The sequence below is a fragment of the Paroedura picta genome, chromosome 3 (assembly GCF_049243985.1).
Source record: "Paroedura picta isolate Pp20150507F chromosome 3, Ppicta_v3.0, whole genome shotgun sequence".
In the NCBI taxonomy this organism is placed as follows: domain Eukaryota; kingdom Metazoa; phylum Chordata; class Lepidosauria; order Squamata; family Gekkonidae; genus Paroedura; species Paroedura picta.
In genome coordinates, this window is record NC_135371.1 from 116,313,927 (window position 1) to 117,464,512 (window position 1,150,586).

The 1,150,586-nt window shown below is 45.2% G+C and overlaps 28 protein-coding genes, 6 long non-coding RNA genes and 2 other non-coding genes across 102 annotated transcripts in view; 17 read left to right on the forward strand and 19 right to left on the reverse strand.

The window, feature by feature from the left end:
- Window positions 1-1,927: 1,927 nt before the first annotated feature.
- Window positions 1,928-11,324, reverse strand: RNASEH2A (ribonuclease H2 subunit A). 2 transcript variants are annotated; one of them, XM_077327236.1, is made up of 8 exons: window positions 10,549-11,315; window positions 8,923-8,994; window positions 8,614-8,740; window positions 6,103-6,190; window positions 5,661-5,798; window positions 5,099-5,186; window positions 4,443-4,566; window positions 1,928-2,604 (listed from the first exon to the last, which is right to left on the reverse strand). In XM_077327236.1, exons 1-8 carry the CDS (start codon window positions 10,811-10,813, stop codon window positions 2,466-2,468), a joined length of 1,041 nt encoding a protein of 346 aa, XP_077183351.1. In that variant the 5' UTR covers window positions 10,814-11,315; the 3' UTR covers window positions 1,928-2,465. The 2 variants fall into 2 exon arrangements, with proteins under 2 accessions (XP_077183351.1, XP_077183352.1); XM_077327237.1 differs by lacking the exon at window positions 5,099-5,186 and having other exon boundaries at window positions 10,549-11,324.
- Window positions 10,744-26,947, forward strand: PRDX2 (peroxiredoxin 2). Of its 2 annotated transcripts, none has more exons than XM_077327241.1 (6): window positions 10,744-10,768; window positions 19,122-19,227; window positions 20,046-20,199; window positions 21,172-21,294; window positions 21,908-22,038; window positions 26,637-26,947. In XM_077327241.1, the coding sequence occupies exons 2-6, from the start codon at window positions 19,125-19,127 to the stop codon at window positions 26,720-26,722; spliced, it is 597 nt and encodes a 198-aa protein (XP_077183356.1). In that variant the 5' UTR covers window positions 10,744-10,768; window positions 19,122-19,124; the 3' UTR covers window positions 26,723-26,947. The 2 variants fall into 2 exon arrangements, with proteins under 2 accessions (XP_077183356.1, XP_077183355.1); XM_077327240.1 differs by lacking the exon at window positions 10,744-10,768 and adding an exon at window positions 11,408-11,564.
- A 16,880-nt stretch (window positions 26,948-43,827) lies between these two features.
- Window positions 43,828-46,239, reverse strand: JUNB (JunB proto-oncogene, AP-1 transcription factor subunit). 2 transcript variants are annotated; one of them, XM_077327246.1, is made up of 2 exons: window positions 45,853-46,239; window positions 43,828-45,420 (listed from the first exon to the last, which is right to left on the reverse strand). In XM_077327246.1, the coding sequence occupies exons 1-2, from the start codon at window positions 46,222-46,224 to the stop codon at window positions 44,512-44,514; spliced, it is 1,281 nt and encodes a 426-aa protein (XP_077183361.1). In that variant the 5' UTR covers window positions 46,225-46,239; the 3' UTR covers window positions 43,828-44,511. The 2 variants fall into 2 exon arrangements, with proteins under 2 accessions (XP_077183361.1, XP_077183360.1); XM_077327245.1 differs by having other exon boundaries at window positions 43,828-46,239.
- Window positions 46,240-93,434: 47,195 nt separating this feature from the next.
- Window positions 93,435-119,979, forward strand: HOOK2 (hook microtubule tethering protein 2). 3 transcript variants are annotated; one of them, XM_077327242.1, is made up of 22 exons: window positions 93,488-93,648; window positions 99,464-99,549; window positions 100,019-100,091; window positions 100,477-100,527; window positions 101,018-101,150; window positions 101,728-101,795; window positions 102,088-102,150; window positions 102,356-102,436; window positions 106,315-106,472; window positions 106,574-106,714; window positions 109,456-109,657; window positions 110,044-110,154; window positions 110,264-110,351; window positions 110,752-110,821; window positions 111,235-111,372; window positions 112,536-112,623; window positions 115,055-115,089; window positions 116,305-116,387; window positions 116,641-116,744; window positions 116,949-117,053; window positions 118,063-118,134; window positions 118,710-119,979. In XM_077327242.1, the coding sequence occupies exons 1-22, from the start codon at window positions 93,601-93,603 to the stop codon at window positions 118,884-118,886; spliced, it is 2,175 nt and encodes a 724-aa protein (XP_077183357.1). In that variant the 5' UTR covers window positions 93,488-93,600; the 3' UTR covers window positions 118,887-119,979. The 3 variants fall into 3 exon arrangements, with proteins under 3 accessions (XP_077183358.1, XP_077183357.1, XP_077183359.1); XM_077327244.1 differs by having other exon boundaries at window positions 119,695-119,979; XM_077327243.1 differs by lacking the exon at window positions 100,019-100,091 and having other exon boundaries at window positions 93,435-93,648.
- Window positions 119,980-121,174: 1,195 nt separating this feature from the next.
- BEST2 (bestrophin 2) lies at window positions 121,175-143,227 on the reverse strand. Of its 2 annotated transcripts, XM_077327249.1 has the most exons (11): window positions 142,960-143,227; window positions 135,745-135,803; window positions 132,479-132,658; window positions 131,039-131,133; window positions 130,450-130,683; window positions 127,179-127,333; window positions 125,152-125,229; window positions 123,808-123,960; window positions 123,533-123,613; window positions 123,190-123,344; window positions 121,175-122,739 (listed from the first exon to the last, which is right to left on the reverse strand). In XM_077327249.1, the coding sequence occupies exons 3-11, from the start codon at window positions 132,628-132,630 to the stop codon at window positions 122,136-122,138; spliced, it is 1,707 nt and encodes a 568-aa protein (XP_077183364.1). In that variant the 5' UTR covers window positions 132,631-132,658; window positions 135,745-135,803; window positions 142,960-143,227; the 3' UTR covers window positions 121,175-122,135. The 2 variants fall into 2 exon arrangements, with proteins under 2 accessions (XP_077183364.1, XP_077183363.1); XM_077327248.1 differs by lacking the exon at window positions 135,745-135,803 and having other exon boundaries at window positions 142,960-143,221.
- An 8,043-nt stretch (window positions 143,228-151,270) lies between these two features.
- GET3 (guided entry of tail-anchored proteins factor 3, ATPase) lies at window positions 151,271-174,072 on the reverse strand. Its single transcript, XM_077327250.1, has 7 exons — window positions 173,653-174,072; window positions 172,058-172,205; window positions 169,918-170,066; window positions 169,067-169,217; window positions 168,590-168,697; window positions 157,599-157,796; window positions 151,271-152,851 (listed from the first exon to the last, which is right to left on the reverse strand). Exons 1-7 carry the CDS (start codon window positions 173,811-173,813, stop codon window positions 152,720-152,722), a joined length of 1,047 nt encoding a protein of 348 aa, XP_077183365.1. The 5' UTR covers window positions 173,814-174,072; the 3' UTR covers window positions 151,271-152,719.
- A 153-nt stretch (window positions 174,073-174,225) lies between these two features.
- Window positions 174,226-181,394, forward strand: TRIR (telomerase RNA component interacting RNase). Its single transcript, XM_077327253.1, has 3 exons — window positions 174,226-174,621; window positions 177,393-177,470; window positions 178,374-181,394. The coding sequence occupies exons 1-3, from the start codon at window positions 174,370-174,372 to the stop codon at window positions 178,479-178,481; spliced, it is 438 nt and encodes a 145-aa protein (XP_077183368.1). The 5' UTR covers window positions 174,226-174,369; the 3' UTR covers window positions 178,482-181,394.
- Window positions 181,395-181,728: 334 nt separating this feature from the next.
- Window positions 181,729-191,117, reverse strand: LOC143832607 (RING finger protein 11-like). The gene is made up of 3 exons (XM_077327252.1): window positions 190,883-191,117; window positions 185,731-185,900; window positions 181,729-183,360 (listed from the first exon to the last, which is right to left on the reverse strand). Exons 1-3 carry the CDS (start codon window positions 191,012-191,014, stop codon window positions 183,189-183,191), a joined length of 474 nt encoding a protein of 157 aa, XP_077183367.1. The 5' UTR covers window positions 191,015-191,117; the 3' UTR covers window positions 181,729-183,188.
- A 3,429-nt stretch (window positions 191,118-194,546) lies between these two features.
- TNPO2 (transportin 2) lies at window positions 194,547-228,061 on the forward strand. Of its 4 annotated transcripts, none has more exons than XM_077327257.1 (25): window positions 194,547-194,709; window positions 197,727-197,838; window positions 198,563-198,638; window positions 200,451-200,600; window positions 202,029-202,135; window positions 204,213-204,346; window positions 205,075-205,156; window positions 208,023-208,145; window positions 208,859-208,977; window positions 210,101-210,161; window positions 211,357-211,525; window positions 212,765-212,917; window positions 213,025-213,250; window positions 213,628-213,799; window positions 214,847-214,933; window positions 215,293-215,400; window positions 215,661-215,819; window positions 217,381-217,468; window positions 218,430-218,528; window positions 219,377-219,472; window positions 220,898-220,973; window positions 222,041-222,140; window positions 222,919-222,993; window positions 224,029-224,159; window positions 225,522-228,061. In XM_077327257.1, the coding sequence occupies exons 2-24, from the start codon at window positions 197,740-197,742 to the stop codon at window positions 224,134-224,136; spliced, it is 2,667 nt and encodes an 888-aa protein (XP_077183372.1). In that variant the 5' UTR covers window positions 194,547-194,709; window positions 197,727-197,739; the 3' UTR covers window positions 224,137-224,159; window positions 225,522-228,061. The 4 variants fall into 4 exon arrangements, with proteins under 4 accessions (XP_077183372.1, XP_077183370.1, XP_077183373.1 ...); XM_077327255.1 differs by having other exon boundaries at window positions 194,555-194,709; window positions 197,723-197,838; XM_077327258.1 differs by having other exon boundaries at window positions 194,694-194,855.
- Window positions 210,833-210,901, forward strand: LOC143834623 (small nucleolar RNA SNORD41). The gene has a single exon (XR_013229870.1). It is a non-coding gene; the product is annotated as a small nucleolar RNA SNORD41 (small nucleolar RNA).
- On the forward strand, window positions 213,337-213,407 carry LOC143834622 (small nucleolar RNA SNORD41). Its single transcript, XR_013229869.1, has one exon. It is a non-coding gene; the product is annotated as a small nucleolar RNA SNORD41 (small nucleolar RNA).
- A 156-nt stretch (window positions 228,062-228,217) lies between the features above and the next one.
- FBXW9 (F-box and WD repeat domain containing 9) lies at window positions 228,218-240,386 on the forward strand. Of its 2 annotated transcripts, none has more exons than XM_077327259.1 (11): window positions 228,218-229,225; window positions 230,669-231,103; window positions 232,498-232,637; window positions 234,083-234,211; window positions 235,004-235,116; window positions 235,390-235,481; window positions 236,550-236,698; window positions 237,227-237,340; window positions 237,747-237,836; window positions 239,513-239,578; window positions 239,757-240,386. In XM_077327259.1, exons 1-11 carry the CDS (start codon window positions 228,733-228,735, stop codon window positions 239,829-239,831), a joined length of 1,896 nt encoding a protein of 631 aa, XP_077183374.1. In that variant the 5' UTR covers window positions 228,218-228,732; the 3' UTR covers window positions 239,832-240,386. The 2 variants fall into 2 exon arrangements, with proteins under 2 accessions (XP_077183374.1, XP_077183375.1); XM_077327260.1 differs by having other exon boundaries at window positions 229,165-229,677.
- A 5,057-nt stretch (window positions 240,387-245,443) lies between these two features.
- On the forward strand, window positions 245,444-252,441 carry LOC143832611 (uncharacterized). 2 transcript variants are annotated; one of them, XR_013229328.1, is made up of 2 exons: window positions 245,444-248,501; window positions 251,592-252,441. It is a non-coding gene; the product is annotated as an uncharacterized LOC143832611 (long non-coding RNA). The 2 variants fall into 2 exon arrangements; XR_013229329.1 differs by lacking the exon at window positions 245,444-248,501 and adding an exon at window positions 250,771-251,488.
- Window positions 252,442-255,066: 2,625 nt separating this feature from the next.
- Window positions 255,067-262,157, reverse strand: WDR83 (WD repeat domain 83). 3 transcript variants are annotated; one of them, XM_077327261.1, is made up of 10 exons: window positions 261,936-262,157; window positions 261,115-261,385; window positions 260,491-260,611; window positions 259,139-259,244; window positions 258,466-258,514; window positions 258,251-258,377; window positions 257,197-257,264; window positions 256,733-256,841; window positions 256,290-256,404; window positions 255,067-255,403 (listed from the first exon to the last, which is right to left on the reverse strand). In XM_077327261.1, the coding sequence occupies exons 2-10, from the start codon at window positions 261,215-261,217 to the stop codon at window positions 255,248-255,250; spliced, it is 954 nt and encodes a 317-aa protein (XP_077183376.1). In that variant the 5' UTR covers window positions 261,218-261,385; window positions 261,936-262,157; the 3' UTR covers window positions 255,067-255,247. The 3 variants fall into 3 exon arrangements, with proteins under 3 accessions (XP_077183376.1, XP_077183377.1, XP_077183378.1); XM_077327262.1 differs by having other exon boundaries at window positions 261,857-262,031; XM_077327263.1 differs by having other exon boundaries at window positions 261,797-261,956.
- Window positions 262,113-272,777, forward strand: WDR83OS (WD repeat domain 83 opposite strand). 2 transcript variants are annotated; one of them, XM_077327265.1, is made up of 4 exons: window positions 262,113-262,248; window positions 265,548-265,653; window positions 271,809-271,906; window positions 272,529-272,777. In XM_077327265.1, exons 1-4 carry the CDS (start codon window positions 262,199-262,201, stop codon window positions 272,593-272,595), a joined length of 321 nt encoding a protein of 106 aa, XP_077183380.1. In that variant the 5' UTR covers window positions 262,113-262,198; the 3' UTR covers window positions 272,596-272,777. The 2 variants fall into 2 exon arrangements, with proteins under 2 accessions (XP_077183380.1, XP_077183379.1); XM_077327264.1 differs by having other exon boundaries at window positions 262,199-262,347.
- Window positions 272,778-289,425: 16,648 nt separating this feature from the next.
- IER2 (immediate early response 2) lies at window positions 289,426-292,296 on the reverse strand. The gene has a single exon (XM_077327272.1). The coding sequence runs from the start codon at window positions 291,826-291,828 to the stop codon at window positions 291,079-291,081; it is 750 nt and encodes a 249-aa protein (XP_077183387.1). The 5' UTR covers window positions 291,829-292,296; the 3' UTR covers window positions 289,426-291,078.
- Window positions 292,297-295,507: 3,211 nt separating this feature from the next.
- On the forward strand, window positions 295,508-311,702 carry STX10 (syntaxin 10). 3 transcript variants are annotated; one of them, XM_077327270.1, is made up of 8 exons: window positions 295,508-296,600; window positions 299,776-299,945; window positions 300,171-300,265; window positions 302,258-302,320; window positions 302,918-303,016; window positions 304,694-304,800; window positions 305,596-305,690; window positions 307,972-309,247. In XM_077327270.1, the coding sequence occupies exons 1-8, from the start codon at window positions 296,566-296,568 to the stop codon at window positions 308,046-308,048; spliced, it is 741 nt and encodes a 246-aa protein (XP_077183385.1). In that variant the 5' UTR covers window positions 295,508-296,565; the 3' UTR covers window positions 308,049-309,247. The 3 variants fall into 3 exon arrangements, with proteins under 3 accessions (XP_077183385.1, XP_077183386.1, XP_077183384.1); XM_077327271.1 differs by lacking the exons at window positions 295,508-296,600; window positions 307,972-309,247 and adding exons at window positions 296,616-296,793; window positions 311,566-311,702; XM_077327269.1 differs by lacking the exon at window positions 295,508-296,600 and adding an exon at window positions 296,617-296,793.
- Window positions 310,045-353,345, reverse strand: NACC1 (nucleus accumbens associated 1). 2 transcript variants are annotated; one of them, XM_077327267.1, is made up of 6 exons: window positions 353,099-353,345; window positions 324,263-325,206; window positions 320,275-320,445; window positions 318,959-319,064; window positions 318,580-318,677; window positions 310,045-318,194 (listed from the first exon to the last, which is right to left on the reverse strand). In XM_077327267.1, the coding sequence occupies exons 2-6, from the start codon at window positions 325,176-325,178 to the stop codon at window positions 317,935-317,937; spliced, it is 1,551 nt and encodes a 516-aa protein (XP_077183382.1). In that variant the 5' UTR covers window positions 325,179-325,206; window positions 353,099-353,345; the 3' UTR covers window positions 310,045-317,934. The 2 variants fall into 2 exon arrangements, with proteins under 2 accessions (XP_077183382.1, XP_077183381.1); XM_077327266.1 differs by having other exon boundaries at window positions 320,275-320,448; window positions 353,099-353,341.
- A 3,936-nt stretch (window positions 353,346-357,281) lies between these two features.
- TRMT1 (tRNA methyltransferase 1) lies at window positions 357,282-377,568 on the forward strand. Of its 4 annotated transcripts, none has more exons than XM_077327274.1 (17): window positions 357,282-357,383; window positions 360,283-360,666; window positions 363,438-363,493; window positions 364,678-364,814; window positions 365,829-366,016; window positions 366,642-366,757; window positions 368,073-368,185; window positions 368,566-368,714; window positions 368,948-369,031; window positions 369,739-369,808; window positions 369,897-370,031; window positions 373,689-373,774; window positions 373,931-374,039; window positions 374,734-374,810; window positions 375,352-375,471; window positions 376,435-376,555; window positions 377,365-377,568. In XM_077327274.1, the coding sequence occupies exons 2-17, from the start codon at window positions 360,311-360,313 to the stop codon at window positions 377,434-377,436; spliced, it is 1,989 nt and encodes a 662-aa protein (XP_077183389.1). In that variant the 5' UTR covers window positions 357,282-357,383; window positions 360,283-360,310; the 3' UTR covers window positions 377,437-377,568. The 4 variants fall into 4 exon arrangements, with proteins under 4 accessions (XP_077183389.1, XP_077183391.1, XP_077183390.1 ...); XM_077327276.1 differs by having other exon boundaries at window positions 357,283-357,383; window positions 360,456-360,666; XM_077327275.1 differs by having other exon boundaries at window positions 357,320-357,422.
- A 1,513-nt stretch (window positions 377,569-379,081) lies between these two features.
- MAN2B1 (mannosidase alpha class 2B member 1) lies at window positions 379,082-411,706 on the reverse strand. The gene is made up of 24 exons (XM_077327273.1): window positions 411,541-411,706; window positions 408,047-408,149; window positions 403,992-404,165; window positions 402,854-403,047; window positions 401,868-402,000; window positions 398,356-398,498; window positions 398,041-398,157; window positions 397,028-397,110; window positions 395,941-396,061; window positions 395,425-395,503; window positions 393,679-393,788; window positions 392,920-393,027; window positions 392,631-392,747; window positions 391,408-391,626; window positions 389,295-389,392; window positions 388,655-388,772; window positions 387,525-387,643; window positions 387,353-387,454; window positions 386,396-386,483; window positions 386,084-386,164; window positions 385,360-385,596; window positions 384,515-384,664; window positions 381,122-381,224; window positions 379,082-379,548 (listed from the first exon to the last, which is right to left on the reverse strand). Exons 1-24 carry the CDS (start codon window positions 411,616-411,618, stop codon window positions 379,439-379,441), a joined length of 2,985 nt encoding a protein of 994 aa, XP_077183388.1. The 5' UTR covers window positions 411,619-411,706; the 3' UTR covers window positions 379,082-379,438.
- Window positions 411,707-417,118: 5,412 nt separating this feature from the next.
- On the reverse strand, window positions 417,119-824,065 carry CACNA1A (calcium voltage-gated channel subunit alpha1 A). 14 transcript variants are annotated; one of them, XM_077327283.1, is made up of 50 exons: window positions 823,386-824,065; window positions 800,476-800,779; window positions 692,473-692,766; window positions 643,137-643,242; window positions 641,072-641,211; window positions 606,035-606,126; window positions 604,950-605,102; window positions 602,423-602,610; window positions 562,123-562,226; window positions 561,728-561,843; window positions 560,074-560,127; window positions 559,806-559,895; window positions 558,546-558,755; window positions 556,186-556,298; window positions 555,336-555,448; window positions 554,475-554,606; window positions 553,843-553,915; window positions 552,238-552,355; window positions 550,915-550,982; window positions 550,034-550,140; window positions 548,722-549,531; window positions 546,125-546,591; window positions 544,424-544,562; window positions 543,536-543,665; window positions 538,068-538,127; window positions 536,386-536,492; window positions 531,096-531,107; window positions 525,270-525,366; window positions 515,455-515,615; window positions 512,252-512,392; window positions 510,240-510,441; window positions 507,935-508,099; window positions 505,619-505,729; window positions 503,432-503,515; window positions 491,942-492,058; window positions 486,713-486,778; window positions 485,837-485,931; window positions 482,738-482,888; window positions 481,573-481,700; window positions 477,334-477,430; window positions 464,919-465,024; window positions 462,801-462,908; window positions 461,965-462,065; window positions 454,054-454,163; window positions 453,511-453,649; window positions 451,286-451,399; window positions 442,283-442,318; window positions 433,371-433,563; window positions 431,105-431,352; window positions 417,119-418,959 (listed from the first exon to the last, which is right to left on the reverse strand). In XM_077327283.1, the coding sequence occupies exons 2-50, from the start codon at window positions 800,718-800,720 to the stop codon at window positions 418,267-418,269; spliced, it is 7,704 nt and encodes a 2,567-aa protein (XP_077183398.1). In that variant the 5' UTR covers window positions 800,721-800,779; window positions 823,386-824,065; the 3' UTR covers window positions 417,119-418,266. The 14 variants fall into 14 exon arrangements, with proteins under 14 accessions (XP_077183398.1, XP_077183395.1, XP_077183397.1 ...); XM_077327280.1 differs by having other exon boundaries at window positions 559,806-559,901; XM_077327282.1 differs by having other exon boundaries at window positions 560,074-560,130.
- LOC143832624 (uncharacterized) lies at window positions 419,235-460,581 on the forward strand. Its single transcript, XR_013229331.1, has 3 exons — window positions 419,235-419,485; window positions 460,045-460,099; window positions 460,200-460,581. It is a non-coding gene; the product is annotated as an uncharacterized LOC143832624 (long non-coding RNA).
- LOC143832621 (uncharacterized) lies at window positions 740,856-742,056 on the reverse strand. Its single transcript, XR_013229330.1, has 2 exons — window positions 741,378-742,056; window positions 740,856-741,001 (listed from the first exon to the last, which is right to left on the reverse strand). It is a non-coding gene; the product is annotated as an uncharacterized LOC143832621 (long non-coding RNA).
- Window positions 824,066-848,393: 24,328 nt separating the features above from the next.
- On the reverse strand, window positions 848,394-892,381 carry LOC143832630 (C-type lectin domain family 17, member A-like). 2 transcript variants are annotated; one of them, XM_077327321.1, is made up of 9 exons: window positions 892,259-892,381; window positions 871,748-871,798; window positions 868,701-868,823; window positions 866,641-866,766; window positions 865,569-865,631; window positions 864,789-864,878; window positions 860,819-860,991; window positions 859,722-859,834; window positions 848,394-851,044 (listed from the first exon to the last, which is right to left on the reverse strand). In XM_077327321.1, exons 1-9 carry the CDS (start codon window positions 892,344-892,346, stop codon window positions 850,912-850,914), a joined length of 960 nt encoding a protein of 319 aa, XP_077183436.1. In that variant the 5' UTR covers window positions 892,347-892,381; the 3' UTR covers window positions 848,394-850,911. The 2 variants fall into 2 exon arrangements, with proteins under 2 accessions (XP_077183436.1, XP_077183437.1); XM_077327322.1 differs by lacking the exon at window positions 892,259-892,381 and adding an exon at window positions 886,367-886,482.
- Window positions 877,998-879,368, forward strand: LOC143832631 (uncharacterized). Its single transcript, XM_077327323.1, has 4 exons — window positions 877,998-878,515; window positions 878,764-878,850; window positions 878,970-879,089; window positions 879,221-879,368. The coding sequence occupies exons 1-4, from the start codon at window positions 878,173-878,175 to the stop codon at window positions 879,334-879,336; spliced, it is 666 nt and encodes a 221-aa protein (XP_077183438.1). The 5' UTR covers window positions 877,998-878,172; the 3' UTR covers window positions 879,337-879,368.
- On the reverse strand, window positions 879,256-886,232 carry LOC143833789 (uncharacterized). The gene is made up of 4 exons (XM_077330016.1): window positions 886,194-886,232; window positions 880,852-881,095; window positions 880,589-880,672; window positions 879,256-880,309 (listed from the first exon to the last, which is right to left on the reverse strand). The coding sequence occupies exons 1-4, from the start codon at window positions 886,230-886,232 to the stop codon at window positions 879,810-879,812; spliced, it is 867 nt and encodes a 288-aa protein (XP_077186131.1). The 3' UTR covers window positions 879,256-879,809.
- LOC143832634 (uncharacterized) lies at window positions 886,473-910,848 on the forward strand. 2 transcript variants are annotated; one of them, XR_013229337.1, is made up of 3 exons: window positions 886,473-886,599; window positions 888,116-888,227; window positions 910,488-910,848. It is a non-coding gene; the product is annotated as an uncharacterized LOC143832634 (long non-coding RNA). The 2 variants fall into 2 exon arrangements; XR_013229338.1 differs by lacking the exon at window positions 910,488-910,848 and adding an exon at window positions 890,956-891,010.
- Window positions 894,528-914,735, reverse strand: LOC143832629 (uncharacterized). Of its 6 annotated transcripts, none has more exons than XM_077327315.1 (10): window positions 914,561-914,732; window positions 913,384-913,488; window positions 911,273-911,341; window positions 910,036-910,107; window positions 903,814-903,939; window positions 903,166-903,291; window positions 902,531-902,644; window positions 899,156-899,307; window positions 896,154-896,263; window positions 894,528-894,923 (listed from the first exon to the last, which is right to left on the reverse strand). In XM_077327315.1, the coding sequence occupies exons 1-10, from the start codon at window positions 914,643-914,645 to the stop codon at window positions 894,794-894,796; spliced, it is 1,089 nt and encodes a 362-aa protein (XP_077183430.1). In that variant the 5' UTR covers window positions 914,646-914,732; the 3' UTR covers window positions 894,528-894,793. The 6 variants fall into 6 exon arrangements, with proteins under 6 accessions (XP_077183430.1, XP_077183429.1, XP_077183433.1 ...); XM_077327314.1 differs by having other exon boundaries at window positions 899,156-899,331; XM_077327316.1 differs by lacking the exon at window positions 894,528-894,923 and adding an exon at window positions 894,935-895,062 and having other exon boundaries at window positions 899,156-899,331; window positions 914,561-914,735.
- Window positions 914,736-933,600: 18,865 nt separating this feature from the next.
- Window positions 933,601-945,902, reverse strand: LOC143832632 (uncharacterized). The gene is made up of 3 exons (XR_013229333.1): window positions 944,084-945,902; window positions 935,351-935,414; window positions 933,601-934,940 (listed from the first exon to the last, which is right to left on the reverse strand). It is a non-coding gene; the product is annotated as an uncharacterized LOC143832632 (long non-coding RNA).
- An 84-nt stretch (window positions 945,903-945,986) lies between these two features.
- EVI5L (ecotropic viral integration site 5 like) lies at window positions 945,987-1,003,930 on the forward strand. 7 transcript variants are annotated; one of them, XR_013229332.1, is made up of 21 exons: window positions 946,162-946,414; window positions 963,536-963,760; window positions 965,246-965,435; window positions 965,975-966,199; window positions 968,418-968,492; window positions 969,435-969,560; window positions 970,070-970,213; window positions 972,032-972,121; window positions 973,996-974,093; window positions 976,553-976,613; window positions 977,826-977,879; window positions 978,924-978,956; window positions 986,080-986,220; window positions 989,010-989,138; window positions 989,881-990,021; window positions 991,359-991,517; window positions 992,123-992,269; window positions 992,527-992,622; window positions 995,506-995,601; window positions 996,793-998,195; window positions 998,719-1,003,930. XR_013229332.1 is itself a non-coding variant. In XM_077327297.1 (20 exons), the coding sequence occupies exons 2-20, from the start codon at window positions 963,579-963,581 to the stop codon at window positions 997,102-997,104; spliced, it is 2,499 nt and encodes an 832-aa protein (XP_077183412.1). In that variant the 5' UTR covers window positions 945,987-946,124; window positions 963,536-963,578; the 3' UTR covers window positions 997,105-1,003,930. The 7 variants fall into 7 exon arrangements, 6 of the variants coding, with proteins under 6 accessions (XP_077183412.1, XP_077183411.1, XP_077183414.1 ...); XM_077327297.1 differs by lacking the exon at window positions 946,162-946,414 and adding an exon at window positions 945,987-946,124 and having other exon boundaries at window positions 996,793-1,003,930; XM_077327296.1 differs by having other exon boundaries at window positions 946,161-946,519; window positions 996,793-1,003,930.
- On the reverse strand, window positions 1,003,132-1,027,443 carry LOC143832626 (transforming growth factor beta receptor type 3-like). 11 transcript variants are annotated; one of them, XM_077327303.1, is made up of 17 exons: window positions 1,027,314-1,027,443; window positions 1,026,935-1,027,101; window positions 1,026,121-1,026,232; window positions 1,018,917-1,019,089; window positions 1,016,432-1,016,548; window positions 1,015,690-1,015,858; window positions 1,014,378-1,014,522; window positions 1,013,553-1,013,691; window positions 1,011,702-1,011,891; window positions 1,010,645-1,010,886; window positions 1,009,612-1,009,791; window positions 1,008,075-1,008,392; window positions 1,007,541-1,007,673; window positions 1,007,077-1,007,151; window positions 1,006,609-1,006,749; window positions 1,006,221-1,006,326; window positions 1,003,132-1,005,309 (listed from the first exon to the last, which is right to left on the reverse strand). In XM_077327303.1, exons 3-16 carry the CDS (start codon window positions 1,026,224-1,026,226, stop codon window positions 1,006,241-1,006,243), a joined length of 2,214 nt encoding a protein of 737 aa, XP_077183418.1. In that variant the 5' UTR covers window positions 1,026,227-1,026,232; window positions 1,026,935-1,027,101; window positions 1,027,314-1,027,443; the 3' UTR covers window positions 1,003,132-1,005,309; window positions 1,006,221-1,006,240. The 11 variants fall into 11 exon arrangements, with proteins under 11 accessions (XP_077183418.1, XP_077183417.1, XP_077183415.1 ...); XM_077327302.1 differs by having other exon boundaries at window positions 1,026,121-1,026,237; XM_077327300.1 differs by having other exon boundaries at window positions 1,026,121-1,026,218; window positions 1,026,935-1,027,009; window positions 1,027,314-1,027,435.
- On the forward strand, window positions 1,022,789-1,033,012 carry LOC143832633 (uncharacterized). Of its 3 annotated transcripts, none has more exons than XR_013229334.1 (5): window positions 1,022,789-1,024,117; window positions 1,026,826-1,027,095; window positions 1,027,439-1,027,533; window positions 1,028,309-1,029,357; window positions 1,030,526-1,032,660. It is a non-coding gene; the product is annotated as an uncharacterized LOC143832633 (long non-coding RNA). The 3 variants fall into 3 exon arrangements; XR_013229336.1 differs by having other exon boundaries at window positions 1,029,245-1,029,357; XR_013229335.1 differs by lacking the exons at window positions 1,028,309-1,029,357; window positions 1,030,526-1,032,660 and adding an exon at window positions 1,032,733-1,033,012.
- On the reverse strand, window positions 1,032,949-1,075,010 carry MAP2K7 (mitogen-activated protein kinase kinase 7). Of its 2 annotated transcripts, XM_077327312.1 has the most exons (12): window positions 1,074,822-1,074,994; window positions 1,062,403-1,062,450; window positions 1,048,101-1,048,245; window positions 1,047,241-1,047,307; window positions 1,046,748-1,046,861; window positions 1,046,133-1,046,252; window positions 1,045,925-1,046,032; window positions 1,043,887-1,044,066; window positions 1,043,049-1,043,129; window positions 1,042,086-1,042,228; window positions 1,041,692-1,041,737; window positions 1,032,949-1,041,334 (listed from the first exon to the last, which is right to left on the reverse strand). In XM_077327312.1, the coding sequence occupies exons 1-12, from the start codon at window positions 1,074,943-1,074,945 to the stop codon at window positions 1,041,197-1,041,199; spliced, it is 1,314 nt and encodes a 437-aa protein (XP_077183427.1). In that variant the 5' UTR covers window positions 1,074,946-1,074,994; the 3' UTR covers window positions 1,032,949-1,041,196. The 2 variants fall into 2 exon arrangements, with proteins under 2 accessions (XP_077183427.1, XP_077183428.1); XM_077327313.1 differs by lacking the exon at window positions 1,062,403-1,062,450 and having other exon boundaries at window positions 1,074,822-1,075,010.
- Window positions 1,075,011-1,077,986: 2,976 nt separating this feature from the next.
- On the reverse strand, window positions 1,077,987-1,083,158 carry LOC143832635 (volume-regulated anion channel subunit LRRC8D-like). The gene is made up of 2 exons (XM_077327324.1): window positions 1,083,028-1,083,158; window positions 1,077,987-1,080,755 (listed from the first exon to the last, which is right to left on the reverse strand). The coding sequence occupies exons 1-2, from the start codon at window positions 1,083,035-1,083,037 to the stop codon at window positions 1,079,608-1,079,610; spliced, it is 1,158 nt and encodes a 385-aa protein (XP_077183439.1). The 5' UTR covers window positions 1,083,038-1,083,158; the 3' UTR covers window positions 1,077,987-1,079,607.
- A 5,014-nt stretch (window positions 1,083,159-1,088,172) lies between these two features.
- LOC143832636 (volume-regulated anion channel subunit LRRC8E-like) lies at window positions 1,088,173-1,102,549 on the reverse strand. 8 transcript variants are annotated; one of them, XM_077327329.1, is made up of 3 exons: window positions 1,102,326-1,102,549; window positions 1,094,463-1,094,601; window positions 1,088,173-1,091,529 (listed from the first exon to the last, which is right to left on the reverse strand). In XM_077327329.1, exons 2-3 carry the CDS (start codon window positions 1,094,598-1,094,600, stop codon window positions 1,089,277-1,089,279), a joined length of 2,391 nt encoding a protein of 796 aa, XP_077183444.1. In that variant the 5' UTR covers window position 1,094,601; window positions 1,102,326-1,102,549; the 3' UTR covers window positions 1,088,173-1,089,276. The 8 variants fall into 8 exon arrangements, with proteins under 8 accessions (XP_077183444.1, XP_077183443.1, XP_077183446.1 ...); XM_077327328.1 differs by having other exon boundaries at window positions 1,094,463-1,094,605; XM_077327331.1 differs by lacking the exon at window positions 1,102,326-1,102,549 and adding an exon at window positions 1,102,130-1,102,209 and having other exon boundaries at window positions 1,094,463-1,094,605.
- A 43,500-nt stretch (window positions 1,102,550-1,146,049) lies between these two features.
- Window positions 1,146,050-1,150,586, forward strand: part of LOC143832637 (CCN family member 1-like) — a 13,669-nt gene continuing 9,132 nt past the window's right edge. The window contains exons 1-2 of the mRNA XM_077327334.1: window positions 1,146,050-1,146,298; window positions 1,147,687-1,147,900. Coding sequence (XP_077183449.1) covers window positions 1,146,248-1,146,298; window positions 1,147,687-1,147,900 — 265 coding nt within the window. The 5' untranslated portion in view covers window positions 1,146,050-1,146,247. The remainder of the gene's footprint in view (window positions 1,146,299-1,147,686; window positions 1,147,901-1,150,586) is intronic.

Sequence of the window (1,150,586 nt, forward strand, 5' to 3'; positions counted from 1 at the left end):
ATGGGCTATGGCCAGCCCTTACCAGCAACTGTTTGTATTCTGGGGTGCAGACAGGCAGACCAGCACCAGTCCTGTGAGTCTGGAAAGTGCAGGAAGATCTAAATAAATATTTACAGCCTGAAACTGTAAATAGTGAACAAGTAAATGGCTGGAGAGACATGGGAACTGACTTGACTTTTTTCAACCATGATCTGGCAAATAAAAAACCAGTATTAAAAACCTTACTAAGGTCAAGACTGCTGTGCACAGAGAGACTTCCTCTTAGGGTTGTCAGCTTCCATGTGAGGCTCTCTACCCCACTTCCCTCATGTGGAGTCTGCTATGGGGAGAGGAAGAGAAGACAATTGGAAAATGCTTTGAGACACCTGAGGCCTGCTGGGTCACTGAGGCCCATTCCCAGTTCTCTCAGACCTCTCACAGCCTCACATCCCTCACAAGTTGACTATTGTGGGGAGACGAAAGGAAAAGGTGTTTGTAAACCGCTTTGAGACTCCTTTGGGTAGTAAACAACAGGGTACAAAAATCCAGTTCTTCTAAGGAACAACCATGAAAGAAATATGTGGGCACATAACATTTTATCAACAGTGAAAAAATGGAAACAGAAGGAGCAGGATGGATACCTGTGTACTGTGACTACCCCGTGCGTATTAGGGCAGGGGGACATTTCAGCATCTGTGTCCTAATTCACACAAGAAGGGAAATGACGCAGAACTGGGAGGAATTGGTTGCCATGTAATCTCCCCCTATGAAGAGTCTCCAGCCTGATTTTCCCTTCACATATCTGAAGACATGGCTCTGGAAAGCTCATCTGTAACCACTATGCCACAATTCCCAAAGGTCAGTCCTCTCCCACACTGAACAAACATTCCAAACCACAACTTCTTGATACCCATCTCTCCACTCCCATGCCCTCATTTGTCACCATGCCACCACAACCTCCCACACAACACACACATTCAACCCCATGCCCTTACAGACTGGACATCTCCTCCCCTTCCTCTTCCCACCACCAAGCTCTGGATACAATGGGCTTTGCCCCTAGTATTCAATAAATGGCATGCCACCACTGAAGAGACTATGTCATCTCAGGAGGGAATCCAGATAGGGCTTCAGATAATGATCTAAGTAGATAGGTAGGTTCACAGGGGAGATGGTCCTTCAGCCAATATCCAGGCTTTATTATATTTTCATTTATTTAAAATATTTATATACCTGCCTTTTGCAGCCATTACACAGTTATTGACATGAGTTAAAGGAAAGACTAAGAGCCTCTTGTAGCACACGATGGCAAGGCAGCGGAATGCTGTCTGAAGCTCTGACCACGAGGCTGGGAATTTGATCCCAGCAACCGGCTCAAGGTTGACTCAGCCTTCCATCCTTCCGAGGTCAGTAAAATGAGTTACCCAGCTTGCTGGGGGGTAAAACGGTAATGACTGGGGAAGGCACTGGCAAACCACCCCGTATTGAGTCTGCCATGAAAACGCTAGAGGGCGTCACCCCAAGAGTCAGACATGACTCGGTGCAACTTTTAAAGGAAAGACTATTATTTCCATACTGCAGATGGGGATCTGAATTTAAAGTACTTAGTGACTTCCAGGGTTGACAAAAGACCTGAAGAGAAACACCTTGTCCCTGTAATAGACACTCAATAGGATGCTATTTACCAGGTGATATTTAGCTCCAGCAGGCCATTTCAACATATTTAACCTCTATTAAAAGGCTAACATCTAGGCTTGCTGGCAGATCTAGTGGCAGACTGAGATCAGGGACTTTCCTTTCTTAGCTGCTATGCTAAATTACTATATTAACTTCTGACCCTGATGTAGAGCTAGGGAAATTTTCCCACCCCCCATTTTTTCCCTTTAAACCATCAGAAATGGCTTACAAATGAAGGTGGGACAGAGTCTAACAGTACTGAAACTGCAGATAATTCTCAGTGAAGGCTTTATTAACAGGGGTTTCACTGATATATTCATTACAGATACAAATACCGCTGCCACAAACACCCACCCACACAGACCAGAAAGCCATTCTGTCCCTGCAGCAGCACAGAGACTCCCCTTCCGATGCTTCAGTTAACTGAGGCTGCCCTGAGAAAGGAAAGAGCCTTCTTCCCTCAAGCAGGAGTCTTGGGTGGGCTTTTGCCTTACTAGGTTTGATGCAATCACTGTGAATTGCCAAGGGTGATCTCACTCAGACTTTGGAGCAGGACTGAAAATGTGCATTTAAAAATTGTATCCCCTGAAACTAAATTTTAAAACAAAGTAACCCAAATGCCCTTAGCGGGAGAGAGATTCTGCACTTGTTGCTGACACCTGTACTTCCACATTGCTACCCTCAAAGGAGTTATAATCCCTGTTAACAAGAGGAGTTTCTTGTGAAGCCAAAGGCATCACGCTTCACAACTAACAGTACTTTTCATGGACGCAGCAGGTCCCAGCAAGAAGAGAAGAGTCTGCTTTTCCCTAGAGGCCAGTCACCGTCTCTAGCTTACGTTCATGAAAGAAGCGATGGAGAGGGCGCTCGGTAGGAGCATCTTTCCGGGCAAAGAAGCTCAGCAGGGACTGCGTGCTTTTCTGGGATGCATCGTCTTCACTATCATCCCTGGAGAGGAAGGCAAGAAGACTGTGAGAAACAAGGGACCTGTGTTCAGGAATCTCACCCCCCTGTTGTTATCTTGCCACATTCCATTCTATCCCCAGCAGATTCCAGCCTCTCCTACCTGCCTAAGCCACTGACCTCCAAGGAGGGCCAAGATGAAAAACAGGGGCTTTAGCAGTCAGACCTTCTTGCCTCAAGGAGAGAGCACTGGATTCTTCTTCCCACCTAAGGCAGGGAAAGGTCACATGGCTGCCCTTTAAGCTCCTTTTAGAACTGCCTGCTTGCCTGCCAAGAGCAATCTGATAAAAAGGCATTGACACAACTGGCAGCTCTTTAGCTCAAGTGGGGAGCTCCCAGGAAGAAGGAGTGGGCCTTCCTAGTAGCAGTGGGAGCCAGGGAGGAGCGTAAGGACTGTCCTGTGGCACTAAATCTTGCCTGAACTGCACAGGATTTGACCCCATGGCAGATCATCAAAGAGTGAGGACACAGGAGCAGAAAAGGCAAACCACCCTTAGACAGGTGATATAGTGAAGGCCAGAGCTCACAGCCAAAAAATATTTATTAGTGATTTACTTCACCCCAAACTGCCTTACAAAAAAACCCTGTGAGGGAGGGGAGATTGGACTGGGTGTGGGTAATTAGACCAGTGCCACCCCAGCAAGGTTCCTAGGCAGAAACTTTAATTTCATGTAGTATTTTTAAACCCCTCCACTTCCCAAAAGGCTCAGGGCAGGTTACAACAGGTTCAGAAACATGCAATTTGATTTATAAAGTACAATAAAATCCCACACCTAATTCTCTATTCAAATAATTACAGCAGATTATACCACACAATATTAGTGCCACAATTAAACCAGAGAGAGGTGGGGACAATGCTTATGTCAGTTTCTAAATAAGTTAAGGCTCGACAGAGATCTAAGTATAGGCCGGGATATGGACAGGGAGGTCAGTTGGACTTAGGTCTGGCCCTTTGTCTTCTAGTCCCTGTGGAACTGCAAAAGGTCCTGCAGGGCCCTGATCTCCCCAGGCAGAGTATTCCACCAGGCCCGGGCCTTAGTTGAGGCCAGTTTAGAAGAAGAAGAAGAAGAGTTGGTTCTTATATGCCGCTTTTCCCTACCCGAAGGAGGCTCAAAGCGGCTTACAGTCGCCTTCCCTTTCCTCTCCCCACAACAGACACCCTGTGGGGTGGGTGAGGCTGAGAGAGCGCTGATATCACTGCTCGGTCAGAACAGTTTTATCAGTGTCGTGGCGAGCCCAAAGTCACCCAGCTGGCTGCATGTGGGGGAGTGCAGAATCAAACCTGGCATGCCAGATTAGAAGTCCAGACTCCTAACCACTACACCAAACTGGCTCTCTTTAGTTTCCTTGGGCCGGGGATCCTAAGCAAATTTGCTTGCTTGACCTAAGCATTCTTCGGAGGATCTAATGGAAAAGGTGGTGCCGCAGATAACCATTAAAACCATACTGGCTTGATTGACGGAAAGGATTCTCCCAGGTGAGCAGGTCTGCTGTAAATCTTAAACCATTCTTCCCTTCTACCCCTCCCAGCCTCTCCATTTATACAGAACCTAAAACTTTCAACCAGTCAATTTCTGGCCACCAGGGCTGGGTCCCCGCCCCCCTCCGCCTTCTGCACGTTTCCTGCCTTGTCGCTCCCAGGTCAAATGGCTGCCTTACAGAACGTTTTGCAAAACTATCTTGGAAAGGCAGAAAGAAGCCCTGACTCATCACGGTCTGCAGCAGCAGCTGTTTCCTCCTCAACCCCATGGTCTTTACACCCTCCAACCCAAAGCTACATTGATGACTACAACATCCCATCCTTCTTGCCTCCCCATACCTACCAGTGGACAGACACAGCTTTGTTCTCCAAGATGGTCTGAGCAGTACTCCAGCTGAATCGTACAAACTGCGGGTAACCAAAGACAGGGTCCAGACTTTGTGCAAGCCACTCTTTAGTCTTGGGATCTGAAGGGTGGGGAAAAAAATGATGGATAGCCCAGACTCCAGGGAGATTAGCACTCATGGGCATCCTGGCTCCCAAGAGCAGGTCTTAGTCAGGATTCTTAGGTTCCTTTTGTCATCCCTGGGAGGGAAATAGTGTTGTGCAGGTAGCAAATCTCTCAGAGTTCTTGCATCTGCTCTGTCTGCATTTCTCATGTAGCACTTAATGGCCTCCTTGAAACTCATCTAAGCAAGGCACAGGAACTTCTGTGCTGAGATAAACGAGTCAACCTACGGCATTTCTGTGGGCGATGAAGGAGTCCACCCAAGGCATTTTTGTGGGAGCAGGGCAATGGGCAGAAGAGCTACCTGCATCAACAAGACTGATGGGCAGAGAACATCCAGCAGCTGATATCATGTAGTGGAAAAAGGTCCACATTATCCTAAGAAAATCAAACCCTAAACCCAAGAATTAAAGTATAACAAAACAAAGTTAGCTGCTGCTAAGATAATAGTTTACCCTCCCTTCAAGCTAAGCAGGAAGACAGAAGGTTACCATTAGGATAGCCAGAGCCATAATCCAAGGCAGCATCTTCCAGATCCTCCACAAATTTCCAGTTTTTGACAGCCCTGTCCCTTGCCACCTACAGAACGTGAGAAATAAGAATGTAAGAATTACCTTCCTGATTCAGCTAGATTCAAGTCCACTAGCACCTTAGAAGACAAACAAGATTTTTTGGATAAGCTTTCACGAGTCAAAGCACCCTTCATTCAGAGCTCTTGAAAGCTTACACCCAAAACCTCTTTGTTGGTCTCCAAGGTTTTGCTGGACTTGAACCGAGCTACTGCAGAACAACACAGCTACTCTCTGAAACTAGCTTCCTGAATCAGACCATCAGTCTAGCTTTCTGTCTCCATCAGGGGCTAGCATCTAGATACTTGTGGAAAACTGACTATAATGACCAAAGTTATCCTCTAGTATCTGCAGGTATTCTGGGTCCACTTAGCTGTTACGGCTAATTGAGCAACATCAGTTTCACCGTTAAACAGAGTGCCCTAACGAATCCCCAAGCACCTAGGGAGCCAGGAACAAAGGGGTTTCAAAGCCTGGCACTCACCTTAGCACAGATGCTGGCCGCACTGACTATGGGGAAGAGGGAGTCTGCCTTGGCTCTCACAGTGACTTCCAGTCCTGGGAACTGGCGTTTTAGCTTCTCTTGATACTTCTCTGCTGGCCCCACTGTATCTACAAAGACCTGAAGGAGGAAGGCAACATGTTGCATTTGGAGGATGAAATATTCTTGCTACTTTCCACAGGCATGTAGGTTAAGGTGACCAGTTTGTCCCACTTTTGGAGGGACATCTGGGGGTACCTGGCAAATTGTACTTACGTTGAAATTAAAAAATATATTACAATACTATTTTTGCATTTTATGCATTCTATGAAACTTTTTGTTGCTCCATATAGACCAAAATTTTAATCAAGAATGCAATGGTGTCCTGCTTTACCAATGTTAAAATCTGGTCACCTTAATGTAGGTGTTGGGAGGGGGGGCTCACCTCTGCAACCTGTACCCCCACGTCCAAAGCATGCTGGATCAGGCCAATGGCTGTGTCATGTGAAAGAGCATTCAAGTTGTACTTCGCTCTGGAAGGAGAAGGAAGCGGCGCTAACTAAACAGACTTCAATCATCAAACAGGAATGCTGGAAAAGGAGATGGAATTTTTATCACACCCTGGTTACCCCAGGCAGGAGAAAGTGGAAACCACCTGGCCCAGCAATAGTTTTAGTGTACAAAGCAGAGAACCAGGAATTCAAATTCTACACCCTGGCCATGACGTTTGGAGGTCTGAAGAATGAAGGGGCATGAAGGAGCTGAAGGGAAACATACAGCATAGCTGCCTGTCACAATGTTCAGCCTTGAGGGCCATCTAGCGGGCGCGGCCCTGATTCCCTCTCCCCCCCCCCTCCCGCAGTAAGAAGCTTCCCGGGCAGCAAGCTTGCGGCCTGGGAAGTTTTTTACTGCAGGGGGGGGGCGGGGGGGGGAACCGCGGCCTGGCGCCATGGCCTTCACGGCCCGCCACCGGGCTGCGGCCCGCAGGTTAAGGACCACTGCCGTATACAATGGGACTAGGACATCTTGTGATTTTGATGTGATGCCCCTGTTGATACAGGCCAAAACTGCATTCGCCTTTTTTACCGCTGCATCACACTGCCTGCTCATGTTTAGTTTACAATCCACAAGTACTCCAAGGTCTCGTTCACACACAGTGTTACCTAGAAGCGTATCCCCCATCCAGTAGGCATGCTTTTCATTTTTCTGACCCAGATGCTGATGAGAGAAGGCTTCCTCCTCTGTTCTGTTCTCAGATATAGACTGTCCACAAAGACTACACAAGACACACCACAGGGGCAATATTTCACAATGGCCCTAAAGAACAGGTAACTACCCTGTAATATTAAGCTGCACTATCTCTGTCTAAGCTGCACTATCTCTGAAAACAAAGATCATGGCATCCGGCCCTCTCAATTCCTGGCAAATAGATGGGGAAGAAATGGAGATAGTGACAGATTTTATTTTCCTGGGCTCCAAGATCACTGCAGATGGGGACTGCAGCAAAGAAATTAAAAGACGCTTGCTCCTGGGGAGGAAAGCTATGGCAAATCTAGACAGCATCCTAAAAAGCAGAGACATCACCTTGCCAACAAAAGTGCATTTAGTCAAGGCTATGGTATTCCCAGTTGCAATGTATGGCTGCGAAAGTTGGACCATAAGGAAGGCCGAGCGTCAAAGAATTGAGGCTTTTGAACTCTGGTGCTGGAGAAGACTCTTGCGAGTCCCTTGGACTGCAAGGCGAACAAACCGGTCAGTCCTAGAGGAGATCAGCCCTGACTGCTCTTTAGAAGGCCAGATCCTGAAGATGAAACTCAAATACTTTGGCCACCTCATGAGAAGGAAGGACTCCCTGGAGAAGAGCCTAATGCTGGGAGCGATTGAGGGCAAAAGAAGAAGGGGACGACAGAGAATGAGGTGGCTGGATGGAGTCACTGAAGCAGTAGGTGCAAGCTTAAATGGACTCTGGGGAATGGTAGAGGACAGGAAGGCCTGGAGGATCATTGTCCATGGGGTCGCGATGGGTCGGACACGACTTCGCACATAACAACAACAACAAATCTCTGTCTAAAGAGCCTCTTGTGGCGCAGAGTGGTAAGGCAACAGATATGCAGTCTGAAAGCTCTGCCCATGAGGCTGGGAGTTCAATCCCAGCAGCCAGCTCAAGGTTGACTCAGCTTTCCACCCTTCTGAGGTCGGTGAAATGAGTACCCAGCTTGCTGGGGGTATATGGTAATGACTGGGGAAGGCACTGGCAAACCACCCCTTATTGAGTCTGCCATGAAAACGCTGGAGGGCATCACCCAAAGGGTCAGACATGACTCGGTGCTTGCACAGGGGATACCTTTACCTTATCTCTGTCTAAAACCAGTAATGTCAATGGATTTTCAAAGAGAGTAGCTCTGCTCAGGACTGCATGTTAAGCTCGCAAAATGGTCACATGTACAGTGACACATTTTCTCATTCCAGGAATGAGAATGCAGGATCCTCAAGCTTGCATGTGTTCTCTTGCAGACTACTTAAAAGCAAAAGACTTTCATGGGATTCCGCATCCTTTGTGGTTTCTTTTCTTCTCTACCAAGTCAGATTTCAAGCTGTGGTTAGTAAGGGAGAGGACAAATCATAGTTTGTGATGTAGATGTCACCATAAAATACGGTTATCCGTGAAAGCAGAAGAGTTTCATTATCGAATTGCCCATGAAAGGAGAAGGCAGGGGAAGCACACAATAATCTTCTCCCCGAACAACATATGACTATTGGTACTTAGATATGGCCTATGCCAACTGACCACTGCAAGTTGTCTGTTCTGGAATATGATCTACCCAGGATCCATTTCCAGGAACATACAGAACAGAGCCAACACTCTGTTTCTTGGGGGGAAACGTTCCTGTGATTACACACAGGGGCTTCACACTCCCTCTAATGGCTGGACTGCTTTCTTTCCAACCCTGCTTACCGCTGTTGCATGCTCGTCGAGATGAAGTTGGGGGAGAGGATATGCAGGGCCCAACCGACATAATCCTTGGCTGCATTCAATTGCTCAAAGAGTTCCTCCCGTTGAGTCTCTGTCAGGGTCTTGGAGTCTGAAAAGGAGAAAGTAGCAGGGAGAAACGAACTCAGAGACCTGGGGCTCAAAAGACGCAAAATGGAGCTGTGTTCAGTGGAAACTCTTCCTCAGTGGAAGCAGGAGCAATTCCTGTCCAGGTCTCAACTCATGCTTTGCTACAACCCCATCACCATCCCAGCCAAGCACTTCCTTGTTTACCTGCTACTTTAAGGGTTTCTAGGTGCCCCTGCTGCGCCACAGGACAGTAACATATTCCATAGACCATAGGACCTGGGAAGAAAAGAAAACCCACTCAGTCTCAGTTTCCCAGCTACGACACGCAGATAATTCTGGCCCACCCTTACAGGTTTTCTGTAGAATAACTAAATAATGTATGTGGGATGCCTGAAACACTCTCAATACACAACATGATTGACAGGTATTATTATAGCCATAGCACAAAGGTGACCTTTCCAGAGGGGTTCTGTCACCAAAGAGTCTCCTTCTTCAGCCGTGATCGTAGCACCACCTGCTACTGAGCCCACTTTGATAGATCCAGATGTTGGGACTAGTCAGCAAGATAAGTGAGATGACATAACAGAATAACATCTCAGATCCAAATCAATTGTTATTAGAGATTCTTCAAAAAATAAACACAAACTTGTTGCATAACAAAATCTTATATTCTTCCTTATTTTTACTACAAGATCAGAAATTTGCTAGAAGAAAAACACCACAAGCCTCTGTGTTGACTCCTAGAAGTAAATACTGTGGTATGTAGCAGTAACAGAAGTTTTCATTTAAAGGAGAAGTTGACTATTGTCCTGATATATTTGCTAAAATAGTCAACGTCCTAGTCACAGGATAATAGAAGTCCTAGTCTTGTTAGGCTTACTTCAGAGTGATTTTATCCCTCACAGATGCTGTTCTCAGGATATCATGTGTTTCAATGGATTTCCCACCTTGTTTTAAAGTAAAATTATGATTACATACATAATGCCATATTTTAATACAATTGACTTATTAATAGAGTAAGAATTTTGTTTATTGGCTTAAAGGTAAGAAACTGTCAATTCATTTTGTGTTTAGATTTTTTAATCTTTGCTTTACTTGAAAAACTCTTAATTACATAAAAATGTAAGAGAAAGGTTTGGGAACACAGTTGCCTACTAGGGCTGGAGAAAAATGCCGTATCTTTAATAGGCAATTAATGGGATGATATATATCAGATTATTTAATTCCATACTACAAAAAACTTCAGCTGCCTATTTACATTTCTAATAAAGGAGCAAATCATTTTTCTCTAAATCTGTTGGCTGGTCTACAAAGAGATAGGCAGAACATAATAGAAGCAGTGTTGGTCTTTATACCCCACTTTGAGACTGAAAGCATCTCAAAGCAGCTTACAATGGCCTTCCTTTCCTCTCCCCACAACAAACAAGGTAAGTGAGACAGAGAGCTCTGACAGAACTGCTCTTTGAGAACAGCACTATCAGGGCTGTGCCTAAGCTGGGTGGGATAAATCACACATATTGGCATAAAATGGGAATGGCAAAAATAAGGCACAAAACCAGGCAGGTAGTTTCTAATCCCTTTGCAATTGCTTTTTAACTCATACTCACAAACTTTATCAGAGACTATTCGCTACCACGGCCATTTAAGGGGCCCGCCCAAGAGCACCCGGGGAAATCTATACGTCGCGTCTTGTGTAAGAGGAAAGCGCAAGTGGGAAGGATTCGCAGGCGGGCCGCTCGTCCCGCTGCTCCAAGGGGTCCAGCCTCGATGCCGATACCTGAGAAATGCCCCGGTGCTCCTCCCCCTTCCTCCGCCCGACCAAGGACCTACCCAGAACCGGGCCCCTGCCTGCCTCATCAATGCCGAGGCTGCACGGCTCGCTCCGACAAAGGGGCGGCACGGCGGACTCCAGCAAACAGTTCACCGAATTGTCCCGCTCGAAGGCTCCCAAGTCCATATTCGCGCGCGCCCTGGAAGCAGCGGAGGGAGACGGAACAGGAATCACGCGGGGAGGCGTCAGTGCGCAGCTTTCTGGGGATTGTAGTTCGAGGTAAGAGGAGGATCCCCGCCTCCACGAGCCGCTACCAAGTTGCATTCCAAACTTGATTTTGAAAAGAAAAAAAACTTGCTGGAGATTCCATCCGTTAATTTATACTAATGCGACGGCAAGAACAAACTTTCCCTGGTTTCTCTCCCGCGCTAGAAGAAGCGGAGATGCCACAGATGAGTTCGGAGCAGTTACAGCAGAAGCATGTCGGAGGACACCGAACCTGCCGCGAGTTCTAGCATGAGCGTTACTCGCGCCACTAATCAATGCTGCCGTCTTGTGTTTTCAGGTGGAATTGTCTAGGAAGGCTCCTCCCCTGCCTTTTAAGAGGCAGAAATCCATGCAGCTGCAACATGGAATGGTATCAGCCCCTGTCGTATATGAAACTGCTGAAAGCAAAGTGCCGAAGCGGGTGGTAGCTCAGTTTCATTCGGGAACCGGGGCTCCATGTGCACCCCGGTCCTTCAAGTTTGGGAGACAGTTGCCATCTTTGTTTCGGGAGCACGAGGCTCCAGCAAGGAACCTTTCCCCTTGGGGAGGAATCGGCGAGGCCCGCGAAAGTCTCACCGCGGGGTGGGTGGGGGTGGGGGTGGGGGGGGGGGGTGGCTTGCAGTCCTTGGTGGGAAGATGCGCGCACGAGGCAGCTCCTTCGGGCCCCGCCCTCCGAGGCTGCCTTAGCGCCTCCCAGCCCCGCCCGCTCCAGCCGGCTGCCTATAAAGCGCGCCACGCCTCCTGCTCTGCGTTCGGCCCGCTTGGCTCTGCCTGGAGTGCTGCTGGACCGCGGTGCGCAGACGAGGCGGTAGGTGGGCGTCCTTGCATCGCTCCTTTGGGCGGCTCTGCAGCTGCGGAGGCGCGGGATGGAGGCCGCGGAAAGCGAACGGGCGGGCGGGCGGCCTCCAAGCGCTCGGTGCTCGCTTCGTAAGAAGCGCGGCTCTAGAAGATGCGACTGCTGCTGCTGCTGCTGCACGCGCTGCAGGAAGGATTTAAGGCCGGGGTCTGCGAATTGGCTGCTTTTTTTGAGAACTAGTTGTCTGGGAGCCGGTGGAGGCCATTTAACCGCGGCGTCGGCAGAACAAACGCTGTCGCCGGCTATCTTGGACTCCGTTTTAGCAGGGTGTCTCCTTCCCTTGCGGGCGCTCTGAATGCTGCCCATTGTGCTCTCCCGAGTAGCAGGAGTGTCCTTTGTGTTGCGGATAGCCGGGAGAGGGGGGTGGGGAAGCGAAGAAGACTGGGTTCTCGTGCCTCGACTCCAGGGGCGTCCGCGGCCTTCTTTCTGTCTCTACTTACCCCCCCCCCCCGTGCACGCCCAGCGTACCTATCGGGCGGTCCCAGGACAGTAACATGCGGGGGGGGGGATGAAGTGTTAACACTTAACAGTGTTAATAACCAACAAACCCCAAAGAATTGTTAGTATTGGCCGGAAATGGCCAAGGGGGACTTCTAAAGAAAGTGGGTTGATTCACAGCGGGGGGGGGGGGGGGGGAGGGGGGAGCAGCCAGTAGAATTTTGACTAGGAAAAAGAAGAATACTAAAAAAAAAAAAAAAAGGATAAGAATTGAGGATAGAGTGCCATCAGAACTGGTTGATTTGAGCAACTTCTCAGCTTAATTTGCCTAGCTGAAAGTGGGGCACAGGATTCTGAGTTCCATGCTGGTGAGATGCACAAAAACCATGAATTGTTCCCAGTACCCCTCTATTAAGAGCCTCTTGTGGCGCAGAGTGGTAAGGCAGCCGCCTGAAAGCTTTGCCCATGAGGTTGGGAGTTCAATCCCAGCAGCCGGCTCAAGGTTGACTCAGCCTTCCATCCTTCCGAGGTCGGTAAAATGAGTACCCAGCTTGCTGGGGGGTAAATGGTAATGACTGGGGAAGGCACTGGCAAACCACCCCGTATTGAGTCTGCCATGAAAACGCTAGAGGGCGTCACCCCAAGGGTCAGACATGACTCGGTGCTTGCACAGGGGATACCTTTACCTTTACCTTTTTACCCCTCTATTGGAAGCCCCTCTGCAAATAGGAAAAACATGTGTTAAACCCTCTTTTGCTTAATACCCTTTTTTCCCTCGATGTGCTCGTCTGTTTGCTTATGAGCTTTAATACGGAGGGATGTTCCAAGTTGGAATCAACCTGCCTGCATCCTCAAGTGGCACAGTACATTCTTAACACCTCTGGGCTTGGTTTTGCAACCTCAGGCTAAAGGCTGATTTGCACATGCATTGGAATATCTGTTGGTGATGCAGAACAAACTTTGAATCCAGTGTCACCTTTTAGACCAACAAAGTTTTATTCAAGGTACCAGGGGCCAAGCATTCAGGAATACAACGGGTGCTAAATTGGAGGGTGGAGTGGAAGAACTCTGAGATGGCCTCCCCGTCCCCCCAGGACCTGGAAAGGCTGCAGACAACTGTTAGGGAACTCACCGGCAGGGGCAGCTCTCACAGGGCAGGGATCTGCAGCCTCCAGGCCTCAGATGGAAGTGGAAGAAGGAGGGGGTAGCCGGTGGTGGGGGAACAGAAGGCAATGATTGGCTGGCCGCTGGGTAGACAGGCAAGCCGGTTGGAGGAGAAGGCACTCAGGGGCAGTACAGCTGCCCTGAGTGGGTGTTAAGCACTGAATGGCACTTAAGCCATGAGACACATTCCTCCTCCAAGGGCCTTACCAGAAATATTAAGTGGAACAGATAAGTTTTCGTGTGCACACACATTTCATCAGATACTGAAGTGTGCACACAAAAGCTTATACCTTGAATAAAACTTGTCTTAAAGGCGCCCCTGGCCTCAAAACTTGGTTCTGTTATTTCAGACCAACATGGCTACACACTTATCTTGTTGGTGATGCAATTACTTTATTACTAGAACAATGGCAGAAAATCTATGAAATGTATCCAATGACATTCATCACAGTTATGGGAAATGTTGTGGTTGGCTCATTCATTTGGTATTGAGTAAAATAATTTCCTATTGTGCCAGCCTACTCTTGCCTGCCACAGAACACTACAAAAGATGGCATGTCAATCTCCTTGGGAAATGTTAGCTTCCACTTCATTTGGTTGCAGGTTGTGCCTCCCACATAAGAATGCGTTGAATTGACCCATAGTACTAGGCAAGAGACATTAAGTGTTTTCTTGCTCTTTGAGCTTGCCCTTCTCTCTGATATGTCACTGGTTATAGAAAACCATCAGTGTATCCATCCTACAGCCTATTGGATGATGCAACTTCCTAAGCGATTAGTACCCATCAGCACTGATCACTGATGTTCTGGATCTAGGTGTGGTGAGAACTTGCAGCATCCTGGCTACGTTCTAGCTGGTGCTTGCTGCAGTTTGCTTCAGTTCTGCCTCGGTCACAACGCTAACCTTCCTGTTTTCACTTGGGTTCAAAATTCAATGAAAGCTTGTGGGGTGGTCTTGGAGCAGTCATATACCTTCAGCCTCATCTGCTTCTTAGAGCTGTTATAAGGAGAATATAAGGATATTCTTATACTAGAGGCAAAGCATATAGCACCCAGGAACCCAGGGTGCTAGCACATTCTCCTAGACTGTTACCTTCCTGGGTCCTGGCCTTCCTGCTCGATCTTGAGATCCAGTGTGGTGAAGTGGTTAAAGAGTAGCAGACTCCAATCTCAGAAGCTGGCTTTGATTCCTGACTTCACCTCCATATGCTGCCAGCTGGGTTGCCAACCTCCAGGTGAGAGCCTGGAAATGTTCAAGAAGATGAATAAGAAAGCCAGGATGAAAGAGAAAGAAAGAGGGAGAAGGAAGGAAGGCATCAGTTCTCCTGGAGAAAACAGCTGCTTTAGAGGGGCATTGACCCTCCTATCCCCATCTCCATACAACAGTGTCTATACAGGTCACCACTGTTCCAACCATCTGATCAAAAACCCTACATCTTCCAGAGGCCTGGCAAAGCAGGGTGGGGGAAGGCTGCCTCTTTCAAATGCACCCCCCACACCTCCCAAAGACCAAGCTGCTCGGGGGGGAGTACCATAGGATATGGGGGTGGGATGGGCTGCTTCCTTCCTGCCCCCACAACTCCCAAAGGCCAGGCAGGGAAGGTTGTGGGAGGGGCTGCCTCCTTTCAATCCCTCCACATCTCCCAAGGGCCAGGCTGGGATGGGAAGGCTGCTGGATTCCCCCAACTCCTCTGAGGAGAGGGAGGGAGGGGGAAAGCGAAGAGCACTCCAATGGCCAGCTGCAGGGTGTTGTGGCCTAGGTCCTGTTTGGAAGGACTCCTCAGAGGAAAAGCTTTGCTAGGAGCTCCAACTTCATCCAAGCCTCAGCTGAATGAGAGCTTAGCCTGGCCAGATGTTCAACAGGCATAGAGCTCTGACCAGCAGGAGGGAATAGAGCCGCAGATAAACCAGGGCTTAAATTCCAAAGTTGTTGCATTAGCTCCTCATTCCTCTGCCCAGCCTCCAGCTACAGCTCCCTGCCTTCTCGGCCCACGTGGCTCACCTGAGCTGATTAAGCTATGCCAGATGTGCTGGAAGACAGTTCCAGTCTAAAAGACACCGCACAATGTTAGCAAGACAGTTGCTGACTGCAGAAGACTCAGTCAGCACAGAATGAGGACAGAGGCTGCTGACAGCCTATATTCGCTTGAGACTGGGAGGCCTGGGTTGTGGAACTGCTTCTTTTGTTGATGCCCTTCGACTGCCTGAAAAAAACCCTTGACTCTCTGGACTGAGTTAAGACACTCATTGCATTTTGTCTTTCCCTTGGCATTCTGTTTTCTAAATACTGATTGTCTCTGCCTTTCTGGCAGCTTGTTTGTGCTTCCAGCAGAAAGCTGAAATCTGAGACTATACAGGAGGCAACCTGAGACTATACAGGTTGGCTTCCCTCCGTTTCCTGAGGGAGGTGGAGTGTGGGAAGAGACAGAGAATGGGGCAACGTATCAGCAGCAGGGCCTTTCAGAGAGGTCAGTACCTCTTCCACCTGGCAAGCAATAGGAAGAAAGAAAAGAGGACAGATAAGCCTCACAATTGGCCCTCATTGGGAGAGTGCACTTTCTCTATTGGCCGCACACCCCCAGAGAAGGCCAATTCAGTAGGGATTGAGTTGTCTGCATGCGTTTTGAACTGATTGGCCCTCATTGGCAGAGTGTTCTCTCCCTATTGGCAGCACAGGTAGGGAGTGAGTTGTTTATTATGTTTAATGATTAGTGATAAGAAATATAATGAATAAGAAAGGAATGATTTAAGCCACTGTGGATCCCTGTGGGGAGAAAAGTGAGGTCTAAATGAAGTAAATAAACTTTCTTCCGTTAATTTTGTGTTTATATTTCACTCAATAGTTCATTTGCAAAGTTGTGCTATCCCATACCACCCCATTTAAATGTTTTATACCAGAAGGCAGGGACAGCCTCAAATGAAGAAGAAAAAGTTGTTTTTTATACCCAAATTTTCACTGCTGGAAGTATCTCAAAGGGTCTTACAATTGCTTTCCCTTCCTCTCCCCAAAACAGAAACAGTGAGGTAGGTGAGGCAGGACTGTTATGTGAGAACAGCCCTATTAGGGCTGTGATGAGTCCAAAGTCACCCACCTGGCTGCATGTGGAGGAGCGTGAATCAAGCCCAGCGGGCCAGATTAGAAGCCGCCACTCATAACCACTATACCATACTGGCCGAACATGTCTTACATTAAGCAAAACCTAAACCAGGTGCCAAGACAAAACTGAAGTTGCTTTACAAAAATGATAATGGGGAAGAAAGCACATCAGAACTTTCTTTGCGACAGTTATGGGAAGGCTTGTCTAAGGGAAGACAAGCTGTTGGCCAAAGAAATGGGAAAGTAGACTTTTAAGTGGTGGCTGGTCACTTGCTAAACCATTTTTTCTAATGACCTTTGCAGGGATGGAAGGGTGAGAAACAAATTAGGGCTATAATTCTTAGGATAATAAATTCTTAGGATAATTTTTTTAAGCAAGCTACCATCTATCAACCTGCTAGCTTGCCTGTATTTCTGCTTCTCAGTGATCTGCACTTACTTTCCTTTTTAAACAAAAAAGGATTGCTTGCATCCAGAAGCTATATGATTCAGCTCAGGAATTCCAGTGTAGAGCTACTTGATGTAGCACTTCGCATGGATTGCTTTTGCTTAACAGATTATACTCCAAAGCTTGTTTGACTGACTCTCATGTGACTGGGGATTTATGCAGGGTTAGAGGAGGCCGTTTTTTCTTCTTCCTCTAAAGAAGTCTACCAGCTTTTTCAGCATCTAGTTAAGGCACTGGTGAAAAGCTGTAGACTTGGGAAGATGTGAATCTATCACCTGACAAATGGAAGAGAAAAATTGGATGGATGGCTCCAGCCGATTAAGCAGTAGCTCCACTTCTGATATAATACAGTGGTCCCCAACCCCCGGTCCAAGGACCGGTACCAGGCTGCAGCTCCTCCCCGTCTGCTGCCTCGGTGGCTGCCCTGCTCATCTTTGGTGTTCTCCAGCGGCCGCCACGGCTGGGGCTCCCCCTCAGCATGGCACTGCGCAGCAGCTGCTGGCAACGCCCCCCAGTGGGAGGCAGGAAGATAGGGGCGCCGGCAGGAAAGCAAGTAGAGCAGGGGCTCAGGTGGCGGCAGCGACATCCCTCGGCAAAAGACTGCCCCCCCCCCCAGGCCTCAGTAAAATTGTCAAGCGTTGACCGGTCCCCGGTGATAAAAAGGTTGGGGACTGCTACTATAATATATTCTCTAGGACCAAAATCTTTGGGTTTTAGTTACAGATCCACAAACATTTGGGCAAAAAACTGAACCTTGGAATTTGTCCAGAAAACATAAATCTGATAATAAGGAGCCACATTACCAGTAAAAGGGTGTTCTGTGTATAGAAGCTGGTTGGAAGATGCTGTTGGGGGGGGGGGTTAATAGGAACTATGGAACTGCACAACCTCAAATCCCCAGGCCATTCTTGTTTCAATAGGTACTTGTAGATCTTTCCCACTATCTTGCATATTTTAATAGTGCGTCATCTAAATCTGGTAACATTAGTGCATATTCAGCAGTGGTTCCAAATAAATGTTTGGGTTTCCTTTAATAAACTTATTATAGCTCAACAGAGGCCTTACTCCCTCTGTTCTGTGAGCAGTTTCAACCCAAGTGAGGACCTGCTCCTGTTCTAAGAATGCCAGGACAGTATCTAATTAACTGACTTTGCAAACACTGTAGGCAGCAAGAAAAAGTATTGTAGAAAACAAATGTCAAGAGAGAAAGACGGGGACTGGGGAACTGTTAGATTGCTACCGGTGAAACAGAATTCATTAATCAGCATATTAAATCCCAGTTCTTGAAACCTAACTTTGTCTTTCCCTTTTTTGCCTTTACTTAATGAGGCTTCCAAAAACATTTTATTGCATATAAGACTCTTTTATATCAGTGAATCTAGCTGCTTTCTTGTACCATTTTAAGAAATGCCGTTAATTATATTCCAGGGGTCCCAAGTGAGGTGGGCCCATGGGTGATGTCTTGCCTACAGACACTCTTTTTTGGGGCCTTCCGCATTCTTTTGGAAAGCAGGTGAGGCCAGGTGGTGCTTTTGTCTAGGAAGGCTTCTGATTGGCCATTGTAGATAGATTGGCTGTGCAGACTTTTTAAACAAATCAGAGTCCAGTAGCACCTTTAACACCAACAAAGATTTATTCAGGGTGTGAGCTTTCGAGCGCAAGCACTCTTCATCAAGACTGTGATCTTCTTACATGACAGGGAATATATAGCAAAAACCAATTATGTTACATTGCTGTGGACGCAGCTACCACCACAGCACAAGTACCTTCACTGTATGACTGCAGGTAAGCTATGGCTGGTTCTGCCTCCTGCAGTAGCTGTTTTGTGGCTCAGCTCACCATATGCTATTAGAATTCCAGTGGTGCCTGCAGGCTTAGAAAGGTTAGGGACCCTTGTCATATCCCATTGAGCTAGTTCAATGGCTACTATACTTAGTTCATATTTGGCACATTATTCTCCCTCCATTATTTCTTCAGAAGAAAATCTGTCAGGTGAGCCGTGAGAGGTTGATTGGGCTCTGGGAGCTAAATGAACCTCACAGCAGATTGGGGATTTGAACTTGAGTCTTGAGCCACTATACCATGCTAGCTCTAGTAGCTCTGTGATCACTGAGGGAGACAATGGTTGAAATGCCTTTAGTCTCTGTTTTGTAAATAAAGGACTGTATACATGGCATTGTACACTATTATTTTTGTCTTTGAAATGAATATAAGTCTTTTTGAGCAAGCAGTCAAACTCATTTCAGGGTCTTTTTACGTTATATTTCAAGAATTGTGTATTTATATATAGTATTGTTTCTCTGCAACTATTTGCTTCTTGGCTATAGTAGCCCTCCTAAGCATTGTGTTATTTGTTGTTTCAGAAAATGTCTTCTGGTAATGCTCATATTGGGAAGCCAGCTCCAAACTTCAGTGCCACAGCAGTGGTGGATGGAGCCTTCAAGGAAATAAAGTTATCAGACTACAAAGGTAAAAGGTTGCTGTGGTTTTCTGTAGTCTAATAGCACCTTCTGTGTCATTTCAATATCATATGCAGCCTTGAGCTTGTTGAAAGATAGGATGTAAGTGTAAGGGGACTGCCCTGCTCTATGCCAGGGAAGGAACACAGGCTGGGGGAGGGATATGAAGGCCCTGCTGGAAGTCCTCCCCATGACTTTCCCCACATTTTGTGATGACATGGTATTCATTATCACAAGAAGTGGTGGTGGCTACAAGAATGGGCAACTTCAAGAGGGGAATTCAATAAACATGGAGCAAAGGTTCATCAATATCTTGTATTTTTGGTGCTTGGGGAGCAGCTGTGGGAGGGCTTCTGGAGTTCTGGCCTAGTGTGAACCTCATGATGGCACTTGGGTTTGGGTCACTGTGTGATACAGTGTGTTGGACTGGATGAGCCACTGGCCTGATCCAACATGTCTGCTCTTATGTTCTTAAGAACTTTCCTCTTCTCCTGCATTCTGGCTTTGGGGCAAATGAGCATCAATCGAATAAGAGTTTATTTTCATGCCTTGTTTTCATACTCCACTTTTCACTACTTGTAGGAGTCTCAAAGCGACTTATGTAGTATTCCACCTAGAAATGTCTAGTCTCCAATTGCATGGTTTACAGTGTCTAATGTATATGTTCTATTCTCATGGTGTACAGATGATGGTAGTGGATTTGGCATAGTTCAAGTATTCTGCATGTACTATATCCTTCTACATAAAAGCACCTACCTGAGAGGAACTGGGCAGGGTTGGCTTGTGGATCAAAGAACTTAGAACTGTGATTAATGTTCTTTCACCCAGGCAAATATTTGGTTTTCTTCTTCTACCCCCTGGATTTCACCTTTGTCTGTCCCACGGAGATCACAACATTCAGCGATCGAGTTGAAGAGTTTCGCAAGATCAATTGTGAGGTCATTGCTGCTTCTGTGGACTCCCAGTTCACCCACCTGGCTTGGTGAGACTTCTAGCACTTGGATATTGGTATATGTATCCATCATGTTGGGAGGCTGATGCCATAGACAAGAAAATGAGGGTCAGGAACAAACTGCAAGAATTTGCATTTCCCGAGGAGGATGCTTATCTGGTATAATAGACTTCAGAAGATTTCAAGCTGCATTTAGAGTACTGGCTTTTATATAGCCTCTGGTCATCTATATCTGTAGTCTAGAAAGTATCTTATGTTCTAGCAGAAACTCCCATTAGAGGAAATGTGTATCTTATCTGACACAGATGGAGGAAGGAGCATTTTTATGAAAAATTAGACTTTACCTGTTAGCTACACACACACTAACTACTGTTGAAAAGCAGGGATTCTCTTAATTTGCATAACAAAAGCCTGACTTGTCACAGATACATTACCAATGGCTGAAAACTGCATGGTCACCTGAGAAAGTTTAGGCTCTGCTTAGGCAGAGGACTGGGGCTGGTGCCTCAGTCACAAGTGGTGTCCCTGGGCTGGGTGGCAGTGAGACAAGCGTCAACGGGTGGAAGGGTGTGGAGGTCCTCCACCAATCTTATCTAGGCAAGCCTGCCTGTTGGAGCTTGATCAACTGTCTTGTTTGTCACATGCAGAGCAGTTGGGACCTAGCTAACGCTTTGCACTAAATGAGCGTGGAGAATAACCCTTTCCTCCATGAGGTAATAAAACAAGTTGTAACTGATCAAGAAAGCAGCCATTTGTCTGCCTTGAGCTAAAGTTCTAATGAGGGAAGCCTGGCACCTGTGCCATCTCGGCTTCAATCTGGGAGTCTTGCATTGTCTATTTAATGAAAACTAAGAGGAAGATGCTTTGTAAAATTCTTGGTTTTAACTGTGGCTGACTCAGAGCTGTGGTTTGCATATTCAGTTGGAATTAAATGGGATGGATGCTACAGTTTAAAATAGAAACACACCTTTGGAGATGTTAACAGTGACTTCTTAAAAATAGGATCAATACCCCACGAAAGGAAGGGGGCTTGGGTCCTACAAGTATCCCACTTGTGGCCGACATCAATCATAGTATTGCCCAGGACTATGGAGTGCTCAAGAAGGACGACGGCATTGCATACAGGTAGGAAAGCCTTAAGGCTTAATTCTAATGCATGGAATAGGCTGTAGCCAATATCACTTTGATGAATGTGAAAGTTTTTACTTCCCAGGAAAAACCTGGGTGATACAAAGCTGGCTGATACAAAATCCTAGTTTAGAAGTTGTCTGCAATGCTGTAAATCTATCTACTTATAGCTGGTGAGGGATTTATTTGTCCAAAGTTACTTCATGCCTAACTTTTTTTATCTCCACTGGAATTAGCCAAGCAAACAGTGGTAACAGGACCAAAAGAAGGTATTCAACAATGAGTTAGTGCTGAATTTTGTCCCTAGTGGGTTGAAGTATTCTAGAAGCCAGTCATTTCTAGGAGAACCTATTGGAGTGTGCTTCTCCCTTCCATCTTTGCCCTGTCCTTCCCAGTACTTTAATTTGCTAGGTCCATGATGTCAAATATTCAAAATTTCCACAATCTAAATTTGCCCATGTTGGTGGCTAAGGTATTCACTCAATTCAATGGAGAGTCCAGACATAGACTCTTAAGATTCAGTGCTATGTAAGGTTCCCCCTTGTTTGCCATAGACTTCTGCCGTTGGAAGAGGACTGAATTAGGTATGTCATTTCCCCTCTTATTCCAGGGGCCTATTTATCATTGATGACAAAGGCATTGTGCGGCAGATCACAGTAAATGACCTTCCTGTGGGACGTTCAGTAGATGAGACGCTGCGCCTGGTGCAGGCCTTCCAGTTCACAGACCAACATGGTGAAGGTAAGGGCTGGACCTTCCAACAGGACTTGCGATAGCTTGAGATAGGAAGATGGGTTCAGTGTAGGGAAAAGTCAGGTATGTATAAAGTAACCCTGCTTTATCATTGCTCTTGGAGTCTTCAGAAATACTGCTTTTTTCTGTTTAGAGCTTATCATGGGTCAAGATGGTGACCTGATCTTTTGCTTATACTATTATTTACACCTAGAGAAGATTCTTAAAAGCCACAAAATCCAGTATGTAGCATTTTGAGAAAGTGTGGCTTTCTTCCTTCTTGGCTCCTTCTCATCTTGTTTTTATATCATCTCCAGTCTGGGTAGCCAGTGTCATGTGTTTAAGAGGGTGAGTGGAGGGAGACTGTCTTTTTATCATTATATTTTTATTATTGTATTAAATTTTCTTACGAGCCTCTTGTGGCAGAGTGGTAAGGCAGCAGACATGCAGTCTGAAAGCTTTGCCCATGAGGCTGGGTGTTCAATCCCAGCAGCCGGCTCAAGGTTGACTCAGCCTTCCATCCTTCCGAGGTCAGTAAAATGAGTACCCAGCTTGCTGGGGGGGTAAACGGTAATGACTGGGGAAGGCACTGGCAAACCACCCCGTACTGAGTCTGCCATAAAAACGCTGGAGGGCATCACCCCAAGGGTCAGACATGAGTTGGTGCTTGCACAGAGGATACCTTTACCTTATTTTCTTATTATGTTGCTGTGGTTTTATTGTAAACTGCCCAGAGTCTACTGCAGGGAGGGGTGGTATAGAAAATATATATAAATAACAATACAAATTAATGTGGTATGGCCATTAAAAGTCACACCTCTCTTCCAGAGTTCTGAACTAATCCTTGTGATTTAGGCCTCATGCAGATCCAAGTGAGTAGCTTGTCATCAGAGCCTGTGGAGCTCCACTGGTGGATGGGAGGGGCGAGCCAGCCTCAGTTTAAGAAGTGTGAAGAAACCTTTACAACAAATTTGAGTAGGGGTTTTGTGGCTCTAGAAAGGAGCTTCAGCCAGGATTTTTTTTTAATTAGGGCTTTGGGATCACCTAAGGGGGGGGAAAGCTTATTTTAGGGGTACAAATACGCAATCCTGTTAAGAGAGCCTCATTCCTGACTGGTATGTACAGGTTCTTTGGCAAGTTGCACTTTAAGAGTGAAAAGATTCAGGTGTGTAGCTGTGTTGGTCTGAAGCAGCAGAATAAAGCTTGAGTCCAGTAATAAAACTTTAAGGCCAACAAACTTTTATTCAGGGTACCTTGAAGAAAGCTTTACTGGCTTAAAGGTGACAGTGGACTAAACTTTGTTCTGTGAAAGAAAAGAGCATCCTGCCTAGGTTCCTTGTCCAGAGAAAGGGTGGGGAGCAAATCTTCCCTCAGGGGTTCTTTACTTTGAGAGTCGGCTTGTTATCCACATATCATATGTACCTTATTAAATACTTTATTTTCTGTCCAATAATGCTTTGTGAGTCATTTTCACCTGTGTCTTATCTGAAGTCAAAAATCTAAGAAGCTGTATTCTCTATTTACCTCATATATAAGTATGGCCTTAGTCTATTTGGTGTAGTGGTTAGGAGTGTGGACTTCTAATCTGGCAAGCTGGGTTTGATTCTGCGCTCCCCCACATGCAGCCAGTTAGGTGACCTTGGGCTCGCCACGGCACTGATAAAACTGTTCTGACCGAGCAGTGATAACAGGGTTCTCTCGGCTTCAGCTACCTCACAGGATGTCTGTTGTGGGGAGAGGAAAGGGAAGGTGAATGTGAGCTGCTTTGAGACTCCTGGTAGAGGAAAGCGGCATACAAGAACCAACTCTTCTTCTAGTAGGTTTGCAAATAAAAACTCATCCTGGAAGTTAAAATGTCTAAATGGAGACCAATGTACTTTGGTTGTATTATGACAAGATGAGTCACTGAAGAAGACAATAATGCTAGGAAAAGTTGAAGACAGCAGGAAGAGAGGAAGGTCCAACATGAGACAGATTGACTTCCACCAAGGAAGTTACAGCCTTCAGTTTACAAGACCTGAGCAAGGCTGTTAACAATAGGATGTTTTGGAGCTCATTCATTCATAGCGTTGCCATGTTCGAAGCAGCTTGAAGACATTTAACACACTCAACATGGTTATATTTAAAAGGGAGCAAAATTCAACAACTGTGGTCCCTAAACTGGACAAAGTGCAAACTACATGCTGTCGCTGTGTAAGAGTCCTATGAAATCGACAACTACAATAGTACGAATAGAATGCTGTGGATGTACGAGTCATAGTATCTTAAGTTTACGTTATACTTAGCCTAATCTTTTTTTTCTGCCCATGGACACATAAATGGCTGCAGTGCTATCAGTCCGTGCATCCCGAAGCCGGCTTGTGGCATGTTACAAACAGTCCATCTGTAAAACCCCATTAAAAATACTAAAAAGCAGGACATAAAATTACAACATATGAATAAGGAACATGGTGGTATAAAACAACTACCCATCCCCCCCATAATATCCAATAGAGGAAGAGGCGAGAGGGAGCCATTACCCAACGCCAATAGATGACCCTGGCATACTGCTGCATTAGCACAGGGGGGGGGAGGGAATCAGATCTTCCCCTCAGACCTGGCCTTAACCGTAAACCTGGTGGAAGAGCTCCATCTTGCAGGCCCTGTGGAATGCAGAAAGCTCCCGCAGGGCCCGCAGCATTAAGGTGTGTAGCAGCACATCCTCTTGCCCTGGCCATATGGCCAACATTGTCTTGACCATCCAGGGTAAAAGAGGTTTTATCATCATTTGACTTAACCCAATATAATACACTGCAAACCTAAAACTGGTGGCAAGGAACCTTTTTTGTAGGTTACAGTGCTGGAAGAGTGAGCTGAAATCCAGATTACTGTCTTGGCTGCCAAGCAGCTGTGTTTCTCCCCCACTGCAGTGGGGTGCTCTGGCCTTTAAGGGAGAAAGAAGGCAAAGTGAAGCCTGCACATTCTTAGCTCTTCGTAGATAAAAAAGATTTCGGGGCGAGGCTTCCTAGAACCTCCCAGCCTTGGGTTTGTCTGTCCTGTACTCACTGGCAAATTCAGATATATATTTTCCCCTTAGGATGTTGAAGCCTGCACTCTGAAGGGACCTTTGCTTTTAAAGAGCTGCATAGAAGGGAAAACTCTGCCAATGTCTTAGCTTAAAGAATTTCTCTTCTATCCACTCTTTTAAGATACAGAAGCTTCTAGCCAACCTGTATGCTTTCTGGGCTCTACATTTGCAGTAGTTTGGAAATTCTTCTGCTGTTATTGCCACCCACGTTTCCGGGTATTGCCTCTTAGTCTCTTAGCCAGTCTTCCCGCCCACTATATCTTCTCATCTCTGCCTCTCCAGCAGTTACATATATCCTCTACCATCCTTATTATTCAATTTATTAACCACCCTTCTCTGTATCTAGCATTGGGGTGGTGTACAATATATATTTCTACAATGGTGTTCAAATCAGAAAAACTAATAATCATAGTAAAAACTCCCATCCCAGGGCACCATCTCAGTATATCTGGGTGGCATGGGGTGGGGAAGAGGCACGTACAGTCCATCTGTGCTGCAGGCAATGTCAGGCTTGCATCTCTGCTGACAGCGTATTTCACCCGGTTGAAGTCAGCCACATACTTGTGGGTGACACCGGGCCAGTCACTCACAGAATGATGGTAACCCACTTTTGGTCTGCATTGAGGAGAAAAGCAGGATATAAATGTTTACATAAAATACTTCTTCCGTAGAGCTTAGTTTGTCTGGGGGTATATCGGGAGACATGGTCTTTGAGATACACATGAACACTATGAGGCTTTATCTCCTCTTCAGTGACTCCTGTCTTCCTTGCCATTTCTCTGCTAGATTCCATGGTCTATTTCATCCCCCCCCCCGCCTCTTTTTTTCTTTCCTACCGCCATAAAGATTCACCTTGCTTTGCCCATTCAGCCCCCCTCCCCCTTATCAATTTATTTTTAGTGTCTTTCACCCAAACTGATAAGGACCACTGAATGACATTGGTCAACTTGGCCAGAGTGCTGTGGTGATTGAGTCTCAAATCTCCCTCCTTATCCATAAATGTCACTAGGTGACTGTGGGCCACTCCCTCAGTATGCCTGACCTGCCAGGATGGTTGTGAGAGCAAAACAGGAAATGGAGAGCCATGCATTCAGCCAGAATTCCTTGAAGGAAGAGCAAGGACATAAGTGTTTCAGAGAGGCTGCTTCCAGAAAATCCCTCAACACATTACAGTATAGCTTGCCAAAATCTGGTAGAACAGTGAAAAAGAATGGTTCCTATCAAATGTCTAGTAGTTAACCCATAACATGCAAAGATAGGGAACAAGACCATTCCCATGGGAGGTAAGAATTTCTGTCTTGGAAGACATACTGGCCAGGGGCTCCAATCCACATAGAAAAAGAGATTGATCTGGTGTGCCGGAATACTAGAGATGTTCTGTTTCAGCACCTCTGTCGCTCACTGTTGAATTCAAGTAGAATTGGTCGTCTTGTTCTAGGAGGTCTTGTCCCACGTTTGTTTTCACCTGCTGAAGCCTCTGAATTTCTAGCCCTCTCTTTCTCCACTTGCTTTAACATGTTAACTTTGCTTTTTCCTGCAGTATGCCCAGCTGGCTGGCAACCTGGTGGTGACACCATCAAGCCCACAGTGAAAGACAGCAAGGAATATTTCGCCAAACAGCAGTAGACTTTTTGTCATGTGTGTCAGCTGTGCTACTGAGGGAATCTGTTCAAATGTGAAAAGGGTATTTGATACCGAATCTTCTCCTCCAGCTTCTTCTAGAGGAGTTCGTTTTGTCGAGCTAAGCTACAAAAGGTCTCCCATGAGTAGTTCATAGAGCTAGCTTGAATGTAAGTCTGGATAGGAAATTTGATGTTCATGTCTCAAATAAATGCATTGATCAAAAAAAAATTTTATTTACGTTATTTATATAGTACACCTAACACACTGGGACTCAGAGTAGATTATGGCGAGGGAGTCAATACAATAAACAGGACAAGGCATTCGATAAACAATGAAATAGGATAAGAGCTGTAGAACCAACCAGAAACCTAAAAAACAGAACTGAAGCAAGGCTTAAGTGTTAACATGACATGTGAAATGATGTAAAACTGCATAGTCCAGTTTACAGCAAATTATACATGGTAGTATAGGTCATTCCTTAATAATTTGTACAGTGAATCATTTGTATAGTGCTTTCATAGAATCATAAGAGTTAGAAGGGAACCTCCAGGGTCATCTTGTCCAACCCCCTGCAGAATGCTGGAAATTCACAACTACCTGCCCACCACAGTGATGCCAATTCCATGTCCAGTTGATACACACACACACACACACACCAAAAAAAAAAACAATCCATGGTCAGTCTGGCCTGGAGGAATTTCCTCCTGACCCCAAAGTGATGATTGGCATTTTCTTGGGCATGTGAGAAAGGGTCACAAGAGCAAACATGAACACAATCCCTTCTGCCCACCCACTTGCAATCTGCCTAAATCTCATTGCTGATGTAGAAAAGCTTTCTTGAATAACTCAGTTTTGCCTTGTTTGTAGAAAGCCATGAAAGTGGGAGCCTTCCTGATGTTAGGTAGATAATTCCACAAGAGAGAAGGTATATACACAGACAGTTATTGATCTTGCCCATTTGCAAGTTGGTACCCATAGAAGGCCTGTTCAGATGAGCCAAGCGGTCACAGCAAAGTGTGGGAGAGACATGAGCCAAAGCCCATGAAGGGTTTTGAATGCGATAGCCAAGACCTTTAATTGTGCCTGGTAACTGATGGGCTGCCAGTGAAGTGACTGCAGAATGGAGTAATATGAAGAAGAGAGACCCCACTCACCATAACAGATACCCTGTGAGGTAAGTGGGGCTGAGAGCTCTGAGAGAACTGACTTACCCAAGGTGACCCAGACGGCTTAACCCCTACACCACGCTGGCTCTCATATGTGTGCTAAATCTAGCTCCTGATAATAGCAGAGCTGTGGCATTCTGCACCAGCTGAAGTTTCCAAGCTAATTTTAAGGCAAGACCAATGTACAGTGCATTACAACAGTCTTTGTCCCAAAATAAGCCTTGTGTCACTGCTGATCTCTCTTTGTTGTTGTTGTTATGTGCGAAGTCGTGTCCGACCCATCGCGACCCCATGGACAATGATCCTCCAGGCCTTCCTGTCTTCTACCATTCCCATGAGCTTACCCATGAGATCCCATGATCTCTCTTACTGCTAGTTAAATGTTTGAGGTACAGGGATAACCCTGAATTTAACTTCTGTGCCTATGTGATCTAGTGGTCAGCACTGTCTGTGTGAGGAATTCTTGTAGAACTTTTAAAGACTCTAAAAAAAAAAGGTAAAGGTATCCCCTGTGCAAGCACCGAGTCATGTCTGACCCTTGGGGTGACGCCCTCCAGCGTTTTCATGGCAGACTCAATACAGGGTGGTTTGCCAGTGCCTTCCCCAGTCATTACCGTTTACCCCCCAGCAAGCTGGGTACTCATTTTACCGACCTCGGAAGGATGGAAGGCTGAGTCAATCTTGAGCCAGCTGCTGGGATTGAAGTCCCAACCTCATGGGCAGACAGCTTTAGACAGCATTTCTGCCGCTTACCACTCTGTACCAAAAGAGGCTCTTAAAGACTCTACCAGAGTTTAAAAGGTCTTGTATACCTCAAATGGAAACCTGGTATAAAACAGACATTAAGTGATTCATGCAGTTTTGTTGAAATTTGCAGGCAGCGCTGAGGGCATGGAGACCCTGGCAGAAGCAATCCAAGGTGTCACAGTGAGGGGCAGTATATAAATTGAATTAATTAATAAATTTAGTTTCTGGCATTTACTTCTGAGGTTAACTTGTCAAGGCCACAAACACTGAATTGAATTAGTTGCTAGGGCAAATATTAATTATGCCTGCTGAAAAGGGAAATGGTGGCTCAAGCAAGATTACTGTCCTGCAGTAAAGCTGTCCAAGTTCATTGCATAGCACAGCTGCAGTGCTGGTTTTCCCAACTTCTAGAGGGCTGTGGAACAAGCTCATGTTCTCTTTTACAATGGTCAATATTACTTCAGCTTGTATTGGCTTACAGCACAAAGGACAAGGCCTTCACTTAAATATGATCTTAGAACTGACTGGGATGGGTCAGAGGCAAGGGCCTTCTCCCAAAGAGCTGTCTTTAGGAATAAAATCCTATTGGAGCATGGCATTCCTTTGGGTTAAACCCCTGGCAAATTTTACACACAGTCATGTTATGCCACTCTCCCAAATACATGAAACGGAGACTTCAGATAAAATGAACAAGGGGTAATGACAGTAAGAGGTTCTGATTAATGTGAAAAAATTCCTCTTCCGTCTTCAGTGCAGCCCCACTTTAGAGTCTGTACCTGTGCAGACCTGCCCTGAGTAGGCACCCTCTCACCCTCAGTTGCTTTCTGCCACCACATGCATAGGATCATTCTAGCTTTGCTCCAGCTTTAGTTTTCTCAAACTGAGTTCTGGCATTCATGTTGGAAGCTGCCTTCTCAGCTGAAAACTGATCATCTTGTGGTGGTTTGAATTGTTGCAGGATTTACTCCATGGTGGAGAGGTGGCTCTCACTGACGCACCCCCTTTATCTTCTCGGGAATAATTCAGCTGAGTCCTTGATGGCTTTTGAAGCACTCTTTAAGCAATGCATATAATATGTGATGCAAATTACACCCTGTGATGAGCACAGTTCCACTTCACGTGTTCAGGAGAGTCATATAATGTGGCTGCATACAAAATTTGCCAGGGGTTTACTCTCTTTGGGAGAAGGCCCTTACCTCCAAACCGTCTACGTCGGTTCTAGGATTGGATCAAGTGAAGGCCTTATCCTCCAGTCAGCCCCTTTGATTCCCATTCTGGAACCCATTCCACACACACACACACACGTCAGTACACTCTGTTTTGGCAGCCTGGATGTCTCAGATGCAGCTGAAGAGACCTGCATTGTTGGTAATATACCACCCCTTCCCTCAGGGTGGTTCACAACACATGGCACATGTACATCATCTAAATTCGCAGTTATCTAGGTCCACTCTGTATTCAGACACCCACCTCACAGCCTATCACTACACCTGTCTTTTGTGTAAAGTAGCGACATGGGCAGCTGAAGACACATTTATCAGACATTACACTTTGGACCTCCAATTAAGGAAAGATGCAGAAGTTGGTGAGGTGGTTCTACAAGCGCTGTTTTCAATTAGTGTCACTCCTCCTACATGGTGAATAGCTTACTAAAATCCCCATGTGGGGCTGCAATAAAGACAGAAGATGAAAACAGAATTGCACTGACTTGTAACTGATGTTCATTGATGTCTTCTGTGCAGACACACATTCCCTCCCTCTGGCGCTGTTGTGAACTCTCATAGTTTGTACTTTTTCTTGTGGGGTCTTGCAGCTGCATGGCGGGAACTGAAGGTGAGGGCAGGGACACTGTTGTCATAAGCACATGATGGTTAGGTGGGAAAATGCTGTGATGTCTACAAAAAGGGGAGGGTCTCATGAAGCTAGAAAAATTCTGTCTGCGGCAGGCCTGTGCAGGTGCAGTCCCCAATGCATGTTGATGAAAATCAGTTACAGGTAAATGTAACTTTCTAATTTCATTATGAAGGCCAACTGAAAGAAGTGTAAATATCAAGTTCTCCAGATCTCTTAAATATGAGGAAGTAGGAATGTTTTAGGCCCTATGAGTCTCAATGCCCCTTGAAATTTCAGGGCATTTCTCTCTAGCATCCCAAACAATAGGACTGGAGGAACAGTTTTTGTCCTTAGCTCCTTGGCTGTACTAAGTTTGCCACATACTTGGTGAGGCCAAACATAACCACACTACTGTCTGCTTGTCAGGAATCAGGTTGCATCTGCCAAAACACTCTTACCTCTTTGGATTTCCTATGCAGAAAACATAATGTATTTGACTGTTCAGACATCTGAGGAAAGTTTCTTTTAGGGACTCTTGGGATATAATAATACAGCTGGTTTTGTTGCAAAATGGATAGATCAGATGCTGCTGAGTCTTGGTATGCTTTTCACTAGTAATCATCCTTTTAGGAAGAAATACTCCTCTGGGCACTGCAAGGCTTAGAACTGTCCAGTTAACTCATGCTGAACTAGAAGTACCACAGCATGGTGCCTTCCCTCCCTACCACCTTTCTTGCACTTATTAGAGTATTTAGCCACTAGGGGACACTGTAGCTTTATGAAATAAGCTGCTGGTGGAAATATTTGCTTTTGACACCAGCCTGGTTGCCACCTGTCCAAGGGTTAGTTAGTGGCATGGTTAGCACTATTTTGAGCCACATCGGGTCAAACACATAGCCAGACTTTTTTTTTATTAGCAAGAGGGCAGGAATAACTGCAGATCATAATTATGGGAGTCCTAATCTTTGAAAGTTAGAATCATGGAGTCAGAAGGAACCGTGCAGGCCATCTATCCCAGCCTTCAGCTTGATGCAGGATCAGACTAAAGCATCCAGAATAAGTATCTCACCAGTCACTGCATAAAGACCACCAGCACTTAATTTGTTATAGTAAATATCAACACAACTGAATATTTTTAGAATTTAAAAATAAGGGCCTATTTACTTAAAATGTTTGTATACTGTGCAGACACACATCCCTCCCCTCTCCTCCCCCCACTGTGAAGTCTCATAGACTGTACTTTTTCTTTTTTTTTGTTAATAATATTTTTATTTTTGTTGTATATATAGCACTTACAGAAAGAAAAAGAAAAATAAACAACCAGCTGAGCTAGTAATTATTGATACATGTAAAGGTATAGTCTTATTATCTTAAAGAAAAGAGAGAAAAAAAGAAAGAAAATAGCCAAGTAATTAATACTTATAAGGGTACAATCTATTATTTTCCCAAAGAATATATAGTCAGTTCCCATTGTATATTGGCTTTAACCTAAAGGTTACTGCTGCCTTTCCTAAGAGAGACCAAGTAAGAGAGACCAAGTAATTGCTCCACTATTCATCACATTCTTCAGGTGGTCGCAAAAGGTGAAATTGTGTTCTTTTCCATGATGTTTCTGCTGGCAGGTCTTGAAATGTTAGTATTTCTATCTTATCAGGTCGCACAGGGATATCTCCTGATTGCTTCCTGCGTGCTGTCGCCTTTGAATAGACTCTGTTTATTTTGTTGATCCAAATCACTTTCTGCTCTAAATAGACTTCGAGATTTTCGGTGCTTTCCTTCCTTAAATCTGTTTTCCCAAGTTCTTCCAAGGTGCTTTTGATTTTTACGTCCCTAGCTCTCTCCCACTCCTGTTGATTAACTTCCAGACATTGAATTCTCGTTTTATGTATTGTTGGCTGAGTTGTGTTTTCATCAGCTGTTTTTTTCAAACCGTCGGTTCTGTCTAAGAGCTCTTTCTTAGTCTTTTGGATTTCCTTTTCCACCTTGTTGACTGCTTTCAGTATCTCTGAGTTCCCTTCGCATAACAAATGAAAAAGCTGTGCCTTAGTTAATTTTTCCATAGTTCTAGGCAGTCACAGATTATAAACAGAAAGTCTTGTGAGGTCTCGCGGGAGTTCGGGCGATCCAAAATTATCAGTTTGTCGATCTCCGTATCAAGTCAGCGTCCCCCACTGAACTCTCTCCAACAAATCTTTAAAGTCTCTCTTTTCTTTAAGCTCTCTCTTTGTTTGATTAACGAGTGTATTTATCTGGCTTGCCTCCCGTTCAAAGAAAGGATTCCCTTGTAAATTGGTTGAGGAGGGGGAGGAGAGCTTGTGGGGGAAAACCCCCCCCAGAAAACTCACAGTCTTTACTTTTGCAGACTCCGGCTCCTGTCAGTCTGGTAAGAGATGATCTGGGAAGAATGCAGGGTCAGCTGGTCGTTTCAAGCTTAGAAGGTTATTTACGACAAGGGCACCATCATGACCTTGAGCACATGCAATGGCGATCCGGAGAACTCAGTCTCCGCAGATCTGTAGGACCCTCAGGATGCCGTTCCCGGTTCCTGGGGTGACCGGCGAATAAGATTTGCGTATCTGCTCAGGTCTGCCAGGTGCATTTGCTCCTGGCCCTCTACATGGCTAAAGAGCCCGGCACAAACCAGGCTAGCACAGCGCCATCTTCAGTTGTTCTCGACTGTACTTTTTCTTGTTGGCGTTTTGTAGTGGCATAGCCGGAACTGAGGGTGAGAGGGGTTCCCCTCTGAGCACATGATGGTTATATGGGAAAACTGTACTTCAAGTCACACTGAAGAAAGTACAACAGAAGAAACTCAGTAACCATCAAGTTCAACTTGAACCTGTACATAAGCAAATGTAAAAGCAGCAAACAGAGTCAGTTCCCTTCACTCTCTTCGTTACCTGGGGGGTGGCTTGAAATAAAAAGTTTAACTTGCTGCCTAAAACTCACAGTAGCAGGTGCCAGGCAAACAGACACTGAGCTGCGAGTCAGAATATCACAGTATAACTTGATTGAACTTCTGGGGAAGCACTTCACTTCTAGAGATACACACATGGCCTACTGCTGTCAGGGCTTCTATTGTCTCTGAGGAGAAGGGGCCAGTTTGCTGTTGCCTGAGTGCTCCTCCTCCCTATTGCATTGGGTATTACATTCTGTTCCCCCACCTTCTCATTGTAGCTGTTTCATGCCTTCTGTTCTACCAAAACACCTAGCTGTTCTTTCTGGTTGTGAGCTTCTACTCCTTCCAGTGGTGGGGAAAGATCATTACCCATTATATGCATAGCTTATGTACTCCTGATGACTTGAGTTTGAGGCCTAAAGTGTTCTGGGCGCTGCAGATGTGAGGCATGAACTGCCACAGAAAAGCCTAAACTGGAAAAGAGTGTGAAATAAGTAATGAGCTATCTTCTGTCCCCTCTACAGCCAGCAGCAGACTCTAATCTGGAGACCAGGGTGTGTGACTCCCCACTCCTCCTCCACATACAGTGAGCTTGGGGACCTAGGGCTAGTTAAAGTTCTCTTAGTAATTCTGCAAGAGCTCCCTCAGAGCAGAGAACTCTCTCTCAGCTTTACTTACCTTACAGGGTATCTGTTGTTGGGAAAGGTGTTTGCGACTGCTTCAGGTAGTGAAAAGCATCTTCATGTATCTTACCCATTTATGCTCATGAGTACACATTCCCAGGGCAGAGGCTTTTTCCGGCTGTCCCGGGTCCCGGAGGGCTTGGCAGGGGGGGCATTTCTGAGTCTTTCACAGCTCCCCCCCTCCAGATGACACACAGAGGCTACACCAGGAGGTGGCTCAATCCCCCCATTATGTCCTCCAAGTTGAAAGAGGCCAGGGCAACTTATTGGCAGCTCCTCTTCCCTCCAACAAACATCTGACACTGGCAGGAAGTTGGAGGCACAGAGCAGATCACTTATTAGCTTTTCCTGACTGAGAGCTCCCTCCTGATTGTGGCTAAACTATCATGGCTGAGGGCCCTCCTGATTGGGGCTAAATTATCCTGGCTGAGGCCCATGACTTACTCATGAGTAAACATTCTCAGGGCAGGGGCCATGACTTACTCATGAGTAAACATTCCTGGGTAGAGGTTTCTCAACAAACAATAAAAACCAAGCCTTTAATGGCATAACAGAAGGAAAGAATAAACAAAAATAAAATAGAGTAGAAACATGGTGTGAACCAGGTTTGCCAAACAGCTACAGACAATCAAATTACAGCGTTTATAGCATTAATCTGTTCCAACTCGGCAACTAAAATCTGGACTAAGATCAGTGCAATCACACACATCTTAGCAGGGTCCTTCTCATTCAGTGCTATCCCAATGCAGTGTTTCCCATCTAGATGGATAATATTAGCCCTGCATAAGGATACTCTCCAAGCTGGACAACAACTCTCAAAGTGAGGGCAGTCTAAGATTAAATGATCCAGTGTATCTGGAGTGGGGCACTCATGCAGGGACAGCCTTTGGCAAACAGGGATCTTATTAAATCTGCCTTTTGTTAAATTAGAAGGAAAGATGTTCATTCTGGCTAGCAAAAAAGCTCTTCTTGAAAGTGAATTATCTAAGGCGCAAAGAGGGATGTATTTCTCTATTTGTTGCTGTTAGTAGTGAAGTCATGTCTGACCCATCATGGACAATGATCCTCCAGGCCTTCCTGTCCTCTACCATTCCCCAGAGTCCATTTAAGCTCGTATCGCCTGTTTCAGCGACTCCATCCAGCCACCTCATTCTCTGTCGTCCCCTTCTTGTTTTGCCCTCAATCGCTCCCAGAATCAGGCTCTTCTCCAGGGAGTCCTTCCTTCTCATGAGGTGGCCAAATTCCCCACCGATTTGGCAAACATGAACTAACTGCTTTTCCTGGCTGTCTGCATGCAATTTTGCCGATTGGCCCTCATTGGCAGAGTGCTGTCTCCCTATTGGCAGCATACCCCAAGGGAGGGCCAATCAGGAAGGGAGTGAATTGACTTGCATGCAAGTTCCACCTTATAATGTTTAGTGATTCATGATAGTGATTAGTGATTTACAACCATTCAGAAAGAAGCAATTGTCTAATATTGATTCTAATCAAGATATTAATAGATTCCTTGCCATACTATGCATTTATTCTAATGGATGACCTCATTTAACTAATGTAGAGTTCTGACAAGATTAGCGTTTAATATGAATCATGCATGTTGTTTTAGTGAAGGCAAATGTTGGTGAATCGCTTTGCCAGTAGAGAGTGCCATTGGGCAGTTCTGAATCTGAGAGAATTTCTAACCCAAAGGAGGAATGTCTAACAACAAACATTTACATCATGAGGCATGGGCGAATGGGGTTGTACTAGAAACCAACATCCTGAATTCTCTGACAGTTTTGAACTCTGTCTTAGCATGCATTAAGCTTTCCCTGAGTTTTTTTGGGGGGAGGAGGGGGAACTTACAAAGCCAGCTGGAGGTAGAAAACGGAGGACTCTGTTTTGCATGCGTGGCAGAAGTGCTAATGAAACTCAGGCATCCTCACAAAGTCATTATTAACTGTAGATCTTCAATTACTTTTTTGGGGCCAAAGAAATCAGCTCCAGTACATAAAGTTTAATCCACCTGCACACTATGTATCTACCTTCTCTCCCTGTCTTCCACTTTATGCACTGCCATGCTTAATTTTGGCAGGATATCAAAATTGCTTCACAAGCAAGATACCCCAGGCATCTTGGCTGTCAGTCTAACACCCCCAACTACACTAAATTAAAGAATCAAGAACTTTGAAATGAGTAGCAGTTAGGTTGATAATGTAGTGAAACCACAAGAGCCTGTTGGGATGAGTGGTTGCACACTTATTTTGCATTACTTTCTTCAACTCTTCATTGTGAAAGCTTTTGTTAGAGGACTAGATCAAAGGCCTTGAAGAAGTCCTAATGTATCGGACAAATTCCTTCCTCCTCACATACACACTGAACTATGCACTGTATCAAATAAGGAAACGAGGTTGGTGAGAGAACTGCTTTTAACACAATGGCACAAGGATGTTTTAAACACACAGGAAACGGCCCTAATTTGACTCAAACCTTTGGTCCATCAACATCAGGATTGCCTACTCTGACCAGCAGTGGCTCTCCAGGGCCTTGGGTGGTTTTTCACATTATTTAGTTGCCTGGTCAACTGGATAGGCCAGGGATTGAACCAGGAGCCTTGTTGCAGGCAAAGCTGAGCTCTTTCACTAATCCAAGTCCCTCTTTCTTAATTAACTTTGAATTCCCAAGCACAGGTCAACTAGGAAGTTGACAGAAGTCAACTTTAAAAGTTCTGTTAACTGATAGATTAAATAAGGATAGATACAGATAGATGTATGTAGGCAGGCAGGGAGATTCTTTCCTTTTCTAAACATATGCAATATTATTGTGGAACTCCATTGTTCCATATTATCTCTGAGCATGGTTCCAGTTTGGCCTATAAAGCTTGGATGCTGGATTTCCCCAGAACTGTCTTAATTTCATTGTTTCATTACAACTATTATGATCAGCTCAGGGCACCTTCTTGATGGAACCATCTTGAGCACGTTTTTGGAGTAACAAAGGGGACAAGAGGGATTGTTGGTAATTATTCCTCAGCTGCAGATTTCCCTTCCATCACAGCTCCATTGTGACTCTTGTCTGGCAGTCATGAACACATGAAGCTGGTTTATACTGAGCTAGTTTATTTGCCTTGCAATATCCACATTGTCTACTGTGACAGGCAGCCACAGCCCAGCATCTCAGGAAGAAGTCTTTCACCTCATCCTTTTAACTAGTTATGCCAGAGACTGAAGCTAAAACCCCTTTGCATGTTAAGCAAATGCTCTGTCGCTGAGCCATTTAAGCCAATGTGAATACTTAACTGGGCATTTCGGGTTTATTACATTTGCTTTAATTTGGTTTAAACTGTTTTTACCTACCTTCAAACTGTTGAACAGAGCCAGAATACATTCCTTGAACAACTCCAGCTCTTTCATGTGTCCTCAAAGAGCACAAACTGGTTTTCTGAGAGTTGCCCAACAAACTGCTTCAACATACTTCTCTGTATCTCACCAGCTTCCTCTGGCATAACTTCACAAAGATTGCCCAAACATTTTAAACAGGTGCCTATGTTTTCTTAACCTTTGCCCATCCTTGTTTTTCCAGGTGTGATGTGTCTCATCACAGTTCCCTTGTTTGTAAAGACTGAAACAGACATAGACAACTAGAGGCAAAGCCCATTGTACCTAGGAATACAATGGGTGCTAGGATGGACACCTGCACTATGGCCTTCCTGGGAGCTGGCTACATGGCAAAAGCTTACCTCGTGTACCAGAGGGCTGGCAGGGGGGCTGTTTCTGGGTCTTCTACAGCCCCCCTCCAGAAGGCATGCAGAGGCTGAGCAAGGAGGCAGCTTGCTCCCACATACACTCCAATGTCCTCCAAATTGAAAAAGAGCAGGAGGCCAGGGCAACTTCCTGGCATTAGGGCATGCTCTGAAGGCAGCTACTCTTCCACCCAGCAGATTTCTGAAACTGGCAGGAAGTTGGTGTCTGAGAGCTGAGCACTTATTAATATTTCCTGGCTGAGAGCTCCCTCCTGATTGAGGCTAAACTATTCTGGCTGAGGGCCATGACCTACTCATGAGTAAACATTCCCAGGATAGAGGCTTTTCCTGGCTGTTCTCATGCAATCTGACCTGATTGGGAGAGTGCAATTTGAACTGATTGGCCCTCTTCCTATTGGTGGCATATCCCAAGGGAGGGCCAATCAGGTAGAGAGTGAGTTGACTGCACGTAAGTTCAACTTTATAATTTTTAGTGAAAATTCTGTCTTTTTATTATTCAAAATTCTGCAGTTAATCCTTATTCTGCCATGGAAGATCTCTGGGTGACTTTGGCAAAGCACTCTCAATGCCTAACCTGTATCACAGAGTTGTGAGGATGGAGGGGAAGAAAATTGTAATGTTCCCCTTTATAGAGACAAGCAAGAGTATAAAAACCTAAATATTGAATCCTATCTGACTTTGGCTACTGATACTGTTCTATCTTTTCCCCTGTTTCTGATATTCTTAACTAGTGTTGTGCTTTGTGTCTTTCTTGTCCTGGCTTTGTCCCGCTATACTTGTCCATAATAACTTGGTGATTTTTTTCCCTTCTATTTCTTTTAAGCTTCCATTCTTATGTCAGAATGCTAAACAGATCCCTGGTGCCTTACCGTACCTGCCCATCCCTCTAGCATACCATCCAGTTCCACAAAGCCTAGACATGAACTGGAAGGTAATGACACAATACTCCTTCATCTCTCTTGGCCCCGAGGTACAACATGAGACCAGCATGCTCCTGTGTGTCACACAGGTCCTAATGAGGCCTACAGCCACAGCACGCACCCAAGGCCACATTCCATTCCACTTCAGCCACGGCTTCCGGGGACAGCGGGCTGTTGATGATAACCCCAGGCTGGTTCTGCAAAAAGCATGGCCACGCCCATCGATACTCCCAACAAGTAGCGTCACTCTTGGGAGACAGGAGAGGCAGAAGAAGGAACTACGGAAGAAGTATTTTATGTAAACATTTATATCCTGCTTTTCTCCCCAATGCAGACCAAAACTGGGTTACCATCATTCTGTGAGTGACTGGGCCGATGTCACCCAGCAAGTTTCCATGGCACAGTGAGGATCTGAACTCTGGATCCTAATCCAACCCTACATAGCTTTTCTTATGCTGGGCACATCTTAAACAGACAACATTTTACCAATACAAGAAATAAGAACCCAGAAAGCCCGAAGGCCATTGCCTAACCCCTGCTGTACTAGATCCTCCTCTTATTTTCTCGGGCCTATTATTTAAATGAGTCAGCCTAGTGTCGTGATTAGGAGTAGTGGCTTCTAATCTGGCAAGCGGAGTTGATTCCCTGCTCCTCCTCCACATGCAGCCAGCTGGGCGACCTTCACAGCACTGATAGTGCCGTTCTGACTGAGCAGTAATATCAGGGCTCTCTCAGCCTCACCTACTTCACAGGTGTCTGCTGTGGGGAGAGGAAAGGGAAGGTGATTGTAAGGTGCTTTAAGCCTCCTGGTGGGCCGTCAAAAGCAGGGTATAAAAACCAATTCTTCGTCTTATAGATTACATGAGCTCTTACTCACAGAGCCCTATATTGCCTTACTCTCTTAATTTTTCTCGTGGTTGGGGACAGAATGTGAGAGCCAGCTTGGTGTAGTGGTTAAGAAAGGGAGTTGCTACTCAGGAGAAACGGATTTGATTCCCTACTCCTCTATATGCAGCCAGCTGGGTGACCTTGGACCAACCACAATTCTCTCAGAGTTCTCTCAGTCTCACCTTCCTCATAGGCTGTCTGTTGTGGGAAGAGGAAAGGCAGGTGATAGTAAGCTGCTTTGAGACTCCTTCAGGTTGTAAAAATTGGGGGGGGGGTCCAGCTTTTTCCTCTCTTCTCCTTCTAAATTCTTTGACAGCCAACAACCTTTCTTCATCCATCTGTCTCCCCTATATCAAAAGCTGAAAAATAAAATGCAAATACAAAAGGCTACCATCCTTCCCCACACAGGACACTTCCCATGTTCTGTGACACCCTTTCTTTTTCTGAAACAGAGGCTCAGATATGAGCATCCTCTGTCAGCTTTCAAAAAGAGAGCCACAGCAACTTCCTTTTTTTCTTTTGCAAAAACTAAGTCTGCACAACCGAAACACTAGAAATGATGACCGGGATGACTTCAACATTTAATTTTCAGCTTGGACTTTGAACCCAAACACTTGGGTGGTTGTTAAGAAGAAGTGAGATGCTTCTTTGGGATATGTCTTTCACTCAGACATGTGCTTCATATGTTTAAAAAATGCAGAAACACTGGCTGCCAGATCTTTTCCTAGGGCCATCACCAGTGATGTGTGAAAGAGCCCCACCTTGGTCAAAAACCTGCTACTTGAACCACCCCATAATATTATGGTCGAACTTCCCGGGCCCAAACAGTACTTTGGTCAGTGAAGTCATGAAAGCTTGAGTTGAAACAAATTTTCAAAATAATCCTAGTCCAGAAGCAGGGTGAGCCAAAGAAGGCACTTGTCCCAGTCTGCCTCTCACCTTACCCGCAAAGGTTGACTGTAAGTACTTCATTACGACTTTCCCCCTCCATCCCACTTAATTTCCTCCGAGTTTTTTGATCTATGGCTGAATAGCTGAAGCCTATCATTCCTTTGTTTGGGTGGGAGGCTAGTTTTGACCTGCCCACATCTTCACATACAGGTTGAGTTCATTAGGCATTTGATGGAGGCCTAATAATGTCACGCTCCAAATGGAAGATGCTTGGAGCTCAGATAGCCACAGGCGTACTGCAAGCAGGGGATACTAAATACAAAATCCAGTAGCCTGAAGAACTCAATGACACATCATGCTGCCTCTTGCTTTATGAGCTCATCCCCCCACCTCTACTCTCATGGGCCATACAGGACATTCCCTTTTATGTGAGCGACAGAGAGCCAAGCACATGGTCCCGATAAAATCCATCTCCTTTCCCAGACCTGTGAGAACAGTGACCATTATAGACATATTTGCTTACTTGTTGGCTTATTTATTTTTTTAACTTTCTTCACTCCCAGTGGGGGGACCCAAAGAGGTTTATGTCATTCACCTCTCCTCCATTTTTAGCCTCACAGCAACCTTATGCTGTAGGTTAGTCAGAGGATGAACGGGTGAGGTCATCCAGCAAGCATCCCTAGTATGAGTGGGGATTTGAATATGGATTTCTCAAATCCAAGTCCAACACTATAACTATTACTCCAATCTCACCAGGCTAGTTCAAGCAAATCTGATCTCGGAAGCTGAATAGGGCTGGCCCCGGCTAGCACGTGTAAGGGAGACCTCCAAGGAATACTAGGATTGTGATGTGGGGTGGGCAATGGCAAACCACCTCTGAACAGCTCTTATCAGGCAGTCAGACGGCACAGTGGTTAAGAGCAGCAGCCTCTAGTCTGGAAAACAAAGTCTGATTCCCCCCTCCTCTTCCGCATGCAGCCAACTGGGTAACCTTGGACCAGTCACAGTTCTGTCAGAGCTCTCTCAGCCTCACTGACCTCACAGGGTAACTGTTGTGGGGAGAGGAAGGGTAAGTGATTGTAAGATGCTTTGAGACCCCTTCAAATAATAAAAAGTGGGGTACAAAAAAACAGTTCTTTTCCACACAGGCTCTAGAGGGAATCTTGCAAATTTATTAAAAGTTTTGGGTCTGCAGATTGTGCAGGAAGGCCATGACCAGAAATTGCTGAATTTCAGGCCAAGCAACAGCACAAGGAAGTAATGAGACAGCAGGATCAGGACCCAACAAGTTATATATGTGTGATTTTCACTGCAGCCCAGCCAGCTCTGCTGCTCCAGGATGCAAGAAAAAAACCCTCTGAAAGTCCCTTGAAGAGTGTTAATCAGTGCTGTCATGCACCCACTCTGGCCTGCTTGCATCTGTCAGCACAGCCTCACTGACCTGCAGCTACTTCCCGTAAGGATTTTTCATTCTTGAGCAGCCTAGCATTCTTCTTTGGCTCCTACGAGCAACTGCTTCTGGGGCCTCATGATAGTTGTTCGGTTTCTGTATCACTTTTTAAACAATGTTATCAGAGGTAGAGAAGCTGCACAGCAGAGTGAAAGAGGCGATTTCTTCAATCATTTATACGCCTGCCTCAGATCACAAATATGATCTGATCCCTCCTCAGTTCGGCCAGGACATCAGGCTCTCCCTCCCATTATCTCTTTTCCCCTGAGGCATCAGGCAGGGGTGATGTCAAACAGGATGGGGGGAGAGGGTTAGTTGGGGATGGTTATATTTTACTGGAGGGGATTTAATGCTGTAACCCACCATGAGCCAGCTTGCTGGGAGCAGCAGGTAATAAACCCAATAATAATTTTATTTCTCATTCCATGCTCCATGGACAAGTGGCCAGGGGCTGATGAAGGACTGAGGCAAACCCAGAACTGGGGAAAGAAGGACCAAAACTTTGCCAGATCATCATAAACACAGGCCTTTTTGTTAGCAAGGTCTTTAAAGGAAACAGCTTTTTGCAAGCCCAGGTGGATTATATAGGGTGGCGGGGGGGGGGGGGTTGGAGGGGTGTCAAGAAGCCTAAAGTCCCACCAGCCAGCTATGAAACACATTTGCCTTTGGCAAGTTATTTGAGCCCAAGGAACTAAAGGCAGCAGTATATAAGTTAACACTAAACATTTATATTTATGGAAAACATATTTTAAAGAAATATAACCCCCCCCAAGCATTGGGAGGGGGGGGAGATGGACATTCACTAAGAACTGTGAGGATTTAACTTTTTCTGTCTCCAGTCATAGTTTAACTGTGATAATTCACACTATCGCATTTACAGGCAGTAACTATTGCTATAGGTTCTGTTAACTTTCACATACATTTGGGTTTGGCGTTTCCGGACTTACAACGGGCAAACAAGGCGCTTCAGTTGTCCGGCTTGCTAGGCCAAAACTGGGTTTGTGTTTTTGCAGCGCCCTGGGACATTCCCAGCCCCGAGGCATCAAGCCTCTTCCTTCTTTGGCTGGAAATTGACATAGTCCAAGGCCCTTATGCCTGGCAACGTGGGCGGGGATTCCCGGAACGAAACCCGACCACAAAACGTCACTAAGCAGAAACTGACCATATATGGTCTCCTTCCTCTGCGTCAGCACGAAAAGCCCCCTCCTTATCGGCCCACTGGCTCCACCCACTTGAGCTGAAGTCAGAACTTGTAAGATCGAGGAAGTGAAGCTAGGCGTGTGTGGGAGGCCCCCCCCTCGGGGAATTTGGCGCGCCCCTCCCCTCGCTAGAGAACGGAGAAAGGGTTCAGCGGGTTTTCTAAGCATTAGGGGCCGTTAGCATCATAAAGCTCAGAAATAAACACGATCTTGACATCAAAGGAAGGAGGGGAGAGGGAGAAACTCCAAGAACATCGAGAGAATGACGCGAGGCATAGGGAGGGCCACGGCATCCAGGCAATAGATTAATTGGGAGGGGGAGATCAGGGAGGAAAGAAGGGGGAATGGAGGTACGTGTAGTTAAAGCGGCAAGCAGGAAAGATGACGTACCTTAATTGTTCTGGGCTTGTAATTTAATGAGCCGCTTAGTAAGATCAAAACACAGGAAGGGAGAGGGCCCAGGAAGTCTTAAGCTACCACCAGGAAAGCCATTAAGTTGTTGCTAAGGTAAAAACAAACTGCTTCCCTCCACTGAAGACTAAGGAAGTCAACTGTTCCTACAGGGACTGGCAAGTATCCCACTTTCCAGAGGCCAACAAAGGGAAGCCCCCTGTTCTCCAATACCAAAGAGGCAGAGGAAAGAAAGGTTGGTAATTTTTTTTCTGGCAATGAAAAAAGGAGGCACATAGATAAAGTAGAACATTTTTACTTAAATAGCTTCAATAAAAAGTCAAAAACACAAATACAATCTTTTGAAAAAACTGAATTTGAGGACTCAAAAAAGAAATAAGAGCACAAGTAGTAAACACCCCCCTTCCCGCTCCACAGTGACCCTTTTGTCCACATACTGGCCCTCCTTGGAGGAAGAAAGCTGCCGAGATTTCATCTCTTCCCTAGCAACCTGGGTCTTGGTCCCTTTTGTTTCAATCATAAGTTAAGAGTGAAGCAGGTGGCTATCCTCTTTTTCCACTGGCACAAGGAAGAGATCAGAGGACCAGTTTCTAGCTCTGTCCAGAGTACCTCCAATCCCACTGCACCAGCCAGCGACGCAGCAGAGAAAAGGCTTCTTTAAAAAACAAACACACACCACATTCACACATAGGCGCACAAGCCACCCGTAGGCACACGTACTGGAAAAACAAACTTACACTCAACACAGAAGGAGAATCTGGATCCACCAGATTTCAAGTCACAGACATAAGTTCGGGAGGGGGGAACCAAACAAGGACTTCAGAACTGAAGAGCTGGAACCTCGGCCTTTGGAGCCCGGTTGCCTGTAAACTTTGTTTGAGGAGTCCCCTTCTTCTTCTTCTTCTCCCCCTCCCCTCCCTCCCGCAGGTCCTTGGGGACGGAGGGGCGCGGGCCGGGTCCCTCTCAGAAGGACTGCTGCATCTTGGCCGTCAGGAGGAGCTGGCAGCCGTTGTTCACGTGGTTCATGACTTTCTGCTTGAGCTGCGCCACCTGGTCCCGGAGCGCGCTGGCCGTGTTGGACAGTCCCGCGTTCTCGCTCTTCAGGGTCTTCACCTTCTCCTCGAGGCGGGCGATGCGCTCCAGCTTCCTCTTCCGGCACTTAGTGGCGGCCAGGCGGTTCCGCAGCCGCTTCCTCTCCACCTTGATGCGCTCCTGGTCTTCCATGTTGATGGGCGACACGGGCGGGCTCTGCACGTCCGGCACCGTCTGGGGCTCCTCTTTGAAGCTGCGCGTCGGGTGCGGCAAGGTGAGCGCGTGCGGCTGCGGCAGGTAGCTGAGGTTGGCGCTGGGGAAGCCGCCCGCCGCTGCCGCCGCCGAGCCGCTTAGCGCGCCGGCGGGGTTGTAGCTGGTCAGGTTGGTGTAGACGGGCGGCGGCTCCTGCGGCAGGGAGGCCGCGCCGTAGCCGCTGCCGGCCGAGGCCGCCGCCCCGAGCGAGACGTTGGGGGGCGGCATGTGGTTCATCTTGTGCAGGTCGTCCAGCGCCTTGACGAAGCCGTCGGCGAAGCCCTCCTGCTCCTCCGTGGCGCCCCGCGGGTAGTAGTACTGGCCCGGCGGCGTGGGAGTGGTGGTGATCACGCCGTTGCTGTTCTGCACGATGAGGCGCTCCAGCTCCGGGGCGGCCAACTTGAGCGACGAGCTCCCGCTCTCGGCCGCCTGCTGCTGCTGCTGCTGCTGCTGCTGCAGAGAGGCCGCGAAGTAGCCGGCGGGGCCGTCCTCTTGGCCGCGGAGGTGCGGCGGGAGCTGGGATTTCAGGCCGCGGAAAGGCTCGGCAGACAGGTTGAGAGCCATGCCCGACTTCAGCGTCTTGTAGTCCTGCCCGTAGCCGGAGAGAAAGATGTCAGGATAGAAAGGCTGCTCCATCTTCGTGCACATCAGCCACGCGCCGGGAGGGGCCGGGGGGCGGAAAGCCGGGCGAGGAGCGTCCGGGGCTCGCGGAGAAGCGGGCCTTCTCCCTAGCTGCCTGCCCAGGGGCGTGGGTCGAGCTTCTTCTCCCGAGCGAGGCAAGCGCGCTTCCGCCTCCCTCCCCGAAGCTTCACTTCCAGAGTTCAGCGGCACGAAAGGAAGGGGGGAAGCTCGGCGCTCGCTCTTCCTCCGGTGACTGCTTCTTTCACCGCCCGCCCTGCCTGCCTGCCTGAGCTCCGCTAGGGAAGATGAGTCACGTTCGCCCCCCACGGAAGGCGGGCCCGAGCTACGAGTACGCCGACGTTCAGCCCACCCGAGAAGCAAAAGCAGCAGGTACCGTACCAGGCCAGCGGGAGCCTCCGGCGCGCTCCTGCCCGATTGAGTTATCTCAGCTGCATCGTGCGCCTCCCAGGGCTTTTTATGGCAGCCGCACGCGCGGCGGTGGCGGAAGCGCGGCGCCATTGGCTGGAGAGCCCGAGCGGCTCCGCCTATCGCGGCGCACGCGAACGGGGAATTGAGCTCATTGCCCGGCAGCTCGTGGCCCAGTAAACAGCCCGCGGGAGGGGGCGAGTTGTGGGGCGCCCGCGTCAGAGCAGCCGGGCTGGGCGGGAGAAAGCGGAGACCTGCGAGGAAACACGCACGCAGCAGCGGCGGCGGCAGAACAGAAACTCTAGCGTGCTTCGGCCCGCTGGGAAACTCCAGCGCAGACGCCATGGGGCCTCACAGCTTCACGGGCTTTCGTTTTTTAAACTCTTTTGGGTTTTGACAGCTGGCTGGTAGGGATTGGGTGTGGGAAACTCAGGTTGAAAATGGACCCCAAATTTGCTTTGGGCCAGTCAGTCCACAGGGTTGCTACATGGAATCGTGCCTCTAAGGCAGCTCACTAAAAGGGTTGGATTGGGGACATGTCCATTTCAGATCACACAAGCAGGGCACAGTCCTCAGAATGCTGGATAGGTTCTGTGGAATCCTGGTTCAAAATTACTCCCTGGGTTATAGAGATGCCATTCTCCAAGTGGGCCTGAGGATCCCTGCAGGTATAGCTCATATCCAGGCAGCAGAGATCACTTCATGCTTTAGGCCAGCCTTTCTCAACTTTTTTACCACTGAGAAACCCCTGAAACATTCTTCACACTTTAAGAAGCCCCAGAAGTGGCACAATTGTGTAGAATATTTGAGAAGCATAGCTGTGTACATGTCCATGAAGGTCTCCCCCCCCCCCCCCCCCCCCGCTCATCACTAGCCATTTGGGAAGGAAGAGGTTGACACACCATATATGGTTCTATCATCCAATAAATGTTTAACACATTTTAAAAATATGTAAAAAAAATTAACTCCTACCCATTCAGGACACCTTTCCAGGGCCATCAAGAAACCCCAGGGTTTCATGAAAATCATTTTAGAGAGCCTGCTTTAGGCTGATCCTGTACTTAGCAAAGGGGTGGATTAGGAGGCCTCTATGGCCCTGTTGTTCTAGTTCCCATGAAGAAAATTACTGCTTGGGAAAGTGGACTCCATAACATTCTACTCCACTGAGATTTTTCCCTGCCCCCAAATGCCACCCACTCTTGGCTCTGCCCCCAAAGTCACCAGGTATTTTCCAACCTAGAGCTGGTAACCCTACTGAGTGGCCTTCTAGTCATTCTCCTACTGCCTAACCTACCTTTCAGGGTTGTTGTAGGGATAAAATGGAAGAAAAGAATCTGCAACCCTGAGCTACTTGGGGGAAGGGTTAGATACATATGAATTAAATAATCACCAGAAGACCCCAAATGAATCTGAAGAATTAGAAGAGCTTCTTATGTTACTGGAACCCAGAGAATGCATTTCTTTGTGAAAAGAAATTAACGTGCTATGCATATAATCACACAAATGTCCACTAGTGCTTAAAGTTTATTAATGTGAAGCAGCTTTTATAAGGACTCAACCCAAATATCCAGTTATCTCTGGGCAACAAACCTCTTTTTTTACAGAACATGGACAATTTACTCAGTGTTGAGATATAAATGTATGCCCCCAACACGAATCCATGAGCAGATACATTTCACAAAAAGATGTACAGAATAATCACCTTGTAAAATAATCACCCCAAACCACAAATTCTTAAACACCCTGATTAAGACCTACCCCAAGCACAGAGATACACCCTGCTCTGTTAAAAAATAAATACAGATACACAGCTTTAGCGAGCCATGCATACTACAATCATTGCATACAATAATCAGTTCCCAAATCATATTGCACCAAAATGTTAATAGAACCACAAATCAGAATTAAAGTATACACTGTCTGTAAAGTGCCATCAAGTTGCAGCTGACTTATGGTGACCCCATAGAGTTTTCAAGCCATAAGAGCACAAGAAGAGCCTTCTGTTGGATCAGGCCACTGGCTCATCTAATGCAGCATCCATGAGTCACACAGTAGCCAATCCTCTGGAATGCCAACAAGAGGGCCTAGACTGACCCTTCCCCTGATGCTGCCCCCTGGCATTGGGTTTCAGAAGTGTGCTGCCTCTGAATGTGGAAGGTCTCTTTAGTCACCACGGCTAGTCGTCACTGACAGACCTATCCTACATAAGGCAAGAGACATTCAGGGGTGATTTGCCATAGCCTGCTTCTGCAGAGCAACCCTGGACTTTCTCAGTGGTCTCTCATCCAAGTATTAACCAGGCCACACCCTCTTTAGCTTTCAAGGTCTGATGAAATCAGGCTAGCCTGAGCCATTCAGGACAGGGCAGATGGCACTCTACAGACTTTCATATATAGAAATGGCAGTTCCCTACCCCCAAGGACTTCCAGTATACATTTTGACAGTGGGAAGGAAAGGGAGGGAAGAGAATATAGATACTGGTAAAAACAGATGACTGTGTGCAAATTATGCAGAAAAAAAATTGGGATTAAATGACAGGCTTCATGGAGAGGTGAGTTTCAAGACACTGATACGCATAACACAGATATACCTTCCCTGACTACACCCACAACTAGAAGTACACGGAGCAAAGTGATAGTCAAGTCCAGTGGATAAGATTTGGGTGGGTCTTTTTTTTTTTGCAAACATAAGTATATAATATTACATACTGTACAGTTCTTAATTTTCTGCTCTTCTGTATGCACATGGGCATGGACACATGCTCTCTCAGGTTCTGAGAAAAACTGCTCCCTCCTTTAGTTTAACATGCCTTCTCTGTCCTGGCCCCCACCTGATCGAATGAACTCCCAGAAGAGATCAGGGCCCTGTCGGATCTAAAACAGTTCCACGGCCCGCAAAATGGAGCTCTTCCACCACCAGGGCTTTGGTCAAGGCCAATGAAACAATGTCATCAATCAGAACCTAGAGACTCCTCTTATCACCAACTACACCCTACAGGCAAATAACACCAATGACAAACGATGAAATTGTGAGATATAAAATTATTATAATTAAATGTTCAACAGTTTATAGTTATGAGTTTCCACTATTAGAAATACATATATTTTCAATTATAATATGTTTCCTGAATTTCACCATAAATTGCCCTGAGCCACAAGGGAAGACAGTATATAAATGTAACTAACTAAATATGTAGCAAACTGAGTTTTAATTCGCTACCATCACCAGTTCACAGATGCATTTCCAGAGGGACTGAATTGTAAAGAGAAATGGCTGTGTGTTTGTGTGTGTGGCATAATAATAAATAAATAATAAATAAATAAATAAAATAAATAAAAAAACAGGAGTCCAGTGACACCTCTAAGGCTAACAAATTCATTCCAGAATATGCCTCAGGGCTCACTTTATCAGATGCACTGAAGTGTACATCCATTAGGTGGAAGCTTTGGTATTCACAACGCAAAACACACATGAACCCATGAAGCTGCCTTATAATGGAAACAGATACACGGTCCATCAAAGTCAGCATTGTCTACTCAAACCGGCAGAGGCTCTCCAGAGTCTTAAGGATGTCTTTCATATCATCTCCTACCTGATCCTTTTAACTGGAGATACTGGGATTGCATCTGGAGCCTTCTGCATGCCAAGCAGATGCTCTGCCAGTGAGCTGCAGCCCCCCTCCTGATCATGCCCTGAGTGAACTGATTATTCTTTTTATTGGATCTTGTTTTAATCTTTTTTCTCCTTGTAACATTTCCCTCCCCACCCCCTTGGGAATATAAACGCATAGACCTAATGGATATATACTCCAATCCATCTGGCGATGTGAGCTGTGACTCACGACAGCTTATCCTGGAATACATTTTGGTAGTCTTTAAAATGTCCCTGTACTCTATTTATTTGGATTGCGGGACAGAGGGAGTAGTCAGATTATTATACAGACGGATTGGCTCCTACCGATTCATTCTGTTACTATCAAAGTTTTCTTCCTCACACCGACAAAAGGTTCTTTTCTGCCATTACCAGAATGGATCCTTTCCTCCTGTCGCCAAATACTATAGCCCACTAGACAAGAGATTCTTGTATGCAGTGTAATAATGAGACTTTCTTGCTCAATGAAAAATAGTGCTGAGCCTCCTCAAATGTTACCAAACCAACCCAAAAGAAAGCTCCATGTAGGATCCAACCCTATCTATACCAAGCCGCATATAATGAACCTTTTTAATACTAGACACAGTAGCGCAAGTGGAAGGATCTTGATATCCCACGTCTAAACACATTATATGGATAGCATGGTATAGTGGTTAAAGAGCAGCAGACTTCAATCTGGAGAACTGGGTCCGATTCCCCATTCCTCCACATGCAGTCAGCTAGGTTACCTTGGGCCAGTCACAGTTCTCTTAAAGCTCTCAGCCCCACCTATCTCACAGGATGTCTGTTGTGTGGAGAGGAAGGCAAAGGTGTTTGAAAGCTGCTTTGGAAGGCCAGGTAGTGAAAAGTGGGGTATAAAAATCAGCTCTGGTGCTGCTTCTGTGGAACTTGCTTTCAAGGACACGTGATAAATGTGTCGAAGATTGCATTCTCAGCCATTAATACAGATGGTAGATGGTTAATAGTTTTGTCTAGAAAATAAGCAGCTGTTTCTAATAAACAAGATCATGTTCTTTTGTTCTCTCTTTTCAATGATGCCTTTCTTCTGTCTCCAAAAACTATGGCCCATTAGAAAAGAAATTCTCATACACAGTGTGACAATGAGATATTTCTTGCTAAAAAAAACACAAAACAAACCACACACACCCCTTCCCGAACCCTGTCTTGAGCATTCTTAAATGTAACCAGAGCAAACAAAAGAAAGCCCTGCTTTTATATCTGGGCCATAATCCAGTGGTAGGAAAGGAAGTCAGGATGAGAGACTTAGATGCCTCAGTGGCCCAGGGCTAGAGAGTGGGTGGGAATCTATTTGCCTACGTCCTTTACCGAGGGGCAGGGAAATGTGACCTGAGCAGTCAGTCTTTCAGGCTAACTTGCTACAAAGGGCTTTTATGGGGATAAAAGGGGAACAAGACCATTTTTTTTTAAAGCCTACATTATGCACATAATCAGAGATTAGCCTATTTATGTCCTCAAAAAGTCATGAAATTTGTTTCCATACAATGTCCAATACAATGTCTGGGCTGGGTGGCTGGAGAAAGGGCAGAGGTTGTGTGTTGTGTATGCCATAGTCTTTGGGGGCTCATGGTGATACTTGGCTGCCCCTTGGCATATTTTAACCAGGGTTAATTTTTAAGATGGTGCTGTGGCTGAATTCTTCCTTGTAGCCCATAATGTGTGGAAGACAATTATAATTATGCAGCAATGAAGAAAAGGCACTCTGTGTGCCTGCTCCTTTCTTCATAAGTTTACATGTCCTAAGACTAGACTTTGGAACTGAAGAAAGGCCCGTGGACCTGGATGAGTCCTTTCTCCCCCTCAAAAAAATCAACAATCCAGAGAAGCAGTATGTCATAAAATAGGTGATGCCATTTTCTATTTTCCATCCACACTATTTACACATATGCCAAAGCAACAGTTTGGATGGATGTGCACAAGCAGACCTCTTCTTGGCTCTTCAAAAACATGCACCTTCCCCACCAGTTGTCCTTCCTGTGCATCCTCCAGGAAATGTGCCTCAGCTCTTGGTAGCACTACTGCTACCAAGTTCAGGCCCCAGAACTCTCCCTCCAGTCTCTGCATTACAACCTAACATCTTGGAGTAAATTCAAATGCTGTCATGTGCCCGGAGACTTTTGAAATGGGGGTGGGGGTGGTTCTTTTTTTTTTATATAATTTTATTATTTATTATTATATGAAGCATTTACAGAAAAATAAAGAAAAAAGCGACCAGCTGATATGGTTTGCCATCCTCTTTTAACATACATATTCAGTTCCCATCACATATTATTCCTAATCTAGAAGTTTTTACCATTTTTCTTAGCAAAGTGATTGTTAATACATATGAGAACATGATCTGTTATAAGAATATATTCTGTTATTATCTTAAATGATATAAGGTCAGTCCCCTTCATGAATTGGCCCTGACCTAAGAGTTACTGCTGCCGTCTTGTTAATACCTATGAAGTATAGTTTGTCATCCTCTTTTAGCATCCATATTGGCATACATATTCAGTTCCCATCACATATTGATCCTGATCTAGAAGTTATTACCATCTTTCTTAGCAGAATAGTTGTTGATACATATGAGAGTATAATCTATTATAAGAATATATTCTATTATTGTCTTAGATGATATAAAGTCAGTTCCCTTCATATATTGGTCCTGTCCTAAAAGTTACTGCTGCTGTCTTCCCCACAGGAAACCAGGAGAATACTCCACTGTTCAACTCATCCTTCAGGTGGTCGCAGAAAATGAAATTGTGTTTTTTTCCATAGTAGAGTATTTCTGATTGTTCTTCTGTCAGGGCCAAAGAAGTCTCTTACTTGATTCTTGCTTGCAGTCGCCTTTAAGTAGGCTCTGTATACTTTATCAATCTGGATCTCTTCCTCTGGTCGCACAGAGATATCTCCTGATAGCGTCCTGGGTGCTGTCGCTTTTGAATAGACTCTTTTTATTTTGCTGATCCAAATCACTTCCTGCTCTAAATAGACTTCCAGATTTTCCGTGCTTTCCTTCCTTAAATCTGTTTTCCCAAGTTCTTCCAAGGTGCTTTGGATTTTTACATCCCTAGCTCTCTCCCCCTCCTGTTGATTAACTTCCAAACATTGAATTTTCGTTTGATGTATTGTTGACTGAGCTGTGTCATCAGCTGCTCTCTCCAGACCGTCGGCTCCGTCCAAAAGCTCCCCCTTAGTCCCACGGATTTCCTTTTCCACCTTATTGACTGCTTTCAGTATCTTTGAGTTCCCTTCGCATAACAAATGGAAAAGCTGTGCCTTAGTTAATTTTTCCATAGTTCTAGGCAGTCACAAACTATAAACAGAAAGTCTCGTGAGGTCTCGTGGGAGCACGAGCGATCCCAAATTATCAGTTTGTCGATCTCCATTTCAAGTCAGCTTCCCCCACTGAACTCTCTCCAACAAAACTTTAAAGCTCTCTCTTTGTTTGGTTAGTGGGTATAATTAGCTGGGAGTCTCTCACTCCACGAAAGAGGGAATTCACTTGTAAATTGGTTGAGGAGGGGGGGGGGAAGAGCTTGTGGGAAAAGAAAAGGAAAAGCCAGAAAGCTTTCAATCCTTACTGTTATAAACTTCGGCTCCTGTCAGTCTGGTAAAAGATGATCTGGGAAGAATGTAGGGTCAGCCGGTCGTTTCAAGCTTAGAAAGTTATTTACGACAAGGGCGCCATCGTGACCTTGAGCACACGCCGCTGTTGATCCGGAGAGCTCGGTCTCCCTACCTCCCCACGGATCTGTAGGACCCTCAGGATGCCGTTCCCGGTTCCTGGGGCAACCGGCGAGCAGATTTGCATATCTGCTCAGGTCAGCCAGGTGCGAATGCTCCTGACCCTCAGCATGGCTTAAGAGCCGGACAGAAGTCCAGCTGTTACGGCGCCATCTTCAGTCGACTCCGGGGTGGGGGTGGTTCTGCTGTGTGGAACTACAGCATGGGGAAATTGCGCAGGGGGTAACAGCCTTCAGATGAAAGGAAACCACAGTGCCACAGGTGATGTTGTGTTATTGAGGATAATGATGCCGATACCGTGAAGAAATCCAGAGCGATGAAAGGAGCCAGAACGGGCAAACACAGCAGGCTCCATCAGGCTGGGAAGATAGTCAGTCCTGGATTTTGCCCTCCTCCTAGGCACAGCAGCAGGAAGTGCCAGCCTCAAGTGTTGCCCTTAGATCGCTGCCTTTGTTTGTTTGGCTGCTTAAACGTAGGCATCATGTGGGCTGGTGAAGGTTAGGGTGCGGCAGGCAACACACCCTTGCTTGGCAAGCATGGAAAAGGTACCCAGCCTCTGCAGAGTTTGCATAATGGAGGCGGGGGAAAGACCAGCAGCATAAGCAGCATGCCAAGGGGGGACTAGGGCAGCTTAGCAAGAGAGTACAGAAATATTGGACCAGTTACATAGCACCAGGCAGCATTATTTGCTGTCCCTTTGCAGTAGGGTGCTAAAATGCTTAATTCAGCTTGGCAATGGGTTTCCTAGAATTCTCCAGCATTTTAAAGAGATGATTGCGCCCTTCAGCAATGCTCCTATACTGTTGCTTGTGATATGCAGAAATACGATCTGCACCCCCAGCATTTTGTACCCAGTTCTGATGCTATCAGTAGACTTGGTGTGTGTGTGTAGGGCACAAATAAAATTTAAGCAGGAGCATGATTATTTCGGAAAGTCTAAAATGGCATAATGAGAGATTTGTTTTTTAAATATATTTTTGTATTGTAAAACACAAGCCAAAAGCATAATTATTTCAAAGGATGACACCATTTTAAAAAAGGAAACAGAACTTATCAAATAATTTTGGGGGGTTTGTAAGGAGGAATGGAAGGCTTGGGTGAAATTCTATAAAAGGAAGACAGGATTATTAATTTATGTGACACATAAATGACAATCAGGCTGCATAGGTAGTTGATAGCTAAAATGTAAGCCTTAATCCTGGACAATCTAGGCTCCATGAAGAAGAAGAATGAGGCAGGAAAGGCCAAGGAAGCCAGAAAATGAACAGAAGCTTTGACAACAAGGGTCCAAGTAGAGCTCAAATGCCTATGAAAAAATTGTAGCACCGATGTGAGAGGCTCAGATGTTTAGGAAAGAGAAAGGATCCAGTTTGGCTGCACCACTTCAGTGGCATCTTAGGGACTGGCGGTAAGACTATGTCCTTTGTGCTGAGCCCAAAGAGAATTCTGTATCCTAAGTATGTCTAGGCTGGAACAGCTCCTCATGTTAGAGCAGGCTTTCTCAACCACGGTTTCGTGAAACCCTGGGTTTTTTTATGGCCATGGACGCACTTCCCAAATGGGTGGGATTTTTAAAATATTTTTTTTAATTTGTCAAACATTTATTGGGTGATATGACAATATATAGTCATGTCGACCTCCCTTTCCCAAAATGGCCAGTGATGGGGCTGGAGGGGGAGGGCACCAGGTATGCGTGTACACAGTGATGCTTCCCAACTATATTCTACATGATCATGCCACTTTTGGGTTTCTCAAAGCCTGAAGAATGTTTCAGGGATTTCTCAATGGTAAAGAGATTGAGAACGGCTGTGTTAGATCCTAGCCTCAGCCTGAGGCCTTCACCCAAGGGTTGTGCAGTACAGTTACTGATTCTCGGTAGTAGTGAGGGATGTTTTGGGGAAGGGTGGATGAAATATTATAATTTAACTTGTTTGTGCTTTTTGGAGAAGATATCAAAATATAATAAATAATAAATAATAAATAAAATTGCAACAGAAACTTTTAAAAAATGTTTTTGAACTTGCAACATGGACATATTACATTTTGGGTTGTTTTTTTTTTTTGTATATTTTTATACCACCCATCCTCCAAGGTGTTTATGGCAGTATGCATGGCTTCCCCCTTCTCCATTTTACCTTCCAGCATGCCTTTGGGATAGTTTAGGCTGAGGGTGACTGACTGACTGACTGACTGTCCCAAGGTCATGCATCAAGCTTCATGGTTACACTTGCCAACAACAACAAAAAGAAGAGCTGTTTTTTGGACACTGGTTCTTGAAGGAATTTCCAAACAGCTTACAATTGCCCACCCTTCCTCTTCTCACAACAGATACCCTGTGAAGTAGATGAGGCTGAGAAAGAACTGTGACTGGCCCAAGGTCACCCAGCTGGCTGCATGTGGAATAGGGAATCAAACACGGTTCTCCAGATTAGCGGTCACCACATTAACCACTACACCAAGCTAGCTTTTGGGGGGTGGGAGGCCTATTCCTTACTATTGTGTAGAACTGCCCAGTTCAACCTTTTCATAGCTAGAGGAAAATAACATCCCATTTAGCTCTGTTAATGGGACAGGATATTTTCCTCCAAGCTCTTTGGCAACTCTGTTCATGGTACAATGGGGATTTGAACCTGGATCACCCCAGACCCAGACCACTATTTTAACTACTACACTTAGCTGGCTCTTGTCAGTCTGAATGCACTGTTAATAGCAGCAGGAAGGAGTGCTCTTGCTAAGTTGAATTGTAGGAAGTTGGGAAGCAGTATAGATCTGAGGATACGGGTTTTGTGTAGCTTAACAGAAAACAGGGGTTTATGTTTGGGCTTCCCCTCAGGTTTTCAACAGTGCAATTAAACTAAATAACGTTATCTACTCTCTGTGTTTCTTGTCTGTCTTTAAGGCTGCAATGACTGTTTGACCTAAATCAAATATCAGTCCAGCATTTCATGCAAATTTATCTTTCTAAGTGTCACAACTTAAAAGTGCAATTCTTCTGCTGAAACAAGTGGCAGAATATTGGAGCTGAGCAGTGCTCCTTATATGCAAGGCAAATTAATTATTTTAACTTTCCCAACACTAGGACCTGAATACAGGATTTCTATTCAACTTCATTTGTGTGCTAATCTGGCATTCAGTATTCATTGCATTGCTCAACTGCTCATTAGGTTTTCAGGCCTATATACATTACAATCAATACAACTTCATCAATCTGCTTCAAATAACAGTCACTTTTAAATTATCTACATACACTGTCAGTCAGATAGCTGTTTCACCAGGTTGAAGAGGCTATTATTCTTTGGGCTTTTCAGAAGACCAGGTTTCAGTTACTAATTCTTTTGGCAATTTTCAGTACTTCCTCAACATTCCACATTATGTGTGTGTGTGTGGGGGGGGGGTTACAACCAGGCTTTCTTAACCAGGGTTTTATGGAACTCGGGGGGGGGGGGGTTGACAGCCCTGGAAGGGTTTCCTGAATAGGTGGGAGTCCATTAATCTTTTAATATATTAAATGTGTTAAACATTTACTGGGTGATATGACCATATATGGTCATGCCAATCCAAATCCCCCCCTCCCAAAATGGCCAATGATGGGCCTGGAGGGGGTGGGAAGGGGAGGGGCCCCGGGAGGCCATGTACACAGCTCTGCTTCCCAACCACATTCTGCATGAACGTGCCACTTCTGGAGATTCTCGAAGCCAGAAAAATGTTTCAGGGGTTTCTCAGTCGAGAAAGGCTGGTTCTATACAACTGTCTTAGTTACCAAACTTCTTGCTGATTCCATTTACAAATTAAAGGGAAGGTGACAATGTTTACAGCTCTAGTGCTCCAATACTAAAATCATTTTCCTGGAAGTTAGCCCTACTGAATAAAGTGGAACTTACTTCTGAGTAGACCTATTTAGATTGTTCCCTACATGGCTAAGGTCGCTCAAGGTGCACTTGTACCTTGAATAAACTTTGTTGGTCTGAAAGGTGCCACTGAACTCAAACTTTGTTCTGCTGCAGACCAACAAGGCAACACACCTGTATCTATCGATAGATAAATATGTTTAGGATAATCCTAAATGCAGTTATTATAATCTAAATAAAACTCAAGTGAGCCTAAATCCCACTGAAATATGAATGGTTAGTAAGCAGTATGTAAACACTCCTTTCAGTGGAGTTTTGTATATTTGCATAGGATTACAGCTATACAATCTTGTGTATCTTTACTCAGAAGTAAGTCTTCCTGTATTCAGTTTGGGTTTGCTCCCAGATAGGTCAGCACAAGACTGTAGTTTTATTTTAGATTTACTTATGCCAAATAAACTAATGAACACACAAATAACACTACAGAGGTCTGGGCTGCATGTGAATTAAAATGCCCTTCTCTGTTAAGGGAAGATGGCCCTGGTGTCAGGGCTCTTGGATTCTATTCCTGGGCCTGCTGCTGATTCAACATGTGAAGCTGAGTCACTTCCCCACCATAGCCTCAGCTTCCCTATCTGTGGAAAGCCCTTTGGGATAATTGGTTAGGAAGAACTAAATATAACACCCCCCTTCACCCCCCTCCCCACTGAATTCTTTAAAGAAGGCATGGAAAATCCTTAGGATAGGGATAGCTGTGTTGTCTCCAGAAACTTAGCAGGTGTCAACAGAGCACCATCTTTGAAATTCCTTTAACACAAAGAAATCCCACAAGAGCTTTATCCATTAGTCTCCTTGGTTCTAGGAAAGCATTACTATTTGCTTTCTACAGGAGAACAGTTCATGCAAATATTCATTTATATATGTTTATCTGTAACCTCCTGCCAGGTAACAAATTAGCAACTATACAAATATGTGCTGTTTGCATTAGACACTTGACAAATGATAGTCTTTCATATTTCTGATATTTGACTTTCTGGTTTTTCACTTCACACATATACTGCTATACGTTTTACTGTTCAGTAGTTTATTAATCCATTCCCGCAATTTACGCCTCACTTTTTAACCTAGGTGTAAACTGCATGGAGCTTTTATTCCAATCCCAAATTGATTCAGTCCCTGCCATCTACACAGAATGCGATTTCCGTTTTGATTTTGGGCTATTTAAATTTTCCTTCTGCAGCAAGAAGGATTGATCCGGAGTGACCCTACCTTTATTGTGCGATATCTTAGAGTGCTTTTAATGCTCAATATTTTTAAAATCCGAATTGAGAGCCAGTTTGGTGTAGTGGTTAGGAGTGCGGACTTCTAATCTGGCATGCCAGGTTCGATTCTGCGCTCCCCCACATGCAACCAGCTGGGTGACCTTGGGCTCGCCAGGGCACTGATAAAACTGTTCTGACCGAGCAGTGATATCAGCGCTCTCTCAGCCTCACCCACCTTACAGGGTGTCTGTTGTAGGGAGAGGAATGGGAAGACGACTCTAAGCTGCTTTGAGCCTCCTTTGGGTAGGGGAAAGTGGCATATAAGAACCAACTCTTCTTCTGAGAAAGCAGGCTGTTTTGAATCTGGGCTCTGAATCAGGTAGAGAACCCCTTATTGGCCAAAGCTGGTCATGTGACAAGCTTGCCTTAAAGGAGAATCCCCTAATTTTCTCAATTTCTGTCGGTCTTGTATTTTTTTCCTCCTCTGCCTTCTTCAATCCTCTCTCTCTCCCCCCCCCTCCAAGAAAAGAAAGAGGCTCCCTGCTTGGCAACTCTCCCCACCCTTCAAGAAAAGAAAGAGGCTTGAGTCCCCCCCCCCTTCTGAACTACCCTAACTACGTGCAGGACACTTTCCTGTTTCGATGGGGGGGGGGGAGAGGAAGACCTGAGTTCAAATCGATCTGAATTCAATAGGATTGACAATGGAATAAACAAAGTAATTGCAGACTCTGCCCTACAGTTCTGAAACCAGGAAATCCTGGCCTCTGATATTAAATGTAAGAGGACTGACACTGCCTATTTAGTGTAACGGAAATGCACTCTGAACATGTTGTTTATAATACATATGTGTTATGTGTATAACACATATTCTTTTTACTTTGTATCTTATTTTACTCTTACCATAAGAAAATAGATCACGGGAATATTAATAAAGCTAAAAAAATCAATTATTGCCTTTTTATTTAAGGCACTACCATTTTTGCTTTGCCTTGACTGTACACATTCCCAGCCACATACACCATCCCCATCTCCATCAAATACTTTCAAAACAAGTTCTAGAGTTGGGCTGTGGTACTTAATGTTAGTTTATATTTGATATTTGGGATCTAAATTGAGCCCTTTGGGGGAATGATGGGATAAAAGTCAAATAACAAATAAATAAAATAAATAAATGTTCATTTATTATCTCAGTCACAAAACATTCCCTTAAACAGGTTACAATAACCAAACTATGTAGAACTTAATCACCAAGTCTAAAATACTCTTACTGAATCATATTTACTTTGAGGCCAAAATTAAGGTGAAAATTATTTTAATCTTAATAAAGGTGGATTTGATCCACAAGAACGGATTAAAAAGGAACATTTTTCACAGAAGACCATTTTGTAGGGGTCAAATATTTACAGACCTACCCTGCACAAGTATACCTACTGAGTGTACATTCTAAAATCTATCTGCTTTCCATGATCTTCTACAAGGGTCCACCATTATGTGATCATTTACGATCTCTGTTACCAAGGATGCATTTATATCTCTTCAAAGGGTTCCATTCTTTGTCATCTCCATCAGGAGGCGGAAATCTGTAGGGTGATATCTAACATTGTTTAATGTGGATTTGTTTTCCCTTGACACTCTGTTGTTGTTTTGTTGTCAAGCCACAATTGACATATGGTGACCCCATGAGTTTTCAAGGCAAGAGGTGTTCAGAAGTGGTTTGCCATTGTCTGCCTCCATGCTATGACCCCGGTATTCTTTGGGGGTCTCCCTCAGGACTGATCATGGTTGACCCTTCTTAGCTTCCAAGATCTAACAGGATCAGGCTTGCCTGGGCCAGCCAGGTCAGGCTCTTGGCACTCTAAAAACAACTTTTAAAATCATGCCTGATCAGAGTGGTGAGATGAATATGGAGTTAAATGTAGTATTGAGTTAAATGGGGATTTTACTCTTCTTAATTAGGATCAAGCTCAATATTCAGACACAGACCCGGGTCACTGGGAATTATACAGTGTCATGGGAAGGGTGCAGATTTGCAGCAGGGAAAGGGCAGGATTTCTCTCACTGTGTGGCAAAGACATGTCTGGAACCTCAGCTTGGAAAACTGTAAGTACAGAATGAGGGTGTGGTAGTTATCCCACAAGGATCAGATTAACATAGAATAGAAGGGTGTGATCTTGTGTATGGGGTGCTGGAGTTTTACCTAACAAAGTTTGGTCTGCACATAGATTGTCAGAGGGCGTGAGGAATGAAGCAACTACATCTGTACAGTTTCTCCGATTGTGGGAGGCGCGGCTGGCACCTGTGTATGGACGCAGGAACCACAAGGGGATCAACTGTGCCTAGTACACAGGCCTCTGCTCCGGCAGTCCTGAACTGTCCTCTCTGCATTGGACGTGCACATGAAGGCTGACACTGGAACAGCCTCTTAACAGAAATAAACAAACCTGCTCTGGCTTAACTCCAGACAGTCATAAAAACCAAGGTCTTATCAGGAGAAAAGCAGCAGCAGCAGAGCCAGCCACAGCCATAGGGAACAGAGTCTCAGAAAGATCCTCTCGTGATGCCTCAGGGCCAGAAGGAAGTCTGAATGATACTGGACTGGATTGTTCAAACCAGGCCTTAGTGATTCCCTATAGAGTACCCTCAGTTTTTGCTCACATAAACCAGAGAACTGAAACCAGAATCTGCGAGTTTTCACCAGAGACCTGCTTCCCAGCTCCCTCTGCTCTAATCACTAGGCACAGCTGCCATTTCAGAACTGCATACACAGTCTGCCTCACCCTAGCAGCCGGACTAGATGCCACTCCTCTCCTAAAATAAACCCTCATTAGTGTTTGGGCTCTGATATTTAACTCTGCCACCTAACAATTGCTTTATAGATTCCTGCCCCCTTCCTAATCTTTAAACCGCCGTGGCGCCACGGACTATATAATTCGGTAAGGGGTCTGGAGGTGGGATTAGTCCGTGATGAGGAAGGGTCCGGATTGGACCCTTCCTCACGACAGACAAACGGAGGGACCAATTGGTCCCTCCGATTCCCAGCCGCAGCAACTGCGAGCCGCGCACAGCGCAGCTCACAGTTCCTCCTGGCCTGACACGGTGAGAGGCGCGAAGCGCCTCTTGCAGCATCAGCCGGCTACCCGAGAGAGCCCCCGGCAGCCGCGCATAGCGCGGCTGCCGGGGGCTCCCTGCCCGCCGCAGGATCCCTCGGGTAGCCGCCTGACTCTCGCCGCATTGGAAAAGACTCTCGCCCGCAGGAAAAGACCCCGGCAGTCACGCGGAGCGCGGCTGCCGGCCCCTCCCCGCCTCCCCCGCCGCTACTGACTACACGGAGCTGACTACAGAGCCGTCGCCGCGGGACAACACATAATGTATGTATCTAGAGCCCGCTGTATCCCTTTTACAGCGGGCTATATTTCTAGTTTTATATATATTTGTATATATTACTCTCTCTCTCTCTCTCTCTCTCTCCTTTCTCTGTAATACAAATCTGAGGGAGGGGCCAAGCGGAGGCTTCAGAGTGCATAGGGATTAATGCTAAGGGCAGGGAGTTTCCAATCCTGGCACTTCGTGTTTCTGCCCATCCCAGGGCTGTGCCCTGCTGCCTCCTACTCACCCCAAGCACTAGTTCCAGATTTACCCTTCCCCCTAAAAGGAAAAAAAGGAAGATATCTGAAGCAAGAAAAAGGGGAACCTCTTTACATATGAAGTGCTCCTTCCCAAACTCCATTCGAGAATGTGCTTGTGACTCCCTCTACTACGCTTTTCCCCCCTTCCTCTTATTAGCCTTAAGGCAGATGCTACACAAGGAAGAGCCGCAGCCGTAAGGGCTAAAATTGTAATCACATCAAATAAACCTCTCCCTCCATTCAAACACACACAAACTCACACATTTTTATACAAATATCGTTAAATGTAATATTGAGTTAAATGGGGTTAAATCTCCTCTTGAGTTAAATGGAGTTACATCTCCTCTTGTTAAAATGCCTCTTTAAAAATCCCTAGCTGTTATTATTGCCAAGAAAATACCCCATCAAAATTTAAATGCACACGTCACTCTTAAGAGGGGACAATTGCAACTGTGGCTTTGTAGCTTCTCATCCCTTTCCCTTACTTAATGTAGAGTTTGGTGGGGGTAATCCGAACATGGCTGCCTCTATCCTTGAGTGTGAGGTGAGGGGCAATACCATGATCCCAGAGAGCCTTGTGGGCAATTCACATATTACAAGATCCTTGTGTCTGCCAGGAGAACTTTTGATCAAACAAACGTGGTCTGAAAGGTCCCCACTGGGAGCTTAATTCTCAAGCATGTGAGGGCTTGATTCAGATCAGGATTGTAGAAAGCAGCAAAGGGGGAAACTTTAGCATTCCTCCTAACAGTCCTTTTCCCAATGTGAAATTGTTCCAAGGTCCTACTATTTGTCCAACTGGGAAATCTTCCTGTAACTGTCAGTATATGCAAGTTTTCCCAACAGTGTAAACAGCAACTCCCCAAGGTTGTGTCCAGTTGGGAATACGGGGGGGGGGGGGGGTGAAACCTTCTCATGGTCTCAGTTTGAATCAGACACCCATTCCCATGTGTATTAGATTCTCAGCAAGGGAACTCTTAGTGCACATCTGACCAAAGAAGCACATGGCAGCCACAAAACTTTGTGATGTGTGAATCGGCCTTGAGGCGGCAGGATCGTGTTCTTGCTCCTCCCAGAGGCAAAACGAGATTGGCTTGTTCTTTCTGTGCCTGTCTGGAAATCTTCAGGTCATCTACAGACAACATCAGCTGCACCCTGACAATACAGGTCAGCCCTGACAGGGCTAGCTATGTCTGAAATAACTGAACGTACATTCAGGTACACTCTGACAGTATATCAAAGGTGCTCTTGCTAGTGGAGTGATGGTCTGGAAGCTAACAGAGAACTTTATGGCCTGTAGACCTCCAAGATGGAGCAACATGGTGTTAATGAGTGTGACACAAAAGGGCATCTATGCACACCCACATGTATGTTCATTATTTACTGAATGGAGAAGGGGACAGCAATCTGTAGGGCAGCAAGTTGTTTCATTCCTACCCCCAATACCACATTCTGAGCAGTGGGTATAAATAAAAACCCCAAGCTTCCTCCTTTAATCTGCCAACAGCCCCAGAACCTCAATGGAAATAAAATTCAAATGATCCTGATAGATTGGAAACCTAGGCCTGAAACGGATAAAATGAAATTCAACAGAGATACGTGCCAAGTTCTGTATTGAGGCAAAATAATCAAATTCAAGGGAATACCTCACTCAGCAGTAGTATATGTGATAAGGATCTTGGGACTGCAGCTGATTAGAAGCTGAACACGAATTAGCAGCATGAGGCAGTGGCAAGAAAACCAAGTGTGACACAATTTTAGGCTGCGTTAATAGCAGCATAAAATGCAAGTGAAAAAAATAATTTATATTCTGAAATAAAAAGTAACTCTACTTTGTGTGTAGCATCAGTTCTGGGTGCCCTACTTTAAGAAAGATGTACACAAACTGGAACAGGGATAGAAGAGGGCAGCAGTTGGGGGTATGGAAAGCAAATTCTATCAGGAAAGGTTTGAATTGGGTATATTTAGCTTAAAGACAACTGGTACAAAGTACTACGAAGAAAGCAGAACCTCTCAACTCCTGCTTGAAGCCTCTTCTCTCCCCTCCCCCCTGTCGAGACAGTGCCAGTAAAAAAATTAGAAGACCGAGTGGGAGACCTGATCAGGCTTTTTTAAATAGTGAAAGACTGTCTGCTGGGCTTCCATTTTAGGAGAGTGGGTTTAGGTTTAATATTAGGAGGCATGTCATAATGGCAAAAGCTGTTTGATGGTGGAAGCAGTTATGTGGGCAGGACTCTCCCTTTCCATAGATCTTCAAGCAGCTTTTTGCTAGGAGTGATCTAGTTCTCTATGCCTTGAACTGAGCAGGGATCCCTATAAGATCCCCTCCAAACTGAGGGCTCTATGACATTTCAGGGTAAAGATGGGTTGAAGAGGCCCTGGGAACTGATGCTGAGCATGTCTTCCGAGTAATTCCCAAGAACTCCATCATTCAGGTCAAGAATGTCAAGCTGTCATGCAGTTGTTAAATGCACACAAGTCCTTCCCCACCCCCCAAAAACAGTGTCAACCCCATGTTGGTATGAGGAAGTCATATAGTACAACAGTCATTTAAAAATGTATAGATACAAGTTTATCACCATTTTTTATACAGACTTTGTGCATGACAGGTAAAAATCCAAGAGGTGCATTTAGCATGCATTCAATAAGCAAGTCATGGGCTCTTAAACATAGCAGTTCTCCCAAATTATCTTATTTATTTATTTAGATTTTTAAATAAATTAAATAAACAAGTGGTCACTCTAAACCAGGGGTAATCAAACTGCGGCCCTCCAGATGTCCATGGACTACAATTCCCCTGAGCCCTTGCCAGCGAATGCGGCAGGGGCTCATGGGAATTGTAGTCCATGGACATCTGGAGGGCCGCAGTTTGACTACCCCTGCTCTAAACAGATGAAGTGGTGGGAAAGAAGGCAGGATTGAGGGTTGCTGGTAAAACTAGTAATAGGGCTACAGGTCAAGATATAAAGTAATCTAATATGGCTTGCTTTCCTCTCTTCCTTTTGCCCAAGTGCTAAGAGAAGCCAGTGGGCATGTCAAATATTCCCCTGGAGGAGAATCCATCTCACTGGGTCTCTAACACAGCCTCCCTCACTCCACCAGGCACGTTCCACCCTAGAGAAACCTGCCCCTGCAGGAGCATCTGGGCCAGAGACACCTCCCTGCCAGCCAGGGCTGGGCAGAGCATGGCGCCAGGTTGGCGTCGCCTCCCAGCTTTGCTACAATAGGAGGCCTGGCACCCATACTGGCCAGACCAGTGCATCTCAAGGACACAAAGGGGGAGGGGCAGCAAAGCCTGAGTCAGCATTTAAAGCCCTTTACTAGCCACACCTGGAGCTTCCCTAATGCACAGAAACGGTCTGGTAATTACAGTGAGAAAAGGACAGAGACTAACCCCTCAAGCCTGAACTGTATCCCAAGCCCATGGCACCCCCCCTCATTCCCCTTCAGGCCTAGCCCACAGCTTACTGTGGTCTTCTTAGGGCTTCCCCCAGCACCATTTTTCTTTGGATCAGAAGTTTTAACAGGTTTAATTAGCTGTTTTTATTGTTGCTAATTATATCCACTAGTATGTGAGGCACCTTAGAAGTTCTGAGCGGAGAAAATACAGAGGGTGTTTTGAATAAATAAGTAATATTGGAGACTTATGGTGTCTTTATAATACAGGCTTTATTCATAAACATATAAGCAAATCAGAGCAGAAGCAAACAGGCTACTAATGACAAGCACCAAAACCAGAAATGCTCCATCAGATTCTCCAGAGCAGGGGTGGCCAAACTGCGGTTCTCCAGATGTCCATGGACTACAATTACCATGAGCCCCTACCAGCATGGTAATTGTAGTCTGTAGGCATCTGGGGCGCCACAGTTTAGTCAATCCTGCTCCAGAGCAACAATGTGGACCCCAGCAGCCCCTCCCACCCCTGCAGCTTATGGTCCTGGGCAGTTTGCTATTCACATTGTCATTTAATTCAGTATTCGGAGTCCTACTGTATTGTTACTCATTTTTTGAAACTTCTAATCCTATTGCACTGGTCATTAGATGTTCTAGACATTTTTTTTCTTTTTCTGTACTCTGTAATATGCCTTGTTTCTAAATAGGAAAGGTGGGCTTCAGATAACATAAATTAATAAACAACTAACTACTGTTAAAAATTCTGAGGTTGGGTCACGTTCAGATTCAAAATGGAATTGTATCTTGCTGTCACTTTCACAAATATTCCTAATTACAGAACACTAAATTGATACCACTGATCCATCAAGTCTATCAGATGAAAACATACCAACTGGCACATTCATGTTAAGTGAAAGAATTTCTGACAACATGTATTTCCCCTCTCCCTCCCTCTCACACACACATACAGATTGTGGGTACCTTCCCCTTTGGGGACATTTGTCACGGCTGTTAAAAGATAAAAGGTGAGAAACTTTGCCAGTTACCTCTCCCATTACAATTATTTTACAAAGATCAGAACTTCAGCTCTCACTCTCTCTCTGGAAACCTTCCTAGCCTTTGGCAGAACTTCAGTGCTGCTTCAAAGCTATGGAACCTAGAGAACGGAGTCCCATTAGTCATTGGTTCAGCTGATGTTATAGAATATTCATGAACAATCCAAAAGCCCGGGGACTAAACTATCAGCCCAAAGGGGCTATGGATAAAAAGTAGGAAGGGAAGCAAATAATAGGCAGCACTCTCAAAACACTGATTAGCTGTGAAGATGAGTGGGTATGATATATCCCAGATACTGAAAACAAACAAACAAAAATACATGCTTGAACTGTTTGCAGGTCTCTACTTGCTCTTGAGTGTAGTGCCACAACCCAGCTTTTTTTCCACTCCAAGCAACCCTCCCTCACACCTGTTATCTTAAATCTTGATGCCACACTTGAAAGCTAGTCATGGGTTTTTCTCCATGCCCATCTGTTTTGCTTAAGGTTTAATATCTCTGCAGCTGCCTCAAGGGAAAAAAACATGTTAAAAGCGTGGGGTAGGAATATTAATTAAATATATATATTAGACACACACACACACAAGGCAGGAAGTTACAGTTGCTTCAAGAAATTGATGTTTCCCTTCCCTTCTGCAAGCCTATCTTCTCTTTTGCACCCTAAATGATCCTACTTCCAAGTTCATTTAGCTTTAAACAGCAGGAGTGAAATAAAATGATGTGGATGGAGCAGCAGTTAAATCTGATACAGGATTCATTAAGGTTTAGCCTGGGAACCTGTTTTCAGTGCTACGGTCCAGCTTTAAAGCATATAATAACAGAGTACCATCACTGTGTAACCGCACACAGATACTGCACACCTGGGATTAAAAGGGGCATGATTTCCAGACATCAGAATCCCAACACTTTTTAAAAGAATAAAGACACTAAGTTCTAGCTATATGACGCCTCTGATACTGTAGTCCCAAATCATAATAAGGATCACAGAGAAGACCCAGGACTCTTGGTAGAATGATTCTCATGACTGGAATGTAATGGTGGATGGATATGAACTGTTCAGAAAAAACAGAATAGATCGAAGAGGTGGAGGAGTGGCACTGTATGTGAGGAAAGGGCTTACCTGTCAGGAAATTCTAGTGGAGGAGAGCATATCTACAGTGGAAAGCATCTGGGTGAAAATAAGCGAGGGGAAAACAAACAGTGTGGTGGTTGGTGTCTGCTACCGACCGCCTGACCAACGAGAGGATGTGGATGCTGCACTTTGTGAGCAGCTTGAGAAAATATCCAAGCGGCAGGACCTTGTCATCATTGGTGACTTCAATTTCCCAGATGTGTGCTGGGAAACAAACTCTGCGAAGCGTCCTCAGTCATGCAACATTCTGACCTGCCTGGCTGACAATTTCATTTATCAAATGGTAGATGAACCCACAAGAGGTTCAGCCATACTGGACTTAATACTGACCAACAGGCAAGAGTTGGTGGATGAGGTGAAGGAGGTGGGGACCCTAGGGGGAAGTGACCATGTCCTCATAGAATTCTTTTTGAGATGGGGAGCCAAGGAAGCTTGTAGCCAGACGCGGATGTTGGATTTTCGTAGGGCAAACTTTAATAAACTCAGAGACATGATGAGTGTCATACCATGGACGAGAATGCTGAAAGGGAAGGGAGCATGTGAAGGGTGGGCGCTACTCAAACAGGAGCTATTGCATGCTCAATCAATGACTATCCCAGAAAGACGAAAACACTGCAGGAGCTCTAAGAAGCCTATTTGGATGAACAGAGAACTTCAAGAGGAACTAAGAAAGAAAAGGAAAATGTTCAGGAAATGGAGGGAAGGACAGAGCTCTAAAGAAGAGTACCTACAGGTTACTAGGCACTGTAGATCAATCATCAGAAAGGCCAAAGCTGAGAGTGAGCTAAGATTGGCCAGGGAAGCCCATTGTAACAAGAAAAGATTTTTCAGTTATGTGAGGAGCAAACGTAAAGTAAAGGAGGCAATAGGCCCACTATTGGGTGCGGATGGACAAACTCTAACGGAAGATGCAGAGAAAGCAGAAAGGCTTAGTGCCTTACATCTGTTTTTTCCCACAGGTCAAAGTGTTTAGGCACATCTAGAGATGGCCATAGCCAAAGGACAGTGTCTGGGTGGCAGGTTAACATGGATAGAGAGGTTGTCGAGAGGCATTTAGCTGCACTGGATGAGTTCAAATCCCCTGGTCCGGATGAAATGCACCCGAGAGTACTCAAAGAACTTTCCAGAGAACTTGCACAGCCCTTGTCCATCATCTTCGGAACCTCTTTAAGGACTGGAGATGTCCCGGAGGACTGGAAGAGAGCAAATGTTATTCCGATCTTCAAAAAAGGGAGGAAAGATGACCCGGGAAACTACAGACCAGTGAGTCTGACCTCTGTTGTGGGGAAGATAATGGAGCAGATATTAAAGGGAGCGATCTGCAAACATCTGGAGGACAATTTGGTGATCCAAGGAAGTCAGCATGGATTTGTCTCCAACAGGTCCTGCCAGACCAAACTGGTTTCCTTTTTTGACCAAGTAACAGGTTTGCTGGATCGGGGAAATTCGGTTGATGTCATTTACTTGGATTTTAGTAAAGCTTTTGACAAGGTTCCCCATGATGTTCTGATGGATAAATTGAAGGACTGCAATCTGGATTTTCAGATAGTCAGGTGGATAGGGAATTGGTTAGAGAACCGCACTCAAAGAGTTGTTGTCAATGGTGTTTCATCAGACTGGAGAGAGGTGAGTAGCGGGGTACCTCAGGGCTCGATGCTTGGCCCGGTACTTTTTAACATATTTATTAATGATCTAGATGAGGGGGTGGAGGGACTACTCATCAAGTTTGCAGATGACACCAAATTGGGAGGACTGGCAAATACTCCAGAAGATAGAGACAGAGTTCAACGAGATCTGAACACAATGGAAAAATGGGCAAATGAGAACAAGATGCAATTTAATGAAGATAAGTGTAAAGTTCTGCATCTGGGTCAGAAAAATGAAAAGCATGCCTACTGGATGGGGGATACGCTTCTAGGTAACACTGTGTGTGAACGAGACCTTGGGGTACTTGTGGATTGTAAACTAAACATGAGCAGGCAGTGTGATGCAGCGGTAAAAAAGGCAAATGCCATTTTGGGCTGTATCAACAGAGGCATCACATCAAAATCACAAGATGTCATAGTCCCATTGTATACGGCACTGGTCAGACGACACTTGGAGTACTGTGTGCAGTTCTGGAGGCCTCACTTCAAGAAGGACGTAGATAAAATTGAAAGGGTACAGAGGAGAGCGACGAAGATGATCTGGGGCCAAGGGACCAAGCCCTATGAAGATAGGTTGAGGGACTTGGGAATGTTCAGCTTGGAGAAAAGGAGGTTGAGAGGGGACATGATAGCCCTCTTTAAGTATTTGAAAGGTTGTCACTTGGAGGAGGGCAGGATGCTGTTTCTGTTGGCTGCAGAGGAGAGGACACGCAGTAATGGGTTTAAACTTCAAGTACAACGATATAGGCTAGATATCAGGAAAAAGTTTTTTCACAGTCACAGTAGTTCAGCAGTGGAATAGGCTGCCTAAGGAGGTGGTGACCTCCCCCTCACTGGCAGTCTTCAAGCAAAGGTTGGATACACACTTTTCTTGGATGCTTTAGGATGCTTAGGGCTAATCCTGCGTTGAGCAGGGGGTTGGACTAGATGGCCTGTATGGCCCCTTCCAACTCTATGATTCTATGATTCTTATGCTTAAGGTCCCTTTTACTACACATTACTTCACAATCAATGCACTGCAACCACCATTATGCAGTAAATTCAAAGTGGCTATAAAGTTTGATTATTTTGCACCGATTTCCAAGAAACAGTTGGCCGTGAGATGGAGACAGATGCAAGTCCCCTGGTGCCCTGGAGACTTCTAACTCAGAATTCTCTTCTCTTCTGCTTGTTCTTCCCACCCCCACTCACTCACCACACTTGGTCATGAATTCTAGATGCTTTGGGACCTGCCCTATTTCTCTTTCCCATAAATAATTCTTGAGAGAGCTGGGAAGAGGAGCATGTCATGGCACCTCACTTCCTGGATCCTTACTCCCAAACTGAATTCTTGGATTATACCTGCACCTTCAAGCAGAAATTGGAACCTGATTGGTTATGTCTGGGGGAACGCAAGTTAAGAACATTAGTTTTTAGTCCAGACAACATACTATGGTTTGTCCCTAGAAAAGCAGAAATTAGGATTTGCAATGATATTCTGATAAATTTACCCATCACATATGAATTAGGGACCAGAATTAGAGGGACTACGCTGAAATGGCTGGTCTCCTTTTTCCGGAACCGGACTCAGAGGATTGCAGTGGGGGAGGAATTATCTGACCCCTTTGTGCTCCCATGTGGAGTACCTCAGGGGGCGATACTTTCCCTCACACTTTTCAACAACTATATGCGCCCTCTAGCCCAGCTGGTCAAGGGCTTTGGGCTGGATTGTCACCAATATGCGGATGACGTCCAGCTCTACCTTCAGATGGCCGAGCGGGCGGCCGGACTCCCCCCCCCCCGGATACATTTGCCAGTAGTTTGGAAGCAGTAGCTGGATGGCTCAGGCAGAGTAGTCTGAAACAACCCTTCCAGCCCCTGGATCAATAGGGTCATCTACTTAGGCTCTGGGCTAGAACAGTCACTGGTTTTTAAGAGGTTAAAGAGTTATGATGCTGCCAACTATTTCTATCCCTATTATTTAAGGGGTTTTTATGAGTTCTTATATTGTAATTTTTTACTGTTTTATAGTAAACCGCCATGAGATGGCCTGTATGGAGTGGCAGTATAAAAATGAATGAATGAATGAATGAATGAATGAATGAATGGGCAATACAAATTAAAATATCAGAATAATGTGAAACTTAGACCTAAATGTTCCCAACAACACTGCAGGTTTGCTGAGTCAAAGACCCAGTGCTATATTCAGTGCACCACTCCAACTCACTGTTTTGAACTTCAAGTACAAAAACCTCTCATGGCCCACTGACTTGAAGCTCTTGCTTGCCTTAATATGTCCCACTCATCTCTCTCATCACTCATACAAGTGGTCCTAGATAATACCACACAGGGAGCAGTTAGATTTGAGTCCCGTAGCTCTTCAGGGACCAACAAGATTTTGAGGGTTTTGTCAGAATGCTATGCTTCTGCCATTTGTTTCTGATTCTTTGTGATGTGTAGATCTAGTTAATGTGCAGATGCAGAGTTTATTGCACCCAGCTTCTTTCCCTTCCTTCCCCCTTTCACACCTCCCATCCATCTTCCCTGTCTCTGGAATGCAGCACCCCATGTTATCTTCCTGGTCAGTTCCCTTTGAACAACTCCTGCATTTCTTGGGTTCTCATGGGAGAGGGTAAAAGGGAAATGATTATATGCTGAGCTTGTTCTATTGAACCCCAGTTCTGACAAGGTACTTGTCAAGTTCACTTGCTTGCTTCAAAATAAATGCAACCTTTTGCACCAAGGGCTGTGTTTTCTAAGCAACTGAAGAAAACTTACAGATTGTTTGAAATCATACAACTTGGGGTTGTATTCCTCACTCAGCTAACAAGCCTGTGGAAGGTGACTCGAGTTCCAGCTGCAACCCTGATACCTGTCCTGACACCAGCCCCAAGGAAAGTATGGCAGAGGCCTCCCTCCGGGGCACAAAAGTGAGCACAAAGACTCACTACAAGTCCTCCTGCATTGTCAGCACCCCTAGCTGGAAGCATGGGGGTGCCACAGCCAAGGTGGGTACGTGACAGATCATCAGGGACTCCGGATGCCCATGGTTTATGATCGAGACCTTGCTGACTGGATTAAACTAATGGGTCCCAACTAGCTGGGAAAGGACTGGGAGCTAGAGGTGGCTATGCAACAGGAGATGGCGGAGTTGTGAGCAGTTAAAAGAGATCACAGGCATGCTGGTGGCGCTATTCCGAGACAAGAATTTGGCCCAGGCATTTGCTGGATACCACCCAGCTACTTCCACAGGACCAGAGACAACCACTTCCACAGCTGCAGGGGACATTGTGGAGACCGAAAACCACCACAACTGTGATGGTAGCTATGACAGTGACCACCTCGCTGCAGCAGGCTCTGGCCAGCAGCGTGGTGGCACCCTCTACTCCAGTCCCTGGTGTTCTAGCAGAGGCAGGGAAACTGCAAACCTATTTTGACAGGATGCCCAGAAGCTGTTGTTTTTCCTGGTACAAGTGCAGGCCTACATGGATGAGCGTAGGGCTGCTTTCCCAGATTGCGCCTCCCAGGTACGCTATGTGGGGTCCTTCCTAGAGAAAGATGCAGTCAACTGGTACATGTGCCTCTGTGACCTCAACACCCCAGAGATACAGGACTTTGATCTGTTCATGCAAGCTCTGCTGGGGCACTTTGTGGACCCACTCCAGTCCGATCTGGTCCAAGAACAGGTATGCAGCCTTTGTCAGGGAACGACTGTCTCCCAGTACATGCTGGAGAACCATTGCCTAGCTGTCAAGATCTACGATTGGAACAAGGTGACTAAGATCCAGTTCTTTATGGACAGTTTGCATCCTGATCTCCTATGCCAGTACATGGGATAGGTGGATTCCACCACCCTCATGGAAAGGATATGCCTAGCCAGAGAGATGGAGACCGGCTTCTAAGTGGTCAAGATGGTGGAAACCCACCATACCAGTGAAATGGCCAAGAAGCACACTGGGACAGGCCAGCACAGTGAACTCTGCCATGCCCTGACCGCGGACATGACCAAATGTTCCCAACACTGGAAGCAGGACTTGTGCCTCGGGTGCGAGGAACTGGCCACTCTCCTTCCGAGTGCCCATCCAAGAAGGGGGTGAAACTTACCACTGGAGGAAGCCCAGCTCCGCTAAGGATCCGAGTCCCACCTGGAGGTACAAAGACCCACGCAAGGTGAGCGCACAGTCAGCTAGGGTGCTCCTAATCCCATTGGTCTAGCATCTAACACCCCAGCCCTCAGATGACTCCAGGGATGAAACCTCCTCAACGCCCAAGCCAGCGGAAAACTGGGCCAACCTGAGATGGTCCCTTCCAGGGTCCCTTCCAGGGTCCCTTCCTTTGTCCTAGTGCTATTGGCTTTAACAAACCGAGATACAAGAGTGGGGTTGCGAATTAAAGGGATGCTGGATTGTGGTTGCATCCAGACTCTAGTAAATCCTGAAGTAGTCTGGAAGCTAGGGACATGGCTGGAGGAGTTCTGGAACCCCATCTATTTTGCCCAGATGGACAGCAGGTTTTCAAAAGGGGGAAGGCTACACATAACATGATCCTCCTCCATTTGGCTATCAAGGACCATTAGGACAGGACTGTGATAAATGACATCACTGTTAAACTTACAATCCCTAATACTTATAAAAATGTTAATCCTGTTTTCCATTGCAGTATGCTTTGCTGCACTCAAGATCCTGATGAATGGCATGCAACCCCCGATGTTCCCATTCCTATCTATGTAGATGAACACACTCACTACAAAGCCTACAAGATCTTGGACTCTAGAATGCATTGGGGAAAGCTCCAGTACCTAGTTGACTGGAATTTCTTGTGGGCGATGGGGAGTGGATGTATGGTTCCCATTGGCGGGCCCCTCAAGTTGGTTTGAGATTTTCACTCTGCATACCCTCTGAAACACAATGCCTTGGCAAGGGCGGGATGTCAGAATGCTATGCGTCTGCCATTTGTTTTTATTATTTTTGACTAGATATTAAGCCCACTGTGGCCAAAATAAAGCGGGCTCTAGCATGGTGGATGGGTGGAGGGATGGGGCGAAGGAAGTAGAAAAGGGAGAAAGAGAGACGGAGAGAAAGAAAGAAAGGGAGGAAGATAGAGACAGAAGAAGAGGGAGAGAAACAGGTAGTGAGAAAAGGGCAGATAGGAGAGAGAGAGGGAGGAAGGAAGCAAGGGAAGGACAATGAGAATGCAGGGAGGAAGGCAGGAACAGAGTCAGGTAGGTAGCCTGAAAGGGGATTTGGGGGCCTTCTGCCGGGCCCAGGGGCAGGCTCGGCTGCCCAAGAGCCCAGCAGAAGGCTCTGGACCGGGGCGGCGGGCTTTGTGGCCTTTTGCTGGGCCCAGGGGCAGACGAGCCTGCCCCAGGGCCCAGCAGAAGGCTCCCTGGGCGAGGGGAAGCCGGCCAGAGGACTTACTGCTGGGGAAAGCTTCTTTTTCTGAGCGGTGACTCCCCGGCTGGCCCAGGCAAGGCCGGGCCAAGCAGCCAATGGGGAGCCGTTCTTCACGTGGCTCCCCATTGGCTGCTTGGCCCTGAGTGACACTCGGAGGGCCCAATCAGGAGCCGCTTTGCGGGTCCTGATTGGGCCCTCCGAGTTTTAACCAGACAGAACCCGCCCTATCTCCTCCCCTTTAGCCCTTACTCCGTTATTTTATCCTCTCCGCAGGAGCGGTTAAAGATGTGTAGATCTAGTTGATTTGCAGATGCAGACTTTACTGCACCCAGCTTCCTTCCCTTCCTTCTCCCTTTCACATCCCCCCCCCCCATCCATCTTCCCTGTCTCTGGAATGCACACTGCAGCTTTGAGCACCTTGCTATCTGCCTGGTCGGTTCCTTTTGAAGAACCTCCACGTTTTTCGGGTTCTCAAGGGAGAGGGTGCAGGCGAAGTGGTTATATGCTGTGCTTGTTCTTTGTACCCCAGTTCTGACAAGGTCGTTGTCGGGTTCACTTGCCTGCTTCAAAATAAATGCACCGTCAAGGGCTGCCTTTTGCACCAAGTCAAGGGCTGTGTTTTCTGAGCAACTGAAGAAACTTGACAGGTATAAGCTTTCAAGAGTCAAAGGTCCCTTTGTCAGATTCACACAGAGGGAGTATGACCATTATCCAAACCATCTGGGAATTCTATCCTGTATAAAGACAATTCTACTGATACCCTACTGGCTACCATTTGCAGACTTGGAGTAATCTACAGAACCTCGTATTTCATAAACATGAGGACAGAATCTCTGTTAGAAGCCTCTGGAGCTTTGGAATTTTTCCATGTGGGGGAGCTGATCTAGCTATTCAGGGGCAAGCTTACCTAAACAAAAGCAGTTGCCACTATGAGCCTTTGTGCAAGATGGGCATTGTCTTTGGAAAAACAGGGAAGGCTTGACCATTTAAGAGCATGCATATTGCACACAGTTTCAGGAAGTGGAATTCACCTATGGAACAGTGAGTGATATTTCCCAACCACCACACATTCCCCAGACAGGATTACCTACACTATCTGAAGGAGTCTCGCCAGTAGCTCACAAATGGCCGCTACTGCAGTATCCGGCAGCCTAGTAGACATGGCTGTAGAACAGGAAGACAGCATGCAAAGTTAGGAACATTGCAAATGGAACATGTTTCAATCAGGGTAGGACACTTCAGAGGTATGGAAGAGCCATGTTCGAACTTGACAAACCACAGGACCAGACAGGTTACATGAGGACAAACTAAGATTCAGCAAATCCACTGTAGAGGACAGTGTGTTTTAGTATTTGCACTGTTAGCTCTACAGAAAAACTTCCAGTCCAGGGTTGACTCAAGGCCACCGCTGGCCACCAAGAAAGGCTTTACCTTAGTTACCCCCCACCCACACGCACACATTCCCACACTTCTTGAGAACCCAGACCCTACCCAAGGGCATGAATGCTATCTGCATCAGCACGACAGTTCTTCCCAAGCATGTCACTATCTCGAGGCATTTTATTCAGACCTACAATCTTGCCACATCCAATAATGATCCCAATAGTAAAATCATTAACAGCGCCCAACCCTAAACATGTCTGAGGGAGAGAGGATAGTTGCAAGCACTTTTATTGCACTAATGGGGCAAGAGTCAGGGAGTGGCAGGGACTTTCCCAAGGAGTTCACAGGAATCAGTAGCAGAGCATGGACTCCCTGATTGGGGATGGGGAAGGAGGGAGAGATGTCTAATAGTTAGAGCAGGCAACTAGAAGTTAAAAATCCTGGATTCTATTTTTCATTATGCAGGATTTAAGAGAACATAAAGCAATACCAACCACACTAGTCGCCTGCAGTGTGTCTCCAAAAGCATACTCTCCCCGCCCCTCACCCAACCACAGCAGAAAACAATGTGCTGGTGTTCAGGAAGTGGCTGAGAGTGAGAGGAAGTGACTGATGTCAGTGATAGAGGCTGTTTCCCCAGAAGATCTAACAGATGCCCAATCCTTCTTAAGTCTATCATGTACGGCAGTGATCCCCAACCTTTTTATCACCGGGAACCGGTCAATGCTTGACAATTTTACTGAGGCCCGGGGGGGGGTAGTCTTTTGCCAAGGGACGTCACTGCTGCCACCTGAGCCCCTGTTCCGCTTGCTTTCCCGCCAGCGCCCCTGACTTCCCACCGCCGGCTGGGGGACGCTGCCAGCAGCAGCTGTGCAGTGCCAAGCCGAGGGGGAGCCCCAGCCATGGCGGCCGCTGGAGAGCACCAAAGGTGAGCTGGCGGCAGAGTGGCAGGACAGCCCCCGAGGCAGCAGCTGGGGAGGAGCCGCAGCCCAGTACCGACTGATCCACGGACCGGCACCGGTCCCCAGACCGTGGTTGGGGACCACTGATGTACGGCACCAGAAACTGGACCCCGAGAACAGAATGCTGATTTCTTGTACCATCTCACAGGCCAAGGCTCTAGCATCCTGTCCTCCATTGTTGGAGTCCAGTTTCTTGTATTATACATGATGAATCTAAGAGGGAAACCAGTATATCGGGATGTCATATATCTTCTCTCCTCCTCCATTTTATTTATTTATTTTAAACGTTCATATCATCCCTTTCTGACTAATTAGGCCTCTTAAAGTGGTGAACAGTTACAAAGATATTAAAAATCACCTTAAATATATATGTAAAACAGCAATTTAAAATATATATGTAAAACAGCAATTTAAGCAATTTAAGCAAACAGTGTGGAACAAGCAAACATTGGGAACACCAATGAAACAAAAAAAGTCTTCACTCACTGGCCAATCTATGGGTTCTGAGGGAAGACAATAATACAGGGGGACAGACAAGTCCCTGGGGAGGGGAGTTCCACCATTTTGGTACCATGACTGAGAAGGCCACCTGTCAAGCCTCAGATAATGGGGCACTCAAGCAGAGCCCCCAGTCATGGCAATATAGTTGGGTAGGTTCATATGGGAGTAGGCAGTCCTTAAGGTATGCTGTTACCTCCAAAATCATATCCTTACAGCAACCCTGTAAGATAGGTAAGGCTAAGAGACTGGCCAAATTCACCCAGCAAGGTTCATGGCAGAACGGAGATTTGAACTGAGATCTCTTAACTTACTATTCTAACACCATCCCCCCTACAACATGCACAGAGACTAATGGCTATTCAGTTAAGGTAGCGATCCCCAACCTGAGGGCCGCGGATCACATGAGGTCCTTCGACTAATTGGAGGTGGGCCCCGAAGGATGCCTTCTCCCCCCCCGCCCTTTACTTCATCCCCCCCGGCCCTTTACAACACACTTCATTGTTGTGGCGTGTCTGTATCTTATTTTGAAGGGATGTTTAAACATTACCATAGCGATCAGAGAGCGCTAGGGCAGTGGTTGAGAGCAGAGGAGTAAACTACCCCCCCACACACCGGGCGTCAGTAAAAGGCGTTGAGTGGTCCCTGGTGAGTGGTCCCCAGCGTTGAGTGGACCCCAGTGATAGAAATGTTGGGGACCACTGAGTATACCTGAGTATACCATACCAATGAAATATAGTACATTAACACATCAATCCAAAGTTTTCAAATACATGTACTGTAGTTCATCAAAAGGAAGACAATCCAGAATATAAAACAACCACCATCACGTTTTTACACATTTAAAAAAATACTGGCCATAGCTGTAACATGTTCATAAATTTAAGGCAACTGTGCCTCCTTCCATTTTTTATAGCATACCTGGGGAGAAAAACCTAAACTGCTTCCGCATATACTGGATAAAGCACTTTAGAAGTAGATTTTCCTGTTTTGCGCAGGAAAATCCAGCTGCAACAGCACATTGAAAGTACATTATCCAACATGTGCGGAATACGTGCAAGTCTTTCATTTTAATAAATACTGTATTTATAAATACATTTGCTGGGGAACTGGAATTAGCTGTGGCCTCATTAGCGTAGATCCAGCCCCATTTTTCTCAAACAGTATATGTGACTGGACTGTATATCAAGACAAGAAGTAGGGAGATGCATTACTACTCTTCCAAATCCACCAAACAGAAATGAAAGTGAAGGGGGCAGATGCTAGTCAAATATCTTAGTTTTCCTGTCATGCCCCAGTAATTCATTAAGGAATGTTTCTTTGTGTTTCATAATATGAACCCTGTAACTATAGTTCAAAATGGTACAGGCAGGTTCCTGAAATAGTCCACAGCAGCAAAAACTGACTTGCTACGGCATATTATATGACATAGCCCACAGCAATCATAATTTCTCAGCCTCTGTTCCATGTAAAAATGGGAAGACTTCTCAAAGTTCCCCTCCCCACTGTAGTGTGAACAAAGTGAGAACACAAAGCACATGACCCAGGGGACAAAAAAGGAACACTAAGAACTCCATGGCTCCACTCTTGACAAGCCAGGTACCAGTAAACAGATTACCTATTAGCCTATTCACATGTATTGAGAATTACTCAAATGATGTATGAAGACAAATCAAGTGTGTTCACTGAGACTTGCGAACAGGGCTTATGTCATATGGTGGGTGTATTGTACTCTAATCCTGTTCACTCCTTACAATGAATGCTTGTGGGTCTGTAGGAGTCAATGTGTGTTCACTCTGCAACTGAAACCTGGACAAATGTGTGGTCTGGCAGCTCTATATGTATAGCGTATCTTAAAAACAATCGAGTATACACCGCACATGGACTGAAGGAGGGCCCAGTAGGCCTGTAGACAGAAGGAACGAAAGAGCGCATGCGACCCTTTCCCCGCTTGCTCCCACCTCACGAGCCCCAGCCACCCCACTTGGCCCCAGGCCCGCCAACCGGGAAGAGGCGGCGGCGGCGGCTGCGGCTGGGTCCGGCCTGCTCAGCGCTGGGGAATGAGGTTCCGGGGCTGGCGGGCAGGGACCGGCGCAGCGGGTTGAGCCTCATTCCTGCCGCCCTGCTCACATCCGGAGGGGGAGGAGGAGCGGCGAAGGCGCACACGCGCCCCGAGTGAACCCGTTGTCCTTTGCGGGGGCAGCAGCAGTCCCGAGCGAGCACCGGCCCGGGTTCGCCGGCGGCACGCATCCCTCAAGTCCCGAGTCAGCATGCAAAAAGGGCTGAGTCAGCAGGAGGGCGACGAGACCCAGCGTGGCTCCCTGACCCGCCGCCGCCTCCGCCGCCGCCTCCTAGCCGCTCCCTGCCCAGGAGTTCCCTGCCCTGTCCCGGTGCTCCTTTTCGACGCCGGGGCCGCCGGGCGGATTTTCAAGGCCCATTCTTCTCGCGGTGACTCCAGGGTTAATGCGCTCCGAAAGAGGAGACTCTCCCGCTTCTTCTCCCAGCAGTCCTGACTAGCCTTCTGCTGAGTCACTGGACGAAGGCGGAGCCGAGCCCACAACCCCCTGGTCGCCCTCTCTGTGCGGGAAGGACCGCAGTAATTTGGGCCTGCTGCTTAGAAACGTTTCCCTCATGGCAGAACCGGCCCAAGTGGGTGGGGCAGGACAGCTTCACTGACTCCTGCAACTTGGTTTCAGTGCCTACAGGCACGTGCAGAGTGCCTTTCACACCCTAAAGTGCTCCCCACCGCACCTGGCAACGGGGTAGGCCTTCCAGAGCACAAATATAGAATTACAAATAAGCAAACAACAAAAACAAGCTTTCATGTTCGTGCATCTGAAGAAGTATCCATGCACACAAAAGCTTAAACCTAGAATAAAACTTTGTTGGTCTTAAAGGTGCCACTGGATTCAAACCCGACAGAAACGTTTGAGTTCCACAGAACTTTTTAGCAACAAAACAAGAGTCCTTTTAAAAATGCAAATGTCACCAGGAATTAAAACAATTTTCTGACCCATTTACAAAGATGCTTGCTTTCTTCCTTTGACCTTCCCCAGAACTGACTGAGCCTGTGAACCAGATTAGGGCAGACTTTTCCAACCTTCTGACCATGGAGGAACCCCTGACATATTTTTCAGGCCTCAAGGTTCTCTGGAAGGTGATATGCCTGTTCAGAGAAATGGGCGTGGAAACAAGATGCAGGAGGCAGCCAATCGATCATTTACTGTTTCAGCTGTGGAGAAAGAGACTAGGCTCCAGAGCAACTGGGGAAGTGGGCTCCAGTGATGTCAGCAGCTATTTGAATTTCTGGGAAAGGCCAGGTAAACCCGGGGGTATCTTGCATAACCCTAGGGTTCCCTGGAACCCTGGCTGGGAATCCCTGGATTAGGGCAATGACTTAAGTTGCCAATAGACGTTTTGACATTTGGACTCTATGAAGATATCCTGCGTACTGCCGGATCTGGAGGTTTTGAATGTACGCTGGTAGCCTTTTGGTTTGTTTTCTAATACATATGTGTGCAACATTACTGTGTCTATACATTCTTTCAGCCCACAAATATATGTTGGAGTGTGTGTTAGTTTATATATTTCATCTGTATCTGCCTTCCCTCCATCTGTAGGGTTTTCCTAGTTGGCCCCTCATCTAGTTGAACTGCTCCATGTATGTGCCTTCAGATCACGTCCTGGCCTTTGAAACGTGCACTGTATGTTCATACTCTTCAACTCTGCAGAGACATATTTAGTTGTCCCATACTATTTATTGCTTCCTATCTCAGTGGCAAGCCCCACTTGTACAGATGAGTGCATCAATGTATCTCATATTCCCTGCATGCCTTTCTATTAAAGAGGCTTTATTGACTCTGACACTGTCTTGTTCCTCACATCAGTACAGTCTCTAGTGCAAGAAAAATGTTTGGGCTGTCTGCACATGGAGAAGGTGAAATTCTACTTAACTAGATGTGGGTAGAGAGGAAGCTAGCTGGAGTTTGCATAGGGCAGTTCTGAATTAATTGTCCAGTCAAATGTTCATGATACAAGCACTGACTGCTATGATCCCTGTAACATAACTAACATTTTTCTGTCTATCTGGACTACCAAATTTCACCGCTATCTGGGAATGCCTTCTGTCCCTTTGGAGTACACTGTGTTCTGAACAAAGCATTGTGGTTCAGATATCCTTTCCTGGAGGATACTGATTCTATTCTAACTCTCAAGCACACAGAGAACAGAAAGGATCTGTCGATTGTAATTCATGCTAAAGTTTCAACCCATTTTTCCAGAGTAGCCCTATTAAAATTGACTAGATTGATCTGGAATAATTGGAGCATGGCCCTTAGTCATTAAGAGTTCTGAAGAAAGCCCAAAGCTATTTGCTTCCTTAAACCGGACACAACTGGAGAGTTTGAAATGAAACAGAAGTTCTCTCCCAGATGATTCAAGATTCTGAACCTTACCCTGAGCTTTGTACATTATAAGGATATATTTGAGCCCTTGCCCTATTATTTGTGTGCATGTGTGAATGCTATTAAAGCAGGATATCAAATGTAAAAGGAAAAATGTGAAACTGCTCTAGCCAATGTAGAAATTACAGACACAAGAAATGTAAAACCTGATTTGTTTAAAAAATGTCCATTATTGGTCTGAAATAGTATACAGATGTTACTGAAGTATTCGGCAAAGACAAATTGTGAAGAAACATGACAGAATCATCAGGAATAAGGCTAAGAATAACCTTTTATAGGAAATCCATCAGCTGAATTACTTGAATCTTTCCCCTTTTCTGGTTTAACCCCATGGAACTAATATATGGAAGTCTAGTTGTCATCACTTCCTTCACTGATCTGCACAAAACTTAGGGTAAAATCAACTCTCCAGACCTGATGAAATCTTTGAAGATACTGCAAAAGGAATGCAAAGATGCCAAGACTGGCAAGGATCACAAAGGATTTGGAAATGGGATTGAAATGCAGTACCAAGGAGAAAGAAAAAAATAATTCAGGCCAACACTGGCTTGTCCCAGACTACAAGCAGAAACCACACTGAAAATCTGCAAGTATCATCTATATATGACAATATCTACTTAAATAAAACACTGATGTCCATAGTCACTGTACAATTCCCTGGATGTGGAGAGCTTTTCATACCAGAATACCCATACAGAGATGCAGCGTCTTCTTTAGTAGAAAACATACTGCTGTTAAACATACTGCCACACAACAGCCCTGGTAGATGAATTCAGGAAAGGAACTATTCAAACGGAATGATGGCTAATATTGCCTCCTACTAGAGCACTGTGCGTGTGTGTACATATGATTATCATGTTAGCTGCTTGGGAGTGCATTGCTTACAGATTGAAGAAGTTATGTTTGTGGAGCCTGATATTACAAAAGACAGAAAGAACTTCATGGCCCCAGTAATTGGAGTAGCTTCTGGCACTGGAGTGATGCAGCGGAGAATGTTTTGAGGCCAAGGGGAGTGCCTCTCCAGCACCCTAGATTTCCCTGAGGGCTGTCGCTTCCACATTTTCCCCTGGCCTGACCTTGCTTAGTTTGCAGAATTCATAAGGCTCCAAGCCTGAGGCGACACAGCTGCACAGGATGGGGGAGGGGGGGTCTGCAGGGAGGTGCACACTTAACCAGATGGATTCGGATAAGGCACATGAGGCTCGGTGGAAAGCTTTTCCTTGTCCGGCACCATCTCAAAGTCTCTTTCCCTGTACTGATTCTAGGACAGAACAAAATTTAGTAACCCGGAGGGGAGGGGGTGCATAGCTCAGCATATTTTTCATTAATTCCATAATCTAGTAGTGCCCCAAATAAGGACTGCAGATTTACCAACACCAGTAGCACAACAGTCTGCGCTTTATAAGTGGTAGACATGTTCTTTATTTCAAAGAAAATGTGACCCCTGTTGCTGCAGGAGGAGTGCTTTCCATAAGCTAAAATTTTAAGCATAAACATAAACACATAAAGCTCCAAGAACTAAGGACTCTGTCGAAGCTCTCACAGTTCCGCGGGGCCTGTAAAACGGAGCTCTTCCACCAGGCTTTTGGTTGAGGCCAGGTGGTGGAACATCGATGGGTCCTTCCTCCAAACACCCCATGTGGCGGGAAGTGCTGGGGGCTGTCCAATGAGCTACAGAAAGGGAGCACTAGAAAGGTTCCAGTCTTGCTTGTAGTAGCTGCCAGGAAATCTGAAGCATGAGGAAGGGATGTAATTTTATACTACTGCAACTTACATCCCGATCCCCTGCCAGTCATAAACAATATCAGTGAATTCACCAGTCCTTGGGACTTTTTCCATTATGGGGAAAGAACCCTAAAATGATTAAGAGGCTGAAAGGTCTCTGTTGACCACAGGACACTACAGCTCAAGTGGTTTGCTTGCTGCTGATGGATCAAGTTGGCTTAGAGATATCGGGGGAAGGGAATGTGATTTAAGACATTTTTGTTGCAGATGATATTCTGGTATGGAATGTTGGAAAAACAGGATTACCATTTTCCCAGTGGATATTGGTTCTGTTCTGGATCAAAGCTAGGGGAAGGGTCTGAATCAGGGTGTTTGGAAACCGGATACAATATCTTTGTAGTTGGTGGGTAGTACAGGGAGAGGGCAGATATATTGGTGCTTTCCATAGAGGGGACACCAGCAACAAATCTGCTTCTGCTCCATAGTTTCTGTCAGCTTGTCTTTGCCCCTTCTTCTCTTCCCCTCCCCGTAGCTCTTCCACGCTGCACATGGTGACAGCATACAGCTGGGGATCGTGGTGGGTGGATGGTTGGCTGGGCCCTTCATGAATCACTGCGATTTGCCCAGAGCACTGGAAGGATATGCTTCCTCCTGATCAGAATGGCACATCTTGCATCGATGCCCAGGGAAGGGTTAATTCAAATTGGGCTGCACTCCAAGGCCTGGGAGCTGCTCCCCACACCCCATCCCTGCGTCAGCTCGGCTCCGCTCCCTTTCCCAGCAGCTGTGCTACACTAAGCCCAGGAAAGGGAGGGAAGCTGGGGGTGTTCTCGGATGTCAAGCCCCAGATTGGCACCAGGCCTGCCCCCTGCATTGAAAAAATCTAGAAGGGGCTAGACTACATGTCTAAAAGCTGGGCCATCAAAAGTACCATAGACTACTACAGTAAAGGTGCTAGACTAGCTAGGCCAGATCTTATGCAGGGGAAAGGTTACTGACAGAAATAAAGTTACTGGGGAGAGGGTATCCCGGTAACCTTATTACATCAGTGCTTTGCATCCTGGGTGTGGGTATAGAGCCATGAGATCTTGTCTGGGGCCATATTTATGAGGCTGACAGAACTCATTGCCCCATAAAGTCCCTTTCCCTGCCCCCTCCCTCTATTCCAGCTAAGGATGCTCTTTCCATCCTATGAAAGGAAGTTCATTGTTGAGGCCCAGGGATCTGCCAGACACTACAGGAAGCAGCTGCTACCATGGCAATGACTTGTGACATCAGCAATTCTTGCGCCACAATGGGTGTGGGGATGTGTCCCAATTCACAGTCTTCTCTTTTTGCTGCCATGGGAACAGGAATTTGTGTGAGCTGAGCTGTTCTCTCCAGTCTCCTCCCATTGCAAGTCCTGACTGCTTCCCCTCACACTCCACAGCAAGGGGTGAAGTCAACAAGGTCACTGGGTTTGCTCCCTTCACCTAGGAGGAAGCCCTAGGTGCACCGAGCAAGTCAGCTACAAACAACCATATAAAACAACCCTCCCCAGAGGACACACATAATCATAAAACAGAGGTGATACCTAGAGCTGCTAGCCTCCAGGTGGGAAGTCCCAAATGAAATTCTACTGATCCCAAATGATGCAGAAATGAAGAAGAGAACTGACAAAGTCTGCCTCTTGAAAGTGCACTTTACTGCCTGGATCTCCACTGTTGTGATGAGCCCTTGGCCAAAAGTATACTAAAAGACGTGACAGTGAAAAATATATTCAATTTGAAATATTGAAGGGCATTTTGAAGATACACCACTGAGGAAGACAACTGAAAACAAGTGTCAAATTGTCTAGAACCTCATTTTGGCATTTGGAGGTGTTAAACGTTCTTGCAATAAAACAGAATACGAGGACTTTCAAGAGAGACAGACTTCTTATTCAGCCATGGTTGGTTCTATTCTTCATTTCAGCCTCCAGGTGGGGCCTGAAGATCTTCTGGAATTAAACATTATCACCAGATGACAGACCTAAGCTCCCCTGGAAAAAATGGTGGCTCTGCAGGGTGGACCCTACAGCATTCAGTTCCTCCCCTACTCAAACCCCACCCTCCCCCGGCTCCACCTCCAGCTGGCAACCCTAGTGACACCAGAAGTCCCATAAAGCTAGTTGTGCAATCATGGCTATGTATATCCCTGATATTGTACATGACAATATGCACATAACTACCTGGTACAACAGCAACAAACTCCCTAAGTCCAGCAGCCAGCTCCATACAAGTGTAAGTATCAACACACAGCGAAAGGTAATGACCAACAACATAAGAGTGTTCAAGCCTGTAGGGATGACAATGCACTGTCAAGTCTGCAGTACTATACTGCACCCACTCCAAATGCAGGTACTGCTTGGCATGCCACAGAAAAGGGATTAATTCAAAGATTATAAGAGATGTTGTACACCAGTCTCACTGTCTGGGTCACAAATATACTTCATGTATACATATGCAGCATTGCCTGTGTTCACAGCCAACTCTGAATACAAACTGAAAGGTACATGTAAGTTTCAGCGTCCAGCACTTATATTAAACACACTGCCTGAATTTCAGAATACTGTTAGCCTAAGTCCCCCATGTATTCCATGAGATTCATCCCTGGTGCACACACAGGGAGAGAAGTGTTAGGCTGAGCTATTGCATGTGAGTGTGTGAGTGTGTGTGTGTGTGTGTGCGCGCGCACGCAACACACCTCCCTCCCCACTGCTATCTGGAATAGTGCCTGGTGGTGGCTGCGGTCAAAGAGGGAGGCGGGGGTTGCCTCACCCAGTGTGTGACTCACAGAGAGCAGACTTCCCTTCCCAGCAGGGCCATGGGCCCAGCCACTTGCCTGCCGGGAAAGACTCAGCATGCTAGTTGGGGTCAGACCGTGGCTCCTCTGAAGTGGCCACTGGCAAGGGTGGGAGAGGGGGCTCTTGTGAGAACAGCTGTTCAGCTACAAAGGGAGGGGTGCTGCTGTGGATGGGGGGGGATTTGATTACAGTCCATGCACTCTGGCTTTTTGACTGTCAGTGTGCTTATGGTCCCTTTTCTCCGCCATAACTGCTTCAGCTAACAATGCTTCCCCTCCCTGCCTGCTTCATGGCAGTCAAGCGCATCTGAAACAGCAAAGAGGAAAGACTGCCTCCACCAAGCAGGACAGCTTCCGGTGTGCCCTCCTAAAATGAATACAACTGATTGGGCTGTCTCTGTTCAAGGGGAAGGGAAGTGGCCAGTGCTTCAGTACCTCTCTGTTCAATTCCTCTGCCACCTTCACCTGCTGATGTCAGAGTACAAGATTATTTATTCTTATTATGTATTTAGTACATTAGTATCTCACCCTTCTTCAAGGAGTCCTGGGTAATTTATGTTGCTGCAGATAAGAACAAGAATGGCTCAAAGGAGCCTTGTGGCAGAGTGAGGATTTGAGTCTGGGTCTCCCAGATCCTAATCCAACACTCTAGCCACTAATACCCTGGATATTGCCCTAAAGGGATGATGCCTTGACCAGTCTGTCATTCTCAACCTACACAGGGGCATCATTCGTTTGGAAATGGGAGAAGTATTGCTGGTGTTTTTATGCAGGTGAGCATCCACACAGCTCTCTGTTCTATACAGAACTGTACCCTGTACTTTTTCTACATTGAAACCTGTGTACTTCCCCTGCCCTTTATATCTCACAGCATTTTAGTCGGATGTTTGGTACAGCCCCAGATAGACTGTCTCTTGTTGCCAGTTGGGAAACCCCAGGCCAAAAGCAGGAAGAATTCATTTTGTTGTCTCCCAGTGCGGCTGCTTCTTAAGCCTACCCCTTTTTCCACAGCCCCTCAGAATCTATTTCTTCACATCTTTTGCTTTCCTCCCTCTCAAAGCGCTGCAACATTCCCTGCCACTAAACTCGCTCTGCATCTCTCTGATCTTCTGGACGCTAGCACCTACCTGTGTCCCTCCCTGGACAAGACTATAATTAGTAGCTATTAAAGGTCATTAACTAACTGGGAGTTAATGACCAGGTAGGAACAACTTGGCCCTAGCAATGGGGTGTTGGCTTTTCTACCAGCCTGTTTACAGCTTTGCCAGCTGGTGGGATACTACCACTAAGCACAGACCTGGTAGAACAGATGTTGCTTGGGAGGGAGGGACACGTGAACGGGTCCTGCAAGGTAGAGGAAGTCAGCGCTATTCTAGTCTTTGGAGGCACCATTCATGGGCGGTGAGTTGATGGTGAGGACTCTTGTGGAGACATCTCTAGTTAAAGTAAGCACTTGTTCCAACTTCTTAGTGTAGCACTGGAGAGCACAGAACTCTGCTCTTCTAATGTCAAATGACCCCAAGGCCCTAAATATGTATATCAGTTAAACATGTTTGGCAAGAGCTGGGGAATGAACCCGAGTTCTGGCTTGTCGCCAGCTCAACTATTTCCGCTCTTCCTGATCCTTAAAATTCCCCGGTTGCTCTTCATGGGATTAATCACTTCCTGCTCCAGACTTGGGTGTTGTTCCATGCTGTAGGACTGGGTAACACACCTCACTCCAGAGGCAACTGCATGCCGGTGCTAGATGATTATGTTGCATAACATGATGTAGCCAGCCCCCAATTTCTCCTACACACAAGTGATTACATTTGCCCCAAGACAAGGAAAGTCTGGAGTAACTGAGTGGTGACAATCCAAGACCGTTTTCATGACCTCTGACTCTTATTCCCATGGATTCTTCCTTCCCTCTTGTTCCTCCCCTGTTTGCTTTTCTGTGAAATCATCTGTTTTTAACTGTGGGCGGCTTCTCCAACTAGGACATGTTTAGAGCAGAACAGCTGCCAAGGGGACTGCATGCCAGAGACAGGGTGTGTTTTATGTGCACAGAAAGGGCGGATATGTGTGCGTGGTTTGTGATAGTACGAATTGTCGATGTGCAGAGAAAATCTGAGAATCTGTAGGTATCTTCTAGAGCCAGTAGGAGTGGGTGATGCACATGGTAGTGTATGAAGCATGGTGTGACTTGCATCTGGTTTAAAGAGTGTGTTCGATTGAAAAGGATATTGGCGTGTTTTGCTTGTGTTGTGCAAGTGGGTACAAAGCAAATCACTAGGAACTGATGCAGAATGCGAATGCTGTTTGAAAAAAATGTACAGAGTGCTATTTAAAATGTTATGAGCTAGTAATTTTCTATATTTATTGTGAATCTTAAGGTGTTCTCATTCTCTAACCACCAGGAAAACCCTATCAGAAATTACGATTCTGGACACTCTATCTGTGCATCTGTGCTGATTGCCCCATGGACATAAAAACCTAGGTATCAACACTGGCCTGACCAATAAAGTGTATTACAGAGTGGTCTGGGTGGGGAGAAGGAAGATCCTCCACCTTTAAAAAATCACCATTAGAAATAGGCCAGGCAGGAAAATATACCAAGAAGTGTGTGTGCACATGAAAGCTCATACCTTGAATAAAACTTGGTTGGTCTTAAAGGTGCCACTGGACACTAAATTTGTTGAGGAAAATATACACTGTGCATTAAAAATGGCCAGATGGCAGTTCTATGGCATATCTCCAGTGGAAATGCTGTTCTATCAGAGCAAGACAGGGCAGCAATACCTGCTAGTTCTCCCCCTCCCACTACTTTGCCCTCTTAGTTTCAGAGTGGGCTACATCAGGAAGGGGAAGCCCCACTCCCTGAAGTCCACGGGTGGTTGGGGGCCTCTATGATGACATGACTGAGATGTCGAAAGGCTGAGAAACAAGACTGAAGTCTGTTAGCAGCACAGCTGGAAGCACAAGTAATGTGATTAAGGGGCTGTCCTGGGAAGATGATAATCTTAGAATTTACGAGCACTTTTCCTGAATGTTCAAAGCATTTCATGCATGTTATCTCAGTAATCACATCCACCACCAGTGTCCTCTCTTCTGTCATCCCTACGATACAGACAGGATGCCAAGGGGATCCGAGCTTGCCTACAGTAACCTGATGAACTCAAGGCTGAGATGGGTTTGGAAACAGAGTATTTGCACTCTTAGCCAGAACTAAGAGAAAGGAAAAAGGGTAGAAAGGGGTTCGGATTGAACCCCATTGCAAAGCAGCAGAAACAGAGATGGACAAACCCAGCCAATACTCCTCTGCTACAGCTCTGGAACCACACATGGTGAAGAACTGATGTCCTACTGGCATTCTAAGGGTTAATACTAGACCATCCCAAGAAGGGAAGCTGGGAGCAGACGGTGTCTGAGTTGCTCCTGAGTCACAGAGACGATAACACGTTTCCACCCAAGGCAGCCAAAATAACCCGGCTGGGAACTTTCCCACATGGAGTTTGTTTTCCATCTCAGTGGTTATATGGGGCAGGGGATGTGAGAGAAAAAAACACAAGGCTCTTCTGTTGAGGCATACGTTTGTACCTAAATAGCCGGTGTGGCATAGTGGAGTTGTCTGGCTTGGATATGAGAAGGCACGGGCTCTAATCCCCAGTTAATTGTGAAATGTACTCGGTGGCCTCGGACAAGCCACTGCCTCTCAGCCTTCACTACCTGACAGGGGTGTTTTGAGGCAAAATACTACATTGAGCACATTAGATAGAAGGAGACATATAAATAAAGATATCACATCTCCTGTATTCTACATTTTCTTAATTTAAAAGCGAAATGGGGGAGGGGTTTTTCCTAGCAACCAGCACAAAGTTAAAATGTCAAAATTAAAGCCAAGTTGCCTGTAACTCTATCTAGTTGTTCCATAATATTTTACAGTGCTCAAAGTTCTGCGTACCTAAATCCTATGCATTTCATGAATGTTATTAATGGATCTAGTGCACACAAGTAAATATGCACAAAGTTTCAGTTCTGTAATCCCAACATGGCATGTCTGTGGATTGAGACTAAGAAGAATTCAGGGGAGCTTTTATTTTTTTTACAAATTCAAGAGGAGTAATTGGTTAAGTCTTCTGAAGCAAAAAAATAAAAGGAATTGTGTCTTAAAACACTAACAGATGTAATATGTTCCCAATAGCTTTATACCACAATACTAGCCTTTGAGATGCCACATTATGCAGAAAAAACAGTGTTGTATTTGTTACTCCAAGTGAAGAAAAAAATCTGGCTTCTTTGTTATATTTCCCAAAAAACAAGGTAGAGTGTGACAAAAGTTGGATGAGTGACTATTGAGGGTTTTTATTTAACTTCCATGATGAAAATTATCTCCATCTGCCTCAGCAACTGGAATATGGAGGCAATGTCTTCTGCTTTCTTATTGTCCATAGAGAATTATCATGTTGACAACAGGAGTAGAATTCAATTTTGTAATCTGCCCTGAGTTTCCAAAGAATAGAAATCCCAAAATAAATAAATGTTTAGAACTAAATGCATATGTACAAATTTGAACACACAGCTGACAGAGTCCCAGAGCTAACTTGGCTCCTTGTGGAAAAATCTAAACCAGAAGATGCAAGCAGGCCAAGGACTCTAGTGACATTTTAAAGACTAAGAGAACAACAAAACAAAATCAGAGTCCAGTGGCAACTTTAAGACCAACAAAGATTGTTGGTCTTAAAGGTGCCACTGGACTCTGATTTTGTTTTGTTGTGCTGCTTCAGACCAACACACCTATCCACTTGAACCTAGATTAAGAGAACTACACCATGAACACGTGAACCGCCTTAGACTGAATCAGACCCTTGGTCCATCAAAGTCAGCAATTTCTATTCAGATCAGCAGTGGCTCTCCAGGGTCTGGCTCAAGTGCATAGGCCAGTTGAAAACACTGGGCTTAGACTGAAGTTACTTTGTTCAGTTCTGACCTGGATGGCTCAAACTAGCCCAAATGTATCAAACCTCAGAAATTAAGTAGGGTCAGCCCTGATTAGTACTTAGATGGGAGACCACAAAGAAAGTCCACTCTACCCATCTCTTGCCTTGAAAGCTATGGGGCAGCCATACATTTGCTGCAGCTTAACAGCACTTTCCATGACAGCACCAACCATGTTTTGGGTTGACTATTGTTGAAGCATAAATGCCTGTGGGCTGGAACACGGCTGGCCCCTGGTGGGAGTTCACAGTCCTGCAACACATGGAGCTTAGTCATTTGTTCCCATATTGCATTCCTTTTGTTAATATTTCATTTTCAATTTATTTTTAATGCTTCTTTGAGAAACAGACATGGATTGTTAAAATTGCACAGACTCTTAACCATATCGGTTACATGTGAAGGCAAAGCCATCCAGTCATGGCCCAGTCAAAAGCTGGGGCATTTCCGCACTGGTTAAATGCAGCATCATCGTGCCTGTTGATTGCAAGCTGAATATTCCAGCCCTTGCACATGACGTCGCCCACATCCAGCTGACAGCTCGCTACATCCTCCATTTTAAAGCGCTTCTTTGAGAATCGCATAAAGTAGATTCACCAATCTAAAAAGCACTAGCTACCAGAGAGCAACCAGCAAGCAGCCAGCAGAAGGAAGGTATGGAGGCTCAAATGCACTAAAGTCACCAGCTTCATCCTGCCCTTGCACCCGCCTCCCTCTTCCTTGTTCCCGGGGATGGGAACGTCTTTTTTAAAATGGCTAACTTCTTGGAGCAACAAATAGATGGACACATGTGTAGGCAATACCAGAAATAAAAGAATATTTTTCCAGTATTGTAACACAAAACGTGCCTCTCAAAAGTCCCCCCCCAAAAAAAAAATCAGGAAAAATTTTAATTTTTTAATTTATCAAAGGACTTGTGATTCCATAAGGGGTGGTGTTCAAAAAGTACTATGCATCTATGATTCCATGTATAGGCATTTCAACAGAGAAGTATACATTATAAAAAAAAAAAGTCGGCATCGTGGGACCGTTAAACTGCATCAAAATATGGAGGAAGGGGATTGGTTGCCTGAATTAATTGGCAGGCAGAAGCGTGATGCATATAAGGTGCATTGGTCTCTTCCGCCATTTCCAGCAGCAAATGTGGAGGGTGAGATGCGTGAAAAGGCGGCAGACAAAGGCGAGACAGCAAAAAAGTGAGGAGGGCCAGGGAAGCACAATAAAATTTAGTCCTTTGCCATTTCGTTGGTGTAATGCTATTTTTACTAATGTGCAGAAATGGCCCTGGTTTAATTATCAGTGCTGGGGGGGGGATGCCATCAGGTCACAGCTGACTTATGGTGACCCCATAGAGTTTTCAAGGCAAGAAACTTTCAGAGGTGGATTACCGCTGCCTGGCTTTTCATAAGGGATTCTGGACTTCCTTGGCAGTCTACCACCTAGATACTAACCAGAAATGACGATGCTTAGCTGTCGAGAGAAAGACAGCCTGTAGGGTTGACAGCCTCCAGTTAATGACTGGAGATCTCCCACTATCTACAACTGGTTTCCAATGACAGAAATCAGTTCACATGAAGAAAATGGCCACTTTAGAAGGTGGTCTCTATGATACTATACCCCACCGAAGTCCCTCCTTGGGCTCCCAAAATCTCCAGGTATTTCCAAAACCGAAGCTGGCAACCCTACCAGCCTGGGATATCCTAGTCCTAGTTTAAATAGTAGTGTGGTTCAAGCCTGAATCTGTTCCCAATGTCAGGAGCCCGAAAGATGTACTTAAAAATCAAAGTGCCTCTGAGCATGTGTAAAGTGAAATAGCACTTAGGACCCACTAGTCGCCCCGTCCTCTCATGTAGGAAGAGAAAGGATACGCTTCTGAAGTAGTCTTGCTTCTAAAGAAGGTCAAGTACTGGAACTGCCCACCTACCCGCGAGCGGATCCCTTCACCATATACAGCGATAAGCGTTCCCCGTCCTCCATTTCCTCCTAGAGCGTCTCCCCGGCTAAGGGCGTGGCCCCTCTCCCCCTCCCCGCCGCCCAGGTCACAAATGGCGTCGAACGAGCAGTGACGTCATATAGCGTGCGTGCGGGCCGTTCGAGACCGCTAGGGGGCGTGGCATCGGCAGCGCTGGTGTTGCTCCGGTGGCGGCGGCGGCGGTGGAGCCATGGGCGAGACCAGTCCGGAGGAGCGATGTGGGGCGCTCATGACTTGGGTAAGGCGCAGGCAGGACGCGGGAGCCGGGCTCTCGGTCGGCCGGAGAGGCTTTCCCACGGTCGCCCGCCCACTAGACATGGAAGAGTCTCATAGGTGACTCCCATGTTGTCGCCAGCTCCTGCCCTCCCAAATGGAGGCACCCTTAATCTGGATGCCGAGCCCAGCTACTCCTTATTCCCCTTGCAATGGGGCGACAAGACTGCGCATTTTAATATATATATATATTATAATAATACTGAAATGGCTGCCTTCTGTCTTGAAATAAATTCTGCCTGAACATGTTGCTTTAACCTCCTTGGCTGCTGAGCACTAAAAATCTGTTAAAAGTACACGAAGGGATAATTTATCTGGGTCCGTTGAGCTGTTTTCCCACAGTAGACTTCAGACCCACCCCCCACCCCCCACCCCCCACCCCGAGCTCCTTAAAAATCTCTCAGTGCCTCAAGGCTGTTTTCAAGTCTCAGGCTATTTTGGTAGGCGCCTCTTGTCGCGTCATGATTATGCAGTAACCGTCACTTGTAATTTCATAGGTGTATGGGATGATCCTATTTTAGGTTCTCCCTCTAGCCTGCCCTTCAAGTTTCAGATAAGCGTCAGAAGCCTTCTGTTACCTGTTGGGATGGAGTTTTATATTTTGAAGGATTCTATTTTCCCCGTCCTTTGAAAGAATCTTCTCCCACCTGCTTTGCTATTCCCAGCACAGATAATAGTTCTCTGAAGGACATTTAGGAAAGCCCAGTCTTCTTCATTCAGAAAATGGAATTAAAATGCATCTGTGTAACCTTTGCATTTGGGCTTTATAGGGGGAAAACTTAATGCAGCCTGCTTTAAAAATATGCAGAAGTAAAGCATTAGTTTCAGCTGTTAAGAGTCACCCAGAGAGCATGATTCCTTCTCTTTGGAATTTCTGTAACTGTTGCTAGCATATAGGCTGCATTCAGACATTAGAGACAAACTAAGTTGTGGGCATGAATACGATTAATTGGTGAGTTTCTGAACCCGTTCCCTGCTTCCCTTGCATGACTTGCCAAGACTGTTCCTCTTCAGTTCGCTCTGACATCTGAATGCAGTTGCCTCCACACTCTGATGTTTAACCCTGGTTGCTGTGAAAGGAATACGTATTTGCCTATCAGCTGGAAACTTCAGCCTTGACACACTATGCATAGGAGGATTATATGAAGCTGTCAGTTAGTCCAGAATTTGTTTATAAGATGAACGAACTCTGTGTTGTTTGTGGCATCTGAATTTGATACTAGCTTAATTTGTGGTAAAACATTCTAGGAGGCAAGATTGCAGTGTGAGAGGGCTTCTTAGGTATTAGGCTGGCATCTGGGATCTTCCCTGAAGGGTTTCCCATAAATGTAGAAACAAACAATAACTAAACTTTTATATTCACAATTACTTTTTGTTTAATGCTTTAGGAAAATATGAGACATTCCAGCAATAAACATAAAAAGCAGGATATTTTGTGTGTTAATAGTGAGGGACCTATCTGAAAACTGTAATGTTCAGCTCCAAGATAAAATATGTCATGAATCACAGCTTCTGTTTGGTGTGTCTTCATCCAGAAAGTCAGCTTTCCCTTTACCTGATGCAAGTCCTGAAAGACAAACATGCCTTAGATTAAAAACAACCCTATTGAATAAGTTTATATTCAGCTTTCAAAACAAAGTGATGTCAAGATTATTCTACCAGATGGCATGGCTTTGGTTTCTAATTTGCGAATATTGCTTTGCCTTAGTAGTCAATTTATGTTTGGCTGTTGGTTTTGAATCCGATTAGCAAAATGTGACAGATTTTGATAGTAGCTTAGTTGTTCTGTTCACTGAGTTAATCAGATCTCTTGACCATTCCTTATATCCTGTGCCTCAGATGCCATAGAGCAGCTGTCCCCAACCCCCAGTCCGGGGACTGGGACCAGTCCATGGATCAGTCAGTACCAGACTGCGGCTCCTCCTCCTCCTCCCCGGCTGCTGCCTCAGGGGCTGCCCTGCCACTCTGCTGCCGGCTCACCTTTGGCGCTCTCCGGCGGCCGCCATGGCTGGGGCTCCGTCCGGGGACTGGGACCGGTCCATGGATCAGTCAGTACCAGACTGCGGCTCCTCCTCCTCCTCCTCCTCCCCGGCTGCTGCCTCAGGGGCTGCCCTGCCACTCTGCTGCCGGCTCACCTTTGGCGCTCTCGGGCGGCCGCCATGGCTGGGGCTCCCCCTTGGCATGGCACTACGCAGCTGCTGCTGGCAGCGCCCCCCAGTGGGCGGCGGGAATCAGGAGTGCTGGCAGGAAAGCAAGTGGAGCAGGGGCTCAGGCGGTGGCGACATCCCTTGGCAAAAGACTACCCCCCCCAGGCCTCAGTAAAATTGTCAAGAGTTGACCGGTCCCCATGATAAAAAGGTTGGGGACCACTGCCATAGAGAATCTTGTGTACCATCTTTCAGTTTTTTCAGCATATGGGGCAAGGAAATGGATCATTACTGCAACAATGTTAATTGTTTACAGAATACCTTTTTTCTTAGAACAAACTTGTTTAAAGTATTTTTCCATGGTTATCTATTGTCACATTTCTATTTTTTATTGTTTTACATACCTGCTTAATAGCTTTATATTCTTAGTTTTCCGTTTTAGTGCAATATTTTACTTTAATTGCCATTGAACTAATGAGGTCAGCATCCACACCTGTTTGGGTTCTTAAGAACTGTTTCCATTGGAATGATTCTTTTTCTCCCCAGTTTGCTCTTATTCTGAGTTTCCCCTCGGTTCTTTTCTACTAGTAAATAGCAGGGGTGAAAAATGTTGCTTATTTTTCTCTCCCTCCCCCTCCCATCATGTAGCAGTTGCCAAAGATACCAACTGTTTCCATATTCACCCAAGCGCAGAAAAACAGTGTTGCTAGATTCCGTATGAGACAGCTGTGTCGTAAAATGAATGTCAGCAGGAGCATCTTTCACAGCAGAGCAATGAGAAGGAAAGGGGTGCTTGCTGAACTTCATTTCTTTGTACCAGTATTAAAGATACAGGATCTTCTCCCATGCTGAATCTAGTAATTCTGCCTGGAGTTGATAGCTCAGTTGTTTCTTCTGCCTGTGTGACTGGGCTCACATGAAGCTTCTTCTGCTGAATCTGACCCTTGGCCCATCAAAGTCACATTGATGGCTAGTGGCTCTCCAGGGTCTCAGGCACAGGTCTTTTAACAGCAGCTACTAGCTGGTCCTTTTAACTGGAAATGCTGGGGATTGAACCTGGGACCACTGAGCCACTGCCCCCTTCCTCTTAGCTATCAGAGACTTGGATAACACAGAGAGCAATTCTAAATTGTAGCCTGATTGATAATGCAGCCCTTCTCAGAGCAAGACTGTTGATTCTTAAGAGCTAGGCCTCTTGTGTGAGGCTCGCATGGGAATGGCTGGAGATGGTGCCTGGAGTCTTCTTGAGCTCCTTCTGCAAAGCTCATGTGCTTTGCTGTTATTAGCTAGAATAGGGTGTCAGGTCCATTTTAGGATACAAGAACTGCTGGGGCGGGGGAGTCACGTGTTGAGACCTGAGGCCACGGTAGACCTGTTGGTGCTTGTGAGAGGCAGCAAACTGTTTCCAACATAAAGACCGACAGTAGGAATCCATTACGATCATATAGCATTGGAGAAAATAAATAGGGAGCAGACATTTTCCATTTCTACAACTTTATGTTTTCTACAGCTATTGGCTTGCTGATTCCAGGGAATAAGACAAGTGATACAAGCACAATTCTGAGAACCAATGTGGCATTTATTTATTTCTCACATGGCACATGTGTAATATAGCCAGGGAATCCTAAGATTGTCTGGCTGCCAGGCAAAAGTTGTTCAGAGGTGGTTTGCCATTGTCTGCCCCCCCGCCTCATGACCCTGGTATTCCTTGGAGGCCACCCTTCCAGGGCTGACCCTGTTTAGTTGTTACAGCCTTTTTCAACTTTTTCACCATTGAGAAACTCCTGGAACATTCCTCAGGCTTCAGGAAACCCCAGAAGGGGCACAATTGCAGAATATGGTACATGCCCACCTGGGGAACCGCCCCTTCCCATCCCCTACAGGCCCAGCATTGGCCATTTTAGGAGGGTGGGCACATGTTGACATGACTATATATGGTCATATCACCTGATAAATTTTTAACAATTAAAAAAAAATTTAAGTCCCACCCATTCGGGAACCCCTTCCAGGGCCATCGAGAAACCCCAGAGTTTCATAAAACCCTGGTTGAGAAAGCCTGGATTAGAATCTGGGCAGCACAGGTTCAAAGCCGCACCCTGCCATAGGAGCTCACTGGGTGACCATGGACCTACCTCCCATGGTGGTTGTGAGGATAAAATGGAAAAGAAGGGATTGATATATGTCACTTTAGGTTCCCATTGAGGAGATGTCAGGAATATAATAATTGCCTGTTGGGTTTTGTGCCTTAATTTTGCCATTCCCATTTTGTTCCAGTATGTATGATTAATCCCACCTAGCTAGCCTGGTGTAGTGGTTAAGGGCAGTGGCTTAAAATCCTCCACATGCAGCCAGTTGGGTGACCTTGGGCTAGTCACAGTCCTGATAGTGCTGTTCTCACAGAGGAGTCCTGTCAGAGCTCTCTCAGCCTCACCTACCTTGACTGTTGTGGGGAAAGGAAGGGAAGTCGATTGTAAGACACTTTGAGTCTCCGTCTGGTAGTGAAGAAACCTCTATATAAAGGTATAAAAACCTCTTCTTCATTATCTTCATTGTCGTACTGTGTAAAGGGTAATAGTTGTTGAAGAGAGGGCCAACTTGTTTACTGCAGTGGTAGAGACAACTAGGAGCAATGGATTCAAATTGTGAGAAAGGAGGTTCCACTTAAATATTAGAAAGCATTTTCTGATTGTGAGGAATGTTCTTAGGTGGAATATGCTGCCTCGGACGGTGGCAGAGTCTTCATTTTCAGGAGGAGACTGGATGAGCAGCTGTCAGGAATGTGTGGGGGTTTTTTAAGCCCCCTGGACTGGATAGCACTTTGTGGTTTCTTCCAGCTCTGTGTGATTCTGATTCTGTAAACTTCTTACTAGTGACTGAAGGCCCAAGATTGAATTGGAGGCACGGACAAGCACCGGGGGTGAGGTGGGGGGAGGGGGAGGGGTGCATGCACTGCAGGAGAGAGCCGAGGCTGCTCAGTTGGCATGATGCACACAGTCCAGAATCTCTCCTACTCCAACAATAAATCCTGCAGTTCCTCTCTTGCCATCCCTCCCCTTCCTCTCTGACAGAACGTGGCTTATCTCTGTGTCTTTATAACCAAATATGCCCTTGTGTATGTGTGACAGTTGGGCTGCTTCTGCCAAGTGATTCACTCCTCGTGCGTGTCAGCCTAGCAGGCGAGTGGGAGTACTCGTGTTTGAGCTCATTGTATGTGTGAGGTGCGTGGCACTGTTTTGCTGCAAATCTGTCTGTTGGAATTGATTTTCACGTTCTCTATGATTGTTTTTTTTCCCCAAAGCATGAATAGATTTTGGTAGCTAAACAATGGTCTTGAGTTCACAAAATTCTGTGAAGGGTTTCAACAGGCAGAGAATGTTCCTTCTAATGCCAAATGTGGTGCAGTTGTCTGCCCCCATCATATGTGGGTTGTCTGGGGGGGTATGTGTTGTGCATCTCTCTCTCTCTCTGGGTTCAGCACTGACATTGATCATGGAAACAACCTTCCCCACAGAGACTAGAGTTGTGCCACTCTGTAGAAAGCGCCGCATATCAGCTGCCCATATTGTTTCCATTTTGAAATGGAAGTGCAATGAGTGCAAAGAATGTAGCTCATCAGACCTGTCTCTCTTCCAGCTGCAGATATTCAATGTTCCTTCTCCTTGTGCCACGGAACAGGATTTGGCCAGTGGCGTCACCATTGCCCAGGTGCTGCACAAGATGTGAGTGTTATAGGATCTGGAACTTTAGCCAAGGTGTCTTAAAGGGATTTCTTGAGGGACCATCTGATAGAAAATACCATCTGTGAGCTCCCTGGGTTTTTCCACTTGCTTTCCTGCCTTTACCCTAACCAGCAAGTTGACTAGCTGAATGTGCTCTGCCAGTGACTGAGAACAGAAGTAGATTGGAATCTTCCTTTCTTTTGTTGTTACAAGTGGTTTGTAACTGCAGGCTGCAGCTTAGCAGAGGAAGGCCAGCTGACAGTTGTCCCTCTTTGCCATAATGCAGGGTCAGGTGAAGTAATTCTTGGCTTGTAAGATGGAAGTCCAGTAGAGCATGACACAGTGGGATAACTCTATATTCAGTCTGTCACCTTGAAGCTTTAAGTGGGAGATATAGAAGGGCTGAGAACTTTTAGCCAGATGCTGGAGTCTCTGACTTCAACCATGGCATTATGATATTCCTTCCCAGAGATCCCTCGTGGTTCAATGAAACATGGCTTCTGCGGATTAAAGATGATGCTGGTGACAACTGGAGGCTAAAGGTATGCAGGAGGGGAGGGGCAAGGTGACAACTCAAAGGCCAAGGTGCACAGCAAGCCAAACACAGCTGCAAGATAAGCATTTGAAGTGATTTGAAGTGATGGTGAAATTTAGTAGGGAGGTTTGTGGTATTCTTGTTATTAAGAATAGAAGACCTAGGTTCCATTTCTTGATGGAGGAACTGGATTCCATCAGTACCATCAGATAACTTTGGGTGTGACCAGTTCCGGAATAGGACAAGACAGAGTCAGTCCCTTGCCTTATTAGTATCTACATGGCTTGTTCTGTGGTTACATTAGGAGGAACCAGGGCAAAGTGTGGGCTATTGGAAAGCAAGTCTCCAACATTTGAACATGCATGGGTCCTTTTCTTTCTTCTTGTCCTTAGACAAGCAACCTGAAGAAGGTCCTTCAGAGTGTAGTGGAATACTCCCAGGATGTGAGTACCTTTTCTTGTTGGGGTTTTCGGCATGGGGCAGGATGGCTGAGAATCTAGCCATTGCTGAGCATGACATGCGGCTTATGGTCTAGAAGTGGGCAGCAGAAAAGCAAGGCCTCTCTCTAAAAGTCTAGGTGTCCCCAAGCAATATAAATGTGCCAAAGTCACTCAACTAGAGTTCTGATTGGATTTGTGCCACACATCCCTACATCACTTGTTTGTGATTCCTTGGCAAAAACAGAAGCATCTGTTTCCCTTGTTTTCAAAGGTTTTTTTCTGCCAGGCTACATGGATGTGACTGATATAGTCTGCTGGGCTGTTTTGAACCCTGGGATACTTTAAAGCAATTTTCCATCTATCATGAAAATCTTTGTGCTATGTTCTGCTTTGCATGGGCCTAGTTACCCACTTAATGGCAGTGGCAAGAACATGAGAGGACTGTGAGGCTGTCTGAAATTGCATCTTCTTGTCTCCAATGCATCTCTCTCAGGTCTTGGGCCACCAAGTCCCTGAACATTTATTGCCAGATGTGGCCCTGGTTGCAGAGCTGTCTGACACTGCTGAATTGGGCAAGCTGCTTCAGCTCGTGTTAGGTTGTGCCATCAGCTGTGAGAAGAAGCAAGGTATGTATACACAAGCATCTGTGGGTGCATCTCCACTATGGATACACTTAAGCTCTCCATTTAAAGATCACCTCTTCTGTTATCCACTGAGATGCCAGCTGCTTCAAGCTATCCTAGGCAGAAATATTTGGCATTCTAGCAACCAATCAGCATTCTGCTACATCTATGAGGCTTGGTGTAGTGGTTAGGAGTGCGGACTTCTAATCTGGCATGCCAGGTTCGATTCTGCGCTCCCCCACATGCAACCAACTGGGTGACCTTGGGCTCGCCACGGCAGTGATAAAACTGTTCAGACCGGGCAGTGATATCAGGGCTCTCTCAGCTTCACCCACCGCAGAGGGTGTCTGTTGTGGAGAGAGGAATGGGAAGGCGACTGTAAGCCGCTTTGAGCCTCCTTCAGGTAGGGAAAAGTGGCATATAAGAACCAACTCTTCTTCTTCTTTGGATGAATTCTAGCTTGTTTCTGGAGGCTGTTCTGTACCCCTGATAGCTGCATGACTCACATGGAAAGAACTATGGGATGCTGGGCAAAGACAGAGTTCTATTTTAACAAGTATCCCACCTCGTCTGTTTGCAGATCATATCCAGCTAATCATGACCCTAGAAGAGTCTGTACAGCATGTTGTTATGACAGCAATACAGGAGGTGAGCATGACTGGTCCAATCTACAGCCTTGCATAAAACTTTGGCATTACAACCATCTCCTTGGTTAGAGAGTACCCTTCAGTTCTCTGCTTTTGCCCCCGAATTGTATTAGGGGAAGCTGTGGGAACACCAGTCGTATCCTCGGAAATGACCCTTGAGTGCCAGCTCTGGCCTTCCTAGATGAAATTCTACAGTATTTGCTGGCTGACATATGCCTGCTTCCCAGAATGCAATGCCTGGAAAGCGGAGTCATTTGGATGTAGCCAACTTCTAAACTTCTCCTCTTCTGCAGCTGTTGACCAAAGATTCATCGGACACACTGAGCTCAGAGACATACGGGAATTTTGACAGCCAGGTACCTGTGATGCTGTGTACTGGGTGGAGGGGATAAGGTGGTAATGCAGTGGACTTAAGCTGAGGAGGGCTGGAGGGACTTTGTGGAAACCCTTTCCTTGTGGTGTAAGAGGGCAGACTAGACTGCTGCTGCTCTGAACTGCTTGTATTGGCCAATATCGTAGGCAAGGACTCTTTCTCACTGGCTGCATTTTTTTGTCTTGCAGTCCCGAAAGTATTACTTCCTCAGCGATGACCTCGAGGAGACAGATGATGTGCGACAGCGCTGTCATGAGCTAGAGCAGCAGGTCAGTGCCTCTCAAGAGCAAGGGGGTCATGTAGATGGTCATCTTTGCTTGGAAAGTTATTTCTAAATGTGCATCACGTGATGGCAGCAATGGCTGTGCAAAGCCACTCTGCGGTTTCCAAGGTAAAGCCACTACCTTGGAGTGCCGGCTGATCTGACCCTCCCTGGCAAGGACTGGCATCTTCCAAGGATGCTGCAGTTGAGTGGGGCTTGAACTGTCACAGATGTCCAGTCCTGCGCAACTGGTCATTTCCAAACTGGTCTTTTTAGAGACCATTTCCGTCTCATAAGCCTACCTGGGAAGCCTAAGCAAGTCAGATAGAAACTGATCAGGGGCGGCCCTGGCTAGCATTTGAAAGATCGATCCCCCAAGGAATTCCAGGGTTGTGACCCAGGGACAGGCAATGGCAAACCACCTCCGAAAGTCTCTTGCCTGGCAGCCAGAAAATCTTAGGCTCTCCTGGCTACATTATGCATGTGACAAAAGGAAACACTGTGAAAAAAGTTCACACTACTCCTAAAATGCACATTAGTAGTTAAATACTTATTATGGAATATCTTCCTATTAGAGTGATAATAAACCTCCAAAAATGAATTTAATTTAATTCAACAGAGTTTTTTTGCTCTCTTTTTAAAAAAAACTTGACTGTTCCTTGGAATGGTGATATCAAGATTATAATATTGGTGTATAATTCACTTGGTCAGATTCAATTAAATATATTTGGAGGTTTATTAACACTCTTTATAAGAAACAGATAGGAAGATATGCCCTATAATGGTTTGTATTAAAAATGCTAATATGTGTTTTAACTTAAGAATTATCGGAGTGGTGTATGTTTTTTCTTCTCCATGGGGTTTCCTTTCAGTCAGTTTAATGTATGTTTTAATTGTTGTTCACTGCCAAGAGATGGCAGATCTGGGAGTGGTGGCATGCAAATACAATAAAAAAATTAATAAAATGTAATCTCTCACACCCTTCAATATTGATGGCTTATATATTACACACATAAGCCATATAAAAATAATACTAAATAAATCCCTCTCCTGTTGTGCAACTCTTTCGTGTGCAGGCTTGAGAGGAAGAGATGCTTGGACTAGCCCAATTTGGATTGCTTTGTGTCAACCTTAGGAGGCCATGACAATCTCTCTAAGAAACTTTGTCTCGCTTCCCCTCCCAGTGTGGGCATACTCCTGGGTGGGGGGTAGTTCTCCCTGAGTGGTGTGGTGTGGGGGCTTGCTGGGCTGCATGGAGCCAGCTGGGATTGCCTGCAGTGTTGGTGGTGTGTGAGTACTTGCCCCTCTGCCAGTGCCTTGCTGCTGTTCCCAATTGTTTTTTGATGCTTAGATGGAAGAGCTAAACCAGCTTGATGATTCTGGGCCCTGGGCTGAATTCTTGGAGTGTCTGAAGCCTCCAACCCATCCAGCCATGTGTAATAGTGGTCTTGTCCACTCCCTTCCCCAACAATGGGAATAGTACTGTTTGGGGGGGGGAGCTGAATGAAAAGACATAACTATGAGCAATGTGGGTGGTAAGGGGTCTTGCAAAGGAATAGACCTATCTATCCCCCTTAAACCCCACCTTTACTCCTCCAAGGTGCTAAAGTGCCCCTGGAGAGGCATCCCCCCTTCAAGAAGGTGAGTGTCCTCCCCACTCCCCAAGCTCTTGCTTATGGTAACTGAGCCACTCACCCAGCAGTGGACTGCCTCCCCCCCCCGCCCCTCATGCTTGATGGGGCAGCCTAACCTCTTTGCATGAGCATGTGTCCATGCTGACAAGTTAACAGCTGCCTGTGAGTGCCAGAAGGGATGCTTGCACAGTGCATGAAGAGGAGACCCTTTGTAAAGGAGAGCCTTTGTGGTGTAGACCAGAACTGGGGGGGGGGGGCTTAGGTTCAGATCCCCCAGGACCATAGGTGAAAGTAGGCCAACCTAAAGGAGCATTGGGCTGTTAAAAGAGCCCTGAAGCAAACTGAGATGAGCAGCCCCTTTCCTGAGCTGCCAACCTCATAGGTGGTTTCAGAATCATACACAGCTGGAAGAGACCACAAAGGGCCGTCCAGTCCAGCCCTGCACCTTCACAGCAACACACTGCTGACAAGTACTCCTCCAACAAAGGAGACTCCACCACCCTTTGAGGTGGCCATCTATGAACAGCCCTCACCATCAGAAAATGCTTTCTAATATTTAGGTGGAACCTCCTTTCCCATAATTCGAACCCATCGCTCCTCGTCCTTGTCTCTAAAGCTGCAGTAAACCAGTTGGCCCCTTCTTCTTCAACATGTCTCCCTTTTACATAGTTGAACACAGCTATCCTCTCACCCCTTGCCCTCCTCTTCTCCAAGCGACACATACTCAGCTCTCTCAACCTCTTCTCATAAGACATGGGTTGCAACCCCTCCACCATCCTCCTCCTTGGGCTTCTTACTCCTGGTTAACAATTGCCCTCCAGGGCAGCAGGCTTGCCAGGAACTTTCCTCTGGAGTTAATCCATTCCTGGGCCAGGCTTTCTCAACACAGAGGTACCTCACAGGGCAAAGTGGGTGGCCATGGATGCGGCTCTGAACAGCTTGGAAGACTGGTGGAGTGAAAGGGGAGCCTTTGCATGCTGTATGGATACAGCTGTTTGTCCAAGACCATTGGGCCATGAGGTTATGTGAGATAAAGAAGAAAGGTGGTGGGATCCAGCCTGTTGTGTTCCCAGCCAGTCAGCAATGAAACAAATAGAGTGGAGGGCACAAATATTCCTGTCTAAGCTCTGCTCATCCTAGGAAGAGTCTTGAATTGGTCTCTCCTAATGCAGGATAAAAGGGAGGGGAGAACAATGTAAGCCGCTTTGGGTTTCTCTTGGGTTAGAATAGTAGGGAATAAATGAAGTAAAAAAATCTTTTTAGAAGCTTGGGGCATTTCAGTTGGCATCATTACTCTTGGTTCCAGCTCAGGATGGCTACTTCCAAGGCAAGGCCAACCCTTCGCCTTCAGAGAGGCTGTGCCTTGGGCAAGAGCCCACTAGGTCAGTGGGGAGAAAGACGAGCCATGCCAGGGATGCCAACCACCTGGAGAAATCATGTTCTGGCTCTTAACAAGGTGCTACTGACCTCCCTGCCATGAAAAGTTTCAACTGCCCGTTTCCATTTGTTGAGCCTCTATTCAAGGGACGTGTGACATCTTTCTCTCCAGGTTGCTGCAGTCTTGCAACAATGGACCAGTGCCTTCAAAGTCCCTGCTTAGATTATAACGTTTCCAGCCCTACAGCAGTCAACTTAATGCAGGAGGAGACGAGTCTCCATAGTGGTGTGTGAACGTGGGTTGGAGTCAGAGGCTGTTTGTGGAAATTGTCTTGCATAAACACTTGTCAATCCTTCTCTGTTGCCGGTTGCATGGCTTCCCTGATTCACTAAACCTAGGCCTGCAGCAGGGGTAGAAGGGGGGGTGGTCTGGCTTAGGGCAGGCGCAGTCAGCTGCTTGAGAGACAGCCGGATGGAAGGCAGGGGGCAAGGCTCCTCTGGAGAAGGCAACAGGGAGGGGGCCAGCAGACCAGATGTGAGAAGCTCTTCTCTTTGCTTTTAGAGAGCCAGCTTGATGCAGTGGTTAGGAGTGTAAGCCTCTAACCTGGAGAACTGGGTTTGAGTCCCCACTCCTCTTCCACATGAAGCAAGCTTGGGCCAATCACAGTTCTCTCAGAGCTCTCTCAGCCTGTGGATAGTGAAAAGTGGGGTACAAAAACAGCTGCTCTTCTTCTTCCTCTGAATGTGTAGGTTGAGGCTGTTGCCCTGCTAGCATGGCATGGATTCTGAGCTAGGATCCCGCTAGTCTCATCTGGCACCAGGCTAGAGCTCAGCAGCCTCTGCTTGGAGTGCCTGATTCTCTCCGTTTGTTCAGATCTCCCTCCTGGTGGAAGAGAAGAATACACTGTCCCTGGAGAACAAGACCCTGCGGGATCAGAAAAGCTCTTTGGAGTCGGATGCTTCTGGCCTCACTGGCAAGAAGCTGTTACTGCTTCAAACCCAGATCGAGCAGCTGCAAGAGGAGAACTTCAGGTGGGGGCAGGTGCTGTTGGGAACTAACTCCACCCCCGACCAGCCCCCAGAGGCTTAGTGGGCTGTGACAGATCTCTCTAAATAGCGATGTTTTTGGTCAGGCTGGAAAGTGGCAGAGACGACTTCCGAGCCCGCTTTGAAGATCTCCAGAGGGAGGCGCAAGAGTTGCAGCACCGGAACGAGGAGCTGACTAGCCTGGCCGAGGAAGCGCAAGCTCTGAAAGATGAAATGGATGTGCTGCGGTAGGTGCACCACCCTCAGTGCCTGGACGCTCTTGGACGGTGTGGCGGCCTCTAGGCTGATTCCCTGCTCCTCCTCCACATGCAGCCGGGTGGGTGACCTTGGCCAGTTACAATTCTACCTCCCATGGTACATGTCGTGAGGAGAGGAAGGGAAGGCAATTGTAAGCAGCTTTGTGATTCCTTTGGCTAGTGAAAAGCAGAGTATAAAACCCAACTTTCTTACATTGCTCCTGGTCCTTCAAAGTCGCACCAACCTCTTTAACATTCAGCCATTCCTATTTGGAATGTTTGGAGGGGGAAGGACTTTTGGGGGTTTTATTGTATTGTGTACAGTTCTAATTTGGGGTTGTAAGACACCTTTGGAGGATCATTGTCCATGGGGTCACGATGGGTCAGACACGACTTTGCACCTAACAACAAAAAGCCACCTTATTTAATTCAGACATGTTTAACCCAATTTTTCTTTTCAGAATGCAGACTCAATGTGGCTTACAGCATGAAAACACAACAGAAAGTCAAATTTCAGAAATATTCACCCATGTTATTTTATGTCAACAGTTTAATTCATAAGATTAAAGGGGGGAGGTCACACCAGTGGCATCATCTCTGCCATCGCTTTCCCCAAGCAAAAAGGGAAGATATAAATCTTAGAATAAATAAATAAGCAATTTGTGTATATATATTGCCAACATATGGCAAGGCTGTAAAACCCCGAACAGCCAAAGGTGGCTCAACTTAGGTACCAAAGATATGAACTTGTCTCTTTTGGTAAAGGTTTGGGCACAGGACACACCAGATGCAGCAGCTTTCAAGGAGTCTTAGACATGGGCCAACTACCTGTAGCTGAGGTTTTCACTCTCAGAAACTTTGTTATCGCACCCAAATTGCTGGTTTCAAAAGATAGTTTCGGAATTCTGTGGGAGTTGCTCCTGCAAGGGGAACAATAGAAACATACCAGTGGATTCAAGGATGGTGCATGTACGTTTATTGAATCCTTGTTAAGAAATGTTGCTTCTTTCAAGGCCTGGCATTCTGGGAAAGTAGCATATTCTTGTGCCTGTAGTTCTGAGAGCTCAGGAATTTGTGAGCTCGTGGAACATGGCTGCTGGTGTAGGATTTTGCTGGGTTTTGCTGAGGAATATTCCCATCCCTTATCTTCAATAGAAAACATGTTCCTGCTTATTCAACAGAATTGGGGCTTTTTCCATAACCTAAATCTGTTACCTGCAGTTTCAGAAACTAGTACTGTAGATAAACCCCTTCAACTTTGAGCTGCTAGTATGAGTATAAAGGAGGTTGGGTACGGATGTTAGCTAGCCAATGACCCTGAGTTGGAACCAGCACTCCTGCAGACACAGGGCTCATGGCTCTTTCCCGGGCTTCCCTTCTCCCCTCCCCCAGCAGTACTTCCTGACCCTGGGATTATTCCTGGGATTGTGGTGGCTGTATGGACTCATGAGGCTGCATGGGAAAGGGAGAGAAAGAACTGCTTTCTTTAATCCCTCATTTCTTACTACCCAGAGGAGTCCCAAAGCAGCCTACAAACACCTTTCTCTTCCTCTCCTCACAACAGACACCCTGTGGGGTAGGTGGGATTGAGGCCTCTAAGAACTGCTTTATGAGATTAGTTCTTAGAGGACTGTGTCTAGTCCAAAATCATCCAGCTGGCTACATGTGGAGGAGTGGGGAATTAAACTGCATTGTGCAAGGGGGTTGGACTAGATGACCCTGGAGGTGCCTTCCAGCTCCATGATTCTATGATTCTCTATGATTCTATAGAACCTGGTTCTCCAGTGTCCACTGCTCTTTATTCATCCAGCGGTCCCCAACCTCCGGGCCGGGCACCGGTACTGGTCCGTGGATCAGTCGGTACTGGGCCGCGGCTCCTCCTCGTCCTCATCCCCAGCTGCTGCCTTGGGAGCTGCCCTGCCACTCTGCTGCCAGCTCACCTTTGGCACTCTCTGGCGGCCACCATGGCTGGTGCTCCCCCTCGGCATGGCACTGCGTAGCTGCTGCTGGCAGTGCCCCCCAGCAGACGGTGGGAAGACAGGGGCGCCGGCAGGAAAGCAAGTGGAGCAGGGGCTCAGGGGGCGCTGGCAATGTCCCTCGGCAAAATACTACCCTCACCCCCTGGGCCTCAGTAAAATTGTCAAGAGTTGATTGGTCCCCAGTGATAAAAAGGTTGGGGACCACGGCATTACACCATGCTGGCTCTCCCTTCTGCCTCCTGTCAGTGGAGCTGCAATATTAGAAGAGGCAGAAAGGGCAATTTCATTTCCTCTCACCGTTGTTGCCTCCCAACTTAGGTGGGCTGGGTAATTCGGGAAAAATATGTGACCACCCATGCCTTTTGCTGACAGGTTGCCAGATCCAACACCCTGGGTTTTGGTTGTTCTTCTCAGTTCCACTTTGCAGATGGTTCTGTGACTGATTCCTCAGCCCAGAACATGCAAACAGTGTAAAATTAGAAATAATCTTCCTGCTAGATCTGGAATACTTACAGACCTCGAATACAGATGAAGGGGACACTGGTTGCCCATCCGTAATTATTTCAATTTTCAGTATATTCTGGGCTTGCTGCAGCAACTTCTGGCGCTCTGTGTTTGAGGTTTTCCACATCCAGAAGAGTGACTGTGTGTGTGAGACAGTGAAGGGAATACAATGCGAGTTCAGGGTTAGTGCCGACACGGGTAACATTTTAATTTGTGTTGTCCGCCCCCCACCCCCCGCTTTCACTGCAGCCATTCATCGGACAGGGTGGCACGGCTGGAGGCCATGGTGGACTCCTACAAGAAGAAGCTGGAAGACCTGGGTGACCTGCGACGGCAGGTTCGGCTGCTTGAGGAGCGGAACACAGTCTACATGCAGCGCACCTGCGAACTGGAAGAAGAGTTGCGGCGTGCCAATGCTGTGCGCTCACAGCTGGAGACACATAAGAGGCAGGTGAGGTGAAAACGGGCTATGCACAAGCCATTGTGAACACCTTCAAAATGTTGGCCGAGGACAGTGCCGTACTCTCTGATCCACAGGCACTCAAAAGGCGCATCAGAGCAGTATCCAGCCACAGCTGATTGTTCCAAAGGTTTAAAAACCCGTTTGGCCAGAGCTAATCTGGTCGCTGGATCTGTGCTGGGTGACTGCTCCAGTAGAACCCTCATCCTCAGCTGTCTCTTAATGCTAAAGCAAGAAGTGTCTGCTTTAGAGGTACTGTGAGTAGATCTGTGATACCTGAGAAAGCGAGATGGTGACAACTGCAGAAGAGTAGAAAAGAGGAGCCAGAATTGGCATAAACCACCTCAGCAAACTCCTGTTCCTCCCCCCCCCCCCAGGTGCAGGAGCTCCACAGCAAGCATGCTGAGGAGGCCTTGAAGGCCGAGAAGTGGCAGTTTGAGTTCAAGAACCTCAAGGAAAAGTTTGATGCGGTGGTAAAAGAGAAGGAGGTAATGGCGGGAGCAGGCTCTCCTGAGGGGGCGGTGCCCATGGCTTAGAGTGAAATTTCGGGAGCAGAGTACTACTGTAGTTTATGGACTGATGCCTGACTCTCCTCAGAGGCTGATTGAAGAACGAGATGCCCTCCGGGAGGCCAACGAAGAGCTGCGATGTGCTCAGGTGCAGCAGAAATTCCTCAGCCAAGCTGGTAAGTCGTTTAGGGAACAGCTTCCGGTATTTCTGTTGGGAGAGACGGCAGTTGCACTTGAAGGGTTTTACATACCTGAACAGACATAGCAGAGACGTACCACCGTGTACCTCAACTTGCTGCTTGATTTCTGCAGTTGTGAGGTGAAAGCTCAAGAACTGTTATCAATTGGGTGAGGAATCACAGCATTGTGCACAGAGATGTAATCCTGTCTCTAAAAAGGCTTTGTTGCCCACCCCCCCCTTACTAGAGTGTCACTCGTGCAGCAGTTCTGAAGAAGCATATAGGCTTGACTCTACGGTTGACCATTTCTTTATCTGAGCTGAACAGCATCTTCAGAGTCTTGGTTTCATTTGCAACTCAGCTTGCTGCCTTGTCTAATACCTTTCTCCTTTTGCAGATACCATGCTAGAAGAAATGGCTTCTCCTGTGGACAACTTGGCCGCTGAGATCTTGCCAGCAGAACTCAAGTAAAGATATGATCTTTGGGTACCATGTTTTGGTGGGGTGGGCAGGGCAGGGCAGGGCAAAAGGCTGTGGGGTCTACTCACCCCAGGGATTACCATTTTGCATGTTTCTGCTTGACCATTTCCATCAGATGGGGTTAGTGAGGCCAGAATATCCAACTTGTAGGGATGGTGAGGTGAAGCAGTCCCACAAGCTCTGGTGTTCCTGGTATGTTTTGTGTCTCTGGGTATCTTTTTCTCAATCCTTGTAGGAAGAACGAGCATCGGTCTCAAAGATGCCTTCTACTGTTACATGGGATTGTCCATCCCAGGTCTTTTCCTGCTTATTACTAATTACGGTCTGGCTTTTCCAGCATCCACTGATGCTGATCCTCTTTGCCACTTACATCCTAATGTGTTATACTCCTTGTTCTCAGGGAGACCATTGTGAGGCTGCAGCATGAGAACAAGATGCTGTGTGCACAGGAGCTATCGTACCGAACACAGCAAGCTGCGCTACAGGTGTTGCTGGAAGAATCAAACCGGACGAAGAACCAGCTGGAAGCCCAGCAAAGGTACCTAAAAGTCTGGAAGGCCCTTGAGGTTTACTACCATGCTGTTGGGAGAACTAGGCTGCAGAGGCCCCATATTTCCTCATATGTCTTGCTCAGCCCTGGCAAAAATGGTGGAGTGGAGAGAACTGGGACATGGTTTCTGATGTTTTATCTTACAAAACAGCAAGCAAACCTGCCAAACAGCCACCCTGACAAAAATGACTCCTGGTGGCAAAAATCCAGCACAGAATTCTAAATGCTTTTTTATATTTGTGACTAAGTAATAATATTTACTTCCTTCTTAAACCAGTGGGGCAACATCTACTGCTTGCCTACAGAAAATTTGGACTTTCAAGGATACTTGAGTTTTAAGTACTCTCTGCCTGGTTTATCAAGAACATTATTATTCAGGTGCTTCTCTCTAGTTTGTGTGATTTAACTGATACCTTTCTTGTTTAAGGATTTTGTGTAATAGCATGATTCAAATATTGGCTTCCTACAGACATTACCTTACTCTTTAGCTCATATTCACAACTTTATGTTCCTTGCAATTTCCCATCTAGATGACTATGTTCCACCTCTAGAGAGTAGGGCAAAGCAATGGATTCTTTGAGGCAAAGATAGCCTGTAGAGATGGGAGCTCAGTAAACCCATGATTTGCTAAAATGGGAATAAACTGCAAAGTGACTACTGGGAGAAGTGACTGCTGTCACCTCCTCTTCAGTGCCCAAGCACTAAGAATGATTTATAATAGGGATTCCATGGGAACTTTGGAGGGGGTCCGTGGCTTTTCCCCGCCTGCCTTAATGGGCTTGGCCACAAGGAAAGGAACCAACCACATCCATTGCTCCTCCCCCCAATGAGCATGAATTAATTCTCTTGTGGTTTCTGCCCCTGGGAGGTTGTAGAGCCTGCGCGTGTCTTAGACTCCCTCTTCCTCCCTCCCCCTTAAGCCTGCCTGTTAACATGGGTGGTGATATCACTTCTGGTGACATGACACTTTCAGGGCATTCCCAGGCAAAGAGACATAGCCAGCTGACCACTTCTGGGGTTGCTCAAAGCTCGAACAATTATTTCAGGAGCTTCTCCATGGTCAAAAAGTTGGAAAAGGCTGATGTATGTCAAGCTTTTTCATTGCCACTTGCAGCTGACCTTTCTCAATTGTGCTTTCTTACCTCATTTAGATTGAGCCAGCAGCAGGTTTTTGAGCTCAAAGCACAAGTGGAAGAACTCCAGAAGGCCCTTCAAGAGCAAGGAAGCAAGGCGGAAGATGTGAGTCTGCTGGAGAATGGGTTCTCTGAGGCCTTCACAGAAATGGGTTGGGATGTATCAGAGGAGGCTTTTGCAGAGGCCATTATTTCTCCTTTCCTCCTGAACATCGAAGGAAGTGAAAGCCACGCCCTGGCCAGCAGGGTAGGGCTCTTCGGCCACCGAAGCAGCCATTCACACCTGAAGCAGGCAGCGTCCCAGGCGGGCCATGCGGGCGCACCAGTCGGTGCACACATGCAGGTGCAGAGCTCTGCACCTGCATGCGGGTGATGACTGGCGCACCCGTGCCGTCCCTCCCCCCCCACACACACACACACACTGTGGCGCTGGCTGCTTCGAGCTCAAATGGCTGCTTTGGCGGCCAAAGCACCTAACCCTACTTGCCAGACCCAAAGTGGAACTGTTAAATTATCTTCAAGAGGATAGCCGTGTTCGCCTAAAGTAGCACAACAAAATCTGAGTCCAGTAGCACCTTTAAGACCAACAAAGATTTATGCAAGGTGTGAGCTTTCGTGTGCATGCACACATCCTCAGGCTATGGAACAGGGATTATAAGACCACAGATATAAGGAGAAAGTAAATTAGTAACAAATTTTTAAACAGCATCATAAATCCAAAAATGCAGTTTCCAAATATGCAGATAGGTTTTTTCCCCTCTTTCTGTATTATTTAAATTCATCCAGGCTTTGTTCACCCAGGGAAAGTGTCTTGCCATTAATCACTAACTTTACATTTTTATTGCCCCAATGTTTTTGTGAATGACAATTGAACCCAAAGGACAGATTTGCTTTTCTAGCAAAGAATATCATACTGCATATTTGGACTTATGATGCTCTTTACAAATTTGCTACTAATTTACTTTCTCCTTACATCTTACGATCTCTGTTCCATAGTCTGAGGACGTGTGCATGCACATGAAAGCTCACGCCTTGCATACATCTTTGTTGGCCTTAAAGGTGCCATTGGAATCAAATGTTGTTGTGTTAAATTACCTGTGTGTAATGGTATGTGATATCTGTGCTCCACTGTAATATGCAGGATTATTTGTGTGTGAAGTAGAAAACTGTGTCCCTATATCCCTATTTATTCCCCCCTCAACTATCTCAGTGTTCCAAAGCACAGCTTCATGCTATGGGTGTCACTTGGCAGGACTGTTCATATAGAATGTCCATGGTAACCAGGCCCACACTCTTGGGGGGAGTATTAGATTGGACTACCAGTGCTGGACAAGAAAGTGCTGCGTATTCAGAGAGAGATGGTTTGTTGCCTGCTAGAGGGAGCTCTGTGGCCTCCCAGGGTAGAGTGTGGTTTGTCTAGCCACAATTAAGAGTCATACATCCTCCTCCTGTGGCCTATTGAAAACTCCCCATGATTTCTTGACTGGACCCTTCCCTTTTCACTGCACTAACATCCCTCTCTTTCTTCCCTTCTGACTTGCTGGCTGATCTGTCCTGTCCAGGCCATTGTGAGTACTTTCACAGTCAAACCCTACTCTGCTCTAAACTCACTGTTGTGTCTTTTCTGACCATGTCAAGTCTTGGTGCATCTAGGAGGGATGGTTTGTCTGGCTTCGTAAGCTAAGAGCGGTTAAGTCCTGTTCTGGAGGCCGAGGGGTGGCATGAGCACAGGTCTCTCAATGATGGACCTGAGGCAAATCACGGCTGTAACTTTGAGGGGGTTATTGCTGCTCAGTGTCTGGTGTTCTAAAACAGTGGCCTGTTTAAAATGGTGACAGTTAACTATTGTATCAGTCTTAAATCTCTTAGATAAAAAGCTTGGTCTCTCTCTCATATAATCTGTTCACTAAATTTCACTGTTTCTGAACCTGATGTGGGAGCACAGCCCATGGGACACTAGAGGAGGAGGAGGAGGAGGAGGGGCACAAGCCATCAATGTATCTTGTTGAGAGCTGCTCCCCTCCCCTGACCTGGATAGCCAGGTTAGCCTGATCTCGGTAGATCTCAGAAGCTAAGCAGGGTTGGCCCTGGTTAGTATTGGGAAACCAAGAGGGGTCTTCAGGAGCTGGTTGCAGATTGCTGGTAAAAACTATTTTAAAAGCTCTTTTAGTTCTTCTGAAAATTCTCCCTGTTGCTTTTGCCTACCTAATCACATGAGATTGAGTTGGTTCCCTTTTACTTAAATGCCTGTTTGAGTCCAGCAGCATCCCAGTTACCTTGGAGCTTTAAAACTTTTGATAACTTTTGAGACCCAGTTAAAATAATGCCATTGTTGACTGACACAATCTGAGTGTGGATTTACAGGCCTCTGGGCCCAATGAAACAAGATATTATTTCTGATGGTGCCTGCACTAGTGGCCAAAACTGCTCATAGCTTCTGCCAATGTGACTTTTAACAAAGGTGTTAGTGAGCAGTGCAGCTGGCTAAACAAATAGATTGGATTCTAAGCAATCACCTTTCTCTCTTTTGCTTTTAGTCTTCTCTGCTCCAGAAGAAGCTGGAAGAGCACCTGTAAGTGACTCCATTTGGGGTGGGGTCAGAAAAGGAATTTCGGGAACCCAATGCTTATGTTTATTTATTTTATTTATGTTTAAATTTGTATACCGTTGCTCCCAGCAAGCTGGATTGCGGCAGTTTGCAAGAAAAAGAAATAACATCGTATCCAATAAAAACATATAATTAAAAACACCCCCAGAACCACAGAAGACTTGGTTTAGATGAATTGAAAAATGTGGCTGGCAGATAGCATAGTCTCCATTATAGTACCGGGCTAGGGGTGAGGGGGGTACCCGATCACATTCCCTGGGACCCCTACCTGGCCTCAACCAAATGCCTGGCAGAAAAACTCCATTTTGAACTGAACTGAGAGTCCGGACAGGGTCCGCAGCTCATCCGGGAGCTCATTCTACCAGGTAGGGGCCAGAACTTGAAAAGGCCTTAGCCCTGGTTGAGGCCAGGCACACCTCCCGAGGCCCCAGGACCCTCAGCAGATTCATACCCGTAGAGCAGAGTGCCCTGCGGCGGAGGGGGCATAAGGAGGTAGACGGTCTCGTAGGTAACTAGGGCCCAAGCCGCATAAAACCTGAAAGGTCAAAAAACCAATACCTTGAACTTGATCCAGAAGCAAATTGGTAGCCAACAAAGTTGTTTCAACAGTGGCTGAACATGATCCCTCCAGGATGACCTGTTAAGCACCTGTGCAGCCGCATTCTGCACCAATTGCAATTTCTGGGTCAGGGACAAGGGTAGGCCCGCATAGAGCGAGTTACAGAAGTCTAGCCTGGAAGTGACCGTTGCATGGATCACAGTGGCCAGGTGTTCTGGGGACAAGTAGGATGCTAGTAGCCCATGGGACTCTAGAGGAGGAGGCTTGGCAAAGGTGGAAAATGCCATCTGAGCTACCTTAATGAGCTGAGCCTCCATAGAAAGGGAGGTGTCAAAAATCACTCCCAGATTCCTAGCTTGGGGCACAGATGTTAGTTGTACCCCATCCAGGCAGGGAAGACGCGCTTCCTGGTCTTGCCCCCTTCTACCCAGCCCCAGGACCTCCATTTGCATCGTTGCATCTGACCTATCCAAGAGCCTATTTCAAAACCTGACATGTGATTTATGCTGGGTTTGTTTTGCTGGATGTGCAACGCAGGATTTTTAATCCCCCATAATTCAATTATTTAGGTCCCTGGTTCTTCAGCTCTCACTCTTCTCTCTTTTCTTTTTCCTGGCCAGAGAAAAATTGCATGAAGCCCACGCAGAGCTGCAAAAGAAAAAAGAATGTCTGGATGAACTGGAGCCCAAAGTGGATAGCATTAGTAAGTGCCTGGGCGTCAGAGCCCTGAATACAGAGCTTAACACCCAGCTCTGAAGCCATGCTCACCCCACCCCCCACCCCCCACCCCCCAGATTGCTTCAAGTGTAATAAGCGGGAATCCCAGCCTTGACTACATAGGAACAGTAATTCTCCCAGGGTGTAGAATAGAATGTGAACTCTTCCTTTCTCTTCCTTCTACCTTCCCCCCGCCCCCGGGGATTCTGGGTGCCTCTGATGCCCCTGCCTCTGAACAGCTGCTAAGAAGATTGATGAACTCCAGCAGTCTTTGAAAAAGAAGGATGAGGACTTGAGAGCCTTGGAGGAGCGGTACAAGCGCCACATGGACAAGGCCTGCACAGTAAGCGAAGTCTTCCTTTCTGTGTGCATGCATGTATTTACAGGCCAAGGCTTGCAGAACATCTCGGTAGCTTGCATGCCTGGCTCTACAGCCGTCTAAACTCTGTTAATACAGTTTGGGTTTGGTCCTAGTTTGAGGACTAAACTGTTTCCGAGCTTGCAGAGAGCCTGGTTAACCTGGAGGCTGTCTGGGTTTCTTCCTCAGGTCATCAATAAACTGGATCCCAAGCAGCCTCATGTCGTTCCGCTAGAGATCCAGGCTCTCAAGAACCAGCTGCAGGAAAAAGAGAAGAAAATAACCCACTTGGAGGCAAGTGTGCCTCTTCCTTCTGCCGTCAGGGGGCGGCGGCTGCCTTTCTTCTTTGCTACCAGGATGGGAGAGGATTTCTTCGGATTAACCCTGACCCTGTCTCTTCAGGGGCTGGTTTCACACACCAGGGCGGGTTTTGGTCATTAGATTGGATTGCTTGTTTGTGATTTGTGGCTGGCACAGTGTTCAAATCTCTGGCATTGTGATTCCAATGCAGGCCACTGGGGGAGCCAGGGGAAGCAATGGTAGGTGGCAAGAGCTGCATCCCAACTCTCTCGATGTCCTGATGGACTTTTACAAAAAGATAATGTTAGAGCAAAATGAGCTTCAAATTCTTGGAAGGGGCAGGGAGTGACCTGCTTCGTACAGGGGTGGGCAGGGGTCCTCTCCCTCCACCTTTGATAGCGCTGAATCTGGTTTCCCTGCAGCATTCCCAAAACAGAGTAAACACCCCTGACTTGGATGGCGGATTACTGAAACCAACAAGGCTGTGTGTGCTGGGGGCCCTCTGTAGTGGGGTTTCCCTCTTTCTGCATTATTTAAATTCATCCCTGCCTGCTCTTGTCAGCTTGGTGTAGTGGTTAAGAGTCAGGAGAACCAGGGGTGACTCCCCACTCCTGCCCACGCAGCCAGCTGGGTAACCTTGGACCAGTCACACTTCTCTCAGCCTGACATACCTCACAGGGTGTCTGTTGTGGGGAGAGGGAGGAAAAGGTGTTTGCAAGCTGCTTTGGGGCTCCTTTGGGTGATGATAAGCTGGGTATAAAAAAACCTTGGCTCTTCTTTTTCCACTTTGCTTTTACTTGAGATTGCACAGTGAGCCATGTGGCGCACAAGGGAAGAGGCAAACCCGTTCTCCTTTTTGTCTCCCGCTAACCCCATCTCTTTGGGCAGCCTTGAGATGGTGGATGCATTTAGAAAGAGGCCTTGGGGCTTCCCACAGGCCTGACCTGTCTTTACCCTGCTGGCAGTTTGGCCTGCACTAACCCTTTCTCTTTTTTTGCACTAGACTGATTTTGAGAAGACAAAATCTCGACAGGAACAGGAAGAAAAGCTCATAATTTCTGCCTGGTATAACATGGTGAGTTTGCCATACGCCTGAGGGGTTTGGTGAGAGGAGAACCCCGTGTGCCACTTTACCAAAGAGCTGGCAGTGACAGGTGGCCTGAACTGTACCCTCCTGTAGTTGAGCACTGCATCTTTGGGATTAAGCAGGAGGTGCAGAATCCCACCTAGGGACAATCCTTGTCTTCTAGGACAAGGGTAGTCAACCTGTGGTCCTCCAGATGTCCATGGACTGCATTCCCATGAGCCCCTGCCAGCATTTGTTCTAGGACACATTCCTATCGGTCATGGTTGCCATGCACTGCTTGGAACCACCCGTGTTTTGCCAAGTGAAACTCCAAATGAGGCTCTGCGGGACTTCCTGTAGTTGGGAAAGAGCGAGTGTGTGTAGCTTGTAGGCAGCAGGAGCTGTGCAGAGCTGTTAGGCAGATGGTAACATCATTGCAGACTCACATTGTTGTGCACAGATTTAGATGCTGATCAGGCCCAGAGAATATGGTGCAGACCAGTTAAAGCATTTTGTTGTTGTTGGCCACTTGAAGGGCTCTGAAATATGGGTCTCCCCCCCCTCCCCCCTTGCTCCCACTGCAGGGCCTGGCACTGCACCAGCGAGCCACAGAGGAGCGCTCACCCACCCCCCCTACAAGCGTCCAGTCCTTCTTGGCACAGCAAAGATTGGCCACCAATGCTCGACGCAGCCACCTGGGCAGGGCTCAACCCTTGCTGCTCCGGTACCCCTGTCCTGACACGGCTTCTAAGTTGTCCTGACCGGACTGAGCTGTCCTGTTTGGGTGAATATTTGCTTTGGGCTCAGGGTTCAAAGCGGGTCTAGCCTGTGTCTCATGCAATCGCATCTCCTTGGGTGGGGTCGGGAGTTAAGTGTCCATTTCACTGCTGGAATTCATTCTCTGCTGCATAAAATGCCTCCTATGCCAAGACATGGTGTTTTGAGTGTGCATTGAAGAGGGCAGCAGAGGCTGAACCTTCCCTAGTAGCTGCAGACCTGCCTACTGCCTCTGTCTGGGTCTCTGGAGGGGAGAACAACCACCACAACCTGATTGACAGGAAGTGCCCTTCATGGCCGTTCCTTGCCCGTCTGCCCTCCAGTGCTGGTTCATAGATGGGTTGTGCATCTTAATATTTTAAAGCCCTCCTTCCCTGACCATCTCACCTTTGTGTAAGCCAGCCAGGGATGACCTTGACTGCTGCAGTGCCCCCCCTCAACCCCCCCACACTCTGGTTTAATCTGTGAAGGGACCTCTAGGTGCTGGCGATTAGATGCGGCTACTCTGAGTTCAGCCCCATATGCAGCTTCAAAGGCAGCACTTGCTTCATTTCCCACCCATTTTTTCCTCCAGCCACCTGCGGTATCTGAGCCACATCTGCCAGATCTTTTTGTGTTAGTGGCTCATCACCCCCTTCCAAGAAGGGGACTGGGCCTTGAAAAAAACAAATCACCACTGAACTGACTTGAGGAATGCTGGGAGCCTATCGTGCTGTCTATAAATAGGTTGTGTGCATATATTGTCTTCCCTACAATATTTTGAGTCTGGTGGTTTTTCCCCCCTTTTTCCAGGTGTGTCTGTTTTTCCAGTTAGTATGCATTCCCTTCTGGATTATATTCCCATTCTGATGGGACCTGTGAGATGCAGTATCCTTTTTAGTCCATTCTTTGAAAATTTTGATTGTTTTTAGTAAAACAAATCATAGTTTTAATGCTGTAAATTATGTTTTATAAATCTATCTTACCAGTCCAAGCAGGCATCTCTTTATTTTTCTACTGGATAGACACCTGGCTTGTAATGATGTGGGGGAAATGTCTAGAATCTTTACACTACGAATAAAAACACTTAACATCTTTCCTGTAGTTTCTCATTTCTGTAGCAGGGTCAAGTACTGTTTTGTGCAGTGCTCTTCCTCTAGGAAGGTGAGGCTTAGAAATTCCTTGGCCTGGTTTGCAGCACTGATGATGAAAAGTTGTACCTACTGGTAGTTTCCTAAAGTAACTGGCTTGGGCCTTAAAAGGTGCTGGACAAAGAAATGAGTACTGAGTGTGAAGAATTAATAGGGAGAGAATATTGCTGCTGGTTAGTGAGAATAAAGGAAGAGAATATATGTTTGGTTTTGGATGAGCTTTCTCTGGAGGAACAGAATTTCTAGCACTCTTATCAATGTGTGCCAAATTAGGCTGAGAAGAATTGCAACATTCAAGTAAGAGAACATACCACTCCTCTGATTCACGCTGGACGGAATGGCTGGATTGCCAAAACAACTAAGATTGTCCTGCTATTCCTCTCCCACAACAGGATGCGATGAATTGCTTTTACTGTGCAAACCTCAGCAGGAGTGCCCGATTTCACTGACATTGTATGTCCAGTTTGACAAACCAGGTTCAGAATAGTGCTGCTGATAAGACATATAAACTTTGTGCGGAAACACTATTGCACAGGAAAACTGCTAACACGGAGAGGTTGCCGGAGACTTGTGTTAAAATAGCTTATATTCACCATAGGTCTGTGGCATTGTGACTTCCCTTCAGCCAGATTCAGGTGAGTAGCGGTGTTGGTCTGAAGCAGTAGGATAAAGTTGGAATCCAGAGTCACCTTTAAGATGGACAAAGTTTTATGCGAGGCATATGCTTTCATAGGCACACACATATCTTGAATGAAATTTGGTTGGTCTTAAAGGTGCCACTGGGCTCAGATTTTGTTCCTTTCAGCCAGTGTTTTCATACAGCTGTAAAGGACACATCCTCACAGCAGATGGCGGCATTGATCTCAATTAGACAAGGAAAGGTCATCCGAGGGTTGTATGCCGAGTGCCTTCCCTTTTGCCTGCAAGCTTGGGATAAGTAGGATCTGATCAGAAATATATTACTTGTTTCAACATTGACATAAGGCTGATTTTTACTTGCACTGTAATAAAATAAAATACACAAATAACTCCTGGGGAATCCATGTCTGGAAGAAATGGTAGCTTAAGAGTAAGGTAACTACTTGTTACTAATTGGACACTAAAAAAAAATACACATTCCTGTCTTCATGAACAACTGTGACTAAAAGGGAAAAAAGCATGGCAGAACCATTTTATTAGATTTTTTGGTTGTGTAGTATAATGGAGAAAGTGCAGGAGAGACCATAGAAAGAAAGCACCGATTTCCCCTCCCTCCTTCCCTTTCCCACAACCTGTTTTAAGTCAGTGGGATGGAACTCTCTCTGCCAAGAAGGTTGAAGGTGCTGCATTGGAAGGCTCTCAAAAAGCTTATACCCCCCAAATTTTGTTGGTTTCTACTGTGCTACCGCAAACTATGTCTCCATAGACTGCTGCTGAATCTTGCCTGGAGTGTTTTGACTATTTAGAGCAGCACTACATTGGCACAGAGTCCTCCAGAGCATTGGGGGAAGAGGGGACAATTTTAAATTTATTCCTTCAAAATCTCTGTATACGCATTCACAGAAAAAGATCTTTTTGGGGGGGGGGGGAGCCCTGGAGTCTTAGCCATTCTTTCTCTTACCTTTCCATCCTATCTCATTACTGTGCAAAAGGAAAAAAATTAAAAAGCAATGACAAGCCCTGCGTAGGCTGGGGACAGAATTGAAACACTGCTAGAGCAGCCTCTGTGTCCTCCTCTGCCCACTTTTTTGCAGGTGTAAAGTGAGAGCAGACAAAAGTGGTATGGGTGTATTCATAGAAGGGATCATCAGGTTCATCTAGTCCAACCCCCTGCAGAATGCAGGAAAGTTACAGGAAAGAAGAAAAATCAGATTGCTGCATCTCATGCTGTCGGCCTATGCCACAATATGTCAGTAGGGACACAGTGCCCAAGTGCTGGTGGCCTTTCCCCCCAAGCATCTTTGGCCTTCGGCTGAGAGACCTAGCACCTCAGCTGCTATGAGGGTTCAGGCTCATTGCAGTGGCCCCCTGGAGTTTGATGGAGTTTGATAACAATGGTACTGTAATTCTGGGACAGCCCTTGATCTTGCTTCAGTCTCAACAAATCTGACTGATGCTATTAACTCATGCCATGTTTTCCTCCTCAATGGGGCTCTGTAGCCAGGGAGGGTAGCTGGCTGTGGGAAGGCTCTTGCTGGGGGTCTCCTTTGGGGTGTGAAAGAAGGGAGTATCTGAAGGGCCATGGTCTGGTAGAGGCTGAGAAGAGGTACCAACTGCAGCTGGAACAGACGTATCCAGAAGGGACAGTGCCTCCTGGCTGTGAGCCCTCCTCTGACTCAGCAAGCTGTGAGTGGGGTCACTCGGCCTGTCCTCATGGGCCTCAGGGAGGTCATCCTGCATGTCTGTGGCTAAGTCAGCCGCATCAAGGCCAGGCTCCCCGTCTTCCTCAAAGTGGACAGTGTTGACAGGCAGAGCCTGCCCAGGAGGCCCGCAGCTGCAGCCTGTGGTCTGTGTGTCCTGACAGAGACAGCTGTAAGTTGTGGATGCTTCAGAGACGCAGCTGTTCTTGCGCCTGAGCAAAGACAGTCGGCGCCCAAAGCCACCAGGTGCAGGGCCTGTGGCAAGGAAGCGGTTCAGGAGATGAGCAGGTACGTGGCTGTGATGGCTGTGCTCAAGACCCTCTGGAATCTCCTTCAGAGGCTGGAACTGCATATCTTCCTTGGCCAGGCTGTAAACCGAGAAGGGATATTAAGAAGCTGCCCCCAGTTTGCAGTAAGAAAGCAGGCACCTTTCATGCTACACTGTAGGAGAACAGTGTTACCCTAGCTGGTGAGAACCAGGTTGGTATGTCCTCAAGCCACTATTGTGCAAAAATACATGACCCTCCCTCAGACACGTGGGCTGCGCTTACTCTGAATGGGAACTACCCCAGTAGTACAACCTTTCGCCTTCCACCATATGCAGCCACAAAAAAGTATTCCTTTTCCCTTCCCCATTACTGTTCTGCTAACCCAGACCCTTTCGTATTCAGAGGTAGTAAACTTTTGAATACTGGTTCTAGGAGACAACAGCAGGGAAGGCCTCAACCTCTGAAGAGAGACAGGATGCTGGAGTAGCTGGGCTGATCGAGCAGGGGCAGCTCTTAGGGTAGGTCCTTAGTGTGCCCTCTAGCACTTACGTTATGTCAAAGGTGGATCCCTGGAAGGATGGTTGATGCAGCATGGAGACAGTGGCTGCTGTGTATGGGGCCCGAGGATCTGAGGCATCCCAGTACCGATCCTTTTCCAAGAGAGGCAGATCCCCATACATCTCATCCACAGCCATCATGGACACCTGGGAACAGAGAGCACCCCATGAGAGACCCTTATAAAGCAGGAGATGACAGGGCTAGTCACTAAGAGCTACGAACAAATTCTCCTTCGGTCCTATGCTAAGTCAGGGTTTGTGATTATTGGACAGTGGAGATTGGTCTTTTGCTTACGTCAGAGCTACTTTGGTTCCAAGCAGAAGGGTGGACTGACCTGCAGATTTCTGTCAATCAGTTTGTTGGTTTCAAAATCATCATCATCCTCCCCAAAAGGGTTGATGAGCTGCTCAGCCACCTGCAAGAGATGCATGTGTACAGTAAGGAGGAGATGTGCCTTCTCAGTTATGTGTTAAGTCATTCTGCTTGCCTTGTCTGTTGCCATAACAGGGTGACAACAAATGTGGCAACCATTCCACACTGTTTTTGAATCACCTGATTGTTCCTCCACCCCCCACCCCCACAAGCCTAATGTGTCTAAACCTGTCATACCTTGAGCCATCCGACATAGAAGAAAAACTGCAGCAGGGTAAAAACAGGGATGTGCAGATCCAGATCATGTCCTGAATAACCCTTGGCTGGGTCAAGGAATTGCCGGCCAATGAGACAAGCTAAAAAGAAGCTGTATACAGCAATGGTGACCACCTGTGGAAGCAGGACAAGGAGCGGGCAAGATCACCAGGGTGTCACAGGATCCCTGGAGCACCGGTTTCAAGACTTCCCTGCTCTGTGTGGATTTGGATGAATGCAAGAATGACTCAAGATCACACCTAGCATTTAACACGTGTGTGTTTGTTTTTTACGTGGGGGTTCAGTGTTGCTAAGCAGTAGTAACAGAATCAATTCTAGTACCATTTGTTTATATAGAAAAATTCTACGTTTTGGATTCATGCACAAGATCACATCTTCATGTTCCTGATTCATCTCAAATGGATAGTTCCCAACATTCCTTATAGAATTACTCATGAAATTTAGAAACACCATTTCCCAACTAAATGTGGAAACAATAGAAACAATTCAGGGTTTTAACCCAAAAATGATTTGTGTCTGTTAAAGGTAACTGCAGAAGAATGTGATAGTGATTGTGGGCATCCGAGAACAGTAATAATTCTGAAGAAGTATGCACCGTAGTGCATTTAAATCTCATATGTCCCACATAACCCTAGGCCTGTGCGTGGCTATTCCACTCTGGCATAACAAAAGAGCTGGGGCAGACCTAGATCAATGGCTGGGTTGCCCAGAGCAGAAAACATTCGCTATAGCTCAGCATGTGGTACTTGCTTCATCATCAGTGAGGTGACTTTCTCTAATGAAGGAAAGATTCCTGGAGTCTGCTATTTGGCTCTGAAGCCAATTCCAGCTGTGGTAAAACTGAGGTCTCTCCACCCCCCCCCCCCCCCCCCGTGAAGCTGTGTGAGAGGAACTGTAACAGGTGGAGGGAACAATTGATGTGCGAGAGGCAATTGTTTTAATGCTTTCCTCCAAATACAAATCTGTACAAGTGTATCCCAGATGATTTTAATTTTCTCTCCATATGGGCTCCAAACCCCTAAGCGCCCCTCCCACACGCTGATCTTTTCTTACAAGGGGCTTTTCCACCCTGCCCCATACATTTGCATGACCTTTTGAAACATTGGTTGGATAAGCTAACATGCAGTTTCAGCCTCTGGAAGGACACGTGAACTACAATGTTGCTTCCATTGTATCCTTTAAATGGGGCCCTAGCCCAGTCTGGTAGGAAAGGACAAGCAAAAGACAAAGCTGCTCCGCATCACAAGAGGCAGATAGTAGCCCCAGTCACCAGTGTGAGACCGGGGAGGGAGGTCCATTACTTGCCTGTGTATAGACGAGCGGTATGCTGATCCAGTCATAGTGGAAGAGCATGCTGCAGTTGCCGCGGAAAACGTTCAATTCCTGAAGAAAGAAAACAGCCATTACTGAACGTGAAATGAATGGGCCACACAGAACAGGTGAAAAATATGAAAAGCATTTTAAGAGTGAAATAATATTTCTATTTTCTATCTCCTGGGCAGAATTTATAAACTTTTACTTATTTATAAAATTGAGACAGAACAAGTTAAAAAGTGTATGGTGAAATGGATGCAAATTTTTCAGAAGTCCATTACAATGGAAGGAGAACTTTTATGGACTAAAAATGTAAAATTGACCAAGTGTTAGGCTTTGCATGAAAATTCGTATAAATGTTTTACAGATGGAATTTGACACCTAAAGTTATCAGGAAAATGTCTAAATACTCTGATGGGAAATGCAGGAAATTCCATAACACTACTGGATCCTTTTTTCATAGGTGGTGGCATTGTAAATTGGTTTAAATTTTTTGGATTAGAAGTACATGATAAATTGCAAACCATATTCAAGTGTAAACTTGCCCTTAAGCCAAAAGACAGATTGTGGAGTGTTTTCCCTGCCTAAGGTATGCCTAAGGAGGGGGGCAGAATTTTTCTGTCATGTGACCACAGCAGCGAGAGTCATCATTGCTTCTGGATGGAAACAACCACAAGAGCCACAGAGGGACTCATGGTGTGAGAGCCTGAGGGAACTTGCTCTGATGGCTTGGCTAAGCAAACCAACATGGTAAATCAAAGACTAGCTGAAGAATTCTGAAGACACTACAATGCATATCTAAAATGTCTGTTGCTTCTGTTTTTCTATGGAACTTTCTATCACTAATAATGTTCTAATTCAGTGGTCCCCAACCTTTTTATCACCGTGGACCACTCAACGCCGTGGACCATTCACCGGGGACCACTCAACACCTTTTACTGAGGCCCGGTGGGGGGGGGTAGTTTACTCCTCTACTCTCAACCACTGCCCTAGTGCTCTCTGATTGCTATAGTAATGTTTAAACATCCCTTCAAAATAAGATACAGACACGCCACAACAATGAAGTGTATTATAAAGGGCTGGGGGGGTGAAGTAAAGGGTTGGGGGGGGAGAAGGCGTGCTTCGGGGCCCACCTCCAATTAGTCGAATGACCACATGTGGTCCATGGCCCACAGGTTGGGGATCGCTATTCTAATTTACATACTGGAACAGGAATGATACTCTTATTTAGTCTGGGCTAGTTCTATGTTTGATTTTTATTTTTTACTCAGTTGTTCATTTTTCTGGAAAGGGGAGCCTTCCTAAACATGAGGTATGGAAACATCTGTTGAGCTAAAGTACTTCCATGTCTTCAGAATAAGAAAAGACAGGAAAAACTTTCCCTTCCTTTAATCCTCAGTTCACCCCGTAAGGCAGCCTGAGTCAGAGAAAAAGGTAGGCCAAAGGAGACAAGGAAGATACAACCTCCTCCAGAGAGCCAGCATGGTGTAGTGGTTAAGAGCAGCAACCTCTAATCTGGAGAGCTGGATTTGGCTCCCCACCATGCCCAGCTCTCCACATGCATTTATCTGGGTGATCTTAGACCAGTCACAGTTCCCCCAGAGTTCTCTCACCCCGACCTACCACACAGGATGTCTGTTGTGGGGAGAAGAAGGTAAGGCGATTGGAAGCTGCTTTGAGACTCCTTTGGATAGTAAAAAGTGGGATACAAAAAGCTGGGTCTTCAGGACATCAAAAATGACAGAGTAACTGCTGAGGGCAGTGTACATAATTCACTCTTGTTATCCTCACAACAGCTCTCAAGGAAGGTCAGGATAAAAGTATGACAATAAATAAAAGTATGAAAATAAACAATACTATGAAGTAGGTTTGGCTGAGTGGGAATGACTAATACAAGGTCAGCCAAGCAGGCTTCCTTGCAGGGGTATGGAACCTGTGTCTCCCAGCTCCTAGTTCCACATTGTAACTGCTAAAGCATACAGACTCAGAGACTCTCATGATGGAGATCCCAGCCTCACCTCCATGACCAGCTTGAGGGCACTATTGTCACGGATGCGGCCCTCTTTGCGTGCCTGTGCAGCTAAGTTTGTAAACCAGACACAAGGGATCCAGTACTTGTTGTAGGAAGAGTTCAGGTTCTCAAATTTCTTGCGCTCCTCCCGTGTCATAAACCCTGGAAAGCAGAGACAAAGATCAAATGGGAAGTGCATGACTTTCAGCCATACCCATTTACTAGGTTCAGTCCTGTGTCCTCACAATGTTCATTCATTATAGTTTATTGAGGATGGTTGGGGATACTCAGTACAGGAGAGCAACATCTCTTTCTTTGCCTGCACCAATATCAGCCTTCTTTCTTCCATATGAGATATTAGAATTTTGCTAGTACAGAAAGTTGTGAAATATTGAAAGTTATATTTGCATTCAAATTAAATTTGTATTATACACTGGGGGGAAAAACAGAAACTCACGATTCAGGATCCAGCAAAAGCTAAGTGTCTTTCATTCCCATTGATTTCATAACTCTTCTGTTTAAATCAAAAGTGCTTAATCTGGGTTGCATTGCGATCATGGTAGCTAACTCTTATAGATCTGTCTTAATAGGCAAGGCATATGTCTTACCAATGGTGAGAAGGTTTCATTGTAGCCTTCTCCGTATTTCTGAGAATATCCTTAAGCAACTAATCTAGTGACCTATCTTTGCATTCTCCTTCTGCCTTCTTCCCTGGTGGTAGTCCTGTTTGAGATTTTGATTTTTTTCAGTTAGGGATTCAGTTTCTGCAATTTTTCTTTGTTTCTCTGCATTGTTTCCAAATACTTTTGCTGTATCTTTGCACGTGGAAGGTTCAGGTGAAGCTTCTGCTAGATAGGAAAGCTTTCTTGGTATTACTTGCTTTGTTCAGTCTTGTTGAAAGTCTGACATTTGGCTCTACATCCCTTTTGTCATGTATGTAGCCAGGCTAACGATCTTCGGAAGACCGAGCCAAGGTTCTACCCATCGTGCTCCATGGTTCCCCTGCTACAGCATCCAATCAGTGGGATCTGGCCAATGGCATGCGGCCGCAGCCAAACCCTTTGTTTTGTATGTGTATATAAGCTGGGTTTTTTTGGGGGGGTGGTTTCAGTGTGGTCTTGGAACAACTTGGTACAACTTGTATCATGTTCTGGCACCAATAAAGAGGTGCAATGATTCTAGTGTCTGTGGTTCTTCAGCTACAAGATCCATTATGGATCTAACACCCTTGATTTTGTCTAGGTTCTGCTGGTGTGTCATGTTTGTTGTCCGTCATGCTCAGAATCACAGTTTCTATTTTTTCTCTTTTGCTGTAGATTTGTTGACATCTATTTTCTCCATATTGTTTGATTTCTTCCTTTCATTGATGTAGATCCTGATCATTTCTCTCTCTAGGATGTGGAATCTGTATCCTTTGTATCCCTGTGTATAACCAACAAATATGCCTCCTTCTAGTTTAAGATCCATCTTGATTTGGTCTGTTTTTCTTTAGGAATGTGAGTGAAAGAGCTTTGGATCTTAGATTATTCAAGTTCAGTTTGTGCCTATACCATAGTTCAAATGGTGTAATACTTGCAGCTTTAGTAAGTAGCCTGTTTGTAGGTAGGTAGCAGTGTTGATTGTTTCTCCCCAATACCTGTCAGGTACTTCTGCCTCAAGTAATATAATCTGGATATTTGAGGGAGAGAGTGGTTCTTTCTTTCTGCTACACTATTGTTTTCCAGGGTGTATTGGGACTGTAAACTGGTGCTCTGTTTCTTGTTTTGACAAGTAATTTGTGATCTCGTGCCCCATGTATTTCCCTCCACTATTAGTCTGGATTACTAATGGCTTTCTTTAGAATCCAGTATTAATGGGGGGAAGGGGGAAGGGGGCGGGAACAGGCAGCGCGTCTACCCACCCTAGCAGGGGTGCAACTTACCATCATGCCCCAAACTAGGAATTTTGGTGTGACCACTGATGCCTCCCTAACTATGGAGGCACAGGTCAAGAGAGTAGCGGGCCAGGCATTGTTCACCAGGCCCGGTTAGTAGCGCCCTACCTGTTCCCTGACCACTTGGCCACAGTGATCCATGCGACAGTCACCTCCAGAATAGATTTCTGTAACTTGCTCTACACAGGCCTACCCTTGTCCCTGACCCAGAAACTACAGCTGGTGCAAAATGCAGCTGCAAGGGTCCTCACTGGAACATCTTGGAGGGCCCACATCCAGCTGGTGCTGAGGCAGCTGCATTGGCTGCCAATTTCTGCCCGGATCCGGTTCAAGGTTTTGGTTTTAACCTTCAAGGCCATACACGGGTTGGGACCCACATACCTGAGGGACCGCCTACCGCTCTATGCCCCCCGCAGGAATTGACTTGAGGACAGTTACATGTCTTCAGTTATTTTTATTCATCTGGCTACTCTTAAGCCCATTTCCACAAGTGATAGTTTACTTCTAAGTTTGCACTTTCTGCCTCTGTGATGTGACTAGCACCAGCTAAAATATACTTCTAGTGATGCCAGCCTCGAGGGGGGGGGGCTGGGGATCCCACAGAATTACAGCTCATCTCCAGACAACAGAGAGCCATTCCTCTGGAGAAAATGGATGCTTTGGAGCAGACTTTCTCAACCAGGGTTTCATTAAACCCTTGGGCCTCTTGATGGCCTTGGAAAGATTTCCTGAATGGGTGGGAGTTAATTAATGTTTTTACATATTTTTTAAATATGTTAAACATGTTGACTACTCCCCCAAATGGCCAGTGATGGCCCTGGAGAGGGTGGGCATGTACACAGCTATGCTTCCCAACCATATTCTACACAATCACGTCACTTCTGGGATTTCTTGAGGCCTGAAGAATGTTTCAGGGGGTTCTTGACAGTAAAAAAATTGAGAAGGGCTGCTTTGGAAGATGGACTCTGAGGCACTGAACCCTACAGAGGTCCCTGCCCTCCCCTGGCTACATCCCCAAATCTCCAGGACTTTATGGCAACTCTAACCTGCCATCCACCCCCAGTGACCAGGGGGGTCTTGGCAACCCTATACCTCCCTCTTACAAGTTATTCTCTTTCCCTTGACTCACCTGTATTAGCAGTGTTTATAAGCAACACATGCTGTATTAAAACGTCTTCTGAGCATCACTATTAGAAAAGAGGGTTGTTGTGTTTTTTTAAAACCTTGCTATCTGACCAGCCCTAGCATTGGGGGAGGGGCCATCTAAAGCCGTCAACTTGCAATCTTCCCCACAATACTCCCATCCCTGCCATGACGTTTCTCTGTTTGCCTGGCAAGCACTCACCTGCCTCCACCACATGGTCCATGGTAGGAAAGCGCTTGAACACAGCAGTGCTGACCGAGCGCAGGATCAGCACAGCTGACAGACTGCTGTACCGCATAAGCGTCCGCCGATACAGCCTCCCACGTTCATCCGTGCCATGCACCGCCCCAGAGATGACACACATCAGCCGGTCTGGCATCGGCATGCAGGTGTATTGACTCCACCACCTGTTCACCACCAGTGTCACATAGAAACCTGAATGAACCCAGGAGACAGAGAGGGGGAGAGTCAAACACAGACCTAGGAGAGACCATCAAGGGCCATCCAGAGCAGCCCCCCACTTCTCTACCCAGTTGCCAGACAGAGCCCATCTTATCTGCTGGGGCCCATCTTGACAGCCTGCAAGAACTCATCTCCAAACCAGAAGCTCTTCTTTGCTTCCACGCTTAGAAGTTTATGCAGTATTGCGCAACAGGCAAAGAGGAAACAAGAAAATGGGCTTGGCCAGTTTCCAATGCCTGCTCGGACTGGTGGGAGTTGGATGGGGATACCTGCATCAGGGCGGAGCCTCTGCTCCTAGGAGAAGGGGACTGTTATTTAAGCATCTCACCCAAAACAAAGGAGACAGGAATGAGATTGGCATAATTGTCGCAGTAAATGACCAGCTTTTCAAAATTCCGTTTCTGATCTTCGTTTAAGACAAAGCTGTAGGTGGGAAATAAGAAAGAGACAAGGATTAAGAGGGTGTGTGCTTGCAGCAGGCTTCTCACACCCACACGTACACCCAGAGGCAACCTTGCCTAGATCCATCTAGTCACACTCATGCAAGAGAAGAGTCTCACCCGAAGAGCAAGTACAAGCTTTTAAATGGAAGCCATGGCTGTCTGTAAACATTAGGAAGTACCTGGACATAAATATCGGGGAGTCTTCAGATAAGTTTTTTTTTTTGGTGGGGGGGTATTTTTGTCAGGGGTTAAGGACTTGTGTGCAAAAATGGGCACACGGACCACATATACTTCTGTTGACAGTCAGAGTTGTGCATGATAATCTGCTGTCCTAGACCTAGAAGCTGATTTGATGCCAAGGCTTGTTGGTGGTACATTTACTTGGCATGCAGAAGGTCCCAGATTTAATCCCTGGCATCTCCAGTTTTTAAAAATCATTTGGCGATATGAAAGACCTCTGCCTCTGGAGAGCCACTGCCAGTCTGAGTAGCTGATATGAACTTTTACAGACCAGTGGTGTGATTCTGTATAATCCACTAATGTATTCACATGGTGATGGTTCTTTCTCCGGCTCTAGTTGCTGCTACATTTGCTCCTCTCTTGCTATTCTATCTGATCTCCAGACAAACAAGATCAGTTCTCCTGGAGAAAGTGGCTGTTTTGGATGGTGGAGTCTATGACATTTATCCTGCTGAGATCCCCCCACCCCACCCCAAATCCCACCCACTCCCAGCTTCACCACCAAAGTCTCCAGGTTTTCCCCAACCCAGAGCTGGCAACCTCAGTCAAGTTGCAGAGTAGCAAACTATGTCATATAGCCTGGTGCTGGAAAACAGGTGGGGGATGGGGGCAGGATTGGCACTCCATCCGGTGGAACTTTATAGCCCGCCTGAGACAGAAAGCCTGAAGATCCTTTCACATGCTACCCCTCATTACCAACACGTCTGAATTTCAACAGCACACTGAAATGGGACCAGGAACAGCCATATAAACAAGTCTTTCCAGGGGTGGGGGAATAGCCCGTTCTCTTAGGCTCTGCCTGACTGCTGGTTCTTTCCAGATCAGTCTGAAACAACATAATTATAGTTGTTGTAAAACGGGATGGAGATGGCCCTTTGAGGAGTGCATATTTATACATTTAACACCCTCCCCACCCACCCCGCTAAGAAGAAACTATCTTAGGAGTTCTGCATTGCTTTGTGGAGTTGTTTGAAGGGTAACTGGACCAAACAAAGGACGTATCCACCAGTCCTTGGGCAGCGATAAGATATCTTAGTCAACATTTGCCACAGATACAAGTGTGCCTCTCCAGTACGTCCACTTACCGATAGGTGATGCTGAATCCTGCATATAAGACAAAGAAGACCAGGAACTCCTTGTAGAGCAACTTGTAGATGCTTCCACGCCAGAGCAACAGTAGTTTATAGAAGCCACCAAATCGGGCATTGGCCACACGGGCTGTGTATGTCACAGTCATTGCCGAACCCAGAGATTAAGTGGGTCTCCTGCACAGGGAGAAGCAGGGTTAGGTCTTTGTGCATCCCATCAGTATTACCATCAGCATCTGGCTTTCTGCAACACCCCTGGCAGCAGAGAAAGCCTGGGAACCTTTTGACAGCCTGGCCTGGCTCATGCAGCAGCTTCTGCCTTGAGAGACTAGCATTAACTTCATTGCAAGCAAACACCCCTACTTTGTTGCCTACAGAGAGGGGAAACACAGAAAGCATCTCCCTTCTCCCCCCTTCCAGTGGATACCCTGTTGGGATCTGACAGTCATGGTGGAACCGCAGCCCCACTGGTGGCATTGCTGCCTTTGTTGTTGCTGAAACCTTTCTTCTGTTTCACCAGCAGATACGAAGGGGACCAAACAGGCAGCAAAAGCAAAGAGAAGGAGGGGAATCCGAAAGACCCAGGGGGAACGCCATTATTTATTTATCAATTGATCGTATGGTGGTGTGTAGCCAGGAGGTCCAAGGGTTGTCTGGCAGCCAGGCAAGGGACATTGGGAGGTGATTGGCCATTTTCAGCCTCTGTGTCTTGACCCCTAGGGTTCCTTGGAGGAACTAACACCCAAATCCTTGGAGACCAGCTGACTATTGATCATTAATTCACAAGAGAGCTCATCTACAAAAATGGGAATTTCTGTAACCTGTCTCTTTATGGCTAAGAAGACAAAGTTAATGTACATTCAGTGTGTTGTGTACACAAATGGTCTGATTTAGAATAAGGCAGCGTAGGTGTTCAATCATAATCAAATGTTTTCATATTATGTTCATCACATGGACGCTACTGTTAATTGTTCCACTCCTACCATGGTTGTGCAAAATGGTTTACTATGTGGATTGGGCAATTTCCTCCATAGCACTAAGAATAAGTAGAAAGGGTTCTACCCAGATAGCTCAGCTGATTGTACTAGTTGCCAGAAGGATGATTTGAAGTGGCTTCTATGATGTGACCTCTATGCCCTGACCTGCATAGCCCAGGCTAGCTTGATCTCATCATATCTTGGAAGCTAAGCAGGGCTGGCCCAAGCCAGTATTTGGATGGCCAAGGGAGGCAATGCCAAAACCACCCCTGAATGTCTCTTGCCATAAGCCAGCTGTAACTTGATGGTACCACCATCCCTATGCTATGGATGTACCATATTAATGGCCTCTCAGTTCTAACAGATGTTATTGTTTTTGGGGAGCGGGTCATTGCATGAATGGTGGATTTTTGCTTAGGAAAGGTTAGATGCTTTAGGTCACTGAAGCATCTCCTCCTCACGACAGTGTGTGTTGTCTAGCTATTTACTCAATGCTGGTCCTGCCGTTCTAGGAATTAACTGTCCTAGAGTCAGAAGGGACGATCTGGTGGAGAGGGTGAAATGGGGAAGATCCATCACACTTGTGCAAGCCAATCATTTTATCCAGCCCAGTTTAACTGTTAAGACTGATCATTTCGAAAGAGCTCTCCTTGGCCCAAACCATTGACCTGAAATGGGTGGAAGGTCATTTCAGAGACCCAGTCTTACCACTGCAAAGAAGTAATGAATAATCTCATGGCCTCCTTTTGTCTCCTGCTTTTTCCTCTTGTGTTCTATATGCAAATGGCATTCATTTTACCCTCTAGAAAACTTGAAGGCACAGAAATGGGATTACTCCAGTTTCCTCACAACTGGCAGACACTCCCCACCCCAAGAGTCTTATTGGGTCAAATGTATTTATCCCAGCACAAATTGTCATTGGAAAAGAGTCAAAAATAAGGGGGAGAGACCTCAGCAGGAAACCTGAGTACTAGAGGCCACACAAAGGGGCCTTAACTGCATGGAAACCAAATATTAGGGCACTTCCGCACACTGAAAAAAAATAGCATTATGCCAGCATAATGGTGTAGCACTAAATATTATTGTGTCTCTGGCCATTCCTCACCACTTTGCAATTCCTCTGTAGTCTGCTGTCTTTTCGCGCTTCTTACACTGCACAATCATTGCTGTAAATGGCGGAAAAGCGCAATGCAGTTTATACACAACTCTCTTCCGCCTGTCAATCAAGCCCGGCAGCCAATCCCCTTTCACCTTTTTTTTAAAGGTCCCACGATGTCCGCCAATTTTTTTAAAATCAATAGTTCTCTGTTGAAACACCTATGCATCTAATCATAGATACATAGTGCTTTTTATAACGCCTCCTCTTATGGAATCACAAGTCTTGAATCATTTAAAAATTAATCTCCTTCCTGATTTTGGAGCGGGGGGGACTTTAGAGAGGCATGCTTTCTGTGACAATTTTGGCTAAAAATAATTTTTGGCTTTGCCTGCACACTTGTAAACCTATTCGTTGCTCCAAGCAGTTCACAGTTCACTTAAAAAATATCTCCCCTTCTGGGAGAAGGGAGGTGGGTGCGAGGGCGGGACATTGGAGGCAGAGGTAGTGCTTCTTTGCCTCCACACATTTCTTTAGCATGTACTGTGCTGGTTGTTCGCTGGGGGAAAGCGCTTTTACTTTGGGGAATCCACTTTATACAAATCCCCCAGCTAGAGCTTTAAAATGGAGGATGTAGTCAGCTGTTTGCTGCCTGGACGCTGGATGTTGGTGACAACATGCGAAGTGACTGGAATATAACGACTATCTAAGTTAAGCATTTCACTATATTTAACGCATGCAGAAAAGCCCTTAGTACTCACTATTGATTCTACATATGTTGGATGATGCACTTTCAATGCACTTGAGAAGTAGATTTTCCTGTTTCACACAAGAAAATCCAGTTGCAAAGGTACACTGAAAGTGCATTATCCAGTACGTGTGAAATAAGCCAAAATTATGCACTATATGTAGGGACTGTTTTCACTAACCACACTATTCTCTTTGCTCTGTATTTATTAATATTTGGCTTCCACACAGTTAAGTTGTTCCCCTTTGTGTGGCCACAAGTTTTCAACGGCCACTTCAACATATGCATGAAATAGTCACCTGGGTAAGTATAGATATCCATATACTACACACTACATGCCCTACAGCAAGCCAAGACCAAAAAGAAATTATAGGTCAAGGCCAAAAGGTCAAGCAATGTACACAACAACAGAAAGTGGGTCCCAGTACTACACAGAACTCACATGAACGCGGAATGTCATCAAAGGAGTCTGGGTGTGGCTCACACCTACTAACTCCCAATCTGTAGTGTTAACAAACAAATAAAGAGCAACTCAGTCTTGATCCTGTAAGGAGGGTACATTTTATCACTGTAAATTCCCTAGGGCAAATGTTAGTCTGATCCCTTTCACTGGTTACCATATTAAACATGATCATGAAGGAATAGAACAGATATTGAAGTAATTTAGAATCCCTGACAATATTATTATTATTATTATTATTATTATTATTATTATTATTATTATTATTATTATTTAATTTTTAGACCGCCCTTCTCCCAATAGGTCTCAGGGCGGTTTACAACATAAATAGTTAAAACACAATAAAATCCCCATAAAAACCCCAATTAAAAGTTACATATAACATATCACATAACATATAGCGGCGGTGGTCACAATTCTGATCTTAGTTCAGCCTGGTGGAGAGAATAATGTTCAGAAGAGGGTGGCACCAATACAATACATCTAACCATGATCTCTGTGTTAGAGATCTCAATATTGGAGGGGATCCTCTGATGGATTAGTGGGAGAGCTGCCCTGGCCTCAACCATATGCCTGGCGGAAGAGCTCCGTCTTACAGGCCCTGCGGAAAGCTGGTAGATCCTGCAGGGCCCTTAGCTCTTCTGGGAGCTCGTTCCACCAGGTTGGGGCCAGGACTGAAAAGGCCCTGGCCCGGGTCGAGGCCAGGCGAACATCCCGTGGGCCCGGGACAACCAGTAAATTCATACCCGCAGAGCGGAGTGCCCTGCGGGGGGCATAAGCAACCAAGCGGTCCCGCAGGTAGACGGGACCCAGGCCGCGTATAGCCTTAAAGGTCAATACCAATACCTTGAATCTGATTCGGAAACAGACTGGTAACCAGTGCAGATGACGAAGCACCGGCTGAATGTGGGCCCTCAAAGCTGTTCTAGTGAGGACCCTGGCAGCCGCATTTTGGACCAGCTGTAACTTCCGAGTCAAAGACAAGGAAAGGCCCGCGTAGAGCGAGTTACAGAAGTCTAATCTGGAAGTGACCGTTGCATGGATCACTGTGGCCAGGTGTTCCGAGGACAGGTAGGGCGCTAGTAGCCGGGCTTGGCGAAGATGGAAAAATGCTGTCCGAGCTACATTGGTGACCTGAGCCTCCATAGAGAGGGAGGCATCAAATATTCCAAAGGTAAACTAGTTTGGGTCAGTTATGAAAAACAATCAAAGTTATGAAATCTACATTGACTAAAAGTACCACTGCACTAATAGCTCTGGGGACTCAGGTAGTTCCAGGAGTCAAAGTAACTTCTGTCTTCCATTTGGTTAGTGGTTTATTTATTTAATTTATTTATAATTTGACTTATAGCCCATCACTTTCATAACTGGCTCATGGAGGGTAACAAAGTATTTAAAAAACACAATAAAATCCCCCCGTACATAAAAACCACAACACAAACTGGCAGTGGAATAAAATAACCTCCCCACCCCACTCAACAGAAGTTCTATAACTGTCTTGCGGGATTAATAGGGAGCAACATGATGACCCTCCTTGACTAAGGCAGGGACCTTAATTGCCCTCGCTTCAACCAAAGACCTGGCCAAAGAGCTCCATCACAGGCCCTGTGCGATCTCTGTTAGGGCCCTCAGCTCTCCTGGGAGCTCATTCCACCAGGTTGGGGCCAGGACCTAAAAGACACTGGCCTTGGATCTACAGCAAATCTCTTGGGCCAGGGATCTTCAGCAAATTCACAGCTGCAGAGAAAATGGCCCTGCAGGGGTCATAAGGAGGCAGGTGGTCCCTCAAATAAGTGGGGCCCTGACCGCGAATGGCCTTGACGGTTAATACCAAAACCTTGAACTTGATCCGGGCCACAACTGGCACCAATACAGCTGCCTCAGTACAGGCTAGATGTGGGTCCTCCAAGATGTCCCTGTGAGGATTCTAGCAGCTGCATTTTGTACCAGCTGCAGTTTTCGGATCAAGGACAAGGGTTGGCCTGCATAAAGTGAGTTACAGAAATCCAATCTAGAGGTGACTGTTGCATGGATGACTGTAGCCAAATGGTCCAAAGACAGGTAGGGCACTAGTAGCCACGCCTGGCAAAGATGGTAAAATGCCACGTGGCTACTCCTGTGACCTGGGTGTCATCTGCGTATTGGTGACATCCCAGCCCGTAACTCCAGACCAACTGGGCCAGAGGGTGCATATAGATGTTGAACAAAATGGGGGAGAGGATCGCTCCCTGTGGAAACCCGTAGGGGAGACGGAAGGATCGTGACAACTCCTCCCCCCACACCCCCCAGATGCCGGAGGTTGGTGACCTCATGCGAAGCGACTGGAATATAGCGTCTTCAGAGGGTAAGTATGAAGCTAAATTTATAGCATTCAGAAAAGCCCCAAGTTTCAGCAGAAAATTAACTGATTTTTCCAGAGAGGTGTGAACTGATTTGGAGGGGGAGCTGCTGCATGGCCTTGTATCTTTCTAAGAGAGACACATTCTCACAGTGCTATTTGCATTATAGTATTTATCTGGGTGGAATAGGCATTACAAAGGATGGATTTATTAATTGTGGCCCTGCATAGAATACATGAATTAAAAACCTACAGGCTGGTGTGATATAATGTTGGATGCACTGGCTTTATTGAAGGCAATTCTTCCAAAAACACGAGTGCTAGGATTTCTCGCTCAAGGGTGTGAATTCTCAGTTTGTATTTTATTATGTATTTGCATGCCCTGCCCTTGTGGCATAGGTGAGGTTCCTTACCTTTTCCATTGTAGGACAAAAGACTGAGGAGCTGAGGACTTGTTCTGTTAATTGCGTGCATTCCATTTAAATTCCCAGATCAATTTCAACAACCAAGGAACATGCACCAACACAGCCACTGCTTTGTGGAGTGTCTAGTCTGAGGAATGCATACATCATTAAGAGTCTCAATTTAAAATGACAAGCAGTCGAACTTTGGGGAGCAACTTTGGGGAGCTACGAAGTCTGTTGCCCCCTGGGTAAATTTCAGTGCCAGGCATGAGATTCAAAACATTGACAGAATTCCTAAGCCATTTAGAGTGAGAATTTATACAAAATGAATTCCAGAAATCAGAATGTCATTAAAAGACAGACATTAAACACCACTGTAGCATCTCATGGACTTGTGGAATGTTTGGAGTGCAAATCCCCACACTGCTGGTTGCACGATTCAGTCTGAAACTGGAAGAGCAAGAAACGTCAACAAGAGATAGAGGGGCTAAATTATAGGGGCTTTGAACAACAGTCACTGGTTTGGATTGTGCCTTGCCAGGCCCTTGGCAGGGATGTCAGCCTTCACCTGGGACCTGGGGATCTCGAGGGATTATAGCTCACCTGCAGACTACAGAGATCAGAGACCCATTCCCGGGGGGAAATGGATGCTTTGGAGGGTGGACTGTGCAGCCCTGTGCCTTACTGATGTGCCTGTCCTCCCCAGGCTCCATCAAAGTCAAACGATTTCCCTACCTGGAGCTGGCAACTCTATACTCCTCACCAAAGGCCAGGGGGCACCTGGCCATCTGATGACCCTTGGCCTTTGGATATCAGTACAAGGAACAGTACAAAGAGTGTGTGGCCTGCAGGTGCTGTATCAGAGCATCTGAGATCTGAGAAATCCTCGGTCTCTAAACCCTTTTGACTGCAAGCTTATTTTGGCATGAGTATTTCCAGATATCAGCTCTGCATGTCATGAAGCAAACTGCCCTCTGTGAAAAATCCACCTCGTGCTAATAACTCTGGGTCCCTGAATCTGTTAAACATCTTCCTTATGCTGTTGGTTAATTTACTGCTCATCCTCTACCTATATGTATGGACTGATAATTCCCATTTCATTGTACCTGATGAAACGTGTCTGTACACAAAAGTTTACACCTTGAGTAAATCTTTGCTGGTTTCAAGGGTGCCCCTGGACTTTGTTTTCTTTCGCAGTTTTTTTGCAAAGTGTTTTTTGCTACTGAGCACATAGAGGCATCTGACGACTGGAGTCTAGATGGTAAAGGAGACCTCAGAAAACAATGTGTGTTTTTGTGTGACCCTTTCGCTTTCTGTTGGAAAGCCTGTCCTGTCTTCCCGCAAACAGCACTTTCTTTGCATTGCAATCCACTCTTCTGTTAAGGGTCTGCCATTTGACAGAGATGAGACACATCATCCTGCCTAGAGGTAGCCATTGGCATGAGATCCTCACCAGCTGCAGCTTGGTAGCAGCCCCCCCCCCCAATTCTATTCATATATATATATATATATATTTTTTTTTTTTCCTTGCTTGTTTTCCCCAGTTGAACTGAGAAATCAAGTCTCCCCCACTGCACAGACTGTAACCAAGCCTTCCTGGCTTAACAATACCAGGCAAGAACTTTGAAGGGGGCCTCTTCCCAGACTGCCTAAATGAGCTCTTTCATTAAAGCCCCTTTCTCCTCCCGTCAAAGATCTAAGGCTATTGTGTGAGCTGACCTCTCTCAACAAATAGCCAAAGATCATGTTTGTCTTTCCCTTGGGAGCAATTAAAAAGAAAAAGAATGTCACTTGTAGGGTTGCCAACAATCTGGAGGAAAAATATTCATTCATTCATTCATTCATTCATTCATTCATTCATTCATTCATTCATTCATTCATTCATTCATTCATTCATTCATTCATTCATATATAGTGGCTCTAATTATTACTGGTTCTAATATTTTGTTAGAGCCATTATGGGAAGAGTGGTGTGCGGGACACCTCCAGGTGTCTGGACACTGCTTCTGGCTGCACAGGCCAGTCTGGGCACTCCCAGCAAAGCTAGGCGCACCCGGATTCGGTCAGCCCATGGAGGGCCCACCCAAGGGAGCCAGCTGTGAGACGTGCTCGCAGCCAGTCGCTCCTTGGTCGTGGAGGAGAGCGCTCCCATACTGCTCTGGCCAGAGCACCAATCCAGCCACCCAGCTGCCAGCTGCCAATGTCGGGCACACTGATGCGGCTAGCCACCCGCACACCATCCAGCCAGCACACACTATTAAAAAGCATTAATTAAAGTACCAAACCCCTTGGCCCTCCACAGGACAAAATCCACCCAGTTGATTCCACAGCTCTGGGGAAGACTCTCTGTGCGTCTGTTCTGATAGGACAGGATGAAACCACCGAAGGCCTCTTTATACCAACTCCGTATTCAAGTGTCTAAGAATAGAGTGGTCAACTGTACCAAAGGCTGCGGAAAGGTTTAACCGTACCAACAGGGAAGGCTAACCCCTGGCCAACCTGAAACCAAGATCATTCACTAATGCAAATAAAGGTGATTTGGTACCAAACCCAGGCCTTGAAAACAGATTGAAATGGGTTATGGTTTATAACAGGAGGCAAATAACATCACCTGGTAAATAGCATCCAATGAAGCCTTTGTTAAAGAGGCAGGCTGTTTTCTCTCCAGGCTGTTGGTAACCCTACAAGTACAATTTGCCGGCATGACATAGGGAGATGTCTTCAGGTCTAAATGGCCATAATGTATTAACTGCTCTGAATTGGGGTTACTGAAGTATTCTGGCTAACAGGCTTGGTCTGCCTGAGGCAAGTGTTTACCAGGAGAAAATCATACTGGAGTCCTTGCAACAGACTTTTCCAAGGATACGGGATTTTTCGCAACCCTCTAGGAGTGAGATACAGCTATCTACATCACAGCAAGCAAGCAAGGGCTCCATGAGCAGCGGAGAAGACAGATCCTCTGTGGATAGTGGTTTGCATTCTCCACAACACGGTGATCATACGCACATAGGTGAAAAGAAAACTGTAAGTATGGGTGGCCGCTGTCTGTTCCCTCCATACATTCTCACCAGTGCCAAGGGGCAGAAAATTTGACTCTTCATTCTGCCTTAGAAACAATCTTTTAAACAAAAGAGTTCTGTTCTGGGTTTCAAGTATACCCAAGTTTTAAATAATAAAAATAGTTTACAAATAAGAGCAAAAAATAATGTACTACTTTACTATTACTTTTACCTTTATGCATGACCTTCCTCAGCCAGTTCATTTAGAACAAAATCACTAATGTCTCTCTGTGACAGAAAGCTTGGAAACCTAAACATGCTGAATGTGGAACGAACTTCTGATTAAACATTAAAGACTAAGCTGTAAGATCTTCTTTTATACTAAATCCAGCCCAGGATAGTTTGACCATTCTTTCTTGCTTCCAGTACTGTCCCATTAAAAACTGTTCTATTTTATCACTTTGCAACCCTTATCATCCAATTGTAAAAACAGATTGCAACAAGAGGTCACTCTCAATATCCCCATTTTCCATCTGGGAAAACTGAGGCTAGCAGCATACGATTTGTCCAAGGCCCAAATCACCTCTTCTTTCACGCTGGTTCAGAAGTGCAGACTCCTCCTTTTAATTCCTGACCCCCCCCCCCCCCCATGCATGTGAAATAAATCACCTCTTGGAAGAGCTATACAATTTTTTTGAAATTTTGAAGCCACAGTAGAAAGACAATGTTAAAATGTTTTGTTTTGTTTTTAATGGAGAGGGGATATTTAAATATATGTTAGATTTACTTGCCTAGCAAGCCTAAATGTATTTTGTAGCTTTCAGTGCATTAAACCATATTTTACATTTTCATATATAAGCGTATTGATATATTTATAGAATTTTAAAGTATAGATTCTTAGCTTTCTACAACCAAAACTGCAAACATATATTAAAGCAAGAGAAAGAGCCAAGATGCTGCACCCGACACTCTCTTAGCACATTTTATTAACTGCAACAACAACAAATCTATTCCAGAGGATTTTTTTAATGCATTCCTACATTCCCCAATATTTCTGGTGAAAACACTGAAAAAAGTCCTCAGACTTCACATACTATACATTCTGAGTGAAGAAAATATTGCCTTAAAAGACATTTCACTCATTTTGAAGGAAATAATATTTCATGGGATTTTTTTTTTTTAGTGCTCGCCAAAATGTCCCCAATTTTTCCTTTGAAAAAGGAGAGAAAAACTATTCAAATATTTTCTGGATGCCGCCTCTCAAACTTTCACATCTCTCAGTAGATAACATTTTCTAATAATAGTTTTAATGGCGTATAATAGCTATGAAAGAAACTCAGGTTTTGCAAAGATGTCTATGGAACCCAATGCCAGAGATGCTAACAGTAAGAAAAGCTGCTCCATCAGTCCTTATCCTTGGATATGAAGGGAAGAAGTTTAGCAGCATGACACTCACCAGTACAGGAGCTCAGCTTCACCCTTCACTGACAAAATCCCAGGAGCAGGAACATGCAGAGTGCCAACACCCTTTCCCCCTAGAAACAAATGCCCTTGGAAAGTTCCTCTTAGGTAAGGCGCGGTGTTTAAAAAATAACTCAGGCAACCCCTGCTGGTGTTTAAATACTCTGGAGTCTAGCCTGCTGCTTCCTGTGCTGCTGACCCTTTGCACCTCTTCCCACTGCTTGGCACCAGAACCTGGTGGGAGGGCTGAGGTGGGAGGCAGACACGAGGAGCCTGGGAGGGCTTCACAGACAGGGTAGTGAGGACGCAGAGCTCTCTCTCCCAGTTATTGTGGGAAGGGGAAAGAGATGTAGACTGAAAGCTCCTAGGGAGCTAGCTTTTCAGATAGAGTGCACCTAGGGAGTGGTGGGAATAAGGATGCTAGCCTCCAGGTGGAATTATTTCCCAACTACAGAGATCCACCCCCCCCTGGACGAAATGGCTGCTTTGGAGGGTGGACTCTGTGACAGAGGACCCCACTGAGATCCCTCTTCTCTCTCTGGAATCTCTGGAAGCTTCCCAACCTGGCCCCCTCTTGTGGCTGGCTGGGACCTGACAACCCTAGGTGGGAATAATGTAGGAGCAAAAAGGTTAAACAAAATAAGTACAAAGAGGAGGAAGGGATATTCCAGATAGGTCTGCAGCATTACTGAGTGAATTAGGAACCAGAATTGGTGCCATATCCTGTCCCCAACTATACAAGCAGAATGGGGCTTATTTTAAGGAGTCGGGAGGGAAGATGGAAAGAATGCCTTGATATGAAACTAATATTTAATCCCTGACTCCTGAACAGAGTCAGGGCATGGGCTACCCAATTTGTCTTTAAGTCAGAGAGTGCAGGCACGGTAGAAGAGGAGGCTGGAGCAGCAGGAGGTTGGAGCTCCACTGGGGAAAAAAAGGGTCTGCTTATTTATTACTTGGAGTGTAGCCCTCCCCCTTCCCTAGCACACAGGATGGGTTATCTTTTACAGATGAGCACAAATACCTAAAAACATTTTCTAGGTTCTAAGCTTAGCAGGGGAAGTGTAAACTAACACCGAGATGGGTGCATACATATGGGATATGCAGGTCTTATCCATCTGTCCAAGTTTTGACTACATCCTGCACTTGTTCCAGAAATCCTACACTGACTAGCAGTTCTGGGAGGAGTTTTTTTTTGTCTTTGGCTACAAGTCTTACGAAGTTCTAGAGCCAGTCCATTATCTGTTTGTATAAACACTCTTAATCCCTTTGCCTGTATACACCGGCTGGAACCACTCTACCTGCTGGGCTTTTTCCTTTTCCACTTTTTGACAAGTCAACAGCCTCAGGCTTCAGCTTCTCAACCAGCCACAAACCAAAGAGATGATTGGGCCAACAAGTCCTGCCACAGAGGGAGCTCGTACAGAAGGCAGAAACGAGGTACGAAAGGAAAAGGTCTATTCTACTGTGTTATATTCCAGCCATCGTGGGCTGGCTGTGCCCTTCCCACCTAGTGTTCATGAGTGGCCTACACAGTGAATAAGCCACCTACTGCAGTAGCAAACCGGCATCATGCTCTCCACAAGCAGCCCCTTTGAGTAGCTGAGTGTCACAGGTGAGGCCTTGAGAGCCAGTGTGGTGTAGTGATTAAGAGCAATGCCCTCTAATCTGGAGAAGCAGGCTTGATTCCCCATTCATTCACATGCAACTACCTGGGTGACCTTGGGCCAGTCACCGTTCTCTTAGATCTGTTTTCACATATCAGTTCTGTCAGAACTGTCTCAGAACGTCTGTTGCGGAGAGAGGAAAGGAATTGTAAGCCTCTTCAAGTCTCCTTAGGGTAATGAAAAGCAGGGTATAAGAACCAACTCTTCTTAAAAGCAGTGACCTCTACTCCGGGGAACCACACTTTGTTCCCCACTCCTCCATAGAGAGCCAGCTAGGTGTCCCTGGGATAGTCACTAAGCTCTCTTAGCCCCCTATATCAGAATTCAGTAAGTCCATATTGATTAATTTACTGTTCATTAATATTGACAAAGTCCTCAGAGTAGCTAGGCACCATCTGAAGGCTTAAAATCCACCAATAAAACAGTGTGACTGCCCTTGAGTGTCAAATGGCGTGTTCACTCCCATTTTGAAGGAGGGAACTGAGGCTAAAAGGTGTCATTTCAGCAACACAATTCTTGCGCCAAATCCCCATTTTGCCGGCTCTCATCGACTACAGAGCATTCCTTTCTTAGCAGGTGCAGTATCGTAGCCCTTGAGCACTGCCAGCTGCTTGATCCAGAGCTCAGAGGACTGACAGAAAGATCAGCACCAGCTAGCAGCAACCCGGACCCTGACCGCTGCCTAGCATATAGCCCCACATGCTCAATGCCCATTCCAAACCTTTTCAAAACTTCTTGAGATGCATATGAGCACAGCAGCTCCAGACTTCTGCGGATTGTGGTGACCTGTGCAGCTCCAAGTGGGTGTAGAGTGAATTGGGCAGGGAGTACCAGCCGGGAGCCCAACCCTGGAAGTTGAGTGGATGTATCTATGAGAACACCTGCTAGTGCTAAGTATTCTTCAAGGGATCGAGTCAGCATGTCAGCCTCTGATTCTGAGGTGAGGCATCAGGACCAACCTCTTTCTTTTTAAGTGCAACAGCCACAGAAGCCAGCGGGGTGTAGGGGTTAAGAGCGGTGATCTCTTATCTGGAGAGCTGGGTTGGATTCTCCAGAGTTTTCTCATGAGCTGTTCTTGCAGAGCAATTCTTCCAGGGCTCCCTCGGCCCTACCGTCCTCCCAGGGTGTCTGTTGTGGGGAGAGGAGGGGGCAGACTGTAAGCTGCGTTGAGAATCCTTTGGGTAGAGAAAAGCAGCTGATTTTTAAAAAATTGCTCTTCTTAAATTAAAAAGTTTGCAGTGTGTTCAGCTCACCACAAACATTTCTCATTTGTGGCAAGCTGTGAGTCTGGAGAGGTTGGTAGCTGGCAAGAAATGATGAAGCTCAATTATGAGGCCATGGCCATTGTGGTCACACCAGATGTTCTTGTACTTAGACAGTGCTGCCACCAGGGGAGTCTCCATCAACTGCTGTGGGCCCAAGGGAGGATACCCTAGGGCAGGGGTAGTCAACCTGTGGTCCTCCAGATGTTCATGGACTACAATTCCTATGAGCCCCTGCCAGCGTTTGCTGGCAGGGGCTCATAGGAATTGTAGTCCATGAACATCTGGAGGACTACAGGTTGACTACCCCTGCCCTAGAGGGAATGTCACCCTTACACTCAAATAGGGCTGCCAACCCCCCCCCCCCCCGGTGGCACTAGAGATCTCTCACTATTCGTCTCCAGGATCATTATCCCAGGAGAAAATGGCTGTTCTGGGGGATATGGTCAGGGGTAAGATACTCTGCTGCAGTCCCTCCCCAGGCCTCACCTCTAAAATCTCCAGATATTCCCCAACCCAGAGCTGGCAACCCCAAAGCGCAGTGGTCCTGCTTGCATGGCAAGAATCTATTGCTAAAAAAATCAAGAGGTTGAAGGAGATTTGTCTAAAATAGCACCTGTTCACCATGGGTCTGTGGCGACTTCCCTTCAACCAGCTGAAGCAGCAGAACAAAGTTTGAGTCCAGGGGCACCTTTATTCAAGGTGTAAGTGTTCATTTGCACGCACACTTCTTCAGGTGGGGGGGGAGGAGGGACTTAACTATCTTTATGCTTCGATTGAGGTTGTTGGCTTTATCAGAGGGGTTCTAATGAGGTATGCTTTTATGTAACCCACCTCTAGCTTTGGAATAAAGCAGGCTATAAATTGAATAATAATCTGGACTCAAGCTTGACCTGTGAAAGCCTGGGACATGGAGGAGCCTTTCCAACCACAACCACACCCAGAAATCTTTGCTCCTGGCTGTTTGCTCTAGCTTTTGAACTCCCTTTTGAAACAAAAGATTATCCAGACTCAGTCACTCATTAAGTCCCAATAATGTGCTTTTAACAGCACCGTGTTACCATCCTGTCATCAGATGCTTGTGTCCTCTGGTGACCTGTCCTTCGGCCTTGTAGCAGTTGACATCACAGCATAGTAGATGACCAACTGTGTGAGGGAAGCCATGTGGGACTGTAAGGGTGTGGAGTAGCCTTGCACACATTACAATAAATGTATATACCTGCTTGTAAGGAGGAGCCAACACACATTTACTCCCAAAATAAAACTATGACCAGTACCTGGGTAAATGTGTGGGCTAAATCATTCTTCAGCAGCATGCACATTTATGTAAGAGTTAATCAATAGATACAAAGAAAGATCTTGGGTATGCGCTTCAAGGATTTTGTGTGTTCAGGGTAACACTGGTCTTCTGTATTATCACACCAGCTTGGTGTAGTGGTTAGGAGTGCAGACTTCTAATCTGGCATGCCAGGTTCGATTCTGCGCTCCCCCACATGCAACCAGCTGGGTCACCTTGGGCTTGCCACGGCACTGATAAAACTGTTCAGACCGGGCAGTGATATCAGGGCTCTCTCAGCCTCACCCACCTCACAGGGTGTCTGTTGTGGGGAGAGGAAAGGGAAGGTGACCATAAGCCACTTTGAGCCTCCTTCAGGTAGAGAAAAGCATCATATAAGAACCAACTCTTCTTCTTCTTAAAGCAGGCTCTCTCAACCAGGGCTTTGTGAAACCTTAGGGCTTCTTGATGGCCCAAAAGGGTGGGAGTTAATTTCTTATATATTTTAAAATATATTAAACATGTCTTGGGTGGTATGACCATATATAACTCATACTTACCCCCATGGTCAATGATGGGCCTGGAGGGGGTGGGAGGGGCCCAGGTGGGCATGTACACAGCTATGCTTCCCAACAATATTCTGCATGATCGCACCATTTCTGAAGTTTCTTGAAGCCCAAAAAATGTTTCAGGGGCTCCTCAATGATAAAAAAAAGTTGAGAAATTCTGCCTTACTTTATTTATATTCATTTAATTTCTATACTGCCCCCATTATGACATCTTGAGGCGGTGCCTTAGCTTGCAGAGACCATCACTGATGTAGAAGGATCAGTGCTTAGATCTAATTATTTTGCTTTGACTTTTTGTGCTGTTGAAGGCAAAAGAAAATTCTTGTGCTCTTTTTCACGGGTTTTCAGCATGGGAAGACGTCACTCAGCTTAAAATGTTTACATGATATATGCAGTTCCATTTCAGAATACATCAGAAGCTGATTTCTACAAAATCTTAACTGGCTTTAATTGTCAAAAAATCCAGCAACTTTGCATTTCAAGTTGTCAGATTATTGGGGGGCGGGGAACACACAAGCTAAATACATAAACAGCCAGCAGTTACTGACAAACATCTGTGAGCTGTTTAACTTAATGGGAAAACAGCATTTCCCTTTGAAAAGTATAGTTGTCTCCTGTGGCCATACTGGGCTTTTGGATGCTTGACTGAGCAGCTAATGCTAATGACCGCCTCAGCCCCTTGCTGAGGCAGACTTGAGTTCCAGACAGTGCCAGAAAGCAACTTACATAATTCTGCAGCCACCCCTGGGCGCCTGTCTGAGCCCTTCCACGCACACACACACAGGAACACATACACACACCCTGCAAGACCCTGCGTTTCATAATCAAGTAGCGCATATGCTACTGGCAGTCAGTTCCGGGAGAGGGAAAGAGACAGGACCTGGCTGGCACACAATGCCGTCGTGGGGAAGAGAGGTGAATCTTGCCAAATAGTTGTTACCCCAAATGGAGTTTTAACTTCCCTCACCTGGAAGTTGAAAACACACTTATTCTCTCCTGTTTGTACTCCTCTTCCTCTTGAAAGACAAAAACAACGGCAACTGCTTTTACTTTTCCAGGGAATTGTCAATGGCAAGGATGCCTCCAAAGGATCTCCAGTTCTCATCAAGTTGTTAAGACCAAAGCTTCACCAAACCCCTGTTCCAAAAATGCATGTGTTTACCTGGAGGTGCCACAAATAGGCATTTTCCAAAGCTTCATAATGTTTTAGGTTTTCAAAACTTGGAATACATCCTAACACATTTGTTAGACCAGCCAGGTAAGACCTTATGGAGAACATACTGCAGTATTAGACAGTATTACTCTGGAAACTGCACAACGGGACTGAAGAGATACCGTGGAGGGGCACTACTGCCATGTTCCTTTATAGGATTAACTATGCAGATTTTTAAAGATGACCATCTAGTATTGAGAAACACATTAAAAACTACAAACAAGTCAGATAGAAACTCTGACTAGAGGTTGTATTTCGGTAACACTCCCCAAAACATGTTGCAAACTTAGAGGACAAGACCGAAAAATCACATTTTCAGTCCTCTGCTGTGCAGTAAATTCCAAAAGAAAAAATTCCAGTGTAAAACCCTCAGTTTCTAAGTCTAACCTTTTGGCAGAATTTTTCCTTTTACTTCTCAGATGTCTGTAAGTACTATTTACAAAGCATTGTGGCTTGAGAAGCTTGAGCCCCTGTGTCCCATTTCTTGAATTTAAAGGATCATATTCTTAGACCGATATAACTCAATATAAATGGTTCTGGTGAGGCCCAGAACAGTACTGCCAGTGACACAATAGTTTTGCCATACCATCATCTCTGTACCAGTCCATATATTTCCCTCCATCTTTAAACAAAATGCAATTTAAGTTTTTATTATTGTCCCTCTCTAAGCTTATCCTAGCACACAGGATTTCTGGAAGAATAGATACATGCGTGTTGTGGGGGGATATGATGGATGGGCCAAGTTCCTGCTCTTTTCTCTTGGGCTCTTATTCCTGAATACCTGTTTGGGCTGTAGGCAGAACAGAAAGCAGCAAATGAGAGCCACGCATGGCTGAAGACGCCAAATGGGAAGGGACCGTGAGAGAAAAACCTGTTACTGTCAGCTCAGCAGGAGCTTGTGCTTGCAGAAGAGGCCGATTCAAAATTCTCTTTCGGAATACTTTGGATATCTGAGCCTTTTTAAAAAGAGAAAGCAGAACTGTATAATAAATACATTAGGAAGAGAATGCTGTCTCACACCCTATTTTCTGAGGGTGACTGGCTACAGACATGCAGTTTCTATGAGGAGCTCACATTGACATTATGAGAATTCTGAGACTGAGGGAAGGCCAATATTCACTGGCAGTAAAAAGCTTGGCTGATAACTAACATTTTATAGTTTAGTGAGCCCAGCAAAAGCTGTGTGTTACCTGTAAATAATGTAAGTCTCTTTACTCAACATTCTTATTTACCCTATCCCTGACAGTGAATAGAAGTGAGGGTTGTTTTAAACCCTATTTAACTGATGTCTCATATGAAATAACTGCATTTAGAGATCCACTTAGGTTCAGCCAGGAGATATTTCAACAGGAAAGTTAGGAAACTGCAAACTAACAGAAAACACAAGGTTTGTTTCTAGATCTAAAACAGGCCCCTAAATTAATACCTCACAAGGGTCATCAAGGCCCCACAGATGCCAGAAAAAAGAGATGGAGAGGCAGCACATCTCTAGCGATACATGGTCAGAGCAGACAGTAGACTAGAAATCGAGATTCTGACCCTTGCCTCTCAAATTACAGTGGCACAGAGCCAAGAGTATGCAGAGGATGCTTTCGATATGCACTTTTGCTTAATGATAGGAATTCTGGAGACAAGAAAATTTGGGCCTTAACCTACTGCAACTTTTCACCTTGGCTGTGGGCCTTAGATCCTGTTGGCAGTAGTAATTGCTGCCTAGATTATATACTTCTTAAATGTGCTGAGGATGTCTTTTGGCATAAGCCATTCCTCCTCTGTCCCTTTCTTTGCCAATTGGAACAGGGATGTACCTAGCTCTGTACAATTTCCGCAAATATTGATTCACTTAAGTACAAGCAACCCTTGTGATCCTTCACTTAGGGACCTGAAAACAAACCAGCTGAATTGCCTTTATACTGTATTCCAGAGTCACATACAGAAGTACTGCAGTATTGAAAACACCTGAGTAAAGTTTCTGAGGTCAAACCCAAATGGCTGGCCTGTAAAAAATTCACCCGATGCTTGAGCATCCTGCACAGACAGCCTATCAACCAGACATGCTTAGTGAATCAGGTTTTGAGCTGTGGCTTCCTTTTCACTGCCATTTGGAACAATGGTTGAGGACTCCCAGCTCTCTGTTGGTGAATGGCACCTTGCCCACTGCCTTCTCACTCCAGAAATGTATGAACGTAAGGCAGTAATGTACTGTGAGACATAGGACACTTTTCTCCCCTCCCTGCTTGCACCATATCGGAACTGGGCTGAAAGGAAAATGCATCAGGCAACCAAACACAGTGATGCACCAGGGGAGGGGGCAAGATCTGAATTCCATGTGTTTTATGCAAAAAACAAAGATAAAAATCAACCCAGCCACAAACACAAACAGCGCAAAACAGAACAGCTGTCCCATCTTGTCTAGTCTGGACCTGTAGGATCATAGTGGTAATTTTCTTTTCCTAGACATTAAACGAGCTAAAATGCTGAAAAAAATTGTAAACATCACCTGAGACTCATTTGTTTGATACTCACTCTAACCTAACTATATGCCCTGTGTAAATCCAATGTGTATTTCCTGAAGAGAAAATTTCTTCCTATCATCAGAAAGAGGTCTGTATATATAACACTTTATTGTATTAATGTGCTTCTAAGCTCCCTCTCACACATTCATTAATCTTCACACCAGACACCATAACAGGAGATATCGCCATCAGCTACCATGCAGAGTTGCTAGCTCCTTAAGGATCACTTTACAACTTGAATGACAACAAAATCAATAGTTTGTGGGAAGGATTTCTTAGGAGACCCATCATAGTTACAGAATTAGACTACATTCTTGTTGAGGTGCTCATCTTTTCTCTCCCACAAATCTAATAAGCTCTGGGGAGAGAAAGTTTTTTTTCTCCTTGTGCTGTTTTCCACAAAGAAACTCCTGTTCCACTCCATGCCATACCACAGCTGTTTTAAATTAAAGATAATAGAAGATCTGACTATGGGTCTCTCATGTTATATTTACTTAAGAAGATATATGGAACCTGAAAACCATGTACAGAACCTCAAGAGTTGGGGGGTTCATGACAATTATAAATTCACATTTCTGATCAGCTCTAGGGGAAAGCTGAACAGCAGTGCAAGACATCTTCATTCTTCATGCTTTCCTCACCTTAAGAAAACAATGCTTTCAAGCAGGAGATGTACAAAAGATGCTTCAAAGCTTCCCTTGCAACCGAGGACACCCCACAACACTCCCAGATGTCCTCCACACTCTGCTGAGATCTCCCACCCAAAGTGAAAACTATGGCCTGTCTGAAGGATAGCAGCAAACTAGTTCTCCCTTACCATTTATTTACATACCACCCATTAGGGTTGATGGCCTTGGTGTAAACAGCGTGACAGTCTTTCACCAAAGCACCTGACTGGAATCTCAGCCAAAAAGGCTTCTGTCCCAGGAGATATGATCAAAAGGAGAAGCTGGAGTGACAGAGAGAAAATATGGCCCATGTTGAAATTAATTAGCTAGCTGGTCAGCGAGGGGGAGGGAATTCAATGCTGTGGCTGGTTTTAGGATGTCCCCTGGAGTATCAGCATGAAGGGAGAAGCAAGTAGGACCTCTGAATTCTGTTTCTTCCAACCCCACCACAAGCCCATCAATCACACAACTGCAAGAGGTAAATGAGACTACTGGAAGGGGAAGAGTTCCAGCAAGAAAGGGGTGAGGAAGGGCAGGCATGGAATGGTTGACAGGGGAATCAATGGAAGCCAGTCCGTAGGGCTTCATTTTGCACTAGGCGGCTTGTAGGGCTCCAGTAACAGACTTGAGAAAGTGTTGACTTTGTCAGCGCCTCGAACTTCATGGGGCAGGAGTGGCAGCTTTACAATGTGGAAATCTTCATAGAGGTCTTCCATCTGGGGGAGGGAAAAAACAGGACAATTAGTCACAGGGGCACTTAACCACTGTACCCTGAAAGATGTTTATATCCTATTTCTGCTTAGGCCAAGGCAGCTCACAAATAAGACTCAGGAGGCACACTACAGTTAAATGGAATACAAATCCACACAGTAAAATTACAAAGGCAGAACGTGCTCAAGAGGAGAAACACTTCAGAGGAGAACAGTTGGCACAAGGTTGAGAGAGGCAGAGACGGTCCTTCAGATATTGTCCGCTCTGTTTAAAAAAAAAAAAAACAGAAGCAAAGAGGAAGCTAGCAGCAAGTGCTTCAGGATTGGTATTACAGGTGCACAGAAGCTAAATCTTATAAGCAAGCAGGCACCAGCCACCTTCTGCACTCACTAATGCTTCAGGGCTGCCTACAAGGGCAAGCCCATGTACAGTGTGCTGCAGTAACCAGTTTATAATACCACAGTCCAAAGTAGCAAAATCAAAGGGAGAAATTGCTGCAACAAGCGTAGGCAAAAACACACTTCTGGCAGCTCCAGCCTGTATTTGTTTAAATAGGCTGGATCAAGAGCACTCCCAAAATCTTTGGGCAATCTCATTTCTCATCTCATTTAGTGAAAGCTGGAACAGAAAGCTCCCAATAAGGAAGCGATTCTGAAAGCAACCACCAATCTCCCATCCCACAATGTTGACCGCAGCATGGCTCACCACAGCATGAGGGAAGTAAGTAGTCTGTTTCTCTTCGGCTCTATTGTTACAGCTCGGGGGACAATCCTCCATGCCCTCTCTTTTGTAGACATTGTTCATAATCTTCCAGCAGAAGCTGCTTTGATCAGTTCTCCAGCAGTCTGACCTTCTTAACAGAATGGGCAACTAGCTTGAGCATTTCCCTTTTGCTTTTGATTGTGGTAACTGTAGGCTTTTCTTTTGGCTTCTTTGTAAGGGCTAGAGTGGTGTAGTGGTTAAGAACAGGAGCATCTAACCTGGAGAACTGGGCTTGATTCCCCAGTCCACTTCATGAAGCCAGCTGGGTGCCCTTAAGCCAGTCACATTTCTCTCAGAGCTCTCTCAACGTCACCTACCTCATAGGAGAGGAAGGGAAGGTGATTATAAGCCACTTTGACACTCCTTTAGGTAATAAAAAGTGGGATACAGAAAAACAGCTCTTCTTCTAGCCAGGCCAGCTGTGGGAAAGGATTTCTGTCAGATTCTAGAGACTTCTAAGCTCCTCCACCACACCCATCCAGAATTGGCCTTTCCTGTCCAAACTGCCACATGTTGGGAAAGAAAGAAGCACTCTTCCCTCAGTCTTCTCTTTGTTCAAAAAAGAAATAATAAATAAAATAAAGCTATATTTATATATGCCATCCTTGCTTATTAGCTTAGGGTGAGTAAGCAGTTTTAAATATCACATTTGTAACAAGACAAATTTACAATAAAACCTATCATGCACTAGTCCACCACCTCATTTGGGCGGGGAGAGGGTCAAAATCCTTGGAGGGCCAATCTTTTCTGCATTCCAGCAGTGAGGACAGCACTTCCTGATGGTCTGTTTGGGCCTCAACAATAAGCCTGATGTAACAGCTCTGTCTTGCCGGCCCTGTGGACCTGATTAAGGTTCTGCAGGGCCCTGATCTCTTTTGGCAAAGCATTCCCCCAGGCTCGGGGCCAAGACTGAGAAAACACTGGCCCTATTGGAGGCCAATCTCACTTCCTTTGTGCTGGGGATCTTGAGCAGGTTTAGGTCAGATGGTCTTAATGCTGTTTGGGGGTGGGGATGGAAGAGGTGGTCCTGCAGATACAAACTCTATGATTTTATGGTAATAGTAACTTCATTACCATCCAAAGTTAGTAAATGAATCCCCTCAAAAACATCTACTTTCCCAACCAGTATTACCACCTTATCTGGATTCAATTTTGACTTGTGCCCCTTCATCCACTTGTCATTAATTTAGGACTGAGAACTGCTTCTAGGGGTTTTATTTATTATTATTATTATTATTATTATTATTATTATTATTATTATTATTATTATTATTATTATCTTTCGATTTATTGCCCGCCACTCCCTTACGGCTCGTGGCGGGTTACAACATTTTAAAACCCCCAATAAAATCCATTAAAAACCCTCAGCAACAATTACAATATAACATTATCGGTTAGCAAGCTAACCTGGCAAGATAGGCTAATCAACCTCCCCCTCCTACTACAAGCAGGTAGAGAGGGGATAACAAATGGCATACGTAACTCGAAATGGCATACATAACCTACCTTCAGTTATGCAGTAGGTCTCATTTAGCAGTCTGACATAACAGCTGAAAACCATTGGTGAGAGTACTGAGACATGACAATGGTAAGCGTCCATATCCTCATGGACAGAAATGATCAAAAATGTCCCTGAAAATCCCACCTTTTCCAAGCCCTTCAACAAAATTGAATTATCTACAATGTCCAAAGTCACTGATAGATCAGGAAGAACAAATGCTAAGGCACTGCCTGAATCCCCTTGCAAATTGACATTAGCCACCACAGCAACCAAAGCTGCCCTCATTCTAGAACCAACCTTGAAACTCAAATGAAATGGGTCAAGACCAAAGGTGTCATTCCAGTAAACCCAACGCTGCTTTGTAACGACCTGCTACATGATATTACCAAGAAAGAAAGAACTGGTGTAGGTCTATAGTTGAGCAAATTTTTCTTGTAAAAAAAAATTCTGTCAATAGAGACTTCACCAGTCTCCTTCAACACACTTGGAAATTTACCTTCCAGCAGCAACAAACTAATTTTGGCAAGAGCTCTTAACTTATCCTGCAAAGTTTTGTGAACTGGAATCTTGTACTGGTCATCTGAATATTTCTTAGTTTAATAACTGCTGTGTGTATGCCCCTAACAGCCAAAGACAGTGCAGCCTAGTCCTGTGACGTTTCTGCTAGTTTATTCTTTTAAAAACTGTCTCTGATCCAGACCAACTTGGAAGCCAGCTTAAATGCTGTTCTAATGTAATCTCAAAATTATCCACCAGTGAAAGAAATGTTGGGGAGCCTTGGAATTTCACTGGGAGGGAGAGGGAGAGGGAGCTGTGAAACCTGAGAAGAAGCAGAATATTGCCCTAAGAGTCAGTCCAGAGAATGACACTTCTCAGGAAATAAGGTGTCAACCCCATTATCCTATCTGACTTGCCTTTCCTTTTGCTGCCCCCTGCAGGGTTTTTCTTCTCTTCTTTGGTACACCAGGCATTTTGTACACCAGGCATTGCTTACTCCAACACTGAAATAATCACCATCCTTGTGGATTATGGGATGCTTCATCTTCATTTCTGCCCTCACACTGCTGCCTAATGCAGACCACATTCGTGTTTATTGCCAGGAGGTTTTGCACACAAGCACTATCATGTGCTGCCTCCCTTAACCCACAGCAAATCTACCCCCCTTTAAACTAGCATAAAGGAGAGGCTGTGTACCCCAAACCAACAAGCCCAGCATGAACTTCACTATGTGACAAATTTACTGTTATGAGACCATTAGCTCTTTCGCTGACCAGCACTTGCTAGGTTGACTCATGACATTTACACTTTTGTTTGGTGTAAAAATCATATAATCATTGCCACTGCAGAGTCAGTAATCCATTTAACAGTAAATTAAGACGTATCTCCCGGCTTTAAGCTCTCTATCATGAGGCAATTTTACTCCTACGTGATTAGGGGCACATCTTAATTTACTGTTAAATGGATTACAGACTCTGCAGTGGCAATCATTGAAGAGGTATTTGAAAATGGTGAAAAATATACATAGGAGCCCATTCTGATTGCCAAACACCAAACAAGAGGGGCTGTGAGACTCATCATTTTGGCCTGCTGATTTAGTTTTTTCTCTTATCTATAACATTCAGAACTCAACGGTGTAGTTCCTTTTCATTACACTGGCTTCGTTCTGTACTGCAGACATGTTTAAAAGAGCACAGAACCATCCTTGCCAGCTCTCCCACAGAATTTCCAACATTGTTGAAAAAGGCAGGGATGCAATTTAACGGAGGGAGAGACGAGACCTAACCATACCCATGAAAGGGAGAAAATAAAATCATGTTCTTGCGAGTGTAGTCTCTCCTTCCATATTTTCCGGTTTCTGGGCAGTACTTGGCTAAGGGTGTGTGTGTGTCTGAGGACAGGGAATGGGTACCACCACAAGATGGCTGACATGTGGGGCTAAAACCAATAAAAAATACAGCTCCCATGGAGCACTAGTGGGGCCAATCACAACACACTGGGAAGCAGCAAGCCCATCTTCTTCCTCCTCCTATGAAGTCAGCTGTTTCAGGGTACTTCTTGTACAGTGAGTCAAAGAAAAGCCAGGATTAGCTGTTGGTGAAAAAACAGATAGGTATCAAAAAATCCACTGGCAGGTGCTGAAGTTCCCATGGCCACAACCTTGGGAATTATTGGCTTTGAGGTTCGAGCATATCTGCAAGTAAGAATCCTCCAATCACTCACAGACATTCTTTATACTACCCCTACTATTATGGACCTTCCAGAGTGGAGCTCAGCACATAAAGAGGTTCGGGAGCAGGAAGCTGCACTTCCCATGAGTGAATGTATGAATGTAACAAACTCTATATTTTGAGTGGAAAAATTGGGCGGTCGTCTTATACGTCCAGTCATCTTATACGCCGGCAAATACGGGTATATTTGTATCCTACTCCTTCCCTTAATGGACGTGAAAGAGGCAGTAGAATTAGAGCACTATTTGCTTCTTACCATACCTGGTCAAGGTATTTGGACTGGATCTTGTGCCGGGCCTCACACATCTTGCAAGGCTTCTCTGGATCAGGGAAGACCAACTGATTGACTATGATGTTGTGGGTGTCGATCTTGCACTTGGCCAGTTCCTGGATGAGCCGCTCTGTTTCGTACAGGGAGAGGAACTCAGCAATGCAAACACAGATGAATGTAGTTTGCTCCTGGAGGAGGAGAAAAGAGGAGTGAAATGTACCACAAGATCAGCAACACAAGAATATGGAGGTCAGTCACTCATTCCCTGTTCCATTCACCTTGCCCACACAATTCCCCCAGGGTGCACTCTTGAGTAGCTTATAACCAAAAGGTGGACTTTGGAAGAGGGTTCAGAGCTGTTTTCCCCTCTTCCCAGGAAGAAAGGAATTTCCCTGATGTGCAGCCTTCTAAGCTTAAGGAACCCCTAGAAAAAGAGTTGGTTCTTATGTGCTGCCTTTCTCTACGCAAAAGAGTCTCAAAGCGGTTTACAATTGCCTTCCCTTTCCTCTCCCCAAAACAGACACCATGTGAGGTAGATGAGGCTGAGAAAGCTCTGATACTACTGCTCAGTCAGAACAGCTCTGTCAGAGTCATGCAGCTGACTGCATGTGGAGAGGTGGGGAATCAAACCCAGCTCACCAGATTAGAAGCCACTGCTCTTAACCACTACACCCTAGAAGCTCCTTCAGGCAACAAGGAGCAGTTCACTTGAGAACTCCCTGAGGACAATCATTTCTTGCTCCAAGAAGCCAGGCCATATAACTAGTTTAACCATTTACATGCTTAGTGTCGCTTTTAACTGCTTTTGGATAACATACTCCCTGTCTAAGAAAGTAACACACTTGTGAAATTAGCAGCAAAGAAAAAAGGGAGGAAACCCATCCCTTACCTGCTCTAACATGAAAGATACAAATTATAGCAAGACAGACACACCCGCCCAGTTGCTCTGCATAAAATTCCCCAGGCCTTGGAATGTATCTAAATGTAAGTTCTCCATGGTAGGGGGGGTGGGGTGGCGATCCTAGTCCGGGACAGCTATGCCTTCAGGGCTCTCCCAGCACCATCGATCCCAGGAGTTGAATGTGTCGGCCTGACGTGGGAATCGGTCGAGAACGTGGCCATCTGGGCGGTGTACCGTTCACCCACTGCCCCGCCCGATGCCCTGCTGGGCCTGCTGGAGGCGGCGGCCGCCTGGACATTGCAGTTCCCCAAATTATTAATTTTGGGGGACTTTAATGTCCATGCGGATTCGTCGGCTCCAGGACTTGGCCAGGACCTGGTGTCGGCCATGGCGACACTGGGGTTCTCGCAGTTTGTTGCTGGTCCCACTCATCAGGCTGGCCACACCCTGGATTTGATCTTTGGTGCTGGTGTTGAGATCGATCTGGTGGCTAACAACATCGTTCCGTGGTCTGACCACCATACCCTGAAGGCTCGCCTACGGATGCCACCCCTCCCCTGTTTGGGTGACGGACGCATTTTAGTCCGCCCACGGAGACTTATGGAATCCGAAGGATTCCTGAATGCTCTGCGGGACCCGATGCCCTCCGGTGTCTCGTTGGAGGCCTTGGTAGAGGACTGGCAGTCCCGCCTGTTGGCCGCCATTGACGAGATAGCCCCTGAGCGCCCTCTCCGCCCTCGCCTCAAGCAGGCTCCGTGGTTTACCGCGGAGCTTCGGGAGAGGAAGAGGGAGGTGAGACGGCTAGAGCGAGTGTGGCGGAAGACCCGCGACGAAGCTACAAGAACATCTCATCGCACGCTTATGAGGGCGTATGAGATGGCGGTGAAAGCGGCAAAGTGTGACTACTTTGCTGCGGAAATCGCGTCCGCTAGCTCTCGCCCAGCCCAATTATTTAGGGTAGTTCGGACCCTTACTGCCCTCGAAGGAGGGCACCAAAATAGTAGACAATTGGAACTTGGCTGCAAGGCCTTTGCGAGCTATTTTGCGGATAAGATCTTGTCGCTCCGTCGTGACCTTACTGCCACAGTTGATACAGTTTGTGAACTAGAAGCTCCGTGGCCGTTACGGGGGATCAGGTTTGATGGCTTCAGGCGGCTCTCTTTATCCGAAGTGGACAAATTGCTAGGGTCAGTGAGGGCGACCACTTGCCCCCTTGATCCCTGTCCGTCGTGGTTGCTTAAGACCAGCGACCCACGGATAGGTGTTCCCCTGAGGGAGATTATAAACCTCTCCCTTACATCGGGAGAATTCCCTCAGCGGCTCAAGGAGGCAGTGGTTCGCCCTCTTCTGAAAAAACCATCGCTGAATCCGCGGGACCCCGCCAGCTACCGCCCGGTATCGCATCTTGCATTCCTGGGCAAGGTGGTTGAGAGGGCCGCCGCGGACCAGCTCCTAGCATTTTTGGAGGAAACTTCGGCCCTCGATCCATACCAGTCTGGCTTCCGTCCTGGCCATGGGGTGGAGACCGTGCTGGTCGCCCTGACAGATGATCTCCGGCGCCAGCTAGACCGGGGCGGGTCGGCCATTCTCGTGCTATTAGACCTGTCAGCCGCATTTGATGTGGTTGACCACGAGCTCTTGGTTCACCGCCTCGCTGATACTGGGATTGGAAGGGTGGCTCTTAAATGGCTATCCTCCTTTCTAGAGAACAGGTCACAGAGGGTCGCTGTGGGGGAGGAGTTATCCGACTCCTTTGCACTCCCATGTGGGGTGCCACAGGGAGCGGTGCTCTCCCCCACGTTATTTAACATCTATATGCGTCCCCTGGTTCAGCTGGTACGGAGTTATGGGCTTGGGTGTCATCAGTACGCTGATGATACCCAGCTCTATCTCTTGATGGATGGCCGGCCAGATCTCCCCCCAGAAAAATTCGCCAGTTGTTTGGAAGCAGTGGCTGGATGGATCAGGAGGAGCCGCCTGAGACTCAACCCCTCCAAGACGGAGGTCCTTTGGCTAGGCCGAAGGGAGCAGGAACAGGAAGCGCGTCTTCCCTGCCTGGACGGGGTACAATTGTCATCTGTGCCCCAAGCCAGGAATTTGGGAGTGATTCTGGATACCTCACTTTCCATGGAGGCCCAGGTCACTAAGGTAGCTCGGACGGCGTTTCTCCATCTACGCCAAGCTCGGCTACTAGCGCCCTACCTGCCCCCGGAACACCTGGCCACTGTGATCCATGCAATGGTTACTTCTAGATTAGACTTCTGTAACTCGCTCTACGCGGGCCTACCCTTGTCTCTAACCCGGAAGTTACAGCTGGTACAGAATGCAGCTGCACGGGTCCTCACTAAATCATCTTGGAGGTCCCATGTTCAGCCTCTGCTGAAGCAGCTGCACTGGTTGCCAGTTTGTTTCCGGATTAGGTTCAAGGTTTTGGTATTAACCTTTAAGGCTATACGCGGCTTGGGTCCTGCATACTTGAGGGACCGCCTATCTCCTTATGCCCCCCGCAGGGTACTTCGCTCTGCGGGTAAGAATTTGCTGATGATCCCAGGACCCCGGGAGGCACGCCTGGCCTCGACAAGGGCCAGGGCCTTTTCGGTCCTGGCCCCTACCTGGTGGAACGAGCTCCCTGAAGAGCTGCGGGCCCTGTCGGAGCTCTCTGAGTTCCGCAGAGCCTGCAAAACGGAGCTCTTCCGCCAGGCGTTTGTCTAAGGCCGGGTGATGGCCCGGGGCTAAGATCGGACCCCTCTCCCCGGAGGGGGGAGGCCAGTACTAGACTGGCCTGGTTCCCCAGATTGTTCCACCCTATGCCCAATTATCCATCCGTTCCCTTCTGCTCATCCAGTGGGCCTGTACGGGAATAGTTTTTTAATCGTCAACATTGTGACTCAGTCATTATTTTAATGGGGTTTTAATGGGGAATTTTAATGGTTAATATATTGTATTTGTATTAAAACATTGTGAACCGCCGCGAGCCAGTTTCCGAGAGCGGCGGTCATACAAATCAAATAAATAAATAAATAATAAATAAAGTTCCCAGGACCATGTGCTGTCATAGCTCCTTCACTCTGCAGTAATTTCCCTATTTTACAAGGGATGAGACTGGGCCAGGTGAAGATGCACCAGTTCTGCCAACATCCACAAATTCATTTATTGCATGGCATGCGTAGTGTAGCCAGGAGATCTGAGGATTGTCCGGCAGCCAGGAAAGGGGCTTTGGCAGGTGGTTTGCTACTGCTTGCCTCTGTGTTATGACCCCTGGTGTTCTTTGGAGGAACTACCACCCAAATCATTGGAGGTCTCCAAGCCAGGGTTGGCCATGCTTAGCTTCTGAGATCTGAATTAGGCTTGCCTGGGCTATCCGGATCACAGTGCCACACCCACAATTACAAAATGATGCCTAAGAAAAGGCTGTTACTCCTCAAGACACTGAAAGCTGGCACAAAATTTCTTTAGGCCAATTTACTCTAGCATCATAAAGATGACCGCAATATATTCTACGCTTCTTCAACAAAGCTTGGTTCTTTGCACGTGGATTGGAAGGAGTGGCTAAGAGCCTGGACAGCAAGAATGCTGTAGATGTTGCCCTCTAGTCAAGATTCAACTTGCCCCAAAAATACAGCCTATACTTAGCAACCAAAACTGGAATGTATCAGTAAAAAAAAAATAAAAGAGTGAGGAGGACTGATGCACTTATTGCTTGGCTCCTAGGACCTTGCCAGTCTCTGTAAAGGAGTCTACAAATAAAAGGAATCCTGGACTAGGATGCCAAAGACTCAAGTGCAACTGTCAGCTCTACTAGGTAGCTTCATAGGTATCCTCAAGCAGTCATTACATTCCCCTACCATGAATGGAGAATTCATCAGGTAGCATGGAACCCTACCGCTGCTCTGGAGGGAGGAATGTGAAACTAAGAGGATCCTTGTTTCAAAACATTTCGTTCCCAGCATGTAAACTGTTGCTCTCTTGATTGATTCAGCCTAAACTGATCATCCCAATTAATTCAACCTCTCTCTCTCCCTCCAATCTAATCCAAATTTACTGTGCTCTGTATTAATTGATACAACCCAAACTAATCACCCCCAATTAATTCAACCTGTCTACCCTCCTTCCAATGCTAATCCAAGCTGATTGCTCTCTCTTATTGATTTATCCAACCCAAACAGATCACACGCAATTAATTCAATCTACCTCCCTCTCCAATCTAATTCAAATTTGATTGCCCCCTTTAACCCAAAGTGACTACCCTTAATCAGCTCACACCCACATAGATTCCCCCCAAATAATTAAACTCGTTAATCAAAAATCACTCGGTGACCAAGACAACCTACAGAAACATCAATGAAATCAACTACACATAATCAATCCAACTGAGATTCCACTCCCAATGCACAATATGATCTAACACTTAACCAAACAGGATCAATACACAATACACACCTGGGCTGGGCAACCCTGAAATGCCAGAGCTGGCGATCTGGGCCACGCTCCGGAAACAAACACCACACAACAGATTACACCCTACATGTAACTAACAACTGATAGGGGGAGCCCTGAGATGCCAGAAGTAGCAATCGAGGCTATCCCTCCATAAACACATAATCCCACCAAATGCAAATCAGACACCAGACACCAGACATAGAATCAAGGATTGAAGGAAGCCCTAGCAAAATAGAGGAAACCAAAATAACTTGAATAGGGCCAACAGGGACCCACAGGGAAACAGAACCACCAAAACAAAACCAACTACCAAACAGGATGTCTCAGTCACACCAAAAGGAACTGAAGGAGAAACAACAGGGGACCTAAGGGGGTCAGGGATCCCAATGATAAGGAGAAGATGCAGAGACAGTGGTGGGAGGAGGAGGGACAAGATAAGGGAGCTGAAATATAATCATACCCGGCCCCCTTCCAACCTCTATCCCTTTCCTCAAGACACTAGGGTGGAAGCAAAGATGAATAACCCACCTCTGATACTGATGCTGTGCGCAATACCAGGTCAATAAACAACAATTCCTCTACCCTGCAAATCTACTTTGCAGAATATAGAGTGGATCTGACATGCGTGACAGAAACCTGAGTCAGGGAAGGTCAAACAGTTGATCTTAAAGAGCTAGCCCCTGCCAGGTTCTCTATCCTCCATCAGTCTCAGACTGCGGGGTGGGGAGGAGGGGTGGCAATCCTAATCCGAGAGGATTTCTCCTTCACACCATCAATCCAAGGTTTCCAATGTGTTGGCCTCAGGTGGGGATTAATTGAACGCATGGTCATCTGGCTGGTGTACCACGCACCCAATGCACTTCCAGATGCCGTCCAAGCCCTGCTGGAGGTGGTAGTGGCCTGAATGCTACAGTCCCCCTAGATTATTAGTTCTGGAAGACTTTAATATCCATGCTGAGCTACCGTCCTCTAGAAATGGGTTGGACCTGGTGTCAGGCATGGCTACACTAGGATTCTCACAATTTGTTCTTGGCCCTAACCATCAGGCAGGCCACACCCTGGACCGCATTTTCAGCACAAGCTTTTACGTGGATCTGGTCACAACAAAATGCTGTGCCATGGTCATACCACTATGACCTGAAGGCTTGGGTAAGGCTACCACTCCCTCCTCAGTTGGGCATTGAGTGGATTTTAGCTTGCCCATGGAGACTTATGGATCCAACTGGATTCCTGAATGTCCTGCAGGACCTGGTGCCTCCTGGAACTTCTCTAAATAGTCTGGTCAGCTACCGGCACAACAGAATGCTGACTGCCATTGATAAGATAACTCCCTGACAATCTCACCACTCCTGTGTCATGTGAGTCCCTTGGTACACCAAGGAACTTTGCACGAAGAAACGGGAACTGAGATGACTAGAGCGTGTTTGGTGGAAAACCCGCAACAAAACTTCAAGAACATCTTACAGAATGCAGACGAAGGCCTATGAGATGGCAGTGAAGTCAGTGAAACGCAACTTTTACTCTACTACCATTGTATCTACTAACTCATGCCCAGTGTAATTGTTTAGGATAGTTTGATCTCACTGCCCTAGAGGAAGGGCATCAAAACAATAGCCAATTAGATATCAGCTAAGGCATTTGCCTCTTGTGGCATTTGCCTCTTGAGCCTCTTGTGGCGCAGAGTGGTAAGGCAGCCGTCTGAAAGCTTTGCCCATCAAGCTGGGAGTTCAATCCCAGCAGCTGGCTCAAGGTTGACTCAGCCTTCCATCCTTCCGAGGTCAGTAAAATGAGTACCCAGCTTGCTGGGGGGTAAATGGTAATGACTGGGGAAGGCACTGGCAAACCACCTCATATTGAGTCTGCCATGAAAACGCTGGAGGGCGTCACCCCAAGGGTCAGACATGACTCGGTGCTTGCACAGGGGATACCTTTACCTTTACCTTTAAGGCATTTGCAACTCATTTTGCAGACAAAATCTCGCCACTCCGCCGTGACCTCACTCCAACCTTAGACACTAGCGGCCCCTTGGCAGTCTTTGGAGAGAACACTGAGTAACTTCGGACGACTCAGGCTGTCTGAAGTGGACAGGATGCTTACAGCAGCAAGACCAACCCCACATACGTACTAGACCCCTTCCCACCATAGCTAATAAAAACACCAGATATAAGAATAAGGGGGCCGTCCAAGAGATAATCAACCGCTCCCTTGAAACGGGAGAACTCCTGGAAGGGCTAAAAGAGACAGTGGTTTGCTCACTGCTGAAAAAAATCTCTGGACCCGCGAGAACCCAACAACTACCAACCAATTTCGCACCTAGCAATCCTGGGAAAGAAGGTAGAAATTGCTGTTGCGGACCAAATATCAGCATTCCTGGAAGACACTTCTGTCCTAGACCCATCCCAGTCAGATATCCTGCCTAGCTATGGGGTAGAAACAGCGCTAATCACCCTGACAGATGACCTCTATCGCCAGTTGGACCAAAGCAGGTCGGCTCTGCTTGTATTATTAGACCTTTCAGCAGAGTTTGGCATAGTTGACCTTGAGCTTGTAAGCTCACTGCCTTGCCGACGCCGGAATTCAGGGAACAGCCCTTAAATGGCTGATCTCCTTTCTCCGGGGTCATAGGCAGAGGGCAACACTAGGAGAAAGATCTTCAAGCCACCACCAACTCACATGCGGAGTCCCACAAAGAGTGGTCCTCCTATTTAACATCTTCATGCGCTCTCTTGCCCAACTGGTATGGAAGTTCTGGCTGAGTTGTCATCAATATGCAGATGATACCCAGCTCTTCATCCTGATGGATGACTGCCCTGATTCTCCCCCAGAAGCATTAGCCAGCTGCCTGGAAGCAGTGACGAGTTGGCTCAAGCAGAGTCATCTGAAGCTCAATCCTTCAAAGGCGGAGGTCCTGTGGCTGGACAGGAAGGGTCCAAGGAAGCGCATCTGCCTAACCTGGATGGTGTGCAGCTATCAGTGGCTCATTCCGCCAGGAACCTGAGTGTGATCCTGGATATTTCCCTCTCAATGGAGGTCCAGGTTGCAAGATTTCAGTAAAGCGTTTGATAAGGTTCCACATGATATTCTTGCTGGCAAGTTGGTAAAATGCGGAAAGTATCCTAATTCTGTCAGGTGGATCGATAACTGGTTGACAGATCGTACCCAACAGGTGCTTGTAAATGGTTCAGCATCCTCTTGGAGAAGAGTGACAAGTGGAGTTCCCTAGGGATCTGTCCTGGGGCCTGTGTTGTTCAACATATTTATAAATGATTTGGATGAGGGTATGGGGGGGCAGTTTAGAGGGGATACTTATTAAATTTGCAGAAGATACTAAACTGGAAGGGGTAGCAAACACAACTGAAGACAGAATCAGAATACAGGATGATCTTGATAGGCTCGAGAAGTGGGCTAGGTAGGAAAAACCAAACACACCAATATAGGATGGGAGAAACTTGTCTTGGCAGTAGCATGTGCAAAAAGGATCTAGGGGTCTCAGTAGACCATACACTGACCATGAGTCAACAGTGTGACTCAGTGGCTAAAAAGGCAAATGGGATTTTGGGCTGTATAAAACGGAGTATTGTGTCCAGATCATGGGAGGTGATGGTACCAGTTTGCTCTGATTCGGCCTCACCTGGAGTACTGTGTTCAGTTTTGGACACCTCAGTTGAAGAGGGATGTAGACAAACTGGAGCATGTCCAGAGGAGGGCAATAAAGATGGTGAGGGGTTTGGAGACCAAGTTGGGGGAACTGTTTAGCCTGGAGAGGAGACGACTGAGAGGGGATTTGATAGCCATCTTCATTTAAAAGGCTGCCATATAGAGCAGTGGTTCCCAACCACCGGGCCACGGCTCCCTCTCCCCGCCCCCACCCCGCAGTGAGAAACTTCCCAGGCTGCAAGCAAATCAGCCGTCAAAGCGGCCGATTAGCTTGCAGCCCGGCAAGCTTCTTTTTGCGGGGGGGGGGGGGGGAGCGCGGCCGCCGGCACAAACGCCCATGTGCAGCAGGTTAGCGCATGCACGTTTGCAGCAACGCATGGAGGAAGCATGAAATTGCTGTGCGTGCACATTTGCAATAGTGCAAGGCACACACACACATGCGGGACCTGTCGTGCGTGCGCGGCCACCAGATCGCCATCCCACCACCACCAGTCTGCAGCCTAAAAAAGGTTGCGGACCACTGATATAGAGGATGGATCAGAGTTGTTTTCTCTTGCCCCGGAAGGACAGACCAGAACCAATGGGATGAAATTCAAAAGAAATTCTGTCTAAACACCAGGAAGAAGTTCCTGACAGTTAGAGGGGTTTCTCAGTGGAATAGGCTTCCTCGGGAGGTGGTGGGTCTCCATCTTTGGAAATTTTTAAGCAGAAGCTGGATAGCCATCTGATGGAGAGGCTGATTCTGTGAAAGCTTAAGGGGGTAGCCGGTTACAGTGGATGAGTGGTAGAGTTGTGAGTGTCCTGCATCGTGCAGGAGGTTGGACTAGATGACCCATGAGGTCTCTTCCAACTCTATGATTCTAAGAGTAGCACAGCTGGCCTTCTACCATCTTCGCCAAGCCAAACTACTAGCATCCTACTTGGCCCCAGAACACCTAGCTAGTGATCCACGCGATGGTCACTTCCAGACTACTGCAACTCGCTCTATGCAGGCCTACCCTTAACTCTGATCTGGAAACTGCAACTGGTCCAGAATGCGGTGTCCAGGGTCCTCATAGCAACTCCATGGAGGTCCTATATCTGACCCATCCTCCAACAACTGTGCTAGCTACCAGTCATATTCCAGATCAGACTTAAGATCTTGGTAATTACCTTCAAGACCATATGCAGTCTGGGCCCAGTGTACTTGAAGGACTGCCTACACCCCTCAAAGAGCTCTGCACTCCGCTACCTGCAAGTCCACTTGACCTCAACCAGGACCAGAGCCTTCTCTGTCCTGGCCCCTACCTGATGGAATGAGCTCCCAGAGGAGATCAGAGCCCTAATGGAACTAAAACAGTTCCACAGGGCCTGCAAAAGGAAGTTCCTCCACCAGGGATTTGGTTGAGGTCGACCTAAACTAAACATCTACTGAACTCCTGAATCTCCCTCCCTTGAACCCGTGCAATAGATCTGACCAACCATGGTCTGTTTATTGTAATTATTACTGTTACCCTTCAGTCATTATAATCACTGAGTTTGATGTATTTTTCTGTTTATGTTCTATGTGAATCACCCTGAACCTTTGGGAAGGGCAGCATACAAATGCAATTCATTCATTAATTATATAAATAAAGTGCATTCTAAACTCAGGATTCTTTGTTATCCAGATCAATTGATGCTACAGCTGGAAGGGCCAGATAGAGTACAAAGATTTTTTCTACCCACTGTCTGTCTCATATACATTTATCAAAAGATTCAGTGCCAGAATGCAGACTGCAAGTTTCTATAGGGTAGAAACCATTTAGGGCCTGGAGGAGCAATCCTGTATTTAGTTTAGTCTTTGTCAAGCAGCTTCCAGCTTTTACCACAAACCAGGAGCACTGTATATCAAGAACTTACACCAAAGTTCACCCAATGTCTGCCTTCCACTTGGCACCTTCTCCACATTCCTCCTAGCTGTGGCACCACATTCCCCTCCCCACATCTTTGCAGAGTACTTGCCGGATCCTTGAATTGCTCGCTCACTGAGCGGATGACAGGGAGAGTCTCCTCCAGCTTGGAGGCTAGCTGGTCAGCATTCATGTCTCCCAAGCCAAGCATGTTGCACATCTAGTGAAGAACAGACAGACAGGCTTCAGGAAGATACAATGAAGAACTTCTACCAACAGAGGGCATAAGAGCATTGCATGGCCAGAAAAGCAAAGAGAAAGGGATAAGGCATTAAAGCAGCAGAGCAGTTTAATCCACACCAAGGTCCATGGCCCATATATTGTGAACGATGCATGGTAAGTGGTAGCAGTCCTCAATACCACACAAGCAAGTTAACCAGCCTCAAAACTGGGCATTTTCATATTGCTCCCAAGTGTTGTTAAAGCTCTGGGGAATAGGCAGGAGTGCCATTTCAAGGAATTTGTGATAAATATATGTCATGGTCTTTTCAACAGGAAAGCATGGTGATTCTTATTCCCCTGTTTTTACCTGTGATATGAAGGGGCTGATCTGGTTCTTTATCTGCATCAGACGACCTAGTCCCCGCTCCACGATGGTGGGGAAGTTGAGCAGCCGTAACGTGTGTCCCGTAGGTGCTGTGTCAAACACCACCACAGAGAAATTCATGCCTTTCACCAACCTGTGAAGACCAGAGAGGGAGCATGAGCAGCCCTTGGAGGCAGGAACAATATAAATCACTTTGTTTCTTAACACTGTATATTTCTATAATAAGAAGAGCCTTCCCATAGCTTTTATTTCTATTGAATTGCACTTGTAATTCTACTGCAATGGCAGATCACTCTCTCGTTGGAGACAAATAAGCATCTTATAAAAACAGATTTTGTTTTTTGCTACAGAAATATGGTCTAAGAAACCCAGCGCCCAAGTGTGCTCTGGCAACTGCAGCCCAATTCTATCAGCCTGAACTTACACAAATTTTGAATTTAAAATACAGCAGAGAAGGTAGTTAGTATCAAGTGAAGATACAATCCTACCATGAGCCCCTATTCTCCCAGTATTCAGTAAATGCTACTGCTCCCTCAATGTGTGCGCAAAATCCGATCTATGTTCAACAAAACAAATGTATGCACAAATAAGTCCAAGCTGCACAATTTACTACAGTCACAAAATAATGCAGCTCTGAACCCCTTGACTAGAGCTATAAATTATACACTTCCCCAAGTCATTGAGAGATCAATGCAGATGAGATTTTTTTCACCTCTACTATGTCCAATCCCACAATAGCATAATATAGTATAGAGCCTTGTGCTTCTGCTCCTGAAATAAACCTTAGATAGGCAGAAGGGTGACAATAAACAAAACATCCAAAAACATAATACCTCATTACTTCAGCATAGCTCATGGCTTCATCAATACCAGGAAAGGCGCTCATTGCCTCCTGCATCATCTTCTTGCCCATACTTAGCATGTTATCCTCCTCAAAGAATTCATCTGGAAGCTCAGCCACACCCAAGCTAGGATCAATCTCCTGGATCACGCAAAGACAGAAGAAAGATTGGTCACATTCACAAAACAGTGGCAAGGACATTGGACTGCTCAACAAGATGCAGCAACGCTTAGAAGAGAAAGCTAGAATTTCTGATTTGTACAATAGCACTTAGACCAGCCTTCTTTAACTTTACCATTGAGAAATCACTTAAACATTCTTTAGGCTTCGAGAAACACCAGAAGCGGTGCAATCATAAAATATATGGTTGGGAAACGTAGCTCCTCCCCTTCCTACCCCCTCTAGTCCCATCACTGACTATTCAGGGATGTGGGTCAACATTACCATATATGATTGTATCCCTCGAAAAATGTTTAAGGAATTTAAAATATATATTTAAAATTAATTAAAACCCACCCATTTGAGAAATGCGAGGTTGGTGTAGTGGTTAGGAGTGCAGACTTCTAACCTGGCAAGCCAGGTTCAATTCCACATTCTCCCCACACGCAACCAGTGTGGTGACCTTGGTCTCACCACAGTATTGATAAAGCTGTTCTGACCGAGCAGAAATATCAGGGCTCTCTCAGCCTCACCCACCTCACAGGGTGTCTGTTGTGGGGAGAGGAAAGGCAAGGCAACTGTAAGCTGCTTTGAGACTCCTTCGTGTAGAGAAAAGCGGCATATAAGAACCAGCTCTTCTTCTTCCAGGACTGTCAAGAAATGCCAGGGTTTCACGAAACCCTGGCTGAGAAAGCCTGACAAACTCTCACAATATCTTTGCACTCAAAACTATAAGAAGCTGCACAAGACTGGCTGTGATTTAAAAGTAAAAACATATCAAATATGTTGCAATGCATTTGTGCATGTTTAAGTATCCTGGAAACATACAATTGGGTTGGCTCTATAGACAAGGATATAGCTATTTATGTAACCTACTACATGCAACTTTACACAAAACTAAAAGCACAATCTAGCCGAAGATTACATATGGTGTGAAGGACAGTTAACCACATACTTAATTTTCTAAGTGACATTAACGATTTTTAAAATGCTTAAGATTGGTGCCATCATGACCTTAATGTTCATTAATATTTTCTTATAAGAATTAACAAACTGAATTATCCAAATTTTAACATTAAAAAACCAAGCTTGTATTGTTCAAAAATAATTTCTTAGCTACCACAGCAAATCTTTTTGTACTAATCCTTAGCTGCTTCCCTCTGAAGAGAGGCTGAAAATAGGATTTTTTCCCCATTTAGAACAGTTAGGGAGAAGATAAAGGTTTACAACATTTATTCATAGTTAGAAAACAGGTATAACCTTTTCTCCCTCTTCTATATTGTCAGTAGAACAGGGCCAAACAAAAAAGAATCATCAATCATACGCTAGTAAAAGGTAAAGGTATCCCCTGTGCAACCACCGAGTCATGTCTGACCTTTGGGGTGACGCCCTCCAGCGTTTTCATGGCAGACTCAATACGGGATGGTTTGCCAGAGCCTTCCCCAGTCATTACCGTTTACCCCCCAGCAGCAAGCTGGGTACTCATTTTACCGACCTCGGAAGGATGGAAGGCCGAGTCAACCTTGAGCCAGCTGCTGGGATTTAACTCCCAGCCTCATGGGCAGAGCTTTCAGACTGCATGTCTGCTGCCTTACCACTCTGCGCCACAAGAGGCTCTTCAGACCCTAGCACAGTGGTCCGCAACCTTTTTTAGGCTGCGGACCGCCGGCGGCGGGGAGGGAGAGCGCCCGGCCGTGCATGCCATGCATGCGCGGCACTCGCGCGCATGCGCATTTGCGCCATGCACCGCCACAACGTGCGCGAGCAGCACTTCCATGCATGCAAGTTTGCAGCCGCGCATGGTGCAAACACGCATGTGCAGGCAGGGAGCTGCAGCCCACTGTCAGGGCCTTCGCGGCCCGGCACCTGGTGGTTGGGGACCACCGCCCTAGTACACAACACAAAAAAAGAAGCAACCACAAATTTTACATAAGAACAGCCCTTTCACTACACAATTAGAATTAGTTACTCACCATAGCAAAAAGGTTTTCATAGCCCTTTACTTTGGTTGGAACTTTGGAAAATTTCTGATCAAAGGCATCTGAAATGTTGTGAGCAGGATCAGTGGAAATGATGAGAACGCTCTCGCGTACTTTGGAAAGCTGCACAGCTAGGCTGCAGCTAGGTTCAGAAAATGAAGCAAGGAGCAGTTATTAAAGACATATAAAAATAGCCTAAGATATCCAGTGGTCACAGTCCCAGACAATCTGCCTACACTACTGACAAGGTTTGTTTCCTACAATCAGCACAGAGGGAAAACTTACATACTGGAGGATACAGCCATGATCTCAGTTTCAGTTTGCAGGTGAGTTCACAAAAGTTACCAAACCACAAATGTTTCCATAGTTCCTACTCATACACATAAGTGGCAAATATCCACTTGTTTTCTGGTTTATAAATGCTTCCGTACTTGGACACCAGAAAGTGATTCTTCACAACAAAAAAGTAGATATTCACAAGTGTGTTGTAGTTACATTCATATGTAGAATGAACCTATGCATATTTACTCAGAAGTCCTATAACATTTCAGTTAGATTTACTCCAAAGAACACAAAGGACTCAAATTTTGTTGTCTAAAGAACATTTAAGCCTCCAGTCCTCCCCCTTTCTTATGCTCAAAACTGACTTTAAACTTTTAAACAAAATCCAACATAGTAAAAGCTTATAATAAAATGGCATATCATTACATGCCAAATAAAATAAGTTAAAACGTATACTAGGAGCCCAGGCCTTCAAAAGCATGAGAACGAAAAGGCACCTTAATAACAAAGTCAAATATTTCTACAATATAGATAACCATGTTGGTCTGAAGTAGCAGAACAAGGTTTGAGTCCTGAAGCACCTTTAAGACCAACAAAGTTGTATTCATGGTATAAGCTTTTCCACCAGACTTTGGGTCAAGGCTAATGAAAAAAACATCAACACCAGTTAGAGCCCCCAGATGCCCCTCCTGCCACCACCAAACTGTACCTGATCAGAGAACACCATAGGGCGACTCCAGACTCAGCACCTTACTCTCAAAAATCATACCATTTATGCTGTTATAATGGTTATACAATTAAAGTTATATGGTTGAAATGTTTAGAAATGTTACTAGTTCAAATACAATATACTCTCTGTATTGTTCTATTAATTCACCGTAATCCACCCTGAGCCATAAAGGACAGTGGTATTAAAATGTAATAATACTAATAAATAATATAGCTAGTATTAAAACATGTTAAAGGAAGGTTCTAGCCTTTTCAGTAGCCTCCTTTGAAACGGAAGTATTCAAATCCCAAAAGACGACTACACACCAGAACACGTGTGTACTGCCCTTCCTCGTTTAATAAGAGTCCCTTCTCCACTGTTCATCGCCTTCCTAGCTTGCCTCCCTGCCCCGCGGCTCCCCGGCCTTTGGACAGCCACCCAGTGCAGATATTCAACAGGTGGAGCTTCCCCGCATAGAAGAGACAGCGACGGCAAGCTTGCACCTACGAAGTGCTGCCTGACATACAAGGACAAGCAGCACAGGAGTCCTGCCCGGGCGGCCGCCACCCGCGTCCACCTCCCTCCTCCGCCAGCTGACCTGCAGGTGGTCTTGCCCACACCGCCCTTCCCGCCGACGAAAATCCATTTCAGGCTTCGCTGCTCGATGATGTTGCTCAGCGTCGGCTCCAACGGCTCCACGTCAGGCGCGTCCTCGAACTCGTCCGCCTCTGCCTGCAGCCCGGACCCCGACGCCGCCATCTTAGAACGAAGTCACGTGACGAGACTCCCCCTTAAACCATTTTAACGGGTGGCCGCGGAGAAGCTCTTCCGTTCGCCCCCTGGCTAGAAAGGATCGCGCGCAGCAGCCGCGGCCTTCCCTCCGTCCCTTTCCTCAGTTGCCTTTAAAACGACGAATCGAGTCGGTACGTCACAAAAAGGGCACAGATAAGCAGCCTAATATGCCCCTCACCGACCCGGCTATTATGGTACCGTCTAAATTTTCCTTAGCGGATTGGAGACTGCTTCCTGCCTTCATTGGTTGCATCATCAAAAGCCCGCCTTTCGCTCCTCCGGATTCCTAAGAAACGTTTACTGCATAATTTCCATGGCGCTTTCTGGTTGGCTAAGGGATCCCTCAGTCATCGCGGGCGAAGCGTGACGTCCATTCCGAGCGACACTTCCTTTTGACGTCCGTGGCCGCCTAGCTACCCGGGCTTCTCGGTATCCCGCCGTGCCTTGCGGCGGAGACCGGCGTTGACGTTCTCCCCCATCGTGCTCTGCGGCGCGTAGCCTCAAGTAGGGAGGACGGGGGAAGATGGCGGCGCAAGGCGGAGGACCGGGCTCCGGGGCAGCTGCACCGGGCGGCGTGAACGTCTTCGCCAACGACGGTTCCTTTCTCGAGCTCTTCAAGCGGCGCATGGAAGAGGCCGCTGCAGCTGGCGGGAAGAGCAGTGCGGGAACAACGGGGGCTGGGACCGAGAAACAAAAAGAGACCGAGCCACGGACGGAGCCACCCGGAGAGCAGGAGCCTCTGGGCAAGAAGCGGAGCGGGAGCGCCCTTAGCTTCGTAAGGGACCCGGGCACTGACCTTCTTTTTCCTTGTAACCCTTCGCGCATATCCTCTCTAGTTACTTTATTTGGGGAGCCGCCACTTTCTAATAAATGACCCAGCACCGGTAGCTTTTCTCAGTTTTCTTTCTCTTTAAAGGCAGTCCGGTTGTCCCCTGAAGTTTCCTGTGTCTGTAACTGTAGGTAGAATAATAACAGGTAAAATGCAACAGATGTAATTACTTCAATCACTCCCCCCTTCAGTTGGGCCCTGCCCTTAAGCACGTGCACTCTTCTACTTTTTTCATCTATTACCCTCTTCTGTTAAGGAGTTCTCTTTTTTGAAGGGCACTATTGTTTGTAGCAGAATTCCAGTTGATGGGAGAGGGTATTTAGTACCTGTCCTCTGGTTTTCTTTAAAGCATAAATGTTTTGACTTTTAAAAAATGTTGATAATGCTGCATTCAGTATGAGAAACTGCTGTGGGTTTCTTACTATTGGCTTTGAAGTGCGTATAAGTCTGGGAATCAGTAACACTGGTTTGCTGCTGTTAGTGCTGTTAAGGTATATAGAAGTTACTGTGTATCAGTAGAAAACATAATGTGCTCTAATGTTGCATTTGTTTAATTAGGTCTACAATCAAAGAAGCCTAAACATGTAATTCATTTATAGGTTGTAACCATATTTAGACAAGTGCCTAGTTATTACAGTGTTATTTGTTTGTAAACTGATTGTAAATTTAGTTAGTTTTCTCTGGCTCCTATTAATTCTGCCCCACAGCCTTTGACACTGATTATGCACAGTGGGAAAAGGCTGGGCCGGCACTTGCACGGCAGTGGGGCTGATCTCTGCTTTACATGTGATGTTGCTGCCAGTCCTGGCCCACGTTAGGGCCTCCAATGCCCTGCAGCAAGGGAATGCTGATTTTTTTCCGCTTCCCATTCCCTCTTAGGGTGCCATCAGTGCCTGTGTTAGGCCAGTCCCATACACTGGGAAGAGCCAGGCCTTCCAGACCTAACTGCTCCTTTACCTACAATGTCCCGGCAGGGACAAAAAATACCCCAGTAGACTCCACAGTGCTTTGCGGTGCCGAATGGGGCATTTTTTTCTTGGCAGGAACATGGCACACAATCACATCTTTCTGTGAAGAACTTCCCCCTCATGGAGTGGAACCTTTCTACCCCAGCTGTGTCCATGGGGCAGTAATACATGGCGGACAAGAAACTAGTGGCGGCCCAGCACAGCCGCCATTGTGCATAATCGGTCTAATTGAGGCAGAATGTTGCAGTATCCAAAACTATGACTTAATATAATTCCTACTTTCATTCTCCTATATCCTGTGACTTAACCTTAGATTAGTGGTTATGACAACTTAAAGCTTCCAGTTTTAAAAAAGCAAAGGCCAGACTACAAAACAAACTGTTATCAAATGTATTTCTTGCTTCTGTGGAGTAAAAATGGTCAGTTATGACATGCCTAGAAGATTGTTTTAAAGTAAAGCAATAGATGTGCAAGAACTCTTTACTGTTTACATGCAGGTGTCACAGCATAATGCCTTGTCTTACCTGATGGTTGGAGAAAATATCTGTTGGACTGATACAGGCTTTTAAAAGCTGCTAGAATAAAATAATAACTTGCTTGTATTCATGGTAAAGCAGACATATTTTTCCTTTCTCATCTCAGCTGTTGCTGGATAATATAAGGAAACACTTTTATGCCTATGTCAGGAAGAAGAGCTGTTGTTAAAAGTTTTATTCCAGTATAGTTCCTGGAATGGAAATGAACTTTTTTCATTGTACTAATTGGAGTCCTGTTTCTAGATTCTGCTGGTAAGCTGCCAGTCTTCATGCTGGCCAGCGCCAATGAGATTATACAGTCTTTGATCAGGTTTTAATAACTTGGGGAGGCATCGTGTTCTAATGGAATAAACAGAAAATAAGCAAACTTTCCTGATATGACTTGATTCCACTCTAACAGGAGTGTGTGTTATTTGTTTGTGATATGGAAGTGAAAACATATTTGAAATAATATTAGCAGGGAACAGATAGGCAGGATATATATGTTACATAAAACACTTCATGGGTGTATGAGACAAGCAGGATGCTGTGGCACCTTTTGGTGATTACCGAATCCTACCCTCATTTCTTCTTTTATATTTCTTATTTTGGAGCAGCTTGTGTATTTTTCCCCCTATGGAGTAGAAATAAGCTTTTTAAAATGAAATTTTAAACTTTGACTCTTAAGTCTTCAGGTGCTATTAGGAATCCAGGTTGGTTGATGCATGGGGATCATATAAGGTGACAATAGCATGCACAGCACTAGGGATGTAATTAAACAGCGCATTAGCTGTTTTTGGATAGTTGGAATTTGATTAGTCTGTGGCACAGTTCTGCTGACTACATTTTTAGATAGTCAAGCCATTTTGTATGTGTGCTGTAGTATGACGGCATTGTTGAAAAGGAGTCAGTGAAAGTTCAGTGATATTATTTCATAAGTAGAACCATGCATGGAAACAGTTCAGATGCTTCCCTTTTCTTGCTATTTGTCATGTGTTTTTATGTTTGGGCTTAACTGTACAGATGTATTGCTGAACACTGCTAAGGTGCCATTTTACCCTCCTAGCGCAACGGTGTAAATAACGCTCGGCAGCTCTGTACAGACTGACAGGTGTGATGGCGAGTTAAGATGATCTAATTGAAGGACTCCCTATACCGTTATATAGTGGGCAACATTCCCCTTGCAGCTCCCAGGGCTCCTATAACGGTTGCAGTCTTCTATCCCTTCACCCAGGTGGGCAAGCGGAGAGGGGGCAGCAAGCTAGCCCTGAAGACAGGAGTGGTAGCCAAGAAACAAAAGACAGAGGATGAGGTAAGTTCCAAAGGTAACCAATTGACAGGCCATAGCAGAACCTCAGCCTTGTAAAAAGCTTGAGTAAGAGCCCCCTGCTTCTTTTCAGCCGGCTTTAATGAGGGTGGAAAGTTAAGCTATGGCATTCCTGCCCTCATGTCTTCTAAGATTGGCAGTTGTATTGCACCAGGGATCTGCTTCTTCTTGAAGAGAGCAATCTTTTTGTATTTGAACAGCTGCATAGAATTTCGTGTGAAAGAGAGTAATTGAACAACCATGTTGCATGGAATACTGTTTTCTGGAAGTTAACAAATGACAAATGCTCTGGGTAAAAGCAGAACCTTTGTTACCAGAGGATTGCTAAATGCATCTTCAGGAGCACTTCCTTCCAGCTCCTTCAGGAGCACTTCCTTCAGTCTAGCCTAGGGGTAGCCAGAGTGGTTCTCCACATCTCCATGGACTGCAGTGATGCTACACTTTTGGCCACCCTTGGGCTAGTCAGTTGCTGAACGAGATGCCTCTCCAGTTAGTCCCAACTGCAACTTGCTCTCCCAGACAGATGCCCAAGGCCAGCCTTTCTCAGCCCTTTAACCATTGAGAACTCCCTGAAACATTCTTCAGACTTCAAGAAACCCCTGAAGTGGCATGATTGTGCAGAATATGGTTGGAAAGCATAGCTATGTACACTCCCACTCAGGGCTCCAACCCTTCCCACCGCCTTGAGACCCATCATTGGCCATATTGGGGGGGGGGGGGCAGGTTGACATGATCATATATGGTCATATCAGCCAATAAATATTTAACAAATCACAAAACCACTGTTGAGAAAGCCTGCCCTAGGCTATTTATGAGCCAGTGGTTATAGTTAAGAAATGCAAGGATTCTGTGTAATTTCTGCTTTTTCCTTCCCATTTTATCTTGTAGGTTTTGACAAGTAAAGGAGATGCATGGGCCAAATATATGGCTGAAGTGAAAAAGTACAAAGCGCACCAGTGCAGTGATGATGATAAAACCCGCCCTTTGGTGAAATAACTTTCAGCTCCAGCCTGGACTGTCTCTGTACATAATTATTTAAAACAGCGAAGGAAACTAGCTCTGCCCTACAGACTGAGTGCTGCCATGGCAGCAGGTGACTTGCCATACTTTTATACCTGGGAACTTAGAGCTTCCTTCATTGGTTCATTTATTGTTTTCTTTTTCCCCCTGAGAACTAAGAACTTTGACTTAGTTGCAGATTTTTTTTTTACTTGTAATCCCCCAATAGTGGAATTGGTCTGTCATGTTTTTCCTTGGATCATCAGGCAAGATACCTCTCCCATTACACCCAAGGCACACAGCCTTTGCTTAACATTACTCCTGAAGTCTCCACCATGGGGTCAGCCAACTGACTCCATCTCTGCCAAATGTTATCTTCCTATTAAAGGTGAATTTAAATGCAGTCACAGCTAGCTGATTTGTGCTGCTGGCTGTGGTAACCCCAGAGCACTTTCAGTTTTCCTTATCTGTAGCTGATGAAAAATGACTGCTGTGGGGTTTCTTGATACGCAGCAAGTTTGTGACTGCATTTTTGCCTTTCTTTAACCCGTTTCACTGTAGTGTTGCAGTGGGTTGCGTGGTTTCATTTTGAATTCCAGTTGCTGCTGCTAAAGCCTGTTCCAATCTGCTATGCATGCTCCAATCCAGCACCAGGGATTATTCTGTGCCTCTTTCCTAGCTGAGAAGGTAGAAATGTGTACTGCACTTAACACTCTACTACTAACATATTGGGGGGAAACTGGTTAAAATTACACAAGGCTTGCCTAGGGCAAATGGAACTCCAAATGATTTTAGCCTTTAACCAGACCTTATGTCCTTGCCTTGAGCTGCATGCCTAGAGTTCTTAGACTGTGACCACAGGCCTAGAACTATGGGTCTGTGGCTGTTGGTTTGGTAAAAGCCTGCTCTGGACATGGCCTGTTCTTTTATCTGTCCTTAGTGCTCCCAGTTGAATTCTGTATGCTATATTCTTGTTAGTGTTCAGAGTGCTGAGATGTAATCCCTGGCACAGACAACCATGAGTTCTGTTGTTGCTGTGAGTGGCTGGACATGACAACTGTTTATAAAGACTTCTGGTATATTCTAGCAATTGTATTGAAACTGAGAAATGAGAATATCAGTTAGATCTATCAGAGATCTAATTACATCACTTCCGACTTTCTCCTAAGGTGCAGTTGGAATAACTTCTGAATTGCATCTTTGTGCTAGGGCCTTTTAATGGAACAACCACCTTTGTTGGGAAGGACTTAGAAAAATACCTAACCTGTAAGTGTTAAATGCATAATTCATATTCTGAAGGAATATGGAAGCCCCAAATTGAGCTAATCTACTGTCATCTGTGATAAGGCTATTTAGATGGTTAATAAATCAAAGTGTTTATGAAAGATCATACACACCAGATGTTCTATATGTACTCTTTTACAAATTCAAGTGGAAATGTCACTGCTTTCTATCTCAGAACAACTTTGGAACATGTAGGAAATGTTAAGACCCTTTAACTTTAAGAACACTCAGTGAAGTTTCAACCAACTGGCAGCACTGTCTGGTGCTTAAAGTCTGAAGCAGCTGCAGAGGCTTGAATATTTCAGTAGTATTAGTCACTCAACATTCTAACATTTAAAAACAAAAACTTACTGTGGATACTCATCAGTTTTTTTACCCCATGGTTGGGAGCACAGCATGGGGTATCTCCAATTAGGGGATCAGCTATCTGCCTTAGAAGAATTGGTAGTAGTTGCTTCTCAGCTGGGTAAGCCTTAATATTTTTAGATGGAAACAGCCAGGCCAAGGCAACTGCTGAGCAGGATCATTGCTGAATAACAAACATCCACTGTAAGGGTAGGGAAAGGAGACCCGTCTAATTGTCCTGCTTGTGTAGTTGATCTCAAATTATGCAGGTTGAACTCTCATGTCTTATGCTTCAAGCAAAAAGGCACAGCTGTTAATTTCTATCTGTAACTCACTGAGATCATCCCAGAACAACTGTCTTGAAAAGATCTATTTTTGACAATCACCAGCTAGCATCAGTTGCCTACAGTGTAGGGACATTTTAACTCATTGATGAAAGAATGGCTGTCAGCCATGCAAGTATTCATTACAATTCTGTCTCACACAAGCAGCTAGCGCTTATTTTCTCTGTTCTGGTACATGACCATATGGAGAAGCTATTAGGTAAACTTACTGTTTATAGGGATGCAATTTGTAGGCTAGGTAACTAGATAAAACAACTGTCATCTAAGTAGATATGGTTAGTCCACTGTAAGGAACCTGTTAATGTTAAAACATGCAGTAGAATGGGAAAAGTAAATGCGGCTTGTGTGAACAAACAAGATTTCTTTATCTTTAATTATTGATAGAAATGTTTAAAGAAATTGTATTTTTAATTGTAACTTCGGCTGAATATTCTAGAAAACTGGTGTGAAGGTCAGTACTATATGTGCTTCAGTTGGCAGTGGGTCTTCGGAATCTCAGGCAAAGGTCTTTCACATTGCCCACTACCTGATCTGTATACCCGGAGATGCTGGGGACTGGAACTTCTACAGGCCGAGCAGATGCACTACCACTGAGCTGTTGTCCTTCCCTTGAATTAATTTCCTTCCAAGTTTATCTTCTTGTGAACTTTTAACATTTGATAATTTGCTCTCTACTTTAATTCTGCTAATCTGTATTAGGGCTGTTTCCTCTTAAATGGACAGTCCATGGAGACTCAGAAATTCTGGAGTCTACAAAAGTAAATGCAAATCTTGGAAATAGCTTTTTATCCCAAGTATAGTCTATTTTATTTACTCTTTTACTGTGTTCAGCTTCTCATGTATTTCTTCCCCTACTTCATTCCTTCCTTTACCCTGTTTGAGGCCTTTTATTGTCTAGCATCTCTTCCCCCATCATAGTAAAGCAAAATGGCTAGAAGTGCTCTGGTATTTTTGGTTCCACTGCATGCAGACACAGCCTCTCCTGAATGGTAATTATCACTTACAATTTGGATGTCTGAATTTCCTGGGAAGTGAATCATGTTAGGTGTGGGGGAGGGAGGGGCTTCAGGAAGAGTTCAGGGTCTGATCAGACTTTGTCCTCTTATTACCCCTGAAGGCAGCAAACTATATTCAGGACTGCAGCTGATACTTATTGTGCCACTTGCAGGGAAAGAGAAGATTCCGTAAGGCCTCACCACATGTCACTGCAGTTGAAAAAATGATGGAAGGGATGGGAGTATGCATTTTAATTTATAAAAAAATCCAAGCTATTATAGGCAATCTGTTTTATTTAATTTGAATGCAATGTACATTGTTTTTACTTTCAAGTGCTAAATCCTTGTTAAGGATAATACATAATCAGAAAAGCACTTTCACGCCTCTCCACTTGCAAGGCAATAAACAACAGAGCATACCAAAGGGCAGCCTTTTCAAATGGCGGGGCTTGCTGCTTGGCACTAACCAATTGGCTGTGCTGGCAGTTTCCTATGAAAGGAGTTTGTACTTGAACTTGTGTAAGGCAAACAGCAAACATTGGGCAAACAGCCAAGCAAAAATGTCTTCACTTTTTAGAGTAGTGCATTTAAATGCCTTAGCCCATAGTCAAGTCTCTCAAAAGGATTTTACTATACTTAAGCACCAACCTTCCTTAAAAATTCTTATTTACAGATAACTTTGCCAACTTGCACTGTACAAGCTTGCCATCACATTGTCAAAAAGGTGTCAATACTGCTTTTGTTTCATGGCAAAATTCTGAACCGTGGACTGTCTTCACTTATCAAACAGAAATCCAGTTAAAGTACACCTGAATAAGTATTTGAGTGTATGAGAGAAAATACTCTAAATCTGTGCTAGTCATGTCACAAGATAAAACCATTCCCTACTGGGCCTGTGTATTTCTTTTCCTATGAACTTGAGAATATTAGCACAGGAATTTAACCTGCAAATGCTTCAGAAAGGATTTTTAAAAATCCCATCTTGATTGAGAAAAACACTTTATAAAAACAAAAGAGCACAAAGCAGGAGGCATTTGTCTGGGCAGCCTCCTTAGCTGAAACATCAGCTTTGAAAGAGAAGCACCCTTCCTCCAGCTAACCCATGAAACAAGCCACAGCCACACCCATGATGTTTCTGCTCCACAAAGTGTCTCACACACAACTGTTCTGTAGCTTTATTTTCGGCAGTGCAGCATGTATATTTCAGTGGTGGTCAACATAAAACACCGCTGCTGTTGCCACCCAGTTACGCTAAGCACCATTCCTTTCACACAATGAAAGAGTGCTTAAGGCGCTTTGAGAGAGCCCCAGATTCCACCACAAATCAACTCAGAACCCTAGAATTCCTCTAACTAATTTGCCTCTCAGATCAGTGAACAAAACCCTACCTGCAAACTCAATGAAAAATTAGGACATGAGAGCAAATAATTATTTTTAAACTACCTTGACCTTCTAAATTATTTGTGGGAAGAATGAAAGGACCATTCCAGCATTGCCATTTTACCTTAATTGTCATCAAGTTTGGGTACAAATGCTCAGTTATGGCACAAGTCAACTTTAGTACAGCCAGCCAAGTCAAAATGGCTGTGTTGTCTTTGAGGTCTGGGACCAGGGTTCATCACCACAGAATTCTTTGGTGTATCCCAGAAATGTGCAAATAAAAGTGTGTGCCAGCTCTTAGCCTCCCACATAGCCCCAGCCTGGAAGCATTAACAAGAGTAGGGCACGGAGCCGCCTCAGTTAGTCTCATAGGAGGACAGCAGAGCAGCATCAACTGGCTCCATGCATGAAGGACATGTGAATGATCGCATCAGCCAGTCATCAATGCAGTGTACGTGGTAGATGTGCAAGCATGGCAGGAACCGGATGGGATCTCCATATACAAAATCCAGCATGCAGATCACGCACCTGGAACCAGACAGAAAATGGGGAAAAGATGGCATTAGCAGAAGGAAGATACAAGTAGGTTTCAAGTCTTTTACATCCCCTGCCCAAATTGTATCATAACAATTCAGATACGCTAAAAAAGAAGCACCAGTTACTTGCTATAAGATAATTATTTTTATAACCTGCCCTTCCCTAGACTTCTCGGAGCAGATAACAGGATTTTAAAACAGTGCAGATTTATATGGAAACAATCACAGTAAAATTTGGGTTTTAAAATCTTTAAAAAGCTGCTTCCCCTTCAGTTTCTTGCCCCATGTTTAGTGCTGATAAACTTTACAAAACTAGTTCCCAAAGCCATTAACAGTGAACTCCGTTTGTAACATAAGTACTCTTGTATTATTTTCTAGGGAAGTGAGCTGAAGGTATAGCACTATTTCTTTCCTGGCAACACTGAGCATGTAGTATTCCCCAATGTACTGCTTGCTGATGTGTTCTCCAGCACCTGCTTGATGCTTACCTAAAGCAAAAAATGAATCCTGCCTTTCTCCACTTCCCTAGAGCAGAAGGCATTTTAGAAGAGCCCAAGAGGCATCACCTTGGTGACAAGCCAGCACTCATTTGGGTACAGCTGTCTCCATCATAGCTGCATGCTTGCTTTGGCACGGCTAACGTTTCTTAGAACCTGCCAACATTGTAGTGAAGTCCAGCCCTCATTGCATCTATTTTGTGATCAGTCCTAATCCCCATACCAGCCATGTAGTGTCTATCACCTGTAACCAAAACTGCCCGCAGATCAAATAAGACTAGGATCTGTGATCTAGCACATTCAGCATTCTCCATACAAATAATTCCCAGAAACTAAGAAGATTTTTCTGTACTCTGCACCTTTAACATCAGAATTCCTTTGTTATTTATAAACTGAGATAATGCAACACACTGTCAGCTTGGAGGTGACAGAATTATGTCCTAGCTGTTCTCCCCATCTTCCCAGATATTTCCATGGCCTAATAGCTGAAAGCACTTGCTATACAGAAAACGAATCACTGCTAGCCAAAATTCGTTTTGTCCAAAATCCCATTTCTTACAGGGGCCAGCAGTTGTTGCTCTACTGTAAATTAGAAAATCTCTTTATCACAAGTTGTTTCCTCCTGTCTTTCAAAGTAGAAATATAAGAACCTTCACCTTCTCTATCCCACCTAAGTGCAGCTGATATACAAAAACTGTTAATGTGTCTTTGGTGCATCAGTACTAATCTGTCTAGATAGCAAGCTCTTCCGGAGGTTAAATATATGTAAATGGAGAAGAAAGTAAAATAATTTTGCAATTCATATTAAGTATGATGACTTTTGCAGGGGAAATATGTCCCCTAGCCAGGAGAGCAGAGATACACAGGTAGGGAGTGGTAGTTTAGACACATCCAAACACTCTATCCAGAAAAACCGCCATTTCAAAAAGCAAAAGAGTAAATGTTTATAAATATAATTTTATTTATTTATTCCTTAGATTTTTATACTGCCCATCTATATGGCTTAGGGTGGTTTACATGAAACGTTGTTGGGTATTACATAAAATGCCGTAGACATATGTAATCGTACAAAGAGCAGTCTACCTTGGGGGGAGGGGGTACCCAACAGTATAATCTCATCTACGTAATGACAAAAAGATCAAAATGACAATGCTTAGTCCCCTATGTGAATTTGCAGATCATCTGCAGTAACTCCCGGGCAATGGTTGGAAGATGGCAATGGCAAGGGAGAAACTGCTTTTCTGCTTCTTGAGTAGGTAGAGAAGGAGAGCAAGAAGGCATGTTTGCCCCATTCTTCTCCATGACGGCCTCCTGCCCCTTGGTGTCTATTAGTTCTTTTGGGCCCAATAATTCCAGGAATAAACTGTCCTCGTGTTGGAAAGAGCTGCTGGTAAGAGGGGAATGCAGGAAAGATCTGCAATCATTGCACCTGCAGATTACAGGTTTTAAGCCATAGTTCCTGAAGTAAAGAAATATCAGGTCAAATGCGGAGGGCATCTATATCTATGCATGCACAGGTCTTTCTCTTAGTTGGAATGGCCTTCCACATTTTTTCCAACATGAGTATTTTGATAAACAGCAGCCACCCCCCCTATTTTGCATCCTGCTTTCTTCAAATTTCTTGTATAATTGGAATACCTTACTATCTTTCCAGTAAATTATTCTCAAGAAGGCACTTGCACCATGCAGGAAGTGAATGCAAAATAGCTTTAAGGTTTCTAAAAAAGTAGACCGAACCCATACAGGTATGCAGAACAATATGTTGCACACCAAGTCAATGAAGTATACAGCCCCTTTCAACATTCCCAAATAACTGCTATGAAGTTAGCAGGGTAAGCACAAGGTGTTGCACATGAAGGACATACTCTTTAATTTTCTTTTCCGATGGCTCTGAGCCCGGATCAAAGATTCCTTTGGGAAGGTGTTGGATTAGCCCAATCCTCTGAGCGATACGGATCTGCTCCTCTTCTGTCAGTTGCGTGGCGAGACGTGCCTGGCTAGGTGTTGGATGATACACTGGAATTGGTGCATGTTCCTAGAAAGCCAAAAGAGTAAGCAGCTCTTGTAACCAGCCAATAATCACATGCAGATGTACACAAACATATATATAGTGATCCTGTCAGCAACATCCCTTTTCTATGAACCACCCTGTCCTTCAAAAGATTTGCGATTTAGGTGATATTTTTACAAATGTGGAACTACAACTAATTACATAAATTTGCACTCATGTTGTACAACAACATTCTGGCATATGCAGGACTGAAAATGTCAGATAACAGCTGCTCTGTTGCCCACAGATAATGGTAAACTGGAGTAGTGCTACCTGTTTCAGACTGGTAGCTCAAGTTTTTCTAGAATGCTCAGGAAGAATATACATACCACTCAACAACTCTGTAATTTACAAGTGCAGAGGGTCTTAGAAGAAGATGACCCTGGATGAGTGCTGAAAAATGATTCATACTAATTTGAGAAATGATTCATACTAGAGCCAGTTTGGTGTAGTGGTTAGGAATGCGGACTTCTAATCTGGCATGCCGGGTTCGATTCTGCGCTCCCCCACATGCAGCCACCTGGGTGACATTGGGCTCGCCACGGCACTGATAAAACTGTTCTGACTGGGCAGTGATATCAGGGCTCTCTCAGCCTCACCCACCCCACAGGGTGTCTGTTGTGGGGAGAGGAATGGGAAGGCGACTGTAAGCCGCTTTGAGCCTCCTTCGGGTAGGGAAAAGCGGCATATAAGAACCAACTCTTCTTCTTCTTCTACTATTTTATTTAACTTGTTAATGACAGCTATTGGTTTAGGGGCAGTGCTCTGTATTGCCACATACCTCTATAGCAGCGGTCCCCAACCTTTTGAAGGTTGAGGACCGGCTCCGGGAGTGAGGAAGAGCTGGCGGCCCGTGGCTCCATGTATGCGTGTTAGCGTACCCTGGTGGTGAAAACGCGCTGCCGCGCATGCACTTTTTCACCACCAGGGGGGCTAACGCGCATGCGCGTTTGTGTCGGCCAGCGTGCTGGCGGCCGTGTCTGCCTCTTCTCTCCCCCCCCCCCCCTAGCAGCAAGAAGCTAGCCGGGCCACTTCTCTCACAGCCTGGTGAGCTTCTCGCTGTGGGGGGGGGGGGACAGGCAGGCATGGCTGTCGGCGGCCCGCTACCGAGGCCTTTGTGTCCTGGTACCGGGCTGCGGACTGGGGGTTGATGACCCCCCGCTCTATAGCATATATGTATCACAATGTGTATATGTTAAGTCCCACCAAGTCACTTCTGACTACCGACAGCCCTATTAATCAGTAACCTCCAAAATGTCCTATCATTAGCAACCTTGCTCAGGTCTTGCAGACTGTGAGGGTTGTTGCTTCCTTGACTGAGTCAATCCATGTCATGTTGGGTCTTCTTTTCCTGCTGCTTTCCAATTCTCCTAGCATTGTTGTCTTTTTCAGTGATTCTTATCTTCTCATAATGTGACCAAAGTGAAATAGACTCTTGTTATTTTAGTTTCTAGGGGGGAAGCTTGACTTGATCTAAAACCCACTTATTTGTCATCAAGGTATCCATAAAACCCTACTCCATCACCACAGAGTAAGGTTGGGACTGTTTCCACACGAGCAATAGTGTTCAAATTTGCATTTTTAAAGAGCTGGCTTTTCCGTCCATTTCCACATTAGAATTTGCCTGTCCAGGCGCAGTCCCGCATTGCTGTCTGACTTGCCATATGTTTTGTGAATTCCCAGTTGCAGCTATTTCATCAGTCAAGGCAGAGTCTGATTCAGGGCTGCCCAATGAGGAAATGCATGCATTTAGGCTTTTCCTTGGACCCGCCATTTTGAGTACTTTGGGCAGGCCTCTTTCCTCATCGCTGTTCTTCTCCTTCCCTATCTCCATTCTTACACTTACAACATCCTTACCCAGTTTTGTAAAAATTATGTACATTTAGGAGACTTTGGGGGAAGGGGAGAGGCGATCAAAGGCCCAGAATGGTGGCATTAAGGGACACAATGAAAACAAAGGTGCAAGCAGGCACCATTTTGCAAAAAAAAAAAAAAACCCAAACATTTTTTTAAAGGGGGAGCAAAGTATGATGGGAGGCTGCCTCCATAGGACTCAGTGCGGAAAGCATATTGTGGTTTTAGCCTGGGAAATGAAAGCTCAAATGCAGAAAGTCTAGAGTTGACTCGCAGCATCCAAGAGCAATCCAAAGCAAGGCTAAAATAAGGTATGTCTCCTAAAGCAGAAATGGCACCTTCATTGGTTATCATTCTGTGTAATGTCATACTTGAGCGTGTAGAATAGAAATATTTATTATTTTATTTATATCCTGCCTTTCTCCGCAATGGGAACTTGAAGGGGCTTAAATAATTCTCCTATCTGATCTTCTATCTCATCTTCACAATCTTGTGAGGCAGATAGTCTGGTTCAAGGTTACTCCTCAATGCTCCATGACAAAGTAGGGATTTGGCCCTAGGTCAACGAAAGCCTAATCTGACCTTCTATCCAATATAGCGATAAAATCTTTGAAGGACCAATGAATTCTTCCTACCCAGGGATGCATCTAGACAAACCTTTTTTCAGGGGCAGTGGTCAAAAGTAGTATACTGTTAGAATGCAACAATCTCATCCCAGATTCTTTCATACACCACTGGTGTGCCTCACCACAGCACTGCTAAGTGTAAATTACTCAGTGGCGATGCAAAACATGCATACTTTATGGCATGTGGCAGTGTAGAGCATTGCCTCCAATCATGAACTGTGAGGGTTCAGTAACCTCCAAAATGTCCTATCATTAGCAACAAGTTTTTTATTAGTTTGTATACTGGTTTTTGTCTCTTTCTCTCCACACACCAAAGTAGGCTGCCCGTCTTTGTCCCTTCTAAGACCTCTACAGTATTTTCTGGGCATGGAAGCCTATTTTATTCCATTCCCCTGCTTTACATAGAACTCAAAAACACTGTGCTGCCTATCTCATAGTTTGAAACAGGTCTGTGCAAGGACAAAACAATAAAAAAATCCTTCTTTCCTCATAGAAGAGCAGCCAGCCCACTTTGAACCATGCTGTCCTACGGAGATTGATAAGGAATGGAAATGTGCAAAAATATGCCCAATACCAGAATCAAATGGTTCAAAATGAGTATCAGACATCAGAAAGGAAAGACCAAAGGCACTATTCCTAGGGTGGAACCATACTATTATGTTTACTAGTTAATTCATCTGGGGATGGGATGAGAGTATATGAGACTTCAGCTTCCCTCAATGCTACAGCAGTGTGGTTTTCAAACCTTTGGGAGTGGGTCCCACTTATAAACTTAGTATTCTTACTGTAGCTTTTAAAATCTACTTGCAAAGCAACTCCACACTGTTTATTATCACAAGCCAGTTTACACAATATGCATCTCTATTTTTTCATATTTAGTCATTCATAAATATATAGGTTTACTGAGCAACTAGTATCTCAAGGCCATTTTGCACATTATACAGAAGCAAACCCAAATTTGCTATCCATCCTCCTCTCCTAGCTCATCCAATTCCTCCTGGCCTCATAATCCATCTGTGAGAAAGTTTCAACCCAATTCTGGATCTCAACCTATGGTATAAGAACCACCACCATAGCTCAGTATTTTCCAGAGATTCATTAAGAAAGGCAAGATCACAACTAACACACAGCCTCGAATGTGAGCTTACGGTCAAAACCCTCCCAGGACAGTTCAGCCTCTCTGGCTGTCTCTTTACTCCTGTCACTTTCCATAAGGTGATATCCATTCTGTGAATTTCCTGCTGTCCAACTTCAAAAAGGTTTGCCAGCTTCTTTTTTTCTCTTGTAGCTCCCTATCATTTAAATGCCCTTTCATCTGACACTACGTCCTCAGTTTTTACCTACCTTGAACTTGGCAACCTTGTCCTGACCTGGATAGCCAAGGCTAGCCTCATCTTGTCCGATCTCAACAGCTAACAAAGTCAACCCAGGCTAGTATTTGGATGGGAGAAAAATCCTAGCAATTTAAAGTGCAAGTGACTTGGGAAGCTTGTCCCTCTACAAACAAATCAGATTCAATATTTTTCACACTGCACAGGGGGGGGAGAATAATGCATTTCTTTGTCCCAGTATGGTATGGCACTTTCTCACAAATACTTCTTTTATTATTTTTATTTCTTTCATTGGACTCTTGTCCTTCCTTACAGAAATCCAGATGGAGTTATCTATTTTATCTACACAACCAACCAATCTGTGATGGCTGACTAGTAAGGGCCCTTTCATACATTGACCCAGATATGCCCTCTAAATTTATTTTCAAAAGGGGGCTGCAGCGAAGCCTCCTTCCCTGAAAACAACAGTGAATGCATATGTTCGCCATATTCACAACTTGCGTTCTCAATGTGCATAAGCTTCTTGGGTGCACATTTTTTAAACAGGTGAGACAGCCCTTAGCATCTACATCAGAACCAGAATTTCAGTTTAGAGTTTTGCAATCCAAGTATACCATTGTCCTAACATAATTTAGTTTCCCAGCCCTTGGAATGAGGTGGCATCCTCCTTATGTCTTCTACTCCAAGGTCTCACCTCAGACCCTCAGTTCAGGTGCTTATATGGCCCTCCCTCTGCCAACAGAGTAGTTGGTGGGCAAGTGACCCGACCTCTCAGTCCCAGCAGCCCCAAATTCATGGAGCAGAGGCAGGAGAGTGGGGAATCCAATCCCCCCCCACGGCTTCCCCCAGTATCCGTTCACCTTCACCAGCCCACCCTTCAGTCCACTGGAGCAAATCCAACCCGAAGCCAGAGGGATCTCCCACCTTGAGCTCGAGTGTCCCGTTCGCAAAGCTTTCTGTGGCTCCATCCCTCGCCATTTGCCCCAGAGAGCCAAACCCGACCTACGCCCGACGGTGCTGCCGGCCGGGAAGCTTGAAGGACCCGCCATCCTCGTAAACACGGAGCCCCCCATGGGCTCCCTCCTAGGTCGACGGCTGCTGCCCACCGCAGACCCTCCGCCCCGAGCCCGTCGCTGGACCGCGTCTGCCCCGGTACCTGGTAGGGGGGAGGCGGAGCGGAGGGGGGCGGCGGGGGCTGATCCCCAGGCCCGAGGCTCGCTCCGTCACCCGTGGAGTCGTTGAGCAGCGACAGGTCATCGGCCGCCTGCGAGGAAAGGCAGCCCCCCATGGCCGCCCGCCCGCCGGGGCCGCTGCCGCCACCGCCGCCGCCGAGTCCGACCCGGGCTACCTCCTTCCCCAGCTCCGGAATGGGGGGTAATCGAAGTGCTCGCACAGCTTGTCGGGAATTGTAGTTCGGGTAACAGGCACTTCGCCGCACTTGCGCAGCGCCTAGTCCTTGACCGGCAGGCGTCAGGGCAGTGAGAGGGCGAGGAAGCATTCCTCTGCTCACTTTCCAATGTTTGTATGGGAAGCGACACGAGATAGACACAGTTTTAAAGGCAAATTATTTGCTTGTGTTTGGTAGTTTTAATTAAGTTATTAATATACCGTAGAGTTAAGGGTAGAAGAAGACGGTTTTTACACCCTGCTTTTCACTACCAGAAAGGATCTGAAAGCATCTTACAATCGCCTTTCCTTCCTCTCCCCACCTGAGGGGGGGATTGAAAGCTGGCTGCATGTAGAGAAACATGGAATCAAACGTGGTTCTCCAGATTAGATGCTGCCACTTTTAATCACTACAGCATACTGTTCTGTTACAGTAATCTAACTTCATGTTCCAGTGCAGTCTTCATCAATGTAAACAGCAAACAAAAAGTGATTCTGATGGTGAATATATTATGAGTATGATGACAAAACAGCATTGAAAAACAGTGTTTTCAGTGTTACAAAATTTAACTGCTAGTACTTTTGTGACTGAAGGTTTTTAAAGTGATTACCAGTGGGTTTGTGGACATACTGTCACTCCCACACTTCTGCTGAGTGGAAGTGACTTGAGGCTGAAAGTACAGAGGATAGACTTGCAGACTGAAACCACTGCTGGACAGCTGATTGAGGGGCTGCCCCAGAGCTGAAAGCAGCAGAAGGAGAGCTGGGTTTTATACTCTGCTTGTCTCTACCTTTTAAGGAGTCTCAAAGCAGTTTACAATCTCTTTCCCTTCCTCTCCCAGCAATAGTCACCTTGTGAGGTAGGTCAGGCTGAAAGAGTTCTGAGAGAACTGTGACTGGCCTAAGGTCACCCAACAGGTTTCATGCAGAGGAGGGGGTGAATCAAACTTGTTTTTCCAGATTAGATGCCACTACACTTAACCAGTGCACCGAGCTGGCACATGATGGCTGTTAGTCAACAAAGCTGTGTCTTCAGCAGATACCACAGTATCCTATTTGCATGTATTCAAGCAACAGTCGTTCATGTATTTGCATGTATGTAAGCAACATGCATTTCAACTGTTTTTCAACCCCATGCAGTGTCTTAAAGCAGGAGGAGGCAGGTTGAATACAGCAGTTTGAAGGCGTCGAAGCAGGTCTACTTAGGTCCGTTCGGTGGAGCTTACTCCTGGAAAAGCGTTCTTAGGATTGTACTGTCAGTGTCCTCCTCTCTATTCTGGAAGTAAACCAGGGTGTCATTTACTGAGGAGAAAGGAAAACACTCACACAAACAAAAAACATTAAAATGGTTATAGTAACAAACTCTTCCAATAAAAGACAGGAACTAGTGTATATTATGCTTGTGTTTTTAGCTTCCACATAGGCACCTGTCTCTTCCTTATGTTCAGTTAAAGGAAATGCAAGAACAAATCACTCAAATATTAGTTTACAAAAAGTATATCTCCCACCAATCAGACTAGCATCATTTACTGCATCTTTCTCCCATGCAAATGCAGGCCACCCCATGACCTAGGAAAGAAATTGTAGTATATCCAAACAAAACAGCACAACTCCAATAACTGTAAGGGCACTCTCATTACCGTCACAAGGTTCAGTTGCAGGGGCAAAATACTGTTTGACATGATCAACTTCTTTCTCCTGGAGATTGTTGGCTGTGTGACAGCTAGGGGGCCTTTGTCACCATGTCATACTAAATCAGCCTTTTCCACCTTTTTGACTCTGGAAGAACCCCTGAAGTATTTTTCAGGCTTCAAGGAACCCTGGAAGTGATGATATGCCCCTTTAGAGATGTGGGTGCAGAAGTAAGATGTGGGAGCTAGCCAATCGATCAATGGATCATTTACCGTTACCATTGTGGAAAAAGAGACTAGGCCTGTATAGCAACAGGGGAAGTTGGCTCCAGTAACATCTAGTGATGTCAGCAGTCCTCCAAACTTCTGGGAAAGGCTACATAACCCATGCAGAGCTCTTGTGTAACCCTGTACTAAATGCACTAGGTGTTCCTTCTGTAGATTTGCTTAAATGCCACCCCCAATATTTTATCCCTTTGGCAACAATTTTCTGCATACTTATTTGGGAGCAAGATCTACTTAAATCAGTGAGTGTTACTTCCAGGAAGACATGAAGTACTAATTAAGTCTGTTCCTCTTCCCTAATACCAGCATAAAAACTCAATGGAACATAATTTGTGCTTCTTTTCTCCAGACACATACACCTCTAGAACACTTTTGTAAAGCAGAAAGTACAATTCTGAAATGTTCTTTGACACACGGATAAGCACAGCACTCTGTTCTTCTTCCCATGCAATATATGTCAGCATCTCTATCCACCTATACTCCTCAAAGAACAACACACTCCATTCATTTCAACAGACTCCCTGGCCCCAGTTTGCCTGGCCTTGAGAACCAGGGCCTTTTGACCATGGCCACAGCCTGGTGGAATAAGTTTCCCAACAAAATCAAAACCCTAGCAGAACTTGAAGAGTTTCTTACAGCCTGCTAAACAGAGCTCTTCTGCCATGTTTTTGGTTGAGGACAGCCACAGGGGGATCTCTCAGCAACCAGGACCCATCCCTTCCAGGCAACTTTGATGTTTCACATGTCCCCAAGCTTATGATCCCTGCTGACTGATCATCCTCTCCTCTTTTAATTGCTACAGTTAATGTGCAATGCTCCTAAGTTACAATTGATGTTGACTGTTTATGACTGTTACAATTCTCATTGTTTAAAATGTTTTTCAATGTACTTTCATTTTTACTGTTTCTATATACACTGCCCCAAGATGTCAGTGAGGTGTGGCATATAAATTAAATGAATAAAGTGCCACCAAGTCATGCTAACTGAAAGGGTGATTGTAAGCTGCTTTGAGGCTCCTTTGGGTAGTAAAAAGCAGGGTACAAAAACATAGCTCTTCTTCTCTCACTGTGACCATGAGAATTTTCAAGGTAAGAAATGAACAGAGGTGGTTTGCCATTGCCTTCCTGTGAAGAGTCCCTGAACTTCCTGTGTGGCGGAGTTTCCTGCCCAAGAAGTAACTGGGTCTGACGCTGTTTAGCTTCCGAGGTCGGATGAAATTGGGCTCACCTATGCCAGGGGTGTCAATATTTAGCTAACAGTACAGGACTGCTGGGAATTTCACACCCTAACCTTATGCACATCTACTCAAAAATAAACCCTACTATGTTGAATGGAAGTCACTTCCAAGTAAGCGTGTATCTGCGCGGGCAGGAAAAGAAATTCGGCGGACGCCGCTCTGGGCTGAGCTGCATAAAAGCTCATGGGCCGACAGGCGGAGGGAGAATGATGCGCGGCTGCCGCTCTTTCCCAGGAGCACCACGTGACTCCCTGCCCTGCTCACCGCCCGGTCGCGCGCACGCTCTTTCTTGTCTCCCGGTCACGTGAGCCGCGGAAACGGCGGCCGGCGTAGTCCATCGTCCGCGTGTCGCGCTCGTCTCCTGCTGGCGCCCCCTTCCCTCCCTCCTTCCCTCCCTCGGAGCTGACGCCGCGGCCTGAGTGTGGGCACGCGGGAACCGGGCAGGTACCGCGCCGGGATTGGCTGCGTCCTCGGGAGGGGAGCGCGGCCTCGGTGGGGACGGGACGAAGGGGAGCCTGGAAGGAGCCCGGCCGGGGCTTGCCTGGCTGGCGGTGATCGGGCGGACAACAGAGAGGAGGCGGAGAAGGCCGGTAGCGCGGGGGAGGCGGAGGGGGGCGGAAAGTCCGGCCCGGCCGGGGGGAGAGAGAAGCAGGCCCGGTCTGGCCGGGAGGGGAGGGGAGGGGAGGGGAGGGGGGTACCCGGCGGCGGCCGAGCTCCTCGGCGGGCCTGGCGGTGCGTGGCTTGGGGGAGGGGCGCGAGCGCTTCCGCTCTGCTAAGCGGGGCCGCCCGGCAGCAGCAGCAGCAGCAGCAGCTGTCTCTTCCCTGCCCCTCTGTGTGGGAGGCGATGCTGCAGAAGTCGGGGGCAGGGGCGTGGAGCACAGCTGGCTGCGCGGCACATGTTTGGGAGGCTGAAGAGCCGCTCTGCTGGGCTATCTAGGCCGGCATCGTGCTTTCAGAAGGGAGTCGCCAGGTGCCCTTCGGGATGCTCGGAAGCCGGAAAGGCAAGACAGTGGCCCCTCCCCGGTTTTTGTGATCGCCATATTTGATATTTCCAGATACACTGCCTTGCGGTCTGGAGGTTCATGCATGGCTAGTAGCTCTAGGTGGACTTATAGGCTGTCAATCGGTGCAGTGTTTATGTTTCCTAAATAAATGGGATGATGATTAAATTTATAAACTGCTCCTCCCTAATAAGCTCGGGGCTGTGTACAACGTTTTAAAATTCTCCATATAACAATAAAAGCCATAAAACCCGAGTGCCCCATTATCTCATCTCTTAGGCCTTTTTCTTATTCCTATGTCCGTAGGCCATCTATGCTGATATACTCAGGAGAGGTGTATTCTGCAGTGGGGAGGCCTATGGTTTTATTTGATTGCCCTGGCCTCGACTATGTTTGCTGGAATAGCCCCATTTTACAGCCCCCCTAGAACTTTATTAGTTCCATCAGGGCCTGGGTATCTGCAGGAAACATATTCTACCAGGCCGGGGCCAAGACTGAAAAAGTCCTGGCTGAGGACAGACGCAACTCTTTGGGCCAGGGACCATCAGCATACTATCACTTGATGAACTTAGTGTTCTTCTGGAGGCATATTGGGATGATAGTGAGATGGTAAGACCTGCCCATTAGATGCCTCTCCACTTCCAGGAGTCTATTTTCTGGGGGGGGGGGGCGCAAATGACTAGGCAAGTAGTGTGCCTGCCTCCTACTGTGCCTTGATTCTTAAAAATTACCATTGTAAAGTAAAATTGCTAGGGTAAGTTCAGTGAATGTTACCCTTGGTGTTGGCTTCAGCGCAGTTCATGTACCCCCAAAAAACACTTGGTGTAGGAATGGGCTTTAGCATGGCCAAGGGAGCAATAACTGAATAAGAGCCAAAATATTTAAAAAATGAATGGTCAGACATTATTATGACTGACCATTCATTTTTTAAATATTTTAAAATGTTTTGGCACTTATTCACATACAATAATGTTAGTCACTTCCTAAACAGTAGATGCTTTTGCTTGGATAGTAAAGAAACTTTGAAAAAAGTTTTTTTTTAAATGGTACAGTCATGGTCTGAGTTGCTTTGAATAGTTTGTCAACATACAGTGCTAAATAGATTTCTGTAGTCACAAGGCAGTAGAGGAAAGAATATAAAGCACCTAGAATTGGAAAGATAGAGGACCAGACAACAAGCCTGTGATGGAAGGTATTTGAATTGCACTTTACTAACAAAGACCAGCTTAAGACATGGTGTTCATGATGCTTCTGAGAAGTCTTTTTAGTAGCTGGTTGCATTATCTGGAGCAACTAAATTTCAAGGCCACAAGTTGTAAGTGACTGAATTACATGAATGGAGAGACTAGCAAGGGGGCTGGGTGGGAAGCATATTCCAGAATCCTGGAAAAACCTTTTCCTCATGGTACAGTATTTACCTTTTTTTAGCCCTGTCAACTTGAAAGTTGTATCTTCTTTTCAATTGTCCAAAGTAAGTAAGCTGGTTAATGTTCTCGGTCTGCCAAATGAAATACCTCTTCATCCTCTTTTGCTATCTGAACAAACCATTTCTATCTATTTCAGACTAAACTCTCTACCCATATTGCATCTCGTTGTAGATAGGCAAATTCCCCCAATCACTGAATGTCTCTGTGATGAGTCATACATGTATCTTGACTGTGGTGCCACAAATGGTGGTTCTTACATTCTAGCTGTTTCTAAATGCCTTTTGATGAAGAAGCGTGCTTTTGCAAATGTAATCTGTTAAGTGAGACATTCTGCTAGACCAGCCTTTCTCAACCAGGGTTTCATGAAACCCTGGGGTTTCTGGCCATTGATTGGCCTGTAGTGGGTGGGAAGGGGAGGAGTTCCAGGTGGGCGCATACATGGCTCTGTTTCCCAACCATATTCTTCATGATCACGCCACTTCTGGGGTTTCTCAAAGCCTGAAGAATGTTTCTGGGGTTCCTCAGTGGTAAAAAGTTTGAGATAGGCTATGCTAGACCATATAGGTTTTAATTATATTACCTTAGCCGTTGTTCTTTATACTTAAAGGAATATATAGCAGCGTCTGCATGTGAAGCTTATGTTGAAGCTGCTACAAATGCAAAGTGTGTTTGGATGTTTTATTTGAGCATAGGAAATCCAATTTACTTGCCTTTGGGCAAGCTTCTTTCTCGGCCTAGCCTACCTAGCAGAATTGTGATGGTGAACTCCACTTATAGTTCCTTGCAGTAATCTAATATTTTTTGTGGTGTGAAATATTTTTCCATTTGCTTGAATTTAACCTAGCCAGGCCAGGATAAAGCTGTGTGCAGTCTGGATTACATTTATTTGTTTGCAAGAATAATGGTCAGGCATGTGCAAAAACGTACATAGCTCTGCTTGACTTTATCCTAAAGTGTCTTGAGTTGCAATCTAAGGCAGTGAGTTGGTTATTTTTGTCATGCAAGTAATTCTTAAAATTTATTCTACAGGTAGTCTGCTTCCCATCATGGACTGGCAGCCGGATGAACAAGGCCTCCAGCAAGTCCTTCAGTTACTCAAAGACTCTCAGTCTCCGAACACAGCAACCCAACGTATTGTACAAGATGTATCCTTGGAATAGTCAAGGTTACTACAGAAAGTGCTAGGAACAATATAGGGGAGAATCTCTGAAATTAAACTGTACTTCAGAGACCCATAAACAGAGTCCAAGATGTGTCATCTTCCATATGACACTGCAATCAAGGCTAAACTATCAATAAGATAAGTAACTACAGCAAAATGTTGCTAGCAAGCAATATTATAGTTCTGGAGTTATAATATGAAGTGCCTGGGCTTTGGATACTGTGATACTGTATTTAGTGACCCTTGTGTGTCTCTAATAATTGGTTATCAAAAGAGTAAAGCTCCACTATTTTTGGTGGAAGAAAATACCAATGAATCTAAGGATTGTTTACATACATGTTTGTCTACAAAGGATTTGGAACATCATGTTGATTAATAAGGTTACTCTGTGTAAAGCATTTTTTATATATGATGAATTACATGCAAATGTAGAGCTTTAGTATCCCTTTGTCTTTTGGTGGAATAGGATTTAAAGCAAGAGAGATTGCTTCTTGTTTGAATGTTACATGTAATCAAATTTAGACTTGTTCAGCTGTTATGTAACTATTTTCCAATTTTCCAGTGGGATGTTTCTTCAGATCACATTTTAATTTTCTAAAAATGTGAACAAAAGCTCTGGAAAGTAATTCAGTATGGTTACATATAGATATGGTTTTGGAAGCTTATGTTCACAGGATACTGTTAGAACTTCTTAACAAATGTTGCAGAAACTGAAACAGCTCAACCAGTTTCCCGATTTCAATAACTACTTGATATTTGTTTTGACACGGCTGAAATCCGAGGGTATGTTACAAAGGGAGCTTAAGATTTTTGTATGTTTGGGTACTGCTTCTTGCTTGTCTGATATCATGGATCAAGTGTGGTCTTATAGACTTAATCAAATCTATGTTCAAACAAAATTTGGTGGCCAGTGACCCTGTCATTAGAGCATTCTTCCACCAAAAGAATAGGCCAGCAAAATTCATGATCCTTGAGTTGCAGCAATAAGTCATACTCACATTATTGGACTGGAAGAGGTTCCCTATTCTTCTAGTGCTGAATTAATAGCTGGCCACTGTGTTTCTTTGTGGAAGACCTGTGTGTTGTATTTAGAACCAAAGGCAGATGGCCAAAGAAATGTGTCAGTGAACACCAGTCCAGCAGGTTTCTTTTGGTGGCTGTTGCTTGTTATCTTAATACAATGGAAGTCATATTGTTTTATTCAAGAAGGCAGCACAAGGGTTAAGATTCAATCACTGAGTTTGGGAGGAGGACTGTCTCAGAGTCTGTGAAAGGCTAAGGAATGCAATCCCAATGTAATTGAACAAGGGAGGGGCCCTGAAGATAAGGGCTGTTTTACCATGATAACCAATATTCTCTAGCAGTTTTCTGTATTTCATTTATGACCTTAAAATTGCAACTGTTTGTGTGCTACAACTTTGAGTAAGCCTTCCTGTTTGAAGTGACTTGGGGGGAAAAACAGCTTTTCTATTTTTTGTAAAACTGCACTAGTTTAGCTGAGGATCAGGCATTTCCATTCTCTGTAAAATAAGAGAACTTGCCATAGTTAGTTAACTCAGAAGTCCAATTAGTTGTTTTATGGTCTTTGGGATGTTTGCAACAAATGTTGTGTTTGCCCTGTTGCATTGCATTTTGCAGTCTATTTCAACAGAACTTGTCTAGTAAAAATCTAACACAGCTCCGCGGCTCATTCATTGGACCCTTGGCTCTGCTTACTATCTCTGGAGTTTGTTACAAAAATGCATTTCACAAAAAAAGGAAGCTGCAGAGTTTAATTAGTCTGATTTTGTTTTGTTTTTTGTCACTAATATCACAGTGGGTTTGTGCCCACTTCTCTGTTGCTGACTAATGAAATCTAAGGTGAGGGCTGTGGTTCTCAGTATTGCTGTGGATTCAGATGAGAGCAAAACATACAAAAAAAAAAGAAATCTGCTATCCTAGTTCTTCCTGTGCTGTGGTATCCCACCATAATGCTAAAATAGTGTTAACGGAAAGTATGTCCAGTCTAAAGTCTTTCATGGAGGTAAATTGATCAAATGAAAACTATTCTCCCAAAATTCTGATTGCACTTTGTGCCCTGTCTAAAAAGTATATAACATAAAAATAAGGTGTGTCCAAATAAATCTGGTAAATGGACATAATGCATATTAATATGTAAGAGATTTTATTCTTAAAATCTATACGTAGTTGACTAATGTTATACAAAATCTGATCTTATATGAATGTTGGCTGTTCTTTGTCATGCATGGCTTGACACCTTGTTCAACCCCTTGGCTAAATAAAATGCCATTCTGAGCCTCACATGCCATTTAGGTTTCTGTGAACAAAGGCTATCTAAAATTCTTATCTAAGAGGGTTGTGGGAAAGGATCATGAGTAAAGCATGTTAGAAAACTGCTTATGGATGTAAACAAATGCTTCAGTTCATGACAGCTGAGTAACCTGTCGTGGTGGTTCTGTTTTTATTTAGCTTACCTTGTCAGGTCTCTATTACCCCTTCTCTTCTGCGCTCCTCTGTCTGTGTATCTTCCCTGGGGTGAGTTATAACAGGTCTTACAGAATACATTTCTTCTCCAAAAATGATCTTTTTAAACAGATGAGCCAACACGTTCTCTGAGTGGCCTGATCCTGAAGAACAATGTGAAGGCTCATTACCAGAGTTTCCCTCAGCCTGTTGCAGAGTTCATTAAGCAAGAATGTCTTAACAACATAGGAGATGCTTCTTCTCTAATCAGAGCTACCATTGGTGAGTGTCAGAGGAAGGGTAAAGGGGTAAGTGGGTGTGCATCTAATTTTTTAAAATCTGGATTTGTATTTTGAAGCAATGTTAGACAGGTGACTCTTCCATTCAGTAAAGCCTATAGAGCGTGGGCCTGACAAGTGGCATTATAGTTGTACCTTAAATACAATGGTTTGCCTATTGACGTTCCTGGTGATGCCTTTTCTAATAGCTGTTGATGTTCTTGTTTGTTTAGCAATAAAAAGATTTTTCAGCAGATTTGTTCAGATTGCCACGTAACTTGTAAGCCTGTGTGTAAGGACCTGTTTATTTTATCTGCTGCTACATTGGCAAGTATTCCATGATGGTTTTCATGAGATGTGACTGAAGGAATCTGTGTTGTGGCAGATATATTTAAATGGCAAAGTGGGATTCTTCTCTCAGAGGTCTCCAAAGCTTAACATGCAACATCTCTGTGCTAGATGGAACATATTTCAAAATATTCTCCATATATTTGTAGGTTTTCAACTTGGGATGTAATAGAGGACTGATGGGTGTATGGGAGTATCATAATCTTTAAATAGTTAGACCCTGACTTGGATAGCCCAGGCATGCCTGATCTCATCAGATTTCGGAAGCTAAATAGGGTCGACTCTGGCTAATATTTGGATGGGATACATCTAAGGAACACTAGGGGTTATGACAAGGAAGCAGGCAATTTATTTATTAGATTTATACACTGCCTCTCTCAGTCCAGCCAGTTTGGGGCAAACCACCTCTGAACGTCACTTGCCTGGCTGCCAGACAATCCTAGGATCTGTCTACACTACACACACTGTACTATAAACAATAATTTAAGTAGTTATGGCTCGCTTTAGATAGTTATACCATTGGGAAAACAAAGCAGCTTACAACATTTTACTCTTTCCTGTTCTTCCATTTAGCAACAGACCTATGTTAGTCTAAGGGAGACTGGCCCAAGCTCTTCCTGTGAGCTTCCATGGTAGAGTAGGGGTTTGAAGTTCTCTCCCAGATTCAAGTCACTAACACTACACAGCGCTACTAGGGCACACCAGTTTGAATATTAAAATGTCTTGCATTTGACTTTTAAAGCTAAGGGAGTGTTAAACTGTTTAAACCAAGCTTTCATAACCAGGGTTTTGGGAAACCCTGGAGTTTCTTAATAGCCCTCTAAAGGTTTCCTGATATATATTGTTAAACATATATCAGATGATATGGCCATATAGTCATATGGACTCTCCCCCCCCCCCAATGGCCAATGATGGACCTGGAGGGGGTGAGAAAGGGAGGGACCCCAGATGAGCGGGTACACAGCTATGCTTCCCAACCAAATTCTGCATGATCACACCACTTCTTGGGTTTCCCAAAGCCTGAAAATGGACTGATGGACTAATATTAAACTACAGCTGATTGGTTTCCCCCCCCTGCTGCCAGGAATCCTCATCACCACCATTGCATCTAAGGGAGAGCTGCAGATGTGGCCAGAGCTTCTGCCCCAGCTCTGCAACCTGCTCAACTCTGAGGACTACAACACTTGTGAGGTGAGTGGGAAAAGTGCTGAGCAAGCCTGAACTGAAAGCCTATTTGCAGCCAGCAATAAGCTTTGTGATTTCAGAGCTGGCAGTAGTTCTTATGGAAAGCTCTCTTGAGACACTAGTGTGATATGTGTGGACTTGGCGGTGTGTTCTAGATTCCTCAGACATTTTGGATAGCTCTGGATAGCTCAGGCAAGCCCGATCCTGTCAGAGCTCCAAAGCTGAACGGAACTGACCCTGTCTAGTATTTGGATGGGAGGCTGCCAAGGATTTAGTGGTAGTTCCCCCAAGGAACACTAGGGGGCATGATGCAGAGGCAGGCTATGGCAAACCAACTAAGAACATCCCTTGCCTGGTTGCCTATCAAGTCTCAGATCTCCTGGCTACCCTAAATATGCCTTATGATAAATGCGCCCTTGAGTTTATTCAGCATAGGCCTACAGAGTTAGTCATGTTATCTGGGCATAAGGCATACTGGGCCAAATGAGATTTTCTTCTAAGTGAATGTGCTTTGCCTTGCACTGAGCAAGGATAAATGGGAATTTAAAACTAGATGGCTGTTCCTCTAGCCCAGTGGTCTCCAACCATTTTATCATTAGGGACTGGTCAATGCTTGACAATTTTACTGAGGCCCGGGGGGGGGGGTAGTCTTTTGCTGATGAACATTGCCGACTGAGCCCTTGCTTCACTTGCTTTCCCACTGGTGCCCCTGACTTCCTGCTGCGCACTGGGGGGTGCTGTCAGCAACAGCTGCGCAGTGCCATACTGAGGGGGAGCCCCAACCATGGTGGCAGCTGAAGAGCACCAAATGTGAGCCGGCAGCAGTGTGGCAGGGCAGCGCCTGAGGCAGCAGCCAGGGAGGAGGACCAGGAGGAGCCGCGGCCCAGTTCTGACTGATCTACGGACCAGTACCGGTCCCCGGACCGGGGGTTGGGGACCACTGCTCTAGCCTGCTGAAAATGTAGTTGATGATGTGTGCTGTGCTACTCAAATACTGCTTCTGTTTCACTGGGAGTGACATCGCTTCCATCTATATTATATGAAGCCTGGGTAAAATTAGATTGATAGGAGGAGTTTGTTTGGTCTGTGTGCTAGGTGGGAGATCAAAGTACTGAGCTAATGTGATCATTTGAAATTCCTCGCTTGAGAGCTAGCATGATGTTGTGCCTAAGAGCGGTAGACTCTAATCTGGAGAATCTTTCCTGATTCTCCACTCCTTCTCCAAGTGCAGCTAGTTGGCTGATCTTGGGCCAGTCACAGTTTTCTCAGAGCTCTTTCAGCCCCACCTACTTTATAAGGTAGCTGTTGTGGGGAAAAGAAGGGTAGGCAGCTGTAAGCTACTTTGTGACTCTAAGGTAGAGAAAAGCAGGGCATAAAAGCCCAACTCTTCTTCCCAGTGTCTTAGAGCGGAGGTCCTGAACCACCGGGCCGCGGCTCGCTCTCCCTACCCACCCACCCCCCGCAGTAAGAAACTTCCCAGGCCGCAAGCAAATCGGTCGCAAAAGTGGCCGATTAGCTTGCGGCCCAGCAAACTTCATTTTGTATGGGGGGGGAGAGGGAAGCAGGGCCGCGCATGCGCGTTTGCACCATGTGCGGCCACAAACGCACATGCGTGGAAGTGCTGCGCATGCTCGTTTGTGGCCGCGCATGGCACAAACGTGCATGTGTGGCCACGCGATCGCCCTCCCCACCACCGCCGGTCCGCAGCCCAAGAAAGGTTGCGGACCCCTGTCTTAGAGCATCCTTAGCTACAGAGTGCTCCCCACTTTCTGTTGAACAAAGTTGGATTTTCTCTTTAAACCTGTTGCTGCTTCTCTTCCAGCATCTCTAATTATTTAGGCAGTTAATTGGCACATCTCAGACTTTTGCGTGGGATGTCTGGCAGAGGATAGGAGGACGACATGTTCTTTCAAACTAGCAGCCCGTCACCTAGAAATCTTCCCTTCAGCGCAGCTCTTATCAGAATGAATGCAACTCATGCCAGGACAACTGAAACACCCTAGCTTTTGAATGAATCTTGAATGCCCTTTGCCTGTTTCCCAAATCTGGAGTGTTTGGTGCTAACTGTTGTCATGTTTTTTAGGGGGCTTTTGGTGCCTTACAGAAGATCTGTGAAGATTCCTCTGAGCTCCTGGACAGTGATGCTCTCAATCGACCACTTAATGTCATGATTCCAAAGTTCCTACAGTTTTTCAAACACTGCAGCCCCAAAATTAGGTTTGTGCCTTTTTCTCTACTGATTGCTGTTATGTATTCCATGGGCTAAGTCAAGGTCAACTTTTGTATGAGAACTCTGAAGGGGCAAGACCTCCTTCCCCTTCCATTTGTCTGGAGAGTGGATCATGCTATACCCTGGATAAGGAGTTGTATAGCCTTCTATCAGTCCAGTTCAGAAATTGGGATTCTGAAGAAATGTTACTGTGTGCTTTCCTTCCCCCATCAGAGTTATTGATCTTGACTAATTTCCCGTGTGTAAAACTTGAAGATGTCAAGATAATTTTGATAATTCTTAGAACTCAGCTTGCTGCTTGATTTGCATGGTTTGGGAAATGTCATTTAACTTTTAGAAAAAGTGTAATTTCTAAAATCAGGAGTTCCAGCAGTCTTTAATTACATGAAGATTTTTAAACCCCCATAAATTATATTGAATGATTAAGACCAGATTTTGTGGGATGCAAAGTACAAAACTTGGGAACTAATTACTGTTGCAGGGGGTGATTCTCCCTCAGAAATGCAGTAGCATACGAAGATACTTCGGTCTCTTATTCAGCTCAGCTCCCCCCCCCCCCCCCCCGTGTGAACTTGGAATTAACCAGAACTGCATTTGAATCCAGATAATGTATTGTTTGATTATTGGGTTGTATACGGATGGAAGCAGCTGTAGTGAGTGCAGTACTAACTGTAATCAACAGTTGTTTCAACTGTTTGTGCTCTTTCCTTGTCAGGTCCCATGCTATTGCCTGTGTTAACCAGTTCATCATGGACAGGGCTCAAGCACTGATGGATAACATAGATACTTTCATTGAGGTAAGGTGGATGTTTCTGTGTCCTTAGTTCCTGTTGGGAGTGAAGGCCTCACTAAGCCCAGGGTTTTCCACATCAGCGCATCCGTTGAAGAAAAGCTGCGATGGAAATCCTGGCGGATCTGGATAGTGTTCCAGGAGATATTCCCAGTTTACCCTTGTCACTAATCTGGCCTGTTGAGCTTCATTACTGACATGGGTGAGCTGTAGCTGTCTTAAATGCACCCTTCATTTTTCTGCAGCTACAGTTTGGGAAATTAGTAGTGGGTGAATAGCAGTGTTACTGGGAATTTCCTGTCACTACTGAGGAGTGCCCAGTGCAAGTTTCCCATGGTTCTGTAGAATGCTGCTAGAAAAACTGTTGCATGTAGCCTAACAGAATCCTCTCAGCTGTGACATGAGACCAGCTGTTTCCTTCCCAAGGTAGTGAGTGTCAACTCATGGGGCTTTTCTCTGCTGCATGATCATTTTGCTAGACAGTCTTTGGCTGTCTTTGTCTTTGTCTCAGTGACTTTTGACCACAGTATGCCTACCCATGGCCAGAGTTAACCTTTCCTTTATTATTAAGCTCCTATGATCAGAGATCTTGAGTATAAAGCCAATAAATCACAACAGGCTCGTACCGTCGTAAGTCCTCCCCGCTCGAAAACCAGCAGGGACCTAACCTCCACGCTGTCCCACACCTGCTTCTTTCCCTTCCCCAACCTCCCCGACAAAGGTCTGCGCCTCCCCGTCCCGACTAAGCCCCACGCCTCCCCACCCCCAAAAAGCCCAGACTAAGGCCCGCACCTCCCTGCCCCGCCAAAGCAACGCGCCTCCCCACCCCCAAAAAGCCCAGACTAAGCCCCGCGCCTCCCCGCCCCGACTAAGCCCCGCGCCCCGGGACTTACCCCGCTGCCCGCCTTCGCTCCTGAACTCAGCACCATCCGGCTTCTTCCCCTCCGGCAGCCTGTGCATTTCCCTTCTTTGGCATCACTATGCAGAGAAATATTATGTCTACATATTTGCATCTTCTTGATGTCCCACCCCTGAGAAGAGCGTTTCTCCTGGCACGAATGTATGCTTTCCCCTCAAAGGTCTTAGAGGGAAGATTCCACCGTATCCCATACCATGCGAGAGACTGTCCGTGTGGTTCTGGCTACCCTGACTCTGTCTCGCACATTTTGTTAGATTGCCCCTTATATGAGCAGTGTTGCGATGACAGCTTTGTTGCTTTGCTGGGAAACAAGCCTTCTGTAAGTAAATCTATGACCTTGCAATTTCTGCTCTCTGACAAAGACCCAGAGGTAACCGTTTCAGTTGCCAGAGTTTTAACTAAGATGCTTTTATAATATGCTGCCTACCTTGTATTTTATCTTTTATAGTTTATTTAATCATTTTAAGATCTATTTGGTTATGTAACCCCATGGCCTATTTTATTATTTTGTTGAAATTTTAAACCCTATTTTTATATGTCTTATACATATTTTATGCCAATAAAAGGTTACTGACTGACTGACTGTGCATTTCCCAAACATGGCCTCGCCAGCGCTGGTCCCCTCTCTCCAATTCCAAGGGGGGGCTTCACCCAGAAGCCCTGCCACCTGCCCTGCTATTGGTTCCTGCCCGCTGGGGCTGGCCCCTAGCGCCCATTTTATTCAAAAATAAAATGGGCTTTCTTTCTAGTATCTCATAAAACTCTAAAACATGTTGGATAAAATGAGCGGGTGGACTTATACAGTTCTCATATGATCAGTAGGATAAAACTTATTTTAGCAGCAGGCCAGAGTTAGCATTAGAAAATACACACATATCCTAAGCCTTTCAGTTCATTAGGCAATCTCTGTTTTGTTGATGTTTTATAGATGATCCAATACAGGAACTAAGATATTTGGCTCTTAATGGTAGCATGCTCCTCTGCCCCAGGCCTAGACAAAAGTAGCGTTTTGTATCCAGCCATATAATTCCATAGATGTGAGCACAATTCCAAGTTTGGAAGAAAGGGTGATGATTTTTGATGAATCTCCCTGTCTACTGCAGGCCTTAGCTTGGTCCCTGGAATATACTTGGGGGTCCACTGACCCCAGGGGCTCAGTTGGCAGCAGGAGAAAGCAGAAAAGTCCAGCACTATGAGGTCTGCTCCACAAGTCAAGCTTGTTAAATATCAGCCAGCATGGCCTATTTATGTTTTTTGAAACTGATGCATCTGTCCTTGTTTTGTGCTGCCTCTGCACTTGAAATCTTAAAGGTATTATCTCTGTGAAAATCTCAGGTGTCCATTAGATAGAGCTTGTAGGCCCTGCATAGCTGGCTTTCTGCTTCCCTATTCCCCTAGAGACCACACATGACACTGTCACTGTCCCTCTGCTTGCCAAAAAATCCTTTATGGAGAAGCTGTTGACAAAAAAAAAGAAAGAAAAGAAAACTACGTATTAAAAACAAATCTCACTGGCTTCATTGCAACAAGTTCTAGAATAGTTTATGATTACGATCCAAAATCAGCAGTCAAGAATATAATCAATGAATAATGCATAATACACATCGAAAGCAAAAAACATATTCTGTACCAAAAAATATTTATATATAATTAATTAATATAGTAATAATAAAAGTTTATTAAAACTCTATTCCATGTTCTTCTGTCTTGTTGAACGTGCCAAAGTGCAGAAACTTGCTACCTTAAGGGGAGCTTCATTGAAACATTTGGCAAGAAGAAGAGAAGTGTAAACATAATTTGATCTACCTGGAAGTTCTAGAAGAATTAGCAGTGGCATGAAATTCTTTGGTTTGGGCCAGTTGACTAGAGGGTGAGAATTTTGTGTTCAGGATCTTTTTTAGAATTCTTTTATTATACATAAACTTTGCATTTTAATTTTTCCTGGTCTCGGCAGCATCTTTTTGCCCTGGCAGTAGATGAAGATCCTGAGGTTCGAAAAAATGTTTGCCGAGCACTGGTGATGCTGCTCGAGGTGCGGATTGACCGATTGATCCCTCATATGCATAGTATCATCCAGGTAAGCATCCTTCCCTTGCCAAGCATGTTCCCATAAAATCCTGCCTTGACGTGTTTGATGGAGGCTGGCATAAGCTCACTGATACAGAATGAGGATCAGCATGTTTTTTCCCCCCTCTGGCTGCTACTTCCTGTTTCTGTCCTGGCAGCCGTGCAATAGAAAACCTGTGTCAGTGCTGGCTGCCTTGGTTTGGCTTTTAGCCTCTAGGAAGTGTCATGGGAAGAATAAAAGTGGAACTGAGTTGACCTGGGTTCACCTCCTGGACAGCTCAGGCAAGCCTGATCCTGTCAGATCTTGGAAGCTAAGTAGGGTCAGCCCTGGGAGACTCCAAGGAACACGAGGGTCCTGACACAGAGACCGGCAATGGCAAACCACTTCCAAACGTTCCTTGCCTGGCTGCCAGCAATCTTAGGATCTCCTGGCTACACTACATACACGGCATATGATAAAGAAATAAATAAATCTCCTGATAGGTAAAGCTACCCACTGTATCAGCTGTGACCAGTGACAATGGGATGCTGTATTGCTTGTTAGGGAGGCTTTGTGCTGTGAAGTTCTGTCCTTTTAATGGTATGCTGCCACATCTTGACTTTCTACACTACAGGCCGTAGCTGGGACTGAGCCAGAATTTTAATTTTATTAATTGGATGTATTAACCGCCACTTTCAGGCTGGCCAGAAACAAAAATGTTTCCCTTTTTGTCTCTTCCCTAGTACATGCTGCAGAGGACCCAGGACAGTGATGAGAACGTGGCACTGGAGGCATGTGAATTCTGGCTGACCCTGGCTGAGCAGCCCATCTGCAAGGAGGTGCTCTCTTCACATCTGGTGCAGTGAGTACCTGACCTTTTGTAAGATCAGCTGGTATCCCAGCGTGGCATAGTAGCTAAGACCAGCAACCTCGAAACTGGAAAAATGGATTTGATTCCCACTCTATGTGCAGCCAGTTGGTGACCTTGGGTCAGTTATAGTTTTCTCAGAGATCTCTCAGCCCCTTACCTACCTCACAGGGTGTCTGTTGTGGGGAGAGGAAGGGGTAGGCAATTGTAAGCTGCTTTGAGACTCTTTCTGGTAGTAAAAAGTGGGGTACCAAAAAACAGCTCTTTTAGGATGCCAGTTCTAAAGCTTCTGCTTCTTTGCTTCCAGCTAAAGGGCAGCATGGTTGTATACATGATGAAGGCATGATGGGTCACGGAGGCCCTTATTTTATTCCTTACTTTTGCATTTGATCATCTATGGGTTAAACGGTCTACAGGCACCTTCTCTGTTTGTGGATGTCATTACTATTGCATCCTTAAGCAGTTGCTCTATGCCAAAGAAATAAAATAGAAGAAAGAAAGGGGGGGGGGGCTGACTTGCTGCCAAGGTTAGCTCGAGTATGGTCCATGGGTGCCTCTGTAGTTGAAGTCTTCTCTAGGAAAGTTAAAGAAGGTTATGGCATGCTCAAAATAGGGGCCTAACAGGATAATCTTGATGGGATAATTGAAGAAGTAGAGCTCTTGAGTATTCCTTGCTTCAGTTCTGCTTTTTTGGCAAGCTACTGGTACTTGAGTTTAGAAGGAGTTACCAGAATCATGTAATATGCTCCAAGGCATTTAACAGGGTGGAGTGAGGACACTGAGGAGCAGGTTCTGTTCCCAAGTCTGCTACACACTCTTATTGTGTGCCTACATTTGCCTGCTTTTCAGCCCAAAGTAGTAGCAGTATGTTTGGCTTTCAGTGCTGGCAATAGCTGGTAGTGTCCAAACATGGTTTGAAGCTTACTGTTGGATCTGCTTGGCAGTGAAGGCCACAACTGTGTAGATATTTGTTTGCTGAGGGGAGCCTTTATATTTGAGTGTCAGTCATTAAAATGCCACCCTGGTAATTGTGGGCTTTGACACCTGTGATGATCGGTGTAATTCTATCTTTGGGCTCCATTTACCGAATCTTTTTTCCTCTGCCTTCTCTTGATAGGTTGATTCCAATTTTGGTGAATGGAATGAAATATTCTGAAATTGACATCATATTGCTAAAGGTACCTCTCTGATTACCCAAACATCTTTGGAAAACTCGTGTAACTAGTTGCCCCTTAAATTATACCTACATTCTGCTTTTCTGTATTGGGTTATAAACTTCATTGGCAAAGTATGTTGTAGTATGATTAATTCTGAGGAGGCTAAGTAGCTGTCTTCCATTGGAGCATCTAGGGCATTGTACTTTCCGTTCCTACACCCATCACTTTGAGAATCGGCCTGGAAGGCTACCTAGCTTCTGATTAAAGCAGCACAATTATATCATGCCCTGTGTGCATAAAAAGTGATCATTTCACTCATGTTTAGGTATGTGGATCAGATCACTTGAGTTCTAATGCCAGCTTTTTCAGTAGTGCTGGGCATGGAAAACTGGTGACCCTCTCTGTGGTGTTGCTGCATAGAGCCAGTATTTAAAGAACTGCTAGAATCCAGTATGGTTCCTTAAACAGACATACATAATGCACACAAGTGTAGGACCAAGACCACAGAAATTGTTCCAAATCCCAGCTGCTACAAAACTTCATAGCTGACCTTGGGCCTACTTTTTGTCTCAGCCTAGCCTGCATTAAAGGATACAATAAAGAGGGAAGAATTTTGTTCACTGCCCTGAGTTCACTGGAAGACATGCGATAGACATGGATGAACAAACCAAGTTATTAGAGATCATGTCTTTGTGGAAGTGATGCATAACCTTCAGCCTGACAACAATGATGTTTTGTTGTATTCATACTGTCTGATCCATAGAGGCATGGTCTGAGGAGTCCAAGTGGTTTTTATAGTGCTTCTGGAGCAGAAGATGGGACTGCAAGCTTTCCTCTCAGGCTCTCTAATTTATTACTTCAGAAACTTCTTTTCTACTGGAAATCATATGAAGCCTATGGCAATTCTGATTCAAAATGTTATTCAGAGTGGCTTTTTGGAAATTCTTCATCGTATCAAATGAGTTTTTTGCTTGGAAAGTAGGAAGGTCATCAAAGGACTGGAAGTGAAGTCATGGGAGGGGAGGCACTTGTCCTTCTTGGTTCATGTATTTACCTACCTTCTGTAGAGCTAACTGTTCATCTTTAGAGGTACAGATCAGTAGCTGTACCAGAAGGATAAGCAAACTAGTATGCCGGTTTGCAAGGTATAATTTTCTTGGCAGGTAAGGATCCCCCAGCTAATGGGTTTGCATATTAATACTCCCTTTAATTGCAGGGCGATGTAGAAGAAGATGAGGCCATCCCTGACAGTGAACAGGATATCAAGCCTCGTTTTCACAAGTCACGCACGGTTACCCTACAGCATGAAGAGGAGCGGCTACAGGATGATGAAGACGGAGAGGATGAGGATGATGATGATGATACACTGTCTGATTGGAATCTGAGTGCGTATTGAGTTCTTGAGATTGGTGGGTTTCAAATGTGCTGGTACAAAGAGCCAATCAGAGAGGGTTAGAAGGTATGTAGCATGTGACAGAAGACTGAAGCAGGAAGCTTGTCCGTTATACTCTGACCAGTGAAAGTGCAGGCTGCGTGTATGTGAAACTGTTCCAAGTAGGGGCAGGCATTCAGCTAATCCAAGGTGAAGAAATACACCCCAAAAATACCTTATTGGCATTTTTAAGGTACTAATTCAGCTGGATACTGATTTTGACACACACACCCCACATCAAAATGTCCAAAAAATATTTCTTTGGTCAGCCAGAGTTAAAAGGCATTTAAAGAGATTGCAGTCCCTTTAATTGCTTTCAGACTTGAATTCACTCCAAGCAGAAGTCACTGTTTGGAGTGGAGAAGAAATTTAAAGGGACTGCATTTCCTTTACCCCTACATTGGGGGGGGGGAATGGTGGAAAGGGGCACCCTATATGGGAGCCTATAAAATTGGTCCCCTTGCTCCAAACATTTTTAAACTTGAGGGGTTTTTTTTTTAGGAGAGGCATCAGCAGCTATGCTGCAAATTTGGTGTCTCTACCTCAAAAAACACCCCCCCCCCATGAATTCTCCATTATTCCTTATTGGGACCATTGGCCATAATGGTCCCCATAAGCTATAATGGAGCTGGAAAAAAATGTGTTTCTCAGATACTTATCAAATACCATACCATACTGGTATTGGAATTTGGGAATATTAAAAAATACTGTGTGTTTTCTTGTTTTTGTTTTTGCACACCCCTGGTTCTGAGTTTGCTCTAGCCAGCTCATTTTCATATCATGGAAAAATGTTATTTTCTCATCTAGCTCTTTTGACCTAAGAACGATCTGGATCTCTTGTGTATTCTTTTTTACCCAATCCTGGTTGGTTAGAGTTAGAAGGGGGGTTGGAACCCCTAGCCTTTTCACAGGTATATTGTTTCGCATTGAAACGTTTCTGCAGCACGAGTGAGAATGCTAATGTTGTCAGCTTCAAAGGCGCTGTCATCCTCAGGGAGCACTGTCTGCTGCTCTGTATCCCCAAAAGAGATGGCTCCCTACCAAGTCCCTTCCAGCTTCCGGCCATGGCCGTGGGGTGGAGGCCGCTCTGGCCACCCTCATAGACAAATCTCCATAGAAAGTTGGATCTAGGTGGGTCAGTGCTGCTGCTCTAATAGATTTTCCCGCAACGTAATCCACTTCTTCCCTTCAGGAAAGTGTTCTGCTGCAGCCCTTGATGTCTTAGCCAATGTCTTCAGAGATGAGCTCCTCCCTCACCTGCTCCCACTGCTCAAAGGGCTGCTCTTCCACCCCGAGTGGGTCATCAAGGAGTCGGGGATCCTTGTTCTAGGAGCCATTGCTGAAGGTAGGGCTACAGCTTTTGACTCAACCAGGGTTTGCATCTAGCAGTTGCCAAGCATAAGCAGAGAATTGGTAACATTGGATTTCTGAAGGTATTTTCTGCTTTCCTAGGCTGCATGCAAGGGATGGTTCCCTACCTCCCAGAGCTGATTCCCCACCTAATCCAGTGCCTCTCGGACAAGAAGGCCCTAGTGCGTTCCATTGCCTGCTGGACCTTGAGCCGTTATGCCCACTGGGTTGTGAGCCAGCCCCCAGATATGTATCTCAAGCCTCTCATGACCGAACTGCTAAAGCGGATTCTTGATAGCAACAAGAGAGTGCAAGAGGCTGCTTGCAGGTATATTGTCCGCAAGTGTTGCTTTAATTGATGTGTGCGTGAAGTCGTCATTGATGGCACAGAGCCATAGAAGCTCAAGGCTCTCTCTGGATGTGATGTGGAACTTGAAGTTTGATCTCTCCAATGATAGGTCATGTATTCATACTGTCTGATCCAGAGAAATGCCCTGATATTTGTGACCAAATAATAGTACCTTGGAAGGCTATAGATGAATTGCTTATATGGTGAGACTGCTCGCCAAAGCTCTTTGGGATATACAAATGGACTAGGTTGCTCTGAATGCCTCCCTCCCCCCCTCCCTCCCTCCCCTGCAGTTTCCAGTGCTTTGCTCATCTTCTCAGTGGCCAACGCTTGTTCTCTTTCGACTTCCATTTCAGTGCATTTGCCACCCTTGAGGAGGAGGCGTGCACTGAGCTGGTCCCGTATCTCAGCTTCATCCTGGATACTTTGGTTTTTGCCTTTGGGAAGTACCAGCACAAGAACCTGCTGATCCTGTATGATGCAATTGGAACTCTGGCCGATTCCGTTGGCCACCACCTCAACCAGCCGGTATGTGCGCTCTTCCTTTCAGCACAAGGCTGCGCTGTTTTGTCAGGTCCTGGGCCATCTAAAGGGAGTCAGTAAGCAGGCCAGAAGTCGCCAGCAAGTCAGTGTTCTTGAAGATAAGGCTCAGCAGGTGAAATTTATAGAGACAGGAGGGTCCCCAAATGTGTTAAAACTCCCTGTTTCTGAGCTTGCAAAAGAAGCAGGAAAAATTCTTGCCCTGATTTCCGAGAGTCAGGAGAAAGAGGTGGCAGCAATGCAGTTCTGATGGTAAGTACCTTATTTGCACATAGAAGATCTTGGTTTCAATCTCTGCTGTCTCCAGTTTGAATGATTTAGGTAGCCGATATGAGAAAGGTTTATGGCTGACAACAGCTTAGTAGGTCCAGTGATCTGACTTGGTATAAATCAGTTTCATATGCTTACCTGATATGGCATGTTTCCTATGTAGACTTGCCAGAACCATTACCACACAGCCACTTCCTGCATCAAAATTACAAAAATAGGGAAGGGACTATGGCATGAGCTGTAACAACCTAAAACTGGGACTTCAGTCATTGCTGTGGGTGAGGGGTGCCTGTGAGAGAAATGGCCTTGGTGTCCTGCAAGTGGAGGCAGCTGTTGGCTTGTTTATCTCGTCCAGTTCCTCATCTTCCCAGATTTTATTAATGGTGTTGTTTAAAAGAACTCCTTTTAGTCAGACTCAGTGAGACCAGGTCACAGGTATCCCAGCTTCTTCTAATCTAAATGTTAGTTATCTATCATGCACAGGTTTCTGTGAGTCAGGGTGGCTGGAAGCATTCACAGGTTTCCTGTAAATATCAGCCATGTCAGTGGCATTTTAGAATTGCCCTTTGCTCTCAATTAAGGGTAAATGGAGTATTGTTGTGGTCTCCTGTTAGCCCAGAAACTGTGATGACTGATAATTCAAGACATTCGAATCCTGAAGCAGTGTGTTGAATGATTGTGGTTCTGAAGATTTCTGGGTTGAGATTGCTGTTCTGGAGATGGTTCACATTGATGCAGTTGTAACCATGGCCTTCCCTCCCTCAGGAATACATCCAGAAACTGATGCCCCCACTCATCCAGAAGTGGAATGAGCTGAAGGATGAGGACAAGGACCTTTTCCCTCTCTTGGAAGTGAGTGGTCAGCTAATATTGACTTGAGTGGGCTCTTTTATTTGGAAAGCACTGAACTGTGTAGTGATAAGGCTGTGCTTGTCTGAAGCTAAGGTAGTCTCTGAAATAGCAAATGGATCATGATATAATTGAGAATGAAGTCAGAATTATTTTGGGAAAATACAGGTTGTCTTATTCTCACCTGTCCAGCTTCCTGTCTGGCCCCTGGTAAACCATTAGCCACTTGAAGGGAAATGCTAATTTTCCTTCCAGGACTGGACTGAGTGCTTCTAAATTGAATCGGTGATCATATGTAAGGAAATGTAAAGTAGATGGTCCTCTGTGCATGTCTAATGAGTCAATCTGTTTTCTTTCTGCAGTGTTTGTCATCTGTAGCAACTGCTCTCCAGAGTGGCTTCCTACCATACTGTGAACCTGTCTACCAGCGCTGTGTGACTCTGGTGCAGAAGACCCTTGCCCAAGCCATGGTATTGACAGGGTGGTCATGGTGGGGAATATGATGTGTATAGCACTGGGGGTTAGGTGTGGGAGCACAGTTGCAGCCTGGAAGGCATTAATTCAATCACAGGGTGACACAGCTGTCACATGGGACTTTGTTCCTTGGCCCGGAGGTTCATCATTCCTTTAGCACAGCCATTCTGCTCCCATTGTTCAGTGGATTTTTATGTAGTGTTGGGGAGTGCATGTTCTTTTTGAGGCAAACTGCTTTCCATCCTCCAATTTGCAGATGTATAGTCAACACCCAGACCAATATGAGGCTCCTGATAAAGACTTCATGATTGTAGCTCTGGACTTGCTGAGTGGCTTGGCGGAAGGCCTGGGATGTCACGTGGAGCAGCTTGTAGCACGGAGCAATATCATGACTCTGCTGTTCCAGTGCATGCAGGTGGGATAAAGTTGCAATGCAGAGGTTACATTCAAGCACAGATGAGCTTCCAGAATGCTTTTTAAACAGTCCGTGAGAAGCTGAATTTCGGTGTAAGGGTTCTTTAAAAACAATAACGATCCCGTGGCTGTGCTGCATTCATGTTAGCATAACATCTTTGGGAAAACTGAAGCCTAAAAATGTGCTGGGCAGCAAAGATTTTTTGTAGGGAAAATACAGAAACCCAGGAGAAACTGACAGTTGGTGTAGGATTACAGAAATGTCATAGATGCTTTCAGGAAGTGGTGAACAGCATGTCTGCGAACACAGGCTCAGAGAAGACAGGTTCATTTATTTGGTGTTTACTATGTTCAGATTAAGAGCCTCTTGTGGCGAAGAGCCTCTTGTGGCGCAGAGTGGTAAGGCAGCCATCTGAAAGCTTTGCCCATAAGGCTGGGAGTTCAATCCCAGCAGCCGGCTCAAGGTTGACTCAGCCTTCCATCCTTCCAAGGTCGGTAAAATGAGTACCCAGCTTGCTGGGGGGTAAACGGTAATGACTGGGGAAGGCACTGGCAAACCACCCCGTATTGAGTCTGCCATGAAAACGCTAGAGGGCGTCACCCCAAGGGTCAGACATGACTCGGTGCTTGCACAGGGGATACCTTTACCTTTACCTTTTTATGTTCAGATTGGCAGGAGAAAACTTAATACGGGGCTAGTCACTGAGGAAGCACAAAAGGATAAAGGAGACTTGGGAATTCATGTTGCAGAAGCAATGAGAGACTTCAAAGAATTTAGAAAGAATTGTGAAGCCAAAGGCTGATACTCGTAGATCCTGGTGGTTTGGAACCCACAAGGGAACCTCCATGTTCCCAGGGGGTCAGCCTCTGGATCCCAGTGCCATGAGGCAGCATCACAGGAGGTCTTGGCCTCTATGCCCTTTTGTTAACCTTTCAGAAGAACTGGTTAGCCACTTTGTGAGAAGGATGCTGGCCTAGATGGACCAGCAGAGCTCTTCTTATATTGTTCATTTCTTATTTGGAGTATATTATTCATGTATTTCATTGTACACTGCCTGAATCCCAGTGGGGACCCAAAGTAGTGTACATTATCCTCCCATTCATTTTATCCTCACTTACAGCTCTGAGGTAGGTTGGGCTGTGTGAGTGAGACTGGCCCATGGTCCCCCAGCAAGTATCTGTGGCAGAGTTGGGACTGAAACTTATGGGATTTTAGCACAACACTCCAGCCATATAGCTAAGACACTCTGATAAGATGGTTCCTTTTTCATTGCCTGAGATAAGGTCTGTGCCCATGAATACCCAGATTGCACACTCTCTGTACAAAGCACCCTCATAATGATATTAACCAAAATGCTAATCTTTAGTATGAAACCTCTGAACTGCAGTCCCTTAAGAATAAGAATGAACTATATGTGGCTTTTCCATCTGGATCGTCCGCATTTGCTTTTCCTCTTCTACCTGTTAACAAAATTGTATTTGGGTCGTATTATCAAATCAAATAGGGTTCAACAGAATGCAGACAGAACTGGTCCCTCTCACCTTTCTTGCTCTCCTTGTAGGATACCATGCCTGAGGTTCGGCAGAGCTCTTTTGCACTCCTGGGGGATCTTACCAAAGCCTGTTTCATGCACGTCAAGCCATGCATCGGTAGGTACTTGTTAATATTGCCCCTTGATTCTGGATGGGATAGTGTGGTGTCCTTTTAACAAAGTATGAGTCCTGGGGCACCTTCAAGACCACCAAGTTTTATTGAAGGTGTAAACTTTCCTGAGCATGTACACTTCCTCAGATACAATGAAATGGGAATTTCTAGTCTATGTCAATATTGGAGATTAATGGGCAGATGTACCCTTCTTGTGGCATGCTGAAAATAATGAGACCCTGTCATTATACTGCATCTTTCTTCTCTCAACCATAGAGTTATGTTCTGTGTTCATACTGTCTTACATCCTGTGATAAATCTCAGCACCGGGTGGCAAGTCATGTCTGCAGCAGTAAGGTCGGTTTGATAAATAAAAAACCCTCCCTTCTTCTGCTAACAAACTTGCCATGGGATCGGAAACGTTGCCTAAGCCTTTGTATGGACTGATGGGAAAGGCACAGAGAGCTACAAGTAATCACAAGAGCTGTTTTAATTGTGTGGGATTTTGTGAGGCCATCCTGCCTTTGTGGTTGTGCATAGCTGGTGTTGGCCATAAACAAGGGAGCTGCAGCAATCCGAGTAAAAATTAGGCAAATATTAAAACATGTTGCAGAACATTTGGTAGTGTTTTTGAAAAGGCTCTACTGGATCTTGAGCATTGCAACGGATTTTTTCTTCAGTGTACTTTGCTACGGCTTTTGTGAAGCAGTGTTGTCTGTTCAGTCCCTTTCAGCAGAGTGAGTGCCACACTTTAAAACAAGAGCTGTCGTAACAGTCTTAAGATTGCAGGGAAGGTCCTGTGCTATAGCTGAGAGCACCTCCTATCCTTGTGCTTTTACACAGAACTCTATTCTGTAGACTTAAGTCACCTTTGCGGACTGATCTAATAATGAGTTATTGCTCCATTTTCCCTTGCCTTGGCCATTTATCTGGAACTGACGAGTGCTCTCTCTCTCCCTTCTTTAGCTGAATTCATGCCCATCCTAGGGACCAACTTGAATCCAGAATTCATTTCTGTGTGCAATAATGCCACTTGGGCTATTGGAGAAATCTGCATGCAGATGGGTAAGTGTATTGGGCACCTGAAGCAACAGGAGTGCTACCTTTGTGAGACCATGTCAGTTGGCAGTGGGGTACCCCCTTCTGTTTCCTGGTATGTCTTCACCATGTTAGAATAGGCAACGGTTGGTCTGCTTAAATGATTAATCCCTAATTATGACACTCAAGAACTTTACTCGTGGTGAGTTCCTATAAGGCACTGCTAAGGTTTTTGTGGTGCTGTTGATACTAGATCCTATTATATCTATGAAGTATCCTTAGCAAGATCCTGCAGTGATGTCTGCCAGGATTTTACTATAATCCACTCCTTCCCGCCCCACTGGACTTCGGATAGTGCAGTGGTTCTCAACTGCCACCGCCCTGCGACCCCTACAGCAGGAGTGGGGCGGCGGCATGCGCACTTACATGTGTATGCATGCTCACGCAGCACGCACATGCATGTGCACACGTGGCAGTGTGTATGTGCAGGCGCTGCTGTTACGAGGGCATGGAGCAGCAGAGGAGGAGGCCAGCACCATCGCAGCAGCACCACCGCCACAACCCTCCGGGAAAGGCCGATCGACCCCTTGGGGGGTCGCAACCCCAGGCTGAGAACCATTGGGATAGTGCCTCTTGTTTCTGCCTGTGTGTAACATGTTGCTTCAGATTTTACTCCCAAAGTTGGCATAGGTTTCTCTTGATTTTCCATTAGTCTAAGAACCAGCAAGTCAAAATTCTATATGGTTCTTCTTTCGGATGATGGATACAAAGCAAAGAGCAGGGTATTAATGGGAATTAATGGGTACAGAGTCAAAGTTTGGGATTCAGACTACCGGAGAAGTGCTTGGTTCAGCTGACTAATTTCTTCACGCCAGGAGCTGAAATGCAGCCATATGTCCAGATGGTTTTGAATAACCTTGTAGAGATCATCAACCGCCCAAATACCCCCAAAACACTTCTGGAGAACACAGGTGAGAGATATCATGTTTTTCCCCTTCTCATTATGTTTAGGTATTCTCATGTTCCTTAGCAGTAGTCATTATAAGGAAGTGCGCCTCCCATACCTGGATGGGGTACAGTTAACACCTGCACCGTCTGCCAGGAATTTGAGAGTGATCTTCGATGCCTCTATAGAGGCTCAGACGGTGTTTTCTCACATATGCCAAGCACGGCTACTAGCAACCTACCTGTCTTCTGACTACCTGGCCACAGTGATCCATGCAACGGTCACTTCCAGGTTAGATTTCTGTAACTCACTCTACACAGGCCTACCCTTGGCTTTGATCCGAAAATTGCAGCTGGTACAAAATGTGGCTGTGGGGGTTCTCACTGGAACATCCTGGAGGACCCACATCCAGCCACTTTTGTGTCATCTTCATTGGTTACCAGTCTGCTTCTGGATTAAGTTCAAGGTACTGGTTTTGACCTTTAAGGCAATACGCAGCTTGGGCCCTACCTATCTGCGGGACCACTCATCTGTTTGTGCCCCCTGCAGGGCATTCTGCTCTGTTGGCATGAACCTGCTGGCTGTCCCAAGCCCCCGAGACATTTGCCTGGCCTCGACCAGGGCCAGGGCTTTTTCAGCTTTGGCCCCAACCTGGTGGAATGAGCTCCCAGAAGAACTACAGGCCCTGCTGGAGTTGTCTGCTTTCTGCAGGGCCTGTAAGACCAGGCGTCTTCTGCCAGGCGTATGGTTGAAGCCAAGTTGGGGTCTTGGTGTTTCCAATGGAGGATGATTAGTGCTGGTTAGTTTGCTCTCGCTCCTGATGAGAGAGCTCATTTGACTGCATGCTGAACAGTGGGTGGGAGTTAGAACTCGGATTATATAGCCATCATTTAATGTTTTAATGTCTTATATATTAAGGGGTTTTAAGGGTTATTGTATTTTATTGTTTTATTGTAAACCGGCGCAAGACTAATGGTGAGCGGCAGTATATAAATTCAAAGATACAATGAGATAAAGGTTATGACATCTTGAATGCCTCTCACTTGGAAAGGGGACCTGGACTTTTTTCTGCTGGAGCACATGAGCCATTATGCAGAAACTCCTATCACAGGATTCTGGGGCTGTTTCTTTGCTGACCCTGAAATTAACTGTGAATAAGTTCCATAAATCAACCTGAAAGTTTCTGTTGTCCTGGATGAAAGATCTGGCTTCTTTCTAGGAGCCTTTTCTGGTCTTTGGTGCACACTGTAGCTTAACATGGTTATGGAGCTATGTGCTGCACTGGGTTGTGTACTGCCTGTTCTAACCCTTGTTACCACCACACTATGAATTTGGTATAATGTGGCTTAGTTGCCATAAGGCCACATCCATCCTATCTCTTGATGCTAAGGAGTTGACAAGGCTGCTCGCCATGCAGTTGTGACAGGCATGTTTCTTTCCCCTTTTCTAGCCATCACGATTGGACGCTTGGGTTACGTCTGCCCTCAGGAGGTGGCACCGATGCTGCAGCAGTTTATCAGACCCTGGTTAGTGTTGTACTGAGACAGAAGCCACAAACTTGGCCCTCACTTTGGGATGGCACACTGGTGCCATCCTTTTAGCTATTGGCACATATTGCTTTTAGGCTCATGGGAAATCTTGAAGCATTCTTGCACAGTTGTTTTGTCTGATACCCTGTCCCTTAAATTATTTCATTAGAAGGATTTCACAGTTTCCCAAGCAGAGAGACTGCAGTATATTGTGTATGGCAGAATGCAATCCGGATGGCTGTGGGCAGTGTGGTTTGTGTAAGGGTGGATGACTAGCCAGTAGTTGCAAACAGCAGAACTCTTCCGTCCTTCACTCACGACACTTGAGGTGGCTACGTATTCTCCTACTGTCTCAATGGTGTTTTTAGAACAGAAGGTTGGCTCCTAAAACTCTGTTCCATTGGTATAGTCAGTCAGTTTGAATGGGCCCTTCTGTTAGCAGGAGAGGGGAATTTTCCCCTTCCCATTGCAGACCTTTGCATTGGGCCCACATCTTCCTGGAGATCCCTTGACTCTAAGGAGCTGGATATGAAAGTGTTCAGTCAGCTGCAGCAGCAGGCGGGAAGGTTAAGCCTTGGTCCTCAGGCTTCAGATGGCTGGCAATACTTAAAATCCAGCCCAAAGTATAAAAGGCTTTGAGGCAAATGTAAGTTGATTAAAGCCCTTAAAAGTGTAGTAATTATCTTGTTATATCTTCCTGGCTCAATACTTTGGATAGAGGTTTGTCAGTGACTACAGGGAGAGAGAGACTTCTGTTCTAATTATCTAAACTTACATTTAATTCTAAAAACTCCCAAAATAATGGTCTAATTGAATACTAGCAGGTAAAAATTCAGTGGAAGAGTACATACTACAAACATAGTAATTCTAGCTTCATCCTTTTGTTCATTATCAAATGTGTTGTAACATGTCTGTATTAAAACACTAAGCGAGTTCTTCTGTTCCATGTCTATATTGCTGCATGGGTTTAAAGGACCAAGGCAAGAGTCAGCATTCTCTTCTCCTTTTGTCTCCACCTCACCTCATCACAGAATTGTTACAAAACTGTTTGCTCTGACTCACAGGTGTACATCTCTGAGGAACATACGTGATAATGAAGAGAAGGATTCAGCCTTCCGTGGCATCTGTATGATGATCGGAGTAAACCCTGGGGGGGTTGTTCAGGTAATTCCTGGGAGTGTTGTGTATGTGGTAGCCAAGTCTTAAGAAGTAATTATTTTAAACACATGCATTTATTCTCTCTCACACACACACACTCACTCACTCACTCTCTCACATACACACTTCAAAAGGAATATGCAACATGAAAGTGCTGAATTAGAACTCTTCAAGAATTTAAATACTGCATGTACTCCTGGCTTAAACAAACTTGGGTTTCTACAGTCTCCAGTAATTCTACAGGACCCACGTTAAAAAAAATATATATGTTTGATCAGACAGTAACATTGTAATATTATCACTTAACTTTTCACTATCACTTTAGTGTATTTCTCCCTGGGTAATTACAAACCCTATTTACTGTACCTTACTTTTATCTGTTTGATCTCTCTTGTCATCTGTCAGTTGTAACTGCTAACTTTGTTGATTTATGGAGGAATTCACACCTAACCATTCTACCTCAGTGCCTCCTTTTCCCCCTTTATACTCATGATTTGTGACAAGGTTCACACCAAACTGCTCTGCCTCAGCTCCTCCTCACTTCACTTGTCGTCTTCCCCATAAGAATTCCCAATATGACTTCCCTTCAAGTATCTGATGATGTGAGCTGCACCTCATGAAAGCTCCTTGAAATGAATTTTAGTTTTTAAGTTGCCACTGACATAGGTTAGATTCCTGAGGAGCAATTCACAGATTTTGCGCAGGTTTAGAATGGATGGCAAATCTTTTAATTTTGGTGAGTTTAGACTTTGGCTTTTTCTAAAGAACTCTCATCCTTCTGTAGGATTTTATTTTCTTCTGTGATGCTGTTGCTTCCTGGGTGAACCCAAAGGATGACCTGAGAGACATGTTTTATAAGGTATGGTACTGCAGTGGAATGAGGTTTACTCAGGAATGGATTTCACTCATCCATATTTGTGTAAACAAACATTTGTCTTGGACACATCTCATTTTTCCCTCACTCAAATTGCTAGTTAGGGTTACTTCTTGTTGAATTCACTGGTTCTAATGGAGTTTGTATACAGGCTGGTCCTGCATTGAGCAGGGGGTTGCACTAGATGGCCTGTACTGCCCCTTCTTACTCTATGATTCTGTGATTCTTCTATATCCCTTAGTCAGGGCATGGTCACTGTGGACCATGATTCCAAATTTTAATTAATAATTTTGATCTTTGACTTTCATTTTAAGAGGCTGAGCTCCAATGACTGCACAAGGATACTTGAAAATATGGTGTTGGTATTATTATTTTTCATTGGGAAAACAGAAAAAAAAACTGTGAGGGCAGGGAAGGAGAATTAAGTCCAGCAACTAAATAAAGTTGAAAGAAAAGATATACATAGACAGAAATGTGGCTGGCAGATCTACACATATGTTTCTATAAACAGTTTCCAAATATTTAAAAATAAGCCTTTATGTAACTGCTATAAGTGCCATGCATTCAGGTATCAAGAGGAGTTCTAAGACTCTGACACTGTAGGTTGGGTTTTGAATGTTGACGTTCAAGCCTTAGTAAGGGAACAGAGAAAAAATTATGCTGATATGATACATCTTGTCAGAAAAACTTGTTTATCAAACTCCCAGAATCACTCAGTGAGAGTCTTGCATCCATTCATCTACTGTTTAAGTCAGGATGTTTCACAGTGATAGGTTACAAATTAAATTTTTTTACCAGGTATTTGTTAATCCATGTTGATGATTAACATGTACATTCAAATATAACTGTTGCATTTGCATCCTGTTGATACTTGAAAACATACCTGGAGCCACCTATACATGTTAGTGGAATGAAAAAATGTGCCTTTTCCTTGTGCAGGGATCCTAGGTTCATTCTATGTGAACAGCCTGCTTTGTGAGGAATACAGGCACAATGCAGTCTCCTTTTCTTCCTTCTCAGATTCTTCATGGCTTCAAAGATCAAGTTGGGGAGGACAACTGGCAGCAGTTCTCAGAGCAGTTTCCTCCACTTCTGAAGGAGAGACTAGCTGCGTTCTACGGGGTCTAGATGAAGCAGCAAAACTGTACTCGGTGAGCCCCCAAGCACGTGGGTAAAACTACCACAGCAATCAAGCAGTGACTGGGATGGGGAAAGCAACAAATTGAGAGGAAGGAAGTATAAATCAAGGAGAGCCCTTGGAAGTGAAGAAATTGAAGTAATGGGTGGTAACTGTAGAAGAGGTTTGATAAGTACATCTCCAGATTTGAGCAGAGGATATAAAAATGAGTACATAAATCAAGTAGATGTTTCTGTAGAAGAACCACCCCAACGTCCATGAAATAATTGATATAAGTAATAACTTCCTCCCAGGAAAATCAAATAACTGGACTCGCCCAAAGCGTATATTTAAGAGATGCACCCGTTGAGTTATAGCACCAATAATTAGGCATTTTACTCAATCCTTCACTAAAGAGTCACTGAGTTGTCCAGTATATTCAGAATATTTTTTCTGCATAACGTAAGATCTATGAGGAGAGCAGGTATGAACTTTAAGGCCATATCACATTGTTCTGGTAACACAGGGTTATGTAGCTCGTTATGCCATTTATTCCTGTCACTCCATTTTCTATTTGTTATTTAACATCAACTAATTATAAACAGATACTGTAGGTTTTGTTTTCTACATCAGTTTGAGTTTCCAGGAGCAAAGGGGATTTAATGCAGGAGGGCCATATTTAGATACCAACAGGTGATGCAATAGTAAATTTTGTCATTCAGCAGAAGTTGTCAAGTCCTTTTTCGATCTCAGCTGAGAAAATGACAAACTCATCATAGTGCATCAGTTTGTCCAATGTAAAAATCCCTCTATCAACCTAAGTCTTCTATAAAAAATTCTTCACAATTTTTTAAGTCTGTAATCAGCCTGTAATTTTAATGTAGCATGTGAAAATTGTTCAGATGGATAATGTTGTGACACTTTGCAGCTTTGTTCTCTAGCTGCAGAAACTGCAAGAAGAACAAGGTTTACTTTAGCATAAGCCTGCCCTACTGTATCCCCCTTGGCTGAGAAGATGTTGAGAGGAATCCTTTGGCTATAGGGCCTGTTCGTTACTGTTACCACCTAGTCCAATTTCCCCAAGCACACTTGCTCTCATCCTGGTGATCAGGGTTCAGCCTTTGCCATACTAATGTGGGATTTACAGTGATCAGGGATTACATCACCATCCTCTGGCTTGACCTTTGGCTGTGCTGATGAATTTTGGCTGTGCCCCTAGTGTTGCTATACATGGTAGAAGTGAAATGCCTTGGTTGCCCTGGGCTGTTAGTGGTCCGAATGGGAATTCAGAGCAATGCGGACAGGCCTTGCTGTGTCATATGGGTCAGGTCAGCGACTCAAATATTTTTACCATCTTGCCTGCATTAATATTGACCTTTTTTGTTTCTTCCTTCAGGTTCCTGTGTGCGCTGGGAGGGATACTGGGAACGTCCACAACCCAGTGTTGCAGATCCCTGTTCGTGGGGGGTTAGGGAGGACGGGAAGAGCATTGTGGGACATAAAATGACTTAGCTCCTCATCTCCTGAAATTTACAAAGTTGGGGGGAGGGTGGGCCTCCATGACCAATTTAAACAAAAAACAGAGTATCTCACTGGCAGAAGGAAAGGTCTTTTTGTTTGGAGACCGTTGTTTGTGGACTGGGGTGGGGTGGGGCTCAGCCCAGGGCTGAGAAAGGGGAGCAATCTTAAACTGCAACACTTGAGAAAGGGGATCTAACCAGGGGCCATCATAAAGGACTAGCTAATAATAATAAAGGATAGGGTTTAAGATGCTAAAACGGGATTAAAAGATCTAATGGTTTAAAACCTAGTTGACGAAGTGGGAAGGGTTAAAACTCAATCCAAGGGGATTATACTATTGTGTATTTCCAGTCACCGGTGTTCAAGAGATCAGCTATTCACCTTTTTAAGACTGCATGGTGACCAAGAAGTAGACTAGCAAACCTGTGAGTAGCCCATAATGACTAAGTGTAAAGCATTTTCATCTAGGAATCTTAAGGAAACCCACAAGCCCTTTTTGCCATAGCTGCCGTGGCACTGTGTGCTGGTTGTAATACTCGGAGCAAAGGCAGCCTCTGACATAGTAGGGAGCAGTACTTGTTGTAAGAAATACTGTCGGAGAAGCATGTCTTTATTTTTTAAGAAGATGCCACAGTACAATGAATCTGTTACCCTGTTCAGCTGTTACTTTGTGACACTGCTATTGCATTATTTCAGCTGTAGGAGGCAAGAGAGAGCAAGGAGGGAAACTGAATTCCAACCCAGCGGTGTGACTGGTTGACTGTGGCCCAAAGGCCTGCAGTGCAGAAACCAATGTGCATTTGATGAGTTTCATATGGCACATGATCTCATATGTCCTGCGCTCTTGTGGCCAGAGTGACATAAAGGTTAGATGCACTTTGTGTCTCAAGAGAGTTCTGTGTCACATTTGCCACTTTGGTTTACAAAAGGGGCAGTAAATGCAAGCCAGCGTAGAGGAAGTAATAAAGCAGAGCCCTCCATGCATGGCCAGTGGAAGCTCATAGCTTTTGCTGCATGCCTAACAGGGTTGTTGTCTTAAGAAATTCTCATTCGATCCAAATCAGTTTAGCACCTGGAAATAGAATCCAGGATTTTGCTGAATACATTCGTCTTAGTGAAGCCATAGCTTTTTAATGGTAAGTGGAGAGCATGTGATGTGGAAGCAAGCCTGTTTTTTTTCCCAAGGGCAGCTAGATGGAGGGGCAGGAGGGTTGGGGGAGAAGAGGAACTGCTTCACTAGTAAGAGCAACTTCTGGGGAAGGTAGACGTGTTGGAAGAGAAACAGTCATCTGGAATGTGACATGCAGTCAACATGGATGGTGCGTGTGCAAGGAAGGGTCTGCAAGCGGCGTGCTGACAAGGGTGAGCAGCGAGCTGAGTGACAACTCCCAGCATTCTTCAGAGCAGAACCCAGTGGAACTTTGGAAGTTTCAGGATACACAGATGGGCAGCTGGGTTGAACTGTGCCTAATATCCTGCATTGCTGTGAGGTGTGAGCGATGCTGAAGAAATGCACTGAAGTTGGGCACACCCCTCTTAGGATGAGGGAGTGGTGACGCTTTGAGAATAGTGAGGTGAAGTTTTGAACGTATTTGTGAGATGATTGCTCAGTAACTTAAACTTCACTGACATCCTTTCCCATTTTTCTTTCCATCCCTTGCCTCAGTTTCACACACTCCAGTGCTTGAAGTCTCACCTTTGTCAAACAGTATGCTGGGGTGTTGCAGCAGGCTTTGGGGTGTGAAAAGGATTATTGGGGGTGGCCTCAACTGAGAGCTTTCTCTTTATCTTAAAAGCTTACTTGGTGAGGAGGGGTCACCACTATACTCCTCTGGAGTAACTGGTTCGGAAAAATAATAGTAAACTTGCAAATGCATTCCTCGATTTGTCTTTTTAATAGTGTGGATCTTGAGCAGGTCTCTGAAAGCAATCAGCTCTTTGCATTTTAATGGTTTTATAAGTGGTCCCTCTTGGGCCTCATTCTGAATTTCCCCTGCCTGGGGGTGGGGGGTGGGACATGCACCTCCAGAAGGTTCTATTTACTTCAGCAATTAGTTTTTAAATGCATGGGCAAGAAATGTGCATAGATGGACACCACCTAATAACTTTGTGTTTCTAAACTACATGCCCAGGAATATAGAAAGAAGGCTGTGAACTCTTCATCTAGTGAAGTTTAAGCTACTTTACATGACTGCCTCTTGAAATGGAATTTGTCTTTTTTTTTTGTACAAGTGCTTCTAGTATTGCCTCCTGTTTGTTAATCCTGGATTTGTATATTTGTAAATGTGCCGTAATGTTTCCAATGGTGAAACTGCAGTGTACCTAGTGTTGAAGCAGCTGCTTGCACCTTGCTCAGATGAGATTTTTCTCATTTTATGTATAATTTTTTTGTCAACTAAAAACAATTTCTTGTGAGTCTAGTTTCCATTTTTATTGGCAGTGTGCACTATGTTAACATTTTCTTCTGAGTTCTATACAATCCTAAATATTCAGTTTCTACTAATCTTCCAATGGAGCTTTGCTGCCACGAGGTTGTAGGGGAAGCTGTTTAAGCTATACGGAGTAGAAATATACCTGCTTTTATACAAAAGGCTGACCCAAGAACCCCTTGATCTCCAGTTAGGTTGTGTAACAAACTATGTTGGATTCAGGTGTGTAGCTGTGTTGGTCTGATGCAGTAGTGGCACCTTTAAAACCAATGGAGTTTTATACCTTGACCACGTTGGTCTTAAACATGCCACTGGACTCAAACTTTGTTAAGCTATGCTGCAGGTCTTTGTATAAGACTAAAGAATTACAGCCAGTAAGTACAGACCAGCAACCTAAATGTCTCAAGAGTCTGACTCGATGTATAGCTTCTTTAAGCCCTCTGACATAGCTTTGTCTCAACCCCATAATAGTTGTTATCCTACAACTTTCTACAACCAGTCTCCATGTTTGTTTCTCTTTAGTGTTGCATATAAGCACCTCCTTCAATTTAGCTAATGCGGCAACCTTCTGTTTAAAGAATCACTACGATTGTTTGATGAACTTTATTTTTGAGGCACTGACAAACTTGCACGGTTCATGAGATAGCCACGTGTTAAATGTACTGTTCCTTCCCAGTCTGTTTAATGGTTGCGTCAAGATATTTGCTGTGGGCGGCGGCAGAACGGTGCTGTCCAGCGCTCCCTATTAATCGAATAAAGAGACCGTCCAATTCCAAAGCACCCCTGGGCGTACCTATTGACCTCCCCGCCGAAAGTGCGCTCCTTGCCAGGCCTCCACAGCGGCCGCCTCCGTCCTCTCCTGGCGGAACCCCAGCGACGGCGGCCGAGCACTGCGGCAGGGCCGCGCGAAGGCCGAGACTTTCCCCAGAGGATGTGACGTTTTTCTTTACGCTCCCGGAGGCGGGCGGGCTTGCCGGTGTCGTCATGGCTACGCGCCGGAAGCGCTTTCTCCTTGGCGATGAGACGCGCCCCAGAGAGCGGGCTGCCGGGGCTCCTGAGCCCAGCGTGAGGGGGCGGGCGGGGCGGGGCGGAGGCGCCTTGTCCGGAGGGAGGGACGGAGAGAGGGGCGCTGGCTCTCCGCGGCTGCCGGGTAAGGAAGGGCGGCCAGTCGGGGGGCTGCGCGTGCTGCCTGGTGGGCTTCCCCCTTCCGCGCGTGCTGGCAGGAGGTCGCCGCTGCCCTGCTCCTTTCCTGCCCATCAGCGGAGAACGGCGGTGCCTCGATTTCCCCTGCCGGGCTGGTCTGTCCCAGAGCCCCGTCCCTCAAAGGAAGCGAGGTCTGACCGGGGGGGGGGGAGGTGGGTGCCCTGCTGGGCTGGTTGGTTCGGTCGTGCCCGCCCCGCACAGCGCAGCGCGGCCAGCGAGGGGGAGAACGGGAGAGCTGCTTTCTTGCCACCGTTCTTTGCACACCTCAGTTTCACACAGGACGGTTGTTATCATCAAAGGATCGTACAGTGTACAGTTGACGTGGGAAGAAAACAGCCACAACAATGGAGTACGCAGTAGGGAGCCACATGGGGGCAGGGATGAGCAAGGCAACTTCAGGTCAGTTCCCTGCCGGAAGTTCTGCGACTTTGGTCAAACAAATCAAAGCAGGTGCCGGTGGCTACCTTGCAGCATTCTCCACTCAGACCCTGGTCAGCTCTCTCTCTGGTTTTAATGTTGAAGACTGCAGATTTTGCATAGGGGTATAGGAACTGGTAAACCCCTGTGCAAGCACTGAGCCATGTCTGACCCTTGGGGTGACGTTTTCTTGGTAGACTCAATACAGGGGGTTTGCCATTCCCTTCCCCAGTCATCACTGTTTTAACCCCCAGCAAGCTAGGTACTCATTTTTCCAACCTCAGAAGGAGGTCGGTAAAATGAGAACCCAGCTTGCTGGGGGGTAAACAGTAATGACTGGGGAAGGGAATGGCAAACCCCCTGTATTGAGTCTGCCAAGAAAACGCTAGAGGGCGCCACCCCAAGGGTCAAACATGACCTGGTGCTTGCACAGGAGATACCGTTACCTTATAGGAACTGGATTGTTTGTAAGATCTTTGTTACAGCAATGAAGAGGGGGATTCTGACAGTGAAATGAACACACCTATGATGTTGCTCAGTACTGTGCATTATTAAGTGGTGTTGTTGTTTAACATGAGTTTTCTGACCTGTCCACGTGTTTCCTCCAGGTTTCTTTAGGATTTTGTCTAAGGAAACTTTGATAAGTTAAGAACTTCCAACGTCCTGCTGCCTGTATGAGACTAAGATAACCTTATTGTGAGTTCCTGATTTGTGCAGGCAGTTGGACTAGATGACCCTAGAGAGACCCTACTAACATTATGATTCTTGGGGGAAATCCTTTTATCTAGATTAACATAGGACACCCCCCCCCCTCCCAACAAAGCACTTTGGTATAATTTCCAGTGCATAGCTTGTTGTTTACCTTGTAGAAGACCATTTACTCCTGCTGAAAAACATACTGGTGGTAAAACTGCATGTGATCTCAGTTCTAGAGGTTGTTGCTTTTAACATTCTGTTTCTGTTCCCCACATAGCCATGGATGCAGATCCAGATCATTCTGTTGCACTTCAAGCTTCTGACAATGATTCTGACACAGAGACCAAAATTGATCCAGATGCCCAGGCTCAAGAGTACATTGCACGTGTTCTTGGTCCTTCAAGCCAGTCTGCTCAGGCATTCCAGTGTCTGCCCCCAGAGACTCTCTCAGTCGGTGGGCTGACCCAAGTGTCTGAGCACAGGTCACCCGTCCTAGAGCTAAAGAAATCTCCAGTTAGTGATGACATGGTCTCTGGGCTATTGTCTCTTCCTCTTGAGCTGATCTTGGAGATCTGTTCCTACTTGCAGGCCGGGTTTGTCCTGAGTGTCCTCCCTTTAGTCTGTCGGACACTGAGGGACATTGTGCAGGACAGAATTATTTGGAGAAGTCGCCTACAGAAGCGAATTGGCAGTTGCTACCCAGTTGTGGAAGGTGAGCTTTTGTGCTAATTTTGCATATGGATTAATGAGATATTTGGCTACTGGTTATTTTTATTTCTTCCCCAAGTGAATAGAACTGGCAAATTACTAAAACAGCGATTTTCTGACTTCTTGGGAAGCAGAACCCATGCTTCTAAATTTTGATTTTTGCTGTTTTGTCCTCCCAGCATAAAATGCAAGAAGTGGCTTACAGTAAAGCAGTATAGAAGAAGAAGAGTTGGTTCTTTTCTCTACCTGAAGGAGTCTCAAAGTGGCTTACAATCATCTTCCCTTTCCTCTCCCCACAACAGCCACCCAGTAGGTTAGGCTGATAGAGCTCTGATATTACTGCTCAGTCAGAACAACTTTCTCAGTGCTGTGGTGAGCCCAAGGTCACCCAGCAGGCTGCATGTGGGGAGCACGGAATCAAACCCAACTCAACAAATTTGAAGTCTGTACTCCTATCCAATACCCCAAGCTGTTTTTCTCATTTAACATCTATAAGCACATAGCATTACTGAGTAACAGCCTGTGTTTCATGGCTATTTGAGAAATACTATTCTTGAGGGTTGAAATATAGGAAAAGTTGTAGATGGGGTTTTCCTATTCTTCTGCTTGAAGGGGAGGAAGAGGTGTGTAGATGATTTAAACAAGTAAAAATTATTGTTTGCTGTTTCTTTTGCTCACCCACTAATGACTGTACTATTTTTATTTGTTTATACCCTGCTTTTTTCCCCAATGGGCACCCAAACCAGCTATCAACGTTGTTCTCCCCTCCTCTTCTTCATCCTCACAACAACAGCCCTGGGAAGTAAGTTAGGCTGAGAGGGAGTGAGTTGTCTGAGATCACCCAGTGATCTTCCATAGTAAAGCGGGAGTTAGGATGGGTTTCTCCTGTAAACCAGATTATGGTTTTATGACAGTTGTTTTGAACTCACTTTGGAAGTTTTTGAACTGTGATTCTTTTTTTAAATGAACAAATTCTTGGGTGGTTGTGAAGATGTACCCATTTAATCCTTCTGCCATTTTTCTTCCATTTTCCTGTTGTAAATAGAAAACCATTCCTTTTATTTTTGGGAGAATCATAGCAATGCTCAGATTGGGATTTCTTCTTGACACCACACTGATAATTTGAGCCACTGATTCTGAAATTAGATATTGCCCTTTCTGTTCCAAAAATGATATAACTGAATAGACCACAAACCAGTTCTGTAATGAAGCTGCTGCTTCTACTTATTTTGATATTTTATATGTGTCATTTGTATGTATTTTTCTTTGTAAATGACTATGAGAATACTTGTTTGGAAAAATGGTGCATAACTACTGTAAACAAAATTTGCTTGTCATTGTCTGTATAGCCTAAAGAAAAATCTGGATTTCTTTTAAGCTCCATCCATGTCTCAATAGATGATGAATTTAACTGGCCAGCTGCCTGCATTGAATTAGAGAAACATCTCCAGCAATGGGCAGAGGATGGCAAGAACACAGAGTACTTTTCACTAGCAGATGGGCACTTTGCTTCAGTTGACTCTGTACTGCTCCTCCAGGTAAAAGATGCTAGATTTCAGTGTAGTAGTATATTACTTTTTGACATAACATGTCGTTCTATGAGTACATGACCAGTCATAGAGTTGTGTTAGCAAGAGCCCTCCGCGGTCTGGGACCCACATACTTGAGGGACCGCCTGACGCCCTGTGCCCCCCACAGGGCCTTACGCTCCGCGGGGACTAATGTTGGTGGTTCCTGGCCCCCGGGAGGCACATCTGGCCTCAACCAGGGCCAGAGCCTTTTCGGTCCTGGCCCCTACTTGGTGGAATGAGCTCCCAGAAGAGCTGCGGGCCTTGCAGGATTTACCAGCTTTCCGCAGGGCCTGCAAAATGGCGCTCTTTCACCAGGCTTATGGCTGAGGCCGGCGCCACCTGGTGAGATCGGGTCCCCCTCTTCTGCAGTCCTTTCAGGCTATCTCTGGTCTCCTCCTTGGGTAATGTCGCCGTGTTTGTTGGTTGATGTGTTTATGTATTAGCATGGTTTTTATGTATTAGGGGGTTTTATTGTGGGGGGGAGGTTATATGCTGTTACCCGCCACGAGCCTTAGGGGAGTGGCAGGCTATAAATCCAAATACTACGTAGTAGTAGTAGTAGTAGTAGTAGTAGTAGTAGTAGTGCTGTATTTGCATTTGACAAAATGTCTCTATGATCATTCACATGGAAGGGGACATTTTCCAGATTTAATCCAGGAGACTGACAATAGAGATTCTTGTTCTGACCCACTGTGTTCCATTTCTTTTGGAGGCCTTGGAACAGAGAGCTGATGATCTCATCTTTAAGACATGTTCTTCTACAGATTGAGCAGGGTGTAGTGACTGCCTTTTAAAAATGGGTGGAGTGTGAGCTTTCTGCTGCCAGTCTGAAAAGTTATCCAGTTATTATCTGTTTACATCTCTGCTGTGTCCTGCAAAACTCTTTCTGCTCTTGCCTGTGCTGTGCCCATGATGCCTTTCCTTGCTGTTTAACACTCTGGTATCTTTGCCCAGTTATTCCAGATATTTCACTCAAAATGAGCTGTGGCCAGTTGAATAGTCACCTCACATCAATAACTTGGGCCTCCCCCTGTCCTCCATTCCTCCTAGTGACACCCATGGTGGCAAAATTACCATCTCTGAAACTACTGTAATCAACTATTGGTGCTGATAGTTGTTTAATGTATTGTTGTAAGGTTTACAGATATTGTTTTTATTGATTTATTGGCAATCCAAAATGTATTGTTTTATTGCTGATTGCATATCCAGACTATTGTTCATAGCCGAGACAGCTAGTCCGAGAGGAATGCTCTACACATCAATCAATGTATAATAAATAAATAACATATGTATCACTGCATTATTTTTCTTCAGGCAGATGTCAAGTTTTAGCTGCCTGCCCTTACCTAGTCTACTATTCAGAAGGGACCCTGGCATATTTCTTTTAGATGTTCATTTGTTCTCCTATCCAGGATGGGGAGCTGTGCATCTCAGGTTCTCGAGACCGAAATGTCAACTTGTGGGACCTGAGACAGTTAGGCAAAGCACCAGAAAAAGTGCTTGTGAAGGCATTGGGAACGGAGCGCAATGGGACACACAAGGTAATCGGAATCCGCAGCCTGTGATCTATATTTCCAGTAGTGGGTAGTTTTCATTTCCAAATATGATCCTAACCTGTTTATACCACATGAAAACTCTTAAATAAAAAAGTATTTAAATACCCAGAAATAAGCTTAAATGTTCCAAACAGGAACTGCAACTCATCAATCTGATTTCCGCCCACTCTCCAATCAAAACATCAAAGCAGACTGTCACTGCACTGAGGAAATGGAGCTGATGCCTGAACTCTTTTGTCCCAGTTTCTCTTGTCTGCACTGATGCTGTACTGGAAGTAACATTCCTTGGAGGACAAACCCTCAGGATCTCCCCCAGCTGCATTACGAGTCGCTTTCTCCATTTTCTCCAGGGGGAGCAGACAACAAAAAAGACTAGTTCTCTTGGGTTCTGTCTATCAGTATGACATTCTAATTCCAGTTTCCTCCACAGAGCTTGGGGTGGTGTACATGGTTCTCCCCTCCTCTGTTTTGTCCTTACGGCAACTCTCTGCGGGGGGTGAGGCTGTGCATATGTGGTTGGCCCAAGGGCACCCTGTGAGCTTCATAACCTCCAACCCTGGTCTCTGCAGTTGTAGGCCAAGTACTGTCACCACTGCAGCTTCGTGGCTGTCAATACTGGGTCTGTCTATATTACGTGAAACTAGTCCCTGCTTTCAAGCAGTCCCTGTTAATAAGGAATTGCCACATGTTTTTGTGTGTGCTACCAGAATGAGATTGTGTAGCTTCTCAAGAGCTGGAGAGAACGCTAAAACAGACTTTTAAATCTTTTGCCATTAGGGGTGGGTCTGGTCGCTGGCTGCAAGAGACAACCGGGTATGCTCCGGTTCCTGGGACAGTACAGTGAAGCTTTGGGACATAGCTGCTGATGGGCAGCAGTTTGGAGAAATCAGGTAACATTCCCTTAGCAGTTCATACTCAGGGAGTCTAAAATAAGAACTGCAGAAGCTGGGATTTTACTGCTGAATAAAGGGACAGGTCTCAGTATTCTGGGCCCTCAGGCAATATTGAGAGAGTGAGACATTAGAGCGTTTGCTCAGGCTGGCATTTGTAGGGCATAGCCTTGCAAACCATGACCAGCAGGAGAGAGCTGTGGCTGGGCAGAGGCTTATCAGCTCCAAAGTGAGCATTCTGGCCCTTCACCTGGTTTTTCCTTCTCGTCCTAGAGGGAAAGCAGCTGTGTTGTGCCTTTCTTACCTGCCTGACATCCTTGTCACAGGAACCTATGACAAGAAGGTGACAGTGTATGACCCACGAGGTTAGTGCCATCTGTTTTCAGTGGTACTGGTGCCTTGATCTGTCACAAACTTGTTTTCAGTGCCTTTCATTCACTATTTTGGAAAGGAACTCCACGGTGTGTTTTTCCTTGCTTTATCCTTTTACTCCCTGTCCTTCTCATTCCGCCTCCCCATCCGCCCCTTCCCTTTAGTCAGCTAAGTATGAACACAAAATCTGTTCAGCTTGAATTAGGAGCCTGGCAAACCCGGCTCAGTTACAAGTAGCCAATGGAGCTGAGGGTATAGAGCAGGGATTCCAATCCAGGACTCCCGGGGAACCCTGAGGTTACATGAGAGCTCCCAGGGGTTATGTGGCCATTCCCAGAAGTTTGGATGGCTGCTACATCACTGGACATTGCTGGTATCCACTTCTCCTGTTGCTATACAGGCCTAGTCTCTCCACAGTGGAAAAATAGTGATAGATTGATTGGTTGTCTGGCTCCCATATCCTACTTCCCTGAACGGGCATGTCACCATTTACAGGGTTCCTTCAAGCCAGAAAAATATTTCAGGGGTTTCTCCCTGGTCAAAAGGTTGGTATAGCGTAAAGCTGTTTATTCCCTTCTTGAGAAGGAGAAAGACAAATGCAGGCAGTTACAAAAGACAGAGGTGCACCCCTCCCAGCCAGGCCTCTTTGCTTTAAGACAACGTGCATAGTTAGCCCTCAGCCCTTTCACATTGTAATTACCCGCCACGAGCCGCAAGGGAGTGGCGGGCTATATATCTAATAATAATAATAATGCGGGAGGATAGTGGCTCTTCAGTGCACTTGCTTGGACTAGGAACAGGTCACTCTGTCTATTGTGTAACAGTGAGCTAGCCCAAGACTAGTTGGGAGGAGCTTGCCAAGGTTCCCCCAGAGGAAGCTCCATGCTCTCTTCTGATCACAGTTGCTTCCCAGGGAACAGAAAGTGATGGTCGCTGGAGGACTGTGACTTGCTAGGGAGAGACCATGTGTGAAGCGTCAGCTGATGGAGCTGTTAGTTTTGGGAAATCTGGTTGTCGGGGACTGTGCCCTTGTGATGCATCTCTTGGGCCCTCTCTTGCAGCTCCTCAGCCTCTTGTAAAGAGCCGCAAGCTCCATTCCAATGCAGTCCTGTCCCTCGTGGCTGACGAGCGCTTCATCATCTCTGGCAGTGAGGATCGGACACTGGTGTTTTTTGACCGACGGACCAACAGTGTCCTCCAGAGGCTACAGGTGAGAGAGAGAAAGATCAATGATTCTCCTTTTCCTAACTATGATAGCCAAACATTCCATAGGAAAGAACCCAGTTTGTGCCTGTTTTTTCTTGAATTTGTAATGAGAATCTTTGGCCCTTCTTTCTCTGTGTGGATGTGGGATTACTGTGAAATGTACCATAAAACAAAGCTCTGTCTATATTGTGTCCAGCTTGGCAGCTGTTTTTATTCAGTATCACTGCAGGTGTGGTTTGGCCAAAACTAATATGTGCAGTGGGTACTTACTCGTGGTCTCACCCACCTGTTCCCTAGTCTGAATATTGTCCTCTGTCGAGAGAAGTCTTTCCATTTTCTTCCGAGTCATGCCAACAGTCATCTTTAGCACCAGGATTTTCTTCCATGTTAGTATTGGCAGGCATTTCTGAGCCTCTTTTGCTTTCCACTGCACCATGTTGATCTAGCTGTTTCACTGAATTACCTGCCAATATTTGGTGCATCTTCTTTATTCCTGTTTTTGGAAGTGACATCCATTTATTTGCTTCCCTAGCTGGACTCCTATCTCCTCACCATGTCGTACCAGGGTTGCCAGCTGTGGGCTGGAGACAACCATGGGCTGCTGTATGTTTTTCAGAACCGAGGAGACAGCTTTCAGCATGTCAAGGTATTCAAGAAGAATGTAGCTCTCAGGGAGGCAGGGAAAGATGATACACCGCCACCCACCAAACAAGCTGTTCCTCCATAAGCTTAAATACGATACCACTTGAAGTTGATTGTGGCTGTGTTTTAAAACACTGTTAAGATTCACAGTGGAAATATCATGAGCTCTGATCAAAAAAATCCCACTTTATTTATAGTCATTTAGACCAGAACACACAAGCTTTGAACAATTGGGGGCAGTTTTTGTTTTGCCAGCTGCAACAGAAGCTAGACCTAAAACAGAAAGAAAGCAGGTTCCTCAAAATGAAAGTGCCATACTACGGACATTCCAGGTTCTGTAAAATGAGGCCAGCCTGCTTGTATTGGCTGTCTTGGTGCATTCAGAGCCTCACTGTTTTTTCTCTCTGCAGTACTATGATGTAGGCCACCGTTCTCAGATCACTGGAGTCCAACACTCGCTGGGCACTCTGTACACAGCTTCGACTGACAAGACACTGCGTGTAAGAATTGGTACCAAAATTACAGATCTGTGATCCATGGTCAGGCTTAGATCCATGGTATCCTCCCCTCCTGTATCTGCAGGGGCAAAGCTCAATTTCTCTATGCTCTTTCTCAACTTTGTACAACAAGAAAGATGTCCCTGGCCACAAGGGAACCGGAAATCTGTTTGCCAGTTGTGGATCATGAAAGGAGTGTGAGGACTCATGGCTTAGAGTAGAAATCATGAAGAAGAGCAAGGGCCACCATCTTTGATTTGGTTTACAGACTAATGCCTTCAGGGTATCCTAGCTGTCTCCTGTCCTTTTGCAAAACTGAGCTCTGTCATAGTTGCACTGGTTCAGGCCTCTCATGATGCAGGACTCATCTGCTCCTTTTCCCCTGGTGCTCTCTTTGTGTTTCCTACAGTCAAGCAACTCTCTCAGATTGCACTCAAAGGGTTCTTGTTTGTCATCCTCTTAGAGAGGAATATCTCAGGGCTCTGTCCTGGGCCCTGTATTGTTCAACATATTTATAAATGATCTGGATGAAGGAGTATAGGGGTGCTTATTAAATTCGCAGATGATACTAAACTGGGAGAGGTAGCAAACACAGAAGAAGACAGAATCAGGATACAGGATGATCTGGACAGACTGGAAAACTGAAATAAAATGAATTTCAATAATGATAAATGTAAACTCAGCATTAGGTAGGAAAAATCAAATGCATCATTAAAAGGTGGGGGAGGCTTGTCTTGGCAGTAGTATGTGTGAAAAGTCTCTAGTAGTCTTAGTAGACCAAACACTGAAGATGAGTTATTGCTGTGATTTGGTGGCTAAAAAGGGAAATGGGATTTGGGGCTGTATCAAAAGAAGTATAGTGTCCAGATCGCACAAGGTCATGGTTCTGCTTTACTCTGCTCTGGTTAGACTTCACTTAGAGTACCATATTCAGTGTTGGGCACCACAATTAAAGAAGGATGTAGACAAACTGGAGTATGTCCAGAGTAGGGCAATGAAGATGGCGAGGGGTTTGGAGACCAAGTCATTTGAGGGAAGGTTGAGGGAGCTTGGTCCGTTTGGCCTGGAGAGACGATGACTAAGAGTTGATACGATAACCAACTTCAGGTATTTGAAATGATATATATAGGATGGAGCAGAGCTGCTTTCTGTTGCTCCAGAGGGTCAGATCAGAACCAATTTTGTTGAAATTAATTCAAAATAATTTTCAGCTAAACATCTGGAAGAAGTTCCTAACAGAGCAGTTCCTTAGAGGGACAGGCTTCCTCAAGAGGTTTTTAAGCAGAGGCTAGATAACCATCTGACAGAAATGCTGATTCTTTAAACGAATGCAGATTGTGAGTGGGTGGGCAGGAAGAGTTGCGTCAGTGCTTGGCTCTTTGGCCCTTTCTTGCATGCCTGGGGGAATGCCGATCACCACTTTGGGTCAGAAGGCAAATTTCCTCCAGGACAGACTGGCCAGGGATTCTGGTTGTTGTTTTTTGGGGGGTGTGGGGGAGAGGCATCACCTGGACATGGAATTGGAGTCACTGTGGATGGGCAGGTAGTTGTGAGTTTCCTGCATTGTGCAGGAAGTTGGACTAGATGATCCTGTAGATCCCTTCTAGTTCTTGTGATTCTATTCTATGATTCCTATGTTTCAGCCTCTAGCCCTAAATCCTTTATATTTCTCTTCCCAGGTCCACATTCCCACAGATCCACCAAAGACTATCTGTTCACGGACACACAGCAGCATGCTAAGTGGGGTAAGGACAATTGGATGGGGAATGGCAGTGCTCCCACCTGGGAGCTGAGAGATGGGGAAGGTTGTGGGTGGAAGCATCTGCAGCTGATTAGGCACCCAAGTATAGGTGGCTTCTGTGAGATTAGCGCCACCTGCTGGGCTAATTCACCCACCCACCTTTCCTCTCCTTTATTTTGCAGATCAGTGTTGCAGGGAACATAGCTGTAGCTGCTTCAGGTGGTCTCTCTCTGGAGGTCTGGAGGCTCCCTGTGTGATGAAGAGCCAGTGACTGATCGGTGCCTCCCACTGCAGGGGTGCCAAGTTCTGCGTCTCGGGCAGCCTCCTCTTGGGGACTGGAGTCCCAGTGCCTGTTGAGATTTTGGTTCTGTTTGTATGCTCTGTGTGTCCATGAGTTCAGGGGTGGGGCTGAGGTTGAAGCTTCAGCCTGAGCTAGTCCTGGGGGCTTGTCCCATCTGTGCACATCCAAAGCCCCCCCCCCCCCCCAGCTATCGTGTCTCTCTAGAATGGTGCTCACTTAGACTCTGCCTCTCCTGGGTGGACACTCACTGCTAAGCTGGCTGCACATTCCAGAGGAGAGCTGCCAGTTGAGTCACACAGTGGGGTGAGGTGAACTAGCTGGTTCTGCAGTGAACAGCTGCAGTATTCTGGGCACCGCTCTAGCCCTGGAAACATCAGCTTGAGCAAAAGGAGGCGGAAGGTCGGCAGCATAGAGGCTGGAGCTTGCAATCAGGCAGACATGACCCTGGAGCCACCAAATATGGATCCGTGTTTACAGTTTAATTAAAAATGTTCTCTTGTGGTGGTTCATCCATGGTGGTAGCACATTGTTTATTTCTGACGGTTCGTGATCTACTTTTCTGAATGCCACTGTCTTGTGGTTCTCGATTTAGAAGTAAGGTGAGATGTATGGAAGGACTGGGCTGTGTGGTTTTTCTTATCAACTGTTGTTTCCAGCCAGCTGTGCTGGGTCACAGATTAAGGGGGCACTTCTAAGCTACTTGTTTTGGATGCACATTCCTTTCAAGCCTGTGGAACGTACCAGCATTGCCATTGTGATACAAGCGCATAAAACAAAGTGTGCTACTGGATTTATCCATCTCCACTTCACATGTGTAGAAATAATTCAAAGCACATGTGTGTATTTTAAGCACATCATGTGGAAAAATCCTTTTTATACATATTTTATGTTTTTTGTTGGGAGTGTTAGCTCTGTCCCTTGCCAGGGCTTTTATTGCAGTCTTGAAAAAACCCTTCTGAAATCTGACAAAGGACAAATGTACATCAATCCCTGAAATCTTCTAGGATGCTGAGCTCATTTACTTTTCCATAGCTGCGCCAGCTGAGTTCCCGCAGAAAGTAACCCAGATGAATGTTCTCATGAGGAAAATGATTCCAGAACAGCATGCAATTGCAATAAATGTCTGTCTACACACTTGTTTTGCAAAAAGTTAGTTTGGTCAAGGAGGTATACTTAGTTGCTCAGCAAGCCATCATGGGTGCTCTGACAAAGATTCTTTGCCATGCCCATATTGCATTGGGACCTTGCTTCATGAGATCAGATGGTTACAATTTCTTCTTCTCTGGCCCCAGGCAGGCACACCTTATTTATTTATTTACTTACTTATTTATTACATTTGTAAACCGCCCTCCCCTAAGGCTCAGGGTGGTTCACATGGAACAAAAACAAAGAACAGTACATTGAACTCTGTGACTATATCAGATAAAGGTAATAATAATAGCAATAACCATAGAAAATAACTATATATGTGTGTGTGTGTGTGTGTGTGTGTGTGTGTGTGTGTGTGTGTGTGTGTATTTGCATTTTCTAATGAAAACAAGAATAGCTACAATCAGTCTCACTTACAAACCCTACCTACTTAGGAAAACAATAAAATTAAAAACCACAAAGCATACCTTTTCAAGACTGCTTTTAATCTCAACTAAAATCCTGGCAGGCAGTTCTGGCATTGGTCTATGTTTCTGTTTTCTTGTCTTCTACATAGTAGCATGAATTTAAATAATAGTACCACTGGAGCTTTGTTGGACAGGGTTTTTTTAAAGCTTAAAAACCAAAATAATAAATCTTGCCCAGTTCTCTGGCTTTTATAAGTATCTTGTACCATTAGATCAGGCTTTTTAAACTAGGGTTTTTATGAAACCCTATGGTTTCTTGATGGTCCTGGAAGAGTTTCCCAAATGGGTGGGAGTTAATTTTTATATATTTTTAAAAAATGTTAAACATTTAATTTATCAGGTGATATGACCAGATATGCAGAGCTTCTTGTGGTGCAGAGTGGTAAGCGGCTGAAAGGCTGTCTGAAGCTGTCTGCCCATGAGGCTGGGAGTTCAATCCCAGCAACCGGCTCAAGGTTGACTCAGCCTTCCATCCTTCCGAGGTTGGGAAAATGAGTACCCAGCTTGCTGGGGGGTAAAGCGTTAATTACTGAGGAAGACACTGGCAAGGCCACCTGTATTGAGTCTGCCATGAAAACGCTAGAGGGTGTCACCCCAAGGGTCAGACATGACTCGGTGCTTGCACAGGCGATACCTTTACCTTTATGACCAGATATAGTCATATCAAACCCCCCCCCCGGCTAATGATGGGCCTGGGGTGGGTGGGAAGGGGAGGGGTCCCAGGTGGGCGTGTACACAGCTTTGCTTCCCAACCATATTCTGCACAGTCGTACTGCTTCTGGGCTTCTCAAAGCCTGAAGAATGTTTCAGAGGCTTCTCAAAGTAAAAAAGTTGAAAAAGACTGCATTAGAGTAACCCTGTTAGGTTGATCTGAAAAAGAAGAAAGGATGTAGGATACTGTTGACTTGTAGACTTTTATAGCTGTATGCTTGATGTGGTGGGCTCCTAGTAGTGCAATACTGTTATGAAATTGGCTTGTGCACTTGCCATTGTTCAGACCGAAAAATACACTACAAGTATAGTGCCATGCAATGTTTTAGACTTGAGGCAATGTGATTGCTATGTCTCAAATGACGAGAGAACTAGTACTTTCACTCAGCCAATGATGAATGTATTTGTAGCCATTTCCCTAGTCTGGCAATCGATCAAAGGGGCATATTTTGGGGATAATGTAGAACCCTGCTCACTGAGTCATTAACTGTTAACTAACAGGAGAATACCATAATTTCACATCGTGGCTCTGCCCTACATGTTCGGAATTACTGGAATGAAGTCAGTAAAATCTCACTGAGTGCTCCCTTATAGCCTTGAGTGAGGCACCCAGGTATGCTGCGGTTTAAGACAGACGATTGAATTAAGTGGATAATTAGTTGATGCAACCCAGGAGTTCAGTAAATTACACTCCCATGGTACAGATGAGGTACAGTAGGATTATATTCCTTTTCTTCTTTGCTGTCCTTCTGAAGCAGTCCTGCCTGCCTGATACCAGCAACCCATTGGAACTGCTTCCTAGAGCTGTGGAACAGGTTTTAGTGAGCCATCCCAAGTCAAAACTGAAACCTTGCAGGCCTTTGCAGAAAGCTTGAGCATGATTTTAGTCATGGTAGGTCAGTGAAAGCACATTAAAAGAAAATGGGGAATTTTTAATATAATGTTTTTTAAGGTGAAGCACTCAGACTGCTAACCTAATTGAGTAGCTGAAGGTTGGAAGTTGGCCATTTTGTCTTTCCATAGCCACTGCTGGAGTAAAGTAATTGGGAAGGACTCTTTTGGATGGCCAGTGATGGGATATGAGTGGAAGAGCTGAACTGCAGCTGGGATCTCTCTGCATGTGCTGTTGATGCTTGGTGCCCTCCCGAGGCAGAAATTGTGGGGAGGATTTGCAAAGTGTCATAAAAAGTCATGCATTCAAAATGGAAGTGCTTATTATATGTTTTAAATAACAGTAGAGGTTTTAGTAAAAGTGGATTTTGCCTTTCAGTCATTTCCATTTTGTCTTGTCCCAGGCCAGTGACAGGAAATAACAGTTAAAAATCCAGAACACAATATCAAACAAATATGATATGATGTATCTAGATATACACATATTATGAACAGGAAAAAATGTGAAGTAGTAAACTGTAGCCCTACTTTGTGTGAAGCCATTTGGGGAAATCATGTAGGTCAACTCTCTACAAGGTCTGGAGAAGCATGTTAAGATGTATGCTTTAATTCGCTCATGCTATAGTGCCTGTCTTTTTCTCCTTGAAGGGACCAGAAGAGGTTGGGATGCCAGTTAGCAGTGGATCACTCTTTGCCTGTCCCAAGCTATATTTCCCGAAATAGAATCATTGTTCTCCTTCAATAGGGCCAAAGTCATATAGAGGGGTTCGGTCACACTTCTGCTCCCTAAGGTAGGGCAACTGAAATGCACATTTCTTGCAGTAGCCCATCTGGTGACGAGCAGCCTGACCCTCCCATCTGGATTGCCCTATTGTTTGGGTAGGAGATCTTGAGTCCAGCTCTTGATCCAAATTATACTTTTTAAAAACAAATACAGGAAGCTAAGGTGGCAGAACTTACAAAGCTACCTTGGCTCTCCGTGCCTACCACCTGGAATTTTCCAAAGGACTGCATGGCTTCAGCAATCAAATCTGACAGAGCCACAGCTGGTCACCCAGCTCCAGAGCACCAGGCTACACTCAAGGAGTACACCGTGACACTGGAGAAGTGGCTTGGAGCTCCAGATCCCCCATCCTCCAACAGAAACAGGGCAGCCTGGCAGCATCATAGCAGACCCCCCCCCTCCCGCTCACCGCCTGGAAGCCGGACGACAAAGAGAAGAACACCCAGAAGAAGGAGCCCACCGAGACAGGCAGCTCAAGTAACGCAGTGCCCACGCAGCCAGCCAAGAAGAGGAGGTGGCAGCAGCTGCTTGCCTGCAGCCCCAACTGAAGCATGAGGCATTCCGGACCTCAAGAACGCACACTTCAGAAAGGCACAGACACCCACCATGCCTCGGGGATTGGGAGGGCATCTGCTCCTAGGCAATGCTCTCACCCAATTTCTAGACAGCATGCCTACAGCACCCAGCAAGGCACATTCTTATCTGAGGTGCTGTCAGACAAAGAGGAAGGGGAACTCTCAGGATAGGAAACTACTGATACAACAGACACCTCTACTAGGTTATTCCAAGCAGAACATCTACAGCGTAACCTACCTAAGGTGATATCCACCCTCAAATATGTGATGGAGTTCCAGCAGAAACCCCGTTCCAAAGTCTCTGCCAATCTGGATACTAGAGGCTTTGAAATGCCCGCACCAGTTCAAACAATTAATTCCTTTCCAGATAACTTTGAGGACATCCTGAAGGCGGAGTGGTCCATAGCAGGCCTTAGAAATTCCCTCACTTCCATCTCCAAGCGCCTCTACGTTCTTACCAATCAAGCAATGGAGGTCCTCAAAAGTCCCTCTTGTCAATTCTCCTGTGGTGGCTCTCCATTCCGATACCACACTTCCAAAGGATGGAGACAATCCCATCAAAGATTCAGTGGACAAGAAGAATCACCAGCACAAGCCAGAGCTCTGGCCAGAAGCTGCACCAACCACCATGTGTAGGCAGTCATTCCAGCCACTGGCCTTGCCGCCGGTGAAAAGGGCCGGGGATGGCTTCCCCTGGGCCCGCCAAGCAGGCAGCGGCGGGGCTGCTTGGAGGGCCCAGGGGAAGCTGCACCATCGGCGGGGCAGGATGGCTTCCCCTAGGCCCGTCTAGCAGGCCCACTGCCTCATAGAGGCAGCAGCTCTGCTCAGAGGGCCCAGGGGAAGCCGCACCTTCAGCAGGGCGGGGGGGGGGGGCAGGATGGCTTTCCCTGGGCTCGCAGAAGCGGCAGCCCTGCTCAGAGGACCTAGGGGAAGCCGCGGCATCGGCAGGGTGGGTGGGGGTTCTGGGAACAACGTCCCCGGGGCCTGCTGAGGTGGTGGTGGCGGCAGGGAGGGGGGCCTTCAAAGCCCGTTCTTAGGAATGGGCTTTGAATCTAGTTGGTACATTGTTGAATATACTGCACCTGTTCTGATATAGATTCATCTCCAAGTCTTTTAAAGGAGTATACTTCACTTAACACTAATTATAAACAAAAGTCAATTATAACAAACATGTTAAGTCCAACAAATGATTTAGTCCCTCAGGTTGTAACATTTTTAATTTAACGATCCATTCAGCTTCCTACTGCAAAAGACGTCTAGTAATATTGGAACATCCTAAACCCTGATCCTGTATGTGTTCAGTTGCCATGCATTTCAAATAATCCCATGAATGGTTCATTTTCTCATCATGTTGTGTGAGGGGAGCTATTATGACACAGTTTTAATCTTGACACGTGTTCAAGGATACGTGTCTTCAAAATATGTGAAGACATACCTACATAAAATTTAAAACATGGGCATCTGATCAAGTAGATGACTTGGGATGTATTGCAGTTTATTAATCTATTAAACTTAATTTCAAAGTCATTTACACAAATAGTGTTACTTTTCACTTCCTCCATAAACTTACAAGCTTGACATAAGCCACATTTATAACTACCTACTGGCAAACCTTGATCATCTTTAACCCTCCCCCCCCGCTCCAGAGGAGCGGGAGGAATAAAGGAGTAAGGGCAAGTGGGGAGGAGTTAGGGCGGGCCCTGTCCGGGATAAAAACTCAGAGGGCCCAATCAGGAGCCGCGAAGCGGCTCCTGATTGGGCCCTCCAAGTGTCACTCGCCTGGGCCAGCCGGGGAGTTGCCGCTCAGAGTAAGAAGCCTTCCCCAGCGGTAAGTCCTCCGGCCGGCTTCCCCTCGCCCAGGGAGCCTTCTGCCGAGCCCTGGGGCAGGCTCGCCTGCCCTTGGGCCCGCCAGAAGGCCACAAAGCCCACTCCCGAAGTCCCGAGCCTTCTGCCGGGCCCTGGAGCAGCCGAGCCTGCTCCTAGGCCTGGCAGTAGGCCGCGGAGCCCACACCCCCGTCCCGAGCCCTCTGCCGGGCCCTGGGGCAGCTGAGACTGCTCCTCGGCCCGGCAGTAGGCCTCAAAGCCTGCCGCCGCCTTCCCGAGCCTTCTGCCGGGCCCTGGAGCAGCCGAGCCTGCCCCTGGGCCCAGCAGAAGGTCCCAAGGCCACCTACCTTCCTCTGTTCCTCCCTTCCTCCCAGCATTCCCTTTGCCCTTTCCTTCCTCCCAGCATTCCCTTTGCCCTTTCCTTCCCTTCCTCCCAGCATTCACTTTGTTTTTCCCTTTCTCCCTTCCTCCTTCTCTTCCATCTGCCTCTTTCTGGCTACCTGTTTCTCTGCCTCTTCTTCTGTCTCTATCTTCCTCCCTTTCTTTCTGTCTTTCTGTCTCTCTTTCTCCTTTTCCTCTTTCCTTCGCCCCATCCCTCCACCCACCCATCATGCTAGGGCCCGCTGTATTTTGGCCACAGCGGGCTTAATATCTAGTTAAATATAAACTGTTTACCAGAAGTAATTTCCTTAATGTTTCTCCTTGTCTTCCATGCAAAGATTGTTTTTGTTCCCATCCTTTAATGTGTGAGATTAAACTTATTGATTTTTCATTATATTTTAATTGGTTATTTTAAAATGTGCAGTTTTTTCTTCTTTCAAATTCAGGAATAATATTCTGTACTTCTCTATCTTAAACTTTTGAGTCCTGTATAGACTTTTCTGAAATAAAGTATCTCCAGTTGAGAACAGACAGTCACATTGAATAGACAGCACTGTTTTTCCTGTAAAACTAGTTCTTCAAAGAATATGATGAAACATGCCAGAAAACTCCTTCCAGGGCATACCACAATCTGCTGAGCTGTCCAGTTGTGCCACCTGTGATTAATTTCTAGCCTAGTGTTGTGCAAGCATATAGACTACGATAGGATACATGAGAACCAGTGTAGTACAGTAATCACTGTGGCACTGTGACTGAGTTGTGCAACCCAGGTTCAAGCTGCTTTTTAGGTCAGAAGCTTGCTGGGTGATCTTGAGCAAGTCACTTTTTCATAGTGCTGATTCCTGTACTTGGGTCTGTGTTCTATTCAGTGCATTGATCTTCCAGGTACCCATGAGCTGGGCTCCAGATTGAGCATGCCTGTGTTTTGAAATGGAACCCTCAGATCACGCACATCAGGGCTGCTAGGTCCTCCCTAGCCCCTGGCAGTGGATGAGGGGTAAAGCTGCCAGCTCCAAGTTTGGAAACTCCTGGAGATTTGGGGAAGGAGCCTGGGGAGGACAGGGAGCTCAGTGGGGTACATACAGCCCATTCCCCAAAGCAGCCGTTTTCTCCAGAGGAACTGATCTCTATGTCCAGAGGAGCCCCAGGTCCCACCTAGGGACTGTCATCCCTACTGCACATACATATCTATGGCACATGTGTACTCTGTGTTGAAATATGGGTACCCCAAGTATAGGAATTCAAACTGAAAAATTAATAGAATCATAGAGTTGGAAGGGGCCAAACAGGCCTTCTAGTCCAACCCCCTGCTCAATACAGAATCAGCTTAAAGCATCCAGGACAAGTACCTGTCCAACTGCTGCCTGAAGACTGCCAGTGGGGGGGAGCTCACCACCTCCTTAGGCAGCCGATTCCACAACACATCCATTGGTATCATGTCATATTCCACTCTGAGCCTAGACACAATTATCGGTAATTATTAAGGGGGAAAAACAAAATATCTGTTGCTCTATCAAAGTTAGGGAGGAAACCAAAAATACAGTACAGCAGAGGAAACTATAAACTAACTAGGTTCAGAAGAAGAAAAGTACCAGTAGGAATCCGATTCTATAACAACTCTGCAGTCTTTGAACACTTTCTTTTGAAATTGAAATTCCTATTCTGCTTAAAGTTCAGGTCCCCCAAAATATATTTCCTTCATTAAAGTTTTCCAACCCATCCCACTTTCTTTTCCCTTCCATACAGCTGTACAAACAGGTCCACTAGGAAGTGTCTTTGGAAACCATTGCTGGTTACTGGGTATAAATAAGCTGTTCATCTGAGTCAGCACCGTCTGCTATGAGGTTGGTATTACCTGAGTTACAGCCAGTACTGGGCCTTGGCTGAGGCTCAAGAGATCTCAGAAGAGAATTAGGGTGGTGCAGTGACTAAAGGGTTGGACTAAGACCATGGAGAGCTGGGTTCAAATCCCTTCTGTGGCATGAAGCTCACTGGGCCCAGCTCTCTCTAGGCTTAACCTACCTCACAAGGCAAAATGGAATAGGAAGAACCTCCCCCCCCCCCCCATGTTTGCTGCTCCAATGCAAAACAGAAACCAGAAAGTGGCTTTGAGGTGTCACCATTTCCCCCCATCAAAGGCCATGCGTGTGCTGCTTCAGGTCTTCAGGGTACTCGACACAAAATGAGAAATCCTACCCACTCATTCTTTTTAAAGGAAAATTCTGAAAAAGATTGTTCACATTTTGTTTTGATTTCGATGCCACTAATTCTTCATGATAATCAAAGAACATCTTCAGATTTCTGGCTAGTAGTCAAAGAGTTTCATTTGGGGCCTGAAGTTACTGTTTGCAGTGGTCACCTCCAGGCTGGATTTCTGCAACTCGCTCTATGCAGGCCTCCCCTTATCCCTGACCTGGAAACTACAGCTGGTCCAGAATGCAGTGGACAGAGTTCTCACAAAAACACCGTGGCGATCCAACATCCAGCCTGTACTCAAACAGCTGCACTGGTTACCAACTGAATCCTGGATCATGCTTAAGGTCCTGGTACTCACCTTTAAGGCCATACATGGTCTGGGCCCAGTGTACCTGAGGGACCGCCTCTCTGTATATACCCCACAAAGAGTTCTACACTCTGCCACCTCCAACCAGTTGGTGATCCCAGGCCCCAAGGAAGCATGTTTGACTTCAACCAGGGCCAGAGCCTTCTCCACCCTGGTCCCCACCTGGTGGAACAAGCTCCCAGTAAAAGTCCAGGACCTGTCGGAGCTCCCACAGTTCTGCAGGGCTTGCCAAATGGACTATTTCTGCCAGGCATTTTGTTGGGATCCAAGAGAAACAACAACACACACTGGGCCCCCAGAACCCCTCCCCTCACACAAATATACCCTTGGAGCAAACAAAAGGGCAACCCTGGACTGACCAACTTATGGGATTCAGTTAATTGTTAATGTTTTAATTAAGAAAATCATTATCACCAAATGTTACTGTTACTACTTGATGTTATCCTGCAGTTATTATTGAATCATGTTTTTACCTGTATGAGCCGTGAAGGGGGGGGGCTGTATATAAATATAATGAATAAATAAAATTGTCAGCTTTTTGCACAATCTATATTATTTTGGCATTTTGCACCTGGAGACTGTTGAGAAGGCACTGAGATTGATTTTTTTTTAATTGGGTGTACCCAGGAAGTAGGAGTGGATAACCTGGAATTTAAGGAATGAGAACTATCCTGCGGTGTAGATCAAATTTTTTCTAATGCTTTTACTTTTGTGAATACTTTTAGTTTGCTAGCTTTGTATGCTACCTTGAATTACTATTTATTTATTGTTTGATTTATATCCTTCCTCTCCTGGAAAGAAAGGTGGGATAATGCTTTGATGAAACAGAGCACACGGAAGTTGGCATGCCTCTCATCATGTCCCCACTACCTATAAGATAACAGCACAGGACCCATCACTGTATGTAGGATCCCTCTAATTCCCATGCACCTGGGAACACTATAGGTAGCAGTGGAATGCTTTCCTGCAATGCCATACACTTTGGACAGGCAAATGCATAGAGGGAAGGAAGCAGGACTACGGAAACCATTTGGCACTCTGACCTACATAGGCCAGGCAATCCTGATCCCCTCATATCTCAGAAGCTAAGGAGGCTGACCCTTGCTTAGATGGGAGACTTCCAAGGATCTAGGTGGTAGTTCCTCCAGAGGACACTAGGGGTCATGACACAGAGGCAGGAAATGGCAAACTGCCTCTGAATATCACTTGCCTGGCTGCCAGACAATCTCTTTCTTATACTACACACACCCTTGCTGTTTCTGCAGTTGTCCGTATTCTCTGAATCTCCCTCGTATTGGTATCTGGAAAGTCACATTGATTTTGTGCCTGGCTGCACGATTCACCTCTGAAGAGCAAATACTGTGGAAAGGCTTTGGTTCCTACCATGCGCATTAACCTCAGTGCTGCGGTCCCCCGTGTTTTTTCTGGAGCCATGGGAACACCATCCCCACCCCACCCCTTTTTCCCTCTCGCTTTGTGCATGCACAATAATGAATGATCAATCTAACACAAAGGCAAGAGGTTCAAAGTGATTGGCTCGGCCAAGTGACGCAGCCCTTTGGGCGGTCTCATCATTCCTTTGTTGCTCAATCAGCACATGGACTGTGGAGATTCTCTGGCCTGTGGCCATGTTTCTGCTTCCCTATTGTTGGCCATGGCTTTGGAGTTACAGCTCACCTTACAACAGCTGGCTCCATTGCTTTCAATGCTGCAGCTCCTGCTTTTTAGCATGAAGAATTCCTTAGACCTTTGTGTGGCTTAAATGCAGCATTTTAGGAAAGAGAAGTGGCAGCAACAGGAGCATTTTGCTTCATCGGCAGCCAAAAGGTTCCACGTGACCACCAGCCACCTTGGGAGTGGCAATGCCTTGTGAGTCGGTTGGCACGCTGTGACCAGAATGCACTTTTCTCGCAAGTTCTGGGTCGACAACAGAAGCCAGGACTGGTGGGACCATTTCGTCTTTCTAGCATGGAGTGATGAGATGTGGCTGAGCAACTTCAGGATGACACGGGGAACCTTCATGGGAATTGTCAAGGTTCTTAGGCGAAGGTTGGAATGCCAACAGACGAGTATGAGCTTGATGGTGCCCTCATAGAAAAGGTTGGGGCAGCCATTTGGTACCTTGTGGGCTGTGGCAGTTACCTAAATGTGGGACAGCAGTTTGGACTCAGAATCTCCATGATGGCAGAAATGGTCCTGGAGTTCTGCTTTGTGATGGAGGCCGAATTGTTTTGAAAGATCGCATGCTTGGGTGATGAGATTGGGAAGGTAACAATTCCTTTTAATTTTATTCCTTTTAAATTCCCAAAATAACACCATTACAATGAATTGGGACACTAATTTGTTCCTCTTGTGTCTTCTTTTATTCTAGATCATGGATGGTTTTGCAACACTTCGCTTTCCATATTGCATAGGAGCTCTGGATGGGTGCCATCCATACACCTGGAGGCATGATCAATGAGTTTGGGAATTGGAAATTTTTCTGCTCAGTGCTTCTTCAGGGGACAGGGGACCATACAGGGTGCTTCATAGATGAGGGTGGCGTGGGAGGACAAATTATGCTTTTGTTTTCAACAGCTCCCATCTCTGTGATGCCATGAACTCAGGTGTATATGTGCCTGGAAATCCAACAGTAACTTTGAATGGTGTGATCATTCCTGCTCTAATGATTGTGGATACAGAGGTGGCTCATTATGCATTATTGCACAGAGGGGTGTAGTGCAAGGAACTATAATTACAAGTTGAGCAAAGCATGCAGTGTGGTGGAGCGGGCTTTTGGCTAGCTAAAGGCTCGCTGGCACTGCATTTCTGGGAGTCCAAACAGAAAACGTTCCAGTAGTTATTTCTACATGTGCCATTTTGCATAGTATTTGTGAGGCCAAAGGGCTTGAAGTTCTGGTGGATTTGCTGGAGCAGGACACCATGTTGATTCCTGAAGCTGAATACGACCCCCAGAATGTGATCAGACAGAACTGCAGGGAGGGTGAAATGGTTAGGGACATCGTGGCAAGATTCATGAGTGTTCACAGGCAAAGGTCATGAACTGACTGAACTTTACTCCCAGGCGTTCCTTGACCTTAGCTTTGTTTCCAGTTATATCCTTTGTTGTGGTTTGATTTGCCTATTCATATTTACTTGTGAAAGAATTTTGCATGTCTGCTGATGTTTCTCTTGCTTTTTCAAATTCTGTATTTTCAAATTAAAGTTGCTTTGGAAAGCCATGTCAACGCTTATGTAGACATTTTTTGTAATTTGTTGATGTGCTAGGCGGGGAGGGGAGTTGGCTTAGAGGAGGGGAGCATGATTCTATAGACCAAACTCTGTCTCCTGCATCAACCTTCAGATCTTAATATTATTTTTCATTTTGGGAGCTAACTTGAGCCAGTGTATCTGAGGAAGTATGCCATTACTAGATGGCTAGAAAGTGTCCAGGAGCTTTAAGTCAGGGGGCCACCAGGCGCTGAAACTGCCCTTTAAACCTCCAGGAAGGGCAAACTGCAATTTAACACCTCCACCCCCACCCCACTGGAACAACAGTGGTTTTTAGGAGAAAAATGGCTCGTGGAGCTGGTTGTTTGGAGTAGGTTCCATTTGTTTAAGGGGGAGAGGCATAAAGGGGCTGGCGGTCACACAACGCCATCCAACCTCGCCAGGGGAAGGGCAGGAAAATTCTCAGACGGAATCAGGAGTGAATGCTGTTACTGTTTTGAACATATCCCAAACCCCCTGAGGTTTTCGTTATCATGTCTTAACGATTCTCTTAAAATGGTGGGGACAGGCAAGGGCCGCTTCTGGCAGATGGAGGAAGAGTGCACCCTCCTCAACCTTGTTCTGCACTCAGGCCACGTGCAGGAGCGTATGGCCAGCACTCACATGGAGGCCAGGTCCATATATTGGGCAGTCTCCAGCAGGCTTGCAGGCAGGGGTTACGAGCAGACACCCAACCAGTGCTGCTTGAAGTTAAAGAGGATTAAAGGGGCGTTCATGGACAGCTTGGAGGCTGGCAGGGAATGCCCAGAGAGAATGGCTGGACTGTCCATCACTCCAAAATGATGGTGGTCTGGAAAGCAGCCAGCGTCCCCATTGTGGGATGCGCAGACACAGGGGTGAGTCTCTGACAAGGCAACCATCACCAAATCACCTCATAGGACTGTGTCCTCCAGATGTTTCATTGCAGACCTATCCCCATTTCCCTTCTGTCTACCCAGTGCTGTAGCATTAAATGCAGGGAGAGATAGGCCATGAACAAGTGCACACATTGTAGAGATCCATTCCTGTCAGCATTTTGGAGTGGTGGGAAAGGGGACTGAAGGAAATTCACAGAAGGGGAGAAGAATGAATGGGGGACCAAGTCAAAGCACATCTCACCACCATGTCCAAATATGTGCTTCTACAGGCATAAAGCATCATAGTGATAAATTCATGCAACTCTAACTGCTATGGTTATCATTCCACACACCCACATACCCCTTTTTCCTTGCATGTTTCTCTTTCCCATTTCAGCTACAGCCACTCAAGCAAGACAACAGCAGGCTCAAGAAGAGCAGGAGGTGGAAGAAGAGCAGGGTGGTTATGAGCCAGGCATGGGATAGGAAGAGGAGCCATGGCGGACCAGCTTCTGGCATTCTTGGAGGAAGCTTCGGCCCTAGACCCATACCAGTCTGACTTCCATCCTGGCCATGGGGTGGAGACTGCGGTGGTCGCCCTAATGCAGTGGTTCTCAACCTGGGGGTCAGGCCCTTTCGGGGTTGAACGACCCTTTCACAGGCGTTGCGGCAGAGTGAACAGCTTGGCGGGGGGGGTGCTGCCACTGTTGCCGCTCCTCCTGCAGGCGCCCGTGCTCGGCCGCCAGCCACTGCAGCAGTAGCTCCAGCGCAGTGCAGTCTCCTGCCAGGTGCTCCAGGTGGCGGCACAGCTCGGCGGGACAAAAGCAGAGCTGAACTGAGAAACCCCGGGGGAAAAAACCAATTTATATCCAATCATGAACAATGGATCTTCACAACTTTGGTCCGTTTCGGTTTAATTTCTGTGAAAGAACACTTGCATAATGTTATGGTTAGGGGTCACCACAGCATGAGGAACTGTATTAAAGGGTCGCGGCATTAGGAAAGTTGAGAACCACTGCCCTAACGGGTGATATCCGGCACCAGCTGGATTGTGGTGGGTCGGGTATTCTTGTTCTTTTAGATCTGTCAGCTGCATTTGATGTGGTCGACCATTTGCTGGGTCCAGTGCCTCGCCATGACTGGGATAAGAGGGAGAGTGCTTAAATGGCAGGATGCTCCTTAGGGGAGATTGGAGGGGTCCCAAATAGATGTCACTGTTTGGGCAGGTCCGCAAAAGAGACTGCTTTTTAAATTAATTTTCAAAAGCAATCGTTGGTTCTAGTAAAAAAAAAAAGAGGCAGAAAGGAAGGAAGATAAGAGAGTTGGAGAAGGTGGAGAAAGAGGTGGAAAGCCACTCTGAATGCTGGCCAGACACATTGGATTGCTGCAAATTGCCACCCCAGTAGGGGAGAGAATTCACGGTTTGCCCAACTCCAAAAAACTGTGCGATGGTCGCTGATGACGGCATTCTTGCCGGATCTGTGCCTGAGGAGCCTGATTTTAGTGTGGAGTCAGGATATTTCCGGGCAGCTGAAAAGGTGCTGCTGCAAAATTTTTGGTGTCTGTGGAATCGGCCCCTGCAATGAATAACAGCTCATTTGGGAGAAGAGCCTGGATGAGGGAAGAACACCTCCATGTATTTTTGTAATGGTACAAAGGAAAATACACAATTACATATTAACAGGAGACATCCCTGTTGTCTCCACAGTACCTCATGTGGAAAACTGGAAAACTCCTTGCTGACTCTTAAACAGTTTGATTTTTTATTAGTATTGGCCTCGTTTCTTAAAACTCTAAAAAGCATTGAAGGGCTATCCCTGTTGAAGATATGATGTCTAGCGTGGCAGTGGCACTAGTCTGATGCCACAGCCCTTTCCCCCTGCATCTGGAGTTCTGTGTTCCAGCTATCCAGCAATGAAGATCAAGCAGGTGGCCCTTCCTCCTCTGCCACGTACGAGTCCTCCCTCCAAAGCTGAACGAGGCCCTCAGCTGCAGTAAGCAAGCAAGCCTCAGCTGGGTGGAAGGACAGAGACTGGACTGCACTGTTGCTCACGGGTAAGGTCGTAGTCAGGGATCCCTATGAAGAGAAAACAGTTGCAGACATTAGGAAGGCAAGAATTCCAAAGGCAATACATGCCCCAGGACCCGCACCACCAGACCTGGAGAAGTCACCTCAGTTATAGTCCGCCTTTCTCACAGACTCAAATTGAGAGTCCCATCGACACTGCAGTTGCTGCTTGCACACAAGAAGATAACATCACTGGTTAATGTTGCAAGAGGCTCAAAGTGGGGCCCACCCTGAGAGGGCTTTGCCTTTCAAGGGCCTTGACTCTCAATCATTCAGACCAAGGCGTCTCATTAACTCATAGGAAGTTAGTAAAAATTGAGGGATTTTGTAGAGTGGTCATCTTAATCTACAGTGGCTTTAAAGCCACCACCTCAACATGGCAAAAAACGGAGCCAGGACACACAACTCTAACACCTCTTTCTTCCCCCTATAGTTTTACAGGAGGAAGAGAGCCAAGCAGATGTTGTTTGCCCTGCATGGATCAAAACTGTGCACTTGGCATGGCTTTACCCACCATAAAGTGCTTTATACCCTCAACAGATAGAAGACTGGCAACTCCTAGGATTAAAAACATTCTGCACCAACTCTGCTCCTAACCTGCTTATGTTGTTAGCAGTCCTGTCAAGACCAACCACTTACTATTCCTTCCCCCAGTCTGGCTAAGGAGTAGAAATGTGTCAGCTCCCACAAACCATGAATAATGAGTAGGATAGGGGCAGACATTGTCAGTTTCTTTTTCTAGGGTTAACTATTACCCGGTCTACCTGAGGGGAATTCATTCTCTACAGGTTCCAGAGCACACCACAATATCTATAGGTCTGCTTGGTATGAGGCGGAGAGAAATCAGGGGTGTGTGTGATGAATGCCCATGATGTCCCTGGGCAGTTACGCTCACCTCAACAAGGTCCCAGAAGTACACTTTGCCATCCTCAGAGCAGCTCCCAATATGCGTATCTCTTTCGTTCAGGCAGCAGTCCATCTTGTAGGCTATGTTCTTGTGGCCTGTGTATCTAGAGGTATCGGGGGGGGGGGGGGGAGATTTCAGATGAGAATTAAAAGAACATTTCTGAGATACAGGACAGCCAGGGTCTCCTTGCTAGCCACCTGGTACAATTGTGGTTCTCTTGAGTCGAGATACACGGGGAACAACATTAGACTAGAGTCATAACATTTATTACTGGTTTATTTTTTAAAAGAAATTATACCACCTCTTGAGAAACCTGCCTGAGGCAGCTTGGAAGAAAGAAATGGATAAGCTGTGCACATCTTTCAGCACTGGGTTGATATGATAATATATCCTGCTCTAATAAGAGCAGGGCTGCTGCATTTATTACTTACTCTCCCAGCATCTCGCCTGTATCCTTGTCCAGCAAGCGTAGCGTGGAGTCCAGACTAGCAGCTAATGTACATTGTCCATCTTTGCTGAAACACACGCAAGTGATGGGACCTATAATGATAAGATAGCAGTGCTGGGTTCCATCCTTTCAAGAGTGGGCAGGGAGAGACAAGAGGACAAGTAAAATCTTCATAATGTGCTCCTAGGACTGTGATAGTTTTTTCCCCAATGCTGATAATTTCAAAGGAAGACAGACTGGGATAGCGGCTTGCAGGGATCAAGTAAACTGCATTCTGTCCTGCCACCGCCTGCAATAAAAAGAGGACATGGCTTCACAACAACCCTTCATGCCAAAGTGGCACCAAGTCTATTGAAAAGAAATGGCCAGGGTCCCCTCAAAAACAGGGAGAGTCACAGTCACGTAACAAGAGGCCCCAAATTTACAGATGGAATTTGACACACTCACTTCCAATATAGTCCGAGCAGAGCTCCCCAGCACGCAAGTCATAACGCCGGACACGTCCATCTACAGAACTGAGACAGGAAAGAGAGGCATTGCTAATCAACCATAGTAGTAAATGGTGTACTGTAAGCCCTCTAATTCTAAAATTACAAACCCTAAATAGGAAAAGGGCCATATGCTTTGAGTTTAATCTGGAGAACCGGGTTTGATTCCCCACTCCTCCTCCACATGCAGCTGGGTGACTTTAGGCCAGTCAGTTTCCTTAGAGCTGTTCTCACAAGGTGTCTGTTATGGGGAAAGGTAGAGAAAGGTGTTTGTACACCACTTTGGGACTCCTTTGGGTAGTGAAAAACAGGGTATAAAAAGCTCTTCTTTGTACAAGTGCATATAAATTGTAAATTTTGCAAAAAGTCTACAGGGAGCTAGTATATTTGGAGAAAAAGAATAGTTATTTGTGAACATTTTGGGCTGTTTAAGGGGAAAGGCCTTGATAGGGGCTAAGAGAAGGGACCAGTAGCACATGCTGAATGAAAATATGCCCTGATCATCTAAAACTGCAATTCAAATGATTCTTCTCAGGAGCAATATGCATCTTCTGCTAGTTTCTGAAGCTGGGCTGACAGACGACTGGAAGACGGCTTTGCTGATAGACAGTGGGCAGAGGGGGAATTAGTCTAGTCATGCAGCTGCTGGGCAGATGGTGGATTGGATCAAACCTTGTGTTTAAAAGAGGTTGTGGTTTTAAAAAGTTTTTTAAAGGTTTATTACATGAACAAAAAATTAAAAGCAAGTTTCTCTTGGAATGGAATGTAACAAAAAATAGAGCAGCAAATACTTGGAAAACGGTCACTGATGTGCATTCACATCCTCTAATTTCTGAGCATTTAGTAGAAACTGAGCATTTAGTAGTAAAAATTAAGCCAAAATTCTCAAATCTGTACATGCTACGTTTAATATTAAAAGACAATGTTTTGAATGTTGTATTCCAACTGTGGTCATATGGGTCATTCTCCCCTTCCCCAAGTGCTCCTAGCTCTTCCACCTTACTTCTCCTTACCCTGTCAGGATTTCATGATCTGACACTTTCAGACTGGAGATGCCATCTTTGGCCTCGTCGAGTATCTGGACAGAATCTGGTCTGCGTGAACGACAGTCCCAGCAGCGGACACTGGAGTCAATAGATCCTGCAAGACACAAACAAAAAACCCAACTGGGTAAAACCAGAAAACCAATGAACTAGAAACAAGTGGCAAGAAAAGAAGCATTCCTTACCTGACAAGATCACAGTAGCCTCTTCGTTGAACTGGATACAGTTTACCTTCTGCCCAAGAACACAGGAAGAGATTAGGGACAAGCGCTTTCCCAAAGGCTGCATACAAATGTTCTTATTCTGTGAATCATACTCCATTTTTGAGTATGTTCTTTCATTTCTTTCCTCCTCACTGATCAACCATTCATACTTGTGTTATTCCCACAGAGCTCTAGCCTCCAGCACTACTACCATTCCACAATACAAACTACTCTTGTTGACAACACAAAATAACTTTTATTTCACCCTCAAGGGCAGACAGCAAGTGGTAGCGCCAGAAAAGCAACCAATATCTTTTTTGTGGGGGAGATAGTCACAGATAGCACCTACATGCTCAGTTTCACTGTCCAAGTCTCTCAGAGTTCAAATAGCCTGGCAATCCCACAAAAAGTTTAAATTGTCCTCAAGACTCTCCATCTCCTCCAGATGCATGTCTCCTATTGTAATGGACAAGCACTGTCATGTGCTTCGCATGGCTATGACTTTTAAAAGAAACAAAACCATTGACACAGCCCAATCTAATAAGACAGAGCATAGAGCTATTAACCCTCATGGCAAATCCGGAGGAAGTCACTTCTTTAAGCAGAAGAGTGGAGACCTTTCCCTGAAAACCCAAAAGGACAGAACATGTCTTACCCCTGCATGGCCACGGAACTTCCGAATCACTTGCCCTGTAGCCACATCCCAAAGTACAACGGTCTTGTCTGATCCGCATGAACAAAGCTGGCTGTTGTCAAATGACCTATGGGAGTAGAGAAATAGAGAAGGGATAACAGCAGCAACAGAAATGGCATTTCTTGGGCTATCACATCTCCTACTCCAATTCAAGGGATGTTAAGTCCTAGGGCTCTCAAGTGAACTGAGAGAGCACAGAATTCAGCAGTAGGTGCAGAATTCTGACAGAGTCTCTTAGATTCCATTATGTTTAAGGTCATAAAAATAGGAAAAATAGATTTGCATGTGTATATGGCCTCCAGGGAATGGTTATATCAGAAGCCAGGCATTTTAGCACAACGTTCACATTTTTTATTTTCTTTTGGTGAATCTTGCATAGCAAAAGTTCACTCTACTTTATCTGATGAGACAGACTCAACCCAACAAAGCTTGTTACAATTAGTTTATTAGTCTTCACAGCAAAACAGGATTTTCTTATTCGGTGATCAGTGGATATCATTGGGTCAGTGGTCCCAAAGTCTTTGTACCCACAGGCATGTTTGGGATTTTGAGAAGGGGTGCAGTGCACCATCCCAAAATGGCTGCCACAGGAAGGTGGTGAAAAAAAGCTCATCACTTCTGCGGAAGACAGAGCCCTTGCTCCTAAGAAATATTGGGAAGGTGAGATTAGGTACACGGGGACTAAGAAAAGCCCAGCTGCTTCTTAATCCTCCTATTCCCCCAGTAGAAACCCCCCTGGTATGAATCAGGGCAACTAATGACAAGCCTTGCCTTACAATAGTCTCACCCACTTTCACAGCTGTCTGCCTCACCTGATAAATAGAAGGAAAATAACATGTTTTTCAAAATAAGAATACAGATTGGATCCTGCCTATAATTTCTGCAAGTACAAAGAGAGGTGCAATTTTTTGCAGATTACTTCCTCCTGAATCAGAACAAAAGAACCCTAAAAATGCTGCTCTTGGGAGACAAGTGAATGTAGGCATCCAACCTACTAGGGTTGTGTGCGGCGGTGTCCGACCACCACACACAACCCCACTACCTACTTTGTGGGCATGAAATTCTAAGCGGGATCCAAGTCTGTTAATGTACATTGCTTAATTTGCCCCATACACACAGATCAGAGATTTCAGCTTTATAACTGTGCAACATTTATACACAGGTCTGTCTTCTCAAAAATATGGATAAAGCACAAAAGTCCTAGCCTAAATATGGGGATTGTTTGACTACATCTCAATTTTTCTGAAGGGGGTTCCATAGCAAACATCCTCTCCTTTAATAACAGAAGTTGATCCCTCTCCCACAATTCTTACCCTGCTGCATCCAGCACTTCATAGCCATGGCCACTGTATGTCTTGAGCAGAGTCCCTTTCTGGGGGTTCCAGAGCTTGAGTGACTTGTCACTGCCACAAGTGAGACAGTAATTCCCATCCACTTTGGGAAGGAGAAAAGAAGAGAGGTTAAAAATCATTACACTATCATTGTCTCAAGTAACTGAGCACAAATTAAATTCAAAACCAGTTTTCTTGCTTAACTTAGACAAGCAAAGCAAAACAAATGTTACATCACTTAGTAAAATAAACTAGGCCCAAGCCAAATCTCCCTTCTACTGGCTGATTTCTGTGCTACTAGACTAAATCCCCCCAAGCTGTGCTCCCACTACTGTTATTACTAAGAACAACACAAATCATGCTCCAGCCTGTAATATTATCCATTTGAGTTACACAGACAGCACCTATGCAGTGAAAAACATTTCCTCAACACCTCCCACACCCGTTGCAATGGCTTTCTTGATCTAACAAAACACTAAAAATAACTGGGATCACATCACACAATAGATCCCAATTTCCTTGTAGAACATAAAACAAGGACTCCCTTTCCTAGCCTCTTCAGCCTTAATAATTATGTTCACTGTGCAGGATTGAGGATGCACTCACCATTGAACCTTACAGCTCTGACAGCTCCCTGTTTACAATGCAATGTGCCCAGCAGTTTCTTAGGCAGCTCAGGTTTCTTTGGCTTTGGCTCTGGAAAAGCCATTATGAAGAAAAGTAACTTGCTTCATACATATGCTGTGAATGATGCTCTCATACACTTGACAACACAGCAATATCCACTGTAAAGTTTCATGTCCCAGGAATATCCAAGATTGGCTCAAAGGCTTAGGAACGTCTTGCATCCGGAAGATTTTTCATCTTGGAACGCCACCTTATCACAAAATAACACATAACACAGGGATAGAAATAAATCCTCATAGCTCTAAACCCCAACCAAGCTACAGTTTTCCTTATAATGGTGAATCGAACTAAAGACAACACATCTCTGAAAAGTAAAACTAGAACTACTTCATGTTGTGTTATATTTTGGTCAGTTGTCTAGATCCTTTTTCCACCATTCTACTCCAAATTAGTTAACAACGTTTTATAGCAGAAACCACTTGTACATATCCAGTCTTTCTTAGATTTTTCGAGAATTCCTTGAGAACTTTTTCTGTGCCCCAACTTTCTTTAAATCTCCCAATCTATAGCCAGGTGAAGCCAATTTTACGGCCTTTTTACAGAGATTTCTCAACAGACTCAAGTCCCATTGAATAGAGAACTACTCTAAATGCAAGCTTACTTCAATCCTCTTACTATCCCTTCTTAAATCTTTCATATTTGCTGCAAACGGGATCTTTACCACAAGCGAGGAAAACACAAGAGCATCCTAATTGGCGCCTGAGGGCGTGCAGCTGCCAGGCGCGCTGCCTTGAGTTCACCTTGTTCTCCGCTCCCCGCTGCTATTTCGCCCAAAAGACCGTTCCGAAGTTATCTGGACCAGTATGGACGAGGAAGTAAGACAGAACAGGCCCCCGGGGCGCTTGGAAGGTGAACGTTTATTCCAGCGTAAAACGTCATCGTTCGGAACGAAGCCTCCTGAGCGCCGGGGTGTCACTGCATTTGTTGCCCCCCCTCGCGCTGAAAGGAAGCGGAAGTTGAAGCGGCTGGAGAGGCTTTCTGGAGTCGCCTGGGACGGGCTGCGATGTCCAGCAACAACATGGCGGACCCGCGGCGGCCGAACCGCGTGCTCAGGTCAGCAACGATCGGCCTCGGGGGGTTCCTGAGGCAACGCCCGGGCGCGGGGGCACGAGCCCTGCAGCGCGGAAGGAGACGGTGCTGCGTCGCACGAGTGTAATGATACGAAAGGGGGCGCTGAGGGGCACGGAGTCCCTGGAAAGGGGGCGGGGAGGGCATGAGGTCGCTATGGCAACGGAGTCGAAGGGCGAAGAAATGGGCCGAAGCAGCTTCCCTTGGCAACAGCAACTGTGGTGGGGAGGTTAGAGCACAAGCAGCGGGGGAAAGGGCTGAGGGGCTTATCCTCACGAGCAATGCGGACTCCAGAACTCTAGTCTCAGGTCAAGGGCAATCGCGATATCCAGTCTCCGCTATGGGGGGGGGGAGTGTGTGTGCAGGTGATGCTGCAGGAGGATGTTGCCAGTCAGGGGATCTGTGCCCTTCAGGATTGGAAAGGAGATCTGCACATTTGTCTGTGTCTTATTAAAAACTAGTAATCAAGCCCGCTGCAGGGGAATGCAGCGGGCGCTAGGACCTTACATTGTTCTTCGGCGTGCTGGTCTGCGGCTCCTTCAGTGGCGGCGGCGAGCTTCTGGCAGGCTGGTCCGAGGGTCAAACACCTCCTGCTGCTCCTGCCGGCCGCCTGCGCGTCCCCTTCGGCCGCCGCTTGTCCGCCGCTGCTCCTGCCCCTGCTGGCCAGCGGGCCCGGCCCCTCGGCGGCAGCGGCGGGGCGGGGAGAGCCGGGCGGCGGCGGCGGCGGCGGGGGAACGGCAGGCGGCGGCGCGGCGGCAGGCAGCGGCGGCGGCGGAGGTCCGGGCTCCTTTCAGGCTGGTTCGCCGCAACAGCCCGCCAGGCAGGGAACCCCCGGCAGCCGCGCTTCGCACGAGGAACTGCGAGCCGCGCTGCGCGTGGCTCGCAGTTGCTGGAGCTGGGAATCGGAGGCTGCCGATTGGTCCCTCCGATTGTCTGTCATGAGGAAGGGTCCAATTTGGACCCTTCCTCATCACGGACTAATCCCACCTCCAGACCCCTTACCGAATTATATAGTCCGTGGCGCCCGTGGCGCCACGGGCGGTTTAAAGAAGATGGCGCCCGTGGCGCCACGGGCGGTTTAAAGAAGATTATACTAATGGCTTAACAAAGTGCTAGGTTTTTCCTGGATTGGAAGGAGGAAGGTGTAATTAATTGAACCAGTTAAAAAGTACAAATCGATTTGAGTGTTCCAGGGATGCAGGGTAGCTAAACAACTGTCAGGAACATTACAAAATTCCAGAAGCAGGTTGTATTGCTCGTTACATCACAGGTGCAAATAGGTGTGGCAGTGTTTACATCATTGTGTTGCACACAAGGAAGTATGTACTTTTACAGTCCATTCGGGGAGCTGACTTCTTGTGACAAAATTATGCAATTTGAGCATTTAGAACAATTTTAGACACACTGCCGTCTGCAAAGATATCAGGATTTCTTCTCAGCAAATGCACACCCAGTTGTACAAGCATCCCCCATGTCTGTGCAATTTGAGATAGAAGATGGATTGATGTTTGAGCAAGAGTGCTGCTTTCTTGGCTGGATATTGTGATTTATAGGTCTAAGGTTAAATCCTGTGAAAGCCATTTGGATGACAACATTAAGTCAAGGCCTTATTGATTTCTGCAGCTGTGCATCACTTCCGGCTAGCTGCGGCCCTGATCTGTTTCTTGAATGTACATGAGGGAGAAGCAGAGTGGATGAGATGGATATTCCCCTTATATAGTATATTACTGTACTGGCAGCCCAGCTGCTTTCCCTGGTGTGAAGCCCTCTCCCAGGGCCCTCTCCTGCCCCAGGATCCCGGTTACATGGCAGCCCGGCTCCTTTCCCCACTCCAAAGCCTCACCTGGTCGGCCCGCTGATGTCAGGGACGGGCCAAGGGGCCAATCGAAAGCTGCACGCTGTGTGGCTCCCGATTGGCCCCTTGGCCCCGGACTGACACTCGGAGAGGCCAGTCGAGAGCCACAAAGCGGCTCCAGATGGGCCCTTCGAGTTTTTATCCCGGACTTGCCCCACACCTTCCTCCTCCCACAATGCCCGTACTCCTTTATTCTTACCACTCCCGCGGAGCGGTTTACTGATATTCTATCTAGCCAAGCATAATTGAATGGATGGGTAATTAACTGTGTTTTTCTATTGTTTGTTTGTATATTGTCCTGTCATTTGTTAGGAAAGACTGAAGAGAGATACTGAACAGGGTGGTAGAAACATACATGGACTTTACCATTAGTATGCTCTGTGGTAAAGAAGCAAGTTGCACTAACTAGCCAGCTATATTGACTTAATCCCTTGCCTGATTTATTTTTATATTTCATTTATACCCCCTTTCCCCCCAGTGGGGTCTCAAAGTGCCTTTCATCATTCTCCAATTTACCCTTACAATGACTCTGTGAAATAGTTCAAGTTGAGAGTGTATGACTTGCCCAAGGTCACCCAGCAACTTTCTATGGAAGAGTGGGGATGTTAACTTCGGTCTCCCAGATATTCGTATAACCCACTAACCACTGATATCACCACACTGACTATCGAAAGAAGGATGAAAAATCTTTCTTCCTCAAAAGGCTATGCAGAAAACTTCTAACTGGTCAATGTGGTGCATTGGGGAAAAAAGATATGCATACATAGATTTTTACTCCTTTGTATGCTAGTTCTTCTCCATCTGCATCAATTTCATTTGGTTGTGTACAATTTCTGTAAGGATGCTTGGGGGAAAGAGAGAGGCCCGTAGTATTGTTTCATATTACTTTACTAAGATAGCTGGCTTCTGATAGGTTTGCCTGCATGTGCCTCATTCAAAACACAATTATATGTACTTTTTAAATCAAAATTACCTATACATCTGTAGAAAAACGTGCAGATTTCACGGTACTGGGGCATTGGCTTGCTGTACAACTGCTTAAAATGACTTGTAAGAACTGAACCTACAAATGCCTTATTTTGCCCTTTTAAAAATAAGGCCGCCTTCTTCTGGTTTAAGCAGATGACTTCCCTTTTGAGTATGAAGTTGCAATGGTACAGGGTTTTTTTATTAGGAAGATGTTTAAAGTGTTTCAAGAGCAGTGAAGAGTACATTGTGTGAGAGAGTGACCTTGGAGATGTTGTCACTGCTGTGTCTCCCATAGACACTGGGAATATTGACCTGGAATGGCATGAAATATGCAGCAGGGGCATGTAAAATCTGTAATCTTGCTCCAGTCCTGATATTGCTGTGGATATAGCTAATATTTTATTTCCAAGCATAACATGCTGCTTTCTTTCTCTCTGAATGGTACTTCTTCAATTTATAGGTACAAACCTCCATCTACAGAGAACAACCCTACCTTGGAAGATCCTACACCAGACTACATGAATCTGCTGGGAATGATTTTCAGTATGTGTGGCTTGATGCTGAAAGTAAGTAGTGGGCAGTTAGTCCTTTGACCTCATGGCATCAAGAATATTGATCACACAAATCATGCACAATGTTCTTTCAGCTGCTTGTTATTGTGCAAGTAATACATTTGATATAGCATTGTATATTTCTACAGAGCTTCAGATGTTTAGTCATAAACACTCCCAGATTAGCGAAATTTGTAAGTAGTTTGTGGATTAGCTACTCTTTTTCCATTCACAATATCCACAGCTTTCCCTCCTTACCTTTTTTGAGCTGCATTAATTCATTAATTAATTGGACCTAATCCATCTCAATTTGTATGGCATTTTTATTTATTTATTTTATATATTTTTTTATTTTTCCAAAAAGATAGAAATAACATAGATACATATAATAAACATTAGTGAGCAATTGTTTAGAATCTAAGCGTATTAGAACCCGCTCCTTTCCCATCTGATTTACTTTTTTAGATAGTTCAGATAAGGACCCCATTGTTCCTGAAAGGCTTCTTCTGATTTTCCATTAACCACTAATGTCAATTTAGCCATCTTGGCGAGATCTGCCAATTTGCTCAGCCAGTCTTCTATTGACGGTAGCTCATGCGTTTTCCATTTCTAGCCAGCACTAATCTTGCCGCCGTCATTGCGTAGAACAATAAACTTCTTGTGTGTGTTGAGAGGCACTGCGGTGGTAAACTTAATAGCATATATTCAGGCTTCATAGGAAAATTCAACTCCCACATTTTCTGCATTATTGTATGAACCTTAGCCCAGTACTTATATATTTTTTCACATTTCCACCACATGTGATAGAAAGAACCTACTTTATCTGCACATTTCCAACACTTATTGTCACAACTTTTTGCAATTGTAGCAATCACTTTTGGTGTTACATACCATCTATAAAATATTTTATACCAGTTTTCTCTGAGAATTTGACTGTTAGTAAGCTTTGGAATTCTAGTCCATATGTGTTCCCATTGTTCTAAGGTCACTTGGGTCTCTAAGTTTTGCATCCATTTGATCATGCATGGTTTTATCTGTTCCATCTCAGTTTCATATTTCAATAAGAGTTTATATATTAGTCCTTGTAAGTGTGGTTTTTCTTGTATTAATAGGTTTTCAAATTCTGGTATTGGAGCCTCTAAATTTAATGGATGCTGGAATTCTGCTTTGAACCTAGATAGGAGTTGGTTATATTCCAGCCATTGGATTTCCACTCCTTCTTTCTCTAAAACTTGCCTTTCTTTGAATTTGCCAAATTTTGTTAAGAGTTCTTTGTATCGTAGGCAAGTCAATCTTTTTTGTTGTGTTTTGCTGAAATGAGCTTCAGTTGGTGATTTTAATATAGATGGCGTCGGAGATAGTCTGCTACCATACTTTGTCCAAATTTTTAACAGTCCGTCAATCCAAGAGTTCCAAGGTGTCTTTTGTTTTTGCGTTCCTGTCGGCCAAAGTCTTTCATGGAAACTGTTGCCTAAGGCCTCTTTTTCAAATATCAGTTCTCTTAATTGTGACTCTCGTATCCAATCCGCTATGTATGTAAGTGCCGTTTGCGTGATAGTACAGCTTTAAGGTTGGTATTCCTTGTCCTCCTCTCCTTTTTCATCTTGTAATATTTTAAAGGCAATTCTTGGTCTTTTTCCGCTTCATTCATTCATTCATTCATTCATTCATTCATTCATTCATTCATTCATTCATTCATAATATTTATATACCGCCCTCCCCGAGGGCTCAGGGCTGTTTACAGAAAACAGGAAAAGATACAATTAACATATGGTAACAGGTAACAGTAACAGTAATAACATTATAACAATAATAACTTATCAAGATCATAACAATAACATTATAAAATAGAAATTGCAAGAGCCTCAGCTCAACTCTTACTGGACCCAGTGGGTTAAACCGATTAGTGTTGGTCGTGAGGGGGGGGAAGCTTGGGGGCCAACTGGAAGCGGTGGTTTGGTCGACCTCAACCAAGTGCTTGGCAGAGGAGCTCCCTTTTGCAGGCCCTGTGGAACTGTTTAGGTCTGTCAGGGCCCTGATCTCCTCTGGTAGCTCATACCACCAGGTGGGGGCCAGAATGGAGAAAACTCTGGCCCTAGTTGAGGTCAAGCGGGCTTCCTTGGGGCCAGGGACCACCAGGAGGTTGGATGTAGCTCAAGGCTCTTTGAGGAGTGTAGGTGGAGAGGCGGTCCCTCAGGTATACTGGGCCCAGACCGCATATGGCCTTAAAGGTGATAACCAACATCTTAAGCCTGATCCGGAATTCAACCGGGAGCCAGCGCAGCTGCTGGAGGATGGGCCGGATGTGGGGCCTTCAAGGTGTTGCCGTGAGGACCCTGGCAGCCGCGTTCTGGACCAGTTACTGTTTGGCTTGGCGAAGGTGGTAAAATGCCAGCCATGCTACCGTAGTGATCTGAGCCTCCATTGAGAGGGAGGCATCTAGTATCACTACCAGGTTCCTGGCGGCGTGGGCCACTTTTAGCTGCACTCCATCCAGATTTTGTAGGCGTGCTTCCTCACTTGGACCTTTTCTGCCCAGCCACAGGACCTCCGTCTTTGAAGGGTTGAGCTTCAGATGACTCTGCTTGAGCCACCGTGTCACCGCTTCCAGGCAAGAAGGCGCATAAAGATGTTAAATAGGGTTGGAGTGTTTTCCAGAGTGTTTGTATTATTCCTGTTTGATGTAAACTGCCCTGAGCCTTTGGGGCAAACACCCACAGAAAGATCTTTACCTTCCCAAGGAAAGGTCTAACGTCTCTGTGGGGTTGGGATACAGATTTTTTTCAGAGTAAGCATATATTGTGCTTTCAGCATTCTATGATATACAGTTGTCTCTGCGTAATTCAGTTAAAAGCCTAGAAGATGTTAGTTCATGCATTAGCACTGAACAAACTTGAGGTCTCCTTGATATCAAAACATGCTTTTTAAATTATCTTAATTTTGCATACAAATTGTGTTTCTGTTTCGACTGTCAGTCTTGCCATGCCATGCTAATCCATTGCTCAATAACCTTTGTGTCTGGATTACTGCACTGTATTATACATGAGACGGTTAAAAAAATGATGTACAGCAGTAGTTCATCTGTTTTGTCTTTGAGAACTCTTCACTGGCTGTTTCTTGACTTCTGCGTTCAGTTCAGCATGCTGGTTATTACCTGTTTGACCCCAAGGCCATAAAAGCCTTTAACTTCAGGACTGCCTCCCCTAATGAGCTCCCTTGCAGCAGCTCCATTTTGTGAATCAAAGCTTGCTGAGAATGCCATTGTGTGACAAATTAAAAATGCTGTTGCCTGCTTTATAGGATATTTTTCTGTAGTGATCCCTGGCTTGTGGAATGGGCCCAAATTTCTCAAGTTACCAGAAGATTTGCAAGGTTGAATTGTTTAGACAAGCTAAGTGACTAGGCACTTTACTTGGGTTCTGGCCTGAAATTTAAGGTTTTATTTGTTCTCTGTACTGAAATGTTATAGTCCATAGCCAAATGGGCACACAGAAAAAGAGCACACCATGGGGTATTTGAAATCTTCCATTGGCTCTGATGTAAAAAATCCATCCATCCATACTGGAACAGAAAAGAGGGGGGAAAACAGTGTTGTGGACTGATACAGACTCAGCATGCGTGACATCCCAGGAATAAGTCCTGCAGCTAGAACCCCAGGTTCAAGTCCTCCTTAGAACTAGTTACAAGGAAGGAATCCCAAATGTATTTGAGATGTTGTACCATCGGACTCAATTACTGAGGAAAGTCTTCTCATGCAGATTGGCTGTCTCAGACTTCAGGTCCTTTGTTTAGCCTCTTCTCATGAACATTTCTTTGATGCATTTAGCAGGTTCATTACCATTGCTTGCTCCTCTTCCTCCCAGCACCCCTTTGTGGGGCTTGTGCTGACATGAGTTGCTATCCTAAGCATTTTGCATCCTGGCTATAGGACTGTACTCCTAGGTAGCACTCCTAAGCAGAAGTCAATCCAGTTTTATTCTGTGGGACTTACTTCCAGGAAAGGGCTTTTAGAATTGCAGCCTCTATTGCTTGTTGAAAAACACCTAAGGTAATAAATGGCCTGCTCCTAGTAGCACCATGTTCAAACATTATTATGGTGTCTGGAAAAAACCTTTCGTAAGGCTTGCCTGCAATAATTACCATTGTACCCATTTCCATAGAGGTGAGAATTAAATTCTGCTAAGGGCACTACAAAACTGCTGTATCCAGTTTAATATAAAAGTGTCCAAAAAAGGTGATATTCTGTATCTACACCTGGGTCACAGAAATTAGAAGCATGCATACTGAAGGGGATATATACTTTTGTGTAACAGTGTGTGGATGAAATCTTGGGATACTTTTGGACTGTAAGCGAAATATGAGCAGACAGTGTGATGCAACAGTAAAGAAGACAAATGCAGTCTTGGGCTATATCAAGAGGCAGCACATCAAAATCACAAGATAATCCTGCAGTATATCACATTGTTCAGATCCCACCTGGAATATTAGTTCTGGAGGTTCAAAAAGGATGTGGACAAAATTGAGAGGGTACAGAGGAGCGTGATAAGGATGAGCAGGAGCCTAGGGACCAAAGCCTATGAGGAAACGCTGAGAGACTTGGGAATATTCAGCCTGGAAAAGTTGAGAGGGGACATGATTGCTCTCTTGAAGTATTTGAAAGGTTGTTATTTGGAGGAGGGCAGGGAAAGGTTCCTGTTGGCAGCAGAGGATAGAACCACAGTAATGGGTTTAGACTACATGTAGAATGATACCAGCTAGATATCACAAAAAAATTTTTTTCACAGAGTACTTGAGTGGTAGAATAGGCTGATGGGCCCAAAAAACCATTTACACCATTCCCTTCCATTGTATCTTCACAACAGTCCTGTGATGTAGCTGTGGCTGAGTGTGTGTGACAGGCCAAGGTGACACAGCAGGCTTCTATTGCAGAGTGGGGATTCAAACCAGCTTCTCCCCCCCCCATCCTAGTCTGAGACACTAACCATTATTCGGGTTTAAATGGGGTGAACAGTAACAAGCAGCTGGGTCTGGATGACTCATGCAAATTGCATGGTAGCAATTTGTCAAATGGTTGCTGCCAGGCCTGCCCCTGATAAATCTTTCCTCAAAGGCCAAACAGCCTCCTCCCCTTTCCTTGTACTGACAGAAACCAAGGCTTGAACTAGCAATGCTGTCCTGGTTACCCAGCAGTGGCCACAGTGGGTGGTTGTTTCTTCAAGCAATTATTATTTGAAGTTTCTGTTATTAGGTGCTTTAAAAAAAACTCGGTTTCTTTAGTTTTTAGATTGTTCTACAAACTTAGGGCTTGATTGTTCATGGTCTCTGTCTTTGGATTTAAGTAGCCACAGATGTGGTTATGTTGAATATTAGATATATTGAGATCTATTTGCCTATGTGGGTTAACTAAATGTACATCCAATGAATTCCTGATATCTCTGTTTGGGTTCTCTAGTCTTTGGTTTTTCTGACAAGTGAGATTACAAAAACATACAGTTGCATGCTTTTTTTTTTCTTTGAGTTTTCAAGTTTTCAAGTCACTGTAAGTTTCACCTTTGCTGTTTGTGAACACATTGAACACCTCTGAGGTTTGAAGTGCCCATGGATCATGTGTTCATCTTATCATTTAAGAGAGATGAGTGTGTACTCTAAATACGTTTCACGTTTGTTGCTGTAAGTCGGAAATGACTTAATGGCGCACACACCATTTTCTAGAAGCCAAGTATGTTTTTTCATTTACCTGGCCACTGAGTTTAAGTAAAATTATACCTCTTTAAAACTGAAGCCAGCTCCTGTCTTCACTAGAAAAACAAGATTGAGTGTTTTTGATGGTTTTATGCCTGTATTGGAGATTGGAGATGGGTTGGTGTTTGGTACAATGGAGCATTAAGAGCCAGTTTGGTGTAGTAGGTAATCTCTAATCTGGAGAACCAACTTTTATTCCCCATGCCTCCTTCACATGTAGCCAGCTGGGCGACCTTGGGCAAATCAGTTCTCTCAGAGCCTTCTTAGCACAACCTATTTCACAGGCTGTCTGTTGTGGGGGAAGGAAGGGGAGGTGATTGTAAGCTGCTTTGAAACTCCTTCAGGTAGTGAAAAGCTGAATACAAAAAACCGTTCTTCTTGTGATGTCATTGAGGGTTTCTCAGTGTTTTTCCCCATGGTTTTTGCAGCTCAAGTGGTGTGCCTGGATTGCTGTCTATTGCTCATTTATCAGCTTTGCCAATTCAAGGAGCTCAGAAGACACGAAACAGATGATGAGCAGTTTCATGTGAGTTAACTAATTTCTGTCACCATTGTATTGATTCCGAATAAAATTTCTCATCAGTACTGCCAAGTAGAGGTGTTACCTTTCATAAATATCCAACTGAGTTGAAACCAATGTGAAAATGCAGTGTCAATTTGGCAGTTAGCCCTAAATTTTATTTTTGAATCATCTGTAAAATATGAGGTACACTGCTACCTTTCATCTGCGGGTGTGCCTGGAAGCCCAATTCTGTGCAACAACATGCTCACTGCAATGAATATTTATTTCTACTGTTTATTTCTATTTCCTGCTGTACCAATTTGAGCCATGCCCCCTTTAACAATTGGGTCTATCTCCTTCTGTGGCACCTTTTATCTCCTACTCACAGTGGCCTCCTAAGGGCAGCAGTACAAGCCACTTTCATAAGGGAAGGATGACCAAAGTGGAAGCCAAGGAATTGGCTGTTCAATATATATCATGTAGTATAGGAAAGTTTTGGGGCTAACCTATTATATAGCTTTTTAAAGCTGAAATGCATTTTGAGATGATTTCAACATTCATTCTGTTGATATCAGCACTTGTTTGCTAGTGACAGAGTAATGGTAAGACTGTGCTCTAATTGTCTCTTTCCCTTTCTCATCCCCAGGCTGTCTATCTCTGCTGTGGTGATGTCCTATCTGCAAAACCCTCAGCCCATGTCTCCTCCTTGGTGAAAGGATAACTTTTCTCTGCAGATGTCTGCTCTTATAGAGCAGAATGTAGTCCTTATTGAAAGGAGAGGACATTTTTCTCAGGCAATCCAAAATCCGTTTGCACAAGCAGTGTTGCATAATTTGGGAGTGCGCGTTTAGATGTCTATAGCACGATAGTTATTAAAGATGCTTTGGGTACAGTGCCAGGTTGCCTCGGTTGTATCAACAGCACATTTTGCTCAAACTCTAGGCTAGCTCTCAGCATAGCTAATACCTAGGGAGCGTTCTCTGCTTCCTCTAGACTTCTAGAGTTGGCTGTTCAGTTTAGAGGGGGGGGGGAGACTGCACCCAGAGAACTCTCTCCAGCTGTTAGCCATCCTTCCTGTTCATGTTTTAAATGCCTTTTAATGTTTGAAGTGTTTTGATGTTTGCTGCCTTGGGGACTTTGAATTCTGTGGAAAGATAGCATAAAAGTAAACAAACAAACAAAACTCACAAGTGAGCTGGGAAACTCACATTGTAGGGAATCTCCACTCTGACTGACAACTTCCCATTATAGCCGGATGCTTGAGCGGACAGCTGAAGAAGCATGTGACCAGGCAGCTTCTAACATGCAGCATGGAACTCTACAAAAGACTTGCCTGTGAAAACTATCTTGGCATTTACCTGATACAGGAGACCCTCTACTGATCTAGCGGGTCAATAGGAGCTGAGAATCATGACCCCTCACAAGATGGCACAGATCAATTGCCTTTTATGTATCTCTTTTACTATCAGGGTACTTATAAAAGAACAACAAGATTGCTTCCAGGTGATGCAAGTTTTATGTACAAGAAGACAGACACTTGTGCCTGTTTTCGAGTATACTCTTCATTAATTCAAATGGTTTCCCTTACACAAAGCAGAAGGATCAAATATCAGCGGAAGGCTTTGGGGCACTAGGCCTGTCGCTTGCTTCAAGTCACGGCTCTTTGGCCAAGTTCCAGAGTCTGGAATGCAGCTGTTGGTTCAGGCCTGCTCCCCTCCCCCACGGCGCTTTTCTGGCTGCCAGACAAATCCCCCCCACCCACCCCTCAACTGCTTCCAGCTGCGTAGCTGGTGCCCCTCCTGCGGGGGAGAGCAGAGCTGGAGTGTGAAGCGGGGCTGGGGGAGGCGCTGCCTGCGGTAGAGAGGAAGGAAGGAAGCCTGCAGAGGGATTAGAAGAGAACGGGGGGGGGGGGGGTCGATGGCGTGCGGGACAGAAGGGGGACTTTGTTTCTGTGTTACAGGGCGGGTTTCCGCCGCGGGGCAGGAGGCAGCGCACACTGAACGCGCCTCGACGCCCTGGGGCCAGCGGGCCGCTTCGTCTGGCGGGGCTTCCGCGGGCTTGGGGGGGGGGGGGGGTAGGGAGGCTCGCTAACCCAACGCCTTCCAAAGGGCGCCTTGGGAGCCGGCGGTGGCTGCCGCAGTTAACTGGGGCTCTCCGGGGCGCGTGGCTTGCCCTTCTTGCCCGGCGCGGGGGTGCGTCTCCGGGGGTTGAGCAGTTCGCCTTCCCACGTAGGCAGGGGGAGCTGGCAGCGCCTCTGCTCGGCGGTGGAGGAGCACGCGAGCCTTGGTCGGCCCGCCCGCGCGGACGGCTGTGCCTTTAAGAGAGAAACGCCTCCCCTCCCTCCCCCTCCCCCTCCCCCCGCCGGTCTATTTTGGCTCGGCGCTGTTTTCATTTCCGCCTTCCTGTTCCGCATGCGGTGCCAGGAAATTCCCCGCTTCCGCGCTGGCCGGGCCGGGCAGGGGACGGGGGCGGAGCGGGGGCCGCGTAGCCGGAGAGGAATGCGGCCCGAGGGGCCGGGAGCAGGCACCGGCATGTCGCTCGCTCCACCGCCCAGGAGGCCTCGGGAGGCAGGGCTGGGCTTGTCTCGCTCCGTCCGCCCTGACCTACATTCCTCGGTTTCGGAGATCCCTGGGCGCTCTGGGAGGAGGAAGCGCGGCGCCTGGACTAAGCCCCGTCCCCGTCCCAGGAGGACGCCGGGCGCGCAAGAAGGACGTGCCCGTGAGGCCTGGAAGGCGCCCGGCGTCTGGCTGGAAGCTGGTCGCTTAAATGAAGTTGGGATGGCAGCCTCCAGGTGGGACCCGGGGATCCCCTGGCAATACAGTTCACCCTGCTTTAGAGATCAGTTCCCCGGGAGAAGATGGATGTTTTGGACGGTGGACTCTGTGTCATGGGACCCCACTGTGGTCATTGCCCTCCCCAGGCTTCATCCTCACATCTTCCCGGGATTTCCCAAGCTGGATCTGGCAACTCTGCTTAGCTGGTGCTCACCCGGTTAGAATTCCAGAGACCTGGGCAGCAGCCCAGCTCGAAGGGAACCACGTTTAGTTACATTCTTGCCCCCCTAGACCCCTGGACATATACTTGCCTCTGGTAGCGAAGGGGTCTAACCCAAAAGCCCTGCACTGTAATTTCATATCCCTGGGCCCTGATTACTGAGTGGCAAAGGAAGTGCACTCTGTGCTTCCTCAGACAATTTTCTTGATTGGTGTCCACACCTTCCCAAGTTGGTACCCAGAATTATGGGAGTTGCTGTTTTGAGGCCTATAGGGTTATAGTGCTCTGCTCTGGTAAAGTGGGGATCTCTCAGTCTTAGTCTCCAAAAGGAAAGTGGGAATAAAGGGGGAGATGTGTCGATTTAGAATGACTGCTTTTCAGGGAGCAGAGTGGGGCTCAGGAAATTACGGGAACAAGGAGTCTCCTAGGCCACAACCTGCTGAGATGAGTCACTCAATATTAATGCGTTTCTTTCTCCCAAGGGGAGATAGCTGAGCAGCACAGCCGGTTTGATGGCGCTGTGGTGCAAGTGGGCAGAGCTTTGCCCTGCAGGCCTTCTTGAATAAGCCAGTGTTCTCTTCGCCTACACTGCTGTGGCAATTGTGGAAATGGCTTCTTCTGCACAGGAACTGGGAAAGCGTTGAGCAGCATGGTGGAATAGACAAGAGATAGGTTAGCCAGCTTCCAGGTGGGCCAAGAGAGCACTCAGAATTACAGTGCTCTCTGGGTTATATAGATCTGTTCCCCTGAAGGAAATGTTTGCTCTGGAGGGCAAACTCTGAGGTCCCTACCCTCACCAGTTTCCACCCCCAGATCTTAGAAACTTCCCAACCGAGAATCAGCAATCCTACTGGGGTATAGAGCGAACTTTCAGTCCAATAGCACCTTTAATACTGACAAAGTTTTATGCAAAGTATAAGCTTTAGTGTGCATGCACGCTTCTTCAGATACCAAGAAGTGTGCTTATATGCAAAAGCTCATACTTGAATAAAACTTTGTCGGTCTTAAAGGTGCCATTGGACTGTAACTTTGTGCTGCTGCTTCAAACCGACACAGCTACCCATCTGAACCTAGCTGCTTGGATGCAGTAAGGGATAGCAGGTTGGGAAGATGTATCCCTTAGAAACAAATAGCTTCTTTCCTCCTCACAATATCAAACATTCCCTATTATTTCTATTCTGGGGGGGGTGCAGTTAGTATGAGACAGCTGAGGTTGTCACCATCCCACTTGTTCATCCTCCCAATACTTTCTGTCACATAACAGTGGCAGACTACCAGGATGGGTGATTCTGGCTGCAGAGAAAGAAAAAGGGAAGTAGCTGCTTCAGACCAGGGGAAAACACCTACTGTGTTTTTTTGTTTTTTTTGCAGGAAGGAAGGCAGCCCCACCCTGTCAGTGCTGCTGATAGAATGGACAAGTACCCACCTTAGCTAATGTATGCAAACACACATACTTCTTGTATGGTTCACACATGCATATCTATACCCCATACTTTGGTCCCCTGGCATCCAGATGTTTCATTCCCTTGTGCAAACAAATGAAATCTTCAAGTATGCTTGTAAGCATTATTATTCCTGCTTAGGTACACTGCTTCAGTGTGTGTGAGTATTCTTATACTGCTGATCAGTAGCTAGTTTGGCTGTAGGTCACTGCAGGAAAAGGGAGGCTTGACTGGTCAATGTCCTCAGCAGTCTCCTAATGTGTTGGTGTAGTTTTACTTCCCACTTAACCTGCTTGGTTTTGTTTATTTAATTTACAGTTGTGTAACTTGGGGAAGGGGAGGGAGAAATGCCAAATGGGGAAGTAAGACTATGACCAAATGGTCATTAGCTGGTAAATCCCTACATTACACACTCAACAAACAGTAGTTCAAAACCCCTGAGAGCACATACAAGGACCTCTTCACAAATGCACATCAAGGGCCAGGCTGATCTTCCAGAGAAGCAAACTTGGACAAGATGGCTGCAGGCATAAATGCAAGCCATATGACTTGTGCCCGACATGCTTTTGAAGGGGAAGTGCTGTGGGACTGGATTCCATTCTTTGTCTTCAGTCTAATAGTTCACTGCTTTTGTTGTATTTGGGACAGAGGGGAAACCACTTTCAGTGAGATTTACAGATAGAACAAGCAGGTGGTGACCAGGTGTGGGGTCCCCCCCCATGCAGTTGTTAAGAAGTGAAACTGATTTGGGGTCATTGACAGAGAAAGGAGGAAATACTGTAAGATTTCAACTGCGTGGTTCCTGTGTCCAATTCCATGACAGCATTTGAGATGGAAAACATTGCAAAAGGTTGGATTTGGAATATACTCTGAAAGAAGCTAGGAAGTAAGCAAACTAAGCACAGGCTCCAGTAGTCAGTCTTCAAGTGTATTTGTTTTGAGCAAGACCACATTATTCTGGCAACCTCTTCTCCCGTGGCTGTTACCCAGGATCAAGGCTTTTGTCTGCCAGGCTGTTGTCCCAGCCCGACTGGTAGTGTGCCCAGGCTAAACTGTGAGAGTGTTGCCTTGCTGATGTTAGGAGCAAGAATCGTCTGCACAATCTTATGGCACCTCCCTTAAGCCAGCACCTGTGAGCACCTGACAGGAGGAAACTGAACTGCGGGATGAGAGGTGGTCTCTGTAGTCTGAAGGCCACAAAGGCTAGCAAGGCTCAGCCCAATCAGTCTACTTCTAGTATGTTTGCACTCTAAGGATACAAGCAGTGGGAACCAGAAAAAAAATTAGTAAGGAATTGTGTTTGGACAGGGAGAAATAAAAAAACGCATTCAGTTCTACAAAATTCCAGTTATTTTTAATTTTTTTATTGGAGTTATTACCTGCTGCTCTCGATAAATGTCCTACGGTGGCTTACAACAACAATAAAACCCAATACATAACAATTAAAATCCAATAGTTCATATTAAAAAAAATACTCTGGCAGCAAGCAAATATAAGATATCACCCCCCAACTATCCCCCCCACTCTGACCCCTTCCCCCAGGACCTTCCAGAGGTGTCAGTCCTAGCTCTAAATCTCCCATTCAGTATGGAGTTGTAGAGGGACCCCTCAGTCTTCTGTGTCCTGGCGTCAACCAAAGACCTGGCAGAAGAGCTCCATTTTACTGCGAAAACTCCCGCAGGGCCCTCAGCGCTTCCAGGGGCTCATGCCACCATGCTGGGGCCAGGACAGAGAAAGTCTTGGCCCTGGTCAAGTCCTGGTGAACCTCCCGTGAGCCGGGAATCACCAGTAGATTAGCACCTGCATAGTGTACCAGCCTATGGAGGGCATAAGGCAATATCAGATATGTGAGTCCCAGGCTGTGGAGGGCCTTAAAGGTTAATACCAGAACCTTGACCTGGATCTGGGCCACAACTGGCAACCAATGCAGCTGCCTCAGCACTAACTGGATATGGGCGCTCCAAGGTGATGTTCCTGTGCGGTCCCTAACTGCTGCATTTTGCATCAGCTGCAATTTCCGGGTCAAGGACAAGGGAAAGCCCATATACAGTGAGTTATAGAAATCAATCCTGGAGGTGACTATTGCATGGATCATCATGGCCAGGTGTTCCAGGGACAGGTAGGATGCTAGAAGCTTTGCCTGGCGATGGTGGGAAAATGCCAGGTGCGCTGCTCTTGTGACCTGCACCTCCATACTAAGGGAAGCATCTAAGATCATTTCCAAGTTTCTGGTACAGGATGTGGTATTAAATTGTGCATCAGCCAGGTTGGGCAAACACGTTTCCTGATCAGCTCCCTTCCTTCCCAGACACAAGACCTCCGTCTTTGGGGGGCAGGGGGGATTAAGTTTCAGACTACTCTGCTCTAGCCATCTAGCTATCACTTCCAATCAACTGGCAAATGTATCTGGGGAAGAGTCTGACTGGCCATCCATGAGATAGACCTGGGTGTCATCTGCGTATTGATGAAACCCTAGGCCAAAGCTCCAGACCAGCTGGGCCAGAGGGCACATAAATATGTTTAAAAGTGTGGGGGAGAGAACCGTCCCCTGAGGAACCCCACAAGGGAGTTGAAAGGGGCGAGACAACTCTTCACTGCAGTCCTCTATGTCTGGTTCCATAGGAAGGAGAGCAGCCACTGAAGGGCTGTCCCACAAATCCCAGTTCCGGTGATGTGGTGGCCCAAGAGCTCATGGTCGACCACATAAAACTCAGCCATCCTTATGGTTCCCAGCAGGTAGCACAGGTTTCTTGAGCAATGTGTGATTAAAAGTTTGTATTATTATTATTATTATTATTATTATTATTATTATTATTATTATTATTATTATTATTATTGATAATGATAATGATAATGATAATGATAATGATAATGATAATGATAATAATAAAGGGTAGAGGGGGGGAAATTGCCTTCCACATTTTCCCCTTCTTCCCTCCTCAATAGTGACTTCAGGAGAAAAAAGGAAAAACTGGTAAGGACAGAATCCCAGTTTCATTTAAATAGGAGACTGGCTCAGAAAGACTAATAGTTGTCTCAACACCCGAATAGCAGAACTGAAATGGAGAAGTTACCCTGCTTGTGCCCAAATTTTCCATTTCTTTCAGTGAAGTCATCTAGAGCTGACAGTGTCATTCCAGTTCATGGACATAAATTGACAATTCCAAGGAGAATTGGTTTTCAGCCAGCTCCTTACAGTGTTCCTTACATGAGGCCAGATGAGGCTGCTAGCTTTGGTAATATTAGTGCAGGATATGGAGTATCAGCCTTTTCATTTTGTGACAACAATGAAAATCACAGTAATCCTTTTGTTTCCTCCAGGAATGAAAGGGTTAAAATGGCTAGGAACATTTAAATGGAGGCTGTGGTGGTCCACAATCTAACATGGGGAAGGCATGATGACTGTTTATGTTCTCTACTCATTGAGGCTATTTTTGTTTATTCAGAGATTATTTTGTTGTATATCTAGGCTCTTATTATCCATGCTGTACAGCAGGGGTAGTCAACCTGTGGTCCTCCAGATGTTCATGGTCTAAATTCCCATGAGCCCCTGCCAGCGTTTGCTGGCAGGGCCTCATGGGAATTGTAGTCCATGAACATCTGGAGGACCACAGGTTGACTACCCCTGCTGTACAGCATGTAGCACAACCTTTCTGAACTTTTTTACCATTGAGAAACCCCTGAAACATTCTTCAGGCTTTGAGAAACCCCAGAAGTGGCGTGATTGTGCAGAATATGGTTGTGAAGCATATGCACATCCAGGGTCCTTCCACGCCCATCATTGGCTATATCACCAATAAAAGTTTAACAATTTTAAATATATATATGTGTGTGTGTGTGTGTGTATGTGTATATATATATACATACATACATACATACTAGAAAGAGTCCATTTTATCTGGAAATAAAATGGGCGCTAGAGAAGGAAGTGTGGGCGGGAAGGCTTCTGAGGCTGAAGGCCTGCGGTGGGCTGATAGCGGGGCCTTCTGCCCCCCTCCCACCAGCGACTTCACTGGGGCCAGGCAGCAGGCGGAGGGCGGCGAGTGCTGGAGAGAAGGCCAGTAGGGCGTTGTGGGTCCATAGAGGCGTGGGGCTTTGTGTGTGCGGGGAGTGGCGGGCGCATGTTGGAGCGTTTGCGGGGCGGCAATGGCATGTCGGGTCGCGGCATACCTGTTGTAGGGCAGCGGCAGGGCCGGCGGCAGCCATCGGCTGTCGCGGCTCCGGGCAGGCGTGGCGGCTGGTGGCAATGGTATGGCGGGCGGCGGGAGCGACCAGCGTGGCCTCAGCAGTGGCAGGGGGGAGATGGGGGGAAGCGGCGTGGCAAGCAGGCGGAATGCCTGTTGTCTGTGGAGGCAGCAGGGCGGCGGGGGCATGTCTGGGCGAGGCGATGGTTCGCTGCCAGCAAAGGAGCAGGACGGCCGCATCTTTGACGCAGCCGCCCTGCTTCTTTGCCGGCAGTGAACCATATGGGGACGGAGCGCGGTCAGGGAGTCCAGGGCGGGCCAATTGGCCACTTGGCCCCTGAGTGGCCCTCGGAGAGGGCCAATCAGGAGGCGCTTCGCGGCTCCTGATTGGCCCTCTCTGAGTTTTTATCCCGGACGGGTCCCACCCTAACTCCTCCCCACAAGGTCTTAAAAAAAAAAAAAAAATATATATATATATATATATATATACACACACACACACACACACACATATATATATATATACACACACACACACACACACACACATATATATATATATATATATATATATATATATATACACACACACACACACACACACATATATATATATATATATATATATATACACACACACACATATATATATATACATATACATATACATATATATACACATACATACATACATACATACATACATACATACATACATACATATGTAGATTAATTAACTCCCACCAATTCAGGAAACCTTTCCAGGGCTACCAAGAAAAACCAGGGTTTCACAAAGCCCTGGTTGAGAAAGCCTGATATAGCGGAATCAGAGGGATCCTTCACTTGCTTCAAGGGATCTTTGGCTTTGAAATCCCTGTGAGGTCCTGTTTTCCCCTCTGTGTTGAATGGTTAGAGGCAGAGAACTCAATGTTCAAAGAGGTCATGTGACATAAAGTCAGTGTTCCTAAAAATGTCATGTCTCTCTCTCCCTGGGTTTTTGTTTCCTTATTTACTAATGAGTGAAAAAGCAGGTGTGGGGGGGGGGGGGGAGCGTTAGGAGTTCTGGCTTCTAGAATAACCTGCTCTGGCTGTTAGTGTATGCAGCCAGTCTGCAAAGCAGTTTCCCATGGGTGCTAATTATTCTGAGGTGTGTCCCATAATTGCCCAGGTTGGAGCACTTTAATGAGGTTGTCTGGCTGTTCCCGGCCCAGGATAATAGTCAATAGCAATTCCTCACACAAAGAGCTGTAGGAATCGTGGGATTCCAGCCTGCAACAGCAATGTGGCAGGGCATGAGGTGACTGCAAAGGGACTGCTATTGAGAGAACCCAGGCTAGGGGAAGTTGGGCACAGCAAAATCAATCTCAGAGGGAAACAGGCACACAAACTTGCACAACTCCAGTTGATCCCATACTCACCTAAGCTTCCAACCGGGCTTCTTTGCCATCTTTGTGACCAGGAAATGTGCTCTCCAAAACTGAGATTATGGTCTGGGAGTCTAGGGTTGGTATTAGGCTATACCTCTAAAAGCATGTATATATTTACATGGGAATGGCAGGGCTTGTGGCTGTTGTTTAGGCCTGCATGCCTTTCCTGTATATTTTATTCAGAGATAAATCAAGGTAACGCTGGTGTCACAACGTATTTCAGCATAATACAAAGCATGTTCACTCAGAAGTTAAGTCCTATTTAGATCAATAGGGTTTGCTTTCTAGTTAGCATGCTTAAGATTGTTCTTTTGTCATGGAATAAATTGCACTAAGTAACCAGGAACCAGGAAGACTTGGGAGCTGCTTTTCATTCAGCTTCATGCTGAACAGAAGAGAAATTCAGTGAAACCAAAGGGGGGAAAATGAAAGTTCCATGCCTTTTACAAGTATTTTGTTACCCAGTAGGACTAAATTCATAGGCCTGGGGCAGAGGGAGGAGCTGTGGCCACTGAGCCAAGAATGACTGAGGGTGCAAACATGGTCCCATGGTGCTCCCTCCTCTCCCTGCTCTTTTGCCCCAACCGGTGAGAACACAGGAACTAGAGCAGGTGCCGGATACAGCCTCGTTCATGGTAAGGCAGAAAAGGCCATCCGCTTTGGTATCCTGTCTCCAGGGGTAGGCAATACACAGGAAACCAACCTCTCTGCATTTGGTGTGTGAGGCCTTCCTAGCTCTGCAACCCCCATATCCTGGCTTTGATTTTTTTTCTCTGTCCTTCTGACTGTGCCTTGTGTGAGTGTGTATGTGTGAGTGTGTGGAGGGAGTTCAGATTCCTGGCAGAGAATCACACTGTGAGTGGGAGCCATTAGCTATGCTGCCTTTGTTCTGCTGGAGATGTGCTTGGGGCATTATCAAAGACCCTTCTGTCTATTCACAAAGGGGAATGTCTTGCACAGGTGATGAATGGTGTAACAGAGGTCCTAGGTGCAATGCAGAATAATGTGGGTTTTCTGAGAGGTTTCCTACAAAGCAATAGGGCAGGAAAGCTAAAGAGAGAGGAGATTCTCGAATTCAAACACAACAAATATATTATAGTGCAATATAGTATTTAAAAAAAATGTGTGCTTGTTGTTAACCAAAACATCTTGCATTTCACAGAAGATTAAAAAGCTAGAGGGCTATGCGGTGGCCATGCTACAGGCTGGGATGTCACCCATATGTGGATGATACCCAGCACTATCTCCTCATGGACAGACACCAGGACTCCCCCCCCCCCCAAATACATTTGCCTGAAGTTTGGAAGCAGTTGCTGGATGGTTAGAGCAGAGTTGCCTGAAACTCAACCCCTCCAAGATGGAGGTCCTGTGGCTAGGCAGAAAGGAGGCTTGACAGGAAGCACATTTACCCACTCTGCCTGGGGTGCAGGTTAACATCACGCCCTCGGCCAGAAATTTGGGTGTGATTCTGGATATCTCCCTTTCAATGGAGGCCCAGGTTACAGGTGTGGCCCACATGGCATTTTACCATCTTCATCAGGCTAAGCTACTAGCACCCTACCTGCCCTCAGACTGTCTGGCTACAGTGATCCATACAACGGTCACCTCCAGATTAGATTTCTGTAACTCGCTCTACACCAGTGGTCCCCAACCCCCGGGCTACGGCCCGGTGCCGGGCCGCAAAGGCCTTGGTGCTGGGCCAAAGCTCCCTCTTCCCACCCCCCACCCACAGCGAGAAGCTCGCCAGGCTGCGAGCAAATCGGTCGCCGAGGCGTCCGATCAGCTTGCTGCCCGGTAAGCTTCTTGCTTTGGGACGGGGCGGGAAGAGAAGCTTGCCGGGCTGCAAGCTAATCGGCCGCTTTGGAGGCCGATTTCCTTGCGGCCTGGAGGGGCCGGGGAGAGGGAGCCGCAGCCGCCGGCATGCCAGTGGCGCAAACGCGCACGTGCAGACTTGCCGCGCGTGCGCGTTTGCGTCCGGCGGGGGCGCAAACACGCACGCACGGCAAGTCCACGCATGCGCGTTTGCACTGGAGCTGCCGCGCACGCGCGGGGCCCCGGGTCGCCCTCTCCCCGCACCCCGGCACAGCGGTCCGTAGCCTGACAAAGGTTGTGGACCACTGCTCTACACGATCCTTTCCTTGTCTTTGACCTGGAAATTACAGCTGGTGCAAAATGCAGCTGCCAGGGTCCTCAATGGTACATTTTGGAGAGCCCACATCCAGCCTGTACTGAAACAGTTGCATTGGTTGCCAGTTGTGGCCTAGATCAGATTAGAAGAAGAAGAAGAAGTGTTGGTTCTTATATGCCGCTTTTCCCTACCCGAAGGAGGCTCAAAGCGGCTTACAGTTGCCTTCCCATTCCTCTCCCCACAACAGACACCCTGTGGGGTGGGTGAGGTTGAGAGAGCGCTGATATCACTGCCCGTTCAGAACAGTTTTATCAGTGCCGTGGCGAGCCCAAGGTCACCCAGCTGGTTGCATGTGGGGGAGTGCAGAATCGAACCTGGCATGCCAGATTAGAAGGCCACACTCCTAACCACTACACCAAACTGGCTCTCTAAAGGTTTTGGTATTAACCTTGAAGGCCCTCTGTGGCTTGGGCCCTGCCTTTCTGCTTGTCTGCTTATGCCCCCCACAGGACTCTTCACTCTGTGGGTGTGAATCTACTTGTGGTCCCTGGCTTCATAGAAGCATGCCTGGCCTCAACCTGGACCAGGGCTTTTTTGGTCCTGGCCCCAACCTGGTGGAATGAGCTCCCGGAAGAGCTGAGGGCCCTGACGTAGCTGTCTGAGTTCTGCAGAGCCTATAAATGGAGCTCTTCCACCACATTTTTGGTTGAGGCTGGGTTTCAGGGACAAATGGGGCCCCTCCTCCAGCCAGCACTACTCTACTCTGCAATCCTGTACCTGTGATGGTTTGATTGTAAATTGGGGAAGGATCGGGGAATATGCTGCCGTTTTGTGAGTTTTATTGGTTTAATTATACTGGGGACTGTGATTTATTGTAATGGCGTTTTAATTTGTCTTCATGTAACTCACCACGGGTCTTCATAGCATGGCGGGATAAAAATCTAAATCTTAATAATAAAGAAAGAAATAAACCAGCCTTCCTCAACTTTTTTATCGTTGGGAAACCCCTGAAACATTCTTCAGGCTTTGAGAAACCCCAGATATCATACAGGACAGGGTTGGAAGGCATAGGCCCCCTCCAGGTCCTTCATTGGTCATTTTGGGAGGGAAGGGAGTTTGGCATGACCATATATAGGCATGTCACCTGATAAATGTTTTTAAAATATATAAAAATTTAACTCTCATCCATTCAGGAAACCCTTCTTGGGCCATCAGAAAAGTCCAGGGTTTTGTGAAATTCTGGTTGAGAAAGCCTGTACTATATTGTGGCTGCTTCCTGAAACTCTAGTAGCGAAGTATGGATATAGATCTATAAGTATTTCCTTCATTACTCAGCTTGAATAGACAAGGATCTGGCTCAGGCTGGAGCAGATCACTGGTCTCAAACGCGAGGCATTTGGTGCAGATGTGTTTCCTCTGACTGGCATGCTTTCTCCAAGCTCTCAGGCAGGAGTCTTTCCTAGCTTGGCTACCCCAAGAGTCTTATGTTCAAACCACATATTTTGCCGTAGAGCTGTGGACTTATTATTTGTGATGCTGCATATGCACTCCTCTCTTGGATTTACTGGGCATGAGGGTAGGGATCTGCAAAGATATATAAAATTACCGTATTTGCCGGCGTATAAGACGATTAGGCGTATAAGACGACCCCCCAACATTTCCACTCAAAATATAGAGTTTGTTACATTACATTACAGTACTATGGGCAGCTATGTCAGTGCACCCAGCGTATAGGACGACCCCCCCACTTGGAGGCATGTTTTTCAGGGGGAAAAGTAGTCTTATACGCCAACAAATACTGTATTCATTTTTAAAATCTCAGGTCTTCCGAAAACCTAGTTTAGGATGGTCTAATGTATATTTTGCAGGCTCAAAACACCCTCTGACTAGCAGAGATGATGATTTCCAAATCAACACAGTGGGCAATGTGGAGAGCTTGCATCAGCCTTGGCTAGAATAAAATGCCTTGCAGCTTGTTTAATCATCTGGCAGAACAAGGTTTTTGCATGCTCAAAAAGCAAGCCAGACCCTTGACCTTGAACAAAGGAGTTTATACACATTCTTCCCTGGTCAGTGGCTTCAAGAATAACTCTTGGCCCTAGTTATTCTATCACAGCACATGTAGAGATAAAACCATGGGATGCACAGAAATAAGCTGATGTTAGTGGGGGAAAAATTCAGGCTTTCAAGTCTCACCAAACTTTGTGGCATATGAATACAGAGTCAGTGATCTCTGGACTACAAAAGGCCAGACTCTGGACATGATGGGAAGACCTATATGTATCTCTTTACACATATATTCACTCACTGATATCTCAGCAGATAACAGATTTGTTCTTTCTTCTCTTAGACTGCAATAAAATACATGCTGGTGAGAGAAATCCTGTCCAGACTTACTTCAGTTTGCTTAGATGTTGTCAGCATTTTCTGCCAGCTCAGCATTCATACAGTGAATTGAACCAGGCCAGAAGAAAAATGCTGAAAGCAATAGCGTGCAGCAAGGTGGGTGGGGAAGTACTGGATCCTTCACCTGCACATTTTTTAAAGGCTGTGTGTGTTCAGCGTACCTTCGTCATTTGATCTCAAATTTGGCAGTGTTTCAGACTGTTTTGTTGCTTTTTAAAAAGAATGTTTCTGTTCTTTCCTGCTTAATAAAAAGCTTCCAAAAAACTCCCAGCACCCCCCCCCCACTTTAGATATAAAAAGCTTACAGATGGATTCTATCTTTTCTTAGTTCATGGATTTGTAACTTTCTTAATACAGACAATAATCTCATCTCGAGGTATATAGAATGTTACAAAAGCTCTGCTGAAGAGGCTACAGAACTTCCAAGTATCTTAATAAGGAAAAAGATTCAATTCAGAACCTTGCCAGATGTAAATTTTTACACCATATCTGACACAGAGATTGTTTGTGGGAGGCAGAACTGGGATTTTATTTTTGTTTAGTGGTTGTGGGGAAAATGTATACGAGACCACCTACAAAGCCCTGCCAACTCTAAACACTATCTTGTCCTGACTTGTCCCTAAATGAGATTTTCCCTGCCCATTGTAAATTCAAAGCAGCCCTATGCACAAGAGAATGTCTTCCAAGAACTCCTAAGGCTGAAAGGAACAGTAATGACCTATAGGCATATGGGCGTGGTGCCTTTGATCCTATCTGGTAGTTCTCAATTCTGTTCAGCGTTCCTGCTGTATGTTACAAGACAGGATTTTTTATCATTCAGCAGGAGCCGAAGACCCCAAAGCAGAATATACCATCTCGTTCTTCCATTTGTACAGATTGTTTGGCTCTTGTAGAAAAGTAGGTCATGGTGCTTGGTAGAATAATTGCTCCAATGTTTTGTGAATAAGATCAGAGCAACCAAGCTGTGACCAACACTGACTTTCCAGCTGACTCACTGATAGGGGTGGAGTAGGTTTTGTGTGGGAAGAAATAGGGTTGGGCTGAACCTGATGCCTAGCTGTCCCTTGGTGGGAAATTTAGGTTTTGGCTATGACTTCAGCTTGAACAAACCTCCATACATTAAAAAAATTCTTCTCAAGGAAGCTAATGACAGAGAAAGCTAGGTTAGGAGACTCCTCTGTAATAACTACATTTAAGTTTTAAAGAAATTCCTGACCCTCTACCTGCAATTTGAAGTAAGTGCCTGGACACAAGTTTACCACTTTGTGGGGAAACTAAGCCAGAAATTCCAATCTCTTCTAAAAGTGACAGTAATTCCAAACTTCGCAGTAAAACAAAAAAGCTCAGGCTGTCCACTGTGCCTCCAATAGAAGCCTCAAGTACTTCACATCTGCTGAAGAGCTAATTTCATAAAATCAGCCAGGGAGAAGGTAACTAGATTGTGGAGAAGGGAAAACTACCAGCTTATGATCTTTAAAGTGGCTGCAGCTCATGTTACAAGTGAATTCCTGAGCCCTGAATCATGGAGGAGCTCCTTTAGCCTTTGGGGCCCCATTCACCATTGATTTCAGTTCTCCCCAGCTGTCTCACAGAACACCTACTGGAAGCCAGAATGCGTGTCCAGTGTACTATAAGACAACATTTATTGTAGAATACATTTTGTTCCCACTTTGCAAGATGCATGGATGCTTGGTGTACTGACTTTATTCAACTAGGAAGAAGTTAAATATTAGACTTTCCCCAAATTAATAAATCCTAAAGCCAATGAATTAGTGGAGGGGCATCTTTGCATTTGTGAGACTATTGGTTTGAGAAACACTTTATTCCCATTCTTCAATAGTATGCATGGTTCCTTAAACAGAAACCAATTCTTGTTTCATTACATGTCCAAGTACATTTTGAAATGACAAAAAAAAATCGTGCTGGGATTATAACTAAAGGTTTGTTCTGCTGGCTAGCAACTAAATCAAGACAGACCTCACCCAAAGAGTTTATCTTCTCTTGTAAAAAGCTTCTATTGAGGGGACTTTCATAATCTGTGAAAATCTATGGTGGTGCACAGCCCACGCGGGATCCAATCTTTTGACAAAACTGGGTTGTTCCAACAAACCCCTTATAAGGTTTCTACTGTGTGATGTGAGAACTGCAGACAAGCTCAAGATGCTCACTCAGATCACCTTTGAGACACTGCAGCTGCTAATGTTTTGCAAAGCACTCACATGGAAGCTCCTGCCTGCCAGTTCTGTCCAACTGGCTACTGGCCCATGTTTATGGAAATGCTATTTTAGTTCATCATAAACAAGTTTACAAACCCTGTTACTGCAGTTCTAAATATAAGCTGCCTGTGCTCTCACGCCCATCCTGAAGCCACACATTGTTATGCAACTCAATAGTTTGACCCAAGCTACCTAGCAGAGAGAGCTTTGAAAACCGGTGGCCTAAAAGCCAAACAGGAATAACAACCTAGCTTAAGCAAGGTGACACTTGCTCATCCTTCTCCATCCACTCTTAGAAACAGTCACATAACAAGATGATTTCATTCTAGCTGTACTAGGAGTCTAGAGCACCACTGGAGTCATAGGCCAGGTGTACTTAAAATGCATTCGCTGGCAGGGGCTCATGGGAATTGTAGTGCATGGACATCTGGAGGGCCGCAGTTTGACTACCCGTCATAGGCCATCTGGGCTAGTCTTTAAGAGCACAGCAGAGTTATGGGAGATGGGTGTTAAATTCAGCTATGAACTGTGGCCCTCAGAAGATGTTTCTCCTCCCACCACGTTGGTGTTCCTCCAAGCCCCTTGGTTTTTTACTTCCTTATCCTTTACATGTAACCAGTTCTTAATGTAATTGGCATAAATCGTAGGACCTAGGTGTTTGAGCATTTCCCCTTTCACACCCACCGAGGGTGATAACCCTCTGTATGCATTTTAAGATTTAATCAAGAATGAAGCATCGTAGGAAATTTTCTTAAAAAATCAATGGTCTTTATTTCAATGACCAAAATTATTTACAACATGAGGCTGAAAAACAACCAAAAAAGCCTGTATCCCCCCCGCCTCATTTCAAGCAACAAAAGATAAACACAAGTTACAAACATTGAAGACATACAGGCAGCATTACAGAGTACCTTGACAGTCAATCTTGCCAGTTTTGAAACAAAAATAATGTTTCATGAACATTTCAAATTCTCAAGCCAGGAGTCTACATGAGACACGCACTTGAAAAATGTTTATATTAAATTCACCCAGAACAACAAACAGCATTTCACAATAGACCAAATGGAAGAAATACTGCAACGAACAAAGGGAGATTTGTCTTGGAATTTTGCAGAATGACCACACGCTAACATATAAAAAAATAATTAAACACTGCCAAAACACCATCCATCTCATTCTCCAAGTGAGATGTTGAGGGGGAAAATTCTGCTTATGTAAAAACAGTATTGTCCACCACCGTTCTATGTATATCTCATAAACTTCAGCCATTTGAGAAGGCTGCCAGTAAGTACTTGCCATCTGTACTTTAACTCCCCCCTCAATACACAGTCACTCAGGGTTCTACCCACACCTTTAACACACACACACACACACACACACACACACAGAAAGCTAAGGCAGCATAAGCAGGAAATCCCCTGCACTCTTGGACCCAGTGTAATGCAAATACTAGTCATATGAGAGATGTGTCATAACTAGTATGACCGGTTGGGGTGCCCCCCCTCTCCTGTTTCTGCACTCATCATACACACAGGCAAGACCAATCTGGTTTTGAGATCTTCTCTGGCACAAAGAAACAGGCCACTTCATCATCCTTAATTACTGGTTAGGAAAAAAAAGGGATGGCCCTGAGGAAAAGAATGCTGGGTCGATCTCTCCCCCACCCCCCACGGGCCTGACAAAAGCTGCTTTTCTTCAACAACTCTCAGCAAGACTTTTTAACCCTTCAGGGGGGCTCCCCTCCATTTAATCCCCAGCCAAAGAGCAGGGGGAGGGGAGAGGCAGCCACTCAGAAGAGGCACCAACTTTTCGAAAAGGCAGGACAGGCGCGTCATTGTTATTGACTAGCACAACACAAACAACCCAACAAAGCGCCGTACAGATAAGATAGTGGTTGCTTCCCACATGAGTCAACCGTCTGGGCTCAGCCCGAAGGATCCGACGGGTTTCAAGTCTCTCCCTTCTTTCCTGGAGGTCTCCCCCCCTCTCCCCAAGTTCAGTGCTTCCAGCTCCTCCATTCCCCAGCGCTGACGCTCTCAGTGGCGTGGCCAGTCCTTCCAGCAACAGCTGCGGCCCGGGCTCGCTGGCCGAGTCGGGGCGTCCTTCGGCAAGCGTCGCTCCCTCTCCCGCAGGCCTTTTGGCGCCGCCTGCTCCCCCACCGAGCCCCCGAGCGTCTCTCGCCCATCCCCACCGGGAGGGACCAGGAGGAGGGCCCCGCTCGGGCTCCCCGCCCCCGCCCCCCAGCGCGCCTTCCGGGCCGCCAAGGCCCCGCCGCCGAGGAACTGGGGGCCGCGTGTGGGAGGCGGCGTTCGGCTCCTCCGTCGCCCAGGAGAGGCTCCGGCGGGCTCCGCTTCTCGGGAGCGAGAAGTTTCCGGCTCCGAGTCCCTGGCGGGGGCGCTTTAGAAGGCCACCACGGCTCTCACCACGATGCTCAGCACGCCGTCGCCTTGCCTGCAGCTCGCCTTGGGCTCGTCGGGCCCGCCTTTGGCCGCCTGCGGCGCGAGGATCAAGCCCGAGAAGCGGTCCTGCAAGACGCGCGCCAAGCTCGGGAAAGGCCCTTCCTGGCGCTGCGGCTGCCGCTCGCCTTCCTCCTCCTCCGCCAACTTGGCCTTCTTGCTGGGCACCAGGCCGGCTTCGGCGGCGCCTATCTTGCCTAGGCTGCTGCTGCGGCGCTTGCGGCTCGGCTTGGGGGCGCCCCGGCTCCAGCTAGTCCGAGACGGGGGAGGCGCGGGCAAGCTGCCGGGCTCGTCCTGGGTCTCCATGGGCTCCGGCTCGAGGCTGGCGGAAAGCGAAGGGAGCGGCTGCGGCGCCGGCGGGCTGGGAAGAGACGCCTCCAGCTGCGCCTGAGGAAGTCTCTCCAGGGCCTGCGGGCTGGCGGCCGACGGAGGCCCCTCCAGATGGTGCGGGCTTGGCGCCTGGAAGTCCAGCTGCGGCTGCCGCCCGGCGAAGTCTTCTCCTGTACCGACCGCAGCGGCCACCTCGTCGTCTTCCTCCAGTTTGGCGGACAGGTAGAGGTCTCGGGCATTACGCATGACGAGGGAAAGCTGCAAGCTGCGGTGGAGCCGGAGGCCGCCTCGCTGCATGCGCGAGTGGTACATTTTCCACACCGACATGGTCATGATGCGCTGCGCTTCCTTCTGCACTTCCATGGCTGGCCTTCGGGGTTCCTCAGAGGCGGCCGGGAAACCTTTGTCCTTCCCCCGCGAAGGCGAAAGTGGCGCTCCCCCCGCCGCCTTTCTAGCACGCGATGCTGCAAACGGCGTGCCCTTCCCAAACGAGCCCTTCCTCGCGCCGTCCGCCCCGAGTGAACGGGGCCGCGCCCAGCGCGCTCCCTTTTATACGGCTGGTGATCTCAGCGCCTGGGCCTCCCCCGCCCACTGTGCGAGCCGCATCCGGCCCTTTGCCGCGCGCCTTTGGCCGCCCGCTCCGGGATAGGGAGGGGTAGACGGAAATGGCAGGCAATGGGGGAGGGGAGGAGAAAGAGGCGACACGCTCGGCGGCTGAGAGGGACGATGTCCAACGAGCCCCCCTCCCCCCAAAGAAACAAAACCCTGTACCTTCCACTGGCTTCTGCTCTCTATGACTGCAATGCACTTCCTAGGAAAGCTATGTTACAAAGAGTGCAGAACCTATGGCTGCGGATTTCTATCGCTTGTTTCAACGCACAGCTAATTAGTTTGGGCGGGATTTCTCCAGTGGAAGGCCCCCCAGTGGAAGCATATTTATCACATTCCAGTCGTGCTGTACTGAATGTGACTGACTTAACAGACGCTTGAAGGGCTAGGAATGAGGCAGGAAGTATCTGGAACCGATTCACACATGTAGACACATCCCTCAGTGAATACATTCCAGAATACACTTGCTGATTTGGCAATTGATGTATGAACTACCTTCTTTTTGAGAGGGGAGGATAACACTGCACAGTAAAATGCAAGTTATATCTATGTGTGGCCCAATGATACTTACCTGAAACTCATGACTAAATGTTGCAATAACTGACCTTAATGAGCTGGGGGGGGGGGAGACTGCACATGCCATGCAACAACCACAGGTGCACATCCAGAGTGACATACCTAGATGGATTCAGGTGGGTAGCCATGTTGATCTGAAGCAGTAGGATAAGGTTGAGTCCCGTGGACCTGAAGAAGCACACTTCTTCAGATATGTGTGAAATATGGTAATTTCAACCAGTGCTCTAGTAACGGAGCATTGCTAAAAACTGTAGAATTGTATTATTTCTTTGTACCTGCCACAAAACATGTAAATCTAGGGGTATTAAACTAGAAGTTTAAGGGAGATGCCACCTCCATGCTGGCCAATCCTAGCTTCACTGAGGGTGTAGACCACCTCATTTCCCAACCATTACTGCCTACATACATGTGTATGCACCACATGATTGTTCTATGCTTGATTACTGTACTTGAGTTTGTGAAAGTTCTGTCTGTGATATTACATCTGTATTGTGACACGGTGTGTGAACCAGCAAGACAAAATGGGTGAGGGTGTCTTCTCAAACAGTTCCCACTGTATAGCCCAATCCTGTCCCTGTTCATTTGAATATAAGTCTGATTTTCGCATGGTTTAACTAGAGCATAAAAACAAAAACCTGTTTTGTACTTCCCATATTACTAACTTAACTAAAGCCTGTTTTAGTTAGAATGTGCATTTGATTTCAGTGTTTTTTTCCTGTCTTAACATAAGATATATGCTCCAAGCCTCATCAGGTCTGAAGTTCTGAACATTTTACGTGGAATTAAATCCCACTGATTTCAAGGGAATTGGCTGGCATGACCCCTTTCCTACTTTTATTATTTGTGTCAGTCAATCAAGCGAGGGAACTAATTTGGCTTGGTTGGAATCCCTCTCTTTGTACTAACTGCTAGGGAGAGGGGAAGTATCAGGGACAAGAATAAACTTTTGTTTTGACAGTTATGAGTATCAGGTGATTTTACCCTTACATTTGGGCTTAGACTGGTATAACTGCATAGGATACTGCAGTAAGATTCATGGTCAAGAACCAGTAAGATTCATGGTCAAGAACTAATTGTGTATTTATGCAGATAAATTATAAATATCCTACATATTTATTTATTATATTTGTATACCGCCCTCCCCGAGGGCTCAAGGCGGTTTACAGGGAACAGGAAAAGATACAGGTAACATATGGTAACAGGTGATATGACACAATGTCATTTGAAAGTTCATTTTAATACTGTTTTTTTTAAAAAGATTAACCACTAATTGGCCTGAACCCCAAAATAGATTTATGCTCTGTGGTTGAAAGCTGGTTCCTGCAATCCCCATATTTCTTCTAAAAATGATGAATCTTACTAGCTATCAAAATGTAAGACATCTGAATTAGAAATGATGCTGAGTGTTGCATTCTATGTACAATGATATCAAATATCATCTGCAGAAAATGAACAATACACAAGCTTATTTGTGGGCACCAGTGGTAAAAATACAGCATGAGCAACCTATACTTTCCCTGAAACTACAATATCTCCGTGCATGTAAACTAAACTGAAGATGTGGGTACAGTGTAAGGGCAAGCAATGTGTGAAACCTTCTTTCTCTTCAAAGAGCTGCAACAGTATGTTCATCTCCAGTTGCTCACTTCTAAGTCAGGTATACCAATTATTCATGTCATCCCCTCCCCCTTTAGTATCTCCTACACAGGCAGAATGTAGAGGACAGCATTTCTTTCCTTTCTTCCTTTCTACAACATGGGCAGGTGGACTGCTTCTCTTCCATAGCAATGCTGCCACTGAGGTAAAGGAATGTCCATTAGATGGGACTGGCAGTTGATATGCCTGGTACTGCTGCTACCACCTGAAAGCTGAGAGATTAGATGTAGAAGCTATCATAAGAATTTCTCTTCCCTTGTTATTTTGAGTAAAACAGAAAATAAGTTTTTAGCCTCTGGGATAGGGATGTGAAACAAACTGACAACCTCATCTCTAGTTTACTGTACTGAAGTCACTTCCCTCTGTTATGTTTGATGCAACAGTTTGTAATTCCTGTTAAATTGCAATTAGCATATCTAACTCTGGCCTTCTTTTGTATGCAGAAATCAGGGGAGAAAGTGTTTGTTATTGTAAGAGCAATCATTTTCAGCACTAAAAAAGGTACAATTAGTACAGCTGCTAAGCTGAAACTAAATTGCAATGCAACTTCCACCTAAAGGAAACCGATCTGGTTGTCACTGTAACCCTGAGCACACTTACCCACGAATACCAGCAATTTTCATGCAACCTACTCAACCTTGACTCAACTCAGACCTAGGCGAAGTTTGGAAACTGACGTGGGCTGACCCCCTGCACACCGACTGAGAATTAAGTCCTACTGTGCTTATTGGGGCTTACCCTGAAGTGCTGCCTAGGCTTACGTCGCGTCTTCAGCCGCACTCACTTGGCTATGTTGTTTATCGTGCACACTATTTGCACACAGTCGTGCACATCTACAGAATGCACGTTCGCACCCTCAGCACCGCTGCAAAAAGTCGCATTTAAAAACCGGCTGCCTTGCCAAGCCTCGTAGCGGTTTACTACCCGCAGGTTCTGCCTTTGCACCAAGGCGCCCAGAGTCCGAAGGCAAACAGAGCCGCCCATCGAATCCCAAGAAGAAAGGAGCCCCCTCAGCCATTCCCGCTTCTCCCCCCCCTTCGCCTTTGAATGGGTCCCACCCTTTATGAGGTCACCCCCAGTCTCCTTGGCGACTGTTTCCCTCCATTTATTATTGGGCGATGACGACAGAGGGCGGAGTCAAAGCTGAGTTTACCACCGTTCTCAAAAATGCTGACGTGGGTAGCAGCGTTACTTCCTGTTTCCATACATGGGCAAAGGCGACGAGGGCTTAATTGAATTTCCGGGAGCGACGCCAAGGACTGGCGGCTGCACTGCAGATTTCTGTTGACCCGCGCGGCGGGGGAATGCGCACGGGTGGCCTACGTGCAACAGGCCCATTTCTCGCCACTCGCTTCTAGCCGCTGCTTGTGTGGGGCTCTCGGTGGAGAGAGCGAGGCTCTGAGGCCAAGCCCGTGCTAGAGACGTGAAGTGAAGACATTCCCTTAATTGTTCCGCGCAGGGGTTCGCCCCCCCCCCCCGCTCAAGATCCTGACTCTTCGATGCGTTCAGTCGGCACAAGCGGGTGCGGCGGGCGAAGACTCAAGAGCAGCAGATTCAAGCGAAGGATACAGGAAGCATAAAGTGCATCGCTTATTCCCAGGACGTAACTTTTCCCGTCTATGTGCAATCAGATGCACGCGGACGAGCTGGTTAGCGTGCCAAACGTAAATCATTGCATTGAAAGAATATGAAAAATCCGTTTTTTTTTCAAACCCAACCCCATTTTAAACCGTTCTAATACTGCACGAACGAAAGCTGCGTGATGGTCCCGAAGATGCACCCTCGGAGGGGAAGCCGAGACCTCAGATCTCACCAGACATCGTTTGCTAAAGCGAGAAAGAGACAAAAATAGTATTAATGAATGAATGAGGGACCCCCTTCCCCCAGCCCGGAGGTTGTGCTGCTATTCTGGGCCGGGTTTCTTGTAGGAGTGACGCATTTTCCATTTCCAGGAAGCCGAATCGGGGCGGAGTGAGAAAAATGAGCCCCCCCCCCCCCCCAGCAGCACAGTCAAGCCAGCCGGCATGCCAGGGATTCTCTCCAACCAGCCCCTGCCCACTTCTGGCTCCGCCCGTGCGGAAAGGCCGGCTCCAGTTCCCAAAGGCCGAGCCGACTTGGGGAGAGGCGTCCTCGGCAAACGTGGCCGCCTCGCTGGCTTCCGTGTGGGGCGGTTCCTAGCTCCATGCGGCTAGTCCCCCCGTGCCCGCCCGGCCTGGCGCTCCCTCCCCGACGGCGACTGACTGGGCCGGCCAGGCGGCCATGTCTCTGGAGGACCCGTTCTTCGTGGTGAAAGGGTGAGTGGCAGCCCCGCCCCCGCCCCAGCTCAGCCTTGGGGGTCGCGGCCGTAGCGAGAAGACGAGCCCGCCTTGGAAGCTTTGAGTAATGCGGACATATGAGGAGGCGGGCTGGTCGAGAAGCCGCGTGGTTTCCCCCCACGGAAGTCGTGTTCATCGTTAAACTTCTTCAGAAACTCCTTGGAACGAATTCGTAAGGCAGGCCGTGGCACATTTTATTTCGCACTTGAAACTAGCCCCGAAATCTAGGAGCCGTGCTTCAGAGTTTTGTATTTGAATGAGTATATTTTCTAATTATTGTTAATACAAATCCACAGTTTCTTGTAATTGTAAGTTATGACAAAAAGCGTTGCAGTTTGTGTGGGTGTAATGGTTGAGGGTTGTCACCAGAAGAAGAAGAAGAAGAGTTGGTTCTTATATGACGTTTTTCTCTACCTGAAGGAAGCCCAAAGTGGCTTACAGTCGCCTTCCCTTTCCTCTCCCCACAACAGACACCCTGTGAGGTGGGTGAAACTGAGAGAGCCCTGATATCACTGCTCGGTCAGAACAGCTTTATCAGTGCTGTGGCGCTGCATGTGGGGGAGTGCAGAATCGAACCCAGCTCGCCAGATTAGAAGTCCGCACACCTAACCACTACACCAAGCTGGCGAAAGGGGGGGAGAAGCGGGAATGGCTGAGGGGGCTCCTTTCTTCTTGGGATTCGATGGGCGGCTCTGTTAGCCTTCGGACTCTGGGCGCCTTGGTGCAAAGGCAGAACCTGCTGGTAGTAAACGGCTACAAGGCTTGGCAAGGCAGCCGATTTTTAAATTCGGCTTTTTGCAGCGGTGCTGAGGGTGCAAACAAAGAACTAGCCTCTAATCTAGCTTTCCCCCAATTTCTCATAATTCCAGTGCTGCTTTAAAAATCTTATTTAAATGAATAGTGGAAGCAGTATAGAAAGCAACTGGTTAAGAAATCCACGACTACAGCTGAATGGGACACTTATATTTGCATATAAGCCAGTAATGGCAAGTATTTCTTGTATGATCATATTGGGGGTCATACAACAAAACATGCGGATGCAAAATGATACATACACTTGTAATTTGAGAATAAAGTTGAAAATATTAGCTGTTCCTGTGAAGCTGGTAGATGCTGTGGTGACCCAGCATGTAGGAGTTGTTGAGCCCTGTCATATGGTGCAGAGGGCCTCCCTCAAAGAAAACAGCTATTTGTCCTGCTCTAGAGTGCACTTTGTTTAGGGTTTTTAAACATTGTAAAGCATTGTTAATATTTACTTTTTTGTTATATTTATATATATACTGCCCTCCTCTGTGGCTCAGGGCGGTTTACATGAAGTGTAAAAAAATCAATACATGGAACTTAGTTTCAAGAATATTGTCTGTAAGTTTGAAAAAGAATATTAAGCTGGTGTTTAGTGTACTGCGTGTTGCTACCACAGGAGTCTCACAGCAGCTTATAATTGCTGATCCTTCCTCTCAGAACTTTTAAAAGTTTAATTAACTAATTAGAAGTTACCTGGTTGTTATGCCATTGCTTCTGAGCATTCATCTAATTCCTACTGGAATTAACATGAAGGAATGTTGCTCAGCATCAAAATTTTCTTACTGCTGGGGTGTATGCAATATATTTATCAGGTAGCAAATTATTTTATTTATTTTTATCCTGCCTCAGTGCTCAGGGTGACATATCATTTCTTCCCCCCATATTTAATCCCCAGAAAACCCCTGTAATGTAGATTGGGCTGAGAGAGAATGAGTGTCCCATAATCATCCAGGGAGCTGCACGAGTCAAGTTTCTTCAGTTGCCCAGAATTCTGACTTGGTGCAAAAGATGCATTTATTCTAAAGCAAGAAAGTGAACCTGACAAGTACCTTGTCAGAACTGGGGTAGAATAGAACCAGCACAGCATATAACCACTTCACCTGTACCCCCTTCCATGAGAACCCAAGAAACAGACCAGGCATATAGTGAGGTGCTCAAGGCTGCAACACTGCATTCTGTAGATAGGGAAGATGGGATGGGGGGGAGGTGTGAAAGGGAGAAGAAAGGAAGCAGGCTGCAACAAACACTGGATCTACACATCAGATTAGATGTACACATCAAACAGAATCAAAACAAATGGCAGAAGTGCAGCATTCTGACAGAATCTGGCTTCAAGCTGGGTCACTACATTAGATAGCCCAGCCAAGCTTGATCCCATCATATCTGATCCTGGCTAGTATTTGGATGGGAGACCTCCAATGATTTAGCTGGAGTTCCTCGAAGCAACATTAGGGGACATGATGGAAACCACCTCTGAATGTCCTTACCTGGCTACCAGACAATCCTTGGATCTCCTAGCTGCACTATACATGCCATATATGATATATAAATAACCACATTGTAGTCCAGCACTTTGCTATATCACAATGACATTGAAGTTTGTCTATATTGGCAGCTCACAACATGCCCACATATGTTTGTGAAAAAGGGGGTGGTGAGAAGTAACCATGAGTCAGAAATTATTTGACAGAACCTAACAACAACAAAACTATTATTTCTGGTTATTGGGAGATGATTCTTACCTACCACAGATGGCCAGGTGAGTAGGTCTTGGCAGACTTGATAGAAGTGATTCATAAGGGAGAGTCCTTGGAGCAGCAGTTTTTGCAGATTCTATCTTTCAAACAGACCTCTGAGATACAGAGCCTCCAGATACAACAATGAACTCTGCCTCATGGAAAGCTTCAGATCAGATACCGCTAGTGTTGCTAGCTCCAGGTTGGGAAATACCTGGCACGTTTGGGGGTGAAGCCTAAGGAGGGTGAGGCTTAGGGAGAGGGGACTTCAACTGGGCATCATGCTGTAGAATCCATCTTCCACAGCAGCCATTTTCTTCAGGTGAATTGATCTGTCTACTGGAGATAGTTGTAATAGTGAGAAATCTCTGGTCACCACTTTGAGGTTGGCAACCCTAGATACAACAGAGCTGTACCTCTTTTGACCAACCAAGCCCAACAAACCAAGCAGTGGTTCAGGAGAACTTTTATCTCTATTGTTTGTCTGAGACCACACCAGAAAAATGGACACAGGTTGGCAGCGTTCTGCTAGGTTTCACGTGTTGTGCAGACTTGAAGTAGAAAGGCATCACCTCGTTCCCCTCATTCTACAAGGGTCTTTTGGTGTTCCACAGTGAGGTTCAGAAAGCAGTAAATTCAGTGTGGGGCCTGTACCAGCGCTGGTGTCAACTACTTCAGGAGGCTCATGGCATCAGCAAAGAAGAATTTGACTGGACAACCAATGAACTCCGCAACAGCTTGCGCAGCATTGACTGGGACTTGGAGGATTTGGAGGAAACCATTTATATCCTTTTGAGGCCTGTACCCAATTGAAATGGACAGGAGTTGTGGGCATTGGGTCTGCTGCTTAATGTTGGAATAGCAGGGGATTACTATTGTCTATGAAGCCTATTTGGAACTGGAAGGGAAATATATACAAGCATGTTCCTGTTGTTGGTCGGGCCCTTGGAGAATTATGGAATAGCTATGATCTTTGCTGTCAAGCTCTTTGGCCTTAATTCATGTACACGCATTGTGGAGTCCAACCCATGCAAGTTCAAAATCGAGCCCTCTGAGGTAGCTGCCCGGCGTGCTTTCGTCACAGACATGCAGGGATCAGTTAAGGTGAGTCTTCCCCAGCTGCCACCATCATGACGTTGAAAAAATCACAAGGTAAACAGCTCCCAATACTGAAGGAGTTCTGTAGTAAAAAGGAACACTTGGGACCATTTACCCATATCTGAGGTGAAACACTTCCTAAGAGAAAGCAAAAGAGATTGTCTTATATTTAAGACATTCTTTTGGAAAACTGGAATGTGAAACTGGGATTCTTTGGCCACTCTTGGAGGCAATGTGGTTGGGAGTAAGGAAGGTGGAAAGCTGTCTCCAAATGTGGTAGAGAAATGGGAGTTAGATGATTGAAGCTGGGATGAGGCTAAATGCTGTCTCAGATCTGCTGAATGCCTTATACCTGTAGGGAAATCTGCCAGGAAAGGAAGCCAATGTGGCTGTTTTGGCTGAGAGTAATTGCAATACAAATTCATGTACAGCAGTGTACTTTTTGTTTTAGGATACAGTATATGAGTTTACAAAAGTGACAGGTAGGGTCTTTGGAGAATTATGGAATAGAATTATGGCACCGCCTCACCGGGACCGGGATTATGGGGACTGTGCTGCAATGGCTGGTCTCCTTTCCCTGGAACTGGACACAGAGGGTTGCTGTGGGGAATGAGTTGTTGGACCTCTTCGGGCTCCTGTGTGGGGTGCTGCAAGGGGTGATACTCTCCCCCACACCTTTCAACATCTATATGTGCCCTCTAGCCCAGCTGGTCCGGGGCTATGGGCTGGATTGTCACCAATATGCGGATGACACCCAGCTTTGCCTCCTAATGGATGACTGGCCGGGCTCCCCCCCACCCTCCAGATACATTTGCCAGTTGTTTGGAAGCGGTGGCTGGGTGGCTCAGGCAGAGTTGTCTGAATCTCAACCCCTCCAAGACAGAGGTCCTGTGGCTGGGTAAAAGAGGGCAGGATCAGGAAACATGTCTCCCTTGCCTGGACGGGGTGCAATTAACACCACCAGTTGCAAGGAATTTGGGAGTGACCTTTGATGCCTCCTTTCCATGGAGGCTCAGGTCATGAAAGTAGCCTGGACGGCATTCTTCCATCTTAGCCAAGCACGGCCAATAGCACCCTACCTGTCCTCTGACCACTTGGCTACAGTGATCTGTGCAATGGTCACTTCCAGATTAGATTTCTGTAACTCGCTCTAGACAGCCTGCCCTTGGCTTTGACCCGGAAACTGCAGCTGGTACAAAATGCGGCTGCAAGCGTCCTCACAAGAACATCATGCAGGGCCCATATTCAGCCAGTGTTGCGACATCTTCACTGGTTACCAGTCTGTTTCCGAGTCAAGTTCAAGGTTTTGGTACTGACCTTTAAGACTATACGCAGCCTGTGTCCTGCTTATCTGTGGGACCACTTAGTTGCCTATGCCCCCCGCAGGGCTCTTCACTCCGCGGGTATGAATCTACTGGTTGTCCTGGGCCCCTGGGACATTCATCTGGCCTCCACCAGGGCCTTTTCGGTCCTGGCCTCAAGCTGGTGGAATGAACTCCTGGAAGAGCTGAGGGCCCTGCCCAAGTTGTCAGCTTTTCTCAGGGCCCGTAAGACAGAGCTCTTCTGCCAGGCATATGGTTGAGGCCAGGGCGGAGTCTCAGTGTTACCATCACAGGATCCTCCCCCGCCAATGTATGATTACATCTAGTCCCTTGCTCCCAGTGGAAGAGAACTTGACCCATGGGCTGAACAGTGGGGGGGGGATGGGAAATTAGAACTCTTTATAGGAACTAGTTCGCCATCTGATTAAACTGTAATGTAAGGGGTGTTTTAGGTTTTTTTTAATGGTATTGTATTTTATCATTGCTGTGAACTGCCATGAGACTTTTTGGAGAGCAGCAGTATAAAAATAAAAAAAATAAATATACGTAAGGTTTGTCATAGGTGGTTATGTGCCTTAAGAGCCTTGGAAAAAATATACCCTTAGCATTGTTACAGATGACTCTTTGAGGTCACTGGTGGTTATGTTTTCTTACTGCTCCCCTTTCCTTATTTTAGGAAATATGGGACCACATATCCAGTCCAACAGCACAAGCCATTTTGGAGAGGAAAAATAGAGAGGTAAATGCATTCCATCTCTTCCCCTGGGTGCTGAGCTGGGAAACTTCATCTCTGCCCTAAAACTCACTGGGAAACCAGCCAAAGCTGCCTCAACGGATGTGGCGAGAATAAAATGAGGGAGATCCTCATAGTCGCACCACCGCCACCTCTACAAGATCTTTGTCAGATGTGCATGAATTGTCTTGCCGAGGAGAATTGTCCCTCCACTTGACTCGACTGGCTGGTCTCTTTCCTAGTGAACCTTCCTCTTTCACTGTTAGATATCCATCCTTGGGGCAGAGGTGTGTGTCTGTGAACTCCTAAAAGAAAAAGCATGACCATATTCACCACTTCCTTCTAGTAGGGAGTATGTGTATTATGGCCTCCAATCTTATGCCCAGGTCTACAAGAGATTCTAGACTGAACAGGAACAAAAATCCCCATTTCAGGAGAACAGAGTGAAGTTCCTGCTTCTTGCAAGTGGCAACAGGGATTGAGGGGAGGCAGCCTGTTGCTTATTTTATCTGGCTTGCTTCTAGTGTTTGTATTGCTCCCTGCAGGTTTCCTGCATGCTGCTTGAATCCCGAATGCTCAGATTTTTCTCCTCCTTCCCTGTAGATGCCGTCGGGGAGCAGTGAACGATGTCAGCTCTTGGATGCAGAGGGACTCTCTACAGTCGATTCCCATGCTCTGGAAGAGCAGCAGTTGCATCAGAAGGTGGGAATGGGATGCTATCTCCATTTCAGTGGCAGTGGGCTAGATTCAAATGAGTAGCCGTGTTGGTCTGAAGTAGCACAATAAAATCAGAGTCCAGTAGCACCTTTAAGACCAACAAAGATTTATTCAAGGCATGAGTTTTCGAGTGCAAGCACTCTTCTTCAGACAGTTATCTTCTTACATGACAGGACATCTTACCATCACAATAAACTTTGGTTTATTAGCCTTCATCCACCCTATTTCCCTAGCACCATCTTCTGAAATGTACTTCCTAGGTATGACCAAAAGTTGGTCTAGAAAGATACCATGATCGATGGAATCAAAAGCCACAGAAAAATCTAGAATCAATAGGGTCACATTCTCTTGTCCATATCCTGGCACAGGTTATTTGCCAGTACAACCAAAGCCATTTCAGTCCCATAATCAGGTTGAAACCAGATGAGAAAGGATCCAAACAGCCTGTCTCATCCAGGAATCCTTGAAGTTGTCCAGCTAGCCCTTGTTCAGTTATCTTGCTCAGGAAGCAAGGGTCATGCAAGACAGTAGAGAGTCTCAGACATCAAAGTATCTTGTCCACATCCTTAGACTGAATAGATGGAAAATTATCCCACAAAACTCTAGCACCATCTGACTCTGTCAACTCAGAATCCAGATTGGTCCAGAGGAGAGAGATTTTATCAGCAAAGGGCTGGGAGAAACTGATCAACAGGAGAACATGTATTGCAATGAGCGAAGTCAGTGCATGCATTTTAATGAAAGAAGATGTCTAGTTTTCAGTCATTGCAATACATGCACTAATAAGGAAACACACCACTGAAAATGTTGGGCAGCATTTGGAAGAGAGCTAATGACTGAAAACTAGACATCTTCTTTCATTAAATGACGGATACCTTACAGCTCTTACTTTGGAGCTTTTATTGGCTGCTATATATATTTTATGTGTGTTAATAACTGTTGGGTGTTAAAACCAGACCTTTGAAGAAGGCCCTACAAGGGCCAAAATGCATCGGTCAGTTGGTTCACATAGTGAAACCAGCATACTGGTTTGCAATAGTCTATGGCCTGGACATATGTTTTTAATTCCTATAGTTGCTTTTTAAAAATTGTGCATAATAAAAGTAATATAATTGTAACAACAATACAGGCATTCAACCTTCATCGGTCCTAACTGTTACAGGTTGGAGTTTTTTTGTTCCAGTTCTAGTCCCACCCATGCCCCTTTTGGTTTTTACACAGGGAAAGTGCCTAGGCTGCTATATGCAAGATATGCCATTGTCTCTATAGCTCAGTAAGCAATTAATTGTCCCTTTTAAAATACATATATATTTTACATTAATCCTTTCAATTTGCCAGTTCATCAGCACTTGGGAGTGGTCCACACTCTCCTCTAAGTGAATCATTTAGTCTTCTGCAAATATATTTTCATTTGTGTCTTGTATAGTGAACTAAAATATAACATTTCCTGGATTGCTGGATCTTCTGGCTTCATTTTCTAATAGCATCTCCTGACCTTCATCCTGATTTTTCTCTGCTCTTTTCATATATATATTCCTGCTGATTGTTATACTTCATTCATTCAGAGTGATCTGTGGCTCTCAAAAGGCACACAACATCAAAATCAGTAGCTGCAAGACTCTTTGTTGCACATACTTCCCTGATGGTCTCTCTCCCTGACAGCTTATCATTGATGCCCAAGATGAGCAGCTGGAGCTGGTCTCTGGTAGCATTGGAGTGCTGAAATACATGTCAGGGCAGGTTGGAGAGGAGCTGGACGAGCAGGCTGTGTAAGTGCAGACCAACAAGGAGTTGTTCTGGCAGTGCAAGGGGCAGTGGGAACCATTCCTTTGCAGGATGTGCAGAGAAAGGCCTGGCCTTTCCCCCACGGTACAGATCTGGCAATCATGCTTCTGCCTCTTGCTGTTCTTGGAACAGCAGCTTATTCAGAGCCCAGGATTCAGGACCTTCCTCAACTGTGCCTGCGGAGGACTTATTTTTCCATTCAGCCAGAGCCATAGATTCAACTCCATGTCAGATTAGACTCAGGCAAAAGATACCCCAAACCCCTCAGCAGGAACAGCAGGAGAGGCTGTGCCACAACCTTTCCAATTTGGCTCTTGCCTCCTTTTGCCTCAGCTGGAGCCCAGAAGGGTGTCCCTCAGGTTCACAAGGAGGAAACTCTGCCAGAGTCTATCTCTGGGCAGAAGGGAGCTCAAGGGTCCTTTGCCTCTTGATTGGCTTTGAGGCTAGGGTGCTGCCTGCCTTATGTGGGATTCTCAGGATCAGGGACTAGGCTGGGGTAGAGATGGGAAGCCTCTTCTGAGGCGGCTGGGCTGAATCCCCAGCCCTTCATTTTCTATCACTATTGAGACTGGAATTAGTAAAGTTCACTTAGCAGAGAAGGGATCCCTCCACAATCACCTAAAAAGTGAAAACACACAGAGGATGTGGTGTATTCGTCCTTCACGCAGCCTTGTATTTGAGACTGATCCCTTGATGGCAATTGGGAAAGGCAAGGCATGAATTCTTTAGACAAGACACAGCTGATGCCTGAATTGCTGATATCTTTGCTGACTTTTCAGGATGCTGGAAGACTTTACTCATGAGACGGACAGCACTCATAGTCAGATGGATGGTGTGCTCTTAAAGATGGCCAGACTCTCACATATCACCTCAGGTAAAGGACAAAGCTCTTCATGACTCATTCCTGTTCGAACCTATATCAGGAATCACAAAGTCCTGGTTTCTGTCTCTTTTCTAATTTGCAGAGGCATCACATACATTTAGGACTGTTTTGGTACAAGTAGGTTTGACTCCTCCCCCCCAAAGCCCCCCGTCCTTCTCAGATTTTCTTTATAACCAGCCTCAGTTCTTAGATTTCAGAAGGGTTTGGTTCAAGAGATTAAAGGGGACGAGTCTAGATGCCAGGATGCCTACCTGTTTTCCTAAAAACATTAAATACTGATTTCCTAAGTACACTGATAAACTGCTACCAACTAGGTCCTTTTGGCCATCTCTAAGAGGCCCGGTCTAGATGCTGTCTCTCACAGCCTTGTAGGCCCATTATGCATGGCTGCCAAAACGGCGATTTCGGGTCACATGGAAAACGCGGAGGGGGAAGACGCGACGCACACCTGTTATGCACGGGGCGGAGCGCGACGGCGGCAAAACCCAGAGTAACCGATTATGCACGCAGCGATCCCGGCGCCACTTCTGGTTGCGCCCCGGTCACCCGGAAGCTGCGCTTTCTTCCGCGTTTCGCGAACGCGGATTTTTCGGCGGCATGCACCGAAGCTGCAGCCGGTTGCAGCCGGCACCATGCGTTATCGGTGATTTTAGTCGTCGCCATTCCATCCCGAATGTGCGCTAAAACCCCCGTGCATAATGGGTCATAGTGAGTCCTGCCCTCTCCACTCCTTCCAGCCACATGCCTTGCTTCTCTCCCCTGGTCTTGCAGACTGATGAGCTCATTTGCTTGAGGACTGGCCAACGAATCTTGGTTCACAATCATTACAGAGGGAATAGAGCAGTGTGGTTTACTAATCGTGTTTGATACTCATGTTTCCCTCCCCCCTTCTTTTCTGGTCCTCTGGATTATTTTTATTTATGTTTTTGGTGTCTCTTATTGTTTTCCTTACATTTTGTTAGCCCAATTTGGGTGCTCTCATAGCAGAAAAGTTGGGCAGAAATGTTTTTAATAATAATTTCCAGAGAGGTTGAGAATATGTTCAGATACACATATCTGAAGCATGCTTGCATGTGAAAGGTTGTACCTTGAATAAAACTTGTTTGGCCTTAAAGGTGCCATCGACTCAAGTTTTGTTCTGCTGCTTCAGACAGACACAGCTACCCATCAGAATCAGAATTATGCTTCGAGGACAGTGACGCATTTATGTAGTAGGTTCTAGCCAATGAACACTGGTGCCTCACTAAAGGAGCAACAGGACTGTCTTGTTTCAGTAGTAACACTGTAACAACAGAAACATTGATGGAAAGGAATGTGCTTCAGTTTTGGCGGGTTCTCCCATCCTGAAAGCAGCAAGTTGCGCCAATCAGACAGGCAGAGATAGATTCAGTCGGTTTCTCACAGGGGAAGTATAAGGAGAGAAGAAAAATAGAATGAGACCCAGGAACAAGACTTTGAGAATCCTAGCTGGATCTAAGTTTCCACCGTTCATTCTCTGTCACTTTCAGGAGTCCTAGGTCAGCAGCTGCTGCTTTTTCTGGCTAGTCTGCTGCAAATTGAACACAAAATATTTAACAGTGCCATCTAGTGCATGCTGCATAATGTGCAACCCAAGCCTTAGTTTGGTTGTGTCTCTAAGGCAGAGAGAAGGGAGCTGCATGGCTTGGAAAGAGACAGGCTTGAGATGACAACCAGGCCCAAAGGTCTCTTTCAGTTCCTGCCCAAGAAGGCCTCAGACACTTGCTCTGTCTGTTCTATGCTGCAGAGTGGCATTTAGGCAAAATGTTGATTAACCAGCCGAACGGTTCTCTTGGCCCTTCTGTTTCACTTGGGACTGGCTTGATCTGATCTGGTCCTGAACATAAACTTCCTTAGCATAAAAATAAACTAAAAATAACTGTACAGTTCTGTGGGGCTCCTGGAACCATGGGGTCCACAGCCAAAATCCCAAAGCAGAGAACATACTCAGTCTCGTTCCAGTTTTTAAAAGTGGAAGTTACAGTCCAGAACAAGACTTGGATTTCTGGGTAAATCTGGCAGGCCAGAGCGATGTGGCTCATGGCTCAGTGTTGGGTCCCCAACTGGTAAGATTCAGAATCAGACACCCCCCCCCCCATGTGTTAAATCCAACTTGTTTACCCCCTGGAATATCATGCACTTAAGAGAGTAGACTGTCACACCTGTCTGTGACAGAAGAGGTGGATATTTCCCAGGAGGTGGGGCCCGTCTCCCTTTGTTCCTCCTTTCTCCCACTGTGTTTTCTCCTTGTCAGACCGGCGTCACTGGTGCCTCATCCTTGCCTTGCTCATCGTTGTCATCGTGGTGCTGATTCTCATCTTCACTTTGTGATCAGGTGGCAGGGGCCACTCCCACTTCTGGAGTGGGACACCTGCGAGTGCCACAGCCTTGTGCCTTGAGCAGAAGCCAGAAGGCCTACCAACTAGCAAAGGAGCAAGCCATTTTGTTGAAGGGATTGCTACAGAATTATTGTTCAAAGCTGCAGACTGGGTGGAAAGGGAGGATTTGGATAGCTAGAGGTTAGTATCTTTGCATGGCAAGTCCGTAGAACCTCCTTCTGATGTATGCACTTCAGAGATTGGAATTCCACACAGACGTTGGTGCTCATTCTCATTGAGAGCATAACAAAACAAAATCAGAGTTCAGTGGCACCTTTTAAGACCAACAAAGATTTATTCAAGGTGTGAGCTTTTGAGTGCAAGCATCAAGAGCATGTTCCACATGCATTTTTATTACCAGTATTGCAAGCAGAGCTGCGGTTCAAGTTTCTGAGTGGCCTTTTCCTCATATTTTGAGCCACTTAAGTAGAAAACTGATTACTCTGACATTGAAGAATATGGATCTTTGTCATCTTTTTGACTGAAAGCAAGTTGGCTGTACATTAGTTGTGCTTGCTGACTGTGAATGACTTAAACCAACAGTTGTATTTCATCTTGATTAATGTTGGAAGTCAGCCTTGGCTGGACTGGACAGCATGATACTTTGTTTTGTTTTTAAGAGGAAATTACTCAGGGTTGAAGATGATCTAGAGCTGTCCTGCCATTTAAGTTCGAAGAGGCTAACCTTGCTTATTAAATGGGGGAGGGGGGATAAGCCAAGTGGCCAAGATCTTCTAATCAGGTGACAACCCCCATCAGAACACTGGAAGCAGGAAACAACAGTCCCGACTTCCAAATCTAAGTGTCTGTGCTATGCTTCAAGATATCAGTGCGATTTCTGTGCTCCTGCTACAGATGCCAAGGAAAATAATCTGCAAATGTGCCTTTTCAGTCCTGTTCCTGTGTTGGCAATGGGCACCATATAGTCAGCATCCTTCCCCTAAGGCTAAATGTATGCCAAGCCAACTACTGTTGCCTATGTGCAAAGGCTACTTTTGAGTAAGGCCGTGTGACCTCTAATCTTGATGGTAGTTCTATGCGACTGCTTAGTTCTTTCAGGCAGTCAGAAGCCATTCTATGTTTTTACTGGTACAATATTTTTAAATGCTAAAGCAACTTTTTAAAATAAAATTTTTATACCTCTGTTTCATACATTCTTTAGTTCGGTGTTTTTGTAGTTGCTGGAAATGGGGGGGGGGCTAGAATTAAATGGACCCTTGTGGGCTCTTACAGCATTGTCTGCAAAAATGGCCATCTATGGATGCAGCTAGAAGCAGACAAGCAGTGCTTGAATCTAATGTGGAGGGAGGTTCAGTTCTAGCTATCATGGTTAATAGCTACTGATAAATCTATCCTCTATGAATAATCCGAGTAGTCCTTTGAGTATTTCATCATTAATATATGAAATGAATTCATGTACAAAGTGGTCCTTCTGCATTTTCTTCCCTGAAGCTGCTTTCAGTCACCTTAACCAATAATGGTAGGCTTTGTTTTGAGCAACCAAATGATTGTGTCTTCCTACTTCTCATATAACCAAGCCTAAATCGTGTGATCCTAGGAATGCTCACTTGGAACCAAGTTTTACTCAGTGCAATGGGATTTACTCCGAAAGACATGTGTGTAGGATTGCAGCCTTACCCAACTGACTCAGCAATGTAGTAATCAATTAAATGAGCATAGCTGAATTCTGTAGAGAGACTGCCAGACAGAAGTCTGATGACAGTTCTCGTTTAAGGAACACTCTGTATATGCAGCTCGGATAAGGGCTATATGGAACACATTACTTGGAAATGTTGCTCCTTAATATGATGAATGCCCTGAATCAGCCCAAGGCCCAAATTGTAGCTCTAAAACTAAGGCAGTCCCTTTATAACTTCAGCAAGGCTCTTCTGCCATGGCATGCTGGAAAAGAATAATCAGCTCTGCAATGAAATGGGCCAATCACATGATTGTTACAAACTTTTTTTATTAACATTTCTGAATTCCTTTTTTTTTCAATCTTTACAGTAGTTAATGTGCAATTCTTGATACTCTCAGGTCACAGGGATGAGGGAGTCACAAAATTTTTCTTGGCACTTTATAACACAGAACAAATACTGGCATTATCCAGGAGTGAGGGAGTGGGTTTCGAGGTAAAAGCAGGGAGTGCTGGGGGGACCGGGGGGGGGGGGGGACCAGGGGAGGTTGCCTTTGTTAATTTAAAGGATTTGTTTTCCTCTGGAAGGATCTTACAGGGGGCAGGGGAGGGCATGGGGGCCAATATTGGAGCAGCTGCTTGCATCAACCCAAAGCGCCTGGAAGGGGGTAAGAGGAAGTCCATGCTGTATCTGCACAGGAGGTTACATAATCAGGCTTTGTTAGTGCTTTTCAGTGTACATTTTTGTCCTTTTTTCTTAAAAAAATTGTTTGCCCTAGTTTAGAAAAACAACAAAAATCAAAATGAAAGATGACAAAGCAGATAGAACAAAAATAAAGATACCAGAAGGCCACATTCCCCTTCCCCCCAATCTGGAGTTACACTCATCCCCAGCAGAAAGCAAGTCCCAAGATACAAATGTTACATGTTGGAGGATTTCTCAGCAGGTTGGAAAGGACTAGCTGTTTTGCAGGTAGGTGGCCAGGAGAGTCGGAGGGATTTCGTGCTTTGCCTCCTGCTGCAACAGACCAGGCCCAGCCGGCAGTCCCAGAGACCCACAAGGCAATGCTAGTCACTGTCCAAGCTGCTGAGGGCCACAAAGAAACAAGCCCCTGCCCTCACATGCTTTCCCAGCACTTGCAGGCAGGGGGCAGCAGGAAAGACGACTGGAGAATTGGCCCTGCAGGTGGCTCTCGGAGATAACGTAAGGATTTGCTGTGAGTTATCAGGTTTGCACACAAAAAATGGGGCGGGAACAGCAAATGTAATCCATCCCAGTGTTTCCGTGTAAGCTTTCACTATTCTTAAAGTGAAGAATGGATCTTCTTGGGTTCTTAAATGGTCTTTTAAAAGTGATTTTTAAAAGGACACCTTGTTCTAGCATAGCAGCATCCTACCAGACCTAATAGATGCCTTTATTTCAGGCATTCCTCCTCCAGTGCCTCCTTATGTTTGAAATTTTGATCTAGTAGCCTCGCATAGGAAGAGATCCCAGTTCACTGGCAGAATAAGCCTTTAGAGGAAAGGAATCTCCCCTCCAACTTCAAGATCAAAGTTAGTGGGGGCTCTGTTTATCACCCTGCCTATCTGGTAAGTAAAACAACGTTAACACAGTAGGGCCTCCTTGTACAACTCTAGAGGCTATTCTGATTTATATTCCAGTGTAAACAGACATGCTCAAAGTTTAGCAGACCTGCAAAAACTCCACCTTGTTCTGACTGAGGGGATGGGGTTGCCACAGAGAAACTGCCCTCTCGAACAGGTAAATACAATGGTTTATATGCTCCTCCCTTTTATGCTTAAAAACCAGGAATTTTTTTTTTTGCATTGTTAGAGACCACAAGAACCTGAATCTTCAACAACCAATCCCCGCTTAGCAGATGCCTCTATTATTACATAATCCCCACTCTGCCAAGAAGAGTTCCAGGCTCATCTAAAGCTACAAAATTTCAAGGTTTAACCTCACTAGCCTATTGTAGAGTTCTAAACTGCCTCCCCTCCATTCAAGCAAGTTTTCAGAGGCACTCTGGAAGCACAAACCTTGCATGAGGGAAGAAGAATGGCACGAGGGGAGGACAGCTAGTGCAAAGAGCATGGGAAAAGAGAGGCTGCAATGCATTCTGCTCCACAAGCGCTTGACCACTGGCTTGAAATGTGCTAAACCAGGTAATCTGGTAAGGCTGCAACCAGCTTCTCCTTCCTTTTCACAGACTATTCACAGCTACAAAATAAACATCAAGTGAATGTGGAATGTACATTTTTGTTTTGGTGCCTTGTTAAGGCATCTCTAGCTCCACTGCCACTTAATTCCCCTCAACTTCTAAATATCAGCTGTGGAAGCAGGAAAAAGAGGAAGGGAAGCCATTTAAAAGGACAGATCCTAATATGGGCAGCAGAAACTGTCGATAGCCAAGGTAACTTCATGTTCCCCGCAAGAAACGTAAATGCAGCATCCAGGCATGGCCAATCACACAGGCAGGCACTCTTTGTCATATGCATTGTGGCATTTACAGCAAGCATGACCTGTGTTTTAAAGTTGCATACCTAAAACCCTAATGCAGCTCCTAACACTTTGCACAGTTGAAACCAAAAACAAAGAATGTTCTGCTAGGACTTTACTTGGGCAGAACCATTCTTTGGGGTAGGTGTGTCAGGAAGAGTAGTAATTCTGGATCTGCTGGTCATTCTAGAACAATAATTTCACGGAGAGAAAACAGCCCTGGGTAGAGAGGGATACATTTCACTTGTCATGGTTTTATATGATCCAGTTTATACCTTTCAGGGCAGAATTTTTTTTTTGGGGGGGGAGGCAATGGGGAAACAGGACCAGCTCGTTGTGCTGAAGGATGAATCAAGTAATGCACCAAAACCCCAGTAGACTTTGAGGAGCAATTATCCTGACGGTGTCGTCCTATAACGGAACGGGGTGGCAAGGGTGTGTCCCTGTGGGCATTCAGTCCCTAATGGTTCCACATTTATCACCGTAACCTCCAAATCAAATATAAGCTGTCCCATCTTTACTCCTCACAGTTCTTCTCCCTACTACAAATTTCAGTTCTGATATCACTGTAAAAGCAGGGATTTTGGCCTTACAAATGCAGCAGACACAATATCCTTGAACTTGTTCAATCTAGAATTCATTCATGTGAACACACATGAAGATGCCTTGGTCCATCAAGGCCAGTATTGGCTACTCAGACTGGCAACGGCTTTCCAGAATCTCAGGCTGAGGTCTTTCACAGCACCTCTACCTGTAGTAGAGGTTGAACCTGAAGCCTTCTGCAAACAGAGACCCTGCCACTGAGCCACAGCCTCTCCACAAATCAACATAAGTCTGGGGTGGTAGAAAGAGAATGAAACCTGTGTACGTATGCAGCCGTTGGCCATCACTGAGGGAGGAGTGACTGGCATGGCCACAGCATCCAGAAAAAGGCGTGGACCTCACCTTTTTCCAGGCTACAGCTGTGGACAATCACCTGTGACCAAAGGCAGCCTCTCATCTGTCTGCATATTCTGAAATGTATCAAAGTATTTGGACAGCCACTTCTTCAGGACTCCAGTAAGTAGTGCAACACAGATGTGCTTCTAGACATCAATGCTAACTCTAAACTTGTACGCATACACTTCTCTTGTTGGATTGGGATTAGAAATGTCTTGCAATTGTTAAAGGTATTTAGTTTAGAGATTTGTTGTTTGAGGTTAGTGTTCTTCATAACTTGACTAAGGCTAATCATTGCCAGATCATTAGAGTTCCCTCATAAACCATTTAAAAATGTAGAATAGGAAAACTAGCATGAAACACACTGTGTGCATATATATTATATTTTCAAAGCCATGCTTGACCCTCCCCTCCCCTTTAACTCGAGCATGACTAAAGATTATTTAATGTAAGTAATCAACAATTCACACACCCCTATTTGGTTTCTAGTAAATGTCTATTTTCCTCCAATAATGTCTGTGTTCTATAATTCTTTTGAGGAAAAATAATGCCAAGAGTGAATGAGTTTAATTACATAAATGACCACACATGCAGTATTAGTGGCTGTTGATAACAGAACCCTTTCCTGAATTCTACAGAGAAAGGGGGTGAGTGGGTGGGTGGGTAGGGGAGAGGAACTTGAAAATGAAAAGTCAGCATTTTACCGAAATTGTGTCAATGACAAAAACTGATGTTTCAGTTGTTGCAAAACGCAGTCCATTTCTCAAAGCATTGCACAAGGCATGGCTATGCTGCTATTACTTCATTTATAACGGGCTTTATTTTCTTTCTCTTCTACAAACTTACAATTGCAGGGGTCCCTCTGACAAGGTGTGACACTTAAAGCAGTATAAAATCAGGCTAGGTTTGGAAAATAAATGTATGACTGGACAGCCATTGACCCTATTGAAAACACTGGTAATCAAATATTAGTCCCCTGGGTTAGGACACAAGTGTGTGTGTGTGTGTGGGGGGGGGTCTCCATATCCAGCCTAGTATGCTTTTAGCCCACAATTCCCAGTTAACTGAGCTCCCTCAGCCAATTGTGTAGCGTGTACTTCCTAGAACATATTAGTGTTTGAATGTACAATAGCACAAATGGGTTAGAGGAATATCCTACATTTGTTTTTAAGAAAATTCCTTAATAATAAATCTCCCCCCCCCAAAAAAAAACCCTAGAAGCAGAAGTGTCAATTGTCCTAACACAAGAAACCAGTAGTGTTCTCTGAAAAAGCCTCCTGCCCTTTTAGGATGAAGTGACAACTGTGAGGTGCATGGTTTAAAGTGTCAGAATAGGGCCAGGGAGATTCAGGTTCAAGCCAGTGGAAGCTTGCTGGGTGAACTGGGGCCTGTTACATACAGACAAGCCAAACCTACCTGATAGGGTTGTTGTAAGGATAAAATGGAGGAGGGAACAATTTAAGCCCCTTTGGGAACCTTCCTGGAAAGAAAGGTGGGGTATAAATGAAGCAAATCAATGAATATGCTGGTACACTTGTCTAGATAGTGGGTGGCAGTTCAGTCCAATTAAAAAGGCAAAGTTCTGACCAAGATGTTGACTCCCAAAATCTATTCTCAGTAGCATAGGTATTTTCCTCCAGAGTTTGGGAATACAACCAAAATTAGTCAATAAACCTAGTTTGTACTGATATGTCTCCTCCTGCCTTGCAAACATGAATGCATTCCGATGTTATCTGAATTCCTTTGTGACAAGTGAAAGTTGTCTCCTCCATAAACTTGGAGTAGCCACTGGAGGGATTTCAATTTCATTTGTTACTAAGTCTCTCCCATCCACATTCTTTATCAAATGTGAAGCAATATAAAGATTGCGGCTCTTACTTAAACACACCCACTTCCAGCGGAAGTCTATAAGTGATTATTAAAAGGTTATTTCACAAGATGTAACTGGGCCTATTTCTTTCTAAGAATCACTTCCCCTTTACAATGACAGAGAAGCAACTGGCAACCACAGAGGAACTCTTTCCAAAACAAAGTAGTTTCAATTTACAGAGAAGTTAAAAAATCTACCTGAATTACCCTGACTAGTGCTGACCTGAAACCAGTTATAGCACAAATCTTAAGCCAAGTTACACCCTTTTAAATCCATGGACGTCAATGAGCTTACAAGGGTGTAACTCTGCTTAACACTGTTAGTCTTTTAAGGTGCCATAAAACTGGTCACATTCTGCTGCTAGAGATCTGACATGGCGAATGCTCTGGAATTAATTTCCATGGAAATGCCAGGACAAGGGTTGCTACCTTTTAAAATGGTTTGATTTTGTTTAATAAAAGCTCTCCGCCCACTGCCTCCTTTCACAATTTGAAAGAACAACTTGGTTTTGTTCACAGAAAGGTATCTGGCAAGGCTTTCTGAAAATTAGTATCTGTAGGATTTAATTCCGAGTAAGAATAGCAAGCTCATTTTTCAAAGGCTTCCAATGAAGAGAGATCATTCCCAATGTGATTAAGAGGCATCATCCTAACCATACAAATAGAAATGCAAAAGGTAGCCAAACAGGTACACAAGAGGCATGCCATCCACTCCAGCTAGAATGTGAGCTTTCATTCAGAATTGGCAACACTTGGAAGCATCATGAATGCAAAGCTGACTGGGCAGCCAGGAGGGTGGGGGAAGTCTCAGACAGTGATTAAAACAAAGAAAGGACCTTCTGGCACCTTCTGGAAATTTTTCATGCCCCCCAACAGAGTCCCAAAGCAGCTTACAAAGACCTTGCCCTTCCTTTCTCCACAACAAGCACCCTGTGAAGTAGGTGGGGCTGAGAAAGCTGTAGGAAGACTCCTCTGCAGAAACATCTTTCAGAGAACTCTGACTAGCCCAAGGTCACCCAGCATGTGGAGGAAGGGGGAATCAAATCTGGTTCTTCAGATCAGAGTCCATGCTAGCTCTCTTTAGTCATCATGGGCACGTCTGATGAAAGCAGAATCTTATCCTCACACACAATAAATGGTTGCTTGCTTTTAAGGTGCCACAAGACTTTTTTGCTGCCTTTCCTTTTGTAGACTCTCCCAGCTACCCCTCTACCCTGTAAGGCTTGCATCCCACAAGATCTTGTCCGGTAACTGGGATCTTCCTGCTTCCCCCTACCACTTCAGCCCACTGAACCTTTGTTCACCCTGGTCAGCAGAACCTCAGCACAGAGGAATGGGGAGGGACTACAGTATGTGGAGAGGTTACAGAAGCTCTTCCCAAGATGTAAATGCAACAAGATTTGATACGAACCTGTGATTAGCTGTTGGGAGGGCAGAGCTCAGTCAATGCTTCAACCACTGAAGAAACACACTAGCCTAAGAGTCCAGCAGGCAACACCCCTCCTTGTTCCATGAGCCACACTGTAACAGCGACACCACTGCTGGACAGCTTACGGGAATGTTAGGAAGAAGGATGCAATGCTCTCCCCCTCAGCTCTGCCCCTTCCTTCAGAATCTGGCTTCCAAGCCTCATGACAATGGTTGGGGGCCACCTAGTTCAAGAGGCAGAAATAGTTGGCAAATGCTCTTTGTCCCACCGCTCAGCTGAGGTCTTTTAGACAGCAGGAGCACTTGCAGGCTGGGATAACAGGGGGAGGCAGACAAGCCTGCCTTCCAGTGCTTGCCCTGAAAAAGTAGCACCGCTGGACTAACCAGGTCTGACCCTGCTTACCTTCCAGGATATGACAATATCAGTCATTAGATTAATGAGGTTTATCAAGACAACCGGGGCCATCCAGATCAGGGTGCAGAAATTCAGGCTGACCAAAAACTGAAAGTTAACACCCCCTGTTAAAATTTAAGGCCTCGAAGAAGAAGAAAAGGGAGGAATTGCCACTAAGTCAAAGGACACTGGTGAAGCAAACCAGCCCTCAGTGTAAGCACTGCAGTGCTTAGAAAATGAGAAAGTCCCATTTCCTCCCTCACCTAATTGTAAGGAGGCATTCTCCTTGCTCCCTTTACTAACTGGGGCCTGTTCTGACGTACTGAACTTTCTTGCCCCAAATAAGGAGCTGCCACAGACTGGGGAAGGAGCACAGGGGTGGTGGTGGGGGGAATGGAAAAGCAAAGCTAGGGGAAGGGGAATGGCAGGAGAATAATTTCCCTCCCCATCAGGGTCTCTGCATACCTAAGTTGGGGGAAGGGAGGGCAAGGGCATGGGGAGATACCACAGCAACCTTGGGCTTCCATTTCTTTTTCCCTGCATGTTCTTGTGGTGGCACTAGAGTCCCCCCCCCCCTTCTCTGGTATGACCCTGAGGAAAGACTCCATGATGACCAATCTCTGTGGTGCAGCCCTGCCTGGGAGAACCAGATAGGATGAAGAAGGGGCAGTGGTCCGGGCAAATACTTCCCTGGATCATGGCCTCCATTTGCAAATGGATTTGGTTTTTCACAATTTCTATTAAAATAGATATCTAAAAAAAAAAATTAACAGCACGACGAGGACAGAGGGGAGGGAGGACAAGACACCAGCCAGAGCTGCCCATGCGGCAGCATGTCCTCCCCTCTGAGCTCACTCTGCTTGTGGCGCCTGAAGAATAAACGCCCTTCTTGAATATTCATTGTTTTAAAAGGAGATGGTACAATGCTTGCTTCTCTGCCGGAAAAAAGAGAAAATAAAAACACACCAACAATAGGGGGGAAAGAGGAAATTAAAAAGGTGGAAAACGATCCTACAAAAATTCAAATTAGGCAATAAAAATCATTGATTGGAAAAAAAGGAGGTGGGCGCATTTTACTGGAGACCCTCAGTAGAGGTGCCTGCATCACCGTCATGGCTGCCGGTCTCAAAGCTGTGCTCCACGCCCATGATGTCTGGCTCCATCTTGCCAGTGTCGTTGATGAAGGTCGTGTAGGTGTCTCCCTCGGCCATCAGCAGTTTCAGTTTGGGGATCCAGCTCTTGCGCACAACACGCCGTGCGTTGGTGCACATGTCGGCAGCAATGGCATTCATCTCACTCTCCTTGAAGTTGGGGGCAAAGTTCTGGCAATAAACTGACAAAAGGAAAGACGCAAATCTCTTATCAATCCTAGCACTGTGTGCGGCCAAACGTTGTGAAGACCTCCTTCCCTCTCTAGACTCCAGGACCACCAGCTCCCCTTGTCTGTCAAGGCCTTCAGATAGGACAGTGGCACTCTTAATGTACATGATCCACAACCCAGCAGGAGGCAGCGATCTACCTCAAAGGTTTTACATACAACTCCAAATTTGTCTCCTTTGCTGCAATTATAGATTTGTGTACTCAAAAAGGATACATGGCCAGTTATCCTGATCATATCTCTGCCCTGCTCCCTACTCTTCAAGGAAGGACCATTAATACCCTTTTACATTCCCCCCCCTCCACACACATGCAGAAAATCCTCTGGAATGGACACTCACACTTCACAGCATGCAGCACCCTGCTGTCGAGGGGTTTTCGGCTAGGGTCATTGGTGGAGGAGCGGATTCCAGTGCCACAACTGTTGGCAAGGGTATTCCTAGAAAGTGATTGAAGAGAAAGCAATTAAAACCTACTGAGCCGTTTTTCTGAATACCATCTTCTCAAACTATCAATGCTGCTTATCTTTACCTCCTTCCTAGGTGAAGTTCTGGCTCCCATTCTGCTCCATCAAATCTAAACCTCATATAATTCCCACAGGTAGGAAAAGAACCTGGTGGTACTCCCCCCCTCCCACAACTGAAGTGCATCCTGGGACAGGAAGAGGAGAACCAGAACTCTCATTTCCCCATTACCACAAACAATTGGAAAACCACCCACCTGTCAAAAAAGGATGCTAGTAGCCGCCTGAGAAGCACTTTGTGCCTTGTTCCAGCACTGACATGACAATTCATGAGCTGTGCCCGAGTGATGTACACATTGGTACCTGGACAGGGAAGAAAGATGAGTGTGTTTTGAGAAAAGCATATTTTAAACCTGGAAAGAAACCAAGGAACCGGGGATTGATAGTACCAGATGCTTGAAAGAAATGACAAGAAACAACGCCATTGTGAAGTGATCCATTTCCTCTCAACTTCCAACAACACATCTAGAGATATGCGGAGCATGAGGTTGCCTAACAGTCATTAAAAGGACTACCCAATGTGGTCTGATCTAACCTTTCTTATTAATTCAGCTGCCCAAGAGGCCATCACCACACTGCACCAATAGATCCCATGGATATTACACAAAACCTTTGGAGACATGCTTGTGGCTAACAATCACAAGATGACCACTCAGAAGGTGGATTCAGACCAATGCCCAGGAAAGAGGAAGTTTACTTCTGCTTGACAGGCATCAGGGAGAACCTTGGTCTGCTGGACCTGCAGAGATTTGAAACCTGAGCAACCCATTCCACAGCAGACTAAAATCTTCCAAGATATCTAGCAGAAACTGAACTATTAAGACTAATGTGGCTGCTGAAGCGACTTTCTCCCCCTTCTGCCTCAATAAGAAGTGGGTTAACGTATAAGTAAGGCATCAAGATAAGGACATTTCCTCTTGAGCTCAATGTCCTGCCTTTGTTTTCTTCACACCATTTAAAGAGGAAATGAAGTCTTCTCAGCTAAATCAAAGCATTTCACGTATTATATTCTTACAGTGTTTGCACCACAAGATGTGACTAGGTTTTGTTTAAAAAAATCCCTTGTTACCCAGAGTGGTGAAGGTCAAGCAGGATGACTGGAAGCTGGTCTGCACTGAGCTAGCCAGCCTATGGGGCATTTAAAGACCACCCACAATGCCAAATCCCTTTTCTATGCACACACGGCTTTCTCACGTCATCTGGCCATTGAATTAGCCTTGCCTTCATGGAAAGGGTGGGACTGCATGACCTAGTTTTGCAGATGAGAGGGAAAGCCTAGGTCTGCGGAAATACAGCACGTAACTAGTAGATGCCTTCCAATTACCAACACCTTGTAGGCTAATAATCAGCTCTACCCTGCTTCTGGAGAAAGAAAAGAAGAAAGGGTTGATACAGGATAAACGGCAACTACTTTGTACCATCAAAACCTACTCAGACTAATTTTGTTGCCTCTAGCTGGCTAGAAATGCATGCCTGCAGTTTCACCTTAATGAGGGAGGGCATAGGCTCCTACCTGTCACGAGTTCCAACTTCTCAGCAGGGTCTCCTTCATCGTACAACTTGGGATGGCACCGGTTCCCAATCTGGTTGATGAGTTCAGCAGGCAGCGAGGCCAAGTCCTGCCGCACTCGTATCCGGTTCCGAGACTCTGATGCCACCTGGTCTGGCAGAGCTTCCACTTTTTCTGCTGGGCAAGCAAAATGGGAGGACGGAGAGAAGAAAGAAACGAATAGCAGGGAAGTGAGTGAAAGAACAAGCACAGAATGGGATCAAGCCAGGAAGACACTTATAACGCTTGTAAATTTGTCACCAAAATCTCACAATCTTAAACGCAAGTCATGGAGATTCCCGGCACAAACATTTTCCCTCCCAGCGTAGAGCACTCAGGATGCATCAACTCACACCCCATTTAAAAAACATTAAAAATGGGTGAGGGTGGGAAGAGGTCTGCCCTGCTGTTATGATGAGCAACACCGGTCATGGACAAGGCCTTGACTCAACATGCTGCACTTCATCCTGCCCAACAAGTGGCAAAAACCCTGACAGCTCCTACGGACCAAATCCATTCTGCTTAGCTGAAGCAGGAGCCTGGTGTTCATCATAAAAACAAGAATTTGTTTTCCAATCAATGATTCAAAAACAAGAATTTTGTGTCACCTTAAAGACCAACACATTCACTGCTGCATAGGCTTCCCTGAGTCGGAGCAGCCTCTGGTGTTCAAAAGTTTGTGCCACATTAATCTGTCAGCTGTTAAAGGCCCAGTTAGACTCTCTTGTTTTCACCACCGCAGGCTGCCATTCTAGAATTTGAGGTCATCACATCATTCATGTGACATTTTCCCCATGAGGGCCAAAGTGTTTTGCACACATTATCCCAAGCATTTTTACCATGACTTTGTAGGGTCTTTTTACATCTCTTCTACACCAGCTGTGCACTGCGCAAACACAACAGATTGTTCAGGCAAATTCCATTGCCCTACAACATAAGAGCTATGCTGGATCAGACCAAGGTCTTATCCAGTCAAGTTCACATAGTGGCCACGTTTAGCAAACCCACAAAAAGGAAGGCTGCAACAGTCTCCTCCTGCCTGGGCTCCCCAGTATGCTACCTCTGGTACTGGAGGAAGGAAAGATTAATCCCGCCACTGATAGGCCAGTCCTCCATGAATTTGTCTGCTCCCCTTTCAAGGCCTTCCAAGGCCATGAACTCACGCTGAGGCACTGAGTTCCACGAATTAACATTACACTGGTTGAAGAAATACTTCCTTTTATCTGTCCTGGATCTCTCAATCTTCAGCTTCAGTGGATGGCCCCAAATTCTAATATTATGGGGTTCTTTCTGTCTACTCTCTCCATGCCATAAACCTCTTGTATCTCCCCTTACTCACTTTTTTTTGGACTTAACAATCCTAAACATTTTAACCAATCTTCTTAGGGCAGTTACTCTAGTACCCTGATCATTTTGTTTGCTCTTTTCTGCACATTTTCAAGTGCTACAATATCCTTTTGTAGGTGTGGAGGCCGAAACTGTACACAATATTCTAAATGTGGTCTTACCATTGATTTAATCAAGGGCAGTATGACAGCAGTAGCTTTATTCTCTGCTCCTGTTCTAATTATGGCCAGTATGGAGTTTGCCCTTTTCACAGCAGCTGCATATAGGAGGTGAACATTTTCATTATGCTGCCTACTACAACCCCAAGGTTCCTTTCTTGGTCTGCTGCTGCCCGCTCAGATCCCGTCAGTATTTATATGAAGTTAGGATTACTTGGGATATATATGTTTGCCAGTTTTATCTCATAACGCTTTCCATCAATTTTATCTAGAATAGATGTTAACCTAACTGGTATGTAATTTCCAGGATCTCTCTGGATCCTTGTTTTAAAAATGGGAGTTATATGGGCCACTCGCCAGTCCTCTGGTACAGAGGCTCATCTAAGGGTCCAGTTGCATATTCTAATAAATTTCGTCTTTTGAGTTATTTTAGAATTCCAGGATGGATACCAACTGGTCTGGGTGATCTGTTGGTTTGCAATTTCTTCATAAATTTTAGATTTTCCTCTACTGCCAGTGCTATGTTCCCACGCTCCATACTCTCCACACCTCAAAATGTCAATGAGGAGCAGGTTATTTATCTTGTTTTTACTGCTGAAAATACAAGAATTCATTTAGTTTCTCAGCAATAGCCTTGTCCTCCTTCAGTACTCCATTCATCCATTTCCATCCAAAGGTCCAACTGTTTCCCCGCACCTAATGCATTTATGGTTGGTCTTTATGCTTTTCGTGATTCTTAAACTCCTCTTTTGCTTCTCTGATAGTCTGCTTCCATTTCCTTTGTGCAAATTTGTGTCCATTTCAGTTTGCCTTGTTTGGGTAAGTCTTCCAGTTGCTAAAGGAAGCCCTTTCACCTCTAATGCTTCCTCACCCTGCATGTTGGCCATTCTGGTGATCTCTTAGAATTTGCACTGCTTTTCCTGACCTGTGGTATACCTTCTCTCTGAGCCTCTAGCATTGAGGATTTAACTACTCCTTCACAAACTTTTTAAAGAGATGTGACCATCTTAAATGCCCCTTTCAACTTTTCCCATCAGATTTCTCATCTTAGAGAAATTTCCTCTTTTGAAATCAAATATGATGGTGCTGGAGTTCCCTGCGCTTTCCTGCATACATGCCACAGTGACCAATTTCTCATTGGTTCAGCCACCTCCACATCTTGTACTAGATCCTGAGTAGTACCCCTTGTACCATGTCACTTTGCTTTTTGGTCACTTGCATGACCAGTTGTTCTAAGGCAGTCATTTAGGATATCTAGAAATTTTACTCTTTGGCAAGACGGGAACACGCATTTATTCAGTTAGTATGAAGGTAGTTAAATTTGCCCATTATTACAACTCCCACTCCTTTGGATGCCTCCTTGATTTCATTTTCCATCTCAAGATCGGCCTGAACATTTTGGTCAGAGGGCCAATAGCATGTCCCCAGTACTAAATTACCTTTGGAACCAGGTATTGTCACCCACAGTGGTTCTGTGGTAGAGCTGACCCTTTAAAGGTTTTGAGATGCTATGCCTTTTTGCAACGTTTTTTACTGTTGAGAAACTCCTGAAACATTTAGCTTTTGATAAACGCCAGAAGTGGCATGATCATGCAGAATACGGTTGGGAAGCATAGCTGTGTACACGCTCACCTTGGGCCCCTTCCCACCCCCTCCAGGCCTATCAGTGGCCATTTTGGGAGGGGGTGGATGGGTCCACATGACCATATATGGTCATATCACCTGATGTTTACCAAATTTTAAAAAACACATTAAAAATCATTAACTCCCACCCATTTTGGAAACCCTTCCAGGGCCGTCAAGAAACCCCAGGGTTTCATGAAATCCTGGTTGAGAAAGCCTGCACTATGCCCTCCGTGCCTGCAACCCCTCCTCCAGCATACCCTCCCCTGTCATTCCTATAGTGTGTATCCAGGGATGACCCTTTTCTATTGGTTCACTCCCTTCCACCAGACATCTTTTATGCTCACTACATCTAAGTTTCCCCTGTTCTCCCAAGCCCTCCAAATTCCCATTTTGGGCCAGAGGCTTCTAGCATTTGTTTAGAAACACCACCTCACTATGTTTCACATATACACATGAAAAAGAGACACAGCTTTTGTTCAAGGTAGATATGGACACACAACAGATACTTTGACTTGAATATCTGAAGAAGCCCAAGACTAACCCGATCAAGCTCTAAGATAAACACTGTGTGAGACTGCTACGGCCAAAACAACACTCTTGAGGCACCACATAGACTAAGAAATGTATTGTGACAGAAGCTTTTGCAAGCCAGAATCTATTTATCACAACTATCACAGTTGTTTCCAAGCTCGCATAACCTCCCAGTCTGGAACCGGCTCAGAATTTTTCCTGAAAATTTAGGCAGACAACTTGAATAATAGCACTCTTAAGGAAGAGGGATCAGGAGTGTCACCCATCCCCATTTTCTGCCCAGTACTCACCAGTCTGTCCTACATTCATCATGCTGTACATAGTGTACATGTTGCAAATCTGCCGGTACTGCTCATCGGAACCTTCCTCAGGAGCATCTTCCTCTTCATCTTCCTCATTGTGATAGGAGCTGGGACTGTCGCTAGTGTAGGCACTGGAGGTGCCAGGGCTCGTCTGGTCTGATGTACTGGGGCCACTGACCACATTTGCCCCTCCACCTCCTCCAGACAGCGCCCCCTGCTGCTGGGCTTGTTGCTGCTGCTGGGCCTGTCGGTTACCTCCACTCAGCTCCTGCTGGGAGGAAATCTTGGCCATTTTGCGGCTGCCATTACTGCCACCGCCACCTCCCCCTTCTTTCTGGCTGTTTTCCCAGAGCCGCTTAACCACAAATGTGCACTGGACAGAGTCCGACTCCTGCTGCTCTGTCTTTACGCGGGAAACCAGGGGTAGGGGCGTGTTGCCAGAAGGCCAAGTGGATGTCTGTGCCACAGGGCTTTGTGGCTCGGATGAAGGGGCCTCCTCAGTGTGCAAGCCTTGGGAGTCACAACTGGGTGAGCTGACCTTCAGGAAAAACTCAGTCCCCTTCTCCATAATCTCCTGGATCTGCAGGAATCCTGCTGTATACATGAGGAGGAATTGGTCGCCCACATTCATGCTGAGGCGGCCAGTGTAGCAGAAGCTGAGGATCTGCTGGAAGGATTGTGGTTGCACAGCAGCAGGAAGCTCCACCACTGTACTCTTGCTGTTGTTGAAAAGGTCCCGGAAATAGCAGCTACTGGCAGCCAACACAGCTCGGTGCGCCTTAAAAGCATGGCCTTTCACCACCACCGAGACATCACAGTACAGACCTTGCAATCGCTGCTCATTCAGGCACTCCAGGATGCTGTTACCGAAGTTGGGGATCTCCATTTGGAGAATTTGAGCCATCCTCTTTCTCCTCACTTGGATAGGTCTTCTGCAAAGTAAATAAGGAGCCAGAGCGGATGTATATGGGACCAATAGGGAAGGAGACATACAGAACCAAAAGTGAGAAGGAACAACTATGGAAGAGAAGAGAGTGGGAGATGGTAAACCATTTTACTACCTGGTAGGGAGGGACGTGAAGACTGGGGGGCGGGGGGGGGGGAGAGATGGGAAATAGCCTGGTTTTCCCAGTTCTTCCTTCAACATCAGCTTTCCAATGCAGAAAAAAAGAAATGCTGGGCAGATTTGAAAAAGTCAGTGAAATACTTTCTCTCTTGAAAGTGAAATGTTTTCTCTGATAAAGTTTTAGTCACTCAGAACATGTAGATTTTTATTTAAAAGAATCTAAAACAATAATTCCTGTAGACATATATGCCATGATGGGGCAGAAAGGTGGGATATACGTTTTGTAAATACATGCCCATATTTTCAAGGATATGTTTAAATGTGACCAATTTATCAACAATTAATCAGCTCTGATGTATACAATAATGCACTATTGAAAAGCTCAGTTTTCTCAGTGATTTCGATCCCAAGGCTTGCTCCTGCGCGTGAAGTTCCCTTAATAGAAAAGGGACTGATTTCTTCTGCTTCCCCTTGTCACTACCCACATGGCTTTTACTTTACTGGGTCCTGTGATCCTGGAAATAAATTTCCCTAAGCCTGGAAAGGATTGCTGGAGATAGAGGAAAGCAGTGAAGATCCATAGCCATCAACACCTTCCACTTCCAACCCAACTAGTCCAGCCAATCGTCTTTTACACATTAGATTCTACCACTTGGCTCAGCTAAGTACTCAACCTTCCACCATAGGACAGCATTCAGATGAAGGCTCTACAAGTGGTTCTCACCTTCCTAATGCTGCGACCCTTTAATACAGTTCCTCATGTTGTGGTGACCCCAAACCATAAAATCATGCAAGTGTTCTTTCACACAAATCAAACCAAAACTGGTCAATGGTGTGAAGATCATGATTGTATATTATTGTTTTTTTTCCAGGGTTTCCCAGTTCAGCTCTGCCTCTTGTCCCACCATGCCAATCTCGCTCTTTTCCGCTACTCCAGATAGACGAACGCTCTATCTTGATCTACCCCACAAGGCTGTTGTGTGCTCCCCCCAGCCAAGCTGCTTGCCCTGCCGTGACCCCTGTGAAAGGGTCATTCGACCCCCCAAAGGGATCCTGACCCCCAGGTTGAGAACCACACTGTAGGAACCAGTTGGGGGAAGGTGTTGGACAATGAGTATGAAGTTGTGTTATGATTAGCTTAACCAGTAAGACTAACGGCCCTGCCATGGTGGACCTCAGCTATACACTAATCACTATATACTTTGCGAATGGGACTGTCCTTGACCTTCAGGCATAATATGAATGATATATACACTCATGTACCCACAAGAACTCTAATGTGTTCATTTTCGGCTATAGAGAATGTTACAACTATAAATAGGCCACTCACAAAACACTGAGAGGAGTCAGTGGGGCCAAAGAAGGGTACTTGTGAAACTGCTTTGGCAAATACAGTTTGAGGACTTGAAATTCAACACAGCTGAAAAGAAAATCTATTTGTTGCAAAGTCTCTATATACCATTCTGTATACTTTTTATTAGGAAAAAGGATAGTTTTTTTTCAAGTTCAGGCAAGAATAGCAGGGAGGAAGAAGAAAAGTACCACAGGTTAGAGTTTGGATGGAAGATTGTTTCTTGAGGTTGTAAATATGGATGACCACAGGAAAGGTGGCTGCTTGCTTAGTACTTAAGAATTAGAATTGTAACAATAAATACTGTTACATAAATCTTTAAATGTATATAAACAGCACACAGTGTCCTGAAATTTGAAAAAGTGGGAATAAAAAGTAGGGAACACAAACTATTACTCAAAGAAAACACTAGCCAAGATACAGGTGAGTGGAATATTTTCCCCACTTAATGTGAAATAGATTATTGCTCCGGATGACTGGCTATATGAGGCAGTCTCACCACTTGGTAAAGACCTCAAATTTTACCACATAAGTATACATGGCAGAAAAATATGACCACATTTTTAATAAAACAGATAAACCAAGAAACCATGTGATAAGTAGATAGTCTGTATTGGTTCAAAAGCTAGATTCAAATTCAGAAGTAGTACAGAGACCAAAGAGATTTCTTGAGTATAAATGTGAGAGTCAAAGTTCTCTTCCAGCGTCTACTCCAAAATTTTTGTTAGTTTCTAAAGTGCTACTGGGATCTAGCTATTCTACAACAGAACAGCACAGCTATCCTCTGAAAATTGTATTGGTTCAAGTTTCTTCCCTGGCCGGGAAACATAGAGCAGTTTCAGAGAGATGGAGATCTCAGGAGAACGTATATCAGCTCACCCATTCCCCATTTAGGCAAATACTTGATCCTAATTGAAGTGGACATATGATGCAAAAAATATTTTCCATCATAGATGCATGAGGATGAATGAAATGAAAGACAAGCCAGAGGTCCACTTCAATTCAACTTCTTGAACTGAGGACCCAGGACTATCTATGTTCAATAATAGATCAGTATATATCGCAGAGAACCATATGCTCATAACAGAACACAGAAACAACTTATGAAAAGCTCACAACTGTGGTTAGGAGCAGTACACACAGAAGCTTCCAAACAAGACAATGTAAACAATTCTGGGATTAAGGATACTATGGAGGGAATTTTGTTGCCAGTTTGTAGAGGGTTGTAACTTTATAATTGTATTTTATGTGGTGGGGTCTGGGAGTGGGGGCCAATAAATGCAACAATAAATAATACACATTTTAGTTTTAGCCATCAAGGCTGGTATCTCTCCAGTCTCTTGAGAATTCATGACAGAAGATGCATTGGTCTTGAAACTACAACCCAGAGGTCATTAGCTCTGCTTCTGACATCAAGCCATGGCCTTCCACACCCAAACTCCTTCATGAAATCAGCCTGTATAATTGTTTTATGCAGACAGCAGAATTGCCAGATTCGCCTGCAAAGAGATAAATTCAATAAAAGTGAAAGTAATGGCTATAACGAATGACACATGTAGGCATGTCCCTTAAAGATTCTGTAAAATATAATCTTCCACATGTAAAGCCAAATTCTTTTGACTTGGCCTTATCAAGGGTTTGTTCCCTTCAGAGTAATCTCAATGAACAGGCCAACACAAGGACCTGCAAGAAGCAGGATGTTTATTTACATAGGTTTACAAGCTTGTTTTAGCCAGGTATTGTGCTGTGTGTTCTTTATATATACAGAGAGAGAGAGAGAGAGAGAGAGAGAGAGAGAGAGAGAGAGATGTTGTATGTGTTGGAGAAGATGGTTTCTTCGCTCGAGAGCAGCAATTTTATTAACTCAGACTCATGAGCTCTTTTGTACATAGCGCATTTATTTGTTTCACTCACTATTAGCAGCCAGGAAGGACAATATTGGCATGACATTCTCTTTGCATGATTACCCTTTTCTACAATGATCTGATGTAGATAAATTTCAGCTATCAAACAGACAGCATCGGATTATGAAAAAATGGCAAATTAATTTTATTTCTTGAGGGCAATCTTTTTGTTAAATCCTGCAAGCATATACAAAATGTAATCAGAAACATCACCTTTAGCTATTTTTCTTAAAGACAGACGTGGCAAATAGGCCACAGGCCAGCAAAATAGACAGCAAATCAACCAAGGCTTTTATGTTCTCAGATCCAAGAAGGGAGAGAACTCTATGAGTTTATGGATCTTTCCTTCCCATTGCATATGTGGCCCTAAATCATGGATATTGTCTGTTTGAGACAAAACAGCATGTGTGTTACAGATAAGCATGCTTATGAATTTAAATGAAACCTTTTGCTAAAAATGGACAGAACAGTCAGGTGCTTTTTATTCCTTCACACTTGTCAGCTAGTTAGTTCTGAGCTGAATGTTAAACACTAAAAATTAAACATACAGTTTTTGTGAAGGGGCGGGTGGGGGTATTGTGCCTGATCATGAACTACAGTCTAACAGCTAGCTTTAAAATACATCTGTCACAAAACACACTGAGAAGGTATTATTGTGTGAGGCTATTTTGACAAAGAGCTAGAGGGAGCACGTGATAGGCTCTGAATATGCAGCACTGCAACATTTGCTTTTTTAGAATTCTCGGGTATGCCAAGGGGCTGGTTGTGATTAAAGTGATAACTGGAGAAGAATAATGCTGTCTCCTGTGTTCACAAAGTTATGCCAAGTCATTATACAGACTGCTTGTGAAAGATCTGGTCTGCATTTAAGTCACTACCAAGTAAGTATGCTCGCAATTTCTGAATAACCTGCAGTTTCTGGAAAATTGCAAGTCATCATGAAAATGTGAATAGAAAGGCACTGAAAAAAAAAAATCCCCAGGATAAATATTGGTAAACTGAAAATCTTTTTAAAACAATCCAATCTCCAAATGAGATCCCACTGGGGGAAGGAGAGAAAACCCCAAAATTTTCATTAAAAATAAACCAAAACAACGTTTGCATTGTGTGTTGATGACTATCCGTAAAGTACCAACTTGAGTTGCTTGAGGTCACAGAACCATTTCTAAAAATCATCATTGGAAGTCAGATCTGCTCCTTCCCCCAAGTGAAAATGTACCACAAGTTGCAGAGAGGATTTTATTCTTACTTGAATATTAATTATGTAGCAGATTTACAGCCTTGCCCCCCCACAATGGCCTTACTTCAACTCAACTCAATTAGGACTAAGTCCCATTGAAGCCAGTGAACTAACGTAAATTGCATTGCTTGCAATGAGACTAACAGGGTCAACTCAAGCAAAATTACATCCTAACTCTCAAAAAGTCAACAGGGCTTAAAAGGATAGCTGTGTTTAGGATTGCCCTGTCTGTCACTGAGAACAGAACTGGAGTCACCTCCTGGCTGGAACTTTCCAGAGGTCTGAGGAAACAATGCCTCAAATTAATACTGTCAGATACAAATAAGGAGCTAACAAAAACAATTGCTAAGTATGCTTGGGTAGTTACAAAAATAAGAGCTGGTCCAATCCTATATATTAACTGCTGACTTATATTGGATCCCTATAGTATACTTATAACTTTTTATCTATCTCATACCTGACTGATTTTAACTTGTATTTTTTATTGGATTTCTATGACTGTAAATGAAATTGTACTGTATTGTATATTTCTTGAGTCACCTCCCAGTTGAGGCCTGAACTTTTATTTCTTGAAAATACACAATTTTCCACCAAATTTCTTATTCACTGCAGTTGCAACTAGACCAATGCAAGATTTAATGAACAGTCAAAAGAATAATAATTAAAACTAAAGGTTTGTGCTTGTAGTACAAACATGGTGCTTGTAGAGGATCCTGATGCTATTTTCCTCCTCCCATTGCCTGCAGGCAGGAGCAGATACATGAACAGACAATATGGCAGGTCATGGAACGACCACTGGTTTACATACCGAGAGGGGTCCTTCTCCTCAGGGGTCAGGAGGACAGCTGGAACAGGAGGACAGCTGGAACGGGTGTTTCCCATCTCTCATTGAGGGAGGCAGGTCATTTGCATATTTTTCCTTCCGGTGGGAAACGCCCCTTCATCTCCAGTCGAAACTTCCGGAGCGCCATTCCGTCCATCTGCGGACCTCTGATCAATACCTTCTTACTCTGAAAGGCAATCTGTATTACCCTGCACACAACACTTAACATGGAAGGCAACAAGCCACATATGCACCAAATCTCAGCTAGTCTGCGTAAGCAAAGATTCTCTTTATTTATTTATTTATTTATTTATTTATTTTTGAACAATAACTGTGAAGCGAAGTGATGGACCACCCTATGGGTGGGACTAGCTGTCCTCCTGACCCCTGAGGAGAAGGACCCCTCTCGGTATGTAAACCAGTGGTCGTTCTCCCTCCGGGTCAGGAGGACAGCTGGAACGGGACTTACAAGAGCAGTCCCTAACCCAGGGAGGGTCCAACATGGTCCATCATGTGCGACAGAACTCTGCGCCCGAAGGCTGCCTGTTCCGCCTCTCGTTCCTGAATTTTGTAACGCTTGACAAATGTGGAAGGAGTAGCCCAAGTAGCTGCCCTGCACACCTCTTCCACCGAGGCATTTCTGGCGAAAGCCGCTGAAGCAGCAGCACTGCGCAACGAATGCGCCGTAATGCCCTGTGGAATTTCCTCCCCCGCAGCCCTATAAGCCTCTACGATGCAGGCCCTGACCTGTCTGCTGATGGCTGCCTTAGTCAAGGGTTCTCCCACCTTGGACCCTGATAGGAATACGAACAGCGAATCCGACTTCCGGAGACTGGCTGTCCTCCTAACATAAATCTTAAGGACACGTCTGACATCCAACTTGTGCCATTCCCTCTCTTGGTCAGAAGCCGGACTAGGAAAAAAGGTGGGTAAACTGATTTCTTGCGAAATGTGAAACCGGGAATCTACCTTGGGCCGGAATAAAGGGTTCACCCTCAGGACCACCCTGGACTTGCGAAACCTACACAACTCCTTGTCAATAGACAGGGCCCCCAGTTCCGAAACCCTCCTGGCTGATGTAACAGCCAGTAAAAATATGGTTTTCATGCCTAGCCACTGCAAGGGAATACCCCTAATGGGTTCAAACGGCTCTTTCGTCAAAGATGACAGAACCAGTCCCAACCGCCAGGTTGGGAACATGTGTCTAGGCAGTGGCTCAAGGATGGCGGCTCCTTTCAGAAACCTCACAATATGGGGATGCTTAGATAACAGAGCACCCTCCTGTAGCCCTAGAACCGTAGACAAGGCCGCCACCTGCCTGCGCAGAGTCCCGGAACAAAGCCCTGCCACTCTGCCATCCTGTAAAAACTGCAAAATGTTACTAATTTTAGGTCTGGATGGCGGCACCGCCTTTTTCCTACACCATCTAACGAAGGCCTTCCAGGAACAATTGTAAATTCTTGTGGTAGAATCGCGCCTGGAAGCCAAAATGGTGTCCATCACAGCAGCGCTGTAACCTTTGGAGTTCAACGCTGCCCGCTCAGTCGCCACGCGGTCAAGTTCCACCATCCCGGACGGGGATGAAAGCAAGGACCCTGAGCCAACAGCTCCAGTGTGACTGGGATCGACAGGTGCGGACGTACAGCCAGCTGTACTACTGTTGAGAACCACCATCTTCTGTGCCACCACGGTGCCACGAGGATCACCTCTGCGCGCAGCTCTTGGACTCTTTGAAGGAATCTTGGCAGCACCGGAAGAGGCGGGAACGCATACAAGAGGCCCCTTGGCCACGCTGCTGTCATCGCGTCTGTCAGCTCCGCTTCTGGATGCCAAAACCTGCTGCAAAACCTCTCTACCTGTCGATTCTGCGCCGTCGCAAACAGATCCATGATCGGCGATCCGAACTGTACCGTGATGAGATGGAAAGCCTCTCTGCTGAGAGACCACTCCACCTCCTGGATCCACTGACGGCTCAGCCAATCCGCCTGAGTATTCGCCAGGCCCTGGATATGTTCTGCTCGGATCGACGCCAAGTGAGCCTCCGCCCACTCCATCAGCAACTCGGCTTCCTTTTGAAGTCTCCCTGATCTGGAGCCTCCTTGATGGTTTATGTACGCTTTCGCTGCTACATTATCTGTCCTCACTAACACATGAGTGTCCGTGAGACTGTCGCTGAAGCACATCAGTGCCAACCGGATCACTCGAAGCTCCAGCATGTTGATCTGCTGCTTGCTCTCCGACTGGGACCATGTTCCCTGCGCCGGTGTGCCATTGCACATCGCCCCCCATCCGGAGAGACTTGCGTCTGTGAACACCTGCTGCCACTGCTCGTGGAGGTAAACTTTTCCCATGCTTAGATGGGATCTCATAGTCCACCATCTCAGGCTGATCTTGACCTGTTGGTCTAGCGTCACTGACACGTCCTTTTTCTTCGATATCCGCTCCTGGAACGGTCTGAGTGCCTTTTGAAGAGGTCTGGCCTGAGCTCTGCCCCATTGAATGGCCTCTGTGTTGGATACCAAGACTCCTAGAACCTTTGCCAGCTGTAGAAGCGATGACCGTCTGGCCTGAATCACCTGGGACGCTAACTGAATTGTTTTCAGTATCTTGCTCTGAGGAAGGAACAGGGCACACTTCACTGTGTCTATCTCCACCCCCAGATGTTCTAACCTCTGCGCTGGGACCAGGGAGCTCTTTTCCCTGTTGACTACAAAGCCAAACTGCTCGAACACCGCAATCGCCCGGAATGTGAACTGGCTCGCTAACTCGAGCGACGGAGCCCTGATCAACAGATTGTCTAAATACGGGTGAATGTGCACTCCCTCCTGTCTCAAGATGGCTACCATATTCACCACTAGCTTTGTGAACACCCGGGGAGCGGTGGAGAGTCCAAACGGGAGCGCCCTGTACTGATAATGCCGCCCCCCTGAGCAAAAACGTAAGAACCTTCTGTGTTCTGCCGCTATAGGGACGTGCAGATAAGCCTCCTTGAGATCTAAGGATGTCAGGAATTCCCCTCTTTGTAAGGCCTCTGCAATGGATTTTAATGTTTCCATCCGGAACTTCTTTAAGGGGATGAACGAGTTTACAAATTTTAGATTGAGGATGGCCCTCCAATCCCCTGTCTTTTTGGGTACCGTGAACAGCAGAGAGTAAACTCCCTGTCCCTGTTCCTCTGTCGGAACAGGCTCTATCGCCCTTATGGCCACTAAATGCTCTATGGCTTGAATCATGCGGTCCCGCTTTACTGGGTCCTTCATTATGGGGGAAGGAAAGAACCTGTCTGGAGGTACGCATCTGAATTCTATTCTGTACCCCCGTTGTACCAATTCCTGAGACCAGCCGTCTATTCTGGAGTCCCACCATTCCTGCGAGAACTCCGCCAGCCTTCCCCCCACTGGCAGATTCTGGGCGTCATGCCTGAGATCCCTTGTTGTCACCGTCTGTGCGGTCTGATCTCTGCTGTCTAAATCTATTGTTTCTATTATTGAATGTCCCCCTGCGGAAGGACTGTCGTGACTGACCCCAGGACCCCCTTCTGCCTTCCGGTCGAAACCTGGGACCTGACCCCTGACCCCTGACCCCGGAAGGCTGATGGAAAGGGCTTCCCATCCCTGCGAATGCGTCTCGGGAAAGCCTTTTTCTTATCCCTGGTCTCAATCAATACGCGATCTAAGGAGTCCCCGATCAATTTATCTCCCTGGAATGGGTATGCCACTACTTGGGTCTTAGAATGGGGATCCGCCTGCCAGGCCTTGAGCCATAAGAACCTCCTGGCCACTGCCGTCGATGCCATAGCTCGTACTGCGAAAACCACGATGTCTAAAGAGGCATCTGCATTGAAAGCTGAAGCTTTGAGAATTCTGCTGGTTCCCTCCTGCAGCCGCCCCTCTGACTCTGGAATAAGGGAAAGCAGCTTCTTGCACCAGGCCATAGACGCTCTGGCCACCACCGAAGCTGTTGTAGCTGCTCTAATGGCCATGGCCATTGCTTCGTGCGCCTTACATAATGCAGTCTCTGACTTGCGATCCATCACGTCTTTAAGGAAACCTTCCCCGTCTTCAGAAACCAGTCCTGATGACTGGAGCGCTGCAATGGGTCCATCTATGATTGGCACCTGTAGGAAGGACTCAGCATAATCAGGTAAAGTATACATCTTTCTGATGAAAGCTGGAAATTGCTTAGTTACTAGCGGTTTCTCCCATTCAGCCCTGATCTTTCTTTCAAGACTCTGGCATAGGAAAGTTTTTTAAATTCGTCTCAGGCTTAGGAAAAAATTCACCACTGCCCCACGGGCCATAGTACTTCTTAGCCTGTTTGGCAGGTGGCTCCTCTGAACCTGACTGCTTCAATTCCAAAATAGAAATGGATTTATTTAACAAGAACTGAAAGTCCTCAGCATTGAAAAAATGTTCAGTCTGTTGAGGTACCTGAATTGGCTCCACCTCCTCCTCATCTGTGATAAATTCACCTTCTTCCCTCTCCCTGAGTTCCATTTACTCTTCAGAGGAAGGAGATTGCTGCTGAGAGCAATGAGGCCTCTTCTGCGCTGCCTTCGTTGGCCAGCTAGCCCTGGGACGTTGTTCCCTGGGAGACCTCCTATGGGAAGAGCTCCGCCTGGATGCTCTGGACTCTGGGGAAGAAGATCGGGACCTGGAACATGAGGGCCTGGACACACTAGGCAACAATTGTTGACATACTTTGGCAATCTCCGTCTGCACAGTATTTTTATCATTGACAACAATTCTGCAGGCAAAGAAATCTGGCCAGAACTGGCCTCAACATTACCAGTGTCCAGCCGGTCCCCGGTCTGCACCGAAGAAGTGGAGTCCTCAGTGCCTGCTTGCCTCCTGGCCGATGAGCTAGGCACGTATGGATCCGGCCCCTTACCCTTAGCCGCTGAGTTAGATGGCTCTGGGGGGCAACAAGCACGATTTTTGGCCTTGGCAGCCTTGGAGCGCTGTCCTTGCTCCGCTGCCATCTTCATCGCCGGATCAGGCCCGCTCGTTTCAGCCACGGCCTCCCCGGTATCTGCAGGGGGCTCCTGAAGGCTGATGTCCTCCTCAGAGGAAAATGCGCCTTCCCGGCGCTCGGCCGCCATTTCGTTGATGCTGCTCCCAAAATGGCCGCCAGACCACGAGCTGAGCACGCGGCCGCCGCTGCAGAGCTCTCTCCTGCTGCCCGATCTGGCGCAGCCGAGGAGGGAGAGCTCTAGCTCGTCGAAAACGGCCCGATCTTGAAGCGCGGCTGATTCTGCGGCCCGAAGAACACGCGCGACTGTTTTTTGAAAACAGCCCTCAATTCCAACTCGATCTTCCTTGATCACTAACAGAACGGGACACTAAAAGTCACGTCTGCTCCCTCGCGAGGCAGGAAGAAGACTGGAGATGAAGGGGCGTTTCCCACCGGAAGGAAAAATATGCAAATGACCTGCCTCCCTCAATGAGAGATGGGAAACACCCGTTCCAGCTGTCCTCCTGACCCGGAGGGAGAATGGAGAGTTTATATAATAGAGGGTAGAGAAAAGTAGCATATAAGAATCAACTCTTCTTCTTCTTCTAATGTCCTTTATACATCTACAAAGCAAGAATTAGATATGGATTGTGCGCACAAACTTCCTAGTATCTTCTTGGGTGCATTTTGCACAGGTAGGCACTGCATCATGCCTTCGGGGGGAGGCGGGGTATAAATATAAATATAATAATAAAATAATAATAATCATGCCCTAAGAATATTCCGATTTTTCGTCATCTTTACTCTTAGTAGATCAACTGCAAATATTGCACATTCAGGATCTGCAGTCCAAAGGTGGCCGCTTCTCATCACATACCTATAAATATAAGGATGTTTTTCTCCTGGCAGTAAGTTACCAACAAAGTAGCAATTTATATTTTCAGCAATATGATTTTTTGGTATATAACCTAGTAAAGAATATTGTTAAAAACTAATCTGTGGGATGAATCATACACTTACTACAGAAAAAGCCCATGTAAGCTAAACAATAAGATACTTACATTTGCTCTCTTGTTGAGTTCAATGTGACTTCAAAGTAGTAGTCTTTTATGTGGATATCCTTTAATCTTCTCTGTATTTCACAGCAGCTTCAACATGCAAACAGAGAGCTAGGATTTGTGAACACTGATCAAGAATTTGAAACAAAGAGGTTGAATTCCCATTGGTGAGGCATTTTATAGCAGCTGGGGACAAGGAAGGTGATCTCAATTTTTTTGTGCTTTCTGTGTTTAAACCACATTTGGATATTAAAAATATTTGTTATAATGGGAAGATTGTTTTATTTACAAGTTACAGACCTTGTCTCCCAAAGGTTTAAATTCAGAGTGTGATCTGTCATGTTACTTTGAATAATTCTGGGTCCACCCATAAACGAGCATTTGCGGATATTACTATTGGGGCGTTTTTATGGGAGATCTGTTTTATGTTTTATACTAGCTGCAAAGCCCTTTCCTAAGAACGGGCTTTGAAAGGGCCCACCTGCCCCCCTCCCCCCCGCTGCGTAAGGTGGCTTTGGGCCGGGGCTTGCTTGTTAGCAGCCCAGAGGGAGACCACCCTTCGCCCAGGGCCCTCTCTCCTGACATGCTGCTGGCTCAGCGCTGAGAGCAAAGTGGCTAGCATTCAGGAATGGGAGGTGGGAGCTGTAGGGGCAGGGCCAATCAGGTTGCTTTGCTGGCTGCATCCTGATTGGCCCTCAGACACCCTGGACACGTTCCACCCCCCAGGCTGTTTCACAAATATTAAGAGGAATAAGGATGGATAAGGATTATTTTGTGAACCGCCGTGAGCCAGCTTGCTGGGAGCAGCGGTCTATAAATCGAATAAATAAATAATAATAAATAATGCAACAGTACATTCAGCCCATTAGAGGGAGATATAAACTAGAACATATCATTAGTTAGTTTCACTCTCTGAGCTGGAACCATAATATAAAAAAATGAACTCTGAGTTAAGAGCCTTGAGAAATTTGATGGAGACTGAAAGCTAATTTTGAATAGTTTCTGACTCCTGTATGTCTATAGCAATTTACACTGAAGATTGAAAAACTGAAACAGGATTGTTCATGTTACTGTGAAATACATGGAGGAATGCTGTAAGCTGTTTGTTGATAGTGCTGTGAAATATACAGTAGAATAAAGAATATCTACATATAAGACTACGACTTTGAAGTTACATCTATTGAACTCAACAAAAGTGCAAATTTATGTATCTTGTTGTTTAGCCTACACAGGTTTTTTTTCAGTGATATTGTTATTACTGTGTATCCTGTTGATGTCTAACTTTCATACCCTGTCATTAAGTTTTTGGTGCACTCCCAAAAATGGGGAGGGGGCAAACCTACTTAAAAATTGAATTAGGTATTACAAAGGTTAAGCAAAACCAATATAAAGATAAATTAAACAAAATAAATCAATTTATTATATAGTGCACTTAAAATATAAATGTAAAAACACAGGAATTTAGCCTTCTGCAAAAATTATTTTTGGTTAGTAGAGAAGAGCTTTTTATACCCTCTTTTTACTACCCAAAGACATCTTAAAGTGGATTACATTCACCTTCCTCTCCTCAGGGGGAATCAAACCTGGTTCTCCCTATTATAGGCTGCCGCTCTTAATCACTACATGAACTGACATTACTGAGATAATTGTTGTACTTTCAGATAAAAAACACACTGGGTTTTATGTAAATTGTAGCTGAGCATCATTTGCAAATTTGGCTATCAAAACAATAGTGAGTGTAAGACTACCACAGTGTAAGACTACCACATTAACTAGCAAACCTGATTTTTATACAGTGGATTTTTAAAATCTTTAAAATTAAACACTGTATAAAAAAGAACCCTACACTGTTTTAACAAACCTGTTTGTAGTCAACAGACAAATGTAATGACTTTGAGGCAGACACCAGAAATTACACGTTATCATTTTTATAACACTGAAATATGCCAGACTGTCAAAAGGTTAAAATGTTGAAGCTATCAAACTATCAGAAGAGATCCATTAAAAAAATAGGGGAAATATAAACTTTCCCAACATAAGACAAGACATCTCTGTAGAGGCCATATGTGGCAGGACAAGAAATTAAAAATGTGAGTATATCTACAGTATGTAGAAGTTATTTCAGACTTTTGCATTAGATGACCTGTGACAGTAAAAACAGTGCTTTCTACTGCACTGTTCCCAAAAAGTTCTTGCTCACAGCTTGGTGATCTTGGCAGAGATTTGAGACTGCATTTTTCACACCATTATCACAAGACTCAAAAGAGCAAAGCGTGTTTGAATGAACCCTCTAAGGACAGACACAGAGACAATCAAGGCAGGAAAATGACAGAGGATTATCGGCAAACTTTCCTTCCTTCCTTCAGATAATAAGCATCCACATTTGCTTTTCATGCTGGGATATGTGCACTGTTCTCAAAGTAGAATCATAGAGTTGGAAGGGGCCATACAGGCCATCTAGTCCAACCCCATGCTCAATGCAGGATCAGCCCTAAGCATCCTAAAGCATCCAAGAAAAGTGTGTATCCAACCTTTGCTTGAAGACTGCCAGTGAGGGGGAGCTCACCACCTCCTTAGGCAGCCTATTCCATTGCTGAACCACTCTGACTGCGAACATTTTTTTCCTGATATCTAGCCTATATCGTTATACTTGTAGTTTAAACCCATTACTGTGTGTCCTTTCCTCTGCAACCAATGGGAACAGCATCCTGCCCTCCTCCAAATGACAACCTTTCAAATACTTAAAGAGAGGTATCATGTCCCCTCTCAACCTCCTTTTCTCCAGGCTGAACATTCCCCTCAACCTATCTTCATAGGGCTTGGTCCCTTGGCCCCAGATCATCCTCGTCGCTCTCCTCTGTACCCTTTCAATTTTATCTACATCCTTCTTGAAGTGAGGCCTCCAGAACTGCACACAGTACTCCAGGTGTGGTCTGACCAGTGCCGTATACAATGGGACTATGACATCTTGTGATTTTGATGTGATGCCCCTGTTGATACAGCCCAAAATGGCATTCGCCTTTTTTACTGCTGCATCACACTGCCTGCTCATGTTTAGTTTACAATCCACAAGTACCCCAAGATCTCGTTCACACACAGTGTTACCTAGAAGTGTATCTCTCATCCAGTAGGCATGCTTTTCATTTTTCTGACCCAGTCTAAAGTTTTGCATTTAATTTTTCCAATATGAAGGCCCATTCATTTTGAGTATTGCCTATTATGATTTTCTAAGCAAAATCCTTGTAATCACTTTATACTCGATGAATATGAAAAGGAACAGCAAACAAGGGAGGGGACTTCACCCCAAACCAGAAAAAAATCTAGAAATCCTCATTGTTTTGTGTCCCTCCAGCCTGTTAGAGGTCCTCTCTCAAAAATGCACAGGACAAAGAAACCCCTCCTTTTCTGCAGTCTTGGTAGTAGTATTCCGTTTAAATTGTACATTTAATTGTGATGAAGATCTAAGCATTTCAATACAATTCATCTGCTGCTCTCTGACATAGTCCTTGTGTAAGGCAGGATAAAACTATTAGAAAATTAGGACCAGGTTCAGAATAAGAGCATGCCTGTGAATTGGGAAGGGAAAACAGAATTAGAAACCTGCTCATATTGGTGAAGCGCTGCTAAAATCTGGTTCCCCGCAAGCTTCCCTGGCTCAGTTAGGATTCAAACCATGGTCTCCAAGACCCTAGCCTAACTACTACATTACACTGGCTCTTGGGTACAAGTAACATAATTACATATATTATGGATTTAAGAAGCTTAGTAGGTAAGGCCTAGGACCTAGAATCCCTTCTGCCACAGCCTTTTAAAGTGACTTAAGACAAGCAGTCCCCCTTCAAGGATCGCTGCCTTGTTGTGGCAAGGGGGCTTGCGTAGTTCAGTGAAGCTATGAGCTATACCATGCAGGGCCACCCAAGACGGACAGGTCATAGCTGAGAGCTCTGACAAAAGGTGATCCACTGGAGAAGGAAATGGCAAACCACTCCAGTATCTTTGCCATGAAAACTCTATGGACAGTTCCAATAGGCATAATGATATGACGCCGGAAGATGAGCCCCTCAGGTCGGAAGGTGTCCAATATGCTACTGGGGATGAGCAGACGGCTAGTACGAGTAGCGCCAGAATGAATGAAGCGACTGGGCCAAAGCCGAAAGGACGCTCAGTTGTGGAAGTAACTGGTGGCGAAAAGACAGTCCGATGCTGTAAAGATTTTTATTCCATAGGAACCTGGAACGTCAGATCCATGAATCAAGGTAAGCTGGACGTGGTCAAACAAGAAATGACAAGACTGAACATTGACATTTTAGGAATCAGTGAACTAAAATGGACAGGAATGGGTGAATTTAATTCAGATGACCTTCAGGTATACTACTGTGGACAAGAATCTCGCAGAAGAAATGGAGTAGCCTTCATAATCAATAAGAGAGTAGGAAAAGCAGTCTTGGGATACAATCCCCAAAATGACAGAATGATCTCAGTTCGAATCCAAGGCAAACCATTCAACATCACAGTGATCCAGGTCTATGCCCCAACCACTGCTGCTGAAGAGGATGAAGTTGATCAGTTCTATGAAGCCCTACAACACCTTCTAGAAGCAACGCCAAAAAATGATGTGCTTATCATCATGGGGGATTGGAATGCTAAAGTAGGAAGCCAAAAGATAACCGGGATAACAGGCAAGTTTGGCCTTGGAGTACAAAATGAAGCAGGGCACAGGCTGGTAGAATTTTGTCAAGAGAATACAATGGTCATAGCAAACACTCTTTTCCAACAACCCAAGAGACAACTCTACACATGGACATCACCAGACGGTCAACACAGAAATCAGATTGACTATGTGCTCTGCAGCCAAAGATGGGAAAGTTCTATCCAGTCAATAAAAACAAGACCAGGAGCTGATTGTGGTTCAGATCATGAGCTTCTTGTTGCAAAATTTAGGCTTAAATTGAAGAAAGTAGGGAAAAGCACTAGGCCACTCAGGTATGAACTAAATCATATCCCCGACGAATACACAGTAGAGGTGACAAATAGATTTAAGGAATTAGATCTGATAGACAGAGTGCCTGAAGAACTATGGACGGAGGTTTGCAACATTGTACAAGAGGTAGCAACTAAAACCATCCCAAAGAAAAAGAAATGCAAGAAATCAAAATGGCTGTCTGAGGAAGCTTTACAAATAGCTAAGGAGAGAAGGGAAGTGAAAGGCAAGGGAGAAAGAGAAAGATACACCCAATTGAATGCAGAATTCCAGAGAAAAGCTAGAAGAGATAAGAATGCCTTCTTAAATGAACAGTGCAAACAAATAGAAGAAAACAATAGAATGGGGAGGACCAGAGATCTTTTCAAGAAAATTGGAGATATGAAGAGAACGTTTCATGCAAAGTTGGGTATGATAAGGGACCAAAATGGTAGGGACCTCACAGAAGCAGAAGAGATTAAACAAAGGTGGCAAAATTATACAGAACAACTATACAAGAGCGAGCTTAACATCCCTGATGACCACAGTGGGGTAGTTACTGACCTGGAGCCAGACATCCTGGAATGTAAAGTCAAATGGGCCTTAGGAAGTCTGAGCAACAATAAAGGAAATCTTAAAGAACGATGCAGTAAAAGTGCTACACTCAATATGCCAGCAAATTTGGAAAACTCAACAATGGCCACAGGATTGGAAAAGGTCAGTTTACATTCCAATCCCAAAGAAGGGCAATGCCAAAGAATGTTCAAACTACCGCACCATTGCACTAATTTCTCATGCTAGCAAAGTTATGCTCAAAATCCTACAAGCTAGGCTCCAGCAATATGTGGACCGAGAACTTCCAGAAGTACAGGCAGGATTTCAAAGAGGCAGAGGAACTAGAGATCAAATTGCCAACATACGCTGGATCATGGAGAAAGCTAGGGAGTACCAGAAGAACGTCTACTTCTGCTTCATTGACTATGCTAAAGCCTTTGATTGTGTGGAGCACAACAAATTGTGGAAAGTTCTTAAAGAGATGGGAATACCAGAGCATCTTATTTTTCTCTTGAGAAATTTATATGCAGGTCAAGAAGCAACAGTGAGAACTGAACATGGAATCACTGACTGGTTCAAAATTGAGAAAGGAGTTCGGCAAGGCTGTATACTGTCGCCTTGCCTATTTAACTTGTATGCGGAGCACATCATGAGAAATGCGGGATTAGAGGAGTCACAAATTGGGATCAAGATTGCAGGGAGAAATATCAACAACCTCAGATATGCAGATGATACCACTCTAATGGCAGAAAGTGAAGAGGAACTAAAGAGCCTGTTGATGCGGGTGAAGGAGGAGAGTGCAAAAGTTGGCTTGAAACTCAACATCAAGAAAACAAAGATCATGGCATCCGGCCCTCTCAATTTCTGGCAAATAGATGGAGAAGAAATGGAGATAGTGACAGAATTTATTTTCCTGGGCTCCAAGATCACTGCAGATGGGGACTGCAGCAAAGAAATTAAAAGACGCTTGCTCCTGGGGAGGAAAGCTATGGCAAATCTAGACAGCATCCTAAAAAGCAGAGACATCACCCTGCCAACAAAAGTGCGTTTAGTCAAGGCTATGGTATTCCCAGTTGCAATGTATGGCTGCGAAAGTTGGACCATAAGGAAGGCCGAGCGTCAAAGAATTGAGGCTTTTGAACTCTGGTGCTTGAGAAGACTCTTGCGAGTCCCTTGGACTGCAAGGCGAACAAACCGGTCCTAGAGGAGATCAACCCTGACTGCTCTTTAGAAGGCCAGATTCTAAAGATGAAACTCAAATACTTTGGCCACCTCATGAGAAGGAAGGACTCTCTGGAGAAGAGCCTAATGCTGGGAGCGATCGAGGGCAAAAGAAGAAGGGGATGACAGAGAATGAGGTGGCTGGATGGAGTCACTGAAGCAGTAGGTGCAAACTTAAATGGACTCCGGGGAATGGTAGAGGACAGGAAGGCCTGGAGGATCACTGTCCATGGGGTCGCGATGGGTCGGACACGACTTCGCACATAACAACAACAACAAGACAAACAGTGTCCTGTACAAACCTATGCATACCTACTCATAAGTAAACCAGGCAGTGTTCCATGGGGATTACTCTCAAATAAGCATTCATAAGTCTTAAGTCCTCTATTTTTCAGAGCTCCAGTTGAACAAACAGACCTGCCTTCAGTGAAAACCTAAATACAAGTAGGAAATACTTGTTTATGTCTTTTCTTTCCAAAAGATATGAAATAACAAGTGCTGGCTTCTCATCAATAGAACTACAACAGCAGCAGCATTTGCAGCTTCTAGAGAAGCCCTATCAGAAGCAAGAGATTTCCTTCATAGGGACATCCCCCAGGTCACAGAGTTCCATACCAAATAGATGCATAGCTCCCCCCAAATCACCTTCATTTATCTAACAAAAACTGGAAGTACAGCTTACTCTAGACCAGTGGTCCCCAACCTGTGGGCCGCGAAGGCCATGGCGCCGGGCCGCGGCTCCCTCTCCCCGCCCCCCTGCAGTAAAAAACTTCTCAGGCCACAAGCTTGCGGCCCGGGAAGCTTCTTACTGCAGGAGGGCGGGGAGAGGGAATCAGGGCCGCGCCACGCACTACGCATGCGCGGGCGGGCCTCGCGTGCGCACATATGCCATGCGCGACCGAAATTGCACATGCGCGGCACTTTTGCGTATGCGCGGTTTCGGCCGCGCATGGTGCATGCGCAGCCTGGCCGCGCGCGATGTGCGGGTGGGGCAGTTGCCCTGCCGGTCCCCAGCCTCAGAAAGGTTGGGGATCACTGCTCTAGACTGCATGATTATTAATAGACCATCAATGCTTGCTGAGCATTCTGTGATTTAGTCTCCTCTCTCTATAACAGTAGACTGAAGCAGTTACAACTGCTTAAGTGCCAAGGGCTACTCCTTGCCTTTACCCTTAAATAAATTTTATAAGAAGACAGACACAGCATAGGAGGGGGAGGGTAAAGGTAGAGGTTACCCGATTTTAAAGAACTTAGCGTGATGATTAAGAGCAGCAGCCCCTAATCTTGAGAGCCAGGTTTGACTCTCCATTTCTCCACATGCATCTTGCTGGGTGACCTTAGGCCAGTCATGGTCCTCTCAGAGTTCTCTCAGCCCCACCTACCTCACAGCGTGTCTGTTGTGGGGAGAGGAAAGGTAAGTGATTGTAAGAGACCAGCTCTTTCAAATTCCAGGTCTGATAACACATAACAGATGCTCCTCATTATTTTAGGCACTAAAGCAGTGGTTCTCAACTTTCTTAATACAGCAGCAACACAGCAACCCAAAGGGGGTCACCACATTAGGAATGCAAACTGCAATCTCTGACGCCCGAAGCAGCCAGTGCCATGGCGTGGAGGGGTGGTACCGGCGTCCGCATGCTCTGCGCCTGCGTGTGGCCAAATCGGGCGTTGGATATCGATGAAGCGGCTGACCTGCACCAGAGCACACAAGCCAAAATTGGAAAGGGGGTTGTGACGGCGGCTCAGCGAAAACCCCTGGGAAAGGATCGATCGACCCCCTGAGGGGTTGCAACCCCAAGGTCAAGAACTTCAGGGTACAAGCTTCAGGGCACCCCTTACTTTTGATCAGGCACCCCTGGAAAAAACAGGGTGGTACAAATTATTTCCCTAAAAACTGCCATTTCCCCCCATAAATGTGGTTCCCAACCATCTTGTATGTGGGTGGTAATGGGGTCCACACTTGCTTAGCCCTGGCAATTCTAGAATATCAAGTGCTGATAGGTCGCCTTCGGGGAGGGCGGTATATGAATCTAAATAAATAAATAAATAAATAAATAGGTCATCCAGTGGTGCCACCTGAACTCCCACCCTTCACTTACTATTTACTCTCCTCACAGACTCTGCACCAAGTGGTACCATCTATAGTACTGGGAAGACAGAACATGTCACCATTTCTTCTCCAGAAGAGGAAGGCCAAAGTTCATTAGCTTGTGTTGATGTCAGGGCTCACCCAACAGCTGTCAAGCAGGCCTAACGCACAACTCATCCTAGAATAGACTCCTTCAGTATAAGAAAATCTATCTCTGTACCTCATTGTTCCAGTGTCACTCAGGAAGCCTCTACTCCTTTGTGTGCTATGTGCTGGCCACCTGGCTTCGACATATGATACCACCCTGTTTTTTCAGAAGGTAAGGTGTAATGGAACCAGTGGACCAGGGAGGATTTATGCATTGAAGGAAGAACAAACCCAGGAACAAAAGATGAGGCCTGGCAGGGAAAAATCCCATGGATCATTGCCTGTGTTTGCCTTTCTCCCCATGTGATCAGGCCATCAGACACTGTTAAGGTATTAAGGCAGTCTGCAGGAATGCCCTGCTAGCATGATTTTACTCCTAAGGATCAAGGAACTCTGTATTATGAAGAAATGTGCTCTATTTACTCATTATGGGGGATTTCAAAGAGAGAGAGATCAAGAAGATAAGGGCATAGTTAAGGCAGCTGAAAGTTCAAGAATAGGAAGTTGCCTAAGATTTTAAGGAGAGTGAGTAAAAACTTAAGTTTAAAATCATGCTCAAAAGCTGAACACTGATCTTGCTGAATCCATACAGAGCAGGTCTCCTGCTCTTATTTGGCATCCATCCTGCTGCTTGTGTGACATAGGTGGGCCCCCCAATCTTGAGGCTACAAATGGAGAAAATAAGGACAAAATTCAGTAATACTTGCTAGCAAACAGCTTGGGACAAAAACAAGTGACATACCAGCCTGAACTGATTTAAGAGAAGACTGCAGGGATTTCATGTTCTAGTTCTAGTTCCCCTCCAGGATGTTTCTGTAGTCTGTGTGACACACAGCAAAGCAGTTTAAGGAATGATCACATGTTCCTCAAAGGAACACACAATTCTGCTTTAAGAGTTACCAGCTTTGAACACTGGTACTTGCCAGTTACCCAGCCTTCTTTAGAAATTATCTCAATCCAAAAACTTAATCCTATGGTGATGAGAGTATCAGAACAGCTTTCATATTCTCCTGGGTTTGAAGGTGGGGCAACATGTTGCCTAAATAACAAGCATGTATTTCACAGTGGCTAAGCACACTTTAAATGCCCCATTTTCTAATAATACTGAGAACATGAAAGAGATGTTCTCATCAGTTTCACCTCCTAATTATTTCAAAATTTCATTTTTGCCATATTTAACTAAACCACATATTCTCAGATGTCAATCTCCAAAGCAGAGAGGAGATTCTCTTTCTTTCAAGCATATCTTGTACAGAAGGTAAATTACCAACAGCATCTATTCCAGTCCTGAAACTGAAGATTGGCTAAAGTAAAAGTTAGAGAGCAGATCTCTATTAGCCAATAACATTATTTAAGAGCATATATAAGCAAATAAGAAAGATATCAACGCTTGACACAACCACCATCAACACAAGGGGTTTTAGTAGCTTTTGTCTCCTCACTTAACAACTACCCACAATCTGTTAGCAGGCACACACAATGCTAAGGATCATGGAACCAAACAACCACAGCCTCCATCAACATAAAGTACAAACAATTACTAGTGACATCAGATTCCTGACTTCTTTGGGGTTGTGTGTTGTGAAAGATACCTGAGGGTTGGGCCCTTCATTAGGATTATAACTAGAAACTCAGACTCAGCCTTACAGATAAATACTAACTCTTTACAGCCCACAATGTGACTAGACTCCACCAGAGTGACAAGATGGCTGAGTGGCAAGTCTGACAGGTTATTTCCCAAAATGAGTTCTGCTGAGTGGAACAGCTGTACACCATGAAAATAGAGCCTCCATATTCAGACAGTTTTTCTCTAATCACCGGTCATTAAGGACTGCCACCTTTTGATATTTTCTCCGTACTGCCCTACTTGTGAATTTTCCAGACACAGCTCACTACCCTCTGCTGAAGGCAGAATATTCAAACAGGTGATTCTGTGGGCTGTTTAGCACATATATTCTTGATATCCTGATCCTAAACTTAATTCACTTGGAATTAACCAGCTCTGAGTACAATGGGACACTTTTGAGAATGCTCAGGATTGGAACCAATGGATATAAAAAGAGGATATGGCTACTTGTATCTTCTAGTGACTCAACATTAATTTGTTTCTGGTTTAAAAAATAACTTTGTGCTGCTCAATGTTGTCCCAGGTTCTTAAGGTCCTTTGCATGCATTGTTGAAGTGAGGATAGATCTTCTGAAATGTGGGCTGGTTGTTCCTCATGTAAATCAATCTCAACAGTGCTAGCCAGAAAAACATTTTGTGCTCTGATAATACAGTGCCAATGATCTTAGCAAAGCTAGAAGAAATAGGATCTCTATTAACCTCTCCAAGACTCAGAAGTAACTATTTTAAAAGTCTCCATTTCCTTGTTACTAGCAGGAAACAAACACACAAAAGGTGTAAGTTGTTCAAAAGTATAAGAACAGTGAGGTGGTTATATTTACAGCGCCCCCCCTCCAAAAAAAATCCCCTCATCTGTCAGCTGTCCCCATTTATGCAAACTTTATAAGTCTTTGGAGCACACAGTCAACCTGCTATCCCACTGTTTAACAGGGACAAGAACATTTTATTATTTTGCTTTCCCATCTTCCCAGTAAGATCAACAGGAATGAGAGTAAGGGTTGGGACTTGGATTGTGGCTTCCTTTTGCAGCTGGATGAAAATAGAAACCAAACCTGTATGGCAAGCAAAGAATCAGGGAAAATATTCCAGCTAGCAGACCTTTGTGATTAATTCATACAGCACAGTGGACTTTGTCTGTTAATGTACCAAGAATTCTTATTGATACACTGTAAAGGTCCAAGGTCTTGGCCTAATATTATAAGCCCCCCAAATTGCCTGTATTGGCATTCTCATCACATTCATAAGAACGTCTTCTTCCAGTCAGACTCATCTATTGAATACACACTGCCTGCAAAAAGGCTAGGTATAAATACAGTATGAACTATTGCAGACTAGACGGAAGGTGTTTATTTCACTAAAAAATAAATCACTTAGAAATCTTAAAACATTTCCTAAAATAAATTATCTTATCTTTCTTCACATTAACATCCAGGCTTTTGTCTTGTTTATACAGTAGGAGATAAAATTGCCTCCATGTTCTCTCCTTTACCATCTCACTATTTCCTCAAACTTTAAGCTGCACTATATTATTGCTGCATACCTTTCTATCACACCGGAAATCTAAGGGTCTTGGCTAGGCTAAAAGGACATTTGACTCTTTGGCCAGTTGCAAATCCATTAAGAAAGTATAATCAAGTTACTAAGAGAGACTTCCTTTTTTGCCTTCTTCCCAACCTTGGTTAACTTCAGGATAAAGAGCTTTTTAAGCAGAGACATACACTGCCCTACCTTAGTCAACGTTTATTCATATTCCTATCACTTGTAAATTGCTCTGTCCCCCCCTAATGCTGGCTGTCCTGCTTTCAGTAGCAAACAGTATCACAGATCAACATAATGGTGCAACAAACATATTTTGTTTAAATTTGCTATGCATTAATTTAACCAAGGAGTCCACTAGTTAGAAGAATATGTGAAGAAGTAAACAGTTCTGCTAATTTATTTCTGATATTGCCTATGACTCATAAACTCACCTAGGTGTTGCTTATCTTGATAGCGCCTTCTCAGAGGAAAGGCATTCTATTTCCCGTCCTCCTTTGTAATTTTTTCAAGTTCTGTAATTTTAAGATGTAGGCGGCCAGAACTGTACATGCAGTGTTTAACATGCAGATGATTCCACTGTTTATTTTATTAACATCTGCATAATTATTACATAGTGTTTGCATCAAGTCTTCTTTGCCAGCCCTTGGCCCAGCAACCAGTGACAAGTCTGGGATTCAGGATTGCATGGCTGCAACCTGCCAAGACAGTATCTCACCCCCAGAGACCATGACTTCTATTTCAGAGAGCACCCTAATTCTACAGAGGCAGAAAATTAGCCTAGTCACACAAAACCTTTTGTTTTGATTATTCTGAAGTCTTTCTCTTAACCTGAACAAAGTACTCAACTCCCTTCCCCCAGGATTCAGTTCACCAATGCAGAATAAAGTTTTTTAAACTATAAAAAGTGATGTGGCAACACAGGTCCTATCAAAAACCAGAATCAAGCTTGAAGGCACTAAAAAACGTTATCCAGAACAATATCAATACATTTTGTATTAGTTTTCTTTCAAGAACTAAAAAACAGGAGTTACGAATGGCCACCTGTTTTAAGATAGTAATCCATGACAGAACAATGGTGAGCAGCATAGTGGAGGAAAGAGAATCTGCATTTACTTGAATGCAAGACTGACTCCCCCCACCCTCAGATATGGCATCCCCCCAAGGGGCAGGGCCATCTTACATTTACACACAACTGCATTATGTCCAGTCATAAAAAACTTAATGTATAACATTTTAGTGGCTTCTCTTCTGTTTGCTTAAATACAGTTAGCATTTATAACTGTTGCCTCCAACCTGTCAGTTTTTTTAACACCTAAAATTGTCAAACCCATTCTTTTTTACCTTTGACCTAGCAGTTGTTTATTAAACGTTTACGTTCCCAGACAAGCTGTTCCTATGGTGGTTAAGTTTGCAGTATCTCAGGCAGTGCAGAGTCCAGCAGCCTCCCAAAGTATGTCACTTCATGAGAGGAGAGAAAAGGACGCTAGCATCAGGACAGGGGCGTTGAGTGGCATGGAAATGAACAAATGAATGGAATTTTTAAAATTAAGCTTCTAAGTGCCCCCATCTTGTTACATTTTCCAGTAGGAAACAATCAGGATCAACATACTGTTGGGCCTACATAGCCTTCCCACAGCATTCCAACTTCCTATGAAGTTTTCCATCTATCTACATACTATTAAAAGCAGGATATATCAGTGTTACGCATATAATATTATAATGTGAATGACAAGTGCTCCCACACGAACTGGAACTGATCCAGTGATCAAATTTCTATTTGCCTAACTCAAAACAGCTTCGGTTACAGCAAATAAACACCAAACCCTAAGAGAAAATGTACATAGCATTTTTATATTGCTGTCAATAATAAGATTTTGATAAATATGATATCTCTCTCTTTTAAAGAAAAGACTTACTCTGACCAGCTTCTATTCAGACATCTAGGTGTAATTTTTGACATAATCTAGGAAATAACCCACTACTGACAGGTTAGTATTTCAATATAATTCACCAAAGTTGTAATCCTACAAACTTTTATTGCAAGTCCCATTAAACACAGTGGGCCATACTTCTGAATAATGATATACGTGCCCCTTGGGAATAAGAAAATCAGAATTCAGTAGCACCTTTAAGACCAACAAAGATTTATTTAGGGCATGAGCTTTTGAGTTCAAGCACTCTTTGTCAGACTATGAACTCCTTACATCAGGGGTAGTCAACCTCTGGTCCTCCAGATGTTCATGGACTACAATTACCATGAGCCCCTGCCAGCAAACACTGGCAGGGGATCATGGGAATTGTAGTCCATTGACATCTGAAGGACCACAGGTTGACTACCCCTGCCTTACATGACAGGGAATATATATTTTGGAATACCATTGACTTCAAGAATGGGAGAATGCCAGATATGTAGCTTTGAACAGGTTGTCCATCTAGCTTCCTGAAGTAAGTTTCTACTGGATGTTACAGGTGATTGCTAGGCCATATGGAGGAGACCTAGGAAACTGGAGTTCCTGTTTGTGGGTGAAAAGTACATATACACAGCAGAGCTCTGCTCCAGAGATTGCTCTTTATTGGCAGTTATAGTCAGGCATTAGTGAACAGTATTATGTAGAACAAGGTTATACTAGGAGGCCTCAGTGAAGACCAAAGGTCTGTTAGTTATGATTTCTGCACTGATAGAATACACTATTTTTGAAGAGATTAGTCAAGTATGATACTGTAATCTGTCCCTGCTATGAAATCACAAGTTACAGACCAGCAACACTACCTTATGTCAGAGTGACTTGGGCACTTGGAAAGGTTAAATAAAAATATTGGGGGGGGGGGGTTTGAACAAACAAGAAAATTACTTGAAGCGACAATTTAAGGAGAAATTATTATTGGCATTGTTCAGTTCCCTGAACTTACATCACCACCTCTTCAGAGATGCTTTTAAGAGAACAAAGTCAGATACAAATCCAGTCCTTAACATTAAAAATTCCTTCCATCATCATGTGCATAAGGCAGCAAAATGCATGTAATCCAATCCTTTTAAATAGAACCCCCTGAGAACTCTAACCCCTTCCAAGTTGCAAATCAAGACTTCAAATCTACTCGAATCCAACTCAGTGAGATCTCTGGATCAACATGCAAAGGATCGGGCAGCCCCGGCCGAAGCAACCAAGTGCCCCCTGATCTTCTTCTCAGAGGCAGTATCACGTTAACTTTCGCCCTCTAACCTGCACATAACCCCCCCCCCCGAAACTTTAGGAAGTTCCGTTTCCTCGAGGCTTCAAGGTTGCTGAGGGGGTCTGTTTTGTTTGTTTGGGGCCCCGATGCGATCCCCCCCTGAAAGCTCCTCCTCCAGGAGGACGATCATTGCCCCGGGCTGGAGGAGCAGAGCCTGGGAGGCACCCCCTCCCCCAACCTTGGCCCAAGCATCTCCCCAGCCCCGCCGCCGCCGCCGCCGCCAGGTTTCCACGCCAACCCGCCTCCCTCCCCAGCAAGGCCTGCAAAGGCCAAGTCGCTCGATCCAAACTTTGCCTCTCTCCCCTTCCGATTTGAGCTTGCTCGCCGCCGGGCCCTTCCCTCGGCCGCCGGGTGCGGGGAGAGCCGAGGAGGCGATCCGGGAGGACAAAGCCCCGCAGGGAAAGTCGGGGGATTTCGGACCGGCCTGCCAACAGTTGAAGCCCGCACCCTCCTGGCCGCCCAGGGCAGACACAGACCCCGGGCCGGCAGCGGGGACGAGGAGGAGGAAGCAGCAGCAGCAGCAGCAGCAGGGCGAGACCCCCAGAGCCCTTCCTCAGCCGGCAGAGGCCCGGGGGGGGAGGGGGAAGACGCCCCCCTTCATTCTCCACCGGGGGGGGGGGGTAGAAGAGGTCGCCGACTGCACCGAGGCCTAGTGGGAGGGAGCCCGGAGGCGCAGCTCCCGCCTCCCTCCTCCTCCTCCTCCAGCCTAGCAGCACTTTTGGAACGAACTCTGGAAGGGGGGCCACTGGGCGGAATGGGGGGATTAGGCGGCGGGGGGGGGGGCTGAAACGCGGGAGAACAGCTGGACCCCCCCCCCCCGGGGGCAGGCACGGGCAACAACAGCTGCTGCAGTGTTGTGGATGCGGTCCCTCCCTCCCTCTCCGAAGGGCCAGGCAGGTTTCGAGGCTGCTGGGGGCAGGGCGGAGAAAGTTTAAGCTCCCAGGCTAATGGGGGCGGGGGGGGGCGGGTGGTCGGCGGGCCCGGGGGCTCCGGGAGGGGGGCCGCGCGGGAGGGGGGCGGAGGGGCCTCTTAGCGGGGCCGGCGGGCGACGCAGCTCTCACCTGTGCAAAGAGAAGAGGGGAGATCTCGCTCAATGGAGGGGCTCTGCTCCCCTAGCCCTCCAAGCAGCACTAGCAGCAGCCATTCATTGTCAGCCTAGGCAGGCTCAGCGGAGAGCCGAGCGGCTGGATGCGGCAGGGGCAGCAGCACAAGCCGCCGCCTGCGAGCCAATGCAACGCGGTGCGATTCACAGCCAAGCCGTCATCTCTGTGCACTCCAAGTCCCGGCTAGCCGAGCTCCGAGCCACCTGCAGCCGCCTCCCCCACCCCTCCTGCTCCAGTTTGCATCTCGCCTGCCTTTCCCTTGATGGGGGGGGGGGGGTTGCTTCTGCACTTCCTCGCTTCCCTTGCTCCTTGAGCCGGAAACCAATCTCCGCCCCGGAGAGGAAGGCCCAGGTAACAGTGGCATCCTGAGCACGTATACTAAGCAAAGCCAGGGCAGAGTGGGGATTCGAACCTGTGTTTCACAGATCCTAGCGCAACATTGTAACTATTACGCCATGCTGGTCTAGAATAGGGCAAGATGCAGCTAAATAGTTACACATATTTCAAAAGTTTTCACAGTTTGGAGCTTTCCATTTTGCTTTACTGATTAATTAAGTAAAATGGAGTGACACACCCCCACATACCCTGTTTGCCTGGCATGAGAAGTTCATACTGTGAGATGAATACTGTGAGGCATTTTGCATAAATCTGAGAACAGTAAACTCAGTAAATCACGGCAAAAACAAAACCAGGCTTTAAGTAATAGTCAAACCCACAAGAGTTTAAATTAAATACATAGACCTGGTATGAAACTGATGAAGTCTGAGTTTGAGCCCTGGAAAGAAAATGGTTTCAGGCTATTCAGCAACCTCTGCCCAATGACCTACACTAGGATGTCAATAAAGAAATGACAGATAAAAACAATGACAAAAACAAACAGCTTGGTGTACTTAACAGAGGCTGCTTCTAATCAGGTGAGCCAGATTTGATTCCCTCCACATGCAAGCAGTTGGGTGATCTTGGCTAGTCATAGTCCTGATAGTGCTGTTCTCACAGAGCAGCCTTGTCAGAGCTCCATCTTTTTTTCTGTGTTCAGTGCCATCAAGTCGCTGACTTAAATCAATCCCGTGAACTAATGGCCTCCAAAACATCCTATTCATAGAATCATAGAGTTGGAAGGGGCCATACAGGCCATCTAGTCCAACCCCCTGCTCAACGCAGGATTAGCCCAAAGCATCCAAGAAAAGTGTGTATCCAACCTTTGCTTGAAGACTGCCAGTGAGGGGGAGCTCACCACCTCCTTAGGCAGCCTATTCCACTGCTGAACTACTCTGCCTGTGAAAAATGTTTTCCTGATATCTAGCCTATATCGTTGAAGTTTAAACCCATTACTGCGTGTCCTCTCCTCTGCAGCCAACAGAAACAGCATCCTGCCTTCCTCCAAGTGACAACCTTTCAAATACTTAAAGAGGGCTATCATGTCCCCTCTCAGCCTCCTTTTCTCCAGGCTGAACATTCCCAAGTCCCTCAACCTATCTTCATAGGGCTTGGTCCCTTGGCCCCAGATCATCTTCGTCACTCTCCTCTGTACCCTTTCAATTTTATCTACGTCCTTCTTGAAGTGAGGCCTCCAGAACTGCACACAGTACTCCAAGTATGGTCTGACCAGTGCTGTATACAATGGGACTATGACATCTTGTGATTTTGATGTGATGCCTCTGTTGATACATTTGGTATTTGCCTTTTTTTTAAATGGCATTTGCCTTTTTTACCGCTGCATCACACTGCCTGCTCATGTTTAGTTTACAATCCACAAGTACCCCAAGGTACTTGTTACAATGGGCTTCCCTGGCCAATCTTAGCTCACTCTAAGCTTTGGCCTTTCTTATGATTGATCTACAGTGCCTAGTAACCTGTAGGTACTCTTCTTTAGAGCTCTGTCCTTCCCTCCATTTCCTGAACATTTTCCTTTTCTTTCTTAGTTCCTCTTGAAGTTCTCTGTTCATCCAAATAGGCTTCTTAGAGCTCCTGCAGTGTTTTCGTCTTTTTGGGATAGTCATTGATTGAGCATGCAATAGCTCTTGTTTGAGTAGCGCCCACCCTTCACATGCTCCCTTCCCTTCCAGCATTCTCGTCCATGGTATGACGCTCATCATGTCTCTGAGTTTATTAAAGTTTGCCCTACGAAAATCCAACATCCACGTCTGGCTACAAGCTTCCTTGGCTCCCCATCTCAAAAAGAATTCTATGAGGACATGGTCACTTCCCCCTAGGGTCCCCACCTCCTTCACCTCATCCACCAACTCTTGCCTGTTGGTCAGTATTAAGTCCAGTATGGCTGAACCTCTTGTGGGTTCATCTATTGTAAGCAGCCGTGCTCAGGTCTTGCAAACTGCAGGCTGTTGCTTCCTTGAATAAGCGAAGCCCTTTTATGTTGGGTTTCCCTCTTTTCCTGGTGTCTTCAAACTTTCCTAGCATCCTTCTCTTTTCCAGTGACTCATTTTCTCATAAAGTGACCAAAGTACAATTGCCTCCATGTACCTACTTTTATCCAGTACTGTATCGGAATCAACCACTGAAGCTTTGCCATATCATAGATACAAACATTATAGTTTGATAATGTCTGCAGATCATAACAAAGTTTGAGACCAGTGGCACCTTTAAGACGAAGAAAGATTTATTCAAGGTGTGAGTGTCCATGTGCATGCACACTTACTCAGACAATGGAACAAAATTCTGAGGAACTGTCTGAGTTCCATTGTCTGAGGAACTGTGCATGCACACAAAAGCTCATGCCTTGAATAAATCTTTGTTGGTCTTAAAAGTGCCACTGGACTCAAATTTTCTCATGTAATTTCAGGTACACTTACTTGGGAGTAAGGCCTATTGAACACAGTGGGACTTACCTATGAGTAAAGATAAATAGACTGAAGTTGTAAAGGTACATACATTTGGAGGGGAAAAAGTATGCCTTATGAGTTGCACCGTGATATTTTCTTTGAACTTAAGGATTTTGTACCTTATCAGGATGTGGAGGCATGCTGTTGAGTTCCCCTGAAATCTTTTCCACTTTACTCATTATCTTACTGGGAAGAACTTGTTTTCTTTAATGTTTTAGTATGAGGGGAAAGTGGATACTTTGCAAGGGGACAGGAAGAAAGTGGTACCTTTTACTTGCACCCATACTGCCATGAGATGTCATTTCAGAATAAAGATAGAAATTGACTCATGAGATTGTATGCATGGGCTGAGATTTGGGTTGCCAGCTCTGGGTTTGAAAATACCTGGAGACTTTGGGGGTGGAGTTCAGAGTGGGTGAAATTTGGGGCAGGGAGGGATCTCAGTGGAGGTTAGTGCTATGGAGTCCACTCTTCGAAGCAGCCATTTTCTCCAGGGGGACTGATCTCTTTGGTGTGAAGATGAGCTGTAATTCCAGGGGCTCCCTAGGGTCCCACCTGGGACCTAGCATCCATAGAAGATAATGTGTGTACAGAGCCTGGAGAAATTATACTTAGGCACTGGGTATATGTTTTTGAAATTAATGTGAACAGGACTGAAAAAAAGTTAAAGAAATTACCGAAATATCGGTCCTGCTGTGCAAGCTTCTTGAGGTCCACAACTGCACAAGTTTGGGAGTCTCTCTGAACACTTTCACTCTGATCGCCCCCCCCCCCCCGTCGTATGTCATCCTGAATTCAAAGGGATTTACTCCTATATAGGATTACCGCTTTTATTGGCCAAAATGTAAAAATAATAATTCTCCCCAATTATAAATTTGATGCAACATCCGCCAGCTCAAGACATTCTCTAAGACAGGGGTAGTCTAACTGCGGCCCTCTAGATGTCCATGGACTACAATTTCCATGAGCCCCTGCCAGCGAAATTGTCCATGGAATTGTAGTCCATGGACATCTGAAGGGCCGCAGTTTGACTACACCCTGCTCTAAGAAATATACATAAATCTTGATATTAATTTCATTATTATTACAATCCTCGGTATTATTATTTAGTAATAGCCATTTGCTGTGGCCTTTCTGCGGGACAAACGATAGTCGCCGCGTCTTTCGGAATAAGTTTCGTGGAAATGGATGACACCGACTTCTTAGCCGGTGAATTCATAGAAGCCCAGCCTTTTCGGTTGTGTTTGGGAACTTTTCTTTTGACTCTATAGGCGTTCCATCTTTTGCTGTTCCTATTGGCTGAAAAGGAGTCACCTGATTATTCCCAAGCCTTTTTCAACATGGCGCTGTCGGTATAGGCTGTACTGAGGAGCGTGGAAGTCACGGCTGGGCGCTACTTCTGGGTAGGAAATCCTTGGGGGCAGGATGCTGGCATAGAAAGGGTGCGTTATGGCTAGCTTGGAGGCCCGGGTCTGTTTGTTTTTTCTCGAGTTTCCTGGGGAGTGGTGCTGTAAATTTCAGTTCCCAACTTCTCTGCCAGTAATGTCTGAATAAAGTATATAATTATGAACGTACAATTATTAATGTGCTATTCCTGTTTCTCTATTCCTGTCTTCCTTTTATTCGCAATTTTCATCAGGTGCACAATCCGACAGCCAGGATTACTCAGCATAATGGAAGTTAGCTTCATGCTAATTGTCTCTCGTTTATGACCTCCCTTTTGCTCTTGGCTAAAATCCGTGTGCTTGGACAAAATCAAATGTCTTTAAGGCTGTCCCTTGGTGAGCGAGTTAAGCCTGAGATAGGAAACCATCTCTTCCCAAATCCTATTGGCAAATGCAACTTTATTGGCTGGTCTTGCTGCAGTAGTAGTAGTAATTTATTTATTTTATAACTAGGGGCAAAGCCCGTTGTCTCCAAGAATACAACGGGCACTAGAGCTTGGCAGTGGGAAGAGGAAGGGGAGGAGTTGTCCAGTCTGTAAGGGCATGGGGTTGTCATGTGTGTTGTGTGGGAGGTTGTGATGGCATGGTGGCAAATGAGGCCATGGGTGTGGAGATATGGGTGTCAAGAACCTGTGGTGTGGAATGTTCGTTGATTGTGGGAGAGGACTGACCTTTGGGAATTGTGGCATAGTGGTTACAGATGAGCTTTCCAGAGCCATGTCGTCAGATATGTGAAGGGAAAATCAGACTGGAGACTCTTCTTAGGGGAAGATTCCAATTCCCCCTAGTTCTGCGTTCACCCTTGTTGTGTGAATTAGGCCACATTTACCGAAATGCCCCTCTGCCCTAATACACACGGGGTAGTCACAGTACACAGGTGTCCACCCTGTTCCTTCTGTCTCCCATATTTTCACTGTTGGTAAAATGTTATGTGCCCACATGCTTCTTTCATGGTTGCTCCTTAGAAGAACGGATTTTTGTACCCTATTGCTTACTGCCCAAAGGAGTCTCAAAGCGGTTTACAAACACCTTTTCCATTTGTCTCTCCATAATAGTCAACCTGTGAAGTATGTAGGGTTGTGAGAGAACTGGGAATGGACCGCAGTGACCCAGCAAGCCTCAGGTGTCTCAAAGCATTTTCCAATCGTCTTCCCCTTCTCTCCCCATAGCAGACTCCCCATGAGGGAGGTGGGGTAGCGAGCCTCACAGGGAAGCTGGCAACCCTAAGAGGAAGACTGTCTGTGCACAGCAGTCTTGACCTTAGTGAGGTTTTTAATACTGTTTTTTTATTTGCCAGGCCAAGGTTATTTGCCAGTTACTATTTCAGTTACTATGTGTCTCCAGACATTTACTTGTTCTCTATTTAGTTTCAGGCTGTAAATATTTATTTAGATCTTCCTGCACTTTCCAGACTCACAGGACTGATGCCTGTCTGTGCCCCAGAATACAAACAGTTGCTGATAAGGGCTGGCCATAACCCATAGGCCAGGAGGGACACTCCTGCACCACTCCCTACCAACTGCAGGCAAAAATGGCTCATTTGAAGGCTGGACTCTGAGGCATTGTACGATTTTGAAGTCCCACCTCCAAACCTCCAGGAATATTTCCAACCCAGGGGTAGCCAACCTACAGGTGTGGCCTGGAGAGCTCCTGGAATTACAGCTCACCTGCAGAGTATAAAGATCAGCTCCCCAGGCAGAAAGGGCTACTTTGGACAGGGTTGTGGTAGAGAAGAAACATTTAAGGCTTCCCACACAGGTTGTTGTTGAATTGAAAAACTTGAGGCCTACTGCACAGGGTTGCTGTACAGATGAAACAGGAGACAAAAAAACAGTTTCATCTGCAGAATAGCACTGTGCAGTGGCCTCAAATCTGAAGAGAGTTGCAAAGAAGAAAGACACACAGCTTGGCTGTGTCTAACCCCCGGCCAGAGCAGTATTTTAAGTGAGAAGGGCTTTTCTGTGGCCTCCCTGTCAGGCAACTGTTTGGCAGAAGGGGAAATTCCCCCCCCCCTCAAAAGGAAGGCCCTCAGGCTCCCCTGCGTTGCTCTTGGAAAGGCCTCCTTCCCTCAGTCAGGGCCTGTCAGAGGCTCCTTTACAGCAGGCCTGAAAGGGGGGGGGGGGTTGGGGAGCACTCTGCAGCCTCCTGCCAGCTCTGTCAGGGTTCTGAGGCAATTTGCAGTTGGACATGACAGTTAGGACAGCCTTGGGGCGAAAAGGGCTGGCGCAGCCTGTCCAAGCCTCTGTTCTCATCCCCCTTGGCAGCCCTGCTGACCTCCTCTCCCTTTGGTGGTCAGGAGCAGACTGGCAGCCATACTTGGCTGGGTAAATGGAATTTTGGTCTGTCCTGGTGAGGGGCCAATAGGAAGGCACTTTTCGCACCTCCCCATTGGCTGCTTGGCCCTGGATGGACACTCGGAGGGCCCATTGGGCCCTCTGAGTTTTTATCCTGGACTGGGCCCACCCTAACTCCTCCCCAGGTGGCCTTACTCTTTTATTTAATATGACCCTGTCCTATTTAAAGATGCTATCAAAAAAAAATTAAGGAATATATGTTGTATATACAAGAGGGGAGAGCCAGGGTGTGATGCCTGGTGGAAGAGGAAGATTACAAATTGAAAAATAAATAAATAAAAATAAATACTTGTTCTTCACAAATCAATGAAGATTTTCCCATAGCTGTAAGAATAATCTCCATGGCTGTCTACACATCTTCCCAAGTGGTTAACTCCCAGTAAGCTAGTATATGATGTCCTGTCCGTAACAGATTGTCACATGCACACACCTGACGAACTGGCAAAGAAGTGCCTGGAAATTCAGGATGCATGCAATAGGAATTGTTTTTCTTATATTTTCAGAAAACAGTTTGAAGAGAAACCTGGGCAGATGACAGGGAACTTTCTCCTACGGATTTGGTTAATGAGACCTACCATATCACGACACCATAGTGTAACAGCTTGTCTGCTTTGGAAAACTAGGAAGCACCTACCGTTTGCTGATTTTCAAGTCAGGACTCTTTCTTTTATTGAAGGCATGGATAGTGACCAGGCTCAAGAGATGGAAACAGATGACTCCAAACAGGATCAAAATATTGTCCAGCCACCTGTAGTGGATTTCAGCTGTGTTAACAAGGCTGTAAAAAATGGTGAGACTGTAATCACAGAAGGAAAAGCAAAAATAATTTTTCCACGTGCCAATGAAGTTTTCTACAACCCTGTTCAGGAGTTCAACAGAGACCTGACGTAAGTGGGAATGGGGGGAGACTGGGAAATAGAGACTCTGGGAGTGGAACCAGGAGTGGGTGGGATTTGGGGTGGGGAGTGGACTATAATGCTATAGAGCCCACCCCTGAAAGCAGCCATTTTCTCCAGGGGAACTGATCTCTGTCTCTTGAAGATGAGCTGTAAAACTGGCAGATACCCAGGTCCCACCTGAACACTGGCATCCCTGAAGTCCTGACATTTTCTTTTTGATGGCAAAGTGGGGTGGGAGGTTAATTCCTTCTTCAGTGGTAAGAATGGTTTTCCATCCTGAGGATTCTCTTGTTGGCTAAAAGAAAGTGTTTGCTTCCCTTTGACCAATACAGTTAACCCACCCGTCTGTTGAATCCAGGGCAAGCAATGCTTAGGTTTCCATGTGAATGGCTTTTTGCTCCCATCCAGGCTATCTAACCTATAAAAGTCTTGAAAAGAACAATTTACTGGGGAGGTATGAAGGTGGGACTAGGACAGCTCTCCTATAGCTAGGCAGTGAGACTGCTGGGTGAACAAAATATGACATAAGCAAACCCTTAAGTGAGATCAGCAATGATATTGCTTGCTTGATAACAGATATTTAGTACTACTACCCAGCTTAATTGGTGAAACTGTCCCTAAGAGGGGGGAATATGTTGGTAATTGACTTGATCCTATACTAAATGTGATGCTCCATTCAAGTGCAGAAACAAGCATGGGAGAAAATGGAGAATAAAACAACCAATTGGATCTCTGGTTGTTCTTGAAACAAATTATAGAGCTTTTTGGTTCTTTGGGGAAGGAAAGTCTTTGGAGAATCAAACTGCTTGGGCAGGCAGCCTCTGCGTACCTAGTAGATTGAGCTTTCATGCTGCATGCCCCAGAAAGGAGTCGCAGGCCCACTGCTTAACGGGTGGTAGGTAGACTGGCATCTACTAGTGGATCTCTGACCAGTTTCTGGTGGACTACGTAGTGCCCGCTGGTGGCTAGGATTGTTGCAAAGGATGCTGGAGTAAGTGGGCCTTGGTCTGATGTGCAAGACTATTAATTTGTTTGATTCTTAAGAATCACTTTAACACAAGGTATAGCTAAACAGGGCTTTATCAGCCCTGGCCCCAGCCTGGTGGAATGAGCCGCTGTCAGAGATCTAGCCCCTTATGGAGCTCCCAAAGTTCTGAAGGGCCTGTAAGATGGCACTCTTCCACCAGGCATTTGGTTGACGCCAAGGTTGTACTCTTACCATCTGAAAGGGCCTCCCTGCCTAACCCCCTGCTCAGGCTTTGTCTGAACTATTTCCCTGCCATCAAAGCTGGGTCAATTATTTAACTTACCGATTTTAATATCTGGCCCAGGTGGTGGTTGTGATGGGGCGACTGTATTGTTTTTTTTAAGATGTTAATGTTTTATTGTAAAACCTCTCAACGTTGTAAGCTGCCCCAAGGCCATTTAGAGAGAGGTGGCCTAGAAGTTTAAATAAACAACCAAATAATATATGCATTAAGGGAGCTAGCTAGAGTTGCACATATATGGATTGGTACTTCTACTTAGCTGATTTCTGTACTAGTTGATCCTTTGTGTTCATATCTAATGAGCTTCACAGGGGCCAGCAATGCATGATTTATTTACTTAACTAGCTGCAGAGCCCGTTCCTAAGAAAGGGCGGCCGCCTCCCCATGGTGCGCCAAGCGTGCCCAAAGCGAGCCGCGGCCCTTCCCCCCCTGGCGACTCCGCAGCTTCCCCGTGGGCCGCCAAGTACACCCACCGCCTTAAAGAGGTGGTGGGTGTGCTTGGTGGTGCATGGGGAAGCCCTTCCCAACCCCCTAGTCCCGGCAGCTCCACAGGTTTCCCGCACGCTGCCAAACACACCCGGTGCCTTAAAGAGGCGGCGGGTATGGTTGGCGGCGCATGGGGAAGCTGTCCCCGGCTCTCTCCCCCCCCCCCGGGCCCACCATCCGCCCTCCCCGCAGCTACAGGTAGCAGAGAGGCTGTGGTAATGGAGAGCCTCCCCTGGGGCCGGGAAGGGCTCTTGCCACGTCTGCGATGTGACAAGAGCCCTTCCTGGGCACAGGGGCAGCGGAGAGGCCCCGCCCCCACTGGCTGTGCTGGCGGAGAGTTGCCCATGGGCCCGGGAATGGCTTTCGCTGTGTCTGCGACGTGGCAAGAGCCCTTCCCGGGGTCAGGGCCAGGGGGGAGCGACCCCCTTCCCCGCTGGCTGGCCCGGCAGAGAGCCTCCCCTGGGCCTAGGAAGGCCTCTCTCCACATCTGTGGCAAAAGGCCTTCCCGGCCCCAGGGGCAGTTCGGGTAGGCGCTAGCTGGCTGCACCCTGATTGGCCCTATTCCAATCCAATTCCGGACTGGCTCCATCCCAGGGCCAGTTTCCCTTTTATGTATAGGAAACCATGGAAAAGGATAGTGTGCCTTTCTTGCTGACACACAAGGTCGATTACAAAATTTAGCAATGTAACAGGAGCAAGTATAAGACACAACAAATGTTTTAATATGACTGAAACACAACGTTTGGAAACAATACAAGAAAGTGTGTAAATGTGACATAAATGTAAAAAATAGTTTACAGACATTAGAAAACAATGCAGACAAAAGAAGAAATGTCTATAATAAACAGTGTCATAATCATATTTCCTTTATTGACATATCCTCCTAAATTATTCCAATTTCACTATACCTTTGAAGGCACTCAATGTCCTTAGTGATTTCATCCATCCCTACTTCAGAGTACCATAATAATAATGTATCTCTCTCTGTCTCCCCTCCGACTGCAGGTGTGCAGTCATTACAGAATTTGTTCGTCTGCAGCTTTCATCCAAAGGGATTCAGAGTGAGTGGCACTATTTTCTTCATTGTTCTATAGAGGGTGATACGGGGGGGGGACCCGTTGATTGGTAAGAGGTGCAATAATTGCTGCTGCTCGTTAAGAGGGGCTGCTGCTCCTTTCTCCATTTGCTGTTGTGTTACAAGTTCTGTTGAATTCAGGCAGAAGATGTCGTTCTGCTTGCGAGGAGCAGCTCTGTGTTGGGCATCTGTTCTGGCAGACATGTTCCCGACTAAGGGCTGTTTTGATATGAACTAGCCCAGCCCTAAGAGCCTCTTGTGGCGCAGAGTGGTAAGGCAGCAGACATGCTCTCTGAAGCTCTGACCGTGAGGCTGGGAGTTTGATCCCAGCAACCGGCTCAAGGTTGACTCAGCTTTCCATCCTTCCAAGGTTGGTAAAATGAGTACCCAGCTGGCTGAGGGGTAAAACAGTAATGACCAGGGAAGGGAATGGCAAACCACCCTGTATTGAGTCTGCCATGAAAACGCTAGAGCGCATCACCCAAGGGTCAGACATGACTCGGTGATACCTTTACCTTTATCTTTAGCCCAGCCCTAGAAACCTTGGAGAATGCTCCAGCTGGCTCAAGCCCCGTGCTTAGAAGTGCGAGTGGCGGTTGTGTGTGTGTGTGGACTGCAGCAGAGTATGTCCTCTGGTTCTTGTATGTATTGGTATTTAGCTGGGATCCTGCTTCACGCTACAAAGTTCAGCCAGTTTTTCCATCTGCAGCCAAAAGACCAGATTCAAGACTAAAAGAAAAGAGGAGCTAAATTTCATTAACACCTTGGAGGCTAATCCGATTTTTTGAATATAAGGTATGACTGGATGTGAATTTAGCTCTTCTGCTGAAGAACAACAGGAATGCCATCTTGAAACTGTCCTAATAGAAAAAAGGGCTCTCTGCATGTTTTGAACAGCTGGTGTAGACTTTTGAGAAGTGGCTGCCATGCCTATCCTGCACAAGCAACCGAACTGAAGTCTGGAGGCGGTGGGGGCCATTATCCCTGCAAGGAAGACAGCTAGGCTGCCCTTCTTAACGGGGCATTGCTCTACTTAAGGTTGAACGTACCTTTGCAAAAATGATGTAGCAATTGGGCACTGAAGGATTTTTCGTTTGCTTTGGTTTTGTTCCTGCAAGATCCCAGGCATGAGCTCCATTTCAGTTTCTGTTGTTGGTCCTTTTTTTCCAGTTGCAGTTCCTGGGGAGGAGAATGCCTCAAAAGTGGCCGTGGACCTTTCACAAGGAGACAAAGAGGATGAATCTGAACCAGAGCTTACTGGTGATAAGGAGGAGCCCAAAACTGCTGCTGTGGGAGAAGTGTGCCAGGTGCCACGCCCCTCCATGTCAACTTTAGTGTTACTCCGGATGCAGGCCCAGATGGACAGCTTATCTTCTTATTGACGATTTTATTGTTTCATATCCACTTCTGTCTTGCCACATGCACCTTCCCTGCTCTTCCTTCTTTGAGAGACAGCTTAGTATAGTGGTTATGTGCAGCAGCTTCTAATCTGGAGATCCAGGTTGGATTCTTTACATATCCTCTGCATGTAGCCAGCTGGGTGTCCTTGGGCTAGTCACAGTCCTGCTAGAGTTGTTCTTACAGAGCAGTCCTGTCAGGGCTCTCTCAGCCCCACATACCTCACAAGGTGTCTGGTGTGGGGAGAGGAAAGGAAGGCAGATCGTAAGCCACTCTGAGACTCCTTCAGGTAGTGAAAAGCAGGGTATAAAAGCCAACTCTTCTTCTTTTATGGTCCCCTACTTCTCAGCATCAGCATTTAGATGCTTCTTGGAAGACAGGATCTGCCCTCCTTTGCTTCAGTGCCTAACATGTAATAAATGAAAGCATTCATCATTACGTGCCACAGGTTTAGGGATCTCGCAATATTTGAAACAAACAAGCGGGTGGAATAACTCACTGCCTCAACATGTTTCTACTCAAAAGTCCACCACTGATTTTTATCTCTCTAAAATATTTGAGGCTAACCTTTAGGAACCCCCTTTTTAGAAATAAGATTGTGGTAGCTTTGTAGGATATGTGCTAAAGCATTTTCCAGAGACCTAGATCACCTTTGGGCAAATATCAGACAGCAGTCCCTTCCACATGTGAACTGGTCATAGGGACAGAAAAGCTCTGGGATGTGCAGACTGCTGCTGGTCTGATTTCTGAACCTTCGGGGGTTGCCTCTTCATGCTGGAGAATCTTGGAACTGCCTTAATACTAAGCCTTAGTCTGGCAAGGGCCTGCTCCACATATGCTTCTCTGCCTACACTTTCAGCAGTACCTCCACAGGGTTAATTGACTCATGGGCTTCCTTTCCATGTGTCTCCCTCCCTTTGCAGGATGGACTTCGAGTGCTAGAGGCTTTGGCTGCCTCTGGGCTACGTTCTGTCCGGTTTGCCAAGGAGGTGCCTGGCCTTCGCAGTGTGCTGGCAAATGACGTCTCTTCCAAGGCTGTTGAACTCATCAACCAGAACATTCAGCTGAATGACATGGGACACCTGGTGGCCGCAAGCCTGTCAGATGCCCGGTAAGTAGAAATCTTCTCTTTGGGGCTTTAGCCATAACCCAGGACAAGAGTGCTAAATCTTTGGCATGTTCAGTTGCATCTTTTTGCCCAGTTTAAGTAGAACAGTGCTGTACCTGGGGAGTGAAAGAACAGTAGGGACCTGCCTTCTCTTCCTATTCTTCCAGTGCTGCCAAGAAATGAAGGCAAGCGGCTGGAGAAATGGGTCACAGTAATTTCCCTGATCCTATGCTGGTAGTATGTTGCTGCCTCCCCAGATTAGCACATTCCCCCACCTTCCTGTTCTCTTCTTCACTGGTGTTTCATAGCGGAAAACTTTTTGCATTTGAGTTTCAGACCCAGAAAGGATTGGTGTTTCAGTGGCCTAGTTCTCACTGAGATGTTGATTCTGTGTCTGAGTTATACCATTTGGCACCACATGCGGGAGCTGATGTAACTAAATGTCCTCCATACAAAAGAATCCCAATGCGTAACAAATATTTAGATGTCAGGGAGACGACTGAAGCCCCCAATGAAGTCTCAAATGGTACAACCCAGCTATAGGTTTGCCAGGGAGAACTAGGCCACTGTCTGTCCCCCCTGCAGCACAAAGTGGGATACTTCTAGCCTGCCTCTCTCCTTCGTACAGGATGCTGATGTACCAGCACAAGGCAGCCAAAGACCTCTTTGATGTCATCGACCTGGATCCATACGGGAGCCCTTCCGTGTTTCTTGATGCTGCAGTGCAGGCTGTGAGTGATGGAGGTGAGGAAGATATTGTGTGCTGCTCTTTGGGGGGCTGCGATAATTGGGACTCTGAGAGGGTCTTCGATGAGGGTTTCCAACTTTTGTTGTTTTCATGGATAGTCTGCCTTTCTCGTTGAGCCCCAAGGATTGCAAGGGTGATTTAAAACACTCTCCTGTCAGTCAGAAGGTGGGTTAGAAAATGTGATCACATTTGAATCAAACAGCAAAGATTTCCTAGGTAAAGGTATCCCCTGTGCAAACACCAGGTCATGTCTGACCCTTGGGGTGACGCCCTCTAGCATTTTCATGGCAGACTCAATACGGGGTGGTTTGCCAGTGCCTTCCCCAGTCATTACCGTTTACCCCCTAGCAGCAAGCTGGGTACTCATTTTACCGACCTCGGAAGGATGGAAGGCTGAGTCAACCTTGAGCCGGCTGCTGGGATTGAACTCCCAGCCTCATGGGCAGAGCTTTCAGACTGCATGTCTGTTCCCTTACCACTCTGCGCCACAAGAGGCTCTTAAAAGATTTCCTAATAAGACAAAAAAAGAAATCAAACAGTTGGGCTGAGATTGTGGAACAAGGAACACACCAAAATGCATAGAAACACATCTCAAAACAGGCAGCAGGTCAATCAGCGTAGAAAAGAAAAAGACCTCCCCCTCCAAGAAGTTGTCTCCTGAGTGAACCATTTACTCCTACAAAAAAGTCTAGGCAGCAAACAGTTGTTTGTAGATTTTGGCCTGTCCGAAGCAGCAGGTCTTGTTAAGTCTGAAGAATCGGGTTTCTGTTGATGCCAGAGCATAATTTGGGATTTTGAAAGGGAAAAGTCTTGCCTTAATGTATGAAGGAAGGAATCGCTGCTATGCCTTCTTGATGTTCAAGCAGCATCTAGACATTAGATAGAGAATGGGAGAAGAGGGTTCTGAGAGCCCAAAGTCTCGAGCTTGCCATAGGCTTATTTTGGCGGATGATGTGGTTCCTTTGCCCAAAGGTCCCAGAGCTCAGAGAATGGGTAGGCTCTTAGGTCGTTAAATCCAGCTATGTTCCTTCTTATCCTTCAACCTGAGCATATGTCTTCCCTGATAGGACAGTGGAGGAGTCTCTTTCTCTGTGCACATATAAGAGCTGAAACCAGCCAGACGCACGGTGGTGGTCCCTTGTGACACAGCAAGACATCCTCGAGCCACAGCACTGTGGCCCTTGGGCTCCACAGCCCTGTTGCATGGCTTAATGTCTTCTTAGTGCAAGTGCTGTGGTCAGGGAGTGCTGGTGGAAAAAGATGGTGTGGTTCTGTCCATGGCTGACTCCTGCCTTGTGGTTGCCGTTGCAGGCCTGCTGTGTGTCACGTGTACCGACATGGCTGTGATGGCTGGGAATGCTGGGGAGACCTGCTACAGCAAGTATGGGGCCATGTCCATCAAGACCAAGTACTGCCATGAAATGGTGAGTGGCATGAGGGGCTGGCCGTCCAGATGTGCAAGCCTGATGTGGGCACAAGCCCCCACCTGCGGCCCGTCCCTCTCAGTCCCTGAAGAGGCTTCCAGTCTGGTTGCTCTGCAGGGGCAGATGCTAATAACTAGCAGCTCCTTGCCTCGTCTCCATCATAATTCAGGCTGTGGCTCCACTCTCCTCGCTTCTACCTGCACGGCTGATCCCTGATGTATGAAGGCCAAGCCATTTGGTAGAGAATCCAGAGTCGTCCTCTGCATTCCTGTGGCCCTCCTTTGAATGAAACAACATACTGAACAACACTCAGAACATTCCTCTCCAAAAGGAAGAAAGAAAATAAATTGGCCCTCGCTGCAGATTCTTTCCTCTTTCAGGCCCTGCGGATTATCCTGCACAGCCTCGATCTACGTGCCAACTGCTACCAGCGCTACATTGTCCCGCTGCTGTCGGTCAGCGCTGATTTCTATATCCGTGTCTTCGTCAGGGTCTTTTCTGGGCAAGCCAAGGTCAAAGCAAGTGCCAGGTGAGGGTGCGCAAGACAGTGTGTGGAGGTGCATTGTTATGGTTCCCATGGAGCCCCTCTGGATCTCTGACCTCCGTCTCCAGAAGGGCTCCCGATGGGTTGACATAACGAAGAGCTCATCTTTTACAGCTTGTATGCCTCAAGGCTGACATCTGGAGTTTTCCCTCCCCTTCTTCTTTTTGTATTCAAAGTTGCTTTATGGTAATGCTCTTTCCCTTTCCTCCTTTCGGCAGCAAACAGGCCTTTGTTTATAACTGCGTGGGCTGTGGCTCATTTCATGTCCAAAGACTCGGCAAAGTCGCAAACAGTGGAAACAAGTAAGAGAGCTGGGACTTCTGTGGAGCAATGGAGCAGTCATTCACTCCTTCCTGCCCTTTAACCAGTTGGATGAAGGGGTTCTAGGCAGAATGGTTTCACAGCGTGTTCCTGATTTAAGCAGGCCACACTACTCATTTCCTGGGTGGGCCTTTGACTGAGGAATTGGGGGGTGGGGGAGTGGGGTGGTCACAGCCTCTTTCTTTCATGCTCAGCATTTACTTTTACTCTGTAATTTGAAAACCCACTTGCTATCGACTTCCAGCCACAAGAGAGCTTTGGTACAGTTTTGTGTCTGAGGCTCCTGAAATCCAGAAAAATAAAGTAGGGAGGAGTATACTATTCCTATCAGCAAAGAAGCAATATATGTCCCAGCCTGTGGAAGCTCAGCTAAAAGTTTTCCACATTGGCTGTAGCTTGCCATCATGGCTGTATGGTCCACCAGCACCATGCGGTGCTAGATCTTCTCCTTCATGCAAACATTACCCAGTTCCATGCTGCATCAGTTGAGTCTTGGGCTATGGAGGGAGGGCTTTTATCTAAGGGCTTGTAAACTTGAGGATATAGGGAACCCAACCAGAAGCAGATCTCAGCAGTCAAAGTCGGCCACTGTATCTCAAGAAGGTGCTGCATTTCACCCTTCCAGTCAAACCTGATTCTCCTCTAAATGCTGCTTCCCCACCCCAACCACTGATCTTTAATCCAACAGCATCACCTACAAGGCTGCCTCTGGCCCTCCTGTGGGACCATCCTGTGAGCACTGCCACCAGCGCCACCAGGTGAGGCATAGCTGCTCCTCAAGCTTCTAGTCTTCTCCTAGCTAGCAGATCCCAAACTGACCCTTGAAACCCCTCTTCCCTCCTACAGCTGGGTGGCCCCGTGTGGGCAGAGCCGCTCCACAATGTGGATTTTGTCCAGCGAGTCCTGTCTGCTGTTGGCAGCAATCCAGCGCGCTTCCAGACAAGCCAGCGAATTCAGGGGGTCCTCAGCATGGCAATTGAGGTGTGGATGACTGTGACTGCAGAAGAGCTACGGGTCCTGCCCAGCAGCAGAATCAGTGGCCTTTGAGATGCCAGATCCACAGGAGCAACTTCTTGCCAGGAGTTGTGGGGAGGGGGGCAAGTAGCAAACTTGGCACATTGTAAGAAATCAATAACAACAGTTGCCTTTTCTCCTTGGCATAGTCCGGATCAACAGCCTTTCTTTCTTCTTGTTTGGAATCCACTTGGCCTGATGCTTTCTGTTTGGGGGCAATGCCTGTCATGTTCCCACCGACTCTTCAATGAACCAGGCTTGGGATAGCAACAAAAGTTATTTTGTTGGCAAAGCAAAATAGGATACATGAGGCTTCTTGTTGAAACTGGATTGCTAGCTACATACAGATCAATATATTTCCCCATCCCCCCCACCCACCCAAGAGAACAACTGGCCCAGCCACACTCAAATGTTACTTTCAACCCCCAAAACTAAGCTGCGGGTAATCAGCGGGCCCCTCCCCCATGGGTCTTCTGGCTCCATCCTGTTAGCATAACACTACCAATTAGTCTGCATAGCACTTCAGAGTCACGGCATACAGGCCATAACACAGATCATGCCTCTGGTCCTAGGGAAGAGCAACGAAGCCCCCTCCCCACTAGAATCATGGCAGGATGCTCCAGAAGCAGATCCTGACAGTACTGTAGGCCGCTAAAGGACACCGCTGCTCTCGCAATTGGAGAGGCAAAATTTATGAACGTGCCCTGTGCAGCTATTTGTTCAGGGTTCAGAAGCCTCCACAGAGGGTTTGTATGCATTCAGCTCCTGTTTTTCAAACTGTTCTGGGGCACCATTGGATTTTTCAGAAGTTATTTATTTTAAAAAAATTATTATGCTTATTCATCTACAAATAACATCACCTCTGAACAAAAAACAGCATAAACACACACACACAACTAACACAAACATCACTTCACAACCTAAAATATGACTTCCCACCCAGCTCACCTTCCTGGACAAATAAACCTTCCTGTGATAAGAGAAATTAGTTAGAATAGTCTGCTGCTTCAGTTTCTTTATGTTTTGTAAAATTTTGCAGAGTCTGAAACATTTTTCTTCACGTAGCTCCAGAAAAGTACCCTCTGTCCAGTTTTTGTCTTTAAAATTGCCGTTAGTCTGGCTGAGTCAGCAAAGCTCAACATCTTCTTTCTCTAGTCTTCTGTGGTAGCGATTTCTGAGCCTCTCCATTTAGCTGCATGCCCCAGTCTTGCTGCTGATACTGCATAAAGGAGGAGGATCCTCTTACCTTTAGGTATATCCCCCTCTACGAAGCTCAAAAATAATTCCGTTTTTTTCTCCAAGTTACTTTTTAAAATTCATCAAGTACTCCAATATTTTCTTGCATTTTTACAACCCCACCACATAGATAGTAATCCCTCTTTTCAGCCTTACATTTCCAACACTTATCTTGCATTTATTAATCCCACTTTACAATCTTTGCTGGGATAAGGTGCCATTGGTACATCATTTTATAGTGGTTTTCCCCAATTGCATAACAAGGAGTAAATCTCTTATCTCGCATCCACTATCTTCCCCACGTACCTAAATTAACTGAGTGACCTATATCCTTAGCCCATTGAATCATCACTTCCTTAACTGTCTCTTCTTCCATGGACCACTCAAGTAGATATTTATACAATTTAGATATCTCTCGACTTTCTTTATCTAGTATTTCTGTGTAAATCAAATCTTTATATGTATGCCAATCTGATTTACCCCTTTTTCCTGACCTCCTAAGCATTTCTTCTGGTAACAGCCATGATGGTGTAGATCAGCAGTCCCCAACCTTTTTGTGGTCAAGGACAGCCTCCGGGGATGGGGGAGAGCCGGCGGTTCAGGTGCCGTGCACAAACATGCATGTGCAGTTGATGCGCATGCACATTTACGCCAGCAGGGGGAGCTAACGTGCATGCGTGGCAGCGTTGCTGGTGGCCACGCCTGCCTCTTCCCCCCCCTCCCACAGCGAGAAGCTAGCTGGGTCGCTTCGCTCGCGGCCTGGCAAGCTTCTCGCTGCGTGGGAGGGGGGAGGCAGGCGCGGCCACCGGCGGCCCATTACCGGGCCATGAAATGGGGTTGACGACCCCCGGTGTAGATGGTTCAAGTCTTCGTTTTTTCCCCCATACCATAATTAAATTTCTCCTAATGCAATGTTCTTTACATTCCCTATGGATTCTATCCTTGTCATGCCAAACGTATTCATACCAACTGAATCGTTTGTTGAACCCTTCTAGGTTGAATAGCTTATTATCTTCCAGTTGAATCCAACCTTTTATCCAAGTCAATGAAGCTGCTTCATGATAGATTTGAAAATCAGGGAGTGACAGACCTCCTCTTTCCTTTGAATCGATTAATAATTTAAACCTAATCCTAGTTTTTTTTCGATTCCCTTGAATATCTTTCTTCCATAGGTTAAAATATTTTTTTGGAATTGCTATTGGTTATGTCTGGAAGAAAAAGAAATTAACTTGGGAAGCACATTCATTTTAATTGTAGAGATTCGGCCCAATAATGATATATCTAATCTTGACAACTTCCGCAAATCTTTTAAAATGGTGCCACAAGTCTTAAAATGGTTATTTTGAAAAAGCAGTGACTTTTGATTTGAAATGACTGTTCCTAAATATTTTAATTTTTTTACTATCTCAAAGCCAGATTTAACTTGCAAGCTATTTTTAGAGTTTTCAGTGATATTTTTTGTTAACATTGTAGTTTTTGTCTTATTCAATTTAAATCCTGCTACTTCCCCAAAGTTCTGTATCTGTTCAAGAAGAACTGAGATCCTATCTTCTGGTTCTTCCCCCCAAAAAAAAAGAAAAGAAAAGAAAAGAAAAAGACAAGATCATCTGCAAACCCACATACTTTATATGAGTGCCTCCCTGTATTAACACCTTTAATTCTGTTATCTAACTGTATGGCCTCACACAAAGTTTCTAAAACAAGTATAAATAGAACTGGAGACTTTGGCACTTTATGTATAATCAGTTAATTTGAAATGTGCCTCTTTGCTCCGAGTAAGTTGCATCAATACTGTTAATAAAGTTAGAACGTATATTCCTTCTACTCAAAAACTTCTTCATAAATAACCAAGAGATGTTATGAAAGGCCTTTTCTGCATCAGCAAAGATCACACTGCTTCTTTATCTGGCTTTTTATCATAGTATTCTATCTAAAACTGTTCTGTTATTATTCCTCAATTGTCTTCCTGGAATAAATCCGAACTGATCTTCAGGTATTCTTCAGTGAAAAGATCAGCAATCCTGGACAGGTTCCCCCTCCCCAATTGCTTGCCCATCACTGCTAATCTTTCTTTGTAAGCTCAGCAGCAGGGGAATGCCGGTCTTGTTCAGGGGCACACTCTCAGAAGCATGATCCAACAGAGTTGGCCAATGACCTATGTTGAGTGTCCGCCATAAAGCATGCCTGGCCTCTTTTACAACATGGTGGACGTGCTGGTGTGGAAAGGGCTCCATAAAATAGAAAGTTTCAGAACTGTTTTTAATAAGGCCTTGACTCATATCTCTTTCAGAATTCCCTCTAACTAAAGCCCGCCAGCTCTACTTAGAATAGCCCCCCTGCCTTCCCAGATTTCCCATTAACCGGAGTCTGTTTTCTTCTGTGTGGTAGGAACTCAGTGACATCCCTTTTTATTACACCCTTGGTAATCTCAGCAAAACCATCCGCAGCAGCAGCCCCTCCCTGCTACAATTCAGGTAAGTGGGGCCAGCATGGCAAGAGCCTCCCCAGCTCCTCTGTTCAGTAGAATCTAACATCAGCTCAAGTCCTCTACTGACCCATGTAACCAGAGCTGTGCTGTGTAGAAGGTAAGGAGCTTGGCGGTGCAAATCTTCTCCAGATTTCTGTTCCAGGTCAGCCCTCCTCCATGCTGGTTACCGGGTGTCCCTGTCCCATGCTTGTAAGAATGCTATCAAGACAGATGCTCCGCCATCTGCGATCTGGGACATCATGCGCTGTTGGGTGAGTGAAGCTTTTCTTCTTCCGGATCCTTTATTGATCCTCGCCACGTACACCTCCAGAACTGTGGAGGTGGTGCAGTTTTCAAACAACGGGACGATGTGTGGCATTGGTGCCACTGTCTGGTCTTATTTTTGGCTTGTAGTGACGTCATAGGCTGTGGAGACTGAAAATGTAGTTCAGGACACACAGGCCTACATCATGGCTCTTATCTGATTGCATTGATGCTGGCTCCATTTCTTTTTCTCTCCAGAAGATGGCTGCCTTGCATCATATTCTCTGCCAAACTGATACGTGGCTCGCTCTTTGGGTCTGACCCGAGAGGCAGGCCTGATGCCTTGACAGAGAGCCTATTCTCAGCCATCCCTCAGCTGAAGCTCATGGGTAGTTGTACCTACCTGTATGGCGTGTTCTGGGTAACAGGCTCAGATTAAGTCTCTGTCATTCTGAGAGCCAGCTTAGTGTAGTGGTTAAGAGCAGCAGTTTGATTCCCCACTCCTCCACATGCAGCCAGCTGGGTGATCTTGGGACAGTATCAGTTCTTTCTGAGCTCTCTCAGCCCCACCTACCTCTCTGGGGGTCTGCTGTGGGGAGAAGAGTAGGCACCTGTAAACCACTTTGAGACTCCTTCGGGTACTTACAAGTGGGGTTACAAAAAAACCACTCTTATTCCCTTCTTATCCTCTCTTAACTGTAGGAAAAGCTCAACCCTGTGAAGAGAGAGCGCCTTTCAGAGAACTCTCCAGCTGCCTGCATCCTGTCTGTGGAGCCCAAGTAGGTGCTGGGGAGAGCAGAGGAGTGGGCCTTACGTGGGCAAACACTGGCCTCAGGCTGAGCAGGGGATGGGAGATCGGAAGAGCATCAATAATTTGGAGAGGGTCTTGGTGAAAAGCAGAGCTGGACTGTTAAGCTTGGATATGGGAGAACTCCCCTTAGAGAGAGCCCGCTTCATTTTGACTCAGAAGCAATTGACTTGTTATTGCACTAGGCAAAAAACCAGCATCCACTGATTTATTGTGCAGCATGTGCGCACTGGGCCCAGGAGATCCTGAGATTGTCTGGCAGCCAGGTGGGGATTTTGAGAGGTGGTTTGCCAGGGCCTGCCTCTTCATCATGACCTCTGGTGTTCCTGGAGGTCTCCCACTCAGATACCAGCCAGGCTCAACCCCGCTTAGCTTCTGAGAGCTGATGAGATCAGGCTCGCCTGGTTGCCCAGGTCAAGTTGCAGTGCTCATTAATGGGGCCCTTTGGAGTCTGGATTCCTTGTAGAACTCTTGGCTCCCCCTCCAATGCGGACTCTTGCTCAACTCCACAGGCTGCAAGCATCCTTCACAGTCCGAGCAGATGCTAATCCCAACTCACGAAAACAAGGCCTTAAACGGTTCCAGCTGAATCCTGAGCCCAACTGGGGGCCAAAAGCAAGAGCAAAAGCTGGGTAAGCCTCGCAGAGAATCAAGCAGAGCTAGGAGCATGGATGCCTGGTGTCCCTTCCCTGCTCCAGGATCAGAAATGAGAGGTTACGTAAGATAGTCAGGACATCCATTTCTTCCCTTTCTTATGTGTGGTAGGAACTCAGTTGCACGCCTCTCTGTTGGTGGTAGGAAGTGCTATCAAGTCATAAACCGTTTATGGCAGCCCCATGGGGCTTTTAAGACAAGCGGTGTTCAGAGGAGATTTGTCACTGCCTGCTTCTCCATCATGACCTTTGCAGTCTCCCATCCCTGTACTAGCCAGGGTTGCCCCTGCTTAGCTTCTAAGATGAGACAAGGTCAGGCTAGCCTGGGGCCAGCCAAGTCAGGGCTCCCTCTCCATTACAGCTTTGATAACGCAAGCAAACGTATCCCCTGCAGTAGTCCCTCACTGCACAAGGCCACAGTTGTGCTGCGCTGGGGCCAGTTTTTAAATGGAAATATTGCTTTGGCAGAGAGCCTGCTAAGCAAACTACATGGCTGATGCTCTAGTCTGGGCCTGGCTAGAGGCAAGAGGCTGACTTATAAAAATTCCATAACTGGGTCCTCTGATTCGGGAAGTGTCCCTTCCACTCCCCCCAGCTCTCAGCTTAATGTCTAGAGCAGGGGTAGTCAAACTGCGGCCCTCCAGATGTCCATGGACTACAATTCCCAGGAGCCCCTGCCAGCATTCACTGGCAGGGGCTCCTGGGAATTGTAGTCCATGGACATCTGGAGGGCCGCAGTTTTGACTACCCCTGCTCTAGAGTGTGTCTCAGTTGTGTTTTGTGCTTGCTGGCCTGGAAGGCACACCGGCCTTTCCCATGTGAATCCTGATTGGCATCTTCCACACTGTCCTTGTGGTTTTCATGACAGACCCCTTTTTGAGAATAGCTGCTGGTACTGAACAGCAGCCTTCGTGGCTCTGGCCTGACGGGTTTTCCGGGCAGGGGTGGGATCTCTTCCTCTCTGCAGGAGAAGGGGAAGCTACACCAGGGTAAGAGGAAGGGCTGTGCAGAAGAGAGTGACCGGAGCCACCTGAAGAACTTTCCCTGCAAAAGGTTTCGGGAGGTAAGCAGCCAGAGGCATTCTGGCCTGGGGGGTGGGTAGGTGGAAGTGAGCAGACCCAGAAAAGAAAGCCAGTAGTCCATTTTGGCAGCAAGAGACTGCTTAGTGTCCTACAGAGAATGCCAAAAGTGGGCCTTTCCCTCATATGCACATGACCTTCATCATGACCTCTGGTTGTAGCTCATAGCTGGTGCACCTAAAACCGCTGAGCTTTCCGTGCCCAGGAGAGGACTTATCAGTCAAGCTGAGATTTATAGACTGCTTAACCTCTGTGATCTGCTCACTTTGGGTGCCTTTGAGTGGGACTGTGTGGCCTTCTGCAGCTACCTGTGTTGAAGGAGCCTTTGGGAGTTCTCCTTTAGAAAGCACAACAGAGGAAATGGGGAGTAGTCTGCCCTTCTCCTACCATTGTTTCCTTTGGGGGGGTCCATGATTACTTTGCCTGCAGGTGTCTGGAACACTCTACAGGTCGGAGTTCCAGGAGATTTCCCACTTAAGAGGCTTAAGCTAGGGATGGGCACAAACCAGCCAAAATCCATCACAAATCTGGCCTAGTTCTCCACCCCCCCCCCAATTTCCCCTGCTTCAAACTTTCTTCTTATAAAATTGTCACAGACTGCCGGTGGGATGTGCCTAGTGCCATGAAGACTTCTGACTTGCTCTTAAGTCTTGCAAGAGGAGGCCATGTCCAATATCCCAGTCACTCAAGCCCATTGACATTCTGCCCTAGAGCCAAGTTTGTGTTGCTTGGAGGCAAGGCCTTGAGCTCCTTGGTTGTGGCGGTGTGACAACCAATGTCCTTTCTCTCCCAGGGCAACTGTTCACTAGGGGACAACTGCCGCTACTCTCATGAGACAGAGCAAGGCTCCACAGCACCAGAGTGATGAAACTGCTCTGAACATCTGCGTCCGGCCAGGTTTTTAAAGACACTTTTTTGCATTAACAACTTTTTAATTTTAAAACTTTTGCCTATGAAGTGCGATCTGCTTGCCATTAAATGAATGGTGGTGTTTCTCTTTGGTGCTTGATTTGTTGTTTGTTATCCAAAAGCTCACAGCTACGGGTTGCTCCTTTGGCTTAAACCATACAGTGTTGGTGACTGATTGCCAGCCCTGATTTTCAAATGCTGCCGCGGAAAGAGGAGACCCATCCCAATTCACCCGTAACTCTCTTCCCTGTAGTAAATATTTCAAGGATATCCTAGTGCATCACCATTAAACATTTGGTCTTGTCTTTTTCTACCAAAGGAGCAGGAAGTCAGGCTTTGAGTACACTGTCATTATTCCCAGAAGTCTTACTTAGTGCCACATAGCCCCTCATTTTCTTTTCTGATGGCACAAACTTTTGCCTGATGCAATTTGTGATCTCGGTATAAGAAAAACACAAGACCACCATGTAGACAGAATGTGCATTTCAGACTCATCTTCATTCCTTGTGTGGACTTTCACTGCCAGTCAGAACAATGATGGCCCATGTCTACATGCTAGCTGTACATGCCAAAAACACAAATCCCCATTTGACTTGTGTAAATAATGTTCCTGTAGTTCTCAGAGATCATGAGGTCACAGCATACCTCTTTAGGACTTCTCTGAACCTTCCTCATTCTTTGCCAAAGACTGAGTTTCCCCCCATTTGTGCCCTTAAAGAACCAGCATGGTGTGGTGGTTAACAGCAGCAGTCTCCGACCTGAAGAACCAGGTTGATTCCTTCTTCCTCCACCACAGGCAGCCAGCTGGGTGACCTTGGGCCAGTCACAGTTCTCTCAGGGCTTTCAGCCCCACCTACTTCACAGGGGTCTGTTGTGGGGAAAGGAAGGGAAGGTGATTGTAAGCCACTTTGAGAATCTTTCAGTATATATAAAAGTGGGCTTTGAAAGAGGTGGCAGGCAGGAGAGTGTGAGAGGGTGGCTGTGGCTTCCTGTGGCCCGCAAAGCGGGCTCAAGTGAGTGGGAAGCTCCCCCCCCCCTCCTGGGCTGCGGTGAGACTGCTTCCCGGGCTAAAGGGAGTGGAACCCCCCCCCTGGCAGTGACAGGGCTTTGTGGCCCTCAGGGCTTTGTCCCCCTCCCCTGGCTCTCTCCCAGGAGTGTACCTGCGGGCTGCAAAGCCCTGTCGCTGCCTCTCTCCTTGTGGGCGACAATGGAGGCCGCAGCCACAAGGCTTCTAGCAGGCAAGGAGAGAGGGTGGGTGCTGGAGGGGGAGGCCAATCAGGGTGGACCTCGATGTATGGGGACCCGGACAGTCTCCTCCCAGGAGGCTGTTTCCCAAATATATAAGGGAGCGAAATAGTGTTTATAAAAAACCCCAGGTCTGATCTCTTTTTCTTCACTGCCAAACACACAGCAGCGTTAGGGAGGCTGCACTGTGTCCCTGGCCCTTGAAAGCCTCACCCTCTCCTTTCGTTCCCCTCCAGGAGTGATGCAGATCATGGGAAGGAGTGGCAAGGCTGACAGGGGCAATTGCTCTTCTGCAACACAGTATTGGCATTTACAATGAATGTGAGGTGCTCCTTTTAACCTGTCAGATCCTAAAAGATTTTATGAAGTGGTTTATTGAAAAGGTGATGATTGCACTTAACAGTAGCCTCTGAGTACCACGCTTCGCTCAGGAAAAATACAATCACATTACAGCCTTTGAGAGAAGAAACAGCCCGATTCTTCTGTGACCCATTCACTAGGGTGTGTGGGGGAAACCATAAAATAAGCTCCAAGAAAGGCTTGAAGCAGCCCTGAAGAATCCATTCTCTCCAAGAGTTGAGAATATTTGGCCCAGACAGCTGGAGACACCTGCTCCGGCATGAAAAGTCCCCCAGGAGACTTCCTGCGTCCTTCCACTGCTTGAGGTAATGGCTGGCTCCCAACTGGACAGAACCAGAGGGAGAGTATTAATTTCATACAGGGAACTCTTGCTGTACTTGAGCCAAGAAGGTCCGAATCTCCATGGGCTGTAGCGTGATCCTTGTTGGATCCAGCTTACTGCGTGATCGGTGACTTGCTGGGCCTGTAGATATGAGGAGATGAGGGATTAGTAATACTGGAAGACAGATCCTCTGCAGTAAGTCTCAGATGGGAAGGGGACAAACAACCAGCTGTAATACTAGTGAGTTGGCTCTAGGGATGGGCACGGGCTGGTTCACAACTGTAAATCCACTACAAATTTGGCTGCTTTGTTCCCCCAAACCAGATTTTTCTTTGGTTCTGGACTGTGTCTTCTGAATCAGATTACAATTTCCCCACTAATAAAGTGGGCAGTCTAGGAATATGTCCAGATTTTGCACTGATTAGCAGGTGTTGAGGGTGGCCCTTCAGAAGTCCTACATGTTTTAATAATCTCATATTTAACAACATTTATATTCCACCTTTTTGCCCTCACAAGTCACAAGTGCTGGGGGTGACCTTGATGGCCTGGGAAGGACAGGGCCCGAGCACTGACCTGCCTGAGAATGTACCTCTCTGTGCCCTCAGGTATGTCAGAGAAACTTTGACTCCTGCCCTCCTCCTTTATACACATGGCATTTAGTGTAGGGACCACTGGGAAGGTGGTTTGTGAACTTGACCCAGTTTGTCTCGGTTAATGAATCACTGAAAATTTAAACCCCTGCTTTCTGAAAACAGGCAGAAATGGTTGGGAGCTATTTAAACCAAACAGCTGTTATTCCTGAAAGCAGAACTCTGCTTTCTCCTCTTCATGAACGGCCACGGCCATGAACGCCATAAAAATTTATGAAAGGTCCTGGTGGTTCTTCTGTTTGCAAACATTGCTTTGTGAACCATGAACTGACCAAATTTTATTTATTTATTATTTATTACATTTGTATGCCGCCTTCCCCTAAGGCTCAGGGTGGTTCACATAGAACATAAACAGAACAATACATCAAAATCAGTGATTATAATGAACGAAAGGTAATAGTAATAATAACAATAAACAGAGAAAATAACATTCTAACACAGTGAACAATCTAACAGACCCATGGTTGGTCAGATCTGTTGTGTGGGTTCAAGGGAAGGGAGGCTTGGGGGCCCAGTAGATGTTGCTTAGTTCAGGTTGACCTCAGCCAAATGCCATTTTATGATGAACTTTAGTTTGCCATCTAGTCCATGCCCTTCCCTATCTAGGCAGCCATGAAACAAGACTGCCCTCGTGCAGCACCAGCTTTATAGAATGCATTTGCTCCAGTAAAGACAGCCCTGGTCTCTTACTTGTTGGTTTTCTGGAAGCTGATTCTGCGAGGCTAATAAGTGACAAATCATGTTGGCTAAGCTGGGATTTTAAAATAGCCTTTGGAGAATCCTCAGCACACTAGAGCCACTGTTCTCACAGTTCTTTAGGAAGATACCATCAGACTACAGCCAAAGGTTTCAGCTATACTGGTCATCTGTGTTGGTAGAACCAGCTGAAGTTCAGAAATACAGAGTCAGTAGGGTCTTTTAACGTTACTTGATTCATGGGCTATGTACTGTTGGGACTGTAAGAAAATTCATGCCCATTGGCTGACTTCCTCTTATACTGCTGTCATAGGCAGATTTGATAGCTCAAGGGTGCAAGCCTCAGTTCCAGATGGAGGGAGACATACCTGCGTCTGACTGCCAGATGAGCCTTTGCATGTCCTCATGCTTCTGGTTAGCAGCCAAATTCATCTCCTGCACTGTGATGATGTTGAAGGAAGAGAACAAGTTCTGGCATAGAGGAAGGGGAGCGGGGAGGGAAACAGTTATTGGATAGCACGGCAACATGTAACGTGTTGCGAGCTGCCCTAAGACCATTTGGAGAGGGGCAGCCCAGAAGTCTAAATATCAGTAAACCTTATGAAATCCAAACTGACTGCTCACCCACTACCTGATTGGCCCTCCCTGGGGGGTATGCCATCAATAGAGACACTCTGCTAAAGTGGGCCAATTAATTCAAATTGCACTCTGCTAATGAAGACCAATCAGTTCAAATTGCACTCTGCCAATGAGGGCCAATCAGCACAAATTGCATGCAGGTAAGTCACTCCCTACATGATTGCTCCCCCTGGAAATATTCCCCCTATAGGAGATTGCTCTCAGCCAGGAATGGCCCACCCTGGTAGTTTAGCCCCAATCAGGAGGGAGCTCTCAGCCAGGAAAGGCTAATAACTGGACAGCTGTCCACCCCAACTCCCAGTTTCAGAAGTTTGCTGGGTGGAAGAGGAGCCAGACGCAGAGCATGCCCCCCTGCCAGTGTGTTGTCCTGCCTTCGTTGTCATAGGAGAACGTGGGTGGGAATGAGCTGCTTCCTGGCACAGTTTCTACATGCTTTCTGGAGGGCGAGGGCGAGGGCGAGGGGACTGTGGGAGGTGTGGAAACAGTCTCCTGCCAGCCCTCTGTGACCCAGGGCAGCCAGGAAAAGCCTCTGCCCTGGGAATATTTACTCATGTGTTAGTCATGTGAGGTTCGTAATTTGCAATCTGAGAAGGAAGAAATACTTTGGGGGTAACCATCACAAGCAATTAGAATCATAGAATCATAGAGTTGGAAGGGGCCATACAGGCCATCTAGTCCAACCCCCTGCTCAACGCAGGATCAGCCCTAAGCATCCTAAAGCATCCAAGAAAAGTGTGCATCCAACCTTTGCTTGAAGACTGCCAGTGAGGGGGAGCTCACCACCTCCTTAGGCAGCCTATTCCACTGCTGAACTATTGCAGCAGGAATTGCAGCAGGAAAGGTAATGCTGATGTGGGTGGGACTGGGAAGTTGAACACTTTCCCTTTCCGTATGGATACCACCTTTGTCTTGCTGCAATCTTCCCAAGACCATCACAAGAAAGCAAATTTGAGAGTAATGGCATAGAAGATGGGGAAACTGTAGATGGGGCACAGATAAGGGTAGGTCCATGTAGAGTGAACTGCAGAAGTCTAATCTACAGGTCACTGTTGCATAGATCACTATGGCTAGGTATTCCAGGGTTAAGTAAGGTGCTAGTAGTTTGGCTTGTGACCTGTGCCTCAATAAAAAGTTAGGCATCTAGGATCATGTCCAAGATGGGGACATGTACAGGGGGGGGGGGGAGACACTGTTTCCCAATAGCACCTTTCCAAAAGAAGAAGAGTTAGTTTTTCTACCCTGCTTATCACTGCCCCAAGGAGTATTAGAGTACCTTATGATAGCCTTCCCTTCCTCTCCCCCCAACTGACAACCTGTGAGGTAGGTGAAGCTGAGAGAACCTGCTCTGTGAGAACAGTGTTTCTAAGAGGACTATGACTAGCCCAAGGTCACCCAGCATGTGGAGGAGCAGGGAATCAAATCCAGCCACATTACAAGCTGCTGCTCTTAACCAGTACACCAAGCTGTACAAATTGCCTTACAGAGATGTAGCTACCTAGAGCACAGGCAGAAGAAGCTGTTGCAGCAGGATGGTATAAGCCTTTTTTTTTTACTTGCTCACTGACATGGAATTCTTTTCCTTTAAATTTGGACCTTCTGGCCAATGGCTTCTCTGAAAAATCTGAGGTGGGAGATACTCAGGTATTTTCTACATGGAAAGGTGATTGTGTGGTTTGCAATTTGAGAAGAGAAGAATGCTTTTGTGTTCTTGTGGTCTCTCTCGTGTGTATGTAGGAGGGGAGTGCTACACAGCCCCCTGGTCCTTGCGCCAAGCAGCCCTTCTCTCCAGAAGAATTGGTATCTGCAGTCTGGAGAGGAGCTTTCCTTCTGGGGGTTCTCCTGGTCCCACATGGAGGCTGGCATCCCTGAACAATGGCAGGGAGCCTGAAGAATATTCAAGGGGTTTCTCAATGGTAAACAAATTGAGAAAAGCTGACATAGAGGCAGTAACGAAGAGATTCTCTGTAAGTTCTTTGCCAGCCAGTGTTTTTATGTTTGTAACATAAAACAGTTTTTGATTTACTTTGATACTGAACTGAAGAATGTACAGACTGTAAGGTTTTCAGTTCTTTGCGCAAATTTTGCTATCAATTAAATTTTTTCATTGGAGGAAGTAACTGACAAGTTTATGAATTATTTGATGTTTATTGTTACTAGCAGTTACTGCCACCCAGCATTTCTCTTTGTTTTCCACCTGGAGCCTGACACCTCTGCACCTCCATGGGATCCAAAGCCAGAGCATTCCCCCCTCCCCAGTAGCCCTTTTCTCCAGGGGGACTGATCTCTGCCCAGCCTGCCTTTTGGGAGATAGGGGTGGATGGAAAGAGGCAGCCAACTACGCCATGGTCTTCCTCAACAGCCTAGCCTTTGGGAGGTGTGGGGATGGGTGGGAAGGAGGCAAGCCCCCCTTGGGCCCTCCCTGCCTAATCTTTGGGAAACATTGGGGGGAAGGTGGAAGCCCCCCCCCTTACAGCTTTCCTGGCCAGACCTTTGGAAAATGGGGGGTGGGAAGATAGCAGCCTACTCCTCCACCGCCTGCCTGGCCTTTGGAAAAATGTGGGGTTGGATGGGAAGGTGGGGATAGTGGTGACCTATGTAGACACTGTTGTATGGGGGTGGGGGTAAGAGGGCCAGTGCCCCTCCAAAGCAGCTGTTTCCCCCCCCGGAGAACTGGTGCCTTCCTTCCCTCCTCTCCCCCCCCCCCTCCTCCCCCTCTCAGATCACCGCACTCAGCAAAAAGAGCTATTTTTTAATAACCCACTTTTCACTATCTGAATCAGTCCCAAAGCAGCTTACAGACTTCCCTTCCTCTCCCTCGAAGATCTCTACGAGAACTGCTCTGCAAGAACAGCTCATAGAAAACTGGGACTAGTCAAGGTCACCCAGGGGGCTGCAAGTGGAGGAGGAGTGGGGCATCAAATCTGGTTCTCCAAAGTGGAGTCTGCTGCTCTTAACCACTATCCTACAAAATCACTACATAAAATTGCCATGCATTGTGATCTTTTTCTGAGGAGAGCTTCTCAGCGTTGATTCCTTGACTTTGTTCTGAATTTTAAGCCCAACAAAATCGTTACCCCTTCCCCTTTTATTTGGTCAAATACTGGCAAGAGAGAGAGGCCTACCATCAAGTTAATGGTGACAGGCAGGGAACTGTTGACACTCTCCCGTCGCTCAAATTGGTGCTCCAGGCGGATCAGGATGGCATCTGGCTCCCACTGAGCCAGTGTGAGCAAATGGACGTTTGAAGGGAGGGCCTGGCGCAGAGCAGAAAACTGGAAACAGGAGAACTGAGCATCAGGACACCACCAAGTAAGCAAGAAAGGCAGGTTCTCTACATTTAGTATACCTACAAACACCACTCAAACAGCTCGTAATGGCTTATTAAAATTAAAAGGAACAATCAATTCCAGGAAAAATCATCAGAATAAGAAAACACTGAACAAGGGATCGACACACAAGTTTCAAAAGTAATACTTATCTTGAAAACAAAGACCCCATTTTAAAATTACAGTTCCTCAAAAAGGACAGATTCCTGTCAGAAGGACTTCTGTGTCACTTTCTAAAAGGCTCTTGATTACAACCTAAGTGCAAAACCTCAGTCGGGATGTGCTCTTCAGGGATATGTGCTGCCCAAGGCAATTCTGAATACAAAATTGCCTTATAGGGATACAGAATCCTGGCCCATCTAATCAAGTGTTGTCTGCGCTGACCAGACTGTGGCTCCAAGATTTCATGCAAAGAGAGGTCTTACCAACCCCATAAGAATTGTGACCTAACTGGACTGAACCTAGGACCCTCTGCATGTGTTTTAATGCCAAGCTGTAAATAATAATAATAATAATAACAACAACAACAACATCCCTTCTTCCCAATATAAAGCTTTGTTAACCAAACATGCCACATTGAATGGGGCTCAGAAGCTTAAGCTGTTACCAGAGAACTGTGCCTTTTCCTCTACTTCCCTTACCTGCTTGAGGCTGCGCTGGCCAGGCTGGTACGGAGGTCCCCCACCTGGTGCCAGCACTAGCTGGGGGGCCATGAATTCCTGCTGGGCCAGCAGCCGATGTTGCTCAGCGGAGGACTCTGCTGTGTCTAGAAGGATGAGGTGGCGGCCCCGGACTACAATCCCATCATGGTAAATACCAGGTTCCAGCAGCGGCTCCCCTACTCCCCGGTTATCATCGTACAGCAGCCGCCGATGTACCTGGAGGCAAGTTGGGAAGGGAAAGGAATGATAATAGTCTCAGAGTAAGCTGAATCCTGGGATGGAGAACCACTGTCTTCCTGGGTCAGCCCACAAGAATGTGGGCTGAAAGACACCCACCGCACTGCTTGCCCCCTGCTTCCTGGTCACCTAGCCACCTTCTCCTATTTCAATGGGGAGAGAGTAAAGTGGTGCCTGCCCAGTGTGGCCATGGGCATCATGGCACTCAGTGACATCTTTCCTGCAATTAGTCCTCTTGTCCCCTGGACGTGGGCTTCCTCTGCGTGTGTGTGTGGCTCTGCCTTCCCTGATGGCCATTTTGTGACTTGCTCCACATTCCGCAGCAGCCATTTTGTGGCTGCACCCACAAGAGGTTGGAGAGGCCCGCAGTAGAGGAAGGTCATTTGCTGCCATGCTTATGAACAAGATTGGAAACTGTAGCGGGAAGCATTCCCTTCCTTCCACCCAAAAGCCTTGCTGTGCTCACCATGAGCTCAAGAGAACCGTCAGCTGTGCTGCTGCCTCCCTGTGAGCGGTCCGTCAGCACTGTTAGCTGAACCTTCTGGTCCTGGAGAGAACAAAGTGAAAAGCCCAAGGCTTGAGTTGCAGACATCAGTGATCTGTACTTGGTATGAGCTGTAGATTTACAGGTCAGGATCCCCCAGAGAATGCTCCAACCCCACCAGAACACGCCCATAGCCCACTTTCAGCCATTGCTCTAAATGACACTGGAGGGAAAGCTGCAGGCGGAGTCTCCCAAGAGCAGTGAAGCTTACTGGCCCCCGGGGCACACAGTTACCTTGATGTAGATGCGGCTGTTGACAGGGTAGTAGTTGCCGGCCACCGGCTCAGTCTGCCTCAGATTCCACGTGGCCCTGTAATCTCGCCTACCCAGAAGAAACAAACAGGAGAAGAGGCTGGTCTTAACTTCTTACTGGCCTGATCTGAAGTGGTTAGAGCAGCCTGTCTCAACTTCTTTACCATTGAGAAACCCCTGAAACATTCTTCAGGCTTTGAGAAACCACAGAAGTGGCATCATCAAGAAGCATATGGTTGGAAAGCAAAGCTGTGTATGCCCCCAACCCAGGGCCCTTCCTCTTCCCACCCCCTCCAGGCCCACCACTGAGGGAGCAAGTTGATATATTAAAAATATTAAAAAATTAACTTCCACCCATTTGGGAACTCCCTCCAGGGCTGTCAAGATACCCTGGTTGAGAAAGGCAGGACTAGGTTCATATCCTCAGTTTGCCCTGAATCTGCCCTTTGGCCAAGCACAGCCATACCAGGAGGAAGTTTAGGACAATGTGTGTGTGTGTGTAGAGGAAGGGAGAGTCATGTTCGCCACCCTGAGTTTCTTGGAAGAGGATGAGATTTTTTTAAAATGCAATGGCATCAAGGTAGAATTTGGACCATCCAATGTGATGAGAATACATGCTGTGAAAAAAGAGAGCAAAACAGACCCCCAGAGCTGTAAAGATCAAAGTATGTGGAGTGCTCTTCAAGTGCTCATATGTTCTCCTAGTAAATCTTATGTTGCAAGGCAAGATTATGTATGGGGTTGTGGAAAGGGAAAACGACTTTATGGCCACTCAAACTGGGGCAGAGTGGGATCTGCCAGCTAACTTACTCCCTGTCCTCTTAATTCCTGCATTATCAGCCCACTGGCCCCTGAGCTGGGAATAGAACTCTCGTCTTGTTATCCAACCTACAACATAGGTCAGTCCCAAACCAGGTCTCACTCAACCATCGCCTGTACCTTCTTTCTAGAATCTCACGCCCGTTGGAGTCTGTGTAGAAATGCCCGTTGGTCTGCAGGTTTGTCTCAAAGCGACTGACGATCTCCTTGCCAAGGTCATCTCTGCAGCAGAAACCGTGGTCAGAACTATGGCTCCAGCCATGGGCCCTCACCCCCATCATCGGATGCTCACCTTATTGGGATGGGTCCTACCGTCCACTCGAGCTCGACATACGGTTGCCCAGCATAGAGCCGGACCACTTGGGAGCACCAGCTGGAGAAATTCTGGTACACCTCCTGTACCACTTGGGTCTGCCGGGGGAAACCATATTAAAATATCACTCTGGCTTGGCACTGAGAGGTGGTGCCCCTGGCATCAACAGAAGCAGTCCCAAGAGACAGGCAAGGCAGCTGCAGCAGTTGTCCCAAGAGATACTAGAAGTATTAGGAAAGTGCCAGAAGGACAGTCCCATCCAACGTATGCGCAACCTTGGTTTGAAAGAGGATCGGTACTATCGGGGTGTTGTAATAACTGATTTTTCCCCTCTAAGGAAGAACGCGCCTTCCTCACTTTTTCCAAGAGCCGCCACAGGAATTCTAGTAAAAAACAAAGCCTTATCTTCACCTCCAATATCCTGGAGACCACAACTCTGCTACCAGGGACCTTCTCATGGGATCTGTATTTATATTTTTTCCTGCAGAACTGCTGCCACAAGAGTTTCTAGCTGTAGGTGGTACGAACACTGTGACCCAAGAGCCATGCCTAGCACATCCCTTCATTTAAAAAAGCAGAGCGGGCCTTCCCCCCTCCCCCCCTCCCCAGGCAGCACCAACTCACCCCCTTCCACCCTCTGCCACCTCTTTATCTCTTAGTCAAATGTTTTTAGTTCCAAGCTGCTTTGGCTGCCCTGTCACTGACACAGACATGTGAGTGAAGCTGCCTTATGCCAAGACTGACCATTGGTCTCTCTGCTGCTATTGACAGTGTCCCTCCAGAGTCTTGGACATCCCGTCACCTGCCACCTGTCCCTTTTGACTGGCAGGGTTGGGGGCTGAAGCTGGATCTTCAGGCAAACCAGGTGCTTTGCCACTGAGCCATTTCCCCCTCCTCCCTAGCCATGTGCAAATCCAGTTCTGAGAAATGTGCACTGCATCCCTCTTGGTTTCCAGGCCCAATTCAAAGTATTGGTTTTAATATCTGAAGCTCTCAGTGGCCTAGGGCCAGGGTCTTCCAAGGCCATCAACTTCCATGAGGGGGGAATCTCTTCAATGTAATACTGAATAGCAATTGGGGAGTAAGCACAGCAACCCTACTTTGCTTACCTTCACTTTGTAAGAGTGGACTCCCTTGCTAATGGGAAAGGGTGCAGAATTGTTAGGACGGAAGATGTAGGCCCCAGATGCCTGGTCGCTTTCTTCGTTTCCAGCGCTGGCATTGTACCTGCAGAAGTGGGTCGACAGGGAGGAATGGTCATGATTCTGAGTCTCTAATAACCCAACCCAGAAGAATAGGTTTTTATACCCCACTTTTTCTCTGCCTCAAGGAGCCTTGCAGTGGCTGATAAACACCTTTCCCTTCCTCTTCCCACAACAGGCACCTTGTGAAGTAGGTGGAGCTGAGAGAACCATGACTGGCCCAAGGTCACCCAGCAGGCTTCATGTGGGTGGAGGAGTGGAGGAATCAAACCTGGTTCTCCAGATTAGCATCTGCCACTCTTAATCCCGACACCAGAATGCTGGCAGGGGCTCATGGTAATTGCAGTCCATGCACATCTGGAGAGCCACAGTTTAGCTACCCCTGCCCTACAGCATGCTGGCTCTCCAGCCACCCTTAGTGTCTCCTGGCCAGGAGCACATGAGCACCATTTAGAGTCCCAAGTGGAGAGCCCCCCCCCCCCCCGACTTCAGATGCTGCTGCTTCATTCTCAACGCCAACCTCCCACAACCTAGTATCCCAACTTACCAAAAGAAGTTTTGAGAAACGGGCAACACTATGCTCTTGTCGAGGTTCTGAATCTCCTTCAGAAGGCCTGTTTTGGGGTCGAACAGGACCCGTAGATGCTGGTGAAGCAGGACAAGAAGAGGAAGAGGAAGGGGAGGAGAAGACATTACTGGAGAATGCCCAGTGGGGGAGGAAGCCAGGAAGAGCGCGTTGGGAAGAAGAGAAAGGCTGAGCCAGAGAATGCTGCCTTCAGAAACAGAATCCCATGCTATTTTTAAATGACCCTTCTCATCCTACACTATTACTCATCTGATGGTGGTGGGAGCTCCAGGAATCTTTCCTCAAGGCGGCACTTCTCTTGTGTTCAAACTGCTCATTTCCCTGCTGCTAAAACTGTGCTACTTTGTTCCTGGGATAACCTAATCCTCCCCCCCCCCCAAGTGAGGGAAGCAACTGCCCCAGGCACCTCCCTGGCTTGTGAGAGAGAGGTCCCTGAAGGCCAGGAAGGAAAACCTAAAGTTGAGGACTTCGATATGGGCCAGCACACAGTCTACTGACATAGGTATTTCTGAAAACACACACACACAAACGTTATATCACACCACTTTACGGATGATACGGAAGATGTGAGGCTGCAACTGAGAATGGCAACTGCAACTTTAGTTTCCTTGCCATTGTGCAAACCAAGCCTTGGACTGCAAAATGCAGAGTTCCCTGAGACGGATGTTCCGCATCACTGGATGTCAAAGGCGAGGAAGGAAGAGAGAGATGCGAAACGGACAACATCCTGCTACAAGGCAAGTTCTGCCAGCAAAACGTACACATGTGCATGGCCATGTCGTATCTGGTATCTCACGGGGCCTGTTCTGGCCTCTTTCCCCAGCTGAACAGCATCTCTGATATCACTAGTGAGGAACTCCACAATTTTACAGACCATCTAGTCCAACTCCCTGCTCAATGCAGGATCAGCCTAAAGCTCCAGGATACGTAGCTGTCCAGCCACTGCTTGGAGACTGCCAATGAAGGGGAGCTCACCACCCCCTTAGGCAGTCGATTCCACTGCTGAACTACTCTGAGAAATCTACCCCCCCACCCCCGACATCTAGCCAATATTGTTCTCCATGTAGTTTAAACCCATAACTGTGGGTCCTGCCCTCTGCTGCCAACAGGGACCTTTCCCCACCCTCCACTTAGGGACAAACTGTCAAATACTTAAAGACATCAATTATGTCCCCTCTCAGCCGCCTCTTCTCCAGGCTGAATATTTCGAAGTCCCTCAGCCTTTCCTCATAGGACTCGGTCCCTAAACCCCGGATGATCCTTGTCACTCTCCTTTGAACCCTCTCAATTTTGTCCACATCCTTTTTGAAGTGAGGCGCCCAGACAGGATGTGGCCTATGCATGCACACGTTTGCTAGTACACTTTGCTAGCAAAACTTGCCTTTCATCAGGATGTTGTCCCGTTTCACTTCTCTCTACCTGTTCTCCCTCTCCTCGCCTTTGACATCCTTTTCCTGACCCAGTACTCCAGGTGAGGTTCGACCAAAGCAGTATTCAGCAGGACTATGACATCTTATGATTTTGATGTGATGCCTCTGTTGATACAGGACTGCATTTGCCTTCTTTACCCCTGCAGCACACTGTCTGCTCTTATTTTCCTTACAGTCCACAAGCACCCCAAGTTCTCATTCGCACACACTGCTACCCACTTCTCCATGGCTTCAGCTGCTCACATTCTTACCATGCTCCTTTTTTTGTAAAGAAATAATTCAAAAAGCTCCCTTTCCCCAACAATTTTAAGTCTGCCACCCTGTGTGACCAGGTTTGCTGACAAAGGAACAAAGGCTGGGGAGTGAACTGTGTTTTCACAATGATCAGGTAAGGGCAGCAAACTAGGATCCGATCCCTGGGTGTGTCAAGGACAGCATTCACCTGAAGATCTGGGTGAAATACCCCCCCCCCCCCCAGCTGCTTCAAACTACGAGTAGGAAGTCTCAGGCACAGAGCGATTTTCAAGAATTCCTCAGGTCCAGCAAGAGAGAAGTCCACGTGAGTTGACTGGCCTTCTGCCTCAAGGAAAAGCCCAGGGAACTGACAAGGAAGCCTAGAGTGGAGGGGTCTGGTCAGCCCATACCTCATTCTGGATTCCCCAAGAGGGACTCTGCTTTCCAGACAGGGCTTGATTGTGCAGCCTCTTCAGCAGGTTGGAGTGAGCAGGGTTCCTCCCAGGCACTTTGGAGACGGTGTAAGAACTATAGCCCAGTGGAGGAGGAGAGGCCTGGAAGACGAGCTCATTGAAAGCACTGCCTCGATCACGCCGCACATGCTGAGTGAAGCTCGATACAGGGATGACCTGGCCAATGGACAGAAGGTTTGTTCACTTCATTATTCTGCTCAAACAAAGAGCCTGGAAGAGAAGCCCTCCTTTCAAAAAACAAAGCTCAAGCATCTTAGCATAAGTCCATGAATGTTTATTTTCTTCTGGTCACGCCTATAGCCACAAGGAGGCCTTCAGGGGCCTGGACACCTTAAGATATTCCAGGCACTGCTAAGCTTATTTTTAAAAGATAATTATTTAATCAGGGAGATATTCATGTGTAAGAGGCAGTGTTTTACTCATCACCCTTCAGAAATTCAATTCAATGAAAGCCAGCTTGGTGTAGTGGTGGTCTCTAATCTGGGAAACCAGGTATGATTCCTCACTCCTCCTCCACATGCAACCAGCTGGGTGACCTTGGGCCATCCCCAGTTCTCTCCAGGCTCTCTCAGCCCCAACTACCTCACAGGGTGTCCTGTTGTGGGGAGAGGAAGCGAAGGGGATTGTAAGCCCCTTTGAGACTCCTTTAGGAATAAAAAGTGGGATACAAAAGAACAGCTCTTCTTCTACTGCACTTCTAGTGTATTGGCCAATAAGATCAAAGGAACACAGGTGACTCACTAGCATTCCACTCTTCATTAAAAGAGTCTGTTTAAAATCTTCTGTTTGGGGATTGAGTGTTTTCTTTTTGCTCAAGAGACCATGTGGTGTAGTGGTTAGAGTGACAAACGAGGACCTGGGACACCCAAGTTGGATTCCCTACTCTGCCATGGAAGCAATTGGGCGACCTTGGGCCAGTCATATGCTCTCTGCCTAGCTTACCTCACAGGGTTGTGGTGAAAGTACAATGGAGGACAGGAGAATGGTCCCCACTGGGGAGAAATGTGTGGAGCATAAATTAATTACCTAAATATATATTCCCCTCCAGCAAACTCAATTGGTACAAAATTTCTGGTTCCCCTTCAGACTTGAAACAAAAGAGCATTATTGATGCTCTTTAAAGCGAGTTCTACAAAGAACCACAGCTGCCTGCTTCTTACCTCGTTCAGAACAGCCTGGCCATCTGGCGCTGTCACTGAGTAATGGCTTCCATTCACCGGCAGCCGGACGTTCTGGATCACGAGGCGTGGCAGTGGATTGTAGACAAACACTACAAACTGCAAGGGCAAGAGGCAGCGTGCCAATCCAGGGCACACATCACAGGGCCCAGAAGCCCCCTGGGCTGGGTCTAGCCAGGAAACGCCCCAAAGAATAAGCCTGGCTCCTTACAGCTGACCGGGGAGGGCCCCCAATGGACTGAGGGATCAGTCTGTAATGCAGCCCACTTACCGTACGGGCAGCTTCAGTAAGTGGACAGACGCTGATGTTGAGATACGTGCAGAACACAAAGTTCTCCTTGCTGCCCCCAATGCTGGCCAGGGCATTACTGACCACAACCTGCAAAAAGGAAAGGATCACCAGGAGGAAGTCCCATCCCTGCCTCTGAGAATCTAGTGACAGAGAAAGACTACAAGAGGAACTCTTAGCGTGTGGGGGACGCAAATCCCCAGGGTCAGACTGGAGTCATGTGATACACAAGGCAGGGAGATCCTGTTTTTTAGCTTATTCTCAGTTTTTATCTTACGACATTTATATCCCCATGTGTAACTCAAAGCAGAGAGGTTGGAGTCCTGGGCACGGACGAGAAAGACTGCTGGACCACCGTGTTCTGTAGCCCCGTTTAAGTGTTGGCGCAGACTCCTTGGTGCCGGAGCTGACTATAACTAGGCCATCATTGCAGAGAAGGCTGACTTGTCAAGCTCCATGCAAGCACTAGAGGGTGCTCTTACAGGTGGCCACAGTGAAGGGAACAAAGGAGAAGAACAGCAGACTCTAATCTGGAGAACTGGGTTTGATTCCCTCCTGGGTGATCCTAAGCCAGTCACTGTTCTCTCAGAGCTCTCACCTACCTCATAGGGTGTTGTGGGAGACGAGGGGAGATGATCAGAAGCTGCTTTGAGACTCCTTCAGGTAGTACAAAGTGGGGTGTAAATCTTTTTGTGCAACTGAGTGACCTCCGGTGGTCCCTCTGCTGGTTCAGGCACGTACCTGGCAGTCCTCCCAGCCCCTTGACAGTTGCTTGGCGTAATCGTTGGTCACATGCTGCTTTGCTGTGCCGCTCACTGCATCGTGGTGCTGAGCAACTCCCATGGCCTTGCCTGCGAGGAGGGGATGGGGATGGTCATGGCACCTGGACCGAACCCCCCTTGGCCTTCAGCATCGAGAGCACAGGCAAGGCCCAGGGGGCACTCTCCCACTCACAAGGCCCACCCGTAAGCATCAAGTACTCTGAATCGGAGTGAAATGACTTCTGCCAGGAGCAGGCAGACATGTGGTCAGTTTTCCAGGCAGAGGGAAGAAAAGCCAGGGGATGGGGCACCAGACTGCGTGCAACTGGCATTTTTGTGCTCAGCAGTTGCACCAATTCTCATATTAACTTGGTGGTTTTCTGAAGGCTGTTTCCTCCCATGGCTTAGCCTGCACGCTTAAAAAAAGGGGGAGGGGTGGCACAAATCCCGAGATGGGATTGCCTCAGACTCACACAGGAGAAGCAGAGCAAAGGCCAATGTTTGCTCCCTTAGCAGGCAACTGACCTGCTTTGGCAGACCTATGAAGGGACAGAAACAGAGCCACAGTCTTCCCCTCCTCAGAACAAGGCATTGCCAAATGGCGGGCATACCCCGCAGGGGCCAGAGGCAAAGGCTTTGCTGGCAGCACAGAAGGGGAAACAGAGGCACGGAAGCCCTTGACTCCCTCACCCTCCAGAACAGGTACTTGTGGGAAGAGTGAGGAGATGGGATGGGAGGAAGAATAGGAGGCAGACCGCCAGGATTTCCCCCGCCTGGCAATAAGCAGCCCACAAGCCCTGTGTCCATATTCAGTCAAACTCTGATGGTAACAGAGGCAGAGCGAGAACAAGGGGAAGCCCCGCATATCTCACCACAAGACACCATGTGGTCATGAAGAGTCAGAGCGTCTCTCCGTGAGAGAGAAACGAGGACTCGGGAGTTACAGCCACTCAAAGTTTGTTGTGTCATGCAAAACAACCCCCCCCCCCCGCTGAAGAGGGGCATCTCTTGATATAAGTCACCCCCCCCAAGGCCAGGGGAGGGGAGGGGAGGCAGGCAATGCCTGCCATCCTCTTCTCAATAAAGGCATGGGGTGGTGATGGCAGCGGGTTTTCCCCAGACACCAGAGTACATGGGCCTTGAGAGCTAATGAGAAGTATTCGGGGAAATAAAAAACGGGACGTACTCGAGCACAGTAATGTAAAGCAAGGGGAGAGGAGAACCTTGTTTTTCTCAGCTACATGATCCATTTCACCTTCTGCCTGACATTTGAAAGGGATGAACTAGCAAATGAGGAATATAATCTTTGAGGGTTTCATCCCAACTGTGGGGGCCGTGGGGGGGGGGAGTGATGTTACAGGTATAGCTCTTGAAAATACCTATTGGATTGATTTCTTCATCTGAGTGACCTTTAAGACTAATATTTAAAAACATCAGCTCTAGCGTTTAGAAGGGCCCGTTTCTACTGGACCGTGGCCACCACTGGCCCCGATACAGAGGCTACGACCCTGGCCCGACTTCCTCACAATGCCCCTGATCCAGATCCCCCTTTTGTCCGCTCCCCTAAAGCCCAGCACAAATCAGACCAGGCCCTGAATGAAGCCGCTGGCAGGCTGTCACGGAAACTGCTGCAGCCGCAACTGGGGCTCTTGTCCCAATCTCAGCATGAGCTCAGAGTCAGGTCTGTCCTTTCCCACCCCACAAGCCCTCTCAGGATCTCACATACGCAGCTCAAAACTGCTGGAATTGCCGTAAGGCCCCACATTCGCTCGCATGCCCCCCAGCACCTCCAGCTGGTTGCAGACCTGCAAAAGGGAAAAGCAGTGTCAGGGTGTGGCATTCTTGACTGCTGGGGACAACCGTTTTATTGACTGACTCATCGTATGGCATGTGTGTCGTATAGCCGGGAGATCTGAGGATGGTCCGGCAGCCAGGCAAGGGATGCTTGGAGGTGGTTTGCCATTGCCAGCCTCTGCATCATGACCTTGGAGGAACTCCATTCAAATCCTTGGGGGTCTCCCATCCAAACACTAGCCAGGGCCTGCCCTGCTTAGCTTCCGAGATCTGACTTGCCTGGGCCATCTAGTACTGATGAGCACTGGCAGAGCCAGAACGGACAGAGCAAAAGGAGGGACTGAAGCTCAAGGAGTCCGTGGTCAAGACGGGATCCGAGCCTAGCACAGGCCGTTGCCTTTTTCCCAGCCTGGGGAGGGAGAACAACAATAAGGGTGTGCCTGCCAACCTGTAGGAAGTTGTTGCTGAGCCGCTCGTAACGTTTCAAAGCTGGCCGGCTGGTGAAATAGCCTGTCCAGAAATGGTGGGCGCCATCAGCATACGGAAAGAAGTCATCGTATTTCACGGACCTGTCGAAGGCAGAGTTCCATCAGCCAGATTCTACACAGAAAAGCCAGACACCTCCTGCAGCAGTGGGTCTTTGCAAAGGGTGGGTCACCATCTCCTGCCACCCAGAATCATCTCTAGGGCCAGCAAACAGCCAAGGAGAGGGGGCCAGGGTGGGACAAAGTGCTGCGACTCCCTCTTCCCCCATGGCTTTGCCCACTGCCTGTGGACTTCCCTGCCTCTGTCTCACTCATCTACAACACGGAAACAACATTGAACATCCCATGCTAGAATTAAATAAAACACTTGAGGGGAAAAAATCCAACCAAGGGCATAGAATGAGCTCCCTCTTAGCCTACGCAAAGATCTTGGTGCTAACTGCTAGCTCTTTGCCAGGATTTTGTACACTGAAGCTGTTGAGTTACTGGTTAACTTTTATACTCTCTCATAGATGGCAATCTCTCTGGCCTGTGGAACTGGACAGCTTTAGTAGGCCACCAAGATGTCCTCCCAAACATCTCGGCTGGGGAAAGGGTCCAGAATCCCTAGGATGAAGACCCCAGCAGCCTCCTTTCTTGACAAGGGGGACAGAGTCACTCCAAAGGGTTTGTCTTAGTGCAGCTGATTCCAGGACATCCTCTCATTTACCCAACACGTTCCCAATCTGGGGAAAGTTGAAGAGAGCCAGGGATAAGAAAGGACCAGAACAAGAGTTCAAAACAACAGCAGCAATGGAGGGCTTTGGGCCTATAACATCCCTGGCGACCCCCATTCTTTGGGGAACTCTGTTCTGACAGGAGCTTTCGGAAGCCTCTGAAGCCACTAGTTCTTGCAGCACTGAAACCCAGGCCATATCGGGGTGGCATCACCAGGGTAGGACTCAATTAAACATAAGTGTGGTGGAAAAGGGGAAGAGAGGGAGATGTGATTAAGCCCAAATCTTCCTGCTGCCAGAAGGATAGCACTGAAAGCCCAGCCAGCCCTCTCACCAGGACAGGTTGGCCTGATTCAGCTCCCACAGGTAGCAGCTTGGGGTAGAGTAGAGAACATGGACGTGGCTCCCATTGAGTTGCTGGAAGAGAGAAATGAGGAAATCAATAGGCAACCCTCCCCTGGGGAACTAAAAGGCTGCCCTGAGACATTCTGGTGCTGTGGGACAAGAGCAGGCCCAATGCCTGAAACCCTGAGTGTCCCTGTGCTCTCTGCCAATCTCTCGGGCCTCTTACTGGTAAGAACCTTGGCACAGCCTAACTCTCACCCTCTCTGCAGTATGCCAACTGAGTTGCTTCAACAGAATAAATACAGTTCAGAGGGGGAAAGGGAGAGAGAAGGGCAGGGGAGTGGGAGGAAGAAAGGCATGAAGATTTGAGGTAGGGCCTAGACAAAAAAACAAAAAACAGAAGTAGCTGTCAAGCAACATCGTGGAGCCTCCAGATAACCGAGCCCATTGCACAAACTGCAGAAACCATCTCTCTCCTTTTTTTAAAGGAAGAGAAAGAGCAGACAAGGAAAAAGGGTTCCTCCCCAAGCCCAAGGCTATCTGGAGTGAAACAAGGAGAACAGAATTGCTTTTCCTTTCCACTGTTTTGTTTCTGCCTGAAAAAAGGGGATTTGTGGGGAATGGAGGGGGTCTCCACACCTGTGTTGATGTATTTTGTAAGGTTTCTGGCTCACTTTTGGTGTGAAAGGGGAGCCTATAACTACACAACTTTGATGGTGTGAGTCAGTGAACAGCACCATTTAAAATCTGATTTACCCTTTCCATATATCTTATGGGGGACAAGATCCTTGGTCTCAACTTGACACACTGAATTGCTTTAAAACAATGTTTTTGTGAGAGAACTGGTGTTTTGATCTCTCCTAGCACTCCCCCTCCGCCCCTCAGAGCCAAGAAAGCTCTGTGGCTCCTTTCCAGGAGAGAAAACAAAGGTCCCAGGAAGCCAGGCTTACATGGGGATGGTCTGCATGCTTGGAGAGAGGCCAGGCTCTAATGCCAGAGTACCTGTGCATTGACGTGCTTGATCAGCTTGTCCATGTTCTTGTACCAGAGCTTGGCATTCTCATATTGGAAATCAGAGCCCATTGTCATGACAATGTGGTTGGTGCGATAGTGCTTGGACTGCAGGGAAGAGGGTTGAACACTGATAAAGTGATCAGCAGTGATCCCCTCCCCACCCTCAGAGGCTTGCCTTGTGCCCCAGCAAGTGGCCCATCATTTCCTCCTTTGCTGTCTTAGGCTTTGCTTCACCCCTCCTACCTTCTCTTCTGCCAACGTTATCTGGACTGACAGGACCAGACCTCATTTCCTTCCTCTCACCTGGGCAGCTGCCACCCCTAGAAAGTATGTCACTAGACTCTGGACATTGTTTTCATCACTGTCTTCATCCACAATGGGGTCATCGGAGCAGGACTGATCCCAGCAGAGAGACATAGGAGGATTGTAGCCATTGGGGAGGACACCTATGCCAAGAGGGAAGGAAAGGGCAGTGTGGGCTTGGGAAGTCTTCTGTCCCATCCACCCCATGTTTGTGGGAATATGCTAGATTGGCAGCTTGAATGGTAGAGTGGAGTATAAATCATGTCCTGCAGGGGCATTGGAGGAGATGTACATTTCACATACTCAGATCATGAACTTCCTGATATTTTTCAAATTATCACCTCCTGTGTCCTCATTGGTTCATTGGGAGACTTCCTGCTCTTTCAAACATCCTTCCTCCCTGCCTGCCTCCACAAAAGCAGCTGAAGGGAAGAATGACTGCAGACAACAGCTAGATCAGTTAGTTAGGACTCTCTTCTCTCTCCTTTCTACAAAAAGCTGTTTTTCTGCATAATAAAACTGTTTTATTCTTTAAGGAGCCTGGCGCTTTCTCTCTGCATGTTTAAACTCTGCCCACAAGCAGTTAGGCTTATAAACAGAGGAGGAGCACCTTTACTTAGAAGATGCCAAGAAGGCACCAATGTGCTGCTCAATAGCACTGAAGAGATTGTAGGCATGGCCTGGAATCCCCCCAGAATTACAACTCATCTCCACACTCCAGCTGTCCTGGATGAAATTGCAGAAAAGTAGATCAGAAGGATTCTACAGCATCACATTCTTGTTCAGCCTGTTCCCCAAATTCCAGCCTCCCCAGGTCCCCCCCCCCCCCCAAATTTCCAGGGATTTCCCAATCCAGAGCTGGCAGAGCTGGATTTCCCAATCCAGAGCTAGTAGAAAGGGAGGGAAAGAAATCAGTGGACCCAGGGTAGGAAGCCAATGTGCAAAATTGTGTGTTGGGTTTTGCATCAGTCTAGGGCAGGTGTTTTCAACATGGTTTTGTGAAACCCTGGGGTTTCTTGATGGTTTCCCAAATGGCTGGGAATTAATTTTGAATATATATTTAAAATGTGTTGAATATTTATTGGGTGATATGACCGTATGTGGTCATGTCAACTCCCCTGCCAATGATGGGCCTGGAGGGAGTGGGAAGGGGAGGGGCTTTGAGCAGGCATGTCCACAGCTCTGCTTCCCAACCATATTGTACACGATCGTGCCACTTCTGGGCTTTCTTGAAGCCTGAAGAATGTTTCAGGGGTTTCTCAGTGGCAAAAAAGTTGGGAAAGGCTGGTCCAGGGAAATACCAGTACAAACATGTGCCAGTTCCAGGGTGTGCGGACTTATCCCTCCTACTCACTACGTTACAACACCTACACAAGGTATGTTCCCCACCTCAAAAGAGGAACTCTCTATACAGCCCAAGGCAACACTGAGAGATGCACGCACATGCTATCCATGGGTTACACACTCACTGAGACAACTATATATTTAGCTGTGCTGGTGTTTGGAGAGGAGCAAACAGCACATGGCTGAATCAAAGACGCTCATCACTTTATTGGTCTGTCAGAAGATCCAGACCAGGATCACCTGCCCAGTCCTAACTGGACACAGGGACGCTTAGGGTTGCTGCTGTTTTTCAAAACGGGGACCTCATGGCAAGGCGACTTCAGTGACAACCATTTTCTTTCTAATTTTGTGATTATTTACATTTCCGTGGGATCAAATGTAGAGGTTCTGCAAGGCTCAGCATCACCTCCAATACAAGTGAGACCACTGAAGGAGAAACCTCCAACTCCAAAACCCTGGATGGTATCAATTTGCAGATGACAGCCAACCCTGTTTGTCCCCAGCTAAGCAGCCAAAGGCACCTTTGAACAAGAGTTCAAGAGGTCAAGTGACTGACGGAGACTAAGCTACAATCAAATCCTGACTAGAGAAACAGGCTGGGAACACAGATGTTCTGGAAGGGGCAGACTTCTTCATGAGATCAAGAGAAACCGTTTTTCAAATCAGGAAAAGTCTTTCAGGGTGCTCCAGGATTTAGTCTGGGGATCAGAAAAGTAGGGTGGTGCTGCTGTGACGCTTTACATCTATCGTACATTATCCTTCTTCTGGAGATGGTGGACGTGGCCATGATGATCCACATGCCTGAAAGTTCTTGGCTAGATTAAAGTGCTCTGCGTGTGACTGCCCTTCAAGACAATCTGGAAGCTACCACTGAAAGTGCACAAGCCCATCGGGCCTTCTCAGCGGGAATGAGGACTCCAGCACCGACGGATGTGCTTGGCTTTGCTCCTGCAGTGCTGGAGATTGCAGAAACAAGCTTGGTCACTTGGGTTGGCATAATTTTCTCCCTACATTTCTCCCACTGTCCAGACACCTCGCTTTTTGAAGAAAAACATTTCTAGTGCTTCCACTGGACAGGTAAAAAATCCAGCTCCCTAACATCTTGCAACTGTCTTCTTCTGGCCCCAGGGATGCATGCCTGGCCTCAAGGCCAGGGCCCTTTCGGTCCTGGCCCCTACCTGGTAGAATGAGCTCCCAGAGGAGTTGCGGCCCCTGCGGGAGCTTTTGGTATTCTGCAGGGCCTGCAAAACTGAGCTCTTTGGCCAGGTCTATGGTTGAGGCTGGGCGGCCAGGTAGACTGGGGGGGGACCCCCATAGAAATGGCAGTGGCAAATTCCATCTGCATCCTCTTCCTCCCTCCCCCTCTAGATATTGGGGTTATGTTAGAGCTGGGGCGAATTTGCCGCTGTATCACAAGGGTTTTTATATATGTAATTTTTTCCTTATGTCTGTTTTAAGGGGATTTTTATCAGGGTTTATTCAGATGACTGTAACCCACCGTGAACCTTTGGGGAGCAGCGGGCAATAAACTGAATAAACAAACAAACATTCTGACTGACCATAACCCATCCAAGACAAGTACATTTTCATGGACAGGTTTGAAGGAAAATTTTAAGCAGGATTCAGTAATGCCTAAGCATTCCTGTTCCACCTGTCTCCTGACTACCTTTGCATGTTGCCTTATCTCTGCAGAATCTATTCCTGTTGTTGTTGTTGTTCTTTTTTTAAAGCTCTTTCCCAGTTTTCCAGACATTCATGCAGAGGGACCCAAGAATCAACTTCTGAACTGGAGCCCATTTAACCCCCAACTGCCTAACTCCTCTTTTGCTTCCAGATATTACCAGAGCCAGTTACTGGAAGATCCTCTGCAGGGGTGGCCAAACCAAATGTCCATGAGCTGCAATTCCCAGCATGCAGGAAATTGTAGTCAAACTTTACTACAGTCGTTCAGACCAAGTTATATGAAGATTATACATAAAAGGGAATTGTGGTCCATGGACATTTGGAGAGCTGCAGTTGGGCCACCCTTGATAGAGGCAAGAGATTAACACATTTTCTAGGGGAACAAAACCACATCTGCACTAGTTAAACAGGCAAGTGGGCTGATGCTTGGGAATGAGGATCCCAAAACCAGACAAAGAGAGACTTCGGAACTGGCTCCTGCTCACCAGTGAAGAGATCGGCCATGGGGGGCGTTAGACTCCCACTTGCACGCCACACCTGCTCCATCTCGCGCACTGCCTCGCGCTGGGCCTTGTCCTGATAGTCGATGCGACCCAGGAAGAAACCGTCATAGCCCATCTGGGCAAAAAAGACAATTAAGGTGTTTGAGAGGCAGAAGAAAGGATGCAAACTGAATCAGAGAATCCCAGCCATGAGAGCAGAAGGCCAGACAAAGCTCAGTGACCAATTTGCCGGTTTAAGACAAGAACGCCAATTACATCACACATACGGATGTGGGGGGGGGGGCAGACGGTATTCTGGGGGGTTGGGTATATTGAACTCTGAAAATATCCATATTTCCTGGTATGGTAGTGGGATTTGGGAAAATCAGGAAATACAGCTATTTTTTTAGTTCAATATATTGGAACCCCAAAAATACCGGTATAGTATTGGGATTCAGAAAATATTAAGGAATGCTGAATTTTTTTTGTTAAAAGGCATTTAAAGGGACCAAAATTTATTTAAATTGCATCCAAGCTATGGCTTGGACTAGTGTCTGAGTCTGAGGCATTTAAAGGGACTGAGATCTCTTTAAAGGCCTTGAAGTCAGAGACCCAGACTTCACTCTTGACTTGAAACCATTTTAAAGCACCTGGCAGCAGGAGTGGTCTCGGGGATCTGAATGGGGATGGGGGACACATCCCCTCCCCACTCGGACCCAGTTACTTCAAAGCTTCTGCCGCCAGGTGCTCTGACATGTCCACCAGCAGAAGCTGCCCCTGGATCTCTGTTTATGCAGACCTGAGCTGAGGTTATTCTATAGTCAATGTTTGTCTTGGAAAATACCAAAAAACCCAGGAAGGCTGTTTCTCAGTGTTTTTCCTGGCTTGGCTAAACTGAATGCACATACCTAGTTGCACAGCAACATGTGGGCAGGGAGAGATGCAGTCATTCTGCAGGACATGCACCTGTTCTGGAAGTGTGGGCTGACCTGTGCAAACAGCGATGCCTGCTCCCGGCTGTGCCCAAAAGGGTCAATGTGCCAGGCCACTCGGGGCCGGCCGCACTCGCCAAAAGTCTCTTTCAGGAATTGGAGCCCAAGGCTCATTTGATCAATGACAGATGAATAGTGTGCAGCTGCCTCATCATTCATGCACCAGCCGCCATTCACAAACTCCAAGCGCCCTGCAGAGAGGGAAAGCATGTTAGTCTGGAGAAGATGCAGGCAATGCTTCACTGCAGCTCTGCTGAAGAGGGCAGGCCCATAAAACACAACTGAGAAGACAACACCACCACCCCGCCCCCACTAAAATGGGAACCTGGGGGAGATCAGTGCTCTACATGAAGGGAGAGGAAGGAACTGCAGATTCACACCTGCATGCAAACATAATGTGACAATAGGAAAAACAGAGGACTGTCTCAGGTAACTCAAACCAAGAAGAAAAGACCTATCCTTATAGCATTAAACAATAGTAAAGAATGTTTTTAAACAATGCCCTTTCTTGAGTTTACTTTTAGCTTATTTCATTCCAAGGAAGTCAGCCAGAACAGTTTTCCAGATAAAATCTGTTTTCTATTATTTTTTCCTCAGGGACAAGTCCCCTCTTCTTTTACATGCAATAAATCTAAGTAGTGTTTCTTCCACAATCTCAATACAAGTAGTAATATAAATTGGCCGATGGCTCAAAATAGTATGGCTGACGTGCTGCAAGGATAGGCCTTTTCTTCTTGGTTTGTGCCAACATAATGTCGCTAGGGACAGCACAGGGCTCTGCAGGAGGGATGTACTATTACACCCTCCCCTCCACATTTCTCCCATCGTATCACCCACCATGGCCCTCCACTGCCATGAAGGACGAAGCACTCATGGGCTGTATTTCTGTTCATGGGTGTCGAGCAGTGAATTAAAAAGGCCAAGACCAAATTCTGGCAATGCAGCTGCAAGCAGAAGTCTTTTCCCATCTCCGTAGTTGGAAATCTTGAACTAGTTCTGGTGGCCCGGAATCCAGCCTTGCCTTTCCCCTCAGGCATGCTCACCCCTCTCCCTCACCCCCTTCAGCAGAGACCTCTGTGCGCATTTAAGGGCAAAGCGACATCCAATGAGTCCGACACTCTTCACCCATCCTTACCCTCAGCAACAAGTTGCCGCACAGCCTGGCGAGTGTCTTCTGTCTGCAGCTCCCACCAGCGGACAAAGAAGGCCACTTCGACATAGATGAACCGCCTGTTGCGGTCAGTCAACAGCTCAGAAATGACAGAGTCGAGGATGTACTGCACCCCAGCGTGCTGGATGTCATTACGGACTGAAAGGGCACAGACATGAGAGGCAGCTGAGCAGGAGTACCCAAGGCCAAACCAGGGCCCTCCCCTTTCCACGGAGTGCCACCTCCAACCGCTGACACTACTCCACAGGGGAAGAAGGCCCAATGCTCACTGGCTCATCTATTGCCCCCCTCAGCCAAATGGTTATCACGGCCAGTTTCTAGGCCTCCATCCCCACGCCCGCCCTCTTTCATCCATGAAGCAGTACCATGCCACCTCAGGACTCTCCTCAACCGCAAGATGCGGAAGGCAGGCTTATATTTCCAGGGACTTTGTTCTGCCCTTGGCTGGCAAAATCCACCCACGTGAGCATGGCCTTCAAAACAGGAAGGTTTAATTGCACACGGTGGAGGAAGAGAACACCAAAGCCTTTTCAGCAGCAGCACTTATCCACGCAGAGTTGATGCTGAACGGCACAGTAGCATTTGAGTGCTCAGCAGGATTACTGATTTGTTGCAGGGCATGTGTACGGCCCAGCCAGGAGGTCCGAGGATTGTCTGGCAGCCCGGCAAAGGATGTGGTGGTTTGTCATTTCCTGCCTCTACGGCATGACTCCTAGAATTCTTTAGAAGAACTACCACCCATCCAAATACTAGCTGGGCTCAGTCCTGCTTGGCTTCTGAGATCTCATGGGATTGGACTTGCAGAAAACTGGAGGAAAAAAGTCCAGGCCTGAACACCCATCAGCCAGTGGCAGCGTACAACTCTGACCCATCGCCAACTGATGAACCAGCCAGAGGCCTCTGCCATACCTGTGTGCCCACCTCCCTACGGTGTGCAGAGCCGCGTAACAGGGGTGCCAAGGAAGCTAGAGCCTTCTGCACAGCCTCCCGTGCAGAGCCAGGGGTGCCACAGGCCTCCACCCTGCCTGCCTCTGCCTTATAGTCCTCATTATTAGTTCGCATTAATGTACTTAAATGTTAGACCATTGAAGAAGACCCCAAGAGGGATTGAAATGCATATGGTTTTTGTCATTTATCCACGTGTCAATATGTTTTGGATTTGTGCAACAGGGTGTGATTAATTTATCTTTATTTATTTATTATTGTATTTATATACTGCCGAAGGCTCAGGGCAGTTTACATGAAACAGGAACAATACAGGTAATTCCATTTGTAATAACATGGTAATAACAATAACATTAACATAGTAATAATAATAACATTATAGAATACTGCAAAGAGTATTGAATTCAACTCATACTGAGGCCCAGTGGGTTGGATGAATTTGTAGTGGTTGTCATTGGAGGGAGGCTTGGGAGCCAATGGGAAGCGGTGGTTCGAGTCAACCTCAACCAAATGCCTGGCGAAGGAGCTCCCTTTCGCAGGCCCCTGTGGAACTGTTCAAGACCTGTCAGGGCACTGATCTCCTTGGGGAGCTCATTCCACCAGGTGAGGGCCGGGATGGAGAAAGCTCTGTCCCTGGTTGAGGTCAAATGGGCTTCCTTGGGTCCAGGGACCATCAGGAGGTTGGAAGAGTAAAGTGCAAGGCTCTTTGAGGGGTGTTGGCAGAAAGGCGATCCCTTAGGTACACTGGGCCCAGGCCATGCGTGGCCTTAAAGGTGATAACCAAAACCTTAAGACTGATCTGGAATTTGACCAGAAGCAGCGCAGCTGCTGGATCATGGGCTGGATGTGGGACCTCCTAGGCGTTGCTATGAGGACCCTGGCTGCTGCATTTGACCAGTTGTAGTTTCCGGATCAAGGATAATGGCAGGCCGGTGTAGAACGAGTTGCAGAAGTCCAGTCTAGAGGTGATCATGGATCACTGTGGCTAGGTGTTCCGGAGCCAAGTAGGGTGCTAATAGTTTGGCTTGGTGATGGTAGTAAATACCAGCAATGCTATCATCATGATCTGAGCCTCCATTGAGATGGAGGCATCAAGAATCACCCCCAGGTTCCTAGTGGAGTGGGCCACTGATAGCCATACTCCATCAAGGTTGGGTAGGTGCACTTCCTTACTTGGGCCTTTCCTGCCCGGTCATAGACCTTTGTCTTTGAAGGGTTGAGCTTCAGACGACTCTGCTTAAGCCACCCCATCACTGCTTCCAGGCATCTGGCTAATGTTTCTGAGGGAGAGTCAGGGCAGCCATCCATCAGGAGGAAGAGCTGGGTGTCATCAGCATATTGGTGGCAACCCAGCCCAAACCTCTGCACCAGTTGGGCAAGAGAGTGCATAAAGTTGTTAAATAGAATTGGAGAACTGCCCCCTGGGGGACTCTGCAAGCCAGTTGGCCCCGGCTTGATGAGCTCTCTCCTAATGCTACCCTCTGTCCACCATTCCGGAGAAAGGAGATCAGCCACTGAAGGGCAGTCCCTCTGATTCCGGCATTGGCAAGGCAGTGAGCTAAAAGTTCATGGTCAGCTGCGTTGAACGCTGCTGAGAGATCTAATAATATAAGCAGTGTCAACCCGCCCAGGTCCAACTGGCGATGGAGGTTGTCCATCAGGGTGACTAATGCTGTCTCTACCCCATGGCCAGGCCAGAAACCTGAATGGTATGGGTCTAGGACTGAAGCTTCTTCCATGTATGTTGACAGTTGGTCTGCGACAGCCTTTTCAAGCATCTTCCCCAGAAACGCTAAATGTGAGATGGGGCGGTAGTTGGATTGCTGTTGCAGGTCCAGAGAAGGTTTTTTGTATAGCAGGTGAACCACTGCCTCTTTTAGTCCCTCCGGGAATTCTCCTGTTGAAAGGGAGAGGTTGATTATCTCCCAGAGGGGCTACTACTCTTGTGTCCTATGTTTTAAGTAGCCATGATGGACATGGATCTAGAGAGCAAGTGGTTGGCTTCTCTGCCTTTAGCAACTTCAGTAGTGTGAGTCGTCTGAAGTTACTCAGTAAACTCTCCAAAGACGGCCAAGGAGCCTGTAGTTCACTTTCTGTGTCTAAAGTATGAGGGAGGTTGTGGTGGAGTGTCAAGATTTTATCTGCAAAGTGACTTGCAAAGGCCTTGCAGCTGATGTCCAACTGGTTATTATTTTGGTGCTGTTCCTCTAGGGTGGTAAGATGTTGATATTTTAATATTTTATACGTGCACATGAATTATAATAAATATATTTGCATTTTAATATATATTTTTCTGCTGCTCAACCTATCAGGTTCCTAAAAGGGCATTCTTGCCCCGAACACCTGGGATGGCCTTAGGTCTTCTTTTCCTCTCAGACTTATTTGGAATACAGCAGAATTACGCTGGCCTGCCTTACAGAGCTGTTGGGAGGAGTACTGTAAGCACCCATCCCAAGTATTCTCAGACCTTGCAGCAGATTTTTGGCCACTCTACTGAGCAAGCATGAAACGTGCTTAAGAAGACTTTCTTAGGCTTAAGATCAGATGTGCGATAGTAAGAAGAGAGGAAACTGTTTTTTGTACCTTGCTTTTTACTCTCTTAAGGAGTCTCAAAGTGGCTTACAAACACCTTTCCCTTCCTCTTTCCACAACAGAAATCCTGTGAGTTAGGTGGGGCTGAGAGAGCTCTGAGAGAACTGAGACTGGCTGTCAGCCGGCTGGCTGCATGTGGAAGAGGAGTGGAAATTAGAAGACGCCACTCTTGACGACAACATCAAGCTGGCTCTAAGATAAGGAGCCTTATGATTCACTGACAAGGAGATACAGGGCTTGGCTCTCCTAGAGAATCACTGGCATGGTTTACTTAATCTGACCAAAAGACTGGAGGAGCACATACCTGCTCCACCCTGCACACAGTCAGCCTTGGCACTGATGCCAGACCTCAAAGGCCAGCAAAAGGGCTTTTGTCTGCCCACGTCATTAAGCCTTCTTGGTCCTAACAGCACTGCTGGAGCCATACTGAGTCAACCCCCTCCCCCCCTCCCCAGGAAGCTTGCCCAGCTGCTGCCACTCACCTCCAAAATAATACTGATCCACCGTCTTCAGCCAGCCCACATCATCGTGTGTGTGCGGGATAAGATGGACATTGAGCATGTTGGGTTTTGTCACAGGGCAGGACTAAAAAAAGCAGAGAGGGAGGGTCAGGGTGCTTCTCAGAGCTAAGTGACACAGCAAAACACTCACAAACCACCACAAGGAAGCCCTGGTCAGCTGAAAAGGCAACTCTGGAGGAAGGGGGAAAAGCCCTCCCTGAGAGCTAGTTTAATGCTACTACTGATTAAGTGAGTCATAGGAAGCTAGTGGCCAGCTGAGGACTCCCCTATAAGGTTCCTTACCCAATGGCTTCAAATTGCCTTTTCTACAAGCAGAGAAGCACAACGTAAAAATGTCAGAACAGCCAAAAAGAAGGCCTTGTACAATCCTGCTCATAGTGTGCATTGGGAAACAATTCTGATCTACTAGGTAAGTCAAGGGGAGGGAGACATTCTTGGCACTCCCATTTCTTAGCTGGAATGGGATTTGACAGAATATAATCAACAAAGGCTGCATGCCCAAATTCTCCAGGTTCTCCTGCTGAGAAGGTGGCATGCCCTAGTACTAACAGCAGGACAGCCAAAGTCCTGTCTGCTTTACTTGCAGTCTGCTTTACTCCCAATGAAATCATGAGACTTTCTTCTGAATAAATGTAGGAACCAGTTTATTTTTGTACAGGCCAAGGGTGCTTTGATTCCACTACAATCATCACATTAGTAAAATACAGAGGAACAAAAGAATGGCAGCATAGGACAGAATTTATACAGGAAAATTGCAGTAAGCCAAAGGGGGCTGTCAGCAACCAGCATACAGAAACTGCCATTCAGCTTCTGCTTTTCTTTCGCTGCTGGAGCAACAAACAGTCCAAGAATGTGTTCATAGGTGAGACTTGCACAATTGAGACCACTTTAACACAGAAGAGAAACATTCATCACACAAAAATCTTGGCCTACACAGATTTACATTCACATTAAAGAGCACCAAATGCTTTAAGCTTCATGTATAAAGAGGAATTCAGAGACAGCAAGAAAGTAGCTGTGGCACCTTCTCCTTCCACAAAAGGCATCTACAGACTCTTCCACCCTGAGAAAGCAAATCCTTCTCTGCTGGGGTGGGCACAGGTAGGCACACATGTGTGCACACACAAATACATGCTACTGTGGCTGGAGTGTAGAAGCATGGGTTAGGCTCTTGGGCAGGAAAGGCCTGCCAGCCACGTGCACCATGTTTGTGGCAAACAATTCTGTGGCCCAATGGAAAAGTATCTTTCTGACTCATAGGAAAGCTTTCAATTTACAAATACTTAGGAGTCTAGCAATAGACAAGAGGGTATGTTACAATTTTAAATGCAAGATGCTTCTGAGTTACAAGAAGTGAAGGTTTCCAAAGTGACATGTAGAGAGACCTGAGCTGTGCTGCTCTCCTGGTTTTCAAGTGCTCTACATCATTTGCTACTGGCCTTGACAACAATCCACAGCAATAATTTCCATTAGCTGCTGGGTTTATTTGCTGCAAGAATTTAAGCCCTTTAGCACTGTGCTCCCTCGATACAATCTGGCCTTGATGTACACATGAAGCAAATAAGTTATGCTGCCAATGTGCAGAGGTAGCAAATGTACTCGAGAAGCATGAGAAACCTCAATGCAGGTATGAGACGATAAAAAGTACAAAAACGGCTTCTTTAGGGAAGTCAATGCCAAGATCATGTAGATGGGAACTTTTGCCAGGAGCCATACTGGCCAGACTTTCAAGCTCAGAAACATCCAGGGCATAACAGAAGCGAAGAAGAAAGCAAAGTAGCAGATTAGAAAGGAAGGACACAGTTGTTGGGAAAGGGATCTCCTAAGACCAATAGGACCCACTGGTCCTATTGTCCTCTAATCCAGTGGTCCCCAACCCCTGGTCCGGGGACCGGTACCAGTCCATAGATCAGTCAGTACCGGGCCGCAGCTCCTCCTTGTCCTCCTCCCTGGCTGCTGCCTCGGGGGCTGCCCTGTTACTCTGCCGCCGGCTCACCTTTGGTGCTTTCCAGCAGCCGCGATGGCTGGGGCTCCCCCTTGGCATAGCACTGCACAGCTGCTGCTGGCAGCGCCCCCAGTGGGCGGCGGGAAATCAGGGGCATCAGCGGGAAAGCAAGTGGAGCAGGGGCTCAGGTGGCAGCAGTGATGTCCCTCAGCAAAAGACTACCTCCCCTGGGCCTCAGTAAAATTGTCGAGCATTGACCGGTCCCCAGTAATAAAAAGGTTGGGGACCAGTGCTCTAATCAGTTTATGCCCGCAAAGGGAAACCGAGTCCAATTCAATTCTTTCTGGGAGGAGTGAAAGGTCACAAAGAGCAGGGATTTATATAATTGGATGCCATCCCAAACTGCCCCAGAAGCAGCGGTGGAGGGGAAAACAGATGGTAGAAGACACATATTTATGTGGCTTGTAACATTCCCTGTCACAGCACACAACAATGTTCAAAATACATTTGCTTAGGGGAATAATGGCATCTACCATTTATCCCCTCTATCCTTGGATGAAGAGTAGCAAATGTGGCTCTCCCTCTCTTCTTGCTTTACCTTCACAACAAGCCTCTGTGAGGCAGGAGAAAGAAAACAGCCCAGTGAGGTGAGTTAGGCTGAGACAGAATGACTGGCCTAGACTGGCCTCCTAGTGAACTTTATGGCCGAGAGGGAGGTTGAGCACAAGACTCTGCTCAAAGTCCAGCATGTTAACTATGCTATCATACTGATTTCTCAAATAGTAGCCATTGCTGGGGACAGACTCCTGGCTTTCGATGCTCTCTGACTCAGCAGGCCAATTCTGGCATACTTTGCCTCCAACCCTTCTCTGCATGAAAAGCCCAAACTGGATGGCTTTGCCTTCTGAGCCAGGACTGCTTTCCCACTCTTTGGACTTCCGACATGGAGCTCCTGCCCGCTAAAAGCACTCTTTCTCAGGCAGCCTGTAACAGAGGATTTAACCCAGAACTGTTTCCTCTTCACAGGCTTTTGCCCTCCTGACTGGATCCTCAGAGGAAAAGTAGGAACTCAAATGCACATTAGCAGAACATGGCAGCAGCCAGTTATTGTGACACATACTGATACAGAAAGCAGGAGGCTCTGGGTGTGTCGCATCACACTTCCTCTTTCAGAGTTTCCCCAGGATCCCACCTTTCACTCAAGCAACCTTGAAGGCCTGTTTTTGAGAGATCACTTTAGCAATGCCACATGATTGGGTTCCCCCCAGCCCCCACCCCCCACCCCCCACCCAAACCCTAAAATCTTCATCGAGGTTCTTTTTTAGATACTGGGGAGAAAAAATGATAGCACCAGGCAGTCCCTGATGCGAGCAATTCCTGTGAATCGGTACATATTGCCCTCTCCTCGTCTTCCCCGATCTGGGTTCTTTTGACTGCCTGTCTGGCTTTGCTCCCCGCAGACGCCCTTCGCAGACAGAGCGGCTTTCGCTTCCTTCCCCCGACCCCATACCTGGTACCCGCAGGCGGCCACGCCCCCGCACAGCAGCGCTGCTCCCAAGAGGAGCCCCCGGAGCCCCGCGGCCGCCATCGCCGCCAGCCTGCCGCAGCCCAGGCAGCCGGAAGAGCGATGCTGTCATGTGAGCCGCCGCTCACCTGACAGCCTCCGCGGAGTTCCCCGCCGGCCCCGCCTCCCCAGCGGCCGCCTTCGAAGCGCCGCCTTCGCCGCCAGACAATTGGCTGAGTCGGAGGAGGGGGGGGCGGAGACACTTCCTCCTCGCCGGGCGGCGGCGGCGGCGGCGGCGGCCAATAGAAGAGGCGGGAAGCTGAAGCGGGCCCCGTCCGTGTTCGGGCGTTCCCAGGATCCCCCGCGGAAAAGTCCCGGGCGGGAGAGGGATGAGCAAGAAGCCCCGGAACCTTCTGCTCTGTCCGTCTCCCCACCCCCACCCCCCGGCGGGAGATCGGGAGTGATCGGAGACGTGTGCCGCCACGTGGTAGATGACCTAGCTCTGTCCCGTGAAGCAGTTGAAACGGATACCGGTGGGCAGCAGAACCAAGTTGGAGTTCTGGGGCACCTTTAAGGCCAACAGAGTTTTATTCGGGGTGTAAGCTTTGGTATGCACAGCACACTTCGACAGACAATGAAATGGGAGTTGCAAGCTCACGTATATAAATAGAGAGCGGGCGATGGGTTGGTAGACAGCATAATGAAGGCCTTTACCACATACAAGGCTCTGAGAGAAATAATGAGCTAAGTTTATTAGATCATCATTTGTTTGGGTTCAGCTCTGGAGGGGAAACATAGTAAAGGAAATAAAAAATGTCAGTACTGAAGACTAACGGACAGATGCACTCCCAGTTGTGGACATGAGAGCCCTTAAAAGGGAAGCTGTCCCCATGCTCCATTCGTCTCCACCCAAGCATCTCCGCAAGTCACCAGCCTTGCAGAGTTCTGTCCTCAGACCTGAGAATTAAATTTCAATTGGGACAGTTCTAGCCTGGCTCCCTCAACGGGACAGGGAGAATCTACGAAGGCAATTCATTTCAAGCCATTTCCATCTGTAAAACCTTTTCCAAATATATCCACGCTCACTCCCCATCTGCAAGGGAGTCGTGTCCGACCCATCACGACCCCATGGACAATGATCCTCCAGGCCTTCCTGTCCTCTACCATTCCCTGGAGTACATTTAAGTTTGCACCTACTGCTTCAGTGACTCCATCCAGCTACCTCATTCTCTGTCGTCCCCTTCTTTTGTCTTCAATCGCTCCCAGCATTAGGCTCTTCTCCAGGGAGTCCTTCCTTCTCATGAGGTGGTCAAAAGTTTCATCTTCAGGATCTGGCCTTCTAAGGAGCAGTTAGGGCTGATCTCTAGGACTGACTGGTTTGTTCGCCTTGCAGCCCAAGGGACTCACAAGAGTCTTCTCCAGCACCAGAGTTCAAAAGCCTCAATTCTTTGGCGCTCGGCCTTCCTTATGGTCCAACTTTCACAGCCATGCATTGTAACTGGGAAGACCATAGCCTTGACTAGACGTACTTTAGTTGGCAGAGTGATGTCTCTGCTTTTTAGGATGCTGTCTAGATTTGCCTCCGTAGGAGCAAGTGTCTTTTAATTTCCTTGCTGCAGTCCCCATCTGCAGTGATCTTGGAGCCCAGGAAAATAAAATCTGTCACTACCTCCAGTTCTTCCCCATCTATTTGCCAGGAATTGAGAGGACCGGATGCCATGATCTTTGTTTTCTTGATGTTGAGTTTCAAGCCAACTTTTGCACTCTCTTTCACCTGCATCAAGAGGCTCTTTAGTTGCTCTTCGCTTTCTGCCATTAGAGTTTTATCATCTGCATACCTGAGGTTGTTGACATTTCCCTAACCTTTTTGGTATATAATGTAGCTTAACTTGATTTATTCCAACAGCCTTCCAGGTGCCCTGATGTGTTCTTTATAGCAGATTCACTTTTCTCCTTAGTGTACTTCCCTTTTCTGTGTTTTGTTTTAAATGTTACCATGATGATAATATTAACTGTACTGTAACATAATGGTACAGAAAGATGCCTGGGCAAAGGGTTAGAGACTGTGGACTATACCAGTAAAGGGAATCCTATTATATAACTTCTGGCATTGTGTAGTACATAATTTTACTATTTAAGCTTGCTTCATCTTTGATTCAGTTTTCTGGTTGGTTCCACATTTCTACAGTCCAAATCCTATTGCAGTGCTCTGTGGCTATCCCACCCTGCTAATTTTACTGAATTACTCTGCTACATACCAAGTTTTTGTAATTCATCACTAATATAACATATATAGTCAGACTTAACAGACAACACTAAATGTAATTCTACCCTATAGGTCCATTGAAGTACAGGTCATTCTTATTCACAGTAGTAGCAATACTAATGCAGTGGCTATACCAGGAAAAAATGGAGAAGAGAATGATGTAAGCTGGGAAGTTTTCATCCCACTCAACTAGCAAACAGAATATTATTGCTAATATTGCAATGCAAATCTACTTTTTTTTTTTGGGGGGGGGATCTAGTCCATATTTACTTTGGTGTATTCATGCATGTTCCATGTAATCAGTTCCTGGGTTTCTTGTATGGCAAGTTAGCACTCAGACTTCCAAGGTTGCTTCCAGTATCACAGAAACATCTACATTGATCCTTTGCTCAGTTACCAGTGGGACTCCTAAGAACTCAGTGGGACTTCCTCTGAGCAGGCATGCAGACAATCAATATGTACGTTTGCCCCAGAAAAATGTACTTTGGGTTGCGGTTTCCAGCCATACTTTTTGTACCAGCTTCAATGCCGCACCATCTAATGGTCCTGGTATGAAACTTACCTTGTGTAGGATTGAACTAGGTATGGAAGTTGCTGTTTTATCCAGATAATGTCTTATGACAATTATTATGGGGACAGCCAGCATAGCCACTTTCCCCTCTTAAGGTGAACTCATACTTCCTAGGTGCTGGCATCTATTACCTTTCTAGTGAACTCCCTCAAACAGCCTTTGACCTGACCTTTTACCTTGGTTTGTTTAATAATACAGTTGCAGTGATCTCTGGTGAGTCACATGTAACAGCCTTTTGGTTAACACAACCACTTTTTAATAGTATAAGTTGTGTATGTGTGTGTGTTGGTGAATGACCTGTTTGTGAATATTTCAGCTATCTTGCAAGCTGCAGCTCAACATGTTTCTGCGCCGTGATGTCGTGAACTGCAAACTGCAAATGTGCTTGACTACAGTTACTCTATGACTGCCATAATGTGTGGTCATGCCCCAAGTTATGTGAGCTGAAGAATGGTAAAATATAGGAAGGCCTTGAAAGACAAGCTTAGATATCTTCAGTCATTATATAGAGTTGGTGGGACTGCTTTCCTTCATGCCCAGTGTAAACCCATTCAAAACAAATGCTGAGTGCAGTGGCACCTTTAAGACCAACAAAATTTTATTCAAGATACAAGCTTTTATGTGCATGCACACTTCCTCATGTACAATGCCATGTGTTGTATCTGAAAAAGTGTGTGTGCACACAAAAGCTCATACCTTGAATAAAGATTTGTTGGTCTTAAAGGTTCCACTGGACTCAACATTTGTTCTGCAGCTTCAGACCAGCATGGCCACCCACTTGAATCTAAGCCCGTTCAAGTAAGTGGTAAATGTAGAGAGTCTGTATTTCTTTGCTAGCTCTAACTGGAGCATGGGAATTTGTCTATCAGTAGCCATTATTTTAGATATGACAAGTGACTTCTTCCTGCCATAATCCTCAGGAGTCCCAAGATCACAATGGTGGGAAATGAGTACTTGGTTTACATCTTATACCAATGCAAGGAAATGACAAGTTAGAGTCTGGTCACAAGCCAGACTAAGTGAATTAATCTGATTTCCTGAACCCCTAATCTTTATCTAGGTACCATAAGACATACCTTTAACTCATGAGGAAAATACATTTATTAAAAGTTGTCTCTGTTAAGATTCCATACCTTAATGTTACATCCCGTTGTGTTTTGTTTATAATGCCATGTCCATTAACAACTTTATTTTAGAACCTGAAGACACAGGTGTAAAGTGGGTTATACTGCAAAATACAGCTTCAGCCCTGAACCATAGGCCCCAGAGATTACATATGTTGACTGTCTTTGCAACAGTCTTTTACATAATCCCACTTTCCATTTTAACAAGAAGGATCAGGTGGCAGCTACTGTCCCAGAGCTGTACAGTTGGGACTTCAGAAGGATCCTTGGACTATATTGACCCCTATGTTACTAGGCCCTGCTACATTACAAAATATTAGCCATTCTTAACAGCCTAGTCTTCATGTACTGTGTTTTTATTTTGTCTGAATTAAGACAAAGACAAGATATACCCTTGCTTCAGTATTTTAATGAAGGCTGGATTCTCGGTTGCAATGTTGCCCCTGGTAATGCCATCAGCAGGTGATACAGCCATATTGATCCCAGTTCAGCTTTGCCACTTTATATCAATTAATGTATCAGGCCCAGTGTTCTTTATCATTTGTTCTCGATGACATCTTTAATGCCAGTTTATAGCAGATCCATGTACCTCAGGCCATGAAGGTCCATTTTATGTAAATATGTATTGTATGTATGTGACACTTACTTGATTACAAGCCCTTGGTCCCATGGGTACACATCAGGGCACCTGGATTGGCCATAGCTATCTACCACATGCATGTAGAAGAAGAAGAAGAGTTGGTTCTTATATGCCGCTTTTCCCTACCCGAAGGAGGCTCAAAGCGGCTTATAGTCGCCTTCCCATTCCTCTCCCCACAACAGACACCCTGTGATGTGGGTGAGGCTGAGAGAGCCCTGATATCACTGCTCGGTCAGAACAGTTTTATCAGTGCCGTGGGGAGCCCAAGGTCACTCAGCTGGTTGCATGTGGGGGAGCGCAGAATCGAACCTGGCATGCCAGATTAGAAGTCCGCACTCCTAACCACTACACCAAACTGGCTCTGTCAAGTACCATGGGTGGGCACATGACATCCTTAAAATAACATACACAGATAAATGCCCAGTTCTCTTTTTCTCCTAGTGTTATTCCAGTATCTCTCACTTCTAATATATCAAAGGATATCTCATGGGTCTGTAGATTACAAAGTCAGAAAACCATTACTAAATTTTGTTAATTCATTCTCAGTCGGTGTCCAGCCAGTGGTACAGAGTGTGGAAGATAAAAGGCTTGTTTGATTATTTTATCATATCATTCCAGGTAATAACTATGATGGCCTTCGAAAATATAACTGGTACTCCGGTGGGGGTTTAGATGAGCTTAGATGGGTAGATAAAAAGTTTGCTGGGGTTGAATACAAACCTATCTGTGTATTTGGGAAATGAACAAATTTGGGGGGAAAGAAGACTCCCATCCAGTCTAAGCACTCTTGTGGACCAGCTTCTACTTAATAACCTGTTGTCCATATTCCTCATCTCAGAAAGCAGCAAATAGCAAAACTTCTCATCAACCATGCATAGCAGTACATTTCCCTTCATGCAGCATCACATCATCTTAAGCACAGGGGAAAGGGAGGGGGGAAGGAGAACAGGAGAGCAAAACATGAGAGTAACAACAAAAGAACATTTCAATCAAAAATTCATTTTTTTAATATTTTTGTTTTTTTAAAGGATTTTTAATTTTTTTTCATTTGACTTTTTACTTTGTTTCATGCAATATTTCACAGTCCCAATCCCACAGGTTTTTTTCAACTTTTTTTTTCAAACAAAGTAGGAAAAAAGAAATAAAGAAGCTGAGGAATTATTAATTTTTGATGTCATTTCTTTTTCTTTTTTTCAAGCAGGACCAAAATGTCAGAAGAAAATGCTTCATTTTTATCAATTATTTTTGTCCTTTTTTGTTTTTTTCTGTTTAGTTTTATTATCTTTTTTTATCTCTGCAGGCAGTAATATTAGGGTTTGGTATAACCAGCAAGCACTCCTTTGTGTGTGTGTGTGTGTATGTGTTGGGTGTGTGTTCACGTGCGTGTGTCCCTCTTAAAATGGCAGGCCACAAACTTTTTTTAAAACTGTTTTTTTAAGTTAACCAGGTAAATTGAGATGATAAAACTCATCAATAGAAGCCCAGGATTGTTTTGTTTGTTTGGGTGGTTTTTTTTTTTTGTCTTTTTGCTTCATTTTACGTTTTTTAAAAGGTTTTTGTTTTAAGCTTTCCCGAAACGTCTTTGCTGAGGTTGTGAGAATGCTTCCCATCGCTCCGATCCCTGTCGCTAGGTAAAAGTTGGCCTCTGGTCTCGTTTCTCAGAGGCATATTGAGAGCCACGGCGTGGGGCTCCTGGACTGCTCGATTCCCGCCAGCCCCCCCCCCCCCACGCCTGGGGGCATTTTCTTTTGTAGGTTCTGAGTAACGTCCCCCCTCCCCCCCTCGAATCACCACACACACAACTTGATCTGCAAAAGATAAAACATGCTCTGATCTCCCAGACCCTCGTGGCCCTGGCCGCCCCACCCGACCCCGAAACCCTGGTGTCCCCCCACCCCAGCCCCGAAACCCCTCCACAAAAGATAGAAGTCTCTTTCCCTCGCCCCACCGCTGCAGGCTTCTCCTCCAGGGCGCCTTCCCCGCTCAGCTGGCAGGTCGCAATCGTTGGGCTCTTCCTCCCTCCCCCTCCCTCCCCCCCCCGGGCTCGTGTGTGGCGTGTGTCTGGCGCGCGTGCGCGTGTGTAATGTGGGGGCCCCCCTCCCTCGCCCTGCCCTCCCCTGCCCCTTCGAGGTTAGCAGCAGTCGTCCTCGTCGGTTTCGCTATAAGGTTCGTGCAGTCCTTTGCGCGCGCCTGTGCCGCGCGCCTTGGCGGGTCCGTGCGAGGGGTAGTAGCCATTGGGGAGCCGCCGCCCGTGCCTGGAGGGCGAGAGGGAGGACGGGCCGCCGCCCACGCGGGAAGTTCTGGGCGACCGTCCTGAGCTGCTGCCCCCGTGCTCTCGCTCCCGCTGCTGCTCCCGCTGCTGCTGCTGCTGCTCCCGCATTGTCTCGTAGGGGAAGGCTTCGTCGCCCGCCGGGGCGGCGTAGTCCGGGCTCCGGTAGTAGCCGCTGCCATGGCGGGGCCCCGCGTGCGGCTCGGAGACGTGCGGGGCCGACCAGCGACTGCTGGCGTGGCGGTAGGCCCGCGGCGAGTCGTTCCTCGGCGGGACGGTGTGCCGCTCCAGGGCCGGAGACCTGCTGCGGCGCTCCGAGACGTGGTGCTCGGCGGGCAGCGAGGGGTAGCGTCTCGGCGCCGGGCTGGAGAGTCGGCTGGAGTGCACGGCCTGCGGCTGCTGGGGGCCGGTGTTGACGGCCTTACGGACCACGGGGGAGTAGGAGATATGTGGCCGGGGCGTAGAAGGGGTCTGTGGGAGCTGGCGGCGGCCTCGCCTCGGGGTGCTGGTGCCAGACGTAGAGAGGACGGGACTCCCACTTACGGAACTACTGCCCTACACGAAAATTGAAACAAAGGAAATCAAAAAGAAAAAATATACAAGGAAAATCAACCGAGAAGAGACAGGAGGGAGAGGGGGCGGGGGCGGGAAGGGCACGAAGTGGGCGGGTGGGACACAGACAAGGACAAGAAACGTCAAATCGTGGGTAAACGAGGAAGGCAAAGGAACGACAAACCCATCGAATGGAGAAAAGAATATTAAGCCACAGCCACATCAGGGTGGAAGGAAGGGGGAGGGGAGGAGGGCCGGGAGACAACGAAGAAGGGCACAAATAAAGTAAACCAGAGAAGGGGAGGGAGAGAACACAAAACAAAAGCAAAAAAAAAAGAGAAATGAGAAATGGAGGTTTGTTTTGGTAAGTTTCAGGGTTTTAAAAAGTAGCAAAAAAGCTTATAAGAATTACTTGCACGCTTCCAAAAAGAAAGCAAAAGAAAAGAGCGCAAAAATAATTTGTATTAAAACAGGGGAACAAAGTTTGAAGGAGAAAGGCGGGACAAGGAGAAGGATCGGCAAAGCATAGGTCTGTATTACACATTATCAAAGTGATTGGGGGGATTAGAAAAGGTATTTGGAGCTTGAAAAAGAAAAGAGGGGAGTTGGTTGGGACAGAGAAGGGTAGGATTCAGGAAGTGGCAAAGGGTGGGGGTGGAAGTCTAGCAAGGAGAGAGGAGGGAGAACACTGGGTCTGGAGAAGTTTGGAACAGAGCCGAACTCTTGACGGAGGCTGCCAGAGTCCTGAATGCAAACTGTTCGCTCACCTATATCTGTCTTTGTCGGGACTGCTCACAAACATGCCAGCAGCAAAGAGTATTCAAAGCTCACCATCTGTACAGCATACTGTTCCTAAATAAATGCTAAACTGGGTCTGTCAGTCATATTTCTAATGGACCATGAAACCTTTCAGTGGCCAACTCCAGCACTCAATCTGCTATTTGCCAGGTCCAGGAATGTGAAATAGCCTGCTAGGAGCCAAGGCTACAAATTTTAAGTCTGTCTTTCTATGTTGCTGAACCAGTTTAAATTCATACTGTTTGCACTGATCCGAGCTTCCCAATAATCTCATTGCATTCTCGGTTCATGTGGTACCAGATAGGTTGGAAACATATGCCCTTTCTATTCTGGGGAGCCCTGCACCAACTCAAGAGTATATCCCAGAGGTGTCTGAGGCAATCTCTCAGTTGGTGCACCTCACTCTCTTAAGTGACTTCTCTGCAGATTCCCCAAGACAGTTAATGTGTTTTCCTTGGTCAGTTCCTACGAGTGCTCACAGTGTATCAAAGCAGTACTCTATAGCCATCACAGTATGTTTGAAGAAAACTTAAAGACACTTAATGGGAAGCAGAACACTGTATTCCTAACAGTAACATTCTTCTAAATTTGTTGGTTGCAAAGTATGATTCTGCCTAGGCCTACACTTCTGATCTACAATATGGGGGCTTCTAAATCAGTGGCAATCTTCAATTAACTTTTAGACATCATGTACAGCTGACACTTCTACCACCTTATCTCTGCCTGCTGGCTACTCTTTCTTTTCAACTTCTTGAATTGCTTTTTGTCAGGGAGCCCATATTATGTTACTTGTTCCATGAGAATGCTGTTCATGCAAAAGAAAATGCAGAAGAGAAATTAAATTATATTTCTAGGCACAATAGACTGTACATTCACCTATAAATAAACTTGAGCACAAGACCCATTTAAAGCATGCCAGAAAATGTTGGCTTTGTGCAACAGAAAATAGATCATAATCCACTGAGTAAGATTTAAAAATGTAACTTCCCTGCATTGTGACTGCAGTCCAAAGAGGTTGTTAAGTTAATGGTCAGGAGGACTATTAAGCTTATTTGTCTTGGTTGGAAGACTGCACGTGTTCAGGGGCAAGCAGGAATGGGGGGATGCATGTCGTGATAAAGCTGACACTGTCAGGTGACTGTTTTCATACAAGAAAACAATCCTGGTCAGGATTGCCATCTGTTGTGCACTGAGCTGTGTTTCAAGAATCTGGGAATTGTCAGTCACAGGCCCAGGATGGTGTTCAGACCCCACAACAATTACAAAGCTTAGGAAATGGCAACTTTGTTCATTGTCCAGAGCAAATAATGGGGAAATTGGGATGGCAGAATTTTTTACTCTAGTGGTTAACTGTGGCCTTTTAAAATGTGGGACAATGATATTTGAAACAGCTCTTTTGACTTTGATTATGTGACTGGTGCTGTGTAATCTCATCTTTCGCATTTATTAACATCATCAATCACTTTCAGACATTTTTGAGGTGCAGCTTCACCAGATTGCTGTGGAAAGTGCCTAACACAATTTTCACTACTGCCTGAGCCAGCCAAGTGAAGAAACAATGGTTCATTCAGTCTCAGTCACTTCTTTCCTTTGCCATATTGGAATGGATTTGATACCTTTCTGGTAACAGCAAGCGATGCATTTAACTTGGTGATCAAAGAATACTAGGATAAAAAACAACCTCTGAAAATAATTCAGAAGGCCAAAGCCAAGTTGGTCACCTTAAGTCAAAAACTGCCCTGCTAGGCTGAAATCTAAGCTGCACAAGTTGTGGAGAAACATAGCAGAAATGTTCAAAGGTTAGTAAATCACCTTTGTGATGTATTTGTCTCCTGGGATCAAGCACCCAGTACTGTTGCTCTATGGAATGACTGCCTTCTATGTTGTCTTGTATTTATTCAGCTCAAAAAGCAGTATTGTATAATATGGTGTACAATATTATATTTATCAATAGGCTTCTTTAGTCAGACTGGCTGTGGGAAACTGAGGACAACTGAAACACCTCAGTTCTGTCTTCAAATCTGTCAGATAAAAGGAAAGGATTTTATTTTAAACTTTTTAGTTTGGGTTTGTGAGGTTTCAATTTATTTGGGAAATAGAGCTTTAGAAAAATATTGAGAGTGAGAATCCAATTGTTTGTGGAAAGGCAGATGTGATTAAGCTTTATGCATCTGAAATGCTGAGGAGCGAACCCCTGAGGGATAACAAAACAGTGGGACAAGCGTCACAGAGTATTGTAAAAACAATCCACTGTAGATTGCGGCAAATTACCAGCATGTGTGAGAGCAAGAACAGGGACATTCAATCTTTAAACTGATTGCAGAGGGAGACTGTGCTGGCCAAGTCCTGATGGTAGGCTAGTCACCATCCATCCCTCAGAAGATGGAGAGTGAGAAGTGCCCATCATTGACAGCATCACAGGACTACAACAAATTTAATTTGGAATTGAGGAAACTTATTTAAAAGATTCTAGTAACACAGGTGATCCATATTTCTAGATTATCAAGAGCCAGGAACATGAACATGAGAAGCTGCTGTACTAAATCAGACCACTGGTCCATCAAGGTCCATAAGAATCCAACAAAGATGCTCAGGCACATAAATAGTTTGACCCTCTGTGCAATAGTGAAGCACAAGGATCATATAACTGATGAACAAAACTCAAGAAGAATTCAGGCTGACTCAGTGTATCTAAAGATAAGGGAGGACTACATCTCACAGATCTGAAGCAAGCCAATCAACTGCTGTTGAGATTATATACTAACTAGCAAGAAAGCCCATTGCAACCAGGAATGCAATGGGCGCTAGGACCCAGGGGACACCAGGAGGTGCTTTTTTTTTCTGCTGCGTGGAGCTGTGAAAGGCTCCTACAGGGTTTTTTTTTCTGCTGCTTGGAGCTGGGAAAGGCTCCTACAGGGTTTTGTTTTCTGCTGCTTGGATCTGCGAAAGGCTCCTATAGGGTTTTTTTTTCTGCTGCTTGGAGCTGTGAAAGGCTCCTGCAGGGTTTTTTTTTTCTGCTAGCTCTCGTGGGCGTGCCGGCTTGGAGCTCCTACAGGGGTTTTTTTTCCTGCTGCTTTGAGCTGGGAAAGGCTCCTTCAGGGTTTTGTTTTCTGCTGCTTGGATCTGCGAAAGGCTCCTACAGGGTTTTTTTTTCTGCTGCTTGGAGCTGTGAAAGGCTCCTGCAGGGTTTTTTTTTTCTGCTAGCTCTCGTGGGCGTGCCGGCTTGGAGCTCCTACAGGGGTTTTTTTTCCTGCTGCTTGGAGCTGCGAAAGGCTCCTTCAGGGTTTTGTTTTCTGCTGCTTGGATCTGCGAAAGGCTCCTACAGGGTTTTTTTTTCTGCTGCTTGGAGCTGTGAAAGGCTCCTGCAGGGTTTTTTTTTCTGCTAGCTCTCGTGGGCGTGCCGGCTTGGAGCTCCTACAGGGGTTTTTTTTTCTGCTGCTTGGAGCTGCGAAAGGCTCCTACAGGGTTAATTTTTTTCTGCTGCCTCTCGTCGGCGCGGCGGCTTGGAGCTCCTACAGGGGTTTTTTTTTCTGCTGCCTCTCGTCGCGCTAGCGGCGAAAGGCTCCTCCGGGGGTGTTTCTTTTTTTTCTGCAGCTTCTCGGTGGCTGGAGTCTTGTGTTGTGTTTGCGGCGGGGGCTTCCTTGGGGCCGGCCTGACGCGGTGAGAGACGCTTCGCGCCTCTCACCACGTCAGGCCGGGAGCAACTGCGAGCCGCGCTGAGCGCGGCTCGCAGTTGCTGGGGCTGGGAATCGGAGGGATCAATCGGCAGGCGCTTCGCGCCTGCCGTTTGGTCCCTCCGGTTGTCTGTCATGAGGAAGGGTCCAATCCGGACCCTTCCTCATCCCGGACACATCCCGCCCCAGAACCCCTTACTGTTTTATTTAGTCCGTGGCGCCCGCGGCGCCACGGGCGGTGTACAGATGGCGCCCGCGGCGCCACGGGCGGTGTACAGATAAAGGGACAACAATGAAGTACTACTAAAGATAATGGCCTTGTGATCACTTCAAAACAATGGCAGCAGATAATGTGGTTCAGAGTACAAGGGGCCTTTCTGTGCAAGTCTGAGAGAATCACAAGGAGTATATCTTGCTGGAAATTATAGCTTTCCCTCTGCATACCCAATGTCCAAAGTATGTTTGCTGCATGCATGCAGTTGTATGATGTCTGTTTTTCCTCCACTGCTTGGATGTGGTATGTACAGCTTGAAGCATGCCTGTCTATTTAGGTGCAACTTCATTCCAAACTTTCCAGATTCACAAACCCTAGGAGAGTTCAGTGCCACCAGTGTAACAACAAAGGGGTCACACCACAGACACTGGAAAAAGAGGCCAGCGAGCTGGGCAGGGGCCATCTGCTGAATCAGTTTGGTTTTTGTCTTCTGCTCACCACCATCTTACCTGCGCCCTCCCCTCGCCGTGACAGCAGGGCCAAGCACAATGGATACAGAAATAAAAATGTAAATTAAAGTGGATTGGCTAGAAGACCCTGAGTAAAGTGTCCAGATTTTCCAATAGAAACAAATGAGAACCAAAATAAAAGAATTTGCATGGGATGGACTAAACTGAAAACAACCGAATAAATGACCTTAAAATGAGAATTTGTCAACAAGTCACTGCAGACTCAACAAAACTGCAGTGGAGCTCACAAATTACCACAGCACACGCCAGCCGCCTTGGGAGCTTAGTTTTATGATTGTTCAGTATCCCACCAGGGCATTAGATTGATTACTAAAGGGACACACTCTCTTGAAATAATGGAAAGCATGATTTCACATTTAGGTTTTCTACTACAGTGCAAATGTGTCTGCCGAATCTGATGGAAGCATCTCATTTTGACTTAGGCAAGTTTCGTTTTCCATGCCCCTTGCATGTATAATATGTGGACTGGGGACACAGTGTTGATTTTCTCAGTATGTGGTAGACCCAAAATAATTACTCTAATTAGCAATCCTGGCCCTGTTCTTGTTCTTGACACATAAGCAGTACAATAACTGCACTGGAGTAAGACTAGATTGACCCCTGTGGAAGAAAACCAGCCTTCCTTGACTCAGCTTATTTTGCTGTAAGATAAGATTGTGCCTTCCATTGTATTTCCAGTGATAGAATTCCCCACTCACTTCATAAGCCTAGGTACTTCAGTATCTCCTGCTGTTCTTCCCTTTAGGAAAAACAGAGAAAAATGGTATGTTATATTCAAAGCAGCCTGCCTCCAGCTACTGATTCTCAGTATCATTGCTTCCTTTGGTGATACCTTGAGGTGGTTGTAAACGATTGAAATACTTGGGTTTACTCTCTGCAAATGAACAGCAGAATAAGTAACTGGAGACCAATAGAAGGCAAACTACTATAAACTGTCTGTTACAAATGTCTGATAAGAAGGACAGATAAATGGGCTCTCTTTGGATTAAATAGCTGCTGAGATGGGGTAAAGGAGGGAATCACTTGATGCAAAATGGAATAGTTGGAAATGGAACCTTTTTTTTTTGGGTAGACACAAGGTAGAAAAGTACTGGGAAACATCCACAACCATATCTTTCTAAATCTCATCCATGCAAACAATAGTTCATATGGATATATCTATACTACATATTGAATTTCAGTTCAGTTTTTCTTAGCAGAAGCCCCTGGGAAATGTAGTTTTGTGGGAGGTACAAACAGTCTAACAACTTGTGGTATCCCCATCAAACTAATTTCCAATATTAGCCATGGCAGTTAAACAGATGTGAATTTCTAGCTTACATATAACCTTTGACCTCCTTGGTAGAATTGTGCTGCTATGTTTCCTGTCTTCCCTTCTCAGCCCAGTTGAGCTTCTGGCAAAACAGGTGGAGCACCATCTCACACAGCCCTTCCATTTGACCACTCAAAATGTGTTCAGTGTGCATTAAAGCAATGGCAAGATCCTTCCACAAGGACTATTTCAGCAACAGTACAATACCTGACCCACACATATCTTTTAGAGTTGTGAGAGATTTGTGCTCTTTACTACTTAAATAAGTATAGCCTAGTGTTCAACAGGAAAATATGCAAATGCTATAACTAAAAAAGTCAAAAGTTCAAAAATGGCACAACATGCTTGAGCAAAGTTTTTAGGAAAAAAAGTCTGTATATGTGCACTGCATTTCTTGGCCATGACTGACGGAGGGAACTGAAAATTATCAGAAAGGCAACAGTGAATTATTCAGTACAGAGAAGGCGTTATGCCACTGTTCCTTAATAATATTAATGAATATAGCCCATAAATATTTGCAGAACTGCATTCTGCATTACAATCAGAGGCACTGAATACACTGTCTTGAGAAGTACCACATTTCCCCAGCTAAAAATACATAGCTGTGCTCAGAAAATGCAATATCCCACATTAGTACTATCTTGAGGGATGACAAGAAATAAAAGAGGAAAGTGCTGGTAGTGTGCAAAATGGAGCAAGTGAGCAGCCTGTGCAATCACAAGGTTAAAAGAGATCTTTATAATCACCTACTTCAGCCACCTGCAGTTCTTCAATTTGTACACCTATTGCTGGGTGAATATTCTTAGGGTGTATAATTCAGAGGAAGAGCTAGTCAACCTATTGCATTGCTCAAGAGATCGCTTTTATAACTGACATTGCTGCTTTGAATTCACTGCACTTTGCCTGTCCCTGGAGGCCACAGCCCAGGCTCTAAAAACTCATAGCATGTGCTATTTTGCCCTCCCCCCTCCTCAAAATTAACCATGGCTACTTAATTTTGAACTTATTAACACTAGTTTATTTCCTGGGTTATGACCCAGGAAAAGCGCCAAATGCAAGGCAGGGACACTGATTTTAACTCCACTTTCTTGACACAGCTATGAAAAAGAAAGTCTCTCACAAAAGATACTTTCCCCAGGGTTTACTTCAGAAAACCAACAGGTCAGGCTTCCTAGCTTTGATGGTGAAGCTTAATAATTGTAGCTGAACTGCCATCGGTTATATGAATTTTTTATAACTCTCTCTTTTGCCTCCTTGGACTGTTAGCTGATGCACAGTACACCTCTGCAGCATTAGCAGGAGGCTTGAGATATGCCTCCCTTTCTTTAATGATTAGCTAAAAGCCACCCCTATAGTGCACAGATGAACAGTTCTATCTATAATGGGGGCAAGTCCTTACATTGCTTCACAGTAAAGGCATCATTTGCATCTCAAGCCACAGTTGCTTCCATTTATTCTTGGTATGCTTGAGCAGCTTAATAAATGTTGGTTGAACAGAAGAATCAGGGCAGGTAAAAAAAAAAAGATGCAAAAAATGTAGAAATTTTCACCCACTGAGGGGAGTGGGAGAGGACAAGCTATGTCCAGATCTCAGTGTAAAGGTAAAGGTAAAGGTATCCCCTGTGCAAGCACCGAGCCATGTCTGACCCTTGGGGTGATGCCCTCTCGCGTTTTCATGGCAGACTCAATACGGGGTGGTTTGCCAGTGCCTTCCCCAGTCATTACCGTTTTGCCCCCCAGCGAGCTGGGTACTCATTTTACCGACCTCGGAAGGATGGAAGGCTGAGTCAACTTTGAGCCGGCTGCTGGGATCAATCTCCCAGCCTCATGGTCAGAGCTTCAGACAGCATGTCGGCTGCCTTACCACCCTGCACCACAAGAGGCCTATATTAACAGTAAAGCAACCCAAAAGAGAACTATGGGAGCAAACTCCTGATGCAACAACTTAGAATGCACATTTTTTAAAAGTTTGTTTTAATATTAATAGCTTTATGGCTGTTTCTAATTTTTTTATTGGGTTTGTGAGCCACACTGAGCAGGTTTATAGAAAACTGTAAACAAACATGTAAGTCCTGTAAACAAACTGCTGTAAACTCCTGCTGACTGCTTTAGGCAGAAAAATCCCTAAAAAAATTGATACCACAGTACCTGAAGGACTGCCACCTCCTGTACCAATCTGCCTGCCAACTAAGATAAGCCTTTCCAGCTCTGCTCAGTGTACCTTTCCTTTATGACATGATTTCCAGACACAGAGATTTTCTGTAGTGATGCTTCAGCTGTGAAATGTATTCCCCAGAGAATTCTCCTAGTGTCCAGTTTGCTATCTTTTAGGCATCTTATGAAACAAAATTATTTGTTGAGCCTTTCAGCAAGTATTTGTGTGTTGTTATGGAAAAAATATCCATGGGCCGATTTCGCTTGGACGGAAAAGGCCGAGGGCGGTCATATGGAAGTGGGGCTAATCCCCATTTTTGTATGATGCAGCCGCCTGACAGGCCCCCTGATGGGCCTGCCACAGATCGAGCCCTCAGTTGCCCTGGTCTAAGGGAACATGAATTTTTCCAAGTTCCCCTGGCCTGCTGTTCCGTGGCAGGCCCGTGTTGACAGGGCCTGCCTGCCCTACAGTGGCTCCTGCCTACCCTCCAATGCCCCAGAGGGGGCAAGAATGCCCTGGTTGGCTTCTCTGTGATTTGCTGCACTGTGGGGCAGACTGGGGCATTCATTTTTAGTTTGCACCTTCCTGCAAACTAAAAAAAACCTGCAATGCCCCTCCCCCAGTGGAATCATTCTGCAGCTGCTTTGTTTGCTGGGGGGTAGGGACATTTCAGCACTAGAGCAGATCCAGTGCTAAAAATGTGTCCCCCATCGGGACACAATAAACTGTGGATCATAAAACCGCACTGGTGGTCGCCCAGTGTGGCCGCCATTGTGCAGAATCAGCCATGGAAAAACTTTTATACTCCTGCAATTTTATCTGCTTTTAAAATGCTGTTTTATAGCAATAATTTCTTGCAGTTTTTTTTACTTGTTGTTTTACTGCATTTTAGCCAGATTAATTTAAAATAATCCTGTTTTATCATTTTACTCATGCTATTTTATTGTTAGCTGTTTTGAATATTATGTACATAGAAGCAGCTACTTTGTTGTTGTTGTTAGGTGTGAAGTTGTGTCTGACCCATCGTGACCTCATGGACAATGATCCTCCGGGCCTTCCTGTCCTCTACCATTCCCCGGAGTCCATTTAAGTTTGCACCTACTGCTTCAGTGACTCCATCCAGCTACCTCATTCTCTGTCGTCCCCCTCTTCTTTTGTCCTCAATCGCTCCCAGCATTAGGCTCTTCTCCAGGGAGTCCTTCCTTCTCATGAGGTGGCCAAAGTATTTGAGTTTCATCTTCAGAAACTGGCCTTCTAAGGAGCAGGCAGGGCTGATCTCCTCTAGGTTTGCTCACCCTGCAGTCTTCTCCAGCACCAGAGTTCAAAAGCCTCAATTCTTTGGCGCTCGGCCTTCCTTATGGTCCAACTTTCACAGCCATACATTGCAACTTGGAATACCATAGCCTTGACTAAACTCACTTTTGTTGCCAGGGTGATGTCTCTGCTTTTTAGGATGCTGTCTACATTTGCCATAGCTTTTCTCCCCAGGAGCAAGCGTCTTTTAATTTCTTTGCTGCAGTCCCCATCTGCAGTGATCCTGGAGCCCAGGAAAATAAAATCTGTCACTATCTCCATTTCTTCCCCATCTATTTGCCAGGAATTGAGAGGGCCGATTGCCATGATCTTTGTTTTCTTGATGTTGAGTTTCAAGCCAACTTTTGCACTCTCCTCCTTCACCCGCATCAACAGGCTCTTTAGTTCCTCTTCACTTTCTGCCATTAGAGTGGTATCATCTGCATATCTGAGGTTGTTGATATTTCTCCCTGCAATCTTGATCCCAATTTGTGACTCCTCTAATCCCGCCTTTCTCATGATGTGCTCCGCATAGAAGTTAAATAGGCAATGCGACAGTATACAGCCTTGCCGAACTCCTTTCTCAATTTTGAACCAATCAGTGATTCCATGTTCAATTCTCACTGTTGCTTCTTGACCTGCATATAAGTTTCTCAAGAGACAAATAAGATGCTCTGGTATTCCCATCTCTTTAAGAACTTGCCATAATTTGCTGTGCTCCACACAATCAAAGGCTTTAGCATAGTCAATGAAGCAGAGGCAGATGTTCTTCTGGAACTCCCTAGCTTTCTCCATGATCCAGCGTATGTTGGTAATTTGATCTACAGCTATTAAGCAGCTACTAATGCCACTCAAATAAATAGATAGCTAGAAAGTGACAAGGTTGAGCAGTAAGGTAGTCAAATTTGCAGTAACTCCAAACTAGTGTTGTGTGCTTCAGCGCTGCCGTTCCAGGCTGAAGCAGCCAGCGTGCAGTGCGGAGGGGTAGGGTAGCGCTGGGTTGCGTGCCAGTCTGCACACAGACACAGGCACAGAGCTATGTGCCTGCATGCCTGGGTTGTGTGCTGCCACCGAGACCTCCCCTCCCTGCCTCCCCCTGTGCTGCGGCACTGGCTGCTTCGGCCTGGAACGGCCGCTTTGGACACTGAAGGGCACAACCCTACCAAACTATTCAGAATGCAGAAAGAAGAGCTCTCTAAAAAGGGTGAATGGGCAACAGAATGCAAATTATTTAATGAAGTAAATGTAAAATTATGCACTTAGGAGGAAAAAATCCTGACTGCATATATATAATCATTGGGATTAAACTTGCTGTAGTTTCTTATCTCACTATGTATGCTAGCCTCATTCAACTCTTATATCCACATTCCTTATAATCCCCTCTTCTTTTTTATTTGGGGCACTGAGACTGTTATGTGATGTAAGTATGTAATGTTATTTAGAATAACTCTCTTTTCTCAGGACAGGATAACATACTCAGCATGGCTTGTCACTTGTGGGGATTCCTCCATGCTTGGGTGGAGATGGATGGGGCTAACAAGTCACTTTTAATTACTTCTTTTCACAACTGAGAATGTCTGCCATTAATCACTAACTTTACATTTTTACCAACGTTTTGGTAACGACAATTGAGCCCATAGGACTGACTGGCTTCTCTAGCAAAGAATTATTATATTGCATATTTGGACTTAAAATGCTGTTTACTGATTTGCTTCTAATTTACTTTCTCTTTATATCTGTACTGTTCCATTGTCTGAGAAAATCTGCATGTACCCAAAAGCTCACACCTTCAATAAATATTTGTTGGTCTTAATGGTACCATTGCACTTAAAATTTGTTGTGCCTACAATGGAAAGAGATATTGGAGTCTCTGTGGAAAATTGACAGAAAACACACCTACATCAGTCAAAGCATGCTCACCCCATATTCTAACTACACTGTATTGCTCCTTAAGCACACCCTGTACACACACACACACACACACATATACACACCTCTACTACATTTATAGCACCTATAAGCCTTACTTAGGCCAAAGAAGGTCGCTACTCCCATAACAGAGATCTAGAAACTGATGACTGGGTGCTTGATTCCCTGGGAGTAGAGATCTTCTCAGCTCTTGAAGTACCTGTAGACCTAGGGGTGCAGCATGGAATGGAAAGCCACACCCACCTGCCTGTGAGGCATGTGGTCTCGGCCCTCACTGGGTGAGCGGGACCAACGTCGATCTCTAGAGCGAGGTCGGCTGTATTCGTGCCTCTCTTGTGAGTACCGCTCCTTGTCAGAAGATGTATGATGGTGGTGGTGGTGGTGGTGATGATGATGATGCTTCCGGTCTTTTGGCCTCCCTCGTTCCTGGTCTCTTTCTTTGGAAGGTAGGTCACCTGACTGCGTGGTCATACTGAGGTCTGTGCCCAGCCCTACCGGTGAAAAAGAAGATAGCGGTTTAGCTGAATGCTTAAGTATCAAATGTTTCATGCACATCAACACTGCCTGCTAATAATTTCCTTCTGTCACTGGACTGTAAGCTGGAACAAGATAATCCTCAAAGAAATATAGCAGGCGATGTTTTACTTGGCTTGTGATGTTAACCTTTGCCATCATAAGCAGAGTTACACCTTTCTAAGCCCATTGACCTCAGGGGGTTTAGAAGGATGTTACTCTACTAAGGTTGGCACTGCAAAGCAGATAACTGCTCTCCTTGCCACCCAGTCTCCTAACTGGCTTAAGCAACCACTCAGAAATTCCTTCACAAAGGATCAAGATTTGTTTCTAGTGAGTCCTCCACACAAAATTGACCCAGCTGACTAGATGATCCGAAGATGCTTCTGGGCAACATGTAGTCTGTGGGCTATAGGTTGAAGGAGAAATGGTTTGTAATGAAAATAGGAATGAAGGTTCCTGAGGCATATATTGTATCATTCAACTAATCTCAACACCGCGGGGTTCTGGGGCGGGATGTGTCCGGGATGAGGAAGGGTCCGGATTGGACAGACAATCGGAGGGACCGCCTGCCGTTTGGTCCCTCCGATTCCAAGTCCCAAGCAACTGCGAGCCGCGCACAGCACGGCTCACAGTTGCTCCTTTGCCGGCGGCCTGACGCGGCGAGAGGCGCTTTGCGTCTCTCGCTGCGTCAGGCCGCCGCCCGAGGAAGCCCCCGGCAGTCACATGGACCACAGCTGCCGGGGGCTCCCTACCCGAGTCGGGGCGTCCCTCCTGAGTCCAGGCTGCTGGGGGCTCCCTCCTGAGTCGCCGCCGGATGCGCCACCACCTCGGGACATCTCCCCCTCGGCCCGCCCAGCCAGCGCCGCCCACCGGAGGACGCCTCGGGACCGCCACCGCCAGCGACACGATTCAGGAGCCCACAGCAGCGGTGCCGCCGCCCTCCACCACGGCCTGCCAGGCTACCGCAGTCCAGGTAGGCCGCGAGCCCCCGGCCCCGCAGCACAAACCCGGCCTTGAAAAGCCAGCCCGCAGAGCCCCGCCGCTCTCATGGCGTGCCATCCTAGCGCCCACTGCATTTTGACTGCAGTGGGCTTTTTTACTAGTTTTATACTACATAAACTGTCCTGAGCCACAGGGGAGGGCAGTATGCAAATATAATTAATTAATTAGTTAGTTACATGAGATACCTCTGATAAGAGATGGATTTTGTACTCCACTTTTCATTATGCATGATAGTCTCAAATGGGCTCAATTGCCTTCCTTTCCTCTTTCCACAACAGACACCCTGTGAAGTAGGTGATGCTGGGAGAGCTTTAAGAGAGCTGTGACTGGCCCAAGGTCAACCAGCCAGCTGCATGTGGAGGAAGAGTGGGGAATGAAACCCCATTCTCCCGAGTGGAGGCTGCCACTCTTAACCACTCCACCACACTGCCTCTCAGCAAGAGCACCTCAATCTTGTAATTCAACATGGCAGATATCATGAGATTATCTGTATTTCTATCAGCATTTCCTAGATGGAAAAGCTTCTGTTTTCCTTACCATTAATAACTCTGCTAGTCCTGAAGCTTTAAGGGAGCTAGTGACTACTGGGGTGGAGTGGTCAATGTCCTAGATTTTATTAGCTAAATTTCCTCTTTGCAAACTTTATTTAGCTTTAATAAACTATGTGAGAAAGTGAATCTTACATATACAATTGACCAGAATGTGTACACTGCCTCCTAGTTATTGTGAAAGGTTCAGGTCCTTTTAATGATGACTGGGTGCTATACATCTATGACTGCAGTCCCTATATCACTTACTACCTGAGTGACACCCACAGCAAAGGTTGCAACTACTGTAAAGTAGTTGATGAAAGGACGGCAGCTTTACTTTAGAGCAGGGATAGCCAAACTGTGGCACTCCAAATGTCCATGGACTACAGTTACCATGCACCCATGCTAGGTGTTTTCTCCCATGATCTAGGGGTTCTCTCCCATGTGTCTTGCAGCCTGACCTGTGTCTACATCTGTATAACGGCTGAGTGAGCGCTCTGATGTCCGGTGGCCTCGTTCCCGCCGCCGGTGATGCCGCTGGTTCTCCTCTGGGATTACCCTCTCCAAAGAATAGTCATCCAGGCGCATGCCTTTGGAGCGTGAGTGGCCCAACATGGAGGCAGAACGTTTCATGGGGCTTGCATCTGTGATTGTCTGGAAAGGAACAGAAACCCAGAACAATAAGATAAGATGCACCTTATTAGAAGGCAAACCCCCATAGATTTGGGAAGACAAAGGGTGTGGTTATAGGGATGGCTATCTAGGCTTCAACAAAATACAGTTCAAAGAACATCCTTCCATCCATTCATCAAAGTATTTAATCTGAAATCCATACATATGGCTAGAAAATTACACACATCCATTTACGACTTTCTAAATAAATCCATTCACCAAAATAATCAGGGTCCATTCTGCACACAATAGTTAATGCATTTTCAGTGCATTTTAGAAGTAGATTTTCCTGTTCTACACAGGAAAATACATCTGGAAAAGCACAATAAAAGTACATTATCCTACATGTGTGGAATGAGCTGTCTAGGAGGTTGGGAAGTACTGTCTACAGATCATGAACATCTGTTTCTGCCTGCCTACATATACCAAGTCGTCCTTCCTTTCCCCTAATCGGTCCAAGAACAAATGTATGAATTTAGCTAATTTACAACATAATTGACACATTTCCCTTGTCCGAAAATGAGACCAACATGGAAGATAAACCGGTAAATTTTACAAGGCTACCTTGAACTGAAAATAAGCTTCTCACAGCACTTGCCTTTAGATACAACTACTTTTGGGGTTGAATGCCGCCTGACTGCCTTGACAGAGAAAGTTGCTGCTATACCAGAAATATCCAGCATATTAATGGAGGAATGTACTGAGCCAGTAATCTCACTGATGGATTCCCTCCCCCTTTTCTGTCATGCAGCTCTGCACTGCTCAAATGCACGAGAAACATGTTCACCAAGGAACTGTAACATCTGTGAAACATCTCAGGCCATTTCCGCACATCATTAAAAATAGCGTTATGCCAGCTGAATGGCGTAGCGCTAAATATTATCGTACCTCCTGGCCATTCCTCAGCTTCTTGCTGTCTTGCTGTAGTCTGCTGCCTTTTCGCACTTCTCACGCATCCACAAGCGCTGCTGGAAATGACGGAAGAGAGCAACGCGGTTTATACGCGACTCTCTTCCGCCTGTCAATCAAGCCAGGCAGCCAATCCTCTTTCTCCTTTTTTAAAGGTCCTATGATGACCACAATTTTTTAAAATTAATAGTTCTCCGTTCAAACACCTATGCATCGAATCATAGATGCATAGTGCTTTTTGAATGCCACTCCTTATGGAATCACGAGTCTTGAGTCTTTTAAAAATTAATCTTGTTCCTGATTTGGGGGGGGGGGCTTTAGAGAGGCATGCTTTGTGATTTAACTTTTTGGAAAAAAATATTTTGGCTTTGTCTGCATGCTTGTATGCCTATTCATTGTTCCAGGCAGTTCGACTTAAAAAAAAATCCTGTCCCCTGGAAGATGGGAGAGTGAAGAGGTTACAAGGGCGGGACATTAGAGGCGGAGATAGTGCTTCTTCGCCTCCATACATTTCTTTTGTGTGTAGTCTGCTGGTTGTCCGCTGGGGGAAAGCACTTTTTAAGTTGGTGAATCCACTTTTTCGGATTCACCAACTTGCCCTTTAAATTGGTGGATATCGCGAGTAGTTAGCTGGCTGGATGCAGGAGGTTGGCAACGTCATGCCGAGCGCCTGGAATACAGTGTCTATGAGGGGTGTGTGTGAATATGATGCTAAATTTATGGCATGAGGAAAGGCCCTCACTGTTGATGAAGTACCTGTCCCTGGTGTTACTGAAAGTATAATTTTGCCTTCTTGAGTTTCTCAATCCTGTTCAAATTCATGTTCGTCCTCCCCTTTCCTTCTGCACAATGAACCGTCAATTTCTCCATTACTCAGGGATCTGTATTCACTGCCAGAGAGGCATCTCTCTCCTTACTCCTTGATCATATACGTTCTTCATGGAGATAAATTCATCTTAAAAATCTGGGCCTCTCTGAGTGGAATCTTCTGTCTTCAAATAAAATGCTGAGGCTTAGGACAGAATGTAGAGTTCCCGGGTTTTCGAGGATGCATTTTTATTGTTGTCATACTCCAAAATAAACTGCTCCGTTTGGTATTTAAGTGGGGAGGGTGATTTTAGAAGGCAAGGAAGTGGGAAGCAAATGCCTGGTGGTACAAAGGTGAAATCCCTACCACACCTCTCCTTGGGCATTAGCTCTCATGACAGTCACCACCACCAATGTGCTCTTACCTCTGCTAGGAAAACGTATGTGAACCCATACGTTTTTTTATAGGGGTAAAACTGGGGCGGGGGAAGCATTTCCCCAGGGGGGGAAACAGGCTTGGGAGATAAGAAGAAAACTAGCTAAGTAATGATCTGTGCTTAGTGTGAATATATATATATATATATATCTTTGTTTCAGACCAGTTCTCTGGCCAAGCTACTATAGTGACTGAATGGGTTAGCAGGAGTATGAGCTTGCTCCTGGCCATGAGCATCATTAGAGGGGAATGATGTCCTTTCCCTTCCCCTGGCTGTTTCCAAGCCACTGCTGCCAGCGGTGTGAGTCTGTGAGGGGATGCGTGTACCAATGCTTGAAAAAACAAAGGATCTGGAACCAGCTGCACACAGGATAGAAGGACAACAGTGTGTAAACAAAGAACTTGTTCTGAAATGTTGAAGGCTCCCAGGTAGCACAGCAGCCCTTGGAGCAAGTGAAATCCATCACCGGCTTACTAGCTTGTCAGAAGGCTTGTAGCATGCCATTTGTTGTTTCTCTGATACAGATCTTGAAGCAAAACCTTAGATATAGTAAGCAACAACTTCAACAAGCAGAAGAAGCCAGGAATAAACTTGTCAGTTCCTATTTTCTCTAACCCTCTACTGACAGAAAACCCATGAAGCCTAGATCTTGGGGCTTAATTTGAGATTCATGTCAGTTCTTCTCCCTGGCCTGGCTTTCTGAAGGCTACTCATTATCAATAGTAGCCTACTTTAGGAACAAGATCATTGAAAAATATTCTCACAAGTCACAAAATCAGCCCAGATTGACTCAGGCCAGTGACTCTTAAGATGAGGCTGTGCTGTATATAAAAGCAATATACACTGGACAAAAATTTCCTAGAACGATGGCCATGAAAAAAAATTCTGTACCTTGCAAAATGAATCCTCACTTTGCTATTTTTGCATGTGATAAAAAAACAAAACCAAAAACTACTAGTTTGGGCTGATACTATGATATATAAATATGTTCTCAGAACGTAAAGTGTCTGTCCTTGGCAGCTCATGTTTACTCATACTAAGACAGCTCAGTTTAAAGGTACAAGTAAGAAGTATTAACAAATAAATTCTCCCTAGTACTAAGTATTTCAAACTACTCAGTCTAATGGACAGATTCAAGTCCAGAAGCGACTTAGTGACTGAAGATTTTGGGTGTATAAACTTTTGAGAGTCAACGCTTTCTTTACTTGACTCTTGAAAACATACCCCAGAAGTCATGCTGTTTTCTAAGGTGCTATTTGACTACATACAGGGGTGGCCAGATTGTGGCTCCCCAGATGTCCATGGACTACAATGCTCATGAGTCCCTGCCTGCACATGCTGCAAATCGACATGATTACTTTCTGAAAATAGTCTTACAGACTACATGCTTTCAGTATTACAGTATAAGATCAAATATACAATAAACCTGCTATTATCACAAATATGAATACCACTGAATTCTGTCTGGATTTATAAATCACAAAATGTATGTTTAGATATAATAAAAAAGTACACGTCAATGTCAAGTTCAAATGAATTAAAATACCAGCCTATAACCGTATATTGTCTTTTGTTATTCATGTTAGAGTAGATTTGTGATTTTATAAATCCAACCTAGACCCAATGGTATGTACATAGTCAGATATAACACTGTGGAAAGAAGAAATTTTACTGCTTATTTTATATTTTTTTAAAAAATAACTGTGATACTGGATGAATGTGATTGAAAGAATAATTGTTTTTTATATCCCACTTTTCACTATCCAAATGAGTCTCAAAGAAGCTTACAATCTCTCTCACTTCCTCTCCCCACAACAGATATCCTAAGAGGAAGGTGAGACAGAGAGCGCTGACAGAACTGTTCTGTGAGAACTGTTCTAACAGGGCTGGGCTAGGGTTACCCAACTAGCTGCTTATAAAGGAGGAGTGGAGAATCAAACCTGGCTCTCCAAATTAGAGGCCACCACTCGTAGCCACTACTCCAAGCTGGCACTAAGTACGCTTGAGCTTGGGTGTTTAGTTAAGATCTCAGGACAAAAGCCCTCGCAACCTGACCTACCTTGGGTGGGTGGTGACAGATATCATTCAGTCTTTTGTTCAAGATAAACATCAGACTTCTGGGATAGGAAAGGTCTAAATTAAAGGAAATTTTGAGATGCCCTTGCAGCCAATGTTTTTAATGATGTTAACATACAAATAATACACTGAAGAAGTTTTTCATCACCTGTGCCATGGATGTTCCTTTAATCTTTAGAGAAATCCTGCTTAGAAATTTAAGCATCTACAGACAACATACCCTCTAAAACACTGAGTGGCAGTAGTGACCACATGCAGAATATCCTATAAAGGCACTGAACATGCCACGTGTCTCTACATACATCTGCCACATTCTAGACAGAACAGAAATGGCTATGACATGCTGAATTCCCTTCAAGAATGCTACACTAACAGTCTTTCCTAAAGATAACATTGCCAGAACTTGCTGTATGTAGTATCAGCCCTTTTTTGTTTAGAGGATTGTGAGACACCAGCAGCCATACAAAACAAAACAAAAAGCAGTGTGTTCTGAAACAGCAGAGAAACATGTGCAGAAATGGCTGTGAAGTGCCTGACAGCTCTCATGGATTTCACAAAATGAGTGGCCATATCAAATCCCTAGCAGGAGTTATTTGGGCAAAATATATATTGACACTAAATGCTACCCACAAGCCAAACATTCACCTAAGTCCATGATAGGAAAATATACACTTTTTAAGTGTATTCCTTGTAATTAATTAGTCTCAGAGCATCAGAAACATTTCAACTATGTACATCAGACAATATTCTGAATGCCATAGGTTCTTTTTTTAGCTGAGTCATGGCTCCATTGAGGTAAATACAAGAACACATCCTCTACATGCACCTACCCTACTTCTTCCACCTTATAAATAGGTACTATGTTTGTGTAGAGCAGGAATCATGGCACCACAGAAAATCTGACCACTTGATGTATTGACATTGCTCCATTATACTGCAGATGAAACTGTTCTGAGAAACTGCTTGCTCTTGAAAGCAATTGATTGACAAAGAGTGGCATACAGTCATTTTGATGTGAACAAATGATCCAGGCCTGGATATACAAGCCAGAACTTCTAGTTTATGGCTCAGCAGCTCTTATCCACTGTACCAAAGCCAGGAATAAAAGCTTTGCTCCCAATCTCTCTGGGTTGTAGCCACCTGACTACTTCCATTCTGCAAGAGAAGGGGGAAAAAACTTACTCACTTGTAACTGAAGTTCTTTCAGGTGTCCTCCATCTGCTCCCATCTATAGGTGCAGACGTATATGCAACCAGGCCTTCCAGAAACCACCCTCCAGTGTAGAACTTAACTGGAGTGTTCTCTTCAGTGAACAACAATAACACAACTGCCGAGAACCCTTTGAAGCTGCTCCATTTACCTCATAGTTCTATTTGAATATACTGAGACTGACACAAAAAGGTACACATTGTTTGGGGAAAGGGACCGCAATGTATAGAGAACACAGTTTCTTCTTCAAGAGGCTCTATCCAGTCCCAGTTATAGAAGAGTAGCTGTATTTTCTCCAACATGGAAGGTTCAACAGGTAAACTCAGGATCAGTTAATGGACTTGTCTAAAAGTTATTATTGTATTGAAGAAGAATTATATTTTGGGGGGAAAGCCCTTGTCATATAAGTTCCACTCAGGCTATTCCAAAAATTAACTGACAAGTGAACCAATTACAATTCTAGCATTAAAAAAACAGAACATTTTGCAGATTTAATTGCTATGTTCAAACAAAAGAAGACATTTGGGAGCATCAACCTTTTTAGATGCTTTCTGCATAGAAATATTTGTAGGACAGAGATATTCTTATCTAGTACACTGAAGACCATGTCTTATTTACCCATTCAATAAACAGGGAAATATGGACTATGCACAAGGACAGCATAGATTGCACATGGGATGCAGAAAAATGGACATAAAAGTATTCTGTGCCACATTATACAATTTTTCTGCAATAGTTTCTTATGCTTAAAAAATAATTTACCATGGTAAGTTCCAGGAAGAAAATAAAGTCCTCTACTCAACTCAGCACTTGACTGCTTTTTCAATGAAGAAAGAACCAAAGTCTGGCACAATAGTTTACTGCTGCACAGATGGTTCAGAAAGGTTTGGCTGGGAGCCACTTCACATGTTGTGGAAAGCCCAAGGACTTCATATCAGATATTGAGCCTGAAGTTTCTTGCTGGGAACTTAATTCTCAGGTGCACATGGGTCTAATTTGGATAAGGACCACATACACGAGAAGGCCTTCAGCTTTCCATCCCTAGCATGCCATTTTTGCTGATATGAAATTGCCCTGGGGAATGGTTATTTGCCCTCTTGGTGAAATGTAATGTTCCCAACAAGGTAAACAGTGGCTCCCTTGGGCTATTTCAGTTTGCAAAAACAGTGTGTTAGGGAAAAGTTTAAGCCTCTCCATCATGCATTTTGTGGCTAACTGGCCCTGTGTATACCAGGAATTGAGATCCCAGTCTGAAACTCCCAGTACATATTCAACAGAAACCTGTCTGGCAGCCATGAATCGGCTCTGGCTTGGAAACTACAAATGGAAAGGGCATCTTGAAGAAAAAATAAAGGAGATCCATGGATACATTATCCAGGCTTTTATGAAGTCCAGGAGAACAAAACTGATGGAAAACAGAAACATTTGATTGGACATCATATGGATAGGAGGATGTGGTTGGTGACTAGGAGGTCACAAGGAATTGTCTTGGGAGGGAATGGCTGGCTCCTTTTGTGTCCTTGTCCCAAAGAAATAGCAAGGGCCATTCCGCACCAGGATCTATGTAGCAAATTGGTTGCGGAACGAAAAAACGCCATTTTAAATAGTGGAACTCATCGTTATGCATACCTGCCTTTGTAGTGGAATCCAGTTGCGTTTCTATCGTTTTCCACAGGTTTCCGGCCTCGGCAAAAATCGCTAGCCAGGAAGCGATATTGCCCAGCTTTGTCCCACCCCTGGCCATCAATCAAACGAGCAGCCAATGGGCGGCCATTATCATGCTCCTGAAAAGCCCCTTTCCCTTTAAGGAAGGTTTAAAAAAAAAAGACACACACGTTGCAACGGAGAGACCCATCTAGCTAGCAGGTGGTGTTTGAGCTGCTGTTTCATCGTTGCCACGCTCCCCCTGAGTGAAAAAAAAATACCCCCCCCCGCACGGGCGCGATTTTCGGCAGAAAATAGAGTGAAAAATAAAGGGAAAATAAACCAGCAAACAGGGCTGTGTGTTGCTTGGTGCTTGGTGACTTTAAACAGCTCTAGGGAGGGACTGCAGCCGGGGAAGCCTTGCTGGGTAAACGAAGGCTCGCCGGTGCGTTAATCTCCACTTGCTCCGAGAAAAAAAAATGGCGATCGCTTCGCCAGAAGATCAGAGGAGAGAGCCAGGGGGAGGGACTTTGCAGAAACCGCAACAATGGTAACGCACAGAACTTTCCCGCTAGTGTTGCAGATTGGTTGCAAGAGTGTAGCGCTTTCTGGAGGGTGAATCCACTTTTTGGGATTTCCCTGAAAGCGCTACAACGAAGCGCTTTTTGCGGATCGGTTTCAGGAGTGTTGCAGATTGTCAACGACGTTGCATAACAGCAAATCAGTAGCAATTTCAATTTGCAACCATTGTGCAATTTTGAACGAGTGTGGAATGGCTCCAAGAGTTCAGGATTAGAATGAATGCTGGGCTGGGGATAATGTGATGTTGGCATAACAAATGCAACCAATCAAAAAACTTCATCTGATCTTAAGATTCTCCTGTCCAACTCATAAACTTCCATGGACAGGATGTCAGGAAATCGAGTTTACCTGTTGGCAAGAAGACTTATTAGTGCTGCTGATTGTGAATGACAGAATTCCTGGAGATTTGGGGGTGGAGCTTGGGAAGGGCAGACTTTGGGGACAGGGAGAGCTTTGCAGGGGTGTGAAGTCACAGAGTCCACCCTTGCCATTGTCTCCAGAAGAACTGATCCCTGTTGTCTGAAGATCAATTGTAATTCTGGGAGAACTCCAGGTCCCATCTGAAGGCTGGCAACTCTAGCATGTTCAGTGTACCTCTAAAGAGCCATGAACTTCAACAGACGTAGAAGAACGTAACTCTGGTTAGAATGGCACTAGCAGAGAACTGAAACCAACACAGCAGAAAATAGAGACAGGAATGGAAAAGTGAATTGTGTGGCTTAGAAGCTGAAAGGGAAGTAGGCAAGAGAAGGAATGCAAAGTAAGAGACAGGATGGAGGAGAAAGCATAATGAAGTCAGTTTGAGGACTGAATGGATTGAAAAGAAAGCCATTGCCTGCCTGTCATTTAATGCAGCAAAAGCAATCAGGAAGGTGTGGTAATGGTCTGAGAGACACAGAGAGAGAGAGAGAGACAGAAAGGACAGACAAAAATATAAAATACAGAACTGGCAGCTTGCTAATCTGGGGAGACCAAGGGGAGCAAACTGAAGGTGGCGGCGAGCGCATAGAGCCAGAAGCCCGGGCTGCAGTACATACACTGAGATTATTCCCTCGCGGTCGCGCCTTCCTCCTCTGTCGCAGCCATATAAGACGGTGCACACAGAAACGGGAAAGAGAGAGAGAGAAGGAAATAAATATAAAGGCAAAGGGAGATACAGGGCCAGGGGGAGGGGTGGAAGAATCAAAATGTGGAAAAGGTTGAGGGGAGGAGTGTCGGGAGAGAACAATCAGGTTAATATTGGTCATTAATGCATAAGACCAGTCCAACCCATTGCTGGAGGCTCATCTTCTCAGATAAATGGTTGCTCCTGACAACCAAGATAGACAAAGCTAGACACCACAAAGAGACAGACAGCTCTCAGGAGAGATGAGCCGAGCAGAGCAGCGGAGACAAGAGCAAGGCCCCACAATGTCCCCCAGCCACACCCGACACATGCGGCAACAAGCCCCAGCCCCTGGAACCCTCAGCCACTGTTAAAAGCTGCAACATTGTGTGTGGCCCAGACTTGGACAGTTATCCCAACATGGAAATCTACTCTTGATTTGCTGGATTCTCGCGTCTCTTCAGTCCTGATTTTGTTAGCCCAGCCCAACAGCCAAAGCAAAGGAGCCTGCCTCAGGGCCTAACTCCTGTAACATCTTCCCCTGGGTCTCCCCTCTCCCTCTGGGTCTTCATGCTCAGACACCTGTTTGCTAATTTGCACTTGGAATTCAGTTCCCAAGTGTACATGGGCTTGATTCAGATGGGGACTGTAGTGTGCAGGGAGAGGAAGCTTACAACTTCCTCTATGCCATTTTCCCAACCTGATAGGATGCCGGGCGGGGGGCTATTATGTGGCCTGCACACATGGTGATGGGGCACACCTAGCCTTCCCCAGTGGGGCAAATATAGGCCTCTAGGGGCTTTTCAGCTTGGGAAGGAAGCACAGAAGGAGGCATAGAGTACTATGATCCTTGCCCTAATTGGGTAGTGCAAACCTGGGCATTGGATTCTTACCATGAAGCTCCAGGCACATGATTGTCTGCAAGAACCTTGGGCCCTGCTGAGCAATGCAGAAGTGCAGGCAAGGCCTGGGCAGGGTTTGATCAAGACGGAAGCTGAGTAGGTCTACAGCTTTTTAAGATATATATGGAGTTGGGAAACCCTGTGCATATTCCATTTATTTGGATGGAAGCAGCATCTCTGCAGGCTAACTCTAATAACAGCTGTGTAATCTTGTCAATATACATAGATGGCCCACTTGCCCGAAGGAGCCAAGTAAGGAGAACATGAATTGACCATGTGTTTTTTCTGCTTACAAGGTAAGTTGGTAGGCATTGGTGTTTTCTACAGCTTGAAGAAACTTATGAACATAGATGAGAGTGTAGAATACGGTTGCCAACTCCTGGTTGGGAAATACCTGGAGATTTTGGTTGGTAGAACCTGAGGAGGTTATGATTGGGGGATGGGAAGAACCTCAGCAGGGTATAATGTCGTAGAGCCCATCCTCCAGAGCAACCAGTTTCTCTATGGGAACTGATCTCTGCAAACATGCAGAGATTCACAGTTGCAATTCCAGATCTCCAGGCCCCACCTGGAGGCTGGCAACTCCAGTGTAGAACTAGATCATTCGGTGCCCTGATTCTTGTACTGAATCCAGTTTTTTGCCTTGGATACAGAGAGGAACTATACGTGTGTGTGTGTGTGTGTGTGTGTGTGTGAGTGAGTGAGTGAGTGAGTGAGACAGAATGTGGGGTGGAAAGAGAAAGCGTTTTAGGGATGGGACATCCGTGGTGATCACAGAATGGGGCAAGAAGATTAAGAGGTATTCCTGATGTAGGGCAGATATCGAATTTCAGCTACAAGGTTATAGGCAGTTTCATATAAAAGCATTTGAGATGGCTGGCCCCATAAATGTATGTGTTGAAGAACAATTTTCAGCTCACAGGACTGCTATGGAAGAACAAGAAGTTGGGACACCAAAGCAGCAACACTATTCTTTAATTCCCAGAACAGGTAGTGCTACTTTTAAAGAAGTACAGCCTGTTTTCCTGCTACTGACTGATCAGGACAACATATCTAAGCACCCTCATCAACATTTCACGAGCATTTTTTCAGAGTGCCTTATTCTAGACCAGGGGTGGCCAACCTGGGTCTCTTCAAATGTTCATGGCCTAAAATTACCATGAGCCCTTGTTTGGGACTCACAGGCTAGACCCCTGGGATTGACCCATGTTTTTTCCAAAATGGGAGTCATCTTCCCTATGGAAAACTTTCCCTTAATAGCAACAACACCAGCTTCTCTCTGACCCACACCAACCTAGGCATGGCACTTGTTGCCTACCGATCTCTGGACTCTTGAAGGTGTCTCTGTAGTCACCTTTCAGGTATTCTCCTTCTCACCATTTAAATAGAAACCTACAACAACAACAACAGATTCCAGATCCTATTATTTTCCCAAAGTGTTTGAGAAGTGAGTCAGGGTCCTCTTACCCCTTCTTTTCATGCTTGGCTACCTTCCAGAAGATACAGTTGCAGATTATGGTCTCTTATGGTCTCTTCTGCTGTAGCATTCAGGGGATGGCCTTTTCAAAGTTATCCTGCTAGCCACATGTGTAATGAAAAGTAGCTTGGGAACTGGTTGTATCTGAGGTGAGGGGGGGGGTGAATCCATATGCAGGGCAGAGATATAGGATTTCCTATATCTTATGCTCCCTTCAAATTGCAGTGATTATGCTCCCTTCAAATTGCAGTGATAGCCAGTTCCTCAAAAATATTTATATCCATATTATGAATTGTGGCAGGTGGAGCAGCCATTGAGCCATTTTAGGGCTTGGGGGTGAGTGGGAACAGGGGTATAGCTCACACCAGCTTGGATTATCGTCCTAGATACCAGAACAGCTGATATCAGTTAAAGTATAACTCTGTCCCACTTCTCCTCATCCAGAAAATAATAAATTATATTGGCTAATCAATATTGTTAAAGATGTATCTTTAGCCAGAATAAAGTTCAAGTTGCATGAGGACAACTCACACTCTACCTGATTGGCCCTCAGGAATGTCCACTGTCTCATAGAGGGCCAATGGTGTGTCTGCCCCGCCCCCAGCCTCCTCCTCCTGTTGGAAGAAGAGCCAGCCCCCTTTGCTGGCCCACTTCCCAAAGTGAGGTGGCTTGGAGGTAGGAAGAGGCTCAGCTTGCAGTCCAGCCCCAGGACACTGAACGCAGCCTCTACGCCTATCAAGAGGGTAGGGTGTGGGAGAAGGGGCCCAGCCCCTTTGCAAGCTCTATGGGACCAAGTGTGACCTTTGTGCTCTCAGAAGTCAGGGTGGTGGTGGTGGTAGGGGACACAGGAAAGGCCACCTTCCAGCCCCACAAGGGCCAGCAAGGCCTCTCACTGCATGAGTATGCACCCCCCTGAGAGGGAGGGCCATGGAAGATGGAGAAAATGCTACTGCCCCCACAGGGCCCAGGGTGGCCTTTTGGGTGCTCCTACATGTACCACTGATTGAGGGGGTGCGGGAGAGTCTTCCTTCCTCTATCTTTCTCCTTCCATCCCTCTCCCTTTCACAATTTCTCTTCCTTCGTTTCTCCCTCCCTCTCCCTTTCTCTCTCTTCCTTCCTTTTTTTGTCTTCCTTCTTCCCTCTTTCTTTCTGTTTCTTCCTTCCTTTCTCCCTCTCTCTCTCTCTTCCTTCCTTCCATTTTCCTCCTGTCTTCCTTCCTTTGTTTCCTTTCCTTCCTTTCCTTAGTTCTTCTCTCCTTCCTTTCTTTTTTCTTTCTCCCTCATTCCCCCTCTTTCTTTTCCTTCCTTGTCTGCCTTCCTTTGCCCCCCTTACTTTTTGTCTTCCTTCCTTCCATTTACCTTCTCTTCCTCCCTCCCTCCCTCCCTTTCATTCCTTCCTTCCTTCTCCCTCTTTCTTTTGTCTGTCTCCTTCCTTCCTTCCCCTCCCTCCCTCCCTCCCTCCCTCCCTCCTTCCTTCCTTCCTAAGTGCTTTCAGAGCCTCTTTTAAAAGTACATTGGTATGAAGCATAAGGAAATCTCAGAGTGGAAAACCATTTTAGACTGAGGAGCGTGAACTGCATGTGGGCTGGAGGGCATTGTTTCAGTGCCATCATCCTTCGCCATCCTCTAGGTTAGCGGTCCCCAACCTTTCTCAGGTCAGGGACCGCCTCCAGAGTGAGGGAAGAGCCGATGGCCCGGGTGCTGCGAAAACGCGCACGCGCAATTGCAGCGCATGTGTGTTTTCGCCACCAGGTGGCGCTAACGTGCATGTACGGCAACTGCACACGCGCGTTTTCGCCACTATGGGGCGCTGCACGCGCGGCAACAGCGCGCATGCGCGTTTGCGTCACTGCCATGCCGGCAGCTGCACCTGCCTCTTCCCTTCCTTCTTGCTGCTGGCAGGGGAAGACAGGCGTGGCTGGCGGCGGCCCAGTACCGTGGCCTTTGCGGCCCGCCACCGGGCCGCGGACTGGGGGTTGATGACCCCTCTAGGTGGCTGGGTGGAGCCATCAGTTTTCTAGTGGAAAAAGGGCAGGAGTTTCAAGAATAAAGATGGTGCTATGCAGAGAAAGGCCGGTTATAATATTATAATGTAAAGGAAGGAAATGTGCTTACATGTGTTATGGCAGGAATAGAAAGTGTCAAAACTGAGAAGAGAATGGGCTGTGTGGTAGTGATGGTGTTCTCGATAAATTTATTTATACGTGCTGTTACCTGCCTCTGCAGGGATAGAGGAGGCTAACAGTTAAGCAGGTCTGCAAAGAAAAAGTAGCTTCCTTCCTCCCTAGACAAAAAAAGATAGATGGCCTTCCATTGTGACCTCTTTCTGCTATCCACACATGACTCTATTAAGAAGAGCTGAAAATGTGGGCAGAGATGGGAGGCTCTGATTGTGCCCTGACTTTGGGCTATAGATGTGCAGCATTTAGCAGGTTCCTTCCCCATTAACTCTTTCTCTCGCTTTGAGGCTTCATCAGCAGAAACAAAGCTCATGCAAAAGAGTAAAGGAGAATGGACACCCTTTGCTTTTGTCCATACAACCTGGCTTGCTCCTTCTGCACTGTGCCTCTGGTCACAGCTGCGCAGAAAGCAACATCTGACTCTGTTGTGTCCTCAGTTGTCTTCTCCGGCAGCAGATATTGCAGGTGTTTTCTGAAGACTTTGCAAGAGGCAGTCATTTGGCGCCACAGCAGACAAGAAGAGCAAGCAAGTATTCAGCAGGGAGCAAGAAGCCTACCAGGCCTTGAAGCACAAGCAGCCAGTCACCACAAATCAAGTTCAAAGTGTCCTGGAACGCATGTATAATTAAGGCTCATGGTACCTTGGATTGGTTTTTGCCTCCATTCTACTGAGCAGGCAGCCACACAGCCCAGGGGAGTTAGGCAGGACTGCAGGCCCAACTCTGCCACAGGTTTACCTGTGGGCCTTCCATCTCCTATCCATATTGCCACCAACCTCTGCTGCTTTTGCCACAGCTTGCTCACCTAAGCCTTTAAAGCAGTTGTACCATTCCACATTGACTTGTCTATCAAGAAAAGCTTGAATGGGGCAGATGATTCTGGGATGTGTTGTAGAATGGATACTCAGTTCACACAGAATGTTCACCAGCCTTTGGGGGCCTCATGAAAGTGCATCTCAGGACATATCCAGAACTTCCCTGGAAGATCAGTAATAGGGGCAATGCAGTCCTTCAGGGCATGTGGTTTACCATTCCAGGCTTTTTCAGTGAAGAATTCCCTGGCAAGCTTCTGAGGAACTCTGAGGTTCCCTGAAACAAAGTTTAAAAAATCCTAGCCTTAAAGTAATAATGCCAACTGCTGACGCAAAGGATTAAAAAGGTAAAAGTAATGGTGTCCCCTCTGCAAGCACCGAGTCATGTCTGACCCTTGGGGTGCCGCCCTCCAGCCTTTCCATGGCAGACTCAATACAGGGTGGTTTGCCAGTGCCTTCCCCAGTCATTACCATTTACCCCCCAGCAAGCTGGGTACTCATTTTACCGACCTCGGAAGGATGGAAGGCTGAGTCAGCCTTGAGTCGGCTGCTGGGATTGAACTCCCAGCCTCATGGGCAGAACTTTCAGACTGCATGTCTGCTGCCTTACCACTCTGCGCCACGAGAAGTTCGACTCAAAGGCTTACATATTGCTAAAAGGTCTGTCAGGATGACAGCAAGGTGCTCTCTGTTAGAAACACCTAGAATCTACGTGCCCACTGGGTTGGAGCACATCTTCCACAGCTATCTGTCCACAATGTCCAGCATTGGCAGATGGCCATGTAAAGTCATTCAACTGGTAGGTCTGCCTCAGAGGGAAGGTTGGTGTTTTGCAGCTAGGTTGCATGGAATCGTTGCCAAAGCAGAAGTTTAAGCTTGTTTAAGCTGTGACTGCTGAGATCCCTGTAATGAATTACTTTCTTTGTTTTCAGGTCCTCCCAGCTGAAATGGGAGGCACGGTTATGAAAGACACACTCTTTACTCTTGACACCTTGGTCAAGTCACAGCACTTCTATATTCTCACTTTGCACATAGATACACAAAGGCACAGATATGCTTAGCCCATTGGTACAGCAGTAAAGGCTGATACACAGCGGAGCATGCTAAGAGCAACGGCTGCTTGGCACATGCTTAGCAAAGAGCGCTTCCTCCCCCAACATCCCCTCCCTGCCTCCCACCTTGTAACAGTGGGTGCTGGCATAGCATCCCACAGGCCTGGAGAGGTTGCTACTAGAAAGCATGCTTCATGCCAGATTCAGAAGCGTACGCTACTAGCCATGACAGGCTGCAGGGCGGTAAGTTTCATTTAGCCTTCCCCAATCCCAGTTAGAGAAGCAAAGAGTGGGGAGACAACTAGCATAACAAAACAGCACTCCACAAACTAGTAGAACAAAACCCCAGTCCTGTCAAAGGAATACATTGAACAAAAATTGTGCCTCTAAGCAAGGGCACTTTTTGAGAGGATTAACCCTAAAGCACCGAATGTTGTTAGGATTACAATGGGGAAGCAGTGGGTGAGTGACAAAACCCTAGGAAACCCCATTCCCAGTTCCCTCCGCCCTGTTAAGATATTCTGTTTTATAGCCGGGGAGTGAATGACATGAGATACTCACTCCGAGCCCCCCATCTCCCATTCTCCCACCCATGCAAAGGCACCATTTCTCTTCCTTGAATCATACTCAAAGAAGTCTCAATGGCTAGGATTTGTTCCATTGCTGAGTTCTCATGTCAATTTCTTTAAAATTTCTTAAGGAAAGGGTGATGTCTCCTCCCTGGCATCCCCCTGATCTTTGGCCACAGTGGGATGTACCCACATTTTCAATTCGGGTAATAGAATGTTAGGCCATACGGCAGCCAATGCTGCTGCAACCAGACACTGTTTACTGATGCAAGTTGAAAGCAATGTGTACTAGGCATCTGATGCCTTCAGATAATCAGTGTACTGTGGTGCAGCTCTGTGATCTCAGCAAGACATTAGAAGAGCAAAGAGACCTGCAGGTCTACTCCCCTTTCTCCTTTCATTGTACAATTCAGGCTGGAGTGAGGCTGCCGATAAACATCTACTTATGCTGTGTTACAGACAACAAATGTCTGAGTTGACTGGACTACTTGGTCTTCTAGAGCCATTGAATTCTATAGGACAGAGAACTGCATAAGTGTGGAGCCACTTTCCTAGTTGAAAATGTCTTGGGGAGGATGACATCATTACATTGGTAGTGGAGTGCTTTAAGTGGTGGCAAAGTTGTGACTATAAGGAATCCTTCCTGGGATGGAATTCCTCATAGCATGGAATCGTTGTGATAATGAGACCAGTGTTGCACATTTGCCAAAAAAGAATAAGAAGAGTTGGTTCTTATATGCCGCTTTTCTCTAACTGAAGGAGGCTCAAAGTGGCTTACAGTCGCCTTCCCTTTCCTCTCCCCACAAGACACCCTGTGAGGTGGGTGAGGCTGAGAGAGCCCTGATATCACTGCTCGGTCAGAACAGCTTTATCAGTGCCGTGGTGAGCCCAAGGTCACCCAGCCGGCTGCATGTGGAGGAGTGCAGAATCAAACCCGGCTTGCCAGATTAGAAGTCCACACTCCTAACCACTACACCAAACTGGCTCCAGCTGTAGTGACCTGAAACGGTTGTGTCTACTGAAACCTTGTTGGGGAAACTGGACAGCCCTGGTGAGGGAAATAAGCATCTTTTAAAAAAGCATTGGCAATGGATTTCAAGAGCCCAGCATCTCCTTCCTCACCCTTGACTTTTACTGAAGGTGGTGGGGATCTCAAAGATCTAACGGAAAATACATTCTGGTCAGGAACTGCTTTCAAAGAAATTCAACGCAGAGAGCATTACTTTTCCAAAAAGGGGGACAGGATTGACTATCAATGTGGCGGTGGGGGCCTAAGTGATCCTAGTTAATGTTTTCCCATGAACCTCATTATCTACTCTCCCCCACACTTTTTAACATCCTCACTAAGTCATCTTGGAGAGCCCATGTCCAGCCATTGCTGAGGGAGCTGCATTGGTTACTGGTTCGTTCCCAAATCACATTCAAGGTATTGGCTATACACAGCCTGGGTCCTGCCTACCTGCAGGACCACTTATCTCCTTATGCCTCCTGCAGGACATTATGTTCTGCGGACATGAATCTGTTGAGGATCCTGGGTCCCTGGGAAGCACACCTGGCCTCAACCAAGGCCAGGGCCTTTTCAGTCCTGGCCTCCACCTGATGGAATGAGCTCCATATATATATATATATATATATATATATATATATATATATATATATATATATATATATATATATATATATATATATATATATATATATATATATATATATATATATATATACACACACACACACACACTCTTCAGAAGGTTCAGAGAATTTGACGGTTCAAACATTCTTTCAATTTGCATCAGTATGGGAAATACTAAGCCCAGCATTGCTACCTGCTTGACATATGTGACAGTGAAGACCACTGCTGCCTCTTGGGGCAAGAGAGATGGCAAGGATGGGAAATCACTGTAGTCCTCAAGTTCACAAATGAAGCGGATAAAAAAACCCTCACCTGGTTCTCAGCCGGCAATCGTGGCATGGAGGCAGCACGTCCATGACCTTCCATGGGCAAGTAGGGGTCACTGTCTGAGTAGCCATCCTTTGCCATCTCCCGCATCTCCACAGACTATATTAGGCAAGACAGACAATTAAGTCAGGATGTGGGAAGCCAGAGAGAAGGAAATACCATGTTTCCCCGAAAACAAGACACTGTCCTATATTTATTTTTCCTCAAGAAGACACACTATGGCTTATTTTCAGGGGGTGTCTTATTGGTATTTAGAAAAGTCAGTGCCATCAACAAAGGTGCTTGTGTGGGGTGAGGGAGACCCACAGAGTGTTGCTGGTCAGTGCTGGGGAGGAGCAGCTTTACTGGTGTTTGTGGGGGGTGAGGGAGACTGGGGCAGCCAGTGCTGTGGTGCAGAGGGGCGGGGCATTTATGCTGGCAGTGCTCTGCGCCCCTGTGTGGGTGTCGGCTGTTGCCCTGGTGCCAGAACCTCCCCTCCCCTGTGCTGGTCACCTAGCAACCCTACCGCTGTTGCTGGTTGGTGCTGGGGGAGAGAGACCCTCAATGCTGAGTAAAACACAGCCACAGCTTTACTGCTATGGCGTATATTGTGCAAACATTTAGAAATCATGCTATGGCTTATTTTATGGGTTTGTTTTATTTTTGGGGAAACAGGGTATTCCCCCTGTCTGTACTTGGAGGAGTAGGACAGGCCACTAAGCAGCTCATTGGTTCTCACAAATAAAGCTTTGGAGTTCTTGCTTTGTACCTTTGCTAACAACTCATGTTAATTAAAATGCCTTTCAACAGTTAAGGGCATATACTCAACGCCGTGTGCTCAGACCCCTAGGAGTCAGGGTCAGAAATGGAGCAGAGGGAATGGATGGTCTATATTGCATTCTCTACGGAGAGTGACACCATCACGGTGTGTTCTGAGGATTATGCAAGAAATGTCATACACAAGAAGTCCACAGATGCTGCAAAGCTCTTATTGGAGTCCTTTATCCAGCAGAGCAGAACAAGAGACTACTGGTACAGGTATAAGTAAGGAAGGATTAGGAAAGGGCAGAATAAAAGTCAAATAAATAAAATAAAGGAGAGAGCAATTGAGCCATTCTTTACTGCTGTTGACTCTTTTCCTGGAGAAGCCAATCCTATCTTTCTCCCAGCCCACAGGCTGAGAACAGAACAGTAGTATTTGTTCCAAGAAAGGGAAGCAGTAGAAGGAATTGAGAGTCAGGTTTGCTCAGTGCCACGGTGGTAGCAATTATTTTGCTTCCATTTTGTTTAAATAACCTCCTTACACCTGTGATATGCAATGCAATCAACACTTGCAGAAGGGTCAAGGAGCCAATGCTCCACCAAGCTCACTGAGTCACATTAGCTGAGTAAGGCTCACAGCCACTATTGCCAAATGTACCCCATCACTGACACTGAGCCCTTTGGAGAGACTGAAGATGGAATCAGGGGTGACTCCTCACAGCTAAGAATAGTAGTGTAAAACCCATGGATATTATTGATTTTAAGAGATATACCACACACTTGGGCAGACCTTCCACATGTCTCCTATGTACACATCATTTTGAGCATGACAGCAGTTACTGTCAAGAAACTAGCCTTTCTGCAGCCATTTCTTGGCTTTGCAAAACTTTAGTTTTAGACCTAGTAAAATTATAGAAAATATTGTTGAGATGGAGTAGAAGGACTACCTTTTGAGAAACTTCACATGAACATGGGCCATCAAATCCATATTTTTCTCCATATTTTGGCCTCATGAACCTTATCAGTTTTGTTGTTGTTGGTATTTTGCTTTATCTCTGGAGCATGTTTTTAAAAAGTGTAAGGTAAATTTACATGAGCAAATTAGCATAGTAGGATAACCAGAGAAAAGGCAAATTCAGTTTTGTGATAGATTCACTATGAGCTCCATTAACCTCCATGTAAGGTTTGTGCACTGCAAATCTTGCATGGAGGTTCAATAAATATGGTTCACTGTATGCTTATGGTGCAGCAATAATCTCATGCTTTTTCACATCAAGCAGAAGCTGAAATCAACACTGGCTCCATTCACTATTTGGTCCTGTGAGTTGAGCCTTACTTCCTCTGGCATGATTGATGTCTGATCCTAGTGAAGAGTTGCTTTTTATAACAGACCTTTAAATGTTTATAGGGCAGGGAAAAAGAAAGCAGGGGGAAAAGTCTGGTAAGTGCCTTGCTGGCACGTAAACCACCTGGGAATTGGTCCGACTATTGGGCATATCCTCTGGGTGTCCTCGCTCAGGGCTCCAGGTTCCTGTTTTCTGGAACATCTCCTGGGCTCGCTGTGTGACCCACGACTCACTTTCTTTCATTCCCCCTTCCTGTACGCTCCTATAGGCAAGAAGGAAGTCAGAATACAATAAGCTGCACAATTACTGCACTAGATAAATGACACCAATAATCACTACTGGGTTTAGCACTTCTACTAAACAGGAAACTCCCCATCATTCTATGCCTAGCTTTCCCCTGCATAATATACTGCAGCAAACACTGTTGCCTCTGCAGGCACTGTATGCAATAAGGAACGATCAGATGGAAAAAAGCATTAAAAAAGAAACATTTTCAAGCAAACACTTTTCAAGAGGTTCTGTTCTCCAATCTTCTGCATAGCAATAGGATATAATTTCTGCTGAGTTCTATCGCACTTTTAGGAGATGCTGGCTCCAGAGAATTCCATACTTATGAGGAAAAGTCCCCTGAAAAGCAGGGTTCTGGAAGTCCCATATAAGACTCACATTCCACCTCCTTGATCCAGTTGTGATGAGGGGAGAGCATTCTGTCCTTGGCCACCTTCCTGGGATGGAGACGGTGGTTCCATGCGCTGGAACATAAGCGGTGTCCGGTTCTACAGGAAAGCACAGAATGGTACAGAAACTGGCATCATATATCTAATTCCAACTGGAAAAAAAAACAAATTATAGAAACAACACCTGTAGCTTTTAAAAGACCTCCACTGAACTCTCAAAGGCCATGTTGCAGTTTGCTGAGGAACTACACAATATTACTGAGCCTTCTAACCTTTGGTTTATGCACCCTGGAGGCTAAAATAGTCCAGGAAAATGTCCCATCCCCATTTCCTATTACATTCCCTGATGGAGGAGGACTCACTGTGCCTAGCCTAGCAGCAGCTACCTTATAACTGGGCTCTGCATGCAACTGGGCCCAGTGTCACCCACCATACAGTTGGGCTTGGTGGCAGTGGCCACTGAAGCACTGGGCCCAATCTACTGGTTTGGCCTGCCATGCAACTTGGTCCAGATTGAAAGCAGCAGTGGTCACTTCATAACTCAACCAGACTTCTCCCAGCGGGATGCTGCTAGAAGAAAGGAGAGAAAGCTGAATGTGGGAAAGAAAAAGGTAGGTTAGCTGGTGGGAGGAAAGGAGAAGACGAAGCAGGAAAAAAAGAGAGGCTATGGGGACTGTCAAGGAAGAGAAAGGAAAATTGTGGGGAAGGGGGATACTAGAGGAATAATATGGTTCCTGTTGTGTATGCAGTCCTGCTGAGGAAAATGATTGAAGTTCGAGGCAGGATTTGCAGCCTCTGATTGGCTCAGAACTGGCTTGCCTCTTTGTGGAAGCCAGTGAATTTAAACTGACTAGTCACGGCTCAACTGGCCGGCCGACAGTAGGACCCTCTAAGGATCCAAACAGTTTAAACCTACATGTCACCCACAGCTGCGGGTAATCCATTGTTTGACATGTGTATATATTGAGGGATTTGTAGTGGGATATTTCAGTGTGGTCGCAGTACTTTCTTGTATCATGTTGTGGCACCAATAAAGAGCTGCAACGATTCCAGTGTCTGTGTGTCCTTGACCCATGGATCTAACACTGGTGATGAAGGTGAAATTGCAACACCAGGCATGCTGTCCTAGTAAGTAACCGTCTCCTGGACATTCCTGCATGCTGCAGAGCCCTGCCTTCTGAGGAGGGACAAGCCACTGAAATCGCTTTCTGTTTGGTGCCTGATTTCCAAGAAAGGGACCATCTGACCAAATGAATGCACTGCCTGGACAGCAGACTCAAGTCTTGCGGAAATCGATGTGGCCAACCAGGACTGTCTTGAAACTCTGGTCCTGGGCCAGCCAGCGAAGAAGAAGAAGAAGAAGAGTTCTTATATGCCACTTTTCTCTCCCTGAAGGAGTCTCAAAGATCCATTATGTACGGTGTGGAAGGTCCGCGTTCGGGGTGGAATGACGGTGGCTAAAATCACCAATTATGCATGCTGCAGGTGGCAACCGAGCGCAGAGTCAACGTATGCCACTGAAAAAGCCGTGTTAGTGAGATGTCGAAGAAATTGGAGCCCGGGACCAGGGCACAACCAGAAGTGGCTTCGGAGTAGCCGCGTGCATAATCGGATACGCTGGGTTTTGCTGCCGTTGCGTTCCGTCCCGTGCATAAGCAGTTTGCTTTGCTTCTTCCTCCTCTGTGTTCTCCATGCCGCCGTTTCAGTGGCTGTACATAATAAGCCAAAGTGGCTTACAGTCGCCTTCCCTTTCCTCTCCCCACAACAGACACCTGTGAGGTGGGTGAGGCTGAGAGAACCCTGATATTACTGCTCATTCAAAACAGCTGTATCAGTGCTGTGGCGAGCCCAAGGTCACCCAGCTGGCTGCATGTGGGGGAGTGGGGAATCAAATTCGGCTCGCCAGATTAGAAACCAGCACTCCTAACCACTATACCAAGCTAGCTCTCTTGGTGTAGGAGGCTTATGTCCAGATGATTGTGCCACTTCTGTGCTAATATGATTATGGAGCCGCAAATTCAGTGGGACATGTTCTTGAGTGTGTGTGGCATGTCGTCCTTCGAATTCGCCAGAGACCTGACTGTGCCCACCAGACTCGAGACCGTCACCTTTGGTGATGTCATTGAGAAGCTGCACCAGTACCTGAGCCTGTAGCTCAGCATAATTGTGAGCCGCCCCACATTTTATCAGTGCATCCAATGTGAAGACGAGACCATCACTGAGTTCATGGCAGCCCTCCGGTGTGCGGCAAGATTCTGCATGTTCCACAATATGGAGGAGATGCTCCATGACTGGCTGGAGCCCTACCAGCAACAGCCTGTGGACAACAAATTGGTTGAGGCACAGACTGTTGTAATGCACTGCGGTGCGTTCAAGGTTAAACCTTCAAGTTCAGTGTAAGCATAGCCCCTGGGATCTTCCAGAATCTCATGGAAGAATGCCCTCCTCAAGGGCATTCCAGACATAATCACTTTGATGATGTCTTATTTGCCAGGAGCACAGAAGCAGAGATTGCCACCTGCCTTTGAGAAGTCCTCTGCCATTTCCAGAACATTGGCCGAAAGGTAAAACGGGAGAAGTGCCATATTGGGGCCCCATCCGTCAAGTACCTGGGCTTCCTCATCAACACAGCCAGCATCCACCTGACTCCCGTGAAGGTCAAAGCCATCCACCAGTTAACAACCCTGCAGTCAAAACACAACCTCCAGGCTGTCCACAGCTTGCTGGACTTTTACCATTCGTTCCTGCCAAAGAAAGCCATGGTCGCAGAGCCCCTCCACTGTCTCTTGGACAAAAAGGCTCCCTGGCTCTGGGGCCCTGCACAGAAGTCTGCATTTGTTGCCACCAAGTGCCTGCTATCTTGCTTGTCCACTTTGATGAGTTGCTGTCGGATGCGCCCATCTGCGACACCCCCCCCCACGCATGGCATCAGTACTGTCCTGAGTCACCGTCTTCTGAACAGCTAGAAGGCTCCTATAGCCTTCTACTCTCGCACCTTGTTATCTGCTGAGTGGAACTATGCACAGATCGACAAGCAGGCCCTCACCACCATTGCAGCCGTAAATGAGTTCCATGACTATGACTACAGTTAGCCTTTCACCATCTGGTGACCACCATGACCTCAACTTTGGTCATTCAGGCATCGCTGTATCTCTTTGCGACACACAGGCTGCTCGACACCATTGTGTCCAACAATAGGGCACACTTAACCTCAAAAGAATTCAAGGACATATTAATTGCTCAACGCTGAAAGCAACCAGACCCACCTAAGGTGACAGACTGGCTGGACAAAATCCGAGAGTTGTACAAGATGGCTAAACTAACAAACTTCATAAACAAGATCCCTTTAGAAGAATTTCAAGACCACTGGCACTTCTATATGGATTATATTAGCAAGTAGTTTTCAAAGTTTGCATTAGATCAGACAATGTACAGGAGACTATCATAACTTTTCTGTATTTCTTTCTTCTTTTTATCTTCTCTTTCTAAAAAATAAAACTTCTAAAAAAAAGGAATTCAAGGACTTCCTGGTGGCTTGCCTCATCTGCCATGTCACCTCAGCACCATTCCATCCATTCACCAATGGTCAGGCAGAGAGGATGTTGTACACTACCAAAGACGTTATCTCCCAGATGACAGTGGGATATTGGCACCTGCACCTCGCAACATTCCTGGCCCATCAGCACATCACTCTCATGCAATGATTAGGAATAGCCCAATGAAGCTAATAATGAACCATTGCCTGATGACCCTTCTGAATAAGCTGCACCCAGACCACATATAGAATAGGCCTGGCAGATGCTCCAAGGATGTCCAGCCTGTGGCTCCCCGCTCATTCGGCGCAGAAGACCCTGTTTTTGTGTGGAACTATGTGGACAGCCCAGCTTGGATTCCCACCACGGTGACTAGGGCCACTGAACTAGTTTCTTATCAGGTCCAGTCACCAGATGGCTGCACCTACGACTGCCACATTGTTCAACTGTGGCACCAGACCCTGCACTGTTCTACCAAGATGAACCGGCTTCCTCTACAGGGATGTTTGTATAAAGTGAAGTCACATCCATAGATAGTAAGACTGCCCCTTTCGGAATGATTAGTTTATGAATTAAATTAATAAAGTATGTGGTATCTTTAAGCAGGGTCTCACAATTTGAAAAAGTTTGCTGAATATAAAAATCCACAAATTTAGCAAGAGGTTCAAGAAACGATCCACATTGTGATACAATTGGTCATCCCTTAGGAGGGCGATCTGGTTTATGAATTTTTCTATTTTTTAATTTTTCTAAGTCTCTAAGGACTATATATTATCAGAGTGGTAGTACAGAATGCACTGGACCAGAGGCAAGAACTGAGACCACCAACTCATTTCCTATTGGATTTATTGGATTTAATTTTGGAACATAATTATTTTGAGTTTGATAGAGAATTATATTTACAGGTACAGGGGGTATCGATGGGGTTCCCAGTAGCACCGTCCATAGCTACTTTGTTCATGCTAGATTTTGAAAGCAAATGGCTTCTGAATGAGAATGTTAACCCATTCAAATCAGACATATTTTTTTTACACCAGATTCCTTGATGATATTTTCATAATTTATTTAGATGGCGAAACTGTGATGCAATTTATTGAGTGGTGTAATAGCCTGCACCCTTCAATCAAATTTACAGGTCAACATAGTTCTTCTCAATTAGCCTTTTTAGACACTTTGGTTACTTTTGATCCCCAAGGTAAACTTGCCACAGCCTCATATAGGAAATCTACAGATAGGAACACACTGCTTCATTATAAGAGTTTTCACCCCTCATATCTAAAAAGGAATCTGCCCTATGGGCAATTTCTAAGACACAAGATAATAAACACTAAAGATGTATTATATGAGGAAGCGTCTGAGGCGTTATTAATAGCACTAAAACAACGTGGATATCCTGAAGGAGTGATTTCTAAGGCAAGGACCAGAGCTAATTTGAAGGGAAGGGAGGAGCTGCTTCAATATTGCCAACGTAGAGAAAACATGAAATTCACCTGTGTGTTTGACTTTTCTTATTTTGCCTCAGATATCAACAAAATATTGCAGAAACACTGGCATTTGATTAGTGACATTCCAGGTTGTGAAAATGGCTATAGATTAGCATGGAGGAGAAGTCATAACATTGGAGAGTTGGTAACAAAGAGGGAACAGAATAAGGAGGCAGGTGAAACCACTTTACCGGTTGGAAACTATAGGTGTGGCTCATGTATATGCTGCAAGTACTTACTACAAATCAAAGAATTTGAACAATCAGAAAAAGGTTTTTCTGTTAAAATTAATCAATATATTAACTGTTTGAATAAGAATGTTGTATATGTATAAGATGCCCTTGCTCCAGATTGTATATTGGAATCAGCTCTCGCCCCCTGAGGATACGAATCCAGGAGCACCTGAGTAGACTAAGAAATCACCATATGGATGCACCTTTGGTAAGTTACTTTGAAGAAATGGGACATGCGCCAGAAACCCTGCAATTTTTTGGACTTGAACAACTCCATCATCAGGGACGCAATAAAATAGACATGAATAGACTTTTAAGACAACGTGAATGTTTCTTTATATACTCTCTGAATACACTTAGCCCTAGAGGACTGAATACTTCTTTAGAAATGTCTTGCTTTCTGTAAGTTTTGACTTTGGAATACTTTTGGATAATAGCAGTGTTTCTGTAAAAGAGTAGTGAACCTTTAAGAATGTTACTGTGGGGCCTGTTAAGATTTTGTATTTATACCTGGATAGTAGCCCTAAACTATTGGGAATGTTTTTTGACTGACATTCCCCACAATAGTTTACAGAGCCGGTGGTCTATCTATATATATAAAAATTGTTTGATAAGAGTGAAAGGTAAGGTGTGATACTACAAACTGGTCATGGAGGTATGTGGGAGTAATTCTTTACTGCATTGTTTAAACTTAAATTAAATTTAATTAATTTATACATTTTGTATTTAGGAATCAACCACTGAAGAAAAATTGTGAAAATGGAGTATATCTAGAAGCCGTTTTGGTTGGTCCTTAAAAAATTATCAATATATAAAATTTATTGTACCAATTGCCTTGGGAAGGTTCTGATTTTCTCTGTTTATGTTTTGAACCTTTCAACCAAGATGAACCAGCAGATGATGTGTCACTCCCTGCAGCCCAGACAGCACTGCAACCCTCGCAAGCAATGCCACCGATGGTCTCTGACCCGTCACCTGCATGCGTTTCAGCACCACCAGGGGCAGACTCTCAGCCCATGTTGGGTTGATCTCTACCCCGGGCTCCCATATCAGTGGAACCATGGTGATCCCATAGCACTCGGACAGTCCCCCGCTACCTGCAGGACTTTGTCTGCAATTGGTTAAATTACAGAGCTTGAGTCTGAGGCAGGAGCAAGATTCAAGCCTCCAAGGATCTAGTCAGTTTAAACGTACATATAACCAATCACCTACAGCCGCGGGTGAACCACTGTTCCACTTGTGTATATATTGGGGAAGGGGGGTTGTTATGGGATATTTCAGTGTGGTCTTGGTACTTTCTTGTATCATGATCTGGCACCAATAAAGAGCTGCAATGATTCCAGTGTCTGTGTGTTCCTGAACCCATGGATACAAGAGTTCCCTGCAAGTCTTTGTATGTATCTTGTTTGTCCTTTTTCCCTGCAAAGATCTTCACTGTAAGTATGGAGTCATGTTTCTGCTATCATTTCCCCCCTCCCCCCCATTTTTGGGTTGCTTTACATTCCACAATAGAGAATGGTTCCTACATTTTTAAAAATTATGAAGGAAATCTGTGTGTCTGAGAAAGAGGAGAATAACTGGCCCAAGGTTGGTCAATGAGCTTCATGACACCGTGGGAATTTGCACCTTCATTCCCCAACTATTCCTAGTCCAACACTTGAATCACTACCCTACATAAGTTCAAAACCAAAATGGTTCAAACAGGGGCATATGGAAGCCAAAACCAGAAAACAGAGCAAATGAGAATAGGAAAATGAAAGCTATCCATTAGTGAAGGGGGGGTGGGGGAGTCCTTGACCGCAGCGATGAACACATCATGTACCAAATAACCAAATCTATTGAACAGTAACTGCACGGTCAGTGTGGCAACTCAGCCCTTCTTTTTCACAGCCCTTCTTCAGGCATGGGGCATGCTCATTTCTTTTTTCCTTCAGCCCTTTTCTAGAATGGTGGAATGAATTGCCAGTAGAGACCCAGACCCTGATGGAACTAACAGAGTTCCTCAGGGCCTGCAAAATGGCACTCTTCCACCAGGCCCATGGTTGAGGCCAGGATGAAATGAAGAACCGCTATGGGCCTCCCTTCCTGACTCCCCCCTTCCTCTCCCATCTCCCACATTGGTCCCCCCATGCCTATGAGATTCTATCATGCCTGTAATAAGTCAATTAAGAAGGCATGGGCATTGGTATAGAAATACATTTTAAATAGTTGCATATTTTAAGAGGATTTTAATGTTATTAGGTGTTGTGAGCTGCCCCAAACCTGCTTGCAGGGAGGTGTGGCCTAAAAATCTAAATATAAGTAAGTAATTCACTAAAAATGTCTATGCTGAAATCTAGGGGCTCCATTCTCCTTTAGGGGACCCAGTGTAGTGTGATGGTTAAAGAATGGTAGAATCTAATCTGGAGAACTGGGTATGTTTCCCCTCACCTCCACATTTAGCCAGCTGGGTAACCTTGGGCCAGTCATAGTTCTCTCAGAGCTCTCTCAGCCCCACCTACTTCACAAAGTGTCTATTGTGGGGAAAGGTAGGGAAAGGTGTTTTCAAGCTGCTCTGGGTCTCCTTCATGTAGTGAAAAGTGGGATATTAAAAAAACAGCACTTCTTTCTTTCTTTCTCAAGTTTTTTTTTCATAATTTGCCGCACATACCTGCTCTTCCCGCATAGCCTGCAGTTTCTTGGCCTTGCTTTGGCGGTAATATTCCATGATCATCATGGCTGCATAGATTTTGCCGACTGTCAGGTCAGTAGCTGCAGGGTGAAGAAAGCAGGACAGTGAAGAACAGCACTTTCTGCCTATTCCTTCAGCACTGCTGTTCCCTCTAGATTCTAGGCTAATATGACTAGGCCACTCTCTGCAGTTGAGCATGTGTGTGTCTGTGAAAGGGTTTGGTTCTCTGCAGCCTCTTCAGAGTGGCAGATCAGGTAAACATCTGAGGGGGAGCTCAAATGGCTAGTATTAATCATCTTATGGTCATTTGGAGCTGTTTCTCAGGAGTGGGAAGTGGGAAGGAGTGGGAAGGACCTGTGGTAATACGGAGGACAATGACTTGGTACACCTCCCTGGTCTTTGCTGTTGTGGGTTAAGCAATCTTTACTGTTTGGGTCAGCATTTTCCCAAAGAAGGACTCTCTCCTGTGCAGTTTGTCATAACAAGATAAGGAGACCTCTGTTGGATCACAGCCAAGGTCTATCGAGTTCAGTGGTCAAACACAGGCATTCCATGACGAAACTCCCAGAAGAGCTCCCATTTTCTCAAAATTTCTAGGTCTTTTTCTTCTGTCATGTCACTACAGCCCAAACTGGAAAGGGATCCCAGAGGGCTTGATCAGCCCACCACTCTTTTTCCTCTGGGTCAGAAGGGCAAGAAAAGAAATTATGTATGGCCAAGTAAAATAGGTAGATCGAGGGTCAGGTAAACACTTGATGAAAAGGCAAATCTGAAGTGTGGGAATGGGATCGGGAATGCTAAAGGGCAACTCTTACATTTGTGAGGGGTGACCAGGAGATCCAGGGTTTTCTGGGAGAGGTTGGGCCAAATTGCCATCATCTCTTTCCTCAGCTCATTATCCATCTGCTGTTTGTCAGCTCCTCCTAGGGATAAAAACACACCAAATCAAGGATGAGAGATAAATAACAAACATCCAGCCAATTAATGCCCTCTGGACCTATCAGAGCGACTTGTTTATTCTATTTGTTTCCTTGGGTTATATTTATTAGTGGTTTTTACATATTAAACACCCAGGGCATTTCCGCACATCGAAAAAAATAGCATTAAGCCAGTTGAATGGCATTCCGCTAAATATTATTGCACCTCTGGGCATTTTTCACCTTCTTGCCGTCTTGCTGTAGTCTGCTGCCTTTTCTCGCTTCTTACCCTCCACAAACACTGCTGGAAATGGCGGAAGAGAGCAACGTGGTTTATACGCGACTCTCTTCCGTCTGTCAATCAAGCTAGGTGGCCAATCCCCTTTTTCCTTTTTTTAAAGGTCCCATGATGCCCGCCAATTTTTAAAAAATAAATATTTTTCCGTTTAATCATAGATATTACCCCTTAAGGAATCATGAGTCTTGAATCTTTAAAAAATTAATCTAATTTCTGTGTTTTTTTTGTGGGTGTGGAACTTTAGAGAGGCATGCTTTGTGTGACAACTTTGGGAAAAATATTTTTGGCTTTGCCTACATCTCTGTATGCCTATTCATTGCTCCAGGCAGTTTGCTTAAAAAAAAATCCCGTCCCCGGAAGAAGGGCAAGGGAGGCAAGTGCAAGGGCGGGACACTGGAGGTGGAGGTAGCGCCCGGTGCCGGGCCGCGAAGGCCATGGCGCCGGGCCACGGCTCCCTCTCCCCGCCCCCCCCCCCGCAGTAAAAAACTTCCCAGGCCGCAAGCTTGCGGCCCGGGAAGCTTCTTACTGCGGGAGGGCGGGGAGAGGGAATCAGGGCCGGTCGGGCCGCGCATCGCGCATGCGTGGCCCGATGTGCGGGCGTGGTCCGTGCGGGCGCGGCCTGATGCCCTGCCGGTCCCCAGCCTCAGAAAGCTTGGGGATCACTGAATTATATGACTGAGTCCATGTTTTACTGTATCAGGTCAACACTGCAAGTGCGAGACAGTATGTCTGATGGTTTCCTCACTCCTGTACATAGTAAGCCAGTCAGTTAGAAAGATTCTAGCATGGCCTTCTTCCTGCCCTTTAGTTTTTCAAGTTGAACAAATATATTTTAAAATGGAAGAGCATTCTAATATTCAGTCCAGGAAAGAGTTTGACCCCCAGTACTGGGAATCTTAAAGGAAAGGAAGACATGTCAAATTTTATGCATACATCTTTGAGAGGTATTGAGAGGTGGGTGCACTTGGTATGTTATTTGTGAAAGCCAATAAACGTTTATAAAAGTCACAAAGTAAAACAAAATGGATACCAAAATCTGACCATACCTTCAGAAAACTAAAGCATGCTGTGGTAGCGTAAAGTCCAGGTAGTCTTCCAGTCCAGGATTATTTATTTATTACTATTTATTGCATCACATGAGTATAAAATAGACAGGGTATCCTAAGAGTGGCTGGCTGCCAGGGAAAAGATGTTTGGTTTGTCATTGCCTGCCCTGTGTCATTGCCTCCCCTGTGTCACAGCCCTGGTCTTCCTTGGAGGTCTCCCTTTCAAGTGTGAGCTGCCAGGGCTGAACCTGCCTAGATTCTAAGATCTGATGGGATCAGGCTTGCCTGGCCTCTCCGGATCAGATCTCCAGTTCAAGAGACTTCAAAAAAGGGACCTTGAGACGTTCAACAACTGCAAGGACAATCAACCGAGTTTACCATGTGACCCTTTATTCTTGTTCAAAATAAGAGCACCCTCTTTTTTTTTAACGGCAGCACCTTCTTCTACTAGGAACTGGCACTAGGAAATGAGAAACAAAATGCCTGCTCCCAGCCACTGCTCTAGGGAGTCTTCTCTCTTTCACAGACAAGTGTTTACCATTTAAACTGAAAGTATTCCATACTTTAATATGACATACAAACAGGTTTTAGTAGCTTAGGATATGCTTTCCTGTGTTTGTCTAATTTCCTGGAATCCTCGTTTTGACAGATGGTCTCACTAGCATCACTTGCCTTTGGCAATCTTGATGTCAAGTGCAGTTCGGATCAATGCCATGAGGGTGGAATTGAAATGGACTGTATTGTCGTCTGCCACAGGCAAATCCATACGAAGTAGTCTCTGCAGAGATCCAAGCAGAAAGGTGTCATCTTATGACTCCAACTTCCTGAGATATCTTGCACACAGGAACATAAGAGCCCTGGGGAGAACTCTGTGCTCAAGGCCTTGCCCTCTGCCTCTTCAGGTACTCATTGTGTAACCTCTCCTCTCCCAAGCACGTGTCAATCAAAGTCCTGCTGTAATAATTTCAGTACTCAGCAGGGTATTCAGCTCGTCAGCCCCCGCCAAACTTTTCTTTTGGCCAATGTCATCTTCATGTTTTTTTCAAGATATTGGTCAAGAAACTAACCCATGTGGTAATTGGGGGACTTAAGGAGTTTAGATACAGTTCTAAGCATGCTCACTTCGAAGTCTGTCCCATCAAAACAACTGGAACTTACTTCAATTGATTATACTTGATCTAGATTAAGAATCAGAGTTTTGCCTTTATTGGGAGATGATTGTATCTTTGTCGCAGCAGAGCAAGAAGCTAGGAGTTGCCCTGATCCAGCAGATTCTACATCCTATACAAAACAGGGTTAGATTAATGTTCCCGCTTTAATCACTATGCTAATTCCTTGGAGGGTGTTAGACAGAATTTAAGAGACCTGATCCCATTTACTGTATTTCCACTAGACCTCACATGTTCTCTCCAAACTGAATCTTGTAAAGTCTTAACTTTCACAGAGTTCTTCCAAGAAACTCATTATTAGTCTGCATAGTAAAATTAAGGAGTATAAAACAAAGAAGAAAACAAAACATCAGCTTTCCAAGATAGCCACAAGTAGCAGTGGAAAAGGGAAGGGATCAAAGGAGAATGCATTGCAACCATTCAACAGAGCAGGTTTCAAAAAATGTGCAAGACTGGAGTCATGCAAAAAAAAAAAAAGCATGCAGCATGCGTCACAGCACAGTGCAAAGGCATCCATAGATAACACATTGAGACTCATTCATAGCTCTGGTATAGATTGCTCTAAAGGGAAAGATCCAGATTGTGGGCTCTTGGTGCAAAAATGGGTGGGTGCGTCCTTAGGGTAGAAAAGAAAGAAATGAAATTGACAGACTATGGGCCATGTGCCATTCCTCTGAGCCAAGGCCATGGGCTGGAGATCACACAAGATGCTCAGGGTAGGGCTTGACCAGCTAGTGCATTAGCTGAGATAGGCTGTGGACCAATGGAAATGGGGGTTAGACGATCAGGGTCTTTGGGGTTTGTTAAGTGGATGTCACTGAACAGAGGTGTGCTGGGGTGAAGACAGGAGAGTTTAAAAAGAGAAGGAGGTACAGAATGAGAAAGAGGAATACACACATACGGGTGATGGTTCAGCAGGATGATCCCTAAAGGAATCTGATGCCCAGAAAGCCTGTAAATCTTGGAAACCACTGTCTTAGGAGCCTAATTAGCACATCTCCCCAGTGCTTTGCATAAATGTAAGCAGCATTCCCTCGTTTGACAATTTGCTAAGAATACTGTCTGTTCCTTTCCACTCCCTTTTTTCTGCACCATCCATCAACAGACTACTAAGTCTGCCATAGAAGTCTGACATTCTGGCAGAAGATCTGGAAAGGTTTTTATGGCTGTTTTTTTTTGGGGGGGGGCTTTGGTGTGGGATGATAAGGGTGAAGCACTCCTAGTCAAAATGAAATGAAGTAGCCTCCTCCTCCTCCTTTGTACTACATTTGGAAATATATGGCAAATGTTAATGGATGAGATCTTTACATCTATTGGCAGCTGAACAATTTAACAATCATTGCTATTTTGTTTGTAATCAGAACCCAACAGTTAAGCCCTTCGGAAGATCAGGCAGCTGCCACACTACTCAGAAGCCACCTTCAATGAACTCCCATCCCTAAGACTGAGATTTAATTTGAGCACTGCCAGGAGCACTTTGGGATTATTTCTGTACCTATTGAACTCCTGTGGCATGACTGCTTCTTCTATCACCTGAAGACACGTTGGTGGGGTCATCAACACGGTTGCTCTTCATAGTAGCCTCACAATGCCCTCAGGGAACAGCAACACTGGCATGGGTAGCATGCCAGTGCTACCACCTTGTAACCACTCCAATTCTGCTACTAGAAATGCAGGGACATGTCAGCACATAGCAGCAGTTTGGGACTCACTGCCCATCTTCTGACGACCACATATTCAGCTTCCAATATGCCACTGAACTGCACCTGTTTTCACCCTTTGTATTGCTCCCCCAACTCCCATGAGACTTTCTTGAAGTGGTCTCAAACATCTTGATCCTTGGCAAAAATTCCATGATACATGAATACCTATAAAAGAATGTGCTTGCACTTTGCATACACTATTGTAGTCACAGAATTTGTTTCCATTTGCTGAATTTGAACTTCCTTGTGGAACTCTTTTTCCCACTGGTACAACATTTTCACCGCACTGTTTTTGGGATACTGCTTAAGTTTTTCATCCCTGCAGTGGAGCAAACATGGACCAGAAAGTTCAAGGAGATGAGAAGGCCATATCATTTTAGTAATGCTAATGTACATGAAAATGCCAGATTATATATATACTAGCTTCAAAGCCCATTCCTAAGTACATGCCTTGAAAGGATCCCCTCCCCTGGTCCCTGGCCAGGCAGCTAAAGGTGGCTTTGGGCTGCAGCTTGCAGCCAGGTCAAGTGGGGCGGGTGGGGGCTGGGCAGCTCGTTAGCAGGGTCGGGACAGAGCTCCTCAGCAGGCAGTCAGTCAGCAGGCTGGGAGGCCCTCGTCAGCAGGCACAGCCTAGCAGGCCAAGTGGCCCTTGTTAGCAAGGCCTCCACCATGACCCTTTGCCCAGGGTCCTCTTCCCTGACCTTCTGCTGGCTCCAGGCACTGAGGCGTCTGAGAGCAAAGAGGCTAGAGTCCAGGGACGGGGGGGGGGGGGATGCAGGGGCAGGGCCAATCAGGGCAAAGCTGGCTGCACCCTGATTGGCCCTATTGTAACTTGGACAGCCGGATGTGTCCCACCTCCTAGGCTGTTTCATAAATATATAGATGAACAACAATGGATAAGGATATAGTCCAAGTTGTTAAGAAAAGTATGCCTTTTGGATGGATGGCTAAGGCAAAATTACCTTTGAGGAGAACCATATTCTCTTGGATGCCCACAGAGAAGAAAGGATAAGGGGGTGGGATGGATACAGACAGCAATTCTCCCTTGGGACAGTCAGGGCACTCAGAAATCCCTCCTTTCCCCACAGACAGGTGAAGAAATTGCAGATTCAATATATCTCACAATAGTCTGGACAAACAATGTCATGGAGAAATGAACATACAGATGTATAATAATGACAGCAGGTGGGAAGAACATGAAAGCATAAACAGAGAATGCCAATACAAATGAAGGAGGGAGGTTATTGTGAGATATTACTCAAAACATATTTTTATTGAAATGTTTCAACAGGATTGGGAAACTGGAGGCCAAACTAGACACGTCAGTGTTCTCCTGGTGGATGTGAGGACACTGCCACAATTTAAGTTATTTTAAAATGCTGTCCACAGTATCACCATTCTCTCCCTGCACCTTTCCAAGTGCCAAAATAGCAATGGGGGGTTACTTGATATGGTGCAGAGGCGGGACAATAGTGCCTCAGTCGGCCATGCTGCAGGACTTGCGATATTTTCAAATGGTGGCAGGGTAGTCCTCATGGAAGCCACAAGTACGCAGTCATGTCTTGTTTCTCCCTGAAGCACAGATATAGAAGTGGCACAGCCAGGAATAAAAACTGTGGGTCTTGATAACCAAGACACTAGCCCAAAGCTACCAAGCCTTATTAACAGTACAAGTGTATGCCATTGCTCCACTCTAGAACATTTTTTACAATGGATGGAGGCTGAAGTAAGTTTACATCAAATTGCCCTATCAGTATCATTCATAGAGCCGGGGAAATCATCAAGGATTCCTAATATACGTCAAGTCTGTCCCTGTAGTCACCTATAGTATCCTGTTAAAACTGGTCTTTTAAAGTAGGTGCCTATCTATTTATGAGGTGCAAGTGACATTGTATTTCTTCTTATTAGGGCAGGAAGCGGTCCTGTAAAAAGTTAAAATAGAACTAAATAATCTTGCTGTATTGCTCCTATCCTTGATACAATCTTAACCCCGAGTGCTTTAACTGATATTTAGAGGTTTATTCCCTCTGGGTGTAGAAGTTCCTTTTAGTTATCACGGCTAGTACATAGCCTTCACAAAATTGGCAGAAGAAATGCAGATTTTGTAAAAGATATGTACTTATTCTGTGTTGTTTCACTGACTCACTGGATGTGCTTAATTTGCTTACATCTTATGTATTTTTCAGATCTGCTATATATATGCTGATATTCAGTATGGTCAGGTTCCTGCATGACTGACACAAATGATTGGACCTCACAGAGAGAGATCTCATCTATCTGCAATTGTGCTGAATGAGTACATTCCCCACGAGCATCCAGGTTTTTTTCCTATGAAGGCCCCTTCTCATACACAAATAATTGTTTGCAACATTACTTTTCACTGCTATATCAGAAGATGACTTAAAGTGAATTGCATTCCCAAACACACCTAAATCCAAGCATCTTCTGGACCAGTCATGATGACCAGTTCTGCTGTATGTGCTGCAAATTTAGACAGAATTTTTGTTAAGTGGAGCTGATAGCTAGAAGAAATCTTGTTGGTCCTTGGTTCCTTTATTGGTCTACTTACTGGATACAATGGCATTATTGTAGCTATGTACATTTTGGGTGTGATAATGTTGCAGTCATAGTTTTTTGAATTATAGAGTAAACAGCTTATACTATATGGCTTAGTTTATTATGACGGGAAGACATTTTGGTTTCTACTTTGCTTCACGATGACCCATTATGCACGGGGGGAATAACGCACATTCGGGGTGGAATGGCGGCGACTAAAATCACCGATAACGCATGGTGCCGGCTGCAACCGGCCGCAGCTTCGGTGCATGCCGCTGAAAAAGCCGCGTTAGCGGAACGCGGAAGAAAGCGCAGATTCCAGGTGACCGGGGCGCAACCAGAAGAAGAAGAAGAGTTGGTTCTTATATGCCGATTTTCCCTACCCGAAGGAGGCTCAAAGCGGCTTACAGTCGCCTTCCCATTCCTCTCCCCACAGCAGACACCCTGTGAGGTGGGTGAGGCTGAGAGAGCCCTGATATCACTGCCCAGTCAGAACAGTTTTATCAGTGCCGTGGTGAGCCCAAGGTCACTCAGCTGGTTGCATGTGGGGGAAGCACAGAATCGAACCCGGCATGCCAGATTAGAAGTCCGCACTCCTAACCACTACACCAAGCTGGCTCTCACCATGTGGTGCCGGGATCACTGCATGCATAATCGGTTACTCTGGGTTTTGCCGCCGTCGCGTCCCGTCCCGTGTATAACCGGTGTGCTTCGCGTCTTCCCCCTCCGCGTTTTCCATGTGACCCGAAATCGTCGTTTCAGCGGCCGTGCATAATGGGCCGATGAGAGGACCTTCTTGATTAAATTTTCAGCTCTTAGACCCATTATGCACGGGGATTTTAGCGCACATTCGGGGTGGAATGGCGGCGACTAAAATCACCGATAACGCACGGAGCCGGCTGCAACCGGCCGCAGCTTTGGTGCATGCCGCCAAAAAAGCCGCGTCAGTGAAACGCGGAAGAAAGCGCAGCTTCCGGGTGACCGGGGCGCAACCAGAAGCGGCGCCCGGATCGCCGCGTGCATAATCGGTTACTCTGGGTTTTGCCGCCGTCGCGCCCCGCCCCGTACATAACTGGTATGCGTCGCGTCTTCCCCCTCCGCGTTTTCCATGTGACCCGAAATCGCCGTTTCGGCGGCCGTGCATAATGGGCCTCACAGACCTTACTGAAAGCAGTATATAGGGCTCGCTGCAGTAACTGAGGCTTTTGGAATTTTTTTATTCTTGATTAAACATTTTGGTCTTCATTATAAACTTTATTCAGATCACATCAAACATCTTTCTGTTCCTCCACCTTATGTTCTGTTTAGTATTCCTGTTTTTGTTTGAAAATTAATTGTCTTCACCTCTAAAACTTTTTCTTCTTTTAATATATGTCCATTAGCTGTCCAGTCTTTTCCCCAATTTAGGCAGTCTTTCCCCCAATTTAGGCAAACATGTCATTTTTAAAATGTCAGCGCTCTCTCAGCCTCACCCACCCCACAGGGTGTCTGCTGTGGGGAGAGGAATGGGAAGGCGACTGTAAGCCGCTTTGAGCCTCCTTCGGGTAGGGAAAAGCGGCATATAAGAACCAGCTCTTCTTCGTCTTCTTAAATGTATCTCTTTTCAAAACTCTTCTATTGGTAAGTCATATGGGAATTTTATATTTAATATCACAAAACTTCATTCTCTGATGATACTTCTAAGCTATTTTCTCTTGACTTCTATAACAGTCTTTCTCCCAGTTTTTCACTCCACACTGAATTTTATTTTTGTAGTGCTGTTTGTGTCAACATTGGGTCATCACCTCAGTCACAACTTCCCATTTTATCATTCCCTGCATTTGTTGCCAGTTGTTGTTTATATGCACTGTATATGATGGCTAGTCAGTTCTTCAGACTTTGTGATCTTGGCATTCCTTATTTCCCTTTGTCAATAGTCCAGATCAGGCACTTAATTCTCGTGATTATTCTTCTGCTAAAGCTACAGATTTTTCTCCTGTTTCTCAGCTTTGCCTCTTCTTGCTTATTTTTCTAAGCCTGGAAATGTTTGTTCCTTCTAGCATCATTGCATTTCTTTACCCTCCTCCTTTGAAAATGTGTACCTTCTTGCTTGCTTTTGAAAAATATTCTGCCTTAATTTTATTATCAAAAATAACCTATTTATACTAATGGCTTGGATCCACTGGAGATTTCAGCAGATGAATAGTACTTTCATCCATGGGAACCTCCTTTCTTCCCTCCTGCTGTAGCAGAAACAGTATAGATGGATCAGAGATTTGCAGCAGGGTTAGAGATTTGGTAAAAATTGTTCCCCTTCCATCTTTAAAAATCCCCCACGGGATCCAAGCTTCTGAAAGTATGTTTGTATGAAGGATTTTAGGTTACATATTATGACATCCCTTTCTGCCCTCCCTCTTTTTTCATATATTTAAACTTCAGGCCACCATATAAGGACAAAATTTCCTCTCCTAATGCTTCCCACAATAACAATGCAGGAGTCAGTCAGGATCTACTAATTAGTTGAAAGATACCCATTTCACATATGTTGGATATTGCACCTGCAATGTGTTTTTGCAGCTGGATTTGCCTGTGAGAAACAGGAAAAGCTACTTCTAAAGTGCATTTGAGCCTCTTGTGGCGCAGAGTGGTAAGGCAGCCGTCTGACAGCTTTGCCCATAAGGCTGGGAGTTCAATCCCAGCAGCCGGCTCAAGGTTGACTCAGCCTTCCATCCTTCCGAGGTCGGTAAAATGAGTACCCAGCTTGCTGGGGGGTAAACGGTAATGACTGGGGAAGGCACTGGCAAACCACCCCGTATTGAGTCTGCCAAGAAAACGCTAGAGGGCGTCACCCCAAGGGTCAGACATGACTCGGTGCTTGCACAGGGGATACCTTTACCTTTACCTTTAAAGTGCATTTAAAATGCATTATCAATATGTGTGGAATGGGCACTTCAACAGCAAAGAACACCTGAGAACTAATTCTTTGAAACATCTACTCTGGTTACCTAGGAATTAAGGAACTATGTCTGAGGGAAGGCTGGGATCATATGGAAGAACCATGCAAGCATTGCAGACAAAATAGGTGTGACAAGACTTGCATGGTAATGAAACTGTGCCCCTCCTATATGGTTCTTCTATCACAGAACAGTATGAACCAGATGATTTTTGAATCTTGTGATTTTACCGTATGCACAATCTGTCCTCTCAAGTATTGGGTGTTGCTGTTATTTGAGCCCAGAAACTAGATAGATGGGCCATTTTAAAAACACAAAGAAATGGTTCTTATATGCTGCTTTTCTCTACCCGAAGGAGTCTCAAAGCAGCTTACATTCGCCTTCCCTTTCCTCTCCCCACAACAGACACCCTGTGAGGTGGGTGAGGCTGAGAGAGCCCTGATATTCCTGCTCAGTCAGAACAGTTTTATCAGTGCTGTGGCAAGCCCAAGGTCACCCAGCTGGCTGCATGTGGGGGAGCGCAGTATCAAACCCGGCTCGCCAGATTAGAAGTCCACTCTCCTAACCATTACACCAAACTGGAGAATCCTTCATCTGAAGAACTTCAGTCACAGGTATTGCCTCCTAATCATCATGATATTTGGAAGCATTTAATCTTTATTTTCTTCACTGAATAGACATCAGGTACCTCCTCCTTCCATCCGAGAATGGCATGGCTCATTCTATAGCCAGTGGCATACAAGTGCACAGACCCCCAAACCACAGTTTCCATTCCCATTGTCAAACAGCAGAGGGATTTGCTTCCCTCCACCTCTCCACATGCAGGCAGTCACTGCAGTCAGAGGGAGCATTTCAATATCTGTGTCATAAATCATTATCAGAAACCCAGTGGCTGAGGGAAAGAGAAAAAGAAACACATATAATGGAAAATGCCATAGGGGGAAACTCTGGGTTGCTGAATGATAAATAGTATTGTGGGAAAGAAAAAGGAAAAAAATGCAAGTCATGGATCAACTTGTGAGGCACATGGGGATTAGGGTTAGGGGATGGAGATATGGGGGGGGCAAAAGGGAAAGCTTTTGATAGGTTAGAACTGCATTGACAGAGAAAGGGGCATGGAGTAGCAGAAAGAAGGGGCAGAGAAATAGGTTAGTTGCTGTTAATTTGTCTCTGGTTGAAAGTAGAAAGCTACTACCCCCAATATCGTGTTCTTTGGTAGGAAGTTGCATTGTTATGGAGGCAGAAGCCTGCTAGACCTTTAGAGGACTAAAAAGATGTAGGCATCTAAGTTGCATAAAGTGGATAAAGAACTGTTAGATAAACCATGAGAACATTTTTTTTTGCCTTATTGTTTCACAGACAGCCGGAAGGGCACGAGAGAGCACTTTTACCACTGAATCAACTGCCAATAATAGTTGCTGTCTGCTGATAGGTGTGTGGGGCCCAGTATACACACGTAACAAATCTATTTTATACAAAAAGAGCTCTATTGGAGCATCTATCCAGTCATTGCCTTGTGTTAGCAATCCTGCACTTCTTGGTGCTGGGAAACTGGCAAGTGTCCCAATGGTGCACACCATATGTTTGGCATAAAGCTAATAGCAAACGGGCTTTTGAAAGAGCTCAGGACACAACACCCACCCACAGCATGTTATGCAAGTCCATTGGTACTAGTTTGCTCTCTCTAGTTTTGCTAACAACAATATGGGCCATCATTAAACCTATATGAATGTTTCCTAGATAACGACTGGGTAAATGCCAAGCAATCCACAAGTTTGTTCTCTTCCCTTTAATTTGCAGTTCCACATGGAAATCTGCAGATATGCCATTTCTCAAGTGGAAAGCACGCCAACACCGGCCAGTCATGTACACATGACAATGGTTCCCATGCTAATGCTTACGACTAGCATCAATGAGAAACTAGTGAATTAGCAGGATCAGCATGAGTAGCACAGTCCAAATAATGCACTATGAAGGGAGGGTAGCAACCCCCCCCCCCCCAACTCTATGCAACTCTGAGTGTCTTCTTATCTGAGGTGCTGTTTTAGTTACACTTCAGTTCTAATGCTATATTTGGGCAGCCTAAAGGAGCCAAATCTACATAACATGAAGTGACCAAAAACATTTATAATGGTGTTGCTGAGCTCACAAAGCTGTTTTATGGCTTGTTTTAGAATGTGTACACCAAACACAATTTAATTTCAGAAGTTTTAATAGTGAACCCTTTCTTAAATAATAGCTTTCTTAATTTGTTTCTTGCCTCCTTTAATTAACTTGCTGTGTCTCTAATCATATATATATAAAGGATCAGTTTAACTTGCTAAGAACACAGATACTGATAATTCAGTTTCTGGTTTTGTGTCACTAATGGGGCCGTCACTATTGCCCTCCATGTCAAATTACATAAGGGATACAGGTTAGAAATTACTGGAATGATTAATGTGTGTGTGTGCCATGAGGACAGCAGTGTGCCCTTTGGTCTCAGCTTTTGACAGAAACATATTGTGCACTCAGGGAAACTGGGAGTCACAGGAGCTTTGTATGCATGGAATAATGTGAGGCAAATCTCTGATCTGTGTGACCCTGGTCGACTGTGCCTATGGACATTTGTGAGGTGGACAAGTTCTATGATGATCCCAAGCTGAAGAGCAGCATAAACTATCAAATGATGGTAATAACATTAATGTCCTCTCCAATGTTCAATGCTCCTGCTTGTCTACATGTTACAATGGGTATACTGTAACCTGGTTTTATCCCAAAACAACTACAATTGAATGGACATTCCAAAATTTAGTTTTAAATTTAATTTTATATTTATATTCTGCCCTTCCCTGATGGCTCAGGGCAGATCTCAGCAAAGTTCAAGTGCAATATTAAAAACAGATAAATGAAGCATAGGATATAAATAAATCAAAATTATAAAATTTTAAATTTTAACTGAAGATTTTAAAAAGGCTATTGCTGCGTCCTCTTCACAGCGAGTCATAACTAAGCTAACTGAACTGAACTTGGAGGGGGGAATAGTTCTTATAGGGTCAGTCTAATGCAGTCTTTCTCACATCTTTTACTGTTGAGAAACCCCTGAAACATTCTTTAGGCTTCGAGAAACCCCAGAAATGGAATGATTGTGTAGAACAGGGGTAGTCAACCTGTGGTCCTCCAGATGTTCATGGACTACAATTCCCATGAGCCCCATCCAGGAAATGTTCATTCAGGGGCTCATGGGAATTGTAGTCCATGAACATCTGGAGGACCACAGGTTGACTAGCCCTGGTGTAGAAGCACAGCTGTGTACACGTCCACCCAGGATCCCTCCCCTTTGAATCCCCTCCAGGCCCATCATTGGTATCTTGGGTGGGGAGGGTGGGTTTATATGACCATATAGGGCTCTATCATGATAAATATTTAACAAATTTATATAAAATGAATTAACTGACACCCATTCAGGAAATCCTTCCAGGGTCATCAGGAACCCACCTATTGAGAAAGCCTGGTCTACTGGATGGATCTTTAGGCAGGGAGGCCTGCATGTTCTTGATATTATTTCTAGGCCTCAACCATAGGCCTGGTGGAACAGCTCCATCTTACCGGCCCTTCAGAACTGTTTAAGGTCCTGCAGGGCCCTGATCTCATTAGGTAGAGTATTCCGACTGAGGCCAGTTTTACCTCTTAAAGTCCGGGGACACTAAGCAAGTTTTGGTTGCTAGATCTCAGTGCTCTGTGAGAGGTATAGCAGAAGAGAGAGCCCCACAGATGTGACGGTTCCAGACGGTTTATGGCTTTGGAGAGCACAAATCAAATATGGGAAAGCACAGGTCAAAAATTGAAGGGAATGTTCTGCTTCAAAGGGCAAAGTTGCCTAGGAAGAGACAAGTACTGAGTTGCATCAGGGACTGATTAAATGATATATTAAATGTGGGTTTGGTTGGGGCTTAACACGTGACCTGGCATTCACCTCAAAAATAGTGTGAGGGGGCAAACTGAGTCCTGAGCATGTGCACACTGCACCCCATGGCACACACTATATATTAGGTGTGTGCTGTGGTTTTCCCCAACCCAACTTGCATTTAATATTTAATTAGACCCTCATAATTATGTTCTGCAATTCATTAGAAAATATTTAACTCGTTATCTTTATTTCTTTGTCAGGAGGATGTGAACAAGAGTATAGACAATGAGTACAGATAAAGTTATCTGATACAATCCTGAATTTTCTTTGTCTCAAATATTCACATACTGGCCTGATTCAGCATTCTTATAGATGTAATGTGTTTTGAACTATTGATCTCTCACCCCCTTCCGGCTTTGCTACTTCCATTTCATCGGGTGTATTCATATGGATTGGATAGTCACAGAGCAATTACAGCTGCAGGTTGTCCAAGAGGTGGTCGTGTAAGTGGGGAGTAGAAAAAGTTTAAAGCAGTGTTTCTTCTGCGAGATGCAGGAGGGTGGGCTGGTGCTGCTTGGATGAGAGATTTGGAGTGGGAACATGCACCTTGAATTAGTTTCTTACCAGCCCCAACTTTACTGGCCATAATGGAGTCTCTGAAACATGAAATGCTAACGGTACTGAACAGACACACTGTTACTGCTCAAGAGATTGGATTTGGGGGAGGGGAGAAATGTACAAAAATTACAAGTTTATAGTTTTTGTTCTTGGAAAAAAATGGTTAAAAATGAAGCTAACTTGAAATAGTTCTTGTTTATTTCTTAAAAATTATTCTACCTTATAAGCCACACGGGCTGGGCATTTCTTGCCTAACCCCAGGGGTGGAGACATATGTCTCAGCATCTCATACATGTCCATGAAAGTCATCCGGCCCCTGGGAGCAAAAAATTAAAAACAAAAACAAAAATAACCAAAAAGGAAAAAAAGGAAAAATACACGGAAAAAATAGAAAAGAGAGAAAGATGCAAAGAAGAGAAAAATATTGGAAATCAAGTGGAAAAGGAACAAAAATGGAAGATAAAAATGTAGAGATTACTGTGCTGCTTGCCAGCAAAGAGTTTGAATATGCTTGATCTTCATGGGTGACTGGAATTGGAAGGATGGTTCCTGAAGCTGTGGCTGTGATATAGCAAAATGCTAAAGCATACACTTCTATGTTTGGAGCAGGTGTTCACATCACAACAGAGACAGATAGAAGCCTGTGACTCCACCTATTTTTTGCTCAGCCTGAGATTACAGTGCAGCCCACCATCCCACTCAGGGCTACAGGGCCAAGTGTGTAGAGTCCAATCCCCCTTAGTAACAAAGAACCACAGAAAGAAGGAGAGAAATAGAAAGAAAGACTGAGAATGAGGGAGCCCCTCTTTGCCAATGTGAGAGGAGGGCAGACTGCAAGGGAAGAAGGTGGAGGGAAAGGGAGGGTGGAAAGAACTGGGGGAGGAGCGAGGAAATGGCTGAGGTGTCAATGTAGTCTCTGTCCTCCCCAAATGAGAGATTAATGTGCAGAAGGAGGTGGAGGTGAGTAAAGAGAGACTCATAGAACCCTTCAGGCCTAGCTCCAGCTAACAGCAAGCAGAGATGGTTCAAGGTAACTGATATGCTCCATGCGTTACTGGTCCGGGTGGCAGCATCATTTCACGCATTCTGTTGGCTAATTACATTACTAAATTACTCTTCAAAGTGCAATATATAGATAGATAGATATGTGTACAGATATATATATATATATATATATGAAATATATATATTAAAAAAACCATAAGCAACATTCATTCCGTTGATGCTAGCAGGTTTTAGTGTAAGTCAAACCTTGCAAGCAACCCTATGAGGGCATTTCTTGCCTAAGCCCAGGGGGGGAGATATTACACGTAATAAACTGTACATATCCTTATAATGAATTCGGCCACTGCAAGAAGAATACATGGGAGTTAGTGCGGATGCTACAGGGCAAGAGAAATACATACTGTCACGTAAACATAAAACACAGCAGGGCTGCTGGCTAGAGACCTTCAGCCTAGCCATACACCACCTCCCTCAGGCATATGGAGAAACTGAATTCCCAATGGCTGCAGTTAGAAAGGGGCCTCTCAAAGCACTGAAGTCTAGGCCTCATTGAAGCTCTGTGTGCAGCCCCATCAGCACGGCAGAAAGAGAGGTGACTGCCAATTACATCAAGAGATGGGGGGAACTGTGTCTTATCGGGCAGACTGAGATTTATCTTAGATCTTAAATAAAGTCAGACATGACCCGACCCATATATGAGTTTTGACTTCTAGCTTTGATGTTTCTCCTGTGAAGAGCCTTAGAAATCAATCACGTTTCGTCAAAGGGGTCTGGAATTTATGCCAATATTTCCTCTCCCTTCTTTTCAGTGTGGCTGGATAATACATGCACTAGGAACCAATGCTCAGGAGGGGGGAGACCTGGATTTCCTGCCCCCGCTTGGCACAGGCTTCCTTATGGACACTCCCTCAGCTGGGCTTGGCAGGGCTTGCCAGTTAGGGCCGGCACTGGAAACAAACACATTAAACCTGGACACAACGGGCATTCATAGTGGGCAGGGCACAGGGATGGTAAAAGATACCAAGAGAACTCTGGGGAGAACCTTCCGCTAGGTGCACAGGATTGCAACCCTGGTGACTGCATCTGGTTGCAGCCGCAGAGTGCCTGGCCTCCCACCACAACAAAAAAATTACAAAAAACAGCATTACATAGCAGAATGGAAGACCAGGCCCTAGCACACACACACACACATCTCCACAGGTCAAAGTATTAGAAGCACATCATCTATTACTAGCAGAACTATTGTAAGTATTTTTTTTTACTGCTGCATAATACATACTACCTGTGGGTTTTGTCCAGGCTGCGAAGCCAATACCCCAATTACTCCTATTTGGCTCAGATGTTACTAACGTGGCACAAAACACAAAGCACAGTTGTTGCCAGGGGCTTCATTGACACAATCATTGTTTGGCTCAAAATATTGCTAATTAGAGTACTCAGTTTGCCTGCTGCAGGCCAATGTAGCCGCAAGGCAGGATGGGACAATGGCAAAAGGCATGGCTGGACACATGGGGGCGTACAGTGTGTCCTCCCTTTTGATTTTATGGGATAATGTGAGAGTGTATGTGGCCTTGCCAGAATCCAGCTGCAAAAACCTAAAATTAAAAGAGGAAATGTTAATCAGTGATAAACCACCACACCTGCTCCCTCCAACCACTTATCTCTAGCAAGACCCATGAAAAATTAGTCAACAGGAACGATAATGGAAACGGCTTAGTGGCAGTGGTCACCGATCCACGCTGACTTGGGTTTAGCTAAGGCAGTGGTTCTCAACCTTCCTAATGCCGCGGCCCTTTAATACAGTTCCTCCTGTTGTGGTGACCCCCAACCATAAATTTATGCAAGTGTTCTTTCACAGAAATTAAACTGAAACTGACCAATGGTGTGAAGACCCATTGTTCATGATTGTATATAAATTGTTTTTTTCCTGTGGTTTCTCAGTTCAGTTCTGCCCCTTGTCCCACCATGCCAATCTCGCTCTTTTCTGCTGCTCCAGAACAGATGAATGCTCTATCTCGATCTACCCCACAAGGCTGTTGTGTAGATGGTGCCCCCGGCCAAGCTGCTTGCCCTGCCGTGACCCCTGTGAAAGGGCCATTCGACCCCCAAAGGGGTCCCTACCCCCAGGTTGAGAACCACTGAGCTAAAGTGACACAGAATGCATCTGCCTCTGGCTTTTGTGTCAGCTGGAGACTCCTGAACACACAAGAAACTGCCTTTTCTTGAGTTAGATTATCAGTATATCAAGGTCATTACTATCTGCTCTGACTGGCAGTGGCTCACCACGGTCACAGGTTGTGGTCTTTCACACCACCTACCATGTGATCCTTTTAACTGGAGATACTCTACCATTGAGCCTCAGCCTCTCCCTTCCTCTCACATCACATCACAGAAAACAAAGGCTTCATCTGCCCAGGTAACTTTGTATCTCAGCTCTGACAGAATGAACCATAGTTGCAGCTCCTACCCACCTCCCTATCCTAAACTGTATTTATTGCTTGCCTCCCCTGAGTGGACCAACAGCCCAGAGATGAAGCTCCTATCAGCCTCATACGTCTTTTGTGCTAAAAAAGCAAAGGGAACCTAGGGGTTCTGGACTTCAGTGCTTTCCTCTTTAAACTGCTATGTATTTCTTCACACAAGGGCAAACCCCAGAAATTGGAGGTTCCACCCTACCTGTTGCATTTACTATGTTACCCTCCCTCAGCCTGGTCCACAAGCAGCCCACAAGGCTGGCGTCCAAACTTGGATCAGTATGATCCACTTCCTCCGGCCTTTTCTAGGGGTGTGCAAAAACAACAAAAATGGGGGTTGGGATATATTGAACCCACAAAATATGTAGAAAATATTCCTGAATTCCAGTACCAGCATGGTATTTGGATTTGGGATTTTTCAGAAATCCCAATATTTTTTTGCTCCATTATACTCTATGAGGACCATTATAATTCACGGCCCCCAAGGGTAGCCAGGGGTCTGTTTTTTAGGTGAAAGCACCACATTTTCAGAATAGCTGCTTGTGCCTCTCCGCAAAAATCTCCTCAAGTTGCAAAAAAACAGAATCAGGGAGTACAATTCTATGGGCCCCCAAATGGAAGGGGGGATAGACACTTAAAGAGAGTGCAGTTACAAACTGTGAGTGAACTCTGAAGGCTGCAATCCCTTTAAACACTTTCTCCAAGTCACCTGTAAGATGTTTGAAGGGACTACACCCTTTAACTTCAGCTATCCAGCAGTCCAGAAAAACTGTTTTAGGGATATTTAGGACTCAGCTATTTCAAAGAGCTGAAAAAATACTGAGATCTATAGCTAGCTGAAAGAATAGCTGGAAAGTATTTTCCAACTATTTTGGGGGCTTGGATACAGTCAAACACACACCCCTAGCCTTTTCCTTCAAGGTGGGACAAGAAATCTCTAAGTTTAGCACCAAGAAGGGTAAGGGAGGCATGTCCTTACCAGGCAGAAGGGTCATACTCAGCCCACACACGCACATACTCGTCCAGGTGGTGAGGTCCCAGAATGGAGGAGTCACGTGTTAAGTACTCAAAGTTATCCATGATGACAGCCACAAAAAGGTTCAACATCTGCAATTTCAAGGAAGCAGGGAGACAGACACAGGCACTGAGTTAGCTGAGATGCCAGAGAGATTTGCTATCTTATCTTAGCTAGAAATAAACGGAGGCAAAAGTGTCAAAATGAGAGGTGGGTCTTGACAGACATGTCAGACATCTGTTTGAAGCTGAGGACAAATTGCTCCGGCCTCACCTGAGATCCTGGGTAGGTTTGCTGTTAACTTTGAAGTGCTTTTATGTCTCAGAAAATGCTACTAATCCCCTATGATGTTTGCCATCTGTGCTCAAGGCACACCAAGGTTTTTTTTGCTATGCAGGGCAGATTCAAATCCTTTCCCCTCACACTCATAAAACCACCATCACCGCTATGTTTTATTGAATGGTGAGTGACATAACAATAGTACATTCAATGTTGAAGCATTGATCCGGGTATGGTTTTTATTTTTCAGTTTTCACTGGGCAGCCAGTGGAAATCAGCATTTCAGTGCATGTGGGGCCTATCCATGTCATGTGTCAATGCACAGCCATGTATGTGCATGTGTGCATGTATGTGTGTGAACCAGATTTTATTCCTGACCCTAAAGCCCTGATGCCCTGCTAGTGCCACACCAGTGGAAGGTTCAAAGGGATGCTGCAGCAGAAACAAAGCTGCAAGGGGAATGGCAGGCTGCCTCTCCCACTCCAATCAATCAAACAAAAACAGCCAATCCATCAAATAAAACATTATTATGGAAGATGGGTCAACTGAGCTAGTGTTTACTATCCTGCCTTGCATTTCTGAAAAAGCCTTGCTTTTCAATTTGAACAGAAAAGATTACTCAGCCTCTAAAATACTAATTAGGGAGAAAAATGGATTAACTTAGCTAAGGAAAAGATGTTTGGATCCCACACAATGCCACACAATTATTGTGCTATAAAACTATGATCTGGAGAGTTCGCCGCCTAGTAACCTTATCATGCGCATGCATTGCTCTAGCCCCCTGATGTACATGCACTGAACATGGACAACTGAGTCCCATATCCTCCCTCCCCCGTGCCCCTTGACTCACCAGAAAAGAGCACAGGAAGATGAAGGAAACAAAATAGAAATATGCAAACTCATTGCCACACTCATTGTCTTTGGCATCTGCTTTCTCATCACAGGGTTTCCCCCCCAGACAGGAGAGCATGATCTCATGCCAAGCCTCCCCTGTGGCACTCCTGAGAGACAGACAAGGAGGAAGAAAAGATAATGGTATTAGCGACTAGGGCTACCAATCTCCAGGTGAGGCCTGGAGATCACTTAGAATTATAACAGATCCACAAACTATTGAGATCAGTTCCCTTGGAGAAATTGGCTGATTTGGAAGGTGCTTTGTAGGGCTTTATACCCTGCTATGCTCCCTTACTTTCCCAGGCTCTGGCCCAAAATCTCCAGGAATTTCCTGGACAGGAGTTTGCAACCTTACTAGGAACCCATCACAGCCAAATGGCAGCATCCCCATCTCATGAGTTGTGACAGCAATACTGAGAATCAAAAGTGGCTCCATAAAGAGCGCTTCCATACACAAAACTGAAATGAAATGATTGATCGGGAAGCCTAGTAATTCTTTTGTGTGGACACAAGGAGTAATGTACAGAAGGCTCTCTTAAGGCAGTAAGGAAATGCATTCAGTTTGCCTGAGGCACAGCAGCCGACCAAAACACTAGGTAGGCTTGGCTAGGCTAAACAGAACCATTTCTGCAGAAGTGCAAACCTCCAGTGAGGAATTCCAGGGGGCTTTCCGCACCGGGATCCTTGTAGCAAATTGTTTGCTGAACAAAAAATCACCATTTAAAATAGTGGAATTCGTCGTTATGCATACCTGACTTTGTAGTGGAATCCAGTTGCGTTTCCATCGTTTCCCACAAGCTTCCGGTCTCAGCAAAAATCGCTAGAAAGGAAGCGCTATTGCCGAGCTCGTCCCGCCCCTGGCTGTCAAGCAGCCAATGGGCAGCTGTTAGCATGCTCCCAAACAGCCCCTTTCCCTTTAAGAAAGGTTTTTTTTAAAAAAAAAAAACACACCCGTTGCAACGAATATGCATTGATTCGTTGCAACGGAGAGACACATCCAGCTGGCAGGTGTGTTTGAGCTGTCGTTTCATCGTTGCCACGCTCCCCCCGAGTGAAAAAAAAATCCCCCCCCTCACGGGCCCAATTTTCGGCCGAAAACAGTGTAAAAAATAAAGGGAAAATACATCAGCAAACGGGCTTCTCTGTTGTTTGTGCTTAGTGACTGTAAAGAGCTCTGGGGAGGGACTGTAGCCGGGGAAGCCTCACTGGGTAAACGAAGGCTTGCTGGTGATTTGATCTCCGCTTGCTCGGAGAAAAAAAATGGCGATCGCTTCGCCGGAAGATCAGAGGAGAGACTTTGTAGAAACCACAACAATGGTAACGCACAGAACTTTCCCGCTAGTGTTGCAGATTGGTTGCAGGAGTGTAGCGCTTTCCGGAGGGTGAATCCACTTTTGGGGATTTCCCTGAAAGCGCTACAAGGAAGTGCTTTTTGCGGATCGGTTTCAGGTGTGTGGCAGATTGTCAACGACGTTGTGCATAATGGCAAAACTGTAGTGATTTCAATTGGCAACCATTGTGCGATTTTGAAGGAGTGCGGAAAGCCCCTAGATTTTGAATTATGTTTTCTACTATTCCTTTGTGTTGTCAGTGTTGTGTGTTCACCCCGCTGCCAGCCCCTTCAGATTGTGCCCTGAGCAATCTGTTCACTTTTTAAGTTTCATGATTTAGTTATGATTTAATTTTTTAAAATTATAATATAGCAAGGTTATAACATGGGGACAAAACACGCAGCAAAGGTTTCATGTAGCCTTCTCCATGCAGTTGCCCATCCATTACGTTCCTTTCCTTTTTTTGGGGGGTGGGCAAGCTTTGATATTAAATGCTTGTGTTGTTTTTCCACCCCCCCACACACCTTTATCTCCTAGTGTTTTCTTTTTGAATGATGTTATGAGATTACTGCATAAGAAAAAAAAGAAAGGAGGTTCTATCGCTGATGATGTGCTGTAGGACACATTTAATGTGCTTCATAAGTGTACTGAAACACTTCTTTATTTTATTTATTTATTATTCAATTTCTATACCGCTGCTTGCCGTAGCCTCGCGGCGGTTTACATATAGAATTCTAAAACAATAAAACTCCAATAAAATCCCCATTAAAATAACAATCACAATGGCCACCATAATCTCTAGTAATCCCTCCTTGTTCAGGGTGGGGTACTTGTAATCTAATTTAATGAGAGCCGGGGCCGAGATGAATTTGGGAACCAGTTGGAAAAACCCCTCCCCCGTGTTCCCTTCTATGAATGTGTGTATCCAGTTCTACAACTGCCAGCCATTTTCTTTGTTGGTGACTATGGAAGAGCAGGAGGCATTTGAAATGGTGACAACCATGCTGTTTCCCATGATACATCCATCCAGCCTTTTAATATTTTTTTACCAAATATTTTTTACCACTACTGCATATACACAAAAAAGGATGTCACCTCACTGACTAAGTACATGATGAGTTCATAATTGTTGAATAACACTGTTATGAATTGGTATATCCAGTTCAACCATCACTCTTTACCAGCCATTTTCTTATTTGATGACTAAGGAAGAATGGCAGCAATCATATCATTCTTTACAATACAACCAACCTTTTTTTTTTTACAATGTTAGAGTGTTATAACATTATTGCTTATGAAAAAAAGGAAGGTCACTGATGAAGTATAACTGAACAACAGTGTTAGGAACTGATATATCCAGTTTGACAATCACCAGCCATTTTCTTAGTTGGCAACTAAAGAGGAGAAGGTAAGCTTTGAAATGGCGGCAACTATGCTGGTCTCCGTGATATATCTAGCTTTCCAAAAATGTTATGTTATAATGATATAACATTAGTGCACATGTGAAAAAAGAGAGAGGTTCCACCACTGATAAAGTACATGATGATATGGCTACACAACCCCCTTGCAAAGGAAGTGCAGAATAACTTGGAACATCATCCAGGGATTCAACTCGCCAGGAAACAGAAACCACACTGAGTTGGGAAAAGGCCTAGGTAAACTCTCTTGTGATGGCTGCAAAATCAGCATCAATTTCCCAGGGAAATGTTAGGGACAAGCCTCACCTAAAGAGAAGCATCAGGGCCTGAAAGAACGTGCGGAAGTTGTTGTGCTCATCGATTGCAGAATCCTCATCTTTAATGCCAATGTTACCAAACACCTGAAGATATAGCATCAAATAGATAACAATAAAATATATGCTGTTACAAATTTTAAGAGTTCAGGAAACAGTAAGCTCCTAAAAGTTGCCTAGAAGTAGAGGAGCTGAAACTTGCAGATTTGGATGCCAGGTTCCAGGTTCAGAGGCAGTCAACCTCTGAGTTCTAATGACTAGAGGGGCACATGCAGGGAAGGCCTTGGCCTTTTGTTGGACCTCCTGAGGAACAGGTTTATCACTGTGTGAGACAAGATGTTGGATTAGATGGAGCACTGGTCTGATCCAGCAAGGCTCTTCTTATATTCTTAGGTGATCTGTCAGCATGTAGTGTCTGTGGCTTTCCAGATGTCCATGGACAACAATTCCCATGAGCCCCTGCTAGCATGTGCATCCCTTGCTTTAGAGATTTAGGAAATTCAGGGATAGTTTAGTGACATATAAAGGTCAAATGATTAAGTAATGCCTTGCTTTAGCTATCAGAAAAGGCAAAGCTGCATTGTATCACTATAAAAATAGGAATGAAAGATACAGAGCTGGATGTGCCACTCTATGCCTCCTTGTGCAAGAGCAGAGGCCTCGGACATTGCAAGGACCATGATGCCACTGATACCATAATGTGCTAGAGGTGTCTATAGCCTACATTCACTTGGGGAAATGCCTGCACCACGCTAGATTTCACTTTCAAGTCCAAAGGCACAGAGCCAATGCTGTCAATGATCCTGTGCTGTGGTAGCATGCACGGACTGAGGCTGACTGATTGGGACTGAAGTTGATTGGCACTTACCTGCATGCCAATGATGGCATAGATGAAAAAGAGCATTGCAATCAGCAGGCACACATATGGAAGGGCCTATTGGAGAGGAAAAATGAGTGTACGTTACTGCTTTCTATTTTCAATATTCTAACCCAGATACACCTATTGTATTGGGGATATGGTTATTCTGAAGCAGAGCTTCCATTTTTCCCACATATATCACTTCTTGCCACTGGATGAATGAAAGGGAGTGCCCCACCATATCACCACCACATCCTATCCTGGATATAGAAATCTTGCAGCAATTGTCAATCCATCTGAAAAGGATGAGGCTGATAGAAAACTAGATGAATATAAGTATTATAACAAAAAAATGGCCAGGATTCAGCGCTTGTATTACTCAGTAAGGAAAACAGAGTTGTACTTACTTGTAACTGTTGTTCATTGATTCTTCTGTGCAGATACACATTACAGCTGCATCTGTGCAGGCTGACCGCATAATATTTTTTCCAGCTTATAACAACCAAAGGGGGACACCCTCCCCCTTCCAGAGCTGACATGAATGTTCTCCCACCCAGACTGTCATGTGCTCTGGAGGCAGGCACCTCCTTCTCTCAATTCCTGCAAGGCCACTGCAACCCAATCCCCTTCCCCCAGTCAACATGACAGCCAGCATAGTGTAGTGGCTAAGAGCAGCAGCTTCTAATCTAGACAGCCAGGTCTCATTCCCTGCTTCTCCACATGCAGCCAGCTGGTGACCTGGGGCTCATTCAAAGCTCTGATAGTGCTGTTCTGACTGAGCAGTCCTGTCAGAAGCTGTCTCAGCCTCACCAACCTCCCAGGGTGTCTGTTGTGGGAAAACAAAGGGAAGGCAATTGTAAACTGTTTTGACTCCTTTGGGCAGTGAAAAATGTGGTATAGAACCTCTTCTTCTACAGTAAGGGGGGGGGGAGGGAAAGTGAAAGCTCAAAGTAGGGCAGGAGGGAGGGAATGTGTGTCTACAAAGAAGATGCTGATGAACAACAATTACGGATAAGTGCAACTCAGTTTTTATCTTCCATCTTCAGTGCAGCCCCACATTGGAACAACTAGCTACCATCCATCAGAGGAGGTAGGATGACACTCTCAGTGGAAGAGAGACTGAAGAACTGTTTTGCCCACATCTGCATCCTTCATGGCCTGCAGGTCCAAGGCATAAATGCTTCATGAACATGTTCTCTGTGGACCATGTTGTAGCTTTGCAGATACCCAGGAGTGGGACCTTCCTGTGGAATGCAGCTGAGGGACCTTGTGTCGGGGTGGAGTGAGCCGTCACCTTCAGTGGATAGGGATCTTTAGCTGTCTTATAGCAACAACAGATGGTGGCTACCACCCATCTGAAATGGGACTGTGAAGCAGCAGCCCTCCTTTTCCTACCTTGGGTAGGAAGTCCAGACTATGCTGAAATACTACTTTCTCATTAAAAACCTTTATAAACAGGAAATCTACTCTGAGGACCACTTATTCACTCACCCTCATAACAGAATTAACTGTTACTAGGGAAATTAGCTTTCTCAAAAGAAATGGGCATGTAGCTGATGGTGCAAATGGAGGTCTCATCAGCTGAGTCAGCACCAGTAAGAGGGACCACTTAGTGGCAATGTGATGGGTGTGTTTGGGGGAGACATTTAATAACTCCTAAAGAAAACATTGGGCTAATTTGTGGGAAAACAGAGAAAAACCTCCTAATAGTATGCTGAAATGGCTGCCAAGTGGATCTTCACTAATGCGACAGCCAACTTCTCATGTGCTGGTAGGATTAGATACTCCAGGACAAAGGGCAATGGGCAGACAAAGGGAGATGGCCCCCTGGATGAAGCCCAAAATTAAAAAATAACCCACTTCCTACAGTAGGAGTACCTTGTGGTCTTTTGGGCCTGAATTAGGATGTTACATACCTCAGGGAAGAGAAATAGCCCTAATTCTTCTAGGTGAGAGGTGCAACCGGGCTACATCATGGTGAAACACAGGGACCCTTTATCAGCAAATCTGGAATGGGAGGAAGGGTAATGAACTCTAAGCCCACCAGGCAGAGCAATTCTGTGAGCCAAATTCGATGAGTCCAAAAGGGGGCTATCAGAATACAATCCAACCTTTCTGCTATCAGCTGCCCTATAACCCTGCTTAGAAGAGGGAAAGGAGGGAAGATGTAAAACAGTGTCTCTGATCAGGCAATCTCAAACACACTGTCTGGAGAGGCTGGATCACTACCTACTAGGAAGCAATAGTCTGGAGCCTTTCTTGTTTTGAGAGTGGTAAAAAGATCTATCTGGAGGGCCCCTGAATCTAGAAGATCTCTTGTAGATATTTAGATTGAATGGACCACTCATGATTAGTCTGGTAAACCCTGCTCAAGTTGTCTGCCTCAGAGTCTAGGGTCCTTGCAATGTGAATAGCCCCGAGGAAGACCCTGATGATAGCAGCCACCTCTCATACTGCTTTGGCTTCCATATACAGCCTCTGTTTGGATCAGAAACATTTTGCCTCTGAGAATATCTACAAAGGAGGTAAGGGCAAATCTCACTGCATGTAGTTCAAGGATATTCACATGAGGGGCTCTACAAGGACAGACCATTGTCCCTGTACAGAAAAAAATGAGTCCCCTACTCGGCAGCAAAATATCCATGGTAAGAGTGACCTGGGGAACCCACACCCAAACTGGACTCGGATAAACTGGTTAGTTTCTTCCGCCCACCATAGAAGAAACCTGAAAACTCCCCTAGGGATTGAAAAACAATGCTTGGAGGCATGTCTAACAGGGTTATATTTCTTCACAAACAAAAGTTGTAAGCCTCTCACATGTAGCCTAGATAAGGGATGATCATTGTGGTCAGTGCCTTGTGGCCTAGCAGTAGTTGTATCAATTTGACCAACTGCCATCTTTTTCTCTAGAAGGCATATACCATGATCCTCAAGCTTCTGTCCCTGTCCAGAGGTAGCAAGACTTTTGTTCTATCATTGTCCAGAACAGATCTAATTAATTGGACTTGATGGGATGGTTCTAACCATGATTTTCCCAATTGATTCAGTCTTTCAATCTGTTATCTAAAGTGACCATGTCAATGTCAAAAACCTTGGCCATCCTCAGCATCTGCTCACCATAGATGTGAAGCTCCTCACTGTGGGATATTGGGGTCAGTTTTCTCACAGTGTCATTAGGGGATTGTTTGGATGCACTCTCAGAGTTATAACATGATGCCACAGCTATAACCTCATTGGGCTCATAATAGGGAGACATGAGTGGTAAGAAGGTAGAATGGGCTTCAATCTGAGGTCACTCAGGTCATGCCCAGAACACAGTGGCTGGGAGTCATGGCCTATTGTGAATACATTGGAGACATTTAATAAGGACTAGGGACCAAGCCCATTGCATTCAGGAATCCAACGGGTGCTAGACTGGAGTGGGGTGGGAGAACTCTGCGGATGGCCTCTCCCTCTCCCCAGGACCCGGAAAGGCTGCAGGCAGCTGTTAGGAAACTCACTGGCAGGGGCAGCTCTCACATGGCAGGCATCTGCAGCCTCTGAGCCTCAGAGGAAGTGGAAGGAGGAGGGAGTGGTTAGGGGTGGGGGATGGAAGGTGATTGGCTGGCCGCTGGAAGAGGAGGCACTCAAGGGTGGGACAGCTGCTCTGAGTGGGTGTTAAACACTGAGTGGCACTTAAGCCATGAGACATGCTCCTCTGCCAAGTCCTTACCAGAAATATATTATGTGGAACAGATAATATTGGTATGGACAAGCCTTCTGCCAAGAAAGAGAAGGACCAAAAACAAAGACTAGTTGAATTCACAAAGATGAAGAATAGGTATGACAATAGGTAGAGATTCTGCTCTACGGACAGGATTATCCACTTACTTTTGAGCCAGTGGCCGCATTGATATTTCAAGATATTTTGAGGAATTTTTCTAAGAGTGGAATTTTGAATATTTAGAAAGACACTGACAGGAGCAAGTCACTGATGAAAGTTTGGTCTTATGAAAACAAGTGTGAATTCCAGACCTCATTCTGGCTGGCTCCAAGATTCATACAAAACAGAGATTGGAATTTTTTGGATTTCACAGACTTTATTGTACAGATTCATTGTCGTGCCTGTTCTTCATCTTCAAGAAAAGGAAGGAGCTTGGCTTGGTCGTACTAGCTGACCTGCTGGAAAGCTCGACTCCTTTTCATCAACTTCTGAGAGACGTGCCAAGATAACCAAAATGGGGTGAAGGAGTGCATGGGGGCACCACAGTGACATCTATCAGAAGATTGCCTTGGAGAAGGTGATAGAAACTTGATAAACTTGAAATGTTTTGACTTTTAATATTTCTTATAGGATGGTTCCAAATGGGAACAAGTGGGAACTGAGGAGGTCAGTGATGGAGACTGAGGATGTCTGGACTCAGAGGTAGGTGCTACAGAAACTTATCTCTTGGGTGGATTGGGAGCCTTTTCAACAGTAGGAATGGCTGAAACCAACTGAATGGACAGTGAGCTGGAATGGAACTTCAGTACCAGAACTGATTGGGTAGACCAGTTCAAAGAAGCAGGTTACGAGTTAGGAGCAGACTTAGGCCGGGCAAAAGTCAACAGCGGTTCTCCCAAAGTGCAGCCTTCTGCTGGGATGTTCTATCAGAATGTGCCTTGGGCATAAGCACTGATGAATGGCTCATGAGACAGAGCTTATGTTCATCACTATGAGTCATCTTGGTCCCACACTTTGTACACTTCTTGAAAAGTAGTTTGGTTACCATAATGGGGCACAAAAAGTGGCAAAGAAGAAGAAAACAAAACACAGGGTAGACTGATGAAAGTTGCCTCATCCTTCTGAAAACCTCAGCCGAGGACAGGAAAGAACGAAGCATTGAAGAATGACTCATTCCACTGAAAAGCAAGGTAAGGACAGAGCTCACTGGAATACTCCTATTTATGCAGCAGCAAATAGGGAACAGAGGGAAGGGGGCACCTGCTCCAGTGCACGTGATGGCTTGGGCAGGAAAGCCTTCATGTTAGCTCTGGAAGTGGCTGGGAAAATTGATCCTGTGGCTGGCCTGGGCAGGTATAGTCTTAATGTGGGGCTACACCAAAGATGGAAGATTAACAGATTATCCAAAAGGCAGATCAGTGGGGATGGATGTGTCCAGCGGTTACTTTATCCCCTCCTTTCCTCCCCCCAACTCCTGACAAATCACAAAGCCTCTCATAGTTAGTAACTCAAACCAGAAGCCCTTAAATCATTACCTTAAACGACTGGACAAAGGTCCAAAGCAGGATGCGGATGGTGTAGCCCTGTCGGAGCAGCTTAATGAGGCGGGCAGCTCGGAATAGCCTAAGGAAACTCAGGCTGATGAAGTTGTTCTGGGGAGATGAAGGGAAAGTGGCATGAGTGGGATCATGTTCTGGATATGGTGGCAGCAGACCCAGGGGACTGGCGAGAAAACAAACCCCAACCACCCCTGCAGGGATTAGTAAGATTAGTAAGGATGACTCAACAATACAGAAAGGGAGGGAGGAATCACCCATGAAAAAATAACTAGCATGATAATAAGGCCACCCATTCCCATTGGAAAATAAAGATGAAATAATCAATTTGAGAAAAAAATCAACCACTGATGGTTAATACAGGATTTTTTTTGTTAAAGATACCAACAACCAAATGCACTGATATTTTTGACACAACAAGCAGGTAGAACATTATTGTGTGGCCTCACATCACACATGTTCTGTGCATACAAGATCTAGGGAAAGGGCAAAGCAAGACGTGCCAGTGAGGAAGAAAAGGACAGTTGGGAGAAGGGATGTCTGGAGGCTTGCAATTGCATAGAACAGTTTGCATGGCCAATGCATCTGTCCTGTGCACCCAACATGGTAGCAATGCCAGGGACCTGGAGGAATGGTCACTACCAAATAATTTGCAGCTAAAGAAAAGATTTGTACCTCTGGGTAAGGAGGAATAAAACACATTCTTGTTGGGTTCACCAAGATGCATTTGCATCTATCCCCTGCAGAGGAGATGGCACATAAGCTTCTGGGATGTAGGAAATGCATTGCAATGTTACGTATTTCTTCTTTGAGTAACACTCAAGGGCCAGAATTCCCAATTTTTGAGAGCTATAGATGCCTAAGGTTTCTGGGAGATAAGTATTGGAGTTCCTGGACTATCTCACCTGACTTGGGACAATATAACCATGTGTATGTGTGCTCATGCGCACACATATGACATTGGCTCAAGGGACCTTCAGTCAACCCAATCAGCACAGAACAGAGAACCTAACCAAGATGCAAAATTCCAGCCTTTAGTCAGTTAGCATAAAGTCCATCCCTGGGCAACAAACCTTGCTCAAGAGCTTTAGCTCCACAATGGATGGTTAAGGATTCATTCATGCATGACTCTTTCTGGGTTCTCAAGCTGCATGCACTTTGGTGACTCACTGCATGCTCAAACAATAAGAGCACTAGTAAATATGAGCGACTCGGTTAGTTTTAATGGATCCAAAGGTTCTGCCAAGGGGCTTCACTAAATATGCACCCAGCAGTGAAAGTGACTTGGTCATTTGGGGTTTTGGGGTATCTGTGCAACGTGCCACAAAACCTATGCTCTGAAGCACCTTGTAAATAAGCCACAATGGAATTGCATGAGAGGAAGAGACAGACAAAGACAGAGAGAGGACTCAGACATTACACATGCCAAGAGACTGATTTGAGTGCTTGACATATACTTGGTGTGAAGTGGGCTTGTTCTATAATTACAAAACAAATATTGAGGAATTGCCATGTGATTACACAGTGGGCATGGTAGGACATCAGATGCTTCAGTCAAGGATTTCCGGGTTGTTGCTCTAGGCTCTTCTTCCCAATAGCACCCTGTTGCTGCATTGTCTCCTTTCTTTGGAAGTTCCTTTTGTGTATGTTCCCAGAAGCTATAAGCCCATCTCTCTCCAACTCTCCCAAAAATTTGGTCATGTAACAGGGAATCCATTAAACATGCACAGCAGTGGGGTGACAGAAGTCACTGCAAGACTGCATCCAAAGGAGTAAAACCTACTTCTTATTCTGCCAGCTTGAATTCATGCAAGGCTATCAAAAAGAATGGCATACATGCAGAGAGGAAGAGAAACAAACAAGAAAACTATGCCCACTCTCAGTGGGCAAATGACACCTACTCTTGACTACTGGAAATGACATAGTGTATCAATTCCAGTCCAGCTAGTCACTTCCAACATTAGCTTTGCATCTATCTTTAGACTAGAAACTTGCAGCTAAAAAAATGGATGGCTGCTAGATTTCAGCTCAGTCCTTGCTTTCTTTGACATTTCCAGTGAGCCATAACAGGCTGCATCTACACACCAGAATTAACAACCGTGTGTTCCCTTGATTGCCTGGTCCAATTCCTCCAGGCCCTCCTGCCTGTCCTTCCTTCCAAAAGGTGTATTCCCTTCTTGGCTTCTGCTTTCTTCTACTACCTTCCTCATGCACAATATGTGTAGTGTCATAGGGGTAGGTCACCAAAGGAAACGTTTCCTATTGACTGTGCAGCCTGCATTAGCCTTCCTTGACCTCAAACTGCCATCAAGGCATACAGTCACAGTTTGTGCACAGTTTGCAGGTGTCAGCAAGTCACTGCCTGGAATATATTGCCTTTCAGAAAAACATAAATGCTGTCTCCACTGAAAGTCTTTGTGTTTGGGGATTATGTCATATCATATTTGGTTAGTGATGGCTGTGACATATATTCAAATTGTCAAGGGATGTTGGGGTCATGAGGTGAGAAGCCTGCAGGTGATCTCATTCAAAGTGGCCGTTTCTACAGCAACTGACCATGTAACTTTGAGGGAACCTGCCTTGTGGGGGTTTCTCTTCCCTCCTGCCTGCTTCAGGATGCCCATCTGTTTGGGGGAATTTCCATCAACTGGAAGATGAGCAAAACAAGGAGCTGGCCTGTAGGAAGGCAGCTGGTAGAACACCACAGGGTGGATTTGGTGATCCATTGGTGCAAAGACCATAGACCTTTTCCCACTTTTCCTCCCTATGGCAAAGCTCTCTAACACCAAGAAAGTTGACTAATAGTTGTACATCGACTGCACTGAGGATGGGGGGAGAGGACAAAATCACCCTTCTACTCTCTGCCAACAGCAGAGCTGTTGCACTAACAGAAGAGAGGGATTTTGCCCCCTTCCCTCCTTCTCAGTGCAGTGCTCCAACCCAAGTGGCTATTAGTTAGTTAGGTCCCATAACTCTGAAAACTAACATTTCTGGGGCTGGAAAGGACAGCTGTGGGTAGTAGAAGTGAAAGAGCTGCAACTACCTTCACTGGAGCTGTGACTACCTTCACACCTAATCCTGTGTTCCAACCACATCTGGAACTTTGGACTGGGTTGTCTGGAACTTCAGGCTGCACTGTCATTTGTACGCTGATGACACCCAGCTATTTCTGTTGATTCACCTAACTGGTGGCATCTGATCTGGCCATCATGATCTATGCAATGGACACCTCGAGGCTAGATTACTGTAACTTGCTCTATTCAGGGCTGCTCTTGAAACTGTTCTGGAAACTTCAACTAGTCCAGTATGCGGCTGCATGGGTCCTCACAGAAATCCAACAGAGAGCACACATACGACCTGTGCGCTCTTAGCTGCACTGGCTTCAGATCAAGGACTGGATTAGATTCAAGGTTTTAGTTATCAAAGCCCTAAATGGTCTGGGACCTTTGTATCTATGGGTCACCTCTTCCATTATGTCCCCAATTGAACATTATATTCTAGTGACCAAAATCTGCTTAGAATCTCCAACCCCAAGGAGCTAAATTAGCATCAACCAGGGCCAGATGGAAAGCTCAGCCAAATCAGATTAAGGCCCTGCAGGACCTTAAACAGATCAGCAGGGCCTGCAAGACTGAGGGCATTTCTGCACATCATTAAAAATAGTGTTATGCCAGCCGAATGGCGTAGTGTTAAACATTATTGCGCCTCCCGGCCACTCTGCCCCTTCTTGCTCTTGTCTGCCACCTGTTTGTGCTTCTTACACTCCGCAAGTGCTGCTAGAAATGGTGGAAGAGAGCAATGTGCTTTATTTTTATTTATTTATTTAGATTTATATACCGCCCTCCCCGAAGGCTCAAGGCTCATTTGCGACACTTTTCTGCCTGTCAATCAATCCTCGCAACCAATCACCTTTTATGTTTTAAAAGGCCTGCGATGCTTGGTAATTTTTAAAATAAATTAAATGCTTTTCTGTTTAAACACCTATGCATCTAATCATAGATGCACAGTGCTTTTTGATTCCCTTATGGAATCATGAGTCTTGATACTTTAAATAAATAATCTCATTCCTGATTTGTATGTGTGTGTGTGGGGGGGTGGACTTTAGAGAGGCATGCTTTGTGTTACAACATTGGGAGAAAACTATTTTTGGCATTGCCTGCATGCTTGTCTGCCTATTTGTTGCTCCAGGCTGTTCTTAATTTTTAAAAAGCACTTCTCATCCCCTGGAAAAAGGGAGAGGTAGGTGGGTGCGAGGGCGGGACACTGGAGGCGGAGGTAGCGCTTCTTCACCTCCATACATTTCTTTTGCTGGCGGCCTGCTGATTGCTCCCCTGTAGCTCACACTTTTTAGATTGGAGAATCCACTTTATGCGATTCCCCTACTAGCGCTTTAAAATGGAGGATGTAGTGAGCAGTTTGCTGCCTGGATGCTGGCAATATTATGCAGAGCGGCCGGAATATAATGACTATCTAAGGTAAGCATTTCACAACATTTAATGGGTGTCGAATTGCCCAGAGTTATTCTGCCAAATTTATGCTTAAGGCTAGAAATAACTTTATAGTTTGCTAGCCTTCTTGTCTATTATCCATCCAACTGAATCTCTTCTAAGCAAAATTAATTATTCCTCCCCTTCTTTTTTCACTTGGGGAAGGAGGCAGATTTGAATAAACTGGTTTTATTAATTTTTAAAATTAAAAAATCTTAATATTTAATCTTTTATGTACTGTAATTCTTCTGTAAGCCACCCTGAACCTTCAGAAAGGTCTAAATGCAAAATTAAATAGAATTAATACAATACAGTTATTCACTACCCCAGACACAGGTTCTGCTATTTATTTGCCTGGGTATCCATCTCCACAAGATTTTAGAAGACCTACCCTTTTATATGTATCTCAGACAAAATGCAACCAGCTCTTTGGAACATGCCACCACTAAGGCTATAGGTTCCCCCCCCCCCGACCCAACTCCTCCCTGTCTTCAGACTGAGTACTGACATGAAATTAGCTGAATCTGAGTAAAATAAAAAGAATGACAAAAATTAAACTGGGGGCAGAGACTGAAGGAGCAAGCTGGCCAATACACTGCAGGCATCTTTGGCTCAAAAGATCATGCAATGTGCCAAGAAGATGCTCTTCATGAAAGTAAAGCACTCAAGGCTTCAGAAAGTAACCAACCGGATCCTAGATGCAAATGTTGAGATGGAGAGGATCAGAGGAAGTCAGGGAGGGGTGGGCATTTTTAATACCGCAAGTTGAGTCCCAACCAGCAAAACGGAGAAAGGCAGAAGGTAGTGATTTCGTTTTTTGGAGAAGGGGCAGGGAGCAGGGCAGGGAAGTTCAGAAATATTCATTGGCATGGACACACAGACCAGTTCATGGATGGACAGATGGATTTTTCATAGTGCATTTTGATTGGATGACATTTTCAGAAGGTGTTGCGCCAATATAGAACAGTATAAAGAGACAGCATGGAAAGAAGATAAGACAAGAGACACAGTCATTATATATCACACATAGCCCTGGGGAAGGAGATACCTAGCCCACCCTTCTCCCATGCCCATCCCTTCTCCTGCCAGCTGATGTTAGGGAGCCCATTCTGGCCCCACACAGCCAAAATGCCTGCATCCATAGCTTTACTTCTAGGCTTCCAGTATAAACAAACCCCACTACTGAGCTTCCATTTTCTGGGTAGTGGGATGAGAGAAACTGAGGCATGTATTGGAATATGGACTTCCACGAGTCAATGGTGCAATCAGCACTAGGAATGAAAATCACTTACCATTACAGGTCTTCAAAATACTTCTGTGAAAGACTTGAGGGGGACCATAATGTGAACTTAGCAATAGCACTTTCTACAGAGTCATACCTGCCGGGGTACTCCAACCATTCCATCTGGTGGCAAGAACTAATGGGTAAAAGCTCATGTATAAGCAGCCAGGGTGTTCAAGTGATGTGGGACAGACAAACTTTCCCAATTCTTGTCAAAGGTTCAAACTAGAGGAACTGCTTGAGGTGTGATTTGGGAATGAAACTGCTTGTAGGTAACTCATTTTCTCTTTGAGTGACCAGAGTTTAAATTTCCTCTGGAACTCTTTAGCACTCTTTAAACATGAAAGTTGCAAGGTTGACAGAGGCCTGACCAGAAACAGCACTGATGCCTGTCAAGCATTCACTGAAAGAACAGAGCCATTCAGAATGAGAACTACAAAGAGGAATATAAGAGGGTGTTTATACCACAGACCGTATATTCCTTACAAGCATGGATGATCTCAGATTCCACATACTCTACAGCTTAAAGTCAGCATCAATTGAGTTTTTTTCAGGGAGTGGTTTGTTTTACTCTTTAGTAGAGTCTGTGCTTATTTTAAACAAGGGATGCTGTGAATTTCACTGTGAACATGTTTAACTGCTGAACTTACCGTGCTCGAAGATGGCATTAAGATGTGTCCTGATCACTCAGTCTGTTCAGTTCATGCCGAGCAGCCATGAGCACCTGCCAAATTGGTTTTGCACTGGGGGTCCCAGAACTGCTGATTCAAACTGATGGTTGGCCATTAGTGTTATTAAGGTGTATTTCAACAAGCAGTGAAGGATAGGATTTCATTGCAACACAGCATTTATTGATGACTGATTTCTATGATTTGTGAGTGATCTATTTTGAGCAGAGTCGTTACACAGTGAGGATGGGGTGGTAGCAGAACTCGTTGTGTGAGAACCCATAGGTGTGATAAACCAATTGTGTGGTCCCTTATGCTTAGTAAGGAGTGTATGAAACAAACAGCCAAAACCACCCCTCCCCAATGGATTCATAAACTTTCAAACCATCATCAAAAATCAGGTATCTGTTCTGAACTGGCGAACAAGACACAAGCTGAACTGGAAGGTGTCTGAACATCCCTACTTAAAACTGAGATAACACATGCTACATCAGCTTCCCTAACCAAGCAAGAATCAGAATACAAAGATGAGAAACATGGGCAAAGCCAGAAGTATGGGCATTTCCAGGAGGCGACTCTTCCAGAAAGTGCAGCAGAAAAACCTGAAGCAGGGGTAGTGTCTAGCTGCTAGCATGTGGCATATTGCACTTCAGAGAATCATAGAATTGGAAGGGACCTCCATGGCCATTTAGTTAAACCCCCTGCACAATGCAGGAACTCACAACTACCTGCCCACCCAAAGTGATCCCAATTTCATGCCCAAGCGATCCCACCACTTTGTGAGAACTAAAATGCTATTCATGTTGTTATATGTTTGCTGCCTCCAAAATGTTGTGTGTTGCCACTGACATTTAAAATAAGACTTCTGCCAATTGATTCCTCTGCCAAATATAGAAACAGCTTTGGCTGCTACTGCTATGGAAAGTGCTGATGCCTAATGCTAATTTGGCTGAAGAAAAGAAGCTGGAATTCTGTGACATAGTTAGCAGAGTTATTGGAGAGATCCAAGTTCCACAAAGGATCTAAGAAAAAATAAGACTCAGAAATATGACTGGGGTTCTAATCAGTGGGTAGCTCATCCACATATATAACAAGAACATGTGTGCTGCTACACTAATAAATCATTATTCTTTAAGAAACAAGGTTCCTTACAATCATTTAAATAATTCCAAGTTGAAGTTCCAAGTAGAAGTGCCTCACTTTCTGTGGGACAAAGTGAGGAAAATGTTATTTGTTTTCACATGCCACCAAGATTTGAGGCAAAAATGCAAGTCTCCTATAGTGTTTTTAAAAATCATATAGACTTTCAGATACCTGTTGTCTAAGTTTTGTGATGGTGGCATAATCTCTCGTTTGGAGAAGGCATACAGCCAACCTCACCAGGCTTTGAAATCCATTCATAAAGCATCCCAAGTATATAGCTAAGTGATTGCTGTTCTCTCTGGTCAGTGTCTTTATAAGCTTCATCCATATGTTCAGGCATAATTTCTTTGGTCTTACAGAAATGAATCCACATAACCCACTGTGGATGATCTAAAACAGGGTTTCTCAACCAGGGTTTGGTCCTGGAAGAGTTTCCTGAATGGATAGGAATTATATATATATATATATATTTTTTTTTAAACTTTTATCGGGTGATATGACTATATTTGGTCATGTTGCTCTACACTACTCTCCCAAAACTGCCGATGATAGGCCTCGAGGGAATGAGGAGAGGGACCCTGTGGGAGGATGTACACAGCTCTGCTTTGCAACCATATTCTGCATGATCGCGCCACTTCTGGGGTTTCTCGAAGCCTGAAGAATGTTTCAGGGATTTCTCAATGGTAAAAAGGTTGAGAAAGGCTGATCTAGAAGGACAGGTCTAGAGAAAAGGTCTTTAAACTTGTGTAGATATGATACACTCTTGCTTCTAACAAAACAATCTTGACTCTTCCTCTACAGAAAAGATGGACTCAACATCTTATGCAGTTATTCACTCCTGCTTAGTCCTTAACCTTTTGAAAGGTTGTAAATATGCAAAGAAACCTAGACTCCCACAATACATGTATGGCATCCTGTTGTAATCATAAATAACTAGTTTGCCACGTATGGATCTTTTCTGGGAGGGATCATTATCCTTTCTGATTTTGCATTGTGTACTACACTTTGTAATGAGCCTCTTGTGGCACAGGCTGGTAAGGCAGCCGACATGCTGTCTGAAGCTCTGACCATGAGGCTGGGAGTTTGATCCCAGCAGCCGGCTCAAGCCTTCCATCCTTCCAAGGTCAGTAAAATGAGTACCCAGCTAGCTGGGGGGTAAAACGGTAATGACTGGGGAAGGCACTGGCAAACCACCCCGTATTGAGTCGGCCATGAAAATACTAGAGGGCGTCACATGACTCGGTGATACCTTTACCTTGCACAGGGGATACCTTTACCTTTACTATGCTTTGTATTTCGAAAATCAAGAAGAGTGCATACTAAAGGAGGGTCTAGAAGAAGGTCGTTAAAATCCTCTTGGGTGAAAATGACAGTAAAATCTCTCTATAACCATGGGGACATGGAAACAAGGCTTTTTGCACCATATGCCTTGTGGAAGTCTTTCCAAGCTTGATGTCTCAGTTTCCTTGCAAATAAATATGGTTACCCATATTGGTGGCCATTGGTCTGTTTGTGCTGGAAGAATGCCCTCCCATTGTTCACTGAGCTTTGAAAAGGAGTCTTTGCTCTTCATTTCTAAAACTCCTAAAGTCTTCAAGGGTTCTGTAGTCATTCAGAACTCCTACCCAAATGTTGTTTCCCCCACCGTCTAACTATGACATACCCAGTGGGGCTGGAAGAATGGAAGAATGCTGATCCCCCCCCTTTTTTTTTGTAGCCTGCCTTCATTGATACACGTGAGGGCCAAACCAGACAAGACATTGGGAGTTCTGTGGATGGAGCTCTCGGTTTTTCCTACCTTTTAAACTGGAAGTCTGCTGGAAGTCTATTTGAATCTTGACTCAAAATAGCTCCAGAGAGCTGCAATTTGTTCTGTTAGCCAGACAGTACATTTTCCCAAGAGGGACAAACACTTATTTTGAGTCAGGATACAGCTTTTGGGGGAGGGGGGGCTTAAATTCCTCCTCCCTTGCATCATGGTCTTGATCTGAGAGGGATCTCTCATGCCACCTATCAAGAAAATAAACCTGAGCACTCCATATGTGAATCTCCCAGCATTTTGTGTCTTTTGGCCCTGAGAAAAAACTAATTCAGATAGGTTCTTCAAGGTGAGTAGCCCAGGCACCTTATGTTCCATTACTCTTCAGCATAATCTCTCTCTATAGCCACAGGGACATGGAAGCAAGCCTTTTGCACCATATACCATGTGGAAGTGTTTCCAAGCTCAATGCCTCAGTTTCCTTGCAAATATATATGGGTGCGAAGCTGGCTATCAGTCTGCTCATACACCATTCACACCACAACAGCCTTCTTTTCTCTCTCAGGTTAGCACAGAGTGGACAGGAAAGAGGTGGCACTACTTAGGTGGCTTGATATGAGTTTGCCAGTACTCAGAATGTCAGGCCAGTTTTCATACAGGGTCTCCCCACTTTTGGCTTCAAGAGGACAAACTCTATTCATTTCAGATTCTTTCCTCCCTAATGAGGTTTATGCTGCTGTAAGCATCTCCTGGAAAGTGCCAGTGAATCTGTCCATGTAATTACTGCATTTGGGCCACTCCACACATTACAGCAGATGCACAGAAAAGATGTGTTGTATATCAACTTCTACTCTGTAACATGTGGGGGCATGTATCTCTCCGCCCCCACATATACACTGTGGAAACTAAACTTGATGCTGATGTAGCGATTAAACACTGAAGATGGCAAGCTCTCTGCCATGTATGTTTGTACTGCAGGCATGCCGGGAAAAGTGTTGTATATTCATTTTACTTGTTACAGCACAGAATCAAGTAATCAGTGCTTACTAAACTTCTGATCCATGAGTTAAAGCTGAAGGCACGTGTCAGTCTTGCACCCACATTTAGAATCTGTAAGGCCTAACTTTCTATGGAGAAATATATTCACTATTTCTTGATATGACTCATTGTTCTGGTCATGTAGGAACAGTGAGTGACTCATGCAAAAGGGATTATGTCGCCTCTTTTGAGAGCAGCTAATTCTGCTGCAGCTCAACATGGAGAAGGACTGACTAACTCATTGCACCTGATGAAAAAATGTGGCAGAATTCATCTTCTCCCAGAAGAGGCTGACTGGAAAGAGGCAAGAATGACCACTGGATTTACCAAAGAAGGTCCTTCTCCCCTGGAGTAAGGAGGACATCTGCAAGGATGAGCCGAAGGGAAAACACATTCTTGCAGATGTCCTCCGATCCAGGGGGAGAACAATGTAATGCCTCATGTATAGTTACAGCTGGTGGTTTCCTCTCTGGGCTCACAGGGGATTTTAATAATGTTATTTATTTATTTATTTTTCCTTCTGACACACTAGGATGCCCAAGTAGATCCTAATTCTTTTTATGTTTACTCCTTTCTGCTATAATGTTTGAATTGGTCCTCAGCCAAACCGCTTTAAGGTTGATGGCAAATGCCATACAGAAATGAACACTATTTCATGACCTTCTCACTAGAAACCCTCCAGGTTAATGCTGGTGTAAATGTCCCGCTAGAGTAAGGATGGCATCAAGCCAGTGTTAACTGCTCCTCTAAGGAATCCTGAACATGCCAACATAAAAGCCTTCACCAGAAAAAGTTCCCATTTACTCCATCGCTACCCTTTCACTGAGTAAAAGGATATAAATAAATAGAAGCCTTTCACTGGAGGGAAGTCATTATTTTAAGAACCTATTTTTGGAGAATTATTTCTCTCTCCTCCCTATCCAATCAATAAGACGATTTGGACCTCCTGGTATAGATATACTGCCCAGCCTCTGTCCAAGCTGAAGACTCAGTTCAATGGGATAAAAATATCATGCTTCAGTTCTTGGTCCCCACTCCCTGCAGAATGCCTCCCTCCCCCAAATGTCATCCCCACCACGGTTTTGAACTTACCCCAAACTCTGTCACTAAGATGTCTGTGATGCTACCCAGAACTGTGACAAAATCAAAGATATTCCAGGCATCACGGAAATAATTCTATAAAGAAAGAACAAAACAAAGGACGAAAAGGAACAGCCACACAGCAGCAAACAGGTGACAACATTCAATCACAACGGAAGCAACAGCAACAAGAACAAAGAAGTCTCCACCCTGACAACCACCCCTTAGCCAGCCCCAGTTATCTTTTAGGACTTTTAGGTCTACTCCAATTCTTTTTATAGGGATTGCAAAAGGAAATGTAGTGACTGAAGCAGGGCGTTACATCTCTATACTGCACTCTTTTCTGAAATGGGGACTCAGCTTGTGATTTACAAATATCACGGAATCACCTGAGCCCACACGCAGAGGCTCATGGGAACTTCCTCACTGGCCATAAGCAAACTGCAGGCTGAACAAAGGCACGATGCTCTTGTGATCACTTGAAGCAACAATACTTCCCAGTGAGACCAAGAGCTGCGTTAGTTTCAAGCAAAAAGCCATGTTCCTTTCCCCTCCCCCAATTATGTGCAGGACCATCAATGAAGATAAATGTAACACAGACGAATCAAAGAATGTGACTGCACCTGGGGATGGTTCTGCTTTACTTGTCGAAGAGAAAGGCATCTGCCATTGCAAGCTGAAGCAATGGCAAAGCTATTAATGGCTTCAGTCCATGAAACGCAACCCGATGGCTTGGGATATGTCAAGAGAAAGACTTCGGAATTAATAGATTATGGAAGGAGCCACCATCAGCAACTAGTTATGGTGGAGAGGCCTTTGGACAAGGAAGTGTGGCCATTCTCATTTTAACAGATAAAAATAGCATTTTTGTTGGCCAGCTTGAAGTTTTTAACAGAAAGGTAACCATTCAACCAAATAAACTAAATAAATGCCACAACCTCAAAATGGCTTACTGCCTAGTCTCATAGACACTGCTCAACAACATCCTTCTTTTCTTTCTTGGGCTGGCACAGAGTCAACAAGAAAGGAATGTCACTACTTAGGTGGCTAGATTTGCCCAGGATGCAAACTGCTGATTTCTGTACTGGGGGGGGGGGATCGTATTCACCTTTTCTTCCCTTCCCAAGGGTACCAAGCCTTCATAGGGTCTCATAGGGCTGCAACACTTATCACAATAAATGTTATTAGAAGGATTTCTACTACCCAGCAATCACCACCTCTAGCCATGGGTCTGGCACAATCTTTCAAGAAGTCATGTGTAGTGAGGGATAAAAGTCTTTTAATCTGCATTGGTTGTAAGCAGTATGCAGCTATTAATATTGGAAGCCAAAAGCCCTAGCAATAATAGGAATAGTGAGGGAGTCATAGAATTGGGAGGAGCCTGACAGGTGATCTAACCTGACATCTGCTCATTGCAGGAAATCCAAAATGAATGGGTTGCGGGCAGATGGCTGCCCAGTCTCTCCTTCACAGATGTTCAGCAACTTGTGAGTGAGAACCCACCCTCTAGATAACTGGTTGAACTGCCAAACTGCTCTAATCATTAGGAAGGTTCTCTCAGTATTCAGTTGAAATCTGCTCTTGTACAAAGTCCATTAGATCCAATGTTCACCTAACCTCCTCCATGTAGGCCTTCAATATTTGAAGAGCACTGACACCTCCTCCAAGTCTTTTCTAAGCTAAACTCGTTTGAATTTTTGGGCTTTTTCTCACTGGACTCGTTTTATGAACCCATTAACGCTGCCCTCATTTATTCCCATTTCAGTTTGCCTACATCCTTCTTAAAATGCAGCCCTTAAAATAGCACCTTTTCTCCAAAAGAAATCTTCCAAAGTGTCAGTTGTCTCTCTCTCTATTTTGGGTCATCTGCAAAGCTCTAATCTTCATACTCCTTAGCTACTATTCCCTGTGTCATCCTGGTAGAGGTGCTGAAAGTGTTGATCATTTTGGATGCTCTCTTAGGGTGGAGGCATTCCTGACTTTCCTTGCTCCCAACTGAGGTGTAATGTTTAAGGTCCTTGCTGAATCATGTGGTAGGGCAGAGGTTTTAAATAAATAGATAAACACATGATGATAATAATGAAGATGCAAGATATTTTCTTTCTCCTTCCCATTTAACAAAGGAAGGGTCATGTTTATCGTGCTGCATACTGCAGACCTTCATTATTGTTCAACAACTCTGGTCAGAGTAACACTTACCAACGCTCCAAAGGCAATGATTTTCAGAATACATTCCAAGGAGAACAGGGCAGTAAAGACAATGTTGAACATCTTTAGTACTGTTTCATATAAGCTTGAGGCATTGTAGTACTAGAGGTGAGGGTGGAGAAAGAGAGACAAAGACAAAGAGAAAGCTCTGTTAATTAAGAAGGATGGAAATTGGATGAAAACTCAGAAATAAGTAAGGTAGAAACATTGTCCCATTGAGCATGCAAAGCCATGCTCCTGCCTGGTTTTTTATCAGGTTGTAGTTGCTCCAAGGTTCTTCCCAATGGGAGCCTTTGATGGGCTGGGAAGGGCAGTATGGGGTACAGTGGGCGGCGTGCCGGGAGGCCATGCACAGCAGTGGGTGGTAGGTGGGGTGGCTGGTTGTTGGGGGGGGGGGGCTGGCAGGTGGTTGGAGCACCAGGGCAGTGGAGGCACAGATCAGGCCCCGTTGTACACATGGCACCTTTCAGCAGGGAAGATAGCGGGGCAGGAGTGGGGGGGGAGCGCAGTCCTGGGTGCATCGGTATGGGCTTCACAAGTGACAGCTAACCTCAGGCTAGACGGTCCTCTGGCAGCGGGGCTGGGAAGGGATGGTGGTGTTTGATGTGGGGTGTCAGCAGTGGTGTTGGCTGTTGGTAGGCTGCCGCCAGGGCCACTGGGTCTTAGTCAGGCATGTGGGCAGGTCCTCGTTGGCACCCCCCTCCTGCACTCTCCCCAGCAGCCAGGCTCACCTGCAGCCAGACTGATAGGGAAGGGGGGTGAGCGTAGGGGCTGGCCTAATCAGGGTGCAGCCAGCAACTCTGGCTGCACCCTGATAGGCCCGTATTTGAGTCTAGACACTCTCAGCAGGGACGGACATGCTCCTCTCATGGGGCGTTTCGCAATTATATAGAGGAACCCTGGATAAGGATAGAGGAACCTTGGATTGTGTAATTGAGTCATTATGGTGATGCGTTATTATTGTGTAATTTTTTCCCTAAAGCTCCCCATAGGCCCATTATGCACAGGCCATGAGGCCCGCACTGGTGGCAGCAGCGCTTCAGTTAAAATCACCGAGAACGCACACTGCCACCACGAGTGCAGGCACCTCCCAGCCCAGCTTCCTGGGTAAGCCGGGGCTGAGCCAGCCCGGCGCTGTGCATAATCGGCAGCGCCGGGCTTGTCGGGCCACCCAGCCTTGACCTGTGGTGTCCCTTAAGGTAGCGATCCCCAACCTGTGGGCTGCGGACCACATGTGGTCCTTCGACTGATTGGAGGTGGGCCCCGAAGGACGCCTTCTCCCCCTCCCCCCGGCCCTTTACTTCATCCCCCCCCCCCAGCCCTTTACAACACACTTCATTGTTGTGGCGTGTCTATATCTTATTTTGAAGGGATGTTTAAACATGACCATAGCGATCAGAGAGCATTAGGGCAGTGGTTGAGAGTAGAGGAGTAAACTACCCCCCCCCCACCGGGCCTCAGTAAAAGGCATTGAGTGGTCCCCGGTGAGTGGTCCCTGGTGATAAAAAGGTTGAGTGGTCCCCGGTGATAAAAAGGTTGGGGACCACTGCCTTAAGGGACACCGCTCGCCCCTGTGGGCTCCGTGGTGGCACAGAGCTGGCAGGGGCGACCCCCTGCCCCCTGGCCCCTCCCCACCTCTCCTACCTGCGCCGCTGCACTTACCTCGGCCGGGCTTCCTAGCTCCGGCATAAAGCGCACACGCTACGCCGGGGCAACCCAGCATGCCTCACTCCCGTGGGAGGAGGAGCTGCCAGAAATGACGTTTGTGAGTAGAGTCAGACCAATGCTCTGATAGGGGACAGCCCAGCTTTCCCTCTTCCTAACAGCCCTGTGGGGAATTACAGCTGGTTGAATCCCACTGCAAAAAAGGGAATGCTGGTTTTCCCACATTTCTTTGCAGCAAGGCAACTGATGGTAAGAATTGTGCCAGCTCTGGGACCATGCCAACATCATCAGGAAGCGGGAATTAGCCCAGTGACCAGGCAAGCTCTGAACCATGGAAAATCCTGCATGCAGAAAAGGTCTGTTTCAGGAACGCTGGTACTACAGATAAGTTCCTTCCTAAGGATTATGGCTGTACCCACTGGGTCACAAAGAGACCAATGGGATATGGTTTTTTAGGAGTTTGAAGGATCCCAATTATCTATGGATTATAGTCAGCATTGTTGTCCATGTAGCTCAGCCAGCTTTACAATTTCCAGAATGTCCCAGTAGTTGATGACCAGGTAAGCCCTAGTGGATGTATACCCCATGGATCCCATGCAGATTCATCCCTTGCTGACTCACAGTCCTTCTTCTCCTACTTACTTTCATCATTAAGACGATGGTGTTGAGAGCAATCATGGCCATAACGGTGTACTCAAAGGGTGGTGAAACCACAAACTGCCACATACGATACTGAAAGCTCTGCTTATTCTGTGGCATGTGCCGGGTAAGGGGCTTGGCGCTGATGGCGAAGTCAATGCAGGCTCGCTGTGAAGAAAGGATAGTGAAGAAGGTCAGGGCTTTCAAGAGAAAGTGTGGGTTCTTTCCTATTTTGGAGTCCCTAATCCCAAACAAATCCCTTCAGAAGTTGTTCAATGCACAACATTGTCCCTCATTCTCTAGTTCTTGCTCTCACTGACCAAATGTCTAGCCCTTCTTAATTCAGAGTTAAACACAATAAAAGTTTCTTGTGGCACCTTAAAGAATAACCCTTTTATTTTGGTTTAGGGATTGGAAAAACCTCAGTGTGCATAGTAGGGTTTGTGCCTTTGCAAGGATGCATTATCCTTGGGGATAAGTGTAGAACTAAAAAAACATTAAGGCCACCAGTATGTTTAGGGCTGTTCAGAACAGACGTTGCAGCAACAGGAAGCTTTTACATGTGATAAATCACTCCTTCAGACTCTTAACTGCTGCTACCTATTGCTATAAGACAATGGAAGTCTGCATTAGATATTAATTTTTGATGCAAGCTTATCCATACCATTGTCTTAAAATGCCTGCAAATGTATTATGGAAGAAACCCAGCACGAGCTGGCCTCGGGAGTGGCAGGAAATAAATATAAATAATATATAAATAAACAAATCACAGGAAATAATGTAGTGTTCTTTGGACCTCCTTTTAGAATTTGCCATGCCCAGGCCTTCCCAAGGAAGAAGGTGCATACCACTATTTTAAAGTTGGCTTTAAAAATTTAGTACATAAACCTAAGTTGCAGAAAATGAATGTGGGGAGAAATTCTTAAGGAACAGATTCATTGAAATCACTTTTTAAAAACAGTAATCTGTGCCTATGCAGCTTCTAGGCTCATTTGAATACAAATGGTAAATTTTAATCTCAGAGGAGTAATTTTCTATACCCTCTCAACTAAACAGGTTCAGTGGGGCTTGCTTTCCATTGGATCCTCAGATGTCCTTCCTTTGAGAAAGCACAACTGGATGAGGTAGACTGGGACTATTTCAAGAGATCAGAAACAGAAAAGATCTGCACAGAAGTAGGAGCAGAATCTCCTCTCTTTCATAGACAAAGGAGGCACAGCATACTTATACCAACTCAATGACATACTTCAGGAAATGTCTTCAGATTGTCTCAAATTTATAGGTTGCAGCAGCAGGTGATACTGCCAAATTCAGGGGACACATCACGACTAAGGTATTATAATGCAGGGAAATAACCACGGAATATTTGTGACGGTTGTATTTAAAAGTGTGGGTTTATCTTAACTGTGAATAAACTGGCTTACAGCAGATGTGACTTTTTAAAAAGAGTATACACACACACTTTTTAAAAAGTGCCCATATCTATATATTCACATATATACTTTTTAAAAAGCCTTTGTACTGTACATTTTATTAGTTTCATATTTTTGATATTTTTGATATTTTATAGAATATCTTCTGATGACAAAATGTTTGGGCTTCTGAGTATTATTTTCTATAGGCCTGCCTTTTTGCAGTTATTAATGGTTTATTTTTTGCTCAGAAAATTTTCATTACTAAAACCCACATAACTCAATCTACCCATTAGAATGTGGGTGTGTGTTAAATCCCTCACACACCGCAATGCAGATCTTCCTTCTAGCTAGTTTCTTTCAAGAGCAGCCCAGGAGATCCTTTCTCCTCAACTTTTCTTACCTTTTGTCTTTTAATCCCCGAACTATGATCATTTCCTATTTCTCTCTCTCAGTTTACAACTTGTTAATAGGACTGAACTCCTGAGTAGGTCCTTAGCCTCTACATCTGGCTGGAGGAGGGCTTCAAACCCTGGGTCAGCTTACTCCCTGCTTCTGCTCCTATATCTCCAACTCAAATGACATGGGTCCTCCTCCAACTACCTCTGTCTCTTCTTCTCCGAACATCGATCTCATTCCTGTGTCCCACAGACTCAGTGCAGTGGAAATATCGCCCCTTTGTTTTATAAAACTTGTTTTCTCAGTTTCACAAAAATCCCATTCTCCCTATCCCAAGGTATCAGAATATCATCCTACCAAACCACAGTTTTGAAAACTTCATGCAAAAATGAGGGGAATCTCTCTGGGTTCAAAACAATTCCCCCTATTCATTGTGGGAACAAAATTTTCACTTGATGTTTCCCATGGCACCATGCCCATCCCAACATGTGCCACACCTCATTCTTCTCCAGGCTGTACTCTTCCATCATCTTGTCCCCCTGCTCCTGGAAGGTGATGATGATTAAGGCCACAAAAATGTTGACAAAGAAAAATGGGAAGACCACAAAGTAGACCACATAAAAGATGGACATCTCCATGCGATAACCAGGGCTGGGGCCCTGATTCTCATATGTAGCATCCACTGAGTTCTTGAGGACTCTGTATAAAGGACAAAACAAGGAGAGATGGAGATAGGAAACAGAGAGAAAACAGAAAGAGCCATGTGAATGACCCATTGTGCTCACTATTCTACCTGTAACAAGACTGCCATCTGAGGGGTCTGAGATGGGTTCAAATGTAAGACGATTTGTGACAGTATGCCTTACGAAGTTCTTTCTGGATTTCTACTATGCAAAAGCTATTTATAAGCCAGATTGGGTGGCAGCTACCAGAACGCAGTGAAAGAGGCATAGTGAGAGAGAGGGAGAGGAAGGGAGAGGAAGGGAGGGAGGGAGAGAGGGTGAGAGCAGAACTATATTTTCTTTTGCATGGAGAAAAAGCAAGTACTTTTGTGTACTCTGGACGGTTTTCCTATGTGGTTGTCTGTATAACCACTGGAACTTCTGAACCTGAGGTATAGTCTAACTATTCTGTTCCCCAGGTGTAAGCAATCTCTGCTATTTTGCACTGGAGATCTATAGTACATAAAAACCTGTTTATATACTTATATGTGTTGGACTTTATCTTTTAGCAAGAGCCATCCACAGACTGTCAGTTAAAGGGTTAAACTGTTTGTTTACACTTGTTACTAGTGGGTCAGGCAGAGTGGGTCGAATGATCTGTTTTCAAATGTAAATTTCCTAGCTGCCTGGCCATGTACACAAGTTTGGGAGGAAGAGATAGAATTCTACTTCCTCCCATTGGCCCATTATGCACGGCTGCCGAAACGGCGATTTTGGGTCACATGGAAAACGCGGAGGGGGAAGAAGCGAAGCAAACCGCTTATGCACGGGACGGGACACAACGGCGGCAAAACCCAGAGTAACCAATTATGCATGCGGCGACCCCGGTGCCGCTTCTGGTTGTGCCCCGGTCACCCGGAAGCTGTGCTTTCTTCCACGTTTCGCTAACGTGGCTTTTTTGGCGGCATGCACCGAAACTGCGTCCGGTTGCAGCTGGCTTCGTGTGTTATCAGTGATTTTAGTCGCCGCCATTTCACACCGAATGTGCGTTATTCCTCCCGTGCATAATGGGCCATTGTTTGAGAAGCTTTCTGCTTTAGGCTGAGAAGCAGATCCATCTTGAATCTCCACCATGTAACAGCTAAGGTAGAAAGCTCCTGAATGAGCTGTAGGTAGCAAAGTATTTTTCTTGTTTTTTAACTTCCAGTTCCCATGCCCTGTTTAGCTAGTAAAGTTTGTCTTTTTATACACAGTAAATCTGCCTTGTCTGGTCTCATTATTTATACAGGAACTCTGCTAGATTTTTCCCAACAATATGCCACACAAGAAACTATTTCTGTGGTTTAGGTATAACTGTTTTGCCTATAAGGAACAAGGACTCACCCCTTGGCTCCTCTGGAGTTACTAGAGCACTGGAAAAAATGGGATTAGCATCCCAATGCTTTAACTTTTTTAGCCCTCCTAATTTAATTAATTTGCTCAGAATCCTGCACAGAAATAAGAAAGGCCCAGCACTCTGAAATCATAAACTCCCAATCAAAACATTCTGCACCTCTATCGAAATTACATGCTGACCACTTTCAGTGATCTCCTATCAACATAGTAAAAACAAAACGTTTACCTCTTTCTCCTCCTGGGACTGTATTTTAATGTGGCAAGAGCAAACCATGGTTACTGTACACATCCCTGATCAAAGTTGCTTAGAAATGCAGCAAGTCCATTAGAACTGTCTGTGCTGGACCCAACAAAGCATTAATCTAACCCATCCCTCCATCTGCAGCAACAGCCAGCCAGATGCCTCATCACCTCAATATATGAGTAGAGTTCCATTTTCTTGAATTACTTACTGTGGCCAGCCTTCTCCTGTGGATACAGTGAAAAGAGTAAGGAGTGCCCACAACACATTGTCATAATGAAAATCATATTTCTTCCACTCTCGTTTCTCAGCCTTCACTTCATTGTTTTTTTCATAGACAAGGTACTCTCCCCTTAGGAAAAGGAAATGCACAAGGAACATTTAGAGGCACACAATGCTCTTTGAGAATGGTAGAGAAGTTCTGCTATAGGAAAAGTGACTTCTCTTCCAGTGACTGAAGCTCCAGTTCATGTGACTGAATCGAGAAGCTGTGATTCATTTTATAACATTATGATGAAGTTAATTCTAATGGAGCCAGCAATCATATTGCCTGGAGGATGATCCCCAGGTTCCCAGCCAGGGGTGATGCAATATAATACGCTTTCCAACCTACCACAGAATTCTGTAGAGAAATTTTCCTACTTCTGAAGTGGCCCTGTGGTGGACACTACCAAATGAGACTACCAGGGCAAACAAGATGATGAGCCAGCTGCTACTCCCCTAAATGGAGCAGCCAGAGCAACCAAAATGGTACCTGAATCTCTCAGGGTGAGAGATTCTCACCCTGTTCTTAATGAGGGTACCACTGGATTTTTGTTGAATTTAGCAATGAATTTGTTCAGGGTTACAAGGAACCCTTTTGCATTAGGACAGGATCATATATCTAGATTTAGGCATACATTCGACAGTACAAATTTATTTAGGATTGGGCAGAACAGCTTTTCAAAATCATGACTTTTGCACACAGAGATGCATTAGGGCCAAACCAGGTGAGATGCTGGGAAAATCTGTAATCAGATCTCTAGCATGTTTTCTTAATTAAAAAAATAGAATAAAAATTAAAAAGGCACATGAAAAACAGAATAAACGACACCATATTACAATCTCCACTTGATCTCTTATCTAATACAGAGCATAAAGCCAATTATTGATATAATCTATATAAAATTGCCAAAGGCCTTGAAATTCTTCCAAAGGTCTAGTTACCAAACTTGTAACTAGCATGTTTTCTTGTCGCAAACAGCAGCTGTCCCTCCCCACCCTGTATAAATTGGGACTATGGAATGGAGGAGATCACTCTTCCCATTGGTACTGTTTCCCTGGTATAACCTTCCACCCCTAAGCTGTTATCCTCTAAGTTTGTGAAACATCTAGTTTGCCAGTTAGGAGCCAATATTAGAATTGGGAAGGCACCTGAGACTGGACCATTTCTGCACAACAGCAACCCCCCCTCTCCATCGGCATTCTTTAAAAATTGATGATGCAAAACTTTCTGCACAAAATTTTGTCTCCCCAGGAGTAGATCTTAATTTCACAGCCTTCTACCCCACGGTTTCCAAATCCTTCTTTATGGCAATGTTCTTCCTCCCTGAGATCTTAAAGTGCAGTTTTCCAGTGAGGAATTCCCAAATTCAAATTTGGTTTCCGTCCGTGCCACAATTTTGTGTGATCAATGATACATGTTACCACCCTCCTGCCCCACCTAAGTTGTCCCCGAGACATCTGCAATTTTTGAAACATAATACAGATTGTGTTATGATACAATTCTTTCCATTAATATATAGCAATGTTTTAACATGGGGACAAAGTGAGTAGTGACGTTACATTTAGTGTGCTTCATAATCATTGAATAACTGTGTTATACACTGCTGTATCAGTTTGTTGATCGCCAGCCATTTGCTTAGTTGGTGACTAAGGAGAAACAGAACAAAATTTGAGTCCAATGGCATCTTTAATACCAACAAAGTTGTAGAGGATTCCTATTTCATTGTCTGAGGAAGTATGCATGCACACTAAAGCTCACACCTAGAATAGAACTTTGTTGGTCTTAACTCAAATTTTGTTCGACTACTTCAGACTCCACAATACATTCAGCCCCCCTTTTTTTTTTGCAATGTTATGATGTTACATCATTACTGTATATACGAAAATAGCAGGTTCTGTCACTGACAAAGTACATGATGACACATTTAGCACACATGTTAATGTTTTGGTTTTGTCAATTCATTATGCCAATAAAGGTATTCTGATTCATTTAGCATGCTTCATAATTACTGAATAAGAGTTTTATGAATTGGTGTATCTAGTTCATTGATTACCAGCCACTGGAAATGACAGCAATCTAGCCTTTTTACAATGTTATGAAGCTATAACATTAATGCACATGTGCAAAAAAGAGAAGATTCTGACACTGAATCTGCACAACCACTTTTCAAAGGAAGAGCAGGACTCATGGGGAGGGTTGGATTTGAATTCAAAAATTCCCCCAAATAAAAGGAGGGCCACTAAGTTGGAACATGAGCTGGAGATGCAACTTACTGGGAAACAGTGGTAACACTGTGGTGTGGAGAAAGTCTGGGAAAACAATGCCAGGAGAAATCTGCCCCCTCCCCAATTACCATACTCCTAGTCAAATTCCCACGGCTCCTGTGGGTATTTACCAAGGAAAACCAGGCTGGATATTCAGGGCATTACCGCACCACTTAATTATGGTTGATTTCCATGAGATACATTTCAAAGAATATGTACCCAAGACCCAACCTGTGCACACTTTTCAGTCATATGTAATCCGTGTGTCTTCCTCTCTTTCCGCGTTCATTGTTCTGTACATGTACAAAAGATCTTCAGCTTTCCTTCCTGCATTGTTGCTTTGAACAGAAATGATCTAGGAAAGGAACTATTTGCCTGCTGTGAAGGGGAGCACATAGAAATGTGGTGTGCAACAGGCCCGGTAGCACTTTTCCAGGCAGTCTGTGTTCACAGAAGCAGCATATGTGGCAAGGCTAAAGCTACTTTTGCATTTAAACTTCAAGTACAACGATATAGGCTAGATATCAGGAAAAAAATTTTCACAGTCAGAGTAGTTCAGCAGTGGAATAGGCTGCCTAAGGAGGTGGCAGTCTTCAAGGAAAGGTTGGATACACACTTTTCTTGGATGCTTTAGGATGCTTAGGGCTAATCCTGCGTTGAGCAGGGGGTTGGACTAGATGGCCTGTATGGCCCCTTCCAACTCTATGATTCTATGATTCTATGTGTGATGTGGTTCAAGCTGAAGTGAGAACAAAATGTGTGGGCAGACAGAAAACCACATGAGTTGCACAGTGTGCACAAGCTAGATCCAGGGTTCTCATCCTTTTATCCCCAGGATGGTGGCCCCAGATGCAGAATAACATCAGAGAAATGGAATCTACATACTTGCAATCCTTTTCAAACTCCTTGGACTCATCAGTGCAGAAGAAGAACTTGCCCTTGAAGAGCTGGACAGCCACCACAGCAAAGATGAACATGAAGAGCATATACACAATGAGGATGTTGAGGACATTTTTGAGCGAGTTTACCACACAATCAAAGACAGCCTGGGGGAGAAAAACAACAGAGGGCTTTGATAAGGGTTGCTGGCTAACCACACAGGTATTTTCTGCTTTCAAACTATCAGCTGTCTCTCCTGAAATTCAAAGCGGTGATTATGTTTTACAAGTGGGGACTTGCAATATGGGGGGGAGGGGATGCCTCCCGCTCATCACTGCTGCTGCTGGGCTGGCACCGCTCCTCCATTGCTGCCTCCAGGCCCAGTTCCCATCTTCCATTGCCAGGGTTGCTGTGGTTCTCCCCTCCACCTTGCCTGCTTCTGCCACTGGACTCTGTCAGGATCAGTGCCTGTTCTCTGCCATGTTTTTATGTTAACCTGAGTTTCTCCATGTTTTCTTAACCTATTTGTTATCATGATTTGCGGTGAACTATTTGTCTTTTGAACCCAGCCAGCGAGGCCTGCTCAATGTAACAATAATGGTTATTTTGTCAGTGGGTGCCAAGCGGTCCAAGGACGCTCCAGAAGTAACACTCCCTGGCTAATTGCCCAGCCGGGCACCTGGAGCTCTTCCCCCTCCCCTCTGGGAACCTTCAAGTTTTGGGCGGGAGAATTCTCTTGAAAAGCGCTTGCTTTTGTATTGTTCGGCAGATTTGACTTCGCTAGTAATAGTGACTGAAATAAACTTCCAATAAAGCTTTCTTTTTATAGAAGTACGTTGTGAGTTCTTCTAGCGCTTGACATTAAGTCAAATCTCACAACACCTTTCTCCTGGCACCATGAGTGGACAGGGAGAAGGTTTCTTTTATAGTGATCAGGAAGACGAGGGGGAGATGTACGCAAGTGACATCCAGGATGATTTCGCGACATCGGGATCCCTCGGCCTGAGCGGGGCCTCCAGGATGGCAAGGGCTTTAGGTGCCTTCACCCCGGGGCACGCTGAATTCTTGGAGCGGCACGTCACAGATCGAAAGTGGCTGTCCAAGTACGACAAACCCACTGGGGATGAACTGTGGCCCGTTGGCCTGCCCAGGGGGGTACCCGACCGTGGGACTGCGACGGCACTGGAGGTCCAAGAGCTTCAGAACCAAATGAGCCGCGTGGGTGATTGGCTGCACTTGGTGTCTGGAGAATTGGGGCTGGATTCCCAGCAAGAGGCACGACACCTGCTCCGCGATTTACAGGCAACCTCTGGGCGACCTTGAGCGTGGCTGTCTCCTGCGGCGCACTCAACCCACAGAGGCCACATGGCGGCAGCGGGTCCCTCCGGGGGAGCAGGAACGGGTGCCGGTACCAGTGGAACGCAAGGGGCAGCAGGACCCTCGTCCTCAGAAGATGAGGGACAGGGAGATGCCGGCTTGGGCGCAGGGGCAGCTGGTGGAGGGCCAGAGCCGCCGGCGGGCGCCCCCAACGGGGGTGCTGGAGGCGACGGCGGTGACGGTGGTCTGGGCGATGGTGGCCAAGGCGCTGGAGACGGTGATGCTGCTGCTGCTGCTGCTGCTGCTGCTGCTGCCGCCCCTCCTGGAGATGGAGCTGGGGCGGGAAGAGGAAGGTGCCCTAGGGGAGCTCGTCCTCGTCCATGCGGACGGGACCGAGATTGGGTGAATGCCCCGCCAGCACGCCTCCCCAACTCCGAGGTGCAGAGATTCGGCGTTTCTACCGTTTCAAGACCCGCTTCACCGGGGACCCAGGAACCTTCCCAGGTTTCCTTGTGCACCTCCAGGCGTACATGATGGATGTGGGCTTCACCTTCCAGGATGATGCAGACTGCATACGTTTTGTGGGAGATTGCATGGATGGAGAAGCGGCAAAGTGGTTCATCGATCTCTACCGCTATAATCCCAGGGCGGTGAGGAGCTACGATCGCTTCATGAGGGCAATGTGTGAGATGTTCGTGGATCCATTTGAGCGCGAGACGGCGGAGAACCAGCTCAAGGCAATCAAGCAAGGCTCCAAGACAGTGGCCCAATACTCCTGGGAATTCAGGAAACTGGCCGCCTCGGTTCCTGATTGGACCGAACCTCAGAGAGTACATGCTTTCCATGAAGGATTGAGCGAGACCCTGGCCTGAAAATGCCTGCATCTTGACAACCCGAAAACCATGATGGGCTGGGTGCGGCTGGCAAGTGAAGTCGAGCAATGTCTGCTGGTGGTTGCGGGTCTTGGTGGTAGAAAAGGGAAAACGGCCCCAAAGACCTCCACTCCCAAGGAGCCAGCGCTGAAAGGAAAAGTGGATGCCACGGAGCGAGCTCGCCGTCGGGAGAAGGGGTTGTGCCTGGGATGTGGCCAAGCTGGGCATTTCCTTGAGCAGTGCCCCACCAAGAAACCGGCAGCGGCCGTGGGAGAAACTCACCCAGCGGGAGGATCAGGAGCGACTGCTCGAGCGGTTTCCGGAGGAGCAGTGCCAAAGAAAGGCGCTCCCAAGAAAAGTGTTCGTTCCCTGCTGGCACCAGCCAGCAGTTCGCCCTCCGCCCGGGATTCCAGCGACAGTGGCCCGGCTGAGGAACTGAATTTGAGCGAGCAGTCGGGAAATGAAGGCGACCTGCTGTGAGAATGCCCCGCCAGCAGGTCCCAGGCAGGGGCAAACGTTCGGTGAGTGCTCCCCCTTTGGTTCTCCTCCCCGCCACTTTGACTGAGCCCAAATCTGGGAAGCAAGTAGGGGTGCAGTGTATAGTGGACTCGGGTTGCACCAAAACCTTGGTGAGCCCCTCGATGGCCGAAACTTTGGGGGTTGGTAAGGAGCCCCTAGAGACACCCTTACGCATCGCCCAACTGGATGGGAAGTGCGCCCCGGGGGGGGGAGGCGACTAGCAAAACGCTCCCTTTAGAACTGGACATAAAAAAACATTGGGAGCGAATACAACCAGTGGTGGCCCCCCACTCTGCCTTCCCGTGTATGCTGGGACTGGATTGGCTCCGCGAGCACGACCCCACGGTAGAGTGGAAAAAGGGGTCAGTGAAATTTTTAGATCCTGGCTGCAAAGAGCACCGGTGGCCCGCCGCGAGCGTGGCGACGAGTGCCCCTCCCTTACGGCAGTGGTGGCAGAGGTGGGCGACAGTGAGTTGCCAAAGGAATACCGAAACTTTCGTGATGTGTTCGCTGAGACTGAGTGTAACCAGTTACCCCCCCCACACACACACACCACAAAACTGACTGTGCAATTGAGCTCAAGCCGGGGGAACCGCTCCCGAAGGCTAAACTTTATTCCATGAGCCCCAGAGAGATGCGGGAATTACGGGACTTTTTGGACAAGAATTTGGCACGGGGTTTTATTCGACCAGCCACCTTCCCGTTGGCTCCGCCAGTTCTTTTTGTAAAAAAGGACGGTTCCTTGCGTCTCTGCACGGATTACAGAGGGCTGAACGCAGTTTCCACATGCAATGCATACCCCTTGCCTCTGATTTACTGGGACATTTGGGGAGGGCGAAAGTTTTTACTAAGTTGGACTTGCTGGAGGCTTACTACCGAGTGCGCATAAAGAAAGGGCATGAATATTTGACTGCGTTTAACACGCCCTTGGGCCAATTTGAGTACATGGCCATGCCGTTTGGCCTCGCCGGCGCTCCAGGCGTGTTCATGAACATGATTGATGAGATTATGCATGATTTATTGTACCAGGGGGTCCTGGTTTACATTGATGACATTTTGGTGTATTCTGACAATTTGGATGAACACGTGTCTTTAGTTCGAGAGGTGCTGCAGAGGCTCCGCAAGCACCAGTTGTTTGCCAAGTTGTCTAAGTGTGAATTCCACCGAGACTCTGTGGAATTTCTGGGCTTCCGGGTGTCCAGTAAAGGGATAGAGATGGACCCTGGGAAAGTAAAAGACTTGTTGGCATGGGAACCCCCCAAGAAACGTAAACAACTCCAGAGCTTCTTGGGGTTCGGTAACTTTTATAGAAAATTCATCCCCAATTTTGCAAAGGTGGCCCGGCCCTACCACTGACGGCCTTGTTGAAAAGAAAAAATGGGGGAAAATCGGCGGCGCGTCCCAGCGCACCTTTGAAATGGATGCCGGTCTGCCAGAGCGCCTTTAATAGGTTGAAGGCGCTGTTTACTTCAGAGCCAGTTTTGGCGCATGCGGACCCTGCCAAGCAATTCACGGTGCAAGTAGATTCCTCGTACGTGGCCATGGGGGCGGTAATCCTCCAAGAAGGGGGGGATGGCAAACTACACCCCATCGCTTATTTGTCAAAGAATTTTTCGGGTCCTGAACAGAACTGGGCGATTTGGGAGAAAGAGGCTGCCGCCGTTAAATTGGTATTGGCCACCTGGAGGCATTGGTTGGAGGGGGCGGCGCTCCCCTTTGTAGTCTGGACAGATCACAAAAACCTACAAGCCCTCAAGCAGCCCCATTCCCTGTCTGCCAAACAAATGAGGTGGGCGGAGTTTTTCTCCCGGTTCAACTTTACTCTCAAGCAACTGCCAGGGAAAATGAACTTTTTGGCCAACGCGTTGTTGCGGCTCCCACAGTACAATAGCAAACGAGACCCATTGGTGGATACTGTATTCACGCCCTCCCAGTTGGGGCTGGTGGTCATGACACGCAGCAAGGCAAAGGGAGGGATCCCGTTCCCTGGTGGGTGGGTCCAAAAGGACGTCCTTGCTGACGTGGAGTTTCAATCGCTTTGCTCGTCCCTGGAGGAGAAGGGGGGCCTATTTTTGAAAGACAATCGTTTGTATGTCCCTTTAGGGACCAGGGCTGATGTTTTGAAACTATGCCATGACTCTAAGGCTGCTGGCCATTTTGGTTTTGTGAAAACGCTGCAACTGGTCAGGAGACATTATTGGTGGCCATCCTTAAGGAGGGACGTGGAGAATTACATTCACGGGTGCCCTGTCTGTCTGACTTCCAAACCAATGGGGGGTAAGAAAAGGGGCTTGTTGCAGCCGTTGCCCACGCCATCCCGTCCCTGGTCGGATGTCATGATGGATTTTATAACGGATCTACCCCTCAGCCACGGAAAAAGTGTAATTTGGGTGGTGGTAGATGCTTTCTCCAAACAAGCCCACTTCGTCTCGTGTAGTGGGATGCCCTCAGCTGTGAAACTTGCATCCTTGTTCATCACGTACGTATACCACCTACATGGTATCCCTAAGAGACTGCTCACAGATCGTGGCCTGCAGTTCATTGCCAAGTTCTGGCGGGAGCTCTTGAGACTCTTGGGGGTGGAGCAGGCACTTACTTCCGGGTATCATCCCAAAACCAATGGACAAACAGAAAGGGTGAATCAGATTTTGGAGCAGTACCTCCGCTGCTTTATAAATCACCAGCAGAATGATTGGGTGCCTCTGCTCCCCTTAGCTGAATTTGCTTACAACAATGCATCGATAGGGGTGTCACCATTTAAGGTGGTTTATGGAGCGGACCTGTTAGCGGTTCCCACTTGGGAAATCACGTCCCCCGATGCCCCAGATGTCCAGAAATGGGCTGGTGAAATCTCCAAAGACTGGCCGGAGATCGTTTCGTGTTTAGAGGAAGCCAAGCAAGCCTACAAAGCCCAAGCTGACAAAAAGCGGGTGGCCAACCCATCCTGGACAATTGGGGATCAGGTTTATTTGTCTACAAAAAACCTGCGGTGTCAACAACAGTCCCGCAAGCTAGGGTCTAAGTTTGTAGCTCCATTTTGAATTTCCAAACTGATAAATGATGTCACTGTTGAACTTGCCTTGCCAAAGACTTACAGGAATGTGCACCCCGTTTTTCATTCCAGCCTGCTGAAATGTGCCCCACTGCCTGATGTTTGGCACCCTCCCTTGTTGACGCCTGTTCCTGTTTTCATCGATAAAGACACCCACTATGAGGTTGACAAAGTTTTGGACTCCCGCTGGCACAAGGGTCAACTACAGTATCTAGTTGAGTGGAAAGACTTCCCCATGGGGGATAGAGAGTGGGTCGGGGCCTCTGACATCAAAGCGCCCCGGTTACTTCGTGCATTCCATCGTGCTTTCCCTTTGTGTCCAAAGCCTGGGGACGCGGGTTGAGGGGAGGGGGCCATTTTTGGAGCGGAGGAATGTCAGGATCAGTGCCTGTTCTCTGCCATGTTTTTATGTTAACCTGAGTTTCTCCATGTTTTCTTAACCTAGCTTGTTGCTGCTGGGCCCCTATGTAACCCTGGCCCATTATATTAGCTGTCTGCTTGAAATGGAAACCTGTCTGCTGTGTATTTGTTATCATGATTTGCTGTGAACTATTTGTCTTTTGAACCCGGCCAGCGAGGCCTGCTCAATGTAACAATAATGGTTATCTTGTCAGTGGGCGCCAAGCGGTCCAAGGACGCTCCAGAAGTAACACTCCCTGGCTAATTGCCCAGCTGGGCACTTGGAGCTCTTCCCTCTCCCCCCTGGGAACCTTCAAGTTTTGGGCGGGAGAATTCTCTTGAAAAGGGCTTGCTTTTGTATTGTTCGGCAGATTTGACTTCGCTAGTTATAGTGACTGAAGTAAACTTCCAATAAAGCTTTCTTTTTATAGAAGTACTTTGTGAGTTCTTCTAGCGCTTGACAGACTCCCTCGCTGCTAGCTTGTCAGGGGGGCACTGAGAACTGCCACACCTACTGGCTCTGTGGGGAGGAGGTAGAAAGCTGCAATTCCACGCTTTAATCCTATGTTGTTGGCTCAGCAATGAGACAGTAAGAACCTTTGTACTTCCCTACCTGACTCCCTGTTTGCCAACTTAATGTATTGTTCCATGTATTGTTTATAAGTTTAATGTAAACTGCCCTGAGCCTCCGGGGAGGGCGGTATAGAAAATATAATAAATAAATAAATAAATAAATAAATAAATAAATAAATAAATAAATAAATAAATGAGTGGGTGGGGGGTCCTCCCTGGTTGTTGGCTTGGTGCAGGGGCAGTGTGGACTCCTGCAGCCTCAGTCAACTCTCCTTATCAGCTCAGGGGGTGGCAGCAAGGACTTCTTCCCCTCGGTCACCACTGGTGTGCCCCGCCAAGGCTCTCCTTCACCCCCATTACCAATGAGTCCTACATAGTTCCCAGCCTCTACCAATGGGCCTACCAAGGGTTCCTCCCCACCCCATGTGTCTCAACCTCTGCTGAGGTTTCCTGTTGCCACCTGACACAAGTTTAGCAGAAAATCTCTTTTGTGGTTAGATATCCATAGATCAGCTCACATTTGGCTATTATATTAAAAGATATTAATGCTAGTGAGTATCCTCAGAAAAGTATAACCTATTTTCCCTAGGTTACCACCTTTTTATATGGCAGAGCCTGTGTGCCATTAACAACTACATGATGAGAAGAAAGTAACAGATACAGCTCATCCAGGTACGAAGTGCAGTGAAGAGAAAGACTATGTTATCCCTATTAGGAAAAAGTCACAGAGGACAACAGGTTCGTCTGTGTTTGCAACCTTTTATCTCAGAGTCTTTTCTACAACACGTGTACGCACACAAATAAACACATCCTGGTCTCATGCAATTGAATGCGTCCCAATTTAACAGAACGGAATGTACTTCTCTTCTGATTTACCTGGTCAGAGCCTAGCTTTCTCTGGCTTCTGGAGGTATATTAGGATCAAACAAGGTGTGATGTTGAGGAATACGTGGCTGGATCTTTCATGGATATTGGAATGGCAAGTAGCAGTCTTTGTGCACCTGTGATTGCCACTGGGGAGCCATTTCCCCAATGCCGTCACTCCCTGCCCTGCCCTTGCATCAAGCTGCTGTTTGCCCTGGGAAATGGGAAGCTGTGGGGCATCCACAGACTCTGTATTACTTCTGATCCCAGGCAAATAGTAACTCATGGGAAGAAAGGGGTGCTTAGGTCCAAAAAACAGTACTGAGTTAAAATTCCTTTCACCCCACACTGCAGCCCAGATTAAAATCAGACACGTATATTCCGCTCCCACGGCAACGGCTACTAACTCTTAAAATGCCCAGTCAGGTTGCATCAGAAAGCCCCCAAAGTCAAATCTAATTTGTTTGTAACCTAATCCTAAATTTTATCTTTTAAAAAATATAGGATGTGACCATCTCAGGATTCCCAGCCAGGGATCTGCAGCCTTTCTCCTCCTGCCTTAATGGACTCGGCCAGAAGCTAGGGAATCAGCCCCTTCCATTGCTCTCCCTTCCAAGCATGAGTGAGGGCCATTCTGCACGAGTTCAAAGTAGCAGAAGGCTTACAAATGGTAAACGCTACTAATTTGCTGTTCCGCATGACGTCACACACAATCTGCAACAGTCCTGCAACACTAGCGCGAAAATCGCTTCATTGTAGCGATTTCTGGTGAATCCAGAAAAGCGGATTCACCCTCAGAAAATCGCTACACTCCTGCCAACAACCTGCAACACTTGCGAAAAAGACCTGTGCGTTCTCAATGTAGCGGCTGCAACAAAGTCCCTCCCCCTGGCTCTTTCTTCCGAACTTCCGGCGAAGCAATTGCCATTTTTTTCCCCTCAGAGCGAGCGGGGAAAGCAACGAACCAGAGAGGCTTCTCTGGCTACAGTCTCTCCACAGAAGTGCTTTAAAGCTCCCCTAAGTCCCCAAGCAGAACACAGCCCCCTGTTTGCAAGTTCCCTTTATTTTCAGCCGAAAATCGCACCCGTGCAGGGGGGGGTCACTCAGGGGAGCATGGTAATGATGACTCGCCTGCTCACATGCCAGCTAGATGGGTCTCTATGTTAGGAAGAATCAAGGCATATTCGTTGCAACGTGTGTGTTTTTTTTAACCTGTGCTTAAAGGGAAAGGGGCTTTTCCGGAGCATGATAACAACCGCCCATTGGCTGTTCATTTGATGGACAGCCAGGGGCGGGAACAAGCACCGAAAAAATCGCTTCCTTTCTAGCGATTTTGGCGAGACCGGAAACCTGTGGGGAACGAATGAAACGCTACTGGATTCCACTACAAATGCAGGTATGGATTCCACTATTTAAAATAGTGTTTCTGCTTTGTGAAACCAATTGGCAACATTGGTCTTTGTGTGGAAAGGCCCTGAGTTCTCTTGTGGTTTTATGCTTGGGCGGGGAGAAGCCTGCACACCTACTCTAGCCTTAAACCGCCTCCTGTCTCTCCCCCCCCAGTCCTTCTTGAATCTTCCTGCTAATATGGGTGGCGATGTCACTTCTGGAGACACGTCACTTCCAGGGGAGTAACAGGGAGAAGAAGTCAGCTGATATCACTTCTGGGGCACCTTGAAGCCTGAAAAATTATTTCAGGGGCTCCTCCACAATCAAAGGTTGAAAAAGGCTGATCTAGAAAGTTGTGAGATTGAGGGATGGAAGGGAAATAGTTTTCTGGAATTTTATGTGCACATACAATTGTTTATATAAATTTAAAATAAATATACATGCTGCTTAGAGTTAAAGTCCATTTGCCCTTCTGCATTTAAGGATTTCACTTCTAGAGACACAAGGAAGAGGGTAACATCAATAAGCATCCCAACATCCCTCAAAAGGCAAAATAGGCATGGTAATTTACCAAGGACAAGTATTAAAAAATATAGACAATCTCTGGCAAATGTTAGTTGGGGGCATATGTAATTTTATCCCCGGTTAAGCAAAAAGGCACTCCTTCCTTCCTCTATAGTACTAATTCCACACCTCTTCATAAAAGGGTCTGTATCTTCTATTCACTGAAACATACCCCTGTTGCTTCCTTTTTTCAAACCACTGCTGACTTATTTACCCACTTAAACCACCCCAAATCCTCTTTCTAATTTCTCCATCAACCACCCTGAACTTACCTTGAGCTTTGGCAATCGCTTGATAGTTTTCAGGGGTCTGAGGACACGAAGGACACGCAAGGATTTAATGGTATTGATGTCTTTCCCTTTGCTGCCTCTGTAGAGATATGTTGGGTGGGGGCAGAAGAGCAGGAAAAAACAGTGAGGGGCAGAAGAGCAGGAAAAAACATCTTTGCACAAAACTAAGCTGCCAAAGGAGCCCATACTCTGCAGCCATTTATGGGCATCGCATTCGGGAATGCCACTGAGAACTCCCTTTCTGTCATCCACATTTTTAAAAATATTCTCCATTTTATTGATGCTAAGCTAAGCCTATTCCCCCCCTGAATTAAGATGTCATCTTAGAGGCAGTTCTGTTTCATCCTACCTACTGTTCCAGTTAGCATTTCATTATTTTAATTATTTTAATTCTTCGTGTTTTTTTATGCTCTTTCCTTCCACCCCCTACTGCATCTTAGAATGCCTTTTCATGATTTGTCCTTTCACACAGTCAACTTTCATCTACCTGCTTGAGAAATACTTTAATCGAATGGGGCTTTCTTAAGATGCCAGAGAAACACCCAGTCAGACTTGTAGCACGTATTCCACATATTAGAAAAAAAGCTGGTCTTTTTTTCTACCTGTGATGCTTGCTAAGAGGATTAGTCTTGAGTGCTGCTAGATACAGCCTCTCTCATTCATTTATTGCCCATTCTTTCAGAGTCTTCCAGAGATATGGAACAGGCTGTCATTTGAAGTTGTATCAGGGCACGAAGAGCAATCTGACACTCTTTAGGGCGCTTATTTAGACCAACCAATATGAAGCACCGAAATATCATTACAAAGTCCTGAAATCAGCTCCCATTTCTTTCTATGTCCGATCCTTGCTACATCCCTGCCTGGCTGGTAGGCTACAATTACAGGCTCATTATCATTTTTTCCCATGCATTCACCAAACTATGAGCTGTAGATATCACAGAATTCAGAAAGGGAAAGAAAAGATAAAGAACTCCAAGCACTTCATCAACATCTCTCCCAAATGGTTTCAACAGAACCTGTCTTTTATAGCTGAGCAACAGCATAAGGAAGAACTGACATGGCTAATGTTATGTAGATACTTGGGGAGGGATGTACATCTGTGTAGGGTTCCCTTACAGCAGTTTAAACATGCTAGAACTTTCATAAGAGTGAGCCTAAACAGGTTGACATTCATGGATGAAGTGTAACATACATTGTATGTTTTCTTGTTTGCTATCTGATACTGCCTAGTCCACATCTCCAGCCCCACTTAGATCATCTTATCTCCCAGTCTCAAAATGTAATACTTAAATTTCTCAGTCCCCTCCTTCAGACTATGTCAATGCACACAATTATATAAAAGATCTTGCTATTATGGTACACGTTCAGGTAACATCTGGATTAGATTACTGCAATCTGCTCTCTGTGGGGCTGCCTTTGAATACTGTCCAGAAGTTACAGTTGGTACAGAATGTTGTTTTGGACAGGAAAGGGTCATAGGGACCATATCACTCTAGTCTTGTTCCATTTACATTGAAGAAGAAGTGTTGGCTTTTATATCCCACTTTATACCCCACTTTTATACCTCACTACTCAATGAGGCTTACAGTCACTTTCCCTTTCAGTTTGCTTCTGGGTTCTATTCAAGGTGTTGGTATTGACCTTTAAAGGTCTGTATAGCTTGGGACTGACATTCCTTAATGACCACCTTCTCTCATATGAACCTACATTGGAGACCTTATTTCAGTTGCACCCACCATCAGCGACTAAATGAGTGGCAACCAAAGAAGCGGCTTTCTCAATCATGGCACTAAAACTTTGGAGCTCTCTCCCAGGGAGATTCATAGGGGTGAAGAGGAGCAGGTTTTTATACCCCACTTTTCTCTATTGTTTTTAATTGTGCTGGTTTATTCCACATGTAAGAAAACTAGTGGAGGAAGAAGCTGTAGCATATAACAGTACTGACAAATAGTGCTCTTTCTGCTACAGAAATTCACACCACTGTGAAGAGCAATAGGGAAATGTAGCAGCTTTTCACAGATACATTCTGTATACCTACCAGAATGGGATGAATGCAGGAAGCTTACTACAGAATTACTACAGAATTGCTCCAGAATAAAAAGCCATGTAGACCTCAAGGAACATCTATAGAACCATTCTATTTCTGAAGCAGAAAAGTCAATGCATCCTCAAAGATACTGGCAAAAAATACTGCAAGGGCATTCTGGTTATAGAATGTTACCAATATTAACTTGTGAGATTCAGGAAAAACAAACAATGAAGTCTTCGGGGTCTGTACCCCTATAGAACGCTGGTGGGGGAGCTGGAATGTCTGGATGGTTGTGGTGTATGGAAAGCGTCCAGGAAACACATTCTAGCCTAGCCTCCCCTATGACAAGTTAGCTTTCTACTCAGAGCTTTCTCACTTGCTCTACTCCTTATTTTGGTGTTGGCACAGGTCTTCTACATGCCTGCCCTCACTGTGCATTTTCTCAGTTGCAGAGTCAGTTTATTTTCTTCCACACATGCCTTCAATAGTGAGGATTTTCAAAGGCGGGTGCAATTGTCACTGGTGCCATCACAGTATATACCCCCTTTTAAAAAAGGCACTAAAATATTGATGTATCACTAGTGTGTTGTAACAACAGGGTCAGCAAGTTGTTTGAATTCCCAGCTTTCATTTTTAAAAAACTGTCTCTATTCCCTTCCTTCACAGATATAGAAGGGAAAAGGCATATCTCCAGCAATATAGAGATATTTCAGTGTTTTTTTAAAAGCAAACATCACTTGACTTCAGGGTGGGGAGAGAGGGGGAGTGGGTTGACTATGACAATCCAATAATCATACAGTGATGAGAGTGGCTGGAACAAGGAAAAACCAACAGAACCTTATTATTTTATTTTTTTACATCTGCAAAGACCAGGTTTATTCTTCCTCTACTCAAAGATGCCCCTGAAAGCATGGGCAGAGGAAAAGTCAGGTTCCTCCTGTGGAGAGGAAAGGTCCCTGTAGTTAAGTATGTTGCCAAATAAAAATGCAATAATAAATAAATAAATAAATAAAAATATAGTGCACACATATATAACTCAAGGGGAAGACTGCTGAAGCTACATCAATGGTGATTAATTACACATTTTAAATTTTGAACCCTAAATTTTAAATTTGGAGATTCTTTTACTTACTATACTATATTCTAGTAAATGTTTATATCTCTGTTTTAGAAAATGTTTGTAGCTGGCCATAGTGCTGTATCAAATAAACTAAACTAAACATAACCTTATGCAAGAGGGAAAAGGCAACTCAAAATAAGTTCTAAGAAAAGATTGGGGTAAAAAGAACCTGAAAAAAACTGGGTGAAAATAAACAAAAGGCACAACAATGTTTTCAGGCATCAGGGGACAAAACAAATTACAGTGGGGGCCAAAATCGATGAAAAAGCCCAATTTGAAAAAGCTCTCACAAAGTTATTTACTGGGGAGGGGGGGGATTCCAATAGCATTCTGAAACAGTCCAGTCCTGGGACATCTGTACCACATGCTCTATCTGTGAGAAGCATGATGTTTGAAAACCTTCTCTCCAGTGGTAAGCTGTTGGAAGAAATTCCAGTACTGACCTCCATGCATGACACACGTACTAAGATGAGAGTATCACGCATACTAAATGACACTAGAAGCAACTTCAACTGCCTTCATGCTGTTTGCTTCTAACCTAATCACATTTGTTTCTATTGAGAAAAGGGAAAGATGAGAGGAAATTTGGAAAAGACAAATTGTTTTTGAAATCTCTGTTGCATTCCTACTTCGGAAGACTATATAAACTGCTCTCCCCATCTTCAAAGGATGCACAAAAAGCCACCGCAAATATGTCAAAAGTGGGATGTGCAGTGATGTGGTAAATGAGATACCTACTCAAATGTTACCATCTGCATACAAAGATGTAAACTGAGAATAGCATGATGGATACATTGATAGCATGTATATTGCTGACATACTGTAAAGTGCATATTTTCTCTGAACTTTATGTAATATTCAGCTCCGATACCTGTGCAATCACAATGACTTTCCTAGGTTAAAGAAATAAGATTAATCTTACCATTAGTGTGAATATAGGACTTTTATTCTAAGAAGCATTCTACTGCTACAATAAGGCTACTTAGCTGTCAAACAGGGTTTACATTATTCCAATGTTCAGCCACAATCTTAATGCTAAACAAGGAGAACTGGGAGAACAATTTCTAGTCCCTGCAACTGATTTCTACTTGGGAGGCTGATATATTTGGGATTGGATGTTAGCTCACAAAGGCTGTTTATACACTGGGATCTTCACTGTTCAGGCTCCCGTGCAGAAACACAAATCTGGGCCAGATGACGTGCACGGGGCCAAATGCTCCCCCTGAGTGGGTGCAGGAAGAGGCAACCTGCTATGACTAAAAACTCCAGCCTGCAGCCTGGCATGAAACCTCCAGTGCATAAATGGTCAAAGAGGCTCATGTTCATTTCAGATCCTTATCTGCCTGTGAGAAGAATCTGGAACAAAATACCTGTAGATATGTTATTTGGTATTTGTGCAGTTGTGTTGTCATGGCTGAGTTGGTGTAGGCTTATTTGGCTAAACCTTTTGGATCTGTTCAGGAACTCAGTATTTAAATCTCTATACTGGACCTTGATATCTTTCTGCTTTGTCAAGGCCATTATAAAAACAATGCAAATCTATCAAAAGGTTTATAAGAACTCCCACTTAATAATGTTAAGGTATATGCCTACAATAAAAAAATGTACAAGTCAGTTACAAACAAACCTCACTTTAGATATCTAAGCAATAAAACAAACCTACAGTTTCAGAAAATGCCTTGGATCCTTAACAATATCAATAGTTATTACTGCTGCAGGTACTAATTCCCAACGGGTTGAATTACACTCTAACAATTCTATTTCCACACATGTAAATAGCAACCTTATGCTATGAAGAGGAGTAGAAAAATCTGTTGTCAGAAAGTCATTGCTAGAGATATGGTTTAAAACATCTAACTGAGGACATTTTCCAACTCAAGGGAGAGCAAACAGAGCTTATGAATGGAAAACAAGCCTTTGATTATAACATTTTGGAAGGCCAGACACAAAGGAAACAGGTCCCAGATTGTGACATCACACTGTAACAAATGGATACTTATTTCTATTAGACAATATTATAAGCACAATGAGGTAAAATCTATGCTCAACAGCAACACCTTCTGGAAGTTTGTAGCCTACAGCATGCTATTTATACAGTCTTTATGCAGCACAAAGGTTTAGCACCCATCAAAAAGAGCAAGTCTAGAGATCTCATAAATAAATGGGTTATTTGTGTGTAGAAAAAAAAGAATAACATATTCACAAACCGTGGGGATTCTCTGTCTATAGAAGTAACACCCTATGTTCTCCAGGGAGCTTTCCTTCTGATGACACTAAACACAAAGAGCTATTGACAAACATCTCTTGCTGTCTAGGAATGTGAGAATATAATGAGTCTATGGCAATTTTCTCCCACTTTGAAGTCAAATGTTCAGTCCACTGGACCACTGAAGAGTGTCTTGTGTCCCTAATGCAGAAATACTACAAATAAAACTGGCTACCCTGGAGAGTGAAACTCAGACAGTTATGTACACTAAGCCCAAATCAATGTGAGATACAACAGAATCAATGAAATGCCTGATGTTTGGAGAGATCAAGAACTCCAGGATGTATTCCATTCCTGTTCCATTAGCAATGTAAAGAGATGCACAACCAAGATTACACAGATAAATAGAATGTATTCCAGAGAGTGAGAAAGAGACAGACAGAAAGACTTTACCGTGAGCTGCTCCTGTTGTGAAGTGGCAGTGAAAGGGAAGAGACAAGGAAAGTGAGTAACAGTCAGAAAGAGAACACACAACATAAGCCTTGAAGAACTCTTAACCCATGCTAATTCAGTCCGGCAGCATGTCTCACCAAAGTACTGTGTTGCCTGCTTCAGGCAAGGCAGTAATTTTCTCTTCAGCTGTGTTCTTGAGGTTATGGTTTCATTAAGGTTAAGTAGGGTCAAAGCTTTAATACTGAATAAATCCTCCATGCCAGCATTAGATACTGAAACTGGGATTTCCCCCAACAATACTAGGCAATGAGGTTGTATTTCTTACAACTAATAAGGACAACTCTGTCCAGCTTTGCTTATCCTACCATTTCTCTTTAACTAAACTGAGGGCAAAGGGCTATAGTTTGGAATCTTTCCAAAAAGTTTATCCTTCCCTTCCTCAGTCTCCATCAATACATCATTCAGCCAGCAGTTGTTCTTTACATGATCTTACCCTTTACCCTGGATTTGCATGTCCCTTGTTCTTCATTCACCATATGTTTCTTGACTCACTTGTTTTTTTTACATCCTATATTAGGATTTTCTTGCTTCTATTCTTAGGCTAACTTCAAACAAATTCCCACTGAAGTTAAGGCAACAGTTGAATACTGTGTTTCTACCACCATTCGCACCAGCTGACTTAAAGGGTTGCTATTGTGATGTGTGGAGAGCTTTTTGTTCCAACATTAATGTCAGCCATTGAGGTCTTTTCACTAGTCATGAACTAGTACTAGATCTAAAGCTCAGATTTTAGCCCACTAGTTACTGCGATTTATGGAAAAAGGAGGAGGGAAAGCGACATTGTACAGTCTGATCTCTTCAGATCTCAGAAGCTAAGCAGATCTCCAATATTGAGATCTCTAACACCGAGATCATGGTTAGATATATTGTATTGGTGCCACCCTCTTCTGAACATTATTCTCTCCACCAGGCTGAACTAAGATCAGAATTGTGACCACCGCCGCTATATGTTATGTGATATGTTATATGTAACTTTTAATTGGGGTTTTTATGGGGATTTTATTGTGTTTTAACTATTTATGTTGTAAACCGCCCTGAGACCTATTGGGAGAAGGGCGGTCTAAAAATTAAATAATAATAAAAATAATAATTAGTACTTGGATGGGGAACCACCAAAGAAGACTCTAAACACAAAAGCAATGGCAAACCACCTCTGCTTCTCACTTGCCTTGGAAGTCCCTTGCTGGGGTCACCATCTGTCAATTGTGACTTGACAACATTTACATAAATACATACTTACGTACGTATGTAAATGTTGTCAAGTCACAATTGACTGATGGTACGTACGTAAATAGTAAAGCGGAAGCACTATTAAGCCTGCCTTAACTAAATCTTTCCTCTTGATTTTCATTCCTTAGTTAGGAGTTGTTTGTTCCTAGGTTTAGGTTCTACTGAAAAAACTGTCAGCACTCCTCCATGTATTTACTAGGCAGTGTCCCACTGAATTTAGTAGGGCTTGGTTCCAGTCAAAAATGTACATGACTAGGATGCATGCCATATCAGGTGTAGAAAGCAAATTTGGCAGTAAAGTATTGGGACTGTCTAGAATGTGGTGCAGACCCTACCCCAAAGCTGATGCAAATACATTCTCTTCCATATAAGTTAAGCTAATTTTCCATACAATAGATGTATCTATGTAGTTTAACCTCATTACAATGGTGGTACATGAGGACAAGTTTTCATCATTATAACTGATTGACTAGTTAAATGTAGAAAGGCAAAGAGAGAGACATCAAGCCTCTTTTCTCTGGAGAGTTATTCCCAGCTCTGATTCATGACAGTGGCCACAATAGATGTCTGTAGGCACTGGCGTGTTACTGATGCAACAGTATGAAATAACATGACATGAATACAGCATAGTCTATACAGTCAGGTAACAGCAACACATCAAAACAACAATATCAAGCCTTGTATGATTAATTAAGGCTAGCATAATTGGTTCAACAATACAACTTCTAAGCATTGATGAATAAGATGAAACTGATGATGACAAAAGAGAGAGGACTAAGCTAGATCACAAATGATCTGGGACACATGAAGGTAAGAAAAGGAACGGTGCAGCAGAGGGTGGGAGGTCCATCCAATGTGATAAGCTTTTGAGAAACATAACCGATAAGTCCCTGAAAAGTTGCTTGCAGTGGCTCTTTACAGGTCAGTTAATGTTTCAAAGCAATCCCAATTTTGTCACTTTTCTCACAGTAGGTCAGGGCCCCAACCCTTTTTGAGCCTGGGGGAAACATAGGAATTCTGACAGAAGGAGGTAGACATAACTACAAAATGGCCTTCATAGGAGGCTGAGTGAACCATAAAATGGCCACCATCGGAGGTGGAGCCACATAAAAGGAAGTCCAAGTGCAGGGGACAAGAGGAGTAATTTTAAAAATACACTTGGAAAGAGGAGTAAGAGAGAGAATAAAACTGCTACTGAAAGATAATACTTTAATTTGCACAGCCAATCAGATAGTCAGTGGCTGTCTGGAAACCCTTCTAGGCAGGAACACAACCCAGCCTCACCCTCTGCAGTAGATTATAAAAGAAAATTTGAGCTATTTTCATGCCACCTCCCTTCCAGAGCCTTAGAATGCTGATCATCCTAGAGATAATGGTAAACAACAACAGCACACAACAGGTCCTGACTTATAGCTCTTATTATCTATATTACCTCTAAAGAGGAAATGTGACCCTGTTCAGATCCCTCAAACTGAGCTGTGTGCCCAATTACATGCTGGACCACCACAAAATACGCAAATATCTTGGTGGATTTATTCACAGCTCTCATTCAACTCAGCATATACCAGAAGCCAATTCTCCACTGAACTGATTGAGATGCACAAAAGAATGAACAACATCTGGAAGGTTTGTGCTCTAGTTAGATTTAGATCAGCCCAAGCATTACTACAAACACCATGGTGTCATAGGAGTTTGGAACAGAGGAAAAACAACAGTCACCTTGAAACATACCCATGCCTGCCCAGTTACAGTTAGGTGACAATGCTACCTACCCAAACTGAAAAAAGCAGCCCTGGGTTCTCGATTTATAGGGAGTAGCAGGATGCACATACTTCTGTGGAGACCACGGAATTTCCTCAGCTCCATGCAGAAGTCTCTGAACTACAGAAGGAAGCTGCTGATGTGCGGAACAGCTAGGGAATGGGTGCAGAACATGCAGGCAGTGGAGGGAAGTGGGGTAAATATTCCAGTGGAAAGGCTGACTGCACCATCCGTCCTCTGGGCTGTTGTGACATCTCCTACAGCTCTTAGAGATTATAGACTGAAAACATGAAGCAAATATGAACACTGGGTAAAAAGGAGCCTTTTACAAAGTAGGGGCCAGTCCAGAGAATATGGAAGGCATATGGAAGTCAGACCCTGGAAGGAGCCTCAGCATAGGGTGAACACAGAACACAACACTTCAACTGGCTATAATTTCTATGATGAATAGGACTATGGCATGCCCATCTCTTCCTCTAGGACCAGCTAGAGGTCCCAGTCCTGACTAAGACACAGTGAACCATCACAGTCTTTCCACATCTACACAGCAAACAGAAGAAGCTGCTGTATGATTCTTCCATTCTGCAGAGTTCCTGTTTGTTGTCCTCCTTCCTTTCATCACATAATAGCAAAGGAAATTGGAAACTAGGGTCAGTTCAGACACGTCCTACGAAATGGACCAACTGTGATCCAGAGAATGGAATAGACTTGCTGAAATTTATAACAACAGACCCAGGAAAGAGAACAAGAGTCAGCTTCTCGGTTTCCTGTTGTCTTATCCTTCTTGATTACATTTTCCCAGATTGTGAAATAATATGCACATTTCTTGATTTACAGCTCACTTTAGTGTTAATTCACTCATTAGCAAATCTAGATAAGTATCTAGGAGTCCTCAATTTAATCTACAATAACCTATTTTGCCACAGGGAATTTACAGATATCCTATTTTCCTTTGCATGTAAAAAGGGAATGTAACAGCACTAGAATCTCTTTGTTTTCATACAGTTTTCTTGTTCTTCATTATCCTGGTACAAATCTTTCTGTAGTTCCTTTGTGTGTGAGTTGTGGCTGTGTATAGATGTATATGCGTTGTCTCACCTCAAGATTGTGGGCTCAGATTTTTAATATTAATTTTACATCTTTTACAATGCTGCATTTATACAACTGCATCTGTATCCCCTTTACCCAGTTAAACCACACACCAATACATTTGATGCGGGAAAGAGAACCTCAAGCCAGACAAAGTATTAGTGGGGGTGCATCTGCCTTATATGCAGAAGGCTCCGAGCTCAAGCTCCAGCATCTCCAGTTAGAAGGATCAAGGAACAGATGATGTGACCCCCCGTGACCCTGGAGAGCTGCTACCAGCCAGAATACTCTCCCTGATAAACAAATTAACTGACTCCATACAAGGCAGCATCAGGTGTTCAGGTGTCCATTTTAGGTTGGGGGTTTCAGTCATAGTTTACTATTCATTTTGAAGATGACATATGTTGTTGCATCTGGGCTACAATCTGGATTACAAATGTGCCCTCGAAGAAGAACATTAATCAAGGGCAATCTAGGAACAGATATGGGATGAGTTTAAACTTCAGCAGCTACTCATGCTACTGTCAGTGACAAACTGCAAGAAAATGAACTGATGCAGACATGCCCTCGATGTAATAATTGTAAATGTCAACTATGGCTATATTTCATTAGCTGTTTTCACTATTCTGGGCAGAAAATATAATAGCATCATTCCTTGCTGTCATTGGGGAGAATTATTTGCTTTGCCAGTCTTATTTTTGCCTTGCAGCTTTATAAGGAAGCATCATATCCTGAAAGTTTGATTTCTACTGATGTTATTTCTTCAGTGCAAAATAGGAACTATTTTTTGTTGTGGGCCCTTGAACAAGGAATAATTGGCTGAGTTCCGTACAACCTTTGACATTCAGGAAGATTAATAGGGGCAGTCTGCCATTCCTCTGCTTGGCCTTTGGGGGAAGCTCCACATGCGAGGGGCATCCCAAGCTGGAAGGGAGGACATTTGAAGTGTCCATGCTCTATAAGATCTTCTAGTAGCACTGAGAGAGAAACAGAGACAAGGCAGTGGAGCCAAGTTGCCCATGGGCTGAAATCTAGTAACGCAATCCATCATGCAGCAAGCTTCAAGAAAGGAGATCTTTCCGGTGAAAGATACTGTACATCCTGGAGAAAGAAGGAAGGGCAAGCATTATGGCTTCCTAATGAAACTCACGTGAAGGCAAATGCCACCAGTGCGCCACTGACCACAATGAAATCCAGGATGTTCCACAGGTCTCGGAAATAGGCACCTTGATGAAGAACCAGTCCTAAATCTATCATCTGCAGAAACAACCAAAGCAAATAAAAGTCACATGCTTGAGGCACTGCAAATTATTTGGGTTACAACGATCTTCAAGGTCCAGCTAGCTATCAGAAGGCCAGTGACTGGATCTTTCCAGTGTCTTTAAAAGCTAAGAGCAGCCATGTTAGGGCTCACTTTGGTTAAGCTGCATGATGGGGGGGGGGGTTAATCCTTCTCTTCATTACATTGTTTGAATTTTTGGGGAAAATATGCAGGTTACAGTGAGAGACATTTTTTCCATGTCTGTTTTCTGTAACATTTGTTTGAAGGAGAGATCCACATATACAGCCACGTGAGAAACATGACTGGCAACCTCAGAATGTAGAGACACATCCCTTCTCTAATCTGTGAAGTTGCCCTCAAAGTATCAAATGTGCAGAAACGAAAGGCTTAAACTTCTTTCCCACTTGCTGTATAGCTGGTATGTAAGCGTAATTTTACTTTAAAAGATGCTGGGAGCATCCAGCCATAAATCTCCCATGTGCTTCATCTGTTTTAACCCTACATTTGTGTGGATTTGAATCAGCACAATGGAATAGCTGGCTTTTTGATGAGGAGGAGAGGGGGCTGGCCACAAACAAACCAATATTCTGTTTTGTCAAAGCAGAGCATCATAATAACAACCCGGCCCTTTGAATTATGCCGAAGGACCCATGTGAGTCAAGAAAAACCAGCTGTGCCTGCATGGATTGCTCAGGAGGAGAAAGAGGTAAGAACTGGGTGAGAAGAGGAGAATTGCTCTGGAGGCAAACATTTAAGGACTTATTTCTCCTTCCTTTTTAAACACTGACTGCAGACGCTAGCTAAGCCTGGAGCCAGCTGATCATGACACCTCACCTCACCTTACTAATGGGGACATGAGCCTGCTTTGTTTTGTTTTGCCTGGGAGAACTGAGTTTCAGTCAGTGGCTGGACCATCAGGTCTGCCTCCCAGCCATGCAGGCAACATACCAGCCATGTTTGTTCTTCAGCCTACGGAGGTAGTGAAAAGGGGGCCTGGTTTTTATGAACATTTTCATAGCCCCTGGCCTGAAAACAGTTTGTCCAGTCCTGCCGAATTTCATACGGAAGGCTAAAATGGCACAAATGTATTTGCTAGCTGTGAAGGAGGGCATCCCCATCAGACAACAGAGCTGGCACCGCCATCCCACCCATTGGCCCTGCAATGCAGAAGTCTTCTCTCCCCTTTCAGACAGAAGGTCATAAAGCTTTGTTTGCCTTCAGTGAGCCTGCCATATAGCCAAATATGATGAGCTTTGCAGTACTACAAACTCACGACTTTCCCAATGCAATCCTGAACTGAGCAGTTCCATGCAACAGAACAAAGCAAATGGCACTGAAGGAGCAACAGCTGGTGAACAGCTGTCAGCAAAAGGTTTACTTGGGAGAGGAGGGGAATATATTTCTTATGTTTGCTAATTAATATTTGGCCCCACTTCACCCCTGCCTACTTATGCTCCTGTGGTTTGAAATTCTCTGTCCCACAGGCAGGTAAGCAAACCACAAGCACCCTGGGATTACAGACCCAAGATCCAGACCCACCAATTACTAACCTTAACGACCATTTCAAAGGTGAAGACACCTGTAAAGACATAGTCAAAGTAACGGAGAACCTACAGAGAGGAAAGAAGTAGAGATACAGTAACAGTGTACAGACAAGCCAGCTCAGGCCTTTGGAGACACAAATCCCAGTCAGCCCTTGACTCCAGACCTGAGGTCACTATGATGGGAGCAACACCTATGCAGAAATACATTTCAAATGGAAGCACTCAGAGGAAAAGGCTCCAAGTGACAAGGAGAAAGGCCCTATAAGCAACCCAAAAATCACTGAAGTAATCTATAGGGCATCCTGGTTGAACTTCTAGAATTGCATCAGCAGCTAGACAATGGACAGTGTTCCAGGGTGTCACTTTGGGTTAGGATTCTGAATATCTAACTCTAGTTATATCAACCAAGATCAAGCAACTAAAAATCTGCTCAGGGTCCCCAGCCTCGAAGAAATAAAACTGGATTTGACTGGGGCCAGAGCCTTTTCAGCCCTGACTCTGGCTGGGTGGAATGCTCTCCCTAATGAGATCAGGGCCCCTCGGGATCGGGGGGGGGGGCTGTAAGACAGAACTGTTTCGCCAGGCCTATGGCTGAGGCCAGGAAATGATGCCATGGAGACGCTGGCCTCCCTGCTTGAGAACCAGCCTACCTCCACCAATCAGAACACTAACCAAACCCAGGAGTTAAAAACTATAAGGTAAGCAGTTTTAACTATTTTAAAGCCTAATTATTTAATTTTAAATATTATTTTAAAGCCTGATTATTTAATTTTAAATAATATTAGATATAAACATACACAATTGTACTTATTGTTATTTTACTGATGTCACCTGCCCTGAGTCTGTTGAGAAGGGTGGGCTATAAAAATAAATGTATTATTATTCCTCCCATCAACATTATGGAGTTCTCATTGTAAAGCTACTGCCAATAACCAGCTTGCAGCAATCTATCTTCATGGCTGCTCTGGCTCATCCCTTGAAAGTTGATGCTGTTAGGAACAGGAAGGATATTGGACTGTAAATGGTTTGAAAGCAAGCAACAAAGCTTGTTCAATCTCGTGCAAGAAAAGCTCTTTCAGGAGACTTGAGATACAGGGAAAAGGACGTGAGAAATTCTTGTGGTGTTGATAGCCACAAGATGAGCAGGAGCGGGATCTCATGAAACAGAGAGAGTGCCACGGAGTTAAGGAATTGTGAGGTGCACAGCTCACTAACCACAGTCACAAAATTCAACATTTAAAAATAATATATAATACATTCAGTTTATCAACATAATTCTAGATTGTTTTAATGCAATACCCAACCAGCTGGCCCCTGTCACTGGTGGTACAGAAAATATCCAAAGCTCAAAAGGATTTTGTACACTTTTCTGTAACTTTTCTTCTCAAATTTTGTTTCATTTCCTGAAAATTTCTGGCCAGGCTACAAAATCATTCAGTGCTGCCACACAGGATGCTACAGCTGTGCTTTGAGTGAACAGTCAGTGCAGCAGTGCTTTCTACCTCCACTGTAGACCGGACTAGGTCTCCTTAGGGCAAATTATTCCTGCTAGGAAGTAGGGAAGCTGGATGCCTGTTCTGGGCCCCCTGAACCTTCTGTTCATCTGGTAAATGGATTTGGGATCCTTTGATGATCAGAATGTATTTTATTATTTCAACCCTAATCCTAGCACAAAGGCTTCTTTTATTAGTGACCGCAATACAGAAATCGAGGGTATCAACCAACCCTGCTTCTTACCCATCCCCAGTGGGGATACTGCTCTAATTATTTCACACATTTTTTCTTGGGGATATTGCACCAAATCTGTCCAGCAAAGCTCTTGAAAAAGAAAGTGCAGCGTAAGCTGCTTGCAGAGCCTGGCCGTGATTTATTTCCCCCCCCCCCACCCATTCCGCTACCGCCTGCCTCGTGACCTATTTAAACCCAGCTGCCTTGCTCCGGAAGTCATGAAAAAGGGACAAGGTTTTTGCTTTTATTTCTGTCTCCTTCTGTAGCAAGAGGCTGTAATATTATGATATTAGGAGGAGGGCTGCTTCCAAATCAAGGATCTTTCCCATTTCCGGCACCCGATTGGTACTTCTTCATGTTTCTTTATGACATTGTCCATTAACAGCCCATTCTTTCCACACACAAATTTTCCTTTATTTTAAACCTGCAAAAATGCCATTTCCTGGACAGGTTGCTATCCATAGGACCAGTTTCTGGTGTCTAAAGGGGAGATACTATAATTGCAGACTTCAGTGAAGTACTACAGTTACTCTTTTCATTTGTTGATGACTGCAAGGAATCTGTTCCTGGCAACAATTAGCATAAACAGAAGATAATCACTGGCCTTATAGATAGAGGGGAGGGGATTGCCAAAGGCTCTGGAAATACATTTTTAACTGTTAAAAGTAAAAGTATTGTATTACTCCTATGCAGCATTATTGATGCTCTTTTTTTTTTTTTTAAAGCAGAAGATAACCACCCACAACTCAGCCTGCCTTTTAGGGAGGGAGGGAAGAATTGTCCTAGATAATTACTAATACATGGAGTTTAGTTTCTTAAGTTATTTCTATGTAATGTGGAGAATCCTAGTAGCTGAACCGTCGATTCCTCCAAGTAATGAACCCAAACCAAAAGGAGATCTGCAGGCGAAATAAATTTTCATTTGTTTCTTCTTTGTTACGAGTTCACAATTTTAATCAACAAAAGATTAGAACTCTTTTAAACTTAGAACTCTTGGGGCTTGTGTGGAGAATCCTGACAGTCATGTGAAAACATGGAGGAGGGGGTTCAATGTACATCAAGCATGAAAGGGAAACCACTACTAAAATGCACAGAAATTACACTGGGATGTCTGGAACCTCTACTGCAAGGGTGATTTCACCCAGATTTCTCCACTAGATCACACTGGGATGTCTGGAATCTCCACTGCAAGGGTGATTTCACCCAGATTTCTTCACTAGATTACATTGGGATGTCTGGAATCTCCACTGCAAGGGTGATTTCACCCAGATTTCTCCACTAGATCACACTGGGATGTCTGGAATCTCTACTGCAAGGGTGATTTCACCCGATTTCTCCACTAGATCACACTGGGATGTCTGGAATCTCTGCTGCAAGGGTGATTTCACCCAGATTTCTCCACTAGATCACACTGGGATGTCTGGAATCTCTACTGCAAGGGTGATTTCACCCAGATTTCTCCACTAGATCACACTGGGATGTCTGGAATCTCTACTGCAAGGGTGATTTCACCCGATTTCTCCACTAGATCACACTGGGATGTCTGGAATCTCCACTGCAAGGGTGATTTCACCCAGATTTCTCCACTAGATCACACTGGGATGTCTGGAATCTCTACTGCAAGGGTGATTTCACCCGATTTCTCCACTAGATCACACTGGGATGTCTGGAATCTCTGCTGCAAGGGTGATTTCCCACAGATTTCTCCACTAGGTCACACTGGGATGTCTGGAATCTCTACTGCAAGGGTGATTTCACCTAGATTTCTTCACTAGATTACACTGGGATGTCTGGAATCTCTACTGCAAGGGTGATTTCACCCAGATTTCTTCACTAGATTACACTGGGATGTCTGGAATCTCTACTGCAAGGGTGATTTCACCCAGATTTCTCCACTAGATCACACTGGGATGTCTGGAATCTCTACTGCAAGGGTGATTTCACCCAGATTTCTTCACTAGATTACACTGGGATGTCTGGAATCTCTACTGCAAGGGTGATTTCACCCAGATTTCTTCACTAGATTACACTGGGATGTCTGGAATCTCTACTGCAAGGGTGATTTCCCACAGATTTCTCCACTAGGTCACACTGGGATGTCTGGAATCTCTACTGCAAGGGTGATTTCACCCAGATTTCTTCACTAGATTACACTGGGATGTCTGGAATCTCTACTGCAAGGGTGATTTCACCCAGATTTCTTCACTAGATTACACTGGGATGTCTGGAATCTCTACTGCAAGGGTGATTTCACCCAGATTTCTCCACTAGATCACACTGGGATGTCTGGAATCTCTACTGCAAGGGTGATTTCACCCAGATTTCTCCACTAGATCACACTGGGATGTCTGGAATCTCTACTGCAAGGGTGATTTCACCCAGATTTCTCCACTAGATCACACTGGGATGTCTGGAATCTCTACTGCAAGGGTGATTTCACCCGATTTCTCCACTAGATCACACTGGGATGTCTGGAATCTCTGCTGCAAGGGTGATTTCCCACAGATTTCTCCACTAGGTCACACTGGGATGTCTGGAATCTCTACTGCAAGGGTGATTTCACCCAGATTTCTCCACTAGATCACACTGGGATGTCTGGAATCTCTACTGCAAGGGTGATTTCACCCGATTTCTCCACTAGATCACACTGGGATGTCTGGAATCTCTGCTGCAAGGGTGATTTCCCACAGATTTCTCCACTAGGTCACACTGGGATGTCTGGAATCTCTACTGCAAGGGTGATTTCACCCAGATTTCTTCACTAGATTACACTGGGATGTCTGGAATCTCTACTGCAAGGGTGATTTCCCACAGAATTGCATCAGCAACCAGAGTACCATGGAAAATCACCCTGAAGCAGCCTGGGAAGAACAATCCACCCCTAATCACTTTTTAAAAAGATTATCAGAAGGCTGTTGGCTTGCTCTGATCTTTCCCATAGGCAAACAGCAGTTGAGAGAGGAACACGCAGGAAAGCATAAACTACCCTTCACCTAGATCACAGTCTTCTTCCCACTCATCCTGTGGCCACCTTGAACTGAAATACGTACAAAATTTCTTGGCTAATTTGGCCTAAAAATGAGAAAGACAGCAACAATGACAAAGCATCAGAACTCCTTGGTCTGCTGAGGTGAAGTTTGGGAAAGCCTTCCAGCCCTCCCTCCCGGGACACTGTTCAGCTTCCCTCCAGGATTAGGCCAGCAAACTAGATCATGAAATAAACAGTGACTGCAGAGGCAATGATGCCAGTGAGAAATGTGCTCGCTTTCTTTGCAGTTATCTACACGAGTCCTGTCCAGGGATATTTTGGTCAGCCTGGGGTGGAATGTTTTAAATATAGGTGCCCTATTGTTGCTCCCTTTGAAACGTGAGACATTTCAAACTGATGATACCTAAGAGAGAGTTCAGAGAGCAGCCAGACATGCTAGATTCAGTGGCAGCTGAGTCCTCCTTCCAAATGCCAAAGAAGGGGCCATCAGAGAGAGGGAGAAGAAGTGGCTAGACACCTTTCCATCATGCTTAGATCCAACTCAGCTGGGAATTGTCATCCCCAAGGGACATTTGGTATCAAACCTTAATTGTCATTTGTGTTAGATTTCAAATCCTTTGAGCCCCTTTGAAAGCTAACTTGAAGCTTAAAAGCAATTTGTTTCAGTACCCGAAATTTTCATCTTCATAGCTAGGAAGCGGAAGAACAGGAACTTCAAGAGATTCATAGAAGACAAGGCTATGTAAATAAAGCTTACATTGTTTCGGGGAGCACTTGGCTGCACAGGATCTTCAGCGGCTAGTGCAATGCTACTCATGGCAATCACCATCAGGATGGAGATCTCAAAGTAACGTAGGTTGACAATGTAATGGCACAGCCTCCGGAATCTGCAACCAATATGCAAAGGCATGCTTTATTAAGAGGCACCAGTGCTGGGCAGATGGGTACCTTTCCCCTGCTGTATAAAGCATCTGTTGACGACCACCAACACCAGCCTTGGGTTCTGGATCATATGCCAACCTTTCTAGAAACTCCTGGCACTGTTCTGGATCAACCGTTTGAACCCCACCAGTATGATACTCTTCTTTCTCTGTTCAAGTTTAAGCAACAATTAATACCTAATAGGATTGATGGCACCCCGGTTTTTCCCCTGAGGCACTGGGAGAGGGGTAGTTGGAAATAGGGTGTGATGGGGGGGGGTGAAATGGCTTTTAATTTTTATGTGGGGTTTTATCTTTTTATCTATGTAACCCGCTGTGAGGTGGTTTGCTGATAGGAGCAGGAAATAAATTGAACAAATAAATAAATAAAAATAAATAAAAATGCAAACAGAGAGGTTGGTATTTCTCCTCAATCAGTGCTCCAAAAATCCAGCCCTTGCAACAGGGGTAATCAAACTGCGGCCTTCCAGATGTCCATGGACTACAATTCCCAGGAGTTCTGGGAATTGTAGTCCATGGACATCTGGAGGGCTGCAGTTTGACTACCCCTACCTTGCAATATGAAGAGTCACTCATTTGAATCAAATCACTAATATGGAATGACCCAGTCAATTAATCTGTTTTCTTATTTTAATGCTGTGTGGGTTATGGCATTCACATTTTGGCAGCCTGTTGCATTCCTGCAAAGTCCAACAAACACTCACGGATTAGTGGTGGAAAGGATGAACATGGAGCTGTACGGTGGCATAGGCTTAGGCCCATCCTGTCCTCCATCATCATCTTCTTCCTCCTTTTTCTCTTCCTCCTTCTTGGGCAGAGGCTCAGGGTTGGCGTTCTTATTCACTGGCAAGCAGGAGAAGTGCAAAGTGAGTGTGGTCAACCTCAAAGGGTTACTTTCTCTATGCCTACTTAGTAAGGATTCAGCCCATGCCAGATAAGGTGAAACTTGTGTTGAACTGCTGAATGGCCCGATTCTACTGCAGTCGACCCATTTCAGGAGGTTCATCCCAGAGGAGACGGGAGAACAGGGAGATGTTTGATGAAGTCGGTTCTGTTCATGAAGTGCCATTACCAGGGGTGGCCAAACTGTGGCTCTCCAGATGTCCATGGACTACAATTCCCATGAGCCCCTGCCAGCACATAGGAACTGTAGTTCATGGGAATTGTAGTCCATGGACATCTGGAGAGTCACAGTTTGGCCACCCCTGGTAGACTATTTGTTTTGGGGGAATTATCAGAGGAATACTATGGAGAGATGCAGAGTCACAGGCTGAATGGACTGGCACACTGGCATATGTCTACACAAATACAGAGTCCCAGATATTTATTCACTTAACAATTCGATTTATCTGCTGTCTTTCCATAAAAGATTCAAGGGCACTTACAACCCATAAATGTACCATATTTATTTGTTATCTGTCAAGTATAGTTTCATCCTACTCTGTGCCTGGGGCTCTTTGACAGTGCAACATACGGTGAGTGTTCATCTTCACTGTATGACAACAGTTATATTCTCAGGCTGCTGTGACAGATACCTATGCAATCATCTAAAAAGATCCTATGCACCTGCAGGACTCCAGTAATGTACAGACATATCAACAAATACATTCAAACACTATAGAGCAGTGGTCCCCAACCTTTTTATCATCGGGGACCGGTCAACGCTTGACAATGTTACTGAGGGCCGGGGGGGGTAGTCTTTTGCTGAGGGACATCACCGCCGCTGCCTGAGCCCCTGCTCCACTTGCTTTCCCGCCGGTGCCCCTGACTTCCCGCTGCCCACTGGGGGGCACTGCCAGCAGCCCCTGACTTCCCGCCGCCCACTGGGGGGCACTGTCAGCAGCCCCTGACTTCCCACCGCCCACTGGGGGGCACTGCCAGCAGCAGCTGCACAGTGCCATGCCGAGGGGGAGCCCCAGCCATGGCGGCTGCTGGAGAGCACCAAAAGTGAGCCGTTGGCAGAGTGGCAGGGCAGCCCTCGAGGCAGCAGCCGGGGAGGAGGACGAGGAGGACCCGCGGCCCAGTACTGACTGATCCACGGACCGGTCCCGGTCCCCAGACCAGGGGTTGGGGACCGCTGCTATATAGAGGACATACCGATACATACCCACACAATCCACATCCAAAGAAAAGGCATACAAAAAATCAGTGATTTCTAGTATTGGCTTGGATGTAAATAACTTGCTGTAACATAGCTACATAGTCAAAAAGAATAGACAGAATTTACTTCTTCCCCCAAGTAGGTGTGCTGAACTGCTTGCTCCATCCATTACCATGACTGCAGCTTGGTCTATCCATTACCTGTTGTTCCCACTGTCTCACGAAAATGAAACAAAGCCTACCCCTGACTTCAAATATCTAACTCTAAGGATGTGCAGTTGCAGGCCTGTCCCCAAAAGACTCACCTTGCATGATAGCATTATTAATTAGCGGTGGGAAAGTGGGTGGGATCTCCACTGCTGTATGTTCTGGTTTCTTAGTGGTTTGGGGTGGATTGTTCTGGGTGGTGGGGTTGGTAACGATGAGGCTGTTCTCAGGGTTCTTAGGGGGTCCTGGGTTGGATGGATTACCCGGATTATTGGGCACACGACGACTGGCAGAATTCTGAGAGTTAGGGAGTGGCTGATCTAAGGGAACAGGTAGGTTTTGAGGGATGTGGCTTGGTATGGAGTTCGGGTGACTGCCTCCTTTGGTAAGATTCTGAGGGTGGCTGATGGGATGAGGATCTGAGGTTTCATTGGTTGCCAGCTTATTGTTCTTCATGTTGTCAATATCCTCAGCCACTGGGGGCTCTAAGCGTCCCATATCTTGTTGGATAGGCCGTGTAGTAGACAGGTTTGGTCCAGGTGGAAGGTTGGAGCCTTGGTTCTCTCTGTAGTATGTAAGAAAAAGTGGGGATCAAGACAAGGTCTGCTGGTCGCTACAATATATATAAGTGTAGTAACAACCATATATATATATAAGTGTATATATATATAAATATATATAAGTGTAGTTTATTGTACATTGCAAAGTGCACTTTATAAGTTTATATATATATAAATATATATAAGTGTAGTAACAACCAAAGAGCCTCTTGTGGCGCAGAGTGGTAAGGCAGCCGTCTGAAAGCTTTGCCCATGAGGCTGGGAGTTCAATCCCAGCAGCCGGCTCAAGGTTGACTCAGCCTTCCATCCTTCCGAGGTCGGTAAAATGAGTACCCAGCTTGCTGGGGGGTAAACGGTCATGATTGGGGAAGGCACTGGCAAACCACCCCGTATTGAGTCTGCCATGAAAACGCTAGAGGGCGTCACCCCAAGGGTCAGACATGACTCGGTGCTTGCACAGGGGATACCTTTACCTTTAGTAACAACCAGGATTTAAAATCTCCAGTTCTTGTAATGGCCACATCATTCTCGTCAACCAACTGTGACTATTATTATTGTTGTTGTTGTTGTTGTTATCTCAATTTATTCCCTGCCACTTCTGAATCGGCTCGTGATGGGTTACAAAGTCTTATAAAACCCCCATTAAAACCCCCATTAAAAGACAAAAAAATTCCAACATGGCAGGGAAAAAAGTCCACCCATCCCTTACTACAGGAGGGGTGAGGAAGGAAGTTGACGATGTACTACTCATACCCAGGGTGGGGGGCATTGATCTACCTCGCCGACCCCAGCCTCAACCATAAACCTGGCGGAAGAGCTCCGTTTTGTGGAAGAGCTCCATTATTGTACATTGCAAAGTGCACATGACCGTCACACATGCCATATTATCCTAATCCATGCACCTCCAGCACAGCTCTGCTAAAATCTAAGCTTCTTCTGCCCAACCCTCTCTCAGTTCAGCAATATGGATCTACTGTTTAGAAACTGAGATAAATTTCACCCACTTCCTTTATGAGCTACTAGTTCCAATGCAAGTGAACAAAGGGGCAATTTCAAGAAAAAGATCCCACCTGCTCTCATTTTATGTATGCATTTGCAAAAAAGAATTCTGCTTTCGCTTTACAGAAAGGAAGGTCACAAATGTCACCCTCATTAAAAGTTGTTTTTATTTTAAATCTTATTGAGCCCTCTGGCCAGATCTCATGTCAGAAAACTGGCTCCTTACCTGTCAGCATCCGATCAATTGGCACCTTACCCGTCGACATCTGATCTAGCCACAGTGCACATGCAACGGTCACCTCTAGGCTAGATTACTGCAACTTGCTCTGCACAGGGCTGCCTTTCAACTTGCTCCGGAAACTTCAACTGGTTCAAAAGGCAGCAAGATGGGTCCTAACTGGAACCCAATTGAGAGCACATATGCAAGCAGTGATCTCCTAGCTGCATTGGTTCCAGACTGAGGACCAGATCAGGTTCAAAGTTTTGGTTGTCACCTTTAAAGCCCTAAACAGTCTGGGATCATCATATCTGCAGGACTGCCTTTCCCTCTTTGCCCCTCCCCCCCTGAAAAAAGGGCTACAATTAGGCCTCAGGGCCTTTTTGGTCTCACCTTGGTGGAATGCTTTGCCTAACTAGATCAGAGCCCTGCAAAACCTTAAAGTGTTCTACAAGGTTTGCAAGACAGAGTTGTTCGACCAGGCGTATGGTTGAGGCCTACTGTTAGCATCTGCTGGCTTCCTTTCCTGAACTCACCCATTTACATCTATATATATCCATCCTATTCCCTAGATGGACCATTTATTACATTTTGCCACTGTAATGCAGTTATACTAGTGTTATACTATGTAATACAATATTACACTATTTATACCAGTTGTAGGAATTTTAAACTTTCTGCGCTGCCCTGAACCATAGGGAACAGCAGCATATAAATGAAATAAATAATAATAACCCGAACATATTCCACAGAGTAAGTAATCTCAATGGCTCTTAAAGGAGACCAGTAATATTTTAACTTTACACAAAACTTAAGAAGCTTAATATTCCAAAGGGCTTTGGTGGTTCTACGAGCAAACAATGTCCCAGAATTTCAGAGCAGCCTCCAATAATCATGCTTCTTTTCTACCCCTACTCACTTCCGGCGCCGATGTCGGCGCTCCTTGCCATCGGCGTCATAGGTGGACTGTGCAGTATGCCGGTGCCGTCGGCGCCTTTCTCCATCAGGCTGTTCCCCATCAACATCACCCCGCGCAGGCCTGCTCCCCTCACGGTGTCGAGGCCGGCGCTCACCTTTGCCAGTCTCCTCACTGCCTCCCTCATCTGGTGTCCGGCGGTGAGCACGATGCCGCCGGTGCTCCTGATCACCATCGCCTGCACGGGGAGACCCACTTCGGCTTTCTTTGCTGCCTCGGTGATGGCGATGTGGGTCCAAGACTTTGATGCGCTCTGAGTCACAGTCACCACGATAACTACGTTCAATGATAGAATTGTGCTCCTTGCTGGGATAATCCATCTCATGGTACCTGCCTTCTTGAACAAAGTCAATCTCTTTACTGCTGCTCCGTGGGCGTCGTGGCTCAAAGCTTCCTGAGTCAGGGCGCTCATAAGCATGAGGATCCCGGGCATGCTCGTGATAGCGAGGGGGCTTTCGTAGGAATTCCTCAGGCCTCTGCTGTCCAAAGTGTTGGTCCAGGGGTGGTTCACTGGGACGTGTCTTGTTGGTGTTGTTGTTGCGATTCTCCTGAGGATCTACCACTAATGGCCGGTCTAAGTGGGTTTTCATGTCTGGTCGCATCTGCCGGGCATAATTGACCTTCCAGCGATCCTCGGGATCCATTTCATTGTATAGTGCTTCCCGACTTGCCAACAGATTCTGCTTCCGCATCTCACTTGTCCGCTGCTCCCATACTGATTTGCTGGCTTTCTGGTTTTTTTGTTGTTCTTTCCTGAAGAAAAAGCAGATACTTGAAACACACCCTCAATACAAGAATTCCTGCCTAACGCCATAGCCTCAACAAGTTCTAATTTTCCAGTATTGAATTTCTAATTTCTGAATTCAGTCAACTAAACCCAGTCAATACATCAGTTTTTCAGATGCAGTCAGAATGTATCAGTGGAGCAACATACAAGTCAAAAGATGGGAATTTACATAAGATTCTAGAATGCAAATCTTAGTTTGCACCTAATTGGTTCTGCTTGAAGCCGCATGCAAAATTGGGGACAGCGTTCAGGTGGTAGGCTGCATTTGGTATTGTCAGTGCTTGAAATGAGCCTAGATGTATGTCACCCTGACTGCAGACCACTCATTGAGAATCAGACCTGCAGGCAAACCTGCCTAACTATGTCAGTGTTTATGCCAATAAAAGGTTACCGACTGACTGACTGACTATGTCAGTGCAAAAAAGTACCCAAAGATCATGTGGGACAGAAGCTAAATACAGGACTTACACCGCTATCGACATGTTGGCTGCAGACAAAGGGCTCACTTCTGCTACCTCTTTTGCTTTCTGGAGGGCAAGTTTCTGATTGGCTGCTTCTTCTTCTTCTTGTTCATCCTGTGAAGTCCGTATAATATAAATAAGCTTCCATTGCCTTAAACCATGATGAAAAAGTTTGGTGTTCATTTCTTGGCTAACTAAATGCCAGTATCACAAAAAAGGAGTCTGTGCCTATGACTTTGACCACAAGGCAACTAACTTCTCATGGGAGAAGGCCTTCAATAATGGGCTTTTCATACCAGTCCCTTTGATTCATATTCAGGAAAGAGGGTGAATTTCCTAAGTAAGCAGCAAAGTGCATTTACAGCAGAGGAACAGTAAAATGAAAACAAGAGAGAAAAGGAAACATGAAGTCTTCTTCCAAGCATACAAACGCTTCCTAAATGTGCTTCAATACAAAACTGGAAATGAAGGAAGGGTTAGGAAGAAGTACCATGTAGCATGAGGTGCTGACATGGCTATTTCTGACTTGGCGTGTTAGCTGCACTGGCCCGGGGAGTGGCAGTAGCCAGCACCAAAATTAACAAAGCTCACATATGGTTTTCAATGTTTCAAGGGTGCCAATTCAGAATGTCTGAGATTTATATATGCCTCAGTCAAAAGCAACCAGGTATAAATGAAGCTTGTCCAGTTAAGGAACTATAACCTACCTTATGATCACATGAATGATGCTACAAATTAATACCAGTTCTGACTAGACACTACTCACAATTCTATTCAAGGGAAATATGGACTCTCCCTTATCTCCTTCAAGTATCAATCAACTATTGTATTTAATTATAAATCATTCCTACAGTGTCCTGGGCTCTTATGCTGGAAAAGATATCTCACCTTGGTGAGTTCCTGTGCATTGGCTAGATTATCCACAGCGATAGCCAAGAAGACATTGAGCAAGGTGTCTGGATGTTGAGAGTGAAGGCAAAGCAACTGCAACTGTAATACAACTCCACTTGGCTATTGCATGAGTATTCTAATGCCTGAGCTTCCCTTGCAGGAATTTCCTGTAAGTTATGGCCAGGCCGCAGATGACTTAACCTACACTGCTTACCTGAGAAAGAACAGATTCATCCATCACAATCTTTGGTTCAATTTTAATGTATTACACTATCTACAAAATGCATGCCCCCAATTACTGTATGATTTCAGATTTTAAGAAGGCTAGACTGCCTTGCAATAAGCTTTAGTTTCTATAAACAGTTCTGGCTGACTAAGATGCTATCTCTAGGGATGGGCATGAACTGGCTCACAAACTAAACTTTCTAATGAATTTTGGCTGGTTCCTGGTTCACAATTTAAAGTTCTAGCACAAACTTTCCACAAACTTTCCAGCTGTTTGTGGCAGTTCACAAATGGACACATTTCCAGACACACTGTCACCACTCAATCAAAATGTTTACTAAACATCAAAGCAACAGGTTCCTTGTGTGTGTATTTTGCACTTTTGAACCTGTGCCTGACACTACACTCAAAATTGTTTTTCTGGGGGCATCTGCTTTGGGGGGCCATAACTCACACCCCTAAAGGCCAATCTGCACATAACTTGGATGGCATGTAGAGGAGTATCAGGAGAAGGTCCTCTAAGAGTTTGCTGTCTTTATCTTGTTGGGGTCCATTCTGTACATTCCTGAACCTGTCTCTGTCATTTCCCCAGAAAGTACTTTCCTGGGGACACCTTCTTTGGGAAGGGGCTGCACCCTGAACCCTGAAATCAAACTTGAAGAGTATGCAGAAGAGAGTCAGCTGGAGACCTACTGTGAGGTTGGTGACTCTAACATGCCAAGGGCCCGTTCTATCACTTTACAAACTGGAACAGTTTGTTTAGCACTACAAAATTTATGATGGTTTGTGGTTCGCCAACCAGGCACACCGTAAATCAAACTGCATTTTCTATGTTTGTGCCTATCCCCAGCAATTTCTAGGTGGTACACATTCATGGACTGCCCCCTGCTGACTGAACAGGCTGTGCATCACTTTCTAAATGGAGAAAGGGAGAAAGCAGATACTTGCCAGAATCATCAAAGTAAAAAACTAAGCTGGGAGAACTACTGAGGAAATCTGGCTTCCAAGCTCCTGCTGTTGGTATAATCATCTCTCAGAGTTCACAGTATAGTCCCATATGTGTAAAGAACAATTGTATTTTTCAACAAAGGATACAGTTACCAAACAAGGTCAGTACAATGAAATAGATTGAGAACACCATTCCTTTATTGACACCACCCTGAGATTGGATACCATCATACATCACTGCATTCCAGTCTTCACCAGTCAAGATCTAAAAGACATAACATAGAACTAGAAATTTCAGCTACCAGACACAAAGCTGATAGATTCTCTATCCCTGATAATACTACAGAATAACTTCATTAATCTTCATGCAAGGAAAATGATACCATCTTTAACTATTAAAATTAAAAGAATTTCTGGACATTTTTCATGGAACCTGTCGAGAAATGCATTTTATTTTGAGGCCTGGGCTCAGCACAAACCTTGAGCTTTTTTTTAAAAGGTTTTTTTGTGTGTGTGCGCACAGGAGACAAACAGGAGGGGGTGGGAAGTCAATTGCTTCCAAGTATCCTTCATCATACCAATGGCTCTAGTGAATATGGGGACATCGAAGCTTTCTAAGGAAAAGTGGCCAACCTGGCTGAAGACAAATGAAGTTGCCACCTCTTAGCTTTGTTGGAATCTTACATCCAGAAGGCAACTGAGACTTGAAATGCAAGAAGATAAATAGGATCTTCCTGGTGAATGCAAGAAGGAAAGATCTGACCCACAGTGTGGGTGGTCAGAGAGAGAAGATAAAATTCCATGGCATGAAGGGAAAGGCAACCATTTTGCAATGTCCATTTGGTAGATTTTACCTGGAAGCAGCAGCTGTGGGCACCATCTCCATTGTCACATGGAGCAGACAAAGCGCTGGCTGCCCAGACAAAGGCTCCAAAGTAATGAGAAGATTTTAGATTGCTGTAACTTCTAAATTTAAAGAGCCTCCCTTAGAGTAAGAGCAGCTGGGGCATGTACAGAATTGAGGAAGAATAGATTGTGTGTAAGCAATGTTTCTTTTGCATTTCTTGCTCAGTCCTTTGCTGTGCTATGTGTGAACTGTTTCCTTTTAATAAATTCTGCTCTAATTTAAATGTTGATAGTTTGCTCCATCTCACTTACACCTCCACTTTTTGAATATGCTATTCAGAATGGGTGCCGGGGAATGAAGGTAGTGAGTTCCTAGATCATCAATTCCTGTGCAAGTGCAGTATATTACCCCTGTGGTAACTAGTCACTGGGTAGCAGATGTGGGAAGTAGGTAGAACCTTAATTGTCAGTAGAGAAGGAAAGCTGGGAGTACTGCCCCTCTTGGCAAATAATTCTGAAATTGAACAGCAGGTGGCAGTAAGGGGAAACACAAGAGACCCCCCTCCAAGGGTTGGGTGAGCCTGAAAAATGGTGTGTCCCTGGGTGGAGACTCAGGAAGACCATTAAGGCGTAGACACCTTAAAGGGACAATATGGAGCAGGGGCTGTTTTGGCACAGTATCTACTATTAATATCAGCAATTTGCACCTCATTCTGTTACTGTATCACTGACCATAATATCATTTCCTAGTTTGTCCTATGTAAGTTAATCCCTTATGAAATACATTTTCCATATTTCTAGAAAGCCTTTGCAAGAACAAAAAAGCATGAGTTCATGTGAAGGAAAGATAGAAGGGCAAGGTCTAGATATACTAATAAGCAGGTACCTTCTTACCACCCACCATACCTGAAATACTGTCATTATTGCTGCTGGGAAAGTGTCGAAGTTGGTCGGAGGGGTCCCTTGATCAAAATTGAACCTGGACAGGGGAGAGAACAGTTCAGCACAAACAATTGTTATAGAGAGCTACTTTTTCATTTCTACCCTGCATCTCCCAAGAACAACCACTTCTAGCTTCTCTACCACAGTTACTGAAGACACTAGAAGGGAGGGTGGTTGTCTCTGTGTGGTTATGCATATATGCGTGGCCTTGAAGTGATCACAGCTTCCCAAGTCCAGCAGAAACACTGTTGCTAGTAGCAGAAGTTCCAGTTTATAGCCTCAGAGGTCTTAGATAAAACAGGGCAGGAATACTAGCTTCTTGGATATCTATGTAGCTTTTTTGGTTTTCGTCAGAGCCCTCTAGGAAACAGATCCTGAGTGAAGTGGTGGGGAAAATTCCTCTACATAAAATTTGAACAAGGACCAACTTCATCCTTGGCATTTTCTAAAATGTGATGACACGAAAATTATTTCTGTTTTAATGCAAATGTAATTATGACTGCAGAAATGTACCACATAAAGTGTCAAAGGATATAACAAGGAAGGGCATAATCACCCCCTTTCTGCCAGGCTTCCAAAGAGCTGCAATTACTTACTGGCCCCCAAAGAGCTGCATTCCCAAAAGGGCAAAGACGACGATGAAGAGGAAGAGGAGGAAAAGGAGGCTGATGATGGACTTCATGGAGTTCAGCAGAGATACAACTAGGTTCCGTAGGGAAGCCCAGTACCTGCCAAGGGAATCCACAAGTGAGCTATAGAAGAAAGCCTCATCTTCATGGACAAAGCATCGCAGAGAAAGCACTCTTTTCAAAATAAAAGAGAGTTGCCATTCTGGCCTCGCTTGGTCAGGTCAGAAGACCATCGTGTAGCCATAGCCAGCTTCATTTTACAAGCAATGTCTGTATATTATGCACAGCAGTTATCACAAGCTAATTTTACAGAATAACATGACAGACAGACACACAGTTTTAAGTAGTAGCCAACAGCTGTGCATACATTGTTAAACTGCCATTAAGGCTACTTTCACATGGCAATTTGGCTCCCAAAGCATCCTCATACTGTCTTCCCTGTTCTTTTCCTGTCCGAGTCATTAGTGGCTGCTATGTCTCCCCAGCGCACCACTAGAAGGCTTCCGCCATGTGCTACTTAGCAGTTGGGGGGGGGGGCGTTAGAACTGGAGGTGATGGAATGACAGCCACAAGGAGCGGCAGCAGGGAACATGATGCCGATGGAACCTGGGGAAATATTCACTTTCTTGCCCACGTGGCATTTGTCCCACTCTGACTCTCTTTCCAGCATAGCCACAGCAAAGCAAGTTTAGGGAAAGCATGGGGAAAAGATAGAAGGTACACAAACACCACTATGCCATGTGAAAGCTCTTTAAAAAACACCCCACTGCACCTTCAGACACAAGCCAGACCCAAACAGCCATATGGACATTACCTAAGAAAACTTACTTTGTGACTTTGAAAATGCGCAGTAACCTGAGAGCTCGTAAGACGCTGATCCCAAAGGAGGTGCCAGGCTTCACCACAGCCCAGATCACCTCAAAGATGCTCCCAATAATAACCTGCCCCAAAATAGAGCAGTGAGTTTAGTGGCAGGCATTTTAAGTTGCATTGTTTTAAACGGAAACATGTCCTGGGGAATCCCCATCATCTGGAAACCTTAACTTCTGCTCAGAAACATGCTGCAAATGTCCACCTCCCCACACTCATTTCTCTCTTCACAATTAGATTCCAAATCTCCAAGGCAAAAGCTCACAAAACAAACTAGGCACTGAAAAAGCATACCTCCGATTATGATTGTGAGCCTTTTTAAAATACCTATACATTGAAATCACATTCTTGATCATCTATTGTCTTGGCCTCCCAAACCTCCCAATATAAGAACAGATCTAACATGCAACTGATCATGACTGCATGATGCCATCTCCAATGACAAAGATAAGCAGAGCAGACAATGGTTTCAATTAATCCAGTTTAAAAAGCTAGAGTAGCAGACAGATGGTCGGTTTGGCCCAACTGAAGGAAGTCCCCTGTGTGTGAGGAAATGTCAGCATCATATTTGTTTAGCTCCAAAAGGTAAGACAGGGCTGGCTGTCCTAGGAGAAGACTTCCTGCTGCAGGGGGGCATGGGGCACTTCTACACAATATCCAGGCCCAGATGCTTGTTAGAGCTTGCTTGCTAGTTGACTCACTCAGTGACTGGCCATTCAGAATAGGCAGAGGAGTACATGGTCTACTGGAGTAGCTCTGATAATAGTGCAAGTAGTTACAAAAGTACAGCCATGTTGGAGAGACTTACAGCACAGTCGAAGCAGTTGAAGGATGAGTGAAAGTAAGGCCGCGTTCCGAGCCCATACATTTTTATAAACATTTCGGACATAAAGAGCCCTAAGAAAATGAATTCTGCATAGTCTGGAACAAAAAAAGAGAGAGAGAAAAGGGAAGGGCAAGGGACAGGTATTGGATCAGAGCCAAGTTCTTCTACCTCACCAAGATATTCCTCTTTTGTTTTCCACCTCACAAGACGATCCCTCTCCTAACCCTCCAGGAATCCCTTTCTTACCCTTCCCTAACTGAAATAAATTAATGTACATCTTATTGTATTGTTTATCTTTGCGAGCTTGAGAAAGTTCTCATGTCCCAGAGTCATAAAAGGACCCTTGGTAAAGAGACATTTGTGCTGCTCTAAACTATGAAGGGTAGTTTAGGAGACGGTTTCCCTGCACTACAGCAACCTTGGATTGCTTTTCAATGAACTGAGTACCAATAGTAACTGTATGCTGTCCCTGAAATAAGTACAGAATACAGGAAGTTATGCTCACCAAATTTATGATGCTTCTCAATCTGCACACATTGGATAATGCACTTTCAATGTGCTTTTGCAGCTGGATTTTCCTGGGCGAAACAAAAATACCTACTTCTAAAGTGCATTGAAAGTGCATTATGGCAGGAAAGGCAACATCGGCAGAGGGAACACAAACCGTGCTCCAACAACAGCTCTCCTGCCAGAAACCAGACCAGAACTCAGGAATCATGTATCTCCATGGTCTAGTTCTTAAGGCCAAACTGCATAATACTCAGGAGATCCATTACTTGATCTTAAGGCTTACAAGTCAAATGTAAATGAGGTCTGTTTCTACTCAGCAGCTTCTTTGGGCCAAAACGCACTTCATATCTTTATCAATTTAATAACAAAATTAACTCTCACTAATTTTATCAAAAGAATTCTGGAAATTACTGTTTGATGATGGTGCTAAGAATTCACTGTTAGTAAGCACTAGCTCACCACAAGAACTACAGTTCCCAACTTTTCATTTATTTATTCAAATCATTTACTAAAAATGTAAAGCAATGACAACACCACCAGCTTAAGTCTGTGTAGGGTTGCCAGCCCCCACCTCATGGGGATCCTCTGACCACAAGTTGGCTTTTCCCACCACAATTCAAAGTGATAGCAGGACGAAAATTATTTTTTAAAAAATGGTCATCAGTTCCCTCTAGAACAAAGTTTGTGTCCAGTGGCATAAAGTTTATTTATTTATCTAATTAATTAATTAATTAAGATTTTTATACTGCCCTTTCCTACTGCTCTGAGAGGTTTACATAAAACATTTTCATAGAACACTATCAATATCAATATAACAATAACAATAACATACCAACTAGAACAACTAGAACAGTATTTCAACCATAACTTTGACACTCCCTTGGTAGGTTCGACCTTTCAGTCTGTGGAGGGAACCTGTAGATGTTATGGGTCAGCTGGCCTCAGCAAATGCCTGGTACCACATTTAATTCTGGGTACCGCAAAAGTTATGTCAGTCCTCACTAAGAATTGCCAAAAATGCAATGTTTTTGCCATAGAGTTTTGGTCAATTCATGCTGTCACCCAACATGCCCCATGCCCCTCCCAGTTTCCCACTGGTTGTCAGGCTGGGCCTGGAAAATTTTAAATCTGTGATGCAAATATGCCTTATCTTCTCTCCCTTTTTAGAGTTAAGGGAAGGATACAATAATCTACATTTGCATCCCTGGCCTTTTTGGCTGAAATACCTAAAGTTTTGTACTAAGTCATACATATGTTTCCCTGAATCCTAGCTGTGAGACTCTGCTCAGCAAACACTAGCCACCATTGTGAAAGTAGATGAAAACTATAAATGGAAAACAATGGGATGATATGTCATTCTAAAGGGAATGTGAAGGAAAAATGAAAATGCACAATCCTGATTTAGAGAAAAACAAATAATGTATATGGTAAGCAATTATTCAATGAGACAGAATAAACAGAAAAGCATATGATCAAAAATACACCTTCTGAACAAAAAGGTCATTTGAGAATATAAGAGTCGTCTTTCAAGTCAACATAAACAAGTAGCCTGGCATTGGAAGCTAATTCAAAAGATGCCAGTGTTTTAAAAAGTGCTTTACTAGTCATAGGAAACTCTTTTTAACAGGCCATGCTACAAAATGCAAAAAAAAAGAAAAAAGAAAAAAGAAAAAAAGAAAAAAGGAAAAGAGAGTTTCTATGATAAAGACTGAAAAAGTTTCCATGATTTGTACTACTCAGGGATGTTGGTTAAATGATTATAAGGGTCCCTCTCTCCAGCCCTTCATGTCTACAATTCTGTTTAATAAAGGTACACGGGCTACGGCACTCACAGAGGAAGTCAGATAGCCAATCTGGCTGTTTGTAGTGTACTATAGCAACACACAAAGTGTTGAGAGCTACCAGACTGAGGACTGTCCAGTAAAAGGCCTGAGTTTTGACCATTCGGCGGATATAGAAACGCAACCTCCGCTCCTTTTTGTGAAAGAAAGTGGCGTTTTCCAGCTTGGCACTTCTGATGCTGGCTCGAGCGAAGGGTGAACCTGCCAAAAAAAGAAAAATGTTAGGAGCAGGGAGGCCTTTAGTGTACAGTATGCCAGACTTGGGATTGCCAACTTCCAGGTGCAACCTAGAGCTCTTGAAGAATTACAACTCATCTCCAGGTGACCAAAATCAGTTTCCCTGGAGAAAATGGCTGCTTTGGTGGGTGGACTCTATGGCATTGTACCCTGCTGAGGTACCTTCCCTCTCCCAACCCTGCCCTCCAGGCTCCACCCTCCCCCCCAAAAAAAAATCTCCAGGTATTTCCCAACCCAGAGCTGGTCACCTTAGCCAGACTGACCCAGCCCTATGGTCCATCCAACACAGTATCCTGTCTGGGACAATGTCAGTATCTGCAGTTCCATATCCTCCACTAGGCAGGGGTGTGGCAATTTTCATCTCAAGCAAGGTTTTATTTTGACTCTCCAAATGCAGAACAGACTTCAGTTATAAAGAGGAGGGGCTTCATCAGCATTCTCAGGGTGCTGCATGAATAGCTATACTGGCTTTGAAGGCTCCCCCGCCCCCCCTTAGCATCAAAGGCAGCAATACGCCAGGGTTACCTATCAGCATCGGGTTACAGCTCCTCCTTTCCACTTTCCCTGCCAGATGTTTGATGGGGGGTTGGATAGTTGACTTACACTGTCATATGTGTTATTTTTTTACATCCTGTTTTAATTTTTAATGGGAATTTATTGGGTTTTTTATTAATGGACTGTTGTAACCTGCCACGAGCCAATTCTGGGAGTGGCGGGGAATAAAAATCTAAAATAATAATAATAAAAAACATGAAAAGAGCCCACACTGTTCCACCAGTTCCAAAGATACTAAAAAGACGAGATACGTGCTGACATTGCCTTTTGGGATAGTTTGCAGTCCTTGCGATTGCTGTCTTGGAAAGAATAAAGTCAATGAGTACAGCAACTGCTTCCATGTTAGGAAGGTCAGCACTGAAAGGTCTCTATCAGAACTGCAGTATCTGCATGTGCACAAGCCCAGAATTTCCGTGCCCCACAAAGAGACCCCCTGTCCCCAAGGCCTATCTGACCTACCCACTGAGGAGATATCAGCCAGTGGGTCATCTGCTTCCTCTGGGTTCAGCAGGTCTGTCTTGCTTTTCTTGATTGTGGCCCTCCGAAGAGCTCCAACAATAAGAACATGGGAAGAGAAAAAGACATTATCCTCCAGGTCCCTTGAACATCCAACATATCTATATGTAGATATAGAGCAGACCGACCTATCAATGGGACCGTGAGACTTCTACTGGAGATGCTGCACCTATTCTGTCACATGATATACGTGTAGAAGATGGTGGCTTACCATCGAAGGGGTGACGAGGTTCTCCTTCTATGTCATCTTCAGCCAGAATCACTTCTTCTATGAGAAAGGTAACTGAAATTAAGCTGAGCTTTGGCATTAAGATAGGAAATGCAAGCTGGCAAAATAATCATAGTTGGATATAAAATGAGCATTCCATCCATCCATCCATCCATCCATCCATCCATCCATCCATCCATCCATCCATCCATCCATCCATCCATCCATCCATCCATCCATCCATCCATCCATCCTTCAATTTAAATACCGCTACTTCCTCTTAGAAAGGCTCAAGGCGGTTTACAACTCATTACTATAAAGCCCATAAAACATGATAAAAATCCCAATAAACCCCCTCCTTGATGGCAAAAAGCTCCCTCCTCCCACCCTGTGCTCTACAGAACATCTGAAAACCAAACCTCTAGGGATATCTTCCTAGGGGGGAGCCTGTTGATCTCAGTGATGGTCCCCAGATCTTCCTTATCCTGGCCTCAACCAAAAACCCAGCGGAAGAGCTTCATCTTGCAGGCCCTGCGGAACTGTAAAAGCTCCAACTGGGCCTGTAGCTCTCCAGGGATCTAATTCCAACAGGTAGGGGTCAGGACCAAAAAGTCCCTGGCCCTGGTTAAGGCCAGGCAAACCTCCCTTGGGCCAGGGACTACCAAAAGATTCATACCTGCAGAACGCAAGGCCCTGCAGGAGGCATAAGGACATAGGTGGTCCCACAGGTATGTGGGGCCCAGACCACAGATGGCCTTAAAGATTAACACCAGAACGTTGAACTTGAACTTGATCTGGGCTGCAACTGGCAACCAATGCAGCTGCCTCAGCACAGATGAGTCCTTCAAGACCACTGCGGCAGCCAGTGCAGCCAAGAGGCACTGCCACCACCACTGCTGCACAGCATGCGCAGGAGGCCGTGACAGCGGTGGTGCTCAGGAGGCAGTGGCCACGGATAGCCCTGGCAGGGGCCACCGCAATTGTCAACGATGGCAAGGACGTGGCGAGCTCGCTACTGTCCCACAGGTAGGGCGGCAGCTGCTTGCAAGCAGTCTGGGTCCCACCTGCCCCAAGGCCGACGCACCCCTGCCCTGCTGCCTTTGGAGGGAGGTCGCCAAGGGGGTGAGGGGCCTCTTCATGCTGCCAGAGGCTTGCCTCCTGCCCCCCTGCTGCTAGAGCCTGCTGCAATTTAGACTGCAGCGGGCTTGAAGACTAGTCAGTGATAAAAGACAAAGGTGAGTATCTGTTCACATAAGAAATTCCAACCGTTTCTCAAATCAAATGTTTCTACTGCAGAATATTTATATTGATTTCATTTTCTTTTGGTCCTTTTAGGCTTTTCTGAATTTCATATGCTTGGCTAAAACAAATGAAGACAATTTTTTCACCGTAATTGGTTTTTCAAACAAATGTATAATTCCATAGAGGAAAAAATAAAACTTTCAAATGTATTCAATCAATTATTTTTCTCAAATTTTGATAACTGTTAATGAACAAGTAAAATCATGGCATTAATTTAACAAAAGCCTCACTTGGGGAAAGAAAAAAATTCCTTTTTGCAAATGGTGTCCTACTCAACTAGAGGTTGAAAAGAACAGTTCCGGGGAAAGAAGGGAAGTGGAGAGGCAAAGAGGAGAGGCAAAGAAAGATTGCGCACCCGCTTTGGAGATCCACTCCATATAGCCATTGAGTTCCCTTTCGATCTGCTGCTGTCTTCTTAGCTTCAGAAATGCTCGTCGGTTTTCCACTCGCTCTCTTTCTTTGGCAAACTCCCTGTTGATATAAGACTGACTGCTTGTTAAAAGTTCTCCATTACTTGGTCTTATCTCGGGGGGGGGGGGGGGGACAGAAATGGCATATGGACAAATAAAAGCATATATTAAAGGAAAGAATGGATTCAGGTATCATTGCTCTCAGTTGTCATTAAACTTTGTTTACTTTCCAGGACTCAGAATAACAATAACATGCCAAGCTATAAGTCATAGACTTCTGGAACAAGACCACTGAATGATAGGAGTCTTTATCAAGAGCATGTGTGCTACATATACTTACCCAGAAAGCACCCCCAGCACAAGGTTGAGCATAAAAAAGGATCCAATGATGATGAGGGGGATGAAGTACAACCAGTTCCAAGCATTCCCTGAGGCATCGTTGCTCTGCAGAAGGGAGATAGAGAAGAAGGGGATTTAAAATGTTGGGAAGCCATGATCATAGGCTGAAACCAAATGACAACCAAACATGGACGTGGACAATACAGCCAACTTGAGATTCAGCCAGCCAACCTACTAACCAACCTGCCTCCTTCCAATTCTCTGCCACATTAACAAGGTATGGGTTGTACAGTGTGGGATGAGCCATCTGTTCGCTTGCTGTTCCTTATTTCAAAATGCCAGAGTAACCTCCAGCCTATAAACCACATTTGTATTGAGAACAATTGATCCTGGTGTCTTCTGCATTCTCAAAATAGTTGGGACCATGGGAATCTCTGCATACGTGAAGGTACAGCAATCATCCTAACTGCCCCACTCAAGCTAACAGAAAGAATCAGTAGCTAATAAAAATACCCGTATTTATGTACTTCTTTGGGAAACAGCTTTGAAGCAATTAGTATTAGGGAGAGAATACTGAAAGCAGACACTTTAAAAGCAGCAAAAGGTAGAGAAGAAATACGAATGCAATTGAAGGCATTTTGTGAGTCCTGCAAATGCTGTGATCCTTAGGATGCCAGTCCTTCTATAAAAGCTTTCCTCATCAGAAGTGGTGTTGGGTTTTTGTACTCTGCTTTTTACTACCTGAAGGAATCTCAAAGCAACTTATAATCACCTATGCATCCTCTCCCCACAACAAACACCCTGTGAGTTAGGTGGGTCTGACAGAGCTCTGAGAGAACTGACTGGCAAAAGGTCACCCAACTGCTTGCATGTGGAGGACTGGGGAATCAGAGGCTCCTGTTCTTTTAACACTATACCGCAATAGTTCTCAATTAGTTGTAGTTTGTAAAATGATGGGAGAGTAGAGTCAGCACAGTTGCTTGTGCACTCCTGTGTATAACTCTGTAGATTAAGTAGAGTATGAAATAAATTAACCTAAGTAGATGGGAGGAAGAAAAGGCGAAGTAATGCAGGCACTTTTCATGGAGAAAGGAAGATACATCTGCATCCTCTTTTAGCGAGGAAAGAGGTACAGAGAAATCCAAGAGAATGGCAAGAGACAGAGCACTACAATTGCACTTGGAAACTGCCCTGAGGACTCTAAACTTAGTTTTGCAGAGATTTTTTTGGACAACACTGAAATTATTTTTAGAGCCAAAAAAGTTCCTCTTTGTACGAAAGTTTCAGAGGGCAACTGTGATGGTCTGCAGCAGAACCACTAGATATGAGTCCAGGAGCACCTCAGAGAACAGGATTTGGGTTTGTGGATTTCCATCGCATCCATGAACTTGCGCCCTTCTGGGGAGCAAAGGTCACTTTTCAGGTACTGTGTGTGAGAAAAGGGAGTTGTAAATCACAGCGATTTATTCAAAGATGGAAACAAATTGTCATGAATCAAAAGCTCCTCTTAAGTCTCATAATTTGCTAGACTTTGTAGAAGAAGAACAGCTCTAGAGACTGTTCCATTTTATATTTATCATGGAATATACAGGATATTCAGAGCTGTCTTTTATTTGAATTTAAACATAAAGGTAAAGGTAAAGGTATCCCCTGTGCAATCACCGGGTCATGTCTGACCCTTGGGGTGACGCCCTCTAGCGTTTTCATGGCAGACTCAATACGGGGTGGTTTGCCAGTGCCTTCCCCAGTCATTACCGTTTACTCCCCAGCAAGCTGGGTACTCATTTTACCGACCTCGGAAGGATGGAAGGCTGAGTCAACCTTGAGCCGGCTGCTGGGATCGAACTCCCAGCCTCATGGGCAGAGCTTTCAGACTGCTGCCTTACCACTCTGCGCCACAAGAGGCTCTTCAATTTAAACATATAATCAATTAATTAAGACATGCCCTTTTATATCAATATTACGTAGTCACTAATGGGTTGGATCCCATGATCCATCATTGGAAGGCGCTAAGAGTTGTGGATCTTCCTGTGTTTCCCCTCTCCCCAGGAGCCCTTCCTAATCCCTTGGAAAGTTCATTTCTGGGGCAATGGGCAGAATCCATGTGGACCAATAGCCATGTGAATCTGGAGGATGCAGTGGGTAGGAGAAAGGAGACAAAATTGCCCTTTGTGGCTCTTCAGTCAGTAGAAGAGTGGGAAAAGGAGTTATTTAGCCCCGCTCTTCACTGCAGCCCATTGACTTATGTGGCTATTACACCATGTAAGTCTTATGACTCTAGGAATCAACTTCCTCATGACTGGACAGGGCTGAGGGTAGGAGAAGGGAAGATCTATGGACCTTTTGCTAGAGCCAACCAGTGGTGATCTAACAAAACAATTCCATGGAAAACCCAAACTAGGGCCATCAGTTCTCAAGGGTTTTGTATAGATTTTCTCATCTTTGATACTTAACTGTAGAGTCTAAGAATTCAAACTGGGCTTGCATGCACATAAACCACATGCTCCAACACTGGTGTTGGAAGCTGGGTAGGAGGGCTATACAGTAGAATGCATACTTTTTATGCAGGAAGTTCCAAGTTCAGTCCTTGGCTGGAAGACCTGGAGAAGTGCTGCAAATCAGGATAGTTAGCAATCAGCTGATCTAGCATAAACCAGTTTGTATGCCAAGACACCCCCAAGAATATCTTTGTACTATAGGCCAATAGATTAGATACTTCTCTTGTGTATCTGAACAGCCTCCTTCACATCACAATTGAACTAGTGGTCTACAGTGGCCCCCCAAACTTTTTATCACGGGGGACTGGTCAACGCTTGACAATTTTGCTGAGGCCCGGGGGGGGGGGTAGTCTTTTGCCAAGAGACATTGCCGCTGCCTGAGCCCCTGCTAAACTTGCTTTCCTGCAGGCGGCCCTGACTTCCCGCCACCCTCTGGGGGGTGCTGCCAGCAACAGCTGCGCAGTCCCATGCCGGGGGGGAGCCCCAGCCACGGCGGCCGCTGGAGATCACCAAAGGTAAGCTGGCGGCAGAGTGGCAGGGCAGCCCTCAAGGCAGCAGCCAGGGAGGAGGACGAGGAGGAGTCACAGCCCAGTACTGACTGATCTACGGACCGGGACCGGTCTCCAGACTGGGGGTTGGGGACCACTGGGCTCTATAAGACATGGACACAGATTGAGTACCTGGGCCTTCTTTGTCAAATGTCCACTCATGCTTTAGATAATTCTTCCTTATCACTACTGGTACCAGAACCCAGAAATGTCATCCCCACCCCCTAATTATTACACACTAAAATGATCAGAGTTAGCATTTTTAATTTAGGACATACATTTCTCTAATCAGCTCTGCTATTGGAGACAAATACAGAAATCAGACATTTTTAGTCTTGTCTCTTCCCTTTGCTCTCTCTTCTATATATCTCTGTCTTATATATCTATTCTATTCAGAATACCATTCCAGCCTTGTTTTGTGTATGCAGATACACAGAGGATTTCTCTCCTCTGTGTCCTGAAAGCCAACATTAGTAGCAGGTCAAAGGTTTGCCCCAAGGAATGTGCTAATGGAACTACCCCTTTTGTGAAGCCTGGCTACTCAGCAGTGGCTGGAGGAGTCTTTATATAGATTGCAGATATGTGAGCCACTAACAACGCCTTGTCCCCATTTCTCTCTGCTAAATATAGGCTGAAGAACAAAAAGAGCTTTTGCAATGTGGCAGCTGGTGAGTCCCAGCCTTCAGGAGAGCGCTAAGGTGCTAAGTGACTTTATGTGGGCATAAAGATCTCTCTTCCCACTTGTCCTTCCTACAAAAATTGCAGCTGATCCCATTAATGGAAGAGTAATCCAAACTTCAAACAGTTTTGTTATCTTTAGTCGAACAAGCAGTCATTGATACAATAATCTGCTGTCACCTGTGTCCAGTCTCATTAATTTTATTTTTCTTCATTTACTCTTAAACCATCTACTTAGCCATTTCATGGTTCAAAGCTCTTCAATTAACCCAGGGAGGGGAGAGAGTGATAAGAGGCAACTGACTCCAAGTCATCTTTGCATTTCACAGGTCAACCAGAGCTGAAACAGCAATGTCATCCTTGCTAACCATAAAAATCCCCAAGAGATGTCAACAGAACTACCCCCCAGACTTAGCAGGATTTTGTTGAGGACCATCATAACTGACCCCCTATCTAATCTCAATGACATAAACTATACATGTGAATCATTCCATGGTGCCTCTAAGTCTGATCCAGCTGTGTAGTTTTGACATTGTTTAACACATTGCGTTTACACATATGTCATTTAAGTTCTGTTCAGATTTCTACAATCCACATCCTATTGCATTATTCATTGGCTGTCCCATCCTGTTGACTGAATTGGCTTAGTAAGAGAGACGAACTATAAACAACATGAAATGGGAACTGAGACTGATCATGTGAGTTTGGGGAAAAAATCACGACAAAGCAACAAGAACATCCTACAGGTCATTTATGAAGATGTATGAGATGGCGGTGAAAGTAAAACGAGATTTTTACGCAAATTCCATTGCATCTACAAACTTGTGCCCAGCTCAACTGTTTAGGGCAGTTTGGTCACTCACTGCCCTGGAGAAAGGGCACCATAACAGTAATGAATTAGAAATTAGCTATGAACCATTTGAGAGCTACTCTGTGGATAAAGTCTCGACACTCCTCCGTGACCTTCCTTGAACCTTAGGCAAAGAAAGGGACTAGAGGGAGCTTGGCTCCCTTTGAGGGATACACTTGATGGCTTTAGAGGACTGACAGAAGTCAACAGGATGCTGACTGCAATTAGGTCAACCACATGTCCCCTAGACCCCTGCCCATCATAGCTAATCAAAAGAACAGACAGGAGGATAGGGGCCCCCTCTGGGAGATAATCAATCTCTCCCTCTCCACTGGAGAATTCCCAGAAGGACTGAAGGAGGCAGTGGCATGACCACTACTAAAGAAAGCATCCCTGGACCTATGAGAACCCACCAACTACCGCCCTGTCTTGCATATAATATTTCTAAGGAAGGTGGTGGAAAGGGCTGCCAGTGACAAGCTAATGATACTTCAGTCCTGGACTCAGCCCAGTCGGTCTTCTGTCCTTGCCATGGGGTTGAGACAGCACTGATTGCCCTGATGGACAACCTCCACCACCAGCTGGACAGAGGCAGGTATGTTGCCCTAGCTGGCCACGGCCAGTGGCAGCTGTACAGGAGGTGCCTGGGCTGCAGAGCCTAGCCGGAGTCCACACCAAAGCAAGGTCAAAGTCCAGTCTGAGTCATAAGGAATCAAAGGAAGCAGAGTTAAGGGCGAGGCAAAGAGTATTTGAGGAAAAGCCAAGGTCAGAGTCCAGATAAGCATATATTCAACAAAGCCAGTCCAATTACCAGGTGTGTAATCAAAAGCCGTTTGCCAGGACTCAGGCAAGCTGGACAGGAGAGTTTCTGCATAGATTGCACCCATGCCAAAGAGCTGCTGTCTCTCCTAAAAGCAGCCCAGCTAATTGGCTGCACCTGGGGGAGGACTCACTCATCCTCCCCAGGAGCTATCCCAGCTGGGCCCCATCTACTTTGACAGCGTGCCTGCAGTCTCTGGCTCCTCAGCAAACACCACCCTTCTGCTTCATCTGTGTCATTCAGGCAAGCTGTCAGGCCTGGAATGCATCTGCAGCTGCACCAAAGATGCCTCTTGGGAAGAGCCTGGCTGACTTGTGCTGCTTTCCCCTGCTGCACATTCAGAGGCCCCTCTCTTTTCTGCCAGAGCTAGCTCAGCTTCAGGCCCTGGGTGCTGTGGCAACTCCTAGGAGACGGGAGGTGGCATCGGGGGCATGACAGCAGGTCAGGGCTGCTCATATTGCTTGACCTCACATCAGCGTTTGACACAGTTGACCACGAGCTACTAGCTCACCGCCTTGCTGCCTCCAGGATATGTATGACAGCCCTTCAGGGTAGCTATTGGAGAGAACCAATCCTGTCACAGCCAACTCCTATGTAGAGTGCCATAGGGATCAGTTCTCTTCCCAATCCTGTTCAACATCTTCATGTGCCTTCTAGCCCAGCTGGCATGGAGGTTCAGACTGGGATGTCATCAATATGCTGATGACACCTAGCTCTTCCTCCTAATCGATGGCCATCCTGACTTTCCCCCAGACTCATTAGACAGATATCTGGAAGCAGTGATGGACTGGCTCAAGCAGAGTTGTCTGAAACTCAGTCCCTCAAAGACAGAGGTCTTGTGGTTCGGTAGAAAGGGTCGCAGTGAAGAAGCATGGCTGCCCTGCCTGGATGGAATGCAGCTATCAGTTGCACACTCAGCCAGGAACGTGAGTGTGACCTCTGATGCCTCCCTCTCTATGGAGAAACAAGTCACAAGAGTAGCACATTTGGAGTTCTTCCACCTGCACCAAGCTAAGCTACTAGTGCCCTACCTGGCCCCAGAACACCTAGCCACAGTGATCCATGTGACAGTCACCTCTAGAATAGATTTCTGCAACTTGTTGTACGCAGTCCTACCCTTGTCCCTGATCCAAAAAATACAGCTGGAACAGAACGCAGAAGCCAGGGCTCACAGGAACATGCTGGAGGGCTCACATTCAGCTCATGCTCCAACAGCTAGACTGATTGCCGGTTGAAATCCGGATCAGAGTTAAGGTCTTGGTAATCACTTCCAAGGCCATAAACTGTCAGGGCCCTGTGTAGTTGAGGGACTACCTCTCTGCTTACATCCCTCAAGTGCCAATAAACTGATGATCCATGGGCCCAAAGAGGCATGTGCCTGGCCTCAACCAGAACCAGGCCCTTCTCTGTCCTGGATTCCACTTGGTGGAATGAGCTCCCAGACAAGATCAGGGCTCTGCAGGAACCAAAACAGTTCTGCAAGGCTGACAAAATGGAGCTCTCCACCAAGCCTTTGGTTGAGGCCAGCAAAAGAACACCAACTTAGAACCCCCCCTCTCAATCACCAGCTATGCCCAACAGAAACATTATAGGGCAACATTTGATTGGCCACTGAATGTTATGAACCATTAAATTGTGGTTAAGTTTGGAATTATAAGCCAAAATTGTTGATATTCTCTATACTGTTATGACAAAGTGTTACAAATTCAGCGTTATTGTGATCTTGTCCTTTGTGTTCTATGTATTATGAACTGCAACCTATAACTTGCAAGCTACAATCATTTATTGCGAACCACCCTGAGCCATAAGGGAGGGTGGTATAGAAATGTAAAACAAACAAACAAACAAGTGTCATGTATCTGCCCCAACCTGGACTCTAAGTCTTGGTGGCTACATGCCTGCAACATCCAGTTTTTCCCCCGCTACACTTTGATTTTCTGGCTCCATTCTGCCTTTCTCAGTTCATTCCATGTTGTTTTGTTTCTGGCGAGGCCCTGTCCTTTGAGGTGCTATCTTGGTATACTATGATTGGTATACTACTACAGCTGACAACTGTTTGTTAGCAGTGAGGTGTCATTGCTTTGTTTCAACTTTCCTTTGTAGATTAAAGCCTGGGTTCTGTGGGAAAGGATCTTGGAACGCAAAATGCGTTTTTTTTTGGGGGGGGACCCTAGACTTAGTTTAGCAACTCATTCTTAGCAATGTTCTTATTTCATGAAGTGCCCTGATGTACACCCTCTTTGGACTTTAATAAACCAGCTTTAGATTTTTTTTCTAAGAAATGTCTTGGGTTGTTTTTGTCCCACGGAAGATTATTCCAGATCCATGATAATAAGTAAAAGTAGAAAAGCATTGTCTGAAGTGATCTTGAAGTTCTACAAGTCATCACTTGATGCTGCTCTCATCAAGGGCCAAACTAGATTGCAACACACATGGGGAACTGGTGCCATTTTAGAGCTGAAGTTGACCATTTAAAAATGCTGTGAGGACCTGATCCTGACCTTGTCTCTCCCCTATGTGCCTTTTCAGGTGTTGAAACAGCTCCCCATGGCACTTGGGGGAAGTTCGACAGGTCCTCTGCTACACTGGTCCATCCACAGCGTTTTTAAAGAGATTTTCAATTCTAAAGTGGCACTGGGGTCCATAGGCTGGATAAGTGGATGCTGTAACATCCAAGTGATGCCTTCTTGCGTGAAGAATGAGGACCTAAGAACAGTTGACCAGTGACTTACTCATTCTTGGAAATACGCACATGCATGCATTCTTGTTCCACATTTCATTGTTCTGTATGTCAGTGATTTCTAAATGAAGAAATGCAACATATATTCACCAGCTGGCAGAAGCCCTAAATCAAGGCAGGAGTATGTGACAAGGAGGATCACCTGATAGTATGGAAACCTTTTTTTGGATAGAAACTAGTTTTCTTTCCCAAGAGGCTGGTTACTTATCCAGGGCACCTTCCAAATCTAGCACAAAGGCACGAGACACAGAGAAAGGAGGGCAAAGTGATTACAGGGAATGTGATCTGAGAAAACAGAAGGAAAATAAGAAGCAAAGACATTCAACTTTAAAGTAAATGTACCTACAATAAATATGGTACTACCAGAACCATATTGCCATCCAACCCTATGTTTCAAAGGCATGGCATAGAACACAAAATCTTGACCCTCTGCAAATTTTGCCAATGTTTTAGGATCCACATACTACAGTAAGGTGGCCAGAATTAAGGGACCGTAAGGTGTGTGGGGGGGGAGAGGCCAGGTCAGGCGGGATATTTTGGAAATGCTGTGGGATGCGGCAAAAAATCTTTTAAAGTCAGGACAGTCCCGCCAAAGGTGGGATCTCTGGTTTCTATATACTACAGGTACAGCATACTTTTTCCTGACAGCACAGCTCTGGTCATCAGCACTTTACAAACTGTTTCTACATGAATACATGTCAATTCTGTGAATACAGCACTCCACTATAAGGCTGAAATGGCTGCAAGTAATTTCAGTCATCCATTTCACTCCCTTTCACTTCCAAGTGTGAGGAAGCAAAATGGTTCACTAAACTGGCTGCCGGCCCTTGAAACCTCACAGCCTGATGGAGCCACCCATCAGCTGTGACATTTCAAGGGCAGGCAGCCATTTAAAACCTCCATTTCACTTCCCCCTTTCCAAATGGTGAAATGAAATCAATCACTGAAATGGCTTGCAGCCTTACAGTGGTGTGCACACGTCTCTCAGCTGTGAGGCTGAATGGCTGCCAGCCATTTAAAACTGTCTGTTTTCTTCTCTCTGTCTCAAAGGGGGACAGGAAAGCAAAACAGAGGGTTTAAATGTTCCAAACCCAACTGTACAAAAGATCTGTGAAATGTTCAAGGGAAGCGCCTCCAACAAACCTGTTTTTTTTGGGGGGGGGGGGATGAACCAGCCAAATTTGTGACAAATTTAGGGTAATGAACCAGTATGTGCTCATCCCTAGCTACCACACCCGTGGCCTTATCACAGGGATCAAGCAAGAGCCACTGCTGTCTCAGTCATATATAGTGCTGGGCTTGTCTGATTTCTCTATCAAATCAAATGCTGCTGGGAAAGGTCATATCAAGCTTTAATTTGAAAGAGCTGTCTCTTTTTCAGCTCCTGTTTCCTTAATATCTTTTTATTCTTTCAAGCCCCTGCAAATTATGCTGTTTTGAGTCCCAGTTTGGTGTAGTAGTCAGGAGTGAAGACTTGTAATCTGGTGAGCCGGGTTTCATCCCGCTCTCCCCCACATGCAGCCAGCTGGGTGACCTTGGGCTCACCACAGCAATGATAAAGCTCTTCTGACTGAGCAGTAATATCAGGGCTCTTTCAGCCTCACCCACCTCACAGGGTGTCTGTTGTGGGGAGAGGAAAGGGAAGGCGAATGTAAGCCACTTTGAGACTCCATCGGGTAGAGAAAAGTGGCATATAAGAACCAACTCTTCTTTATTGCAAGCTAGGACTGCCACTTTGGTAGCCCCTAGTACAGACTGAATTTGGTATTAATTCAGACTTTATTGGTCAGCAATTTTTCTGTCACACTACTGCCTCTCTGCCAGGGTATCTGTATGTTTGCTCCAAAGGGATGAATAGAAGCTCTGTGGGATGAATAGAAGCTCTGTTTCAAGTTAGAAAAATCAGCTGGGGAAAAGTCTTAAACCCTTCCCTCTTAACTAGCAGCACAATTCTGATCCAAACGGGATCCTAGCATACCGTCTATTTAAAAAAAATCCTTGGGAGTTTTGTGACAGAATCACCAGTATCGCACCTGGAGATTTATCAAGGCTACCAAGCTTCTATACATGGGTGGTGGGCTGTTTTTGGTTTGCTTAAGCCTCAAGTTGTGTAGGTCTGACCAAGCAGACTGTGATCCACCTTTCTGGTTCCTCTAATCTTGGAGTCAGTCATGTGACTTGGAGCTGAAATGCAGTTAAAGCAACTAGAGGCAATTAACGTCCCTGGATTCCATCTCCCATCACCTGTGATGTTTGCTCAGACACCTGTAATGCCTGCTCAAAGCATCCATACGCACTGAAGTCAGTAAAACAGTGCATTTACACCAATATGGAGATGTCTAACAAATTCATCCTCAGGAATTCATTGCCATTGTTCCGGAAAGGTTAGATCTTGCAAAAAAAATAAAATAAATATATATATATATATATACACACATACACGTACACGCGCACGCGCACACGCACACGCACACACACACACACATATATATACATACATATATATACATATATATATACATATACATACATACATACATACATACATACATTACATACATACATACATACATAGATTTCTGCAACTTGTTGTACGCAGTCCTACCCTATATATATATACTGGTGCAAAGCAGATCCCTCGCCTGGGTTCCCTCCTGGAGGGATTCATAGTCACTGACTCATGAATCGCTGCTGGCGGCTACAAACTCATCTGAAAGCCATCAGGGAATATATGAGAGACAGTCCTGGGACAGCAAGCCTTCCTGTCTGCATTAGCTTGATTAGCTCATGGAACTGAGCATCATTTTGATGTGTAGCACTCTTCCCAGCACGAGCCTCTTGGGAAACTTTATGCGGAGGAATGGGGCCCCAAAATGCAGCTGCAGCAGCAAGCTAAGAACATATAGATACAGCAAAGCACAAAGAAAGTTTTGGCAGGAGGTAAGGAAAATATCCCAAAGATCTGCAACCAAAGAACTGAAATATTTTTCAGCTTCCCATTTTCTCTCCATCATTTATAGATGGCTTTGTTTCTAATTTTACACTTTGGGGGGGGGGGACTTGCGGAAAGTTAATAGATGCAGTATTATGCACAGGACAGCCCTTCTGACCTTTTAGCCAGATGTCCGACCCCGACAGCTCCAAACATACTACTGTGACGGCAATATTCATTCAGTTCCTGCCATTAGTGATCATTCATAGACATTCATTGAAACAAATCTCATACTGCAGCTTTTGAAGAAAAAAATGAACAGGAATCTGTTGGGAGGATGGTGAACTAGACCGGGGCTGTGATTCAAAATCTGAGTTTAAAATGTCCTTTATGTGCCACACATTTTCATACATCATTCTCACTCTTCAGCCTGCCTGGGTGTCACACACATAGCCCTATACTCCTGCACAGGATCAAGCATCCACAAGCTTGCTTATGTCAGTACACTTACACCTTTGTCAGTACCTTAACATACACTGCTTTCACATGAAGGTTCATTGTGGCTACCAGACTACAATGCTTGCTATTGGAACATCCACATGACATCGTGCTCTAATTGTCCTTATCCTGTCATTGTAACTGTCCAACCCAATTCCACCCAACCCACAAACATCCAGTCCCAAATCACAACATGAAATAACACAGAGGCCACACATACACCACACACCCTGGACTGGGCAACCCTGAGGTGCCGCAACAGGCGATCGGGGCTACCCCTCCAGATACACATCCTACACATAGCACATAACTGTCACAATTGGAACTGGGAAGTCCTGAGAGGCTATAAATAGCGATCGGGACCAACCTTCCACAGATACACAAAACCCTACACCTACATTAGAAACCAGCAATAAGCACAGAACCAGGGTGGGCAACAACCCTAGCTAAACCGCAAAACCAAGAACTAAAACCAACAGTGTCCATGGAGCCCATCATATTTGAAAGAACGGAGGAAGGGGAGAAAGCGGGGGCCCTGAAAGGGTCAGGGATCCCAACAATAAGGGGCAGAGGCAGAGACAGCGGATGGCGGCGACCAAGGGGCCCGGAAATCAACCATACACGGGCCCCCTCCAGACTCTGCCCCATCCCTCGCGACACTAGGGTGGAGGCAAAGGTGAATAACCCGCCTCTGACACTGGTGCTGTGCAACGCCAGGTCAATAAACAACAAAACCTCTACCCTGCAAAACTATTTTGCAGAGCAAAGAGTGGACCTGGCGTTCGTGACAGAAACCTGGACCAGGAAAGGCGAAACAGTCGCCCTCAAAGATCTAGCCCCTGCCGGGTTTTCTGTCCTCCACCAGTCCCGGACAGCGGGGCGGGGAGGAGGTGTGGCAATCCTGATCCGAGAGGCTTTCTCCTTCAGGGCCCTTCCTGCGCCAACAATACCAGGCATTGAATGTGTTGGCCTCGGATGGGGATCAACCGAGAGCGTGGCCATTTGGTTAGTGTACCGCGCGCCCAATGCACCACCAGATGCCCTGCCTGCCCTGCTAGAGTTGGTGGCGGCCTGGACGCTACAGTTTCCCAGTCTATTAGTCCTGGGGGACTTTAACGTCCATGCTGAGCTGCCGTCTTCTAGAACTGGGCAGGACCTAGTGTCAACCATGGCGACACTAGGGCTCTCACAGTTTGTTGTTGGCCCCACCCACCAAGCAGGTCACACCCTGGATCTTATTTTCGGCGTAGGTCTGAATGTGGATCTGGTCACGGCAACTGCCGTGCCATGGTCAGACCACTATGCCCTGAAGGCTCGGCTATGGCTACCACTCCCACCTCAGTTGGGCGCCGAGCAAATTTTAGCTCGCCCGCGGAGACTTATGGATCCAATTGGATTCCTGAATGCTCTGCGGGAGCCAATGCCTCCTGGCACTTCTCTCAATGGCCTGGTCAGCGACTGGCATGACAGACTGCTGGCTGCCATTGATGAGATAGCCCCCCGACGCCCTCTCTGGCCCCGTCTCAAGCGGGCCCCTTGGTACACCGAGGAGCTTCGCAACAAGAAACGGGAACTGAGACGGCTAGAGCGAGTTTGGAGGAAGACTCGTGACGAAGCCTCGAGAACATCTTATAGAATGCAGATGAAGGCCTATGAGATGGCGGTGAAGTCAGTGAAACGCAATTTTTACTCGGCTACCATCACATCCGCAGACTCACGCCCGGCTCAATTGTTTAAGGTAGTTCGGTCTCTTACTGCCCTGGTTGAAGGGCAACAAAACAGTAGCAAATTGGATATCAGCTGTGAGGCATTTGCGAGTCATTTTGCGGATAAAATCTCGACACTCCGCCATGACCTCCCTCCAACCTTAGATACAGAAAGTGAACTAGAGGCCCCTTGGCCGTCTTTGGAGAATACCTTGAGTAACTTCAGACGACTCACGCTGACCGAAGTGGACAGGATACTAGCAACAGCGAGGCCAACCACATGCCCACTAGACCCTTGCCCATCCTGGCTCCTAAGAACAGCGGACATAAGGATAAAGGGCCCCCTCCGGGAGATAATCAATCTATCTCTCACAACGGGAGAATTCCCGGAGGGACTGAAAGAGGCTGTGGTACGCCCACTGCTGAAAAAAACATCCTTAGACCCGCGAGAGCCCAACAACTATCGACCCGTCTCGCATTTAGCGTTTCTGGGGAAGATGATTGAAAGGGCTGTCGCAAACCAACTAACAGAGTACCTGGAAGAAGCTTCGGTCCTAGACCCATCCCAGTCAGGCTTCCGGCCTGGCCATGGGGTAGAGACAGCGCTAGTCACCCTGACGGATGACCTCCGTCGCCAGTTGGACCGAGGCGGGTCGGCACTGCTGATATTACTAGACCTCTCAGCAGCGTTCGACACAGTCGATCATGAGCTTCTAGCTCGCCGCCTCACCGATGCCGGAATACGAGAGACAGCCCTCCAATGGCTGATCTCCTTCCTCCGGGATCGTGGACAGAGGGTTGCAATTGGAGACAAAACATCAGACCGTCGTCAACTTACTTGTGGAGTCCCACAAGGAGCGGTCCTCTCTCCTATCCTATTCAATATCTTTATGCGCCCTCTCGCACAACTGGTACGGAGGTTTGGGCTGGGTTGTCATCAATATGCCGATGACACCCAGCTCTTCCTCCTGATGGATGGCCGCCCTGACTCCCCCCCAGAAGCATTAGCCAGCTGCCTGGAAGCAGTGACGAGATGGCTGAAGCAGAGTCGTCTGAAGCTCAATCCTTCAAAGACGGAGGTCCTGTGGCTGGGTAGGAAGGGCCCATGCGAGGAAGCGTGCCTGCCTGCCCTGGATGGAGTACAGCTCTCTACGGCTCACTCCGCCAGGAACCTAGGCGTGATTCTGGATACTTCCCTTACAATGGAAGCCCAGATCACAAAGGTAGTGCGGCTGGCATTTTACCATCTCCGCCAAGCCAAACTACTAGCGCCCTACCTGGCCCCGGAACACCTAGCCACAGTGATCCATGCGACGGTCACCTCTAGACTGGACTTCTGTAACTCGCTCTACGCAGGCCTGCCCTTAGCCTTGACCCGGAAACTACAGCTGGTCCAAAACGCAGCGGCCAGGATCCTCACAGCAACACCGTGGAGGTCCCACATCCGGCCCATTCTCCATCAACTGCAGTGGTTGCCAGTTGAATTCCGGATCAGACTAAAGGTTCTGGTAATTACCTTCAAGGCCATTCACGGTCAGGGCCCAGTGTACCTGAGGGACCGCCTCCCTGCCTATGCCCCTAAAAGAGCTCTGCGCTCCACCGCCACCAACCGGCTAATGGTCCCTGGCCCTAAAGAAGTCCGCCTGGTCTCGACCAGGGCCAGAGCATTCTCTGTACTGGCCCCCACCTGGTGGAATGAGCTCCCGGAGGAGATCAGGGCCCTGACGGAGCTTAAACAGTTCCGCAGGGCCTGCAAAAAGGAGCTCCTCCGCCAGGCATTTGGTTGAGACCAGGCACCACCAACAGCGAATGAAGGGCCCCCGCTCCCCCCCTCCCCCCTTCCTCCCAGAACTCCACCAGAGCGCTCTGGACCTGTTGTGGTATTGCACCGTTCCATCGTTATATTATTTTATTATACTGTTATACTGTTACATTATTCTGTTATATGGTTACAACCACTGTTATTATTTACTGTATGTTTTAACGAAGACTGTTTCATGTATCGTTGATTAGTTTTAATGTAAACCGCCCTGAGCCTTCGGGGAGGGCGGTATATAAATCTAAATAAATAAATAAATAAATAAATAAATAAATAAATAAATTGGTAACTCCTTCCCAGACCTACCTTGCTCTAGCCTATTGGGAAGAGCATATAGTCATACTATGTGGACAAAGTGGGGCACATTTTCTTGCCCAGCAATGGTCTCCCTCTCCCTCTCTCGCCCTCATGCCCCTGTGGCTACAGTTCTTCCATAACATTCCATTGGAGGGCTTAAAACCCAATCAGGAGAAGAAGAAGAGCTTGTTTTGGTACCCTTTTTTAACTACCTGAAGGAGTCCCAAAGTGGCTAGCAAACACCCTTCCATTCCTCTCCCCACAACAGACACCCTTTGAGTTAGGTGAGGCTGAGAGAGCTCTGAGAGAACTGTGACTGGATCAAGGTCATCCAGCTGGCCACATGGGGAAGGAATGGAGAATCAAATCAAGTTCTCCAGATTAGAATCCGCCACTCTTAAACACTAGACCACACTAGCTCTTAAGTGCAATTATAGCTACTGCATTTTTTAAAAGCACCCCCCCCAACATGATGTGGCAGGGAAACAGAGGAAAGTGCACAGAACACTACTATGGGGAACGTCCATGGCAAATGCACATGCTTCTGCATTTGCAGTAGCACTGAATGCAAAATGAAGAATTCTTACAATGTTGACCCTGTCCCAGCCATACCCACAGATATTCACATGCTAAATCATTGCTTTTTCACAAATATATACCATACTCAGAAATCCACACTTGGCACATCTCAGATAAAAATGCTCTCAGACAACAGCACTGCATTACTATCTAGGACACTAACTAAGTAGCCCCTGCATTTGGAAGCTTAAAAGGGAGAATAAAAGAGGATGAAACAGAGCACGAAGCATGGTTAGACAGCTGCTGAACCATCTAAATAAGAGGTTTCCCATAAAATAAGGCCAGAGGTGCACAGTACTCCCCCCCTCCTATAACTTGCTGCTCCCTGCTCTGTTTCTGCTCTGCTGTCTCACAACAAAAAAACACATCTACATCTTGAGGGGGAAACATACATTCTTCCGCAACTCCAAAGGTCTACAGCCATGGCTTGAACTGCTAACACCACCACCAAATCTACATGGTTCCTTTTGCATATGTAGTCCTGCGAAGGACCAAGCTTGAGGCTTGAGGCAGGATCAAGATTCTCAGCCTCTGATTGGCTCATGGCTAGCTGGCTTTCCTGCAAGAGCCAGTGGATTCTAAGGGACTAACTGCACCCTGTTTGGTCGGCTTGTGGCAGGATCCTCCAGGGATCCGATCACTTTAATCATCATGTGTCCAATCATCCACCATCACAGGTCAATCCATTGTTCTCTAACTATATATATTGTGGGGTTTGTTGGGGGTATTTTCAGTGAAGCCTTGGTGCTACTTGTATCATGTGACTTCACCAATAAAGAGCTGCAATGATTCCAATGACTGTGTGTTCTTGACCCACGGATCTAACACTGGCGACAAAGTTGGGATCACGACGCCAGCCATGATGCCCTAGTTTTGAACTTCTTCCTCTGCTCCTTGGCTTGTCAATCACAGCAAGCCACCAATCACAGCACAGCAGTTCTCTCCTGGATTGAAACTTTCCCCCCCATCCCAATCCCTGAAATTAATTTTAAAAAAGACACTTCTGCATTGCCACAACACATATGCATTTTAATAGAAATCCACATTTCCCCATTGCTATGGAGAAACGCCAGAACGATACAGCACCCCCCCCCCCACTTTGGAATTCATGTTCTTTTGCAGTTTATTTCTGTCTGGGTGGATTTCTGAGACCGTGAACATGATAACTGGAGCCCAAAAAGACATTTTGTGCTAATGCTTGGCTTTAAAACAAGGTGTTCAGACCCCTGTATGATCAGGAAGAGGCAGCCAGATCACCTACCTGCCCCCCTCTTTCCAAGCTCATTTCCCATCTCCAGGAAATGCAAATTGGGCTGTTTTGCTTGCCTCAGTTGTTAGAAGGCTGGACAGGTAACTGAAGTCCAAAAAGTCATTTTGTGCTAATGGTTGGCTTTAAAACAAGGTGCTCAGACCCCTGCAAGATTGGGAGAAGGCAGCCTGATAACCCAGTCCCCTCTCTTTCCCAAATCATTCCCCACCTCCAGAAAACAGAAAAGGGGGTTGTGTTTTGCTTGCCTGATCCCAAAAAGACTGTGGACACTTGAAAGAAGATTTTATTTCACCTCTGACAATGTAGATTTGCACTTGTGCTGCAACACAGACCATGCCATTTAAACAAACTCCTTGGAGCAGGAAATGGAGAGGGGAATGAGGGTGTGAGGGCGGGACAAAGCTGGCCAAATTATCGTGTGTATTCTGGGTCAGTCCCCCCATGCGGTCTTATCCCTGGTTGTTCACTGGTTGCTCACCAGTGGTTCATGTGATTTAGGGAGGTAAATCCAGTTTTCTGGATTCCGAAAATCACGAGTTAAAAATGGCCAGATCACAACCCGAATACTGGACAGCCTCGGGATGTTGGTGACGTCATGTGGAGGGGGCTCTAAAAGCCACCAACATGTGAAGGCTGTCTAAGAACATTTTCCTCATGCGGAAATAGCCTAAATGTACATCATTTTAGGGATAAGTTCACTATGGAAATTGACTCCTAGTTTTTGGGCAGTTCTAACACATTGTCTCCCATAGTGAGCTGAAATCCCTTCTTCTAGCTTTTTTTTTTTTTTTGCAGGAACCCAGCATCGCACAGTATCAATTTGTCAACACTTGTGCCAGTTATAAATCTTGTGTCCTCTCTGTCCTGTTCGCAAGTATGCCACCATGCAGCTTATAGCACGCACCTTTCCCCTTATGCCTGCTAAGAACACACATAAAGGCAGATATATGCAACAATATTTATACATGTTTCCTGAGGGCCAGAACAGATGGCATGCAGGAGATGCCTGGCCTGGACAGCCTGGGATAGCCCAGGCAAGTCTGATCCTAGCAGATCTCGAAAGCTAAGTAGGGCCAACCCTGGCTAGTATTTGGATGGGAGACCTCCAAGGGTGTGGTAGTTCGTGTGGTAGTTCCTCCAAGGAACACCGGGGGTCATGATGCAGAGCCAGGCAATGGCCAGCCACCTTTGAACATCCCTTGGCCTGGCTGCCAGCCAACCTTTGGATCTCTTGGCTACACTACGTCCTCCATACAATGAATAATGAAATAGCAGGACATCCATGACCGGATTTCTGAAATTTTAATTCATGTCTAAAAGCAGAAGCAGAGCTCTGCATTTAACATGAGCAATGGTGCTATGGACATTTTAAACTCTTTCCTCTGTGTGAGTTCCCTGATCTCTATTTCCTCTCTAAACAGCTATTATTTATTTGTTTGCTTAGGTTATTTCTAGGCTGCCTCTTCACCAAAGGGCTTCTTACAAGGTGGCTTACCAAAAAACAAACCAAAACAAACCAACAAACCAACAAACAATAAAATAATAAGCAAGCAATATAAAATACAAAATTCAGCTAATAAAATAAGAGGGTAGCCTGCAGCAGAAGAGCTAGATTCAAGTCCAGTAACATCTTAGAGATCATCACAATTTTGAGAATATAAGCTTTCAAGAGTAAAAGCTCCTGATCGTACAATACACTCCAAATCTTGTTGATCTCCAAGTTTGTACTGGACTCAAATCTAGCTCCATTCAAACTAATAATATTGCATCATAGTGAAGAGTATCAGTAGGGACTGATCAATTAAAATGATTTTAAAATGAATTTGAAATGTAAAAATGGATCAAAAATATTTTTAAAAAGCAACAAGACAAAAAGTATTAAAATATCTAACATGCACTCATTTAAAAACTATCACAACTAGAAAGATAAAAATCATGCCTGTCTAGTCATAATAAAAGACTTAAAAATAACCCCAGCAATTCAGAAAGATGTTAAAAAACCACAGCAACTGACGTTTAAAAGGATGGCCAACTAAAGCTCAACAAAAATTTGTCTCACAGCAAACAGTACCTATGTGTGGGTGTGTTATTTAGGGCCAAAACAGATGTCATGCTGGGAATGAACAACAATAAAACAGAACAATAATAAAAGTTTGTTTGTTTCTAATAGCAGGCATATGGAATACCAGTTCCAACTGCAACTGCCACATTGGAGGAAGGAGAAGGGAGTTTAGCCTTTCCCTTGTGCCATTTTCCCACCCTGAAATGGCTGGGCTGAAGAAAACCTACAGAGACTTAAATAAGCAAGTGGCAACTCTGTGGGGCCATGTCAGGTTGCCAGAACACTGCACGGGAAATGGTTCAAGCTCCCTTCCCCCCATGCCATGGTTCCATGGCTTCCCTGTGCCTGCTTGGAGGCCAGGCACACAGAGAACACATGAAGCTGCTTTAGACTGAATCAGGCCCTTGGTCCATCAATCTGTCTCCTCAGAATGACACAGGCTCTTCATGGCCTCAGGCTGAAGTCTTCATATCACCGTCTACTTGGTCCTTTTAACTGGAGATGTTGGGGATTGAACTTGGGAGCTTCTGCACGCCAAGCACATGTTCTCCCACTGAGCCCCAGCTCCTCCGTATAATGTCTGCTTCAAGATTCGGCTGCTTAGATATAGCTCCCATATCTTGCCTTGTTTAGCTCTAGGCAGAAGCATGGCCAGGACTTACCCTATGCCTCAGTTTGTGGTCCAGAAGGGTGGGAAGAAGGAAAGAAGCTTCCCCTGGCTTCATGGTGCCCTTAAGCAGAGAACAAGGTGGGGCTGGCTTCTTCTCATGCAGCCTGCCATGTCAGGCTGCACAGCACTGGAGAGGTACAGGCTGTGAGGCCTGGGGGCTATTTAAATAAGCCCCCCATGCTGGCCCCAGCCTCTACACTTGGTTCATGGCTTTGCTTTTGGATTCCTAAGCTTGGGTCAAGGCTTTGCTTTTGGCTTCTCGCTCCTAGTCCTGCAGTGATTTGGTCCCACAGTGGTCTGCTGGCTTGGAACTCCTTCCCAGTATTAAAGAGACCAACAGTATTTTGGGTCCATTGGCTGTTTGGTGGGACCCCCGAAGGGCGCATTGACAGTCTTCTGGATTTTGCCCTTTATTTCTTTTTAAAGGGACTGGCAGTGTGCTCCAGTCCCACCAGCTGTGCTGCAGGATGCCTGGCAAGCAATGAAAGCAGTTTTGTTGTTTTTCCCTTTGAAAATGTGGAGGCTCCCTATATGGCCACTGGGATGTTCAGCTGGTCAGGGGAAGCTGTGTTAAGCACATGCCTGGTTTGCTGGCACTCCTTCAGACTGGCTAGCTGATCAATGACCGCTTCCTCTGCCACACTGTTTTCAGCAGGAAACTGCTGGGGACAGCGATTCTTTCTCCTTTTGTTCTGCTGGACTGACTCTGGATCCCAGAGGCAGAAATTTGCTTGGGTAGCAGCAGGTCACTTTTTAGCTGTGCTGTCTTTGTCAAGGACCACTGGGGCTGGGGGATTGCATTGGCCGGGCCCTTATGGTACTGGGGGCTTTCAGAGGGGGTAGCTGGGGGGTCATTGCTTTAACAGGCTTTGTTCATTTCATAGTCTAATATTATTGCTGTTGTTTGAAGAGTGCTCTGTTATTTATTATTTATTATTTATTTTTATAGGCTGCCCCTCCCAGGCCAGCTGGCATGCGGCTGTGTACATCAGTTAAAAACAAGCAACACGTAAACACCCCTCCCCCTGGTGTGTGCAAGCTTGTTTTTGAGCACAATTTGGAATTTTAAAAATAATTTAAAAATAAATAATATAAAAAGGTTTGGGGCAGTGGTCAGCCTTGGTTGCCAGGGTGTAGCGCACACCTATTATTAGTTATTGGTGTGTATGATATCCAAGCTGTGGTAGGTATTTATCCCATTGTTTTAATGGGCAAGGGAATATCAGGGTAATGCACAGTGTTTGCTGGAGCTCAAGGTTTACTGGTGGTGTAGGGGACTTGGATGTGCCACCAAAAAAGGCTTCTAATACCAGAAAGGGTGCCAGTGTACATTAGCATAAGGTGTCAAAACACCCAGGGCATTTTACAGGGCATTATGTAGACACAAGTCTACTTATCAGGAAGGACGGAGCAACTGGAAGCCCAGTCAACTATGCCAGAATGGAAAGCACAGCCTGAGCTCACAGCTAGGCAACAGCAGTGTGCTCCAGTGGAGCCTAGAGACTCTAGTGCTTCTGGGGTGAACCACACAAGGGGCCCCGTTCAAACCGAAAGGAATCACACCAAGTGCAGATGGAAAACAGTTCAAACTGCGCCTGGGAAGTGGCTGATAGCAATCCATAATCTGGTGAGTCAACATCTGACGAGGACACAACAACCTTAGATCACTGCTAGTGGAGGGCCAGAGCTTTCATTCCAGGGTTACCTTCATGGCTACAAAGGAATAGAATTAGGAGAAATCTCAATTCTAGTGATGTAGGGGAGTCTGCCCCAGCTCAAATGGCACCATCACGGAGTACAGATATGGAGGATCCACCTGGCATTCATTTGTCATATAATCTGCATGAGAGTCTTGGATGGGTACTTTTGCTGATTTCCCCCATATCAAAACCAGAGGACAAGGCTTGAAAAGCAGGTCCTAGGACAGAAAAAAAGGGGCAAGGGGCGACGCAGAACGCACCTTTCAAAATTGGCTTACACAGTCCTGCCTGACTGCAGGAGCCTATCCTGAGCATGGTTGGCATCTAGCCAATCATATGGACAACGTCCTCAAAGTCTATGACCAGGGATGCTCCTGCTGTGGATTACAGTCAAGATTTGAGGAAAACAGCCTCTCATAATGGGCTGGCTAGGTGGAATCTCAAAAATGATAAAATTTGGCTTGTAACAGGGGACCACCCCAAAAGCCCAAGGCTGACCCCCAAAAAGGAAAAGTGACATTTAGATGAGACAGTTCCCTTGTCCCGATTGCACACACACAGTAGGCAGGCAGAGGCAACTTCTAGCTAACAGGGTTTGTCAAAATGCCATTCCAGAGTTCAGATACTAGTTAGTCTCATGGTTTCAAGTCCAAGAGGAAATCCAAAAGCAGTATTCAAAAGCACAGTTCAAGATCAGAAACAAGGGAATCAGTTCAGAATTCAGGCTGCAAGATCAGTAACTAACAGACATGTTGCTTTTACACAGACACTCCCTTGCTTGCTGCTTTTAACAACACGGTAAGCACCTGCCAGCCACCTCAACCCTGCCCCTGTGAACACTCATGCTCATCACTGATGTGGAGCCAGTGCTATGCTGCCAGTCTGGCACTGCACCTCCTGTCTTGTAGCTCCCTTCTTATCTTCCTCCTACACTGTTCCTTGGGCTCTAGGAGGTGAACTGCCCAGCAGATGACTCTGTTGCCAGCTCAGAACTGGGAAGGACATTGTACGGGTACCTGGCTGGTGATCTATGTCTGGCTCCTCAGAGACCTCCTCCTCCTACTGTCTCTCTGTTACTGGCTGTGGATTTGGGTCAGGTCTGCTGGCTGCCTCTTCCTCAAAGGAGTCTACTGCATCACTTGGGTCTGCTGGAGCTGGCTGGTCCATGACATCCTAGTGGGCATGCTGGGAATACAATCAGGGAAAGTGGCACCAGATCCGGTGCAAGTTTGGCCACCTCTGCAAGGTGCGTTTCTGTGTGTGTTGGTACTCACTTAAGGCTTTCATGCAACAGAGGAGGTGGATTGCAGCAGCCCTTTCAGGTTTCCCAGCCCTCTAGAAGCTCCAGCATTAAATAAAGAGGGTCGAGTGCAGTCAGAACCTCTACTTCAACCTCATCAAAACAAAATTAATTTACAGCCAATTAGATAAATTCTACATCTTGCATTGTTTAGCCCTAGGTAGGGGGAAAAGGGCGGAGACTGCATGAAAACAGTATGTCCAACTCTGTATTGTTGCTACAGATGTCTTGTTCAGACTTAAGGAGGATTAGTATCTTAGAGTAAGTATAATTTTATGGACACTATCCATTTAAATATCCATCATTTCTAGCTTGGTGAAAAAAATAGCACAAATGTTGCTTGTCTGTAATTTGGAAAATGCTGTCACGATTTTGAGGACAGGTGGGAAAGGATGATTCATGGACTCTGAATATTTCAGAATTAGCAGCCCTCAATGGGCTGAAATGAAGGAATCTTGAGACATTAGTTAACAGGAAAGACGCTTTCAGCATGGAGAGAGACATGTGGTGGTGCCTCTTCCACGTCCCAATTAATATGTATCCCTACGGGTGCTTTTTGTGAAAAATGGAAATGTTGTTTCTCATGGCACCCAGGAACTAGAGCCTTGGTAGCTCTGTGGCATTATGAGCAATTCAGGCTCTTGTGCTCCAGAACTTTATCCTGTCCCTCTTCTATATAAATTACAAGGCTGGAAAAGAACCATTTTGGATCCCATCACTAGGACCATGCATCAGGGATTATAGATGAATGGCAGCTACAAGATTATATATCATGGGAGTTTTAATTAGTGGCAAATAACCAAGGAAGTGATCTAGGAGTCACTGTAGATGGATGAATAAAATAACACAGTGTGAAATGAAAGCAAGAAAGGCAAATTCTGTAATAGTGATTATTTAGAAAAAACAATCTTCATTACTGTAATGCTTTTTAAAATACATCCATGACGTGGCTATATTTGGAATGCTGTGTATAGTTTTGGTCTTGTCTAAAAAAAATGCCTACTACTCTGGAAAAAGGTGTAGAAAGGAGCAAGCAAATTGATCAAGGAGGTAAAGCATCTTCCCTGAAAGTAAAGATTAAGACAGCTGTGGGTTTTAATTTAAGAAGAAAGAAGATGACTAGAAATATGACAGGTTTATAACATTAGGCATAGTATGGGGGAAAAAATGGACAGAGATAATTCTTTTGCTCTTTCTTCCACACCATTAGATCCTGGGTTCAGCTAATGAAATTGACTGACAGTAGGTTCAGTATAGACAAAATCAGGTTCTCATTCCTGCAACATGCAATTAACCTATGGAATTCACCATCATCATATGTGGTGGTAATCACGGGCTTAGCTGTAACTGATTCATAAAGGACAGGTCTTGCATGGCTACCTATTCAAATGACAGAATGCCAAAGTCTAAACCAGGCTGGCAGGGGCTCATGGGAATGCTGGCAGGGGCTCATGGGAATTGTAGTCCATGGACATCTGGAGTTCCGCAGTTTGCCCACCCCTGGTCTAAACTCTCCAAATAAGTAAGCAGTTGCGTAGCAGCTGTGGCTGACAGGTTTCATTTCTGCCTTGTGGCCACTTTTGTTCCTGCACTGTAAGGGAAATCGATTTCCCCCTCAGGGGCATGGTTGGTCCAAGTCATGACAATGCACAAACCATTCAGTTTTCTCCCTCTTTGTGACTGAAAAGCAGAAACCCTCGTTTTTAATGATCTGCTCATTGCCTGCTATTGGCAGGGGCACAGCTACCCAGATCTATTGCAGGATTAGACTCCTAGTCATGGCCAGGTCATAAGTATTTGTATGAGGAAACTGCTTGTTAAAAACAACAGGGAGAGGGAATAACCACATCTCTTAGGAGGCTGTGCTAGAATGCATATGCTGGAACTGCTCTTAATCCAGAGAGATCAGCAACCGCTAAAATGAATGTCAGACACATGCAGATTAACAACCACAAGTTTGACACAGGTATTTATTATTAATTCTATGTTACTGCATTCTTCCTCATAGATATGGTGGTGGTATGTTCTGGTAGCAGCAGAGAGGGATTCAGTTCATAAAAGAATCCTACTGAATTGTGCATGGCATGCCAAATATGGACAGCCATCTAACAAACAGACTATTATGAGTGATCTGAGAAGCTGATACAGTGATGAGCTTCAGGATCACAATGTACAGATGTGCCAATTATTTTTATTTATTTGATTTGATTTGATTTCTATACCGCCCTTCCATATGGCTCAGGGTGGTTTACATACAACATCATAGGGGATACATGGAATGAGTCAACATACAACGTAGTCAATATACAACAATAACAACAGAGGTTCTAAACAACTTCAGTGGTCTCAACAATAACAACATAAGCTAAACTCCCTAGAGAGGTCAGGCTGCTTTAGGCCATGGAGGGGATGTGAGAGGTGGGGGGGACCTGTGGTCGGTCTCAGGCAAATGCGTGGTAGAGGAGCTCCCTTTTGCTGGCCCTGCAGAACTGTGGGAGTTCAGGCAGGGCCCTGATCTCTTCAGGGAGCTTGTTCCACCAGGTGGGGGCCAGAATGGAAAAAGCTCTGGCCCTCGTTGAGGACCGACATGCTTGTTTGGGGCCAGGGATCACCAGCCAGCTGGCAGTGATGGAGCGTAATGCTCTTTTGGGGGTATAGGAGGAGAGATGGTCTCTCAGGTACACTGGGCCCAGACCGTGTATGTTCTTGAAGGTAAGAACCAAAACTTTAAGCCTGATCCAGAATTCAATTGGGAGCCAAATGAGTTGTTGAAGTATAGGCCGGATATGAGATCTCCATGGTGTGTTGGTGAGAATCCTGGTTGCTGAGTTCTGCACCAATTGCAGTTTCCGGGTCAAGGATAAGGGTAGGCCTGCATAGAGTGAGTTGCAGAAGTCCAGTCTAGAGGTGACCGTTGCGTGGATCACGCCAAGTTCTGGTGTTATGGTGCCAAGTAGGGTGCTAGTAGTTTGGCTTGGTGTAGGTGGTAGAAGGCCAGCCGCGCTACTCTTGCGACCTGCACCTCCATGGAGAGGGAAGCATCGAGGATCACCCCCAGGTTTCAGCCATGAGCTGAACCAGGGGTTGCTAAAGCATGCATACTAGCAACTAGAAGGAAAATATAAGATTTTGATTCTACAGAAGTCAGTCTGGTCTTTTCCAGCTTTCCCAGCGGTGCAATAGTTTTTGGGGGGGGGGTGTACACTCTACAGCGTGTGAAATGTTTAGGAGGTGGGTAGGGTATGTATAAGAATATTCAAATCTCTCACATTCTATTTTCATTGTGTCATATTGACAGCCCTGCTCACCTGTCATCTATCAGCCTCTTCGTAACTACATGACATTTTCTTTAGTGATGGAGATGTGAACCATGAACAAAATCTGTTCCTCTTAATAAAAGGGTAACGGTGTGTTGAGGCCTCCGCAGGCCTTCTGGGGGTGGCCAGGGGGGTGGACAGACCCCAGTGCTCCCCTCAACCCAAAAAGGCATGCTAAAGCCTCCGTGGGCCTCCGCATGCCTTCTGGGGGTGGCGGGGGGAGCAAACTGCCACCTAGGGTTCCCCCCCAAAGAAAGGCTCACCGAAGACCGCAGAGGCCTCAGCAGGTCTTCTGGGGGTGGTGATGGGGAGTCTCCTGCCCCTCAGAACTTCCCCCCACCCCGAAAAGGCCTGCCAAGGCCTCTGCTGGCCTTTTGTGTGTGGCAGGCAGGGGGAAGGCCTGGCTTGCCTGCTGGAGGAGGGGGAGCGCCCACTGTATTGTTAGATACAATGTGCTTTGTTGCCAGTTTAGAAATAAGTGCTGTGTGCTCCATCAACTGTAACTATTGTTCTGCCACCCAACTTTTAAGCAGTAACACTGAACACGGAGATATAAAAGGAAATCACACTTTTGAACACACATCCCACAGATCCCCTTGGAATCTAAATTTCATGCTAATCTACCTGTTCCATTGACCTTACCTTTCCTTATACTTCTTGTAACACTGACTCAACATGCCCAATTCCATTAATTGTCCTTCATGTAGCTGATCAATGCTCCTTGCATGATGGCAGTCCTCCTCCTCTGGCTACTAGCCAGTCTACTTCCACTTGTCTCAGAAATTCCTTCCTCACTGCCAAAACTTGTTCTTTTAAGAAGTTCCACAGCTAACATAGAGCTCTCTCTTTCCTATACTCTAGTCTCTCTTGCCTTGTTTTTCATTGGTATAGATATTACTTCCCATGTTGCCTGGGATTCTTTTGACTCTCTGTCTGCTCTCAACATCTGTTCCACTAAACCACAACCCAAGCTTACCTGCTTTTATTTTGTCTTCATCTACCAGAGGTTTCTTGCTGGAAACCCCCCAAAACTGCTGTTTCTTGAATGATGCATAGTGCAAAACAAAACAGAAATAATAATTTAAAAAATCAAGCAACAAGGATTCTCGCCCCTTATGTGGAATATCCACATAAGGGGCGAGAATCCTTGCTCCCTGCCCCACCCCCCATTACCTGCTGGCATGTCTGCTGGCAGGGGCGGGGCCCAGCTAGGAGGGCCCAGCGCTGTGCGTTGCTATGCTGGCCCTGCTCCTGCCAGTCTCCCGAGGCTGCCCCTGCTCTCCGGAGGGCGGGAGTGGCCTTGGAAGACTGGCAGTGGCAGTGGCGACGACAGAGCAATGAGCACGCCTCAGGGCTCTGGCTCCGCTGCCACCATCCATCTACTACAGATGTCATGTCCGTAGACTTCTGTTGGAGGGACTGTGCCGGTAAATGTTCCACATCAACAGGGCTGTGATCAACAAGTCTAATGTTGTCCACTTTTACATGTCTAGCTTGAATTTTGGGGAGTCAGCAAGGCGGGATTAAAGGAGTCACAAATTGGGATCAAGATTGCAGGGAGAAATATCAACAACCTCAGATATGCAGATGATACCACTCTAATGGCAGAAAGTGAAGAGGAACTAAAAAGCCTGTTGATACGGGTGAAGGAGGAGAGTGCAAAAGTTGGCTTGAAACTCAACATCAAGAAAACAAAGATCATGGCATTCGGCCCTCTCAATTCCTAGCAAATAGATGGGGAAGAAATGGAGATAGTGACAGATTTTATTTTCCTGGGCTCCAAGATCACTGCAGATGGAGACTGCAGCAAAGAAATTAAGACGCTTGCTCCTGGGGCGGAAGCCTATGGTAAATCTAGACAGCATTCTAAAAAGCAGAGACATCACTCTGGCAACAAAAGTGCATTTAGTCAAGGCTATGGTCTTCCCAGTTGCAATGTATGGCTGCGAAAGTTGGACCATAAGGAAGGCCGAGCGTCAAAGAATTGAGGCTTTTGAACTCTGGTGCTGGAGAAGACTCTTGCGAGTCCCTTGGACTGCAAGGCGAACAAACCAGTCAGTCCTAAAGGAGATCAGCCCTGACTGCTCCTTAGAAGGCCAGATCCTGAAGATGAAACTCAAATACTTTGGCCACCTCATGAGAAGGAAGGAATCCCTGGAGAAGAGCCTAATGCTGGGAGCGATCGAGGGCAAAAGAAGAAGGGGATGACAGAGAATGAGGTGGCTGGATGGAGTCACTGAAGCAGTCGGTGCAAACTTAAATGGACTCCGGGGAATGGTAGAAGACAGGAAGGCCTGGAGGATCATTGTCCATGGGGTCGCAATGCTTCGGACACGACTTCGCACATAACAACAACAATTGTTTTATAAAAATGCCCTCCAGGACACTTCTGTTTTTCACATTCTGCAGAATGATATAAGCGTGTGAGCCTTTCTGAGCACCTCAGGCCAATGGTATACTAAGGGGGCTGGGAGGATGGTCCACCCCGGCACAGTTTAAGGAAGATCTTTGAAGGGGGCCTTCTAACCTCACATTGTTCTGCTGCTCCTAGTGGAATGTCTTTCTTTTTATTTTTAAAATGAAGTTCAGGCTGCAGCCACTAGAATGCTACGATCAGCTACACTTCCCATCCTCCAAGACTGAAGCAATTGTGCTTACGAAGCCAAACAACTAAGCTAGGATGCTGAGAGCTGTTACAGTAATTGCCAGCCATAGGTATTTTCTTCAATAATCTAGTCTACTCTCCCTTTCCTTGCAACCAGCTCAGTCAGATCATGCAAAGGAATCGTTAGGGCGTTGAAGCAAGATAAAACAACTTTTATCTCTCTTAACTTCTCTCCCTCTGTTCCACACATTTCTAAATCATTTTTTGCCTCCTTTCAACTATTTTTTCTATGTCCCCCCTTATTTTTCTTTCTGCTTTGTGAAGAGTGTACTTAAGAGTAGTATAGTAGCAAGCCCTTGTTTATATTAGGAACAGAAGGGAGAGGGGAGTTAATATTTCCCCATGATCTAAAAAAGTGGTAAAAGGATGCTTTCCCCTCCTCCACCCCTTACATGCATGATAATGGAACATTAATCTGTTTTAATTATTATACCCGGGGAACAGAAGTTGCACCGCGCAGTTCAGGCACAGGACATTTCTGTGCATTGTTAAAAATAGTGTTAAAATAGCTGAATGGCATAACGCTAAATATAATTGCGCCTCCCAGCCCCTCCTCACTTTTTGTCTGTCTCGCTCTTCTCTGCTGCCTTTTTGCGCTTCTCACCCTCCACAACTACTGCTGGAAATGGCGGAAGAGAACAATGTGCTTTATACAAAACTCTCTTCCACCTGTCAATCAAGCTAAGCAGCTAGTCCCCTTTCTTCATTCTTTAAAGGTCCTGCAATACCTGCTAATTTTTTTTAAATGCCTACTTCTCCATTGCTATGACTACGCCTCTATCATAGATGCATAATCATAGATGCATAGCGCTTTTTGAATGCTACCCTTCCTGAGTCACAAGTCTTCTTAATTTTAAAAATTAATATTGTTTCCAATTTTTTTTGGGGGGGGGAGCTTTAGAGAGGCATGCTTTGTGCTACAACGTTTGGAAAAAAATAGTTCTGGCATTGCCTGCACATTTGTCTGCCTATTTGTTGCTCCAGAATATTAGGCATTTTTAAAAAGACGTTCCTGTCCCCAGGAACAAGGGAGGGGGATGTGGGTGCGAGGGTGGGACAAGGCAGGCACCTTTAGCGCTTTTGAGCCTCCATACCTTCCCTCTGCTGGTTTCCCACCGGTGAATCCACTTTATGCGGTTCCCCAACTAACGCTTTAAAATGGAGGATGTAGGCAGCCAGTTACTGCCCAGATGCTGCATGTTGGGGACGTCATATGGAGGGGCCGGAATATAGCGACTACCTAAGGTAATCATTTCACTACATTTAAAGGCTGCAGTAATGCCCACACGATTGTTACTCATTATTGTGTGGGTGGATGATCTGATAGCCCTTTATAAAGGCTACCTTGCTTATATGACAAATGATGTAGTTTTAAAATACCATTAAAATTAGATTTATAACAAATACCATACCCCTTCTTTCTCCCCAACAGGGACCCAAAGCTGCATTGTTTTCCCATCTTCCATTTTATCTTCACAGAAACCTTGTGAGGTAGGTCTGGCTGAGAGTATGTCACCCAGCAACCTTCCATGGTGTGTTGGGATTGTAAGTATTTGAGACACATGACAGGTTGCTTTAAAGCTCTCTTATTGTGTGGTATATGTCATGAGTATAACCTGGCTCAGAGTGTTCCAGTTTCCTTCATTCTTGGCACTGTAACTTCCATCATCATTCTGGGGTTAGTGGATGGTTTGCAAACATTATTTTCTAAGTTATGCTGCCACAGAGACTCTTACCTTCAACTGCAAATCGCTTGGTGTGGTGGTGGTTTGCTTGGTGTGGTGGTGGTTTGCGTAACCAGGCCCAGGATTCTCCCAGGCCTTTTGGTTTTGGGCATGGAACTCCCACAATCAGCCTGAAACTTGCTGGCTAACTTTGAGGGCCATTCCACACAACCGCCAATGTAGCCAAATGTAAGCACTATCGTAAAGTGCTACTATTAATAGCGGCAGGTCTTGATAATGCACACAGCCGTTTCTAGCGGAAAAAAGGCACTGGCCGTCAATCAAACTGAAGAGCCAATGAAATCGATATCCTAGTGCCACCCAAAAAACCTTTTTCCTTTAAATTTTTTTTAAAAATCTGAAAATACAAGTGGCAACGAATATGTATTTACTCATTGCTCCATAGAGAGCCGTCTTTTGGTTTCTCTTCCCAAAACATTTCTTTATTGGACAAAACATGCTGCGCTCGAGTGTATTCGTTGACATGTGTTTCCATTAAAAACAATTTTTTTTCGAGAAATGACTGTGGGTGACGGCGTTTGGAAAGTTTTAATACATTTGAAGAAGGATGCTTTCTGTTTGGCACTGCTGCATTAGTTGTCCAGGAACTTCAGTTAAAGAAGCCGCGTGCTCGCGAGTTCGTTGCTATCGGTGGCTTGAAGGAGGAAAAAAGTGTTCCTCATCTCCCAGAAGCTTGGGGACGGGATTGAAGTAGGAACCTTCTTTCTACCACTATATTGAGAACGCACATATCTTTTTCAGATGTGCTGCAGGTTGTTCTCAGGAGTCAAGCATTTTTTTTAGGGGGACTCCACTTTTTACTATTCCCCGAAAAGCGCCACATTGAAGCGATTTTTGCAGGAGCGTTGCAAGAGTGTTGCGGATTGTGTACGACGTCGTGCATAATGTTAAAAAAATAGCATTACACAACAGTTAGACTTCAGCAGCATTAGCACTGTGCGGAATGGCCCTGAGTCTCCTTACTTTATTCTCTGACTAGTTTCAAAGCCCATTCCTAAGAACGGGCCCTGAAAGGATCCCCTCCCCTGGCCCCTGGCCAGGCAGCTTAAGTTGGCTTTGGGCCACAGCTCACAGCCAAATCAAGTGGGGCGGGTGGGGGTTGGGCAGCTCATTAGCAGGGCCGAGACAGGGCTCCTTAAGCACACAGTCAGCAGGCTGGGAGGCCCTCGTAAGCAGGCCCAGCCTAGCAGGCCACGAGGCCCTCGTTAACAAGCCCTCTACCACAACCCTTTGCCCAGGGCCCTCTCATCTGCTGCTGGCTCCAGGCACTGAGGCATCTGAGAGCAGAGAGGCTAGAGTCCAGAGCCGGAGGGTGGGAACCACAGGGGCAGGGCCAATCAGGACAAAGCTGGCTGCACCCTGATTAGCCCTATTCCAACTTGGATAGTCGGATACATCCCACCCCTTAGGTTGTTTCAGAAATATACAGAGGAACAACAATGGATAAGGATGAGTTGTGCCTGCCAGTGTGATGTAATGGTTAAAGTGTCAGACCAGTATCTGAGAAATCCAGAGTTCAAATCCTCACTCTTCCATGGAAGATTGCTGGGTGACCTTGGGCCAGTCACACATAGCCTAACCTACCTCACAGGGTTGTTGTGATGATAAAATGACCTTGATCCAAAATGCAATTGCCAACCAATGCAGCTGTCTCAGCATTGGCTGGATATAGGTCCTCCAAGAAGACCTAGCGAGGATCCTATATTTTGCACCAACTGTAACTTCTGGATCAAGGACAAGGGAAGACCCGCGTAGAGCGCATTACAGAAGTCTAGCCTGGAAAGGACTGTTGTATGGATCACTGTGGCTAGGTGTTCCAAGGACAGGTAGGGCACTGTTTTGGCATAGGTGGGAAAATGCCACCTGGACTACTCTAGTGATCTGCGCCTCCACTGATGAGGAGGCATCGAAGATCACCCCAAATTCCTAGCTGTGGGTACAGCCTCAAGCTGCACACCATCCAGGGAGGGGAGGCACGCTTCCTGATCCAGTCCCCTTCTACCCAGCTACAGGACCTCCATCTTGGAGGTGACTCTACTTAAGCCATACAGACACCGCTTCCAAACATCTGGCAAATGTTTCTGAGGAGTCAAGCTGGCTGTCCATCAGGAGATAGAACTGGCTGTCATTTGTGAATTGGTGACAACCCAGCCCAAAGCTTTAGGCCAGCTGTGCCAGAGGGCACATGTAGAAGTTGAAAAGTGTGGGAGAGAGTATCACCTCCTGAGGCACGACAGATCTAATAACACAAGTATAGCTGAACTGCCCCTATCCAACTGGCATCAGAGATGATCCAGCAAGGCTACCAGCATGGTCCTCACCCCGTGGTCAGGATGGAAGCCCATTTGATGTGTGCCGAAGTCTCCTCCAAGAATGCCAGGAGCTGATCTGCAGAGGCCCTTTCAACCATCTTCCCTAGAAACACAAGATGTGAGACAGGGCAATAGTTGATGGGGACCCGCGTACCAAGCAATGTTTTTTTCAGCAGAGGGTAAGGCACTGAAGAAGAAGAAGAAGAAGAAGAAGAAGAAGAAGAAGAGTTGGTTCTTATATGCAGATTTTCTCTACCCGGAGAAGGCTCACAGCGGCTTACAGTTGGAATAGCTTTATCAGAGCCGTGGCGAGCCCAAGGTCACCCAGCTGGCTGCACGTGGGGGAGTGCAGAATTGAACCCGGCATGCCGGATTAGAAGTCCGCACTCCTAACCACTACACCAAACTGTCTCTCTGCCTCCTTTAGCCCCCCCTAGGAACACCCCGGATATCAGAGAGAGGTTAATAATATCTCTCAGGGGGCCTCCTATCCTCTGGACAGACAGGGATCTAGGAGGCAGGTGGTTGTCCTCACGAAAAAACTGTAACGTGTCCACTTTAGTTAAAGAGAGTCACATAAATCCATCAAACATCACCCCCCAAGACAGCCAAAGGGCTTCTAAGTTAGATGTGTGACTGTGATCACCCTCCCATCCCCCCCCCCAAAAAATAGAGCAGCAAATCCAGCAGTACTCTATGGGATATAGTTCCCCCTTGGAAGTCATAAAAAGATATGAGAGCGTCAAGGTCTTTTCTAGATCATTTCCGCACGGAAGTGCAAAACGCACGTTGCCTCCTATTTGCAAATGTGTGATAGGAAATCACATGTTTGCATGCTTCATGATGGGAGACCCCTCTCACGTTATCCCGCAGCCCTGTTCTGGATTTTTCCTTCCTGATGAGGAAGGAGAAACATAAAGTGTGAACAATCTGCACTTCTCCCCCCACTCCTTGGGTTGTCAATCTATGCAAGGCATCAAACCATTCACAGTGGTTGTTTTGGGGACTCCCCCTGAATCCCAAAATTAAATTTAAAAAACACACTTCTCTGTTGCTATGGGGAAATGCCGCAACAGTAGAACATTTTTTTAAAAAACCTTTTACTTCAGCATTGTTACAGGGTCACACAACAACAATAAACCATTTCCTTAGATCACTTTTTGGGATACTTTGTATATTGGTCTCTCTTTATGTTCAGGTAGATTTGTGATAAGCTGGCCATGGTAACTGGACCCTGATGAGTGATTGTTCATAGTAAAGTTCTAAAACAAAGAGCACAGATGCCAAGCTGATAGGGAGAGGGCTGCTTCGTCACACTCCCCCCTCCCCATTCCTACCCTACCACCCGAAAACATGAACAGGAATGTGTTTTTTTGCTGCTCAATCAAAATATTATCATGCACAATGAATCATAGAATCATAGAGTTGGAAGGGGCCATACAGGCCATCTAGTCCAATGAAGAGAACATTTTTTTTTGTACTGAGGGTACATGACTTTGCAGTCCTTTAGCAACACAGACTGCAACATTTTTTTTAAAAAAATTCCATCTGGAAATGGTGAAGGGATGGCAGGTGTAAGGCAAAACATTACCAGGACTGTCACATGTTTCCCCCTTCAGATGGCCCTGTCTGCACCCCGATTTGCAGTGTGATGTGAAAGGTAAATCTTTTTTTGCAATTTCCCTAATTGCAGAGCATAGCGGACAAAAACTCATACCAATTCATACACAGCTGTGGGTTGCTGCCGATGTCATGGGGAAGCAGCACTAAAACCCACAAGCAATGAGAGGCTGTGCAGAGGTAAATTCCTCATGCAGAAATGGTCCTAGTATTAGATCTTTATATTGGAGATTTACATTATATTCTTCTTGACTATTTCAGCGCCTATTTTACATCTGTTTTTCCCCACAGGTCAAAGGGTTTAGGCACATCTAGAGATGGCAGTAGCCAAGAGATAGTGGCTGGGTGGCAGGTTGACATGGACAGAGAGGTTGTTGAGAGGCATTTAGCTGCACTGGATGAGTTCAAATCCCCTGGGCCAGATGAAATGCACCCGAGAGTGCTCAAAGAACTTTCCAGAGAACTTGCACAGCCCTTGTCCATCATCTTCGGGACCTCTTTAAGGACTGGAGACGTCCCGGAGGACTGGAAGAGAGCAAACGTTATTCTGATCTTCAAAAAAGGGAGGAAGGATGACCCGGGAAACTACAGACCAGTGAGTCTGACCTCTGTTGTGGGTAAGATAATGGAGCAGATATTAAAGGGAGCGATCTGCAAACAGCTGGAGGACAATTTGGTTATCCAAGTAAGTCAGCATGGATTTGTCTCCAACAGATCCTGTCAGACTAACCTGGTTTCCTTTTTTGATCGAGTAACAGGTTTGCTGGAAATTCAGTTGATGTCATTTACTTGGATTTTAGTAAAGCTTTTGATAAGGTTACCCATGATGTTCTGATGGATAAATTGAAGGACTGCAATCTGGATTTTCAGATAGTTAGGTGGATAGGGAATTGGTTACCGAACCGCACTCAAAGAGTTGTTGTCAATGGTGTTTCATCAGACTGGAGGGAGGTGAGTAGCGGGGTACCTCAGGGCTCGATGCTCGGTCTGGTACTTTTTAACATATTTATTAATTATCTAGATGAGGGGGTGGAGGGACTACTCATCAAGTTTGCAGATGACACCAAATTGGGAGGACTGGCAAATACTCCAGAAGATAGAGACAGAGTTCAACAAGATCTGAACACAATGGAAAAATGGGCAAATGAGAACAAGATGCAATTTAATAAAGATAAGTGTAAAGTTCTGCATCTGGGTCAGAAAAATGAAAAGCATACCTACTGGATGGGGGATACGCTTCTAGGTAACACTGTGTGTGAATGAGACCTTGGGTACGTGTGGATTGTAAACTAAACATGAGCAGGCAATGTGATGCAGTAGTAAAAAAAGCAAGTGCCATTTTGGGCTGTATCAACAGAGGCATCACATCAAAATCACAAGATGTCATAGTCCCATTGTATACGGCACTGGTCAGACCACACCTGGAGTACTGTGTGAAGTTCTGGAGGTCTCACTTCAAGAAGGACATAGATAAAATTGAAAGGGTACAGAGGAGAGTGACGAGGATGATCTGGGACTAAGGGACCAAGCCCTATGAAGATAGGTTGAGGGACTTGGGAATGTTCAGCCTCGACAAAAGGAGGTCGAGAGGGGACATGATAGCCCTCTTTAAGTATTTGAAAGGTTGTCATTTGGAGGAGGGCAGGATGCTGTTCCCGTTGGCTGCAGAGGAAAGGACGTGCAGTAATGGGTTTAAACTACAAGTACAATGATAAAGGCTAGGGTGTAAGCTGCACAGAACTTTTATTGCAATTCCAGGTCGATTCAGTCCCTGCCTTCTACACGGAATGCGATTTCCGTTTTGAATTGGGGCGATTTAAATATTCCCTCTGCAACAGACATGACTGATCCGGAGTGACCCTACCTTTTCTTCGCGATTTCCTGGAGTGCTTTTAACCCTGGATAAATTAAAAATCGCATTCCTAAAACGTGCAGCTGTTTGCGTTTCCCCGAACTAAAAGCTGCCGAGCCTCCAATTGGTAAGGGAGTCCATTCAAATGCTTCCAGTTACGAAACTTTCCTCCCAAGATATGTTGTTTCTCTTTGTTTCCCTCTGGAATTTGCCTCTTCTCCGAGAAGCTGTTGGCTAGCTGGCTTTCTTTTTTCTTTTTTAATGAATGTTATTGCAAACCCGGGGAGGGGAGGGGAGGGGGTGGCGTTTACCTTCCAGTGCCTGCAATTTAGACAAGCCTCCTATTTCAAAAGGACAGCTGTAAGCTTTCCCTCTGAGATGGATCAAATTCCCTGTAAGTCACAGAATGGGAGGCTGGTATTGGAATAACGGGAAAGAAAACACAAGGAGCTGCTCCCGGCTCCCCCCCCCCCGCGGAGCCTTGTTGCAGAGCCTCCAGCTGATTCTCCTCCGGCAGTCAAACGGAGGAGAAATCTTCCGCCCTCCCCAAATCAAGTGCAGAGCACTTTCTGTTTCAAATCGGGGGGAAATAATCAGGAAGACCCGAGCTCAAATCAATCTGAATTCAACAGGAATAAATAAATTAAGTGCAGATTCAGCCTAGATATCAGGGGGGGGGGGGAAATTTCACAGTCAGAGTATTTCAGCAGTGGAATAGGCTGCCTAAGGAGGTGGCAAGCTCCCCCTCACTGGCAGTCTTCAAGCAAAGGTTGGATACACACTTTTCTTGGATGCTTTAGGATGCTTAGGGCTAATCCTGCGTTGAGCAGGGGGTTGGACTAGATGGCCTGCATGGCCCCTTCCAACTCTATGATTCTATGATTCTATGACTCAATGAGGAATTAAATTGGTAGTGGATGCAGTAATGGCCATTAGCTAAAGGGATTTAAAGGGGATTTATTTTTATTTTATGCATTATTGGATTTGTTTCCCACCACTATTGGAACCGTCTCGCAGCACGTTACAATCATGAAACATAAAACCCACATAAAAGCAGAACCCCCAATTAAGAACCCACAATTAATAAAAACACTGGTGACATAAACTCTCCTTCTCTCCCCTCTACCCACTGACCTTCACATACCCTGTGCCTCAAGGGTGAACTCAGATGCCTGACACAGATGACACAGATGAACAGGGTGTTTGGATGTATGGAGGGGTCCTCTGATCTTCCATACTCTGTCCTCAGACAAAGATCTGGCAGAAGAGCTCTGTTTTACAGGCCCTGCAGAACTCTGGAAGAACCTGAGGGGTCCTCAGCTCTTCCAGAAGCTCATTCCACCAGGTCGGGGACAAAACTGAAAAAGCCCTGCCACTGGTTGAGGCCAGGCACACCGCCCATGGGCTGGGAACCACCAACTGCAAAGCCCTGCGGTGGGCATAAAGTGACAGGCATTCCCTCAGATTTGTGGGTTCCAGACCACAAAGGGCCTTAAAGATCAGAACCAAAACCTTGAACTTGACCCGGGCCACAAATGGCAACCAATACAGATGCCTCAGCACTGGCTGCATGTGGGTCCTCCAAGGTGTTCCAGGGAGGACCCTTGCAGCTGCATTTTGGACCAGCTGCAATTTCCGAATCAAGGACAAGAGAAGGCCCATGTAGAGTGAGTTACAGATGTCAATTCTGGAGGTGACAGTCGCATGGATCACCATGGCCAGGTTATTTGGGGACAGAGAGGGTGCTAGTAGCCTCATCTTGTAAAGGTGGAAAAATGCCAGACCGGCTACCCTCATGACTTAAGCTGCCATAGAAAGGGAGTATTGTGATTGGCAGGAATAGGGATTTGAACCTGGATTTTCCAGATCCTACTCCAACACTTTAACCATTATACCACGCTAGTTCTTGTGATGGAATAGCATGTTGGAGTTTGATTTTATTTTACCAGCATGATTATATATACAAATTTAAATAAAATTTCTCAGTGTGTCCCTTTTTCTTCTGGACATTATTATTATTTTATTTTGTCATTATTACTGAAAGTAATTTTGTCATATAGGGGAGGGGCCCTGACCTGGATAGCCCATCCTAGCCGGATCTTGTCAGATCTCAGAGGCTAAGCAGATCCAATGCAGAGACAAGCAATGGCAAACCACCTCTGAATGTCTTTTCTCTTGAAAACCCAATGGGGTTGCCATAAGTCAGCTGTGACTTGATGAAAAAAAAAACTAAATAAAAAAAGGAGGGGAGTGTGAAAGAATTATCTGCCCTGGGCATGCCTCAGGCAGGCCATTCGAGAAAGTGGGAGGCCCCACAGAGAATACCTTTTGTTCAATTCTGTGGAATTTTTTCCAATTAAAAGGCAGAATACTAATTCAGAGTGAGATATATTTAGTTCCCTGAGAGTCTGCTACTGTGGAATAACAGCTCTTGCTATTGATCCTTTGATTTTAGGAATAAATATGGTTGGGATTACTGACCTCCAAAATCTTGCCTTTGGAAAATGGACAGCCTCTAAACTAAAAAAAATCTATTTTTTAGAAACATTTTTCACATATTGATATCCAATCATATTTATCTATTCCATTTATGTTCATATGGATTCCAACCCCTGCATCTGCCTATGTGCTTAAATGCAATGAGCTTCTAGTCTTGTATTACAACCTGAGGCATCTACAAATACTTACAGAGCTAGATGAATGCAGGCAGCTGACAATTATAGTTTGGGGAATGCTTTTAATAACAAAAACTGGCTGTGGATACAAGTTATGGATGTATTTTAAAAAAATCTCACAGAGGGATATGACATGGAAATTTAAATCTCTCTTCCCATATTCTTCTATGGTTTCAGTAATTTACTATGATCCTAGATCAATACACTTTCCCCATATTTGACATACTGTGCCTTAGCCACAAACCAACAACCACATGTTGAAAAGAACATTTTAAAGGAGAAAAGGAGGGACTCAGTATTTACTGGCACCATAATGTGGAGGAATATAAATGGGGGAAGGAAAGTGCAGCATCTAAGTATCTTCAATAAGCAGAACTGCATGTGTGACTGTTTCAAGCTCTATTACTACAAATCTCTGGAAAGGTCCCCTTCCCATATGATTGTTGTAGAGCCTAGATTTACCTCAGGTCCCTGATTGGTTAGACAACCTAAATCTGATTTCTCCCTCAAAGCCCACACCCCTGATTAGCACAGTTTCCTGTGTATGTGAAAAGTTAAAAACACATAAAGATTCAGCATGTTTGGGACTACAGCACAATTACTTTTTCTAGTCATAGAGAATGGTCTTCTATTTGGATAAAACTCAGAGTGGTCTCATAGAATGGCTATGAGATGCGTAAAAGACCTAATTAGTTACAGTCCAGTGAAAGTTTTTTACTAGTAAAGAAACTGTCTTAGGAAGAAAAAAAGATACAGGCATGTATCCATGGAAGTAGCCAAGAAATGAGTAAGGGAAGGAATTCAAAGAGCCCATGTCCAGGATAACAAAGATTCATAATTCATTCATTCCATTTGGAAACAGAATTGTCCTTTCACTAGCATTAGGGTAGCACCTACAGTCATTCACTCAGAGCTATCAACTGGAACATTCTGCATCACTGACAATCAATAATGTTTTTCTTTTTTCCACTGGCGCCTGTATATTCTGCACACTGAAGCTCAGAACAACCACTTTACTGTTAATCTACCTGTTCATAGTTGGCAACAATAATTCCATCTAACTCAGATCCTAGGAAAAAGATCCTGAGTTATTCTAGATGAGCAGATCATTGGTTAATGCTCACAACAGACACTAGATTAATACTCACATAATAAAGGAGGTCGGTCCACCCTTCCATGGTGATACACTGGAAGACAGTCAGCACAGCAAACAGGATGTTATCAAACTGTGTGATCCCGTAGTTGGGTCCATCCCAGTACTTGTCACACTTGGTCCCATTAGGACAGAGGCGCGCTGGTGCGGCTGTTCCACATGGAACTTCAAGCTTGATTTCCTCTGAGAAGAGATAAGAAAGAGGCCATTAATTAAGACTGAGGAAAGCAAACCCAGGTATGCAACAGGAAGAAGCGGGGGGGGGGGGGGGGATACTTCACTTGTTTCACAATAAATGTTTGTTTAGCAAGAAATCACTTTCTTATAATTCAGACAAGACCAAAAGAATTACAAGCCCACATATCTTGTTCAGGGTGCACACAGAAATACATAAAAACAGGAGTCAGCATGATCCACCCCGAGATCAGCCAGGCTTCCCTGCACACTCACTCATCATCAAATGACACATATACCTTCCTCCTCAGCAAATAGTGATTCCCAAATACCCTTCCCCCATGCTTCTAGCTAGCTGTCTGCTTTTTTTTGTTTGTTTAAAGCACAATTTATATGATTATACATTTAAACAACTCTGATTTTATGAAAATGCTCAGTTATTTATTTTTAAATGATGAAGAAATTGCTTCAGGGACAAGAAGGAAACTCCTAAGCCAATCGGTACAGCCATTTCAGTTTTTAAATTGTTCCCTCTGCTGCTTCACCCTCAAGAGAAACCTATGTATGGTTGTTACATGGCAAGTACTCCTGTTTCTTATGTAGATCTTTACTTACCCTCACTCTCTTTTTTACCCATACAGAAAACTGTTCAATACGTCCGGTCAGATAGCAAGCAGACCCATGCTCAGAAGCCTCCCCAACACAGATTGATCCACACTGAAACCATTAACATTACAGACAGATGCAAGTGGATAACCGTGTTGGTCTGAAGCAGGAGGACAAAATTTGATTCCAGGGGCCCCTTTAAGACCAACAAAGTTTTATTCATGGCCTTTGTGTGCCCGTACACTTCCTCAGATACAATGAAATGGGAATTACCAGTCCATACATAGAGGGTGAGCCACAAATTAGCATATCACATATTTAAGATGTTTAACAGATTCGGGGACCAGACAGGAATAACAAGCTTAGCATATGAGGTTATCATTCATGCATTTGGATTTAATTCCAGGGGAAAACACAGCAAAGGAAATAAATGCAAGAAGTGCCACAGTTCAGTTATTATACCACATTATACCCTCAAATCATGTTAATCTACCCAGTTATTTGTATTTGGGAGCTTTATTTCAGAAAATCCCAAACGAGTATACAACTTAATAAAACTACAGCCAAATACATATTAAAAAGTAATTTTAAATAGTACAAAAGCTAAAATACGAAACTGCAGTTGAGCTATATAAAGTTAAATACAAGGCATTCCAAGTACAATCCTATGGTCTTAAAGGGAAGTGAGTACAAGGAAAAATGTCTGAGCTTCCTCAGCAAAATGGTGTTCATGTCTGTGATCCAAGATTAGTTCACAAAAGACAGTAGGAGAGACTTTTGGTTGATTCTCACAGCCTGTGTGCTCTCACCCTTAGGGCAAATGTACTGGGAGATTATTTATTTATAATCCCATCTGAAAATGTGCCCACGGTGAGCTGTTATGTGATTAGTTTATCACAAAAATAGATCACAGTTTCAATCCAGTTTAAGGAGGCTTTTGATAAAGTGCCATTTGAGTTGATGCCTCTGATACCCTCATGGCAAGCGTGCTGTGAGAACCCTTATACCCCCACCTCATCTGGATAGCCCAGAGAAGCCCAATCCCGTCAACTTTTGAAAGCCAAACAGGGCGGGTCATGACTAGTATTTGGGTGGGAGACCTGCAATGATTTGGATGGAGTTCCTCCAAGAAACACTAGGGGGCATGACATGGAGGTAAGCAATGGCAAACCAACTCTGAATGTCCCTTGCCTGGCTGCCAGACAATCCTCGGATCTCCTGGCTATATACTACACACACCATACAATAAATACTTACAGCCCAAACTGAAAACAAGGGCACACAAATATAGAAATTGATCTTTTTCTTCCTCTCCTTTAGTGCCATGCATTCCTTGAACTCTGGACATCCAAGATTGTAATATGGGAACCGCATACCCTATCTCTGTGCCCTAGGGGTTCAAAACAGACTCTTGTTACAACTGTCTCACCTGAGGCCAAGATGCTGGTGCTACAGCAAGGAGCAGACATCAGGAATCCTTGTTCTAGCCTCTCATTTATGAACTGAGCAATGTCTCTAACAGCTTGATCCTGTACAGTCCCATTGACTTTGTTGAGATTTCCCCCTGAATACGTATGGATAGGATTGCAGTCTAAATCTAAACATGAGCACAGAATCACTCCATCCTGTCCCACCCTGTCTCAGCACACAAAATGCCTGCCTGTCCTGATCCTTCTACACAGATTCACGCACACTCATATCATTCTCTGTCCAAGATGGTGAAAGGGAAGCTTTGAACCTACCTGTATGAATGTCTAAGCAGGTGGTGTGAAATTTCCCCATATAAAATTCTAACCCTATGATTGCAAAAATAAGGATTGCAAAAAATAGGAGGAGGCCAATTTGTAGCAGAGGTATCATGGCCTTCATGATGGACTTGAGGACAACTTGTAAACCTGCAGGAAAAAGACAGATCAATGTCATCAGAAAGCACACCCGCAAGCAATGTATACACCATAAAAATCTCAACAGGAGCAGGGAGGGGTTTGCATGCTGCTCTGTGCAAATATTCCTTCCCCTACTTTCCAGTTTGGGAGTCACAATCTCAGTCCTTATTCAGCAGTGGCAGATGCAGAAGAGTAAAAGGAAATATATTCTCCATTGTATACATAGCATTTTTTATCGGTGTCTCATTCTACTTTTGAAAGTCAAAACTGAAAGACATCTTCTTTTGCGATAGTTTTCATTAATGTACGGCTCTATTCTCCCTCTCCAGTTTAGAAATCCCACCAGTTGTTGACTTTGCTCTTGGGATACTTTGGAATTTTTTTCAGCAAGGGCTGAAAATTCTTTTGACTGAAGGGAAGTTGGTTTTTGCATGTAAGGACTTGGAATATAAGTCACTGAGTCTCTGAAAGAAAGACCAGATCCTTTGTTTAGGCGAGACTTTCTCAGTCAGGGTTTTGTGAAACCCTGGAGTTTCTTGATGGTCCTGTAAGGGTGGGAGTTAATCCATTTTTATATATATTTTAAAATTTGTTAAACATTTATTGGGCCATGTCGACCAAATGGTCAATAATGGTCCTGGAGGGGGTGGGAAGGGGAGGGGCCCTGAGTGGGTGTGTATACAGCTATGCTTTCCAACCCATTCTGCAGCATTTCTGGGATTTCTTGAAGGCTGAAAAATGTTTTATGGGTTTCTCAATGGTAAAAATGTTGAGAAAGAATGGTCTTGGCACTAGGTCCCTGGGCATAATGCTGGGCTGGGAAATGGCTCTCAGAGGGCATAAGGAGCTACCAAGGGTTGAAACTACATCTCACAGGAAGTGGCAATGCGGTGATTCAAAGTACGGTGCTTCAGCATGGCATAAACAGAGTTCTAACTCACTTGGGATTCCCGACACTAGCTTTAGTGGCCGGAGCACACGAACTGCCCGCAGAGTCCGCAGGTCAAAATCGGTGCCGACTGTTGCCAAGATGCTGAAAGAAAAAAGCAGAAAACAAAGATGTTGATTCTCAGAACCAGGATTATTTTAATATTAAGGGAAGAAATGTGGCTTTTCCCACATAAGCCTATGACATAAAGGTTGCTCGTACTTGAAAGGGCAAAGTGTTCTAGAAATCTAAAATGTTGAGGACTTCCAGGTGCTTTTTATTTTGTAGGTTAGATACTCAGATAGATTCCAGATACAAAGATCATCCATTTAGTCACAATTGATTTTTTTTTATTCCCGATCTTCAGTCACTAATAAAAATGAAATTGAACACTTCAAGGATTAATTGCATTAAGAGAATTTGAAATGCCCTGTCCAAGATGCCCAACCTTTTACTGGTTGTGCTCTTACGTTTTTAACAGCAATCTGCTGAAGAGAAATAATTCATGTGAAGTTAGTCTACTGATTTATTTCCAAGCTAGTCAGTTTCACCTGTTCAATTTCTGCACTTCTGGTTCCCATTAAAGGTTAGTGGCAAGGTCCAGACCAGAGCCCCCCTAAGCCACTGCCCCTCAGAAATTGTTCAGTCCCATGGGTCTTTGAAACTGCAAGCACACAAGAAACCAGACCTTTTTTAAAGGACAGGAAAAGGTTTATTAGATAAACAAAAGGGGGGGGGGAGGAATATCATTAGGCAACACGGTCTGCTTGATTAAGTAGCACCAAACAATAAAGGCTTACATTTCCAACTCATTGATATCTGGCATTAAATAGCACAGTCACAGAATTTCAGAATCTGAAACCAGAAGTTTAAGCATTCTTATATGGTTTAGCATAGTGTACCCCTCTGTCTGGTAAAATCCCCAAGGCAGCAGCCCCTTTCTCTTGATCTCTAGCTCAATTATACTTTTTGACTATCTGGCATCAGGTGATGCTCCACCCAGGGCCCACATTCCAGGAATTCTCTGGAAGATTGCAGCATCACTCCTGCTCCCCTCCCCCTCCCCCCAGCTTATGGACCACAAATTTCCAGGAAGAACTAACTGCCAGATTCTTGGCACTGAGCTAAGCACCTGTGGATAAGAATGGATTAATTGCAGACACCTGCAAAGCTGGAGCTGGTCCACTAATATTTACATTAACCCTTCAGAAGAAACTGGGTGCTTTGCTCACAGCTAATGAAACACGGGTAATTCAAACTATGACTGGGAATATATAAGAATGCATTGCCCTGTATCTTCTCACTCCACTGAGCAGTTTGGAGCCTTCCTCCAGCATAAATGGCCCTCCCTCTGCTTAAGTTAGAGGACAGGTCCTCAGGCTTGAGAAAGTTCTTCTGGTCCTTAGTAGGATACTGTCCATGCTCTATTTTGATCTATGGGAATGGGTGAATAGACCCCTCCCTAAGGAAAATAAATCCAGGTCTCTGCTTATATTTAATTTAAATATATGCACTAATACACAAATCATTTTGATTAGCTTTTCAAGGGAGCAAAGGAAGGCTGAGAATAATCACATCTGAATAACAACCCCAGAAATGAGATACCTCATATTAAAAATGCCAGCAACCACAGCTCTATAATTTAGAATAAGGAATTGTGACAATCCATGTGAGTAGATGTCTAATGTTTTTTTTTAATGGCTTGATCTCTTGTCCCAGCTCAGGGAGCAATCCTAAGCAGGTCTACTTAGAACTCTACCACATTTCCATTCAATGGGGCTTACTCCCAGGAAAGCAATCTTAGAATTTCACTGTACGAATAGCAGTTAGGAGGCATTTAAGTAAGTAGAGGGAAGCTGTTTTGCTTTGTTGTAAATTAAAAACGGAAGACATCATTTAACTCAGCAAATCCATATGTGACTATTGATTAATGGGCAGAAATAATTCATGGCTGACTGAAAGACAAACCCTTGCTTTTCCTTTACTGTTCTCTGATGAAAATATAGGTCAGGTCAAAGGTTCTTCTGACAAAACCTCAACTGATTAAATGAATTTTGGGACAGGGGTGGGAAACAAGAGTGTGAATGGTAAAAGGGGTCAGATTCAGTCCATTGCTAACAAGCAGAAAAACCCATGCAGCATTTTCTGTAACAATTTATAAAGTGAGAAGGATGTGGGTCAGTGTCAGAAGATCCCAAGTTTTATCCTCAGCATTTCCAGTTAGAAGGATCAGGTAACATGAAAGTCTTCTACCTGGGACTCTGGAAAGCCACAACAAGTCAGAACAGGCAGTACTGATCAAGAAAGATCAATGACCTAACTCAGGAGACAGCAGCTTCACTGAATGTTCAAAAAAGGCACAACTGAAAAATTTAAATTCAGGTTGGTGCAGAATATTAGGACCCAATAGGCTAACACTATCAGTAATGCAACAGAGGTACTCCTTTGGACCCCCCCCCCTTTTATCTTCTATATTTTGTAAAACTGCAAATACATTAAGGATATACATGTGGTCCTTCGACTAATTGGAGGTGGGCCCCGAAGGACGCCTTCTCCCCCCCCCCCCACGGCCCTTTACTTCATCCCTCCCAGCCCTTTACAACACACTTCATTGTTGTGGTGTGTCTGTATCTTATTTTGAAGGGATGTTTAAACATTACCATAGCAATCAGAGAGCGCTAGGGCAGTGGTTGAGAGTAGAGGAGTAAACTACCCCCCCCCACCGGGCCTCAGTAAAAGGCATTGAGTGGTCCCCGGCGTTGAGTGGTCCCCGGTATTGAGTGGTCCCCGGTGATAAAAAGGTTGGGGACCACTGCCATAATGTATTCTATAGATTTAGCACGTGAGAGAGAAGTGTGAAACATAAACAATTTGAAAATAGAATTGTATGTAGAATTTGAGAGTTCATTACTGTTTTCATAAGCCATTAAAAAGTGACTACAGTATTTGCTGGCGTATAAGGCTACTTTCCCCCCCTGAAAAACATGCCTCCAAGTGGGGGGGTCGTCCTATACGCCGGGTGCACTTCAGTTGGGATAGACATAGCTGCCCATAGTGGCCCATAGTACTGTAATGTAATGTAACAAACTCTATATTTTGAGTGGAAATGTTGGGGTGGTCGTCTTATACGCCCAGTTGTCTTATACGCTGGCAAATATGGTAATTTAATATCAAATGTTCTTGCTGTTTGCTGTCTTCTCAGAATTGCACATATTCAGCTATTATGGACATTTCTGTTATTTTCCAAACTCCAATAATTCTCCAATAGTACAAAAACCAGAGGAATGTTGGTTAGAGGCTCCCATAACATTATGTACCTGGGGGGGGGGGGGAAGGAGATTTATTCAGATGGTTCATCAACCCTTATTTACCAGAAAGAGTCCATATGTTTCAGCATCTGTGCCAGGTAAATCATTCTCTCTTTTTTTTTGCCACTATTTTTATCTATAGTGTAAGGCTTGTTACAAAATTGTACTGCAAGTTGCTGGACTTGTCATTCTTCTAAACCTAGCTGCTCTCCCCACCCCCACAACTCTAGAAGTTAATTTTCAGAATGGATGTCTTTCTAACAGGACAAGCAACTCTACATGCATCCCCCTAACCTACTTTAGGACAATTAAGTTTTTTTAGTGCATTGCTGATAAAAATTAACACCTTAAATGTTCAAACCAGCCAAGCTTACAGAGTCCATGCACACAGCATGTAACAGTTGATGGGGGAGGGGGGGGGAGACTCCAGTGATTATTCTTAATTATTCATTCGTTTATTTAGAAGATTCTATGCCGTTTTTTCCAAGTCCTGCTCAAGGCAGCTTACAGTAAAAAAGTACAGTATTAAAACACAAGGCATTAAAATACAAGCCACTGTATATAAGCAACATTAAACCTAGTTAAAAAAAAACCTGAAGCAGAACATTCAAAAGCTGATAAAATAAAACCCCTCATTAAAAGCCTGGGACAACCTGAGGCCATTCCATAGGTGAGGAGCCACCACAGGCATGTCTCTAGCTGCTGCCTGCCTCACCTCTGAAAGTAGAGAATTGAGCCTGAGACGCAGATCTTAACTGGTGGGCTGAATCGTATGGTATATGAGATGGGATATCACAACCATGTCCTATTTTCATATGTGAAATTCTGTCCTCTATGATAGTGGTCCCCAACATTTTATCACCGGGGACCAGTCAACACTTGACAATTTTACTGAGGCCCGGGGGAGGGTAGTCTTTTGCCAAGGGACATCGCCACTGCCTGAGCCCCTGCTCCGCTTGCTTTCCCGCCGGCGCCCCTGACTTCCCACCGCCCGCTGGGGGGCGCTGCCAGCAGCAGCTGCGCGCCGAGGGGAGCCCCAGCCATGGCGGCCGTTGGAGAGCATCAAAGGTAAGCGGGCAGCAGAGTGGCCGGGCAGCCCCTGAGGCAGCAGCTGGGGAGGAGGACGAGGAGGAGCAGTGGTGCGGTACTGACTGATCTACGGACCAGTCCTGGTCCCCGGACCGGGGGTTGGGGACCACTGCTCTATGAGAATTGGTCTGTCCAAACACCTTATAGGAATCCAATTTAAATGAATTGATATAATGATAATGAATTAAACTGAATAAAATATTTCCCCAAAAATCTTTTATGTGGCAAGATTATCATGTATTTAATATCCAACTTTCTATAGAAGCACATCCCAACTCTATACCTGTCCAGTTTTCTGCATATTATTCATTCTGTAAAATACCCACTTTATATTGCATTTGATTGATAGGAGGATGAGATAAACCAGCATTTAGGCAATCTCCAGTTTTATTGGAGCTGAACGTTTATGAAGAAAGAAGATGCTTTCAAGGGTAGTCCTCTGACAATTTTAAACTGAAATTAATACAAATCGAAATATGATTTCACAATCCAAAATGTGGTATATATATTTTGCATATGTGTAATGGAACAGTCTGCTCCTCCCCTAATATCTGTGTGACTTAGTTTGGTCCTTCTGGATTGAGCTCTTGTTTTCAGTTTCCATTTTGCATAGCGTTGGTGTTATATCGTAAATAAACTGTTGAAGTTTTCAGCCAGCTTGTCTCTACTGAATGGACCTGAAAATGGATGCCTGAGGAAGTACTCAAACCAAAGAACCCACAGCTGGGCGGGGGTGGGGGACTACACAAAAAACACATTGATTTTGATCTGTGTTTGAGAAGATGGTCCCAAAATAGAACCTTTGAATCTACAACACGCAGTTTGTGTATGGTTGTTCACAATGCAGTTAGTCCTAAAACGAGACATTCATAAAACAATAATTCTATACCATTAAACCAAGTTTACCAGGTGTCCCGACTCTCGCGGGACTGTCACGCCACTGGCCGTAATGTCTCATGTCCCGCCGAGCTCTTTGAAAGTCCCACAATGTGCCTAGCTGCAACAGGATGTGTTGCGGCTCTGCCCGGCCCCGGCTGCCCCGCCTTCACTGAGCTAAAGCCAGCCCCACCCCACGCACGTTCTGCGCCTGCGAGGGATGGCAGCACATGCAGCGAGGCAAGCAAGGGAGGTGGCTGTGAGGAAGGCGTGCAAGGGGGGCCAGGTCTCCTCCCTGGAGGCGGGGTTATGGACGCACACGCAGGCACAAGTTTGGACAAGGTGGGCCCAGCGAGTTCCGGGCCGGGAGGAAGGCATTGGATAGCAGCGGTGGAGTCATGGTGGTGACGATGAGCCCAGTCGGAGGGAGGGAGGGCTGCCACCCCGCTTCACTCTGTCCCGCCAGATGCGACGCCCTGCAGGAGCCACGGCCCCGTCGGGCAGGGCAGGGCGGAGGCAAGGCAGCTAGCCCTACCTGTGGGCAGCGGCTGGGCCTGAGGGAGCCGGAGGCAGCAGCGGTATGCCCTCTCCTCAAGAAACCTCTGGACCCGCATGACCCCGCAAGCTCCCACCCAGTAGCGCACTTAGCGTTCCTGGGTAAGGTGGTAGAATGCTCCTAGCATTCCTGGAAGATACTTCGGCGCTCAATCTATACCAGTCTGGCTTCCGTCCTGGTCATGGGGTCAAGACGGTGTTGGTCTCCTTGTTGGATGACCTCTGTCGCCAGCTTGACCGAGGTGGCTCTGCTGTGCTAGTTCTTCTAGATCTGTTGGCCATGTTTGACGTGGTTGATTATGAGCTGCTAGCGAGCTGCCTCGCCGGTACGGGGATTCAGAGGGTAGCTGTGGGAGAGGAGTTATCGGGCCCTTACCAGCTCCCTTGTGGGGTCCCACAGTGCTCAGTGCTCTCTCCCACATTATTCAACATCTTCATGCACCATCTGGCTCAACTGGTATGGAGTTATGGGCTGGGTTGCCATCAGTATGCTGATGATACCCAGCTCTTTCTCCTCATGGACGGCCACCCGGACTCCCTCCAGATCCATTTGCCAGATGTTTGGAAGCCGTAGCTCTATGGCTCGAGCAGAGTCGCCTGAAACTCAACCCCTCCAAGACAGAGGTCCTGTGGTTGGGCCATAAGGGGGCAGATCAGGAAGTGCACTTACCCTCTCTGGCCGGGACGCAACTTAATATCGCGTCTCAGGTCAGGAACTTGGGGGTGACTATTGATGCCTCACTAACACTTGAGGCACAGGTTAAGCAGGTAGCCAGCATGGCATTTTTCCACCTTCACCAGGCCCGGCTACTAGTTCCCTATCTATCCTCTGAACACCTAACCACAGTGATCCATGCGACGGTCACCTCCAGATTAGATTTCTGTAACTTGCTCTACACTGGCCTGCCTCTGGGCTTGATCTGGAAACTGCAACTAGTCCAAAATGCGGCTGCTAGGGTCCTCACAGCTACACTGTGGAGGACCCATATCCAGCCAGTCCTGAGGCAGCTGCATTGGTTACCAGTTATCTTCCGGATCAGGTTCAAGGTTTTGGTTTTGACCTTCAAGGCCATCCGTTGTCTGGGCCCAGCATATATGAGGGACCGCTTTTTGCCCTATATCCCCCACAGGGCTTTACGCTCGGCAGGGGCCAATTTATTGGTTATCCCCGGCCCCAAGGAAGCCTGCCTGGCCTCTACCAGGCCCAGGGCCTTTTCAGTCCTGGCCCCGACCTAGTGGAATGAGCTCCCAGAAGAGCTGAGTCTTATACCATTTTTAGTGCATTACTTTCAAATGTTGTAAGGTGGGGGAGCTCAGATCGGATGTAATGCCATAGAGCCCACTCTCCAAAGGAGTAATCTTCTCCTGGGAGACTGATCTTTGTAGTATGGAGATCAGTTGGAATTCTGGGAGGACACCTGAAGTTAGACAACCCTGTAGGCAGCAGAGGTAGGCAGGCAGGCAGCAGCTAGGTGAGCAGAAGTGTAAGGCCACCAGGCTTACTCAGTGTGACCCATGGGCCCACCTGCCCAGAGAAGGGCTCCTCTGAGCCCCTGTGCACGGGCTCTTGGCTGGGCTCGTCCCCTGCCTGCCTCCCCGGGAAAGCCTTTCTGTGAGGTCACTGCAAACACTCCCTGGCTGTGAGGAAGCGGGTGCTGCAGCCAGTCCGGCCACGAGCAACCTCGCCGCCTGGCCGCTGCCCAGGAGAGCTCATGGAGAGGCCAAGCCTGATGTGCCTGGGGTTAGAGGGGACCCCCGCCCACTCGCTGCCCAGGTGAGAGGCTTGGCAGAGGCAGCGGGTGGGGGAGGGCTGCAAGGGTCGGCTCTGGAGGAAGGGAGGGCCGGAAGGTGTGAGTGGAGCACAGTTTGGCCTCCAGGGCAGCCCTTGGTCTCCAAGCTGTGCAGGCTTGAGTGGTGATTCCAGAACTCCAGGCTATTCCTGAAGGTTGGCAACCCCCCAGTCAATGGTGTCCCTCTTTACCTATCCTAAAATCTGGTTGCCTTACATTAAACACACAAACTATTTCTGACATGAATCAGCTATTCTTTTGGATTAGATTATGGACCTGGCTTGCCCTAGCAATTATTTTCACTGCACAACTAGTTACAAAAGTCTTTCTGAAATTCTCCCTGGACATTTTCATTCTCCCTGACTTCAACTCCACCCTTCCCATAACTGACACTATAGAATAAGAAGATGATGATGATCACTAACATCATCGTTTTATCATAATGCTTTCCAGATCCCACCAGTAATGAAAAAGATGAACAGGAGGTATGTTTTTTTTCTTCCTCTGTATAGAAATGCAACAATCCTCTCATTATATCTTTTTGCTGATTTTTGGTGAAGCAATCCATTTTTCCTTTTATTTATTTACCTTTTTGCCTTTCCCAAGTTAGAAGTTTTGGAGGATAGTAATTGTGTTATTGTAAAATCTTGGCTCTAGATTTAGAGTATATTCTTATTTGTGCCTTTTTCTTATGGTAATTAAATGCTGACTCAGGCTCCATGAGCAATTCTGATTAGGAAGTACTTGTCTACTCTGGCCATGTGAATCATTGAAGCTGAGATATGCATATGTAGGCCAAAGTCCTGGACAAACTGGAAAATAGGCTTTAGGATGACCTGATCCTTTTGAAAAATCTAAGGCAAATATATTAGAAGGTGGCATCAATCCAGGATTTTACATATGGTTCTATCTCAGGAAGGAATTTGTTTCTAGTCACTAAGCTGCAGGGAAAGAACACCTTAGACCGGCTTTGTTCCTCGCTTCTCCTGCAATATGCTCTCACCTAGGTGGATCGGCAGATCTTAGAAGCTAAGCAAAGCCTGCCCTGGTTAGAAATAGGATGGGGGATCACCAAGTAAGTCCAGACTTGCTAAGCAGAGGAAGGTTATGGGGACTGAAATGGCCTTGTTCATCCAAGTGGAAGACGTGTTCCTGGGAGACGATCAGGGGTAATGTGATCCTGGTAATTATTCTGCTCCTCTCAGCACCCTTTGATACCATTGATCCCGATATCTTTCAGATAGGACTGCGAGGCATGGGGGGGGGGGGGCAACTACTGCTCTGCCCCTTGGCCTCTGACATTCCCCAAGGTTCCATCTTGTCTCTTACACTTTTCAACATCTAAGTAAAGTCACTGGAAGGGGTCATCTGGAGATTTGGGCTGAACTATCACCAATATGCAGATGACACTCAGGGAGGCTGTAAAAACTGTGGACATGTGCCTAGAGGCAATTTTGGCATGGATGAGGGCTAGTAAGCTGAAACTTAATCATGACAGAGTGGAGGTGAGGGTCTGATCCCAGAAATAGATTGTCCCCTGTTATGATAGAGATAGCATTCTCCCTAAAGACGCAGGTTTGTAGTTTGAGGGTGCTGGATCTAGATCCAGGCATGCTATTGGATAAATAGGTGGCAATGGTGGCCCTTTCATCACTTCATGGAAGAGGACTAAAGTGATAGGGTATCTGCTCCATTCAGCACTCTGATCACTGCATTCTTTACTGGGTGTAGCTTTCAGACATTCATCAAGGGCTGCCCATATAAAAATCACTGCAGTTCTGTTCACATGGTCAAACCACGTGTGATTAGGGTCTCCTGTACTTTTTTCTGAAGGCAAAAGCACCTGTTAGCAGGGAGAGGGATTCTAAGAGGGTGCTATGAGAAAGTTGTTTTTTTTTAATGTCCCTTTTCCCTGAATTCTGTTTTTCCAGTTCAAATTTAGCCTGCTTCCTCAGAAGCTGATTTTCCTTCACCAGAGAAAGGGGAGAAGGGAAAAGTAACATTTGCCCTTTTAAAATTGAACTGATCTGCAAATGCCACTACTATTACCAAGCCAAGGAGGCACATATCAGACTGAAGCCAGAGCAATAAGCAAACATGGATTTGATGCACAATCTATCAGCTGCTTCTCAGGAGCCCTGACTTTTTCTATTTTTAAGACTACAATTATCAAGGCTACCTAAGCTTTAGATGCTTTTAAAAGAACAATCCTCAGGAGCATATTTATAGCAGGAGTGGTGTTAAGCAACTTCCCTTGAAAAAAAGCCCTGGGTGAAGTTACTGTCACATTTCCTTTAGAAAGCAAGGAAACTGGTAAGAATGGCTCCTGAGTTAGAAATCCACCAGCCTCTCTGTTAACCAACTAGACTTTCACCCTTATGGAGAGCATTTTATCCAAAGTATTGAGCTCATATACAAAAAGGGGACTATGTCATGGGTTTCAGCAGATGGGGAACTGTGGCTTTTTAAAACATTTTGCTCATTAACAGTGCTATCTAAATGATAGTAATAACCACAATAACAGTTTCATCCCAATGCCAAAATAAGGCCCCTTCTTGTGGCAGGCGGAGGGAATACTTCGTTTCAACAGCTCTGAACAGCAGTTTATCAGTTTGGAGTAGACATAATTTGTCTTAAAACGACGTGTTCCATTTTTGAGCAAGTGAAGGTTAGGCTTCCAACCCACTTTCCCTGCATTTGTACACCGTGCAGAAAATAACTTTTTAAAACACGGCAGAGGCCCAGTTTGGCTGAGGACTAGAGAAGAAAGGATTCTGTCTTCCTTAGATATTATTTTCCTGACAGGAAATAAGAGTTAAGCTGTGAACAAAAGGGTCAAAAGTCAGTCCTTGCATACTCCCTGTCATTCTGTCATACTCCTTGTCATACTGGCAAGGGCTCGTGGTAATTGTAGTCCATGGACATCTGAAGTGCCCCAGTTTGGCCACCCCTGCTGTAGTAGAGCATTTAGGTCAACCTTAACTCAGGGCTATAGCCATGCTGATCATGGCCGTAATTTTTTATGTTTCCTGTATATAGATGGGCATTCAACTCATGCCTCACAGGCAGATGACTTCTAGTATTGTGTGCTTATGTGTAAAGTGCTGTTGTAATAGCTGCCTTATGGTGACCCCAGCAAGGGACTTTCAAGACAACGCAAAAGCCATTGTGGTCCTCTGCACAGTCTTCCTTGGTGGTCCCCCTTCCAAGTGCTAAACTGAGAACTGATGAGATCAGGCTACACCATACTGCCTTCCCTCCCCTGCTTCCAGTATTATCTGCTACCAAAAAACATACCAATGTGGCCAACAAGTCATGCAACGAGGACAGCCTCCCCTGTCCCCAGCCCTAGGGAAGGCTCCTGTGCATTTATCATCTAGTTCAGCAGAAGATCTCCCCCCCTCCCCCAGAAAACAGACTGAACAACCGGAAAAGCTTCACCTGCTCAACTTCTTGCCGTGCAATAGAGCCTTCTCTGTTAGTAAAAGAGTGCTGGCAATTTTAGGAAACTGAAATATCATAGACCAAAGAAAACAGGAGCACCAAGAAGCAGAGCCGTTGTGTAAACTGAAATACAGAGAACATCACACACCTGTGCTTCTCTTAGCACTGCTTTACATGGATGCCCTTGCAGGCATTAGAGGTTCTGGGGCCAAAGAAATAGGCAGCTTACACAGCAATCTTAAGTTCAGTTACACTTTTCTAAATCCACTGAAGTCAACGGGTTCCTGCTTCAATCAGAACTAGGAATCCACCTTTATTATCCATATAGGAATTACCTGAGGCAAAAAATCAATTGTGTAGCATATGTAGTATACCATGCATCCATTTTCAAATAGGAAAATAATTTCCATGCCAAAAATGGTGCAAGCAGCCTTGAACACTTCTGTCAGATACTACTCACATGTTTCCAAGCTGTTCTCTGCTGTCATGAAAGTTTGGAACTTGCCAATTTAAAATGCAAGCTGCAATTTCAAGAAGCCAAATTCTGTGCCAAAAAATAGATCGTTTGCTTGTAAGGCGAGAATAACAGCCTTGTCAGCTAGATGAGATATTTTATACAGTAGATTTTGTTCCTGGCAAATTTATAATCTACCCTCTGATAAATATAAAGGAAGCAAGGAATATTCAATATCCAGTTAATTTGTCAGTTATCATTGCATGTTATATGAAATATTCCCTTTTATTTTGGCCTTTCTCTCTCCTTGCTCTGTTCATCCAAATGAGAATTATTCTGCATTGCATTTCTAATTACTGCTGTTCAGGGAACATGCTGATCAGCAGAAGATACAGGGAAAATCCTGAACCCAACTATAAAGATCACATTTCAGTCCAAGCACAACTGAATAAATAAAATAACTCATAAACCAAGTTCCTTCCTTGGAAAACCCAAACCAGGATAAGGAAATATTTACAATAACAATTTATAAAGCAATGAAGTTAGACATATTGAGCAGCTCAGATATCTCAGGAGAAACCTGAAGGTGGATTTTTAGGAAAGAAATATCCACAGAGAACTCACGCAGAGCAATTCCTCATAAACTATGTAAAATTAAAGCACAAACTAAATGTTATGCCTGTATGTGTATTGGAACTGAATTATGCCAAATTCCTATGAATTGCCAGGAGGAATATTTAAAATGCAACATAAGTAGGCTAGAAGGGAAGGATGAATCCTTCTCACGCCCATGCTTTTGTCCCCAAAAATAATTGGGAGGGGGGAGAATAGAGAGGCACTGCGGTGTAGTGGTGAAGAGTGGCAGCCTCTAATCTGGAGAACTGGATTTGGTTCCCCTCTCTTCCACACATAACCAGTTGGGTGATCTTGGACTGGTCAGAGTTGTCTAAGAGCTGTTTTTGCAGTGTTTCTCTTAGAGCTCTCTCAGCTCTCTCTCACAGGGTGTCTGTTGTGGGGAGAGGAAGGGAAAGGTGTTTATAAGATACTTTGGGACTCCTTTGGATAGTAAAAAGCAGGGTATAAAAACCAACTGTTCTTTTTAAGGAGAAGCAGTTTGGAAGGTGGAAAATTCAGCACCTACTATAATTTAGTCTGTCCAGCCCCATATTGCATAGACTTCTTATTTACATAAATCTGACACAATCTGTATTACACTACACAATCTGCCATGACAGAATCTTTTAGAACCATGGAGCAAAGGAGCAGAATTTATTTTTCTGGAGCTGTTTATACAGTTCCTCCCCACTAGGGGACATCATTGTGTTGCAACACTCACCCAGAAAACTTAGCAGCTGCAGTGCAGTTGATAGAATCACATGCAACTGAACGCATTACAGAGAAACCTCTGGTGAGAGAAAGCGATGCAATATACAACAAAGGGAACTAGAGAGAGCAGAATGCATTTTAACCCACTGGAGAAGTTACAAACATCTATTTCTATAGTAGGCTGCTCACCTGGAGATACCCCAAGGCCTTAAAAGGCAGGAGAGGTATAGTGTAAGGCAGCCTTTCCCAACTTTTTCACCCTTGACAAACCCCAGAAACATTCTTCAGGCTTTGAGAGACCCCAGAAGTGGCACAATCCCCCTGATGCAGAGTATGGTTGGGAAGCATAGCTGTACACATGCCTACTTAGGGTCCCTACACTTCCCACCGCTCCAGGACCATCAATGGCCTTTTGGGGAAGGGTGGGTGAGTTGACATGACCATATATGGTCATATCACCTGATACATGTTTAACAAATGTAAAAAAAAATGTATTTAAAATTAATTAACTCCCACCCATTCAGGAAACCCCTCCAGGGCTGTCAAGAAACCTCAGAGCCTGGTCTAAGGATACTAGCAATCCAGCAACCTTTGAAAAGAAGAAGAAGAAGAATAGTGGAAAGTTAGAACCATCACTTCCTGAACCTTAAAAGTGGCCTGGGGGGGGGGGACTGCTTAGGCTGCTGGGTTATATGTATGGCAGAAGAAGGCCATGTGCAGTGGCTAGCCTTGATCCTGTGGGAGAATTGTGTTGGCTGAGAAGGAAGCAAGCGGTTTCTGTCTGACTCAGCTGTTATATTGGCCAGTTCTGGGCCAGTGCTGCATCTGAGAATTCTCCTACTGCAGCACTGGCCTCCTCAAGGCCTTCCGACCTACCAGATTGTACCTACTCAGTTCAATTTCCTGAGCTGGGCAGAGTCTGCAATTACTTTCTTTATTCCATTAATCCTGTTGAATTCAGATCGCTTTGAACTCTGGTCTTCCTCTCCCCCCCCCTCCCCATTGAAACAGGAAAGTCTTCTGCACGTGGTTAGGGTAGTTCAGAAGGGGGGGGGGGAGCCAAGCCTCTTTCTTTCTTTTCTTGAAGGGAGGGGGAAGAGGAGCCAGGCAGGGAACCTCTTTCTTTCAAAAAAGGCAGAGGAGGGAGGAAAAATCCAGGACCGACAGAAGTTGAGAGAAATTAGGGGCTTCTCCTTTAAGGCAAGCTTGTCACATGACCAGGTATGGCCTATCAGAGGTTCTCTACCACGGAGCTTGGTTTCCCAATCCAGATTTGAAAAAATATTGAGCATTAAAAGCACTCTAAGATATCGCACAATAAAGGTAGGGTCACTCCGGGTCAATCCTTCTTGCTGCAGAAGGAAAATTTAAATTGCCCAAAATCCAAACGGAAATCGCATTCTGTGTAGAGGGCAGGGACTGAATAGACCTGGGATTGGAATAAAAGCTCCGTGCAGTTTACACAGTTTACACACAGGTCTCAGAGACAAGGGGAGTATGTAACCTCCTACAGTGTCAAAGGCAACTGGCTCTGGAAGCAAGGTTCCCCTTCAGTGTGTTCTCTCTGAGCCTAGTAGTTCCTGTCAGTTATTTCTGCCTTTCTTTTGTCCTGAAATGGACTACTGAAGGGAGAGAAAACTTCCTCAAGCCTAATCCACCCTTTCTTTTGATTTGTTGTAGGGGAAAGCAATGAGGATGCATGTGGAGGAATAAAAAGAGTTCCTCCTCCTTCCTGAATTTTTTTGCAGAGTTCTCCATATTTCCACTATGAGTTACTGTAAGAGTTGGGGGAAGGCGCCCATCTTTGAGGCAGGACAAAGAACAGTTATGTACAAAAACGTATTTGCCAGCCACCTGTTTCCAAAATCTGGTCACTAGAGCCGCAACCCAAGGCTAGAGAGGGAAGAAAAGAAACCCACTGACTCATCTGCTATATATGATATTAAAAGTTGAAATCTGGATTCCCGGAAAACACCCAGCATAAATCAGAGGGATGATCAGAGGCCAGGCAACGGAGTTTAAATATGCTGTAGTACCTTCTTGGAGAAGATGATGAAACCTGAATCTTGGAGGGATAAAAGATAAATGATATCGCATTCTGGGGCATTTCTGCCTTATTACAATCATTATAGTTCAGGGCTGGTTGACAAAGAGCTGTTTTTTTGTACCCTGCTTTCTACTTCCCAAAGAAATCTCCAAGTGGCTTACCTACCCTTCCTCTCCCCACAACAGACACCCTGTGAGGTAGGTGAGGCTGAGAGAGCTCTGAAAGAACTGTACATGGTCCAAGGTCACCCAGCTGGCTATATGTAGTGGAGGAGTAGGGAATCAAACCTGGTTCTCCAGGCATGATGTCGCCCAAAATAACGTTGCCATGGATTTAATATTAAAAGAGGGGAAAGTTTCTGTTTCCACTTTGCTCACTACAAAAAGAATATTTGCAGTACTATCCTGCAACCTTTGTTCTCCTCCAACAATTGAAAACAAGACATTTGCAGTGGCTCTTTTTCTTTTTGTCTTTGTTTGAGCAGAAGCTGTACAAATGCCCAAAATCAGCCACAATAGCCATTATACTGAACAGTTTTTTTTTTAAAGCCATGATTGCACATTGTGTAGCAGTACTTTTGTACTTGTCATTAATTTCCAGAGTTGCCCAAATGTAGCCAAAATACTCCCTGTGATGTGAAACAAATACAGAGAACAGAATTATACAGCCAAGTCATTCTCAGATTCTCTTAAAAATTGTACAGCAGTGGGGATAGCAACCCCTCCAGAGCCTGTGGTCACCCTAATGAGGTAGGAGTTAGAAAACCCCCCACTGCCATCAAAGCCCGAGTCAGGAAACACCATCAGAACCATTCCAAGAGGCGAAATGGGGGGCAGAGAACATGTAGCCCAGAGAAGTTGTTTCTGGGTAGATGGGCTAAGTAAAAGTAGTTTGCACTAGTACTTGAGCAGCTGAGAGGGGGAACTGGGAATGTAGAGCACAGTCAAGGCAACATGTATGTGGACAGACTGTACAGCAGGCCAGGGAGAAAAGAAAGTTCCATTTTGGCCTGTGGCAGCTGAGGGCAGGGTAGAGTAACCACTGTCCCTCTGCTGTCAGGGCTGATTTCCTTTCTAACAAGTGAGGAGATCAGACGGAGGCTGCCTAGACTGTGCCAAATAATTTCTAATTTCTATAACACTGAATAAAGCTGAGCAAATTATGAAAAATCTGCTCACCTTGTCAAGCAGATGCACTGTTTGAAAACAGTTTGGAGCCCTTCTGGCTGCTAATTCTTCTCTGAGCCATTTTTTCCTTCTCTGTCTTTGCCCTCCCTGTCTTGGCCTCATTTGTCCATATTACCATTCATTCGAACTGACTTTGGTGACACACTTTATTTTGTTTTGGGGTATCCATCACCTCACGAGGCACAGCATTGTGGCATCCTTGACAAATTCATAAGAGTTACCACAGTCGATCTGAGTAAACTGCAGCAAGGGAAAATGAAGACCAATAAAGAAGAAAAAGAGCTGGTCTATTATACCCCACTTTTCACCATCTGAAGGAGTCCCAAAGCAGCTAGAAATATGAAATCATAGAGTTGAAAGGGGCCATACAGGCCATCTAGTCCAACCTCTTGCTCAATGCAGGATGAGCCTAAAACATCCATGATAAGAATCTGTCCAGCTGGGGCTTAGACTGCCTGTCCCTTCTCCCTGTAACAGACACCTTGTGAAGTAGGTGGGGCTGAGTGAGCTCTAACAGAACTTCTTTGCAAGAACAGCTCTAAGAGAATTATGACTAGCCTAAGGTTGGCTACACGTGGAGGAGGAGTAGGGAATCAAACCCAGATCTTCAGATGAGAGTCCACCGCTCTTTAATCACTACACCATGCTCGTACTCAAGGTGAAGAAGAGAAAGTTAAATGGCACAAACAAGATGAGAACTGAATGGATAGGAATGTGTTTACAATGAATGCTGACAATATCAACCCCGAAAATGTACACAGACACATAACAGTAGCTTCTATTTAGCCCTGATATAACTTTTATTCAGTTCTGATACTCATATTGATGCCACAGAATCACATACATTAAACACCAAACACAAAATCTAGAAGCAAGTTCACATGCCACTGGTACAAGCTCCAACACCAAATGTTCCTGACGATATTCTGCATGGTGAATTCAGAATAACTATATGCTTGGGCTATCTCATGTTAGGTGGTTATTTTTAGAGGAAATGCTGGTACTACTAACTCCCAGCATCCTTTGCATTAATTCATTAGCCTTAATTTCCATGCCCCTAATCCCAAACCAAAAGAAATGGACAGAGGAAAATCTACTTTTCAGCATTCCCTGCTAGACCTCATTGTAACACATTGGTCCACTAAAATCTGAATAACATCTCAGGAATACTGGTCTCTTGTATCCACACCTTTCACATTCTTGCAGCTATAGTCAGAAAGAAATGGGGGGGGGGTTATTTATTTATTATATTTATATATCGCCCTCCCTGGAATGAAATGAATCCCTGCCATCGTATTCAAGACCAAAGAAGAGAAACACTATTATTACATATCTTACAGATTGCACCAGTGGGATATTTATTTATCACATTTATATGATGACAGATCAGCTCAGTTAGTGGTCTGGTGACTCACAGCAGACCAATAACTGAATGTCAACAGAATACATAACTTCCTTCTCAGTTCTGTTGCCTAAGCGATGTGCCCCGTGACCTCATCGTGTGATAAATCAGCACTATCCCAACACAATTCAGCTTGACACTCCATGTACCCTTTCCCTCATATTTCCTGCATGCTACCAGTACCTGTCCATCATTTTCAGTCTCCCTTCCTACTCTGCTGACCAGTGGCTGCCATACACAGGTGCCCTTGTCAACTACAATCAATCCCCCCCATCCCAATCTATTCTCCAGCCACAACTTCTGAGGTTTTGTAATCTTGTCTTCTCAGTCATGTATCTGTAGTAGTTGCTCTGGCCTCATAAGAACCCCAGATGGCTTCATCCATAACAAACTTATTAGGTCTCAGTCCTATCATCCCAAGTGTAAAAACTCTGATCCTCTCCATCCTTCCATTTCCCCCCACATCAATAAGAAAAGTGCTGCTGCCTGGTGATGAGCCTACTTCTGTCACACCAGAGGGGCTCTTCCCATTCCCCAGATCGCCATAGCAACTGGCCATTTCCCATTCACAGTCTCCACAGTTACCTTCCCATGTTCATTCATGCTGGTTACCTTGGCAACTGGACTCATCTCATTGATACACTATGCCATCTCGATGTGAGTATGTCTGTGCTTGTATATGAGGTGTGTGTATATGTGTGTCCTTCTCCATCCAGGAGACAATGGGGGACTGACTGGAGATATATTGCTGGTGGTAATCCTAACGTGCATCTGAAGGAACATATCTGATGGCCAGTTAGACAAATTGATACAATATATTTTCTGAGAACCTCAATGAAGTATTTTCCTCTCGTGGTTGACCAAAATGCAGAAGAGACACTAGCAATGGGAAGCACACTCTTAATCTATTAATTTGTAATAGCCACCTAGGAAAAATGTACATCCCCATGTGTGCCTCCTCAGAATTTTTGTTTTGTCCTGTCTCTGTGTACTTATACTGTGTGTGAAGTTAGGAATACTGCAGCGAGGATCAAAATCTTTGCTGAAATTGTTTTGTGGAATGATCTCCTTGAAGAAACTGGAGATGTTCTAGAGTCTGTATAATCTCACCTGTTCCAAGCACCTGTTAGCCACTGAGTTTTAATGAGAATCTGCTGCTGCTGCTAATGTTATAGATTTTATGATCATGTTATTTTGCTGAGGCTTTTATATACAAATTTTATTTTATCCACAAAATACAAATATACAATTTTTATTGGGGGTTTTAAACTGTTGTGGTTTTTATTGCTTGGCTGCATCTACATGGCAACAATTCTCTAGGTTCCTTCCACTGCTGATGTGAATGTCGAGACATTTATAGCAGCAACAGACATCCACATGGATAGCAAGTTGTTGGTTGGTTGGAAGCCTGTGTCTTTTTATTGGATTGGAGCCTCTACACATTGCTTCTGCTAAGGTCATTAGTGCTTTATGCACCCTGCCTACCCACCCTTACCCCAAAGCCTATGAGAGTCTCCACACCACATTTGCAGAAAGCTTTAACTACTCAAACCAAGCAATAATTTGATGAGGTAAGTGGCTTCTGTGCTATGGCTCTGAGAATGATGAAGGAAGTAAATTATTTATTCAAACCATTTTTATGCCACCTTTATCTGATCAGGGTCCTCAAGGCAGTGTAAATGAAAAACATTAACATATTTGAACAAATTAATTCAATAAAATCGCATAAACAAATAATGTCCGAAACAGGGAGGAGGACCAATAACTCTTGTTCATGGGCATGCAAAACATTGTCATCACCCACTGGTGGAAGGCACTGATGCATGGAGGCAAACAAATCTCTCTGAGGAGGGAGTTCCAAAGTTTTGGTACCACAACCAAGAAAGCCCTTTCTCAGGTTGCCACCCATCTAGTTACAGCTGATGGGGGCAACCAAATCAGGGGCTCCAAAGATGACCAGAATATATGGGTAGATTCATATGGGAAAAGGCAGTCCTCTAGGTATTTTGGTCTTAGGCCCTACAGGGCTTAAAAGGTCAATGCCAGCAACTTGAATTGAGCCCAGATGCAAACTGGAAGCCAGTGTAGATAGAGTGATATGGTCCCTAAGAGCTTCTTCAGTCAACTCTCCGGCTGCAGCATTCTATATCGACAACAACTTCCAGATAATCTTCAAAGGCAGCTCTGCATAGAACACATTGCCCTGGGAGAGTCACAGCTGGCTCACCAGCCAAAACTGCCTCTAGGCACATGTTCACAGTTTACACAGCCTCCCTGGGATCTGCTGGGAGTATGACATAGAGATGACAGTCATCTACATATTGGTGGCAGTTCAGCTCATAGCTTTAGATAACATTTCCCAGTGGCTTTTCTTAGACGTTGAAAAGCTTGGGGGACAATATGGAACCTTGGGGAACACCAGAGTCTAGAGACCAAGGGATAGATCAGCAGACATCCTCCAACTATGCTGAAACCTTCTCTTGAGGTCAGATCAGGACCGCTACAGAACAGTGTCTCCCAGTCTTATCCTGAAAGGTGAGCCAGAAGGATACCATGATCGATGGCATCAAAAGCTGATGAGACATCCAGAAGAATTACCAGGGTCATATTCCCCCTGTTCATCTCCCAGGAACATGTCCATCCCCTGGGTCAGGGGTAGTCGACCTGGGATAGGAATAAAAGCTCTGTGCAGATTCAACCCAGGTCTTAAACCAGATTGAAATCTGCTTTGTTCCCCAAAGTTGTCCAGCCACCACTTATTCAATCACTTTGCTCAAGAGTGGTACATTTGAGACTAATATTTTGAATAAATATCCCAAGTTAGTTTCTTTATGAGTGGACACACCACTGCCCACTTCAACGCAGCAGAACTACCCAACTCTCAGAGTGGCATTTACTGCCTCCAAGTCCCAGTTTGCCAGCCCCCCTGAAAGTTTTAAGAAGCTAGGATGAACAAGAGTCATACAAGCATGTGTTGGGTCTCAGGCTTCCAAGAATCCTGTCAACATCCTCAGACTGCACAAGCTGAAAAGTATCTCTCACAACTGGACAAACTGGCACCCAAGGGCCATCCTAGAGTTCACGTCAGAACAGATGGCAGACATTTTATCCACAAAATACTTTGCAAAAAAATCACAGTGGGGTGCAAAGCAGTTCACCTCCTCCTGTTGGACAGAAGACTACAGGTCCCTGACCACCAAGAGCAGTTTGCAGGTCTGTACTGTGTGTGTACTGTGCTGTTATGAGATATACTTTTATTTTGGGTGGCAGAGAAATATTGCTTCTTTACTGCCATCAGCGCCACAGAGTAGGCTATAAAATGCACTTCAAGTCATGTTTTGTTGGATTCATCCAGAGTCTTTCTCCACCATTAGCTCCAGTTGTCTCTCCTGACTAGTCATCATCCACAGCCCCTCAGCAAATCAAGGAGCCACTTTGACCTGCAAGAGGGCATTTAGTTGCAATCATGTCAACTGCCCAGATCATTTCCGCATTCCAGAGGTCAGCCAGGAGCACCAACCATATCAGCAGGAAAATAGGTCCACCCTCAGTTTCTTAAAATAGGGTGGCCTATAAATCCCAAAATAAAATAAAACCAGCTACAGGGGCAGATAATCCATCTCTTAACCCCATGGAAAATTGGTACCCTTGTATGTATAAATCCCAGCAAGTAGTGATCCGTCCATGACAAGGGTCATGTCTTTCAACCCCAGAACTTCAGATCGCCTTCTTCCTGCCCAGAGCAAATCACCAGATCAAACATCTGAACTTCACAGAGCGTAGGGGCTGTTATTACCTGAGACAAGCCCATGATTGTCATGGAGAAAAAATTTGAGCCGCTGCTGAAAAGATAGCCTTAGCATTGATGTTGAAATCCCCCAAGACAACCAGCCGAGGAGTTCTCAACAATACATTCAAGACCATTTCCACAAGCTCAGGCAAGAAGAAAAAAACCTGCTTTTTTATAGCCCATTACCTGGGTTCCCAAAGTGGCTTACAAACACCTTTCCCTTCCTCTCCCTACAACAGACACCTTATGAAGTAGATGGGGCTGAGAGCTCTAATGGAACTGTTCTACAAGAATAGCTCTGTCACTTAGCTGTCTGTAAGTGGAAGAGTGGGGAATCAAACCTGGTTCTTCGTCACTCTTTACCACTACACCATGCTGGCAGCAGGGTGGGCAGTACACCAACAGAATCCCAGCTCTGTCTTAACTCCCTGTGCTAGAAACATACTCTCAGTCTGGCAGAATCCCAGATAGGCCATTGAGACAGGCAGACAGAATCCTGATAGACTACAGCAGCACTGCCTCCCTACCTGCCTGTCCTATACTGATGGCCTTTCCGCACGAGTTCAAAGTAGCAGGAGTGTGGCAAATTGTAATCGCTACTAATATGCAGTTATGCACGACATCGCACACCATCTGCCACACTCCTGCAAACGATCAGCTAAAAGCGTTTCTTTGTAGCACTTAAAGGGAAATCCCAAAAGGTAGATTCTCCCTCCGAAAAGCACTACACTCTTGCAAGCAATATGCAACAGTTCCGAAAAAGACCTGTGCGTTCCCATTGTTGCGGTTTCAGCAAAGTCCCTCCCCCTAGCTCTCTCCTATGAACTTCCGGCGAAGCGATCGGCATTTTTTTTTCTCGGAGCGAGCGGAGAGCAACGAACCGGCAAGCCTTCATTCATCCAGCGAGGCTTCTCCGGCTGCAGTCCCTACACAGAGCTGCTTTAAAGCTCGCCTCAAGTCACCAAGCACAACACAAGCCCCGTTTGCTAGTTCCCTTTATTTCCGGCAGAAAATCGCGCCCGTGCACAGGGGGGGGATTTTTTTTTCACTCAGGGGGAGCGTGGCAACGATGAATCGCCAGCTCATACACCACTTGCCAGCTAGAATCAACGCAGATTTGTTGCAACATGTATGTGGTTTTTTTTAAACCTGTTCTTAAAGGCAAAGGGGCTTTTTCGGAGCATAGTAACAACCGCCCATTGGCTGCTCGTTTGATTGACGGCCAGGGGCGGGACAAAGCTCGGCAAATATCGCTTCCTTCCTAAGCGATTTTTGCCAAGACCGGAAACTTGTGGGAAACGATTGAAACGCAACTGGATTCCACTACAAAGGCAGGTATGCATAACGACGAATTCCACTATTTAAAATTGCGTTTTTTCTTTCCGAAACCAATTCGCCACATTGATCCTGGTGTGGAATGGGCTTGAAGCATTACTGAGCACCCCAGAGCATAGTTCCTCCCAGCTGGGTCTTAGTGATACATGCCAGGTCCACACTCTCATCTGGGGTTAAATCCTGGATAACTGCCTCTTTGCAGATCTGGCATTTAAAAACAATTTATGACACCCCAGCAGGATATTGATACAATATTAAAAAACGGAATTAGTTGCACTGTTTTCACTCATCTTATTGCAGTGCTTTTAATAACTCTTGTATGCTGCTGTGGGTGCAGTTAGAGCTGGGGTAAAAACCATCTGTTAAAAATGAGTGAGATGCAGACTTAAGAAAGAACTGTCACAATGAATTTGTGTTTTCAAAGTGTCACACAGTAAGCACCTTCCTCCTGAAGTCCCATAAAGAATGGTATTCTTCTCCCTGTGTCTTCTTTACCTTCCAAAGGTCAACTGCTACATTATGTATCCCTGGCTCTTGGATTATATGCAGCAGCCTCATTCCCAAATCCTGAAAAGGGCAGCACAAGCAAGAGCCATAAATCCTTCCAGTTTGGAAAGTTGAGAATTCTTCTCTAACTTTCTTGCGAAACCAGAACATCCTGAAAATTCTTCAAATTGTGACTTCTGCATGTAAGAAGAACCCTGCTAGATCAGACAAGTGGTCCATCTAGTCCAGCATCCTGTCTCTTATAGTGGCTGATCATTCCCTCTGCAGGGCCAACAACAGGGCATAAAGGCCATGGACTTCTTCTGATGTTACATCCTGCTGCTGGGATTCATTGGCTGACTGTCTCTGAATGTGGAGGTCCCCTTTAGCTACCATGGCTATCCTTCATGAATGTAGATCTGTCCTCCATGAATGTAAAACAGAGCTGCTCCACCAGGCCTATGGTTGAGGGCAAAAGAACAACATCTGGGCCTCCCTGCCAAAAATCCACCAGCAGTTAGAAAACCCGTCCAAGCTCTGTGCAACCCTCCTAGGGACAAATGATCAAGAAGGCAGTTTTCCTGAGCCCACTAGGAAAGGGCGGTATAGAAATAAAGTATGTATTGACTTATCTAACACGCGGCTTGTGGCGGGTTACAAAATTACTCCCCAGTTACAATAAAAACCCCAATAAAATCCCATTTAAACAACATACAACAACATATAAATCATGGTGGTAAAAATCCACCTTCACACCACCACGGCTGAATGCCAGCCAGGCGTCAAGGGGGACAGCATCCCCTGGTCACCAGCATGGTGGTAGATCTTCCTTAGGGGGGGACCCATCTGATTACTGCTGTGACCTCAACCATACACCTGGTGGAAGAGCTCCATCTTACAGGCCCTGTGGAATGCCACAAGCTCCCGCAGGGCCCATAGCTTTCCAGGAGCTCATTCCACCAGGTGGACTGAAAAGGCACTGGCCCTGGTCAAGGTAGTTTAAAACTGTCTATGCTTATGGCAGAATGGCAGAAAGTGAAGAGGAACTAAAGAGCTTCTTGATGTGGGTGAAGGAGGAGAGTGCAAAGGTTGGCTTGAAACTCAACATCAAGAAAACAAAGATCATGGCATCCGGCCCTCTCAATTCCTGGCAAATAGATGGGGAAGAAATGGAGATACTGACAGATTTTATTTTCCTGGGCTCCAAGATCACTGCAGATGGGGACTGCAGCAAGGAAATTAAAAGATGCTTGCTCCTGGGGAGAAAAGCTATGGCAAATCTAGACAGCATCCTAAAAAGCAGAGACATCACCCTGCCAACAAAAGTGCGTTTAGTCAAGACTACGGTATTCCCAGTTGTAATGTATGGCTGTGAAAATTGGACCATAAGGAAGGCCGAGCGTCAAAGAATTGAGGCTTTTGAACTCTGGTGCTGGAGAAGACTCTTGTGAGTCCCTTGGACTGCAAGGTGAACAAACCGGTCGGTCCTAGAGGAGGTCAGCCCGGACTGCTCCTTAGAAGGCCAGATCCTGAAGATGAAACTCAAATACTTTGGCCACCTCATGAGAAGGAAGGACTCACTGGAGAAGAGCCTAATGCTGGGAGCGATTGAGGGCAAAAGAAGAAGGGGGCGGAAGAGAATGAGGTAGCTGGATAGAGTCACTGAAGCAGTCGGTGCAAACTTAAATGGACTCCGGGGAATGGTAGAGGACAGGAAGGCCTGGAGGATCATTGTCCATGAGGTCGCGATGGGTCAGACACAACTTTGCACCTAACAACAACAACAACAATGCTTGTGGCCATCATTACATTCTGTCTTCTACTCACACGGGGCTGGAAAAATCCCAGATAGCTTATCACTTAGTCTGCTGCATAAGAAATATCTACTTGGTACTTTGCAGAGCTCTCACCTAAATGTTTGATACTGCATGCTTTCTACTCAAGATGCTTTCAACAGCCTGAAAAGTATGTGGATTCAAATGTTCAACACAATGGACCTTTAGTGTTTTCATGCACATCTTCAGTCACAACTTGCAGCATGGAACTGTGAGGGCAACTAGATAGAATCTCCAGGGTCTATGAATAAAAAGCAGCTGTAGAGATCCCACTCCATGGCATAGTTGGGGGAGTGTACTCGCTCCATGGCATAGTTGGGGGAGTGTTAACTCTTCATGTTGCTTTCCTGATAACAAGGTCTCCTGAGCTTCTATGAGCTCCTTCCTTTCAAATCTAATAACAGATGGAGGCGTGTCTCAGGATGTCTACTAAAATTTATTCTACTAAAAAAGCAAAATAAGGCCTCACCAAATTAGAGGAAATTTTGGGCATAGAGTTTCCTTGAGACTTCTGGGTAGTTCTATGAATCACCAGAAAATCTGTGGTGAGAATTTCCTGTAAGTAGATGAGACTTTATTTTTCTTTTTAGTTCTTTTCCTGGGACACTGCCCTCCCACAACCCATCCGGCACTTGCCAAGGTCTGCCTGGCAGCTCTTATCATGAGACCACACTGCGGCATTTATACACGGAAATAAGACAGCGAATAGGCAAAGGTTGTTCACATAATCATTTTTACATGTCAGCTTTACCACAGTAGCCCTTTCAGTGATTCTGACTTGTGGAACCAATCTTGTGAACCTTTGTTTGCATCACGAGAGCTTGAAATTTTTTAAAGACAGGTTGAACTAGAACACGTTGAAACATTGACAAGAGTGGTTTTTGCACACTAAAATCCTTCACAATTTAACAGTGGTTGCATGAATCATCTCTGTGATACAATTGGACATACATTTAAAAATAGATTTTGGTTGCCTTTATTGCTGCCTTTTCTGGTGGGAGCAAAAATAGAAGTCTATCAAAACATATTAATCTAGTTTAAAGTATGATTCTGTAAAAACGTGTAAGAGTAGAAAAGGACTGTACAGTGATAAAACTAAAATTTATTTTTACTCATATCTCAGAATTTGTATTTTGCTGAATTGATAGTTATGTTTTTTTTTTAAAGTTATGTTATTTTAAAACTGTGTTTGGAAGCATGATAAACTTTTTTCCCTGTCAAGTCACAGCTAAGTTACAATGGTGCCTTTAACGATTTCAAGGCAGGAGATATTCAGAAGTAGCTCGCCATTGCCTGCCTCTTCATAGCTAAACTCTGGACTTCCATGGTGGTCTCTAATTCAAGTACTAGGGCTGACCTTGTTTGGCCATATACAGAACCAGCTAAGAATCCCAGTATGCATCTAGGTATCCATGCACTGCTTCTCTTTTTCTATAGATATATTTGAATACTGAGTGACATTTTTAATGAAACCTGGATGCATAACAATAAATATTTGGGGGGGGGGGCTGGAAAAACGAAGACACGGAATTCATTTACACAGAGCTTATAAACCCATTAAGTTCAACTGTTTGCTGAAGTGTGTGTGTGTGCGCACACGCGCGCTTGCCTTTAGCAATGCAGATGACAGGCCAGGTTAATGGTTGCAGTCTTCTCTCCTTAAAGCAGAAACTCCTGGCAGAGTAGGCTGTACTGTCAAATAGGAGATTCTAGAGCCTTCTGAATATTTTAGAAGCTCTACTCCTTGTATGTGCACTTCAGCATTATTTCTTAAATAGATACCGTATTTGCTGGCGTATAAGACGACCTTTCCCCCCTAAAAAACATGCCTCCAAGTGGGGGCGGTCGTCTTATACGCCGGGTGCACTTCAGTTGGGATAGACATAGCTGCCCATAGTGGCCTCCTGATGCTCGCCCAGTGCCCATAGTTTAAGGTGACCAGAATTAACGGACGCCAAGGAGGCGGCGGCACTCCCCCCCCACTGGGCTCACCAACTCTGCTGCTGTCTTGTGAACTCCTCCCGGCTCGGAACGCGCTGGGCCCGCCAAACTTGTGCCTGCGTGCACGCCCCACCTCGCCACGGCAGCGATGGGCCCTCCCTCCCACAAAATACTCTGAAGCGGGAGGGGGGAGAGAGAGCTCCCGATGGGCCGGCCGGGTGAGCCAGTGGCAAAAGAGTGGAAAAAAGGAGGATGCAGGGAAGGGGGGGGGCGGTGCCAGCCTCTGCTCCCCTCCCGCGGTTTCTGGTGTTTTGAAGCCGCCCCCATTCAGGAAGAGAGCACACGCGGCCAGCCCGGCACGCAGCCCTCCGCTTACTTGCTCGCTCCCTCTTTGTTTGCAGTTAAATGAGGAAGCTGTTTCAGTTCAATGCACAGAGGCGCCGCCTCTGAGAGAGAGAGATGACCCTTGCCTTTTTGGGGGGAAGGGAGGTAATCACTAATCCGAGCAGTTTCTTGCTTTCTTTTCTTTTTTATTTGGTGTTTGGAAGAGGGGGTAGTCTTATACACCGAGTATATTAGAAACTCTATATTTTGAGTGGAAATGTTGGGGGGTCGTCTTATACGCCAGTCGTCTTATACGCCGGCAAATACGGTAGATGTCCCTAAGTCCATGAAAAAGCCACAATAAAAAAACCAGAATAATTTATAGCCTACTACAGCTTATGCCCTAATAAACCTGTTAATCATTGTGTGTGTGTGTGTCTGTGTGAAGTGCTGTCAAGTCACAGCCGACTTATGGTGATCACAGTCAAGGGGCTTTTATGGCAAGTGAGAAGCAGATGTAGTTGGCCATTGCCTCCCTCTAGAGAGTCCTCCCTGAAGAAGAAGAAGAAGAAGAAGAAGAAGAAGAAGAAGAAGAAGAAGAAGAAGAAGAAGAAGAAGAAGAGCTGCTTTTCTGTACCCCACTTTGTACTACCCAAAGAAGTAGACGCCTTTCCCTGCATACTTTCTGAGACCTGATGAGATTAAGCCACACTATGCTGCCTTCCCTCCCTTGTTAATCATTAAGGTACCACAAGTTATTAACCTAAACAAATTATTATTAGAGACAATTAGTAATTGCATGTTTACTTAAATAGCGGAAGGGATAGCTAGATGAGTTTTCATAAGGGAAACACAGCCAGCCTTATTCAGCAGGAATGCAAAGATCTTTCATTTTAAAAGTATCCAGCCTTGCTTTTCAAATGAAAAATCAGTAGCTTTATGACTATACCACACTTGGTGTTTTCTTTAATCGTATGCTTGTCCTCTCAAATTTGGAACTAAAATCTGTCCCCCTATTCACTCAAATCTAGAATCTAGTTACTGCGGGAACATAAGACTAAGGAGACCAGAAACATGGCGGGGACCAGATGCTCTGAAAGACAGCCATCCAAAGCAAAAACAGAAGCCCAACAGTTGGCCAGAGTGTTGTATTGTAAACAGTGTGCATACTCATCAACAAGGGGGTGGTTTAGCACCATAGGATGGTAGGCAGACCTTTCATCTGCCAGCTTCAGCTATGATGACAAAGATGGGTAGAAGTAAAAATTTAGGCTTGCTCTTCCCCTGACAGAGGATTTATTAAAGCCACAGAAAAGTCTACGCCACACCTCTACTGCCTATTGACCATGGCTGCTCAAACTAGGGAACAAGTTCTCGGTGATACAGATATCCTGAGCACTATCCATTATCTGCACCAGAAGGAACTGCAGTGACAGAATTCATTTCCATTCTTAGACTATTTTGAGAAAAAATGTTATGTTATTTTATTGTTGAGTTCTTTGCTGTACTGTTCATCACGGACATCTTAGTTTGTATTTCTGAAAAACTTAAGTAATGTCAGGCTTATTCAGCCTAGGTTTTATGTGGAATAAGCAGAATAGAATGTGCTGGCTATGCGGGCTAGAAGAGACTGGGAACAGGGATCTTAGCACTAGCATCGTGGATGTCCTTGGCTGGCATGCAGGATCCAGGCACGCAGGATCCTCTGGGGCAACAGAAAACAACTCTGCTCCAAGCTCTATATCAGTGGTCCCCAACCTTTTTATCACGGGGGACCGGTCAACGCTTGAGAATTTTACTGAGGCCCGGGGGGGGGGTAGTCTTTTGCTGAGGGACATCACCGCCGCTGCCTGAGCCCCTGTTCCACTTGCTTTCCCGCTGGCGCTCCTGACTTCCCGCCGCCCGCTGGGGGCGCTGCCAGCAGTAGCTACGCAGTGCTGCACCAAGGGGGAGCCCCAGCCATGGTGGCTGCTGGAGAGCACCAAAGGTGAGCCGTCGGCAGAGTGGCAGGGCAGCCCCTGAGCAAGCAGCTGGGGAGAAGGAGCTGCGGCCCGGTACCAACTGATCTACAGCCTGGTACCGATCTCCAGCCCAGGGGGTTGGGGACCACTGCTCTATATGACATTTCTTCATATACTGGAAGGTTGATATCATATCACCTCTTCGTAATCTTCTCTACAGGCTAAACAGACCAAGCTCCCTCAACCCTTCCTCATATGTCTTCGTTTCTTTATGCACTCTTAACTGAAAGGCAATCACATTCAATTTAGAGTTCTGACCAATAGAATGGCTAGATAGGCACATGTACATGCAGGAGGATGTAATGAGAGAATACTGACACAGACAGCCACACATATACATCTGGACCCTTGAGACATGCATGTGCATGCATATTTGATCTTGGAAGCAGTGTTCTTCCTGAAGACTTGCAAATGCAAATGATAGGCATTATGGATCATAATGGGACATCTGAGCATACATGCCTCCTGATGTGCAGGAAAAAATGAAGAATGAGCAGAGAATGCAATCCATATGCAAGTATGCATGTAAGTGCAGCCACACTCAGTTCTAGCGGCAAAGGAACAGCTTCTACCAAAACCCAACAACCTTGGATATCCTGGCTCCCTTCCTGTCTTTTAACCATTCAGGTCATGCTGGCTGAGGTTCCCTTGGCATTTAAAGCACGTCTGGAAAGCTCCTTTAAGTAATAGTGCTGGGAGGACTCCCTAATCAAGAAGCAAATACTGCCTGGCATACTAATGAGCTGTGCACTGCTAGGAATCAAGCGGGCAGAGAGTGGCAGCAATTGTGAAGAAATTTACTATAGCCATGAAAGAATATTCAAACATGCAGTCCTCAAACACTGCCTATATCCTGAATTGGTACATTCCTGTGAGAGCTGTATCTCTCCCATTTCCTAGACTGGCCCATCATCTGGGTCCAAAATGGTTCTTACTGCCAAAGCTGAGCCCTAGGCTATGGCATTAATGCATTTCCTAGAAAGTCACTCTGTTTTTTTTTTCTTTAAAGCCACCAGAATTAATCTAGAAATAATCTTGCAAAAAAAACCAAAAGCACATTTTTTTTGGTTCTGCGAGCCAACCTGGAGATCTAATGATTCAGAACTCTTTGCATGCTCTGTTTGGTTACTGTCCACAGACTGAGAATATACTTTAAATTAATGAAGTTGACACTGGGGTTGGTAAAGACTGAATCCTTATAAAATTACAAGTCTGCAAAAAACAAAACAAAACACCACACCCTGTACTTCACTGAGGAGTCTAGATTAGCCCTTAACCTTCTTACTCTGCTGTTTTTGTCTCAAGGAATGCATAGCTATATTTAAAATACTGCATTCAAATGTCATCTCAAAGAGATGTTCCAATCAACCTCTCCTACAACCTAAGAAACCCAGAATGACACACAGGAGTTTCCAGGGAATCGCCAGCAGGAAAGCAAGTGGAGCAGGGGCTCAGGCAGCGACGGTGACATCCCTCAGCAAAAGACTCCCCCCCGCCCACTCCCAGACTTCAGTAAAATTGTCAAGCGTTGACCAGACTCCGATGATAAAAAAGTTGGGGACCACTACCCTACAGTAAGGTGACCAGATTTTAAGATTGGTAAAGAGGGACAGCATTTATGGGGATGTTGCCAACCTCCAGGCACAGCCTGGAATTCTGGAATCACCACTCAAGCCTGCACAGCTTGGTACAGAACAAGCACCAAATGTTCATGCAATACCAAACTTTAGGTTTTTCAGTTTTCTGCGAAATGCAGTGTTCTAATCTGGATTTAATTATGTAAAGCCAGTTTTCCATTCTGAAATGAAGATAAATATTTCTTTATCATTTAGCACTAAGAGCCATGTGAATGATTAGCTTATCTACCTTTATAGATAAAACTGGCAAGCTAAACATTTTAAAACAACCAAATATTTACATAATGTAAGGTGAAATGGGGTCGTATTTTACTATGTTTTATTGTTTTTAACTGTTTTAAACCACCGTGAGCCAGCCAGTTCAAGTTAATAAACAAAATGAATAAATAAATAATAAAATGGTGACTGAAGGAAACTGCCACATATTAAGCTAGCAACCCTTGAATATCAGTGCCAGGAGGCAGTATCCATGGAAGATTCAGCCTCTATGACTTCTAGAAGAACTGTTTTGCCACTGAGTGAAACTGGATGCTGGAGTACATGGACCACTGTTCTGATCCAGCGAGCTTTGTCCTATGTTATTAAGGAAGGGCAGATAAAGGCAGGTTGACTGGCAGGAAGCAAGAAAGAAGAAACAGGGAAAAGGGAATTGGGGGGGGGGTGCTGCCATGGAAGGGGAAGAGGAAATAGTGGGGGAGGGGGAAATGAGATGCCTTCTGCAAGTCCTTGCAGGTCCCCATTTCAAGCAACCATCACATATTTATTTATTGGATTTATAAGTCACCACAACTTGAAGCAGCAACCTATAAATTAAATCAAATAAATCAATCAATATCCTATAACCCCTGCTTTTCCCTTTTTGGACAAAACATTGAGCAAGAAGCTTTGAAATCTAACTTTTTCTCGGGGGCTGTGAGAGCTGCATAGAGAAGGGCAAAGGGGGGGGGGGGGTCAGGGAAGGAGTTGCTGCCCACAAAGAGCTCGGCTAGGATTGTGCCGGTCTGGGAGAGCCACGGGGTGTGCCTTCCCAGTGCCCCTCCTCCGGGATCAATCCTTTGCTGGGGGAACCTCATGGGGGAGGATGTATGGGGGGGGGGGAGAACAAGGCAGATGCAGGCCATGACCAGGAGCCTCCTGATGAATACACTTCACACAACTCCTCTCTCCCATGAAGAAAATAACGCAGGAGCTGCTTGGTGCGCTTGCCAAGGCAGGGATGTTGCAGGGAGCGTGTCTGCCTAGATGCAGATGCAGCTGGAGTGCGGATTGGAAGGGCGGAGGCGGGGCGAGCGAGCGGCTCTGGGCAAGGGGGAGGAGGATGCCTCAGAGGGGCTGAAGTGCTGCACCAAAAAAGTGGATGATTCCAAAATTGTAACAAAGGAGAGACAGAATCTATCCAGTGGCTTAATTAAGCATAAGAAGATAAAAAGTCTCTTATGTCATTTATTTAGACTTTGACTCTGCCAAAACAGAGGGGCCGAAGGGCAGGGCCAGGAAGACAGAAGGAGCGTGGATTGGAAGGGCGGGGGTGGGGCGAGCGAGCAAGCAAGCAAGCGGCACCAGGCAAGGAGGAGAAGAAGGAGGAGGAGGAGGATGCCGGGGGGGGGGGGAGGGGCAGGGCCAGGAAGATTGAAGAAACGCAGATTGGAAGGGCCGGGGTGGGGCATGCAAGCGGCGCTTGGCGAGGAGGAGAAGAAGGAGGAGGAGGATGTGGTGGTGGGGGGGGGGGGCGAGGGACAGGGCCAGGAGGACTGAAGGAGCGTGGATTGCTCTGCTTGCCGGCTCTGCTGCTTGCTGGCTCCAAGCAGTGTTGCAGGGCCAGGCAGCGGCACGGGGGCCTTGGATGTCAGTGCCTAAAAGTCGGGTATTTTTTAAAGGGCCGTGGGACCGATTTTTAAAAAGCGGGTGTGCCCTGCCAAACCCGGGACGTCTGGGCACCTTACCCTACAGAGACCAGGAGTAGGCAAAAAATGCCGGTCAGCTTCTGGGTCATGCAGGCCGGGAGGGGGCTTTAAACATTTTTTTGCAGGAAGGTGGGACCATGTTCCCGCAGAATAACAAACCCCCACTGCCCCTCCACATGGTGGAACCTGACTGCTGCAGCTGCGTCCCCTGGAGGGACAAATGTCAGCCGTGGTCTGGGTGCTCAATCTGGCGTTGAAATATGACAACTCAAAATGGTAGGATCATGATGAAAGGGAGGATTATTGCCAACTTCCTACAGTTTTCTCAGGGACGAAGGGCACATATGATACTGGGCATTGGTGCTTAGATTTAGCGGCAAAAAGCAGCAGCAAAGGAAGGAGCCTGATATAGTTCAGATATGCTGTGCTGGGTATGGAATAGTTAACTCTCCCTTCGTACAACATTTCCCCTTTCTGAAAATGCCCCACCTCCTACTGCTTTAACCCATAATGCACCTGCATTTTTCTTAAAACAGCACCTGGAGGGAATTCCTGCTCAGAGATACAGTCACTCCTCTGGCAGTGCCATGCCCTCAACCAAAGCCCCAATATTTCCTTTTTGAAACTAAATTACATACCTGGGGATCCAAATATATAGATTCTAAGGATCAGATGACCCTTAGTAGCATACACTCCAAAATGGTTTCTGAGAGTACTCTATAAATTATTGCTTTTGTGGTAATATAAAAGAGGGGAAAGAAAGCACAACAGGGCAACAATTCTCGGGAAACTATCTGAACAGAAGCTGCATTTGAATGCCAGCTCCCTAGAGTTAGAATTTGCAGCATTGTTATTTGCTGTCCCTAGAGCACCTTTTCACTATATGAAGTACATTATAACTGGCTTTGTATTTATCATTGTGATTTAGTGATCTGCTCAAAGCCACCCAATGAATGTCTGTCCTAAGGATAGCTTTGAACCTGGATTTCTCTTGGCTGAATTCAACACTACCTAGCAATAGAGGTGTCAGGTTGGGGAAGGAAATATTTTCACATTAATTCAAAGACCGTGTGAGCCAACCCAATGAGAACAAGATGGGGTTTTATCAGGGCAACAACCATTAATCCCTTCAGTATATAAAACAGTGTAACAAGCCACTAGATGAAGAGACAACATGCCAGGGTTAAAACATGTAAGCCATTAGCACAGAGGCACTAAAGGACAGAAACAGCAAAATATAGAAACAGTACACTGTAAAAATCTGGGAACACTCTTTCTCTGTTAAACAGAGAACTGCAAATCTAAGCAAATACCGCAAATGAAAGCCAGGGTGGGTGTTGCGAAGATACCACCAGCAATAGCATTTCTGCTTTATCGGGTAGAGTCTTTGGTTCCCATTTTAGGAAATGTGAGCAGGTTGGGAAACAGCAGGGAACAAACAACGCAAACCAAGCAAGTGTGAGGACACAGCATTGCAGACAGACTGTACCTGTTACACAAAGAGCCAGCATGTCATGCTCATGTGCCATGTGTAAAGCTGCAGTGTCCAGGAACATTACAGTGCCCTAGAATCATATACACACCAACTGATCAGATAAAATCCTTTAGCTGAAGATATGTAATGGGCAAGATGGGAGCAGCACAGGTTAGATGCAGAGGAATGAGGAAAAATTTTAATGTTCAGTCTGAAGAAACATGTAACATTTTAAGAGATGCAGGGATAGAGGAGAGTGACATTGAAAGTGCCCCATTAAATCGGATACAAATGCACCTTTTGCTCTCTTGAGAAAATTCTGAGAAACTGGTTGTGCAAATGCTTATTGTGGTTTAATCTGAAGCAGAAAAGAGCAAGCCATAACAGGCACCTATTGGCTAGTGCTAGTAACATGATCAACAGACTATCTCGTACAAATCTCCAGAGCAATGGTGTAACTGTTTTCAACAGACGAAGAATGACTGAATATAAACAATATACATATATCCACATATAATTCTTTTTAGAGATGGGTAGTCTGAAAGAAGCATGAGGGACAGGACTGATGTCTACAACCACCATTTGTTCTGCTCTTTGGCATATGTTTAAGAGAATCTGTGAATCATGCCAGAGGTCTATGATCCTCTACGATCACAGTGATTCATTCTAAAATATACCACAGCAGGAATCTGAACCAGAAACCCCCAGGTCAAGCCTCTTCTCACTCTAATGAAACCTCTATCTCTGCTGATAAGGAAACAGAATTCAGAGCGACAGAAATGAAAGAATTGATATAACCTTTTATAACTTAAACCTGCTACTCACCCTGTGAGAACCACCACAAAGTCCATCACGTTCCAGCCATTCCTTAGGTAGGAGCCTTTGTGGAAAGCAAATCCTAAGGCAATAATTTTAATTCCAGCCTCGAAACAAAATATTCCAATGAAGTATGGTTCCGTGTCATCCTAGCAAGGGGTGCAAGAGAAAAAAAATCCAGTGAAATACAGTTATCACTTCATGTCTTAGGTGGGGGGAAAGCAGCTATGCAAGACCTTTCCACGCTTTGTATTTACGGCAAAATTAGTGGACATTTGTTACTCAGACCATATGTCTTCTCCCCATGGTCTATCCACTGCTATTATAATTACGGAGAGAAATGCAGTTCCAAATATCATGAGTACCTAAGTAATATTGTCTATTATTTGGCTCATAGAAATAGCAGAATAAGCTAGCAATGTTCTGAGGCAGTAAAACAGACAGGCTGCATTACATTTCAGGCGGCAGATTAAATTTTTGAATGCTCCCTGATGTGAACAAGGCCCTGCAAGTAAGAAACAAATATAATTGAGAACTACAACCTATCTTGGCAATGCACAAGATTTTCTTTTGTAGGGACTTTTTATATAAGGAAGCATTTTTTTAAAGGTAATCATTTGTCTGGAGTCTGAAATGCTACAATCCACTGTGTAATCTCAAGGATCTACTGTCTGCCACATACATACATCTATGTATGTGTATACACATTTACATCCATGTATATCTGAGGAAGAGTGTACATGCATATGAAAGCTCTTGCCTTGAATAAATCTTTGTTGGTCTTAAAGGTGCCACTGGACTCAAATTTTGTTATGATATTGTTGGTTAGGACAGTGGTCCCCAACCTTTTATTACCAGGGATCGGTCAACACTTGACAATTTTACTGAGGCCCGGGGGGAGGGGGGTAGTCTTTTGCCAAGGGATGTTACCACTACCACCTGAGCTCCTGCTCCGCTTGCTTTCCCACCGGCACCCTGACTTCCCGCCACCTACTGGGGGACGTTGCCAGCAGCAGCTGCACAGCGCCACGCCAAGGGGGAGCCCCAGCCATGCTGGCTGCCGGAGAGCACTAAAAGTGAGCTGGTGGCAGAGTGGAAGGGCAGCCCCCAAGGCAGCAGCTGGGGAGGAAGACAAGAAGAAGCCATGGCCCGGTACGACTGATCCACAGACCGATACCGGTCCCTGGCCCGGGGGTTGGGGACCACTGGGTTAGGAGACATATTGTCCTCATCCTGTACCCCCAACTTCTCAACATTTTGTGAACTCATCGTATTTAATTCTTCTGCACATCACAGTTACCCTCATATGATGGATTGCACATCCATGGAAATTTCTTAAAGATGGCTATTCTCCTCTAGTCTGTTACACAGAGAAGATAAATTAAGTTATTGGTATTGGACTATTTGAGCCTCTTGTGGCGCAGAGTGGTAAGGCAGCGATATGCTGTCTGAAGCTTTCTGCCCATAAGGTTGGGAGTTCAATCCCAGCAGCCGGCTCAAGGTTGACTCAGCCTTCCATCCTTCCGAGGTCGGTAAAATGAATACCCAGCTTGCTGGGGGGTAAACGGTAATGACTGGGGAAGGCACTGGCAAACCACCCCGTATTGAGTCTGCCATGAAAACGCTAGAGGGCGTCACCCCAAGGGTCAGACATGACTCGGTGCTTGCACAGGGGATACCTTTACCTTTACCTTTATTGGACTATTGCACAGACAATAAACTTTGACTGGGCCTCTACTGAGAGAAAATGTTATCTAAATGTCTGGAGCAACAATTTACTGGGCTCTAGTCTTTATTCCTGGGCCCAAGAGAGCCCAAGAAACCTGATTTTCAGCCTCACCAATTAAGAGGTAACCATCTGGATAAATTCTGACTCTAAATAGATTATGTGGCCATTTTTCTGCTTTCCAATACACTACGAAACATGAAGCAGATCCATGCAGAAGATAATGCATTTCTTATTGTTATGGACTTTATTAGACTTTATGGAAGAGGAAGTTGACAAAGGGCCCCCATGATTCTTGGATTATTTAATTCCATCATAAGGGGGGAGGGAGGGAACACCTGTACTCACCAGTCGTTCTGACATTGGCGTCTTGTCGTCATCAGGCAGATGCTGCTCCAGAGCAAGGACAATGCAGTTTGCTATGATAGTTGCTAAAATCATGTATTCAAAAGGAGTAAGGAACTGTTAAGGAAAGTCAGGTGTGAGGTGGATATTCTGGGTATACTGAAAACAAAGAGTTCTGCTATATTCCAGGCTCCGGAAGCCAATTGGGTCTATTTTGAAATAGATACACATCAAAGGTGCTGTCACAAGGGACAAGAACATCCTTTAGTCTAAAATGCATGAGAACTATTTCTAAATCAAATAAGCATTTTAGTCAATGTAGGGTTTTTTTTCCTTTGGTTCATCGACATGGAAAATACACACTGTTTTAATCACCCTGTAAAAATAGGATCCAACAAGGAATGAATGTAACTTCTTGCATTTAGGAATATACTAAGGTGATCAGATTGTTCCACTCTTGGAGGTGGGACAAATTGTACTTATGTTGACCTGGCAAATTGTACTTATGTTGAAATTTAAAATATATATATTAAAATACTATTTTTGCGGTCTATGTGTTCTGTGAAACTTTTTGTTGCTCCATATAGACCAATTTTTTTATCAAGAACCCCCCCCCCCCCTCGGTCAATGGTGTCCCACTTTACCAATGTTAAAATCTGGTCAATTTAAATTTTACTCCTATTTTGTATATTACAACGATAAAGAGTCTTCTTCCCATGAAAAATTTGTCCTGATAGTCTGACTCTCAGAGAGTATGTGGGACACATACCTGCTCTGGAGCGACTTTGTCAGGGCAACCCTGCCACCCTCCCTCCCTCCCAAACATACACACACAAACAGAGACTCACTTCCCTACCCCCTCCCGTTTCCCCCCTTACCTATGGCTTCCCAACCTCCCTTTCTCCAAGCAAACACGTACACATGCACAAACAGACTCACTGTCCTCCCACCTCCCATTCCCCCCTTCCCCAACCTCCCTCCCTCCAGGCAAGGACACGTGTGCACACATACTCATTCCCTTCCCCCCCTGCTTACCTGCTGCCTTGATCACTGCGGGTTGCACACGTACCAGTACATGCGCACACTCATTCCCTTCCCCTCTCCCCCTCCTTCTTACCTGCTCCTCCTCTTCTGCTTCTGCCCCCGCAGGTCATGCAGCAGCTTCCCAGGCCCAGGGGCCTGCACGGCTGCTGGCTGGGCCCTCCATCTTTTGGTGCACTTTGTGGGTGGAACGACGGATGTCACGTCCATCTACATTTCTGTTTGATGAGGCACACCAGAAGATGTGTCCCACATCAATAAGATGTTATGAGGTACCCTGCTTTTTCTTGCTTTTCTTTTTGGGCAAGTAACTCCTATTTCTTCTTGTTTCTCTGTCTGTCCCCTATGTTTAAAAAGTATATAGATATATATTCTGACCCTCTCTTTCTCACGAACTATTTTCCTCAGGCAAGGAATACTGGTTCCCTTCCCTCTTTCAGGATCTTCTCTTGATCTTTTTTCTCTTCTCCTTCTCCATTCTATTCCCCCGTCTACTTCTTTAACTGACTCTCTCAACTGCCACTCCCTCAGGTAAACAGTCGTTTCTTAAAACCCTTTATCAATCAAGGTTCCCAAACCAGTACAACACATCTGCAATTAGTCACAGATGCCTTAGAGAGAATCCTAAAGTGATCTACTCAGAGTTCTAAAGTCTTTTCCATACGGCTTAGTTCCAGTAAACTGTTCTTAGAATTGCTCTTTTGTCCTCTCATGAAATTTCATACATGCCAGCAAATCCAAATACACCTGATAGGGAATTGCAGCTGGCCTTATCTGTTTGAATGATATATGTGTTCACAGCCACACATTTGTAGTTATCTCATTTTATATTATAGGTTTGCCTTTCTCAATCTTTTTGCTTTTAAAAAATCCCTGAAACATTCTTCATGCTTTCAGAAACCCCAGAAATGATGTCAGCAAGCCATACCTCCCTGCCATGTTCCTGGAAGTCACATGTCACCAGAAGTCACATCACTCCCACCATATGTGACATCACACTCCATCTTTACCCTCCTCAGTGCAACCCCCTCAGCCTCCATAGTTTCCCCTCTATATGTATCGTGTCCTTAGAAATTAACTTCCATGGAATGATAAGGAACTGCTGAGAGGACAATCAAAGGACTAATCACCACACCCACCAGTGCACAATAAGCTACCAGCCATAATCTTGTGTCTGCCATATGAGTGGAAACGTAATCTACATTATGCACACTGGCAACGAATTAAATATTCAGTGGCAGTCCTCAGATTTTTGCAATATATAGTTAATGTGGCTTGTACTGCCATTCCATGTTGCTTCAGGTATAATCTGTTTGGAAGAAAACTCATCTTTGGCACATAATCAAAGCTGTTTTCTTTCGCATACTCTCCTCTGCATCTGATTTTTTTGCTACACAAGTTTTGAGCCCTATTTAATATCTAGTGGTCACCTGACTGCCGTTATTTTCTGGATAACAACCTTATCTTCTCCCAAGCACATAATGACAAAGGAACATCTCAAGTTGTCTATGTAGATTATGGTGAGCATTTTTCACACGGCACACTACTAGCCTTTTCACCTTAATGGAGTTGCGGTGGAATATTAGGCAAATGATGCAGTTCAGCCTTTTCTGAATTCACTCAAAAATCCACCCAGGTTGTTCAATGAAACTTTTCACTGAAAGATGAAGCATTACATTATCTCACAATTCTTAACTGCTTGCAGTAGAACAGGGGTCCCCAACCTGAGTCCCACAGGCCCCATACAGCCCCTGACCTCTTTTTGTGCAGCCCTCCGGCCTGCTTGTCTGCTGCTATCACCCTCAGTAGGTTAATAATTTTGTTACATTTTGGTTTAGGATGTGGCCCTCTTTAGGCACTGGGCATGCTAATGTGCCCCCCCCATGCCAAAAGATTGGAGGCCCCTGCACTAGAAGGCTCAGAAGCCATAAAAAAGAGGCAGCCCTACAAACACATACACAACTACTTTCTCTTTTACCACTCACTCCTATTCAACAAAAATGTCTTTACACAATTTTTCATTATGCAGTTAAATTGCAAAATTATCCTTTCTTCATAGCTCTAATTCATATCTAAGCTGAGAACACTTACATACAGATATCTGAAATTGCCATTATACAAGCTTGGAGTAATTTACTTTATGGAGCATATAATGTTTTGCATTCAAATGTCAAAATAAACTCTGGTAAATGAAAGTTTGTTGGACTGTGGACAGTACCCAGTTGCTTGTATCTGTCACATCATCCGTATTACTAAGTCCCTGAAACTGTTTGCAATTCCTCAAAAATGTTTTTCTGCTGATATACATATGTATTACATAAAATGAAAATTTGGAAGGAAGGAAGCTTTTATCAAGGGGTGAAGATATGATGCAACTTTTATTTAATCTTGCTTATATCGTCATCATGAGACTACCATGTCTCTAAAGCAGTGAACTATGAAGGCAAGGAACACACATGAAAACATCAGTGTCCATGTAATATTAGAAGCATGGCAACACAAAGAAGGGTAAAAAAAAATCCTGATCAAAATAATGCTGTTTGTCAGTAAGCCTCCTGAAGTTTTGACGAGTCAATCTGTTCCACATATTCTCAAATTTCACTTCGACCTCCTCTTTTGATGGAATTTAGCAGCTTCTTCAGTTAAAATCATTATTTGATTATTTAGCAACAGAGAGTACATATAAAGAGCTCCATTTTCTTTCTATTCCAGACAGGTCCCCTAATTGATTCTAGCGTGCAGCTATAATGTCTATCATTGTACCTCTGCTTGCAAGCTACCTAGTATCCTGTTTGTTTATATATTTAAAATTTCTATGCTACTCCTCCCCAGGAGTCAGGGCAGTTCACAACATTAAATATAAACAGAAGTTAAAACATTAAAAACAATTATGTTAAAACCAAATCTTCTCTCTGGTTTGGGGGGGGACGACGACGACAAAGTGCTGTAGTATCTGAACTAGGTGGCACACAGATGTTGTCAGTGTCGGGAGGCTAGTACTAATGATGTTCTGTGGGCCTCAACCATAGGTCTGGTGGAACAGTTCAGTCTTCCTGGCCCTGCAGAACTGTTCGAAACCCCGCAGGGCCCTGATCTCACTTGGAAGAGCCTTGCGCTTAGTGGGTATGAATCTACTGGTGCTCCCCAGCCCACGAGAAGTATGTCTGGCCTCGACATACTGGCCTTTTTGATCCTGGCTCCAACCTGGTAGAAGGAGCCCCCGGAAGAACCGAGGGCCCTGACAGAGCTTGTGCAGCTTCACAGGGCCTGCAAAATGGAGCTCCTCCACTGGGCATTTGGTTGAGGCCGAATGGCAATAAGATTGAGAGCTCCTCCTCAGTTTGGCCATGACATCAGGCTCTCCTCCCATTGCATCTTTTCCCTTGAGGTGTTAGACGGGAGGTGTTGTCGAACAGAGGGGTGGGGAGATGGCTAATTGTTCATCGGATTTAGAATGGTTTTAGTTGGGGATGGTTATATTTTATTGTGGGGCTTTTCATGTTGTAACCCACCGTGAGCCAGCTTGCTGGGAGCAGTGGGTAATAAATCTAACAACAACAATCCCATTAGGGCGGACAGAGAAGGCCCTGGCTCTGGCTGAGGATCTCTGGGGCTGGGGATCTTGAGCAGATTTTGTGTCCTCTCTGAGGAGCATAAGGGAGGAGGCAGTCCTCCAGGTACGATGGTCTCAGACTATTTTGGGCCTTAATGGTAAGTACCAGTCCCTTGAACCTGATTAAGTCCTTGATCTGGAGCCAGTGCAGCTGGGAGAGCACTGGTTCCTGTAAGGACCCTAGTAGCTGCATTCTGGACCAGCTGAAGTTTCTGGATCAAATATGAGGGTAGCCATATGTAAAGCAAGTTGCAATAGTCTAATCTGGAGGTGACCATTGCATGAATCATAGTGGCCAGGTCAAATGGTGACATGTAAGGCATTACCAGCTGTGCCCAGTGAAGATAATAAGCCAGCACCATCGTAGACACCAGCACAGTACTAATCCTCAAAGAACCTTACATGCAGCATGTGGTGGTGAGGGGGGTGGTAGAAAGTGCTGTCTAACCTCAGCTGATTCATGGCAGCCCCTTGGGTTTTGAAGAAGAGAGACATTCAGAGGTGGTTTGTCATTGCCTGCCTCTGCACAGCGACCCTAGATGTCCTGGTGGTCTCCCATTCAAATACCAACCAGGACAAATCCTGCTTAGCTTCCAAAATTGGGCTAGCCTGGCCCATTCAGGTCAGGGCCCAGCATTTGTTTCTCAGCCACTACTGACTGTAGAACAACTGTGAAACTTCTCCACTAATGAAAGACTATCACTAACAAACTAATCTGAACAGAAAGAATCAGTCACCATGAAAAAGTTATATCTGTGGTGATAACAATATTTTACCCATTTCTTTCATGCCACATCTAGGAGCACTGTAAGCATTAGAGGTTTAAGAAGCTCCAATATGAAATGGAAAATTTGAATTCGATTGTGCATCCACTGTGGATGGATTTATTTAATACGCCACTTAGCCAGAACTGATTTACATACTTTATTATTAAAACAGAAAACCTTAAGAAACAATATAAATACATTGAGATTCATTCTGAGTAATGGAATCCCGTATTTATCCGCTAGTTATCTTTTGATGTATACGCAAAGGCACAAAATTCCACCCCCCTCCCCCCCAACCCGCCTTTGGACTATGTCCTTGGGCTCCCTGTTATCTGCCAGCTGCCTGGTTTGTTTTCCCTTTGAAGCTTCCTGTGTTATGTGGGTTCTCACAGGTGGGGATGGGAGTAAAAAGGGTTACATGCTGTGTTCAATTCCCTGAACCCCAGTTCCAACAAAGTACACGTCAAGTTCACTTTCTTGCTTTAGAATAAACCTATTTTTTGTGCCAAGTCAAAGACTGTGTTTTCTGGGCAACTGAAGAAACCTGATACCTGCCTGAGAATAGACTTTTTCTCTCACCACAAGAGGAACTTAAGTTTTCCTTTTTCCAAACTAGCATCTGTCCTACTGTAAAAGGGAGATGAGACATACAGAATGACATACAAAATGAGCATCTGAATATCACATGTTCTACGGTCTCCAGCTCCCCTGAATTACAAGGGCAAATTCTTTCAACTTTAAGAATTTTCTTATATTGACCCTATAAAATTGCAGAGGGTAGAGCTGAATATCTTGCCAATGCAAATTTCTAAGAAAGAAACGTATTCCGTGAGGGCTTGTGTATATCTTGAACTGTGCAGCCACCATGTACTCTCAAGCCTATTTCCCCAGTTATAAGGGTGTCAGATGCTCTCCATGATCAATTCTGCACTTATACATGTCGGATGGGATCACTGACTAGGCATAGCCCTGATATGTTGCAGCTTGGACAAAGTAGACCACAAATCTGTACCGGTGGAGTATGTCTTTCACACACACTTCTGATATAAGGGCACAGGGCTATAAAAGGATATCTACCTGACATGGTGTGGAGTAGTCAGCTTCAGGACTTAAGATACATGGCACCTATGGTCTTTCTCAATGCTTCGTAACTCCTCTTTCCCCAGCCCCATTTCCCATTTCATCCAGTGTTCCCAAACCATGCTTGCCTTTTCCCCACCCTTCCCAACATCATTTTGATTAAGTGTTTCCCTTTTTCTTGGATACCTGAATTACTGAATGTGGTGGAGTGACAGGCACAGGATTTTAATTTTAGTTATCGAGTTTCTAGACCGCCCTTCCAAGGGGCGGAGGGTGGTTTACATCATAGGCATACATTGGATAAAACATTATCAATCATCTTTCCCTCTTAATAAAACAGTAAGAGGGGTTGGGGTGGTCCAAGTCCAGGATCAAAACTCCCAGATTGGGCCCTTGCCCCCGGACTGACAAGCGGAGAGGCCAATTGGGAGGCGCAAAGTGCTCAGGCAGGATGTTCCTATAGTTGCTTAGTTTTTTAATCAATGTATCTATTTGCACATATTTTTATATGCATAGGGAGCCAGGTCCACTGGTGGTCTGTGGGCCTCAACCATAGGCTTGGTGGAACAACTTTGTCAGGCAGGTCCTGCAGAACTGTTTTAGGACTCACAGAGCCCTGATCTCACTGGGGAGACTGTTCCATCAGGCCAGAGCCAAGGCTGAAAAAGCCTTGTTGAGTGCTGATATTCATTTCTGGGTATAATATCGAGCCCTTCCTTCCACTTGAAGTCTGAACCATGAAGGCATGAAGTGCACCATGCAGCCCAAACTTTCTTGAAGATGAAGTCTCAGCTGCGTCTGTTCAGATTTCTATTGGGTTACTCTGAGGGGGAGAGAAAGTGCCGCAGCATCAAAGTTTTGGGTCATTCCATGCTTTTCTGCTTCTGAAGCTGGGTGCTTGGGATGCCTACCTACAGATGGGAAAGAGAGATTCATGGTAATGTGGAGCAGTATTTCCATAACCTTGTTGAGGGTGAAAGTGAATGACATCAGCAAGGCTCAATGTAGGACTGCAGGAGGCATGGACAGGACATCTTGACTGTCTACTAAACTCTTCCCAGGAGAAGGCAATGGCAAACCACATCTGTATTTTGCCAAAAAAACTTATGAACTAGGAAATATTTTGAAGGACAAAGATATTTCACTGGCAACAAAGATCAGAACTGTCAAAGCAATGGTTTTTCCTGTGGTCATGTATGGATATGAAAGCTGGACCTTAAGGAAGTGTGTGAGAGAAAAGATAGATGACTTTGGATTATGGACCTAGAGACAATTACTGAAAATATTGCAAGAACAAATCAATCTGTTCTGGACCAAATTAAACCCAACTGCTCTCTTGAGAAAATTATCCATAAACAAAAACTCTCCTAATTTAGTCACATAATGCGTGCAAATGATGGATCAGAAGAACTGATTAGGCTTGGCAAAAGAGAAGGAAGCAGAAGAGGAGGTAGAGAAAGAACAAGATGGATGGACAGAATCTAAGACATAAGTGAACTTACAAAAACTTAAATAAATGATTGCAGACTGAGTTGTTCATAAAGTCAGTATGCGTCAGAAACAAGTTGATGAAATGTAACAACAAGAAAAATGTTTCAATTTTTTCCCAGTGAATGTGGTTAGATACCATCTGGAATCAATGTTTATTGTGCATACTGGTTCCTTTCAGAGGACTCTGTGGCTCCTGGCCATGTTTTTTTTTTTTTAAATTATTATACAGGTTACTTGCTGGTAAGTGTTACTGTAGTACCTCCATTTTCTTACTGCCTATAGCAAATTCTTCACTTGCTTATCTGCATGAAGTGGTTGGTCCCTACACCCACTGTTTCAGGTGCAGACTTGAGATTTCCCGTGGGTGATTGTACAGCAGTGAACCGGTAAGAAATCTTAAAATACAAATGTCATACTGCACTTTTTTCTCTCCTATAACCTTGTTGGCTCCATTTACTCCTTTGTGCTTGGCACTCTGTAGGAGCAGTTTCAATGTTGTTTCCACTTACAGTTTTCACCCTTGTGTACTCGTTTCCCGTTTCTGTCTGTATTTCCTGTGCTAATGTGAGGAACAGTGTACTTTGGTCTCATGACACCTATTGGTGCATGCATGAGTTGTCCTCTTGGTGCCTCTTTCAGGTACTTATAGCTGTGACACCATGGCAGCAAGACTGGTATCTGAGTCTGACATCATGAATAAGTTGCCCATTCATATAGCCAAAGCCCAGTTGATTCAATCCTCTCTCCCTGCCCACTTCTGAATTGCAGGGGAATATTTACAGCGATGAAGATGCGTCATCTAGCCTCTTTTGTGAGAGCGCAGTGAAGTACAGAGGGGGTGGATGAGTTGATGCCTACCGTACCAGCACAAACAGGAATTTCGTTTCATTAGGTCAAGGGAGGGCACTCTATATCTTCATGTTTCAGACTGCAGATGTTAGTTCTCAGGGGCACCCATATTTGTTTATAATAAAAGTAGAAGTAACAGCAACAAATGCTCTTATACAGTTCATGTCCAATTGAATTTCAGTTATCCAAGAGCAGGCCTTTGCACTTTGATGTGGCCACAGAAATCTCTAATTCTTCCATTCCCCAATATCAAGGATGCATTCTTTTACAGGGTGGGATCTTGGTGACTGGCTTAAAGGAATTGGAATGGGAGGTTTAGGCATCTTTAGAAAGATAGTTCTAAATGTTGTATATATGCTACACATATCAATTCAAGTCAGCAAATTTGTCACTTAGACTGTAAAGACTCTTTCATTCCTTTGGGGAATGTACAGAACAGTTGTTCAACAAACAGTTTTCCAAGCTGTTGCTGTGTTAATCTCATGACCAGCAGTGTGAGTCTAAATAGAGCTGCACCCTTATGAATCCATTGATGTCCTGGCTGGGATGGCCCAAGCTAACCCAGGCTCACAAGAGCTTGGATCAGCCTTGCCTGGTATTTAGATGAGGGACCACCCAGGGATAGCAGGATCAATACACAGAGGCTGGCAATGGCAAACCATCTCTGAATGTCTTGCCTTGGAAGCCCCGTGGAGCCCCCCTAAGTTGGCTGCAACTCGACTGTGGGGAAAAAACGAAAATAAAAGGCTTAGAAGGGTCCAAATTATCTAAGTAAATGATTTCTAAAGAAACCAAAGTCTGCATTATTGAGGAAAACTGACTCTATCACTAATATTAACATGTCATCTATTTCAAAAATCGTTGTTAAGCCCTATAACACGGGCTTTGTAAGCCCATAGTTTAAATTTTGATCCTTTCCCCAAGGTGCCGGTTAGCAAGAAGAGTGTCTCTGAGCATACAAAGAATGCTCATCACTCAGAGACATGGGGACCAGCTGGTATGCAAGCAAATAAATTAAGGACAAAAGAATTCCCAACTGAATTAGTCTTTTCTCAAACAAGAGTACTTGATCCTAGAAAACCAAACACTCGCTGCTCCAAGCTACCTCCTTGCTCCTTAGGAACAACCCTCCGCAGTCCAGCCCGCCACTAGATGCGCCTCCCAGATCGTGCAGCCACGGAGTCGCCCCCCCCCGCACCCGCCCCTCGCTGGGCACGCAGCTGGGCACTCCGGTGTGGCGCCGCAGGGGTTAAAGCCCCCCCCCCCCCCCAGCAAGCTAGCGCGCTCGGAAAGTGGAGCAGCGGAGGCAGGCGCTGAAACGTGCCGCGGGGACCGGCCCAGTTCTCGGGGCGGCCAAGAGGAGCTGAGACTGCAGTGCGCGCCGCCTGCCTCGCAGCAGCAGAGCATCGTCAGCTGCTGAGCCGCGGAGCCCGCTGCAGGCCCTTCCTGCCCATTGATTGGCTTGCGCGGAAAGAGGCCTGAATCAGCGGATCCGGCGGAGGAGGGGGAGGGGGAGCGGGGGACGCAAAGGGAAGGCCGGGCGGGGAGACGAGCACGCCAGGCAGCTCCTTGCACGGGGAAAGGAAGGCGCCCGCTCGGAACTGCACCGAAGCGTCCCTGTCTCCCAGGCGCTCCCAGGCCCATTCTCCCCGAATCTCAAGTCTCGCAAGAAATTGCCCCCCCCCGGGGGGGTCCTATCAAGTGTGGGAGGGGCACAGAAAATGCACGTACGGGGTGGATGGGGGATGGAGAAATATCTAATGCATTACTCCTGGATTCGGGCTGTGAAACTATGTAGGATTTCTTCCCATCTAACAACAGCATGTATCAGATCTGCATTTACAAGATCAGGCCAGTAATTGCAGAATAAATCCTACCAGGTCATTTGCTAAGCTACTCCGGCTGTACCGTGCACTGAAGGATAGGTACACATCTACAAAGAATGCATTATGCAGTAACTGGCTGACTTTATATGATCAGCAGCATGTTTGGGATATTCCTGCTCACTCAAGAGGTATCAGCCCCCCCCCCCCCCATTCTCTCTCACTCACCTCACACACCTTCCCACCAGAGCCTGGGCTGTACCACTTCAAGTAACAGATAGGGTTTTACAGGACTGAATGTTCCTCCATACAAAAAATCCAGAGGAAAAAATCCATACAGAAAATTAATGTGTCTGGCAAAACAATATTTTATAGAACGAAGTTTAAGCCCAGTGGCACCTTTAAGATCAACAGTTTTGTTCAAGGTATAAACTTGTGTGTGCATGCTCACTTCTTCAGACAGTATCTGAAGAAGTGGATATGCACAAGGAAGCTGGACTCAAACTTTGTTCTACTGCTTCAGACCAAAACGGCTACCCACCTGAATATTTTTGCACAGTTTTACCAAAAATAAAGATCCTTTGCCATCCTTCTCTCTCCCAGGATCTAGCACCTATGAATTGCTAATTCCCATTCCTGTTCCAAAGCCACTGAAGAAACTCGGGAAAAGTTACCCTCAATGCTTCAAAATTCCTTCTGTATATATAATCTTGTTTTTTTTTAGGTCCCTAGAGGCAGTTGCCTTTACATGATGAAAACATATGCATGCAATGTAAAGAACTCTAACTCTTCAAAGGGTGAACCTTTGAAATAAATTGATTAATTTTATCTGAAATACCAAGTGGAGAAAGAAATAGTGGCACATTTAAGCCATCGGGTTCAATAAGTATTCTGAATACAGCTCCACGAGGACCTGCAATCAGAGCATCTCTTCTCACATTCCTACAATGGAAAGTGTTAATGCAAAAATGTGTGCTTGCAAATATGTGTTGCATATAGGGAAACCTGACAGGGAGACAGGATTGGCACTGTCAATGGCAGACCCAGGATTATCTTGTGCAATGTCTGAAAGTGCTTTGGATTTAAAATCAACCCTTTGGGGATCTACAGGCAGAGACTTTCATGGATGATTTAGCCTGAACCTCCATTTAGCAGGGGCTTGGTCTAGATAGCCTGTGTGGCCCCTTCCAACTTTAGGATTCTAAGTGGACCGAATGTATTCAGGCAGCTCCTCTAAGCCCTGAAAACTACCTGCTGGCCTCTGACCCCCAGAGCAATAGATTAAGAGTGACAAGTGTGCCAGCAGATGCTGTGCCATCTCTAATAAGGGATGTTGGCACAAGGTCCAACAATGCCATGGTGGACTCGCTTCTTAGAGACGTTTATATTCCTGTTTTGGCACAAGGCTACTAAATTGTGTGTGCATGGAATTCTAGAGCAGTTATGTCCTAATTGGACCAGAATGGGGAGTTTTTGTCCCCAACTTTGAGAAGCAGTTGAGCTATTCATTGACACACACATACACACAAAAGATTCTGTCTCCCCGTATGAGGGAGAAATTTTGTGTAGCCAAGCTATAAAAGCAAGCAAGAGCCCAGCCTCTGTTCCCACAGGCATCAAAGTTGAGAAATGGCTGTGTAGCAAGGGCAGCTCCTTGCAGCGAACCTATTTTCAGCACGCTGGCCAGCTCCTCACTGAGCCCCTCACCTCTGCTCAGCCTGCGACCTTGCAAGAAAGACTTTGCATGGTATTTCTTGGCTTGTGTGGCAGCATTTGTAGACCAAACCACAAGGATGACACTTGACTCACAGCTGATAGGAGGAGCACTAGTGAAGCTGTCTGTGAAACAGCTAGGAAAAAACCAAGGACTGGGCTGGAGAAAAATCAGACAAGATACACCGATGGACCGATCCATGCAATAAAGAGCCACTGTGCAAAGGTCGTGCATTTGGCAAGAATTCATATTTAAATATCCCAAAGACAGATTTCACCTTTAAATCTAGATTTCCAGTTTCCAAGATCAAAATGCCACTGACTAGGATCAGGCTGATTCTGTACCTCTAAGATGGAGCAGTGGCATAGCTAAGTGGAATATGAGCTGTAAGGCCAAAGTCCCCTTCTACTGCTGCCTTCTGCCAGAGGGTGAAGGCTATTTTTAATTGTTGCATTTTATGGAAGTGCAGGGTATTATATTTTTAATTGGTTTAAATTGTTTAAATTTAAATTGTTTAATTTAATTGTTTAAAGGAGGCAGTTTTCTTTGATTTTAATGGCTTTTAAGATAGGATGGGGGCGCACAAAGGAGACATTGTGGATGAATGTAGAGTCCAGCAATTGCCCTAGTTGAGATTCAAACACAGGCTGTGCTTTTGGGTGGTGACCCCATCTCCTTCACCATCCAGGAGAGACCTTGATGAGGTACACAGGGGCAATGGGCACTAGCACCAGAACACCCGGGCCAGAATCCCAGAGACTATGTCGGAGACCTGGCAGACAGACTGGAGGCTGTAAGGAGAGAGGTGCACCAGAACTTGAATTAAGCCCAGTAGGCCCAAAAGGCCCATTATGGCAGAGGGACAGTGGAGAGGGACTTCCAACCAGGAGATCTAGTGCTGATGAATTGGGGGGATCTGTGCACCCAGAAAGGGGGCCCCTGGCAGGACCCCTACCATATCCGGTGACTGCTTGGCCCAAACGCTTATGAGATATAGTGCAAGGAGGGATGCCAACGTTGCATGCCAATTATTTAAAGAAGTGATGGACATGGCTGATGGAGGGGTGCCACTTGGAGAGCCCCTGCCAGCGAACTGGCCAATGGGGACTGCTGTGGACAACACACCCAGGGCAGGGCACGGGTGGAAGAGGCCCTGTTGGCTGGGCAGCAGCAAGAATTCTGCAGCCTCCTGGCCTGCTGTCTTCTCCCACAATCCTAGCCTCACCCCGCTAGCCATCCACCGCATTCAGACAGGGGTCGGAATTGTCATACGGGCCCCTTGGCATCTGATTCCCCAGACACAGTGGGACAAGGTCAACTGAGAGGTGGACAACATGCTGGAACTTGGTGTCATGGAACTATCCACAGTGAGTGGAGAAGTCCCACTGTCCTCGTCCTGAAGCCAGGCAGACATATTTGCTTCTGCGTGGACTATCAGGAGGTGAACTTGGTAGCCAAGTTCGATGCCTACCCCATGCCAAGGGACATTATCCTCATTGACCAAGTAGGTGGGGCTAAGCATCTCGCAGCCCTGGACCTGACAATAGGATAATGGCAGGTGCCTGTTGAGGAAGCAGACCGTAAGAAGAAAGCATTCATAACACCTCAAGGGTTATTCCATTTCAAATGAATGCCGTTCAGCTTGCATGGGGTGGCAGTCATCTTCCAGCAGCTAGTTGATCATGCACTCGCCGCCTACCAGGATTTCACAACAGCTTACATAGATAACATCATTGATTTTAGTCCTGACTAGGACACCTGGCATGGGTGTTTTGTGCCTTGGAATCAGCTGGTTGAGGGCCAACCTGTGGAAGAGCCACCTGGGATTCCAGGAGCTGCGCTATTTCGGCTTTATGGTTGGCTGTGGCCAGCTGAAGCTTCTACTCGATAAGGTGGTCTCCTGCAGGCCCCGGGTGAAAAGAAAGCTGCACCAGTTCCTATGTCTTGTTGGGTACTACAGTTATTCCCCAGTTTACTCCTGTGGCCAGCCCCTTGACCGATTACTTGAGAAAAGGCTGGTCGAATCAGATCTCATGGGTGGCAGCCGTTAAGAAAGTGTTCAACTGGCTGAAACGCAGCTTAGACAGAGAACTGGCACTGCAAAATCCTGACTTCCAGAACCCATTCCTGTTACACACCGATGCCTACAGCATGGAACTTGAAGCCCTGTTGTCCCAGACACATGGGTGTGTGGAGCATCAAGTGCTGTTCATCAGCTGCAAGCTGCAGCCCGCTGAGGTCAAATACGCCACAGTCGAGAAGGAGGCAGTGGCAGTTAAAGGGGCAGTGGGGGCCTTGCAGTATTACCAACAACCTCTTCAAGTTAGTGGTAGACCATGCCCCTCTGGTTTGGTTCCAGACCATGAAGGACCACAACCTGCAAGTTCTAAGGTGCTACATTTCTCTCTTGCTTTCAGATTCACAATTCAACACTACTCTGGCCAACGGCATGCCAACCCTGACTTCATGCTCCCACTCCTTGAGGGCACATGGCTGATGGACTCAGGGAAGAGGTATGTCTTGGTTTCCCCTGGCCTCCTGCCCAGGGGTCCATACTCCCTAGAAGGGGGGTAATTGCTATAATATAGAAAAAGCTAGATGCCATTTGAACGGCTATGAAAATCTATCACAGATGTATAAAATTCCTCAGCTAAAAGAGTGCTAGGTCTGCTGTTATCAACCAGCTGCTGGCCACAACAGCAGCCACTGCAAGCCACACGCTAGCCCATTCAGGCCTCTGGACAAACGGGGCATGTTGGAGCCACCATGAGGTGGCATCACGGAGGGGGCTGCAGCTACATGGCCCCACTGCCCTCTGGCCCAAGCCCTAGCTCCAGGGCAGGCAGGCTGGGCCCGGGTGCAGCAGCGGAAGAACAGGGTCGGATGCAGTAAAGGGAAGAGAGGAGAGCAGAAGACCAACAAAGTGGAAGAAATAGAGAACAAGTGAGAGTGAAGGAGGAGGAAGAAACAGAACTGAAAGAGCGAGTGGCAGTGAAGCTGGAGGAGGAGGTCGGTGATGCCCTGTACCTCTGCAGTGAGGAGGGGTCAGACAGCAGTGAAAGCAATCCATCGCCACCACCCATCTGGTGCCCCCTGAAAGGGGGAACATGCAGCACAGGCCAAGCAGCGATAGAGGGAGCTCTATCTGCCAAAGCCTCCGCACCCCACAGAATGTATAAAATTCTAAATAAATGCATAACTTTGTATATCCCCAAAATAGGGTAATTACATGCAAAGGTCTAACAGAGAGCTCTTACCCACAAGTGAATCTATGTATTCTGGAGTATACATGAACATGGTCCATGGGCTAATTGTCACATTTTCCCCAAAAAGTCATACACAGAAGTGACTTATGCAGATAAAAAAACCTGGGGGAAAGTACAATGCAAATAGGCCTTCTGTCTGCTAATAAATTCCAGGTCTATATATCATCATTATCTAGGTTAAGTTCCCCTAAGACCAGGAGAACAAAACAAACTCCAGAAAGATGCTTAAACAGCAAGAACAAGAGCTAATTCAACAATAATCAGTCCAGTTAGCAGCAAGCTGCACAGTTGCAGATCCTGGTACAGTATTATTTTATAACCAGTTTACATAAAAGATACTTTAGAAATCTTTCCTTTTTATACCATGGGAAACATTTGTATACGTTGGAATGCCAATACAGATGATTTTCAGAGTGAATTTTGTTCTCCACATCCTGTGCTTCCCTGCAGCTCTGCAACCAGTGCAGTTTAACCCTCTGGGACAGTTATTTTGCTGATGTGCCCCATTCTTAAATCCCCAATTAACCCCCACATCTTAGTTGCTGGGAAGAATCCCCTGCCTGTAAGTTCTGTCATTAAAAAAATAAGCTCCAATATTTTATGTCTCCAGCAAGGAGAAGCTTTTACTTTTGCAAACTGTATTGATTTAATCCTAGAGGCAACTGGCAGCAGTCCCGGGAACATAATCAATACAACAGGACCCTACAGCATCTCACTGCAGAGCAGCTGGCCCTCCTCCTAGCACTACTCAGTCTCAACCCATGTCTTAAAAGGACCGTAGTAAAGATGGTGACATTACTGCATGACCAAATTGCCTCTAAAGTCAAACACAGACACAAAAAGGGGCTGATGACAAAAATACCAAAAATAAATTTGAAAAGTTCATAGAAATAAATTTATCAATGGCTATTAGCCATGATAGCTAAATGAAGCCTTCATGCTCACATACAGTTTATCTTTGAGTACCCAATACTAGGAGGAACAACAGCGCAATGTCATCACTTTCATTATTTATTTATATTTGGATTTTACGACTCTGGGTGGTTTACATTCAATGTCATAGGGCAATTACATAGAACATCATAACAAATATAATAATCATAACATAACCTATTAAGTAGAACAATATTTCAACAAGAACAGTAACCCTTAGGTAGGTCAGATTTAGGCATGGAAGGGGATGTCTGGGGGGGGGGACCAGCGGATGTTGTTGGGTCAGTCATCCTCAAGCAAATGCCTGGTGGAGGAGCTCCTTTTTGCAGGCCTTGCGAAATTGTGGGAGTTTGGGCAGGGCCCTGAGTTCTTCAGGGAGCTCATTCCACCAGGTAGGGAAGGCTCCGGCCCTTGTTGAGGTCCAATGTGCCTTTTTGAGGCCAGGGATCGCCAGCCCGTTGGAGGTGGTGGAGCGTAGGACTCTTTTGGGGGCGTAGGCAGAGAAATGTCCCCCAAAACACTGGATTGGTTAACAATGGAAACATAACTACTCAATGAACAAGGTTGTTTAGGCTTCAAGCATATCTCACTCAGATTAGAATTGCCTCAGATTGGAAGTGAAATGAAAAGGAAATGAAATGAAATGGAATTATCTATCATAGGCAAGTATGTGCTACAGATTCTTTCTTTCTTTCTTTCTTTCTTTCTTTCTTTCTTTCTTTCTTTCTTTCTTTCTTTCTTTCTTTCTTTCTTTCTTTCTTTCTTTCTTTCTTTCTTTCTAATACTGATTCTTAATTTAACTAAAATAAAGAAAAAGCTAGAAGCTAGTGTGAAAATTTATCACAGATGCATAAAATTCCTCAGCTAAAGAGTGCTAGGTCTGCTATTATCTTCTGTCTCCATGTGATCTAGATTTTGGGGCAAAAGTAGAATTAAAAGATTTCTAGGCTCCGAAAAGCAATTACATTCAAAGGTCACATGATACAGGGTGTCTACATTGCCTGCACCACAGTTGCATATTCTATCAGAGTATGGTATCAAGATACCTCCCTTGCAAAACTCTAGATTAGCCCTTTTCAACCTTTTGATCATGGAGGAGCCCCTGAAATAATTTTTCAGACTTTGAGGAGCCCTGCAAGTGATGTCAGCTGGTCATCCCCCCTTGCCACAGCCCCATAAGTAACATCACTACCCACATCCTTAGCCCTCCTTTTGCTCCCTCCCCTTGCCTTCCTCCCCCTGCTCTGCCTCATGTAGGCTGGAAAAAAGCAGGAGCTGAGAAGACAGCTTGGGCCCCCCACCCAATATCATGCCTCTTCAGAGCTCCTGCAGACCCTCAGGGGTCCACAGACTCCTGGTTGGGAATTCCAGCTCTAGATGGTAGGACAATAAGCCTCCACCATAAAGGCACACCTATAGTTAGGAACAATATGAGCAGTAATTGGGAAGCTCACCATATAGAAGAATACCAACAAACTGAATAGAACAAACACATAGTGCACTACAGATTGTGCTGTTATAATCCTATAGACATTTCTTAATTGTCTTCATGGCTTCCTGTATGGTAATTAAATAAAGGGAGTCTAAGGAAAGATTGTTGTAGTCACTGTTCAACAAGTTTATGCCAGTGGGGAAACAGAAGAGTCTTCTCTGACTAAGCTGTGGTAGCCCTCTTGGATATCAGAATGTATAATTTTAAATTAAAGAGGAAAAGCCTTCAACCAAGCCTAAACGTCAAGAGATAGTTTTCCCAATTCAGCTTGGAGGGCCACCCCCATTACACAATTCAGAATTCCACAAATGGAACTTAGGAATGTAAGAAGAATTGAATTCCAGGACTCCCCATATTTTGTCAATCCAGATATGAGCCCCAAGCTACCCTGGTGTTAAGCAGTTTAATGATGGATGGGATAAGCTGAATTCTGGATGAATAAAAAAACCCAAGAGATAATATTTGATGCTGCTGTAGCCAATCTTTTAACATGAGCAGCTTGCACTGACCAAGTTAAATCTCTGGTTAAACCAAACCCCTAAACAGGGGACTTCCGCAATATTCCTACCATGATTTTGGTGCTTTAATGTGGATCCCCCCCCTCAAAAAAAAATCCCAATGATCTTTGATTTTTGACATTCTTACATACAATAAGAGATAAAAGCCTTTATATTGTTCTCAATAGGAGAACTGCATTATCCACAGGAAGTTGATAACAATGGATGGAGAATAGCAAACCTGGCCAAAGACAGCAATAATCCTATTGTTGATATATAAATTAAACAATAAAAGGGGCAGCACACATAAACATCCCCTTTAAATGAAAACCAATAGACATCACTTTTCTTGGAACTAGCAGCCGGAGTGTTGAAGGCAAGAACAACTCATGTAAGTGTGTCTTTAGACAAACTTATAAGGGGTAGAAAAGGTCTGGAAAAGGTCAATGGAAAAGGATTGAGGAAGAAGCATCCTGCTCATCATGATCTGGGTAGCCCAGGTTAGCTAAGCAGGGCTGGCCCTGGCCAGTATTTGGATGGGAGACCTCCAAGGAATATCAGGGGCATGATGTGGAGGCAGACAATAGCAAAGAACCTCTGAATATCTCTTGATTTGAAAACCTTATGGGATCACCATAAGTCAACTGTGACTTGACGACACTTCCCACCACAGCATTCTGTTCATGGCATCACTAAGTCCCGAGCTTGCAGGAAGAAATGGCATTCTAATATGCCTTCTCTGTAGGGTTTTTTACTATTGCCTTTGGTCACCCAATGACTCATACTTGTTCTGCTCTGAACCAACGTTCGTTTGTTTGTAAGTCTGGCTGAGCTAAGTGAGATTTAAAATAAAAGGAAGATAAGGAATAACATAGAAAAGCAGCCCACTCCCCACCAGCCTATTTTCCATCTGATAATCCCTAGGTTCTTCACTACTGGATTTCCTTTTCCCTTTCCTGTACCTCACCAAGGAAAGCAGAGTGCTGAAATGGGCAGCCCTTGCGCCACATCTTTCCTCCTGCTGAAATGGATGTTTCAAGCCCCATGGAAGTAATTGGGCAAGGATTCAATTTCCTGCACAAGAATCGCTCTCGGAGAAGGAGAGAAGCCAGTGATGCAATGATTCTATGACCCGTGTCAGTAGTTTCAGAAACACCAGTACTCTTTAATGTTCTCTCCTCCCGCACACTAAATCCATAGCACATTTGTTTCCCACTCTTCCTCACAGGAACTGCGGGTAGCAAACAAGGGGTTTCCCCAGTTTTATGGAGGGTTCTTATCAGCTCCACAAAGGAAAGAAACCATAGATAAATCTGTGGAAGCCGGACAATGTACAGTCAGTCTGCAACCTGCAGAGAATATAGTTAATCTCACTCTTGCTATTCATATTCACTATATTCAGGTACAGCATGCTCCCTTTTTGCAAGTACTAACACAATCTGTATTCACGTGTGTTCAACCAGGAATTTAAAAAAAACCTCAGAGCTTCTTCCTCTTATAATCACTTCATTTCCTCATTTCAGTTCTTAGTACCAGAGACAGACTTCAGTGGTCCTGGTAGGGAAAGGAAATTGCTTAATTGCTTACAAAATGGAAGACACACGATCTACAAAGTGACTAGGTCTTGCCACAGGCTTCTTGGCTTGTGCAGAAGTAGAAGAAAACAACACTTCTGGCTTTCTCAGACATTCTCTCCCCCTCCCCTTATCCTTGATCTTCCAAAGAAATGCAGCCTGTTAGCACTGCAGTCAGAATATCTGCCAATACTAAGACAGAGAGGAAAGGAATAAAGCATTAGGGAAACATTTTATGAGGAACATATTAAAAGGAATTGAATGTTTAGAACTCGGCACATGATCAGTCAAATAGCATCTGAACCTGGGTGACATGGAATACATGGTGTTGAAAAACTGTTTACAGTATGCCTCCAATCATCAATATATCCCATTCTCAACATGGCCAAATCTGTGGATACCTAAATCCAGACACTGGAATCATGAACAGACAAGACAGATTTTCTACAAATCTAAAAAAAGCCCCAGATATACTGGAGAATCTTTTTAAAGGGGGAGGGTTAAAACTCCCCCCCCAAATAACAGAAGCAATGTTTGTAGCTTTAAGAAATTAATAACTTCAGTTACTAGGAAACCACAACAGTATTGCTAGCCTTGGTTTCTGTCAGTAAAAGGCAAAGGGACAGAGGCCGGGCCTTTTTCAGGGATGTTTTGGCCTTTGAAGCCAGGCCTGGCAGCAGCTACCAAGTGACTTGTATGGCTCACCTTGGACTGGCTGCTTTCCACTGTTCTATAGCAGCCACCTCATGAAAGCCAGAGTGATGTTGTAGATAGAGTTTCAGACTAGGACCAGGGAGACCCAGGTTCAAATCCCCCCTCTGCCATGGGAGCTCATGGGGTAACCTTGGGCCAGTCACAAATTCTCAGTCTAACCCACCTCACAAGCATTGTTGTGAGGGTAAAATGGAGAAAAGAAGAATTATGTAAGCTATTTTGGGCCATCACTCTGGCGAAAGGAGGGATATAAATAATCAAATAAATAATAAATATAGCTGAAAATGGAAGGGCAGATAAAAAGTGGGTTGGTTGATGGGTGAGAAGGAGAGATGGAAGCAGGGAAAGGTGAGAAAATGGAAGGTTGCTAGAAGGTGACAAAAAGGAAATGGTATAGGGACAAGGGCTGTTTTTATCCATGTGCCACATACAGCATGTGCTACGGATCTCACGCTTCCAGGGGCCCTACACTGTGCCTTCTTCTCCCATGGTACAGGGCAGTACCCTCTCTCTTCCTCCCTTTCCAGTCTTTAATGATGCTCAGAGTGACACCCCTTTCCACTGTGGGGAGCCCCTCCACCCCCAGACTGGCTGTTCCCACTGCAATTGTATTCTGCTAGGGCCCCAGAATCCTTAAACTGGCTCTGGTGCTATGGCCCCCGCAAATTCATAAGCCATTTCTGGTAGGGAGGGCATACAGGGGAAAGGTGAGGTGCTTCCCACAAGTCCTTGTAGGCTCCAAACCACACATTTGTTCCAAATGGCACTGGGCAACCTGGCCAGAATTTCCCCAGAGAGAGGCTGCCAGGGAAAGGACAGGAGGGACACTGAAGACAGGCTGGCTGGCGGTGGGTAATAATGAAGGAAACAGAAAGGGGAAAAAGCTATGGAGGCTTTCAGAGAAGGGAAAGAGGAAACAGTCTCAAGTCCTTTCCTAATCCCTATTTATAAAATGTGGATACTTTCCAAAGGCACCTGTTAACACAAGCATGATCTACCAAACAAATAGTCATATGAGCATACATAAAACCAAATTAGTCAGGTAACTATTTCGTGCTCCTCTCCAATCATGCAGTTCCTAAGCTTTCCCACCTAAGCAAAAACAGAGCGGCAGCCAGCTCCTTGCACATATTATTCAGTACATGAACAAGCAGGATTGGGAATATGGCAGATGCACTGTTCCAGCCAAGGCATTACTGCAATTGGACAGCTTCAGGCATAGGACTGGCTCAGCAAAGATTGCAGCACAGCTCTAATAGCAGAGAACTCACTGGAGGGTGTTTGGAAAAGGAACAACCATATTCCAGGTTCTGCAAACCCCTGCTTCCCAGGTGCCAATGGCTGCTCTTATAGGGTGCCCTGAACCATCCCCTCATGATGTATTGGGTTTGTGCTTCCCATCTTCCTCTTTCATCTATTGTAACCCTTAGATCAGTCCTCTAAGACTCTTTGATTTCATAGCATGCTAATCCCTTTCTTTGGGCAGCACAACAAACACAGGCTGCTGGGTTTCCAAGCTATTCTACCTTTGCCTTTGTTAACAGAAAACAGGAGTTTTGTCTTTCAGTTCCTTTGCTTTCATAGTCTTCATCCTTGCCAAACTTGAGACCCACTGAGACCCATGTGACAGAGAAAAGGGGAAAAAAGAGTTCTAGTTCCCTTATTCCCTACGTTTGCACAACAGATCCCCCCCAAAGCACTCCCCCCAAATGGCAACCCCCTATAAAAGCTTGTGACCCACTCAAGGAATCAGGACGCCTGGCTGAAAACTTCTGCTCTACTCTGATCCATTGGTGCCTAGCACTTTTAAACAGACACAGAAGGATCAAAGCAATCCAAGCTGCCAATCCTTCTGCTTTTGGCAGTATCCACATCCTTGCTTCAAAAATGAGCACCCAAAGCCACTTTGGGCTGTGCCTTTCCACATTCTGTCTCCTCTCTGAGTGCTGTTGCCAACCTCCAGTGGTGGCTGAAGATCTCCAGCTATTCTCACTGATCTCCAGGTGACAGAGATCAATTCATCTGGAGGAAACAGCCACTATGATGCATTGAATTTTCTCCCATTCCCAAATCCCACCCTCCTCAAGTTCCAGGTTGGACAATACTCAAGCTCCAGGTTGGACAAGCTCCAGGTTGGACCTAGGGTCTTCTCCACTGCCTTTGCTCTGTAATTTACTACTAGTGTAAATTTTGGCTGTAGGTTTCTGTTGCCAAGTCCCGCTTCCTTTCTCCCTCCCCACCTTTGCAAGTCTCCCCACTCTTTTGTATAGGACTGACCTGATATGGAGACATGCTGAGACTCTGACCAGTGTCTTTTCATTCTAGTTAAGCCCTGTACTGGTAAATAATAATAATAATAATAATAATAATAATAATAATAATAATAATAATAATAATAATAATAATAATAATAATAATAATAATAATAATGGTAATGACTGGGGAAGGCACTGGCAAACCACCCCGCATTGAGTCTGCCATGAAAACGCTAGAGGGCGTCACCCCAAGGGTCAGACATGACTCGGTGCTTGCACAGGGGATACCTTTACCTTTACCTTTAATAATAATAATAATAATAATAATAATAATAATAATAATAATAATAATAATAATAATAATAATAATAATAATAATTGCATTCACAGGGTATCATATGCAAGCCAACCCTGCTAGTATAATCTTAACCTAGCTTCAATCAAAGTAGCTGTACCTGATTCACACAAATTTATAAAGCTACGTCTCATCCTCTGTCATTGAGAAGCAGATATTTTGGGGTGCTTTTATATCCTACTTGTTTTTATATCCAGTTTTCACTACTCAAAGGAGTCTCAAAGCAGCTTACAATTGCCTTCCCTTCCTTTCCCCACAACAGACACCCTGTGAGGTGGGTGAGGCTGATATCACTGCTCAGTCAGAACAGCTTTATCAGTGCTGTGGCGAGCCCAAGGTCACCCAGCTGGCTGCATGTGGGGGAGCAGGGAATCAAACCTGGCTCTCCAGATTAGAAGTCCACACTCCTAACCACTACACCAAACTGTTGCCCTGCTAACTAGAATCTGTAACTTGTTTTGTCATTAAAATCAGCCTTTGCATGGGAGGACTGAAAAGTAGCAAATGTTACACTAGTTTTTAAAAGGGGTCTAGTGGGAATCCCTGAAATTACAAGCCAGATAGTTTAACATCTGTTCCAGGTAAATTAGTAGAAACTCTTATGAAAGATTATTAAGCACATAAATGAACAAAGCCTGCTGAGGGAAATCATACCTCACAAACCTTTGCAGTACTTTGAGAAGTAAAAAATCATTTGGATAAGGATGACCCAGTAAACATCATATTCTTGGATTTCCAAAATGCTTTTAACAAAGTACTTCACCAAATAACCTTAGCAATCATGGGATAAGGTTCCTCTTATGGATTAAAATGTGTTAAATGATAAATAAATGGATAGATTGGAGGAAGTGAACCATGGGGTCCCACAAGGATAGATATTAGGAGCGGTGCTATTTAATTTGTCCATAAATGATTTGGAATTGGGGGTGAGAAGAGTAGTACCCACGTTTCTAGACAATAACGAATTATTCAGGATGGCGAAAGCCACAGCAGATTGTGAAGTGATACAGGAGGATCTCTCTAAATCAGGTGAGTGAACAACAGTTTGGGATGATGCACAATGGAACAAAAAAAATATCCTGACTTTAAATATACTCTGATGGATCTGAGAGGAAACTGAGAGGGAACCAGTTGAAAGGAAAAGAGATCTACAGATTGTCATGGATAGCTTGATGTAAATTTTGATTTAGTGTACGGCAGGAGTAAAAAGGCAAATTCCATGCCAGGGGGCTTTCAGGAGAAGAACTGAAAATTAAATAGCCAATATTGTAATGTCCCATATAGATCTATGAGATGGTCTTATCTGGAATCTTGTGTACAGCTCTGATTGCTGAATCTCAAAAAGGATATTACAGGAAGAAAATTCAAAAGTATGCAACTAAGGTCAATTCTGCAAGGGCTATCTGCCCATATGCAATGCTGTTGGGAAGCAGGTTTCTTTCCTTTTCCCCCTTAGCATTGTAGTACATTCATGTACCTCCCAAAGAATATCCTCAGATTTTCTCCAACCTTTGCTCCAAAACTGCTTTGCTCCAAAGGTTGAGGAAGAATTGGAGTAAAGCCTGGATGGCTGGTCCGTCAGTGGGAAGATTCAGATTCTCCTATCCACATGGCAGCCATTTCCCCTGATACTCTCCCCATGGCTGCCATTTCCTCACCCTACTACTGGAACTTCATTTTTTTTAAAATAATGGCAGTAGTATATTGATATAATGATACACCATTGTAGCAATAGGCATAACAGGTACTCTGAATTTTCTCCTTTCATTTTTTAGAAGACTCCATCTGCTTGCAGAAATATAAGAGGTTGGAACATTTTTTCTAGGAGGAAACACTCAAGAGTCTGAGAGTTCAAGTTTAAGCAAAGATAAAAAATGAATTAGGGGAAACATGACAGAGGTTTATAAAATTAAGCATGGCATCAAGAATGTAGATACAGAGAGCTTCTTCTCCCTCTCACAAAACACTAGGACTTGAGGGCACCCAATGAATTTGATCAGCAATAGATTCCAGAAAGACAAAAGGAATTCAATGAGGAATTACATTATGGAATTCACTGCCAGCGGTTGTACTGGTAGTCACAAGTGTAGGAGGCTTTAAAATGGGTTTAGACAGGTTCATGGAGGATATGTCCATCAATGTCTGATAGTCATGATGAATGATGGGAATCTCCACATTTAGAGGCTGAATATCAGTGTTAGAAGGCAATATTAGGGAAGACATTGGCCTCTGTGTCCTATTTGTCAGCCCTCCAGGACAACTGTTTGGCAGCTGTGTAAAACAGGTTGCTCGACTAGATGGACCACTGGTCCATTCGTTTTTATGAATGTAGGTGAATATGCATTTGTCACCTGTGGACTTTACATTCAAAACTCACATGAAGGGAATGCACAACCAACCAAAGTGTATAACAAGTATCATAGTATCATCATCCATCTATGAATGAAGGATTCATAGAGTTCTCAACTGGGTCAGGAATCTAAAACCTTGGCCTCTCACCTCAAAGACAACACAAATTAACAACTATACTTGCCTGCAGGTTAGGTTTTATTTATTTGTTTATTTATTAGTGGGCTTATATACCGCTGCCCCCAGGACAGCCAACTTGGTGCAGTTCATGAGGTATAAAGGTGAAGATCAGGGCAGAGTCTGCACTTACTTGTCTTTATTCTATTGTCAATCCTGTTGAATTCAGATCACTTTGAACTCGGATCTTCCTCTCCCCCCCACCCATTGAAAGAGGAAAGTCTGCACGTGGTTAGGGTAGCTCAGAAGGGGGGGGGAGCCATTCGGATTCTAATCCAAATCTTGAAATATTGAGCGTTAAAAGCACTCCAAGATATCGCACAATAAAGGTAGGGTCACTCCGGATCAATCCTTCTTGCTGCAGAAGGAAATTTTAAATCGCCCCAAATCCAAACGGAAATCGCATTCTGTGTGGAGGGCAGGGACTGAATCGATCTGCGGTTGGAATAAAAGCTCCGTGCAGTTTACACCTAGGGTAGGGAAAATGTCTGTCTACCAGAAATATATTGATTGGTTTGACTTCGCATCTCACACTGGTGTCATGGGGCCACGGGCTCATAAGGATAAACCAATGACATCCATCTCACAGAGAAAAATGGTTCATATTCTTGGAGTATGAGTTGGGAATGGAAAAGAAGGGGAAATGTGGTAAAACTGAAGCATGGGAGATATAAAATAGAAGGAATAAAACAGGGACTGAATGAGAAAGAGAAAGATGGAAGAAAGGTGGTAGAAGGAGAGAGGAAATGTGTGCCATCTACAATTCTCTCTTCTTCTCATTAATTTCACTATCACATGAGCTGCAGCCTAGATTTCTCCATGATGAAATATTCAGCTCAGAGGAGCCTAACTGAGATCAAAGCTCCTCATTTACAGCATGACCCTGAGGAGAGCAACATAGTCACTACCGCTGGGATTAACCAGAGGCCGTGCACCTCAGCAGTGCTGTGACAAGAAACCCACAGTGCCAATAAAAGATTGGAGGGGGAGAAGGGGAAAGTACTAGGCCTTGCTTTTCTGGTTCATGCGGCCTGGGCATTGGGATTAGAAGACTAGAGGCAGGGCTCAAATACCATGTCAACAGACATTATCAAGAAAAGAACGCAAAGCATTTAAGGCCAAGGTATGGAAGAGGGATGATGGTGAGCTTTTGGAGTTCAATTAGACTAGGCACAAGAGGCTCAGAAGTAAAAGCCAACAAGTAAAAGCAGACTGGCCTAGAGGATGAATCCGCAGGAGTTTCTGGGTTTTCCCAAGATCAATCTGGCAGCTGATCTGGGAAGCAAACTTTGCTTGCAGATACATCCTTAGTTTAAGCCTGGAGATACAGGAGTTCATCTCTAATCTAAAAAGAACAGAAAGCACATTGCAAACAAAGTTTGGGCAACCTGTGACAAGGAGGGATACCCTGTCAGAGTATGCTATCGCACTCATTCCAATCCTAGTGAGATGGTAAGAACAATCTCTTAATTCAGAGTTCTGTTCTTCAACCGGGGCCTTAGAAATAGGAATCAGGCATCTGCAGCACCTAGGCAGCCTATAGGCTGAGGTAACTGCTGGTCTAATCGCTCCTGTTTAGAAGCACCACAGCTAAATGGTATCAATGCACTACAGCTTCCAAGTCCAGCAAGATCATGTGACTGGACCAGCCAATAAATTCAGAGCAATTTGCTGCCCAGTGCAGGTTGAAATGCCTGCCTCTCAGTTCTGACAGGGACAAGCCTCAAGTCCACACAGAACTGTCTCCTGTAATACTGCCTGAGTTGGTGCTACCATAGAGGCAAAACCTAATGGTAATTTTTTTTCAAAAACAGTTCTGCCCATTCCTGTTTTCCTACCATTCAAAATAAAAACGGTTTGTGGGGATGATTTGAATGGAAACGGCCTTAATATTTTTTCTGGGCTACGGCAACATTTTTGATACTTGAATTTTTGTTTATTGTGTTTAATGCTATGCTGGTGCTATAAATTATTATTTCTAGATTATTGACGACTCTCTTTTGATGACTGTCCTTTATTGAAGACAGTACTCTAAAATATACCCAGTGATCCTTATTCCAAAAGCAGTTCATAGTTCTCCACAGAACAAATATCTTACTCTAGCAAATTCCTTAACTTTGGCCAGATAACCCTGCAGAGGTATACCTAGGCTTGCCAGCTCTGAACTGGAAAATACCTGGAGATTTTGTGGGTGGATCCTGAGGAAGGAAGGGTTTGGGGAGAGGAGGGACTTCAATGAGGTGTGATGCCACAGAATCCACCTTCCATAGTGGCCATTTTCTCTGTCGCCCAGAGATCAGTTGTAATTCCAGGAGGTCTCTAGTCACCACCTGGAGGATGGTAACCCTAGGTATACCACAGTGTCCTGAAAACTGGGGTGGGGTGGGGGAGAATATCCTAGCTGCTAATATAGGAGGCAAATTTAACTTACATTTTACAGGATGGTGGTCTTAGAAGTAGCAAAATCATTTGGGGCTTTGATGTGGATTCCCAAATTTCAGTGAGGGATGCTTGCACGGTGCACCCCTTCCTTAAGTACTGGCCAAGATCTTTGCCTGATTATAACACATCAATAAGCAGCTCACTGCAGAGTCAGACAGTGTTCTCACTGCCAGGCAGCTTGCTTGTCCTAGGTGACAAACACTGTCAGCCTGTTACGTCCCAAAGTATCTGAACAATTTTTTCTGCTGTCACCTTCCCCACTATATTTGGTTCTGTGCAAGGAGGTCCATTTTTAAAGCTCCCCACTATCCTAGTCCAAACCGTCTTTCTTTTCTCGTGGCACCTTGTTCCCTTCCTTGCTTTCTGTGTTCTTTATAGTGAGCTCATCAGCTGCTACCTCCTTTGGTTTGTATTCTTTTGTCACAACAGTCTCTGAATGCCTTTTCCTATGCCACTCCATAAACGTGGCCCAGATGTTCTTTTGCTACCTGTCAAACAATCTGCCTCTCCTTTGAACAAAACAAGCCCTTCTCAGAAGCTGCGTCTTCCCAGCTGAGAACTGCCACTAGTCCCTTCCCTCTTTCAAACCCCAGCAGCTATTTGCTCATTTGTCCTAAGGACACTTAGCAGGGAACAAGCCACATCTGAATTTCTAAGAAAATGCCCCAAAGTCCAAAAGAATTCTTCAGAAATTGTTTGGTTCATGTACCCCATCCAGTGACCAAATAATTAAATAATTATTAAACATTTTTCCTCCCACAAACCAGCCTCTGGTGCAACTTTGGCCAAACACACAGACACACAAAGACCCAGGAATAAATGCTTCCAATCCTGGAGGCAAACCTTGAATAGCCATCTCCAATCCTGCTCACTCAGAAAGAAAAAGTTATCCCTAGTAAAAAGAAATCATCCTTCTTTAAATTTCAACATTGGCCTCAGCAGACACAAAAAATAGTGCATCTTATAAAAGGGGCCAGATGGATTTATGGACCACAGGAATGACATATTAGCTAAGATTTGAGGAATGCCATAGAAGTGTTCAGAGTTGTTCCTAAGCCTCTGAATGGCAACTGCTGCAAATAATCACAAGAGTGACTGTGTGGGTGGTAGTAGTGGGGTGTTGTTGGGCCTGTCTGTGACTACCATCGGTATTGTTTCACTAAGAGCATTTTCATATGCTATTTATTTTATTTATACCCTACCTTACTCCCCAGTGGAGATCCAGAGCATATATACTATATATACTATATACATAGAGCATATATACCAGTGGTCCCCAACCCCCGGTCCGGGGACAGGTACCGGTACGATGATCAGTCAGTACCGGGCTCCTCCTCATCCTTCTCGCCGGCTGGTGCCTCGGGGGCTGCCCTGGCACTCTGCCACTGGCTCACCTTTGGTGCTCTCCAGTGGTTGCCATGGCTGGAGCTCCCCCTTGGCATGGCACTATGCAGCTGCTGCTAGCAGTGTCCCCCAGCAGGTGGCGGGACGTCAGGGGCACCGGCAGGAAAGCAAGCGGAGCAGGGGCTCAGGCAGCAGTGGCGGCAACGTCTCTTGGCAAAAGACTACCCCCCCCCCCAGGCCTCAGTATAATTGTCAAGCATTGACCGGTCCCCGGTGATAAAAAGGTTGGGAACCTCTGATATATACTATATATACTGTATATATACTATATACATACTATTCCTCTCCTCCACTTTAACTTCACAACAACCCTGTGACGTTGGTGAGGCTGAGAGAGTCTCCCAGAGAGTCTCCCCAACACTTAACTACAATGCCACACTTGCATATTACGCAACATATTTTAAGTATACACCTAAAATAGTTCTAGTGCTATACAAGGTATCATAGCTATGTTTAAAAATCATAGAAACACCATTCTTGCCCTTCATGGAGGTGGGAGAGATCATTCCCCCATGGCCACCAGCTGGGGAATGTGGGGTAGGTCTGCCAGAGCCAGGTTAGGAGATTTGGAGATGGAGTCTGGGAGGAAAGGGATCTCAGTGAGGTACAATGCTGTAGACTCCATTTCCCAGGGGAACTGATCTCTGTCGTCTGGAGATGAGCTGTAATTCTGGGGGATCCCCAAGTCCCACCTAGAGGCTGGCATCACTAAAACTCAATATACCTAACCAGTTCATTAGTTCCATCCTGGAGGAATAACAATCAGCTCTCAGCTCAATATCAGTTGCTAGGATCCCAAAAGTTGAGCTGAATTTTTTTTTTAATCATTACAAATATTTATTAAACAAAGTGCAATGATATCATCTAGTAAAAATAAAGTAAAAACAACACATATCTAACTGCGCATGACAGAATAGATCAAGCGCGTTTGGACCCACAGGGGACTTCCTCTGTGGACAAATTATTGTGTGAAATGCTCTTTTGTAGAAGATCAAAATCTAAAGGCTTGCTGGGTGGCAAAGAAAAATCTGTTAGGTGTGGCTCCAACTAGCGTTTCTAAAGTATCTGATTTGGAGCCCATTTTCTAAAATATGTATCATCTGAGGCCACCATTCTACATCAAGAGTGCATTTCCATGTGTATGTCAGAAAAAGCCTTTATATTTTGATCTTATACAAAAGAGCATTTCACACAATAATTTGACTACAGAGGAAGACCCCTGTGGGTCAGAATGCATTTGAGCAATTCTGTCATGTGTTGTTTCTACTTTGTTTTTAATAGATTATTACATCAGTGCACTTTGTTTAATAAATATTCGCAATGATTTTTTAATATTGTTTTGCAACTCAACTTTTGGGTTCCTGACTTCTGTTCAGGTTGGGTTTCGGTTTCCTTTTTTGGTTCTGTATTGCTCAATATCAGTTGCTTTCATAAGACGCATAAATGTGTTTTTCTGTGCCATACTTGCTCTCTCCCATCTCCCTACTCCACCTAAGCTCTGCTCTCTGTAGATACCTAAACCAGTCCATTCAGATTCCTACTCAAGTCTGCTCAATGAGTTATTAGTATCCATTGGTAGAGTCACATCAATGCAGCCAAGAAATATCTCTCCCCCCCTCTCCAAAATTCATGTTTTTCTAGCTGAAAACTATTATTGTGACGTGTGATGTCTTTCTTTTATGGCAGAATAGGTTTTGGCGATAGCTGAGTTAAGTGAGACTACTAGGTTGGGGCAGAAACCCTTTGTTCACTCTTTTTTTCTCCAGGGAAGAATGCCACCCATATATCTTATTTGAAAGTCCTGGAATCAGGATCTGAATGGCATTCTTCCTTCTCTCCACACTGTGATGGCAACTCCAATGCTACTCAGAGCTGCATTGGACCATTATGCACAGCAGCAGCTACTCCGCGCTGCTGCCATGCTGTTGCAGTGGGGCAGGATGCCCCGCCGTTCCCTGTGTACGCACGGCGGCGAGGCATGCAGGGCTGCCCCAGGGGAGCACACACACACGCGTGTTGCGCCGGATCCAGAATGCCTGGGATGCTTCCGCCCACGGTAAGTGGCAGTGGCTAGGGGGGGAGGTGGAGCTGCAGAAGTTCCTGCATTTGCATAATGGGGGCCTTCCGTAGCCCTGGGCCAGGACACACCCACGCTGACGGTGGCCGTGAGCATTATCGGGAATTTTCCCCAAAGCACTGCCACCGCCAGCGCGGGCATTCTGCCCAGTGCATAATGGTTAGTTCTAAAATGATGGAATAGTTCTAAAATGATGGAATAGAATTTGCAGACATCTGACTGGCTTATTCTGAGATCCCATCAAGCAGTTGGTGTCATACATTTGGAAGATAACATTTTGAGTTCCAAAGCCATCAGAAAGAACTATATATATATACACACACACACAAATTCCATACAGGTATTAAAATCAAACATGCAGCAAAACCAAATGAGCACTTTAAAATTAACACTTTCACATCTCTAGTGTAAGCTTCTGTGGCCCAGGGCAGATGCAGAGTTTCAGTCATTTGTTGGCAGACAAAAACCAACATGAAGCTGCTGTGCAAAACCACGGTACTCTGTTGTATACAGTTGCTACTGCTTTTCACCTTTCTTGTTTTGAGCAAAAACACAGAAAAGGAAATGCAAGAAACTGTCATGTGACTATGCATGAAGGCTCAAGCTAACTTTTCAGCCTCTTGGCTCATCCATAATCACACAAAGGTACTCTTCAACAAAAGGCTGATGAGAAAAAGAGCAGTAATACCCACAAAGGCCAAATCAGATTGGAAAAGTCTCCCTGTCGTCTTGCTGGGCTAGCAAATGCAAGGCCTATAAACTCAAGTTGTAACATTAGTCTCCAGGTGATGCATATCCTTGTGACCTTCCACGGATAAATCTATTCAGATAGGTCTATGCTTGCAGTTTTAGACACATGTAATTCTATGCCCCCTTGGTCTTAGAAAAAGAAACTCGCTTCATCTAAACACCTCAATCTTTCCAGTGCCATTTACCAGATGTGACTCCTGTAATGGAATCAACTAGAACTAATTCCTTACTCTGCTTGTTATTCTAATAAGATACTGAAGGACATAGTACCCACAACAAACTCCATGTATTTAAATATCTTCATAGGGCCAAATTTTCATCCAAATTATGCCAGCTCAAGTTTGAATGTGGTCTGTTGAGACTCCAGAATCAAACTATCCACAGACATCAAGTATAACCCCTGCCCAAAGTTACATCTATCCATCATGCCTCTTCCACTCCAAGCTCTTGTCCCAATCAATGCATGTAGTGTAACACCAGCATTTCAGAAAAAGGTGCCCGTGAAGGAAACAGTTCCAGGTGGTTCAAGGAAATGATTTACACAATCTGAAGGAAATGAGTCAAGCTATAAGCAACAGACAGCTAACTGACAAATTGCAAGCAGTGGGCTCCTCCCAATGTATCCAACAGCCAATAAGAGAACATCCCGAGCCATCATCATCATCTCTTCATTTGAAGAAGAACAGTTGGTTTTTATATGCTACTTTTCTCTACCAGGAGTTTCAAAGCGATTTACAATCCCCTTTCCTCTCCCCATAACAGACACCCTGTGAGATAGGTGAGGCTGATAGAGATCTGACAGGACTATTCTGTCAGAACAACCTCTAGCAGGGCTGTGAAGAGCCCAAGGTCAACCAGCTGGCTGCATGTAGAGAAGTGGGGAATCAAACCTGGCTCACTAGATTAGAAGCTTAACCACTATACCAAGCTGACTCTCCTTCCTGAGCTTCTCTGCTTAATGACCCTGCACGCTTCAGTGTGAGTTTGATGTCCAACAGTGCAGACAAAACCAAAAAGGGAATGGAAACCCAACCTTAACAAAGTCAGAGGAACTCAAAAGTTGAGCTATAAAGCAATATAAAAATTATAATCAATATTTATTAAAGTTAAAACAATATAGATCTAACTGCACATGAGCAAACCAAATGCGTTTCGACCCTCATGGGTCTTCCTCAGTGGTCAATATTATTATACAATGCACTCCTATCTAAAACCAGTTCTGAAGTTTAGTTGAGTGGTCAAGGGAAATCTGTTTGGTGTAGCCCCAACAAATACTTCTATAGTGTTTCTTTTTGGAGCCCACCTTCTAAGACAGGGGTAGTCAAACTGCGGCCCTCCAGATGTCCATGGACTACAATTCCCAGGAGCCCCTGCCAGCGAATGCTGGCAGAGGCTCCTGGGAATTGTAGTCCATGGACATCTGGAGGGCCGCAGTTTGACTACCCCTGCTCTAAGATATATAATGTCTAGGACCACCACTCTCAGCTATTGTCTTATTATGCATAAAAAGGTATCCCCTGTGCAAGCACCGAGTCATGTCTGACCCTTGGGGTGACGCCCTCTAGCGTTTTCATGGCAGACTCAATACGGGGTGGTTTGCCAGTGCCTTCCCCAGTCATGACCGTTTACCCCCCAGCAAGCTGGGTACTCATTTTACTGACCTCGGAAGGATGGAAGGCTGAGTCAACCTTGAGCCGGCTGCTGGGATTGAACTCCCAGCCTTATGGGCAAAGCTTTCAGACGGCTGCCTTACCACTCTGCGCCACAAGAGGCTCTTATTATGCATAGAGAGTGCATTACATGTGTGTCAGGAAAAAAAAACAAAATTTGCATTATCTGGATGACAAGAAACTGTCAGGGGGCATTCACAGTGACAATGGCGCATCTACACAATCGTTTACCCACATTTTGGTTGTTTCAACCCCCTTTGTGCAGCCATCCCCCCACTCCACTGCAAGGGAATTGCTATGTTATTATGTTTAAATATTATAATGACCTATTGCCACCACTCACTAGTTCCTTTTTTATTTTAAGTAAGTATCTAGCCCTTTTTTATTATGAGGGAAATGTGCAGCCTACACTTGTCATACCAAGATAGGTTTGGCAAAGATTACAGAATAGTGAAGGGAAACACAGAAGCAGGAAAAATACAGGATGACATCATGGGGAAGATGTTCCAGAACCCTAGGGATGCTGTAAGGAATCCAAGATGGAGCAAAATCTCCATGTGGAAACAACCTAGGAAAATGGTACCAGGAGTCAATGTTAAATGTGACCTCCTCTCTGCATCTCCAATCCAAATCAACACCCATTGTGACATTTATTTATTTATTTACTGAAATGCCTTGAGAGTTCTAACCACAGAACAGTAAGCTATACCACTATCAAAATCAGATAGCATATTCCCATAAAAAGTCTTTCCTTCCCCCACAAATTAATAAATCTATTATCTCTTGTTCCTTCTTTTAGAATCATAGAATCATAGAATAATAGAGTTGGAAGGGACCTCATGGGTCATCTAGTCCAGCCCCCTGCACTAGGCAGGCCACTCACATCCCAGTCGCTCATCCACTGCAACCTGCCATCCCCTGAAGCCTTCACAGAATCAGCCTCTCAGTCAGATGGCTATCTAGCCTCTGTTTAAAAATTTCCTAATATGGAGAACCCACCACCTCCTGAGGAAGCCTGTTCCACTGAGAAACCGCTCTAACTGTCAGGAACTTTTTACGGATGTTTAGATGGAATTTCTTTTGAATTAATTTTATCCCATTCACTCTGGTCTGTCCCTCCGGGGCAAGAGAGAACAATTATGCTCCATCCTCCATATGGCACCCTTTTAAATACTTGAAGATCCCCTCTCAGTCGTCTCGTCTCTAGGCTAAACAGACCAAACTCCCCCAACCTTTCTTCGTATGTCTTGGTATCCAAACCCCTCACCATCTTTGTTGACCTCTTCTGGACACGTTCCAGTTTGTCAACATCCCTCTTCAATTTTTGCTATCAAGTGACAGTTAACGAATGGTTTTTAAGGCAAGAGGTGTCCAGAGGTTGTTTGCCATTGTCATGGCCCTGGTATTCCTTGAAGGACTCCCACCCAAATGCTGGCCAGGGCCAACCCTGCTTAGCTTCTGAGATCTGGGCTATCCTTCAACATATGAATTAACTTGTAAAATTAGTGTTGCCAGGGCCCAATCCTGTCTCAGAACTGAAAAGTATTTGCATCATTGATAAAATGTGTTAAAATCTGTCCCTGCAATTCAGTTAGGAGAAAGAGTGTACCACAAATGCTCAAACGTGCTCCATGATTGCTTCAGATGTTCAAGAGGTTTGAAGCACTTATAAAACAGGCTCTGGATTAACACCAGGCTCAATTTAATCTCTGAGTCCATTTCAAATCTGACCAATCGTAGCAGATAACATTGAAAATGCTTTTGTAGCAGTGCTAAAAATGAGAGAAATACAACTGAGAATTTTCAGGGGAAATGCAATTCTGACAGAAGAATATTTAACAGGATACACTCCCTATTTTGTAACTCAGTGATATGGCAACAGAACCAGAAAGCACAAAATTCTCTACATATTTTTAAAGAAGCCAAATACTTCTGCTGGACATTGTCAAGAATTTTCTCCATCTATCACCTTAAGACTGACAAGCCAAACAAAACACAAACAGCTTTTTCTTCAGCAACTAGAATAAATTGGTATGGTGCAAATGAGAAATGGAGGCTAAATCACTCTATTGTCTATTAGACTCCACAGCCCCTTCACCAGACATTTTTTCTACAGCTAACTCTGACCAGAAATGAACCCAGCTGGGGAGAAAGAGACCAGGGAGAGATGTTCAAAGGAAAAATTGGTAGAAAGAGAAAGGGTCTGGAAGTCCTGTGGAAGATAATTAGGAGGGATGTGGGCCAATAAACTGAAGCTCAGTGAAGATGAAGCATTGAGGGTCAATAAGGTGAAGACTTAGGGCCATTCCGCACAGTGTTAATGTTGCTGATGTCTTACCATTGTGTAACGCTATTTTTTTTAATGTTATGCACGACGTCATACACAATCTGCAACACTCCTGCAACACTCCCGCAAAAATTGCTTCGTTCAGGCCCCTAAAAAAACCCGCTAGACTCTTGAGAACAACCTGTAACACATCCAAAAAAGACACGTGTGTTCTCAGTATAGCGGTAGCAAGCATGTCCCTCCCTAAGCTCTCGCACCTGAGTTTCCGGCATTGCGATCGCCATTATTTTTCCCTTAAACCGGCAAAAACGACTAATAAGTGATGCTTCTTTGGATGAAATCCCTCCACAAGCAATTGTCTGTAAAGTTTCCAAGCACAATACAGCCCCCTATTCAACACTGCCATAATTTCGGCCAGAAATTGCATGGGGGGGGGATTTTTTTTAACTTTAATACCGTGTAAATGATTGAGTGCCAGCTCCTACACCAGCGAAAAAGAACTTTCTGATACATCAAATGAACAAATATGCGTTGCTACAGGTGTTTTCGGGTTTTTAAAAAACAGTTTTTAAAGGGAAGCAGGAACACAGCGTATATCCTTATGTTCCTGAATAGTTTGCTGAGGGAAGGGCTGTGGTTCAGTAGAAGACCACCTTCTTTGCATGCAACATTTCAACCCCCAACATTTCTAGTGAAAAGGATGAGATAGAAGGTGATATGGAAGACTTCTGCCAGGGTCCAAACTACAGATTACATCTATCACATAATCACGCTATTACCCCCTTGTTAAAATGAGAGTGTGGACCAGTCAGGCTGGTCAAATGGTATGATCCTTTACCTGAACCAGTGATGCCACATGGTAGTATTTTGTAGACATTTTGGGCATGAAACACAGAAGCAGCTGCAGTAGTAACATATAAATCAGGCCTAAAAGGGAATCTAGTGGTTGCCACTTGATGGCACTTTCTACCACCAAGTGAGGGGAGAAACTGCGAGAACAGGATCCCTCCACCACAGTTGTTTAGGTGACACCATATGGCTGAATGCTTACTTGCTGGAAAGACAGTTCAGGGTATATATTGCATTGCAGCCACTTTATGCTTTCAAGGAATTGTGGGTAAATTGTAGCTAAGAAAGGAATCTGAATATTCCATTACGATTGTACCATATGAGAACACGATTCACCTTGTGAGGGAAATATGTGGGATGGCGTATTATTCATAAAGATTGTATGAACAATACAGAAGTAAGCCATGCATCCAAGTGGCCTCTATAGAGACACTTAATGCTGTTTTCCTTTGTTGTCCTGAGGCACAATTAAATACTTCAAAGCATCTTGTCCATTGGTCTATTTGTCCTTGGTTACAAATCAGCAGAGGAGGAAAATACAAAAAAAAAGGGGGGGAATATGACAGTTGTATATGTCATTTGGAGTACAATGGCTGTACTCTATTTTATATTTGCATAAAGTTTTAAAAGACTCTTTTTGGGGAAGAAGTTCCATCCATGGATACATTTCCATATTGATGTCACTGGGTTCAGTCCTCAGAATATCTGCTTTTATGTCAGCCAGGTGACAAAACATGGGACATATTCTGCATCTAGGGAAATAATCTCTTATACTGAGAATGCTGGCCGTACGCCACTCCCTGATTGTATCTAGATATTGAATTTATTGGTGAATTCCTGAACTGGTCTACCCTTCCAAATTGTAGCCCCCACCACATCACAAAATGAGATGTATTATACTGTTCCATACAAAGTTAAAACAAGATAAAAATTGAAATTATAGTACATGTTCCCCAGTAAGCTCAAGCATACATTACTGTTCACCTTTGTTTGTAAGAATGGAGCAAAAGATTTGCCAAACTGAAATAGCCATTTGAGATATGTTAATACTTAAGTCAGAAGTGACCACTAAAATCCTGCAATCTGAATCCCTGAATAGCTCAGAGGTCTCACCTCTGGCAAGGTAAATGCAAACCTATAATAAGACACATCAGGGGACATTTAAAGAGACAAGAAGAAGCTTTTATCCCGAATTTAACTACACCGAGCATGCATTCCTGAGCAAAGTTACACCTTTCTGAGTACAATGAACTCAATGGGCTTAAAAAGGGTATAACTCTGTTTATGATTGCACTGTAGAAGTGGGGTGTCATGTGGCAATCTTGTGGCACCATTAGATAATGATGATATATGAAGAAGAATCAATTACATCAAAGCCATGGAAGGCAACCTATATGAAACTTCTGTGTAGATTGTCAAAAACCTAGCTTGCAATATGTCTATTCTTTGCTTATAAGTATAAACTGATTACTTCCATGGCACAATATTGTATCTGAGGAAGTGTGCATGCACACAAAAGCTCATCTTTACCACTGGCTCTTAAATAAAGTTGAAAGAGCCATCTGGGTGGTGCTGTCCAGGTCTACGCTCTGCTGTCCGGGTCTGTCCGGCCATCGAAATCCACAGGCAGCCACAGGCAGTGGGCCAATCTGGGTTTGGGACAGCCCCTAGAGCGGCCAGCTCCTCAGTGGCCCAATCTGGAGGTGCGCTCCTACAGTGCCTGCCTCCCCCAGCCGCATGGTGCCGCTCACCAAGCCTCAGCGCCACACACCTCCTGGCTGCCGAGGGCTCCACTTGGCCAACTCACCTCCTTTCCAGGCTGTGGGGCGCCGCGTGGCCCTCTACCCACCCACCGCTCCCAAGAGCCGTGCCTGCCAGCGCCGCCCTGGGGCCCTCCGCCCGCCATAGAGCCACCCACTCCACACACTCCTTCTCGCCAGCAGCATCCTGCGGCCCGGCGCCCGCACGACACGGATCCTCTGCCTCGACAGAACCCTTCCTGCCTGCGGAGCCGTGCCGCCCTCTGCCTGCCCACTGGAGGATCAGGCCCTCCTGACAGCCCTCACCGCCGGCGCCATGCTCCCTGGCCGCTCGCTGTGCTGCGAGGACGCGCTGCAACCCCTGCGACTGCCTGGCTACTGCCCTCTCCCCCAGCAGCCAGCCCTCCGCGCGCCCGCTGCCACTCACCCACCTTCCCAGCAGCCTTGCCGCCAGTGACCTCCTCACCGTCGATGCTGACGTCAACTCCAATATGCCCCCCCTAACCCGCTCTACCTGCCGCTGCCCACTAGCGCCCATTGCATTCCTGAATTCAATGGGCTTCTTGGCTAGTACTTTGAATAAAACTTTGTTGGTCTTAAAGATGCCACTGGACTCTAAATTTGTTCTGCTGCTTCAGAGCAACAAGGCTTCCCACTTGAATCCGTTCTACTTGTTTCTTGAAACTAGTGCACATCCAGTGTGTGCATCATGTGTAATTCACATTCACCTTGCATTGGCCTGGTGTTAATCCACAAGGCTATCCTACAGGAGCCAGATATCATAATACAATCCACTGCTTTTGGACAGAAGCATTAATTGTTGCCAAGTTGCTGGGGCTCTTTTTCCTTTCCTTTAATTTTTCTCAACTGTAAAAGTGCAGCATCAGTACTCTCTAGTCAGAGAAATAAATACGGAAATGTAGAAGGGCTATGCAGTTGTATAATCTTCTGTGGAATGAAGAAGGATTTAGAAAGAGAGAATCATGGCCTGTCATTTCAAGGGACAGGTACCCCAGCATTACCTTACTGACTGCGTACGCAGGATGTAATTTAACTTTTTAAGAGCCCATCACCTGATTCCTACAATCACTAAAGCAAATCAAATGCATATTGCATCAAACAAAAGGAAGTTTAATTGCCATGCAGATTTGCCTTCAGAAACTGTAGTTTGGAGAAGAAGAAATCTGAGATTTGTAGAAATGTCACATATTGATGTGTCAGCAAAAGTTTGATAAAAAGAGACGTGTCTGAAGGACAATTTGGCAGCCAGCCAAGAGTTTTCAAGAATTCCATACAATAATGCTGAATGAATCAAGTTATGTCAAATACTACTAAACTCAGACTTTTAAACAGATGGCTAGAAAACAGCTAACATAAACATAGACTTTTCAAAAGAAAGCACCAGAAGTAATCTGGGACATGACATTCCTGTAAGCCTTCACTTCCATGTTAGAAAAACTGGTATATTCCAGAATTATTAGATGGAGAAATATTACACAGGCATCAGCACCAATTCTGTCAAGAGATGTATTTCAGCAACATATTGTAATTATTTGGTAGAGGTTACAAACAACTCATCAAGGGCTAACTGGTAAAGTTGAGAAGAGCAGCAGTTCATTTACACAACAGGGTTCCACAAAGATAACTGTTCAAAGATTTGGGAAGATCTCAAAAAGAGGCACATTAAAGGGTATTAATTGTATCATGACTTAAGTTTTTATAAGACAGAGTCCACTTCATGTACAAAGTGACAAACAGCAGAAGCAGCGAGAGGGGGAAAAAGGCCAGAAAGGTCTTGTTTGAGCATCCAAAACAAAAGATATGTAATGCAAAATAGTGTGCAAGTTGTCAAGTTCTTCACAGTTCTTTCTCAGGTTGGGTGAAAAGAAACAAAAAGAGCATTTGGTGAGTCATGAGCTTAAGGTTTCTTGTAAGCATCCTGTGCATGATGCTGAACAGGTATACAAAACGGTGGTGGTAGCAGTTACACATTTGGCCTTCTGGAAAAAAGCTAAACCAACCAACCACCCAATAGGTAATCAAACATTCCTCTATCTTCTGAAGGTATGGCCAATGATGGTCTAGAAATTTACTTCCATTCTTCTTCCTAGAAGGCCAAATACATTGGAATGCTCAGCCATTAATTTTTAGGCGTTTCCACTCTAATGCCTCATATGGGCCTATTCATTGTCCTGTGGTCCATTTTGATAATGTAAATGGCAAAATGGTATACATTTTATTTATTTTATATTTATGTGCTGCCCTTCCCTGAAGGCTCAAAGTGGAATGCATTGGTTAAAACACAGAATTTAATATACATTGTAGAAATTTAATATTAAAATCTAAAAATTTCTAAAAATTCTTCCAGGTGAAAAGATAATGATCAAGTAAATGACCCCTTGATAGTATGAGCTGTTTGATCCTGTGATAATGTTATTTAAATCAGTATGAGGTTTGCATAAGGATTTGGTAGAGGTGCTATTCCCTGGGCTTGTGGAAATGGATGGGAGGAATTGTTAGAAAACAGCAGTTGGATACAAGCCAATGTTTTTAAGTGGAGGGAAAAGATGCATACTGAGAAAAAAAATCCAGCCTACAAACACATAGTAATTTTAATTCAGCTTGGTTAGCATGAATTTGGGTTTTGCTCTTGACCTCAGTGGGAGGTGGGCTGCTCTTGTCGTAGGGTCCTAAATGAAGGCCAGACTAAATGGGTGGATGGAGGTCTGCAGTCAGAACATTTCTGAGATGTCTGTAAGCAGCACACATGAAGACCCAAGTTAGATCAGGATCACGGCACTGGCAAGTGTTTTTAAACCTCTCCCAACCCTCTTCCCAGCGTCAGAACTGATTTGCACGTGAAGGAGGCAAGCAAGAATAGACATTAAAAGGACTGACTTTTTGCAGCCCCCATTTAAGGGTTTCATATCCTTTGCAAGCCAATCAACAAGGAGGAAGTCCTGGTTCTTCTGCCCCCAATCTTGCCACTCCTTTCAAAAGCAAAGCAACAGGGTATAAGGCAGAGACCGGAAAGACAGGACTGCACATAATGAACTCTGCCATGGTGCTGCTGGCTGGGCGGTTTGCATTCATGACCTGTTATGTGTACCTGCCTTTGCCCAGCACCATGGTGGGTCATGCTGTTGGATGACTTTTTTTTAGGGTGACTCAGCAAATGTCATGCCCTTCCTAACATGGACACAGACCCTGGAACCAGGGCCTGCAACAAACCAAGATGCCAACTCTGTCCTCATATCCCCTCCAACAACACAATCACCAGGCCTAATAACATCAGCCACACCATCTCCGGTTCATTCACATTATATATGCCATCCAATGTCAGCAATGAGCTCCACTCTCTACATCAGACAACTGGGTCAATCCCTAGGCAAAAGAACAAATGGATGTAAATGCTACATTAAAAGCCATAATTTTCTGCCCCCAAGCGTTTTCCCTCTGCTCTAATCAAGCTGATCACAAAATGTATGGTATCTTTGCATCCTCAGTGCCTCCTTTATAACAGCCCCTTCCGTCTTACTGGCATATAAAGACACAGAAATCCTTCACATTCCTACTCATATTGGACCAAAGGAGATTTGGATCCTAAAAGCTGAGACCCTGAGAATCTTGTTGGGCTCTTATGGTGCTTTTCTGGACTTGAATAGAAGAAGAAGAAGAAGAAGAAGAAGAAGAAGAGTTGGTTCTTATATGCCGCTTTTCCCTACCCGAAGGAGGCTCAAAGCGGTTTACAGTCGCCTTCCCATTCCTCTCCCCACAACAGACACCCTGTGGGGTGGGTGAGGCTGAGAGAGCGCTGATATCACTGCCCGGTCAGAACAGTTTTATCAGTGCCGTGGTGAGCCCAAGGTCACCCAGCTGGTTGCATGTGGGGGAGCGCAGAATTGAACCTGGCATGCCAGATTAGAAGTCCGCACTCCTAACCACTACACCAAACTGGCTCTCCTGTTCTACTGTTCTACTGCAAAGCAGCATAGCTACTTACTGAAAATACATACTGAAGTCAGTTTGAAATCAATGGGCTTAGAGACATGAGTAACTATATAGGCCCTGAAAGCCACCTAGGAAATCTGGAACCCTCCACCCCCAAGTTTATTTCTTTTTATGTACTTCTATGCCATTGTAAGTTCTCATTGGTCCTGTGGCTCTTTATAGATATTCAGCACAGCCTATGCCAACTTTGTAGCTTTGTACCATATTCAGACTAAAAACTAGTGTTTATGGAAGGCTGATGCATTTAGTCATGTGCTACACAGACTTCCAGCGGAGTCAAACAATGGTTATATTGACTATGTTGACTACAGGAAACTGAGGCAGAGTAGTCCATGTCACCCTTGATCTGCGATCTTCAGTTCCAAATACCTTTTCAGCTTTTGACATGAAAGCTTTTCACTGACTTGAGATAGAACAGGAACAATCCATGCTATTTTGCTGATGTAACCCTTCCCTTCCATAGAAATATACTAACCACTGATATTGAACTGCAAACCAAAGATGTTAGGTTTAAGGTAGTAGAACAGGTTCCGTAGACACAACACATGCAGGCTGTACAGGCCTGTCTCATACACAGACTGGATTAAAAAAGCAAAACAAAATCCTGCCTAATAAATCACATTATACCCTACAACAATTCCCTTCTTCCCTTCCTGTGTCACAGCTTTGAAGAAGAAAACTGTTTCATGTGTATACTCTTAGATTCTGATTAGTGGTCAAGCAAACCTTTAAATAGGCACACGACAATACAGAGAAGAGACCTAGCCAAGAATGACTGATAACACTCACAGCAAATGACAGACTATGCCTGGAAACATTTAAATGAGTCAGTGCAGATAGGAAAGGCTGTCATCCCTACTGTACAGAGGTTGGAGAGAAATGAGGCATAGGGAAGGCCAGTTTTCCCAATGGAGACTACAGCCAAAATTTTAAAAGGAGCCCAGTTTCTCTTGAATTTAAGCTTCCTTTCTCAATTCATTCTCTTTCTCATTATACTCAGTAAATTATGATTGAGCAAGCATGGTTGTGTGCTGAAGGTAATTAAGTAATTTGTACCATAAAAGACCTGGAAGAAGCTTTTGCAGAAAAAGGGATACCAAAGGAGCAAGAGAGCAATCTAACAACAAAATAGATTCAGGTGGGCGGCCATGTTGGTCTGAAACAGCAGAACCATGCTTAAGTCCAGTGGCACCTTTAGGGCCAACAAAGTTTTATTCAAATAGATCGCAAGAAGTGTGCTTGCACACAAAGGTTTATACCTGGAAAAAAACTCTGATGATCTTAAAGGTGCCTCTGGATTCAAACGTTTAACAACGGATTAGGTCAAGCAGTAATGGTCCCCTGTTCAGTATGGAATAATGAGAAACAACTCACTATCCTACAAACCAGCCCCTAACTCCAGTGATGTCAGTGATCATTAACTGACGCCAGAGAAGGTAATAGGCTCTGACTCCTGAGAGTTTTCAAAGAAGCACCAGATTGACAGCAACATGACAACTTTCAGCTTTATTGCTATGAAGCTGACAAAATTCCAGTCAGTTTCCACACTGTGTTCTCAACAGCAGCAATGGGAGCCCTTCACTTGCAGATTCAAGCCAGTCAACCCCCCCTCTTTTTTTTGCTTTTGCTTTGCATTCACATGAGATCTGGAGGTGAAAACTTAAACTGCTTCACATTGGCTTGGGAAATGCTTTCACTGCACTGGATACATGAGCCATAGTGCAGGAAGCATACCACGGTTTTTAAATAATACCTTATGTCATTTCATATGTATATGTGTGTACATATAAACACACATATGCATGCACACACACATTATGTTTCCAATGCAACCATGTATTTAACATCAAGCCAGTAATATACTCAAAACTACATTCTAACAGCATTACAAAAAGTACATTTCTGGAAGTCAAACATTAATAGCTCTAAGAAAGTCTGGTGCAATTTTACCATATCAAACAAATGTCAAAATCTATGTTAAAATGAATGGGATTTTCATATGTCCACAGTCCATCTCCTTCAACGTTCTCATTTGTTTCTGTGAAACTAAAGAGTTTTTACTGTCCAACTCTCACCTGTATTCACCACATTTCTATACTGCTAGAAAACTGAATCCAGGACATTGCATAGTAGTGGCACAAATCATTCATGCTTTATCCTCCCATTTTCCTTCATAATGTCCAACGGCCGCTGATGCACCTATCTTCCACAGGCATAGGCAAATTCTTTTTCTCTATAAGGGAGAACACATTTCTCCATGAGGAAAAAAAATGCCTCTTTCCTAATTGGAAGTGTGGGGAAAAGATGCACGAGGCATTCCCACTTTCATTCTCTAACGCATCCAAAGCATCTTTATAGCTAATACATAACAAAGCTCTTCACTTTTTACAATCTGTAGGTAAGATCCAGGTGAGAATCCCTGGAACTACAAACTCTTCCTGGTACTTCCATTTTTTTTTTTTTTGCAAGCTATTTTGACTGTTCAGAAAAATGGCTGGAGCATTTATTTTACACAACATGTGATCTGTTTCTCTATAAGAAACATGGGAAAAACTGAGTGTGCTATAAATGCTGAATAGACAGAAAGGCAACGAATGTGGAGAAATAAGCTCTACCAGTTCCCTGAACCCACCTCTCTAGCAGTGGGTAGCCATCTGGTGAAAAGGAAACAGCAAAGGGAATTTCCAAGTAACATTTCTGCCTAGCGGTAATGGCATAAGCAGAGAAGGTTCCTACAACCTTCTTCCACACTTTTGCAGCATAAACCCAGGGTCTCAAGGAATGCAGCAAAAGTCTTTTCCAAATCCAGTAGCTGTACTCCTAGTAAGACCTTGAAACTCATGCATTTGATTTTTTTAAAGCTTTGGAGAAGCTCATCTCAATAAAATGTGCAGAAATTCCAGAGAGGATAACGATTTCATGCATGCCAATATCAAGGCAGAATGCAAAACATACAATCCTGCAGATGAAACCACTTTTGGGAGGCAAATTAATCCACTGGTCTTTACCAAACTTCATATTTCTGGTAAGAATATTTTATAAAGCAATGTTTGTGTCCTTTACAATTCATTAGATAAGAATTCCTCAAGTTAGCAAGCAGAGAACAATAGGGAGTTCTGGTCCATTCCACACATTTATTTACCATGCTCAAACCCTTCTCATTCTACCGAGTACCAAGGTAATTTTTCAAATATGAACCCATTTGTCCCTCACACAGCCAGCATTAAGAAGAGGGATGGACTGTGCCCCTTCCCCTGGATCCGGTTGTTAACTGGAGGTGGGGGGCATAGAATCTACTTTCAGAAGACTGAGATGATGGGACACTGCTTTAGTTGGCATTTTTTTCTGCTGCCAGGTCTTGTTGCAACAGATACCATTAATCCACACATAGTTTGGCTCTTGATTGGCTGACAAGGTGCAAGGAGAATAACCAGCACCTCCTAGAAGGCAGATTTGGCCCAAGAGTTTTCCAGTTGCTCACATTTATGCTAAAAGGTGATGAGATGTTGGGAGACTGTGCAAGCATGTTGGAAACGGAGTGTAACAAAGGGAGAGAATGCTGAATGCTGGCTACTTGATATATAGATGAGAGCTGCAATTTCCATTCAAAATGGCTGGGATCCAGTGAGGCAACCTTGTGTGCCTGCAAAGCTCCACATACCATAGCTGGATAGAAGTGCTATCTACTGGCAGGGCTCTGGATTATGCCCATTGCGTATGGAACCTTTATTACCTTATCTATACTCACAATCTCCCCATATGAAGGTTCCCATCATTAGTTCAATTTTACAGGTAGGAGACTGAGAAGGTCCCAAATAGTCCATTGAGGCTATTTCTAGGCTGATGGCAACAACAGAGTAAAACCCAATGCTGCATCTATGAGGATCACACTCAGTCTGTCCACAAACAAAATCCTGTTTTATATGGCCTGACCCTTCCTAATATAAAGATGTAATACAGATTCATGAGAAAGGATGTGCGAGATCGACATAATTCTTTAACTTAGTCTCTATAATAAACTACATTGCAGGGACAGAAACTGAGCAGCTAGTCTGGCCATCTATTTAACACTTCTACCTATCCATAGTACAATTTTCCTTAGCACCTGTTTTTATTAACATCAAAAGCTTCAGTGCGCATGCTCAGGGATCCCCCTTCTTAGATAAACAGCTAGACCCCTTACAATGTTTAAAAAAAATCAGAAGAAAGCATGTACAAGTGGGCCTTTTTTATGACAGAGAAGGATAAATGTGATTGACCTAATTTCTACCAGTATGAACCCATTGGTCCCTGTAAACTTACTCTGGCTTTACTTTCAGGTAAGAAAAATGTAATTTCCCCCTTCAAACTGACAGCCAAACTGAACAAATACATAACAATTCCATTGTAAATGAGCTATGGGAAACACAGCTGTGCTGCCAGAATAATGCTTATTCCCCATGCACACACCCAGCTCCTATATTCCAAGATTCTTCAGGCATGAAAAGACATCTTGCTCTCAGATCATATTCTTACTCTCAGCACTAAACTTTTCTCAACAGAGAAGAAACAGGAGATTCAAAGCGAGATAAGCACAGCATAGTTCTATAACCAACAGCATGCAGCTCCTTCAGAAAAAGAGTAGCTCTACAAACAGTCACAAGAAGAAGCAAGATTTTTACATACCGAATTGAAGTAACAGATGCAGGAGCTGGAAATCTTGTATTTCTCTCCACCAGCAGAGGAAATCCCATATGCAAGACTCAGCAGGAGTAGCTGAACCCATCATTTCCTCTGTATAATCCCCACCCCAGACATTATGGGGAACTGCCCTCTGCCTATGTTCTCTGGACCCATTTGGGAATTTAAACTCACAAATTCCTCCAATCCTGTAAAGATTAAATGAGCAAGAGTATTATTTCCTGCCACTAAGAATTAAAATGGGGAGAAGGAAAGGAAATTCTGATTCTGTGGGTAATAATTTGGTCCAGATTCACATCTTTGTCTTCTCTTGATCCCCTAGAGTTTGTAGTCTACTTGCAGGCTACATTTGCTCTACATGGCCTCTTTTAGGCCACTTTCTGTTCACTATGCTCCTCTTTTGGAAATGGCAGTGTTGGTGCTTAGCTCAGATCTGCCTGAACATTCTTACTACCAATGGCCCTTCTTTCTTTCTTTCTTTCTTTCTTTCTTTCTTTCTTTCTTTCTTTCTTTCTTTCTTTCTTTCTTTCTTTCTTTCTTTCTTTCTTTCTTTCTTTCTTTTGCAAAACCAACAGATACCATGCTAAGAAGTACCATCTTCCATACCACACCTACAGAGAACAAGCTGGTTGATGGTTGCCCCAAATCTGTTAAGCCCCCTGTCTGAAGAAGGGGAAATGAGGACACAGCTAACAAATGCAGTCTGCAAAGCTCTCAAGTGGGGGAAAATGAAAATGGGTGCTCTCTGGCCTCACCAGTCCCACCCTATGCACAGATTGAAAGACAAACAGGTTCAAAGAGAAGCTAGCTAATAGGGAACAGAGGTAAAGGGTGGAAGGAAGCAACGAAGAAAGCAGCATAGAATGCTGACCCCTGCATAGGCTCATTCACCATAAGGCAATAGACATATTAAAGTGGTGGATATATATAGCACAGAAGCATACATGGAAAGCACACAGACTGAGAAGTAAGAGATGCAGGAGAAGAAGTAAAGGCAGGAGAAGGATTCATTAGGAGCAAAAGGACATTGGCAGAAGGGGGGGGAAAAGTACAGTCGCATGGATGAGAGCTCGGGCGCAATTTGCAATAGAAATGTTAGGGTCAAGGGCTGCTTTCATGTATTTGACTAGGGGGCAGAGAGATATGAATAGGCAATAAATCTGTCTTAGCAGAGGTGGGATGACTAGCCAGTAAAAACATGCAGAAGAAATACAGATGTGATACACTGAGGGTAGGAATATGCAATTCTTGGTAGGAATGCTGGGGACAGGCGTGTGCAGGTGGGGCATCATGCATAAGGTAGGCCAAACATGCAGGGATCAGACTGGGACACATGCTTTAACAATTCCCTTTTCCCCACAATTGATGTGCTCCTGAGCCCTAAGTACTGAGACTTGGGATCCCCCATAGAAAGGATATGGCCATTCGGTGATCTTTTTGGCGTATTTCCTCACCACGTTGTCCTCACTGAAGAGGAAGAGGGAGCGGTTGACAGTCAGGCAGTTCTGCCGAACAGGAATGGGGTTGTAGAGTGCCATGGTACGGGCTCGCTGGGCCATCGACTGTTTGTATATCCTCTGGGCCCCCGGGGGACCACCTTGCCGGACGCCCCCAGCACCCCGGCCGCCTCCACCGCTTGCTGTTCCAGAGCCAGCTCCCCCTGCACCTCCTGCCCCATAGCGGGCCGGCACTTCATCTCCAAACCGAGCCATCCTGCAAAGAGCAAAGGGTCGGGGGTTATGCTGCTGAGGATGCTGCCGGAGAGAAGAAGCTCATCACATCCCATCGGCTGCTGTAGGATGCTGCTAGGGGAGCTTGCAGCAGAGGGAGGGGGTACTCAGGCTGGAGCACGGCCGAGGAAAGCAGCAGAAATCCTGGACATGGTCACTCTCACCTCCCTTTGCAGGCTGGAAGCGATGAAGAAATCCTCCACCCTCTACCCAAAACGTTGCAATGATGGTGGGGGGGGGGGACGACACACCCCACAAGAAAACAACAACAACAAAAAATCTTCCAAAATTGTAGAATTGAAATGGAAGGGGGGGAGATCAATGCACCAAACTGCCCCTAAAATGAACTGCAATGAAAAAGATTCAATGCACCATCAGTTAAAAATGTTTCAGCTTTTAAAAAATAAAGAAATACATTGCCCCTGGGAGGAGGGGGGGGGATGACAATTAAACGTAGCGGCAGCAGCACCTCCTCCCCACTGAGGGGGAAAAATGCAATTAAAGAAATCGAATGCACCAATTCCTCGCCCCTAGCACTCTTCTCAAAGCCAGAAGGGAAGGAAATGGAAATAAAAAGAAAAAATAAAAAGACGCCATCAAAATGAGGTTCTCTGTCTCAGTATTTGCAATGCAGTTTGGTGGCTGAAAAGCAGGCTTCTTCTGTGCTGGGCAGCTTGGCAAAAAAATGTGCACTCACAAGAAAAAAAATATTTTTCTTGTAAGATTTATGAGATCACTACATGCCCTCCCATCTCACAAATAAAGTACTGCACCAAAAAGGAAAAACAATGAGAAATTTACCCCCAAAAAGCAGAAAAAATCACCCACACTAAAAAAACACACACACAGACACACAACCCCCCTCCCCAATCAAAACAAAATCCCCCTCCCAAGGTTTTTTTCACTGGAGCTTCATCCTGCTGTCTTCAACAGTGTCCAAGATCTGAAAGGAAAAGGCGTTTGGGCTCTCTTTAAGCTTCTGGAGCTGTAGATGTTTCCCCCCTCTTGCTATCCAGCAGTCTCTCTTTCTGCCTTTTTATTCGGTGTGATTGCGTGTATGAGTGTGTGTGCGCGTGTGAGACACAGAGCACTCTGTGTGTGTGTGTGCGCGCGTGTGTGCATATGTCAGTTTTGCCTCATCTTGGAGTTGAATGCAGCAAAGAAATCCTGTAAAATCCAAAAATGAAAGAGAAAAGAGAAGTAGTTGCCATCCACCGTCTACTCATAAGGGTTCCCTGGTAGCTGCAATGTCTAGTATTTTTTCCTGCCCTGTATTCCTCCACCTCCTCCTCCTCCTCCTCCTCCTCCTTCTCCTCTTGGGTAAGCTAAAATAAGACTGGTGTTAGGGAGGGAGGGAGGCAGGCAGGGAGAGAAAATTGAAAAAAAAAGGAAAGAAAAGGTCTGATTCACTGGCAGGTTGAGCTCTAATGTGCAGCAGTGGATCGATTTAATGCAAGCACAGAGCATCCCAAAGCCTCGGCCAGGCTTGGCACATGATGGCCTGGAACCAATAGCAGGGGCTACAGCCCAACCAAACCCAGATGGGCTTTTACAGAGAGAAGGACACACACACACACACACACTCATCTTGATGGGGCAGGGAAAACCTGCATACAGATTCTCTCTCTCAGCAGCCCACACCCCAGCAGATCAGACTGATATCAATTCTCTCATATAAATTCAGGTGTGTGTGTGTGTTTGTGTATGTGAGTTTTTTCTTCATCCTTGGCTGGAAAGCAGTAGCACAAACACAACCCCTAAAGATGTCTTCATTTGGAATTTAACAATCAGGTCAAATTAGGTCTGACTTGCTTTAGACTAGTCTTTCTAGCGAAGCAGGGGGCAACTGGCAAGGTTGGCGAGGTGACAGGAAGATGCACCGTAGAAGAGGCGATGCTACCGGAGTCCCCCTGTGTAAAATGGTATGTGCATGTTTATAGAGGGTAAGCATAAATGCATATGCAATCGTCAGCAAACCCTTGAGAGCATACACAACTATGAAACTACAGGAAAGAACAAAGGTGGGTCTGTGTACTGGGCCATATGTATGGCACAGGACTGTAAGGTACATGTACTGCCACTGTCGGCGTGTGTCTTTGTGGGCATAAAAGCTGAGGTATCAAACCTGACATGTCACATTTAAAAATAGGTGTTCCAGTCTCCACTCTTTTATAAGTGCAAACTCATTCCATTAGACTGGACTCAGCAACTTGTACAAATTAACATTATCTCTAATACTGTGGTCAGCCTTTCTCAACCAGGGTTTCATGAGACCCTGGCATTTCTTGACAGCCCTGGAAGGGTTTCCTGAATAGGTGGGAGTTAATTAATGTTAATACATTTTAAAATTCGTTAAACATTTATCAGATGATATGACCATATATCAGGGGTAGTCAAACTGTGGCCCTCCAGATGTCCATGGACTACAATTCCCAGGAGCCCCTGCCAGTGTTTGCACATGGGAATTGTAGTCCATGGACATCTGGAGGGCCATAGTTTGACTACCCCTGCCATATATTGTCATGTGGACCCTCCCATGGCCAATGATGAGGAGGTGGGGAGGGGAGAGGCCCCAGGTGGGAGTGTACACTGCTTCCCAACCATAGTCTGCATGATCGAGGGTTTCTTGAAGCCTGAAGAATGTTTTGGGAGTTTCTTAATGGTAAAAATGTTGAGAAATGCTCTGGGTGATGGCTTTAGCTACTCTGGTATAAATCTAGATCTATCTCACTGATTTGCACTCTAAGATTTAGGTGTCAGTGCACATGAAATAGGTCGCTTATCAGCACTACCACATTAAATGGCAACCACTGACTCCATATGGCAAGCAATTCATGTGCAGCAGTTATCCAAGACTGGAAGATCTTCTCCAAGTCACCATTTGAAGGTTTGGGGACATGTATGTTGGGAGGAACTTTCTTGTACAGAGCAAAAAAACCACCACACTGGAAGGGCTTATCAGGTGACATGTGAAGTAATTTAAAGTGGTCGAGTGAAAACAGATATTCTTATATGTTAACTTCATCAGAGAATACAGGTTGAAACTGCCTCTGCTTTGTGCCTTATCTATGTCACCACCGGACCATGTAGTGCATCTGATCATGTCATGATGTCTGGTGATCATGTCATGATGTCTGTGTAACACTACAACACCGCATTATGGCAACAGGGTGGAGAAAGCACCACACTCCAGGTACCACCTGGAGATCTGCTATTACAACTGATCTCCAGATAACCAAAATCAATTCCCCTGGGGAAAATGGATGCTTGGAAGGTGAACTCTAAGGAATTTTATCTTGCTGAGGTGCCTCCCTAAACACTGCCCTTCTTAGGCTCCGCCCCCAAAATCTCCAAGTATTTCCCAACCCAGAACTGGCCACACTATGATACAAGTCATTTCCTAAGCATGACAGAAACAATATGTAAATTGTTCTTAATTTACGACACAGTTGGAAAAGGTACTCAGAGTAACTAAAGCTTTAGGCTTTATATATTTAGTTCTGAAAAGACTTAGAGTCTATAGGTCTAAGAAGTAGACTCCATGCAACTGCACAGTTGTGATGGGTATACTGGATAGACTGTAATGAGTACCAGGGCAAAACACAGAATGCATTCAAAGTGATTTGTGTTACCATGGGAGGTCTGGTAGTATTAGACAGCTATTCTAATCAGGTCTACTTAGAATTCTATTATGGTTTGCTCAATGAGGATTAATCCCAAGAAAGTGTTATGGCTTTGTTGGTAGCATAGGCATTGCAAGTGTAGCTGGACATCTCAACTCTACCAGTACAACATTTTCTCTCTCCTTCCACCATTTTAACATATCAGAGGCCTTCACGGTTCTTTTTGGTGGGAGGAAATTGGGCAGGCCAATATTGAGCGGATTTTTTTGGATTAGCAAGATTTTGAAATAAATTAGTAAAAGAGGGAAAGAAACAATGAAAATTAAGTTGAAGATATTGCACATGATAGCGTTGTTGAGCCACAGGATGCCAAACAATAGAGCAAAGACAACACTGATAGCAAAAGGTACAGCCAATTCAACGTGACTAGATTATCGGAAAACCAGGAAGTAAAGAGTTAATTCTTCACTGAGGCAAAGAGCTTGAGTGACAGGCTACTCCAAGCATTCTGATTGGTCAGCAACAGTTGTGCGAGAAGTAATAAGAGAGCTATGGCTAAAGGAAGTTATTTAGTTTGTGGTAGAAACCTGCATTGTAAGAAGATCTTTCTGTGCCTTAGTTAAAATACATCAAGTCTGAGGAGAATTTAATCAAAGAACACAGGGCAGCCGAAATATAGCTTCTTCAGATGGAAAGTATGATGCTAAATTTATGGTGTGCAGAATTGCCCACAGTCTTGATTAATTGAATTCAGCATATGCTCAAAGCAGTTCTACACAGTCAGGCAAACTGGGAATGATATCTGGCAGAGAAATTTGGGTAGTGGTGTGAGACTTCAAAATCAGGCCAAAGAATCTTCTAAGGAGAGAAGGATACCCATTCCAGTTAAAAAGGGGGATGATTTCTGGTGTAGAAAAGATACTGCTGCTAGAGGGAAACTGGTGTTTATAAGGAAAGCAAATTGCGATACTAATAGAGGATACCAGCATTCAAAGAAAACCAGGGGAGTTCAAAGGAACTCAAAGAAAAATACTGAAGTGTTTAGGTAAATATAGAACAAAATACTCTCAGTGTAAAGAATTCAGAAACTAAGAAAAATCTTACACACCTCTCAAGATCCTGTATTTAAGATCTACAAACTGTGCAACTGATTCCTATATCTAAATTTTATCACCTCATGCTTTAACAGTGTGGGGAAGTGTGTTGGTAGTTCATCATAGTCCCATAAAACTCAGTGAGAGGTAAATTAGAATAAATATACTTAAGACCCTGCAGGATTTTTTTTAAATTATGGAAGGAAATGTTAAGATACACTATAGTGCAGTACAATACATACAAACCTGAATACCTGTGGACTGTATTAGACAGTTGTATGTATGTATGTATGTATGTATGTATGTATGTATGTATGTATGTATGTATGTATTTATATGCCGCTGTTCCCAACTGGACTCACAGTGGTTTACAAAGAATAAAATATAATAAAACCCCATAATTTCCCTTAATGATAATAAGGGACAACCATCCTGCTGCTCTGCTGGTGGGAATGAGGCATCAAATCAATCAGATGGACACAGGGAGTCCTAGGTCAAATGTCGGGACCCCACCCTGGCCTCAACCATATGCCTGGCGGAAGAGCTCCATCTTGCAGGCCCTGTGGAAAGCTAACAATTCCGGCAGGGCCCTTAGCTCTTCTGGGAGCTCATTCCACCAGGTTGGGGCCAGGGCCGAATTGTATTGTATTGAAAGTGTATTGAAAGTGTAAGCGATGCCACTATTTTGCTTCATTCCTTAGAGCCCACTGTGAAAACAGAGCACTTTGCAAGGGAGAGGATTATGCTTTCAAAACAGAAGAGGAATGTCTTCCACAGTGGTCTGTCGCTTTACCACTGCTACACTTTTTTGGGGGGAGGGGGGGATGTGTGGCCCAAGGGCAGAATACCTCTGCTTAAGTTCAGAATACCTCTGCCTCAGTTACACCATCAGAGATAACATCCTCAATACATCAGTAATATTCTATTCTATTTAGTAATATTAGCACCACTCATCTTCTGTATCCTTCATTCTCACATGCACACATGCTGCCCAGCTTTTTATCTGCTAAGGGGTGTCCCTGCCTTGAAATTTAAGCCGTGCCAACGGAAATTTTAGCCTATGTTACACTGTTGTACTACACTGTGCTAAAGGGAATGAATCTCAATTATTCTTGGTGAGTTTCACAAGAGGGAGGGTAGCATGGAAGTAAACTCTTCACTTTGGGACAACCATCTGCAGAGATCCCTCGCCTAGCAATAGGACTTGGATATAATCAGTAGGGCAGAACATGAGTTGCTACTCACATACGTTGCTTCTAGTCCCTGGAAGGGAAGAAATGTGGAAAAGATATTGCTAATGGTCCAGAAGAAGCACTTGTACATCAGGGCTTTGAAGGCTCATGCTGCCAGACAGCCTTCAGTTGCCTCTTCATTCAAAAACAAGACAAGGGGCATTTCATCTTTCATTCGTAAAAGAATTATGCCCCCCTCCAAAACACTAATAAAGGTATAGCCAGATGACCCTAATCCCAGAAATGTTGCCTGCATTATTTAAGATATTAGATCAGTTCCTTTAGAACTACCTTTCTCAACTTTTTTTACTGTTGAGAAACCACTGGAACATTTTTCAAGCTTCAAGAAACCCAGGAAGTGACGAGGTCATGCAGAATACGGTTGGGAAGCACAGCTGTGTACACACTCACCTGGGACCCCTCCCCTTCCCTCCAGGCCCATCATTGGCCATTTTGGGAGTGGGGTGGATGGGTCAACCTGACCGTATATGGTCATATCACCTGATAAATATTTAACAAATTTGCATTAATTAATTATTTCAAATTCAGAGATTAATTAACTCCCAACCATCCAGGAAAGCCTTCCAGTGCTGTTAAGAAACCCCAGGATTTCACAAAACCCTGGTTGAGAAAGCTTGTTTTAGAACTTGCTTTAATTTATAACCTGCCTGTAATTCCTGCTATCAATATAAACATGGTTTTCTTTTCTAATCATTCTCTTCTCCATCTCTTTATGTCTCTTTTGCTAAGACTTGCAAAACAACTGGCGGGGTTCAAATGCCTAATAGCAGATAGTATAGAGTTCACCAATACACACATACAAACCCACACAACACATTGTTTTTTCTCTGCACTCCTGCTTCCCCCTGACAATCAGCAGTATGGAAAACAAAATAATGTTATCACCACTGTGGTAACTCACCACTGATCAGATGTAGCTCTTCATTTCAAGACTAATGCTGTAAAATCAGCACACTGGATTGTAGGTCATGAAGACTATTTTTCAGTCCTGATGCAGCTTCAGTGAACTGTCACTTAACACATCGAACAGAATTGATCATATTTTGAATACTGAAGTTGTGATCAAAGGGATGTACTTGCATAGGAACTGTACTCAGCTCAAGATTTGCCTGCTGTGTTTACAGCAGCTTTTTGACTCTGCTGTTCAGGGTAGGTTTTTTTAATGCAATGTGTTTCTTTGGCAGTGGGAACTGCTACAGTAAAAATGGCAAGCAAAGCTCCAGTTGTGTACGCAAGTTTCTCCTGTCCATTGCATCCTCTCCTTAAACAGCAATCACAGCAGGGAACACACTGGGGGAAGTTTTTTTGGAAGCAGCTTTAAGAAACAAGAGGATTACAGCAAGGACTGGGCGGGAGTTCAACAGGATTGGGGTTGTGGGTGTGGGAATCAAGTAACAGAACTTAGTTTCAATATTAAAACATATTCCTGGTGATGTTTGTGGTTACTGTACACACACACGCAAACACGCATGCACATACACACCAGTTGGCCTATCTTGTTAAAGGCTGGGTGAAATGGAAGGCAACAGAATCTATTATCTTCTATTCTTTTCTGTAGGTATGTTGTTACTGTTCTTTTGTTGTTGTTAGGTGCGAAGTCGTGTCCGACCCATCGCGACCCCATCGCGATCCCATGGATCCTCCAGGCCTTCCTGTCCTCTACCATTCCCCAGAGTCCATTTAAGCTCGCACCCACTGCTTCAGTGACTCCATCCAGCCACCTTATTCTCTGTCGTCACCTTCTTCTTTTGCCCTCAATCGCTCCCAGCATTAGGCTCTTCTCCAGGGAGTCCTTCCTTCTCATGAGGTGGCCAAAATATTTGAGTTTCATCTTCAGGATCTGACCTTTTAAGGAGCAGTCAGGGCTGATCTCCTCTAGGACTGACCGGTTTGTTCGCCTTGCAGTCCAAGGGACTCGCAAGAGTCTTCTCCAGCACCAGAGTTCAAAAGCCTCAATTCTTTGATGCTCGGCCTTCCTTATGGTCCTTTTAATTTATTTGCTGCAGTCCCCATCTGCAGTGATCTTGGAGCCCAGGAAAATAAAATCTGTCACTATCTCCATTTCTTCCCCATCTATTTGCCAGGAATTGAGAGGGCCGGATCTTTGTTTTCTTGATGGTTACTGTTCTAGTAGTTCTCATTTCTATTCTTTAACTAATATTTTAGTTAAGCTGCTTTGAGTTTGATGAAAAGAAGCCTATAAATTGTTTCAATTTTTTTAAGACCATGCTTTTAATGTTTAATTTATTTACCAAAAGAAGAAGAGTTGGGTTTTATACCCTGCTTTTCACTACCCAAGTCAGAAACCAGCTTACAATCACCCTCCCTTCTTCTTCCCACAACAGACATCCTGTGATGTAGGTGGGGCTGAGAGAGCTCTGACAGGACTGCTCTGTGAGAATAGCTCTGGATTGTGACTAGCCTAAGGTCACCCAGCTGTGGAGAAGTGGGGGAATCAAACCCGGCTCACTAGATTAGAGGCCACAGATCTTAACCATTGCACCAAGCTGACTCTTCACTTGCTCCCTGTCTTTCTCCCCAGTGGGGATTCAAAGAATTTCTTATCCTTTTCCTCTCCTCCATTTTATCCTCACAATAACCCTGTGAAGTAGGTTAAGCTGAGATGGAGTGACTGGCCAAGGTCATCCAGAAAGCTTTCTAGGCAGACTGGAGAGCTGAACCTCAGAATCCCAGATAAAGGATCACCACCTCTGGATTGTGAAATTCTTGGAGATTTTGGGGGTGGAGCCAGGAGAGGGGGGATTTGGGGGGGGACCCCAGCGGGATATAATGCCACAGAGCCCACCTTCCAAAGTAACCATTTTAACTGCTATGTCTTGTACCAGCAGGAGGACTGGCCTCGGTGACTTCCCCTAGCTGAATTTGCATATAAGAACTCAGAGCATGCATTGATGCAATATCCCCGCTCCAGGACCTGTATGACTTTCACCCCCATTTCCTTCTGGACCCTAGTGAACCCCCCCCCCCACCCCCAGTGCCCACAACCAAGGCAGATCTGGAAGAATTGCAGGCACAACATCAGGTCTTAACGGAGACCTTGCAGGAAGCCCAGGACTAGTATAAGGCCCAAGCCGATACCCACCGCACCTAGGGGGTTCCTATCCTAGTGGGGAGCAGGGTCCGGCTCTCATTTGTGCACCACCTGCCCGACCAAGAAGATCGATGCTCGGTGCGTAGGACCATTCGAAGTGGTGGAGCAGATTAACCCTGTCACCTTCAGGCTCTGCTCCCCAGGGACTAACGGATCCACCCCATTTTTCATTGATCCCTTCTTTGCCCAGAGGCCACTGGCCCTCTGCCCACCGAGCCCTGCTTGTCCAGCTCCTGCATCTATTGACAGGGAAGAGGAATACCATCTTGGATTCCCAGGTCTGTTGTAGAGCCCCTCAGTACTTAATTGACTAAGAGGGCTATGGCCCAGAAGACCAGTCCTGGGAACCTGCTGATGCCGTCCATGCCCCTGATTTGATCTGCAACTTCCATGCCTGCTACCCAGCCAAGTCAGGACTTGACCCTCAGAAGGGGGGCCCTGGGGAAGGGGATGATGTCATAGCCATGGCTTCACCGCCACTGGAGTACTCATCTGCACCCACGCCAGCCCTGCCTAGAACAACTGCTCCTCTCCCACCTGTACTGCCACTCCACTGTAGGAGTGTGTGGCTGAGGAAGCGGAGCTGAGTGATGAGGAGTTAGAACACAACTGGCACAATCCAAGTCCTGGGCGGGATGAGCAACTGGGTCCCAGCCAGGCGGATACCCTGCCCTTTTCACCAGCATCAACTCCATCAGCATCAGCACCTCAGTTCAGCCCAGACAGCTCACAAGAGTGCACAAGACAGAGCTGGCAAGTGGATTTGACAGTGTGCCAACAATGCACCCAGTTGATGGCGCGGTGTCAAGACAGATGGGTTCCAGGTGCAGGCACTTCAGGGAATGACATCTGAGGCCACAGGTGTAGCTGGTTAGCAGGTTGCACTTAAGCGGGGCAGCAGCTACACTTCCTCGTGGGTGCAATCCACCCAATGCCTTGCTCTCAGTTTCCGCCTTGACCTTGCTTCAGCGAAGTTCTGGCCAACTGTCTCCTGGATCCTGACTCCTGCTTTCAGCTTCTGGACTTTGGCTCTTAGTACTCAGACTACTCACTTGGCTCTCGACCTTGACTGCTTCCCAAACCACTCTCTGGACTACTGACTCAACTCCCGACCATGGCTTGCTCCATAACCACACTCCCGCTTTGTCTCTGGACTCAGGCCTGTTGGGCCGGTTACTAGAACTTGAACTGGACTTTGACTCTGCTTTTGCTAAACGTCTTGGGTCTTGGCTTGCTGGCCGAGGTTGTTGAAACTCGGACTCTGCCAAGGTGCCTGGTAGGGGAGCACAATGGTGACGCAGCAGGAAACCAAATATGAATCCAGGAATTCCTCACCAGAAGATTACAAGTTAAGATTCAAAGGGGAAAAAACATCACTGTGAAGGAGGATTTGGAAACTGCATAGTAAGGGTCTGTGAAATTTGGATCTACTCAGGAGGCAAAATTTTGTGCAGAATGTTTTATATTGTTTGATTCTTTAAGCGTTCCAATGCAGGGTTTATGTAGAAATGTACAGGTAACACATCATTGTCATTTAGTTATTTACTTAGAAATTGGGAGACCTGAGATATAAGATTGCCCCCCCCCCCCCGTGTCTTCTGGACTGTGGATTAGACTATGTTCGGAACTATTTTGGGTGATCATCCCCTTGGTGTATATCATACCATTACTGTATCCAATACTTTGAGATGTTGGGGGGTGGTGAGTCAAGAATAAAAAATTTAACCGCCATTGATTGTGTGTTCTTAGGTGTTATTAGTTGTTTATGTTATGTTTTATGTTATGTTTTATTATAAACTGCCACAAACTGGCTGTGCTTAGAAATTAGATAGACAGACAGAATATTATGCTTCTCCAGAGACCTGCTTGAGGTGATTAACAAAGTAAATAACAAAGTATGATGCTACAACAATTAAATACCATTGTTGAGAATAACAAAATTTAGAGCCTAGTGGCACCTTTAAGACCAACAAAGCTGTTGCAAGCACACTGGCCCACAGGCCAAAACCAGCACATCCAGGCCTCTTCTCTGGTCCATTATTGAGAATAGACAGCAAAAATGACTTTCTGACAGTAACCAAAGTCACTCTGCATCAGAATACTAAGAGTGGTCTAAATATTGTGTCAGTGGTCTAAATTAGTAAAAGGCGGTATCATATGCTCATAAAAATGTTATAATAAAAATGTATACTTCTATGAAAAAGATGTAATGCATCCTCAAAATTCCTCAGGAATTTTGTATCGAGTCGCCCAAAACTCAACGTAAAACCATCTATTATATCAATAGTCACAGCAGACAACACAAAAATCACAGATCCATGCCTTTGTGGCAAAAACATGGTTTCAAGGGTCGGATCCTCGCAGATTCTCAATGTTTTTGCATCCAGTCACCACAAACTCACTCTAAGATTAACTATAAATACCCACAGCATACAACACAAAAATCAAGAATCCAAACCTTCAGGGGAGTTCCATGGAGTAAAAGCATGGTCCCAAAACATAGAACCTCATGGATCCTCAGGGGTTTTGCATCCATTCACCCCAAACTCACCATAAGATCACTTCTTCTATTGATAGCCACAGCTTACACCACAAAAATCCACACCTTCCTGGCTACGCCCCAGAGCAAAAACATGGTCCCAAAGCACAGATCCCCATGGATTTCGACACTCGTTAAATGTAGCATCAAGACACTTGCAAATATTCCGGCCCCTGCACATGATGTCACCAACATCCAGCTGACAGCTCGCTACATCCTCCATTTTAAAGCACTTCTTTGGGAATTGCATAAAGTGGATTCACTAACCTAAAAAGTGCTAGCTACCAGAAAGCAACCAGCAGGCAACCAGCAGAAGGAAGGTATGGAGGCTCAAAAGCGCTAAAGTCACCTGCTTCGTCCCACCCTCACACAGCCTCCCTCTCCCTTGTTCCCATGCCTGGAGCAATGAATAGGCAGACACATATGTAGGCGATGCCAGAAATACAAGAATATCTTATTCAACAAAGCATGGCTCTTGAAAGTTTTCTTCCCCCCCCCAAAAAAAATCAGGAACTATATTAATTTTTTTAAGGACTCATGAACCCATAAGATGTGGTATTCAAAAAGTACTAGGCATGTATGATTTCATGCATAGGCATTGCAACGGCGAATATGAATTAAAAAAAATTAATGAGCATTGTGGGACCTTTAAACTGAGTTATAATATGGAGAAATGAGATTGGTTGCTTGAAGCTTCACCATTCCACAGGTGTGATGCTATTTTGGCTAATGTGCAGAATTTCCATGAAATTTTACTTTTAGTCAACCACAAATCATTATCCAATTACATATCATGGTTCTGGGTATGGGCACTTTTATCACCATAGAAATCTCTAAACGCATATCTCAATGGCTAAGATTTGATCCATGGTATCTTCATGGATCCTCAGAACTTTTGTGTCACATCACCCAAAATTCCACATATTGGGTTTTTTTTTTGGGGGGGGGGGTTGCCTCATATTTCAATATGAGAAGCATGGATCCACTGCTTTGTGCTAGCGCCATGGTGAAAATCCATGGTTTCAAAGTATGTTCAACCAAGACTCATAATCACTTATCATCTCCATTCCAACAGAGGACAGCACAGAAATCATGAATCCACTGCTTCTTGGTATCACCACATCCAATATACTATCTTTATCCAATTGCCTTCTGAGGACATTCATTGCAGTCCTCCTTCCTAACTACATGCACATTGCCCCTTTTGGCATTCTATAGTCTGATAGTGAGTCCAGTCATAGGTGTCAAGAGGTAATTTGGAAGGTGTTTGGGAGAGGAGCTAGTTTACCACTTTCACCTCTCTTCCAGGGTCATTTACCTGAGTAATCACACTTTTTGGTTTTCCTTTGCCTTGAGGCTTTTCCTTGTTTTATATTCAACAACACCTGAGGCATCCCGCTAGGGGTGGTTTATAACTCATAAGAGGAGCCCTACTTTATTTACCCCCCTCCCCCCCCAAAAAAAGATTTCTAGATCTCACGCCAACAGGCACCTATCTGCCAGGTCTGATTTTAGAGTTGACAAATGACTGTTCTCTCTCACATCGGCCAAAGACCTTCTGTTTCCCCCCCCCCAACAAAATGGGTGGTAGGACATAAATGTGTGGTCCAGCTTGAATGAGGGATAGGGTGCACATGAAGGGTGTGTGTTGTGGAGTGCGGAAGCCCATGCAGGGACCCATCCCAGTGGAGACCAGCCTGCCACCAGAAGAGGAAGCAACCCTTGCTGTGGAGTACTTCCCCCCACATACACTCCTGTGAGTTCCAATTTGGGTGATGTGACAGGCGAGGATGCAGAAAGGTGCTCCTAATCGCAAACTTTCTTCCTGGGAGTGGGGTGAAAGATCACCAATAATTCCTGGTTTCTATTTTCCTACATTCTGAATCTGAGGTACAGTTTTACCTCAAGATTCATCTTCACTCGGGTGTGCGGTGGTGGGGGGGCCGAGGTTCCAAACCCAGCAGCTTTTCCTGAAATCTGGGGTGACTGTGGCTGGATAGCCAAATCAGTATCTTGGCTTCCACTTTCCCCCCCTCCCTTCTTTCCCCCAGATCACACACAGGACCACCTTAAATTATCATCTTTACCAATAAAGTTTTCATTTTCTGTGCTTTTCTGGTTTCCACCCACTTTCCCCTGTTCATGCTTTATTGACCTTATTGAAATAAGTCTATGGTGGTCATGTTCAAGGTATGTCAGGATGGGAGAGAGTAGCTGTAGGCCACAATGGGAAGTTTGGCCACAAACATCAATAGAGATGCTGCACGAAAGGGCGGTGGAAGTCGTGGGGTGGTGTTAGGGTTGAGCTGTGGCTGTCCCCTCCCATAGGAGGGAGAAGATGAAAACATAACCAGCCATGCCTCAGTCATGCCCAGAGTTCATCGTGACAACTCCTGGGGAGAGTGGGGCTGCTGTGTCCTCCGCAAAATGGATCTGGAGGGCGTGCCTGCAGAGCGGAGGGCGACCAGGAGGGTCCACAAGTGTCGAGAGGCCAGGATATGCTGTAGCTATCACCACATTCCCTGGGCCCTGGGTCTGCTCATAGGTAGTTGTGCTCAGCAGGTTGGATAGGTGGGTAGATGGTAGTATAGTTTGGCAGGTAGATCGTTGGTAAGGTAGGCAGGTAGACAGTTGGGTAAGTAGGCAGGTAGACGGTTAGATAAGCAGGTAGAAAGTTGGCTAGGTTGGTAGGAAGATAAGTGTGAAGTCAGAGCACCTGACCAAGGACCCAGGGAGCGTGTTGGGAGCTACACCCCATCTAGGCCCCTCCAAGCTTGTTGGACCCTCATGGTCATACGTGCGGGCACCACTTGGCCCCCATAGGGGCTCCTGATGCCCATTTCAGTCATCATCAATAAAGTCCATGGGAAAGCTTGCTCTTGTCTAAAACTATGACATGGGAAGGTAGGTGGGTGGATGACTACCTCCCTGGGCAAAAGGGAAGAAGGGCAGATGCTGGACAGGACCCAGAAACCATGTCCACAATGAGGCAATACAGTCAGGGGACTCCACAGTGAATTTCACATGTATAGCACCCCAGGAAACAGCTAAACAGTTAACAAACTCAAGCGAACCCAAGGGTTTGTGAACACGGTGTGTGTGTATCTGTGCAAGTTAGGGGTTTGGGGTTCATTACTTCCCCCTGACCGCCCACAAATCCAGCGAACTTCCATTTTGCAAGTTTGTGGCCAACTCTAGTTCATATCCCAAACCCCAACCCAGGACTTTGCCTTCTAGGTCACTTATGGTTGGTTGCTTAGCCTGGCCCATCTCATAGGGTTGGGGGGGGGGGCAGGGGTTGGGCTGGTGGATCAGGGAGTCCAGTGTGCATCCTTGAGATTCTCAGAGGTTCTATGGGGGAAGAGAGGAAACAAAGCGCGAGAAAAGGATTGTTGCCATGCAAAAAAATAAGGCATATGATTAAATATATTTTGGGGGCTTTTCTCGGTTCTCCAGTAAATCAGTAACTTGAATTTTAAGTGAAAAATAAATCATTAATTGGGTTTGCCTATATCCTGAATATCTATCAATTATTGTAGTACTAGTCTGCCCTTCTCTGGAGGCACAGCACATAATACAACATTTAAAAAGGATATAGGTTTAATTTTTTAAAATTAAAATTTAAGAATTTAAAACTGATTCCTCTGGTGCCGCATCCTTAACAGGAAAAACTCCCAGTGAGAGTACGACTGTCACAGGGTATGGGAAACACATGCCTGCTCTGGGACTCCCTGGTTCTGGCCCCCTCCCTCTGTCACACACACACATAAGCAGCCTCCCTCCCCATTCTTTCCCCCTTATCTCTCCTTCCTGGTCCCTCCCCCTCCCTCTCTCAGACACACACCAACACACACCCAGACTCCTTCCCCCCCATGCCCCTTCTCTCCCCCCTCCTTACATCTTTTAGCAGGAGGGCTGCTGTGTTCTGAGGGGGTTCTTCAGTGGTCCAGCAGTGGTGCAGTGGAGTACCCAGCAAAGCTCAGAGTTGGGCCTCGTTGCTCTGCTTCTACTGGCTGTGGCTCCCCTCTTCCAAGGCCAGTACTGCTCTCCTGAGGGTGGGACCAGACTAGGAACACTGGCGGCGGTCCCAGGGCACCAAGTGGGGCTCAGTGCTGGGCCTCACTGTTCTGGTGCCACCACCACCAGCACAGCCTATCTACTGGTGTGCTTCCTGACGTGGGAGAATGGACATCACATCCATTATCATTTCTGCACCAGTAGATATGTTCCACATCAAAAATTAATTTTTATATCTCTGGTACCTGGGATTACATTTTATGGCATATGTGGCCCAGCCCAACAAAGTGACATTAGTGTCAGATCTGGCCATTTTGACACATTTAGTTCAAATGTATGAAAGCCTACCAAAATTCCTGAGGTACAAATACACGGTGGCTCTGCCACTGATCTCCATCTCTGCTTAGATTTTTCACCCTGCGCATATACAGGGAGAAATGAGCACATAACAAGCTGATCAACTGGTCTGGAGAAGTGCCCTATTCCTTTAAAAGATGAAATAGACAGTTAACCGTTTTTTATGGCATGGAGGGCATTAGCATAACCTGGTAAATAACATCCCACTAGAACCTATGCTAAAGGGGCTGGACATTTCTTCCCAGGCCAGTGCCAGCCCTAGCAGCACAAGGCTTTCACCCTTTGACCCTCACCACCATATCTTATTCTACCACCCTTTTTCTTACCTCAAAGTGTAAGGAATATGATCATTTATAAGTGTAGGTCAGCCCAGCAGCCACAGACAAGATTAGGTTTCACACGATGTAGGATACAACTCAGCAATTATGGCTGCTAAAAAAAAAGTGCAAATCATTACCCAAAGGGAACTAAGGGGGGGGGGGACCCTGAAATTCATCCTTCATCATGTCTGAGTGTTCGATTTAAGACTTGTAAGGTACACATTTTTAGTATGAGACTGTATACCCATCAACAGCATTCAAGGCATAAAGACACATTGACAGTGCAAAAAGCTGTGCTTGCAGAAAACTGCAAGTCAGTGAAACAGTGTGGATCACACAGTCACCTCTGCCTTACACCTCTTCTCTGAAACTGCTGGTAGACGTAGCAGAACACTGGCCTAGATAGGCCATTTGGTCCCCCTTGCTCCCATGTATGAGAGACTGAGGGAAAAACTAAAGTCTAAACTAGGGGTTCCCAAAGTGTGCCCCCCTGGGGGTGTTGGAAGGATCCTGGGGGGCGGTGAGGATTTGGGAGGCAGAGGGGTGGTGAGGAATTTTGGTGCAGCGGTGGGGCACGGGTCTGACTCTTCCTGCTGCAGCTGCATTTTCCTAGCAAGAGACATTCCAAGGTGGTTTGCCCTTGCCTGCCTCTGGGGTAGGAGTGCCCCTGGACTTCCTCGCTGGCCTCACATCCCAGTGCTGACCAAGGACAACCCTGCTTAGCTTCCTGAAGAAAACAACAGCTTCAGAAGGCGGGCGGGATGGGATCACATTTCTGCTGAGCTCCTTTTCCTCCTCAAACTCTGTCCTTCCCAGGCTCCACCCCATACCTCCAGGAATTTCTTAACCCATGTTGGCAACCCTTCCCTGAGGGTTTGGGGGGCTGGAAAAGCCTTCTCCTGCTTGCTCCTGGCCATGAGATTTCCCATTGCTTGCTTCTCTCTCTTTCCCCCTCTGTCTTTCTCCCCAATGAGGACCCAAATGGCTTTTACAAATGACCTTTACAAAGATGTTTTTCTCCACTCCACAACAACCAAAAAGGAAGTATAGGCAATACGGTGTGTTTTGAAGTTGCAGTAGGCCTAACAACAGGGAAGCTATGTGTACTCATATGTGGGGGTGGGGGCAGAATGTTGCCTGGGAGCTGAGGGGGCAGCAGCCCGGAAAAGTTTGGGAACCACTGGTCTAAACTAACCTGTTCCAAAAGGACCACAGGTCCTGTTCAGTAATGTAAAGAGCTACAAAATATTGAATATCCAGGCCTGCGGTGGTTCAGAGAAAAAGTGCTTTGAAACACAAGGCATAAGAGGCTGGCTTGTTTGAGTCCCTAACCTATTTTCTCTTCTCCCTTTTCATTCCCACCAGTTTTGACGTCATCAGTTTCCTTTGTTTGAGGGTAATGCTTTTGTCCCATGCCAGCAGATCTGAGGCTGCCTAAATATAGTCCTGAAGGCACCAATGTCTTAAGAACTGGGCTTAAAGTACCTTGCTAAAAAGCTACCAAACTGGAGAAACAAGCAGGACTCTCATCAATTTCTGAGAGAGTTGCCTGGGGTCTTTTCCTTGAGTTATCCAAGCGGAACAGATAATGGGGTCTTGTCCATAAACATTAAAGGGAGCAAAAGACAAATCTGCTGCACAGTCAATTATTTATTTATTGGAGAAACCGTTTTATGCCAGCCACACAGCCCAACAGAGCATGTATGATAGGATAGGGTCTCTATGCGACAACCAGAAAAACAGTGGGCTGGTGAATGAACAGGATAGGGGAGATTTCTCCGTCATTTCTGCACTACACTGTAAGAAAACTGAGCAGTTTTTCAAAGTCTATCAAAGTGGGCCTCTGCCAACTCTTATAATGGCTCTTGGATGCATTTACCCTTTATGGCTTTGATGTGCAAGTCTTATGGACGATCTGCACTGTGCCTTTATTTGCACTGTAGCTAGGGTTGGGTACAGATTGGGTCCGGTTTCTTTATAGTGAAAGCACTCAGGTACCTCTTTCTACAATAATCCCAGGGTCCGGAGGTGTTCACAGAAGTTCTTAAAGTGACAGGAAGTTTGGAATTGGGGTCAAATAGTTATTATATATATAAACACGTCATTCAAGATCAGTACTCTGTACTGACTGGCATTGAGCCTCTAGTGTCTCAGGAAACCACCTACTACAACTCAATACTTTTAACTAGAGATGTCTGGTATTGAAATGGGATTTTCTGCATCCCAAACAGATGCATTACTACTGAGCTATGGTGGTGGTAGAAAGTACTGTCAAATCGCAGCTGATTTCCGTTATTCTTCTGGCCTCAACCATAGGCCTGGTGGAATAGTTCTGTTTTACAGGTCTGGGATCGTGGACAGCACCGATCTCTTCAGGTAGCATGTTCTGCCAGGGCCAAAAAGGCCCTGGTCCTGGTTGAGACCAGTTTTACCTCCTTGGGGCCAGGGACTCTGAGCAGATTTTGGCTGCTAGATTTTAATACTCTTTGAAGGCTACAGGGGAAGATAAAGGGGGTTTGGATGTGAGCATCAAAACCTTGAATCTGATTCGTTCTCCAATGTGGGGCCAGTGCAACTGGGAGAGCTTGGGGCAGCTCTTTCTCAACCAGGGTTTTGCGAAACTCTGGGGTTTTGCAGCAGCCCTGGAAGGGTTTCACCAATTGGTTTGGAGTTAATTTTTAATATATTTTTAATTTTGTTGGGAAACAACCATATATGGTCATGTTGACCCTCCTCTCCCAAAATGGCCAATGATGCGCCTGAAGTGGGTGGGAATAGAAGGGACTCTAGCCATACAAATCCTTGCTGGCTGAGGCTCACTGCACATAATAGCGATTAAAGTGCAGAGTGTTACGTACTCTCATTTTAACTTAACTGTGTGTGTGGTGGGGAGGGGGACGAGACAACAGAGTAGCATAGGCCTGCTTTGATCCTGTTTCTAGCATTCGGGATGTGGAGAGTATTGAGCAGCATAGGCCTGTCCCGGCCCTGTTTCGGGGGGGGGGGGTAGGCAACACAATGGCATAGGCCTGCACTGGTCCTGTTTCTGGCATTCAGAGACTGGGGCTGATAAAGCAGCATAGTCCTATCCCAGTCCTGCTTCTGGCATTTGGGGAGGGATGGAGGTGGTGGAATGGCTTAGGCCAGCTCCAGCCATGTTTCTGGTGTTGGGGGCAACAGAGTAGCATAGGCCTGCCCTGACTCTGTTTCTGCAGGCTTCTACTGCAGGTTCCCTTTGGTGAAGAAGAGCAAGCCCAGAGTGCAGGTATGATTCTGTTCACAAATCATATGAAAATCTTTCTGTGCTGTCACTTCCTGTGCTGTGGGAGTAGCCTGTTGATGTCACTTCCAGGGTTTCTTATGTCTGAAGAAAATTTCAGTTTACCCGAGAGTTAAAGGGTTGAGAAATGCTGTCTTAGGGTGGCCCAATGTTTTTTTAGAACAAAAGATGAGCAGAAGTGGTTTGCCAGCACCTGTGTGAGGTCCGACTAGGCTGCACCCAAAGAGGGCAGCCCTTGGCCAAGAAGCTGAGACCCAAAACACTGTGTTAGGTTAGTCAGAGTCCAGTCCACTTCTTTTAGCCAGCCAAGCCAACACAGTCCAAAGGGGACAGCCATAGAGGAGTCGGGGCAGTCCCAGTGGAAACTGTTCAAGCAGTCTGTGTGTGTGGGGGGGGGGGGGGAGCAGGGAAAGAGCCAAGAGTGAATGAGCCGAGAGTGGAAGACAAGTCCAAATGACCAGAGTCCAGAGGCGAGGAACAAAAAGCCGAGTCAGAAGTCTGGGGATCAGAATCCCGGGCTGTACTTGAGGAGCAGAAAGCAGGGGTTAAGACTAGGTAGCAGACAGGCAGAGCTACACCGAGAAAGGAGTCTGAGTAGGAATGAACGTCTGGAGCAACGGGCAGGTTCAACACAAGTCTGCACCTACAGAAGGGTTCGTAATCAGCCACAGCTGTGGCCCTTGCCTTGTCTGCCAAAGTGCCTTCCCCTGCCCCCATGTACTCTCACAACATGCTGTGAGCTGGGCACTCCAATGAAGTTGTCAGATCAAACTGCCAGCACTTCCTTCTGTATTCCCGTGAGCCCTCCATGCTGATCTGGGGGACAGGAACTGTTGGGGTTGGTGCTAGCAAGACGGGTGGGGTGTCAGCCTAGCTAGGCTGAAGCTGATTTTACTGGGCAGACTCTGGATCCTGCTGGTCCTGCCCTGTATCCTTGCTGTCTGGCCCCCCTCCCCCTCTGCCTTGGCTGAAAGCGGCAGAGGGAGAAGTGCAGGTGCAGGCAATTCTTCCAAATATGGTGGTAGCAGCGCAGTTTCAGGCATGACAGTCTGCCTCTGTGTAGCAACCTTGGCGGGGGTCTCCTCTACAAGGACCAACCCTGCTTAGCTTCCAAGATCTGACAAGGTCATGGTAGCCTGGGCCACCCAGATCAGAGCAATGGACCAAAACACAGATCCATTTCTTAACTAGCCAAACTGAAATTTGCTCCTCCTCCTCCAGCTGCCACAAGTCTTGGCTAACATTTGTATGCCAGTAAGCAGTAGGCAATTCAGAAACGGCATGTATTCAAGCTAATTAGCCCAAGCATATGAATGATAGCTGGCAATGCCAGCACTGAGATTTAGAAACCAGAATGTTTCTGGCCCTTTCTAGTGTAATTTTGTTAATTCATAAAATGCACTAACAATGGGAATGGAGCATTGGGGGAATTCTTTCTGACAGTCTTGTACTCGATGCCACTGGCTGATCTGCTCTGATGTCATAGTGAGCTAATGTTGGCATAGAAATACAGATCCTCCAGCTGCTATTAGCTTAGACTCTTGAATGCCACAGTAAGGCTGGTTTGGTTTGGCCACCATAACCAAATGTATAATCACTGGAAAACTCGGAATCTACATTTCTATGTAAATTAACATCCCATGTGAATTTTTTAAAGTCTATGACAGCATGCAATGGGCTTTAAAATACCATCTTGCACTTGCCGATCACAGAACAGTTTATGATCTGGGTGCCTTGTTGCTGGCAAGGGACAAATGGTACCTGATATTTGTAAGCGAGTATATTCCACATATTACTGTAGGCAGGTTCTCCAGTCATTCGCCCACAAAGATTTTCTTTCTCTGGTCTTTCTCACACCTGTTGCTAGATCTCTACCCCAACAAGAATTATATATAGCTTCTGATGATTTGTCCATGAGTCCTCATACCAAACAACTCTGTGATTTGCCCTGGAAGAAAATATTTAAACCTTCATTTATGATGCCATGGGGATCAGCAAATAGAAACTCTACCTCATGGAAGAGCAGCTCTGTGCATGCTTATGGTTAAAATATGTGGGGAGAAACAGGGCCCTGAACAAATTACTTTGGCTAATGGATAGAGTGGGAGAAAAGGAAGAAATAATAGTTACCAGGGTCCCTGCTAAAATTCGCCTGTCAGTTTCTTTCTATATATCCATTTGTGTGTCTTATGAAATATCTTTCAGAGAAAACATACTATGAGAAACAAGGCTGTCCTTTGGAAGTTCCTTAAAAATAAAATAATGGTTTTTCCAATTTCTCAGCTGTGAAATGTCTCAGTATCTTGATGATGACATCTCTTCATGAAAGAAACTACCAGTGTTTACCACTGCTCAAAAATGGGGTACAAAACACAGGACACCAAATCAACTAGCCCTTCCTTTTAGTTGTTATGATTTTGACACTTTAACTTTGCATAATAAGAGAATACAGTACCTGGAATCCTCCTGATATGTGTGGTCACTATTTTGTGTGTTCGGACTGAAATTTTAAAATTGACAAGCAAATATTACTTTGTAGCAATTGATTTCGTTGTTCCTCATATTTGGGAGATACAGATGGGATGTTTAATTTATTTTTGTTAGGGGGGGCTGGCTGCTTATATTGATTAAGGGGGGGCCTATGATTTGTTGCCAGTCTCAAAGAATTAGAAGTGATTGTTGAAGCACAGCTTTCCTCCACAGAAGCCATGCCAATTCTGACTTTTCAAGGCTTGTTCTTCTACAACTTTGAAGATACTTTTCAACATTTTCCCTTTCCTTCACAGCCATGAAGCGAAGAAGAAGAAAGTTTGGGGAAGATAAGAGGAGAAGGGAGTTGGTATACAAGATACAACACCTTGAACCTGATCCAGAACTCGACTGGCAACCAATGCAACTACTGGATGGCAGGTCGCATATGTATCAGTTCTAATTTCCAGGTCAAGGCGAAGGGTAGTCCCACGTAGAATGAGTTATAGTAATCTAGTATGGAGGTGATTGTTGCATGGATCACTTTTCACTTTCCAGTATCCACTTCCAATGTGCTTTGCAACTAGATTATACTGTGCAAAAGCCACTGTCAAATTATCATTGAAAGTACATAACGCGGTGTGTTTGCCAGTTAACTTGGCACCATAAGCATCTTTAACCGCTCCTGCGGTTAAATAAAGCCCTAAGGGCTATTGGGGAGGAGTTAGGGCAGGCTCTGTCCGTGATAAAAATTCGTGACTCCTGATTCGCCCCTCCAAGTGCCACTCAAGGGCCAACCGGCCAATGGGGAGGCGCGCAAAGCGCCTTCCAATTGGCCCCTCACCAGGACAGACGAAAATTCCATTCAGCCAGCCCAGTCTGCCTGTCAGTCTGCTCCTGACCACCGCAGGGAGAGGAGGTCAGTAGGGGGATGAGAGGATGCCAAGGGGGATGAGAACAGAGGCTGCGTCAGCCCTTTTCACCCCAAGGCTGTCCTAACTGTCATGTCCAACTGTAAATTGCCTCAGAACCCTGACAGAGCTGGCTCCCTCCCCCTCCCCCCCCCTTCAGGCCTGCTGTGAAGGAGCCTCTGACAGGCCCTAACTGAGGGGAGGGAGGCATTTTCCTTCAGAGAGCAACGCAGGGGAGCCTGAGGGCCTTCCTTTTGAGGGGGGACTTTCCCCTTCTGCCAAACAGCTGCCTGACAGGGAGGCCACAGAAAAGCCCCTTCTCACTTAAAATACTGCTCTGGCCAAGGGTTAAACACAGCCAAGCCATGTGCCTTTCTTCTTTGCAACTCTCTGTAGATTTGAGGTCACTGCACAGCATTATTCTGCAGAAGAAATTGGCTCTTTTGTCTCCTGTTTCATCTGCACAACAACCCTGTGCAGTAGGCCTCAAGTCTTTCAATTCAACAACCACTTGTGTGAGAGGCCTTAAATGTTTCTTCTCTACCACAACCCTGTCCAAAGTAGCCCTTTCTGCCTGGGGAGCTGATCTTTATACTCTGCAGGTGAGCTGTAATTCCAGGAGCTCTCCAGGCCCCACCTGGAGGTTGGCTACCCCTGGGTTGGAAATATTCCTGGAGGTTTGGAGGTGGGACTTCAAAATCGTACAATGCCTCAGCCTTCAAAGGAGTCATTTTTGCCTGCAGTTGGTAGGGAGTGGTGCAGGGGTGTCCCTCCTGGCATATGGATTATGGCCAGCCCTTACCAGCAACTGTTTGTATTATGGGGCTCAGACAGGCAGACCAGCATCAGTCCTGTGAGTCTGGAAAGTGCAGGAAGATCTAAATAAATATTTACAGCCTGAAACTGTAAATAAAGAAAAAGTAAATGTCTGGAGACATATGGTAACTGAAATGACTTATTGGCCTGGCAAATAACCTTGGCCTTGCAAATAAAAAAAACAGTATAAAAACCTTACTATGGTCAAGACTGCTGTGTACAGAGAGTCTTCCTCTTAGGGTTGCCAGCTTCCCTGTGAGGCTTGCTACCCCACCTTCCTCATGTGGAGTCTGCTATGGGGAGAGAAAGGGAAGACGATTGGAAAACGCTTTGAGACACCTGAGGCCTCCTGGGTCACTGCGGCCCATTCCCAGTTCTCTCAGATCTCTCACAACCCCACATACCTCACAGGTTTACTATTGTGGAGAGACAAATGGAAAAGGTGTTTCTAAACCGCTTTGAGACTCCTTTGGGTAGTAAGCAATAGGGTACAAAAATCCGTTCTTCTATGGAGCAACCATGAAAGAAGCATGTGGTCACATAACATTTTATCAATAGTGAAAAAATGGAAAAGAAGGAACAGGGTGGACACCTGTGTACTGTGGCTACCCCATGTGTATTAGGGCAGAGGGGCATTTCGGTGAATGTGGCCTCATTCACACAAGAAGGGAAATGACGCAGAACTGGGAGGAATTGGTTGCCATGTAATCTTCCCCTAAGAAGAGTCTCCAGTCTGATTTTCCCTTCACATATCTGAGGACATTGCTCTGGAAAGCTCATCTTTAACCACTATGCCAAATTCCCAAAGGTCAGTCCTCTCCCACACTCAACGAACATTCCACACCACAGGTTCTTGACACCCATATCTCCACACCCATGCCCTCATTTGCCACCATGCCACCACAACCTCCCACACAACACACACATTCAACCCCATGCCCTTACAGACTGGATAACCCCTCCCCTTCCTCTTTCCACTGCCAAGCTCTAGCGCCCGTTGTATTAACGGGCTTTGCCCCTAGTTAGACATAATACACCGGAACACTCTAGAACTAGTCATCACACTTAACACCTTCCAGGTTTAATGTTAGGTACTCCTATTAATGAAAAAAAAGAATAATCTAAGTAGTATAAAGGTAAGTGGTAGGAGATAATCCCAGAATAGTGAGGCATAGTTCAATAATTAAAAAAGGATTCACTTATAGGAAAACAGAAGAACATAAAATGTTGCACATATGAATATGTGGCAATGGAATATACTAAGAAACTATAAAATTTGAATAGATGCCTTGAGTATCCATAACCCATTTCCAGTAAGTCCAAGCAAAGTTCAGAAAGAGCAATCATGACTCTCTCATGGAGAACAGGCTGCATAGAGATACACATTGAGTAGATGAAGGATTAGACAACACCCTCTTTTATAAAATTGCTGTCCTGGAAATCTGCTGTCCTGGAAATTGATGAATTTGGGCTTCTGAAATAAAGGTCAAGTTTGATATTTTGGATTGCTTAGAAAATTACAGCCCTTGAATATCTGTGGATGGCATCCCCCCCCCCATTTACTTAATATTATGCAGCCCTTCACGGAACACAGGATAATATGTGTGGTTCCTCTTTCTCATGCTTATCTTCACAATAGACCTATGAGGTAAGTAATACTGAAAGACAATGATTGATCCAAAGTGACCTTTATGACTAAGCAAGGATTTGAGCCTTACCCTCTGCCCACCATTGACATGAAAACTGTGATTCATTTTCTATTTTGAGAATACTCTGTTCTCTTTTTATAATTTTTATTAGTATATTAGAAACATTTCTTTTAAACTGTATAAGCAAAAACCTCCATACTTTATGTATCTCTAAATCTATATCAATTTTACATGCAGAATTGTTCCTGTATATTAAATGCACATGCAAACTCACAAAAAAACCATTCCTATGATCAAAAGGTCGTTCAAATGGTACATTATGACCTACCCTTCATTGTATATTGTGCACAATGTAAAGTGAAGAATGTAACGCGCATTCTTCACCATCCATACATACAAACCCTTTCCATACTACAGACTTACATTTTTTCTTTGTTTTTTGATCCCCATAAATGCAGCGAGTTGGCACTAGGCATTCCACATTAGGGCTTTCCCCCTAAGTAGGATGGAACCCACATCATGTATTCTGCATTTGCTTTGGATCAAAGTAACTTCCCACCAGGCTTTTCACCTTTTTTTGCTTTGCATATGCATGTTGCATTATTGAGATCCCACATCCGGCCTGTACTCCAACAGCTCGGCTGGCTCCCAGTTGAATTCCAGATTAAGTTTAAGGTTTTGATAATCACCTTCAAGGCCATACACAGTCTGGGCCCAGTGTACCTGAGAGACCACCTCCCCTGCCTATACCGCCAAAAGTGCCTTACGCTCTGCTGCCACCAACTGGCTACAGATCCCTTACCCCAGAGGATCATGTCGGACCGCAACAAGGGCCAGAGTCTTCTCAGTCCTGCCCCCTCCCGGTGGAATGAGCTCCCTGAGGAGATCAGGGCCCTGACCAAACTCTCCCAATTTTGCAAGACCTGCAAAAGGGAACTCTTCTACCAGGCATTTGCTTGAAACCGACGACCTAAAAACATCTGATGGTCCCCCCCCCCAGACACCCCCTTCCATGACCGAACAATCCGGCCTACCCAAGGTCTTGTCAATGTTACTGTTCCTATTAAAATATTGTTCTGTTTGACATGTTACATTATGATTGTTATATTTTTACAATGTTCCATGTAATTACCCTGTGAAGCTCCATGTAAACCGGCCAGAGCCATATGGAAGAGTGGTATAAACATCTATATAAAATAATAAAAATAAATGTGTACCTTCCCTAATTACTGCCTCCCCCCCCCTCAGGAAATAACCTTTCTTTAAAATTAAGTACTCCTTTTCATGTTACAATGCAGTTGAAAAATACCAACAACAAAACCCATTCCATTCCCCATTACAAACTATAATGTACGCTTAAATTTTTACTTGTGACTGGCTATTAACTGGCTGTAAATTTCAGTTTTACTTCTGCAGCTCTGTGCCACCATTTTTTGTTCTCCCTTGATGTGCACTCTTGACAAATAACCTACCTACCGCCTCCCTACCCCCGCTCAGTGGGAAAGGCAGGAAAGAAGGGACCAGACTTGTGCACTCCAGGGACAGGGCTATAATACATCATCCCGGAGGGGAGGGGAGTCAAGCAGAGAGGACTCAAGGGGAGAAAGAAGGCTAACTACGGGAATTATCATTACTGATTTTATTTCAATTTTAAAACTAAATCAGTGAACAAACACTTGAGTGCAAATGTAAAACTAGAAAGGATAAGACTGGGGGTTCTGTGTGAACCCTCTAAATTAGACTCATACAGACAAAGAGAAGATAGTGAGCAATGTTAAATCCTATTAAAATTCATATTTCACCGTGTTGGGCTGTGGAGTTGGAAATCTAAAAACATTGCTAGTTATACCTTCTATAAATCAACTGTGTTGTGTAAGTAAAGGGGAGACCTGGGTTCCATTTCCCATTTACCCAAAATCAAACTGAGGAGCCACTGCAAAGGGACAGCCATGTTAGTTTGTTGTGGCAACAAAAATGTCTAGTGGCACCTTAAAGACGAACGGCATTAATTTCAATTTGAGCTTTTTTGAGTCACCATACTTCTTCTGATAGGTATGGAAATCCAATATAGAAGGGAATCAAGTTGAGCAGTGTGCCAAGAGCACCAGAAGCCACCCAGAAAGTCCAGGAGCCATCTGAGCCAGGAGTGGAAGGGAAAGCATTGTTGCACAATAAACACAGTGTTGCTCTGGTGTGGGAGAGAGTGAAGCTGGAAGCCTCTTCCCCTCCCAGCTGAATTTTCTTGCTAAGTGGAGCAGCTCCTTTAGACTCCATCAGTCTTTGAAAAAGTCTTGGTGCCTGCCTTCCTTCTTCTGCAGAGAAGCAAGGAGCTCCCGGCTGCAGCAGGGCAATAGAACCTAAACAGTTTCACAGGGCCTGCAAAAGGGAGCTCCTCTACCAGGCATTTGGTTGTGGTCGGCCCAAACCATCGCTTCCGATTGGCCCCCAAGCCCCCTCCCTCCTACTACAACTGACACTAATCTGCCTAACCCACTGGGTCCCAGTAAGAGTTGAGCTGAGGCTCTTGTAATTCCATTTTCTAATGCTATTGTTACGATCATGTTTATTGTTGTTATAATGTTATTACTGTTATCACCTGTTACCATATGTTATCTGTATTTTCCTGTTTCCTGTAAACCGCCCTGAGCCTTCGGGGAGGGCAGTATATAAACAAACAAACAAACAAACAAAATTTGGTCACAATCTTCCTGGGCCAAGGCAGAAATTCAAATCCTGGGATTCCTCACTTGAATACTGCCATTTGCGTTCTGAAAGGACAGGGGATCATCCTTTTTCAGGATTCTCAAAATGTGGGGTAAAGGACTGCCAAATTCGCATCTACCCCAGTGGAGGCCAAATTTTGTGCAGAACTAATTGCAGTATTCAAAACTTTCAAAATACCAAAGCAGGGATTTGCTCTAGTGTGGAAATGGTCCCTGTCACAACTTTCTATTGGCAGTTTCTATGATTGCAAGAAATATTTCAGTTGCTGAAATTGCAGAAAGTATTTTAAGAAAATTTTCACTATAATCTCTAGATGTCCTGGATCACACATTACATTTATGCAGCAATGCAATTTTTCCAATGAAAATCAGGACATATCATATTGGAGCATTCTGATTGCACAAGCTAGTGCTGGGGGGGGGGGGTCCAGATGGAATACGTAGGTGGATTCAGGTACATGTTTATCAACAAATAACTAAATCCATACTGAAGGTTCTACATTTTGCTACTTATAGCTATTCAGAAGTTTATGTACTGGCTGATCTGCTTCAACACATGGCACAAGTCAACCAGTGACTCACAGAATTTCAGAAAGATCTAATGAAGTAAAGAAAGGGAAAATGAACAACTGAATAAGGAAAGATCCAGTGCCAGACCGCTGCCTACCAAACACCTGTTTATATGGATTTAGGGGGAACTTGATGTCTCAAAAACCTGAAAAATTTAATTGTGGCAAATTGGTTATCTGAATATTTAACTCAGCACTATTAACTATTTCATGATATAACCAAGCTCAAGAAACTGAATTTGAGGGTTCTGGGTTTTTTTTTTTTTTTAACTATAATCCTTTATCTTATTTGTGACTCTTGTCATTTAATAAGCACTAATTAGCTAATGCAGTTTTAAAAGACATATAATGTTATTAGCCCTTTCTGGTCCACATATGCTTTGCCTTGTTTATGTATGAACTGAAGTCTGGCAGTAGCTTGAGGATCATATACAAGAGGCCATTAATTAATTTTCTCAAATTATTTTGTATCTGGACTTCTTTAAATAAATGAGAGAAGAAAAGAGAAAACTAGCAATAAATTTGGTGTTTATGAGTAAGATGTCACAAAGAAATCAGAGTATGACATGTATGAACCTGGTTTATTGAGAGATGTATACACACAATTTCATAGTTTAATCATAGTTTAGGATCCCAGTAACCATGAAAGAAAAAACTTGTTTGTAAAGAAGATATTATGACAAATTGGGATTACTTGTAGATGTCCATTTTCTATGGCACTTGTATAAAGAAAAGAAAGAGTATGTGAGCCCATACCGCAATTAGCCAGCTTTGTGCACATCATGAACATTGGAATTGATAAATGTTGCTATATATTAACATCATGTACTGCAGAAGGATATTGATCCTGGGATACAGATAATCTGTACCTAAATAATCTGGAACTAAATCCCTGTTAATGTAGACCAATTTGTTGGTGGATCTCCTGATGGTACCTGAATTTTGGCCACTGTGTGGCACAGAATGTTGGAATGGAAGAGCCATTGCCCTGATCCAACATGGTTTCTCTTATGTTTTTAATAGTAGAGAGACACAATGAGACTTCTGGGAAAAGCGGTGACCTGAACAGAAGCATTGTCAAAGGCTCTGGAATTAACTTGCTGTGGGACATATTAAAGTGCCAGGAGGAGGGTGATTTATATTTTTAACCTCACCTCTCCCACATTGGGGGAGACCCAAGTGACAGGTGAATCCTTGGAGACCTGATTTATTAGGCTCCAGTGGGTTCTGAGACCATCAAGAGCAACAGAGAGAAAGTAGGCTTTTTGTCTTCAAGATCTGCCTTCCCTTACATTTGTTTTGCTTTTCTTTTTAAATTATCTCTGACAGCTTCTTATCTTCGGCTCAATTTTAAAAGATCTCAGTCCAGCTTAATTTCAACAACTCAGAAATTCAGCCGTGTTATAATCACAGCAGTTTAGAAGGCTAGAAACAATCACACTGATTGTTGGTAAAATGAAATATTTTGAAATCCATGGACTGTAATTTTCAGATAGCAACTAACAAATTTATGTAGATAATGAAAGGATAATTTATTGATTGCATTTAATTGCTTTTTTATGGCAGCTTTATTTTAAAGCAGCAATGAAAAAATTAAAACTCAAACTGAATCAAACTAAATCAAATTAAGCTCCTGTTTTTATAAATGTGGACTAGACAATTTGATGAGAACTGATTAATTAAAAGATGTAGTGTTACGGTTTCATTGTGAAAAAGTTAAAACAAATAAAACATACAGCCCAGAAGATTCAATGAAAATATAAGATTTTTTTCTCTTCTACCACTATTTGTCATTGGTGTCATTTCTGACACTCCTTAGCTCTCACAAATAATGAGAAGATCTTGGATTAATTTTTACAATTTATTTAATTAAGGGGGCTTCCAGATGGAATGTGCTCTGTGGGAAATGAAAACTAAGATGCCAGAATGGATCTTTCCTCTTCCCCATCCTTCTGACTATTTTATTTAGCCAGAAGCTATAACAAATTACAATAGACCAATATAGACAATATAGAATTTCAAAGGAGTTGTTTTTTAATATAATTAAAATAATTTTTTTCTGTTTTCTTTATAAAGAAGAAACTTCTCCCCCTTTTTCTTTAAAATCTTTATTTATTTTTATTATACCTTCCCTCCCTTTTAAATATTTTGTTTTCCCTCTCGTTTCTTTCCTATCCTTTTCCCTCTCTTATCTGATTTAAGTTACAGAGGATGATATAAAATCGTATTGTTAGGTGCATACTATTAAAAACTATCTCTTTTTTTCTTATCTATCTGTTAAAATAGGTTCTATAAGTAGGTGCTATAAGTCTGTTCTGTCTGTTATAAATAGGCTCTATATGAAGATCTCTCTTCTTTATATGCCATTTTATATTTATGGTAATACTTATTTTCATAAACAACAGTATATGGAAATAGTATATGGAAAAAGTATATATTTCTAAACAGAGAAGAGCAAAAAGAACAATGGTGCATGTCAAGGAGATAAGAAAAAAGGAGATGATGATCAAGGCATTATCCAGGGGATGGAGGAACTATCACAATTAATAGTGCATCAAATATATACAGTGGTAATTCAGATGCAACAATCTGATGAAAGAACCCAGAGAAGTATTCAATAAATAATCAGAAATGAATTATCAGAAATAGTTAACAATTACAAAAAACAAACAAAAAATTGTCAGGATCAAAGAAAACTAAACCTCCACTCTGCAAGCCTACTATGTATAGCAGGGGGTAGACCTGGAATGCATGACGGAAACCTGGACCAGGGATGGTGAAAGAGTTGCCCTTAAAGAGCTAGCCCCTGCCAGGTTCTCTGTCCACCATCAGTCATGGACCATGGGGCGGGGAAGGGGAGTGGCAATCCTGATCCGTAACATTGTCTCCTTCAGGACTCTTCCTGCGCCGACAATCCTGGGAATTGAATGTGTTGGCCTCAGGTGGGGCACAACCAAGAATGTGGCCATCTGGCTGCTGTACCGCATGCCCAATGCACCTCTAGATGCCTTGCCCACCCTGCTAAAGGCGGTTGTTGCTTGGACGTTACAGTTTCCTAGACTACTAATTCTGGGGGATTTTAAGGTCCATGCAGAGCTGCCATCCTCTGGAAATGGGCTGGATCTAGAGTCAACCATGGTGATGCTAGGACTCTCACAATTAATTGTTGGCCCTACCAACAAAACAGGCCACACCCTTGACCTCATTTTCTGCACTGGATTGAACGTAGATCCAGTCACGGCAGTACATTGCAATGACTGGCTGGCATCCCACAGCCTCAGGAGCCTGCTTAAACAAATTTATTTCAATTACCATATATACTCAAGTATAAGCCGAGGGAGACTATTTCAGTGTAAAAAATGTGCTGAAAAATGTGCTGAAAAACTCAGCTTATACTCGAGTATATATGGTAATCATTTTTAAGATATTTTTAAAGATATGAATGGGTATTAGATCCAAAGAATGATCTAAGGCTTTTCAAGAGAAGCATACCCCAAGTCCGTGATCTGCCTTTTTACTACTCTGTACAACTTCTGTCTTGTCAGGATTAAGTTTGCTCTCATCCAGTCCATTACCTATTCCAAGCACCAGTTCAGACATCAATAGCACCCTCAGAATTAGATGGAAAATAAAGGAGAACTGGGTATCATCTGCCTATTGGTGATAACACACCCATGCCTCCTTATGACCTCTCTCAGAGGCTTTATATAGACATTAAATAGCATGGAGGATAAGATGGAACCCTGCAGAATCTCTGTGAACATGGGACAGAGAAGGATTCCCCCAACACTAACTTCTCAGATAGGACTTGAACCAACATAATGCAGTCTTGGTGCTGAGAGTCAGATCAGTAGGATATTATAGTCAGGAATGAAGAAGAAGAGTTGGTTCTTATATGCTGCTTTTCCCTACCTGAAGGAGGCTCAAAGCAGCTTACAGTCGCCTTCCCATTCCTCTCCCCACAACAGACACCCTGTGGGGTGGGTGAGGCTGAGAGAGCGCTGATATCACTGCTCGGTCAGAACAGTTTTATCAGTGCTGTGGTGAGCCCAAGGTCACCTAGCTGGCTGCATGTGGGGGAGCGCAGAATCGAACCTGGCATGCCAGATTAGAAGTCTGCACTCCTAACCACTACACCAAAATGGTTTAAAGATTCATGTTGCCCATAGAACCAAAGCCAGTTTAAGGATTTTCAGGGCTCTAGCAGAGTACAATTGTAATGAAAGCAGCCAGACTGGGGGTGCAGCTGTCACCCACTGTAGAAAGAAGTGTCACTCTGAGTGTCATTAAAGGGGGGCAGAGGGAGGAGAAAGGCTATGGCCCTGATCCATGGGGGGGTTGACATTGTAATCAGCAAGTAATTTGATAAAGTCAATTCTGAAGGGTTGTTGTTGGAAAGTTGTTAGGCTACTAAACTGCACCTGCGTGCTCACTAGGGATACTGGGATTGCAGTGGAAGAATCCCAAGCACATGGACTAAGAGATCTCTAAATTGGGCTATTGCCCATTTCCTCTTTCTTCAGGAAGACAAGCTCTCCTACTTATAAGGAGCAAGCATCCTCCATTTGGCTCTCAGCTCTCTCCATCTGCTGATGTGTGGGCATGTACTCATAGAATCATAGCATCATAGATTTGGAAGGAACCTCCAGGGTCATGTAGTCCAACCCCCTAGACAATGTATGTATGTATGTATGTATGTATGTATGTATGTATGTATGTATGTATGTATGTATTTATTTATTTATTTATTATATTTATATACCGCCCTCCCCGGAGGCTCAGGGCGGTTTACATTGAACTTATGAACCATACATGAAACGATTTGCATTAATAATCAAACAATAATATTAACAACAGTGGTTATAACAAATAATACAACAAATAAAGTTGTAACAGCACACAATACAATATAACAGCACAACAGTGCAACAGTGCAATGGCACAACAGGTCTGAGTGTTCTGGGGTGGGGGGAGCAGGGGCCCTTCATTCGCTGTTGGTTATGCCTGGTCTCAACCAAATGCCTGGTGGAAGAGCACCTTTTTGCAAGCCCTGCGGAACTGTTTAAGTTCCATCAGGGCCCTGATCTCCTCTGGGAGCTCATTCCACCAGGTGGGGGCCAGGACAGAGAATTTTCTGACCCTGGTCGAGACCAGGCTTTAGGGCCAGGGACCATTAGCCGGTTGGTGGCAGTGGAGCGCAGAGCTGTTTGGGGGGCATAGGCAGGGAGGCGATCCCTCAGGTACACTGGGCCCTGACCGCAAATGGCCTTGAAGGTAATTACCAGAACCTTTAGTCTGATCTGGAATTCAACTGGCAGCCACTGCAGTTGGTGGAGAATGGGCCAGATGTGGGACCTCCACAGTGTTGCTGTGAGGATCCTGGCCGCTGCGTTTTGGACCAGCTGTAGTTTCTGGGTCAAGGCTAAGGGCAAGCCTACATAGAGCGAGTCACAGAAGTCCAGTCTAGAGGTGACCATCGCATGGATCACTGTGGTTAGGTGTTCCAGGACCAGGTAGGGCGCTAGTAGTTGGCCTTGGTGGAGATGGTAAAATGCCAGCCGCGCTACCTTTGTGATCTGGGCTTCCATTGTAAGGGAAGCGTCCAGAATCACGCCTAGGTTCTTGCGGAGTCAGCCGTAGAGAGCTGTACACCATCCAGGGCAGGCAGGTGCGCTTCTCACATGGGCCCTTCCTACCCAGCCACAGGACCTCTGTCTTTGAAGGATTGAACTTCAGGCGACTCTGCTTCAGCCATCTCGTCACTGCTTCCAGGCAGCTGGCTAATGCTTCTGGGGGGGGAGTCAGGGTGGCCATCCATCAGGAGGAAGAGCTGAGTGTCATCGGCATATTGATGACAACCCAGCCCAAACCTCTGTACCAGTTGTGCGAGAGGGCGCATAAAGATGTTGAATAGGATAGGAGAGAGGACCGCTCCTTGTGGAACTCCGCAAGTAAGTTGCCGGCAGTCTGATGTTTTCTCTCCTATTGTAACCCTCTGTCCATGATCTCGGAGGAAGAAGATCAGCCATTGGAGGGCTCTCTCTCATATTCCGGCATCGATGAGGCGGCGAGCTAGAAGCTCGTGATCAACTGTGTCGAACGCTGCTGATAGGTCTAGTAATATCAGCAGTGCTGACCCGCCTCGGTCCAACTGGTGACGAAGGTTGTCCGTCAGGGCGACTAGCGCTGTCTCTACCCCATGGCCAGGCTGGAAGCCTAACTGGGATGGGTCTAGAACCAAAGCTTCTTCCAGGTACTCTGTTAGTTGGTTTGCGACAGCAATACGGAAATTCACAACTACCTGCCTACCCACAATGACCCAAATTTTATGCCTAAATGATCCCTCCCCTACCAAAAATCTCCAGAATCCAGCCTGGCCTACCATCCCACAGTGGCAATTAGCAATTCCCTGGGTATGCAAGAAGAGCCACAAGAGACAAACACAGGCACATCCCTTCCTGCCCACGACTCACAATCTGCCTAAGTTCATAAAATCAGCATTTCTGTCAGATGAAGGAATGAACTTCCGAAGAAGGAGAACCCAGGACCTCCCGAGAAAGCCTGTTCCACTGAGGAATCACTCAGGAATCTGGATGTTTAGCCAAAAATTCTTTTGAATTCATTTAAACCCATTGGTTCTGGTACGACCCTATGGGGCAACAGAAAACAACTTTGCTCCGTCTTCTATATGACGGAATTCAAGTATTTGAAGATGGTTATCATATCACCTCTTAGTCATCTTCTCTCCAGGCTAAACAGACCAAGCTCCCTCAACCTTTCCTCATATTACTTTGTCTCCAAACCCCTCGTCATCTTTGTAGACTAACCCTGGACTTGCTCTAGTTTCTCTACAACTTTCTTCAATTGTGGTGCCCAAAACTGAACACAGTACTCCAATGAGGTCTAACCAGAGCAGAGTAAAGTGGTAACATCACCTTGAGTGATCTGAACACTAGACTTCTTTTAATGCAGCACAAAAACCCATTTGCCTCTATAGCTACCAAGTCACACTGCTGACTCATGTTCAGTGTATGGTCTACTAAGACCCCCAGATCCTTTTCACACATACTACTGCCAAGACAAGTCTCTCCCATCCTATAGTGATGCATTTGATTTTTCTCACTTAAGTGAAGAACTTTACATTTTTCACTATTAAAATTAATTGTATTAATTTTAGCCTAGTTTTCCAACCTGTCAAGATCATTCTATATCCTGATTCTTTCTTCTGGTTTGTTTGCTACCCCTCCCAATTTAGTATCATCTTCAAATTTAATAAGCACCCCCTCTATTCCTTCATCCAAATCATGTATGAATATGTTGAATAACACAGGGCCCTGGACAGATCCCTGAGGCACTTTACTCGTCACTCCTCTCCAAGATGATGAACCATTTATAAGCACCCTTTGGGTGCAATTTGTCAACCAGTTATTGATTCACTTAACAGTAATAGGATCCATACCACACTTTACCAGCTTGCCAATAAGAATTTCATGGGGATCCTTATCAAAAGCCTTACAGAAATCAAAGTAATTGATATCCACAGCATTCCCATGATCTAGCAAGGTAGTAACTTTCTAAAAAAAAAGAGATAAGGTTAGTCTGACATGACTTGTTCTTGAGAAAGCCAAGTTTACTCTTAGTAATTACAGCCATCTGCTCTAGCTGCTCAAGGACTGAATGTTTGATGATTTGTTCCAAAATTTAAAAACCAAAACCAGAAAAGGAACACAACACAACCTTTACAGGTAGGAACTCAGAAGTTGAGCTGTACAATAAAATAATGTAAAAATGTTACATTTGTTGTTGTTATGTGCGAAGTCGTGTCCGACCCATCGCGACCCCATGGACAAAGATCCTCCAGGCCTTCCTGTCCTCTACCATTCCCCGGAGTCCATTTAAGTTTGCACCTACTGCTTCAGTGACTCCATCCATCCACCTCATTCTCTGTCGTCCCCTTCTTCTTTTGCCCTCGATCTCTCCCAGCATTAGGCTCTTCTCCAGGGAGTCCTTCCTTCTCATGAGGTGGCCAAAATATTTGAGTTTCATCTTCAGGATCTGGCCTTCTAAAGAGCAGTCAGGGCTGATCTCCTCGAGGACTGACCGGTTTGTTCGCCTTGCAGTCCAAGGGAATCGCAAGAGTCTTCTCCAGCACCAGAGTTCAAAAGCCTCAATTCTTTGACGCTCGGCCTTCCTTATGGTCCAACTTTCACAGCCATACATTGCAACTGGGAAGACCATAGCCTTGACTAAACACACTTTTGTTGGCAGGGTGATATCTCTGCTTTTTAGGATGCTGTCTAGATTTGCCATAGCTTTCCTCCCTAGGAGCAAACGTCTTTTAATTTCTTTGCTGCAGTCCCCATCTGCAGTGATCTTGGAGCCCAGGAAAATAAAATCTGTCACTATCTCCATTTCTTCCCCTTCTATTTGCCAGGAATTGAGAGGGCCGGATGCCATGATCTTTGTTTTCTTGATGTTGAGTTTCAAGCCAACTTTTGCACTCTCCTCCTTTACCCGCATCAACAGGCTCTTTAGTTCCTCTTCACTTTTTGCCATTAGAGTGGTATCATCTGCATATTGTTGATATTTCTCCCTGCAATCTTGATCCCAATTTGTGACTCCTCTAATCCCGCATTTCTCATGATGTGCTCTGCATACAAGTTAAATAGGCAAGGCGACAGTATACAGCCTTGCCGAACTCCTTTCTCAATTTTGAACCAGTCAGTGATTCCATGTTCAGTTCTCACTGTTGCTTCTTGACCTGCATATAAATTTCTCAAGAGACAAATAAGATGCTCTGGTATTCCCATCTCTTTAAGAACTTGCCACAATTTGTTGTGCTCCACACAATCAAAGGCTTTAGCATAGTCAATGAAGCAGAAGTAGACGTTCTTCTGGTACTCCCTAGCTTTCTCCATGATCCAGCGTATGTTGGCAATTTGATCTCTAGTTCCTCTGCCTCTTCGAAATCCTGCCTGTACTTCTGGAAGTTCTCGGTCCACATATTGCTGGAGCCTAGCTTGTAGGATTTTGAGCATAACTTTGCTAGCATGAGAAATTAGTGCAATGGTGCGGTAGTTTGAACATTCTTTGGCATTGCCCTTCTTTGGGATTGGAATGTAAACTGACCTTTTCCAATCCTGTGGCCATTGTTGAGTTTTCCAAATTTGCTGGCATATTGAGTGTAGCACTTTTACTGCATCGTCCTTTAAGATTTTGAATAGTTCAACTGGAATGCTGTCAACTACCACTAGCTTTATTGTTGCTCAGACTTCCTAAGGCCCATTTGACTTCACATTCCAGGATGTCTGGCTCCAGGTCAGTAACTACCCCATTTTGGTCATCAGGGATGTTAAGCTCGCTCTTGTATAGTTCTTCTGTATAATTTTGCCACCTTTGTTTGATCTCTTCTGCTTCTGTGAGGTCCCTACCATTTTGGTCCCTTATCATACCCATCTTTGCATGAAACGTTCTCTTCATATCTCCAATTTTCTTGAAAAGATCTCTGGTCCTCCCCATTCTATTGTTTTCTTCTATTTGCTTGCACTGTTCATTTAAGAAGGCATTCTTATCTCTTCTAGCTTTTCTCTGGAATTCTGCATTCAATTGGGTGTATCTTTCTCTTTCTCCCTTGCCTTTCACTTCCCTTCTCTCCTTAGCTATTTGTAAAGCTTCCTCAGACAGCCATTTTGATTTCTTGCATTTCTTTTTCTTTGGGATGGTTTTAGTTGCTACCTCTTGTACAATGTTACGAACCTCCGTCCATAGTTCTTCAGGCACTCTGTCTATCAGATCTAATTCCTTAAATCTATTTGTCACCTCCACTGTGTATTCGTCGGGGATATGATTTAGTTCATACCTGAGTGGCCTAGTGCTTTGCCCTACTTTCTTCAATTTAAGCTTAAATTTTGCAACAAGAAGCTCATGATCTGAACCACAATCAGCTCCTGGTCTTGTTTTTATTGACTGGATAGAACTTTTCCATCTTTGGCTGCAGAGCACATAGTCAATCTGATTTCTGTGTTGACCGTCTGGTGATGTCCATGTGTAGAGTCGTCTCTTGGGTTGCTGGAAAAGAGTGTTTGCTATGACCATTGTATTCTCTTGACAAAATTCTACCATCCTGTGCCCTGCTTCATTTTGTACTCCAAGGCCAAACTTGCCTGTTATCCCGGTTATCTTTTGGCTTCCTACTTTAGCATTCCAATCCCCCATGATGATAAGCACATCATTTTTGGGCGTTGCTTCTAGAAGGTGTTGTAGGGCTTCATAGAACTGATCAACTTCATCCTCTTCAGCAGCAGTGGTTGGGGCGTAGACCTGGATCACTTGATGTTGAATGGTTTGCCTTGGATTCGAACTGAGATCATTCTGTCATTTTGGGGATTGTATCCCAAGACTGCTTTTCCTACTCTCTTATTGATTATGAAGGCTACTCCATTTCTTCTGCGAGATTCTTGTCCACAGTAGTATACCTGATGGTCATCTGAATTAAATTCACCCATTCCTGTCCATTTTAGTTCACTGATTCCTAAAATGTCGATGTTCAGTCTTCTCATTTCTTGTTTAACCACGTCCAGCTTGCCTTGATTCATGGATCTGACGTTCCAGGTTCCTATGGAATAAAAATCTTTACAGCATCGGACTGTCTTTTCGCCACCAGTTACTTCCACAACTGAGCGTCCTTTCGGCTTTGGCCCAGTCGCTTCATTCATTCTGGTGCTACTCGTACTAGCCGTCTGCTCATCCCCAGTAGCATATTGGACACCTTCCGACCTGAGGGGCTCATCTTCCAGCGTCATATCGTTATGCCTATTGGAACTGTCCATAGAGTTTTCATGGCAAAGATACTGGAGTGGTTTGCCATTTCCTTCTCCAGTGGATCACCTTTTGTCAGAGCTCTCAGCTATGACCTGTCCGTCTTGGGTGACCCTGCACGGCATAGCTCATAGCTTCACTGAACTACGCAAGCCCCCTTGCCACAACAAGGCAGCGATCCTTGAAGGGGGATGTTACATTATAGTACACAATTCTTGGAGAACAGGTGTAGTGCCAGAAGGTGTAATGCCAAATGCAAGGGGAAAAGGAGGATCCGGGTAACTACTGACCTATCAGCTTGACATCTATAGCTGACGAAATTTTAGAACAATGTAAAAATGTTAATTATTTATTATAGTGCACAATTAAAAACAGAATAAAAACTACATAAAAACTGTACAGAACTAACAGCACATAAGACCAAACACGTTTCGACCCTACTGGGTCTTCCTCAGTGGTCAGAACTGTGACAATGAACTCTATATAAAATATCTAAACTCATTATAAAGTGTAGCTGAGTGGTTTAATGGGATCTGTAAATTATGGCTCCAACCAATATATGTAAATTTTAGACTTTTTGGAGACCACCTCCTATGGCATATGCCTAGGCTCACCACTCTTCGCTTTTATATAATTCTGTGCTGGGAGTGTGCGTCAGAAAAAAAGTCTAAAATTCTGTTTTTAATTGTGTACTATGTTACATTATGTTTGTCCCACCATTGTTCAACAGTTGGTATCTCCGAAGGTTTCCAGTTCTTGGCCAGTACTAGTCTTGCTGCTGTCGTAGCACAGAAGAAGAAGTTCCTGGCATGAGAGGGAAGCAAATCTGGACACAAACTTAAAAACATGTATTCAGCTCTCATAGGAAACTTAATATTAAACATCACTTCTAAAACAGTGTGTACTTTTACCCAAAATCTGTTCACTTCCCCGCATCTCCACCACATATGGAACCCCCCCCCCCACACCTTATCCTGACATTTCCAGCACATGTTATTATACCACTTAGACATATTTGCAATTACTTTGGGTGTTACATACCATCTGTAAAACATCTTATACCAATTCTCCTTTAATATCTGACTGTTTGTTAGTTTAAGTAAAGGTAAAGGTAAAGCACCGAGTGCAAGCACCGAGTCATGTCTGACCCTTGGGGTGACGCCCTCTAGCGTTTTCATGGCAGACTCAATACGGGGTGGTTTGCCAGTGCCTTCCCCAGTCATTACCGTTTACCCCCCAGCAAGCTGGGTACTCATTTTACCGACCTCGGAAGGATGGAAGGCTGAGTCAACCTTGAGCCGGCTGCTGGGATTGAACTCCCAGCCTCATGGGCAAAGCTTTCAGATGGCTGCCTTACCACTCTGCGCCACAAGAGGCTCATAAGCTGGTTTAGTTTAAGTACTTTAAGTACTTAATTAGTTTAAGTACTTTAACCCAAATGCGTTCCCATGTTTCCAGTGTAAGGTTGGTTCCAATATTCTGCATCTATTTAATCATATATATCTTAACCTGCTCTGATTCGGTTTCATATTTCAATAAAAGTTTGTATATTTGACCTTGTAAATGTGGCTTGGCTTGAGCTAAAATATTCTCAAATTCTGGGAGTAGAGCACCCATCTCCACCCATCTGACAAATTCTGAGTTAAATCTGGAGAGCAACTGATTTAGTTCTAACCACTATATTTCAACTCCTTTTTTAAATGTTTGAATATATTTAAGTTCTCCTTTCTTGAATAACATGTCCTTGCATTTTAAACAAGTTATTCTCTTTTACGGAGTTCTTGTGAAATAAACTTGAACTGGGGATTTCATAAATGAAGGTGAGGGGAAAAGTCTGCTTTTGTATCTGCGACATATTTTGAACAAGCCATATGCCCACAAATTAAGATTTGTTTATTTCTTTCCTTTCTGTTTGGGCAAGGGCCAAAGAATATTGTGTAATCCTTCACCTAAATCCTCTTTCTCCAAGGTTAAATCTCTAGCCATCGGATCTGTTATCCAGTCTGCAAATGTGACAAGTGTAGCAGCATGTAAATAAAGCTTCAAGTTGGCTATGGCTTGAACTCCTCTTTTCTTTCCATCTTGTAAGATTTTAAAAGCAATCCTGGGTCTCTTATAATCCCAAATGAATTGTTTTATTTCCGTTTGCCACTTGGATATCATCTTATCTTTGATTGGTAATGGTAGCACTTGAAATAAAAGGTTAAACTATTTGTTTTAACTGTAACAATTTGGGCGGAACATGAGAGTTTTAGCTTGGCCCATCTTACCAAGTCTTGTTGCAGTTTTTTCCATAGCTTTCAATAATTGTTTACCTCCAATTCTGCAGGGTCTTCTCGTAGGTGTACTCCAAGATATTTAATTGTCTTGGGGTTAACTTCACAGCCAGAGCTATATCTAATACATTGTGCATCCAAGTCTGACAGCCAAATCTGGATAATTTTAGTTTTAGCTCTAATGACTTGGAGTACTGTGTTCAGTTTTGGGCACCCCAGTTGAAAAGGGATGTTGACAAACTGGAACATGTCCAGAGGAAGGCAACAAAGATGGTGAGGGGTTTGGAGACCAAGACATACGAAGAAAGGCTGGGGGAGCTTGGTCTGTTTAGCTTAGAGAGGAAAATACTGAGAGGGAATCTGATAACCATCTTCAAGTATTTAAAAGGGTGCCATATGGAGGATGGAGCAGTATTGTTCTCTCTTACCCCAGAGGGACAGACCAGAACAAATGGGATGAAATTAATTCAAAAGAAATTCCATCTAAACATCTGGAAGAAGTTCCTGACAGTTAGAGCGGCTTCTCAGTGGAACAAGCTTCCTCTTTGGAATTTTTTTAACAGAGGCTAGATAGCCATCTGATAGACCCATTATGCACAGGGGTTTTAGCGCACATTCGGGGTGGAATGGCGGTGACTAAAATCACGGATAACGCACGGAGCCGGCTGCAACCGGCTGCAGCTTCGGTGCATGCCGCCGAAAAAGCCGCGTCAGTGAAACGCGGAAGAAAGCGCGGCTTCCGGGTAACCGGGGCGCAACCAGAAGCGGCGCCCGGATTGCCGCGTGCATAATCGGTTACTCTGGGTTTTGCCGCCGTCGCGCCCCGCCCCGTGCATAACCGGTGTGCGTCGCGTCTTCCCCCTCCGCGTTTTCCATGTGACCCGAAATCGCCGTTTCTGCGGCCGTGCATAATGGGCCATGGAGAGGCTGATTCTGTGAAGGCAAAGGGGTGGCAGGTTATAGTAGATGAGCGTTAGTGGTGTGAGTGTCCTGCATAGTGCAGGGGGTTGGACTAGATGACCCATGAGGTACCTTCCAACTCTATTATTCAATGATTCTATATAGACCAAAATCTTTCAGTAAGTCAAACAGAATTGGGGAGATGTCAGTGGGTTAGTTAAAACACAGACCACATAATCAGCATAACTTTTTAGTTTGAACTCCTCTCCTTCAACTTGGAGTCCAGTAAGTTTATCATCTGCCGGTATCCTAACCGCTAACATTTCTAAACATTGAACAGCAATGAAGACAGAGGTGCCCTTCTTTATTTGAATAATATCCTTAGTCAACATACCATTTATCAGGATTCTGGCTTCTTGGGCTGAATATCTGTGCTTAATCAAGCTCAAGAAAGTCTCTCCACAGCCCAGAGAATCCAATGTCACATGCAAAAAATTCTACTGAACATTATCAAAGGCTTTCTCAGCATCTAAAAAAAGAAAAGCTGTCTGCAGTTGCTGGTGTTGAGCGAACTCCATGGCATTCAATACAAAGCATATATTATTTCTCATATATCTCTCTGGCATAAAACCCATCTGATCCGACGGTACAACACACGCAATGCATTTTTTCAGTCATTCAGCTAGAACCTTAACAAAAATTTTATAATCCATATTAAGCAACGAAATAGGTCTATAAGAACGTGGAGAAGCAACACACGTATAATTACATGGATTCGAAATTGCGTTGAACTCTTCATAAAAATTTTCTTTTGCATTGTTTGGCACATAAATATTCACAAGCACAAATTTCTGCCCATCAGGGAGATGAATGGTTAAAGTAACAAAGAGACTTTCAGTGTCTTGTATTAATGCTTCTGTTTTTATGCTTGGGTTAACAACGTAAGTCATGACCCCTATTTTTTTCACCGTTGCAAAAGCCACATATTCCTTTCCTAATTTTTTAACATTTAAAACGTTTTGATGTCTTCTGTTAATATACATTTCCTGAAGGCATATTATATCTGCTCTAAGCTTTGTGAGTTGGTTGGATATTTTAGAGCGATTAGTAGCAGCATTCATGCAATTAATGTTTACAGAGAGAATCTTTAATTTCTCACTGACACTGCGAGGTACTTGCTGCCCCTTGTTGATGGGGTCTTGTATCTTGACCTGATGCTCCTTTCTGATCTCACTGCGGTCTTGGTGGAACTTCTTGTTGAAGCTGAGCCAATGCAGAACCTTGAGATAGGGAATCAGCAAGTTCTTGAGCTTGTTGAAGAGTTTTAACAATTTTGCTCCCTGTCGGCAGAATAACTTCCAAGGCAAACAGAACCTTCCTTATGCTTTGGCCAATTAGGATTTGACATTAAAAATGGAATTGTGCTCTCTTTCATAAGATGTCATCAGGTATGTCCTGAAATACTTGAACTTCCTGTCCCTCAAGCTGTAGTGGATCAGTGCGGTTTTTTTTCCAGGAGAGCTTTCTTAACCGGTTTACTGTCAATGCTGACCAGTATGTCTCTTGGCTGGTTCTTATGTGCCACTGCTTTGGAATAAACTCTGTAGACCTTGTCAGTGCTTATGACCTCATCGGGGAGGTATTCTTCCAAGGAAGTAGTTAGTTCTTGCCGCAAATCTTGTTTTCCATAGTTTTTTAGAAACCCCTTTTATCCTCACATTTTTGGCCCTGGCTTCAGTTACCAAAACCTCAAACTTCTCTTCTGCTGTGGTTTTCCAGTCCTGCAAATCCAGCTCTACCCTTTCAATTCTGTTCTTTTGTTCTCCAAATTGTTTAGTATTATCCTCAACCATGGATTTCAGTCAATCAATCTTATCAGAGAGCTCTTTTTTACAGTCCTGAATTTCCTTGACCTGTTGCTTGTGCAGCGAAGGCTTTCAATTCTTTACTTTGCTTTGCTAGAAGACAGACCATTTGTGTCATATCCAAGACTTCTTCTTCAGAGTCTTCTGTTTCCAATTCTATTTCATTCTCCTTGTCTTTATCTTTGTCCTTTTTGGTCTTCCTTGAAGTGGCCGTTACCCTTTTTCCCTTCCAAAAGGCAATTAAATTGGAGTTTTTTCTTTGGGGATCTAGTCAATTTGGGAAGATTGCTAGGCTTTCCTGACATCAACCAATATTATGCTAATATTATATCCTCAATGCTCTAAGATAAATTGCATTAACTAATTACTTAGTTGTGGATACAGTTTATCAAAGAGAAAACCTTATTTAGTATTTAAGAGCCAGTTCATAATTTTACATAGTAAAGAAAATTTCTAACACCCCTGCAATTACCTTATAACAAGAAAGGGGAGCTTTATGAATAACAATTACTCATGCAACAGAAATACGGTGCAGCAAAAAATTAAAAAGGGCCAGAGAACCAAAATATAAGCAGCAAAAAAGAAAACGCAAAAAATGAAAGAAGTAGCCTTGTGCCGATTGATGCCACTAAAAACCAAATAGAAATAGGAGTTAAAGAGAATAATCAAAGATGCAAACCAAACAGGGAAATGCATAAAAGCTAAAAAGAATCATATCATCACCATCATCATGCTCTCCATGCAGCTTCTTATTTTGAGAGAAAGGCTGCAGCTGAAAAATCAAGAAGAAAAAAAGGAGGTGTGTGGCTAAAGATGTCGTCCTGAGAGGGTGGCAGGGCATCTGCTCTGCTATCTCTGAAGCCTGACAGGGGTCAATTGCGCAAGCAATTGGCAGAAAAGAGGAGGGGTACGCAAACCCCACCTCACCTTTCTACCCAGGAAGTTCTTGGGGCCGTCTCCAATCCTTTAGGGAGTATATCTCCCTGGATTATAGGCTGTCAGCGTTCCAGGTCCAGAGGACGACTGCCATTTTCTATCTCGGACTTTCTTTTCTTTCTTTAATCTTAAAGTATCTGCTTCAATCCTACACGATGATTTACCACAAATGAATGTTTTGAACTGAGGGGAGGACATCGGCTGAGTTCCAAAACATCATTTACTGCAAGTATCTCTCGTTTTTTTTTCTCCGTCTCTCTTCCTGCATCAAAGCCCTTTGTTTCCCCCCTCCTCTTACTCTGCTCTGCCCGAAGCCACCTCGTTATGAGGCAGGCTAATTCTCCTAACTAAGCCGAAGAAGGACTCAAATCAACTCGAATTAATTGGCAAAAGCTCTTATTGTAATTGTTTTGGTTTTCGGAAATAAGAGATAAGAGCTGTGAATGGGAAGATCTCACGAGAACTCTGTGCCAGCACGAGAATATCTGCCTTAACTAACTTCAATACGTCACATGCCAGAGGATAAAACAGAGGACCTCTACTGGCCACTTGTAAAATTGTTTGAGGCCGGGTTTTTTTAAAGTCAAAAACATGTCTATGTTAAAAAGATTGGCTCATCTAATAGAGATACAAACCCAAGATTACAAAGTATTTATAGATGGATTGGTCAAAAATATCTCCAAGGAGATCCAAGATGGCAAGGAAGAAGTCTCCAATAGGAATGATGGATCAATAACAGTGGCTGATGACAGCTTTAAACAAGGTGGAAAACCAACAGCAGAAGAGAAATCTGAAATTCATATCTTCAAGGAGATCCAAGATGCCAAGGAAGAAGTCTTTAACAGGAATGATGGATCAATAACAGTGGCTGATGACAGCTCTAAACAAGGTGGAAAACCAACAGCAGAAGAGAAATCTGAAATTCATATCTTCAAGGAGATCCAAGATGCCAAGGAAGAAGTCTTTAACAGGAATGATGGATCAATAACAGTGGCTGATGACAGCTCTAAACAAGGTGGAAAACCAACAGCAGAAGAGAAATCTGAAATTCATATCTTCAAGGAGATCCAAGATGCCAAGGAAGAAGTCTTTAACAGGAATGATGGATCAATAACAGTGGCTGATGACAGCTCTAAACAAGGTGGAAAACCAAGGGCCTTTTCGCACGGGGATCTTTGTTGCAAATTGTTTGCGGAATGAAAAATCGCCATTTAAAATAGTGGAATTCGTCGTTATGCATACCTGCCTTTGTAGTGGAATCAGTTGCGTTTTTTAGCGTTTCCCACAGGCTTCCGGTCTCGGCAGAAATCGCTAGAAAGGAAGCGCTATTGCCAAGCTCGTCCCGCCCCTGGCCGTCAAGCAGCCAATGGGCAGCCGTTAGCATGCTCCCAAACAGCCCCTTTCCCTTTAAGAAAGGTTTTTTAAAAAAAAAAACAAGACCCATAGCAACGAATCTAGGTAGATTCGTTGCTACGGAGAGACCCATCCAGCTGCCTAACGTGAACTGTCGTTTGATTGTATGATCGTTTGCACGCTGCCTCGAGTGATAAAAAAAAAATCCCCCCCCCCCTCTCACGGTCCCGATTTTCGGCTGAATTTATGTGTAAAAAATAAAGGGACTTTATTTCAGCAAACGGGCTTTTATGTGGTTTGTGCTTAGTGACTAAAGGTGAAGGACTGAAGCCAGGGAAGCCTCTAAACAGAAAGAGGCTCGCTGGTGCGTTTATCCCCGCTCGCTCGGAGAAAAAAAAATGGCGATCGCTTCGCCGGAAGTTTGGAGGAGAGAGCCAGGGGGAGGGACTTTGAAGAACCAGCAACAATGGTAACGCACAGGTCTTTAGCGCTACTGTTGCAGATTGGTTGCAGGAGTGTATCGCTATCCGGAGGGTGAATCCACTTTTCTGGATTCCCCCGAAAGCGCTACAACGAAGCGCTTTTTGCGGGTCGGTTTCAGGATTGTTGCAGATTGTCTACGACGTCGTGGGTTATGGCAAATTAGTAGCGTTTCCAATTAGCAACCATTGTGCTATTTTGAAGCCGTGCGAAATGGCCCCAACAGTAGAAGAGAAATCTGAAATTCTGGAGACGGAAAATGGGATGCCGGAGTTCTGCAGCCCAGATAAGGACACCCTTTTTAAAAAGACATACAGCCATCTCAAAGCAACAGTGTACAAAAATCAATCAAAAGAAATATGGATCTGCAGTGAAAGTAACCGATTTAAAGGAGCTCTTTGGGGAAAAAATTGTATTGATACTGGAGTCCAGGAGGTGCAACGGCCTCAAGATTTATCGATGCATATTCTGCGGGAAAGAGTACAACTGCACTTTCTACGCCAAAGGCCAATGGGACAGAATATAAGTCTACGGGAACGACAAGATGTAGCAAGCCTCGAGATGAGACCCCCTTAAGAAGACCGAAAGCTCATATTGTTTTATGTTTAATGTTATACTGTATTCTATATTTCTATTTTTATGAAAAAGGGGAAGCAGTGTCTCTTTCTCTCTTGTTTCTTGTTTCTTTTCCTTTGTAGGCATATAGGTAATATAATCATTAGTGTTGGAAATATAAAATGGGGTTCTCCCCCCTTATTTTTTCTTTCTTCTATTAGTGTATTGTTCTAGGACCAAAGCCTACACTGACCTGTAGAAAATGTTTAATGTTAAGCTTTCAACTTAAATCTGAAAATATACCTGTCAGGATGGCTCTTAGAATGGGTCAAGTATAAATTGTTTTGTAGATGTATAAGAATTAAGGATAAGGAGAAGCTATAGAAGACTGAAAGCTTGTTCTATGTTTAATGTGAAGCATTTAATCTAAACCTGGAAATCTTATTATTCTCTGTATTAACAACATATACTGTATTCTACATTGCTATTTTTATGAAAAAGGGGAAGCAGTGCCTTTTTTCTCTCTTGTTTCTTTTCCTTAGTAGGCATATAGGTAATATAATCGTTAGTGTTGGAAATATAAAATGGGGCTTTCCCCCCTTATTTTTTTTATTGGTGTATTGTTATAGGGCCAAAGCTCATATTGATCTGTAGAAAATGCAAAGCTCTCAACTTATACCTGTCAGGATGGCTCTTAGAATGGGTCAAGTATAAATGGTTTGTAGATGTATCTGTATTAAGGATAAGGAGAAATTATGAAATCCTTTTGTAATTTTTTTTCTTTGTACATCTTTAAGGCAAAGCCCTACTTTCCTCTCCCTTCATCAGGGTATTGATACAGGGCCAAAACTCATACTGTTCTATAAGAAATGTTTAATGTTAAGCATCTAACTTAAACCTAGAAATATCTGCCAGGATAGCTCTTAGATTGTATGAAGCAGTTAACGTGAGGTCTACGATCTCTCAAGTAAGTTGATTAATAATAACTTTTCTTTTGTATATCTAAACAGGCTTTTTTTTTAATGTAGTGGAAATGTGGATGGCTCTTAGACTCATGGCTCTTAGAGTTTTGGGCAAAAGTTTATATCACTGTGGAGTCAATGTGGGGTCGTATATTTTCAAATGATGATTATATTTTATTTACTGCTTTTTGTATCAATAACTCGTGTTGCATCCTTTATTTCTATCTTTATGAAAATAAAAAAAATTCATTACAATAAAAAAAAGGAAAATAAAAAAGAGGCTAGAAAAAGAAAAAAACAAGAAAAAATTATACCAAAAAAAATATGCTGTGAAAGTGGAAGAATAAAAAAGGCAAAAGAAACAAAAAAAATTGTAATCCACATGTTCGGACACAAGTAAAGACCTTCCGCCTGCTCTGTTGGATTATTCTGAAGCCTGGAAGAAGATGCGGAAAGGGGTCTGCTCATAATCCTAGTCCTGGAAAATGGGCAAATAAAACCAAGAAAAGGAAAAAAAAACTGTACAAGAAAGAGTAATCCGAGCTGTGTGAAAAGGAGAGAGTTTTCCAAGAAATGTCAGGGAGAAATGCAAGCAGCTAAGAAGGGGCCTCCCTTCCAGAATGTCGCCAAAAGTAGAAAAGTATTAGGTCACCCCAATCTTACATTGGCAACGAGCATCACGGTGGATCACGCAATGGAACAGTATTGGGATGAAGATCGCTGATAGATAAACATATAGCGTAAGCTCCCCTTTTAGGTGTTTCTGTTTTAGTTTGATTCCCCCCCCACCCCCCCCCCCACCCCGGTTATCAAAAAGCCAGCAGCAGGGAAGCTTCTCCATTTGCACGGTAGCTTCACTACCACCGGGAAAGCACCCTGGGGGGAGAATGGGGGAAATCAAAATTTCAGGGTTTTACTCATGCCTCTTCAAAGTCAGCAAGAGAGTCTTTCAAGCTTCAGACTTCTGACCACAGATGGGGATCCAAGGGAGAGGGTCAAGTCCATTCTCAAGCACCTTTTTTAAATGGCAGGAAAAAAGGGGGGGAGACAAGAAAGAAGAAATGGGGGTGGCCCTGATCACAGGTGGCTTGGGATCCAGAGAATGACTCACTACGGATCAGAAACAGGCTCCTTGGAACTCCGAAATCTTCTGCAGTCCTTAAGAGGAGAAATTAGAGAGGCTTGTGTGCCTTACTTGCTTCTGCTGGGTGTTGATGCGTTCGCCTCCCCCCCCCCCCCCCCGGTCCAGATCAGGAGCTCACCAAAAGGTTAACTGCTTAAGCTGCCATCTTCCACCTGACTATCATGATTTTGCAATGTTGAGCATGATTCTCCTCCGAAGAGAAGACTGAGGAGAAGTAGGAATCGAGCAATTCGGCCCTCTCTTCATCACCAGTTACAACATCACTTTCTGGTCACTGCAATGGTCCTACCATGTCCCTATTCTGTTTCTTACTTTGTTGAATAATACCAAAGAATAGTACGATAGTACTGAAGGCTGCTGAGAGATCCAGCAGAACTAGCGGGGTCACATACCCCCTTTTGAGATCCTGACAGAGGTCATCAACCAAAGGCAATCAAAGCAGTCTTTGTTCTGAATCCCAAACTGAAGCCAAGCTGAAATGGTTCACAAAGAAGTATGTGCTTACAAAATCTTACTTGAGATATCCCCCCTCATGATTCATACTTTATTGAATTGTAAGTGTGTGTGGGCAAGCCACAGCTCTTTTAATTTTTGTATGAATGTTTTTGGTAGTGGTGACAGAGATGATGAAGTACCAGTCCCCTAACCCCTTCTCCTTCCCTGGCCCTAAAGAAAGGATATCCGCTTACCTAATCAATTTAGTGATCTAAATAATGTTAGAGAATTCTGTTGGGACTATTAAGCACTAACACTATACTGTCCTCTACACACACTTTTACATTCAGAGTGATAACCTAAGTCTTTAGGCAGCATTTGCCTCAGATATTCTGTGTAATTGAAGCAAAATGTCAAAATGAAACTCTCAGCTGCTTGTTTGTGTGTTTTCCTAACAACATAGAGAAGATGGGTGCAGGGAAACAGGGACTCCCCTGGAATCTGCTGCCTGAAATTACTTTCTCATCATACTTAACTCTTTGTTATGATGGAAGCTGTCTGTCTGTCCCTAAAGGTTGCACAAGGACAAATTCATGCCATGTTTATGAACAAAAGCAGGTGCATATTAATTCCCACTGTCTTAGTGCATCTGAAAATACATTCAGTCCTTGAACTGCACATGTTTGTCTATACCACCAGCAGTATCTGTTGTGGGACCACACAGACTGCATAAAACCACACGGTGTTCCCTGTCTTACCTGCCCCTGCTGCCAATTGTTTGGTCTATGTTCCTGCACTTTGGGCCCATCATCCCACAAACTCACCAGCACACCTTCCCATCAATGGCAGTTGATGTGGCTAACCAGCCACACCCAAATCCACTGGTTCCTGGCCAGACCTGGCCCACTGGTTAATCAATGTTCTTGGACATCTTTCCATTCAGCAAACTCACTTCCCCTTTTGGCCTCTAGTCCCATACTGTGAAGGACAGCAGGGAAACGTGAACCTCCTTCCACAGTGACCTTCAAAGGTATATGAGGGGAAGGAAACAGTGAAATAGTGCAAGGATATCACAGAATTCTTATTTTTATTCATCATTTTTTTGCAAGTTTAAGCCTTCCTTCCTGTAGCCCCTTGCCACTAAACCTATTTGTGCATGTACATTATGCTGCCTAAGGGTTTGCCTAAGTCACTGCTCATAAAATATAGCCCCAAAAGTCCAAGCTACTACAGCTTTGGGTATACAATATTGTATTCCTCTCCTGCAGATCTAAGCAGCTCTGAGTCTGGTCACTAATGGGACGGGTGATTCTTGGGAATCCTATGTCATGCCTCTTTGGATTCCATGATGGAAGCAATGTGGCTTATAAATGTTGTTGTTAGGTGCGAAGACGTGTCCGACCCATTGTGACCCCATGGACAATGATCCTCCAGGCCTTCCTGTCCTCTACCATTCCCCGGAGACCATTTCTGTTCGCACCGACTGCTTCAGTGATTCCATCCAGCCACCTCATTCTCTGTCGTCCCCTTCTTCTTTTGCCCTCGATCGCTCCCAGCATTAGGCTCTTCTCCAGGGAGTCCTTCCTTCTCATGAGGTGGCCAAAATATTTGAATTTCATCTTCAGGATCTGGCCTTCTAAGGAGCAGTCAGGGCTGATCTCCTCTAGGACTGATCGGTTTGTTCGCCTTGCAGTCCAAGGGAATCGCAAGAGTCTTCTCCAGCACCAGAGTTCAAAAGCCTCAATTCTTTGATGCTCGGCCTTCCTTATGGTCCAACTTTAACAGCCATACATTGCAACTGGGAAGACCACAGCCTTGAGTAGACACACTTTTGTTGGCATGGTGATGTCTCTGCTTTTTACGATGCTGTCTAAATTTGCCATAGCTTTCCTCCCCAGGAGCAAGTGTCTTTTAATTTCTTTGCTGCAGTCCCCATCTGCAGTGATCTTGGAGCCCAGGAAAATAAAATCTGTTACTACCTCCATTTCTTCCTCATCTATTTGCCAGGAATTGAGAGGGTAAAATGCCATGATCTTAGTTTTCTTGATGTTGAGTTTGAAGTGAACTTTTGCACTCTCCTCCTTCACCCGCATCAATAAGCTCTTAAATTCTTCTTTGCTTTCTGCCATTAGAGTGGTATCATCTGCATACCTGAGGTTGTTGCTATTTCTTCCTGCAATCTTGATCCCTATTTGTGACTCATCTAACTCCGCCTTTCTCATGATGTGCTCCGCATACAAGTTAAATAGGCAAGGCGACAGTACACAGCCTTGCCAAACTCCTTTCTCAATTTTGAACTAATCAGTGATTCCATGCACGATTCTCACTATTGCTTCTTGACCTGCATATAGTTTTCTCAAGAGAGAGATAAGATGCTCAGGTATTCCCATCTCTTAAAGAACTTGCCACAATTTGTTGTACTACACACAAAGGCTTTAGCATAGTCAATGAAGCAGAAGTAGATGTTTTTCTGGAACTCCCTAGTTTTCTCCATGATCCAGCATATGTTGGCAATTTGATCTCTAGTTCCTCTGCCTCTTCGAAATCCTGCCCGTACTTCTGGAAGTTCTTGGTCCACAACTTGCTGCAGCCTAGCTTGTAGGATTTTGAGCATAACTTTGCTAGTATGAGAAATGAGTGCAATGGTGCAGTAGTTTGAACATTCTTTGGCATTGCCCTTCTTTAGGATTGGAATGTAAACTGACCTTTTCCAATCCACTGTTGAGTTTTCCAAATTTGCTGGCATATTGAGTGTAGCACTTTTACTGCATCATCTTTTAAATTTTTGAATAGTTCAACTGGAATGTTGTCACCTCCACTAGCTTTATTGTTGCTCAGACTTCCTAACGCCCATTTGACTTCACATTCCAGAATGTCTAGCTCCAGGTCAGTGACTACCCCATTGTGGTTATCAGGGACGTTAAGCTTGCACTTGTATAGTTCTTCTGTATAATTTTGCCACCTTTTAAAAATCTATTCTGCTTCTGTTAAGTCCCTACTATTTTGGTCCTTTATCATACCCATCTTTGCATGAAACGGTCTCTTCATATCTCCAATTTTCTTGAAGAGATCTTTGGTCCTCCTTATTCTATTGTTTTCTTCTATTTGTTTGCATTGTTCATTTAAGAAGGCATTCTTATCTCTTCTAGCTATTCTCTGGAATTCTGCATTCAATTGGGTGTATTGTTTTCTTTCTCCCTTGCCTTTCACTTCCCTTCTCTCCTCAGCTATTTGTAAAGCTTCCTCAGACAGCCATTTTGATTTCTTGCATTTCTTTTTCTTTGGGATGGTTTTAGTTGCTACCTCTTGTACAATGTTGCTAACCTCTGTCCATAGTTCTTCAGGCACTCTGTCTATCAGATCTAATTCAAATCTATTTGTCACCTCTACTGTATATTCGTCAGGGATATGATTTAGTTCATACCTGTGGCCTAGTGCTTTTCCCTACTTTCTTCAACTTAAGCCTAAATTTTGCAACAAGAGGCTGATGATCTGAATCACAATCAGCTCCTGGTCTTGTTTTCACTGACTGTATAGAACTTCTCCATCTTTGGCTGCAGAGCACAGAGTCAATCTGATTTCTGTGTTGACCGTCTGGTGTTGTCCATGTGTAGAGTCGTCTCTTGGGTTGTTGGAAAAGAGTGTTTGCTATGACCATTGTATTCTTCTGACAAAATTCTACCAGTCTCTATGGCATCTGGGAATAAAATCCAATAACATTGCTTTGTCTAATCCAGCCTTTTTTACTGTTGAGAAACCCCTAAAAAAATTCAGGCTTTGAGAAGCCCCGAAGTAGGGCAATCATGCAGAACATGGTTGGGAAGCGTAGCTGTAAACATGCTCACCCAGGGCCTCTCCCCCTCCCACTCCCTCCAGGCCCATCACTGGAAACGGGGGGGGGGGGGGGCTGGCAACTCAACATAACCATATATGGTCATATCACCAGATAAATGTTTGAAAAATGTTTTAAATATATTTTAAAATAATTACCTCCCACCCATTCAGGAAGCCCTTCCAAGGTTGTCAAGAAACGCTGGTCTAATCCCTTATATCTCATATACTTTGGTAGGAAAGTTTACAGTGCAAACATTTCTAGCTCCTAGCCATCCTGGTGTAACCTGCTAGAGCCATTTCTAATCAGAACTGGGAGGAGTGCCCTGACATGTTGGCTCCCAGGCTCAGGTTTCACTATGAGCAGCTCAGGTCTTGTCCTCTGTTCACCGGTGGAAATAGTCAAATTTCTGAAAGGATTAAACATTCATCCACACCCACCAAGGCAAGGCTTTCATTGAGAATGCTTTGGAAAGCTCACTCAGGTGTCTTTTGTTGTCTATATTAGCACTTCCCAGAGCCAAAAAAAGAAGCAAAATTGCTAGTTGCCAGTGTATTCTCCAAACCACCCTTGTCCTCTTCAGTCAAGAGATGAATTTCAGAAACAAGCACCCTATGTAGTATATCAGGCCCAGTTTACACTGCCTTTTTATGTGACTTCTTCCTGCCCAAATTGAATCATGTTTGTTGGTTACAGGTCAATTGACTAACCTGCCATAAGTATAGAAGACATAATTTTATATATCAAATTCTCAACATGCTTTGGGAGAGCTGCCCTCTGGCATGCAAAACTGTGGCTTTGCTCACAGCAAACCGTGCAGATGGCCCATTCACTATAAACATGGTTAATAAGGGGCTGACCAGGAACAGAGCGGTCATCATTTGAATCAGCTGTCAGTCACCAAGTGGCTCTGTTGGGGGAAATGTTGCAATATTACTAATAAACACCGGGAGGAGTGCAATGTAGTGATCAGATTACCAAATGGTTGTCGTCTGAGGCTCTGGATTTGCTAGTATGTATTTGTAAACACTTGGGATGGCTTCAGATGTTAAAATTTCCTTTACTGACAGAGATCAGTTTCTATAAAGGAAAACATGTGTGAATTAATTGCAGTACATAGATATAACGTGCTGTTGTAAATGGTGACTGTAGGCTTTTTTTAACCATTACAACTGGAGATTACTAAATGGATACTGTCCCAAAGTCTTCTAATATGGGGCATATGCTCACAGATGGAATCACGGTGCAGTCTGGCATAGCAGAAAGCAGTCTGAGAGTTTGGAGTTGGATGGCAGAAGCAGCCTTTGATTGGGGGAAGGGCAGCTGATATATATTCAGTCCCCCCCCCCCCACTGCCTATTATAAGCCTGCTTCAATAACGGAATAATATTGGCTCAGAAGTACATATGTAAATTAACAAAATAGTGCATGAAACATAGAATCATAGAATCATAGAGTTGGAAGGGGCCATACAGGCCATCTAGTCCAACCCCCTGCTCAACGCAGGATCAGCCCTAAGCATCCTAAAGCATCCAAGAAAAGTGTGTATCCAACCTTTGCTTGAAGACTGCCAGTGAGGGGGAGCTCACCACCTCCTTAGGCAGCCTATTCCACTGCTGAACTACTCTGACTATGAAAATTGTTTTCCTGATATCTAGCCTATATCGTTGTACTTGTAGTTTAAACCCATTACTGCGTGTCCTTTCCTCTGCAGCCAATGGGAACAGCATCCTCCCCTCCTCCAAATGACAATCTTTCAAATACTTAAAGAGGGCTTTCATGTCCCCTCTCAACCTCCTTTTCTCCAGGCTGAACATTCCCCTCAACCTATCTTCATAGGGCTTGGTCCCTTGGCCCCAGATCATACTCATCGCTCTCCTCTGTACCCTTTCAATTTTATCGACGTCCTTCTTGAAGTGAGGCCTCCAGAACTGCACACAGTACTCCAGGTGTGGTCTGACCAGTGCCGTATACAATGGGACTATGACATCTTGTGATTTTGATGTGATGCCCCTGTTGATACAGCCCAAAATGGCATTTGCCTTTTTTACCGCTGCATGACACTGCCTGTTCATGTTTAGTTTACAATCCACAAGTACCCCAAGGTCTCGTTCACACACAGTGTTACCTAGAAGCGTATCCGCCATCCAGTAGGCATGCTTTTCATTTTTCTGACCCAGATGCAGAACTTTACACTTATCTTTATTAAATTGCATCTTGTTCTCATTTGCCCATTTTTCCATTGTGTTCAGATCTCGTTGAACTCTGTCTCTATCTTCTGGAGTATTTGCCAGTCCTCCCAATTTGGTGTCATCTGCAAACTTGATGAGTAGTCCTTCCACCCCCTCAGCTAGATCATTAATAAATATGTTAAAAAGTACCAGACCGAGCACCGAGCCCTGAGGTACCCCACTACTCAACTCCCTCCAGTCTGATGAAACACCATTGACAACAACTCTTTGAGTGCGGTTCTCTAACCAATTCCCTATCCACTTAACTATCTGAAAATCCAGATTGCAGTCCTTCAATTTATCCATCAGAACATCATGGGTAACCTTATCAAAAGCTTTACTCAAATCCAAGTAAACGACATCAACCGAATTTCCACAATCCAGCAAACCTGTCACTTGGTCAAAAAAGGAAACCAGGTTGGTCTGACAGGACCTGTTGGAGACAAATCCATGCTGACTTCCTTGGATCACCAAATTGTCCTCCAGATATTTGCAGATCGCTCCCTTTAATATCTGCTCCATTATCTTACCCACAACAGAGGTCAGACTCACTGGTCTATAGTTTACCGGGTCATCCTTCCTCCCTTTCTTGAAGATCGGAACAACGTTTGCTCTCTTCCAGTCCTCCGGGACATCTCCAGTCCTTAAAGAGGTCCCGAAGATGATGGACAAGGGTTCTGCAGGTTCTCCGGAAAGTTCTTTGAGCACTCTCGGGTGCATTTCATCCGGTCCAGGGGATTTGAATTCATCCAGTGCAGCTAAATGCCTCTCAACAACCTCTCTGTCCATGTCAACCTGCCACCCAGACACTATCTCTTGGCTACTGCCATCTCTAGATGTGCCTAAACCCTTTGACCTGTGGGAAAAAACAGATGTAAAATAGGCGCTGAGCCTTTCTGCTTTCTCTGCATCCTCTGTTAGAGTTTGTCCATCCACACCCAACAGTGGGCCTATTGCCTCCTGTACTTTACGTTTGCTCCTCACATAACTGAAAAATCTTTTCTTGTTACAGTGAGCTTCCCTGGCCAATCTTAGCTCACTCTCAGCTTTGGCCTTTCTTATGATTGATCTACAGTGCCTAGTAACCTGTAGGTACTCTTCCTTAGAGCTCTGTCCTTCCCTCCATTTCCTGAACATCTCCCTTTTCTTTCTTAGTTCCTCTTGTTCTCTGTTCATCCAAATAGGCTTCTTAGAGCTCCTGCAGTGTTTTCTTCTTTCTGGGATAGTCACTGATTGAGCATGCAATCAATCTGCTACTACTGGAAACATCTGCTACTATTGGAAAAATCATAATTTCTGAAAGACATGATTGGTCCAGTATCATGGAGCACATTCTAGGTACAGATGGCAAGTCTCCTCTATTAAGATTCATAATGATCCATATGATGTAGATCTCCCTAAAATGATGGAAAGGCCTGTTAGAAAAGGAATAACTACAACCCCGAACCTTCTCCAGAATGGTGGTAGCTGTGCTACTTTTATAGCAATATTCCTTCCATTCTTTCTCAAGTGAATAAACATACTTGTCTCATGTCACTGTGAGGTAAGACAGAAAGGGCTGACCCAACTCTTTGGTAGAAAACGAAATTTTCAACGCCAGCATGTGACTGACTGATATGTATGCACGTAACACCTGGATGGCCCAGTCTAGCAAAATCTGATAAATATTGGAAGCAAAACAGGTTGGCCCTGGTTAGTATTTGGATGGGAGACCACCAAGGAAGTCCAGGGAGAGGCAGAGGGAGGCAATAACAAATCTCTCTTGCCCTGAAAACCCCAGGAAGTTGCCATCTGAGCTGCAATTTGATGGTACTTTCCACCACCAATATATAGTGCAAAGCCAGGGTCACATCATGGGTAAAAATCTGATATGACCACTTTTAGCATGTTGCCCCCTTCTTTATCCTCACTGCCGGGCTGAAACAGTTCTCATTAACAAAAAGACTTGCCTTGCAGCTCATAATTTCATAAGGAACTAAAGACTTGGCCACGGCACAACTGGCCTCCGTCTTCCTTAGGATGTGCCTGCTGAGGCCTTTTGACCTTGCCAGACTGCTGAGCTCAGCTGCAGTTAACTGCAAGCCGTCAGGGCACAGAGATGCCTTTGTTGGCTTCCAGACTTGTATCAGACCAGGTCAGCAAACACCAGGGCTGATTCTGCACTTACTTTTTTTTCCGCTGTGGATCCTGCTGAATTCAGATGGATTTGAACCTGGGTCACTTTAAAACAGGGAGGGAAGCCTTGCACTAGGAACCAGGAAGTCTTTGAACTGACAACTTGGCCAATCAGGGAAGACTGATTTGCAAAAAGGAGACATCTATACTTATATTGGTTGCGTTTTTTTTTCAAATATCAAGGCTTATATCCACTCCTAGATATTGCGGGGGAAATGTAGGGTCAGCATGGATCAATCATGCATGTTACAGAGGGAAAATTTAAAGCACCCAAAATCAAAGCGGAAATTGAATTCAGTGTAGACGGGAGGGATTTATTTGGACTGGGAGTGGATAAAAAGCCACATACAGACTCAACCCTAGCTTGATCAGAAGTTTTCCCCTGCCACATAAGGTCTGTCAAGGAATGAATTAATTGAGTTTTGGCACCACTTAATAACTCAGGGACAAGAGTGTGTGTTGGCAGATAGAAATCTGTTAGAAATATGAATAGGGCAAAAGACCTTATTGTTCTTTTCCAGGGCAGGGGTGGAATAGCTTTATGGTCACATCCTAAGCGGAGTTACCACATTCTAAGCTCACTGACTTCTATCCACGTAGAAGAGTGGATCACTGTTAAGGATGGCACTGTTAGTCTACCAAGCAACTTCCTTTTCCTGCACTGGCATATTGATTGGCATCTAAAATAATCTGGGATGAGAGCTAACGTTTTTGCACAATTGGTTATCAATACTCATTTGAAATGAGGTACAGTTCACACGACATCCCACAAACAGTAACTATATTCCACAACCAAGTTTGTCCGGTGGCACTATTAAGACCAACAAATTGTATTCAAGGTGTGCATTGCCAGACACAATGAAACAGGAATTACACAAGGCCACATATACAGGCAGAGGACGGGCCATAAATTAGTACACAGCATAATGAAGATGTATAATTTATGGCGCACTCTCTGCCTGTATATGTGGGAATTTGTGTAATTCCCATTTCATTGTATCTGAGGAAATGTCATAAACTCCCTCACAGGAGACAAGAAAAACTGAGATATTCTTCTTAGAAAAAGGTACAGTTTTTATTGTGTCCAAGAGGGTACATCTGGAAGCTTTGTGATAGAAAGTCTATTGCTAAGGATGACTGGCCTATCCAGTACCAGGATACATATAGACACATATAGGCAGGAAGTGGGGGACAACATGACAGAAAGTGTGCTGTGCACACAAAAGCTTACACCTTGAATAAAATTGTGTTGATCTTAAAGGTGCTACTGGACTCACAGTTTGTTCTACCGCTTCAGATGAACATGGCTACACACCTGAATCTATATTCTACTATTTAAGTGTTTTTTTGCCATACCAAACAACCTTGGTTTTTGGTAAACCACTGTGTGCTGGCTGACTGGGAGAGTCGATAATCAGAGCTGCCATGAAAACGCTAGAGGGCATCACCCCAAGGGTCAGACATCACTCGGTGCTTGCACAGGGGATACCTTTACATTTACCTATTCATGTTTTAACAGGCTGCCTACTTTTACAATCCATGACATGGATTACCAATGCTCATTATTTATTTATTTCTAGAAAGTAGATCATATTTCTTGGTTGATGTAAACGTTCAGTTGTCCAAATTTATTGGGGGGGGGGGTCAGCATTTGTTAAAGAGGGAGACAAATCAGAAATGTAACCTACAGTTCCAGGAGGAAAGCATACAAGTAAACAGAAACCACAAGATTTCTTCCCAGGATAGCAAGGAACAAAAATGCAATGAAATGTGACAAGGGTGCTGATCTGGACACACCCTTTTCAAAAGAGCGCATGCCATCGGCGAGTAAGGCAGAAGAGCAGTTGTTCTGTGGGCATATGGTGCCAGATTAGTTTACACTATGCAAACATAAGATTAGAATTGAAGGAGTGGTTTATATTCATTCAGTCAAGACAGCTGTGGCAGGAATTATAAAACTATGTATGTTAAATAGATTCCCAGATCCCATCCCTGGGACCTCATGTGCACAGTCATAAAAGACAGATAGAATGGAAGTTTTTTAGGAGATTGGATGAGCATCTATCAGGAGTGTGTGTTGTTTAAGTCCCTGAGAAGGTAGACTTAATGGACCGCCTGGCCCTCTGTGGTCCCTTCCAGCTCTGTGTGATTCTGATTCTGGTATACCACCGGTGTCGTGGATTTAGGTATTAACATTACACTAACAGTCCTAAGTACACCTTGTCAACTGTCTACTGATGCACTCTTTTTATAATGAATTCTTTGGGGCAGGGGAGGTGCATGGACACTGAACTATGAGCAGCTATAGGAACTCCCAGACTTTTCAGAGCTACTTCACACGTTGAGGGGGAGGGGGAATATTTCCCATCTGTCCACTATGTTTTTCCACAGTGACAACTATTACATATGGAGGAGCAACATCTGTTTGAAAATACAGAGTAAACACAGCCCTGGAAGCTGCAATTAACCACGGCTCCTGAACGTGTGTTTACTGCATGTTTTCAGACCTGCATTTCCTCTGCACACCAATCATCATTGCCGCCCACTTTTCTACACTTGCACTAGTTTGTTTTACCACGGTTTCAAGAACAGTAAAATTGTGTGTGTCAGGGAGGGAGGGGGTCCACCTTCATACTAAGCCTGACAAGAGAGTGATCTGAGCTGCACATGGCTGCATTTCCTGGAGTTATTACTGGCACACCCATCCCATTTGAAGTAATATAATGCAGGCCGGTTGACGTCTGTGGGAATGGGCAAGTGGGAATGCTCCCCATCTAGCTGTACTACGTGAAATGGCTTCAGAACATAAGGAACAGCTCCTTTCCAAAATTGTACTGGCAACAGAAGTCCCCCCCATGCCATTAAAACTTTGGCATTGGGGTTTTTTTTGCCTGAATTAACATCATCATATAACCCAATCTGATTGCATATATTATGCCATAACATCACGGTATTCCCCTACATGTCCCTGAAGTGCTGGGGTTATAGGGATGAGAAAGTCCCTTCCCATAAAATTGCAAAGATCCAACAGCAGTAAAAAGATCTGTCTGATGCTATAAACAGAAAGTCCTCCCCCCCCCTCCCCCACATACCCGATGATCATTTTCAAGAGCCAAACTTCCAAGCAGGAGCCAAAGAGGCCAACTCCTCTCAAAACCTTCAAGGGGACAGAAGTCCTAACAAAGTTTCTGGGTTTTTGGCTTGGTTTTTTTGCTTCCCTCTGAATAAAGGTATATAAGGTTTCATGCCTGATGAGCCCCAAAGGGTGGGGGAGAACGCAAGAGCAACTGCGCTTCTAGGACTGATGAGCAGAATGTGACGGGCTTGTCGTGTTGATTTTTCACACCACTGCCTGTGAGGGGCTGCTCTCTCATGTTGACATCCAGTCCTCGAGCCACTGTGCAAAGGAGAACATCGCAGAGAGCATTCAAACTCTGGGGTCATTTTCTCCCCTTGTGTGGCATGCCCTCAGAATCAGCCCTTAAAGTACCATACTTCCTCCCTGTGCCTCAGAGTCCATGCTATTCCATGTCTTTCTTAAGCTACCTGGTTCATTTCGTTTCTCCTTCAGCACGCAAAATCCATTCATCCAAATCAGTGGGGTTAAGATCACATGTTTTACATAGTTTTTAATGTGTTTTTTAAATAATTGTTGTTTTACTTACATTGTAAGCTGCCTTGAGGCAGAAAGATGGCTAATAAATGTTTTAAAGAAATCTATGCATGGAGGCTGAGGGAATCACGACACAGTCTTGAACCACATCAGTGGCCTACCCATTTCAATGCTGTGCCATCCGCAATGAGAAGTTCTGATGTGGGAAAGCGTTCATTATAACATTGTGTTGCTTGCCCATCATCAGCTAATAGCACCAATAAACTTGCGCTCCAAAGACTGGCCTTGTCTTTACAATACTGATTAATAATACCAGTCATCAAGAGAACAAAAGAGCTGCCAGCAACAATCTGTAGAACAGTCTATTCTTGGCCTCTCTTAATTTCCCTTCAGAGCTTCCAATAGCACAGAGTTCCACAGATTGTGTATTGTTCTCTTCAACTTTTGCCACACCACTTCTGACATCTGCCTGTTTTGCAGCTTTCAAGAACAGGGAATCATCTATTATCTAAATATCTATTTCAGGAAAAACAGCATGGAAATTCAATAGCTTTGAGAAAGGATGGCAGGAAGATTAACTGGATGTGATGGATATCCACAGTGCTCCTGGAATTGAAACAAAATTCATTTGGGCGGAGTCTTAAATGATCTTGGACAAAGTAGCAGTGCTAGAGGAGGGATCCCCAACATCGTGGACTGATCAGGACCGTCTTATCCATTCGGCACAACAAGCACAGGACCTAGGACGCACCGTACTTTGAGGGGATCATGAAAATGTTTGATTTCTTTTAAAATCAGAAGAAAAACATGAACTTTTAGGGTTGAAGAAAATGTTTTAATTTTTTTTCTCACATAAGAAAAAAAATTGAAATGTGTAGGGCTCATGAAAATTTATTACACTTTACCTAAAACAGAAAATAAAATAAAAGTATATATAGTTACATCAAAAACAATTTTTAATATTGATATTAGTATGATGGGAGGGACCCACAAAGGCAAGAGTGCCTAGGTCCCAGAAAAGTCATAATGTGGCCCTGCCACTGATGCCTTTTTGGGTGCTCACCAAGTATTTTTAGGAAATGTATCAGGCCAGGTAGGGTTTTTGCCCAGCAAGACTTCTGACAGACTACTGTAGATCTGACTGGCTGTGCAAATTTTTTAAAATGCTGCTTTGGCAGCAGTTGTGAAACAGCACAAGGATCTATTCTACACTGTGTTACTGAAGTTAAACTGTGGCGATCATTTTGTGGCACGATCCACCTCCTGTGATTGCCAATTTGTCACTACAGCTACCATGACATGCCAGAATTCCAAATGTGCCTGAGGCCTAAAAACAGTTGGAAACCCTTGTGCTAGAGTCACGTGGAATAGTGCTGGACGAATTCCGGAGGAATGGCTTGGAACCAAAGCAAAAATGAGTTGTGAAGTTTTGTGTTCTTGAAAAATTCATGACTCGGTAATACTTCATAGCCACTAAACAGAAATTCTTCCAGTTGCAATCAACAGCTTAGCTCAGCTAAGTTTGAGAATAGTCCAGACAATTCCACTTACAGTCCATGAACTCTGATATTATAGTGGACTGCATTCCCAAGTAATTACAGCACCTTGCTAGGTGAACGTCTAGTAGGTCCTGACATAAAGCTTGCTGTTTCAGGAGATCAGTATTGTTTTATTTAATGCTACTGTTTCTCCTGTCCCTTTGCTATAGGCTCCAAACTTTCAGTGATTTCTTTGCTGTCCTTTGAACTATGTACTATTATTCATGAGAGTCATGCCCCGAATCCTATATATTTAGAATATATTTATACTCTACCTTCCAGATGTCCTTTGACTACAATTACCAGCATGTGCATGTGCAGACATCTGGAGAGCCACAATTTGGCCTTTCCTGCTCTGTAGCCATGGCCCATTGGGAAACTTCCCTGCAATTTCATTGTCTACTTTATCCTTGCCTAAACAAATCCCTAAATAGAAAATTGAACACTGAGCCAATTTGCACATCACAAAGTCATTATGCTTGTTGCATGAAAACTCAAGAACTTTGAATCAGCCAGTTATGCATAGTCCAAATTCATGCACACCCCTTTTTCTTTAGAAGAAGAAGAGTTGGTTCTTATATGTCACTTTTCTCTACTGGAAGGAGTCTCAAAGTAGCTTACATTCGCCTTCCCTTTCCTCTCCCCACTACAGACACTCTGTGAGGTAGCTGAGGCTGAGAGAGCCCTGATATTACTGCTCGGTCAGATCAGCTTTATCAGTGCTGTAGTAAGCCCAAGGTCACCCAGCTGGTTGCATGTGGGGGAGAGCAGAATTAAATCCGGCTCACCAAATTAGAAGTCTGCACTTCTAACCACTACAACAAGCTGGATGGTCAGAAATGGATATAACTTCCAATTTAAAAAAAAGTCAAAATTAGGAAAATGTGCTCAAGCCTCTATAGGGTAGAATGTTATATAAAATTGAATATTAATAATATTAATATTTATTAAAATTAAAACCCCAAAGATTAAAGAATAGACTCATTACATTCTTTGAGTTCCCAGAGGGACTAAAAGTGGCAGTGATACACCCACTACTGAAAAACCCATCTCTGGACTCATGAGAGCTTGACAACTGTCGACCTGTCTCTTAGCATTTCTGGGGGAAATGGTGGAAAGGGCTGTTGTGGACCAAATTTCAGCATTCCTGGAAGATGCTTCAGTCCTAGACCCATCTCAGTCAGGTTTCCGGCCTGGCCATGGGGTAGAGACAGCACTAGTGCCCTGACAGATGACCTCCATCACCAGCTGGACCAAGGCAGGTCAGCACTGCTGGTACTACTAGATCTCTCAACAGTATCTGATACAGTCAGGCATGTCCTAGCTCACCACCTCGCCAACACCAGAATATGAGAGACAGCCCTTCAATGGTTGATCTCCTTCCTCCAGGGTCATGGACAGAGAGTAGCAAGAGGAGAGAGTTCATCAAACCGCCGACAACTCTTATGTGGAGGAGCAGTCCTCTCTCCAATCCTCTTGCCCAACTGGTATGAAGGTTCAGGCTGGGATGTCATCAGGCATTACACTCCACCACCTCAAACTGGCTAGTGATCCCTGGCCCCAAAGACGCCCGCCTGACCTCAACCAGGGCCAGAGCCTTCTCTGTCCTAGCCCCCATAAGGGGTGGCATTATATAAAGTACTATACATGTGTGATTAGATGCATACGTGTTTCAAAGGAGAAGTCTTACTTTAAAAAAAATTAGCAGGCACTGCGGGCCCTTTAAAGCATAGAGAAAGGGGACTGGCTGCCTGGCTTGATTGACAGGGTTAGAGAGTCGTGTGTAAAGCACGTTGCTCACATCCGCCATTTCAAGCAGGTATGTGGAGGGTAAGGAGGGCGAGAAGGCGGCAGATGAAAGCAAGAGAGCCAGAAGGTTCATGGCATGATTATTTTTAGGGCTATGGCATTTTGCTGGCGTAACGCAATTTTTTTTTAATGTGTGGAATTGCCCTACAAATTCCCATATGATATTTATAAAGTTGCACAGCAACATAATGCCCAGGAATAACATCTTACTTCCAGTATCCAGTGAGCATCCTATAGGAGCCAAACTTTCTCCAAGGTATGTTGAGGTGGAATGCTGTTACTCTGAATCTTTTTTATATACCTAAGTTAACAGAAAGATGCAATCAGGCACTGTTCCCAAATGAGGGAGGAGAAAAAAATGTCCCTGTCACACTATTTTCTCCTCCTTAAAATCACTCCTTGAATCTGCTATTGACTGTTTGCAAAATCACACTATGTAATGTTGCTGCACATAAGTATTACAATGCAGCTAATAGTGGGGCAATTTGAGGAGGAGGAGGAGACAGAACAGAGGGGCAGGCTGTAAATGCTTCTACCTGCACACCTTGGTCACAGAGGTTAGGGAGGTGTTACATAGCCCCAGGCTCCCCATTAATATTAGTTACATGCATACCACAAAAAGACCTTTTGGCTTACATAGACCAGAGGCATGGGATGGTATCCTCCAAAAATCTTCTGAACTTTAAATTAATAGGAATATGGGAATAAACTACCCAAAGGACTTGGGGCACAGGATGCTAGATGTGAAGCAAAATGTATCTCTTTCCCATCAAAAGATCTATTGATCAAAGGAAGTAATTGATAAAAAGGCATTCCCTACATCAAAAAAGCTTATTATCCCAGTTTTTGCAAAATAAATATTCAAAGCTGTTTAAATTTCCTTTGCTAAGGCAATTTTCAGATAATTATCAACCCAGGAAGGACAATTTTGGTTATCTTCCCTATAGCATCCGTATATCTGTGTCAGGCTTAACACCTAATCCTGGTGCATCTTCCTTGCATATTCTAGTGCCCATTTTCCTATAGACTGACTACATCATCATAGGTAAAGGTATCCCCTGTGCAAGCACCGAGTCATGTCTGACCCTTGGGGTGACGCCCTCTAGCGTTTTCATGGCAGACTCAATACGGGGTGGTTTGCCAGTGCCTTCCCTAACATCATCATATCATAGCCTAAATTCTGAGTCTGTCAATAGGATGGACTCCAGGGACTCCAGGGAATGGTAAAATGCACTCTGGGGAATGGTAGAGGACAGGAAGGCCTGGAGGATCATTGTCCATGGGGTCGCAATGGGTCGGACACGACTTTGCAACTAACAACAACATGTCAATAGGATCTCAGACCCAGGGCTGCACTAATTAGAATCCACCAGTAACCATACCAGGAAAGATTCCAATATTGGGCCAAAAGCAACCCTCCCCCATAGGTATCAAGGTAAATTCAGGTGCATTAAGGGATGCCCCCACAAGACTCTATCCTTTGTAAATAGCTCCTATCCAAAGCCAATCACTATGACCATGACATTAGATCCTCCCTGTTCAAAACATACAGAATAAGATTTCTTCTCTCCCATTCTGCTCTCCTCCCCAAATTTAACCATTATTGTCTCCTTTTCTGATTCCCTACTCTTTCCTATTAAGAAGAACCCACCCTACTATATCTCTCCCTTCCCTACTGCATCCTGGTCAGGGACTCCTTTCTCCTTATCTGTTACCATCTTCTCTACTGTACCTTTAGTCCCAACTTGAGTACCCATCACCAATCTTCTCTTTCAAGGCTGATCTGCTAACCAAGTGAGAAGAACATAATTTGAATTAAAAATAACTGTAATTGCACATTTGACTTAAAGTAGCCCAACTGTATTTTAGAATAGCAGAAACTGGTTTTATTTGTTCTCTGTCACACCACTGCCTACTGTATCAGTTTGACAGTTTCCTCACTGATTCTCCATTTGTAGTACTTAACTTGTTTGTATTAAAAGTTGCTTGTGGTTACGCGCTCTGCCTCCCTGCTCTTTTTTCTTGGTCTGAGATTTACTGTGTCAAAACAAGAGTTGTGGACACATCAGAGTGAACGATTCCAATCTTGCCCTGGGCCTTCTGTCTTGGTTGTACTTGTATAGAAACTGCTCTGATGTGACAGGCCTGGTACAAGGACTGATTTGGGTAACAGACAGGAGCAGACTGGCCTTTAAAGTCACCAAGAACAATCCTACTGTAGCAATGACCTGTGAGCCTCCATTGGGGCTACCCAGGCCAAATTTATTTATTCATTATTTTGATTTTTAGTCTGCCACTCCCAATTTGATGGAGTAAGGGGTGAAATAATATTTTCTTAATTATTGTTCTGTAAAGAGAAGCTTGGTGTAATAGATTGTTTCGTAACAGAAGGCCCAGAAACTTGTTCTTGACTGTATCTTGAAATTATTGTTAAGGCTGATGTGTTCTATTCTCAATGCCGGATGTAATTGTTTATATTAACAAGAGAACTTTTGTAACCTTTTTTTCCGGTAACTTAGCATAATGGCAATGGGTTGGTCCTGTGGGATGTGCAAGGGGTGGAGACCCCAGGTTATTGGTTTGACCCAAAAACATCATCTTTCCCCACAAGCATCATCTTTCCCCACCTTCAATGGAATGTTATAAAGTCTCATGTGATCCTTTGTTCGACACACAGGCTCTTTTGGGACCAACCGCCCTGTGTCATTTTATTCATACGCAGTTGAATAAAATCATAAAAGGTTTTCCAGTTTAGTGGTCATTCTATTTGGGTACTGCACACTAGGCAAACAATCCCAAAAGGCCCAGACCAGGCCCTGGGCCATCAAATTGGCTCGTGGCGGGTTACAGAATTCCACAATTGAGGTACAATAAAACATCTTTAACACTTTGCTCTATTATATATATATTTGTGAAAAGCCCTCCTGGGAGGAGACTGTCCAGGCCCTGTCCGGGGCCTGTCCGTCCTTGTCCAGGTCCTGCGCACATCTGGATTGGCCCAGCACTGGCACCCACCCCCAACAGCCCCAACAGCCCACTCAGGCTGCATCTCCCACCCAATCAGGCTGTGTCTCCTGGTCCTGTCATGTCCAACTATTTCCCCCCTCCCGCCCTGCTAGCACCCGTTGTTATCAGCTACAATGGGCTTTAATTCTAGTAACACAATAAAACAATAACCCATTAAAACCCCATTAAAATCCAGTATCCAGATGGAGAGTCCCTGTTTGATATGACTATATAACTATCAGAGGCAGTCTGGGGTATGATGTTCAGAGCCAGATGATGTCACTCCGACCAGAGAGGGGGCCCCAACTTGACTCTAGCACTGGCCCCGACAATAGACCTGGTGGATGAGCTCCATTTTGCAGGCCCTTTGAAGAATGTCTTGCAGGGTGCAAAGAAGGCTCACCACGATGAGGGATGCACTGTCCCGGCCCACGTTCACCAGCCCAATCTTGGTGCAGTGTGGATTAGGCCATTCTTCTTTCAGCCTAACCATGCTGAGAGACTTGCCCATCTGCACCCTACTCAGTGGCTCAGCTTGGTTGAGCACCTCCTGATTGGGGCTGGCTTGGCAGGCACTCCCTTTCTCCATGAGGGGAAAGATGGGGCTAGGTCTAGACTCTAGTGCCAAAGCAGGCTCATGACTGAGCTCTTTTCCAGGGCCATTTCTCTCTCTCCAGTCTTGTCCTTGTTATCAGAGGTACAACACTCCCTTCTGATTCAAAGTCTTCACACTGTCATCCACAAACTTGAGGACTTTGTAATGTATAAACTGGCCTAGAGAATCTTATCAACACTGATGTATCTGCTGAGGAACCTTAGCAGTTTGCTACATGGCCCAGATCACAGCAAGAGATTCTTAGGCATGGTCTAGTTCAGGAAGACATAGGTCAGATCAGCCATGGCTCAGTGATGTACCATATAAACTGAGAAGACAATGTAAAACATACTTAATCTTTGGTGCCTCCACGTGGTACAATAAGACTGATAGGGGAAGATATGCTTCTTTTCCCTTAGAGAAGCTTGTCTGCCATTACTTATCTTATGACTGAGGAACCACATAGTTTTCTGGAAAACACTCTGAAAATCATTGTCTTAGAGTATTGTAGAAAGGTGGAATACCCAAAGAACAGGCAATTAACCAGTGGGATAGACGGAGGAACTGAACTTGTGCTGTTTAAAAACATGTCTTCACTCATACGTAAATTTGGTGCAGTGCTAGTTTATGTTGCCTATAATAAGCACATTTATAAACTGTCATCAACTTTCCATATTTTTCCATCTGAAAAAGTATCCTATGGCTGCGTATATTTGGGAACAACTGGATGGCCAACAGAATGTGCAGCTTAGCATCTGCCTCTGCATAGACCGCTTTTGTCCCCATTTTCTAAATGTCTGAGAAAACTTACAGTGGCATACATTAACAAAAAGGCACATTTTATATTGCTCCTCTTTGGATTCTTAACTGGGGTTCATTCAGCATATTCTCAGTATTGCACAGTCATACAAAACATAAAAAATAATAACAAGTCTGATTTTTTTTTAGCCAAGATATTAGACAAGGCAAATAAAGAGCATAGGCTCCACCCACTGGCTGCAGTATGGATTCACAGCATTCTTACAAAACTATAGTTTTGTTCTGCATTAAACTGCAGTCTCAGGATATTTTCTTGTTCAGACAGTTTTCACCACAGTAATTGCACACTTGCACAGTTTACTAATTCACCACAATTAGCTTTCACCTTATATTTCCACTGTTTTGATGGTTGTTCATTAGTCTGAGGAAGAGTGCATGCACTTGAAAGCTCACACCTCGAATAAATCTTTGTTGGTCAATTTTGTTGTGCTACTTCAGACCAACACGGCTACCCACTTGAATCCCAATATTGGGTTGAGAATTAGATTTTTGTATTTAAATTTTAACTATATCATTTAGGAAATTTATATTTTATCTATATTTTATCTTACATGTGATTTTATTGTGATAGAAGCTGCTCTGAGTGTCAGGAGACAGGGCTGGAAATATAATTATAACTAAATGCAAACAAACAAATAAGCAAATCCTTGATGTTTTTCAATCTCAAAGTACAATAATTACAGGGAGTAAACAAAGTCTCCCAAGCTCTGTTCAATGCATTGTTAATTAAACCAGGGGCCACTATATTTAGGGCACCCATTGCACTAAAAATGCTTCGAAGCTTCCCTCATGTCATCGGTGTACATGTGTCAATGGTAATGCAGAAAACAAAATAGAAGAGACTCGTTTCTGATTAGCCAAGTATTTGAGCCAAAGGAGATTTTACTTTTGAATCACAAACAATGTAATGCAAAAAGGAGTACCAAGTGTTAAAATATGCATAGATTTAGTTTCTCTCTTAAAATTCATGATGCATTCATCTTTTTAAATCTTAAAATCGTATAATTTGCCCTGATTTTTATGAGATTTTATGAGATGGAGCCACTCTAGTTTAATGAAATGGATCTGCCACCATCACATGTATCTCGAGCTTAACTTCCTAGTGTGCAGAAGAGATGTCAGAAATTTGGCTTCTGAATTTTCCTTGTTGTAAACTATTAAGTGCTATGTCAACAAAACCCAGGCATTCTCTAACTGGTGTTCCATTTCCCCATACAATGACAATAACCTGCTAACTAGTCGCAAACATGCAGAAAATTCATTTTACTGTGTCCAGAGAAGTCACCAATAATCAGTACGATTTCACCAAGACTGGATGGCACAGGATATATTCTGTACAGTGATGGCACCATTCCAGATTCTTTCTGCTGTAAAAATTGGTAACAGGTTATTTTCTAAAGTGGCCATGGCTCAGCTACCCACCTTCTCCTCATCCCAGAAAATGAAACTAAACTCTTACTGCATGAACTTGGAACCTGGGGCTCGCCAGTTCTGTAAGCTCCCTCAAGCGGAGAAAGCCTAATGGATTTTCCAGCAGGTTGTTCTGCCAGACTCCTGCTATCAGCGTTTTCAAATTCCAGGGTGCTGCTTGGCTGCCTTCTCTGGGCTATGAGGGCCAAGCTTATGAGTGAGTATGCACTACAAAATGCAGTCCCTTAAATTCTGTATTAACCCATGGCAGAAGGGTCAGCAACAGAAGGACTTCCGGAATTACAGAGAGGTGGAATAGACTGGATACCAGCTACATATCACTGCCTTGGCAATTGTAATAGAGATGTACCACCAACAGAGCTATAACATGCATAAGGACACAGTTACACAGGGATTTCTTTGATCTCAAAAAGTGTCTGATTCTGTCCACGATTTCCTGGCTGTGGGGAAAATAACAATTTTTCAGACCTGAGTAGTGTAAGATGTGATGTAAATGCATGGATGTCTAGTGATACATCTCTTTTTTCAGAACCATCAGCTGAGATGTCTAGTTGTCACTCAATTCTGGCCAGAAGCTGGCCACTACAGGGGCAGTGCAAGGAGGATTTTTATAATGCAAACTCTGCATTTTGCAATTATTACAAAATTCAGAGTGCCAAATTCAGAGCCCTTCCTTCCTCTTGGCGTGTTGATATAGCCTGTACCTCTATATGAAAGCAACACAGAAAATATTTTTTCTTCCAATTCTGGCAGAACATCCAGTCAGGAATTTCTGACCTGAACAGATGACTGAAATGGCAGAATATAGAAAGACAAGATGCAAGTCTCCCCAAAACTCTCTGGTCAATGGATATCAGAGGTGACAAGATAGACATGAGTAGCCGTGTTGGTCTGAAGTAGCACAATAAAATCAGAGTCCAGTAGCACCTTTAAGACCAGCAAAGATTTATTCAAGACGTGAGCTTTCGAGTGCAAACACCCTTCGTCTTCTTACATGACAGGGACTATATAGCAAAAATCAATTCTGTTACATCTGTGTCACAACCAAATACAACCAATGATAATCCTTTGTTCTCTTGCTTTATAACCCCAGTACTGAGTGGAAAACAAGATTCGTAAAAGAACAGGCCATTTGTAACCTCCAAAGCATAAGGGAGGCTCCTTTGTTAGCGCCTTGTGCTCCTCACAACTTTTGGCTGGTATATAACAAACAAGGTATGTAAGATAAAATATACACACCCCTTCTGTTTTTCACTTGTAAATTCAATTCTGGACAGAGCCATTATCTGCCTAAAAGGGCTATCTGCCCATCTCCTGGGTAACTTCAAGCTAAAACTTAATATCTTCTCCAGGAATCAGCATGGGTTTTGAAAGAACAAATCATGTCAGACCAACCTTATCTCTTTTTTCAAGAAAGTGACTACTGGATCAGGGGAATGCTGTAGACATAGTTTATCTGGATTTCAGTAAAGCATTTGATAAGGTTCCACATGATATTCTTGTTGACAAGTCGGTAAAATGCGGTATGGATCCTTATTCTGTCAAGTGGATCGATAACTGGTTGACAGATCATAACCAAAGGGTACTTGTTAATGGTTCAGCATCCTCTTGGAGAAGAGTGTTAAGTGGAGTTCCCCAGGGAACTGCCCTGTGTTGTTCAACATATTTATAAATGATTTGATGAGGGTTTAGAGGGAATACTTATTAAATTTGCAGACGATACTAAACTGGGAGGGGTAGCAAACACAACCAAAGGCAGAATCAGAATACAGGATGATCTTGATATGCTCGAGAAGTGGGCTAAACAGAATAAAATGAAGTTCAATAGGGACAAATGTAAAGTTCTGCATTTAGGTAGGAAAAACCATATACACCAATATAGGATGGGGGAGACTTGTCTTGGCAGTAGCATGTGCAAAAAGGATCTTCTGCATGAACATGAGTCAACAGTGTGATTTGGTGGCTAAAAAGGCAAATGGGATTTTGGGCTGTATGAAACAGAGTATCCATATCACGGGAGGTGATAGTACCGCTTTACTCTGCTCTCGTTCGGCCTCACTTGGAGTACTGTGTTCAGTTTTGGGCACCCCAGTTGAAGAGGGATGTAGAGGAGGTCAACAAAGATGGGGAGAGGTTTGGAGACAAAGACATATGAAGAAAGGTTGGGGGAGATTGGTCTGTTTAGCCTAGAGAGGAGACGACTGAGAGAGGATCTGATAACCATCTTCAAGTATTTAAAAGACTGCCACATTGAGGATGGAGCAGAGTTGTTCTCTCTTGCGCCGGAGGGATGGACCAGAACCAATGGGATTAAATTAATTCAAAAGAAATTCTGTCTCAACACCCGGAAGAAGTTCCTGACAGTTAGAGCAGTTTCTCAGTGGAACAGGCTTCTTAGGGAGGTGGTGGGTTCTCCATCTTTGGAAATTTTTAAACAGAGGCTGGATAGCCATCTGATGGGCTGATTCTGTGAAGGTTTAAGGGGGTGGCAGGTTACAGTGGATGAGCGATAGGGTTGTGAGTGTCCTGCATAGTGCAGGGGGTTGTACTAGATGGCCCATGAGGTCCCTTCAAACTCTATTATTCTATGATTTTATGATTCTAGGAAGTTATCTCATAAATATTCAGGTACCTTTACCCTCAGAGAACTTTCAATCTTAACTCCCACAAACAATAGGATCTCAGGTCTTCAGTCATACCTATCAAAGGGCAGTCCTAATCCACAAATGGACAACCCAAGTTTAAATGCTTGGTCCAATGGGATCACAGCAGCTAATTTAATGCCCGGTTTGGCCAATGACCAGTATTCACCATTGAAGCCCAGGTAAAATCAACTGCATAAGAAGAGCTGGGCAAGCACCCTCAATTTTGTAGGTGGCCCTCCAAACCATCTTGCACACTGGGATCCTCTTCAGATAAAACATGATTTGCTTTCTTCTCTCCCCCCCTTCCTTTCCAGCTGACCTGTCTTTCAATGACAGCTGGCTTCCATTACTGTTCTACTCTCCCTCTCCCCAAGAAGTGGATTTATCTGTCTCTGGGAGAAGTACACTCTACTCTCAATTAGATATTTGATTTTAGGTTCCTCTTATTGATTGGATGGTACAGTAATTTCTCCATATATCAGTCAAATCAATTAAATGACTTTCATATAAAATATCATTTTTCCCTTCTTCTTTTTTCTCTCCCACTCCTAGAACTTACTGGAAAAATTTCTGTTTTATGTGAACCGCCATGAGCCTTCGGGGAGGGTGGAAGATAAGCAAACAAACAAACAAATAAAATCAGCAGTGGAGATACAGACAAAAAATCCTATTATTTACATCAGTACTAGTCTGATTAGGCTCCTCAAATGTGAACAAGGAAATACCCTTTCTTTAGCAATTTCAAACTGAGCCCAGGCACCAATTTGGGTAATGGATAGGTCCTGACATGATTATACACACTGGGTAACTCCAATGCGTATATTGCTGTGAAGTAGGGTATTAGAGAATGATCTGGCTGGATGGAGTAACTGAAGCAGTAGGTGCAAACTTAAATGGACTCCAGGGAATGGTAGAGGACAGGAAGGCCTGGAGGATCATTGTCCATGGGGTCGCGATGGGTCGGACACGACTTCGCACCTAACAACAACAAGGGTATTAGATTTGGATTGGAGGTACCCAAGTTCAAATCCCTGTAGAACTGGTGGATTCCTTTTCTCTTGACTACCATTCTTTTTCTCTTGACTACTTCTCCATGCAGAAGAAAGAGGAGGAGGAGGAGGAGGAGGAGGAGGAGGAGGAGGAGGAGGAGGAGGAGGAAGAGCTGGCTCAAACATCTGGCTGTATGTGGAGCAGGAGCAGGGAATCAAACCCAGCTTGCCAGATTAGATGTCCGCACTCCTAACCACTACACCAAGCTAGCTCTAGTGAAGAAGTTTTGCTTGCCTTTTTAAAAAAATGTATGAAACATATGGGTAAATATATAACACAGGGGTCCTCATCCTTTTTGAGCCTGCGGTCACCTTTGGAATTCTGACACCGTAGTGGGGATAACACACAAAATGACCGTCATAGGAAATAGTGCCACACATACTGAGAAAGCCCAATTTCAGGGGACTACAGGGTTACTTACACTGGAAAAGAGGTGAGAGAGAGTAAAACAAACAGTATCATGGCAGTTTCTACTGAACCAATTATATTTTAATCTGCATAGCAAGTCAGAAGGTCAGTGCCTGTTCAATTCTTCAGTGGCCCAGTAGGCCAAGAATCCCACCTGACCCACCCACTTAAAAAAAACACTTGGTAGATGCCAAGAAAGATTTCGGCAGATACCACATTGGGGATCCCAGATGTAATTAATAGTAAACTTCTAATTCTGATGTTGTGTCTGCCAAATATATTATTAGTTCCGCACAGCTTAGTAGGTGGGGGTGCCGTGCAACATTTCACCTTCATCTTGGCAAAATTCAACATGGCATAACTTAGTCATGGTGCCAGAAGAAGTAATGACATGTGACATTCAGCTTACAAGAACAGAAATTCTGCCTTTTCTCTTTCATGTGTGCAGGCACGTCCATACAAACATTTGCCTTATTCCCCATATAAACATTTTTTAAATTAAAAGAACCTAAACATTCTTGATTTGCATAGTGAATGTCTGTGAAGCTTTGGGGTCCCTGGGCAAAACCCCTCCATAATAAGACATCTCTGCACCACTTACAGCCCCCTCCAGAGTCACTGTGACATGACCTCATTGGTGTCTGTTGCCTCAGACTGATGGCTGCCAGACACGCAAGAAGGTGATGTTTTATTGCTGAGAGGGATGGATCAAATGCCTTGTTAGCCAAACAGGAATCCAACAGATGAGTAGGAAGGGGTACAAAATTTCAATGTTTTGTGAATTTTGGTATCTTACATCTGAATCAAACCTGAACTTCCCCTAGAAGCTAAAATTACTAAACTGAGGCTTTCGTACTTTGGTCACATTTTGAGAAGGCAATAATGTTAGGAAAAGTTGAAGGTAGCAGGAAAAGAGGAAGACCCAACATGAGATGGACTGACTCAGTCAAGGAAGCCATGAGCCTCAGTTTGCAAGACCTAAACTAACCCGTTAATGATAAGTTGCTATGCAGGTCATTAATTCATAGGGTCACCATAAGCTGCCAAATTTCCAGGATAAATTTAGAGAAGGTTATCCTAAAACATTAGGGAAGAAAAGGAATCAGGACAAATTACTACCTTTTTTCCTAGGCGAAAGCTTATAGAACTGGCACCACAAACTATGCAGTGGCATTTCCCTCATGCTATAATATACGCTTGATTAAAAAGAGACACTGGCAAGTCATTACGTTTAGTTAGTTCAGTAGTACATACATTCATATACCGCCCTCTCTGAAGGCTCGGGGCAGTTTACATGGAACATAGGAACAGGAACAATACAGACAAGTCATTAATCATAATCAAAGAACAAAGGAACATTAAATGGAAAACAGTAGGACAATAAATTCATACCTAAAACAAGTTGATGTACCCAGGCATTAGTTTCAGTTTCATGAGAGGGAGGCTTGGGGACCCATTGGAAGAAGTTGGAGCTAGTAGACCTCAACCGAATGCCTGGCAGAAATGCTCCCTTTTGCAGATGTGGGACCTCCATGGTGTTGCTGTGAGGACCGTGGCCACTGCATTCTGAACCAGCTGTAGTTTCTGGATCAGGGTTAAGGACAGGCCAGCATAGAGCGAGTTACAGAAGTCCAGACTAGAGGTGACCGTCATGTGGAACACTGTGGCTATGTGTTCCGGGACCAGGTAGGGTGCTAGTAGTTTGGCTTGGTGAAGGAAAAAGAATGCCAGTCATACTACTTTCATCACCTGAGCCTCCACTGAGAGTGAAACATCCAGCATCATGCCCAGGTTCCTGGTGGAGTGAGCCACTGACAGCTGTATTCCATCCAGGCTGGGGAGGCATGCTTCCTCACTTGGACATTTCTTACCCAGCCACAGGACCTCCTTCTTTGAAGAGTTGAGCTTCAGGTGACTCTGTTTGAGCCACTTCAACACTGCTTCCAAGCAGCTGGCTAATACTTCTGGGGGAGAATCAGGGCAGTCATCCATCAGGACGAGGAGCTGGTAACAACCCAGTCTGAACTTCTGCACCAGTTGGGCAAGAGGGCACATGAAGATGTTGAATGAGATTGGAGAGAGAACCGCTCCCTGAGGAACTCCACAAGCAAGCTAGTGACGGCTTGATGAACTCTCTCCCATTGCAACCTTCTGTCCGCAATCCCAGAGAATGGATGTCAACGATTGAAGGGCAATCCCCCGAATCCCGACACTAGTGAGGTGGTGAGCTAGGAACTCGTGATTGACTGCTGTCTAATAATAAGAGCAGTGCCGACCCACCCCGGTCCAACTGGAGACGGGGGTCATCCGTCAGGGTGACTAGTGCTGTTTCCACTTCATGGCCAGGCAAGAAACCTGACTGAGATGGGTCTAAGACTGAAACTTCCTCCAAGAATGCTGACAGTTCATCCACAACAGCCCTTTCAAGCATCTTTCTCAGAAATGCTAGGTGTGAGACAGGACGATAGTTGTTGGGCTCTCACAGGTCCAGAAATGGTATTTGGAGCAACTGCCTCTTTTAGATCTTCCAGAACCACTGCCTCTTTTAGATCTTCCAGGAATTCTCCCATTTTTTTAATAAGATTTTTATTTTTATTTTCCAGGATTAAAGATAATGAAATACATGCAGGATTAAAGATAATGAAATACATGCAATCTACATTGTTAGTAGGAGCCTCTTGTGGCGCAGAGTGGTAAGGCAGCCGCCTGAAAGCTTTGCCCATGAGGTTGGGAGTTCAATCCCAGCAGCCGGCTCAAGGTTGACTCAGCCTTCCATCCTTCCGAGGTCGGTAAAATGAGTACCCAGCTTGCTGCTGGGGGGTAAACGGTAATGACTGGGGAAGGCACTGGCAAACCACCCCGTATTGAGTCTGCCATGAAAACGCTAGAGGGCGTCACCCCAAGGGTCAGACATGAAGCGGTGCTTGCACAGGGGATACCTTTACCTTTACCTTTACATTGTTAGTACAGAAAAAAGAAAGGTTATGCTCTTCATTTAATACATTTAGTTCCCCGTTTCAATCCCCTTTTGTATTATTTTCTTAAATAGTTCAGGTAAGGGTCCCATTGTTCTCGAAAGGCCTCTTCTGTTCTTCCGTTCACTATCAGTGTCAGTTTAGCCATCTTGGCAAAATCAGCTAATTTATTCAGCCAGTCTTCTATTGAGGGTAGTTCTTGCGTTTTCCATTTCTTGGCCAATTCTAGTCTTGCTGCCGTCGGGAATTCTCCCATTGATAGGGACTACTATTCTTATATCCAGTGTCTTTAGCAGCCATGATGGGCATGAATCTAGAGGGCATGTGGTTGGCTTCACTGCCTTTAGCAACTTGTACACTTCAGTCAACGTGAGTCATCTGAAGTTACTCAGTGTTCTCTCCAAAGATGGCTAAGGGGCCTCTAGTTCACTTTCTGTATCTAAGATTGGAGGGAGGTTGTGGTGGAGTGTCAAAATTTTGTCTGCAAAGTGACTAGCAAATGCCTCACTGCTGATATCCAATTGACTAGTGTTTTGACGCCCTTCTTTCAGAGCAGTGAGAGATCAAACTATCCTAAATAATTGTGTTGGGCATGAGTTAGCAGCTGCAGTACTAGTTGAGTAACAGTTGCGTTTTACTGACTTGACCGCCATCTCACAACTGCATTGTATAAGATGTTCTCAAAGCTTCATCACGAGTCTTCCCCCAAACTCACTCTAGTCACTCAGTTCCCATTTTTTATTGTGAAGCTCCTCAGTGTACCAAGGAGCAGGCTTTAGATGGGTGCGGAGAGGACGTCAGGGAGTTCTCTCATTGATGGCAATCAGCATTCTGTTGTGCCAGTCACTGACCAGACTATTTAGAGGAGCACCAGGAGGCATTGGGTCCCACAGAACATTCAGGAATCCAGTCAAATTCATAAATCTACACAGGCAAGCTAAAATCTGCTTGGTGCACAACTGAGGAGGAGGTGGCAGCCTTAGCCGAGCCTTCAGGGCATAATGATCTGACCACGACACACCTTTAGCTGAGACCAGATCCATGTTCAACCCAAGGGTGTGGCCTTCCTGATGGGTGTGGCCAACAACAAATTGCGAGAGCCCTAGTGATGTCATGGCTGACACTAGGTCCATCCCATTTCTGGAGGGTGGCAACTCAGCATGGATGTTAAAGTCCCCCAGAACGAAAAGTCTAGGGAACTATAGCATCCAGGCCACTACCACCTCTAGCAGGGCTGGCAGGGCATCTGGAGGTACATTGGGCACACGGTACACCAGCCAGAAGTTAGAAGAATTTACTCGTGTAACTTTTTTTACATGTCCTGCATTTAATTTATATTGGGCAGCTATGCTTCCAAAGCAGCTATCTGTAATATGAGCATACCAATTGAAGCCCAGTAAGGCTATGAATCTTTGGCATCCTAATACTTCATGCACAGCAGCTGAGGGCCCAGCATAAACAAGATGCTGGATGCATGCAAAGTAACACAGGTAAGTTTTGCCCAGCCAGCATTACATTTAGATCAATAATTATTCATTCATCACTACTGCTGACTCCAGAAGATCAATCCAGTTTTTCACCTGAACCATTTTGTTCTGTTCCTGCCTGCTGACCATTCCTACCTGCCAATAACCCCTTGGGATATATCTCTTGCCTTATCTCTTGCATTGTTTTTGTCACTTTGCCCATTCTAAACAAAGCAGGAGATATTGTTAGTACAGGTAGGTAAACCCAACTTTCATCCTTTCTCACAAGACAGATTTGTATATTACTGCCTCTTCAGTTATAAATTAAAACACCTCTTGGCATTATGTGATGATAATCAAGTTGGCTTTTCCCGTTTTCACCGAATACCAAAGCAGGGGTAGGCAACCCACAGCGTGAGTACTGAAAAGTAGCACACCAGATCATTTCATTTAGTGCGTAAGGCCAGTTTGTGACTGAAGGAAACCTATAAGGTACTAGAAGCACAACTGGGGCCAATGGCATGGGGAAAAACCTGTCATTACATGGCAGAACTGCACAACTGTCATTTGGGGCTAAGGGAAGCCCCTAAGGCACAAGCAAAACCACTGGGACTTGGTTTGTTTCCGATGTGTCTCATTAAGTACTACATCCATATTTTCACAGGTGTGGGGTTTCTGAGCACTTGGGTCATCTATACATGTCCTTTTGGAAGGTGAATGCTGATATATCTGAGGAAGTCTGACACTGTTCAAAGACATTATCCTATCACTATTTTCAAGTGGAAATTGTGTAACTTAGTACAGTTATGACCTTTCCCTGGATTTGTGAACAAACAGGTAATTCACTCCCTCTGATAATGATGAGAACTCTGCATATTGCTTTATATAGTTATTGTCATATTTATTCAAGAGACATAGAAAGTAAATGCCTTTTTCCCTAAAGACAAATTAAGTCAGCAAAAGACATCATTCTACCAATTTTAAGTGTATAAACTAAGTGCATCATTTAGCTAATAGGAATCTTCAACCTCAGCTAGAGATGGGATCCAGGAATTCCTCCTTGGTCCCACATATCAATGAACTCTGGGCAATCTGTTGGCCTTGCTTCAAGAGCCTCCTCTGACCTGCCAGGAGTCAGTTCAAGAAATCTTTCTGCAATTATTGAAACAGTCTGTGAGAGAGTAAGCATGCCACCCACTGGACTTGCAGAAAACTGCCTTAAAATAAGAAAAATGTATGGAAAGCAAAACACATCGATACAGAAATTCCTATGACATTCTCACAATCAGGGTATTCCGATGGCAAACCCGCATTATGTCAAAATCTAAGTATACCAGTTTGGATTCTAGTTTAGTTGAATAGCAGCAAAGACACGCAAGGGCAGATGAACTTTTTGGAAATACAAATACTAAATGGGGTTCAGCTCACAGCAGGAATTTAGGAATGATTAGGACAAATTGATCAGAAAGCACATGCAGATGTAATGTTGAAGAAGGCTACCCAAAATAACTTCACTTAGACTCTAAAGGAAAATTCAGATGTTGCTTAGCATTCAAAAGGCTAGTTCTGGTATTGCGTATTTAAAGTGTGGTCAAGTCACAGTTGATTTATGTCAACCCAATAGGTTGAGGTTAAAGACAAACTGAAGTTGTTCACCATTACATTTATTTATTTATATTTTAACTTATATACTGCTGCTCTCAAAGACTCGCAGCAGTTTACAATAAAAGAATAAAAACAGCATAACCCTTAAAAATACCTCACCTAAGTGATTTGGTCATTGCCCATTCAAGCACTAACTAAATGACTGCTTTAGGAAGTCTTAATGTGATCTGGAATTCTAAGAAACTTTGAGGAAGTTTGACACTGTTCAAAGACATTATCCTATAATTATTTTCAAGATGAAATTATGTAAATTAGTACAATTATAATTGTTTCCTAGCCAAGTCTCTTAAGATCTTGGACACGATGCAGGGTTAGCCTTGATCAGCATTTGGGTGGTTGACTACCAAGGAAGTTCAGGATTTCTATGCAGAGACAGGCAAAAGCAAATCACCTCTGAATATCTTTTGCCATGGTCGCCATGTTAGCTGTGACCTGACAGCATGTTCAGGAAACAGTGAGGCAGGTTGTTCTTGGTTTTTTGGGGTTTGGGGTTATAGTTAAAGAGCAGGATATGGGAGGGGGTTATAGCTAATGTGCAGTATATTTTTGCTGTCTTTGGAGCACTATTTGGATTTTCTGCCCAAGACACTGAGAAGTTACGCATGGGGAACTGCTGCAGATGCAACCCAAGTATCACACATACACTGAAGCATATTAAGAACAATCCTAAGGCCAGGCTGTGAACATCTTAGGAGAACAACTGTGTACTGTGCTGGCAAGTGGGTGCATCTGAGTGGAAGTTGTGCCAAGATGCACAGGCATCATTATACATATGGGCAATATGAGGGCTTAACCATTATCTACTCTCCTGCTGCCACCATAACATTACACCATCAACAACCATGGCATGTTTGGAACAGAGGTGATCCCAAGCCATGTAGGGCTTTAAAGGTCACCTTGAATTGTGCTCAGAAACAGACTGGAAGCTACTTTAGCAGGACCAAGACTGGACTGATATGACCCACTTCCTATGACCCACTCCAGTCAACATCCTGGCTGCAATATCCTATTTAACATCTCTATGCTCCCACTTGCTCAGCTGGTGTGAAGTTGTCATCAATATGCAGATGGCACCAAACTCTTCCTCCTAATGAATGGCTGCCCTGATTCTCCCCCTGAAACCTCAGCCAGATGTCTGGAAGCAGTGACAAGTTGGCTCAAGCAGAGTCATCTGAAGTCCTACCCTTCAAAGATGGAGGTCCTATGGCTGGGCAGAAGGGGTCCAAGCAAGGAAGCACATCTGCCCAACTTGGATGAGGTGTGGCTATCAATGGCTCACTCCACCAGGAACCTGGGCGTGATCCTCAATGCCTTTCTCTCCATGGAGGCACGGGTCACAAAAGTAGCACAACTGGCTTTCTACCATCTTTGCCAAGCCAAACTACCACAGTGATCCATGTAATGGTCGCCTCTAAACTAGACTTCTGCAATTTACTCTACACAAGCCTACCCTTAACCGTTATCCAGAAGCTGGACCTGTTCCAGAATGCCACAGCCAGGATCCTCACAGGAACACCAAGGAGGTCCCACATCTGGCCTGCTCTCCAACAACTGCACTGGTTCCCAGTTGAATTCCGGAACAGACTTGAGGTTTTTGTAATCAAGTAAGACCATATGTGGTCTGGGTCTAGTTTACCTAAGAGATGGCCTCACTGCCTACACCCCCCCCCAAAGAGCTCTATGCTCCACCATGACCAACTAACTGGTAATCCCTAGCCCCAACAAAGCTTGTTGAACCTCAACCAGGGCCAGAACTGTCTCTGTCCTGGCCCCCATATGGTGGAATAAGCTCCCTGAAGAGATCAGGGCTCTGCCTGAATTCCCACAATCCCACAGGGCCCGCAAAAGGGAGCTCTTCCACCAGGCATTTGGTTGAGGCTGATTGAACCAACAACATCTGCTGGGCCCTCAGAAACCCCTCCCCACAAACTGAATCCCAAACTGACCAATCTATGGTATCATAGCTAGCAAGTTCATGTTATCATTGGAAATGTTATAGTACTTGTTATCTTCAGTTATGGAATCCACTGTTATTGTTGTTTACCTGATGTCACGAATTGCGCTGCATTACCCCTATGTCTTGTGTAAACCACCTTCAGCCACAAGGGAGAGAGATATAGAAATATAAGAAATAAATAAAGTAAATAAACATCCAGATGAAACCAGGGCATGTACCACAGTGGCCATTTCTTTTCTGTTCATGAAAGGCTGCAGCTCGCTAACCAACCAAGGCTGATAAATGGCACTCATGGCCACAGCTGCCGCCTGCTTATCCACAGTAGGCTTGGATGCAAGAGTACTCCCAGAATGCAGATCTGTCCCTTCAAGGGGAGTAAAACTCCATCCAAAACAGGTTATGCCTTAAGTCCTGTCAGACTTTCTGCTCACCAGTAGCACTTCCTCTTGTTGGGATTAAACCTCAGTTTATCTTCTCACATTATGTTCCAGTCTTTAAGGGAATTTTTATAAAATGATGTATAGGTGGTATATGATATACCAAATAAATTGGTTAAAATGTATAAGAATGTTCCAAATAAATGTTGGAAGTGTGAGCATTTACCAGCTACGTTTTATCATATGTAGTTGACTTGATCTAAAGCAAAGAAATTTTGGGCACAAATACATGCATGTATACAAAAGATTTTAAACATTGACTTTCAAATGAAACCAGAGGCATTTTTGCTAGGTTTGATAGTCTGAAAACTAGAAAAGAAACACGGAACTTTGTCTTTATATATAACAACAGAAGCACATATATTTTAGGATTCCTACTTTAGAACACTGGTTGATGAAAATGAGAGAACTTGCTGAAATGGCTAAACATATGTCATTGTTCAGAGTAAAGTCGACAACTCCCTTTATTACTGACTGGAAACCTCTAACAGACTTCTTGCAACACAAAGATAAAAATAATTTGATGTCTTGTAGTTGTAGAGAGTAAGAATGATACTTACATTAAAATATATAAAATAATTTCAATATAAAAGATGCATTTGAATTAATAAGTGATGTCTTATGATATGGAAGACTGGAATCAAAATCAATTGTAATGAGTTTGATGCGTCTGTTCTTTGTACTTTTATACTTTCTATCATACTGTTCTTTTTATTTCTGCATTTTCTTTTTCAGTTGAATTGAAATTATTAGTTTATCATATCACATCCAGTTCAAAAATGCTTCCACAGTTTCAGTTTCCCTGAGATTAGCTGGGACAGAAAGATACAGTGGAGTGTCATCCACATATTGGTGATCACCCTGCCCAAATCACTCACTGACACCACCAAGCAATTTCAGATAGTTGTTGAATATCTTAGTGGACAAAACAGAGTGTTCCAGGACTCTGAGGGGCTGAGTGGCAGTACCCCAGAACCACCTTCTGAAACACACCCTCCAGGCAGAACCAGAACCACCACAAAACACTATCTAAGAGTCCAAACCCAAAAAAGTGGTCCAGAAGAATGATTGATGCTACTGAAAGCCACGGAGAGGTCCAGGAGAATCAACAGAATTGCAAGCCATCCACCATGGTGGTCAAGGCTGTTTTGATCCCAGCCTGGAAAAGATCCAAATAATCTGCTTAATGGAGGAATCCCTAAAGTTGTCCATCCATCACCCATTCAATCACCTTGTTCAAGAATGGAACAGCTGAGAGTAGTTTCTAGTTACTCAGAGTAGTCTCTAGTTACTGCTTTAGGCTGATCCTGCGTTGAGCAGGGGGTTGACTAGATGGCCTTTATGGCCCCTTCCAACTCTATGATTCTATGCTTCTAAATAACCTATGATCAGGGCCAACTTCTTTAGAAGTAGACATTCCACAGCCTGTTTCAAGGCTGACCACCTTCTTAAAGAGCATGCATCTAGCTGCTCTGCTATGCTGTTGTCAGCTCCCTGGTTCTACTAGCCTGACTCCTGCATTACTGTAAATTGCTTAACAAAAATTTGTTTGACCAGCGTATTTGTACCTCTTACAGGTATGCAATGATAGGGACAGCTCCACCTGTGATCCTGAGATAGAACAATCCAATTCAATAAAGGTATGGATTGTTTCACAGCTGTGTCTCTGTTTGTCTGGGGTTTGGTAGGCAAAAAATTGGCTCCCATTTCCTGCTTTTGATTTACCTCAGTTGTCTTTAGCATGAAACCCCACAGTAGGAGGCAGCAGAAAGGGTGAGGGATACTGCACAAGGGTTGCTTGGATTAGCAGAATTAATATGTAGACAAGGGTGACCCAGTAGATGTTGTTTACCTAGACTTTCAGAAACCTTTTGATAAAGTTCCTCATCAAAGGTTCCTAAGTAAATTCAGCAGTCATGGGATAAGAGAACATTGTGGATTAAAAACTGGTTAATTTAGAGGAAAAAGATAGTGGCATGCAGGCTTGGTTCTAGTTCTGGTACTTTTTAACTTGTTCATTAATAGTTTAGCATTAGGAGTAAGCAGTGAAGTGGCTAAGTTTACGGATAACACAAAACACTAATTTAGGGAGGTGAGAACCAGGGAGGACTGTGAGGTGCTCCAGAGGGATTTGTCAAGGCAGGGTCAGTGAGCGTCATTGTGACAAATGATGCTGAATGTGGGCAAGTACAAAGTAATGCACATTGGAGTAAAAAATCCCAACTGCAAATATATGTTAATGTCCAAACTTAAAGTAACTGATCAGGAGAGATAACTTGTTGCAGTTCAGCACATTTAAAAAATAGCTTTACGCCAGCAAAATGGCATAGTGCTAAAAATTATTGTGCTTCCAGCTATTCCTCACTTTCTGGCTCTCTCGCTTTCGTCTGCTGCCTTCTCGCCCTCCTTATACTCCACATGCCTGCTTGAAATGGCGGAAGAGAGCAACGCGCTTTACATGCGACTCTCTTCCACTGTCAATCAAGCCAGGCAGCCAATCCCCTTTCTCTATGCTTTAAAGGGCCCGCAGTGCAAGCTAATTTTTTTAAAAATAAGACTTCTCCATTGAAACACCTAATCATGGATGTATAGTGCTTTATATAATGCTACCCCTTACGGAATCACGAGTCTGTAATCTTAAAAAAAATTAATCTCATTCCTGATTTCGGGGGGGGGGGAGTTTAGAGAGGCATGCTTTGTGTTTAAACCGTGGGAGATTTTTTTGTTTTATTTTTGCTTTGCTTGCACAATTTAACATCTATTCATTGCTCCAGGCAGTTTGCTTAAAAAAAAAACACATCCCCAGGAGAGGGAGGCGGGTGTGGGGGCAGGACATTGGAGGTGGAAATAGCACTTCTTCGCCTCCATACATTTCTTTTGCTGGTGGCCTGCTGATTGCTCTCCTGTAGCTCGTGCTTTTTAGGCTGGGCAATCCACTTTATGCGATTCCCCAGCTAGCGCTTTAAAATGGAGGATGTAGCTACCAGTTTGCTGCTTGGACGCTGGATGTTGGCGACGTCGTCAAAATGCCAAAAAAATATGTCGTCTTCATAAGGTAAGCATTTCACTATATTTATTGGGTGGGGAATGGTTCTTGGAGTCATGGTAGACAATTTCCTGAAAATGTTGACTCAGTGTGTAAGTGCAATGAAAAAGGCATGTGCTATGCTGGGAATTATTGTGAAGGGGACTGAAAACATATCAGTCAATATCATAATGCCCCAGGCTAAATCTATGGCATGACCCCATTTGGAATATTGTGTGCAGTTCTGGTCATAACACCTCAAAAACAATATTATAGCACTGGAAAAGGTGCAAAAAAGGGCAACTAAAATGATTAAGGAGATGGAATACCTTTCCTATGAAGAAAGGTTAATAAGGTTAGGGCTCTTCAGCATGGAGAAATGATGACTGAGGGGGTGACATGACAGAGGGTTATAAAATGATACATGGGATAGAGAAGGTGGAGAAAGAACTTTTCTCACTTTCTCTCAATACAAGAACTCAAATTAATGAGCAGCAGGTTTACACAGATCAAAAGAAGTACTTCTTCACCCAAAGAGTAAATAACAAGTGGAATTCACTCCCACAGGAAGTGTTGGCAGCTACAAGCATAGACAGTTTCAGGAGGGGATTGGCTAAACAAATGAAGCAGTGGTCCATCAGTGGCTCCTTTCTCCACATATTACATTTCCAACCTGAGCTGAGTCTGTGTGTGCCTGGAAAACACAGAGCATCAGAAAATATCTTTCCATCAACCTGTGGATGTCCCTGCAGAAATGTAGCCAAAACGACTGGTTTCTAGGACAGCCAAGAGACCCATTCCAAATTATATGTTTGATGGCCCCAAATTTCAGCTGTACTCCTTATAAGACTTTTGCTGGCTAAAAGGAGAGCTCTGCTCTGCATTCTTGCTGGCCACATCTTGTCAGAATTTGACCTCATGACTCTTTTTTGCCACATTGGTGCTTTCTTCCAGTGTGGTACTGGGGAATGTGCTTCGTGATATTGCAGGTGGGATTCTCTACTAGTTGACCTAGCATCTACCTCTTCCTTGCCTTTTGCCTCTTAGAGCCTGTTTGGTGTAGTGGTTAGGAGTGGGGCTTTCTAATCTGGCAAGCTCCCCCACATGCAGCCAGCTGGGTGCCCTTGGGATTGCCACAGCACTGATAACGCTCTTCTGACAGAGCAGTGATATCAGGGCTCTCTCAGCCTCTCACCTCACAAGGTGTCTGTTGTGGGGAGAGGAAAGGGAAAGCAATTTTAAGCCGCTTTGAGACTCCCTTGGGAAGAGAAAAGTGGCATATAAGAACCAACTCTTCTTCTTCTTAGTCTGCTGTCCCCACCAAAAAATTAAACTGTTGACCTCAGGAACTGTATCACCACTGCAAAGTGACTGATGGAGGCAAGTGGAGGCATTAGGTAATGTGGCCCTGGTTCCATTCTTGTGTATCCTCTAGGTCAGGGATGGCAAAAACTGTGGCTCTCCATATGTCTATGGATTACTGCTACTGACAGGGGCTCATGGGAAATGTAGTCCATGGACATCTGGAGACCCACAGTTTGGCCACCCTGCTCTAGGTAAAAGTTGCAGAAGAGTTGCAGGAGAGGACTGGATACATCTTTACAGACTGCCTTCATACAAAGAGGAGGTGGATAAACTATTCTTCAGGACTATCCACATGACATGCTTATGCCCCACACAGGGCACTTCACTCTGCAGGTACTAATCTGTTAGTGGTCTTTGGTCCCCGAGATACGCCTGGCCTTGACCTGGGCCATGGTCTTTTCGATCCTGGCTCCAACCTGGTGGAATGAGCTCCCAGAATAACTGAGAGCCCTGATGGAGCTGGCAAAGTTCTGCAGGGCCTGTAAAACGGAGCTCTTCCACCAGGTCTTTGGTTGAGGCCGGATTAGCAAGACCAATAGGTTCCCCCCAGGTCCCACTATTATATCTAGCACTCCCTTGTTAGTTGGCTGCGGGAGGTAAGAGGGATCTTGCCAACTTAGTAATTTTTGGACTTGTGCTGTTTTTAGGATTGGATTTTATGGGGATATTTTTACATGTAACCTGCCTTGAGTCCAAGGAGGAAGGTGGGTTATAAATTTAATAACTAAATAAATAAAACTTCAATACACAGTCATCTTCAATGCACAGTTATCTTCTCAGAGACTCACACTGCAAAATAGTAGGAAGGAGCAACACATGTATTCATACTGCGTCCTGCGTGGGTTGCAAGCTGCACTCATTTTCTCCCATCAGGTACCCAGTTTTGCACTGAACACATCATACCAAATGGGCAATCATACACTGCCAAAATTTATTATATGTATACTCTTTCTCTCCACATAGCTGTAAGTTCAAAGCTCCTTGTACAGACTACGTACAGATAGAGGCACAGCTGCTATGTCTCTCTGTCTTTTGCACACACACGCACACACCCCATTCTCATCCAGCAGGTTACATAAAGTCAAGCTGCTTCTTTCACAAGCCTTAACCTTAGTGCTCTTATCCATTCCTGGGCATCTAACAGGCCATTAGAGGTTGCGTGGCTATAAGCCTCATAGGCAAACATGTCTTCCTCCATCTTTCCCTTCCTAGCTGATAAGTAAACAGGAGCAAGGCAGCCTTGGGTGGATGTCTGCCCCACCATCCCTCAGGTCTGCAAATCTTGAGACAACACAGCAGAGAATGTAAAGACTAAGAATGTGTTCAGCATATACATGTTACAGGAGGTTCAATAAACAACCTCAGAATTAGCTATTTCAGAACTGATAATGACAAATAAGGAATTATCTGAGAACACAAAGACTTCAGATAGACTTTGAAAGGCAATCACTAAGTTACATTTGAAAAGGAAGGAATGAGGACAGCAAAACAAAAGCAATTCTCAACAGAAGTTCTCAACTATTTGGGGGAACTGGTAAGAAAAAGTACACACATGGAAAATAAAGGGTTGGGAAAGACATGCATTAAGGATACTCTCCCTTATTCACTAAGTGGGATAAACAAAGCAATGCATATACTCTACCTTATTGCAGCTCAAAGGAAAAATGGGATGACTTCAAGTCTGGTGGGTTCTCCAAAGTGGGTCTGGTGGGTTTCCAAAGTTTTTCCTAATGCATTTTGGTAATTCTAAATTCAGTTATTTATAAATGTCAATGTGAAATGTCAACTCATATGTGGATTCACATTTCATTTGAAAAGTTCCCTAAGGCCTTCACGTTTTGATTAGTTCATCAATTGCCATTTAAAAAAAATGTTGGTTTGATATTTAAATGGCCATCTGTAATAAGCAACTTCGGGTAGCCCAAGTATTTTTATACAAATTTAAGGCATTATAACTTCTATGTGTCAGGATCTGAGCTGGCAGCAGCATCCTGCCATGTTCGTGTTCCTGTGTGCTCTGCAGGAGAGGGGATGGAATATCTGTTTGGTGAGGTTGGAGATGTTTGGGAGTACGTGGTTGTTTGTAGTTTCACTTTGATCTCTGTGTAGGCTTCTGTTGACAGATGGGTGCTGGGAGGAGAGAAAGCTTCAGTGCTCTCTATAATACGGCCTTGGAGCCACGGGACCTGGCAGTTGGTCACACCAGGGTGTAACAATTGAGTCAGTTGTAAGCCTGGGAAAATGGAGAGGTTACCTTCCAAAGTGGTGTGGCATGACATGACATGAAGATGGGGCTGATGGGGAATATATCAATCTGTATGAGTATTGCAAATTAGTCTCAACAAGGAGTATCATGAGCTTAGTCCATTTTTTCCCCAATAAATCACTTCTGCTAAATTGGCCAAGCATGTTTCTTTGAGATGCTGACTGGGAACATCACTATTAAGCATGTATTTCCAGGTTAGCAGAAGTAGACTGAAGCTTTCAGAAAGGATGCATTTTCCATTCAACTCTATGCCCTGTTGTTGGCCCTCTAAGAATATAATAAGAGCCCTGTTGGATCAGACCAATGGTCCATCTAGTCCAGCATCCTGTCTCACATAATGGACAGCTAGATCCTCTGGATGGCCAACAACAGCGCATAGAGGCCAAGACCTTCCTTTGATGTTTCCTCCATACTCCAGCATTCAGAGATCTCTGAATGTGGAGGTTCCCCTCAGTCTCCATGGCTAGTAGCCATTGACAAGATCATCCTTCACTTATCTGTCTAATCCTCTTTTAAAACTGTCAATGCCTGGGCCATGACTACATCCCCTGGTAGCCAATTCCTCATTTTAATCACTCTGTGTAAAGTTGTATTTCCTTTTGTCTATCCTGAACCTACTTGCCCATCCGTTTTACCAGATGCCCTCGAGTTTTAGAATCTGATTACAGTTTCTATTAATTTGCTTGGGAAATTAGGCAGACTAGCTTGTAATTTCCTGGTTCCCCTCTGAATCCCTCTGTCTTATGGTTTAGCAGCTTAATTTAATGATAGGTTATACAGGTTAGTTCATCAACAATCTCACATCTGAACTCTTTAAGAACTCAGGAAGGAATGACTGGCTACTTGTGAGACAGGATGCTGGACTAGATGGACCACTGGTCTTATATAGCAGGGCTTTACTATAGAAGTCTATAGAAATAGGCAAACTCTTTTTTCTTCTGCCGAGAATTAGAAAATGATCTGTATTATAGTTGTACCTACAGCAATTACAACAGCTACAACACTTCAGAATACATTCATAGTATCACACAGTCCATTCTTCTTCACTAGTTTAGTGACGCTTTCCTGGCACTGTTATAAAATGGGGATTATTTCTCTCCCCAGTGTGCTCAACACACAATGTCAAAATATGGGATTTTTTCCTATCTGCTGTCAGTAGAAAAGCTGCTGGCAGTGTAGATGAGACACAGCATTTTACACTCATCTCCCCATGTATGATGAAAGACACAGGCAAAGTCTAGGTACAGGTACACCACCCCCCAAGGGAAGCTTTCCATATTTGCACCCCCACTTAAGCATTCGTGGCAAGCAGAAACGTCCCCCTTTCTTTGCTTACAACAGCAGAGAGAAAGGAGGCACACACCTCTCTGGAATATCTGTAGACAAAAAGGAGGAAATTTTCTGCACAGTCACATGTTAACCACATCATTCCTTTTGTAATTAGATCTCCAATTCAATCTGGCCTTGAGTCGGCCAAACATTTCAGACGCCCCATGAGACAGTATTCTTTTGCAAGCTGTAAAATACTATCCATTTCAGATCTGTGTGGGACAGTGTTCAAGGAATCCCCCTGCTGAAATGCTCAGTGAATGGGTACAATGTTAAAACAGAGACAACAGCATCCTCTGCTAAATTACCATCTGTGGTCTCTCTGTGTATTCCCACCCACACATTAAGCAAGTCAGTTCCCTATGGGACTACAGAGTGCTAATGGCGTCACAGCTGCACAGTCGTTTCACTGTGGCTTTCTCCACTGCCAGCCGGGACCCCCATGATAGTCCATTATTTGGCTCAGGCCTCAGCAAAGGGGGTGTCCCTCTGCCTCTCTCTTGAGCCTACCCACCCCCAGGCAAGCTGACTGAGTCCTTAATAAAACTACAGTCCTCTGCTAGAGACATCAGCGTTTCCAAGGCAACAGGCTGGGATTTCTTAGAGACAGCAAAAACGGAAATGGCTTGGAAAGAAAATGAGGGAGAGCGGGGGTGTCGGGGAGTGCCAGTGTCAGTATTAACCTGAGGCTTCCAGCTCAGATGGGGAAACTCCTCTATAGATAACTCTCTCTCAAATCATCATGGGCCAACAGAGTCTCAGTTTGAACCCTGGAGCAATAGTGCAGCCTTATTAGTGAGCTCACCTGTCCAACAAGGCCTCTGGAGTGTAGCAAAGCCTTCTGTGTTCCTTAGTTATTTCTAACTAGTCAGGCTTGCAGAATAGGATGAGTATTCACCACAAAATTTATTCACTGTTCTGATGACTGGCCACCAAACAGCCAACCAGTGTGGTGTGGTGATTCAGAGTGTCCGACTAGTATCTGGGTGATCAGGGTTCAAAACCATACGCATGTCAAGGAAGCTCACTGGGAGACCTCAGGCCACTCACACCCTCATGTCTTGTAAGGAAATCATAATCTGAGGAAGTGTGCTTGCACTCGAAAGCTCATGCCCTGAAAAAATATTTGTTGGTCTTAAATTTGCTACTGGACTCTGATTTTATTAGACTAATCTACCTGACAGGGTTGTTGTGAGGATGAAATGGTGGAGAAGAGAATTATGTAAGCTGCCTTGGGTCCCCAATGGGGAGAAAGACAGAACACAAGTGAATTAAGTAAATAATAATAAATAATAACAAATGTTTAAGAAGGCATTGGCCATGCAAGCAATCTTACTCTTGCTGAAAAACCGCTAGCTGAACTATCCTGGATTTAATCGGTAGGCCTATATATCCTGCTGCCCTATGTGTTCCAGACGTTTATTGGTAGTATCCCTATAATATCATTTTAATAGAATCCATACACAGCTGGCTAATCTCAAAAATGAACACAGATACCTGTGCTCCTAATATGGTACTGTTGTATATAATGAGACACATGGGTCATATTCCTAGGAAAGGCAAGCAATGAAAAGGAGAATTCTGTAATGCAGACTGTAAAACCTGTTTTCATTTCCAAGCTTGCTCTGTCAGCTGGGTGAACAACACTGTACAGGAACCAGGGATGATTCTGCACTTTGATTTTTTCATTGTTGATCCTGATGAATACAGATCAATTTGAACCCAGGTCTTCCTCCTTCCTCCCCCCCCCCCCCGAATTGAAACAGTGTTGTATACTTGATTGGGGATGCTCAGGGTGGGAAGGGGAGCCAAGAGCAGCAGGAGGCTCTTTCTTTCTTTTCCTGAATGGGAGGGGGGATTGGAAACAGCAGCCTCACAGAGAAGGGGGGGGAATCCAAGAGACAAATCTCTGCTGAGAGAAGTGTGGGCTTCTGGAACACAGACATATTAAAAAGGCAAAAATTAGTCTTGGGAGGGAAGCCTTGCAACCTGGAACCAGGAAGTCTTTGAACTGACGCCCTGGACAATCAGGGAAGACTGTTTTGCAGGCAGCGTTGCAGGCACGGGCAGCAAATTAATCCGCAAAATGTAGATCACCTACACTTATACTGGGGGCTTTAAAAGCTGGGTCTTTAAATATAGCTACTTATATCCACTCCTGGATATTGTGGGGGAAAGGTAGGGTCACTCTGGATCAGTCATGGATGTTGCAGAGGGAAAATTTAAAGCGCCCAAAATCAAAATGGAAATTGAATACAGTGCAGCGGGGAGGGTTTTTTCGGGCTGGGAGAGGATAAAAAGCAAAGTGCAGACTCGACCCTGGACACAACACATACACTGTAAGAACAGACCCAAACTCCCAAATGATGCATGTGCAAATATGTGTTAAGGACATTACTATGTTCCTCCTCGCCATGGTAGCTCCTGGCTGTATTGATTTCTGTGCCACATGGCAGGAACAAGTCTGCTTCCAACTGAACCGTTCAAGTCTAGTCAGCAGACTGTATGACTAAAGTACCTGAGCAGACATTGGTTTAGAAGGATTCCTTTAAGAAAATCCATTGAGAAAATTACCTAGGCTCTCTCAAGAATAAACACCAGAGCCATTCTGCATGGCCATGCAAAAAAATCCCTCCTGGGTGTGCTGGAGAAGAGCGAAAGACTAATGTGGAGAAGCGGATTTGATTCCCCATTCCTCCACATCAAGGCTGCTGGGTGACCTTGGGCTTATCTCTCAAGAGCACTCACACTCCCACCCACCTCACAAAGTTCCTGTTGTGGGGAGAGGAGGGGAAGGCAGTTGTAAGGCCCGTACAGAAAAGTGGGATATAAAAACCTTCTCTTCTTTTTGGAACACTGAATTGCTGATATGTACTAGAGAAGTGTGAAGCCATATTGCTTCTAATTTTCCCAATCTATCTGGCTGTTCTAGCACAGCAGAAGGAAAGTAAAAACAAAAGATTTACAAAATGTTGCATGTATAGAACTGGGGGAGCCTTCCTAAACTTTTTTACCATTCTTTTTTTTTACCACTGAGAAACCCCTGAAACATTCTTTAGGCTTCAAGGAACCCCAGAAGTGGTGTGATCATGCAGAATATGGTTGGGAAGCATAGCTGTATACATGCCCACCCAGGGGCCCTCCCCCTCCTGCCCCCTCCAAGCCCATCACTGGCCATTTTGGGAGGGAAGGTAGGTTGACATGACCATATATGGTCATACCATCCAAGAAATGATTAACAAATGTAAAAAAAATATTAAAAATTTATTAACTCCAACTCATTCCTGAAACCCTTTCAGGGCCATCAGGAAACCCTAGGGTTCAGAAAGCCTGGATTACATAAATCAATCTGATTTATTATGTGGAAAATCTATTGTTAGATCTCTCAACAGATCTTTCCATTTTAAATCTCCCTACCCACAACGACTATTACCCTTGACAGGAAAAAGACAGCTACATTACAGGTGCCTAGTTTTCTTCCTCCTTCTCCACGGGATTAACTGTATCTTGGAGGGGGCTGACATCTATCTGGAAAATAGAAGTCAAGGGGAAAATACCAACAGCACTATACCCTTAATCCAAATCCCCCCTTTCCAAGACTGATTTTGAAGATTTTGAAATAGTCTTTGTTGCATAAGTGGCCAGGCTAACGATCCTACAGAAGACTGAGCACATGGTTCGAGGTAGGATCAGTCACCAATGAGTTCTAACAGTCACACTACAAGGATTCCCGCTGTGGGATCTAATCATTTTAATCAATCATGCGAGATCCAGCCAATGACATATGGCCATATCTTATCCTTTTGTCTGTTGTGTGTGTATATAAGTTGGGGTTTTCTGAGGGGTTTCTCAGTGTGGCCTTGGTGCAAGTTGTATTATGTTCTGGCACCAATAAAGACCTGCAATGATTCCATCGTCTGTGGTTCTTCACCCACAAGATCCACCACGGATCTAACACTGGTGACACAGACGGGATTGTGACCCTAGACATGCTGCCCTACTAAGCGTCCTTCAACTGGAATCGCTGCAGATGCAGAGCACTGCTATCCGAGGAGGAACAAGCCACTGTGACGGAGCCCTGTCGTCCTAGGAGGGACAAACCGCTGAATTCACTGGTGTGGAACCCTGCCACCACGGAGGAACCATCCACCAGCAGAAATCACCTTCTATTTTGTGCCCAACCTCTATCCAATGGACTGAACACGCTACCTGGAGAGCAGATTCAGTCTCATGAAAGCAACATGGCCACTTCAGGCTGTCTGGAACACTTTGATCTAAACCAACCAGCCAAGTGGGAGGGTTACATCCAGATGCTGCGGTTCCACTTCCTTGCTCATAACATCACAGAACAACCTGCCCAGCGCAACGTGTTCCTGAGTGCCTGCACTTTGGCTACATTTGAACTCGTCTGAGACCTGACAGCACCTCACAGCCTCGAGACTGTCTCCTTCAACGCACTCATCAGCAAGCTAAATGATTACCTGAGACCGAAGCCCAGCATCATCACAAGCCTTCCCACTTCCTACAAGCATATGCAGTTGGGAGGGTGATATGGGGGCTGAGTTTGTAGCTGCCCAAGAGATGCTGAGGGACTGACTGATCTGGAGCCTCCAGGATGAGCACACTCAGCACCGCCTCCTTAACATGAAGGACCCGAAATTAAAGACAGTGCTGGAGGAAGCCCTGTCTGCCGCGATGGGAGCCCAGGACACAAAGGAGGTTCATGGCCACAACCCTCAGTTGCACCACCTGAGCAGGTATTGTATACCATGAGGCTGTCTCCTCCACCACATAGTCCAGCAAGGATGACGAGGTCAACCGTTTCCAGGCCATTCCATCCTGCTCCTTTGCCCCACACAACACGAGCAGCTGCACCAGCTATGTTGGCTCACATGCATGCCACTCATGCAAATTCCACAATGCCCTCTGCTGGGCCTGTAGAGAGAAGGGGCACATTGCCAGGGTGTGCCAATCTAAGAGAGCCACTGGGAATCTTTGCCCCTTGGGCAGCCTTCGATAAAAATGGCAAAGCAACCTGTCGCTATAGCTAGATTTGCTTGGCTAGATTCTAGAATTAGGGAACATTGGGTCACTAATGTACAGCTATCCTAATAGGTTTATAGTGTTTATAGCTATTTATGCTATTTAGGTTGGCAGCTTTTATGGTGTGTTTCTTAATCTTGTATTTAGTCTATATATTTGAATTGTTTTACTGCTATTATGCCTCATTTTACTTTTGTATTTTATTGGTCTATGACCGTGAAATAAATATTGATTGATTTATATCCAGCCTGCAGCTACCATCTGCCATTCCTCCTCCATCACCGTCCACAACTGCATGTTGTGGATATCAAGATCAAGGTTCACATTGAGAGGGTAGCCTGTGAGATGGAGCTCGACACCAGATCATCACTCTCCATAATCTCAAGCGACACCCTCCAATGTCTGTGCCCAAATGGGGGGCCACCACTGCGTCCCATGCCTATCACTCTAAAGGACTTCCAGGGCACCGAGGTCCCAGTACGGGGCATCAGGGACTTGTAAGTCCTTCTCTGGCCCACTGCAGCTGGTTGTGGTTGTGGGGAAGTGAACCAGCTTCCTCAGCCATGAATGGGTGAAATCCCTGGGGTCCTTGTAATGGGCATCAACAATATCCAGGCTGCCACCCTCATGACTTCCCAGCAAGGAGTTCCCAGCTGTCTTTGATCAGCCACTTGGATACTAACTGTTCTGCCCTACAGTGGTTGCCAATAGCATCAATCCGGCTCAAGGCCTGGTGCAACCCCTTCACATAAAAGCCAAAGACTGACGCATAACTGGAATGGCTCATCAAACAGGGCATCCTTGAGCCGTTCCTCAACGCCAGCTGGGAAATGTCCATTATCACCCAGCTCAAGTCCAACAGGGACATCAGGATCTGCGCAGACTACAAATGCACAGCCAACAAGATGCTCCAGAAGTACTTGTACATCAGCTACCTCCTGGCATCCCTGGTCAGCAGGAAGCTCTTTGCAAAGTTGGATCTCCCACAGGCCTATCAGTAGTTGCCCGTGGACAATGCATAAGACAAGGTGCAGACTATAGTGACATACGATGGTGCCTTTAAGGTCAAGCGCCTCCAGTTTGGCTTAAGTGTGGCTATTGGGGTCTTCCAAAATGTAATGGAAGATCTCCTCAATGGCATTCCGGGTGTCATCCTGTACTTCAGTGATATCTTGCTTGCCTGGAGCACTGAAGCAGAGCTGACCAACCATCTTCGTAAGGTCCTCAGCCATTTCCAGAATTCTTTTTTTTTTATAATTTTATTATTTATTATTATATGAAGCATTTACAGAAAAGTAAAGAGAAAAAAGCGACCAGCTGATATGGTTTGCCATCCTCTTTTAACATACATATTCAGTTCCCATCACATATTAATCCTAATCTAGAAGTTTTTACCATCTTTCTTAGCAAAATGATTGTTAATACATATGAGAGTATGATCTGTTATAAGAATATATTCTATTATTATCTTAAGTGATATAAGGTCAGTCCCCTTCATAAATTGGCCCTGACCTAAGAGTTACTGCTGCTGTCTTGTTAATACATATGAAGTATAGTTTGCCATCCTCTTTTAGCATACATATTGGCATGCATATTCAGTTCCCATCACATATTGATCCTGATCTAGAAGTTATTACCATCTTTCTTAGCAGAGTAATTGTTGATACATATGAGAGTATAATCTATTATAAGAATATATTCTATTATTGTCTTAGATGATATAAAGTCAGTTCCCTTCATATATTGGTCCTGTCCTAAAAGTTACTGCTGCTGTCTTCCCCACAGGAAACCAGGAGAATGCTCCACTGTTCATCACATCCTTCAGGTGGTCGCAGAAAATGAAATTGTGTTTTTTTCCATAGTAGAGTATTTCTAGTTGTCCTTCTGTCAGGGCCAAAGAAGTCTCTTGCTTGATTCTTGCTTGCAGTCGCCTTTAAGTAGGCTCTGTATACTTTATCAATCTGGATCTCTTCCTCTGGTCGCACAGAGATATCTCCTAATAGCTTCCTGCGTGCTGTCGCCTTTGAATAGACTCTTTTTATTTTGTTGATCCAAATCACTTCCTGCTCTAAATAGACTTTCAGGTTTTCGGTGCTTTCCTTCCTTAAATCTGTTTTCCCAAGTTCTTCCAAGGTGCTTTGGATTTTTACGTCCCTAGCTCTCTCCCCCTCCTGTTGATTAACTTCCAGACATTGAATTCTCGTTTGAAGTATTGTTGGCTGAATTGTGTTTTCATCAGCTATTTTTTCCAGACCGTCGATTCTGTCTAAAAGCTCTTTCTTAGTCTTTCGGATTTCCTTTTCCACCTTATTGACTGCTTTCAGTATCTTTGAGTTCCCTTCGCATAACAAATGGAAAAGCTGTGCCTTAGTTAATTTTTCCATAGTTCTAGGCAGTCACAAACTATAAACAGAAAGTCTTGTGAGGTCTCGCGGGAGCACGAGCGATCCAGAATTATCAGTTTGTTGATCTCCGTATCAAGTCAGCTTCCCCCGGAGTCGACTGAAAATGGCGCCATAAAAAGCTGGACTTCTGTTCAGCTCTTCAGCCATGCCGAGGGTCAGGGGCTTCTGCACCTGGTTGACCTGAGCAGATACGCAAATCTGCTTGCCGGTCGCCCCAGGAACCGGGAACGGCATCCTGAGGGTCCTACAGATCCGTGGGGAGGTAGGGAGACCGAATTCCCCAGATTAATAGCGGCGTGTGCTCAAGGTCACGATGGCGTCCTTGTCGCAAACAACTTTACAAGCTTGAAACGACCAGCTGACCCTACATTCTTCCCAGACTATCTTTTACCAGATTGACAGAAGCGCTGACAGAAGCTGAGTCTGCAACAGTAAGAATTGAAAGCTTTCTGGCTCTTCCCTTTCTTTCTCTACAAGCTCTTCCCCCCCTCCTTCCTCAACCAATTTACAAGTGAATTCCCTCTTTCGCCGAGTGAGAGACTCCCAGCTAATTATACCCACTAACCAAACAAAGAAAGAACTTTGAAGTTTTGTTGAAAAAAGCTCAGTGGGGGTTACTGACTTGATACGGAGATCGACAAACTGATAATTTGGGATCGCCCGTGCTCCCGCGAGACCGTACGAGACTTTCTGTTTCTAATTTGTGACTGCCTGGAACTATGGAGAAATTAACTAAGGCACAGCTTTTCCATTTGTTATGCGAAGGGAACTCAAATATACTGAAAGCAGTCAATAAGCTGGAAAAGGAAATCCGTGGGATTAAGGGGGAGCTTTTGGACGGAGAGAGAACAGCTGATACAGCTTTGCCAATAATAAATCAAACGAAAACTCAATGTTTGGAAGTTAATCAACAGGAGAGGGAGACAGCCAGAGATGTAAAAACCCAAAGTACCTTCGAAGAACCTGGGAAAACAGATTCAAGGAAGGAAAGCACCGAAAACCTGGAAGTCTATTCAGAGCAGGAAATGATTTGGATCAGCAAAATAAAAAGAGTCTATTCAAAAGCGACAGCAACCAGGAAGCTATCAGGAGATATTCCTACGCGACCAGAGGAAGAGATCCAGATTGATAAAGTATTCAGAGCCAACTCAAAGGCGACTGGCAGCAAGAATCAAGTAAGAGATTTCTCTGGCCCTGACAGAAGGACAATCAGAAACACTCTACTATGGAAAAAAACACAATTTCATTTTCTGCGACCACCTGAAGGATGAGTTGAACAATGGAGTATTCTCCTGACTTCCTGTGGGAAAGACAGCAGCAGTAATTTTTAGGATAGGACCAATATATGAAGGGAACTGACTTTATATCATCTAAGACAATAATAGAATATATCCTTATAATAGATTATACTCTCATATGTATCAACAACTACTTTGCTAAGAAAGATGGTAATAACTCCTAGATCAGGATTAATATGCGATGGGAATTGAATATGTATGTCAATATGTATGCTAAAAGAGGATGACAAACCATACTTCATAGGCATTAACAAGACGGCAGTAGTAACTCTTGGGTCAGGGCCAATCTTTGAAGGGGACTGACCTAATATCATTTAAGATAATAACAGAATGTATTCTTATAACAGATCATACTCTCATATGTATTAACAATCACTTGGCTAAGAAAAATGGTAAAAACTTCTAGATTAGGAATAATATGTGATGGGAACTGAATATGTATGTTAAAAGAGATGGCAAACCATATCAGCTGGTTGCTTTTTCTTCTCAAATTTTCTGTAAATGCTTTATATAATAATAAACAAAATTATAAAAAAAAAAAGTCAGCTTCCCCCACTGAACTCTCTCCAGCAAAACTTTAAAGTCTCTCTTTTCTTAAGCTCTCTCTTTGTTTAGTTAGTGGGTATAATTAGCTGGGAGTCTCTCACTCGACGAAAGAATTCACTTGTAAATTGGTTGAGGAGGGGGGGGGAGAGTTTGTGGGGAAAGAAAAGGAAAAGCCAGAAAACTTACAGTCTTTACTGTTGTAGACTTCAGCTCCTGTCAGTCTGGTAAAAGATGATCTGGGAAGAATGTAGGGTCAGCTGGTCATTTCAGGCTTAGAAAGTTATTTACGACAAGGGCGCCATCATGACCTTGAGCACATGCCGCGGTGATCCGGAGAGCTTAGTCTCCCTCCCTCTCCACGGATCTGTAGGACCCTCAGGATGCCGTTCCTGGTTCCTGGGGCAACCGGCGAGCAGATTTGCGTATCTGCTCAGGTCTGCCAGATGCGGTTGCTCCTGACCCTCAGCATGGCTTAAGAGCCGGACAGAAGCCCAGCTGTTACGGCGCCATCTTCAGTCGACCATTTCCAGAATTCTATGCTCAAGGTGAAGTGGAAAAAGTGCCACCTCAGCATGCCTTCCATGTCCTGGGTTTCCTGATTGATGCAGCAGGTGTCCACCCAACTCCCATGAAGGTCAAGGCCACCCAGAAGGCCCCTTGCTACAATCCAAGCACAACCTTCAAGTCTTCCTGGAACTGTTGAACTTTTACCATTCAAAGTTACCAAGTCCTTTCATCGGCTGCTGGATAAGAAGGACACCCTGGTACACAAGTCTGCTTTCACAGCTGTTAAGCAACTCATCACTTTGAACAGTGTCCTGAGCTGATTCTGCACTTACTTTGTTTTTTCCGTTGTGGATCCTGCTGAATTCAGATTGATTTGAACTCTTCCTCTATCCTACCCTCCCCCCATATTTGAAACAGAAAGTGTTCTGCACTTGATTGGGGAAGCTCAGAGTGGGGAGGGGAGCCAAGTGAAGCAGGAGTCTCTTTCTTTCTTTTCTTGAATGAGGGGGAGAAGAGAATTGGAGACTTATCAAAGTGGAACAGGGTGTAGTCTTCATGGGGCTTTTTACCCACTGCTAGCTCAAATAAATCCCTCCCATCTACACTGAATTCAATTTTCATTTTGATTTTGGGTGCTTTAAATTTTCCCTCTGCAACATGCATGATTGATCTGGAGTGACCCTACCTTTCCCCTGCAATATCCAGAAGTGGATATAACCCTTGATATTTGAAAAATCGGCATCACTAATTGTGCAGGTTTCTGGGTTTTGCAAATTAACTTTCTTCTCCATGCCTCATAGCAAAGCAGTCTTCCCTAATTGGCCAGGGTGTCAGTTCAAAGACTTTCTGGTTCCCGGTTGCAAGGCTTGTCTTAAAATGACTGCACTCCAGAAGCCCTAACCTCTCAGCAGAGATTTGCCTCTTGGATTTATTCCCCCTATTATTCCCCCTATTCTGATGTTTCAGCTGGTTGTCCTGGCCTGTATTGCCTCTTCACACAGCATCAGTGCTGTCCTCAGGCACCCCCTCCTGGATGGGAGCAAATCCCTGATAGCCTTCTACTCATGGTCTGAGTCCTCGCTGGAGCACAATTACACTCAGATCGATAGATCTGAATGGCCACTGGTTTATGATCAACACAGACCACAAACCCCAGCTTGGCCTCTTCACAATGGACCGTCAGACAGCCCAGATCCTGTCTCAGTGGATGCTGCACTGGTCCATTTTTCTTCATGGATACGACTTCCACCTTGAGCACTGCCCTGGGCAGTTCATCACCAAGCCGACACTCTCAGCTGCCTGCCACTGCCGCAAGCTGACACACACCCAGACCCTGCCCCTGCCCCGGAGGTTCTGCTGCTAGACTCATTCCTGTAGAAAAGATTTTTGTGTTACAGTCAAACAACTTTCTACCTACATTCTTCCTCATGGATACTGCTGATATATTGTTGTGGGGAAAAGTATTTAGATTCATTAAATTTTATTTGCAAATAAGGGGTGTCAGGATGGGCAGCACATTTGCCCCCCAATCTGATCATTTTATTCATGGCAGAGTTAGAGAAAACCACCATAATGAATGCTGAATTTAACCCTTATTGTAAGAATGTACAATTTTACTGTCACTTTATTGATGACAGTTTTATCATCTATGAGAAGAAATCTATGGAGGAATTTGTAGACTGGCTAAATAGTATTCATCATACTATTAAGTTTACTTTTAGTGAAAATGAAGCCTCCTTTTGGACACCACTGTTAAAAACAGTGAAACAGGGAAGTTATTGGTCTCTGCATTTAGGAAACCAACTGATCACAATGCTATATTGCAGTGGTCCACAACCTTTCTAAGGCTGCAGACTGGTGGGGGGTGAGGGCGATCCGGCGGCCGCGCATGTGCATTTGCGCCGGCAGCCCTGCTTCCCTCTCCCACAAAAAGAAGCTTGCCAGGCCGCAAGCTAATTGGCCGCTTTAGCTTGCGGCCTAGGAAGTTTCTCACTGGGGGGGGCGGGGAGAGGGAGCCGCGGCCCGGAGGTTGGGGACCACTGCTATATTGCACTGTAAGTCTCATCATCCCAAGAAATTACGGGACAACATTAATGAATTAATGAATTAATGAATTAATGAGAGTCAGCTCGAGACAGCCACCTCACCCCACTCCTTCATTCTGGATGACTCCATATATATCAGAAACTACAGAGCTGGCCCAATGTGGGTCCCACAACTGTCACAAGATCCACGGCACTGGTGTCTTATCAGGTCAAGACATCAGATACTGCATGCTATGACAACATGTGGACCAGGTGCACTGCCAAGACTCAGGACCCATCAACACAGACAAGCCACCTCAAGCACCCCCGCGTTGCTCAGATGCATCGGAAGAGGTGACCATACCTTCAATACCACCAGTTCTGGCTGCCATACAACCAGTACAACTAGCCACATATTCATCACCCCATGCAGCAATGCCAAAGGCGGCAGCCCTGGCCTCGCCTGCACTGCCCCAGGTCCCGAGCCTCACCAGTCAACACTTAGCACCTCGGTATTTATGCGATCTCTTCAGTGACTCCCTAAAGAGAGTAGGGATGTTGTGTATGTGGCCAGGCTAATGATCCTACAGTGTCTGAATACATAGTCCGAGGTAGGATCAGTCACTGCGGGGTTCTAACACTCACGCTCCAAGGATCCCCGGTGCAGGTTTCAATCATTTAAAATCAATCATGTGGTATCTAGCCAATGGCGCATGGCCACAGCTGATTCCTTTGTTTGTGGTGTGTATACAAGTTGGGCTTTTCTGGAGAGGTTCTCAGAGCAGTCTTGGTACAACTTGTATCATGTTCTGGCACCTATAAAGAGCTGCAATGATTCCAGTGTCTGTGGTTCTTTACCTACAAGATCCACCACGGATCTTTACCTATTTAATTTGTATGCTACCTTTCCCCTAATGGAGACTCCAAGCAGCTTACATTGTTTCCCTCCCCTTCATTTTTATCCTCACAACCTCTCTTATTTAGGTTAGGCTGAAAGTGTATGGCTAAGCCTCGGTCCCCCAGCCAGCTTCCACAGGGATTCAACCTGCATTTCCCGGATCTGAGACTGACACTACAAACCATGCTAGGAGACCGGATCATGGATCTCCTATGTAACATGTAGTTTGACCCTAAGCTATTTGTTATAAGTCATTGCTGTAACACTTTCCTCTCGTTCTCCTTTTCAGTGATTTGCTACTCATTCATCCTTGTATTTACAGGTCAGTTTATTTATAATTACATGTATATACATCTGTAAACCGCTTCGCAGTTATAAATAAAAGAGTAAGGGCAAGTTGGGAGGAGTTAGGGCAGGCTCTGTCCGGGATAAAAACTCGGAGGGGCGAATCAGAAGCCGCAAAGCGGCTCCTGATTAGGCCCTCCGAGTGTCAATCCTGGACCAAGGAGGCAATGGGGAGGCGCGCAAAGCATGCCTCCCCATTGCCGCCTTGGCCGCCATACACAACTCTTCGGTGCAGGGAAAGGAGCAGGGACGCCGTGTCAAAGACGCGGCGGCCCTGCTCCTTTCCAGCCGCACTACCTCCCAACTTCCCCGAAAAGGACCTGGGACACCGCGCCGTCCCCGTTCCTTTCCGCCCACCCCTAACTACCCTCCCACAAACACCACCCTTCGCCACCGACCCTTGCCGCTGCCGGCCGGAGCTTCCCGTCACTGCCGCCGCTTACCGCCCATTGCCGCTGCCGACCACTCCTCCTCCAGCAGAACCGCCCTTCCCCGCACATTGCCGCTGCCTCCCGGAGCTCGCCTGGTGTGCCTGCCGCCATTAGGCGCCCCTTGCCGCTCCCGCATGCGCCTCCACCAGCACCGACGCCCTTCCACGCTGCCGCCCGCCGATCGCCCGTCGCTGCCGACGCCCGGACCTCCTGCCCGGTAGGTGCGCCGCCAACTCCTTCCTCACTCCATGCGTGCTCCCTCCTCTTCTCCCGGCCCCGGGGACAGCCTGGCCGCCTCTGTGGCGCACCCGGCCTGTTCCCGCTGCCGAGAAAATGCCGCTGGTTCCCCGTGCCTTGCCGCGCCGCCCCAGCCCCTGGGAAGCCTTCACCCTGGGAAGGCTTCCCTGGCCAACGGGGGCCTAGCGCCCATTTTATGCATAGCTAAAATGGGCTTATAATCTAGTATAATTATATTACATATTTTTAATTATTTGATTTATTCTGTTTATTTATTTGATTTATATACTGCCCTCCCAGCAAACCTAAAAACACAAACATATAATTACAAACATAAAACGTAAAGGTAAAGGTATCCCCTGTGCAAGCACCGGGTCATGTCTGACCCTTGAGGTGACACCCTCTAGCATTTTCATGGCAAACTCAATACAGGGTGGTTTGCCAGTGCCTTTCCCAGTCATTACCGTTTACCGCCCAGCAAGCTGGGTACTCATTTTACCGACCTTGGAAGGATGAAAGGCTGAGTCAACCTTGAGCTGGCTGCTCGGATTGAACTCCAAGCCTTATGGGCAGAGCTTTCAGACTGCATGTCTGCTGCCTTACCACTCTGCGCCACAAGAGGCTCTGAATTAAAAAACATAGAAGAATATAAATATACAAGTCAAAATCCAAGTTATCATAGCTTTTAAAATCCAGAATTAAAACTAAAATTTGCCTAGGCTATATCTAGCTTAGAGGGGAGGAGAAGGGGTGCGAGATAATAATTAGATGTAATTAGGGAGGGAGGTCAGCAAAATTTTAAATATTAAACTTTGGGACTTCAGCCATAGGTACGGTGGAACAGCACTGTCATACAAGCCCTGCGGAGCTGTCCCTCCCATCCCATAATTCTTCCTTTCACTGACTGGCTACTTAAGACTGCCTGATATTTTGAATGTATTTTTGCAGTTTGGTCTGAAAGACAGTAAATAAATCTGTTGCTGTGTTACTTAAGACTGAAAATTATGTTCACGTCTTAACTACTGGAGACCTTTGCAAAAGCCCAGCTGTCCAACTGCATATTCTCCCTGCCCCATCTATTCAAGCAAGTCACTGAACAATTAGGAAATCAGGTTTGATATCTTACAAGACTACCTGATTAATCAAGCACTCACTGATTGGTCAGAGGCTGCATTGACTTTTTGTGCTTTTAGGATTAGGATTTATAATCAACAGGAAAACGGACTGTTTTCCGTGCTACTGCTCCTACTGAGGAGCCGACTGCACAATACACCAGGAGCTCCCAACACTTTTAAATTCAGGCTTGGACTGGGGCCACAGCATGAGAGAAGCAAACATTTAAGCTTCCTCCCATGCCAAATAAAAAATGTGCAGTTTCACAGCAGGACAAAGAGTACTTCCCTTAGGCTGGTTGTGTCTGGAGAAAAGGCATGGTGGAAGATTTAAATGCTCCTCTGCTTTGTACCATGGTCCCAATCCAAGTTTTGTCCCTATGTACCTGTTAAAAATAACCAGCACCACTGGGTGTTCCATATACTTAACTCTCAGCAAATCATGTGGTTAGGCCCTGATAATAAGCATGATGAAAACTGCCTAAGGTTGTAGATACAACTTGACAGGAATCAGTAGAAAAAGCCAGGGACAGGAAGAATAGCAATGAAATGAGACAAAATTAACAGTCAGGGTTGTGGGAGGCATGTGTCCAGCAACAGAATACTGGGAAACAATGCAACATGGGAGAGGAGCACAATTAAAGGGTTTTCTAGGGTAGGGAAGGGCAGAGGGGCAACAGGAGATTCTGGCAATACCCATTGAGAAAAAGAATCAGCAGCTGACACGGTTCAAAAGAATCTTAATATACTCACTCCCACTCCTTGCGCTGTGCCTGAGGTGTATTGTGAATTTTATGGGCCTGATGTGCCATGATGATGTCACGGTGGTCCACCACACCTCCACGTCGCTTGTATGAGGGAGGCTCCTGGCCCATGTAGTGATACCAGCCCCCAAGGAAGGGGTACTCAGGGCTAGCTGGCCCACGCCCATCATGTACTGCTTCATAGTAGCTGGGAGGGGACAACAGGGATGATCGGACCACAGCACGCCTCGCCATCCATGGGACTTGGGCAGAGACCCAAGAAATTTCTGCCTGGCTGGCTGCCAGGGAGATAGCTGTGGAAACAGAAGACAAGGGGAGAAAGCCAAAGTGAACTAGAGCACTTCTTTCACACTGGCATCACAGATGTTTCTTTCAGGCTGATAGTCCCACCAACTCTCAAGCAATTCAGATTGTAGAGAAACAGTATTTTTTAAATATACCCACATTAATAGGAAGAAGGCTGATCATGGAGTCTGTAAGAAATCTAAGACAATAGATTAGAAAAGTGTGAATTGGTCAGGTTGTTTCTTAATAAGTGGGGCTTGCTTTATGTGTGGGAGTGACAGCATCTCACCTTCTCCATTCTAACTCCTGTATGGAATAGAGCTAAAGGAACTTTCTCCCTCCAGAGGACTGGAAAGTGTTAGCCTGAACAGTTTATATCAAGTGAAAAGTGAGATTAGAATGAGAGGACTTTTGTCTTCAGAGCTAGATAGCAAACAGGTTCTGGATCTTTTCCTTTGTGTGTGTGTGTGTGTGTGTGTGTGTGTGTGTGTCATTGTTGTTACTTTATGCCCCTTGGGAGATTTTGTACAACTAAAAATAAACAAGAGATAATGAAGCCCTGAGGGGATTTCCAGTGTCAGCACAAACCCAAACATCAGGCCTCAAGCTTCCTATGCTATTTAAATTTTAAAAATAACAATAAAACACCCAACTCAACCATACTCGTATTCCCCTGGGCACTACCAAGGTGGCCATTGCTTAGCCATGCATTGACCACTAGAGGACACTCTCACCACTAAGAAATAATCGTAAGACTGTGGAAGGGAGGGGGAAATAATTTTTTCAGAGGAAGAATCAGTCAAACAAGGTACTAGTAAAACTGCATTCTCCTACTCAGTTCAGGAGTTTCTTGACAAAGAGGTGAAGCACATATTTTACCACCACATTTATGCATGTCCTATGGCATCACATGTCCCTCAGCATATAGTCATCCTCACCTAGCCCATAGCTGATGCTTTCTGAAGCAAGACACAGCACCAAGGTACCACATACTCAGCTGAAGGTGTCCTACTAACAGGAGGAAATCTGAGAAACCTTCTCCAATTCATTTTAACTTCTGATTTCTTTTTCTTGCTCTCTTTTCTCCATTAATTTCCCAAGTCCCAGTTCAACAAGCCAGATATCTCAAATAACAATTAAACAAATTTAAATATGAGAATTTTCACATCATTCTCCAAAAACTGTGGGTACTCAGCATTAATTTATTTCTACCTTTTATTTCCTCTCTTAGAATTCTTTATCCAGTTCCCTTCCTGCCAGGACAACTGTTTTTAAAATATCTCAGTAGGAACTTGCCCTCTCTTAAAGATCCACATAAGTAAAGGTATGGTAAAGGTATTCCCTGTGCAAGCACCGAGTCATGTCTGACCCTTGGGGTGACGCCCTCTAGCGTTTTCATGGCAGACTCAATACGGGGTGGTTTGCCAGTGCCTTCCCCAGTCATTACCGTTTACCCCCCAGCAAGCTGGGTACTCATTTCACCGACCTCGGAAGGATGAAAGGCTGAGTCAACCTTGAGCCGGCTGCCGGGATCGAACTCCCAGCCTCATGGGCAAAGCTTTCAGACGGCTGCCTTACCACTCTGTGCCACAAGAGGCTCTTAAAGATCCACATAGTCCAGCCCTATTTTACCCTTTTTCTGAAAAACTGAATCAAAATGTATGCCCAGTTACAATATGCCTAAATCATAAAACGCTCATATTTCTTCTTGTACTCCACAAAGCCTCACCATTGACTCTCCCTCTCTGAACAAAACAGGAGTCAAGTAACACTTGCAGGGGTAGTCAAACTGCGGCCCTCCAGATGTCCATGGACTACAATTCCCATGAGGCCCTGCCAGCTAACACTGGCTGCAGTTTGACTACCCCTGCTTTAGAGCTGGCTTTCTCAACCGGGATTTCATGAAACCCTGGGATTTCCTGATGGCCCTAGAAGGAATTTCCAAATGGGTGTTAATTAATTTTTAATACATTTTTAAAATTTGTTAAACATTTATTGGTTGATATGACCATATGTTGAGCCTCCCAAAACGGCCAATGATGGGCCTGGAGGGGGTGGGAAGAGGAGAGGCCCAGGGTAGACACATACACAACTATGCTTCCCAAACATATCCTGCACTATCATGCCACTTCTGGGGTTTCTCGAAGCCTGAACAATATTTCAGGGGTTTCTCAACATTTGAGAAAGGCTGCTTTAGAGACTGACAAATGCATCCCATGATAGAATAAATTTTGTTAGGCTTTAAGGTGCCATTTGACTCCCGTTTTATTTTGGTCCTACAGACTAACATGGCCAGCCATGTGGAATTATCTGCCCTCTCTGAGATCCCTTAAAATCAAATCAGCTGCCAGGTTTCATTGCTGCTTCTCCTCAGTAAATCAAGACTGGCATTTTCCTTTACAGCCAACAACCCAAACTCTAGTTTACATTTTCATTTCTAGTATATTTTTCTTAGCAACCCAACAGAAACAATGGTAATATGTTGTTGGAGCCAAGAGTAGGTGAAATAGATGTATTGTTTTTATGTTAATTGAAAGAAAGTCTGCAAATGAATATTTGTCACTTCCAGTCCTTTGCCTTCAAAGAGACAAGGGTGTAGGCTTTGAATTTTAAAAGGGCTCATACCTGAATGTAGTCACTGCCAGGGACTTGTGCACAGGTCTGGCTGGACACTGGGTTGCCTTAGAAAATGAGCTGCTAATAAGCAAAAGGCCTAAAATCCAATTAGATCCTTCCTGCAGGTTTCTGCACTCTGAATTCCCTGCTCCCTCTAAAAGCAGTGGTCCCCAATCCCCGGTCCGAGGACCAGGACCAGTCTGTGGATCAGTCGGTACCGGACCGCAGCTCCTCCTCGTCCTCCTCACCTTTGGTGCTCTCTGGCGGCCACAATGGCTGGGGCTCCCCCTCGGCGTGGCACTGCACAGCTGCTGCTGGCAGCATCCCCCAGTGGGTTGTGGGAAGTCAGGGGCACCGGTGACAAGGCAAGTGGAATAGGGGCTCATCAGGCAGCGATGTCCCTTGGCAAAAGACTACCCCCCCCCCGGAGCTTCAGTAAAATTGTCAATTGTTGACTGGTCTCCGGTGATAAAAAGGTTGGGGACCACTGATCTAAAGGAATCTAGTGATTGCTGATTGTTTGAAAACATTGGGTCATTTTCTAATACTCCTTTTGTTCCCTCAATGTCTTCCTACCTGAGTCTAGGCTTCTGGTTCTCTGGGGATAAACTGCAGCTGTAACACTGACATAGGTCACATTCAGATGCCATGCTATGCTGCACTTAAGCTGCTATTTGCCACAATGTGCCCCAGCTAGGGTTGCCAGGTCCTTCCTGGCTACCCATGGGAGGTGGGGGGTGGTGGTGGAAGGGATGCTCACTCCAAGCTGGGAAACTCCTAGAGATTTGGGGGTAGAAACCTGGGAGAACAGGGACCTCAGTGGGGTACCATGCAATTGAGTCAATTCTCCAAAGTATCCATTTTCTCCAGGGGAACTGTTCTTTGTAGTCTGCAGATGAGCCATAATTCTGAGATCCCCAGTTCCCACCTGGAGGCTGGCAACCCTAGCACAAGTACAAATAGTACTATTTGTTATGCCTACCCTGCATGCTCCCTTTACTCTTCCCTCCTTACTCACATAAAACACACAAAAATCCAATTACCCATAAAGAAGAGCTGTTTTTGTGTACTCTGCTTTTTACTACCCAATCTCCAAGCAGCCTAGTCTTCTTCTCCCTACAACAGAGAGCCTGTGAATGAAGTGGGGTTGAGAGACCACTGACAGAACTGTGACTGGCCCAGGGTCACTCATCTAGCTGCATGTGGAGGCAGAGGGAATCAAGCCCCTTCTCTTAATGGCTACACCAAGCCAGCTCTCTTTATAATTTCTACATGTCAACACCTGAGCAAATTGGAGTTTGTTTGTCACACACAAGGTGTGATTCTTAAAATCCTGGTTTGTGGAGGCAAATATTTTTCAGTTTCCTCAGAATGCATGCAGTCATCATGGGCAACAAGAATTTATTTTCATGCTCTGCTCAGGAAAGAACAGGGGAAGCATACAGAAGCTTCAAGGCTGCATTCATATAATCCTACAGGTAAATGCAATATCCATACTCAATGTCCATAATGACTACCTGTAAGAATTTCAGACTCTTGAATGAGTCACAGAGGGTTACTTTTCCACTAGCATTTGCTATTGCAATGTTCTTCTCCATGTCTATCCTTTATTGCTAACCAGTTTGTCTTATGCACTGACTATACCAGGCTTATTCTGAATATTCCTCCCTAGAATTATTCCCCCTGACACCCAATATGTCCTGCATAGTGCAGGGGGTTGGACTAAATCACCCATGAGGTCCATTCTAACTCTATGATTCTATGTTTCAATACATACCTCTAGTTCTTATCTAATAGTTGCTATTTTCCCTAAGTATTAGAATTTATTTATTGTATGGCAAAGTTACACACACGAAGCAAATATGTAGCCAAGTAGGTACAATGGGTATGCAGACATTGGGCAATCCCCCTAAATACTAATACCTAAGTTTTCAAGCCATTCAATTGCAGCTGGGGAGAGTTCAAAGAGCTCCGTCACATCTCCCTGGAAAGCAAAACACTCACATTCCTGTCACAGATGGAAAATAGTCCGGCAGGCTGTAGCACAATCACAGGACCAGATATTTTGCCTCATTTAAACAATAGATCTGCAAAACTGCCAAAGCCTGTTCATATTCTATTAGCCGTCTTCCATACTTTACGTGGCAAGTCAAATCCTGCGGCCTTTTCATTGGTGTTTACCAAGTTATGGATATTAGGTGGAACTGATTTCATCCATGTTTGTGAAGACCTTAGTGCCTGGTGTCAGGACTTTCATCTGGATAGACCCGTGTCAGCCATGTCTTTGTTGATAAGCAGCTCTCTGTTTTCAAAGATGCTTCTATATTCACAAAACACAGCATCTTGCCTTCAGAGATGCAGAGGAGCAATGTGGCACAATCTAGGTAGCCAATAAGTCAGAGTTGGTTTAACACGTCTGCTGATGCCTCTCGTTGTATTGAGTTGGACATCAAGTTTGCGGACATGGGGGCTGCTGAGCCGCACAAAGCTAACATTAGTTGATACTTTATTAGTTTCCTTAGTTTTTCTGTTTCTCCCTCACTACTCACTCACTGTCCCTGGTCATTTCATCATATTTTAATAAAATGATGGACATATGAATTACCTGGGCCTCTCACAATACTCCACAATGCATATTCATAAATGCATTTTTTTCACTTCTGATTCACTTCTACAATACCAAGGATTATCCAAAGACACTTTGGCTGAGATATTAAATCCAAATTACCTCCTTTCCCTCATTAAAAAAGTCATGTTAATCATTTTATGTCTATGGAAATTTGCAAGATATCTATAAATTGTGCTTAACTTTTGCTTGTTGATGACACAGAATACTATTAAACTGCTTAAAAGGTTAGTCACTATTGGTCTATAAGCAAAATCCAATCAAAATAACACAACCTAAATAACAGTGCACAAGTTTTCAAGTTCTCTATAGCTCTTTCCTTAGTGCAACAACTAAAATTAAAACTCCAGTCTTGCTAAGGACTACTACATTTCCCCTCAACTCTTAGACCTTTAAGGGACCTGTGAATTCCATATAGTGTCCAAGAGACACTATTGGTTGCTATGAATTCAATCTATAGCTTGTGTTCTGGCCGGCTGACCAGCCAGCTTCTGGTGCCAGGTTACAGCATCTCCTTAATTTCCAAAGATAACAAGGCCAGAGGAGGTTTCAGAAGTCCATTTTTGTTTGGTCAGATGTCAGGTTTCCAGTACTCAACCAAGATATCTGATATACGTGTTGCATCTACACCAAAAAGTGTTTCTTGGGATACCAAAACTTCCTACAACAATAACAACACCTTTATTGACGTTAACAGAAGGAAAGAATAAACAGAAATAAAATTCCATACAAACATGGTGTGAACCAGGTTTGCAAAACAAAACAATTACAGAACTTCCTACATACAGCCAACTGCTCAGGAACAATCCAGCAAAGAGTCATCTTCACTATCAGCAGGCAGCTGGTGTTGAGCCATGAGGTATATATTGCACCACCAAGCCTACAAAACCACTCCCAGTCTCCTTCTGCAGCCTTCCAAGGGTGGTGATCCTGGAGAGCTGGGAGCAGGCGGCTGACCTTCACCTGCTGAATTAGAGCTGGAGGATGGAGATGATCCTGATCCAACTCTTGGCTGCATGTCATGGCACGCCTGCAGCTCATTTCCCTGCTGGCTTCTGGCTACACAGGGCTCCTCCTGAGGAGTCCTCATTGTCACTGAGCGCTGACTGGTCCAGGACAGCTTATTTATTTCTTCTTTATCTCAGCATCCTAAAAGTGAAACTTGATATCAGCTGTTCTCTTTGCCCACTAAAGCCAGCAAAGCATTCCACACACAATGTATTAGAAGAGGTTTTGAGAACATGGCTTGTGTGATCTCGCCACCATCTTTCCTCATTAAAAAATTCTTGTTCTAGAGAAGTTGAAAACTTGCAAATTCTTTACTGTATTATTGTTGTTGGCCAGATATTAGTTATGTTTTTTATTGTTAAAAAAACAAGTGGTAATTAATACTGCCCCAAATTTACTACATGATGCAGCTGTCTCACTCCATTATTTATCTTACTGCATTTTTATGTTGCCTTTCTTCCATCATACAATTCAAGGTGACATGCACACAGTTCATGGGAGGTTTCATATTCAGGCACTGAGTGGACATGTATCTGTTTATAGTACATATTTCCAGGCTATATTCCCTGATCCTAGTTCAGGATAGCTAAACCCCATAGAATTGCTACATCCCATAGCACAGAATCTCTAGTGTCATTACTAACTGTAATGTGCCTATTTAAGACCAAAACAGAAGATAGATGTAGGGACCGTCATTCAAATGTAAGATGCCTGTTTCCTGCATTAGTTATGTAATCATAATTTTAAAAATAAAAGTATTTGGGAAAAATACAAATTCTCTGTCATTTCTGAAATTTAATTCTGAGATAATCCCCACTGAGCCTAAAGCTCAAACTACATATTTCAGAGCTCCTTTATTATTTCATCCACATTTCTTTAATCTCAAGCAGTGTTGTTGCCTGAATCAGAATTGATGAAGGCTTCACATATTTTTCTCCCCTACCTAGTATGGAGGACAGCCACACCGCAGAACTCCATGTAATATGTATCCTTATTCTTTCCTTGGTTTGATGTGTATACAGCTTATTCCTGTTGCTCTTCCTTTTATGCCCGACTTTAACAACTGAGAGTAGAGATCTGTAAAATCATCAACAGTGAACAACTAACAAGCAGTGGAGCTTCCAATGTCACTCTATACTTGGCAGTTGTTTGCTAAACACTAGCAAGTGCTAACGGCGGATTAGCACTGATGGTTAACACTTCAGTGAAGCTTCCTTTTGCTCTATAAATGGAAGCTGCCGGTAACTTAATGCTAACGGATGTCAACACAATTATCATTGGAAGGCCAGTGCCATGGAAGGCAATGCTGTCTGTGGAAGGACTGGGGCTTCTCATGCATATCACCATCACCTCATAGGGAAGTCGTTAGTCCTTAAGATATGAGTCTCAAGCCATAGGGGGCTTTAAAACTCAATAACTTAAAATACTTATTAGTTGACTTTCAACCTTGCAGAACCCAAGACTGCTTACAATTAGGCATGTAAGCCATTGTAGGTGGAACAAGACTGAAATGGTATGGTCCTCGTGATCTACTCCAGTCAACCTTAGTATATATCACTTTGTCTTTTCAACCTGGAAGATCACATTCCACACTGATCATTCCTTCTCTCCACCTTTCAAGAGGAAAGACAGATATATCAAAACAGACCATCAGTATGACTGACCAACAGTAGCCATCAGACCAATAGGAGTCATCAACAGTAGCCTACTCTACAAGAGAGACAAGACTCCTTCCCAGGAGTAGTTTAAGGATTCACAGGGCCCATAGCACTTTAAGGATTCTGGGGCCCAAGCAGAGTACAATTCCAGAGGGAGCAGCCAGACTGTGGGTGGAGGGGCCCCCACAGTGAAAAGGGGTGTCATTTGGTCCTTAAAGAGGGAAAATGGAGGAGAAGCTACAGCCCCTGACCCATGAGGGGAAGGCACCATGCAGGGCCCTTGGAAGCATGGGGCCTGTAGCATGTGCTACCTGTGCTACATAAATAAACTAGCCCTGCTCCTTACACTGGCCTGTTTATTTATTTGTATTTTTAGTCACCTTGCGTTTGCTCTTGAAAAAGAAAGATATAGATATTAATTGTCTAAAATAAAAATATTAGCAATGACATTATCGGGGGGGGGGAAATAAGGGTGCGCTGAAATTTCATGACTAAGCCTGACCTGCTGCTTAAAAGTACAGGGAATTTACAGAAGAATCACCCAAAATACAGTCTCTTCCCTAACTGAGTGAGCAAAAGGGAGGGGCAGTATACCAAGAAGCAACACTAACTGCCCTGCCCTATAGGTACAAGAATACCTGTCCTGGCAGCTGATTGAGAATATATACATGTATCAGTATGAGAGGAAGCAAGGAGGAGGAGGAGGAAGAGAAGGAGTTGGTTCATATATGCAGCTTTTCTCTATCCAGACGAATCTCAAAGCAGCTTACCTTCGCCTTCCCTTTCCTCTCCCCACAACAGATACCCTGTGAGGCTGGTGAGGCTGAGAGAGCCCTGATATTACTGCTTGGTCAGAACAGCCTTATCAGTGCTGTGGCAAGCCCAAAGTTACCCAGCTGGTTGCATGTGGGGGAGCACGGAATCTAACCTGGCTCACCAGATTAGAAGTCCAGTTTGCCAGGTTAGAACTCCGCATTCCTAAAAACTACACCAAGTGTGGGCTTCCAATTTTAACCCATAAAAACAATATTTAAGATGTTTGTGAAACTTGCATAGGATAGCAATATAGGAATAGCCATCCTGGATTAGACCAATGCTTCAGTGGCTGATCACTTCCAGGCCCCAGCACAGCGAGCGCCACAGTGCAGGGGGGGAGGGAGGTGTGCCCACTGGCGTACCAGCACCCACGCCTCCCTCTCCCCCCTGGGTCCTCGGGCCTCCCTCTCCCGCCCGCGCAGTCCCCAGCCTGAAAAAGGTTGGGGACCACAATGTAAGGTATCCTGTTCCACACAGCAGTCAACCAGCTGCCTTAGAGGACCATAAAACAGGGCATAGAGGCCTGATGGGACGCTGCCGCCATCAGACTCAGTGCGGAAATGTTGCGAATTTCAGCCTGGGAAATAAGGTGAGAAAAGCCCAAATGCAGAAACATTAGAGTCCATTTGCAGCATCCAAAGGAAATCCAAAGCATGTCTCCTTATGCAGAAATGATATCTGTCATAGGACAGTTCTCTGTCTCCTTTTGTTTCTTATGCCTTGTCTATCCAGTTTTTCATCTTCTTACCATACCTCTTCCCTCAGGTGTATCTGCAGCTTTTTCCTTCACTCTGACTGCCATCTAATGACTTTTTCCCCTTGCTTCTTCCCAACATTTATTGGCCCTCTCTGCATCCTACAGTGTTGTAGGAATAGGGATACCTTATTGCTCCTACACATCCTCATATGTTCTGTTCCAAATGTGCCCTTCCTCAAGAATTCATACCTGTATAAAGGAACTCGGAAGGGCAGGCTATAAAAATAAAGTTGTTATTACTTTTATCCCATGAAGGTTGTACCACATCTTACTTACTCCATTCCTCTCCGGCAGGGTGTTTGTGTGTGTGTGTGTGAGAGAGAGAAAGAAGGACAATAGAATATTGAAAAGAGGCAACAGAGGGAAAGTCAATAGATGATGACTCAAAAAGCTGAAGAGAGACACAAGGTAGGAGAAAAGGCATAAAAGAAAGCAGATGAAGCAAGCCATTAAAAATAAGAGGGAATGAATACAGAGTAATATCGCTGAAATTAAAACTGCAGTCCTAAACAGATTTACTTACTTCTAAGCCCTTTGACTTAGAAGGGGATAACACTGTTTAGGATTACACTGACAGCAGCCTCTTTTCAACGAGCTGCAGAACCGAACCTGACACCATTGTGAGGGCACTACAACAGCACTCAAACATAATGCTGGGATATGTACAGTGAGCTGGAAATCAATAAAGACTGCTTGAAATCTGTTTCATCTTCTTTCATTTCCCCAGCCCCGAATGAAGGAAACACCTGTCCAATGGAACACAGCAAACCTGCAAGTGGCTCTTCTCTGCCTTCCTTTCATTCTGGAAGGATGAGAGGCAAACACTCACCTCCAGCTGGGACTGATAATAGTACAAACCATTGGTAAGCAGGCTGGGAAAGGAAGAGAGCTAGCTCTTCCTTTATTTCAATTGCTGGACTAAAATGGACTAAGATATTCCTACTACTCTTTGTCTAAATTCAGAATTTCCTTGCCTACCTTCAAGAAAGACTTTGCAGTCTACAGTTACCATCTTCAAAGGTACCTCAAAAGAACTCAGAAAACTTAATGAATTTCAAGCAATCGCTCAATTTAAAAAAAGTTTGAATACATACTTAGAACAGAGCTTTAAGGACATAGTATTTAAGAATCGAGGTTCTGATATTATGGAGTCACAGGTAGGGACCTAGAACTCCTGAGTCTGAGGTGAAACCTAATAAGAGTGAAAGGTCATGTATCCTCTCTCTTAGGAGCCAGCTATTCTCATTCTCCTTGGACTAATTCTCCTTTCCCTCAGCAAACTCTGCCTGTGTTCAAAGAGGGGATAAGGAAGAGATATATGAAAACAGCTGCTGTGGCCCAGGAAACAGAACTGAGGTCATGATGATAGAAAAAGCATTAATGAGACCTAAGTAAACAGTGTTATCTGGTGTTCCAGCTGCAGTATGATACCTGGTGCCTACTCCAAACAAACCCTCAACTGCTTCTGTGGCATGTGTGCACTTGCCTGTAAACACTGGGGGAAGAAAGAAGGAAAGCAATCTTCCTACTACACAGGGGGCACAAAGACGGAAGGAGGATGGCAGTTTATGTAAAATGGGATTTGAAGTCAGCTGCTGCAGTGAGGGCAAAATACAAACAGGGAACACCCCACACATCAGTATGCCTTTCAGACAGCAATGAAGAAGATACCTTTTAAATATATGACCCAGCTGAAGGTAAGTGAAAGTTTTGGAGTGATGCACTTTTTAGTTAGTCAAATATAAAACAAACAAACAACAATTCTTGCCTTTTTACTACCTAATAGTCCATTGTGATTCAGAGGCCTGCTTCCAGTATTGTGAATCTTTTTTTGTTTATTGTCTATATAGCACCAGCATTATAACAACACTCCATAACAACCTAAATAATAAAAACAGGTCTGCATCCTGAGCAGCATACAATCTAAATGCTGACAGTAGAGAAGACCAAGGAGAAGAAAGGGTAATCGTGAGAGAATGGAAGCAGTAACAAAGCCAAATGAGAGAAGATCTTAAAAACTCCCCCAAAGCATTAAATAAATGAATTTAAAGAACTCCTTAATTAACTTTAAACAAAGTCCGTGCAGCAAATGTAGGTTTTGCAGCAGCAAATAATATTAGGACCTGGGGGATCAATCTGACTCAGAATGAAGTCCTGCCCTGCTTAGAAGATGGGGATGATGAACAGACAGAGGCTTGAGTAGAACAATTTTGATCTTGCACAATATATCCAGAAAAAAGTACTGTGGAAAGTTGTAGAGGTTAAACCCAGGTCTGAATCCTAACTCTGCCGTGGGAAGCTTGCTGGGTAACTCTTCCTCGGCTTAACCTACCTCACAGGTTCAGGTGGGCAGCCATAACCTCCTCACCCTCTACCTATATGTGACAGTCAGTTTCTTTTGTTTCAATATGTCAGAAGAAGTGTCTGTACTCACAACAGCTTATAACCAGAATAAAACTTTGTTGGTCTTAAAGATGCTACTGAAGCTTTGTTCTACTCTACAGGGTAATTGTTGGGATAAAATAAAGGAGGGAAGAATTATGGTGAAGGCCACTTTAGGTTCCCATTGGGGACAAAAGTGGGGCACAAATGAAGTAAATAAATAAGACTTAGCTTTGAAGTTTGAACTAAAGCCAGAGTTGAACTAGCCAGAGAACCAGCTCAGGAGACCCAAAAGTAAAATGGCAGTGAATCCTTCCAGAACTTCCCATACAAAGACATTTTTCTCCAGAATTCGACCTGGGAATGAGCCTAGACAAACTTCTGCATGCTCTGGGAATGATTCCAGAGTTGGGATCCTACTCAAGTACAAGTACAAGTAAACTTTATTGCATATGACCATAGGTCTTTGCAAATCCAAAATGAACAAACAGAAAATACATTCCAATAAAAATGTAACACACCAAAAAAAGAGATATTCATGATGTGCAAAATACCTAGGTAAAATAATGTATCTAAGTTAAGATATTTTACCAGACATATTTAAAATGGCTAAAACCACCTTAAGTAGCCACATTAGATAGAGTAATACTGGCTTTTATTTATTTATTTATTTATTTTGCTGCCATAGCAAAGCGAGACATACTGTAAGAAATGTTAAAATTAGTATCTGACAGCAAGAATTTCAACTTACCTGAAGCAGAGGCACGTTTTAAGTCACAGATAGCCCCATCTATAAAGTTAGCTCTAGGGTGTGAGTACAAAGGACATTAGAGAATATAATGTGGTAAATCCTCCACAATTAATTGACCACAAATACAATATCGTTGGTCATTCGGTGTCCAGTTATACCAGCCTAACTGAACTGTAGTCGGCATTATTTCAAAACGCTGTGCTGTAAAGGCTGCTCTTAAGTTGTTGTTTAAGATCCTAGCTAGGTAGGATGATCTGCAATGATCTTTTTAAAATATTTTAAAGTTTGCAGATTGTGATTGTAAAATTGGAATCCTACTCAGACCTAGAACAACGAGAAGTCCAGATCTTCAAAGAACCTGTGCTTTGAAATGAGAATGCATTTGGAATTAAATGCTTTGAGATAACTCTATTAGAGCAAAGAGGGTTGAAGAGATTCAGGACTAGAATTAAAGTGGTTTTACATACTGCTGTAATTGCTAAGGTTTTCCTTTTGTTCTGACTTACATGCATGTATTTGGGCTGGAACCCCGAAAAATGTGTGCCTCCTGTGATTCCTGAGGATGTCAAAAATCCATTCTTAGAGTTTTAAATAAATGTGAAAAATGCTCAAGTAGGTCAAGAGAGGATAACATGGTAAAGCAACATTAGAGATGTGCCTAAAGGTATCCCCTGTGCAAGCACCGGGTCATGTCTGACCCCTGGGGTGACGCCCTCTAGCGTTTTCATGGCAGACTCAATACGGGGTGGTTTGCCAGTGCCTTCCCCAGTCATAACCATTTACCCCCCAGCAAGCTGGGTACTCATTTTACCGACCTCTGAAGGATGGAAGGCTGAGTCAACCTTGAGCCGACTGCTGGGATTGAACTCCCAGCCTCATGGGCAGACAGGTTCAGACAGAATTTCTGCTGCCTTACCACCCTGCACCACAAGAGGCTCTAACAGGGATGTGCCTAAGGATGGCTTTTAAGTACAGGATTGAAGGTTGGTCATCTTGCATTTGGTAAAACTTGCATACAACTTACAAGTGGGAATCTTTTTCTGAGTCAAAGGTAAGTACATTTATTAGGATTTTGGTAATAGGTGATACATAATTTCCTATGCTCTTGATTTTTTAAAGTTAAAGCTGTTGACTTTTTCCCCTAGGAGGCAGTATGGCCAGCTAGTCAGATGATTAGATCTTCAACAATCTTTGGATCTTGGGTTTTGATCACCATGTCTCAGTCTATCCTATATGACTGAAGGGGTGGTAATATTTCTGAATGACAATGGATATCCCACCCAAAAGGTATTAATAGCCCAAGTACTCCATCAGGATTTGAAAGAGATGACTGCCTGGGAGAGAAAGAGACAGAGAAGCAGACACACTACTTGGAGCAGCCTGAAGCACTTTCAGGACCTCAGTCTCTCTCAGTATCTAATGTGAATAGTAGATCTACTGCTCCAAAGGAGTGCGTCTGTCTCTACTTGTACCCCACCTGTAAATTTCATATAAAGCAAATGCTGCAAAATGCCATAAATCTAGAGTCAAAAATTTCCAATCTGCTCACCTCAAAAGGAGGCCAACTCTGACACGTGCTAGCCCCTGGAACTTCTCATTGTGCAGAGAAGACGTCCAAGTTTAATAAACTGTTCATTTGCTTTACCAGACAAAAATTGAACTATTACAGTAATGAACATCTTGTAATTTTCACTTTCAAAAAAGTGGAACAAGAATGACTAAGGCAAGATGAATTTGAAAGCAGTTAAGACTTTTCTGTAGCAAACTGCAGAGGAAAATTGGGTGTAGATACAAGTACATGGAAATTCTAGGTATAAGACTGCTATCAATTAAAATAAACTTTTGGAAAAGTGAAAATATATATCTGCCAGCAATTTTAACAGATTCATGCCTATGAGATGAAAATATATATCTGCCAGGGATGTCACTGTTATTTTAGTGTAGCATACCGCTAGTACAATGCTCTCTGTATACTAGATTAATGCCAGCATGCCAACAATATAAATGGACACAGCTGCCTTGACCAGTATACAACCCTTCCAGTTCATTCTGGATAAACTGGAAGCAGTTGGAGAAGACTGCTTGTAGCATATATTAGCGTAATTGCAAGAATCAAGGCTTTTGATCACCAAAGCACGACACTGTGAAATATCAGGTTGAAAAACCAAATGATGTAACTTATGCAAATATCACAATTTTAAAAAATCTAATAATCTTGTCTAATATCCAAGGTTCTGCAAAATGGACAAATAGAGCATTCAATATCGAGTTCTATGTTAAAAACGTGAGAAAAGATATGGCTTCTTTCCATCAGCAATTCTTGGTCTCCAGCATCCCTCCAGCCTTTCCAGGACTGAGCACCAAGTAGCTGTGATCAAGTAGCTTGAGAGATCACTCAGGCATAGCTCTAGGGAAGAGACAGCTGACAGAGTTCATGGGGCAAGAGATACACAGTTGTATTATCATATGCATACCAATGATGCTCAACTGCATCCTTTACCATGAACTCCCTGAGCAGCTGCATTTATAAGCAGAACAACACGAGCAATATTGAATTTCAAGTTTCTTGGGAGTAATGTACAATCATCCATCTTCACCAATTAGTTCAATCTTGTAGGTAAGATTCAAACCACTGACTGACTGCTGTCATCACACCAGCAAGCTGCTGTAGCAATTTATTTAATTATTTATTATATTTATATACCGCCCTCACTGAAGGCTCCATTTAGAGGAAACAGGAAAAAGATACAGATAACATATGGTAAAAACCAGTGATAACAATAATGACATTATAACACCAATAACAATTAACATGATAATAACAATAACATGAGAGAATAACTGAACTGCAAAAGAGCCTCAGCTCAGCTCTTACTGAGACCCAGTGGGTTGTGTAGATTCACAGCAGTCATGATAGGAGGAGGGAGTTTGGCGGTTGATTGGAAGTGATGGCTTGGGTCGACCTCAATAATCTATCAAGTGCATCTAAGACCATTGTAAGGTTCAGGACAACCACGATGGATGCGTTTTTTCTTCATTTTATAGGATCATCAGTAGATCTGTTACCACCCAGTCTCTGTGCCATTGCAAAGGCTGGGAAACAGACTAGAATGTTCTTGATATATCAAATTTTCAAAGACAAGAAGATAATTAATTTAAGGGGAATATTAATAGGTTTGATATGTACAGCGAAGAGAAATCTTTTATATCTCCTATTCACTATGAAAGCAAGCATATTATATATCCAGAAATTTATCTTTAAAGTGCTGGATAAATTACATTGTTTTTCAATTTCCAAAGTTTAACTATTTCAGTTTTCCATTGATGGGAGTCACATACTACCTTGGGTGCATAGAGGGAGTAAAATGTTCTCTATGACAAGGCACCCTGGTTGAGATGCTGGAACGTGGGGGGGGGGAACCATTAAGATAATGCTAAAGTCTACTAGAACATGACTGATAGACTAAAATCCAAGAGAACTTTCAAAAAAATTATACTGTGGATTATTTGTTCCTTTAAATAACTCAATCAATCTTTATTTAAATAGTCATTGACCAGAGCATTAAAAAACATGAACATAACAATATATAAAATAAAGGCATTATTAGTAACAATCCATAAAACAGGATGAGGGAACAATCCAACAGCCATAGAATTGAAATAAAATAGGACAAATCCCAATCTAAATGGTTCAGATTTCATGGGGAAATCATAAAACGATGGATTTTACAGGTAGCAGCACAAAACTTTGTGGTAGAAAGAGACACCTAAGGGTTCTCATTATTCAACAACATTTTTACCAACAGTGTTGGAATGATGAGTGGCATGCAAAGGTTTTCACCAAAGTCAACATGCTGACCCTTTTAAATGATCATTTTTTAAAACAGTCGTGTTTTTCTGCAAGGCATTTGAAAGATGGACTTACAATGGCAAATAGTGGGGAGGGCGCAATTCCGCCATTGTGCTACATGCTCATTGGCAGGCCATGGTGAGCTGCAATGTCACATGACCACCACTCTGGCACTTGTTACTGGCAGGGCCTTATGGGAATTGTAGTTAATGGACACAGAGACCTCAACAAAAAAATTCTGTGGGGGCACACAGCCTTTTGAAAACACTACAACCTGTCCCCCTTAGACATATGGTGTTCCTCGTAAAGTGTGGATTGAATTGCTTGCAAATGCTTCTGAGGGAATTAATTAATTTCTGCTGATATAATGTTGTCATAGCAGAGGTGGGAGGGTCTATGCCGAATAAGGGGCGCCTCAAGCTTCCATTGGTGGATGAGGGACTAGAGGCTGTCCATTTCCGCCATTGGTGTACGGTGGCACAGGGGAGATCAAAAACATGCCAGTGTTTAGGCATGCAAAAAGAGGCATTTCTATGACCATTGTAAAAGAAAAGTTGTTTTAAAGCTAGTTTTAAACACTGCACCGAAAAGATGCAGTGACTGCTATGAGGGGGGAACACTGTTCAGAATAAAAAATATTACGGTGCCTTTTCTGCGGCGATACCAGCTCCACTTGGAGAAAAAAATTTAAAAACACCTTTTTGGGAAGACTTTTTGTGAGGTTTCCTGCCATGACTCGAAGGAGGAGAAGGGGGGGGAGTTCTTATATGTCGCTTTTCTCTACCAGAAGGAGTCTCAAGATGGCTTACTATCGCCTTCCCTTTCCTCTCCCCACAACAGACACCCTGTGCGTTAGGTGGAGCTGAGAGAGCCCTGATATAATTGCTCGGTCAGAACAGCTTTATCAGTGCTGTGGCGAGCCCAAGGTCACTCAGCTGGCTGCAGGAGTTATCAATATGAGACAAATATTATTGTAAAAAGGACAGTGTAATATAACGTGTTCTATGGCTTCTAGTTACCTATTTCCGCATGGACAGAATGGAACTTTTTGATACCGGACTTCAAGAATGGCTGATGGCAATGCAGAGCATCTAGCAAGTGTAAATGCTCTTTTAAGACTATTAATCTCTAGGGTTAGGAAGTATGCCACTGGTGCCAGCATAGCTTTATCAGAGGATAGAAAGGTCTGATTGTTGTCCAATATCCATAATATTAATGGGACAGGAGACAGAATACTGCCATGATGGCCCTAAAGTTGGGGCTCTGAGTAGAAAACCCTTCCCGTTTACCACTGAACTAAAAATATTATTCCACTTCCAAATTGTAAGACTGGGCCAGAACAGTTTCATCTGTATATGACACACATGTACAACAGCAATATACAATTGCAACAATAACCATCTGTAAATATATAATTTTTCTATAGTAGATTATATAGGAGCTGTGTAGCACTCTGTAACATAAGAAAGCTTTAAGGGGTCATCCTAGATACTCAGCAGGACATAGTCCCCAAAGCAGAAAGTACAGACAGACTCAACCAATATTTTCTGTTTTCTCATCTGTAATTATATCCAGTCCAGATGCATCTACATTTGACCTGGTCTCCCCACAACCAGACTGGAGGCAGAATGGAGACACTGTAGGGGCAGTTCATAAGTACAAATGAGAGCATGTGGAACTATACTCCATTTTCTCTCATCTACATTGCAGTAGACTGCAGACCATTATAGTAGGCTCCTGAGCTTTTCCTTTGCAATAACATCGATATTAATTCTTTCAGCAGAAGAGCCAAGGCTGACATCCAAGATGGTAGTTTCTTGCTCCCACATTTTAACCACTAATTGCACTCTTGTGCCAGCTACCTTTTCCCCACATCCAGAGGGCCCAGGTCTGCTTGAGGAAGCCAGTGATCTGAATTTTCATTCTCCTCCTGCTTATCACCCTGCTAACAGAACGTATTGACATCTCTGCACTTGGATATCCCAGCAGCTGTACCATCATGTACTTCCCACACAGAAAATTGCCTACTGGGTTTTTTCCATAACTTTATGTCTCACTTCATAACCAATATTCCTTGCAGCAAGTCATGAAGCCTTCATAACAGCTAAAGTCCAGTCTGGAGAGCAGCTCACATAATCACATGCAAGGAATGTCCCTTCCCCTTCCTCCCAAGGCAAAGATTACAAGGCAAAAGAGAAACATCTTCACTTTCCTCCTAGAACTTGGAAAGTAGGTGCAGGAAACCCTGAATCAGCCTCCACTAACCACGGAATCACCTGACTCTCACCCTTCAAATCCACGAATTTCAATAAACCTTTTCCTGAGTTACTATTTATTTATTTTTATTTTCAAATTTATATGTCACCCTTCCCCAAGGGTGCAGAGCTACTACAGATTCCCCTTTCTTCATATCCTACTGCCAGATCTCTCCCTATTCCTTTCCACACAATTCCTTTATCAAGCCTAACCTTTCTTGGGTGCCTATTTTACAACGTAAGTGTCAGGTGCCTTATCCTTTTCCTCTGATTCCCCCACTGCACCTTTGAAATGGTAAACGAGTGTGTTTCTGTAGCTTAGATGAGGCCATCTGGCCAACATCCCCAGCCTGCTTGTCCCTTGATTTTGCACCCGGATCAAACGTTCTTTCAAGGGTAAGGGCTTTCCACGTATTTGGGGGGGGGGGTCCTGTTCCCGTGCCTATATTACCCCAGCCCGAACCCAGGGCTTTGCTGGAGTCAGTCCTCCTGTTCTACATGTTACCTTTGGAAGAGTGATCACCTGTCTCTTATTCAATAAACTAGCTTTGGTTAAATACCTGAGCCTTGGTATTTACCATGTTAGGAACTGAAGAGGGACCTCGCTGCAGTGCTTGCTTAGGGTCATGACAGTAAGCAATCCAGGCAGTGATTATGCAGAACCTAACAACTGTTGATGTTCAACTAACGAATAGTAGCACTACTTCTCAGTAGTACTGAGCTCTTTCAGAATTAGACACCATTGTCCCAACAGAGCTCGGAAACCGTTTTATACGGTTCCCAAAACAGCGGAAAGTTTTTAAATATATTTTCCTTTCTGAAATGCTAAGTTGGGAAGCCATATCTAGATTTCCTTTATTTCCTCCTCAGACCCTACTCTATATCCCTTATCCTGCCTTCTCCAGGTAATGCTGAATTGTGTGGGAGATGATGGAACAGGAAAACATCAAACCAACTGCATTTTACTAATTACTTCAAGAACCTCAGAATGGGTACTTTCATTTTAAAGATTAGGCTGAGAAGTACTAACTGCTCAAGGCCATAAATTACTTTTATGATGACCCTGTATTTGCACTGCACAGCAAATTCCAGTGGTAGTATCTAGACTTACATTCCACCTTTCAAGCATACAAAGCTCTTCACATGCTCTGAGGGCTGGTCTTCTTCACATGAAGCTGAGGTGACAGAATGGACTGTATCACTTCAGACTGCAGGAGAGTGATTACATTTTTCCAAGTTCCTCTACACTAATAGTTCCTAGTAAGTGGGAAACTAGCACAGCATATGAAAGATATGCTTAAAAGTTTTGGGCAATATATGCTTTTGAATATATTTGCGGTGAGCTTTTAGATGTGAGAGCACTGAAATATGTCCTGCAGTGTAAAGTGGCATAGTTCATTCTGCGACCTCAAAATTTCTCTACCTCTTTCTGCTGCAGTAAAGAATAGGCCTCAGTAATTTTTACAAGAGTTCTGTAAGGTAGACCAGCATTATGATCCCAGACTGTACAAAAGAAGCTGGAACTGGAATCTAGTGAGGTCTTAAACCAGGGATTTACCAGTTTACACTTATGTCGCCCAATGTAGCCAGGTAAGTCCCACAGAATTCATAGGTTTTTTGCCCAAGTCTTCTTGTGGAAAACTGTACTTTACTTTAGCCTGGCAACCCCAAATCCTCTACATAGCAAAGAGATAGTGACATGAGCCAAGCTGCATGTCAATATTTGGTTGCTTCTTCTATATTTATTTTATACTGTATTTATATGCTGCCTTTCCCCCCGGTATAAGTGGCTTATATTGTTCTCTTCTCCATTTTATCCTCACAACAACCCTGTGAGGTAAGTTAGTACATGACTCACATAAGGTCACCCAGTAAGCAGAGTGGGGATTTGAACCCACGTTTCCTAGTTCCTAGTCTGATGCCCTAATAACTACATCTCACTGAAACCTAGCCCATCTTGTCTTTTCTGCATTGTGATGGGAGCCTATTTCCCCCACTGCATAGACAGGAAGTCAAGGACCATTTCTGCCCAGGGAACTTCGCTGCACCTGCACAAATCCAGAGCAGATGAAGTGCACCAAGCCAAATGCTCCACAATGCAGGAACAGGAAGAGGCGGAGCAACCTGTCCTGACTCAAACTCCAGCCTGCAGCCCAGCACAAAGCCTCCAGTGCAGAAATAGTCAAGGATACTCATCTTAAACGTCTCACTATAGCCTTGGGTAGGAGATGACATATTTTAATTCAGCCTGTTACCTTTGGGTTCTAGCCAGCACTTTAAGATCAGGGATAGTTTTTTCTTCAAAACAAAAGGCTACTTAGTGCAAACAAAGGCCAACTCTAGACCACACATGGCTGTACCCATCAATAATTTTCCATCACTTGTAGGCGTTTTTCCTTCAGTGGGTTGATTATAAGGTTGTCAACTCTGGGTTGGGAAATATCTAGAGACTTTTGGGACGGAGCCAGGCGTGGGCAGGATTTCCGGTGGGTAGGGATCTCAGTGGAGTAGAATGTCATGGAATCCACCTTCCCAAGCAGTCTTTTCTCCAGAGGAACTGATCTCTTCAGTCTGGAGATAAGCTATAATTCCAGGGGATCCCCAGATGAGACTGGCATCCCTAAATGGCTATAGTACAAAGAGTCTTGGTTACTAAGTTGTACTCAAAGCAATGGCTTAGTTTGGAAGACGTAAAAGGTAGCTCTTTAAATATGGGGTCAAATAAGCCTCTATCAGACCCTGTGCACAACCAAGAAAGACTGAGCTAAACAATGGCACTTGCAAACATCCAGGCCACCCTGGCCCACAGGATCCTTCTTACTCTCACACCACAGCTGACCCTAGTACACCTCCCAATGCCTACAGCTGAAGCCTTTATAGCCATCCATTTATCTCCTAGAGCCAAAGGCTAAAGCAACACCACTAGGCTGAACGCTCTGAACTGGCAGTTCTCTGGCCCTGAGCTCTGGCTGTTCTTGTTTAGCAGAAGCCAAGGACCTAAGGGGCAGTTGGAAATGGCATGCACCATGCCTGCTGGAAGCATCTGTTCCTTGGAGCAGACGGCGAGACCAAAATAATTCACCATTGCATTGTCTCCATTGTTCCGCCTAAGGTTCCTTGAAGCCCTATCTGCCACCATCGAAGGATGGCAGGGGCTAAGAAGTCAGGGCACCCAGGCTCGCTTTCCGATTTCAGGGAGAAAGAAAATGGAGATTTAAGAGTCCCAACAGTTTAGCATACCTTGTACGTATCACAGATGCTGAAGTGCATTGCATTGGACACACACACAGAAAACAGGGTGGGGGTGAAACTACAGCTATTGGAAGCTGTCAGAGATGCAAAGGCTGAGTGAGGGTCTTCCCATGTATTTAAGCCCTGATTCTAGCACGTTGCAGCAGGTAGAGGCATCCCTCCCAGCGCTATGTGAGATTCCCACCTAGGGGAAGACAGGAGTCACTGCTTACAATCAATAAAAGATGCAAATGTACATGGTGGAGGAGAGCGGAGATATAAAAACAGATATCGGAGCATAAGGAGGGCACCAAGGCTTTATCAAGATTTCCATCAACCCAAAAACAAACAAAATGATTGCATCTGCTCCCCCCTCCCCCCCATCAGTTGCAGCCTGGATACATTTGAAACAAAACCTCCAGCCCAGGACTCTTCCCTGAACATCAAGTGCTACCCCCCCCCCACTCCAGTGTGGTGTCTGTCTCTTCTTGTGTGAGTGTGTGGAAGGATGATGTAGGCAGGCGGTGGAAAGCACCCATCTGTCTTCATGTCCCAGAACTCCAGAATGGTGGCTGGTTTCACCTAGGAGGCATTTTTCTCAGGTCCCACCACCACGGCTGTTCCACCCCACGCCAAAGTGGCAGCACAGGTGCCACGCACTCACCTGTATCTCTTCAGAGATCCTTGCTGGCAGCCAGCAAAGAGTTAATGCTGCCAACTGTGCCTGGCATCGCTTTCTGCCAAGTGTCCTGCCAAGACATCCGAAGGCAGGTCATAATAATCCGTAGCTGTCTGGAGAGGTTCGGGAGGGGGCAGGTAAGGGGGTGGGGAAAGAGGAAGGGTGGCCGGCAGGGGTGCAGTTGAGAGCCAATCTCAGGGCATGGTGGTACCCTAGACGTCAGCTTGGCACTAAACCAGGAAAGAGAGGAAGGAGGACCGAACAGCTCTCCGGAGGATGCTGGAGCGGGAGAGAGTGCGGTGCAAGGGGGGACACCCTGGGCGCCCACCCCGTTTGCTGGGCGGAGAGCAGGCGACCGCGCGCGCGCCGCGATTAAGTCTTGCACATGGCGACCATCGTGCAGCTGCCGCCAAGTCAAACACCGTCTTGCTCGCTTCTCGCCAGGAGGGAAACGTCCAGGGACTAGCCCCAGTCACCTGCCTTGAAGGCGGCTCAGACCCGACCCCCCATTTCGGCTGTGCCTCCAATCCCTCTCTCTCCCGCTTGCTTCCCTCCCTCCGGCTGTTCTTCTCTCCTCCCCCTCGCACGTGGTTATTAACGAAATAAAAAAAAATCCTGACAGGAGGAGCCGGCCTTCAATTATTTATGCCGACCACAAACCCAAAACGGTAATTATACATTGCAGCTGCCGTGGCCCCGGGCGGGCGGGCGGGCGAGCAGGCAGGGAGGGGCGGGAACGGGGCGGCGAGAAGCAACCTCTCGCGCCTTCTCGGCGCACACACAGCAAGGCACGGGCTAAAGCCCCGCACCGTTCTCTTTGCTGCGTGGCTGTGGCTGCAGCCCGCTTTGCCCCGGGGCCGGCCAGGCTCTGGCGCTGCTGTCCAGCTAGCAGCCACCGCCGTCAATCAGCAGGAGAGGAGGGAAGATCCTGGCGGGCTTCTTTTCGTTTCTGAGGGGGCCAAGGAAACGTCTGTAAGAGCAGCGGGGACAGGAACGGTCGTGAGGGGGAAGAGAGAGGAGGGTGGTCGAAACGAACCGGGGGATTGACTTGTTGCGTGCAGTGTGCGCCGTCGGTAACCCATGGAACTCATTGCCATGCTATCCTCTGGGGCGACGTGTCAGGCATCTGCCGCGTGTGATTGCGGTTGCAGTGTGCAGGATGGCAAACAAGTAGATTCGCTACCGGGATCAAAGGTTTGGGTACAGGCGGCATTAAACTGCAACGGTAAAGCTCACCAGTCACCAGGGGCACATTTTCACCTCTATCCTGGCGCGTGGGGCGGGTCGAATATCTGAAGAAACAGAGAGCTGCCTTATGCAAAATATCAACTAAAGTGCTTGGCAGTTGTAATACAGAGCAGGAGAACCAGGATAAATGAAGGGGGCAGGGAGCACCCTGGCAAGACATTACACCAGCCTTTAATCAAGTAAGGATGCTGAGTTCATGGCCTCCACCTATATGTCATCATTTTTGTTTTTACTTTTTTAATACCTCATTTGTAAACAGGGACCCAAATATTTATGCTGTTTTAAAAAATTGCTTGTCACTTGTCAATATGTTACATTGCTTACTGGGTGTCCCATCCAGTTAAATTAATCTATTTGTAATCTGTCTTTAATTTCCAGTGAGATAAAGGTCAGTTGTAAATCATGCAGATAAAAAGTATGTCATTTGAAACTCAGGAGACGGGGTAACTTCTTTCAAAATGCAGAATTTCAGCAAGCGTCATCATGCAAAAACAACTGCCCCTGCGTGTTCTTTCTCCCTTGGGATTCCCACCTAATGAAATGGCCTGCCAGGGAAGGTCAGGAAATCAGTGCACCCAGAGTCCTGGTTTTCTGCAATCTACGCTGAACCGAATTATTCACAAGGTTTTTCTGCATGGGCTATAGGTTAAAAAATGGTTCACAAATTGGATAAATTATTAGGGATTATAATCTCTCCTGCTATGCATGGGTTATTGTAAATAGGCTCCTATTATGTAATTTTTGTACTGCTTCATGTCTCATTCAGTGTCCCATTCTGCTGATTGTACTGACTCATTCTGTGTAATCTGCCTTGAGTTGCTGTGTGAAAGGCGAGCTATAAATAAAAATGGTGTCCCTGTACACCCTCAGAAAACAAATAGCAGAACTGTGTTTTTGTAAAGCAGAGTAAATGAATAGCCTGTAGTTGACTGGGATGCCCATTGCCGTGTCGCTTGATGCTATGCAAACTGCAAGCAGGTATGAAAGCTGATGGCCTTCTGTTACGCACTATAAAATGATTTCAGAATAGTATTTTTCATTCACAGAGGAGCATGCAGTAAAGAACAGATGTGAGAAATACTACAATAAAGAGTTAGATTACATGATAGGGATGACTCATGAGCTGAGGATTGCAGAAAAGCCCTATCCTATTTGTAGATCTGGTCTGCATCATCCACATGTTGTTTTTTTCACATTCTGAAACATTGTTTTCCATGTTGATTTGGAGTGGAATGAAAGCTACTATTTATGTAACACCAAGAGTAAAATGGATCACCACTTTCTAGTGGCCTGTGCATTCTTTCCTCTGTATTATCCAATACTACATAGCAACTGTGAGAGAGAGAATATTGAGCTATATTGTCCAGTGGTTTGGCTCATGGCTGGTCATAAACGGCAGGTGACCATAGACAGAAGTATATTCCATCTATCCTCAGTAATAGCCTTTCTGTCTATTCCATCTATCCTCTGAGCCTTTCTATTGCAGTATTCTCCAGACCTAAAGCAGTTACCTACCCACATATCACCTCCCTGTAATTTTATTGCAATAGTTGCCCCCTCCACCAGCATTTATGAACAGGTCCCTGACGTTCTCTGACTGAAACTGGCATTTTTTAATGCTGTTGTTTTCTGGTCAAAGAATCTGCTTGAAGTGACATTAAAAGAGAAAGGAGTGCAGAAGGGAGGCTCGACGGAGGCTGAATTATAATTCTACTAGAAAATAAGCCTGCTGTCGAAGAAATACAGTGGGCCCTAGCAGAGGGGGAGAACAGACTGTGGGGAAGGAAGGAAGAAGAGGAAAGGAGGAAGGGGAGGGAGAAAAAAGGGCAAGGGGGGGTTGAAGGGATGGGTAGGAGAAAGAAAGAAAGTAAAGGAGAGAGACAGGAAGCAAGTGAGAGGGAAAGACAGACAGGAAGGAGATCGAGAAATAGAGGAAGTCAGGAAGTAAGAAAGAAAGGCAGGCAGACAGAGAGGTAGGGGGTAGGGGAAAGGGGAGGGGACGGGAGGGTTGTAGGTTGGGGGAGAATGGGGGCGAATCGGGAGGGGGAGGTGGGGAGGAAAGGGGGGTAGAGAGGAGTGTGTGCGTGGATGTGTGGAGTGGAGTGGGGGAGAGGAAGTCAGGAAGTAAGAAGGAAGAAAGGAAGGCAGACAGAGAGGTAGGTGAAAGGGGAGTGGCCAGGGAGGTGTGAAGGTTGGGGGGGAATCGCGGGGGGGGCGAATGGGGAGGGGTAGGTGGCGAGGGAAGAGGGGGTAGAGAGGAGTGTGCATGGATGTGTGGGGTGGGGGAAGGGGTGGCAGAGCATGGTGGGTGGGTGGCTGTGAGTGTGTGCGTGTCTGCGGGGGCGGGGAAGTGGCGGTGGGGCGATGGGGGGCGGCCAGGGGGTTTTGTGTGTATGTGTGTGCGTGTCTGTGGTCGCTGGGAAGCGGCAGCGGGGCGAGGGGGGGCGACCAGGGGGGTTTGGCTGGTGAGGCTGTCTGTGTGTGTGTGTGTCTGGGTGCGGGGAAGTGGCGGTGGGGAATGGCCAGTGGGAAGGGACCCCAGGCGGGAAAGGAGTAGGGAGTACTCACCATTGGGGAAGGCTGCTTCTCCTCGTGTTCGCTGAGTCCCCGGGCGGGCAAGGCGAGGCTGGGCCAAGCAGCCAATGGGGAGCTGCGCTCTGCGGCTGCTTGGCCCTGGAGTGACATTCGGAGGGCCCAATTAGGCCCTCTGAGTTTTTATCCCGGACAGAGCCCGCCCTTTCTCCTCCCCCTTAGGGCTTACTCTTTTATTTATTCTGCTCCGCAGTGTACTTCCATGTGTACAGCTCACACAGCGGCTGAAGGTCTTCTCATGAGGACTTCCACTGTGGTCTTGTATTGTAAACCTGGACATTACTCAAAAACTACCTTATTTCAAAGAGTCACAGACATCTGCTGCTATGAGGATCTTGACAGCTTACACAGGAGGCACAATCTATTATTGACAGGTCTCTTCTACATTTGCATAGTTTGAGGTATCATTAAGCATTAGATTGGGAAACCCCAATCTGTCAAGCAGTGCTAAAACTGCTTGCCATTTTATCATTACTGCCTTTTCCTTTGTCTACATGCAGGTTTATTTTGTTCTATCCACCCCTCTAATTCATAATGTAGATTTAAATTCTGAGGCTGCTTTAATAAGCAAACCACATTCCTCCATCCAAGTTGTTGGGAAAACATGATGTGGGGGAGGTGTCAGCTACAACATTCCAAAGGGGTCTCTTATTAGCTCTTTAACAAAGACATTTCTAGTTCCCACAGTGACATATGCTAGCTGGAACTGAGGTGCAGTCAAACATCAGAGGTAGAACTGAGGTGTGCATCTGCTGCTATTTTTCCCTTGCAAAAAATGCACACATCTCCCTTTCTTCCTTGTTGTTGAAAGGTCCCAAGCAATTCTCCAAGAAGTGATGCAGTCTGACAGTATATATTTTCTGAGGAACTCCATTACCCCTTCCTCATATTGTTTCTTCTTCCTTGTTAATTTATAAATTGCTAACTGCTCTATTTTTAACTATTTATTTACTTCATACCCTGCCTATTTCCCCAACAGAGACCCAAAGTGGTTTATTGAGTGTATGTGTAAAGCGCAATCAAGTTGCAAGCAATGCCATAGGGTTTTCAAGACAAGAGACAAACATAAATGATTTTGCTGTTGCCTACCTCTGCATAGCAATCCTGGTAGACTTTGATGGTCTCCCCTCTAAGTACTAACCAGGGCCATCCCTGCTTAGCTTCTGAGATCAGGCAAGACTGACCTAGCCTGGACCATCCAGGTCAGGACAATATTATTATCATCATCATCATGAATAATAATAATAAATATTATTAAGTTACTTAATTAAATCTTCATTAAAGTACTACCATTGTTTCCTAATGAACTGCTAACAGGTTTGAACTTGCTCTGCCACTGATGTTTGTCTTAGGTATGCGAATGATTGTTAGGTGTACATTTTGTAGAATGGAAAATTCCATCCTAGTAGAACTACGAATAGTTGTATTCTGTTAGTATTCATTGCCTGCCTTGTAGGAAGCCTAACAGTGCTCTTCTCTGGCTAAGCTACAACAAGGCCTGACATTCTAAAATATCAGTCAGATTTCAATCAATTGTGCTTCCTCAACTCTGAGCTTGGCAGACAGATTCCCATTATCTTTCTCCCTCAAACATGCAGGTCTTGTTCACTTGCAGAATTCTTGCCAGGTTTTTGTGTCTGCAGTTGGTATTTTATTCCATATGCCACATCCTTGTTCATATCTGAGAGAGAGCATGTGTACACACGAAAGATTACTCCTTGAATAAAACGTTGTTAGACTTAAACGTGCCACTGAACTCAGACTTAGTTCTGATGCTTCAGACCAACAAGGTTACCCAATTGAATCTGTTTTCAGACACTGTCAGGCTTTCTCGTACATACTGGGTACCGCCTAATTGCCTTCATGATCGTAATCATTACTGTTGTTATCATAATCATCTTCTATTACAACACTATTAGATTACAGTTTTTTATGACTTTCATCATATTTGTCCTCGCAGTAATCCAACAAGGCAGACCTTGTTCATGTTTTACAGATAATTGACTCAAACTAAGACACAAAGGCTCCTCTAGAATTATGTAACCACTGTATGTTTGAGTGAGCTTGAATGTGAAGTTAGGCTCTCTCAAAGTCATCCCCCACCCCAGTAGCTCCTACCCATTGATAGAAGATATGAAATCTCTGTATCTTTTCTCCCTCGAGGGAAAAAATGCAGCTGGCAGGACTATGATTATGGACAGACAAATAATTGGCAAGGAAAAGGCAAATGCGTCTTTTCCACTGGTCCTGTGGCCAGCCTAAAGCCACCAGCAGCTGTTCTGCATTCTATACAAAACAGGAAAAAACAGAAAGAGCCCAGCCTATAGTCCATCTCCATGTTCTCCAGAAGTGCTACTAGGAGTACAGTTAATTCTTACTCGGCATGTTTGCTTTAATATAGATCAAGTTATAACATATAATACCTTCATTTTTATAGTTCCACTAAGTACAAATGCAAAATTCTCACTTCTCTGATGTCATTAAACCTCCTTAGTTAACTATTGTATGTATTAAATATAAAGGTGATCAGTTTAAACCCTCGCTGACTTAGTTACCTTTGTCTTTGACTAACAAATTGTCTGCTGTATGTGTAACCTTTAGAGCAGGCTTTCTCAACAGGGTTTTTCTGAAATCCTGGGGTTTCTCGATACCCTGGAAGGGTTTCACCAGTTGGGTGGGAGGTTAAGATGGCTGGCAAAAACATTCCCATATGCCTCACCCCACTGTTCCTGGCAGCGTCTATCTAAAGTTGTGTTGGGCAATAGTAGGCCCTGGGAGAACGGATGCCACAAAGAAGGAGGAGGCAGAGGAAGAGGAGGAGTTGGTTTTTATATGCCGCTTTTCTCTACCCAAGGGAGTCTCAAAGTGGCTTACATTCACGTTCCCTTTCCTCTCCCCACAACCGACACTCTGTGATGTAGTTGAGGCTGAGAGAGCCCTGATATTACTGCTCAGTCAGAACAGTTTTATCAGTGCTGTGGCAAGCCCAAGGTTACCCAGCTGGCTGCATGTGGGGGAGCGTGGAGGGTCCTCAGCTCTTCCAGGAGCTCTTTCCACCAGGTAGGGGCCAGGACTGAAAAAGCCCTGGCCCTGGTCAAGGCCAGGCGTGCTTCCTGGGGATCCGGGATCCTCAACAAATTCATCCTGCAGAACATAATGCCCTGCAGGGGACATAAGAAGACAAACGGTCCCACAGGTAGGCAGGACCCAGGCTGTGTGTAGCCTTAAAAGTCAAAACCAATACTTTGAACTTGATTTGGAAATCAATGCAGCTCCCTCAGCAGCAGCTGGAGATGGGCCCTCCAGGATGTCCTAGTGAAGACCCTAGCAGCTACATTCTGTACCAGTTATAGTCTCTGAGTCAGGGAAAGGGTAGGTCCACGTCGAGCAAGTTAGAAGTCTAATCTGGAAATGACCATTGCATGGATCACTGTGGCCAAGTGTTCTGGAGACAGGTAGAGCGCTAGTAGCTGAGCTTGGCGTAAATGGAAAAACGCTATCTGGGCTACCTTCGTGACCTGAGCCTCCATAGATAGAGAGGCATCAAAGATTACGCTGAAATTCCTGGCCATGGGTGCAGATGTAAGTTGCACTCCATCCAGGATCCTGTCTCCTTCCTAGCTACAAAACGTCCGTCTTGGAGGGGTTGAGTTTCCGGCAATTCTGCCTGATCCATCCAGTCACTGCTTCCATACAGCTGGCAAATATATCTGGGGGGAGATCTAGCTGGCCATCCATCAGGAGATAGAGCTGGATGTCATCCACATATTGGTGACACTCCAGCCCATAACTCTGAACCAGCCAGGCCAGAGGGTGCATATAGATGCTGAAAAGTGTAGGGGAGATTATCATCCCTTGTGGTGCCCCAAAAGGGAGTATAAAGGGGTTTGACAACTCTTCCCCCAGTACAACTGGCATTGGAGATGATCCATTAGGGTGACCAGCACAGTCTCCACCCCATGGCCAGGATGGACACCAGACTGGTATGGGTCCAGGGCCAAAGTTTCCTCCAAAAATACCAGGAGCTGATCCACCGCAGCCTTCTCAATTACCTTACCCAGGAATGCAAGATGCGATACCGGGAAGTAGCTGGCGGGGTCTTGTGCGTCCAGCAATGGTTTCTTAAGTAGGGGGTGAACCACCGCTGCCTTCAGCCCCTGGGGGGAACTCTTCTGACAATAGGGAGAGGTTCACAATCTCCATCAAGGGGCCATCTATTTGCCAGTCGCCACCCTTAAGCAACTACGATGGGCAATGATCTAAGGGGCAGGTGGTCGCCCTCACTGAATCTAGCAATTTGTCCACTTCGGTTACAGAGAGCTGTCTGTTGCGCATTAGCAAAATTGCAAACTGCATTGTTTCCCTATATGTTTATAGGCCAAAGCTGAAGTGTTTGCCTTAGTTTTTAAAGCTGTAAATTGTCTGGGTCTTGGCCATCTTAAAGAATGTGTTCCCATATGAAACAGTACTCCAGTACACTTAACAGGGATAACATACATGGTTTTTTGTTGTGACATGGATTCAGAGTTTTCACTGCTCTGTAATTTTATCTGTTTGAAATAACTAAGATGTATTCCTTTAGTAAATTCAAAACTCTGCATATGTTGAAAGAAGTTGACTGGATAAGAGGGAGCAAACTAATTGTGATTAGTTTTTTGTTTTGTTTTTTGCTACAGTCATATATATACTGTTTTAGACCCTTCTCCTGGTCCTGCATGTGCAAACCTGTTTTTTAATCAGGACTAGCTGTAGGGTGGTGGTGATAGCCAAATGAACAGTTATTGTAAATCATAGACCAGCTGAGGAATTCCAAAGTCATTGGGACTAATGTTTGTAAATGCTAACTTTTACTCTCTCTATTCTTATCCTGTAATTAATTAGAAAATCAAATAATAATAATTATTTTTAAAGAACTAGCTGTAGGGAACATATTAACACATACTGCAAAAGAACTGTCCTGGTTGCCAGTTTGTTGAGTGCAATTTAAATTATTGCTTCATTTCTTTACAGCAAGTATCTTGGACTAAGGATACCTTAATAGAACCTTTTATGCAATTAAAGGTAATTTGTAATAAAACCTTTTCCTGTATAAGCCGCTCCCCACATTGCAAGTTTATTTCCATTTCTTACCCTGTTTTTAAATATGAAATCAGTTAAACCTAAAGTTATAGCATAATTTTTGGAAGATAGAAAGATAAAGGTAAATGCAAAGAAGAGATTTCCAGAGCTAAACAACAAAACTGTGGCTCATTAATACAGTGTGTAGATTGAGCAATACAATGGGATTGTTGTAAACCGAATTAGTGTGGACTAGATATTAAGCCAGCTGTACAAAAAATACAGCAAGCGCTAGCAGGGTGTGTGGTTGGATGGGTAGAAGGAAGGAAGGAAGGAAGGAAGGAAGGAAGGAAGGAAGGAAGGAAGGAAGGAAGGAAGGAAGGAAGGAAGGAAGGAAGGAAGGAAGGAAGGAAGGAAGGAAGGAAGGAAGGAAGGAAGGAAGGAAGGAAGGAGAAATGGAATTCTGGGAGTAGGAAGGCATGCAAGTAGATGCCATGAAAGGGGACGGGGCAGGGGTGGAAGGAAGTGGGAGGGGAAGGGCAAGTCACAAGGGGCGGAAGAGTGGGGGGGTTGAGAAGGGTGGGTGGCTGGGTGTTTGGGGGCTGAGAAGAGGCGGCGGAGCTGAGTAGCGAGGGGGAGTGGGCGGGAAAAACTGCGGGTGAGAAGGGGGCAGGAAAGCCGCGGCGGAACTGAGTAGCGAGGGGGGCAGCCGGGAAAGAGTGTGCAGGCGAGAAGGGGGCGGGGAAGCAGCAGTGGTGAGTAGCGAGGGGGGCCGGCCAGGAAAGAGTGCGTGGGTGAGAATAGGGGCAGGAAAGCGGTAGCAGAGTGTGGGTACGAAGCAGCAGCGGCAGAGTGGAGTAGCAAGGGGGTTGGGCCGGGAAACAGTGCGCGGGCGAGAAGGGGGGCGGGAAAGCGGGATTGGAGCACGGGTGCGAAGCGACAGCGGTCAAGGGGGGTGTTGCAATGTGGGCTAGGGGGGAAGGAGGGTGGGGGGAGGCAAAGGGCCTGGTGGGTGGCCCGAGCTCCCCCCCAAGGGCCTCGTGGCAGGTTAGGGCGGGCAGCTGCCTACCTGCCTTATTGGTGGACAGCTGCCTAATGTCAGCTGTCAGCCGAAGGCGGCCCAGGTTGGGGGTTGGGCGGGTCGGGAGGCGCTTTGTGCCTCCTGATTCATCAGTCTGGGGGCAAGTGGCCAATCGTTCCCCCCCATTCCGGACCGAGCCCTCCCCCACACCCCTTACGGTTTTATTTATACCACTCCTACGGAGTGGTGTAAAGATAGGTGTTACAGCAAACTGACACATTAAAGAGTAGCAAATTACCGGATCCAATCATATTTCTCCAAGAGTTGATATGAAATTGTTGATGAATTTTCTTAACTCTGTTTACAGCTGCTAAAATGGTTAGTGTGGCAGGGAACAGAACCCCTTTCTACAAAAGATAGGTTTAATCATCTGGAATGTAGCCTTCTCAACTAAAGATACTACCAAAGGATATAGAGAAATAATTCACAATATACAGTTTTGTGATAGTGGCCATTTTTAATTAAGTATAGGAATTTAAATTACTGATGGTGCAACCTTGTACTTTTTATGAACATGTTTCTTCTCCCTTTTTACTTTGAATCATGTAATTATGTAGTACAATGTATGCAGTAAGTACAATTAAAAACCTGAAACTGCAGGAGTCTGTATGGAATCAAAATTTGGGGGTTGTTGGGTTACCTTTATTCAAATTGCTCACAATTCTGTGATTTTTTAAAATTCTGTTTGAAGTTACTAAAGCAATTGGATGGCCCAGGCTGGCCCAGTCAGATATCAGCAGCTAAGCTGGATCAGCCCTGACTGGTATTTGGATGAGAGGCCACAAAAGGGGCCCAAGATAGTTGTGCAGAGGAAGGCAAGAGCAAAACACCTACAAATGCCTCTTGCCTTGAAAATCCTATGAGGTTGCCATAATTCAGCTGCAACTAGACAGCACTTCTCTCACACACACACACACACACACACACATGGTGTGACAAAAATTGATGTTTTTGCAAGAATTACCATTTAAAAGTGTATCACCTCTTTAGATTTGTGATTCTCACGAGTAACCAAAGATGTTTGTGACACATCAGTCTAATCACTGGGTAATGCTCCTAATTTTGTGCATGAGAAAACTACCAAGCTTGCTTTAGTAGGCACATTCACTTAACACAATGTACTTGAACGCCAGGAAGCGTCCTTATTCCCCCACCCCTCGAGAAATGCCATTATGGACAAGCTGGGCTGTTGGAGCACGGCATTTCATTTTATGCACAATGGATGCTTCTGGGTGACACATATGACATAACAAAGGAAGAAAATTAAACTGACCAGAAAGTACTTAATTTTGTTAATTCCATCAACCTGATGACTGCTGTACACGTTGGCCAAGAAAAAAGAGCTGAAGAAGAGGGAGGGAGGGAGGGAGGGCACTGTGCAGGCAGGTTCTGATTTAAAATAAATGCCGGAAGCCCCAGCCCAACCTGTCAGTGACTGCAACCTGCATTGGTGCTAATTAGGGGACATCTGCTGAAGTGACTGACTCTTTGCTGTCTGCCTACCATTGACAAACATAAGTTCAGTGGGGCTTACTGGGGCTTAATCAATACAGAAATGTGCTTAGGATTCGGCCCTTGTGGACGGCACCTGGAAGAAAACTAATTCTGTAATGGAAAATATCGAATAGGTCATCATGAGGGTTACTGTCACATTCCGGCAACCAATAGAGTTTTAATGGAACAAGGATCCGTTATGAGGTGATGTACATGCCATGACACACCTATTGAGTTTGGGCCAGAAGAGACATCATGGCATCAGTACAATGTCTATCCACACACATTTTCCCTTCCTCCAGTATACCAGACTGTGGTGGCTAACCTGCGCTGCAGGTCAGTTTCCCTGGAGATAAAACAACCGACAAGGATTCTCATCCCTTATGTGGAACATTAACATAAGGGTAGATTCTGTAGAGGGTACATTCTGGAGCATTATGGAGGGTAAATTCCGTAGCATTATACCCTGCTGAGGTCCTGGTCCTCTCCAGCCCTATCACCCCTAGGCACTGCCTCCAAATCTTCAAGCATTTTCCAAGACTGAGTTGGCAATCATAGTAGCCCCCCCTCACTGCAGATAATTCATCAAGTTGGTATCCTTTATCTTCAACTACATCAACCACTACGTTCTTTCTCTAAAACCTAAAGGCCAGAAAAATTCAACACAAATCCACAACAAAACCTCTCCTCCTTAACAGACTCTAATCAGGCAAAGGCCGCTGGTCTCACCTACCCTTTCACAGTACAATTTGCAGCTACATTTCACTGCATGAAATAGCAAAATCCATTTGTAAATGGTCAGTAAAGCGGATTCAAAAAAGTAGCAAAAATCAAATTATCATATGAGGATAATGTGAAAACATCAAACACTCCCCACCCTTTTGTGAGAGAGAGAAAGCGGGGTGTGGGGAGGGAGCAAGGCAAGGCCCTTCCCAGCCAAAGTAAACAAAACACAGCAAGGAGAAGTGATAGGCAGCTGAGGGAAAGTTGGTGCCCTTAGGGCAGAGGGCTTCATGGCTGCCCTCACCAGAGATCTCTGACAGCCTGGCAGATTCCCCTGTCTCCAGCTGTGCCATGGGAAGGCAGCAGGGAGGCCACAGGCCAATGGGACAAAGCTTCCAGTGGGATCAAGGCATGTGGGTGATAGGTGGCCCACATTCACCGCAGCTTCAAGAAGGTAGGTAGCCGAGGGAGGAGTGGTGGCTCGTCTCACTTGAAACATCCAGCTCATACACAATTGGTCTCTTTTCTCCCTGAGGAGAATCTGAAGACGGAGGCCGCTTCCCACTCCTAGGAGCTTCTTGCCTCCTTGTCACCTGGGGAGGAGCTGAAGACGGGCCACTTTCCAGCCCTATCTTTATATTTTTCCATGGGTCAGCCATGGCCCTTGCCTCAGAAAACAGCCTGTACCTTTAAGAAGAGCAAAAGTCCTCTAGCTGTGTTTAGGGAGGAAATTGGCTATGATTCAGGACCAGGAAGACAGATAGCTGTTTAGGAGTAGCTGCTTAGGAGTAACTGGTCACTGATTATAGGATGCGGGATTTTCCCCTGGCTTAAGCTCATTGCCTACTGGACAGGTTATCCAATTCATACTTGCTTTGGAACCTGAAACAGGAGTTAAACACTGGAACCCTGTCTAGTATTTTTGTTATATTATGTAAAAAAAATTGTAAATGTTTCTGTTTATGAACAACAGTCTGGAATCAAGAAATACAACATCTGTATAGTGTTTTATTTCACAGTAGATTTGTTCATAGCATCATTACTATTTACACATGGACCTGCTGGTTTTGAGAGTAAGAAGGACAGGCAGGCTGGGAGCTAGCAGTTTGCGTGCCCTGACCAGTTCATTATTGTGAGCAAAGTAGAATGATGTAAGCAACCTTGATTCCCCATTGGGGAGAAAATCAGGGTACTAATGAAGTTAATAAATAAGGCTGTTTCTTTGCATTTATGGTAAAGGAGACAAGTGGCAAAGAACTCATCTTGGTAGGGCACTGCACCCTAATGGACCAGCTGCTCCTAAATGAATAACATAAATGTTTCCTTTGGCCCTGTCATGTGCCTCTGCTTGTAGTAATGAGCCCAAGGTCCAGGTATGTTACATGGCAAGAGGGAGAAGAGAGTCAGTAATACAAAAAGGCCAGAAAAATAAAGGAAAGAGATATTGCCTGGATAGGAAATGTTAAAGATGCAATGCACATCTTTAGACTGCAGCTGAGCCCTACTGCCCAGGCTACCATGTTTGGTAATAGTCAGGATGTCCCTTGAGTAATGCACAGGGTGAGCCTGTGGGATGTGGCACACAGGCCCCTTCCCCCAAATTACAATTCTTTTCACTAAAAAAAATACACCTACAAACTTTATACTTTTGGATATTTCAAGCAAAATAATAAGAATAAATGTTTTTTTCAGGCTCTTTACTGAAAATATACTAGACTAGGGGCAAAGCCCATTGTCTCCAAGAATACAACGGGCGCTAGAGCTTGGCAGTGGGAAGAGGAAGGGGAGGAGTTGTCCAGTATGTAAGGGCATGGGGTTGAATGTGTGTGTTGTGTGGGAGGTTGTGGTGGCATTTTATACTGTTTTTTTTTATTTGCCAGGCCAAGGTTATTTGCCAGGCCAATAAGTCATTTCAGTTACTATGTGTCTCCAGACATTTACTTGTTCTCTATTTACAGTTTCAGGCTGTAAATATTTATTTAGATCTTCCTGCACTTTCCAGACTCACAGGACTGATGCTGGTCTGCCTGTCTGAGCCCCAGAATACAAACAGTTGCTGGTAAGGGCTGGCCATAACCCATAGGCCAGGAGGGACACTCCTGCACCACTCCCTACCAACTGCAGGCAAAAAAGGCTCATTTGAAGGCTGGACTCTGAGGCATTTTATGATTTTGAAGTCCCACCTCCAAACCTCCAGGAATATTTCCAACCCAGGGGTAGCCAACCTACAGATGTGGCCTGGAGAGCTCCTGGAATTACAGCTCACCTGCAGAGTATAAAGATCAGCTCCCCAGGCAGAAAGGGCTACTTTGGACAGGGTTGTGGTAGAGAAGAAACATTTAAGGCTTCCCACACAGGTTGTTGTTGAATTGAAAGACTTGAGGCACAGGGTTGTTGTGCAGATGAAACAGGAGACAAAAGAGCAAGTTTCCTCTGCAGAATAATGCTGTGCAGTGGCTTCAAATCTGTAGAGAGTTGCAAAGAAGAAAGACACATGGCTTGGCTGGGCAGAGCAGTATTTTAAGTGAGAAGGGGCTTTTCTGTGGCCTCCTTGTCAGGCAACTGTTTGGCAGAAGGGGAAAGTCCCCCCCCTCAAAAGGAATGCCCTCAGGCTCCCCTGTGTTGCTGTTGGAAAGGCCTCCTTCCCTCAGTCAGGGCCTGTCAGAGGTTCCTTCGCAGCATGCCTGAAAGGGGGGTTGGGGAGCACTCTGCAGCCTCCTGCCAGCTCTGTCAGGGTTCTGAGGCAATTTGCAGTTGGACTTGACAGTTAGGACAGCCTTGGGGAAAAAAGGGCTGGCACAGCCTCTGTTCTCATCCCCCTTGGCAGCCCTGCTGACCTCCTCTCCCTGCGGTGGTCAGGAGCTGACTGGCAGCCAGCCTGGGCTGAGTGAATGGAATTTTGGTCTGTCCTTGTGAGGGGCCAATAGGAAGGCACTTCGCGCACCTCCCCATTGGCTGCTTGGCCCTGGATGGACACTTGGAGGGCCCAATCTGGGCCCTCTGAGTTTTTATCCTGGACAGGGACCGCCCTAACTCCTCCCCAGGTTGCCTTACCCTTTTATTTAACCGCAGGAGCGGTTAAAGATGGATGACAAGAAGGTGACATTTTACTTGCATTGAAATTATTTAGTGCGTAACAGTGGCCATCCTAGGTACATTTCCTTGGCGGTGTACCCCATTGAATTAGGTGGGATTTATTTCTGATGAAATATTAATCGGATCAGGTTGCAAATGGTTTATGTTTCAGACATACTTTGATTTTGGCTGTTTCATGCTGCCTCTGACCTGGGTGACCCAGGCTAGCCCAATCTCATCAGATCTTGAAAATTAAGCAGGGTCAGCCTTGGTCCCTAGTTGAGTGGGAGAAAGCCAAGGAAGTCCAGGGTCACAGAGGCAGGGAATGGAACGTATCTTGCCTGGAAAACCCTACAGGGTCACCATGAGTCAGCTGTGACTCATCAGCACTCACCGCCACCATTTTATATCGACCTAATGTTGCTATCTACCCACTCAATATAGCCTTACATTCACCGAGCAACAACCAGAACTTGATATTTCTATGTATGTTGTTGCACCAAGTGCCACAAAGTGTAGTGCTTGTCCAAGTTCATGGCGACTGACATGCAAAGGATTTGTCATAAAAAGCTAATTTGGCTCAATACGTAAGATTGCTTCCTGTGCAGTGTTTCTAAAAAGAAAGACATAATGAAGCAGAGCTACAAAGTATGCTCAATAAACTCCTATAAATCAGAAGGTTCTGAAACCAGGGACAACCGATGAATCTGTCAGACACATTACCAGAGGAGGAAACCAACTGCAGCACTTTGCTAGGTAGCTGGCTATCAGGAAGTGGTGTGGTGAGAAGTGCTGTCTAGTTGCAGCTGAATTATGGCAACCTCATAGGATTTTCAAGGCATTTGTAGGTGTTTTGCTCTTGCCTTCCTCTGCACAACTATCTTGGGCCCCTTTTGTGGCCTCTCATCCAAATACCAGTCAGGGCTGACCCAGCTTAGCTGCTGATATCTGACTGGGCCAGCCTGGGCCATCCAATTGCTTTAGTAACTTCAAACAGAATTTTAAAAAATCTGTCAGACACATTACCAGAGGAGGAAACCAATTGCAGCTCTTTGCTAGGTAGCTGGCTATCAGGAAGTGGTGTGGTGGATGTTAGTTTCAGAGGGCAGCCATGTTGGTATGCTGTACACAAACTAGATTTGAGTCCACTAGTACCATCTCAGTGACCAACAATTTTTTTTAGGGAATTTATGATGAGGGAAGCTTTGATTCTCAAAAGTTCCTGCCATGAAAATCTTGTTATTCTCTGACTTCGTGGAAAGCCCCATGTCCAGCCATGTGGGGTGGAAATCCACCAACTTCATGTTCAGAAGAAGCTTCAGTGATGAAAAGTACAGCACCTCACTACCATGCCAAAGGGCTAGATCTCTCCCCCTGTCTTCAATCTACCTGTCTAGCCTTTCTATGAGTTTTTGCTGTGTACTTCAGTAGTTATAAAAGAAGAAGGGACTGGTGGCTGCCAGTAGTTGGCTAGACTAGAAAACAGACCTGTAATTCTGAATTTTTGCATGGTGCCTTATGGAAAAGGTGCAGTAGAAATTGAAATTAACCAGTTGATCTTGTCAGTGTTAGAATGAAGCAACACCTTACTTGGGTGTTGTTTTTTGGTAACAAATCACTTTTGCCACATATTTCACAGGCAGATGGTAAGGAAATCAAACAGGGATTTATTTCCATGGCATCAGGGAACTGGCAATGCTTTGCCTTGTGATCTTAAGAGGAAAGGGAAGTGATAGGGAAAAGGTAGGTGGCACATTCTGCTCCTGAGTCAGCTTTTCTGCTGGGCAAACACTAGGAGTTCTGTACAAGAGCCCACTGAAATCCACTGAACTCACCTTGGATGACCAAGCTATTTTATTTTATTTTATTTTATTTTATTTTATTTTATTTTATTTTATTTTATTTTATTTTATTTTATTTTATTTTATTTTATTTTATTTTTATACTGCCCTCCCCCGAAGGCTCAGGGCGGTTTACAGGGAACAGGAAACAGGTACAGATAACATGAGATAACACATGTGACAACAGCAATAACAATACAGCACCAATAACCCCAACATAATAACAGCAATAATAATATGATATAACTGCAAAGGAGCCTCAGCTCAACTCTTACTGGGTCCCACTGCGTTAGGCAGATTAGTGGCGGTCATAATAGGAGGCGGAGGGCCTGGACTAGACTCTGTATCCTGTCCTTTTCCTCAAGGAGCAGAAGGGGGGATCTGGTGTGGCATAGTAGCTACTATGCTAAACTAGGACCTGGGCTCAATCTGCACTGGGCTTTTTATCCCCGGTGACCCTGAATTAAAAAAAATCATTTACATGTTATTAAATTTCCATTTTGATATTTAACACTTTAAAGTTTCCCTCTAGCATCTATAATTGATCCGTGGTTACTATACCTTTCCCCCACGATATCCAGGAGCGGATATAAGTTGCTACATTATGGGGGGGGGGTGATCCAGCAGCCCTCTCCTTATTAGCCTCTGTGCTCTTTCTTTTAAATCTTTATTGTGAACACACAATCATCAGGGTCCAGTTACCATGGCCAGCCTATCAGAAATCTACCTGAACATAAAGAGGAAATGTTTTATTGTTGTGGTCTGATCCTGAAGTAACGCGGAAGCGCAAGTTTTAAAAAATAAATGTTTTACTGTTGTGGCATTTCCCCATCGCATTTTGGAACTGGGGAGGAGGAAATTTGAGTCCCCAAAACAGCCAGTGTGAAGGGATTGGTGGCTTGTGTTGATTGCCAACCCGAGGAGTGGGGTGGGGAGAACTTTGGGTTGCCCATGCTTCCTGCTTCTTCGCCACCTCGATGAGAGGCAAAAACCTACGACAAGGCAGCGGGATAATGCAGGAGGGGAAACATACAGTTTCCTGTTACGCATTTGCAAGCACGAGGCGGTGCGTGTTTTACACCTCCATGTGGTATCAGTCTGGATAAATAACACCCGGGCCCAGGTCCTAAAGTAGAAGCAGGCAACAATGTAATTTCCCCAGCGGATCCTCTGCTTGTGCCAGCTATGTTAGACATGCATCATTCTTCATTACCCTTGGCATTGGTATCACATGTGTATAAGGAGACAGGAAGAGACAGATGCAACGTGTAGTGGGAGCAGGATGAATGAATTAAGAAGATGACTACTCAGCCTCTAGACAGTCACACTGATACACATCGGATGCTAATGCTCAGGGAAAGCTTAGTGCCACTTACAAACAATGGCCATGACATGTTTTTATCAAAGTATGTTTAAAAGCATTGTTTCACCTGCATCAAGGAATGTATGAGTCAATTGGATTCTATTCACCTAGCACTCCCCCTTGCTTCTCCCAGCAACAGCTTGTTCCAACCCACTTCGTGAAAGGACATCTATGGAATTATTCAAGCCACTGAACAGGTCCTGAGTCATCCCTTGGCCAGGTGTACAGGTAGGCCTATAGTCCAGCCTTGGAACAAAGGCTGTGCCTGCCAGGCAGCCAGTCTAGGTAAACAAAAGCCATGAAGGAAGCATCAGTGGCTTGTCAGCTGTCTCTTCGATGAGCAGCATCACAGTTGCTGGGAAATTGAACTGTAGTTGGCACTTTTGCCATGACATGAATTATATAACCGCTCCCCTAAAGCAAAGGAGTTTAGGCCAGATCAGTTCACCCCCTGAACAAGGAATGGGGGGTGAAGAGACTGGGATCTTTGGTTGTCAGAGAACTGATGAGTAAGCAAGACATGATTCCCCTAAAGTCTGTGCTGGTGCACAGAGATTACAGGCTTTAGTGCAAATAATGTGATTTTTATGAAGGAGCAAATAAAGTCCTGTCCATTCCTTTCCTTGCTTCTGTCTCTTTGATAATTCCCCTGTACTGAGGAAGAATAAACAGGAAAAAGGTGTCTGTGCCCTTCTGTCTTCCACTGCATTGGGGGATTTACAGGAACAAGGTAGACCAATTGCAACTTTGAGACTCTAGATGGCGACAAGAAAGAGCAGCCAACATAGATAATAGCTGCAGATATAAGCAACTCAAGGTGGGCAGGCCAACTTTCACCCATCATTCTTCATCATCAAGGAGTTACATTGTGATGCTGAAAGAGGGAACCTGAGTTAGGTCGTCCTCCACATTCTACACACACAAAAATCTGAATGGCACTCAAATGTCAGTGGCCAATTAACCTCACTGGGAGGAAGGGGAAAACACTTGAGTCCTCTAGCTAGTTCTACAGTGTCCTTAGTGTAGTTATACTAGCTCAATGGCTTGGGAGCCACATGTAGCTTTTTGACATGCCACCTTTGGCTTTTCTGAGCACCATTCCCCAATATGGCACAAGACCCTTGCTCCAGAGGAATTGGCAACACTGCTGTCTAGTAAAGAAGAAGAAGAAGAAGAGTTGGTTCTTATATGCCACTTTTCCCTACCCGAAGGAGGCTCAAAGCGGCTTACAGTCGCCTTCCCATTCCTCTCCCCACAACAGACACCTTGTGGGGTAGGTGAGGCTGAGAGAGCGCTGATATCACTGCCTGGTCAGAACAGTTTTATCAGTGCTGTGGCATGCCCAAGGTCAAGCTGGTTGCATGTGGAGGAGAGCAGAATCGAACCTGGCATGCCAGATTAGAAGTCTGCACTCCTAACCACTACACCAAACTGGTGTAGTACACCAAACTGGTGTAGTACACCAAAGCTTGTGGCTGGCATGTGGTTCTCGCCTTGAAAACCCCAGGAATACCTTGACCCTGAGAACAGAATTCATGCCAAAGACAGAAGAGCCTTTTCTCTCCAGTATACCCACTCCCTTCTTCACAGCCTCCCAGTTGTACTCAGAGCCCTGTGCCACAGGAGGGCAGCTTCCCCGCTGCGGCAGGGGGGGTGAGATTGTGGTGGGAAAGCCAGAAGCTCAGCGGGAGACCGTGGTAGCAGACCATGCGAAACCTCTTCAGATTTTCACAGGCCTTGAAAGCCCCTGACTCGCCAGCCTCTCACACTTCCCCCTGCTCGGTGCCACCAAAAACTTGAACCTCAGACCAAGTGGTGTTCCAGCATGGCCCGCCAGCACCTCAGGTATGCTGGCAGGGTGGCTGGGGGATGGCAACCAGGGAAGGGGCATGCCCAAACTCTCAAAATGGTGGGTGAAAACCTGAATGAGAGCTTCCCATCCCAATGTGGAGAACAAATCACAGAATGTAGCCTGGACAAGGAGGGGAGGAAAGCCCAAATGCAGAAAATGGATAAATGTCCAGGGAGTGATCCTGAACCCGCCCCAAAACCAAAACAGGAGTCATAGCGAAATGACAGCTAGGTGAGCCCTCGGTGTGGAAATAGTCCAAGGTTCAGCACTGGTAGAGGGAGACAGCCCTACCTGCTTAGATACTCTGGTACTCTAGTAATTTAAAAGTTGGGGGAAGGAGGTGTTCTGATTCTGTTTGCTCATGCTGAAATGGTCCCTGAAGATTTTAGCCATCTGTTAGGGAGCTGCATGTGCCCTGAATGATTTTGTGGGAAGGCAGAAGCACCTCCTTCCTCTGGTCTTTGGAGCCAGCATGGCGTAGTGGTTAAGAGCAGCGGCTTCCCATCTGGATAACCAGTTATGATTCCCCCTCCTCCTCCACATGCAGCCAGCTGGATGATATTGGACCAGTCAGAGATCTCTCAGAGCCCTTTCAGCCTCACCTACCTCACAGGGCATCTGTTGTGGGGAGAAGAATCAGCGATTTAAGACTCCTTTGGGTAGTAAAAAGTGGGGTACAAACCCCAGCTCCTCAACCCAAACAGGATCCTGCAATGCTTCCAAATGGAGTTGCCACTGAGAACTTGCAGCTGCAGTATGGATGCAAATCCCCACAGTAAACTCATGTAAAAGGTAATGCGGAGGTTGGCCCCAAGAACTACTGTGGGTAAATCTAACTAACAGGCCTAACCATTTACATTACTACCCTGTGACCCAGAGGGGACTCTGTGCCAAGCAGTTCCTTTGTGAATAGAAAGCTACAAAGAGATCGAGGCAATACCTGGATTTTAGAATCTTTGCTTTAAAAAAACAACAGCGGCTAGGTGGCAGTATGGTTACATCTTCTGGTTGCTGTGTAGGTTACTTACTTTCAGTTGATCTCGCTGCAATAAAACTTGTGCCTAGCTTTTTCTCAGTGTCCAAATATTGCTGGTGATCAGAGTGTATGTGGAGTGTATCTGCTGGAAACTTTTTCCAAACCTAAGCCTGTTCCCAGAGGAGCAACTCTACTGCCTACTCCGGTTTTGCTAGCCTTATCAGGTTTCATTTTCATTTGCACACCATATAGGGCTGATTTTGGTACCTTGGTCCTTAATGAAGTCCATATCAAACACTAGAATGGGTGAGCACATAAGACTTGAATAGCCAAGGGAAGAAAGAGGTGGAGCTACAATTTTAGATTGATGATCTAGGAGATTATATTCCTCAGAGAGATGTCACAGCTGTAGTCCAGCCAGTTCCCATGTCTCTGGTACATGTGCAACCCCTGCTGCAGAAAAAACAAAACACCACAACTGTGTTTGCTGAGGCCTGCAGAATTGCAGACACTTTTCTTGCTGAAGTATCTAAATCGGTTAGATACTGTACTACAGATCTTTAACTCTCATTAAATCTTAAGCAACTCCTCACCCACAGCAATGCAACATCTAATTTGAACATGGATGCTGGTACCAGAGCTTGCAACAAACCCAGACTCCAGCTTTGCTGCCACATACGCCCCAATAACACAATCAATGGACCTAACAACATCACCTACACCAGTGGTTCTCAACCTGGGGGTTGGGACCCTTTTGGGGGTCGAACAACTCTTTCATAGAGGTCGTGGTAGGGCAAGCAGCTTGGCCAGGGGGATGCCGTCTATACAACAGCCTTGCGGGGTAGATCGAGATAGAGCGCTTGTCTGTCTGGAGCAGCAGAAAAGTGTGAGATCGGCATGGTGGGTCAAGAGGCAGAACTTAACTGAGAAACCCCGGGAAATATATATATATATATATATATATATATATATATATATATATATATATATATATATATATATATATATATATATATATATATATATATATATATATATATATATATATATATATATATATATATATACACACACACACACACACACACACACACACAATCATGAACAATGGATCTTCATGCCATTGGTCAGTTTCGGTTTGATTTCTGTGAAAGAGCACTTGCATAATTTTATGGTTGAGAGTCACCACAACATGAGAAACTGTGTTAAAGGGTTGTGGCATCAGGAAGGTTGAGAACCACTGACTTACACCATTAAATGCCAGCAATGCCCCTCTGTTCTCTTCATAGGACAAACAGGTCAAACCCTCTGCCAAAGAATAAATGGACATAAATCTGACATCAAAAAAACACAGGACTGAGAAACCTGTAGTAGAACACTTCAAAGTAGCTGTTTTATTGCAAATGAACTTCAAGAACAGACTAGATAGGGAGATTGCAGAAATGCAAGTTATTACAACACTTAAAAATGGAATCCTCAGGACTCAACAAGGATATTTCTTATCTCACTACATATGCTAACCTCATTCAACTCTTATATCCACATTCCTTACAATCCTCTCTTTATTTTATTTGGGACAATGAGAGTGAAATGTGATGTAAGTAGTATGTAATGTAATTTAGAATCTAACTCTCTGATCTCAGAACAGGATAACAATCTCAGCACAGCTTGTCACTTGTGGGGATTCCTCCATACTTGGGTGGAGATGGATGGAGTTAGCAACAAGTATCTTTTAATTACTTCTCTTCACAACTGGGAGTGTCTGCCATTAATCACTGCCCTTAACAATTTTATTCCCCCAGTGTTTTTGTGAACAACAATTGAATCTAAAGGACTGGTTTGCTTTTCTAGCAATGAACTATCATACTGCATATTAAGGATATTGTTATATGGTTTACTAATTTTCTACTAATTTAATTTCTCCTTATATCAGTCCTCTTATGATCCCTGACTGAGGAAGGATGCATGCACACAAAAGCTCATGCCTTGAATAAATCTTTGTTGGTTTTAAAGGTGCCATTAGACTCAAATTTTGTTATGCTACTTCAAACCAACATGGTCATTCATTTGAATCTTATTTTTAAAAGAAGAGTAAACACATGGGACAATAATAAAAAGAGAAAAGGAAAGCAGAATCATAATCAGGGTTGAAACTATAATCAAGAGCCCTACTCACAGGGTGCCTGTTGTGTGGAGAGGAAGAGAAAGAGATTGAAAGCCACTTTGAGACTCCTTAGGGTAGGGAAAAGCAGGGTATAGAAACCAATTCTTCTTCTTCTAAATCCTTTTTCTGACTCAAAATATTAATCCTCTTTTGCACCATCTCAACTCTTTTCTTTCTTCTTGTATGCTTAGTTAATCTAAATAAGTGTGAATGTGTGTTAGGGACTTTTGTTTTCAATAAAAATCCCTTTTGGTTAATTTCAAAGTTCACCTCTGCCTGAGAGTCCTGGCTAGGATCCTCACCCCGTAAACAAAGGTGGAAGAATTGCAGTTGTAACCCCTGTTGCTCAGGTAGTCTCCTTGAATCTCTAATTCCCTCATCATGTACTCAGGAGACAAGTCTTTTTCAGGTAACAACTCCTATTTACTGACCACCAGAACATTTTCATTAAAAAATAATTGGTAATTGAATAGCTTTACATTGTTCTAATGATATAATAGTTGATCATGTTCCCTGATCTCCTAGGTTAATTTAAAAAATCTCTACCCTATTCATTACAGGGATACAGGGATACAGGGATATGTCTTTCCTCATATATCTCCACAACAAAAGGAGCCAGAGCATTTTGTAAAAATTGGGAATTCAGAGCACTTGATACACATAATGTGACCCGCCTCAAGCCTCCGGGGGAGGCGGGATATAAATTTAATAATAATAATAATAATAATAATAATAATAATAATAATAATAATAATAATAATAATAATAATAATAGATTAGGTTGTAAAGATATTTCATTGCTGATTGGACAAAAGCCTCTTGATGACATGCAGTGTAAGTGACCACTCTAGGGGTGGGGCTGGGGAAATGACTGATGTGTTGGCAGGACTGGGACTGAAGTTTCCCACCTATATAGTAGCCATCCAGGTTTTGCTACAATCTTTCTCAAAACGTTGCAGCAAAACATGTTTACAAAAGATTAGAGAAAAGCCAAAGAAACTGCAGGAGGTATAAGAATATGCCATGATGCTTTTAGACAGCAGGGGGGGAAACCCACTTCCCTACGGATTTGAACCCGAGGCAAATAACCCATGTTGAAAAGGCCTCTCTCTCTCTCTCTCTCGTAGTGGTTAAGAGTGGTAGCCTCTAATCCGGAGAACTGGGTTTGATTCCCCATTTCTCCACATGCATCTGGCTGGGTGGCCTTGGGTGAGAGAACCACAGTTCTCTCAGGGCTCTCTCAGCCTCATCTATGTCATTGGTGTCTGTTGTAGGGAAAGGAAGGGAAGGTGATTGTAAGCTGCTTTGAGACTCCTTTGGGTAGTGAAAAGCGAGATACAAAAAACGGCTCTTCTTATGGCTAAAGCTATAGAACAATGTGTGCACCTGGGAGAAATACACACACACCAGATTCTGTGGGGCTTGCTTTAGAGTAAACATAGATAGGATCTTCTCGCACTTCGTGAATTTTAGTATGGCCATTAAATGAAGAGATTAAAAACACTCCACAAAGTGAACAACTCACAACCATAATAAGAACTTTTTATTGAACATAATATGAAAGATAACGGATGAAAACGGATGAAAACTTTTAAAACCCACTACATAATTGCAAATAATGAATCATCAAGCCACTGAAAAGGAAATAATTTCAGAATTGCGCATATAAAGATTACTGAGTAAGAATGAGCAAAGGCTGATTATAAAATGCTATAAGGCAATCAAAGTAAACTTGCAAATTTTCCTTGGGGATTATGCAAAACTTTATTTTTCTATCCTAAAATACCATAAGTTTAGGAAGCTTATGCCATGTGACCACCCTGCTACCTTTACAGAGACAAGATTAATACACAGGCTTAACTCACGTCTCTCTCACCAGTAATTATTGCTTCTATTTACAACTATCTCTGAAGTCTTCTTGCATCTACTTGTCTGACAGTGGCATTTAAAGTGTGAACACACAGCAAGTAGCTCAGCATAGAATCCTTTCTCTCTTTGACCCAAAGGCTTTTCTGTTGACTTTCGAGCATGAGAACAAATTAATAAACAGAGCTTACAAAGATCTTTGCCATTATACCGCTGATGGTAAGCTGGTGTCTCTATGGCAGCTGGGAGTTTGAACTCTCCTGGAGTGCTCCTCCAGAAGATACAGATGGTTATGGAAGTCAAACCAATCATGGTGCTGCCCTCAATACCAATGATATCTGTCAGATACTTGAGAGTGTAGCATGAAGAATGAAAACTATGTGTACTTTGCAAGAGGCAAGTATCTTTCTTACAGTTAGGAATCACTGTAGATGGTTCCACAAATATTTCCTCCACTTTGTGCTTTGTTTACAGGGCAAATGTTTTTTTGTTATGGGAATTTCCCCCCTAGACATTTTCATTACCCTTGATTTTGACTTGTTTCAAGTCTGTATTTCTTTCCCTCCCCTATTTACATGATATGCACTTGTTGGTTCTACCATTCTGATCAAAGTACTTGTTCAGATGTTTAAAATCAGAGGAAAAATCCTGGTCAATGCCAGCAGAATTCAGAGATTTGGTGATATTTTTCTCCCCCTGAAACTTAGTTCTAAGCTGAGCCTGCCCTTTTTTTTCTCTGGTGCTAAAGTGTTCAAAAAAGCAAATATATATTCTCCTGGTATGGTGGATATTTGTGCCTTACAACAAAGGAGTCCCACCCCTATTTTGTGCTGCTAGGCCAAATTGGGCAAGGGATACTTGGTGTGTTCTTTAGCACATAGATTTTTGTCTGCATGAAGAACTTCTCAGAAAGAAGGCATCATTCACATGATGGACATCTAGACTTCTAGGGCAAATAAGAGATTAAAAGCAAACATCAGATATCAATATGGTACTAATGTCCTGGATGAATCAAGTTGCTTGTGGTTTATCAGCGACATTTTCTTTCAGTACTATCTGTAGCTATTGCTTAGCTTTCCTTATTTCCCCTTTGCTATAGTGTGGTAATTAATGTTGGGGGAAATCTGTATGATGAATGCATCAGTAAAGATACAGAAAGTTATTATAATAAATATCCCTTCCCTACTCAAGACACTGAAATCCTTTTCTTTAAAAAACAAAATAAAACTTCAATACATTTGTGTATTGAAGGAGCTTCCCGGACTTCCTGTGCAATTAATCATACAGCCCTGACATGATTATCTGAGAAATGCAGGAGAGCTAGAGAAAGACAAATTCTTCCAGACCATTATAAAATCCAATCCAAAGTATTATAAAAAAAGTCCAAATACATTTGTTATCCAAGCATACGAATCAGAGTAGTCAGCAGTGAGCTACCCCACACTGGAAGTCTTTAAGCAATGGCTGGACAGAAACTTATCTTGGCTGCTTTACGCTGACCCTGAATTGAACAAGGAGTTGGACTAGATGACCTATATGACCCCTTCCAATTCTATGCTCCTTCAGCATGGCTGCATCCCACACTGTTCTAAGAGCAGATCCAATGAGAATATTATGTGTAGAAAAATTATGTGAATAATTCAGGAAGTTTCCATGTGCTAACGCTAGTGGATTAAATCTGTATCTGTGAGGGGACAGATTTCAGAACATCTTACATGATTTTTGTCATTTCATACTTTTTTGGATCCATGCAATTTTGGAGGGGTGGCAAAAGGCTGTGGGGGGAATCCTAGGGAATCTGTATGTTTTTGAATTACCTTCATCTTGGAAGCAAAACAAGGCAGAAATTGGCATATAAACACTCTCAGAAAACACAGGGAACAGCAACCAGAAAGTGAACTGAACGCCGAAGGGAGGAAAATCCATGCAGAAGAAAAAAGAAAACCCGGTGGACATGCACAGTGAAATCAAGGGGAAACACCTATGTGTAATAGGTGTTCATAACCTATTTCTGTGGTCTGTTATGGCTAATGTGGGATCATAACTGACACATGGAATTCCTTCAGGTCCAGAAGAAAGGATAAACAGCAAAAGGTATAATTTTCAATATAGGTTCTATAAATTCCAAGATATGTAAAACTGCACAGTCCTATCGCAGATGCTAGCCTGGGATACGTCTCAGCAGATAAGGCGCTTTTTGCAAATCCAGTGATATGGAAGGGAACATGCGTCAGCCGCCCATGACCCATTTGGGTACATGATACCGCAGTCTTTGTTATAACCCTTTTTTGGTTCTCCGATATCCCAAAAGCTAGAAAGAAGAACAGAAATAATTACACCCATCAATAGTTATACCATGAGGAATGGATCTCAATGTTTCCACACTATACAGTATTCAGTCCTATGTAGCTTATATTAAACTAAGATGGAAGGAAAACCCATATGCTTACATTCTTTAATCTTGGGAAAATTCTAGCTAAAATGATTAGTGAAGGTGGGAATAAGGGGGCGGGGGTTCCTGTTAATAAAATACAAATTGTCAGAATAATAAAATCAGAGTCCAGTAGCACCTTTAAGACCAACAAAAATTTATTCGGGGTCTGAGCTTTCGAGTGCAAGCACTCTTTGTCAGACTATGATCTTCTTACATGACAGGGAATATAATGATAATCATGTAAGAAGATCATAGTCTGACAAAGAGTGCTTGCACTCGAAAGCTCACACCCTGAATAAATATTTATTGGTCTTAAAGGTGCTACTGGACTCTGATTTTATTGTGCTACTTCAGACCACGGCTACCCATTTGTATCTAAACTGTTAGAATGAAGATGTTGAAGAATTCCCCTGCAAGTATTAGATTTATACTAGTTTTGGAGCAATTACACTTAATGATGATCTTCATGCAATGTGCTAGCTAAATAACTATAAGTGAAGTTAAGAAAAATCAAAGTAGAAAACAGATCGAAATCAATTTTAAAAATCCTGTTTAATGATGGGGAAGCACTCTTAATAAATAACCTGCATACAACAATCATACATATTCAAATATCTGATTCTATGGTGAAAGTCAGCAGGGGATAATCCATATCAGTCAGTTACAGATGTAACATTAGAAATAATTAGCTCTAATCTAGAATATAACTCTAATCTCTTTTTATTTCCATGGGATCTTAGAAGTAAAATGTATATAAATTAAGCTTTAAAAAAAAGTCTTAAAAATAAATTTAAAAGAACATGATTTAAACATTGGTTTCAACAGTTGGTCGATAATTCTTTTACAGGAACCATTTGTTTTAAATCAGCACTTTCATTACGCAAATAGAAGGGAAATTAGAGAATTATATGTTCCTGGAACTCACATGTTCTAATAATGATAAAAACTGCATCTCATTTTATGTGTGTTTTTTTTGGGGGGGGGGGAAATCTTAAAAATCATACTGAAGTGCAATTCTAATGTTAATGTTAGGAAATGTTTACAGCCTGGATTAGATTCTAGTCAGTTTTCCCTCTAATCCTATTTTTTAAAATTTGTAGATTTTGTGGAAGGAAACCTTTATACTTAAGTTTATCAAGATAACACTGGACTATATAGTTGTCATTTTAGAATAGATGGTGTCTGAAAGGTAATTTATGTGGATAGAAATTGAATATGCTGTCTGTCAGGATCAGTCCCTGCTCTCTGTCATGATTACTGTTCAGTGAATCTGTCTGACTCCATCTTGTATGCTGTGCCTCTGCTGTGCCTTTGCTGAAACGTTCCCATGTAACCGAACCCCCTGCTTGTAGTTTTCCTTTGATTCCCCATTGCTTTGATCCTTGCATTTTCACACTGCATATTCTCCCTGCTGTGAAACAATGTTGCCCGGTTCCTGTAAACATCTTATCAGCTAGCCTGAGGCGCCGGCCTGACCAAGACCGCGCTAACTTCAACACCTTGGCAGGAAGCCTGGGATGGCACCTGGGTGAGGGGTTCCCCCCCTCCCTTGGGAACACTCAAGTTTTGGGCGGGAGAAAAGTATTGATAAGTGCCTACTGTTCTTGTATCGAACAGATTTGACTTTGAATGTTATAGTGAACTGATCTACTGCCAATTAAAGCTTTCTTATTATAGAAGTTTTGTTGTGAGTTTTGTCAGCGCTTGACACTGTTTTTCAAATATCCAAAGCAAGAAACAATTTAAATGAACAAATTTATACTATTACTGAACTGAGTACTATAATGCTCAATTTCCTCATTTACAACATCTATGTATCTGTGGGAACCCAGTAGTTGAAGATCTGCCGCACTATCTGTTGGAATGTCCACTTTACACAAATCCAAGGAAGAAATTTCTGAATAAAATTATTCCAGGGGCATTTTCTTCAGCTCATGATAAATTAAGGTATTTGCTTTCTGATGCGGACCCATTTGTGTCACAAAGGGTTACTAGCTTTGCTTTGGCTGCAAGAAAGATTCAAGCTGGCCTTGTGGCAAATAATGTGGGCTAATGAGCAGAAGGTATGGGTAAAGTGTAATTTTTATTCTGGTTAAGTGATAACCATGACAGAGCTGTGTTTGTTTTAAACAATTTTATTGTTATCTGATCTTGCGATCGCCTATGGCCCAGTACAATAAATTTTGACTTGACTTGAACCGAGTATTATTTGTAGGTTGCTACACTGCTTGGGAGTTACATTTTTAGCCTGTGTTGGTAAGCATCTGGAATGTATTAAATGCATGGCGTTCCCAATTGTGTCTCCTTTTAACTTGTCTGAAAAGTTACCCTCTTAAATTTTGATGGTTCCAGGCTACTGAACAAAAATTAGTCTCCATTGGCATCGATCTGAACTCCCTACTACCACTGGAAGAAAAATGTATCTTCCGGATTATTAAACAGAGAATACTAGACCATGAGCAGCAGGAACTCATACCTACCCAGCCTCGAGTCTGCTCACCAGCATTCTTTGGCATCACTATGCAGAGAAATATTATTTCTACATATTTGCATCTTCTTGATGTCCCACCCCTGAGAAGAGCTTTTCTCCTGGCACGAATGAATGCTTTCCCCTCAAAGGTCTTAGAGGGAAGATTCCACCATATCCCATACCATGCGAGACTCTGTCCGTGTGGTTCTGGCTGCCCTGACTCTGTCTCACACATTTTGTTAGATTGCCCCTTATAAGAGCAGTGTCGGGATGACAGCTTTGTTGCTTTGCTGGGAAACATGCCTTCTGTAAGTAAATTTATGACCTTGCAATTTCTGCTCTCTGACAAAGACCCAGAGGTAACCATTTTAGTTGCCAGAGTTTTAACTAAGATGCTTTTATAATATGCTGCCTATCTTGTCTTGGTGTAGCCAGTTTGGTGTAGTGGTTAGGAGTGCGGACTTCTAATCTGGCATGCCGGGTTCGATTCTGCACTCCCCCACATGCAGCCAGCTGGGTGACCTTGGGCTCGCCACGGCACTGATAAAACTGTTCTGACCAAGCAGTGATATCAGCACTCTTTCAGCCTCACCCACCCCACAGGGTGTCTGTTGTGGGGAGAGGAATGGGGAGGCGACTGTAAGCCGCTTTGAGCCTCCTTTGGGTAGGGAAAAGCGGCATATAAGAACCAACTCTTCTTCTTCTTCGTCTTCTTCTTCTTGTATTTTATCTTTTATAGTTTATTTAATCATTTTAAGATCTGTTTGGTTATGTAACCCCATGGACTATTTTATTATTTTGTTGAAATTTTAAACCCTATTTTTATATGTCTTATACATATTTTATGCCAATAAAAGGTGACTGACTGACTGACTGGCATGGGGAGTTGTTGTTCTACATATTGTGATGGCTCTGTTTATATTATCTGTATTTTTCATATTTCATATCTATACAGATTAAATATGCTAGGACAAGGTGGAAGTGAAACAAGGTATTCAATAAGAGAACCTTGTCACATATTAGTGCAGCTGGAATAAATATATACAGCTGGAATAAACTTTTAAAAGACAACTTTGATATGAACCTTTGGATTTTGAGGTTTGGTTTTGCCAGCTATACCATAGTGTTTTTTTCTTCTTATATTGTAACCATTTCCTGTAGCTGCCTATATTTATTTACTACCTCTGAAGATGCCAGCCAGTTACCGGCAAAGCATCAGGGACTAAAACTTCCAGAACACACAGCCCAGAACATCCACAACAAGCCAATTGACTCTGGTCACAGAAGCCTTCGACAATTCATAGTTGATGAAGCATATTAACATGAGCGTGAGGGAAGTTTAGCTAAGTGGCAGAGTAGGTTTACAGTACTGTCCTAAGCAGACTTGCACATATGGATTTAGGAGACCTAGAAAGATGTTAATTCTCCTTAGGATGGCTCTGTCAGAAGTTCATGCATCATAGCAAACAATTCAATGGAACAATGATCAGACTTAAATGTGTTTATAACTGTTTGGCCCATTATGTAGTCAAAGAGCCGAACACAAAAACAATTGCGCCAATGAAACATGAGAACATATATAGTCACATTTTTTTAAACACTTCATTAATGGAGTAATTAATTTTTACAGAACATTCAAAGTTCTTTTGCTTGCATCTAGAGACCCATTAACAGTACTGCTGAGATGTGTACTCACGTATAGAAACTGACCCAAAACAATTTTGATTGGTCTTTTCTGTTATTGGTTACTGAACCCAAAATAATTACTATACAATGTAATAAACCTTTATATAACTTAATATCTAGTTATAGACCCACCAAAATAAAGCAGAGCTCTGGAGACAGAAGAAGAGTTGGGTTTTATACCCCACTTTTCAGTAACCGAATGAGTCTCAAAGTGGCCTACAATCACCTTCCCTTCCTCTCCCCAAAACAGACAACCTGTGAAGTAGTTGGGGCTGAGAGAGCTCTGACAGAACTGTGACTGGCCCAAGGTCACACAGCTGGCTGCATATGGAGGAGTGGGGAATCAAACCCAGATCTTTATATTAAAGGCCATTGCTCTTAACCACTACACCAAGCTGGCTCTTCTGCCTGAACTGGTAGATTGCCAGAGTTCAGCTTGCTGCGTCATAGACCGAGAGGAACTGAGGAAGAACTTGTTCCTTGGTGCCCTCTTGTGGCGACAAAGATTCTTCTGGGATAAAGAAGAACTAGTACAGCCAAGAAATCTGATAGCTGTTGTTGGAGTTGTGGGAGATGCTGGGAGAAAATTATTAGGGCGGCTGGAGTGGCCTTAAGTGGAGTTGTGGAGGAGAGGGGAAGCTAGAGAGCCCCGAAAGGCGGGATCTGGCAGATCCTCTCCTCTGTGAGGTTAGACTAGCTGTTAGGTGTCAGGTTGGGTTGGGCGGGCTAGGGAGGATTTTTTGTAGGGGCTGTGTAGGGAGGGTGAGGTTAGGGTGGGTTAGGGAGGGAATTGGTAGCAGCTAGGTTAAATTAGATTAGTTAGATTGGTTAGGGCCAGTGAGAGGGAGGAGCTACAGCCGCTCTACCCAAGGTATTGCAGTAATTAGATAAGGTTTGGGGCCAATATACAGGGCACTACTGGCTGTGTCTAGACATGGCATGGTCTGCCAGACAGGAACGACAGAGTGGGCATGGAAGGGGAGAGGGGGTTATAACCCAACCTGGGAGAACTATTCCAGCACTTCTGGGCCAAGGGAGGTATGGCGGTGGGAGGAGGTTCAATAATAGGGGGAGAGCGGCACACGTAGGTCCAGAAAGGCCCCGACCGTGGAAACACGGTCGGTGGCCTGGTCGATGTGCTCGCTGTCCTTCAAACCTCCGTCCCATCCCCAAATTTGTAGGAGAGAGGGCTAGGGCGGAGCCGGTGCTGATGCTATGCAACGCCAGGTCGATCAAGAACAAATCCTCAACCCTGCGGGACTATTTCGCAGGGCATGGGGTAGACCTGGCGTGCATCACCGAGAGCTGGGTGCGTGAAGGTGAAACAGTCGCCCTTAAAGATCTTGCGCCACCCGGCTTCTCGGTCCTCCATCAGCCCCGGCTCCATGGTAGGGGGGGTGGGGTGGCGATCCTAGTCCGGGACAGCTATGCCTTCAGGGCTCTCCCAGCACCATCGATCCCAGGAGTTGAATGTGTCGGCCTGACGTGGGAATCGGTCGAGAACGTGGCCATCTGGGCGGTGTACCGTTCACCCACTGCCCCGCCCGATGCCCTGCTGGGCCTGCTGGAGGCGGTGGCCGCCTGGACATTGCAGTTCCCCAAATTATTAATTTTGGGGGACTTTAATGTCCATGCGGATTCGTCGGCTCCAGGACTTGGCCTGGACCTGGTGTCGGCCATGGCGACACTGGGGTTCTCGCAGTTTGTTGCTGGTCCCACTCATCAGGCTGGCCACACCCTGGATTTGATCTTTGGTGCTGGTGTTGAGATCGATCTGGTGGCTAACAACATCGTTCCGTGGTCTGACCACCATACCCTGAAGGCTCGCCTACGGATGCCACCCCTCCCCTGTTTGGGTGACGGACGCATTTTAGTCCGCCCACGGAGACTTATGGAACCCGAAGGATTCCTGAATGCTCTGCGGGACCCGATGCCCTCCGGTGTCTCGTTGGAGGCCTTGGTAGAGGACTGGCAGTCCCGCCTGTTGGCCGCCATTGACGAGATAGCCCCTGAGCACCCTCTCCGCCCTCGCCTCAAGCAGGCTCCGTGGTTTACCGCGGAGCTTCGGGAGAGGAAGAGGGAGGTGAGACGGCTAGAGCGAGTGTGGCGGAAGACCCGCGACGAAGCTACAAGAACATCTCATCGCACGCTTATGAGGGCGTATGAGATGGCGGTGAAAGCGGCAAAGTGTGACTACTTTGCTGCGGAAATCGCGTCCGCTAGCTCTCGCCCAGCCCAATTATTTAGGGTAGTTCGGACTCTTACTGCCCTCGAAGGAGGGCACCAAAATAGTAGACAATTGGAACTTGGTTGCGAGGCTTTTGCGAGCTATTTTGCGGATAAGATCTTGTCGCTCCGTCGTGACCTTACTGCCACAGTTGATACAGTTTGTGAACTAGAAGCTCCGTGGCCGTTACGGGGGATCAGGTTTGATGGCTTCAGGCGGCTCTCTTTATCCGAAGTGGACAAATTGCTAGGGTCAGTGAGGGCGACCACTTGCCCCCTTGATCCCTGTCCGTCGTGGTTGCTTAAGACCAGCGACCCACGGATAGGTGTTCCCCTGAGGGAGATTATAAACCTCTCCCTTACATCGGGAGAATTCCCTCAGCGGCTCAAGGAGGCAGTGGTTCGCCCTCTTCTGAAAAAACCATCGCTGAATCCGCGGGACCCCGCCAGCTACCGCCCGGTATCGCATCTTGCATTCCTGGGCAAGGTGGTTGAGAGGGCCGCCGCGGACCAGCTCCTAGCATTTTTGGAGGAAACTTCGGCCCTTGATCCATACCAGTCTGGCTTCCGTCCTGGCCATGGGGTGGAGACCGTGCTGGTCGCCCTGACAGATGATCTCCGGCGCCAGCTAGACCGGGGCGGGTCGGCCATTCTCGTGCTATTAGACCTGTCAGCCGCATTTGATGTGGTTGACCACGAGCTCTTGGTTCACCGCCTCGCTGATACTGGGATTGGAAGGGTGGCTCTTAAATGGCTATCCTCCTTTCTAGAGAACAGGTCACAGAGGGTCGCTGTGGGGGAGGAGTTATCCGACTCCTTTGCACTCCCATGTGGGGTGCCACAGGGAGCGGTGCTCTCCCCCACGTTATTTAACATCTATATGCGTCCCCTGGCTCAGCTGGTACGGAGTTATGGGCTTGGGTGTCATCAGTACGCTGATGATACCCAGCTCTATCTCTTGATGGATGGCCGGCCAGATCTCCCCCCAGAAAAATTCGCCAGTTGTTTGGAAGCAGTGGCTGGATGGATCAGGAGGAGCCGCCTGAGACTCAACCCCTCCAAGACGGAGGTCCTTTGGCTAGGCCGAAGGGAGCAGGAACAGGAAGCGCGTCTTCCCTGCCTGGACGGGGTACAATTGTCATCTGTGCCCCAAGCCAGGAATTTGGGAGTGATTCTGGATACCTCACTTTCCATGGAGGCCCAGGTCACTAAGGTAGCTCGGACGGCGTTTCTCCATCTACGCCAAGCTCGGCTACTAGCGCCCTACCTGCCCCCGGAACACCTGGCCACTGTGATCCATGCAACGGTTACTTCTAGATTAGACTTCTGTAACTCGCTCTACACGGGCCTACCCTTGTCTCTAACCTGGAAGTTACAGCTGGTACAGAATGCAGCTGCACGGGTCCTCACTAAATCATCTTGGAGGTCCCATGTTCAGCCTCTGCTGAAGCAGCTGCACTGGTTGCCAGTTTGTTTCCGGATTAGGTTCAAGGTTTTGGTACTAACCTTCAAGACTATACGCGGCTTGGGTCCTGCATACTTGAGGGACCGCCTATCTCCTTATGCCCCCCGCAGGGTACTTCGCTCTGCGGGTAAGAATCTGCTGATGATCCCAGGACCCCGGGAGGCATGCCTGGCCTCGACAAGGGCCAGGGCCTTTTCGGTCCTGGCCCCTACCTGGTGGAACGAGCTCCCTGAAGAGCTGCGGGCCCTCTCGGAGCTCTCTGAGTTCCGCAGAGCCTGCAAAACGGAGCTCTTCCGCCAGGCGTCTGTCTAAGGCCGGGTGATGGCCCGGGGCTAAGATCGGACCCCTCTCCCCGGAGGGGGGAGGCCAGTACTAGACTGACCTGGTTCCCCAGATTGTTCCACCCTATGCCCAATTATCCATCCATTCCCTTCTGCTCATCCAGTGGGCCTGTATGGGAATAGTTTTTTAATCGCCATCATTGTGACTCAGTCATTATTTTAATGGGGTTTTAATGGGGAATTTTAATGGTTAATATATTGTATTTGTTTTAAAACATTGTGAACCGCCGCGAGCCGGTTTCCGAGAGCGGCGGTCATACAAATCAAATAAATAATAATAATAATAATAATAATGATAATAATAATAATAATAATAATAATAATAATTGTATAAAGAGAAGTTGTCAAAAAAAAAAAAGTACTCGCCTGATAGTTACAAGTTTATCATCTTCACTCCATCTCCATTTTCCATCTCGTTCTATGTCAGTTGTACCCAGCCAGTGTGTCCCTTTGGTACTGATAGAATCTCTCAAAAAAGCCTGAATTTTTTTTTAATGTAGAAAAATGAGGTATATTTCCTTAGATATACTTGATGAACATTTGATAGAAAACAAATACACTTTGGCCCTCCCCCCTCCCACTAGAGCACTGAAAGGTTTAAAATAGGGCAGCTTTTAGTGAGGGGTGATACTAAGTTGCTGAGTGTGGGAAAATCACCTAGTTAGCCATCTTCAAAAACTTTCCTGTGATCAAGATTGAAACATGTCAGGCACCAGAAGGTTCGAGGCAGGTCTGACACTGTTTTTTTTTTTTTTTTTACATTCCATCACTCAGCTTACTGAAAGAAGACCATTCAAGACCAAATGCCAAAGTCCCGCTGAGAAGCTGCAGGTGTACCTCGGTAGCCAATCCCACGCTACTGACAGATGAAAAGTTCTGCTGTTCTTCCTCAGTCTGGGCACTCATTACTGAGGAAGGCCAAAGGGCTGTCCCTCTGCTTCTCCTGCTTCACACTAACACACGGATCTGGGGCCTTGATGGGATCCTCGATCTGGGACAATTTGTGTTTGCAGAGAGCCACGTGAACCAGCAGATACTTTCCGTGAGAAATTAATGAGCAAAAGAAAAAAGGTGGAGGTCTGAAGTTCAAATAGTTAAGGTTGCTGTCTCCAGTTAACACCAACATATCAAATAGTCTTGCATTTCCTTGTTCCTGTTCATTCTGGCATGGCAATCTGAATGCTAATAAAAATGCACCTTTTGATTCATTATCCAAAGTAGCAGAACTAGAGCCTTATGAGTAAGCAGTATGGTATAACTATACTTAACATAGTAATTTCACTTTTACAGTGCCGTTTGCTAATCGTAATCAACTGCTTAGCTTTCTGCTTACAGATGGAATGATGTTGATTTGTGCACTAAAAAAAAAGAGAGAGAGAATATGGGCCTTTGGCTTCACTGGAATCACCTCTATGTACAGACAGCCTGATTAGGTTCATTGGTTATTTGGAAGGTGACCTTACCTGTTCTTCATCAGATTCCACAGAAGCCAAATGAGCACTCTGACCAGCACAGTATGACAAAGACTCGCTCCAGGTTTTTGTATTTGATGAAAAGTAATAGCAGGCATTCTCTCTGGCCCTCCACTTTGGGGGACATGCTGAATAACTGATTGACATGTGTTTGCAGAGGAATGCTGAAAAGCAAATGTGCCATGACACTCTATTAACATTTTGTCCTACCTGGACACTGCAGATTGCATAAAGGCGGAAAAGGCATGCATTTCACCTGTCTTCCAAAATATTGTGATGATAAGCCAATCTGACTTCTAAAGCATTGTTGAACAGCATGGCCTCACCCTTAAACCACCTACATGTAAAGTAGAGTTGTCCACATTTCATGGTCCCTTTTTAATTCTTAATGGTGGCTTAGCTTTCATAAAACTCAGCTATCAATAACTAAAACAAGAGTAGACTAATTAGAGACAGTGCTGCTCAAAAGTCCAGTTCTGTTTTCTGCCAAACCTAGGTGTCTATCAGTGAAACAGCTAGATGTGTGTTTTGCTAAACAATTTTTTTCATCGTCCATGGTAATTTACAGAGTGCAAGAAGACAAATCCCTATAAGGGCCACAACAAAAAGGAATGTCTGGGCGAATGTTATCCCCATATTCATGAAAGGGAAAAGGAGGATCTGGGTAACTTGAAATCTGTAGCTGGCATAATTTTGGAACAAATAATCAAGCAGCTGGTCCTTGAGCAGCTGGAACAGAGAGCTGTGATTTCTAAGAGCATGGGTTTCGCAAGAACAAGTCATGTCAGACCAACCTTATCTCTTTTTTTGAGAAAGTGACTACCTTGCTGGATCAGGGGAATACCATGGACATAGTTTATCTTGATTTCAGTAAAGCTTTTGATAAGGTTCCACATTATATTCTTGTTGACAAGTTGGTAAAATGCGGTATGGATTCTAATTCTGTCAGGTGGATCGATAACGTTGACAGATCGTACCCAAAGGGTATTATTAAATTTGCAGACAACACTAAATTGGAGGGGTAGCAAACACAAGAGAAGACAGAATCAGGATACAGTATGATCTTGATAGGCTAGAGAACTGGGCTAAACTAAATAAAATGAAATTCAATAGAGATGTGGCGGGCCTGCTCGGAGGCTGGAGGCGAAGCCAGGAGACCAGCGGGGAGGCAGGCGGGCGGAGATGGTTTCCCCTGGGGCCTCCAAGCAGACCCGCTGCATCCAAGATGCGGTGGGCCTGCTCAGAGGCCCCTGGGGAACCCGGGATGTTGCTGGGGAGGAGGGGTGGGGATGGCGGGGGGCCACCCACTGCTTTTCGGCCTGGGCACTATGTCGCCACGGCAACAGAGCACCCAGGCCAAAAGGGAACCTCCCGTGGCGGTGGCGCCGCATGGGGCTACCCACTCCCTTTCGGTCTGGGAGCTCTGTTGCCCCAGCGACAGAGCTCCTATGCTGAAAGGGAGCCTCCCATGGAGGCGCCGCCACACAGCCTGGCCTGCCCACTGCCTTCTGGCTCGGGAGCTGCGGCGACAGAGCTCCTGGGCCGAGAGGAAGCCTCCCGCAGCGCCGCAGCTGCGTGGGGAGGGCTACCCACTCCTTTAAGGGGGGGGCCTTTAAAGTCCGGGCTTTGAATCTAGTAATAATAATAATATGCTAAAAATATCCGAAACATGGATTTCCTCACTAAAAGATGTTGAGATGCTTAGAAAATGATTAATTGGTGCATCAGAAACTGTGGGATACAGGAACATGCAATTCAACTCTACCCCCAGTCATGTGGATTTTAGTGTGGAAATCTCAGGCTTCTTTGGATATTTAACAGCAGAGATGTGTCAATAAATGGTAATGAGAAAATGGTGTATCTGAGTGAGAAGTGTACCAATGGATTAAGTTGTCATGTGGGAAGCTGGTGAATTTATCAACATGGAAGTTTTAAAAATTGGGCTGGGAGATTATCTCTTGGGAATATTACATAGTTGGTCTACTTCAGTGTAGGCTAGATAACCAACATACTTTCAAGTCTATGATTTATATTCATTCAGTTACAGGTGTATTTTCACCCAAGTATTAACATGGCTTGAGATTTCTTATCTTTTTATAGACAAACACAAAAACCAGTCAAATACTGGGCTTTTGTGTGCCTATGAAGACCAAATGTTTGTTGCCTGAATTTATGCCTCTCTGACATTTATGGCTAGCATAGTTGGAATTTCCTGTAAATAGATCATGTTGAGATTTTTTTAACTGTGGAAAGTCCCTGACTATTTTGGGTTGGTTTAAAGAGTAAATGGGTCCAGGACAAAGCCATCCTGAGAGATAACAATTGACTGGATCCATATAACAAAAAAGAGGAATTTGCCAAATTGGTTGATACCATATTCCAAATAAGGAGATTAGGGGCTCTTTAGAGTACATGAGCACAGGTTTCAAGCCAGTGTAAGTACTGTTGATTATGTATTTGCCACATAAACATCATGTATAGGCTGTCTGAACAGGATAAATGGAGGGAGTAATGAAAACAACGTGACAAGTTGACAGAATACCATTGATATACTCCATAACTGAAATATATGCAGGCTGGTCAAAACTTTCTAGAATTATCTGGAAGATATGAACCGCCTGCACAATAAGGTAGATTCCATTCACAGATTGGTACTAGTGTGTGACAATAGCTAGAGCAGTCTTTCTCAACTTTTTTTACCATTGAGAAATCCCTGAAACATGCTTCAAACTTTGAAAAACCTCAGAAGTAGCACCATTGTGGAGAATATAGCTGGGAAACATAGCTGTGTACCTGCCAGTCCAGGGCCCCTCCCTCTCCCATCCCCTCCAGGCTCATCATTGGCCATTGGGCAGGTCAACATGACCATACGTGGTCATATCACCCAATACATTTAAACAGTTAAACAGTCCATAGGGCCTGCAAACTGAGCTCTTTCACCAGGCTTTTGGCTGAAGGCCAACAACAGGAGGCCTTGCTGCAGCCTGGACCTATCCCTGACAGGCATCTGTGCCATTCCATTGTTGCCAAGCTCATGGTCTTTTCTCTTAATTGTGGAAATTACCAAACTGTTCCATGCTCCCAAGTTATGTTTATTGTTGACTGTTAAGCTTTGTTCTGTTGTTAAAAAATGTTTTGATTTATGTTCTGTTTTACTGGTTTCTATGCACACCACCCCGAAATGTCACACTGAGGGGCTGTATATAAACTGAATGAATAAAATGAATAAATTAATGTTCAACAATTTTTTAAAACGTATAAAAATTAATTAACTCTCACCCATTTGGGAAACCTTTCCAGGGCCATCAAGAAACCCCAGGGTTTCACAAACCCTGATTGAGAAAGCCCAACCTAGAGCAAAGGATTTACTCCTCAGTAGAGTATAAGTGATGGGTTACACTCTAGGAAGGGATCTTCTTTATAATTGATTTCTGTCAGTTCTATTGTCCTCTGTTTCTCTCTTCCTCTCATTGAACAGTTTGGAAATCTCCTGGAGTTTGTAAGCCTGGAATAGAAACTTCAAAACACAGCAATTGACATATTTCCCCTTGGCAAAAGGCCTCTTGAGATAACATCTGGCCAATGGGGAAATAAATATTTCTGGGTTACTACATTTCATGCCAAATTGCTAGCAATTCCTTCTCTGCCCAACTCAAACTTCCCTTACCCTTATTTTGGATTAAGGAAAGGAAAGGTGAATTTATCTCCCTGTTGGATCACTTGCAACTGCCCAAAAAGCAATCTTGACAGAATCTTACCCTTTCTTCTCTTCACTATTAAACTGTTCAGGAAGAGAGGTTTCAGGCTGGAAAGGAATCCTCCCAATTTTCACCTCAATTTTCAAAAAATTCTCTGAAGCTTCCTGGGAATTCTTGGTGGGCAGGTGGGCGGTGAGCCCCAAGGGGGATTGTCATAGGGCACAATTCAAATATACAACCATCCCATCCCAGTGTTCTCTCACCAATGATGCCCTGAAGTTCAGTGAGGTCATTTCTTAGAGATTTCTGAATAATGTCTTGTTTTGTTCGGATATCATCTAGGCCCTTCAGCACTGAAAGACAAAGCAAAATGTCCAGCGTGATTTGCAGTTTGGGGAGCCAAAGGACAGTTTGTGTTGCTCAGTCACCGCTCCAACCATTCTAAGTGTTCCTATGATCTATAACAATGTCAGAGTGAAGCGCACATTACTTGCAGTGCTTATGCACATCTTACTAGTCTTTTTAAACTGTCTGAATCAGAAGAGCTCGTGTCGGGGGCGGAAGCTATTGTTTTCATGAAGTCTGAGATGTATGATGAATGAATGGAGCCACTCATCTTTTATGTGGCAAGAAGTAGTGGGGCCTGACTGCCAATAGGTAGAGCTATGCTTTGGACACTGAAAATAATGGAGTGCCATATCTCACTCTGACATTGCCTGCTTTGGACTGTGGCCTTGGCATTACTCATAGGCGTCACAGTGGTTTCTATTGGTCCAGTCATTATCGTTATGTTTCACACCAATAAACTTAGTTGATGTCAATCTTTTTGTATCACACTTGTGATCTAATGGATACCACAAACATTTTACAAAATCAGATCAGCAGATGTAAGTGCATTGGTAATTCACAGGTCAGTCTGGCAGAAAGGGCTTAACCATTTCACATTAGCGGTGCCCAGTTGCTAAGCCACCTTCATCCACAGGAATTTTCTTCATCACAAGAGAAATAAGGGAAGGTACATGTAAAAGAGCCACAATGCTTACCAGTCGTTGTCATCTCAGTGTTGTTCAAGTGTAGCTCTTTCAATTCCTCTGAAACTGCTGAGTCTAAAAAAAGAAAAAGGATGGAGAAGGGACTATCCTGTTCCTCATACTTCTGTCAAAATTAGCTTTGCTTGATCTACACACCCATTGTGGATTCTCCCTTCTTGGCCTTCCTTCCTACACTGTCTAAATCTGAGGCACAGGTCTTGTTTGTCAGACCTCACTAGTTATAAAGGCAGTGAGAGATATTCCTTGTAAGCTATCTCATCAGGATCTATTATCCCCAAATCCTTTTGTAAGACTGGTTGTGAAGGAAGTCTGATAGTTGAAGCTATCAAATTATACATTTAGAAAAATATTTTTAAATTGTTACCAGAAGTTCAGATTTTACAGTGTGGTTCATAAGCACGCCAAAGGCTAAATAATTAGGACCACCCCCCACCCAACCACCCACTTTCCTCATTCTCAGGAGCAATGAGGCAACAATTCCTCTGTTCAGTCTATAACTGTCTGAGCTTTCTCTTAAAGCCAGTGGCAATTTGCTGAAGGCCTTATACAATATGGCCCCCAGGAGGGACCTGAGGATCCCCCAGAATTACAGCTCCTTTCCAGACTACAGAAATAAGTTCCTTTGGAGACAATGGATACTTTGAAGTGTGAAATCTATGGTATTGTGACCCACTGAAGTCCTTGTCCTCCCCAGGCTCCACTCCCACGTTTCCAGTAGTTCCCAAACCTGGATCTGGCAACCCCACCCTCCTCTGGCAGCAGTGGGGCCTGGCAACCCTATGGACTCTCGAGTTTTACCTTTACCCCTACAGCAGAACAGCAACCAAGGTAAGCCCAGGAAAATGGTAACTCCAATAGTCCCCTCCCCCCAACTCCCTGACAGGGGCCAGGAGAGACCTGGCAACCCTAAACTGGAAAAATGTCTGAAATTCAGAGACCGGGCCTCAGTGGCCATCCAGGATATATTTATCTGTAGCACTCTCTTAAGTATACAAAAGCCTCGTCTCCAAATCTCATATGAAACTAAATCTTGTCTCAGTTTTACTGGTGGGGTTCCACTTACACTTCGTCAAGAACAGGAAAATCACTGCTGCCAGCATCAGAAAGCATGTGATCATCATCCCATAAAGAAAGAACATGTGCATTTTTCTACTATCTTTCCCTTTTGCAGCCTGGGAGCTGGAATAAGCTGTGGAAGAGAACAGTGGTGGAGTGGAAATGAAGGCATTGCCTAGAAATAATACATAACGGAAATTCCCTTTTCAAACAAAGAACAACAAGCCAGGCTTGAGTGCATCAGGAGGGCCTCAAAGTCAGGCGCGTGCAAGCATGCGTGCACTCTCAAAGCAAGGCTCCTAGCTTCTATTTTGAGACAGAGGGAAGATATAAGCTGTTTTATGCACTGTTCCTATCAACCCATTTTTTTTTGGGGGGGGGGGAGGAAACAGCAAAAATCGTAAAGTCAAGGACGAGTGAAGCAAAACCAGAGAATTCTTTTTCAGACCCCTGATCCACCATGTGCAGACTCACAAGTTTAGACCTCCTTATCCTAAAAAAAAGAAGAAAAATACATCTGAAGGCAGTGAGTGAAGGCCAGACTACACGTGATGTGAGAGTCCTGCAATCAGAATCTCTAGCATTTCCTTTCTTAAAGCTAATAAGCAGCCCACAACACAGCTGCCTTGAAGATTCAGTCACTGGGAAATGGAAAGGGCTGAGAAGGAAGCATAAAGAACTGCAAATAAATGCCTCTTCTTGAAGCTGATAGCTCTGAGGACAGCGCTCCCTTCCCAGTGACGTCTCCCTGATATTTTTAAGCAGTCATGTGAGCCTGATAATTAACTTAAAAAAAAGAAATGTGACAGATTCTAATCACAGAATTCTTATATCAAGTGTAGTTATTTTGGCTAAAGTTAAACATATGATGAGTTACAGAAAATGGAATGAACATGGCATAGTTGATGACAAACCTGGAAGGCCTCCAGTAAAAATAATACAGCAAACAAGTATTGATCTGTGTTGAACTTGCACGGTTACAGTGATGGTCTCTGGTCTGTTCTCACAATAGGAAATAATGGAGATAGTCCAATTTTTGCAACTTGGGAGTTCTTTGGAGGACAGGTTCTTGCAGCTGTGCTGCAAGGTTGGTGCCTCTACCTCAAACCCACCACTCACCTCCCAGAGCCTGAGAAAGACAAAAAAGGGAACGTTTTTCTTTTCTCTTCCCCTTTAAGGTTAAAATGGCCACTAGCTCAAATTGTGCCACATCACAATCAGAGCAAAATTGATTCAGTCATTTAAACTTATTGGGAAATGGCAATTTGGCCAATTTGTGCCTGAATCAAGGCTGATTTTTCAGCCAGATCGAATTGTGCATGCCTAAACAGGTCCCTTTAAGCCAGGGATTCCCAACCAGGGGTCCATGGATCCCTGAGGATCTGTGGAACCTCTGGAATGGGAGCTCTGAAGTTGCATGGAATTGTGGGGGGGGGGGAGGTCTGGGCTGTCTTCTCAGCCCCTATGCTTCTTTCTGGCCTATATGTGGCAAACCCAGACAAATCCATCTCTTCTCTTAGGAATAAGAAAAAGTAGCTTCGTGACATGAACACTATTAAACAGTAATTATTTTGATTACAGCTATGACAATCCTGTTTACCACAGAGGTTTCTGGAGAAGAATGTGTGTGAGTCTGCGCATATCTAATATAGCAGGGAGCCTACCACAGTCAAGCTCACTATTCATATCATGTTCAGAGTAACATAAGATTAAACACAGCTATGCCATCTGCTCCATTCAACAATGTGGTAGTCTTTTGCTGAGGGATGTTGCTGCTGCCTGAGCCCCTGCTCCACTCGCTTTCCCGCCGGTGCCCTTGACTTCCCACCAACCACTGAGGGGTGATGCCAGCAGCAGCTGCGCAGTGCCACGCCGAGGGGGAGCCCCAGCCATGGTGAGCCGGCAGCAGAGTGGCAGGGCAGCCCCCGAGGCAGCAGCCAGGGAGGGGGACGAGGAGGAGCCGCGGCCCAGTACCGACTGATCCACGGATAGGGACCGGTCCCCGGACCAGGGGTTGGGGACCACTGACTTAGAGTATACGCCCACCCAACTTGATCACACCTGTACCTTTCTGCATTTCCATGTTGTTGTTTTTCTCTGTTGATGAGCACTGCTGTGTTTGAGGATCAGTCTGAGTTACAAAATCTGCGTCATCATACACTCCCCCGTCTCCCAAACTCTTTGGTGTATCTAAACCGAAGAAAAGAATTAATCCCACTGCAGTTACTGGAAGACAAATTTATTAACCATTATAATGTTTCTATCATCTCCGAGTCAAACTAATTTATGGGACATCCGATATTACTCCGTTGTATTCAAGTGTCAGCAAAGCTGTTTTTTTAAAAAAGATTTCAGTGGGTGAAGACCACTCGTGGATATGCCACACAGCAAGTCTGAGGATTCCCCCTCCTTAATAGTCTTGGCTCTCCCGATTCAAGGACTGGCCCTCAACCTTACGGGGTGGGGGGGGAGCTATTTGTCCATCACACAATGTTGCCAAACGAGGTTCAGAAGCTGTGCCCCAGAATCCCTTGCAGTGCCGCATGCAAAGGGACACAAGTTGTACTTCATGGGTTTAATTCATTGCATGTACATAATAAGCATACCTTTCATACGTTTATGCTGCTTCACTGGCCTGCCAAACAAATAACTGCTCTGTGCTATGTACAGTAGCCTTTTTAAAGGCTCAAACTATGAATTCTGGGCTTTGGACATATAAGCAATAGCTGTTGTTCTGCTAAGATTTGTCTTGTGTTGTTAAGCAGTATCTTCTGCTTTCTTTGCAATTTGACCTATGCGAAGCTACTGAAACTAAGATTCCAGAATACAGCAAAATGTTACCCAAATAGGGCTGGTCTCTACAAACAGCCACACAAGTTATGGCAAAGTCATAAGAAACATGTACACTAAAGATCTGTGATATCAGTCATTTTCCCCAGTTGGTCTTTAAAATCATAGAATCATAGAATTATAGAATCATAGAATTGGAAGGAGCCATACAGGCCATCTAGTCTAACCTCCTGCTCAATGCAGGATCAGCCTAAAGCAACCAGGATAAGTATGTGTCCAGCTGCTGCTTGAAGACTGCCAGTGAGGGGGAGCTCACCACCTCCTTAGACAGCCTATTCCATTGCTGAACTACTTTGACTGAGAAATTTTTTTCCTGATATCTAGCTGATATTCTGCTATATACAGTTTCAACCCATCATTGTGGAGCCTATCCTCTGTTGCCAACTACTCCTTGCCTTCCTCTAAGTCAGGGGTAGTCAACCTGTGGTCCTCCAGATGTTCATGGACTACAATTACCATGAGCCCCTGCCAATGCTGGCAGAAGCTCATGGGAATTGTATTCCATGAACATCTGGGGGACCACAGGTTGACTACCCCTGCTCTAAGTGAGCACCTTTCAAATAATTAAAGACAAGTAATCATGTCCCCTCTCCACTTCCTCTTCTCCATTCTTAACATTTCCAAAATGGTAGGACTATAATGTTGAAACTGATCCTTATAGACTACACAGAGAATCATGATGTAACATCATTTTTACTTGTTCAGGAAGTCTTTTCTACACAGCTAATAGGGCTCTACTGTAACAAAATAGTTCAGAAAGATAGTTGGGGAAAGAGTTAGAGTCTGTGGTTTATACCAGTGATCCCCAATCCCCGGTCCAGAGACCGGAACCGGTCCGTGGATCAGTCAGTACCAGGCCGCGGCTCTGTCTAAGAAGTTAGGTGCTTCAGCCCACCAATGTCAATCCAACTTTGCAGAAGTCCAGGTCACAAAGCTCCCCTTCTCCATTCCTGCTCTGACTAGGACTCCCTCATCTCACGTCCAGGAGCGCCTTATTCCCAGGGCAGCCCACACAACTCCACGGCAACGAGGTTCCTGCCCGCTGCCTTCAGCGACCACGGTGAATAGAAACAGAGGCCAGCTTGCTCCCCTGTCCTTCTCATCCGTTTGCCCAATCAGAGGAGCTGTAGCGGCCACCAGCTAAGCCTGCCCCTCCGGCACTATCCAATGACGGGTCCTCTAATATAGTGATCCCCAACCTGTGGGCTACGGACCACATATGGTCCGTCAACTAATTGGAGGTGGGCCCCAAAGGACGCCTTCTCCCCCCCCCCCTCCGGCCCTTTACAACACACTTCAGGTGTCATTGTCTCCCATCACTCCCAGAGAAACAAGCTCAGGGTTCCCATTGATTTGTCATTGTCATGAGTTAAAATTTCCATGAAAATAAAATGTTCCTTATGTTCATTGTTGTGGCGTGTCTGTATCTTATTTTGAAGGGATGTTTAAACATTACCATAGCGATCAGAGAGCATTAGGGCAGTGGTTGAGAGTAGAGGAGTAAACTACCCCCCCCCCCCCACCGGGCCTCAGTAAAATTGTCAAGCGTTGAGTGGTCCCCGGTGATAAAAAGGTTGGGGACCACTGCTCTAGTAGACTACCCCCCCCCGGGCCTCAGTAAAATTGTCAAGCGCTGACCGGTCCCCGGTGATAAAAAAGCTGAGGACCATTGGTTTATACTACCCCATATAGTGCATACTGGCTATGTAACTTATGTAATTTTTGCATCATTTAACATGCTATGTTAATACTTAAGCTATGTTTCAATTCTATTTTCAGATTCCTCATTGGTTCCTGATTGTTACAGCACAAATCCTAAAGTTTTGTTTTATCGGATGTCCTATCCTGTTGACTATATTGATGTACCCCATGTAATGTGCCCTGGAGTCCCAGTAAGAAAGATAAAGGTAAAGGTAAAGGTATCCCCTGTGCAAGCACCGAATCATGTCTGACCCTCGGGGTGACGCCCTCTAGCGTTTTCATGGCAGACTCAATACGGGGTGGTTTGCCAGTGCCTTCCCCAGTCATTACCGTTTACCCCCCAGCAAGCTGGGTACTCATTTTACCGACCTCTGAAGGATGGAAGGTTGAGTCAACCTTGAGCCAGCTGCTGGGATTGAACTCCCAGCCTCATGGGCAAAGCTTTCAGACCGCTGCCTTACCACTCTGCGCCACAAGAGGCTCCTATAAGAAAAATAGATTACAAATAATGTAAATGAATAAGTAAAATTGTTCCTGAGAAGGAAGTAACCCTACTAACTCACCTATTTCTGAAGGATGGTGAGATGCTGATGCACCTGCAAATGTGTAAATCCCTGTAGACACAAAGAAACAAAATAAAGAGCTTGGGTAATTGACAGGAATAGCAACACTTCCAGAAGGACAGCAAGGGGGGAAAAAACAGTGAAGATGGGTGAAGATGCACTTTGATGCCCCTTCCCAGCACCCTCCAGGATCATAGGAAGCCCCACTATATTAAGGCCGGAGATTTCAGCATGGCTGTTTGGGCACATCCTCCTCCCCACCGTATCACTACTAGGCTGTCATCTGATATATGTATTGTATAAGTCATTGGACAGGCAGATGACTCATAGTGGCTGGTAAATCAGCTTCCACAAGCATTTCTGTTCTGTGAGGCAGATGGGGAATTTACCCAGCTGGCCCAGGTCCCAAGTTAATGAGAAGTTGACATCTCCTGACTTCTTCCATGAACCCTCATAACCATGAAAAGCCATCCCATCACTAGACACTTGTGTAGCAATGCCAGCATAATCTTTCTGGAAACTCTTCAGGCAATCTTATTCAAAGAAAGAACTGATGTTTTCTCTTTGTTCCTTACGAACATAAGAAGGGCCTTGCTGAGTCAGGCCAGTGGTCCTTCTATTCCAGCATCCTGTCTCACATAAGGGTTGTCAGCTCTCGGCTGGGAAGTACCTGGAGACTGTGGGGGTGGAATGGGGAGTGGCTGGGATTTTAGGTGGGAAGGGACCTCAGTGGAACTAATCTCTGTTGCCTGAAGATGAGTTATAATTCCAGGGAGATCCCAGGTCACACATGGAGGCAAGTGTGCCTAGTCTCATGCAGCGGTCATTCAGTTCCTCTGTAGGGCTAGCAACCTGACCTGGTCAAAGATGACAGCAACCCTCTGCCTGCATTTCCTGTGGATGTGTGCCTGTGGTCATGACCTGCTGCTCTGCGCTTTCTGCCCCAGCCCACCTGCTGGTGAACTTCTGATGCTTGCTGTTTACCCCAGCTCCTGCTGTATGAAGCCTCGCTGCCCAGCCTGCCTGCTGCTTCTTCTATGTGCAATCTCTGACCCTGCATACCCTCTGACGCCCTGGATTAGTGCCTTTACTGCCTCTTCCCCTGCCATTTCAGTCACGAGGGGGGGAAGAAGATCAACTTGCAAGCTAACCCGGACCTGAACACATCTCCAGCTATTGGCTTGTTTCCACAACCTCTTGCCAGTGGCTCTCTCATAAAATGGATCCTCACCAAAGTTGCTTTTTACCCCCATGGAGGAACCTCCTTCACCATTCTATGTGTTTGCAAACATCACCCAGCAATGTCTTATATATATATGCATATATATATCAACATCTTCAACTGCTGGACCCGTTGCTCATCTTCATCAATCCTCATGTTCAACTATTCAAGGAATCTTCCGCTTCACTCCCACCTTTACCAATGGAATAAGGGGGGGGGGGGAGGAGTTTTTCAAACTGTATTGTCTGTATTCCAAATTGTATTGTGCCCTGTATTTCAACTCACTGTCTATCGCATTGTGCCTGTATCAGTTTTAAATAGTTTGCTAGTTTATGTATATAAGTTTTGCTAAATTCTTAGCTTTACCTTGTTCTTATTGCATTGCTTATTAGAAACCGTTGCTTAGTTCATTGTCTAACTTTTTAGTTTCTACCACTTTCTGACTGCTTCATAGTAATTGCTTGATATTCATTGCCAGCATTTTCAGGATTGCCTAGTGCTCGCATTCTAAAATATTGCTCAGGTATTGCTCACATTTTCTGCCTACTTAGAAATTGAATATAATCACTGTGACTACGCGCAATGCAGTCTAGCCTGCTCAGGCAGCTTTGACTTAGAATTTCAGCTCAGTTTATTGTTATGGTGGAGACCCTCTCAAGAATAATTCTGTTCTAGTTTTAATGGTAGAAGTAAAGAGAAAAATATGACCAGCAGTCCTCCTTTCCCCCATGTCACCCCAAAATTTGCTTTTTGCTTTTAATTGGCCAACAGTTTTTGGTACATACCAGTTTTTATAGTGGCAGAAGATGGCATTACTTCTCTCTTTCTAAATTTCACCCTTTGCCAACACTTGAAACAGAGTATATTGGTCTGTAGTGAATAAATTGGACATATAATTCACTACAGAAGGGGGGGAATGTTACGCATGGCAGGATCCCTGCCTTATGCCTTGGCACACTGTACTCCTTAACCAATAGCGCAGCGTGACAGTCTAGTCTTGGGAGCAAGCTAGACACAGGACAGACCAAGTCACTCTGGCAGGGCAATGTCAGAGCAGACTCCATCTTGAGAACCAGGACAAGCCCAGGCTTGTTCTCAGCTACAGGTTTGGAAATCCAGGTGCCTCCATGCCCTACTCTCGACCCCCCCCCCCCATTGTATTTCTAAGTGAGTGGTCTGGCTTCCTCCTGTTTGCCTAAGGGCTCCTAGGAAAATCCTTTGTCTTGCAACATTTTTCACACTTGGCCCCTCTGCCAGGGGATATCTCCTCGCCACATCCTGCCAGCGAGACCTGATGGCTCTCTTCCTCAGAGCCATTAATACCTTTATCCAAATCCATTTACGGCCATCACCCCCCACTTGGCCAGGTATTGTCGTAATCTCACATAGCCCCCTTCCCAAAATCCTATAAAAACTGTGGCTTCACACAGACACTCTGAGTGTCTTCCAACCCGGGACCTCCCACGCTGGTTCGTGCTTCTTCCTCTGACCCACCACTCCTCGGACAGGTAACTATCAAGCCTTCCACTCTTCCTCCCCCTTCTCTATATGACTGTTTGTATGTGTGTTAGCTATTTGTGTGTCTTTTTGTTATTTTCCTTTCAATAAAAGCTTATATTACTATTTTACCATTTAAATCTGTGTTTGCCTTGAGTTCCTATGGGTGTAATCAACCCTCGTAGACATAGGTAATGATCCGATAAACGCTAAGTTACCCCCCTCTCGCAGCATTTGGCTCAAAGATACGTGTTTTTAGGACACGTGTCCACTCAATTTGGGTAACACTAGCCACTAACAGACCTGTCCTCCATGAATCAATTTAATCCCCTTTCAAAGCTGTGTATGCGTGTGGCCATCGCTATGTCTTCTGGCAGCAAATTCCTTGTTAAGAATGTACCCAGTTTAGGCCTCTAAGGGCAATTCTACACCAGCAGCACCACTCTGGGGTACCGCCAGTGCATTGCGATGGAGCAGCATGCTCCACCATTTCTTGTGTCTCCACAGAGGACACAATCATAGTGGAAAAGTTCTGCCAACACAGGGAGATTGTGTGTGTGTATGTGGGGGGGGGGGGGTTGCAGGAAGGTGGGATTGCATGAGAATGCAAACCCTTTGTCCCCAGGCTGCATCTCAAAAATCTCCAAGTATTTCCCAAGACTGACAACTACTCCACATGGCTATTTCTATTTGAAAAATACTGCAGAGATTTGCAAAAAAAAAAATACCACAGAGATCTGATCACATATCTCCCAGAGTCTCATTCATTGATGCCCTAAATATATGTGTTTATTAAAAAAGCTTTGAGATTAAGCATATGAAGCTGCCTTATACTGTTAGACCAACAGTCCATCTAGCCTAAGGGTCTAAGTGGAACTTGAGGGTACTATGATACATGCCATCTTTCCTACCACTCGCCAAATGCTTTTACAAAATTGCTAGGGATTTGCTGGTCCTGGGCTTGTAGCCACTCATTGGCCATATTTTATGGACCAGTCATGGGCCTCCAATAACAGCCAATACTACTGCCAATGGTGGGCCTTGGCAGGAAACCCAAAAATGTATATAAGTTTAACAGTTTAACAACTGTGTCCATTGTTCTTGTTCCAGTAAAGTTGTTTGTTGCTAAGTGTCCATGTCTTATTGAACTCATGGATTTAATATTACTGCTATAGGTGATTAGAGGTCCTCTGGAACAAAGACCCGAAGCCTTAAAGGCTTGCTGTGACCAGTTTGATCTTGTTTTGTAGTTCTATTTGGAACAGATAAGCTATCATTTAGCTGTAGCCTATAGGAAGTAAGAAATAATTGATTTTTCTGTGATTGTGCTCAAGTATTAGAGATGTAGCTTGAGCAGTAGAGCCCAAGTGACACATTACACTTAAATCTGTTTAAAGGTGCTCTTTGTTTTATAGTAGGAAAAACAGGGCCATTTCGCACAGAGCTCAAAGTTGCTATTTGGTTGCCGTTTGTGAAAGCGCTACTTCAAGTAGCGAAATGTAACTAGCCGTGCCCGTAACGCACAGCTGCGGTTTTTGCGGAATTTGGCACTTTCACTTCTCGCCACTTTCGTAACCCACAGGCTTCCGGTTCTCCGTCTTATCGCTACAAAGGAGGTCCCTTTTTAGCGCTTCTGGCCTCCCGTGCCCGTCAATCAAACTGCAGGCACACCTTTGACCTCGACCCTGAAGCCGAACTTGTCGGGGTTCCCTTTTTTTTTAAAAAACCCAGGAAACCCCGTAGCAACGCGTTATCGTCCGATCATTGGCGCCCTTGGAACGTGTTTTCTATTGTTTTCTAGGAACCAGATGCATTGACATGTTTGATTGGTTAATCCCCGCCCACAGTACACGCCCACAGGTTACCTGCTTATATGCACCTGGGCAGACACGCGGTCGGCCTCACTCTTTTGTTTGCGTAGCCTACTGCCCGCAGCACAGGTCAACGTTGCAATGGAGAGGCTTATTTTTCAATTGCTGGCTTACATGCTCGCGGTGGTCCAGCGCATGAATACCGCCTTGTCGCGTCGGACGTATGCTATCGCGGAGTACCGAGAACGGGTGGCCGGAACGCTGACCAGCAGCAGAAGACGTTCTGTAAGGGTAACCATGGCGGCCAAGAAACGCTGGCAAGCTCTGGCAGAGGTCCGGTTCCCCCCCCGGTTCTGGGTGGACGAACGATCCTCTGACTGGTGGGAGAATTTTGTGTGGACTCGCTGGGATGATGACCACTGGATTGCCAACTTCAGGATGTCGAGGGGGACATTTTTTGAACTCGTGGAGGCTCTACGTGGACGCATGGAGAGGCAAGTCACTGGCATGCGGCGCCCCGTTCCAGTTGAAAAAAGGGTGGCTGCCGCATTGTGGTACTTGGCCACCCCTCAGTACTTCCGGACAGTAGCCCAGCAATTCGGACTCGGAGTCACTACGGTTGGCGATATCCTTAAGGAGTTCTGCCTCGCCATGGAGGCGGAATTGTTCAGCAAAGTCGTGTGCCTCGGAGACCGGCTTGGAGCGGTGAGTGTCATTCCATCCCCTTTGCCCTTTAAATTTTTTTTCTTGTTTGACAGGTCAGCAACGAAGACGCGATACACCCCACGCTGACATGCCATGGCTTATATTCTTTTCTTTCCCTTATTCCAGAGTATGGACGGGTTTGCCAGGCTTGGATTCCCGCATTGTTTTGCGGCCGTCGATGGAAGCCACATCCCTATCCGTGCCCCCGGGGGAAGCATAAAAGAGTACGGGAACAGGAAGGACTTTTGCTCTGTTCTCCTGCAAGGAACAGTGGACTTCTCCGGCCGGTTTATCGATGCCGAGGTGGGGTGGAGTGGCAGGAGGCATGATGCCCTTGTTTTCAGGGAATCCAACCTCAGGAAAGCCATGGACGAAGGGGTCTTTGTTCCAGGAAACCCCACCGCCACCATTGAGGGCGTGCGTGTGCCGGCGTTGGTCCTCGGGGACGGAGCCTACCCATTACGACGCTGGCTCATGACTCCCTACAAGCGGCCAAGGACGGACGTGCAGAGCCACTACAACCTCAGTCACTCCCGGGCAAGGAATGTAGTGGAGCGTGCCTTTGGACGTTTGAAGTCACGGTTCCGTTGTTTAATGTCACGACTCCATGTACATATTGACAATGTGACTCCGCTGATAATCGCATGTGTGATTTTGCACAACATATGCGAGGACAAGGGACATAACATCCCCTTCCCTGAGGACGAACCTGAACCTGTAGTCCTTCAGGATACACAGGACATCCCTGAAGCAAGGAGAAAAAGGATATATGCTGAGGGGTGCAAGGTTCGGGACGCCATAGCCACCCACATCTACAGAAACAGGAGGCGTGTTTAATTGTTTTTCCTACTCTGTTGTTGAATAAAGTTTTGTGTTCTTTGTTTAACCTTGTCTTGTGCGGTTTGTGTACTTTGCCAGCAAAAAAACGGGGATTCTCTGGTCCAAAAGCACTTTGACAGCCCTAAATGCTAACTCCCCACTGAAATTGACAAACACAATACGGAAGCGCTGAATGGGGAAAGTTCGGGGAGGCGGGTAGCCAGGAAGTATTGGCGACCCCTGTCAAACCGGAGGATCAATCCACTCATGTTCCAAGGAATAATTTTATTGGTGGGCAGCTTTGATACATTTAAAAAACGGGGTGGTCGATCGGAGCAACGCACGTTCGTTCCCTAACCGTCATTCCGAAGATGCCGAAGCCACGGAAGGGCTCCTTCTGGCAGCGCGCCGAGGCTGAGGCACTTCTGGAGCTGGTGCTACAATCAAAAAGTGTTGGCCGCCTAATGGCCAGCACCCATTGCCACACCAAGGGTGCCTACCTGGTGTTGGCTTCAAAGCTGAGGGAGAGGGGCTATGTCCGGACCTGGGAGCAGGTCCGGACAAAATTCAAGCGCCTTAAGCTGGACTTCCTAAACAGTCTGGAACAGTGGGGGGGGATCCCGCAGCCAAGTGGGAGGACGGTCTTCCACGACCAGATGGTGAAAATATGGGAGAAGGCTGGGAAGCCCCCCCTGGACATGAGGAGGCATATGGGTGAGTGCTGCCCTCGTTGTGTTTTGCCCTTAAACATGCATGGAATGACTAGCTGCCTCTTTCCCCTACTGTCCCCAATGAAATTCGAGAAAGTATTTAGATGCTGTCAACCCCCTCAGACTTAGCCAGCCAGTACTGTAGAACCACTTTGGTTATGCGCTTAGACTCTAACTGTGGTGTGTCCACCAGCTGTGTTTCATCTCTGTTTTGTGTGCTTTTAATTATGATTTGTCTTTTTCTTTGCCCAGCCACACAATCACCATCCAAGCTGGCAACAGCACCTGAGCGTGAGGAGGGGGAGGAAGAGGGACCTTCCACCTCGGGACAGGCTGCAGGTGAGAGTTTTATGTCTGTGAGGGAGACCCATGTGTGTGTACCCACACGGAGCCATATGGGAGCCTGATGTGATGCTTCCTTTTGGAGTGTGATCAAATTCTTTGTTTGATTTCTATAGCTGAAACTGTGGAGGCAAGGCTGCGTGCCATGGAGGCCAGAGTTACTTCCCTGGAGGCTCAAGTGGCGGAGCTGAAAGGGGAGATTGAGCAGCACAGGCAACAGAGGGAGGCGGAAGAGCGTAGGTTATGTTCCCCACTGCCCAACTCTTCTCACACTGTGGCTAAGGCCACTTAAAAGTGTATGCATGTAAACTAAAGAAATTTGAAAATATGTGTGGTACTAATGTGTACTTTTTCTCCCTCCCCACAGTTAAGAAGAAGGAGGACGAAGAGCTCTTCCGGCGCAAAGTTAGGGGGACCGTGGGACGGCTGTGCAGGAGAGTTAGGGCGATGGAAGGGGCTGGGGAGGGGAGCGGTGGGACCTGAGTTTTGTTTCCTGTTTGTGTTTTGGGGTAGGGGTTGGGGGGGGGGGGCTCCAAGTTTCATTCCCCAATGTTTTTCCCCTGTTAAATGTATACTTTTGTTAAAAAAAATTGGTTTTCCAGGGGGGTGGGGGGTGGTGGTGCTGGTGGGGCTCCAAGTTTCATTCCCTAATGTTTTTCCCCTGTTAAAATGTTTTTTAAAATAAAATGTTATTGCAAATTTTATAACAAGACTCCAGTGTGACTTCTTAAACTCGCACATATTTAACCCCACACCACACTCCTAAAACTCCTTGAACTAACACCCCTCCAACCTCCAACCCACACAGCAGAACCACAATATACACAATCACTAGAGAGGCCGCTTTCAGCCTTGCAGATTCTACAGTAGGGTACACAGAGACAGAGTCAAAAATATAAACTTTATTCAACAAACAACAAAACACAGATAACATGAAATAGAAAAAGTGGGCAAAACTAGGAGGGGGAGTACTTGTCTGCTGGTTTTATTTTTCTCTTTCCGAGAATAGTCCTCCTTCTTGTTTGGGTGGAGGCATTCTGAGAGGGAGTCGGTGGGGTGGGTGCTGGAAGTGGTGGTGTTGGTGTGGGTGGTGGTGGGGGGGCGATTTGTGGAGGGTAGGCCCTTTCCATGACCGCTACAGCCCTCTCCATGAGTCTCCTTATCAGACGCACCTCCTCCACGCCTTCGCGTAGGATTTGGTTTGTCTCTCTAAGGACTGCCCTCAATTTTCTCCCCTCCTGGGCAATGAGTGTGAGCATGGCTTGGTCAGCGGCCGCGGCACGCCGTGACTCCTCATAGCAGTGCTCAAGGAGCCTCTCTCCCACGCTTGTCAAGACGGAGACGCGCCTCAGCCTGCCGCGTTCCCTCGTAAGCCTCTCCTCTGCTGGGAGCGCACCTCTAGGTGGTGGGCTGCCTGGAGCCAGGGGTGGTTCCTCCTCCTCATCTGAAAGAACCTCTGTTGGCAAAAAATGAGAAACAAAACTGTTAGTAACATCCAAAAAGTCAAAACACACCATGGTGGACATGGTGTTCTTTTTTGTCCCCGTGTTTTCCTGCCAAGAATTTAAACAATCCCCGGCGAGCACATGGCTATTGTTTGTTTGCCCATGGTGTGCTTTTACTTTTGCCTACTTGCACAGCAGGACTCTCAACAATTAAAAGGGAGCACATGGTTAGTGCCTAGCGACATTGTCCTGCAGCTATGGCTCGAAAGGAACAGGTCATGCACGCTCACCATCTTGAATCTGTATCCGCCTGCGCCGGGCAGGAGGTCCAAGCACCCTAGGCTGTTCCTCCTCCTGTGTTCCGGGTATGAAATCTGCAAAAAAAGGAAAAAAAACAGATCTAGGACCAAAGGGTGGCAAAGCCAGCTTCAAAGCCTACACCAGCAACGCAGAGGGACTCTCTTCTTTCTCTTAGCAGTGCTGCTGCCCTGCACAAACAGAAAAGCACAAAGCAGTTAAAACAGCCCCCCCCCCTATTTTTACTAATACCTACCAATGTTAGTTGATGCCCCCGAATCACTATCCACGTCAGGTGCTGCTGGAGACTCTAGGGGCCCCGTCCCTGGCAACTGTGTCTCTGTGGACAAGAGCAGAAAATAGTGAAAAACGAGCAAGCATACACCATGAACCACAAAGCAAGCTCCCAAAGTTGTGAGCCAAAGTACTGCAGAAGGCCTATGGGCGAGGCATGCTGCAAATATTTTGGGGCTGTTGGTGAAACATGACCGTTTCAAATACTAACCACATCAAGCACTCCACAGCCAACCATCTTAATAAATCTTTTAAAAATTAAAATTAAATTATAAAATTAAAACCGTTTCAAATAGTAACCACAGCAAGCACTCCACAGCCTACCTTCTTTTAAAATCTTTTAAAAATTAAATTATAAAATTATAAAATTAAAACCGTTTCAAATAGTAACCACAGCAAGCACTCCACAGCCTACCTTCTTTTAAAATCTTTTAAAAATTAAATTATAAAATTATAAAATTAAAACCGTTTCAAATAGTAACCACAGCAAGCTCTCCACAGCCTACCGTATTATGCGTTGCAACGAACACACGAGAAAACGATGCCCAAACGTCAGAACACACATTTGCTTAAAAGGAAATATAAAATAAAAAGAAAATCACTTACCGGAGGCAAGGGGCGTTTGCTCAGGAGCCTCCTCTGGCTCCCCAGGAACGATGGCGATCAGGTCCAGCGTTACCGATTCCGCGGCTCGTTGCTGGACGGGGGGTGGAGGGCGAAAGCTGGAGGAGGTTCCCTCGCCGGGATCCTCCTCAGCGGGTGGTTCCTCGACCGGGGCAGCCGGCTTCCGAACCACCTTAAGGCTCCGGCCGACGCGCTTCGGCCTGCCGGATCCTTCCCCGTCCCCGTACAGCTGGCGCTGCTCCTCGAAGTAGGGGCAGGTCACCTTTTCGTTGCCGGAACCCTTGTTATGGTTCACGGCTCTCATGTACTCTGCCCTCATTGTCTTCGTCTTCGACCGGCATTCAAGGCCGGTCCTGTTGTGGCCCAGGGCGCGCATCTTAATAGCCACTTGTTCAAAAACCTCCCTATTCCTGTGGGAGGACTGGAACGCGTCCTGGATTTTCTCCTCCGAGAAAATCCCGATCAGGTCCCTGATCTCCGCGTCCCTCCAAGTTGGGCCACGGCCGGTTGCAGGGACGGACGAGGCTTGAGAAGACGATTCCATGTTGCTTTTGCTAGTAGCTGAGCAAAATGGTGGTGGGAGGTGCAGGGTGCAACGGATCATATACCTTCCCGCACACAAAGACAAAGGGACTAGCCGGCTCCTGATTGGTGGAGGGCAGCAGGGGACACGCACATTGGCCACATCAGGTCACATGTCACGTTCAAAACTCCTCGCGCGGGAACAGGATCTGCTCCTAATGGCCAGATTGGCGCCCTTGTTGTTTGACTTAACGCATGCGCGTATTCGTTTACACGCGAGAAGAGCAGTTTGAACATGCAGCGGGAGCCATTTTAGGAAAATGTCCGCCATTACACAAACGCATGCCGGTGTTCAACCGAGAGCAAGTGCGGCAGTACTCGGCAGTTCCCCAATAATATTCACCAGCCACAGCATAAATCAACCAAACATGACATGTAACTGGCGTACGTTCGTTGGCACGCTCAGAGGAATGTTTTTTAAAATGAACGGGGGACGGCGACTCCGCTTGCCGGAGGTCTAGCCGCCAATGGAAGGGGTTGTCCGCACCCAAGCACAAGCACGCACCGGGAACCACACAAAGACCCACTACACATAAGCCGCCCCTCATGATATCACCTCGAATCATGTCTATTGAACCCCTGTAAGCTAAGCAGGAGACTGCGAGCGGCGACCGTTCGTTGGCACGCTCAGAGGAAAATTTTTTAAAATGAACGGGGGACGGCAACTCCGCTTGCCGGAGGTCTAGCCGCCAATGGAAGGGGTTGTCCGCACCCAAGCACAAGCACGCACTGGGAACCACACAAAGACCCACTACACATAAGCCGCCCCTCATGAAATCACCACGAATCATGTCTATTGAACCCCTCTAAGCTAAGCAGGAGACTGCGAACGGCGAATGTTCGTTGGCACGCTCAGAGGAAAATTTTTTAAAATGCTCCCTGTACGTTGACTCCGCTAGGACTGGCCGATGGTAGACGGGGTTTTAAGCTTTGGGCAAATTTTGGGAACGTGACGGTGTGTGCCACTGTGCTTGTGAAAAACTCTTGTGGTGTCCGGGCAGAATTTCCGAAAGTGATCGTGCTTGAAAGCCAGTCGCTGTCCCGTTGCCTCGTAGATCCCCGCTCGCTCGGAGAAAAAAAAAATGGCGAACAGTTCGCCGGAAGTTTGGAGGACAGGCTCGGGAGGAGGGACTTTGAAGAACCCGCAACAATGGTAACGCACAGGTCTTTAGCGCTACTGTTGCAGATTGGTTGCAGGAGTGTATCGCTATCCGGAGGGTGAATCCAGTTTTCTGGATTCCCCTAGAAGCGCTACAACGAAGCGCTTTTTGCGGGTCGGTTTCAGGATTGTTGCAGATTGTTTACGACGTCGTGCGTTATGGCAAATTAGTAGCGTTTTCAATCAGCAACCATTGTGCTATTTTTAAGCCGTGGGAAATGCCCCTCAGTTTCTGGTAGAAGCAAAGCAGTGGCAGGAGGAACTGTTGAGGTGATGAAAGCATATACAAAATGGTTGTGCTTATGCTTTGTAATTCATCTCTTTTCTGAACAGAAATCAAATTCACATGATAGTCATAGTCCGAGTTTCTGCTGAGACACAAGAAATGCTTATCAGAATAGCTGAGAACAGTATAGAACAAGAACACTTTCCCATTTGCTTCATGCATTCTGAGTTGTAATGCTTATAGATGGCCATTGCGTTCCGAGCAAGTTATGTGACTAACATAGATTCAAATGTATCTAACTAACCAAAGAATAAAGAATCATAGGTCTAACATAGTGTTTCATGCCAAATGAACTGTCCACTGGTAACTGAACAGAAGGTGTTTTATAATTTACATAATAAAAGCAATGCCCTCCAGCACCATCTTTACACCCCACTGCACTTCACACTAGCACAGGAACTACGCATGACATGACCAGGGGGTATTTTGCATTACGGAAAGTCGCAAAAAGACTGCTAAAAACAGTGTCTTATGTCTCAATCCTGCATCTATGAGTGGTTTCGTGTAATTTTTATTCATTGTAAACAGTGACCAGTGTGCCTTTAGCATGTTCTCATCGAGGCTTCTGAAATTTGTTTTTCGCCGACTTTTCCGGTGTCACAGCACTGCGGATGCTCCTTTTGTCATGCATAAATGTCAGCATGATTTTGGTCTCCTCCCCTTTTCTGCTTGCAGTCCTTCATCTACCAATGGGAGCTTGAGTACTCTGCCTTTATCACATAAACATGCCATGGCAACTGAGCCATATTGCTATGTAAATTAGTAAAAATTACCTTGTGGTATTTATGGCAGTGGATCGCTTCTGAAACGACAAAGCTCTAACTCTGACCATTGGGGGGGGGGGGGCTCGAGGTGCCTGCTCCTGATTTCTGCTTCCCCCAGTGTGCATGTGAACATGCAATTAGATTCACCCTCCAGGTATTTACCCTCCCATAAAGCTCTCTCTGCTCATAATTACTCACTTTAGAGTGATTTTCCCCATGAACCAGTCCTTATCTTGATTTCCACAGACCAAGGCCCTCTGTCTTAAAGATACTGGCTTGAATTGAAATGCTAAATGCCTAGCAATGACATTCCCACTCTCATAGTTACCAATGGCCAGTGACAAGAGAGACTGAATGACAAGGGAGGGATTAAGAAGATTCAGTGTCTCAAAATGCTGAAGAATACATGACTTTTTTTTCTGTGAGTGCTGTCAAACACGCATAACCACAAACGTTTTTAAAAGGAGCAACTTAAAGGGTTGGGTAAATTAAAACAGTGTTTAGTGCTGCATGCATAAGGGGCCCAGGAGACCCCAACAATAGATTTTGGGGATTGAACTGGAGGTTACCATGCAATTGATCATGTGATTGTATTGTAATCAGAAGTATAAATGCTTTGTTTTAGAGAGCCTGAGAGCTTTCTGCCTTTTGGATCATGATTTTCCTGCAGGGAGCCTATTCCTCAGCTGACAAATAAAAAGATCTTTTGTTTTCTTAACCTTTAATCTTTAATTGGAATGTTGGGGACACCATGTTATCAAACATATTTGACTAAACTTCAGTCAACAGAATGGGAGAGACGGTTTCTTCGTTGCCATCATTACTGCATAATAAGCTCTGTAACCAGCTCTAACCTGTGTTTCCTGGGATTTGGCCTGAGTTTTTATCACTTTAATTGCTTCCCTTGGCACTTCAAATCTCTCCGCCCTGCTATAAGCCTCACAGTTAAATGTGAAGCAGTGGGGGAAGGGGGGAGAGCACAGCACTCAGGAGCATCAATCCAGACTACAGCCCTGAATTAAAAATCCTTGAGAGCCGTGGGATGCACGCAGTCATTTTAAAAAGGAGGCATGGCTCCCAGGATAACTGTCACCAAAGGTTTAAATCCTAAATGTGTCCCTTAATTTGAAAGCCCCACTGGGTCTCCACAAGTCAGCTGTGACTTGATGGGGCACTTCACACACACACTGTCCCCAAAGCTTTTGGACTAAGGGCCATTGCAGGATAAAAGGAAGCTGGTAAAGCCAACCGGTAAGAAAATGCCACAAGTCAGTGGTACCTCCCATCTGCCACTTTAAGCCACCATGAGAAAGCTGAATGTCACTTTCACCTCTGGAGGTAGGATACCAAATGTTTTACACCTCAATAAATACCAGGTTGCAGACCACATCTGCTACAATTTCTCATGACAACACATTATAGGCAGGGGCATAAACTTTAGGAGGAGGGGGCAATACTACTCCCTGCTACGAAGGCAGCCAGGCCCTCCAGTATTTCTGAGGGGGGGGGGGCAATGCCTCATTATCTTCCAGGTAGCATTATGAAGCTCCTCAGACAGTCAAGTTCTCAAGTTCAGTCAGTCCTGTTTATCTTTGCTGAAACTCTGCCATTTCAAAGCTGGTTTTGTGTTGTTGTTGTTGTTTTAAGATAAGAGGGAGAGGGGAACTTCACTGAATAATACTGTTGGTCAATAACCCCCATGTTAAGGGCTAGCAATGCTTTGCTTTGGAGAAGGTATGGCCAAGTCTCTCCTCAGGCTATGCTATGGGCCAAAACCTTTGGTGAGAGACTGGTTCACAGGGGCTTGCAAAGTCATGCACCAATGTAATTTTGTCAGCGAGGGCAAGTCTGGAGATCAGTTGCAATTCCAGGAGATCTCCAGACCTCACCTGGCAGTTAGTAACCCTTTTTTCAGCTGCCAAACTCATTGTATTAGAAACCCATCTAACAAAAAAAAGCCATTTCCTATCACCATCTCCTCCTCACAGGGCTTGGATCCCATATCCCCAGTCCCATGCTTGATTACACAACCACCACACTCCTCCCTCTCCAGAACACTTACCAGCTGCCTGCATGGGCCTCTGAAGGGAAGGTGAAATGATGGGGGGCTGGCAGACGACTGAGCTGTTGATCTTCTCTGAGGAAGGATTTTACACCCAGAGCTTCCTCTGAGGGAGGGGCTTTATCAGGGCCCCAAGCCAAGAGGGAAAGTGCAGAGTTTGGAGGTCTGGGGGAATCAGGAACTTGGCGACTGTGAGCCTATTACCAAACCGAATCTCCAGAAATAATTTTATGGTAAGTGTGTTTTGGTAAGATCATGGGGAATTTACTGAACACGTGTACAACTTTAAGAAAGGCTGTAGTAACTACTTTCGGTTTTTCATCAAGGCCTGTGTAGGAGGGATTGTCTCCTCCTCTGATAAGAAGGCTGTCTATTCTCTCCCTCTCTAGCTCTGATCAGTCGCCTCATAGTAAGTGTTCTCTGTCTTGGTTTGTAGCAACAAAGAGGACATTGTTGAAATTACCACAGTCTGCTATGTGTGCAGAATGGGATACACTGCAAGCAGGGTGGGTGAGGAATACCAGATGAGGCAAAGAGAAGCAGCATGAGAGCACAGGGAACAAGCCGGCCGCATTCTTCAGGCAACTGCTGTGGGCCCAAACCCGCGTCCAAAACAGAGCTTCTAGTCATGGAAAGCTGGTGTTTGTGACAAGCAACTGCCACAGGGTAAATGCTGGAACAGCCTGGAATGGGCATTAAACAGACTACTGCAAAAAACACGGGGATGCATTATAGAAATTTGAGAACAAAGATTTAGAACTGAAAAGGCAGAAATTCAGAACTTTTATTAACCCTTACCAGGCCCAAAAGCCTCCAGAACACCCTGGAACAGGCCAGAATGGGCATCAAACAAACAACAGTACCACAAAAAAAAAACAGTGGGATACACTGTGAAGAATATTTTAGAAATGAATAAGTGTAACTCCCACCCTTTAATTAATCGGTTCTGGGCCAAAATGCCTGGTATGGGTTAATAAAGGTGCTGAATTTCTACTTTTTAATTTTAAAATATTGTTCTCAAGTATCTGTAAAGCATCCCACTGTTTTTTGTGGCATTCTTGTTTGTTTAATGCCCATTCCATCCCGTTCTGGCCTAGACCCTGTCCCCAAGAAACTTGCTATTGCTCTCTTGCTAGTAATGGCCTCAGATGTCTGGTTCTAAATTTTTTTATATTCAGTTTCCTCACATTAAATACACTGTTTCAGTATACAATATTTCTGGTAATAATATCTTTTCCCCCCTCCCATCTCCCCACAGAGCACATGTACACAGCCTTTGGTCCTGGGCCATTATATATCCAGCAGGCTCTGACGATCTAGGGCACCAAGCTGTTTTCCCCTTGAAAGGCAGCTTTAAAAAAAATGCTATCCTTTCCTCTATTCTGAAATATGTTCCTCACTCTTCCAAAAGTGTTTTCTTCTTTCTCTAAAAGATTTGTCAGGAGGAGATATTCAAGTTTCCTCTGTACATTGTTCTAACCACCCGCATTTCTGCACAGAGAACATGAACATTTGAAGATGTACATTGCCCTGAAGCTTTGTATCAATATAATTGTTTCTGAAGATATAACCGTTTGGTTCTGATTTGCAGAACTGACTCCAAATCGCCCTTTTGCAAATAGATGCAATTTGCAGTGTTCCTCAATTAATAGATGAACCCTTTTCAAGGTATGGCTGAGGTTCAAGGGTATAGTTGTTCCACTATCCCCCCTCTCTCTTTCTCTCTCTTTGTTTTTTTTTTAAACCCAGGCATGCTGAAAGACTACAAAGAAGAACTACAAATGGTATGGATAGAAGGACGCCACTCACCTGGGATCGATGTTTTGATGGGTATCACATAGTGTAAGCAATGATAGCAGAGGTCAGTATTGCATCTGCAACTAATAAGCGTTTGGATAGACATTGCAATTATATATGTCTTGTTTTGCAACTTTGTTTTGCAATCCTCTTAGCAATAGTTCTTCCGGTTTTAAAATTAACTTCTTGGATTTGCTGCTATGGGACATGAGATTTTCTATGGGTGGGGCACAATGAGACTGTCTTCTAATATATTTCCAAGGGTTTGAGGCAGGTTCCACTGAGATTTTGGTAGGTTCTAGTAAATACTAGACTAAATGTAAATCTTGATAAAAGCAGATCTGAACAGAGCTGATCTCTAGGTGACACAAATGGGAACTTGGTATTACTAGGGTAATAAAGATCTAGGCCAGGGGTAGTCAAACTGCAGTGAATGCTGGCAGGGGCTTATGGGAATTGTAGTCCATGGACATCTGGAGGGCCACAGTTTGACTACTCCTGATCTAGGCTGTCAGAAGGTTTTCCAGCAAGGGTACAGCAAGTCAGCTGTAAAAATAATAAACCACATTTGGTGCTTTGTTACTTGTACAATCTATTAGATAGAAGATAGATTCATCATTACATAGCCTTTCTGAGTTCTTGTTTAGTAAATATATAAATAACTAGCAGTAAAGTCTGTTGTACAAAAAAAATACAATGGGCTCTAGGCCATCCGCACTCCCTTTCAATACTTTCCCCCAGCCTGCACTGTATTGGGGAAGTACTGAAAGGGAACGTGGGCTGCCTTTCAATGCTGTCAGGGCGGTCATGATCAAATGTAATGTGGAGAAATGGGCCCTTTAAATGCTCCTGGCCTGATTCTGACAGACCTGTGGGAAGCCTTGGCTGGGAACATTAAAGGCAGCCAGATCACCCCCCCCCTCCCAAAGCGCACATTACAGCTGATTTTGACAGCCTCATAGAGTTGTCAGAATCAGCTGTAATGTGAGGGGGACAGAAACCTTAACTGTTTCCTGCCAGCCAGCCAACTTTTTGAAAGGAGGAGGGCAGGGAGTGGTTCCTGTTGGCAGCAGAGAATAGGACCCACAGTAATATGTTCAAAGTATGTGTTGAATAGTACCTGCTAGATATCAGGAAAAAAATTTAACAGTCAAAGAAGTTCAGCAGTGGATACTGCCTTAGGAGGTGGTGAGCCCCCCCCCCCCATCACTGGCAATCTTCAAGCAGTGGCTGGTGAGATACCTTAGGTTCCCCTTTAGGTTCCCAGGCACTGTATGTGCCCTGACCCATCAGGTGATCTTCCCCGTTTTTACCATCACCAATGTTGACTTCTGGACCGACTCCAATGGTTCCGCTGTGGGGAGAGGAGTTTTAGTATTTTTACTGCCGTCTTGTTGAGTTATAGATTTTTAACTTTGGGGGATTGTTTTTAGGTTATTGCTGTATATTGTATGTGGTTTTTATGGAATTGGATATTGTTTATGTTATATGAGAGGAATGGGAAGGTGACTGTAAGCCGCTTTGAGCCTCCTTCGGGTAGGGAAAAGCGGCATATAAGAACCAACTCTTCTTCTTCTTCTTCATGACTGTGATCCGCCATGAGCCAGCTTGCTGGGGGGGGGGTATACGAAACCAATTAATAAATAATTATGCATACTTTAGGCTGATCCTGCATTGAACAGGGGTTTGAACTAGATGGCCTTTATGATGTCATCCAACTCTGTGATGCAACTGAGGGCCCCATTAGCCAAGATTTTTGGGGGGCTTTTTAGAGTCAGATATGTGTTCCCTAAACCTGGCTCTTATATTACTGCAAGGAACTCATGCATGCAGGGCCCTGCTTCAGCTTCCCACACTGTGCCCTTTTTCTGACCTAAAATGGCTCCAAGATACTCTATTTTCCTTTAAAAAATGCATATGTATAAGACATCTTGAAAACATTATATTGGTTGCGGAGTGGTTTCAAAGTTCAATTCAAAATACTGGTTCATATATTGTTAGCTTGTTAGGGTTGCACGTTCTGGCACGGTTCGGCCACTTAGGTGATCATCAAAGCCCGAAGTGGCTAGCACCACAGCCCGGGGGAGAGGGGCACTGGGTCACATGCCGGTGCCGCCCCTCCCTTCCGCACCATGGCACTGGACGCTTAGGGCAGGGGTAGTCAAACTGCGGCCCTCCAGATAGCATTCGCTGGCAGGGGCTCATGGGAATTGTAGTCCATGGACATCTGGAGGGCCACAGTTTGACTACCCCTGCCCTAGGGCTTTGATTATCGCCGAAGTGGCCGAACCACACCAAAACACACAACCCTACTTGGAACCCTCATTCCCATAAGACCATGTCTCTTTATGACAACTCCACTCCTCCCATTAGTCCTTTATTTTTCTTCCTTAATGTATACTAATAGAAACAACCTCTACTCGCTCCCACATTGTGGAATGGCCTTCCTGAATCTGTCAGAGAGACCAACCCTTTTTTAGTTTTCAGAAAACTGCAAAGCAGAATTGCTTAGAGACTGTAGATCGCTATGGGTTTTGATAATGATTGCTTTTGTATATTAATGTGTTAGGTAGTTTTTAGAAATTATTGCTGTTAAATGTCACATCCAAATATATTATGAGGATAGCCAAGCAGTCCTTTTAAAACAGAAACAGCTGTTTCTAGTGAGGGTGCCCAAGCACAGCCTTGTGGGAATGGCAGGCTAAAAATTGAGTAAACTAAATTAACAGGGAAGTGGTCAAAGGGAAGGGCGGAGTGTCCACTTCTTGTGCCACTGCTTTGCTTCCTACCAGCAGCCGCGTCTCATCTGGAGAACCAGGTTTGATTCCCCACTCCTCTACATGCAGCCAGGTAGGTGACCTTGGGCCAGACATAGTTCTCTCAGAGCTCTCTCAGCTTCACCTACCTTACAAGGGTGTCTGTGGTGGGGAGAGGAAGGGAAAGGTGACGGTAAGCCTCTTTGACCATTTATGCACTGGAGGTTTCATGCCGGGCTGCAGGCTGGAGTTTTAGTCGTGGCAGGTTGCTCCACCTCTTCCTGCATCCACATGGGAGAGCATTTGGCCTGGGGCACCTCATCCGCCCCCAATTTATGCTCCTGCATGGGAGCTAGGGCAGTGAAGTTCCCAGTGCGTAAATGGTCTTTGAGACTCCTTTGAGTAGTAAAAAGCAGGGCACAAAACAGCTATTCTTCATCTCTTTACCTCTATAACCTTAGATCAGTGGTCCCTAACCTTTTTATCACCAGGGACCGATCAACGCTTGACAATTTTACTGAGGCCTGGGGGAGGGGTAGTCTTTTGCCGAGGGACGTCGCCACTGCCTGAGCCCCTGCTCCGCTTGCATTCTCGCCGGCACCCCTGACTTCCCGCTACCCACTAGTGGGCGCTGCCAGCAGCAGCTGTGCAGTGCCATGCCAAGGAGGAGCCCCAGCCATGGCGGCTGCTGGAGAGCACCAAAGGTGAGCCGGTGGCAGAGTGGCAGGGCAGCCCCTGAGGCAGCAGCCAAGGAGGAGCGACAGCCCGGTACCAACTGATCCACAGACCGGTCCCGGTCCCCGGACCAGGGGTAGGGGACCGCAGTTGCCTTAGATCTTTGTGGACAATATATTCTTTCTTACTTCCTATAGGTTACTGCTAAATGATACGATAATCTCCACATTAAAAACATTGTGTTCCCACCCATCACTTCAATGACCTGCCCAACAAATTTATGCGGAATGAGGCTCTTTGTTCCCTTCAGCTGGGAATGTTATTTGATACCGTACACTTAAATATTTCTGTTATTTATTCTATGGGGAGCAGTTAGGACTGTCAGGCTCCAGGTGCAGGCTAGAAATCTCTTGAAATCACAACTGGTCACCGTATGACAGAGAGCTGTTCTGGAGAAAATAGCTACTTTGAAGGCTGGACTCTATGACATTATACCTGACTGAGGTCTTTCCCCACCCCAAATCATGATGTCCAGGAATTACCTAACCCAGAGTTGGCAACCCTAGGAGTAATCCACATGTTCCAGCTGCAGTATGGCTATTGAGCCTAAATACTTTATCTCCTCTGTGTGCCCCCCTCATAATTCAAATGGTTCTGATCATACCTGTTGGATGCAGTTCCATCTCAGAACTTGGCGGCTTGAGAGGTAAGGGAGGAAGCATCCGGTTTCCATGTTGTATCTCATGGGCCATGCCCCTTGCCAGTGTGAAATGTAATGAGAAAGGATGTCCTCTACCCTATCAGCATCACTCACTTCTAAGAGTTCTGCAGGAGATCAACTTGTGTCTTCTTTCAGTTCCTATTTTTGTCAGAGCTGCTTCAAGAACCACTATGCAAATATTTACTAAACCTTTTTGAAAGACAATAATTGCTTTTGGCAATCTATCAAGGACATATATAACTAAATGGAAGAAACTACTGTACAGTAGTCACACAACAGTAGATACTAGCCTTCAGATTTTACCGAAAACACAACTGCATCCTCCTTGTATGTATATACATCTGTTTGTAAGAAAGAGCCAATGCACATTCACTTTATGAATGAAATAGGGCATAAATGTGAGGTTTGTGTCACGCATTTAGCTGTTAGTGCATTGACTGTAACATGAGAATTACTCAGTGCACATACAGAACAACTGACTAGACACTGTATATTAATTATATATACATTCTTTGTAATTTGTGAATAGGGCTAATAATGCAATAGTATGTGTGTGTGTGTGTGGGGTGGGGGGAAGTAAACCTGCCTCTGATGACAGAAAGGTCTAGAATGGGACAAGGCAAGTTTCAAACATACTTATTTTCTCAGCTGAAGCCATTTAAAAAATAATGTTCAAAATGTCCACAAATGTGCTATAAACCAAGAAAGTATGGCTTTGACAATCTAGCAAGATATTGTGTTATGATTGCAATATCTACTCTTGTTTGTGGAGAAGCCATGGCCTAGGAGTAGAGGATCTCCTTTGCATGTTGGTCCCAGGTTCAACTGCTGACCTTGCAAGCTAAACATTCCCAGCCAAGGCCGGGAGCAATTAAAGTGACCTAGCTATAATATGGGGGTGGTCAACTGCCTTTAAATGCTGCCACCCAAGGGTGGAAGCATTTAATGGGTCCACTCCCCATTACCATGGCAGGCTGGAGGAAAGTATTGAAAGGGAGTGTGGGTGGCCTAGAGCCAGAGGATATAATGGAGGGAAGAGGGCACCCTAGACCAATCATTCTGAAATTTGGAAGGGAATCAGGTAAGAACCTCTCAGAGCTACCCTGAAAGTTTGGAGGCTCTCCTTCAAGCCCCAGCCCTCCCCGGCCCCAGGAAAGGCAGGAATGCCGAAATCCCCATTATAGAATATGGAGAAAGGGTATTGGCTGCCTGGATTGATTGACAGGCGGAAGAGAGTCGCGTATAAGGTGTGTTGCTCTCTTCCACCATTTCCAGCAGCACATGTGGAGTATAAGGAGTGTGAAACAGTGGCAGACAGGGCAAGACAGCAGAAAAGGTGAAGAATGGCTGGGAAGCGAGATAACCTTAAGCGCTTTGCCATTCAGCTGGCAAAATGCTATTTTTACTGATGTGTGGAAATGCCCCTAAGTTCCCTTTTAACTGAAATACTGAGTATCCAACTGGATTGGCCAGGTAAGTCCAATCCTGTCAGATCTTGAAAGCTAAGCAAGGTTGGCCTTGGCTTGGAAGGATGACCTCCAAGGAATACCAGGGCTGTGACTCAGGAGCAGGCAATGGCAAACCACCTCTGAACATGCCTTGCCTGGCAGCCAGACAGCCTTAGGATCTCATGGCTATATTACACATATGCCATATATGATAAATAAATATGATTTACTGTAATCCACCTTAGATTTCCAAATAGTTCTAGTAATTTTAATACTATTTTAATATATATATTTAAAGAGTAGGAAGCATTCTTGCATCTTGCTTGAGCTTAGCTGTTGATAACAGGTGCTGCCCATCTATCAGCCAGCATCACAATCTATAATATGCAAATGTTGTGGATAAAACTGGTTAAAAATAGTCTTTTGATGAATGAGGTTAATGTATGGCAAGCGCAACACACATTGAGGTAGAGGAGGATGTATGGGCTACTGCTTCTATTGAGGTCTCTGTGCAGGAATGATTCTAGCTTCAGTATTGACCATGCATGCTCTTTGCTGGGCGGGGGGCAGAGAATATCCTTGTTTCTTGGGTGACTAGCTTGCTAACTCCAGGTCACCTTACTGGCCATTCACAGATTTGTGCAGATGAACAATACACCAATTCTTCCAGCATACATTGCAAGTGTGACCATTAAATTTAAGCAAGACTTAAATGGCTGCATATGGGGTAAATTTGCATAAGTTAGTTTCAATGTGACACAGAGTGACTTTGACAATTTCTTTATTCCATCTGAGCAAGAAGTTAAGTTTGCAGTCGAGCATGCAAGGGCACATGAGATCATAGCACAGAAACAGACTAGGAGATCCACTCAGTGGCATTAAGAGCATATAAACCTTTTCAGAACAGGACGGGCGTGTGATTGTGATGATAGCCTATGAATCTCCATGGCTTGGTGTAGTTTCTAGGTGATTTTAAAGGAAGCAGCTGTTCCCAAGCTTGTGTAGAGTTTCCACATAGACAGGAACATGGCTAGCACTTCCGTTCACAGATCCACATCTCATTTCCAGAACAGAGTGCATCATTCCACTTCCCGTTGGACCTTAGGGTAGCACAGTCTTCACCTTGCCCAGCATTGTTAGGCTCTCCTTTCCCCCAGGATCTAATTGTGACAGTTTAAAGATCAGGTTTGGTAGAAGCAATAAGAACGGACAGGTAAATATTAAGACATTTTATACATCTTTGGTTCACCTGCACCTGGAATAATGTGTACTTCTGGTTCGCCCATGTCAAAAGGGATACTGTAAATATACAGAATGCAGCCAATGAGCCAAATAAGTATTCTTTAGAAGAACCTGTTTTAGGGACAGGCAAGAAAGCACCTCTCATAGACTATTTATTCTAACAACATTTTTAGCCTGTTTCCTGTTGTAACAGTATTTAATACACAGTGGTTCCTTCCAAAGTGGGTGCATAGTTTAATTTCAGTTGTTCTTAAAAATTAAAAAAAGAAATGTGTATACATTAGGGGAGACAAATTGTTTCTCGTGGTTTATATGCCTCAGAGTTCCTATTATCTGTTTTACTCTCAGTTTATGTAATTATTACTCATGTATGTGCAGACATTATCTTTTATAAGCCATTAAAGGTTTTGAATTTGAATCATTTCATTTCCACTTCCTCTGAGATACTTTCTCCTTCCCTTTTAGGGCTATTGGAGAGTAAATGCAAAGCCTTAAATCTGTGGTAAAAAGAGGAATAAAGTAGATCCTCCTTTGCTAGTTCTGCCTCTGGTTTGTCCGTTTGAGAATTCTGTATGCTCAGGATTTATAAAACTAATTGGCAAAGAGCCAGTTTCTGAGTCTGCAGAATAAGAGCAAGTCATCTGATGACTGAAATGGCATGTGATGTATCAATCTTTATTTACCAGGAACATCAACTGTTTTTGTATTCTTTTTCTGATAAGTCACAGTCTTTGGTGTCTGTCCCTTCTTTAACTTTTGGAGAGGCCTTGTTAACATTTCAAGACCATGATTTGCTAGTGCTATCATTTTCCGCTAAGATTTGACAATCTCCCCCAGGGTCTCAGATATCTGAGTGAGTGGAACACTTCACATAAATGAACACTAAGGCTCTCTAAAGTACATAATTGTCTTTTCACTCACTGCAAACTGCTGTCCCATACTTCGGATGGGAATTTTACAGGCCCTACACCTAAAACATCCAAGCATTAAGGACCCACTGAACTATCACAGTAGAGCAAACTTGAGTAGCTTTGCCACCTTGGGCAAAGTAAAGGTATGCTTCACTTCTCCCATGCCAACACATTCTTAACGCTACCAATGTAAATCCACCTAAGAGATTTCGATAACCAATATGGGGGATTACTTACGAGAAAGACAGAGAAGTGTCATCCACCCATCTCCACTGTCCTTCCTTGCCAGCATCGGTCAGGCCAATCCAAAAAACTTCGTCATCTAATGTTTGGCTTACCAAAAATTTCTAAATAGGGAAAATTCAGAGTTTGTCCATGAAACCAGGAGACATACAATACCACAGTTGTATTCATGTATTAGCAATGGATACTTTATACTTTATAGTGGAATGCTGTGTACAATTCTGTTTGCTGTATCTCAAAAGGGATACTGCCAAGTGGGAGAAAGTGGAGATGAGGACATGATCAACCAAGATTAAGCAGTTTAGAGCACCTTTCCTGTGAGACTGAAGAGTCTGGGATTTTCATCTAGAAAATAATTATTAAGGGGAGTAATGATAGAGTAATGATAGAGCCTCTTGTGGCGCAGAGTGGTAAGGCAGCAGACATGCAGTCTGAAGCTCTGTCCATGAGGCTGGGAGTTCGATCCCAGCAGCCGGCTCAGGGTTGACTCAGCCTTCCATCCTTCCAAGGTCGGTAAAATGAGTACCCAGCTTGCTGGGGGGTAAACAGTAATGACTGGGGAAGGCACTGGCGAACCACCCCATATTGAGTCTGCCATGAAAACGCTAGAAGGCGTCACCCCAAGGGTCAGACATGACCTGGTGCTTGCACAGTGTATACCTTTACCTTTAATGATAGAGGTTTATGCAAGAGGTAGAAAAAATGGATAGAAAGAGTTTTTTTATTGCTCTGCCATCATACTGGAACTTGGGACCCATTGAAGTTAATTCCCAGTACATTCAGGACAGAAAGAAGAATACTTCTTTATGAATGATTAAAATCTGGAATTTACTGATAGAGGATATAGTGATGACCGCAGATACAGGTTGCTTTAAAAGAGGCTTAGATATTCATGGAAGATAGGTCTTATCAGCAGCTACTAGTCCTGGTGATTAAAGGGAATTTCCATATAAAGAGGCAGCAACCCCATTAATGCCATTGATACAAGGCAGCATCAGGGAAAGGCCTTGATCTTTTTGCCTTCTTTGTTGGCTCTCCAGAGCAGTGGTCCCCAACCTTTTTATCACCGGGGACCGGTCAACGCTTGACAATTTTACTGAGGCCCGGGGGGGGGGTAGTCTTTTGCTGAGAGATGTTGCCACCACCTGAGCCCCTGCACCACTTGCTTTCCTGCTGGCGCCCCTGACTTCCCACTGCCCACTGGTGGGTGCTGCCAGTAGCAGCTGCGCAGTGCCAGGCTGAGGGGGAGCCCCAGCCATGGCGGCCACTGGAGAACACCAAAGGTGAGCCAGCGGCAGAGTGGCAGGGCAGCCCCTGAGGCAGCAGCCGGGGAGGAGGACAAGGTGGAGCCGCGGCCCGGTACCACTGATCCACGGACCGGTCCCCGGACCAGGGGTTGGGGACCACTGCTCCAGTGTACACTCAGGTTTCTGAATGGTGTGAAACTGGGTGCTGAATTAGATGGACCACTGGTATAATCCATTAGGGCCCTTTACATGTTTTAACACTAAATAAACCAAAATCAAAGACTAGGACTACAATTTCTACCAGGCAGCAGCACAGAAACCTGAATGTACCTGGTTTCTTTTAACAACCTGATGCTATTGCTAAAGCTCCAGAGCCTGAAGTCCATGTTATGATGGATAACACTTGGAAAAGCAGATTCCAAGTTCTGAAGACAGCAACCCAGAGAGAGTAAAGGATTAAAATGCCTTGACTAGCCACAGCTGAGGGGGGAGTTGATATACTGGTTGTAGGTTGGAGGGAATTTATTACATTCTGAGACTGGATTCAGACTGAGGGTTTTTTTTGGGGGGGGGGGTGAGATCTGACCCTGGAGAGCAGTTTGACAGAACTTGTCTGTATGTAGCTGAACAGGTGCTTTTGAGGAAAATTTAGTTGAAGGAAACATACTTCACTAAAAGTTTAAAAGCCAGTCTACACAGTTACTGGAGAAGTGTGGCAGGAGTGGGAATTTGGGGCAGTTGAGACAACTGCCCAATATAGGCCAAGGTGGGATTCTTCTGAATAGGGAAGGTCCCCTACCCAGTATGAAGAGGAGAAAACGGGTGAAAGGGTTTCCTTAGACTCCTGTGGGAGAAAATACTTGAGACTTCTCACTAGTCAGTGGGACCCTGTTAATCCAAAGAAGGAAGAGGTTCTAGGCAAGAGTACCCATCTTCTAGGATCCTGGGAGAAGTTCAGGGGAACTTCTATAAGTTATAAGGTCTAATAACAAAATAAAATAAGAAACCTCTCAAAATAAGAAATATACCACCTGAAAGAAAAGTCCAAGAACTAAGAAGAGCCTGTAATTTAAGGACTTCTAAAGAAATTAGAACTGAGTTGTATATTTAAAAGCTTGATTCTAACCAACCTTCCCTCTTTGTAAATAAAATATTTTGTCTATTAGAAAAATTTGCAGTGCCATTCTGGCTGAAGGGTTATCCCCCTTTCCTGAAGCTCTCAAGGCTGAATAAAGCCACATATAACCAAGCAGTGATGCGATAGGATAGGGAGCTTAAAGTTGGAGGGGAAAATTTACCTTGGTGTGGGGAAGGGGATAGGGGAGGGGATCTTGTTGGCAGAGTAAATAAGTCAATGAAGTTGCACACGCTGTATTAAGAATAGGAAAAGGGATTTATTAAAGAATTACCATACTTGATAGTGCAGAGGAGAGACAGAGACAGAACCTGACTACATGCCTAGTTGAGAGAGAGTGGAAGATGTAGCTTCCCTAAGAGTAGCAATCTGGAGACAAAGAGTGAACAGGAGAGAAGGTCCTGACCTCGCTATCCTATCTAGCACTCTTCTTGTTGCCCCCTGCAGGATCTTCTCGTCTTTGTACACCAGACATTGTCTATTCCAACAGATCTGTCATACATGTGATCTGGAATAACCTTTCCCATATGCACAAATTTAGTAGAGAACCACTTTCCCCAGTAGTCTCTGCTTATTCAAGTCAAAAGAGAAAGGAGAAGAAAAGAAACACTTACCATTTCCAGTCGATTGTTAATAATAATCAAGTGAGCCCCTTCATTCTGACACGATTGCTTGCCAACCATCCAGGGTTTACTTAATGTTGAAAAGAAGTAGCAATGTTCCTCAAATGACACCCAGTTGGGTGGACATTTGATGCAGAGGGACTCTGAAAGATTCCAAAGGAGCGATGCTGGAATAAGAAACAGTGCCATAACCTCTACTATTTATTTATTATATTTATATACCACCCCTCCCCGGAGGCTCAGAGATGTTTCATGGGCTGTTAGGAGAGTTACCAAGAGCAGGGAATAGGGCACTACCAACACTGTTGCAGCTTGAGGAGCACAAAACTGGGTGAAGTGAAATATAAGGTTTTACTTAAAATGGGTCGTTTTCATGTTTGACAACTATTTTATGTATGGCCATCTTAGGGTTGCCAGGTCCCCCGTGGCCACAGGCAGGGAGATGGGGCGTTAGGGCTGCCAAATCCAGGTTGGGAAATTCCTGGGGATTTGGAGAAGGAGCCTGGGAAGGACAGGAACCTTGGTGGGGTACGATGGCAGAGTCCGCCCTCCAGACTTCCCATTTTCTCTAGGGGAACTGAACTCTGGAGATAAGCTGGAATTCTGGGGGATCCCCAGGTCTCATCTGGAGGCTGATCTACAGCATTAGATAATGGTCCATTCTCTCCACCACCACACCACACATTTCCCCTCAGCCTCTGCACTGCCTCTCTAGTACCTGAGAGGCTGTGAGAAAGAAGAGCTGATTTTAATACCCTGCTTTTCACTGCCTGAAAGAGTCTCAAAGTGGCTTACAATAGCCTTCCCTTCATCTCCCCACAGAAGTAGATGAGGATGGAGATGAAAGAGCTCTGACAAGAAATCTTCTAAGAGCTGTGACGAGCCTAAGGTCACCTAGTTGGCTGCATGTGGAGGAGCAGGGAATCAAACTCAGCTTGCTAGGTTAGAAGCCACTGCTCTTAGCCACTACATGAAGCTGACAACAGAAAATAGAGAGTAAAGCAGCCCCAATCCTCACCATTGATTTTTTTCCTGGGTGGCTGCCTTGCGAAGGGAAGAACCCCCAGTGAGGATTGTTGGAGGCCAGGAAGGATTGGCGGTGGTAATCTCACCCTCTTGCCTTTATGCTGTTGAGAGAGTGGGAAGGGGGGGGGCTCTTCCTCTCACTCCACAGACACAAGGGCTGGCTCAGGTTCAACTGTGGTGGAAACAGACAACCCTACATGCTCAGAGGTGCCCTGGCAATTTTAAAAGTTGTTATGATATATTCAGTATTAATAGTTAGAGTATTGTATTTGTGTTTGGTGAGATACATGGTTCACAGAAAGCCACGTTTACCATTGACCAACAGAGCCACAGGATTTTTTTTCTTTAAATGTAAATAATGTTGGCAACAATTAATATGCCGGAAACGTCCCTCCTGCCCTACAAGTGTGGCCGCTGTTCTCAGCAAGTGGCAGCCATTGCGGCCGGCAGAGGAGCGCAGGGAAACACAAGAACGCAGCTGCTTCCCCCTTACCTGTGTGTGGCTCCTCATGAGGAGCCGCATGATTTGGGATGGGCGGGCACTTCACGGCAACCATAAAACGAGGCCGGTGCAGTCACGAGGTCTCTTCTGCTGTGCTGTGCTCTTGCTGCTTCCCACCCTCCCACCCACCCTGTTTAATATGCTTCCATGCTGCTGTTCTCATTTTGTTTGCCTTACTATACCTTGTCACAGCTGGTGGTTTATGGTGGGGGTGGATCCTTTTGGGCAGAGCCTGTGCCCATGTGCAGAGTTCTGCCCATTTGTGGGAGTCTTCTTAAGAGGCTACCCATGTGCTTGGTTGCTGGCTTCCTGGGCGGGGAGTTGGCTGCCTCATATGGCGCGTTGGCTGGGGGAGCTCCAAGAGAGGCTGACGTTTGTGGGGCTTTCCTATGCTTTAACTTCTCAGGGTCCAGCAGGCCTGATGGTTAGGGGGAGCTTAACGGGTGTTTCTCAGTCCCTGCAGGCGGGCCTGCTGATGGGTTTTTCCTCCACATGGGACTGTGGTCTTCTGCCTGCAGCATGGGGAGGGGCAGAGCTGAATCCACCCCCTCACCTTCGGTGTGCCCACGCTTAATTTGTATAACAATAAAAGCTGCGGCCCTGTTTTATGCCAAAATCTATCTATACACTTTTGTGTGTGTGTTCTTTGTGCACCAGAAATTGCCCTCCTGCCCTACAATATATTATTAAAGAGTTGGTTCTTTCAGTGTTAAAATTTGATATCCAGCTATGCTGGTAGTCCTATCTATAGGGGCTGAGTGAAAGTGTTACTATCAGAATAATATACTTTCATTACCATAGAATTTGTGTTCTACCTTCAAGGTATTTGCTTGAGGCCGACTGGCTCAAAACTTCTACAGGTCCCCCCACCCCAGACTCAGAGGTTGAACCTACCAAGGGATTGTCAAAGTTGTTGTTGAAATGGTGTTCTAGTTGGTATGTTAATTTTATTTGTTATATTGATATTGTTCTATGTAAATGTTCTACAGTGTTTTATGTAAACCGCCAAGAGCTGTAGGGAAGGGCAGTATAAAAATATAAACAAATAAAATAAATTTTCATAATTCTTTCTTTTTAGATAGCAAAAATTATGCTACATAAGCTGCAGTAGCATAAAGTACAGCAGTTTGCAACTTTTTTCTCAAGAGTTGGGTGTACTTAACAATTTTTCTTATAGAAAATTAAGACATTTTATAGTTTTATATTCCATAAATATGCCAAATAGTACACTTTCATATGTTAACTAAGTTGTAAATTATGCATTGTCTATTGCTTAAAAAGTAACAGTAATTTAGGTTTGATAGGAAAGTAAATGTGGCAGCTATTTCAGTTTCTTCTCAAAATTTCTGTTTCCCTTCCAAAGAGAAGTGTACCATGGCTTCAGAATTTCTAGAAATATTGCATCTATTGTGTGAGCAATCCATCAAATATACTAAGGAGCCAAAGACATAAATATAAACCTGTCAGGTACAATGATGGATGAAATCTGTGGAATTTCACAATACTTCTCCCTGCTTTAATACTTCTGTTAAATACTTTAAAGGTAATCCACAGAAGTGACTCATCCCCATTCTCTTTGGTAGTCATTGCCAGGCTGCACACAGAAGGACTTTCTTTTGCTTGTGAAGTCAGTACTGAAGGGCTAGCAAGCATCAGCCATAATCCTCCTCAATCCCCATCATGTCTCCTGATTTATGGAAAAGATGGTAAAAATCTTCAAATACTTGCATTACACTCTTTTTTCCTCCTGGAGGACTACATATCAAACAGGCAGAAACAATATATAACTTTTCATTTGCTGTCTGTTTAAATAAGTGTCTATGCATGGTGTCCCTTACCTGTTAAATTGTGTAAGCCTTCTAGCACCCTTGTCACATCTTCAGCAATTTTTATGTTTTCTTCTCTCAGCTCTTGCCAAGAAGGAATCAAGTTCTCTTGGGTCCCCTGAATAGCTAAGGAATAGTAAATGAGAACAGAAACTGCTGATGCATTTCAAGATGATACCTTCCCAAGAAGCCAACTGACATCTCTCTCCATTCATTCATGCTTGGCCTCCAGTCACAGATCTCTTGCATCCTGTTCAATCTTATGCATTATGTTTCAGTTCCTAGATGAAGAAAAGCTAGATGGTGATCCAGCAGCATCTTAGAGCCCAATAAGATTTTCAAGGGTACAACAAACCTTTGAACATCAAAGCTTCCTTTGTCACTCCGTTCTGGAAAGTAGGACTTTCTTTCATTTTTTAAAGTCAGTACTAGAGGGCTGGCAAGGATCACCCATAATCCTCCTCAATCCCCATCAATTCTACCAGTTTGTAGAAGATGGTAAGTAGCTTTTATAATACTTACATTATGCTCTATTTTTCCTTTTGGAGAAATACACATCAAACAGATATAAATGAGATATAATTTTCTATTTGCTGGCTGCATCAGTAAAAAGCACTTGAACAGCATCTCTGCATGGTGTCCCTCACCTGTCAAATTGTGCAATCCTTCTAGCACCATTGTCGCATCTTCAGCAATTCTTTTGTTTCCTTCTCTCAGCAATGCCACCTCCTCCAACAAAGAAGGAATCAAGTTCTCTTTGGTCACCTGAGCAGCTAAGGAACAATAAACATGAACAGAAACTGCTGATGCATTTCAAGATGATACCTTCCCAAGAAGCCAACTGACATCTCTCTCCATTCATTCATGCTTGGCCTCCAGTCACAGATCTCTTGCATCCTGTTCAATCCTATGCATTATGTTTCAGTTCCTAGATGAAGAAAAGCTAGATGGTGATCCAGCAGCATCTTAGAGCCCAACAAGATTTTCAAGGGTACAACAAACCTTTGAATGTCAAAGCTTCCTTTGTCACTCCGTTCTGGAAGGTATGACTTCCTTTCATTTTTTAAAGTCAGTACTAGAGGGCTGGCAAGGATCACCCATAATCCTCCTCAATCCCCATCAATTCTACCAATTTGTAGAAGACGGTAAGTAGCTTTTATAATACTTACATTATGCTCTATTTTAACCTTTTGGAGAAATACACATCAAACAGATATAAATGAGATATAATTTTCTATTTGCTGGCTGCATCAGTGAAAAGCACTTGAACAGGATCTCTGCATGGTGTCCCTCACCTGTCAAATTGTGCAATCCTTCTAGCACCATTGTCGCATCTTCAGCAATTCTTTTGTTTTCTTCTCTCAGCAATGCCACCTCCTCCAACAAAGAAGGAATCAAGTTCTCTTTGGTCACCCGAGCAGCTAAGGAACAGTAAACATGAACAGAAACTGCTGATTAATTTTAAAATAATACTTCAGGGTACCTGCCTAAGAAGCCAACTGACATATCCCTCCTTCATGCTTAGCCTCCAGTCACAGATCTCTTGCATCCTGTTTAGTTTGATCCTAGGCATTTTCCCACAGCCTATTGGTTCCTAGATACTTTCCTGAAGAAGAGTTAGATTGGAGTCCAGCAGCAACTTAGGAACCCACAAGACTTTCGGGGTACAAACCTTTGAGCATCAAAGCTCCCTTCATCAGATTTGACTCTCAAAGCTTATACCCCCCAAATACGCAGACAAAGATGGCTGCCCTTTGAAACAATCTTCTTGATGTAGGTTATCTATAATGCCTGGTTTTGTCATAGGAAATGAGGACACTTCTTTGCGCTCTGCGGGTACTAACTGCTGGTCATTCTCTGCCCCAGAGAAGCTTGCTTGGCCTCATTGAGGGCCAGGACCTTTTCAGTCCTGGCCCCCACCTGGTGGAATGAGCTCCCAGAAGAGCTGCGGGCCCTGCGGAAGCTTTCAGCATTCTGCAGGGCCTGCAAGACAGAACTCTTCCGGCTCCCCCACACCTTCCCCTGTTGGGTGTTGTGTTGGGGGGAAAGGTAGACGAGTTACACTGCCATGTTCTATTTCTTCTATTTCTTATGTTCTCTGTATTTTTATGCCCTTATATTTAATGTTTAATGGGTTTTTTAGTGTTTATGGACTACTATTGTAACCTGCTATGAGCTGGTTCCCAGGAGTAACAACAACAACAACATGTTAGTCTTCCCTATTTTGATGTCCTGTTTCCATACAAATCAAGTAATTAATAGCAGAAATACATCCCTTGAGAGCCTTAGCAGTTCATGGTACTCCAGTGCAAATGACTCTTTGTGATATGTAACCACTATGCAATCCCAATCAGTTAAAAACTGAAAATATTAATTTTGCAAATGTCCCTGTCCTGTTTAATTCTGTAACTTTTCCAATTCCTGTATCACATGTTTGGGGATTCTATTATTCCTTCTTCCCAGCTCATCTAGTTTCTCTAGCACTATGCTGCCCTAGCTGGCCACACCCAGGGGCAGGAGGTGCCTGGACCTCAGAGCCTACCTGGAGTCCACACCAGAGCAAAGTCAAAGTCCAGTCCAAGTCGTTAGGAATCAAAGCAAGCAGAGTTAAGGCAGGGCAAAGAGTAGTTGAGGGAAAGCCAAGGTCAGAGTCCAGATAAGCATATATTTAACAAAGCCAGTCCAATTACCAGGTGTGTAATCAAAAGCCATTTGCCAGGGAAGCCAATGGGAGTTCGCAGACCAAGGAATCCAAGCCAGACAGGAGGGTTTCTGCATAGATTGCATCCACGCCAAAGAGCTGCTGCTGTCTCTCCTAAAAGCAGCCCAGCTAATTGGCCACACCTGGGGAAGGACTCACGCATCCTCCCCAGGAACTATCCCAGGTGGGCCCCATCTACTTTGACAGCATGCCTGCAGTCTCTGGCTCCTCAGCAAACACCACCCTTCTGCTCGTCTGCGTCGTTCAGGTGAGCTGTCAGGGCTGGAATGCATCTGCGGATGCACCAAAGATGCCTCTTGGGAAGAGCCTGGCTGACTTGTGCTGCTTTCCCCTGCTGCACATTCAGAAGCCCCTCTCTCTTCTGCCAGAGCTGGCTCAGCTTCAGGCCCAGTTGGTGTGGCAACTCCTGGGAGACAGGAGGTGGCACCAGGGGCATGACAAGCACAAAGTCAAGTTCCTGTTTATCAGAGGGGTGGATAGAGGCAGATGTATGGGTAGAAGTCCATTTAGTGTGGAATAGCATTGTACCTACCTTGCTATGTGATAGGGAGTCCCATGACTGATGTCCCTGGTTTCTTCTGACTGACCACAGGCTGCTGCCTTATCTAGTCATGGTTGTCATGCCAGTGAGAAACACTTGAGGTGCCCCTTGCAGTAAGATTGACGTGAATCAGACCCACAGTGGTCTGCTGGCCCTCTGTGGCTGTCTCTCTTCATCTTTGCTCTGTCAGTGCAGTGTTCCACCTGTACTATATGCCTTTTCCACCATGGAGTAGATACTAGGTCTCATAGGCCCCATACCATAAAATTTAGCCTTTGGATTGGTGGTGCAGGGGATGGGATTTTAATTACCTGCTTCTGGCCCGCATGGATGGGTGCGGGCCACACCAGTCATTGACCTCCTGTGGTCCTTGGGCCATGGGGATGTGATGCCTGCATAACAGCTGCCTGTGAGTTATATCTCAGGTTTCATTGCAATAGCATCTTGGCAGTGGCAGCATAAACTATGCCTCTGGATTGGCTAAGGAAGCCATTTAATCACCATCCTCAGGAATTCGCCTTTTCATGCTGGCATACTAGTGGGTAAACTGGTGGCCTTGTGGTGGCCACAGCACAAGCACACTCTCATCCAGCTGTTATGGCTTTGTTCTTGGGAGCTATGCTGGCATATGGTCAGGATGCACTGATGTAATTCCAGGATCTGTTGGCATAGTGGCTGGTAATCTCCCTGAGCACTTGCACTCCTCAGTTCAGGACTACACTGTTAAATCCCCTGCTTCTGGGTGTGATCTATAATGTAGATTGTTTAGAAGTGCTTGATAGCAGAAGGATCTTGTAGATCATTGTCTGCCACATCTGAGATGTCTGAGATTTTCCAATGAACTATCGGGTGAACTCATTTGTGATTTTGTCTACCTGCATACCCCTTTGTGTCAGTAGTAAATGTACAGGACATGGGCTTGAAATAAATTTTCCCAGATAACTGACAAGTCCTAGTAACTGCCCCGGATACTGGTGTTGGATGGTTTTGGCATTTGCTGTAGTGCTATTCTCTTCAGGGTCTGGCTGCAAACCATGAGATGTTAAGAGATGACTCATGTAGGGTACTGCTGTCAGTTGCTGCTTTTGCTGTTGTTGAGATTGACTTATCCAACCCTTTCCAGGAGACAGATCAGCTTACATTCATGGTTCTCAACAACACCACCTCTGTAGTGTTTCAACAGCCATACATGAAAATGTCATTTGCATGGACACGTATTCCTGTAACATACACCAACACATCCTGTTGATGACACTGATAGTTCTCTACCGCTGCCTTTATTCCAAAAGGCATCCATAGCCAGCCATCTGTTAACAGCCTTCTGGGGTTCAAAATACAAGATAGCTGTTCTTTCATCTAATAAGATTTATTTTTGCATCTAGCACTGCCAATGTGCTAGGTTTTGCAAGGTCAAAGAAGACTGTGTGTTTTGAGGATCTGTTCCTTTAATATATCGTATTGAACATGTCTCTGAGCAAAGCTACTGTTAGCTTCAATACCAGTTTCATGAATGGCTTGCGATTAATGTTACAAGTTTCAGGAGTTCACTGTTACTTGATGACAGGATGGGATGCTGCTTGGAAATTACAGTCTGGAATTCCAGCTAACCTCCTTTTCTTGGGCGTTCTGCCTCCAGTACACATTTGCCTTTGTGTTCTGAATATAGTGCCATCAAATAGTTTCAGTTTGAGTTTGCTTGGTGATAATTTTACTGCCCCACTTTGCATGAGAAACTAACACATTCACAGATGCAGCCTCATCTGTTTGATATTCAGTTTTATGTTTAAACCAGAATCTCAGACTTTCTCCACAGGCTTTCCAGTCGCTGGGTTACTATCTAATTTTTAGTGTCATGGATGTAGAAATACCATTGTCTGAATGTATTTATTTTTCTCAGCACTTCCTACTTCCTACCCTAGGACTTATTTATCGTTTTAATCTTCATTTCAGTTTTGCTTTTAATTGCTTTTATAAATTGCTTGTAATTTATATTATTACTAGGGGCAAAGCCCATTGTATTCAGGAATACAAAGGGCACTAGAGTGGGGGTGGTAAAAGTAAGTCAGGAGTTGTTGATTCTGGAAGGATATGTGGATGCATGGGTGTGTTGTTTGGGTTGTGGCTGTGTGGCTGGGCATGAAGGTGTGTGATTGCAGAGGGCTGTGGCATGGATGGGCAATTCAGACTTTGTAGGTATTAGAACAATGGGCACTAGAGCTTGGTGGGAAGAGGAAGTGGAGGGGTTGTCCAGTCTGTAAGAGCATGAGGTTGAATGTGTGTGTTGTGGTGGGGGAGGGGTTGTGATGGCATGGTGACAAATGAGGGCATGGGAGTAGAGAGATGGGTATCAAGAAGCTGGGGTTTGGAATGTTTTTTCAGTGTGGCAGAGGACTGACCTTTGGGAATTGTGGCATAGTGGTTACAGATGAGCGTTCAAGAGCCATATCTTTAGATATGTGAAGGAAAAATCAGACTGGAGACTCTTCTTAGGGGGAGATTACATGGCAGCCCAGTAGATGGGGAAGAAATCTACTTCCCCAGTAGATGGGGAAGAAATTGAGATAGTGAGAGATTTTATTTTCCTGGGCTCCAAGATCACTGCAGATGGGGACTGCAGCAAAGAAATTAAAAGACGCTTTTAATAGTGGAAAGCTATGGCAAATCTAGACAGCATCCTAAAAAGCAGAAACTTCACCCTGCCAACAAAAGTGCATTTAGTCAAGGCTATGGTATTCCCAAGAGCCTCTTGTGGCGCAGAGTGGTAAGGCAGCCGCCTGAAAGCTTTGCCCATGAGGTTGGGAGTTCAATCCCAGCAGCCGGCTCAAGGTTGACTCAGCCTTCCATCCTTCCGAGGTCGGTAAAATGAGTACCCAGCTTGCTGGGGTGTAAATGGTAATGACTGGGGAAGGCACTGGCAAACCACCCCGTATTGAGTCTGCCATGAAAACGCTAGAGGGCGTCACCCCAAGGGTCAGACATGACTCGGTGCTTGCACAGGGGATACCTTTACCTTTATGGTATTCCCAGTTGCAATGTATGGCTGTGAAAGTTGGACCATTAGGAAGGCCAAGTGTCAAAGAATTGAGGTTTTTGTACTCTGGTGCTGGAGAAGACTCTTGCGAGTCCCTTGGACTGCAAGGCGAACAAACCGGTCAGTCCTAGAGGAGATCAGCCCTGACTGCTCTTTAGAAGGCCAGATCCTGAAGATGAAACTCAGATACTTTGGCCACCTCATGAGAAGGAAGGACTCCCTGGAGAAGAGCCTAATGCTGGGAGCGATTGAGGGCAAAAGAAGAAGGGGATGACATAGAATGAAGTGGCTGGATAGAGTCACTGAAGCAGTCGGTGCAAACTTAAATGGACTCCGGGGAATGGTAGAGGGCAGGAAGGCCTGGAGGATCATTGTCCATGGGGTCGCGGTGGGTCGGACACGACTTTGCACCTAACAACAACAACATGGCAGCCAATTCCCTCCCATTCTGCGTTCAACCTCATATCCCATCTTGTGTGAATTAGGCCACAGACACCAAAATGTCCCCCTGCCCTAATCTACATGGGGTAGTCACAGTACACAGCTGTCCACCCTGCTCCTTCTGTCTCCATTTTTCCCCCACTGTTGCTAAAATGTTATGTGCCCACATGTTTCTTTCCCTGATGTCCCACTGTTGTACTCTGCTGTTTACTACCCAAAGGAGTCTCAAAGCGGTTTACAAACACTGAGAGAAATGCCCTCAGCTTCATACCACACCATAATGTTTGAATAAGCTTGTGCCTGCTCTTTTATTATGGTAACTCCCAAAGCATTCATCCAGAATTAAGGTGCCCAAACTACAACAAAGAGGAGTATTCTGATCTATTCTCTGTGTTTCATTTCCAAAAAGAGGGAAATTATTTCTCCTTTTATTTTACAAACACAATAACCATTAAAGCCAACATAAAAATAACAGTCTAAGCTCACACCACGATCCCATCTTTCTTGAATGTCTCCCTGAGTTGTATCCCAATTTGTTCTCACTAGGACACGTGCTACCCAGGCTACGGTCAGGGGGTACACTGCCTCACAAGGGGCACTGGTTTGCACTGATCTCCTTTCTTTTCTTTTCTTTCTTTTTTAAGAACAGGATTTCTCAAGATATTTCTGTGACTTCTAAGGATTTGCTTGACTTTTCATTCATTTCTTTGGAGCCTATTGGAAATATGAAGAGGAAAGCTAGTGATGGCCCCAGCCAACCTTGCACAGAGGCTACCACTTACCTGCAGATTCATTCCTTGACTCTGCGTGGAACAAGTCGATCTTCAGACCACTTTCGGATATTTCTTTTGACGCTGAAGATAGCAGATGACAGTTTGTTTAGAAATGTATATGTTGAGTTCTGCATAAACCCCATTGGAAAAGATGACAGCAGCAGCAACAATAGCAGCTGCAGAAGGAGTTTCAAAGTGTCTTACAATTGCCTACTACTCTTCTGCCCACAACAGGCACCCTGTGAGGTGAGTAGGGCTAAGAGAGCTCTAAGAGAACTGAGAGAACTCTGAGGTCAGCTGGTTGATTGTAGAGGAGTGGGAAATGAAACCCGGTTCTCCAGATTAGGGGCTGCCGCTCCATGAGCATACTAGGGATCTTGCGTAGCATCAGTTAATTTTAATGGGATTTGCTATCCCTGATTCTGACTTGACATTTCGATATTTGTGTTTAAATATTTTAGGACAGGATAATGCCAATGCCAATGATTGGCATGTACTTTTAGCATGTGAAAAGGGTCTTATGTGAGCAAGAATACCACATCGTGAAGAGCTCCCATGATCTTTCCCATGGTTGCATACTTGCATCTAATCATTCCAGGACTACCAAGACATCTACTATCGCTATCCAGTTGATTGGCCCTTTCCTGAGCATGTTTTTAAAACAGCAAATGTAACACTTTAAGTATGTTCATAAAATAAATCAGAGTTTCTATCAAGGATTTCTGTCTTTATTAAAATACTAGCTTCAAAGCCCGTTCCTAAGAATGGGCCTTGAAAGGGTCCCCTGGACCCTGGCCAGGCAGCTTAAGGTGGCCTTGGGCGACAGCTCACAGTCTGATCAAGTAGGGCAGGGGCTGGGCAGCTCATTATCAGGGCCGGGACAGAGCTCCTTAGCAGTCAGCTAGTCAGCTCCTTAGCAGTCCTTAATGAGGAGTCAGCAGGCCGGGGGGCCCTTATCAGCAGGGCCAGCCTCGCAGGCCAAGAGGCCCTTGTTAGGAGGCCGTCCACCACAATCCTTTGCCCAGGGCCTCTCCCCTTACCTGCTGCTGGCTCCAGGCACTGAGGCGTCCGTCCAGGGATGGGGGGCGGGAGCTGCAGGGGCAGGGCCAATCAGGGCAAAGCTGGCTGCACCCTAATTGGCCCTATTCCAACTTGGACAGCCGGACACGTCCCACCCCCTAGGCTGTTTCATAAATATATAGAGGAACAACAATGGATAATGAAATATAATGACAGAATAACTTACAGTTAAAGCACAGTGACGAGTTTGATGACTGAGCATTGCGCATGTCGATCTCTTTGAACATCTTTGAATCTAGACACAAGACCGGTCTTTCAGTTCAAGGATCAAACATTTTGCCTCCTTATGCACACACCTTCTAAGAATCTCCATGGCTCTCAGGCTCAGTCATAAAGTAATTGATAGTCTGTAACTGTTTTGCAAACCTGGTTCCACACTAAAATCAGAGTCCAGTAGCACCTTTAAGACCAACAAAGATTTATTCAAGGCGTGAGCTTTCAAGTGCAAGCACTCTTCCTCAGACTAAGTACTTGCATTCGAAAGCTCAGGCCTTGAATAAATCTCTGTTGGTCTTAAAGGTGCTACTGGACTCTGATTTTAGTATGCTTCTTCAGACCAACACGGCTACTCATTTGAATCTGGTTCCACACTGTGACTGTATTTTATTCTTGTTTTACTCTTCACTTCTGTTATACCAGTATAACAGGCTTTGTATTTGTATGTGTCTGTAATTGAATAATCCCCATTCTCTAACAGTACTATCTGAATTTCTGTATGGTATTCTTCTACTGTAAAGTGTCCCATTTTTAGATTTTGTTCTACAAAACAGTCTGAATAAAGTGAGGTAGGCCAACACCCCTCCAAACCCAATTTTTACAGCCCCCCCCCCTTTTTAGGTCCTTGCATTAACAGATGTAACCAATTAGGCTCAGAGGGTTATGTTGGGAAATAAGAATAATCTGAAATGAGTTATTTTAGCAACCAAATGCTAGGCCATCCAATCATATTCAGTTAGCACATGTTAGCTCCGATATACATATCATAGTCATAATTGAAGAAGGTCTCTCATTGGCTTGTTAAACCTGCCCCTTTTTGAAAATATTCCACTAGGCTTTGGGTTGGAGTCCGTGAACTAGTAACATGAACTGGGCCCTCCCCTTCAGAGAGATGCCCCCTCTTGTTCCAGAAGAGCTTTCAAAAACTGGGACTCTTAGTGCTGACAATTGGTACTAAGGTTTAGTACTCAAATCAATTGCTGCTATAAACCAACTTTTAACTGTAATTTTATTAACTTTTAATCATTTTATGTGAATGAGATGTTGTACACTGCCCTGAGCTGGTTCGTTGGGAGGGCAGGATATAAATTAAATAAATAATTTGTTAGCGCCATTGCATGTATTATTTTGCTGCATATACACAAATGTCTAAGAACTGAAATTCTGTTGGAGACTTGGAGACTGTATGAACCTTCTCCAGCATTAATCAGAGTACCATAGCTATGCTAGGGTCACGAGCTTCAGATTGGGAAAAATCTGGAGACCTTGGGAGTGCAACCTGCAGACTGCCGGGTTTGGGGAGGGAAGTGACTTCCATGGGGTATAATACCATATAGCCCACCTTCTAAGCAACCATTTTCTCCAGGGGAATTTATCTCTGTTGCCTGGAGATGAGCTGTAATTTTGGGTGATCCCCAGGTCCCTCCTGGAGTCTAGCATCCCTAGCTATAACATAGACTATGCATAGCAAGGCTGTGTCCATGAATGCATTCATGCACATACATAACTTTCTGTTTTTCCATGACAGCAGCTCCTAGCATATCTGATCAAGCCAGTTTCCCCTCCTTTGGGTACCAATGTGAATGTTCAAAAGAATATTGTTTAATAAAGTTCATGGGAAATTTACAGGAAAAGTTCTAACAAAATTTCTTGCATGTCCACATTCCTCTGAATCCAGATGTTTACTTTCCCATCAGAATTTTATTTAGTAAATTTCTGATCAGTCTTAGTTTATGTAACAAATATTTCAAAATATTAGAAATGAACTAAAAGTAAGATAAAAGTATTCAACAACATTGAGAGACATCCATATGGAGACAAATCCCTGTAGGACAGCTGCTTATGGTTACAAAAAAGGTACTAGGTCAAGGAAAACTAATTTTTATTCAGTTATAACAGTGATTTAATTTGCCAAACCACTGAGAGTTTCTGTGCTAGAGAAACAAGGATATTGTTGCTGGAATACATTGACAGAATGCACTACCTTTTGATTTTCAAAGTTAAGTAGCAAGAACATAGTGCCCTTATAAGAACATTGGTTCCTCTTCTGGAGAAACTTACCATTTATGAGGCTTTGAGAGTGGAGAGCTATAATTGACAAAAAGCCAATGCCTAGGATAACAGAGTAGATAACTTTCCTTTTGAAGAACTCTGAGTTATGAAAACCTGTGCAAGCAAAACTAGTGGTTAGTTTTTAGAATATCTCTTACCACATGTGTCTACCCCACAAACCAAATGTCTAGGAAATTCATGAGTAAAATAGGAATCAGCAATGAAAGAGGAGTAAGAGATGGAGGAGTGAAATGCACCTATAGCTGGATTGTAATTTAAATTGTCATTAGTGTCCATTAAAGATGGAATATGTAGAAGAAAACCAGATACCAAAATTCAGTTTTATGTGTCACTGAGGTAGATACATCTAGCAGTCAAAGTGCACAACATGTTGAATCCAGGGATTCACTCATACAAGCAGAAAGAGCATACAACATCATCCAGCTAGATCATCCCCCTCCAGATGGGGCCTCAAGATCTCCCAGAACTACAATTGATCTCCAGCATTTGTGTTTACCTCTCAGAATCCAAAAAGTTGGGATTTATGTGGCTGTACAATAGAAATTATAAGAGCCTCTTGTGGCGCAGAGTGGTAAGGCAGCAGACATGCAGTCTGAAAGCTCTGCCCTTGAGGCTGGGAGCTCAATCCCAGCAACTGGGTCAAGGTTGATTCAGCCTTCCATCCTTCCGAGGTTGGTAAAATGAGTACCCAGCTTGCTGGGGGGTAAACGGTAATGACTGGGGAAGGCACTGGCAAACCATTCCATATTGAGTCTGCCATGAAAACTCTAGAGGGCATCACCCCAAGGGTCAGACATGACCCGGTGCTTGCACAGGGGATACCTTTATCTTTTACAATAGAAATTAAGTATTCTGCAGTAATGGATATTTCAGAATTCCATAAAGAAAACATTTTAGTGGCTCTAGCCTCTGATACAAAATGTATTGCTTCTGGGCCAAAAACAAAATCTGAATGTGAACCCCAACATAAATAATTCCAACCCACAGATATGTCCACTCAATCAGATCATTTTACTAATAGATTTTTACTTTTATATTATATAATAATCTTTCCTCTTCCAATAAATGCTGTTCAGTATGCCATTCTCTCCCTGAACTAATTGTTCTAGCATCCATGCTGACTTCTCAGAAAGTCATTCTCTAGCCATTGGTTCATCCACTGTACCTTTACTTTCCTGTGCTTTGTTCTGTCCCTCCATTAAGACATTAACTTGCTCTGAGTTGTTCCATTTGGTGTAGGATGTTTCCATTTCTTCAGTTGTGAAAAAGCCTTTGAGAGCAGCTTTTATATGAAGGAAGCGTCGTCAGTACACAAATGAATACCCCACGGAATCGTCCTGAAAGGCTTTCCTCAGGAAATTATGCAATGTAGTTCCGCACTGAAACAATTCCACAAACCAAATTCTATCACAAGTAGAAAAGGATAATTAAAAAAAAAATTATCAATTTATTTACTTTGGAACATGTATTGTATATTGCTATAGCTCAAACTATCGAACTGTAGCCCTGATCTCCCATGTAAGTAAAATCTTATTGAAGATCATTCAGAACCATCTCAAATCAATCATTGATGCTCAGCTACCGGATGTCCAGGCTGGTTTTTGATATGGTCGTGGCACCCGAGACCACATTGCACATTTGCATTGGATTCTTGAAAAAAAAACATGAATATCAAAAGGCCATCTATCATAGAATCATAGAGATGGAAGGGACCTCATGGGTCATCTAGTCCAGCCCCCTGCACTATGCAGGACACTCACATCCCAATCGCTCATCTACTGTAACCTGCCACCCCTTTGCCTTCACAGAATCAGCCTCTCTGTCAGATGGCTATCTAGCCTCTGTTTTAAAATTTCAAAAGATGGAGAACCCACCACCTCCCAAGGAAGCCTGTTCCACTGAGAAACCGCTCTAACTGTCAGGAACTTCTTCCGGATGGTTAACCGAAAAACCTTTTGAATTAATTTCAACCCATTCGTTCTAGTCTGTCCCTCCGGGGCAAGAGAGAAAGATTCTGCTCCATCCTCTGTATGGCACCCTTTTAAATACTGGAAGATGGTTATCAGACACCCTCTCAGTCGTCTCCTCTCTAGGCTAAACAGACCAAGCTCCCCCAACCTTTCTTCATATGTCTTGGTCTCCAAGCTCCTTACCATCTTTGTTGCCCTCCTCTGGATACGTTCTAGTTTGTCAACATCCCTCTTAAATTGGGGTGCCCAAAACTGAACACAGTACTCCAAGTGAGGCCGAACCAGAGCAGAGTAAAGCGGTACCATGACCTCCCGTGATCTGGACACGATATTCCATTTGATACAGCCCAAAATCCCATTCGCCTTTTTAGCCACTGAGTCACACTGCTGACTCATGTTCAATGTATGGTCTACTAAGACTCCTAGATCCTTTTCGCACATGCTACTCCTAAGACAAGTCTCCCCCATCTTATATTGGTGTATTTGGTTTTTCCTACCTAAATGCAGAACTTTACATTTGTCCCTACTGAACCATTTTATTCAGTTTAGCCCACTATTGAACAACACAGGCTCCAGGTCAGATCCTTGGGGTACTCCACTTGTCACTCTTTTCCAAGAAGATGCTGAACCATTAACAAGTACCCTCTGGGTACGATTTGTCAATCAGTTATTGATCCACCTGACAGAATTAGGATTAGGATCCATACCGTATTTTACAATTTAACAAAAATATGTGGAACCTTATCTGATTATTCTTTACTGATTATTCTAAATATTCTAAGTTTGACTGTGTTGATCACAAAAAACTATGGGATGCCTTGCATGAATTGGGAGTAGGGATGGGTGATCGCCCAAATCGTGCCCGATTCGGACGTTTCCGAATCAGAAACGGTCCAAATCGGGCCCCTAGACCTTAGAAATGGTCCGAATCGTTGAGGTTCGGCGATTCAGGCTGCCAAATCTATTCGGATCCGAATCGATTCGGCAGAGTCAGAGGCCAGGCAGCCATCTGGCTGCCCCCCCTTTTTTCCCCCTGATTTTTTGCCGCCTAAAATGGTGGCGGGGGGAGGGGGGAGTGAGTGGCCAATCAGAATGGTTGTAGCTTTTCAGCTCAGGCATTCTGGCCACTCACTGAAGACTTTTGATTTTTAAATCCCCTTGCTTTGTAACCTGCCCAAGAGGAGGCTACATAAAGCAAGGGGCTGCTTGCTGGAGCTGACTTGAGCTCTGGCTGGCTGGCTGTGCTGCTCCCAAGCTCCCTGCCTGGTTGAGCGGCCTTTCTGCCTGCCTGCCTGCTGGACCCTCCTGGGCTTCCTGGACCTGGCCTGGACATGGCAGGAGAAGACAGCAAACAGCTTGTTTTAGGGTTTTTTTCTCTCCTTTCCTATTTTTCTCTTTTTTCCCTCCCTCTTCTCCCTCTCTCTCCCTCCTCTTTTCCAAAGTTTTGTGCCTTCGGGTTTCTGTGGGTGGGGGCCTGGGGTGGTTAGGGAATTGTGTTTGCTGTTTTTATTGTGTTTAAAGTGTTGTTTGCTGTTTGGTTTTATTTAAAAGTATTTTGGGGGTGGGGGTTGGGGGCTTGTATTTTGAAGTTGTACTGTTTTTTTGGGGGGGTTGTTTGATTGTTTTGGGTTTCCTCAGGTTTTCTCAGTTGCCACCTTTGGGCTTCATGCCCTGGGTGGCTGCTGGTTGTTTGGTAGTTGTAGGTGTTTTTTGGTGGGAGGCTAGTTTCAGTTGGGGGGGGGGGTGTTTGTTAGGTTGGTTTAGCTGTTAGGGCCTTGCAGGGCCAGTTTTTCTTGATTGCCAGCCACCTTTGGGGGAGTGCCCTGGGTGGCTACTGTTGTTGAAGCTGTTTCTTTGGTTAGCCTAGGTAGAGTTAGCTTGTTTGGTTAGCTGTTAGGGCCTTGCAGGGCAAGTTTTTCTTGGTAGCCATCTTTGGGGGAGTGCCCTGGGTGGCTGCTGGTTGTTTGTTTGTTGAAGCTGTTTCTTTGGTTGGCCTAGGTAGAGTTAGCTTGTCTTGTTTGGCAGTTTGAGCCTTGCAGGGCCACTTTTCCTCAGTTGCCACCTTTGGGGGAGTGCCCAGGGTGGCTGGCAGCTGGTTGGTGTTTTAGAGATTGTTTCCTGGGGGGAATTGCTGCATTCTTCTTGGGGTGCCCAATTAGTGACCCTTTAAATAGGCAGTAAAATCCATAGTTTCAGGAAAATTTTAAAAGTGCTACTAATTTTTTAGAATAGTTTATTTCCTGAGTAGCTAGATAGGATTGCATTTTTATATGATAAAAGTGATTTGGGATCTAGGCTAAAAAGAACTTTCTTAGTAGTTTAAAAAACTTTAAACCAGCAGGGGCTGTGCCTTATTGAAGGCCAGCTTTCCTGGTAGAGACAGGAATTGATTTAGATGTCAACAGGTTTAGGGGTTCTTAGCAGACCAGGCGGGAGCTTGGTGCACAAATCTGCTCCAGCCTTCCTTCTAGCTAGTAACACTCAGGTAGCTTAAAACACTTTAAAAGTGTAAAAAGGTTTTTTTTTTCCTTCTAATTTTTCCCTGTTGTAGGTTCCTTAAGTTAAAAAAAAACAAAACAAAACAAGAGAGAGGACAGAAAACTCCATAGAAGTTAGATCAGCTTAGGGTCTATCTAAAAAAACTAAACAGGTAGCTGGTGGGAGGTTTTATAAGTTGTAAGGTTTCCTTAGAAACAGGTGTTCGGGCAGTTAGTGGTCGGGCCTCAAATTTCCCTGTCTCTTAGATTAAAACTAGAAACAGTTTGTCCAAGGGAACATGAGTGGCAAGAAGGAAGGTCAGGCTACGGGTCCTGGGGGAAAGGCCCAACAGAAAACTAAAGAGGTGGAGGGGAGTGAGAGGGGGAAGGAAGTGTCCTTCCCCCGACCTGAGAAGAGGCCTGTCTTGGGTCGACCTTCCACCACTCCGACCTCTGGCCGGAGTGGTGCAATAAAGAGTGTCCGCAAGGGTCTCTTTATTGAGGCCGTTACCGGGGTGCCCCCTTCTAAGGTGCGTCAGGCAGGGGTCTTTGCTGGCACTTCTGCGGGGCCTGCTGATCAGGCAGCCCCTCGTGTCGCTCCTTTTGCTAGTGAGGCATGGGGGCATCAGGAGGAGTTGCCTGATCTCTCCCTCAGGGTGAGCCTTGGAGACATGGCTTGTCCTTCATGCCCCCAGGCATCACCTCGGGGGTGCAGAGAGCCCTGGAGGAGATGGGTGAGGGACTGGCCCGCCAGTCTACTCCCCTTTCTCCTCCAGGATCCAGCAGGCTTCAGTTGTTGGGGGGGGGGGAAACAGGAGCATATGGTAGAGGTGGTGCAAGAGGGAGAGATGGAGGTGGCACCCCCTGCCCCGCTATCTTGATCCCTTCCCCCTCTCTCACCTCCTTCTGTCCCCACCTCAGGACACGGTGTGTCCAGCCCGAGCTCCTCACAGGAGGCAGCTCAGGGGACTTTGCAGACTGCAAGCTTGCCTGCGTTGTCCAAAGGCTCCAAAGTCTGGAATTACTTCCAGACAGTGGAGGAAACCCATCTAGCAGAGTGCCAGCTCTGTAGGCAGAGGGTTAGTCGTGGAAGACAAGATCGTCACTATACAACTAGCGGCCTCATGAACCACATGAAGAGGCACCACCAGGCTGTCCTGCTTCAGGGGGAGAGGCAGGCTGGCAGTGGGGTGCCTGCGCAGGCACAACTTACCAGTACGGGGCTGGAGAGTCTCCCCGGGACCTCCACCTCCAGAGCCTAAGAGTTCTGCTCAGGGAGCGGGTGGAGTTAGAGGGAGGCAAGTGACCATGGTGGAAATGCTTGCCTGGGTTGGCAGCGGCATGCTAAAAGGGGGGTTTGAGGCAGGTTGTAGGGCCGTGAACCATGACCTAGCTGCGCTCATGGCCATGGGTGGGTACCCTTTTCGTCTGGCCGACGATGTTTACTTCCGCCGTCGCATATCCACCTGGTATACGCCTCCTAGTCGTACCACGATTAGCAGGTCAGTGTTGCCCTCTCTTTATAGGGCAGCCCGAGCTTCAGGGACCATACACTTCACGTCGGACATATGGACGTCATGTCATGCGCAGGATGCGTACATCTCGCTGACTGCGCATTGGTGGGACATACGGGAGGTGCTGGGTGGGGTTGAGCCTGTTAGGCAGGGTGAGGGCTGCCCAGCAGGCTATCGCCATGCCTTGCTGCACATCGAGCCCTTTGATGTGCGGCACATTGCAGACAACATCGAGGGCACCATTTGTAGAATGGTTGGTGGGTGGGTAGGTAGTGGGACGGGGGTCACCAAGGGCTTCTTGGTGACAGATGGTGCCCTCAACATGACCAAGGCGGTCAAGGGCATGGGCCTGAAGCACATCTCTTGTGCGGCCCACCTTCTCCACCTCGTGGTTAAGGATGTCCTTGGGATTGGCTCCAAGGGAACCGGTTCATCCACCAAAGCCACTAACTTCCGGCATCTCGTCAAGAAGTGCCAGAAGATCGTGGCACATTTCTCTCACAGTTTGTACTACGTCTCGAGGCTGGAGAGAAAGCAGGTCCTGATGGGCGTGCCGCAGCACTGCCTTATCAGAGACGTCAGCACGCGCTGGAATTCCACCCGCGCCATGCTTGAGCGCTTGGTGGAGCAGAGGAGAGCCTTAGATGCCCTTGTGCAGGAGATGAGGATGTTTATGCCTGGAGAGTGGCTCACTCACTGAGAGTGGGAGATCATTTCTCAGACCGTGGAAGTTCTTGGGCCCTTCAAGACTTTTACGGAGATGCTCTCATCTGACATGGCAAGTTTGGGTCTGGTCGTGCCCATGGTCCACAAGGCCCGTGTGGTGCTGGCCCCCTTCCTGGACCCGGCTCGAGGACGTGCAGACACTGTTCCAGCCATGCGCGCCCTTGCGAGGAGGCTTCTGAGAGGTCTTGAGAGCTGCTTTGAGACCCTCTGCATGTCAGTGACATACAGGCTCGTCACCATGTGTGATCCACGTATCAAGGGCAGCTTAGCAGAGAGGGAGAGGAGCCTTCCTGAATGGCGCGAGCTGCTCATTCAGAGGCTTGTCTGGTGGAGGTCCAAGGAGGCTGAGGTGTCAGGCCAGGCAGGGGAGGAAGGAGCCAGCACGCCTGCTGCTCCTCCCTCCCCCCCACCCTCTACTGGCACATCAGCCACTGCAGGCCACCCCAGCAAGAAGGCTGAGCAGGGCAACTTCTTGCTGGGGTTCCTCCAGCCCACTCCTTCTCTTGAGGGCAGCGGGTGCTCGAGGGAGGACAGTGCGTCTGGGATGGTGAGGGCTTACCTCGGTGAGTCCCGGGAGTCCGAGAACACCTGTCCCTTGATATACTGGGCCAGGATGGAGGCGGTCTGGCCGGCCCTCTCCTTTCATGTCTACCTTTCATGCTCGCCAACGAGTGTCCAGAGCGAGCGAGCATTTTCTCATGTGAGCAGCACCATCTGTCAGTATCGCTCCTGCCTAGCGCCTGAAAGAGTCCAGCAATTGGTCTTCCTCAAGGTCAAGTTGCCGGCTCTTGGCCATCCAGAACTATTCTTGGAGGAGGAATGATGGGAGCACAGAATTGCTGTGACTGCATCCCCTCTGAGTCGGTTCTGGGTGGTGGGAATGAAAAACGCTTGCCCAAGGTAAACATTCAGACAGGAGCAGTGCCCTGGCCAATCTAAATTGCCCCCCCCAACTCCACACACAGAAATTCTGCAATAACCAGAGGGCCAGAGATTAAATCTGGGTCCCTCAGTCATGCCACCCATTTGGATTATTTTTCCCAGTCCCAATGTGAGCCTTAGAGCTCATGTTAAACCCAAGAAGTAACTGAAGACCCCCCTGAGCTCCCCTGCAAGTTTCAACAAGATTGGACCAAGGGGTCCCATCCTAGGGGCTCCCAAATTCGTGGGGAAAAATGATTTCAGAACAAGGGAATTGCCAATTTATCTGCTGAAATCATTTTTTTCTCATGCTTTTGGGAGCCCCCAGGATGGGATCCCTTGGTCCAATCTTCTTGAAACTTGCATGGGAGCTCACCGGGGGGGGGGGGCTTCCCTAAGTCCCCTGCAAGTTTCAGGAAGATTGCACCAAGTTTCAGGGGTGCAACTTACACCCTTTCCCCCCCAGCCCCGGGGGAAGGATTTCCAATGCAAGTCAATGGAGCCATTGACTTGCATTGGCCCCAAATCGTCCAAAACGATTCGGGAGGCTTTCCAATGCAATGTGACTTGCATTGGCCCCGAATCGATTCGGACAGCTCCTAATCGGTCCAAATCGGCCGATTCGGATCCAAATCAGGCCGATTCGGATCCGAAATGGTCCGAATCGGGGCCTCCCTGCACAACCCTAATTGGGAGTGTCGTCCCACTTAACCCATCTCATCAGTTCATTGTACCCCAACCAGGAGGCAACAGTACGAACAATATATGGAGACACTGATTGGCTCAAAGTCAGCCAAGGAGTGAGACAAGGGTGTATCTTATCACCCTTTCTTTTTAACCTTTATGCAGAGGTCATTATGTGGAAGCTTAATCTGGAAGATTCTATGATCGGAGTCAAAATTGGAAGTTGCAACATCAATAATCTTCGCTCTGCAGATGATACAAAACTCCTTGCTGAATGAGAGCATGATCTGAAGACCCTAAAAGAAGAAAGTGAAAAGATGGGACTATGCCTAAATATCAAAAAGACCAAGATCATGACAACTACTGACAGTAGCACCAAAGTCATGATTGACAATGAGAACATTGAATGTATTGATGATTTCATCTTTCTTGGCTCTATGATTGCTCAAAGTGGTGGATGCAGCCGTGAAATCTAATGGCGAATAACACTAGGCCGGAACGTAATGTTAAGCATTAACAGAATATAGAAAAATAAAGATATCAGCCTTAATACAAAGTGCCAGCTAGTCAACCCCATTGTCTTCCCCATAACAAGCTATGGATGTGAAAACTGGACCCTGAAGAAAGAAGACAGGAGGAGAATAGATGCTTTTGAATTATGGTGTTGGAGACGACTGCTGCAAATAACATGGACAGCCAAAGTTACCAACAAGACAGTTTTAGAGAGGAGCAAACCAACTATGTCATTAGAAGGCAAGATATTATGGCTAAAGCTCACTTACTTTGGATACATCATGCGATCAAACTCGTTAGAAAAATCATTAATGCTTGGCATGGTCAGCGGCAAAAGGAAAGCTGTTGCCAAAGGATCTGCTGGCTCAACATGATCAAAGCCGATACAGGGATGACTATGAACCAACTAAAAGAAGCAGTCATTTCCAAAGGTGTCTCTACTACATCCTATTTGTAATTTCTATCATAGTTTTCCAATGTTGACATAAGATTTTGTTGTTTTTGTTGTTATTTAAATTTCTATACCACTCTCACAGAACTGGCTCAGGGCAGTGTGCATCATATAACTGACAGTTAACAAATGATTAAAATAGTTAAAATAATAATAATAACATAATAAGTCTGATGAAGAGTGCTTGCACTCGAAAGCTCACTACCTGAATAAATCTTTGTTGGTCTTAAAGATGCTACTGGACTCTGATTCTATTGTGCTACTTCAGACCAACACGGCTACCCATTTGAATCTATAATAAGCATTAAAACAGTTTTAAAAGTTTAGCAGCATCTACAGCCAGTAGCAACATCAGTTATTGCACTTCCCAGAGTTTGGTCATTATCAATCTTTTCTAGGCAGTAGGAGTGTTTTGTTGGGGAGGGGATAGATGTTATGAGGTCATTGGCCCAATCAAAAGCTTGGTGGAAGAGCTCTGTCTTGCAGGCCCTTCAGAACTGTGCCAGTTCCGACAGAGCCCAGATCTCCTCTGGGAACTTGTTCCAAGTAGGGGCCAGAACTGAAAACATCCTGGCCCTGGTTGAGGCCAGAGGTACGTCTTTGGGGCCAGGGACCAACAACTGGTTGAAATTTGCAGAATGAAGCACTCTCTGGGGGAAGTAGGCAGAGAGGCAGTCCCTCAGGTATGCTGGGCCCAGACTGCGAATGGCCTTACCAGGTAGGGTAAACATATGTTCTCACATGGGCCTTTCCTACCCAACCTTTGTCTTTGAAGGTTTGAGTTTCAGATTACTTTGCTTGATCCATCCCACCATTGCATCCAGGCATCTGGCAAATGACTCCAGGGGTGAATCTGGGTGGCCATCCATCAGGAGGTTGAACTGAGTGTCTTTGGGATATTAATGTCACCCCAGTCTGAACCCTCAGATGAGATGGGCAAGCGGGTGCATGAAGATGTTAAAGGTGAGAGAGCTACACCCTGTGGCACTCCACAAGCTGACAATAGTATGATATATTATCTCCAAGCATAGCCTTCTGGCCATGACCCTGGAGAAAGGAGATCAGCCACTGTAGAGCTGCCCCACGCATCCCTGTGTTGGCAAGGTAGCCAGCCAAAAGCTCATGACGGACTATGTCAAACATTGTACTACTAGTAAAAAAGGGAAAAAATGCCAGGATCTTTTTGTTTCTCCTCATTCACCCTGCAATGTCTAGAAAAGTAACCTCTAGGAAATCAAAGTCCAAAGAGAAGAGATGGCCATAGCATCTATCATTCAAATTCACTCTATAAATGTTGTATCTATATAACTCACAAAGCTGACTGTTGCCAAATTTTGACATAGATTTGAACTGCAGCTAAGGACAAGACATGAATCAGCTAAAATGTTTCCTAGCTACATAAGAGGGTGATCGAATGGGGTGCCACAGAGGCTACTGATGTCAATAAGAAATTGTGTACAAGTACCCACTGCCCCTCAGTAACCCAGGAAAAAGCAGAAATTCAGTTTGTTCAGGCAGCATGTGTTCTCTGAAGAAACCATCACCTCAGCAACTTCCCATCAAGAAAATGAGTTTCAGCAGGAATATATATAAGAAGTCAACAAGTTTTTTAAATGATTTTTTAAATTTGTATATAGGATAGAACGACTTAGAAACAGATTATAAGAAAAAAAAGTTATATATTTTACATTACAATACAGTATTACATTATTCGATATTGATACATTATTTCACTTTACTTCTAATGAAATTGTCTTGTCCACCCACTAGCCATTAGTCAGTTTTTTATTATATTGTACATAGTTAAAGATCTACATTCTTTAATCTTCAAATCTACATATCATCCATCTATTTTCCCCTTTCCCTGTAAAAAGTCAATAAAAGGTCTCCACTGTGTCGCAAAAGTAGATATTGATTTTCCTCTAACCAAATCAGTGAGCTTAGCCATTTCAGCCAATTCTAACAATTTAACAATCCTTAGGTAAAACCACAGTTTTCCAGTTCTGTGTGTACAGAATTCTCACTGCCATTGTCATATATCTAAACAGAGTGGCATGATTATTTTCCATTTCATTTTTTATCAGATCCAACAAAAATGCTCTGGGTCTCAAACATATATTAGTCTCTAAAATTCATACAAGCATTTTGTTTCTTTGTTTATATTTTTATATAGCTGTCTCCTGAATTTCCAGGCTCTACTACATGACTACCACATATGAGAAAAAGTTCCTGTTTGCTTTTCACATTTCCAACATTTATTTGATCTGTTTCGGAGCATTTTATTTTCCCTGGCATCATATACCACATATTGAACATTTTATAGAAATTTTAATACCTTTTCCCCACATCTTTATCCATTGCTCCATTTGAATATTATACCCCAAAATTTGACTCCATTTTGTCATACAAGTTTTAACCTGTTCATCTCATACTTCAATAAAAGTTTATACTTTTTTATTACATGTTCATCATTTGTACAAAGTTCCATTACTAAAACATCTCTAAAATATGTTTTCCTTTTGTAACATTTGCCAGATGTTTGGAAGCAGTGGCTGGATGTTTTAGGCAGAGTCGCTTGAAACTCAACCCCTCTGAGATGGAGGTCCTGTGGCTGGGTGGACAGGGGCAGGACCAGGAAGCACGGTTACCCTCCCTGGACAGGGTGCAGCTTATGGCTGTACTTTCCACCATTTGGGGGTGATCTTTGATGCTTCTTTATCTGTGGAGGCTCAGATCACAAACGTAGCCCAAGTGGCATTTTACCATCTTTGCCAAGTGAGGCTACTAGCAACCTACCTGCCTCCAGAACACCTGGTCACTGTGATCCATGCAATGGAACACACACAAGCCTTTATTAGCATGATGATCCATACAGTGGTCACTTTCAAACTAGACTTTTGTCACTCGCTCTACTCTGGCCTTCCCTGACCTCTGACCCAAAAATGGCAGTTGGTCCAAAATGTGGCTTCCGGGGTCCTCACATGGTCACCTTGGAGGGCCCACATCCAGCCTGTGCTGAGGCAGCTGCATTGGTTACTGGTTAGCTTCTGAATCAGGTTTAAGGTTTTGGTTCTTACTTTTAAGTCTATTCACAGTCTGGGCACCACTTACCTGAGGAACCGCTTGTTTCCTTATGCCCCCCGCAGAACGTTGAGCTCTGCAGGTTTGAATCTATTGGTTATCCCTGGTCCCTGGGAGGCACACCTGGCCTCAGCCAGTGGAATGAGCTCCCAGAAAAGCTGAAGGCCCTGACAGAACTATCACAGTTCTGCAGGACCTGCAAGACAGAGCTTTTTATTATTATTATTGAGGCCAAGCTAGGAAGATTGGGTCCCTCCCTGTTTAGGCCATGTGCCAGTCATCTAGGCAAAAGTTATCCCCTGAGATTGCATTGGGGGGCTGTGCGTGGCTGGGGCTGGTTGTGGGGGGGAGGGGAGGTTTTTAGAGGGGACTTTGCTGCCAGTTTGTAGAGGGTTGTATATTTTTCTAATAGTATTTTGTGTGGTTTTAATCTTCTATAAACAGCCATTAACCGGCAAGGTCCGGGAGTGGCAGATAATAAATGCAACTATCTTTAAACGTCCCGTGGCGCCGCGGGTGCCGCGGACTAAATAAAAGAGTAAGGGCTGGTGGGGAGGAGTTAGGGCGGGCTCTGTCCGGGATAAAAACTCGGAGGAGCGAATCAGGAGCCGATTCGCTCCTCCGAGTGGCACTCCAGGGCCAAGTGTCCAATTGGGAGGCGCGCAAAGCGCGCCTCCCTGTTGGACACTTGGCCCGTCTCCCGGCTGCCACGCCACATGCTCCATTCCTCCTGAGCAGCCATCCTGCACGGATGCCTGCCAGGGAGGACCCTCGCCCCACTTCGCTCGCCTTTGGGGACATGGCTTCCACTCCAACGACCGAATGCCCTTACCCGCCGACCGCCCGTCAGTGTCCGCCTGCCCGCCCTGCGACGAACCCACCCTTCCCACCGCCACCCCGGACGCCCCTCGACCTGACCTCGACCACACTCCCCGACGTCCTGCCATCCCTGCCGCTACGCCCACACTTTCTCCCTGCGCCCCGGCCACCCCTCCCCGCTTCCCCGCCTGTCCCCGAGCTTGGCCGCCGCCAACGCGCCCACGCCCCCCCACTCGCCACCCTTACCCGCTTCCCCTCCTCCGACACTTCGCAGCCTGGACGCCACCATGGCCACGCAGATGACGAGGGAGAACACGGGCAGCCGCACACGCGCCAAAATGGCTGCCGCCATGAGGACGACGACGACAACGACGAGCCGGCCCAACATGCTGGGGCCTCCCTTCGCCCGTCCTCCTGCCGCCCGATGCCACGACGAGGACGCCGCCGCGCCGCCGACCGCACACCGAGATTGCCGCTCCCTCTGGTATGCCTGACGCTGCCCTCGACACCATCCTCCCTTTCCCTGCCTTGCCTCTCCTCTTCCTTGCTGACTTCGCGCTGCTGGTACAGGGCCGCTTCCACGCACCCCTGCCAGCACCCCACTTAACGCCGTGCTGCCTCCTAGCGCCCATTGTATTCACAGTACAATGTGCTTTATTCCTAGTAAATAAATAAATCTGTAGATTTTTCAAAACCATCTTTTTTGTCAATTTTAAATCTATCAAAGAGTGGAACATAAGAAAAACATTGACATATAAAACTTTCTTTTGTTGGTTCTTCCCTTGATTTCATTTTAACCTCCTCTTGAGAGAACTCTACCATGTCTTGGAAAGTTAACCAAATATCTCCCATTGTAATTTCTTGGCTAAAGAACACTTAGAATCATAGAATAATAGAGTTGGAAGGGACCTCATGGATCATCTAGTCCAACCCCCTGCACTATGCAGGACACTCACATCCCAATCGCTCATCTACTGTAACCTGCCACCCCTTTGCCTTCACAGAATCAGCCTCTCCATCAGATGGCTATCTAGCCTCTGTTTAAAAATTCCCAAAGATGGAGAACCCACCACCTCCCGAGGAAGCCTGTTCCACTGAGAAACCTCTCTGTCAGGAACATCTTCTGGATGTTTAGATGGAATTTCTTTTGAATTAATTTCATCCCATTTGTTCTGGTCTGTCCCTCCTGGGCAAGAGAGAACAATTCTGCTCCATCCTCTATATGGCACACTTTTAAATACTTGAAGATGGTTATCAGATCCCCTCTCAGTTGTCTCCTCTCTAGGCTAAGCAGACCAAGCTCCCCCAACCTTTCTTCATAAGTCTTGGTCTCCAAACCCCTTACCATCTTTGTTGCCCTTCTCTGGACACATTCTAGTTTGTCAACATCCCTCTTCAATTGGGGTGCCCAAAACTGAACACAATACTCCAAGTGAGGCCGAACCAGAGCAGAGTAAAGCTGTAACATCACCTCCCGTGATCTGGACACAATACTCTGTTTGTTACAGCCCAAAATCCCATTTGCCTTTTTAGCCACTGAGTCAAACTGCTTACTCATGTTCAATGTATGGTCTACTAAGACTCCTAGATCCTTTTTGCACATACTACTGCCAAGACAAGTCTCCCCCATCTTATATTGGTGTATTTGGTTTTTCCTACCTAAATGCAGAACTTTACATTTGTCCCTATTGAACTTCATTTTATTCAGTTTAGCCCACTTCTCGAGCCTATCAAGATCATCCTGTATTCTGTTGCTGTCTTCAGTTGTGTTTGCTACCCCTCCCGGTTTAGTATCATCTGCAAATTTAATAAGTATCTCCTCTAATCCCTCTTCCAAATCATTTATAAATATGTTGAACAACACAGATCTTTGGGGTATTCCACTTGTCACTCTTTTCCAAGAAGATGCTGAACCATTAACAAGTACCCTCTGGGTACGATTTGTCAACTAGTTATTGATCCATCTGACAGAATTTGGATCCATACCGCATTTTACCAACTTGTCAACAAGAATATAATGTGGAATCTTATCAAAAGCTTTATTGAAATCCAGATAAACTATGTCCACAGCATTCCCCTGATCCAGCAAGGTACTCACTTTCTCAAAAAAAGAGATAATGTTGGTCTGACATGACTTGTTCTTGTGAAACCCATGCTGAGTCTTAGAAATCACAGGTCTCAATTCCAGCTGCTCAAGGACCGAGTGTTTGTTCCAAAATTTTGCCAGCTACAGATGTCAATGGGTTGGCTGGCACACAGCATTTTCAGTGCCTGCTGCAGCCGCTCCAGTACAGATAAATAAAATAAAGAGGTCATCTGGTCTTTCTGAGGGATTTTGAGAGCATGTTATTTTACTCTCACACTTTGCCTTTAGGTATGAACTGCTTACCTCCATTCCATGACATTGTATCTGAAGAAGTGTCCGTGCGCACGAAAGCTCATACCTTGAATAAAACTTTTTTGATCTTAAAAATGGTACTGGATTCAAAATTTGTTCTGCTGCTTCAGACCAACATGGCTACCCACTGGAATCTATGATCATCATTGCCAGTTGCGGCCCAGATCTATTTCAGGATTTCAGTGTTGACCTTTAAGGCCATTTGTGATCTGTGCCATACATATCTGAGGAACCACCTATCTCCTTATGCCCACCCCATAGGGCTCTTCGCTCTGTTGGTGGTTCCCGGCCCATGGGAGGTATGCCTGGCTTCAACCATGACCAGGGCATTTTGGGTCCTGGCCAAAACCTGCTATTGCATTATTATTATTAGATTTATTTCCCGCCTCTCTCGACAGGCTCGAGGCGGGTCACAACAACTAACCCCATTAACATTCCCATTAAAACATCAACTACTAACATGACGGATAAAAATCCCATCCCTCCCCCATTATCAAAGAGGTGAAGAGGAAAGGATGGGGGAATAGGGTACACTCCGACTCCTGGGGGGGGAGCGATGTCCCTGATTCGCTGACCCCAGCCTCAACCATAGACCTGGTGGAAGAGCTCCGTTTTACAGGCCCTGCGGAAAGCTGCCAAATCCCGCAGGGATTAAATTCTTTCTATTTAATAATTAGAGATGTTATACATTGCAAAGTCAATAACTTTTTAAAGAGACAGTCCTAATAGGGTTGGCAACTCTGGGTGGAGAACTACCATGGGTTTTGGGAGTAGAGCCAGAGATGGGTTGGGTTTGGGGACAGGAGGGGCTTCCATAGGGTATAATGCTATACAGTCTACCTTCCAAAGTGGCCATTTTCTCCAGGAGATCACCAGGAACTACCTAGAATCATAGAATCATAGAACAATAGAGTTGGAAGGGATCTCCTGGGTCATCTAGTTCAACCCCCCCCCCCCCGCACTATGCAGGACACTCACAACCCTACCACTCATCCAGCCTGCTACCTCCTTGAACCTTCACAGAATCAGCCTCTCTGTCAGATGGCTACTAAGACTCCTAGATCCCCCAGCCTCTGTTTAAAAATCTCCAAAGATGAAGACCCCCCCCCCCCCCCGAGGAAGCCTGTTCCACTGAGAAACCGCTCTATCAGGAACTTCTTCCGGATGTTTAGACGGAATTTCTTTTGAATTAATTTCATCCCAATGGTTCTGGTCCGCCCCTCTGGGGCAAGAGATTACAACTCTGCTCCATCTTTTATATGGAAGCCTTTTAAATACTTAGTAGACCATATATTGAACATCAGTCAGCAGTGTGACGGTGGCTAAAAAGGCAAATGGAATTTTGGCCTGTATCAAACGGAGTATTGTGTCCAGATCACGTGAGGTGATGGTACTGCTTTACTGTGGTTCAGCCTCATTTGGAATACTGTGTTCAATTTTGGGCACTACAGTTGAAGGGGGATGTAGACAGTGGAGGGCAACAAAGATGGTGAGGGGTTTGGAGACCAAGACATATGAGGAAAGGTTGGGGGAGCTTGGTCTGTTTAATCTGGAGAGGAGATGTCTGAGAGGGGATCTTATAACCATTGGCGCCAAAGTGATTTGGACGGCTTCAGCAGAATCCAAAGTGGTCCAAATCAGATTCGGTCCGAATCAGGACCAGCCTGCGCAGCCCTACTCCCTGCCCTCTCTCCTTCCCACCATGCTGCTCTCTGTCCCCCTTCTGTATTTCCCCATAGTTCTTTCCAAAATGATGTCCCCTTCACACTTCTTGGAGGGAAGGTCATCTCTGACTCGGGGAAGCTCATGCTAGGAACAGTGCCACTAGTCAGTCTTCATGGAGCTGGTAGACTTGTTTTGTATAGCTGCAAAAAATAATATATACCCAATCACTTAAAGGTGAGTAGCATGTAAATCACTATGAACTTTCAAGCACTGAAGTTCGCTTTTCAATGGACTTATACGGCCACCCCCTACTCCTGAAGTCCCCACCTCCTTCCCACTCATGCACTCTTCTAGCTGCTGTGTGTAGCTTGTGCAGGGAGTGGTGGTGGGGGTCTAAAGGGAGCTGTACTGCTTTAGCAAGGGGAGGGGTCGTTCAGGTCACACTCTCGCCTACAGTACTTTTGGCACCTGATAAGCCATACAGGTTGGCAATGCAGGCGTACAGGTGTATCAGCCAATATGATGGATGTTTGGATCAGACCATCAGCTGGGCTGTCCCATTCCCCCTTTCATGATTTGCAGGAAGTAAACGTTAGCTCCAACACTTTGCCTCCCTCTGGCCTTTCCCCATGAAGGAACTGAATCAGGAGACATGGCCTATCCCAATGCCTTTCCACTAAGCCAGATTTTCTCAATTTTTTTACTGTTGAGAAGCCCCTGAAACATTTGTCAGGCTTCGAGCAACCCCAGAAGTGGCAGAATCATGCTGAATACGGTTGGGAAGCATAGCTGTATGCACATCCACCTAGGGCCCCTCCCTTTCCCACCCTGTCTAGGCCCATCATTGGCTATTTTGGGAGGCGTGGGCGGGTCAATATGACCATATATGGTCATATCACCTGATAAATATCTAACAAATTTAAAATATATATATAAATTAACTCAGGAAACCCTTCCAGGGCAGTCAAGAAACCCCAAGTTTCATGAAACTTTGGTTGAGAAAGCCTGCACTAAACCATGCCTGTCCTTGTTTTTGGAATATGCAAGAAAGATCTAGTGTGCATTATTCAAAAATATTTGAAGAATATCCAACAGATGTGCATTTAGTGTAGGTGGAATAGGAACTTCCTGATGTTTTCCCCATAATCTCCTCCAGTGTCTTGATTAGCTCATTTGGAGACTTCCTGTGCCTTTGAACACACTTTCTCCCTGATTGCCTCCAGAACAAATGGACTGAACTCTTTATTCTATAAAGCACCTTTTCATATTTAAACTTTGCCAACACTTGCGGTGTTCTCTGCCTGGCCAAAATGTCTAATGGTAATATCAGGTCTGCAGTGGAAATGCCTTCTACTGCATGGCATGCATCCTTTGCCTCTGCCTTCTTGGCCCAGTGGTGGGATTGCAAGTCTTGGGTGTGGGGTTGTAGGTTTAAACCTGCTCTCCCCCCCCCCATGTTTTAAGGAAGGATAGGTAGACCTTGGAACTCAAAAGGGTTGTGTGTTGGTACCACTTTTACTGCCTGTCTGGCCTCTGCCAGAGGGACAGGTAGCTATCCTGTCTGGTGCGTGGGCTGTAAGCTGTGGGTTATGCCTCTGTTGTATTGTCCCTGGGCCTTTCCTGTCTTCTGGTACTCTGTGAATCTGTTTGTGGCCACATAACCAAGTGGTGGTTGGCTGTATCTGGGTATGTGTTGCCGAGAGGAACATCATTGGGCACTGCTGCCTGACTAGTCGGTATGTAGTTTCTACCTCATGCAGGACATGGGTTGTGCCCCCAACCCTTGCAGGGTGTCCATAAGAATCCAGCCAACTCTGCCACTATTATGTCAGCAACTGGTTGTCACTGCCACAGCAACCCTCAGAATTGTGGGTCAGTAGGTAATGAGGAAGAGAAAAGTGCTTTCTGCTGATGGGTGCTAGAAGGATGGGGAAGTGGAGGAGATTGTGCCCATCAACACTTTCCATTGACATATTGCTGGATCCAGTCCCAGGTAACTGCTGACTCTGGAACTTCTTGCTGCTCAAAGAGTATGGGGAGTATGCAACATTGTATTATTATCCTTATTACATACATAGAATTTTAATATGAAAAGCACTTGACAATTAACTTGTTTGCCTGAACTGAAACTCTGAGAAAAGTATTTTCTTCTTTTTACAGATGAAAATTGGGAAAAAATAAAAAGTTCCCCAAAGGCCAGCCACTGGGATCAGAGAGACCTAGATTCAAATCTCTACTGAGCCATGATGAAGTTCACTAAATCACTCTGGATCAGTTATCCTTCTTAATCTAACCTACTTCATAGGGTTGTTGAGAGAATAAGAAGACAACCATATGCTGCCCTTGCAGGAAGGATAGCATAAAAATGTGATACATAGAGCCATGGTAATGATCGGCATGGAGCACATACTTTCCAAATCTTAGTATTGGTCCAAATTATCTTGAGTTTAATTTATCCAGATTTTTTATACCCGGATACAGCTCCACACCAGATATTATAGTCCACAATGACAAAGTTCTTAGGAAAGGGTGGTGCACCACCTACAGGCTAATGGTGGTTATTTACACATGAAAACTTCCATGTAAAGATTTTTTAAAAGTAAAAACAAAGATAAAATCAAACATAAAGTACAAGAAAATAAAGAAGCTTCCAATTTTCCTCACAGCAAATACATGTAAAACTACAAACTTCACTTATTCTAAAGTTAAAGGTATCCCCTGTGCAAGCACCGAGTCATGTCTGACCCTTGGGGTGACGCCCTCTAGCGTTTTCTTGGCAGACTCAATACGGGGTGGTTTGCCAGTGCCTTCCCCAGTCATTACCATTTACCCCCCAGCAGCAAGCTGGGTACTCATTTTACCGACCTCGGAAGGATGGAAGGCTGAGTCAACCTTGAGCCGGCTGCTGGGATTGAACTCCCAGCCTTATGGGCAAAGCTGTCAGACGGCTGCCTTACCACTCTGCGCCACAAGAGGCTCATATTCTAAAGTTACAAACATGAAAAAACTTAATTTTTTCTACTTTCTAATTTTTTGTCTTAGTCATCAGATCCACAGATCATCAGTTCATTTTTTTCTGTTTCGTCCATAAAAGGTTTTCATTCAGTTATAGAAATATTGTTTTTGTTGTGATCAATGAAGTAAACATGGCAATTTCTGGAAATTCCATCACCTTCACCAACCATTTCTCTTTTCTGGTTAATGTCATATTTTCCCATTTCTGTGCGTATAGTCTTGCTGGTGATGTCATATATAAAAACAAAGTTCCATGACTTTTTTCTAGCTGTCTATCCATTAGTCCTCTGATTTTAATTGTACATTAATGTTTAAAGTCTTCTGGATCAATAAAAGTATGTGTATCTAATATTTTTCCTCTATTACACATCCACCACAAATGGTAAAATGCCCCTTCATGTTGTCCACATTACCTGCTTACATTCAAAATACTTTTATACATTCTAGCTAATTTATCTGGCTTCATATACCAACAGTATATCATTTTGTAAAAATTCTCTTTGAGACAATAAACTCAATGTAAATTTGAGACCCTTCAACCACATTTCCCCCTTGTTCCATTTGTATACCGTACCCCAAGTTTTTTGCCCATTTTATATTTTTTTCACTCCTCAGATTTCAAAAAAAGTTTATACATTTTAGTAATAACATGTTCATCATTGGTACATAATTCTACTTCAAAATCAGTCTTAGATTGTTCAAAAACATTAGTTTCTCCCCCTGTAACAGAGGACATCTGCTCTGTTACATAGAACACTCCACAGATAGACAGTTGGGCAATAAACACTGTGGAACATGGCTACAAAATAGAATTTGAACAAACCCCACCAAACAGATTTGTAATATTGACCTTACCTTTCAAGTCAGGAAAAAAGGCACATAATGACCCAAGCCGTAAAACATCTCATGGCTATACAAGCGCCACAAGCTAAGTTTAGCTATTGTGAGCATGACCTTATACTCTATCAAGAGATTCCTTAAGAAGTTGAAGTTGGTCCTTAAATATAAAAACCGTCCATTGAAAAAGCTGTAAGGCGAAACGTGTTGGGACTTGTGTGAAATAATAAGAATAAAAGAATTACTGAAGAGAGAAGACTCTATATAGTCTAATTTGGATATTTATTGCCATATTGGTTTCCCAGTGCGTCTATATTTTTCTATACAAGCAATAGAGGAAATTCCAGACTCAGATCATTTCAAAGGAGTATATTATTACTATTACTATTACTATTACCAGCTAAGAGCTGTGCCCCATATTATTTCTTCTTCACTCTGACAAAGCCAAATGGGGACTGGAGAGCAATCTTGGACCTGAAATTCAAAAACAAGTATATCAAGTTTTAAAAGTTCCAAATAGAAACTCTCAGCTCCATCGCAGATTACAGAATACAGAGTGCTTAATGTCCCCAGAAATCAGAGGTGTACCTGCATGTGCCAATTTTTCCACCTTAACACAGGTTTTTAAGATTTTTCATAGGGAACAAGCACTACTAATATCGGGTGCTGCCCTTCGAATTGGCAACTATACCAAGAGTTTTTTCAAAGCTACTAATAAATATAATTGTGATCCTCAGGAATGCTGGGATTCATCTAAATCTGTAACTTGATGACATTCTCATGAGATCAAGCACTCTTGCCAGGGCCCAAAGCAACACGACAATTATACTCACAACACTACAGGAACTTGGTTTTCTGGTCAACAGGAAGAAAAGCTTACTTACCCCATCACAGGTAATCTCTCACTTGGGAGTAATAATAGACACCTTGCAGAGAGCCATCAGGGACCTGATGAAGAAAAAGAACATGTCTCTAAGAGCTCTAGCAAGTGTTCAGGGTTTCATGGTGGTGAACTCAGAAGTACTGCAGTGGAGAAGGTGGCACACATGAGGAATTCAAAAATTCCTCAGACCTTTCCAGTCAGCAATAACTGTGGGACTGGACAAATCAGTCAAGCGGAATCCACAGCTGAAACAGGCTCACAAAGCACTTGGCTTGACAGCCCCTGTGGGGATCATGGCACATTCAATTCCCAGCGCATCAACCAACTTAGCATTTATCAATAGAGTTTCTATTCTGGAAGTTTGTAAAGCAGTGACATGGTCCTCTCTGGCCACATTCACAAAACACTGCAAAATTGATCAATATAGCTCAACAGAGACCGCCTTTGGAAGGCAAGTGCTGCAACAAGTTGTGGAACCACCTGGGTATTTCAGGTTTTGGAAGGGCCCAGCCTTGCAGATGTCCTTCGTTACAGCGGAAGAATGACCATTGGACTTACTGAAGAGGGTCCTTCTCCCCTGGAATAAGGACATCTGGCTCTCCCGACTTAGTCTGGTTCAGAAACTTGATTTAACAAAATTGTAGGAAGAGCATAAATGAAGTTAGTACAGATGACTGTATTTTCCCCTCTTTTCCTTCCTGTCCTCTTTCCATCACAACAACAACAAAAAAGGTTCTATGTTACTGTACTGAAGTTTATTCAGTTTCTAGTTTCAGTTTATTTGTTGTATGGCTCTCAGAGTGTCCAACTGGGGATGAAACGCAGCACGCTGGACAGGAACCGGAAGGAGGGCATGTTTTAATTAACCTGCTTCCCTGAGCAGCCAGTGGGAAAACCCAGCCTTCCAGGTGTCTTCCTTATTCCAGGGGAGAAGGACCCTCTTCAGTAAGTCCAATGGTAATTTTCTATCCACTTTAAACCTTTCTGAAAATTGTACATAAAAACCCATTGACAAGTATTTTCTTTTATTATCAAACTTTCTCTCAATTTCATTTTACATTCCCCTTGAGAAAATACTTTGTCACAATATGTTAACTGCTTATATGTAGTTATCCTTTCTTGTCTAAAGTGCGTTATTCCAGTTTTTCTGTGACAAACATCCTGGGGAGCTCAAAAGCTTGCACATATCATTAGGTTGGTCCAAATAAAAAGGTATTACATGGTCACTGTTCTTCACTTTTTGGCTTTTGGTTTTAGATCAACAGGATCATAAACAACATGCCAACATCTAAATACCCATGTTTTGTTTTAATCACTTGTGAGATAAGTCTTTTTACTCATAACCAGTTGTGACCATACTTTGGTGCCATAACTGAGAGGCCATGAACTCCTCAAACCACCACTGTCAGATGCTGAGTTAGGGGATGACATAAGGCTGGCCTGCATTGTCTCTGTAGAGTGACGATTCTCATCACCACCATAGGCTTTGTTCTTGGTCGAAGCTGTCGGTAAAAGCCTCAATGTTTATAATGGCTTGAATGTGTATGCAGTTATTTTTTATCTCTGACCTGCCAACATGGTCTCCCTGGTTCACACATCTCCAGAAATAAAATAGCTTGCAGTAGCAGGTCGAGGCCTGCCCCCTGCCTGCCTGTGAGGATGGAAATATTCCTCTCTGAAGCAGTGTTCACTTGGTATGGAACCCATCTGTCTTAAGACATTGAAATTACAGCGTAAGTTCCCATCACCACCACCATTACCATGGTTGCAACAATCAGTGCCAGTGAGGAAATACCTCCGGTTGTTTCTCATTTCTTGTACTTCACAGTTACTATAACTGCATTGCTTGAGTATGTCTACATCTCAGCAAAATTAGCTCCATGGGGGTTTATGTCTAGTATGGCAGCTATTGTCAAAATCTGAAGGACCATCTTTTCCCCTGTGCCCCTGCCTAGGAATTAAGATAACAGGCAGAAGCCCTCCTTTATCCTATTAAGAAGCTTTTTTGGTGGGTACACAATCGAGGGTCTTTTCAGTGGCAGCCCTGTGATAATGGAATGACCTTCTCAGTGAAGTGTGCCTGACCACCTCACTTTGATCTTTTATCATGGGGTGAAATAGGCACACTGGGTTGACACTTTCATTGAGTTGTCCATTATGACAGTCTCTCCAAAAATACATTGCAGAACTGGAAAAAGTAGAGGTGGGCAACCTTCTCTATGAGGAAAGCCTGAAGAATCTGAGACTTTTTTGTTTAGAAATGAGACAACTGGTGGGGGGAGGGACATAATAGAGCTTTATAAAACTATGCATGAGGTGGAAAGAGTTGACAAAATTTTTTTCTCTCTCCCAAAATAGTAGAACTCAAGAGTATCCAATTAAAATGATAGGCAGTAGGTTCAGGGCAAAAAGAAATCTGTGTTCCTGTTTCACACAGAGAGTGATTAAAATGTAGAATTCATTGCTACCTGATGTCATGATGGCCACAGGAATACATAGCTTTAAAAAGGGGATCAGAAAGATTAATGTAGGATTAATATCAGTGGCTACTAGCCATGGTGACTGAGGGGCGCCTCCACATTCACAGGCACTTAATCCATTAAGTCAGGAGGCAATATCAGGAAGGCCTCGGCCTCTCTGCCCTGTTGTTGGCCATCCAGAGGAACTGGTTGGCCACTGTGTGAGACAGGATGCTGGATTAAATGGACCAGTGGTCTGATTCACCAGGCGCATTCTTATGTTCTTAAACATAGTCCAAGTAATCTAGGAACCACAGACTCCATTATCTTATATTTGCTGCCATACAGTCTTAGCTTATCATTCAGTGCCATGACCTTAGTGCAATCTTAAACCATCTTATGACTTTCTAAATTTATTTGACTTCATTTATACCCCACTTTTATCCCTAATGTGGACTCAATATTTAACTTCAGTCTCCTCTCCTACATTTTATCCTCACAACAACCCTGTGAAGTAGATTAGGCTGAGTACATAAGTGGCCCAAGGTCACCCTGCAAATTTCCATGGCAGAGTGGGGATTCAAACCTGGATCTCCTATATCCCAATTTAACACTCGCTAACAACAATACTACCTTGTCTCTTCACTGAATCCATCGTCATGGAATTTAGAATGATATACCCTGTTATTCTCCTTTATGCCAATGTTTTAATATTCAAATCCTGCTATCTCCTCTCACTGTCTTGTTTCTGTAAAATAAAAGTGCAGTTGCACTTTAAGGCAGCATGCCAACTGATGAGAGGGGAAAAAATAGCCTGACCCTTGCATAGAAGCTTAAAGCTTCAGCTGACCATTTCCATACAGTAAACCTTTATTAAAGGGACAGGGCTTTTTATGTTCCCTCAAGGCCTGTTTGGCAGCCTACTACTTCTGAAAACCAGACTCTGAGAGGGCACAGTCTCCTTTTTAAAGTGTTCACTTAAATGGACTTGCTTTATTTCAAAAGCCAGTCTCCAGAGACATGATCTTGCCAACCTCACACTCTGGAGCTGCAAACTCTGACAGGGCCTGACAGTGTAACATATTTTTTCTCTCTCTCTCTCCTAGGGTTTAATGAAATTTGAGACCAGTGGCACCTTTAAGACCAACAAGGTATTCAAGGTATAAGCTTTCCTGTGCACACACACTTCCTCAGACACAAATTAAAAATGTGTTGGTCTTAAAGGTGCCTCTAGACTCAAATTTTGTGCTGCTGCTTCAAATGAACATGGCTACTCACCTGAATCTAACTCTTTGGATTGCCAACTCTGGGTTGGAGATTTTGGGGGCAGAGCTTGGGAAGGACAGGATTTGGGGAGGGACCTAACAGGGTATAATGCCATGAAGTCCACCCACCAAAGCAGCCATTTTATCCATGGGAACTGATCTTTACTGTCTGGATATCAGGTGTAAAACGAAGAGATCTCCAGGCCGTAACTGGTGGGTGGCAACCTACTTATTCCCCCTTCCATCTGGCTTCTTTAGGCATCTATGAATCCAGTCTCCTGAATATAACATACTGTTAGGGCATTACACGTCATGTTCTCTTATCTAAAGGAAACACCATTTCCAAGCATAATAGTAGTTTTTTTTGGGGGGGGGGCACACATGAGAGTTGCCATAAGTAATGGTATAACGTCACTTCTGGATTTTACCAGTGTTTCCTGCAATTCCTAGAGATGACTGACTGAACTTCTGTTTTCCCTGAAAGTGATGTCACACCGTTACTTGAAGAACTTTTGCAAAATTATTTTTCTCCCACTCACAGCAGTAACAGCAATGGGGAAGGGGGGGTGGGGTTCTCCCAACAGATGTCTGGCAATGCTGTGCAGTACTTTCCATGGACATCTCACTAGGAGAGTTGGGAGTGTAACAAAAATGTTCTTGAACTCTCTTGCCTGAGTGTGTCAGAGTTCAGAAACTAAGTTGTGAGCTCCTGCATTGTGCAGGGGGTTGGGCTAGATGACCCTGGAGATCCCTTCCAACTCTATGATTCTAAGCACAGTCAGCCATGGATGGGAGTACTTGGATGGGAGACCACCAAGGAAGACTGAGGGGTGTTATGTGGAGGAAAGCAATATCAAATTACTTCTGCTTGGCCCTCCCCTTGAAAATCCCATGAGAGGTTGGTAAAGTTGGCTCCAACTTGACAATTATTATTAACTGCACGAGAACAGAGTTTAAGAAAGTGGAGGGAGGAAAGTATAATTTGGGAACTAGAATAAGGAGCCTCAAGCAGCAGCCCAGAGCTTTTATTCCCTGTAGATATTCCCTGCGAGGAAAGGCTTTTCAGGGCTTTTCAGTTTAAAAAAGACAACCAAAGTCTGGGATGCATGATAACAGTCAATGGAAAGCAGATGGAAATCCTGTGGAGCAAGTAAAATGTTTCAGATACTTGGGCGTTAGTTTTCACCACCAAATGAATTGGTCCTTGCATCGGGAAGTGGCACCTGCCGCGGCAAAGAACTAGTTAAGTGCAGTCTCACATTTTCACTTTCGTAGTGGGAACCAGTTTGTGCCAGCAGCGATCCAGATTTTTCAGGCGAAGGTTGTTAATCAACTCTTATATGGGATACCAATCTGGATTGAGTCTTTGAATGATGAAGTGGATCTTATAGCCGCAATTTTCTTTCATCGTATTTTGGGTCTTCCAAATATGATTAGTCTTGCCACCCTTTGTAATGAGCTGGGTCTTGGTCTGTTGTCATCTAGAGCATCCACTATCAAATTCTGGATAAAATTACATTATTGCTCCACTCCTAATAGTCTCTTGTATGATCTGCTAAGTGATCCTTTTGTTTCTAAATGGTACTGGCAGATCCAACATAAAATTCACACTCTGGGTATAAACTTGGAGCCTCTGGGTAATTATGAGGAGTTTCAAATATACAGTATTATTAGACAGAGAATCCGTGATATTGAGAGACAGACCATCGAAGCGGGAATCAATCGGACTTGTTCCCCCCGCTTCTTCAGCCTTACTTCCAACACAGGTCAGGGAGCTCCTTATATGCAAAGACTTATTAACCCACTCCATCGTCGTGCTTTTATGCTTGCTAGATTAAACATCTTCCCATCATCTGTCCTAGCAGGCAGATACAGCAATGTACCAATTGGGAACAGACTTTGTAAATTTTGCCAATTAGAGCCTGACTCAGTGCCACATATTCTACTCTATTGCCCATCACATTCTATGCTTAGATAAGTTGCAGATATGAGAAACAAGCACACAATCAATGGCCAGGTAAACACTTTGCATACCAATAAACAAACCACATGACCCACTGTTGCCTGTTCCCACCAGCAACTAGTGACAATAAACATCAGTCCTTTTCCTGACAGACAGTGGCGGACTCTTGCTCACGGACAAAGGCTAACAATCTAGCAAGCTGGTTTTGATTCCCCTCTCCTCCACATGCAGCCAGGTGGATGACCAGCCATAGGGCTGTTTTTGATAGAGCTCTCTCGGCTCCACCTACCTCACAGGGTGTCTGTTGTGGGAAGGAAGGCAGTTTTAAGTTGTTCTGAGACTTTTTCTCAGGCTTTAAAAGCCAACTCTTCTTCTTCGCCCATTGCCCACCACTGCTTCAAAGTAAACAGTTCAATTTTTTTATCCTGCCCTTGATAAGGGGAGCATCATTTTGCCCTCACAAAAAGCTTATGATGTAGTTTAGCCTGCCTGAGAAACCCAAGGTCACCCAGTGATATCTGAGCTGGGATTTGACCTTGGGTCTCCTTAATCCCAGTCTAACACTCCTACCACTATAACTCGTAACACAAGTAGCAATAGAAGCTAGTTTAGATGACTTTAAAGTCAGCTTTATCAATGTCTATTCATGATGAAAGCTAAAGGGAAGCAGCACATCTCTGAATGCACAATTTCAAATGGGGGCAGTGTAAAAAGGCCTCCCCCCTGTGTAGGGTTACTGTTACAACTTCCTTTCGCCCTGCTCCGGCCTATGGTAAATCTTGGAGCAGATTCCAGCAGTCTAAAACACTGGCATGGATTCAAGGAAGAGTTGTCAAAAGCACCACATTCTGGGACTTAAATAAAAGGGTTACAGATTAGAATGCCATTCTTTGGGACCTGATAAAATGCTTTTAGAATGAAATGACAGTCCCCAGAGTAGGGTGACTATGTGTCGTCTGGAACTGGAATGACAGTGCCCAGAGTGGCATGACAGCCTGTAAGACCAGATATATTGTTCTAGGCCTTGGATGAAAATTCCCAGGGTGGAATGATGGCCTCTGGGCCTGTAATCAGTGTTCTTGGCCTAGAATAACATCTCCCAGAGAGCAATGACAGTCCTTTGGACCTCTGGGACTGGAATCATAGCCCTCAGAATGGAATGAAATACTTGGCTGTTTCTAGATCTTGTGCAGTGATGCCTGAATCTGCTCTGCTTAATTATCTTCTCTTTCTTTCCTTCTAAGGCCACGAAGTCTGTGTCCTGCGTTTCAGTTTTCACTGCCGACAGTTAATCTCCCTCTCGTTTCCCCATCATTTTCTTCTTTAGAGCTTCACTGTACCCAGATCTGCTTCCTTCTTATCCTCCATGTACCTGTTTTGTATCACACTCTGTCTGAGCTCCATGGATACTTTTGCCCACTTTGTTAACTCTATTCGTCCATCGTATTCAACCTGAATTCTCTCACCTATGCGACAGGTGATGTGCATTTTCATATATGAAGATCTTATTATAAAAATCACTCTATAACAAGTACAGCTATTTGGCCATCTTGATCAGTATTCTGACTGCCTCTGGTTCTCTAGTATCTCAGGTGGAGGTCAGCAGTTCTTACGTCTCTTCTCACTGACATCCTCTGGATACCCTCTCTTACCCACTATTCACTTTGACAATTACTGGGAGGATTCCTAAATCAGAATTTATCCCAACAGTACTAACTATTGAACAAAACTGGTTTAATTGAAATATCAATTAACACGGCCAATTTCACTGGATACTTAAATCTGGAAACTGGAGTCATGCCCTGCAGCGACCACTTTGAAAGGGTCATTCGACCCTCAGGCTGAGAACCACTAGCTTAGAGGCAATGGGAGGAGAGGATTTCCTATCTTGTTCTAGTAAGATACCATGGAGATCCAGCCTGAATTTAGTCCAAGAAATGCTTCTAATGACTTTCCCTATTAAGCAACTGCCAGTCTGATTGTCGCATGTACCATACTGCACAGTGCCTCCTTGGAAACTGCCTTCTATTATGGGAGGGTCTGGTTGGGGTAACAATATTGATTTTCACTTATACCCCACCTTTCTTCAGAGTGGGAACCCAAACCATATTACATTATTATCTCGCCTCCATTTTATCATCACAGCAATCCTGTGAGGTAAACAAAACTGAGAATATGTGACTGGCCCAAGGTCACAGTCAGCTTCCATGGCAGATAGAAGATTCTAAAACCAAAAAAGGAACACAACCCAACCTTTACAGATAGGAACTCAGAAGTTGAGCTGTACAATAAAATAATGTAGAAATGGTAATTATTTATTGTAATGCACAATTAAAAACAGAATAAAGACTATACAGAACTAACTGCACATAAGACCAAACGCGTTTCGACCCTACTGGGTCTTCCTCAGTGGTCAGAATTGTAACAATGAACTCTATATAAAATGTCTAAACTCATTATAAAGTGTAGCTGAGTGGTTGAACGGGATCTGTAAATTCTGGCTCCAACCAATATATGTAAATTTTTGACTTTTTGGAGACCACCTCCTATGGTATATGCCTAGGCTCACCACTCTTCGCTATTATATAATTCTGTGCTGAGAGTATATCTCCTGTGAGTCAGAAAAAAAGCTGATAGCTTTTGCCCCAGTAAATCTTCAAAAAATAAAATAGCCTTAAAAAATGCCCAGGTACCCCCCATCTTTTACCAAGGCTTGAGGGCTGGCCATACTACTGTGGTATCCCAGCAACAGCCTCTCTGGGCATTTATCTCTTAAACAGGTGCTGCTTTTATAACTTTGGGTATTTTTAATTCTCCTAAATGTAATTTTAGTTAAGATTTCAGATTTTTTTCCTGCAAATCTGGAGGCTTTGTCAGGTTTGTAGAAATATCAATTTTGTCCATCCATGACTCCAGTCTCCAGCCTTGTCACAGGATGTCCAGACTTTGTCCTGTTGAAAATTAGATATATTTACAAGTAGGGACCTACAAAAATTGCAGCAGGGGGAAACCCATCTTTCCTTTGTTTACCCTCCCAGCTCACCTACCTACTTATCAGTTCCCAGGGGATGGCACTGGCTGTTCCTTCCTTCCCTGCCTATCTTCTTTGCCACTCCTTTATAGCTTACAGGGTGGCACTGGCAGCTCCTATTCATTCTTGTCTGCCTGCCCTCCTATTCACTGTTTGATGGTTATGGGTGCCATGGTAGCTCCTGGCTCTCCCTTCACCACCCAATCATCATGCTGCTTGGAGGTGGAGCTCCCCCTCCCCAGCTGCCTGGCTGATGAAGTAGCAAAAGAACAGTAACAGTTTCTGTTCTTTACCTCCTGCAGTACTGCCATCTTGGCCAGGTGGAGGTGACTTCTGGTTCTTCTCCCTGTCTGCTGGTCTCCAGAGCCAGCCAGTGGTCTCTGTGGACAGCTGCCTCTGTCAGCATGGGCTCTTGCTCTTATCTGCACTTGCACATACCATGTATTCTTTTCTTTGGATTTAAATCCCCCATTCTGGGGGGCTGCCGTTCCATTCTCAGTGCACCTATTCCAGTTGCAGGAACACTATCATTCCAGTCATGGAATAGATTTAGAATGAACTATAGTGCAACTCCCATCTCAATGCAGGATCAGCCTTTTCATCTCCCTGCTGCTCAAAAACTGCCAGTGAGGGGAAGTTCACCATCCCCCTAGGCAGCTGTTTCCACTGCTGAACTAATCTTACCGTAAAAGTTTCTTCCTAATCATTAGCCAGAATCTCTTAGCCCATGACTTAAACATAAAAACCCCTCTGACAAGTCTTTCAAATACTTAAAGAGCATGGATGTGTCCCCACCCCACCCCTCTTCCAGAGACTGAACATTTCCAGGTCCAGTCTGGAGGCCCATGATATCTTCATCATTTTCTTCTGTATCCACTCCATTCTGTCTACATTCTTTTTGAAACAAGGTCTCCAGGAACTTTCATGTAGGTCTCCTTTCATTCTGTGATCGTTAATTTCAGTTTAAGAACCTTTAAGCTCCATGTCTTTCCATCCTGGGAACTGTCATTCCAAGCCCAGAACAAGTTTCTCTAAATCCATGCTGCAGTTTTTTTGCCACTTTCTTTGTGCTGTAAGATATTTCAACCAAGGCCCTGGAAATCACTTTGCATTTCTAGCACTCAGTATATCCAATGAGTCTTCAGGCATCATGCATTGCTCTAAGTGAGCATTCTTGTCACTCACTTTAGTGTGGGCTTTTCTTAGGGATCTGGTCAGTCACTGCAGGAATCAGGGAGCTGGATTTGATAGATTATTGATCAGATGTGGGTGATAACAAGAGGAGATCTTGACTTCCTGACCCTGTTTGCAGGCTTTCTGGCAGCATCTGTTTGGCCAAAGTGAAACATGATGCGGAATGGATGAACAGCTACCATTGGACTGCTCCAGCATGGCCGCGTAGGGCTCAGGTTCCTTTCCTTTCATTTTCTAGAAAATAACTAAGATCGATCTGTGCTAAGGTATTAGAACACGCCTGTTAGACAATACAGCCGCTTATGCGTTGTTGCTTACGCACACGGTTTTCATAGCACGCATTCCACTGACTAATGGCTGCTTCGGCGTTGCTTGTAGGAAGGAATAAAAGGGAGCCGGCCTGATTAAACCTCCTGGACAGCAGAGGCACATCCCTGAAATCACCTGGCGCCCCGAAGGACGCCCACAATCAAATGGCTGCGCCTCAGGCCAAAAGAACGAAGCTTCGGCTCCTTCCTCACTCTCCTTGTATTGGCAATCCATCCACAAGCGCAGTTCGCTGCCGCTTCGCATTGGCCCCACGACCAGATGGGCACGCCCCCTTCGCCGTAGTCCGCTCCGGAAGCTCCTGCTCCGCACGGCTTCTCCGTGGCCTATTGGCGCAAACGGCCCGCACAGGCTCCGTAGTCCCTCCCCCTCCCCTTCCCCTCTCGCGGGTTTTGTGGCCGCAATTCGCTTTGCCGCGATCTCCCCGGCCTCGCGGCAGCGAAGACAGCCAGGCCGAGGGCTCGGGCTCCTTGACGAGACCTGCCTCGTGATTGGAAGACGCGCCCAGGGAGGCGGGCTGCGCAATGCCGGCGGAGGTCCTGGCCACTCAGGGGCGAAGGCGTGGAGAAGGGGGCGGGGCCGGCTGTCTCCCAGCCGGGGGAGGCGGCCGCGGGAGGAGGGCTGTGGCGGCAGCGGCGGCGGCTCCTCCTGCTCCTCCCTCGCCCCCCGCAGCGGCTCCATGGCAGCGGCGGCTCCCGGCGTGGGTGTCTCCGCCCTGCTGGATGCGTTGCTGACGGAGAGGGAGGCGGCGGCGGCCGCCGAGGCCGGGCGTGGAGGCTCAGGACCCCCGCCCCCGTGAGCAGCAGGAGCCGCGATGGCCGTGCAGGTAGGGGAGGGCGCCTCTCGGCAGGCAGGCAGGCAGGCAGGACAGCGCCGCAGGGGAGACCCCTTTGCAGCGGCTTAGCGGCCTGGTCTCTCCACGCCGGACAGGGTGAGGAAGCTTCCGTGCCCTGCTCTGCTCTCGGCCATCCCTCGAGCTTGTCCCTGGGCCGCCGCCGCCGCCGCCTCCCTGTGCCGCTAGTAATTGGTGGGGAGTCCCTTGGCGATTTCGCGAGGGAACTCTTCCCTGCCCCTCCTCCAGCCAGCGGGGCCTGCCCCCCCCTCCCCCGGCTGCTCTTCTGTGCGCTAGGCCTGGGCTTCCTTTCCTCTACCCCACCTGGCCTTGCGTCTCCACTGGGAACTTGCATTTGGTATGAGAAGGTCTGTGGCGCCTGAAGCTTTTTTGGGTCAGGTCCCTTGTTCTAAGGGCAAGGTTCCTTCCACCCAGCCCCCAAGGACGAACGGTAATGTCCCCTCAGTGAACGGGGTCACTTCCCATCCTGTGTAGATGTGTTGTAAGAAGTGCTAATCCTTGGAAGTAGTAACTGCTCTTTTGCTGCTCACTGTCTAATGATTGGCTTCTTGCTCTTCCCTATAGCGAGTGTAACCCCAGTTTGTGGGTTTTAGTGAGGCAGAGCTGGGAATGAATCTTGTTATAATTCAAAGAGAAGAAAACTTTTTTCACTTTTAACTTAATAACATTTAGGCTGATCCTGCAATGAGAAGGGTTGTGACCTAGATGGCCTGTATGGCCCCATCCAACTCCGTGTTTCTATATCATGTAACAAAAACATAGAATTTAGAAGTACAGCAGAACAGTAATCTTTTAAAGTCCAAACAATTAACTTTTCCCTCCTTCACCACTTGCCACCCTCAAAGAGTATCTCTTTCCTCTGGTTGGTGGCCCAGGAGGACTCCAGCTGAACACCGGGCACTGGCTTCAAAGATGAGGGTCCCAAATGAACTCCCTATTAGATAACAAGGCCCTGAAACAGTATTTCTAAAATTTATAATTTAGAACAGAAACCTTCCTTCCTTAACAGTTTTCATATACAAATAATAGTTACCTTAAACAAGGTCTTAAGAAGGTTCAAGTTCCCTAGCAAGACAGTCGTGCTTGCCACACAGTCTGCGTTCTTCTTCATCTGGAGGCATCACCTCTTCCTGGCTCATTCCTAGCCAGGGGTGGCACAAACAGCAGCTACTACTTTCAATCCTTCCAAGGCGTGAAGTCTTTTGCAGCCCTTGTTTCCTTCTGTGATGGATGATATCATTCTGATTTTTCAGGTTGGGAACTGAGGCTGAGAGAGTCGTTAGCTTGAGGGCACCCAGTGCATTAGGGTTTGAACCAGCTTCGGAGATGAGCTTGATCACGTTGACTTCATTGCTCCCGGAATGACTTTCTAGACATCCATGTCACCATCCTAGAAGAGAAGTGAAATGCCTTGGCGAAAGGACTGCTTTTGCCCTGGAAAAAATAGTAATTGTGTGACAAACCCTTCTGCTATGTTGTTTCACATAGCTGTTCTTCAAGATCATTGGCTTCTTCTTTAACCAGGAAGAGAAAGCATTTCCAGTCTGCCAGAGTTCTTGATGCTAAAGATGCTGATTGGCAGGCTCTTTGAGGGGTGTCTGTTTTAGGAGGTGTTACCCACTATTTACGGGCCGCAGAAAACAAAAATCTAGACTGCTCACCAGAATGATTCTTTTCTTTGCTGAAAAGAACCTTTTCTTTTGCATTGTTCCATTCTTGGAATGGGATCAATTGGTGCTGATGCCAGGAAACGTTCCATATTTATTCTTTCCACCATATTCTCTCCTGAATATTCTTCTCTTGTCAATATGAATGCAGCTTTTTGGAGATACCTCTGATGGCATTGATGTTTGAAGATCTAACTGGATGCACCTGAAAAGCAGGGTCTCATTGCCTAGTTATTTTAGCAGGAAGCTTTTAAAAATTGTGCTGTCTTTTGGTGAGAAATCTAGATCCCTTGTTTCTTCTTGATGCACATTTGTATCGCACAGTGCAGACTGCTGGTATAATTGATTTCCCCCAAGTAGCTCATATTTAACAAGAAAATGGAGTGGTTTGCTATGACTATTGTTTTGAATTTAGTTCTAAATGCCCTAATCATGTTAGCTAAATAGTAGACGGAAAGCAGGATGAAATAATGCTAATTTTTGGAGCGCAGGGCCTTGCTGGCTTTGCATTGTTTCAGCATAAAGGAAGCATTGCTGTCCTAGTTGTCTACATACCATCAAGTACCAGTAGAAAGCTTTCTAATAATATTAAACAGTTGTGGTTTTTTTCTAGCTGCAATTCAGTTCTGCTGGCCTAAACAAGGGGAGAACTGTTTCTGAGTGATCTCCCTCAAATAAAGGAAGAGTTAATGTATGCCTGGATGCAGACCCATTTTGCTGCAGTGTCTTTCTGCTGGGAGAAAAAAAACCCTACTTGTAATTTAGCCCAATTAACTTCTTTGGTACCAGCATAAAACTATCTAGCATCAATAGTATTGAAAAATTACTACTTGTTTTGCTGGCATTCTCTAATATTTGCCTGGTTGTGTGTGGGTTTCTACTAGTCTTTGCCTAATAAAACTGTTCAGGTGGTCTTCTCTTTTAAAAAAATAATGCAAACAACTATTGCTTTCTAGTTTATGAAATAGCTCTTCAGGATTAGAAATGAATGATTGCTTGGAATCTCATTCTTGAAATGCTATTCAGACTTTAATATTTAACCTCTTGATGTCAGTGATTAGAAGTCATGTCACACACTGGAAATGGGAAGTGATTTCCTCTTTCATGTGTAATGTATCTTCTTGAGTATTGAAGCATTTTAGAAACTAAAAGTTTTTTCAGATATGTTTGACATTCATGGAGCCCAGTGCTGTATGGAGAATGTAGGTCAAATTCACCACCACATATACCTTGCTTCCAATCTCTGGTACTCTATTATTCTCGGAATTTGTGCATCTGCTAGAACTCAAGGATATTCCAGTGGCACTGCTAAGAAATTAGGCTTGCAGACTGGTTAGCAACTTATGCTTTCTACAGGTCTGAGAACAGTGTCCTCAAAAAGTTGTTTTATAAAATTAGTGCTTTTCTATATTCTCTCACAGAGGAAATTATTACTTGAGTTCTTCATAGCTGTAGTTAATTGTCTTTCCAGTAATAATTGGTACATTATACCTTCATACTTTGTGTCCCAGTTATCAAAGTCCCATCAGTCAGAAGGCAGCTATTGAATAGATAAAGGAGCTGAAGGTACCACCTAGTATTAAAATCTGTCTTCAAAATGTAGATTAAAACTGAATAACATTTAATTTTTATATATATTAGGATGCTGAGATTTAAAATGAAAGTTGTAAAATTAAATTCCCAGTTTTCTTGTCTAATAATATACCGTTCAGGTCTTCAAAATGTAGTCATCTGATATCCAGCAAAGCATTAATGGCTTAATTGTTTTTTAGTCATGGGTTTGCTGTATGATGGAGTAGTCTGAATGTATCATCTCTGTTTGCTTCAGTATGCTAACAGCTTCCTGTGCAGACTTGGATACAGAAGGAGGCATTATCACACGCAGGGCTTGAAAAGATTTCTAGATTTCATTACTCTCAGCCTTTATACTATTGCCTTTTTTCTCTTTGATCTTCCCATCACAAATCTTGCATGAATTGCTATTTATTGCACACTATTCTGTGTGGATTTGTTGGGCTACTTAAGATGTTGATGTGGAGAAACCACTGCTCATTGGCCCTTTTTGTAGTATAGTCACTATACCAGCTGGATAAAAGCATCTGCATTGTGCATTGCTCACCACTTCCTTAAAAATTCTTGAAATGTAGATTGAGTTAAATGTTGAACTGCAGTGTGTTGGAACACGTAAGAGTGGTCTCTGCAAAACAAAAGCAGGGATAATTTATGATAGCTTCATGTTATCAAAATCACCCCACTACATGCAAGTGGAACTTCTTGTGCAGCTCCAAACAGTGATTTCATTGTATCTGTTGGAAGGGGGGAAAGAATTCTTCTCATTCCCCACAATACATTCATTATGGTATCTCCCACTTTCTTCCTGCATGTTGGCCACTATCAGTATGCATTTGTAGGATGAAGTCAGGAAAAGGAAGACTGGGTTAAAGCCTCATGCCTTGTACCTCCTTTCTCCCTGTGTGAAGTCACTGCTGTAGAGCCTGCACAGTTCTGTAGAACACACGTTCTCAAAAGATTTCAAGCTCATATACTTGTGTTAGTTATTTATGTGGAATAAATGAAAACCAGCTTCTATGAACCTTCCCTGCGTTTTTACCCATTTACCACAGGGATCCCTTGATTGGTTGTTCGATATAAACCTGCTTTACTAAGAAATACTTTACTGGGATATTTGTACTCAAGATTTTGAGGTCTAGTGCTTGAATCACTTTAGATTTCAAAAATGATTACTGACATGTTTCTGCTTTAAAATGAAGTTGTAATGTATTTCCCAAGTTGGGGTAAGCTGTCATGTAGTAGATACCATGGATATTGGCTAGCTTTTTAGATCATGTGCTCAGTACAAGAATTTGTTTTGTGGTCGATAGTTCTTCCTGGTATCTCTGTGGAGATGCAGATTGATACATAATTTTTAAGGCAATTCTGTCAAAATTAAGTTTCAGCTACATGCATACAGCTTGCCCCTCAGAGTCTACTTTGGGGCTTAAAGTCCTGGCTCCTATGGTCCATGTAAGACCTCACGTTTTACAAGCCAACCTGAATGTATGTATCTTTGAAGACCATATCTGGGCAGCATGTGTTCTGGCTGTTCATGTGATATAGGTAAAAATTCCTATTTAGCTTTTTTTTTTTTTGTAATGCACCCTTTTAGAATTTTATGTATTTTAGTATACCTATGTATACTACATGTTATGTATTTTAGTAAACCTTTAGTATACCTAAAGCCATATCACTCTGAACACACTTAATCCCATCTCATTTCAGAAACTAAAAAGGATTGGGCCTGGCTAGTTTTTCTATGGGGGACTGCCTGGGAATATCCGCAGTTGCAGGCATTCTGTGCTTGTTTGTGCCTTGGCCTGGATAGCACAGGCTAACCCACTTTCATCAGGTCTTGGCTGATACCTGGATGGGCGATTACCAGTGAGGTCTAGGTTAAGGTGACCAGATTTTAACATTGGTAAAGCAGGACACCATTGACTGGGGTTCTTGATTAAAAATTTGGTCTATATGGAGCAACAAAATTTTTCATAGAACGCAAAAATAATATTGCAATATATATTTTCAACATTTCAACATAAGTACAATTTGCCAGGTACCCCCAGATATCCCTCCAAAAGTGGGACAATCTGGTCACCTTAGTCTAGGTGGCTCTTGCCTCAAAAATCCTACCGGGTTGTCATAAGCTGGTTGTGACTTGACAGCAAAAATAAAAAGTACAACCATGAATAAGGAAAACAATCTTGTTACAGTGCTTGATTCAGAGATATATTTCTCCAACAATAGTAGTTCTTAGATGTTGTTTGAAGTTCTTAATATCAGGTCAAGTATGTCACAACAATGCAGTTACTATGATTACACTTTGAAGGAAGCATCTTATGTAACCATAGTGTCCGGTGTGCATATTGGACCCACATCATGCATATGAGCATATCACAAAGCATCTAATTCTGGTGATGTGTTTAAAGTAATATGTTAGGTGTTATAAACCTGATTGCTTTTATGCATATTTCACATTGCAGCCTGAAAGCACAGATAGAAATGTGTCTAATACTAAATACATGTCCATTCAGAATTGTACTTTGTTTTTTGACTAGCTGCAGTATCTGATCTATATAGTTAGATGTGATGAATGGCAGCTGCTGGTTTTCTTGCAAACCTTTCAGGAAACTGTTTTCCTTTGCCAAACTGAGTGAGTACATATCGCTTCGAACCAACTTTTGATGTCTTAACCTTAGTGAGACAGCTTCCATGTACAACAATACACAGAGAAATGCCATCATATTTCTTATTGACGCAGCTTATTGTGTTACTAGAAATTCAGTTTGTAAATCCTCACCTCAGATATAAAGGATAGACCTACAGTCTAGATTTGTCTTTACATCCTGTGGGAGGAGAATGGTTGGAAAAGCCACAATGTTTCTTTCACAAGTTCACAATAATGCCCACCCCCACCCCCTGATTGAATAGGGACATAGGATTCTTATTTTACTGCAGATACTAATTTTCTGTCTTTAAAGTGTTATATTGCCATATTTTCTAAACCTAATGTCTTCACTGATTCAAGCTGTAACAAAAGTATTGTACATAAATAAATTTTGGGATCCCCCTGATAGTCACTGCTAACCTAACTTTTCCTCTATTTCTGATAATTCCTTTTTGCTTTAAAAGCTCCATTTAAACAAATACTTGGGGCCACTATAGGAGATAACTGATGAAGAAATTAATTAGTTCACCTTCACTGAATAGTCTAAGGTTAACACACTGACAAAAGCTTCATGCTCATGTAAATTTATGCCATATATCAAAATATTCTAATATGAAATGATCACCTTTTTTCTTCTCATTGTGAGGCACTATACTAAAACCATTGGTAAAAATATTAAGTATCACGGTCAGACTTCTAGTGCCTGAGGATTGTCAAGGCCTCTGTTAAGCTACACAAGGTGACATGAATCCACCAGAAAGCTCCCCCCTCCCCTTAAAAAGGTGTTCCTGTGCACAGGCTGTACCCAAGAGCAGAATGATGGGGAGTTGGAGGTCTGCTGTGGGGGTAGGCCAGCAAAAATCTGTAATCCGGATATTTTATGTTAAAGCAGTAAATTTAGTTCAAGAAAAAAGTAATGGTGAGTGTAATAGGGTCTGTAAAACGGAGCTCTTCTGCCAGGTCTATGGTTGAGGCTGGGGCAATGAAGGAAGATCAGTTGCCCCCCCCCCCCCAATGTTAAATGCCACCGGTGATTCTTGTCTCTCCTTCCTCCTCCCTCTGAAGTTGGATGGGGGAGGGGTTGGGGGTTCCGCCATGTTGCTGCTGCTATACTGTATTGTGTTGTGACTGTCCGTTTTAATGGGATTTTAGTTGGACTTCTGTAACCTGCCATGAGCCTGTCGGGAGTGGCGGGTAATAAATTCAATAATAATAATTCCTTTTTTTCTGTAAAGGGAGGGAGTTTTATGGGCTCAAAATATTCAGAAATTTAAGTGCCACATTATTTCAAGTCTTCGAGCACAAACAGTCCAAAATAAGAGATGAGTACAATAGTTTTCCTTCTGTTAATAGAATTCATCTGCAACTCTTCCAGGTAAATTACGAAAGAAAGAAAAAGGCTGAGCTCTGACCAACCCCCACCTCCCCCAGAAGCACAGAAAGTTGCTATCTCTGGTCCGGTCCTATTCTAACTAGGAAATAAGTTGAGCTAAACACCCACTTCAGGTTGATCTATTCCATTGGTCATAGCAATAATTTTGGCCTAGTCTATAACATATATAAAACGCGACAGGTTGTGGGAGGAATTTGTGACCAACTCAATGCCTACTTCATTGGCTGTCTGTCGAACGAATGGCCCATCAGATAGGTTGTCCCGGCCCTGGCTGCCTCCCTCTCCAACTTCCACCGGGAAAACAAGCCACTTGTTCTACTGGTCTGCCTCCATACGGTAAACCAGCTGGAGAGCAAGAGCTCAGAGGCTTGGAGATCCTGGAATGTGGCTCGGCCCCAGCCTCGGTACCACCTGTTGGCAAGTAGGGCAGGAAGGCCCCAAGGGTCGGAGGCCCTGTAAGTGCCATGTGCTGCCCCAACTGGGGTGGTGCCAGCATGTGGCTTTTGCATAGCCTGGGAGGGATTGTTACCCAGCTGGCCAAGTGGGAAGGAAGGGAAGGGAAGGAAAGCTTTTGGCCTCTAAGGTTGCCTGTGGCTTGACATCCACCTGCCCCTGACCTGGACAGCTTACGTTGGCCTCCACTGCCCAATAGGGTCCAGGCAGTGAAGAAGGCCCCGAAAATGGTGTGTGCCACCTAGACCATGCCTGAAGTGGCAGCCTCCAGAGCCCTCTCCGCAGCCCACCCTTTGCTGGGGTGGCTGTAGGAGGCCTCAAAAACTTTGCATGCCGAGGCTGCTGTGCAGCATCCCGGCCCCAGTCTGGGCCAGCACGCTGCCTCCTGCATGCATGCCTCCCCGTAACCACAGGGAGTGGTGTTGGCTGATCTAGGCCCAACGGACGCCTCTGTGCCACCTGTCCAACCACCTCTCTTGGTAAGCGGGGCTGCTGCTGCTTCCCAGCTCAGCACCATCAGTGCTGCTGGGGGAAGGGGTCCTGACTTCCCCAGTCCCACTCAGTGTCAGAGCCGCTTGGAGGCCTCCACATTGTGTCCCCACCACTTCAAGAGTGGGGATCGTGTGTTATTGGGTCCTCTTCTGTCTCCCAGCCTGGTGCCTTCAGGGCTGCTGGGGGAGTCACTGATATCCCCACTCCCATATTAGGCCAGGACTGCTGAAGGCCTCCTTGCTGCCTCAAGAGCAGGGCTGACATGGTGTCAGGGCCACTATCGCCTGGTGCAATCAGGGCTTCCATGGGGGGGGGGGTTTGCTGATCTCCCCAGTCTCGTGTTGGGGGCCAGGGCCACTGAAGGCCTCCACACTGCCTCAAGAGTGGAGCTGGTGATATACCAGGGATGTGTGGCTGGCGCAGTGTTGGTGCCTGCTGTCTCCCAGCCTGGCGCTATCAGTGCTGCTAGTGGTGGGGGGGTCGCTGCTGGCCTCTCCAGTCCTGTGAGGGGCAAGGGCCACCGGAGGCCTCCATTCCACCTTCCTGCTTGTCTCCCCGTTGCTTAGGGAGTGGGATTGGCACTGTGTCTGGGGTGCATGCCTCCCAGCCCTATTCCACACGGGGTGTGAGGCCAGGACAGCTGGAACCCTGTGCACCGCCTGCCTCAGCATGACCTGCGCTAGGGATGCTGCTGCCTCTCACCCTGGCTCTGTCAGGGTGGCCTCCCCGGTTCTAGCATCTGGTGTATTCCTGGTTGCGCTGGGCTTTACTGCTAGTATTTTATATATGCTAACTTGTACATAGTTTAGCCAGTTTTATGAATATATTTCTAACTATTCATAAGGATGGAAGTTTCTCCTATGTTCTTTAAAATAAAAGAACCAATGTTTTGAAGGTAGATTTAGTACAATTCAATATCTTTCCTCTTCATTTGCAGTAGCGAGGTAGAAAGCTTTTCCTGAGCTTATGGACAGCAGCTAATGTTTGTGTTTCTACATAACATCCATTACTGTGGAAAATATAAAGCCATGTATGGACATGCTATTCTAGTTGTATAATGCCTAAATCACATGTCCGTGTTGATGCCTTTTCTGGTTTTTTCCCCCTTTCAGGAACAGTTACTAACCATTCACTTCTTGCTTAGCTTTGTGCTTCTTGTTACTCGGAATGAACTGATAATGTGAATCTGAGATGTACCACTTCAGTTGGGTATAAATTAACTCATCAAGATTAGGGGTTCTATTCTAGACCTTCATATGCTGTGCTAGTTTTCTGTTTTTAAGGAATTAACACAGGGGAACTTGCACTTTGAAGTACTGTATTTCACCTGCATTCTGTCATGTTACAATCCATTTTACCATTTCAGCATTCTACCACCTCATGCTACTGCATGTATTGACTAGGCCTAAGTTGCTGGAAACTGTAGTTGGAAACAGTTCAACTGTGGCTGAAGTTGTTTGCATAGATCAAGTTGTACCACTTCATAAAAGAGCAAATATTTATGATAAAGGTTCTGCTGCCTTTTCCCATGCATGCAAGGTGACCTGCTTGCCCAAACCTCATTTTTTCCTTGTTCAGTAATATATTTGGCCTTGGTTTTATACACTGAAAGAGGGTAGCTAACAAGATATGGTGGGAAGTGATGAAACGAAGCCTTGAGAGAGCTTCTTTTGCAGAATATGTTAATCATCTGTAAATTAGAAACAGTTTGTTGTAGACATGAAGGCAGTGCAAATTTTATGGACCAACCGTGCAAGCTTTTGGATTGCAGTGTAGATATGTTCTGCCAGTTTTTCTGATGAAATTCTATTAATAATCCAAAATGCTGAAACATTGTTTCAGTCAGTCAAAAAACTTACATTACCTTTTTAAGCAGGTCTATAAAGAATCCTGCTCAGGTCTGTTCAGTGGGGCTTACCCTAGAAAAGCATTTTTAGGATCACACTGTCAATGTTATTGGGGACATTTGAGTGTTCCTAGTGTCATGGACCTTCTGTATGACTAGTACTAACATCTAGAAAAAAGTATATTTGTAAAAAGAAGTACAGTTCTTCAGGATTCTTTGCAATAATGTCAAAAATATGGGGGGGGGGAACTGAATGGGTAAATCCCTTAAGGGAATATTTTTAACTGTGGAAACATGCATTTAATGGAGCCTTGGGAGCTTTTGTACAGCAGCTTAGTCAACTAAAAGATGTGGGGTAATCTTTTTACAAAGAAAACTTTGGAATGTCTACTTGGCAAGAACAGTCCCTTAATTATTTGTAAATCATCAGTATCAGTAGATCAAGATGGATAGCAGTGTTAATCTGTCTATAGCAGTAGAAAAAGAGTCCAGTAGGACCTTAAAGACTAACAGCACTTGTGGCAGGATTTGAACTTTTGTGTGTCACTGCTCACTTCTTCAGATATCTTATGGGAAGGAAAAACAGAGAGTATAGTGGTTGGCATCTGATACAGTAACTGCTTTTCCACCTAACCAGGGTGAAGACCTGGATGCTGCCCTCCTTCAGCAGCTTGATAGGCTGTCCAGGCAACAGGACCTTGTGATTATGGGTGACTTCAATTTCCCTGGTGTGTGCTGGGAAACAACCTCTGTTAAACATCCAGAGTCAGGCAACTTTATGACTTGTCTGGCTGACAATTTCATTTATCAAATGGTGTAAGAACCTACGAGAGATTTGGCCATAGTTGACTTAATACTGCCCAACAGGCAAGAGCTGGTGGATGGGGTGAAGGAGGTAGAGACCTGAGGAGGAATGGCCATGTCCTCCTAGAATTTTAAGATGGGAGGCCAAGGATGTTTGTAGTCAGATGTGTCCATTAGTCTTTCATAGGGTGGACTTTAATACACTCAGAGACATGATAAGAGTCATTCCATGGACTGGAATGCTGGAAGGGAAAGGAGCAAGTGAAGGATGGGCTCTCTTTAAACAAGAGCTATTGCATGTTCAAGCCATGACAATTCCAGCAAGATGGAAACATGACTGGGGATACAAGAAGCCTATATGGATGAACAGAGAATGTCAGGAGGAGTTAATGAAGAAAAAGGAAATGTTCAAGAAATGGAGGGAAGGACAGACATGTTACTAGGCACTGGGGGTCAGCCGTCAGAGAGGCCAAAGCTGGGGGTGAGCTGAGACTAGCCAGGGAAGCCCACTATAACAAGTGAGGAGCAACCATAAGGTAAATGAGGCAATAGGCCTGCTGTTGAGTGAAGATGAAGAGACTCTGACAGAGGCCAGAGAGAAAGCAGAAAGGCTCAGTACCTATTTTGTCTTCTGTTTTCTCAGCTGGACACATCTAGGGATGGTAGTAGGCAAGGGATAGTGTCTGGGTGGCAGGTTAACATGGACAGAGAGGTTGTTAGGCACCTGGCTGCACTGGATGAGTTCAGATCCCCTGGGCTGGATGGTGTGCACCCAAGAGTGTTCGAAGAACTTTCTGGAGAGCTTGTGGAACCCTTGTCCATCTTTATGACCTCTGGGAGGACTGGAGAGGTGGTAGAACGTTATCCCAAGCTTCAAAAAAGGGAGGAGAGGTCACCTGGGAAACTGCAGGCCAGTGAGTCTGATCTCCATTCACACTAGGAATTTTGCATTCAGCTAATCCGAGCTGAAAGAATACCCCCAAAATATCTTATCCAAAAATATTCCCAAATAGTGTTTTGCCAAGGGACGTTGTCGCCACCTGAGCCCCTGCTCCACTTGCTTTCCCGCCGGCACCCCTCACTTCCCACCGCCCGCTGGGGAGTGCTGCCAGCAGCAGCTGTGCAGTGCCATGCCAAGGGGGAGCCCCAGCCATGGTGGCCACTGGAGAGCACCAGAGGTGAGATGGCGACAGAGTGGCAGGGCAGCCTCCGAGGCAGCAGCCGGGGAGGAGGACGAGGAGGAGCCGCAGCCCGGTACCAACATCTATGGACCGGTACCGGTCTCCGGACTGGGGGTTGGGGACCACTGCTCTATGGGAACCATCGACTATAATGGTCCCTATTGGGTATAATGGAGCTGAAAAACATTAATGTTATGAATACTCTTTGTTTTTTGTATACTCCAATTTCACACCCATACCATGGTAATGGGGAATACCATGGTGTGAATAAACTTTATCTTGGTCACCAGTGACACATCCTTACTAGGTTGTGCTGCTTGACACTATTTCACAAGTCCTACAGTTCTTGCAGCCATCCTCCCCCTTGCTCAGGTTGCGATTCCGTGCTTGACATCAGTCCTGTTGAAGTGGTATTTACCACAATGGCACTGGGTTCTGCTGCTGGGCACTAGTACATTGCATTGGTTCTGCTGTCCTTGCACAAATGCCCCCCCCCCCATACTTATTACTTCAGAGGTTCTGTTGCTACCACAACACCCCCACTTCACTTTCTCCGTAGAGAGCCTGTGGGACGTTGTGCTGGACTTGTATTGCCTTGCTGTTTCCTCGCCATTGGAAACAATGGACAATGTGGGGGGGGGTACCTACAGTTGTTTTGAAACTTGGGAGTTCTTTTGAGGAGAGGCTCCAGCAGCTGTGCTGCAATTTGATGTCTCTTCCTCAAACCACTCCCAGACCACTCAATATACCCCAGGATTTATTTGCCATTGATTTTAAGGGTCCCTGTAGGATATAATGGAGCTGAAAACATTTGAGTTGACCATAATGGTATTGAGTTTCGGGAATATTGGGAAATTCTAATATTTCTTTGACCAGTATAACCAAATAAATATTTTTTCTTGCACATCCTATTGTCAACCTTAAAGCTGTGCAATTCCTCAGACATTACTTTTGTCTTTTCAATGTTTAGCTGTAATCCTCCAGCACTTCCTGCTTTGGCCTCCTTCAGCAGTAGTGGTTTCAGATCTTCACTGTTTTCTGCCAATAACATGGTGTCATCTGCATATCTCAAACTGTTAGTGTTCCTTCTGCCAGTTATAACTTTGCTGTCATCTAAATCTAATCCAATTTTTCTTATGTGTTCTGCATATAGATTGAAGAGGATGAGTGATAAAATACATGCTTATCCGACCCCTTTGCTAGTTGGAATCCAGGAGCCTCTTTTCTAGAGTACAGATTGTGCATCAAAATAATCAGATGCTGTGGCACACCCATTTCATTTAAAATCAACCATAGGCTTTCATGATCCACAGCATACAGTGGAAAGCTGTAATCTATGAAAACACAAGCTGATTTTCTTCTGAAATTCTCTCATATGCTCCAGTAACTAATGTAAATTTGAAATAAGATCCCTAGTGCCTCTTCCTTCCATGAATCCAGCTTGAACACTTGGCATTTTTTGTTCCATATATGGTAACAGATTTTTGAGCATGCATAATTAATGCAACGGTCCAATAGGAAATATGATTTAATAACCTCAGTGAATAAGGTTCAATAACTTATTGATTCAAGATTGATTCAAGAATAAGATTCAAGAACTTTTTTTTTTTGGAACTGGAGTGTAGATTGTGTTTCCAGTCTGTGGGACATAGTTTTGTTTTCAGTATTTGTTTCCATAAGATTTTGATGGACTCTGTTTTGGTGGCTTGGAATAGCTTCATCCATCTTTAACTGGGAGACAGTTATTCTACCTCCTGTTCTGTTGTGTGGGTGATTAAGTAGATAGAAAGTTGGGAAGAGTAACTTCAGACATACATTGTATCATCCAATGCAGAGGTGACTGTATGTCTGAGGTTACGCTTCCCGACTTCTTAACCTTATGTTATTGTGCTGGAGCTGCACTTCTCTCCTCAGGGAATAAGATTCAGGAACCATTAGTAATCAAGATTTAAGAAGCATTAGCAATTAGTAATTGCTAATTCTTCTCCCTGGAGAAGAGCCTAATGCTGGGAGCGATCGAGGGCAAAAGAAGAAGGGGAAGACAGAGAATGAGGGGGCTGGATGGAGTCACTGAAGCAGTAGGTGCAAACTTAAATGGACTCCAGGGAATGGTAGAGGACAGGAAGGCCTGGAGGATCATTGTCCATGGGGTCGCGATGGGTCGGACACGACTTCGCACCTAACAACAACATAACAAGCGATTACCAGCTAATGAGGTGGTAGGAAAGATGGAGGGCTCCCACTTTATGGCAGCCAGTATCTGCCAGACCAAGATTTCTATCCTCCTGTATGCTGAAGATATGGTGCTGATATCACTGACTAGAATAGGGCTAAAAAGACTTTGGGACAACCTAGGCTTATACTGTAAAGATCAGGGCCTGTCCATAAATTATCTTAAAACCAAGGTGATGGTCTTCAGGAAACGCCCCCCAAAATTTTCCTGGAGTATCCTGGGTACATGGATAGAACAGTGCAGCTCCTACAAATACCTGGGTGTAACGTTTAGCGAAACATTAACATGGAAGGCACACTTGTCCAGTTTGAGAGTGGCTACCCTGAGAAGTATGAGGGCTATTGTCAAATTTGTTTTCTCAAAAGAAGGCTGCTTGATTGATCCCGCTATCAAACTATTTGGCAGCAAAGTAATATCTTCCATACTATATGGTGCAGAGATTTGGGGCTGAAATGAGCAAGTGAGTAACAACCTAGAAAAAATTCAGAACCTCTTTATGAGAAGGATTTTAGCTCTTCCTAAAGGATCTCCAGTGGCTCTTATGAGGGCTGAACTGGGACTACCATCCATAAAAGTACGGGTTAAACTAATCACCATGAAAAACTGGCTGAAATGTACACGAAAGAATTCTGAAGTCATCAGCAGTCAAAACCTAGAGCTCACTTCCATTACTGATAGAATCCATCTAGAGTACATAAATAGTATTATCTTACACTACTCTATCCCAGACGATCTAATCAGGCCTGGAAGCTCAGTAAAGGAGCTCCGGAAATGGATCTATCAAATGGATGTAGTTCTAGTTGGTGATATAATTGCTCGGTCCAGAGCTGTCCCTCTTTTTAAACATTTCAAGAGAATTCACTGCAGATCTTCATATCTGGAGAGTCTGCCATCCTTAACACTCAGGATGGCTTTTACTCATTTAAGGTTCCAATCCTTACCCATAGCAGTGTGTAGTTGTCGGTTCTCCCATCTTCCCCTATCTGAATGCATCTGCAAATGTGATAGGGGATTGATTGAGGACCTCACCCACTATGTAATGGACTGCCCCCTCTATGATGAACCAAGAGGCAAGTTTATTAAAAGAATACTCCCTACCACCTCAGGCCTCTCAAAAACTGACTATATGATCTTTTTATTGTCTGATATTGATGCCTATGTTACCAACAGAGTTGCACTGTTTGCTCTCGCAGCCAGGAAAATCAGGTCCAAATTTTGCAATTAGGATTAAAACCCTAATCATTATGGTTCCTTTTATCTGTGTAACTTTTTATTACTTTTATCACTCCCTGTGATTTTATCAGTTGATGTCTTAATTTCAACTGACTTTTGTACTGTACAGTCAATTAGCTGGAAATGGCCAGTGGCCGACTAATAAACTAAATCAATTACAATAACATAACAAGCAATTAGTAAAAGCTGTGATCATCCTGGTGCTGCCTTCCCCATATGTGACTGAGAACATACTTGGATGTTCTGCTTTCTCACATGTTTAGAAGCTTGGGTTATTGTTATTGAGTCCTACATGGAAGAATTTCTGGATTACAAAATTAATAGACTTGAGATTTTCAGCAGTTCTAAAGCTTGAAATTCTAAATCTTGTTTCTGTCTGCACAGCACCCTTTTCCATTGCAAAGTCCATCCTCCTCAGTGGGTCAAGTTCCTTCACCTGTTCATGCAAGACCAGTGCCTGTGCTAGAGGAACAATGGTCCACAGTGGAGGACCCTTTCAGTAATGGACAAAGAGAGATGCAAATGGAAAGACTTAGGAGTCGAGTCTAAATATATTGATACATAGTAAAAGAATAGGCTGTATTGTTGTCTGCCTGTACTAAATGTTGTTGCTGAGAATTAGCATACTTAGGATAATCACATGGAAAAGGTGTTGTAGCAATCACTAGCCTGTCTTTCATTCTCTCTTGCGTGCCACGTCAACTTTTGTCCATAGAGAGGTCTTGACTGGAATCTGAGGAGATTTGATTGGCTTCTGAATTTGGTTGGTACTCAGTATGGAAGAGCTGATAATATGCTAATGTTTGTTCTGTTCTTAACAGCCCCTATTACATACATCAGTTTTCCTGCTGAGGTAGAAAAACTCCCCTCAATTTAAACCCAAAACTGCCTATTGTGGGTTTTCTGGGCTACGTGGCCATAGTCTGGCAATTTTAATCCTTTGTATTTCAACAGTAATTGGTTGGCCTCAGAGGTAGGCACAGAGAGATTCCCATTTTGCCATATCCTACCTCTGAAGATGCCAGCCACAGTTGGTGGTGAAATGTCAGGGACTAAAATGACCAGAACATGGCCACACAGCCTTGAAAACCCACCACAACCAGTTGACTCAGTCATGAATGCCTTCGACAATTCATTAAACCAAAAGCAATCCAAAAGGGGATTGTGTGGATATGCTTGGAGAAGAGAACCTGAGGTACACTTGGGTATTCAGTTTATGCTGGGGTTGAATGTGTAGCTCTTAATGGTCTCCATTGTAAAAGCTGAAATGTATGGGAACTTCGTTTTTTCCTGCCTGCTTATGATGTTCAGTGTATGAATACTGGGCTGGAATTTGGTGAATTCAGGTCTTCTCAGAATTCTGTGGAAAAGCAGTAGGATATCAATCAAAACCCTTTCATACCTTTCAAATGTCTTTATGCCCTGTTTAACCTCCTGAGGCATCCAGCTGGCTGTTAAAAACAATGCTGTTCTAGTTGGGTCTCTCTGACCCTTAATTATGTGTGGCAATGACTTAAGTACAGAAAAGTAAAAAGAACTATTTTTTTAAAAAAATGTTGCCTCTTTTTAGATGATACTTTGACCTTCCTGAAAACTTACTTTGAGAATTCTGAATGAACACCCCTGCTAGTCTCAGACTGTCTGAAATGGCAAGTCCCGCAATCAGCCCAGACTCTTCCTCCCATGATGCACTTTCTTCTGTCAACTCAATCCCTGCGTGTTCCCCCACGTCAGATTCTGAGAACCTGAGCCCAGATGAGCTGGAACTATTGGCAAAGCTGGAAGAACAAAATAGGTGAGAGGTGCTCTGAGTTAAGTACTGCTTTATTACAGACCAGTGGGAAATACATGTGCTGTGTTGGATGCAGTTTTGCCATATTCTATGCCCAGAATAGTATAACTAAAAAAATGGCATACCTAATCCACATTCTGGTGATATATTTTATTAGGCTTTCTTCATGAAACCCTGGGGTGCCTTGACAGCCCTGGACAGGTTTCCCTAATGGGTGGGAGTTAATTTTATATATTTGTGTGTGTGTGTAACTTAATAAAATTGGTTGATATGACCCTATATGGTCACATCGATTCCCCCCCCCCAAATGGCCAGTGATGGGACTAAGGGGAGGGGTCCCGGGTAGGCACAGCCATGCTTCCCAACTATATTCTGCACAATCGCACCACTTCTGGGGGTTCTTGATGCCTGAAGGTTTCAGGTGTTTTTCAACAGTAAAAATGTTGAGAAAGGCTGTATTAAATTGTAGGGAAACATTCTGATGATAGATTGACACTGCTAATTGCAGATGTGCAGAAAGTGAATCTGTTTTTTGGACTGACTGATACAGATACAAATAGATGGTGGGATAGAAATTGAGTTCCTGATGGACTTTCCCAAAGGCTTTTTTTCTTGAGTCCATATGATCAAGATAGCTCATGTATAAGAAAAGTTTCTGGGGATAGGAGCTAGGAAGGTCCACTGTAAAACAGCATGGAATATATTAACATATTGTGGAATTTGGGGACAGTTTTGGAATGTTAGGGATGATTTCATATGTAATAGCATTTTTCCAGACCTCAAGCAAATTTTATTTACATGTCCATTTTATTATAGCTGCTTAAGCTGTAAGCAGCAAAGTAAGAAATAGGTGAAAAGTCAGCAGTAGTTTTTCCAAGAGTTAGCAGGACTCCTTAAACGAATTCTGCTATACTATGAACAGGTTTCCCTGTTTTTATGAGTTAAACTCTGTACAGAATAATTTAGCAGGGGAATTACACTAAAATAACTTGTACAAACAACTGAATCTGCCTCAATTTTCTGGTACTAAATGCTGTCTTCTGAAGAGAAGATTTCAATTAGAAATGGAGAGTCCAAGCAGTTTGCAAGAACAATGGAAGATCTTTGCTCTGCATAACAAAAGACAGTTATATGTTCTTGCCATTCACAGTAGAATCCAAAAAGTTCATCTAGTAGGGCATATGTGCTTTGACTTCCCTGATATAAAATGTGGCAAGCAATCTTTCTTGTTTTATGTACATAACGATAACTGGATCCTCCTCTCCATCATAGGTGGAAGCCATGAGACATGCTTGTACCTTATAAAGTGCTGAGTACAAAACAGCTTCCTTTTCAGCTTTGCTTATTAACTTTGTTTATTTCTGCCCATGACATCACCCCCTCACTGTCATTTTGGTGATAGTCTCATTTAAGGTTTGAAGAACTAGGAAAGACTGGCTTTCTAATTTATCTGTAATGATGAGAATACTACAACTACTTATTTTCTAGGCTTCTTGAGGCAGACTCCAAATCTATGCGTTCCATGAATGGTTCTCGAAGGAACAGTGGGTCCTCTTTAGTCTCCAGTTCTTCTGCCTCTTCCAATTTGAGTCATCTTGAGGAAGATACTTGGATCTTGTGGGGACGGATTGTCAATGAATGGGAAGAATGGCGAAAAAGGAAGGAAAAGCTGCTGAGGGTGAGGAATGTGGATGTCTTTCCCATCCCACTACTTGAATAAACCTCTTGTAATGTTTTTTTCCAGGTCTACTTCACAGTAATAGCCAGAGTGTCTAACAATTAGGAGAATTTTAACAGCAGGCAGTATTAGAACATGCACCTTCTAACAGGGAGAAAGAAGTACACAGAAAGGTGTGATGCACTGAGTGTGTAGAGGCAAGGAACTGGGTAGAAAACAGAAATCCAGTCCCAGTATCTGGCTGGTTACAGTACCCAATGCTTCAGTATTTAAAGAAGTTGTTTATACTTCCAGAAGAACCTATGAAAATACATTCAAGGAAGTCCAGATTCAGAATGTCACCTCAGCATGCTGTGATTGTGATAAATTTAGTTGGAATTGATTGCATCATATCTGTTCTACACTGTAGCTCATACCAGAGGTTTAACATTGGCATTTTTCTTGGGGTATGTAGTGTGAAAAGGATTTGGGCCATGGAACTGCCCCATTATGTCATTCCCCCCGCCACACACATGCACACATGTTTTGTCTTTCCTCAGGAGCTGATAAGAAAAGGAATTCCCCATCACTTCCGCGCCATTGTTTGGCAACTTCTGTGCAGTGCTACAGATATGCCTGTCAAGAATCAGTATTCAGAGCTACTGAAGATGTCATCTCCTTGTGAAAAGCTGATCAGGAGGGACATTGCCAGGACATACCCTGAACATGAATTCTTTAAGGGTCAAGACAGCCTGGGCCAAGAAGTTCTTTTTAATGTCATGAAGGCAAGTAGGCATATTTGGTAAACTTGCATCGACAGTCATTTAGTTTTGAAACTTGGTGTGCTTTTCATGAATTTGTGGCTCAATTTCTGATCAACTCTCTAGCTGATGTGGTTCTTCTGAACTCTGATCTTGCTATGGCTCTTCCTATATCCTTAGTGTATGATATTTTTTAATTTTAATTTTATTATATTTATATATACTGCCCTCCCTTTCAGCTCAGGGCAGTTTCCATTGAAGTTTGTGATACAATACAAAAAAGAACATCATGATTGCAAAGGTATAACATTTCTAATGGTATAACTTATAATAGTAGAAAAGTTAATATTTAACATTTAACAGTACAGCATTGTGATTTATGTTCAGCTGTATTATTCTTAACTGTACAGTGGTTCAGCTCTTCATCAGTGGGGTGCAGGTTGTGGTGGAAGGGGCCTTGGGGGCTCTGATTGGTGGAGTTGGTTCATTGGCCTCGACCGAAGGCTTGGTGGGAGAGTTCCATTTTGCAGGCTCTGCAGAATGGTTATAACTCTCACAGGGCCCTGAACTTTTCTGGGAGCTCATTCCACCAAGTGGGGGCCAGGACAAAGAAAGCCCTAGCCCTGGTTGAGGACGGCAAACCTCTCAGGATCCAGTGATCTCCTGATGTTGTTTACAGAACCTAATGCTCTGGGGGTTGGGGGGGCATGGGAAGAGAGGCAGTCCCTCAAGTACTTGGGGCTCAGACCACATATGGCCTTAAAGATAATTACCAGAATTTTAAGGCTGATTCAACTGATAACCAGTGCAGCTGTTGGAGTGTGGGCCAGATGTGGCCTTCCAGGGTGTTCCTGGGAGAATCCTGGCTGTTGCATTCTGCACTAGTTGTAGTTTCTGGATGAGGGTAAGCCCATGTAGAGCGACTTGCAGAAATCTAGTCTAGGGGTGACCGTCACCTGGATCACTGCAGCTAGACGTTCTGGACCTAGGTAGAGTGCCAATAGCTTGGCTTGGTGCAGGTGGAAGAATGCTAGCCATGCCACTCTAGGTATCTTCCTCCATGGAGAGGGAGGTATCGAAGATCATGCTCAGGTTCCTGGCTGAATGTGCTCCTAATAGTTGCATCCCATCCAGGTTGGGTAGTCGCACTTTCTCTCCTGGACCCTTCCTACTGAACCAAAAACCGCAGCCTTTGAAGGATTGAGTTTCAAGTGACTCTGCTTGAGCCATCTCGTCACTGCTTCCAAGCATCTGGCTAGTGAGTCTGGGGCTGAATCAGGGTGGCCATCCATCAGGAGGAAGAGCTGGTTGTGATCAGCGTATTGATGACATCCCAGCCCAAACCTCCGTACCAGCTGGGCAAGAAGGTGCATAAAGATATAAAATAGGATTGGGAAGAGAACTGCTCCTTGTGGCACCCTGCATGTGACTTGCCAGCAATGTGATTGGTTCTCTCCAATTCCTATCCTCTGTCTGCAACCCCAAAGAAAGGAGATCAGTAGTGTTGGAGATGTAATTAAAACCATGTAGTTTGTCAGACTAGATTGGTGATGGGATGGGGGGAGTAGAAGGGTGAGTTATTTGAATAAATATCTTTATTCTTCTAAAGTTACTATAGGAAGATGATCAAATAATGGAAAGTATAGAAAAAATGGAGTTAGAGAAGCTAAAAATAAGGCTGGTGTGCCACATTAGATGCTTATTCTTTCAGTATGAACTATTCAATGTAGCTAGCTGTTCTTTCTGCCAGTCCCATTCATTGACTCTACACAGAGCTGCTCACTTTCATAAGCAATAAGTGATTACTGATGAGGTCTCAGTGTTCTTTTAGCGTTAAGAATTCTTGCATGGGTTCCAGAAGTCGTATAGCTGATCCCTTCCATTGCCTCAGGCTTTGATGAGGTCCACATGAAAAACAGGGCAGACTGAAGATGGTACATCCATTGCCACATTTTCCTTGAAATGATTTCTTCTCATTTGTGCTGACAGGGCTTAAGTCAGTCTGGGCTGTATACTCCTGCCAAACCTTCTCTTCTCATTGTGCTATACCAAATGCCTCGCATGGTTCATGACAATTTCTAGATTTGTCACTTAATTATAATATTTCTTCTGTAGTAATGACTTGGCAGTTGGGTGGTTGAGCAAACATTGTGAGTTCCATGATGCTGTCTTCTTGGCTAGGTACGAGCTCTATGTAATACTGACCTGTATGTTCTTTTGCTTAAGATTCTGTCTCTTTCAGGCTTACTCTCTAGTGGACCGTGAGGTTGGATACTGCCAGGGCAGTGCATTTATCGTTGGACTGCTTTTGATGCAGGTTTGTGTTAACGTGGTGTCAAATGTCTGTGCAACCCACATGCTAATTGCCCCTCCAAAATTCTAAACTAGTTATATTCTTTATAAAAACCATAGATGTGTTGGTTTCTCCAGTGTTGCTATTGGTGTTTTATTGACTGCTGGCAGGTTTCATTTCTTGCCTTGGTAAAGTAGCCTCTGTGATAGTATGCTTCTGATGCGCTAAAGCTTTTCCTATTTTAAGTCTTTCTAACTGGAATCAGGACTAGAAAAATCCCCAACACTTAGACATATATTGCTGGTGCCAGGAATTTGAAGATTAATTCCCTTGTAGGACTGAATTCTACTGACAATTCTTTTTTTGACCCGACTACAGGGATGTAGTTTGTAAGTGCATTAAGGATACTATTTTATTTTGCTTTATTTCCTTAAACTAGAAAGGAAATATCAGCTGGGCCTTTCAGAGGGCCTGCTCAAAATTCATTAATCACTGTTCTGTAGTCATATTGTGTATGGATATGTTTATGGAATTTGGTAATAGTGTTAACTTCAAGTTGTTTACTTTGACATGATATTGTGTACATCCCAGTATAAAATGGATAATTGATGTGGGAGAAAACTTGCTGGAAAATCCATAATCGTTATGCTACTGCAAGGAAAGCTAATGCTGTTTTAGGCAGTAATAGAATTACCTTGCTGAGATAACTAAAAGAATATTTCTTACACCAAGCTAAGAGAAGCTTGTTTGCATTGTGTATGTAATTTGTGACTAGCATTTTAAGTAAAGATACTTCTTTGTGCACTTCTGTTATGTGGTGACTAGTACGTTCTCTATTGAAGTAGAAGTTAAACTGGACCTTAATGTAAAACATCTTCAGAGTTGGGTTCTTGAGACAGAAGGAGCTTGGTTTTGTCCCTCAGTGGGCTTTGGAGAAGCTGATGCAGTTATCTTATCTGACTCTAGATGCCTGAGGAAGAGGCTTTCTGTGTGTTTGTACGGCTGATGCAGGAGTATAGATTACGGGAGCTGTTCAAACCCACTATGGCTGAGCTTGGACTTTGCATTTACCAGTTTGAGTACATGCTTCAGGTAAATGAATTCTGATCTGAAAGAAATCCATAGGCTTCACATAAGGCTGTGAATTGCTTGAATACTTACTTGATGCATAATTTCACTTGCCTCTTACAAATGCGGAAGGCTAAAGTATAAGAGCTGATTGATTTGGGGAGAAGCTAGGGGAGCCGTTTTTTATATTTTACCTGAACAAGAAGGGGAAGAGTAGGCTTATATATCCCAGTTTTCTCTAAAGGAGTCTCAAAGCAGCTTACAATTGCCTTCCCTTTCTCTCTCCACCAGCAAGCACTTTGTGAGGCAGGTGGGACTGCGAGAGTTCTGAGAGAACCGTGACTGGCCCAGGGTCATCCAGTAGGCTTAATATGGAGGACTGGGGGGGGGGGTCAGTTCTCCAGTTTAGAAAGCACTGCTCTTGAACACTATATCATGCTAGTTCCCCTTGGCCAATGCTCTGGATTCTCAGTGCATTGGAGGGAAGCTGGAATCTCTTGTGATTGTAAGGGCTGTGTCCTGTGCCTTTTCAGGAGCAGCTGCCTGAACTGAACATCCATTTCCGCTCCCAGAGCTTCTTAACATCTATGTATGCTTCGTCTTGGTTTCTCACTCTCTTCCTTACCACCTTTCCACTACCTGTGGCCACTCGAGTGTTCGATATCTTCATGTATGAGGTAAAATATTTGCTGTAAGCCTGGGAGTGGGGCACCACATGGGGGAAAGGAGCAATACCCTCTTAGATGATTCAGTATTAGAAATTAAACTTTTAGGAAAATGTGAAAAATAGCTGTTATTTCTGTTGAGGGGATGAATTGAGAGTAAAACAAACATGTGTGATATTTCCTCCAGCCTAAACCTGTTCTGAGTTAACACTGAATTCTTAATTTGTAACAGTTTTATATGCTAACTACTTAGCAATTATGAAAATAAAACTCTGAACTGATATGTAAGAGAGCTGCAAAGTGCTTCACCTTATCCTGCCTTAGCACACATTTTAGATATCTGAGGTCGAAAAAAAGTTGAAAAAAGACAACAAGAAATTTGTAGTACTTGTTTGGACAGATAGCCTCAGTATTTGGATATTCAGTTGTAATACTGAAAACATTGATCTGTTCAACTGAATAATATACATATTATAAAAACATTATTTTTTGTGGACATATTAGTCCAATTGAAACAAACACATAGCAGCATCAAAACAGTGGTCCACCTAGTCTAGTGTAAGGTTAATGTGGTGACCATCTAGTTGCCCTACATGGCCAAACAACCTACAGGATGGAAGCTGAGGTCCTCCTTTGCTGTCGTCTCCCAGCACCGGTATTCAGAGATTTGCTTCCTTTGTAGGTGGAGGCTCCCTTCAGTGACAATGACCATTGACAGACATCTCCTCCATGAATCTGTATCTCCTTTTAAGGCTATCTATGCTTGTGGCAGTGCATCTCACAGTTTAATTACTCATTGAGTGAATATTTCCTTTTCTCTGTCCTTGGACCTATTTGCCAACAATTTCACTGGGTGCCCCTGAGTGCTTGAAAATGTGTTGAATACACAAGAATTATTATTATTTAGTTCTGTCCTACATACCCAACCTGGATAGCCCAGGCAAGCCCAATCCTGTCAGATCTCAGAAGCTAGGCAGGATCAGCCCCAGCTTAGTGCTTGGAAGAGCAGCCTTCAAAGAATACTAGGGCAATGGCAAACCACCTCCAAACGTCTCTTGTCTGGCAGTCGGACAGCTCTTATTATACACATGCCATGCAATAATAAATAAATAAATCGATAACTCAGTCCTACACAAATCTTCGTACTGCAGATTCTAAACCAGTAAAAAGATTTAATTCATTCCCAAAGAGAAATATTTCTTGGATGCTCCCCCAAAACAAACTTCCCTTTTCCCTTTGCAAAAACTAAGAAGCAAGGGGGAGGATACTGGGGGTCGGATGTGGGGTAACACTGGTTGTGTTTCCCCCCCCCTGCTTTAACCCAGGTCTTCACATTTCTGCACAGTATACTGGCAGATTTGGTATAGAAGAATAGTTAAGGGATTACTTACAGCTACTTCATAGCATTATGCCATATAAAATGATATGTGCACCTACAGGGGATCGCAAAAATATTTTTAAGCTTATTGAAAATAAACATATCTTCTCTCAGTTCTAATGTGCTATTAAAGAGCTTGAACTGTGAACGGGAAGTAAGCAGAAATAATTATTAAAAGTCATGTGAGTCCGTGATGCATCCGTATTCAAGTGGATTCCCAAACTGCCTGTCACATGAGCTGTCTGGTAAACCAGATGCTTTCCTGGTTGTCTGTACAGTTGGAGGAGTAACTATGTGGGAAAAACCAGTTATCCTTCCCTCCTGGGGGGACGGGGATGGACTTCATTTGCTTTCTCTTTTAGCATAGGAAATGACTGCTTTTTGACAGCTACTCAAATCCATCAAATACTCTTTGGGATGGAGTCCATCTAAACTCCTCTGACTTCTTACAGGGATTGGAAATAATCTTCCGTGTTGGGATGGCTCTTCTGCAATTCAATCAGGCTGAACTTGTGCAGCTGGACATGGAGGGGATGTCACAGGTCAGCTCTACTGTACTCTGTGGGACTGGAGGTAGACTTGCTAGATGTTACTAGATACAAATTTCTGCACTTGAGTGGAGGTGAGTGGGAGGGGAAATGGAAATCCAGGTGGGTTGAGATGTGGCCTTGCAAGAATAGTATCTTTTAAAAAGCTCAATCTTTTAACTCAGTGGTCCCCAACCTGCGGGCCGCGGCCCGATGCCGGGCCGCGAAGGCCATGGCACCGGGCCACGGTTCCCTCTCCCCGCCCCCCCCCCCTGTAGTAAAAAACTTCCCAGGCCGCAAGCTTGCGGCCCGGGAAGCTTCTTACTGCGGGAGGGGGGGGAGAGGGAATCAGGGCCGCGCCCGCTCATGTGCGCATGCGCGGGTGTGGCCGCGCATGCGCGATGCGCAGGCGGGGCAGTTGCCCTGCCGGTCCCCAGCCTAAAAAAGCTTGGGGATCACTGTTTTAACTCATTTAGGCCAAGGTGCCTTCTGCATGCATGTGATTGGACTGTTACTGAAACCCCCAGCTACTGAGTTTGAAAAAGCTATTTATTAGAAATCAGTAGTTGAACTTCAAGTGAAAGTAAAACTAGCTACTAGGCCAGAGCCATGAATAAAGAGGTGATTTCACCCCCTTTGCCTTTCCTACTAGAGCGTCCTGCCTTAAGTTATTAGTCTGCATAGATCTCATGGACTCAAAAATCAATTTTCCGTAGGGGGTAAGAAATCATGGGAGAGATCTGTAGACGTCAGTGCCTTCCACCGACTGACACCTGGATCCAGTCCACTGAGAGGAACATTCTGGGAGCCTTGTTAGCTTCTCATTGTAGCTATTCCCACACATCTATTCTGCTTCATTCAATAGTTTTGAATCAGTGTGAACAAGGGAAACTTTAGAAGCGGCTGTAAAACTTGGAGAGGCAGGTGGAGCCCCCTGTTTCCCCAGGTGGGAAGAGAGAGAGCAGCACTAGAGCGGTTATTGGGAGTGACTTGCCCATAGCAAGTGATGTGGGTTGGCTTATTATTTTGCATGCTTATCCAGGATTACTGCTTTATCCTCCTGGTGAGTAGAAATGTAAAAGATTGATATGAGCTGCTTCTAGACTTCAGAGGTGCAGGGATAGGTGCAAAAATACTGAATGCTTGAAAAGCAGGTGAAACATAATTTTTACTGCCTAATTTTTAGTGTGCCTTTTAAAAAGCCTTGAGAGGTCCCAGTTTTTTCTCCATGGGTGATAGGAGAGCATAACATGGTCTCATTTCCACTGAACTGTAGATTAGGCATCTGCTGCATGCACAAAGGATGCTATGAGACATTGGCATTTCTCAACTACATTAAATGAAATTTTGTCATGGCAGCTTTTTCCATTGGCATCTCTTCATAGTGATGCTCCAGTGTACAGCCCATTCTGAGATTAGGGAACATTGCTCCGAGAGTGGACTGTGTGTAGATTTAGGGAAGAGTTAAGAGGTATATAGTAGCAATGATCTGATAAAGTGGACTGTTAGAATGAAGAGGAGCCTTTTCTGATGTTTTGTTGCCTTGCAAAGTTTTCTGGTGGGAAGGGTTAATGCTGAAAATGCTTTTATCAATGATGAATGTGGTACTTTGCCCACCTCTTCTCTTGGTGAGGATGCTTGTTCATAATGCTGTAGACTGGGTAGCTAGCTTGGACCCACCCAGATGTTTGTGATTGGAAGGAGCATGCCTTGAAGAAAAGCTGGCTGTGTTCCTCTGCTTTCCTTTCCTTTTCAGCTAGTTAGTTGCCTAATGGTGAGACAGACTGAGTAGGACAAATAGAGCAAGGCATCAGAAAAGGGTTTTGCTGATGGCAGAATGTATCTTAGACTCATCCTGAATTTAAGTTGTTGTTTTTTTAATTGGACAGTATTTCCAGAAAGTGATTCCTCACCAGTTTGATAGCTGTCCTGATAAGCTGATCTTAAAGGCCTACCAGGTCAAGTACAACCCTAAAAAAATGAAAAGGTAGGTGCTTAAGCTTTCCTCTTTGATAGAGCAATGCTGGAGACCCCTGAACAAGGCAAAATTGATGGGATGGATCAGCTTGATGACCCATGCTTTCTCTCTTCCCTCAGGGGTTGGGTTGGATAAGAAGGGTTCACCAACAGTGGTGTCAGAGGGGCTTCTTTCAGCAGAGGGGTTTTCTGTAAAGGGTGGCAGATAAGAGCTCCAATCTTCTTACCAAAAACTTGAGGAAAGTGTTTGTACTTTCCATGGCTGAAACAGAGTCAGTAGCGACTAAAAGTTGTGAATCCTGGATATTAAGTGAGCCTACTTCTAGACAGCAATGATTTTCCTTGTGTCTTCTGTAATTACTGCAAATGCAGACACATTTGCAATGGCAACGAAACCTCCACATAGTCATTTTCCTTTAAATTTCCTTTATTCTGTCCCCCAGGACTACTGTTCCCCCACCACAGTTAGTAATTAACATATTGCTGTCACATCAAAATGCAATAGTGAAATGTAAATCAACAATTAAAAACAAAGACTGTTCCTCCCCTACCCAAGTCACAAAACCTACAGAACATTCAGTCTTGGGCTTCGTCATTATATCATTCACTCTCCATTAATGTTTAATTCCTCTGCAATTATACATAATTAAATCATAGCTTAAGAAAATTATATATGACCAATCAGTAAAACTATTAATTCTGCTTATGCAGTATTGATTGTACAGTCTGAGGCTGATTTGGAGGAAAACATAGTTGAAAAATGAACTCCCTACCAGCATTCCAAAAAAAAGAACTAAATCTGATTTGTAAGTCTTATAACTTGCCTGGTAACAAATACATGGAAGTAATTTATGTCCTCCAAAGAAGATTTAAGATCTAGCAAGCAGAATTTTTTATATTTATACTGTTACATTGTTATATGGTTACAACTATTAGTTATTATTATTGTAAGGTTATTCACATGTTTTATAGACCGTTTTATGTATTGTTCTTTGTTATTATGTAAACCACTCTGAGCCTCCGGGGAGGGCGGTATATAAATATAATAAATAAATACATTTGCTCAGTGGCCCTGGCCCTGAAGATGTTAAACAGGTCTCAAACCAGGTCAGGCAGAACGGCCTACCTGAGGAGATTAGGGTCTGCAAAATGGAGCTGTTCCACCTGGCCTATGGTTGAGGCCGGAAGTAATATTGAAATTCTGGCCTCCCTGCCCCCAAAACATCAGGCAAACCATCACCAAATGGTTAAATTTATGACGGTTATCACCCCTCACAAGAGGAAAGTAGGCGATGTCTGGAATTTGTTTTAAATTGGAATATTAATTAATTAGTTAGACTTTAATGTTACTGTTTAATTATGTTGTGTTATTTATTGTTTAGTATGATTGTTGCTACTCCCCTGAACCATTGGGGAAGGGCAGGTTATAAATTATTATTGTCATTGTTAGTTTCAGATAAAACTCTTCTTAGCCCGTAAGAAACCTCTGTGCAGCCACTATTATTGATATCATCATACTTGAAATTTGCCCCAAATCATTTCAGCACAAGTAGACTGTATTCAAGGTTATACGAAACATTCCTGACCGAAATGGGACAATGAGAAAACAGCTTTTTAGTGTCTTGTTGGAACTCTTACCATGCTTCAGAGCACCTGCAAAATTAGCTCAAAGAGTCCTCTGTGTAGCTAAAAAAAACCAAACAAACTCACCCTGTGGAAATTCTGTGGCCAGAGAATACTGGTTACCATTGGGGGAGGGGGAGTATTTTTGTTTAGTTGGCTGGAGGCTGGCTTAGGGACAACAGGGTTCGTTATGGGTGCCTGAGAAGGAGGGAGAGGAGGCAGGTAACAAATAGTCATAGACATCAAATGAGTGTGCTAGGGATTATGCTTTATTGTGGGTGTCCTTTATGTCAGGGATAGTCAACCTGTGGTCCTCCAGATGTCCATGGACTACAATTCCCATGAGCGTTTGCTGATAGGGGCTCATGGGAATTGTAGTCCATGATCATCTGGAGGACCACAGGTTGACTACCCCTACTTTTTGTGACTTTACCACTTCGAGTTGTACGATTAAGTTTGGTGCTTAAATCCCTCCGCCCCCCCCCCCCCCCCAGATGCTCTCCCTTCTAGAAGTTAGACCTAGCTGCCAGAAACAAGATTTGATCTTCCCGGGTTCATCTTACTGAAGTCCAATATCTTCATCATGCCTTCCAGGCTCCAGTTCCCTCAACTACCCTGGATGGGCTAAAAGTATCTCAGGGGGAAGTAATGTAAAATATTGGAAGAGTTTGGTTTGCCTCACAGAGTGCCCTTATTAAATTACCTTCCACACAGCTTTTTTTGTAACCGGAGAAAATCTGGACTAGATCTTGTGCCATAATACCTAGCTTCATCTTTGGGGATATGTCCCGGCTCAGGATTTTTCTGCAGGGAGAGGCAGGGTTAACCGCTTTCCTTCTATTACAGACTAGAGAAGGAGTACACTGCAATCAAAAACAGAGAGATGGAAGAGCAGATTGAAATTAAGGTAAACCCTCCATATGCTCTCATTTCCTATGCTTGCCTTCTCTAGATCTCAGTTACGTGGAGGAAAGGTTCTGAGAGTTCACTTTGCTTCATTTTTTAAAAGATTTTGTTGTGTGTATGTTGGAGGCAATGTCTGAATACTTTGTCATCTCAAGGGTCCCTCTAGTTTGGCTAGTGTCCACACCTTGCAGAAGGCTTCTTTTTTGCATCGGTTTCTGCCTGTGAATCCTGCTGCGGTGGTACTTCTTTCCTCTCTTGAATAGTGCACTGTTCTTAGAATGTTGCAGTGTCCTTTGTCCTATATATACAAAAAGCCCAGTGATCCTTTCTCTTGAGTGCTTTATGGAATGGAATCTATTTTAGAAAGATGAGGAAGTCCCTGTTTGCTGATCCAGCCCAGAAGGGGAAAGGGAGGGTGCTACTCCTAACATTCTCCCCTCCTTTCCGCCCGCCCCCCCCCCCCCCCGTATTTCATACTGCACTCTGGGTCGCTAGTGGAGGATGTTCATTGGGTGGAGAGAGGTGGGGCTGGTTTTTATGCTATGTTTTAAACTTCAATTGATTTATAGACCACCCCTCTCTACAAGCAGGCTCAAGGTTGTTCACAGAATAGTTAAAACAAAATTTAAAACATCCTACAATTAAAGCACCCACCCCAAACCTCTACCCTGCTCCAACCATTTTCCATCTTGCCTACTGACTGGCTGTTGGCTAGGAACAAATGTCCAACCAAGAAGAGAAAGGGCAGGAAGACTGGAGAGGGGTGGTGGGAGGCATGCATGATATTAAGGCCTGGCAGAAGAGTCCCACCTTACAGGCCCCGCAGAACTGTGATTGCCCTGTTAGGGTCCTAAACTTGGATGGCAACTCATTCCACCAGGCAGGGGCCAGGGCTGAAAAGGCCTTGTCCCTGATATAAGGCCAGGCAGATCTCTTTGCAGTCAGGGATTACCAATAAATGTATTTTACTGTGTGAACAGTGTTTAAAATTGTTTTATTGTATTTTATATGTTGCAAACTGCCTTGAGCTGGCTTGCATTGAGGGGTGGGATAAACAAATAAATAATAATAAATAAACCCAGTGATTCCAGAATCCAGTTGTGCAGATGGCTCTGGTCATTGCTCAGATTTCAGCATCTCCCTCTCTTGTTGGGTATAACAAGCTTGGGCTTACACACGAGGGCCACTTTGCTAATTTTGATCTTGCTTGCAGAGGCTTCGTACCGAGAACCGCCTTTTGAAACAGCGAATTGAGACCCTGGAGAAGGTGAGGAGTGCACCCAGCCGCATGAGGATCCATTTCCTCCGCTTCCAGACTACTTTGGTTACCAAAAATGAAGCCTTGCACAGCCACCTGTCCCAGTTGACAGTAAACACGACTCAGAGTGCCAGTCAATAACTTTCTTTCTACAGTCCTCATGGAGGGGCTGCTGTAGGAAGTTTGCTAGAACCCCAGTGAATGAGAATATGTTCTCAAGGGCAGTGCTACTTAGCTCTGTGGCCCTCTTTGTACCCTAATGACCTGCATCCTGGACACTGTGAAGGGAAAAAGAAAGCTGCAAAAATTGCAGGAAAAAATTAAGTTGTAATGAATACCAGTAAAGGTAACGAGGGAATGAACAATTACGTTTCATTGGCCCAAGTGGCTTAAAAAGAAGTAACTGATGCTTTCTGGACAATTTGAATTAGCCTGCTCTTTGGCTAACTTGGTTGTGCAGCAGTGGAGTCCTATAGCTGGTTTTCAGCCATGCTGTGCTGTATACCTCGAATGACCTTGATGCTTGTGATTAATATTAAACATTTTACAAGAAAGCCTATTTACTCTTGACCGCATCTTGATATAGGGCACCTACTGTAGTCTATATGATCTTGGAGGCTTGCCCCAGAGACACCCCATCAGGCTGTTTTGCTGCATCCTAATAAACTGGCTGTTTGCATGTTCTGCACCTGCCCTGGATCTTTAAACAACGTAAGTGTGACCTCTCAGATTTAGAGATGGTTTTCATTGCCTTAATGGCAGATGTACAATCAAATAAGATTGCTTTGTAGCAATGGCAGAATTGGGCAAAGATAATGCTTTAGACATCCTGTATGGAATCCGTATCTGTTTACCTGCCCTTATCACATGTAAACAGCAGCACCCTGATCTGGTGCTACTCTGGAATCAAAGATTTCTTCTTGGGCTCCATGGGGATCTTTTCTCTCCTGTGCTTCTAGCTATAGCAAGTGTGCTTGTGTGACCTTGCTGTTGTGTCTTTTTTCTTTTTCCTTCCTTCCTTGTCTGGATCCTCCTCTTCTGTGTCTCCTGTAGGAGAGTGCTGCCTTGGCAGATAGATTGATCCAGGTATGGTCATCCTTTTTATTTCCTGCTCTTCTTCCTTGGTATTCCATGTCATTCCTGTCCAGGAATGAACCCCCTTGCAATCTTGCCTTTCTACAGCGCTCGGATTTGCTTGGCATATCCACCAAGAAGAGAAAACATTAACCTGTACTGATTCCTGAACTGTCTTTAACTTTTCAGGTGCTCTTGAAGGCCTATATGCTTAAACTGTATTATTTAGATTTTATGACATGAAAAAAGTTGAATTCTCTACAACCCTGGGTTATATAGCCAGCAATGTAAACTCATTTCAGCATATGGCTTTCCGTATCTTTATTAACATCGCAGCTGCCCAGAGCTTGGGAGCTAAGCAGGGGTTGGCTGTGGTTAGTATTTGGATCGTAGGGAGACCACCAAGGAACCCCCCTCAGGTGCTACGTGGAAGAAGGTAATGGCAAACCTGTTCTTCCTTTGCCTTGGATGCCCCATGGCTGGGATCGCCACAAGTTGGTGGAGACTCAGTGGCACCTTCATTATTAACACCATTGAGTGTTTCTGGCTCTGGACCGGCTAAATATTTAATGAGATACAAAAACTCTATGCAGGGAGGAAGTCAGTTAAAATTTCTGTTGTTGTATCTGATTTTATAATCCAGCCCTGTATTGATTTCAGGCTGCCATGACTATGCAGATGTGGTTCAATGTGGGGAGGGGGTTATCACCATGCAGTGTCCATTTAAAATATACTTCTCTCCTAACACAGTATAAATTGTGACTAATTTCCTGACAGAACACTTCCACATAGGAAATCTTATGCAGGCCTCCAGTGTGACTGCCCATCTAGCATCATTTGGGAAGAAAGCAAGGTTTATTAAAGCAGGGATATTTCTAAAGGTTTCAAAGTGGATCTGACTATGCTGGGATGGGAATGTTGATCATGGGAGGTCTCTGTCTAGTAGCACATACTGCTACTTTAAAATTAGAGGACAATGTTATGTTCTGCTAGTAAATTGAGGCTTTCAAATTTTGTGGGAAAATATATGGGCTATTAGTATAGTGGTTAAAAGTTGTCAGCCATTTAGTCGTGTCCAACTCTTGGTGATTCCATGGGACAGTTATAAGAGTAGCAGCCTCTAATCTGGAGAGCTGGGTTTGATTCCCCACTCCTCCACATGTAGCCAGCAGGGTGACCTTGGGCTAGTCACAGTCCTGATAGAGCTGTTCTCATAGAGCTCTCTAAGCCCCACATACCTCAACAGGTATTCTTTGTGGGGAGGGGAAGGGAAAGGTTTTCGTAAACCACTTTGGGTAGTGAAAAGCCGTGTAGAAAAACAAATCTTCTAAATCCTTTATTGAAGAAACATTCTGACAAATACTACAAAATCCCTTAATGCATTGCTATGATGAAATTGGTAGAGTTTGGTGCCAGTTTGTTCAGGACTGCAGAGTAAGAGCAGCTGCATGTCTCTGACCCACCTTACCTTGGTTTTCAAAGTAGGAGATTCATGGCTGTCTGCTGCCTTAGGCACCTACTGCTAGCTTATTGAAATATCAACCTGGATTAACATGGCCCTTTCCTCTGCACTAAAATATAGAAATATGAAACTTGGTTTCAGTTCAGTAACCAATATCCAGATTGGACATAAGGCAGCTGATATTCATGAGTGCTAATAGCTTCTTTTCTAATGGAAAAAAAGACCTAAGGGTTTTGAGCAGAAATCTTCAACAGGGCCAGAATTTGGCTCTGGCATTATTCTCTTTCATTTAACATATGTGCATGAAAATAATGTGGTAGTTGGAGCCTTTCCTATTGAAGAGCTCTGCTGTAGTTGGCAGGGAAATAAATGCTTTGAAACTTTTTGGCTCTGTTTTTTTTGGTGGTGTTCCCTATTGAGGTTGTGCAGGACATTTATTTTATGGTCCAAACAGATTGCTTGACTTGTTCAACTGCTAACATTGAACACTTCTTGCAAAAGAAGCAGCAGGTCCTAAAGGAATTCAGAAAAAGTGGAAGAAGCAAAATTCTTTAACACTAATATCAGCACTAACTGACACCACATGGGGACAAAATCAATTTTAAAATGCCCCACACACTGTTGAAGCAAGAAGTGGGGACTTATGAAGGGTAGAATGTCCCCCTTCCCCTATTATGTCTTCTTTTTAAAGTCCCCGTAACCTCTCTTTTAAATTTTTCCTTCTCTTTTTCCCACTTACCAACCTATTTTTATCTGCCTGTTTTCAGCTGTATTGATATTTATCTACTCCACCTATGCACCACCTTTTTGCACAGGGATACATAAAGCACCTCACATCGTTTTTCTTACCTCCATCTTATCCTTACAACAACCTTGTGAGGTAGGGTAGGGTGAGAATGTGTAACTGGCCCAAGGTCACCCAGTGAACCTTCATAGCGGAATGGTGACCCAGGTCTCCTTAATCCCAATCTGACCGCTCCAACCGCTGTACCACACTGCCTTCTGTGTGGTGGCTGCCACTGAACAGTAGGCAGGTCCTGCGTGAGTCATTTGAGTTGCATGGTCTCAGACTGCTTTAAGGTTGCTACCAGATCTCGACCCAGTTAGTCCTCCCTCAAAGGCCAAAACAGCCCTGGGAAGGGCCCTGTCCCTTTGCCCTTTTACTGACAGAAAACAAGGTTTGAAGGTGTGTGATACTGTTGTGGCTGCCTAGCAAAGGCCACAATGCTCACTGACTTTCTTAAAGCTACAAGGGCCTCCTTCTCATACTTTCCCAGATTTTTCTGCAAACCTGGAGCTTTTTTCAAGCCAATCCTTGGATTTAAGTATTCACAAATCTGGCCATATTGAGAATTTGCCACATTGGTTTTGCACCAAAAATATTTGTGAAAACATTTGGTTCAGCCCCAATACCTTGTATAGTTTCAAGAGAGGTAGGAAGAATATTGAATTCAGGGCTTGTATGGGTAGAATGCGGATAAATGAAGTTTGCATTCCAAACTGCCATCTCCAGTGCAATACATTTATTAGTCCCCCTCATCATTTCCATGTGGTAGGGATAGTGCTTACATCTACCTTTGCTATTCAAATATTTGTGCTCTCCTCCCCTTTGTACTGATGACATTGTATGCATTGAAATCAGTGTGCATAGAGGGGCAGCAGGCATGAACAGATTTGTGTTACCTTCACCATGATGTTTGGTTCTTGAGCATGTAGTCTATCCATGGAAGACATGTACATGAATATGCTCTGTCCTGGTGATGGAGAGTATTCCCCATGACAGGGGCCTGTGCACATATACTTTGTCAGCATACGTGTGCTGCTCCCCCTCTACGTAAGTTGATTTCAGTGTGTGTGATGTCACCTGTGGAAAGTTACGTATTAATGTGTTTCTGAGAATGTAAGGTGGGCCCTGTTGGATAAAACCATTGGTCCAGCACCCTGTTTTACAAGGTGCCGACAAAGTTAAGCTGGAAGGTCAGCAAACAGCATGGAGAGGCCATTCCTTCTTAGTGCTGGTATTCTGAAAGTTGGTACTCTGAATTTAATCACCATGCCTAGTGGTCACCGATGGACATATCTTTCATATTTCTGTGTAATCACTTTTTATAGCCATCTATGCTTGTGGCCATCACTACATCCACACATAGATTATTCATTGCGTATAATTACTCACTGGAACTTTAGAAGAAGAGCTGGGGTTTTTTCTACCCTGCTTTTTACTACACAAAGGAAGTTTCAAAGCGGTTTACATTCAACCTCCCTTCCTATCACCCACAGATACCCTGTGAGCTACATGGCGCTGAGAGAGCTCTGAGAGAACTGTGACTGGGCCAAGGTCATCCAGCTGGCTGCATGTGGAGGAGTGGGGAATCATACCTGTATCTCCAGATTAGAGTCTGTTGCTCTTAACCACTACACCAAGCTGGCTCTTTGTTCAGCAAGATAGTGGGTTTCTTTTCTGAATTCAGAAAGGAAGTATTTGAGAAGAAATTGCCTAGTACCATCCACAATGAAAATAGGCTGTCAGTGTTGATGGTAGATCCAAGGCAAACTCCCATGTGGTGGATTGTTGGACCTAAGAAGGTTGCTCAAAAGAACAACTCAGCTTCCTTCTCCTTGGGGAAAAAGTGTGGTAAAGAAAACTGTGCTCTTCGGAACCTGGTGGCGCTCATCAGCTGTACCTGGGACAGGTGCAGAAACAAACCATGCTTCTGAAGGACTCTCATTGTGTCTGCTAGCTCAAGGATTCCCCATCGTTTGAGTCATAGTTTGTGTACACTGCTGCTTTGAAAAAAAATACCATTATGCTGGTTTACACTTCACCTCCATAACATGGCATGATTAGATGCTATTCATTTGCAGCAGCTCAGGAAGCGTCCCAGGACTGATGCCAGAATGTTTGTGGTCTTGGGAAGAAGAACCTCCATATTTCTATGGTAAACCCTGTGCCCAAGCAGCAGCTACAGCCATCACCTGATTGCTGTAACATGGATATTTGCCCATACTAATAGCATCTTTTTAAAAACCTGTGATACTACACGGTATAGCCACCTCTCAGGGCTAGAGAGCCCTGGGATATATGCTTGTTTGTGGCTCAACCCCCTACGTCCCACGCCCTCCGAAGGCTTGGAATGGTCAGTGGACTCATGAATGGTCCTTTCTTCCATGACCACTCCAAGCACTTCTTCCCCAAGATGGGGTTGACCATTGCGACTGGCGGCTGCTTTGCTTAGTTTCCCATGGTGATCCCCCCCCTCACGAACATCATATGAGAGGCAGCCACATGCCCTGTCTCTGGCTGGTCATGCAGTCATTTGGATTGTCATTCAGTTCACTATGCCGCTGGTTGTGCAGGTCACTTGGGAATCTGGGCGCCACCTCCTTGTGGAAAAGAGCCAGCTTGAAGTGCTGGTTGAGAGGGGTGGCTTCTAATCTGGAGAGCTGGGTTTGATTTCCCCCTCCTCCACATGCAGTTAGCTGCCTGACCTTGGGCTAGTACAGTTCTCTTAGAGCTGTTCTTGTGGAGCAGTTCTCTTAGAGCCAGCTTGGTATAATAGTTAAGAGTAGCGGGTTCTAGTCTGGAGAACCAGGTTTGATTCCTTACTCTTCCACATGCAGCCAGCTGGGTGACCTAGGACTAGTCAGAGTGCTCTCAGCCCACCTGCCACACAGGGTGTCTCTTGTGGGAAGAGGAAGGGAAGGCGATTGGAAGCTGCTTTGAGACTCCTGGTAGTGAAAAATGGGGTATAAAAATTAACTCTTCTTAGAGGTCTCTCAGCCGCATCCACCTCATAGAGTATCCATTGTGAGGAGAGGAAACAGGTGATTATAAACTGCTTTGGGACTCCTTTGGGTAGTGAAAAGGGATATAAAAAGCCCAGCTCTTCTTCTAAAAATATGGCTGACACCAAGCTTTTATTTATATTTATTTCTTACATTTATATACCACTCTCCCCTGCGGCTCAGGGCGGTTGTCACAGATCCCAAATTTTAGGAATTATCATCTTCTTACAGCTAAGGTGCCAATCTCCGCATGGACTTTAGAAGAGCTCAGAAATTGTTCTTCCCCTATTCCTTGTAAGGTACCCTCTCTCTTTCCTCCCACACAGAATCTAGGAGTTCTGCATCCTAACTCTTCTGTAACATACTAAAATCTTTAGCCTGTACATGTGGAAGCAAAATGAAACTTCTTTAGGTGGCTTCGGAGGCAAGAGCTTGAAGGTTTGGGGGAAGAAGGTATGACACAAAAAGGGTACAAAGAAATTGTATGAAGCCAAATATCAATAATGAGCAGGAACCTATGAGGGAGATGACCCATTTGAAAGGACCTGCTCTGTCAAGTTATTGCTCCTGGGGTGGGTTGAGGAGAAATACTGGCTGAGCTGCCTGGAGAGTGGATTCTCCCAGGGTTCTTAAAATGATGGTAGAAACTGCATGAGAATATAAATTGAATGAGGGCCATTCAATTCTTCCTTCTATGGGATTTTGCCAATCAAAAACATTAGTGCCTTTTGGAGGATTAAGTACAGTGTGGGCTTTCCATCTTGGTTCTGATAGTTGCACCTCCAAATAAACTAAAATAAACCTGCTTCTCTTTCCTTGAGCCCATACCTATTGGATGCCGTAGGCCAGGGGTAGTCAACCTGTGGTCCTCCAGATGTCCATGGACTACAATTCCCATGGGCCCCTGCCAGTGTTTGCTGGCAGGGGCTCATGGGAATTGTAGTCCATGGACATCTGGAGGACCACAGGTTGTTGTTGTTATTATTATTATTATTATTATTATTATTATTATCTTTCGATTTATTGCCCGCCACTCCCTTACGGCTCGTGGCGGGTTACAACATTTTAAAAACCCCAATAAAATCCATTAAAATCCCTCAACAATTACAATATAACATTATCAGTTAGCAAGCTGACTAGTAGGTTGACTACCCCTGCCGTAGGCAACTAAGTTCTGGTGGCCAAATACTCAAGCTCTCATCATTCTGAAGGCTTATGGGGCTAGTCAAATAGTACGGTTTTGTTTTAAGTATTTGGTTGTGTTCAGGTGCTATGAGGAAGGCCCAGAAGGAATCTTTATTAGGGGTCTATGGTAGCCCTGCCGGGTTTCTGTGATAATTTTTTAAACACCAGGAGCATATCCAGTAAAGGTTCTCCAACTGTCTTGTCTGTTTTGGCCTTTAGCATTTTACTTGATAGTGCTGGCTTTCGTTGTTTAGGGAGGATTTAGCGAAGGGATGCTTTCAAGTGAATGATCACTTCCCCCACAGGCCTTGGAATCTTCTGCAGGCTTTTGCCACAGATAGCCCTGAAGGACTGGAATCACTGATGTCAGCCTTCATATCACAACATGGGGATTGGGTCGTACAGCATACTTGCCCCAATCCTCTGCATATATCAGGCACTGGAACAGTGTTTTGAGACGCCCGGATGACAATTAGAGATATCAAAGACTTTATATTAAGCTTACGACCATCAAACGGATGGATGGATGGATGGATGGATGGATGGATGGATGGATGGATGGATGGATGGATGGATGGATGGATGGATGGATGGATGGATGGATGGATGGATGGATGGATGGATGGGTCATAGCAAAGTCTTGGGACATCTAATCTCTTTTCTTGACTTGAGATAATTGTTTCCAATTTCATTTTTGTTCAGGGTCAAGTCACCCGTGCTCAAGAGGCAGAAGAGAACTACATCATCAAGCGTGAGCTGGCAGTGGTGAAGCAGCAATGCTGTTCAGCCACAGAGAACTTGCAGAAAGCCCAGAGCACGATTCGGCAGCTGCAGGACCAGCAGGTGAAGGAGAGACATTAACAGACGAAATGCTAAAGAGCTGAGGGGGAAATCAGAGAGTCACAGATTTACTAGTTTGGCTTAGGTTGGTTGCTTGTTCTGAGAGCAATCCCACACTGCTCTCCTTTTCCCCTCCTGTTGTTTTTTAAAGTCTCCCATTTGTCTTTCTAACTTAGCACTAAGAAGAAGTGCATTCTTGTGTGTGATAGAAACAGAAGTGATCTAGAAAAACAGTATTATTTGTGGGACTGCTGTTTTATTGCTAATGCAGTCTGCTTCTGAGGAACCAACTATATATGAGCAGTCATCCCCTCTCATACGCACACTCTTTAAAAGTAAAATGCAACTATAGCAGGTGGTTACAGATGTGATCAGAGCAGCAGGGGGAGGGTGTGTGTGCATGCACACTTATTCCTTTGCTTACGGGCTGGCTGGGGATCAAGATTGTTCTCTCTGTTTTCTCTTGGTGAGAAAAATGTGAGTTCTTTTGTCCCATGGGTGAGATAGTAGCTGGAAGAAGAGCGATGCTTTGATTGGAAGGACCCACACAGATTTCTCACTTCTCGCCCTGAACTCTGCAGCATAGCCAAGTATTGGTAAAAATCCTAATTTTAAATATATGATGGAGTCTGGACTGTGTTGTATTAGAAAGCTTGACAAAAATGTCAACCTAGTTGGTGGCAGCAGTGAAGAAAGCAGGCTCCACACTAGGAATTAATTAGGAAAGGGACTGAAAAGAAAATGGCCAATGCTGTGGCACTGGTCTGGCTTTGTTTGGAACGCTATGTGCTGTTCTGGTCCCTGAATCTCTCCAAGGATAGTGCAGAGCTGGAAAGGGACAGAGGAGGGCAACCAAGGTGGCTGGGGGGGGTGGGGTTGAAGCACCTTCCCTGTGAGGAAAGGCTGGCGAGTCTGGAACTCTTCACTCTGGGAAACTGAGGGGAGATACGATAGAGAGTTATGAAATGATGTGTGGGTTGCAGGAAGTGGAGAGATGGCGCTTTTTCTCCTGTCCCTATAATAGTTAAACTTGGGGGCACTCAATGAAGTTGTTCAGGACAGACAAAAGGAAGCACTTCTCTAAACTGCCAGGGGAGGTAGTGATGGTTGCAAGCACAGAGAGCTTAAAAGGGGATTAAGGCGGATTCATGGAGGGGAGGTTGCGGAAGGGAGACACCATCTACGGAGGCAGCAAACCTCTGCATTCCAGGGAAGGGGAGGGCCTGTTTGTTTAGCCTTCCAGGACAGCTGATTGGCTATCGTGGGAAACTGGATGCTGAACTGGACAGACTGTTCACGTTGTCTCCCACTCACCCAGTTTAGAGAGCTCCTCCCATATCTCTGCAAGTCCTCATTGGTTTTCAGCAGTCTGAATGATTTAGAACCATTTGCAAGCTTGGCTGTTATGTTGCTCATGCACAATTCCAATTTTATTTATTTGTTCAATTTTTATTCAGTTTCTCCCTGCTTTACAATAAATAATAAATACAGATAGAACGAATACCTCTCCCCCACCCCCTAGATGCCCTTCGCCGGGCTGATCGGGCTGGGAGGATCTAAAATGGGGGTAGGCCAATCCTTGTGGGACCCCAGTGGCCACTCCATTCCAGTGGGAGACCTGTCAGTGCATTCCTACTCTCTGCTTCATGCCATAGAGCCAATGTTGATAAGAGGGTTGAAGGAATACATTGAGATACGAGGATAGAAGATTGGGGAGGGGGGAGCAAGTAGGAAAGGATGGAGAATTTCTGATTAATTGAAGAACTGACAGGAAGTCATATTTAATAAAGGATGTTGCGGGGTCAGAATGACTAGGGCAGGGATGTCCAAACTGGCTCTCCCAGACTAGAGAGCTGAAAGAGTTTGATGACTAGAATGTTTGGCCAGATGAACAAGGCACTGTAACAGGATACAAGAGAGGAGCAACCTGAGGTATGAAAGACACAAGGAGGAAACTCCATGTTTTTATATTGTTGTAAAGAGGTGACCTGGCTTCATGATAAACTGAATACGGAGAGGAAAAGAGAGATGAGTCAACAGGGTCCCTACCTCTTCTGCAGAGTGGATGGTGACAGGTAAAGGATGTGGAGAGTATAGGAGGTTAGGCTTAGTGGGAAGATGACAAGTTCAAACATATCGAGTTGAGACAGCAATCAGAGATCCAGGCAAAAATACCAGGAAGGCAATTGGAGGTGTGAACCTGGCAGGAGGGAGAAAGCTAAAGGGTGGAGAGAGGGAAACCTGTAGTGTGAAGGGAGTCAAGCAGCAGAGAATCATCAGCCACATCAAAGCAGACCCCTGGCTCTGAGCATAGAGGAGGTTGCTGGTGACTTTGAGGAGAGCCTTTGTACAGCATACTGGAGCAGGCAGAATGCAGATTGCAAGGGGTCAAGAAAGGATACCAATCATGGGAGTAAACAGCATGCTTGAAGAGCCTGAAGGCAAAAGGCAGAAAGGAAATCAGGCATCTTCACGGAGAAAGAGGGTGGCTTTTTGAGGATGGGTAAAAAGGGGGTGTTGGAATGCAGGAGCTGGAGGAAGAGGGAATTGCTGATTGTTTGGGAGAGATGGCAGCTGTCTTCTGATTCACTGGATTGCAGGCCATGGAAGGCACAGCATGCAGAGCATGAGGATGGTGGCACACCTCTGTGTGCAGAGGTGAAAGAAACAACTTAATGGTTGGACTGAGGGTATTGCACAGCAAAGGGGTCAAAGGCAAAGCAGTGTTGGGATCTCATGGTTTATGGAGCAGTGAAGCATCTGGGAGTTGTGACTTTCCTCATGCCTTGCAGGGAAATCCTCGCTTCTCTGAGGAATTTGTGAATCATCTGGAAACGGAGTTGGAGCAGTCGCGCCTGCGGGAGTCGGAGACACTGAGTGCCCTTAAGGAGATGCAGGACAAAGTGCTGGACATGGAAAAGGTGCATTTGCTGAAAGGCCCAGCATGAAAATTTGCTGTATTAGTGGGGTTGCCAGTTCCGGGAGGGACATATCTGGATATCTTGTTTTTTTTGGGGGGGGGGAGTGGATCCTGGGGAGGGCAGGGTTTGAGGAATGGAGGGATCCAAGCAGGGTAGAAGGCATAGAGTCCACTGTCCGGAGCAGCCGTTTTGTCCAGGGACAATAACCACTGTGGTCTGGAGATCAGCGGTAATGCTGAGAGATCTCCTGGCGCCAACAGGAGGTTGACAACCCTGTGTATTGGGAAGCAGCCAGGAGCAACCTGGGCTAACAGCGAGAGAACTGGCTCAAACCTAAAATTCTGGATTTCCTGATATAAACCTCTCAACATTGCTAATGTAAATTACGGTAAAACCAGAGGGAATGTGCACACGCAAGGACAAGAGAGAGTCACAAGATTCCTTTTTCAGTCACTTTCCCATGAGTTTTCCCCCTAAATGTATTATCTCTTGGATAATTGTTGAGAACAGCCCTTTTTGAGGATGTGAATAACTGATCTTACCATTTCAATGCACATTTCAAACTTTACTGTGACAAGACAGCAGGAGAATGCTGCCTTGTTGTGACTGTTGCTTCTCTAGTTTGTGGCTTATATTTTTAAAAACCTTCATTTGACTTTTTTGCAATATTCAGAGTTCTGAGCCCAGGATTGGGCCAAAAGGTTTAATATCACCTTTCCAACTCCCTCCCTCCCTCCTGTAGAGGAACAGCTTGCTGCCCGATGAAAACAACGTGGCTCGTCTGCAAGAAGAACTGAAGGCCATGAACGTGAGGGAGTCGGAGGCCATGAAGTCTCTCAGGGAGCTGCAGCAGCAGGTGAAGGAGCTCAATGACAACTGGCAGGTACGTTCTGCAAGAACCGTTGTCCACTTGACTTTACTAACAGCGTTACGAAATATTGCCATCCACTCAGCTTTGCCACTTGCATAATGGAACCTTTAAGAGGAATGGGAAGGTGACTGTAAGCCGCTTTGAGCCTCCTTCAGGTAGGGAAAAGCGGCATATAAGAACCAACTCTTCTTCTTCTTCTTCTAAACAGAGGCTGCTCCTGTAAACTCTGTAGCAGTAACCTAAGATCAGCACTGGGCAAGCTTATTGTTTATGTATTGTAATAAATGCTAAGTTTCTATTTGTAGACCACCCTTCCAAGTCCTGAGGGCAGATAACATCAATGAATAGACATACCATTTAAAACTTTAAAACAATCAACCTATACAATCAACCCCCCTAAAATACCCAGACAAGGGAGTCCTCTAGAAAGGAGCCGATCTTCTAGTTTCTTCTTCTCCTGCAACGGTGAGGCCAGCCATTTGGTGGATGTTGTTGTGGGCCTTGACTGTAATCCCAGCAGAACAGCCCCATCTTGCAGGCCCCACAGGGCCCTGATCTCCCTCGGGAGTTTGTTCCACCAGGCTAGGCCCAGGGTCACGTGTGGCATGTATGTAGCGTAACCTGGAGAGATGGGCTTGACTGGCAGCCAGGCAACAAATGTTCTAAGGTGACTTGCCATGGCCTACCATAACCCCTGGTGTTCCTTGGAGGAACTCCATCCAAATCCTTGGAGGTCTCCCATCCAAATACTAGCCAGGGTCAGTCCTGCGTAGCTGCCAAGTGTCTGATAGCCCTCTGGTTCCCTTCCATGATCCTTTCAAGCCAGCTTGACCAAAATGCCAGGAACCCCTTTGCTGGAATATTCCTGGGTCTCCCCACCCCACCCGCAGTGTGTTTCCAGGCCCGAAGGCCAAATGGCCTTGCAATCAAAGGATGTTTAGACTGGTGTTTTCACTATTGGGTGTGAGTTGTGATCAGCATTTTTTGGAGATAAGCCCTTGCCTGTGTGAACTGTATGGCTTGCATATTCTGTTGCTGGAGCGGGATGGGGGGTGGAATTCCTCTCTATAACGTATCTTTGGACATTGTAATCCCTGTTCAAAGCATCTCAGGGGCTGCGTGAGGTGCAGTGTTTCCTGTGTGTTCCTGTCCTGAAAACAAAACTTCAGAATCTTGCCTGAGTTTGCCCATTTTCTGGGAACTTTTACTGCAGTATGTGACACCAAGAACTGGCAGGCCTGCCTGAGCTATCCAGGTCAGGGCACCAGGCAAGCTAATGGCACAGCATGGATACTCACATGCCGGCACATGGATTTCAAATGTTTGCCTCGTGCCTCCCCTGCCTCTAGGCCCATTTGAGCCGGACTGGGGGGCGATGGAAGGATTCTCCTCGCAAGAACACCATGAATGACCTCCAAGATGAGCTGATGAGCCTTCATCTGCGTGAAACTCAGGCGCAGGCCGAGGTCAGAGAGCTGCGTCAGAGAGTGGTGGAGCTTGAAACCCAGGTGAGCATCAAGCCTGCTTTTAATGAGTTGAGCTCCCTCCGTTCAGCTAGTCTTACAGCTAGAAGATGTTATGTGAGACTCACCCCTGCAGTAGGAACACATTGGCTCCTTGCCTCGCCTTCAGTCACAAACAGTGCACTCCTAAGCAGTTTCACCCTTCTAAGCCTGCAGAAGCCAGTGAAGTGGAAATGTCCCACTCGCAGCAGGCTCATTGCCATGGCCTCCGAGCAGCGGCACACGGAAAAGTGTGAATGCAGAACGTTCAGGGGGTGATTTGAGAGTGAGACTCTCTCTCCCTCACTCTGACTCTTGTCAGCACTACCAAATGCTCATTCAGACAAGCTAGAAGATATTGCAGGTCTGGCTCGGGCATGCCTCATCCCCATGTGTGACTGCACAGCACACATGACCACCTGATGAACTGCAGTAACCGTTAAGTGCAACCTAACCTTTTACATAAAACAGTGAATGCAAGAGTATGAAAAGGGTGCAGGTATCTACCTGTGTGCGGGTCAGGGGAAGGGGTGATCTCCACAGTCATTGTTATGGCATTTCTGGCCTGGAAGGGATGGGGCCCTCAGCTCACCCTTCCTTCTTGTTCCCAGGATCAGATCCATAGCAACCATCTAAACCGGATGGAACAGGAATGTGCTGGGCTGCATGAGAAGGTTCAGTACCTCACTGCCCAGAACAAGGGGCTGCAGACCCAGCTGAGTGAGACCAAGCGCAAGCATGCTGAATCTGAATGTAAGGTGAGTGAGACCTGGCCTGCTGTTCAGCGGAGCAGTGCTGCTTCCCCTGGGGCAGTGGGCAAGTCTTCCTGGGCTGCTACTCCAAAATTACAAGACTCCTCCTCATTCCTTGGACCTGTGAGAATTACCTGGCAGTGATATAGTGCAGTCTGCTGATCTGCTTTTTCAGAGTGTGGGGTGAAAATCACTGCCCAGAGTTGCTCTCTGTGCTTGTGCTTCGCTGGGCCATTCCCATTTGTTTGCACTCTCTGTTGCAGAGTAAAGAAGAGGTGATGGCAGCACGCCTGCGCGAAGCTGACAGCATGGCAGCTGTGGCCGAGATGCGGCAGCGGATCGCTGAACTGGAAATCCAGGTGAGCGGGGCAGGAGGGCACGGAGCCATGAGTCGGCCTCGGATCCAGAACATTGTCTCATCCACATCAGAATCCCGAGAGTGCTCGGCCTTGGCTCCGTCCTTTGTGTCTGAACTTTGGAGCTGCAGGTGCTTGGCACAATTGCCGGAAACTGTCTTGTCTGTGCAATTATGGAATCCACATCTTAGAATTCTGATACAAGTTAAAGGTATCGTCTGTGCAAGCACTGGGTCATGTCTGACCCTTGGGGTGACGCCCTCCAGCGTTTTCATGGCAGATTCAATACACTGGTTTGCCAGTGCCTTCCCCAGTCATTACCATTTACCCCCCACTCTGCGCCACAAGAGGCTCTCTGATACAAGCTACAAATCTTTAAACGTCCTGCGAACTAAATAAAATAGTAAGGGCTGGCGGGGAGGAGTTAGGGTGGGACCCGTCTGGGATAAAAACTCGGAGGGGTCCAATGAGGAGCCGCGAAGCGGCTCCTGATTGGGCCCCTCCGAGTGCCACTCGAGGGCTAACTGGCCAATTCGCGCGCCTCCCTATTGGCCACTTGGCCCGCCCTAGACTGGCCGCCTAGATCCGCCATTTCCCCACTTGCCGCTGATGTGGATGCGTCTGCAGCAGGACCCGGCGCCGGCTCCTGTCGCGAGCGGCCCGCCTCGCCAACGCCCAAAGCGGCTTAGCCCCACTCCCCCATGATACAGCTGCCAACCGCATGCCCGCGCACCCAGGAGGACCCACCGCCGCCTACGGCCGCCAGCAGCCCGCCTCGCAAACCCTCTCCCAATCCGCCCCCCTTCGACATCGGCCGCATCCGGCCCATCGCCGCCATTTGCTTCCTCGCTGCTGCGAGGGAAGCTTGCCGCCCGCCCGCAAGCCCCACAGGAGCTGAGAGTGCCGCAGCCGGGGCCCGCGCCCATCCCAAGAACCACGACGCCTTGCTGCCGCCCCGCATAGGGCGGAGGGCCTGGTCACGGCACCTAGCAGCGGCCCGCGCAAACACACGCGGCATCGGAGGCCGCGCCACTCCCAACAAGCACCACTCACCTGCCCACCCACACAGCAATGAGCTGCCGGCCTGGTCAGCTGCCGGAGCCGCGGGGCCAGCCTCCGCTGCCAGCAGCCGCAGTGTCGCCGCGGCCCCCGCCCCCACCCACCCCGCCCGCGACGAGACATTGCCTGCCGCCCCACACGGCCACGAGTGGCCCGTAGCAGATGCTGCAGGAGCGGCTGCGGGGGCACCTGCGTGAGCGCCGGAGCAGCCACAATTATGATGACCTTTACTACCTTGCCGGTAGGCTCCGGGACGGGGGGGGGGGTGGGCGCTGGCGGCTCGCAGGCCGCCCCATGGCACGACTCCATGGCGCCCCTGGGAGACGGAGAGCCAGACAGCCGCTCCCCCGAACTCACGAGCCCCGCTAGCGCCCGCTGTATTTGGACTACAGTGGGCTTGATTACTAGTATATTAATAATATAGAGTAATATTTAAGAAGATAGAATCTGGATGTGCAAACTGGCATCCCAGCACGAGCCCAAGGGCCTCAGGGCTCCTGCCGACACCTTTCTTGCTGCCCACTAAGTGTTTTTACGAAGTGGGTGGGGCCAGATGTGGCTTTGGGCCAGGGGTGCTTCTGAGTGGCCATAGGAGATCTGATTGGCTGGGCAGAATTTTAAAAAGTTGCTTCTGCAGCAGCTGCCACCACAGTCCAAGGATCTTCCCTACATGGCTGACAGTAAGACGTGTGTATGCAAGAAACTATATGTAAACAATGTGTTCCGTTTTAAGGGCATCCTATTGAACAGAGCTTCTGTCTGAAAGGCTGAAGAGTTATTTATTTATTTGATTTCTAGACTGCCATTCTCAGCCTGGCTGTCTTGTGGTGCTTTGCAACATATACATAACTAAAAATCACAAAATATAAAACATATTAAACCCCCTTTACGATTGATGGCGGCATAGTCGATATCCTAACTCCCTTGTGGGAGTTTTTTATTGATGGTTTTTCATAGATGACCCCAGGCGATGTTAGCAGGTCTGGCTCGGATCATAGAAGGCAGGGAGGGATCCACACATTGGTAACTCCAGTCTCTGCCCAGGCCTCAGCCAAACGCCTGGCGGAAGAGCTCTGTCTTGCAGGCCCGGTGGAACCAGAGAGCTCCATCAGGGCCCTTGGCTCTTCCAGGAGCACCTTCCACCAGTTTGAGGCCTGGCTCCACCTTCAGTCAAGCTTTCAAAAGAGTCCATGTTTGGCTCTTGTGGCTCTTTCTTGCACGCCCAGGGAAATGCCAATCACCACTTTGGAAACAGGAGGTGAATTTCCTCCAGGCCAGACTAGCCAGAAATTCTGGGTTTGGGGGGGGGGAGGGGGGGTCACTGTGAGTGGGCAGGTAGTTGTGAATTTCCTGCATTCTGCTGGGGTCGGACTAGATGACCCTGGAGATAACTTCCAACTCTGTTTCTATGATTCTATAAAGGGATTCTACATAGGCACAGGATGCCTTTGGGTCCTTGCATGGAACTAATACCCACATTGTGGAGAAAAGTACAGGCAGTTTTCTGCTCTTTCTGCTGACCTTGTGGCCAAGTATTTACACTAAATTGGTCCTTCCTTATTCTGAGAGCCAGCTTGGTGCAGTGGTTAAGAGTGGCTGCCTCTAATCTGGAGAGCAGGATTTGTTTCCTCACTCCACCTCCTCCTGCAGCCAGCTGGGTGACCTGGGGCCTGTCAGAGCGCTCCCAACCCCACCTACCACACAGGGTGGCTGTTGTGGGGAGAGGAAAGGGAAGCTATTTGTAAGCCGCTTTGAGATGTCTTTGGGTAGTGAAACCGGGATACAAAAAAAGCTCTTCTTGGTCATCATTTCTTCTTTTATATGCAGAGGGAAGAAGGGATGATTCAGGGCCAGCTCAACAACTCAGACTCTTCTCAGTACATCCGAGAACTGAAGGACCAGATTGATGAGCTCAAGGCAGAGGTGAGCCCAAGCCAATGAGAGAAAGAATGGAGAAACCCACAAGCTGTTTCTGTAGTGGAGTTCCTCTTTCTAGTCACAGCTTCTTCTCTCTGAACAGAGCCTCACACTGAAGAGCAGACAAAACAGACTTTGGCTTACAAAACAGTTTCCTTAGAAAAATCAGAAGCCAGTCTTCAAAAGAGCGAGTCAACAACTTGGCTGGCACCAGCTGTCAGGGTGTAACTCAGAGGGGAATTCACAGGCTCTCATTGCTGGCTTTGCTCCAGACCCTCGGGGGAGGGCAGTATATAGATACAATAAATAAATAAATGTATGTTAATGTACAGAGTGATGGAAGGTACGTGGATCAGCTACCCCACAGACAGACAGCGTAGGGTGGTGTTTAAGAGCAGTAGTCTGTAATCTGGAGAACCAGGTGTGAGTCCCCACTCCTCAGGCACCTGAGTGACCTTGGGCCAGTCATAGTTCTCTTAGAGCTGTTCTTATAGAGAAGTTCTCATAGAGCTCACTTGGCTCCACCACCTCACAGGGGAGATGGGGAGAAGAAGGGAAAGGTGTTTGTCATCTGTTTTGGGTAGTGAAAAGTGGAATATAAGCATACAGCTCTTGTCTCTTTTATGTGATCTAGGAAATACCTCTGCCCCATTCCAAAAGTTGCCTTATCTGCTTCTCATGCACCACGTATGAATCTATCATGTCTAAAGAGTGAGGCTGCTGCAGCTTTGATTCTTTGCACATATGCCGAGGTCTTGCCAACTGTAGGGGAGGAGGATGCCATCCAGTCTCTCTCACACCCCCACACATACACTCTGCTGCTCACCTGAAGTGCATGTCATTGTACCTTTCGTTATAACACATGCAGCCCCCAATCAGTCATTTGGCTGAAAGAGATCTCTATCATTCCTTATTCACTGCTCATACTTATTCCAGTAGATAACAATGAAAATTTCAAGCTGGCGATGGCATTGCTATCACCAGCTTGAAAATTTCTTTTTTGTCTATTCATCTTCAGCTGACAGGTTGTCTCTGCTCATACTTATTCCAGGGCAGACAAGGCTCTTTTTTTGGGTACATGAGACATTTTCTCCCCTGTTTGCAGTGAGTTCTTTCCCCATATTCCTCACTCCAAATTATTGGGAGGCTCTGTGGTTTCCATGACATCCCAGCTGCCGTTCCTGTGTCTCCCTGCAGATCCGACTGATGAAGGGGCCAAAGCCTTTTGAGGACTCCGTGGGCTTTGACGGCATCCATATTGTTAGTCACCTGGCAGTGGACGATGACTCCCTGCACTCCTCAGACGAAGAGCTGCTGACCAGCCCCATGGTGGTGGGTGCCTTGCAGGATGTCTTGTACCCGCTGTCTCCCCACAACACACGCTTCCTGCGGGGTGCCGAGAGCTCAGGCAAGGAGAGCGACGGCACCACAGACAGTGATCCAGATGACCCGGCCTCCGCCACGGAACCCAACGGCGAGATCATCTTTGCCAAGGCCCTGAGCCAATGAGGAGAGGTGCTGCCGCCCCAGCTCCACCCGGAAGGTGCTTTTTGTCCTCTGGCCGCGCTGTGCCGAAGGAACGGGGGCGAGGGGCGAGATGCATTCTGAATGCTGCACTCAGTGAGTACCCGCCTCCCCCAGATGGCACAGGGGATGGACCGTTCTCCAGCTGGCCTGCAGCACTGCACGGACCATCTCCACTCGTCTGCACTGCCTTTTTTCCAGCTCTGTCATCATTAGAAACTTAAAATCCAAATTCATGTATAGTATTCATTCCCCCATCCCCACGGCCTCCCGCAGCCGCACCTTCTCCCGTTCTTCTCCCGTGCTCAAAGGGAGGTTCATGCCTCCGAGAACTTCCAGAGGACTGCGGAAGTGACAAGGTCCTCGGTTCCACATAATGCAGCCCGGTTGTGATTGTGTCTCTGTCTTTGCTGTGCTTGGAGGAACAGGAGGAGGGATCAGTCTTCCCTTTATTTATATGTCTCCCTTGACTCTGCTGTGCTGCGTGCAGAGAAGACGCCTGAAGGCCTCCCCACTCCTTTGCCACTTTCAGTCCGGGAAGAGGGAAGAGAGGGGTGCATGGAGAGTGCGCTTCTGAAGGAGGGGGTTGGTGAGAGAGAGAGAGATTATATTTTTGTTTCTGCATATATTATTTATTAATACTGAGTAATTGCCAGTTGAGCTCCCCTACAGGAGCTTTTGGCCTAAAGCTTTAAGTTCTGTCATCTTGAGGGCTTTTATGAGCAGCCTTGGAACTGCTCCTGTAGCTAAAAGACCCCATGTCTTTTCTGTTGGATTGTGGTAAGGGAAGCATTACACATGGGACTCTTGTATGACTCACTTTTGCCTGGAGCCGTAATTCTCTTTTGACTGCGTCTATAAGAAGGGATTTAGCTGCTGTCTTATTACAGATGGCTAGTGGCAATTCCTCCATATTTCCTTCCCTGGAATTGCATGGGATGGCTCGTATTCTTCTGCAACCCCATCTTTAAGACACTGTGTTCAGAAACCAGGTCCCGCAGAGTTCCTGTTCTTCCCCAGGCAAGCAGCAGTCAACCCAAGCACTCCATAACAGATGTTACATTTGTACAAGAAAGGTATGATAATGAGTTCCTTCTTGAGTAGGTGGCTGGATTTTGAAGTGCCTGAGGAGGTAACTTGAAGAATTCTTTCTTGTTAGCAAACAAAACTTGCAAGTGAAGGGATGAACATAGCAGGATGCCTGGCCTTTCTAGAAAATGGAAATACCCCGATTCTCAGCTGGAACTACATGTGACCAAGACGGGGGGGGGGGATTCTGGCTTTGCCTGAGCCCGCAGCAGATGCTGTCCCCACTTCAAGCATATTAGCTATGAGCAGTATAGTTGGGAAGCAAGACATTGCAGGAATCATGCCTAGCTCTGATCGGCCCACCCCTTAAGCTCTCACTACAGAAACAGCCCTGCCCCTTTTACCTGGAGGGGGGGAGGAGAGACTTCAGCTTCTCAACATTATTCTCTGTCCTTTATTGGTCGCTAGGAACACTAACATAGCCCAGCAGAGAGCAGCGGGTGAATAAAGAATCCTTTGTCCACAACCAGCCACGATCTCACTAAAAACTATTTTTGGTGTTTCTTGCAGTGATGCTCCTCACCCCAGCTGGATATAGTATGCACTGGGAAGCACGATAGGACATGGTTGCCTTCTGACCACCAGAGATCATTCTACACGTGGCATTGCAAGCCTTTCCCTCTCCTTTCTGAGGCACAGAGCCAGAGCCCATTCCCATTCTGTCCTGGCCCCCCCTCCCCCTTAAAAGATGGCATCACAGTTTGAGATCAGTAAAGCCAGTCTTCTGTTCTTTCCTCACAAACTGGTGCTATTTCCAGAGGCTGCAGGGAAGCCGGGGTTCCAGCCTCCTCTGAAAAAGAGAAGCAAGGGCCCAGCTGCTCTGTGCAGACAGCCTGCCATCCAGCGTCGGCGTGTTCTGGCTTGAGATGAGGGGTCTGAAGGATGCCTGGGGGCGAAGTACTGGGACTTGCAGGCTGTTTGGAGGAGAGCATTGTTGAAAATGTGAGGCTTCCGCTTAAGAACGGATTGACAGACATTAGGAGAAGGGCGGGGCTTCATGGCAGAACTGTGGAAGAGGAGCCGCAGCCTGTGAGGATCTGAGGATTGAGGACCCAGATGTCAGCTGAGGAGGTAGCCTTGTCATTAGGCAAGCTGTCCAGCCATTGGGAACCTTCTACAGATAGATCCAGCTGGGTTACAGGTTGGGAAGGGCACGCTGTCTGCCTTCAGGGAAGAGGGAGCATTTCCTTTCCCTCATAAGTTCAACACTCCAGGTCTTTGCTGATTCCACGCTGCTATAAAGTGATAGACACACTGGGCTCAGTTGGACGCTTGTTTTTACATAATTTCTGAAGCTTGCAACGTTGCTACGTCAGATGTTCTATATCATACACTCCCACCCACTCTTCCTTCTGATGGAGGTCTTCATGGACTTATTTGATTTGCAGTGAAGAAGGAATTCTTAGACCCCCCCCCTCCCCCCAAGGCTTTGTCTCTCTCAATGACAGGGCAGATTTTGTTAGTCACCTTTACTTGCTGGAATCGGGACTTCTCTAGCAAAGTGAAGTGAACCCAGCAAGCGTGTTGCAGAAGCAGGACAAAGCCGCATTCACCACATGAGTGGTCCTAAAGTATTCTGTGTGTCCTTCTATAAGGAAGCCTGGAAAATGTTCCAGTTTGGCATAAACTTGCATATTTGAATGGATGTACTCTCTATCTACTCATGCTGCACTGTATTGCCAAATTTCTGTGAATTCCCCTTCACCCTTTTCCATGTCTTCCCCAGAGATCAGTGGCAGAATCCACGGTCCGACTGGGACTTCCGCCAGCACTGTTGCTTTGATCCGCTCGCGTCAGCCTGATGCATTTCTTTGTTCCTACTTGCAGTGTTGGATGCCTTGTGAAACTGTTTGCCAGTCTGTGCATAATTCCTAGCAATTTGTTATTTGTTTGTGAAGTGCTTCCCAAATGCTTGCTGCCTCCGACATTACCCACAAGGAATAGTTTTTACCTCTGCGGTTTCTAACTCTGGAGTGGCCCCCCTTGACTTGAGTGCGTCTGATTTACACTGGAGTTAATGGGGGAAGAATCTGTTTGCTAGACAATATCAGCCGTCCTTCCTCGGCCTGTTTTAGTTTAGGGAATGATAATGTAATGTGAAGTACACATTGCTCAGTTTACGGACTCTGGTCTTACCTTAGGTTTATCCTAGTATAACTCTGACTCAAGTAAAATCTCTTCCACTTGCACTCTAACTAACTACTCATCAGTAACAATTCATATTATTGCCACCCTGTTGTTTTGTCATTCTGTTTAAGACCTGTTAATTACACTAAACTGGATTTGCCCTTTTCTATTCCGGACACCGTTGCACAAGTAGAGTGTGCCCCAAAGGGCAGAGTAGAATAGGAGGGAGAGAGCTAGTCTGGTGTAGTGGGGTTAAAGAGCAGCCAGCCTCTAATCTGGAGAACTGGGTTTGGTTCCCTGCTCCTCCATATGCAGCCAGCTGGGTGACTTTGGGCCAGTCGCAGTTTTCTTAGAGCTGTTTGCACAGAGCAGTTCTCTCCGAGCGCTCTCAACCTCCCCCACCTTCCAGGGTGTCCGTTGTGGGGAGAGGAAGGGAAAGATGGTTGTAAGCTGCTTTGGGACTCCTTCAGGTAGTGAAAAGCAGGGTATTAAAACCAACTCTTGTTCTTCTGATGTTTAAAAGCAATCCTCTTTACATGCAGACAGCAGGGGAATCGCATTGGGCAAGTTCTAGTACCATCTCAAGACCACTTTAAAAAATAGCCATGAGCTAAATTATCTTCTAAAAAGGCAAGTGTCTACGTGGAATCACAAGTCTCTTGCAATAGTATCGAAACACAGAATCCAACACAAACTGCTGCTGTGGCTGCAAGCATGGTGCCAGGCAGACTAGCTTCAGCACTGCCCTCCCAGGCCTCTTTGGGCTGCCTGTCTGTGGCCCAGCCAGACCCTCTCCATTAGTCGACGTTCAGCTGGCTGCCATCGTGCAGCAGAGAAACCACCCCCACCCCCAGGCCCCCTTCCGTCACTGCCATTGTCAAGGTTTTGGGATGACATTAGTGGCAGCAGGAATAGATTGCAAAGGGGGAAAGCTGTTTCCTCTTATGTACAGTAGACCGTACAAATTCTCCTCTCTTTTCATTTCTCTTTGCAAGTTACTCTTGTACAAGTGTTGTTTTCCAAACTAAGGTGCCAAATACTTTAGCCACTCAGTGCTCTGGAGTCAGGGGAAGAAATGTGTATCCAGCGAGGCAGAGAAATGTGCATGGATGTACATTCTGCCCTCAAAAACATACTTATTTCTATCTAACATAAGTCTGCACGGACTTCCCTGCTTTTGTTATGACTTCTATGGGATATGCTTGTTTCCCTTCAGTATTCTCAAGGCCATCAGGTAATAGTTGAACCTTCTGTGGCCATTGGCTGCAGATTTTTGTGCCATTAGAAACTGAGTTCTGGAAAAGGTGGAGCCACCACCGTGGCAAAGTTGGTGTCCTCAAACAGCCTGGCCCCTAGGATACGCTCCTGGGCAGGATAAGGTGGAGGCAGAGCTTGTGTGTGTGCTCTTTTACAGATACTGGCACAGTTCCGTTTGCACTTTAATAGTTTCTTTCCCCTCCTCTGTGGGGGGGGGGAACCAATGTGGTGCTGTGTTGAGGCTGGGTTTGGGAATGCTTCACCCTCCCAGCTCTGACATGACTTCTAGTCATTCTGTCTCCTGAATGCCTCCACTCCCTTCTCTTGTGCCACAATTCCCACTTCTGTCGAAGCAGGGGATGCTGAGTTAACGACTGTGAATAATCCTGGGTGGTGCGCTGTTAATTAATGACACTATGCTGGGCTAGCCCTTCCCATTCCAGTCCCCGTTGCACAAGAGACAAGTATAGTGTGCCCCAAAGGACAGAGGGGCTAGAACAGGGGTAGTCAAACTGCGGCCCTCCAGATGTCCATGGACTACAATTGCCAGGAGCCTCCTGCCAGCGAATGCATCTGGAGGCCCGTAGTTTGACTACCCCTGGGCTAGAAGAAAACAAAGTCTGTTTTCTTAAGGCCTGGCTTGTTTAGCCTTGATCACAGAAACAATAGGGTAAAGGCAGGTATTAGCATAGTGGAGGTGGTTGGGTAGTGCTGGTACTGCCCACTACATATTAATTCATTGAATTGTTCCAGAGAAACAGCTTTGAAATAATACTTCAGCAGATTATTTAAACCATGGGAAAGCTGGCAGCGGTGGGTATATATTGACTGGCGCTTATGACAGGAGTTCCCCATTGTTGTGTGATGGGGCGGGAGAGAAATGACCTATGTTTGCATAGACATGTTGTGATGCTGCTATAAATACAGAGAACCTCTATGATATTCAAGGAATGAGGCAAAAGCTACCCCCCCACACACACACACACACCTTTATAGTATGCACAGCAATTTCTTAAGCCAGTGTGAGATTTTATATTGCAACACCGGGTTGGTAATTTCTGCAGATAGAAGGGGTTGATTTTCTTGCCACTCCTGACTAGGCCTGTGTCTTCACACAGCAGAAGCTCCAGGGGTTGGGAGATGGAGAAGTCATGCTATGCTGATGGAACTCTTTCCATCAGTGGACCTTCTCAGTGGAATTCAAGCCACTGCTAGACAAGTTCAAGGACCTGCTTTAGGTTCTTTGAGACTCTCGACATGTCTCCATAAACCGGTTCTGTTACAGATGTCTACATAATATGATTAACTTACTAGGGAAAAGCATTTGAAACCTGTGGGAACTGAAGATCTGGACCTGCTCCAGAAAGGCTTCTGCAGAGTGTTGCGGCAGTACACTGCCCACCCCATCCAGCCCACACCCCACGGCACCATGGGATCCTTATGGGAGGATTAACATTACCGAGTTTAGGGTGGACCAAGAGAAAACACTACAATGAGAGCTTGGGAAAAAAGTAGAAAGAATGTGCCTAGACAAGATCAGCAGATTTAAAAAATGAACAAGCAGTGTTTTATTTACCTTTTTGGACACTTGTAAACTAAAACTGATTACACTACAGGCCTAATAGACTAAAACAAATGACACTACAGTCTTGTTTTGGGGAAATGCTTTTGCTCTGGGTTGGGAATGCATCTGGAAATCAGGTTGGTAGAGGGTGTAGTTCAGCCAAAAAGCTGCCCCCAACCCAGGAGTACCCAGAAACATATAAGGAGGTCATGGTACCTGTGAGACAGGTTCTGAAATTCACCCTAAGAGGCAGGCATATTTTATAGTTTGTTCCCCAGGTTCTATATAGGCATGAGAAACAGGGATGTAAACTTCCAAGAGTTTTATGGTTTCTGCCAGTTGTAAATCTGAACTTCACTCCTGTGTTCTTGTAGGTTATTAACATGTAAAAGTAATGAGTGATTGAAAGCCACAGCCAGAAACAGAGTGAAATGGGACCAGGCACAGTCCCAAACAGAGCAGTCCCCACCCCGCAAGGTAGACTTGGCCCCATGGTATCACAGTCTGTTGACTTGCCCCATACTCAATGCCAGCTGTCCAAAAGGAATGTACAGGTTACCATGAATTTTGATTTCTGTGTTAGAAGGCACTGTCTTCACAGCCCAGCTGTTTCTTAAATTATGTGTTCATTGTAACTATGTATCAGTATCCCTTCTCTGCTTCTCAGAATATACCTTCTTCCCAGCCCATGCCCATTTTAAAACAAATAGTTGTACAAAAATATCTGTACTTTAAAAAAAACAGAACAATAAACTATTTACACTGTCTTAATAATTCTGTGGTTCCAGCCTTTGTAATGCAGGGAGACAGAGGGAGGACTCATGCAGGCATCGGAAGAAGGAAGAAGAGGAGGAGCTGATTTTTATACCCCACTTTTTGCTACCTGAAGGCATCTCAAAATGGCTTACATTCGCATACCTTTCCTCTCCCCACAACAAACACCCTGTGAGGTGGGTGAGGCTGAGAAAGCTGTGACCAATCCAAGGTCACACAGCTGGCTGCATTCAGAGGAGGGGTGAATCACCTGGTTCGCCAGATTAGAGGCCATTGTTCTTAACCACTGCCCCAAGGTCGTGGATTGCAGTTACAGTGATCTAGGCTTTTCTAGTCATTATCAGGTTTCCACGGTATTCCATCAGCTGACTGCCTATGAGATCCAAAGTTCTAAGGTTCAGAAGCTGCTCTATGACCCAGCTTCGTAGTCCAGAGGGTATAATGTTAAGCCACCCAAAAACAGCTGGCAACTTGATCAAGGAACCTAGTGGACCAATTGTTCAACGGAGTGGAGATTTCACTTCCAGTCTTACAATCCATACAGAAGAAAGGATGAGCTTGGCTTTCTGAGTAGCACTTGAGTTAAGCCAGTGACTGTTCACTGTCCTCCCCCTGTGCCCTCTGAAGGACAGCAACAAAGACATTAACAGCCTGCCCTGCCTAATCTGGCCTACATGGACACAGGACATTTTGAAGCAGTTGCCTAGTGAAGGAGGCATTGTACAGTTTTACAGCCAGGCTGCTTAATAAAAGGCACCACCATTTGCAGTGTGGTAAGAGTCTGCTGAAGTTGAATTTTGCTTTTTCCAGATAATTGATCTTGTTGTGTCAAATTGAGCAGCCTGAACTTACTAGGTGCATTAAAATTAACACTTGCATCCCATACTAAGGCAATCAAGCTAGGAAGCAAATACAGCGATGTTTTGTCTGCACTTCTTCGTAGGACCATCACCCAAGCCCAACTCCTAAAACAGACTTAAATATGATTGCAAGGCCTGGCATAATTGAACAGCTTGCCAGCAAGGGCAAAGTGGTGGCAAATGGGGTATACAGCACTGGAATGCAACATAGGTTTGGGGAGATTGGAGGAGAAGTCATCCACAATGTCCACTCAGCACAGTGGTAAGGCAGAACCAGCCTCTGAGGGATCAGTCACATTTCTCCTGGCAGCTTGTCCCAGTCAAGCAACTATTCCCTTCCTACTACCATTAGCAGCCAGAAGTGCACATTTAAACTAATGCTTGGAGAATGATGAAAAGTATTGATTCAGCTAGCTGAAACTGAAGCAAAGTGAAGCCATGAGGATTCAGCCTGAGAGTCACTGGTACGAGCAGGTTCTATGAGACGGGCATTTGGCTATTGGCTAAAAGTACAAAAGCCTGAAAAGAAAAGGAAAAATAGACAGGTAATGTGGTTAGAAAGAAACACAATTTCCATGGTCCCCACCTTCTCTTTTTCTACATCTTTTGGTACATCTTCCAGCCTGTTTCCACCAAAGAAACAAATCAAGGTAATGCTGCACTCTGAGGCCTGTTTTCACAAGTGGCCCTAAGAAAACCTTTGGAGCCAAGATGTATACAACTCCAAAGAGCCACTTTTAATCACTGTCTGTTGGAGACAGACCAAATCTTAGTAAATCTGATCCGTGGTGTTCAAGCTTCATTCAGCTGTATAGAAGTTATACAAAAACACATGCCTGGAAAAGACATTTTCACAAGGGATACCCCAAAATAGCTACTAGTAGATCTTACAAGTGTTAGATTTTGGTGCCTTCTACTTAACCTTTGCTTCAAAAGAATCAGGCATTCTCTACCCACAAGGGAAGTGTTTCCACATAGCTGAAGCACTCCCCGGCTATTTTGTTAAAGGCATCATCCCCAGTGGCTTGATAGGGACCATCACTGCCCTCCAGGAGACAGGGAACGTTGAGGCCATATGAGCATCAGTTAAAGAGATGCAATAAAACAACTGAGACAGCAAAAAACTGATGCTGGGACCTACCATAATTTAGATCATCATAGATGGAGAGATTTGGGACAGAGGGGAATTCCCAGTTGTTTATCTCTCCTTCATGACATTCCAAACAGGTGATATTTTGGTAACATACTTACATTATTGTGCTTAGTACATTATACTGTTCTAGGTTTTAAGTTAAAAATAAACTCTTAAAATATGTGTTCAAGCAAACCTCTAGTAAGCAGAAGTAACTGGCATAGATTTGACAAAAAAAAGCCATGGCTCCCTTTTGCCCTCCTTATTTCCCAGCTCTGTTGCTCCTGTCAACAAATACCTGTGTCCAGCAGCACGCTCTTAGGGTGAAGAACCATGTGGAGGACCAGCGGCACTGGGAGCCGAGGGAGTAGACAGAGGCTTCGGAACTGCTGTTTCTTCAGGATCTGGTGAGGAGGGAAGAATATCAAAGGCACAGTTACTGCCCCTTGGTAAATAAAAACCCTGACCAGTCATTTGCACATTGGTGGGCGGGGGGTGTGTGGCTTGGCCAGCTGAAATCACTTCCAGAACTCCTCGGAGCCTGAAAAATTACTTCAGAGACTCCTCCGTGGCCAAATGGTTGCAAAAGGCTGAGTTCCACCAATGACTAGGGGAAAGCCACTATCACATACTAACTCTGTTTCTGTAGATGTGAGCTGGGCTGCTTACGTGAAAGAAGTGGTTACCTGTGGCGTTGTGGGCAGCCTCGCATCCCCTTGTCTGGGAATGAATGAACCAGAGCCCGCCAGTGAGGGAGATGCCAATGATAAAGGCTGAGAAGGCTATGCCAACTACCGCTGGGAGCTCTAGGTGTGGAGCAGCTGCAGCTGTAGGAAGGAAAGGAACACAGAGAGAGACAATGCACTCCCTTCCTACATCTAGGAAACAATGTTGGGGCAGATGGGTCCGTGCTCTGAACAGGGCAGGCACAGGAGGAGGGCTCCTGCAGTCTATCAGGAGCAGGGAGAGAGGGGGTGGTGGTGGTAGCATTAGTGCTGGGCCTCTGGACATTCACATACATGCAAAGCTGCAAAGACAATGCAAAAGAACTTCTCAAGATGGGATCCAGCTCTAGAACCAATGAGAATTAGACCCAGATCCAAGACTAATCCCAGGGAAACAGGGCCAGTGAAGTAACCTAGCACATTACTTACTTGGGTCAGACTGTGTCTTCCGTGAGCGGTTTACATTCTTCAGTACTTTTCCTTGCTGGGTAAGTAGGAAACGTTCTACAGAAAAAGATGGTAAAATCCAAAAGGTAATAGGAAACAGGAGTATTTGCAAGCAGTGAAAAAGAATGAAAATGAAAAAGAGGGCTTGGTGTTCCTGCCAGCCCAGCCCAGCCCCTTTGTGTTTCAGTACAGACAAGCTGGAGGCCATTGGCAGAGTCAGGCTTGGTGGGACCAGAATCACGAGTGAGCTTCTATAGAGATGCAGCCCCTGGTTACTTACAGGTCTGCAGCAGAGAGAACTCTTACTTCATGGACTCTTCCTTCCACTCTCTGGTTTCACTGGAAAGGGGAGCCCTCACCACTGGTATAAGTTCCTATCCAGTAGGAAAGTAGAAGAGAGGTCTCCCTTTCCCTGCTCAAATCCAGAATTCACACCAAGCTCCTACCTGGTCTGAGATTAGGAGCAGCAGCTTTGGGAGGAATCGCCACAGTCACCATGATGGGCTTTGAGATGGTGCGCTGGAAGCGCCCGCTGGCCAGTTCCTCTTGCCCCTTGCAGGCCTCGTTCTCAGCCTGGCACTGAAAGAAAAACCTGCTTCAAAAAGAGAGAGTGCCCTGTCCCCAACAGCAGGAAAAGCACTAGGTCTCACAGGGTGGTCACAGGTAACCTCTCATCCTGCTTTAGTTAATCAAAACATGTTTATGCCTTTCTTTCTCCTTGACAATCTCAGATGGACCTCAAGCTAATGAGAGGCTTTCTTGGGTACAAAACCCTGTCCAAAAACCCTTTCCCCTCACCCCATCCTATGAACTTCACCCTCATCTCCTGAGAAGCCCAGGAGCTAGGTAGGATCAAGGCTCTCCAGTACCTTGTCAGTCCAGATGGCTTTGATGACACTGACCCTAGATAAGGGGACTGTCCTGCCATCCAATATTCACTAGAGATCAGTGGTCAGACCTTAGCATGGTGAGTTAGATACCTTAGGGATTGGGCCCTGAGGCTTGGTGGGGTCCCCAGTGTCTCTGCTGCAGAGTGTCAGGTGGCAGTGCAGGAACTGAATGGAGTCATTGAAGAGGGGCTGGAGCACAAAACTCATCCGTTGGCGTTCTTGATACCCTGGAGGTAATGCATGGCCCTGGGCTGCCTGCTCAGACCTTGACAAAGTGACACGAGCATCAGCCGCACAGCCATGTTGGATCAGCACATACGGAGAGGACAACGAAGCATCTGAGAAGGGAGAGAGGAAGCACTGCCGGATGGTGAAGCCGAGACACAAGTCGTATGCAGCCAAAGCAGCCTGAGAGGAAGAGGAGAAAACACCATCTAGTTTGAAAACAGAATTCTGAATTCTCTTCCTTCACAAAAGTGTGGACTGACTTCTTCTCTGTTTGGTCAGTCTGACCCCACCCCAGCATACCAGGGCTGGGAATGAAACCGAATCCTTGCTCCTGGCACCTTTATCATCATGACCAGCTCTGAAAAGCATGACAAAGCCCATAGAGAGGGGCTGTGGCATAGGTATTGAACCAGATTTTATTTGATCATTGCCACGAACCAAACTGCAAGCTTTCCCCTTCCATATGTACTACATCAAGGGTCTTTTCAGTGTCCTCTCATTCATATCTGAAGAAGTGAAAAGCGACTCATGGAAGCTGATACCCTGGCACAAAATTTGTTAGATTTTAAGGTGCTACTGAACTCTTGCTCTTTTCTACTGCTACAGACAAACATCTTGATCCATTAATTGATATACAGTGGACAGGAAATAATTCCTCAGGTATAATTAATGACCTACTTATGGCCAGATTTCCTGCCAGACTAAACCCAGCATGAAGTCTTATGGATTCGAAGTGTTTCTCAGATGTTGCCTTCACTATAACTATTTAGGTCACTCACAAGCAGCAGGTTCATGTGGTAGCTTAATATTTTTTTTCAATCATCAGTTATGTATAGATTTTAGGTTTATCATCTGCTTCCTTGTTTTCTTGTTGACTGTTATCTGTTTTGCGCTGATGTTTTGGTATACTCTTGCCTTCCACAGGGCTCTCAAACAACAGGATGTTTCCTTCTTCAGGAGTGGACCAAGAAGTTGGAAAGTCCTTCACAAGAATAAGGTCATCATAGCAAGAAGGGCCAGGCTTCCAACAGCATCTTTAATAGCTAACAGATGAGGAACGGTTGTAGCAGCACCTCAACATCTCACAAAGTACATCTCCCAGCATTCCCTTATCTCAAGACTATGAAATAGATGAGCGCCTAAATGCCGACATGCTGGCCATCCCACCCATTCCAACACTTATTAAACCGTCTGTATAAAACTGCTCCTATGGTTCTGTTCCTTGACAACAAGTGCATACGTTATCGTAGCACCAAACTCTACTGACAGAGCAATGGGATGGTCAACACAGGCCACAAATTCCCCAGTTCAAGGTCCTGCACTCCTCCCTGGAAGCTCCCTTTAAGAGCCTAAGAGCTGCCTCAGAAGATGTGTCCTGCAGACCCATCATCAGCTTTACCTCCACAAAGACTCGGCTGTTAGCGGAGACCACGCAGGGTCCTGGCTGCTTGGCAAAGGCCTCGGAATTGTAGACCTCAAGGCTAAGCAGGACATTGCCAAGGTGAAAGGGGAGGTCCTGGAAGGCCATAGTAGCTTCTAGGGGAGAGGCCCAAGTTGAGGAAGGTGAGACACAGGAAACCTGGAGGAGAGAGGCAAGGCCTGTACTGGGACAGATTGATGTGCAAGGCGGGGGGGGGGGGGGTCTTTGGGAATAAAGTTTTGGGGCATCGTGATCAGAGACAAGCTGCAGAGCAGAACTTCCCAATGCTGAGAACCAAGAAAAGTAGCAGCAACTGGCTCATCTGCAGCCCAGATTTCTTCTGCCTTAATAAAGCTATGTTCACAAATTTAGCTCAAGAAGAACAAGTGTTTGTGCAGGAATTAGAAGCCAAGAACCTTATTTACGGAATTCTGGCATGCAGGAGATCCCTGGTTCAGTACTAATATCCTCAGTTAAACAAACATCTCTGGAAAAACCTTTCCAAATATATTGGAGAAGCACTGCCAGTCAGAGCAGGCTCTAGTAGACTAGGAGGGTCCCTGGCGTGAAGATATAGAAAGCAGCCTCACATTGCCGCAAATATTGGACTAATCAGATGCTGTCATGAGCACGAAGAACGTCCTGCAGGAGGCATCAGAGGAGATGTGAAGTCAGCCTATTTGGGTTAGGGATTCCCTAGTATATTTCCAATCATCTCCTCCTGTGCCCTGACTGGCTCGACTGGAGACTTCCTTCTCCTTTCTTCCATGTTTGCCATCAAATTATTAACATAATTAGTCATTTAGAAGATTCTCTCTCTCTTTACAAAATTGTTTCAATTCTTAGTAAAGCAGGCAGTGCTTTACTTCTTTTATGCATTTAAACTCTGCCAACAAGAAGAACCTCTTTACAACAGGACTACCTGCCCGCAACCATCCACTCCCATCAAAAATCCTCTGGGCAGGGAATCTTCATTGCCTCCAATTTGGAGATGCTCAGATGGGTGACTTACCCTCTGGGCAGCCTTGTTCTCATGACCGGGCTCCTGTCCCCGTGGGCACAGCACAGGCTCTGCTCCTTCGGCCCCTGTTTGGGCTGTGGGCAGCAGGAGGAGTGAAGTGCTCTCCTCTGCCAAGAGCTCCTGCCTCCTTGCCCAGCCCACCGTTGCAGCCTCTGGGAAGGGCTGTTGAGTCTCAGCAGATGTGGTGGAAGGCAGAAACATGGGCCCAAATGGTCGAGGGCCTGTTGTGGCACCTGCAAGAAGGAACGGGTGACTTAGGGCAATGCATTCTTATGCCACGTGCGGCACTTAGAAATTTCCTTTCCCATCTATCCCACCAAGTGACAGACACCATTCACAGTGCACCTTCTTCCTTCTCCCCTGCACTGCCTCTAGCCATGTTCTTCACTTGGCACTTGAGTTCATAATCAGAGCAGACTCAGGAGAGATGGGACGAGCCACGAAATGGGAAAGCAAGTTTTGCAGAAGCTTCCATACACGCCCCGCCCTGAGCAAGCCCAAACAGAAGAAGGAAGAAGGAAGGAGGAAGGAGGAAGAAGAGTTGGTTCTTATATGCCACTTTTCTCTACCCGAAGGAGTCTCAAAGTGGTTTACAGTCGCCTTCCTCTCCCCACAACAGACACCCTGTGGGGTGGGTGAGGCTGAGAGAGCCCTGATATCACTGCTCGGTCAGAACACCTTTATCAGTGCTGTGGCGCTGCATGTGGGAGAGTGCAGAATCGAACCCAGCTCGCCAGATTAGAAGTCCGCACACCTAACCACTACACCAAACTGACTGATTAAAACAATCAGTCACATAATATAAAAGCAGTCATGACCTTGGTGTTCTTTGTAGGTCTCCCATCCAAATACTAGCCAGGACCAACCCTTCTTCTGAGATCTGATATGATCAGACTTGTCTGGGCTGCCCAGATCAGGAGCGGAAGTATCACTCCCTGGACCATGAAACTATTCCACCGACTGTTAGTGGCCACTTTGAACTTCCTATATTCTCTGGTGAAGACTTTTCCCCACACGTGTCCACTCCAAACCTTTGTACATTGCCTACCATTCATCCCAACAACCAGAAGAAATCTGTTCACATGTTCAGCCTCAGTGTAGGATGTGAACACAGAGAGCATCTGCCTCGCAACCCACTGTGAAGGATCTCTGATACGAGCCAGCTTAGAGGATGTGCGCTGGGTCACCGTCAGGGGCAGGTCCATTCCTGTGCTGCTCACGACAACTTTGTGTGATGCCTGGGAAGGAAACACATGCTCAGGTGACATGGTGAGCAAATGAACTTCCATATTCAGAGGGAATAACACTTCTGAAGCCCAGTGCTGGGGGTGGCATCAGGAGAGGATCTTGGCCCTCCAAGGCATCTGATTCATCACTGTGTGAGACAGGATGCTGGACTAGATGGACCACTGATGTTATCCAGCAGGGTTGGCTTCTATATTCTTTTGTTTGCAGAAATGAGGAAACTTCAAGCAGAAACGGTTTAGTACCATCTAGACAGGATTCTATAAATACAACCTCATTCTTGGAAGAATGGAGACTGAATGACCTCGTGGGATGAACAGGCCAGAATGAATAACCAGGGCCACCTCTGTTCTTTTTAGAAAAAGAGAAATATAAGAGTCACAGCTGCAAACCAGGCCAAGGAAGTACCGGATGGTACCAGGAGAGCTATTGGATCACATTACAGACGAGGGCTGGGGGAGACTGCATGCCTGTGAGTTCCTGTTCCAGATACCAGCCCCTCATGGATGGGAACCCAGTATGAGCTGGCCTGGAGCAGAGTGGAACAAGATATTAAGATGGTCCAGGAGCAAGCCAATCTCAGTTGTCCTTGGGGTGGGGATCAGGGTACCTGTTGCTTTACAGAATCACACAGAGCTGGAAGAGACCACACTGGGCCATCCAGTCCAGCCTCCCCCTCCCTCCCTCAGGGACTTAAAAGCCGCACAACCTTGACAGGTGCTCATCCAACCTTCTCCTCAAAACTTCTAACAAAGAAGACACCACCACCCTCCAAGGTAGTATATTCCACCTAAGAACATTCCTCACTGGCAGAAAAGGCTTTCTAATATTTAAGTGGACCCTCCTTTGCCGTAATTTGAATCCACTGCTCCTAGTCCTTGTCTCTAAAGCTGCAGTAAACCAGTTGGCCTCTTCTTCAACATGTCTCCCCTTTGCATGGTTAAGCACAGCTTATCCTCTCACCCCTTGCCCTCCTCTTCTCCAAACGACACACACCTAACTCTCTGAGCTTCTCTTCACAAGGCATGGGATCCAACCCCTCCACCATCCTAGTTGCCCTTCCTTCTGTACTGCCAGTGCCAGCAGGTGAACCAACAAGTGTTGGAAGGAGAAGAGGAGTTGGTTTTTATACCCACTTTTCAGTTACTGAAGGAGGGCATCATCTGGGCATGGAACTGGGGTCAGTGTGGGTGGCCAGGTAGTTGTGAATTTCCTGCATTTTGCAGGGGGTTGGATGAGATGACCCTGGAGATCCCTTCCAATTCTATGATTCTATTCTATGGGTCTCAAAATGGCTTACAATTGCCTTCCTTTTCTCTCTGCAGAGAAAGCACCTTGTGAGTTAGGTGGAGCTGAGAGAGCTCTGAGAGAACTGTGACTATCCCAAGGTCACCCAACTGGTTGCATGTGGAGGAGGTGTAGGGAATCAAATCTGGCTCTCCAGATTAGAGACCACTTCTCGTAACCACCACACCAGGCTGGTGCTGCTGGCCCGATTTGAGACAAATGTTCCCTACTGGCACTGGCAAAACTACTGGCTGCCAGGGGCTCTCCAGGGCCGTGACCCACCAGGAATTTCTCTATAAGTTAAAGGGTCAGTCCCACCCCGGTCTCAGGTGTTCGGATCTATTGCTGCAGGAGATCTGCTCCATACCAGGACATGCAGTTGGCCAGTGAGATGATGAGTATGAACCATCCATTGTGCAGTTCCTTCACTTTTCAGGATCAAGAACAAACCTCGACGTGGGGACCTCTTAAGGGCATGGAGCTCCACAGTCAAATGGGCTAGGCCCCTAGGAGAAAAGATATTGCCAGGTACGCAGATTCCACATATCGGATCACAGGATTAAAAACAGAGAGGCAAATGTAGCCATCTACCCCAAGCTCTGTTCCTCAATCCAGACCCACAGGGGTCTCCTACTCAACATCCATATTCCACAAGCATCAGTGGGTCTGTTTCAGTTTTCACTCACAGTCTTGCCTAAGCCACTACTGAGATCTTGCCTGCCCCCCTCCAACCCCTAAGATCTGACATCGGCCCATATTAACCCCATTTTTAGTATCCTGATCAGTAGCAGTCTTAGAGATTCTGGGGAGCCATGCAAAGACAAGGGTCGGGCCTTCATGCCTCCTTTATGCCAACCCAACCCCTTCTAAACATGAACAATGTGCCCCGTTTTCATGCCTGTCCCTTCAAAACTACAACACAGTTTGCATTTTGATTTAACCATTTTCTATCACTTCTCCTACCAGTCATTGGGCCCTGCAGCAATTAGCCAAGCTACTCCATAGGTAAGACCACCCTTGCCTCTAACCTTCTGTTTCCCTCAGATATTGCAAGACCCACTTCACCAACCTTTCCCAACCCCCCCCCCCAGCATGAATGGTTTCTGTCCATGTGAATATTGGATGCATCCACCCACACACACTCACAAGCTCAAGCTACGGCAAAGCACCAGCACACCTTGAAGCCACTCACTTGGAGTAGATAATGTGAACTTCAAGGTCTTGAGGTGGGTCCGAATTCAGGCAAATCTTTAGAGGCTGAAGTCGGCGCTCAGAAGCAAAATGGGCAGACTTGAGGAAATTCCTACGCAACTTGCAGGTCGCTGGTGCAGACCCACCTAGGAGAGAAAGTAAAATGATGGCATGTGGGACGTATGCAGAGACTAGGACAGAGCAGCCCAGAAACTCCTGCTGAGATGAATCTGATCTGCTCACTCCCAAACGTGGGAGCTGTCGACCCAGGAGAGCAAAGCACGACTCACTTTTTGTCCGGGGGCTCTGGCTAGCTTTGAGGTGATCTTCTGGGCTCACTAGGGTCGGGCACAAGCCCTGATTCAAGGAAAACTTGGGCGAGTTCTGGGCCTTCCCCAAACATATCCCCACAGACTTTGGGCAAGTTTGATTTGCCTGTTCAGGTCATTTAAAACTAACAGCTGAGCATCAGGGAGACTGTCTGTTAGGCTTAGATGGGTGTCTGGCAACCAATTAGCCCCTCAGCACTGCCTCCCCTTCCCCTTTAATGCAGGGAGCAAAACCAAATGGTTCAACGGCTTGCAGACATCTAAACCCAACCTCTGACCAACTGACCCACTCGGCAGTCAGGTTTAACTGACTCCAAGCCGTGACACCTTTGTCTTCTCCCCAACTTTTGGGGGCGGGAATCAAAACCACAGGGCTAAATACCTGGCAGCCATTTAAAATCGCTGACTTGCTCCCCACATTCGAAGCAGCAGGGAGCAAAACCGAAATGGCTGAATGTGTGGCCAAATGCCAAGTAGCCCAGGTGTTCCCCACCCCCAGCCCCCATGAGCCATGGCCCAGAGAAGTCTTTTCTCCAGGCGATGCCCCCTTTCTCCTGGCCCCAGTAAGCCCCAGCAGGGAAGGTGGGAGGGAAGTCTCTTCCAGGGCGGTCCCCACTCCTTTCTCCTGGTTGTGTTTTCCTGAATCCAGGAGAAAGACAGGACTGGCTCAGTTAGGTTGGGGCTCTTTGGCTCAGCTCATCCCAGGGGTCAGTCCATGGGTCACCCCCAAACCCTGAGCCAAGCCAGCCCCCTTTAGGTTGGTGCCCCTCCCTGTAGCTCACTGTCAAATCCTTCCCTTTGCTAAGTCTTCCTCGATTACTACTGGAAACTACAAAATACTAATCAACCATTATCTTGGAGACACTGTTCCCCCCCCTCCCCCCAACAGAGCCCCTTCCTCTTACAACAGCTAGCACCATGCCACCCCCTCCCCTGGTGGCCACTCTTTCTCTCTGAGCACCCCTCTATGCTTATTGCCCATACCAGCCTTGAGACGTGTGTGGATCGTGTTGACTCCATGGTACTCAACCAGCGAGGTGACCCCTCCGTGCTCCCTGCGTGCCCAGGATAGCAAATTCCTGGTTGTCTCTGGGAGGCTTATTTCCACAGAAGCCACTGGGCCAAGTGCTGAAACACTGGAACCCAGGGAAACCTGTAGGCAGGGGGGACAAAAAGGTACTGGCTGGAAGAGCAGATCCTTCTGTGGTCTCCCAGACCTAGCAACTGGAAGAAAAGGCACTGCTGGAAGATCTGGGTCCCAGTGACACCTAACCCATCACTTCTCAAGTCCTAGCAGTTCACTCTCCTCTCCTCATCTGTCAAGTGGGAATAGAAGTGACTTACTACACAAAGCGGTCTTGAGGGAAAACAAAAACTGCAGATTGTTTTGTAAGTATTGTTATGGAATCATTGTTACCACCCCACTGTGCTTTCATCCTCTTTGTCAGGGCAGGCAGGGATCCAAACAAAATCTGAGTCCAGTGGCACCTTTAATCAAGGTGTAAGCTTTCATGTGCAATGCACACTTTCTCAAGTACAACGTATCTGAGGAAGTGCACAGCACACACCAAAGTTTACACCTTAAAATTGTTAGTCTTAAAGGTGCCATTGGAATCAAATGTTGTCCTGCTGCTTCAGACCAACATGGCTACCCACTTTAAACTATTTCAGGGGTTACTGAAAAAAAAACCTTCCCCCTTTACAAATTCTTCTTTCCCTTCCTCACCTGGAAGGTCCAATTCTTTCCGGGTGGAAATGGTAGCATCCAACGCAGAGGCTCCTGGGAGTGCAGCACAAATATGGGCGCTTCATGGGGGGGATCGGAGACCAGAACCAGAGTTACCTGGAATGTTTTATTACTTGTTTATTTATTGTTTATTTAGAATTTTCCTATGCTGCCTTTTCAGAGCCTTGCTCAAGGCGGCTTACAATTAAAACCACAGAATATAAAAACCATTCGCAGAATAAAGTTTGTTTTTGTACCCCACTTTTCACTACCCAAAGGGTCTCAAAGTGGCTTACAAACACCTTTCCCTTCCTCTCCCCACAACAAACACCCTGTGAGTTTGGTGAGGGTAAGAGATCTCTGCCTGGCTCAAGGTCACCCAGATTAGAGGCTGGCCACTCTTAAACCAGTACAACATGCTGGCTCTCATAAGCACCATAATAACTATCCTTAAACCAGAAGACCATTAAAGAGTAGATAACATCACTGCTTGTAAGAACAGAGGAGCTAGCAGGCCAGCCCAACATTGCTGTTTTTCTGTATATCCTGGCTGCCACTGAACTAGATGAATTGTTTTTAAAATCACTTCTTGAATTTCTTCAATAAGGCCTTGCTTGGTTCATGGGGTGTGTTACTGGGGAGTGACTTCAACCAAACCCAAGTTAAGCTTGACTGCATTATTGTACCAATGCAAGATCACCCTTGACACTGCCCACCTGGCTTCTGAAGTGCACAGAGAGCAGGTCTTGAGGTGTAGATTTCAACTGGTAGGTTGGATTGTGTGGGAGGAGGCATTCTTCAAGTTCCTGGCATCAGGCCACTGGAGGCCTCAAAAATAACAAGCATTCTGAAATGTGCCCAAAAGCACACAGATAACCAGTGCAGATCTTTCAGCAAAGGGGTGGAACAAATCCAACCTGTGACAGTAACCAGTCCACTACATTTTGGACCAACGGAGCTTTCTAAAACATTCTCAAAGCTTGCCAGATGTAGACCACATTACCATGATCTAACTTGAGTGTAATCTCCTCATGGATCACTGGCCACATCACATTTTTTGAGGAATGGTCATAGTTGATGAACCAGATGGAGCTGACAAAAAGCCCAGGGTGCCACAGAAGAGAATGGAGCCTCCAAATGTAGGCCAGGATCCAGTAGGATCCCCAGACTATCAACCTGCTCCTTTAGAGGGAACACAACCCCCTCCAAGACAGGCTTCTCCATTGACTAACAGCAACACTGTTTGTCTGGACTGAACCCCAGTTTACTGGCCCACATCCATCCTATTACATTTCCCAGGACTTCCATGGGCCCACCTGGCTTAGCTGCTAAGGAGAAACAGAGCTGGGTGCCAACTACATATTCTTTGCTCAGAATCCCAGGATGATCTTTCTTAGGGGTATCGTGTAGATATTAAATAACATGAGGGAGAAGACGGAATCTGTGGGGCCCCAGATCATAAATGCCATGGGGCTAAACAGCAGTCCCCCCAGCACCACATTCTGGAATTGTTTGGGCAATAAGAGCAAAAACACCAAAGCATGATGCCCTCTACTCCCAACCCAGTCAGCCTCTCCAGAAGGACGCCATAGTTGATGGTTTTGAAAGCCGCTTTGAGGTCCGGGAAAATCAACAGGGACATACTGCCCCACCGCTCTCCCAGCAAATGGCATTAGACAAAGCAACCACGGCCATTTCTGTCCTAAAGCCAAGACTGACATGGTCTAGATAATCCCTCTCCCGCAAGAGTGCCTGAAGCTGTGCTGCCACCTCCCATTCAAGATGGAAGTGGTTGAAGTCATTTGGATTCAGAGGCCCCTTCTTCAGGAAAGGGTCTCACAACTGCCTCTTTCAGAGCAGCCAGAACAACTCCTTTCTTCAGAGAGACATTTATTACCCCTGGGACCCCATCAACCAACACAATCCAGCATGATAGGATTGGCCATAGGGGGAATTACTGGACATGGTAGCTTGCACATTTCAGAGTATCTTGTCTACTTCATCAGATTTCAGCAATTGTAAATCATCCAAAGGCTCAAGCAGAGAGTCCTTGCTGAGGTGGTGCCTCTTCCTCTATGGAAGAGGATCAGAGATAAACACCACCAGGAAAAGAGGCACAACTTTGGGCACTGAGCAGGTAAACAATGCTTTCTGGGTACACAGAGCTTTGGCTAATATGGAAGTGCATGTAGGATGCAGTTCTTAACTTGGCTAACATAACCTTCCATTATTTAGTGGGAGATTTCTCCCGGGCTTTGAAAGTGGAATGCAAGGCCAGTGTTATTACAGTCTTCGCACCCAACAACCTGTCCATAATGTCTCTGATGTTTAACCCCAAACAATGGTGGCATTTGCTTGGTGCACCATGAGATAGCATGGGCCTCAGCAAAGCTCTAGCAAGCAGCTGCCTCATATAGCCAAGCATGGGAGGGGCTCTACCAAGCACAATCAAGGGGCTACGGACATCTCAAAGCAATCCCACTACCTGGGCATTCGGTGGCACTGCCCCACGCAGGCTTATGACGTGCACTTCCTGCCCTGTGGTAGAATGCTCCTGGCTGGTGCACCCTGTGCCCCTTCGTGGTAGTTCCCAGAAGCCCAGCACAGGATGGGGTGTGGATGCAGACATGGGGAGACAACTGGGATGATGCAAGAGAGCTGAAGGGAAAGAAGAGCAGAATTTGATCACTGATTTCAGTATTTTCCAAAGTTGCATTGCATGCCTTTCCTAATAAAGATACGGTGCCGGAGTAGCCAGGTTTGCAAAGTCAAAGTTATACATCATTCTACTTCTTTGCTTAGCTCATTTTGCTTGCAAGATTCTGGTTTCCAGAGAATATGGACTATTTGGCAGTGGGCAAGGTGAAAGAGAGCAAGGAAGGATGAGACCAAATGACAAGGGAAGAAGTGAAATTAGGGCAACAGAACAAGGTCACAGTCTGGGAATATTGCCTTTGTTTTTAAAAATATTATACCCAAACTTTCTGGCCTGTTAAGGGCCATCAAGATGGCTAACAAATTAAAAACATGCATAATAAAATCACATTTCAAAAACCTTTCAAACCCACGACAGGATATCATTAGAATATTTAGAACCAGAGCTGAAAGACATAAGCAGAAACATAAAAAAACTATTAAAACATTGGCCAAGAATGAAGGATTACTGAGGAAATAACAAAACCAAAGGTGTGTGTGTGGGGGGGAGTTTTCCTGGACCTCGAGAGGAAGTTCCAGAGCTGCCATGCCTACGAAGGCCATCTCCCCAATTGCCACCCACCTAATCTTAGAAAGCTGGGTACCTGAACTGGGCTTGGGAAGTTTACTGCCATGAGTGGGGAGGTTCATAAGGGAGTAGGCAGACCTTCAGGTAATCTGGTCTCAAACAATATAGAGGCTTTAAAGGTCCTTCAGTTGTGCCCAAGAGCAGACTGGGAACCAGGATAGGACAGCCAAGACAGGAGAGATATGGACCCAACACTGCATTGCACTGGTGTATTTTGCTCTGGTTGAAGTTTCCAAACCCTCATCAAGGGCAGCCCCGTATAGTACGCATTGCAGTAATTTAATCCAGATGTAACCAGAGCATGCACCAAAAATGGCCAGATCTTTTCTGCTCACAAATTGCCACAGCTGGCTAATGTCAGAGCTGATCACAGCTGCCACCTGTTTATCCAGCAGTAGGCCTGCATCCAAGAGCTGCTCCTTTAAGGGGAGTGCAACCCCACCCAGAATGGGTTATATTTTACATCCTGGTCAGATCTTCAGCTCACTAGTAATACTTCCATCTTGTTGTGTGTAACCTTCAATGTATTAGCCTATATGTACTTCAAAGCTACAGCTTGGTATAGAAAGAGCCAGCGTGGTGTAGTGGTTAAGAGCAGCAGTTTCTACTCTGGAGAACTAACTGTGTTTGATTCCCCATTCCTCCACATGCTGGGTGACCTTGGGCCAGTCATAGTTCTCTCAGAGCTCTCTCAGCTCCACCTACCTCACAGGGTGTTTACTGTGGGGAAAAGAAGGGAAAGGTGCTTGTAAGCCACTTTAGGATTCCTGCCAGTAATGAAAAATGAGGTATTAAAAAAAGCTCAACCTTTTTTCTTAGTATAGCCAGGAGGTCTTAGGGGATCATCTGGAAGTACACATTAGAGGCCAACCAGCTGAAATATCCAGATTACTTCACTCAGAAGTTTTATGCAAATATTAAAATGGAGCCTTGTGGGATCCCACAGATCAAAGGGCTGGGCACAGCCCCCCAGCACCACCTTCAGAAACCTACCCTCCGTGCAGGGCCCAGAACAACTGCAAAGTGATGCCTCCCTATCTCTGCCCAGAAAGGTGTGCAGGAGGAGACTGTGATCAATGGCATCAAAAGGAGAATCAACAGAGTTACACTCCCCCCATCCATCTCCTGAGCAGGTCATCCTACCAGGACAACCAAGTCCATTTTGGTCCCATAACCCAGCCCAAAATCAAATGGGAACGTTTCCAAACAACATAGTCTGGCTGCCACATTGTTCCATCTATATCGTGGCTGCCACCTAGAAGCAAATGGTTACCAAGCAGAGATTCACAGAGAAGACTGTCTTTTCCAATGGTATAATTCATTGCCTGTTTTAATTATGGATTTGCACTATTTTTAATAGAGGATGGGATACAAATGGACTAGGTTATATTTTCTCCTCCATCCCATTGCAGAGAGCAGAGTCTGACTTGTATGGTGAGCTACTGCCACCATGTTCAGGAGGAGCCCCGGCTTAGATAGCCCAGTTGAAAGAACTTCCCAGACAAATGGGACAGCTTTATAAACTAGAGCAACTGGAAAGATTTATCAGGAACCTCAGAGAGAGAGAGGGAAGAGGAGGAGGAAGAGAAGAAGAAGAAGAAGAGTTGGTTCTTATATGCCACTTTTCTCTACCCAGAGGAGTCTCAAGGCGGCTTACAGTCGCCTTCCCTTTCCTCTCCCCACAACAGACACCATGTGAGGTAGGTGAGACTGTGAGACCCCTGATATCACTGCCCGGTCAGAACAGCTTTATCAGTGCTGTGGCGAGCCCAAAGTCACCCAAGCTGGCTGCATGTGGAAGAGTGCAGAATTGAACCTGGCTCGCCAAATTAGAAGTCTGCACTCCTAACCACTACACCAAACAGAGAGAGAGAAGAAAAATAATTGTTTTTTTATACCCCGCTTTTCATTATCTGAAGAAATCCCCAAATGGCTTAAAATTGTTTATCCTTCCTTTCCCCACAAAAGATATCCTGTGAGGTAGGTAAGGCTGAGAGAGCTCTGAGAGAAATGTATATGGCCCAAGGTCATCCAGCTGACTGTATGTGGTAGAATAGAGAATCAAACCCAGTTCTCCAGATTAGAGTCCATTGCTCTTTAACAACTAACATGCTGGCTCTCCCAATTCTTTAAGGCAGAATTTCTACCTCAGAATAAAGGCTTATGCTCTTCGTTTTGAGAGAGTCCGTTATGAGCATAAAGTTGCCAGGTCCTCAGTATCCCAAATCGGGGGGCTGGGGGGGGGGGCGGGCAAAACAGGCTGGGGTAGTACTTGCTAATTTACTACCAATTAAGGACCTTACACATCCTATCAATGGCTTTACTATTAAAGTAACCAGTTCTATTAATTGTTCCACAAAAATTGTGTCTACTGTATTGTATATCCTTATGACAAATATTATCTTGGAATTAGCACTAGATTAATAAGAATTAGATTTCAAGAGCATCAGTCTAAAGGAAGAAATTCAAACCTCGAAGCTTCGATCATCAGCCACTGTGTGGAATTTCAGCACACAGCGGATGAATTACGATTCTTCGGCATTGACCACGTCACCACCCACAGATACCAGAAGACTGATGTACAGAAGAAACTTTTACAATGGGAATCCTTCTACATTTTTTCCATGGATACCCTGCAACCACGGGGTTTAAATACAGCACCAGAACTGGCATGCTTCTTATAGTATCTTCAGGATTATTACCCAAGAGATTTGTTGCTATTAAGACCCATACCTGGAATAATTTAGTCTGTTTAAATTATGGCAGCAATTTAGTCAGTTGGGAATGTGTCAGTACAGACCGGTATCCCCACACCTATGTGAACCTGTGGCCAGTATTATATTATTATTATATATATATAAGGTAAAGTATGATAGGGATCTACAGAATAATATATTTTAGACTTAATGTTAATAATGATTAATATACTATTTGTATTATACTTGCAGGTTTAAATTCTTGATACCTATAAAATTGATAAAAATATTGAAGACTCAGCTTTCTTTCTTTATTGGATTTATTGTAATAATTTCTTTTGATATTGTAATAATAATTCTTACTTAATGTTCAGGACTTGTCACTGAGGAAAGACTCTCACTGAAAACGGATATTACCTGGATGCTGTTTTGACAGAAGTCCTACAGAACAAACAGATAAGGAAAACTACGAAAAAGGACACTTTTCTTTCTTTTATGAATATATTTATTGTATTGCTATTGGATAGGTCTTTTTCTCTGTGTTTGGTTTGATTATTAGACCCTCCTTCTTATATTCTTGTATGGGGTAGTACTTCCACAAACACTACCAAGAATGATCTGTGAATGAACATACAGACATGCAGCTTTGACAAGATGGGCTATTCACATACACAAAATAAATAATGTTATGGAAATATTACAGAAAATTAACTATGGGCTATAAATGGAACTGCAGTTTACAAAAGGAAGCTTGTGTGGCAATCTTAAAAGAACTCATCAAGCTGATAGCCCTAAAATACCAATGTGCTACTCTGAGGCCCAGAAAATGATCCACAAACAAGGCCCAATTTCCTGAGATCTGGCAACTCTACCTGAAGGAATATGAAAGCCAAGAACAAATGCCAGAAAATGTCCTCCTTGAACAGAATTAATGTATGAATACCAGAATAAGTTCTAGCACAGATCAAGATCAGATCTCTGAATAGTTTTGTCAGTGTGGTTCCAAGATTTCACAGAGCAAAGCCACCCATCTTACACCTCAGCTGATACCTCCTCTTTTTTTGGGTGTGACTCTCATAGGCTTTTGATTCTGGCAGTACTGCCAAGGAAATGGCTTTCAATTACTGTGGTGTACTCCCCACTCTTGGCTCATGATACCAAGTAATATTTCTAGATCCACTGATAAGGAGTACCAGAAAGAACAAAGGCTTAAACAACTTTCATTTGAAGAGCGAGCAATTGTAGGGTTGCCTGTTGTGGGATGAGATGGGAAATTCCTGGAAATCTGGGGGATGGATCCCTATGGGAGAGATCTCTGCAGGGTATAAAGCCACAGAGTCCACCCTCCAGGGCAACTGACCCCTGTCATCTGGAGGAGGCCCTATCTGTAGACTGACAATCCTAATTTAGGGACAAGACCTCAGACTACAATTTCCTTAATATGATTAAATACAAGGCAAAATCTCTAAACTGTATACGTAGGGGAAATCTGCTTTTGGACTCTATCTATCACAAATATAATGAGAAAATGGGAAGCAAAAAAATTACCGTGAAGTATATTTCTGATTACAGACTTTAAAAAACGGAAATAATAACCTCAACTTAATTCTATTTCAGTGCAATTTGACAGGTATGCATGGTCATTGCTCTCAGCACAGTTTGAACTGAAGAGGGCGTAAGAACCCGAAGAACTTTCCTGATTCCAGTGTAAGTGTGGCACTCCCCCCCCTTTTCCTTTTTCCTAGCAGCTGCCTCCTTGTGCCTCAAGTTTGCATCTTTTGCTCCTAGAAATGGTGATTTTTTAAAAAACCAAGCACAGTTGGATAGAGGTGATAACAAAATCTCTAGACAAGGAAATAATCACAAGCAATACTTTACAACTTGGAATGTATCCTTTTGCTGAGTGCCTTTGCACAGAAATCAAACATGGTTTGTTCTTGTTTGGAACAGCTGCATGGCACAAAAAATTGTGGGGAGCATTAAAAATGTGATCTATGCACCTGCAGCAAGAGCAGGGAAAGCAGGCAAATTTGGTGCCACAAGCAGAGCCTCATGTGAATGCTAGATAGCATCCAAGCAAGCTCATGTGCCTTATTAAAGCCCATGGCAAAGGAATGGAATGGAATGGCTCTGGGTTAGGCAATTCCCGGGCATTTGGGGGTGGAGCCTGGGTAGGCAGGGTCCTCTCCAGGGAACAAGGCCACAGAGCTCCTCCTCCAAAGCAGCCATTTTCTCCAGGGAAGCTGATCTCTGTAGTCTGGGGATCAGTTATAATTCTGGGAGATCTCCAGGTATCTGATTTGGAACCCACTGTTTAAAATATGTACTTCCAGAGGCCGCCACACTCTGCTTCTGCCCAGCTCTCGGCCACCAGTGCATTCCCACGTGTGTTTTTCTTCCCCCCCCCCTAGAGTCACAGCACGCATTATGAATAACCATGGAACATTTACACACAAGGAACATGTTTTTCACAACCCCCTTTTCCCATTGTCCATATGACTCAAGGAAAACTCAATAGAAGACGTTTTGGAGGGCAGCCTGTGATAGAACAGCAAGGTGGGAGTCCAAGATTTTCAGGACATGAGCTTTGCAGAGTCAAGGCTGCCTGTCTCCTGAAGGAAACTTGGACGTTTGAAAGGTGATACCCTGAAAACCTTGCCAGTCTCAGTGGTGCTACTGGGCTCGAATCTAGCTGTTCAAGAAAAGAAAGGGGTCACAGTCCTGAAAGTCAAAAACACCAATGGCATTCCATGGAATAAAATTAACCCCCAAACTCCTGTTTAAAAGCATTTTAACCATCTGATGCAGCCTTTTTCAACTTTTTTACTGTTAAGAAACCCCTGAAACACTCTTCATGCTTTGAGAAACCTCAGAAGTCCTCAGAATCATGCAGAGTATTGTTGGAAAGCATAGCTGTGAACATGCCCACCCAGAGCTCCTCCCCTTCCCACCCCATTTTGGGACAGGGTGGGTAAATCAAGATGACCATAGATGGTCATATCACCCAATAAAGGTTTAACAATTTAAAAAATATATATTAAAAAATCAACTCCCACCCATTTGGGAACCCTTCCAGGGCCATCAAGAAACCCTGGTTGAGAAAGCCTAACCCACAATTGTTTTGCATGGCAAGAAAAATCAGCTTGTGTATGTGTTAAGTGTCATTAAGTTGCTTCCAATTTGTGAATTCATAACCTCCAAAACATCCTACCACTGCTTTAGGGAATTGTCATGGGGAAGGAAGGAGAAAGTCAGCAAAAGCCTGTTCTTGGATCCATTCCAGTATGCAAAGTATTTGTTGCAAATATTTAGTTGTCTACAGACCTCGTATCATCAGTGAATGACACAGAATAGGGGATCTCTCTCTCTCTCTCTCTCTCTCACACACACACACACATAATTGTTTTTAAGCAATAGGTTTTTATGGCTTTGGCATGCACTCCTAGTACGTGACCTACTTAATTGTTTACAGCCCAATGTCACTCTGTGTTTTGAACCAGAAAGTATGTCAGAGATACAGGTGATTCTGGAAAGTAATTCACATAGGATGCCAAACCAAGACAGAGTCAGCTATTTTTTCTACTCTCCTCAAACACCACCCCTCCATGAACTCAATAGGATCCCTCTAGATAAATTAATAGCCTGTATCAGTCACACTCCAGCGGTTCATTGCTGCTCCCCCAAACTGTCTTCAGCAGTTCAGACATTACCTGTTCCAGGGCACCCCCAGAGGCCAAGCAGCAGCAGGCACTGTCTCCATAGGTGACGGATTTGCAAGTAGGTCCCATGCATGGTTTTCAATCCCAATCTAAACATGTAGATCTTCTCTAGGTCCACCATGGGAATGGGGGGAAACAGATCACCAACGGCAAAGGACAAAGAGAAGGGGAAATGAAGGGAAGGCTGTTGTCACAGATCCTTGGAAACACTTGCTTTTTGGCACAGTTTTCCCATGTGCAGCAGTACAAAAATTGAGAATTTAAAACTGTGAGCCTTGGATTAGCATGATCCCCGTTTGGTCTAACCCAACTGACTCCATCTCACTTTCCAGATTTGGGAATAAAATCCCAAGAATTTTGTTCACAGCCTACTCTACACACAAACAGAGTCTAAATGTACACACTCCAAATCCCTTAATCCAGGCTGTTTACTTTCTGAAGCCCCTATAACCTTTCTGCCACATGCGTTTTGGGGTGCAGTAGGGCATTTAGCTGCTGGACTAATCATAATTTCAGATCAGCCTCTCCTGATTTATCACCACCAAGCATCAAACTATTTACAATCATATTTCTTCATACCCTCCCAATTTAAGCCTATTTCAAATAAATCAATCCCTTTAACCTTCACTCCCTATCACCACCATTTGCCAAATCGTTTCCAACATCCAAAGCTACTTTCTGTCTTTGTGACTCCAGAACTAGACGGCTGAGAGGAATATTTCTAGCCCCACCCATCCTGGGCAAGCAGGGCAGACTCCCGCCTGCAAACGCCACACTTTGGGGAGGCTGCCAGGAAAACACTTACCTTGTCCAAGGGAGCTGCCTGGCCAGCGTTGGATCCAGCTGCTGCATGCAGAAAACGAAAAGAGGAAACGGCCACCTGATGCAAAGAATAAGCAGCGGGTCTCACCCAATTCCACTGGATCAGAAATTGCGGCTAATTCAGTTCTTCTTATCCCCAGGCTGGTAAGGCTTAAAGTATAATAATCAAGATTATACAGGTCTATGGAAGGTTATAAATAACCTTAGGCCAATGGGAGAGTCAAGTTACAAGAGAGAGGGGCGGGGTGTAGAGGGTGTGTGGGTTAGGTGACAGCTGTTTATTATTTCCAAGGGAATTCAGCCCCCCCCCCCTTGGTGTTAGGCTTTTAAAAAGAGCAGCAGGAGTCCCACACAGAGCTCACCTCCCTCCAGAAATTCAGGGCCCTTCCTGCCCCCAGCAGCCGCTTCAGCACTCAGAGGCAGAAAGAAGAGTCCCACAAACTTGTCTAGTCCCTGATCTGCTAAACCAGGATTCTCACCTTGACAGTGTCCCACCGGATAATGAACTTGGGTCTCCAAGGAGATGGGAGGATTTATGATTAACGCAGGCAAAGGAGGAGACTCCCTGAGAGGCATTGGCAGGTATGTTGAGCCCCGTGCTTTGCTGCATCCTGGGTCGGCATGACCTGCTGCCACCCCCATGAAGTAGGGCTGGGAAAGAGAAATGCCAGGTGGTTGGACCAGCTTCCATGGATTATTAGTCAGGGGACAAAGAAAGGGGGAGGGGAGGGGTTCTGAGTAGAGACACATGGATTTTAAAATGGGCAGCTAAGAGGCCTTGGGGGGGGGGGCGCCTTGCACTACTATACTGTATTCATCTTTCCTTGGGCAAAGTCAAAGGGCCACAAGGGATCAGTGGCAAGCCAAAGAACGTACTTTGCCCCACTGACAAAACTTAGGCAGCATTCATTCCTTGTTCAAGTTTGACTTGAAGGAAGTCTGCAACACAATAGCAGGAATAGACATATGAGCTGGACTTGTTGTACCCTGGTTTTTGATGTGAAACATATCAACTGGGGCACCCTCTGAAATGGAATTGGCCACAGATGTGATATCTGCAGCCCTTGCCCAGGGAGCGCACCAGTAGATAGCAGCTGGTGGGGCCCGGCTTTGAGCCCAGCTTGCCCGTCTTCCAAAGACATTCTTGCCCTCAGGAGAGCAGGGACAGCCTTGGGAGATGGGTGGTGGTAGCAGAGCAGCCAGCAGGATCAGCACTGGCCCTCACCAGCCATCGCCTCGGCCATTATGTGAGATGTGTTCCACATAATGGCCGAGAATCTTGTCAAAAATTTTTTTACTTCCCAAAGGAGTCCCAAAGTGGCTGACAACCACCTTTTGCTTCCTCTCCCTACAACAGTCACCCTGTGAGGTAGGTGGGGCTGAGAGAGCTCTGAGAAAACTGACTGGCCCAAGGTCACCCAGCTGGCTGCATGTGGAAGAGGGGGGAATAAAACATAGTGTGCCAGATCGTAACCACTACACCAAGCTGCCTCACAAAGATTTGAAAGCACAATTGGAACTACTCACATGGCGAAGAAAAGCATATTATGCAAACTCGTTACCAGGTTTTCCAAGGAAGAAGAATAGTCCCTCTCCGGCATTTCCTAGACATGGCGATTCCAAAAGGCTGTATTATCCGCAGTTAATGTTGTTTCAAATGGTCACCATGCTGACTTTATACAACTAAACCTCTTGCATTTCATGGCCTTCCATCCCCACTGTTTAGTTTCTGGATGCCTTTGAATATCTGCCAAGTGTTTTTATGCACCCAATAAGTTTGTCCTGGTAGCTTTCTAAGGGGTAGATGCTTTTTTTGTTTTGTTTTACACAAAGTGGGGACTTTGCAGTGCCTGCTACTCTCAGCTGTACACGTTACATCCCCCCTCCCTCCAGCTGATATGATTCCTGCCTCTGGTCCCTAGAGAAACCAGCGTGTCTGCTCAGAGCCTACACGTTTTAAAGTTGGGTTGTGCTCTTCAGCTGCCGAAGCAGCCTTTTGAGCCCAAAGTGGCCAGTGCTGTGGCGTGTGGGGGAAGGGGCGGTGCCAGTCAGCACATGCACACAGGCACAGAGATCTGCACCTGCATGCTGGCGCTGGGTCGCACATTGCCACCAGCACCATCCCTCCCCCCCTGTGCTGCGGCACTGGCCGGAAGCACACAACCTTACTTTAAGGATACATACGAAGAATTTAACAAGAATTGCTGTTTCGGTAAACTAAAATTGCATTATTCAGGAGCCTTGACTGAGCAGTGCATTTTAGATTCCCTGTGCTGAATTTCTTTGACTCTAGACTTCTACAGTGTGGCATAAGCACAGTGCTGCAGGATCTTGGGGACCCGAGTTCAAATCCGCTATGAAGTTTGCTGGATGACTTTGGACCAGTTGTGCTGCCACCTTGACAAGGTTGTTATGAGGATAAATGGTGGTGGTTTGGATTGGAGAATCACACCCACCTCCATGAGATTCTTGGAGGGAGGAGGGGGTATTAAAAACAAGGAAGCTTTGGGGTTGTTTTCTTTTAACTGGGCATGACATTTTTGTGGCTATTCCCTGGAAAACACAGGAGGGTTCTTCAGTCCCAAGTAAGGTAAACCTCTCTCAGGTATTCCAGCCTTGCTTTTATCCCAGAAGTTCATAGCCTGCCCCTTTCCTGCAACTGGCCCTCCCTTTCCTGGAAAATCTGCCATCCACTCTCCACACATCCCAACTCCCAAGGACCCTTTTTAGCCCATGGATGGGTAAGGGCTAGACTCTGGCGGCCAGCTCAACGTTGTGATACACAGATGCATTCGTCATGGACTGTTTGGGAGAAGAAAGAATGAACTTGCAGCCAAGATAAACACCTGGGCACTGGTGGGAATGGAAGAAACTGATAAGCAGTCTGATGCAGTACAGCAGGGGTGGGCAAACTGTGCTCCTCCAGATGTCCATGGGCTACAATTCCCATGAGCCCCAGCCAGCAAATGGAGGGCCACAGTTTTGCCCACCCCTGCAGTACAGTATACCACTGCTTAATGGCTAACTAGAATGCCAAAAACACTATTAAGTTAACAGGAGATGTGGGTCACACGTGGGGGGGGGATTCTCTAGAGCAGTGGTCCCCAACCTTTTTATCACCGGGGACCACTCAACGCTAGGGACCACTCACCGTCTTTTACTGAGGCCTGGTTGGGGGGGGGGTCGTTTACTCCTCTACTCTCAACCACTGCCCTAATGCTCTCTGATCACTATGGTAATGTTTAAACATCCCTTCAAAATAAGATACAGACACGCCACAACAATGAACATAAGGAACATTTTATTTTCATGGAAATTTTAACTCATGACAATGACAAATCAATGGGAACCCTGAGCTTGTTTCTCTGCAACGAGATAGTCCCATCTGGGAGTGATGGGAGACAATGACACCCGAAGTGTGTTGTAAAGGGCCGGGGGGGGGGGAGAAGGCGTCCTTCGGGGCCCACCTCCAATTAGTCGAAGGACCACATGTGGTCCGCAGCCCACAGGTTGGGGATCTCTACTCTAGAGAGTGACTCTTTACAGCATTTTTTTCGATGTTGCCAAACAACAGGCTGTGTTCAATTTGGATAAAATTTTACAGACTTGAAAACGGGACAATTGGAACTACTCGGAAGGAGAACAAAACTGTATTATGCAAAGCTTTTAATGCTCTTTATAACTCACCTATCTGTAACAAAGGCCAGACGGAGAATCAGGAGCAGCAAACCTCTGAATGACAGTGCTGACAAACATCATCTGGGGAGGACCTTAGCCTCTGTGGCTCCCCCGATGTCCATGGACTACAATACCCATGAGCCCCTGCCAGAACATGTAGTCATGGCTTACAACAGAATAGAAAATGTGGCCAAATTTTGGCAAAGTGCAATCAAACTGTGTCAAAACTGCTGTTAAGGGCTGCTGTTCTGGGCTCTTTGTATCTACTTGGTTATTTTTGCTTACCTATTTTCATTTAAAGTGATTTGGATTTGCAATTATACTCCATGGACATCTGAAGAAGCCAGGAGCTGCTGCGTACCTAAAAATCCATTCAAACAAAGGAAAACCTTTGATACTGTTGCATCCTCAGGATGCAAATTTAATTGAAGTTAGATTTTTTAAACGCCTCTTGTTTTTATATAAACTTGTATCGACTGTTTTTAAAGCCTATTGCTCCTTGCCCTGAGCTGTCCAGGGAAGGGTGGGGTATAAAAATAAAATTATAATATTCTGATGATGTGAAACAGGGCGCTGGACTAGATGGACCACTGGTCGGTCCGAAACAGCAGGGATCTTCTGATGTTCTTAAAATGCTTAAGACACCGCTGCTCTTTCCAACCAACAGACTCCTTTCCAAGGGGCTGCAGCTCAGTACAAGAGGAGCAAGGCTGGCAAACAAGAGGCCAGAGGTCCAGCAGCCAGCCTCCTCCACCCAACAGAGCGGACAGAAGGGCCAGGAGACACTAAAGAGCCGGAAAGCTTGTCGCTAGTCAGACCAGGCAGAGCCAAACTAGACGTCTCAAGCATCAGGCTTCGCGTGGAGCAGTGGGGAAATCAAGCCCAGTTCTTCACATTAGGAGGCACCACTCTTAACTCTGACACCAAGCTGGCTCTCACTAGTTTGGCCACATTTTATATTGATTTCACCACCTTACTTTAAAGACCTTGGAGCAGGATTATAGCCAAATTACACCTCGTTCAGGTGAAGAGGAGAGGGTGACTTTCCCAAGGTAACTTAATGAGAGCAAAAATCTGCAACTCAGGCCCTCCTCCCTGAAGTCCAGTGCCCTAGACACTGAGCTGACATGTTTAGTTCTTCCCTGCTGAATGCAGAGACAATAACCAGGATTCAAATGCCCTCCCCCAGCCACTCACCCCCCACAGAAGGAATGGCTGTGGAATGACGCAAGCACAGAGCAGTGATGAAGGAGGGCGTGGCAGACATGTAGGCAGACAAGGAAGCCCACTCATACCACACAGCCTCCAAGAGTTAAAACAAGGGCAGTTTCGGCAAAGGGAAGCCAAGCGTTTTTATGAGGCTGAGAACAGGAGCACAGAGTTGCGAGAATGAAGTCCAAGAACATACTGCACACATGCTGGGATTACAAGCCCATTCACAGTAGATCAAACCATTACTCAAGAGCATTTAAAATAAACCCTGCTCAAGGGCACCAAATGCTCATCAGCTGCTAGGACGGGGGTGGGGGACATTTATGTTCTTCTGACATCTGATAACACTGTTGCTGGAATACCTGCCACAGTCCCAATATTACTCGATACTGAAAGTGTGGGCAAAGTATCTGCAGAAGGCGGGAGACATTTGATCAACCCAATACGCACCCTCTATTATGCAGGATATGAGAAACGATGACTGAAAAATCGGGGGTGGGGGGTGCATTTCAGCAGCTCACCGCTGCCAGTTTCAGAGAAAGGATACTGTTTCTTCCTCCTCCCCTGGTCCTCTCTACTCTATTCCTGTCAGGTTGGATATGAAGAGTCAATAAAACCACCAAATGACGATGCACCTTTGAATAATGGGTGAGGTCTCCTGATGTGGTTTCATACATTAGCGTATACATCACATATGCTAAAGAACAGGGTAGCTGGCCCATTTCCAGGGTTCAAGAGCCCCTGCATTTGACTGACACTTGACTGACATCTCCATCCCTGTCCGTTCTACTAAGCCATCGATTTTTTTTCAGATCTGGGAGGAGAGAGAGTTTTTCATTCTTTACTATAATTCACCCTAGAAGTGATTGCATATTGTATTATTTTTAATAGGAAACCACTATGGGGCCTCTGGGAAACGATGGGACAGGATATGAATGCAAGGCATGGCGAGATAACCTGACACACAGTTCAACAATCTTCTGAGAAACGGCCATCACACACTTTGTTGTCGATCCCAAGTGCAAAGCATTTTACTGCTTAGAATGGTTTTGAAGCCACGCTTGGAAAGAACGACTGCATGAAATTTACAAAGGACCAACACAGATATTTAGGGAAAGAAGTTTTATTTTAAGCTTCTATGAGGGTTTTACAAACAGTTAAAAAAAAAAGCTTTTCAAAAGTAATCAAGAATGTTGTATTCTTTTTATTACTATTGTAGGCGTGTTTTTACATCCAAAAGTCCCACTGAAACTGACTTCAACACCTGGAGGTAAACAACAACTTCTGACAAAGCTGTTTGGACTACTGGTAGGGGAAGCTCTAGAAAAGCAAAATCCACATTTTGGGGATCACCATATCAAGAAACGGAATAGGGATAAGGCCAGTGAGAATCAGGGCAATGGAATCCCAGAGGGAGGACCCTAGCAAACAGGAAAGGGAAGGAACGGAGCATGAACTGAAGACAGCCCTGTGTGGTTGCACTGACCCTATGAACTTGCTTATGCCCCACAGTCCAAACAGGAGTGTTGAGCACAGATTCTTGAAGAGAGTCAAGAAGGTACTATCCTTCAGTTATCCCCAAAAGTCCTAAGTAAAATTAATATTCAAAGGGAAGTTTTTATCTGCTTGTTTTCACATTTTTCGGCCCATGGTAAAAGAAAGGAATCAATGGGCTGAACAACCAAACATACATATAGAGATGGATCCCAAGCCTGGAACTAGAGGTGGTTTCCAAGTGAAATCCATTAAACACAGACAAATGAGAACATTTCCTTCCATGGACAAACCACATTATTCACTAGATATTGATATTGATATTGAAGGCAGCTTCCTTGTAGTAACTCTCCTTACCCTTCCAAAACATTTACTGCAGATTGCCACTTGGATCCATGAATTGCAGGAAGTTCCCATGGGTATGGATAAAGAAAAAAGGAGGCTGCACCCAGCATTACATCACAAGACAAGAAGGGGGAAAGGCCAGGTGATAACTAGTAAGAGTTATTCTACGAAGTCCCTGCGCGTTTCGCCGTGTAGGCTTTGTCAGGGGGAATCTACATTTAAAAAATTAATATTTGCTACACATAATAGAAAGACCTCATAGTAAAATTATTACAGATTGAAAACAATAATTTTGCAATAAATATACTATGGTGTCTTTATAAAAGGTATATGTGAAACATAAAATTGTGTTTTTATAGATTTCCCCTGACAAAGCCTATACATCAAAACACACAGGGACTTTGTAAAATAAATAAACATTACTTATCACCTGGCATTTTCCCCTTTTTGTTTTGGTAGTTCCCATGCCAATTCCAGGGGCATCTGGTGCTGGTGAAGGAACTCTCCAACAAGATTATCAATAGACCTTGCTGCACTAGACATTACAGAGGAATAGAGAATTATCACACAAACAAATGCAGTTTACTGTGGGAGCAAAGCACCATGTCGGCTGGCCCTAACTAGCTTGGGATGTATGTATGTGTGTGGGGATATTGATTTTCCTGCCACTGTAACCTTCCAAACAAATCACTGAAGTATTTTGGCACAGATATCATATTTTTGTTTGGTTTTTAGCACCAACATAGAACAACAGCTTATGGGGAGAGCAGAGGGCCCTAGAGTCAGTGCAAAATACATACTGCTTTAGAATAAAAATAAGCTGACCTGCCTCTCTTTGGGCCTGACTAGAGTGTCAATCTTTTCCAACCATTTTAAGAGACCTGGCCATCCCTACTGTACTGAGATTACGAGTAAAATAACAGCTAGAAATCACTAATAATGTGTCTGACTAGGATATGAAAGACCCAGGTTCCATCCCCTATCCTGCCACTCAACTTACTGCATGACTTTGTTCTGTCTCAGCACAATCTACCTCACAGGAGTATTGTGAGAATAACATGGAGGTAAGGAGAGCAATGTATGACACCATGAAGCTCTCTGGAAGGAGAGTGAGAATAGCAATGCATGAAATACTACTGACTTTCAGAAATAACGGAAGAAATTGCTCCCAAAGTAAAGACAGCCTCTCCCTTTACAGTCCCCCATGTTGTGCCTGGAACATTGTACTTCTGTGATTTGGGGGTGAAATGCACCAAATGTGATGGAGGCTACAGAGGAGTAGTTCTCCAAGCCTTCTTGGGAATACAGTCCAGTACTGTGTCACATCTCCCCGCCCCAAGCAGGTTATCTTCCTCTCACTTATACAGCAATACACTTTCATCTACTCCTGTGATTCTGGTGTTTGAAAGAGAACTTAAGGGAGATTCAACTACAATAAAAAAAACAATGACTAGTGTTGGTGCTGAACCCATAGTCTGAAACCAGAAGGCAACTGAACATTTATCAACATATTACCTTAAATCATGATTCTTAAAGCAAACATTTTCAGGAAAATTTGATCCATGTGCCCATCCAGATGCTCCCAATTCTCAGCCTCAGTCCTATTTCATTGATCCTGCCAGCTCTGGAGCCCAGGTGAGGGCTTGGGAAAATAATATGAAACCTTGTACTCCTAACCAGATCATCTACTTTTCTGGATCCCTTGAACAGCAAGGAAAGTGATTCACTGAACTCTGAGACACCTGGCTCCAAGACCTCTTGGGCACAGTTGCAAAGCACCCCAAGCTAAAATTCACTGCAGATCTCTTTGACAAGGATCAGGCATTGCTATTTGTCTAGAATACAGCAAAAAAAAAAAGGGGGGGAGGAAAAGAAATTTTAATGAAATCACATGTTTGCTATGTTCCGTCCCTCCAATTTGAGCCAAAAGCCTACCTAAATACGACTGGTGAAAAACTACATTCCCATAATTAAGGGAATGTTTTAAAAATAAGTTACAGACACATACACAGAAAGAGAGAGAGAGAAAAAGGGAGAGTGAGCCCTCTGGGCAATAAATAAATGTGCACAAGTATAGCTTGGATTTCTTGGAAGTAACAAGTGGAGAAGGTGGTTAGCAAGCAAATATAAACCACTAGCCACCTGGAAACGTAATGCCTGCTCCTAAGAGTACAGCATTGTCCAAGGGGATGTCAGTGGCACAATAAAAGCCTTCAAAATCCAAGGTGGACTTCAACGTGACAGGCCAGCAACAGAAGGTACAGCATCTGAAGAGATTCTAATTGGCTGTTGGTTCCAGACGTGGGCAGTAACTCAAGCCAATTTTTTCTGCTATTTAGGCTGCTTTTGCTTTCAATCCTCTCTAGGAAACTTTGGATAGACCATGCCCTTTTTTATTTAAAAGAAGGCAAAATGAAAGTTTGCTGGCGACTCCCCCCCCCCCCAAAAAAGGGCTAAAAAACAAAATCAAGCAGCTCCTAAAGCTTAAGATGTTTCAGGCAACCCTGAATCGAGACAGTGACCAAATGTACAAGTACTCCAAAGTTAAATTCCCTTTCCATATAAGATAAAAGTTACTTCTATTTACTTTAACATGCAAATTTATAATATATGATATATAGATAATATAGTGAAATGCTAATGCCTAGAATATAACCATCTACCCAGCTAGTCTCTGCCTTACCTTTGGCATGATTTTTTATGTACAGTTTTGTTTTAAAATCCCCACTTGAATGGCATGCACCACACGCTGCACACATGTGCCCCCCAGTACCCTCCCACACACACTTTTAAGAGCAGATATCAGGCAGGCGATTGTAAACATTTAGCCACCCAGATTAAAAATAACATTAAAACAAAGATTTGTTCTAAATTAATACATTAAAAAAATAACTCTAAAAATGCAATAAAACTGCATTTTCTTCACTTTTTTTCCTTGAAAAGACATCCCGTGTTTTTGAACATTAGAAAAAAAGCTTTGAACCATTACCAAAATGCCCCCCAACACCCTCCCCACCATGGCAATTTCAAATTTTCATCTTTCTTTTTTCAACATGAGACGACCTCCCTGTTATTCTTTAGGTTATTCTTGCTTTCTCTTGATGTTAAAGGAACGAAGAGCTGTGCCCTTTGAAAAAGCAACATTTTTAGAATGGTCTGCAGTATTCAGAAGCTTCAAATTCCAAAATAAACAGAATAGCAGAAGCAAGATTATTTTCTTGCCAGGAACGTGAGCATTTCTCCTGTAGAACCCTTCCTAACAAATCCCAACAAATCCAGCTACAACCAAGTCACGAGACTCCAACAACAGATATTTGTGTGTCAATTTTTTTAAACACTTTTGCCACCCTCCTTTCTTGTGTATGCAACCAAGCACTGTCAGTTTCAAGATAAAAATGATTAGGCCAGGACTTCCATGTACGCGAACATTTGCAGAAATTTCCCTACAAAAAACCCCTCTATCCTGGGCACCAACCCACCACATCATCTTCTATCTAACAGACACTTAATAGTCAAGCAGATATTTCATCCCTCCTATCATTATATTAAAATACGCAAGCACTAGATGGCCTAATATTCCTTGACTTTCCTGTTCTCAGTAACGTAATGGAAATTCAGGTGATTGGGAGACTGGCTTCTTCAGTAGGCAGATTCCGTATTTGCAAGACCAACTGAATGAAGAACATGGTTTGCTTTCTTTTAGCAATAGATGATAAGATGATCTAATAACACTCCTGTACTGCCAGCTACCTGGCCGGCAAGCAGCGATCAGTGGGCTTTGTGAGTCTCATGAATTCAACAGGGCAGTGGCTAATAACCCTGGGTTGTTGGCTGTTTTGAGTGGGATGCTCTAAATATCAAGCCATTTCATTTGACAGAAGATTCTTTCCTAGTTCCACTATTAAGATCCCCTGGCCATTTTGGAGGAGCAGCAACAGCCACATAACACTGGCCCTTCGCCATCCGTTCTGAATCTGAAGTGCTTCTTAATAGTGAGGTAAACAAAGAAGCGCAAGCAGCAAAGCCAGAAGGGAGGCACTTCCAGCAACTAGGACCAGGCTATTCGACTGCTGCTCATACGATCACTACACGTAACCACCCTAGCCCCTTCTCCTTGCCCTTCCGTTTTCCCCATGCGCACTCTGCACTTTATCCCAGCAATACTTTCTTCACCACACATCCCAGGTCCAATCCCTACTTGCATATGCTGCTTAGAAGGCAGGATCTGGAAACCCAATCTGCACTTTTCAACACCTTTCTGCTCTTTACTTTCTCCAACATTCTCTACCCAGAGTGATTTACTTCCCTACCAAAACAATCTCCGGAAGACGTGCTCAGGCCTTTCTTCCCCACACAGATAAACACCTCAAGATACCTTGCAAAGGAAGCACAGCAATTCTTCCACCTTTCCAGAACTAGTGGGTGAACGAGAGCCTGCCCCTGAGGAAAAATCCAGCACCATTACAAGTGAAACGAGAAATCTCCAAACCAAATACATTCCCATAGGAAGGATATCTAACAAGGTACATTTTCTATTATATATGAATAATTAAAAAAAACAATCTTTGCACTTCCTTGTAGCTTGGCTCACAAAGAACACAAAACAACATTTCAGCTTTAGAGAAGTAATGTAAAATATGCCCAATACTACAGGGAGGTGTGGAAATTCAAGATGACTAAATTCTGACCTATACAGTACATTCCATGCTGGGCTGCAACCTAGAAAATAAAGTTAGCACCCATTGCTATTAAGATCTTCCAAAGTGTCATGAATTCATAATTGTCTATGCTCTTTTAAAACCTTGGAAATTTTAGGGGAACATCACAGCTAGCATAATTTCAGGTATAGCATGAACACAAATAAATTTCTTGTTGAGGTCTCTGCAACATTACAAGAAGTTAAGCTGGTGGCTAAGCATCTCTCAAAAGCCTTCCTGGCACATGCTCTGTCTTGCACCAAACACTTTCCATGCAACTTGTTCTGGCTTCACTCATCCTACTCCACTTCCAAGAAAACGATTTAAACCCCCATCTTCAGCATGCTACTTCTTAACATTTCCACCTCTTCTTGCTGCACTTTGTTTTCATCATCCCCCAACTTCTCACCTTCAGTATCTCTTTGCCCAATGCACTCTACAGTGTTTCCCTCCTGGCATAAATCTACCAGCCTTGGATAACCTCAAGGAGGAAGGAACAGTTTTCATTTAACTGTTGAAAAATATGCTGCCATGGCACTTGAGGGCAGTCCAGCCATACATCCATTCTACATTGCACTGCATGTGAAGACCTGAACCTGGACCAAGAGCTTCCAGTTTGTGGAAGCAAAGCCTTGTTCTTAGATCTTTGGCATATTGTATGGCTTTTTTTTCTGTTAACAGCTGCTAAACAACAACAAAAAACAGAAGGCAACACGCGCCAACCACTTTCCCTTGCTGAATGTACACTCTCACATGGCAAGTAAGTTCATCTTTCCATGCATGAAAGTCTTACTTCTGGCCCACGTAACTTCTGGCCTTCAATACGCTTTGCCTCTCAGATGTCTACACCTGAATTACACTAAAGCTGCTCTTTCCTCTATCAGTTCTGCTGCAGGACATTCAAGAGAAGTATTAAAGAAATATCCCTGGCTCTTCAATGTCTTTTTAGGACATGCCAAGCATTTTTTGATGTCAGACGCAACCTTTTTTGAATTTTAAATGAGTGGGGAGACTGTTCATTTAAGGCTGATTTATATACCTCTAGTGTTTGGATATGGCTCCCTCTGTGTAACATTTGAAAGCTCTGCAAACCATCTGAGTCAGGTACTGCTTTATGTGGCCCTCCCTGTGCCACTCAGGAGGTACAACTCTAATCCTAATGTCCGGAGGACTGGGGCATGCTGCCCCAAACCTTTGCAATCAGGAGAAAGCAGGAATATGTCTCACCAACAGGTTCACACACAGATCTTTTTTGTGAGCCTCTGAGCTATCTGAAAAAGCTGCAATTGTTATTGGAAGAGTAGTTCAAGAGAAAAACCAGGGCTCGTTCCCTCAAAATCTGCCTATGTCTCGTTCCCAAGGCTGATGTGGTAGCAATGGTCGCCCCTAAAAATCATATTGGTGATTTAGACCCCTGACGTCCCATAGAATCAATTTAAGAGATCAATTTAAGAGATCCTCTGTTGCTTTCTGCTTTGTGAAAAAATGCCAACAGAAAAATAGCCTTATTATGAAACAGAGGATGGTGCAGGAAAGCTCTTATCCTTGTTCTTCTGAGCACTGTGGGCTGTTCAAGGTTTCATTGCTGAGAGGTCACAACAGTCCAACAATCCAGGCAGGGCAGATTCTTCTCCAGGATCCAGGCAGCAAATTCTCTGACTACTCCTCAACTTGAAATACATTTACCTGCAACTGTTAAGAATCTGGCACAGGAAGGCCATGGGAGGTCCAATGGGGCAAACATATGACCAACTAATTTTTGTTCTTTAGACAAGGTCCCTAACACAGAGAACTAAGGGATTATTTGGGATGAATCTTCCTTTTTTAAAAAAATGGCTCTCTTGATGCCAGGATGATTTGTTAAGCTTTGCTTTTCCTTTTCTTAAATACTGGAAGAAAATGAACAAGCATTTATCCTAGCACCAAACACACGCTTTGGTAAATAAAATGCCATTGACAAAACTTTGTTCACGCTCAAAATAAAATAGGAACCCCTGAGATCAAAAAGAACGGAAGAGGGGGAAAATAACCACTTAAACTGAGCTACTCTTGAGTGAGAATAACCCTCAAATCTTCCCTTTCTGTCCCGCAACAGCTTCAACCCCACCCCCAACCCTAGGAAAAAAAGAAACCAATACAACAGCAATAGCTAAGCTCAGAATCTAAAGCAGCAGCTACTCCCAACCCTACTCCCCCTCGGCAAATACAATCCCCAAAAACACAAACAAAAAAGACATATAATAATGCAAGGATTGGCGAAGGGATGCAGCAGGCAGCCCGCAGCGCCGGAAGTCCAAACTTAATAAATAAGTGGTAAAAAAAATATCTTTTTCTTTTCTTTTTTCCCCATTTTTGTGTGTTTTGTGTCTGTTCACAGTGCGTGGAGCAATGGTCACTGTCATGTGGCCTTGAGCCTCCAGTCATGTCAGAGAGGGAAGCAGGGAGCACACACTCACTTGACCGACAACTCCTTGTAGCAGGCAGCTCAACGTGGGAAGATGCAAAGACCTAAAGGGTCTCCTGCCCAAAGCTCTGTATCCTTGGGCTGTCTGGCACTGAGATGCAAATGGGAGGGGGGCGGGGGGGGGGGAAGAGGGACAAAACACCTGCATTCCAGACAGCCCCCCCCTTCCCTGGTTTGTTCTGGGCAATACTGATGGAGAATGGTGACTGAGCAGGCCAAGTGAAGAGTTTGTGCCGCTGAAGAGTTGCTCTAGTGAGGGGAGGTGCCTGTTGTGGGCTGGTGCTCTCTCCTGCCTCTCCTTGTGAGCTCCGACTGCCAAGTAGACCTTCTCTGGCGTGACAGCCGCACCACATGGCTACCTGGTGAAGAACGGCAGGTGGTGCTGGCTAAGGATGCTGCTCGTTCGGGGGGACTCCGTCTTGGCCATGACGTCTTTGAACCAGGAGGCCACATCAACTTCCAGTGTCTCATAGCGCTTGATGAAGTTGTGTTCCTGTAAAAGGACAGAAAGAATATCCTAATCAGGAATCTCTGCTCCCCTGCATCTGCAACAGGGCTTACAAAATATTTACTGCCAGCTACACCCAAAAGGATAATCCACTGAAGAGCTGGCCATTGGTAGGAAGGAGCTCCCGGAATAGAAATAAAATTTAGCATATCTAGTCTAGATTGGTTATAAGATGCTAGGTGCAGGTAAGGAAGAATAATGCAAGATTAACTCCAGAATGCCTGCCAAATGTTAGAAGCTAGCCCTCGTTACTTCTGAACACACATTTGGCAGAAGCATCTGCTGTAATCTTCTCTCTGAGATTTTTAATGTTCACAATTAAGAGTTCTGTCTAATACTCACAAGTAGCTTGTTGTACTTTGGTCTCTTCCTATGATCTTTAGTAAGGCTGCAAAGACAGAAAACCACAGTCAATACTTTTTAGAAAAAGGAGTAAGAGGAATTATGGAGTTGTCAACGTGACATGCTGCCACAGCTTACAACAGAACTCAGATGGTCTAGAATTCTTGACAGCTCACAGGACAAAAGTTCCCTCTCCTGTCATAAACAAGAAGCCACGGGTTCAGTCTCCTGTGCTCCAAACCCTCCTTTCCCTTAACAGCTTGTGCCAATCAGACTGTGTAGTGTGTCAGCCTAAAGGAAGCAACTTCTGAACAAGTGATCACCAGGGTTGTGGAAACCACAGGACTGGCTGGCAACGGGGGGGAAGCACATTTCACATGACAAGTTCACTCACCAGTCTTTAACGAAGGACTGAAAGTCTATGGAAAATCCCATGTTGTTTGGGAGAAGTGGAGGATCTTCTTGCAACACCTTGGTGAGGACCTCAAAGTCAGTTTTACAGTTCTTGTAGGGGAACTGACCCGTCGCCAACTCAACCTGCACGAGGGGCACAAGAAAGGGAGATGCAGAGACAAGTTTTGTTTTAGAAATGAAAACCATCTGTTAAGATTCAGCAGCAGCACCTCACTTAGTGATGGCAAGGCTTCTCCCCACTGCAGTAAACTAGCCTGGATCTAGATTGCTTCTGCGAATAGTTGCAACGAGGGGAGGGGAGGGGAGGGAAGGGGAGGAACAAGGTACCTTCCCAGGAACAGGACTGGGGGACGCCTTTAAGCTGCTCTGGGAAAGGGCAAAACTATATCCAATACTGGAAATTCTTATGTACTTGGATATGCTAGTCTGAAACTAACCAACTCTTAGAGAAGTGCTTTCAAAATGTACACCCCCCAATGTAAGATTACATAAGTTACTAGACCACATGTTTGAATCAAGGTTTAATATCAGTAGTTTAGGCTCTGACAAACTAAATCCACTGAACTTCTGTCAACTGAGATCCTCTTCCCAAAACAAAACTTAAATCCAACAGCAACACCTGCATCCAGATATATTGGACAACTACCCCCCTCTCTACTGGGCAATACAAAAAGAGGCAAAGCAAGAAGGTCTGCCTTGAAAATACAGATTGGGGAAAGCTCCAATAGCATTACATTATGGACAGGAAATACATCTGATTTTATTAAACACGTCAGCTACAGTCCTTTCCGAATTGTGTGAACTCCAGTTTCACTCCTTTAAAAAAAAAAAACCTAAAATCATAAGCTTTTCTACATGTATTATAGCTACCAATATCTGAGAAAGAGAGACAGGGAGAGACAGAGACAGAGATAGAGACAGACAGAAAGACAATTTTGCTTACCAGAGAAATGCCAAGACTCCACACATCTGCACGGATATCATAATCTGGTTTCGAGGGATCAGGGGGGTCTATTCTCTCAGGCTAGTAACGAAAAGATTGTTAAAATTCAGTTAAAGAAAACATCTGCCTGCTGTTCATTTCGTACCTGAACTGTATTATAATTATAAGAACACAACCATGTAATACAGGAAAATGCACCTAATTTTTTTATAATTAGGCGGTTGTGTTAATACACAACCAAGTTACAAAGGAAAATGCAACAAGATTTGATGTTCAAACAGCAACTGCATAAAAGTTGCAGCACTCAGGCCCAGAACACACTCAACACAATTTTGACTGGTGAATGTCTAAAAGGCAACACAAGAACCCACCAGACAACATTCTATAATACCCTAGGCCAGCAGTCCCCATCCTTTTCATCACCGGGGACTGGTCAACGCTTGACAATTTTACTGAGGCCTGGCCCCTGCTCCACTTGCTTACCTGCCGGCACCCTTGACTTCCCTCCGCCCACTGGGGGGGGCACTGCCAGCAGCAGCTGCGCAGTGCCCCGCTGAGGGGGAGCCCCAGCCATGGCAGCCGCTGGAGAGCACCAAAGGTGAGCCGGTGGAAGAGTGGCAGGCAGCCCCCGAGGCAGCAGCCAGGGAGGAACTGCGGCCCGGTATCAACTGATCCACGGACCGGTATTGGTCTCTGGGCCGGGGGTTGGGGACCACTGCCCTAGGCTGAGCAACTTGGAGAATGGTGTACTTGGGTTACAAACCCAAACAATATCTTAATCCCACAAGACAACAGTGAGAATCTGACAGCATTCCACAACCACCTGCTTGCCCCTTACCGCCATATATGCTGCACAACCAGCACTCCGGGTCTTGGCTTTTGAGTCCACCAGCCTCCCACTGATACCGAAGTCACAGAGTTTGATTTGGCCCCTCTCATCTAACAAGATATTGGAAGGTTTCACATCTCTGTGGATGACACCATGCTTTTCTTTCAGGTAGTAGAGTGCCTTGACAATCTGAAAGCAACAGAAACACATCCTGAAGATAAACATCTCCCAGTTGTCCACTGTAAACTAAATAATGGCATTAGCGTAGTTCTGATTACAAACATTGCATGATATGTAAGTATGCCAAGGGGGGGGGGGAGTGCCATTTTGTTCAGCTGATTGGAGAACTATGGTTATTTACAACATAGACCAAAGCTGGCCAAATTGTGGCTCTCCAGATGTTCCTGGATCACAATTCCCATGACCCCCTGCCAGCATCATACTGGCAGGGGCTCACTGGAATTGTAGTCCATGGACATTTGAAGAGCCACTGTTTAGCTATAGGGTTGCATTGCATAAACATCACAAATGGGCCTGCACTGCATGAAGAATGACTTTCCTGCTCCCTCCCCCCCAAATCAATGGACCCCCAGGAACATAGGAAATAATCGGTTGTATCAGCTGCCTTAAATAGGGAACGTGAGGTTCCATTCAGTCTGTCTCCTATGGGGTGAATCCAAGTTTCCACAAATGGAAGGAGTTTGTGGAAGTGGCTCTTTCCTGACTTCCCCCAATAATTTCCCTGCGGATGTCCAGGAAGAAGGGGCTGCCCCTTGGCATTTCATTCAGGAGGATCTTCTGAAGTTCAGTACTTGCTTTTTATGGTTCCATAAAGATGAGAGAAGATATGCTATAGTGCAGCGATCCTCAACATGGCACCCATGGGCACAGTAATGACCAGCAGTTGGCTTTTTATTGCCCTACTGCTTCTTCCCCAGATGAAGAACTATTCCTGGCTTTCTTCTACCGCACTGGAATAGGAGGTACTTCAGAAGAACCCTTTGGGTCTGCATAGAGCATCCATTCAAAACAGCTGCTTCCTTTGGTGTCCAAACTGGAGAACTTCCCTCCCTACTTTGTATTTTAATTGGATATACCATTTATTATTTAACAGTTCTTTAATTCTGTAGGCCAGTTCTTAACCCACTATGAGTCTCAATGAGAAAGATAAATTGCAAATGAAACCAACACCCCACAAAGTTTGTGATTAGCACAAGTATTCCATGGTAGTCATTTTGTAATTGACCCTCACCCTGTTCTCAAAAATCCCAAATATGGCTACAGGCTCAGGTAACGGGAACACCTGTTCTAGTAAATGCATCTACCCTGGAGATAACAAAGCTTTTCCATAAAAGTACAAATGAGTGCTAAGATCAAGCAGTTTCCTCTGAAGCTGGAGATTTGCCCTTTGTAATCCAAAGACTCTCCCAATGATACAAGAGAACTGGAGCAATACAATCTGTGTCAGTGCTGCTCACATTTAAGCATTTAAATTTGTATCTTTCATTTTATGCTCTCCCAGTAATTGAAGCAGTGATGAATTACATTTGTCTTATCAGATATCTCTGTCAAATGCAATCAAATTACACCCCCTTTTTTTTTAATCAACAAAGGAGATTTACAGCTTCTTAATACTTGTGCTCTTCATAGGTTTTATTCTGCATACTCAAAATTCAGAGCCACAAAAACATGTGGGTGCAGGAAAAAAAGCATTTCCACCCCATGGACACTGAAAATTTTTAATGCACTTCCTCCACTTCTCTATCTTCAGAACTGTGAGGGCTAGAAAGTAGTAAAAGAAAAGATCCTATTTGGAAAAATTCATTTCTGTGCTTGGGTGTGCGGAATTCCTCTTGGAAGCAGAGAAGATGAACTGGACTGATGGGCTGCCACTACTTGGCCCTGCTGAGGACCCCCCCAATCCCAGATGTTGTTTAAAAATGGAATCTGCTAAGAGGGGACCACTTCCCCAATAGGTGTAACTTCAATGGGCAAAGTTGCTGGCAACTCTCCAACTCCTCTTGAAGATTCTACTGCAAACACTTACCGCCACAGTCACCTTTCCCAAGATCCTCTCAGGGATGGGTCCTTGAATGCGTTTTTTCAGCTTCTCAGCACATGTGCCCATTAGTTCCATGGCTATAAAAACATCCGTCTACAGCAGGAAACAAGGGAAGCAAAATCTGAGGTTATTCTGACAATTCGACTCCATGTCCGGGCAGGTTGGAGAATGCAACAGCATCCGTTTTACTTACATTTGTGATGAAGGTCCCGAAGCATTGAACTATGTAGGGACAGTCATGACTCTTCAGAACTACATCCAAGTCCATCAGAATTCTTTTGTTCTCTTCTTTATTACCAGAACGACGCATTTGCTAGGCAGAGGGAAATATTACAGGGCACATTATTGTTATTATTATTTATTACTTATATTCCACTTCGTTTTGGCTGACAATATATTTAAGTTACATAAAATCCTTAAAACAATCCAAAACCTAGTACAACTAAATTCAGAATAAATAATCACTAATATTGGCCCATAAAGTCCTATCCTAGGATTGGGGAGGGCATGATGCAGTTTTCTAAGAAAACAGCCTGGCAGGTACAGATGCAAGCCGAGAGGGCTAATAGATCAGATGTGAAGATTATTTGCAAAAGTCATTCATAGTTCTTGAAGCATTATGATTATGATCAAAACATAAACTATCAATTTTTCCCACCTAAAAAAGGCAAGGCCATTACTGAAATTCTTCACTCCATCCATACCAACCCTGTGTCTCTGAACAGCACAAGCAAATGCCAAAAAGCCACCCCACCTGCTGTCTTCTCCATTCATTTTGAAACGGCTGCATTTCAAAGACCTGCCTCACCTTCACAGCTATGATATGCCCAGTCTTCTTGAAACGCATCTTCCACACCTGTCCACATGTCCCACTGCCGATCTCACCCAAGTTTTCTAAGTCATTGATTTCTGCTTGGTATCTCTGTAAAGAAATGAGTGCGTACTAGTTAGCGGCAAAGAGTCCATCGATTACTGAAAATGTGGAGACTGATTCACTTTTAATGCAGTCAATATTGAATCACAACTTCAAGTTGTTGCATTACTCTTTTCTGCCTTTTAAATTGCTCTGTGAGGCTTGCTACCATGGCAGACTTTCCATCTGCAGCAATCAAGCAAGAACGAAAGGTAAAGATGTCCTAGCAGAGATGATCCAAGGTAGAGATGACCCAACCTGCAACATAGATGGTGCCATATCATATCCATGTGCTACCATACCATCAATCACCTGCTCCAAGTAAAGTGATCCGCTCGCTAAATCAATCAATGCCACTGCCCTCAATATGCAAACCAAGTCAACATACCTGTCCTCCAATGGTCAAATAACCCGTCTGCTTCATGATTTCCTGCAGTTTCTGATCAATCTCTATGCTAAAGAGAGAGAAAAGGTAAAATAATACAGGTCAACTGCCCGCTACAGGATGGGATTATCAACCCTACATCTCTGCTGGAGCCGCTGGTCACAAACAATTATATTTAATCAAATCAGATTTCCACACAGGGATTATCTAGATTCTGTGTGGATTCACATCTAGTACCTTTAAATGAGAAAATGTCTACTTGATTATATAATGAAACCCCTAAAAGGCTCTTGTAACCAGTATTCCCACTAACATAAACTTACGTGAATGCCACCAATAGGAAAAATGGCATCATTTACAAAAAAAAGATTATAGTTCTGATGGTCTAGTGCTGACATTGCATTTAATATAAACATTACATTTCATTTAACAAGGATCGGAGAACCGTATCCGTGAACTTAAAATGTACTAAGCACAAGCTCATTTCCAAAGCTCTACCAGCAGCATCCAAGGAATGAGGGCCTCAGGGATTCATGTATGAGAGAAGGTGCCTTTTGTGAAGCATGGCAAGGCATGGCATGGCAGCACTGCAAACCGACGTGATCAAGGCAAATAAAGAGCACCTGGTCCCCCTAAGAAGCTTGTCCTGGGGCTCTTTAAGCACATGGATGATGAGGACTTCCTGTTCTGTCCACGGACCAGAAGCTAACTGAACTGTCATGCATGCCAGGGCCATCAACTGAACAGTCACTGAAGGAGAAAGGTCACAAGGGACTGTCCCTCACCATGTGATTCAGTGTGGCTAAAGGGATGAATTCGACAGAGGCATCAGCACTTAACCCATCCTGACCAACTCAGCTTACCTCTCCATGCTCCTGTGCATGAGGAAGGGCGGCTGAGGCAGACCCAGCATGTTACGGGGACGTGACGGATGAGTGTGATGCTGAGGAGAGCTCTCCAAGGAGGAGGAGCGGCTGCTGCCATCGTTGGCTAAGGGAAGCTGCAATGCTGAGAGACAAGAAAAAAAGGAAGTCCAACAGAGGCAGCAATTCTTGGGAGGCCTGGTTTCAAGCTCTGGAAGCTTTAGCACTCACTGCATTCAGACTGAATGTAGGGCTGAACCTCACTCCCAGTCTCAAGAATAGGTCAGCTGTCTTTCTGAAAGGTCATTACTGCCCAGCTGCCCTCGATTACCACAGCTTTAAGTTATAAATTCAAAAGGGTCACCGTGTGGACACCACCACCAGCCCCCACAAAGATGCACTACTGTGTGTCACCATGTTATGCTCTTCTATTTTCGGATTATATATGCAGATTTTTCATAGGATGCAGGCTGGAAACATCCCCAGGGCTAGGGAGACAATTCACATTCAGAATTTAATGTCCCCTCAGTACCTCATTCTGAAGGGATTGGCCCATATGAACTCTCGGCAGAATGGAAATTATTAATTCAAGGAAGCATGCGGTTAGCATCACAGCTGAACAGGATGCCGATACTATGCATGAAGCATTCACAAGTAGGGATCATAGACAGCGTAGATGCTGCGTTATAGTGACGAATGCTAAATGGACTAGCCCCAGTGATTACGCTCCCAGTGAGGAAGTCTACACAGATTCTGTTTGGACAAATTGTCCACATGCTTTAAATTGAGTCTAAACAGAACCAGGGATCAGGAGGGGAAATGATTAGGCTTAAAATTAAGCCCATTTTGACAGCTTCAAAAAAGACTTCTTGCCAAGAGAAAGACCGAGGGATGAAGCGCTATTCCTTACTTTCTTGACCAAGAGGATTTGCCTTGGCACTGGGCAACATAAAAGCTCTCTAAGCAAGAGCAAGTAATACTCCTCCAACTTTGCCAGAAGGCACTCAGAGTCAGCTCCGAGCAGAAACAAGCAATGTAAGGACAGTTTATCTCAAAACTGGCCATAAACCCTTAAGGGCTGGATTAGGAAGCACCCTTATACTGGGAGCATTACAGGCACACCTACAAAAGAGGTCATGCTTCACAGTCTTAGTAACAATGGTTAGCGGCTGAATGGTTAGATCCAGTACAACACATGCAATAATTTTAAACCACTTTGTCATTAATCTTTCCTGCTATATTCTGATGTGTTATTCAGGTTGCTCTAAGAAAGCTTGAACCCAAGTGCAGGAAAAAGGGGAAAGCACTTGGCAGATGCAATAAATTGGCATGCCAGTCTTCAGCCACTATCTTAATCCTGGACAATACGATAAAGCTAAATACAAAGTAATAGCTGAGCTGTAAGTCATACTCCTGCCTCCATAGATCATCTCCAGCATTTACAGGTACTAATGCTGCTTTAATCATATAATCCAATGACATGCCTACAGGTAAAATGAAAGATTCAGATGAGTAGCCGTGTTGGTCTGAAGTAGCACAATAAAATCAGAGTCCAGTGGCACCTTTAAGACCAACAAAGATTTATTCAAGGCGTGAGCTTTCGAGTGCAAGCACTCTTCGTCAGACTAAGAACTGACCATCATAACAGTAGGAATATATAAGCAAAAGTTACTCCTGTTACATTATTAAACTGGCTTGGATGCTGTGACACAGTTTAATAATGTAACAGGATTAACTAGTGGACTCTGATTTTATTGAGGTAAAATGAAGTCACTCCTACCAATACCACCACCTTTCCCCATAAACCCCAGCAATGCTAAGGGCCTGTAGTGAGTAAGGCTTCCTTATCATGACCACAGCAACATTCCTCAACAAAAGTCATTAACAGAGCAAATCTAGGCCCTCATTGCAAATATTTTAAAAATACAGCTGCTGCATCACTCAGATATCCCATGGGTGATGGCGCCTCTCACGCACCTCCAGGCACCCACACTACACCTCTTCTGGCCCTCAAAAAAGAGGGATGCATCATGTAACAACCTTGGTTTAAAAATGATTGCTCCACATTTTGCACAGCACAATCAGCAAGTGACCACAATCTCCATGCTCACACACACACACACACCCTTCCTAATCTAACCTGACCAGAAAAGTAAGATTAGTAGTGGCAATCATGCATAACAGTTTAAAGCACCATGCATCACGTGAGCTACAGATCTGGGCCAAGAGGCAGAGCTACAAGGAGTTTGATCCAATGCAATGGAATTTGTTTCCTTTTTTTTTCTTTTTTGAATAACCGATTTCCATGCAGTCTTACAAACCATGTTTGAAACTTCCCTCATTTTCAAAAACAGCTAGCCCTATAGCATAGGAGAGTGAGGCATTTAAAAAGCTATTTGAAATGGGGTTTTCAGATCTAATTTCACAATTCTCTAGATCCTGGCTGCAAATCTGAAAGAAGGAACAGAATCCCAAACATTCCTTAACTTGGCTTTTGCTGCAACAAACCCAACGGGACTGGAAAGTAAAAAACACCCCTCCTACTGGGGCACATTTGGTTTGAACTCAAGCTTCTGACAGGAAGAGGTTCTGCTGCCTAAAACAGTGGTCCCCAACCTTTCTGAGGCTGGGGACCGGCAGGGTATCAGGCCACGCCCGCAGGCCATGCCCGCACATCGGGCCGCGCCCGCACATCGGGTTGTGCCCACGGGTCGCGCCCGCACATCGGGTCGCGCATGTGTGATGCGCGGCCCGGCCCTGATTCCCTCTCCCCGCCCTCCTGCAGTAAGAAGCTTCCCGGGCCGCAAGCTTGCGGCCTGGGAAGTTTTTTACTGCGGGGGGGGGAGCGGGAGCGGCCGCCGCGGCCCGGCACCAGGCCGCGGCCTGCAGGTTGGGGACCACTGGCCTAAAACATAGCTCTTGCAGTTTCTAGGCAGGCCCAAAGCCCAGCATGATGTTCATAGGCAAAGGAGATAAGACGCCCCACTTCTGCCAAGTGTCTCAGAGGCCCCATATACCGTATCTTCATAATTCTCACAACCACCCTCTAAAGTTGTTTTTTTTTTAAATGCTCCATCACAAAGACCTGGAAACAAAAAGATCAAAGGGGTTTACAAACCCAGGCTTAGATGGAGAGAAGGGGGGAGACAATTACTTGACCAGCTGCTGCAAGGCTAACACCTGCAGCCTCATACTGGCAAGACGGTGAGCTAAGAGCTGATGATCTACTAGGTCAACCACTGCTTTACTGTTACTCCTTTTACAGACTATGCCATTAAAAGGTTTACTGATTTATTGATTGGTCAAACACTGCTGTGATGTCTAGAAGCACAAGCAGCATCAATTCGCCTTGATCTTATTGTTTTCATAAGTCGTCTATTAAAAGCAACCAGAGCCATTTTCACCCCGTGGCCAGGTTGGAAACCACACTAGAATGAATCTAGAATCCATCTAGGTATGCTTTTACTTGGTCTGCAGACACCTGCTCAACCACCTTCCCCAGAAATGCCAAGTGTGAGATAGGGTTGTAGCTGGGTCCTCCAGATGGTTTCTTCAATAGCAATTGAACCACTGCCTCCTTCAACTTCTCTGGGAATGTCCCTCAGGTCAGAGACAGATTTATTATTTCTCGAAGAGGCCTCCCAATCCTCCCACACAGATTTAAGGAGCCACAAGGGACCGGGGTAGAGGGAGCAAGTGGTTGGCCTCATCGAAGCTAGCAACCTATCCACATTGGTTTGCCAAAGCTCCCTGAAGCTTTCTAAACCTTCTTTTGAGGACATCCAGGGGGGCCTCCAGTTCTCTTACTGTATTAACATTTGGTGGGAGGTCCTGGTAGAGAGAGAAGATTTTATTGCAAAAAAGCTTGAAAAAGCCTCACAACCTTCAAGGCTTTACGCGAGTTGGGACCCACATACCTGAGGGACCGCCTACGCCCTATGCCCCCCGCAGAGCCTTACGTTCTGCGGGTGAAAATCTGTTGGTCGTTTCCGGCCCTAGGGAAGCATGCCTGGCCTCAACCAGGGTCAGGGCCTTTTCGGTCCTGGCCCCTGCCTGGTGGAATGAGCTCCCGGGAGAGCTGCGGGCCCTGCGGGATCTTCCATCATTCCGCAGGGCCTGCAAGACGGAGCTCTTCCGCCAGGTTTATGGTTGAGGCCAAGGCTAACACCTATGCCCCCCCGGGATCTGGGATTGGGATTGGGACTAGGAACCATCAGGATCCCCTCTCCACCTGCCAGTAGTGGGAGGGGAGAAGTTGATTAGCCGATCTTGCCATGCTAGTTAGTTAACTAATAATGTTAAAACTGTAGTTGTTGTTTTAATGGATTTTAATGGGGTTTTAAGATGTTGTAACCCGCCACGAGCCGCAAGGGAGTGGCGGGGAATAAATCGAATGATGATGATGATGATAATAATAATAATAATAAATAACAACAACAACAACAACAACAACTTAAAGCCAATTTATCATTTCAGCACCCTTCTTCAAAGCCAGTGAGAGACTAATTACCCTAAATAGTCGAGCTAGGTGCGAGCTTGCGAACACATAGAAATCCCTCTTTGCAGCATGCACTGCCATCTCATAAGTATCCTATAAGATGTTCTTGCTGCTTCGTCACACGTTTTCCTCCAAATTTCCTCTAGCTGTCTCAGCTCCCATTTCCTTCCTCTCAGCTCCCTGGTATGGGAGGGTGGAGAGAACGTCAGAGAGTGATCACGTTGATGACATCCGGTTGTAACACCAGCAGCCTGAGTAACCAGTAGTGCAAAGTTGTTTCATTTCTTAATTCATGCAAGCGAAGACAAGATTTTGTCTATGACCCAGTAGAAGGAACGGTTTAGCTGCTTAAGAACCTCTGATACACCAGCAGAGTCAATGGACCACTTAAGCAGTATACATCAACCTCGCTTTTAACTGGAACTACTGCAAATGTTTACCAGTGAAACACACTGCATTAAGCATTAGACTTGGATCTGGAATACTTGTGTTCTAAATTCTGCCAATGTCCAGGAGTCAAGAGTGTGGTCTTTTCCAGCTGCATAGGGCTGTCCCTCAGGTAAGAGGTCTTTTACCTACAAAAACAGGAACATTCCTAGGAACAAGGTAAAACGCTTCGGCAAATAGAAGGATGTTATAAACAGCAGCATTTATACAATTTAAGGATCTGTTCTGAAGTCTCTCTATTTTCTCCTGCCATGCTTCCCTCAAATGGAGACATAATTTCTTTGAGATGCACTGCCTGATGTGCAGACACATAAAATTAAAGGAGCATCACAAGGACCAATTTCTTCTAGCTGAAAAAAATGTAAAAATCTGAACTTAAATTGCCTTGTCACTTACATATACACATAAGGCAGGCAAACATTTGTACTATACAGGTTGTGGTTGAAGTAGGTGTTATATGCGACCTCCTGTGGCTCTCTACAGGAAAATGTCAACCTGTTATCCATGTGTGTGTAAATTGCCAACAAGTCACAGCAGACTTATGGTGATCCTGTGGGGTTTAAAAGGCAAAGACTAACTGAGGTGGTTTACCTTGCCTTCCTCTGCACAGCAACCCTAGACTTCCTGAAATGTCTCCCATCCAAATACTAGCCAGAACTGACCCTTCTGAGCTTCTGTGTTCTAACAAGACTGGGCTAGCCTTGGCCATCTCAGGTCAGGTGAATCTGTTATCTATGGTCCATGAAATATGTCTCTGTGGGCTGAAGTAAGAGATCTAAGGTATCCTTGTTGCAGGATTGGTCATAAGTTATCAAGACACAGAAAAGGGAAAAGTATAACCCAGTTTGTATTTGTTGCTTCAGCTTAACTGAAATGTGGCTCTTAAAGATCACGCAGAATTGTACAGGGAGAATATGTGAACATATTCTCTTCTTCATGGTATGTGAAAAAACAGTTCTCAGAATCAAAAACAGAGCCAAGTCTTGGAACAGCAGGAACGAAGGGCACATTGTGGGAATATATACACATTTCATCAGGTTTCACAAGCACCTATTCATTTATACTCCACCTTTCTCCCCTGTAAGGACCTGAAATTTATTACAGGGCTCTCCTCGGTTTTATCCTTACAACCACCCTGTGAGGTAGTTTAAGCCGATGATGTGACCAGTCCAAGCTTGCATGGCAGAATGGAGACGCAAACCTGGATAACCCAGATCCCAGTCAGGCACTCTAACCAATACACTGCATTGACTCTTGTGTTTTATAAACACAAAGCACTTCTGATCATCTTCTTGGGTTGAAGCTCAAGCTCCCATCATAAATCATACCAGAATCAAGTAACATAAGCTCACAACTATTATTGCTTCTACACGCTGCACAGCTCCTAGAGTGGAGGCCTCTGCAGTGCAAGGATGGAATCAAGCAGACATGCCCACCATGAATGTTGAGAGTATACATCAAGTATGCTACGTAAAACAGGAGGAGGAAGTGATGGTACTAAGCCCTCAATTAGAGACATTAATACAGGAATTTAAGAAAACACAAAGCATATCTAGCGTCAATCCCCCCCACCATCTCAGAAGTGTAATGTGTGAAACTGAAACACATTTCTACAGCATACTTGTCCAGCCTCTAGCTCTCAATCCAAGAAGGCTGCATGCTACTCCTCTCCTTGATCATGCAAACTACCAGCCTCCATCTGCAAACAGAGATCCACAGTGAATCAGAAAAACATGCTGAGGAAGAGGCCAGTCACTCTAGCATAGGAATGAAAAGGTTAAATTGGAGGGAAACAACACAGGGGGGAAAGCAAAGACTGAAGCAGAGCAAAGAAGGAAGTTTCCATTAATGGGCATAAGCAAGTACTGCGCACATAATGGAAACATAGAGGAAAGAAGAAAGCGGCTGTCAAAGCTGATGGGCACATACCATAAATATTTCAGAGAAGCTAGCTTTTTGTGGCACAGCCCATTGCTTACTCCACTCACTCTGAATGACCAAGGCCAGGTCTTCTGGCAGACAGACCTGTAGGCACAGCAGACCTGCACACTTTGTCCCTCCACAGATCAGTTGAGATTATTGTGAAGGTAATGGTAAAGCTAAGAGAACTACCCCGTTCCAGCAGCTGGCATGCCCACGCAAGGCTCCTTTTTAAACCAGTATCATTTAATTAGACCGAAAACCAGGTTTAATGCACGAGTCATGTCAGATATTGTAAAAACAGGGTAGAGGCAAACATCTTCTGCTGTAAGGACCCATTACAATATTATGAATTTAGGAGATGGGAATATGCCTGCAAACTGCTCACTGAACTCAAAAAGCTGAAAGGACTCAGGTAAATAGCTGCTTTTAAGATAGGCAAAGTGTGCTGGAAATCCTGAAACTGTTTGGCATACTTGTCCCTCCCTCCCTATAGGCTGCCTATACTGAAATTTTGTGTTCAATTATGCTATTAATTTGTCCACAAGAAAGAATCAAGGAAAATATCATGTGATTGAATGATTTCAGAAAGAAATACCAGCTAAAACACATGACCGGAAGAAACAATTCCATGTTGTTTCCAGAGGAACAAAGTAAGTGTTGCTGACCTTCTGTGGAACAAATAATGTCTATCTGCACAACAGCATCTCATTGCTGGACCAACATTTCTAGGAAATATGGAAACTATAGGGAACCAAGTATCTAGGCTCCTGTCCTACACACAGGCTGTCCTACACACAATGGCACTGAAATCTATGGAATTTGAGTAGTCTGCAAACAGGAGTGCCTATTACTGTGTCCTTAAAAATTTAAGATTCATGGCACCTGACTACGTCTGCATAAGGATTCAAGGCACTCAAAATAGTCAGAAGGGCTTTGGGCATAAATTAGGTTATATATGATTCAAGGTTAATTTGGTATTGGATTCTAAACTCTGTTAACATATTTGAAAGAAATGCTTCCAAGAAGTAAAGGAATATGACCATTCAGCAGGTTAGCAGTTGCTGAACCAGTCTGTGTCAAATACTAGATAACTAAGATAGTATTAGTATCGAAATATTTCATTATTTCTTCATCTGTATCCCACCCTTCCTTCAAGGAGTTCAGGGTGGCAAAAATGATCCCCTTTCCCTATTTACTTATCTATCTACCTACCTAGATTATTCTGACATCACAGAGAGTAAGTAACTTAGGTTCACCCCTCTGGTCCAAGTCGGCTGGTAATTACACCTAACTCGCTATTGAGATTATTATATGGATTGAAAGGCACCCTCCTGCTTGCAAAAGCAGGCCCACAATTTTCCATTTAAGTTGCAGCTGACTGTGGTGGATATAGAAAACAGCCACCCACTTCAACCTGTGGGGGTGCTGCTCCAGCATCTGGTCACTTTTTGGAGAGGGGGGAATGTTGGAGGGAAACAGAGGAGTTTGGTTTAGTTCTGCCTCAAGGAGAGCTCGGGTTGGGAAAAGAGCAGATGGGGACACTGCTTGATAGTGTGGTAAAGAGGTTTCGATCTACCTCAGAGAGAGAACAGAGTACCCAATAGTGAGGCCTGTTTCTGGGAGTGAGCAGACCTTGTGCCATTTAGTTTGACTTGGGAAAGGGCTGGCTGGTGTGTCTGGGCTCCTGCGTCTGTGAGAGGAACCAACTGAGTGGCTGGTGTCAGTAAAAGCATTAAAGAAAATGCAAATAAAATCTGAAGCCACAACAATCTTAAATGTATGTGCCTCAGCCAGCCGTCTCCTCTGACTGTCTGGAGACCAGTGCTGCTGGTATGTTTTTTGAAAAGCAACCTGTAAATAAATGAACTATCTGTATAAATCCTGTCTCGGTGGTCTCCTATTCTATCTGCCCACCACAAAACTTACCTCATGGTAGCAAACCCAAAGCCTCCACACTTGCTTACTTTAGAACACCTGGTCTAGAACACCTAGAAATTTTATAGCCTAAAACAAACAAACTTTCCCCAGACCACTGGAGGAGGCTGTGTGCAGAAAAGGCCTGTCACATTCACCCTGTCCTGAGGGCCCCCTGACCTTCGGGAGCAGCAGGCTGCAAGAGACAGGGAGGGGTAAAAAAGATGAGTCAGTCTGGGGCAGTGGCTGGAGTGTCAGACTAGAAATCTGGTATTCCCAGGTTCAAATCCCCACCATGCCATGGAAGCTTGCTGGGTGACCTTGGGCCAGTCACACACTCTTAGCCGCACCACAGTGTTGTTGTGAGGATAAAAATGAAGGAGAGGAGAATGCTGTAAGTTGCTTTTAGGTCCCCATTGTGGAGAAAGATGGAATCTAAATTGAACAAGTCAATAAATAAGCAACTGTTCTGTGACTGAGCTCTGCTCTCAGTACTTTAGATTCAACCATGAGCTTTAGCTGCGAGCTCACTCTCTCTTTGCATAAAACTTAACTGGACATTAAAAACCCACAAAGAGCACTTCAGAAGCCAAATCAAACTGGCAATTCGTACTCTTTGGCTCCTGAGAATTCAAGCTGGGGTTTGAAGCAGTGTGTGGTTTTTTTTTTTTTAATAATCCTTTCCTCCTAATCCTTTGTGATATTTACAGTATAGCTACAGCACTAGAAAAATTTCCAAACCTAATTGTTCCTAGAAAATTCATACCATTGATGACAGACATTAACATCAAACCCAGCAAAGATGGAGGACCTTTGGCTGGGCTGGCATAAGAGGACATGGTGAGGCACTCCATGCTAGACAGAGTCTGTTTAACACCAATGACCACTATCAAGAGTCTGGGTGTGATTCTGGGAGCCTCCCTCTCTATGGAGACCCAGATCACGAGGGTTGCCGGCCAGGTTTCCTTACATCTCTGCAGGTATGACAGCTTGTGCCGTGCTGATCAGCATTCAACCTGGTCACTGTTATCCATGCAATGGTTACCTCCAGATATGACTTCTATAACTTGCTCTATGCAGGGCTGCCCTCAAAGTTGATCCAGAAACTCCAACTGGTCTAGGATGCAGCAACATGAGTCTTTACCAGGACTCAGTGTAGAGCTTACATTACGCCAGTGATCTCCTCGCTGGACTAGCTCCAGATCGGAGACAGAAACAGGTCAAAGGTCTTGGTGCTAACCTTTAAAGCCCTTAACAGTCTGGGACACCAATATTTACAGGGCCACCTCTTCTGTTATAGATCTAGTGAACAACACCTGCTCATGATCCCCAGACTCAAAGAAATAAATAGGGCCACGGACTTCTCGGTCCTGGCCCAACCTGGTGGAACGTGCTCCCTAGCGAGATCAGAGCCCTCCAGGACTTTCACCAATTTTGGACAGTCTGCAAAACAGAGCTGCTCTGCCAGGCCTATGGCTGAGGCTAGGCAATTAACATATAGAAAACGCTGGCCTCTCTACTCATAAAAAAGTTTCATCCATAACACCAACCACCCAACAGAAATAAATTCCTGTTTGGAAAGTTTTTAAGGAGGTGGTTTAATGTTAAAATTTAGCTAATATATGTTAATTTAAATATTTAAAAGCTGTTATCCTTGCAACCAACTACTTCTGTACTTCTTGTTGTCATCTGCCCTGAGCCAGCAAGGAAGAACGGGCGATAAAAATAAAGTTATTATTATTAGCTTTTCCTTTGCATCTCCCATGTGCAGCTATAGCCTTTTATCTCAGCCCACAGCCTCTCATGGCACCAACACACAGAACACAGTGATGGGGCATACAAGTGCTACAAAGCTTGCCGAGTCTTTCTATAAATAGGGGAAAATCTTAATTACAGCTAGAAATTCAACTCCATGGAAGGAATTACACAAATTAAGACAATGTCATGTTGTTTCATAACACTAGCTGCCTATGGATTTCTTCTGTACAACTTGAACTTTTTATTCCCCATGTTCTATCACTGGGATAAGCCAGACTCAGCATTGAATCATGAAATGATCTGCCATACCCTACCTAATTTCATGTTAAATGACTCAGCAACCTTGATCAGTAGTCACTATGGGCAGTTAACACAACACAATGGAGATATATACAAGTTGTGTGACATATCCAGAGATCTGCCCATTAAATCAAGGAATCAGCAGCAGGGTGCATATTTTAAAGCAAAATATGAAATATGATTTGCTTTGTATCAATTTTCTGTAACTTATACTAATTAGATGGGAGAATTTAAAAAAAACATTCAAAGAGCATTCTTGATCCAAGTTAAGACACAAATTCAGTATAACAGCTTTGGAAATAATGGCACTAAACATTATTTCCTGGATGGGACAGATATTTCAACAACTAACTCCTAAGAGGATATATAAACCAACCTGAAGATACTCAGATGAAGAGACTTTGCTGTGTATTCGTTTTGCATTCCATACGGGAAGCTATGTCAACAAAGGCAGTTTCTCTTACTATGAGCTATCAAAAAGATACACTGAACCTATATAGACACACACTGCACAAACTGTGCAAAGAGACAGCCCACAAATCTCAAATGTCTTCTGATTAGGTGGCTACCCCTGAGGAGTATTATAATACAATTCTGTGGACTGGGCTAACTCTTCTGCCACTACTTCCAGTCACAATGTCTACCTTTTCAGAATGTATATCTACAAGTAGATTAGGTGAGGATGAATTATGTATAGCTGTAGTATGGTGGTACGCTGTGTAACAGTAAGCAGTCAAAGAAAAGTCTACCAGTCAGAGTACCGTGCTTGGGTTTCTTAGATCTATTTATTTACTAGTAGTGAAGCCCAATGAATCCAGGAATGCACTGGGCACTAGGAAGGTGCTTGGGCAGGCACATAGAGGCTTCTCTGTGCCTGCAGCAGCAGAGTACTTAAGGAGTTAGGCAGCACCTCTCCCCATCAGCTAACAGAAGAATCTCATCCACCATGCCTCATGAGGCTGGGTCAACCTTTAGTTTCCTATACCATGGACATTTCAAATGAACGCTTGATATCGGCAAAGAACTAGAAGTTTAGCACTACTAAGTATTGATAAGGCAGGAACACTTAGTGGGAGGAAAGGTAGAACATTACTGGAAGATAAACTAATTAAACAAAGATGGCATGTTGGTCCCTCTGTATTTCCTAGTCTTGAAGATGTTAGAAAAACCAAACATAGCGGCTATTTGGTAATCACCTTTAAGGCCATACACAGTCTGGGCCCAGTGTACCTGAGAGACCACTCACTGTCTACACCCCTCAAAGAGCTCTACACTGTTGTCACCTCCAACTGGCTGGTGATTCCTGACCCCAAAGAAGCTTGTCTGACCTCAACCAGGGCCAGACCTTTCTCTGTTCTGGCCCCCACTCGTTGGAACGAGCTCCCAGAGGAGACCAGTGCCATGCCAGAGCTAGAACAGTTCCGCAAAATGGACTGCAAAGGGGAGCTTTTCTGCCAGGCATTTAGTTGAGGTTGAATGAACTGACATTATCTACTGGACCCAGGAACCCCCCCCCCCCCATGAAGTAAACATCCTGAACTGACCAACCATGGGATCATTAACATATTAATGATGTTCAACTATTTACTGAACATATTAGAACCACGGTTATTCTGTTATTACTGTTATTATCTTATGCCGCACCTGGGGTTGGGCGTGTAACGGAAGTCATAATGGATGTTATGTCCCACCCTCTCCCTGAGCACAGCATAAGAGGCAGGGAGGTGGCCAATGGGAACGGTGAAATAGGAGGGGTTGCAAGTGGCGAGCGAGGTGAAGGAGGCAGCCGAGCAAGTGGGGCTCACTGCTGGGCCTGGCCAGCCGCCACCTTGCCCATCCTTCATCCACCTGCACTCTTGATGGGTGGCGGAATCAGCAGTGGAGCAAGCAGGGCTCAGTGGCTAGCCACCGCCCGTCTTCCAAGGCCGAGCTCCACTTGTGCCACCGCCACCCATCTTCTGCAGTCCTCCTGGCCAGCCGCCACCCCTCACATCCCTTGTCCACCCTCCTGGTGGGCAGTGGTGGAGGGCGCGGTGGCACGAACAGGGTTCACCATTGGGCCAATCCAGCCACCACCCTACCCATCCCTTGGGTGGCCCCTGGTGCGGTAGCCACCAGCAACAGCCAGATTCTCGCATATTATGTGTTCCATGTAATCTACGAAAATCTGATTCTCTTTTTTTAGTGCTACTTATTCAACATTGTTACTGAATTATACTGTATTGTTCCATGTTCTCCCATGTTCCATTTAAATCACCCTGAGCTGCAAGGGAGGGATTACATAAATATAATTTTATAACTCACCATTATAGTGACTCACAGCAGAAAGTTAAGAAGCTCATTTGCAAAAGTCAATGAAAACATTTCAGTAAGCCCAGATAAGCACCTAAAATTGATAGTGTGACCCCTTTCCTAACCTACTGTTTAGATCTTTAAATGCCAAGTTGTACATTCCCCTGATTAATTCAGGAGTCTCAAGGAGACAGATCAGTAAGTATACAGAATCAACATAACAAGAACCAGATCAGGGGCAGTTCTCTGCACCAGGGAGAGAAGATTCAAAGACTACATGAGGACAAAATCAGGAACACAGCAGCCTGAATAACAAGGATGAATATGGCACCAGATCTGCACTACAGTTCTTTTATTCATTATCTATTAAAAGTTAATCTATAAAATAAAGCTAAACCATCCTCATTGGAAATTTTAAAACTATAAGAGTTTTAGGCAGCAATTAAGTTGCATTGCATGCATGTGCAAAAGCTAATAAAACATCATTTAAAATCTTTAATTACAGAGCTGCGGTTCAAGGTTGCTCTCAGGATTCCCTAATTGTAATGAGCATGAATATACTTACTCCTTGAAACTTCTGTAACAGTTACCATTAATAAGATCCCATTCTTGCCCTTTTGCCCTAAAATCAAAAAGCACTCAACAGCCCCAAGGATGTGCAATTGGATTCTCTTTCAGAGGCAAGTACTCTTCAAACATAAGACATATTATTTAGTTTTGTTATAGGCAATTGACTTTCTAAACTGCCTTTCCTCCTAAAGCATCTACTAAAACATACAAAATAAATGTCTTCCACATTACACAGATGTATGCACAAAGTTGGGGGGGAAGGATGCAGCTATTCAAGGTGCTACAGAAGCATGATCATTTAATGGTTACCAATCCTGATACAATACTCTTGATATTATTAAAAAAGAAAGGTGCTAAGCAACTACTGCAGCTGTGGACAGAGTATGTTCTCATGCAAGGCCTTACATTCTGCATTGCCTAGTTAGCCTTGGCGAGTTAGGCTAGATCAATAGTAAAGGAGAATACCAAAGTGGGAAAAGAGAAGCAAGGTCAGACACACACTTGGAAGAGAGCAGACAAGTGGCAATGCTATGCAGTTGAAGGAAGCATTAAATAAATGATGCAAGAAATCCAAGCTGCGATGATAAAAAGTTCTGGTACCTGCACGTTGGGATGGAGCGGGAGCAGGGCTTAGAGTGATCACAATAACTGGATTGGGAAAAGGAAGAAAAAAAAACACGATAAATCACAACAGAAGCAATCAAGTCATCAAAATGAAAATAAATCATATTCAAATCAAAACCAGGGTAAGGAGTGGAGGTGGGTGAGAAACCAACAAAGGGACAGACAAGGTGAAAACGAGATGCATCAAACAGTCAAGGATCAACTCCACAGCAGTCATGTCCATACTGTGCCTAATGTTAAGGAATCCACTGTGTCCTTCCTCTTCATGCAAACTCTATGGACCCTGCTCCATTATGCTCTGTACTTCTCCACTGTTTTGTACAGCAGTTCTGTGGATGGCAGTGCCAGTTCACTACCCCTTCACCAACACACTGGTTCACCACTTCACAACCACAGTCAAGGACTAAGAATATTTAAAATACCTGTTTTTGGAGCCAGCACCAAATTTTTAGTTGCCTAGATTACGGTGAAGTGACGGCTGTATATTTCATATTCTAACCTCAGCTTTATACGCACCAATACTACACATCTAATCAAGTAAGCATTTTCAATTTGGTGTTCAGGAAACCTGTTTGTGATATTCCCTAATCTTACTATGAAGTTTACAACATGAACAGGCCATTAAGATAATCTTACCTAACAGCAAGACCAAATAATTCATGCTCCGTTCCAAAATTCTGTCCTACGTTGAATAGGACTACCAGAGGAAGATTGATCAGATCAGTGACACTCACAACGTAGCTTTGGAACCACATGTAACTCTGGCATGCCACTTGTGCCTCTTCTGAGCTCTGCTCCCCAACATGGTGCCTACTCATATTTCTGAAAAGATGGCAACATCATTGCCCAGTAAGGCCTTTGGTTTGCATCATGGAATAGCCATCAGCTTAGAGACTAGAGGGTAGGTAAGTTGTGGGGCTCTGTGAATAGTGGGCCTTGTGCCAGGGATGGAATTAAAGGGCCCGATCTCTCCAATTGGCCCTTGCTCTTTCCTGCAGCCTCTGCACTCTCATCCTTGCCAGGAGAGCATGCTGCTCACGATCAAGTAAACGCCACACAGGAAAAGAGCAAGCTGGCCACAGTGGGCAGTGGTGGTTCTACTCCCTTATCCACAGCCAGCTGTCCCCCATCAAGGTACCCTGACAGTCTCACCCTGGGGAGAGAGGGAAGTAAAGATGCAAAGACTTCTTGTGAAGGGAGGCTCAGCCATGCTGTTGCTGGCTGGCTCAATGCAGGCTCCTGAAGGGAGAAGCTTCAGCACCCTTCATCTCCCTTGTTGCCTTCTTATGCTCTCACTGGGCTGCTGAGAGAGTAGCTGGGGCCATCTTGCTCTCACCAGAGTTGTTTTGTTTACTGGAATTATAGCCTTTAGTTTCCTCTCTGTTTATTTGCATACTTTGATAGTTGCCTGCTCCTGCTTACTGCCCTCGTCCCCAGTGCCATCTGATTTGTCTTTGATCCCAACCCCACCCATCTCAATTGTATTGGTCTGTAGACAGTCATGCACCCTTGAGCCTGTGACTGAAGCTCATGTTTACCTTACAGCCATTTGTTGTGCCTTTCAAGTTGCAGGTAATATCAGTTTTTCCCTGGCCTGGTTCCTTGAGTAATCTATTTCTGCTAAATATCATTACAGTCTTGTGACTTAAAACTACAATGCATGAACAGCAGAAAGGAAAGCATTCATTGAAACTTGCTGTATCTTAATTTCACTGGTATGGCCAATAGCAAATCCAGGAACAATAATTTTCTAAGCATTTTACCTCCTCAAGCCATCATTTCATATAATAGTCATTCTTTTGTTATCCCACTTCCCTTAATTATTTTGAAAGGATGAAAATGTCTCTATTTGTTAAAGTTACTTTTGGTTATTTTCAGGTACTGGCACATCAAAGGGGAACCTCTTGTCATAAAAGATATACTTGCAAGTAAATTTAGCTGATTTTGGTGCAAGAAACTTCCCTTCAGACCAGAACCTAATACGACTATGGTTAAGAATGCTAAAGAGAGGAGACAACAAACAAAACAGTTGTAGTGAAGCATGGTGAGAACTCTCTTCATGCTTCCAAAATTTGGTGGGCTCAGCACACAATAATGCTGCTTCCAGGAAAGATTTACCAATTAATTACTAATTTCCTTTCATACTTATTACATGAACATCTACTAAAGGTTAAGGGTAAAGATGAAATAAACCTTATTTTCAAATAGGTCCCGAACTTCAGACCAGAAAAATACCAAAAACAAAAGTCTCACTGTCAACACTACAACTCCAAAGTGCCATCAGAAGCTCAACAGAACAAAATTAATTTCCTATTGTGCAAACAATTTCTATGAAAGGAAGAAAATCCTAACTGGGGATCAAACAAATACTGACCAGTTTTGGTCTGCAACAAGGAGCACTTGGAATCTTTGCATCTCTTTTTATAATCCCAGGACCATATGGCATACTGATTCAGCTCACGGACCCAGCCAAGAGCTGACATGTAACCTACCTCCTTCATCCTGCTTCAAATAAAAAAAAGAGGTCAAAGGAACTGCAAGGAGAAAGGCAGTGAGAGAAATAAATAAATATTTGGATACTCTTGCCTTTGAAATTAAACAGACTCCCAAGAGGCTGCTAAAGTTTGGCAATCAAATTTTTAAGATTAGTTGTCTCTTGACACACCATGTCCACCTATTCTGCTTCCTCCCCCCCCCCGCTCCCCACAGTGACATCATCAGGCAGAAGGCATGACCTAATTCTAAAATTGAACATGAATTCTTTGCCCTGATTCACAGTGTAATGCTGAACAACTGACAAAGCAGGTGGAGGTTTTCACTATCCAACTGATATGATTTTTATAGGCAATCTGAGCAGCAAACCAAAGCAAGTGCAAACCAGTCCTGCTCATGTGACCAGCAATGTGGATGCAGTTGAGGAAAAATATCTCCATTACATTGATTCTTCCAGACAAATCCCTCAGAATATTAAGTAGGACTTTTGCCCCAATGGAAGGAACAATCTCTACCAAGGCAGGAAACACATGGTAGGCAACTAAGCTCACCAATAATAGTATTTCCAATTTACTTACCAAGTAGTCCTCTCTAACAACTCTTAGTTAACAATGAAAAAGTTTCACACAAAAAAACTGAAGCCATGGGAGACGACTCTCTGTTGTGTCTCCCACTTGGTGGAATAGACAGCATGGGAAGATGAAGAAGGCTCAACACAACTTGATCATATGGCAGGATGCACAAATGGAATTGCTCAGGAGGACATCTTTATAACCTGAACAGGATTGTAGTTATTGCTTGTAAAATTTTAGGAAGTTTTCATTCTATTTTTCATTACTGGTTTTGTTTTCTTATACTGGTTTATTGTATGAACTATGCTGTTTTACAGCACATTTCTCAATGTTGTTCTCTATCCTTCATTGTATTATCTGCATGTTGTTTAGTATCATTGCATTGGTTTTAACTATCTTGTTCTGAAACTCAGAAAAGAAAGGCAGACTGTAAAGTAAATACATTTTGGGGAAGTTGATATGCATGCATTAATTATTCCTTCTTAAAATAAAACAATTCTTTAAGAATATAAAATGCAAAATAAAAATGCAGTATTTAGCATAGTTGATGTATGCAGGCCTTAGTTTGCTTATAAGCAAAACTGTGGATATACTCATTACAGAAACTTGCAACACCTTTCACTCAATGCTACCTTAGCGTATGTATCTTGGGATGAAAAATAAAAGTTAAAAATAGAAAATACAAGCAACATAGTAGATAAAAGGAAGTGTATTATTTGGACTGCTCGCGTAGTTGAAACACTAAGGCACATTATGCACGGAGTGGAAGGTCCGCATTTGGGGTGGAATGGCGGCGACTAAAATCACCAATTATGCACGCTGCAGGCGGCAACCGGGCGCAGAGTCAATGTATGCTGCCGAAAAAGCCACGTTATTGAGATGCGGAAGAAAGTGGAGCTTCCCGGGACCAGGGCGCAACCAGAAGCGGCTCCGGAGTAGCCGCGTGCATAATCGGATACTCTGGGTTTTACTGCTGTTGCGTCCTGTCCCGTGCGTAAGCGGTTTGCTTTGCTTCTTCCTCCTCCACGTTCTCCATGCCGCCGTTTCAGCGGCTGTGCATAATAGGCCTAAGAGGCATATTTGGACAATTTAAACTTGAACACTGGAAACACTGAACTATTAAATGGTGTATCAAAGACATGTTAGCAAATTTATCATGAACAAAATCAGACACATCTAAATAAGCATCCTTGGTAATATGCTGTGACTATTGCTGTACACACAGAAATCATTATGTTAATCACTTTACATGGCAAATCTTCATACAAGGCATTCTGACTTTTAAATGGCCTTAAAAGCATTTTAAAAGAGCCTCTTGTGGCGCAGAGTGGTAAGGCAGCCGTCTGAAAGCTTTGCCCATGAGGCTGGGAGTTCAATCCCAGCAGCCGGCTCAAGGTTGACTCAGCCTTCCATCCTTCCGAGGTCAGTAAAATGAATACCCAGCTTGCTGGGGGGTAAAAGGGTAATGACTGGGGAAGGCACTGGCAAACCACCCCATATTGAGTCTGCCAAGAAAACACTAGAGGGCGTCACCCCAAGGGTCAGACATGACTCGGTGCTTGCACAAGGGATACCTTTACCTTTACCTAAAAGCATTTTACTTATTTTAAAAGACAACACATTTCATGTGAGTTTTTCGTGCACTCCAAATATCCAAATGAAGAGCCATCTAGGAAGGTTGGAGTTTCAGGCCTTCATGTATCTGCTCTTGGTTGTTTCTCCTCAAATGCGTCATAACAACTTCCACTCATTTTTTTACCATCCGAGGATTTTACAGAATTTGAGTAAATGAGAAATGCCATTATCCTCATTAACAGAATGCAAAACTGCCAAATCTTGACAACAATCTTACTTCCTCCATCACAAAAAAATAGGAGCTTACTCCCTTTTTACACTGAATCACTTAGGGGAACCACTGACTAAATGCGTCCTTGGAACCAGATTTCAGAACCTCTAACATTAAAACAATTCCATAGTGTTGTTCTGAGGATGCCTAATTTTTACTGAAAAGTACACAACAGATTAAAATGGTTGAGCGTGTGATAAAAACCAAAGATTAATGACTATGTATCAATGTCAACATTCATTTTTAAAAGACATTTAATAACTTGCACCATTATTATGATAACCTTGGCATTAATATTTATTTTCATGCTTTGGTAACAGATCTCTATAAATTGTGAATTTTAACAAAACAATTCCCAAAACATGACATGTTCATCACAAAAATTTGCTCTGGCAAGATACACACCCAGTACTGAGCGACAACTGCAGAAAAAAGCCATAAGGAGATAGTCAACAACATATTTTACATGCTACTTTAGCAGCATCTTCTTAGTCAAACAAATATCTGCTTTGTAACAGGATTCTTTTCTTCCTCCAAAAACTCACTTTCCATGCAACTGCCAAAAGCAGAGAGAATTATCCCAGCTTTTCATTACCGGAAGAAGTCCCAAAGCAGCCTACAAACACCTTTCCCTTCCTCTCCCCACAACAGATACTGTAGTAGAAATCATGTATAACTTTGGAATTGGTAGATTCAAGTGGAAAGCCATGTTGGTCTGAAGTAGTACAACAAAATTTGAGTCCAATGGCACCTTTAAGACCAACAAAAATTTATTCAAGGCATGAACGAAAGGTCACGCCTTGAATAAATCTTTGTTGGTCTTAAAAGTGCCATTGGACTCAAATATTGGGTGTCATTAATATGCTGATAACATCAAGCCCTATATCTCTCTTCCCAAATCTTCTGGTGATGCCACAGAAACACTGCCTGACCAGAGTGATTAAAGAGCTAAGAGAGAACAAACTGGAAGAGATAATGCTAGCTGGGATAATTGATGCTTTGAAGGAAATTGTACTTCCCACCTTTGAAATAGTTCAGCTGACCCATGCATATTTGCTTAAGTGTCAGGGGTTATACTGATCTCCTGCTGAAGAAGCAATTAAATGTAGCTGCAAAAATGCTTTCTTCCAGCTTTTGTCAAGCCTGGAACATGACCTCTCTTCTTAGCTACAGGAATCCATGCCACTGTAACATAATAATTACACTACTGTAATGCATTATACATGGTCTAACCTTTACAATAAACTGGAGACTCCAGCTGGTACAGAATGCCACACTTTGGATGTTATCAGAAGCCAGACAGGACATGCACATTACACCCATTCTGCAGTCTTGCCATTAGCTGTCAATCAGCTACCAGGTCCATTTCAAGGTATTGATTATAACCCCAGCTTCAGACTGGGATGCCATCAGTATGCTGATGACACCCAGCTTTTCCTCATGATGCATGGCCATTCTGACGCACCCCCAGACTCATTAACCAGATGTCTGGAAGGAGCGATGGGCTCACTCAAACAAAGTCTTCTGAAGCTTAATCCTGCAAAGACGGAAGTCCTGTGGTTCAGTAGGAAGGGCCAAGCTATGAAGTGCTACTGCCCAATTTGGACCGGGTGCAACTGTCAGTTGCATACTCTGCCAGGAACCTGGGCATGATCTTTGACACCTCCCTCGCCATAGAGGAACAGGTCACCATAGCAGTCCAGCTGGTGTTCTTCCACCTACGCCAAGCTACTAGTGCCCTACCTGGTCCCAGAACACCTAACCACAGTGATCCAGGCAATGGTCACCTCTAGGCTGGATTTCTGCAACTTGCTCTATACAGGCGTACCCTTATCCCTAACCCAGAAACTCCAACTGGTACAGAATGTGGAAACACCTTGGAGGGCTGATATTCGGCTCACACTCCAATAGCTGCACTGGCTACCAGCTGACTACTGGAACCGGCTTAAGGTTCTGGTAACCACCTTCAAAGAGCCTCTTGTGGCGCAGGGTGGTAAGGCAGCAGAAATGCTATCTGAAGCTGTCTGCCCATGAGGCTGGGGGTTCAATCCCAGCAACCCGCTCAAGGTTGACTCAGCCTTCCATCCTTCCGAGGTCGGTAAAATGAGTACCCAGCTTGCTTGCTGGGGGGGTAAACGGTAATGACTGGGGAAGGCACTGGCAAACCACCCCGTATTGAGTCTGCTATGAAAACGCTAGAGGTCGTCACCCCAAGGGTCAGACATGACTCAGTGCTTGCACAGGGGATACCTTTACCTTTAATCACCTTCAAGGCCATATATGGTCTGGGCCTGAGTACCTGAGAAACTGCACCTATGCCCCCCCCCAAAGAGCTTTAGGCTCCTCAACTACCAACAAGCTGGCAATCCCTGGCCCCAGGGAAGCTCCTCTATCAATGACTAGAACTACGGCATTCTCAGTCTTGGCCCCCACCTGGTGGAACGAGCTCCTGGAGGACATCAGGGCCCTGTCAGAACTAAAACAATTCCACAGGGCCTGCAAAAAGGAGCTCTTCTACCAGGCATTTGGTCAGGACACCTGAATAAGCCTCCAACCATTAGCCAGAATCCCCATAAATTGCACAAAAACGGTTATTTACTGGGTACTGTTATGACACTGTTGACATGGTTAAATAAGTTTCTATATTTTTATATTCAAATGTTCACTGTACTGTATGAGAGTTATAATGTAAACTGCCCTGAGCTGAAAGGGAGGGCAGTATGTATGTATAAATAAATAAAGTACGAAACCCTACATGGAATTACACATTCATATTTGCAGGTCTACCTCACCTGTGTTCCACCATTCAGCTCACTGACTAAAGCCTTTTGCAGGGGCCATCTTGCAAGCAGGTAAGATCAACAGCTGCCAGCACACATGCTTTCTCTGTCATGGTCCCCACGTTTCAGAATGGCACACCTAAGACCACCAGGAGGCTCCCAGACTCCCATCATTCTGCAGTTCTGCAAACTACATGAAACGGAGTTGTTCAGGATAACTTTTGTATAATGGAACTATAACAAAGATAGTTAAGGACTGAGCTTAGGTCAAGACAACAAATAAGGAGAAATAGTCTGTTAAAGATTTGGACAGTATAAAGAAAGAAAAAGCCCATACGCTTCATCATTGAAAGTTCTCATTGAAAGAAAGTTTAAACACAGAACTGTAGAATGCATATCTATTCAAGATCTTGTTGATGAACAAAGGAAAAGTTGGCAAAGACTTCAACAAGAAGGGAAAACAATGGATTGGTTCACATATATGCAATGGGCATCAAGGGTAAAAAGATAATTTAAAGATTTTCAAGGTTGAGTTTGAAAATCTGATTATGCAAAACACGCCTCATCTCACGGTAGAATTTACAAGCTTATTCTCAAGTATGAAACGGAGGCTGAACAAGATAAAAAAATGCATGGTGAAATGGATGCAGAACCTGGGTGAACCAATTATGATGGAAGACTGGGAACGTAAATTCTTAGAACTAACTAAATGCCAGGCATTGAGAGAAAATTGGTATAGAATGTTTTTAGATGGTATTTAATGCTTAAAGTAATAAGTAAAATGTCAAAACACACTGATGGCAAATGCTAGAAATGTCAGGAGACATCTGGGTCCTTTTTCATATGTGGTGGAATTGTAAATCAGTTTATATTTTTTTGATAAAAGTTCATGAAAAATTGCAAATTTTATTTAAATGTAAATTATCTCTTTTTCCAAAGAACATGTTGTTGAGTGTTTTCCAAGTTAGTCTCCCTAAAGAAGGAGCAGAATTTTTCTTCCACACGACAACAGCGGCAAGACTCATCATAGCCTACAGACGGAAACAACAGCAAGAACTGCAGACAGACTCATGGTGTGAGAAACTTAGAGAATTAGTTGTAATGGCTAAGCTAGCAAATAGGGTAAATCAAAGATCAGCTGAAGAATAAAGGGCCATCCAGTCCAGCCCCCACCTTCTTGGGCACTTAAAAAAAAATCACACACTCCTGACAGATGCTCATCCAATCTCCTAAAAACTTCCAATGAAGAAGACTCCACCACCCGCTGAGGCAGCATATTCTATCTACAAACAGCCCTCACCATCAGAAAATGCTTTTAAGTAGTTCTATTTAAGTAGTTCTATTTAAGTAGAACCTCCTTTCCCATAACTTGAATCCATTGCTCCTATTCCTTGTCTTTAAACATGCAGTAAACAAGTTGGCTTCCTCTTCAATATGTCTACTTTTTATGTAGTTAAACACAGTTAACAACCCACCCCTTGACTTCCTCTTCTCCAAGCTACACATACACCCTCCTCTCAACCTTTCCTTATAAGGTTAAATAAATAATTCCTGAGATGGAATTCTTGAAGACACTTTCACATATCCCCTCCTTCTGTCAATGTGCAATAAGAATGTAAGATACCAATTTAGAAGAAGGATCTAAAGATATACAACATGAATAATTCCCTGAATGCAAACAGTTTAGAACACTGGCTGTTTCAAAAGCATATTCCTTTGCTTATCTCATTTGAATTATTTCAAGGGCACTAAATAGCAACTAAATAAAAACTTTATCACTGGCAGCAGTTATAGTTTTCATCTTGTGACTCATGGTGGAATCTAAACTGCAATCTCCGCATCAGGCTTCCATACTCACAATTCAAAACAAAGTAACCAAATGTAAATCTAGAATAAAGTACATTAATATATATATATAAATCCCACCATTTTGAGGGATTAAAACTGTAAATTCCTGCCTTCTACTTTTGTTTCATGCTTATTAACATCTTGACTCAGAACTGAACAGGTAATGTATAATCTACTCTTTGTTCTTTTCTTTCTTTTTTGGCAAAAAATAAATTTAGTTAATTGATGAAAATGGAGAACACAATGACCAGTTGAAAGAGAGCTTGGTCAGATGGTCTAGTCATGTAGTTCATAGCAATCAAGCACAATTTCAGCAACAGAAAGTGTTAAAGAAATTTTGTGTATCCAAGCAGAAGACATCTGGCTTTATAGCTCACATCATTTTACAGCAATCAACGAAAGCTTCAGCAAGAGTGACACTACTAAAGAAACTTTGTACCTGCAAAGCTGTTGCCTGTGGGTAGTCTGGTTAACACTAACAATCCATATGTAAGAATCTTTGTTCACATTGCAAGTCAAAGTGGGTAATCTAATCCAGTGTCCTGTTTTGTAAGGCAGCCAACCAGATGCCCTGGACTAGGGTCAGCATAGTGGCAGAGGCTGATACTGTCCCCCTGCCCACACCCATGCTTTCCTGATTACAGGAGGAGGAGAAGAAGGAGAGTTGGTTCTTATATGCCGCTTTTCTCTACCTGAAGGAGACACAAAGTGGCTTACAGTTGCCTTCCCTTTCCTCTCCCCACAATAGATACCCTGTGTGGTGGGTGAGGTTGAGAGAGCTCTGATATCACTGCTCGGTCAGAACAGTTTTCTCAGTGCCGTGGCGAGCCCAAGGTCACTAGCTGGCTGCATGTGGGGGAGCGCAGAATCAAACATGGCTTGCCAGATTAGAAGTCCGCACTCCTAACCAGTACACCAAAAATTCAAATATGATTTTTTGTATCTGGTAATGTTGGGGTGATGTTGTGAACTGAGTTGCTTTGACTTGAATCTACTCTTTGGTCTTCACAAGTTATGCCATGTGACCTGTTTCTGCATAGCCAGGTCTCATGTCATGCTAGTAATGTGTATAAAGAAGAGACATGAGGGCCAGAGGTGGTGTAGCTATTTACCATTCCATTCACACAAGAAGCAATCACATCATCCTGTCTGCTTATATGGTTCTTGCCAACACATATTTCTAGAGGAAAGTAGGTTGAAATTGAACTGAATTGGCATCCGCACCTCTGATGTCTTGTTTCAATTGTTATTTTAAAACCAGTAAACAATAGATGAACCATGTGCTTTCCCTTCTTTTGGATGACTTTAAGAAGGAAACTTCGCCCTTTTTGGCAATGTCATAGATCCATCTAGATATCATAAGTGAAAAATTACCACCAGTACAGTATACTATTACCAGATTATTGATACAATATTATCAGATTATTAGTTTGTCAGAAAGTACATCAATTTTAGATTCAGCTTTTATTAATTTATTACAAGTCTAGTAACTTCAAAAAAATTGTCACTATAGCGGAAGTATAAATTTTCATTATTTTCATTATTTTATTTCTATACAATATTATTTCTATAAATAAATCTATACCCCATGGATCCGAGACCCTTGTATATTACTGGTCTCCCATCTTTTGGTTGATCTATAGACAGTGACATCATCCCAAAGAAAACAAGAAGAACATAAGGATTACTTTACATGATCTGTGCCTTTGCTAAAAGATGTCTGGAAATCTCAGAAAGTAATTAAGTACAGGGGGGAAAGTATGCCAGGAGGCACTGCTAGCTAGATTGTCCTGCAGATGCAAAGAGCACACAATTGTCTTGAAAGCAGGTCAAGAAAATAATTCTCTTTTGAATGTGCCATCAATTCTAATGGTTGAACAAAAAACGGTATTTAAATTGAACGTTCTTCTATTTAGGTTAGAAACTAGCTCACTGTTCCCAGAGGTCTTGAGACTTCCTTATCCTTAAAATAGATTGTGAATGTTCTACAATAAAAAAACACTGAGGCTGACCCAAAGGTGCATTTAGGGAAACTTTTAAGATTGCAAGAAAGAGTTTTCATAACTTTAACAATCTGACACACCCTCCCCCTCCACAGAATGACAAGAACAACCTGTCTGTGGTATGCTGGCAGAAGAGTGCCAAATCACCTTTTCTTCAGTACAAGTGCTTCACAGCCCACACCTTTCCTGTGTCCAGCATACAACCAAAGCTCCCTTTTCTCCTAAAATATATAGCAACTTTGAGAGAGACAGTCCCCTGATGTTAAAATAACTACCTCCAAGAATTTCATGTTGAGAAGCAGGGCCCAAGAATACCATCCACTTTTAACCTCAACACACACATTTTTAAGAGAATCCACACACAGCACCACCTAAGTTTTGAAGGCTTCCATGGCTGTGTCCTCTGTTGCACCCCATTCATTCCACACTCAAACTTCAAAGCTCCTCATAAAAACCTCAAGCATCATACAACACTAGTACCAATTTCCAACTCATCCTGTGTCTTCCCTGTGTCCTGCAAACTCTCTCTTTTAAAAGTATCCCTTGCTCCAACCACTGTTTTTTCGCAGGCCTTTATAAAAGGAAATCCCCCTGAGTCCTCTCCTTGCCCTAATGTACGGACGCCAGCTTCCACTAGCTTAGAACCCTTCCTAAACAAGCATTTCTTAACGTCCTCCTGTAGCCTCCCATTCTCTACTACGGCCCACCTCGATCACTCACCTGTCCAGAACGGCTTCCTTTCCCACCCTCCCGTCCCCCAACCCCACCGCCCCCAGGGCACCTTCCCAGGCAGGCCCTTGTCATCCAAGCAGGGGGCACTTCCCCCTTGAATCCCCTGCAAACCCTCTCTTACTCGGCCGCGCCCGGGCTGGGCTGATCTCCAAGTTGAGGTCGATACGCCTCCGGGCCTCCCTGTTCTCCTGTTTCAGCTTGGCCTCCAAACGGGATAGTTTCTGCTCCAACGAGGACGCCGCCATCTTCCCCCGCCCCCCCCCTCCCTGGAGCCACCGCCGCGCAGCCAGAATACACAAACACCAGCATGCGCAAGCGCTGCATGAACCGTCCAGGCCACCGTATTTCCTCCTTCTTAGCCCAACACTTGTTTTGCCTCACTGCTTTTCGATTGCGCATGCGCAAAGTCCTGCAACGTTGTCTGCCCCGGCATTTACGCCGCAGCTATCTATTACTACCCGTAAATTCTGGTGATCTATCACTACGCATGCGTGCATCTAATAACACTTGATAGGGGGAAAGGCGGGGCTTGGTAATAGATGCGGGAACTGAAATAATTTGCAGTGGATGAACCCCATCCAGGGCAAATAAGCTGTTGCGTTGGGGAACCGCCCCAAATGAATCTGTGCCGTCGAACACTGTTTGCCCTGCAATCGTAGCTTGAAGAACTTTGATTTCTGTCACTGTTTGCGTTTGCCTTTCACTTTTCCCGTTTGCTCCTGCCATGAGCTGTTTTCTTTTGCAGAGATTAATTTTGATTTCAGGTGGGTTGCCGAGTTGGTCCGAGGCAGCAGAGCAAAATTTGAGTTCAGTGGCACCTTTAAGACAAACAGTTTTATTTAAGGGGTAAGCTTTCGTGTGCAAGCACACTTTTTGCACATGATAGGTCTGTCTGTCTGTCTACTGCCCTCCCCTGAGGCTCTTGAATAAATTTTTGCTGGTCTTAAAAGATGCCACTGGACTCAAACTTTGTAGAAATTATTTATTTATTATATTTATATACTGCTCTCCCCGGAGGCTCATTAGTTTTCATCACATAGGTATTGCTGGTTTGTGTGTACTTGTGCGCATGTACCTGAAGGCCTTGGCTGGGAGTGGGGAGTGGAAGGAAGAGAAGCGGGAGTGCTTATTCTCGAATCATATCACCTGAACATTTCACCACAGCCGAAAAAGAAAACCCTCAAAGCTACTTTTTAAACCCCTTTCTCATATAAAACTGAACACGGTGTTCTTTGACATACATTCTTCCCTCAGTTAGGGGTGCATTTCATGCTCAGGCCTTCTTTGCACATTCTTATAAAAGCAATACCTGAGAGCAATTTACTTAAAAGAAGGACATTAAAGATATGCCTGCAGGCCCATTGGTTACACTGGGAGTCAGGAATTCCAATTGATTTGTATAGACTCCCTTTTTACCAGACAGAAAAGATGCAATGAAAATATAGAATGAAGTTACAGAAATCTGCTTTGGGCCTGTAATGGCAGCCCCTAAAGTGGTCCATTGGAACAGATAAACTGTTTGGGGATTGGAATGACAGCTCCAACAGTGGATTGGGTATAATATAAACATTCTGGCCTTGGAAAGACAGCCATCAGAGTGGAAGGATAGTCCCTCAGAGAGGCATAAGTGTTCTGGGCCTGAAAAGGCAACACCCAGAGTAGAATCATGTTCCATGGAAGTAGTTCTAGGATTGGAACAACAGCCCACTATGTGGAAAAATGATCCTTGGAGTTGGAATCAGTACTCTGGGACTGCAGTGATAGCCCCCAAAGTAGAATGATGGCTCCTGGGAGCAGAATAGAAATTTGGGCTGTCAATCTAGTAGCAGAATACTTATGATCCCAGAAATTTTCATTCCTCTCTGGGGGCTTTCATTTCTAGTTCCAGATCCATTTATCTGCTCCCGGGGACCAACATTCCATTGTGAGGTCTGTTACTAGTCCCTGAGTACTTACTGTGCTAGGACATGATGCATAGGTATAGCTGGTTTGTTTGTGTGTGTATACTTGAACACCTCAGTTGGGGGGGGGGGGTGGAAGAGAAATGGGAGTGCTTATTCACTAGTTCTATCTTCTGAGTCATATTTGGGTCCTTCACTATGCTTTCTCCTGCAATTAAACCCAAAGAAATGGTACCCATATAAACAAAGCTTGTTATTCCTATTTGGAATCTACATTATGCTGTAAGAAACATTATGTATCCACATTATGCTGTATGCTAATTTGCTGTCTACTCTCTACCTATATGTATGGACTTGAAATTCCCATTTCATTGTATCTGAGGAAGTGTACATGCTCAGGAAAGTTTATACCTTGATTAAAACTCTACTGGTCTTAAAGTTGCCTCTGATCTCAAACTTTGTTCTGCCGCTTCAGACCAACATGGCTACCCATCTGAATCTGTCATTCCACTGCCAAAGCAGTGTTTCTGATTCCAGAGACCATCACTCCACTATGGGGACTTTCATTCCAGTCCCAAAATGGCTTTATTTTGTCCCAGGGGCCCGTTCCACAGTGAAGGCTGTCATTCCAGTCCCAGAACACTTTGGCTACTCCCAAGGACTGTTATTTCACTCTGGGGGGCTTTCCTTTCCCCTACCACATCCATTTACCTGGTCCCAAGTAACTTCATTCCACACTAGGGACTTTCATTCTAATACCAGATCAGTTTGTCTGCTCCCAGGGGGCTGTCATTCCAGTCCCCTGAGCAGGATTCTCAAAATCAGTTCCGCAATTTCTTTGCAACATTAAATGATGTCAATGGAGCCAATACAAGTCATTTGACATTTCTGGATCCAATGGACCTTCAACAACTCCCATTGTCTTCAGTGGGCATTCTTGTAATTCATTTCAGTACATTCATAACCGACATAATAAATTTTAATTCTTTTTCAGTCTCAAGCTAAAGGGAATTCAGAGGCAATTTATCTTTATTGCAGTTCTTGCAATGCATGATTTAAAAACAACATGGGAAGGCCTCTGATTTCATGCATGTCAGACCTTTCCAAGCTGTTCTATTTATGTACACAAGCATGATATATGCAGCCATAAGAAGCCATGATGTACCCAGCCAGATCATAAGAGCCCATCTGGATCAGACCAGTAGTCCACCTACACTAGCATCCTGTTCAATACAATGGCCAAACCACTTGCACTGCAGGAGCTCCAAACAGAACTAGTGGTCAAGCCCTTTCCCTGATGCAGCCTCATAGCATTTGGAATGAAGTTTCCTGCATCTGGAAGTTTCCTTTGCTTACCATAGCTAGTAGCTTCTGATGAACTATGACTTACCTTGGCTAGTAGCATCTATGAATTTATTTAATCCCTTTGTAAAGCTATTTGTGGTTGCGGCCATCACTACCCTCCATTGGCAATAAATTCCAAAATATAATTGTTGAGTGAAGAAATATTTATTTTTGTCTTGAACCTATATCTCGTCAACTTCAATGGGTTCCCCTAAGTTTTAGTATTATGGGAGAAGGAGAGAAATTCACTTTCTCTACCATGTGCATAATTTTATAAATTTCTGTCATGGGTCCCCTTAATTGCCATTTTTCTTTTTTAGAAATGTTAATACTTAAATTTTATTATTCCACTATACAACAGATACACATAACCATACATTAGTAAAATATACTGGAGAAAAATACCAGGTGGGAGGGGACTGGGGAAACAACTGGGTATGGGTAATTGTTTAAAAAGCATACAATTTCCATGTTACAATTTCTCCTCTGTAGCCTGAAGATCATTTGTAATTCCAGGAAAGCTCCAAACCTTCCTGTTTATAGTTCATGGAACCTCAAGATACATAATAAAGATGGATATCTTTAGTTACTGTATGCCATAATGAGAGAAGCTAATTTTTTACAGCACTGTTAAGATCAGAAAGAATGTTCATGTGGGATGGTTTGTGTGTACAAAAGAGTGTATTCAGTATCTAGTCCCACTCACCTTTAATGAAGTGCACAGGTTTTTAAAAAGAGGGAGAAGAATCTTTTTCTTCTCATTTGTCCCAGGTAAGATGAATCAAAGTCTTGATTACAGATGGATCCACAATCTAACAGTTGCCACCAGTCAATCATGGAGCTGTGGAGTGAGGCCATAGGTGTCTTGGTTGCAGAAATACTGAGACACTTCAGCATTCCAATTGGCAGATGGATAAAGTAAAGGTAAAGGTATCTCCTGTGCAAGCACTGAGTCATGTCTGACCCTTGGGGTGACACCCTCTAGCATTTTCTTGGCAGGCTCAATACAGGGTGGTTTGCCATTCCCTTCCCCGTTCATTACCGTTTTACCCTCCAGCAAGCTGGGTACTCATTTTACCAACCTCGAAAGGATAGAAGACTGAGTCAACCTTGAGCCGGCTGCTGGGATCAAACTCATGGTCAGAGCTTCAGACAGCATGTCAGCTGCCTTACCACCCTGTGCCACAAGAGATTCTTGGATAAAGTATAGGAAGCTATTAATAAGACATGCATACTGTAGTTCCCTTAGGCACTGAGCAGGAATTGTGTTTTGCTGTGAGATAAGAGAGGACCTGAAATACTATAATCAACCTGAATTAGAAGGTCAACTGATTATTGTGTCAGGACTTATAATGCTAGAAATGTGGTGATTTCACTTTGATTTGAAGCATCAAGAATTGTGGTTGAAGAGTACTGCTGAAGAGTACTACTTATAGGGGATCTCTGGGACTTTTCTTTGGCAGGAGTTGCCAGAGAGATTCAGCTAGTTTAGTCATGTCAGAAGTTGTGAACTTTTCCTGAAAGCATAGCAGGTTCATAGGTTCCACCTTGATCATTGGTAAGAGTGTTGCTCCATTAGTGCTCTCATATTGCCAGCAGCTTCCATTCAGCTTTTACACCTCTTCTTTCAGAAGCAGCAGCTATCTTGCCACAGAGGTGCCACTAGGCCTGCTGCTGCACCTCATGGTCAAGATGAAGATTCAGCAGGCTACTCTCGCTCATAGCAGACAGAAAGATAGTAAACCGCCATGAATACAGCTGGTCACACTGATCAGCCATATGCAACAAGAAAGCAAAGTCATTGTACGCATCTGGAATGCTACAAATGCCTCTCTTCTCTTGCACTTGCTTAAAAGAATACTTCTGCAGTGGCTGCCACATTAGCCACAGAAGTGGGTAAGCCCCCACCACCCCATAGAGGACTATCAAGAATAGGTAGGTAGCCATCAGCTTTTGCAGGATGAAAGCTAAGCTGTGGGTACAAAGGAAAGTAGAGTAGCCAGTGAGGTTTCCTGTGTCCAGCCAGCAAATGTGCTTGAAAGAGATGGCCCCTACAAAGATGGAGACATAGCTTAGTACAATCAGGCTCTTGGCAACTTTGAAAATTGTCTGCCCTGTGTAGACCATGTAGATCAAATTGGCACTTTCCATATGCGTCCTAAACCTGCAGATCTTTTCAAAGAGTGCACGTGCCTGCTCCCTGTCCTTCCAGTCTAGAATAGTAGAGGATGAAGGAGAAATTAACTGTTCTTGACACATTCCAATATCCAAGGATTTGGATGGTCCAAGGAATTGCTGGCAGGCCATTTCTGAGAGAGCCTTAGTAGTCCAAGGTGACTCAAAGCATTTCCTGAGGATGGACAAGAAGTGTTCAATCTTTGATGAAGTCTTAGGATACCTGAACCAGAAGTTACTGCTTGCCATTAAGAGCAGTGAGTTGACAAGTGCCAGATAAGGAAAATACTTGGAAAACCAAGGCAAAGCTTTCTGATAGCAGATATGACTAATGTACAGATACTGCTGGTAGTCAAGGCTGATTGAGCGGCCACTGCTTACAACAGAAAATTCATGATTGATGGCATGATCTGTAGTTCCAAGTGCGGTCAGAGCTGCTATGGTTTCATTCAGTTTGTTATTCAGTGGCAAGCAGGTCATCTGGTCAATGGAGATGAGCAGAGTGCCCGAGAGAAGGGAGACCATCAGCATCAGTAGCACGAAGAAATCCATCATGACATCCCACCAAGGCTTTAGCATCTGGAACCGGACATGGCTGTCATTGAAGAAAGTCACTTCTGTCAGAGTAAACATAGCTAGGAAAAACAAGGGAATAAGACCTCAGTAAAGTTATTGGCCATTACATAAGGCAAGGTGAACCTAATGGAATAACTGGAGGTTCCGCCTTTGAGTTTGGATTTTGTTCAGAGAGGTTTGTAACAAAGAATAAAACAGAATTCTGAAATAATCAATCATTGGAATAAGCTGAACTGTTACTAGAAGTGCAATTCTTTCAGCTTTCTAACTACAAGTGGATGTAGGCTCCATTCATTTAAGTTAAGTTGAAACAAAGTGATGAAAAATTTGTTTTCTCCCATTGTATCTGAAGAAGTGTGTGTGCACACAAAAGCTCATACATTTAATAAAACTTTGTTGGTCTTAAAGGTGTCCCTGGACTCTAAATTTGTTCCGCTGCTTCAGACCAACATGGCTACCCGCTTGAATTGGTTTTCTTAACCATAATCAAATGTTCATTAAGGAGGTCTGACTCTTAGTTATCCAAAAGAAAATCTATTTTGAGAAAACAAGTATATTTTCCTGCTTTTGTTGTCACAGAACTAAGAGACAGAAGAATATCTGCATCACACTGGGCTCCATGGTCCTATTTATTTGGACTGGGTTGTCATGAAATCTAATGAAAACCGTGCAGGGTGTATAGAATATATGTGCTCTTATACCTTCTTGTTTCATTATACTGCATAAATTAGCTTGAATTAGATACAGCGCATTAAGCCTGCTTATAGCTTTCTGTAAGAACTCCAGACCATAATTTCTCCATTTCACTCTCCTAGTGCACAGTTGGCATCCTTAAGAAATGTATTTAGCTAGCATGAACTAGCTCTAATAACAGTGGCAGTAAATTTCCTTATCAAATGTTGGATATCCTGCATCCCTGCAAAAGAACACTGATTCTGTAAATGCCAACTTGTTTTTAACTTTTACTTCAGTGTCATTTTTCATTTTACTTCTTTATGTTCATGTCATCTGTGTGCTAAATGGAACGTTACTCTTTAGTATGCTGAAAAGCAGAGCTTAGAATCATGTTGTTTCACTCATTCTGCATACTATCAGCATCATGGGACATGCAAAGTGGATCTGGATTAACTTTCCTCCATATGGCTTGGATAAGTAATTTTAAACCATTCTTAGATTCAGTTTAAATAGTTGAGAAAATGCATGTGTTGTGATTTACTCATAATCGCTTTTATATATGCTGGTATAATTTGTGTGTCTGATTTTATCATATCTAAGTTTTTAACTAGAGCGATAGGGTGATTATTAGTTGGGGACACAAGGCTTTCACATAGAGTATGAAATAAATAAGCATTACGTTATTTGCTCCTTCATGTAATAAGAGGGGCTGAATCCAACCAAAAGCTTCAGTCTTCGTTTTCTTTCTGTCGCTGCCAGAATTGCAGAGAACAGGTCTAACTCAGCAATATAAGCAGAGGCACACTTTTTCTTCCTTGTTTGCTGTCATCTAGCCCACAGGCTGGATTTGGCTTTCTACCATCATCCCATTGCCAGAAAGCAGAAGAAAACCCTTTCCTTAGTCAAGTGCTGCAGCTGTTTGGTAATAAAGCTGCCTCACTAGGTAGCAAAGTATAACTGCTCTGGGACAAAACTGATCTCCTGCTACTTATGATGGAACTGCTTAATTGTAGAAGAAATTGTTCCCCCACCCCTGGCTTCATGCTATATTCTTTAATAGGAAGGACTGTGCAGATACACAGCTCTGTTTGGATTAGATTATATAGCCTGGGTCTAGTTTGTGCTTCTGGCCAGCTTCTTTCATAGAATCATAGAGTTGGAAGGGACCTCCAGGGACTTCTAGTCCAACCTCCTACAAAATCCAGGAAACTCACAACTACCTGCCCACCCACAGTGACCCCAATTCCATGCCCAGATGATGGCCACTCCCCAAACCAGAATCCCTCGTCAGTTTGGCCTGGAAGAAATTCACTTCCTGATCCCAAAGTGGTGATTGCCATTTCCCTGGGCATGCAAGAAAGGGCCACAAGAGCTAAGCCCCAACACAGTCCCTTCTGCCCGCTTACTCGAAATCTGCCTAAGTTCACAGAATCAGTATTTCTGTCAGATGGAGACCCACCATCTCCACGGAAACCTGTTCTCTAACTGTCAGGAACTACTTCTGGATGTCTAGCTGAAAGTTCTTCTGAATTAATTTCAACCCACTAGTTCTGGTTCGACCCTCTGGGGCAACAGGAAACAACAGAAAACAACTCTTTCTCCAGTCTTTCTTTCTTCATCTCCATCCAACATCATATTCTAACTCTCATTCCTCACCTGCAGGCATGTGAGTCTCTCTCCTCTGCTGTCCTCACTCTTTATGGATCCTTCTTTCTCAGGCTGTTTCTCCTTTGGTTGTGCTTTGAGCCAGTGCACAACTACTGTTGTGCTCAAAACAAGTGGCTTTATCCCATCTCCATGGCAGCCACATGCTGGAGGAAAGGATTGGAGTAAATAACAAGGTTATTTGCCCAAGATGCATTTCCTTTCCAAGTGACCACTGCCAATCACAATTTGCTCTCCCTATTTATTTCCGCTTCCATAAAGCACATAGGGTATATGAAGATATTAAAGAAAGGTATTGGCTGAAAACAATAAATAAATGATGGTTTCCATAGCTATTATTAAAACATTTATTTTACTTTTTAATCTCCAAAGAGCTCAGGCAGGATTTATAGTCTCCTATCCACCTTTATAGTCTCCTATCCACCTGAGTACCCAGCTTGCTGGGGGGTAAACGGTAATGACTGGGGAAGGCACTGGCAAACCACCCCGTATTGAGTCTGCCATGAAAACGCTAGAGGGCGTCACCCCAAGGGTCAGACATGACTCAGTGCTTTTACCTTTACCTTTTATCCACCTTTTATGTTTTTATTTATTTTTTAAAACATGTCTATAATATAGACTCTGTATTGCTTTATAGTTAAACTCCTGCTCCTGGTGGGTATTAATTTGGCAACCATTTGAGGTGACATTTGAAGCAGGGCTTCATTTGTAAAAAACACAAAAATACAGTAGGGTTTATGCAGCAGGAAAAAAAAACTTGCATGTGCATTTGGCCATTCTGTTTAGGGCTTTAAAAGTTAAGATTGGCACGATGAATTGTAACCGGAAATTTGTATTGACAGAGTAATTTTCAGATCAAAGGTGTAATATGCTCCCTTCTGATAAACCTACCAAGAAACTGGCAGCAACATTTTAACCAACTGAACTTTGCACAGTTTTCAAATGCAGCCTCAGATAAAGCATATTACACTGACCTAGCCTAAAAGAGAACGAGGTAAGTAATGGGGCACTGGGGTACCAGTAAGTGTATCAGATATAACAATATAATGAACAGATTTCTATGGAGTCTTCAAACTTCAGTGGTACTTTAATGTCCAGAATATTAAACAAATCCCAACAAATTTCGCTGTATGGCAATTTGGGCGTCTGGAATACCTTAAGCTATGAGTACCAGTTGTTATAATAATCTTGTAAGTCTCTATTATAACTTGAGTTTAAAAGAGAAAAGTAATTTAGGACTTAGTGGTCCTTCTTTTTGTTTAATTCTGCAGTGGTTCATTATGGTATACAGGGCCAGTTTATCCATGTAGCAAATGTAGCACGTGCTACGGACCCCACACTTCCTGAGGCCCTGCGTAGTGCCTTCCCTCCATGGATCAGGGCTGTAAGCTCACTCCTCCCCCCTTTTCCCTCTTTAAGGACAGTCTGAATGACCCTTTTTACTTTGGGAGGGGGCCTTGCACCCCCAGTCTGGCTGCTCCCTCTGGAATTGTACTCTGCTAAGGCCCCACAAATCTTTAAACTGGCTCTGGTCCCCGCAAATCCTTAAATCACTCCTGGGCAGGAGACCTGGGAAAGGCTGTGCATGGCCCCAAAGGAACCCACAAGCCTTTCGACGCACCTCTGTGCTCCTTCCACCCTCCCTCCCTCCCCTTCCTCTGTCCCAGCCGTTTTCTCCAGAAGAACTGGTGCCTGAAGATCAGTTGTTATTCCTGAAGATCTCTAAGCCCCCAGGTGGAAGATAGCAACCCAGATGGGATGAAGCCTAGCTCTTGAGGTTAGAGCCTGTTACCCTTTCAGCACTACACCACTTGGAATCTCCCGATCAAGCGGGGAGCAGCGGGAGGGGGGCCAGCACCTGGGAAGGACACAGGACAAGCCTGCATCTTAGCACCCAGTGTATTCCTGGGTGCACCAGCCTTTGCCCGTAGTGTAAGTATAAATCTCATTCCTATTCTATCTAAATCAACATTAAGGGAAAAAAGGTTAATTTTCAAAGTTTCTTACCTGGAGCTTTTCCAAAAAAAAGAGACAGCAGATCTTAATGAATTCTAAATCTGACAGATTCACAGATTACAGGGTATGTCCAATTTATACAGATGCTGTTGCATAGGCCATACATTTACTAAATCTTCTGATTCGTGCCCTCTAAAGGCATGAGGCCAGAAACCTCTAAGAATCTCAAAGAACAAATTTTTATGTGCATAAAGCCATTTATTCATACATTATATCTCAAGCATGAAAACTATAAATTAGCAAGAACAGTGAAAAAAATTGATGTTTTGAGATTTATGCAAGAACTTAAAAGCAAAGTATTTGACTAACTGTATCAAAACATCCTCGACAAACAGTGATTTAAATTAAAATATGTGGCAATTGATGCTTAAGCCTGCAAGATGCCTCATAAGGATACCATGGCTGATGGTATCAAAAACCAAGGTCTACGAGAACTACCAGAATCACACTCTCCTGCTCCTCTTCCAGTGAAGAGTCTCTGCTACATTGTGTGTGGCTATGAACTCCTAGCCTGCCTGTTTCTAAAATGCAAGCTTTCCCCCCTTCTTTAAATCAGTTTTGGGTTTGTGTCCTGGTATTTCTATGGTATGGTAAGTGTATGCAGATATGTCAGCTTCTTAGGCCAACATAAATATATACATTTGTAAAAAACCTGTTGTACTGGTTGCATTATTGTACATTATTTGCAACAAACAAACTAGCTAAAAACCAAACAGCTTGATCTCACTTATCCCCAACAACTTGTCTGGACACACACAAATGGATATAACTGTTTTAGCGTCCCCAAACCAGTATGCTATGGAAAGCAACTTGTTGGACCTATTTATTTTTTTAAATGGCAATAGCTGAAGATTGAACCTCAGCTATCTAGCGATAGAGACTCCACTGAGGTTTGGATAGTTGTTCTACACTTCTGTCTTTGCCTAGGAGAGTATCTGTATCCTACCTCAAACAAATTATTTTATTGCTTGATTTTATTGCTAAATTTTCCTTTGAACATCTCATACAGTTCCAACCACTAGGTGGCAATAGGATGTAATACATTACGTAGCCAAATGGATCTGACCATGAAATAGAGTTCTATATCTGCTACATATCTATCATGCCTTTTACCCAATGGAGTAGCATAGATCATTCTCCTCTCCCTACTTTAATCTTAGAGATAGTGGCTGGCCCGAACTTACCTAAGGAACCATGGCAGAATGAGCATTTGAACCTAGTCTGCCATCTGAACTCACTTATAGCAGATGAACTCTCCATTACATTTGAGGGGGACATAAGGACAAGAGGAACCCACTTTAACTGCCCACTTTTCCCACTCAGAGACCTAAGTCCTCATGCACCCAGTACTAGAAGAACCACCCACTGGGACAGAAAAGCCAGTCAATTCAGTATATTTTCCTTTTCACACAAGTAGTCTAGCATTTGATCCTTCAGTCCCTTTGCCAATGGTGAGGGGCTAATGGCTGCACACAGAATAGATGTTTGCAAGCATCATTCAGCAGGGTAGCACAGTCTCTTAACTTTATCCTGGATAGAAGGAAGAATGCTGCCGGTCCATTATGGATCACAGGCCTTCTGTTTTATCTGGAAACTACCATAAACTGTGTCCTGTTCGTGTACTTTTTGTTTAACTGGTTTCTCTCCTGCTCTCTTCATCAAAGATACTTTGGGGAAAAGTGTATGGCCCATAAGTATTTCAGAACTTGGGCAGCAGTTACTAACATTAGCCTTCACATTGGACGCCAAGGTCCAAGTCCCTCTGAGGCATCACCTCTCTTATTAGGCAGGCATATGCAACAGGCTTGTCCCTTTTTTCTTGAGCATGAGGCCTGACTCAGTGACAGTACCTATGGTTTGCACACAGAAGTTCTCAAGTTCAATCTATGTGCTTTCCAGTCAAAGGATTTCAGGCCTCCAGTCCTGGGAATAATTTTGGGCTAAAACCTTGGAGTTCCACTACCAGTCAGATTAGAAAGCACTAGGTTACATGTACCAGTGCTCTGGCTCAGACAGCATCATGAATTTACACGCATGCTTCTGTGCTTGATAACGTAAAACATCAGCACACGGTCAGATGTTAATGTCACTGCAACATCTTATGCAGAAGCCTCTCCTAATTTTTTGGCATTGGATTTTTGGCATTCTAAAAGTTGTTGTTTCCTTTTCACCTGTGACTCCTATGTCTGGCTCTTTTTCTGGCCCATAATTTCTTGATCCTAACTGGCTGCTCCAAACACCAGGGCACGAGGGAGCAAGGCATACCGAGCAACAGTGAAGCATTTGTTGTCTGCCTGTGTTAATGTGGGGCTCATCTTGCCTCTTAAGGCTTGATAGTAGAGCTCAGGAAGGAGAGTGCTGACAATAGGGGTTTGAGTGTGCCAAGGCACCTCATGCCCCACTTGCCACAATTTGGTTTAACCCCATGTTTGCTCAAAAATTGGTCTTATCAAGTTAATTGGGAGTAAGTATGTATAGGGTTGCAGCCTTAATTGCACAGCAGACTTAAGTGGTTTTTCATTTGGAAACAATAATTGCGGCCTTAAACCCAGCTCTCTCCCTTACTCGTTTATTACACACACCTATTCTTCACCAATAAAGAGTGAGCTGCTGCAACCACTGTTCATTTCTCTCTGCATTTGACCGGGTGGTAGACAAGCTGAACTCAGTTGCTTGGCTGGTGGCTTGATAGTGGGGTTTCTAGGGACAGAGAAAGAACACTGCAGGGAGACACTAGCTATTTTGGATTAGTTTAGCATCTTTCATTTGGATAGGGGGTGGATGCATAATTGTGAATGTCCCAATTTCTCCGCAGGCTGGGGCACCATAAAATAACTACTGGAACCAAGTGAGGGCCAAAAGCTTGCATTATAGAGGTGGGATGCCATTTCAATTTGCTGTGCAAATGTTATTTCCCCCTTCATCTTCTCCATCTCTTCTTTCCTGTCTTCAATCCATCCTTGAGAAACCTCCTGTAGTTGGGTAGTGCTGGCACCTGGGCAGCACAGAAGAAAAGCTCACCTATGCTTTATCCTGCAATCGGCAGACCAAGCGTGGCTGAGAAACATTGTGATAATCAGTTCACATTCAAACTTATCATGTATCAAGCACCTCAAACAGTATTTTTTGTTATACCTTATCTTCTATGGAAGTTACATGAAATACATACAAAGAATGTCTGCAGATTGTGAAACATCATGAGGGGAAAACAACACCATTGTTTTCCATCGGTCTGCACTAGAAATGGAGGTAGGTATTTCATGGCTAGGATATAGGATCAATTATCTAGTTCTCCAAACATGGAGCATAATGAGATTATACAGGATGGAAAGAATTGAGAAAGTGAATGCTGAGGCACAGGGCAATGGAGAATGGACTGACACACTGGACCTCAGCCACAAGGCTGAGAAGCGATAGCTGCTGGATTCTAAGTGCTGAGGTGCTACTCCCCCCCCCCACCCCAGTAAGTGGGGATGAACAGGAAAGACCATGGCATGTAGCCCCAATGAAGCAGTTCTGTCCATTATAGTGTGCCACAAACAGAAATTAGGAATGACCCACGTGCATCACACCAGCAGTGCTCATAGGCCACCAGCATGGGAAGACTTTTGCCTCAGCTCTCCAGCAACGAAGAACTCACCTCTTCTTTCAGGAACCAAAACTAGCAAGGAATGCAGCTAGGCTATCCCCCACTTCCAGGCTTAGCTAACTACCCCATCTGGATACAGGCATAAAGGCATACAAAAAATTAGTAATTTTTTAGTCAGCTCAAAAGGCGTCATGTGGAAACTATAGCATCAGTGGTTGGACAGAAGGGTGAAACATGGTAAAAAAAACCTCAGACTCTTTTACAAATAACACGCCCACAGATGTATAATTTTTAAAAGTCTAATGAAGATTTGACATGGCACAGCCTTTCCTTTCTCGTGAGTACTCCCTGTTTTTGATCCTTCAAATGTAATGTTTTTTACTGTCCCTGCTGCACTGAATGTTGATCTTTCCTTACAAAGGTGGAATTGTTTAGCTCCTTTCCTCTTGCCAGCCTAACAATAAAGTGTGCTTGCCGTGCTTTTCCAGATCTGCCCCACAGAGAGCCTGGGAGAGGACAGAAAAGGTGGAAAAATATATCCAAACAATATGGAGAACTCAGCAAGATTCCTCTTCACTCCATATCTGCGTGGCGGAACCTTGAGAGAGCATTCTATCCTTTCTATCCTTCTTCCTTCATTCCTCCTCCAACTTCTCCCTAACTTCTAAAGGTAGCGACTCATAGATGGTGCTTTCCACCTCCAGACCAGAGCGCTTGAGGGCACGGCACATGCAAATTTCCTGGGGCAGGAATTCAAGTTGGTTCCCTTTCAGCTCTAGAGTGGTGAGCAAAGTCAAACTGCCCACACGCTGAGAGACACGATGTAGTTTGTTGTATCCTGCTTTGAGAGTCTTGAGTTTCTTGCAAAAGAAGAGTTCGTCAGGCAGTGCCTCCAACGAATTGTGAGAAATGGCAAAATGCTGGAGGTTATATAGGGCTCCCATCCCAGCAGGGATGGCCCGGATGTTATTGCTGGAAAGATCCAGATGACGCAGCTTACTGCACTGGAACAATTGATGAGGGAGCGTCTCAATGCGGTTATGGCTGAGGTCGAGGCGCTCTAAAGTCTTGAGCTTGCGAATGTGATCAGGGATGGTGGAGATGTGGTTGCACCAAAGTTTCAGACACATTAGCTTGCGGCAATGCTGGAAACTGATGATCTCCTCAATAGAACGTAGCTGATTGTCTTTAAGGTCCAACTCCTGCAAATTCACTAGGCTGAAGACAGCATGAGGGATGCGCTCCAGATTGCAGTTTATAAGCTGCACTTCTTGCACAGAGAAGAGCTTCTTGAGATTATTGAGGGTCACTAGTTTAGTCCCATCATTATGGATTATGAGCTTCTGCAGATGACTAGAAACATCAGTCACACTGGGGGGCAATTTTGAGATGTTACTATGCAGCATCAGAGTCTTCAGGTTCTTTAGCTCACGCAGGCTTTCCAGAGTTCCCATCCGACCTATTTCCTGGCTGAAAAGCCCTGAGATGTGTAACTGTTCCAGACTTCTCAAGTTGTATGTCCACAGCGGTATATCTTTTATCTCATCAAACTTCACATTCATCACCTTCAACTGTTCACGGAGGAATATAAGACCAGTAAAAGGCAGTTTGACAGGACAGTTGATCAGTGAAAGCTCCTGGAGATTGACCAGTTGAGTCACTGAAGTTGGGAATGTAACATCTTTGAGGAGCTCCAGTTTCAGAGATTCCAACTCTGTCAATTCAAAGACGGTGTCAGGCAATCCAGGTAGCATGAAGAGATGGAGTTCCAACCGGCCGTGAGGGTTCTTCTGCAACTTCTGCCGCAGTTTGTCTACTGTCCACTCATGATTGAGGTTGAGCTGGGCAAGCTTACACTCACTGACTTCCGAGAGGAAAACAGCAAACCGCTTAGAGTAGAGGGAATCGTACTGGTCTATGAGATGGAGCATGAAAGCAAAGTCATTCTTGACATCAGGAATGTCACTAATGCCTGTCTCCTCCCTTGCATATCTGAAGGAGTACTCTTTAAGCGGTCGGTGGAACAGCCAGTAAAGAGTATAGAGACAGGTCATGCCGTAAATGCCGAGAAAGCAGATGTAGCAGATGGCGAGCTTAGAGAACAGGTGTGCTTTGGTGTGATTACAGCAGAAATGGTCATAGCCTGTCATGTCTTCCATTTTCACACTGCATGGCACTATAAAGCTAATATTGTGAACGAGTGCAGCATTGTAGGCAGTGATGATTAAGAACTTGCAGACTTTGAGAATGGTCTGGCGAATGTACATGGTATAAAGGATGTCTCCTTTTTCCACATGGAGACGGAACTTCTTCACCTTTTCAAAGAGAGCTTTGGCCTGCTCCCCTTCCTTTTTGTCTAGGAGGCTAATGGGAGTAGACTCTGCAACCTTCTTATCTGCAATGGATCCCCCAGTGGGGTTAAGCTCAATAGACTCACTGGCAGCACTACTTTTCCTTCTCCGGTCCCTCTTTGCTGGGCTTGCATTGTCCTGGTTTTCCACAGAGACTTCAGAGATGGCCCTAGTAGTCCAAGGTGAGTCAAAGCACTTGCCCAGGATGGAGATGAAATGTTCAATCTTGGAACTGGTACCCGGAAACTTGAACCAAAAGGAAGCACACACCATGAAGATGAGGGTGTGGATGACAACAAGGTAGGGAAAGTACTTGGCGTACCAATGGAGGGCTGTCTCATAGCACATCTGATTGATGTAGCTATACTGTTGGAGGTCTAAGTTATTCCGCAATCCACTCATTTCCTGATATGTGGGAGATTCAATTATCTCTGAGGCATTTGTTATCTTCTTGGTGAAATCTTCACAGGTGGCCTCAGCAAAGGATGTACCACTGGGGACATGGTTGGGAAGACAAATAATCTTATCTTGTGTCACCTGACGACAGAGAAGAGAAAAGAGAGAACATGATACATCATGCACTGCTGGAGAGTAGAGTAGATATGTTTGGGCTTTGCAGTGGAAATGAAACAAAAACCAGACTGGCCCTAGACCAAACGATGCCTCTGGCAATGGATGTCTTTCGATTCCCTTTCATTTTGTTGTAAGCCCACTTTGTGACCTTAATATACAATCTATGTTCATGAACTATGTCTATCATGTAAGTCAATAGATTTGCATCCTAGCATCTATAAATCTGTAAATCTGTACTTATTCATGGCAGATATACGAGGGTAAGCCAAAAGGTACTGCTACAAAATCATAGACACCTTTATTAAACAAAAATGTAAAAATGTGAAGCTATTGTTTCTCAATGTATCCTCCATCTAAGTCTATACACTTCTGAAGAAAATGTTTCCATCTCATTCTTCCTTGAAGAATTCTGTGCTCTTCAATTTACGCCACAACAAAATGGCAGTTTTGACATCATTGAGGGACTCAAATCGTGTTACTTTTAAATGTTGAGTTTTGGGAACAAAAAAAAGTCTGAACAGGCAAGATCAGGGCTGTAGGCTAGGTGAGGTACAAGTTCCCAATGAAATTCTCATTGTACACCCCTTACTACCCTTGAAAAATGAGCAAGTGCATTGTCATGGTGGGGAAAATCCTTGGCATAACTTTCCTGGCTTTTTCCCTACCAATGCAGTTTTAATTTTCTTAACACTTCTTCATAATAAGCCCACACAATTGTCCTGTGTCCTTCACGAAAATCATTTGGTGTGAACTAAGCATTTTGTTTAGAATCAGCTTGGAACCCTAGTAGCAATACTTTTTTACTTACCCTTGTAATTACGGTATTTTTTAATTATTTATTTATAATTATATTTGTTAACTGCCACTCTTGGACCCAGCCAGCTCGTGGCAGTTTACATAGCATTTAAAACCCCCACATAAAAACCATACAAACAATACAAACCCCACATAAAAACAATTAAAGTGATGGACCTGCAAGAGCTTGTCGGGGGGCATCTCATTTCACCCTCCACCAAATGTTCATATTTCCCTTCCCTGAAGGCTCCCATGGCCTCTCTCCTTTTTTGCTTTCTTCTCTCCTTCCCACCCACCCTCCAACCTATTTTATGTGTTTCCCCATCTTCAGCTTTCTCTCCTCCCTCCCTCATCAGCCTGTACCCAGGAAAATGATGGCCTAGTTGTGTGGTGGCAGCTTCCAAGTTGGGCCCAATCACATCATGGAGAACTTGAGAGGACCTGCAGGGGAACCTCCCTTTCCCCTGCATCCTCCTGCTGACACTATTTCCTGCCACCTGGGAATCCCCTCACCTTTCCCTGCTTCCTTCTTGCTATCCTATCCACCAACCACCCTACCTTATTTGCTCCCCATCTTCAACTATATTTATTATTACTTCATTCATACTCCACCTTCCTCTACAAGGGGGACCCAAAGTATTTTGCATCATTCTCTCCTCAATTTTATCTTCACAACAACTCTGTGAAGCATGGCTGGGAATGAGTAAGCTTCCACAACAGAGTGGTGATTCAAACTGGAGTAGTCCAGTTCCTAATCTCAAACTCTAATCACTGCACCATGCTGGCCTTTGGGGTGGCTGCTGTTGGAACACTAGCAAGCAGCTGGACTTGGGAAAGTTATTCTAGTCATGTGGGTCAAGTCATCCCATGATTGCTCCTGGCCTTGGCCCTGATGAATTCTCCATCAAAAGGCTACAACAGCCTGAGGAAGGCCCCTGCCCCCTTCCTCATCTTCTCCTGACAGAACCAGGGCATGAAGGCCTAGCAACAACTACTGAAGACACCCCTTCCTTAAAACAACAGGTCCCTCTTCTATCATTTTGGGGATGGTTAACCCCCTAATTTGTCACTTTTGGTTTATTTAGATTTTTTTTGCAAGTTTGTTTTTGCAAGTTTGGGGCCTTTTTCAGGTTTATAAAAAGATCTGTTGTCTGTTCATGGCTCCAGCCTCCATATTAAAGTATCTACAGATCTGGCTATGATGAGAATTAGAAAGTTTTCTCTAAACTTAAAGAAGCATTTTAATTGTAAGAATAACTGAGATGTGCTAATACTGGGTATTTATTCAATGCACCAACACTGGCTGAATTATTATTAAATGGCATTTCAGTAAGCCAGGCTTTCTCAACCATGGCTGAATCTGCATGGAGCTTTTATTCCAATCCCAGGTTGATTCAATCCCTGCCGTCTACACTGAATGAGATTTCCATTTTGATTTTGGGGATTTAGATCTTCCCTCTGCAACAAGTATGATTGATCCAGAGTGACCCTACCTTTCCCCCGCAATATCCTGAAGTGGGTATAATCCTCGTTATTTGAAAAATCGGCATGAGTAAGCATGCACCTGTCTGCTTTTCCTGAACTTACTTGCTGCTTCAAGCCTCCAACACTGTAGAAAAGCCCTGACTGGCCAGGGTATCAGTTCAAAGGCTTCCTCATTCCCAGGTTGCAAGGCTTCCCTTAAAGGGGAAGCCCTAACTTCTCTCAGCAGAAACTCCAGAAGCCCCCAAATGGCTAGTGATTTGGCCAGAAGGGCATGGGAAGGGGAGAGGCCCCAGGTAGGCATGTACACAGCTATCCTTCCCAACCATATCCAGCATGAGCATGCCACTTCTGGGGTTTCTCGAAACTTGAGGAATGTTTCCGGTTTTTCTCAAAGAACGGCTACAGTAAGCACTGCCAGCTATAGAACTGGAAATGAATGTTTGTACTGTTTGTTTCAGCTTGCGTAGATAGCTGAGGAAGAAGCCCATACTTGCCCAGTGTCCCCAAATTCTTGAACTGACATGGCCACTAATAAAAACTAGTGCACGATCGCTCCAGAATATCCATGACAATGCAGCCCCTGTTGGGGCTCTTGTGTAGTGCTCCCCCATACTCACTTGCAGAGTGCAGCCAAAAACACCTATCATCAGCATGGCAACGGTGATGTACTCAGCCAGGACATCCCACCAGGGCTTGAGAACTTTGAAAGCAGGCTGCTGGTCTGTGAATTGCTTGAATTCAGCTACTGGGATCATGCTGCCTGCCAAAAAATAGGGAGGGATTAGAATAGCAGGACTCTGTCTGGCAAGTCCTTCCCCTTTAACAATGCCTGATATAATCACGTATGGCTCATGGCAGGTTTTGTGGCCTATGGCATGTGCTTTGTTTTGCCTATTCTAGACTCCCTTCCTTTAAGCAATGATAGCAATAGACAAATGGGAGCCAAGAGCTAGGTGTGCTCCCTCTCTGAGCACTGAAATGCAAATGCTTCTAAGATATCCTCTGCTTGGCCAGCAGCCATTAGACACAGGAATCCCCAAGGTTGCCACAGCTCACCGAGTCAAACTAGATGAGATGGTGCAGAATCTGTGAATGGATGTCAATAGTGATTTTACTAGTAAACAACTGTGAAATCCTCAATTCAGACTGGAGCTGGGGGGGGAGGTTTCTCAATCTCAAATGGTCCCTCATAACTGCCATTCATCGTGCTGGAAGAAATAGACAAGGTGTGGCTCTAATTCAGGTCTCTCTCCTGCTCCACACAGCTGCTTTTTGTAACAGCACTCAGGAAATAATCTATGCACAGAACTTCAACTTGTGTGGCCTAAAGAAAAAGAGATTGTGGTTTCCCACTTTTATTGCTTAATATGGGGAGGGGTAATTTTTAAATGGGAACACTGAAAAAAAGCTAAATGAAAAAACAAAGATAAAGTGATTTGTGCTTTTCAGCAATAATAATATAATGATGGTAATAATAATTTATTCTTATCTTGCTGAGGGGGGCTACTCAGCGTTTGGAGGGATTGGTGGGCAGATGGATTCTAAGGACAGGGAGGCCAGCATCTTCTGGATGTTCTTTTCTGACCTCAACCATAGGCCTGGCGGAACGGCTTGGCCTTACAGGCTTCCAGAACTGATTAAAGTCCCACAGGGCCCTGAACTCATTTGGTAGAGCGTTCTATCAGGTTGGGGCCAGGGCCGGAAAAGTTGAGGCTAGTGTTACTGCCAAGAGGCCAGCAACCCTGAGCAAATTCTGATCACTCAATTTCAGTGCTCTTGGGGGGGGGGGGGGTTGTAGTGGAAGATCCTAGGAAGCTCCGCCCCACTGCATCCATGATGCAGCTCACAGACTTGACTGGGTTTCCTAGCTTAGAACAGTGCATCAGTACTACTTGCTATCAAAATTTCAGATTGGCATCATAAAAGGCCTGGTCATAGAATAAACAAGATTCTCATCCTGAGGCTGGTAGGTTTCTAGTACCATCCTCAGAACCACATAAAAGAGGATTCTGCTAGCAACACAGTAAGAGATGTAGCCAGGGTGGGGGCCAGCAGGTACAATCCCCACCTGGACCGCTGGCTTGACCCATTGCACCTATTAAGGAAGGCTGGCTGTTGCCCTGAACCTTAGGAATGGCAGTTTCCAAATGGGAAGAGACGGCCCCTTGGAGGGACTGGATCCCAGGGCCATGAAAGGGTGCTATGCTGTTGCCTGTTCTCCCCCTGACTTCAGCAACTCTATAGCCATGATGAGACCAGTTGGTCAAAACCTTTCTCACAGCCAAGCATGGAAGGCAGGCTACATCCCTGAATGTAGTACTTGACAGTGTCACACCAGTGCAGCAAATTGAAGATGATCCCAACAGTTATAAGTGACTCTCTTACATTCTCACATAGAAGTAGATGCATATTGGTAACTCCCTTGTCCTCACTCACCCAAACAGTGAACTCATGGCCAAGGTAGATCTGACTCCTAACACCAGCAGAAAAATCTAATCTTGCAATGGACTGAAGTAATTATATCGAACTTGCTTGGTGTATCTTATATAGGGTTCCCTCATCCCGCTGTTTTGGTTTAGGATGGGATGTAAGAGAGCGAAGACGAGAATGACATTTGTATCTGAGTCTGGAATGAAGACTTTTACAGGGATCCTGGCAGAACCAAACTTGTGTCATCTCCCAGGTCTATCCCTGTCCAAGGCCTAGCATAAGCCACCATGGAACAGAGCAATCTTTGAGATTCTGGTTGCCATAGTAGCTGGTCTCTCACACCATTAGCCTGCCTACACATATCAGAGGAATGGCTTGGAGTGTACCATAGGTAACAAGCAGGTGAGAGTTCAGTCTACCCTCCAAACATTCAACATTAGTTTGGTCCAGCAATCCAGGAGAAAACTCTTTCTGAGTAGTATTATCATAGAATATCTTTCCTTTTCTCTCCCATTTAAAAAACAATCACCACCTAAAGTGGGACAAAGAAAGAGAAAAAACACAATATAATCAAATGTTGATTCAACCATTTAATACTGAGGGGGGGAGGGGTTTTATATTATCTTGAAATGTGAAATTCCAAAGCCCAATTTCAGTACAATTATTAAATTGAGAATTATAATATAATTTGAACATCAGTGGGATCTCCAAGAGAAAAGGAGCTCTCATTCATCTTTCTCTCTGATTGGTTTACACACATGCACACGCACACACCAAACCCTTAACTTCCTTGGAATTATGGGGTATTCTTCATTGCTCTTTGGCTTGGTCTACTTAGCTCCGAGAGGTATATAAAGGGGACTTCTGTGCCTGATTGTCAGACACCAGAGGGCAGCCTTGCAGCAGCCTGAACAACAACAAAATTTGGTCCTTAATTTTTGCTTTTGTACATTTCAGTGCACATACATTGCATGCAGGTGTGCTGGGGAATGTATTTATTTATTTCCATTTATATACCATCCTCCCAGTAGGCCAGCTCAGAGTGATGTACAACATCAATAAAACAAAAATATAATTAAAATAAGACATATTACAACCATTTAAACCCATCTGTAACTAACAGCAGCATCAATTACAGCTAGGATTTCTAGTGCTGCCCCTTTGAATAGATCTATTGCCAGATTAAGAAGGAGATATGGGAGTGTTTTTAAAGGGGGCCTGTTAGAAACCATTACAGTTTCTCAGCATATTTATAAGCTCACATGTAGGTGAGATCAGCCCATGTAATTATGCACATCTGTAGTTTACAACACAAAAATATGTTTAATAGGCTTAAACAACTAGAAGAATTGCTGCCTCCACAAAGTAGTAGCTTGTGTGAACACCAAATTAGCGAATAATGGTTTCCATGCATTGCTAATCACACGTAGCAGTCAAAAAAGGAGAGGAAACTGTAAGGTACTTTGCATCAAGCTGCATAACCCAGCTATTGACTGGGTTTGTCAGATTTTTTTAGATCACCGTTTTAAATTTCCATCTTCATCCTACTATCTCTATATTCCTCACTTCCCGTCTCTCTTTTAAAACACAGGAATTGCGAGAAACTAACAGATTATGGCAAAGTTCATTGTAACATTATTGCACCACCATGATCTAGCAATTAATTTTTGAAAGGGGGTGGGAATGGTAGCCATGGGGACTAGAGTGGGCAGAACACTGTACACCATTGCATGAGTCCCCCTCCCCCGGCCATATCAACTAAAACTGCTGTGGGGAAGCAACCTAAGGAGTTTTATGCTGGTTACTTCCATAAAGGGGTTAAAATTAAAACATGCACAGCAGCTAGCTACCTGGGAATGAGCACATACCCTACCCAATCCTTGTGCCACCATCCACCCATTCTCACTTCTCCCTTTCCCCCCAGTCCCACATGCACAAAAGTGTAATGGAGATTGTGTGGGATTTTCTGTGGCCTTTCCACCAAGCTATGATATAATGTCATGTTGTGCAGTAGAGAGCTGACCTGCACCATTCTGAAAATGCACAGCTGTACCCCCTCCCTGCAATGGCAATGGAGGACAATCAATGGAGGGATACTCACCCCACAGATCTACCTTTAATCCAGAGAAAAACAGCTTGTTTTTTTTCCAGTTTAAAGGAAGAAGGCCCCAGTGCCACCATGAGCAGTGCTCAGGATGAGCATAATACTGTATGAACATTCTCCTTTAATCTGGGGGCTTCCTGCTTTCCATGCAGGAAAAAATCCCCACACAGAAGCAGCTCATATCTCTTCCCCTTGGGATTTTTATCTTAATATTAAAACGATTTATTTTATTCTTTTAATTTATATACCGCCCCTTATTATGACCTCTCAGTAAAACTGGGAATTCCTTACCCATTACAGGTGTTAACTAGTTTACAATAACTGACAAGTGATCCCTGTGCTTTTCTTGATTAGCTTTGAATTTTACAAAATTATATTTCACACACGGCACTTCCCACATTCTGTGACCTCTTGACTCTGCTATTTTTAAAACCCTTTATATAAAAGATTAATGTAGCAAGACGTTTTGTTTGAAGAAGTGGATTATGAACCTTGGTCCAGTCAACTGTCTGTCGGCCTGACCTGGTCTCAGGGGTGTAAGGATAAAATGGAGGACGGGAGGATGATGATGATTTATTTAATTTATATACAACCCTCCCAGTGAATTTACTCAGAGCAGTCTACATCATATTTTCCAAACATCAACAAAGTTAAAACAATTTGTTAAAATTCAGTTTTAAACTATAAAATAGGTACAATTTAAAATTGATCGGCAATCAGCAATTTAGTATAACATCTGACGTCAAATATCAGAATAGTAGCGTCAACAATTTCAGTTGCCTTCTGTACCCTCCTGGAATTAGTGTATGGTCTTTAGGCATCTCTTTTTTGATAGCGAGGACCCAGTGGATGTAGTAAGCAGCCTCAAGGATAAAAATCATGGCATAAAAATCAGAACAAATATACAATATTTTGCAGGGGTAAAATGTTAGTCTTTAAAGGGCCACAAGGCTTCTGCTTATTTTTGCTACCAAAGACTAATGCAGCTCCTCTTCTTAAGCTACTGAGATCAACTATCCACCTTGGCTCCTGCAGGCAGAAAGGTTCTGGTCTCTGCCAGAAGATACAGGTTGTTATTTGTATAAGGCAAAGGAAAAAACCCACTCCACAGATTGCTTCCTGCTGCTGATCCCCAGCAAATAAAGCAATTTAGTTTCCTGCTTCTGGATTCTATCCTGGACTTCTCTCAGGAACAAAGCCCCACGCCTTCAGCTACAAGTCTGGCATCTTTCGGCTGAATAGGATGCTGTGTGAGCAACAAATTTCCTGCCATAAACTGAGTACCATCTCCTCTCTCTCCAGGAGACTTCAAAAAGCCAACACACTCATTCCTAACTTAACACATGTTGTGTCCCCCCGCCCCTCCCCCGTAATTGTGACTTTTCGAAATTGAAAAGTCCTAGATGCTTCAGCCTTTCCTCATAGGGAAGGTGCTCTAATCCCCTAATCATCTTGGTTGTCCTCCTCTGTACTTTTTGAGATATGGTGACCAGAAGTGTACATGGTATTCCAAATGAGACTGCATCATAGATCTATGCAGAAACATTGCCATACTGGCCGTTTTATTCTCAATTCAGCAAGCAATGTTGCTATGAAATATTAAATTGAATATAAAGATATATGTCTTATAATATAAGGTTGCTTGCTGAAGACTAATTTTGTTAGAAAGCAGCTTTAAAGAAATACTACATTATATTGAAGAAGTTCACCGCTGAAGTTAAAACAAAAACAAGGCTGTTTTTCATTGCTGCAGCACACTGGCTTGACCCTTTCACTGAACTACCCACTATGATCCCAAGATCTTTCCCCCTTTCAGACTCATCAGGTTCACACCCCACATTAACATATACTTGAAGGTGACATTTTTTGTCACTTTAAACTTTATTCAAATAGAAACCAAAGCAGAGATAAGTCAACATGGGATTCATTGCTCTCAAGCACCCTGCTACATTAATCCCTTAAAAAAAAAAACCAGGCACAAGTTGTTTGCCAAGCTCTACCTCTTGATAATGGTCAAGGCTTCCCCGCCCCACCCCAAAACAGCCAGAAAACACCAGCCAGCTCCTATGTCGAGGCAAGCAGCAGGCGCCACTAGCTGCCGTTGTCCTCCACCCTCTTGTTTGTTTCTGCTTATCGCTGCCGGACAGCCAATTCTCCCTGCCCCCCACCCTCCCCAATTCTTAGGGAAATTTAGTGGCTTGGCTCAGATAACTGCTGGGCTTTTGTCATTTTGACCCTCTCTCTGGGGGACAGCCTTCTGGGCCTTTCATCTCCCACTGCAGTTCTACAGTAATGCTTTTAATATTATTTTAAACTTTTTATAATTGATATATCTCTTTCTCTCCCCTCTAGAGATCTCTCTACAGATGGATCAACAGATATCGATATAGATCTCCTAAGAAAGATGGTGTCAAACAGAAGTCACTCAGGGGCAATGCAGCACAAGACTTTCAAAGAACAGTAGTTTGGAGGCAGCCTGAGACTGCACCCTCGCCCCGCCACCATTTTCTTGAAAGGGTGATGCCGCCTTCTCTGGCCACAGTTTACGAATCCTGTAACTTATTAGGCTCCCCTGGCTCCCCACACCTTCTGAGCCTGGCTACTGGTACAGCCTTGCTCAGCTCTCCCTCGACAACAAGGCTCCCTGTATACAGGTGTGTAGATTTTGTGTACACATCAGGCATTCAATACAGATAAGGCTGAACATGCAATGTAAGTATTACTTTACCCAGGTATTGGTTCCCGATTTTTAAGCTGAATACACGTGCTTTGGCACTTTCTCATAAACTTACAAGAGTAGGTAAATACAGGACTTTTGCAGTCCATTGTAACGTGTGCACAGCATTATCCCCACGGTGCCATAAAGCTCACTGGGTGACCTTGACTTAGTTTCTGCCTAACCTAACTCACAAGGTTGTGAAACTAAAACGAGGACTGGTGAATCACTTCTGACGCCGTAAACTCCCCCCCAAAAGGAAGGGTGGCATGAAAAAATCCCAAATAAATAAGCAGTTGCTCCCTCTTACCCAGCGGCAGGTACTACCATCCGCCAAGGCTGCTTAGCGCGCTTTCTTGTGAAGCGAGAGAGACTGAGAAGGGCCACTGCGAGCATGCGCACACTGCCGGTCCTCTGTAATCCCAACACCTCATTGAGCTTTGGCGTCGGGGCTTCCAGAGCCCGAGGGCACGAAAACCTGGACAAATTGGTGGTATCGGGCGGAAAGACCTGACGGACAAGTTCCCTCTCTGGGTTCCCCTTCTCTCCACTTTCCTTCCTTGCTCTTCTGCCAGAGAGGAATCCTCTCGGCAACTCCAAACCGACGCCACGAAAACCCCCAGGCAGACCATCAGCCTCCTCCCTTTACTCGAAGGGCAGAAGACAGATACAAATGCAGTGCTCTTTGATTATCTATATAATTCCCTAATGCTGCGCCAGCAGGGGATTGGGGGGGGGGGGTGGAATGTAGAGTTGCCAGATCCAGGTTGGGAAACTCCTGGAGATTTGGGGTTGGCGCCTGAGGAGGTCAGAGACCCCGGGGTGGTAGAATGCCACAGAGCTCCCCCTCCAATGCAGCCACTTTCTGCAAGAGAACAGCTCTCTGTAGTCTGGAGATGGAACGAGGACACGGCCACGCGCATCCACCACATCACCTGGGGAGGGGTTCTTGACAGCCCCCCCCCCCCGAGTTCCCACCCAATGCGGCCGTCCTAAGTAGCCTGTCTACAAAACAGTAAACCTGCGGGACTGACTTCCTTCTCGGTGACGGCGCCGGATCAGGCCGCCAATCCAAAGGTCTCACTCCTTTTCCCTCCCCACGGCCAACTTCCTAGGAAGTGAAGCGCGGTCCCTCCCTTTTCGGAAAAAAACGAAGATCTGCTCTAGAACCGACGCCCCCTAGAGGAGGAGATCTTTCTCCCCACGGCGGGCGGCCGCCCAGATTCTTGCCTGTGGTTTCTGGGCTCCCGCCGACGGTCCCGGCCGGCCGGTGGCGCCCGGTCCACCTCTCCTCCTTCGGCCCCCTCGCTGGCTCCCCCGGTGTCGCCCTGCGCAGGTCGCCGCGCCTCTCCTCCCCATTGCCCTGAAATGCCTTTGGAAAGCGAGGGAGTCGAAGGCAGGGCGCTGCCGCCGACCAACAACCGAAAGGAATCCGCCCCGACGGCCCACGCAAGGCGGAACTGGCCGAGACGGGGAACCACCCACAGCAGCACTCCCATCTCCGCTGTAGGTTTCCGCACGGCCGCGGGGCGGGCACGTCTGCGGCACATGAATAAGAGAGGCGCGCGTTGGCGGGTCGAAGAGCGGCGGAGGCCCGAGAAGGTGAGACCACCTCCGCGTGCGTGTGAAGGAGTTGAAACCTTGCAGTGAAGGAGTAAGCAGACAGAGAACAGGGCGCCTTTTCTGGTCCACAATTCAAAGGAATCCAAGAAGAAGGCGAACACCTTTTCTCGCCAGCATCGCAGCCAGGCAGATGCTTAGCTGAGCAGATTGGGACAATGCAGGTTCTTCACTGTCTCTTGTTGCTGTGTCCATCCACCACATTTTAGCCCACTCTTCCTCCAAGGAACTCGGAGCAACATCTTATACTTCTTAGAGTTGCCAAACCCCTTTTGACTGTGGGTGAGGGATGCAGGGATAGGGTTGCCAGATCCACAATGGGAAACTCCTGGAGATTTGCGGGTGGAGTTTAGGGAGGACAGGGACCTCAGTGGGGTTCAACACCATAGAGCCCACCCTCCAGAGCACCCATTTACTCTCTGTTTAGAGGTGAGCTGGAATTCGGAGGATCCCCAGGTGCCACCAGGAGGCTGCTATCTCTATGACTAGGTCATGGTGTCCTTGCAACAGTGCTGTGAAGGGGGTTCGGCCCCAAAGTAATCTAATAAAATCAGAGTCCAGTAGCACCTTTAAGGCCAACAAAGATTTCTTCAAGGACGTACCATGAGAGCGTCACAGGGGAGTGGGTCTTGAATAAATCTTTGTTGGTCTTAAAGGTGCCACTGGACTCTGATTTTATTGTGCTACTTCAGACCAACACGGCTACTCATTTGAATCTATCCAAAGTAATCTAGTTAGACTCATGGCTAAGTGTGGATATAAAACCAGCTAGTCACGGTCCTGGTCCAGCTCTCTAACTAACCAGCCTACCACACTGATGTTGTGTATATGTGGCTGTGAAAACTGCATGTGAAACATTTTGAAGGTGATTTTGGATTGTATGAGTTTTCTGTGTAATGGTTTGCCCTGTGACCTGTGATGGGTCACTGCTGTGTACATAATTCCTTGAGCAACAGATAGATTTGCAGCCTCATCCTGTGGATGTTTCCTTGAAAGTATAACTTGCTGGATTCTGTAGGGCTAATTCTCAGGTATGAATGCACACAGGATTGCAGCCTTACGCAAAGTTTCCCAGTCACCTTTTGGTCCCATAGAACTGGATCATACGAAAGATAAATGTTTCCTTGGCGTCTCCAGCTACAACAGGTCACTTATGATAGTTTTGCCAAATCAGCCTGGTTTGGAGGTAGGAATGATGTATCAGATTCTTCCATGACATTTATATTGCATGATGTAGCAGCCCGTGAGGAGTACACTTGGATTCAGTTCTCTACTCAACCATAGCCACTTCTCCCTGCTGTGAAGGGAGGGGCGGCCTAAAAATCATCATCCATCAAATAAATTAAAAACTCATTGGGGCCAATCATGCTCTAACTAACCTGTACCACAAGTTTGTCATAAGAATAAAATGGAGTATGAAGAACCCCGTGTGCCCTCTTTAGCTCTTTGAAAGAAGGGAAGAATAAATATGTTAGTATGCTAGATGTAGATCTAGTGGTTTATTTCTAGAAATAACCCTTTTAGTGGGAAGCTTGGCTTAAACAGAATACTCAAAAACAAAACAAGTGCAAGCCACGTCTGTGGGTGTGAAAGCTCTACCCTCTAATCTTAGGTGGCTTGGGATAAACTGAGATTACTCTGAGATGATGAACCTGCATTGAGATGCTCTCACTTTTGTTACTCCAAGTGTGCCAGGGATATTCTCTCCACTGAAAAGACTACTTTCCCCCCTAAAAAACAAGTGGGGGGTCGTCCTATACGCCGGGTGCACTTCAGTTGGGATAGACATAGCTGCCCATAGTACTGTAATGTAATGTAACAAACTCTATATTTTGAGTGGAAAAGTTGGGGGTCGTCTTATACGCCCAGTCATCTTATACGCCGGCAATATATATATATATATATATATATATATATATATATATATATATATATATAAAAACAGAGTGGTAAGGTGCAGAGTGGTAAGGCAGCAGACATGCAGTCGGAAGCTCTGCCCATGAGACTGGGAGTTCAATCCCAGCAGCCGGCTCAAGGTTGACTCAGCCTTCCATCCTTGCTGGGGGGTAAACGGTAATGACTGGAGAAGGCACTGGCAAACCACCTCGTATTGAGTCTGCCATGAAAACACTAGAGGGCGTCACCCCAAGGGTCAGACATGACCCGGTGCTTGCACAGGGGATACCTTTACCTTTATATATGTACTAGTAAAAAAAGCCCATTGTATAAAGGATACAATGGGCGCTAGGAGGCGGGGGCCAGAGCGAGGGACGGAAGGCGACCTTAAAGAGGAGGCGGGCGGCGGCTTCTCGGCACGCTGGGCTGCGGCGGCTCCTCAGCGGCAGCTTCACGGTTCCTGAAGGCTGCTCGTCGTCGTGGCTCCTTCTCGGCGTGGCGTGGCGCTGGCAGGCGAGTTGCTGGCGTGGCAGAGCGAGGCCTCGGCGGCGCGGCAAAGGTCCCTCCGATGATTGCGGGCCGGGCATGGTCGTTCGCTGGGCGGGCGGCGCCGGCAATCGCGGTGCCGCTTCCTCGAGTAATGGCGGCTCTTCCAGTGCCCCCAAGCACGGCACCGGCATCCATCGCGTTGCCGCTGCTGCCGGTCCCCGCAGGTCTGCTGGGTTGGGCGAGTCGCCGCTGTTATTTCTGTGGTGGCGGCCTGACGCGGCGAGAGGCGCTTCGCGCCTCTCACCGCATCAGGCCGGGAGCAACTGGCAGGGGCTTCCTCGGGCGGCAGCCTGACGCGGTGAGAGGCGCTTCACGCCTCTCACCGTGTCAGGCCAGGAGCAACTGCGAGCCGCGCTGTGCGCGGCTCGTAGTTGCTGGGGATCAGAGGGACCAATCGGCAGGCGCAAAGCGCCTGCCGATTGGTCCCTCCAATTGTCTGTCATGAGGAAGTGTCCAATCCGGACCCTTCCTCATCCCGGACACATCCCGCCCCAGGCGGGCTTACTGTTTTATTTAGTCCGTGGCGCCCGCGGCGCCACGGGCGGTGTACAGATGTGTGTGTGTGTGTGTATATGTATAGATATATATATAGGTATATATACACATACATAGGTACATACATACATACATACATACATACTTATTTATTTATTATATTTGTATACTGCCACTCATGAATGTCTTGCAGTGGTTTACAGAAATCAGTAAAAAAATAAAATCCCCTAACAATATCCTTAAAATATAACAATATAACATCTAACAATAAAAACAAGATGGCAAACAATAAACATCAACCTTCCCCCTCCGTTCAGCATGTGGGTCAAGAAACTGGAAGCAAGGATTCTAGCTGATCTCAGTTGGAGATCCTCAGATGATAACACCAGAATGCTGCCCTGGCCTCAACCATAAGCCTGGCGGAAGAGCTCTGTCTTGGAGGCGCTGTGGAAAGCTGACATCTCCGACAGGGCCCTTAGCTCTTCTGGAAGCATATTCCACCAGGCTGGGGCCAGGGCTGAAAAAGCCCTGGCCCAGGTCAAGATCAGGCAAATGTCCGGGGGACCCAGGATAACCAGTAGATTCATACCCGTAGAGCGAAGAGCTCTGCGGGGGGGCATAAACAAATAAGCAGTCCTGCAGATAGATAGGACCCAGGCCGTGTATAGCCTTAAAGGTTAAAACCCATACCTTAAACTTGATCTGGAAACAGACCAGTAACAAGCTGCTGTATTAAATGCAGGGCTTCAGGTAAACCAAAGGCACCTGTGATGTGTAAGGAGAGGCCTCTGAGTAATTGTTCTGATATTCCCTCAGTAGGTTGGTGTAGACAAGTTTGGTCTGTTTTGATAACTGGCAATCTATTCCCTTGTTAAGTTTACACAAATCCCAAATCAAAGTGTTAAAAATCACTTTCTCGGGAAACAAATGTGTGAATCCTGTTTCAGTTTCTTATTGGTGACTGTGGAGTCAGACATGATTCAGCTCTGGAAAATATCCAGAACAGTGATTGTTGTCAGGCTTGTGCCTATTTAAAACCAGCTCCTGAATCTGTCAGTAGCTCTTAGCCCCAGGTTAAAGATGGCTTTTATACCCTGTGATGATGATAAGGATCTCGGTCTCCTATCACTACCACTTCTTTTGAGCAAAGACAAAGGCCTTTTCATTTAGTACCAGTTTGGATTCGCCCCCCCCTTCCCCCCCCTTTTTTTTTTTTTGCAATGAGAGTCTAGTTTATCTTGCCATCAGCCACCTTTTGCATCTGTGATTAATTCTGGGCACAAATAGGGACTGCTCAGTGGCGCTGAAATGGAACTGCCTCTAGAGCTGGGCTTCTCTCCTGCCAAGTACTGCTGAGCATGGAGCAAAAGCAGATGAAAATAATCCCATATCCAGTCATTACGTAAATTGTTTGTGGGAAGCTTATAGACAAACCCTGTGCTAAATTCCGAGTTTGGTGACTGGAGGAAACACGACCTCTAAAAGGCACTTATTATGTTCTCAAGAAAGCTGATTGTTAAGTATCCTGAATGCGCTCAAAGCCTTTCATTGTCTGCTGGAAATTCAACCAACCCTGAGCTACCTCTGAACAGGTTGCATGTGTGTTCTGCAGTTTCAGTTAGAATAGGCACTTTTTCCCCCTTGACAGCACTATGTGTGAGGGCTGGTGAATGGGGCTCCATGATACTGCCAACTTTTTTCCCGCTGAACAATGCTGCGAAACCCAGCCTGGGTCCCAGAACGGGGAACAACTGAGGAATGACACCCAGGCTCCCAGCGTAGCCCCTGAACTCTGAGAGACATGGTAGCTGCATCCTTGTTTCCTTGACTGACTTGGGTATCCCCTTGTTTCTCATCCTACACCAATTGTTTTGCAGGAAAAGAGATTGGGTTCTTTTCCATATTCCTTGCATTTGTTTTGGGTTTTTTGCTATCAAGTCACAGCTGACTTATAACGATGGTGACCTTGTGGAGTGTTCAATGCAAGAGATATTCTGAGGCAGTTTGCCATTGGCAGCCTCTGCGTCACAACCCTGGTATCCTTTGCAGCAGGTCTGCCATCCAAATACTGGCCAGGACCGATGCTTAGCTTCCGAGATCTGATGAGATCAAGCTAGGCTGGGCTACTCATGTTGAAATTTTTTGGTATATAATGGCTGTCCTAGATTTTGGATGGGCAGCACACACCCCCACACATATAATTCAAAAATCAATCTCAAGGTGCTCAGTCATCACAAATTTGGGACCTCAGCCTTATTTCTAAGCAGGAGAAGCAACTAACAAGTTATTAATAAAATATTGTATTGGACTCTCCAGCGTATCTCCGGGTAAAATGAGAGTGTGTTATAGTTTCAAACGTCTTTAGTTTTGCAATTGTTAGGTGCATAGAACATGACTGTGGCAGGGACAGAGGGTACAGAGGAGAGCGACGAGGATGATCTGGGGCCAAGGGACCAAGCCCTATGAAGATAGGTTGAGGGACTTGGGAATGTTCAGCCTGGAGAAAAGGAGGTTGAGAGGGGACATGATAGCCCTCTTTAAGTATTTGAAAGGTTGTCATTTGGAGGAGGGCAGGATGCTGTTCCCATTGGCTGCAGAGGAAAGGACACGCAGTAATGGGTTTAAACTACAAGTACAATGATGTAGGCTAGATATCAGGAAAAAAATTTCAGAGTAGTTCAGCAGTGGAATAGGCTGCCTAAGGAGGTGGTGAGCTCCCCCTCACTGGCAGTCTTCAAGCAAACGTTGGATACACACTTTTCTTGGATGCTGTAGGATGCTTTGGGCTGATCCTGCGTTGAGCAGGGGGTTGGACTAGATGGCCTGTATGTTCCCTCCCAACTCTATGATTCTATGACAAAGAGACTTATTGCAGACATAATAAATGGTGTTTTAATGGCAATAAAATGTGAGGCTCTGATGCCAAAAACAATGTGGATGAAAATGCTGGCTCACATTCGGCAGGCATGAATGATGCCAATATGGGGCTTCTTGCCAGATGTACATTTTATAATGTTCGTTTTAAGGAAAAGAACAAGCATCTGTCAAGATCTATCCTCATCAGTGTGATCATTCTATTAAAAGACTGCCAAGATGAGGGGCTTTGTCAAAATGTTACTGCTAACAATAAATGCCCCTGTATGCACCTTACAGCAAACAGTACAGAGTTGGAACAGCAATCAAGTAATACCAGGGAAAATGAAAAGAAATGAAAAATATGAAAACTGGAAACAACACCTCAGAACTTCCAGTCACCCCCCCAAAAAAAAGAACTGAGGAACATAGAAGCAAAGTAAATAATGACGTTATTAAGCAAAAAGAAAGATGATAGGAGTGTACAAATGCACGCACACAAAGCATACTGAAACTCCTGACTTTCATTAAAAAACCCTGAACATTAACAAAAAATGTGCTAAACAAAGATGCATTGGTCGTTTCAAAAACATATTCAAGTTCTTTAATACCAAATTAAAGTGAGTCATGTTAGGAAATAAAACATATTGTTGTTGATATTGGGAAACACATTTCTGAGTGATGCACTCTTCCAATTGGTACAAAAGCCTCCAGGATTGTACTCCTCTGTTTCACATTTTTCATTTGGGCAGGATAAAGGGACCCTCTTCTGGAGGCAGTTAACCAGTCCAGTTCTTACTCCTCCAGTGCTGGTGTGTCCCTCAGGCAAATATGATAGTGGCCTGGCTAGGTGGTCTCTGCTCTGTCAGCAGAGAAGGGGCATTTAAAAAAACAACTCTGAGGATCTGAGACTACAGCCCTCCAGACTCCTCACAGGAATATCTTCTCAGATGAGCTACTGAAACAACAGGAACATTTTCCAGGAATGTTCAGCTGCTGTCTGCAGGCCCCTTTGCATTACAAACAGCTCTCCCTGGGTCATTATCTTCCCATCAGAGCTGAACCTTTAGCTGGGAGAGGCCATGCACTTTGCTTGGGGGGTTATTTTCCTAAGTGAGTTTTGGCATTTCTAGGTGATCCAGCTGGGCTGCCCATGCTTCTGTTGCTGTGTGTCTGTCCAAAGAGGGTCCAGGTCCCCATCTGTTGAGATCCCAGGTGTCTGCTAGAAAGAGGCTGCTGGGTTGTGGTTGTTTCTTTCCTGTCTTGTTCGGTGGGTGAGGCAGGACATGGGGATGTCATAGAGGCATGACGGCACTGACAGGCATAGATCGGCTACCTTTATATATGGCTAAAGTGCAGGGGAGGGGCATTGTCAGCATGGTGTTCTGTGATTTGGGGTCGTAGGGGGTTCACTATGGACTCCAGTGGTGTTTCTGTGTTCTCAGGAAGGCTGGGAAGCTGGCAACAGCTCGTCTTTCGACATGTGCCAGTCTCAGTAGCAGAAGAACAGGAGGAGGATTACTTCAATCTCACACACAGTAGTGCATGCAGGCAATGAGGCTTACAGGAGCACTTGGAGAACTCCGTGGGCCTTGGTGTCAAAATAGGCCACGTTTACCAGGTGAGGAAAGCCTGAAGAGTGGCAAAGAGTTCTCTTACTTTGAGCATTCCTGAGGTTGTGGGTTGAAACCTGCCTATAGCCAGTCCCTAGATCAGTGGTTCTCAACCTGAGGGTTGGGACCCTTTTGGGCATCAAATGACCCTTTCACAGGGGTCAAGGCAGGGTGAGCAGTTTGGCATGGGGGGGGTGTGCTGCCACTGTTGCCACTTTTCCTGCAGGCGCTCCTTGGCCACCAGCCACTCTAGCAGTGCCTCCAGCGCAGCGCAGTCTCCTGCCAAGCGTTCCAGGTGGAGGCGCAGCTTGATGGGATAAGAGGCAAAACTGAGGGCCATTCCGCACTTGTTCAAAATTGCACAATGGTTGCAAATTGAAATCGCTACTGATTTGCTGTTATGCACAACGTTGTTGACAATCTGCAAGACTCCTGAAACCGATCCGCAAAAAGCGCTTCGTTGTAGCATTTTCAGGGAAATCCCAAAAACTGGATTCACCCTCCGGAAAGCACTACACTCTTGCAACCAATCTGCAACAGTAGCGTAAAAGTTCTTTGCAATACCATTGTTGCGGTTTCTGCAAAGTCCCTCCCTCTGGCTCTCTCCTCTGATCTTCCGGCGAAGCGATTGCCATTTTTTTTTCTCGGAGCAAGCGGAGATCAACACACCGGCGGGCCTTCGTTTACCCAGCGAGGCTTCCCCGGTTGCAGTCCCTCCCCAGAGCTGTTTAAAGTCACCAAGCAACACACAGCCCCATTTGCTGATTTATTTTCCCTTTATTTTTCACTCTATTTTTGGCCGAAAATCGCGCCCATGCGGGGGGGGGGGGGTATTTTTTTTTCACTCGGGGGGAGCGTGGCAGCGATGAAACGGCAGCTCAAACACCACCTGCTAGCTAAATGGGTCTCTCCGTTGCAACGAATCAACGCAGATTCGTTGCAACGTGTTTTTTTTTTAACCTTCTTTAAAGGGAAAGGGCCTTTTTGGGAGCATGATAACGGCCGCCCATTGGCTGCTCGTTTGATTGACGGCCAGGGGCGGGACAAAGCTCGGCAATATCGCTTCCTGGCTAGCGATTTTTGCCAAGACCGGAAACCTGTGGTAAACGATAGAAACGCAACTGTATTCCACTACAAAGGCAGGTATGCATAACGACGAATTCCACTATTTAAAATGGCGTTTTTTCGTTCTGCAACCAATTTGCTACATAGATCCTGGTGCGGGATGGCCCTGAGAAACCCTGGGGAAAAAACAATGTATATACAATCATGAACAATGGATCTTCACGCCATTGGTCCATTTCAGTTTAGTTTCTGTGAAAGAACACTTGCATAATTTTATGGTTGGGGTCACCACAACATGAGGAACTGTATTAAAGGGTCGCGGCATTAGGAAGGTCGAGAACCACTGCCGTAGAGGAATGTCAGGCACAACTGAGACTTTGAACCATCAGGCCAGTTCACTGGAAATGGTCCATTCATACTGACTGACTGATCCAGACCCCGTTGCTCTGCTTAGCAATACTTGTCCAGCAAAACGTAGCTGCAATAAAAACAATTATTGAACAGGACTGGGAATGGAATTCTGAACTGGGATGGACCACTTGCTCGGTCTGTCATGCTCCTTTGCCTTGGAAAGGTGCCCAGACAGGGCTTTTAATGTAGCATCCTCCACACTGACTGTTGGGATGTGCGATATTGTGAAAGAATATTAAGAAAGGCAGTCTTGCAGGGTCTCTTCTTGTGTACTGATTGGCTCACTGGAGACTTCCTACTCCTTTGAACATACTTCCTCCCAGCTTGCCTCCAGAACAACAGCTGAACAGAATAATGACTGCAGACAACAGAACAGTTACCGTATTTGCCGGCATATAAGACAACTGGGCGTGTAAGACGACCACCCCAACATTTCCACTCAAAATATAGAGTTTGTCACATTACAGTACAGTACTATGGGCCACTATGGGCAGCTATGTCTATCCCAACTGAAGTGCACCCGGCGTATAGGACGACCCCCCCACTTGGAGGCATGTTTTTCAGGGGGGGGAAGTAGCCTTATACGCCAGCAAATACTGTAGTTAGGTCTCTCCTCTCCTCTTTCTATATGTCATTGTTTCTCTTCTGAATAGACTATTTTATTCTTTTAACACCGTGGTGTACCGCCCTTTTGCATTGTTAAACTCTGCTAACATACACTACTCAGTGAACAGCTCTTCAGCCATCGTCTCAGCACTATTCCAAGAAAGACAAAAGAAAGCCTGACAGGAATGAATCTGGAAACGGCTCCTGGTCTCAGGAGGACTCCCTCACCCCCTTGCCGGGGCACATGTTTTTCTTTCTACATGTTTCTTGCCAACTTCTAAGGAGTGAACTCTGCTGGTGTTCCAGGTTAAAGCTTGTTCAGTCTTGCTGGTGCTACAGAGGGCTGGGAGCTGGGCGTTCCACCCTACAGAGTCAGGTGACTTCCAAGGCCCAGGGATAAACCTGTTGTACTGACACCAATATCATGTATGTATGCTATTATATTGTATATTGTATATTGTGTTTATTATATTATATTTAATATTTATATACCGCCCTCCCCGAAGGCTCAGGGCAGTTTACATAGAACATAGAAACTGTACAAGAAACAATCCATACAAATAAATATAACATTAATATTACTAACTGATAATTATAACGGTGTTAACAGTACAACATTACAAACAGTATAATAGTACAAAAGTCCAGCAGCAGAGTGCATTGATGGATTTCTGGAAGGAAGGGAGCAGGGGCTCTGCAGATGTTGGTTATGCCTGGTCTCAACCAAATGCCTGGCGGAAGAGCTCACTTTTACAGGCCCTGCGGAACTGTTTAAGCTCCATCAGGGCCCTGATCTCTGGGAGCTCATTCCACCAGGTGGGGGCCAGGACAGAGAAGGCTCTGGCCCTGGTTGAGGCCAAGCGGGCTTCTTTAGGGCCAGGCATCATTAGCTGGTTGGTGGTGGCAGAACGTAGAGCTCTTTCAGGGGCATAGGCTGGGAGACAGTCCCTCAGGTACACTGGGCCCTGACCAAGTATGGCCTTGAAGGTAATTACCAGAAACTGAAGCCTGATCCGGAATTCAACTGGCAACCACTGTAGTTGGTGGAGAATGGGCCAGATATGGGCCATCCAGGGTGTGGCTGTGAGGACCCTGGCCGCTGTGTTTTGGACCGGTTGTAGTTTCCAGGTCAAAGCTAAAGGCAGGCCTGCATAGAATGAGTTACAGAAATCCAGTCTAGAGGTGACCGTCGCATGGATCACTGTGGCTAGGTGTACCAGGGCCAGGTAGGGCGCTAGTAGCTTGGCTTGGCAGAGGTGGTAAAATGCCAGTCTCACTACCTTTGTGACCTGGACTTCCATTGTGAGGTTCCTGGTGGAGTGAGCCATGGAGAGCTGCACACCATCCAGGGTGGGCAGACGCACTTCCTCACATGGGCCCTTCCTACTCAGCCACAGGACCTCCGTCTTTGAAGGACTGAGCTTCAGGCGACTTTGCTTGAGCCATCTTGTCACTGCTTCCAGGCAGCTGGCTAATGCTTCTAGGGGAGAGTCAGGGTGGCCATCCATCAGGAGGAAGAGCTGGGTGTCATCTGCATATTGATGACAACCTTGCCCAAACTTCCATGCCAGTTGTGCAAGAGGGCGCTTGAAAATGTTGAAAAGGATAATTCTAAACCTGGCCCCACCTTTTGGGCCCAGCTAAAGAAGGCCAGAGGTGTCTACGGACCTATGGGGAAGCCTCAGCTCCTGTTGGATTGCCTAGTAATGTAATGTTCATTTGTGGGTTCTGTGGGGCAGAACTTGGAATGAATCTTGCAAGACTTAAAAGAAAATGAAACATTTTTCCTTATCCATAGGCACCATAGCATGCAAACAATACAGCACTTATTGGTGTATTTTATGTTCTTTTAAGGTCTGAACAATTAACTTTCCCTCCTTCACATTTTTTCAGTTGCAATGCGTATCTCCCTTCTTGTTGGTTACCCAAGAAGTCTCCAGTGGACTCTCCAAGATCAAGGTTCCCAAAGGACTTCCCATTAGACAAACACAGCCCTACAACAATAATGTCTAAAGCTTACAGCTTAGATCAACAGTACTCCTCCCTTACATGTCCATACATCATACTTACCACTAGCAAGGTGTTAAGAGCCTATATTAAGATCAACTTTTTCTTCCCTCCTTCACTTCTCACACAGTCTGCAGCCTTCTGTAACCAGAGGCTCCACCCCTTCCAGGGTCATTCCATTACTGACTAGGTAACTTTTCAGCCTTCTGACCATCGTGGAGCCCCTGAAACAATTTTTTCGGCTTCAAGGAGCTCTGGAAGTGATATCAGCTGGCCACGCCCCCCTGCCACGCCCCCGGACGTGCCATGTCATCAGAAGTGACATCGCTACCTGCATTAAAGGCAGGCTTGAGGTGGACCAAGGAGGAGAGCCAGTAGGCGGTTTAAAGGGCGGGGGTAGGAATGCAGGCTCTACCCCCTCCCAGGCACAGAAACCACAAGAGAACTTACACTTGGGAGGGGGAGCAATGGAAGCAGCCAGTTCCCTAGCTTGTTGCTGAGTCCATTAAGGCAGTGGTCCCCAACCTGCGGGCTGCGGCCCGGTGCCCGGCTGCGGCTCCCTCTCCCCACCCCCCCCGCAGTAAAAAACTTCCCAGGCCGCAAGCTTGCAGCCCGGGAAGCTTCTTACTGCGGGAGGGCGGGGAGAGGGAATCAGGGCTGGCCCGCGCCCGTGTGGGCCGTGCCCGCGCATTGCACCCGCGCGTGGCGCATTCACGCACGGGGCAATGCGCGGGTGCAGGCGCAGGGCGATGCGCGGGCACGGCCCACGTGGGTGTGGCCCGCGGGTGCGGCCCGATGCCCTGCCGGTCCCCAGCCTCAGAAAGGTTGGGGACCACTGCATTAAGGCAGGAGGGGAAAGGCCGTGGTCTCCCTCCAGAACTACTGCAGACCCCCAGGGGAATGTTTTTAAAGGAGCAGCCCAGGGGGAGGGAATAAAGCAGTCGCAGGTGATCTGAGGGGAGGGGGGGGGCAGTAACAGGGCATTTTCAATGCTCTGTGCAATTGGATTTTACAGTGTGAAATGGCAAAATCCACTTGCAAACACCCGCTGAAACAGATGGAAATGGCATTCTTCAGCCTGTGTGAGAGCACCCATAGTGGCAGGGCAAGCAAGCAAGCAGAGAGGAAAGGAGAGCAGTGGAGAAGCACAGGGGTCTTCCACTTGTGTATAGCAAAATTCACACATACACCTCATGTAGAAAGTGACATTGCCTAACTTGAAAGGTCAACCCTACTTTGACCTTCAGCTTGTATTAAGTCTGCGGGTTCAGTGAACATAGACTCCAATTCTTCAGAACAGCTCTTTTTATTTAGCAACTCCAGCAACAAACTCCAAATACTGAACAGAGAAAAACATGCCAACTCATGCGCATTTGTCCCTTTCAGGCAGCCCTCTGCTGCCTCTAATTGGCCCTAAGCAGAGCAATCCGATTGGCTCTAAGCAGAGCAATCTGGTTGGTCCTCAACAGGTTCCTTTGATTGGTTATTTCCTAGGCTGGCAGAAGCCCTTATTTGCATCAGCGGCCAAATGCCCACAGGCATAACACCTGGCCTCTTGGATACTGCTTATTTCCTCCTACCCTTGGGTACAGTTGCCCAGAATAAGCAGAGAGTGCCAGGTTCACTGACCGCACCTAAATATTATCAGCCTCTTTTTGCTGCATGGACTCCAGCCTAACTATCAGGATTGTAACTAGTAATTCCATGGCTAAAATGGTCTGGTCTGCCTGAGCTGCTATTTCCATAACACGTCTGAGCAAGCTGGTGTCTGGCCTTTCACCTAGCATCAGGAAGTTCTTCTGTATTGTACCTGATTTTGCTCATATGTCCTAGTGACCAAGTGCCCCTATTTTGATCACTGCAAACCAATTTTTATATTGATCCTAATTCTGCCAAGGACTGAGGAATCCTAATCTGGTACAAAGAGTCCAGAACAATGAATCATTTTCTATTTAGAAATTGTCTCCACTGCCTTTCAGGATACATGCATGTGGTGGCTCACAAAGTAAACATGAAAAAAATAAAATCGTAAAAGAAGAGCTGTTTTTTTAATACCCCACTTTTCACTACCCAAAGGAATCTCAAAGCGGCTTTGTTGTTGTTAGGTGCGAAGTCGTGTCCGACCCATCGCAACCCCATTGGACAATGATCCTCCAGGCCTTCCTGTCCTCTACCATTCCCCGGAGTCCATTTAAGTTTGCACCTACTGCTTCAGTACTCCATCCAGCCACCTCATTCTCTGTTGTCCCCTTCTTTCGCCCTCGATCGCTCCCAGAATTAGGCAGTCAGGGCTGATCTCCTCTAGGACTGACCAGTTTGTTCGCCTTGCAGTCCAAGGCACCCTGTGAGGTAGGTGAGGCTGAGAGAGCCCTGAAAGAACTGTAACTGGCCCAAGGTCACCCAGCAGGCTGCATGTGGAGGAGGTGGGGGGGAATCAAACCCAGTTCTTCAGATTGGAGTCCACAGCTATTAACCACTATACCTAGCTGGCATTCAAAAAGTGGTGCACAAAAGTTTAGATAAAATCATTAAAATAAGATGAGGTCATTAAAATAAAGCAGCATATTAATTGTGTTTTAGATTGTGGGTGTTCCAGCTTTCCACCCTCCTTCCTGATTCAGGATTTACAGGGCTGTCCGAAACAGAGCTGCACCCTTCTAAACCCAACGGATGTTATTCTCTTTAGGATTGCACGGCTGTTGCAACTGGAACCTCAAGCACTGGCATTGTCTCCTTTATTGCTGGAAAAAAATCATTTGATATTGATTATACTGTGAGGAAGCCAGATCTCGTTAGACATGCATTTGTGGCTTCCGGGCTGAAACAGTGTGACATAATCTCTGTACCTTTTGCCTTTAAAGGCTGTCTGAAAACTTCAGTCAGGTCAGAATTGGAGGAAGTCAGTGGTTGGGAGCATGCATCATTTGTGTTGGAAGTTCTCACTGAACATTGGCTCTCCCTCAGTTTCTAATCCCAATCCCAAGTGCTGGTTTTGACAGACCAAAACTGGGGGAATTGGTTGTCCAAAATGGATTGAGTACATGCAGCATTTCTACATATCCCTCTTCATGCGCTGGGTGAAAAAACAGGGCTGTGCCCAAGCGATTGCCAAGGGGTGACCACATTGTCTGTCAGAGCAAAGCACAGCAGAAGTCCAGTGGCACTCTAAAGAGTAGCCTTTATTTCAATATGAGCTTTCATGAGTACCAGCTACGCTTGCCAGCTCTGGCTTGGGAAAGACCTGGAGATTTTAGGGGTGGATCCTGGAGGGGGAGGATGGGTGAAGGGAGGGACGTCAGCAGGGTGCAATGCCATAGAGTCCACCCTTCCAAGCAGCCATTGTCTCCAGGGGCGCTGACTGTCAGCTGAAGATCGGCTGTGAAAGCAGGAGTTTTCCAGACCCCACCTGGAGGCTGGCAACCCTAGATGATGCAAAGCTAACTTCCCCCAGACTGGTATGTGCCACAAAGAGAAAGAGCAGCTGGGCCTAATTGCAGCCTAGGCCGGCTGATTCCAGGTTGGGAAATTCCTGGGGAGGGTGGGATTTGGGGAGGGGAGGGACCTCAGCAGCTACAATGCCATACACTGCGATGCAATAAAGTTTATTTTCTATGGCCAAAGGCCATGACAATCTGACACATATAACATAATTACAGAGATCTATTAACACAATATCACCAAAAGGTACTAATCAATAAAAAATATTGCCCTCTTTGGATGTAGCTCTAGCCTGTATACTGCCATAGAGTCCACCCTCTAAAGCAGTGGTCCCCAACCTTTTTTCGGCTGGGGACTGGCAGGGCAACTGACCCGCCCGCAGAGTGCGCATGTGCGGCCACGGCCGCGCAGTGCACATGCGTGCTGCGTGGCTGAAATTGCACATGTGCAGCACCTGTGTGCATGTGCGCATGTGTGAAAGTGCCGCACATGCACGGTTTTGGCTGCTCAGCGCGCATGCGCGCATGCGGGGATGCGCGGTTTTGGCCGCGCAGCACGCATGTGCACATGCACGGCCTGGCCGTGCATGCACGATGCACACGCGCGGCCCTGATTCCCTCTTCCCCCCCTCCCGCAGTAAGAAGCTTCCCGGGCCGCAAGCTTGCGGCCTGGGAAGTTTTTTACTGCGGGGGGGGCAGGGAGAGGGAACCGCGGCCCGGCGCCCTGGCTTTCACGGCCCGGCACCGGGCTGCAGACCGCAGGTTGGGGACCACTGCTCTAAAGTAGCGATCCCCAACCTGTGGGCCGCGGACCACATGTGGTTCTTCGACTAATTGGAGGTGGGCCCCGAAGGACGCCTTCTCCCCCCCCCCGGCCCTTTGCAACACACTTTGGGTGTCATTGTCTCCCATCACTCCCAGATGGGACTATCTCGTTGCAGAGAAACAAGCTCAGGGTTCCCATTGATTTGTCATTGTCATGAGTTAAAATTTCCATGAAAATAAAATGTTCCTTATGTTCATTGTTGTGGCGTGTCTGTATCTTATTTTGAAGGGATGTTTAAACATTACCATAGCGATCAGAGAGCGTTCGGGCAGTGGTTGAGAGTAGAGAACTACCCCCCCCCACCGGGCCTCAGTAAAATTATCAAGTGTTGAGTGGCCCCCAGTGATAAAAAGCTTGGGGACCACTGCTCTAAAGCTGCCCTTTCCTCCGGGTCCATAGATCTCCGTTGTCATTCCAGAAGATTTCCAGGTTCTGCCTGGAGGTTGGCCACTACGTTGCTGGGACCCATTGCATCTGAATGACGTGAGGGAGTCAGAGACGGCGGCGACCACCAGAGGGGCCTTTGGGGCTGGGAGCAAGTTGGGTGCAGGAAGCAGGCAGCTGGAGGCCAGCAGGGCAGGGCTGCTCATTAGGAAATGCCTGAAAAGTATCAGTGAAGGACGCATGGGAGCGGCCAGAGGAGAAGAGATGGGTGAAAACTGTGCAATGTGGAGCCGGGTGTTGTCAGCCATGGCTCCAAAGAATGGTGCAACGGTGGCAATAGTACATGAGTAATAATGATGTGTTTTTACAATTTCCTTTGAAAATTAGTAATTAAAGCCAGCAGATTTACAGCCTCCACTCAAACTTTCTCATAGTTGTTGTGAAGGAATGTGTCATCACTAAGGAAACGAAAGCTTTAATGGAGCAGTCCAGAATAGAGTCACAGCCTTTCTAAGTCACAACGGTGTCATAACCTTTAATTGAAGTCGGCAGCTAAAGAAGGGTCTAACTCTATTTAGGATTGCACGAGGGTCGTTAGCTCACGTCATCCTGAGGTATGTGCTCCCCCTGCTGGTGGCCATGTGAGTGTCGGAGTCAGGTGTTCACTTGCTGCTTAATTTCTCAAATAAAAATGGTTAAGGTTGACACCTAAAGGGAAGTCATACCCTGTGACGCAGATTCATGTTCATTGTGCTTATTTAGCAGTGAGATAAAAAGCTCTTTAAGAAGAGACTTAAAGGCACTCATTTATTTGAATGTTCCAGGGTGGAACACTGAAAATATATTCCAGGACAAATCCAGTTATTAATTCTTTTGCATACGTCAGTTGGTTCAAATGAGTGCCAATTAGAGCTTTCCCATTGCTTAGCACCAGTGCTTATTTGGTTTTTAAAAACTGCCAGAACTCATGAATAAACTTGTACCAGTCTCTATTAATTCTCCCTTCAGGACTTGGGAGAGCCATGAAGAATAGTGCTGGTAGTACTGGCAAGTTCCAACAAACATAAAAGATGTTTGGATACCAAGATCTGGATACCATTGGAGCTGAGTAAAGAAACCAAAGCTACCATAGGACAAAAACTACTGGAGCATGGGTAGTTGAAAACATGGAGGGGGGGGGTCATTCCAACAGCCAGCTCTGAATTGCAACCAGCTGGTGCACTTCTTTCATGAATCCAGCTGAAGGGTAACTTGTTTGAAAGCATCCCTAAAACAATCAAAGTTTCCCAGTCCATGGAGGAAATTTACACATCAAGAAAATTATTAAAGGTGGCTTGTCATAATGTCACTGTCACATGGATGCTGCTTGAAAAGGCCTCTGAGTGGTGGCTGCTGGACAAGGTGAGCAAGTTCATATGTGGATCCAGTTCCCCCTCTCCACACGGTGAGCTCATGGTGTGACTCTCTTCTCACTATGTATTTACATCCTGCCAGAAATTGATGTAGAAGAAGAAGAGCTGGTTTTTATATCCCACTTTTCCTGACCCAAAGGAGACCCATAGTTACTTACAATCGCCTCCCCTTCCTCTCCCCACAACAAATACCCTGTTTTGTACCCCACTTTTTACCATCCAAAGGAGACTCAAAGCAGCTTACAATTGCCTGCCCTTCTACTCCTCATAGCAGACACTCTGTGAGGTAGGTAAGGCTGAGAGCGCTCTGAGAGAACTGTGACTGGCCCAAGATCACTCAGCTGGCTGCATGTGGAGGAGGAGGACAGAATCAAACCCAGTTCTCCAGAACTGCTTTTACTCACTACCCCTTGCTGGCTCTCTGTAGATAGGCCACAGGACAAACTGGCTAATGGGCTTGCTGCATATAGTGGCTGCAGCACAGGAGCAGGCATCAACAGCAAGAACACACAGAAGGAGATAACTGGCAAAGACGGGGTACGAAGGGAGAAGTGGGATTTATATCAGCTCAGACCCTCACCCCCATCAGAGTGTGGGAAAAGTGGTCCCCAAGGATGGAACCATTTGATCAACAAAGGTGTGAAACTTGGAGACTAGACATCTGTCTTGCACTCTTAGATCACTGCCGCTACCTCTCGAAGCAAGCCTAGGTGTTTCCAGCTTAGAGCAAGGCCATTCAGATAGCATTTGTATTTCACAGGAACTAGCTGGAATAGTGCCTGAATGAAAAAGCCCAGAGGAAACCATAGGGGAGGGGTGGAGTGGTGGGACCCAGCTCCAGACCTGGACAAAACCAGGAAAGATTGGCATGGCATATGACAGGAACACCGAACTACCCGCATTCTCTTGCCTTCGGGCAAATGAGGGCCTGGGTCGGACCAGGCCTGCAACTGGCCCAGCCTGGTGATGACATCATGTGGAACCTGGAATTTGTTCTGGCACCAGACGATTGGTTAGGCGGGGCAAATTCCTGGTGCAGGGAAGTTCACATAGACCCATTACGCACGGGCCAGAACACCCGAGCTGGTTGCAACAGGGCTTCGGGGAAAATCCCCGATTATGCTCGACGTCGCCACCATCCCGGGCGCTGCCAAGTTCAGGCCCTTAAAGATTCTTCCGTGTTCCTGGGTCCCCTGAGGGCACAGGTGAGGGCTAGGTCAGGCTAGCCCTGTGCATAATCAGAGGAGCTGGGTCTTTGGGCCTGGCTCCTCCCCCGACCTACGGTGTCCCTCCTAGGACGCCTCTCACCCCTGCCAACTCCACGGCTTTGCAGAGCTGATAGGGGCATCCCCCTGCCCCCAACCATGGTGGGAGAGCAGCATACACCATCACCACATTTTGTTAGCACCATTCCTCTCTTGTTTCCTTAAGTTTCTACTTTGGCCTTGGTGTCAGTGAGATCAGTGACAGTCCAGGTGCTTCAGCAACTGCTCCTTTCAGAAATACAGCATTGACTTATCAAGCTATATGTCTTTTAAAAAGTTTTCATCCACGGTTTCAGAGAAATTGGGAGTGTTGGTTTAATCTGTGGACACCCTCAATGGTGGGGTTTCCTGGGACAAATGCCCCTGCATCCATGGAAGAACACAAGTTAGAGTTACTGAAAACGAAGGTGTCATTCCTCCTCTCTACCCCACTTCCATGTCGATGAAGTGGCCAGTGAAATCAACTGCTTCATTTTCATCCATCCTTCTCCTTGGCCATTTCCTGGGAATTTGTTTGCCAATTGGTGAATGTGGTTATGTAGACCATAGCTTTGAAGGTGCTGTTGATGCTAGAACTCAATCACATGCATAATTTTCAAAAAATGTTTTTTCGTGCTCTATGTGTGTGTTGGGGGTGGGGAAATGGCATGAAACAGCTACCCTAGCCAATTTATTTATGGCCACATTAGAGGAAGCTTTAATTTGTAACAAAGACCATAACCCATTTTTGAACACATTTTCTTTTATAGGAGATTCGTTTGAACAAATTTTATTTTATAGAAGATTAATCAATGACATTTTTTTAGTTTTGATGAGGAATTTTTTCAAGATATTTTTGAATTATATTCACAGGTTGAATTAACAAAAATCATTGCCATTTTTGGATGTGATGGTGAGTTTGACTAATGAAGGAACCTTGTGGGTAAAATTATATAGGAAAGAAACAGACTGGAACACTCTACTGCATTATAAATCATACCATCCTATAAACCTAAAAAACAATTTGCCGTATGGATAATACCTGCGCTTAAAGCACAGCTCTACAAATGAAAGTGATTATAGAGACATGAATTATCAAACAGACTTTTGGATAGGGGATATCCAGCTGAAGTAGTTTGGAAATCTAGGATTAGAGCTGGGGGTCGTTCTATTTAAAAAGAGGATGAAATAAAAGAAGAAACGTTTAATTAATAGTTTGGAATATAATCAGTATGCTGATTGATAAAATCATTTTAAAAACACTGGCACATGTTTCCTCAATTCCTGGTTGTACTGCCCCTCCCTTTAATTAGTTATTGACATACAAAGAATTTGAACAATTCTTAGTACAGGCAGATATGAAATCTCAGATTTTGGAATCCAACGTGCAACCGTGGAAAAAACTGCACAGACTGTCAGTTTGCCATCCTGACAAATGTAATGAGTGTGAATGGGGTTGATATTAAATTGAGACATATCAGCAACAGTGAGTGGTATATTTGATTTATTGCCTATGTGGAAAAGCATATATAAGTTTTGGTATGCGTAGTATAAAAACAATGATACTAGAACATTTATCAAGATGGAAAAATTGTGTTCAGGATGCTCCACTGACAACAGCATTCTTATAATGATTTAAAATTTGTAGTTGTAAAGAAATGGGAGCCTACACCTTTTAATATAGAAGATATACAAAGGAAACCTTTACAATATGAGTCAAAACTAATATTTCAAACTGGTATTCCTATAGGGAATTTATTTATATTGATGGAAAAACTGTTAAACTGAGATCAAGAGAAGACCTTTCGGATCAAGGATAGATTGGTTTTTTATATTACCAAATGGTGGAATTGTTTAAAATACACAAAGAAAAGGGTTTCAATGTACAAAAATCTAGATTTCAGAAAGATATTAGAACAGGAGGGTAAATAAATTTCAAAAATCTATAAGCAGCTGTTAGAATGGAATATGGAAGAAGAGTCAAGGAAGCAATGATTTCTTGGGCTAGGGATTTTGGCCACTTGGTGAGTTTAGATACTTGGGAAAGCTTATGTAAGTTTGATATGTGGTTTACTCCTTGCTATTCTATCACAGAGAACATATCTAAAATGTTTATTGTTGGCATCTAACTCCTGTTAGGCTTGCAGAATGAAATAAAAATTATGTGACAAATGTTGGAAATGTAAACAGGAGAAGGGGGACTTTCCCCATGTGGTGGGAATGTAAGAAGGCAAGACAATGTTGGGATAATATACTTGAGGAATTTTTTTTAATGTTAAAACTTAATTTTGAAAAAAAAAAAACCCAGAGCTATTTCTGTTGAATTTTTTAGAGGGCAGGGTCTATAAGTATCTCCAGAGTTCTATTTTTGTATGCAGCTTCTGCTGCCAAAATAGTTTTTTGATTCTAAATGGAGGAGCCCTGATATTCCCTCAACAGAACAGTGGTTAAGGAGATTGTTGGACTATGCTGAAGTTGCCAAATTATCTGCTGTTTACAAAGACCCAGATCTCAAAAAATATGTTACACAATGGACATTGTTTTGGAACTATATGAAAAAAAACTATCCAGACTTTGCGAAGATCTGTAAAATGTAACATAGTAGCAACAGGTTTTAAGTATAATGTCATGTCACATATCTAGGCTTTGCTATTTCATTAGGGTTAGGCGAGAAGTCTTGAATATATATTTTTGTTTTTGAATTGTTGTATTAGTAACAGATATAACTATAGAGATAGAGATAAAGATCACAATAAAATATTTGAATTATAAAAAAAACTAATATTTCAACTAAAAACTTACACACATTTTGGTCTAAATAACTCCATTGATTTTATTGTTATATATATAAGTGAATGTAAATGAGTTGAAACATGGAGAGGATTCAATTAGGTAGAATGTAATTACTTGGTCTACCTGGAACATACAACAGAGAAGGAATGCTTGCTGACCGCAGAATTATTAATGTCTATCAAGCTATTGGGATGGTATGTATTAAGCTATTATGATGGCATGTATCAATGTTGCTATTAGGTTTATTGGTGCATTGTTATGTATGGTTCTTATGATCTAATATCATTTTGTAGATTGGGCAATCTTTGGTCATATGAGGAAGCAGTTGGGAAACAGGAACTACGTGGAGCTTGTGTCATGTCCTGCAAATTATTTGCAAATTTAAGAATATTGCCAAGTTTCTGCAAGTCCAGTATGCAACAATTGCAAGTTTGTAAACATCAGTAGAGCCTCTTGTGGAGCAGAGTGGTAAGGCAGCAGACATGCAGTCTGAAGCTCTGCCCATGAGGCTGGGAGTTCAGTCCCAGCAGCCGGCTCAAGGTTGACTCAGCCTTCTATCCTTCCAAGGTCGGTAAAATGAGTACCCAGCTAGCTGGGGGGTAAACGGTAATGACTGGGGAAGGCACTGGCAAACCACCCCGTATTGAGTCAGCCATGAAAACGCTAGAGGGCGTCACCCCAAGGGACAGACATAACCCAGTGCTTGCACAGGGGATACCGTTACCTTTACCTTTAAACATCAGTAAAGTTATAGACTGTAAGCTGGGCATGGTGCCATGTTATAAAACACTGTTCCAGAAAAAAGGCTATTTCCCACTATTTGCACTGTTTTGAACCTATTACTCTAATTACCATATTATAGTTGTTTGTTAAATATGAATTCTTGGCTTTTTGATATAAATTTGTTGGGATACTGTCAGCATTTTTGAAAAAAAAATATTGGCCTTGTTTACGTAGGGGTTGGGAAAATGGCATGAATCAACAACTCACCTGTTTGTATCCCTACCAACTTATTTCTGTTATGGTTTTGTGTTATAATGCTATTGGGGTATTTAAAAAGAAAAAAACAGAATTATTTCAGATTTGGTGGGGGGCACTCAAAGGCAACAAAATGGATCTGGCAGATGACTGGGTGTTTTTGTCAAGTGACAAAGATGGACACTTTTTTAAAAAGGCTTCCAGGAACTTTCCATTTTCTGTCCCTCAACATCAATGTGGAAACAAATTGGGGGCTCAGTTCAGGGGTAAAAATAGGGGAAAGGGGGGCAGAGTCTCCCTATGCGGAACTTGGAAACTGTCCGCAGAGCAATCCCGAACTTTAGAAACAGGAATCATCATGTAATGACGGCTGAGTCCTCAGTACAGAAAGGGTCTAAGTGGAAGGTAGAAATAGGGGCCAGGAAGATTCATCACACCAATTCCTGCATTCAAACTAACCCCTTGAACTCCCGCGTACATCCCTTGTTTTTCTGTAAAAACTCAAATGGTAAAAGAATTTATTCCAGTTCATTGGAAATCTCTCATAGCACCTAGTTATTCTAGTTATTCTAGTTATTCTGGTGCCTGTTCCTGCATCGTCTGCATGTTCATTGCTAAACAAGAATAGCCACAAGGTGGGGTCCATGGATCAGGCTGTCCTGTGTGCAGGCAGAGGAAGCAAACTATGTCCTCAGACTCATCTCGTTCCATACTCGGAAGTTCTCAAGCAGGCCGTTCCCTACTGTCCTATCCACACAGGTCCTGTTTTTAGACCCATCCCCATTTCTCTCAAGATTGCTGGCTTCAATTTCCAATTTTTACAGGAGCACAAAATCTAGGAAGTCACCGAGAACCAGATAGGTAGCCGTGTTAGTCTGAAGCAACAAACCTAAGCTGAGGAAGTGTGCGTGCACCCGAAAACTTATACCCACAATTAGACTTCGTTGGTCTGGACTTGAACTCAGTTCAGACTGAGAACTGGATCAGCAAGTCTAGGAGGACAGCAATAGTTTCTGGCTTAAAGCTCAAAGAAGCTAGGATATAGGATTTCTGGGAGGAAAGGGTGCTGGGGGGGGCAAAGAATGTTAACAGTGTTGTCATGGGTGCTGTGCTGTTATTAATAGGCAGCATGTTTATCAGGACTGCTTTTGCAGGTAGAGATCGGGTGACCAGGCTATGCTGACTTGCCGCTTGATGCCAAGGAGCTGGTAATTAGATCCTTGGGCCAAGCTCCCAACATGCCCCATTTATCCTGTTCTTAGGAAACCCCCAGACACAAACACTGTGCAGACTTTGTTTATAATGGATACTGGAATCCAAGCTTTTTAAAAACTGTGCTTACAAACTCAACAACTGATGCCTCTAAATGTTCCCTTGCAGGAAACCCTGTTGTTCGTCCTACAGGCTACCTTTTGCTACTGTCCACTTAGTTTTCTGCTATTGATGGCTACTAACTATGGTCACCAATAGCAATCTGCTATTGATGGCTACTATGGTCACTCTAATGGCAGAAAGTGAAGAGGAACTAAAGAGCCTGTTGATGCGGGTGAAGGAGGAGAGTGCAAAAGTTGGCTTGAAACTCAACATCAAGAAAACAAGGATCATGGCAGCCGGCCCTCTCAATTCCTGGCAAATAGATGGGGAAGAAATGGAGATCGTGACAGATTTTATTTTCCTGGGCTCCAAGATCACTGCAGATGGGGACTGCAGCAAAGAAATTAAAAGACGCTTGCTCCTAGGGAGGAAAGCTATGGCAAATCTAGACAGCATCCTAAAAAGCAGAGACATCACCCTGCCAACAAAAGTGCGTTTAGTCAAGGCTATGGTCTTCCCAGTTGCAATGTATGGCTGCGAAAGTTGGACCATAAGGAAGGCCGAGCGTCAAAGAATTGAGGCTTTTGAACTCTGGTGCTGGAGAAGACTCTTGCGAGTCCCTTGGACTGCAAGGCGAACAAACCGGTCAGTCCTAGAGGAGATCAGCCCTGACTGCTCTTTAGAAGGCCAGATCCTAAAGATGAAACTCAAATACTTTGGCCACCTCATGAGAAGGAAGGACTCCCTGGAGAAGAGCCTAATGCTGGGAGTGATCGAGGGCAAAAGAAGAAGGGGACGACAGAGAATGAGGTGGATGGATGGAGTCACTGAAGCAGTTGGTCCAAACTTAAAAGGACTCCAGGGAATGGTAGAGGACAGGGAGGCCTGGAGGATCATTGTCCATGGGGTCGCGATGGGTCGGACACGACTTCGCACATAACAACAACAACAAACTATGGTCACTGAGGGAAACCTCCACATTTACAGGCACTACATTTCGGACTCCCAGAGCTAGGAGGCAACATCAGGGAAAGGCCTCCACCTTTCTGCCCTGTTGTTGGCCATTCAGAGGAACTGGCTGGCCACTGTTTGAGACATGAAGCTGGACGAGATGGACCGTTCGTCTGATCTAGCAGGGCTCTTCTTATGTTCTTAATTTTCTGCCATCTTTTTATCTTGAGCATTCTATATTTACTGCGAAAAAGGCACACCCACTCATTTTGCAGTTATGTAGGGTAGCGATCCCCAACCTGTGGGCCGTGGACCACATGTGGTCCTTCGACTAATTGGAGGTGGGCCCCGAAGGACGCCTTCTCCCCCCCCCCAGCCCTTTGTATCTTATTTTGAAGGGATGTTTAAACATTACCATAGTGATCAGAGAGCACTAGGGCAGTGGTTGAGAGTAGAGGAGTAAACTACCCCCCCCACCGGGCCTCAGTAAAAGGCGTTCAGTGGTCCCTGGTGAGTGGTCCCTGGCGTTGAGTGGTCCCCGGTGATAAAAAGGTTGGGGACCACTGATGTAGGGCTGTATCCAGACTAAATTTTCCACTGACAGAAAGGGTGAGGTCATTTAAACCAGTTCCCCCTTCCTTCTCCAGATCCCCCATTTGCCTCTCACACTGTCCCCGAAGAGCAGCATTTCAAGGAGATCAATGGGCTGGGGGGGGGGGAAGAAAAAGGGAAACGTTCTCAAACCTGTTTGCAAGTGCATTGCATGGCTCAGGACCTTGGCTAAACTCCGACCTTACCTGCAGCAACCTCCAGTGATCCCAGCCCAACCAATTGCAGCCCAAAGGCCCCTTTCTCTGGTGTGGGGCCTTGACCATCCCCTCAGTCTCACCAATGCTCATCCCCAGCTTTGACTCCTGCTCTTGCCTCCCCTGAACAGCCATCCTCTGCCGACATGCGGCCCCTTCCATTCCCCAGGAGTGATGTTGTTTGCACTCTCTCCTCAGAGGAGGTGCCAGTGGCCAGCAGGGGTGGTGGAAATGAGCTCCTTGCACACTGGCTCCTTTGTCCAACAGGGGATTTTGCCACAGAGGAAGCTGCCTGAGGGTTCTGCAGGCATCCCAGGAATTCCACAGCACACACAAGTTGATGGATGTTAATGTGTGTGTGTGTACGAGAGAGAGAGACGGAGGGAGAGAGAGTTTGTATCCCTTTTTTGGGGGGATACCAGTTCATTTCCCATCCTCAGTAAGGCATCTAGGAAGACTCAGTCCTTTAACCACCCAATGTGTCACTCAAGAGCAGGACTGGACTTAATATGTAGCCTAACAGTCACTCTATGCAGCATTCTTTTTCAAAGAACTGTAAGCTGGTTGACCAGTGCTGATATAACTTGGACTCCCATACAGAGATATCAGGCGAGTCCTGACCCTGTCTGCTCCCGGCAACAAGCAGATTTCTCTCCCCCACCCTCCAGGCTTGCATCAGTCTCTCTAGATTCCCAGACTCCCCCAGAAATATTTTGGGACTTGCTGACTCTGCAGAGTGCCCAGCATCTGTTTGTTCAACACAACAGTGGCAACATCCAGTGCTCAATCTGAACAGGGGAAAAATAAACACACCAATTGGTCGATTGGATATAGAAGAAGGTCTTGGAGGAAGGACAAAGAGCGGCAAAGAGGCAGTTTACAATCTGGGACTGATTCCGCAGTTATGACTTGCTGGCCTGTTTTCACGGCATTGGATTTTAAATGTAGACTCCAAATTTGTGCCTGTCATTCTGCATCTGTGGTTCCCCCCCCCCTCACTGGTCAAGACTCCAATTGTGGTGCGTGTTTTTCATTTTTGTCAAGAGAGTCGGCAGTCCCATCATGCCCCCCCCCTTTTCAGTCTGACCATGTGCAATAAAACTCTCACACCATAACACAATCAAAAATTACACACACCCCATCCCTTGATTCCCATGGCACTTACATCACCCAAGCAGAGAGCGGGGTTCTTGTGTTTATGTGCAGGCGTTCAACACTTATGCATGTAGACAAAACACGTTGGTCACCATTATGCAATTGAAAGTTACAGAGTGCTCTGTTGCACCTTAAATTACAAAATTCAATTTCTTTTAATACATTGGGGAGGCAGACAGTAAGCAGAGTTGATACATCATCACTTGAGGCGGGAATGAGAAGGAAGTACACTCAAATCCCAAGCTTCCTTATTGGATAACCACAAATTCTCTCCTGGGGAGGGGGAGAAATCATGGTTTCTGAGGATTCTCAATCCATGTGGTTAGGATCTGCTTGCTAAGAACCCAGTTTTTGTGCAAAAAGTTAGTTATTCCACAGGACTTTATGAAAGCAACTGTGGCATTTTTCATAACTGCAGAAACAGTCTGAGTGTGTTCAAGAGCCTTTAATGTAGGGGGTGGAACATACAGGTCGTTTTCACACATGAAAGATGTAGCCATACAGTCTTTGAATGTAGGCAGCATATTCTGGCCCTTCCACATGATGTCGCCTACATCCAGAAGCCGCCCAGCAGTTGGCTCATGATTTCACCTTTTTTAACTTGTAATTTTGGGATTCAAGAAAATTGGATTTGCCTACCTAAAATGTGTGAGCCACCGGAGAACAACCAGCTAGCAACCAGCTGAAAGAACATATGGAGGTTGAAATGTGTGACAGTTTGCTCAGCTTTGTCCTGCCCTCACTCCCACCCTTCACCCTCCATTTCCTGCTCACTGAGGAAGGCAGATTCCCCCCTTGTCAGTTCAAACACCATTAAGTCTCTGTTTAGTGGTTTTAAACTAAGTGCCTCCTTCCCTTCCTCCTTGGTTATGCTGCCATGCCACCTGCATGCTACCTGTGCTGCCTCCATGCTGCCACTCTTTGCCCTCTGAGGAAGAGTGGAGTTCAAATGGAAAATGAAATCCAATCATCAATCAAATAAAAAATAACTTGATTGAAGTGCCAGCATTAAAACTGGCCAGCTTACGTGCTAAAGTTCTTATGTGATGAAAGCCACCCAGGAAAAGAGAGATTTGCTCATCAAGATGGTCCCGGGGTTCATGACATTCCTGGAAACCTCTCTTACCTGAGCAGATCAAAACATAATATGAGAATTGCTTGCAACCATTTCTGCCTTACTGTGGGGTGTGCGCACCTAACTGCTGTCAGCCTGAAATGGCTGGCAAATTTGGCAGCCTTTTTAGTGGCTGGTTTTATCTCCCCCTTTCTAAGTGAAATAGGTGATTTAAATGGCTCAGAGCCATTTAAAACTAACAGCTGAGGGGCAGACCACTATGTTCAGCTGCTAGATATAAATGGTCCAAACCCAAACCCAACTGGACAAAAGGAGTGAGAAATGTTTTTTGGGGGGCACCTCCTCTGAACCTGGTTTTAGGGGGGCAGAAATGAGTCAAATTCATGATGAATTAGAGGTGATGAACCAATTCATGCCCATGCCTATGGCTCAAGCATCTTTCTGTGCTGCTAACACAGCCAGTTTGTTGTAGTGGTTAGGACTGTGGACTTCTAATCTGGCCAGCAGGGTTTGAATCTGTGCTCCCCCACATGCAACCAGCTGGGTGACCTTGAGCTCGCCAGGGCACTGATAAAGCTGTTCTGACCGAGCAGGGATATCAGGGCTCTCTCAGCCTCACCCACCTCACAGGGTGTCTGTTGGGGGGAGAGGAAAGGGAAGGCGACTGTAAGCCGCTTTGAGACTCCTTTGGGTAGAGAAAAGCAGCATATAAGAATCAACTCTACTTGAAGAAGAAGAAGTAGAGTTGATTCTTATATCATCATCATCATCATAGGTGTAGGCCTTCAATTCTTCTAAATCCAGGCTAGCTTTTGGTCTCCAAATTCTTAGGCCGAACATAGCTCTCCACCTACCTTAGTCAGGCAATGACAGTGAATCAATCAGAATCCTCTAGAAAATTATCTCACCACTCTAATTCTCCCCTCCCATCCAGTTATCATGTAGAGCCAATTAGCCCATTCCATACTTTAACCTTGAAGATGATAATTTGACTTTGAAGATTGGTAACACCTGCAAGATGGAGCCACTTAGACATGATACACATTAACGTGTGTGAGGAGGAATTTGCCTGACAGCTGAGAAGGAAGTAATGGAAAGCTTTTATGCAAGTGTCCAGGAAGAAATTGGATCATACACCTAAACAACATGAAGCCTGCAAGATGGCTGATGAAACTGGATTTTACCTGGATTTCAGCAAGGCTTTTGACCAGGTTCCCCTGATGTTCTGATGGGTAAACTGAAGGATTGCAGACTATATTTTTGGATGATTAGGTGGACAGGGAGCTGATTAGAAAACCACGCCCAAAGAGTAAGTATAAATTAGGGCTGGGCACTTCGGCATCTGAAGTGGCCATTTGCACCCAAAACAGCCAGTGCTGTGCTGCTGCACCTGCGTGTGTGCACCCGCTGGCGCGCTGACACCTGTGCCTCGCCTCCCCCTCTGTGGTGCAGCGCTGGCTACTTCGGGTGCAAACAGCCACTTTGGGCGCTGAAGCACCCAGCCCTAGTATCAGTGGTATTTCATCAGATTGGAGTGACGTGAACAGTGGGGTGCCACAGGGCTTGGTACTGGGTCTAGTATCTTTCAACATTTGTATCAATGATCTGGATGCAGGAGACTGCAACTAAGAAACCAGAGAAGATTGACTCTGGAAAGTGCAACTATAAAGGTGCTAGAAATTATCCTTAAGGACTTGTTGCCAGTGACAAAGAGCAAGATAATCCATGCCACAGTATTCCCTATTGCTATGTGTGGGTGTGAAAGATGGGCAATGAAGAAAGCTGTCAGGAAGAAAGTTGATTTATTTAAAATGTGGTTTGGAGGATATAAATATATACTACTAAAAAGACAACTAAATGGGTCCTAGGTCAAATCAAGCCTGAACTCTCCCTAGGAGCTAAAATGACCAAATGGAGGTTATCATACTTTGATCAAACTACAATATTACAAGATTCACTGGAAAAGACCATAATGCTAGGAAAAGTTGACGGCAGCAGGAAAAAAATAAAACCCAACACAAGATGGACTGATTCAATCAAGTGATGACCCTCTCTTTGCAAGACATGAGCAAAGCTGCTACGGATAGGATGTTTCGGAGCTATTCATTCATACGGGGCTAAATCAGAAGCAGCTTGACCGCCTGGACACAGAAGGGTGTAACACGGTTTAGGACTGCACTACTGATATTGTCCACATGACTTCTTATCACCATTTTGTATAATCTTCTTCCTTATCATCTTTAGAAACTAAGGAAAACCCTGGGGTCACTGGGGGGTGGGTTGCTACTCTTCTTGCTACTATTTTTTAAAAGGCCCACCTTCCCTAGGCACCTGCACGGCTCTCAGCAACCCACCCCACACACAAGCCTGCCTGCCGGGGACAGTGCGTCTGTGCCACCCTGCCCAGCACTACCCTCACCCTGGCTGCCATCACTGCCATGGCCATGCCTGCCCTCCCCACTGCAGCCACTGGACCCATAGCATGCACACCCCACACAACCATGGCCAGGAGTACTCTGGCAGCAGGAAGTGTGTCTCCCTGCCCTGCCCAATGCGCCGACAGGAAGTGCATCTCCCTGCCCTTGTGGCAGCCCCAAGGGACTTGCTGTGGCCTCCAGAGCCCATCCCTACTCTCTCCACAGTGGCGCCCCCACCCCTGCAAAGCCTACCACCAAGCCCCACTTGCAAATGCCTTGCCCACAGGGAGCTGTAGCCACCTTCTCGGAGCTGCTTCCTGCTCCTCCGTGCCCCTTTTGGCCACGCCTCCAATGAAGTGCCAACTCTCCCCTGCTGCCCCATCCTCTCACCTCCTCACCAGTCTCGCCTGCGAACTTCCCGTCACAGCTACAACCCCCTGCAAGGCATGTTCCCCCACATAGAATGCATGCCGCTGTGGGCCCCCAGGAACCACCACAAACTCCCTGACGTTTTTCCCCTCCACGCACCTTTTCCTGCCACGGGGCTCCCCACTCTCCAGTAGGCCTGCACCTTTCCCCACAGCCCATTTCTCCCTTCCTTCCAAATTTCCTTCCTTCCTTCCTTCTTTCCTTCCTGCCTTCCCCCCTTCCTCTACCCCTTTCCCTGATGCCAAATCCTAGTGGCCGTTGTAACCTGCCATACAACAGGCTTTCTCCCCTACTTTCCTCATAAAAAAATAAAATGATACTTGTTTCTCAACAGTATGAACACAGCAGGGTATAAGAAAATGTATAGGCTTTGAGGATTTAAATCCTTAGAAACATTAGGGTTATAAAATAAAAATCAGAAATCACTTGGCATTCAAAGAATTAACTCTAGCTTATAAGTAGAATTTCTTTGTTCTGGGATGGTAGAGGAACAAAACACACACATGCTTTAAAAGTTATAGGAATTAAAAGTCATTTACCAGAATTGGATTCCAAAGTCCAGGATGCTTGAGTACCCCAATTAGAGCCTCTCATGTATTTATCTGGGAAATATATTTCCTAGGTGAACTTATGTAGTTCTTTAATTTTATGGAAAAAAATTAGCCTAGTTTGCAATGGCCTTTGCCTGTAGCGATCAGGTTGAATTGAATAGGTGACTTAAAACATTTATTAAAACAAAAATAATAAACATTAAATTAGCAAAATAATTTTTTGATATTAAATAATAGCAAAAAATTCACAAATTATAAATAAAAGGAACAGTAAAAGCGGATTGAAAGATAGAAGCAGTCAATATTCCAATTATATAATCTAGTTATAACTAGAAACCAAGAGAGATAAACCATACTCCAGATAACAACCAGTGGTAAAATATTCAAGGCAATTGCCAGGAATAAATAACAGTAATCTTGAGAAAATAAAAACAACCTTGCTCGGCGCCTTCAGGAAAACAGATTTGGTGCCAGGCAAATGCATGTGTGGAAGTTCACTCCAGAGACTCTGAGAAAGACTGGCCCTTGGTGCTCGCTCTGCTTGCTTCTCAAAGTGGGGCTCACAACACAGGGCTTCTGAAGTTGATCTTAGTTGCAGGTCTATATGGAAATAGGGGTTCCTTCTCATATTCCTGTCCCAGATCACATAAGGCTTTATTGCTTTCAATTGCACCCAAAAATGAAGTGGCCATCAGATCTTTTTCTAACACTTGTGAGATGTTCAGTGGACCCTCTGACAGAGATCCCTTCTCTTCTCGAACCTCCCTCCCTCGGGGCTCCACCCCAAACCTCAAGAAATTTCCCAAACCTGGAGCTAGCAACCCTACCTGGAAAGCAGAGAACTGCATTAATCTAACCGGATGTAATCTCAACATGAATAACTGTGGGCAGACCATGTTTTGCAAGCCATATTTGGTTAAAAAGGCCACATGCCGCTGAGGAGAGTGGAGCCCCCTTTGTCATGAAGCAAGGTTACTCTCTTGTGAGATGCAAGACAATTGAGACATTCTTTATAAAAAAGAATTCAGAGTTGTTTTATTAGATCTAAGAAGGTTTATCTGGAAGGAAAATGATAGATGTCTATTGCTAAGAACAACTAGCTTGGTCAGTCTTGGGGTACATATAGATCCCCCTTCCCCCACCAATATACCATTTTTTCTGCCATTAGTTATTCCCACAAGCAGGGACGACCCGTCAGCTGAAGATGAATAAACAGAAAGAAATTTCCAAGCCGGCGATGGCAAAAAGTTTTATTCAGAACGAGTTCCTAGGTATAAAACCTCGTTTTTGTATTTTTCCTCAGTAAACTTATTTCTGAATTGTTTTTTTTTCAGGGATTATAGTTATCATTTATAATAGCGATCCCCAACCTGTGGGCTGCGGACCACATGTGGTCCTTCGACTAATTGGAGGTGGGCCCCGAAGGACACCTCCCCCCCCCGGCCCTTTACAACACACTTCGGGTGTCATTGTCTCCCATCACTATTTCGATGCAGAGAAACAAGCTCAGGGTTCCCATTGATTTGTCAATGTCATGAGTTAAAATTTCCATGAAAATAAAATGTTCCTTATGTTCATTGTTGTGGCGTGTCTGTATCTTATTTTGAAGGGATGTTTAAACATTACCATAGCGATCAGAGAGCGTTAGGGCAGTGGTTGAGAGTAGAGGAATAAACTACCCCCCCCCACCGGGCCTCAGTAAAAGGCATTGAGTGGTCCCCGGCGTTGAGTGGTCCCCGGTGATAAAAAGGTTGGGGACCACTGATTTATAAGATAGTTAACTTTATGGACCTTTGATACTAATAGACCCAAATTATATGGCTTAAAATATAAGGTATATAAAATATAAGAATTAGGTAACGGGTTGAAGACTTTGTTTGTATCCCTGATACCACATAGCAGCCACCGCATAGCAGCCCTGCTGCCACCGATGGTCCCCTCGTCTGACAATGACTGTCTCATCGATTGGCTGCTCCATTTCCACCACTGTCAGCAGGACACGTCTCCATACCAAGGCCAAGATCCGGCTTACAGTCACCATCGAGGCCTCCTCCTGTGCGATGGAGCTGGACACCAGCTCGGCACTCTCCATAATCTCCAGCACCATGCTACTGTGTCTTTGCCAGCTGGGGGGCCACTGCTGCATCCCTTGCCTCTCACAATGAAGGGGACTTAAGCTGAAGATCGACATGGAGTGATGGAGTAACCATCAGGGTTTCCCCTCTTTTAAGCATCTTACCTTTAGAGAATAGACAGTGAACGGTGTACAGACTAAGATATTTGCAAGGTGCCTTGCGAGCTTGCCTGATGCAGGGGGAAAGTCCCTGGAAGCTGGCCCGGACAGGGAAGATACCCCCACCGTGCACATGAAGATGGATAAGGCTAAAAAGATAAGTGGGGGCCTTGAGTTTGTACAGAGTGGTTACTTAGACAACAGGTGTGTTATTTGGACTGTATAAAAATTTGTCCCCAGTGTGTCTCTGTGTGGATGCTGGATTTCAGAGATGACACAGTGCCACCACTTTTTTATGCTGCAGCTACTAAAATGGTATTTTATAAAGAATTCTCTGGCATTCTAGATAATTTGGATCTCTCCCCACAATGGGTTAAATGAACTTGAACTCCCTAATGGTGGATGCATTAGGAGCTGGATCGGCTACTGTGGCAATGCCCGGCAAGATTGTTGGAGCACCATTTCCTCCTCTTCAACCACCCCATAGCTTTCCCCTTAGGGCTAGTATTATGTCTGCAGGTTCAGTGAACACAGACTCCAATTCTTCAGAACAGCTCTTTTTATTTAGCAATTCCAGCAACAAATTCAAAATACTGAACAGAGAAAAACAAGCAAACTCATGCACTTTTATACCTTACGGGCAGCCCACTGCTATCTCTGGCCCTAAGCAGAGCAATCCAGTTGGCTCTAAGCAGGCTGATCTGGTTGGACCTTAACAGGTTCCTTTGATTGGTTAGTTCCTTGGCTGGCAAAAGCCCTCATTTGCATCAGTGGCCAAATGCCCACAGATGTAACAGCAGGTGACCAGCGGCACCACGGTTGCACCGTGGCCAGCCACCGCAGCACAGACATAGCATGGATAGCTCTGCCCAATGATTGTCATGGTGGCCATGAAGCCCACATCAGCAAGTGAGGCCCCTGAGGACTAAAGAAAGATCCCAATACTTGGTCTGAAATAATTCATGAGGGGAAGTTGTTACAGCAGAGAAGAAGAAGAGCTATGTTTTTGTACCCCACTTTTTACCATCCAAAGGAGTCTCCAAGCTGCTTACAATTGCCTGGCCTTCCTCTCCTCACAACAGACACCCTGTGAGGTAGGTGAGGCTGAGGGAGTTCAGAGAGAACTGTGACTGGTCACCCAGCTGGCTGCATGTGGAGGAGGAGGGAGGAATCAGACCTGGTTCTCCAGACAGGAGGCAGCTCCTCTTAACCACTACACCAAGCTGGCTCTCTCTATGGACTTTGGCTAGCCATTCAATGGTAAGAGACAATCCTTGTGAAAAGTTAATCAGGGCTATGTAGGGTATGTATAAAATCATGCATCTGAAGAGGGAACTTTTTTTGGCATTTCAAATGGGTGAGGATTCTGTACAAGAAAGACAGTGAGGCAGCATGTGCAGAGTTTTTTACAGGATCTGGTTAAAGAATCCAAGTGACAAACAAGATCGCAAGCCGATAAATGGAGCAGGGATACATCTCACATGTAAGAACTTGCTGTCACCAAAACACAGTTTAGGACCTTATTTTAAAAAGGGAAGCTGACCAGACCGTTTGTGGCCAGACTTCAGTGAAGACAGGCCTGGCCAGTGACAGAACGTATCCTCTTCCAGTCCAGACCTTTCCACTCATCCAAAGACCAAGACATGGTGGTTGTGGGGAGCTGTCCAAACCAAGCAGTGCTGGATATTTAATTATTTGATTATGTCTTATCTGTTCTCCTATTCATCTTCTATTAATAAAATTACCATACTTTGAAAAGCAAAACAGAAGACATGTTGCCTGACTGACTACTTCAAACAAGTGATCACTATGACAAATCTCGTTTTAGATACACCAAGTGCTTGGCTGTGATAATTGCCACTAACTAGGAAAGTTCCTAACTTTCAACTCCTCCAAAAAATAAATATGACAGACACTCAAAAAGAGAGGACATGTTATCTAAAAAGAGAACATCTGGTAAACCTATCTTCTTTTGAAAGATATGAGCAATGTAAGATTTCTGAATAGTCTGAAATGTGATTTTGACCTGCCTCAAAGGATAATTAGTTACCTACAGAGCTAAGTACAGGTTTCTGGATTATTTTGTTCATTTACTTATTTAAACATTTCTGTCCTTTCCCAATAGCTGAAGTTACAATATATAATTAACATTCCAAACAGTAATAAAGCCTCAAATCCCCCCTAACTTCTGAACACATTCAGAAGTCAGATATTGTATACTATATTTCAATACTGACTCACATCTTTATGTTGAATTATCACAACATGCTACATTTTTAATTTGAAACCTCTGGTTGATAAAACAGCCATGCAGCATTTCCTAAAAAATGTACAAGAACACTGCTCCCCTCACCTACTTGGGAAGCCCACTTTATTAAGTAGGAGTAAACACAGAAAAATCTCCCTTGTAGGTGGCTTCATCCACATAAGATGGTGGTGGAGGAAAATACTGTCAAGTCATGGCCCATTTATGGTGACCCCATAGGGTTTTACAGGCAATAGACTTCAGAGAAGGAAAAGGGCTCTTTTTTTATACCCTGCTTTTTACTACCTGAAGGAGTCCCAAAGTGGCTTACAAACATTTTTACCTTCCTCTCCCCACAACAGACACCCTGTGAGGTAGGTGGGGCTGAGAGAGCTTTGATAGAACTGTACTGTGAGAAAAGCTCCAAGAGAACCATGACTGGGCCAAGGTCACCCAGCTAGCTGCATGTGGAGAAGGGGGAATCATACCCAATTCTCCAGATTAGAGTCTGCCGCTCTTTAACCACTATACCATGCTGGCTCTCTTTGCTATTCTTTCTTGTCATAGGTGGTTTGCCATTGCCTCTCTCTGCATAGTGACCTTGAACTTCCTCGGTGCTCTCCCATCCAAGTATGGACAAGGGCTGATCCTGTTTAGCTTCAGTGTTCCAATGTGACTGGGATAACCAGGGTCACCTTTAGTCATGGAAAATTGAGAAAACAGCAATCTGAAGACCAAGCTGTCACATAGGGACCATTGGGGAGAGACAGAGATGTGTGGGCCCTAGGCCATGAAGGGCTATAAAAGTCACAGCCAGCATCCTGAATTGGATTTTGAAATAAACTGACAGCCAGTGAAGCTGTTTCAAAAGAGGCATGATGTTTCCAATGCCCAGTCCCTAACAACAGGTGGGCTGCTGCATTTTGAAACATCTGCTATTTCCAGGTTATCCCTGAGGGCAGACCAACACAGAGACATGTTATAATAATCCAACTACAAGGCTCTGCATGGCCAGATTGGCTGAGCAGACAGGAGCTATTATCCTCCAAAGTATGGGTCATAATGGGTGGGGGAAATGATACTGGTAGAGCATTAATCCCCTGTTGCAAAATGGCAATAAGATAGCATAATTTTCCCCAGCATATATATCTAATTAATAATAATAATAATATTGAGTTGTAAGTCATCAAGTGCTGTTTAATTGACTGATTCAGATAAAATAATTACATATATGCATGAACTGCCCCACAGAACCTGAAGATAAGGTAAAAGAGACAATCTGTCTTCAGACAACCTATATGCCATGTTTGGAGCACTGTGCTGTGTCTATTCTTGTTCTTTGTAAGCGGGTTCAGTCACTTCAGTCCAATGACGGACACTAGTACAGTAGCAGTGCAATCCTAAGTAAAGCTGCACCCTTCTAAACCCACTGACCTCAATGGATTTATCAGGGTGTAATTCTGTTTAGGATTGCACTGGAAGATGCAAGTTTTAGACCCACCCAAGTCAGGCCTCCTGTGTTTTGGGTAGGGTCCTCAGAGCTGCCAATCTTCTCTATTCTAATTCTAGCTTGCCCTTTGCAGAGATATTAATGGACCTGAGTTCCTATGTGTAAGGAAAGCTAGGTCAAAGGAGAGGAAAGGCAGAAAAGAGGATTGTTTTTTGAGGTAACTGAAATTGAGGAGAAATAGTCAGGATTGTGTGGGTTGCTTTCATCCTAATAGTTATTGTGTTTGGCCAAACAGTGGGTAAAGAGTGAATTCCACTGAAGATGATTTTCTTCTGGGAAACTGCTAGGTTAACTTTATTTATTTATTTGAGATATATATACTGCCCCTCTTGGTCTACCATCTTTGGGTTATTATATCTCCAGTGTTGCTGGAAAAGGTTGGCTTTGAACCTATTGATACAAATGAGTTAAGCAACTATGCCAAAAGAACCCTTACAAAACCCTCACATAGCAGTGAACCCCCTCCTCTCAATGAGGGGCAGTTTATGGCGAGCATAACCATAAATGCCCTTCTGAAAATATCTCAAAAATCATAAGTGCAAGACTCTGCCTGGCCCCAAATGACACAAAATGAATGCCAGTCAGAAACAAGCCTGGACAGATAGTTTAGAACAGTGGTCCCCAACCTGCGGGCCGCGGCCCGGCGCCGGGCCGCAAAGGCCATGGCGCCGGGCCGCAAAGGCCATGGCGCCGGGCCGCAAAGGCCATGGCGCCGGGCCGCGGCTCCCTCTACCCGCCCCCCCCGCAGTAAAAAACTTCCCAGGCCGCAAACTTGCAGCCCGGGAAGCTACTTACTGCGAGAGGGCGGGGAGAGGGAATCAGGGCCGGGCCGCGCGGGCGCGGCCTGCGGGTGCGGCCCGATCCACGGGTGCGGCCCGCGGGCGCGGCCGGGTGCGGCTTGCGGGCGCGGCCCGCGGGCGCGGCCCGATCCGTGGGTGCGGCCCGTGGGTGCGGCCGGGCGCGGCTCGCGGGCGCGGCCTGCGGGCGCGGCCCAAAGTGTGGGCGTGGCCCGCGCGGCCGCGGGCCCTGCGGGCGCAGCCCGATGCCCTGCCGGTCCCCAGCCTAAAAAAGGTTGGGGACCACTGGTTTAGAAGGTGAGTCAGAGGACCTGGCTAATGGCCCCCTCCATGCCCTGGAGAGATGCATAACTAGAAAACAATAGGGTCATTCCACACCAGGATCAATGTGGCAAATTGGTTGCGGAAAGAAAAAACGCAATTTTAAATAGTGGAATTCGTCGTTATGTATACCTGCCTTTTTAGTGGAATCCAGTTGCGTTTCAATCGTTTCCCACAGGTTTCCGGTCTCGGCAAAAATCGCTAGGAAGGAAGCGATATTTGCCAAGCTTTGTCCCGCCCCTGGCCATCAATCAAACAAGCAGCCAACGGGTGGCCATTATCATGCTCCCGAAAAGCCCCTTTCCCTTTAAGGCAGGTTTAAAAAAACACACACACACGTTGCAACGAATCTGCGTTGATTCGTTGCAACGGAGAGACCCATCTAGCTGGCAGGTGGCGTGTGAGCTGCCGTTTCATCGTTGCCACGCTCCTCCGAGTGAAAAAAAGATCCCCCCCCGTGCATGGGCGTGATTTTCGGACGAAAATAAAGGGAACCAGCAAACGGGGCTGTGTGGTGCTTGGTGACTTAAAACAGCTCTGTGGACGGACTGCAGCCGGGGAAGCCTCACTGGGTGAATGAAGGCTCGCCGGTTTGTTGCTCTCCGCTCGCTCCGAGAACATAAAATGGCGATCGCTTCGCCGGAAGATCAGAGGAGAGAGCCAGGGGAAGGGACTTTGCTGAAACCGCAACAATGGTGACGCACAGAACTTTTTTGCTAGTGTTGCAGATTGGTTGCAAGAGTGTAGCGCTTTCCAGAGGGTAAATCCACTTTTTGGGATTTCCCTGGAAGCGCTACAATGAAGCGCTTTTTGCTGATCGGTTTCAGGAGTATGGCAGATTGTGTACGACGTTGTGCATAACTGCATTTTAGTAGCGATTACAATTTGCCACACTCCTGCTACAATGAATCTGTGCGGAATGGGCCTGGGTTTTGCAGAACTGATTAACTCACATCTGGACTAATCCCATCAACTTCCCATTTTTGCTTCTGTTGGAATATGCAAAACCTGTAGTATGCATGATTCAACAGCTTATGAAGAACATCCTACAGAGGGCGTTGGCGATGTGTAGATAGCATATTTAGATAGGAATTTCCTATTATTTTCCAAATAATCAATGTCTCGATTGGTTCCATTAGACACTTCCTGCTCCTTGGAGCCCACTTCTTCCTGGTTGCCTCCAGAAGAACACGGCTGGTTAGTTGAGTGTTAGGACTCTCTCTTTCCACAGTGGAATATTCTTTAAGCAGCCAGTGCTCTGCTCCTTTACTTAGCCAAACTCTGCCAACAGCTTCCTTTGCTTACACTTAACCAAGTGGCAATTAATCAACACTGAATTTTATTCATCAACTCTAGTAGCTTTTCTCATCTGGTACTTACAGGGCCCTAAAGCCCCAATCACACATTTAGTCCACCTCAGGGAAATCCATCAACTTATTGTTTCGTGGGAAAATATGTCAGCTTGCCCCAGGGAGCATTTTGCTCTATATCTATCCCTCACTACCAGTGCTGCCTTTGATGGTACCACTTTGTAGGTTTCTTCTCATCTTCCTGTAAAACACTGGCCATTTTGCTGCTGCTTCATGGACCTCTCCAAGCTTTGGTAGATATTACCCTTCCCTAAAAAGCTTTCCTGTTTTCACCCTGCCTTTCCTCTTGGTTAGCTCTTGTATTTCTGTGTGTGTGGTATGCATTTATGTCAATTTCTTTAAAAACAAAACCTTTCCAGTTGGACATCTGCCTGGTTTATTTGAGAGTTCTCTTAAGGGGGAGAAATCCTGGTATACATTAATGGGGATCCCAATTTTCCATCTTTAGCTCTGTCTTCTTTAGATAATTCCCTCAGTTCAACAAGAGAACTGCCTCTTTGGGTAACAGATGGGTTGAGCACTCAACAACATGAACTGTCTAAACCTGGAATCTGGAGGATTGCTAATTTGTAACAGAAAGTCCTACCAATTGCAGTACAGTGTGTCAGCTTCAGTGCAGTGGAACTGATTTACCTGAAATGGTGAATGAACCACCATAGTGTATCACCCCCGCCTAGGGGGTGGGATGTGTCCGGCTGTCCAAGTTGCTATGCCCTGATTGGCCCTGCCCCTGCAGCTCCCGCCCTCCATCCCTGGACTCTAGCCTCTTCGCTCTCAGATGCCTCAGTGCCTGGAGCCAGTAGCAGGTAAGGGCAGGAAAAGCTCTGGGCAAAGGGTAGTGGTGGAGGGCCTCCTAATGAAGGCCTCTTGGCTTGCTAAGCTGGGCTTGCTGACGAGGGCCTCCCGGCCTGCTGACTCCTCATTAAGGACTGCTAAGGAGCTCTGTCCCGGCCCTGCTAACAAGCTGCCCAGCCCCTACCAGCCCCACTTGATCTGGCTGCGAGCTGCAGCCAAGGCCACCTTAAGCTGCCTGGCCAGGGGCCAGGGGCCAGGGGAACCTTTCAAGGCCCGTTCTTAGGAACGGGCTTTGAAGTTAGTTACATTATAAATCCAGAGTTTTTGATTTTGATGTCATGCCATAATAATCCTATTGTTCAGCTAAATAATGTGTTTGAACTATATAAATTCATTTTTTCTTTAAATGATACTGCTTTCCCAGTATTAGGGATGTGGAAGGGTTTGGTATAGTCCAATCTTGGAAGCCTAAGCAGGGTCAGTATTTGGATGGGACCCACTAAGGAAGACTCCACAGAGGAAGGCTATGGCCAAACTTCTCTGCATCTTGCAGAAAACCCCTTGCTGGAGTTGCCATAAATGGGTTGTTTATGCATCCCATCATTCTTTCAAGGAATGCATGGTCCCCCTTTTCACTCCCATCTCCACATTGTAAGGTGGGTAAGCATAGCAGCTGGTCCTGTTAATCTCTATAGTTAAGCAGGAGACTGAACCCCAGGTCTCCCAGTTGAAGTCCAACACTCTGACCACCACACTGTCCTGGCTGTTTATGAGAGAGTTGGTAGAAGGAAAACTAATGTCTGGAGGTTCTGGTTTGAGTTTTTCTGTGTGGTGGTGGGGCTTGGGGTCCCACTGGCTCCCTTGTAGGTAGTTTTATTATACAGCCAGATTAAGAATTTTTTTGCAGTCTGATTCTGGATGTGTTCTACTTTTAGAGGGATTTAGAGAGCCATCTTGGTCTAGGGGGTAGGAGTGCTGACTTCTAATCTGGCAAGCCAGATTGGATTCCCTGCTCCCCCACATGCAGTCAGCTGGGTGACCTTGGGCTCACTACAGCAATGATAAAGCTGTTCTGGCCAAGCAGTAACCTGGGGCTCATGGGAACTGTAGTCCATGAACATCTAGAGAGCCACAAATTGGGCACCCCTGCTATATACCCAAGAGTATAGCGTTTAGGAGTGCGGACTTCTAATGTGGCAAGCTAGGTTTGATTCTGTGCTCCCCCACATGCAACCAGTGGGGTGACCTTGGGCTTGCCACAGCACTGATGAAGCTGTTCTGACCGGGCAGTGATATCAGGGCTTCTTCAGCCTCACCCACCTCACACGATGTCTGTTGTAGGGAGAGGAAAGGGAAGGCATTTGTAAGCTGCCTTGAGAAAAGGGGCATATAAGAACCAATTCTTCTTCTTCAAATCCCTGTGCATATAGACAGGACTTAGCTGATTGTCATCTTAGCTGATTGTCAGTCCCCCTTTTAAAAGCCACAGTCAACAAGTTAAATTAATATTTCAAATGTTTGCAGATGCTTAAGAAAATCATTGCCCGCCAATCAACCTAAGCCACTGATTACACAGTGACAGCTTTAGCACAAACCAATTAGTACAGATTGTATTGACTGCTTTTATAATGGGATCCTGTGGATCCTTCCTTGGAATTAAAACTCAGTGGCTTCAGTAGCACCCTAACTTACCCTTATTTTCCGCAGACAGGTGGCCTGGTCATTTGCATTACCTGGAATAAACTGCAGCCTTCATCTCTTCTCCCCCTGTGCTGGGGCTGGCAAGGTGAAGCACCTGCCTTCACCCCGCTGGCCTGGAAGCAGTGCAATCAACAAGGAAGACTACAGGTATCCAGGGGCTGGTGCAGCAGAGAAGAGGAGAACAAGAACAGTGGGTGGCCTGAGTAACCGTCCCTGTGAGCCTGGGAGCAGTGGCTCCCTGCCACACTCTATGCCGGCTGAATCTGATGCAGAGTTGCCATCCTCCAGGAGGGACCTGGGGATTCCCTGGAATGACAGCTCCTCTCCAGACTGGAGATCAGGGTGGGCTCTGTGACATGGTACTCTTCTAAGGTGCCCGTCCTCTCCTGGCTCCATATCCAAATCTCCAGGCCTTTCCCAACCAGGATCTGGCCACTCTCCTCCTCCACCCCTTTCAGTGGACTGGCCAGACCTGGCAGCCCTAGTCTGATGTGGCCACAGCAAGAAGGAGCCCCGCAATGCCTCCTTTCTCTCCAGCTGGCTGCTCTGCTCCTCAAGTCCACCCCAGCAGGGCCTTGGTCACTGGCAGTTACATGACCTTTGATCTGCCCTCCTGCCCTGATCAAAAGCTTGCCCTGGCAAGGAAAGTGTGGGCCTCCTACAGTTTATTTTTCTTCTTCCATTTTCCTCCCACCCTCCTTCACCCGAATTTGCTTTTTGCAGACAGGAACGGTTGTGGCCTGGGCAGCTCCTCACACTGGGATGTCTATGCGCTGATGTGCCCTATGGGAGCCTGGAACCTTATTCAGGAGCCTCCATAAAAGCCTTAGTCTGCTTAGCGGAACATCCTGGCCCGCGCGCGGCTACGCGCATCGCCTCGGAATGCACGGGCCTTCTAATTTTATGAATGACTCTATTCATTCGGCCCCTCCCACCTTCCCAAAGCCCCTCCCCTGGAATGTTTGGAAGTGCGCCACCGTTGCTATTGGCCAACGAGGAGGTTCCTATTGGCTCCTAGCCCGGTAGGTGGGAGTGGCCCCGGGGAAATATAAATACAGAACGTAGTCGCTTTATAGGTAGTGAAAGTTGCTCAAAAAAAGGGGGGGGCGAGCGAGAGAAAGTCCGGAGGAGTTTGTAGAGGCGAGAAATCGCGGGGACGGCTTCGCAGCCACTCCAAACTCTGGCTCTCCTCCCCAGATCCCACGAGAGTTAATTTCGCGGGTTACTCTTTGATCCAGGGCCGTCATTTCTCTCCGGCTTCCTGGCCCCTTTTCTCTCTCCCATCCAAGAGTGATGGGGTTGCGTGCCCTGGCCACCGTCGCTTTCCTGCTATGCCTCTCGCTGGTGAGTACGCTGTCGTCGGCTTTCTCCGCTCCGTTTCGCCAAGTGAGCGCTGCTGCTGCTGTTGTTGACAGTGACCGCAGCAGCGCTCAGCCGGCAGAACTGGCCGTGGGGTTTCATCCAAGGTTGGCGGGCTCTCCCGAGCCGTCGGGCCGGGGGGGGGGTCAAGGGGACTGTGTGGGTCAAGGGGACTGAGGTTCCCCGCAAGACGCGAGCGCACGTGTGCCGAGGGTGGGCGCCTCCCGTCTTGCCCCTCGGCGAGCCCGGCTGCTTTCTCGATGCTCCCGAGCCCTGCTAAACGGGCCAGATTGCAATGCTCGTCTAAATGCGGCGGAGTTGTTCCATACGGGGCGGGCGGTGGAATCACGAATAGAACGACCCCGCCGAATGGAAGGTGAGGCTTTATTGGCGGCCTCCCGCGGTACCGGCGCTTTGGACCCGGTGCCTCTGTGACGGCCGCTTTGATCCTGGCGAGGATTTGATTACCGCGATTTATTTGGGATGGGGAGGGGGGGGAATGCTAGGACTCCGTGGCATGCAGCGCCATCTAGGAAACTATTTTGGTGTCGCCTATTTAAAACAAACTTAAAACAAACAAACAAACAAACAAAAATAAAACCCATACCGGGCAGGCGAGGATCAGAACGGGCGAAAATGCCCAGGCTAGCCCCGATCTCCTCAGCCCTCGCAGGCCAAGCAGGGTGGGCTCGTATTTAGATGGGGAAGGCCGAACGAATATGGGGGGCAGCGTCACGCCGAACCCGGCATTGGCAAAGCCCCTCTGAACTCTCTTGCCTTGAAAACCCTACCGGGTGGAAGGGGGTAGGGGAGAATCGCAGTAAGCCAGACTCCAGAGTCCGGGAAAAATGGACCCCTAGACAATCCAGAACAGATGGAAGTTTCTCCCTAACGGAAGTGTTTTTGTTATTTTATTGTGTATGTATAGGGAGGGATGGTATAAAAAGGTAAAGGTAAAGGTATCCCCTGTGCAAGGACTGGGTCATGTCTGACCCTTGGGGTGACGCCCTCTAGCGTTTTCATGGCAGATTCAGTACGGGGTGGTTTGCCAGTGCCTTCCCCAGTCATTACTGTTTACCCCCCAGCAAGCTGGGTACTCATTTTACCGACCTCGGAAGGATGGAAGGCTGAGTCAACCTTGAGCCGGCTGCTGGGATTGAACTCCCAGCCTCATGGGCAGAGCTTTCAGACTGCATGTCTGCTGCCTTACCACCCTGCGCCACAAGAGGTTAGAAATTTAATAATTATTATTAATAATCTGGAAGGACTTCGTTGCTTCCCTGAGCTCTTTCTAGCTATTCGCATTGTAATATTCTCTAGGGCTCAGCCTTACAGCCCCAGCAGCCACCAGCGCCTTCTCTCTGTTTCTCCAGGCATCTTGCCGCTGCCCCTCCCCATGCCGCTGCCCCCCAGGCCTGCCTCGCTGCCCCCCTGGAGTCAGTCTGGTGTTGGATGACTGCGGTTGCTGTCAGGTGTGTGCCCGGCAGCTCAACGAAGACTGTGACAAGCTGGCACCTTGTGACCCCCACAAAGGCCTGGAGTGCAACTTTGGAGCCGACCCCTTGGCGAGCAGGGGCATCTGTTGGGGTAAGGGATGCTGTGCGCTTGAGGGGGGTGGCAGGTCCTGAGGGTAACAAGGGCCCTTGTGGTGGCCCTGGCACTCAAGAGCAGCTATAACAGCCCTTACTAGCAGAATACTGGTGTGGCCTCTCATGTGTCTGTAGATTGCTCCGCTGGTTAACTTTTCACCTTGTTAATTTAGTGAGGGTGTATCCAGGGTTGTTGTTCCGTCAACTTTGTTACTCAACCCCTGTACAAGATTTGGATCTCTTACTCGAAAACCCTATGATGAGCCAATTCCAAACAAAATAAGATAAGAATACTAGAAGACTGACAGGTCATTGTGGAGGTCCTTAAAATGCATAGGGCTGCCATAAGTCAGAAAAGACTTGACGGTACTCACCACACATGCACACACACGAGAACTGTTTTTGAAGTAAGACTTCTGAAGAAGCTTCTACTTGAGGTACTATTCAGTGGTTTCTGGCACATTCTTGTGTTGCTGGTGGTGACGATTAGATGTAGCAAGGGATTTTGTTTGTCCCTGCACCCTTGCCTTGTGTGGTAGAAGTGCTTTCAAATGGATTTAGGCATTTCTCTAGGTATCAACATCAAGAAAACAAAGATCATGGCATCCGGCCCTCTCAATTCATGGCAAATAGATGGGGAAGAAATTGAGATAGTGACAGATTTTATTTTCCTGGGCTCCAAGATCACTGCAGATGGGGACTGCAGCAAAGAAATTAAAAGACGCTTGCTCCTGGGGAGGAAAGCTATGGCAAATCTAGACAGCATCCTAAAAAGCAGAGACATCACCCTGCCAACAAAAGTGCGTTTAGTCAAGGCTATGGTATTCCCAGTTGCAATGTATGGCTGCGAAAGTTGGACCATAAGGAAGGCCGAGCGTCAAAGAATTGAGGCTTTTGAACTCTGGTACTGGAGAAGACTCTTGCGAGTCCCTTGGACTGCAAGGCGAACAAACCGGTCAGTCCTAGAGGAGATCAACCCTGACTGCTCTTTAGAAGGCCAGATCCTGAAGATGAAACTCAAATACTTTGGCCACCTCATGAGAAGGAAGGACTCCCTGGAGAAGAGCCTAATGCTGGGAGCGATCGAGGGCAAAAGAAGAAGGGGATGACAGAGAATGAGGTGGCTGGATGGAGTCACTGAAGCAGTAGGTGCAAACTTAAATGGACTCCGGGGAATGGTAGAGGACAGGAAGGCCTGGAGGATCATTGTCCATGGGGTCGCGATGGGTCGGACACGACTTCGCACATAACAACAACAACTAGGTATCAAGAGATGTGTGGTATTAAATGAATGTTGATATGGTCACTGAGATCTTACCGTTTGTCCAATACAAAGTAGTAGTAGTAGAAGTAGTAGAAGTAGTAGTAGTAGTAGTAGTAGTAGTAGAAGAAGAAGAAGAAGAAGAAGAGTTGGTTAAGTTATGCTGCTTTTCCCTACCCGAAGGAGGCTCAAAGCGGCTTACAGTCGTCTCCCCGTTCCTCTCCCCACAACAGACACCCTGTGAGGTGAGTGAGGCTGAGAGAGCGCTGATATCACTGCTCGGTCAGAACAATTTTATCAGTGCTGTGGCGAGCCCAAGGTCACCCAGCTGGTTGCATGTGGGGTAGCACAGAATCGAACCTGGCATGCCAGATTAGAAGTCCGCACTCCTAACCACTACACCAAACTGGCTCTCACACTGTACAATATCTAATGACAAACTGAATCCCTATTTTGTGAACAAGAATTCAGGGACGGGCAAACAAATTCCTGCTGATGGAGTTATTAGATCTGGAAATCAGATTGGCGGGAACCTATGATACTGTGCTTTGTTTTTTAATCAGAGGAGGAAGAGAGGTTATCAAGGAGGGGTAAGGCAGAGCCCCCTGTCCAAGGTTGATGACAGCAGCTTGTGTGTGAGGCCAAAGATACTGTCTTCTTTATATCCCTCCAGAGAAGCAACAAATTTGGAGCCCATCTTCATCTACGTTCCATTGTTTTTAGGAAGAATGAAAACAGAACAGCGAAATAGGTCAAATTGAGGGATTTTGGAGAAGAGCCTTGGTAATCCGTAGGCACGAGGGTAGCAGTGCAGAAGAGAGATGCATGAAATCTCCAAGGATAGTAGAATACCTACAGTACTCTCTTGTAACTCCATTTGTCATTTGTATTGACCCCAGATGTTATCCAAAGATCTCAGAGAATGGGTGGGGAATTTATTTCCAGCTAGAAGAACTTCTTAATTGCTGAGGTGGTCTGTTACAATCTCTACTGTCATGAAGGTTCTTATACAAAAAAGCTTGATTGACCATCATATAGTTATACTAACATTTTATATATGATAGAGAGCTGATCCTATATGCAGTGATGAACTGGATTTTTTTAAACGCCTGGATTATACATTTTTACTGTGTTTCTAAAATCTAGGGCATAAACACAATGTGCTTGTAATTAGGACTTTGCTCTGTGTGAATACTTAATATTCCTGTTTTTACCCCAGTCCTACCCACTCCCCAAAGTCTCCAGGCATTTCCCAGCCCAGAGCAGGCAGCCATAGGCTCGGCCCAGGGGCCAGAGGAAAGGGTAGGAATTGCCTTTTAACTTAAACTCAAAAATGGCATTTGAAATGGCATTTAGAAGTTCAAAATTAATGAAATTCAACGTCAAGTGGAAAGGTCTGGTGTAATCAGGGGTTGAAATTTCT

What these genes read in the sequence shown, in the direction of transcription:
- TNPO2 (XM_077327257.1), top strand. Translation starts at nt 197,740, where the DNA reads ATGGACTGGCAGCCGGATGAACAAGGCCTCCAGCAAGTCCTTCAGTTA. An exon ending in CTCTCTTCACATCTGGTGCA is followed by an intron (nt 208,978 to 210,100) that starts GTGAGTACCTGA and finishes TTCTCTTGATAG; the next exon opens with GTTGATTCCAATTTTGGTGA. An exon ending in TTGACATCATATTGCTAAAG is followed by an intron (nt 210,162 to 211,356) that starts GTACCTCTCTGA and finishes CTTTAATTGCAG; the next exon opens with GGCGATGTAGAAGAAGATGA.
- BEST2 (XM_077327249.1), bottom strand. Translation starts at nt 132,630, where the DNA reads ATGACTGTGACATACACAGCCCGTGTGGCCAATGCCCGATTTGGTGGC. An exon ending in GGATTCAGCATCACCTATCG is followed by an intron (nt 131,134 to 132,478) that starts GTAAGTGGACGT and finishes TCCCACCTACAG; the next exon opens with CTTTGTCTTAAACGAAGATC. An exon ending in TACCGCTCGTCTATACACAG is followed by an intron (nt 123,961 to 125,151) that starts GCAAGTAATGGA and finishes CTGCTTCCACAG; the next exon opens with GTGGTCACCATTGCTGTATA.
- NACC1 (XM_077327266.1), bottom strand. Translation starts at nt 325,178, where the DNA reads ATGGCTCAAATTCTCCAAATGGAGATCCCCAACTTCGGTAACAGCATC. An exon ending in GAAGTTGGAACTCGTGACAG is followed by an intron (nt 319,065 to 320,274) that starts GTAGGAGCCTAT and finishes TTCCCTGTCCAG; the next exon opens with GTACCAATGTGTACATCACT. An exon ending in CTAGCATCCTTTTTTGACAG is followed by an intron (nt 318,678 to 318,958) that starts GTGGGTGGTTTT and finishes ATCACTTTCTAG; the next exon opens with GAATACCCTTGCCAACAGTT.
- WDR83 (XM_077327261.1), bottom strand. Translation starts at nt 261,217, where the DNA reads ATGGCTTTTCCAGAGCCAAAGCCAAAGAAACCTGAGCTGCCTAAGAAA. An exon ending in GAAGTGCTGGATGCAGCAGG is followed by an intron (nt 259,245 to 260,490) that starts GTAAGAATTGTG and finishes CTACTCCCATAG; the next exon opens with GTCATTTGACAACAGCCAGC. An exon ending in ACTTCTGGGACCTTGTTGAG is followed by an intron (nt 255,404 to 256,289) that starts GTGAGCGTAACT and finishes TTCTCTTCATAG; the next exon opens with GGATCCCTGACTACGACCTT.
- LOC143832630 (XM_077327321.1), bottom strand. Translation starts at nt 892,346, where the DNA reads ATGGCCCATGAGATACAACATGGAAACCGGATGCTTCCTCCCTTACCT. An exon ending in TGAACTTCAGGGCATCATTG is followed by an intron (nt 860,992 to 864,788) that starts GTGAGAGAACAC and finishes TTTGCTTTTCAG; the next exon opens with CATTCCTCTGCAAACACATG. An exon ending in TGGAATCTGATGAAGAACAG is followed by an intron (nt 859,835 to 860,818) that starts GTAAGGTCACCT and finishes AAAAAAATTCAG; the next exon opens with GCTTTTTTGAGAGATTCTAT.
- MAN2B1 (XM_077327273.1), bottom strand. Translation starts at nt 411,618, where the DNA reads ATGGCGGCCGCGGGGCTCCGGGGGCTCCTCTTGGGAGCAGCGCTGCTG. An exon ending in AATCAGGCCAACCTGTCCTG is followed by an intron (nt 396,062 to 397,027) that starts GTGAGAGGGCTG and finishes TGCCTTCGACAG; the next exon opens with GTCCGTGAAATACGATGACT. An exon ending in CGTGAGATTCTAGAAAGAAG is followed by an intron (nt 386,484 to 387,352) that starts GTACAGGCGATG and finishes TCTTCTGGGTAG; the next exon opens with GCGAGATTACAGGGCCACGT.
- HOOK2 (XM_077327242.1), top strand. Translation starts at nt 93,601, where the DNA reads ATGGGCGAGACCAGTCCGGAGGAGCGATGTGGGGCGCTCATGACTTGG. An exon ending in GTGACAACTGGAGGCTAAAG is followed by an intron (nt 100,092 to 100,476) that starts GTATGCAGGAGG and finishes TCTTGTCCTTAG; the next exon opens with ACAAGCAACCTGAAGAAGGT. An exon ending in AAGGAAGCAAGGCGGAAGAT is followed by an intron (nt 112,624 to 115,054) that starts GTGAGTCTGCTG and finishes TTTTGCTTTTAG; the next exon opens with TCTTCTCTGCTCCAGAAGAA.
- TRMT1 (XM_077327274.1), top strand. Translation starts at nt 360,311, where the DNA reads ATGACAGGGAACTTTCTCCTACGGATTTGGTTAATGAGACCTACCATA. An exon ending in GAGTTCAACAGAGACCTGAC is followed by an intron (nt 360,667 to 363,437) that starts GTAAGTGGGAAT and finishes CTCCGACTGCAG; the next exon opens with GTGTGCAGTCATTACAGAAT. An exon ending in GGGACATCATGCGCTGTTGG is followed by an intron (nt 374,040 to 374,733) that starts GTGAGTGAAGCT and finishes TCTTAACTGTAG; the next exon opens with GAAAAGCTCAACCCTGTGAA.
- TRIR (XM_077327253.1), top strand. Translation starts at nt 174,370, where the DNA reads ATGGCGGCGCAAGGCGGAGGACCGGGCTCCGGGGCAGCTGCACCGGGC. An exon ending in GCGGGAGCGCCCTTAGCTTC is followed by an intron (nt 174,622 to 177,392) that starts GTAAGGGACCCG and finishes CCCTTCACCCAG; the next exon opens with GTGGGCAAGCGGAGAGGGGG. An exon ending in AACAAAAGACAGAGGATGAG is followed by an intron (nt 177,471 to 178,373) that starts GTAAGTTCCAAA and finishes TTTATCTTGTAG; the next exon opens with GTTTTGACAAGTAAAGGAGA.
- LOC143832631 (XM_077327323.1), top strand. Translation starts at nt 878,173, where the DNA reads ATGCCGAAGCCACGGAAGGGCTCCTTCTGGCAGCGCGCCGAGGCTGAG. An exon ending in CACCTCGGGACAGGCTGCAG is followed by an intron (nt 878,851 to 878,969) that starts GTGAGAGTTTTA and finishes TGATTTCTATAG; the next exon opens with CTGAAACTGTGGAGGCAAGG. An exon ending in ACAGAGGGAGGCGGAAGAGC is followed by an intron (nt 879,090 to 879,220) that starts GTAGGTTATGTT and finishes CCCTCCCCACAG; the next exon opens with TTAAGAAGAAGGAGGACGAA.
- CACNA1A (XM_077327278.1), bottom strand. Translation starts at nt 800,720, where the DNA reads ATGGCGAGGCGTGCTGTGGTCCGATCATCCCTGTTGTCCCCTCCCAGC. An exon ending in CTGCTTAGACATTCATACAG is followed by an intron (nt 602,611 to 604,949) that starts GTAGGTTCAAAG and finishes ATCTCTTCTCAG; the next exon opens with AGGAAATCAAGCTTGAAGTT. An exon ending in ACCACATGCCTCACAGGCAG is followed by an intron (nt 418,960 to 431,104) that starts GTGGGTGTGGCT and finishes ATTTTCGTGTAG; the next exon opens with GGCAGTAGTTCCGTAAGTGG.
- STX10 (XM_077327269.1), top strand. Translation starts at nt 296,699, where the DNA reads ATGAGGAGGCGGGCTGGTCGAGAAGCCGCGTGGTTTCCCCCCACGGAA. An exon ending in AAACTCCTTGGAACGAATTC is followed by an intron (nt 296,794 to 299,775) that starts GTAAGGCAGGCC and finishes GGTGTTCCACAG; the next exon opens with TGAGGTTCAGAAAGCAGTAA. An exon ending in ACTCTCACATATCACCTCAG is followed by an intron (nt 305,691 to 307,971) that starts GTAAAGGACAAA and finishes TCTCCTTGTCAG; the next exon opens with ACCGGCGTCACTGGTGCCTC.
- LOC143832629 (XM_077327314.1), bottom strand. Translation starts at nt 914,645, where the DNA reads ATGGAAACATCCTACACCAAATGGAACAACTCAGAGCAAGTTAATGTC. An exon ending in CTCTCAAAGCCTCATAAATG is followed by an intron (nt 911,342 to 913,383) that starts GTAAGTTTCTCC and finishes TCTTGTGTCTAG; the next exon opens with ATTCAAAGATGTTCAAAGAG. An exon ending in TTAACAATCGACTGGAAATG is followed by an intron (nt 896,264 to 899,155) that starts GTAAGTGTTTCT and finishes TTCCCTATTTAG; the next exon opens with AAATTTTTGGTAAGCCAAAC.
- JUNB (XM_077327245.1), bottom strand. Translation starts at nt 46,224, where the DNA reads ATGGCGTCTGCGCTGGAGTTTCCCAGCGGGCCGAAGCACGCTAGAGTT.
- IER2 (XM_077327272.1), bottom strand. Translation starts at nt 291,828, where the DNA reads ATGGAAGTGCAGAAGGAAGCGCAGCGCATCATGACCATGTCGGTGTGG.
- LOC143833789 (XM_077330016.1), bottom strand. Translation starts at nt 886,232, where the DNA reads ATGAGTTTGGCAGCTGAAAAAAGGGTTACTAACTGCCAG. An exon ending in AAAGGGTTACTAACTGCCAG is followed by an intron (nt 881,096 to 886,193) that starts GTGAGGTCTGGA and finishes TGATGTGGTTAG; the next exon opens with TATTTGAAACGGTCATGTTT. An exon ending in GCGGATACAGATTCAAGATG is followed by an intron (nt 880,310 to 880,588) that starts GTGAGCGTGCAT and finishes TTTTGCCAACAG; the next exon opens with AGGTTCTTTCAGATGAGGAG.
- RNASEH2A (XM_077327236.1), bottom strand. Translation starts at nt 10,813, where the DNA reads ATGCAACTTGGTAGCGGCTCGTGGAGGCGGGGATCCTCCTCTTACCTC. An exon ending in CGGCCAGCATCTGTGCTAAG is followed by an intron (nt 5,187 to 5,660) that starts GTGAGTGCCAGG and finishes CACGTTCTGTAG; the next exon opens with GTGGCAAGGGACAGGGCTGT. An exon ending in TGGCTCTGGCTATCCTAATG is followed by an intron (nt 4,567 to 5,098) that starts GTAACCTTCTGT and finishes CCCACCCTTCAG; the next exon opens with ATCCCAAGACTAAAGAGTGG.
- PRDX2 (XM_077327241.1), top strand. Translation starts at nt 19,125, where the DNA reads ATGTCTTCTGGTAATGCTCATATTGGGAAGCCAGCTCCAAACTTCAGT. An exon ending in AAAGTTATCAGACTACAAAG is followed by an intron (nt 19,228 to 20,045) that starts GTAAAAGGTTGC and finishes TCTTTCACCCAG; the next exon opens with GCAAATATTTGGTTTTCTTC. An exon ending in CAGTTCACCCACCTGGCTTG is followed by an intron (nt 20,200 to 21,171) that starts GTGAGACTTCTA and finishes TCTTAAAAATAG; the next exon opens with GATCAATACCCCACGAAAGG.
- LOC143832636 (XM_077327326.1), bottom strand. Translation starts at nt 1,101,491, where the DNA reads ATGCTCGCAGTGGCCCTTCTCAGTCTCTCTCGCTTCACAAGAAAGCGC. An exon ending in ATGGTAGTACCTGCCGCTGG is followed by an intron (nt 1,094,602 to 1,101,405) that starts GTAAGAGGGAGC and finishes TTTGGCAGGCAG; the next exon opens with CATGATCCCAGTAGCTGAAT. An exon ending in TTTTTGGCTGCACTCTGCAA is followed by an intron (nt 1,091,530 to 1,094,462) that starts GTGAGTATGGGG and finishes CTCTGTCGTCAG; the next exon opens with GTGACACAAGATAAGATTAT.
- WDR83OS (XM_077327264.1), top strand. Translation starts at nt 262,199, where the DNA reads ATGTCCAGCAACAACATGGCGGACCCGCGGCGGCCGAACCGCGTGCTC. An exon ending in TGTGTGGCTTGATGCTGAAA is followed by an intron (nt 265,654 to 271,808) that starts GTAAGTAGTGGG and finishes TGGTTTTTGCAG; the next exon opens with CTCAAGTGGTGTGCCTGGAT. An exon ending in CAGATGATGAGCAGTTTCAT is followed by an intron (nt 271,907 to 272,528) that starts GTGAGTTAACTA and finishes TCTCATCCCCAG; the next exon opens with GCTGTCTATCTCTGCTGTGG.
- MAP2K7 (XM_077327312.1), bottom strand. Translation starts at nt 1,074,945, where the DNA reads ATGGCGGCGTCCTCGTTGGAGCAGAAACTATCCCGTTTGGAGGCCAAG. An exon ending in ATGCACAGGAGCATGGAGAG is followed by an intron (nt 1,047,308 to 1,048,100) that starts GTAAGCTGAGTT and finishes CTCTCTCTTTAG; the next exon opens with CATAGAGATTGATCAGAAAC. An exon ending in CAAAGTACAACAAGCTACTT is followed by an intron (nt 1,041,335 to 1,041,691) that starts GTGAGTATTAGA and finishes GTCCTTTTACAG; the next exon opens with GAACACAACTTCATCAAGCG.
- LOC143832607 (XM_077327252.1), bottom strand. Translation starts at nt 191,014, where the DNA reads ATGGGGGGCTGCCTTTCCTCGCAGGCGGCCGATGACCTGTCGCTGCTC. An exon ending in CTCCGCCTCCCCCCTACCAG is followed by an intron (nt 185,901 to 190,882) that starts GTACCGGGGCAG and finishes TTGGCTTTCTAG; the next exon opens with GAACATGCACCAATTCCAGT. An exon ending in TCGGAAAAGAAAATTAAAGA is followed by an intron (nt 183,361 to 185,730) that starts GTATGTCCTTCA and finishes GTCTGGTTCCAG; the next exon opens with GTGCGTGATCTGCATGCTGG.
- FBXW9 (XM_077327259.1), top strand. Translation starts at nt 228,733, where the DNA reads ATGTACTGTTCCTTCCCAGTCTGTTTAATGGTTGCGTCAAGATATTTG. An exon ending in TGGCTCTCCGCGGCTGCCGG is followed by an intron (nt 229,226 to 230,668) that starts GTAAGGAAGGGC and finishes TTCCCCACATAG; the next exon opens with CCATGGATGCAGATCCAGAT. An exon ending in CGACTGACAAGACACTGCGT is followed by an intron (nt 237,837 to 239,512) that starts GTAAGAATTGGT and finishes TTCTCTTCCCAG; the next exon opens with GTCCACATTCCCACAGATCC.
- EVI5L (XM_077327297.1), top strand. Translation starts at nt 963,579, where the DNA reads ATGAACACCCCTGCTAGTCTCAGACTGTCTGAAATGGCAAGTCCCGCA. An exon ending in AAGAGCAGATTGAAATTAAG is followed by an intron (nt 976,614 to 977,825) that starts GTAAACCCTCCA and finishes TCTTGCTTGCAG; the next exon opens with AGGCTTCGTACCGAGAACCG. An exon ending in GAATTGAGACCCTGGAGAAG is followed by an intron (nt 977,880 to 978,923) that starts GTGAGGAGTGCA and finishes TGTCTCCTGTAG; the next exon opens with GAGAGTGCTGCCTTGGCAGA.
- LOC143832626 (XM_077327300.1), bottom strand. Translation starts at nt 1,026,981, where the DNA reads ATGCAGCAGCTGGATCCAACGCTGGCCAGGCAGCTCCCTTGGACAAG. An exon ending in GTTCACATTATCTACTCCAA is followed by an intron (nt 1,013,692 to 1,014,377) that starts GTGAGTGGCTTC and finishes CTTTTCTCCTAG; the next exon opens with GGGCCTAGCCCATTTGACTG. An exon ending in GGCTGCCCACAACGCCACAG is followed by an intron (nt 1,006,327 to 1,006,608) that starts GTAACCACTTCT and finishes CCTCCTCACCAG; the next exon opens with ATCCTGAAGAAACAGCAGTT.
- GET3 (XM_077327250.1), bottom strand. Translation starts at nt 173,813, where the DNA reads ATGGCGGCGTCGGGGTCCGGGCTGCAGGCAGAGGCGGACGAGTTCGAG. An exon ending in GTGGGCAAGACCACCTGCAG is followed by an intron (nt 172,206 to 173,652) that starts GTCAGCTGGCGG and finishes TTCTGAACCTAG; the next exon opens with CTGCAGCCTAGCTGTGCAGC. An exon ending in ATGAAAACCTTTTTGCTATG is followed by an intron (nt 170,067 to 172,057) that starts GTGAGTAACTAA and finishes TGCGTGATCCAG; the next exon opens with GAGATTGATCCTAGCTTGGG.